The sequence below is a fragment of the Chelonia mydas genome, chromosome 11 (assembly GCF_015237465.2).
Source record: "Chelonia mydas isolate rCheMyd1 chromosome 11, rCheMyd1.pri.v2, whole genome shotgun sequence".
In the NCBI taxonomy this organism is placed as follows: domain Eukaryota; kingdom Metazoa; phylum Chordata; order Testudines; family Cheloniidae; genus Chelonia; species Chelonia mydas.
The window spans coordinates 66,202,844-67,193,988 of NC_051251.2; the positions used below are offsets into that span (position 1 = coordinate 66,202,844).

Here is a 991,145-nt window from a genome sequence, read left to right on the forward strand (position 1 = left end):
TAGGTTTACGTTTTCAAAGGAGTCTGTAGGACTTTAGCACCTAATTGTGCTAGCTCCTTTTGAGATCAGTTCATTTAAACACAGCTAGGTGAAGGAGGGTGTTTGAATTAAGCCCCATCCATTCTAAAGCCTTGTCCACACCGATAGTATTTTGGCATTGCAAGCCCCTTACATACCGCTTGCACATCTTGCATCTATGCACAAACCTCCTTGCAACAGGGAACATGTCAAGGTTCACCACTGTTGCAAGCTGTCGGGCACCACTCAGTGCCTTTACAGAGCCAAAGGGGCCAGGAAACACAAGTGTTGCAGCTGTAATGGGGCAATCAGTTCTCTCACTGAAGTTCCCGCTGTGGTCCCGCCATTGCATTGGTGACAGCTCAGAGCACTGTCACTGTCACCTCTACCAGCTGCTGGCCAGTCCGACAGCATCTGAAGCAGTCAGCTGCTCTCGGCTCTGCCCAGTCCCAATAACCTGTTCAAGGCAAGTTTGAGTTCAGGTGAGCAACTAATCGGCTGGTTTTGTTTCTTCAGTTCTCCATTCTCCCCCTCATACAAACCACAGAGCAGCAGAAACAGACACAGAGAAATAAGTTAAATCCAGCATTGTTAATAATGTTTCTAGGAGGAAAACAAACAGATTCAAGCTTCCTAAATCTTCAAGCACGAGCACCGTGGAATAATATAAGTCTGTCTGTCTGCCAATAGCTTGATGACCGCCCCCATGGCATCTGTAAGCCTCAGGCTGCAGCAGGGCATAGGCTCTGCCCCTCAGCATATATAAGTGCTTGTGCAGGACTGAACCTTTCTGAAAAATCCATTGGACCAAACCAAACAGTGTGAGCAGATCCAGATACACCCCGTGGGCCACAGACTTGGTGCACCTGCTCTAGAGAGAAGTGCTGGAATACGTGCAAGACTCTACAGGCCCCGCAATGCTTGCAGACAGCACGCTGGGCAGGTGTGGTCCGTTGTCTGCATCTGGAGCAGGGTGGGGGGTTTGGGAGCACTACACCATTGTCACCAGTTCAGTTCTGCTGGGGCAATTTGTAACTCTGCAGTTCTGAATGTAGGCAAAGCTTGAAAGGAACATGCACATTTTATGAATAGTGAAGAGAAGTAAAGCATGTACAGATAAGCAAAGAGCAACAACAGCTGATGAAGGCCTGCGTAGCAGGGTACAGCAGTATGTTTCACTCATCTCACTCAAACACCATGTGCAGCTTTTAAAGTTGACATTTCGTTTGTTGTTATAATAGTGTGAGGGAAAGAGACTCATGTAGGTTCTACTCTGAAGTGCAGCCCAAGACACAAAGGTATGTGTGAGGGCTGGGGGAAGAGAGAAGAACTGCGGAAGAACTCAGGAAGAGAGTAAAAGCTGGTTAGTTGCAGAGCATCATCTGGGGATTCAAATAAAGACACACTTCTCCAGACAAAGGGGGTTCCAAAGAGGATGGATCTAGACTGTTCTCAGTGGTAGCAGATGACAGAACGAGGAGTAATGGTCTCAAGTTGCAGTGGGGGAGGTTTAGGTTGGATATTAGAAAAAACTTTTTCACTAAGAGGGTGGTGAAGCACTGGAATGGGTTACCTAGGGAGGTGGTGGAATCTCCTTCCTTTGAGGTTTTTAAGGTCAGGCTTGACAAAGCCCTGGCTGGGATGATTTAGTTGGGGATTGGTCCTGCTTTGAGCAGGGGGTTAGACGAGATGACCTCCTGAGGATCCTTCCAACCCTGATATTCTATGATTCTATGATTCTGATTGCTACAAGGTGACAAGTAGTTAGAAAATACATGCTTAGGTTTAGCTTTTTTCTTGCTCAGAGATCCATAAAAGGGGGAAGAGCTGTCAGGGAACTGGTTAAGGCTCCCTGATTCTAGTCCTGATTCTCAAATTGCCCCTGAACTGATGTAAATTAGAGCAGCCTTGGGGCTGCTCTAATTTGTGACAACTAGCTGCTCTCCCTAGCGAACCCCATGACAGTTATGACTTGTCAGAATTGGCTGTGCTTTGCTCTGCCCCTAGCTTGCCCCCTACATTAAGGGGGCAGCGATTGGCATAGAAACTGGTTCTGCCATGTGTATGTCAGTGGATGGGTCTCTTTCCCTTCTGCTGAGGAATTTCTCGACCAGGCAGCTGTGACCAGATCCTAGTTCTTTTGTGCTGCTGGAGCCTGTGCAGAGAATCTGACCTTCCATTCCAAACAAAAAGAAAGTCTTTAAATTTGATAAGATTTTGTAGGTTTTTAAAGAACACGTCCCACAGTTATGCAGAGTTGGGAATTTTGTTATGTTCTTCTGTAATAGGTCTGTCCCGCATTCCCTTCTCATCACAGACACTAAGGTCTGGTCTATACTACACCGTTAGGTCAACGTAAGCTGCCTTATGTCAACCTAATAATGAACGTGCCTACATTACCAGGTCCCTTCTGTTGACGTAACTCAGCTGCTACGTCGACTTAATTACTCCATCTCCGCCAGAGGCGTAGTGCTTAATTCGATGTTGTTAGGTTGATGTAGATGCAGTGGAGACACTGTGTTGCTTACGTCAACTTAACTGGCCTCCAGGAGGTGTCCCACAATACTCCTTTGTGACCACTCTGGTAAACATTTTCATCTCTGCTGCACAGCAGTCAGGTACACAGGAAACAGCCCCTCCCCTGTGAAAGGGCTGGGAACTTTTGAATGTCCATTTCCTGTATTTTCGCCATGGAGAGTTTGTCTGCCCAGTTGATCCCGGTGGCTCCATGCGCCAAGCACGCTCCAGCCTGGAGTACGTGGGAGGTGGTGGATATTCTGGGTCTGTGAGGAAAAGAGGTTGTACAGGCATAGCTCCGATCCAGCCATAGAAACATAGACGTCTCTGAGCAGATCGCGCAGGGGCTGGGGGAGAAGGGCTGCACCAGGGACATGCAGCAGTGCTGCATGAAAATCAGGGACCTGTGGCAGGCGTCCCAGAAGGCAAGGGAGGCGAACAGTCACTCTGGGGCAGCACGGCACACACGCCACTTCTACAAGGAGCTACACGCGGTTCTCAGGGACGACCCCAGCAGGACCCCCAAGAGCAGCGTGGATACCTCTGAAGAGCCAGAGTCCTGGGCCAGTGCAGGCAACACTAAGGACAAGGTCTCGGACTAGGAAGAGAAGGAGGAGAATGGGAGACAGGCCAGTGGAGGATCCATTCTCCTGGAGAGCCAGGAGCTGTTTGTGACCCCGGAGCAGTCCAGCCAGTTGAAGAACAGCATCGTAGCCAAGCATGATGCCATGGAAGGAACTTCTGGTGAGTATTCAATTCCAAGCAATATTTTGGGGTCACACATTCTTATATTTTAATTTTTAATTAAAATTAACAAGGTGAGGTACAGTGGTTATCTGCTTCCAAAGGGCCACACCAGCTAGGCAGAGGTGCCCACAAAAAAGACCGTTTATGCACACAGGGATGGCCTGGGAATCCTCCAGAGAGATCTCCAGGAAACTTTTGGGGAGGTACTCTGCAATCTGGTGCAGAAGGTTTCTGGGGAGGGCTGCCTTATTTCTTCCACTATGGCAGGGCATTTTCCTATGCCACTCCTGTATTAATTCGTCCGGCATCATTGCATCAGGGCAGCATAGGATCTGGTCTATACCTGGGTGCTTGCAGAATCTGTTCCCTTGCCACCTCTGTTACCCTCAGGAGATCGAGGTCAGTGAGGGTCACCAAGGGAGACAATGATAGTTTTCATTTCAACTGCTCGAATCACAAACACCAGTGCCTGTGCTCCCCCTTACCCATTGCGATTTTCTGCCCCTTCACCCAGTTTCCAAAACATGGCTGTGGTTTGGGGGGCAGGGGGCAGCGGTGACCTTAGTAACTGCAAGCCTTGGGCGATGGCTAGCAGCAGCAGCACTGTAGTTGGGGAGGAGGGAAGCGAATTTTTGTGGTGCCCACTCTCTGCCACAAGCACCCCGGGGTGCATCCTCTGCCAAGGCTTGCAGTTTGGGAGGGTCAACACTGGTCTCCGATCTCCAGATAATGTCCATGTTACAAAGGGAAGGTGGCATGGCCCCTTGCCCAACTCTGGTCCTGCTGCGGATTGCCCATCCAGTGCTGCTGAAGGTCCAGCACCCAGGGCCCAGGGCTGTACTCACAATGGCTGGGACAGTAAACCGGTTCAATGAAAATGTTCTGCCTTAAATTCCGTAAAATAAGGGAATGATTTCTATATGGCAACTCTGCATAAGACCCTGGCTCTCCACTGACAAGCTTGCTTTGTGCTTTCCATGGCTTACAGCTGAAAGTGTGGTCTTCAGCTCTTCCTCGACACTAGCGGAGAGGTTCTCCCAGATAAGATGAAGGTGAAAGAGAATGCATGAGGACATGTTTAATGAGATTCTAAACGCCTCTGGGACAGCAGACACCGACCAGAGAGCGTGGAGTGAACATAGCATGCAGCAGAAGATGCTGGAGATTCTGAAGGGACAAACAGACGTGTTGAGGCATCTGGCTGACCTTCAACAGAAACACCTGGAGGCGAGGCTCCCTCTGCAGCCCCTGCAGAACGGCATTCCAGCATCACCATATTCCCCCTCTCCCGCTCTCAAATGTTCCAGGAAGTGAGGGGGGGAAATGCAATATCCTTTCCACTCAACCCCGGGGGAGGTTCTTAAGAATAAAAGTTGTACATACGATGATGTGTGACTGGCAAGGCCACTGTGCTTTTAAAGACAAGATGAATGTGTTTTTACCTCCCTAATTTTATTCCACCTTGTGTCCAAGGTTAAATTCTTTTTGCGATCTTTAAGTTTCAGTATGTTTGTGCAATAAAAGTCCATGTCTTGTGAATGAAATTATCTTTATCTGGGGGGGAGGGAGGAGAGGAGACCAGGAAACTGAGGCAACAGAGGGGATGTGCTGGAAAGAAAAACCCAGCAGTCAGAGCTAGGTTCACACTATGGGAAGGCCCAATACAGAGAAGCAGCGCACATTACTGTGGGTCATTACTGAAACGGGTTTTCAAAAGCCTCCCTGAGATTCAGTGCTCCACGTTGAGCTCTTCTTATAGCCCTGGTATGCGGCTGCTCAAAATTAGCAAACAACCTATCTGCCTCCATGCCCCACCGCTGTGGAAACGTCTCTCCCTTTGCCTCACAGATATTATGAGGTACACAGCAGGCAGCTATAACCATGGGGATATTGCTTTCACTGAGGTCTAAGCTAGTAAGCAAACTGCGCCAGCGACACTTTAAATGGCCAAAGGCACATTCAACCACCATTCTTCACTTGCTGAGCCTACTGTTGAACCAATCTTTGCTGCTATCCAGGTGTCCAGTCCGGCTTCATGAGCCATGGGAGTAAGGGGTAGGCTGGGTCTCCGAGGATCACTATTGGCATTTCAATGTCACCCATTGTTATTTTGCATTCGGGAAAGAAAGTCCCTGCTTCCAGCTTTCTGAACAGACCTGTGTTCTTAAAAATGTGTGCGTGATGCACATTCCCTGACCATCGCATGTTGATGTCGGTAGTATGGCCCCAGTGATTCACCAGTGCTTGCAACGTCATTGCAAAGTATCCCTTTCTGTTTATGTACTCTTTGGAAAGGTAGTCTGGTGCCAAGATTGGGATATGCATGCCATCTATTGCCCCACCCCAGTCAGGGAACCCCATCACGGAAAAATCATCCAGTATCGCAAACACGCTGCCCAGAGTCACAACCCTTCTTAGCAAAAGGTGATTAATTGCCCTGCACACTTGGATCACAACAACCTCCACACGGGATTTACCAACTCCAAATTGATTCCCCACTGACCGGTAGCAGTCTGGTGTTGCAAGCTTCCACACAGTGATCGCCTCTTGGTTCTCCACTGTCAGAGCAGGTTTTATTTTAGGGTGGCTGCGCTGCAGGGCTGGGGAGAGCGCCACACACAGTTCCTGGAAAGCGGCCTTGTGCATGACAAAAGTTCTGCAGCCACTGATCATCATCCCATCCCTGCATCACAATGTGATCCCACCCATCTGTGCTTGTTTCGCGGGACCAGAAATGGTGCTCCACCGTGTTCAGCTGCTGCGTGACTGGAAATACCGCAGGATAAGGGGCATGGTGTTTGTAATGCTCACAACAATAGTGCACAGCTGAGTGGGGTCCATACTTCTCGGGACATGGGCTACGCCAGCCTTTTAAAAAAAGTGTGAAATATTATGGGTTGCAGTTGAAATCAGGGGAGGGAGGGAGAAAATTGCATCATGGGATGTTGAAGCCATGTACCCAGTCCTCCCGTGAGAGAATGTTTTGGACCCATAAGGCAATGCAAGCCCTTCTCAAACCCCCCTGCGGCGAGTTGCACTGTGGGATAGCTACCCACGGTGCACTGCTCTCTGCATTGATGCAAGTGCTGCTAGTGAGGATGCACTCCACTAACACAAGAAGTGTGGTGTGGACACGCACTACCAACTTAATTACTGTGGCTGGATGTTGACTTACTTGAAGTCGACTTAAGTTTGTAGTGTAGACATGCCCTAAGATACAGAGAACACATGCATGTACTTTGGAAACTTGCTAACATCACTGAAGAATTAATCTGGTTTCATTTAATTTTGCTGTTTTTTTCCTCTCTCCTCACCACCTGGAATTGCACCTGGTGTTTAATTTACACACTGGTGGAACTTCAATTGTGATTTGTGCCAGCTGATTACCCTGGAAGGGGAAAGGGTAGCAGCGGCTAACAAAGCTAAATCAATTAAAAAATTGTGATGCAAGGTGGGGAGAAGAGAACAAATTTTCCACTTCCACACCCACTCCCACCCACTACCCCCCTTGTTAGAGATTTTAATGATCACCTTGGAATATTTGCAAACCTGTTTTAATTTGTGTCCGCGTCTGTGCTGCCGTGCTGATTCAGCTGAGAACATCAATTATGTTTCAGAAATCGAGCCATTGGTACTTTCTTGTCTAGACGGACTAGTGTCTGATGCAGTATGGTAAATCTTACGGTCCTGGGCACAGCTCCCTTCATTCTGAGGTGAACTGCAAAGCCAAAACTAAAGTATTTTGGTTTAGGGCTCTTAATGATGTATAAAGATGATGGCCTCCGATTTTATTTTGTTGAAGTAATGTGGCAGTACCGGTTAGAAATAAATGGATGTGAATACACTCATTATGAGACACTCTAGAAGCACAAAGTGTCTTCCAATGAGTCTTTGTTTTACACATCCCGGGCCTTTTCCATATGGGTAAGTGATTGTACACAGACTATATACCAGTGTACAAAGTTCAACCCTGGAGTAATATTGCATAAGTTATGTTATAGGTTATACTGCATTCCTGTCTTTGAGTTGCCAGGTGAGCATGGAAGGAAGCTGCTTATCATATTAGCCAAGGCTTAAATTCAGCTGAAGCTGGGTGGAGTGGAGCTCTGGTAAATATTTTTAAGCCCACTGGACTGATGCCCCAAGCCCCATCGCCTCCCAGAGGGGGCTCCAGGAAATACTCTTTGAGAATTTAAGCCCTCTGCTCAAGAGGAACCTGCTCATGTTTAAAGGCCATTTTATTAAGGAGGCTACAGAGCTCCTAATTGGCAAGCGGTTAGTTGGCTATACTGAAAAATTCAGATAGCCAAGTTTTCCATATCTGGGGGCTCTACAGTTGCATTCCTATGCCTTATCGACAAGCCTCAGCTATTGCCCAAGGTGAAATTTAACACTGTCATTACAAAGTAAAAGCAGATGTGACCGTGAATGCTTCTTTGCCTCCTTTTTAATTATTTGACTATTCACCTTCCATGAGACTAAAAGGGCCAGATCCAAAGTCCGATGGAAAGATTCCCATTGAGTGAACATAGTTCTTTTCTTTTCTTTACAGACTATAAGATTGACTGCAAGTGTATTGGTGTCTTAGACAACACCTGAATGCCACTGGTTTGTCACGACAGCTGCTGATCCACTGTGTGTGTGACAAGTTGCCAAACTCGGTGCACTCTTCCATCGAAAGCCACACATTTTTAGCAGCTGTGGGATATAGCACACGTAGCGATGCTGTGAAACTCGCAAGTCTTATAAGACTCAAATCTTTGTAACGTAGCACATGCATTGCACCGTATAAAAGAAGGAAATTTCAAAAACTACACAATGAAATTCTGCGACTTGGATGCTAATTTTTTTAAATGTGCATTACTTGCTTTTAGTAAGTTGGATACAGTGTCAGCAGTACCCCGTGTAACATTTCCTACTCTCCCTCTTTCATGCCAGTCTTTCTCTCACCTCACAAAAATTGGCTGGTTTTATATTAAAAGCAGGAGTGCGTTGCAGGGAGCAGTAATTCTCCGGGCCTCACAGTTTAATCCAGAGAGATTCTCTGCCTCTCTCTGGTCTCAGGATCATACAGCAATAGCATGTGGATGAAGACGGTCTGCTTTTCATTGTTCAAACATCTTCCCAAGTTCCTGCCTCCCACCTCCCCGCACCTCCTCCCAGCGTTTAAACACTTTCCCCCTCCAAAATGCAAATATAAAACCCTGCTGCTCTGAGGAAGTACTCTTTTCACCAGGATTCACTTGCCTGTTCCCCCTCCCTGTTCTTGAATCCAGCCACAGACAGTAAACACTTGTTAACAAATCAGACTTTACGTGAAACAATGAGTCTTGTTTACAATCCCGGTGCCCCCTCCGGCACATTCAACACTGCTGCTAACCCCTGAAGAGAAACCCCGTTATTAGAAATTCTTCTATAGCAATTTTTTCCATTAGAGGAAATACAAGGTGGGAGTAGTGCAGTTAGTGGGGAGGAAGGGGGGTGGCATGGTTTGCATGCCTTCCCCCCAGCCTGGTCTCTCCCTCTTGCTGTACAAGCTTGGAGACATATTTTCAAAGCGGCCTGCTGTACTTCGCTGCACTCCTTGGTTTTGGCATGAAAGAGCACGGCTTGCTGTGAGGGAGAAAGGAAAGAGGTATCTGAGCTAGGATTATTAAAGTATCATCCTTCCAGTCTTAGTTATTCTCCTGAAACATTGGCCATATTTGAACCAGAAGTGGAAAATAGACCTTTCTGGTGTATATCCAACCCATAGTCTGCTGTCAACGAGTTACATTCCAAACCTTGTGAACACTTACATAGTATGAGACTTTTGATAAAAATCACAAGAGTTGGCAACACTGAATTTGGCTTGTACTGCCTTGGCAGTCTAGTCCTTGGGGGAGCAGGGTATACTGCAGACCCACCAGTCTAGTTTTTTCTGTCCCTTCACTGTTATCATTGCTAGTCACACACGCTTCCTGCAAAAACACTAGGAGATGATCTTAAGACAAAAAAAACTGTACAACTGTATGTGTGAGTGTACATTCACTCGCTCCTCGCTCTTTCTCAAAAATTCCCCAGAGGCGGAAGTCAGGGACCCTGACTCATTATTATTATGAATTATTTGTATCACCATAGCACTTAGGAGCCTTTAGTCCTGAACCAGGACCCCATGACGCTAGGTGCTGTGCAAACACAGAAAAAAAAAGACAGTCCCTGCCCCAGGAGGCTTACTATCTAAGTGTAAGACTGGCGACAACAGATTGCTATAGAGTGATAGGGGAGCACAAATAAATCATGAGACAATGTTGATCAGTATGATAGGCTGAGCTCACCAGCAATCTAACAGTTGCAAGATTTTTGTAGGCATCATAGCAAAGGAGAGTTTGAGGAGGGATTTGAAGGTGGATAGTGAAGTGGCTTTGCAGATGGGTACAGCGCAGTGCTTAAGCGCTCGCCTACAGTGAAGCATTGAGTAGTCCCATTGAGGACCACAGGGTTAATCACCTGCTTGATAGTGAGGCATGTGCTTAAGTACTGTACTGAATCAGGGCCTTTAAGAGCACAAAAATCATACAGTCCCTGTCTCTGATGAAGGCTGTTGAAATATGAACCCTCTTATAGTGGTTGAATGTCTGTCAGAATTGGTGTTCAGAGTTGGATGTTGAAATCTGCTCCAGGAAATGTACAGTGGAGGCAATCATAAAATGCATCAATTCAAGCAAGGCTTGGGGACAGGAAACTACAGTGGGGAATGCAAGCATTGTGATGTGTATGATACCCTGTGGAATTTCTCAGACTCAGAGGCCTCTCTCTGCAGACATTGCCTCTCTCTGGTCTTTTCTTTTAATAGAGAGGAGGAGATTTTCCCCATTTTGTTGTCGGTGTAAGAAGAAACAACTGGTCCTCAAAGATACTTAGGTGATTAACTGCCATTGACTTCAACGGGAGTTAAGTGCCTAAATCCCTTTGAGGATCTGCACCTATGTGAGTAGAGTACAGGTGCTCTGTACAATGCTGCTCATCTGTGCTACAGTCACTCGTGACAGCCTGATTTTGATCGTTTTTAATGATTTTTCTTCCCTTCTGTTCAGAAGATGATGAATTATCATGATTACACACTTGATTTTCCAATTGTAGAGACACGATGGGATATTCCAATGGCCAAGCTTAGAGGATCTCCAGGACTGAAACTCCTTTTACCTTTTCCTCATTATGACTATGACGTAACCATTTGGGGGGACAAGACACTACCATACTTTGTTCTGTATGCAAGGAACAAAGTACCAAGGCATATTTAAATAAAAAAACAATCAACTCCAGAACCCTAGTTATGTACAATATGCATGCAAGTCTGGCTAAGGCCAGGTCTACACTACAAACTTATATTGGTATGACTACATCACTTGGGGTGTGAAAAATCTACACCCCTGAGCGATGTAGTTATACTGACCTGACCCCATGGGCAGATAGCCATATGTCAACAGGAGAGCTTTTCCCATTGACATGGGTCCCGCCTCTTGGGGAGGTGGATTAACTATGACGTCAGGAGAAGCTCTCCCATCTGCATAGTGGTGTCTTTTACTAAAGCACTACAGTGGTGCAGCTACAGTGCTGTATGTGAAGACAAGCGTTCAGTCCTTCCTGGACGCTTGACTTCCATTCAGACAAACGAAACACCGTCAGTGAGGTTCTACCCATTCATACTAGCTCAGAATTTAGTCCACTGTCTCAAGTACTATTATGAACAAGGGTTAAATCAAGGCCTACTTCCTTAAAATAAGAACGCATCCTGTTCCGGAGACTGAAACTCCTGCTCCATACAAGGCGCACAGACAGTCATTTTAATGACTATACTTTTCTGTAATGTTGCCAGCTATTTTAAAGAGCATATCATTTTAACAGAAGCCACTGCCATCTGTGCTTTCCCAATTAGGAATGCAAACAAATATGTATTTACAGTAACATCAATAAAATGTAATGCACAAGTGATGTTTTTTTTTTAAAAAAAGACACAAATTAGGGAACCAGCTATTTTTGAAACTGTGGAATTCCCTGCACAAAGATTTTTTTCGTAGCCAAAAGAACAACCTATGCAACGACACCACTGCATTTCTGTTATTTCTCAAAACCAGATATACTTAAATACATTTTATAATACACTGTCTGAAACATACCTGTTCCCTTTTTATTATCATTTTAGTGAGATTATGGCCTAAATTTTAAAAAGTAATTAGTGACGATAGATCTCTCCAGTATTGCATGCCCAGTTTGAGAGCCCTTCAGTGGGGCTAGTTTTCAGAGGGTGGATGCTCATCACTTTTGGAAAATCAGGCCTCTTTAAGAGGTCTCAGATTGTCCACCCCCAAACTGGGCCACCCAAAATCACTGGTCACTTTAGAAAATGTTGGCCTATATGCTTAGTAGCCCATTTGTTACTTGTGAGAGGGTGTTTAGTGGAGGTTTCCGCTCACAGTATTTCTAGAATGTTTTTGTAACAGGATCCTGAGCTGAAATCTGTACTTTGCTCCACACAGCCATGTCCCTGTGGTCATGGAGAACTCTGTGCAGGATCCAGATCTTAATGAAAAGTGGATAAGAAATAGATTCGATTCTTGGAAACTAGAATGAAGAAAAGTCCTGAGCCTGAAGGCTTCATGGTCAAAAACCATTATAAACCTTCCCTTTGTTGTTTATGCTGAAACCTAGCTGAGGGTTTGATCATGGCAGTTTTCAAGGTAAAATCACGGGGAAATCAGAGTTAAAATGCCAAGAGTTGTGAACATACAGTGAAACTGTCAAGGCCACAGACATCACTGAACTGCTGCCCAAAATAACCTTTACTGCTCCAGATCCAGGAAAGCAATAAGGACATTGAAATCAGTGGGATTACTCACACAGCATAGTACTACATGTAGCAAATTAAGCTGGCAGGGTTGGGTCCTAAGACACCAAGCGGTGAAATCCTGGGCTTTCTGAAGTCAATAAAGTCAGGATTTTACTCCAAGTATGTTACTATATAGGGTGTTATAAAATGCTACCCATGCACAATCCTGGTAATCTCTGAAATAAATGCAGTTTTGTTGATTATGATGTGTGGATATTATCCAGCAATGTGCACAGATGTACATGTGTATATCATAGAATCATAGAATCATAGAATATCAGGGTTGGAAGGGACCCCAGAAGGTCATCTAGTCCAACCCCCTGCTCGAAGCAGGACCAATTCCCAGTTAAATCATCCCAGCCAGGGCTTTGTCAAGCCTGACCTTAAAAACCTCTAAGGAAGGAGATTCTACCACCTCCCTAGGTAACGCGTTCCAGTGTTTCACCACCCTCTTAGTGAAAAAGTTTTTCCTAATATCCAATCTAAACCTCCCCCATTGCTACTTGAGACCATTACTCCTCGTTCTGTCATCTGCTACCATTGAGAACAGTCTAGAGCCATCCTCTTTGGAACCCCCTTTTAGGTAGTTGAAAGCATCTATCAAATCCCCCCTCATTCTTCTCTTCTGCAGACTAAACAATCCCAGCTCCCTCAGCCTCTCCTCATAAGTCATGTGCTCTAGACCCCTAATCATTTTTGTTGCCCTTCGCTGGACTCTCTCCAATTTATCCACATCCTTCTTGTAGTGTGGGGCCCAAAACTGGACACAGTACTCCAGATGAGGCCTCACCAGTGTCGAATAGAGGGGAACGATCACGTCCCTCGATCTGCTCGCTATGCCCCTACTTATACATCCCAAAATGCCATTGGCCTTCTTGGCAACAAAGGCACACTGCTGACTCATATCCAGCTTCTCGTCCACTGTCACCCCTAGGTCCTTTTCCTCAGAACTGCTGCCTAGCCATTCGGTCCCTAGTCTGTATATATAGAGAATTTCACCCCACTCCTTTGTTAGAGTTACATAAAGTAATTTTCTGAGTTCATTCAATGCAACAGTTTCATAAGATCTATAATGGACCAGGTTTCTTCATATACATCTCAAGCATGAGTCCTCTTAGAAGATCAAGGGCTGGATTTTCAAAGGTATTTAGGTGTCTGAATATGCAGTTAGGTGCCTAGTGGGTTTTTCAAAAGCATCTACATACCTTTGGCCCCCAAAGCGCTTAAGACACTTTTGAAAGTGAAACTTAGGGTAAAATTTCCAAAAAAGCCAGTCACATAGATGCCTTAGTCCAATTTTCAAACGTGTCTGAAGCACTTTGGGGGCCAGATTTTCAAAGGTATGTAGACACCCAAGACCGTAGATAGGCTCCCAGTGGAATTTTCAAAAAGTACCCCACATGCTCAGTTGCTTTTGAAAAACCCACTAGGCACCTATCTGCATAGTCAGGTACCTAAATAACCTTGAAAATCTGGGCCCCAAAGTGCTTAAGACACTTTTGAAAATGTGACTTAGGCTCCTACATTACTTTGGCACGTCTGAAAATTTTACCCTAAATCCTTGCCAAGTTGGAAGTTTTGCAGAGAAACTTTTTAATCAGAGTGCAAAAAGACAGCTGAAAAATATCCAGAACACACTGGCTTCACCATTACATATAAGGCTATAAAGACAAGTGCAAAATACTTTCACTTAGGAAGGGAAAAACCGAATGCACAACTACAAAATGAAGAATAACTGGCTAGTACTGCTGAGAAGGCTCACAAACTGAATATGAGTTAAATGTGATGCAGTTACAAAAAAGACTAATATAATTCTGGGGTACATTAAACAGGAGTTTCATATGTAAGACATGGGAGCTAACTGTCCCACTCCGCTCAGTACTGGTCAGGTCTCTGCTGGAGTACTGTGTCCAATTTTGGGCAGCACACTTCAGGAAAGAGGGGGACAAATTGGAGAGGGTCCAGAGGAGAGCTACAAAAATGATAAAAGAGCTAGAAAATCTGTTGTGTCGGGAAAGATTAAAAAAACAGGGCATGTTCAGTGTTGAGGAAAAAAAGACTGAGAAGGGACCTGACAATAGTCTTCAAATACGTGAAGGGCTGTTATAGAGAGGTTTCAGAGTAACAGCCGTGTTAGTCTGTATTCGCAAAAAGAAAAGGAGTACTTGTGGCACCTTAGAGACTAACCAATGTATTTGAGCATAAGCTTTCGTGAGTTACAGCTCACTTCATCGGATGCAGTGAGCTGTAGCTCACGAAAGCTTATGCTCAAATACATTGGTTAGTCTCTAAGGTGCCACAAGTACTCCTTTTCTTTTTGTTATAGAGAGGACAGTGACTAACTGTTCTCCATGGCCACTTAAGGTAGGTCAAGAAATAATGGGCTTAACGTGCAGCAAGGGAAATTTAGGTTAGATATTAGGGAAAACTTTCTAACTATCAGGGTAGTTAAACTCTAGAATCAGCTTCCAAGGGAGGTTGTGGAATCCCCATCATCAGAGGTTGTTAAGAACAGGTTGGACAAACACCTTCCAGGGATAGTCTAGGTCAGTGGTACTTAATCTGTGGTCCACAGACTCCCGGGGTCTGCAGACTACATCTAAGAGGTCCATGAAAGACTTAGACTGAAAACTGACTGTAAAGAATTCAACTATATATGCAGACAATAGATTTCCAAAGGGGTCTGAATCTCCATTTGAAATAATTTAGGGGTCCGCAAGTGAGAAAGGATTGAGAATTTACTTGGTCCTGACTCACCTCAGGGGCCTGGACTAGAAGACCTCTTGGGGTCCCTTCTAGCCCTGGATTTCTATGATTCTGTATGACCCTTTCCTCCCCTTCCATTCTAACATCAGAATAGGGCTACATAACTTCAGCACAGCCCACAGTTTGGAAATGCCCTTTTTTCCCCCTTTTTTCAGTGTGGATGAGGCAGCTTGCTGCTCATATTTTCTATGTCACAATTTGCACCAACCCCTTTCCTGCTCGAGGAAGCACCTGCAATCTGAAACTCTCCTTCTTCAGAAGAAGGGGACAAAGGAGGACGGAAAGCTGCATAGGCACCTCCTAAAATTAAGGAGGAAGTGGCAGGGGAATGCTGGTGTGGCCATTCTGCTTTTCGCCTTTCACTAGTAACAAATATTTCCTTCTTTCTTCCCCAATGGCCGCAAAGTATGGATGGAACCACAAGGTGCCAGTCTGTCCAGACATGCTGAAATGCTGGAGGGGAGGGATAGGCACAGAAAAATCAGACCGCTGTGAAGTCCCTCCATAATCTTCCACCTCTGGATAGATGTGATAGGGCAAGAAGGCTTCCTTGGAGAGAAGGGTGTTATGACCCCCAGGTGTCCTCTGATGACCAGGAGGCTCCGGCTGTGAATAGACAGCCTCTGCCCTGAAGAGAAAAGAGACAAAGGATGGGAGAGGAAACCGAGGTGAAGTGACTCGCCCCAGGTCAGTGGCTGAGCTGAGGACAGAATGCTGACCCCCAGCTGAGAGCCCTTTCCCCTGGACCACACAGCCTCTCTCAGAATATTTATTAGCTGAAAGCGAGGGAGATGTGGGAAACAGCAGCAAGTTGCAAAACGGACTCTCTTCTCGCCAAGCAGCTGTAGCCTTAATTTAAAGGGCCAGTCCCAGTAAGGCATGTTGGGGAAAAAAGTTCCTGTAAAAGGGCAGATGGGAAGATGAGTTGCTTCTGTGCATGTCACTGCTCTGAGGCAAGGGGGACTCTCGGAGGGAGAGGAGCCTGCACCAGACCCTCTCATTCTAGATGATTATCAGACTGATAAGTTTACATTGTGGCTGCTCTTTGCACACTGGGGAGATGTTTGAAGTCGGAGGGGAGCCGTTAAAAACCTCCATTCTGCTGCACAGCTTCAGTCTGCGGTCAGTCGCTTCTTTATTTTTTTTTTCCATGCAACTGTATCTCAAACTGTTTTCTATCACACATGCCCCCCCCCAACTACCACCACCAACAAGCAAAATAAAAACACAAAAGCACCCTGCCTGTGACTGCTAGTGAGCCAGCCCCTGCGTCTCTCGTGTTTAATGCTACCATGACTCTTCCCCTAGGAGCTCTTTGTGGTTTAGGACTTACTGAATAATAACGTAACACGGAATACACACAAAGCCACAGTTCTCTTTTAGAAATACACATCTGATCAGAAGCTGGGCTGCAATTAGAAACATAGCATAGTTTGTCGCTTTTAGGTGGTATTTCATTAGTGCAGTGAAGGCTGGAATACAGAGTAAATGTTTTCTGTGCAAAAGGAAAGGGCACAGTACAGCTTTAATTATGTATTGTGTTTGTTTATAATACTTAGCAGTTATTTTAGCATTTTACATTGAAGCCCTTTACAGATATTAACTAATAGTCTAGTATATAGCTATTAACTAATAATCTTGTGGAATATTGAAGGATTATCCCTGTTTTACAAATGGGAGGAGCAGCAGACACAGGTCTTGCCCATAGTCAAACAGTCATAGGCAGAGCAGCAATTAGAACTGAGGAGGTCCATGGGTCCAGTCCTCAAGCCACTAGCCATACTGCTTCTCAATCATATTCATGCTGCATATAAAGATTAATGCTTTATACTACTACAGGCCCTTCGGAGAACCTCAAAGCACTACTAAGCTCCGAAGAGACAAGGAAATATTAGCCCCATTTTACAACTGGGGAAAGAGGGGCAGAGAGGTTAAATGGCTTCTCCAAGGAGCCAGAACATTGTAATGGCAGAGACAAGAACAGAAGAAAGCTATGAGACCTACTCTCTGTGCTATGACTACCTCTCTGTGAGCATATTCATGTGTTTTAAAATCCCCCTCAGAATATTTAAAGGTTGCACACTACCTAATGAAATCAAGGATGGGATAATAAATGTAAACGGACCAAAATTAGGCGGGCAGTGAATATTAGTGATTGTAAATATCCTCACTGAGAATACATTGCAGTATGCCTCATAGATACTAGGTATATTTATAGAGATGCTCTTCCAGTAGGTTGAGATCATTGTCTTTTTCCCCTCATTTTAAAAAAATAGTAGGACAACAATTCACCCGACAAGCTAAACCGTTTGCCAGATCTTAACTTGGATGATCACAGTGCTCCCTTCCGGCCTTGGAATCTATGTTAACTCTGAACCAGAAAGACAACCCCTGATTTAAAAATGTACCTAGCCATATCTCCTCTTGCAGTAATTCCAAATCACATCAAATTGAATTAGGGAGGGGGGAAAAACATGAAAGAATTCTTATATAGCAGTTATCTAGAGATATGCACTTGGTTGTGAAGGCTACAGAAAGGGTTGCAAAGAAGATAATTGTTTGGTATCAGTGGCTTTCAGAAATTTACTCTTTAGGTTGAATTTTTTATGATTGATCTCTCTGGACCAGTGGTTCTTAACCTTTACTGCGGCCTGCACCCCTTTGGTTCTCAAAATATGTTCTTGCACCCCTTATCAAAAATCGTTGAAGTAGGTCGCTTCCCAGGTTAAGAACCACTGCTCTAGACAAAGGTTATTGTTGTTGAAACTTTGAACAACCCCCCTTCAGCCATTTTCTTTTTAAATTTAGCTAGAGTGGAATATCTCTCTTTTCTTCATTCAAATATGGTACATATATAGCTACACTACCTCCTTGCACAAGTAACTCAAAGATGAATTTTCAAACTTGGTAAATAGTCCTCATATAAGTGGTCAGTACTGAGGAGTAAGTCCAGAACCAAATCTGAAAACAATAATGACTTGGCTAGTAATTTAAAGCTTCAGATAACAGAAAATTGGCTATGGTGTCTGAGCACCAGAAAATTACATCAAGTCAGAGTATTTGCCCACATTTAGGGTGGGATTGTCAAATGTGCTCAGCATTAGCCTAACTGACTTCAACAGGAGCAGAGTCAGGCCAATGCTTAACACTTCTGAGTATGCGACCAATAGAGATGCCCTGCACATGCAAGTGGCCTTTCATAGTAGCACATTTATTACCTTAGGGGCCTGATCCTAGGAGGTTCAATAAGAGGTGTAGGTACTGGACACTATTCAGAATCAGAAACTAATGGGTCATATCACCATAAGCACCTTCAAAGGTATTTAGGCATTTCTCTGCTCAGCACTGGAATGCCTAACAGACGTAGGAGCCTAACTTCATTCTCAAAAGTGACATAGGCACTTCGGAACCTAAATGCCATTAACTTTCAATGAAACTTAGGTTCCTAAGCTAGTTCAGTATTTCAATGCTGAGCGGGGCAATGCCTAAATACCTTTAAATATCTGAGCCTTTGACACTGATCCTGCAAGCATTTACAAACATGCCTAACTTTACTCATAGGAATAATCTCATGGAAGCCAATGAAATGTATGCAGAACTGGGGCCTTATTGCCAACTGGGGCCTTACTATGCTTAAATGGATGTGCTGCATTAAATCTCAAACACAGTTATCAGGGATTGTTAACCTTGTCCTTAAAAAAAAAGCAGGGAAATTAATTGCAAAAAATGCTGATGCAAAGTTTAAGTTACTGTTCCAATTGAAAAAAATGTGAAATGCAAAAGTTGAAGTTCCTCCAGTGAAATTTCCTGTCCTGTTTACCTTGTTGAATGTATGCCAAAGAGTGTGCAGTACAGTCTGGTTAACATAGTAATGTACAAAGATCTCTTATTTAGTGAAGAAAGACATACTCACGAAGGATTTTTCTCTTTGTATCACCTTGGAAAAAATCAAAGAAAACATTAAAGAAAATCAGATCACTAAATCTTTACTCTTTGTGTACTTTCTCATATATTAATAGTTATTTCCTTCCTCCCAGAATACTGATATAATATCTCACTTAAACCTATAATAGGAGACACTCATATACACAATGAAAATTAATTACATAGCTGTAAAAATGTCCCTGAGCCTTGCTAATAAAGAAATAATTCAATTTGATAGCCATCTTCATTTCTATCTTAAACACAGTGTGCAAGATTAGTAATACACGTGTTTCACTTCAGTTAATTACTGTGGGCACAAACACATAGACATGGGCTCCACTTCAATTAATTACTTTGAGTTCAACTAACTTATTAGGGAACACACCATGACCCTTGGATAAACAGAGAGCAATTCTGTATAATGTTTACATTACTGCTTTCATTTTATGTTGGTGCACTTTGCACTACACCATAGGCACAAAGTCGGTGTCACAAGCCTCAGGAGTTTCACCCCAGTAGAGGGGAATAGAGTCAGAGTAACTCCTTCCAGTCCTGCTGGCATGGAGACATGGGCAAGGCTTCCTTGTTAACTTGTGACCCTTGGCCACCATAACAGCCCTTATGCCATTGGCAGCAATGGCAGGCAGCTTTAAGTTAAAGCATCTTCAATCTTTATGTTATTATGGGGAAGCTGTTCTGAAGAGCCAACCCAGCAAAGGGCTGCTCCAAGAATTGGGGGAGTGCCATGCCTACCTTTCCACACTACCCTTTCTGTGCTGCCCAAAGCGCTAGGCCTACAACTTCTCAGATTAGAAGCAGACATGGCTCAGTTACCATAGTAGCAGATATAGAAATATAGGCCAAAATTTTCAAACTTAGGTGCCTAAGGTTAGCAATGGGAGGTGCGCATGCTCAGCCCTTTGAAAAAAAGGCCACTGATACAAAGATGCCTATCTTCAGACGTGTTAGCCATATGATTGGCCATGCTGGATCAAAGAAAAGGAGTACTTGTGGCACCTTAGAGACTAACCAATTTATTTGAGCATAAGCTTTCGTGAGCTACAGCTCACTTCATTGGATGCATCCGATGAAGTGAGCTGTAGCTCACGAAAGCTTTATGCTCAAATAAATTGGTTAGTCTCTAAGGTGCCACAAGTACTCCTTTTCTTTTTGCGAATACAGACTAACACGGCTGTTACTCTGAAACATGCTGGATCAGACCACTGGTCTATCTAGTCTAGCATCTTGCCTCTGGCAGTAGCCAGTGCCTAATGCTTCACAGACAAAGAAATTCCTAACAATGCACTACACCAATTATTTAGTACGCTATATGGAGAAATGTATCCAAAACAATATTGTCTACGCTGATATATATTGCCTTATTGTTTCCTTGTACTCCCCTCATCTCTGTCTGTTGTCTCTTGTCGTGTACTTAGATTGTAAGCTCTTTGCAGCAGGGACTGTCTTTTTCTTTTGTGTTTGTACAGTGTGTAGCACAATAGGATCCTGGTCCATGACTGGAGTCTCCTAAGTGTTACTGCAATTCCAATAATAAATAATTCCTCGCCCTTACAAGCAATTATTTTATGCTCCAAACCATTATACTTAATGTTAGATTAGAAAGCACAGCTAGAAATCTAGTTAGTTGGTCATATGCCTGGGCAGTTCATTTTGAAACTTGCTCCTTCAATAAAATCCATATATCCACACACACACACACACACACACACACACACACACACACGATTATATGTATACACACATAAGTAAACATCATTTTTCATGTATATATATAGTTACGGCAATATATATTTAATTCCATGTATAATCAAGGAAATTCAATAGAAATCTGAAACATGATACATTAGCTGTTACATTATATTTAATGAGTGACACGTCACCAATGTGCATGGGTAGCTTGCTTTTTGTTTTCTTAAGTATACCTTTGTTTGACAGTATGTGGGTGTGTTAAGCATGAATGAAGCATATTTATTTTCTCACCTACACTTCACCCACAGGCCTAGGTCTGTGGGGACATCATGCGACAATATCTCAGCTTGTCAATGTTTCTACATAGCCACCCCTTTAAAAACAAAAAACAAACAAAAACCCAACATTACCTTTCCCTTCTTTCACAGGTGGCACCTGGGATCAGGCAAGAGCAGGGACTAATAATTATATTTGTTATATTCAGTCCTGGAGCTGTAGCAGTTTTAAGGTCTGATCTCCATTGAGTTTCTTGGTAAGATATGTTCTAACAGTCGAAAGCTGGGATTTCTTGTGTGTAATATTACAAACCATATTTTTCTAGTGCAGGTGATTTCTTAAAGCTAACTTTTTGTGGCTCCTTTTAAGGACAAGAAGGTAATTCAGTTTTCTTGCTCATTAAATCCCCTAAGCAGCAAGCTACACATACACTTAAGTACCTTCACGCTCATGAATAGTCAGTCCCTTTGACTCCAGTGAGACTACTCATGTACTTTACGTTAAGCACCTGCTAAAGTACTTTGCTGAATTGAGGATCATTGACTTTTCTGCGGAGACTGCCAACAATAGCCGTTAGCATCAGTTTTCATGTGAACCATGTTGTAACATTTATAAGGCAATCCATTGTCTTCCAGGACCACTGTAAAGTAGCCCCATGTATTTTGACTTCTTGTATTATCTGTATTTTATATAACTAAAACTAACTACACACACACACACACACACGTCTGGTCACCATTGCAACTGCTACTACATTTCCAAACCCATCATTTTCAAGTAATTAGATAAACTGACTTTAAGATGCACTTCTGAACATTGCTAGCTACTCTCATCGAGAGAGTAACAACATTTGCTCTTTTTTTAAAAACCTTTTTCAATTTCAAAAATCACTAACAAAAATTGAATTTCATAGACATTTTTTAAAACCTAAAAAATTTCAACCAGCTTGTCAAAAACCATGAAAAAAAAAAGCTTATCAACCTAATTCACGGGGAGGGAAGATGGTGTATGTGCTTGTGACAGAATATACACCTGTATTCACACCCTACACACTATTATAATAATATCTGAACAAAGTATGCCTTGTAAAGTATCATTTGAAAACTCATAGTTGGCCAAACATTGTTTGTCCTGATAAAATGTGCGTGGCAACACTGTAAGTGAAGTTATAAGATTTCCCTGTATGATGTTATTAACACATGTTCCAAACTCCACAGCCCTGCCCAAACAGCACTTGGCAAACAGGTCGACCCTGAATAAAGAAATGTGTGCTCTGCTTAATTTGCATTTAAGCAGTAAACAGAGTCATCAAGCAGGATGGGAAACAAAGGAAGCTCAAACAGGTGATAAAAAGCAGCAGGGAACATCTTTCCACATAGACTCTTTATCTCCTGAATCTCAGCTACAAATGTTTTTCAAGAAGGGGACAAACTATGAAAAGGAGGGACAAACACCCTAAGAGACCCCTCCCTCCCTCTCTCCCTTCCCATCACATTCACGGCACCTGAAATGACAAAGAAGAGATTTGTTGGATTTTGGGAGAAGGGGTCCTGACCTACAGGGTTTGGTCAGTAAGACTGCTAAAAGCATGCGGTGAGAAATGTTGCCTGAATCTGATATAGTTTGTTAAGCGAGGTGTTAGTAAATGTCTTATCTTTATGTTTCTTGAATTCATTTCTGACTTTTCTGCCTCATTACTGGTACTCACTTAAAACCATCAAACAAGTTTATTAACTACAAAGAGGGGGATTTTATCTAATCCAGTGTTTGAATTGAAGCATCTGGGAAACTCCATGTGCGGTAACAAGCTGTGTGCATACTATTCTTTTAAAGAAATAAGACTTAATACAACTTGTATTGTCCAGGAGAGGGCTGGGCAGTATAGGACATTCATGTCTGGGGGGAAAAATCTAAGACTGGGATGTGCTGGAGTCATCCTGCAGTATAACTGGTGAGAGCCAGAGTGTAATCCAAGAATGGTGGGCAGGCTACAGTTACGCAGAGACACTCAGGATGTGGCTTGCCTGCTGGAAGGCTGTTTGTGAGCAGCTCAGGTGGGAGTTACTTCAGCGAGGCATTGTAAGGCACCCAAAGTTGCAGGCAGGGGGTAACACAGCTGCTCATTAGTCTGGACTGTACCCTGGTAGGTCACAGTGCTGAAATACCAGTCTCTAATGAAAATTTCAATCTAAAAATTAAAGTTCAAAAAGTTTTGGCTAGTTCTATCTGACATCACTGGCAAACTATGGCCAATACCACCTTTTGGCCATTAGGAATGTGTAACTTGGGAGTTATGTTGCATTAGTTAGCAGGGAAAAAAGCCAAATAGATTTTACATTTATTTTGAATGGAGCAATTTCAATTTTCCTAATTTAACTGTTTCATTTTGAGTGCAGCACTATTCCTTTGTGGTGTTTTTATGTTAGGTCAGTCATAAAACTTCCATTTACTTCATCACTGCAGATCAGGCTCTTAATGAAAGGCGAATAAGGTTCAGGATTTTACTGGCCCCACAGTTCACTCTCTACCCCTCTTAGAATATGAGTTCAACAGTAGAAAATCTACACTAATTCTACTGTTTACATAAGATATGCGAACACACAGAGGGCCACGTGTACTTTCATAGATTCATAGAGTTTAAGATCAGAAGGGACCATTAGAACATCTAGTCTACCTTCTTGTATAACATAGGGCATTAATTTCATCCAGTTGTCCTTATATTGACCCCATTAACTTCAGTTACGCTAAAGCATTTAATTCCTTGGGAGACTAAATGGTCATGCGCCAAGGCAGAGAACAGGAGAGATCGATGTGTCACCACCAATACCTGAGGCCCCAGCAATGGCAGGGAATTGATTAGATAGGATATGCCCAGAAGAACCTAGCAGACCCACAGGATCATATTATCCTCTCAGGTTTATAATGGAGTGGAAAGACTTCTCCAGTAACTTGCTACAAAATGAGTCTGAAGACGCCTTGTGTGGGTGAAAGCAGACTAACCACCGTGCAAGACTGACACTGCAGTCAGCTGCCCAGGTAGGAGATCCCTGGGTCATGCCCAGGTTCTAACTGGGAAGGCTCAGCCCGCGCAGAGCAGTGCTCCATTCCCAAACTCCCCCAGCAGCACACACGTTACACTGGAAAAGCCAGTTTATAATATTGCCAAAGGCAGCATTAAACTTCCATGACACGGCCTCAGAATGTCATCCAAGAAGTATACAAGCCCTTCTAGTAACATCAAAACAAGTGAGCCAGCTATGGTGCCAGCTGTGGGCAGATGGCCCAAGGTCTGTGTGGTTTGGGATCTGCTTCTTCCACCACATCCTCTGCGTCCACATGTTTGACAGGCTACAAGCCCTGCCAGTTCCCTCTCAACTCCAGCCTGGCCTCACAGAGGGAAGAATGTAACACCACTTCCAGGCAAGAGAAGCCCTGCGTGTTCTGAGGCAATCCTCCCTTTCTATGTGATTTTACTCAAGGCAGGGCTGGCTGTGTCTCATAATATTTAGCATCTAGTTAAGTTGTTATGAACATATTGTGTTACACATTTTGTGATCCCTGCCCTGGAGGTGTCTGAGTTAAATCACGTTGTCTGAGTTGAATCACAGAACGATGCCATTTCTGTGCCGTACTCTTGCCAGGGGGGTGGGGCGGGAAGAAGGAACAATCTCTCTCTTCCTTAGCACATCCAAAATTGATAACCTTTGAGGTTTATCTCTTACTAAATTTAAATTTTCACAATAGCTTAGCAAGAGTAGTGGGGGGTGGGGGTTGTGGGAAAGGAACAGATACCAGTAACTTTGATTTTTGCCTGTAAAGACGTTCTTCAGCAGAAATATCACCAGGGTACGAATAGATCTCAGAATGTATTTGCGTGTCCGTAGTATCCATTTGATAGTAAATCAGGCTGTCCAGCAAATGTTTGTAATGAGATGGTCTTGAGCTTGGCCCAGAGTGAAAGAAGGTGGAGGTTTATTATAATGCTTTCCTCTGATGGTTGAATATTCCCAACCAGGAGTCCTGCCCCCAACCTAAAAACCTATAAGCAAAGAAGCGATCTCATGGTTTGTGCCCATGTCTGTTAATCTAGCTGTATCATCACTTTCATGTCAATGAGCCAATTTCCCCACGTTATAGATGCTAAGTAAGTGTGTCTGAAAACAACCAGCCTCATCTTACCCCTCTGGCAGGAGATGTACCTCCTCTGCAAAAGCAACATGACATTATTGCCAAATGACAGTGTTTCATTGCTGGAGTAACTCAGTCCAGACTTCAGCAAGAATGTGATGCAGTTGCAAAAGAGGCTAATATCTTTTGGGATGTATTAACAGAAGTGTTGTAAGAAAGAAACAAGAGGTAATTGCCTATTTGGCAGGGGTGAGGCCTCTGCTGGAGTACTGTATCCAACATTGGCCACCATACTTTAGGAAAAATGTGGACAAATTGAAGAGAGCCCAGAGGAGAGCAACAAAAATGATCAGATGTTTAGATAACCTGACCTATGAGGAAAGGTTAAAAAAAAACTTGAGAGAAGACGACTAAGGGGGGTAACCTGATAACAGTCTTCCAAAATGTTAAGGACTTTTATAAAGAGGACCATGATCAATTGTTCTCCATGACCACTGTAGGTAGGACAAGAAGTAATGGGCTTAATCTGCAGCAAGGGAGATTAAAACTTTCTAACTATAAGGGTATTTAAGCTCTGGAATTGGTTTCCAAAGGAGGTTGTGGAACCCCCCCCCCCACCCCACTGGGGGTTTTTAAGAACAGATTGGACAAACCCCTGCCAGGGATGGTCTAGGTTTATTTGGTCCTGCCTCAGTGCAGGGCTGGATTTGATCACCTCTTGAGGTCTCTTCCAACCCTACAATTATTATTATTAAGAATCAATAAGAGATAAAGTAGGTTGGGTAAAATTTGAAGTTATCTCCATCACAATTTTTACTGGCCTAATATAATGTTTGACTCAGGGCTTGAGTGGAACATAGGGTTGAGAGGTAGTATGATCCAGTGAATAGGTCACTGGCCTAAAAATCAGGAGATCTGGATTCTATTCCCAGCTCTGCTCCTGAGCCATTGCATGACGCTGGGCAACCAACTTCTCCTCTGTTTCTGCTCCCACACTTTATCCCTCTTGTCTGTTACCAGAAACTCTCTTAGTATATGTAAGGTACCATACCTAGCACAATGGGGCACTGATTTCAACTGGTGTCCCCCAGCTCTACCATAATATCACTAATAAGGTTGATAGCCACTGACTATGTACAGCCCTGAGCTACAAATGTCTGGCCAGCAAACCAAATTTATTTGTTGTCATCCTGATAAATCTTCTCTTTATCACAGAGACCTTCAATGCTCAGTGGGCACGCCAAATATTCCAAGTGCTCTGAGCTAACTCTCCACATAGGTGATCAACCAAGCGTGGGATCTCGGAAGATTTATGACTTTGTTTAGGATCCGTGTGACTTTCTACCTGGACTATAATTGGACTGGAATGTCATCCAGCTGTGGGGGAAGGTGAATGCCCTACTACTGAAATCTGGGCAGGTTGGACAAACTGCATATTTGTGAAAATGACCCGGGCAATGACTAATCCAATATTGCGAATAGAATCCTCCTAGTACAAAATTATAATAATAATAATTATTATTACAGTAGCATCTAGAGGTCCCAGCTGAGGAAAGTATTTTGGCCCCACTGTGGAAAGTACTCTACAGACTCATGGCAGGAGATAGTCCCTGTTCTGAAGAGTTTACAGTCTAAACAGGCAAGACAGATAAACTGTTGGAAGGGAAATAGAAGTAAAGTGACTTGTGCAAGGTCAGATAGCAGTTTAGTAGCAAAGGTGGGAATAGAACCCAGATATCTCCCAGATCTGCCCAGTGCCTTATCATCCAGACCATGTTGCTTCCACAATATTAATGCTGATACAGGAGGTTTAGAACAGAAATACTTCTTCCTTTATGTGCAATAGGCTCTTGGTTGTTGTTATTTCTGGCACGTTATTTACTGCATCAACAGTGCGCTTTACTGAACATCAAGGATGTAAGTCCTGCCCTCTAGGATCTTACAAACGAACCAAACGATAAAATATTACACACCGACAGCACACTGGGTGATGAGAGGGGCAAAGTATCACAGGCTGCTACTATGCAAGGCCAGCTGGATTTGTAACGGAAAGCAGTTACCATGATAACTTTACACTGTTGCCAACTCTCGTGATTTTTTTTTAACAGAAAATCTCACAATTTTTGGTCTTTTTCTTAACACTTTAGCTCATGGAGGCAAGAGGTTATGTGAGAATCTCAGCTTTCATTTGTTTAAAAATGTAAATTTCTAGTACTCATGTTTACAGAAAAACCTGACAATATGATCCATGTGTATCATAAAGGCTCAAAAATCAGAAAGGGGGTGGGGGGAGAGTACCCTTCTCTCTCTCAATCTCATGATTTTTAAGACAATCTCACAATTCTAGGGGCCTGACTCATGATTTTTGAATGTTTGGGGCTGACAGTGCTACAGTAGTTGGAATCCATGGTCTAAGTCCAGTAAAGGTGACCTGCGGAGGATTTCCTTTTAAAACTAGTCTTGTGCCTTTTTTGGTTTCAATATGATGCACAAAGGATTTGAATGGTTGTTGTGGTTTAAAAAAAAAAAAAGTTCCAGTCCCTTTTTTGAGCCTTAGAAAAACATAATACCAGGAAAAATCAAAATGTTATTAATCACTCGTGTGGGTGGCAAAGCCATTCATCCCACAGAGCAATCCGCAGCAGGCCCAAGATGTGTCTGTTTTCTTTCTCTCCCACATCCCCAGGTTAATCAAATATGTATTTAGTTTGATTTGTTTGTCTAAACTGCAGGTAGGAGCAAGCACCCAGACCAAATCAGTGTGCACATTGAACCTGGGATTTCTGCATTCACTCTGTATATCTATTTGGTTGGGTGTCTTACCACTGTTTTAACTCTGGTGCCTCTTTCAATGCTCAGGGTGTGGAAGGTTGGGGGAGAACATGGAGTATTCTAAGGAGCAGTAAAGCCTGATTCTTTCCCCTATCTAGGGTATTTTCTTGATCAGTTCCTCCTCTGAGGCCTCAAGCCTGCAACTTGTTCCTGTCCCTCTGCACTGGCTTTTATGAGGCTCTGCAGGAGTCCACTCTGCACTGTTCGCAGTTCAGGTTAGGGACCTTACAAAGCTATTAGTGTAGTCATGCCAGTGTAGTAAGTTTGAAAAGTCTGCTATCCGTGAGACCCTACATCAGTTCTGCTAGCCAGAGGAGACAGGAAGGACTTCCCACAAGGAAAAAAACACAGATTGGCTTGGAGTCACCAATACTGGACTCCCACAGTCGTGGTCTGGCTCTGCTATCATTGAAGTTTATAGTAAAGCTCCTATTGATTTCAGTCAGTCCAGATTCATTCTAGACTTCCATGGAGTGAATTTGGCTACAGGACAACAGCTTGCGTGGTCAGACTTGTAAAGGCTGAGACATGGCTACCCACAACCAGTGAAAATAGAATAGTTGTTTATTGCTCTCTTTTTTGGTCTTGGTTTTATATTTATTCTTGTATGTGTTACAGTGTTGCCCGCTCTTGTGATTTTAGTACTAGTCTTCTGATATTTGGGGCTTTTCTTCAAACCCTAGCCCTGGAGTTATGAATCTCAGCTATTATTTGAGCGTGCAGGAGGGAAAGTAAGTTTTTGCCCTCATAGTGGATGGAAAAGCTTGAAATTGTGATGGAAAAGCTTGAAATTGTGACCCTTAAGGGTTTGAACACCAGAAGAAAAATAACCCCAAAACGTATTGTTTAAAATGTTGTGATTTTGGGGGGACCTGACTTGTGAATACTTGTGTTGGGCAGTACTGCAATTCTTGGTAAGAGAGCGGATAAAAATATACATGAAGGAAACAAGCACTGATGCTCAGATGATGAACGTGGTATAAAAACCTGTGTAGACTAGAATAGCACCATGCATGAAGTTCACACTGAACAAGATCTAAGCTGCCCATTGAATAATGACTCAGGGATTTCTAAGAGTATTTTCTTTCATATATGGTAAAAGTGGACCAGATTCATTAGGCAGTATTGATGTGCAGTATTGATCTGGTTGGTAACAAGGTAGTGTTCAATACCACACACACTCTCCTGTTTTTCATATTAGAAAACAATAGATCGGGCAGCTGACACTGGAGTTCCGAGAGACGATTTTAACTGATGCTCCGATTCCACTGAAGCAAAACTTCCATTGATTCTGAAAGGGAGTCTTGTCTGAGTAAGAACTGCAGATGGGGCCCTATGTGTTGCTTACTCTGAAGCTTTGTCAACCTTACTTGCAGAGGGTGCAAGGAGAGCTGTGTAGGGTCCTCAAGTGTGTAACAATTCGCATACAAGCCAACTGTAGGATCAGTTTCTTTTGGGGGTATTCTGGGGAGGGTGGGCAGGTTTAAAGACTTTAACCATATAATTCTGTTGTTTCCAGTGTTGCTGAACCCAAGTATTCACACTGCATTAGATTAGCATAAAAATCATGGAGATTTAACACACACACACACAAATTAAAATTTGGGTTATCTTTCTTAAGGTTAGGTTTTTGAGCTTTCCTCCAAAACTTTTTTTTTTAAATGAACGCTGAGATTCTTCATAAAACCTTAGCTCCTGGAGTCATGTAATTACAGAAACCACCAAACAGCAGAAGTTGTGAGAGTTGAAAATGCTGCGTTTGTTAAAGTGCTCTGAGGCTTTTGGGTGTGTACACCTAAAAACCTTAAAATGTATTTTACATTATTAAATCCTTCCTGAGCTTCCACATTCTTGATCAAAGATAAAAGGAAGAGGTGGAGAGACAGCAGGCAGGGTTGGTTAGTACCTGCAGTAGTCGTTCCCCATTTCCCACCTACCCCCTGGGAAAGCAGTGAGTGAATTAATGCTGTCACTGTCAACGTTCATTTACCTGCTCCCCTTGAGGATGGACTGAGGGAAGAGGACACTGGGGGAGTCCAAGGGAACACAGTTCCTGTCAGTCATGTGCCACTGTGGGCTAAGTGGCAGGCTCTCTGCACAGAGTCCCTCCGTGTCTGTTCCTTCTGCCTCTGTTCACTTCAACAGAAGAGGCTTCATGAAACTGAGTAAATGCCCACAAAATCTCCCATCCCATTTGCAGGGAAAAGCTAACAGAAGGGAGTGCTTGGCCCTCATTTAAGTTCCAGTGGTCCCTTAGGCACACTCTTCAGCTCTAGGAAAAAAAGAAGCCCCAAAAGTTTGTACTTGTGGAGTTTCGTCTTCAGTCTGTGTTGTGGGGGATATAAACCCCTGAATGTCAGGGATGTTGCCACAGAGCTGGATTATCTACGGTGAGGCAATGCTCTTCCATACTGACTCCAAGCTCTCCTGCATATCTCACTCTATCCCATGTCAACCATTGCTTCCAAGCACCTTCAGTGCTGCGGAGGTTATGTAAGGTAATACTGACACGGGGTTATTGTTAACTTGGCCTGGAATTTTCCACAGGGTACAGGACAGGGACAATGCCTTGGAGAGCTGCTGGCCCCCTGCCTGTCTTGTTGCCTTTATAAGCACAGAGGGACTGCGGGAGAGTTGGGCTGGGGCAGAAAGGAGGAATATGTTTTTGAGGTGGAATTACTCGCTGGTTCCTGACCCAACTTGATTCAGTTGACCTCTGCTCATGAGAGTGGAGGGTATCATTGGATCCTGACAATCACCTTGCCCAATTAATAACTTTCCTAGCAACTCCACTATGGCATAAATCACACCCACCCCCACACATCTACTCACTTGACTAACTAGAGTACACATCCATTCATTAGAAATCTGATAAATGAATATTTTAAAATCTGAACAGGCAGCAAGGAGAGACATGAGCAGGTACTGAGTTAACGTTGAAAGTATAGCTTTAAAAAAATTTCACCCTCCCTCTTTTCACCCAACCTGTTCTGCTTGTCAGGATACTCCCCCTTCTCATTCCATGCCCAACCCATTATCTTTCTATTCATACTTCAAAGGCTCTTCTTTTTATGCCCACTCCCAACATTAAATACATCCATTCTTTGAAGCACATGGGTCTCTATCATCACTAAGTAAAAGGTTATGCTTCACATCAAGTGTGGGTGGAAATTCATTTATTTGGCAAATGTCATTAGGGAAATAGCTGACTACTCCCTGTTTTCCTGACACACCATGCCAGAATGCACAGAGGAAATCATTTCTTCCTCTTGGGTCTTGTACAGCTACTTATACCAGTGAAGAATCAATGTAGTGAGCTGGTAGTGTCATAACCTGCTTCTGCTCTTGTAAAGGACGAAAGGTGAAGGACAACAGAGAACCAGGCTGCTTATTCTTATATATGTGAGCCTTTACATTAATAATACAGAGGAAACTATTAAAAAGGCAACATTTGCTGAGATGCTACAAAGTTGTCGTTTAGTTATTCCACAATTACATCCTTTTCTAGGGGCCTGATCAAAAAAGGACTGTAAGGACTCCTATTTGCCACACTAAGAATGCATTAAGTCATGTCAAGTCCTGACATTTCTATCGGGATCACGGTTGCATACTGACTTTCACAACGTTGTCTCCTTTGCTTTGGAAAGTAGCGTGATCCTCATTGCTCCGCACAATACAATAGATACGCAGTAACTGACTAGTGTAGTTAAAAACTAGGCCAGACTTCTCTAATTTGACACTAAAGGGATTCAGATTTCAAACTGTCTCTTGAAAAATGCACTTTTATGCTGAAAAGCAGCACATATGTTTCTATATGGATAACGAGCTTTGCTGACAAGGACAATTACATCTCCAATAAGCGTCTGTGGTCACTCCTCGTTCATGTTTTAGAGGAAGGCTTGCTTTAAATTACTCTGTATTTGGCTCCTGTGGTTGCTACAGTAGTTCTGTAGAATAGTGTTTTCCATAATTCTACTCTAGCCCCGAGCTACCCAGCTTTGCTATCTCACATTCGCAATGGATGAAGGTACAAATGGCTCAGATCCTCAAAAGATATGCAGGCACCTAACTGCCGTCTGAACCTAATTCCCATTGATTTCAATGGGAGATAGGCGCCTCAATACTTTTGAAGATCTGGGCCAAATCTTCCTGGGTATTTTAGACCCTATAATATAGTATTTTTCCCTCTGTGCTGACTTCTGACCTATTTCCAATGTGAATAATGCCAGCTGGGATATAGCATTGTACAGTATGACTAATATATAGTGTAACTGTATCTTACACCTCTATACTTTCTACATGGATTGTTCCTTCATCCCGGGATCTCAAATACTTTACAAGCATTTGTTAATTTGGTACTATCACATAAGAACAGCCATACTGGGTCAGACCAATGCTCCATCTAGCTCAGTATCCTGTCTTCCAACAGTGGCCCATGCCAGGTGCTTTAAAGGGAATGAACAGAACAGGTAATCATCAAGTGATCCACACCTTGTCACCCATTCCCAGCTTCTAGCAAACAAAGGCTAGGGTCACTTCAGAGCATGGTTTTGCATCCCTGCCCATCTTGGCTAATAGCCAGTGATGGACCTATCCTCCATGAACATATCAAGTTCTTTTTTGAATCCCGTTATAGTCCTGGCCTTCACAACATCCTCTGGCAAAGAGTTCCACAGGTTGACTGTGTGTTGTGTGAAGAACTACTTCCTTTTGTTTGTTTTAAACCTGTTGCCTATTAATTTCATTAGGTGACTCCAAGTTTTTGTGTTATGAGGAATAAATGACACTTCCTTATTTACTTTCTCCACACCAGTCATGATTTTATAGACCTGTATCATATCCCCACTTTGTCATCTCTTTTCCAAGATGAAAAATCCTAGTCTTATTAATCTCCTCATATGGAAGCTGTTCCCTCCCCCTTTCATTTTTGTTGCCCTTTTCTGAACCTTTGCCAAGTCCAATACATTTTTTGAGATGGGGTGACCACATATGCATGCAGTATTCAAAATGTGGCCATATCATGGATTTATATAGAGGCAATACGATATTTTCTCTCTTATTATCTATCCCTTTCTTAATGATTCCTAACATTGTTAGCTTTTCTGACTGCCACTGCACACTGAGCAGATGTTTTCAGAGAACTATCCACAATGACTCCAAAATCTCTTTCTTGAGTGGGAACAGCTAATTTAGACCCCATCATTTTATATGTATAGTTGGGATTATGTTTTTCAATGTGCATTACTTTGCATTTATCAACATTGAATTTCATCTGCCATTTTGTTGCCCAGTCACCCAGTTTTGTGAGATCCCTTTGTAGCTCCTCACAATCTGCTTAGGAGTTAACTAGCTTGAGTAGTTTTGTGTCATCTGAAAATTTTGCCACCTCACTGTTTACCCCCTTTTCTAGATCATTTATGAATATGTTGAACAGTATTGGTTCCAGTGTTCCCTCTAATTTTTGACAGGCCGTGTGCGCAAAAAAATTTCTTCTGTGCAAATTGTTATGTTTCTGTGCAAATTTCTGTGCGTGTGGTGTTTTGCTGTGTGCGCGGGGTTTGGGATCTGTGCGCACACGCGCACAGCTTAGAGGGACCAGTGACGGGTTCCAGTACAGACCTCTGGGGGACACCGCTATTTACCTCTCTCCATTTTGAAAACTGAGCATTTATTCCTACCCCTTGTTTCCTATCTTTTAATGAGTTACTGATCTATGAGAGGGCCTTCCCTCTTATCCCATGATGGTTTGCTTTGCTTAAGAGCTTTTGGTGAGGGACCTTGTCAAAGGCTTTCTGAAAATCTAAGAACACAATATCCACTGGATCATCCTTGTCCACATGCTTGTTGACCCCGTCAAAGAATTCTAGTAGATTGGTGAGGTATGATTTCCCTCTACAAAAACCATATTGATTCTTCCCCAACAAATCGTGTTCATCTATGTGTCCGATCATTCTGTTCTTTAATATAGTTTCAACTAATTTGCAGGGTACTGAAGTTAGGCTTACTGGCCTGTAATTGCTGGGATTGACACTGGAATCTTTTTTAAAAATTGGCATCCCATTAGCTAGCCTCCAGTCGTCTGGTACAGAAGCTGATTTAAATGATGGGTTACATACCACAGTTAGTAGTTCTGCAATTTCACATTTCAGTTCCTTCAGAACTCTTGTGTGAATACCATCTAGTCCTGGTGACTTAGTACTCTTTAAGTTATTAATTTGTTCCAAAACCTCCTCTAATGACATCTCAATCTGGGACATTTCCTCAGATTTGTCACCTAAAAAGAATGGGTCTGTTTTGGAAATCTCCCTCACATCCTCAGCCATGAAGACGGATGCAAAGAATTCATTTAGTTTCCCCTAAATGGCCTTATTCTTCCTTGAATGCTCCTTTAGCATCTCAATCGTCCAGTGGCTCTGCTGGTTGTTTAGCAGGCTTCCTGCTTCGGAAGGAAGCAGGAAGTACAAGGAGCCTGATGTACTTAAAATTTTTTTTTGCTGTTACTTTGAGTCTTTGGCTAGCTGTTTTCAAATTCTTTTTTTGGCCTTCCTAATTATATTTTTACACTTCACTTGCCAGTGTTTATGCTCCTTTCTATTTTCCTCAATAAGATTTAACTTCCACTTTTTGAAGGATGCTTTCTTGCCTCTGCCTGCTTCTTTTACTTTGTTGTTTAGCCACCGTGGCACTTTTTAAATTTGGGGCATACTTTTAGTTTGAGCCTCTATTATGGTGTCTTTAAAAAGTTTCCATGCAGCTTGCAGGGATTTCTCTTTTGGCACTGTACCTTTTAATTTCTGTTTAACTTACTCCCTCATTTTTGGCAAAGAGTCCTGTCGCACCTTATAGACTAACAGACGTATTGGGGCATAAGCTTTCGTGGGTGAATACCCACTTCATCAGATGCCACATGCATCCAACGAAGTGGGTTTTTACCCACAAAAGCTTATGCTCCAACACGTCTGTTAATCTACAAGGTGCCAAGGACTCTTTGCCGCTTTTACAGATCCAGACTAACACGGCTACCCCTCTGATACTTGGTCCCTCATTTTTGAGTCGCTCCCCTTAGTGAAATTAAATGCTACTGTGGTGGGCTGCTTTGGTGTCTGCCACTCCCGCCCACCATCAGCTGTTAACTTTAATTATGTTATGGTCACTATTACCAAACAGTTCAGCTATATTCACCTCTTGAACCAGATCCTGTGCTCCACTTAGGACTAAATCAAGAATTGCCTCTTTCCTTGTGGGTTCCAGGACGGGCTATTCCAAGAAGCAGTCATTTAAGATATCAAGAAACTTTATCTGTGCATCCCATCCTGAGGTGACATGTACGGTGTCAATATGGGGATAGTTCAAATCCCCCATTATTATGGAGCTGTCTATTTGTACAGCCTCCCTAATATCCCTGAGCATTTCACAGTCACTATCACCATCCTGGTCACATGCCTGTGAGGCTGGTAAATATCTAGCCTCCCATTACCAAAGTGGAAAGTTAGCCACAGAAGGATTAGAACCAGTATCTTCAAGTGCTTGGGTGGGCCTGTCGAGCATTCCAGCTGGTGCTCAGCTTGTTAGTTGTGCCTAAGCTCCCCAAATGCTCTGTGGCAGTTTGGGCCATGTTTAAGGAGCTACTGGCTCAGTCAGCTATTTCAATAATGCTCAAGAACCAGGGGGTCACCGAGGTGCTTCTGATTTAGCCATGTCAGGGGTAGGATTACATCTGCCGGCACAAATTAAGCCCTTCAGGCCAGGCACTCTATACTTGCTCTGCAGAACACACACTGTATAACACACAATCTCTGTATGTCTAAAAAAGTCCCCAAATAGAGACAGTGTAAAGAGACAGCCAGATTCAGTGAGAGAACAGAGAACAAGTGTTGGCGGGGGGGGGAAGAGGAAAGAGGGAAGGCTAAGGAGGAGCTGCAGTGTATGCAACCGGCCAGCCAAAACAAGTCAGGAGAAGACAGAGGGGTCTGAGTTCTGGGTTTCTGCATTGGGGCTGCATCACCTGTTCTTGCTGCTGAAATAAGCAAATTTCTGGTACATCCGTGTGGCCAGGAGAATCACGGATTCAAAAGGCCAGAAGGGACAATTGTGATAATCTAGTCTGGTCTCCTCCATATACAGGGCATAAGCTTTCCACAAAAATAATTCCATTTGAACAAGAGCATATCTTTAAAAAATTCCAATCTTAAAAGTTGCCTGTGATGGAGAATCCATCATGATTCCTGCTAAATCTTTTCAATGATTAATCCCCCTCCCTGTTAAAAATTGTACTCCTTATTTCTAGTCTGAATTTGTTTAGCTTCAACTTCCAGTCATTGGATCTTGTTACACCTTTTTATCTTTCAGACCATCAGTCCTCCTTGCCTGACCATGGCTTCCTTCATACCCTCCTTTATTTCCGCTGTGATGTGGGCACAATCCTTTTAAACAACCTGAGTGCAAATTTGGCTGGTGACTCATTGAACGTGGTGTAGAATGATTTCTGGCGGGCAGGGGAATGCTGAGTAGCATTGTCTGCAAGTAGCACCCAAGTTGTTGTTCTCTGGAAGTGTCAGTAAATAAGGGAAGGATAGGATATGAAGGACACTCTCCCCTCATTAATGTTCCACATGCAAAACAGTCTAGAATTTACCATGCTGTGGGTGCCTGCGTGCCCAGGTTCAGCGTGATATATGCAGGTAATCGGTGTTTCCTGAAGCGTGTTTCCCATTTTATTGGACACGTACCCTGTTTCAGACAAAGAATGCTGCAGTGGCCCCTTATCTGGTGTACGTTCCTTTTTGGCAACACTTCTCCTGCAGCTAGCCAGAGCAAGAGCAATGTGAATGATGTGAAAGATTGCCTTGACGCATCCTAATAGCATGGATATTTCTGATGTTTGTGTCCTGGGATGATGTGGGTTCCTCTTGTTACCCAGTGATCACTATCCAGATCCTGTCTGCCTTCCTGCTCAGCTGGTGAAGCCCAGAGCAATAGCCCTCTACTTTTGCATTTAGGGCTACCACAAGTTATGCCTGCTGCCCATGGCACCAAGAGGCCATACCAGCAGCTAGGGTTTGCTGGGATGTAGCAACTCCAGCCACACTTCTACAGCCAGGGCCAGGGGGATAGTGGTGACATAAGAGCAACTCCAGCAGCCCTACTGCACCTGCAGTCTCTTCCACATTGGGGGAATCCTTGGTTGACGAGATCCATTGGGCACACAGCCTCTTTGACCAAAGAGATGGGCACAAAGGTGCCACAGTATAGTGGAGATCTGACCCAATGTATACGACCATCTAAAAACATGACCTTGTTCAGAATGTGAAAGGTGTCCTAGAATGAGGCTCAGTACTCCCAGCCAATCATATTCTTTTCTTTTTCATGAACATTCTTTCTTAGCACTGTGACCTGTTTGGATGTGAAGCACAGTTAAAGCGAGTGCACTAGTTCCGGCCCATGGAACACAGCCTACTCTTCTATTTCAGACTGATCTTCCCTCCTTCTCTGCTTTTCCCTCCTTTCTCTTTTGCTACATTTTTGGTATTTTGCCTCAAGGTGTGTGTCAAATTCTAGAAAGGAGAACAACAGGTTGAATCTAGAAACCAACCCTTATGCAAAACAATACAAAACATTGCAATATTCTACAATGATGATGCAAGAATGCAATTTTTTGTTGTTGTAAGAAATACTTTTTGGGGGGTCCAAACTAGAAAAAAATGTCAAAGCTATCCTAAGCAAAGGTGAAAGCTGAATGCAGTGCTAAAATCACCAGAAATGATAGAAGGTTCCAGGTCATGTTGGCTATTGAGATAAAGCGATTATCACCTGCTGTTAGTTACTGGAACTGAGAGCCAAGTGTTTTCAGTACACACTGGGTAGGAAGTACTTTATAAATCACAGTAACTTCTGACATGCAATAACATCCAGTTTTATTAATATAAACTGCAGGGATTTTTTTAAAGTCTGTTAGCAGTAAAACCACCCTTTTCATAAAAATCTTGGCATTCACACATGCCCTGCAGGTTTGCACAGCATCTTTAAGCACTAAAAGATGTTCATTACCCCACACACTAAAAACTATAGTGGGATTATATCACTGCCTTGAATTATCTGCTTCTTCACCAAATGTCAGTGAAATTGGAAAGTGCCTATGTAAATTGTAGGAGTACAGAATTCAGAGGAGCTACCCTGACTTACAGCAACTCAGGATCTATACCAATATTTTCCTCGTGTAGTCATTCTCCCATAACAATTGGTCAGCCTTTTTAAGATACTGTGGTGTGTGATGAGAGTTTGAGTGATATTTGTTAAAATATGGGGTGGGGGAGAGAAATGCACCTGTCTCGGTCTTTCTTCCTGTACTGTATTTATTCAACTATTGCTTTTATTTTAATATTATGATCTGAAGAGCAGGGCTTCCCTTCAGATCAAGCCCTATCTGTTGCAATGATTTTACAATCACACTAGTTGTCATCTTGTTTCCTGGTGGTAGCACATCTGTTTCCTGCTGTGGGAGACATAAGTACCCAGACTATTCAGCTTCCCGTGCCAGCCTAACTGCTCCTGTGTGTGAATGTTATTGTGAGCAGACTAAGGACTTGCTCCTTCTCTGTTGGTATTTGAAGTCCAAATTCAACCTCCCATGGAACTATCCAGGGGAAGGGAGTAGAGGTAAGAAGAAACTTCCTTCTGAAATGCCCTAAAAGAGAGGAGTCTGGGACAGGGCCATGCAGCCTTCCACTCTGATGAAATCTGGAGATCCTTGGTCCCACAGAAGATTGGGTTCTCTATGCTGTCTCTCTGCTCCTTCTATCTCCCTTCAAGAGTCATGCTCTTAGTGGGGAGAAGACAGCCACCCTATTCCTGAGCAAAACGTTTTCTCTGAGGGAGCTGCAGGTGCAACATCTGGCATTGTTAACTCAGGCATCCACTGGAGTTCCTTGACACTGGAAGTGTGAACGCTGTAGACAGGCCCTGCCCTCAAAACTCCACAGAGCCACCAAATCTGTGAATCTCCACAAAGGAGCTCCTTCAGGCTCCCGTGGTAGCCCAGATGAAAACACAAAGCTAGAACTCCGCACTTCCAGGCTCCATCATGTCTGGATCCGCTTCACCCACAAAAGCAAAGGGGATGAGTGGATCCTATATACACTGATGTTCAGACAGTAATGGACAAGTTCATGTATGCATGATAGATAGAACGAGGTCATTATCCCAATATCATTGTGACAGTGATTGAAGGGCTAGACTGTGGATGGCTCTCCATGGGTGCAAAAGTGGGAATGGGGAGAAGAGGACAGAAGCTATGCAACTCCATGCCATCTATCACACTGCCCCGTATGAATAGGAAAATCTCCCTCAGAAAATCCAGTCATTCACTACCTTATCTTCCTTCAAATTCCTCCTTAAGATTCATATCTCCCATGGTGCCCACAAACCCAGCCTGATCATGACTAGATGGGTGACAAGCTGCGACTATTCCTCTTCCCCTTCTTTCCTCTCTCTGCCCCTGATTAAACCCGCACCTCCAAACCCCAATCCCTGTAACTAACAAAGGTGGGACAATTCTTCACCAGGTTCATTTGCTTGTATGTCGTATCCTCATCCTTAGTTTGTCTATTTATGTTTTTAGAGCGTCTGACCTTCAGGACTGGAATGGTCTTTTCAGTGTCTACACCTCCCCCTACAATGAGGCTTAATTTCCAGTTAGGGGCCTGGGGTTGCTACTATAATATAAATACTTCTCCTTTCCTTGTGTAGGGGCTGGGCACAAATCTCATTGTGGAGCAGAGGCGGTGCTTCCAGCTAGCACTGAGTCAGTCTCCTGAAAAGGATTGGGGGAGGCCTGAGGTGAAGTCAGTGACATGGCTCTGCCACCCCTTCTATAGCAAACAGCAAAATAAGTCAGGTATACTGCTCCCTTACAAAGGCTGGTGGAGCTGCTGCTGCCTCAGCTTACACATAGACTGTAAGCTCTCTGGGGCAGGGACCATCTCTATTATGTTGGTACAGTGGCTGGCACAATGGTGTTGGGGCCTCTAAGCTATATTGCCATATAAATTAATAATAGTGCTGTGTCAGCTAGAATTCCTCCTGAGGCTCCCACCTTAAGAACATGAGAACGACCATACTGGGTCAGGCCAATGGTCCATCTAGCTCTGTATCTTGTCTGCAGCAGTGGCCAGCACCAGCACTTCAGGGGGAGTGTACAGAACAAGGCAAGTGTGGAAATATTCACCTCTGGCTTCTGCTACTGGCTTCTGGCAATCAGAGGTTTAGGTTTGCCCCAGGCATGAGGTTGCCTCCCTAACCATCTTGGCTAATAGCCATTGATGGACCTATCCTCCATGAATTTATAGAATTGTTTTTTGCATCCAGTTATAGTTTTGGTCTTTACAACATACCACGGCAAAGAGTTCCACAGGTTAATTGTGCACTGGGTGAAGTAGTATTTGGTCTTGTTTGCATTAAGCCTGTTGCCTATTAATTTCATCAGGTGATGCCTGGTTTTTATATTGTAGGAAAGAGTAAATAACATTTCTGCATAAACTTTTTCCAACATAATTCATGATTTTTTAGACCATTATCATATCTACCCTTAGTCATCTATTCTCTAAAACTGAAAAGCCCCAATCTTTGTAGTCTCTCCTTGTATGGAAGCTGTTCCATACCCTTGATCATCTTTGTTGCCCTCTTCTGTACCTATTTCCAGTTCCACTGTATCCTTTTTTGAGATGGGGTGACCAGAATGGGACACTGTATTCAAGGGTAGGAGCCCCATAGATTTACATAGTGGCATTGTGATATTTTCTCTCTCTTTCCTAATAGTTTCTAACATAGTGTTAGCCTTTTTGATCATTGCTGTGCATTGTGTAGAAGTTTTTAAGAGGACTATCCATGAGGACTCCAAGATCTCTTTCTTGAGTAGTAACAGCTAATTTAGACCCCATCATTACATATGGGTAGTTGGGATTATTTCCCCCCCCCTCAATATTCAATTTCATCTGCCATTTTGGTGCCCACTCACCTGGTTTTGTGAGATCTCCCTACAACTCTTCACAGTCAGCTTTGGACTTAACTATCTTGAGTAATTTTGTATCATCTGCAAACTTTGCCACCTCACTGTTTGCTCCCTTTTCCTGATCATTACTGAATATTTTGAACAGCACCACGGTTTACCTCTCTCCATTGTAAAAACTGACCATTTATCCTACCCTTTGTTTCTTCTCTTTTAACCAGTTACTCATCCATGAGAGGACAACCTTCCTTATTATCCCATGACTACTTAGTTTCATTAAGAGCTTTTGGATCTTAACTATATTGACTGCATCACCCTTATCCACATGCTTGTTGAAGCCCACAGAGAATTCTAATAGAGTAGTGAGTACCCCTTACAAAAGCCTTGTTGACTCTTGCCCAACAAATCATGTTTAATCTATGTGTATGAATGCTGTTCTTTACTACAGTTTCTACCAATTTTCCCAGTACTGAAGTTAGGCTCGCTGGCCTGTAATTGCCAGAATCGCCTCTGGAGCTTTAGCATGGCTCACTCCCATCTTCCTCCAGCATGGACCATGGGTTAAATCGACAATCGAGTCCTTACTTTGTTGTTTCTTTAAAATATAAAGTGTATTTAATATCTGGATACAATAAAGTTGCTCCCAATTTACATAGCTGTACATGAGAGGAAAACCAGGCCCATAACTTTTCTCTTCTAACTCAACCCATATCCCTAGGAAAAGTAGTCTGCCCATCACAGAAGACCATTCACAGGGTGCTATCTCAGCATGGTAACTGCCTTTCTTTGATGTGTAATTTGGCAGCAATTCCTGAGAAATACTCGTGAAAATAACTGTTACTGCCAGTTAATAAATTGCTCATAGCTTCAAAATGGCATCTCAAAAAGCAATTAACTATCAATAAAAAACAAAGAATTTGAACAATCCATTTTCACCACTTCTACCCTCCAACAATAAAATAAAACACCCCAAACCCAGAAAGCAAAGAATAAAAAGGACAGTGAGGGACAGAATCATGTATTCACCACATACAAACTCTTCTATTTGATGATCTCAAAAAAACTGAGAAACTGGCAGATTTATGGTTATTGTTATTTGGAAGAAAACTTTGAGGAATGAAATGGACAAAATAACTAGAATGATATGCTCAATATTGTGGGTGGCATTAAAATGTGGCATGTTCTTTAACCTCCACAATGCATACATACCCATTAGCTCTACCGGTACTGTTATTTGCCATTCCCTCCTTGTGTTCTCTTTGGTCTGCTGCTTCAGTTTATCCTCACCATAAGATGGTTAAGAAAATGTACACAATAAGGGATTCACAATTTCCACTTAAATGTCATTAATGATAGTGATACCACAGCAGAGTCATGAACACATTTATAATCTTCATTTGCAATCTTTTTTTTGGGTGGGGTGAGTTGCATCAGTTTCTTCCTTTTCTGTTTCAGGAAATAAAACATATTTCCTATCTGCACATCAAGTCTCTCGGCATGAGAAGCAAGATTTCTGTACTAAATTGGATGAAAGGAGCAGTTTAAAACCTAAATCAGGAAAAAAAAAAAACCCTAAAATCTAGAAGGAAATTAGTGTTTAAGTGTCCTTAGAGGTCTCCCAAGAGAAAGAAAATGTTCACCCTGTAATGAATGTGTACAATTTGAATGTACCTTTGTTATTGTAACAGATTAGCTGAGTATAACCTTCCATAAATGTGTTTGCACCTAAAATTCACTAGGGCTAAAATATCTCAGCATTAGTTAAATCCTTTAGTTTATTACTATGCCATGTTTGTTTTCAGATTGTTATAGTGCACACAATTGTTAATAACTTAAGTACAAAGGAGAAGTCATTTGAGGTTAGCACTTACTTAAGTAGTTCTTTTTCTTTGAACAGTAGATGTCACCATTGTCATTTTCCTAACAGGAAGAGGAAAACTGTTTAAAAACCTCTTGCAAAGTATGCTGTGTGAGAAATTTTAGTTTAAGAAACAAAAATCTTGGAACCTATTCAGAGATAGAGGGGACACAGAAAAGTAGTTTAAATAATCTGCTACAGCATTTTATTTCATCTACAGCACTTGAATACAAAAAAGCCATTAGAAATGTTACCTAGAGCATTTACAATCTGTAGAGATGGCCCTGTGAAATCCTTTACAGTTAATTATATGCTGTCAAAAATATCCTTAAGGTTCCTCTTTCATGACTTTTCAAAAGCCATTTGCCTTTGAAAAGAATAATAAGAAATCATTGTTTCTTCTCCTGATCTGTTTTTCAATACTAAAACTGATGTTCTCTCTTCCTATTCTTCTTTAACTATCACTGTATATAATTAATTCTCTTTCCAAAAGCTTTAACAACACAGAGTTATGGTACACACCAGCCCCACCATGCTGCAATCTTAACTCTGCCCAGTATAGCTGGCAAGAGTCACTGGGAATATATTTTAGGTCTGTATCAGGCAGGGCTGCCCTATGATAAGACAGCTATGAAGAATGATTATGTAAATGAACCATTTTATGGGGAGTGATATATTCCATAGAATTGTGTTCTGTCATTTTGTGACAGATTTATGTTACCAATCTGCCTGGGGCATCAGGTGATCAGGCTGAGGCCGCAGGATCTTTAGGGAGGAGATGACAGAGCACACCAGTAACTTAGTTTTAAAGCTTTATTGATAAAATAATAAAGTAACAGTGGAGAGTGATGGGTGCTCCCCAGGTTACTTAGAGGAAGGAAGAAGGCGATAGTGCCCCACGGCCTAACCCACTTTCATACTCATACACTCACTACCTGAGGCTGACTAGGCCTGGGTGTAACGTAAGAAAAAGAGGGGGAAGGGTGGACAGGAGTTCTGTCCTGTGCGCACAGGTCGTTTAGGGTCTGCTGTTGATCTCCAAATTGCTCCAGCTCTCAGGAGGGTTTTAAGTCCTGGGTTCCTTTGGGGGTGTTCCATTCCACCACCTTTGTTTTTGGTGTTCTTTGTAACAGTCTAAACCGGCTTTCTGTGGTCGTCTTCGCTTTTTTAAAAACACACCAGCTCCAGGGACGTGAAGCTCTGCTCCCCTCCTCATAGTCTTGCCTGTGTTTTCCATCTCTGCAGCCCTGGTTCAGTGTACTTTTTCTTTTCTCATGGCTGGCTATGGCTGGGTGAGAGATAAATGCATCTGCAGACGTTCGGTCTAGCGCCGTGACCCTGAACTGCGCCCAGCGTCTTATTGTCGGACTGAGCTTGCTAGCTGCAGTGTTGAGTTAACCCATTCTTTGCTCACTTCCTCCTTTGGCCTCTTGCAGTCTGCAAAGGAATCTTCCACTCCCCAATCACACCTTTGACCCTCCCCAAAATGCTTTGCGATGCTTGTAACAGTGTTAGCAACATGCAGTGCTGATCTGCCTTCCCAGGGAAACCCCGGGGGAGGGGGGGGTCATGGGGGTGTAAGAATTTGTCTCCACACACTCCAAATGCCCTTCACCATGTTAGGGACAGCTGTATCGGCTGGGGTAAAGATTAATTGTAGGAGGTTGCCACAGCTCATGCTGAAATAAGAGGAGAGGTGTGTCTGCACCCAAAAAAATCAGGAACCCCTCAGTTCTGTGTTGAGTTATGTCTGTTGTGCAAGTAGAAGAGCGCAATAGTCTATTGTAGCTGTGGGGGATGTATAGCTGTCTGGTAGCACTCCTGACAGTGCAGTTCAGGGCTGGGGAGAGTAAAGACATGGGATAGGATCTCCATGAAAATTTAGGTTGCAGCTAAAATTTAGGTTGACCTAGTTATGTTGCTCAGGGGTGTGAAAAATTGCATGCCCCGAGTGCTGTAGTTAGGTCAACCTGACCTATCCAGATCTAAACCGGGGTTGTCAGAAGGATTTTTCCATCGACCTAGCTACTGCCTCTTGGAGAGGTAGATTAACTACATCAGTGGAAAAACCTCTTCTGTCGATGTAGGAAGCATCTACACTATGATGCTACAGTGGCACAGGTGTACCACTATAGTCGTAGACATGCCTTAAGTGAGCTTGCGCACAGCCGGTGAAGTGGTCGAGTATAAGCCACTTGTAGCCAGCTGTGTTCTTTAAGTCCACCCGAAATATAACTTTTGCTTTAGGGAGGACCCAGCCGGAGAGTTTCCTGCTATTCCTGTGTGCTGTGTCCCCACAGCGCTCCTATCACCTTGCAGGATAGAGTGCTAATATGTCTGTCAGGGACATCAGTCAAAGAGGGCAAAGAGATGGCATCAGGGCAAAGTTTTCCGGGCAGTGAATTTCCCTTGGTTTTGGAGGAAGGGGTGGTCGTGAAAGGGACGCAGGAGGATTACAGAGGAGTGAAGTGGCCCAGTAGCACAATGGGATGCTCTCAGACGAGTCTCTCGTGGAGGTCCTATCCCATGGAATACCCCTGACACAGTATCTCAGGAGGTGTGAACTAACCCATTCTACTCAGTGGATGTTCTCCTCCCACTCTCCTAAAGTATATCACAGCCCCTGTTGCGGAGTACCAATTTTCAAGAAAATCGCATTATGCACATGGGCACTTTGATTATTAAAATCAGCTCTTATTGGGGAACTCTGCCTGAGGAACCCCTAGACCACATGACTCCAACTTGCACCACTAACTCTACTCCTAGACCTCTTGTAGCACTGCCGTATTGGTGGTGGTGGGGAAATAGAGTCACCACATATAAAGTTAAATCAGGATTTCCATTTTTACAGAGGCAAGAATGGCCAACAAAAATAGTCTTTTGCGTTAGAGTATCAGTTTTAAATGTGTATTGTAGTTTATGCATTACTTATTTTTTCCATAGCAGTTGGGGGTGGGGAAAGAGAGGGAGAACATCTGAGGTTTGCTATGAGTGTCTTTAAAAGGACCGTGTGACTAACATTTTTCTAATGTCTGACATTTCTTTCTTACTCTTTTTTCCACAGAAACTACAGCACTCTGAGGGGTGAAATTGATATGCGTGACCCTTCGGTTTGGGTAGATTGGATGAAATGTTGTAGAAAGCTGACCTTTGTTTTCTGTGTTTCTTTTTTCATGATAAACAAAAAACCCACTGTTCTGGCAGTATCCTGGTGCGAAAGGGTGCTCCTGTCATCCCTCTGTCTATGCAGACTCAGACACCTTCCATTGTTAAACTACACTAGTGTTGATTTACATTTGCTCTTCCCACTAAACTACCAATCCATACACCATATTACTCACAGTTTCAGTTTCTGCTCAGTTCCCTGGAGAGGAGAGGAAAAAAGCTCTCTATCCAGCAGTCCTTCATGGTTCTGGCTTTGCTAGCCTGCTTCTCTCTTTCCAGCACTTCCTTTCTAGGCCTTCTTCTACCTACTGTGTTACTGGGCCAATTTGCTCATTAGTCCACCCCCAGCCCATTATAATTCACTAATTAGGCCCCAGCAGGTCCATCCTGGAGGGAATTAATTGGCATTTAAGTGACCAGAGTCCTGGCCTAGCTGTTGATTCCCAGCACTGTCACACCTGGTAATACATTAGTCACTCTCCACCATATGCCAGTCCTTAGCATAAAAATCCTTTCCAAAAAAAAGAATTAGATACATTCATGGAGGATAGGTCCATCAATGGCTATTAGCTAAGATGGTCAGGGATACAGCCCCATGCTCCAGGTGTCCCTAAACCTCTGAGTGCCAGAAGCTAGCACTGGATGACAAGGGCTAGATCCCTCAGTAATTGCTCTGTTCTGTTCATTTTCTCAGAAGCATCTAGCACTGGCCACTACTGGAAGATGGACCACTGGTCTGACACACCATGGCCATTTTTATGTTCTGTGTTATGTGTGCTCTTGCTAATGCTCAGCATCCCCTTTTGAACATGCTGACACTCCTAAGAATCATGTCCACTTGCTTTTCTCTGATCATACTCAGTCCCATTGTTCAGAAAATAGGTACATACAGAGGTCCTTTTGAAAACATTAATTTGACTTTTCTAAGGATAAAATACACCCCAGAGAACAAAACAAAACAAAAACTCAACAATTCAAAAGTCATTTTATATTGAAACAGGGGGAGGGGGAAATCCCATTTTTAAAAAAGTCTTTTGCAGATCATCTTTAAGGAAATGTTGATATTGCTAGAAGATGGAAAGACATGCTAAAATGACAGTGTCACACAGCAAGGAAGACAAAAATCAAAAGGAAGAAGCACCGGAAATGTTTGACTTCCTCCTTTAATATATTGCTACAATGATGTCTGGTCCTTGTAAATGTTCTCTACTTGGGCAGAAGCAGCTAGCTTCAACAGAGAACTGATCCTAAGACCATTGAAATCAACAGGAATCTTTCCATTGATTTCAGTGTGCCTACATGCATGCCCCTGATGGAGGAATTGCTGATATGCTATTTATAAATCAACACAGCTGCAGTACAGATTCCTTATGCAAATGAGGATTTTTAAAAATAATGCCTAATTAACAAAGGACAGTTTGGACAAGATAATAAAAGTGTCTCATTTATGGCCCTTGCTACTTAAAAGATAATCATGGAATCATAGGAAACTTAAGGTTAGAAGGGACCCATATGGCTAAATCCTGCATTCTACTTATAAGCAAAACAACATTTGAGGATGAGACTGTAACTGAACAAGAACTGTGAGCCAACCTATCCTGTTTAGCTTGAGCAGGGGTGGGGGTTCAAAGCCATCATGCCTGTTCCATTCCTTAAGAGGGTGCTGGATATACTCCCTTTCATTACCTCGCATGGTGACAGGTTTCAGAGGGGTAGCTGTGTTAGTCTATATCAGCAAAAACAAAGAGACTGTGCAATGCCCCTCTGCCATGTACATTGGCCAAACCGGACAGTCTATATGCAAAAGAATAAATGGACACAAATCAGACATCAAGAACTGTAACATTCAAAAACCAGTAGGAGAACACTTCAATCTCCCTGGACACTCAATAACAGACTTAAAAGTGGCTATTCTTCAACAAAAACAAAAATCAAACAAACAGACTTCAACAAGAAACTGCAGAGCTGAAATTAATTTGCAAACTTGACACCATCAAATTAGGCCTGAATAAAAACCAGGAATGGCTGGGTCACTACAAAAAGTAATTTTCCCTCTGTTGATATTCACCCCTTCTTGTCAACTGTTGGGAATGAGCCACGTCCACCCTGATTGAATTGGCCTCATTAGCACTGACCCCCCCCACTTGGTAAGGCAATTCCCATCTTTTCAAGTGCTGTATATTTATACCTGCCTACTGTATTTTTCACTCCATGCATCTGATGAAGTGGCTTATAGCCCATGAAAGCTTATACCCAAATAAATTTGTTAGTCTCTACGGTGCCACAAGGACTCCTCGTTGTTTTCCCTTCCATTACTGGCCAGGCTCACATGCTACTATGGAGGTAAGTTTGTGCCTGACCTCAGCTTCTTCCTTTTCCCTCCCCTGACACTTTTGAGGTGGTGAGCACGCCACAAGGCTCTAGCAGGAAGTAGTTCCAATGGTCAGGAGAACACATGGACTGCAACAGCAACTACCCCATATGTGCTGAAGTGTCAAGGTAGCTGTCCCAACTATGGACCACTCCAGGAGCGTCCAGGGAGGTCTCAAGCCATCACCTGTCTTTGGGCAGGGACCTCTATCCCACTCCCTTCCAACCACGTGGTTTTAAGATTGTCCCCCCGCCGCCACTCACAGCGATATCCCCAACAAGTAAGTTTGCTTTCAGGCCAACAGCTGGTCTTTGCTTTCTCTCTGAGGACAAATACAATGTGTTCATCATCAGTTACAAGTTACCACACAGCTGTTTCTCAGCAGAGTACATTTATTCAGGATTAAAAAAAAAATACAGAGAAAACAAAAAATGATAAAAGTTCCTACACACTTACTAACCATACCAGAAATCACCCATTTTCCACATGGGGAGTGTGGTAGCCAGCATCCCTTCCAACCGTTCAGCATGGGTTGGGGTCTCCTTTGGACCAAAGGGTCCTGCCTGTTTGCTGAATGAAAAGGAAAGCCCTGAGCTTTTTAAACTCAGACTTTTATACCAAAAGCCTTTCTTTGTCCCTTGTTCTCTGGAAAACGCAGTTTGAACCAGCATATGCAAGCCACTTCAAGGGGTGCACCTCTCTGGAGTTGAGTGACTTGCTTTAATTACTGCTCACTGTTTTTAGTCCCTATAGGATCTGTGATAACACTTCCCCATGGAGTAGAACACAGTCATACATAAACTATTCAGAAACTTAATACAGCAGTCCTCAAGATGTGGTGTGGGGTTGCAATATCAGTCACAGGTGCCTTCTGTCCTTCCCACTTGTATGCACATGCAGGGATTGCCAGAAGCTGGTCCTGAGTACTGCAGAATTTCACTCTTAATATAGTGAATCATTCCATCCAATTCTGGACACTGATGAGAGAGAGATAGGGTGACGCAGCACAGGAGATGTACACTTGAATAAGTACAGGGAGTAGAAGGGATGTTATAAAAATATTTAACAAAATAGTCAAAAATGGTGTACATTTTATATGTACTAACACATTTATGACGTAGTAGGTACATGATTAACTGAGGTGGCTAAGTTGTGGTGAACAAAGCAGTAGCATAATATCTCGTGACTGTGGAGAAGAAATCACATTTCCAAGGAAAAGTGGTCACGGTTAATAACCTAAAGATGGGCCTGAGCTGCAAACCTGTGAAGTTACAAAGCTATACATTCTGGATTTACAGATGTGCACACAAAGGTTCAGACCTGGGGGGAGGTTGGTTTGGTTTATAGACTATGACTGAAAAATTTGGATCCAGCTCTAGTTTCAAGAATACATTCCAAAGTTAGGAGTGTTCAGAACTAAGTTTGGTTCTGGACCGTCCATGCTACTGTCATCCCCCAGTAGTAAGGCCAGCTTTACTGGTCAGTTCTTGATTTTTAGAGTCAGTAATAACCAAAGTTCAAAGTTAACACCACCAATTAAGCAATAACAAACAGGTAACGTATTTTTGCGAATACAGACTAACACTGCTGTTACTCTGAAACCTGTGTAGTTATGGAGCAGATGAAGTGGTTTTATAGGGCATAATACCTAGAATGCTTCACTTACTTCAAATACTTTGATTTGAAGACCTCATAGTGCTTACAAAGTTGGAGAAGCATTGCTGTCTCCATTTTACAGATGGGGAGGTGTAAATATGTGAGGTTATGGCTCAGAGAGGTTCTTCTCAAAAGTGTCCATTAATTCTGGTTGTCTCTATTTTTGGGTGCCCAACTTAAAAAAAAAAAAAAAATGTAGATGTCTTAGGCTGGGCTTCCAAAAACAGGAGCACATATGTGTTAAGATATAGATATTCAGGCCTGTCTGTAAAGGCCTATGCTCTAAGAATTCAGGTGTATTCTTATCACTTAGCTAGTTATAGAGGTATAAAAGAAAGAATCAAAATCACTGTCTGCCGGTGTAAGGGCCTTCTCTTACTGTCACAGTCTGAGGCCCTGTTCTTAGGCTAAGGCCTTTGGCTAAGCAGCAGAGGCAGCCATAAGCTGGGAAGCGACCGGTCACATCCTCACATTCCAAACGAGTCACATTAGTGAAATTAGGTGCTATTGGGCTGTTAGGAATACAATGCTGTCCTGATAGTGCCTATCACCTCCAGAGAAAGGGAAGTGCCTAGAAGATGTAAAAGGAAACTTAGGTTGATAGCATCCTGTCTGGCAAGAACTCACTTATCAATAGCTGGGATGTGAAATCCTCATGTCTGTGTTGTTCTATCATTGGAGTCCCCATTTCCCTATTGTTTGTCTGTGTAGTCTCTGTCTGGTTCTGTGATTGTTTCTGTCTGCTGTGTAATTAATTTTGCAGGGTGTAAACTAATTAAGGTGGTGGGATATAATTGGTTAAATAATCGTGTTATAATATGTTAGGATTGGTTCGCTAAATTTCAGTAAAATGATAGGTTAAGGTATAGCTAAGCAGAACTCAAGTTTTACTATATAGTCTGCAGTCAATCAGGAAGTGAGGCGGGGGGGGAAATGGGAACAGGGAATGGGAGTGGGGAAACTGGAATCATGTTTTGCTAAGGGGGGGAATGGGAACAGGGACACAGGTAAGGCTTTGTGGTGTCAGAGCTGGGAAGGGGGACACTAAGGAAGGAAACTGGAATCATGCTTGCTGGAAGTTCACCCCAACAAACATCGAATTGTTTGCACCTTTGGACTTTGGGTATTGTTGCTCTCTGTTCATGCGAGAAGGACCAGGGAAGTAAGTGGGTGAAGGAATAAGCCCCTAACAATATGGATAGACATTTTTGAAAATGTGGCTCTGAGTGACTTGCCCAAATAACCACAACAAGCTAGTGGCAGAGGTGGGCATAGAAACCAGATATCCCAACACCATATGCTGTGCTCTATTGTAGATGTCACTTCCCCTAAAGCCAAATTATTTAAAATTACCTAAGAATTGAAATAATCCTTTAGCATACAACATTTAGGGCTCACCCCATGCATTCCTTCCAGGGCATTTTGGGACAGCAAGAAATGAAGGATTGGACCTTAAGAATAGTCAGCTATTAAGATTTCTGGACAGCTTCAACATTCTAAATCAAGTTTTAATACAAATCGTGTGGTTCTGTGTAACTTAATTGCTGAAATTGGAACTAGAACTATTTATTTAATTCAACCAGGAGTACTTTTGGAACATCATACATATGTAATGGAATGGATCCCCTGAATTGTCTAGAATTGCTATAAAATAGAATTTCATGCATATGTAATACGAAAACAGACTGATTCATGCATTTACTAGGCTTTATTGACATGGGTAAAAATAACATCATTAGCAACCAGTTAGAAAGCCTGTTTGTGTCTGGATTTCTCAAGAAGTTTGTAATTTATCTACTTATATTCATTTCATACAATGCCCTGTGGCTGTTTAAGAAAAAAAATGCTGATATTTTCTGAACGCTAGTAAAATAATGTGTGCTCAGTGACCGAGAATTAATGGGAAGAGAATTCTAACATGCTGGTGATTAGTGAGAGCACCACTGGATCTAAAGTCAAAATTCCCATTAATTTCCAAGGGAGCAGGTTTGGACCCAAAAGTCTGTTTTCCTTCTTCTAACAGTGACAGAGAAGGGTGTGCCCGCATGGTACACAATAGGTTTTTAAATTGTTAATTCGGTGGTCAGCAGGTCTCCTGAGGCTCATTCGGTGTTTGGAAAAAAAAAATTGATTCAATCAACAAGTTTGTTCCTTTCTGAATTATTCATGAGAGAATCTTCCACTGGTAAAGGAGTAAAGCATGTTTGACATACATGACCTGACCAAATACCCGCTTGAGTGACTACACTTGGCCAGATCACTGAGAAACCTGCAGGTGGGGGCCAAAGCGTGAACAAAAACTCAGCAAAGTTCTCTAGTATGGTGACTGGAACTGGAGAAAGGGGGTCAGGAAGGACCAAGGTTGCAGGCTTGGCGTGACACCAGGCATTCTGCAGACACACAGGCATCTTAGCATGTACCATGTTCACCTTGCCAATCTGTCAGGCAATTGTTCCCTTTAGCGGGAAGGACTTGGACTACACGAAGTGGGCAAGGGAGAAGAAAAACATCCCATTTATCAGACGATGGAGCTGTCCTGCATTGTCACCTGCATCTCCATACAACAGTACTGGTTGGGAAACAGGGGTAGGCTGGTCCCCAAATACCCACCCCAGAGTGGCTGAACCACATGAGGTGCAGGGAAGCCAGGCCTGTCACCTAAGGGATATGCTTGAGAGGGGATGAAAGGGTCCAAAGTGTAGTTTGAAACCACACGATCACTTTGACATACAAAGTACACCTTAATAAAACACTAAAAATAACAACTCAAATGGTTGTATGCTAGTGTCATGTATGTATTGGCATCCACTCTCATACACATTCATTTGGGGGAAAACTTTAAAATATCTTCCATTACATACATTTGAGAATATTTACTGTTATATTTCTACTTTACTTCTATTCTCTTTTGGTGTTGAGTTCAATTGCAGTATTGCACCATATTTACATTGAGGATGGCAAACAGACTGTTTTTTTCTGTAATCTGCAGTGATGGAAAGCTGTGGTTTAACTTTCCAGCATTAGGGGCTGCATACATAATAAGAAGTGCAGCCAGTGATTTAGAAAAAAAAACAAGAAAAGAAAAAGAAATGACAGAATGTGTACAACATCATTAATGTAAAAAGTTTAAGGTCTCTTAATTGATATCTCTGGTTTCACAAGTAATATGCATATACATAATTAAATATCAGTTTGGTTATGCAAGTCAATATATATTTTAAAGGACAGCACATAGGTCTATATTGGTATTAAAAAGGTAGAGATTATATTACAGCAGTAATAACACTTGATGAGGTACTTCGCCAATCACTAAGAGTGTGGGTTAGTGGCCCATGAGTTGTACTTGATCAGTCAGGGAATAAAAATTAGCGGAGTTGTCCTTTTAATAATAAAAAGAAAAAAAGTTTTCTGAGAGAGAAAGAAAATGAAAATCTTTATGTTCCTCTTCTGTCTTAAAAGCCACAGAAAGGAATGAATTAATCAGAAAGCCATGCCTTGGATCTATCCTCCTCCTCTTCCTCACCCCATGGGAACTCTGGCAGTTTGTGTTTGGGGGAGGGAGGTGGGAATGAAGGACCATTACCTCCAAAGTGTGCAAAGGCTCAGAATATGCAGAAAGTACAGTCCATAACCACATGGCTCTTCAGTTCACCAGCTCTGCAGGAATGTCGCAGAGGGGACAGTAGTGGCTACAGAGCACATCTTGCATAGGTACCTTTCTGCATACTCTATCCCCAACCATCTCTTCCCCTGTAGGATTAGGGTGCTCGGCACCATGCCACAAAGGGAATGTGTGGTAATCTGATCCTGTATATTTATTCAAAGGGTATCTTTAGTATCATTTTCTCCACTGGCATCACACTCCAATTAGTCACTGAGGGGGTTTCAGGTTGTTTCCATTCAACTGTTATGGATAATTGACTTCCATCCCAGCTGGATCTATGAGAATTGGACTGAGCCTATAGGGATGATCCTGCTCCCATTGAAGTCAATGACAAAACTCCCATTAACTTCAGTAGTACTTAATTGGGCCTGAAAAGTATGTACATACTTTACAAGGTAAATTCATTGGCTAAACTCTTGGCTACAGAGAGTTTGCTTGGCATTAATTACAACACAACCAATGTCTGTACTCTTCTCATACTTTACAGTATGGGTGCAATAGTTATTATTAAAGGTATACTTTTCCCCACAAGATGCTCCATTTATTTTTCTGGTAATGATTTTTTTCCTCAACTGAGCATTTAATTAGAATCTGAAATCATTCGACAGTGGGCAGAGGATGATATTTAAATCCTTTGGTTTCCTGCAGTCATATACTATAATATATACAGCCTAGTATATTATAGTCTACTCAGACAGCAGAGTGGAGTGCAGGACGTCGTTATTGAGAGCAGGCATAGTAAAGTGCGATGGCCCGGGCATATAGTGAGGCTCAATGACAATCGATGGACTGCAGCTGTCACTGAGTGGTACCCAATGGAACTGAAACGACCACTCAGCTGACCTCCATAGAGATGGGAAGATTTTAATTGTGAAAAGACGTGGCCACACTTGGAGAAGGAAGGAGAGGATACGAAAAGAATGGAAGATGTGTTGTGATTGGCACAATCTATACAAGGGCTGAAGAACCTATCGATCAAGGTGATACTATATTTGGCATGTAGTACATTCGAGCCATATCTAACTTTTTTTCTTGTTCGTTATTTAAAGATGAAGAAATATTGCTGGTTTGTAGCCTAAACATCCTAACTTAGAAGAATATGGATGGTAATTAGGCTGCAGGTAAAGACACCAGCAAGCGCACAGATCATACTCAGAGCCTCTCCTGACAAACAGCATCTCCCCTGGATGATGGGCAGTCAATCAAAAAGGAAAAATATTTAAAGGTGCTGCATGGCCTCAAGCAAATCTCCCTGAATGACAGTTCTGAAATTGAACTCTGTCAGATAGAGGAATTGGGGTTTATTTAGCCAGAGGGTGTAATGCTTGCAATGGTAACTGGGAGGTTGGGAAGAAGGGGGGAAAGAAAGGATGGGAAGAGATCCCCTGAATCCCTCTACAACAGCAATGGAGGTATCACTTACCTGTGGCAGAAACTCCATCTATTTTCCCCCCAGCCAATCATATCTCAGTCTGAAGGACACTTACCCACCTTTCGTGTGCTGAATAGAACCCAACCTTAATAAGCAAAGACATTGTTGTCTGCAAGCAATTCTGTGCAAATAGTTTTAAAGATAATAAATTTGACTTTCTGTGCAAGTAGGGTCTATGACCATCCTTTGTCAGATGTTTTGTCTGAAGCTCCAGCTGATAAAGGCCCAAATGCTCTTTGCCATGAGAAACAAGGAGAGGGAGGGGCAAAAAAAGCAGATCTGGCCTGGGGAACTGTGAAAGGGGTTTATATTGACTGCACAGCCTTCTTCCCCTTTTTGTCCAATCTAGTATGCCCCCACCAGTGGGACCTCTAGGGTTTGGATTCCCTGGAACCAGAGAGTACACTGTAAGAATATAAATCTAGAGCCACTGTGGAGCATATGATTCTGCCCTTTGGAAACACAGAGGTTTATGCAGCCATCTATGGTCAAAACTGGCATAAGCGATCACTTCTGAATGGAAGAATCCCCTTCAAATAGGAATCAGCCTCCATAATTACACAGCTCAGGAGACTTTGAGATCCTCTGTAGATTAGAGGATGGATAGACAGCAGTCATGGCAGCAATTTCTGGTCAGTGGCAATACAGGACTTATGTCAATATACAGTCAGAAATCTTGTTCAAAATATATTAAAGAAGAATTTAACTTCATTCAGTAAACTAATTCTTTCTACAGAGCAATGATAAATTGCAGGTACTTCTAAAGTGTCAGGGGAAAACTATCTTTTGCACAGCTTGATTTTTGTTTCAAAATATATGCTGCTATCGAAACATTTGGGGCTTGATTGCACAGCCTTTTAACATGTTGAACACCCACTGAAGTAGAGTGCAGTTAAAGAGCAAGAGCAAGTTACTAAGATTTAGATAATGATTAAGAAAAGCTGAATCTCTAACATTTACTGTACCAAATTGTGCCACTGAATAGAATAGCTTCAGAGTCCAAAATGATGACCACGCTGTAAATTGCAAAGGATAGGAAACCAAAGCAGAGGAGCTTAAACTTTAACATTTTCAGATTTCCACTGTCTGTGACACTTTGATATTTAAACAGAAAATATAATGAAGCCACAAAGCAGAGGTTTGACATTTAAGCATACAATAGCAATATATTGTATTGTAGCTGTCACCGGAGATACATGAAAACAAAAACCACAGTGTTTCATCCACCCACACAAACTATAATCAATAGGGTGCATCAAAGGGTTACATGAAAAGGGCTTTTTAAAATGGTTATGCACGATACAAAATGTAGGATTTTTCAGAATCACTGCTCTAAAAGCTAAAAGAAAAGGAGTACTTGTGGCATCTTAGAGACCAACCAATTTATTTGAGCATGAGCTTTCGTGAGCTACAGCTCACTTCATCGGATGCATACTGTGGAAACTGCAGAAGACATTATATACATGGTCTCTGTGTATATAATGTCTTCTGCAGTTTCCACAGTATGCATCCGATGAAGTGAGCTGTAGCTCACGAAAGCTCATGCTCAAATAAATTGGTTGGTCTCTAAGGTGCCACAAGTACTCCTTTTCTTTTTGCGAATACAGACTAACATGGCTGTTTCTCTGAAACCTACTCTAAAAGCTACAGTTTATTAAAAACAAGAAGCAGGAAGACTGCTATATGTACTTTGCACTCTGTAGTCTGACTTCCTTTATACACAATTGGCCAGATGCTCAGCTGGGGTAAATTTTTGTAGCTCTTAGTGACATCAATTGAGTTAAGATGATTTACATAAATTGAGGATCCAGTCCCATATCACTTATATTTTAGCATAATTTATCTGACAAACTGGCACTGCACTAAGAACAGGCAAAAGAAATTCCATCCTGAACCTCAGTCAGCACAATAATCCTGAATCTCAAATAAATACTTAATAAAAAATCACTTGTGCTCCCAACTGGCCCTCCTGCCTTAATCAATAAGCCACAAAACCTCACCACTGGTTCCCTGAAGGCTCAGCGGTGTCTTTTGGATTGGTTCACTCTTTCATCTATTTTCCTGGGATCAGGGAGACACCACACATTCTAGGGTGCTTCTAGGTGTGCCTCAGAACAGATTAACTTTGAAGAAATGTCTGTTCTATCAGCTGTTGCCAGACCTGCTAAGACCCTGTGGAGGAACTAGTGGGATCTAAGAATAGGTGTGTCAGGATCAAGAGGAATTGATTTAAATCAAAGTAATATAACTCACTGATTTAAAGCAGCAAGCAGGAAAGCTTGATTGTAATTGTGCTTTGCATTTGTGTCGTTTAGTTATTTTCCTAAAGAAAGGTTGATTCTCATTGGATGGTAACCATTAAAACATTTTGATTTCCAACTAAATAATAGTCTTTACACTAAATGTGGTGCTTTTATTTATGTCTATACACATTTAAACAAATACAGAGTTTAACAGATAAAAAGTAAGAATCTGAATAAAGGTATTTATTATTCTTGGAAATGGTGAATGATACATTTTTTATTTGTGTCAAGCTCCATTTGAATGGAAATTCAAATTCAGTTAAACTGTACAAAAATAGCATTTTTTTCATTTAATAAAAACTACTTTATGTGCTGGAAATAAGAAAAAAGTTTATTAAAAATCATAACATGTTTTGCATTTAAAACCAACTGATTAATTAAACAAATTAAGTATCATCTGTAGCTAGCGAACTGAACTGATTGTTTCTGGTCACTAGGTCTTTCAGGATTTTAGAATCATAGGACTAGAAGGGACTTTGAGAGGTCATCTAGTCCAGTCCCTTGCACTCAAGGCAGGACTAAGTATTATCCAGACCATCCCTGACAGGAGTTTATCTAACCTGTTTTTAAAAGTCTCCAACGATGGAGATTCCACAACCTCTCTAGGCAATTTATTCCAGTGCTTAACCACTCTGACAGTTAGGAACCTTTTCCTAATGTCCAACCTAAACTGCCCTTGCTGCAATTTAAGCCCATTGCTTCTTGTCCTATCCTCAGGGGTTAGGAAGAACAATTTTTCTCTCTCTCCTCCTTGTAACAACCTTTTATGTACTTGAAAACTGTTATCACGTCCCCTCTCAGTCTTCTCTTTTCCAGACTAAACAAACCCAATTTTTTCTAATCTTCCCTCACAGATCACGTTTTTGAGACCTTTAATCATTTTTGTTGCTCTTCGCTGGACTTTCTCCAATTTCTCCACATCTTTCCTGAAATGTGGCACCCAGAACAGGACACAATACTCCAGTTGAGGCCTAATCAGCGTGGAGTAGAGCGGAAGAATTACTTCTCGTGTCTTGCTCACAACACTCCTGCTAATACATCCCAGAATGATGTTTGCTTTTTTTTCCCTTTTTTTTTGGCAACAGTGTTACACTGTTGATTCATATTTAGCTTGTGGTCCACTATGACCCCCAGATCCCTTTCCACAGTACTCCTTCCTTAGGCAGTCATTTCCCATTTTGTAGAAAGTCCAGAGAAGAGCAACAAATCCATGCTGACTGTTATTTATCACCTTAGAACTAGTAGCTCTCATCCTCTCACACCTAGTTTTGTAAGAGGAAAACAAGCTATCCTGCTTTTTCAATCCCCAGTTGATTTTTAACTTTGAATGAGCGAGTCATTGAACTGAACTAATTGAATAAACTGAAATGAAGAAAATATTCTCTGCACCTACAGAGAAGGCTACTGCTGTCAAAAGCTGTTTTAGCACTTCAGTTGACTCTGGTCCCAGGTATTTAGCCAGTGACTTCCATCAGTTCAGTGGTTTGACTTTTTTTAAACACTGGCAACAACTATGTTCTACTTGTATTTAAATTCAAAGAGTGTAGTAGATTATAATAAGTGTAGGCCTTAGCATCGACAACCTATTTTAAAGTTAAAAAAATAAACCTGTAAAAAAAAAATCTGTTTCAATTAAATAAACATGGATTTTTTTAAAAAAAATCCATCCTAGTCAGGTTGGAAAGTAAAGGGGGGAAAGTGTTCATTCCAGTCAAGGTGATCAGCAAGCAAAACAGGATGTGGGTTGGGAGAGGGGGGAAAAAAAAGAAAAGAAATGATATCAAGGGAAGAGAGAGGATCTAGATGGGGTATGGATTATGGAGGGAGAAGGAGTGGGTGTAGAGAGAAGATAACTTCAAATGGTTTAGCTAAGCAGCCATTTTTTTGTTGGTTTTTTTTTTGGCCTTTGCATCTATAGTTATATGCCTCTTAAAATTGCCAAGGATGGGGAACACAGGGATTGGGATGTAAATATCTAAAAAGTGGCAGAAAAACAGGAAACCAGTCCAAATTATTCTAGAATGCGGTGGTCGGTGTGTGGATGGGAGTTCCAAAGTGAAGGTACTTCATCTGGCTGGTAGATGCACGGAGGCATTAATGTGAGGTAAATAAGAACTAATCCACATTTCCATTAACTGTCTTTTCCCTCTGTGTCATCTGAAAGAATCTTAATGCTTGTGTGTTACTTAAGCAGCAATAAGGATATATATTAAAATGCAGTAGTGCCCCTTCTTTGTGTTGTTTAGCATTATGAATGTGTGGTTTTCCTTTTTGTAACCTGTGAACATCCTTATAAATAAATATTTTCTTTCACTTCTAATAAGAGTGTTGGTTTAGTTATTTTTTCTTTAGTAGGTTTCTCATGACACTATGATCTGTCTGTTAAAGAAATGTAATAGCATAAGGAGGAAAAACAAAGATGTAGGAGACTAGCCTCTAATCAGAAACAATCTCTACTGGTTACTAGCTCTGTAAAATATAATGATGTTCACAAAACTAGTTTTGTACAGGGCATGGGTCTGTGACACTTGTGTAAGCAAAAGTGACTCTAAGTCAAAACTCTTCTCTCTCCCACCCTCATTAATTCTTGCCAGCCATGTAGAGCTACCCACAGTTTGGCATGAGGAGATACGGACTACATCAGTCGGTCTAATTCCCCTTGAATTTGCAACAGCAGAAGATGTGGAGGCTGCAGCTTTTGGAGCATCAGAAATAGCAGCATCGGCATAGATAAAAAAGAGAGATATGACCATGTCAGAGTCTATCATGCATCAGAATAGCATTTGTGTGCCACCTACAACTGGAAAACAACTCATTCTTGTAGAAGGTCATAAAGTTCAACACTGTGGAGTCATACCATAACTAATCCATTCTACTGTTATGATTGAAATATTTTGAATTCTTATGCCCAGATTTAAAATGTATACACATATGGGCCAAATCTCTCTCACAGTCCAATGTGTAGACACACAGCATGGATATCCTTGAACAGAATATTGGTTATCAGGTGCACCTGTCCTTGTCACAGGAAAGATTTACATTCATATACACACATTCAGTGCTTTCTAGTCAAAAGAGCCAAGATAAAAACCTTCATTAAAATAAAATAAAAAAAATAATAATAATAATAAAAACCCACCCACACATGGGTCTGGCACTAACTGACTGAATTATGGCTGGTGTTCAAGGCGCCTTGTTAATGCATTCAGTAAAAAGCTGTCTACAGAAATAAGAATTGGCAGGTGTACTGATTCATGTGGAAACAAGTTTTTTTGGGGGAAGATTCAGTCTGGAACCCTATCTTCATTTCAAGAAGAGATTTTACATACATAACACAGTCATAAGGGCAACAGCCATAAAAAGATATGAAAATGGAATAAAGACCAAAATGTTTTATGCTCTACTGAGGGGTAAAGAAAAGACAATGTGGGTTATGTTTAATAATCTGTGCTGGAATCTTCATGTGGCAAATCACTAAGTAACCAGTTAAAGGGAACAAGTAAAGTACATTGATTGTATCTCTATCAGTATTGTTGTTGCATCAGTTCTGAAAATGATTAATGAATTGCTCATATTTCTGTATTTTAGATTATATTTTTGTCAAAATAAAATTATTGCTCAGGCTTGTGATTTGTATTAATGATCCAACGAGACAAATGATCACTCTAACTCATGTTTTCTGTATTTGCATTGGTTGAATGTTCCCTCCCTCCTTGCATAACTGGACAGAAAGTGTATTGGAAGCTGCTATTCTTATTAGGTGCAGAAATGGAAGTACTCGGGCTTCCCAAATCATGCCAAAAATGTTACTTTTCATGAACAAAAGTTGTATTGTTTGCAATATTCACATATGTAGGGAAAAAAAAAACTGATGACTTCATTAGATGTCTTGTTTAGCTGTCTTAAAATAAATGCTGTCTGAAATGCTTTGTATCCTCTGTGATGTTCCAAAATATGAAGGACCAAATTCACCCAGGGTGGAAAGATATCACACTCTGTCTGCGGATTATACTTACATGATGATGTGCTATTTGTACACCGCTCACTTTTGATTTCTCCCGGTAGAGAATTGTTTTCCCATATCATCTCTATGCATACAGTGCCATGAGCTAGACAGTAAAGCTCTTCATGCTTCAGAATCTGGATCTTTCACGTTCTCTTGATATGCTTCAGTGAATAACTGTTAGCCAAATTCAACATACTATCCTGTTGTCGTACAAGCAGGTGCCCAATGGTGATGCACAGAAAATACAATCAGTGTCAGTTGCTTGATCTAAGATGGCTGCCAACTTATCCTTACTTCCAGTCATGGTTCTACACTCCAGCTATGGCTATGTAGATGATAGCTCTTCCAGTCCCATGATGCTCTCTGTATACTGTACTATCCATGCTTTTGTGCTTGTTCAAAAAGAAAGCAGTGTGACCTTCTGAATGTGTCCCGATGTTGAGGAAACACATGTGTTTAAGTTAACGAGGCAGAGAATGCTATATTGGCTGCATGTCTGTTGCAATGGAACACACAGGATGCGCCTTCTAGGAATTTGCCTGAGGTGGAGTGACAGTCTATGAAAGTAGTATGGGCGGATGCTTTGGACTTGTTTCTGTGCCCAGGGAAATCAATGGTAAGATTCTCATTGACTTCATTGGAAATGGGATTGGGCCCTTTTCTGAGAGTGGAAGCAAAGTCCCATGCTCCTCTAGTGAGCATACTGAACGGCTGTAGTATTTAGCTTCCCCTCCCAGAGGGCAAATACTACGTCAGGCTGTTTAATTGACTGCTGAAGCTATGAAGCTTCCATTTCTCAAGAGTGGTAACAGGATAGAGTAACAACGTTTGTGATTTTACCCAGGGACAAAGTAATCATTGATAATTCAGTTATAACTGTTATGCTGTTGTGAACCAGGGTGAATCGGTCTCCCAATTTATTCTAAATTCCATTCATTAGTGTTTGGAATTCAGTATTGCAATAATCAAATGTAGTATTTGCATGGGGAGTTCTCAGGTTGGTATAGAAAAGGCATGATGGTTTGTGATGTGTGTTGATGAAAGATTATTGTGAAATCAAGTCATTCATGTAACAGGAGCTTGATGTCCTAATCAGCTCACATCATAAAACTGCCAAGCAAAGCCTCCTAGCTATTTCCAAACAAAGATTAACACCAGTTGCTAGCAACATAAGAACGGCCATACTGGCTCAAACCAAAGGTCCATCTAGCTCAGTATCCTGTCTTACGACAGTGGCCAATGCCAGGTGCCCCAGAGGGAATGAACAGGTAATCATCAAGTGATCCATTCCCTGTCTCCCATCCCCAGCTTCTGGCAAACAGAGGCTAGGGACACCATCCCTGCCCATCCTGGTTAATAGCCACTGATGGACCTATCCTCCATGAATTTATTTAGTTCCTTTTTTGAATCCTGTTATCGTCTTGGCCTTCACAACGTCCTCAGGCAAAGAGTTCCACAGGTTGACTGTGCGTTGTGTGAAGAAATACTTCCTTGTGTTTGTTTTAAGCCTGCTGCCTATTAATTTCATTTGGTGACCCCTAGTTCTTGTGTTATGAGAGAGTAAATAACACTTCCCTATTTACTTTATCCACACCAGTCATGATTTTATAGACCTCAATCATATCCCCCCTTAGTCATCTCTTTTCCAAACTGAAAAGTCCCAGACTTATTAATCTCTCCTCGTATGGAAGCTGTTCCATACCCCAGTCATTTTCGTTGCCCTTTTCTGAACCTTTTCCAATATATCTTTTTTGAGATGGGGCGACCACATCTGCATGCAGTATTCAAGATGTGGGCATACCATAGATTTAGATAGAGGCAATATGTTAAAGAATAACAAAACAGACAGACACTGAACAAACTTCAAAATAAATACTGAATTTTTTTTAAATTAACCTTTAGAATACCAGTTAATCTCCATACAGTGGGTCTTATTATGCTCTCAATTATTATTATTATTTTTTTTAAAATAGATTGGTCCCCTCAGGACTTGCACTGTGATCTAGTCTGACCTCTTGCAGAGAAGAGATCACAAGACTTTCCTGAACTACTTCCTGTTTGAACTAGAGTATATATTTTAGAAGAGCATTTTGTGACAAATATTGTAACGTCATGTACTATTTTGGGGGGCCATTACATTAAATTTTGAATGGTTTCTGTTGGACTGTGTCCTACTCCATAGTGGAGGGTCACCACAGCTTCTACAGGAACTAAAAACAGTGGGGGTGATTACTCCTGAGATTGTAAATGACTCCAGAAGTTCCACCTCCTGGGCGGGGGGGAGCTCCCTTTTATGGACCCAGCCGGCCAGTTAGCTATGAAGTCCCTCTTGGTAGCTACTTGCTTTACCTGTAAAGAGTTAAAAATCCCCCAGGTTTAAAAAAAAAAAAAAAAGTGGACACCTGACCAAAATAGCCAATGGGAGGGCTAGAACTTTTTAAAATCAGGGAAAACTTCTCTGTGTTCTCTGGGAAAGCCAGGTATGATCAAAAAAATCATCAGATCATACCTAGAATTACTTATTTGGAACTCCCAAATGTGTAAATAGATTAGGAATGTTTAGAAAGACTCAATTAGGTATATTTCTGTTTATTCCTTGGTTTGTGGACTCTTCTGTGCTAACCCCAGATGCTTTTGTTTGGTTGTAACCTTTAAGCTGAACCCCCAAGAAAGCTATTTTTGCTTAATGCTTAATTTTGGAATTCCTCCTCTAAAAAAATCTAGCAAAAGCCTAAGTTCCAGATGTATTTTCTTCCCTTTTGTTTTTAAATAAAAATTTACCTTAAGAAAAGAATTGGATTTTTGGTGTCCTAAGAGGTTTGTGCATATGTTGTTTAATTAGCTGGTGGCAACAGCTAATTTCCTTGGTTTTCTTTCTCAGCTCTTCTCTGGAGGGGGCTGAAAGGGCTTGAGGGTACCCCACAGGGAGGAATTCCCAAGTGTTCCTTCCTGGGCTCTAGGGGGGTTTTAAAGCTGTAACCTTGGGAGTGTAATACAAGCCTGGAGTAGCAAGTATTAATTTTTAAAATCCTTGCAGCCCCCCCACCCAACTGCTGTACTTGAAGTGCCAGAGTGGGGATTCAGCTTTGACAGGGTGGTTTGCATATATTGGGTTAGGCTGGGTTTTCCAGAGACTAGAAAACAAAGGGCTGTTGGTATAAAAAGATGAACTTGAACCTTCATTACGATCCATCAAACAGACGTGACCTTCTGTCCAAGGGAAGCCCCCACCTTGGGGAAGGGTTGGAAAGATTTTGGTCCATTAGGGCCCCATAAGACTGATGTGTGACTCCTGGTAAGTTTAGTGTTTAAATCTGTTTAATGTTTTTATAGGTTTTCCTCTGTAATGCTTTTAACTTAAGAATAAATGTGGTTGCTTAGAAAGCTGTACGGTAACTTGTAACTGCTAGTAACACACTATTCATCGTCCTTGGAGAGAAACCAAAACACAGGTGCTGACCTTTAGACTGACTTTCTGGGAATATCACACTGTAAAGCAGGGAGCAGTGGAGCCTCAGAACCCTAGTCAGGAGGGAGGAGGGCAAGAGACAGGTGTCAAGAGAAGACCTGACATCTAATTGGGAACTCCTGGAATAGACCACAGAGGGAAGGGGACACAGATGCAGTTACCCTGAAACCTTGACACATCCAATCTTGATTAAAAAAAAAAAAGTTGCCAGTGATGGATAATCCACCAAAACTCTTAGTGAATCGTCTTGACTGTTTAAAATAAATAAAATAATAATAAAAAAAAACCCTGCACCTTTTTTCTTGTCTGAATTTGTCCAGCTTTAACTTCCAGCCCTTGGATCTTGTTTGACCTTTGTTTGCTAGATTGAAGAGTCCTTTATTTATCAAATGTCTATTCCCAATGTAGGTACTTATGAACTCTGATCAAGTTCCTCCTTAACCTTCTCTTTGTTAAACTAAACAAAGTGGGCTATTCAAGATTTTCACTATAAGGCATGTTTTTTAATACTTTACTCACTCTTGTGGCTTTTTTCTGAACTCTCCAGTTTTTCAACTTCCTTCTTGAATTATGGGCACCAAAACTGCATCCAGTAGTGATCATATCATGACAAATACAAAGGTAAAATAAGGTCTCTACTCCCACTTATGATTCTGCTCTTTGTACCTTCAAGGATCACATTAACCCTTGACCACAGTGGGTTAACTGGGAACTCAGTTAATTATCCACCATGACTCCCAGGTCTTTTTCAGAGTCACTGCTTCCCAGGATGAAGTCCACCATCCTGTAAGCATGGTCTGCATTCTTTGTTTGTAGATTGATGACCTTACATCTGGCTGTATTAAAATGCATATTGTTTGCTCGCATCTAGCTTACCAAGTGATCCAGATCTCTCTGTATTAATGACCTGTCCTGTTCATTATATATCACTCCCCCAATTTTTGGTCCGCTTTTTCAAAACATTTGAGTACAAGTTATCTGCACCTGCTGATTTTAAAAGGTCTAACTTTTGTATCTACTGTTTAACATTCTCCGTTACTATTATCATGCAAGGTACTTAGTCAAATACATCACAATACTTTTTTCCTAAATATGGAACAAATATTTATCAAACTTTTGCCTTCTCTGTGTTATGGAGAATTCTACCATTTCCATCTAGTAACGGACCAATATCATTGCTAGCATTCCATTTGTTACTAGTATACTAAAAACCTTCTTCTGATTATCCTTAATTCTGTTGATCATAAATTTGTCCTTGTGTCATTTTGCTTCCTTTATCAATTTTCTACAATTCATAGCTTCTAATATATATTAATTGCTGTTAACTTTCCCTTTTACCCATTTTATACAGTTTTCTTATTTTATAGCTGCCTTCATTTCCCCTCTAAGTTAGGTTGTTTGTTTAACCAGTGTAGCCTTCTTTCTTGATTGTGGCTTTTGGGGCATCTAGTAACGTGTTCTTAATTATCATAAACATTTTCTATTTAAATTGTTTGTTCCAGGTGATTTGGCTTTGTGAAACTAGCTCTTAGACCACCACACATATTACTGGATGGGATTTTTCAGTTTGCACATACCAAATGTGAGGACGTCGTGATCATTTTCAGTGCTGAGAACAGAAGGCTGGATACTTCTAGCACTGTAAAATTCCTCCTGGTTCTCTTTTTTTCCTAGAAGTAACAATCTACCTATCTTCTTCTGTGTCCAGGGATGTAAAATGCCAGCTAGCTACACAAGTACAACTCCACTGGCTGCAGTGGAGTTACTCCTGATGCATACTAGTGGAAGTGAGAAGGGACTCGGGCACCATTTCTTCAATACTTTGGGGACTAGAAACTTTCCGGGGGGATGGAAATGGCCACTGTTGGGATGAGTTTTGCTGTGATGTTCAGGTGAGAGGCTGTCACAGTTAACAGGCTAACTGTACCTCTGACCCCTCCTGGTTTCTCCGAGTGCACCTGTTCAGGTCTGGGCCATCCCCTCTCCATAGGCGTGGAGTCACACAATTCTCCCACTGTCATACTAAGCACTGGACGCTTGGAGTCAACTGTGATCACCTCAGCAGGCCTGATTTATCTTCAGGGCCTGTGGTTTTGTTCCCTGGGGGAGCAATGACCGTGGTAACGAGTGATCAGACAGCCTTCTTAAAACACTTATTTAGAAGGACAGCATTTAAGGGAGAACAGATCTTTAAATAAAACACTAGTCTATATGCATGTTTGTCTCTCCCTAAGGCTACCATACTCTAGATACTGGAGAAAACACAGCTTCTTTAAACTCTCTTTCCAGAGTCCCCTGAACAGGCTCAGGCACACAGACACACCCTACCTACCTATCTCTTCCTGTCCTAAGAGGGTTCCCAGCCTGGCTGTCTCACTTTGGCTTGGAGCCGAGAAGTAGGCTATTGTCCTGTCAGTGCCCCCTCACATGGTTTGGTTGGGAGGTTTGCTTGTGTACAGCTATTGTGTTTCTTTCCTGCTGGTCTTTCCCACAACCCCCTATTAGGCTAGATCAGTGGTTCTCAAACTTATTTGATCAGGCCTCCCTTCTTTGCATCTGTAGTCATTTACATCCTCCTCCTCCGCAGCTCCTCCACCAAGTATATATACCACCATCAGGGTGGAGAGCAGTGGCTGCTGGCCGGCCGTCTCTGAAGGCAGCACCACACCAGCACAGAAGTAAGGGTGACAATATGAAAAGTGATCATCAATATCACTTTTCACAGCAGACTTAGCTCCCCATTACCACCCTTACTTCATCGCTGCTGCCGCCATTTTGGGACTGACAGCCAGAGCCCCGCCAACTCCAGGTGAGGGATTAGGAGTGGGGGAAAGAAGAGCCCGAGCAGTGGGGCTGCGGTTGTCTCCTTTATCCCTGCCTCACAGGTGCGCACGGCCCTTCTGCACGAGCCCCAGCCATTCGGGGCTGACAGCCAGAGCTCTTTTAAAAAACAAACAAAAAACAAACACATCCATGCACAGCTCGTGCCTCCCTTGACACATTCCCACATGTCAGACTTGGGAGGCCTACCCCATCGTTTGAGAGCCACTAAGCTAGATCAATATGTTCTACAGGAAAGTTTTATAATCCAATATACAGTAGTAAATTCACCTCACTGACCAGATCACGTACAGTGTTCAGAAGAGTATTAAATCTAAAAATACTAAGATGATCACAAAGCTGCTCCACCTCTGTCAGACACATTCTAGCTATTGGCTAAAGAACAGGTTAGAACTCCTGGGAGGGCCCAATCCTAACCCACTTGGCTTCCTTCTTACCATAATCTACCTCCCATACAGTTTCTTCCTCAAATGACAGCCTCTTCCAGATGGCTGCCAATTCCTGACCCATCCCCTAAAATAAGAATGAGTAGAGGGAGATTACACTGGTGACAGTGTAGGAGAGAGCCTGGAGTGGAACCTAATGCCCTGGGGGGGGAAGACAGGATCAACTGTGAAGGGGATGAAGGTAGGCAGAAAGCAAGAAGCTTTCCTCTCATATGCAGTGGAATTCTTCTGATGCTCATTGGAGAGAGTGGGTCTTATGGGAGGCGAGGGTGGTGAAAGTGGAGGAGAGAAGGAATTGGCAGGAATGAGGAGGTAGGTGGAGCTCCAGTTTGGGTGGAAGAGCGAGGGAAGGATATGGATGGGAACTGGATTTGTTCAACCTCAGTTTGTCAGTAAAAGATCACTAAGAATTAGTCAACTAGTCTTCAATATTCTAAGCACTGAAAGCACTACAGCAGCAGCAAATAAAGAGACCTTCTGGGACCCCCCCCCCAAAAAAAGCAATATTAATTTATGTGAGCAAAAGTAGCTGCATCTCTATGACCTCTACATATGTGCATACTCACTCACTGTTGCCAGCTGTCATGATTTATAGCATACAGTGTTGTCCCAGGATATTAGAGACACGGCGGGTGATGGAATATCTTTCACTGAACCACCTTTTCTTGGTGAGAGAGAGTCAAGCTGACACAGAGCTTGGTCCAATAAACGATATTACCTCACCCACCGGGTCTATGATTTATAGTGTTTTTTTTTAATGTCCCAATTGCTGAAATCAAGAATTTCTAGGAGAATTGCAGCTTTCACTAAATTAAAAAAAAAAAAAAAAAAGAGAAAAGTTGTTCACCCTCCTCGTCATGAAGAAAAGCTAGAAAGCATGCAGCAAGTACACCCTAAAAACTCAGAAACCAAAAGGCAAATAAAAAGAACCTCACATTTAAAAAATATCTTAAGCCAATCATGATTTTGGGGGTTCTGGCTCATGATTTTTGAATTCTTCCATTTGGCAACACTGTGTACCTTTTATTCCTTCAGGTGCTGCTTCACTCAAACAGCCCAGGATTGCATCCTCATCCATATTCAAGGCAGATCATTTCCTCCTCAGTGAAGAAATTAAAAAATCTTTTCCTGCTGCAACACAAGAAGAAAGCAACAACACAGTCTGAATTCACACACTTAACACCCTGCAATTTCCAACCCTTACTTATAGAGAAGTCTTCTTAGCCAAGAGGCCATGACACAGAGAATTAGTAAGGCATTACAAACACACTCTCACTACTGTTAAAGAAAATATAGCACCATAACACACACTTCCACTACACAGACCATCGTGAGTCTCACACTTCCTGTCAAATCTCTCAACCCCTGTCTCACTACAATTTGGAGACACTGGAACGGCAAATCTGATCAGTTCCCTCAAACTTCTGCCTCTACAAATGAAAAGGACAGCCAACCCACTGTGAGCATTCTGTTTGCAGCATTTTATGGCTCCCATGCAATATGTCCTCACTCTGATTAGATCCTGCATTTGCAGGACTGGATTTGATGATCTAATGCATGTTTTCCATCTCTAACTTGTGTGAGCCTCTCTTTGTATGCTTAACTGCCTGAGATACTCTCACATCTGGCCAGCACAATCAGCACATCTCCTTTGAGTCTGACTGCTGGCAGTTCTCCTTCCTGAACCCTTTCAAAGAAAAATTAAGAATTTCTTTTTCAGTTGTTGTGCACAAATGCAAATAACCTCTCTCGCTCAACCAAACCTGAGTTCCCCATTGTGAGAATATGAGAATTTAGGACTGGGCCCTATGGGCTATTCCAAAACCCACCAAGGTCAATGGAAAAAGTCTTCCACTGATTCCAAAGAACCTGAGCTAAGGCATCTCAAGAGCATTAATATATAAATATGCTATAACCTTAAGAATGTAGTACATGATATACTATGACCTCAAAATCTTTGCCCATGTTTTTAAACAAACTACAGAGAAAAAGCATACCATAGAAACATAATTTGAACAACTAATTCCTTCAAGGATATGCTATGGTGCAACATCTGCTCCAGGACATCTGTTTCTGCTTCAAAAAGATCTTACGTTCTCTAAAGGGATAATTAACACCAGTCTAAAAGGCTTACACATTGATAGTTTACTTTCCTTTCTACTCATTTTATTCTTTCACATATATTGTCATATTACCTGCATAGAAAGGTCACCAAAAATATCTCAAGTTAGTATAAAACATATTTAGAATTCAGAGTAACTCATGGGCTCTACTTTTGGGTCTGTCAGTGACTCACTGTGAGACCTTATACAAGTTACATGACTTGCCCGAAGTTACACAGAAAGTCTGTGGCAAAGTGGCTCAGTTTATTTAAAATGGGTATAATACCGTACCTATCACAAAGTAACAATTATTGCATATCTATAAAGTCCTTTAGATGAAAAGTGCTACAAAAATTCAAAATATTATTTATTGCACATAATTATACCATGAACTATTTCAGTAGTGCCAACCCCAAGGATTCAAAAACCATGAGTCAACTAGTGTGACCAGATAGCAAGTGTGAAAAATTGGGACAGAGGGTAGTGGGTAACAGGCACCTATGTAAGAAAAAGCCTCAAATGTCTGGACTCTCCCTATAAAATCGGGACATCTGGTCACCTTAGAGTCAACCCTAAAAATCTGAGGTTCACTTAAAAATCATGGGTTTCAGAGTAGCAGCCAAAAGAAAAGGAGTACTTGTGGCACCTTAGAGACTAACCAATTTATTTGAGCATAAGCTTTCGTGAGCTACAGCTCACTTCATCGGATGCATACTGTGGAAACTGCAGAAGACATTATATACACAGAGACCATGAAACAATACCTCCTCCCACCCCACTCTCTTGCTGGTAATAGCTTATCTAAAGTGATCACTCTCCTTACAATGTGTATGATAATCAAGTTGGGCCATTTCCAGCACAAATCCAGGTTTTCTCACCCTCCGCCCCCCCCCCTCCACACAAACTCACTCTCCTGCTGGTAATAGCCCATCCAAAGTGACCACTCTCTTTACAATGACAGGTTTCAGAGTAACAGCCGTGTTAGTCTGTATCCACAAAAAGAAAAGGAGGACTTGTGGCACCTTAGAGACTAACAAATTTATTTGAGCATAAGCTTTCGTGAGCTACTAAATTTGTTAGTCTCTAAGGTGCCACAAGTACTCCTTTTCTTTTTAAAAATCATGGTATTTTTTTTTTTTTAATACATTCAGGGTTCTTTTTGCCTTCTGGTTCTTGAGCCATTAGGATACACATTATCAAACTTTGCTCTGAAACCATCAGGACTAAAAACTAGTTTCTAAATGAAAGCTGAGGGTCTCATGTAATCACATCACTTCACTGAGCTGGGATTTTAAGAAAAAAAAAATCTAGATTTTAGATGAGTTAGCAACATTGTATTTCCTCTTGACTAGGAATCCCTGGAATTGGAACAAACCTTTGTTATAGACCCAAACTTTGCTTTACTTGAAAATTCTCTCATAAAAGTCCATTTTATAAATAACATTTCCCTATTTTAGCAGAGTTTTGGAAGCTCTGGCTTACACAGAAATGGCTGGAATGTGGGCACCATCCAGCAAAACCAGGATGTTACAAGAGTTTTGTGTGTGTGTGTCTGTGTAGATATTAGGGCTGTTGTCGATTAATCATGATTAATTTTTTTGAGTTAATCATGTGAGTTAACTGCTGTTAACTCAAAAAAATTAATCATGATTAATCAGTTTTAATAAAACTGTTAAACAATATAATACCAATTGAAATTTATTAAATATTTTGGAAGTTTCTACATTTTCAAATATATTTATTTCAATTACAATACAGAATACCAGTGTACAGTGCTCACTTTATATTATTTTTATTACAAATATTTTCACTGTAAAAATGATAAACAAAAGAAATAGTATCTTTCAATTCACCTCATACAGGTTCCGTAGTGCAATCTCTGTATTGTGAAAGTGCAACTTACACATGTAGGTTTTTTTGTTACATAACGTCACTCAAAAACAAAACAATGTAAAACTTTAGAGCCTACGAGTCCACTCAGTCCTACTTCTTGTTCAGCCAATTGCTCAAACAAGTTTGTTTACATGTGCAGGAGACAATGCTGCCTGCTTCTTGTTTACAATGTCATCTGAAAGTGAGAACAAGTGTTCGCATGGCACTGTTGTAGCTGGCATTGCAAGGTATTTACGTGCCAGACGCGCTAAAGATTCATTTGTAAGTTCAACTTCCATGATGAAGAAATTGCACTACGGTACGTGTATCAAGTGAATTGAAAAATACTATTTCTTTTGTTTTTACAGCGCAAATATTTAGAATAAAAAGAAATACAACGTGAGCACTGTGCATTTTGTATTCTGTGTTGAAATCGAAATCAATATGTTCGAAAATATGGTAAACATCCAAAAATATTTAAATAAATGGTATTCCATTATTCTTTAACAGCACGATTAATTATTTTAAATCGCTCGACAGCCCTAGTAGACAGACATATTGTCAAAAAGAAAAGGAGGACTTGTGGCACCTTAGAGACTAACCAATTTATTTGTTAGACATATTGTCGGTGACCGGAGAAGGTGACAGCAGATGGTGTCAACAGCGGGCACCATGGCTCCTGGGGTTTCTAGGGCAGGGCACCTGGCAGGCTGCAGGTGGCTTAGGGCTGCTCTCCCCAGCAGCTCGGCTCCCAGGGCAAGCCCGGGGGCACTGGGTCACCCTGCGGGGGTGCGGGTCCTGCCTTATGCCCCACCCCCAGAGAGGGGGACTGAGGGCCGCATCTGTGCCGCAGGCCCAGCCCCGGGTGTGTGTGTGGGGGGGGAGGGGGCTCACGGGAGGGGCTGTACCGCCGCATCGGAGCCCCCTTCTCTGCCCAGTGGGGGGGAGCCTGGGCCAGAAGGCGGGACTTTGCGCTCTGCTTTGCACCGATTGGCCAGTTAGTCCCTCGGTACCGCCCTACTGAAGCGCCATTGGACCTTTCCGTAACCGAGAAGTGACGATTGCTATGGCGACCGGGACGCGTCCGGCCCGTCCCCACTCCTTGCCTTAACAACCCCGCCCCACCCCCGCCGCGCGCGCTCTCCCGTGAAGCCGGGACAGAGCCAGGTGGAGAGAAGGGGCGAGCTGTTCTCGCGAGAGGTTCTCCGGGGGACCCTAGCAACGGCGAGAGCGGCGGGTAAACAAGCGACCCGGAGAGCCGGCGATGGAGGGGGCGGCGGCGGCCGGAGCCGAGGGGCCCTTCTGCCTGCAGCGTATCCTCTCCCCGCGCCCCCTCAGCGGCTCCTGGCGGAGCAGCGCTGGGGATGGGGGGCGCTCGGGGGGGAGGGATTTGCTGAGGGTTCACGCCGGGGGCTCCTCGTTCTGGGGGCGGGAGGTTCTGGGGGTTCACCCCGGGAGGGGGAGCCGGGGATCTTCCCTCTGGGGGGCTTCACCCAGGGGTTTCAGCTGTGGGGAGGGGTCTCACTTTGCGGGGCGGGCTGTTGGGCTCTAGCCTCTGGGGATTTTTTGGAGCCTTTGACTCAACTGAGAACAAATCCCTGCCCCCCTCCTCCCCACTGGTTTTGAATCCCGGGCAAGTTCAAGCCATGGGGAGGGGTGGGGAGTGCTGGGGTCCCCTCGTTCTCTGCATGGGTCAGTGCCACTCCCCGCCACCGCTGTCACCTGAGCTCTGCCCAGGATTGAGGAAGCACCTTCTCTCTGGCCCATTCAGCCGGGCTGCTCAGTGGCACCTGCAATAAAGGCTTCACTCGATGCCCATACAGTTATATTTGCCAGGTACAGACCTGCCCAGCGGGAGCCAGGCCAAAAATCACGTAATTATGGTGGGGAAAAGTTGAGATTACCAACTTATTTTACCAACACTCCCCTACTTGCTGCTGGCTAATAGTGAACTTCCCTGGGAACCGCGGGGGAATAAACGATAAGTTAGAAAAATTAAATTCTGCACTATTTGAACAAAGACAGCTAAGTCTCCAGGCCTCATGATTAAGAGGAATACCTTCTCAATGTGAACGGAATGTAGCTTGATGCAGTGCCATCTTGCTGCATCTACAAACAGATGACTCCAGTGCCTCTGGTATGGAAACAGAAAAGTGAAATTGTCCTGATTCTTGTTAGTTTCACCTAGGGGTTCTGAATAGTAACAGTGGGACTGTCCAGAGTCTTGTTCATTTCAGTGTGCTGTCAAGATCCACTGTTGTTGTTTAGAATCCCTGGGTGAAACTAACAAGAACCATAACAATTTCACTTTTCTGTTGCTACTTGGGAAAGCTGTGAGCAACAACTGAAGACCTGGAGCTGTTGCCTCTTACTCCTTTTTGTACTTGTCTCTCTCTAGCAAGCGTCTGGTAAGTTTTTCCAAGCCTTTTCCATAAGGCACTAAATACGTATCAGAAGGTAATCCACATTTGATTGTTCCTCCACTTGGCAATATTCGAACCACTGACCTAGAATGAAAGGCTCAAATTCTATCATCTAGTGCCTGAATTATCCAATCATTCCCTAAAAATCTATTTTTAATTGAGTAGTTTATACAAGTAAAATAGGAATTTTAGATTGCAGAGCAGCAATTTAGAAGGTTTATTTCTGAGTTATGACATTTAGAAACAACCAGTTTGACTCCTTTTCAGTTTTAAAAAGAGCAAAGGCAAACTATAAATGAGTGGTTGCAGGTTTTTTGTTTTGTTTTTCTGTAGTATATATTTATTTAGAGGCTGGCAGTCAGGAGATCTGAATTCTGCTCTCAACCTTGGTACTGACTGACTCGCTTTGTGACCCTATGTAAGCCACTTCTCTGCGATTCAGTTTCTGCTTCCTTGAAACAGAAATTCTTCAGTGCCCTGTGGCTGATAAGACACTACAGAAGAGTGTCTATATTATAAAAGACATTGAAAATAAAATTTGTAGACAATGTTTGCTCAAAAATGTAGTTGAATGAGGAATTTTGTCTTTAAAAGATTGTGCATCTGAAATATGATTTTTCAAAAATCATGTCAAGATTTTTAACATGAGGTTTTATTCCACATGCATAGCATCTGCAACAACACAGTAGTCTAGACCATAATGGCACATAAGGGCTATTGAGTCAGTAAAACACTTTAAAAAACTAACAGCAAACTCACCTTCTTGGAAGCACCTAAATCACCAAGATCATTTGCATTAGTTTGGAATGACTGGTGGATATGACATTGTGACATTTCTATCCACATTGTAAAATATTCTACAACTGTAGAATAGAACTGTCAATATGGAGAAAAAGGAATGAAGTATTGCACATATGTAAAACAGGTTGACAAAATCTGTCTCTCTCATTATACAATCAAGCTTCCAGTGAGAGAAATGTTTTTAGCCAAATTGCTGGATACACAATATTGTATTTAAATTGTACCGTATAAACATTCAAACCTCTATTTACTACTACAATATGACAGTACCAAAAGGCTACTTAATTAATTACAGTGACATTATCCTGTCTTTTATTATTAGATATTTTATAAAATGATATTTAGTACATTTTTCAGCTTCTGAGTACTTTGCAAACTTTAAATAAAGTACCATTCAATTAATGGTTTCATAATCATAATTGTTATATACCCAACGAGGTAGGTAATTTATCATCCCCGTTCAATGGATAAGGGACTTTAAGGACCAGACATTTAATCTGATTTGTGTAAGGCCCCACAACACCACAGTAGCAGGGCCAGGACTAGAACTCAAAACATTTGTAAGTCCCAGATGACTAGATCATACATACCTTGAATGTTACTTTTATTATACCCTTTGCTATAATTAAAGCAGTTGCATTGTGATTTCTATTATAAACTTTTGTTCATGCACGTGTGTAGATTTCTGAAAAGTCCTTTGTGGCTGAAACTATACTCAGCTCTGTTGTTTTTTAAAACTGGAATAAAATCCCTTCATGATCTTGAGTTACTGGAGAGAGGGGAGAAAAGTGTTCTCAGCATATTGAGACTTTTTTGACTTACCAATAGCTCAAAAGCGTTTGTGGGGCAAGCCCTCTAAACCTCACATGTAAATTACTACATACTTTGCGGTGTGTATAACTGAGGCAAATTTAAAAATTAATGCTATAAGAAATTTAAAATAACCCCTCATCTGCTTATTTTAAATCAGCAAAAGATTTTTGTAGCTTCAGCTAATGAAGCCTTGTCCTTTGGCAATAACACAGTTAACTTTTTCCTTTCCTTGCCTCTCTCTCTAAATATATAGACAAAATATAATATAGCCAAGGGCAATTTTCCAAATAAACCATGGATTTTAGGAGGCACTAGCAGGTATACAAATATCTGATTCAGGCACATAATCACAGAGTAGGTACAAATACAGAAGTAGAACACATACATTGGCCCCTCCTTTATAAAAAGTTGGGCCTTAGTATCCATGCTGTGCAAATAGGACCTCACTTTTTAAAGTCTCATTCACAAGATATCTGCCCCAGACATACAGTAGTATCATGATCACTTTAGGTACATTGAAAGAATGAAGAGTCAATTAATCACAGAGTGTTTAGCTTTAAAAAAAAATGATTCTTAGACTACTTACCAAACTCAATCAACCAAAACTCCTGACCTCCAAAATCAATTCTTCTGCCACTAGACTTCCTCTGCTTTTACTGTTCCCTACCAATCTCCAGAGCCATTAAAAAAAAACCCAGTGGTTTCCCTGTAGTGCATTTTGCTCCCAGTCCTTGTTCAATAGGTCAGAAGTAACTCTTCTCCTTCCCTGTCTCATCTTGTAAACACTAGAGCAGCTGCAGCCACTTAGCTCTTTCTGCCCCTCTAGCAAACAGTTAGTGGTCCCTGGACCACTTTGCTGCCCGCTTCTCCCCTGCCCCCCTCCAGTTAAAGGATCAGAGAATCCAGGCACCACTAGTAGTTTCTTAAGAGCATAAAAAGAACAGAAGTAGCTGATGATGTAAGGCCTCCAGTATTTGCCTTTGGGAGTGGGGAGCTGAGACTCAGGAGCCAAACAGCTGCTAAAGTCTTGGGAGGCTGGTCAGGGCTTCAGTTCTTCAGGAGGAGCTCTTCAAAGTCCTCTGCAAAGTGCAACTGTTCTCAGCTATGTTCTCCCTGCTCAACTCAATGGGCACATGGGCTGTTGCTGGAACACTTTGCCAGAAGGAGATTGTAAAGTATTCATTGAAACACATACCTCTCAATCCTCCCATTAAAATCAGTTAATCCATTTTTTCCCTCATGTAACTAAAGGAGATGTAGGACTGTTAAACCAACATAACAGAAGCTTCAGTGCTCAATTTACTGTTATTTTCCCCCAAAGCGTGGATCCACAGATGTGCATTTGCCACGTCGGATCTCTAAACCTGATAAAAAATGGTTAGTTTTCTAAAAGGATAAAATTCACCGAGAGGCATAAGGACAGTGAAAGTCCCCTGGTGCAATATAGCCACTGTAACTGTGTATCTGAGAGTAGAGTTTGCCTTATTGTTTATATGAAGCACAGCAACTGGTGTCTACCTATAGCAGAGCAAATAGGTGGTATTTTAATGCTGTGCTGTCGTGCAATGAAAAGTTTGAGTGCTAAATTCTGTTCTTGAATGCAGAGACATGCCTTTAACTGGGCATCCAAGAGCCAAAATTAGCCCTAAATATGTGAAATTTGGCCTTACATAGAACAGGGGAGAGGCTGATAAGGACTGATTTATGAATAACTGTTTTTTTTTAAATGATCATATACAATTGTTTTCTCATTGGAAAGCACCACATACGTCAGCTGTTTTAGACTTGACAAAACATACAGAAGTTACCATTACAGAAGACTCAGAAGATGATTATCAATATGAAGAGGTAATTTACTTAATAATATCGCCAATAAAATAATAATAATAATACCTTTTTCTTTTATAGGGCCTTTCAAAAGTAGATCTCAAAACTTAGGAGATAGTCTTAAGAAAGATCTGTATTGTAGTAACCATCTCTTCTTTTATTTAAATGCACCAGTCACTATATCTTAGCACCAAAGAAGTAAATCCTCTTTTATGAAGTATACTTTAAAATATGCATGATATTAAGCATATATTTTCATTTAATAAAAAGAACTAGTAACATTTGATTTATTATGTCTTATTTCCATTTAAATAATTTTTAAAAGGTAGCAGTAACTCAGTTTAGCTGATTTCAGCTTATTCATAGTGAGCTAATTTCAGCGTATTCATTATTTAAATAGGTTTATATTATCATATAATATATCTTTGCTTTCTTGGATATTGTTTCAGTATATTAATGTCTCGGTCTTTGATATAAACAAAATCCTCTAACTCAAGCCTGTGCTCGATCTCTTTCTGAATAGCAGTTGTGTGAAGGACTGTAAACCCCACACTGGTGAACAAAGTGTTAGTAGGAGCTGGAGAGCACCTGGAGAGTGTGTTAGGGTTGATTTGTTATCAGACCCAGCTGAGGAGGAGCTGTGTCTTCTCATAAAGCAAGGAAGTGAAAACTACAAGAGGGGGTGTATGGGTGAGGGTTAGAGTCAGATGGCAAAGGAATCATAGGGTAGCTGTAGGAGAGGAACTAATTTTGTGCTTAGGATAGGAGAAGTAGAGCTTCTAAGGAAGTAGTGTTGGTGTTCTATACCAGGATGCTGGGGAGAACCTCATGGGATTAAAAGATCAAGTCTGGAGGGACAGAAGCTGCTTTATTTAGGTTTGGTTTCTCTGGGATTTTCTGTGCTTTGTTGGTGAAGGCTGAGGGAGACCTGGGAATTTCTTTCTGTGAGAGAAGTTGGACTGTAAAGGAATCTAGTTTGAGCAGAAAATGCTATGGTGGTAATTAAAATGTGTGGGATACTGCTCATGTGAGACAGTGATACCTCTGAAAGGGTGAGACTTCTAAGGGACCTGCCTGGAGGACCAAGTTGTGAGGAGATGATGCTACTGTAGGACTGAAGTAGTGGTTCGCAGAAGGTGCTAATGAGGAGAGACTTTTATCCTGGGCTGTGCCAGCAGTGAGTCTATTCTTTCCCCAAAAATCTACACTGTCAGACAGCAGGCTCTCACCCTAAGCCTGGTGAAATCCATGAGAATCTTTCTACTGAGCCTTGGATCAAGTGCCAAGAGATCAGGGTTGAAAGTCTATCTTCAAAGAAGTCAATAGGAGTTTTGACACTGATTTAAATAGAGCAAGGATACCACTGAATGTGTGATACACCTTTTTTTTTTTAAATTGTATGCTTCAGTACCAAGTAGAACAATAATCAGTTGTATAATTATAACACCAAGCTCCTAATATGGCTACTAGCATAAGACTTTTTATTTTTAACTGTGTGCTGTTGGGACTTAATTATCTTCTGGAAGAAAGTATAATCCATTTAAAATATTCATTGATCTGACTTCATTTATATTTGGGTTTAGGTTCCAGCAGATGATGATTTTAGTCTCCTGGAAGGTGATGAAGATCTGGTAAAGGCTTTGCAGACAATACAGGAGCAGGCTGAAGATGCACAAATTATAGTAAGAGTTTTCAAAATACTGTTAAGAATCCATTAGTAATAAAACTGATTTCTATTGGCTTAAAGTTTAGACCTTGAACATGCTTAATTATTGAATATAAGTATAGATAGAGCATTTTACATTTCTTATGGCATAAATCTCTAGAAACATTTTATATATGATGTCACTGTGAGAACAATGCTTAAATGAATTCATTTCCATCCACCCTGATATTCCTCTATTCACTGTTTGCTTGTCTTGTTGTATATTTCATGCATTGCTCAATATTTTAAGGAAAATAGTAGACTTAATTCACTAAAATGTGGTGTAAGTATCCTTTTCTCTAAATGGAATGAGTTAAATAAAATATTGAGGCCCTGATTAAACCAAGCCCTTTACCCATATGTTTAAGTTCCATTGAAGCATGTGCTTTAATCACTATGTAACATGCGCTTAAATGCTTTGCTGAATAGGAATAGAATTACTCACATGCTTTTTATTAAAAAACAAAAGTATATACCTAGCTGCTTGGCCGAATGAGAGCTGAGGTCAAATTATCACTCATTTAACAACTAGTATTTTAGATACTTTTACCTGTTAGAATTTGATTTTTTTAAAACTGCAATAGATGATCACGTAGTGGTGTGGTGCGATTGTAAGTGTTATGTTCACAGCATACACCCACAAGTTAATTTTAAAAACATAAATACTCTTGTTGGAAGGCTGTAATGTGACACAATTTTTTTCTTAGAATTCAAAATAACACCAAGAACCCCAAAATGCTGAGACACAAAGCAGGGGGCTCACTAAAAGAGAAGCCCACCTCATCCCTCCCTACTGTAGGCTAGCTCTTAGCAAAACTTATCCTGCTGCTAGGACCAGATCGTGTGTTTCCCTACAGAGCCAGCCAGCTACCCACCTTTAGGCGAGACTAGGAAAACCCCTGAGAATTTGAATTGATCACAACTTGAACGTAGTGGGGTGTGGTTCGTGTGTGGTGTGTGTTTTTTTTTTTGTTTGTTTTGTTTTTTTTAAGTCTACCAGAGTGAGTTCAGATGCTAGTTCCAGTTGCAGAAAAATTACTTGGTTTGGCTTACTATAATCACATAGTAAGGTATCTTTCCTTTCCATTATACCATCAACTTTTTATATTTTCTTCCTTTATGCAGTGAGAGATGGTCAATCTTTGATCTGCAAAGGCAAATGAATATAACTTTTTTTTTTTTTTTTAAATGAAAGTGACTCGTTCTCAGTGACAACTGAGGGAAGATGTACTTCATCATGTGATTGTGTGTGTAAGTAAACTCATCAGTTCTGTGGTCAATATTAAACCTTGGATGGAAGAAATCTGAAAATAAGAGGTACATCTGAAAGCAGATTCAGTTTTTAAAACTTCTTTTAAGAATTGGAAATATTTGAAATTCTTCAGAAATCCGCTGTAGTTACATTTGACTATGTACCTTGACACTTAAAAATAATAGTAAAAAAACCACCCAAGAACAACTGAGAATCTTACTAGTCTAATCTTTTGACAGAGTACAACTGCCTGATCTTTCAGCTGTGTGATAAATGTTTATTGAATTGTAAGACGGCTACACAGGAACACTTGATATATGGTAACTTGAGGGTGTGTGTGTGCTGAAGCTTCCTGCAGCATTGATAGCAAAACGCACCACGTGCATAGATAGCCTCAAGTTCAATATGATTTCTTGTGTTCTAGCTAAAAGGTTTCTCTTTGCTTCTGGACTTGGTATTGAGATATTTAATACAATTTTCACTGTAAATCATAGTTTTTTGGCAACAGTATGTCAATCATTTTCATTAGATGGTAGGATCTGTAGTGCAAAACGTACTTTTAATCACACTTGTTGTTTGCCTTAATGCTTTCGTAATGTTTGCTGCATATTTTATGAGGAGTATCTGCTAGGTTGTTCAGTGCTCATTTGCTAGATAACCCAGGTGTTGAAGCAAGTGGTTTCGATTACTCGGCAAGTACTAGTCTTCTCTCTGATTGCCTACTGAATCAATATCCCCACACTGTGCTAAGAAACACATCTTTATGTGAAGCAAAACTGAAGGAATGAATATTTGTAGCCATGAGATTCCCTGGCATGTTTTGCAAGTGGTAGTTCCTCTGTCTTGGCTAAATTCCACCATAAACTAATGTCCTGGCACACCTACGCTTCCCCTGTAGCTTCAGTTCAATTGTTGTATATTTTACACCCAGTTCATAATAAAAGAATTTCATCCACTATTTAAATACAGACTTTAAGGAAATGCAGTATTTATGCAATTGTGGTGCATAGATCAAGTAGGTATCCAAAAGTATAGTAAGCATTATACAGCCCACACCCTGAATTTAGAAATCATGGTTATTTAGAGTTGGTGTCCATGGCTTTCATTTTCTCTAAGAAAATCAAACATAGGCTGTAAAACTCAAGAAGAGAAGAAATTGTCTGTTAATTTGAATAACTAGCACTTTCAGTAAACCAAGACTACTATGTGCCAAACAGCTAGGATGTGTTAGGATCCACCATCTTGGGGGAAGGAAAATACTAGGGCTGTGATTAAAGGTGTGTTCCTGCAAGAGATAATGGGGCAGATTGTCCTCTTTTTGAGATTTCTGCTTGAGTACAGTGGAAATAGGGGCCAATTAGGGAACTAGGTGTGACTCCTGGATCCTAAACTGCACAGTCCCAGTGCAAGCTAGAGCTGCATGGAGCGGCTCAACTTACACCATTGGTGTAAGCTCTCAGGACCTGTTGCCAATAGAAGATAGGGCATAGTGGAGCTCTACTTATCATGCTGCTTCACCCCTATTTTGGGAGTGGTTTGGTTTACATGCAGAGCTCCCCTGCCCAAGGGGGATTTCTTAGCTGCCATCCTTGTTTCAGTCCTAATTTGTCCTGTTTGTTACACCTCATTACGTTTGCTGTTGTCCTTGCCTTGAACAGTGTCTTGGACAGTATAAAGTAATGTGGTGGGTGATCCCAGAATGTAATGGCTGCCGAAAGTAACTGGCTTTTTCCATATGGAAAAAGGAATCTTCAGCACTTTCCTGTTTTTCTTCCTTCCTTGCTTCCAGCTGAATAAGTTTTGAAGGAATCTCTTCTAAAGCATTTTCTTGACAGTCTCTGTTCTACCACCTCCCATCTTGTTTGGAGTCTCTTTCAGCATTCCTTGGACAGAAAATTCCTGAGTACCAGCAGATCCTGACACACCCTAGGTGTGAAGAAGTCAGAATGGTTTTTATTGGGCAAGGCTTTCTGTAAATCGACTCAACTCTTCATTGCTATAGTGGATAGGATGAAGGGTCACCCGGTGTTCTCACTTTTTCACTAGGAGGGTGGTGAAACACTGGAATGCATTACCTAGGGAGGTGGTGGAATCTCCTTAGAATCATAGAATATCAGGGTTGGAAGGGATCTCAGGAGGTTATCTAGTCCAACCCCATCTGCTCAAGGCAGGACCAATCCCCAGTTTTTGCCCCAGATCCCTAAATGGCCCCCTCAAGGATTGACCTCACAACCCTGGGTTTAGCAGGCCAATGCTCAAACCACTGAGCTATCCTTCCCCCCGCCCCCCTTCCTTAGAAGTTTTTAAGGTCAGGCTTGACAAAGCCCTGGCTGGGATGATTTAGTTGGGATTGGTCCTGCTTTGAACAGGGGGTTGGACTGGATGACCTCCTGAGGTCCCTTCCAACCCTGATATTCTATGATTTCCAATTGGATCACCTCGTGCGTAAGGACCTGTTACGATCTGGTGCGGGTTCCGCCACCGCCGATTTTCAGAAGCCACTTGACAAGAGTGCAGGCATCTTCAGCGGCCTTCCTGGCGCACATCCCTACCCAGGACGTCTGTAGAGCCGCAATGTGGCCCTCTGTGCACATGTTTACCTCTCATTATGCCATCACTCAGCAGGCCGGGGACTACGCTGGGTTTGGCAGAGCTGTGTTGCAGTCCACATATCCGTGAACTCCTATCCACTTCCAGGGCTACTGGAGTCACCTAGTATGGAATGGACATGAGCAAGTAATCAAAGAAGAAAAGACAGTTACTTTTTTCTGTAACTGGTGTTTGTCGATGTGTTGCTCATGTCCATTCCATGACCTGCCCTCCTTCCCCAGGGTCAGAGGTTCTGGCAAAAAGGAACTGAGGGTGGGGGGGAGCTGGCAGTACCCCTTATACAGAGCCATGAGGGCGCCACTCCCGAGGGCGCCAGAGCTGGTCCCCTACAGATACTGCAGAGGGGAAAAACTTACGGCACGGGTGCATGTGGTGAGCACACACGCCTAATATGGAATGGATGTGAGCAACACATCTCAAAGAACTCCAGTTACAGGAAAAGGTAACTGTCTTTTCACAAAGAACCCCCACTCACTAGTCTGAGATGAATGCTAATGAAAGATTGTGGAATCTTTGAAGATGAAAACTTCAGGCGTTAGCTTGTTAATGAACTTTTGAAACTATATTTGGGTACTGATGACCCTCTAAGTATTCTGTCAGTTTGTATGGAAAAACTGCCAGTGGGCTTGATCCTGTGAGAAGGGGTCTCCACAAAAGTGGGTGAAAATGCTGCAGGAAGAACTTAGAGTAAGCTTTCTTGTAGGAGATGAGAGAAAACAAAACATGCCACTGCGCATGTGCCCAACTTGTCCCCTGTAAATTTCTTTGCCTCCCTGCAGAAAAATGACTTTCTGACAGGGAAGCCGCAAGAACGGTCATGCAGCCCTCCCCAACAGTATGTTTTGGGGCGCCAGGGCAGCTAGCGAAGAGGTAAATCACTGTGGGGTAGGAGGTGGGCCTGGGGAAGACCCAGCAGGTGCCTCCTACCCTGTACTAGGCTCAGCTGCTAGTCCCAGCTGGGCTGGGGAGGACAAGACTTGCTTTTCCCCGGCACAGCATCTGGGGCCAGGCCAGGCCCAACCCAACCCCAGTTTTCTCCCCCAGCTGAAAGAAGCTCTGCACACTCCACTTCCCCTCCACTTCCTGCACCAATTGCTCCTCCGCTGCCGGGGGAGGGATCCCTGTACAGGGAGCTGCTCCCTCACATCCTGTGCATACAGACCCCCTCATAACCAGACCCTCCTGCTGAGCCACAGTTCCCTCTTCTCCCTCCCCTCAATGAGCCCCACTCCCCCTGCACCTGGACCACCCTCACGAGCCACCCACACCTGGATCCCCATCCCACTGAGCCTCCAGCAGCTGCAGCTGGACCCCCCTGTGCTGAGCTCCATCTCCCCCCACACCCACTCCTCCACTGCTGAACCCCAACTACCTTCACTGGGCCCCTCTTGCAGAGTCCCATTACTGTTTTACCCCCCCCCCCCCCCCCAACAAGCACCTGTGAATCCAGATTTCCTCCCTCCCGTCACTCGGATCCCCTACTGAGCTGCCCACACCCAGATTGCCTCACACTGAACCTTCTCAACCCACACCTGGATCCCCCCCACACTAAGCCCCTCCACACTTGGATCTTGCTTTGCTGAGCCATCCTGCCCACAGCTGGTGCACCTGGCACAGAGGGGCATGGCCTTGGGATGTTTTTGGGGCATGCCCCATCCTTGTGCTGTCTCAGGGTTAGGTGCAGCCTCACTGCTGAGTCCATGTCCTAGGAGGAGCTGCACAGTGATCTCCCACATCTATGCAGCCAGTGTTCTGTGCTCCCCAATGCCATTCTGGAGCCTCCACATTTATCTGACAAACAAAATTTGCAGAATTTTGCAGCATTTTAAAATATTGTGCACAGAATTTTTGTCTCTTTGGTGCAGAATGCCCTCTGGAATAATAAATTATTCTTACTCTTGAATCTTGTCACTTGAATCTCTCTTCTTTGATAAATTTTTTTATCTACACATACATACCTTAGAACACAGCTCTACATTGTAAGCTGTCATGTAATTAGGCCTGCCGATGTGTGGGGGGGCAATTGCCCAGGGCCCTGGATGATTTAAAAGGGCACAGGAGCCAATTTGTCACCCATGCAGGCCACAGTGTTCCTAGGTGCACACGGGAAATGGTACCAGTGGTGGTGAAGGAGCGCTCATTGACTATTCTGCCTTGGGGCCCGGAATTGCTGTCGGCGGGCCTGGGTACTGTTTGTGAACAGCAGGCCTGGTAATTATGTGAGTGTTCAGCGGAACAGGGGTTGGACACGACAGGGAATGCATGCAAGACTTGGGGATTGGTGTGTGCTTGTTGTTAACCTATACAGAGAGTAAGGATTGGAAGGTAGTGCTACATACTTTCTGTAGTGGGGTGCCCTCAAAATTGGGGTGCCCTCCAATTTGTCTCAGCTGGACCCTAGCCCTACTTTCGAGCTTATCTACCTCTTCTCCCCCCCGTCCCCAGTTTAGTGTCGTCCCTGAACTTGCTGAGGATGCAACCCATCCCATCATCCAGATAATTAATGAAGATGTTGAACAAAACTGACTCCAGGACCAACGCCTGGGGCACTGTGCCAACTAGATATCGAGCCGTTGATCACTACCCTCTGAGTCTGACTATCTAGACAGCTTTTTATCCATTTTATAGTCCATTCATCCAATCCATACTTCTTTAACTTGCTGGCAAGAATACGGTGGGAGACAGTATCAAAAGAGTCACTTGTCTATCATAGAAGACAATCAGGTTGGTCAGACATGACTTGCCCTTGGTGAATCCGTGTTGACTGTTCCTGATCATCTTCCTCTCCTCCAAGTGCTTCAAAACGGATTCCTTGAAGACCTGCTCCATGATTTTTTCAGGGACTGAGGTGAGGCTGACCGGTCTGTAGTTCTTCCCTTTTTTAAAGATGGTCACTATATTTGCCTATTTCTAGTCGCCCAGGACCTCCCCCACTTGCCATGAGTTTTCAGAGATAAAGGCCAATGGCTCCGCAGTCACATCAGCCAACTCCCTCAGCATGCTTGGATGCATTAGATCTGGCCCCCTGGTCTTGTGCATGTCCAGCTTTTCTAAATAGTCCTTAACCTGTTCTTTCACCACCAAGGGCTGCTCACTGCCTCCCTATGCTATGCTGCCCAGTGCAGCAGTCTGGGAGCTGACCTTGTCCGTGAAGACCAAGGCAATAAAAAGTATTGAGTACTTCTGTCACTAGGTTGCCTCTCCCATTCATTAAGGGTCCCACACATTCCCTAACCACTTTCTTGTTGCTAACATACCTGTAGAAACCTTTCTTGTTATCCTTCACATCCCTTGCTAGCTGCAACTCCAATTGTGCTTTGGCCTTCCTGATTACACCCCTGCATGCTCAAGCAATATCTTTATACTCCTCCCTAGTCATCTGTTCAAGTTTCCGCTTCTTGTAAGCTTCCTTTTTGTGTTTTAAGCTCACCGAAGATTTCTCTGTTAAGCCAAGCTGGTTGCTTGCCATATTTGCTATTCTTTCTGCACATTGGGATGGCTTGCTCCTGTGCCCTCAATAAGGCTTCTTTAAAATACAGCCAGCTCTCCTGGACTCCTTTCCCCTTCATATTAGCCTCCCAGGTGATCCTGCCCATCAGTCCTCTGAGGGAGTCAGTCTGCTTTTCTGTAGTCCAGGGTCCGTATTCTGCTGCTCTCCTTTCTTCCTCTTGTCAGGATCCTGAACTCGACCATCTCATGGTCACTGCTGCCCAGGTTGCCACCCACTTTCATTTCCCCTACCAATTCTTCCCTGTTTGTGAGCAGCAGGTCAAGAGGAGCCCACCTCCTAGTTGGTTCCTCTAGCACTTGCACCAGGAAATTGTCCCCAACACTCTCCAAAAACTTCCTGGATTGTCTGTGCACTGCTGTATTGCTCTCCCAGCAGATGTCAGGGTGATTGAAGTTCCCCATCAAAACCAGAGCCTGTGAACTGGAAACTTCTGTTAGTTGTCTGAAGAAAGCCTGGTCTACCTCCTCCTGTGGTCTGGTGATCTATAGCAGACACCCACCACGACATCACCCTTGTTGCTCTTGCCTCTAAAATTAACCCAAAGAGACTCAACAGGCTTTTTTCCAGTTTCATACTGCAGCTGTGAGCAATCATACTGTTCTCTTGCATTCAGTGCAACTCCTCCACCTTTTCTCCCCGCCTGTCCTTCCTTAACAGCTTATACCCATCAGTGACAGTGCTCCAGTCATGTGAGTTACCCCTCTGTTGTTCCAATCACATCATAGTTCCTTGACTGTGCCAGGCCTTCCAATCTTTCCTGTTTGTTTCCCAGGCTTCTTGCGTTCGTGTACAGGCACCTGAGATAACTAGCCAATTGCCCTACTTTCTCAGTATGAATCAGGAGGCCTCCCCTGTTGCACCCTCCTCCTTGTGTTTTCTCCCGGTATCCCACTTACCTCCGGACTTAGGTTCGCCGGCAGCTGGTGACCTAGTTTAAAGCCCGCCTGTCATAAATATAAAGGGAAGGGTAAACACCTTTAAAATCCCTCCTGGCCAGAGGAAAACCCTTTCACCTATAAAGGGTTAAGAAGCTAGGATAACCTCGCTGGCACCTAACCAAAATGACCAATGAGGAGACAAGATACTTTCAAAGCTGAGGGTGGGGGGAGAAACAAAGGGTCTGTCTGTGTGATGCTTTTGCCAGGGACAGAACAGGAATGGAATCTTAGAACTTAGTAAGTAATCTAGCTAGATATGCGTTAGATTATGATTTCTTTAAATGGCTGAGAAAATAAGCTGTGCTGAATAGAATGCATATTCCTGTCTTTGTGTCTTTTTGTAACTTAAGGTTTTGCCTAGAGGGATTCTCTATGTTTTGAATCTAATTACCCTGTAAGGTATTTACCATCCTGATTTTACAGAGGTGATTCTTTTTACTTCTATTAAAATTCTTCTTGTAAGAAACTGAATGCTTCTTTTCATTGTTCTTAAGATCCAAGGGTTTGAGTCTGTGGTCACCTATGCAAATTAGTGAGGATTTTTATCAAACCTTCCCCAGGAAAGGGGGGTGCAAGGTTTTGGTGAGGATTTTGCGGGGGGAGAAAGACGTTTCCAAACGGCTCTTTCCCAATAATAAACCCGGTTAGACGTTTGGTGGCAGCGAAAGTCCAAGGGCAAAAGGTAAAATAGTTTGTACCTTGGGGAAGTTTAACCTAAGCTAGTAAAAGTAAGCTTAGGAGGTTTTCATGCAGGTCCCCACATCTGTACCCTAGCGTTCAGAGTGGGGAAGGAACCTCGACACCTCCTCACTAGGTTAGCAAGCCTGCCTGCGAAGATGCTCTTCTCTCTCTTTATTAGGTGGATTCCATCTCTTCCTGGAAATCCTTCTTCCTGGAACAGCCCATGGTCGAAGAATCCATAGCCCTCTCTCAGACACCATCTGTGCAACCATGCATTTACCTCCACAATTCGATGGTCCCTACCTGGGCCTTTTCCTTCAACAGGGAGGCTGGATGGAAACACGACTTGCGCCTCAAACTCCTTTTATCCTTCTTCCCAGAACCACATAGTCTGCAATGCCCCACTCAAGGTCATTCTTGGCAGTATCATTGATGCCCACATGGAGAAGTAGGAAGGGGGAGCAGTCCGAGGGCTTGATCAGTCTTCAGACACTGTCACATCCTGAATTCTAGGTCCAGGCAAGCAGCACACTTCTTGAGCTTCCCGGCAGATGGATGACTCCTTCCCCCTTAGGAGGGAGTCTCCGACCACCATCACCCATTTCCTCCTCTTGGGAGTGGTGGTCATGGAATCCCCATCCCTAGGACAATGCATCTCATGCCTTCCGATCAATGGGGTCTCCTTCTGATCCCTTCCCTCCGATAACTCTTCCAAACCATTCTCTGCTGTAGTATCTGTGCAGAGAGCCTGAAAATGGTTTCTTACCTCTGTCCGCAATGCGGATACATGGGTTCTCCTCTTCCTTCTCTGGAGGTCACATGCTGCCAATTTTCTTCCCCGTTCTGCACTCTTTGATTCTTCAGCATGCTGTGCCTGCAGAGCAGGCATGGACAAGATTTCCACATGCTAAGAGCGGGTGGTGGTAAGGTGCCTCGCCCTCCTAAGTAGCCTTTGGATGTGTCACAGTTGGGCATTTACTTGAACTGGGCCAAAAGAACAGCAGGCGCACAGAAAGGAGACCATTATATGACTACAGACTTATTCTATAAAGCCATAGCATTCTCACAATTAGAGTGTATCTGTCTGTGATACACCTCTAGTAAGTCAAAATACTACTATTCTGGAGTGTGTATTGACACTAAGCATATACTATTATAGCCTGTTGCACATAATTGAGGACCTTGGTTCTTTAATTTAAATGGGTAGTATTAATTGATTATAAAGATGCAGTTCATATCATATGAGATTTAGGAGAGGTTGTATGGGGATTTTCCTCCTATTTCTATCCAGGCTCTAGACCAGTGGTGGGCAATTTGCAGCCCGTCAGGGTAATCCGCTAGTGGGCTGTGAGACAGTTTGTTTATATTGACCATCCGCAGGCACGGCCACCTGCAGCTTCTAGTTGCTGCGGTTTGCCATTCCCAGCCAATGAGAGAGCTGCAGAAAGCAGCACGTGCTAGCTGCAGCTCCCATTGGCCAGGAATGCTGAACCACAACCACTGGGAGCTGTGGGCGGCCATGCCTGCGGATGGTCAATATAAACAAACTGTCTCACGGCCCACTAGCGGATTACCCTGACGGGCTGCAGGTTGCCCACCACTACTCTAGACTATTAATTGCAGTACTAATTGATAAAAGATTGGGAGGGACAGGTGCAGATGTGAGCATTACTTTACAGTGCCCGTGGAATAGAGCAATCTCAGTCTAAAATCCTGTCTGTTTCAAACTTTTCTCTCTGTCTCTGAAAATAGCCCAAATGGGCAGCTGTACTGCAATTTTGTTGTAAAACTCATAAAATATTCTACGGGATCCTTTGCATCACAATTATAATCTTGTGTGGTTACTTTATTTTAAAAAAAGATCATATACACCTTCTAAGGCTAAAATTTTCACTCCAAAGTGCAAATGGCAAAGCTACATCTCTAGTTACTTGCCATGTACATATTTCTTTGTTTGTATCCAGAAAAGAGGCCATTTTGACATTCTACTTCATATCTATATGAATAACCTCTTCCCCCCCCCCAAACAACAATGAGACTGCTTTTTAGTAATAGCCTTCTGTGACTGGGTTTTTGGAGTGGGCCAAACTGAGAGTGCCGCACTGCACTCTCCGTGTGCACTGCACTGCAAGAAATAGAGAAGGCAGTCACCAAAAACTGGTGGCTTATTCTATAACTATATTCATCTAGCCAGTAACAAAAGAGCTTCTGCAGTACCCCACTGATTAACTAGAAGCCAAACAGTTCCCTGTAGGCATTCCACTTAGACCTGTTTATCTGGATGGGAGCTAATGTGGTGAGGGGTTAATGAAAACCTAATTCACCATATGTGAGATTCTTACTAATCCCAGAGGATCGGGCACATGCCTTCAGGTCAATATATATTTCAGATCTTACCCAAATATCACAATCAGGCAATCCTTAGTAAGCTACTAAAGATTTATTAATAAAAGAAGAGTTATAAATTGTTAATAGATCATATACATACAAATGATTGCAAAGTCCTTATGAGGTTTGTAGAAGTGATGGAATAGATTGCTGGCTTGTAAAGTCTCTCTGGTAACTTCCAAAAGATTAGAAGGTCTTCAGTCCATGGTTCAGGATGCTCCTTTTAGTTGTAAATCCCCAGACTGGAGATTTTGAGCAGGAAAGAGGCAAAATAGAGATCTCTCGGGTCTTTTATATCCTCTGTCATGTGCCTGGAAACTTACTGGGTGACTGGGCAACAAAATGGCAGATGAAATTCAATGTTGATAAATGCAAAGTAATGCACATTGGGAAAACAATCCCAACTATACATATAAAATGATGGGGTCTAAATTTGCTGTTACCACTCAAGAAAGAGAGCTTGGAGTCATTGTGGATAGTTCTCTGAAACCATCTGCTCAATATGCAGTAGGAGTCAAAAAAGCTAACAGGATGTTGGGAATAATTAGGAAAGGGGTAGATAATAAGACAGAAAATATCATATTGCCTCTATATAAATCCCTGGTATGCCTACATCTTCAATACTGTGTGCAGATGTGGTCACCCCATCTCAAAGATATATTGGAATTTGAAAAGGTTCAGAAAAGGAAAAAATGATTAGGGGTATGGAACCGCTTCCCTATGAGGAGCAATTAATAACATGGGGAATATTCAGCTTGGAAAAGAGATGACTAAAGGGGGGATATGATAGAGGTGTATAAAATCATGACTGGTGTGGAGAAAGTAAATAAGGAAATGTTATTTGCTACTTCTCGTAACACACGAACTAGGGGTCACCAAATGAAATTAATAGGCAGCAGGTTTAAAAGAAAGTATTTCTTCACACAATGCTCAGTCAACCTGTGGAACTCTTTGCCAGAGGCTGTTGTGAAGGCCAAGACTATAACGGGTCAAAAAATAACTAGATAAATTCATGAAGGATAAGTCCATCAATGGCTATTAGCCAGGATGGGGAGGGATGGTGTCTCTAGCCTTGTTTGCCAGAAGCTGGGAATGGGTGACGGGATGGATCGCTTGATGAGTACCTGTTCTGTTCATTCCCTCTGAAGTATCTCGCATTGGCCACTGTCGGAGGACAGGATATGGGGCTAGATGGACCTTTGGTCTGACCCGGTGTGGTGGTGGTGATGTTACTATCCCAAACAAAGCTGCATGTGGAAAATTACTGGCCCAAGAGGGAGTCCAGGGTCACCTGAGCATATCACATGTTCTTATATGGTTTGCTGAATCACAGGGGTAGGTCATTAGCATCGTGCTGTCTGAGGCATCTGTAGGAAGACCTACTAGTGATGAGTTTCTTCAATGGCTCCTTGTGTCTTTGATGGGCCATCAATACGTAGCTTTCTAGCCTTGATGTAAATCCTTCTGGTGGATATCAATCAAGAATACAACACAACCAATATTCATAACTTCAAATACAAACATGATATGTGGATTTAACCAGGATAATTATACTTGATTGTAACTTTTCCATTGATGCCTTACATGATACACAATTTCCATAAATCTTATATAAAGTGTAACAGTGATATAAATGGTCACCTTTCTTATACACAGCATCACACTTTCACGCAAATGGTCTAGATGTCTTGCATTGTTTTATTCCAATGACTATTGGATGGAGGGGTGGCCCGGGGATTGGATTATAGGCTAGGACAGTGGTTCCCAAACTTGTTGCGCCACTTGTGCGGGGAAAGCCCCTGGAAGGCCAGGCCAGTTTGTTTACCTGCCGCGTCCACAGGTTCGGCCGATGGCGGCTCCAGTGGCTGCGGTTCGCTGCTCCAGGCCAATGGGAGCTGCTGGAAGCGGGGATCAGTACGTCCCTTGGCTTGCGCCGCTTCCAGCAGCTCCCATTGGCCTGGAGCAGCGAACCACGATCACTGCGAGCCGCGATCGGCCAAACCTCTGGACGCGGCAGGTAAACAAACCGGCCTGGCCCGCCAGGGGCTTTCCCCGCACGTTTGTTTACCTGCCGCGTCCACAGGTTTGGCCAATCACGGTTCGCAGTGATCGTGGTTTGCTGCTCCAGGCCAATGGGAGCTGCTGGAAGCGGCGCAAGCCAAGGGACGTACTGATCCCCGCTTCCAGCAGCTCCCATTGGCCTGGAGCAGCGAACCGCAGCCACTGGGAGCCGCCATCGGCCGAACCTGTGGACGCGGCAGGTAAACAAACTGGCCTGGCCCTCCAGGGGCTTTCCCCGCACAAGCGGCGCAACAAGTTTGGGACCCACTGGGCTAGGAAGTAATGGGTTCTTGTATCTTTTTCAGGGATTGCACAAATTTACAATAACAAATATTAAACTTTTTAATTTCAGGCTCAGCGATCTGTTCTGACTTCTAAGCATTCAGTGTCTGAAACACCTGAAGTTGTGGATGACTTTCTTTGCAATTTCCTGGTCAGAATGGGGATGGCTAGAACCCTTGACTGCTTCCAAACTGAATGGTAAAACTTTTAAAATGTCCATCTAACTGTGAGGACTCTGGAATAAATGTAGACAATCCAGCCTCTTTGTGCTTCAAAAGTCAAACTTTACTTGGAGAAACCTACTTTTCAAGAAAATAAGCTTAGGTTGAGAACGGAAACAATCATTTTAGGGCCAGATTTTTTAAAAGAGCTGAACCCCAGCAGCTCCCGTTTAGACACCTAAATGAAGTGACCACAAGTTCTCAGAACCCATAAGCTTCCATTGTTCTCACTCTTCAAAATCTGGGCACTTTTGAAAACCTAGCATATAGCAAGCATCAGAGGGGTAGCCGTGTTAGTCTGGATCTGTAAAAGCGGCATGCATGCATCCGACGAAGTGGGTATCAACCCACGAAAGCTTATGCTCCAATATGTTTGTTAATCTATAAGGTGCCACAGGACTCCTAGCATATAGCAGTTTCCTTGTCTAAATGTTTTTGGAGCATGTTCTATTGAATAGTTACTTCATTTCTTGAGGCAGAATGAGCACAAATTTTATCATTTTAACTGGTTAGAAAATTGTGATGGCTACCCTTGTATATTTTGTCTTTTTAGTTTAAGTCAGATACTGCTCAGAAGAGTGACCTTGTGATTACTTACCTCTGGTCTCTTCTCTGTATTTTTAAGTGGCTCGTAGAGATTTTTTTGTCCCACAGTTTTCAAGCAGAGGAATTGTATAGGAGTTCCATGCACTGCTTTTAAAATATATATATTCCAAGTCATATAATTTTGTTTACTGATTAACTGTCAGAATGACACAGCTTCTGTGCGGGGAGAGAGCTATGTTATGGATCTCTAGGAGTGACTCTGATAGCAAGCTTCTAATGATACAGCTTCCATTAGCCCATTTCAAACCCTCCAAGTAATTTGGGTGGGAGGTGGGGATCCTATCTACCTGAAATGTCTAAGTCTTGCTTTTAAGGCCGGGGGAATTCTTTGGGGGTTTTTGTTTGGGTTTTTTAGGCTGATTGACAAGCTATTTTGGAATAATGCAATTTGAAAAAAAAAGTTGTGTTTTTCACATAATGAAAAACCTAACGTTTTAGAAACACACATTTAAGGCTTGAAACTTCTTGCTTGTTTTATTACTCCCTGAGTCACTGTGTCTAGTTCATTGGACCAAGCCCCAGCCACTTGTAAGACATTGGTGTTACTGACACAGAGTTTCCAAAGGCAGGCATTGCCTGTGGAGCTTATGGCTTATACACTGTATACAATGTCATTATTTTAAATACGTTCATTCAGAAAGAGCACCATTCAGGAGCCTGTGTAACTCTTAGATGGTAAGCAGTTGATGATTAATATCAGATATGTAACTCTGATGGCAAAAGACAGCTAATACTAGACCGATATAAATGACAAATTTGTATAGAACTGAAACTTCGCAAGTGTCATATCCTGCTCGGATTCAATCCGTGGCAAAGCTCCCATTGACTCTCTAAACAGAAGAGGATCAGACCCTAGTTTATGGGCTTGATCGTTCAAACCTTTGCTCACATGAGTAGTTCTTCCTCACATGGACAATACCTTTAACTTCATTGATACTACTTGTATAAGTAAGGATTTGCAGGATCGAGTCCTAGGGAATTAAGACACTTCCTTTGTAATACATTTTTATGATACTAGCAAGTGGTTTTTAAACTGGTTTTAAATTGCTGATTTACACTGTTAATGAGGTGAGAGCAGATTAGTGTTATCAAGTTCTTCTTTGAACTGGTACCTTCCTCTTGCTAATGTACAGCTGATCCATGCTGTGATCAAGTCCTAATGGGATTTAAAATGAGAAAATAATGAGTTGAGAACTTCTCCCTTTTACACCAAAAGAGCTTGACTAATTTATCAAATGATCCACTTAAATGTAATAGTCTGCCTAAGATCTAATGCTGTATTAAATTAGGCAAAATTATTAGTGTTTATATTGCAACTTGAGACAATAGAGTACTTTTAAAATATCTTTCTGTCTGGATATATAAAAATGTTTCGCGTTCATATTGATGTTTGATTTTAAAATGATAAATAAGTACTATTTTTCTTCATTGTAATGAACGGTGCTGTATCATATTGTACATTATTTGTGCAAATCTCCATGTACACTGTAACATGTCTAGTCTAACGATACTCCTGGGAATTTAAAACCATGGTTGAAAATACTTATGGAATATTGCAAAATATCATAAACTTCTTGTATGTTCTGTAGTCTTCTGCCTCCCCAGATTTTTTGTATTGCCTTTTTACTTACTGATGGTATTGGATTGACAGCTCTGGAGAATGAAGCACAAGGACAGATCTTTGCATCCATTGATATGGGCTGTACAGTCCCAAAGAGCTTATTGCCAGCTACCGATCAGTTCTCATCTAGCTTTGACTACCTGTGGTCAGAAAACTCATAACTGGCAATCATTGATATTTATTTATTTTTTAAAGCACTCCTCAGTTTACAAAGAGTCGGTTGCGTTTCCGCCTTTGGGTGAAAGATGGGCTGTCTCCAAGTACTTTGCGGGACAGGTAAATAATTTGCTAATCTACCTTTACTTAGTATGGACAAAAGCATAGACTGGTTTGTGTGGCCATGCCAGACTGTGGGGGGGGGGGCGTGCAGAGCATGCCCCCTCTTTTGTATAGGCTACAGGTATTATTGGGTAGCAGTGTGAGTGGAAAGCAGACTCTGTAGGGTTGCAATATCCTCTTTTTGTGCAGTTGTACCAGCACACTGGGGGAAAATTCGCTACACTGAGTATCGACCTAGTGCAGCATCATTCCTTCTTGGAGCAGCAGAGAAACCTGGAGGCAGATTATGATTGAGTCACAATCCCCCACCCAGGCTATTCAAGGGGCAGTGCAACAATGTGTTGCCCTTTATGCTGGCCAGATATACGTTAACAATCTAGCCCTATTGAAGGACAACAAAGGACAAAGATTTGCTTGCTTCATTGGAGGGCATTCAGAGGGGAACCCATTCTGATCTGTAAGGCCATGTCTTTTATCTATATATTTGTGTTTGTAACCCTATGCATTTGTAGAGCACCTATAACTTTAATGTCAGAGTGCACTTTACATATATTAAATCAAAAGTAAACAAAATCTTTCCCTAGTAGTGAGTATATAGTCTTCAGTACATATTACATTTTCACTGTATTGTAAATATAAACTTATGCTACTGAGTGTTTAATGTAAGGCTGCTAAGGTACACTGCAGTTAATGGATGTATAAGTCTTATACAGCTGTACTGAAGCTCTGTGTCTAAGAGACAGGCACAGCATGGCACTGCAAGTCTCCATTAATTTGCCTTCATGATAGGTTGGAGTGGCTACTCTGAGGATAAAGAGGTAATTAAACTTCTATGCTCTGTTCTTTCTTGGCCTTGCTGCTGAGATTTCCAATAAGAATGGTAGTGACACAGCATGTCATCTTAAATATTCAAAGTGTTGAACATTTTATCTGATATCCAAAGATAAAATATCATGCTAATCAATCAATTCCCACGTCCATTAGCTAACAACTGCAGAATCATCACACCACCCGGTTCCTTCAAAACATTTGTGGGGACCTGAATCTGTTTATGGCTTGTATTGCAAGCATATTGAATTTCATGATTTCAGGGTAGACACCAGTGGTGTCAAGGTTCCTCCCCCACTCTGAACTCTAGGGTACAGATGTGGGGACCTGCATGAAAAACCTCCTAAGCTTATCTTTACCAGCTTAGGTCAAAACTTCCCCAAGGTACAAAATATTCCACCCTTTTGTCCTTGGATTGGCCGCTACCACCACCAAACAAATACTGGTTACTGGGGAAGAGCTGTTTGGACACGTCTTTCCCCCCCAAAACCTTGCACCCCACTTCCTGGACAAGGTTTGGTAAAAAGCCTCACCAATTTGCCTAGGTGACTACAGACCCAGACCCTTGGATCTTAAGAATGATGAACAATCCTCCCAACACTTGCACCCCCCCTTTCCAGGGAAATGTTGGATAAAAAGCCTCACCAATTTGCATAGGTGACCACAGACCCAAACCCTTGGATCTGAGAACAATGAAAAAGCATTCAGTTTTCTTACAAAAAGACTTTTAATAGAAATAGAAGTAAATAGAAATAAAAAAAAAAAATCCCCCCTGTAAAATCAGGATGGTAAATACCTTACAGGATAATTAGATTCAAAACATAGAGAACCCCTCTAGGCAAAAACCTTAAGTTACAAAAAAGATACACAGACAGAAATAGTTATTCTATTCAGCACAATTCTTTTCTCAGCCATTTAAAGAAATCATAATCTAACACGTACCTAACTAGATTACTTACTAAAAGTTCTAAGGCTTCATTCCTGGTCTATCCCCGGCAAAGACAGAATATAGACAGACACACAGACCCCTTTGTTTCTCTCCCTCCTCCCAGCTTTTGAAAGTATCTTGTCTCCTCATTGGTCATTTTGGTCAGGTGCCAGCGAGGTTACCTTTAGCTTCTTAACCCTTTACAGGTGAGAGGAGATTTCCTCTGGCCAGGAGGGACTTTAAAGGGGCCCACCCTTCCCTTTATATTTATGACAAGTGGGCTTTAAATCATAACCTCACAGTTGGTGGTCTCTCTTCTTGAGAATCTCATGTTGTAAGTACTTGGGTTATTTCGAGTTAAACTGTGGTGAAGAGCTTGAAGAATGCCCACCTGTACTATGTACTTTTGGCTCTAACCATACTTTAATTTGTTTCACAATTCCTTTCAGAATTTTAAAAGAAAAGAGCGAGAACGATCTAGCTATAAATACTCTATATGAATTTTCACCAGCCAAATTTAACATTGTAAGACCTAACCACGCTTTCTGCTCTGGCAGCATGCTTTTCCCCTTTTCACTGAAAAAGTAATGAGACATGGGTTTTTAATGGTTGTCTTGGAGAAGAGCATGTTAATTTTAATGAAATACAATTAATTCTGAAAAATCTCTTTCAGGGTTCTTAGCTCTGCTAGAAGCTAACTTCATCAATTATCCATGTCCTATGTACCTTCATATAGAAAGTTGATGGCTTTCATGCTAGGGCATTCTGTTGAGAAATTTGTCTGACAAAAGGAGTATATATAAATTGAATCTCCAACTGGTGATATTGATGGTTTTACCCCCATGACATTCATAGGTTTCTAGCTAGTGTAGCCAGCAGTTATGCAATGATCTGAGATATATAGGATTTCTTTATTTTTCTATCAAGTCTATCCCGAACACACAGCCTTGGAGAGCAGTACAGAAGAGTAAAGATTCTCCTCCTTTGTCCAGTGGCGATGGTGGTGCTCTACAGATTGCAGTTCTAGGTGCAGAGGGGGAAGGGCACCTAATACTTTCCCATCATGATCAAGAGGGCAGAAAAGGGAGAGGCCATGGCTGTACTTCTCGCACCATGTACCTGCCGGCAAATCTAACTGGGCATCAAAGGGTATCATGGTGCACCTTGACTTTGACTTGGGGGCAACTCATGTGAAGGGCTTGCCACGCTGGGCCTGGATTTAATAATGGCTGTTCATAGTGTGCCCTACTCATACACTTAACTTAGATGGGATAAATTCATTAATACTTTTCCAGCTATTAGATTAAACAAGGTCTATACTTTGGTGGTATGCAGCTTAGTTTCATTTGAGATTTTGAGTTTGTTTGAATATGAAACATGAAGTTGTGAAACACAAAGAATGGACTTGTGTCTAAGGTGCTAGACTGGGGCTCAGGAGATCTGGTATTAATTCATGGTTTTGCCAGGCACTTCCTTTGTGACTTAGACCTACAATTTCAAAAGCTACCATTAATTTTGGGTGCCTATCCTGAGACATCCAGGGCCTGAATTTTTCAGATGCACTGATCAGCCATAACTCCAGTAGCAGTACCTCTTGAAAATGAGGCCATTAGACCATAATCTCTGTATACATCACTCTTCCCTTGTTTAAAATGGACATAATGTTCCTTGAAATCCAATGAGAGTTCTGATTAAAAATGAAAGTACAGTATGGTCCTGATTGATTTTGGGTGGGAATTTTCAATAACGTGTAAATGTCTTAAGAGCACAAGTTCTATTAAATCACTTAGATACATGTGAAAATATCACTCTTGTTGGAGAATGTTGAGAATGAATATATATATTAGTGTCATAGATAATTTAGATGCAACCAAGATAATGAGACCAATTTTAATTGTTCTCTTCCTCTACCTCTACTCAAACTGAAAAAGGGAGCTCTAAGATTCATTTTTACCTCACCAGAAAGCAGGGAAAAATTAACTCTAACTAATTTGGGTTTCTTAGAATGATTGATTTCTAAATATTTCAGGTCTTTCTCAAGCCATGAGAATGAAAAGTTAATACAACTAGGTAGAAAGTGCATAGAGGAAAAAGACCAGTGAGTGGAGTAATCTGATATTACACTGCTTATTAACTGAAGGAAGAGAAAGAGGTTCATATTAAACATCTTTTCTTTGGTACTCTGACTCCCTTCCCCACTGGATTAGAAAGCTACTCTGTGTGGTTACTGCCAAGATTTCTAGTGCTAAATGAAAAAATAATGAGGAAAAGGGGAAACATTGCCTTGTGCTGCATGGCAAACTTAAAAGACCAGGACAAAATGGAGGTTTGAGAGTTAAAATAAGCTGTTTAGTGCCATCTTAAAGTTCTTCCTGAAACATGGTTTTCACAATATAAAATGCAAGTATTAACAAACTAGATTATCCAATGTTTTATTAGCATCAAATGACAAAGCCATACATGGTCTGAGATTGCTTTTGGCAAAAAGAGCCCTTGATTTTAATGAGAGCGTTATTTAAACAATGAAATGATATGGTCATAGTTCCTTTGTAGGATAACTTGGGTAGTGTGGTTAGCCTACCTGATATCAAAAGCTTATTTTGGATATGAAAACTAAAAGTGATGCTAGTGTTTAATTTAGCTTTGGTTAAATACTATTGAATATTTTCAAAGATAACACAAATCCATCACTTTTCTGATGGTAAAAAGATGCATGAGTGACCGTCTCATTCCTAGCTATGAATGGCATTGCCTACTCCTCTGAAGAACCGTGGGTAACCCAGAAGTCACAGATAAGCAATTGACCTAGGCAGAGCACATACACATGGAAACAATAATTTCTAACATTCACCTTCATCCTTTGAAACTTTCCAATGGGAGTAAACAGCCATATTTTTTTCAGTTGCTGAGATAGCTGATCTAGATGGTTTACGCCCCTTGTAGGATGGTCTACAGAACTTCTAGCTTTCTCAAATGTGTTTTATTGATCTGAAAACCATAGCAATGTTGCAATTATTCATTTGAAGCCTGCTGTTTGGGTCCAGTTGAGGAGCTAGTGTACAATATATCCTTCCTAGTTTTAATTTCTGCTGCTGTTGCCAGGCATACTAATTGCATAAAACAGATTCATAAAAAGTATATTTGCCTTTTTGGTGCGGCAAAACATGCTGATATGATTTCCACTAGCAAGTTCAGCCCCAACACATCTTTCTATGGCAATCAGGTTTGGTAGACCCAAGGATTCTAGGATAGATCCTCAACTGGTGTAAATTGATACAGCTCCATTGAGCTGATGCTGAGCTGTTGTAATTTGGCACAGCTCCTTGGAGCATAGTTTCACTGATCTCAAAAGAACTATGGCAACTTACACCAGCTGAGGATCTGCTCCGCTGTCCCTGAGAATGGAGCCAGATTACCCATTCAGAGCCAAGAAAGCAATGTACTGTACCTCTGTGCACTAGGGAGGAGTCTCTGTGGCTGTGGAACCTAGGAAACTTCTTTACAACCTCTACTGGTACAGAGGCACCTTGGGTTAACTGGGGCCCATAGGATCTTGAGTTTGTGTATGGATGTGTTTTTTTTAAAAGTCTTGGCAAATCTTGAAGTTCATACTCACTCCTAGCTCAACTAGAACTCTGACAGAAGCAAACACGTAGGAGATAACTGTTCTCGTGGATAGCATCATCTATCTTTTCATAGTGCAGGCAAGCCAAAGTGGAATTTGCCCTTCTGCTGGGTGATTCTATATTTCCAGTAACAACACACCCATGAGCTGAATTGCTCTAAAGAGTTTGAGGCTTAGATTGGGTAAAGTCATAGACACTGTTGCAAGAATGACTGAGAGGCTGCATGAGTACTATGCAAATGTACGTGGCTATCTAAGAAGCACTGTTCACTGCCCAAGGTATGGCTCAGTCTGCAATTGTGAAGCACGGAACAGGCTATAGAGTTCTACATCACAGAAGCTCGTAGGCTCAAGATTTGGCCTGCTAATAACAAAAATGTATAAATATCACATTGAGCAACGGGAAATGTGTTTGTGATTAGCTGATTCCAAAATAATGAAGGAGAAAAATGTAATACTGATATGAAAGAGTGCTATTAGTAAAATGAAGGACAAGATGTTTTATGGGGACATTTTTCCAGGTAAACTATGAGTTCCATGCTTGGGACAATTGATAGGGTCATTCATCCACATGTTCCATAGCTTTGTTTGAGTCATAGAGGCCTTCAGAAAAACAAGAGTGTGTTAAAAGAAAAGGAGTACTTGTGGCACCTTAGAGACTAACCAATTTATTTGAGCATAAGCTTTCGTGAGCTACAGCTCACTTCATCGGATGCATACTGTGGAAAGTGTAGAAGATCTTTTATACACACAAAGCATGAAAAAATACCTCCCCCCACTCCACTCTCCTGCTGGCAATAGCTTATCTAAAGTGATCACTCTCTCCTTACAATGTGTATGATAATCAAGGTGGGCCATTTCCAGCACAAATCCAGGGTTTAACAAGAACGTCTGGGGGGGGGGGGGGGGTAGGAAAAAACAAGGGGAAATATGCTTTGTGTGTATAAAAGATTTTCTACACTTTCCACAGTATGCATCTGATGAAGTGAGCTGTAGCTCACGAAAGCTTATGCTCAAATAAATTGGTTAGTCTCTAAGGTGCCACAAGTACTCCTTTTCTTTTTGCGAATACAGACTAACACGGCTGTTACTCTGAAGCATGTATTAGAGACTACATGACCTAAAAGGACTGTGTGTATCTTTGGAAACTGCTACTTTTAAAGGGGTACAATTTGAGGTGAATATTTTTTCTTTAAGTTTTCTTTTGAAAGCATAGACCAGAAGAAAGGAAGGAAAAGAACAACTGTTGAGGTTAAGGCAGTATGCCACAAATAAGATGTGTTTTAAATGTTATGAAAAAATGCTAAAATGAAGGGGACCAAAATAGGGCATAACATAGAGTGGTAATATCACTAAGTCTGAGTATAAATGAGAATTTTTGAACAAGGCTGCTTTGTGTGTTAGTGATTATAGTTAACGTGAACATGGGAAGGAAAACACTGGTGCGGAGTGGATAAAGGAACTTAAAGTAAAACGTCTACCCATTTATATTATTCTAGGTATGAACTGATGCAGAAAGGTGCAATTGAATGTAAAGATATTGGATTTGTCCCAGATATGTACACCTACAATCAGCATTTGGAGATGGAGAACAGAAGATTAAAGAAGGAATTGGAAAACTATAAACTGGCTGCCAGGTATGTTAGTTTTAAAGGCATGCTGCCGCCGCCTTTTTTAAACAGCAAATGCTCCAGAGAAAATAAAATCAAACTCTTAATGGAATTAATACATTTCTATTTTCTCTGTGCCTCTGCACATTCTCACTTATGGATGAGGCGCTGAATGAAATTGCCAGATATCTCTCAGCTCTGTCTAGAGAGCTGAGTCTGAATTTCTTTTGTGTCAGTTTGTTTGGCTTTGGTTGATAATATTTTAAAATCCAATAGTCTCAACAAAATACTCCACAGGATTATGAAAATGTAATATGTAGGGATAGATGAAAAATTACCATATAATGCTATGCATCAAAATGCTACAAATTGTCATATTGCAACAAGTTGGCATGTAAAGGAGAAGAATAATTCCTTATTAAACACCTGATCCTGTAGTCCTTTCAAATGTTACACTTCTATTGTTTTTAGGTTTTGTTTAGTAGGTATGTGTGTAAATATATATGTTTACATTTATTGACTGTATCTGTGCATATGGATCCACAGTAGCTGATTTTACAAGATACTCAGTAATTTACATTCAGACTGTATAATGGAGAGATGCAGCAGTGAGCTACACTGCAGTCTTTTTTTGCTAACTCTTTTCTGCATTTGTGTTCAATGTTGATTTGCGCTGACATCTAATGGGCTTTATTGGGAGATGAACTGTGAGTAAAACCATCCCTTTATTCTTCTGTGCAGCCTCCCTGAACCTTGGGGGGCGGGGGGAGAGAGAGAGAAGGGAGGACCAGGCAACCAGCTACTCCCATTTAAGTAGGTAGGGGAGGAATGACAAGCTGCAGTCAAAGAAAGAAAAGCAAAACCTTAGCCCTCTGAAATTTTTGTCCATTTGATGGTATCTTCTAAAGATTTTTCTCTGTAGAAGAGAGCATGCTCCTCATTTGCACAGTATAATAATGAACTTCTGACTCATCAGGGTAGATATTCAGCTGGTATAAATTGTCAGGTCCATTGACTGCAGTGGATTACTGACACTGTACACCAGCTGAGGCTCTATCCCTTACATCCCAAGTCCCAGTGCCAAGTGAAATATACTATACCATATATTTCACTTGGAAGATTTCTATGATCAGCCTTTTTTCCCATTGGTGATACAAAACTTTATTTTTTCAATGCTTCCAGCTGAACATACTGGGGGAGTGCTGATTAGACGATAATACTCATTATACTCAGTGTATGAGACAGAAAGTTTTCATGGTGAGATGCATCACTGTGAAATGTATTTGAAAATAGCTTCTAATTAAATTAGTTGCTTCTGAGCTTGCTGCTGTTGACAATCCTCTTGCTGAAAAGGGACATTAGTTGTGACACCACCAGTATGGGGGCCCAGTGTAAGAGACTGCAAACCAATTTCCTCCTGCTTTAATGTTTAACTATCATAGGAAGAGTGTTAGTGTCTAAAAACTAAATGTAATTTTGTTGTTTTAATACAGTATGAAAACGATTGTACGGCAACTGTAGACACACTTATTAGATTCCTACCTGTTACTCAGACACATTTCACCATGGATTTTCAACGTTTAAAAAGAAACTCTTGATCAGTTTCAATTCCTGTGCACAATAAATAATACATTTTTAATAGGCTGTCCAAAGTCTGAAAGCCTCTATCTGCCTACTGAAATAACTAGGGAAAACATTAAAAGAAATACAGCATGTGTGCAGAAATGCCCCTTCCACTCCAACAATACCTCCGCAAACATTTAATTACCATGCAAAAACTTTGTTAAATTGAAATTTAGGCTTATTAATAATTTTAGGGAATTTTTTTTAAAAAATGAAGTGTTCTAGTTCTAAAAATTAAACATTTGAAAGTCATGGAAATGAAACTTAAAATTGCGTTTATTTTGAAGACTGTAGAAATGTAGAGAGGAAAAAACCCAAACTATCTTCATTCTCGTTCTATCCCTTGTATTTTCCGGACACAATCCTAGGCTTGTATAAATGAGTATAGTTCCATTGAAGTCAAGTTCTGATTGGTTGGCAAGGCAGTTGCTTTGTCTTCTGCTGTAACACTTCTTTTGCTATAGCAAGGATGTTGTCTCTAGCTGTATAGTGGACGAATAAGGAAATGTTGAAAACATGAACTCTGAAGCAATGTATTTGAATACATTGATTTATTTGTTGATTTTAAATCCATCTATTTAACTAACATATACATGGAGGGTTTGATCTCAGCTAGGGTAAAGCAGCATAATTCCATTGTTCTCAGTGATGATTTACCCTTGCTGAAGATATGACCACCTTTGTATATTAGTTACTTTTCAATCAAGTTGTATATCATGGTTTCGAAGCCAGTTGGAATATTAAATCTTGGTTATCCTGGTGATGTGAGATGCCTCAAATCTCTTTAGACTTTGGCCTTTGATTTCAGAGGAACCTCCAGTCTTATAATCCTGTATTTACCTGCAGCTGTAGATATTTTAAACCATTTCCCCTACTGTTGAAACAGAGATATGCACACATACAGTCCATAGCCTCTAACGGTAATCAGATTTAATGTGCCCTTCACCACAGAGAACCCCAACCACTATGTATTGCAAAGCGTTATAAAATTTCTAGCGCCTCATGTGGTGGGAATGTATTCGGTAGCTGTGATGATTGCTGGATGTGTAGATCTTTGATCTGTATATGCATTGTAGTAATAATAATAGTAATACTTACCAGTGAATACCAGAGCTTTAAATCTGATTATGTTTACATGGTTTACAAACGTCAGTTAAACTAGCCTTACGGTGTCCATGTGAGGAAATCTTTTATTCTTATTTTACAGATCGGAATCTAATCTACTTGTGGCACAAGAGATTAGGGTCCTGACTTTCAAAACTGTGCATACAGTTATATACCCTGGTTGCAGCTGAAGTCAGACTGTCAAAGGATAAAACCGTCCTCAGAATTGATGATCATTTAAAAAAGAGAACGCTTGCTTGACTTTCTTCCTACTGCACCAAAAGCCCATACACATTTGCTTGCCTTTGCCACAGAGAAAAACACCTTTTTTGTTGTTTTATTATGTGCAGCACTCCATACAATGATACGTGCTGCATATAGTGTGTGGGGAAAGGCAAGACGTTGGTGTAAGTGAGAATGCGTGGTTTCTGAAAGGTTCCTCTTTATATTACAGATGACTCAAAGTTTGACAATCCCAGCCTAGTTCTACAAATGGCCCTGCTTTTTTTCTCTAATTCTGTTTAGCTAACTGCTTGTGAAGAGAGCAAGACTGACAGCCCTTACACTAATCTCTGACATATGTACCCACCTAAAGGGATAGAATTGGCAATGCCACAGAGAGAGTGGGATCTGAACCACCTATCTACTTTGACCTGGAAGGATCATTTTCACAAAAATGGTCTTTGACAGCTAAGTCTTCAGTCTCTCATCTGAGTAGTATTGTGATGGTGTTCTTTTTTGCGCAGACACAGTTCAGGAGAAAGTAGACTGAGGCCACCAACTTTTTCTCCTCATTTCAGTCACTACCAGTCTGGGATGGATTTGAATCCGTGATTTAGGGTTTCTCTACACTGCCCTGTGATTAGGACTCCAGGGATGTGAATAGCAGTGGGTACCGAAGTGCTGCACTGTAACCACACCTGCAGGATCCACAAGGGGAAACTAAAAGGTTTCTACTTAACGTATTCCTCTTCAAACAGGACTACAGTAATGTGAACTAGGAACCTCCTAGTTTGCCCCTGCGGCATCCACATGGAGGAGTTACAATGTAGCACACACTGCTATTCACACAACTGTAGTCTCAACTACTGGACAATGTAGACATAGACTTAGAGTTAAAAATTCTGTATTCTATTATCCATCTCTTAAATCAGTCTCCCAGGTTCCTGTCTTCAGGAGACTGAATTACAAGTTTCACATTTCAGAGTAGCAGCCGTGTTAGTCTGTATCCGCAAAAAGAACAGGAGTACTTGTGGCACCTTAGCGACTAAAAAATTTATTTGAGCATAAGCTTTCATGGGCTAAAACCCACTTCATCGGATGCATGCAGTGGAAAATACAGTAGGAAGATATATATAATGTACACAGAGAACATGCAACAATGCGTGTTATCATACACACTATAACAAGAGTGATCAGTTAAGGTGAACTATTACCAAGCCTAATTTAATGGTGTCCAGTTTGCAAATTAATTCCAATTCAGCAGTCTCTCGTTGGAGTCCGTTTTTGAAGTTTTGTTGTTGTAATATTGTGACTTTTAGGTCTGTAATAGTTTCACATTGTGGTTTCATGCAGCAAAGCTAAGGAGGCTCTGCAAAAAATACAGAAAGAACGTGATTTCCATCGAATGCACCATAAGCGAGTGGCCCAGGAAAAAAACAGGCTCATTAGTGATATTAAAAGGTAAGCAAACTGATCTTTTTTTACTGTTATTTAACAGAAAGCTAAGTGAGTTTGAGTTGTTACTTGGCAATGTTATGTCATGGCTGAATTTTAAATTGTTAGACCAAAGCAGTTCTGGTAATTGGCAGTTCTGCCCAGCCTTGAAAGCAGAGAAATGATAACCTAGGCCTCTAAAATTCAAATGTCTCCAGCGTTTCAGAAATTGGAGGAAACTTCCTGGGATGCAGAGAAAGGAGACATACATACATAGACTTATTTTTGGTACATAAAGCATGTAACGTTCCTTGACTGTCAATTCCTTTTTTTTCATGGTGATTGAACAAGCTCACTTTTGTTTCAACTTGAGTTAGATACAACTAAATCAATCTTCTTTTTTTAAATGTCATTAGTTCTTGTTCTTGACAGTTGTTGACTATGAGTTGAACTAATCTGTAGAATGTCATGATGTACTTTTTTTTGTTTCTTTTGGGCATTTTTGCTGTACTAATGTATACAAAAAACTGCATAGTTGTAACTTTTATCATCTCTGCTTTCCATGTTGCCTTCCTTCCTTTGAAAGAAAGGACTTCATTTTGACTAGCTTTTTTTTTTAAGCTACATTTGTATTTTAGAGAAGGATCAGTAGGCCCTCTTGATAGGTAGAATGAAGGAGAAGGATTGGAAATATATAAAAGCAAATAGTACTTTGCACCTAAACAGCATCTTTCATGTGAACAGCTCAAAATGTTTCCCAAAAGGCAGGTGATATTTATGGTAGTCTGGAGTGCAATCCTGATCAGTGAGGGGCTGGGTCACCACTGAAAATTTAGGTGCCTCACTGTACTTTGCTGTTGTAGCTTCCAACTTGGTCCAGCAACTCTTAGCTTGTCAGCAGCACACCAGCCACCCTTTGGCTTCCAGCAGGTTTGGCTACTACTTGCAGGATGACCCCCAACACACACTCCTGGTCCTGAATTTCCCCCCGGAACATGTGTTCTGTACTGTCCAGCTCTCTCCAGGACAATTCAAATATTTTAGATCCATTGGCCCTGTAAGGAAACAATATACAACAATTTGCTACTTTAGTTGGAGTTACCCAAATAATTCACAACACTAGATTGGTTTTGATTAAAGAATAAAACAAATTTATGTAACTACAAAGAGAGGTATTTAAGTGAGTAAAATTACAAGGCATTAAAGTCAGAATTGGTGACGAGCAATTAAGAGAAAATGCTTTCTTATTAACTAAATTTAACAAACCAGATTTGGTGCAAGGTAAAATTCTTACTACATACTCTCAGCAACAGGGCTGACCAAATTGCAGGGCAGGATCTTTTCCAAAGTCAAATGGCTGCTTCCTTCGTCATCTTAGGTGAAAAAGAAATAGAGATAGGTAGGGAGGGAAGCTTTGGGGTGTTCTTGCCCCTCACTTTTTATAGTCAATTCCCCCTGTGAAATGCATTTTCCTGCAGGTTACCCCTAGATAAAATTCCTTCCTGCTGTGAGGATGGAGACTAGGAGTCTCATGGTGAAAAAGGATCCATGCTGTTGTTTAAGTGTAGATCGATGTGTTACTGATACCTTTCTTTGCCAAAAAATGGCCACTTAGCAGGTGATTGCCCATCAACTTTGACATCCGACTAGAGGCACCAGCTTGGTGGTGGGTTTTTTTTTTTCCTTGAAGAAACAGGTTTATCCACTCCCCAGATTTGTCTGGTAACCACATTTGTCATAATTTCAGATTATGTTAATAACTTTACATATAATGTTGCTACATACATTTCATCATGATATTATTGACAAGTGAGTTATTAGTTTTCAAATGATATGTCACAAGGCATATTTTTTACAGGTATCATTGCAGTAGTGTGTAGGGAGTGAATACAGGCGAGTATTTTGGTCACAATATTATCCCCATTTTACATATGGAGAAGCTGAGGCACAGAATGGTTGAGTGAGTAATTCAAGGCCAAACAATGTGTCAGTGGCAGATTTGGAAATTTCGCACTGGTCTTGTGGCTCATAGCATTATGCTCTAACCGATAAAGCAGGAAGATGTTTTTAAAAGTAGCTTTAAGATACGAGTGGGAAACAAATACTTTGGTGGACCTTCAATATTGTCAAAGAATTTGTTGAAGAGATCTGTGAGCATCACATTACATACCTTCTTGCAGGTGCTGTATTACAGCTGACAAAGTAACTAAGTTTGTCCCATCGAGTTCTGTGTGAAGTGCCTTGGAGTGATCTATGATACCTTACCACTGTGTGGATAAAGTTCATGGGTTGAAGTCTTGGCCCTAGATTTTTTTTAAATTTATTTTATCATTATTACCATATATGAACTTTCCATAGAAGTATTTAATCCTATTCATTACCTGTATTTATTACCTTCAAAAGACCCATTAGTGTTTGGTCAATCTCTTATCATTTTCTGTGCGTTAATTCTGTTCAAAGTCTAAATGAATGGTAACTATATATTATAAAATCTACTTGATGTTGATGTAAGGCTGTCTGTCACTGTATCCATTCAAAGGATTTCTAATACTTTACTCCTCCATGCCTCTAATGCTGGGGATCCATTATTTTCCAAAAATGAGCATCTGGCTGCTAGTGGTAATTGTGTAGTTAATGTGTCCTTTTCAGAAGCAATAACCTCCTTTGGACTGTGACCTAATAGAATAGGTTCTCTGGGTGGTCTAAATTTTAGTTACCTTGAAAATTTCTATGTACCATTTTCATCGCAGTCACTATCATTTTAAGGTATGTTTGCACTTATGGTGGCCTGTAGCATACTGATGCTGCATGCGCAGCTAGCGTGGGTATAAATAGCAATGTAGATGGTGAGACACTGCTTAGGTGATAGAGTGCCCTACCCACCTGAACCCTAGGGTATATCCCCTACATGGCTCTCTACTTGCCCAAACAGTGCCTGCCATGTCTCCACTGCTATTTTTAGCAATGTCGTGTTGTCATAAATATAAAGGGAAGGGTAAACCCCTTTTAAAATCCCTCCTGGCCAGAGGAAAAATCCTCTCACCTGTAAAGGGTTAAGAAGCTAAAGGTAACCTCCCTGGCACCTGACCAAAATGGCATTTGTCTCAATGAGGAGACAAGATACTTTCAAAAGCTGGGAGGAGGGAGAGAAACAAAGGGTCTGTCTTTCTGTCAGTATGCTGCTTTGCCGGGGATAGAACGGGAATGGAGTCTTAGAACTTTTAGTAAGTAATCTAGCTGGGTATGCGTTAGATTATGATTTCTTTAAATGGCTGAGAAAAGAATTGTGCTGAATAGAATGACTCTGTCTGTGTGTCTTTTTCGTAACTTAAGGTTTTGCCTAGAGGGATTCTCTATGTTTTGAATCTAATTACCCTGTAAGGAACCTACCATCCTGATTTTACAGGGGTGATTCCTTTACTCCTATTTACTTTTATTTCTATTAAAAGTCTTCTTGTAAGAAAACTGAATGCTTTTTCATTGTTCTCAGATCCAAGGGTTTGGGTCTGTGGTCACCTATGCAAATTGGTGAGGATTTTTACCAAACCTTTCCCAGAAAGTGGGGTGCAAGGGTTGGGAGGATTTTCGGGGGAAAGACATGTCCAAACTACATTTCCCAGTAAACCCAGTTAGAGTTTGGTGGTGGCAGTGGTTATTCCAATGACAAAAGATAAAATTAATTTGTACCTTGGGGAAGTTTTAACCTAAGCTGGTAAAAGTAAGCTTAGGAGGTTTTCATGCAGGTCCCCACATCTGTACCTTAGAGTTCAGAGTGGGGGAGGAACCTTGACATGTGTCCTGCTGCTTCCCACTTGCTGAGGCCTTTCTCTGCTGTAGTGAAAGACTCCGGTCATGCCCCAGTACTGGAGCCTTTCCATGCTTCCTCCCCCTTCTGGAGCCTTTCACTGCCGCGTGCAGCTACACACTGCAGTGAGTATGGATGCTGCCTGCCTTTCGTTGCAGCATGTAGCTATGTGAACCCTACGCACCACCCCAAGTGTAAACAAAGTCATAGGTCATTCCCACCATATATTGAGAGAGGTCCCTAATTCCTCCACATCATCTTCTGCAGGATTTATGATTTCCTTTTTTGTATATTTTCCTTATTTTAAATGGAGGGAAGTACTATTGGTAAAGTATTTTGTAGTAATTTTCCTTAATGATTAAACAAATAGATGAGCTATTGGCTTTCCTCTGGATATTTTCCCATTGTTATAAAGTGATATCTGGTTTTTAGATCAATTTTTCTACCAAGGTAGTCTTATCTTCTAGATCAGTCAGTAACAAGTTGTTGTACCTTGGGAATCAGGCCCTTTGAGGTGGTCTTTTCATTAATTAGTCTTTCTATCCTTGTTAATAGTTCCCTGAAACTTGAGCTTTCTACCTGGGATTTGAACTGCTTTAGGTGCAAATAAACCCAAACTGTTATATGAATATTCCCTATGAGTTCTTTAGTATTAATTTCCGTAATTTCATCATTACATAATAGCTGCTGCTCCTGGGAATTTTGTGCTCCTCTGCCTTTGCTAGTATTGCCTGCCATTCTTTGCTGTCCAAGGTTAGGTTACTGACCAATACATCTATACCGCAAAACCAAAAAAAGCAAAAAACGTGCCAGCAAATCTCAGAGCCCAGGTCCACTGACTCGGGCTTGTTGGGCTCACGTTATGGGACTAAATATTTCAGTGTAAATATTTCCCCTTGGGTTGGAGCCCGGACTCCTGAGACTCACCCACCCTGGATGGGTTTCAGAGTCCAGGGGCCAGCCCAAGTGGAAATGTCTACACTGCTATTTTTTAGGCTTGTAGTGAGAGTCCCAGGAGCCCAAGTCAGTTAACCAGGGCTCTGAGATCCACTGCTGCAGGGATCTGTTTTTGTTTATTTTATTTTATTTTTGGGGGGGGGGGGTGTTACGTTGTAGATGATCACCAGTCAACAGTGATAATTCTTTAGAATCTCTTCCTTGAGTGGATTAATTTTAAAACAAGCTTTGGGCCAAATCCTGGGAGTTGCAGATGTTAATTAAGTACCTCTCAACACCTTTCATGATTTTGGCTTACTCACATTTATATGCATTTTAACTTTACAGTCTATCTTACTGCAAGAAAACTCCCAGTTTTGTCTTTTTGCCAGCATTCTGGCAAAACACAATATACCTGAAGTTGTTAATTGTTGTGTATTGAGCTGAACAATTTCTCCTGAAAAATAAAGCATTCTCATACTTTGATTCATGAGTTGGTATGGGTGGCTTAGCTTCTTGTTAATTTGATGAAGGGATCCAAATATAGTTTCTACTGTAATTAATGCTACAAAATTTTATATTGTAGCTGATTTCTCTAAATTAGTAGCCTACTTGGTTGTCAAATCCTATCTGCATTTTTCTTTCTCCTAATGAAATAACATCCATCTACAAGAAGGAAGCAAAGATTAATAAAGTTTAATGTATTTTGAAGATTAGGGGAGTTGCTGAAAACAGAAAACAAAACTGGATAGATAACTTCAAAAGGTTTTGGTGGCAGGATATACAGATTCTATTACTGAAAAACTGATATATACGTATTTTTTTCCTTGGCACTCCAGCGGGGTGGTTGCATGCTAAGTAACACTAGCTGTGTCCTGTGTTTTGACCTTTCTACATTTTATTCTTCTCTATAGTACATGGGGAAAAAGTTATTTAGGTGGAAATTGCTGATTTAACTCAGTCATCCTTTAAAATACATTTTGGCTTTTATTGTTCATAGGCTGAAGGCACATTATGCATCATATGAGCCAATGTTGAAGCAGTTGACTGAAAAATACCAGACTATACTGAGACAGAAAATGCTAACCAGCTTGGAGAGAGACAGAGCAGTTGGTCAGGTAAAAACATGGTCAACTACACTAGCAGAAACAAAAAGAAAAGGAGTACTTGTGGCACCTTAGAGACTAACCAATTTATTTGAGTATAAGCTTTCGTGAGCTACAGCTCACTAGGCAGCTGATTCATATTTTTTCTTTAAATAAGAGTAGGCTAGATTATTTCTGAGTTTCATGTGATTTATTTACAAATACTTTTGAAGTTTTTATAGGAATCTTGATGCTTTAGTTTAATGTACCCGGACAGAATATTAAAGTCATATCTGCCTTCAAGTGCCCTGCTGATGTTGTGTAGCTGAAGAGACAACTTTTTATTAATGGTTTAAACTGGAAGTACTTACAATCAGCTCAGTATCAGTGAGACAAAATCACTCATACAGACTGGAATTTGTCCTCTCTAATAGGCCAACCTTAAGTTGAACAGGGCCTTTACTTGGGCGAAGGACTGTGTTAAATTATCAGCAGGAATGGGCGTACTGGAATCTTCTTTTTAATCATTCTTTCAGCTTTCATATTTGTGAATGAAACATCAGGGGAACTATGACCTAGTCAGAGGACTTACACTGAAACTTTATCAAAGTACTATAATTTTGATGATCTGTTAATCCTTAGAGCCCTGCAAATCTGTGGATATCTGCTTTATATCTGCAGACATCTGTGGACCATGTTTGTGGATTGTGGATCAGATATGGATACAAGTATTATATCCACGCAGGGCTCTCGTTATCCTTTATGGATACTGCACAGGAAACCATCCTTAAAGGTTATTAGCTGCCCCAATAGTTTTAATTAAATATTGTCAGTCAATAAGGTTTAAAGAAAGGTATGTCAATTTATCTCCAATAGTTTCAGGTACTTCAAAACATGCCTGTAGAGATGCGGTATCCATAAGCTTGTAAGATCTAAGCCTTCTAAGATCATTGCGAACCTTCAAATAATTTAGCTCAGATCCTAGAGAATTACACAGTGCATTTTTCTACTTGGGAATGATCTTAAAACTCCTGCTTCTTGAAGTAGTAGGTACAAGAGACAGACACCTTTGTCCTCCAAATGGGGAGAGATAAAGATTGTGTTTTGCTCGTCCCTGGCCCTTTTAGTTTCATCTGATCTATAGATTGGTGTAGATGATATCTTGCCCCTTTAGCACAGGGATGGGTTGAGAACAAATGTCTACATGAAGGAAAATGTCCTAGAGGAAAAGAAGGGTTATGGCCAATACATTGACACCCAGAGGAAGGGATCAATCATTTAAATGCATAATAAAGATTTATCTTGCAAAATCATCCTCTGGTGTAATGAAAATGAAAGATCTTATACATAACCGGTCAGTTTACCACCTACTAGGCTACTAGAATGACAGGCATTCCTTAATTTACAGTACCATATTGTGTGATCAGTTTTATTGTGACAATGCTATGGGCCATATTGTGTCATCAGGTTAACTTTTAATTCAATGAGAAATTATGATTACAAGTTGATGTCACAATATGGCCATAACATTGTCTATATTTGATTGTTTTAATAAATATGTAAAATTCCCACCAGAAATTCTGGATAGATTATTTTATATCGTTGGATTAAATATTTTAAAAATGAGTTATATTCAAGCTATTTCTTGAAAAGGAATGGAGTGAGATGAGTAATTTAAAATATTTATATAGTTAAACAGAGATGGCAAGTTAGATAAATCAGTAATTGCACATGGTATTTACTGCTTATTTATTCATGTGTGTTCTGTCTTCTGTACTGATAATTATAGGGTACAAAAGCAAAGTCCTCATAACTGTTCTTTATTTTTACTCTTTAGGTTACAGGTTTACAAGCTACATTACAAAATTTAGAATCTGGGCGTGCCATTGAGATCCCTGTGACTGGAGGTAAAACATTCTGTTAAATGTGCACAGACTCTATGAGGAAAGCATCTAGTTTAATTCAGAACCTTATATAATACAAAGTTTGAAATACAATGGAACCTTGATTTTACAAACACCAGTCTTGTGAACAACAAGTTATACAAACCATTTGTCCAGGTAGGGGAAAAAGATAATCACATAATAAAAGGATGTCATTGAAGAACAAGTCAACATCTCTTCACATTCCAGTGCTTTCAAGGCATTGAAAATTGCCTTGCAGTGGTTTGAAGGACAAGAAGAAAGTGATACAATGCATCATACTGCAACTTACGCACGATACCAACTGTAATTTTAAGAAGCTCAGTTTAGTTTTATGAACTCCTCAGTCCCCAATTAGTTCATAAAATAGTGGTTCTACTGTCCTTGCATTTAAAATGTGTTACTAGTTGTTTTAGTGACAGCTACAAACTAAGGATTCAGTTTTGTAGTTTTATCACTGAATACTTATTCTCACATTTAGTTCTATTGAGGACAATGAAATTACACATATCAGTAAGGACTACTTTGCCTGAGTAAGCGTGGTGGGATCATGACCTAGAAACCTAATTTTGGATCTGATTCTGCTATCTGGTTCACTGTGTAGAACATAACCAGGAGAGCAGTCTCCTCTAACTCAGTGTAAGGTTGGCAGAATTTGATGTTCTGAGAGCTTTTAAAAATTCTGGTATTGTAGAGCTCAGCAACTCATTCTAGCATATTGATCTTCGGCGGAGGTCTTTAATAACACAGGGTATATAATACCTTCTGGAATAACACCTATATCTGTATCTAAAAGAAGTACTTACCCTGTAATTTTGAAAAAAGGAAGAAATTAGTGTAAATATTCAGTGATTTTTTTTTTGTAGCATCCTGTGTGAAAAATGTCCTTTTAGGTGCTTTATATCCCATGCTGTGCTTTTTAAAATTACTTCAGGGGAAACAAGGTCTGGAAAGAACTAATAGCCAAATCTTCAACTTTTTGGTTTTTTGAATTCCTGTATTTGAGTGAAGGGGACAGCAAGTATTTCCCTAAACTATTGAGATGACTTTTATTTAACTCTTAATGCAGATATTACAGCAGTCATCTTCTTCACTGCCATAAATCCCTTCCCTTTTGGTCATGGTTTGGTTTGTAACTCTTGATTTAAAGGATGCATATTTTCACATTTCAGTTTGTCGCAGTGACGCTGAACACCCCTGTATCTACACCCTACATACCATTGTAATAATCTTTGTAAAAAAATGCTGTGTGAGGTATCATTTGAAAATAATAACTTACTGGTCAATAATATTGTGGTGAAATGTATGTAGCAATATTATAAGTGAAGTTATGAATTTCCCTGTATAATACTAGCACACATTCAAAACCACGCAGCCCTTCCTAGGTAAAAGTTGTTAAACAGGTCTATTATAAACATAGGGGTGTGTATTTACCTCAATTGACATGTAAGTAGTAAACAGGATAGTAAAGGCAGTGGGGGAAGAGATAGCTGGAAGAGAACAATTTGGATTTCAGCAAACACAAAGGTGGGGCAGAAAAGCTCCTGGAGCTTCCTTCACCATTAGACTCCATGTTGCCACCTTTACTGTTTGAATGAGCTTTACTTTGAAGGGTAACCCTCAGAAGAATCCACTTCAAAGGTTCACTGGACTATTAAAGAAAGGGGCAAAGAACCCCATGTTATCTCTTTCACCTAAGAAGACAAACACACCAACATCTTTAGTCCTCTTGGAGAGATCCTGACCAAGGTCATTCACTGTCTTGCTGGAAGACTGTGGGTGAAAGAGGCCATCTTGAACAAAGCCTTGAACCAGAATTTGCTAGATTACATTTAGACTTTTTTAGATGCATGTTTTCACTTGCATTTGCTTGTAACCATTTCTAACTTTTATACTTGAATTTATTTAAAATCCTGTCTTCTTTTGTTTTGTTTTATCTTTAATCTAAACCAATCCAGTGTTGTGTTTAAATGGAACTATTTGGTTAATGCCTGTTAAAGTTGCAAACTGTTGACTTCTTACAGGGGCAACAGATCTTAATATCTGAACTGTCCCCTAGAGGCCTGGACAGTGCAGAACACATGTTTTGGGAAAATCTGGGACTGGGAGTGTGTTGGAGTCACCTTGCAAGTCATAACAAAGGTTGGTGGAAGCCAGAGTGTGACTGGTGCTTTTCTGACAGGCTGCTTGGGTCAGAGCTGCAGCTCTACACAGACACTCAGGGTGTGACTTGCGTGCTGGTCGTCTGTTTGTGAGTGGCCCAGGTTAGGACCTAAACCAGAAAAGCATTGTGAGGCATCCAGGGTTACAGGGGAGGTGGTGACAACCCGTCACTGCTCAGGATTGCACCCCAGAATGACAGTTGCTTTCATCACACGTTCATTTAGTGGTGGTGGGATGCCATTGCCAATATGAGGTGCTGCCATTTGGCCTCTCAGCAGCACCCAGAATTTCTACAAAATGCCTCTTTTTGGTAGTGGCTAATCTGAGAAGGCAGGGTATTTTTGTTTAGATGATTGGCTAATGAAGATTGCTGTGCCTGAATACCTGTTAAGCCATATAGCAGTTACAATCCATCTATTCTTGGACCTGGGTCTTCTCAACAATCAAATCAATCAAGCAAAATCAAATCAATGCTTAACTCACAGAATTGTGTTCATAGGTTCCACACTGGACTCAGTGGAAGAAAGAGCCTTTCTGCTGGAGGACAGGTTTCTGAGGTTGAGGGAGGTTATTCTCAATGCCGAGGAGTGTCTGACTTGAAGAGTAATCTTATTTCCTTGCTCTCATGGTGGCCACTACCTATGTAACTCCTTTAGCCCAATGAGACCTGTGCAGCACTGGATGTCTCAGGTTTACTGTTTGCACTTGTAGAACAATTTGCACTTGTGGGTCACCATACCTCCACACATCTTTCTTTCACTGGAGTGGTAATTAATGAGAACAAATGTCTTCAGAGGTGTCCAGTTTGATGCTCTGGCAGCATTGGTGATGTTAACTTCAGATGCGCGAAACAGTGGGTGGGGGCACATCTCAATCATCAGGTGCTTCGAGGACATTGGTCTCATCAGGAAAAGATTCTGCACATCAGTGTGTTGGAGTTGAGAGCCATTTTTTTAGCCCTCAATCCTTCTCTTCTCACGTGCATGGAAGGACAGTACTTAAGGACATGGTGAGGATGATGATCATTGTCCCAGTCTGGTCACACCAACAATGGTATACTGTGTCCTCCGACTGTCTGGCAGAGTCTCTGTGTGTCTTCCTCTGTCCACTAGATCTGTTGTCTGAACAGGAAGAGGTTTCTTCATCCCAACTGAGACCTCCCACACTGCATCTGATGGCTTGGGTGATCAACTGTATCTAATCTGAATCAGTCTACCAGACAACATTACAAATCAAAATGGACCAGATTTGTGACTTGATGACTGGGAAGGGCGTCTTTTCTGCTTCAGCATCCACACCCTATTCTCTAGAGAATATTCCATCTTTTTAAAATAAGAAGTGGTTAAGGATTCATTTGGTAACCATTTCTGCTTATCATACCTTAATTGCTGGTAGATCACTGTGTTTAATACAGTTAAGAGGTTTATGAAGGGCTTATTTAATATGTATAGTCATTTGAGAGATCCTGTCCCTCTTGGGATCTCAGTTTGGCTCTAGCCATGCTGATGAAACTACCCTTTGAATCTTTTGCTGAGTCTTCCTTGCGTTGTTTATCTATTATTATTTTATTGATATGCCATCTGCCAGAAGGTAAATGCTCTTGTGACTGACCCACCATTCATCATTTTTCATAAACATAAGTGGTTCTTTAGCCTGACCTCAGGTTTTTGCCAAAGGTGGGTTTCTGATTTTTACGTCAATCATTTCATTGATTTGGTGGGTTTTGTTTTTCAAAACCACATTCTAATAAGGGTGATTCAGCTTTACTTTGGATGAAAGAAGAATCCTTGCTTATTATTACACAGAACTAAAAGGTTTTGTAAATCATCCAGATTGTTTGTTTTTGTGTTTATACTAAAAATTGCATGGAATATATGGTTTCTTCCCAGACCATTTCTAGGTGCATTAAATAATGTATTGTTGAATGTTTTATTCTTTGGCAGAGACTTCTCTTCCAGGGACAATATGTCCACATTTCATTAGAGCTGTGGCAACCTCTCTTGCTTGACTTAAACAAGTCCCTGCTGTGGAGATTGGAAGAGCTGTTACCTGGAATTCTGTTCACGTTTTCAGTAAGCATTGTGCTTTGGACTTGGCCTCTAGGGCAGATGCTGCTTTTGGTAGAGTGGCACCTCAGTCTCTATTGAGTTAGGACTCTGTCCCCACCTCCAAGTTATTTTCAGCACTGCTTATGAGTCTTTACCCTAAGTGGGAATATGTAGAGTCACTTGAACAGGAAAAGAAGGTTACTTGTAACTCCAGTTCTTCAAGATGGCTTTGTATAGTCCTACTCCCTACTCACCGTCCTGTCTTTGTCAGAGTCTAATTGCTTTTTGTTCCCCGACATTGCAGTGGATGGAACTGAGGTGGTAGAAGGCACTCCACTCCTTATATAGCCTTGCTCTCAGGATGTTCAGAAATCCTGAAGGGGAAGGGGCTGGTGGTGAGAGAGTGCTCTAATGGATACTGCTGGGAGAAGATTTTACCATACGGCATCACAAGACAGCACAGTACCCATAAGTGTGACTATGCAGAACCATTTTGAAGAACTCTGGTTACAAATAAGTAACCTTTCTTTTCTTTTAATTGTCTGACATATTTTCTTAGGGCTAGATTCTGATACCTTTACTCACATGCAGTAGTACCGTACTCATCAGTAAGTCCACTTTAAATCTTAAAGAACGAGGAGTACTTGTGGAGCTCTTGAGTTACAAATAAATGTGTAAACCTTTGTGCCAGTGGGGGGGTCCTTGTTCATCTTTGTCACATTTCAGGCCTGGAAATGGAGTATAGGCTTCTTGTTGTATGCCAGTTTAGTGGGGGTAGGGGCTGTTGCCTGAAGGCCTGGAGCGTGGTTTCCTCTTCTGTGCTAGTGCTTTCTATTATGAGTGCTCCATCTGTCTTTCATATTATACAAAGCTTTCATTGTTAGGTGATTCAAAGAACCACTGTCCTGCTATTCACACACACTTATTTATTGTCCCAAAATCTTGAGCATTTGATAATACCAAAAAAGTGACAAGCAGGGGAGTACTTATAAATAAATAAAATCACTTTACATATCCAGTACAAATTATTAAACTCATCAGTCATCCACACGCCCACACAAGCTTTGATTTTACCTCATCCCACTACTTCACCTTGCAAATGCGATTTCATTTCACTCCCTTCTAGCGCCATTGGCTCTCATGCTTTTTATTGCTCTGTGTTGGTCTCACTCATGTCTCAATGGGCAGTGTGTTTTTATTCAGTCAGTCTGCACTGCATACTGAAAGATGGTAACATATCCTGCAGCATGTCATCAAAAGATTTTTCTGGCGATGATGTATTTGAAACCTTGAGAGGTGGACCTATGCACAGATGTAAACAGGACAAATGTTGGTGGCAGTTTTCTTCTGAATTTGATGATCGCTTATAGGGAGCCAGCATACTGAGTGGAGGGCATGTGTGATGTGCTCACAGTAGCCTGTGTAGCTGAGGATGTCCATTGCTGCACTTTGTACTAGCTGTAGTTACTCCAGGGCTGATAGCTTCATGCCCCGACAAACTGAATTGGTATAGTACAGTTTCCCATCACTGTCCTTTGTGTGTGTCCGTACAGTTAGCTCTCAAACCTCTTTTGTACATTTCCCTGGACTGCTGCTGCATCTCTTAGCAAGGACAGTAGTATCTCATGATCAACTGTGTGGTATGTTGCAGAAAGGCTCAAGAGAAAGAGAATGGTTCTCGGCCCTCTAGCCATTGATAGAAGGAAATTGTCCATCAGTGCCACTAATGCTGTTTCCATTCCATATCCTGACCTGACCAGATTGGCTTTGGCTAGATGAGCTAGAAAGTGGCTTTACTAGCTTCTCTATGACATACTGGATGGTAGGTAGCTCAGTGCAAGGGGTTCTTCATTGTTGGTCAGACTATTACATACCTCCTCTGTCTCCTTCAAATATGCAACACTCGTAGATTACAGAACTATTTTTCTGAATTTGGCAGCCAGATCTGATGCCCAATTCAGGAAAATTGTCTGAGACTTACTATTTACCTATTTATTTATTGGCGGTAACATCCACTATGTTTTTAAGTGCTTTCCAAATACTTTAAAAGGATGATTCCTGCTCTAAGGCACTAGTTCCTCGCAGACCTACCTCCTGTCATGGTTGTTACTGCTGTTTAATCTCTTGCAAGTGTGTCTGCATTCATGTGTGGTCCCAACAATCAGTGCTCTTCTAGAGTGTTCTGACTTGGCACTTATGGGGCCTAATCTAATGCCTACTGAAGCAAATAGAAGTCTTTCCACTGATTTCAATGGACACTGGATCAGGCCCAAGGTATCTGCATATTTCCCCAAGGTTGGATCTATACAGACTATCATCCTACACCCCAATTACTGATAAGTAATACTTCTTTGTTTGGGCCTTCCTTTTCTGTCCTCTTCTATTTTGCTTAAGGGTAATACAAATGGTCATTTGCTCTACAAATCTGTGTGATCTTCAGGGCATGCTACAAAGCCCATGTTTTTACCTTGGTTTCTGCAGATGCATGGTCATTATAAGGATTAGTACTTGTGCAAGGTAAAATTTAGTCACTCAAATAACTTGGGTTGAGTTGATTTAATCTTTGGTCTATTATTCTCTGACTTTGGGGTGAGAAACCTCTGCTGCTCAGTCTCTTATGTGACTGTTTTTAGTTGATGCCAAAGGTACTTAGACACATTTTTGTGAATTTTTAAATCTAAATAACTATATGGGTTTGTATTGTAATACTTTGTACAATTGTCTTTGGCTGCATGACCTAGCATCTCAACCTTGCACATTATTTTCTGGTTGTAACGGAACAACATAAAATAAATAAAGTGAAGAAAACTTAAATGTAAAATTGTGTGTGACTAACCTTAGCAACCATGTGCTTCAACTGAACTTTCTAAATGTGAGGGAAGAGGTGCTCGCCCTTTGCCTGTTCCACACTTGATGTGTAAAAGTCATTCTCTCCATTTATGGGCATGCCAGAGTTGATAGAATATAGCATGTAAGCAATTTTTTTACACATTTTGAGGGAGTGATAGTTATTTTCTACCATCTGCATCCAAACTCCTAAAATACACTTATACATTTTGAAATGGTCATTCTCTGACATATCACGTCAATTATATATTTAAACTCTGGGTTTCATGGATTTAAAATGGGTGTCATAAATTAGAGACCAGATTGTGCCAATATGGGGCAGCTCCACATTGTTGGCAGTGCTGAGCTTCGTCATCCCTGGGAAACTTTGGGTGGCGTGCCTCAGGATGGGGAGGCATAATCTCTCAGGTCTCTAGAGAGCAGGAGGAGTGCACGTCCCTTTGAAGGGTGCAGCCTGCCCCAACCTCATGTGTGCTTAGCCAATTCCAGGGTGAAAGTGGGATGGACGGCGCAAGACCCCTTCCTGCCGTATAGGGGCACACAGATAGAACACGTCCTGCACGCCTTGAGCACAGGGCTGCTCTTTTGTCTGGTGGGAGGAATAAAAGGGTGAAGTCTGCTTTCGCTCTCGTTCTCTCAACAACCACTTGAAGTCCAGATACAGTAGAAGGGAGATGTGGAGTAATGTTTACTTACTGCATCAAGTCTATTTTACCCAGTGTCCATTGCAAATCAATAGCACTCTCTCACGCATCCTACTTAACGCTGTCGGACATGTACTCCATGATCAGCAAGATGTTATAAAGGAGTTTGTCGATATACCCCTTTGCACATCATGATAAAAATGTTTTCCCCAGACTTCCGTCAAAAATCTGAGTGATCCGTGATCTCTCTGATTATTTAGTTGTCATATTAATTTTGTTGAGTTACTTGCCTTTCAATTTTTTTAAAGTGATAGTGTATGTACAGCTGCTCTTTTGGGGAGTCAAGCGCTGGGAAACAAAATGTTGCTTGTGTGAGACTCAGCAGAGGTTGGAAACAGCATTCTCAACCTCCACACATCTTTCTAATTCAGAACATACATGCAGACTTGCTATGTGCGGCTACTGGGTTTTGGGAAGTAGCCAACAAGGTGGGTCCTCCACTCCTATGCTAATTTTGCATATTGTGGATTTGTGTTATGCATGCTCCAAACATATACACATTTTCCCCTTCTCTGATGCCTTGTGGAGCACTCATCTACAGTATGGATTGGACATACAGCATTTCTCTGTATGAACTCCCTATTGTTTTGGCCACTGGTGTAGCAAGAATGCTGAGGTTCTCTTCGCTTTGGCCCGAACATGCAACATAAGAAAGTTCAGAATTTGGCCTTTCTCTTTCAGAGCTAGCTCCACAGATCATCCAACCTGATCTATACCTAAAACTTGGGTCAACCTAGTTACATCATTCAGGAGTGTGAAAAACTATAGACACTGCTAGGCCTAGCTACAGCCTCTTGAGAAGGTGGATTTGCTATCTTAACAGAAAAACACCTTTTCTTGCTATAGCAAGTGTCTGTGTTACAGTGCTATAGCAGTGTACCTAAAGCTGTGCTGCTGTAGTGTTTGTAGTGTAGAAATAGCTTCAGTGTTGTCCCCATCTGTTTGTAGCTGTAGGGGACAGAATCAGAGCTGATGGATAGCTGATGAGGGACTAGTCCCCACCTTCCAGAGAGTCCTCAGTTGTGTTCTGTGTCCTCTAGCTACTGGCAGGGCAGTGGAATCCAGCACCTACTGCAAGAGAGAATTAAAACAAAACTGCAGAACTGATTTGTGTTCTGTCTGGAATTATCACAGCACCCGCGCAGGTAACAGACTAGAAGGATGGTGGAGAAAGGTCCAAAGTGGATACCAAGACAGTGTCCCTCGGTTGCCCTGGAATTTGCAGCTGTTAAAGTTATTTAACACTCTGCCTGTAGCTCCATCAGATGTTTGCTCTTTTTTTAACTATTAGGTATAAGTATGATTCCCTCCTCTGGTTTCCTAAATAAATAAGTACAAGTTAGTAATTGGAAATACTCTTAAAGGGCCAGTTGAGCAAAGCACTTTAGCGCTCAACTAACTTCAAGCGTGTGCATGCCACCTGGAGTCCCTACTCTCATAGAATCATAGAATATCAGGGTTGGAAGGGACCCCAGAAGGTCATCTAGTCCAACCCCCTGCTCGAAGCAGGACCAAGTCTCAGTTAAATCATCCCAGCCAGGGCTGTGTCAAGCCTGACCTTAAAAACCTCTAAGGAAGGAGATTCTACCACCTCCCTAGGTAACGCATTCCAGTGTTTCACCACCCTCTTAGTGAAAAAGTTTTTCCTAATATCCAATCTAAACCTCCCCCATTGCAACTTGAGACCATTACTCCTCGTTCTGTCATCTGCTACCATTGAGAACAGTCTAGAGCCATCCTCTTTGGAACCCCCTTTCAGGTAGTTGAAAGCAGCTATCAAATCCCCCCTCATTCTTCTCTTCTGCAGACTAAACAATCCCAGCTCCCTCAGCCTCTCCTCATAAGTCATGTGCTCTAGACCCCTAATCATTTACTCAATCAATTACTCTCATGCTTCCTTTTAAGACTCCTCACATGCTAAAGAGTTTGGCTGTACTGAGACCAGGGCCCAAAAGGATACAATATTAGAGCCAGTAAAAAAAAAAAAAAAAAAAAGGTAAATTGAGAATTTTTTAATTGAGAAGAGGGACGGCTATTTTGTGAAAATATTAATGAAAAATGTGCCCATGTTGAATATGAACTTCTTTTTAACCTGCCCTGTCCAAAATTTGAACTAGGAGCCTACACAGAGAAGGGCTAATATTTGTTCACTGAATTATTATTTGCTTGTATTGCTGTAGTAATGGACTAGGATCCCATTGTGGTAGGTGTTGTACACAGAACAACAAGACAGTTCCTGGCCCCAAAGTTCTAAGTAATCATTGTTCTGGCTTACGTATATATTTGAACCCAGCACTGCTATTAGAATTGGTTCAGAAAACCATGCAATGAAATTGTTACCAGCTCAGTATATTTCTTGAATTCTCTGGAATCTGCAGCTGTTTATTACCCAATTATGAAGTCTAACTCAATGAGTTTCTTCATGGTTGAATTAACTCACTTCTAAGCCTGTTACCATGTTTCCTCCTTCCTTGATCTGATGTAACTGCTCTCAGGATGTCATGGAAAAGGAAATTTCAAAGGCATTAGTTGTAATACTTAGACCTGACTGACCTTTTCCAAGCACAAGCCAGTCAGAATGGGAAACATGAGCTGTTACCATTTTATAGAGTGTAATCACAATCCTTTAGATTTTGGTCATTCTTTCAAGCAGTTACTGACTTTTTAAGCTCTTTAACTTTCATGGTTCTGTGGTGGTTTATAAATATGTATATTTCACAAGCGCAAACAAACCCAATGTCCCATGAGCATCATAATTGCGAGTGGGTGATAGTTATTGAGTGAGGGGGAAATCTTCCACATGAATAAAACAATTCTGCATTATATAGTACTTCAGGAAATGTTATTCATAGCGTTTACTGCAGTAGTCTTCACTTTTAAAGAATTGATAATAGGGCTAGTCTGTTTTGTAAGACACAGTTCTTTCACCTTTTTGTAGCTTTTATTGGAGTTCATCATACAGAAGGTTTTGATCCTCATTTAATCCAACTGACGCATCCTGTTTTTTTGAGAGTTAGAATTTCACGACTGAACTGAACTTTACTTACAAAGAGCAGATTTTATTAGATGTGTATGTTTAATTTTGTTTGTTTCAGCCTAGTTATTTTATGTGTTTAGTGCCGTACAAATAAAATGTTTTGGTTTGGTAGCAATCCTGGGGGGGAAAAAAATAGGGTTGAACAAAACATTTCTTTAGATCCCAAATGAAACGTTTTGTATTGATTTTGAGAGCCTTTTAATCTTTTACATTTACCAAAAAATGAAGGAAATTTTGAAATGGAATTTCTGAATGTTTTGTTTTGACATTTTGTAACTTTTTTGTGGGTTTTGTTTTTCACAAACAATTTGGCAAAACATTTCAGCGTGTCATATCTGCCTTTTTTTTTTTTTGCTCTCCTCTTCCTCCTCCCCCCCCCCCCCCCCCCAAAAAAAAAAAAATAATTCAGCTGAAAAATGTTGCCCAGTTCTACATGTGATGTTTTAAGGTTGGGATTTGCAAAAGAGACTTAAGAGCCCAAATCCCATGGAAATTCAGTGTTCCATTCTTACTCCCCCAGGGAAGGAGGATCCATCCCAACGCAATACCAACATGCACAGTATCCCATATGATTGCAATGGAAACTTTCTAAATATGAAGCAGATGTAAACCAATGTAATCCTATCTGCCTTAGTCTGTGGACAACCTGAAAGACTATGAAATTTCCCATTCATCTCAGTGAAGCAGTAACTGTCAAATCTGATGACAATTTAAATGTCAACATTAACTATTTTACTGCTGATTATTTTAGCAGAAACATCAAGCAAATGTGTTTCTGTGTCAGGTTTGGGAGGCAACGGCAGACACTGGGATGGAATACAATGGGGAAGCTTTTTGTGCTGGAGTGAAAATTCAAACGCCTGCTCTGTACATTTTGTACGCCCTCTCTACATTTGTGGGAAAGGAAAGAGGAGGTGCATTCCTTCCTCCACAGCTATTTCCTGGGTTCCAAAATAATTTCCCCACCTTCTTGGATGCCAAAAATTACAATTCTCCCCTATCTAGTTACCAAAAACCTGCAGCTTTTCTTTGACTACTACAGTGTTCTTCGTATTTTCAATACCAGAATCTGCAGCATGCTGAAATTCTGAGGCATTGTAATAAAAGTTAAGTGGATTCACACTCCCCTTGTATTAAAGGGGCTGAACGGAGTGGAAGAGTCGTATGCATAATTTTAGAGTTATTGATACGTGCAACCTTGGTTACTTGGATATCACTTTATTTCAAAGACCTACTTTGCATGAATTTCAGCTTCCAGTTCTGTTTAGTTTTTCACACTGAGATTATTGCTGGTAAATGAAATTTTTTTTTAAGAACAACAAGAGAAATAAGTTCTAAGAGGATGAAATAATTTTTTATTTTATAGCAGGTCATAGGTGTGAAAGGGAGGATGGAAGACAGGGTCCTACACAGAAAGCTGTTCAAGAAAACAGGGAGCAAAAATATCTGTATGCTGGCGTTGCTCCATATGATCCTGCCAAAGATCCAACAAAGCAGAAGGGCAAGAGGTATTCAAAGGTATGAAACGCTCATTGAATCTAAACTAATCTTCTGTGTTTTACTAAGTTAGTGGAAAGATAGTGAGTCAATGTAACTGAGAGCAGAGTCTGGCTCTATATTCTCACATGTTCAGACAATGAATGTAGGGTAAACATCTAACCATTAAAGAGCTCTTGAGTTTGTATCTTTCTAGCTTGATTATCTGAACAGAATAGTTCAGATAATTGAATGGAGTTGTAAGAATATACAGGACTAGTGAGCTTGGGTCAGAAGTGAGAACACTGCGGTCCAACCATCTGCTAAACAGTGATCTCTTGGTTTGATTTGCTCAGTGTCAACTAGCTACAAATATGGCCAGTAGCTGAGTTATCAAGTTTTCTCCAAGGACAGTCAAACACTTCAGTATCCCAATGTCTTATAAAAGCTGATGTTTAATTTAAAACCCAAGGTGTCTTTGTTATAAAACCTACAATAACAGTGAAAAAGCAGCAAGGGATTTCTGTGCAGAGAATGGCTTTTCCTGGTTCCAAAAGCTTTGTTTCAAGACTTAATTAGGTCATAAAATAACAGGTGAGGAAACAATAATATCAAAATCTCTACTCTGTAATTTTCCTATATCAATTGCATCAATACCTCATAGGTTAAGCATTTGAATCTAATATTCCATAAGACATTTACTTTAATGAAAAAAACTCTTACAGCTCAGACAACCTTTTGATAATATTATTGTCTATATATATCTGGAGTAGATTTTATTTATTTTATTTTCTTATTAATTTATGTCTGATTTCAGATAGAGTGCACTTCGTAGTTGAATTTTTGTGTTTTTTTTTTTTTTTTTTTTTAATTAGCAAAGCAGTTTCAGCTTGTATTCTTGTATGTATTCTGGCAGTAATTTATTGTAAGATGTAATTTCATTTTCTAAAGTTTTTATTAGGTGCAAAACTTTATTGAAAGATGCATTGTAAAGGTCTGGGGCTGAGATATTTTCTACCACTGTGGAATAGCGGTTGAAAATGATGATGGCAAATGACACTTAAATTGGTTTAGAGAAATAAAATGCAATAATGATAGGAATAACAGCTCTTTGTAATTATTAGGTCTATGTCTCTCGATAAGATGATATATGCGTGCATGTATGTAAGAAGTCTGAGTTGTTCCTTAGAACTGAAAAGCTCTTTGGAAAAGGTACAAAAAATAGAGTGAAAAAACGAAGACCCTGATCCTGCAAACATGTATGTAAATAAATAACTCTCTAGGCCTAGATCTTTAGCTGATGTAAATTAGTACAGCTCCACTGACTTCAGTGGAGCTATGCCATTTTCGACCAGCTTAGGATCTGGCCCCTTGAGTTCAATTCACATGCCTGTAGTTACCAATATGCACGTGTATTTGCAGGAGTGGGACATCAGTCTTTAAAACTGTTTCTGTGACTCATGTAGGTATTGCTACATAGTAACCTTATAATTCTTATCTTTACTGAAATATTCAAGGCATAATAAATCGGTGGAGCAAGAAAAAACCTTTTTTATTGCAAAATGTTTTTCCAAAGGAATTTACACAGCACCTGTGGTGGTCTTTTATATAAGAATTGTATTTCAACGATATCATATTCCCCTTCGTCTCTGCTTTGAGATACCATTTAGTGGGCTTAGGAAGAATTCCTGTCTCCCTTCTTACTCCTGCTTCCCGCCAGGGGATGTTCATACCACTCACATCTCTCTCCTCAACAATGTCAAGCTATTATTGTGTTTCTGCAAATGTAGGCATCAAGAGCCTATTCTACCACCCACTGAAGTCAATAGATGTCTTTCCATTGATTTTAATGGGCTTTGAAGCTGGACTCAAGAGTCTGTTACCATCCTGGGGTTAGGAGGAGGAGGAGATCCTTTGTGAGGTAAACCCTCACTTTTGCAACTCCAGTTATAGTGATTTGGGGGAATAGGGGAGAAACTTACATTGTAGGAGGGTTCCCCTGCATTTTCCTTGGAGTGAATGCATGCAATATTCTGTTTGTAGTGGCTGATGGTGGCCTCATTCTTAGGATATACAGTGGGCCTTTTCCATGTGTGAGAAAAATTAAAAATTTATTCTTTGAGTAGTGTCCCTATGGGTGCTCCACTGTACGTGTATGTGTGCCCGAGTGCCTCTAATCGGAGATTTTTGGTAGCAGTGTCTGTTGAGCCCACACATGTGTTCTCCCTCCCTCATGGTCGGCTTTGAGGCTATCTAGCACTGTGCAAGTGGACCCCCCCTACCCCCACAGTTCCTTCTCAACCGCCTTTGGCCTTGAGAGCGAGCAGTCCTCCCTTCCTTTTCTGTGTCATTAGTATAAGTAGTTGTTGTTCTTGTTTCTTTTGTTCTCCTTAGTAGTTATTGTTTCCTTTTTACTCCATTGGGATTAAAGGAAAAAAAAAGGAAAAGAAAAAACTTTAGTTTACATTTCCTGCCCTGTGTGTGGGGGATTCCCCCTCCCCCCAGGCATTTAGAAGACTTTTTTTAACTGAAAAAACTTAAAGGAAAAGAGGAGGAGGAGGAAGAGGAAAGAAGACCTTTCTTCTGCATTCCTCACTGCTAGAGGATATTAGCCCCTGGCCCAGGGGCATGCCTGGTTCCAGGAGGTGCCTCTCCTGCAAGGAGTTGATTCCTGTAATGACCAGACACTCTCCCTGTGTCTTGTGCCTGGGAGAGTCCCACAGAAGTGTTCCCCTGCCACAGCTAAAACTGCAGTCTCATAGGAACTGGGAGCTCCTTTTGGAGAAGGCACTTCAGTCTCCAGGGGACTCTGGTTGCTGACCACGGAGCCTTTAACTTCAAAGGGGATAGAGTTGTGGAAAAACGAGCAGACTCTCCCTGTAAAGGCTCGTAAAAAGGGCTCCAAATCATTGGCCAGCTAGGGGCGTTCCCCAGTACTGCCACCTCGGCACCAACGGCACCAAAAAACATGGGCTCCAAGTCATTGGCCAGCCAGAGGGGCTCCCCAGTGTGGCCACCTTGGTACTGACAGCTCTGAAGCACAGTACCCAGAAGGGGGCCTCTGCTATGAGCTCTGCCGCACGCCTGGAGAAGCCAGGGGCTCAGGCTCTAAGGCAATGATACCACCCCCTAAGGAGAAAGACAATTACTGTACCATCTCTAAAAGAGTGGCACACACAACTTTTGGTACCTCCCGTCTAGGGAGCACTCTGCACTTCCTCAACCATCGGTACCAACGAAGTACCACGGACACTCCTCTGCGGTACCAAATGAGCCCACTGTATGAGCTCCCTGGAGACTTGATAGTTGGGGAAGAAGTGGAGCCCCAGTACCAAGCACATCCCAGCACCTAGAATCACTCTCCACTCCAGGCCATGTACCACCAATACCCCAGTCAGCACCACCGTTACCCAGTGATGAGTCTGACGGGGGCCAGGAGAAGGTCATTTCCCCTGGCTGCACATCGTGGTCCACTGTTACAAATCAAGGGTCCTGATCATGGTACGGGCCCCCTGAGGAAACCCCACAACCCATGCCACCCCCAATAGCTGTGTTGCAATCCTTGGGTGATGTACACATCCCACACATTGCGACCGTCCAGTGTCTCTCAGAGAGAGTCCACCAGGTGGTCGTCTACAGCCAGGTGGTCGTCTACATTCTCAGAGAGGGTCAGTTAGTAGCCAGATTGGTGCTAGAGACAGCATTGGACATAGCCAATACAGTGATCTGCCCTGTGTTCATGACTGTGGTAATGTGGTGGGCTTCTTGGCTACACCTTTCTGGGTTGCCCAAAGAGCTGCAGAAGACTTCCAGTTTAAAGGGCCCAAACTCTTCATGGAGAAGATAGATTCTTCTCTCCACACCCTGAAGGATTCCCAGGCCACATTACACTCCTTAGAAATCGACACCGTGGGACAGAAGAGAAGATGTAGCCCTCTGTTACAGCATAGGTCACAGCCTCCTCAATACCCACCATCTCAGTGCTGTTACGAGTCGCAGAGTAAGAGGACCAGCGCTCAAAAATGGAAGCAGTCTGCACCTTAATTCATGACCGCTGACCGCCTCTTCTAAGTACATTTGACAGGTTGGTTGAGGGCCCAAACAATTACATCTTGCAACATCAGCTGCCATCTACACACCAGTCATGTCCCTTCAGAAGTTGCCTGGCCCTCTTTCACAGCAGTTGAGAGAATATCACCTCTGACAGATGGGTCCTGGAGATTATTTAAAAGGGTCATGCCATTCAGTTCATGACCCTCCCCGATTCCAACCCTCCTTCCCCATTCCTCTTCAGGGACCCTTCTCACGAGAACCTATTTCATCAGGAAATATATCACTTGTTATGCCTCGGGGCCATAAAAGCAGTCCCGGTGCGTCTCAAGAGCAAGGGGTTTTACTCTCATTATTTCCTGATCCCCAAGGCGAAGGGAGGTTGGAGGCCCATTCTAGATCTAAGGGCATTAAACAAATACGCAAAGGCGTAGACATTCAAGATGATCACATTAGCAGCCATTATTCCAGCTCTAGCAAGGAGATTTGATTTCCGGGCCTCGACCTGCAAGGTGTCTACCTCCATATCTCTACAGAATCATCATACAGGAGATTCCTGTGGTTTGGGCAGGACCATTATCAGTACAGAATGCTCCACCCAGGGTATTCTCCAAGGTTCTCTCCATTGTAGTCGCGCACTAACCCCGTTTCAATTACTGGAGTTTGAGCGCCAGTCTCAATGCAGTACAAGCAAGAGCGTTCCTCCCCCTACACAGACTCACTGCCCTGGGACAGATGCCTCCCTAATAGGCTGGGGAGCTCATCTACATAACCACAAGGTTCATGGCAAGTGGTCTTCCACAGAAGTGACTCTCAATATCACTCTTTTGGAGCCAAGGGCTGTCAGGAACACCTGTGCACACTTTCTGCCTTTCATCAAGAAACCCACATGAAGGTTTTACATAAATTACAAAGGGGGTGTCATATCTCCCTCCCTCTGCACAGAAGCACTCAAACTTTTGAATTGGTGCATCATCACAATGTGCTCATCTCGGCTGTCTGTCTAGCAGGGATACAGAATGTGACAGCTGACCATCTCAGTCATAATTTTTCTCATGACCACGAATGGAAACTGAAGTCAGAGGTGCTTTGAGAGATATTCGCTCTTTGGGGGACCTTGACTACGGATCTCTCTGCTGCTTACCGGAACAAGAAATGTCCTAGTTATCGCTCCAGGGCCGGTCTTGGGAAACATTCACTGGGAGATGTCCTCATCCTCCCATGGGACAGGGACTTCTTGTATGCCTTTTCCCAGTTTCCTCTTCTTTCCAAGGTCCTGTTGAAAATTCAACAAGACAAAGCGAGAGTTATTCTGATTGCCCTTCCTGGCCAAGACAAGTCTAGTTCCCTTACCTAACACAGATGGCAATATGTCATCTGGTTCCTCTTCAGCCCATTTCTTACCTGCTCTCTCAAAACAACGGGCTGATCCTTCACCCCAACCGGTGGGTCCTCCACTTTCAGGCTTAGTTCCAAGGCTTAGAGGCAAAATGCTCTGACGAGCTGAAAAACATGTTGCTCCACAGCCAGAAATTGATCACTCGACGTAATTACCTACAAAATGGAAATGATTCCAAGTTTGTTGTCATTCTAAACACATAACCCAACCTCATCTTCCCTCCGTCTGATTTTATATTACATTTTAGATCTCAAGAGGTCAAAACTCTCTCTCAACTCTCTTTAGGGTACATATCGTGGAGAAAACGGCTTTCCACCGCCAGGTAGAGAGATACTCCTGTGTTTGCTCACCCGTGGATGCATAGATTTCTTGAGGGCATTGGGAATCTCTTCCCACATGTGAGACCACCTGTTTCAGCCTGGGATCTTAACCTAGTTCTCAGGGCTTTGACTAGACCTCTATTTGAGTCCATGGCAACTTTCTCTCACACCTGTCCATGACTACAGCATTTCTAATTGCCATCAGCTGAGCTAGCTGTATCGGAGAAATAGCAATCCTGATGGCACACCCACCGAGTATGGTCTTTAAAAAAAGACAAAGTAACTGAGGCTGCATCCCAAGTTTCTCCCTAAAGTTGCCTCCGCTTTCCATATGAATTAACAGATCTATCTTCCTGTTTTTCCCCCCAAAACCACATTGTGATATCAGCGAGGCAATTCTCCATAAGCTAGATGTTAGAAGAGCACTAACATTCTACTTGGACAGGACTAAGGACTTCAGGAAGTCCCCTAAACTCCTTCCTTTCACTCATGGAAAGATCCAAACACTGTGCAATATCAGCTCAAGCACTATCCAAAGGGATCTCTGGTTGCATTATCACTGTTAAGGGCACAACCTGCTGCCTCCATCCAGAGTCTATACACACTCCATGAGGTCAATTTCTACTTAGGGACATCTTTAAGGAATGTGACGGATCTTGGAAATCTGCAGAGCAGCAACTTGGGCCTCTGCCCACACTTTCGCAGAACATTATGCGATCACTGGAAATTCAGCCTCTGATGCCATCTTCAACTCCACAGTAATCTCTTTAGTAACAGAATCCACAGAAGCAGGGCCATCCCTAGCTATTCTGGGGCCCTATGCAGTCCCCCCCCCCCGGCCCACAGGGAGGGGGTATGGGGCCCCAGGCCTCTGCGGGGGGCGGGGGAGGAGCTGGCTTGGGGGACAAGGGGGAACTGCCCCACAGCACTCACTGGCGACACGGCTGGGGCCGGGTCGCTGCACTTCCTGCCGCCGGTGAGTGCAGGCCCGGTCCTGCTGTAGTCCTCAGGGGAGTGGGGGCAGGACTGGGGTGGAACAGGGGAAGGAAGAGGCGGGGCGGGGGTGAAGGGGCAGGGGCCATGGGGAAGATGCGGGGCAGGGGCTGGAGCAGCACGCAGCTGTGCAGGGCACCAGGAAATTTGGTGCCCCAAATTTCCTAGTGCCCTACACAGCTGCGTACTTTGCGTATGGGGCCCTCTACAGAAGTCCCAGCCTCCAGTGGTGGCTGCTGCTCAGGAGTCACTTACAGTGGAGCAGATGCATATGTTTCAGTTCCATGAAGATGTGGAAAATGGGTCTTCTCTTTGGCTATCTCATAGTTTCGATTCTTGTAAAGCTAAACTGCTAGGCATCAGCTCTGACATGGCGATCTCATGGCGTTCTTCCACTTCACCTGAGATCTCACCATTTCAGAGAATAACAGGCATGTAACCTTCAATAAAAAGGATACCATCACTATGCAGTGAGAAAAATAGGCATATGTTAAGCTTTCACGATGACCCCGAACCAAATCCAAGATTAAGAAGGATGCCCGTAAACAAGGAACACGAAGAATGTTAAGATGTTATTTGTGGACTTCATAGTAACTTCCTACCTGCTTCTTGGGACTCAGTGAGGATTGATAGATTTTGCAATCTGGTTTTTTTGGACATTGTCTATAATCTGGTGGAGTGTGAGGAATCATAATTGTTCTTTGCCTATCAAGATTTTGCTGATTTTAGGATGTCATTTTTTCTCATATGTACTTTCTACTATGAACCTCCCCATTACTGATATTGGGTGGGGTTTTGTGGTGCTTCTTTGGAGTGTCAGTGTTTTGGTGGCCACGACAGTTGAGAGGGTAGGTATGGCAAGATATCTGGCACCGAATTCTACAGGTAGCAATTTAGTTATGATAGAATATCTAGGAGCTAAAATATATTTTAACAAAAATATGTAAGCATAAGAGTGTTTAAACTACTTGTACTGTCCTTATTTGATAGTGGTATGTATCTGAAAGCTTTATCACCAGCCAGATGTGCAATCCCTACGTTGCCATTTTTGAAATGCAAGGACAGGTTGTGATTTTAATTCTACTGACTTGGGACTCTGTCAGACTTTTCAGCTTAGACACATTTTTAGAAAAGGTCAGGATATGTCTCTTAGTTTGTCCACCTTTTCCCCTCCTTAGTGTTTGCAGGCAGTCATAGTCTGTTTGCTGGAGATCTATACATGTGGTGATCTACAGCTCAATCTAAGTGAAGCATCCTCGGTCAAAGCATGTCTAGGAGTCTAGTCTGGGAGTAGGTTCTGTGCCAGGCAGGCTGGAGACAGCCAAGAGCTGTCAGTCAGAAGGGTCCTCTTAAAGACCCACACACTGCATCCAGGACTACGACATTCTCCCCTCCTCCCCCCGCACTTTTGGTATGTGACAGCAATGATTTGCAACTTAAATACCTCACCACACTTTTTTGTCTTTAAAAATCTTATTAGCTCATTTGGGGTTACGTTGAGCAGCTTTACTCATCTACTCTCCGCCAAAGCAAGAACATTTCTGTCGCAAAAAGATAAAAGGTGGCCACTGGTGTCCTCTCCGTCAAACCAGGGGAGGCTCCCTTGTATAGGGAAAATCAGGAATCCTTCTGCTGTGGGTGAGCCACATGGAAAGGGTAAGTCCTTTGCTTTGGCACCTATAGCACTCTGCTTCATTCAATGTACACCCTAACGATAAACAACGAATTAGGCAAAGGCCTGTGATCTGGTAGCCTATTGTCTAAGAAATAATATATGCTAAGGGAATGAGAGGCTGTATTGGAATGCACATATGAGGGTGGCAGAGCTCGAATTGCATAACTACAATTCATTTCAGCATTGCCTGGCTTTTGAGGACTTAAATGTGTTGTCTTAATGATTTGTTATTTTAATTGAAGTGGCTAATGCCTTTTAAAAAACCCCTAGGAAATCATTTGTATCATTCATATTGTTACTGGGCTCTGTGATGGAGTGTGGATCCCACACAGGCCCTGAAAGGGTTAATGAGGGCCTGAGAGGCCAATTACATTATGTGGTGGGCGGGGAGGAGGAGGAGAAGAGTGCCAACCTTAATTAGAGAGGCAGTCCCACGGGGAGGAGCTGAGTAGTGATGAAAGCTGAAGAAAGTTGAGAGTGGAAAAGGGAGCTGCAGGTAGAAAGTGAAGAACTCTGCAGTCACTGCCTGGGACTAGGTTGTGAGGAAAGAACCCATGGAGAAATTTGTCCTGAGATCCTCTCCCAAGGTTGGGGAGGGGGAGTGTGGCCAGAGTCCTGGGGAGTCTGGCAAGAGGCCAAAAGAGAGAGAGAGACAGCAGCCACTGGGTGTGTAGCAGGCTCTATTGGCAAGCCTCCATAAAAGGGCTGGATTTGAACTTGCTAGGTGAGAGCTCTGAGAGGTGCTCAGTGGAGGAATAGAGCAGCAGAAAGGGATAGGAGGTTTAACAAAAATCCTAAACTAAAGGTATATAAACTTAAAGGATTCAGAGGACAGCTTGAAGGGTATGTCTACACTGTAGCTAGGAGTGAGCCTCCTGGACTGGGTAGACACACTTGCTCTAGCATCACTCAAGTGAGCATGCTAAAAATAGCAGTGTGGACATTGTGGCTCGGTGGAGACTCAGGCTAGCCAGCTGAGTTCAGACCCATGGGGCTGGGTGGACTTGAGATCCTGAGCTGTCCACGCTGTTGTTTTTAGTGCATTAGCTCAAGCAGAACTAGTGCAGATCTGTCTATTTGGGCTGAGAGGCTTGCTCCCAGTTACAGTGTAGACCACCTGAGAATCCTGGTCCTTGGGAAGGGGGCAAAGGCACTGAGAAAAGGGTGTGAGGACCATGAGTCCCAGAGATGGGTCCGAAGACCATTTTCTAAGGACATTACTGTTTTATGTTGGACTTTGTTACCCCAGAAGGTGTGGACTAAATTGTGCCCTGGCCTGAAGGCCAAGTCATGCGAAGAGGCAGACCACTCGATCATGTGAAGGGTAGTCATTGGCTGGGGGCACCAGATGGGGAGAGCGCTGCTACATCATGTCTAACCACAAGTAGGTGCTCAAGTGGTGAGTCCAACCCCCTTCATGGGGTCCAATTGTATATGGGCGTACACTCTCTCTCTCTCGCGCGCGCCCGGTCATTCACGTACAGCCTCATAAGCAGGCTTGGCAGAATTCTATGTTTTAAAATAATGAGTTAAATATCTAAACTTTCTACCGATAATATTTACATGCTAACATGAAAAGGCAGCAAAAGAGATAGTGCCAGCACAATTTTTTTCCAGTTTGAATGTTCTTTTAACATAGTTTCCTGAGATTTTTCTAAGGTTTTTGTTCTTTTTCATATTTATAATGTTTTATTAATTTTGCCAAATACAACAAATATATCAAAATACCAGATTCATCATAATACACTAAGTAAAGAGGGTTAGGATAAAGGGAGGGGAGGGAAAGTGACATATCTATCTTTATGGTTATCTACTTTAAGCTTAGACCTCTAAAAAGACATCAAAAATTGCTTTGAATTTTTTGGGCATTCTCCTTCTGTGGAATGCCAGTCATTTGCTAGTTGCAAGGTCAACAATATCATTGAGTCAGGCATCAATATTTGGTGGAGATCGGCTTTTCTATTTTTTCAGGATCCATTTTTTTAGCAACCAAAGCTGCACATTGGAACCATGTTGCCTTGTTACTAGGTAACTTCCCTGTATCATGAATATAGCCAGAATGAAGTTTAAGGGGGAGGGCTCCAATGTAGCCAGTTTTTGTTATCTTTAAAGGAAAGCAAAAAGACTAAAAATTGCAGGAATGTACTATTTAGTGCACCACACAAGGTTTGGAGGAGAGAGCCCCTCTCCTTGGACCCTTAGGAGCCGCAAAAAAATAAATAAGTAAATAAATAAATAAAAAAATCTGACACAAAGGTTTGCCTCATTCACTTTGCGGCACAATATATGCACTGATGTTTGTATGCATGTCTTGATCTTTGATTATATATTTGAGGTCAGTGTAAGTCAATGATGAAAAATTATATGGCAGAGGAAAACTTGCTGAATCTATTCACTGCTCATTTCCAGACCTGTTAACGGTTGCATTATTTTGAAAGGTATAGAAATTTGGAAAGAAAATTAATTTTCGGAGGTGTTACATGAATTCCAATGAAACATAATTTCAACCTTAAGTTCTTTTTTTATTTAAGATTTTTGCAGAATAAATTTTAGTCTACAGTGATGAATTTTATCACAATTCAAGTGTGTCATATAAACAGTTGGATAGCACAATAGGTCCTGATCTTGACTGGTGTATCTAAGTGCCACTATAATACAAATAATGCTTGACTTTGTGATCCATACACAATTATATCAAAATGTTGAAAAGGAAAAATGTATTTGAACAGGAAGAATAATCATCCATGATATATTTTTTAAAGTAATATTCTTCCAAAATGAACATTCTTCATACCTTTGTGTCAACTGTCCGAAATGGGCCCTCTTGATTATCATTTTAAAAGTTTTTTGTTTTTTTTTCCCCTGCTGATAATAGCTCCTCTTATTTAGCCTCTTACAGTTGGTATGGGTACTTCCACCTTTTTATGTTCTCTGTATGTATAAATATCTTCTTACTATATGTTCCATTCTATGCATGCGATGAAGTGGGCTGTAGCCCACGAAAGCTTATGCTCAAATAAATTTTAGTCTCTAAGGTGCCACAAGTACTCCTGTTCTTTTTGCTGATAGACTAACACAGCTGCTACTCTGAAACCATTCTAAATACAGAATTCTGTAGTTGTTCTACGTTAGTGTTCAGGGATATGGTTAAAAAGAAAGAGTATGCATGCTACAGTACTGTATACTTACCAAAATGAAAAATTGATGTAAATTGAATGAGACCATAGTTAGCAATACTAATTGTTTTTCTATTTTTCCATTTTAATGTAGTTCAGTTTTAATTATTCATGCATAATACTGGATCCCTTTCAATTTACAGAAATGTGATTGAAATGTAAAATAAGCACTCAAAAGCCTAAAGTCTGGAGGAAGGGGCTCAGGTGCTCATTTAGTGTAGTATTTATATTTGAAATTAACAATTCTGTGTTGAATCATAGATTTTCACTCTTAAATCTTTTCCCCCAATATTTAAACAAAGCTTTTGCATATGCAAACATCTCCTTAAGAAAAATGAAATTCATTTTTCATGAAGCCTAAATGTAAATGTTGAATCTCTCTAATATACCACAAGCATCCTGGTCGTAAACATGGTATTAACTCTGCTATTCATCCTATTCTGTGTTGTTTACATTGTATACTTGACTTCTGGGAGTAAAAAATAAAGTCTTAATTGCTTTGGATAGAATATACTGGAGGTCTTAAATGAAAGAAAATGCTAAGGTTATACTCCAAATAGCTTATGAATTAATAACCAGATTATTCCCCTAACCATTGCAGCTATGATCCATTGAGATGTTGGCTATATCTTTTAAAAACAAGTAGTTTTTGCTTAAGCAGTTTTAAGTGTCTGTATAAATATATACACACACTATTGTATATGGCTGTGATGGTATATAATCCCCATTCTGATCTGGAAGCAGTTAACTTGCAGTCAGAGTCTCTGTTAGCCCTTCTCCAGGTGCATCTGTATTGACTGTTAGGGCTGGGTGTAGGACTTGAAAAAAGGAGGAAGATTAGTAGTTGGGGGGGAGGAGGAAGGGGAAAAGAACAGACCAGCTTCTCCAAGGGTGAGCTGGAAGCCCAACTAAAATAAGCTGCAGTTTGCCTGAACCCCTGAATAAGGGGAGGAGCGTGCCAACCTCTGCACCATGGGGTTGATTTAGGCACAGAAGCCCGTTTACACTTCCATTTTGAGACTTTTCAGTTAGCCAGTTTTTAATCCATTCAATGTGTGCCATGTTGATTCTGTATTGTTCTAGTTCCTTGATCAAAATGACATGTAGTACCTAGTCAGTGCCTTACAGAAGTCTCAATGTATTATATAAACACGACTATCTTTATCAGCCAAACATGACATCTTCCCCCATCCGCCCCCAAAAAATCAGTTAGGTTGACATACCCATGTTGTTTAGCATTAATTATGTTACTCTCCTTTAATTCTATATTAATTGAGCCTGTATCAGCTGTTCCATTATTTGAATGGCAGGACTATACTGACCTGGAGTGTCCTCTTGATACTTTTAAAATATTGGCACAACATTAGCCGCCTTACCATTCTCTGGAATTCCACCAGTGTTTGAAAACTTATTGAAAATCAATATTAATAATTCAGAGAGCTCCTTGGCTCAGCCAGCTTTTTAAAAATACTTGGATGCAAGTTGTCTTGATGTACTGATTTTAAAATGTCTGTTTTTATTAGCTGTTTTTTAACATCCTCCTTAGTCACTGTTGGAGTAGAAAATTATATAGTTATATGATACCAATGCATCATCTGGCTTTTTCCCAAATACAGAACCAAAATAATTGATGGTGCCTGTGAAGAGGTTTGCTCCCCCAGACTCTGCCTAGTAGTTGGGCGAGGGCATGACAGGTGGTCTTCTACCTTGGAGCCCCCTGTTGACAGCCCCTCTGGCCCTATAGCAGTCTGTGCCCTTCTGTGGCTTAGCCCTCCAGCTGGGCTACAAGTTGTGTCCACCCCTTCAGAGGTATGTAGAGGGTCCAGAGAAAGGTTAGTTCTGCTGCCCAGCAAGGGGCTTTAGGACTTTGGCCAGATGAAGCCTGGACTTGGGACTCTCTAGGATATGGGGTCTCTCTCGTCCTGAGTATTTGGTATCAGAGAGAGGCATTTTTCCTCCAGCCGCTTCACAGGGCATGCAGGGGAGCCTGGGCCCACCTTCTCTATTGGAGTCCAATCCAGGGCCCAAAAGATAGGTAGCTGAGTCTTCAACCCTGGAGTGCTATGCAGCTGCTTCTGTGGATCACTTCCTACTGGTCTCCCTATGCAAGAGAGAAAAGCAAAGGCTTGTAAACAAAAACAAAACAAAAAAATCAAAAAAGAAATCTTCAACCGTGCAGATGTCCAGAATGCTTTTCACTCAGAAGGTCACGAAGACCACCAGTAGTTAGGGGCTCCAGCAGCAGGACCTCCCCCATGCTCCTTTTTGCAGAGCTTCAGCATGTAGCCACTTTGCTCCCCTTCAAGCCCCTCCTCCAGTCTGTGCATGCATGGGAGGTATGGTGGTCCAGAGCAGCTCCTTAACCCCTTCCTTTATAGTTTGTGGTTTATAAACCCCATCACTGTCTTTAAATCACCTGCAAAATGCATCATCTGCTCCATCAGCAGATGATCTCATTTACACGGGGCCAGATGGTGATAGCTTTACTCCAGTGAAATCATTGTACGTCACAAGTAGTCCCAGTGAAGTTAAGGGGATTTTTTTAAGCAGAAAGTGCCATGGGATTTTTAATACTCACTGGTGTTTTCATATCTCATCCTGCTGCTGCTTTAGCAATTTTCCTCTTTCATTGAGTCTTATTCCTGTCTTGCATGCTCCAGCTTTCTATTCCCCCCCCCTTCCATAAAACAGTAAGGCCTTTCTACTCGTGCATTGCATTAAAAAAGAAATGACCCCTCAACCTTTAAAAGTCTCTTGGTGTAGCATTTTGTTTATAAAAAATGCTAGCTAAAAATAGAATACTGCTGCTTCAGGTAGGGGTGATGTTATTTCATGCATGACAGATTCAATTTAAAATGTTTTTTTGTGTCTAATTTGTCATTTCTTTGTTTTTGAAGTTTTCCTTTTTATCGTTTAGTACCAATGTCTGTGCAGTGCAGATAATGTACTGCATATTGTAAGTCATCTAAAGGAGATCAGTCAATCAAAATTGTGATTTATTGTGCATACAAGGATCTTGTATTTTTGCAGGAATGCCTCACTCAAACAATAGAAAGCAAACAAGCGTTACAAATCCCACAAAATATTTGTGCAGGACTCCTAAACAAATCTTACTCTTGAAGTAATAGGGCAAAAATTGAGACTGTCTGCTGTGATTTAAATCAGTTGTAAGGAATTTTCACAGGTTAACAAGCAAAAGAAGAAATAAACAAAAAAAAGTGGGGGGGTGGGGGAATCCCAGACCTACTGGATTTTTAAAAATATTGTCAGAGCACCATTCCTTACTTGTTCACATATATATACTTCATGTGTGTGACACCCTTCATAATAGGACTAAATCCATCCCACTTACATACTGGGAGACTTAAATAGTATGTACTGATACTATTAAATGTTTAACAGAACTAAGTAAATGTAACTTTATCAGTTAGCAATAAAGCATATAGCTGCAACACCTCTTTGTGTCTCAGCTATTTAAGGTGTCTCCTTGCATGCCCTTAGCATAAGAGAGAGGCTTAGCTTTTTTTTGTAGTTCTCACGCTATAACAATACACAGTAGAGTGATCTTACATAAGAGATTTGCAGGCTTGATCCTTGACATTTCTCATTTAAAAAAAAAAAAGTCATTGTATAGTATGGATACACCAGCTTGGAGACAGCACATAAACGCATTCATAAAGGACTCGGTGGAGTCTTAAAATGGTATATCTGTGTTGTGTTAAAATTCAAACAACAATGATTATGGAACAGTAGCCAAACTGTGTTGTGTTTTTTTTCTTTTCTTTTCCAATTGCAAATACAGTTAACACAGGGATGGGCAGGGATGGTTGGATGGCATGGAGCTGTGATACCCGGTCTTGGCCTGCGGGGTTTTGGGGGGGAGAGGTTGAGGGAATATATGGCTGGGGGAAGAAACTGGTTAGGGGTAGAGAGACATAAAGGAGGTGCAGGGGACTGGGTGTGGTAAATGTTAATTAGTGTTATCTTTTAATTTGCGGTAATGTTGTACCTAGTAACCCTCATCAAAGATCAGGGCCCCATTGTGCTAGACTTGGCAGACATGTCTATCGAAGGACACAGTAAGACAAACTCTCCCTCATTTTAAACTTAGTAAAAGAGAATGCACTTCAGATTCATAGCCAGTGGTACATAGGAGAATGATGTGGCCAGCTTTACATCCAGCTGTCTTTGAGTGTCCTAATGGCTCATGTACCCATTTTGCAGCTGGGTGAACTGGTGGTGGCTTTTCAGTGTGAGAGTGCGCGAGACTCAAAGTCATGATCTTAAGGGCCACAGTCAAGCTTCTTAACCATATAAGCCAGATGAACTGGCTACTTTGATAGGAGAAGGGCTCAAAGTTTTCACTGTGGATTTACCTTCTCCCTTTCCATTCCCTTCCACTGTTCACTACCCTCATCTCACACCAGGTATATCTCCCTACTTCCCACCTGTTCCTATTGACATCCATTAGCAAGTCTGAGGAGAGCCCTGCTCTTATAGGCCTCAGAAGAGAGATTGTGGACTTTATACAGAAACAGAGTTTTTAAATTGTGTTTTTAATTCAAAACCTTGAGGAATTGACATTCAAAAATATCATTAACAAGACTGAAGATTAAAAATGTTTCAGTGGAGTCCAACTATTATCCATTCCAATATTGCTTTTCAAATAATGTGCATCTTTAACACTTCTCTTTCCCCCTTGCTTCACCCCCCCCCCCCCAAAATATTAACATGTCTGGCAATGAATAGTTAAAAGATTTCCTGATGAAAATTGCTATATAGGAGCTAGTTATTATATGGCAATGAAGATGTCTCAGATAGCAATTGCTCTTATATATCAGTTTTCATCAGGAAATCTTTGTGGTACCTAGGAGCCTGGACAATAGTACAAACAATAAAAATATTTTGCCAACTCCAAGCTTTTTTTCCTTAGTCTCTGTCCTCCAAATTAACTCCTGGAGGAATTCTGTGCCAAAAAATTAAAAATTCTTAGCACAATATTTTAAAATTCTGCAAATTTTATTTGTCAAAATAGCACGATATAATCATGCCAGTTTAAATTATTTTGGTAATTTATTTTAAAATTCCTGTCAACAAGTATGTCTGTAACAATACAGACGAAAAGAAAAGATGTAGGAAATGGTTTTTTGACAAATAGATTCCTTACTAGGCATTTTAATACAGAACTTTGAGTAATTCATTTAAACTACAATACAGAAACTTGTTTCCTGCACTTCTCAGAAGCAGTGCAAAGGCTTGGGGGGAAACAGGGGTAGCAGAGAAGCTGAGGGAGAGAGAAGGAGCCTGGGAGTGAACCTGGAGGCTTGTTGGGTGTGGGGGCGAGAAGTATGGAAGGGGTTTATTGCAGGGGGAGGGAGTGTTGGGGAGTTGGTGAGCATCCCCTATGCCAGACCATGGCTGACCCCTGGCCTCTCCCATTCAGTCAGGCACATCTGCCCCCATCCCCATGTGTCCCTGAACCCCTGTCCCCATGTGGCCCTGCAGCCCCTCTTCTGTTTAGCCCCTGGCTCAATGCTGTCACCCCAGTAACTCCTGAGCCCGTGCCCCAGTCTCCCCCCCCACACACACACACTAGTCCTTCTGAACCACCGTCTGTAACCCCCCAGCAGCCCTGCATGCCCCACTCTGTCTCTCCAGTGCTACCTCACCTGGCCCCGCTGTGAGGAACACAGCCTCTCTGAATGATTGCCCTCTCTTCTGGTGCCACAGCAGCCCCTGTAGGGCAAAAGGTATAATTTCAGTGTTTCTCCAACAATCTATATGCTGCAGAGAAAAAAAAAAACTGCAGGGGAATATGAATTCTGTGTATGCGCAGTGGTTCAGAATTCCCCCAGGAGTAACTAAATGTGATTCTGTGTGGATCACTGTATTTTACTTTTTTTTTCATTAGGGAGTATTCTTGCTTGCGTCTAAGCTATGTAAAGTGCACTCAGATGTTACAAAGGATACCATATAAACCTTTGTAATGAAACTTTTGTGTCTCTCACTCAAGTTCTTCTGTCCATTCAGTCCATGCAGCTCCTTTTAGCCCTCTTTCTAGGTCTGACCATTTGATGTCCCTAATGATGTCCCTAATATAATTTCTAGGGATGTTACTCTCATTATGAAAACTGGTTTGCACCCACTTTTTACCATTTTGATAGTTCAGATTTTCCTTCTTAAAACATACCCAGATGTTTATATCCTGTTTTTCCCTGTCCTTCATAATACAAATGTTCTAACTAAACACCTTGTAGACCCATCTAGAATATTTACACTGCAGCTCCCAGCCCATGAAGACAGATTTGTGCTAACTCACAGTGAGGACATTGCAGCAATGGCATGGGGTAGCCACCTGAGTCCAAGCGCACCTGATCCCCTTGGTCCAACCTCAAGGAGCTCTAGCCTAAGCCAGTACCCGTGCGCCACCATTTTGAAGTTGTTGGATGAGAGGAAGGTGATCAGGAACAGTCAACATGGATTCACCAAGGGCAAGTCATGCCTGACCAACCTGATTGCCTCCTATGATAAGATAACTGGCTCTGTGGATATGGGGAAAGTGGTGCACGTGATATATCTTGACTTTAGCAAAGCTTCTGGTATGGTCTCCCACAGTATTCTTGCCAGCAAGTTTAAAAAAGTATGGATTGGATGAATGGACTATAAAGTGGATAGAAAGCTGGCTAGATTATCGGGTTCAATGGGTAGTAATCAATGGCTTGATGTCTAGTTGGAAGCCGGTATCAAGCGGAGTGCCCCGGGGGTCTGTCCTGGGCACGGTTTTGTTCAACATCTTCATTAATGATCTGGATGATGGGATGGATTGCACCCTCAGCAAGTTTGCAGATGACACTGAGCTGGGTGGAAGGTAGATACGCTGGAGGATAGGGATAGGGATAGGGTCCAGAGTGACCAAGACAAATTGGAGGATTGGGCTAAAAAAATGATGAGGTTCAACAAGGACAAGGGCAGAGTCTTGCACTTAGGACGGAAGAATCCCATGCACCGCTACTGGTTGTGGACAGATTGGCTAAGCAGCAGTTCTGCAGAAAAGGACCTGGGATTGCAGTGGATAAGAAGCTGGATATGAGTCTTTGTTGCCAAGAAGGCAAATGTCATCTTGGGCTGCATTAGTAGGAGTATTGCCAGCAGATCGAGGGAAGTGATTATTCCCCTCTGTTTGGCACTGGTGAGGCCCCATCTGGAGTATTGTGTCTAGTTTTGGTCCTCCCACTACAGAAAGGATATGGACAAATTGGAGAGTCCAGTGGAGAGCAATGAAAATGATTAGGGGGCTGGGGCACATGACTTATGAGGAGAGGCTGAGAGAACTGGGCTTATTTAGTCTGCAGAAGAGAAGAATGAGGGGGGATTTGATAGCAGCCTTTAACTACCTGAAGTGGGGAGTTCCAAAGAGGATGTAGCTAGGCTGTTCTCAGTGGTGGCAGATGACAGAATGAGGAGCAATGGTCTCCAGTTGCAGTGGGGGAGGTCTGGGTTGAATATTAGAAAAAACTATTCAGCTAGGAGGGTGGTGAAGCACTGGAATGGATTACCTAGGGAGGTGGTAGACTCTCCATCCTTTAGATGTTTTTAAGGCCCGACTTGACAAAGCCCTGGCTGGGATGATTTAGTTGGGGTTGGTTCTGCTTTGAGTAGGGAGTTGGACTAGATGACCTCCTGAGGTCTCTTCTAATGCCTAATTTTCTATGATCCACACTGCTACTTTTATCATGCCAGCTCAAGCAGAGATAGCACGTCTGTCTACCTGTGCTGGGAAGCTTGCTTCCAGCTTCTGTGCGAATATACTGTAAGTCAGTGATTCTCTAACTGTGTGTGTGGGGACTCCATTTCAATGGAGTCGCCAGGGCTGGCGTTAGACTTGCTGAAGCCCAAGCCCCACCACCTGGGGCCAAAGCCCGAGCCCAGCTGCCTGGGGCTCAGGCTTCAGCCCTGGGAAGAGGGGCTCAGGATACAAGGCCACCGACTTGCCCCGACGCTGAACCCTTTGGGCTTGGGCTCTGCAACCCCCTCCCACCCGCCCGCTGTTTAGTAATTTTTTTTGTCAGAAGGGGGTCATGGTGCAATGAAGTTTGACAACCCCTGCTCTAAGTTAAACAATAAAAATCAAATTCTTCAAAAAAAAAATAATCTAAATCTATTGTGAGTTTCTATGTGGAAGGAGAATTATCCTTGTTTCTCATTTTTGTTCTCCTCAGATTCTATTTCAGAGGATAAAGGGAGGGAGATCTCTTCATACAAAAAACATTAAAGTGGTGGCAAGATCACAGGCACATAGCATTATGTGAGTGCATATTACCAGTCAAGAATGTTAGATTTGAAAAAAATCCAAAATACCAATGTTAGGAACTACAGAGTTAAGATAATACATTTCAAATGAGGCACTCAAACTGTGCACTGGCAGAGCACACCATCTTCCCTTTGCATGCAGAATATTGAAATTGTGTGTTACATAACAATGTTTCATATATACATGTTTCCATTACTAAGTTTGTATGCCAAACCTTGGAAGATGGTATTGGTTATCCCCTTCCTTACTGCTTGCTACGTTGATTGCCATTAAAAAGTCAACCTCTTAGCAATGATTTAACATAGCTGTACATTTATTTTGAATAAGAAAAAAGGGTTATTTCCAATTCCACTGTGTGGTAAATACTCATTTTTTTAATGGAATCTCCCCATATTTGAGATTTCTACAGATTAATGGAAGTAACCACTGAAAATGGAAAATTGTATCCAACTTGTAAACTGGTCTGTTTAACATGAGTGCACTTACCACTCAGGAGATTCCATCGCTCATTCTTTCTCTCCACTATTTCCTTATTTATATGTACGAGTGTTCCCCAGCCAAGATACACACACTCCTTGAAGAGAGTCTCCTGGGTATTCTATGATTCTAGCATGCCACCTACACAGAATAGAATATATCACCTCAAAAATCCAACTGAGCATCCACAATAATACATACTGTATGGGTACCATTGCATTATAATGTAGCTTAATCAGCTGAAATAATGGTTCCGTAGCTATAGAAAAAGAAACAGGAGAAAAACTAAATCTGGGCTAATGATTTTCTCTTGATTGAAACTCATCAGCACTGGAGAACTCCTGTCAGGCTTTTTCAGCAGTCGGAAAAGGACAAACATGCATTTGATTGTGAATATTGTGGGGGAAAAATACACACATGGTTTAACAGTAATTCTGGAAATATTCTTCTCCCCAGTGCAGGGAAGATAGATTCCTAATGATTCTAAAAAAAATATCATGGGTACTTCAGGCTTTCCACAGCAAAATGTAAAGCACCTTTGATAGTAATAGTAAAATGAAGGATAGGCAAGCACATTCTTGGTACCCACACAATTAATTAGAATGGGAAATCCTGACACCAAAGAAGACAAAAATTCATAAATATAACCGATATGAAATATGATAATGATATGCAAATGGTCTTAATACAAAAATGCAATACAGTTTTACTTGGTTTAATGTATCACACAGTTATACAGTAATAATGAAAGGAGAAAGAAAGTGAGAGAAAATGATAGGAAGAAGAGAGAATTTCAGCTGAGATTTGATATAAAATGGAGTGTGTGAAAAACTGGAGAGTAGGATGACTTCTGTTCTGCATGGCAGGAGGTGCAAAGTATTGCATGTCATGATATGTGGTTGTAAAGCGACAGAGAAGAGGTCAGTGCTAGATGATTGAAAGGGAAAAAGAGGAGGGTAAAAACAGTGGAGGTCTGCAAGTGAGAGGAGAGAGCCCTTAGGAAGTTCTAAATAAATGGAGGGCAATTTGCAACTTGATTTAGAAATGAATGGGGAGCCAGTCTGAGAACAGGGCGCTTGTGGATTTTATTTTGTGTGAATGAAAGTGAGCAATTACAGTTCTACACCTGCTGGAGTATGGAGAGCTGGGACTTTGAGTGGCCATAGATAAGTGAACTGAAATAATCAAAGTCAGAAAAAATGAAATCATGACGCTCATTTCAGCAAATTTGTAGGTGTGGGTACAGAAGGTAACTTCCTGATGATGCAAAGGTTAACAGATAGTGGGAGGAAAAAGGAGGCATGGGTCAAGAAGAAGAGGTGAGCTGTGTTTGAGGATTGCACAAGAGCTGCTATATTTGAGATATTTAGTTGAGGGAGAAGAAACATAAAGCTTTCTAACTTAAGACAGAGGGGTCATTAAATCCGACTATCCATGTCATTTCTTAAATCGTGCACATAACTGTGATATCTGTGTGCCTTAAAAATATTGAAAGACATACACAGCTGAGTCTCCTCTGTGCTAGCTAAGATTAGAGGTAGCTTACAGACCAGAATAAAGAATAGCAGAGAATGCAAGAACTTACCAGCACTCAGTCCTGTTTGACTCCTTTGATTAGAGGTGTTGGAGTGGAGGAGAAACCACAGGCATAGATCCAACCACCAAATCCAAAAGGTTTCAGAGTAGCAGCCGTATTAGTCTGTATTCGCAGAAAGAAAAGGAGTACTAGTGGCACCTTAGAGACTAACCAATTTATTTGAGCATAAGCGTTCGTGAGCTACAGCTCACTTCATCGGATGCATTCAGTGGAAAATACAGTGAAGAGATTTATATACACACAGAACATGAAAAAATGGGTGTTATCATACACACTGTAAGGAGAGTGATCACTTAAGATGAGCTATTACCAGCAGGAGAGCGGGGGGGGGGGGGGGGGGGGGGAAGAAAACCTTTTGTAGTGATAAGAAGTACTTGTGGCACCTTAGAGACTAACCAATTTATTTGAGCATAAGCTTTCGTGAGCTACAGCTCACTTCATCGGATACATACTGTGGAAAGTACAGAAGATCTTTTTATACACACAAAGCATGAAAAAATGGGTGTTTACCACTTCAAAAGGTTTTCTCTCCCCCCACCCCACTCTCCTGCTGGTAATAGCTTATCTAAAGTGATCACTCTCCTTACAATGTGTATGATAATCAAGGTGGGCCATTTCCAGCACAAATCCAGGGTTTAACAAGAACATCTGATGGGGGGTGGGGTAGGAAAAAACAAGGGGAAATAGGTTACCTTGCATAATAACTTAGCCACTCCCAGTCTCTACTCAAGCCTAAGTTAATTGTATCCAATTTGCAATGAATTCCAATTCAACAGTCTCTCGCTGGAGTCTGGATTTGAAGTTTTTCTGTTGTAATATCGCAACTTTCATGTCTGTAATCGCGTGACCAGAGAGATTGAAGTGTTCTCCAATTGGTTTATGAATGTTATAATTCTTGACATCTGATTTGTGTCCATTTATTCTTTTACGTAGAGACTGTCCAGTTTGACCAATGTACATGGCAGAGGGGCATTGCTGGCACATGATGGCATATATCACATTGGTGGATGTGCAGGTGAACGAGCCTCTGATAGTGTGGCTGATGTGATTAGGCCCTGTGATGGTGTCCCCTGAATAGATATGTGGGCACAGTTGGCAACGGGCTTTGTTGCAAGGATAGGTTCCTGGGTTAGTGGTTCTGTTGTGTGGTATGTGGTTGCTGGTGAGTATTTGCTTCAGGTTGGGGGCTGTCTGTAGGCAAGGACTGGCCTGTCTCCCAAGATTTGTGAGAGTGTTGGGTCATCCTTCAGGATAGGTTGAAGATCCTTGCGTACATTATCCTTGTAGATAATGCGTTGGAGGGGTTTTAGTTGGGGGCTGAAGGTGACGGCTAGTGGCGTTCTGTTATTTTCTTTGTTAGGCCTGTCCTGTAGTAGGTGACTTCTGGGAACTCTTCTGGCTCTATCAATCTGTTTCTTCACTTCCGCAGGTGGGTATTGTAGTTGTAAGAATGCTTGATAGAGATCTTGTAGGTGTTTGTCTCTGTCTGAGGGGTTGGAGCAAATGCGGTTGTATCGCAGAGCTTGTCCGTAGACAATGGATCGTGTGGTGTGGTCAGGGTGAAAGCTGGAGGCATGTAGGTAGGAATAGCGATCAGTAGGTTTCTGGTATAAGGTGGTGGTTATGTGACCATCGTTTATTAGCACTGTAGTGTCCAGGAAGTGGATCTCTTGTGTGGACTGGACCAGGCTGAGGTTGATGGTGGGATGGAAATAGTTGAAATCATGGTGGAATTCCTCAAGTGCTTCTTTTCCATGGGTCCAGATGATGAAGATGTCATCAATATAGCGCAAGTAGAGTAGGGGCGTTAGGGGACGAGAGCTGAGGAAGCGTTGTTCTAAGTCAGCCATAAAAACGCTGGCATACTGTGGGGCCATGCGGGTACCCATAGCAGTGCCGCTGATTTGAAGGTGTACATTGTCCCCAAATGTAAAATAGTTATGGGTAAGGACAAAGTCACAAAGTTCAGCCAGCAGGTTAGCCGTGACATTATCGGGGATAGTGTTCTTGACGGCTTGTAGTCCATCTTTGTGTGGAATGTTGGTGTAGAGGGCTTCTACATCTATAGTGGCCAGGATGGTGTTATTAGGAAGATCACTGATGGATTGTAGTTTCCTCAGGAAGTCAGTGGTGTCTCGAAGATAGCTGGGAGTGCTGGTAGCGTAGGGCCTGAGGAGGGAGTCTACATAGCCAGACAATCCTGATGTCAGGGTGCCAATGCCTGAGATGATGGGGTGCCCAGGATTTCCAGGTTTATGGATCTTGGGTAGTAGTTGTAAGAATGCTTACAATTACAATACCCACCTGCGGAAGTGAAGAAACAGATTGATAGAGCCAGAAGAGTTCCCAGAAGTCACCTACTACAGGACAGGCCTAACAAAGAAAATAACAGAACGCCACTAGCCGTCACCTTCAGCCCCCAACTAAAACCCCTCCAACGCATTATTAAGGATCTACAACCTATCCTGAAGGATGACCCAACACTCTCACAAATCTTGAGAGACAGGCCAGTCCTTGCCTACAGACAGCCCCCCAACCTGAAGCAAATACTCACCAGCAACCACACACCACACAACAGAACCACTAACCCAGGAACCTATCCTTGCAACAAAGCCCATTGCCAACTGTGCCCACATATCTATTCAGGGGACACCATCACAGGGCCTAATCACATCAGCCACACTATCAGAGGCTCGTTCACCTGCACATCCACCAATGTGATATATGCCATCATGTGCCAGCAATGCCCCTCTGCCATGTACGTTGGTCAAACTGGACAGTCTCTACGTAAAAGAATAAATGGACACAAATCAGATGTCAAGAATTATAACATTCATAAACCAATTGGAGAACACTTCAATCTCTCTGGTCACGCGATTACAGACATAAAAGTTGCGATATTACAACAGAAAAACTTCAAATCCAGACTCCAGCGAGAGAAGGGAAGAAAGGTTAGCAGCAGGATACGGACCCTGGACTTCAGGAAAGCAGACTTCGACTCCCTCAGGGAGCGGATGGGTAGGATCCCCTGGGGGATTAACATGAAGGGGAAAGGAGTCCAGGAGAGCTGGCTGTATTTCAAGGAATCCCTGTTGAGGTTACAGGGACAAACCATCCCGATGAGTTGAAAGAATAGTAAATATGGCAGGCGACCAGCTTGGCTTAATGGTGAAATCCTAGCGGATCTTAAACATAAAAAAGAAGCTTACAAGAAGTGGAAGGTTGGACATATGACCAGGGAAGAGTATAAAAATATTGCTCGGGCATGTAGGAAGGAAATCAGGAGGGCCAAATCGCACCTGGAGCTGCAGCTAGCAAGAGATGTCAAGAGTAACAAGAAGGGTTTCTTCAGGTATGTTGGCAACAAGAAGAAAGCCAAGGAAAGTGTGGGCCCCTTACCGAATGAGGGAGGCAACCTAGTGACAGAGGATGTGGAAAAAGCTAATGTGCTCAATGCTTTTTTTGCCTCTGTCTTCACTAACAAGGACAGCTCCCAGACTGCTGCGCTGGGCATCGCAACATGGGGAGTAGATGGCCAGCCCTCTGTGGAGAAAGAGGTGGTTAGGGACTATTTAGAAAAGCTGGACGTGCACAAGTCCATGGGGCCGGACGAGTTGCATCCGAGAGTGCTAAAGGAATTGGCGAATGTGATTGCAGAGCCATTGGCCATTATCTTTGAAAACTCGTGGCGAACGGGGGAAGTCCCGGATGACTGGAAAAAGGCTAATGTAGTGCCAATCTTTAAAAAAGGGAAGAAGGAGGATCCTGGGAACTACAGGCCAGTCAGCCTCACCTCAGTCCCCGGAAAAATCATGGAGCAGGTCCTCAAGGAATCAATCCTGAAGCACTTACACGAGAGAAAAGTGATCAGGAACAGTCAGCATGGATTCACCAAGGGTAGGTCATGCCTGACTAATCTAATAGCCTTCTATGATGAGATTACTGATTCTGTGGATGAAGGGAAAGCAGTGGATGTATTGTTTCTTGACTTTAGCAAAGCTTTTGACATGGTCTCCCACAGTATTCTTGTCAGCAAGTTAAAGAAGTATGGGCTGGATGAATGCACTCTAAGGTGGGTAGAAAGTTGGCTAGATTGTCGGGCTCAACGGGTAGTGATCAATGGCTCCATGTCTAGTTGGCAGCCGGTGTCAAGTGGAGTGCCCCAGGGGTCGGTCCTGGGGCCGGTTTTGTTCAATATCTTCATAAATGATCTGGAGGATGGTGTGGATTGCACTCTCAGCAAATTTGCGGATGATACTAAACTGGGAGGAGTGGTAGATACGCTGGAGGGCAGGGATAGGATACAGAGGGACCTAGACAAATTGGAGGATTGGGCCAAAAGAAACCTGATGAGGTTCAATAAGGATAAGTGCAGGGTCCTGCACTTAGGACGGAAGAACCCAATGCACAGCTACAGACTAGGGACCGAATGGCTAGGCAGCAGTTCTGCAGAAAAGGACCTAGGGGTTACAGTGGACGAGAAGCTGGATATGAGTCAGCAGTGTGCCCTTGTTGCCAAGAAGGCCAATGGCATTTTGGGATGTATAAGTAGGGGCATAGCGAGCAGATCGAGGGACGTGATCGTTCCCCTCTATTCGACATTGGTGAGGCCTCATCTGGAGTACTGTGTCCAGTTTTGGGCCCCACACTACAAGAAGGACGTGGATAAATTGGAGAGAGTCCAGCGAAGGGCAACAAAAATGATTAGGGGTCTGGAACACATGACTTATGAGGAGAGGCTGAGGGAACTGGGATTGTTTAGTCTGCAGAAGAGAAGAATTAGGGGGGATTTGATAGCTGCTTTCAACTACCTGAGAGGTGGTTCCAGAGAGGATGGTTCTAGACTATTCTCAGTGGTAGAAGAGGACAGGACAAGGAGTAATGGTCTCAAGTTGCAGTGGGGGAGGTTTAGGTTGGATATTAGGAAAAACTTTTTCACTAGGAGGGTGGTGAAACACTGGATTGCGTTACTTAGGGAGGTGGTAGAATCTCCTTCCTTGGAAGTTTTTAAGGTCAGGCTTGACAAAGCCCTGGCTGGGATGATTTAATTGGGGATTGGTCCTGCTTTGAGCAGGGGGTTGGACTAGATGACCTCCTGAGGTCCCTTCCAACCCTGATATTCTATGATTCTATGACTGTTGAATTGGAATTTATTTGCAAATTGGATACAATTAACTTAGGCTTGAATAGAGACTGGGAGTGGATGTGTCATTGCACAAAGTAAAACTATTTCCCCATGTTTATTTCCCCCACTGCTCCTCGAACGTTCCTGTGAACTGCTGGAAATGGCCCACCTTGATTATCGCTACAGAAGGTTTTCTCTCCCCCCCACCCCGCCCCCCGCTGGTAATAGCTCTTCTTACAGTGTGTATGATAACACCTATTTTTGGATGTTCTGTGTTTATATAAATCTCCTCACTGTATTTTCCACTGAATGCATCCGATGAAGTGAGCTGTAGCTCACAAAAGCTTATGCTCAAATAAATTGGTTAGTCTCTAAGGTGCCACTAGTACTCCTTTTCTTTCTGCAAATCCAAAAGGGATTTTCCAGAGGTGCCATTTCCTCAAGCAGAAGAGTGACTCTCCATGGTCCTCCCTTCAGCTGTCTGATTCACTTGCTGGGACCAATGGGGCAGGGAAAAGCACCAGGAGCTGTAACAGGGTTGAGTAGAAGACCCACAGGAGGGAGGGGAAAGGTCCAAAACCACTCCCAACATCACTCCAGGAAGCTCCCTTTGGTGTTGGGGATGGAACAAATAATGCTAGCAGGCCCTTCGAAGGTGCCTACCAGTTGATCTCCCTGCTTGCTGTTCCCACTATGTTCAACCCTGGAATAATCATACATGGAAGCAACACCTACACAGAAACAGGGCAGTAGCAAATGACAATGGTGATCTCTTTTCCCAGTCACTGGCAGATGTGCTTTAGGTGGGTGAGAACACAAAGGGAGGAAGAGAGAGAGGGGCAGAGACTACAGGGATTATGAGTGATGAGTAAAGTGTGACAGAACCATTAGGAACTTGGAGTTGGGAGGAAGGCAGCATGTATTGTGTATGGGGAAAGTGTAAGGAGAGAGCGTTATGATTTAGAATTGGCTTTTTGAATGGTAAAAGGAGCAGACCGTCCCCTCCCCAAATCAACATTGACTTTGAATTGGGGATGCATGAGGGTATTATTGCAACCTGGAGTCCTCACCAGAGGTAGAAGAGTTAGGTAAGAGCAGAAACATGACAGAAGGAAAGTAAAAATGTCTACATCCTGTATAGCTAGATGTGTGACAAGGCAAGATACCATAGAGTGGTCCACAGCATTAAAGCCTCTACTAAAGTCAAGGAGGGGGTGCTATCAGGAGTAGAGAGTAGGTGGTCATTGCTTACAAAAAGAAAAATGTTTTCCATAATAAAGGGGTAGTGAAATCCCAATTTTTAAATTGGTCATGGATATTGCTGTGTGGGTTGTTATGGAAGATAAGAGAAAAAGAGACCTTCCCAAGTACTGCTGAAAGACACTTAGAAATAGATTTCTGGCTAGAGTGTCATAGTTAAAGGAGGATTCTGGAGAAGAGGATGAACCATGACAGATTCTGAAGAGTTGGGGAAGCTATCAGAGAAAATTTTTTGCCATGTATGGAAATGGAGGATGCAAGGGCAAGGGTACAACAATGAATGACAGCAGAAGTAAAGAAATCAAGAGAGGAGGTTATTTTCTTAAGACCTTGGATAATGTTGGCAGGATGTGAGGAGTTGCAAATGAATAGGAGAAAAAACTGATTGGGGAAGAGAGGAAGTATATAAACTATGAATAGCGATTGGTGGGAGGTGTTGCAGAGTGGGAAATGTGTGTATAAATTAAAACAGTTCTACGGTAGATAGCAATAAGGAAGCAAAACCCTTTTCAGCTGGCTGGAGAAAGGGCTGAGCTGGGAGGTAGAGAAGAACGTTAGTGGATGGGAGCAGGAACAAGGATTATCAGGTCTTTTGTGGACATGGAAAGACATACTTGTTCAGAATCTGATGAGATTTCCAGGTCTGGCTGGGAACACACAGCATTGTTTTTTCACCAGCTTATGCACTTGAGGGTCTGTAGCTGGTTTGAAATTTGAATACTAAGGAGAACCTGAGATACAGAACACATAGTAGATTGGCTAAAAGTACACATTATGTGAGCAGTTTTGTTTAGCCTGCGAGAAGTAAGAGCTACGTTATTGGTTGAAATATCCTGGAATTCTGTGATGTCACAGTTGTGGGACTTGAATATTCTAGAATTGGCCAAGCCTGGGACTTTGTTTATTTCCCTGGTTTTCTAGATAGACTTTGGAATGTGCAGAACAAAATTTAAAAGCCCAGGAAAGATCAAATATCTGACCCAGCTTCTGCCAAATCCTGACTAGAGAAAATGTGTACTTAGTTGTTTCTAAACAATATTAATAATTTTCTCATTTCCTTTTCTTATACCACTTCTATTAGTTTCTTTCTTCTTTCATAATACCAAGTTTCAAGTACAGCTTTGTGTTGCCTAGGTCGAAGGAACAAAAAGAGACTTTCCCTGGAGACCTTTCTCCAGCCTCACTTTTGCAACTGGTTGGCTAAGCTCTCTATTTTCAACAGTAGTCGCTCAGCAGCTCTCTAGCCTGCAACAAACTTCCAGGTTTTAACGGGTGATAGTTGGAGGCCCAGTTGTCACCAGAGAGGACCAGGTGGAAGCTCTTTTATCCATTCATAGCTTGCAGCAGAAAGCATAGGAGTTTCCCACATACTCCTCAGAAGCTTTTAAGTACTTCATTGGCGCTAGAACGCTTACAGTTTAAATATGCTTAGTCCACTGAATTTGCAGGGTTATTTCTGCTAGTGTTACAGTGTCCATGTGCACATGCTACTTTAAATATCAGATCTGAAAGAAAAAAATCAAAATTTCTTGCAGCAAAAGGGATTAATATTGGTCAGATTATTTGCGTTAGCAGAGTTCTCATTACTTTCTGGTGAAATTCTGTTTGGTTATGGTAATCAACCTAGGATGGATTTTCCTGCTATTAAATGACAAAGATTTTCAGCTTACTTCTGTGAAATTTCTCAAGTTTTACAGACTGAATTTGGAAAGTTACATTGTTTCCACCAGTGCATGCATGCTTCATTTCTCCTAGTGTATGTGCAAAGAATTCTGAGTGCAGAATTAAAGTAGCTATCTGCAGGGAACAGTGACTTGACAGTCTCAGCGGATGAAGAATGAACGAGGTGACTGTACTTGCATTCTTTGTGTGTGCAATTTTATTCCCCTGATGGAACTGTGCCGTTTTAGGATTGTAATCAAATAAGCACACACTTTCAAGTTTTTTTCTAATAGCTGATTTGCCCAGTGCATTCATTCTACAAATGGGGCATCTAAGTGTATCTTTGAATTCCTCTTCTCAGCAAAATTTTCATGATAAGTCATCGGAACATGATGTCCTGACTGTTAAGTACAAAATATACTGTGTTTTCATATTTATTGTGTTTTTATGGATTATTCCAGTTTCTGTTATTGGTAGCAGTATTGTGATAATACATTGCACCCCCAACCAAGATCAGGGCACATGTGCAAGTACTGTAGATATATTTTTAAGAGAGTCCCTTAAGAACTTAAACTGTAAATAGGCAAGACAGACAAAGGGTGGGAGAAAAGCAGTAATATCCCCATTTTACAGATGGGGAACTGAGACACAGGGAGGCTGAATTACTTGCCCAGGGACACAAAGAGAGTCGATTGGAAAATCTGGAATTAAATCCAACTCCCCTGAGTTCCAGAGCAATGCCTTAAGCTCAAGATCATCTTTCCTTCTTGATTTATATTTAGCCTGCCTGTCTGTATACATGTTTGCTAGAAAAAACAGGAGGCTCTGTGAAGTCAGTATATTTTTATCATTTTTAGTGCTATATCTTTAAAACAGATAGTCAAGGAGTTAGAATAGCATTTCTTTTTGTGATAAGGATATGAAAATTGATTGGCATATATACACGCTGAAGAAGACACAATCCATTTAAAGGAAGTTACCTCCAATATTAGTTATATTTGATCAGATTTTAAGGTGGTCACCTGGACTCTCTAGTGTATTTTAATTGAACATTTAAGAAGCTGTTCATAGTTGTTACCACCAGATGGTTGGTCCTCTTCTTTCCCATCAGGGCACCTAGTCCATCTGATGCTATAGAACCACTGTGGCTCAGGGGTTCCCCATGCTCTTTGGTGGTGCCAAGGGGTCAAGGAGGATCCCAGTTGAACAGTGGAAAGGTCTTCACACCAGAAAGTCTGAAGTTCAATTAGGCAAAGGAGGTTATGGTGTCAGCAGGGTCCTGGGCCTGTGAAGATGCCACTGGTAGTCCTGTTGCCTCCCATGGATCAAACTCTTCCCTAGGAAAGTGGTGGTCTTCCACCAGCCCATGTAGATCAGAGTTACACTTAGCTACAGAAGATGAATATTGGGCTTATAAATCACTGGGATCATTTTGATCTCTGAAAATTCCTGCAGTTTCTGATACCTCCTCCTTTTGTAAACTGTGAAGATTTTGTCTTTGACCCTCTTTTAAAAAAAATAAATAAATCCCTGTCTCATAAACATAAATGTGCTTTACCTATGTACTCTTTGGAGAAGGGACTCTTTTTAGATACCATCTGGCATTTTCGGGGCACTACTGCAACATACAAATAACTGTAAGACGCAAAAATCTACATTAATTCAGTGTCTTAAAATAAATTATTATTCTATTAGTCAAAATACAACTGTTCTTTTAAAAAATGGATAAAAATAACATGAATAGAATACCTTGTAACTAGACTGCCAATAAATAACCACACTCCTTTAGGGCTGAAAAGCCCAATAATGTAATAGATTTGTACTCAGCTTTTCCCTTCTTTTTTTTTCTGATGGCATATATTTTAGGGCCTGATCCAAAGTCCAATGTGAGTCTTTGAACCAACTTCAGTGGCTTTAGATCAGTCCTGTAGTGTTTTGTGCTGCTTGCATGTCTTTTGGCAAGACACACCATAGAGTTATGGAGATGACCACTCATTTTGCTGGGTGATAGCATGCAGTGTGGTCCTCAACTAAATGCTGCAGCTGCTGTCAGCCTCTTGAATGTCAGATCAGATTTCAGGCTCTACAGTGCAGATCTGATGAGGGCACTGTGTAGCCCTGAGTGCAGAGGTTTAAGAAGCAGAATTTCTAAACTATTTTAAATGTTTGCCATGCACCAGAGATTAGAACCCGGCCCCAGGAGTGCCTTTATCTCCTCTTTCCAGTATGTTCGTCTTCTGTAAGTCCAACAAGCAAGTTTCTCTCCTTCTCAAAATCAGTTTCATGTGCCTGGACAGATTCCCACGGTATATTAATGGTAAATAATCTAAAACTCAATTAACCTACTCAGAGGATGTCATTGGATCATATATAGAGATAAATGCTTTTTAATGTCTCTTGAGACATTTGTTCTAAACTTGTAATTGCTTGTTGATAAAAGCTCTGCCTCAGAATCAAGTGCTGCCATATCTGTGTGTATATGTAGTCAGATTGGTTGAAATCTTGGTCCTGTTAAAGTCAATGGGAGTTTTGGCATTGACTTCAACGGGGCCAGGATTCAACCCATTATGTCTATGAAACTTTGTATGTAGTTGTTATTGTTCCCAGTGTGCACTATACCTTGGCCCCCCTTTCATTCACTCCCATGAGCTCCTTTTACAAGCCACCAGTCTGTGCCTGCCCTTCTCTCCAGGCAGAACTTCCAGTTCAGCCCACTTTTAGACTGGTTCACCAGGTTACAGCACTTCTGTTCCCAGAAATGTATTACCTCTCCAAGCCCAACTGAATTTGGACCCTGCTGCAGAATTCTGTCTGGGAGCTTATGACGAGTATGGAATTGCAGTGACTTAGGACAGCTTTTCAAAACAAGTATGATTTATTTATTGATTGACAAGAGTTAAAATAACAAAATCTGAAATCCATACTATCTTACCTAAACTTTGATTTTTCTGGGCCAATTTTAGATAGAGGCTGCAGGAGTGCACTCTATCTCGCCCATCCCAATGCTGTGACTCTATCAGTCAGTGTCTCTCTCCCCTTAAAGTCGCAGGTTGTCTTGTGAATCATTGTAAAGTCATTTTGCTCAGACTTCTGCCTGAAGATCTCCTGGGGTTTGGAGCACAGCATCTGAACCTGAACAAACAAGTTCATGTGTTTCTCCAGAGGTATTGGAGTTATTCTTCCCACAGTAGATTGCCGGTATTGTCCCTTTGAGCTCCAGGAAATTGAATTCTGCCTACAACCAGAGTTTGTGGGTTTCTGAGGATTTAATATTGACGACCTTTTAGCCAGTCATACAATAACCACCCAAACCCAGAGAGACAAGTATAGATATAGGTTACACCCACAAAAATTAATAGAGATAATTCCCACATTCTTCAGTGTTCATGTGCTGTGGCTGCTATCAGATGACAATCATTTCAATGGAGGGCCAAAATCTACCCCTTTTTAAAATAATGAGAAAGTGTTTTTTCAGTCTCCATTTCAAAATGGCAGAATGGTTTTTGCTCAAACTTTACAAAAGAGATAAGACCTGAAAGATTAAATGTTTTATATGTAATATATACTCTGTGTGTGTATGTGTAACATTTGATCTATGCATGGCATAAATTTAAATAGCACTAGCTATTTAACTAGACAAACTTTTTAAATTAGGCTGGTTAATAGTCCCACAATGAAGAGAAGTGCCTTTAACAATGCCAGGGAAAACTTCTTTTGATTTGACTGACTATGGGGTTGTGAAAACTGTACTTTGAACATGCACAGGGAAAAAAGAGAGGAGGTATTGCCTTATATCAAACATGTATACACTTGGACTGAGGTTGAGATGGAAATAGGAGACAGACATGTTGAAAGTCTCTGGGTAAGGATAAAGGGGTTAAAAAACAAGAGTGATGTCATGGTAGGTGTGATGGTGCACCCCATAAAGCTCTATGGAAATATGCTTATGAATGTATATATGTGACATAACTGGAATATGTTTTATGCTACATATGCCATGTAACATATCTCTGTAAAGGTTATGATCTACTGAATCTATTCTTCCTATTTGTATACCTGTATCATTTTTGTAGTTGAAGTTATGAATATTGGCTGTATATTTGTTTGATTTCTAAACAGCCTTAGTAAGAAGCATTTGGTCAGCTTCTTGAGAAACAAATGTGCAAGTTAAGTGCCCAGTCAAGAAGCACTTAACAGACAATAGAACTTGAAGACACCAATCCACATCTGAGCTTTCCCAGAAATGTGGCTTCACTGGTAAGGAACTCAGTCTTGCAGGAACATGTGACTTGCCTATGTGACTCTGAAACTCCATTTTGTAGCTGGACTTTGCATAGGAGAGAGGAGGGGGTCTCCACCCACAAGAGAAAGTCTATTTAAACCCCTGGGAGACCCCTCCATTTTGTCTTCAGCTGGCTCAGGAGCTATTCTCTCCACCCCCAAGGATACCTAAAAGAAACTGGAACAAAAGACAGTAACTACAGGGGGTGTGAGTGATTGCTGGACCCGGACTAAAAGGAGATTAGTCTGTAAAAGGAATGTTACTGGAACTGGTGAGGTTTTGTCTGTATTCAGTTTTATTAGACATAGACTTGTGGGTTTTATTTTATTTTGCTTGGTAATTCATTTTGTTCTGTCTGTTACTACTTGGAACCACTCAAATCCTACTTTCTGTATTTAATAAAATCACTTTTAACTTATTAATTAACCCAGAGTATGTATTAATACTTGGGAGGTGGGGGGAACAGCTGTGCATATCGCTCTATCAGTGTTACAGAGGGTGAACAATTTATGAGTTTACCCTGTATAAACTTTATATAGGGTAAAACGGATTTATTTGGGGTTTGGGCCCCATTGGGAGTTGGGCATCTGAGTTTCAAGGACAGGAACACTTCTGTAAGCTGCTTTCAGGTAAGCCTACAGCTGTTAGGGGACATGGTTCAGACCTGGGTCTGGGTTTGCAGCAGGCTAGCGGGTCTGGCTCAAACCAGGCAGGGCACTGAAGTCCTAAGCTGACTGGGCAAGAAAGCAGGAGCAGAAGTAGTCTTGGCACATCAGGTGGCAGCTCCCAGGGGGTTTCTGTGATCCAACCCTGTAGGTGTCTACTACAGATCACCTAACCAGGAAGAAGAGGTGGATGCAGCTATTTTTTAAACAACTAACAAAATCATCCAAAGCCCGGGACTTGGTGGTGATGGGAGACTTCAACTACCCAAACATCTTTTAGGAAAGATAACACAGCAGGGCACAGATTAACCAACAATTTCTTGGGATGTATTAGTGACATTTTTTTTATTTCAGAAGGTGGAGAAAGCTACTAGGGAAGAGGTTCTAGATTTGATTTTGACAAATAGGGAGCAACTGATTGAGAATTTGAAAGTGAAAGGCAGCTTGGATAAAAGTGATCATGAAATGGTAGAGTTCATGATGCTAAGGAATTGTAGGAGGGAAAACAGCACAATAAAGATAATGGATTTCAAGAAGGCAGACTTTAGCAAACCCGGGGAGTTGGTAGGTAAGATCCCATGGGAAGCAAGTGTAAGGGGAAAAACAGTTCAAGAGAGCTTGGCAATTTTTCAAAGAGACATTATTAAGAGCACAAGAGCAAACTATCTCACTGCATAGGAAAGACAAAAAGTACGGCAAGAGACCGCCCTGGCTTAACCAGGAGATCTTCAATGATCTGAAACTCAAATGAGTCCTACAAAAAATTGGAAACTAGGTCAAATTACAAAGGATGAATATAAACAAGTATGGAGGGAAAAATTAGGCCAAGACACAAAATGAGATTAAACTAGCTAGAGACGTAAAGGGTAGCAAGAAAACATTTTGCAAATACATTAGAAGCAAGAAGAAGACCAAGGACAGTATAGGCCTGTTAATCAATGAGGGGGGAAAAGCAATAAAAGAAAATGTAGAAATGGCAGAAGTGCTAAATGACTTTTTTGTTTCAATTTTCATCAAAAAGGTTAGCAGCGACTCAATGTCTAACATAATAAATGCCAGTGAATGTGAGGGAGGATCAGAAGCTAAAATAGGGAAAGAACAAGTTAAAAATTGATTAGACAAGTTAGATGTCTTGAAGTCACCAGGACCTGATGAAATACATCCTAGTACTCAAGGAGCTGACAGAGCAGATATCCAAACCATTAGCAATTATCTTCCAAAAGTCACGGAAAACTGAAGAGAATCCAGAGGACTAGAAAAGGGAAAATATAGTGCCAATCAATAAAAATGGAAATGAGGACAATCCGGGGAATTACAGACAAGTCAGTTTAACTTCAGTACCCGAAAGATAATGGAGCAAATAATTAAGCAATCAATTTGCAAACACCTATAAGATTATAAAGTGATAAGTAACAGTCAGTGTGGATTTTTCAAGAACAAATTATGTCAAATCAACCTAATAACATTCTTTGACAGGGTAACAAGTCTTGTGGATGGGGGAAAGTGGTAGGTGTGCTATATTTTGACTTTAGTAAGGCTTTTGATACTGTCTGATATGACCTTCTTGTAAACAAACTAGGGAAATACAGTCTAAATGGGGCTACTCTAAGATGGGTGCATAACTGGTTGGAAAACTGTTCTCAGAGAGTAGTTATCAGTGGTTCACAGTGAAGCTGGAAGGGCATATCAAGTGCGGTTCTGCAGAGGTCAGTTCTGGGTCTAGTTCTGTTCAATATCTTGATCAATTATTTAGATAATGGGATAGAGAGTATACTTATAAAGTTTGTGGATGATACCAAGCTTGGAGGGGTTGCAAGTGCTTTGGAAGATGGGATTAAAATGATCCGGATAAACTGGAAAAATGGTCTGAAGTAAACAGGATGAAATTCAGTGAGGACAAATGCAAAGTACTCCTCTTACGAAGGAACAATCAATTGCACACACACAATATGGGAAATGACTGCCTAACAAGGAGTACTGCAGAAAGGGATCTGGGGGTCATAGTGGATTACAAGCCAAATATGAGTCTACAGTGTAACATTGTTGCAAAAAAACCCAAACATAATTCTGGGATGAATTAGCAGAAGTGTTGTAAGCAAGACACATTCTTCTGCTCTATTCCTCACTGAGTAGGCCTCAACCAGAGTATTGTGTCTAGTTCTGATTACCACATTTCAGGAAAGATATGATTTGAATTGGAGAGAGTCCAGATTAGCGCAAAAAAATGATTAATGGTCTAGAAAACACAACCTATGAGGGAAGATTGAAAAAAAAATTGGTTTGTTTAGTCTGGAGAAGAGAAGACTGAGAGGGGACATAACAGTTTTCAAATACATAAAGAGGTGTTGGGAGGAGGGAGAAAAATTGTTCTTGTTAACCTCTGAGGATAGGACAATGGGCTTAAATTGCAGCAAGGGCAGTTTAGGTTGGACATTAGGAAAAACTTCCTAATGATCAGGGTAATTAAGCACTGGAATAAGTTGCATAGGGAGGTTGTAGAATCTCTGACACTGGAGATTTTTAAGAGCAGGTTAGACAACCACCTGTCAGAAACTATTTAGATAATACTTCATCCTGCCTTGAGTGCAGGGGACTGGACTAGATGACCTCTCGAGGTCCCTTCTAGTCCTACAAGCCTGTGATTCCATGATTTTGGGAATGGTTTGGTTTTACATTTTTCAACCAGGGTTTAAGAAAAGGTTGTTTACATAGCTACTTTGGCTTCATACTGAACATGTGCATCTGCTGAGGTGCACAATGAAAAGGGTAGGTCTTCTCTTTGTGTTTCATTATAACTGAATAGCATATTCCAGTGATTCAGTTGCTGGTGATTTTTAATACATTCTGTCTGAATTCCCTTCAAACCTATATCTTGTATGAGGGTGAAATGTTTTGTGTTATGCAGGAGGTCAGGTTAGATGATCATCATGGTCTTTTCAAGTCTTAAAATCTAGAGTAAGATACCTTCTTTTAAACATAAAGAGCAGCCAAAAGCTGTAATGGAACAAACTCTTTAAAAGGTACCTAGCTCTGAGATGGGCAGAGGTGGGGTAGTTTAAACCTGTCTAACCCTTGTGATGTCAGGGGCTTGTTCAGCCCCAGGCGCTGATTAGGGCAGTTTTGAGGGCTGCCTTAACTTGTACTCTAGCTGCTATTACATCTAAGGAACTGGTGGGTATGTCTACACACTGCACACTAAGTCTAGGTTCTGATTCATGTTTGAGCCCAAGCTTGCTTCCGTCAACACACAAATAAGTCTAACTTGGTCAGCAAGCACTCAGGACCCAGGTCCTAGGACCCTGCTTTGCGGGGTCAGTCAGAGCACAACTCCTCTATGACTCGGGTCCAAGCCCTGTCATTTTGCAGTGTGGACGCAGGTGAAGCTGCAGATCTGAGTCAGAATGTCTGCACAGTGCAGTATGGACATGTTAGCATGTCTGTGGGACATGGGCCCAGGAGTTGTAAACCAAGGTTTATGATGCAGTGAGGACATTTAAGTGCAGGCTTGGAAACACTAAGTCCATAAGCCTGGGTCCCACAGACTTAGGCTTAATGTGCAGTATAGACATACCCTATATGGCCCAGGGAATAGCTTTGGCACAATGGGTGTTCTGGCTGCATTCCTTACACCCCTAACATAATCATGCTTGTTGCACCCAATCCTACACTGCACCAGCTAGTTCTGCTGCCAGACAGACACCCCTTTGTAACCTATGAGCAGAGCACCTAGGCATTCACCAGTGTTTAGGGTCACCATAAAACTACTATAGATTTGTAGTGAAAGTGTGATGAGGTTTGTGCCAATTTTATGTGTGTTTTATATATGGATGAACATCCATGGCAGATAAGGGTTACCTGAACCTAGTAATTTAGTTAGGATTTAAAAAATAAAAATCTGCAGAGGAAAAAGCTAGTGTGTATTAAAGTGTAGTTCTACTTTTAAAAGTGACTGTAGAAGAATAACTAGAATCTATCTTCCTCTCAGAACTGTGTTGGTTTTGAAGGGTGAAGAGTCATACAAAGCCATAAAAACTTTAACCCATTTCAGGAGGTATGATTCTGAATACACACAAACAGATCTATTGAGTTAAGTCAGTGCCATTTTTCAGAGTAAAACTTGCATTAACTCACCATGCCATCTGTTCTAACCCCCATAAATAAATTATCTTCCTGTCGAGAGATCTTAGAATGGGTTCAGAAATTGAATAATAACTTGCAGTTATGATATCTTACAAAAACACATGGTATTGCAATTGTGTTATTTAGGAGCAAGCTGGCAAAAATTAATTCCATTCTTCAGTACTGTAAACTTGAAGTTGACCGACTGCAAGTGGGACTGAAAGTTGAGAGTTTTACACCTGAGCACCTAAGGAATTGAGCCAGGAATTGATTAATAAAGGATCAAAGATGGGCAATATAATTAATGCCAATCAACATGAGTTTATTGGAAACAGATTTTACCAAACTAACTTTATACATTTTGAATGAGATTACAAGTTTGGATGATAGAGGTAATAGTGTTAATGTAATGTACTTAGACCTGTGTAAGGCATTTGACTTGGTGCCGCACAATATTTTGATTAAGAAACTAAAATGATACAAAATCAACACGGCACACATGAAGGGATGAAAAGCTGGCAAACTGATCGGGTTCAAAATGGAATTGCAAATGTGGACTCATCATTGAGTTTGTTTCAACACGGAGTGGGCCCCGCAGAGATTGATTAGCAGCTCTGCTCTATTTAAAATGTTTATCAATGACTGGGAAGACAACATAAAATCATTCCTGACAAAATTTGCAGATGACACAAAGATTGTGGAGAGGCAAATGATGAAGAGGACAGGTCACCAATACAGAGCTATCTGGATCGCATAGTAAACTGGGGGCAAGTAAACAATATGCATTTTAATACAGGCACATGTAAAGTGATACATAGAATCAAATAATAGAAATGCAGTATTGGAGGGTACCTTAATAGGACATCTAGTCCGCTCCCCTGAACTGAGGCAGGACTAAATATTATCTAAACCACCCTGACAGCTGTTTGTCGAATCTGTTGTTAAAAACCTCCATTGACAGAGATTCCACAACCTCCTTAGGTAATTTGTTCCAGTGTTAACTGCCCTTACAGTTAGGAAATTTTTCCTAATGTCTAAATGTCCCTTGCTTCTTGTCCTGTCCTCGGTGGATAGCTGAACAATTTATCACCCTTCTCTTTATAATAACCTTTTAGGTACTTGAAGTCTGTTATAATGTCCCCGCTCAATCTTCTCTTCTCCGGATGAAACAAACCTAGTTTTGCAACTTCTCTCATAGGTCATGTTTTCTAGACCTTTAATCTCCCTCCCCCCCCCGCCCTCTGGACTTTCTCCAGTTTGTCTACATCTTTCCTGAAATGTGGCAACCAGAACTGGACACAGTTGAGGCCTCATTAGTGCTCAGTAGAGTAGAAGAATTGCTTTTTGTGTTTTGCTTACAACATTCCTGCTAATACATCCCAGAATGATGTTTGCTTTTATTTTTAATTTTTTTTGCAATAGCGTTACACTGTTGACACATATTTAGCTTGTGATCCACTATGACCCTCAGATCCATTTCTTCACGACTCCTTCCTAGGCAATCATTTCCCATTTTATATTTGTGCAATTGATTATTCCTTCCTAAGTGTAGTATTCTGCCGGGAGCTCTGACCCCTCTCACTCTGCGGCTGCAGCCTCAGCTCCTCCCTCCTCCAGCTGAGGCCCTGAGCCCCAGGGCTAATGCCCCGAGGCAGTAAAGTATTTGCTTTTTGTGTGGTGTGTGTGTGTGTCTCCGCTGCTGCCTGATTACTTCCAGTTCCACATGGTGTCCGGTTGACTGATAAGTCCGTAACTCTGGTGTTTGTATCTTTGAGGTTCTACTGTGTAGTAAGTAGTGGTAGACTTTGACAATTACATACGTTTGTGGGAAAACTGCAACAAAACACAGTACACCAGAATGGGAGACAAAAGTGAACTTGTCAAACACTTGAATGCAATGTAGTTTTAGTTATTACAGTCTTTGTGGGTCAAATTTTAAAAGGTGATCTCTTATATTCACGTGCACCCTTGTTCACAGAATCATAGAAATGTAGGGCTGGAAAGGAGCTTGAGAGGTCTTCTAGCCCAGGGGCGGATTAGCCTCTGGGCCGACAGGGCCTGTGCCCAAGGGCCCCAGCCACCTGGGGGGCCCTGGAAAAACTCTGCTGCTGGGCGGCGGAAGCCCAGAGCCCCAGCCACCGGCTGGGTGGGGGAAGTCCCCTGGCAGAAGCTGCGGGATGGGGGAAGCCCCCTGTGCTCCCCCCCCAGTCCCGATCAGAAGCCGAGGGACGGGGGAAGGCTCCCCTACCCCCTCTGCACCCATCTCCAGCAGAAGCCTCAGTGCGCCCCCCCCCCCCCCCCGACCCCATCCCCGGCAGATGCTGTGGCCCAGGGCCCCAGGAAACCTTAATCCATCTCTGATCTAGCCCAGCCCACTCATACTGAGGTAGGGCCAAGTATAGCTAGACAGAGGTTTGTCTAACCTGTTCTTAAAGTTCTAGTGATGGGGATTCAACAACCTCCCTTGGAAGCCTAGTCCAGTACTTACCCTTTTTTTTTTTTTTTTTTTGAAGCTGCCGCAAAGTGGGATCAGAGAACAATCTCTGGTCCTCCCTATTCAGCCAGATTCCTCCATCACAAGCGGTTGAGTCTGTACTTCTGTCTTCTTTAGAGAAATGTAGGATCCCATCCCAGCTGCTCTCTCTGCCTCCTGCTGGGTATAAGGCTCCTCCCTCAGCTGCTTCAGTCTTCTTTTGTGAACTTTAGATTTGAAATGTTCCTTCATGCTATTCAAATCTACAAAGTATCGCACGCAGTAGTGCTGCGCACTCCCGGGCATGTCGGGGTCCGGCTCCTGGTGCAGCAGCCTGGCCGTGTTGTCCGGCTGCAGGTCCCCATGGATCTGGTCCAGGTCCCGGCACCGCTGCTTTGCTTTCCACTGGCGGGCCAGGGAGCGCGCCTTGTGCGAGCCCGTGTGATGGGAGCTCCGCGGCGCCATGGCGAGGACGGGGCGGGGAGACTATTCTTAGGTAGAAAGTTTTTCCTGATATCTAACCTAAATCTCCCTTGCTGCAGATTAAGCCCATTGTGTGGCTATGGAGAGCAATTGATCAGCCTTTTTAAAACAGCCCTTAATGTATTTGAAGATTATCAGGTCCCCCCTTAGTCGTCTTTTCTCAAGACAAAACATGTTCAGTTTTTTTAACTTTCCCTCACAGGGCTGGTTTTCTAAACCTTTTATCATTTTTGTTGCTCTCTTCTGAACTCTCTCCAGTTTATCCACATCTTTTCCAGAGTGTGGCACCCAGAATTGGACACAGTACTCCAGCGTTGAGTAGAGTGGGACAACTACCTTGTCTTACATACAACTCTCTTGTTAATATACCCCAGAATGATATTCGCCGTTTTTACAACTGCATCACGTTGGTGACTCATATTCAGTCTGTGATCCTCTCTAACCCCCAGATCCTTTTCAGCAGTACTACCACCTAGCCAGTTATTCCCCATTTTCATATTTTCCTTCCTAAGTGTTATACTTTGCCCTTGTCTTTATTTAATTTCATCCTTTTGATTTCAGACCAATTCAGTTGTTTCCCATGCTTACAAATGTGATGACAGGGTAGTTTTCTTTATCTCTCACTACTTGGATTTCAGCTGAGAGAGTCAACAAGGGTGCTAATTAGTGCCAGCTGTGGTGTCTGTATGGACTCAGACCCTCTACTTCAGGGGAAAAATTAAAGCTTGTAGCTGCAGGAGCATACAGGAGCTTCTAATGCTGCTCAAGGCACACAAATCTATTGTATGATAGGCACTCTGCTTTTTAAGGACTGACATAGCCAGTGAATCAATGGAAATAAAGTTCCTATGTCCACCTTAGGGATCTAGGACCCTCATTTTAGGTACCCAGGTTTGAAAATGTGGGCCTAAATTGCCTAGTCAGTTGACATATGTGGCTATCCCAAGGAAATGAAGAAGTAAATAGGGCTGATAAGTTGTTCAGGATACAGAGTTGTATATACAAAGAATTAGACCCTTGCAACTCAACAAGAACCTGATGGAACATGACTGCAAGTGTTGGGGTCAGGTTGGATCTGGTCTGAAAACAACCCAACCCAAAGCCCTGGTTGGGATGATTTAGTTGGGGTTGGTCCTGCTTTGAGCAGGGGGTTGGACTAGATGACCCCTTTAGGTCTCTTCCAACCCTAATCTTCTGTGATTCTTGGGCTTGGTTTGGGTAGTACCTGTTCACCTCCTCCTGCCCGTCGGGTTGGCGCAGTGGCTGCATGACCCACTCCTGCCAGCTGCGACTGCCTTGTACTGCATATGCTGCGGAGTGAGAGTCTCTGTGACTTGTCAGCATACTCAATCTGCAGCACATACAGGGCAGCAAGGTGGTGGTGGCTGTCAGGAGTGGGAAGCAGCCAGAGATGGATTGTGGGCATGGGGACCAGAAATCCCCAGCCAGTCTGAGCCCCAAGAATGAGGTGGTGGTGGTGCTGACAAAGATTTGGGCTGGGTCTGAAAATGTCTTGACTCACTCAGGATTGGGTTCTTATGGTGTAGTCAGTTCAGGTTCGGCTTTAAAATTAGGTCTAAGCAGATCTCTGCACAGTAAAGAGAGTTCATAATAATCTCTCGTAGTTAATATATGTTAAAAGTGATGAAATGTCTGGCTCATAACTGCAACATTTATAAAGTGCTCTACAAAGCTGAACTAGAAGTCTATCGTATAATCAGAATTGCCTATTTTAATATACCTAATTGAATTGTATGGGCTATGCACCATGTGTTGCAGTCATTTAAAACATCACTGAAGTCTGGTAGAACCCTAAGCAAAATTTAAATCTACAAAATTAAATTATTTTGCATAAGTTTGCATATTTTTACACCAATGTTTATTTTATAGTTAATCATAAACATAGTCGCTTTCTCCAATGTAGGCCTTTTTTGAGGATGAGACAGGTAATGTCCTCAGGAGTAACGTGCCAAAATTGTCTTGAAAATGTACAAGTCAAAGCATAAAATGTACTTGCATCTGTTTTACCAAAATGACTGATGATAGTATTTTTTTTAACACTATTTACTTCCCTTTGGAAGTGGAATTTCGCAAGTCTGATTTAATTTGCAACCACGTTCTCAGAATGTCTTTTCTGTAAAATCATTGACGTTTCCGCAACTGTGTAGCTGTAGTGTATATTTACACAGTGGGGAAAAATTGATAGGGTTTTGCATCTCAAAAGGGAGTGATTTGCTATATTCAGGGTAATTATATATTTGACGAATATGCTGGAGCATATTCTACCATAATAACTGAGTGATGTCTTGGCAACAAGAATCAGTATCAACACACTGAAGATTACTAGTTATAAAATATTAGAGAGTTTATTTTCACATCTCTGGTGGGGATTTATATACCTAACTCCTACTAATGTTAATGGGATCTAGGTGTGTAAAATCCAAAATCCAAGGGCATCAGTAGAAGAATAGACTCTGTGCACCCTATATTTATAATACGGAATGAAACAATTTTGCTATTCAAGGGATGACAATTAAATGTGCATATTTACTTATATCTGTCATGGCCAGGTTATGGGCATGGGCCAGGTTATGGGCAGCCAGACCCCGTAGTCAGAGCCAGAGTCTCCAGTCATGAGACAGGAGTCGAGTCTGCTGGGCTAGGATAGTGGGAGGACAGAAGCAGGAGATAAACTGGAGATCAGGACCATGAGTTGGGAACCAGAGTCAGGCTGGGTCAGGATACCAGAAGAGCCCACTGAAGGTCAGGAATCACGGATCAGATGCCAGGAGACAAGCCAGGTCGGAATGCCAGGAAATCAGGTCGAGGGGCAATAGGCACACAATCTGGAGCAGGGCGGGGCCCAGTTGTTCAGACAGGTTCTTGTTCCTGCTGCTGGCTTTTAAATAGGGCCAGCAGGACAACCAGCTGCTCTAGGACTCCTTCATGCTGGGCCTGGTTTTTGCTGGTCCCAGGTAAGCAGTTGTCAATAGGCTGCCAGGTGGAGGGTTGGAGCATGGCTGCTTCCATGAACCCTGTGGGCCCACATTTGAGATCCAAGAGTCACAACAATATCCTTATTGCTAATACCAAGGAGTAATAAAACAATTGGGTAATCATTATGTAGTGTGGAGACTGTAACTGAATATAGTGAACTGAATTCTTGACCGCATCCTGTCTCTGAGCTCACAGCGACTCAATTTATTGACCTCGAGGAGATTGCTAGATGTGCTGTATTGCACAATGATATGGCATGATTTTCACAAAGATGGGGAAAAAGGTATGGGCAAAAAATACCTTTGATCAGGCAAGGGGTTTCTTCTCCAAACCGATCTAATTCTTCCTAAAGAATTATTGAATGTTTGGACTGAGGTTCAGCATAGTCCTTGACTTTTACTGACTTGTTCACTCATTCACAACTTTGATACTGTAGAAATTAAAAAGCAAGTCCTGCTGGCCTAACTTAGGTGAGTAGTCCCGTTGATTTCTGTAGAACTACGTGGGCACGTGAGACGAGAGTTAGCTCCAAAAGAGCTGTGAATATGTCCACTGTGTAAGCTATTCCAGGAATAATTCAGTTTCTCTGCTGCATTACTCTCCTTCACAGCTGAACAAAGACTACACAGAACCTGAAGTCTGAGAACCAAATTTTTCCTTACTCCAGTGCATGAATGGAAGAGGATGCAGGAGTCGTCCCCCCGCCCCCACCACCTTGTACATCCCACAGAAGGGACAGGGAGAAGGACAGATAGCAGGCCCTATGCTTAGCATAGTGTGAAGGCTATTCCTTCTGGGTGAAAACCATACCACTTGTGTGAATGCAGAGCAGTTGGGGAAATGAAATCCATTTCTCAAGTAAGGGTTTGGGTTCACGGCTTCTGTGCTGGTCCCAGCCCTCACCCTTCAAGCCACCTATACCAACCAATGCGCTGCGGTAGTGGTTACAGTCCCTCCATACATGTGGAGTGTGGGGTTTTGAGCTACTGTACTTGCATGTGTAACCCACACACCTCCTGGATGTGGTGTTGTGTCCCATCTAGTGGCACGGAGACCACTTAGAGAGAGAGATTAATAAGTTTGCTCTTCTGCCTAAGCTAAGAGCCATATGGCTTTTAGCTTGTGCACTAGAGCAGGGGTTCTTATCCTTTACTGCAGCTTGCACCCCTTTGATTCTCAAAATATGTTCTCGCACCCCTTATCAAAAATCTAGTGACTAGAGGCTCATACACTAAGCTCCAAAGTTCCCAGGTTCAATCCCGCCCGCTGACCACTGGGGTCTGTCGGTGTTACAAGTGGGAGATCATCCCGGATTTCAACTGGGAAGTCTCTAGAGCTCGGGACATGGTTCCTCAGCTATGGGAAGTATGTAACCCCCACACCTCCTGGGTGTAGTGTTCTGTCCCATCTAGTGGCACTGGGACCTCTTAGAGAGAGAGATTAATGAGTTTGCTCTACAGCCTTAGCCGTATGGCTTTTAGCTCACGCAGGAGAGGCTCATGCATTTAGCTTCAGAGGTCCCAGGTTCGATCCTGATGACGGGGGTCTATCGGCGTTACACATGGATGTGTGTCTGTGGCCACTCCCATTGTGATATTCTGCAAATGCCTATGTGGCTCCAGTTTGGGCAGCACATACACAGGCGCCCTGGTGTAGCTGTTCTCCCAGTGGAAGCCCCCCTCGGTTCTTTTATAGGGCTTACATAATGGGTATTTTGGATGAATTTGTCTGTGTGCCTGCAGTGAGTCGGGGCAAATAAATGAATTCAGAGTGGCACAAATGATGAGTGATGCAGCCTGTACATTCGGTGTGGTGCCAGGGAGATGGGGGAGGCACAATCTGTCTCAGAGCTCCACCTGGTTGGGTGCCACTTTCCATTACCCTCAATGCCGAGCCCCTAGGGGACTAACAGAATCTGTCCTTGAGTCATTATAAACATGTTACCTTGATGGTGTATGATTTTGCGTTGGATCCTTTACATATATAGTTCATTTGTTTTGAACGTATATGATTAATTGAGATATGTGATTGACACAGATATTGGCCAGCATGTTTGCAGAGTTTAACAGGAGCATGAACTGTGCAAGAGTCGCCTCTGTTTCTGTAGGATTATACAGTATGAATCACATAAAATATGCTCAGAAGCATTCCTTAGTTTGATATTTACTTTTACGGTCTGTATTAAGGGCACTAAAGGATAGTCAAATAATGGTAATGATCTGAAAAAAGAGTACTAAACACCATTATGCACATTGTTGAATTGTATACTTATTTAGTATCAGAAATGTAATCTTTTTGATATATATGATGGTATCCAATTTTGTTCTTATTCCCTAATTCCACTGATATACTAAACAATGCTAAGTATAATTTTAACTACTGTAATAAAATAAATACACTACTAGTTAAAACCAGCAGCATTTCTTCTCAAACCTCATGCTCCTTTTTTTATGGTGAACAGTAAGTTCATTTCTGAGCCAGGAAAGTATCATTAAGCACCCGAGAAACAGCTGTAAACACAATACCTATTTTCTTTGCTGCATAGGCAACTGCTGTAAGAAGTTGCCTTGGCAGAACCTTAAAACTAACATTGTAAGGAGCACTTTCAGATTTAAATTTACTCTTGGCACCAGTACTTAAACTGTGTCTGAACAGTTTGATGAACACAGTAGTCCTGTAGATGAAGTAAGAGCAGTTTTACAATGGCTTTTTTAATTAATCTAACTTTTACTATCTATTGCATATTATCTTTATGTTTTTAAAAAAAAAAGAAAACGAAAAAAAATCAGGGTTATAAAGCGGAATAAGGGAGATTTATGTAGCCACAACCTTTGTGGGTGATTTTTATGAGTTTTATTAACAAGCTAAGCAAGATGTAGTGTGCAATAAAACTGAGCTCTCCTGGTATTGCTTTCAACTTTTTTCCTGATATTTCAGATGTTTATAAAATAATTGTACTTCTGATTAAAATAAAAAACGTGTAACGTGTCGTACTATGATATACTGATGAACCCAGTGACATTTTGAAAAGCAGGTTTCTTGAATATTAGGGATCATACAAGATTACTACAGATTGGGAATGTATTAATGACATTCCATTTATTTTACATATATATATTTCTGAATTGCTCAGATTGTAGTTTCTTGCACACATGGCTAACAGTGAAGAATGGAAAATTGGTCTGGGTGGAAAGGACAAATAACAAAATGGAACAGTAGTGGGTTGTCATATTTTACACTCATAATGTGGTGCTTGCAATATAATGATTAGACATACAATAATTCAATGGTTTCCTGCTTAATAGTTGGTACATTTAGAATCAAACCATCTCCTCAGCACCAAAGCTAAGTCACCTGACTTTGTGTGGGTCAAGAGGGTGGGGACAGAATTTGCAGGGTGTGGGGAAAATATGAACTGACCTGAACCTTTCTTCAAATCTTAAGCCAAAATAAATCTATCTTAGTTAGTTAGTCAGTGCGTCATTATTTATGTGCTTCAGAACCTGCACCTTCTGGTTTTTTTGAAGACAAGAAGTGGAGGTGTAGGAGTAATAAGAAAGAGGTTGGAAATCTCTTGAGAGAGCTTGTTCCTTTCATTATTATTATTTATTTATTTTGCCCACTTATGAAGTATTAGTAACTTTATAAAAAGCATTCAAATGTTGAGGTACTGAACTGACTGGAGATCACCCATCATAAACAGAGATGCAATTAAGATGATTTTTACCCTTTCTTTGATGCACACGTTTGGATTTTCAAAGAATTTCTTTATGTATATCCCCACTATTGGACTGAGTGGGTTCTTAGTGAGCTTAGAATCATCTTGAAAGTAGTTGGGGCTTGGATGCAACACTGATCTCTACAGCATGGTTCTGCTGAGACACTAAGGCCCTAATCTAGCAAAACCCTTACGGTTAAAGTTAAGCATGCTTGTGAGTAGTCCCACTGACTTCAGTGGGACAGCTCTCAGGCTTAAAAATAAGCATATGCGTAAGAGCTTTGATGGACTGGGGTCTGTATTTGTGCTACTTTTATCTTGCCCACTAATTTTTCTCTTTTAAATGTATGCATGTATTTATATAACATCTTTATTTATTTCTTAGTTACTTTGTCTTTTATCTAGCTTTATATCATTGACTTTTTTGCTTCCTTTATTTTGGGGCGAATTTGCAAAAAAGACAGGATATTTTGCATGCCTTCCATGCACATTTTAACATATCCTGTAAAATGAGGCTGGGATCAGATGCTCTGCATCCTTTTATATTCTCCTTTTCATAGGTATCATCACAGGTCATATTCCACATTCTTTTATGCATTAAGGCCCCAATGAGCTCTATGCAGGTGGGTTTATGTGTCCACACAGAGTCCCACTGAAAAGACTGGAGCTCCGCATAGATACAGGGATTGATCTATCTGGAGCTGTTTGCACAGCTGGGGGCCTAAAAATGAAATTTTAACTCAATTTTTTTATTCGTTCATGCATAACTTGAGTAGACTGCTGTGAGATCACCTACTCAATGGACATATCGAATCCATTTACAATCATGCAAATGTGACATGTAAATGGACTATCGTGGCAGATTATTGATCTTAGAACAAAATTCACACAATGTATGTTTTTTTTAAAAACCATTGTCTCTCAACATAAAGAAAATCTGTTCCTATTGGGCCATTGGAAGGCATATATATGCAAAGTAAGGGCCAACTCCAAAAGAAATTGTAAGTTTCTTCTTCCAGTTGATATGCAGCAACTATTTGTTTTTAAGTAACTATTTTTTATAATGACAAATGTGTTTTTTTTTACTCTTCTCAGTCTCAGAAACAGTTGAAAGTTATTTTTGAGAATGAGGCCATTTTGAAACATTCAAAAGAAAGAATGTTTTCAAGCAGAGATCAAATTTGTCAAATTTCAGCCTGGCAGGTGTTATAAACACCTGAAAATAGCCATCTATTTTGAATAAATATTAGGGCTGTCAATTGCAGTTATCTCACGTGATTAACTCATAAAAAAATTAATCCTGATTAATCACACTTATAACAATAGAACACCATTTGAAATTTATTAAACATTTTTGGATATTTTTCTACATTTTCAGTATTGATTTCAACTACAACACAACACTAAGTGCACAGGGCTCACTTCATATTATTATTTTTTATTACAAATATATGCATTATAAAAATGATAAGCAAAAGAAATAGTATTTTTTTAATTCATCTCATACAAGTACTGACCCACAATCTCTTTATTGTGAAAGTGTAACTTACAAATGCAGATTTTTTTTGGTTACATAACTGCACTCAAAGACAAAACAGTGTAAAACTTTAGAGCCTACAAGTCCACTCAGTCCTACTTCTTTTTCTGCCAATCGCTAAGACAAACAAGTTTGTTTACATTGACGGGAGATAGTGCTGCTTGCTTCTTATTTACAATGTCACCTGAAAGTGAGAACAGGTGTTCGCATGGCACTTTTGTAGCCAGCATTGCAAGGAATTTACATGCCAGATATGCTAACCATTTGTATGCCCCTTCATGTTGCGGCCACCATTCCAGAGGACATGCTTTCATGCTGATGATGCTCATTAAAAAAATAATGTGTCAATTAAATTTGTGACTGTACTCCTTTGGGGGAGAATTGTATGTCTTCTGCTCTGTTTTACCCACATTCTGCATATATTTCATGTTATAGCAGTCTCAGATGATGACCCAGCACGTGTTGGTTTTAAGACCACTTTCACAGCAGATTTGACAAAACTCAAAGAAGGTACCGATGTGAGATTTCTAAAAATAGCTACAGCACTTGACCCAAGGTTTAAGAATCTGAAGCACAGTCCAAAACAAAAGTAAAGTCTAGGGATGAGGTGTGGAGCATGCTTTTAGAAGTCTTAAAGGAGCAAACTCTGATGCAAAACTACAGAACCCAAACCACCAGAAAAGAAAATCAGCCTTCTGCTGGTGTCATCTGACTCAGATGATGAAAATGAACATGCATCAGTCCGCACTGCTTTGGATTGTTATCAAACAGAACCCATGATCAGTATGGAAGCATGTCCTTTGGAATGGTGATTGAAGCATGAAGAGAGATGAATCTTTAGCATATTTGGCATGTATACATCTTGCAACACCAGCTATAACAGTGACATGCAAATGCATGTTCTCACTTTCAGGTGACATTGTAAACAAGAAGCAGACAGCATTATCTCTTCCTGCAAATTGTAACCAACCTTGTTTGTCTGAGTTATTGGCTGACCAAGAAGTAGGACTGAGTGAACTTGTAGGCTCTAAAGTTTTACACTGTTTTATTTTTTAATGCAGGTTTTTTTACATAATTCTACATTTGTAAGTTCAACTTTCATGATAAAGAGATTGCACTACAGTACTTGTATGAGGTGAATTGAAAAATACAGTTTTGTTTTTTTACAGTGCAAATATTTGTAATAAAAATAAATATAAAGTGAGCACTGTACACTTCGTATTCTGTGTTGTAATTTAAATGAATAGATTTGAAAATGTAGTAAACATCCAAAAATATTTAAAATAAATGATACTCTATTATTGTTTAACAGCGTCATTAATTGTGCAATTAATCGTGATTAATTTTTTTAATAGTTTGTCAGCCCTAATAAACATACATAAGTAACTGTGTGCTTCATAATAGTAACTGGTAATAATGCTGAACATTTTTAATCAGAGCTGGTTGAAATATTTTACAGAGAACACTTTGCCATTGGAAAATGCAGTTTTGTCAAAATCTAAGCGTTTTGCAGGAAATTTTTTCAAGGGAAAGTGTCAAAATGAATAATTTCAGCTTTTAATTTAATTTTGTTAATGTTGAAACATTTTGTTTCAATAGGGTAAAAACTATTTTTTACTTATTGTCCCATTTTGACTTTTATATTGTATTATAATAGTTTGATATATATATACTATTATGTATTATGTATTATATTATAATATTTTGACATTAATGAAACAAAATATTTTGATGTTTCCAAATCAATTTTCTTTTCAGAATTTGAAAATTATTGAAATTTCAACATTTTATTCTGATTCAGAACAAAAACAAATTTCAAAATGCCAGAACTTTCCACGAGATGGAAATTCCATTTTCTGACCAGCTACTTATAAAGCGCTTGTTGTCCTCAAAGGAGTACAAATATTAATCTTTCTGAGTATTGTCAGATTTTGGGCTTCCAGTATTGTTTCTTAAGCTCTTTTATTCTTCCTCTACTCTTTTCCAACAAAATATTTGTCAGGTGTGTTTTAGTTGTGCTTTGCGTTGTTCCACTGGAAAATTTAAAGAAAGTGACTGGTGAGTTTGTGTGTTTCAATTTTGGGTGTCCAATTTGAGACTCCTTAAAGCGTCTTGATTTTCATGGGGAAGTGCTCACCACTTTCTGAAGCACTTCGTAAGGTATCATAACATGGACATCCAAAAACAGAAGTATGCTAACTCACCAGTCCCTTTTGAAAATATAAGTAATCATTTTTATGTTTGTAGTGTTATTGTAGCCATATCGGTCCCATGATATGAGAGAGGCAAGTAATCAGTGTGTCACAGCTAGGGTTAAGATTTTATTTTGGTTATTTGTAGTAAAAGTCACAGACAGGTTGCAGGCAATAAATAAGAATTCACGGAAGCCTGATCCCTGCCACTGGCAGGGGGCTAAGGTGCAGTGGGGGGTGGGGGCTGATAGCCCAAGCCCTAAAGTCCTGGAGGTCATGAAAAATCACAGAATCTGTGACCTCTGTGGCCCTAATCTAGCAATCTGGCCCTAATCAGTGACAGATTTGTAGGTTTAGTCACAGCCGAATACAAGGTGGGACAGATCGTTAAACATAAAGGGTTAATTAATGTTTCAGGAGACCACTTAAAATGAAGTGGGCAATTAACACCTCTGCAGTTGTAGGACAAAGGAGGGTTAGTAGGTTACAAATTGTGAAAAGTGGAAAATGGAATAACCTCTCAATTCTCATCCTCAAAGGAAACCTGCACAACACCTTCAAAAGCCAAGCCTGGAAACTTAAATTCATAACTCTGCTAGACACTAAAAATCATGGACTTAGAGATGCTGGTTTTATGGCTCATTACAACAATTTGTAACCTACTAGCCCTCCTTTGTCCTATGACTGCAGAATTGTTAAAATGAAGTGGGCGATTAAGGGGTCTCCTGTGACATTGTTAAACATAAGAGGTTAACACATCTGTCCCAGCTTGTATTTAGCTGTGACACTGAATACTTTTTCCACAGCTGAAGAACAGCTCTGTGAAGCTTGAAATTTCCCTTCCACCAATAGAAGTTGGTCCAATAAAATATATAACCTCATCTACCTTGTCTCTATCATTTTTATGTGGCATTTAGAAATAGAAAATGAAATATTACAATTCCAAGAATAGAAAATGAAATATTATAATTCCATGAATAGAAAATACATTTTTAACATGTTGCATCAAATTGACACTTCTAAGTATTACATATTTACTTCACTAAATTCATACTAGAGAGGGGCTGCACTGGTTTTAAAGATCTAGGAATCTTCAAACTGTCCTGTGAGTGGATCAAATACAGGGACTACCTAACCTACTTTCCAAATTGCTATGAGGCGCCTTTGCTGCAAAAGCAGTTTTTCTGGAGAAGATGTCACAATTTTACTGTAGTCAGTACTGATACTTTCAACTAGGGTTGCTTGTATATAGATAACTTTTCTTTTAAAGGCAATTGTGTTCTCCAAAATATAAATGCACTTACAAAACATATAAACACCTTCCTAAAACAGTGACGTGAAGAACCCTTTTTAAAAGAAGATGCACTTGTCTCTCTCTTTTCCTGCAAGAAGTAAAAACTGATTTTAATGGAATGAGAGTAAGGTTAAAATAGCTGATCTAAATGGTGCTTTTCCAATTGGAAAAATACATAGTCCTTCTTCATTTTGGGTGACATCCAAGAGAAGAATATTTCGTACAGTGAAAATGGGCAGCCAGACAAGTAAGCACTTTGTGAGGGTATTTGGACATATACGGTAGATAAATAATAAGAACTAAGCTTCATAATTCTCCCTTTCTTCCCCCCCACCCCCCTCCCCCATTCATTTGTTAACATGTCTCATTATTTCCTTTTAAAATGAATAAACTGATACATACAGAGGAGCAATCATTGCCTTTCACATGATATGCATCTTGGGGTTTTTTGGGGGTTTTTTTGCTTCAGTTTTGACTAAAAAGATTAATGGTGATTAGATATTTAACACAATATTAAGAACAAAGAGGAAGGAACACATTAAAGAATATTTAGATAAGTTAGATGTATTCAAGTCAGCGGGGCTTCATGAAATTCATCTTAGGGTACTTTAAAAAACTAGCTGAAGCAATCTTGGAACTGTTAGCAATTATCTTCCAGAATTCATGGAGGACAGGTGAGGTTCTAGAGGACTGGAGAAGGGCAAACATAGTACCTCTTTTTAAAAAGGGAAACAAAGAGGACCCGGGGAATTATAGCCCAACTTTGATACCTAGAAAAGTACTTGAACAAATTATTAAACAGTTTGTAATCACCTAGAGGACAATAGGGTTATAAGGAACATGAATTTGTCAAAAACAAATCATGCCAAACCAATCTAATTTCCCCCTTTGACAGGGTTACTGGCTTGTGAATAGGGAGGGAGCAGTAGATGTGATATATCTAGATTTTAGTAAGGCTTTTGACACAGTCCCATATGACATTCTCATAAACTAACCAGGGAAATCTGGTCTAGATGAAATTACTATAAGGTAGGTGCACAACTGGATGAAAGATCCTGCTCAAAGAGTAGTTATCAATGGCTTCCTATCAAACTGGGAGGGTGTATTTAATGGAGTTGCACAGGGGTCAGTCCTGGGTTCAGTAATAGTCAATATTTTTGTTGTTAACTTGAATAATGGAATGGAGAATATGCTTATAAAATATGTAGATGGCATCAAACCAGGAAGGGTTGCAAGCACTTTGGAGGACATTATTCTATTTCAAAATGACCTGGAAAAATTAGAGAATTGGTCTGAAATCAACATGATGAAATTCAATAAAGATAAGTGCAAAGTACTGTACTTAGTGAGGAGAAATCAGAAGCATGACCACAAAATGGGGAATAACTGACTAGGTGGTAGAACTGCAGAAAAGGATCTGGGGTTAGAGTGGATCACAAATTGAATATGAGTCAATAATGTGTTGCAGTTATGAAAAATATATCATTCATATATTAACAGGTACATAAGACACGGGAGGTAGTTGTCCCTCTCTGCTCATCACTGGTGAGGCCTCAGCGGGAGTATTGTGTCCAGTTCTGGATGCCACAGATTAAGAAAGAAGTGGATAAATTAGAGAGAGTTCAGAGGAGAGCAACAAAAATGACAAAAGGTTCAGAAACCCGGAAGCATGAGGAAGGTTAAAAAAAACTAGGCAAGTTTAGTCATCAGAAAAGAAGACTGAGGGGAGGACCTGATAACAGTCTTCAGCTATGTTAAGGACTGTTATGAAAAGGATGGTGATCAATTGTTCTCCATGTCCTCTAAAGGTAGGACAACAAGTAATGGGCTTAATCTGCAGCAAGAGAGATTTAGGCTAACTATTAGGAAAAGCTTTATAACTAAGGCCTGGTCTACACTGAGGGTGGGGGGATCGATCTAAGATACGCAACTTCAGCTACAAGAATAGCGTAGCTGAAGTTGACGTGCCTTAGATCGACTTAGAATCACTCACTTCACGTCCTCGCAGCGCGGGATTGACGGCTGCCGCTCCCCCGTCGACTTCGCTTCTGCCTCTCGCCCTGTTGGAGTTCTGGAGTTGACTGCAGGACGATCGGGGATCGATTTGTCGTGTCTACACTAGACACGATAAATTGATCCCCGATAGATCGATCACTACCCGCCGATCTGGCGGTTAGTGTAGACATGGCAGAATGATAGTTAAGTACTGAAATGGGTTTCCAAGGGGGGTTGTGGAATCCCCATCAGTGGAGATTTTTAAGCACAGGTTGGACAAACCCTTGTCATAGATGGTCTATTTCTTGGTCCTGCCTCAGCGCAGGGAGCTAGACTTAATGATCTCCCGAGGTCCCTTCCAGCCCTGTGTTTCTATGATTCAATGACTGATCCGTGTTTAAAAGTTTGGAAGTTGCAAGTCAGTGACTAACATCATTGCAGATGTAGAAAGATGTAATTTTCAAAGCAGAGCTCTAAACTGATGTTGCAGAGCTGTCAAATGATTTTTTGAAATGGAAATAGATTCCTGCTCCTCACCCAGGGATCTTTGGGTCACTGAGTTACTTTCTGGCTATCTCCCTCTTAATAATGCTCTCACATTTTGCAAGCAAGGTAACAAGTTTGACTCTGTTGACATTTGCCTAGTGAAGTTGACTGCCTAGACTTCCATCTAAATTAGCTGGCAAAGCAGAATCCTAGCATTTTAGCCTCATAGATATAGACAAGGCTGAGATTAGACATGAATGTACTGATTTAGATGCACAATACTTCCTAATACTTCACATATCTCTTACACCATGTCAAACCTTTCTTGAATTTTGGGACTGATTCAGGTAAATTCCGCTTACACACCATTTATCTTCTGTAAGTTTTGGCAGAGGTGTTTGCCAGCCTGTCTGCTCTCCCCTATTTCCGCTTTGTACTCTGGTGTTCCCCGCATAGTAGATCTCCAGAGTACACAGTGTATTTTGAAACCCCTGAGCTTATGTGCTTTGGAACTTCTAAGTCATATTGTGCACTCTGGGTTGTAACTGATCTTAAGTGGAAGCCCTAGAACAAGTGTCAAGGTTCCTTCCCCACTTCGAACTCTACGGTACAGATGTGGGGACCTGCATGAAAGACCCCCGAAGCTTATTTTTACCAGTTTAGGTTAAAAACTTCCCCAAGGTACAAACTTTGGCTGGTCCTTGAACTGTATGCTGCCACCACCAAGCGTGTTAAACAAAGAACAGGGAAAGAGCCCACTTGGAGACGTCTTCCCCAAAAATGTCCCCCCAAGCCCTACACCCCCTTTCCTGGGGAAGGCTTGATAAAAATCCTCACCAATTTGTACAGGTGAACACAGACCCAAACCCTTGGATCTTAAGAACAAGGAAAAAGCAATCAGGTTCTTAAAAGAAGAATTTTAATTAAAGAAAAGGTAAAAGAATCACCTCTGTAAAATCAGGATGGTAAATACCTTACAGGGTAATCAGATTCAAAACATAGAGAATCCCTCTAGGCAAAACCTTAAGTTATAAAAAGACACAAAAACCAGAATATACATTCTATTCAGCACAACTTATCAGCCATTTAAACAAAACAGACTCTAACGCATATCTAACTAGATTGCTTATTAGCCCTTTACAGGAGTTCTGACCTGCATTCCTGCTCTGGTCCTGGCAAAAGACAACACAGACAGAGAGAGAACCCTTTGTTCCCCCCCCTCCCAATTTGAAAGTATCTTGTCTCCTCATTGGTCATTTTGGTCAGGTGCCAGCGAGGTTGTCTTAGCTTCTTAACCCTTTATAGGTGAAAGGGTTCTGCCTCTGGCCAGGAGGGATTTCATAGCACTGTTTACAGACAGGTGGTTACCCTGCCCTTTATATTTATGACAACAAGTATTCATTCAAACCAGGCAGCAGCAGGACACGGTAGAAAAATGGGTGGACTTTGCATTCAGGCAGCTGCAGCTAGTCTTACTGGGATGGTACTCAAACTTCCTATCTAAAATTACTGTGGAGTCTCACTCCTGAAAATTCTGTTAGTGTAAGGGAGGGCCCCATAATTTTTTTTCTCAGAAAAATCCTGACTGAGGGCCACAAAGTTGTCCTGAAGAGTGCTGCTGTTGGAGGTGGGAATGTCTCCCCACAGTAAAGATGCAGGACAGAGAAGGAAGAACCCCTTTAGGTACCTCAGCAGATTTGTAAATTGGGTTAATAAGCAGATAAGTATCTTAATATCTTGGTAGGAAGGATGGTCCTATGGTTAAGGCACTGTACTAGGACTCAGGAGATGTGAGTCAAATTCTTAGCTCTGCTATACCTTTCCTGGGTGACCTTGGGCAAATTACTTAGCCTCTGAATGCCTCAGTTTCCCATTTGTAAAATTAGATGGGAAACTGAAAATATTTTTTCTGCAACTCTTTGTTTTGTCTATTAGACTGAAAGATCTTTGGAGCTGGGATTTTCTCTTTCCGTGTGTACGGTGCCTACCACAATAGGTTCCCAATCACAGTTGGGGTTTCTAAGTGCTTATGTAATACAAATAATAATATTGAATAGTGGGTAGAGCACTGAACTGGAAGTTGGGAGACCTGGATTATATTCCGGCACTCTCATAGACCTGCTGAGGCACCTTGGACATTTTACTTCACTTCCTCATGCCTCAATTTCCCTATCTGTCAAATGGAGATAATGATACTTACTCCCCTTTGTAAGATGTTTCGAGATCTATGGTACCACTATATAAGAGCTTAATACTAGTAATATCTGACATCATCCTGGTATTGCGATTGGCTGACACAATCCATTTCACTCTGTAATTTTAAATAACAAAGATACTGTGATTTGTAAATGACACTTTGGGCATATAGATGGCGTCATTTGTTTTCAGTATCAGCAGAGACTAAGGCCGTTGTGCTCAGAATGGCCAAGGACATGGAGATTCTCTCATGGTCACTATTTAGAAGTCAGTGTTCTTCGCCTTTAATGATAAAGTAATAGGATGTTTACAGGCAGGAAAGGCATTATTCTGTCTTGTAGATAATGTGGAGAGAGAAGCGTAAGGCCTTTAATGTGCAATGTAATACAAATGTCTAGCACACTGTGGATGCTAGAGCAAACAAAAATAATACATAATAATAAGTACACATTGCTTTGGAATCTTAACGTTTCCATTTCTTTGACTTTTGTGAATACAAATTCTTATTGTTGATGTTGAAATAGCATACATTTTTGCAGTTAATATTTGCGTTTGCAAGAAATCCTCAGTGTGCTACATCTCAGCTGTGCTGCACTGAAGATTTCCTCCTGCTCTGAGGGTTAGTGCTTGAACACAGAATGGGGATTAGACAATGAAGAGCTCCTGTCTCTGCCAAAACTTGTTGGCATGCACCTTCCAATCAGAAAGCACAGTTCAACTGTCACATTTTTGTTGAATGATACTCTCCATATAAGGATTGTGTATTTATTTCACAATGTTAAATAACTGTAATTACCTTGGGGTCCAATCCTGATCTCAGTTGACTCCTATGAATTCAAAGGGAGCAAGTTTGGGTTCTTTTGCAGAACCAGGACTCAGAAAGTCCACACTGAGCTAGCCCATCATGTGAACTGAAGAGGGGAAGAAACATGAGGAAAGATGGATCAGTGGTTAGGGCACTAGCCTAGGACTGGGGAGACCTGGGTTCAATTTCCTTCTTTGCCATGGACTTCCGATGTGACCTCGAGCAATTCTTTATAGTCTTTCTGTCCCTCAGTTCTCCATCTATAAAATGGGAATAATAATACTTCCCTACCTCACAGCGATGTTGTGAGGATAAATACGTTAAAGATTATGAAGTGCTTTGATATCTACTGATGATAGGCAGTATTTAAGAGCTAAGTATTATTCTGTGTAAGTTAATAAACAAAACAAAATGCTCAGTACTAAATGTTGCACTAGGCAGAACCCAAAACTGTTTCCATTTCTGAACTCCATGCAAAGTAGTCACCTCAGTAGTAAATCTGATTGATTATATTAGAGGGCCAGATTTTCAGCTGATGTAAATTGGGGTAGCTCCCCTGAAATCATATTTCAATTGGACCTCAGTGGAGTTACCACTATTTTCACCACCTGGGCCTTGAGGTGCGATAGGATCTTCATAGTTAAGGATGAATCTCATGTTCCAGAATAATGCAGGATTCACACTCTTAAGGACTGAAGCATTTAAAGAGTTAAATTAATCACAGTAATGTACTCTGACTGAAGAGTTCGTGCCAGTTGATGCTGGCCTAAGCAATGGGAGAATCTCAGGACGGAAACAGTGCAGTGATGCTTAATTGCAATGGCAGCTACAATATCTCTTATGAGATAAGAAAGAGGACATTGTAGGCCAATAAGGGAACAGGGCTTGCATAGAAGGGGACAAATTCTCACTCTTTAAAGAAACAGTTTAAAAGTGTATTAAAGAGAGTAAAATCCAATACTCTGTGAAAGTAGTATTTAAACTTTCTTTAAAAAGTCTGAAGATATGTCACATGAAAAACTGTGTAACAGATTTTGGACTTGTCTATGGGTGTGGACTGTGGGGCTGTGAATTGTAAAGTGCACCAAAGAGTTGCACTATAAGTGCCCCATATGGATATTGCTGGTGCAAACTGGTACTTGGTTGCTGTTAACATAGTCCCCTTTCAGACAGGACTATGCTAATGTGAGCTAGGTATCATATCCACATGGGGTAGTTAGAATGGAACTCTCTGGTGTGCTCTGCAGTTCACACCTCCATAGTCTGCACTGTGGGACCGTGTAGACATTGCCTGAATCAAAGAGGAAATCCTTAAAATAAACTATGTTGTTAAAGTTTTGTCCATGTATTTCTCTGGAAAAACAGCTTAAGAGATACTGATAAATGACTGTTCTTCTTCAAGTGTTTGTTCACGTCGATTCCAATCAGGTGTGCGTGCGCCACGTGCATGGTCGTCGGAAACCTTTTCCCTAAGCACCTCCTGTCGGGTCAGCTGGGGAGCACCCTGGAGTGGCGCCTTCATGGCGCTCAATATATGACCCTGCTGACCCAGCCCCCCTTCAGTTCCTTCTTACCGTCCGTGGCAGCCATTGGAACAGTGACTCGCTTGCTTTGCAAGTGTTCCCCTAGTGTAGTTACGTAGTCTAATTCTTCTTCTTGTTTTCTTGTTTTGTAGGTGTTAGTAGTTAGTATGGTTATAGTTGTTAGTATAGGTTTTTCTGAGCAAGATATTTCCATGTCCCCACACCTGGTGGGTTGTGCAAGTTATTTGCTGGTGGGCCGCAGCAAATAACTCGTGGCCCGCGGGCCGTGTGTTTGAGACCCCAATGTAGACAGACTGCCACAGCATCTGAGTGACCTTCAACAAGGGGCACTAGTACAGTGAGGAGCAGCTATGTCATTCTTGACCATAAGGGGATACCAAGTGGTGAGAGAACTCTGTAACAAGAAACATGAATTATAAAGTGGTTTTAAAATGTGAATTAAAATGATACCCTCCTAATATTCTGCAGTTTTGGAATTTAATTGCCCGATGCTTATTCCTTCAATTTAATCCTGACTGAGTTCAAGAACTAGTGCAAACACTAAAAAGAATGCCCGGATCCCTGCGATAGGCGCATACTCAGATAATAACGTGTGGATCCTGTTCCATTCTTAATCTTATTGGGTGATGGGAATTTTAAAGAACACTATAAATTATTCTTCTGTATGAAACTTCTTTTCATCAGTGTATTTTGGGACTGTTCAGGGCCCCAGTGGCCTAAAGGATAAGGCATTGGCTTCCTAAACCAGAGATTGTGAGTTCAAGTCCCACCTGGGGTGAAAAATTACTTTCTTTGGGGGAGGGATAGCTCAGTGGTTTGAGCATTGGCCTTCTAAACCCAGGATTGTTAGTTCAGTCTCTGAGGGGGCCATTTAGGGATCTGAGGTCCCTTCCAACCCTGATATTCTATGATTCTATGAATGTTGCAAACATGTACAGTCAGCTAAATCTTTAGAATTCCTTTAAGGATACAAGGACTTTTTTTTAAGTCCTTAATGTATATTGTGTAAGATTAGTACTCTCCTGAACTTTTTAAAGGACAATCTGTTTTTAATAAAGCCCATGTAGCCAGGTTAATTAGAGCAGGTAATAAATCTTCTAGCTGGTTGATTAGTCTTTAGAAAACGTTTAAGAGTCTACATTGATCAGAGAAGTGAGGTTGTAAAACCATATGGATATAGAGACATATCAACTGTTTAGCAGTATTGTCCTAGATAAAGAAAAAATATGCTTTTCTGAAGAGTAAATAGTAATCCTTTTTTATTTTTCTGGTAGTTGTTTAAAAAAACAAATTTATTACTAAAGAGGGGCTTAGACAAAATCCCTGGCTCAGCACATCCTAACCCTTGGAATGTTTGAAATCTGTGTCAGGTTAAAATTTTGCTACTGGTCCCATCCTTACGATGGTCAGACCTAAATCCTTAATCTCAACACCGTGGAACATTTGGGCATTTGAAATCCAGTCCTGGTTGTGCATTTGAGCCCATCTCTATACTACAATTCTGTACTGGTTGTCTAATACAATGCAGACTAGTCTAATCTAAGTTTTTATCATCCCTATGGTATCTTTGCTTTATAACAAATTGCACATACAATCTAAATGTCTGCCAAAAAGTTCAGTCTTGGATGCTGAAAGATAGGTATATATAACACTATATTTAAGCATCTGATTGAAAGCCCATTAAAGTCAATGTTGGATTCTTTCCATTGATTTCAATGGGCTTTGGATCAAGGCCTTAGGGCTAGATATTTTAAAGTTATTTAGGTGCCTAAAGAAGCAGATAGGTGCCTAGTGGGAATTATAGAAGTGCCTGAGTAGATTAGGTCATAGAATCATAGAATCATAGAATATCAGGGTTGGAAGGGACCTCAGAAGGTCATCTAATCCAACCCCCTGCTCGAAGCAGGACCAAGTCCCAGTTAAATCATCCCAGCCAGGGCTTTGTCAAGCCTGACCTTAAAAACCTCTAAGGAAGGAGATTCTACCACCTCCCTAGGTAACGCATTGCAGTGTTTCACCACCCTCTTAGTGAAAAAGTTTTTCCTAATATCCAATCTAAACCTCCCCCACTGCAACTTGAGACCATTACTCCTCGTTCTGTCATCTGCTACCATTGAGAACAGTCTAGAGCCATCCTCTTTGGAACCCCCTTTCAGGTAGTTGAAAGCAGCTATCAAATCCCCCCTCATTCTTCTCTTCTGTAGACTAAACAATCCCAGCTCCCTCAGCCTCTCCTCATAAGTCATGTGTTCTAGACCCCTAATCATTTTTGTTGCCCTTTGCTGGACTCTCTCCAATTTATCCACATCCTTCTTGTAGTGTGGGGCCCAAAACTGGACACAGTACTCCAGATGAGGCCTCACCAATGTCGAATAGAGGGGAACGATCACGTCCCTCGATCTGCTCACTATGCCCCTACTTATACATCCCAAAATGCCATTGGCCTTTTTGGCAACAAGGGCACACTGCTGACTCATATCCAGCTTGTCGTCCACTGTCACCCCTAGGTCCTTTTCCGCAGAACTGCTGCCTAGCCATTCAGTCCCTAGTCTGTAGCGGTGCATTGGGTTCTTCCGTCCTAAGTGCAGGACCCTGCACTTATCCTTATTGAACCTCATCAGATTTCTTTTGGCCCAATCCTCCAATTTGTCTAGGTCCTTCTGTATCCTATCCCTCCCCTCCAGCGTATCTACCACTCCTCCCAGTTTAGTATCATCCGCAAATTTGCTGAGAGTGCAATCCACACCATCCGCCAGATCATTTATGAAGATATTGAACAAAACCGGCCCCAGGACTGACCCCTGGGGCACTCCACTTGACACCGGCTGCCAACTAGACATGGAGCCATTGATCGCTACCCGTTGAGCCCGACAATCTAGCCAACTTTCTACCCACCTTATAGTGCATTCATCCAGCCCATACTTCCTTAACTTGCTGACAAGAATACTGTGGGAGACCGTGTCAAAAGCTTTGCTAAAGTCAAGAAACAATACATCCACTGCTTTCCCTTCATCCACAGAACCAGTAATCTCATCATAAAAGGCGATTAGATTAGTCAGGCATGACCTTCCCTTGGTGAATCCATGCTGGCTGTTCCTGATCACTTTCCTCTCATGCAAGTGCTTCAGGATTGATTCTTTGAGGACCTGCTCCATGATTTTTCCAGGGACTGAGGTGAGGCTGACTGGCCTGTAGTTCCCAGGATCCTCCTTCTTCCCTTTTTTAAAGATTGGCACTACATTAGCCTTTTTCCAGTCATCTGGGACTTCCCCCGTTCGCCACGAGTTTTCAAAGATAATGGCCAATGGCTCTGCAATCACAGCCGCCAATTCCTTCAGCACTCTCGGATGCAACTCGTCCGGCCCCATGGACTTGTGCACGTCCAGCTTTTCTAAATAGTCCCTAACCACCTCTATCTCCGCAGAGGGCTGGCCATCTCTTCCCCATTTTGTGATGCCCAGGTGTCTGCATTCCATTGATTTCAATGGATTTAGGCACCTAACCCACTTAGACTCCTAGTGGGATTTTCAAAAGAAGCTACCTGCATCTTTAGGCACCGACAGACCTTTGCAAATCTCGCCCTTGGTGCCTAAAAAATAAATGACCTAATTTTCCCCCAAAATAAATTAACAGGAGTAAGTAAAAAGTGAACAGCATAAGTAGGACTGCTTTAGCCAGCGCGCAAATTATAGTGCAAATGCAGCTCTAAATTACACTGGAGACGATATTGGTTGAAGAATGGGGAAGGTGTAAAGGTGGTTTAAAGCCACATTGGTCTGAAAATGAGTTTGCTACAGAGCAGGACTGAATTAGGGTTGCCAGGTGTCCGGTTTTTGAAAAGGGACCCTGGGGGTTCTAGTCGGCATCGCTGACCGGGCCATTAAAAGTCCGGTTGGCAGCGCAGTGGGGGCCTGGAGCTAAGGCAGGCTCCCTGCCTTCCCTGGCTCCACGCAGCTCCCGGAAGCAGCCACGAGGTCCCTGTGGATCCATGGCACATGGGCAGTCAAGGAGGTTCTGTGTGCTGCCCCCACCCTGAGTGCCGGCTCCAGAGCTCCCATTGGCTGGGAACCGCGACCAATGGGAGCTGCAGAGATGGTGCCTGCAAGAGCGAGGGCTCTGCACAGAGCCTCCCTGGCCACCCATTAGCTTAGGGGCTGCAGGGACCTGACGGCCACTTCCTGGGAGCCACAGTAAATACCACTGGGACTCCGCACCCCAACCCCCACCCCAGCCCGGAGTCCCCTCCCACGCACAAACTCCCTTCCGGAGCCTGCACCTCACAGCTCTCCAACACCCCAGCCCTGAGCCCCCGCCTGCACCCCAAGCCCCTCATCCCCAGCCCCACCCCAGAGCTCACATCCCCAGCCTGGAGCCCCCTCTTGCACCCCAAACCCCTCATCGCCGTGTCCTGCCCCCCCCCCCCCAGTCCACACCCCCAGCCCAAAGCCCTCACTCCTCTCCCACACCCCAACCCCCTGCCCCAGCCCGGTGAAAGTGAGTGAGGGTGGGGTAGAGCGAGCGACAGAGGGAGGGTGGATGGAGCGAGTGGGGGGCGGGCTCTCGGAGAAGGGGCGGGGTGGGGGGTGTGTGAGGCGGGGTGTTTGGTTTTATGCGATTAGAAAGTTGGCAACCCTAGGCTGAATCCAGGGTTTTTAAATTAGCAAATTAGCAATGTCCTTAAACTTCTTGCTCTAGTGCTGGCTAAACGATCTAAAAAGATTTCTATTGGTTAAATAATAACGTTGCATAACAAGTTGTACTCTGAAGTTTATCCTGTGCTTTATGAAACTAGTATTTGTGGCATATAGAATTTTGGTTACATTTTCTATTGTGTTGCTGGGCTGCTGGCTTAATAAATTTCACTTTTCAGCGGCATATATGCCGCCCCCAGCAGGTTCATAAATGGCAATCTGAATTAAAGTATGAGACCCATTTCTTTCTTTTATTTACATCCATACACCTGCATAAACTTCAGTACCGTTGGATGGGTATAAATGACAGCAGAACTCGGTCATCATTTTCCATTATATTTCACAGTATTTACAGTGTACATTTGCATCGTACTTTGAAAATGTACTGCTGTGTTGAGCAGCGTAGATGCAGGCTTCAGATTTAGAGAAGGGTGGGGTTTGGGCTCCTTTTAACAACTAACATTGCTTCAGAAACATACTCCGTGGAACACGCGTTTAAAGAAACAAATAATTAGGTCTTTGAGTATACGCAGGGTAATCATTTATAGACACCAATGCTGTAAACATACTTGTGCATAGCTTTAAGTACATGCATTAGTGTTTGCAGGATTGGAGGCTGACTGCAGTTTACGAGAAGCAATGGTGAAGAACCAATAGTGAGCAATGGAAAAAATAGACAAAACTGTATACATGCAAAATTAAATTGATAAATAATTTGTTACACAAACTTGTGCCGTAATCCCAAGAATGAATACTTTTCTTTTTTCCTAGGATTCAGAATTTCCCATAGATACTCAAGTGAACCCTTATCTTTCTCGTGCCAAGGAATGCACCCGACCATTGAAATCTGGAGTATACAGGCTGAGCAGCACTTTAAAAGTCCATGATCTAGCAGTCAGCTGGTAGGAACCTTAACAATTTTTTTCAGTTTATCATTGTATATCATTGAGTTTTATCTTTCAAAAGGTCATAGAGAACAATTTGCTGAAAGTGGTGAAGGAACTGTTCTTGTTAAACTTCTGAAACAATTGTCAAAAGCACTGTGCAGACCAAGTGGACTATGCAGAGTCCTTGCTAAGAGACCTAACCCTCGTCTATAAAATGTACAGAGCAGTTGCTCTGAGATTCCCATGCAATATATTTACTGCCATACTCTGATCTCTATCACTCTGGTGTAAATCTAGAATAAATTCATTGAATCCAATGAGTTCCTCTAGATAGACGCTTTTAGTAGTTGATGTAACTGAGAACAGAATCTGGCCATTAGAAAATATTAAATTCTGGTGTCTGTGTCCTAGTCCATTTTGTCATAGTGGATTTTCAAACCAGCTGAAAAGCATATGTGATGGGCCAACATTCTCAATATATCCATTAAAGATAGCTGGAAGTTTGGCATACAGAATCCGTATGGTAGTTGAGTCTGACAGTATGTACCTCTAATATTAACAGCCATTCTTTATAGACATTTAAAGAGTGTGTAAATTGGTCTTCATGAGAAATAAAACTAACAGAACTGGATTGCCAAGGAATAATAGATCAGTATGGTGGTAACGCTCATCTGAGTTTGCATCATCTTTTTTTGCTCCATTCTTCATCTACTCTTGAGGAAAGACCTGTAATTTGGACCAAATTTGTAGTGATTTTGTGAGTTTTGTGTAAATGAGCAAGGATAAATGTGCTAAAATTCATGTCCACTTGTGAGCTAAGCTATGTTTTTAATCTAAGGGCCAGGTCCTCAGCTGGTGTAAATTGACAAAGCTGGTAGCACTGTTCTGCAAAAAGCACTCTGGGTGGGGTGTTGTGGATGGACTCCTAAAGTCACATGCTTTTACCACCATAACAGGACTTTAAAGGAAGTGTTGGGGGAAGCTGAATGTTCTCCACTGTGGACAAAAATGGTTTCCTTTTGGTTGGCAGGTTTGTATTTAATAATATTTTATAATGACAATCTTTTATGTGAAGATGATTGTAAACTCAGGTTCTAGTAGGCTGAATGATAAAAAATGAATGTTTTTGCAGTTGTTTGCAGCCCATTTCCTTGGGTCAAAGTATCAAGTTTTAAATTTGCACACTTAAAGTGCTTTGGGCTGAGGAAGAGTAAACGTGAAATTCATCTTTGAAAATAGGTTACAGCTAGCAGCAAAGTTCAGAAATTTCTGACAAATTATCTAGGTGTGTTTCTTTGTAAATACATGTTTGAAACCCACCCAGATGCATTTCTTTTGCTATTTATAGATCTTTTGGAACAGTTTTGTACTGTGCACATTGCAGCCATATTACAGGTTCAAGGCTACTAAAGTTATCAGCCTAAAGGCACATTGTCTTTCCTCATTTAATTTTACAAAGTTCTTGTTAAATCCATGGAGTTTTCTCCAAAGTACATTTTTTCTTAGATCTTGTATTTTTAGTAATGTGGTTTCTCAAATGTCGGTTGAAGGCCTTCCCAAAAATCAGTGTTTGAAAAATTGGGGAAACACCCAATATATTTTTATGAGGATCTGTCATATACGCAATATACAACAAGTAGAGCTGGTTACAATGTTGCTAACAAAAGGAGGTTTGTGTTGGTCAAAATTGTTATCTGCGGTTCTTTCAACCCAAAACTCTTGGTAACTTTACGCTGTGCATGGTGGTGTCAGGAAATAAATCAAGGGAGACATGGCCGTCTGATCAATAGATGGCTGGCACAAACAGGACAACACAAAAATGCTGTCACTTAAAGCTATACTTTACTTAGTCTCAAGCACTTACACATGTCCGCAACAGGCTAGTAAAACACCCCCAACCCTCAATAATTACCAAAGTTGGGTGTGCCTCTCGAGTGGCACAGCGGCAGTCTTCCGATGGCCAATCTTCCATCTGCCAGTGGGGACCACAAGATGTGTCCACAGGGAGAGTCCCCGAAGAGTCCAACTACCCCAAACTTTCTTCCCTTATTTATTCATTAGTATTACAATAACACGTCACTCAAAGAAAACTTGTTAAGCAAGCAATTTCAAAGGTCAAGCAAGAGGTTTCCTTCTGATCATCAACGAGCCAGATGTGTTTTTTTAGAGTTTGCATGCCTTGAGGCCCTGACAGACACATCCCTGAGGGCATATGTAGACAAGCTTCCTGTTTTCCTAAAATGCCTATCTCAGCAATTTCAACAGAGATCTCATCAGGAAGGACACGAGGGTCAAGCTGCCCTTTCTGTGGCACCCAAACCCCCTCCCCTCCTGACTCGGTCTTATGGCCTGCTAGCTTGCCTACTTTTAGGAATAAGCAGTAGTGATTCAGGCACTGTACTGGTCTGCCAAGAGCTTCCTGTACGAAAATGTTCTTGTTTGTGAAACTGGAAACGGTTTTTCAAAAATCTGAATGTGTTTCATGAAAATCTTATTTGCTTTTATTAGAATGACTGCTAAACCATTTTGACAAATTTTCACAGTAGTTCTTTAAATTTCTGCCTGGCTTTTGATGGACTTGGTTTAGTCATATGAGTGATTTGCTGAATCTACCCCATAGGGTAGGTCATCAATCACTTGATGATTACCTGTTCTGTTAATTCCCTTTGAAGCACCTGGCATTGGCCACTGTCAGAAGATGGGATACTGGGTTAGATGGACCTTTGGTCTGACCCAATATGACCGTTCTTATGTTCTTATATTCTTAAGTTCTAATGTCAACATTTTGACTTATTTTCTCTGGTACAGCTGCATACTGCATGGGGTCCCTGATCCAGTGAGGGAAGATAGCTGGGCGTTACTGTGTCTCACTTCTTTCTGCAGTCTGCGTAGGGGAGTTACTAATATTCCTTGCCCAGAAGTGTACAGCCAGGATTTTAGGAGGACATTGATCCTACCTCATGCCCTTCTGTGCACACTGGAAGGGAAAGTGATCCATTCTCAAAAGTATTTAGAAGGTGTATTTCCCAATATTACGTAAAACATACATTTGTTTGTTGTAGCAGGCTCGTCTTCCCCTCAAAGGCCAGCCAGTTCTGTTCAGAAGCAGAGCCACTTCAAAAATTGGTGTTTGGACCTTGTAGAGGGGATTATCAGGTCCTGCTAGAAAGGGATGAGGTGACTGACTGATGAGCATCTGATTCCTATGGAAGCTGGAAGGGTGGGTAGTGGGATTTACAGGAAACTGGTTGACTCCTGTGGTAGGCCAGGGGGCAGGGGAGCTCTGAGAAGGGAGCCTCTGAGTCAGGGGGAAAGTAGCTGTTGGGCTTATTTTGAAGTGTTTTATTTTGGGGGTTACTAAAGGTGGTCAGTGCAACCAGTAAATGGTACCCTGAAGAAAGGGCCTGAACAGACTCTGGGCTTAGTATTAATACCTCCTGGGTTGGGGAGACACCCAAACACCCTAACTATAGTTACATACACTCTTTAAAAAACATATATTCCTGTTTACATGGAAGTGGGTGCTTCTACATCCTTTTAGCCCTACATTATACTCCGTAGTGTAAAGAACAGATTTAAACAGCTATGCCTACCACTGTTGCCATATGACTTTAGAGATAATAAAGGAAAGCAAATATAAAGGATTTAGTGAGATTATCAAGGTTTTCCTGATGGGATCAGTCAAAGATATGTTTTCCTCTAAGGATTAACTCATCATTATATTTAATTATACTAGGTTTCCCCGTTTATTATGAGTGGCTTCCAGAGAAGATATTTTTAAAATCTCCTTGAAAATTCAGACCTGTTGACTTGCTGCAGACAGTATTATAACATCCCCTCATTCTAAAATTACACCTTGAGGCTCCAATCCTGCATTGAGATCTGCAAAGGCTCAGTGGTCTGCTGTGCTTTATACTTGTCTTCAGGTCTAGTTTTGAAGAATTAAAAGGTCAATGCTATAGTTTGGTTCATCATCCAATTTACATGTGGTTTTCTTATTTTAAATGGAATCTACTTCAGACTGCTTGAGTGTTTAGGATGTGAAGACAGCGTTGCTCATTGTCAGTTATAAGCCTCTTCCTTTAAGAGCCAAACATTTTAGCTTCTAGGTAAAGGTAAATGCTGTTTACAAAACCTCTGTGGAGCAGTGATGACACCTTCTGGGTATATAGGGAAACCCAGACTTCTAACATGGATTTTTCAGGGTCTTTATCACCTAACATGCTATTCCTGTTTACAGAGTTCAAAACTGAGTAAATGGTATTTGAGCAACTACAAATTAGATAATCCAATCAGTATAATACGCAAGTTCCACACTTAAATAAGTACCTTAGAAGTACCTAAGGGTCATTCATTTGCTGTAAACTTAAAATGGTATTGAACTTAAACTTTCCCTTCAGACATTCTTTCGGGGCTTCCACTGAAGGCCCTGGGCATTGTTCTTGTGAATGAGAGAGGATAATTTAGCTAACACTTTGCAGAATTGTACATCCCATGGCACCAGACAACCATTTGATATGTGAGCCATCTACCCGACAGTCAGTCTCTTTAATATACAGAAACTCATTTTTAAAGTTCCCAAATCTTGTGCTTTTATACAGCTGTTTGAGAAATGAGTTAAGATTCTGTCAGATAATTAAGGACTGTCACCTAAGTAGAAATAGTGTGTGTACATTATATTCATAAAGTATAATCTAATCAGCAAAACCCCTCTAGGCCCCAGAAAATTTCTTTGATGCAATATGACTTGTTGAATCTTTACTGAAAAATATGTGTAAGAACTACAAAAGGGCCCCATGGTCTTCAACATGGGAACAACTGGATTAGGGGAATGGAAACTTTGTGAATGCTAATTTACTTACTTTCCTCCTAATTCTTCTTTTGGGGGAATGCAGTTTCCTTCCAGCCCCAGTGGAAGTGGCAGTGGGTCCAGGCATAGAACCTGTGAGTCACCACTCTTATCTACTCTTCCTGGTGAAGAATGTGTGGGGTCTTTCCCTTGCATGAAGCAAAGGGAAGTGCTGACTCTCAGGTCACATCTAGAGCTGACTGGGAATTTTTTGACATGGGTTGTGGGGCTTTTTGGTTGGAAAATAATGATATGTCAAAACTGAAAATGTTCATGGAAATTCATTGGTTTTGACAAAACTTTCATTGGAATGTTTCTCTGGTCCAGGATGGAATTTCTTCTCAAAACTAGAGTGATCCCAGAATAACCAAAAGCCCAGTAATTAGGGCACCCATCTGGGATGCGGGAGACCTGGTTTCTCTCTGCTCTGCCTGATTTTGGAGCAAGAGCTTGAATATGGGTCTCCCATATCCAAGCTGAGTATTGTAACTACCAGGCTGTGGAGTCAGTCTCTCACACTCTGGCTGACTGAATATTTAATTATTTATATAAAGTGGAACAGCTCCAACAGGAGAGATTAACTTTATAACCTGATGGTTCGGGCACTTGCCTGTTATGTGGGAGACCAGTTTCGAGTCCCTGCTCTGCCTGAATCAAAAGCTCCTTTTCCCATATGCCCGGCGAGGGCCTGCCCTAACCACTGGACAACTGTAGGGTGGGTCTGTGGGTCTCTGTTTTTCCACCAAAAAAAAAATAAAAAAGAAAGACAGAAAATTCTCATTTGCATTTCACGTCAGAACACAAACAAACTTCAATATCTCAATTTTTTTGAAAATCGAATACAGGTTTTCCAGCTAGCCTTAGTCCTGACCAAAGAAAGAGACTGTTTTGACCCTAATGTTCTCTCCTTACAATATGTCAGGGGCATATAATGCCTGCAGTGTGAGAATTTTAAAGCTTACTTTATTTCCTTTGCAAACAAATCTTAAGTGAAATGAAATAGAAATATTTTTGCTTTGCATAACAAGCCAGCTCCACATAACATTACACTGATGATGCAATTTTCAGTAGTCTACTTCTGAAGAGTCTTGGTAAGGTTTAATACACTTTCATGCCTGTGCCAGTTGCATTGTATTTCTTGCCTTTGGAGACTCATAAACACTTTTTTTTTGGCCTAGGATTTAACATCTTGATACAGAGATGGCTGGAGTATATACAAATATTAGCTCATGTATGCCTTCGCACTCACATGTGCACACATATGTTCAAACTTTTAGCAAGAGTGTTTTGATACTTGACTGTCTATTCAGCATTGTTCTATTTTATCTTCACTACTACCTTCAGACTCTTAAGTGCCTTTGTGGTGAGATTAGAGTGAGAAAAACCTATTTCAAAAAGTAGTACACATTTTTCCACAATGAGTAAATGTCAAAGTTGGATGCTGTAGAAAGTAATCGTCGTATCCTGGGGTCCAAGACAACAATATGAGATATATATTTTTTAACCTGCTTACAGATTAGACAGTCCTCCAGCTCACTAAGTCTTTCTGCATCTAGCAGCATGAAAGGGATTTAAAAATTTCATTGTGAGATTTAGACTCAAGCCTGATCCTTATAATTGTATGAATAGATCAATATTTTAGTTTTAGGAGACATTTCAAATGTGTGTCCCTGCCTGCAGTGATTTAGGAACATAAAATCTTATTGTACTCTCCTGTGGTAAGAGGAGACAAAGGGCTCAAGACGCAGTTCGCCTCATGGAATTTCCTTCCCACGCTCCCTTCAGAGGAGAGAAGTTTGGGGGAAATGGAAGAGTCAGAGATGGTGGCCTCCCAGCCCCCTAGATCCTTACACATCTGCAGGGGAAATAATTTGCAGCTGCACAGATGTCCACTTGGCTCTCTAGGTTCTCTCTCCCATCAGTAGCACAAGTATTTTTTAGGAGTCATGCCACCATATGCTGACGGTGCCTTTACCCTACTCCCTCTGTGAGCAGACTGCATGGAGAAAAGGTTAACACTAGCAGCACTAACTGCTGCCGAATTTTAAGGTGGAAATGCTACTCTTTAAAGTAAGTACTCCCACTCTCTACCCCTCATATCCTGGCCAGCATCTCCTAACCTCCTAAAGTCCCACCACCTTCTGCTTATTTGGGGTGTCTTCTAGGGCAGGAGAAGTTTGCTGCATTGACTCAGCTTCCCCACATTGATGGGTTCAGGGCCTCCCCAACCTTTAATCCTTTTTACAGTTTACTCTTGTAATGGCATGGCTGAAATAGAGCCCCCTTATGGACCTTCTTGGCTGGACCTTAGAGCCCCTTTGTGGACCTTGACATGGCTGCAGATCTCTATGGGAAGAGAGGGGTGCAAGAAAGTCTCTGTCCCCTATGTCCACTGGGGCTCTCCTATAGTCTTAATCTCTTCAGGGGTCAGGAGGGACTTAGCTCCAAAATGTTCTCCAGCAAAAAGTAATGTCAATTCACTATGGGGTCATCCCAACTCTCCTAAACTGTTTTAGTTGAGCATTGATCTCTTTCTGCATTTTCAGTCTTTTTTCATACAAAGTTTTGTACTTGGTATTCAGTGGTGCATGCAGAGGTTCACCCCCTATCGTTCAGAAATAACTTTTTTTTATATGATGATCACTTTAATGTCAGCTGAACAAAAATAGACAGTTTAAATTGAGGATTGATTCCCCGCTCCCCGAAATGAATCTCAAATGCCATCTTTAGAAATATGAAAGAAAAGTCTAATACAACTTGTGAGGCAAGTTTTGGAGAAAATGCTACTGTTTCCAGATTTGAAAGGCAGAGCATAATAAAATCTGTTATATAGTATCTTCTTGAGCTACAGTCCTGCATTTTGAATAGTTTCTTCTATTGCAAAAACAAAACTTGATTCAAACGGGAAAATAGAGAAGAAATATTTAAATTCTGCCTTGATCTTACCCTTTTCACAGTCACTCTATTTTAAATCATCTGTGAAACCATTTTGAAGAGTTAATGCAGGGAAAGGCTGATCAGTCTTTGTGCTTTCAGCAAGTTTTCTTTGTTTTTTCACCCTATTAATTTTGTGCTCTTATCTATCCTGTTCAGTTACTTTTTTAATGGTTAAAATAATTTAAAGTGTCAGTTTTTGCAATTTAAGAAATGCAATGACCATGCCTTTATAAATGCCGTTTATTCCCCATCTGGGCTGTCATTTTTTTTTCTGCCCTTGATGAAGAACTGTCAAATGTGATTTTCTTTAAAGAAGTGGAATTTTCATTCTCCTACCACCAACATTTTAAAAAACTCAGAAACCCCAAGCATAATAGAAGATTGATTTATCCCTTATATCTTTCTGAAGAAGGTCACTGGGCCAGAAGGAGATAGTGAGAATGACTCTCTAGCCTGGTAGTTAGGGAGCTTGTCTGGGTAGTGGGAGACCCAAGTTCATGTTTCTGCTTCAGTTACTATTTAATTATTTATACACAGTGGAACAACTTCCACAGGAGAGACTGAGAGAGACGCAGTATATCCTCTGGGGTGAGACTAGGGCACTGTCCTCCAATGTGGGAGACTCAGTCCCTTCTCTATATCAGGCTGAGGGGGGACTGAACCAGTCTTCCCCATGTGGCAGATGACTGCCCTAACAGTTAGACTGAAGCTTAAAAGGGAGACAGCAGCACCATCACCTCCTCCAACTGTTTTGTGAATGGTGCCTCACTCCTGAAAGGATTTCCTTCCCACCCTCCAAAATCCCCACATTTTTATGTGGGCTTTCTCTTTGCCAAAAAACAAAAAAAATCACCCAGCTCTACCTATGACAACTGCTTACGTGGAAAAGTAATATTAGGAAAGTGCCAAATATATTTTAGCTGTCATTTTAATAAGGAGAAAGAGCTAGCAATCCATGCATCATCCACAAGTGTTATGTAGATCACAACTTGTGAACCTCTGCTCTAGAAGGTTTCTGGTTATCATAGGCCTGTAAGACTTGGAATACCTTCTCTTCATGCCTGTGTAGACAACTTCTGACACTAGTGATTTCCCTCTAGGTGACATGATGAAGACCTCTAAGTTGACTGGTTGAATCGAGGTCAGTAGTGATTGCAAGTCACTTCTTTCATTCTATGTATCAAATGAGGGGTAGGTCTCGTTGTTGTTGTTGAACCTTCTTGTGTTCTGCCCTGTTATGTGGTATGGCACAACCAATGTCTGAACATCACTCAGCGAAGTCCCAGATTGAACAGCAATGGAATAGTTCCACTGTATCTGTTTAACGCTATCTGTTTCATTAGACATGCACAAAGTGGAATTTATATCCAAGAGGATTTGCTTTGATTTCAGTTGCCATCATTTAAGTTGTCTGCTACTTGGCAGCAAATTTCTGGATGTTGAGATTCATAAGAAAATGAGATATTTCTTCGGAAAGAGCAAAGAGAGAACAGTGATGATTAAATGTATATCTGAGTCAGCATACATACAGCTTGCCAATAATGTAGGAAGGTTGTACTTTGGGGAAGTCTAAAGTATTTTCGAATGAAATTTCATCAGAACCCAGGAATTTTCTATATATGATATAGTAAAACTAGAGAAAAGGGGAAACTAAAGAGGACACTAAATTAAAATAAATAAATCATACTTAAGATAAATAAGTGGCTTACATAATAGACAGGTTTCAGAGTAGCAGCCGTGTTAGTCTGTATCCGCAAAAAGAACAGGAGTACTTGGGGCACCTTAGAGACTAACAAATTTATTAGAGCATAAGCTTTCGTGAGCTACAGCTCACTTCATCGGATGCATAGATTGGAACATATAGTAAGATATATATACATACAGATAAGTTGGAAGTTACCGTACAAACTGTGAGCGGCTAATTAGTTAAGATGAGCTATTATCAGCCGGGGGAAAAAAAAACTTTTGTAATGATAATCAAGATGGCCCATTTAAACATTTGACAAGAAGGTGTGAGGATACTTAACATGGGGAAATAGATTCAACATGTGAAATGACCCAGGCACTCCCAGTCTCTATTCAAACCCAAGTTAATGGTATCTAGTTTGCATATTAATTCAAGCTCAGCAGTTTCTCCTTGGAGTCTGTTTTTGAAGCTTTTCTGTTGCAAAATTGCCACCCTTAGATCTTTTATTGAGTGGCCAGAGAGGTTGAAGTGTGCTTCTACTGGTTTTTGAATGTTATGATTCCTGATGTCAGATTTGTGTCCATTTATTCTTTTGCGTAGAGACTGTCCGGTTTGGCCAATGTACATGGCAGAGGGGCATTGCTGGCACATGATGGCATATATCACATTGGTAGATGTGCAGGTGAACGAGCCCCGATGGCATGGCTAATGTGATTAGGTCCTATGATGGTGTCACTTGAATAAATATGTGGACAGAGTTGGCATCGGGCTTTGTTGCAAGGATAGGTTCCTGGCTTAGTGTTTTTGTTGTGTGGTGTGTGGTTGCTGGAGAGTATTTGCTTCAGGTTGGGGGATTGTCTGTAAGTAAGGACTGGTCTGTCTCCCAAGATCTGTGAGAGTGAGGGATCATTTTTCAGGATAGGTTGTAAATCTTTGATGGTGCGCTGGAGAGGTTTTAGTTGGGGGCTGAAGGTGACAGCTAGTGGCGTTCTGTTATTTCCTTTGTTGGGCCTGTCCTATAGTAGGTGACTTCTGGGTACTCTTCTGGCTCTGTCAATCTGTTTTTTCACATCAGCAGGTGGGCATTGTAGTTTTAAGAATGCTTGATGGAGATCTTGTAGGTGTTTGTCTCTGTCTGAGGGATTGGAGCAAATGCGATTGTATCTTAGAGCTTGGCTTCAAAAACAGACTCTAAGGAGAAACTGCTGAGCTTGAATTAATATGCAAACTAGATACCATCAACTTGGGTTTGAATAGAGACTGGGAGTGGCTGGGTCATTACACATATTGAATCTATTTCCTTAAATATCCTCACACCTTCTTGTCAACTGTCTAAATGGGCCTATCTTGATTATCACTACAAAAGTTTTTTTTTCTCCTGCTGATAATAGCTCATCTTAACTAATTAGCCTCTCACAGTTTGTATGGTAACTTCCAACTTATATCTATCTATCTATCTATCTATCTATCTATCTATCTATCTATCTATCTATCTATCTATCTATCTATTACTATATGTTCCATTCTATGCATCCGATGAAGTGAGCTGTAGCTCACGAAAGCTTATGCTCTAATAAATTTGTTAGTCTCTAAGGTGCCACAAGTACTCCTGTTCTTTTTACATAATAGAATTATTTCAAGAGTAATGCAAAGTGCTCTTAATACTTTTCATATAAAGATGCTACTCAAAAATAATGCACACAATTGTCTATATTATTTTAATGATGGATTAGATTTGTCAATAATTGCTTTGTAATTTCTACTGTAAAGCACTTTCTTTGATGCTTTACTGTACAAATTGAAAATTAATTTGGTAATGCCCTCAGGCTTTTGTTTTTATTAATCTGACAGTTTACTTGAATATTATGCATATATTAAAAAGTGGTAAAAAATGGTAAAAATAAACACAGAGATCCCAAACTTTTCATTAAAGTCCAGTTATACATAAATACATTTAAGGTTTTAACTTTGTCTCTTTATAATACAGCACAACAGCAGTGGCATTTCAGTTGTCCACAACTTTATTCCCAAATATATTTTGGGTTGATGCATCTCATGTGGGTTTTGTCCATGAAATAAAAGTGTTTGAAAAATTTGAGAAAAATCTGTTCAGCCATTTGTCATTGTCTGAGCATTTTAAACTGGTTTTCTGCCATTAAGGTGAGCATAGTACTTGATCTGCAGTGACTTCCATAGGTCTTTAGAGAAAGGAAACATGCAAATATGTATACCCTGTAGAAGTCTGGTGACTGATGGGTAGAAGAAGGGGGAGGGATAGCTCAGTTGTTTGAGCATTGGCCTGCTAAACCCGGGGTTGTGAGTTCAATCCTTGAGGGGGCCATTTAGGGATCTGGGGCAAAAATTGGGGATTGGTCCTGATTTGAGCAGAGGGTTGGACTAGATGACCTCCTGAGGTCCCTTCCAACCCTGATATTCTTTGATTCTATGACATTTATCAGCACCAAAGAGTACTAAAGACAAGGGAAAGTGAGGTGCCTTAGCAAAAAGAGGGCACTCCACTGACATAAATAAAATGTAAGCAATACAAATACGGAACTGAGTAACTTACATAATGGAATAATTACAAGAGTAATGCAAAGTGCTCCTCAAATCATTCACAATAAGTTTCTACTCAGGAATAGCTGATGCAAAGATAAATTCCTTAATATCTAATATGTGAGCTACTCAGATATTATATGTGTCATAGAGCAACCTTTAAATTACTAATAAAATCAGTGTTTGCCCACACAATGAGACAGGTTGTGATGGACCTTTTCGTAGGTGCCGTGTAGAGAAGACGGCTCAGGGAATCTTCCACTACCTTATGCACCTTACATGAAGACCAGGGATAATAGCAACTCCTATGCTTTGGCGAGTGTAGGGACTGCTTCCTCTTTGAGACTGCAGGGATGCACGTTACCTCAAAGGGGGCAGGGAGTTGGGGCTGCACATCTCAACCTCTGCTTCAGACTATTGAATCGGCTGGACGTTCTAGTGGAAGGAGATTGCCCCATCAGAGCATCTGCATCAGTTGTACCTCCTTGAAGGCATCCACACACCCCCCTTCTCCCATGTCTAAGATACCATTGGTTTTCCTACTTTTAGAATGGAAATACCTGGCAACTGTCTAATATTGCTAAATGTTGACTTTTTCATCGCAATCATTGAATGACTGTTCAATTAACTAACTGCTGGATTTGTTAGATATATTGATTTCACCAAATATGGGTCTGATTTCTCCACTGCACTGGTCCAGGTTTACACTGCTCTTACTCCATTGAAATTCACAGAATTACACTTCAGTAAAGCAGTGAATGAGACCCTGTGTAGTTAATGATGGTGGGTTTGTGAGTATGTTCACAATGCATAAAAATAGAATTGTTTTAAAAAGATACAGTACCACTCCTGATTATATTTTACTTGGTTTATTTTAACTGCAAATACATTTTCTTTAGCTTAAACTCCTAAAACATCTGTTTTGGTAAATTCCATGAGCTGTCCACATGTTGATAAGATTAACAGAGAACATACGATGCTAACTAGGATAGTGAAATTGTTTAAAAATTACCGAAAAATAGACACAAGCTGTTCAAGAGGAAAGTAAATTCCTTGGAGTTTGACTTGGAATGTTGAAACTGATATAATGCTGAAATAGTCCAACAGGTGAAATTCACTGTTGGACTATTCCCAGCACAATTCTCTGCCAGTTCCTCTGTCAGTGAATTGCCTTCTTAGTCTTTCAAAAAATATATCTCTCTGGAGATCTTCTAGCATTATAGTTTTAACTGTCCAAATACACCCATCAGGAAAGTAAGTGAAACAGAACACTCTAGATTTTTCTTCAGGATGGTTTATCATTCCTTTTTAAAAATAATCATTTAATTTCTGTACACAGTCTCAATTTTTAGGCATATTTTAGGTGCAATAATCATTTATTTCCTGATGTTGATGACAGGACTTGACATAATAGTTCACATTTAGAAATTCTATAATGCATTTTTAAAACACTTGTTTTTTTTTAAAAAAAGATACTGTATAAAGAACAGTTTGTGTATTGCATATAAGACTATGGTTTTGTTCCCCCTTCTCCCCCCTCTCTCCCCAGTTTGTAAATATGCTAGCATGCCATAAAAAGCGCCCTACCATATGATAAATATACATGAACTAGTGAAAAATGCATGAATGTGATCAGTTGTGACAGTAGATTTATTTAGATAATGGGCATGATTCAGCATTACTCTAGGTCAGGGATCGACAACCTTTGGCATGCAGCCCACCATGGTAAGGCCCCTGGCGGGCTGGGCCAGTTTGTTTACTTGCTGCATCCGCAGGTTCTGCTGATCGCGGCTCCCATTGGCCGTGGTTCACCACTCCAGGCTAATGGGGGCTGCAGAAAGTGGCAGCCAGAACATGTCTCAGACCGCGCTGCTTCCCGCAGCCCCCATTGGCCTGGGACGGCAAACCACGGCTAGTGGGAGCTGCGATCGGCCGAACCTGCGGACTCGGCAAGTAAACAAAGTGGCCCGGCCCGCCAGGGGGCTTACCCTGGCGGGCCACGTGCCAAAGGTTGCCTATCCCTGCTCTAGGTTTATGCCATCCCAGCTGGTGTAAAATCCCTTGAGGACTATAACCAGCTGTCATAAATTATAGCAAATCCTGCCTGTGCCATGGTCAACACAGATTGGCCCAGAGAATGGAGTGGCAACAAATTCTTGATCCTCCACCATCTCTTGCCTCCCATGGATATTAGCACAGGAGAGAATCTGGGGAAGAACTGGAGGCATTCGTTAGTGAACTAGGCCAAATATATCTAGAGCAAGAAAGAACCATTGACAAAAAATGGCTGAAAGACTACACTTTTTGCCAATTAACTATGGAAAAGCAGATGATGGAAGTAGCACAATTATTAAAAAATTAAGCACTTTCTAGGGGAAATGAACTTACAAGAATCAGGGCCAGGTGAAATCCACCAGAGTATTAAAGGAATTATCTGAGAAATGATTAGCATCTTTATCAGTTATATTTAGTTGCTTCTTTTGGACAAAGGTCTCTGATAAATGATGTAGTGAAAATAAAAACAGTCTTCTAAAAGAAAAGCAAAGGACACCCGTTAGTTTAATGTTAAGACCAAGTGAAATTTTGGAGCATTTGAAGAAAAAAAATCATGTATCTGACACGTTGTTACATGGTATTATTCATGTACAACCATAGAAATTAGCAACAGAAAACATGTATTTAGTTCATCTTGCCCTTACCATGCTAAGGCAGTATTGTTCTTATGTGGCATATACCTTATGTTGGGCCTCGTGTTGAGGTGGAGCTTACTCATTGTAAGTAATAGTATTAAACATATTATGCAACAGGTATGTAACCCATTCTACTGAGTGGGAATTTTGTATATTGGTATTAGGTAGCAAACCCTAAAGCAGGCAAAATCGATCTCTGCTTGCTGTTTGAATGTACAGTCATCACATTTTTCTAACATGTATTTGCATAACTTTTTAGTCCCCAGATTGGTAAAGGTTTGCCAAACTGCAAGAAGTAAGAAAGTGCTTATCTTCTCATAGACAGTTCAGTGTCATCATTATTGATATTTCCATAGTCAAAATGATTTGTGTGCATTACATTCATTTTTTTTTATTGTAATTGTTTGTCTTCATGGGACCCTAGGTAAATCCTATCACTTTATCAAGCTGTCTTAACATATGATTATTAAAGGGACACAGTCGACTTTCCAATCACATTTCTTTCGGAAAATTGTATAGCTGTTAGAAGTAAACTTTCAGATCATTGGGATTGTAAGATTCTAGGAAAATGTTTTTTTTCTCTATTTAGTCTGGGACCAAGTGTAATTCTGTGGACAAGTAAATGATGGAAAGGAAAGGAAAGTGTCATCTGAGTCATAAAAATCTACAGAAACATAAATTTAAATTGTGTCATCCTCTGCAGCGTGCAATGGGGGGAACTCACTCCCTCCCCCAACCCCCGCCCCACCCAATCCAGGTCTCTTGGTGGAAATTTTGATAATACAGGGTGGCCAGAAACGGGTCAGCCTGGGTATCATTCGAACGCTCTTTTTCCCACAAACACAATGGTACCAAACACGACAGACCCAGAACAGTTATGTAGCTATATATACAATAAAAGGTTTAAAAAACAATGTATTAATTATACTTTAACACAGGCATGTCAAATATGCAGCCCTCACAAAGTTAACTTGGAGCTGTCTACTGACAGTACTGTTAATGCTCAGAACATGATACTGGATTAATTTTTTAACGTTAGATTATATAAATGGAAGCAGTGCTTCAAGCTGATATGCCATCATCTGCAAAAAAGCTGACACATGGTATTGATTATCAGATTTGTTTATTATTCTAAAAGTTGTAATGAGGCACTGGTTAAGACATCAGCAAGACATTCCCAGAATCCATCTGCAAACGGTATGGACATAGTATACATTATATAACATAATTACAATCCCAAAATAATTTATTACAAAGTCCTTTGTTTCACTTTGGTCTTGCTCATTTTTATGCATCAGTAGGGAGACAGAGTATCAACTAGTCGCTGAAACTTTGGAGAATACCACTGTGCAGAATTGGATTAAACACAGTGTGTGGTGGCGCCTTACATGCTCTAAGAAGTGCACCCATAAACTGAACTTGGCAAAGTTGGAGAGGAAATACATCAAGAACCAGAAACAAGTTGAGGATGCTGGGGCAAGTGCTAGCTTTGGGAAAGACTTGCCTTATACTAGGTCCCATGGTATGCATCTTGAGTACAGATGCTTCCTCTGTGATAAGCCCAAGGACATCCATTAAGCACAGTTTCAACATGTCAGACAGGTGAGAATCTGTATGAAGCAGTCATTCTTACCGAGAATGTTGCATGGAAAATAAACTGAGTGCATTGACCCAAAGATGCCCAGGCATATGACATTCGGTATCACATTGAGTGCTACACTAAAAATGTGTGTAATGTGTTGCGTTAAAAGGTAAAAGCAACAAATTCTGATTTTCCTCCTGCACACTGGGTGGTTCAGCTGGAGTTCATAAATTGCTTTAGAGAGGCACTAATGGAGGGGAAAGTGGTGGCAATGGCCAATGCAGAGGCTAAGTATGGAGAAATATGTGCTTTGAACAGGATTGAAGAGGAACAGACATTTAGCAGAAAGGCTCGTAATGCACTTATTGAAGATGAACTGAGGCTTATGGATGTCCTTTTTAGCAATCCTATTTGCAGGAATGAATCATCGCACATACCCTTAAAAGCAGCAGAAGACGTGGCACTATCAAAAGCAGAAGAAAGCACTGATGTCAACAGTAATATGAAGTCTCTGTTAGCAGCTGTTTTTCTTTTTAATGAAAAATAATTTTGTCCTGCAGTACAGGCGAGTTTCAGGGAACCACAGCTGATGCCAAACTGGGGGGGAAAAAACTGGCATGACCTGTACTTCTTTAAATGGTGAATTGTGGTTACAGTGTACCAGCAAGTATACCAGTAAGCAAGTAGAGCACCAGGCTGGCATAGAACCATCGGGTTAGAAAGTACAATGAAGGTCATCTGGTCTAACCCCCTGCCAAGATGCAGGATTTGTTGTGTCTATACCATCCAAGACAGATGGCTATTCAGCCTCTTTTTGAACTCCTCCAGTAAAGGAACTTCCATGACCTTCCTAGGCAGCCTGTTCCATTGTCCTACTGTTCTTACAGTTAGGAATTTTCCCCTAAAATTTAATCTTAATCTGCTATGCTGTAGTTTGAACCCATTTCTTCTTGTCCTGCCCTCTGTGTTAAGAGAGAACAACTGTTCTCCATCTTTTTTTTTTTATGGCAGCCTTTCAAGTATTAGAAGACCACTATCATGTTCTCCCTTAATCTCCTATTTCAAAACTAAACATAGCCAGTTCCTTCAGCCTTTGCTCATGTGGCTTGAATTCAATCCCTTCGATCATCTTTGTCACTTGCTGCTGGATCCTTTCAAGTTTCTCTACGTCCTTTCTGTGCATTGGTGACCAAAACTGGACACAGTACTCCAGCTGAAGCCTAACCAGCACCAAGTAGAGTGATACTATCATCTCCTGTGACTTGCATGCTATGCCTCTGTTAATGCAATCTGTAACTGCATTTGTGTTTTTGTTGTTGTTTTTGCAACAGCATCACATTGTTGACTCATATTGAGATTGTAATCCACCACAACTCCCAGATCCTTCTCAGCAGTGCTGCTGCAACACCAGTTATCATGCATTTGGATTTTCTTCCCTCAGTGTAGCACCTTACATTTCTTTAAATTTTATTTTGTTCTCTAATTTATCGAGATCCCTTTGAATCTTAGCTCTACCCTCCAAAGTGTTGGTAACACCCTTAGCTTTGTGTCATCTGCAAATGTGATCAGTCTGCTCTCTATTCCTACATCCAGGTCATTAATAAAGATGTTAAACAACACCAGACCCAGAACAGATCCCAGTGGAACCCCACTTGAGACCTCCTTCCAATCTGACATCATTCAATTAATAGATCTGACATGTTCTTTACTTATCCTGATCTGTATCCCTTCCCCTTTATTGTCCTAGTTGTCCAGTCACATGTTATTTTTTGTGAGATGACTGAAGCAAAGTAGGCATTGAACAGCTCTGCCTTTCTATCGTCGTCTTCATTCAGCAACAGACCCACACTGTTCCTGATCTTTTTTTGTCTGACATATTTAAAGAACCCCTTCCTGTCTCTCACATTCCTTGTCAGGTGTAACTCATTCTTTGTCTTGCATTTCCTGATTTTTGTCCCTACATACTCACTCTGTTCCCATGTATACTTTGGTGACGTGCCCCTGTTTCTATTTCCTGTATGTATCCCTTGAGAATTTTAGATTGTTCCTTGTGCAGCCACAGTGGCCTCCTGTGGCTCTTATCTTCCCTATGCATTGGAATAGCTTGATGTTGCGCTCCTAGTGTTACATATTTTAGGAAATGCCCATCTCCTTCAAATCTTTTTCTTCCTAATTAGTCTTTCCATAGGATCTTGCCTACTGAGTTGGTTTAAATCTGCCATTCTGAAGTCCAGTGTCCTTGTTTTGCTGTTCTCATGTCCTCCTTTCCTTAGGATCTTGAATTCGATGAGATCATGATCACTTCCTCCAACATTTCTGACCACCTTCACGTTCACAACTAATTCATCCCTGCTGGTCAATGACAGATCAAAAATGGATGACCCCTTAATTGTTTCCTCAGCTTTCTGAATCAGAAAGTTGTCCCCTACACATGCCAGGAACTTGTAGGACATATGTTTTGTGGTAATAGTCTTCCAATAGATATCAGGGAAGTTAAAATTCCCCATTAATACTAGCTCGTATATGCTAGCTAATCTTGTTACCTGCTTGTAGAATGCCTCATTCACTTCCTCTTGATTTGGTGGTCTATAATAGACGCCCACCATCACATTGCTACTATTCTTTTACATTTTTATCTTCACCCAGAGACTTTTAGTATGTCGACTGCTCACTTCCTGTTGGACCTCAGAGCAAGTGTGTATGTTCTTGACATACAGTACAACACCTCCTCCTTTCCCCCTATGTATCCTTCCAGAACAATATATCCTCTCCCTCAGTGCTGGTACTCCACTCATGGGAGTTGCCATCTTATCATGAAGCCTCATGTATGAGTGCTGAAATGAAAAGATTTACAAAGTCTGCTACTTTTACCCTCGTGTAAACATTGCGTAACAGGTTTTTGCAGCAAGGTAATGACTGCTTGCATTCAGACAGAATTCTAACAGGTCTTCAATCAGTTGCATCCCTATTTTGGAAATCCAAATTTATCTTGCACTGGTTGCCTCTTGTAGACAATCCCTGTTCACTAAAGCAAAAACAGTGCCCTTTTTCACTAGTTGGCAAATAATGCATTGTTCAGAAGATACTGTTGAGTGATGTTCAGGTTCAAGACTGCCTTCATATTTCATCTATGGAATACCTGATGAGAAATATAACTACTACTACATGAATATTGTTTTAAAACAAATAAATTATACATATTTACCAGTATGTAGCTTATTTGTGTGTTCCCTTTATGCATTGCCTTCGCTGACAACGAAAATGTGTTTGACAGCATAGCGCTCATTGCAGTGCTGAAAGCTCTTGCGGAACAGGGCATCGACACAAATTATATCAAACTATTAAAGGACGTAAACTCTGACTGCACTGTGGATATAACTCTGTTATACACTCCCCTTCTTATCCCAGTCAAAAAAAGGTGTGAAGCAAGGAGACATGGTTTCACCGAAACTCGTCACAGCCTGCCTTGAAATGGTAATGAGGCAGATGAATTGGAAGGGTGGAATCAGTGTCAATGGAGAGCAGTTAAACCACCTCAGATTCACGGATGATATCACGTTGATTGCCGAAAACACTATCAAACTACAGAAAATGCTGTGAGAATTCAACAAAAAAAGCAGCCAAGACGGACTGAAAGTGAACTGCTCTAAAATGAAATGTATGCTGTCTTATGCCTTGCCAAAAGCCCAAATAATAGTCAAGGGAGAACAAATAGAAGAAGTTGAACAAATATGTCTATTTGGGCCAAGAAATTAATGTGCGCCACGATCAGGATGGCAAAGTCTCGCAAAGAAAGAAAGAAAGCTGGCTGGCACACATTCAATTCTATCAGGGATGTTCTCCAAGGAAAAATCCACAAGGCAACACGTGCCAACTTCTTCAACTCAACAGTGCTGCCGGCAATGTTGTATGGCAGCGAAACATGGGCGTTGACGAAGATAGAGGAGCAACAACTGTCTGTCAAAGAGAGGGCGATGGAAAGAAGAATTCTGGGGATTTCAATCCGCGACCGACTCCCCAGTGAAGTGATCAGACAGCAGAGTGGAGTGCAGGACATTATTGAAAGCAGGTACAGTAAAATGCAATAGGCTGGGCATATAGCTAGACTCACTGACAATCAATGGACTACAGCTGTCACTGAGTGGTACCCATGGGAACTGAAACAACCATTCGACTGACCTCCAAAGAGATGGGAAGATTTTATTGTGAAAATGCATGGCCGCACATGGAGGAGGAAGGCCAGGATAAGAGAAGAATGGAAGACGTGTTGTGATCAGCACAACCAAATGAGGGCTGAAGGTTTGATTGATCAAGGTGATGTAGCTTATGTGACAGGTATCTAAATCAATACTCAACCCCCTTACACTGTAACCAAGAGTAAGCTTTAGGTTAAGTTAGTGGTTAGGGCTAATAGAGGAGAAATCATGGAAATGCATAGTATGATGTAGTTTATTAGAGAGACAGGTGGGTGATGTATTCTTTTATTGGACCAACTTCTGTTAGTGAAAGAAACAAACTTTCAAGCAACACAGAGCTCTTCATGAGGTCTGGGAAAGGTACTCAAGAGTGTCACTGCTAAATTCAAGGTAGAATAGATTGTTTAGCATGAGTAGTTAAGACATATTCTAAGGGACCATTCAAGGTGAAGTGGCCCATTAACATGTCTGCAGTCAGAAGACAGAAAAGGTGGGGGGAGGGGTTAGATAGTTGTAATAAGCCATAAATCCAGTGTCCTTATTAAGACCATGATTTTTAGTATCTAGCAAAATTATGATTTTAAGCTCCCTGGCTCATCTTTTGAAGGTGTTGTGCAGGTTTCCTTTGAAGATGAGGTTACATATGGAGTGATTGTTTTGTGAGAAGTGTTCGTCCACAGTCAATATGGCATTATTACTTTTTTTGCATGAGTTCATTCGAGAGCTGTAGTGACTGTCAGGTTCCACCCACCTAGTTGTTATTGGAGCACGTAGAGTTCTCAATTAGGTACACCACATGTTGTGATAGGCATGTGTAGGATCCATAGATCTTGAAATATGCATTGGGGGGTATTGATCATTGTAGCAATGGTGATGTGTCTATGGGTTTTGCATCTGTTATGGCAGGTTTTGATGCTGCTTTGAGTTGATGTGTCCTGGTCTGTGAGGAGCTTGCTTCTGATGAGGAGTTTGGTGAGGCTGGGGGATTGTTTGAAGGCCGGAAAAGGGGGGTTGGGAAAGATTTCTTTCAGGATATAGTCCCCATCAAGAATGGGTTGTAATTGTTTAATGATACCTGTTATGTTGTGTATGATACTTTGTATAATGTACAGCAGTGCATTTAATGCTTTCACATATCAAAAATACCTGAAAAGTGGTTAGTTTACTTAATCTTAAATTGTCCTTACTGCAAAACCAACAAAAATTAAAGTTTCAGAGTAGCAGCCGTGTTAGTCTGTATCCGCAAAAAAGAAAAGGAGTACTTGTGGCACCTTAGAGACTAACAAATTTATTTGAGCATAAGCTTTTGTGAGCTACAGCTCTCTTCAAAGTGAATATCATCACTTGACCAGAGGAAGCAGAGTACAATCTTCAACTAAGATCTCTCCCTGCATTTTCTGATAGCACAGTATTCCAAATTAGGAATGTATTCCATATTTAGTCCCTCTCCATTACTTTCTATTTATTTTTTTAAGTTACAAATGGTAGCCATTTTCTTTTGTTTTTACTTACCTTAAAGTTCAAAACATAGCTTGATAAGCGTCATTTTCAGATGCAGCACATTCAAATTATGACAGAAAATAATTTTAGCAACTTTTTCCCAGAAATGTTTTGTTTCTTAGTATCTACTGATCTGGGAATTTGGCCTACACTATTACGACAAAGGCTCAGGGAGCAGAAAGCAAATAAAAAAACCTCCCTAAATATATTACTTATTTTTAAGCCAATCCTGCAATGTTTGGGGCCTTGACTCATCATTTTTGAACACTTGAGTATAGCAGCACTATGACAGGCCCACCTCATAAGGCAACTTTAAAAAAAAAAAAAGATTCATATGGAATGTACCCCTTTAAAGATTGATAGAATAAATGGGTGTTGTAGGAGAGTTGCAAAATCAAGTTGGAGCTCCCTTCCAGTACTTTTCTTTTACATTGTTTCCTTAGTTGTTGTTATCTCAGATGTAAAAGGGAAGTCTATTCAATGCCATTTGACTCATATTATTATATTTATTCTCTTTATAAAATATCAGATTGCCAGGGACTAAGTTTGTCTTAAAGAGAGTGTTAGAATTTTTTGAAACTGTTCCTGCAAGCAGCCTTATTATGAAGCACATATTATGAAGCACACTCTCCTTACATGCATCCGATGAAGTGAGCTGTAGCTCATGAAAGCTTATGTTCAAATAAATTGGTTAGTCTCTAAGGTGCCACAAGTACTCCTTTTCTTTTTACTCTCCTTACAGTGTGTATGGTAACACCCATTGTTTCATGTTCTCTGTGTATATAAATCTCCCCACTGTATTTTCCACTGAATGCATCCGATGAAGTGAGTTGTAGCTCACGAAAGCTTATGCTCAAATAAATTTGTTAGTCTCTAAGGTGCCACAAGTACTCCTTTTCTTTTTGCGAATACAGACTAACACGGCCGCTACTCTGAAACCTGTCATATTGTACACAGTGGTTACAATGTGGTTGACAATTTGATAAACCTTTGAAAATGCTGTTAAATGACACATGCCACTATTTGATCCCAGATTACATCTCTGATTTATATATTCTAAAGTTATAGAGGGACCAGTTTAAGTTTTCAGAAAGCAGCATGTATTTCATAGTACAGCATGCGGTTGTGTGACTAGTTTATTTTTATTTTTCCCAATAAGTAAGCTGGGGAGGGGATAAAAAACAAAACAAAACAAAAAAGCAAAACAAAACAAAACAAAAAAAAGTGAAGGAGTAGGAAGGAAAGGAAGGAAGGAGGGCAGGGTGGGGGAAAGGAGAGTGACATCTCTTTCCATCCACTAGGAATTAATTAACGATTTCTAAAAAATCAGACCAAATCTTTTCAAATGTGTCTGTGGTTAACCTCTTGTCTGATTTGTCAGCCACTCTGTAGCTGCCAGGGCAGCCAAGTTGCTGTGCCAGGTTTCTATCCCTGGAGGCAGCCTGCCCTTGTTGCTAAGCTGTATGTCTCATTTCGCTATAATCACTGCTCCAGGGAACCTAACTATCTGAATTATAGGGTTTCCAAGATGATGCGTTATTTCCCAAAACACAGTTCTGGGAAGTAATTTTTAAGGAGGTATATGCATTATATTAATCCTCCTGCCTACTTCTAGCCACAAGGATTGTATCCCGGGACAGTCCCAACACATATGAGCCAGTGTGACTCTGGGAGACATCTCCATCAATAGTCAGTTTTGTCAAGGCCCATGCATTGTAACCTATGCTGGGACCAGTGTGCCAGAAATATAATTTTCTGCTGAATCAGCCTTAATCATAGGTCAACAGTAGAGGTCTTTTTAATGTTTTGCAAGGTGTGCCTCCTCTTGCCTTTGCTGTTTGACCTACTCCTAGCTATTGTTTAGCTATTGTTATCTGTACAAATCAATATATGCATCACATCGGGCTAGGCCAAACGGAGCACATGGTCATGCTTTTATACTGACAACACTCTTGTTCTTGTATCTATACCTGAAGATTCTGTTCCTAACTTATTAAATCTAACTAATTTGGATCTCTCAGAGGATATTTAATCAATTGCTAAAAGTCATACATTTTGGTTTGTGATTGTTTTATTAGGAGTTTTAAAACAAATTATTTTGAAATATTTTGAAAACACATTGGCAACCATGCTCTTGTTTTCTATATTTCCATTCTGTGGCCTACATTAGGGAATTAACTGGCTGAAGATGATATGAGTCTTGGGAAGAAAATGAAGTAGCCATGTGGCAGACATAATCTTATCTTATAAGAAATGTTTTCATCTGTTTGATTCCTTTTACAAAGAGCGAGATTTTTCAAAAATGCCTAAGACAGGTATCCAACTTGCATTGTTTTTCATTCATATCCAAGGTTAATATTAGGATCAGATTTTCAAAACAGCTCCCATTTAGGGAGGCAAATAATGTCCACATTTTCAAAAGAGTTCAGTTCCCATTTAGGCACTTAAATAAAATGGCCAGAGTTTAAAAAAAATGTTCAATACCCAACAAAACAATGGGAGCTACTGGACGCTGAGCACTTTTGAAAATCTTTCCATTTCACTTATGTGCCTTATTGAGAGCCCAGCTCTTCTGACAATCTGCCCCCAGTTGAGAATGCTGAGTACTCTTGATCTTTTTTATTAGCTTTACATTTGAAACTAATGACATAGTTTAGATTTTCTTAAAAATCAACAATGTAGAAGGAAGCAGTCTACCAAGATGAACAAGTAACAAACTGATCCTGTCAAACCAGATAAAAGATCATCTTCATTTGCATTTTAAGCTAATTGATACTAACCAAAGGCTACAATGGTATTTGCAAAATTATCATCTCTGTTTTTGTTTGTTTCAAAACAAATGAGATCTATAAATTAAACTTTTAATCAAATCAAAATAGAGGGCACGCTCTAGTCCTAATCTGTCCCATTTATGCGTGTGTCGGCACTTGAGTTTGCAAAAGGAAAAAGTCATTCTTACCAGAGCCTGTGCAAAGTTATGATCATGGGTGGGTTGGCTGGTTGTAAGCATTCATACTCATGAAAGTTAATAGACTGCAGTACTGAAAATTAAAGTTTTCTATGTATCTGTCACATGCTGGGGTGCAATCTAAACCAGTGAGGTGTTGTCACCACCTGCTCTGCAACCTGGGGTGTATCACAATGCTTTGCTGCTGTAGCTCCCCATGTGGGTGTCTTACAAATAGCATGCACTCACAGCTTGAGTGTCTGTGTATAGCTGCAGCCTGCTACCAATACTGACCCCACCAGCCTGGGTTACTACCTGCAGGAAGACCCCAACACACTCTCAGTCCTGAATCTTCCCCCAAAATGTGTGTTCTGCACAGTCCAGCCCTCTCCTGGACATTTCAGGTATTATGAGTCTATTGCCCTGGTAAAGGGTCAATATACAACAGTTTGCTGCTCTAAGTGGAGTTACCCAACATTTGAGTTTAAACATAACACTGAATTCGTTTGATTATAATACAAGTTCATTTAACTACAAAGAGAGATTTTAAGTGAGTATGAGTAAAGGGCATTGAAGTCAGAAATAGTTACCAGAGAAATAAAAATAAAATATTTTCTTGTACTAAAACGTAACAAACTTGACTTAGGTCAAGGTAAAAGCCTTACCACAGGTTCCCACCATCAGGGCTGACCAAATTTCAGGTAAGGATCTCTCCCAAAGTCAAAATGGCTGGTTCCCTTGTCTTAGGTGAAAGAGAGAGAGATAGGGAGAGATAAAATGAGAGAATACATGGGGTGTTTTTGCCCCTCACTTCTATAATCCAATTACCCTATGAAGTTCATTTTTCTGAGGATTACCCCTAAAGCAAAGTTTATTCAAATGACAGGTTTCAGAGTAGCAGCCATGTTAGTCTGTATTCGCAAAAAGAACAGGAGTACTTGTGGCACCTTAGAGACTAACCAATTTATTGTAGCATAAGCATCCGATGAAGTGAGCTGTAGCTCACGAAAGCTTATGCTCAAATAAATCGGTTAGTCTCTCAGGTGCCACTAGTACTCCTTTTCTTTATTCAAATGATAAAGAAGGCAACATAGTCTGGGGGTGAAGGTCCACCCATGCTCTTTCTTCTCCCCTGTGTATGCTGAAATGCAGATTTGCCTTGTCTTTCTCATTGTGTCAAGGACCCTTTTTTTTTTTTTTTTTTTTACTATTTATATGTAAATTGAAGTAAACACACATTCCTTTGTTTAAGATAGACCTGCATAACAACTCTTGCCTAATCAGGGCTCTGTGGGTTTAAACATGTGCTACTAACATCAGTCATGGGTAATTCATAATTTATGTATAATGTTGCTACATACATTTCAGCCTGATATTATTGATCAGTGAGTTATCAGTTTTCAAATGATACCTCACAAAGCATATTTTGTACTAAGATTATAGTAATGTGTAGGATGCAAATACAGAGGTGCATTTGGTCACGGCATCTCCAACCTATTTACAGTCTGAGCTGCTTCAGTGATGAAGTTTTGTGAAGTCAGAACTATATATAAGGCATCAGGCTTTATTTAGGTGTCAATAATTCTTTTGTTTGTTTTGTTTGCCCCTGTATAAAATGACATGTTTGAGCCAGGGACTAACCAAACAAATTTCCCTTATGCAAGTTTATGACTCATAGTTATCCAAACATCTGCAGCCAGCTTACTCTGTCCTACTTTCGCTATTTTGCTTTGTTGTTTTAAAACTGAATCTAAACATAGGGACAGTAAAATCCTTTCCACTTATTTGTGGTACTTAAAAGAGAAAACCTGTGATTTGGCACATTTAGGAAAACATTTTGGATCCTTTCTGATGGTTTAGCAATAATTAAGTCAGTCCTTTCAGTCTTGTATTGGAGGGACTAGATGTCAGGTTGGAGGTCCAATCTAGTCTAAATGAGTCTGGGCTTCCATAACACGAGGTAATCAAAAGGGAGGTATTGTAGATCTGGAGAAAAGCATCTGATAACAAGGTGAGCTAGACGACTGAATAACGTTGCATGGTAGGGTGTGAGGGACATCACTACCAATGTTCAAGAATAGATAGTGTACAGTACAACAATGAATGAGGGTGGATTAAATGGTCTAGTGGATCTGTTCCAGCCTTATCTTTTTATGGTTTCACATAGCACTCAGTGAAAGCAGCTATAGAAATTATTTATTTTCAAAAGGGAAAATTTACAAAGCACAGATGAGCATCAGCTTTAAGGATAGTATACATAACAAAAATGCTAATGACCCATTAAGGGTGTAGTGTAGTGAGTTATGAAGAAAACTAATTAATACTGTTTCAGGGGAACACAGATAAAAGAGTTATTTAGTCAGATGCTTTTCAGCTCATTTAAATTAGTTAATGTTTCAGCACAGTATCCCCGGTAGGGGCTCATTGCATTGACTCATTTGAATTGAATTGTAAATCTCATTTATATGGTTTTCGTTTTTCACCCTGCATTTCTTTTTAATTAAAAATTTTGCTGCCTGCAATCAATGGCTATGCTCACTGTTACATTTTTGAAATATTTTTTCATAATATCACATTCACAAATTATGGTGGGAAAGTAACAGAAAAACAAACATCATAATACAAGCTGTCTAAACATCTGTAAATTAACCAATCACTACAATTTTAAGGTTGTCAGTAAAATTTTACAAGAATTAATGAGTTCTAACCATTTAAGGTCTTTCCTAAATGCTGCCATTTGCACATCTTTTTCTTTCCGAAGACATTTGATTTTGTAATATATTCATAAGCATTTCTACAAAAGTGTCTGCAGGCAGTAAACCTGCATGGAACTCAGACCTTTGTTCTCTGAGTTAAACTAAGTACTGTGGTTTCAGATAGTACAGGTATTTCAAATCTGAACTTAGATTTGCTCAAAAATGATACTGTTATCAGAAAGGTAAGAGGAAAAGAACCAGGACAGGGTAGAATTATGGAACCTAGGTAAGAGAGGAGACTAACAAAGACAGAGTAATCAGCCTTTTGGAAACAACAACAAAAAAAACAGCTCAAGAACATTGAGCAATATGTGCTAGACAGTATCAATTTAGTGATCTGATCAACTGTTATAAGGGAAACAAAAACTCTGAACTGAAATCTTTGTATGTAAAGAACAAGAAATGATTAATCAACTTAAAATGTACATGAGATTTTAAAGCTATACATAAAGGCAAAACTGCAAACTAGTCAAAAACAAAGGAAAGATAGGAAGAATAGTAAGAGGCAATTATAGCTCCATCTGGAGAAACTCAGAAAGTAATCATACAATTATACACAAAGTGGAAACTTGGACAAATTGCTAGGGAGGAATACAAAAGAACAGCACAAGCATGTAGAGACAAAATGAGTTATACCTAGCCAGGGACATAAAAGACAATAAGAAGAGATTATTTAAATATGTTAAGAGCAAGGAAAAAACAAAGTAAAGTGTAGGTCCTTTACTTAGTGAAGAAGGAGAGCTGATAACATCAAGACAGCTGAGGTGTTTAATGCCTATTTTGCTTCAGTCTTCACTAAAAAGGTTAATGGTGACCGGTTACTGAACACAGTTAATATTAACAAGAGGGAAAGAATGCAAGCCAAAACAAGGAAAGATAAAAGGTTCAAGAATATTTCAATAAGTTAGATGTATTCAAGTCAGCAGGACCTAATGAAATTCATTCTAGGGTACTTAAGGAACTAGGTGAAGCACTGTCAGAAGAGCTAGCGATTTTCTTTGAGAACTCATGGAGGAGGGGTGAGGTTCCTGTTGAGTAGAAAAGGGCAAACATAGTACATATCTTTAAAAAGTGGAACAAAGAGAACCTGGAGAATTATAAACCAGTCAGCCTAACTTCAATACCTGGAAAGATATAGGCACAAATTTTAAACAATCAATTTGTAAGCACCTATAGGCTAATATGGTTAAAAGGAATAGCCAGCACAGAATTGTCAAGAACAAATCGTACCAAACCAACCTAATTTCCTTATTTGACAGGGTTACTGGCTTAGTCAATAAGAGGGAACCAGTAGACGCAAAATAGTTTGATTTTAGTAATGGTTTTTATACAGTCCCACTTGAAATTCTCATGAGCGAATTAGGGAAATGTGGTGTAGATGAAATTATGTTAAGGTGGGTGTACAACTGAGAGTATTGAACTCAGAGTAGTCATCAATGGTTCATTGTCAAACTGGGAGGGTGTCTCAAGTGGGGTCCTTCAGGTGTCAGGGACTGTTCAATATTTTCATTGATGTGGATAATGGAGTAGAGTATACTTATAAAATTTGCAGATGACATCATGCTGGGAGAGGTTGCAAGCACTTTGGAGGACAGGATTAGAATTCAAAACAACCCTTGATGAATCGGTCTGAAACTCACAAGATGAAATTCAATAAAGACTAGTGCAAAGGACTACACTTAGGAAGGAAGACTCAAAAGCACAAATACAAAAAGGAAAATAACTGGCTATGTGGTAGTACTGCTGAAAAGGATATTGGGGTTAGAGTAGATCACGAATAGACTATGAGTCAACAGGCGGATACAGTTGTGAAAAAAGGCTAGTATCATTCTGGGGTGTATTAGCAGGAGTGTCATATGTAAGACATGGGAAGGTAATTGTCCCACTCTATTCCGCACCCGTGAGGCCTCTGCTGGAGTACTGTGTCCAATTCTGGATGCCATACTTTATGAAAGATATGGACAAATCACTGGAAGTTTTCCAAAACAGAGTAGACAAACACCTGGCAGGGATTGTTTAGGTTAAGCTGGTCCTGCCTCAGTTCTGGGGGCTGGACTAGATGACCTCTCAAGGTCCCTTCCAGCCCTCCATTTCTATGATTCTATATAGTTTGTAACTTTGGTGATCTTAAACTTTTTAACAAATTATCTCAATTCATGTTTAAAAGCAAATACGGCACTGATTCGCAGAATCTCTGAAGTATTATTAGGAATTATGGATTACTGTCTGAAGTGCTGCAAATGTCAACATATTTCAAACTCACCATATAGTTAAATTATTGAATACAAATGTGTTGAGTTTATAGCATTGTCAAAACTGTAAATATTATACATCTGTGTTTTTATTTTAAATCTCTGGTGAAATTTACAACAAATGCAAGGGCACTTGCTTAATAACAGAATGTGATTGATATTTCTGTCTTTACTCTCTGTGTATACCTTGACAATTTGAGAAATCCACCCTATCATGTTTTGAGGGAACGGTAGTCTGACATTTTGTAATTCTAAGTGTTTAGGGCTAAATTCGATGCTTTCTTGCACTGATGCTCCCCCACCATCCATGGTGATATGCAAGGCCACTGCCAAATATGGAGCATCTGGAGCAAATGACCTGGCTTTGGGGAGCAGATGGGATTGGTTGCCCTTCAGACAGAGTGGGACTGTGCTGCTCTGTGTCTGTGAAGAACTGCACAGTCTCTCACGGTACATCCCTTGTTGCAGCAGCTGTGGCAGGTGCTGCTGTAGCTGTCCATGGAAGTTACATGGGAGCAGAGCTGCTGGACCTGCAGTGTAACAACATCATCAGTAGTCAGTGGGGCTCCTTGTGTAGTAAGATGCTGCCCGGGGGGAGTAAAGGGATCAAAATCTTGTCACTTGTTATTGAAACAAAAGTACTGCTTTGACTTTGTATCCCTCCAAGAGATACAGCAGTGAATTCATTAGGTCCCTTATCCTGTTAAACAGAGAAAAAAAATCATAACCTGTGTCCAGACAAGTTAAATAGTGGGCACTCCCACATCAGTGAGTGAAAGTAACATTGCATTATAGCCTTGTATTATAACATATAGGCCATTGAATATTCTATTTGCTATCTGAGGACCATGCGTTTTAAATATTACATTTGTCTGTTTATTGCATAATTATATTTCATGCATGTTTTTCATAGCTTTCCTCCATTTACCATTTATATATCTATATATTGATATAATTAACCATTTACATATCTATATAAAATATAATCTTTACTCTGTGTTCCCCTGGAAAAATAATTTTTACAGATAGCCTTTATAATCGTAGATCATAGAATTTAGGTATAAAGTGTTTGGGAGTTTGATGGAATTGAACAGCATCTCAAGAGGATACATTAGTAGTGAATTAGAAATGGCTTTTACAATAAAGTCCCTCAGGGTTGCAAATACACAATTCATTGTATATTTGCAAATGTGGTATCGGAATTTTTATATGGTAAGTGTACTGTTTTTGTATGAAAGAGATCAGTACTCTTTATTGTAAAGTAACACCTTTATTTGTTTCACTTTTCAAACTTCCCAATCTGAAAATAATTTGCTTACATACCCAGGGATAAATGATTGACATGGTGATGAAAAGTTGCCTTCTGTGCGAGGATTTTCCGTGTTGCTAATATCAGAGCAACTGAATTAGTGCTAGCAATGGCGGATATTTTTGTAGACCTTACCTAATGTAGACAAGGCTTATGACATAGTTGTTGAGGAAGTCCCAGCATGCTGCTTCATTTCAAATAGAGCTGGGTGGGAAATATTTTTTCCATCCACTGAGAATTTTTGAGATTTAAAAATAAAAAATTCCTATTCCAAACCAGGAAGCAAACGGGGTGCTAGTAAAATTCATGCAGCACTGATGCAAGGTGCAAGGCCACTGCCAAGCCTGGGGCATCAGAGGTGCATGTCCTGGCTTTGGGTTGGTGCTGGGATTGGTTGCCCTGCTAATAGAGGGGTTGGGCAGCTCTGTATCTGTGAAAAACAGCAGTCTCTCTCAATGTACATGCCCAACAGCAGCCCTGGAAGCTGCTTCTGCAACTGCCCAAGTCTGAAAGGTATTCTAAAGGATATACTCTAGTTAAAGCACAGCTAAGAGACTTGAAGTTGGAATTAATACAGTTAAGTCCTATGGCCTGGCAGGTAAGATTAGACAATGATAATAATTCCTTTGGCCTTACAATCTATGAATCATGCTGCCCATGTGGGTTCCATGACCTGCCTTCTTTCCTCACTACTACAGAGTCCTATGCCATCTGGATTCTGTATTGGCAAAGGAAATGAGCGACAGTTGGACCTGTTCTGTCCTAAATGGGGTGGGGGAGGGGGCATACGGGGCATCCAGGATGCAGACTTGACCCCAGTGTACATTGCTGGCCAAAAGAATCTGAACGCATACACGCTAGAAGTGGAATCCACGTGGACAACACCTCTTGATGAACCACGCTTAATGTAGGGTAAATAGCCATTGTTTGTTATACATTTTGCAGTTTATTTTAGAAGTACAAGCCGAAAGGCTCAGAAGACACTGCTCTGATGATAAATTACCATACATTTTTTGTGTTAGTACCTTAGCAATATTTGTATAATCTTTCTTATAAGTCCTATAGGAATTCTTGAAAGTTGAATTGGTTTTTGTTAATGAGGTGAGTGTACTTACAAAATGGTATGAGCAGTGTTTTAGTTTTTGTAAATTACTTGGATCTATTAATTAACGTAGCCCTTTGAGAGCTCTTTGTGTGAATATTACTTGTGTTCCTCCAAGATAAACAGCCAAAAATGTTTCAAGTTTTCAATGCTTTTGAGACTAATGTTCTTCTAATTTATCCCAAATTTTACTAAACTAAACATTATCAGTTGATGGAGGAAAGACAAAAACTCACAGGAGATGTAGTAAAGATAATGCACATCCACCCATATTAATTCCTCTGTTCCCCATCTAGATAAAATATATTTTAAATTAAAGAATGTTTTGGTAACACAAAGATTTAGGAACAACAAAATGAAAGAGGTACAATTCAAAGTAAAACTTTAAGGGGAAAATTCACCCAAACACAAAGGGAGAACATCTGCACACCATGTGTGGTGGTGGTGGGAAGCCACATTGACATCAGATTGGCTGACAGAATGGGTGGCTTTGGAGGCCAGCCTAAGAAGGGGCTTCTAGATGCCCAAGTATATTCATAAACCCTTTCTTCCTGCCTTCATCATCAGCAGTTTGTGAGGTCTTCATTGGCCTGGCCTCTTCGGAACCCAGAATGGGACCAAAATCTTTGCAAGGAAACTCTGGTTCTCATCCATTCAGTAAGCTAGTTTTGCTGTTTTCTGCCACAAGTTCAGAAGTCTTAGGCTATGTCTACACTTAAAACACCACAGCACTTCATTGTAGACCAGGGGTCTCAAACTCAATTTACCTTAGGGCCAGTGCCAGTCCTCAAATCCTCCCAGTGGGCCAATAATGTCACTGAAAATGGTGGTCAGAAAAGAAAATGTTTATATTGTATTGTTTATTTCGAATTTCTTAGAAATAATAAAACAGGCATAGAATATTATACAATTCTTCGCCTGCCAGAGAGTTTTTAGTGTTTGCCAGACACCTGGCAATGCTTCGGTTCTGTCAGTTTGTTGATGTTTGGCCTCAGTGACTGAGCAGTTGAAACCTTCAGGATTGCAGCAAGGTGGGCATCAGATCGTTGTGTTCGGTATTTTGACTTATTTGTAGTCATTGTGGAAAAAAGTGACGCTGCTTCCATGACCGACTAATGATGCTGCCTCCATAGCTGACTCTGCCCGGCGACTAGTGATGGTATCTCTGTCCCCCTCCCCCAGCCAATGGGAGCTGCTGGGGGAGGATCGGGGAGGCAGTGCCTGCTGCAGACAGAGCCGGTGGCGTGGCTATATGCGTCTCTCCTCCGCGGCCGCAGTGAGGAGGTTCTCGGGCCACAGCTGGCCCACAGGCCGGGACTTTGTGACCCCTGGTATAGACACTCACTATATCGACTGGAGGAGTTCTCCCATCGCTGTACTTAATTCACCTCCCCAAGAGGCAGTAGTTAAGTCGACAGAATAATTCTTCCTTTGACCAAGAGCTGTCTATTGTGGGGGTTAGGTTGGCATAGTTACATCTCAGGAGCGTGGATTTTCCATGCCTCTGAGAGACGTAGCTATGCCGATACAAATTTTCAGTGTAAACCGGACCTCTGGATATGTCTACACTTCAAATGGTATAGTGGCACAGCTGCAGCTGCACTGCTGTCGTGCTTCAGTGTAAACATTGCAATGGCAGGGGCTCTCTCAGCGCTATAGGTATCCACCTCCCCGAGAGGCAGTAGCTAGGTTGATGGAAGAATTATTGTGTCAACCTAGCGCTATCTAAACTGGGGGTTAGGTCAGCATAGCAATGTCTCTGAGAGGCGTGGTTTTTTCACACCCCTCAGAGGTATGCTCACGTACGTTTTCAATGTAGAAATCTTCTTAATTTACTGCTGAATCCACTACTGAGCTACAGTTATAACCTTTGGTAAACTACTCCTCAGTAGGGTGTGGTGACAAAGGTGCTGTAACTTCATTCTCAGCATTCCCATAATCAAATATTAGCAGCTCCGTCTCCATGTGTATTGTGCAAATTAACCAAGGAACATTGTTTCCTCTGTGGTTATTTTTCGCTGTTATCACTTTTAGGATGAAATACTGGCAAGCTCTGTCACTGTGATTGTTGTGGAAAACTCCTCTTTCTCTGATTCTTTTTGCTGCTCTCTTTCACTGTACATCACCTATACAGTGTCATTTTTTCTGACATGTTAAGTATTCAGCTTCTCAGGCTGGGCACATTTACAAGGACTGTTGGTGTGTCTTATAACATCTTCCACATATCATTTTCACTACTTTGTTATTTATCCCCATAATCTTCTTTCTCAGTTTCCCACAGCCTCTGCTTTGTGCCTCATTGTGAGCTTTTTGGCAGAATCTCATTGCATTGAAATTTGCATCCTCATTTGCATGCCTTTGTTATTCAGTGGGGATAGCTCAAGTTTCCCAATGAAGTGTATGTCACAGTTTCATACATACTCTTCTGATCTTGAGTTAAGTCCGATGTCAACAGTAGATCATCTGCATCATCTCTCAATCGTGCAGAGAAAACATTAATTTGTTCAGTACCCTCATGAACAAGTCCTGATGTAGAATATCACTATTCCAATGGCCTATTCATTATGACAGCGCTGATTTAACAGCAAAATCGAAGATCTCTGGAGAGACTATAGGACACATTAGCTCCATTACTCCCGAAAAAGAAGTTACGTTCCATTACAAACTCTTTGTAAGATTTTTCCTAAAGATCATGTGCCTTTAAGAGAGCTCTTACTGCTCCTTTCAAGAAGGCCTCCTCCCTAACTGCTGCTGTGGGAATGGGCCCTTTTGCTGCAGGTGATCTGTTTGTGGCCTGCAGCCAGTTTGTAGATCCTCCTCTTAATAGACTTCACTTTCTCTGTTCCATCCGATTTTTCTGTTTGCCTTTCTGCTGTCTCTCCTCTTTCTCTTTCAGTGGCCTGTTGTGGGGGATGATCCAGTGCTTGGGGAAAAGCAAAAAAAGTTCATTGCAGAGAAGTTTCACTTACTTGCCCTTCCTTCATCCCTATTCCTTTTCCTCACTGTTGGTGGGTTCAGGCTAGTTCTGACATCGTATCATGCTATGCTGAAGACAGGAGCAAGCAACATAGACGTGCGTGGTAGCAAGAGGCAAAGTGCTCTATTAGTGACTGAGATAGCTACCTGATTTGTGGTTTTGTTAATGCTGCAGTACTCACTTTTTAGGGGGAGATTTTCAAAGACTCAAAGGGCATTTTAGAAGTCCCACTTCCGTTGAAAGTCACCACTGGGTGCCTAAATGCTGGCGGGGAATTTTTTGGTTAAATGTTTTGTTGGAAAAGGCTGGTTTGCATTAGTTTTGGCTAACTTTCCTTGGGTCCAGGATGGAATTCTGGGGAGAGAACCCTCACCCCAGAATATCCAGTAGCCAGGAGGTAAGTTGGGAAGGGGGAGAGACCTTAATTCAGGTCCCTGCTCTGCTTGATTCAAAGAAAGGACTTGACCCTGGCTTTCCCACATCCCACTCGAGTACCTTATCCACTGGGCTATTGGCTATTCTGACTGGATTGGTTCCCCCTCTCGTGTGTGTTTTCATTAAAAATTTCAGAAGGTCTCATTTTTGTCCCACACCAGCATGAAAACACATTTCTAAACCTCAGATTTTTTTTTTCTAAACCAAACTCTTGTTTTCTGGCCAGCCCTACTAACTGTCCATTGTGCTAAAATATCTCTGTTCTGTGGCTTGCAACGCATCTTGATGGATGATCAACAGTTTGAAAGGCATCCCTTCTAGATGAATGAAGGACCTTTACTAAGCTGGGCATGCTATGCTGAGTTGGAACAATGTTGAACTTGAGTTTGAGTGCTGTCACAAAGGGGCTCTAAAGACACAAAGGGCATTTTAGAAGCCCCGCTTCCATTGAAAGTCACCATTGGGTACCTAAATGCTGGCAGGGAATTTTTTGATTAAATGTTTTGTTGAAAAGGATGGTTTGCATTAGTTTTGGCTAACTTTCCTTGGGTCCAGGATGGAATTCTGGGGAGAGAACCCTCACCCATTTCACTTCACCTTAATCTTTATCATTGAATCTAGAATTGATTGATTGTCTGCTAAACCACACATATTACTTGAGCTTTGAGCTAGATAAACATATAGTGCCAACAGGAAAACTCCGGATAGATTACTCTCCTCTTTGTCTTGAAGCAGCAACATCCTGCTGACTCGAGCTGGTGTAATTTTGGATTTCTATTCTGCGGGAAGTTCTGATATTTTGAAATTGGGACAAAAACAAACAAAAATGATTTCCTGCAAAAGAAAGTTTTTGAAAACAATTAATTTCAGTGCAATCAAAATGTTCTGATTTTGCCTTTTTATTTGATATAATAATTTACAATTTAAAATAAATTTCAAAATGAAAAATTGAAACATTCTGTCCCAATCTAAATGTTTTGTTTCAATTTTTTTCTCACCAAAATTTCACTGACATGTTCCCATGGGAAAGTTTGATTTTTGACTAGCTCTCCTGCTGGCTCCATCTCTCTTAACTCAGGGTTAGGGTTACGTCGGAGAAATGGAGATATATTAGCTCGTTATTTGCCCAAATCAGTTTGTATATTCCTGATCATGGAATCAGTTTCTGATGCCTTTACTCAAATTTTATTTCCTCCTTACAGTACTTCAGGCAAACTCTCATTGACTTCAATGTGAATTTCCCTACATAAAAATAGAGTCACATAATCTCTTTATCTGAATGCAGGTGAATCTGTGCCCCCATTAGGGAAAGAAATCCATGCTTGTGCCGCACCCCATCCTCGGACCTAATGGAAGCCCCACTTTGGTGTTCCAGCTGTGTGGAATTGTTGGAAGTTGATGCAGGAGTTGTCTGGGGTTCCTATGGATTCTTTCCTTTTCAGGCCCAGGAGAGAGAGATGCTGGATCATATTTTAAGTTGAGCTTTTGTCCCCTCTCTGTTTTATTGGGGCATCTGAGGATAGCCATGAAGGAATGTCTTCTTCTATGATCAACAAGAGCCAGTGGGAACAGCAGGCACAGCCAGAGGTCAGGAACATCTGCACAGAATTCTCTTGTCTACTTTGGTTTTTAAAGAACCAGAAAGACCATGGGTTAAGGGGGTGCAATCTGAACTCCATGCAGGTTGGAAACCACGCTTCCCAGGCCCCAGAGTAACATGAGCAAGAAATTCTGTGAATTTAAAACATTCCACTGCACTTATTATACCTGAATAAGAGAAAAAGAAGCTTTGATGAAGGACCTCAGGATTTGGCCAGGGACAGTAACAATAATAAAATAAAATACTTAGTGTTTACATAGTGACTTGCATTTTGAAACAGACCATACAAACAGGAACTAATCCTCAAAACACTCTTCTCAGATAGGTTTCAGAGTAACAGCGGTGTTAGTCTGTATTCGTAAAAAGAAAAGGAGTACTTGTGGCACCTTAGAGACTAACCAGTTTATTTGAGCATGAGCTTTCGTGAGCTACAGCTCACTTCATCGGATGCATAGTGCATCCGATGAAGTGAGCTGTAGCTCACGAAAGCTCATGCTCAAATAAACTGGTTAGTCTCTAAGGTGCCACAAGTACTCCTTTTCTTCTCAGATAGGTACTGGTATCTACTGGTCAGGAAGATCTGGCCTTGCTAAGAGAATGTAGATTGGTTCTGTTCCTGTAACTGAAGAGGAAAGCCAATCTAATGTAGCTTGGAGTGATGCATAAGATTAAATGAGACTAAATGTGTGTGTAGGGTGCTTGTTGTTTTAGAATCCTTTTCTCTAATGCTTTTTTTCAGCTACCAAATAAAAAATACTTTGTTTTAAGAGGGCTGTCGGTCAATCTCACTAGTCACAGGCTCCCAAAGGGAAGAAACACAGGCTTCTGAAACCAAGTCACACCTATAAAATGAAAAGCAGTTGGTTCAAAAGAGATCCTGGGCTAAGATTGAAAGAATCATGAGATTATACTCTGAGACAGGTAAGGGGAAGAGGCCAAACACCTGAGTTGGATGCACTCGGAGAAACCAGAAGGGGAACAAAGGTGCAGCTAATCCCATAACTATGGCAGGAATGAGATTCTCTTCCCCACCTATTTCTGAATATTTCCTCTGTATAACTAAGATTTACTCTGTTTACTAGGATTTTGAGTGGGTGGGGTTAGGGCAGAAAAGGGAATCACTGAAAAATACTTGTTGTTGTGTTTTAAAACAAGATGAGTTTAGATTGTTTGGGGGCAAGAGAGATTTTTCATGATTATATTACAATTTATGCAAAAAACAAAAGCAAGAATGATGGAGAACTGCTGGTGTATTAGATTGCAGTGGATTAAAAAAAAGTCACTATAGAACATGTGTCTCCCTAGTAAGAGAGGAAATTTTTGTGATGGTCATAAAAGAGCTTTCATATGCATTTTTTCCAAAAAACATGGTCTGTTACAAAGATTGGTGTCAGCATGAAATATATTTTGCCTTATTTTCACTTTAAACATGCCTTTGTAGCACTTCAATAGTTTCTTCAAAGATGCATAATAATGGATTCACACTTCCTGGGTCCTTGCTCCTAGTGTGTTATTTTCAGGAATTCCCAGAGCTAAACTTCTGAAGTTGACAGTGTAGTCCCCTTAGTGACTCTTACAGTCAGTTCCATCTTTGTTGTCCTCCACCAGTTTATATGCATTACTCACATTCCTTCCTGTGAGCAGACTGAGACTAAATATTTAAGGGTTTTGATTATGCCACTCTGGAACATCCGGTTGAAAAGGGACCCTGGCAGCTCCAGTCGGCACTGCTGACTGAGCCACTAAAAGTCCACTTGGCAATGCAGCAGGGCTAAGGCAGGCTCCCTGCCTGCCCTGGCTCTGTGTGGCTCCCGGAAACGGCCGGCATGTCTGGCTCCTAGGCACAGGGGCAGCCACCCTGCCCCCACCCTGAGTGCTGGCTCTGCTGCTCCCATTGGCCAGGAACGGTGGCCAATGGGAGCTGGGAGCCTGTGGGCACGGGCAGCATGCAGCCAGGCTGGAGCCCGCACCCCAACTCCCTGCCCCAGGTCGGAACCCCCGCCTGCACCCTAACTCCTTCCCAGAGCCCGCACCCTGTCCCAGCCCTGAGCCCCTCCCGAACCCACACCCCCTCCTGCACCCCAACCCCCTGCTCCAACCCTGAGCCCCCTACTGCACTCCAAACCCCTCATCCCTGGCCTTACCCCAGAGCCCTCAGCCCCTCCCCTGTGCCCCAAACCCCTGCCCCATCCCTTAGGCCCTCCCGCACTCCGAACCCCTTGGTCCCAGCCTGGAGCCCCGTCCTGCATCCCAAACCCCTCATCCCTGGCCCCACCCCCAAGTCCACACCCCCTCCCGCACCCTAACCCCCAGCCCCAGCCTTACAGATTTTTGTCACTAAAAGATGTGCTGGTTCTTAGCTGTCCATCAGCAGGGGCCCAGGCAGCAATGTGCCCCACCCGCCCTCCTGTGCCGACCTGACTTTTCCATACTCGTACAGGAAGGGGCATGATGTTTGATGCTCCTAGAATGATAGCTGGGGAGAGTGCCCCTCCCTTCAGCTAAACATACTGGTCACAGAGAGCCTGGAATCCACTTGGACCTGAGCGACTGAAAGCTGGAAATGCAGAACCGAGTCACTGGGCCACCACCCCAGCATGACTTCCACCCCTTCTGATCTGCGCTGGGAGCAGGGAAAGATCTACACATCCACCTTAGCCCCATGAATGGTCCTGTCTGCCAGGAAAGGGTTGCGGGGATGCAGAGTGGGATGCTCTATGTTTCCAGCCTAACTAAGGGATCATTTTCTTCTTCTGTTTCTGTCTTCCCCCGAGTCATTTATTATTGATCAGCCCCCCATGCCGCTGCTTTGAATAGTACATTTTCACTGCATGCCGACGAGGCCATTCCATGTGGCACACAGGATGCAGGAGCTTAATTTCATGGTGAGCCCTAACTTCTTGCTCCCAGGGATGGTTCTCTAAGCGGAGCTAGCAGAGCCTGGGTCAGTCCCAGAGGAGCCCATCTGCTACGACCCTGTGGGAAGTGCGAAGAAGAGCCTCAAAGCAGGTTGAGGAGTTCACTTGGGCATGCAGGGAGAATAAGAGGCTGAGTTGTTTGGGGCTGTTCAGAGAGGAGCTGGACCAGGCTCCTAGTTTGCCACACTGCAGATCACATCTTAACAGCCAGGTTTACAGGTCCCTTTCCGTGTGCCACTGTGTAGAATGCTTTCCTCCTCTCCACAGTGGAACTGGCTTTCCCTTTACCCATTTGCCATAAGAAGGGCAGCCTCTGCTCCCCTTCACCATTGCATGAGCCCTCCACCCCTGCCCAGGTAGCTGGATTCTGTGTACTGGAGCGTTCATCTCAGGAAACCCCTCCTTTGTTTTTTGAAATGCTGTCTAAATGTGGCTGTGTAGAAGTGCTATTTTGGATGTGCCCGCTGAGGTTCTGTATGTAGTGCCCCTCACACAAACCTACAAAGGAAGGGGGGAGGGATAGCTCAGTGGTTTGAGCATTGGCCTGCTAAACCCAGGGTTGTGAGTTCAATCCTTGAGGGGGCCATTTAGGGATCTGGGCCAAAAATTGAGGATTGGTCCTGCTTTGAGCAGGGGGTTGGACTATATGACCTCCTGCGGTCCCTTCCAACCCTGAGATTCTATGGTATGGTTCTATGGAGTGAGGGAGGGGAGATGGAGTGAGTGGGTGGGGCAGGTTCTTGGAGAAGGGGCCGGGCCTCAGGGATGGGGTTGGGCAAGGGTGTTCAGTTTTGTATGGTTAGAAAGTTTTCAAACCTCTGTTTATGGCCCAATATGTCTAAACAGCCTCCAGAACCATGAAGTGCTAGCTCAGCCAGACAGCGGTGGGACTCTCCTGAACAGGCTACTTTCGCCTCAGTTTTGCTGTGGTGGTGAGTCCTGAAGAACCAGCATAGCAGGAAAGGATAGCAGTGTTTGGTCCCTTTCAGGTCATCAGGACAAGGGATACCTTTACTTGTAGCTACAGTTGCAGAGGGATACAGCAGTGGAGACCACTGGGAAAGCTGCCGAGTCATGCCCTGCAATGACTGCTATAGAGTGAAAGTCCATTGGGGGACATTCCCATTCCAAGGTGAAATTCCGTGGCCGTTACTCCTAAAAAGGAACTTAACTTAAAATAAGTGAAGTGGCATTGGGACTAGTCTAAAAAATATTGAGTGTTGATGAAGATGTGAATTGGTTCTTGTGTTAGAACAATGCCCAAGCTGCTTTGCAGATCTCTGTATGTTCATGGGCCATAGTAGCAGCTCTATTATCCAAAAAAGCAAATGGATATTCAACAACTGAAACCTCAAAAGATTTCTTAGATTAAACGTATAACTACATATTTATTCAGTGCCTACTGCGGCGATACCTAACACAAAATGCCTGATTATTGTGATGTTTTGGGGTTCAACTCAGCCCAGTGAGGGATTGTGTCACCCCCCGGCCCTGCAACTCTGGGTGCCTTAAATGCTATGCAGCTGTTATTTACAGCTCTGACACCAGGAAGCAGCCTTACAAGTATGCAAGTCACAGCCCGGCCTCCACCGCCAAGTTACTTTTTGCAGAGTCCCAGTCCTGAATTTCCCTTGAGCCATTTGTCAGTGCAGTTCTCAGAATTGTGAGTTATTGTGTTGACCTGTCTCAGCCTCAGCAAGTGAGAGATTTGCGACTGCTAAGCTGTGTGACAATTCCCTGACACACCAGCTTGTCTGTGTTGCTAGCAAACTCTTGAGAACTCTGCTAGCCTAAACAGCTAACCCCAACTCCTAAGCTCCCCAGAGACTGCACCAGGCAATGTCCAGCTTTCTCCTGGAACACTCACAGAAGTTAAGTTCGCTGCTCCTTTAAAGAGATAGTAACAGCAGCTTAACTGGGGTTTTGACAAACACTCATATTTCAATTGCAGCATTAAATTAATGTATAGTAAAAGTAAAACAAGTTTATTTAACAAAAGGCCATAAGATTAAGTGATACCAAATATAAGGAATACAGATAGAAAGGGTTACAAGCAAACAAAAGTAAAAATGTGCTTCTAAGACTAATATTTAATTTCAACAAATTACAATCTTTGCCTAATCAGGTTTCTTACCTAAACTCAGTTTGCAAAAGACATCAGCTGCCTTGGCTGAAGGATCTGGTGTTCTGTGATTTCAGGAGCTCTGGGCCCTTTAGTCCCCCAAGTGATGGATACCAAAATGTTTATATCTCCCAAAGTTCATTGACTTGGTTACAAGAGGCAGGAAGGTTTCCTGCTGTTTTTCCCTCCCTGTTGAGGTCCCATCACCCTGATGATTTGTTTGTAAATGGGGATTCCATTGTTTTGATTCCACAATGCTTAATTTACAGGGGAGATGGGTAGATAGCTGCCTTCCCTCCAGTCTGGAAGAAAACCTGTTTCTCCCTGTGTTTGGTCACAGACTTTAAATCACATTATCAGTGAGTAGCCATAATTCCTCACATAGTATTAATAATTCCTCACATAGTATTAATTCATACCTTTCACAATGATATTGATCACCAGAGTATCACAGGCTTTCATAAAAGACTTTTTTGATACACTTCTATAATACAATAATAGTGTATACAATCAGTTGATTCAATTGCTTATCACTTGAAGTTCAGACGGCCTGTCTTTACAGATCAGTAAAACTTGGAAATGTATTCTCTGATAATTTTTCTCTCTCCTGGGATGTAGACACCATGCTTCCTCCCACCCCTGCTTGTTAGCGTGATAGCTTTGTATACCATATTTGGAAATGTACCTTCATTGTCTCTGACAACCAGGCTGGTCAGACAATCAAATTTCTTTGTCTAAGGCAGACTGAGCTTACTCATTGCTTGCCAAACACGTTTCAAGAACATAATTCTATCACATGCTTATAACTCTTTGGACACACCTGGTACATATACCATGCAAGAATATTAATGATGAGTGAATTATTAGTTTTCCAGTGATATATTAAATGCCACTCTTTGGTTATAGTATCATGACAACAGTATGCTAGGTGTACTGAGTATGTCAGGTCTGATAAGTTGCTGACAGAGCGGTGAGCCACTAATAGCCTTTTGTGTAACAATGATATTTAGTTGGAAATTTTAATCACTGTTGCAAACCTAGATCTAAGAATATGATATAAAGCAAACAGACAAATTAAAGGGGTTTTTATGAGTTATCAGATGGTAATCTATTTGGAGATAATTTAAGATGGTATTCTACTTATGAAATATTTGGCATTTTTCTGATTATCAGTATAACAGCATGAGTAGATTGGCATTGTGCCTTTTGAAAGATGACGGTTATACTTCACCAGCTGATGGAAGACAGATTTGTAGTAGAAGAGTTGGTGGTATGGTACATACTTACACTGTTTGCCATAATTGCACAGTTGATCTATTACATAGTTTGCTTCTTCAGCTCTCTGCAATTTATAATTATGTCACAATTGTAGCTTTTCAAATGGTTTAGAGTAATAGGATATCAGAGCTCAAAAATTTGAGGGCTAATTACCTTCATGGCTCCTCTGTGTACCTGTTAATGTTTTTATGGGGCTTTGAGGGAGAGTTTAGAAATTGGGGAAATAAAGAGCTAAATACTACAAACAGGGGAAAGCTGGATTCAGCTTGGAATTCAAAAACTGGATGATTGGTATAATGATTTACAATGAAGGATAATTACGCCCTATCAATCTGGTGACTGATGGGTAGAAGAAGGGGGAGGGATAGCTCAGTTGTTTGAGCATTGGCCTGCTAAACCTGGGGTTGTGAGTTCAATCCTTGAGGGGGCCATTTAGGGGTCTGGGGCAAAAATTGGGGATTGCTCCTGCTTCAAGCATGGGGTTGGACTAGATGACCTCCTGAGGTCCCTTCCAATTCTATGATAAGTCAAGTGTGGGAAAACCTGCATAGCCATCAAGCTCTCTCATCGCTCTTTCTTATTTTTGAAACTAAATAAACAAAAGGGCAGATCAAATTTGTTGGTTTGGGGAAAGTTTACTTCAAACTAACAGATTTGTAGACATAAGAAAAAATAATTAAGCAAAACGCTTATTTAATTTCAAATAGGGTGAAGGGTTAGAATTGCACCCATAGAAGCAGAAATAACATTCCCCCACCCCCCTGCCAACATATGATCACCACAATCCTGCAAGCCCAGTCCACAAGAGCAGACTCCTGCACTCACTTGGAGGCCGTTTTAATGGAGCTGCTAGCAGATGCAGGGATTCACCTGAGCAGAGCAGCAGGATCAGGGCCTATGGCTGGCAAATTACAGTGACATTCTTGATTCATAACTGGCTGATGATCATCTCTGCAGTGGGGAAAGCCATTTTAGCTGGGATGCTGCAGGGAGTTAGTGCTGTGACAGCTCCACTTCTTTATCCCCTATAGAGCCCCGAAGGGGCTGTCACCAGTTCCCCTGGCAAGCTTTATGGGGAAAGGAGGACTTTGAAGCTCAAGAAACAAAGGAGAGCACAACCTGTTTTGCACCAAATCACAGATGAGTCATACATTTCACACCGTCTTCCTTCCTGATCTAAAAATAAACCAATAAACAAACATATTACTTAGTCAAATAACATCAAATGAGTCTATCAGTAAAATATCTTAATCCAGTTGAGATCAAAACCAATGTTTTGTATTTGAGTCTGATTGTGTTGAACGGTGATGTGTGTACTGTGTATAGTTCTGTGTTAGAATGGATAGTGAATTTGTCATGTTGCTGAGGATCATGTCTGAGGAGTCTCTGAGTTGGAGCTGATTTGGCTGTTAGATTACAGGATCTTCGGGTCAGGGACTGTCTTTTGTTCTGTGTTTGTACAGAGCAGAGGTGGGCAAACTACAACCCATGGGCCACATCCGGCCTGTGGGACCATCCGGCCCAGCCCCTGAGCTCCTGGTCCAGAAGGCTAGCTGCCGACTCCTCCCCTGCTGTTCCCCCTCCCCAGCAGCCTCAGCTCTCTGCTCTGCCGGCTCTGTGCTGCACGGTGGCGTGGCTGGCTCCAGCCGGGTGTGCGGATGCCTGTCCGGGTGCTCTGGGCGGCACGGCTGTAGTGCTGCCAGCCACCAGTGCTCCAGGCAGCACGGGAAGGGGGCAGGGAGCAGGGGGGTTGGATAGAGGGCAGGGGAGTTTGGGGTGGTGGTGGTCAGGAGGTGGGAGTGTGGATAGGGGTCGGGCCAGTCAGAGGGTGGGGAACAGGGAGGTTGAATGGGGGCAGGGGTCCCTGGGGGGCAATCAGGACTGAGAAGAAGGGTTGGATGGGGCAGTGGGGGGCAGTCAGGGGCAGGGGTTCCAGGGGCAGTCATGGAGAAGGGTTGGTTGGATGGGGCAGGAGTCCCAGGGGGGCAGTCAGGACTGAGAGGAGGGGTTGGATGGGGCGGTCAGGGGACAGGGAGGGGTAGATGGGGCAGGAGTCCTAGGGGTGCTGTCAGGGGATGGGGCGGGGATCGGATGGGGGCAGGGGCAGCGCCACGCTTGGCTGTTTGCGGAAGCACAGCCTCCCCAAACTGGCCCTCCATACAATTTTGGAAACCCGATGTGGCCCTCAGGCCAAAAAGTTTGCCCGCCCCGGTACAGAGCCATGCACCATGGGTAGGGCTCCTTGGCACTACATTAGTACAAATAAATAATACTTTTGATGTTGGCTTAGCTGGGAAAATCCTTGTTTTAGTGATTGTGTAGTTACGAAAAGCTGTTGAGCAGCCTTACCTCTAAAAGTTAGATTTAAATTTTGTTTTCCTACACGCTTCTCAACCTTCTCGAGGCACCTGTAACTCTTCTCAACATTCTCTGGTCCTGAGCTATGGATTCTCTTACTGACTAGACTGACCAACACTTTCAGCCTGCTAGATAGACACACTTATCTACCAGCAATCAGTGAGTGCTTTTCCTGGGTCGAGAGGTATCAGCTGTAATACTGTTCTTATTCCACTCTATTATGAACCCCATCAAATATTTTACTCATTTTTATTGCATTTGCAAGTAATAGAGTAGTGTTATTGGAGGCTGATTGGCTGAGAAATGAAAGCTCTTTTGTTATTTAGAGCTGTTTAGAAATTCAAGACATTTGAGATCTTTTTTGAATTAAATGGCACAAAAGGTGTTAAGAGTGGAGAAACCATCAGTTTCCAATCCTGAAAAAAGAAAAAGAAGAGAGAACTTGTGTGATAAATTTAACAAGTTAGATGAGTTAAACACATTTCTTACTTTTACCCTTCACTATTTGTATGTAAATACTCTCTAAGGGGAAGGCTTCAGAATAGGGGTCTGTTCTCCTGCTTGTTATTAGAGATTGAATTGCTATGGGGAACAATTTCAGCTAGCAAGGGATGTGAAGGGCAGCAAGAAGAGTTTCTACAGGTATGTTAGCAACAAGAAGGTGATCAGGGAAAGTATGGGACCCTTACTGAATGGGGGAGGCAACCTAGTGACAGATGATGGGGAAAATCTGAAGTACTCAGTGCTTTTTTTGCCTCGGTCTTCACAGACATGGTCAGCTTCCAGACTGCTGCACTGGGCAGCACAGTATGGGGAGGAGGTGAGCAGCCCTCAGTGCTGAAAGAACAGGTTAAGGACTATTTAGAAAAGCTGGACATGCACAAGTCCATGGAGCCGGATGTAATGTATCCAAGGGTGCTGAGGGAGTTGGCTGAGGTGATTGCAAAACCATTGGCCGTTATCTTTGAAAACTCATGGTGATCGGGGGAGGTCCTGGATGATTGGAAAAAGGCAAATATAGTGCCCATCTTTAAAAAAGGGAAGAAGGAGAATCCAGGGAACTACTTCACTTTAGTCCCTGGAAAAATCATGGAGCAGGTCCTCAAGGAATCTATTTTGAAGCACTTGGAGGAGAGGAAGGTGATCAGGGACAGTCAACATGGATTCACCAAGGGCAAATAATTCCTAACCAACCTGATTGCCTTCTATGATGAGATAAGTGACTCTGTGCATAGGGGGAAAGTCGTGGACATGATATCTCCTGACTTTAGCAAAGCTTTTGATATGATCTCCCACAGTATTCTTGCCAGCGAGTTTAAAAAAGTATGGATTGGATTAATGGACTATAAGGTGGATAGAAAGCTGGCTAGATCGTCGGGCTCAACGGGAAGAGATGAATGGCTCCATGTCTAGTTGGCAGCCCGTATCAAGCGGAGTGCCCCAGGGGTCAGTTCTGGGGCCAGTTTTGTTCAACGTCTTCATTAATGATCTGGATGATGGGATGGATTGCACCCTCAGCAAGTTCATGGATGACACTAAGCTGGGGGGAGAGGTAGATAAGATGGAGGGTAGGGATAGGGTCCAGAGTAACCTAGACAAATTGGAGGATTGGGCCAAAAGAAATCTGATGAGGTTGAACAAGGACAAGTGCAGAGTCTTGCACTTGGGACGGAAGAACCCCATGTACTGCTACAGGCTGGGGACTGACTGGCTAAGTGGCATTTCTTGCAGAAAAGGACCTGGGGATTACAGTGGATGAGAAGCTGGATATGAGTTAACAGTGTGTCCTTATTGCCAAGAAGATTAATGGCATACTGGGCTGCATTGTTAGGAGCATTGCCAGCAGATCGAGGGAAGTGATTATTCCCCTTTATTTGGCACTGGTGAGGCCACATCTGGAATAATGCATCCAGTTTTGGCCCCTCCCTGCCACTACAGAAAGGATGTGGACAAATTGGACAGCGGAGGGCAATGAAATTGATTAGGGGGCTGGGGCACATGACTTATAAGAAGAGGCTAAGGGATCTGGGCTTATTTAGTCCCCAGAAGAAAAGAGTGAGAAGGGATTTGATAGCATACTTCAACTACCTGAAGGGGGGTTCCAAAGATGATGGAGCTAGGCTGTTCTCAGTGGTGGCAGATGACAGAACAAGGAGCAATGGTCTCAAGTTGCAGTGGGGGAGGTCTAGGTTGGATATTAGGAAAAACTATTTCACGAGGAGGGTGGTGAACCACTGGAATGGATTACCTAGGGAGGTGGTGGACTCTCCATCCTTAGATGTTTTTAAGGCCCAGCTTGACAAAGCCCTGGCTGGGATGATTTAGTTGGGGTTGGTCCTGCTTTGAGTAGGGGGTTGGACTAGATGACCTCCCGAGTTCTCTTCTAACCCTAATCTTCTATGATTCTATGATTGAAGTACCCGTAACAGAAAACTCTATGTAGCATTTGATTTGGTCCAAAAATGGAGGCCCTTTCGGGCCTCTCGCTAAGGATTTCTCTAGATTGCAGTCAGTGTGTGTGAATGCAGTATATATTGGCAGGACTGAACCATCTTTAATTTAGTTAGCGCAGGTACCAAAACCCATAGCAGCATGGGTTTCATCAATGGCAGTACAAACCCACTTGGGGACCTTGGGTACTTGAGTGGCAGTTCACTCAGCTTCACTACCTGAGGTAGTTAGGTCAGACTACCTCACGGATGGATACACATGCTGCAGTCACACCTCTGATTGCCGTGTAGACACACTCTCAATCTCTAGGGCCCTCCTCATTATTTTGGGTGACTGGAAAGCTCTACAAGAGCAGGATGCTTTTTAGGGACTTTAAGGAGCCCCTTTGAGGCAGTATAGCCGGTTTGCTTTGGTACCAAAAATACAGCTAGGACATACAGCACCAGCAATATCAGATTAAGTATGTTCCTTTATTTAAAAAAAACTTAAACTTCCTCACCACTAGAGGGAAATACTGCTGAGTAACTGTGGCTATCAATTAGAGCTGAGTGAATAGCTGAATTTTTGTTTGGGGTTAGTGTTTTTGTTGTGTGGTGTGTTGTTGCTGGAGAGTATTTGCTTCAGGTTGGGGGCCTGTCTGTAAGCAAGGACCGGTCAGTCTCCCAAGATCTGTGAGAGACTAACCCAGGAACCTATCCTTGCAACAAAGCTCGATGCCAACTCTGTCCACATATTTATTCAAGTGACACCATCATAGGAACTAATCACATTAGCCACACCATCAGGGGCTCGTTCACCTGCACATTTACCAATGTGATATATCCCATCGTGTGCCAACAATGCCCCTCTGCCATGTACATTGGCCAAACCGGACAGTCTCTATGCAAAGGAATAAAGGGACACAAATCTGACATCAGGAATCATAACATTCAAAAACCGGTAGGAGAACACTTCAACCTCTCTGGCCACTCAGTAAAAGACTTAAGGGTGGCAATTTTGCAACAGAAAAGCTTCAAAAACAGACTCCAACGAGAAACTGCTGAGCTTGAATTAATGTGCAGACTAGATACCATTAACTTGGGTTTGAATAGAGACTGGGAGTGGCTGGGTCATTACACATATTGAATCTATTTCCCCATGTTAAGTATCCTCACACCTTCTTGTCAGCTGTCTAAATGGGCCGTCTTGATTATCACTACAAAAGTTTTTTTCTCCTGCTGATAATAGCTCATCTTAATTAATTAGCCTCTTACAGTTTGTGTGGCAACTTCCACCTTCTCTATATGTATATATATATATATATATATCTACATATAGATATATAGATATAGATATATATAGATTGAGAGAGAGAGAGAGAGAGATCTCTTTTTACTATATGTTTCATTCTATGCATCCGATGAAGTGGGCTCTAGCCCACGAAAGCTTATGCTCTAATAAATTTGTTAGTCCCTAAGGTGCCACAGGTACTCCTGTTCTTTACACATCTGGGGTTTCAATGGGTAGCTCTAGGTATGATCTGATGGTTTCCATACCTGGCTCAAAGCTCTTACAGCATAGTCCCAGCCCTGTCGCTGCTGTGTCTCCTTTCCCCGGAAAACAATAACAGACAGACTAAGGGAAAGTTTTTTTTCACAATTTTAAAAAGTTCTAGCCCTCCCATTGGCTCTTTTGATCAGATGCCAACTCCCTTCCTTTTACCTATGGGCTTTTAAAACCCTTTACAGGTAAAGCAAGTAGAGAACAGCTACTAACAGGGATTTTATAACTACTGGCTGGCTGGGTGTCCATAAAAGGGAGTTATTCCCCCCCACACACACTTCATTTATCACATGGCTGAACCAAAAAAGCCCCCCAAAATTGTTTTGGGTTTACCCCAAATGGAATTTTGTGGCTTTCATTGCTGAAATGAGAAACCAATTTTCTTTTGCTTCTGATTCAGGGGGTATTTTTACCCCCATTTTAAAAATAAATCTAGCTAGATTTTGGAACAAAACATTTTGAAGGGAAATGTCAAAATGTTTTATTTAGAAAATGTCAACTCAAGATGTTCTGACTTTTTCATATATTTTTTTGGTTGGCTAAAACAATTTGCCACATTCCACCTGCATTCACAAATAGTTTGTCAACCTAAATTGCTTTTTTCAGTGAATAAACTATTTATCTGAAAGTTTTGGGCCAGCTGTCTTAAAAATGTTATCTTCCGAGTGTTGCCAGCACTTGGGATTTTATGGGATTCTCATGATATTTGATGTCTTTCTTAAAGCCCCAGATCTTTGACTCATATGAATAAAAACTCTAAGTTTCTAGCCCTTGGGGTTGCAGAGAAAGGCTCTATGACGAGAAGGCAAATAAAAAGGGCTCAATGTATTGGTTTTAAAAAAAAAATCATGATTTTTGAACACTTGAAGTTGCCCATATTGTTGACCAACTGTTCCTTTCTTCTGACTGATGGCTCTCCACTGGATTCAGAATTCAACTTGACTAAATTTAGTAATCTCTCACATTTCAGTGACATTTCTCAGCTTTTATTTTTCTGTACTATTGATTCCTTCACAAGTTTTGCCTTTCATCTTTTCCCATGAGTAAATCTGCCCTTTGGTGCTTCTTGGAAACTTTCTGTATAACTACATTTTTATATATATATATTTATTTCAATTTTTGTTATCCATTTTAGTTGCATTTTGTTTTGGAGATTGCAGGATTTGGTCCATATATTGATGTGTCCCTTAAAGGCCACTGTATTGAAACCTGAGGGCCATAGCACTACTAGAGATTAGTCTAGTTGTAGTTTAGAGTAGACTGCTGGAACTGTACTTTTCTGTGTGCCTTGATTTATTGCCAAAAGACAATCCAGTGATTACAAGACACAAATGTCAGCCTAGGTTTTCCCTGGCTTAAACGGGAGTTTTACCTGAGAAAGGACTGCATATCATGCTAAGTAGGCAAGTGTAGCCAAATGGATTTATTGGATACCTGAAAGCTTCTAATTTTTAACTTTTATGTTTCCCATTTATTTTCTTACTGAAATGCTTGCCAAAACAATTGACAAGTAAATAGTAAAATGATATAACCTATTTTTAGATGCCTATGAAAAGCCATTTAATTTTTCATCTATCCCATAAATGCTTCACTAACCTCATGCATCCAATGTAAAAAAAAAATTATAATGAGCATATCAAACAGTTGTTGCTGGATATGGCACATTAGAATATAGAAAGTTGGCTGGATGCCTATCATAGTTAAGTACATTAAAAGGGAATTGGAATAAAATATTAATGTAAAAGTCATCAAATCCTTGTTGAAAATAAATGAAGATAAGCTTTCAGAAGTGTCATACTTCTGACTAACCATTTAATGCCGTTCTATTCACCCAAAAGGCAAACATTCTAAGAAGAATTATGGAATTGTCATTCTCTTCTTATTTTTCCCCTCCCATTATCTGCCTTTTATTTTTACACTCTGACACTTCTTGCATGTCATGTTTACCTTAGACAGCAGCAAATACACACAGTATTATTACAGCTTTCCCATTAGCACAGTATAGTTCAATACACTATGAACTGTATGAAATAAGAATCATTAATGGAATTGCAAGCCTAAGCCCCAGAGCAATTGTGACTCAGGGATATTTTTTTTAAAAACGGGGCATGAAATTAATGTTGCAGTTCTCTTAATTGGTGATGTACTTGTTATTTTGATGTACAAGGCTACCAATACTATATTTCTGTTGTTCCTAGCAATGGGCTCTATATGGAACTTGAGTAGGAGATCTCACGGCACTTGGCAATGTGACATTACCTTGGATTAGTTCTTTATAATTGTAATACTGTAGGCTAGTTGGTATTGTAATACAAAAAACTGCATTGAGGGTAAAATCCTGGTGTTATGCTTTGCGGCAGAGGAGTGAAGTGATACTGGCCACACACTGAGCCATCTTATCAAAGCAGTACAGAAGAGCATGGGAAAAAAGCACATTAAGATGCAACTTACTGCTGCTCCTGAAAGGGGCACAAAGGGCCCTATGCTGGGGGTTCTGCCTCCTACAGTACAGACATGCTCAAAATGGGGGCTGACTATGTTCTCAAAATGACAGACCACATATTTGTGGGGCTCTGGAGAATGTATGTCTACGCTAGCTTGGGCTCTTCTCTCCCACCCCAAGTGCTTAAGAGTACATGATGGTATCGCATCTTATTGCTGTATGGGTGCAGTTGATGACAGCATCCTTCTCTGTTCTGCATCACACCCATACAACATGAGGCATTTAGCCCTACATTATTTTATTTAATCTTCAACTGAGAAAATCAAAGAGCTTTGTGGTTCAGAATCCAGGCTGGATTTCTTTCCTTAACTCACAGCAGCATTAAAAAGCAAAATGAAAGCTTATGTATTAAGGATGGTGTGTTTCCGTGGAGAATTTATAGTTATCCATACTCCTAATTCATAGAATTCATTTTACTGTACCACATGTATTCCAGAATTCATATACTTTGTTTTTCACCAAAATTTTTAAAGTAAAACAAAGATTTTTTTTGTCAGATTCAGAAAATATAGGACACTTGAGCTAAAAAGCACCAATAACAATTCCTTACCTGTGCCTACATTGACTCCATACTCTTTTTTTTACCAGAAAAGTATGTCACTATGGCTGTTGTGCCATTAGATTTGTGATGAGACCCATAAGAAGCCAGGTCGACTAGTATTCAGAAATTTCTTGAACATTTGCCTGATTGTGTTTTGCTTCCTGTGTTATATATGTACTAAAACTCTGTTCTACTGTCAAAAACTGATTATTGGTAATGCCTTCACAAACCTTGGAAACAATTTACCAGTTTAAGGGTTCACTCCAGTACCTCATATGGGGAAACTAGAATTACCAAAAGGCACTGAAGCTGGATTCTATAATACAATGATCTACTGCATATTTGGGATGTATTTACTGAGCCCTAGCATGACTGACACAATAACTTGGACACATTGCACCCAAGTAGGGAGGCACTGATGTTAACATGTTCAGTAATGCAATATTCTACACATGTCCAAAAGGATTGAACTTCAAGTTGCTGCAGGAATCATAACTTTGAATTTAAAATCTCAACAATTATGTGCATAAGGATAAGGGTTTTTTTGTGTGCGTGACTATCTGACTTCCTTACTACATGTATCACATAATAATCCCCAAAACTAGCAGGAGCAATCTACAGAGTACAGATATTCATAACGAAAAATTTGGCATTGTTTTGTCTACATTATGTAAATCTGGTATGAAACATAACAAGATACACTATGTATCACAACATTTCACTTAGTAATGCTGCATGTAATTCTCTCCGAATATTTTCTGTTCTAGTATTTGCTCAGTGCAATATTCTTTTTTTCACCTGAGTTAGGTAGCTCAAATTCTTTCTTGACGATAGTTTTAATAAACGTAGCACACCATAGCTAACTCATTCTTCAAGCTGCCAGCCTTTGACGGTCTTCTGGTAGCAATGAGCCAGGGAAGAGAGATTTGTTCACTTTAAATGAGGCAAAGTGAAGAGCTGTGCTTAGTGAACACGTACTAAAAGTTTGCCTATCATATCATGCAGCCTTCCTCCTTATCACAACTACTAATGATTTTAGCAATGGCTTGATGAATGTTAAACTGAAGAGAAAAGGTGCATTGTGAACACAGTAGGCCCATTCCTTCCATGAAGCGTCTGTTATATGTTCATTGGTAGAGATGGGAATACATAAAAGCCATAAAAATTGGCCTTTTGTGGGTCAAAAATATCTGACCAAAACTTTGGCTAACGCAAAAGGTGAATGATGAAAGTGATCCAATCTGTCCTATACATTCAAAAGCTTCAGGGAGTAATAACCAAACTCCATCTCCTAAGGTCACATAGAGGATGAAATTTGGTTTTTGAACATCTTACGTTATAAAAAATGCACTGACTGTAATTATATACAGTAAATGATAAAGCCATATACAGTAATTTGAAAGTCCTAGGGAGTAAATGTTCTGACTAAAAAGGTTGTAATTAAGGAATAAAGAAGAGCACATGCTTCTAGAATGAAACATGCTTCTGAAATAGGCATATTAATCACTAATAACTCTGTAAAGGTCGTTACTGTGAGAGAAGGAACTATGTCACTAGTAAAGTGTCTCAAGATCGCTGAGCAAGAGCAAGGTCAACTGCACACTATGATTGCTACTAGGAATAATATTGTTATGAACAGAATGTTAACAAAATCGTTTCTGGTTTGTTATGATTAAGATTGGTTTTGCTGATGTGACGTTAGGTTAGAGTTTGATATTGGGGGCAATAAAAAAGCACCCAATTTTTGTCTCATGCTCTAGGTCTGGAAGGAATCTCAAGTGTTTGTCCAACCTGTTCTTAAAAACTTCCCAGGAGAGACATTCCACAATCTCCCTTGATAACCTGTTCCAGTGCTTAACTATCCTTATAGTTAGAAAGTTTTCTCTAATGCCCAACTTAAATCTTCCTTGCTACAAACTAAGCCAATTACTTCTTGTCCTACCCTCAGTGGACATGGAGAGCAATTGATCACCATCTTCTTTATAATAACCTTTTACATGTTCAAAGACTGTTATCGTGTCCCCCCAAGCCTCCTCTTCTCTCAACTAAACATGCCCAATTCTTCTAACCTTTCCTCATAGGTCATGTTTTTTCTAAACCCCTCATCATTTTTGTTTCTCTCCACTGGACTACCTCCAAGGTGTTCATATCTTTCTTAAAGTGTGGTTCTTCAAATTGGGCATACTACTTCAGCTGAGCCAACACACATGCTGAGTAGATTAGAACAATTACCTCCTGTGATTTACATGCAATACTCCTTTTAATACATCCCAAATTGCATTGCCTTTTTTTGCAACCGCATCCCACTGTTGATTTATATTCAATATGTGATCCACTATAATCCCTGATCTTTCTCTGCAATACTGCTGCCTAGCCAGTTATTTCCCATTTCATATTTGTGCATTTGATTTTTCCTTCCTAAGTTTAGTACTTTGAACTTGTCTTTTTTGAATTTCATCATATTGATTTCAGACCAACCCTCCAATTTATCCAGATAATTCTGAATTCTAATCCTGTCCTTCAAAGTGCTTTGCAGCCCCTTTGGGTGCCATCTGCAAATTTTATAAGCTTTCTTTCCATTCCCTCATCCAAGTCATTAATGAAAATATTCAGTAGTACTGGGCCCAGGACAGACCCCTGTGGGATTCCAGTTTGACAGCAAACCATTGGTGGTTTGTTCTTTCAATCAGCTCTGTATTCACCGAATAGTAATTTCATCTAGACCTCATTTCTCTAGTTAGCTTCTGAGAATGTCATGTGGGACTGTGTCAAAAGCCTTACTAAAATCAAGGTATATCATATCTACTGCTTCCCCCCACCCCCATTTTACGAGGCCAATAATCCTGTCAAAGAAGGAAATTAGATTGTTTTTTACATGAAGCGTTCCTGTTTTAATCACCACACATGATTCTGTATTTATTCTGTATTGTACTGTACCTGATGGTGAATAGAGACTGTAAGTTTCTTTTCTAGGCAGGAACCCATTATTTATTTGTAATATTCATAAATATTTATTTGCAAATCAGTTTTTGTGCAGTGTGATGTAAGCTTACACTTTTTTATAAATGGTAATATCTGAATATTACTGTATAAATTTTATTTAATATTCATTTGGTGTTATAATGCTTGTATAATAAATTATCTGCTAATGTGGCACACCCTAGTTTATGTCCACCACACCTGTGAATTAAAACTTTCACTGGAAAAACATACTGTATATCATCATAACATTTTTGTGCAGTTGTAAAGAGTGAAATGACTTTTGGTTAAAATGTTCAGAAGCCATTTACCCCTCAGCTTCCTAAGCAGTGTGGGAAGGGTTTTATCATAGAAGCAATCATAGAATATGAGGATTGGAAGGGACCTCAGGAGGTCATCTAGTCCAACCCCCTGCTCAAAGCAGGAGCAATCCCCAATTTTTGCCCCAGATCCCTAAATGGCTCCCTCAAGGATTGCAACTCACAACCCTGGGTTTAGCAGGCCAATGCTCAAACCACTGAGTTATCCCTCCCTTTATCTGTATGATCCCATAGACTTTAGTGGAAGTTGCCTGCCTATTCCCCAATGCACCATTTAAAAATGAAGACACTGTTGTTGTTGTAGGGAGTTCTGTTTTCTTTGTGTGTCTTGTTGAAAGTCAAATCAGTTTTGGCACGTATTATTTCTGCAGCTTTTATTGCTTTCAAATGGCAGATGCGGGTGCTTAGTATCTCTCAGGATTTGGTCCTTAGTTTGTGTCACTGAATACAGGAACCTACTGAAAACACTGAGTTACATGGTTGCTGCGCTGACATTTATCTGGGAGCTGAATTAGAAGTGTTATTCCTCTATATCCCACGAACTGTTACAATTAGCTTCTGATTTAGAAGCTTCTGGATGTTTTGAAGTTTACCTTTCATGTTTAGCATTTTTAATGAAACAAGAGAATAATTTTCATGGATCTAAACAGTGGATTTTTTTTCCAAAACATTTTTTATCAAACTCTGAACTTCTGTGTTTTTTCTCATTTTGTGAAGATAACAGAAGAAGCATAAAAGTGCAAGGAAAAACACCTTCATTTAGAATGAAAGTTGTTTAAGTTGGGCTTTATACATCGATGGAGCAGACATTTATTCATTGACCCCATACAGGGGTCCCACACCGACATTAATGCACCATTTTAGCATTACACTAAGGTCCCAGTGACATCAGTGAGACTGCTCATTGCTTAATGTACTCTGCTAGATCAGGGCCTAAAATCCCGATTCAGTGTTTGTCACTGTGCCTCCGTGGGTCACAACTGAGAATACCAAATTCAGGACAAGCTGCTTAGAAAAAGGGAAGACACACCCCAAAACTGGTGGGTTTTCTTTCACGAGATGTACCAAACCAGCAACAAAAGTAAACTTCCTCAAAGGTATCTCATCCTCCATTTACATTTTTTTATGCAGATAAAGTCTACCTTTATTCTCATCCAAGTTTTCTTATGATAGTGGTCTTCTGTTTTCATGTGAACCAAGCAATATTCTTACTGACTTTCTTCCCAAAGCCTCACAGTAATAAGGGAGAGGAGTCACTGCACACTCCAGATGTTAAGAGTGCTAGCATTTTATCTGGAATGGACTAAACCTTTCAGGTCTTCATCGCAATTGTTTGTTGCATTTGTGGACAGAATGAAGGGCACCTCGTTTTCCATGCAAAGGATTTTGTCATGAATATCTGATTGTATTTGCCTTTGTTACTAGTTGGCTAACATGAAGCTGCTGAATAAAGTATTGGGTCATTTGACTATATCCCAAGTGGCCTTTGCATCGTTTCTGGCTCATGTGCCCATGTTAGACATTTGCAAAGTGGAAACCTGGTCATCATGTCACAAATTTGCCTCCTACTAAGCAATTTCTCAGCAATCTAGGGAAAATGCTAAATTTGGACGAGAGGTTCCTCCAGTCCCTGTTCATACAGACTTCAAACATACCTGCAGATGGGATGGCTTATGAGTTAGCTGCAGTGAAACGGACATGTGCAATCATTGGAAGAAGAAAAAATAGTTAACCTTTCCATAACTGTTGTTCTTCAAGACGAGTTGCACATGTCCATTCCACAACTGACCCTCCTTTCCCTCTCTATCGGAATCATCATTCTAGCAAGGAAGTGAGGTGGGTCTGATGCAGCTTGACCCTTTATATCTGTGCGGTGTGCACATAACAGCAAAGTACACACAGGTCACCCCAATGGGTACTGCTAAGGGTAAAAAGTCTCCGACAACTGTGCACTGGACTGCACACAGCCCTACAGTGGAATGGACATGTGCAACCCATCTTGAAGCACAACAGTTACAGAAAGGTTAGCATTTTATTCAGAATTTCACTGTTATTTGTACTAGATGCTGAGGAAGTTTTGAATGGGGAGAAGATGGGCTGCTGAGGTGGAATGGAAAGCTAGGTATAGAAAATACTAGCAACAATTCAGGGCAGAATTACCTAAGGAGTGACACATCCCAATTTCAGATTGTTAGTTTGCCCATAGAGGACAGCTTTACAAAGTAATACTAAAATTATGCTTCCTGCATGGCTAGATTAAAAGGACAGGAGCTCATCCATTTAGGTTTTGGTGGCTGTATCTAACCTCTTGTCTAGGCTACAGCCGGACTGATGCTTCATCAATCGATGCCCCGGGGATTGATTTAGCGGTCGAGTGAAGACCAGCTAAATCAGTGGTCGACCCCGGGACTCCACCAGGAATGAAAAGGGTAAGGTAAGTCAATGCGAGAGTGTCTCCTGTAGGCCCAGCGCAGTGTAGACACTGCAGTAAGTCAGCCTAAGCTACGTCAACTCTAGCGCCGTTATTCATGTAGCTGGAGTTGCGTATCTTAGGTCGACTTACTGCGGTAGTGTAGACATAGCTTTAGTAACGGAAAATGCTTAAACCTTTATTCTTTTTGTGACTGAAATTTTAAAATATTATAGCAGTATATTGTGGAATGTGATTTAAAACAGAAACTGTTATTTAAGACACAAAAAACGTTTGTTTCAATCTTTTATAACTCAATCTGTTTGAAGAGATTTTCTTCAGGTTTTCCAAACAATTCATATCTGAAATGAGCCAGATCGTAGAATGTTTGAGACAGAAGGAAAACTTTTTGTAAAGTGGTAAACACAGGACAATTAGGATTATAATGTAATTCTGAATGTAAATTTAAGGTTACCATAGTTTGCACTTTTATAGTGCACAAAGAAGATGCAAAAGATCTGAACTATCCCTATGAGCATTCTCTGATATTAGCAGTTTCAGATAGAAACATTTTTTCTTCAAGATATTTATTGAACAATCCAGGGGATAATAAATTGTTTACTTTGCAGAGCCAGATGCTCTTCCGAATGTCCCTCAAATGTATTAAGCCTTGGGTTAAAATGCAGCCACTATTTATTCATACTTGAAAGACTTCTGTAGAGCAGTATTACCTTGCGTTGGTATTGAATTTGCTTTTTTTCTGTGATATTTGTGTTCTTATACTTCTGCTATCAATATGTGCATCTCTGTCTTTCTGACATTCATAGTCTGACCCTTTTCCATTGCTTTCAGTGTTATGGTGACTAATTTATTCAAAACATACACTAAATATAATAGCTATTAACCTGAAATATACATTGAAAACTGTAAAAACAAACAAAAACCCCACCTATTGGCTATTTTCCCTCATGGTAAATTATTTTACCTTATTCAAATTAGAAAGAATTATTGGCAGTTTAATGTTTTCACCAAGAGGTGGCACTAGCATTTTCTCCAATTTTTTAGATAGGTAACTGAGCTTTTAGACTCTAAACAAGCATTGAGTTGTTCTGATGATATCTTATGGTTATCAAGTTTAATGTATTTCCTTATCCTGGTTTCTTGCTTTGTATTTTTATGATGGCTTACACAAGGAAAACTGACAACATTTTTGAAGAAAGAGTTTTATTGTGAGGTCAATGTAGGATTTTATAAAATGTATGAATCAAAATTAAATATTGCCTCAGGAAAGGATACAATTACTTTGGGTTACTTAGCTTTAACAAAATATGTGGTACTCTTTAGTCACAGAAATTAAGTTTTGTAAAATGTAAACTCTGAAAAGGTGTGACATCTCTGGTCCTCAGGCAACTTTGCTTTTTAATCATACAAACTATTAACTCAACACCAGAAGAATAGAAATATTGTATTACCATCTTCCCTTGCCCCCAAACAATGGCTCCAATCTTTTATGTTCAATCTTTCTAAAGCAATATAACAGCTTTGGGACTGCAGGGATCATTTCTGAATTATAATCTACAAGTTTTCCAAGTGAAATTCTCCAAGCACAGATTCATCTCATCTCCACTTGTAAGGTCAGCAAGTGAATGAACTTCTAATACTGTAATGGTAACATAATTTAATGCAGATTCTCTCGGCCAGAAACACAATTACTGTTGAGTACATCAGCATGCTTAGTGGAAATGTGTTCTATTATTGTTTCCATGGTAGAGAAAACGGTAAGAGAAACATGAAGAACGGAAGGCAAGAGGTCAGCAGAATGTATTGCAACCCTCTAGAAAAATATATTATCCAGTTAGGAACTATTAATCTGTATCTATATCTGTCTAATGAAAACCCTAAGGATGAATTGAGAGGTCTGGTCCTGACAGGTGACTTATGTACCAATTACATCAAATATCAAAAATTTACATTATTCCCAGGCTGGGTTTTAGGTTATCTTCTTCCTTATAAATGCTACATCAGAAAATACTTAGAAAATCATTTAAATTAAGTATTTCATTAATGTCAGGTTTTTATTTATAATTTTCATAGTTAACTTTTGGGTGCTTGAATTTTGTGTTCTGGTGTAGGCAGGAGCAAGGAGGCCGATGCGGTTATGGTACAGGAAAGTGCTTTATTAGTAATAACCCAGAAATGCCACAATAGTCACTACTGCTACTTGTATAACGTTACAGGATAGTCTTTAAGACCATCCCAGCACAAATCTCATCTCAGTACATAAATTCCAAATGAAATCAGGGAAACTATGTGAATACAATACACAATGAATTCTATTCCTAAGTGAGTGTGAACCATTTTGAAAGCCTTAGTTTGTTTAATTTTTCTGTCTATGATTACTATGCAAGAGGAGAAACTTCATGGATAATACAAAGGTTGTTTTTAAAGCCTGTTAAGAGAGCCTTTTATTTTCACACACAGTCTCAATTATCGTTAGTATTATTATTAGTTATTTTGCAAGTAACAGAAAATGTTTAGATTTCCTGCATTCTTGCTTTTAGATCATACTCTTTAAGGAACTCGGATATAAATAAAACATCCCACAATTATTATATGCAGACTTAAAAATTGCAAATATATCTAAAGTTTAAAAATAGATTTGAAAATCAGAGTCACTTCTATGGCCCAATCACACAGTCCATATTCAAGCAAAACTATTGAAGTTAATAGGAGTTTTGCCTAAGACTGTGTTGTAGTGCTCTTGTTTACTTGCCAGTACAGTTCAGAATAGTGGCTACTGCAGGGGACTGGGAGAAAGGACTTTACTAGTGATTAAATGTTTGACCTTCTGCGAGTCAAGTAAACTCTCTGTGCCTCAGTTTATCATTACCTAAAATGGGTATGAGGAATGGCTTGTAAAATGCCCTAATGTCATCAGATGAAAGCTATTATATAAGTGCAAAGTTTTGGGACAGTTACACAGACGTCTTTGGAAATTTGGTTCTAAAGTGTTACTTATCAGTTTCACTGAATAGTGTGAATAAAGAGTAATTTCACTGGTTGACTGTGCTCTCTGATGTCACTGAACTAGATACGATGCAATGATATTTGTTTGCAAAATGTGTGTGCAAATTGATAAGGAACATATTTAAATGACTGCCATTAATATTGTCGTGAGGAGATTAAAGGCAGGGTTGGGCTGGAGTCAGCCATAGGATAATTAGCATAGCTTGTGGAAATGCTGAATGTTCTGAGCCTCGTTGGCCCACTGCAGTCCATTTGCATCCTAGATACCCTGCCTTGTGCTGTCTGCAGTGTATGCTGGTAATAAAGTGGGAGGCACAGAATACAGTATAGCAATGTAGCTTCACCAGTGATGCATGAGCCACCTTTTCACGGTAACCGTGAGGTACAGAATCTGCCAGGGATGAATTGTGCATAACGCAGAGCAACTGCCCTGTCCTTCATGACATTGCTGCTGCTGCACAATGCCAAGGTCCGTCTATGTGAATGTGTGACTTTGTTTATAAAGTTGTGGCTGTTAATGGTTAGAGAGGAGAGATGCGTGCTTTACTTCCTGCATGCCTGGAATGAAAGTGCACATGAGCTAGGTTTGTGATTGTTGTACGGAAGTGCTGGCACACTCTATTTGTTCACATGTGTTTTTTATGCATAGGTATGCCACTTTTACATTCTGTCTAGTGTGTGTATTTTGCCTTACAAAGCCTCATTTACTACATTTCACCACACAATAATAAGTGTGCTACATCCAGTAGCATTCCTTGTGCACACTTGGGTGCCACTTGGATGTTTCTGAAAATCCCAAGGCCTGTGTTCTCCTCTGGACAGAGGGAAAATAATTTGTAGCGAAGGGGCAGTGTTAGGGCTGAATTTCAGAGCTGTCTTCCAAAAATTAGTATTGTATTGTATTTACCATGGCCCAAAGAGACCACCTTTCTCTGCACTAAGAAAAGGAGGACTTGTGGCACCTTAGAGACTAACAAATTTATTTGAGCATAAGCTTTCGTGAGCATAACGCATCCGATGAAGTGAGCTGTAGCTCACGAAAGGTTATGCTCAAATAAATTGGTTAGTCTCTAAGGTGCCACAAGTCCTCCTTTTCTTTTTGCAGATACAGACTAACACGGCTGCGACTCTGAAACCTTTCTCTGCACTGCGTGCCAATCTCATCACCTTTAAAATCCCTTCCAAGGAACTGATTGACTTCAGTGGGGTTTGGATCAGTCCCCAAGTGTCTTTTTCTGAAGTCAGACTAGATTGTAAGGTTAGAATCCATTTGTCCTGACTCCCAGTTAAGTGTCTGTTAGCCTACAGTTGCTCCCAACTGGGAAAGTGTTGTAATGCCTATTTTTCACAAAATCCAATAATTCACAATGCTTTACCCAATAATTGTTGAAAGCTGGCAAGGCTCCATTGGAATTTTGTTTCAAAACAAAACAAGCCCAGCAGCTTCTAGGCAGAAGTCTTCCTCCTCGAGTATCTTTGTATAATATTCTGATCTGTGTTTTTTTTCTTAGTTTTGCTATACTTTATCCTTATTTGCTGGTATAGTACTACACCAATAACAGTTTCAATCATTGTAAATAACTCCCATGCTGTTCTTTTCTATACACCAAGATACCACCTTGTGGGTCAAATTCTGATCTCAGCTGCGTATGTGTAAATCAGGATTTTCAGAATCCGATTCTGCTTTGGCATGAGCAGGTATCATCATAATCAGTATTGCCAAAACCAGGCAGGGGCACCAACATTATTTCTATTTAGTTTTATAAAATAGATAGCTGGAGATCTTGAGTGAAATGAATTGCTCTTATTTCTACTTTTATTAAGTTGATTGCAGTTCATGCTACCAATTTTAAGCAGGAGCAGGCATGTCTGATTAGAGGAGAGGGCTTGTTGAGTGAATAGAAATTGTACAAAAAGTATTCAACCATGTGCTAAGCAGGCCATGCACTAAATTAAATTTCATAGCTTTTTTATTATAATTATGAGCAAATTGCCATTCTTAGTAATTTTTGACAAAAGGATAATGACCTCAACTCAGTACAGAACATCTGGTCTAGCCTCTGTTGACTGAAAATCAATTAGAATCTTTAATTATTTTTGTGCAACATCTGAATAATGATCTGTGGAACAAAATTAAATGGTCTTTCATCCGGTAGAGTACAATGATACCTTCATGGCAATGACAAACATGTTATTAGAGTTGGATGGATTTGTGTGTATGAATGTTGGAAAAGCTTGCCTCATGTTTGAAAAATATCCTAGGGGGTGCAATGCAACTGTAAAACCACTACATTCATATCCTTAAAGAACTCCTATCTAGGGGAATCCTTAGGTGACACGGAGTGGCTGTAGCAACTCTTGTATACCTGTCCTACTGGCTTCTAGTGTAGGGGATGTGGCTAGGGGATGGGTACCTGTCACAGGGTCTGCTCAGGTTTCCACTCTGTTGTGCCTGTGCCCTGTGTTGGCTGGTTAAATAAAGAGACCCTACGCCTTCTTCGGTGCTTCACCCTTGTATCTTTATTTACAGTGCAACAGTATTATCCCCCTTTTCCCCCTCAACAGCTATCCCCAGCCAGACCCTTCCCAGGGTCTGCTGGCCCGTGAGGCTCCTTTCCTTGGGTGAGGAGACAGAGATGTAACCCTCCTATCCCCTCCCAGGCTAGCCTCTCAACTGAGCTTTCCCCAGGGCTTTTATAGCACTCTCCTCTTCAGCCCAGCTGTCGCTACTTAACTCAACTCACAGCAATAAGCCAGCCCTCATTAGGGCTTGCAGCTGGGCTCTCTGCTGACCGCCTGGCCCCTCACATCTGGCCTCCCTACCAGAAATTAGGGCTTAGCCAGCATTTTAGCAGGGCATTCAAGGGGTTTACCCCTGCCCTGCCACAGTACCCCACAATGATCTCTGGCATGACCCTCTGGGTTCTAACTTTTACCAGGGACTGGTCCTAGTCTCTGGCTGATAGGGAGATAGATAGTCATTGGGAATATAGCAATCAGAGTCTGTTACAACTCTATGTACACCCTATTATTCTGTCTTGTTAATATTACACTAGCCTATAAAAATCACATTTTATATATCTTTCAAAATGAAATGAACTTTTACTGGTTCCCTATACTTGAGAGATTCCCTATACTTAAAGTAGGTAATAGCACTGGAATCAGTACTATCATTAAAAGCAAGTAAAAATTTGTTAAAAATTATTCAGGAAAATCCATCCTGAAATACTTTTCTGAAGTATTTATTTGGGCACTGTCCTTTATGTTCAAATATAAGTGTTCCACAAATTGTCATCAAATTGCCACTCAATCTTCAAACCTACCAACATGTGACACGAGTAATCACAGGGTATGTCTGCACTGCAAATAAAACACCCACGGCTGGTCCATGTCAGCTGACTTGGTCTTGGTCTATAGGGCTGTTTAACTGTGGGATAGACATTAAGGGCTGGGCTGGAGCCTGGGCTTTAGGGCCCTGAGCCCAAACATATCCACCTCAATTGAACATCCCTGTAGTTCGAGCCAGCAACCACGAGTCAGCTGACATGGGGCAGCTGCAGGTATTTAATTGCAGTGTAGACATACCCAAAATGGCTGACAAATAAGTGTAGAAAGCCTATATTTGATTACGTTTCACTAGGGTTCCCAGATAGCAAGTATGAAAAATCGGGACAGAGTGTGGGGACATAATTGATAGATTACAATTTAAAAAAAAAACTATTTAAAGGATGTCATCTCATTGTCTGAATGAAATAAACTAGATTTTAAAAACAAAACTGGAAAAACAAATTTGGTTTCATCCATACATGGACATCCTTCTTACATTGATGGCAGGACTTGAACCTCGGACCTTCAACACACAACCCAATCACTTCAGCTACAAGAAGTATTGTTAGTACACTAGAGGGGGATTTGACACACAGTTTACCCGTGGGTTACACAACTGATTGAAAGTCTGTAGTGGAATATTGGAAATTTGGAATTCTGGGTCATATCCTTGGCTCCTTGTGGTGGGAGTATAGTGTGGTACTTATTTATAGAATAACCAAAGTGCATCGATCTGGCTTATTTATTCTTCTGCGTGGGGTTGCAGACATATATTCCACTCAAGTGTGTTAGCACCCAGTGCACCAGCATCAGAGATTTTGCCCTTAGCAGTACCCATTGGAGCAGTGCACATGCTTTATGCCTCCTTATGACCCTCACAACAGCACTATAAGGGTGGCACTTCCCTGACCCCCCTCAGTTCCCTTTAACTGCCGGAGAATTTAGTTGACGCTTGCTATGTGCGAGACTTTTCCTTACAGTTTTTTCCTCTCTGAGTCATGCTGGTTTTGCTAAGTTTTTCTCTTTGTAAATAATTTTAATAGTTGCTAGTAGTAGTGTCCATAGTTAAGTTTAGTTTTTAGTGTAGTTTTAATAATTAGTCTTGTATTGTTGTGCCCGGCGCTGGGGGTTATGGAGTGTTCTCCAGGCTTCAAACATTGCCTGCCGTGTGGGGTTTCCATCCAAAGCAGTGACTTACAGACTCGCTGCTTTCTCTGCTTAGGAAAGGGTCGCATTAAAGAAAGGTGTAGCATCTGCTGTTCTTTTAAAAAGAGAAAACAGATCACAAGAGAACTGTGTCTAAAGCAGCACTTTCTGGAGCAGGCTATGAGGTCCATGTCTGCACTGGGACCCTCCACAGCCTGCAGACAGATCCGCTGATGGGGGACGGGGGCAAATGGGGCAATTGCCCAGGGGCCCGGATGATTGAAAAGGACCCAGAGGCCCCCGGCCCTTTTAAATCACCCAGGAGGGCTGCATGGCTCCTAGGCGCGTGCGGGGTGGTACCGGTTGTGGTAAAGGCAGCCGGGCAGGCATGTGGAAGCCCTGGCCATGCCGGAAGAGCATGCCCGGCAGCGCAGCTGGCAGCTCACTGGGCACCAGCAGCGCAGTCGGCAGCAGCTCACTGGGCACCAACCAGCTCATGCACAGCACCACCCAAATGTCAGATGGACCACGTCTGCGGTTTACGCGTGCATGCATCAGCTGCCAGCTCTGCGCACATGTGGCAACGCCATGCTAGTCCAGCAGCAGCATGGGGCCCAGCTCCAGCCCGCCCTGCACGGGCTTTCTAGAGGGCCCATTGACTGTTCTGCCCTAGGGCCCAGAATTGCTGTTGGCGGGCCTGCCTTTGGGTCTGATCACACTGTCCTCTTCCACCTCTGAAGTGGCGGTAGAGGCAAAGGGATTGCTCTACGTCTCAGGAACTGCCTCGAAAGAAGACCCACAAGATGGACTGGTACCAAGGTTAGAGTCAGGCAGTCAATCCATGTCTCCCCAGTATTGGGGAGGGAGATGTCTGGTACCACACTGTTGACTCCGGATCTGTCTGAGGACGACTGTCAAATCTGGTATCTACGGACATAGTTGCATCACCAATGCTTTCGGTACCTTCGACCCCACCGGCCTGTGTGGTAGCAACAGAGTAGCTCTGTTTATCCATGCCAACCTTGTCACTACCTCAGGAGTCAGTGAGACTATCAATAATGCCTGCTATTCCAGGCCCTTCAACTTCTTCAGAAACAGGGCTGAGGTTAATGCCATCAACATCCTTGGTACCGGTGACAAAATGGGCACCATCTTTAAAGCAGCTGATTGTGGATTCGGCACCAGTGCACTCCTCCCCTGTGGCACTGTCTACATTTTTCACCTTGGTGCTGAGGATCTCGGTACCCAGACTCCTCTCTGAGCCTGCACTGATTCCTTATCCTTCCAGGAAGCAAAAAAATACAATTTCCTGGACCTCTTGGCAAAATGGCTAGTACCGACAATGCTTCTGTTTTTGGGACTAACTTTTCCCTTTTCTTCCTGGGCTATGGACAAGGCCAGGTGCCCTTAGCCCCACCTAGGTTGGCTCCACCATAACCACAGAGGGTTCATCAGATTTTGACATGGAATCTAGCGCTTCTCCATCATGGTGGAAGACATGTCACAGATCCTCTAAGTGCCCTGCGGAGGAAACAACATCAGTGTCAAGAGTGTTCACACTGTTATAGTAAGGACAGTCTATCTTGGCCTCCGATATAGTGGCCTCCTGTGTCATTCCTTTTTTCGCAGTGGCCCTCCTGGGATTTCCCATTCATGTAGAGCTAGGACTCCACCCCAGCCAGGAAGCATATTTCCCTGCTGTCAGAGAGCCCCCGCTCAAAAATGTCCATCCTCCAGAGCCCCAGCCCAAGCAGCAACCTCTCACTAGGGAGATAACCTTGGCTATGCTATCTCTCTTCCTGCCACCTCTGGAAGATCCAGGAGTCCCAGATTCCTCATCTCCCCTCCCAGAGGATTTTAAATTTTACCAGAACCGTTTTTGAAGGATTGCTTCAGCTCTGTATACAGTCTGAACAAGTCCAGGAAAATACCCACAACTTATTGGACATTCTACCCTTACTTATTGGACCCTTACTCTGAGAAGGGTTGTCCTCCCAATAAATTTTGTATTATAACCTGCAAAGGCTTTATGGTTAATCCCTATTTCACTTACCCTGACAGCTAAATGTATTGATAAGCATTATGTACCTGTTCAGGGGTTTGAACATTTTTATTCACATCCACTGACTAACTCTTTAGTATTCAGAGCTGTCAATGAGAAGTCTCAGCAGCGGAGGTCCAAGCAACTCAGAAAGAAAGGGCTGAAAAGGCTGGATTTGTTAGGAAAGAAAATGTATTTGACTGCCTTGCTCCAGATGAGGACAGCGAACCAGCAAGCACTGTTAACAAAATATGATCTCTATAGTTGGGAGACAATGGTTAAGTTCTCTGCCAAGCTCTTGGAGGATGCAAGGGGCAAGTTCACATTTGTCACATTCGCTGAAAACTTCACTCCAGTCGGCACTTGATGTTGCAGATGCCTCTTGTAGGGCTGAGACCTTTGCAATTATAATGAGACTGGCACTGTGGTTATGCAATTCTGGAATAGCTCTGGACATTCAACCATTGCTGCTTACCCTAGGGACTTTTAAGGAGGTTCCCACACAGTTTTGGGGTTGTTTTTTTATTCCTGCTTTATGATCCCCAAAACCAAAGGGGACCTGAGACTCATTCTCGACCTCTATGCTCTCAAAATGTTTATCTAACAAGTGAGATTCTGTGTGGTTACTGAACAGGCTGATCTACACTTGTAGAAAGGCCAACAATTTGTAGACGTTATGCCATGTTTATTGTGTTCCGAGATTATCAAAATTTTCAATTCAAGTACTATTTAATTTCTAAAGGCAGCATATGGAGGAGCATATAGTCTACAAAGGATACTGATCTCAAACTTTTACGGCATGTTCTTCATAGTTCACAACACTGATGCAAAAAATAAAATAAATTATTTTGGCTACTTACTACTGTATTTACGTCATACTCTTGGTGTCTATTGGCCTAGTTCAGCGGTTCTCAAACTGTGGGTCAGGACTGCAAAGTGGGTCGTGACCCCATTTTAATGGGGTTGCCAGGGCTGGTGTTAGACATGCTGGGGCTGGGGCAGGACTCAGGCTTCAGCTTCAGCCTTGGGCAGTGGGGCTCAGGTTACAACTCCTCCTTCCCCTGCCCAGACCTGGGCTGAAGCCTCAAGCTTCAGCTTTGGCCTCCCTCCTGGCTTTGTCCACCTCACCCCCCCGGCAGTGGGGCTCAGGTTTCAATCCCTCTTCCCAGGGTCACATAGTAATTTTTGTTGTCAGAAAGGAGTTGCGGTGCAATGAAGTTTGAGAAACCTTGGCCGAGTTAATGACAAGTTTTAGTCAATCAATTATTATGGTGAAAGGGGCCTTCAAAATACCGATATAGATGCAGTAAATGGTTAATTACTAGAGTTCTCATTATGGTGTAATTTCTTTAGCTATAAAAAGCTTTCAGTCACTTCTGTAAATTTTAAAGTTATTCCTAAATTATTCCTCCTTTATTCTTTAATTACTTCCTATTTGATCAATATTAATCATAATAAAAATAGAAGTCATTCAGTCTAACTCAGATAAAGTATCCTCCACATTTGCCATTAGTAAAACAAGCCTCCAAAGTGGTTATTTTTTCTGAAAACAGCTTAGGTAGTCATTAAGTGACAAGTTGCTTTTCAGAACATTATTAGATGTATAAAATACTTATAAATTAATGGGAAATGTTCTCTATAATCAATTCCTAAGTCTACTTAATGCCTCCGACATTCATTGTTTTACAGGATGCGTCACTGTCTTTCATTCCTATTTTACTTAATGACAGGTTTCAGAGTAACAGCCGTGTTAATCTGTATTCGCAAAAAGAAAAGGAGTACTTGTGGCACCTTAGAGACTAACCAATTTATTTGAGCATAAGCTTTCGTGAGCTACAGCTCACTTCGTCGGATGCATCCGATGAAGTGAGCTGTAACTCACGAAAGCTTATGCTCAAATAAATTGGTTAGTCTCTAAGGTGCCACAAGTACTCCTTTTCTTTTTCCTATTTTACTTGTAACAGCTAAATCTGAATTAAAACTATTAGAAAAATGCAGACAGGGTAATGATTTGATCCTTGATCACATAATGGTCACAAGAGGCTGAATTTGAAAATTCTTATTAAATCATTTAATTATTTCTCAGATTTTTGAGGAGGATGGCTCCTGGCTTCTACCTAGAATAAGGAAATGGCTTGAGGTGATGGTTGAACAAAATTCATATGTCTTCAGGTAGAAGAGAAATGCCCAACTTCCAGCATTTTCCACTGAGAACTTGGATAAGTCAGGCAAACCGGATTTGGCTTAGTGTTGAATCAAATTCTCCCCTCAGTCACATCCATGAAACTCCACTTACAGCAGTGGAGATGTAACTGGGGTCAAAAATTTGCATTTGTCTCCATATGTTTTGTCTCACTTCATAGTGTAATATTGTAATGTTAGAAGGGAAGTGATGATCACTTGTTCTATTATAAATGATTAAAAAGAACATGTCCAATCACTTTTGTCTTTGCATGTGGATCTCCTGCTTGAATTGTATTTCTGAATACTAGTATGTCAGTTGAAGGAGGGTAACAGTCGGGTCCCCATGTGCTCAGTAGTAAGCTAAACCTGCAGTTAAGGCCTCTAATTATGAAAATAAGTAATACAGTCAGTACAGTAGCCCCTGTGTTGTTTATTTTGCTCTTAAATTCAATTGCACTGTTCCTAAATTTACAGTTTTCAGTTCATTATAATTCTTATACTGACTACATACAGTTGGGTTTTCTGAGATCTAGTTACACTGGCACAACACAGATGAGTAGCTCAAATGCAGATCAGGCAGGATACGAAAGAGTTCTCCTTTAGGAAGACTTCACCTTGCCTAGGTGTGCTCCCTCTCTGTGCTCTCTCACTGGGAAGAGGCAGCATAGTGCAGCTTGTCTCCTTTTAGGACTGTGCAACTTGCTTTTTCCTTCCAAGAAGCTTCATATGTAAGGTTTTTCCATGGCTCTTATAATTTTACTTCACCTGGCTCTGAACCCCCTCTATTTCTATTATGCAGTGTTTGAGATGAAATAATCAGCAATGAGCACACTATTCTTTATGTTGGTGTACCACTGAAATATAAAATGACATTATAATATTTTCATTATTACTTCCCATCCTATTTCTTATGGTTCCAAATATTTTGTTTGCTTTTTTTCTCAAAGCCATTGCATATTGAGAAGAAAACACTAAAAAATGGAAACTTTGATTCTGAAGTACAGTTTCGCAATAAAGATTATATTCCACAGCAAATTCTACAGCTGAAGAATTGCAGAATACACAGGGCCCTGCATGTAGTGAAGCTAGCTAAATCAATACAGAGAATTGTTTGGTCTTCTGTTGTAGATGCCAATATAGTGGTAGGTGTATGTGTGTGTGTATTTTTACACCCACACCCACACTTGAACCGATAGATAGATATTGAAAGTAAATCCAAAGCCCTGATGTAGGAGGGCTGTAACACTAGGGAAAAATCAATTGATCAAAGAAGACAGACTCAGTTTTTGCATGCTTCGGAGGATCTTTGGAAGTTGCTTTTATTTCCAGAACTGGATCTCATTGTCATGCTGTCTCCATTATCCAGCGTTACTCTGTTCAGTATCTATTTTCCCAGTTTTAAAAGAAGTAATTGTGATGTTGCAGGTAGAAATTGAATGCAGTTACAGCAACACTAGACCTTGGTAACTTGTTTGAATATTTATTGTTTTTCCTTTCCCTCAGCACCACGGAACAGCAGTCTTTGTTGCTTGCTCTTGTATAAGTTTCATAAGCAGAGAATAAAAAAGTTCCTGTGAAGTCAGAGGAATACCGATGTTGCTGAATAACAAGTGTTTAGAATGAGTGTGGCTTACAGGTTTATTTCATGCTATATAGATTAGCATGAAAAATGTCTTCTTTATCAGTACTGAGAAATAGTATAATAACCTTTTCTATGGTTTTTTTTAATCATTGAATGTCTGTCATGGTTTTATTAATCATATAATTAATCTCTGGTGTGTTTGGTTCACTACATATCAATATATGATCATATTCTCTTGAGATAATTTCAAAGGTATAATGAAAGCTTCTGGCAGGCTTTATGTACAGGGCTTGTCATATTATTCACACCTAGCATGGTCTTCCCAATGAAATAGAACACCTCATTCTTTCCTTTCAACTAAAGTAATATCTTCAGAGTTTTAGATTTAAAAATAGTCTCTTGGAACATCTGAAGCATGCACTTTGCTTTTATGTACGTATGGTAATTAATTACCATATACAATTAATTAATGTATCTTTACTTTATTCCTGGGGCATCTTATTATGATACGGCAACAAGGGGCTTGTAATGAAATGACAGTGAATGTTCATGAATGATATTTTAATGTTATGAGAGTGAGCATGGCTTAAATAGTTAAAACACAGAACTGGGAATTAGGAATTCTGTTTCTAATGTTGGCGCTGATTTGCCGTGTGACCTTGGGCACATCACTTAACCTGTCTGTGACTCAGCTTAACTCATACCTCAGAGGAATCAATGCTTTTTTTTTTTTTACTCTATTAACTTAAATATTCCGTTTCAAACAGACTTTTCACAAAAGGAAAGACAGTTTGCAGCATAGTTTGCAGGGTTCCAAAAAACTGAAACAGAACCCTGTAGCCAAGCTAAACAAATGTGGGAGTAAAATACAGAAAATGCTAACTTTATGCATATACAATGGAACTGTGCCATCCTTCAAAAATACTAGAAACTGTACAACCACCAGTGAACTGCTGGAATAGAATAAAAAATCTCCTTTGCTCAGAAGATATTTCTTTTGAGTATCCCCCTCTTGAAGACATTTGTTTCTGCTTACAAACAGAAATCTCTGCACACTTGTTTTTTTTTTTTCTTGTGTGACACAACAAAGGAAATCAGAAAAAGCCCTGACGGTACATGAATGGATTTCAGAAGTTTCACAGTGTGCCACCTATGAAGAACTGGTTTCTACAGTAGACTAAAAAACACCACAGCAGCTCTTTTTAAAAATGGAAACATTGGCTAGATGCAATGAGATAAGTAGACTATTCCTTTCATTAAATTATTTCCCCCCCATCAGGATCCATTACTATAATCCCTGCATCTGTGTGGAGTCCCTCTGAAATAATTTCTATAGTAACAGGATTTCTCTGGACTCTTTTAATGAGGAGCCATCTGCAGATTTATCGTTACAGATGCTATAGCTTTGTTGGGCTAGTAGACTATGCAATATATTCATTCAACTTGGAACAGGAAAGCTACAGTTCTAAGAGAGTTAAAAATATGTTCTCTGGCCATTAAATAAATTAATTTGTAAGCATACTTATTTGCATAAGTTTGATTTCCACAAATCATCTCCTGAAGTTCCAGAGCTGTCAGAGCAGAGTTGAGTTATTGGTGTCGTCCATGACAATGAAACAGTGTCTAGCAAGATTAAAGGGGACAGCTTTTGGCAAATGTATGCCTGCATGTTTGTGCAAGTATAAGCAGTTTAGCTAATCACCTCCACAGCATATTATGGTATTTTATGAATGATTAATTTACTGAAATCTACAGTTCAGTTATGTTATATCATTTTAGAGATCACTTAGGGAATAGGTGCATTTTACTCATGTATCCCACTGCTGTGAGTCCATAGGCTCACTTAGCCAAATTACTTCAGAGATTCTTTTTAAAGAAAAGGGTAATTAATACTTAAATTTAAACCCACCCTGTGAGTTACATTCCAAATGATTCAACAGCTAAGCTAGTCAATCACTGGCTTACTTGAATTTCCAGCGCTGTTCATCTTCTCTTGAGTCTTCTAACTCAAACCTATGCAGTAATATAATAGATTACACAGTGGTCACCCTAAAAACCTTCTCACCTTTGTTTTGGCAACTAGTAATGCTGTTGTGGTATTTCCTGTATGCCCTAGCATTTGTATAAAGAATACTGCATGGATTTAGTTAGTTACAAAGGCAACTGAACACTTTTTATGGGTGACCTCTGTAACAGACAACTTGCATGAAAAATACTCCTAGTAGTAGAGCCAACCTAGGGATCTTCAAACTTGCAGCTGGAGAATTCTGATAGTGGGGACAGAGGTAAGTGAAAGAGTCAGGAATGAAAAGGGGAAAGAGTACAGTAAATGATTACTATGATTTATGTATTGCAGGAGTGCCTATCAGTCCCAGGCATGGATCAGAACCCTGTTGTACTAGGCACCGTGCAAACACAGAACAAAGCATCTGTCCCTGCCCCAAAGAGCTTATGGTGCCAGTCCTGTAACCTTAGAGGCCTTCAAAGGCACAAGAGGTCAACCACATGAATCTGATTGCATCATGAAGACCTAAACTTACATCACTGTAATTACTTCCACTGAGATATTTTTTTTTTTGAATTGTGAAGATAAGGAATAGTTAGTGTTTAAGTACCAACTGAAATTCTGTGTATTCCGTGGCGGATACAAAAGAGGGAACTTCTGAGTGACTTGGGATAAATGTTATGTTTTAAGCTCCATCACTAACTTACAATGCAGTCTTCAGCTGTAATTTTATCTCGCTGTGTTTCAGTCACACATCTGTAAAAAGGGAATAATAACAGTTACCTACCTTAATAGATGTTGTGAGCCTTCATTATTTCTCTGTAAAGTGCTTTGAGATCAGATGAGAGCGCTTCACCAATCCAAATTGGTGGTTGTATTATTATATTAATTATTATTATTATTACATTTGTTTATTACTAAGTTCTGTTGGGCCTCATCCATGTTTAGGGTGACCAGGTGTACAGTTTTTGACCGGAACACCCGGTCGAAAAGGGACCCTGGCCACTCTGGTCAGCACTGCTGACTGGGCCGTCAAAAGTCAATGGTGCTGCAGAGCTAAGGGAAGCTAGTCCCTACTTGTCCTTGGACGCTGCGCTGAGCCCCGGAAATGGTCAGCAGGTCCAGTTCCTAGATGGGGGGCCCACGGGGCTCTGCATGCCTTGGAGCCTTCTGCCTCTCCCCTGCCTAGGAGCCGGATCTGCTGGCCTCTTCTGGGGTGCAGCACAGTGCCCTAGGACAGGCAGGCGGCCTGCCTTAGCTCCACAGCACCGCTGACTGGGAGCCGCCTGGGGTAAGCCCGCACTCCAACCCCGAGCCCCAACTCCCAGCCCTGAGCCTTTCCAAATCCAGAGCCCCCTCCTGCACCCCAATCCCCTAATCCCTGGCCCCACCTCAGAGCCCACACCCCCAGCCCACAGCCTGTACCCCCTCCTGCACCCCAACCCCCAGTGCTGAGCCCCCCCCCAAACCCACAGTCCCCTACTGCACCCCAAAGCCCTCACCCCCACTGCACCCTGAACCCCTCATCCCTGGCCCCACACCAGAGCCCTCACCCCTCCCACACCCCAAACCCATGCTTCAACCCACAGCCCCCTCCCACATTCCGAATCTCTCGGTCCAAGCCTGGCACCCCCTCATACACTCCCAGCCCCAGCTCAGAGCCCTCACTCCTCCCACACCCCAGCCCCCTCCCACATTCCCCAAATCCCTTGCCCCACCTCCCAGCCTGGAGCCCCGTCCTGCACCCCAAACCTCTCATCCCCAGCCCCACCCCAAAGCCCGCACCCCCAACCAGAGCCCTCCCTCCCTCCCACACCCCAACTTCCTGTTCCAGCCTGGAGCCCCCTCCTGCACCCTGAACCCCTCATTTCTGGCCCCACCTTTGAGCCCGCACCCCCATCTAAAGCCCTCACCCCCTTGCGCACTCCAACTCTTTGCCCCAGTGAAAATGAGTGAAGGTGGGGGAGACAAGCCACTGAGGGAGGGGGAATGTAATGAGTGGGGGGCGTGTCCTCGGGGAAGGGGTGGGGCTAGAGTGTTCAGTTTTGTGCAGTTGGAAAGTTGGCAACCCTATCCGTCTTATATTTTTAACCCCTTCACTCTCCTACCCCTTGTGCTTAAAAAAGTTGAGCAATATGTATGTAGGATTTGTGAGTATGAATATTAGAGATTATTCTAGCAAAGTCAGTTATTTAACCTAAAGGATACATAAAGGTGACAAGTTTTAGCTACCACTTTCCTTTTATGATGTTTCAAGTTTGCTGCATTTAATCACAAAAAAGGTCATAAAGATAAAGAAACAAAATAGTTTCCTTGAACATTTGTTTTAAATAACAAACTGTGTGCACTTTATGAAATAAAGTGTTTTGAAGTAAGTACTGCATTGAAATCATGAAAATGGCACACAAGTGATTTAAAAGACCTTCATTTATTTCATTTCCCTTTTTATACTTTAATAGAGCTTTGATGTATCTTCCATTACTTATTATCAAAAAGATGACCTCCTCATAGAAATATAATGCTTTTTTTTAACAGGAAATTGAATATAGCCCATCAAAATGAAGACCTATGCTAACATTCATTAACTGTGCTATTTGGACAGTTGGAAAGCTTTTAATGTTATTTTTGCAGCACTGTGCTGCCCTCATCCAACATTCATGAAAATGCTGTACAATAAAATTCACAATTGTGAAAAGATAGCATTGTGATAATGCTTAACATCCATTTCCTCTGTATTTCATTTGAATGGCTAAGAATACAGATTCACTGGTCACCAAATCTCTGTCAAAAATATTTTTATTATGGAAGAAAAAGTGAGTATAAAATGTAAGTTATATGACTGAATAGTAGATGTATAAGAGAACACCACTCATTCACACTTGACTGAGAAAACCCAGTAAATTCAAATGACTGAATTTGGGGAATTGATAAGGACGTGAATGAGCACAATAATAAAGCAAAATGCATGTTCTTCATTTAGAGCCAGATTATGACCCAGCTAATGCAGGAGCACAAGAATGTAACGGGGCACAAGGGGCCCCTGTATGCCTCTGGGCTGGCTACTTGCGTAACAGGTAGAAAGGCAGGCCTTCCCCAGTGAAAGCAACCTCTGAAAAACTGAGAATTCCTCCTCCACGTCATGCAAGTGGGCGGAAGAATGTGTACTAATAGGATGGGGAAAAGGCAGAGCCTTGGCTTCACATCCTCAATGCACTGGGCAACATAGTCATGGCAGAGCATCAGACAAATGACTGCACTGGATGTAGATCCAGCCCAGTTTATTCCCTCTCTGGAGCAGGGGCACCTGAACAGAATGGGCCATGGCCCCATCACTTTTTACCTGCCTCAAGGACAAGTGATGGGGGAGGGGCAGAGAGGAGCGAGCGGGGGGGGGGGGCACGACCCTTGGGGGAAGAGGTAGAGTAGGGAGTGGGGTCATGGTTTGCGCATTGGTCCCCCCACCACACTCATTCCACTCCTTTTCCTGATGCTCCTCTTGTCAGTCAGAGACATAAGGTGCTGCATCTAGAGGAGCATCAGGAAAAGGAGTGGAATGAGTGAGTCCTGATTAATGGCTCAATTGTGGCCAGCTTTTGTTTGGCTTGGCGTCGGGGCTGAGAGGAGGAGAACCAGGGGGCTTCTCACATTTTGCTTTTCCTGTTTAAAGGCTAGCTAGAATGGCCTCCTCTGCACTAGGGGACTGCAAGTTTTGCTACCGAGACTCAGACCATCAGAAGCACACAGCCTAGCTGGAAGAGAGAAGGGACAGAGGAGGGTTGGAAGGAGGCCCACTATACGCCTTATATATGTATTTTGTTAGACTGCACCTGGAATATTAAGTTCACTTTTGGGCAATTCATTACAGAAAAGTATTGACAAATTGGGAATGTTCAGAGAAGTGCAACAAAAACGATCAGGGAGCTTAGTTAATGATGTCTGTTGTAGATTTAGGAATCATAATCCATGTATTGGTCACATCTAGACTGAACAATCCAAAGCTGACACTTTTGTTAGGACTGTCAGGCTTTGTCATTTAAAAATTTCATCTCTTGAGTGGGGATAGCTGCTGCAGGAACATTACACAAGGTCTCTGCACTCTCCACTATCCTATCCTATTTCCAGCTCCCTGTACTAATCTTCTTCAAGGGCCTTGGTGGTTTGGCACCAGACTGTCTCTCTATCCACATTCTAGCAAAACAATTTTGGTTCATTGGGGATAGAGCAACTTTCACTTTCAAAGGTTAAACATTAAGCACCAGGAGGTAGGCTCTTGATACTTTATTGTGGAACTCTCTTGTCAGAAAAGATAATAGCCAAACCTGATCCAATAATTGTCACAGCCTAGTGCAAATCCCAGTTTGTCACAGAAGCCACTGTTATGGTTCAGGTTCAGCTTTACTTTTGACCTCTCTTGGTGGGCACCTCTTTCATTTGCCTACATTTGCATTTCTCTTGTAGTGTAATCCCACAATTCACTCCACTTTTAGAGTGGATCACCACCCCTGTTTACCAAAAATATTACCCTTTGGTCCGTGCTATTAATTTCTCCCTAGAAGCTATGATCAGTTGAAAATGTGGTGATAGAGAGCAGCTTGTCACAACAAAGTATTATTTATTCATCCATAGAATATGATAAGCAGAGAGAAAAGGGTTAACACAACAAAAGCATATTGTGTTATCTAAACTCAGCATTTACTTCATGCAAGTAGGTAGGCCTGAATTAACCTTCGTACCTTCCTGTTCTGTAGTGTTCCTGACGTAGAATGTGCTTTTCTGAAGATCTTCTGTATCTCCTGCATGTTCAGAGGGTCAGCTTTTTAGCTGCTTTGAAGATCTTTATTTCAGAGCTCCTGCCTAAAAGCCCTTCAAGCTGGAATCTCTCCTCCTCCCTTCCTGTGGGACCAGGCAGATCCTAATTCCACATAAGTTTCAAAGGAATTATCATCTTCATTGTTTTAGTACCAGCCACTGGGGCTGTCCATGGCCATTGATTTTTGGTTCCTGCAATGTTAACTAAGACTGATTTAACTTTTAGTTATCCCATAGCTAGCAATACAATAACCACCAAGCCCACAGAGTTATATAATAACTTGAATAAAAGTAACACAGATAACTCTCACATTCTTCACACCTACCCACAATAACAGGGGGTAGGAAGAATGAAGGTGAAGAAGAGAAAAGAAAGGGAGGAGTAGTGGGGAATCCAAGTTAAATAAACAGGTGAACCATAGGATGACAAGAGCAGAGTCAATTTTGAGAATTCTATTTCAAGCGCCTGGAAATGGAAAGGACACAGATAAAATCAAAAGTCTAATAAAGGGCTACACAAATAAGTGTTCTGTAGGAGAGACTGAAGCAACTGGATAAGTGCTAGTTAAAAGAGACATAAAAAGACATATAGAGGGACATAAAGCAATTGAGTTAGACTGTAAGCCCCTGGGGGATTCTGTGATATTTGTTCAGGATTATGAACATTGAGAGTACTCAATCAATAGTAATAATGATGCAAAAATCTTGAAGTAATGACAAAAAGGAGAAGTATTTGGTGGGGTCTAAGGCAACAAGATAAGGAGCGAAATCCTGAATAGAGAGAAAGGAAAATTCAAGTGAAGTTTTAGGAACTAGAAAGCCTACAAATGAAGTTAATTGGGCAATGAAATAATGTGCTAAGAAAAGTCATTGAAGTATCATTGTTTTATTTTAATTAAGAGAAAATTAGATTTAATGTTAGTAGGATGGAGTAACTCATGTGCTTGTTCGCAAGGATAGGCTAGATGACCCAGAAAATAATTTCCAGTCCCCCTCTAAAGCAGAACAGTGACTATATGAATGTGCTGTTGTGCTCAGCAAACCTGTAATACATGCATGCATCGTTGTTTGTTAGCCCCATTCAGATTGTTTGTGTTTAAAATTAGGTTTGTTAATTAAACACCACATTACGAAAGACAGGATGTGGCCATTCATTGCAACAAGGTATGTCTAAATGATCCACATATGTAAATGTGTATGCTAGCTTATATGTTATTCAGAAGAGTGGAAAATATATGGGTAATTTACAGATAACTCTTCAGAAACATAATTTAGTTAAAGTTTCAAGGCAGGAAAATGATGGATAAGATACCCTACTGAAAGTGAGCGGTAAAACAATCCATCAGTGCTGTCTCTCATAACCCTTCTTCCCATCTGCAGCCTTCTTAGGCACAACAGCCCTGCAATTAATTGAAGCTCACTAGGAGACTGTAATGAAAAGTCTAACATCATGTAGCTGCTTTCATTAATAATATCATTGTCTTTTGTCAAGTTTAATAGCAATTGGGTTTATCCAGCTGGAAAAAGTTAGACAAAGACAGATAGACAGGCAAGTCTGTTTACTGTCAATTAACTTAAGAAGAAATGCAGCCTTGCTTTTTAGATACATCAAACTTGACACTTTCTGCACTTTTTAGGTTTACTTAAGAAACTTTGGGGTGGGGGGGGACTGTCAGCACTTTGATTAACAGCAGGCAAAAAAGTAGTTGTAGAGGACAATCATTGGATGAGCTAATGGGAGCCACTGCTTATTTCCTGTTATAAAGATAAATATCTTCATAGCAACCCAATAAAGTTATAAATAGCTGAAAACCAGACATCTGTATTAATCTTCAGTGAGAGATTTAGAAAAAAATAGAAAGTTTTCTTCTTCTTGGGCTATCAATTTGGTGCAAAATACAGCCATGACAAAGCTTGGAAATAAATACCGCTAACTCTAGAAGATTTTTAATTTCACCCCTTTGTAATATTATATAATCTAGAAATTCACCCTCAATATCCTAATCATGTATCCTTTGCTGATGCAAAATTCTCAAAGAGGCTTCTGTGTGAGTTATTGGTGGACTAGGAATGCAAAATAAAGCCCTAAATCGCTAAACAGAAAATCATTCATTATTATGCAGCAAGCAGGCATTTTGTTATTGAAAGGTTCTGGCTATCCTTATTTCCCTATGCTGAAATTGCACTTCAAGTTTTCCTAGCATTAATTATTCAGTAATATGATACTGAAATGTGCTCTGTAATCACCCTTGTGTATTTCATCAATGTGCTTTCGTGCTTCATTAATTAGTAATTGGCTGGAAGTAAATGATCATCAGGTGTCAATCTTCACAAGATACATTGGTTTGCCATTCCCTGCCAGATTACAAAATGACTGTAAACTATTCCCATCATTTCTTTATTCTTCCATTCTGATTATAGCAAACTGATTAAGTCACATGATACCAGTGTGAAAAATGTGTATTGTAATCTCATAAGTTGCAATCACTTTATTGATAGCTACAGTGTGCTGGCTAATATAGTTGTATTCACGGAAAGCAGGAGGAATCATTGCTCTTTTACTTCTGCTTAAAGTTGCAGATCTATCCTGCATAAATTAATCTGATTTATATTTAGATTTCTATAGTGTTTCTCTGTACATCTTGTGGCCCATGTAAACAATCTAAAAATGAACCAATACCTATTAGCCTATTTTAAAGGCAAAGGAAGAAAGGGCATTCTCCAGATAAGTCATTCCCACTCTTTCACACCATATTATTTTTCAGCTTTGAAGAAAACAAAAAGGTGGCCCTTACAGGATGCCCTGAAGGACCTCAAACTAAATTCCTCAACAAGAGAGGGAGCGAATCCAAGGTTGGGATGGGGGCTCCCTATCGAGCACTGTTAGAAGCCCAGACAGTGCTACTGCATGAACCAGAGGGAAAATATTTTGTTGGGAAGGGACACCCATACACAGGAAAGGAGCTGAGGAAGAAGACATGATAGCTAAGCATATATTTCTTCATATTAATGACTGTGGGTCAAATTCTGCTCTCTGCTAAAGAGATGTAAACCTAGAGTGACTCCACTGAAGTCAATGGATTGCTTTGGATTTACATTATTTTAAGTGAAAGCAGAATTTGGTTCCTTCTCTCCAAAAGTGGTCCAAATTCTTCATTTACGTTCAAGTCCTGGCCTCCATTTTGTCCCATTGATGTTGATTTAGTGTCACAAAAGAGTAGCAAAGACTGCCCTAATCAGCCAGCAGGAGTCCCCATCTGGCATACAAGTGGTGTAGCTGGCTCTAATCAACTCCTTCTCCCAACCCTAGTAGGGATATGTTGGGTGCATGTTAAGGCGAGATGCGGGATAGATATAGTATGCTGCACTCTGGAAGTCCTTGGGGACTATTACAAACTGGCATAAATGAGAGCAGTCCCGAGGCTACTCTCATTTACACAACAAACTGGCTAGCACTTGGGATCAGGGGTGTGCAAAGGTAGCTTAAAAAGATACCTTTACCTTCCCTTTCTACCTCTCTACTGAGCAGACCTCTGGTACGCCTGAGGAACAGGGATTCTCTATCTAAGTTTAATATTGCCAGTATGCCTGGATAGAATTAATATCTTATTTAGGTACAGTAGGCAAGAAATATGCATGAAATCAGTGTAACTAATCCACATATAAAGTTTTATACAGATAGTGAATGTCAATTGCACTCATTCCAAATTTTATTTTTATTTTTATTAGCATTTCTCTTGTCTAATAATTTATCTGCTTTCAAAAGCAGTGTCTGGACTAAGCAAAAAAAGTAGAATAACTAAAAAACACAGATCCTTGTCTCAGTGCAACTTTGACAAGTGTCACTATATTATCTCTGAACAGAAGGATATTCTTAATTCAGAATTATGCAAATTATCTTAATCAAATATCATTTTGCAAAAGGGCAGAGTAGCAAACACAATGACAATATTTTATTCTTACACACTGAATAGTTTTCAAATATGTTGAAGTAACAGAATTAATCTTCATTAATAAACATGTCAAGTTGGATGGGACTGGGTAGGATGCAAAAAAAGAGACTGCCAGATGCCAGCTTCACTGGAGTATAAAATGCCGACTGCTCTGTATTGATACTTACTAGGAAGAATGCCAAACAAATGAGAATTTGAACCCTGTAGAGGTGTACACCTAAGATCAGGTTTCAAACAACTGACCAGTGTTATGAACTGCCCTTCCTCCAGAGCAATTCAGTCAAGTTTGAGAGAGACCAGGTGGTTTTAACAATTTATTGAAAACTACAGTAGGACCTGTCAAGGTTCCTTCCCCACTCTGAACTCTAGAGTACAGATGTGGGTACCTGCATGAAAACCTCCTAAGCTTACTTTTACCAGCTTAGGTTAAAACTTCCCCAAGGTACAAACTATTTTACCTTTTGCCCTTGGACTTCCACTGCCACCACCAAACGTCTGACCGGGTTTTATTTTTGAGAAAGCGTTGTTTGGAAACGTCTTTCCCCCCAAAATCCTCCCAACCCTTGCACCCCACTTCCTGGGGAAGGTTTGGTAAAAATCCTCACCAATTTGCATAGGTGACCACAGACCCAAACCCTTGGATCTTAAGAACAATGAAAAAGCATTCAGTTTCTGAAAAGAAGGATTTTAATAGAAGAAACAGTAAAAAAGAATCACCTCTGTAAAATCAGGATGGTAAATACCTTACAGGGTAATTAGATTCAAAACAGAGAATCCCTCTAGGCAAAGCCTTAGGTTACAAAAAGACACAAAGACAGGAATATCCATTCTATTCAGCACAGCTTATTTTCTCAGCCATTTAAAGAAAAGAGAATCTAACGCATATCTAGCTAGATTACTTACTAAATTCTAAGACTCCATTCCTGTTCTGTCCCCAGCAAAAGCATCACACAGACAGACTCTTTGTTTCTCCCTCCCTCCAGCTTTTGAAAGTATCTTGTCTCCTCATTGGTCATTTTGGTCAGGTGCCAGTGAGGTTATCCTAGCTTCTTAACCCTTTACAGACGAAAGGGTTTTTCCTCTGGCCAGGAGGGATTTAAAGGTGTTTACCCTTCCCTTTATATTTATGACAGGACCTAAATATATAATCCTATGCTATAATTACAGCAAGTAAAATCTCACTCCCTGCTGGGTGGTCTGGCGAGGCATACTTGCTGCAGCAGGATGAATCTGTTTCTCTAGCTGGAGTCTATCACCACTGCACCACCATCACACAGCACCATAAAAGCCAGGGACCTTTAAACTGTTTTTCAATTCTATATTTAGACACGTGACATCATTCTACTTGTTTACTTTCTTCTGCTGTCAATTCCATTTTTAGACTTGCGATTGTTATTTACTTCACAGTGTTATGATCGGCTGAATCGTTGTTTACCACCTTTTCCCACCAATTCTATATTTTGCACTATGTGACCTGCAGCTTCCATCTAATGGTGGAGTGGCTTTTGCTTATTCAAAATGGATGTCAGGGATACAAGATGGAGTCACTCAGGATCTCTCAAATCACCAGACTATAGTCATACTTGACAAAGATGTTTCTTATAAATTTCCTTTACTTATGTTTATCTATGCAATTACAGTGACTGCAGAATTTTTCAGTTCCAACAGAACAATGTAGGAAGCTTTTGCTTTTGTTTGGGCATGAATTAATTTTTTAATATATAGAATGTTGCACTCAGTACATACAAGTTGAAGCACAGTTTGAATTTAGAATTTCAACATTAACCAATTTTTGTAAAATAATAAGGCCATATTCTGGTTTCTTATTAGATATGGAATATATCCCTAAATTATTGAATACTTAACACTGTACCTTTTGATTGTTATTTTTTTATTTTAAAAGCTAAATCTTTAAACTGAATGTCATCTGAATAGTGCTAATTTGGAGTAGTGAAGATGAACATTTTGCAATGCCAGTTTGCTGTTTCATTTCTTCAATTTCTTTGGGATGATTTAAGAAAAAAAATGTCAGCAAACATACCAAGTATATTGTTGCTGTTGTGCATAACCCACTCGGACTACAGCTTTGCTGTTGGATACTGTAACATCATGCTGTGCATTTAGAAAGCCTTGTGACTGCAGAGGAATCAATATTACTAGTGGGGTTTCATCATCTATGCATACCCTGTGTATTTTAGTCTACTTTTTAGGTATCATATGTTTGGGCCAAATTATACCTGAGTCTTGTGCAGTGGGGGAAGACACTACTAAAGCTAGGACCATGAGATCTCAGGGAAGGATTTTGCATCTTGGGACTGTGCCTAAAAGGAATAATTTAGTCTTTAAATATTTGTGTCCTTTTGTACCCTATTGGCTTTCCTTCTTTATGACCCTTGCTGTTGGGAAAGTCTTTGGAAATTTTTTTCTTCTTCTTCTTTAGGCTAGATCTACTATACCCCACCATACACAAACACACGGAATTTTTGTGCTGCTTTCTCAAATTCAAGACCATATTCTCGGAAAGAAACACACTTATCAAATTGTAAGCCAAGTCAAGAAAAAATCTGTTTCTTTGCTACAGAAGTGATTCTTTCCTGCTACCAACACTATTCAATCAGTTCTATTTCAAACCAGAAAATGAGCCCAGTAGCAGTGTGAAGTAATTGTTTTCATGAGTAATGGTGTACTGTGGACAGCAAAAATTGGGTACCACAAAACCAAATCTTGAGAGTTGGTAACATTGCTAATCTCTGCTGCATCAGTGGTTTTAATTATGACTTGGAGGGAACTCTCTTTTGGGAAAAGTACTTTGATTTCACTGCCAGTTCAATTCTCTGTCTTTCCCTCATACTCTATAACAGTGCTGTCATACCATGTCCCTTTTGTGATATTTAACTTCTGTTTTCTATGAAAAAGACCTAATAGAAAATTCACATAACATAAGGTCTTGATTAAGACTAAAAGTCCCAGATGAAGCACGGTTGTTTAATAGTTACACCAGCGAGACTTTATGTCAGCTTGCTAAAGGAGTATTCTACCTACAGGGTTTGTTCATGGGTTTGTGGAGACCCCAGCTGTGCATTGTTTGCACAGTGGGCCTTCAACTGTCTCAGGAACTTTTTTGGGTGGGGTTGAGGGATTTTGAAGGGTGTTTGTCCACATCTTCTCTCCTTTCCCACAATTAGAGGGCATTAAGAAAGTGATAAGCAGGAGCATTTGGCCCTTTGTTTTCTTGAAGTGCTAATCTCTTCATCTTCCAGATGTATTTTCAAAGTACTAAAGATCTGTAACAGCCCCACTGATGTATTGGAAATTTCTGTCTATTATTGCAATTACCTTGATTCAGCCTATGGGATGTTGCCATTCACTATTCATTTTTGACCAAGCAAAATAGCTGATATTTTGTTTCACAGTTCATTTCCTTTACTCTTTCTCTTCTGATCTTCTTTCCACTACGAGCATCCCCTTCTATTTGCTCCATACTTCTGCATTTTGGATGAAACACACCCACATTGCCTGCACTGTGGAAGCCTAGTGGCTGCCTAGCAGAGGTGTTGAAGTCATGCAGTGGTATCTTTGCAACGCCTGCATACTGGCAAGCCGTGCTTTCTGCCAGCACCAAATGGACAGGTGAAGCATCAAGGGTGGCCACTGACTGATAATCCCCACAAATGATAGCTGTGGGTTGGAGGCTGGGGCATGGGTTGGTGCTCTGCAGTCATGCAGCCTGCCCTCAGGTCTAGCAGTGAGTTTCCTTTTCCCTCCAAGTCCTCTACAGGAAGCTCTGATAAATCCCAATTACTCAGCTTTTATGTAAAAAGAAAAGGAGGACTTGTGGCACCTTAGAGACTAACAAATTTATTTGAGCAATAGCTTTCGTGAGCTACAGCTCACTTCATCGGATGCATTCAGTGGAAAATACAGTGGGGAGATTTATATACACAGAGAACATGAAACAATGGGTGTTACCATACACATTGTAAGGAGAATGATCAGGTAAGGTGAGCTATTACCAGCAGGAGAGGGGGGACGGACGGACGACCTTTTGTAGTGATAATCAAGGTGGGCCATTTCCAGCAGTTGACAAGAATGACTGAGGAACAGCGGGGGAGGGGGTGATAAACATGGGGAAACAGTTTCTTTCTGTAATGACCCATCCACTCCCAGTCTTTGTTCAAGCCTAAGTTAATTGTATCCAGTTTGCAAATTAATTCCAATTCAGCAGTCTCTCGTTGGAGTCTGTTTTATGTGGGCCTCTTGAATGTCATCTTTAAAGAACGGTTTGGTTTCTGAGTGAATACAGCCACCGGCTCTGCCACTCCTACTGCTTCCACTCTGCTCTTCTGTTCCCAAGCAGTGCTGAATCAACACTGTTGGAGACTAGGCTCCCTGTCAGGGATTGGCATGAGATGCTGCTGCCTTCAGTGTTAGTTCCCTGCTGTGGAGTCATCAAATTAATAGTAACTGTGGCAATAAGAGGAAAAGGCAGTAGGTCTTTCAAATTGGCACTGTAAGCAATTATGGTAGAAAACAATAGACCAATGCTTAAATCAGTAGGGTTGGATATTATGGCTTTAGGAGAGACAGCTTTAGGAGAGACAGGACAGATCAAGCCTTCACTTTCTTGTTGTTAAACTCATATACAAAATTACAGGTTGCTTCTTCACATCTGGTCTTTAGGCCAAATGCAACAAACACAAGCAAGACTGGAAAATCTGGAAATTTAGCACTACCCGTTAAATTCTGACCCCACCAATGTGCCATGTCTTGAATTAGTAATTTGTGTGTTGTAGGTCTTATTGACCCACTGCCATTCCATTGAACGTTTACACTCCATCTCTTTAAATTTAAATATTACAATAAATAGAGTGTGCGATTTTAAACTTTAATTATAAGTGGGGCTGGTAGCACCACATATTATTAAGGTTGCCAGACACTTCCCATGGTAAAACCCAGTTTTCAGTTGCTTATAACTGTGCCCAGCTTTAATCATTTGGGCTGAAATTTTCCAGACTGGGTGTTTGCCACGGGCTGATTTTTTTTGTGGGAGAGGGAATGTCAGCCATAACAGTTTAGTGCATTGTTTTGCCTATGTTAAAAAAAAAATCTTGAGATCTTCACTTTGAAATGTTCTAGTGCCTGCATGCTTTGTTGGTGGGACTTGAAATTTGGCAGAGATTTTACAGAAGAGAAAAGAGTATCTTATGGGTAAGGCAGTTGAATGTTGTCCTGGAGAACTGGATTCCATCCCTGCCTCTGCAACAGAGTCGCTATGTGACACTGGGGCAAGTCACTTAAACCACATTTTTCACAGGTGGTCACTAATTGTGTGTTCCTCATTTTCTGGGCACCTGAACTGAGGCTCTGGGGTCCAATTTGTAGAAGACCAGAGCTCTCACAGCTGCAGCTGATGTCAGACTTGTGGTTAAATATATAAAATCATAGAATATTAGGGTTGGAAGAGACCTCAGGAGGTCTCATCTAGTCCAATCCCCTGCTCAAAGCAGGACCAACACCCACTAAATCATCCCAGCAAGGGCTTTGTCAAGGCGGGCCTTAAAAACCTTTAGGGATGGAGATTCCACCACCTCCCTAGGTAACCCATTCCAGTGCTTCACCACCCTCCTAGTGAAATAGTGTTTCCTAATATACAACCTAGACCTCCCCCACTGCAACTTGAAACCATTGCTTCTTGTTTGATCATCTGCCACCACTGAGAAAGCTGAGCTCCATCCCCTTTGTAACCTCCTTCAGGTAGTTGAAGGCTGCTATCAAATCTCCCCTCACTCTTCTCTTCTGTAGACTAAATAACCTCAGTTCCCTCAGCCTCTCCTCATAAGTCATGTGCCCCAGCCCCCTAATCATTATGTTGCCCTCTGCTGGACTCGCCCCAATTTGTCCACATCCCTTCTGTAGTGGGGGGACCAAAACTAGACTCAATACTCCAGGTGTGGCCTCACCAGTGCCGAGTAGAGGGGAATAATCATTTCCCTCAATCTGCTATATAATGTAGGTACTCTGAGAACTCGGGTCCTAGACATCTCAGATTAGGCACCCAAAATAAATGGATCCTTCTAACCGTAAACTCACTGTGCTTCTGCTCCCCACTGTAAGATGGGGGTAGTACTTCCCCCACTCTTCTCATTGGGGGTGGAGCGGTGTTCCTAAAGATAGATTAATTTAATGTCTGTGAAGCGCTCAGATACTATAGTGATGAATGCCATAGAAAAACCCATGAGGAGGTTAATAATCCTCTCTTCAGAGCAGTGTAGTGTGCAATGAATAAGGCCTGGAGCCACACTGAACCATAAGGATAAAACAAAACATTGAAAAGCTGCTCACTTTGTGAGCACAGTCCATCTTGGGCCCTGAATGAGGCGGGGTCCTCCAGGATAAATAGTGATCATGTAATTACTTTATCATAATGCAGGCACACAAGGGGGCCAAGCTGATATTGCACAGGCAACATCATTTCTGTCATTTACTAATTTTGGTTCCTGGACTTTGCAACCTTAATATTGTTTTTTGAAGGTAGTTTTTCTGTGTGTAATAGATAATAAAGTTGCCTTTTTATTTTAGAAAGAAGCTTTAGCCTTGTAGATTATTAATCTCATTCTGACTTCAAATTTCACAGCACAGTGACTGTGGTATTAGATCAAAGCAAAAAGTGGCATTGAGCTAGTTTATTTTTTGACAAATGTTATCTTAATCTTTTTATTTGAAATGTAAATATATGTAGGTAACATGATTCTCTACTATGGATTGTTCTTTTAATTTTTATTTGACCTTCATGTACTTTCTCCTGTGTTTCTTGACAATGCATTTTAACATCAAGTACATATGCAGCTGCTATTGACAAGCTGTTACAGTTGTTGGGGATGTTCAGATTCCTTGTAAACTAACCAGTTGACATTTCCATTTTCTGCAATGTGTATAATATGAAAAATATATAAGTGTCATCACTCAGATCGCTATAGCTAAGCCTTGTTGGGGTTTTTATTACCTCATTTCAGAAATGTATAGCTTGCACGGTTAAATTCATTGTGCTGAAATGTGGCATGAAGGATCTGAGTCTGGGAGCAAATATTTTTGTAACATTTGAATTAACATTTGGCCTTTTTTTTTTTTTAAGTTTGAGTAAAAAAGAAAGACTTTTGAGTGCACTCTTTTGCTTGGATAACTTAAAATACATTTTACAGACACTTTGTGGTACAGAATTTGGGGGAAAATATAACTGTTTATTATCTTCAAAAAGTGAGATATCTGAGCAGGGACCAAGATGTAGTGGTAACCTATAGGCAGCATGTTTGCTGCTGGTGGGGACTAAGTATATTTTGTCACTTTTTAAATAACTGTTTAGTAAGGGAATGAAAACAGTACTAATGGATTTTGGTGGTGGGAGAAACATCCAGAGTCTTCCATTAGAAAAGAAGGCTGTAGAAGCAGGAGAGGAAATTGACAGATCCTGGGACTCATTGGAATCCTTCAATTGAAGGAAAATTATATTAATTCATTCACAACACATTTTGGGAATGAAGGGGTCTCAACAAAAGTGGGCACAAGCCTGTCTGTACATTACGAGTACAGGGTTATTTATAAGAACTGGGCTCAGATTGAGCTAGGTATATTATTTACCTCAGTCTAGATGAGGATTTTAATTACAGTCTGAAAAAGTGCTTTCCCCGAATGCTGACTGTTAGGATGTCTAACAAAGGGTTTGGAAGAAAGCTAATATGTGTTTTCTCTGCTACATTTTAATAATTGGAAATACCCTATTTCTTTTCTCTTATAATAAAATGGACTTTTATTCCATATGGCTCTCTCTGCCCCATCCTATGGGAGAGGCAGACAGGAATAGTTGGTTCATTTACTATACTGCAACAGAGTATAGCTCTGCCTACCAAGACACAAGGAAGCAAAGGAGTTGAGTGTCAGAATTCCCTTGGTAGGCTTCAGTCTGCCCCCTCCATTTGTTGGACTTTGTGTCCTCCATCTTGGGAGCATGGGGATTTTTCCTCTTTCTTCCTCATCCACTCTTGTTTTGTTTCTAGGGAAAAACAGAAATATAAAGATCCCCCATCTGACTGGTGGGCTGCAAAACAGAAGGGAGAACATGGAAGGTGTAGTACTTCCTTTGTTGACAGCAAGGTGATCTCACTAAAGGAAATAAACTTTGGGAGCCATTTCCTAGCCTTCCTCTCAGTGAAGATACTGAAGAGTCTATCTTTCCTCCTTCCCTGAGGCCTACTTCTATAACAAAACATGGCATATTATGTCCATCTATGGGATGACACACTGCTTTTGAATCAGGCAGAACAGGGACTTGAATATGGCTCTTCTACATCTGAGGACAGTACCCTAACCACTTATCTACAGAGTGCCTCTCTTTGTGACCAAAAAGCCCTGGACCCCCCCCAAAAGCCTTCCTGATTCAAAATACTCAGGTTTCAGTGTAAAAACTGACATTTCGGCAAAACTTTTTTGCAAAAACATTCAAACGGTTTTGTTTTCATTCCAGTGTGAAAGAAAAAACAAATTTTGAAACCTCGAAACTTGCCAAAAAACAGAATTCTTGTATTCTGGACATGTCTACTCACAACCTCCCTGGATTAATTTTTAGCCTGGACTTGCTTTTTGCCCTCCATTATGAACTGATTCTTGTTTTGCAGGTCACAAGACTATATATTGCTCCCAAATACAAATAGCAAGCCATAATGATAAATAGCCTCTTTAAAATACAGTATATTAAATACAGTATACCACCAGAAGGAAATGTGATTTGTGTATGTATCACAAATAGTATTTGATCATGTACTTAGGATAATGATAGATAATGCATAAGCATTAAGGAATAAATACAAGTTGCATGGGTCTGTCATTTCCCAACTTGGCAATGCTTGACTTAGCAACCTTAATCATCTTCTTTTAACATCGGTGGTGTTAATGTAATTTTGTATTTCTTTTTAAAGAAAAAAAGGGAAAAAACCCCAAATTTAAAAGTTTTATTATACATAACTATAACAATCCTCCCCCATGGGACATCAGCAGGGTTTGAACCATGGACTTTCAGAACAGGCCTCTACCACTTGAGATAATGGAGTAACTATTCTTTGGGTCAGGGCTTTTTGTTCTGTGTTTGTTCAGCACCATGCACAATGTGGTCCTAGTCCATGACTAGGTCTCCCAGGTGCTAATTTATTGCAAATAAGAATGATAGTACAATAGGCTGTTGTCTTCTATGGACCAGCTACTAGAGGATGATGCGTACATGCATAACACACTGAAACGGAGTTATATATGCAGGAGTTGCCCCCTTTTACAGCCAATACAGTCAAGCGCACAGATTTAGCTTTCGTTGGCCTTTTCCTTCTAGTGGTGACCCCTCCCTGTGCAAAAGAGGATGAAGGGTTAGACGGAGCATTACTTCTAAACTAGTCACCAGAGCTGACTAGGTGCAGAGGGCAGCACAAGAAGCGCCTGCAAAAAGGTGGCAGAGCTGTTGTACTGCACATGCCCTGAAACACCCAAACAATTCCAGTGTGGTCAGCCACAGTTCTTTCAAGGATGTTTACTATCATATGGCTCTCTCCACCTTATGCGGAGCTGGGATTGATAGGCGCAATCTAGCCCTATATATGACAAATTAATTTAATTTGCTATACTGCAACAGAGTATAGCATAAGCTCTTCAGATTTGTTAACATTAGTGAGACTTCTATAAAAAACAGTACAAAAATTAAGATTGCATTGTTTAGAAAGACTCTTTCGCTGCCAAAAACTATGGCAAGAATAGCTGTTTGGGATCTAAAGCTTGGCCCTAAAGTAAATATAAGCAGAAGTAAACATTTGCAACAGTGGAAACTGTGTCTGTTGTTTTTTTAAAATAACTAACTCTCTATATGCAGTATTTAATCTAATTCAACAACATGATTCTTTATTGTAGACCGAGATCTTACTCTGCCTGCAGGAAAAGTTGTGAATGGTTTCATCTGCAGCTTCAGATACACATAGTGGCAAACTTTGCCTCCTGTTACTTACTCTCAGACTGGTGTCTGGAGGTGGGAGAATCTCTAAACAATAATTTTCTCCAAGACCAGTCACATAATCTATAGCTCAGGATGGCCAAGCGTGATGAATTTGGGATTGTACCAGCACAGCTTCACCCCTGCCCACACTGTTATGGCAAATCAGTATTTAAAGCATCTGGGTATGTCCATAAAAATCCTTGATACAAATATACAGCTTAAGGGCAATGCTCTCACTGTGCTGTAGAATTATGTTGTGCACTATGTTGTATATTTCTTCCACTCTGTGACAGGGTTAGGACTCACCACCGCTGGCACCTCCTGCTGGTTGCTCCAGGAATTAGCTCTGTCCAGTCAAAGCATCTGTTTTGTGTGGTGCCTTGCCCCTCATCTGCTCTGCTGCTTTGGGGACCCTCATTGCTCCCCACTCAGCAGTGTCCTCTTCAGGACACTACCCTCCAGCAGTGCCCACTGCTCCGGTCTCACCCCCTTCTGGGGGTTTGGTGTTATCGCAGTCCACAATCTGCACCTGTTGTAGTGGCCAGCTGCAGCCTCTAAGTCTAGCCCCTTATCACAGGGCCCAGCCACAGCCTGGATCAGGCCATGCTCCTCTTCAGCCCGGTGTAGCTGAAGGGGAAGGGGGGGGACCCAGGCCCACCCACTACTCTGGGTCCCAACCCAGGGACCCTATAGTGGCAGCCTCTCTGCCCTCATTCTCTCCCCTTGCCCTGCTATTGTCCCTGGACCACTTCCCCTTCAGCCCTATGCACCTGCCTGGCCTAGGCCGGCAGCCTGGGGTTTTCCTTAGCCAGAGCTCCCCAGCACGGCCCTGTCCAAGGTGCTACCTTCCCACAGAGGAGCCAGTCCTCCTCTCTTGACCACCAGGGAGAGACTGCCCACACCCTTCCTGGTCAGCCTTTATATATGGCTGAGTCTGGCTCTGATTGGCTGTCTCTAACACAGCCTCTGATTAGCTGTCTCTAACACAGCCTCTGATTGGTCACCACCTGTACCGCCTCCCTGGCCTGCTGAAGCCCCATCTAGGATAGGAGTGGGGCAGCCGCCCCACTACACACTCACAGAGCTTCTATTGATGTCAATTTGATTTGGCATACTTTGGATGTTTGATTCTAGTGGTAATTGAAATTCCAAGGGTAAGTAGGATAATCAAGGGGAAAGGTTCAGTAGTGGTGTGGCTAGTAGCTTTCCCTTGTATGCTAAAAGCACCATATTTGCAAAGTGGAATATCCAGATGGCACTGCTGCTGCAGGACAAGTGGTGTATGTGTCTGTCTGTCTGTATATTTACAGTAACGTTTTTGAGAAAAAGCTTTTAAGCAAAATTGTCTATTCCTGGTTTGCGTGACCAAACTGAATTAGTTCAGAGTTCCTACATAACTAGTTTTTGAAGTTATTAAAGAATATGATGAGTGGTTCAGATGTGTGCTGAACTATTTGAGCAATTGCTATAATTGTAGCTGGTGTTCCAGGGTAATAACAGATACATGGATACTATTGATTATATATACTTTGCTGAACTTCTCTTCACCTCAGTAAATCTGGATGATACATTCACCATCTGAATTCATTTCTGCATACTAAAAATTGTAATTTTCTGTGACTTTGACAGAAACCCTTGATTAAATCTTTTTTTTTGGCAAGGGAAAAAGGAGAAAGCTTATATTGTTTTTGTTTCTCTGAAGACAGGGCACTTTATCAGTTTTTTTTTCATTCCTGCATTTTCTAACTGTATTTTATTGTACCCCAAGCAGCTATTAAATGAAAATATGTTACCACTAGGTTATATGTTAATAACATTACCAAATGCTTTAAATAAAAAAAGTTACTGCACAGTTTTCAGTACTGTGTACTCCCAACTCAGAGTTTTATAAATGTTTTTTATGGGAATATTAGCTATCCTACTCTTCAGGTGTGGGAATTCTGGTGAAAGCAATCAGTAAATTGATATATATATAAAATTTACATTTAAAGGGATCCTAATAATAATATATATTCCCCACTCTTGTTTCCACTACCATAGTTTACCTCTTGGTTTCTCTCTCTAATCTTTCCCCAACTTCCTTGTCTCAGTCTCTAGGAAGGTGAAGATTCCTAAATCTTTTTTCCTGAAAAATGCCCTTTGAATGGATGAACACCTCTGTGTGAGTGTACATAGAACTATCTGTGTGTGTGAAATATAGAGAACTGTCTAAAAGAAGACAATGCTGAGAACATGGTGACAGATACTATCGTGAGACATTAAAGCACATGGAATTTTCAGTTAAGTAACATATAAACACCTTTAATCCTACACTTCCCAAGTTCTCAAGGGAAAAAAATCCCAAACTCTTCTCAGACCCCATTTGGAACACACACACACAAAATAATTTATTCCAACTGAAAGTGAGTGGATGGTAGAAAATATGACTTAAAAAGCAAGTCTAGACTCATGTGTACCAATGGAGTTACAGCGGATACTTCCTATATAAGCAATTCTTGTGGGGGCTCATCTTATACATCTTTCTCATTTGTTTGTGTCCACGCATGGAAATCTGACTTGGTTTTCATTGGAAGATAAAATCTGTTAGTGTTTCTGTGGTTTAAGTGACTTTTTGCATGATTTAATGTTTGGTACCAATTTCAAATAGCTAAAAATGTTTTCAGCACTGCAATTATAAAGAATTTGGTTTACCTCATTTAAACACCCTGACCTACATAATATTTTTCTTATTAACATAACTACTGTTGGGTTTTTTTATTATTCCTAACAGGCAGTCTTTTTCTGGTTAATCTTTAGTTATCTAAAGCCTCCACTTCTTCAACAACTCTACATCTGTCAGTGACATTCCTTGTTTTAAGCCTTTTTTTCTACCCTTTTTTTCCTTGAGTTCCACAATCTGCCACCATTATTTCACTAGCTCTTACTTTGTTCCTGTCACTGAAGGATATTCTTGCATGTCTTCATATAAGTAAACATTGTTTGGCTCTCCTCTTTTTAGAGTCTTTTACTGTATACGACTGATTCTGAAAGTAGAATGAGAGTTTCAATACAAATCCTCACCCCTGGGGTCACTGGGCCCTTCAAGGCCCTGATGTAATCTCACCCAGCTTTTTCTCTTTTTTAATGTTCATTTTTTTTAGATTTTTTTATGGATCTCATAAAAAATTGAAGCTTGTGGACTTGGAATAAAAGTTCAGGTTAGTCCCTAACAGTTTCCAGAATCATGTCTCTTTAGAGGTGATTGTGAAACTTCGCAACTGACTTTGTCTCTTACCAGCCTTGCATTGACGGAATGGAACATTAATCAAGGTTTGCGCATAATGAATTAGGTTTCCTCTTGCTTCATCTTGCAGGTACATCTTGATTCTGATGTTGTTTCTACTGACTGTGTTTTCCATATTGTCAATTGCTGCAGCTATGTCATGCCCTCTGTGGTCTCTCCTACTCTAGCTTCCCGCACAATGTCTCTGTCCTCTAAAATCAGCAACTTCTGTCATCACAAGCAGAATCTTGGGACATAGGTCAGTTCTTTGAATCTGACACTAATGGACTGAAACCAGGTTTTGTAGACAATTAACTTTCATCTTTGGCCTTGTCAGCTTTGTTTGTTTTGGGTACCATGTCATCACTGGCAGACAGAGGTCCTCTCATGCTGCAATCCTGATACACTCCTCTTGATAAAATACGTTTTAATTTCGTAATTTTCTTGGGGTATACAATGGGGTCGTAGTTCATGACTAGAGCATCTAGGTACTATAGTAGTACAAATAAATAATAATTATAATATTAGCAACCTGTGCTCTGTTTTTTGTGTATTGTGGTGTCAAGGTTCCTTCCCCACTCTGATTTTAATTTTGTAATTTTCTTGGGGTATACAATGGGGTTGTAGTTCATGACTAGAGCTTCTAGGTACTATAGTAGTACAAATAAATAATAATTATAATATTAGCAACCTGTGCTCTGTTTTTTGTGTATTGTGGTGTCAAGGTTCCTTCCCCACTCTGAACTCTAGAGTACAGATGTGGGGACCTGCATGAAAACCTCCTAAGCTTACTTTTACCAGCTTAGGTTAAAACTTCCCCAAGGTACAAACTGTTTTACCCTTGGACTTCCACTGCCACCACCAAACTTTATCTGGGTTCCTGAGAAAACGTTGTTTGGAAACGTCTTTCCCCCCAAAATCCTCCCAACCCTTGCACCCCACTTCCTGGGGAAGGTTTGGTAAAAATCCTCACCAATTTGCATAGGTGACCACAGACCCAAACCCTTGGATCTTAGAACAATGAAAAAGCATTCAGTTTCCTTACAAGAAGACTTTTAATAGAAGAAAAAAAAGAATCACCTCTTTAAAATCAGGATGGTAAATACCTTACAGGGTAATTGGATTCAAAACATAGAGAATCCCTCTAGGCAAAACCTTAGGTTACAAAAAGACACACAGACAGGAATATTCAGTCTATTCAGCACAACTTATTTTCTCAGACATTTAAAGAAATCATAATCTAATGCATATCTAGCTAGATTACTTACTAAGTTCTAAGACTCCATTCCTGTTCTGTTCCGGGCAAAAGCATCACACAGACAGACACAGACCCTTTGTTTTTCTCCCTCCTCCCAGCTTTTGAAAGTATCTTGTCTCCTCATTGGTCATTTTGGTCAGGTGCCAGTGAGGTTACCTTTAGCTTCTTAACCCTTTACAGATGAAAGGATTTTTCCTCTGGCCAGGAGGGATTTTAAAGGTGATTACCCTTTGCTTTATATTTATGACATGGGGTGGTAAGTGATTTTTAAGGAGTCAGTGGAGATGGATTCTTATACTATTTCATGACAGCTCAGGTCTCAGACAGCTATTTTACATCTAACTTCCCTCTGGTCCTGCACTGCTGATTTTTCTGCGCAGAATGAAGGAAAGGTCCAGTAGCCCACTGTTTATGACATGGGTACAGTACTGCTCTTGATCTCTGACCATTATTAAGCACTACAATTAATCTCCAGAAGTTCCTCCATGATTGTGATCTGGCCACATTGAGGAAACTTGCTCACGTTAATGAGTGAAGATATTTAATTGCTCTGTGGGCAGCTTCTGACTTCTCATAATTCTGTTAATCAATTCATGTCCATTGTTGATCTTTGGAATTCACATATGATTCAGAGAATCAGCTTCGTTTCCTGTGATATCCATCTCACATTTGTTTTTTCATTATTCCTAGATTTGATTCACTCCGCCAGTGCAAAATGGCCTCCTGGATGATACACATTTCCTGGTCACATTCTGTTCAGGCATATGTAAATCAGCAGTAGTACTGGAAAAGCTTTATGGAGTATGACTAACTGATAGTTGTTCCTGTATTGCATTCATCTCTGGAAAAGGAGGCAGAATTTTATCTCTCTGAAGCTAGTCGATACCAAAAGTTTACTCAGCAAGAAAATCTGGTCAGTTATCTTCCACAATCTTCATAGCTGCCCTTATCACTGTAGTATCTGAGCACCTTCCAACAGTGTGTTAAACAGTGTGATTAACATCTGCCATCTGTTTGTTCTTTCTCTCATCCTCTCCATAAGAGAAGTGTGTGTGCAGTGGAATGTTTTGGTTTGATTTTGAGGATTTTTTTAAAACATACAGGGTTCTCTGTGTTTATACTGGAGAAAGCAAGGTCGAAGAGGTGTGCATTTCTCTTTGACCAGAAGGTGATGAGGTCTGTGGTGGTCTTTAGTTATTAGAGCAAGAAAGCTCTGTCTCCTGCTCACGTGAGCATTATTTTTATGGCAGAAAATTCCATTTTGCCAGAGGAGTGGAATTGTAGACATATGTTTGTGTGGTTGTTGGGTGATCTTTTGCCTTTTCTTCCACTGTTGTAAACCAATTTTTAAACTCAGACAGTAACTCCTCTTCTCTAGGATGTACATTAGCAGAGGGCTGCACACCAGCCACGGAAGCGCCATAATTTCCTCAGTGCGTATGTATGTGTAACTGGTTAAGAGAGTACTATCTTATGTATAACACTTTTTCCTGTATCTCAGCCTGCTTTGGTGCTGAAGCACAGGCCAAAGCTCAATCTTGTCAGAAGGGTAAAGAAAAATTTTACACAGAGCTAAGTTGCTGAAAGTACCATACAGTTATATATGCAATGAGCATTTGGAATACTCATTATACCTTTTCTTAAACAGCTAGTATGCAATAACTCCATTGGTGTTTTCCCACACAGATTTCCCAACTTTATTGCTGTTACATATGCTTATCAGTGCAAAGGTGTACCTTAGCAGGCACACACTCACACATGTCCCTCTGATCGTCTGATTCTAAAGAAAATCAATAGCTGCAGTGCAAGCATGTCGATTACATACATGTGGGCTTTGCACAATAAGTTTTGACCTTGGCTCTTTTCAGCATTTGGTAGGACTCTGCATGATAAATGAGTATATTTTGACAAAGTCCTTTATTTTCAAAGGGTAGGAAAGTTGCATGCATCTACATTGCTGTGCTGATATATTGGGTTTCTTCCTTTGTCATTCCTGGGAAGTTAAAAAGGCTTTAGTATTTGTGATATATTATATCTGCCTGACCTTCCTAGGCAGGCAAAATAATGTCTTTCCACTCTAGAAAGACACAATTTTCATCTTTGCAAAAGACACTTTCTTTTTTGGACTTCAGCACACACCCTTTTAGAGGAAAATAAAGTGCTAAAGAAAAAACATGGCTAGAATATCTTTTGAACATGTGAGGAAAATAACTCAAGTAAAATAAAGACTGTGGTCTCTTCATTAAAGCAAGAGACTGATAATCAGGGATATGCACCCTGATTCTTGATTTTGAGGGTCTGTCTGCACCCTTGTAAGTAAAAAAAAAAAAAAAAAAAAAAGTGGGTAAATGTGTGTGATGGGGTGCGCACCCCGCGTCAGTCCTGAAGGGGTTAAGATGGTTCAGAGGGGGCTGTAATGGGTTGGGTCACAGAAACTCTCTCAAGACTGTCACTGGATGTGCTGGGATACCACTGAGAACAAACCCCCCTGCCAGAGAAGGCTTCCCTCCACTCGGGTCTTGCTGAGCTAGACACTCCAGTCAGCTACAGCACAGACCAAGAGGTTGGGCCACACTCCCCTGCAGTTCACAGAAACTAAGACCCACTCAGCTCAGGGGCTTCTCAGTTAACAGGGACTTTCCCAGCACCCAGTATTCAGTCTGTCTGGGAGCCTAAACCCCAAATACATCCATTTTACTCTGTATAAAGGTACAAGGTACAAGGTAAATTCATAAATTGTCCACCCTCTATAACACTGGTAGAGAGATATGCACAGCTGTTTGCTTCCCCAGGTATTACTTACTTAGTCTGGGTTAATTAATAAGCCAAAGAGATTTTATGAAATATAAAAAGTAGGATTTAAGTGGTTCCAAGAATAACAGACAGACCAAAGTAAGTTACCAAGCAAAATAAAACAAAACATGAAAGTCTAAGCCTAATACATTACAAAACTGATTACAGATAAAATCTTACCCTCAGAGATGTTCCAATAAGCTTCTTTCACAGATTGGACTCTTTCCTAGTCTGGGCCCAGTCCTTTCCCTTGGTACAGTTCTTGTTAGCTCCAGCCCACGTGGTAAGTAGGGGATTTCTCATGACTGGAATCTCTTTTGTTCTGTTCCACCCCCTTATATACCTTTGGCACAAGGCGGGAATCTTTTGTCTCTCTGGGTCCCCACCCCTCCTTCTAAATGGAAAAGCACCAGGTTTAAGATGGATTCCAGTACCAGGTGACATGGTCACCTGTTTCAAATAGTGAAATAGGTGACATGTCCTGTGAGACCCCAAGCCTTCATCCTTCCTGGCCTGACTCACAGGAAGGTTTGCAAGTAAACAGAGCCATTTACAACCAATTGTCCTAGTTGATGGGAGCCATCAAGATTCCAAACCACTATTAATGGCCCACACTTTGCATAATTACAATAGGACCTCAGAGTTATATTTCATGTTTCTAGTTTCAGATACAAGGATAAATACATTTATACAAATAGGATGATCACACTCAGTAGAGTATAAGTTTTGTAATGATACCTTACAAGAGACCTTTTGCATGAAGCATATTCCAGTTACATTATATTCACACTCATTAGCATATTTTCATTAAATCGTATGGAATGCAACGTCACAGGGGCCAATTAATCTTATAGGTTGCTCTTGAAGAAGAGTCAGGCTTGGTTCATAAGCACTATCTGAAGATGAAGCCCAGCTGGGCAGCAGCAGGCTGGGCTTGTATAAAGCCAGTAGTTGAGAAGACCAATGGGGATGCAGGGAGAAAGTCTGCAGTTGCTCTCAGGGCAAGGAGAGGGAGGTAGAAGGAAACCTGGGGGGCAGCAAAAGCCCTGGGCTCCTGTCGCTGACAGAAGGGGTGTACCCAGAGGAGTTGCGGGGAAGAAAGCCTGTGGAAGGCAGAGTAGGAAGAAGTTCAGAGAAAGAACAGCAAGGGTTGAGACTGTGTAGACCTTGGCTGTTGCTGATAGGGTCACTGGGCTGGAACCTGAAGTAATGGGTGGGCCTGGATTCCCCTACCAGCCCCTGGGGAAGTGACACCAGACTGGGAACTGTTACAGAGGACTGTCAAGGGCAGTATATGGACAACTGGTCTAGAGGGACTTTTATACCTCGGAAAGGGAAGATTATGTAGTGACCCAGCTGGAGGTCTGAGTCATGAAGTGAGAGCACCCTGAGTCTGGGAGAGCAACAGATATTGCAGGGCAAGTGATGGAGGAAGGTGGGCTAGACTGGATGAGAACTGGTCCCCAGACCTAGCCACGAGGGGTGCTCCCAGTGGTGAGAGAACCTTATTACAAGGAGTCATTTGGATCTCTGAATCTGCCACATTCTTTCCCCCAGTGCAGTCTGAAGTGTAGCTGGACAGGGGGTATTGTCCAAGTAATGAGTCTGGAAGCCATACACTGGATTCTCCCGTCCTCTGAAAAGTGAAAGTGGCCTTAAATTATCCTGAGGTAGCTGCTGGGGAATTTCTCCTGCACAGGTGAACTCTCTAATGGAGAAAAACTAGTGGAGGAGACTGTGCCAACCTCCCCACTCCCTACCTACAAGTAAGGAAGGAACATATCTGGGGTATTCTGGGCATATGGGTGGAAAGAGGAGATGGAATGGCAGAGAAGAGCTCTGCTATGCCCAGTTCTCCAGAGCGATAAATTAGGGCTTCACAGGAGGCAGCTCTATCTTGTGTCAGGGCTGGGCAGATGTGAATCAGGGAGTAACCAGCAGTGGTCCCCCTCTCCCTACCTCCACCTTTCGCTATGCTGTGCCTGTTTTCAGCAATGAGACAGGATGAACCGTCACAAACACTGACAGGTCAACCCATATAGGGGAAATCCACATGTCTAATGTATCTCTATACAAATTATTTTTATTGTACTTCTCCTCCAAAGATGCATGTCCTCCTACTACCTCTGTTTGTTTTGTACCCGTTTACGTCAGGTTATCAAAGCCTCCTGGTTTGTTGATAGAAGCATTTTCTCTGATCTCAGTGCAATATCCGAAAAGACTCCAACCTCTTATGAAAATTATTAGAGTAGCTTCACCTTCCATTCCCTGTGATTTTTGCTTTCACCTTTTTCTCAAAGTCAATGAATTCAAAGAAGTAATCAAAGAAAAAAATATTAACGGTCAGCTAAGACAAATTATAACATGGAAGAGTGACCTCAAACTTGTTGAGAAACACTTAACTTAGTCCTAGGGGCTCATTAGTAGGTTACTAACATAAAAAACAATAGAGCTCTCTCTTGCTTATTGCTACGGTTACCTACCCCTTCCTCTCCATCATTTTATCCTTCAACTTACATAGCGATGGGGTATATGATTTCTTTTGAACCATCAGGTCCCTGTTCCCTTGCCCACATATCTGACATCATTCACAATTTTTGGTGACATGGTTAGCGGCGTCCCAAGTTTTGCTGTTCTCTTATTTCCCCCTTTGTGTGTGTTCATTTTGTTTTGCCGCCTTAAAATAAAAAATGGACTTTCGCAATGCCAGCAACAGCTCTAGCCCATCTCTACTAACTTCTTCTCTCTCCCCCTTCAAAACCAGTTAACACCTAAAAGATTGTCAAATGGGTTTTTTTCCCTTCATAAAACTCTCTCCAGCTATTACTTATTTGATACTTTACAATTCAAATGCCTTAACTATTTTCTTTTCTGTATCTTTAATAACATCTTTAAAAAAAATTAAAAAATGATGGTGTATTTGCCAAGGTACTAAGAAATCTAACCCCAAACCTTGTTTAAAACTATTTTATGTTAAACAACTGGATTATGTTAATACCTTTAGACCATATATCCCACCAAAATTAATACAACCAGGACAAAATGTATTTAGCTTTGTGTTTGCCATTAGGGATTATGGTATATCTGGTGCATTTGTTACTTTGTGACGTGTAAATAAGAACGAAGAACAAAGTTTCATGCTCTTCTTTTTGAAGAAAATCATATACATTAAGTTGTTAAATGGAGTATTACCAAACTAGCAATGCCTTAAAACAAATAGTGAAATGAAATTGTGAGTCTTTGAAAGAATGTAGAGGTTTAAAAAGACTGATGTCCTGTGATATAGTTTAGCTGCACATAAAAGACAATGTTTGTTTTTTCACTACTCTTTCTTGTTCCTTCCAACTGAAGAGAACCGTGGATTAAAGATAGATCCTGGTTAAAAAGCATGCTTGTCATTTTGTGCACCTCAATTACCCCATTAACTGTCACATTATTTAAGCAAGGAAGGCTTCATAAATCAAGAGTAAATTTCCCTGTGGAAATAACTTTTTTTCACAGGGGAACCTTTGTCTTTTGTCATTTAAGCACATCATACTATTACATTGTTTAATAAAAGTAGCAACATATGCAAGTACCGTAAATGAAGAGGTGCAGTCTTGTTCTTTAGCAAGTTAAAGTGGTAACATTTATTTTCTGGTTACAGGGTGGTTATTTCTTCATAAGAAGGCACACAGGTGTGAGAACACAATCTAGTAATATAAAATGTGTAAATTTTTGTGCACAACTAGCAACTTCATAAAATTTTCAGCCAGGCGTGCCCAGAGTGACAATGTTTCCACAGTCAAAAGTCAAAACCAGTTTTTTATCATAGTTGGGAAAAAGCCCTCACTCCTCACTGAGGACTCTGTGTGTATGCTGAAATTCAGGGTTTAGCTGTTTTTTGTAGTTTCATTTTTTAAAAAGAGTGGATGTATTTATAGTGGGGAAGTCTCTTCTTCTTTTTTTTTCATTCTCCAGTAAACCAAATAGCTTTTTCTCAGCCCTGTAAAAAATAAACTGAGAGCACAGATCAAGGATGCAGATGCTCAACCCAAAAATGTATTTTTTGGGAAAATTATGATCAGCTGAAATAAAAAGGAATAATTGTAATGGTTTCTGCAAATTTAAACTATAGTGGTCGCTACATTAAGTAACTGTTACCCAGGGATTTTCATACAGGAGCAAACCTGAAAAAGAACATTTACACACAAAAAAGTACTTAGTATATTTATCTTTCCCCCTTTTGCTATTTATTGAAGTTAATGTTCCCTTATTAAAGTCTTTCTCCCTCCCAGTTCGTCTTTTCCTTTTGGTTGTTCCTGCAGTGAAGTCATTATCGTATATACTTAGCTCCCTTTGTAAATCGCTTTGAGATCTACTGGTATAAAGCACTGTATAAGGACTAGATATTATTATTATAGTTAGGCACCATTGTCTGTGTCCGTGGAAATTTTTATAATGTCACTAATTTATCATTTATAATTTAAAGCCTCAAACCTGCAGTGAGAACTGCAGTAAATTAACAAGCTTACAAAGTAAAGTAGTTAAATTAGCCCTGGCCTATACTACAGAGTTAGGTTGCTGTAAGAACATAAGGCAGCTTACATCAACCTAACTCTGTAAGTGTCTACACTAAAATGTAGCTCCCACCAATGTAACTTGCCCACTACACTGATTTAATAACTCCACCTCCGTGAGAGGCGTAGTGCTTAGGTCGATTTAGTTAGGTTGACGTAGTGTCAGTGTAGACGCTGTGTGGCTTACATTGACTGTTGCTGTTTTTCAGAAGCCTTCCCACAAGGCCCCACACTGACAGGTAAATCCATGCAAGCACTCCTGGTGAGGATGCGCACCGCTGACACAAGGAGCAAAGTTTAGATATGCAAAATTACTGCAGTGGCTTTACATTGACTAAACTAGGTTGACTTAATTTTGTAGTGTAGACAAACCCTTAGTGCTTGTGAAAGTTTCTGAGGTAGCTGCCCTGGGACCTGAAGTTCTCTTACCACAGACAAAGGGAGGATAGGCACTGGCAGTGCAAGCTTCCCCAGAGTGCCCCTCCAATGGCTTCAGTACTGTTCTGGAAAGACCACCTTTTAAGATACAAATGTTCAGTCCTGATGTCCGCTAGTTTTTAGCCTGGTTGTTGAAATTGGTGGTCTCAGCCTAGCTGTTGACAATTCATGTTACATACAGTGGACTATAAACGAGACCACCGTTGGTAAGGATGTTCAGTTTCTTTCAATCCTAGTTGGGTCTGAAACCTTGATCTAGAGGTGAAAGGCTCCATATCCCATTACCAATCATGTGTGTTTTACTGTTAACATCTTTGATCCTGTCAGTGAAATATTAACTAACGCAAAAGGCAGTGACTAACGCAATGTGACAACTATTATATTTGAGCTGCGCTAGTATTTAAATGACAAACTGAATACTATTCCTATCACTTTGAGGCATATTTTGTCTCATTCAAAATACCTGAGACCAAACTGAACTTTCCCTATCCTAACTGTGGTATTTAAATTACTTCACAACGAAATGCTGTTACTTGCAGCATTTATGAGTATAAGATGCTTGACATTTATGAATTTCTAAATTTATTTAGTAATTCAGTCATAGTTTTGCTGAATACAATTTACTAAATAGATGGTCTTTATATAGGAGTTACTACTTTAGTAACTGGAAACTATTTACAATAATTTAAAACTTAAATTGCATAAGAGACTTGCAGTGTTATAATTGGAACATTCTAAAATGGGGAATTCTCCGCATTCACATTTTCAGCATGGTAATATTGAGCTGTACAACAGCCATTTGCTAGGTTCAAGTTTTCTGAAATCCACTCCTAGTTTCTGTTGAACCTATAAACCCATTGACAAATGGACAGCATTTGAATACCTTTGAACACTATTCTGCGTTTTATAATACTGAAGACATTTTGAAATGTTTGTCACCATGTTGCAATAAATGACATAAACAATTAAAAAAATCAGTGATTAGCATTAGTTATTAGATTGCCTAATATAGGGATTTTATTCTCTCTTTTTTTAATTTAAAGTTTCATGTGCCAGAAATTATCAACTCAGACATCACAAGCTGCAGCTTTAAAGCAAAGAAATAGCAGCACAGCTCTGAGATATATATATATAAAGAGATATAGGTCCCTATATATATATAAAGAGATATAGGTCTACACAGTACAGATTTGTGTTATTTTGTTCTTTGATGCGGTATGTGAATGTCAAATCTGACCATAGGATAACCAAGCACATGGGCTGTTGCACTACAGTTACAAGATGCTTGTTTTTTCCACAGAAGAACTTTCTGTGAATTGAAGAACCACACAGCACTTTCTTAGACCTTTTTGCAACCAAATGCTTTACTTTTCTTTAAGCATAGAAAGAAAATTCCAAGACATTTAAAGCAGGGCTGCAGCCCCTGAAAAGATATTGGAGCAGACCAGGAGTGAGAACATGTTTCCCCTGTTGATGTATACATCAGAACATCAACAGGATTATTGTCATTCCCCTCATCCAACTTTGTCTCATAGATTTTAAGGCCAGAGGGAACTGTTAAGGTTAGCCGGTCTAACCTCCTGCGTGATACAGACCATAATCTGTGGATGATCTCAAGCGTGTTTTATAGAAAGACGTGCTCTTGATTTAAAGACTTCAGGTGGCAGAGGAGTCACTTTTTTATACTATGTTTCCCCCACTCCATTGTTGTGCCTAAGCAGAGAGATTTAAATAGCTTGTCTCATCAGCTTCCATAAACTGCTTTAACGGCTCCCTGATCATCTCTCAGGTTTCAGAGTAACAGCCGTGTTAGTCTGTATTCGCAAAAAGAAAAGGAGTACTTGTGGCACCTTAGAGACTAACCAATTGCTGATCATCTCTGTAGTTTTGTATCCAGACAGGTGCACGTTAGAACATACGTCGTATATTAACTCCCTGCCCATATAAACAAGTTATACTGAGAAAAGAAAGAAAGAGACACATTTCTTTTTGTTTTTACAGTTAAGCCTCTTAGGCAGTGTGCTGTTTATTTCAGTAACTCTCTACTGGGAATTGTCACTAACAGAGTCCATATTCTCTCTAGAACTTGAAGACAGTGTAACATGAGGATTAGGTTGCAAAGCCTCTAGGCAAGGTGAAATTATTTCTTCATGACTTGTAGCTACAAGAATGTTTTCAAGGTCTCAATAATTGTCACGCACTTAAAATGGTTCTACTAGTCAGAATGTTTTTACTGGTTTGAGAAATATTTCCTCTGTGTTTAATAGAGAATGCTAGTATAATCAGTAAAAACTTTCTAACCAATAAAAACGTTGTGTTTACACTGTACTGATTTGTTTCTTAATCACTTATGCTGTAAGACTTCGTTCCATTTTTATTACATTCTTTATATACATCCGTTCTTTTTTTCCTCTCCCTTGTATAAGACTGAATGCTCAATCTGAATTTACTCTTTTTCTTTCATATTTTATTATTTTTCTACCTGCATTTTACTTCCTTTTTCCTTTGCCACTTATATTCTATGGGAAGAAAATCTGGTTCCAGGGCAGTGTTCAAAAATAATTAGCAGAAATTTTCTGTAGTGTTCCTTGAGGAATGACACTTTAATATAAAATATTTGCTACAAAATGGCTTACTGATATACCTACATGTTTATCTCTTTTTTTTTTTTTTTAACGTTTCAAAAAAAGCTCTCTTCTAACCTGTTTGTTTCAGGGTAATGAATAACAGTGCTAGTATGCTTTGTAATATTTAAGAATGTCTTAAATTCCTGAATTCTCAGTTGAGAGCTATTGTTTAATAAGTTGTATTTTGGAATCTGTTTTCAGCAAACCATTTTCCTCAGCTTCAGTGGTTTTGCTAAAAGTGGTACAATTTCAAGCTACCTCTAGACACCTTGCATAGGCATCAGCAGTTAGGAGAGAGGTTAGCCTGTCTTTTTCTGCAAGTCAAAATTAATCTGTTGCCAGTCTTTGATCCCATTGACTTGGATGGGACGATACAGTGACAGGAACATTAACATGGACCTTTGATCCATATTGTACCATGCATGCAACAACATTGTGTCATGAGCCAAACTAGGCTACCAACAATAGATTTTGCTAGGAGATAATCTGTTCCAGGGTGGTTTGCATGCATTGTGGTAACATTGTATGGAAACCTCACAGTATACAATTATTATTATACTTTTCAGGTTGCATATGAGTGGTGAGAGGAATTGTAGGGAGCATGGAAGGGAGGAGTTAAAAACCCATCAGCCTGAATCAGCAAAGTATAATACAGAAGACCCTAGCCCAGGCAGTATAAATTAGGTGGCACAAAACAGAAAGATAAGAAATATGAAACACTTAGACATAAATAAACCCCATTTCCAAAATTTATGGAAAGCTAACTGTCCTGGGGTTTTATGTAGAAAAAATTAAGATTTGTGTAATTTTCAAATTTCAAATAGGCCCAGTCCTTTTTAACATATTCATAAATGATCTTGAAAAAGGGTAAACAGTAAGGTGGCAAAATTTTCAGATGATACAAAACTACTCAAGATAGTTAACTCCTAAGCAGACTGCAAAGAGCTACAAAAGGATCTCTCAGAAGTGGGTGATTGGGCAACAAAATGGCAGATGAAATTCAGTGTTGATAAATGCAAAGTAATGCACATTGGAAAACATAATCCCAATTATACATAAAATGATGGGGTCTAAATTAGCTGTTGCCGCTCAAGAAAGAGATTTTGGAGTCATCGTGGATAGTTCTCTGAAAACATCCACTCAATGTGCAGTGGCAGTCAAAAAGTGAACAGAATTTTGGGAGTCATTAAGAAAGGGATAGACAACAAAACAGAAAATATCACATTGCCTCTATATAAATTTTGAATACTGTGTGTGGATGTGGTCACCCCATCTCAAAAAAGATATATTGGACTTGGAAAAGGCTCAGAAAAGGGCAACAAAAATGATTAGGGGTATGGAACGGCTGTCGTATGAAGAGAGATTAATAAGACTGGGACTTTTCAGCTTGGAAAAGAGACGGCTAAGGGGAGATGTGATTGAGGTTTATAGAATCATGACTGGTGTGGAGAAAGCAAATAAGGAAGTGTTATATATTCCTTCTCATAACACAAGAACTAGGGGCCACCAGATGAAATTAATAGGCAACAGGTTTAAAACAATCAAAAGGAAGTATTTTTTCACACAGTGCACAGTCAGCCTGTGGAACTCCTTGCCAAAAGATGTTGTGAAGGCCAAGACTATAACAGGGTTTAAAAAAGAACTGGATAAATTCATGGAGGATAGGTCCATCAATGGCTATTAGCCAGGATGGGCAGGGATTGTGTCCCTAACCTCTGTTTGCCAGAAGCTGGCAATGAGCGACAGGGATGATGATGACCTGTTCTGTTCATTCCCTCTGGGGCACCTGGCATTGGCTACTGTCAGAAGACAGGATACTGGGCTAGATGGACCTTTGGTCTGACCCAGCATGGCCATTCTTATGTTCTTATGTTTCAGAAATCAGGAGGAGCTTCCAGATAAGGCAGTTTTCTAGTAACTGGATACAATTGATTTCCTACGGGTACATGACTGCCCTGTTGCTCAAGTGAAAAGTCAGTTTGTCCACAAAATGCTCCTATTGTTAGGTTCTGTCAAATGCAACATTAAGAGAACCAAAAGATTTCCAACTGCATCAACATTGCTTACGCAGTCACTAATCTTGATCTCAGTCTTAGATCATTTGAAATGCTTTACAACTTGCCATCTGAAAATGGTCTTCCTCTTTGATCAAAACTATATTATCACTCATGTAACAAAAGACTTCTATGAGAGGATTTCACTCATTAAAGATGATTCCTAAGTTCAGTAGCTCTCAACCTTTTCAGACGACTGTCCCCCTTTCAGGTGTCTGATTTGTCTTGTGTACCCCCCGAGTTTCACTTTGATTAAAAACTACCTGCTGACAAAATCAGACATAAAATACAGAAGTGTCACAGCACACTATGACTGAAAAACTGCTGACTTTCTCATGGTTATCATATGATTATAAAATAAATCAATTGGAATATAAATATTGTATTTACATGTGAGTGTATAACATATGGACCAGTATAAACAAGTCATTATATGGAATTTTAGTTTGTACTAACTTCGCTAGTGCTTTTCATGTAGCCTGTTGTAAAATTAGGTAAATATCTAGATGAGTTGATGTACCCCCGGAAGACCTCTGGGTATCCCCCAGGTGTACACATACCCCTGTTTGCGAACCACTGCCTAAGTTGGTTCTTTGACCTCTAAGAATGGTCTCTAACCCATTTAGTTAGGGGAGGGGCAGGAGAATTCTGTATTCACTGAACAGCCACTTTATTAGATGACATTCCAGCCGGAACCCCTCCCCCCCAAGAGTAACCCTAATAAATGAGCATACCCCAAAGTAACAGGCAAAGCTGGTAACACTGTAATAACATCAATGACACCATATGAACATGGGCTATGTCAGAGAAGAGACTAGAAGGCCCCTGTACTGCACAAATCTGATGCATAAGAGAGCTGTCTACAGACTTATAAGAGACATACCAATAAGTCCTATAGTCAGGTTTCTGAATTCACTTCTAAGACACTTCTCTTCTCCCCCCAGCCATGCTTCCCATGATCCAGGTTTACAATCTTTCTGTAACAGTCATGCTCAAAGGGGATGTGGTTACCTTACTGCTTCCTCACTTTGCCGCTGTGGCAGCAAGTTAAGAGCAGCAACCAATGAACTGACATGAATGAATGAACAGACAGGACATGTGACCAGGCTAAACGTTATTTTCAATGTATTAGACAGAGAAGATGGGTGTGGTAATATCTTTTATTGGACCAACTTCTGCTGGTGAGAGGCAAGTTTTTAAGCTTACACAGAGCTCTTCTTCTTGTGACCTGAAGATGAAATTTGTGTAAGCTTGTCTCTTTCACTAACAGAAGTTGGTCCAATGAGAGATATTATCTCACCCATCTTCTCTCGCTAATATCCTGGGATTAACACTGCTACAACACTGCAGTTTTCAATATAAACATTAATAGGTACTGTGGCAAAATGTACAAACCACGCACCAGGCAAAAAGAGGTTAGAGAACAGCTTTGGGCTCAGGCAGCCAGTCCTGAAGGCAAGACGAGCCCTAAAAGGGGGAAGCCCTGTTCCGTAGGGCCCAGCCTCTGCCCATTAACTCCCAGAAAGAAACACTGCAGACAATGGGTATAAACAAAAGGAGATCTAGCTTTTTGTGGATGGTTCTCTCTTCTCTTTCTCCTCTTCTGGTACCAAGACAGCAACCAGTGCCTTCCAGCTCGTGGTAGCAACTCATATTTAAGGTTCCGCTAAATCTCATTTCTAGTCATGTATAGAATAATGATGTGGTATTTATCATCAGTTACTCCATTACAACAAATCTTCCTTTCCCCTTCATTGCTGACTTCTGTAGCAACTTGTGCATGGGAATAAATGCACAGCACAAAAGTTTCTAAGCTTCATTAGTATGATTTACGCTTTTATTCAAAAATGGTATATTCACTCTTTATCTCAATTTTTTTATCGAAGTCATAAAAATTCATTTCTCTAAATATTTTCTTCAGTAAATTCTTTTTACTTCAGCCTTCACAGGAATTAACACAAACTAATAATAAGTACCACATATAATGTTCAGAAGTTACTGGCTGGTTTAGTTTCTCTAGTTAATGTTTAACTCCCTAGCTTAAGTAAGGAATAATTTACTATTTACTCACCAGGAAACAAAAATCAAGTTAACATAGTTTAGATCTCTTTGAGTTCAATGTTTTTTTATTTCTTCCATCCCTGTCAGCTCAGGAGTAGTAGTAAGCATTAGCATTACAATGGATCTGACTGACAGGATGATATTTTTCTTTTTCACTAAGTAGAAAGTTAATCTATTCTAACTCTGTCCGACTGATAATGTTAGAGCTCAAACGGTGGCTCCTGGAGTTGTTCTGAAAGACTAGCTGCATCCTGGTTAATATTCCCTGCTCTATGATTGATCTGTAAATTTGATAAGACAGCTAGCTGCATCTAGTTTTGCAGTGATAAGCACATACAGGAAAAACAGTAAATTGGCTATCAGACCGATAGTCTTGAAACTATTACAAAAGAGTCTATTTAAAAGCTAAGAGAATTCCATTTTATGGGCAGGGTAATTTCTTTCATCTTTTGAAAATCCTTTGCTTGCATATTAGGTGTAGTTGCCCATCTTGGTCTTGATAGAGAGTATTCCCAAGCCACGTCTTCTGGAGTCCATGTGGAGGATATCAGGGAATTTTGGATTCGCATGGGATTGAAGAGCAAGCAGTGCAACAAAATCTTTTGTCTGCCTTAATTTTCCACAATAGTCTGCCTGGTGTCGATGGACCTTTCCTGTTGGGCAGGATGTAATACCTTTGATTGCAGATTGGCATGTCACACTCGTTTAATGTATCTCTCTTGCCTGATGATTTATATGATTACAGAGCCTTACTGTAACATTTGAGAATTGATATTGTATCTGTATCCCATACTGTAACGTAAATGAGATTAATGCACACAGTAGCTCACAAGTATTTAATAAAATTAAAAATTCGAATACCTATTATAACAATACTAACACACAAATGAGCCAGACTGATTCCAGCTATGTATTTGTCAGTGTTCAGGTGAGACATGGGGATGCTGACATGAGCTGGCATCTAGTCTACCAGCATTACAGATGTATCTTATAAAGCTAATGATTTAGGAACTTCCTTTTACTCATGGAATTAAAATTAACATCTGATTACCTCCGCCCGGCATTGGAAGTTTGTTTGTATGTGACGTATGGTGCTATACGCCAGTGTTTCCCAAACTTGGGACACCGCTTGTGCAGGGAAAACCCCTGGCGGGCCGGGCCGGTTTGTTTACCTGCCGCGTCCCCATGTTCGGCCGATTGCGGCTCCCACTGGCTGCGGTTCGCTGTGCCCGGCCAATGGGGGCTGGAGGAAGCGGCGGCCAGTATGTCCCTTGGCCTGCGCCGCTTCCCGCAGCTCCCATTGGCCAGGCACAGCGAACCGCAGCCAGTGGGAGCCGCGATCGGCCGAACCTGCGGACGCGGCAGGTAAACAAACCGGCCCAGCACGCCAGGGGCTTTCCCTGAACAAGCAGCAGAACAAGTTTGGGAAACAGTGCTATACACGGATGTGAAGAGGTTTTAAATATGATAAGAGAGGTGGAAGAAGTTTGTTAGACCCACTGATGAGGGTTTTAATTAAGGGTTTTGTTTAAAATTTGAAGTGTTTTCATACAGATTCTTTTTTAAATCACAAGAATTTTAGCTGATTTTACTGGAATGCTCATTTTATTGCCCAAAGCCTAGGAGACCATAAACACAGAAAAGATGATGGTGACAAGTTTACATGAACATATCGAAATGCGCCTTCTAATTGAATGAATTACATAATATTAATTTTCCCCATTAAATATGGAATATTCATCTTTAAGCCTAATTTGAGCTATTCATCATCCTTATAAAAGTAAAAGAACAATATACCCTCTTGCAAAGATCCATCAATCTTGTGTGCTATGCATGGGTCACACACAAAGTGCCCATTAGAAAACATTTTCTGCATGTTTGCCACAGGTTGTCTAGCACCCACAGCCGACAGTCAAAACAAACAGTCATGTTAAAAGATTTCAGAGTAACAGCCGTGTTAGTCTGTATTCGCAAAAAGAAAAGGAGTACTTGTGGCACCTTAGAGACTAACCAATTTATTTGAGCATGAGCTTTCGTGAGCTACAGCTCACTTCAGCGGATGCATACTGTGGAAATTGCAGAATATCATTATTATATACACAGACACCATGAAACAATACCTCCTCCCACCCCACTCTCCTGCTGGTAATAGCTTATCTAAAGTGATCATCAAGATGGGCCATTTCCAGCACAAATCCAGGTTTTCTCACCCTCCGCCCCCCCACAGACAAACTCACTCTCTTGCTGGTAATAGCCCATCCAAAGTGACCACTCTCTTCACAATGTGTATGATAATCAAGGTGGGCCATTTCCTGCAGAAATCCAGGTTCTCTCACCCCCTCACCCCCCTCCAAAAACCACACACACAAACTCACTCTCCTGCTGGTAATAGCCTATCCAAAGTGACCACTCTCCTTACAACGTGCATGAAAATCAAGGTGGGCCATTTCCAGCACAAATACAGGTTTTCTCACCCCCCCACCCCCATACACACACAAACTCACTCTCCTGCTGGTAATAGCCTATCCAAAGTGACCACTCTCCTTACAACGTGCTTGAAAATCAAGGTGGGCCATTTCCAGCACAAATCCAGGTTTTCTCACCCCCCCTCCCACAAACTCACTCTCCTGCTGGCAATAGCTCATCCAAACTGACCACTCTCCCCACAATGTGCATGACAATCAAGGTGGGCCACTTCCAGCATAAATCCAAGTTTAACCAGAAGGCCGGGGGGCGTGGGCGGGTAGGAAAAAACAAGGGGAAATAGGCTACCTTGCATAATGACTTAGCCACTCCCAGTCTCTATTTAAGCCTAAATTAATAGTATCCAATTTGCAAATGAATTCCAATTCAGCAGTTTCTCGCTGGACTCTGGATTTGAAGTTTTTTTGTTGTAAGATTGCGCAATCAGAGACATGAAGGTCGCTATCAGAGACATGAAGGTCGCTATCTTACAACAAAAAAACTTCAAATCCAGAGTCCAGCGAGAAACTGCTGAATTGGAATTCATTTGCAAATTGGATACTATTAATTTAGGCTTAAATAGAGACTGGGAGTGGCTAAGTCATTATGCAAGGTAGCCTATTTCCCCTTGTTTTTTCCTACCCGCCCACCCCCCCCGGCCTTCTGGTTAAACTTGGATTTATGCTGGAAGTGGCCCACCTTGATTGTCATGCACATTGTGGGGAGAGTGGTCAGTTTGGATGAGCTATTGCCAGCAGGAGAGTGAGTTTGTGGGAGGGGGGGTGAGAAAACCTGGATTTGTGCTGGAAATGGCCCATCTTGATGATCACTTTAGATAAGCTATTACCAGCAGGAGAGTGGGGTGGGAGGAGGTATTGTTTCATGGTGTCTGTGTATATAATAATGATATTCTGCAATTTCCACAGTATGCATCCGATGAAGTGAGCTGTAGCTCACGAAAGCTCATGCTCAAATAAATTGGTTAGTCTCTAAGGTGCCACAAGTACTCCTTTTCTTTTCATGTTAAAAGAGTAATCTAGTAAAGAAGTGGGAGCCAAGTACTGCAATGAACTAGTTGACTTCTAGAGAGCTCTTTCCTGAGCCTGTATTCACACAAAAGGCAATGAATTTGGTGTTTTCTTATATCCCATTGCTATATGATATAAACATGCCATAAACAATCATTTCAGAGGTAGCTCAGAGGATCAGTGTGTTCTCATCTTCAGTGTATTGCCTGACGGCAGACGTTAAGAGCTGGGGGGGGGGCGGTTACAGAGTTAATCTCTACCAAACTGCAGCTGTTCTAGCTGTGTTTTGGTTACTGAGTTCAGTGCTGTGAATTTAAAACACTTAACACTTGATTTAAAACACTTGATTTAAAGGGGTAACTTTTTCTGGCCATATACTCATACTGTAATCCTTGGTAATAATGGACATCCAGTGAAGAACAGAGCTTCCCCCAGCAACGGTCATTCTAGAAAGCTAATTCAAAATCCAGTGTGGTCCTTTGTAGGAAAAGGTTGTGTGTCAATGTGTTAAATTCACATTAATATAGAAAAGGTGGAAAATACGTTTAGGAGTATATTCCCCTCTTGTGTGGGGCATCAGCTTGCTCAGCACCCACCACTAGTTACTGGAGTTGCATGACTATGGTGAGAATATACCCATTCAGTGGCTTCTATTTTATTTATCTAGGCTCTTATGCTCTGCCTTTTTCTCTTTCCTACCCATTAAAGTCAGATTCTAAGTCACAGCAGAATTTATTGCCATACTGATTAACCCCAAATTATTTTCTGAGATTGACACTAATTTGCTGAATGGTTTTATCTAAAATATTTTGGGGCTTTGATGTGGTGTGCAGCATTACTAAAGAGAGGCTTCCCTTATAACACAGTGTTTAGAGCACTCACCGGCAATATGGGAGACCCAGATTCAACTCCCTGCTCTGCTTGATATGGAGAAGGAATTTCGCACGTTGCAGGAAAGTGCCCTTGCCATTAGGGTATGGAGTACTTTAGTACCAGTCTCTCCTTTTTGTAACTAATTAAATAGTCATTGGAGCTGGGATTTGGGTTTCCCACAGCCTAGGTAAGTGCCCTAGCTACTAAGTTCGAGGGTCATTCTGAAATCTCTTTCCCTAGCTCAATTACTATTCGTTGTCATTATGAGTGACTATGAATTGCCACTAGGAATGTGGGAGACCCAAATTCAAATCCCTTCCATTCATCGGGCAGAGAGGGGAATTGAACCAGAGTTTCCCACATCCCCTGTCATTGCTCTAACCACTGGGTTCACACTTACAAGGGAAGCCTCCACCACTGTCACCCAAATCTATCCCTTTACAAATGCCCCAAATTGATTCTCTTTTATTTGCTGAAATTTTTTGCAGTTTTCAGATTAGGTTGGACCCAATTTTTTTAAAAAAAATTCAGAACTGCCATCAAACCAAACAGTCAGTTATTTGCCCAGGTCTACAATAAGCTGTTCAGACATAAAAAAACAGATAGAGACAAAGAAAATATTCTTTTGTTCACAGCCTGTCTTCATCCAGTTTCTTGTCACATTCAAACATCAGTATATACAATACCATAAGGACGTAACTTTGAAAACATAAAAGAATCAAGTTGCTAGAAGAGACTCTCAGAAGCTCTTTTACCATACTGAGCAATATCTGTGAGCAGTAGAAGAACGGCTCCTCTACAAGACAAGGTCAATTGCACAAACTGACTGAAATGAAAATGCACAAGGACATTTCTAATTCGTAAAGGTCTAGAAGATCATGACTTAAACTTTCAAAAGTAACTAATGATTCTGGTGCCTAATTTATGACTTCTAAAAGGCTTGGGGCAGTAAAACAAGGTTGGAAGAGCTGCCGGTGTGGGCCCCACATTCTGCTCCTTTTGCCACTGCAGTTCCTGGGAGAGCCCTGTGGTTCCATGGATATCGGTTTCTATCCATGGATATCTGCATCCGTGGGTGTAAATTTGTATCCACTCAGGGCTCTAGTCATGGAACATTTTTTGTGAGGGGGCGGGATTGGGGGGTCGATACCTTACCGGTAAGAGTTAAAATCTACTTGCATCACTGTTTTAAAGTCATAGATTTTAAAGCCAGAAGGGACCCACAGCTCATCTAGTCTTACCTACTGTATGACACAGGCCACGAACACCACCCAGCACCCCGACACAATACCCAGCTACTGAAATTAGACCAAAGTATTACAGCCCGCAGGAGAATAGACTGTTATGTGCCACAGGCAGAAATTAGGAGGAACCAAGATGCACCAGTGCCCAAGGACCCCACAATGGCAGGGAAATGATTAAGTGAGACATACCCAGATAATCCTGGGAAGTGACCCGCACCTACGTTCTGCACAGGAAGGCAAAAAAACTCCAAGGTCACTGGCAATCAAACCTGGAGGAAAACTCCTTTCCAACCCCACATATGGCAATCAGTTGGACTGTGAGCATGTGAGCAAGAACTAGCCAGCCAAGCTAGTTCTGAGAGAGAGAATGTTCGGTGCCATTTCAGAGTCATGGCCCTCTTGGTCCAATATCCTATCTCCAGACATATAGTCATCCTGGTAGTAGCTCACCTTAACTGATCACTCTCGTTATAGTGTGTATGGTAACACCCATTGTTTCATATTCTCTGTGTATATAAAATCTTCCTACTGTATTTTCCACAACATGCATCCAATGAAGTGGGTTTTAGCCCACAAAAGCTTATGCTCAAATAAATTTGTTAGTCTCTAAGGTGTCACAAGTACTCCTGTTCTTTTTAATGGCTAGTGTATACGCAGTTGTTCTTGTGCCAACATTGCTCTTTAGCTTAAATAGCTCTTTACTCTCCCTGGTATTTCCCCCTAATGTATTTATAGAGAACAATCATATGTCAGCCTTCTTTTTGCGAGACTAAACAAGCCAAGCTCTACCAGTTTCCTCTCATAAGATAGACCCTCTATTTTCCTGATCATTTTAGTAGCTCTCCTCTGCGCCTGTTCCAGTTTAAATTAATCTTTCTTGAATGTGGGTGACCAGAACTGTACACAGGATTCCATATTAAGTCGTAACAGTGCACTGTACAATTGCATTAATATTTATCTATCTCTACTGGAAATGCCTTATAGAAGATTAGGGTTGGAAGAGACCTCAGGAAGTCATCTAGTCCAACCCCTTGCTCAAAGCAGGACCAACCCCAACTAAATCATCCCAGCCAGGGCTTTGTCAAGCCACGCCTTAAAAACCTCCAAGGATGGAGATTCCTGATACATCTTATGATCGCATTTGCCTTTTTCACAGCTGCATCGCACTGGTGGCTCATAATCATCCTGTGATCAACCAGCATACCCAATTCTCTCTTCTCCCTGTCACTTCCAACTAAGGAGCCTTGTAGCAGAAATTCTTTCTATTTGATCCTAAGTACGTGACTTTACACTTTGTATTATTGAATTTCATCCTATTTCTGTCATTCCATTCTTCAAGATCCTTCTATAAAATGTCCTGATTCTCCTCTGTATTGACAATGCCTCCCAACTCTGTATCTTCAGCAAATTTCATTAACACATACCTACTTTTTGTGCCAAGGTTGTTAATAGAAATATTGAATAAGATTTGTCCCAAGACTGATCCTTGAGGAGCTCCACTGGTAACATCCCTCCAGTTTGTTAATTGACCTTTCAGCACAAATCATTGCGTTCTCCCACTTAGCCAGTTCCTTATCCATCTTACAATTTGTGTACTGATCTCCATCTTCCCGAGTGTAACTAATAATTTCCCATGTGCTACCATGTTAAATGCTTTACTGAAGTTCAAGTATATTAGATCTACTGCACTTCTCTTACTCAGTTATTTTCTCAAAGAAGGAAAACAGGTTAGTCTGGCATGATCTACCTTTGGTAAACCCATATTGCATTACATCCCCTTTATCATTTACCTTCTTTTTTTTCCCCTTTCTTAAATATAGGTATGACGTTAGCTGTTCTCCAGTCATATGGTACTACCCTCAAATAGATATGTTAAAATCCTTGCTACCAGACTAGTAATCTTATGGCCCATTTCTTTCAGTGTTCTGGAATGGAAGTTATCTGATTCCCCCAATTTAAGTGAATTAAGCTCTTTAAGTTTTTCTTCCATCTCAGGGGTAGTAGTTTCTATTTCTAGACATTCATTTCCATCAACCTTAATGACTTCATGCACATTTTTCATATTATCATCATCACTGAAAGCCAAGGGAAAGTCTTAATTTAGTTTTTCTGCTATAGCTAGATAATCTTTAATCTCCTTCCCATCCACACTGCATACCGGCCCAAACTCATCCTTTCTTAGTCTCTTTTTATTTGTATAACTAAAAAAACCTCTCGTTGTTTGTTTTAATATCCTTGGCAAGAACTAATGCAACTTGACTTGTAGCAATTCTCACTGTATTCCTACACTTTCTGACCTCCACAATGTCACTTTTCTCTTCCTGATGGGCTTTCTGCTTGCTCTTAATAATCTTTTTGAGATGCTTATTCATCCAGCTGAGCCTGAAGCCTCTCCCTGCAAGTTTTTTCCCTCTTGCTTGGGATGCAAATTTCAGATAGTAGTTGTATAGTTGATTTTTGTTATGATGAGGCAGCAAGCAGCCACATCTTCTTCCTGAAAATCATATGCGGATGGGAAATTATCAGGAATGGAATTAATTTGTGATTCTGTAATGGTTCCAGAATCCAGTTTAGCATGTAAAAAGGCAGATGAGGCAGTTTAGCACAGGGTTGGGAATTAGAGGATTGGTTCTAATTCCAGCTCTGCCATTCTCTCAACTGTGCTGCTGTAGCCTCCGTATGTAGACATGCCCTGAGTCATGTTTGGAACTTTACTACTATCCATAATCTCCCTATGGAAATCACAGCCCAGCCCACAGTTTCAATAAATCATTTTTAATATGTCATAACTAATGAGTCACTTTTTGATACAAGTAGGTTTTGCCTCCTATGCAAAGCTGTTGTCAGGTGCTGATTCAACACCTAAAATCAACCATTTGAAATTCTGGTATCATCAGAGCTCTTCCACAGCTTGCTGTTTCTGGTAATTATTGTACAGCAGACTGTACAGAAGGGGCAAGGAGGACTCCTGTAACATTTATTCCTTCCTTGTGCGATGTGGGACTTTCCTCCCCCAAGTTTCAAACACTTTACCTGAGTTTACAAAGAGCTTACAAGGAGACGAAGTCTTTTAATTACGAGGGGTCTGGTAAATAGATGTTGTACAAGTGCCTTTAAAGTATTAGTGAGAGGCGATATTGACTGAGGGGTGAAGAAACAGTGTATAACAGAAGATCTTCACTGAGGACTGCAAGGGAAATAACGTGGGGTGGGAAGCACAAAGTAGCCACATTTACCAGGCCCCTGAATCAGAGCCTGGGCACTTGTAGGAATAGCTGGAAACAAGAAGGAGGAGTCAGTATCATGCAATCCACCATCTCCAGACTCCAGGCACACCAACAATTGCTTTGCAATCAGCCCGTGGACACCACTCCTGTATACCGTTAATCTGAAACCAAAACCAGGTATGGATTTGGTTTTTCCTTTGAAAAATATAACAAGGATTTTTGAAAACCCAAATTACCCCCAGCTGTCCCATTTCTAAGAGAAAGATCCAAATGTTTCATAATGGATTATGTCAGAATATTCATGTATTTTGCAAGACACCGTGGCCTTCATGAACAGAGGGTGTGGCTTTACTTGGATCCAAAAAGAAGCAAAGCTTAATGAACCTGTGTTTTCTGCACATAATACAAAGTATTATTCAAAAGGATTGGAGTGGTTTGTGGTTTTAGTGTTGCATAAATATCAGGAGAAAATATATTTCAGAAATTTTATTAGAGGCGTTCATAACATGCTGACACTATGTAGTTTTTGAAAGCAGCTAGCACTGTAGGGTGGTAAATCCTTTTGTAAACCAAGCCTTGGCATTTCAGCAATGGAGATTACTTTTTCATAAATTCAGAGTAATTTTATTTTCTAATTCATAGCAATGACTCACATTTTCCCCACCTGAAGGAACAGTTAATAACCCTCTCATTGTTCCCAGGTACCCAGCAATGGAAATGTTCACTTGTGTGTTTGTGCTTTATGTTTTTAGGAAACATTATATAGAGGAGACCTTATCAAATGGTCATGACTGCACGAACAATTGCACTCCAAAACAAGGCTCAGAAAATAGACCTTAATGAATCTGTCAGATTTTATGCTATTATCAATAATTCTTTTCAAACTGAATTTATATGTATTACTTAGTTTTCTTTAAGGATCATTGTTTTATTAGACTGTTGACATTAACAGTTAATACTAAATGTGGCCACAATGACATTTTGATGGTTTTTTCCGAGGAAAACAGGTTGAGATATATACATTGGCAGAGTTTTCTGGCTGATAATATGTAATCTTCTTCAAGGTGGCTCTTACATGGCTCATGTATATTCCCACGTGTGAGATGTGCACCTTGGAACAGATGAGCATCAAGAGTCTTCTAGAAAAGCAGAGCTTATAGTAACTGCGTGAGAACCTCTTGTGGCACCAAACATTCTGAAATGACTGAGGTGATGATAAAAGGTCATGCACTGCCCAGCTGCTTCAGTGCCTTCTTTTCCATGGCAAGCTGCAGATGAAGGGAGGAGAGGTAGATACGCTGGAGGGTAGGGATAGGATACAGAGGGACCTAGACAAATTAGAGGATTGGGCCAAAAGGAAATCTGATGAGGTTCAACAAGGACAAGTGCAGAGTCCTGCACTAAGGACGGAAGAATCCCATGCACCGCTACAGACTAGGGACCGAATGGCTTGTCAGCAGTTCTGCAGAAAAGGACCTAGGGGTTACAGTGGATGAGAAGCTGGATATGAGTCAACAGTGTGCCCTTGTTGCCAAGAAGGCCAATGGCATTTAGGAATGTATATGCCGGGGCATTTCCAACAGATCAAGGGATGTGATCGTTCCCCTCTATTCGACATTGGTGAGGCCTCATCTGGAGTACTGTGTCCAGTTTTGGGCCCCACGCTACAAGAAGGATGTGGAAAAGAGTCCAGCAGAGGGCAACAAAAATGATTAGGGGACTGGAACACATGAGTTATGAGGAGAGGCTGAGGGAACTGGGATGGTTTAGTCTGCGGAAGAGAAGAATGAGGGGGGATTTGATAGCTGCTTTCAACTACCTGAAAGGGGGTTCCAAAGAGGATGGATCTAGACTGTTCTCAGTGGTAGCAGATGACAGAACAAGGAGTAATGGTCTCAAGTTGCAGTGGGAGAGATTTAGGTTGGATATTAGGAAAAACTTTTTCACTAGGAGGGTGGTGAAACACTGGAATGCGTTATCTAGGGAGGTGGTGGAATCTCCTTCCTTAGATATTTTTAAGGTCAGGCTTGACAAAGCCCTGGCTGGGATGATTTAGTTGGGGATTAGTCCTGCTTTGAGCAGGGGGTTGGACTAGATGACCTCCTGAGGTCCCTTCCAACCCTGATATTCTATGATTCACTCTATGCCCAGAGAGCTTTCTCTTGGCTTGGACCAAACATTGATTTGTAGATTAGATATCTTTAAATTATCTAGGTGATGTGATAGAGTGTTAGAGTTCAAGATTCTAAGGAATGGAAGGAAGGAGGGGAAACAGCACAATAAAGATAATGGATTTCAAGAAGGCAGATTTTAGCGAACTCAGGGAGGTGGTAAGTAAGATTCTGTGGGAAGCAAGTCTAAGGGGAAAATCAGTTGAAGACAGTTGGCAGTTTTTCAATGAGACATTATTAAGGGCAAAAGAGCAAACTGTCCCACTGTGTAGGAAAGATAGGAGGCATGGCGAGAGACCACCCTGGCTTAACCAGGAGGTCTTCAATGATCTGAAACTCAAAAAAGAGTCCTAAAAAAAGTGGAAAATAGGAGGAATATAAAAAAATAACACAAGTATGTAGGGACAAAATTAAAAAGGCCCTGGCAGAAAACGAGATTAAATTAGCTAGAGCCATAAAGTGTACTCAAGGAGCTGACTGAGGAGATACCTGCGCCATTAATGATTACCTTTTAAAAGACATGGAAGATGGAAGAGATTCCAGAGGACTGGAAAAGGGCAAATATAGTGCCAAACTTTGAAAAAGGGAATAAAGACAATCCGGGGAATTACAAATCAGTCAGTTTAACTTCAGTACCTGGAAATATAATGGGGTAAATAATTAAGCAATCAATTTGCAAACATCTAGAAGATAATAAGGTGAGAAGTAACAGTGAGCATAGATTTGTCATGAACAAATCATGTCAAACCAACCTGATAGCATTTCTTGACAGGGTTACAAGTCTTGTGGATAGGGAGGAAGCAGTAGGTCTGGTATATTTTGACTTTAATATGGCTTTTGGTACTTTCTTGCATGACCGTCTCATAAACAAACTAGGGAAATACAACCTAGATGGAGCTTCTATAAGTGGGTGCATAACTAGTTGGAAAACCATTCTCAGAGAGTCGTTATCAGTGGAAGAGCATATCAAGTGGGGTCCCGCAGGGATCAGTTCTGGGTTCAGTTCTGTTTCTTGTCTTCCTCAGTGATTTAGATAATGGTGTAGAGAGTACACCTATAAAGTTTGTGGATGATACTAAGGTGGGAGGGATTGCAAGTGCTTTGGAAGATAGGATTAAAATTCAAAATGATCCGGACAAACTGGAGAAATAATCTCAAGTAAATAGGATGAAATTCAATAAGGAGAAATGGAAAGTACTCTCTTAGAAACAAACAATCAGTTGTACCCATGCAAAATGGGAAATCACTGCCTAGGAAGGAGTACTGAAGAAAGGGATCTGAGGGTCATAGCGGATCACAAGCTAAACATGAGTCAACAGTGTAACACTGTTGCAAAAAAAAAAAAAAAGCAAACATAATTCTGGGATGAATTAGCAAGAGTGTTGTAAGCAAGACACAAGAAGTAATTATTCCACTCTACTCCATGCTGATTAGGCCTCAACAGGAGTATTGTGTCTAGTTCTAGGCACCACATTTTGGGAAAAATATGGATGAATTGGAGAGAGTCCAGAGAACAGCAACAAAAATGATTAAAGGTCTAGAAAACATGATCTGTGAGGGAAGATTGAAAAAAATGGGTTTGTTTAGTCTGGAGAAGAGAAGATCGAGAGAGGACATGATAACAGTTTTCAAGTACAGAAAAGATTGTTACAAGGAGGAGGGAGAAAATGTGTTCTCATTAACGTCTGCTGATAGGACAAGAGGCAGTCGGCTTAAATTGCAGCAAAGGCTGTTTACGTTTGACATTAGGAAAAACTTCCTAATGGTCAGGGCAGTTAAGCACAGGAATAAATTGCTTAGGGAGGTTGTGGAATCTCCATCATTGGAGATTTTTAAGAGCAGGTTAGACAAACACCTGTCGGGGGTAGTTTATATGTACAGCTGGTCAAAAAATTTTCAAGAGAACAATTTTCTAAGATGCCCTGCATCATTAAGAATATAGGTAAAATGGGAGAAGGTCTTCACTTCAGAGGAGCTGGTGCCATCAGAGAAGCGTTAGAAGAAACATCAGGGTGGCAGGCTATATTTGGACAGATGGGAGTTTTGGTTGTGGCTCACTTCAGTCATTTATGGTGGTTGCACTTAGTTCATTCTCATTTTCAGAATGCTGCCAGTTCCCATAATATTCCCCATTTTAAGTAGCAGAGTCTTTAAAAACCATTAATTCTTCATTCCTTAGTCAAACTCAGGGTCAGTGCATATTCAGCATGAATTTTGCTTTACAAAGGACTGCTGTATATGGCACTAAATTGTGGAAGGGCTAATTCATGCTGAGAACTTCAGAATACTGAAGATTTGAAACTGATTAGTGGCTCTTCACCTGACATGGGTGCTCCATTCATGACAAAAACCCATTTTTAAACAAAAGAAAATACACAGTAATCTCTATGTATGTTACCTTAAAGATCTTTTTAACAGAACATGGTGCGAAGATACAGCCTTCCAATGTGCTAATTTAATAATTTCAGTGCAGAAAGTGGCAGGTTTCAGAGTAACAGTCGTGTTAGCCTGTATTCGCAAAAAGAAAAGGAGTACTTGTGGCACCTTAGAGACTAACCAATTTATTTGATTTCCACAGTATGCATCCGATGAAGTGAGCTGTAGCTCACGAAAGCTTATGCTCAAATAAATTGGTTAGTCTCTAAGGTGCCACAAGTACTCCTTTTCTTAGTGCAGAAAATATATATTTACCATGTTTTGATTGGCCATCAAGTATGCAGAAACATCATTTTATATGTTTAGATATTTCAACATCCATTTCTATGACTTCATGAGAGAAACTAGCATTATTATCATGGATCTCTATTAATCCCTAACATGTCTTTGAAATATAGTGAACTTTTCTATTTTGAAGGCCGGATTTAGCTTTTCTTTCAGACATCTAACTTATTCTTTTAGATGAATGATTTTTTTAAAAAGGGAAAAAAGATGTCATTTTAGTGCAGGTTAGATAAAGGTAAGTTGTTGCTATTTAGATGAGGAGGATATCTGATTTGTGAATGTATGGCTTTCTGTTTAAATCACACACATTGCACCCTAAGAAACTGACCTGACGGGCAACTAACATGGAACTATCTGTAACTGTTCCACTTTTCTATACAATACCTCTCCTTCAAAGTAGGAATTCCAGCTCCTCAACTGCATTTCTTTTAAACAAAAGGAGGTAGTTTTAGAAATATGGAATTAAGTAACAATTAGAGGAGTGAAGTTCTGGAACCACCTGCCAAGGGGAGCATAAGCAAAAAACCTAACTGGCTTCAAGACTGAGCTTGATAAGTTTATGGAGGGGATAAAATGATGAGATAGTCTACAATGGCATGTGGCCCATCTGTGACTGCTGGAGCTGGGACACTAGATGGGGAGGGCTCTGCATTACTACAGTTAATTCTTTCCCAGGTGTCTGGCTGGTGGATTTTGCTGACATGCTCAGGGTCTAACAGATTGCCATACTTGGGGTTGGGAAGGAATTTCCTGCCAGGTTAGATTGGCAGAGACCCTGGGGTTTTTCACCTTTCTCTGCAGCATGGGGCCTGGGTCACTTGCTGGTTTAAACTAGAGTAAATGCTGGATTCTCTGTAACTTTCTTTAAGTAATGATTTGAGGACTTCAGTAAATCAGCCAGAGGTTATGGGTCTGTTACACGAGTAGGTGCATAGCTTTCTGTTTGCGTCTGTGGCCTGCAATATGCTGGAAGTCAGACTAGAGGATCACAATGATCCTTTCTAGCCTTAAAGTCTATTAGTCTGAGTCTATAAGTATATTAAGAATCACGTTCCTTACTTTTAATGCTTTTGTGGTATTCAGACACAGGAGTGCCTGTGTGCTGTAATAATAATGATTACCACCTCGGAAAAGCCTTGTTAATTTAAAATTCATTTAATAAAGCAGCATCATTTTGGTAGTTAGAGGCATCACTGGCAAGAATTAGTCTATAATCAATCAATCAATCTTTTCAACTAGTAAATTGAAGTTCTTTTAAATTCAAAAGTTTTATGCTAATCAAAGCATTGAGGGAGGTGCAGAGTTCCAAGAATAGTTCTGGTTTCAAAGAACTCTTTTTGCATTTTTCTAAACTGTTAGATTGGTTTTAGAATCAGACAGGCTGAATAATTTTATATTATCCAGTACAAAAAAATCTCACTTGTAAGTACCTGATTATCTTGGATCAAGATTAAGGGTATGTCTACATAGCAAAAGCTCTGCACAGGTTAACCTAGCCTACCTGAGCTAGCTTGAATCCAGCTAGCACGGATCACAGTAACAGTGAAGACAGAACACCTCAGGCTTCAGCATGGAAAATACAAGCCCAGCATGGGCCCTGGGTATGCACTCTGCTCGCTAGCCTGCTCTGTCTTCATTGCTGTTATGCCTGCATCTGTTTGCTACGCTGTTGTAGGATGCTTTCACTACCGACCTGCCAGCCAAGGGCATGGGTTACTGAGTGCCAGGTCATGTTCCACACACTGGTAGGCCTGTTCATTACACATCTGAGCTCCTCTACTGCTCTGAGATCCCTGGCAGAATTTGACTAGATGTGCAAGGAACTTGTTTCTGGTTGGTACCACTCAGGAGTCTTGCCCGTGGAGATGCTGTGTACCAGGAGGGAGGACTTAATAGTGGATACATGGAATGATTTCACATCGACAGCCGTAGACTGCCCCCTCACCCCTACCAGTCATCTTGTGAATGCATGCCATTGGAGCACAGGCGAATGGGTGAGAGAGTGTGTGAATGGTGTGATGCAAGCCATCACCACTAAAAACAATTCATGTGTATACTGAATGATGGAGGAAAGTCTTGCAGTGCGGGGCAAGTGGCGAAGCGACAGGCATGGTGACCCTGATGGTCGTTGCAGCGCTGCATGTAGGTGACTCACAACACCAATTAGCATAGCTTAGTGGAATGTTGGGACTTTATGTGACAACCCTGCCAGCAGCTGACCTGAGAGAGGCACAGCACTTGTTGCAAGAGAACTGGTCAGGTATAGGATTGACATTGCTGCACTCGGTGAAACCAGGGCTGTGCTGATGAAGGGCAACTTGCAGAGGTCGGGTGCAGGGTACATGTTGTTTTGGTGAGGTTACCCATCCACAGAGCCATGAAAATTAGGTGTTGGCTTTGCCTTTAGTGAATCCATTAGCTTCCTAGCTCAAAAGTCTACCTACAGGCATAAGTGATTGTCTTACGGTTCTTTGGTTGCCACTGAAACATCAGTGGTAGGTTACCATCATCGGTGCTTATGCTCCTACCATGACAAATACCAACAGTAGTAAAGAAAAGTTCTGTAATGACTTAGACAAACTCATGGTGTCTTCATCAGCATCGGATAAACTGCTTATCTTGGGAGACTTTAATGCAAGGGTTGGAAGTAATGCAGTAATCTGGCTGCATGCCATTGCACAATATGAGACCAGGAAAAAGCGTGGAACTCTGCTACTTAGAGACTGTGTCCAGGGGCAATTCGCGATCACAGATATCTTTTTCCATCTACCAAACAAAAAGAAAATGTCATGGATGCACCCAAGGTCCAAACAGTGACATTTTATCCACTACATCATTGTCTGGCGGAGAGATAGACAGGATGTACAGATCACTTCAGCCATGTGCGGGGCAGACTGCTGGACAGACCACTGCATGATCCATTCCAAGCTAATTTTATTAATTTGACCAGTACATCACAACTCAAAATCTAAACCCAGTCAGACGGCTCAACAAAAAGCGATTACAAGATAAAGCTACACAAGCCCAGCTCTGTAATAACATTGCAGCAGCTTTGTCTCGCCCTGCTGGCTTGACTACTAGTGCTAACATAAAGAGTGAGTAAGTGACTTTTCACAACATTGTGTACTGAGCAGCTCATGCCACCATGGGTACAGCAAATGATGTTATCAGGATGGGTTTTATGAGAATGATCCAGAAATTCAACAGGTACTCACTAAAAATCATGACATGCATCACCTAATTCTTGTATCTTGTGTCACTGTACGCAGTTATAACATACTGGAATCTGTCATGACATGCAATCTAAGCTTAGAGATACGTGGGATCAGTGGTGGGATGTAAAGGTAGATGAAATCCAGTGCTAGGCCAACTGTCAGGAGACCAAAGACCTATACATCTTTCAAAGCAGTATACAGTCCTTCACATACCACTACAGTGCCTTTGAAGAGTGTGGATGACCTAGCACTGATTATTGACAAAGGAGAAATCCTTCAGAGGTGATGACAGATTTCTGTGATCTTTTGAATACACTGTCCAACATTACGGACAAGGCACTAATAAGAGTAGTGGATCAGTCAACATGTAATGGCAACCTGGACACAGCCCCCTCACTTGACAAAGTCAGCATGGCAATCAGTACCATGAAGAACTACAAGGTTCCTGGATCTCATGGCGTTCCTGGAGAAATATTCAAGTATGGAGGCGAGATCCTGGTGAGATGACTTCATGGACTATTTCTCAATATATGGAGTACTGAAGACATGTCACAAGACTTCAGAGACACCACCATTGTCACCATGTACAAGAGGAAAGGTGAAAAGTCTGCAGTATCTCATTACTCTCCATTGTTGGAATGGTACTGGCCAAGAGTACTTTTTGATCGTCTGCTACTCAACATCGCTACTCATTGCCAAAGGGGTTGCAATGTGGTTTTAGGCCAACGTGAGAAATGGGAGACATGATATTTGTAGCCTGTCAGATGAAAGAGAAATGCAGAGAACAGCAACAGAACCACTACATGGTCTTTATTTACCTGGATGAATCATTTGATACCATAAGTAGATCTGGGCTTTGGCAATTATCATGTAAGTTTGGTTGTCCAGTAAATTCACCAACATTCAGAGGCTATTGCATGACAGAATGCTCAGAAGAGTCCGTGTAGATGGTGTTCTGTCTGACACATTTCCTATCACTAATGGTATGAAGCAGGGCTGTGTAATTGGTTCATTCTTGTTTAATCTCTTCTATGCAGCAATGCTCAATGCTGCTACAAGAGATACAATTCCGATTCTCTGGAAAATTATTTAACCTGAACAGGCTATGATCTTCCACAAAGGTCTTCAAAGCAATTGTTCATTAGCGGCTGTGTGCCAATGACTGTGCTCTAGGGGCACCTACTCTCAAAGAGATAGAATTGATTATGGACAGATTTGCAGAGACTGCAGAAAGGCACAGGCTGACAATCAATCTGAAAAAGACAGAGGTCATGTCTCAACCTGCACCAGGAAAACCATACACAGAGTCACCATCAGCAACACATAGCTGAATGCTATTACAAACTTCTGCTATCTTGGGTAATATATTGTAAACTGATGTTTCATCAGGTTTGTTTCATCAATCAGTTGACTTGGTTTGATAAGTCACAATCGGGGCCAAATAAGAAGTACACACTATAGGGTCATATCTATAGGCCCCTCTTGTGATTTCCTCAAAGGACTGATTCCTACTTTGCTAGCTGTTTATGGGCCACCACCTTCTTGGAAGTACAGCTTAGCTCTTATCAGGTCAATGGAGACCCTCCTGAAGGTGTGTCATAGAGATCTAAATATAAAAGATAACCTCCCTTATTCCTATAGTGTTGCATAAAGATAAGGTGGCTTTGTGCCCGCAGCCACCATTTTATACTAAAGCAATTACTCATTTTCAGGTGAACTACTCCATCAACTTGCCTTTATTTTTCTCTAAATGGCATACTTTATGTTGGGAGTACAGGCTATATAGTTTAGATAAATAAAAAGGGCCTTTGGCTATGATTTAAATAAAAGTAACGCCATTTGCAAATTCTGTAGATTATTTGTAGCATATGGAGGTAAATCCAAGGGAGCAGATAATTTCTGCTCTGATTGTCTAAGATGAGCAAGCTTTGCAAGTTGTTATGACTTTGCATTTGTTACAGTTCCAGGGTCTGAGAACACATTCCACAAAGCCTAAAGCAGCCCTCCCCACTGTGTCGGTGGGGCCTTATTATCACTGTTGATAAGTAAAACTGCTACCTGAGTACTAGTCAAAACTTTAAGCACTTTAAATTTAGCAGCTAGATAGGATGCCCAATTTGGAAAGCAGTCCTCAATTTTCATTTAGCTCATGCATCTCACATCTACATCCTTTGACAGTTAGTGCTGCCATTTAATCACTCAGAAGTGAGGCTCATGCTCAGAGGAGAAAGAAAGATTATTTATCAGAAATACTGCTGTTCTTCAAGTAGATTGTATGCATCCATGCTCCTACCCTCCATCCCTAATTCATTGGAGCCTTTATTAGGGATTTTGATGAAAGGGGAGGAAGTTTGGGGCCCCAGCTTCTTATAAAGGGTCAATTTTATTAGCTCTTGCAGTGGGGTGGGTGGGGGTAAGGCAGAAGGGGGAAGGGATAGCTCAGAGGTTTGAGCATTAGCCTGCTAAACCCAGGGTTGTGAACTCAATCCTTGAGGGGGCCATTTAGGGATCTGGGGCAAAAATTGGGGATTGGTCCTGCTTTGGGGGTTGGACTAGATGACCTCCTGAAGTCCCTTCCAACCCTAATATTATATGATTCTATTCTATGAGAAGAAACCCACCTCCCTGTATAGCCTTTACAAGGGCCAATCACCCTATCCATCCCTGTGTGAGCACAATCTAGCTCATAACCTTTCCCAGAATATTTGGTTTCATGAGAGAGCATCTGTGCATCCCCCCAAATCACTGCTTTTTAGAGGGTCTCAACCTGGACTCTGAGAGTACATGCACAAACTGGAGATGTGTATCTATTCACAAAGGGCCCAGTTGTGCAATCCTTATGTTACCAATCACTTATGTGAGTAGTCCCATTGACTTCAGCAGGCCTGTTCATGTAAGTGCTCAACTAGGAGTAATGGTTGCAGTTGGACCCGCAATCTACATAAAGAAACTCAGTTATTGGTAAGTAGCTGTTCTCTCATTCTTCTAGCTTTTAGGAGTTTTATAATTCAGTTGCTGTTTAGAATATCACTCAAAAATCTACTGAATCTCATCATTTCTTCATTGGGTTTTTTGGTAATTTTTGTGCATATATTAGGGAACGATTAATTTCATGGTCTGGACCAGGTGTATTGTTTGAGCTTCCTGATTACACAGTGTATTACAGAGAGGGCAGAAAAGATTCCTAATGAAACTCTGCCAATACACCTTAATCCTGACAAGCAGCTTCCCTATTACCCTCGCCAAGGGCCACTGCTATATACAGATTTCTAGTCACAAAGTATTGTCATGTTTTCTGTGCGGAGAATAAATGTCTGCGTAATGGATTAGGAAGAGATCACTGAACTCACTTTTATTTCTAACCCTCCTGGAAGCGATGTAAAAGGCTAATGCACCAATAGTGTCTCATTGCCCCTATCTTCAGTTTAAGGAGGGATATATAAAAAGGACATATTTTGACAATTATATACATCATATATTTAATTTCCAATGGGCAGCCAAAACTGGAGCTAGCACTAGAGTGTTTATAGGAGTAATCTCGGTCTGCAATGAAAGAAGTCTAAACAACATTTGCAAAGCGGAATAAAGAGCTTTCATAAATGGTCATTATCTACGTCAGTGTTGCTACTGAAATTGCTCACTCTATTTTTAAGATAGCTGTGGTTTTGTCCATTTTTTCAACATGAACTTGTTTTCTTCATCATTGCTGTCATTTTGTTTGTTTGTTTCCTAATGCTGCAGCAATGTGACATGCAAGTAGCATGGTGATAATTATTTATTCTCAATGTCAGATACACCAGGCAGAGAAATATCTATAGAAACTGCAAATTTGTGCTTTCTTTATTTCAAAAAAAAAAAAAAAAGTTCCTCTTCTCCAATCTTGGAGGCTAAAAATTGTACTCTCTCCCCGGTCACCTACTTTTTTGTGGGGGGAGGGGTATAGTTGCATATATAAGACAAAGCCTCTAATATCGGGAAAGTTACAATAATATCGGGACACCTGGTCACCCTATACAGATATCAAATACATGACCTTAACTAACATCCATTAGATGAAGCCACATTGTCTGGACACGTCTATTATAGTTGTTATAATGAGTTGTTTGTTCCTGAAAGAATATGAGGTTGGAGATAAGGTCTTGTGTGTTTGAGTGTAGTGAAAAATAAGAGTTCTGGCAAAAACCCAACCAACCAACTAAACATAAAACCAGCTATTTATATTTTAAATAATTTATTTAAAAATTTATCTTATGTTAAGCTTTTCTGTAATATGAAGCCCTGTGGTTAAATTTCAAGCATGTGAGGTTTTAGATTGTCATTGAAAAAAGGTCATAATCCCTATGGACATTTTAAAAAGTATGTCTTAAAATTTTTTAGAACTCTACAAAGAAGGCCTTAAGGTAGAGTGTCTCAAACTTTTGAAAATTGAGTACTTCCGTGCCTGTCAGTAAAATGAAACCAATTGCTCCACCCTTTAACTCCATCATGTGTTGTTAAAAGTCAAGCCAAAATGAGTGGTCACTCAGAATAGATGGATTGAGTAGATCTTCAAAGTATGATGCTTTCTTTCCTTTCTTACATGCGTTGATAAGCAGTGAAATAGTTAACAGTAGCATTATTGGCAGCTGAATTAGTACCTGTATAATTATTGGGGCCAGTTTATACCTCCCAGCTATTGTTTCATGCTGTCTACAAACTCAGACAGACATTGCTTCACCAGTGTCACTTGGGTCACAGGTTTTTTTTGGCAATGACATACACAGAGAACATGAAACAATGGGTGTTACCATACACACTGTAACGAGAGTGATCAGGTAAGGTGAGCTATTACCAGCAGGAGAGCCGGGGCGGGGGGGGGGGGGGAAATCCTTTTGTAGTGATAATCAAGGTGGGCCATTTCCAGCAGTTGACAAGAACGTCTGAGGAACAGCGGGGCGGAGAGGGAGGGAATAAACATGGGGAAATAGTTTTACTTTGTGTAATGACCCATCCACTCCCAGTCTTTATTCAAGCTTAAGTTAATTGTATCCAGTTTGAAAATTAATTCCAATTCAGCAGTCTCTCCTTGCAGTCTGTTTCTGAAGTTTTTTTGTCGAAGAATTGCCACTTTTGGGTCTGTAATCAAGTGACCAGAGAGATTGAAGTGTTCTCCAACTGGTTTTTGAATGTTATAATTCTTGACGTCTGATTTGTGTCCATTTATTCTTTTACATAGAGACTGTCCAGTTTGGCCAATATACATGGCAGAGAGGCATTGCTGGCACATGATGGCATATATCACATTGGTAGATGTGCAGGTGAATGAGCCTCTGATAGTGTGGCTGATGTGATTAGGCCCTGTGATGGTGTCCCCTGAATAGATATGTGGACACAGTTGGCAACGGGCTTTGTTGCAAGAATAGGTTTCTGGGTTAATGGTTCTGTTGTGTGGTATGTGGTTGCTGGTGAGTATTTGCTTCAGGTTGGGGGGCTGTCTGTAAGCAAGGACTGGCCTGTCTCCCAAGATCTGTGAGACTGATGTCCTTCAGGATAGGTTGTAGATCCTTGATGATGCGCTGGAGAGGTTTTAGTTGGGGGCTGAAGGTGATGGCTAGTGGCGTTCTGTTATTTTCTTTGTTGGGCCTGTCCTGTAGTAGGTAACTTCTGTAGTAGGCTCTGTCTTCTGGCTCTGTCAATCTGCTTCTTCACTTCAGCAGGTGGGTATTGTAGTTGTAAGAACGCTTGACAGAGATCTTGTAGGTGTTTGTCTCTGTCTGAGGGGTTGGAGCAAATGCAGTTGTATCGCAGAGCTTGGCTGTAGACGATGGATCGTGTGGTGTGGTCAGGGTGAAAGCTGGAGGCATATAGGTAGGAATAGCGTTCAGTAGCTTTCCGGTATAGGGTGGTGTTTATGTGACCATCGCTTATTAGCACCGTAGTGTCCAGGAAGTGGATCTCTTGTGTGGACTGGTCCAGGCTGAGGTTGATGGTGGGATGGAAATTGTTGAAATCATGGTGGAATTCCTCAAGGGCTTTCTTTTCCATGGGTCCAGACAATGAAGATGTCATCAATGTAGCGCAAGTAGAGTAGAGGCATTAGGGGATGAGAGCTGAGGAAGCGTTGTTCTAAGTCAGCCATAAAAATGTTGCATTTTCAGTACTATAGCTACTTCTGTAGCTGTGTCATATGTTGAGATTCCTCAGAGAATGGTTTGTGGGGACTATTTTGAGCAAGAAAATTGGAGACAACTGTTTGATATTTTATAGTATTTCTAGTACACCAGACATCTACCTGTGTCAGCCAGATATGCAGTACAATTATTTGTGCAAATCTTAAATGAAGTATGCTAAAGCTGATATATGTAAAGGCCAAATTTTTTCAAACGTGGGTGTCTTAAGTTAGGCATCTAAATAAAACTACCCTTATTTTCAGAGGTCTGATCAGTCATAAGACCCACTGATTTTAATATGACTTGTGAGTGCTGAGTACCTCTGAAAATTAGGCCATTAGGTTATGATTTGTTTTTCAGTATCTGGTCACCATTGTGCTAAGAGCTGACACAAACAGGAAGAAAGAGTCCCTCCTCTAAAGAGCTTGCCATTTTTATAGGCAAACAGTACAAAAGAAATGTTATCTCCATTTTACACATGAGGAATTGAGGCATCGAAAGATTAAGTGACTTGCCTGTTATCACAAAGGTAGTCTGTGGCACGGCTAGAAATAGAGCCAAGATCTCCTGAGTCCTACTTCAGTGCTTTAACCATACTAACGTTATCTGAGTGAAACCAATGAAGCAATGTCTACATGAGTTTGCAGAACACCTGAAACAGTAGCTGTGAGGTATGAACTGCCCCAGTAATGTAAATGGGTGCTGACTCAACTGCTAGTTTTGATACTTTAAATACTATTTCACTGCTCATCAAAGCATGTAAGTGCCTAATTATGGATTTAGGTGCTTAGTATTAAACACTCAATTTAGACTGTTTTGGCCTGTATCTCCACCTATATACCATTTTTACATAAGATTTTCTAGTGGAAGAATCCTTCATTGTGTCCAGTGATGCCTCTAAGGCTGGGCCCTGGAGCATATTCTGTACTAATAAAATTTCTGTCCTTTATTATCTTTAAGCCCCACATTGTTTTCTACAACATGTCGAAATATACAAAGCACATTTGGAAATATACAAAGAAAACATGATGAAACAAATACAGCAGTGTTTTTATTACTGGAATATGTTAAAGTCATGCATGATCTTGATAGTAGAAGGGAAGTTATTGAACTGAATACAAATTCACAGTATCTGCTTCAGCTTTCTGTGTATAATAATCTAACACTTTTGTTGGGGATGACAATTGAATGTGACTGGTTTGTTGGTTGAGGGGCTTGACTGTAATTGTTTTGAAGCATGCTTCTGTCATATTAGAAAAGTTCCCATAGAGCTGACTCAGCTTCAACATAGGATTTGATATAACAAAATAAAAACATTAATTTAATTGTGACAACTAGCAGTATCATTTTCATTAAAGATTAATTTATCCTGTCCTTTCACCTATTTATTTACTGTATTTAATGATCCTTCAGAGAGAATATTTTTGGAGGGAGAAAAGCCCACACCTGTGTAGACTCTGATTTTGCTAAATTAGAGTGGATTAACTGAAACTCGGTAGTCCTAATTTTGACATATATTTTTACAGTAATTCTGTCTTCAACCTCATGAGTGGTGCTTGCATTTTCAAATGAACTTATATACTATACCATTGCCCTCTGTTGTTCCGACTGGAAAGTTCCAATTCTTACGAATGCCAAAATCATCTGTAATCTTTCATACTTTGGTCAGTCTCGGCCTCACTGTAGATGAAACTCTATTATACTAATTCTGTAAGCAGGCTTTGTGAAAGATCCTATCAAACTGCACTTTCAAAGAAAATAAATATTATTTAAATTCTGATATATTTAAATTTTGTTTTCAGAATTGGACAATATAGGGCATCACTTGGCAATCTTAAGAAAGATGCCCCCAGTAGACTGGTTATGGCCACTCAGTATGTTGTAACGCCATGTTGCCATGGATAGTTCTATCATTAATCTAAAATGCATGGACAATAAAACTCAAGAACTGAACAGAACTAATGCACAGGAAAATTTCATTGTGGCATTTCCAAACATTTTAGTTCTTGACTAAATAACTTTATTTTAATGTAGGTTCTTTTTAGCATAATTGACATAATGTAATTACGGGTGTGTGCTTGCACCTATTTACAAAGCACTTGTTTCTCTGTACGTACCTCATGCGCTTGACAGTCTTTTTGCTTTCCACTGCCTGGTAGATGGTACTTAAATATTTGTGTGGAATCTTGTTTTGTAGAACGGGAGAAGGGGTAGGAGCCTACCAAACACAGTTGTCTTTAAACATTTTTCTCATACCCTCTCTTCAGCCCAGCTTCACCGGAGAGCAAGTACATGCGCTAGTGTGACTCCATGCAGTAGAAGGCAGTGGCCTACGTAAAATCAGTACATCTCAGTGTTAGGAAGCATGCACTAATAGTGTTTATGCTGTATATACCATGCATTAATTAAGGACTTCAGTTTCCAGTATTATCAGTTGTATTTTTGAACACTTCTTAGTGCTAAATTCTTTATGAAAATAGGAACAAGATGAGCCACGGCTTGCTCCACTGCAGTGGCGGATTTAGAGTTAGTGGGGCCCTGTGCACAGCTTCATTTTCGGGGGCCCCCCTCAGGACCCAGCCACGAAAAAGAATGTTCTCTCTTATCTCCCCTCCCACCCCTGTTTTTCATTCTTTTTTTCTTCATCCTCCTCCTATATTATAAGTAATGGGAGGTAAATGAAAATAAAGTGAGGTAGTGAGGAACCTTGATTGGGGCAGGGGGTTGGAGTGCAGGATGGGGTGCAGGGGGCAGGCTTTGGGAGGGAGTTTGGGTGCTGGGTGTGGGCTCTGGGCTGGGGCAGGGGTGTGGAAGGGGATGAGGGGTGTGGGCTCTGGGAGGAAGTTTGGGTGCGGGGTGCAGGCTCTGGGTTGGGGCGGGGGGGGGGGGGCAGGGGTGTGGCTCTTACCTCGGGTGGCACAGCTCCCAAAGCGACCAGCACACATACCCCTCCAGCAGGGGCTCCTAGCCAGTGGGGCAGGGGGGTCTCTGCATGCCGCTGTCCGTAGGTACCACCTGCACAGCTCCCATGGGCTGCAGTTCCTGGCCAATGGGAGCTGCGGAGTCGGTGCTCAGGGCGGGGGCAGCACATGGAGAGAAACACCCCCTACCCCAGGATTACTGGGATATGCTGGCAACTTCTGGGAGTGAAGCAGAGTGGCAGGAGGGAGGCAGAGCAGGCAGGGAGCGGCCTTAGCCCTGCTGCTGACATGCCTCTGTGCGCCCTTTGTGGGGAGGGGTGCTGCGGGTCTCTGTGCGCTGCCTGGGGGGCAGCGTGTGGAGTCGCCCCTTCCAGGGGCGCGCAGAGATGTGCCAGCAGCTGGACACTTCCGGGAGCGGCGTGGGGCCACCGGCCATGGCATTCAGGCAGCTTGCCTGCCTGAGCCCGGCTGCACTGCCAGCTGGGACTCAGGGGCAGGCTGTCAGATATTTGTCCTGCATTTTGGCCCCCCCCCCCCGTCGTTGGGGGCCCCTTGCCACAGCAGAGTTTGTTTCATGGTAAATCCGCTCCTGGCAAACATTTGTAACAACATAAGCTATCATGAGTGGATAGTGCTCTGTTTGCTTTTACAATTTTTTCATTAACTACCATAGAATATACTTCAACAGTAGCACGAATTGACAAGCAACTGTCCTCAAGAATGCCTTTAGAACTCTCTTTTTGGAAAACGTTACATGGGTGAATGATATTCTGACACGTCTGGAACCAATGGAGACTTGAGGCTATCTTCACACAGGCAGCATTTTCAGAGTAGAATTTAGGCACTGCTATAACCAATCAAATGGAAAAGGCTACAGCATGCCTATGGCAGCAGTATTCTTGACAAGATTGGAGAAAGGGACTCTAACTTTTGTTTTGCTAATGTTCTCTGTTTAGATTTCATGCAGAAGAGGTTCATGTCTCCACCTTTTTTCCACTGACAGAAGACATTGCTTTTATTCATATGCTATTGCCTTTGGGGACACCAGTGCAAATCCTAAATTCTATTAAAAGTAATTCAAGGGTTCACCCATACGCTCAGTAATTATGATTGTGAGCATCCAAGGAAAACTAGTGTATAATGTCTTAATTAAAGCAGAGTAATATAATTTTAGTTACAGATTGGGTTATATTAAGTCTTTAGAATAGTGCGTTTTCCTTTTACTTTCAGGTAATTAATATTAGTATAGCTGTTTTGATAGTACATTGCATTATTAATGAATATTTTACCAGGAAGAGTAAGAAAATACACAAAATAATTTCTTGGAAAGTCTAATCAATTATGGCACTTTAAGATTGAAAAATTCCTGTTGTTTACTTCTGTAGACTATACATACTTACTTGCAAGTTACTTTCTTAATTACTTGTTCAAGAAAATGTGCTTGCATCAGTAAAACTGGAGGAAATTGTTTCTATATGTAACCCTTCTGCCAGGCCGAGTTGACAGCAGCAAGGGCCGGGTTCAGAACATAGGGGTTCCCTTTCAACAATACAATGCAAAACCAGCTCGAGCCCCCACCCAGTGACTTGGGAAAATTACACACACACCCCTGGGCGCCTCAAAGAGGCAATACTTCCCCTCTTGCAAACACAGAGTCTCGGTATAGCAAAAATCTTTAATAACATCTTTAACTACCATTAATTTGGGAAAACACCACAACTAGGGTTCATAAACACAAACCATGAACCAGAAGACCCACCCCCAAGCAGATGGGGCTGTGTCCTTTCCCTTTGGTTCTTGAGTCCAGCAACCCAAAAGTCACCCCTCCCACAGTTTCTGTCCCGGGTCAGTGTGGGCCCTCCAGAGTTCAGAAGTTCATCTGCAGAGTTTACCTCTCAGCCTGGGTGGAAGGGGGGGAAGGTATGGGGCACCTTACATGCTCCACTGCTCGTGTCAACAACCAATTGCCATGCCTTTCCATAGGGTTCAGCTGCAGTCTTCACCACAAGCCACTCCTCTCCGCCAGCCATCCACTCACCAATATGTCTTCAGCCCTCCCACTTAACACAGCTCTCAGTGATTTCAGGTCTTAGTAACTTTAGCTCTTTAGTGAGTTCAGCTGTTAGTAGGGGAGCCTCAGTTCTGGTGCACCACTAGCCCAGAGTAGGTCTAATGCTTAGACCTAGGCATCAGTGATTTCAGCTCTGCAGCATGTAACAAGACCCCAAATGGAGTCAAAATTAGCTCTGTTATTACACCAGGGAGGGGAGGGAGCATACTACCAGGTACAAATACCTACCCACATCCTCTCTCAAGTCACTGGGTTTTGGATCCCATGTCCCTTGCCTAGCGAGTGCTACTTAGTTGAGAGTGAGTCCCTCTGTCACAAAATGCCAAGTACAGTTCTACTGTCCTTGATTCATATCACCAGGATAAAAACACTTTATTACTCCTGCCCCAATAACAAAGAGACTGGGGATCCCACAGCAGCCAAAGTGACCATTTGGGCAAGCAGTCCTATCACGCTAGGCAGAGTGGGTGTGCCCATGCAAACGAGATCAGCCCCTGAAGTCCTCTTCTCCAGCTCACCACCAGATGTCAGAGAAGAGCCCATTCTGACGCTGCTTACATACAATATACTGTGTAACCCAGGTTTCATCTTTCCCTTAACTTCTGAAGCTGGTACACTAAAGTTTTACTGTCTTGTTTGTCTGAATCTTTATTTTTTTTTGTCTACAGCAAGTTGCAGTTTACACACATAGTAGTGTGATGTCAGGTTCAGCTGTAGGACTGAGTCATTAAGCTTCACTTCATGGTACCACCAATGAGTTGCTTACAAAGGATGAAATCCTGGTTCTATGGAAGTAAATGGGAATTTTGCCATTGACTTCAATGGGGGGTGGATTTCACCCAAAGTATCTTCTAATTCAGTGGGATGCAACCTTACAAATAGACAATTTATAACAACAACATCTTAACTCATTATACAGCTATTTACTAATAGCAGACTAGTGACTGATATTTGTATAAGAGACAAGGTGGATGAGGTAATACCTTGCATTGGACCAACTTCTGTTGGTGAGAGAAACAAGCTTTCGAGCCACACAGAGCTCTTATGTGGCTCAAAAGCTTCTCTCTTTCACCAACATAAGTTGGTCCAATAAATACTATTATCTCACCCGCATTGTCTCTCTAATATCCTCTGACTAACCCAGCTACAAAAACACTACACATACAATTTGTATAGGCTTTCCCCTTTCCTTGTATGAAATAAAGATGACAAGATTTCCCAGCTCATAATATTAAGAATGTGAGCACTATCAAGCTCACCTAATCAACATAGCAAAAACATTCATTTCTAATCCATTGGATGAATCCCTAAAATGCTGCTGCTATTCTCCTGAATGTCAAGATTTAGGGTCAATTGTGACTTTAAGGCACAACCCTGAGTAAAAGCTAATGAACATTTTTACCATCCTACAGGGCCTCCAGACGAGATTTCTTTTAATCTAGCTATTTGTCTGCTTAGATGTTTATAGGGTTCCGGTCACAGTAATATCTGAGTTATTTTGATTTTTAATTTTGGTCCCAACAATATTGTTCCCACTCGTTTTTAAAAATTAAATAAATATGAAGATCTTACAGATAAATACACAGAACTTCAGGGGTAATGACAACAAAGCTTGGGAAAAAATGCTGTTGTATTGTATCTGAAGGACACAGTTATGTACTTTTTGCTTTGTGGCTCAAGTAGTCTGTTCACAAATATCTACAAATAACAGGAAGGAATTGACATTGCATCTTTTTGTTGGTGATGCTATAACTTAAAAAGCAGAAACTGATTTATCACAGAAGTGCTGGGAATAATAGATACCAGTAAGTGAATGACTGTGCAACATTTCTTGAAGTATCTTGGTACATTGTTAATTTGATTTGAAGCTCCATTTGTAGAGAGCACCTTAGGTTTACTGTTTTCTTACACTAGGTTGACCCAGTTTTATACTTTCTATTTGGCACATTCCTTTGTCATTCCATGACATTCCTTTGTTTCATCTGACTATTTAATATTTCTTAAGCACCAAAAATGTTCATGATGCTGTACAAGAAACAGGATTAAGGCCCCAATTTGGCAGTCCTATTCAGCAAAGTACTTAAGCATGTGTTCAATGTTAGGCACATGCTTAAGTCTAATTGAAATCAAGTTAAACATGTGCTTAAGCATTTTGCTGAATCGGAATAGACATAACCACATGCTCAAATTCTTGGCTGACTAGGGGTCCATGACTGTACTGCCCTCATTAATCTATATTGGGTTTGATTGGCATTCCACCTGAGTAAGGGACAGCCTGTGGCTGCACTGCCCCAGAAGCTGGGCAGAGTCCAAATGCTGCCAGAGAGAATCACAATTTTGGCCCTGATTCCCTTTGCTCCATGTGGAAGCAAATTGTGCCAGCCCTTTTCATGTCCTGTGCTCGTGTACCAGGATCAGAGATTGTGACAGAGCAGTTCCCTTTTAATAGCTAACTGACGCGCCACATACTGATTGGATAGCTGTTATATCAAAACATGGAAGGTCTTGCATAAAAAATGGCTGTTGGATTTTGGTTCTTTTATTTTAATTTCTTTAATTTCTAAGAAGGGTGGATTATTTCTAAGAAATAGTTTCCTCCCAAGGCAAAAGTCATATTAAATGCTCTCTTTATCAGAACTGGCTAACAAGCTAGGAATTGAAAACCCTCTCCAGAGCCACAGCTATGTGACCTAAGGTAGACATTACAGTGTCCCAGCTTTCTATGCTCAGCTTATTCTCTTCCTCTAAGGAGCAAGGATATGGCTAGACAGCTCTCTCATGGCTTAGCCATTAGAGACACTTGTATCCCTCTTTCTCGATTAACTTGCTTTCTGTCCAGTTTCTTACATGAAAAATGATACCTCTTGCATAGTTCTTTCTCCTTTAGTTGAATGAATTGTGAATTGCATTTCTCTGTATTTAGAACATCTTTTTGTGGTTTTACTTATTACTTCTTATTTGTTTTATGGGTTTTCATTATTTCCTGGCTCTTCAGATTCATCTGTTTTTTCGTTTGAAAAAATCTTTATTAGAACCCAAGATTGCTGGGTTCTAACAAAGGCCATGCCCCTCACATAACAATGTATGTGTTCTCTTTGATTCCTCTGACCTAATTCTTTTCAGGATTAAAGGTTAGCCAGTCAAGGGATTTTGCCCTGTCAGAACTCTGCATTTCAGAGATGCTTTGATAGTTAGGAGAGGCATTTCCCTGCAACAGAGATTTTGCAGTGGAAGCCACTGAGGGAAGTCATCACATTATGCCCTGCTGCATATGAATGCTTCAAACTCTGATGGCCAGCAGTTGGAACACAGTGACTGGGATTGAGCTGTGTGCCTAGAGAATGGCACCACCGTTTCTTCAGGCTGACCTCTCTGCCTCATGGCATGTGGCCTGCTTGTGAGTTCTCTGTTCACAAGGAATTAAGTGGAATAGTATGCACTTGAGTGGCAGCTTGAATCAGACCCAGACACTCTGAGGCATTCTTTCTGTTCAGAGCATTAGAGTCTCAGGTGCCTGGAGAGATCAGTGTGTGGTGTTTTGACTGAGCAAACAACCCCACCATAGTAAAAAAACAAATCAAAACAAAACAAAAGACCACTAACCTGTCAGAAGACTACATTCACTTCTGCAAGCTCAGAGAGGTGCAAACTGTCCCTCCCAGAACTAGCTGGGAAATCTACCTTCCAGGGAAAGCAGCTTGTATTTCCAATGACATCCTCCCTCAGTGAGGTGTATCTTTCGATTCCTCCAGTGTCTGCCTAGGTGCTCTGCTGGTGAAGGGTGAAGTGGTGATGTACGGAACCAGTGCAGTCCTCTGCAATCTTCACTTTGCCTCTTTCCCTGCCAGCCCAGTACCCCCACTTCAGGTCTATGCAGGCTGCCTACAGTTACTCTGGTGGAGGGGAGGTTGGAGCCATTGTCTTTTCCTGCACCTTCTGCTCAGCAGTCTCTCTACCATCAGATACTTGTCACCAGAAAAGGGCTGGAAAGCCAGTGTAATGAGCCAGCTGGGAAAGCTAGTGTAATGAGCCAGCTGGGAAAGGCTCTGTGCCACTCCTTCCTCACCCTACCGTGGAGGGGGCATGGCAAAAGAATGGCCAGTGTGTTGTACTTGGGCAAACCCCAGCTATATAACAGACTCCGGTTGCTGCCATCAATGGCATAGCTTAGGGCAGGTAGAGAAGATCATATGGCTTCACGTTTTGATCCCTCTCCTCCCCTTCTCGGTCATTAATGTACAAGCTAGAGATTTATTTATTTATTCATTCATTTTAATGAAAACTCAAATTTTGCAGAAAATGGGGAATCAACAGCAGGATGCAAGAAGAAGCAGAAGCAGCCGCAACCTGGCAGGCTAGAGGGTTCTGCACTATAGAGTGAAATCCTGACTCCATAAAATTAATTGCAAAATCCACATTGGTTTCAATGGGGTCAGGATTTTCAGTCCATAGATTTAGTTCTAAAAAAGATAATGCTTTTTATCTCTTTTCAGTTTGTATATATATGAGAGAGAGGGGCTGGGGAGTAGATACAAATGCTTTCCGACCATCAAAGGATTATGTGACATCAAAATTCCTAACCTTCCATATCTTCCAAGAAAAATAAAATATTAATCAAAAGAATGGTATGTACCAATAGCTTGTTAAGCATATAGGCTAATACAATGCTTTAAATCAGTTAAACTTTTTTAAAGATCATTAGTGCCATTTGTCATGATGGATTATGCATACTGTACCTGTTTTGTAGAGTCCTTTCTCTTGGTTTTGATTTTGTAAATTTGGAAGACCACTAGTTTTCTTTTTTCATTGGAAATACTGGTGTCAGAATATTTTAAGTCTTAGGTGGATGTGTTTCTTGTCTTCCCTTTTACAAACTCCTTATTTCCTTAGCAAGTGAATTCATGCCAAAGGGGAAAAATACATCTCACAGATTATGGTATTTCCTACACAGAATATTAACTACAAGAAATTCATTGCTCTGCAAGAGCAGGGTTCAACCATATGCAGAACTCACTTATTTTTAGTAGGCTCCAAGATTCAGGAACTTGTGTATGGTAGGCTACCTTTTTTCCCTGCTGGTACATAGAGGAGCAAGTGTGTGTAGGTGGGTGAAAATTCCCGCCTGACTCAGCAGAGGTAGTTGTACCTTAAACTGAATCCAACTGAGGATTGGGCTGATAGTGTTTGCATGAGCATGTCTTCTGACTAATCCACCACTTTCTGGTCTCCAGGCCCCACAATGGAGTGAATAGGGCTTTTAAGGTGCCTTGCACTGATGTAACCTTGCCCGAAGGGAGATTTTCCGATATCCATGGAATACAATGGTGGAAGCCATAGTAAACAGGGAGTAAATGTGCCTGAATGTAGATACATTTTCTTTGTAAACTCTAATAAAATGCTTTTTAACTGAAATTAACATTTAGACCCTGACTCAGTGTTTTAGCACGTGCTTATATGGTTTGCTGAATCAGGGTCTTAATCATGGGAAAGAGTATAGGATTCTAGCTGACAATCACAATTAGGGTGATCAGATAGCAAGTGTGAAAAATCGGGACAGAGGGTGGGGGGTAATAGGCACTATGTAAGAAAGCCCCACATATCTGGACTGTCCCTATAAAATCGGGACATCTGGTCACCCTAATCACAATATCTGTTTGTATGATATTTGTGCTACCGTCATGCAGAAACATATGCCTTATCCCCACAAGTGATTAATCCATTTCCTCACTTCATTTAACACATTCATGCAATGGTTACAAGAGCTCTAGGTATACAGAAGCTATTAATCAGAAAAATCAATAAGTTTCTGTATTAGATCTTGCTGAATTAAGGTCATCTTTAATTGATCATAGATGATGCACTACAGGTTATGGTGCTGCAACTAAAATTCAGCTCTATAGTCTAGATGTATTTTACAATACTTCATTGTTTCAGTGATTTATGAACTTGCCATTTTAGTGTGTACGAGGAATTGGTTAAGGTGACCTTGAAAGGCAGAGGGGCATTTTCATTTTTTGTTGTTGGCTTTAATGCATGAGCAAAACAACCAAAAGTATTTATTCCAAATCTGATTATAGTATAGAAATCATAATGAAAAACTATATAGCTGTGTTATTAAATATCAGCATTGTATACAAGATTTAGACAGATATATTCTGCTTAGAGAGATTTCGTTTTTTGAAATCCATTGAATGCTAATATCAAAAGCTTTTTGAGTCTGTTCCCAAATTTACATAACTAGTAAGCTGTAGTTTAGACACCCGCATACACACACAAATTATGTGTGTGTGCACGTGTGTGTTCTCTAGCTGTGGTGCTTAAGCAGACCCTATTAGGTGTGGAAATATTTTTTTAAAATCCTGCATATAGTTACATATAGGGTTAGAAGGATTAGATTGTGATCAGTAAATGGTGGTAAATGTTGATTTCACCATACACACACATGAAAACATATTTCCATCTATAATCAAAATTTACAGATAGGCAAAGCAAGAGAACTGATACTTGAGAAACTATTATAGTTTAAGGATATTTAAATTATGTATTTTGATGTGATGTTGACAATTTTTATTTTAACAGTTGCAAAGTTTTCGCTTTTTGAATCTCAACATCTACTGTCATTAAGTAATTAGTGTCTTATCCCCCCCCCAAATTTCCAGCAATTGTGAAAATGTAAATTGATTAAAAAATTAATAAATGCTTAAAATTCATAATTTTTCACATGTGAACATTTAAATTGCTGAATTTTTTTAAATTTTTAAAATAAGCATCAATATTATCCATCATAATGATCAATACATAAAAATTGAATTATTTCAAGCCTAGTTACATAAAATGCATTCAGATCTACACTGCATATCTAACCTATGGTCTTGTAGCAAGGTGACGAGTCACCGGTGCAGCGCCTCCTGCTGGTTGTCTCAGGAATTAGCTCTTTCCAGCCTTCAGAGCATCCTCTGCAGGCCAGTGTCTCGCCTGCCGCTGGCATCCATATCCGTCCCGGACCCCTGTGCCCTTTACCCTAGGGTTCTGCCCAGCAGTACCACCACACTCTGGGTCTCCTCTCCCTGTGGAACCCCCAACCCTCTAAACCCACCTTGCCTCAGTGGCTACTGCCCCCGCTCACTGGGGCAGACTGCAATGTAATGACCACTCATCATCAGCAAGGGGGGTTGGACCAGCTGCCTCTGCCTATTCCCAGGCTGCCCCTCTGCAGCCCCAGTACCTTTCTGGGCCTTTACCAAGGCCTGCAGCCTGGGGGTTTACCAGGTTGGAGCTCCCCAGCTGCCTTGCCTTGCCTTGCCTTGCCTTGCCTTGCCTTGCCTTGCCTTGCCTTGCCTTGCCTTGCCCCCAGGCAGCTAGCCCTTCCCACTCCAGGGCTAGAGTGAGACTCCTCTAGCTTCTGGCCCACAGCCCTCTTATAAGGGCCAACTGGGGCCTGATTGAGGTGGCCACAGCTGTGGCTGCTACTCCAATCAGCCTAGCTTGGCTGTTTTAACTCCTTTTCCCCAGCTGCAGCCCTCTCCAGGGCTGCTTTAACCCCTTCAGGGCCGGAGCAGGGTGACCACCCTGCTACACACATATATCTAGAAAAGGTGGACAGGTGCATGAAGAGGGGTCATTTCTGGGATCACCATCTATTTATGCCACATCTCACAACACAGTACTGGCTCCACATGTGGCAACTGTAGAAATTTCAATTGCCACTGTTCCCATGAATGCTTTACAACCACTTTCTGCATAAATGTGCATGACTGCTGTCATATATGTGCAGTAAGCCTGCTATTTATTAATCTTCACCTGTTCATATTGCCACTTTGTTGCAGACTGTAGTCTTAAGACTGAAAATGCTCTTTAAAATACCATTTCTAAAAAAACAAAACAAAACAAAACAAAAAAACCACCTAACAACAGATATCCATATACACATTTAACTTTATTTTATTCTGTTTTCAGTAGATTACTTCCTATTTCTCTTGAAACCCTTCTGAAAATAAGATGTCGCGGTTTCACAGGGGAAATAATGTATTGAAAAAATGATTGCACATTGATTTAGTTTACTGTATGCAAACTCCATGCAAACAATGTTTTCTGGTTTTTTTGTCTTCATTCCTTTATACTTATGTCTTATTTTTTGTATTATATCTTCTTGGATTAATGTTTTCACTACTTTTTCTCTAAATACATTTTTAAATGCACTTTTTAATCCACAGTAGCCAATAAATAGTTTTTATTATCCTACATTCCTGCTGGCTCGTCACTCCATGAACTGCATTTTATGAGTAAAATCCTTGGCCAGGGCTAAGTACCCTTTGAACCATTCCTAAAGGGGCAGCTGGGGGTTCCTTTGATGTAGATGACTCTCTGGTGGTGTAAAGCCAGCTTTAAATCACGCATTTCCCCTGCAACCAACCCATGTAGGGGGCATTCTGGCATGGGCTGTGGGGGCAGTGGGAAGGGAGCATAGCTGCACTCAGGCAATCCTGGCACACTGGAATGGTCCTTGGCAGACTGTCCTAGCTTGGATAAATTAGAGCTTGCCCTGTGACTGGGCTAACTTTGAGCATTGGGGGAAGTACAAAAGTAGCTTAGCCACCTTTGTGTCTCTTGCCCCTTGGCTGTACCAAGCATGGGCTCGGTGCCGCTGGGTATGGGGCTGTGAGAAGCACCGGCAATGTTAACTTTCAGCTAATGGTAGCTTTTAGCTAAAGTGAATGTAGTTTAGGAAAAGAATATTAGTTTCAATCAGATTTCCCTTTACAATCTGGGCAAATAACCAGGTGCACTCTCATTTTACTTGTTCCCATTTATATATTACTGATAGCTATCTATTCTAAAAATGTCAGGGGAATGGTACCTTCAGACCCAGGTAGAGGAAATGGGAATGTCTAACTAAAACCTGTCTCTGCAGAAGTTTGAGTTTGTAATCTAATGACTAACGGAATTCCCTAGGTGTCAGACTGCTAATCTTTGACTGGCAGCTGAAAATAGAGTTCTGTCAGTGTTGCCTGTCAAAGTGTCAACTACCAAACCACAAGACACAGACTTTGAGAAGCTTTATTTGCCCTATCGATAAATACATTTTAGCAGCTGTTAATTAAATCTGATTCTGCCGTGCTCATTAATCTGCCTCCTAGAGCGATCAATATATTCCTCTAGTTACTGTATCTAAGCATTTGTCCATGCCTAGAAATGAAATGTGTATATTATTATTATTTATGCTGTGTCCAAAATGTGTTGTGTGCTTTACAAATCAAGTAAAAGGCATACACCCTGCCCAAAGGAGTTTACAATGTCATTTTAGTCATGATACAGTGAATCGGAGTAGCAAACAGTGGGAGCGGGGACAGGAAAAGGGAGGATGAGGGATACAATAACAGGATTACATGATTACTTAGTCGTTATGTACATGACTTGTTAGTTCTGCTAGAATATATTTTTAACCACGATTATTTGGGGAAAGGGGATCCCGAGTCTCTACTGGAGCCGATGTATAGCAGAGAAATTCCAGCTTTAGAACTCTCCTGACTTCCTGCAAAAATCCAGAGTTGTTCTTTTCCTTTTGGAACCACAAGATCGACGTGTCTTACCAGTTAAATGAGGAAAAGCAGCACACATCCTGAGGTGGCTGACTCCTTCAAGTCCCAGACTCCTAGACCCCAGCACCATCTTGTTGTATAGAAAATGCAGGGAGAGGGGAAGGGAACTCCTTAAAATGAAAGATTTTGAATGTAAGGTTAAACTTAATGTTTTATATCCAGTCTCTGTATTCTGTGGAAGTAAAGGTCTCAGAAATGTTCACTGGTTTGGACTCAAGTTACTGGGGCTCAACAGTGAGCCATATGGAGGCTGAGATTAAGGCTTTAAAAGACTTTGTGGAAGAAACGCCTAAATATGTGAATCTACCCCCTTCAAAAATAGGAAAAAAGACTAAACTTGAGAAAACTAAATGAGGGTTAAAATGTTTGAATTCTAGATTTTCTGGGTAATTTTGATGCTGTATATTATAGAAAAGTTTCTCTCTGATCTACTAAACTTAATATACTAGAGGAGATGCTTTGAGGTTCCAATGCATGAACCTTGAGAAAGGCTCAATATAAGAAGCATCAGTATAGTCTGTCTATCTGATGTTCATGACAAGTAGAGAATCCTGAAGGCAGCTTTAGCTGTGGGTGACATCATTTACAAAGGCAAAAACATTGTATTGTTTTGTGACCGAAAACAGCCTTGGCACAAAGAGTTTACATTCCTCAAAATGGCATTTGAAAAAAAAAACAGGAGGGAAACCATTATATTATTTTCTGCTAAACTCTGTTATTCATGGAGGGAAAGGTTGAATCTTTCAAGCCACTAATTCTGTTAACCCCCTATCGGAAAAAAATTCTTAAAGCTTATAGGACAGATTGAAGTCAGTGAAACTACATTGATTGATAGCAACTGAGAATAAGTCTGATTTCTCCTTTGAGTGATTATCCTTATGCATATTCCACTTGTGCATGTGCCCAAGTTGAAAGTCTTTTGGCCAGAAAGTGTTCTTTGTAGTCGCACAGGGCATAAATGGGCAAAGGAGGCCAACCGTCACTCACTTCCTCTCCCCATTTCATGCTCGCTGTGTGTTCAACAAATTGCTGGCTCTTTTTCAACTTTGTTTAAATGGTATAGTTAGTTGTTGCCTGTTGGTATTTTGTTTTCTCTTTCTGGTAAAAAAGAAAAAAAAATAAACGTATTCCTAAGAAAAACGATATCTTTCTAGTACTATAATGGCTTCTTCTAAGTTGGCTGCATTTAAGTATTGCTCCTCATGGGAGGGTGCTATGTCCACTAATGATGGCATGTAAAATATTTACTTGGTTTGGGAGAATCACACATACCCAACAATTGTGCTGTTTGCAAGTTCTACTTTCACATTACCCACAAATCTAGAGAAGTTCAGCTCCGAGTTCAATAATTCCATCTCTGAATCCTGGGGTCTGGTTCACATCTTTCAATCTCCAAGATGCATATTGCACAGGAAGTACCTAAGTTTCATGGTAGGCCACAAACATTTTCAGTATCAAGTTCTACCTTTGGCTTATTGATTGAGGGATTTTATCAAGGTGCTAGTGGTCATTGCCCTTACCTTGATGATTGGCTAGTTTGGGGGAGGACTCCTCAGATGTCCCCTCATGTCAGCTGCCATTTGTTACATTCTTTAACTGTTCCAAGACTTCATTCTCAAAGCAGCATACAAAAATCTAAACTGACTCCCTTTCAGAGTCTCAAGTTTATAGGGGCTGCCCTGGGCTCCACCAAGCCCATGGTTAACCTCTGACAGGTTTGAGAACGCATCTGTCTTCAGAACCAAACTAGAGTCAAACCCAAGTACCACAGTGAGGATGTGTCTTGCTCTGCTTGTGCATGTGGCTTCATGCAACTTCATAATACTGCATGCTAGACTAGACCTTTGATGCAAGCAGGGCTGGTTAAGGTTGGTGTATTTCCCTACCAGACATCAATAGGACAGGCTTCTCTGTGTATGTCAACTAGTACTCTCCTTCCTAACATGGTAGAAAGAAAATGGTCTGCAAAGGAGAGTCCCCTTTGTACGTCCTCTCCTGTCCTAAACTATAGTGATGACTCTTGATGGTTTGCAGACTCTGGGCCTGTGGACTACATGAGAAGCATGGTTGCACATCTGTCTGCTAGAACGTAAGGCCGTGCTCAGAGTTTGCAAGTCCCATCTCACATCCAAGGTCAACCTGTCTGTTAATGATCCACACTCACCCTGAGCACATCCCTTGTATTAGTGCATTACATCACTGGTATTCTCAGCTCTAGCACTTCCTGCAGCCCGTCTGCCTCTCTCCAGGTCTTCTGTGGCTCGGCCCTCTGGCCAAGTCACATAAAGTTCAGCCCCCTTCTGGGACACTCCGAATGAAAGCTGACATAGACAGAAGGTCCTTCACCCTTCCTGGGCTCAACTTCTCACTCTTTCTCACACTTATCAGAGTGCTGACTCCTCCAGGCTTTTCCCCACTAGAAGTCCAAATACAATATAAAATCATGCTCCACCCCTGCTGGCTTTTCTTCTGTTCCCTGTTTCTTGTAGTCCCTATATCAGGGCTCCCCCACAGGAGCCACTGTGGGTTTCTTCCATTCCATTTCCCTTTTGAAACACTGGCCCCAGGACTGCCTCCCTGGACACCTTGCCCCTAGCTCTACTCCTGTCGCTCAGCTGTCCAGCAGCAGCCTGTCCCAAACTGCTGGGACTCTCCAAAGGCACCCACCAGCTCTCTTCCCTGAGCTAACAATCAGATGTCCCCTACTGTCTCCCTTCCCCAGGGATCTGACTGTCTTCTCTGGGAGCTCTCCCAGTTGCCTTTAAGCCCTAGCTCAGGGCTCCTCCCCTGCAGGAGCCTGCACTGCTTCCTGTGGAATCCCCCGAGCGTGTAGTCCCAGGCCTTCCCCAGGGACTGAAATCTCTTCCTTCCTCTCACCTGGGATCTCTCTTCCTATCTGAGCAGCCTCCTACTTACACTGCTCCCAGGTGTAGTTTATGGGGTCATCAGAGGCCATTTAGTCCCTGATTCTCCCTGAAGGGCCACTGGCCCCATGAGACATCCTTGCATCCTAGGGGGCCTACAGGAGAACAGGGCTCCCTGTGATCCAGGCTTGACAGACCGGTCATCCACATCAGGGGGCCAAATCCTAGTTCCCCTGAAATCAACTACAAAACTATTGGCTTCAGAGGAAGCAAGATTTTGCCCCAAGCCTAGGCCTTTCTGATGTAAACAAACAATTTAATAAGGAAATGTTACCTCAGTCCTGTGGTCAGCATAACAGGCAGCCTGCAAGGGATTGGAAATGAGTATAAGTTTCAAGTGTTGACAAGTTGTAGGGGGTAGCATAAGAGACAGGAATTGCAACACTGTGACTCTGTATTGCCAATAGAACAGACCTTGGGAAAATGCTATCTGCATGAACCCTTTATTCTTTGAGTTCTGAGATGACATGAAACAGGGATAAGGAAAGAATACCAATTTCAGTTCTACTTGAGATTTAATGAGTGAAACAAATATTAAAGGGATCTGTTCGCTACTGGAATGCTTCTGTTTCTAATAATATGAACATGTTTAATAGGGGAACTGGCATCCCTTTGTATTACATTTTTGTTAACTGCATTCCCAAATAATAAACAGACAGTCCCAGGCTTTCTTCTGTTAAGCAGGTTTAATGCTAAAGTGTTACTTTCCTTTTTTGAATAGTGAAGCATGTTCAATCTGCAAAATGAAATAAAAATGAAAAGTAGGAACACCATTCAATCTGCTTATCACACTGTGCCCATTTTCTCCCGAATAACTACAAGATGCCCATACTTGGATCCAAATGCATTCTGTAAAAGAGAGCTGTCACTCTATCTCCTTAAATGCTATTTTACCTTGAAAAGCTGTCCTTTGGTTCTCATATAGATGAGTAAATCATACAAAGGATGGAAACAATTGCTTTTTTTAAAGTAAAATATTTAAGAAGATAAATGGTCTTGTTTCCATTATGTGTTTTTGAATAAAGAAGACAGAAGTGAAAGCATTTTCAATTCTTGATAACTTCATTAGGAAATACTCAGTAACGCATTTTTAAAACTTACAGTATTAGCTTTTAAGTTATTTATTTTCTTTGAAATGACACGTTTGTTTTCCCCCTAAGTCACATACTTCACTCTTTGTAATTCATAGACTCATAGGACTGAAAGGGACCTCGAGAGGTCTTCTAGTCCAGTCCCCTGCGCTCAAGGCAGGACTAAGTATTATCTAGACCATCCCTGACAGGTGTTTGTCTAACCTGCTCTTACAAATCTCCAATGACAGAGATTTCACAACCTCCCTAGGCAATTTATTCCAGTGCTTAACTACTCTGAGAGTTAGGAAGTTTTTCCTAATGTCCAACCTAAACCTCCATTGCTGCAATTTAAGCCCATTGCTTCTTGTCCTACCCTCAGAGATTAAATATAACAATTTTTCCTCCTTCTTGTAACAACCTTTTATGAACTGTTATTTTGTCCCCTATCAGTCTTCTCCAGACTAAACAAACCCATTTTTTTCAATCTTCCCTCATAGGTCATGTTTTCTAGACCTTTAATCATTTTCGTTGTTCTTCTCTGGACTTTCTCCAATTTGTCCACATCTCTCCTGAAATGTGGTGCCTAGAACTGGACACAATACTCCAGTTGATGCCTAATCAGCATGGAGTAGAGTGGAGGAATTACTTCTTGTGTCTTGCTTACAACACTCCTGCTAATTCATCCCAGAGTGTTGTTTGCTTTTATTGCAACAGAGTTACACTATTGACTCATATTTAGCTTTGTGATCTACTATGACGCCCCAGATCCCTTTCTGCAATACTCCTTCCTAAGCAGTCATTTCCCATTTTGTATGTATGCAACTGATTGTTCTTTCCTAAGTGGAGTACTTTCCATTTTTCCTTATTGAATTTCATCCTATTTACTTGAGATTATTTCTCCAGTTTGTCCAGATCATTTTGAATTTTAATCCTATCTTCCAAAGCACTTGCAACTCCTACCAGCTATGTATTGTCTACAAATTTATAAGTGTACTCTCTATATGTCATTATCTTAATCATTGATGAAGACGTTGAACAGAACCGGACCCAGCGGGACCCTGATTGATATTCCCTTCCAGCTTTACTGTGAACCACTGATAACTACTCTCTGGGAATAGGTTTCTAACCAGTTATGCACCTACATTACGGCAGCTCCATTGAGGTCATATTCCCTTAGTTGGTTTAGGAGAAGGTCATGTGAGACAGTATCAAAAGCTTTGCTAAAGTCAACATATACCACATCGACTGCTTCCTCCCTATCCACAAGGCTTGTTACCCTGTCAAAGAAAGCTAATAGGTTGGTTTGACATGATTTGTTCTTGACAAATCCATGTTGGCTGTTACTTATCACCTTATTATCTTATAGGCGTTTGCAAATTGATTGCTTAATTATTTGCTCCATTATCTTTCTGGGTACTGAAGTTAAGGGGACTGGTTTGTAATTCCCTGGGTTGTCCTTATTCACCTTTTTATAGATTGGCACTATATTTGCCCTTTTCCAGTCTTTTGGAATCTCTTTCGTCTTCCATGACTTTTCAAAGATAATCGCTAATGGCTCAGATATCTCCTCTTCATGGAGGAATGTGTTATTTTTCAAGAGACTGTAAGTAAGAAAAAAGAGTTTCTGTAAAACTTCTTTCAGGAATATCACCCCAAGGATCTTCCAATAGCTATCAGATTTTGGGCATCAGGACGTTAATACATTTAATTTATAATCATCCATTGCTTACCCCTCGATTTTGGGTGTTGTCACTTGCCATTTATCCTTCAAAATTCCTTCCTTTTCTTTTCATCTGCTGTATTACTCCTTACCTCACTACCAAAACCACCCTCTCTCTATTCACCACATTCTTCCTACCTCATCAAGGGCAAATTATCAATAGATGCCACAGGGATGGGTTTTATATAACCATAAAATTGATCATGGTGATTCTAATAATGACAGTGAAAAATAGAGGTGCACAAATGAACAGCATAGCTGGTTATTCCATGGTTGAAGTTCCCAGTTGTCTGGCCATACATTCCTATATGCCATATTATTATATACCATCTGGACTTCATCTTCCATTGGTTCATTTTCTGCATCACTAGCTGCTAAGGAGTAAAACCACACAAGATTTGAGTGAAAGCCTCAAACAGAACAGAACAAATCACTGAGACCCAGATTTTCATAAGCACTCAGCTCCTAACTTTATTAATGGGAGTTGCTGGCGGCTGAGCTCTTTGGAAATCTGGCACATAATGTTCTCCTGGAGAACGAGTGGTGGCTCGTGACCTTTTTGACAGGTGAGGCGCATATCACAAAGTGTCACAAATTCCAATATACCTCATCCTCTTTCCAGTCCTGGTTGGGAGTCTCTGCTGTGCCTCTCCAGTGCCACAGCCTCCCTGCTTCACCCCGCTCCTGCCGAGATCCAGTGTCACTGGCCCTGCGGCTGTTCAGGGAGCCCTCTGCAGCTCTCCTGCCACGGCCCTGCTGCCTCACTCACCACCCATGAGTGTCAGAGCAGTGCCCAGGCATTTAAGAAGTGGGATGGCCTCCCTCGCAGCTGGAGGCTTGTCCTCCTCCTTGTAGTCTTGGCCAGTGGTCTCTGCTCCACCAGGCCAGAATGACTGAAAACTCACCTCCATCTTGCGCTCTGGTGTCTTGGCCCTTTGCAGGGGGCCCCCTGCAGCCCCACTCTCAGAACCACCCTTAACTGCTGCAGTCCTGCTTTGGCCTCACCAAGCCCTGGGTGCCCCAGCAACACCCTCTTAAAATGACTCCTGGGGTGATAAGTTGCCATGGTAACAAGGTAGCTTCCTGAGGCACTCTTACCTATACCAGGATTTGAGCCTCACCCACATCACTACATTTTCTGGCATGGCCTGTCACTACAGAGACAGAGTGAGTAATGTGACAGACTTTAACCAAACCACAAGCACTTCTGGTGGCCTTCCGTTACTTATTTAAAATGTACATGCTTAACAGTTCTTAAAAATCTGTATATATACAAAAAATGTAGCTTTTAGAAATTAGCTTCTCAATTCTTTGGTTGGGCTGTGCCTCATTTGCCTAGGCTGATGAGACACCACAGTGGAGAACTCAAAAAAAAAAAAAAAAAAGAGAGAGAAATACGGGACTAAATGGTCGCTGTCTGAGACTAAGTAAAAGCAAATCACTGCTTTTACAAGCAAAGTAAAGTAAAAGCAAATACACTATCTGTATAGGAGCATAAGCACATGATAAGAATATCCACTCTACACACCTAGCGTTGCCTCATCAACATAAGCTTATTATTTCCATCTAATCACTTTCCCTATTTGGTTCCTTAGCAAGGTGTGGATTTTCCAGGGGGCATGTCAGATGCTTTTCTTTGGTGTTACTGAGAGTCCTCATACGGAGAGGTGAATCTCTTGACATTTCAGTGTGCTGATGTGAGGAGCATAAATACATATTTTCCTGTGGTTTAACATAAACCAGCTGGGATGTGGACTGTAACTCTGACAAGTTGCCAACCTGAATCTATGGGGTGATGGGAGATATATCCTCCAGGGAGCGTCCATTTGAAGTTCTTCATTGCTAATGCCTGCTTTGTGACCTTTCTATGAGCAGATGTGTGTGGCTATAAATATGCATCTGTCCCTCCATCTCCCACATGGCTCCACCTCTGCAGTAAATGTGTCACAATTGTTATTCATTTTCAGAGGTGGAATGCACTATGACTAGATATGGGGTGGAAGAATTCAGAACTAAGGGTGGGTTGAGAGCAAAATTCTTCCATTTGGCAAAGCCACAACCTGGCTTTTTTCAGAAGCCTGTGCCTCATGTGAGTGAGTTGCACGGTATGCAGCAATTACTATTAAAGCATAGAACAGTGGTTTTCAACCTTTTCCATTCTGAGACCTCCTCCCATTTAGTAATATAAGAGAGGGAGGTTTGTTTGGAACCCTCTGGCATCTTGTTGCAACCCCCAATGATCTAGAACAATACAATGATCCTCAGAAGAGATATAAAGCAATTTCTGCCATGGATTAGCCAGGATGATTTTGCTTTTACAAAGCAAGGACGTAGGATTAGCTACACCAAATCAGACCAGTGGTCCAGCAAGCTCAGTGCCTGCCTCCAGCATTAGCTTCATTTATTTTCATAAGCACACGAAAGCTCAATCTCCATAATGCACTTCATCATGTAGAATTCTCTGCATTACAAGGGAGTTAGCCCCAAAGGAGGTCAGGTGATGTCCCAAAGTGTGAGATTACATTGGCTGTAGCTCACATGATATAACTAACAAATATTAATGGTCATAAAATTATCCAACACTTTTAGAAAGCAGACACAAATACATTATTGCAGCTAACAACATCATTAGATAGTGACAGGAGGACTCCATCATGGGAAGCACTATTTTCTGTAATTGATTTTATCTTTATCAACTATCACTTTCATTGTCTCTCCTTGTTCTCATATTTTTGGGGAGAGGTAGAAAAGAGAGGGCTGTCCATTTATCCCAGGTGTTTTTAAGGGTATCAGTAAACTTGGTATCTAACATAGCGTGTGTGTCATCAGAACCGCACTGAAGAGAGATCTAGCAGTACAAGTGTAACACTTGTGTTTCCTACCCGTACTCAGGAGGAGGTAATCTTTTAGTACTAGGTCTGCCTATGTGCTGTGTCCTGATCTGAAACCCCCTCAGATCAGGACGTAGCACATCAGAGAGTAACTGAAACCATGAGAAATCTATGTTTTTTTTAATGATTGATACGTTATTCAGATGATAGGTAGTTTACCAGTTGCATACCTGTGCATCGGTAATTTAATTTCTTTTGATTTGGCTGTTCTGTTCAGATTGGTTTCTTTTCAAGGGAGATGTAGTCTGGTCGAGGAGATGAGCCAGGGAGCCATGGACAGGAGAATAAGGCATCTGAAATATAATTCCTAGGCAGCGCCAGGATGGCGTTTCCCAATCAACATTTTTGGTTTCAGATAAAATTTTCAGCCTAAAAGTGCTTGTTTCTTGGCTGAAAGTATTATTTTTCCACCAAAAAAATTACTGTCGATTTTAGACCACAGATTTAAGCTGAGGACTGCAAGCCAGAAACTGCTGAGTTTTGATCCCAGCTCTGCTACTCAATGTGTGGCCTTTGACAAGTTTTCCTATTTAGATTAGAAACTCCGTGGGGCAGAGACCATGTTTTGCTTTGTGTCATTCTCGGGGTCAAATAAACGATGAGAATTTAACAAATAATTAAAACAACAATAATAATCTCTGTTTTAGTTCCTTATCTCTAAGATGAAAATAACACTTCCTTTCCTTCACAGAGACATTGAAAAGATTAATGTTCATACAGCGCTTTGAAGATGTAAAGCACTAAGTGAGTGCCAAATATTATTGCTACTTAGATTCTCATAGAAAAAAAGAGGACATATTCATCAACCCCTCTTGCTACATGCTGATGAGACACCAGGCTCAGTATGCTCGATATCTTGCACATTGTCATTTATATCCTTGAAGTAACTATGATGGCTCAGAGCAGGTGTTCTTTAGCTGAATGATTAACTTGAGATTCTCCCCCTCCCCCGCCAAACTTCAAGGCCATGCTCAATTCAGCCTCCTGTTTGACAGGCATATTCATGCTTGATCTGAGCTGTAAATGTCAGCTAGATAGGAGACCCTGTTTCCTGGGGTAATATTTTAATTGATAAAAATAAGCATAAGCACCTTCCAGTAAAGACAGAATTCTTCACTGTAAGCCTGCATAGTTTCTCTGCATAGCACACTAGTTCTGGGATCTGCATTTGTACACTTCGCCGATTTTCATCAGAGTATGCTAGGAGCATACAACTCTTACGTGTGCATATGGGGTTAAAGGAAAGGGTCCATTTGTGATGAGAATAGGTCCCTATTTCCTGTTGCTTGTTTAATAACTTTGTCCTTAGTTATGCAAGTCTGAACTACACTTACTTTAGAGTTTATTGGGCAGCTTTATTGTTCTCCATAATTCTTTGGATGGCAGGCTGTTCTTTCTTCTTTCATGGAAGATGCATTTTTCTTTTCAAGAAGTCCTTCTAGTAATTCCCCTTGGCAGGATGGCAAGGGAGCTTCAAATGTTCTACCTGATCCTTTTCTTCCTTGTTTCAAGGATATTTTCCATGCATGGAATAGTACAGAAAATGTCACTATGATTAGCGGTGTCTTGAAATCGACATAGTTACTGAAAGAAACTTCAACTCTGAATTTTGACAGGTGGATTTATAGGAAAGCTTCTTTACAAGCAATGCTTTTTTAAGGGACATGTCTTTGTATGAGTATTTTGTTTCATTGTCAATAGCTGCACATTAACGTACACGTGCATTTAGCCTACCACAGCTGTCTTACTACATTTTCCCCAGCCTTGTGGGTAGGATCCATACAGCAACTTCTTTGTAATTTTATGCTGACTTCCAATGGTTTGGGAGGTTAGCTTTAAAAATGGTTGGGTAGGGCACTGCTTCAGTCTCTTCTCCTTTATTAGGAAGACTCCCCAACTCAACTCCTGGGGCTTTCCTGCTTGCTGTTTCCAGGAGTGCGAAACTGTCGTGGCAAAAAAACCTGGGACACTTCTCTTAATTGGAGTTCTCTAATCATATTGCCTCCACATATCCACACGCTTCTTCCCACCTTCTACACTTGTCTGTGGATCACTTTGTGGCAGATTAATTAGTAAGTTTGGGAACCCACTAGTGGCTTGTTTTGACGTACTGGACCCCTAAAGTCTATGCTTTTAAGGTCCGTATGAGACAACACAAGCTCCAGGAGTGGGGGCAATATATTCCGAGAACAGCATTACACAGCAATAACCTAATTTACTCATTTCTGATGGTACAGAATGCATATAGTAAAGTGATTCTATATTGGATTGAGACATCCTTGATTTCTTGTGGTGTTTCTTCCCCGCCCCCCTCTCCTGGAGGTGATTGAATTTATTATTCTGAGTGCTCTTATTTTTCCAGATACAAAAGAGGAAGTTTGTAAGAAGCAGTTTTAGTATGTCCAATAAAATAACATTAGCTTGTGTAAAATAACAAATACAAAGTTTAAGAAGAAGTATACAGTGTTTACTGTATGATGAAACTTTCAAAAACAAGAAAGCTGTGTTAGTTCCAGGATATTAGAAAGACAAAGTGGGTGAGGTAATAGCTTTTATTGGACCTCAAAAGCTTGTCTCTCCTAGCAAGAAAAGGTAGTCTCAATAATATGTATTACCTCACCTACCTCACCCATATACAATTAAAAAAATGAAATAATATTGTTACAGTTAATGTCACCCAATGCACATTTAAATTTGGACACAGCTTTACTGAATTACTGAGCAGAGTGGATCCCTCGTACAGAGCTCTGATATAATAAAAATCAGTTCATAGTGAATCAAGTGGAAATCTTGTTTCAGTGTAGTGTGGTACGCAAACTTAATTCTTGGTTAGTGTGAACTTCCCATTTAGGTCAAATCTTGCCACTTCCTCTGCAGGTGCAGCAAGCACCACATGTTGTGGAACCAGTGTGGTTCTTCTGCAGAGGGGCAGGATTTGGGAAGGATGTGCAAGGTCTGTGCACATGTATGTGATGCAGAGCCCAGCTCTGTTGGAGCTCCTCAAATGCTGCCAGTCCAGGGAAAAAGCATGGAATGGAAATTCCACCTCCTGGAGTTCTACTCCTCCAGGGAGTAGAAGTCCTTCCCTTCCCCCACACTCTCCCTGTAGAGATCACCAGTCACTATTGCTGAAATTTCTTAACAAAGTTTGTCCCCTCAAAAAGGTATCCTTTGAAGCACATTACTTCAACTAGAGTATACTTCCATTCTAGTAAAATACAGGGCTTTCCCCATGACAATAACAGCATATCAAAATATTTTACTTTGTAAAAAAAAAAAAAAAATTCTCAGTTTCCTCTTGTATAGTATCTTGCTGCCATAGACCGAAGGCAGAATGAGATAATCAAGTGTGTGAGGCTTAGGCATGAGTTTGAGGAAGTTAAGGGAACAACCCTTGAAATAATAATCTGGTAAACCAAATAAGTTAAATAAACTCGAAAATTAAGTGAGGGGAAAATGTCACAGAGCAAATGTTTAGAAAGATTTAAGTAAAGACATTAAAATATTAACAAAAGTCAATAGAGATGATTACTGCAAATATCATAACTGTTTGTAATTTATGGTCCAGAACCCTTGGTTTGGCTTTGCTGCACTTGGAATAGCCTCTGAGGTGCATCTTTCTACTCCTCTGATCTTGGGGCCAACTGGGGGCCAGGGTTCAGATCCTGCTGTATTTAGAATACAGGGAGGGCTCTATGTTATGTTGGCTATAACAGTCTGTCAGGCAGGTCCCACTTGGGAGGATAGAAGAAGAAGGTGGTGTAGAGCTGATTTTCCATCACCAGGAAATCTCCCTATGCTAGGGATGTAGCTGACTCATTAGGGCTTCTTTCCAGCAACCTGAGCAGCACAAAGCACATGGACTCGTGGGGAGGAAAGGTGCAAGGAACTGGCCCAACATTTACACAGATAAGCATAAATCAGGATAATCAATTTATTAAATGTGATTTGTAGACGTATTGCATTTTTAAGACACAGTATTTAAAATCTGTCATTCTTTATTTTTTTTGCAGGCTTGTATTTTAATTTTACCTTGGTACCCAGTACATCCATGTTGTGTAAATTAAATTAAATATGTATAAAATACAGAGACCTTTCATCAGTTGTTACTCATTTCTTAGGCAAAACTCCTGTTAAAGTCAATGTGAATAAACTTGGGTGAAGTGTGAGAAAAACTAAGGATTTAGCCTGTCAGTATTTTTATTGTTTGTTAACCAGAAAAACAAGACAGGGCGTAAATCACCTTATATTTATCTTTGCCTGTTGTGTTATTTGACATAAAGCCACAAAACAAAGTGCTGTCAAGACAACTAGGTGCAAATTAATGTGGCAGTTCTCACACCGGAGTCCTACTGTGTTAATAAAAGGTTTTAATCTCGTTAGCATAAATTCCGAACTGTGAGCGTAACATTCAGAGCTCCACATTCTGAGCAGTCAATTGTGGTGATTACAGTCAAGTTTGGGATTATTGGCCAATCAGCTCACTCTATTTCACTTGCGCATTTAATAATAAAGTATCAGCACAGATAGACACGTTACTTAATATAATAAAGGCCTTGTCTACACTGGCAAGTTACTGCGCAGTAAAGCAGCTTTCTGCCGTGTACACGCTGCCAAGCCACTTAGTGCGCGGAAACTCCTCAATCGCAGAGTTGCAAAAAAACCACCTCGACAAGAGTCGTAACCCTTAAAGCGCAGAGACTCCAACGCTATGTTGGCAGTGTAAACACATTACAGCGCAGAAAGCAATCAATTGGCCTCCACAAGTGTCCCATAATCCCTCAAGTGGCCACTCTGCTCATTGTTTTGAACTCGGCTGCCCTGGAGGCATGCACCCCGCCCCTTTCAAAGCTCTGTTTCTGACAGCCCTTGCGTGCTGTGCTCACCTGCCTCGGGACACAGAGCAAACCATTCATGTGGAATGCTTGTGCTGTTGAACACAGAGGCGTGTGTGTGTGTGTGTGAGAGAGAGAGAGAGAGAGAGCCCAGGGACGGAGGCGGGGGTTGATGTTGCGGTTTCCCTCTCTCCCGCCTCAGGACTGGCTGCTTCCTGCCACTGTCTGAACTTACAAGACAGCAAGCTGACACACTCCCTGTCCCCCAAAAGAACACTGTCTCTACCCCCCACCATACACACACACTCCCTGTCACACACTCTTTGCCCCTCCCCCCCCCCAACTTCAGTTGAAAAGCAGCGGGCGATGTAATAGGATGTCCATGGAATGGAACAATGGGATTGGGAAACCTGCATCATGTGACACTGTGCCTGCCCCATGAGGCATTGCAAACCCTTCCCAAAGCACCCTGCTGCCACTTGCACAGTGGGATAGTTACCACAATGCATTGCTTTCTTTGCCGTTGCAAGAGCTGCTAAATGTGGATGCGCTCCACCGTCACAAGGAGCACAGTGTGGATGCACAACGACGGTTTAATTCCAGCGCTTTAATAAAAGTGGTATCACTTGTTGTGCAGAAACTTGCCAGTGTAGACATACCCTTCGACAAACCTCTGTCAGGGATGATCTAAGTATATTTAATTCTGCCTCAGCAGGAAGGGGTGGACTAGATGATCTCTTGACATTCCTTCCAGCCCTATATTTTTATGCTTTCTATCATTAGTTAGGTCCAGATTCTAGTCTGCATTGCACTACTCCATTGGCTCAAACCACAGTTACAGCTGGTCTTAGTGGCCAGCTGAGGACTTCTGAAGAAAAAGAGGTATGCCCAAGTAGAACAGAGCCAGCATAGGGGATATATCAAGGTGAAGGGTCATGACTGGAGAACTGCCATTGCAGCTGGGTATAAATTTATCTTCTCTGGTGGAGCAAACTGGCCCCCAACTGGCCACAGAATTATGGGGGCTCAAAGTGGTATGTAGCCATTTTCTATCACAAATCTCCCAAGATTCTTGGAGGGAACTATGGAGGGTCCCCTAATGTAAGTTGTGATAATGTGAATTCAGTTCCGTGATCAGATGGTATGTTTTTGTCACTATTTCTTTTCATTTTCTTTCCTGTGAATCAGCAATACATAAAGTTACTGTCTATTAGTATTTAATCGCTGTATGCCAATTGCTGATTGATTTTTTTTCTCTGAACTGACAACGTGTGCGAGTGCAAATTTTTGAGAGGCTAAACCACACTGTGACAGTCCCATAATGCTCTTCATTAATGTAATCATTATTATTCTTTCTTTGTATTGTGCTAGCAACTGACGACTTATCAGGACTAGAGCTGGATGAAATTTTTTGGCTGAAACTTTTTTTTTTATTTTTTGGCCAAAAAAATGCAGATTTGGGTCCGCTGAAACATTTTGCAGATTCATGTCAATTTCAGTGAATTGTTTCTATCCACTGTAAGGTGGATAGAAAGCTGGCTAGATTGTTTGGCTCAACGGGTAGTGATCAATGGCTCCATGTCCACTTGGCAGCCGGTATCAAGTGGAGTGCCCCAAGGGTCGGTCATCGGACCAGTTTTGTTCAATATCTTCATAAATGATCTGGAGGATGGTGTGGATTGTACCCTCAGCAAGTTTGCAGATGACACTAAACTGGGAGGAGAGGTAGATACGCTGGAGGGTAGGGATAGGTTACAGAGGGCCCTAGACAAATTAGAGGATTGAGCCAAAAGAAATTTGATGACGTTCAATAAGTACAGAGTCCTGCACTTAGGACGGAAGAATCCCATGCACCGCTACGGACTAGGGACCGAATGGCTAGGCAGCAGTTCTGCAGAAAAGGACCTGGGGATTACAGTGGACAAGAAGCTGGATATGAGTCAACAGTGTGCCCTTGTTGCCAAGAAGGCCGATGGCATTTTGGGATGTATATGCTGGGGCATTTCCAGCAGATGGAGGGACGTGATCGTTCCCCTCTATTCGACATTGGTGCGGCCTCATCTGGAGTACTGTGTCCAGTTTTGGGCCCCACACTACAAGAAGGATGTGGAAAAATTGAAAAATATCCAGCGGAGGGCAACAAAAATGATTAGGGGACTGGAACACATGAGTTATGAGGAGAGGCTGAGGGAACTGGGATGGTTTAGTCTGCGGAAGAGAAGAATGAGGGGGGATTTGATAGCTGCTTTCAACTACCTGAAAGGGGGTTCCAAAAAGGATGGATCTAGACTGTTCTCAGTGTAGCAGATGACAGAACGAGGACTAATGGTCTCAAGTTGCAGTGGGGGAGGTTTAGGTTTGATATTAGGAAAAACTTTTTCACTAGGAGGGTGGTTAAACACTAGAATGCGTTACCTAGGGAGGTGATGGAATCTCCTTCCTTAGAAGTTTTTAAGGTCAGGTTTGACAAAGCCCTGGCTGGGATGATTTAGTTGGGGATTGATCCTGCTTTGAGCAGGGGGTTGGACTAGATGACCTCCTGAGGTCTCTTCCAACCCTGATATTCTGTGATTCTATGAAAAGGAAAAAACAATATTTTTTTTTTGAAAAGTCAAAATTAACCATCATGGCATTTATCAAAATGAAGCACTTTGATTATTCAGGCTAGATTCACAAAGGAATTTATGAACCATTCATGAAAGAGAAGGAGGTGGTGGTGCTAATTCCGCCTTATGCCCAGTGATTAGGGAATTACATGAGATATGGGAAAGCCAGGTTTGAACCCTGCTCTGTAGCAGGGACTTGAAAGCAAGTCTCCTTGCCTCCCAGGTGAGTGCCTGGCTACTGGCTATTTTGGCATTTCTCTCTCAATTTCTGCCATTGAAGCTGTTCTACTTTATATAAATTCTTACTTGATTTCTCTGGCCCACTGAGGATTCAACTATTTTAGGCATTCACCCCTGCTTCCTATTCTGACTACTGCTGTTGTAGCTGGTGGGCCTCATAGTAGGGTCCACTGGGACTTACTGTCCTTAGGCCAAACCCCATCCTGGAATCTGTAGTTAATGTCTGTGCTTATAAAATACATGTGAAGGTGAATGGCTAGATAAACCTCTAGATAACTTAGTGAAATTGAGTGCCATCACTTAAAAATTGTCATAGATGGTCTGGAAAAACTGTAGGAGTTTTTGGTATCTCGTGGGATTCTTTCATGAGACGAAAGAAGATCCTTGCTGGCTTGGTTTGCATTTTAAAACATAATGGAATGTAGGCAGTGTTCCAATATATTTAAACATAAGTGTGAGCAGGAAAAAAAAATTCTTAGTTTAAAACAGCCGGTGAGATTGGCTCCCTCTCACACACAAAGCCATAAATGGGACTAAATTTCAGTGCGGTTGCCTTCATGGAGTCTGCTTCCAATTCCACTATGCTTTTAATGTAATGTCATTTTATTTATTAAAGAAGTTGCAGATTCATTGTAGTATGGTGGTTGTTTTTAATAAAGTGACCATGGTGTAGTGGTTTAAAGTACAGGACTGGGATTGAGGAGAACTGCATTATATTTCTGACTCTACTGTTGACTTACTGCATCATATTTGGCAAATCGTCTAATTTCTCTGTGCCCTGGGTTCAACATCAGTAAAGTTAAGATAATGGTTATGTACCTTACAGAGGTGTTGAAAGAGTCCCTGAACTATGTTTTAAAGCACTTTGCGATCCTCAGTTTTTTGAGGTGCAAAGTATAAACTAGGTTATCAGAGACCATGTCATTAATTTTTGCAGATTGATCCGTTGCATCTTACCAGTGCTGCTCATATCTCATAACTAATGATAGAAGTTGTGCAAGACACTACATTACTTCAAATTAATTTTGTCTCCTGTACATGTTTTTATAATGTACCACTGTGTAAACGTATATAACAAAAATTTGTTCATGGTTTGAAAAGTTCCAGAAAACAATATCAACATTTTGTACAAATTGCATACATCAGGTGGAGTAAATTTCACAATCAAGTTTTGCACAATAAGATTGTGGATCAATTGTCTACCGGGCAAACATACTTGACAAAATTCTGCATTGACTTACTCTTTATGCAACCTAATTGACTTCAGTGGGGCTGCACAAGGTATAAATCCCACCAGAATTTGGTTAATTATTTCCAAAATATTTAAAATATGTGTGCAAAGACAGTATAGCCTAGGAGATTAGTAATGGATTTCAGAGATTTTCACTTATCATTGGTTGTAAGGTGACCCTACTCAGTATTGACCTGAAGTCATTACCTTCTAATAACCTTTCAGTGGCCTGTGCGAGGATAAAAAATGTATCTTATTTAGAGCCTAGTAGACAAGTCTTGAAATCACAAATAACATCAAATTCCTTTGGACCAAAATAGCCCAAATCTGCTGACTAGCAAGGCAAATCTTTTTTGGAGATCTGCTAAAAAGGTGGCTCTATAGGAGTTTTACATAAAGAGAGTGTGGAATTTAGTTTATTTTTTTGTGCTGCCTTATTATATATTATGGGGTTGATGTTTTTATAGGCTATATTTTTAATTATTTGTCAAAGGCACTCAGAGTGTTCACAAAGGTGCCTCTTGTTTAATAAATCAACTACAGTTGGCACGCCTCTTGATCGTCTCTACAGTGTCAACTTTGCAATTGGTTTATAGTGTCCCAAAATTTAGTAACTTACTTTTATGAAATGAGAACACGGGAGATGGTAGAAGAGGGACAATTCTTACAAATGAACTCCCTCGTCATTGGCACTGAATTATTTTCTCTTGAAGCATTAGACCCTTTCAGTGTATGTTCACATTGTCCCAGTTCCTTTTCCTCAAACAATTCTACCAGCTGTTTTTTTTCTGGTAATGTCGAATGCCTATTCTGTGCACACAATACCTTCAAGTGACATGGTGAAGGTACTACTGAAATATATTGTAGAACACATTATTGGGTTCAGTTATGCCTAGGCTTGGCTGAACTCAATTTTATTTTTTTATAATTTTGATGGATACTATTGATGTTTATTTTAAAGCATTTTCCCATTATTATCAATTTATGTTTTCACAGTTGTGCAAAATTATGAGTTTAAGCATTTTTATTTTTTATCAATTTACATTTTCACAGTTTGGGGAAATGATGGGGCAAATCAGACATTATTTAATGAGTAAACATTGAGATATAAAAGTTGCAATGCTTTATAAATGTTAAAGCACACATTGTCAACATCACATGCCAAAATATACAAAAGAAATATGCTTAAATTAAACTCCAATAAGTTCTCAAACAGCATTTTACTTACTTTGCCTTTCTGTAAATATAGATTATTACCAATGGAAATATTTTTCCATTGGTGTGTATACATGACAGTGAAATCAACATTTACCGATACAAATCTAGTCCTTCCTAGTAATACTGGTTTTGTGCAGTGTTGGGAGAGGGGCAGAATTATACCACTCCAGTGGGAGTTTCAGGAGACAGCGTGCAATATATACTCCTTTCCTGGCCAAACCCTGTGCCTTTCCAGTCAGTGGTGACTACAAAATGTACAGATATTATATTTTTTATTAAGAGCTTGTTAGTCAAATTATTTTCATTCGTGCCTCAAGTACAAGACATAAATCTTCTGCAGTGGTATAAATCTTATTTTTTATAAATCTCATTATCAATAGTTACAGCCAATTATTTTGCAATGTGACATATACTGCAGATTGTGTCTCATGATATATACCTCAGTCAAGATCTTTTTGATGTGTGTGTGTAAGTTACGAAGAATATTTTGTGACTTATCAATCATTATATTGCTTCTGTAGTAACTGTTCTGGCAGAAGCATCTTGTTGTGTGGAATAGAGCTACTGGGGTTTAATGGGCTTCAGAATAGCTGTCAGTGTAGTGTTTGAGTATGCTGCAGCAAGTATTTTTTGAGGAGGAAAACACAGTGTAGGGAGCAAACTGAGTACAAGATAGGACAGTTTTTATTACATGAGGAACCTGTAGAACTCTTTGTCAGAGGATGTTCTGAAAGCCAAGACTATAACAAAGTTCAAAAAAGAACTAGGTAAGTTCATGAAGGATAGGTCCATCAGTGGCTATTAGCCAGGATGGGCAGGGATGCAAAACTATGCTCTGAAGTGTCCTAGCCTGTGTTTGCCAGAAGCTGGCGAGACTGCATGAATCACTTGATGATTACCTGTTCTGGTCATTCCCTCTGAAACACCTGGTATTGGCCACTGTTGGAAGACAGGATACTGCGCTAGATGGACCATTGGTCTGACTCAGTATGACCATTCTTATGTTCTTATGATCCTCATATGTGGGGTGAGAAAGGAATTCTCCACAAGACCTTGGGTTTTTTTTCACCTTTCTCTGCAGTATGGTGTTTGGGTCACTTGCTGGGATTATCTGGGTAGCTCACTTAATCAATTCCCTGCCCTTGTAGAAGCCTCGGGCATTGGTGCAACTAGATCCTTCCTGTTCTCTGCCATTGGCACAGAATAGTTTACTCTCCCGTGAGTTGTAATACTTCAGTCTAATTTTGATTGTTGGGTTTGGTATGTGGGTGTTGGGTGGTATGTTATAGATGCGGTCAGTTTAGAAGATCTGATGGTCCATTCTGGCTTTAAATTAAACTCTCTATGACTGTGATTCAAGGATGGGACAGTTTTCATTCCAATTTGGAATGAAAATGAAAAGTTTCAAAAATCTTCACAAAAGGGCATGGAGCCCCAGCTCCGGGGCATTCCACCGGGCTCCTCTGCAGTCTGCCTGCTGCTGCCTACTGCAGAACAATGGACCCTGGATGCTTTGGGGTCTCAGACTCCAAGGTAGCCTGGCAAGCAGGCTGCTGAGGATCCGGAAAGGAAAGCTCTAGAAAACCAAGCAAATTGCTGACCAAGACCTGCCTGGCATTGAAATTTCCACAGAACGTTTCACCTAACATCCCCACAGAACATTGTGATTTCAACAAATCAGTTAATTCTGCCCTTGCCCCGAAAAGCTCCATCAGAACTTCTCCAACCAGCTCTAATATTTTTATTCTTTTTAAACAATTCATTTTTTTCTTCTTCTTTTTAAACTGTGTAACACTTCATGGACACGAGTGCATTCCAAGCAAACAACAGCCATTCAGATAGCAAGCTGAGCCCACTGCTTATTATGCATAGCATGGCCATTTTACTCTTATCTCTTCCTTTTGTCTGTTATTCTATCTGTTATGTCCTGTCACAATTCTAGGCTGTAAGCTCTCTGGTGCAGGGTTTTCTTATTTACACGTTAACATAATGCCTAGCACAATGTAATGCCTAGAAAACTGACTGGGGTCTCAAAGGAGCTACCACAGTACAAGTAATAAATAATAAAGCAAATGTAGCAACTTGAATATTTTGCCCTCCGGTATGAGCAGAAACAAATGAAAGTTGCATTATTTGTCTGAGTAGCAGAATTTGGCTTTTACTTTTTACTCTTTGTTCTCTGTCTGTTAAGGAAATTATAGGCAACAGGAAACTTAGTATTGAGTGTTATGTTGTCATTTCAAAATGTCATCTCACATCAAATCACACAAGACTCTAATGACAGGTTTCAGAGTAGCAGCCATGTTAGTCTGTATTCGCAAAAAGAAAAGGAGTACTTGTGGCACCTTCGAGACTAACCAATTTATTTGAGCATAAGCTTTCGTGAGCTAGAGCTCACTCTACAATTTGAGTAATCTAAAATTTATTTATTTGCACTATAACATTGAGCTTATTGACAGATAGACAGGTCCGATAACTCCACAAATAATGGTTTATAATGTGATTTTGTTTGTCAATACCTGCACCAGCACAAAAAATACACTAGTTTTAGCTTATGGAACCAATGGTGCTGGAAACTTCTGATACTTTAAATATTATTTACAGGTTAAAAACTCAAGTCAATATTTTAATATGTTGTTTATTGCTCTTTTGCGATTTTCTGATTATGCCAAGACCAGAGGCGGCTGAAAGCCTGCATGAATCATTTAGAAGTGATTTTTGGCTTGGAAATATGAAAGGACACTACTGACATTGTTTCCTACTCTTTAGTCTTTTTATGGCACTGAGCATTTTCTCCAAATGCCTTGCTGTTGCTAGGAATATGGAGGAATTGTAGAGGAGTTAATGCAGCCCCAGGGTACGCTAATTTTCCATTGGGATTTCTGATGGGCGTGGGGGGAGGAATATTGTGCATGACCTAGCTCCACCCCTGTCCTCCCCCCTTCTGCATAAAGCTGCCTCCCGAGTAACAGATCCTTGCTACACAAAGAGGACTCAATGGGAGCAGGACAATACTGTAGGTGTGGCTGTTCCCCTTCTCTTCCTGCGCAGAATGAACCCTCTACACTCCTTTAGTGACCAATTGATCTGGTCCCTGGTCTTTAGTGCAAATCACAAGATTCTCCAGAAGATGTAAATGCTTCTCCAACCTTGTGTTTATTAAGTAAATGTTCCAAATACGGAACATATCCAAAATCACGACAATTTGTTATGATGAGTAGCATTAACAAGAGCAAGACAAATGATATTGTGACAGTGTTTTGTTTCTTTCCAGCAGAGGCAGAATGGATTGCTTTGCTTAAGCAAACTGCAAGTAATGAGAGGGTGATATTCAGCATATAAAATAGGATTGATACATGTAATCATATATTAAAATGTTCTATTGATTACATGGAAAAAAAGTGAAATATAATTGAAATCACTTATACTCATTTATATGACAACGTGAAAAACACCTTTGTGGGAAATTTTTTCTATCGTTGTTTCAACCTTTCATTTTTATTCAATACATTATATTTTGCATCTATATGCTCTTTAGTATTACTACACAATGAGTTTGAACATGCAAAGCAATGTGCCATCTGTATATTGCTGGCATTTGGGCCCGTGGTGGCTCTCAGCTTCCTCTAATGGCTTCATGCAGAAGTTAAAGATAGGCAAGAGAACCAAACTTTCTGAAATTCCCTCACTCTGGGTCTTTGTTGCAGACTGTGTCCCACAATGAGGCCTTAGTAGGTTGATTGGCGGTGGGTACACACTGCTCCTTTTTGAAATGGCAATAAGGTGAAGATCACATCATGTTTCCTCTGCCTCTCTCTGCCATGCATCATCTTGACATGAACTCTGTGCAAAGCCAGAACCATCAATTCCTTCTGCAATGCGGTTCCTAGACGTAAGGGCAGGATTTTCATGATACAGTAAATAAACGAGTAATGTCAATTAAACTATCAAAGTGTATAGTGCCAAAAGCTTTATATTGGAAATTCTGGGGAATAGTCATGCAAATAAATTTTAAAAAAGCTTTTATGCATGACCTTAAATATCAGAAAAAATGTCTTACTCTTTAATCTGTGATGGAATGACAGATCTCTGCCCTAGAAAGAGCAGGAAGGAGTTAATAGTCTGTCCTAGAGGCAGGGACTGAGGCTATCCTCACTATATGACTCCCACCAGCAATAACAAGCTTAGAGAGAGGAAACAGGCTTCAGAGCTGGCTTGCTCAGGAAAAGTGATTTTGGTTATGTAGCAGAGATGACATAGAGGGTGGGTTGAGTAGCCAAGCCTGGAGGAAAGGCTTTGATCATTCTTTATGGTCTTGTTCATTTGTTAATAAAGTCAAAATAAAGGCATGAATTTTGAGCTTACACAGGATGTGTTTTAATATAGCTGGGAAAGTCACATGTTCACAGTCTGTATACAGTAGGGATGGGCAAACGTTTTGGCCTGAGGGCCACATCTGGGTATGGAAATTGTACGGCGGGCCATGAATGCTCACTAAATTAACAATTCAGAGATATTCAAATAAAGTCTATTTAATAAAGATATGTATTAGTGGAAATAAACATAAAATCTGACTTATTATTATAAATATACCATCATAACAACACATTACAATAATTAAACCAAACTTACCCGTTTTCCACGCCCTCTTTGATTAATGTGAACGATGCAGCTGGTCACTCTTCTTTACAATGGCATCAAAGTCCGGTGTCATTCTCATTGTGGAAATCCGTGATCATTCAAAGTTTGTATATAGTAAGGGATGTTACCAAGGTGGGACGGAGGACTCATGGGTGTGGCACGTGTGGGTGGGAGGCTCTACAGGGGTGGTACCAGGAACTCCTAGGGGCCCTGCTGGCAGTGACACCAATGCGGCCATACCCAGGCACCCCCACAGGCGGAGGCACCCTAGCTGAGATGGGTGTGGCCCCTGGACAGTTTTGAGAGTCTCGAGGGGGGGCCATAGGAGACTGGAAGGGTCTGGGCCATGGTGATTGGCTGATAAGGAATGAATCGAATCTCTTGGAGGAGCAGTGCCTCAGCGATTCGTCAGTGAAGGAGCTCGCGGTTCCTAATTGGACTCGATTAGGGGCGGTATCCTGCGATGCTGCTGGCCTTGATCATTGGTTAGTTTGGGCAGAGGCTGGCACGAGGAGGCTGGCGCTTCGGGGATTGGTCGTGTGCTGCTATGTAGGGGCGGGGCTCCGATCCCGGAAATAGCGCGGTGAAGTCTGGATAAGTGGTGCCATTGGCCCCTACGCAGTGTGGCTCTGCATGCGGGAAGATGATGCTCAACAAGGAATTGTTAATCAGGGGCTGGGGAGCACCAGGTGGGTGGAGTGGGGCAAGCCCCCAATGCCGCTCCCCAGCAGGAGCTCAAGGGACGGATTAAAAGGTCTGACGGGCCAGATGCGGCCTGCAGGCCATAGTTCGCCCACCCCTGGTATACAGTATATTCCAAAGCAATAGCTTCCAAAGTACACATTCCATATCACTCATGAATGACAAAGTTTTCTGCAGCTTTGTGGTGGAAAAAAAAAATCTCACCTTTATTTAGCAAACTTTCCTGCAGATTTGTGTTGGTCCTGCAGTCATTTAGCAAACTTGAAGCAAAAATGAATATAGTTTACTAGAAAATCAATTGCACTGTATGCGAAGCACTAACATAGGGTTCTGCAGAAATAGGAAAAATTCCCATTGTCTTTCAACAATTTTTACATTGTCTCTGGTTTGGGGGTTGGAGGGTGGGGCAGGAAGGTATTTTTGCACTGTCTCAAAGAATTCACATAATATTTCATGCAAAACAATATACATATTTTTAATAATGAAATTCATATCAAAAAGGCTCCCCATCACCCTGTTTTTGTGGTGGAAAGTAGCTAAATATGTAAGAGAAATGAAATGGTGCCCTGTACAAGACTAGCATTTTGTCTGTTTCATCTATGTTCATGATTCAATCAACTGAAACTGTATAGATTTATGCTAGCAAGATGTTTCATCTGTACACCTTCTCATATCTGACGATGAGGTTTAAATATTTGCTGTCAAAACACCCTGCTGATCTCTCTGCAGGTTCAGTTAATGGGGAAAAATATACAGATATATTGTACAAAAGCATTTTAGCTAGTGCAGTTCCATTTAGTCTTTAATTTGATGCATCTATGCATCACGAAAACAGCCGTTACAAAAAATACATAAATAGAAAGTCCAGAATTCATCTTCAGCTCCACTGAGCCTCACAATGGACTTTGTCTCCGGGGAGCATTGAGGGTGGATTGCGTATCACTTGCTGAGCTCTGCCTCTTTCCCCCCAACACCCGAAGAGCCACACAGTTCGGTCTACCTCAACAGCAGCTCAAGAAGGGTCTGTACCTCCTCTGCAGAGCAGTTGTTTTCTCAACTTCTCTCTTCAAACATACTTCTAATACTGGAAATTTAAGCTACCTGTTTTCACTGGGTCACAAATACAATCATTTGTCTGGCTGTAACTGATCCCCTATGAACTTCTGGGTTCTTCTATTCTGTGTCCAACTCTGCTTCCTCTTAGTGAGCCCAGCAATGCACGCACCGCCACAGAGGGAAGAGATCTAATACAAGTTGAGGAGCCCTCCTCAACTCAAGAGGCTATCCAGCCCTCCTCTCTAAAGAAAATTTGAAACAAATCTAACAATCTACCCTTAGGCTAACTCAGGGTAACTCCTTATCCAGGTTATCCATTTCCCTCACTCACTCAGACCAGGTTTCCTACAAAGTCAAGAACAAAAGAAAATCTCTGTCAGATCTGTCTGTTCCAAAAAGAAATTGCACGTCTTGCCCCAGTTTTCAGGCTTCTCTCTCAAAAGTAAGTGTTCCTCCTCTGAGATGCCTCATCCTAATCCATTTTGCTTCCACCTCAGAGGATGATATGTAGGGAGCCGATTTGCAGTAATTTGTCCCTACACTCCCTTGAATTTCAGCCGTGGGAGATAGGATTTCTCCCAGGTGAAGCTCATGAGCTCCAAAGAAAATAGTCCCTGAGCTCGGTGTGTGGGACAGAGTTAGGAGCGGTGCTAGACAGCTAGAGGGAGTGAGTTGAGCTGGCCCCCTACAGAGCTACTTCCTCTCCGTCACATTTGTTACCCTAGGTTTTCAGAATCAAGGCAGTGGTAACCTGTTTCTCTCCAGGCGCTGTCAGGAATAAATCAATGGGGACACAGCTCCTCCGTCTGATAAATGATTGGTACAAATAAGAGTGTTTTTACGTAAAACTACTTTTTGTTAGATCTTAAGCACACACACACTGTCTCAGTAGGTTCAGAGTGTAACGCCGACAGACCCGAGTCGTCAGTGGGCGGGATTGAACCTGGGGCCTCTGCAGCTTAGTGCATGAGCCTCTATTGCATGAGCTAAAAGCCCTATGGCTGTTAGCTAGGGTTGTAGAGCAGACTCATTAATCTCTCTTTCTAAGTGGTCTTGGTGCCACTAGAAAGCACACAGCATTAATCATTAATCTCTCTGTTTGTGGTCTCGGTGCCACTAGATGGGACAGAGCACCTCACACAGGAGGTGTGTGGGTTACAAGAGCATCCCAAACATTTATATTTATCCAAAGTCTGAGATGGTTTAGAGGAATCAGCAACCAGCCAACCTCAAGTCATGAAGAAGAAACATAGGAGGAATTTACACTGAGTGAAGAAATCTGCAGCATTTAGGTGTAAGGCTACAGCCCAGCACCCAACTTCAATACCTGGGGGTGCTGGGCAGATGTGTGGTGGGGAAAGGAATCCTCTCTTCCAAGCCATGAAGTGGCTACAGAGCCACTCTGCAGAGTTTATTCCTGCTAAGTGACTATGGTAGCTTCCACGGGGCTTTGCATGGCGGAGAGGTTTGCTAGATAGACTGGTTTGCTGTGGTAGATTCTGCAGGGCTTTGCATGGCTTTGCATAGGGAGAGGTTAGCTGGATCCCTGTAGAACTGTATCCTCAAGCCCGGCTCCTCCTTTGTCCTGCCCATGCACCACCCCCACTATGCTGCTATGCAGGAATATATTGCAGAGATATGCACCCTCTAATACCACCCTTCACCTTGTGCAGCAGAGCCACTCTAGTTCTGCTTGGTTTGTAGGGGATCCTCCATGGTCACAAAGGCAGATGCAGGATTTCTCCCTCACTGTAGATTGCATTAAAATTTTCTAACCCAAGCACAACATTTACTCACCCACACTTACTGTGTGGGAACAGGGAAACAACTTGCTTGCTGAGATGAGGGCGTGAATGTAAATTATATAATACCTTGGGAAAAAAATAAACACACAACCATTAAGCCTTGCAAAATTCCAATGAGCTGATTTTATTTTGACAGTTTAATGTTACTTCTGTAGATCTACAGTGACATGCCTCCATTTTGACTTCATGCTGTCAGCGCTGTAGATTTATCCTGACACTGTTGTATTTCATCTTGATACCATAAGCTTGATTTGACATTGCAATGCCACCTCCATAAATTAATATTGTCATTCTTAGCCCATTGTCTTGATATTTATTAAAGTGAAAGACAGGAGCTACAGTGTCGGCGATTGGGGTCAATGCAAAGGAAAATTTTTGTGGGGTATCTAAGAAGTGTGCACAAGCAGGTGCTGGCACAACTGATGAGGGCAAGGGGTTGTGCTAGGTGACTGATAATCACTGGTAGGTGTTTTAGGGACAGAATGACAACAGATGACACCCTAGTAAGAGGTGGTCCTTAAGAAGCATGTGCACTTAAGAGGTGGTCCTTAAGAAGTCAGTCTGTTTTCAATTTCACTTTCACTTTCTCAGCCTCTAGCCAGAGCCTCCATTGAGGGTAGGTGGTGGTGGTGATGGTGGGTGTTCCAAAAGGTGAAATTAAATAGCTCGGGCACCAGGACGTGTTCTGAAAACAGACATTCCCAACACTAAGGAACAAATGGTAGCATACTGTATCCTTGGGGTTGTGGAACTCAGATGTGATCTGTTTTATTTCCCTTTGATATCATCATTGTCTTCATGGGCTCATATCAACAACTGAATTTCATTTTGACCTTGTACTACCTTTACAAAGAGACAAAGACACTGTTTCCCCTTGTTTTGATATCTGATCAGAGTTGCATTAACATTGTTCAGATAAGACCTTGAGCAACAAAGTCCTGTCTGCTCTGCATGCACATAAATATCTCATGGCACTATTTGTAGGAGTTTTTACTATAGCACCCTGGGTCAAAAAGTTCCTTTCCCCCCCTCTGTTGCCCAGAGTGCTGGTTGCTGCCCTCCACTCCAGAGATAGCTGCTATTGAAAACTTCTCCGTGCAGCACAGCTGTTCTTCTGGTGAATTTGTATGTCCAATGCACTGCTAGTCCCAGAAAAAATTATATGGTGCTTGTTCATTTTCCCCATGGCTGTGGGAACTGTGCTGTGTTTCATAGACATAGGGCTGTCAAGCGATTAAAAAAATTAATCGCATGATTAAAAAAAGTAATTGCAATTAATCGTGCTGTTAAACAATAATAGAATACAATTTATTTAAATATTTTAGACGTTTTCTACATTTTCAAATATATTTATTTCAATTACAACACAGAATATAAAGTGTACAATGCTCACTTTATTTTTTATTACAAATATTTGCACTAAAACAAAAGAATAGTATTTTTCAATTCACCTAATACAAGTACTGTAGTGCAATCTCTTTATCATGAAAGTTGAACTTACAAATGTACAATTATGTACAAAAAAACCCCTGCATTCAAAAATAAAACAATGTAAAACTTTAGAGCCTACAAGTCCAATCAGTCCTACTTCTTGTTCAGCCAATCGCTCAGACAAACAAGTTTGTTTACATTTGCAGAAGATAATGCTGCCAGCTTCTTGTTTACAATGTCACCTGAAAGTGAGAAGAGGTGTTTGTATTACACTGTTGTAGCCGACGTCGCAAAATATTTACATGCCAGATGCACTAAAGATTCATACGTCACTTCATGCTTCAACCACCATTCCAGGGGACATGCGTTCATGCTGGTGATGGGTTCTGCTTGATAACCATCCAAAGCAGTGTAGGCTGACACATGTTAATTTTCGTCATCATGAGTCAGATGCCACCAGCAGAAGGTTGATTTTCTTTTTTGGTGGTTTGGGTTCTGTAGTTTCTGCATCAGAGTGTTGCTCTTTTAAGACTTCTGAAAGCATGCTCCACACCTCATCCCTCTCAGATTTTGGAAAGCACTTCAGATTCTTAAACGTTGGGTTGCGTGCTGTAGCTATCTTTAGAAATTTCACATTGGTATCTTCTTTGCATTTTGTAAGATTTGCAGTGAAAGTGTTCGTAAAACGAACATGTGCTGGATCATCCTCTGAGACTGCTATAACGTGAAATATACGGCAGAATGCGGGTAAAACAGAGCAGGAGACATACAATTCTCTCCCAAGGAGTTCGATCACAAATTTAATTAACACATTATTTTTGTAACAAGTGTGATCAGCATGGAAGCATGTCCTCTGGAATGATGGCCGAAGCATGAAGAGGCATATGAAAATCTTTAGCACATCTGGCACATAAATATTTTGTGACGCCAGTGTGACAGTGCACCCCGTAAGGCTTAATGGAAATATGCTTATGAATGTATATATATAACATAACCTTTACATAAGCCTTATGGGGTGCAACAGTGCCATGCAAATGCCTGTTCTCACTTTCAGGTGACATTGTAAATAAGAAGTGAGCAGCATTATCTCCCATAAATGTAAGCAAACTTATTTCTCTTAGCGATTGCTGAACAAGAAGTAGGAGTGAGTGGACTTGTAGGCTCTAAAACAAAACTTTTACATTGTTTTGTTTTTGAGTGCAGTTATGTAAAAAAAACCCCTACATTTGTAAATTGCACTTTCATGATAAAGAGAGTGCACTGCAGTACTTGTATGAGGTGAATTGAAAAATACTATTTCTTTTGTTTATCATTTTTACAGTGCAAATATGTGTAATAAAAATAATATAAAGTGAGCACTGTACACTTTGTATTCTGTGTTGTAATTGAAATCGATATATTTGAAAATGTGAGAAACATCCAAAATATTTAATAAATTTCAGTTGGTATTTTATTGTTTAACAGTGCGATTAATCGTGATTAATTTTTTTGAGTTAATAGCGTGAGTTAACTGTGATTAATGGACAGCCCTACATAGAACTATTACTTGCTGCCAAAACTTTTTCGTATATAGAGTGGTCAGCATTAAATGGTCAGCAGTCTCAACAATTTACCATAACTGTACTTGGCCTTTACACTTAAAGCTGATTTCTGTAATAACTGGTTGTTAATGGTTAGAAAACGTTAACGACTTCTACTGTATCACACAGATAACACTGGAGATAAACAAAAAATTGTGGGAGGAAAAGGGGTGGTGGCTCTACTAATTTGAGGACCCATCCCAGAGTACATCCTCAAGAATTTGAGTCCTACTTAGGGATTCATCACCGCCCTACATTTTAGTAAGGCAGCTCGCCATGTGAAGAATTAGGCAATTTAGTAGTCAATAGGATTCTGATAGCTCAGTGAATGATTTACAATGGAGAAGGAAGAGATAAGATTAGAAATGCATGCTGTAATTAAGATGTACCTGCTGTAAATAATGGAAATTTACCATAAAATTCATGCACATGAGAAATGTTAGAACTCTCTGTCATAAAGGATCAGTAGTCCCTGACCCTCCATTTGGATCCATGCAGGCAGATCCCCCTTCCCTTTTAAGTCATTGGGGCTCCAGAGAGGCACAGATCTATTTGCAATTATCCCTGTCTCAGGACCACATCATGCCATCAATTTTTAAGCAGAAGTCTCCATTAAAATCAATAATGGAGTCTGCTTAAAAATCACTGGCAGAATATGAGCTGTGGTTCCTAAATGTTTTAGTAACTTATTGTTAAACGGAGCATTGATTTTTTAACAAAACTATTCCCAAATCATTGAAATTAATAGAACTGAAAAGGACTTTTTATAAAAGAGGTGATCATTTTAAACTAGTATAATTTTAGTGAAGTATTATTAGATTTTATTACTTTTGTTGTCTCCAAACAAATTTTGTGATTCCATCAGATGTGTTTGCTATGCCATAATGTTTGTGGGAAGAGGCTGGATCTGTTGCTTATAAAATCAAATTCCATAATCTTTCCCTAAAGGAGGAAAAGAAATTGATTCAATATAGCTTTTTAATTGCTACAGAGAATTAAAACACAACAGAAATGAAGTGACAGAATTATCCCTTCTCATAGTTACTTTACAGATTCTCCACCAATGTCTAATACAAAACAGATGCCAAAGGGCAATGTGATAGAATGATAAAACCAGCTGATTTTCCCCACTGTGGAATGAATTGAGCTACAGCATTTAATATTGTTATCTGGCTGTTGTAAAGAAGTCACAGTCACTTTTGAAAGAGGTAGTAATTGTCCTAAAGGAAAATAAAATAGAATTTCATGCTTGGCCGTAGGGAGATCTCTGTCAGTCTGTACCCGTGTTTGTGGTAATGTTAATAGATATTTGCTTTTCACCTTGCACATCGTGATCAAAGGTGGGGAATCCTGCCATCCCTTGTGTGAAGAGCATGCTGGCCCAAACTGCATTGGAGATAACACAGTTCTATCACACAGGTTGCAGGTCACAAAGCGGCTGTGCAGAGACACTGTGCACCCCCTTCTATGCTGTGGAGAAATTGTGATGTTAAAATTCATCTGTGGCACTAAAAAGGAGGGATTTGTGAGTGGGACGGGGACAGGGAGAGTGTCTTGCAAAAGTAATTGACCAAAAACCCAGCTGGGGATGAGGAGACCATAGAGACTGGGGTTGCCAGGTGTCCGGTTTTCGACCGGAATGCCCGGTTGAAAAGGGACCCTGGTGGCTCCGGTCAGAACTGCTGACCGGGCCATTAAAAGTCCGGTCAGTGGCGCAGCAGAGCTAAGACAGGCTCCCTGCCTGCTTGGCTCCATGTGGCTCCTGGAAGCAACGGCATGTCCCCTCTCTGGCTCCTAGGCTTAGGGGCAGCCAGGGGACTCTGCGCTGCCCCTACCCCAAGTGCCATCTCCGCAGCTTCCATTGGCCGGGAACTGTGGCCAATGGGAGCTGCGGGGGTGGCACCCGTGGACAGGGCAGCACACAGAGCTACGTGGCCGCACCTCCACATAGGAGCCAGAGGAGGGACATGCTGCTGCTTCCAGGAGCTGCCTGAGGTAAGTGCCGCTTGGAGCCTGCACCCCTGCCCCCCTCCTGTTCCCCAACCCCCACCCCAGCCCTGATCCCCCTCCCACCCTCCAAAACCCTCAATCCCAGCCCCGAAGCACTCTCCTGCACCCAAACCCCCTCATCCCTAGCCCCACTTCAAAGCCTGCACCCCCGCCAGAGCCCTGATCCCCTCCTCGTGCCCCAGCCTCCTGCCCCAGCCCTGATCCCCCTCCCGCCTTTGAACCCCTTGGTCCCAGCCTGGAGCCCCCTCCTGTACCCCAAACCCCTCATCCCCAGCCCCACACCAGAGCCTGCACCCCCACATGGAGTCCTCACCCCCTCCGCACCCGAACCCCCTGAGCCAGCCCAGTGAAAATAAGCGAGTGAGTGAGGGTGGGGAGAGTGAGCGACAGAGGGAGAGGGGATGGAGTGAGTGGGGGGCAGGGCTTCGGAGAAGGGATGGTACCTCGTAGGAGGGGCAGGGCAAGGGTGTTCAGTTTTGTGCAAGTAGAAAGTTGGCAACCCTAATAGAGACTACAGACTGGCGACTGAGGGGTTTGAGTTGGTGGGTTCCCCCTTCATCCTGTCTCCAGTGAATTCATCTTTGCACAGCTTGTTTACACAGGATTTGTGCAACTGATGAGGGTTTTACCCATACACTTTGATCCCACAAAGGGCTCTGTCCTTGCTTCCACACACAGTTCCACTTGAGATCTGTGACTCTGCCTGTAGGGGTTGGTGCTGACAGAACCATTGTGGGATTTGGTCATCAGTAAGGAACTAGAAATTTAACAGTTCTTAAAGTACCATTAGTAAGCAACATCTGTATATATTGGCAAAACGCCTTTCATATAGAACACCGTCTCCTCAAATTAACTTCACTTTTCTGGCCTAAATACAAACATCACAAAGCCTCCTTTGGGAGCATGGGAAAGTGAAGGGGGTAGGGCAAGGATGGAGGGAACAAAGGACTATTAGTGACCAGAAATGGAAAACTTGTTAAATATGCCTGCCGTGTTGATTCTTTGAGGTCAGGAACTGATTTTTTTTGCATACACACACCCAAAGCCAGGATTTATTAACCTTCTAGATGATCAAGTGAGCTGTAGCTCACGAAAGCTTATGCTCAAATAAATTGGTTAGTCTCTAAGGTGCCACAAGTACTCCTTTTCTTTTTGTGAATACAGACTAACACAGCTGTTACTCTGAAACCTGACACAAAGACCATAGTTTTTCTTGGGCATTTTGGGAGGAGGTGGACTGTGAGAAGATGGAACTGTGGGACATTTTACAACATGATTATTGATTGGTGAGTGTTTGTGAAAGCTGTGTGGGCAGTGAATTATTATATTGCAGTTGCTACTTGCGTTTTGTTTTGTTTTGTTTTAAGAATTAGGAGTTAACTTTTGTGAAAGCTCTCAGGTGGGCAGGTATAGTGACTCCAAATTGAAATGAAGAAATAGTAAATGATTAAATGACTTCATCATAGAATCGTAGGGCTGGAAGGGACTGGGAGAGGTTTTCTAGTACAGTCCCCTGCACTCAAGGCAGGACTAAGTATTAACTAGACCATCCCTGAGGGGTTTTTTTCTAAACTGCTCTTAAAAAAGTCTCCAATGACAGCCCCCCTAAGCAATTTATTTCAGTGCTTAACCACCCTGACAGTATGTTTTTCCTAATGTCTAAACTAAAGTGCCGTTAAGCCCATTGCTTAGTCCCAACCTCAGAGGTTAATGAGAACAATTTTTCTCCCTCCTCATTGTAACAACCTTCTATGTACTTGAAAACTGCTATCATGCCTCCCATCACTCTTCTCTCCAGACTAAACAAACTCTTTTTTTTTCAATCTTCCCTAATAGGTCATTTAATCATTTTTGTTGCTCTTCTCTAGACTTTCTCCAATTTGTCCACATCTTTCCTAAAATGTGGCACCCATAACAGGACATAATACTTCCGCTGAGGCCTAGTCAGCATGGAATAGAGCAGAAGAATTACTTCTTGTGTCTTGCTTACAACATTCCTGCTAATACATCCTTGAATGATGTTTGCTTTCTTTGCAACAGTGTTACACTATTAACTCATATTTATGACCCCCCGGATCCCTTTCTGCAGTACTTCTTCTTAGGCGGTCATTTCCTATTTTGTATGTGTGCATCTCAGTTGTATTTCCCTAGTTTGTTTATGAGATGGTCATGCAAGACAGAATCAAAAGCCTTATTAAAGTCAAAATATACCACATCTACTGCTTCCCCCCATCCACAAGACTTGTTACCCAGTCAAAGAAAGCTATTAGTTTTTTTTGACATGATTTGTTCCTGATAAATCCATGCTGACTGTTACCTATCACCTTATTTTGTCTAGGTGTTTGCAAATTGATTGCTTAATTATTTGCTCCATTATCTTCCTGGGTACTGAAGTTAAATTGGCTGGTCTGTAATTCTCTGGATTATCCTTATTCCCCTTTTTATAGATTGTCACTGTATTTACCCTTTTCCAGTCCTCTGTAATCTCTCTTGTCTTCCATGAGTTTTCGAAGATAATCGCTAATGGCTCAGATATCTCCTCTGTCAGCTCTTTGAGTATTCTAGGATATATTTCATCAGGCCCTGTTGAATTGAAGACATCTAACTTGTCTATGTAATTTTTAACTTGTTCTTTCCCTGTTGTAGCCTCTGATCCTACCTCATTTTCACTGGTGTTCGTTATGTTAGATGTCCAATTGCTGCTAAACTTTTTGGAGTAAACTGAAACAAAAAGTCATTTAGCACTTCTGCCATTTCCATATTTTCTGTTATTATTTTTACCCCTCATTGAGACAGGTCTACCCTGTCTTTGGTCTTCCTCTTGCTTCTAATGTATTTGTAGAATGTTTTCTATTGTCTTATTATCCTTAACGTTTCTAGCTAATTTCATTTTGTTTTGAACCTTGACCTTTCCAAATTTGTCCCTACATACTTGTTATTTTTTTATATTCATCTTTTGTAATTTGACCTAGTTTCCACTTTTATTAGGTCTCTTTTTTTGAGTTTCAGATGATTGAAGATCTCCTGGTTAAGCCAGGGTGGTCTCTTGCCATGCCTCCTATCTTTCCTATACAGTGGGATAGTTTGCTCTTGTGCCCTTAATAATGTCTCTTTGAAAAACTGCCAATTGTTTTCAATTGTTTTTCCCCTTAGACTTGCTTCCCATGGGATCTTACCTACTAACTCCCTGAGTTTGCTCAATTCTGCCTTCTTGAAATCCATTATCTTTATTGTGCTGTTTTCCCTCCCACGATTCCTTAGAATCATAAACTCTATCATTTCATGATCACTTTCACTCAAGCTGCCTTCCACTTTCAAATTCTCGACCAGTTCCTCCCTATTTGACAAAAACAAATCTAGAACAATCTCTCCCCTAGTAGCTTTCTCCACCTTCTGAAATAAAAAATTGTCTCCAATACATTCCAAGAATTTATTGGATACTATGTGTCCTGCTGTGTTATTTTCCCAACAGATGTCTGGGTAGTTGAATTCCCATCACCACCAAGTCCTGTGCTTTGGATTATATTGTTAGTTGTTTTAAAAAAGCCCCATCCACCTCTTCGTCCTGGTTAGGTCTGTAGTAGTTCCCTAGCATGATATCACCCTTGTTTTTTATCCCTTTTATCCTTATCCAGAGATTTTCAACAAGTCTGTCTCCTATTTCCATCTCAACCTCAGTCCAAGTGTATACTTTTTGATAAATAAGGCAACACCTCCTTGCCTGTGAGTAGTCCCATTTAGAGATGAGCACATAACAGATTTTGGTTTACTGGCCATTCCGAAAAATAAAAGTAAAATATTGTTTCAAGATGAACTGAAAACAAAGTTTTTCAACATCTCTGGTGAATCGAAAAGTTGAAAAAAATTGTTTTGACAAAATTGAAATGTTAAGTTTTTATTTTGATGATTTTAAAATATTTTTGATTTTTTAAAAGTAAAATTAAAAGATATTTTGACCCAAAAATCACTTCAGACCAAAAAAACAAACAAACAAACAATTTTGTTTTCAGAATTATGGGGGAGGGATTTTTTTTAAACAAAATAATTCGACAAAGCCAATTCAAATTTTCAAAATATTTTTGATTCACTGAATCTGCATTTTTTTCCCCCCCAAAAATTTAGTCTGAAATATTTTAGCTAGAGGTAGTCCAGTTGAAGTCAATGGGACTAATCAAACTGTGTAAAGTTTAAGAGAGTCATGGACCTTGATCCCGCAAAGACTTAAGTGAGTTCGAAGTATTCAGTATTCAGAAACATGTTCTAGTTTTCTGAAGTCTTATGCAAAATGGGGTTAAAGTCTGTTTTTTAAAAGTATCTCTGTACTTGCCTGAGCCAGCCCTAAAAAAGATAGTGTAGGAAGATCTCATAGTTATTGAGTGACTAGTTGTTTGTCACCGCTAATTTTTTTTCTTTCATGTTAAGAAAGTTGACTATTTTAAAAAATGATGATGAAACTAATTATGAACTATACAGCAGTGAGTTTAATAATAACTGTGAGGCAAATCTTAGCAGTGTATTAAAGATGTACGGTAGGACACCTGCAAAAGCAATTTGATTAAAGCGAGACAGCTGGGACACATGCAGGGCAGGTTGTGCTTAGCTAACTTGCTGGAATTCTTTGAAGACATTACTTCCATAATAGATGAAGGAAAAGGAGTTGATGTAGTACAGTTTTTTTCAACAGCTTTTTGATGGAGATAGAGTCCTGTGAAAAGTGATAGTGGATAGAAAACTGGGTTATGAATCTGAAGTGAATGATAGCTGTGAAAGGACACTTTTCAAGAAAAAGGAATACAAGGGAGGTGTACCACATGTTGGCCTTAGTATACTTATTAGAACAGATCCTTGCTAACTGTCCCACTTTATAACTATAACACAGTAAAAGTGGTTCTCTCTTATTCTTGCTCAACAAAAAATTAATAGCAGGGTGCTGTACTGCGGTCTCAGAGTCCTGTTGATTTCATCATTATCTTCCTATACTATACTACATTTACTAGAGGATTATCCAGCATCAGCACTTTTGTAAAGCAAATGACAATTGTTAAATGAACAAGGCGGGCCAGATCCACCACTGTGCTCCAGTTGCTTTGTGCTGCTCCAGTGGGAGTTGAGTTTTATAGCTGCTTTGTGTCATGGGAGTAGAGCAAAGCAGCCAGGGCATATGGGTGGCCCAGTAGATTTTGTGATGACTTATCCTTGCTGTATTAGATGTGTATTTCATTCATTCATTCATTCAAAAAACTCAATTATTCTCCTACTCTTTTCTGCCAATTAGCAAGATTCTACTGCATAACAAAATGATTTGGACAAAGCTATAGAAAACAAAAGGTCAGATTCAGCTATAGCAGTGTAAATGCAGAGTAGCTCCATAGAAGCCAGAGTTACTCTAAACTTACAACAGTAGAACAGAGATCAGAATCTGGCCCTAGACCTCCAAGGGCCAGACAGTCCAGACATGCATGAGTGTGCAAGAGAGGATGAGGGTGCAGATAACCCCTAACCACAGGCTAGCTCTGCGGTTGCTGATTGAAAGCCACTGCTCTATATTAGTGACTGTGGTGGCACTAGCCTGCCTAATGAGGGCATGGAAAGGTGGAGGGGAAGGGCCAGCAGAACAGAGCAGAGCTGGATGGGTGCAATGGGGAGCACGCGCTTTACAATTATAAAGGAGGAGTGAGCTGTCTGTGGATTGTAATGTTAAAGGATAACAATGGCTATCTAAATCCACCCCACCAACAGCCAAACTGTTATACTTGTCATTCATAGATATGATCTGTCAAAGAGTGAAAGCTTTAGCCCTTGTATCCCTAAGTAGTAAGATGCTGAGGGGACATGTGCTTTGCCTGATTTCTCACAATCTCTGCCTCTGCAATAGCCCCATTCCCCTCCTCACTCTCCCTTCCTCTCTTATATCCTTCCCAGCTTCTGAAAGAGCTTTACCTCTCTGCAACCTCTCCTTCCCCTCCCTCCCGCTATTCCAGAAGCACTAAAAATGCTCCCCAGAAGTGAGTGAAGCACCCCATGTTGTTTATTTCTGTCTCACTTATGTCCTGGCTCCTTCAGAATGAAACTGTGCTGTGCTCCACTCCAGGCTGGTTTTGCCCTGGTCCAGGTTGCTGATGATGCTCTCAGCTGACCACCCCTGCCTGCTTTCTACAGGGCAAGACCCAACACCAGAGGGACAATGTGGAGTTCCCACACAGGAGAAAGTGGAATGGGGCTGGAGCAGTCCTTACTCAACTGCTTCTATCCCCAGACACGGGCCTTTCCTTTTCCCTGCCACATTGTCCTGCCCCTACTTCCCCCTACTGGCCTACCTGGTCATTTACAATAGCTCGGGACTCGCTGGGGTCCATAGTGTTACTAGTACTGAGAGTTGTGGACCTAAGTTAGAATGAATGTATGTGGAACATCATTGTCCCCATTTAGTCACAGGGAAACATAGACTAATCCAATACACAGCTCAGCAGCCCCAAGCACCTCAGGTATAAAACTCTGCCAAATGAAATCAGTGCCATGCTCTTGAATTGCTGAGGCTTAGTTACTGAAAGAAAGGGATACAAATTAAACTACAGTCAGTCAGACACCAACTTATCCAGAAAAGTGCCTTTAAAAAAACCCAGCAGTATTTCTGAGCAAGCTCTGAACTACTATGTTTACTAAAAACTAACAGAATACAGTAAGCATCAATATGATCAAGTTAATATTGTCGGTAAGCAGACAATGTAATCTGATTGACTCAAGTGCATAAGTGATTTATAAGTATTGTTATAGAAGCTTGCTCGTGGAGTATTATACTGTATCAGCTGACATGCAAGCTATCAGTTTCATGTCTTATTCAAAAGACAATGACAGGAGTCAAAATGCCACCAAGCAAGCAGGGATAGTGGCAGAGTTTTATCTCTTCAAGTATTAGTATGAATCTTTTTCCTTTTGATAAGCAGAAATACAACTTTTTCATTGAACTGCCCCTGAGTGGACACAGTGATCTGTATTTTTTTGTATTGTATAGTCATGAGTGATCAGTCATCTGAAAAATCAACTTTTCTTTCTTTCTTTCTTTCTTTCTTTCTTTCTTTCTTTCTTTCTTTCTTTCTTTCTTTCTTTCTATTAATACATTAATGCAAGGACTGTGCTGCCTAGTAATGGGCCAGATTATGATAACCCCTAGTCACATTGAGTAATACCTTATTCCACAAGTAGACCTGTAAATTAGAATAGGACTACTCATGGAGTAAAGGCCCTGCTCAACTTGAATCGGGGTGGCACAGTCTGGCCTAATGTGATGAAAGGGTTTTTGAATAAGATTTGTACAAAAGTTATTCAAGTGAATGTGTTGAAGGACTGTAAGATTGGGGCTTTTATGTTTGCAGTATTACATTCCTTTTAAAAAGTTCATTAGATGAGCTACCGTAATAAATCTTGTTTAAACAACAAGAAAATAGATTGACTACAGGGTGTGGAAAGCCACTGTGTATGGAACAAAGGAACTTTGTCTCTTGAAGAATACTTTTGTAACTAACAGTGGGCCTGATAGCAGGGAAGGAAGGATGGTTTTCTGCTCTGGATGTGGGAAGATGGTTAGAGCACAGGAAAGGAAGTCAAGAGATACAGAAACCGATTCCTGCCTAGTGTAAATTGGTATCACTCCATTGATAAAAGGGTGGGAGCTGGGTGAAAGTGTGCCGTGTTTAAGGAAACAAAGTGGTGGTTAGATAAAGAGAACTCTGTTTTCTTAAACACGGCACACTTTCACCCAGCTCCCACCCTTTTATCTAGCTTCTCCATAACATCTCCATAACATGGGGGAGGTTTAGATTGGATATTAGGAAAAACTTTTTCACTAAGAGGGTGGTGAAACACTGGAATGCGTTACCTAGGGAGGTGGTAGAATCTCCTTCCTTACAGGTTTTTAAGGTCAGGCTTGACAAAGCCCTGGCTGGGATGATTTAACTGGGACTTGGTCCTGCTTTGAGCAGGGGGTTGGACTAGATGACCTTCTGGGGTCCCTTCCAACCCTGATATTCTATGATTCTATGATTCTATGATCTAACCCACCAACCTCCTTCTGTGCAGTTTCCTCCTACCATCCCTTTCCACACTTACCACCATTGATTCTGTAGTTAACAACATCAACTCCATCATTGATGTATATCTCTAATGCACCATCCATTCCACTAAACCCCATCCATGTAACTCATACTGTGCACCCACCTCCTGAACTCTTGTTCTCATGCCACTGCACATCTCTGGTGAAAATGAAAGAACTGCATAGCTTTCCTTCACTGCTAATTTATTCTTTCCTTCCACACCGCTGCCCTCTTCCTTGCAAACCAGCTCTACCTGTCAAGTCAAATACCTACAAGTCCTCTCCCCTCTTTTTTCTCTCCTGCCCACCGCTTAGGACCTCACTGACTTCTTCAAAGAGATTTCCTCCTGGCCCTTCCCAACACCATGTCCTTCTTTTCTCTTGTAATTAACTGAGGTATCTTATCTACACTCCACCTACATGCCCTCCATATGTCCCTTTCACTGCCTCCCTTCCCGGATACTGACTGCTGTTGGTCCCCACCCTAACCCGCTCCACCTCTCCAGACTCCTTCCCTTCTAAGTACAATAACCCACTTCCTGAAAAACACTGACCCTCAAACTCAGCTGTCTCTCCAGTTACTCTCTCATCTCCAAAGTAATTGAATTTGCAGTTTAAAACCATTGCTTTGGCTTCCTCTCCTCTAATTCACTCCTGGGTGCACTCTAGTCTGGCTTCTGCCCTCTCCTAGCTACTTAAACTGCTCCCACTATCCTACAGTGACCTTTTCTTTGTCAAAGGTGAGGGCCTTCACTTCTCGTTCATTTTCCTGGACCTCTCTGCTGCTTTTAATACCACTGCTCACTCAATTCTCCTTGATGTCCTTTAATCCTTGGCACAGGCCCCTTATTCTTCTACTGCCACCTCTCCAGCCATTCTTTCAGCATCTCTTTTGAAGGTTATCATAGAATCATAGAATATCAGGGTTGGAAGGGACCTCAGGAGGTCATCTAGTCCAAGCCTCTGCTCAAAGCAGGACCAATCCCCAATTTTTGGCCTAGATCCCTAAATGGTCCCCTCAAGGATTGAACTCATAACCCCAGGTTTAGGAGGCCAATGCTCAAACCACTGAGCTATCCCTCCTGCCCTTATCTCTGGCTGTCTGTGGCAGCCCCTGAGGTCTCCTTGGCCTTATCTTTTCCTCCCTCTACATCTCATCGCTGGGTGACCTCATCTTCTCATACACATTCAAGTGTTATCTCTGTGCTGATGTTTAAAAACCTATCAAATCATGACCTGTTTACCTCTGTCCAGAAATGCATTTCAGCCTGTCTCTGCAACATTTCTGCCTCGATGGCTTGCTGACAACTTAACACAGCAAAAGCAGAGGTCCTTATCTGTCCCCTTAAACCCTCTACACTTCCCCCCATCAATATTCTCTGCAGTCAGTTAATATTCGTGCTGTCTAAAAGTATACAACCATAAATCCCCTTTTCTCTGGCTTTGTTGACACCACCACCACCCTTCCGGTCACCTACATTTGCAACCCTGGTTTCATCTTTGACTCTTTCATTTTTATCTCCACTTAGGCGCTCTAAAATTTTTACTGTTTTCTACAATATTTCTAAAATATATCTGTATTGCCACAATGCTAGCTCATGCTCTCATAATTTACCTTTTTCATTATTTCAGTCTTCTCCTCTCCAAATTTCCTTGCTTGTTCTCATTCCCTTTGCACTAATCCATCCTAAATGCTGCTGCCAAGATCATATTTATTTTGCACACACAGTTCATGTCACCTTCCTTCATGAATCTCTGCATTTGTTTCCCACCTGCTTCAGTGAAGGATATAAGAATATCTTCATTTGCAAAGCTGTCCAGGCAGTGTTCTCTGCCTCCATTTCCTCCTAAGTGTCATCCAAAGGTCTCCTGACTGTTTCCTTTGTCTGCTTTTCTTACTCCATGCTCCCTTCAAGTTGTCCTGGGCCCTGGCACACTCCGTTGATGTGTATCAATCACTCTCCGTCTCCTCCTTCAAATTTCACTTCTTAATTCTAACCTATTCCATGAGGCATACTTGCAGTTGCTTCCATGCATAGCCCTTTGTTTTGTTACCTGTGCTGTACTTGTCTGTGGTTTTTTTGTGTGCTCATTGTCCAGCAGCTTAATTTTCACTTGCTATTTTTTACCTGTCGTGAAGCTCTGTAGACCATTAATGCATTACTGATATATCAGTAATAATCCTCTCATTAGTAGCATTCTAAGGCAAAATGGTTGTTTTCTCCCCCAGGTATGCTTTGCTGGGTTTTCGGCGTAGTTATGAGGATACAAAAACTATTGCTTCAAACTGTCTAGAATTAAACAACCAATTTAAAATAGCTGTGATCTGTGTATAGAAAGCAATATGTTATTTAGCAACAGGAAATATCTCCCATTGAAGAGAATCCAGGTGTCATTTCTTTTGTAAACTCTTTTAAGACTGCCAGCCAAGAGGAAGTTAGCCTCCAGGTGACTCCAGCAAATATAATATAAAACATACAAGAACACGTTTTTCTATATTCACACATTCAGGGATTATGAGCAATGGCATTTTAGGTTTATTCCAAAATCTTAGAATAAACTGGGTTATCATCAATAATTGGTTTCATTTTAAAATCTTAACATTGTATTCCTTGGACACTCTTTATAGCATGGCGAGGATATTTACTTTTGCACACAGAAGCCACGACAGTGAATACGTAGAAGATAGATTTTACTTTCAACTATCAGACCAGAATGGCAGCATCATCTTTCACAATAACAATCATCCTCTATAATTTGTAAAGCAGCAACAATCAGCTAGCTATTTTTGTTATCAATCCATTATAGGCTGTGTGGCTTTTTAACATTTCTGTTAAATCACAGGACCAAATTAAGGAAATTAATTTTGATCCTCGTGAACCCTTTCTGTCAGATAGAATATTCATATCATGGTAAATGATCTCAGTCCCTTTGTAACAATGAATTTGTGCTCAAGATTCACCATTTTTGTGGAATTATTTTCAGAATCCGCTGTCTATAGGATGTGTATTTGATGTATTACAATAGGCCATTTTTGGTCTTCTAGCAAGGTGTTTCTTTCAGATGATGCATTTCATATTTGTAAGGAGAAAGAAAGAGTTCAGAATTTGGCAAAGCATCACACTTACAATTACATTTGAAAGACAAAGCAGATGTGAATGACAGTACTAGTAGCTATAGTCACTTTTAACAGAACAAGTAAAAGTAAATTTGTATTAACTGTAACAGACTTGAGTTAGCAGTGCTACTACTTTAAATTCAGAGGAACAAATGAAAACAGAAATTCAAATTCTAGTTCTGGGGCCAGATCCTCAGGAGGGAATAAATTGTCATAGGTCATCGAAGTCAATGGAGCTACACCAATTTATAGTTGCTGATGTTCTGGCCCCTGTACTTTTTCCACATTTGAGTAGTGATTTTAGTCCCAGATTCTCATACATTTATTCATGTTGGGCAGCACATATTCCATAAGATTTCAGTGGTCTAGCTCTTTATTGGTTATTGTATATTGAGCCAAGTGCGCTTTGCCTAGTTCATGTGAGCAGTCCCATTGATTTCCCTGGGAATAAAGGGGCCACAGATCTCTATTAACTTCAACGGAGCTATGACAATATATAGCAACTGAGGATGTCCCCCAAACAAGCAAAATTTTAACCCTTTAAGTCATGCTTTAGAGACTCTTTCATCACTCCAAAGATGGGCCTGGGAAAATAAATTACTAATCCATCATAGATTCCACCTTAAAGTTTTAACAAGCCCCATTATTTTGATCCTGTTAGAGGAAATAAGAGTCTGCCAAGCCTTTTAAAGGAATATTAGGACACTTAAAAAATTAGAATTGTATAAAGCTTTACATTGCAAAGTTAATTGGACTCCACCAATTCCAAGGAAAATGTTGCCATTTAAATGCAAATTGGCCAGGGTTAGTGGGATTAGTTTCCCTATTGGACAGAAAGTTTGGTTATCCTGAAAGTGGGGAAATTAGTCTATGATTCCCATTTAAACTTTTACATACTTCAGACTTTAGAGCAAGTTTTTGGCTGCATTCAGCAGTAGGAAGGCTTTCTCCTGATCCGTTCTTTCCATATCAGCAGATACCAGTGAGGAAATTAATATGCAGTATTAGAGCTGTGAGTGCTTGCAAAAATCTACTTGGCAGACAAGGTCTCTTTTTCTTGAAGGAACAAAGAAACTCTAAGCTCTCTATGATTGGAAGTTTCCCTTGCTCATCTCCTACATTAAATTTTCTGCTAGTGTTAGCAGATACAATATTCATCTTCTGGAGGATGTACCAATACTAGAATTGGTGACTTTATTTCATATATTCCTTTTAGGGCCAGATGCTCATGTTAGTAGTCAAGGGAAATATTTGTGTGAATAGGGTTTTGCGGAACTTGGCCCTCAATTAGCTTCCCTAATGGCCACAGTGTTAATCTGTAGGACATAACAGTGATGAGAAAACCTCAAAAGATTCAGAGGTTTGGTTCAAATATGCAGCTTAACCAAAGTGTCCAAACTTATCATGACCACTCTTGGTAGGTCAAGATTTCCACTAATTCCTGTTTCAGTTATGCTTCAAATAATACAAGAAAAAAGTATTTGCATAGTATTTCAGTAGCCTCACATACAGGTAAAACTAAGAAGTTACAGAAAGAAGTGTAAATAATGTTTTACGTTTGGGGGGAGTGAAGCTCAGAAAATGCTCAGAGTGGATTTGGTTTGATTCCTACTGTACCCAAACCTGCTTGCCTATCCCATGTATTTACAAGGAATTTTTATCAGCCTTAACTCTTGATTTCTCTCTGCTCCAAGGCTGCCATATATCTGAGTTTTTAAAAATGGGATATTCCCTCATTCTCTGCTTCAGCAATATATGCTGTGGGGTCCAATTATCCATTCCAGTGGACCACTGTAGGCTGCTCTAGTTGTGTAAAGGGGCTGACAGAACTGACCTCTGAAATACCCCTGGCATAAAAGGGTTCTGCACTTGGTGCTGAGGTAGTGGAATGCCTCTCTCCTTTCAGACCCCGAAGTGGAGGTGTGCTAGGGAAGGGAGGACACATGCCTGGGATTCACTTGGATTGCTGGAGTGTAGCATGATCTGCCCGTGTTCCGTCCATTCCCTCCCCAACCATAGGATGCCCAGACCAGGGAGGATAGCAGTATATTCTACAGTGTCAGAGAATATGCAGAATGGAGATGTTTTGGGAGGAAAGATCAAGATTAGGTGACACCATTAGAAAAACCTTGTGTCAAGCCTACTCCTGCACTTTCACTTTTGCTAGAAGCAGTGCAGTGCTACCTATTGGGGTAAGAAATTTACTAATGAAATCAGCCTAAGAATTGCTGCAGGTAAAGAATTAGACAAAAATGTGAACAACACATCACAGTATGTAAGAAAAATGTATTATTTGTATAAAGTAGTAACATCTCTTCTTGAAAATAATCCCAAGGTGAGATTTAAAAAGGTAGAAGAAGAAAGATACCAAAAACTCGTTTGCAACAACAATAACTACCTCTTCTTTCACCTTCTACTGAGGGCTAATAACACTGTCAAATTGATGTAAAGCTCTTCCTACTTGCTAAATTATAGCACCTACTTCTACATTAGCATAATATGTGCTGAAAATGAAATAGTATCCTATTTCAGAGCCTGTGGATTTCTTTTATTACTTACAGGTGCTTTTCTTGTATAACTTAGTTATAATTTTCATTCTTTACTTTTTAAAGAAAAACTATATCCAGTTACGTTATATATCCAGTAAAGTTGAATGAGGTTTTAGAGAAAGAAATGGAGGACAATTTTGTTTTTCCTTTTTCCTGATGTCTTTTGAAGCCTAAGGAAATCACTTCCAGATGAAAGGATGTCACTGTGAAGTTTGAGGTATAATCTGGTTTTGAAGGAAGGATGGAAAGTACAAGAGCCCTGCAAAATGGAAACAATACCCTCTTTAAAAGGCCTGTTCCTGCAAACCATTACTGATGCAAGTAGTTCCATTGACTTCCTGTGAAAAAGGGTTTGAGACCCTTAATAAATAATGTAACCATTTTTTCCAGTTGAGTAAAGAGATACAGAATCTCTTTTTTTCTTTATCTGACCTTAAAAAGAGAAGGTATTTTGTAGATAACCTTAAGAAGCACTTTGTTATTTTTTATACCTGAAATACTCTGGCAGATTAGGGGCATAAGCTAAATAACCCAGAGAGTATGTCATCTGTGTTTGAACTCAATATTCTTTAAATAAAACTTCTCATGTAACTATTACTGTAACATTTATCTCATTTCACTTTTGGAGGATCAAGATTTGATGGGCATGGTTTTCTTTTAATTAATTCAGGTGAAAATTGTAGCATAGTTGGGAGCTTTGACTAGCTCTTGCATTGGTAACATTAATTAGATTTAAAACTTAAAAGTAAGGATGTATATTAAAAATCCTTACTGTACTCAGCACTGAAATGCCACTTTGCATAATTCAAAGTAAATGACTGCTGAGTCTGACCATATACATTTTAATCTGAATTAATCATTTCAATACTCATGTTCTGATGATGAAACAGATCATTTTTTAAAGAAGAGACACAATGTGATGAACTTTGGCTGACTAAATACTGTGTTTAAAACAAACATAAGGAAGTACTTCTCTACACAATGCATAGTAAACCTGTGGAACTTCTTGCTAGGGGTCTTTGAAAAGGCCAAAAGTGTAACTGGGTTGAAAAAAAAAGAATTAGACAAATTCATAGAGGATAGATCCATCAATGGTTATTAGCTAAGATTGTCATGGACGCAATCCCATGTTCTGCATGTTAGTAACCTCCGACTGCCAGAAACTGGGACTGGACAACTGGGGATGGATCACTCAATAATTGCCCTGTTCTGTTCATTCCTTCAGAAGCATCATGCCTTGGCCACTATTGAAAAACAGGATACTGGGCTAGCTACACCATTAGTCTGACCCAGTATGGCCATTCTTATGAATCCATAAATAATGCTATACAGTATTGCCAATGGCACTCAATCTGGAAGGAGGCTGCGTCCCTTTGGGATTGACCTTGATGATGATGAGTAGTGCCAGTGCTAAGCATTCAAAAATTATGTCAGTACTCCAAAAAAACCTCGAGTTCATTTTATTTGTCTTCTGTTTTTTGAGCCTTTAGAGTCATGTTTTCAAGCTTTTCTCTATACCACGATGAGGGCTACGAATTTGTGTTTTAAAAAAGAGGCTATAAGCTGGTGCTGTAACAAAACCACCAATCATCATTAGACTCCTGATAAAATCGTGAGAGTCGGCAACAGTGGCTATGGGCCACAATCACCAGTCCATTCGGGGTTCTGGTTGCATCACACAGCTGTGGCAAAGCGGCATAAGCACAGCTCCACCAGCTGACTAGGTTGGGTTTACAGATGTATTGTATCATCAGAGCAGCACAAAGCACTTAGAGTATAGAAGTGAATCTGCCCCCAAAATATGGTGCTTGTGTATATCTGTAGGCGTATAGCAAGGACTTTCATTTTTATGTACAAAATGCCTTTTTTTTTTGGTAACTTCATTCCTGCTCTCATTTTCCCCCAGTGTTTCTTCTCACTTAGGCTTGATCAGATTACTGTTGCTAAAACCGTACTATTTGTTTGGTTTGCCGGGAATGAAAATAGATTTTCTTTTTTTTATTTGAAGCCATTTCCCATAAATTGCATAAATGAACAGTGTGCTTGAACATGTGGCCGGTGGCTCTATTCCCTGAAGAATTAATTTCTCACCAGTGTAACAAGCTCATTCTTATAGGATTGTGTTGTGGAAATTTAGATTTGATAGTGTGGAAAAATCTGCACCAAATAACAGTTTGCTAGGTTAAATTTTATACAGGTTTTTGAAAGAATCCTATTTTGTTAGTGAAGTGATTGAAATACTTTGGCTATTTTCATACATAGGAAATAACAAATTAGAAAGAAATTACTATGAAAGGTTGATATTCTAAAACCAGGAGAACGGTGCTTAAGGGTCTCTGTCATAGCGGTAAACCCTAAAATTGCATGTACTTTATTATCACAGAATCATAGAAATGTAGGGCTGTCAGGGACTTCAAGAGGTCATCAAGTCCAGCTCCATGCACTGAGGAAGGACCATCCCTGGCAGGTATTTGTCCAACCTGTTCTTAAAAACCTCCCGTGATGAGGATTCCACAACTCAACTATCCTTATAGTTAGAAAGATTTTCCTTATATCTAACCTAAATCATCCTTGCTGCAGATTAAGCCCATTACTTCTTGTCCTACCTTCATGGGCCTGGAAAACAATTGATCACTGTCCTCTTTATAACAGCCCTTAACATATTTGAACACTGTTGTCAGGTCCCCCCTCAGTCGTCTTTTCTCAACACTAAACATGCCCAGTGTTTTTAACCGTTCCTCATAGGTCAGGTTTTCTAAACCTTTTATCATTTTTGTTGCTCTTCTCTGGACTCTTGCCAATTTCTCTGCATCTTTCCTAAAGTGTGGTGCCCAGAACTGGACACAGTACTGTAGCTGAGGCCTCACCAGTGCCAAGTACAGCGGGCCATTACCTCCTGTGATTGACATACTACATTCCTATTAATACACCCCACAATGATATTAGCCATTTTCACAACTGCATCACATTGTTGACTCATAATTCTATTTGTGATCCACTATAACCCCCAGATCCTTTCCAGGCCTAACACCCCCTAGCCCATTATTCCCAATTTTGTAGTTGTGCATTTGATTTTTCCTTCCTAAGAGAAGCACTTTGCAACTAACTTTATTGAATTTCATCTTATTTATTTCAGGCCAAGATACATAGAGGACCTGATTCTCATTTACACTAAGGCCCCTGGTAATATACAAGAGATCTTAAAATCAGTGTAAATGTAACATGTCAACTCTAAAAGCCACTTTACGCTGCCAGAGGTGTAAAGCGTTCTTGGTGTAAATGAGAATCATCCCCAGAGATCCAGAGAAAGGCCTGCTGTACTTTTCAGGGAGCCCAATAAATGAACTCTGCAGTCAACGTTTTTCTGCTGCAACTGTGGTCACAACATCCTCTATATGTTTTCATCCAGTATCCCTTCAGCCCAGAGAATTACATAATAGAAGGTCAGAATGAGCCAAATTCCATACTTATTACACCATACTGGACACAGAGATGATGGGGTTTTTTTTGAAACCCATACTGATGTTATCATATTGACACCTCCAGATGAAACCGGAGTACCTCAGCCATGGTCCTGCACACCACCAGCACCCACAGCCATTGAATATGGATGCCTGATTGCTTAAAAGGAAGTTAAGACAAAGGGAAAACTGTCAGAAACTTTAGTCAACAATTTTATTTTTTTCAAACAGCCATCCATGTGTAAATCATAATCCAGAGCACTGAACTAATTCAGGCACTAGTTTATATGGGCCCAGACATCTTCCTAATCCCTTAAAATATCAGAGATTCTTGAATGTATGAAAGGTGGTCTTAGGGAAGACCCCCAGGAAAGCCCAAAATTTGGGAGGCACAAAGGTGTCTTAAAGTCAGCTTTGCATCCTGAATCCACCATTCCAGGCTGCACCTCCTGAGAGGCGCAGTTCAGAATCAAGGCCACTGATCCAACCCATCTTTATCCAAGCATCTATATTCCTGTAAATGGCTGGAGTATTTTGTTTCAAACTTATTACTCATATCCCTAAGGCAAAATTTTAATTATTTTAATATTCCATTGCTGAATGTTGAAACGGTTTTGCTTGGAAGTTAACTTGAACTAATACACATCTTAGCACCTGCTGTGGGAAGTATAAATTCTGGAGAAGCAGCTGATTGGTAGCTCCCTTCAACATTTTGCTCTAGCTGTGAGTAAAGAGAACCTTATCAATTTGTAAAGAATCCAGAATCCTAAAGAAAAAAAAGCAGGCAGCTAAGAAATCCATTTTTTCTGTCTTCTTTTCTTTGTGTTACTGATTGACTACTCTGCAATGAGAGTAGCTGGAGGGGTGATCAGTCTTTGAAAACTAGTGCCCATGCATGAGGAACAAAAACGATACTACCATGACAACATAAGTTAATTTTGAAGTTACTGCAAGATCTCCTATTGATCTTTTGTTCAGATCTCATGACATGTTGCTGTGCCTAACTGCTTTGTTTAGGAAAATATGACTCACTAATAAAGCATCAGAGCATTTTCTCCTGAATTCAGTCTTAATGGTTTTCACCCAGATACTGTGATGGAAATTCAGCTAACTGGCCGCATTTATTTCTCTTTTATACTAACAACATGTACTGATAATGGGATAGAACCTCTGCAGGAAGTTGTAAAGTATGTATGAAATTACAAAATCTCTGCCCTGTCCGCTGAATACGAGTGTTTGCGGTCTCTTATGTACTGTGCAGTTTATTGCACTATTGATTTGGGACATCATCACCACAAAGACCAAAAATCAGAGAATAAAATAAATCTCAACTTTTTCTTTCTGTCCCTCTTTCCCCTCCCCCCCCGCCCCGGCTTGGCTTTTTCCTGCACATATATCTAGCTATCTATTTAGTGCATTCAAGAGTCTTCCCACCAGTCTTCCCACCAGTTAAACTACTTAAAAATAAACCCTGTTTTATCATATTATATTTTAAATTCTCTAAGCAGTTTTCAAAATTATACATTTCCTCCATGCGGTGCTATAAGTACTGTGTTAGCTGTCTCCAAAGTCTAAAACAAACTGAAAAAAGAAAAGGAGTACTTGTGGCACCTTAGAGACTAACCAATTTATTTGAGCATAAGCTTCCGTGAGCTACAGCTCACTTCATCACATCCGATGAAGTGAGCTGTAGCTCACGAAAGCTTATGCTCAAATAAATTGGTTAGTCTCTAAGGTGCCACAAGTACTCCTTTTCTTTTTGGGAATACAGACTAACACGGCTGTTACTCTAAAACAAACTGAAGTGGCTTTTGACAATGCCAGAGAAAGAACATATTGCAGAGAAAGTTATAAAGGCAAAGTATGAGACCCTTACACAAGCTTCCCCAATATTACTCTGGTTCAGGCAGGTGGAACAAGCTACCTAACTGATTGATGGTTACCACCAGGTAAATTGTGTCCAATTACTAAATACCACCTCTGTCTCTATGTAGTTACCTAGTGCAACGTTCAGACACTTAAATTTGCACATGGGCTAATTCCTTTTCTGTCTTGCTGCATTTTCATTGTCTTTTCAGAAGTACAGACTTATTCAACCGTGAATTTACTTCTGCACAATCAAAGCTCTCAGAAATAATCGGGGGGTGGGGGGCGTGGGGGGGCGTTGGGAAGCTACCTCCCAGAATAACCTAGTGTGCATGAAAAAACCCTCTTGTGTTTTTAAGTATTCATGACTTAGGTTTGTGAGAATTTGCAGAACAGAAGAGAAAGAAAGAAAACACTTCCTTCATGAATACATGTAATAAAAGAAACTTTGCAAATCAGCAAAAATATACTCATATCAATGTACTTTGCCACCATCTGCCTGGGAATTTAAGTTGGAAAATACCAATAGTCTAACTTGTGTCATTTGAATATTTCAATAGGTGCCTGAGAAGAAGTCTGCTTTTTTATTAGTTCTGAATGGATCCTCTTATACTGCACTTGCTGGTCATTAAAGCTCTGATTCTCTTGACCCAAGGGAGTACAGCTGTTTGAGCTCTTGCTCAAATTCTTCAGATGCGAGTAGTGTGTTACCACTCCTGGATTGCTGCTCCCAGCCTGTAACTCTGATAGCACCACCATAGATCAAATTCCTGAGCTTCCGTGTGATCTCACTTATAGTATAATGGTCATCCTCACCAACCCAACAGCCATGAGTTCCCGTTCTGTGCTGCCATTTGAGGGGCTGTAGTTACAGCTGTTTGCTATTCTTGTCTCTATATTTATGAACCTGGTATTTGGCTGATCAGCTAAGTTTTTGCTTTTATCTGTGTTGCCTTTCCTTTGGCAACATTCAAGGTTTATTCTTTCAAAAACATTGAGTAACCTTTTAAAATGTTTTTTTTTTCAGGAGCAGGGGAGGAACATGAAAGAAATTCTCAGTTTCTTGTACCTGTTTAGTGTCAAGGTTTATTTTTTCACAGATATCAGAAAGGATCCCACTGGTTTTCAGTAATGTCTGAAGTATGTCCAAGAGATGGCATTCATCTTTTGTGCACAATCACATTCAGTGTTTGTGCTGTCTTGAAGTGAACCAAGTTGCATGTGACTGCAGTAGCCACTCAGGGATGCCTTATTTGAACCTTCAGCTCCTGGGGAAAGCATAACAGGCTTTGACTTGATTCTCTCAGAGCAGAATAGAAACTTTGAAGAAGACTTTTTCAAAAGTAGCGTTTGGGCACCATGCCCACTGGGAGTCCAATTCAGCTCTTGTTTGTCTTAATAGATCCATTATCACAGTCTTGTGAAATTGTCAAGAAAATGTACCTGCAGAGGGAAAAATCTACTGGGTCACTCTCAGTATAAACGCAAGCCATAAACTTCTCCATCCAGACAATGTGCGTGCATTTGTTCACACATGCATTTGGACTCTGACTCAACACACACAATCTCTTGGAGTCATTCTCAAAGAGGTGAGGATCGTGCAACGCTACCTTCCTGGCATTTCAACAGCATCAAATCAATTTCCTAGCTCCCATGTGATGTGTTAGAGTGTAGGGGCTGTGCTATAATGAGATATCTTCCCACAAGGCTTCTTTAGGGCTCAGCTCCGAAGGTCAAATTGAAGCCTCCCTGAAGCACATGTCAATTGCCATGTAATGAGTTAAGCATACCATGCCTCATTATACTTTCTCATCTGTCTTGTACTTTGATTCCCTCACTCATTCCAACCTCCTCAGTCCCAGTTGTTTTAGGAGAAACCCTAGTCTGCTAGGCAATAGCTGACTTCTGTACAGCCTGATAAATGACTTCCCCCTTAGGCCCACAGCCACATCTCTGCTTTATGCACCAAATGCCAGCCACCACTGCCCACTTCTTTGTGCTTTCTCCCATGTTGCCCTACACACTTGGGAGGTGCTCCCTGTGCACATGCGCAAAGCTACCTTCAAATCCCTTCTCAAAACTCTCCCTTGCCATGATGCCTACACAAAAGTTGATATTGGTAAGGCTGATAGGGTGCAGAAACGATAGCGTGTCATGCTGACCAGTATTATCTTATTGTTTACTTGTACTTCTCCATCTGTCTATATCCATCTGTTATTTATTGTCTTATACTTACATTGTAAGTTGTTTGGGGCAGGGAGGACCATCTTTTTGTTCTGTGTTTGTTCACTGGGGTCTTGGTCCCATGACTCAAACTCTTCGGTAATACAAATAATAATAATACTCTCCCTGTCCTTTCTACTTTCTCTTTGTGCCCATCTGCACCTTACTTATTCTTGATGAATTATGTTAGATGTTTAGCCATCCCATTCTGTATTTTAAAAAGAGCACCTAGAATTGTAATAAATATATTCTTCGATACAAGACAGCAATGCCTGTGAGTTATAACAGACTGTCAACCTGTTTCTCAATCAACCCTAGGTCATAAGGCTGAAAATGTAACAATACCTATCACATGCACATGGTGAAATCATCTCCTTAGTAAATTAAATAACAGGGACCCTCCCATAAAAGACATTTTCAACAGAACGAGTTGTTTACAATAGAAAGGGACCACAAGAAAACACTTCTATCCTTATATTTTTCCATCTCTATCTTCTTTTCCTGCTTTTCCCCTATTTTCTTTTTCCCCTCTGATGTTCTCTTCTGTCTGTCTCTCCTATTTGTGCTAATGTTCTCTTTTCCAGCTCTATAGACGCAAATCTTTAAATATAGCTTTTTGATTTGTAAAACCATACTATGGTTGGTAGTATTAGTACTACAAGAGAGAAAACAAATCCCCAAAGGTAGAATAAAAGAAGTGCATTTTTGTACTAAAATGGAAGATTCTATCTAAGGTGGGATTTGAAGCTGATAATAATCTGATGCCTAATGATTTGCCAGTTGCATCACATACTTGACACTATATAAAATTCTAGAGGCAAGGATAGGCTGATGCAACTAACAACAAGATTAAAGAAGTTAGCAGACCCGCAGTAGTTCAGAAAATGGTAACCTAAAATAACAGCCTGCAAAAGAGAGAAATTTGAATGGTAATTTAGAGGAGCAAATTTCAAAGAAATCCTGTGATGTGAAAGAGATGAGAAGGGCCATTTAACACTTAATCAAAAAGGTTGTTGACCCAGAAAAGAAACCATGGCTGCTGCTCCAATTTGAGATTTTAAAAGAATATCAGTGGAGGTCAGCACATAAAAGGTTTTCTTTAGACTCTCTAAAGAGCTTTTTCACTGAGGTTTTTTTTTTTTTTTTTTGTCTCACTGAGAGTGTGTGATGGTCTACATTAATGTTCTAATCCTAAAGAAAGAACTAGAGCAGTAACAGTCCATTTCCTGAAACTGACTGAAAAAGCCAAAATGCCATACATAACTACTAGGCAATGTTGTTGTAGCCATGTTGGTCCCAGGATATTAGAGAGATGAGGTGGGGGTAATATCTTTTATTAGACAAATTTCTGTTGGTGAGAGAGACAAGCTTTCAAACTTACAGAGAGCTCTTCTTCAGGTCCTGTAAACTTGAAAGCTTGTCTCGCTCACCAACAGACATTGGTCCAATAAAAAATATTACCTCACCCACGTTGTCTCGACAAGTAAGGAAATTTACATTGAAAGGTTTTCCATCCCAAAAGTGTCTTGGCACTAAAGAAGCTGGCAGAAACTGAGCACCATTATGGAAAGCCTGAAATGATTAGGGCTCTGAGTATTAATATTGTGCCATGCAGCACACCAGGAGACTGACTAGCTCTTCAGTGCTAAAAGAGGTCAAATGGATACTTTCCCTGGCTCATTCTGATTAGTGCCGTTCTGATCTATCAGTTGGGGAAATTCCTAACTAGGTAACGTGGAGATGTCTTTATGTTGAGAGAAATTCAATGATATTCTGGCACAAAAAATTGAGGGAGGGGGGAATGGAGTAAAACATAAATTCTCTCCTTTTAATAACTGTTTGCAAGAAAGATACACAGAAATGTTGAAAAAAGTGAGGAAGCGTATAAGTGTCTGTAACATGCAAGGTTCATAGGCATATATTGTGTACATGCGCACAGTTGTTAGGATAAACTTCACATAGATCTTTATTGGTTTGAGAAACTAAATGTCAGAAATAATGGCTTGTAAAGGCTCCCATAAGAGCTACATTCTCCATCCTCTTCTAAAAAGTTTTATTTCTTTCATTAAAAGGATTTGAGCAAGTTCATTTTGCTGAAATGTGGGGCTGTTTCTGTGCCCTGCAGTATTGGAGAAGACATTAAACAAAAGGAAAGCAGTGAAAACACCTTTTAAGGGCATAAAATAGTATTGGGTTTTTATAATCCAGCCAAAAGAGACTCAATTTTTGCATGTGCCTTCAATGTGAAAACCAAGGACTAATCTCAGAGCAGAGTATTGCTCCAAGTGGAGTAATTTTATTCCCTATGTACTGTGATAGTGTAAGATTCAGGTGAGCACTGACAACTGCAGCATGTAGGCATATTATTTCTTGGCTTAATGTTGATGAATGTTGCCAGAGTCCGGTAGTGCTTGTTGACTTCCCTGGTTCCGTATCAGAAGGGCAGGAAATGGAGATTTCTACTCTTCTGTCTCAAAACTGCTTTCCTAATTTTGGGAGCCAGCTCCAAATCTTCTTTCTTTCAAGGAGAAATTGGTGGTAGCATGTAGAACAGCACATTTCATAACAAATAATCATTTGTTAATGGCGGTGGTTGCCCTCTAAAGCTCAGTATGTACTCCTCCACTGGTGAATAGCACTGTAGCACTTAGTTTTGAAAAATTGTAGATAACAGGGAGCAGGATTGCAGATAAGAGACAAATTGGAAATCGGGAATGTTTAATTTAGCTTTTGATCAATGCAAAGTCAATGAGAGTGGAGTCGAGTGTAGGGTCTGCTGTTTGATGATTATCATGTCATTACCAGAATGGATTGCCTAGGCTTTCTGCTTTTTATATGAGAAGGGCAGGTTAGGGCAAAGAGGCAAAGTTAGGTTTCACATTAATTTCCATATACATTGCAGTACAGACAGAACCAGAGTCTTGACCTTCAATACTAAGTTATTGCTATAAGTATTATTTAACATTTATCTTGTGGTGGTATGTAGAGGCCTCAGTCAGGTCAGGGCTGTGTTGTTAGTTACTGTACAACTATAAAGTCAATTAATAATCTCTGCCCCAAAACGTTTATTAAAATGGTAACGGAATTTGGCTAATTTCTCAACCACAAACTTTTCAAAATCTGAACTGTCCTCCTTTTAAAAAAAAATGTACATTGACATGCATGTGGAAAGCTGATACTTCCCTAGGAGATTTAAAACACAACAACAGCAAAACAAGCGTGTTTTGGAATCCAAACATTTTGATTCTACCTGGAAAATGGTGAGAGTTCAGCAGAATGTTAATTATGAAGCTCTCTGAACAATCTCACCATTTTTTGCGAGAATGCATGCTCTGATTCTTTGGGGATGGGTTATATTCTCTACGGCAGAGCAGAATAACTTGCTTTTGCAATCTTGCTTTTCCTCATTTGCTTAGCTTACATTGTTCTTCATTTCCATTTTCTTGTTTATGTGCTTCGTCTAATCAAGTACTGCTAAAATATTGGTTGAAAACAAGACTAAGGTAAATAGGTAACATTGTTGCAGATTAGGATTAAAAGCATTATTCTAATTTCCACAGAGAAATATATGTATTTCTTTACATGTGATGGCCTTTAAAAGACAAATGATCTTCCCTCATCCCAGATCTTTACCTTAAACCAGATGACTTTGTCTTCTTATTCAGTTCTTTATGCTTGCTGTATATTCACCCCACGCTGTCCCATTGTTCATTTTACCTACCAGCCCCTACCCCTGAAAGCATAGACACAGACAGCAGTTGATACAGACAAAAAAGCCTTGTTCCACTGCAGGGTGGAGCCAACAATGATGGGCTGATCGGAGGTGTAGATAGGCCGATGTACTTCACAAGTCATCTCTTAAAGGTACAGCAGTGCCCAAAATTGTATGCATGCATTGACTGCAATAGGACAGCTCTAAAATAAATGTAGGCATTATTTTAGTAGGTCAAAAGATAATGGGCAGGAAGGGTGGGCCCCAATTCTAAACACTCCTGGTCAGAAGGCATGAGGGAAACCTCTAGAAAGGGGTGTGTGTATGTGTAAGTAACACCTCTGGAAAGGTGTGTGTTTGTGAATGTTAACCCTGATTGGCTAATGGGCACAATGCCAGTGCCCCATTCAAACTATTCTGATAAGGACTTTGTATGTGGAAGACCTGAATATTCCAATACTTTGTCAACAATATTTTATATATATATACACATACACACAATATATATATATATAGTTATAGTTAGTTGTTATAGTGAACATTCATTCTCTTTTTTCCATGTAATTGTATTTGTTTTTGTAATGTACAGTAATAACTGTACAATCTGTACATAGACACTAGGGAAAAAGAAAAATCTCTAGTAGTTAAATATGGGTTGTGTTTTCCTGCATTCCTGCTGCGTATTTTTCTAATCTTTATCATTTCAAAAATGTTCTTTCTAGGCCTGAGAATGACTTAGATAAATAAATATGAGGAATTAAAAATAGGAACATCTATGACAATGTTAATAAGGTCAATAATATCATTGATTATGGCATGACCTAGGGAGTAACTTTGTATTATGCTTCAATACCCTGAAATCTCATTGGACAGTGGGGAGATTGGATCTGATTTTTTAGGTAGTTGACAAAATAGGCTTCTCTGTGTGGTTCAGTTTATTTTAAAGATAGAAAATTTTCACCATCTTGTATTGTTTAGTAAGCACTCTGGAGTCAGCAGAGAAGTTATTAACTGTACAAGCACTCAGTTTATTTGGACTACTGTGGCTTCTGGAAATATCCTAGTCACACTGGGCAGGTTCAGAGGTTTACCACAGATACCATAGAATATCAGGGTTAGAGGGGACTTCAGGAGGTCATCTAGTCCAACCCCCTGATACTTGACACTACCTTTATATTCATACTTAGAGCTTCCTTGAAGGGTGCATGGATATTAAGGAGCATACGGCAGAGCTGTTCGTTGTCCTTTCTGCTGTTTGTTCTGTACGATTAACAATTAAACAAAAATTGACAGCTCTTCAGGACAACCTCATGATTTATTGATTTAGGCCCAAATTTTTAATAGCGATGAGCAATTTTGGTGGCTGAATAGAAGACACCTTCCAGGGGCCTGATTTTCAGAAGATGGGTGGTCCTCACCCTCTGAAAATCAGGCCCCTTCAAGATGGCTGCCTAAAAATGAAGGCAACCAAAATACTAATAAGCTTTGAAAATATATGCCTAGGGAAGTACGTGTTGCTCAAAGTGCCCGACAGATAATAACTCTTATATAAAAAGGCAGTAATCCTGGTTTATAATAGGCTGAAGATAGTCTTCAGATGAGTACAGATTATTTTCAATATTGTTCTTCTCTGAAGAGAGATTAGGAGCAATATTAAGCAATGATTTGTATATGTAAATGAGTGCTACCTGCTTGCCTGCTTCTGAGTTCAGTGAAAACTGTTACTTGTTACCAGCCAATTAAACAGCTTATTAACCTCTTGGCATCCCAAATAATTTAGCAGAAGTAAATAAGGGTTTTTTTCCCCTGGCCTTCTATATAAATATCTGCTTATTGTTGTTGATATGTTTATTAGTGTTTGTATTAAAATACTGGCTTATTCTATTTAATTAAACCAAGACAGTTCAGGTGTAAAATTTAAAATTAATTCCTCAGAGTCTGCCAATACGCAGATTACATTTGTCTGTTGTTTTGTAATATTCAACATATCCTAATTCTATTACTGAACATTTATAACATAGCTGATCCTGACACATAAATTAGCTTTAAGTAAAACTGAAATGCTGCCTGTATTGTGGGGTAAAGAGATTACATTAAAAAAAAAATCCTTTTTGAATGGGCAGACAGCACTATAAATACTTGAGTCTCCAGGCTCTATTGTTCCTGGTGTACCTCCATTGTTACACTAGGATGAATTGGGCCCTTGATTTCTCCATCTGTTCATTTTTTTGTGTGCTTATAGCTACTCCCATCTCCAGAAAGATCTTCCTCAAATGTCTTCCATTTCTATTCTCCTCTCATTAGCAGTCAGAATATGTAAAATCTAAATAAATCTCCTTCCAAGGTTTCACTTTGAGATTCTCTCTTTCACCCTGTGGACATACGAGGAAGGGTTGTCGGATATATGGTTTATTTGCAAAATTAATTTAGAACAACAAGATTTCAACAATTAGTTTTATCTAGCTAGTATGGCTAGATTTCAAAAATATTTCTGGACAGCAAGGTTGAGAAATACAATCATCTTAACTTCCTCACTCTCCAAAGAGGAAGAAATGGTCATCTCGTCCTGAACAGTTCATGCTAGGGAAATGTGTATAATACTGTTAATAACAATATTTTGAACTTACATAGCACCTTTCACCCCAAGAATCTGAAAGTTTTACAATGGTGGTAGAGTGGTGTTCTCCCCATTTTAGAGATGGAGAAACTGGAACACACAGGACATGATTCACAGTCCAATTGTAGCAGCCACATTGGCCTCCTAGAGAATTCACCAGGTGCAAGAAGCACTGTGCGGGAGCAGGGATGAGTTTGGTCCCCAGACTTTAAGTGAGTTGCCCAAGGTTGTACAGAGTCTGAAGTGACAGAAATAGCAATAGCAACCATGGGCCAAATTCTGCGCTGAATGTAATATCAGAATAACTTCATTGGCTTAGTCCAGATTAATTGACATCAGAATTTGGCCACATACATCTTGATGCCCCACCCCCTGCTGTAACCACTACAACTGAAGCAAAATCAGAAGCATTTTGTCTATCTCCATTGCTGGAAGCTTGGAACCCTGGTATCCCACTCTGTACGATTGTCAGGGTTCCTTCCCCACTCTGAACTCTAGGGTACAGGTGTGGGAACCCGCATGAAAGACCCTAAGCTTATTCTTTCCAGCTTAGGTTAAAAACTTCCAAGGTACAAACTTCGCCTTGTCCTTGAACAGTATGCTGCCACCACCAAGTGTTTTAAACAAAGAACAGGGAAAGAGCCCACTTGGAGACGTCTTCCCCCCAAAAATCCCCCCTTCCCAAGCCCTACACACCCCCTTTCCTGGGAAGGCTTGAGAATAATATCCTAACCAATTGGTTACAAAATCATCAAAAGACCCAAACGCCTGGATCTTGGAACAATGGAAAAAATCAGTCAGGTTCTTAAAAGAAGGATTTTATTAAAAAAAAATAAAGGTAAAAATCATCTCTGTAAAATCAGGATGGAAAATACTTTACAGGATATTCAGATTCAAAACACAGAGGATCTCCTTCTGGGCAAAACCTTAATGTTACAGAAAACAGGAATAAACCTCCCTCTTAACACAGTGAAAATTCACATAAAACTAATCCGCCTTGCCTGGCTTACCTATACTGGTTTCAATATTGGAGACTTGGATTTCTAATCACCTCCAATACTCTTTCATTGGCTACTCTATCCATGGTATTTTCAGAATTCTTCTAAAGCTCCATAATTTGAAGGGTTGTAATTTCTTTATTATCGATTGTTTGAATATCCATGTTTCATAGCCATAATTTAACACTGACCAAATGTGTTACACAGTAATGCATGCTCTTTTCCCAGCCAAACTCACAGACATAACATCAAAAAGTTCCGTTTTGTCTTTTCATGTTTAACACATGATGTTCCTGATTTAACATTTCCTGAACAGGTATTCCTGCTACACGGAAAGCTGATTCAAAATGACAGATGTCTAAGTGCTTCTATGCTAATTCAGCACCAAAACTACTGACAAAAGTCTTTGTTAGCAGTCAGAGTAGAAAATATTACTTCAAAACTAAGTAGTGTTTTACCCAAGAGGTCATCTTTCCAGGTTATTGATGAAGAATTATGGAAAGTTTGTCCTGCCACTTCCTCTCTCATATTTCTTCTGTGGATATAATACAAGACAGTAATTTATTCCCGAGTCATTGAGGCACTTTCAATGAACATACCATTTTAGTGGAATCTCTCTCTGCCTCAGTTTCCTGCCTGTGAATTGGAACACAGCATGCATACTTACCTCCATTTTAATTCTTTGAATATTCAATATAATAAATGTACTTTAATCAGACAATTGTTTTGAATGCAGTGCTTGTGCAAGGTGCTTGAAGCCCTCTAATCACAGAACAGTTGCAGTGGAGGCAGTGAAAGTGAAAGCTTCCTCCTGCCATTCTACCAATTTGCCTTCAACCCTGTTCTGGAGGGATTATCTCAGAGATGACAAAGCAGTTCACTGCGCTGAAACTGCCAGTACCATTGCCCATTACTATGATAGCTTTTATGATGACACTAGGAGCTACAGTCCAGCCATCAACTTATTTCATATAAGTCAGTAGTCATTATATGATAGTGGTTTCAGTTAAGGAATGCACACGTAATTCATTGACCACAGAAAGGGCGGAATTTAGCCTTTGACGTGGGGTCTGAACTGATGATCCAGAGTGGAATGCTGTATTCAGCAGCCTTACCTCTGCTTTGAGATAGTTCAGTGTAGTGGTCTGGAACAGGTCGAGCACTCACCGCCACGGCACCTCCTACTGGTCATCCAGGAACGAGCTCAATTCCAGCACTTGGAGCACCTCCTGCTCGCTGGTGTCTTTCCTGCCTCACGCCCCCATGTCTCTCCCAGACCCTGGTGCCTCTTTCCTTGGGGTGCTGCTCCAGAGCAGTGCCCCCCTCACTCTGGGTCTCCCCTCCCAGGGGAACCCCCTCCCCCTAGCCCCACCTTGCCTCAGTGACTACTGCCAGTTGTCATCTAGCCCCATTCTCTGGGGCAGACTGCAGTCTGTAATGGCCACTCATCACTGGCAAGGGGGTAGGATCATCTACCTCTGCCTATCCCCAGGCTATACCTCTTCAGCCCCGGTACCTCTTTAGGCCTTAAACAAGGCCTCAGCCTGGGGAGTTGCCAGGCTGGAGCTCCCCAGCTCCTCTTGCCTTTCCACTGCACTGCTTCGGGTACCCTGTGCTTCTCCTGCAACTAAGTCCTTCCCACTCCAAGGCTGGAGAGAGACTCTGACCCAGCTCCTCCCTTAGCCCTTCTTATCAGGGCCTGCTGTGGCCTGATTACGTGTGGCCCCAGCAGTGGCCGCTTCCCCAATCAGCCTACCTTTTCTCCCAGGAGAGGTGTAATTGCCCCGCTACATGCTCCTTGAGATAAAATTATTTCACTTGTTATTCTATTTGAGTAGTTTTTAAAGATCACATTTTCTCATCTATTTAAACCACTGTTATTAACCAGCTGATAATTATATCTAACAAGATGTTTAAAAGTCAAAGGGGGGGGAGAAGATCTAATTTTAACTTGACTGACTCTAACAATGTTAAAATTCACTAAAAATTCTTTATCTCTTTGTTGCCTGTAAAATATGTTGGACTGAGAATTATATATTCCAATAGAATAAATAGATCACCAGTTTAGTAGCATTTAGCTGTCTTTGACAACATCACCCTTTTCAATTAGCAGATGTGTGTGTTGAGCTGCAGTATAGGTCCCAATATTTGTCTTGTTAATCAGATATTCAGGAATCATTTGGAACCTTTCCCTTTTTTGTAATCATTCAGATTCCTGAATCTTATGGGGTTGTCTGCAGTAACAGGAAACCAGACTCGAAGACCCAAGAGGTCCCTGCCAGTCCATTGTCATATGTTCCTATGTTCTTAAGACCCACAGATTGTTGAAAAGAGGATGGTCAATAGCTTTAAAAAGCTTTATTTCTCATCTGGGTTTCTTGGTATAAGCTGTCTTCTTTCCATCTTCCTTTTGAGGCTCCAAGTTCCTTGCATCAAGAGCCGTTTTTATTTTGTGTCTTGTGCAGCACAGAGCACATAGTCAGCACTTAATAAATAATGCAGTAGAAATAAACAATATTAGACAAAACAGAAATTAGAGGTAGAAGTTAGTCCATGGCTCCTGCTAATGTTGGATTTCTCTCTAGGGAACATTTTCTAGTTCATTGTCTAATTTAGTTTTCAGGGACCCAAATGATGGGCCTTTCTCTACTGGAAGATTATTCCACAGTCATTAAGACATTTTTCCTGATGTTCAACCTAAATTTGTCTTTGCTTATATCTTACTTTACACCTCACTTGCATAATTCCTCTCCCACCTTGATGGCTCTCTTTCTTGGTATCTTGTACATGATTATCACCTTTCGTCTTAGATGTTCTTTGCCAAAGCTGCCAATGCACCTTCACAGGTGCAGATATCTCCAACACTCTAATTTACCCCAGCACAACCACTTTCTTTCCAGCTTCCCTATTTATCATCCATATCTACCCTACTTCTAGTATAATCAAAATGCTTCTAACAAAATTATCCTCCTCTTCTTTGAGTAGTGTCCCCGTGGGTGGTACACTTCAGATGCCCATGCGCCTCTTGATCCCTTGATCAGAGATTTTTTTGTTAGCAGCATCCATTCAACCCGGGCACGTGACCTATGCATACCTATGTCACACAACAAGTCTGTGTAGGGCTGTGTGGGTGAACTGCCCTCAGTTCCTTTTCAAATGTCTCAACCGGAGATAGAGTCTTAGTGTGTCCACCTTGAGCCTGCCTCAGCTAATCTCTTATAGAGGTAACTAGAGTGTTTTGTTTAGAACTAGTTTGTTTTGTTAGTTGTTAGTAGATTGTTTATAGTTAGACAGATATAGGTAGTGAGGGGATTAACTTGTTTCCTCTCCCTTCCCTACCTCAGTACATGCCTGGCTCGCAAGGGTTTCAATTCTGCCTCTTTTGTCAGAAGTCTACACCTGTTAGTGACAGCTCCTCCAAGTTTTTCTGTTGCTTGTGGGAGTCCCATGTCTGCCAGAAGAGCAACTTATGCCTGGTCCTCAAATCCAGGGAAAGGAAGAACAGGGAGATTAAACTGAGGGTGCTGATGATGGTGCATTCCCTTCAATCCTGTCTGAATCAGGTCAGAAGACATCCCCCTGTACCTTTGTTTCCAGACAGATCCAGTTTCCCTTCAACCTCAGTGCAGGTTCCCCTAAGACAGAGAAGGCTGTGGAAAGCCTTGTAGAAGAGGAGCTCAGACTCTCATCATAAGGAGCCACCTCCTAAAAGGCCCTGGTCCCCTTGCTAGCTCCATGGTCTCAGAAGCCTAGAAGTCTCGGCTTGGTACTGTACAGGCAAAAACTCCTCTGGTACTGGCAGAGCCAGAAGGTCCTCGCTCTCTAAAGAGAAACATGGCTCCAACAGCTGCAGTTCTGTCTATGAGAGACAAAGAGGGCAAGGATAAGCTATCCAAACTGCTATTACCTGGCACAGCTGCACCATCGCTACCTACCAACTCAGCACTCTCAGTACGGGGCAAACCACAGCATCAAACACTATCGGCACCTGCGTCAGTACAGTCCAAAGGCACTGTCTTCTTCAGTTACCACGTCAGTACCAGTCCCCTACTCAATGGCAGATCCTACAAAGAAGTACTATCTTCCACCCATACGGCTCCTGCTCTTTTCCAAGAATTGGGTCTCTAGCTGAACATAATAACATCCACATTAACTCCTGTACAGAAAATGCAGTTCATAGGGGCATACTTGGATTTGCTGATAGCCAGTGCCTATCTTCACACAGACAGATTAATAACTTTGTCAGGTCTGGTCAGGGAAATTCAGGGGTGTTCTCAAACTACAATAAGGAATTGTCTGTATCTCCTGGGAGAGATGACAGCTTGCAACTTTGTGACCAATCATGCAAGGTTACACTACCTCTGCTTCCAGGTAAACAACCTAATCCCTGGGCAGAGATACTTTGGACAAGCAGGTCATGCTTCCCCTCCAGGTAAGGAGCTCTCTAGACTGGTAGAAGAATCATCTCAACATCTGTGCAGGCATTCCTTTCATTGTCCCACTCCAACAGTAACCATGACAACAGCTACATCACTGTTGGCATGGGAGCTCACCTAAATGCCCTCTCAACTCAGGGTTGATGGAAACCTCAGGAAACCAGTCTCTACACCAACCTGTTAGAACTCAGGGCAGTCAGGAATGCCTGCCTCCATTTCCTACACCTCATCAGGGACAAATCACTCAGGATCATGACAGACAATGTGACCTTCATGCTCGAAATCAACAAACAAGGAGGAGCAAGATCCCTCTCAATGTGTGCACCAAAGCTATGACCTTTTAAATAGCTATCACATCGGCGCATAGCAGTGGTTTTCAAACTGGGGTATGTGAGCTCTCATCATGGGGTAAATGAGAAAAAATCCTGTAATAGCAGACAATACGTTTTATTTAGTAAGATTTGGCAATCTAATCATAAGTATATTATGACAGGGGTATGTGTTTGACTACATTATTTGGAAAGGGATATACAGCCTAAAAATTTTGAAAACCACTGGCCAATAGGGTTGGGGAAATTGGGGCCTTGATGGCAGATCTCCCCTTTATGGTGTTTTAAAAGGACAGAGACTTTTTATGCCCAAACCTCAAATTCTTACCTAAGGTACTATCAGAATTTCTTCTTAATCAGTCCATTCATCTACCAGTATTATTTCCAAAACCACATGGCTCACTGCAGGAGACCTGTTTTCATACCTTAGATGTTAGAAAGATATTGCCCTTCTACCTAGCTAAAGTCACCTAGACTGTTCGTTTCTATCACAGATAGATCTAAAGAGTCCACAGTGTCTGCTCGGAGACTGTGTCAAGGTAGATATTTGGGTGTATTGTCGCTTGCTGTGATACAGTTGGAGTCCATTCCCCCCCAACCCCGGGTGGTAGCACATTCTACCAGATTGCAAACAACATCCACAATATGACTCAAAAATGTTCCAGTATCTGAGATATGTAGGGCTACAGTATATACACTTTCTAAGCGCTATGCCTTGATCCATGCCAACAGATCTTGTGCGGCACTTGGTAATGTGATGTTATTATCAGTTGTGGATTCAGTTACAAAGTTCCCTCCTCTTTCTGGGAATACTGCTTGAGAGTCACCTGAAGATCAGCACCCACAGGGACACTACTCGAAGAAGAAGAAGATGGAAGATGAAGAAGGAGATGAAGAGGTTCACCTTGTGCAGTAACTGTGGTTCTTCGAGATGTGTGTCCCTATGAGTGCTTCATTACTTACCCTCCATTCCTTTTGCTTCGTGTTGTTTTCTGTGGGACATTCAGATGGAGAAGTAGGGCAGTTTATAGCCATGGCGTATGGCATGAGGATGCATAGACGCATGCCTTGGCCATATGGACACTACAAACAAAAAAATCTCCAATCAATGACTTGAGAAGCGCATGCGCACCTGAAGTGGAGGACTCATAGGGACACGCATCTTAAAGAACTGCAGTTACTGAAAAAGCTGAGTAACGTGTTCTTCTGCCACTTCTGTGGCCATATCGCCCTCCCTGAATTTCTTCACAGGCTTCTATTCACCTTCTGTTTAAGCATCTTGGGCTCACCTTGAAAACTCTTTCCACTCTACTGTTTCTTTCTTCCTAGATGCTCATTGTTTCCTTTTCCCTACCCTATGCTCTGTCTTTTCATGTCTTTAATCTATATTTGTAACAGCCTTTCACTTCCTCTCTGTTACTAATATGAAAGTAGTATAATGTTAGTGTATTCAGTGAATTACTCCTTGGGAGGAGTCATGTGAATAGAGTTATTTATATGGATAAATATGTGCAGAATCAGATTCTTAAATAATTAGGTTTTATCTCAAAAGTTAAAAACAAAAAACAAAAACAAAAAAACAGAAATCCCTGATCTCCAAAGGAAGGAGAATCCAGGTGGAATCCTGACTCCAGTGAAGTCAAAGGGAGTTTTGACATTGACTTCCATGGGAGCAATATTTACCCTCTGTTTTTATTACTAATGATTTGGTAAGGCTGTTACAGATTTCTGACCAAAGATTATTTTCAAAGTTGGGCATGGGGATTCTATAACACTATAAAAACTGATTGGTGAAAGTCGTGGGATATTACCTGTTGTTAAACCAAAGCTCCAGTTTACATAGTTTAGTAGACTCCAGTTAGTACACAACAGTCCTAATATATTATAAATATCACTGCCACATTTCCATACTGTTTTCTATGTATCTTCTGGTAGAATTTGTATTTTGTAATTTAATTTCTATTTTTTCTTTTATCTCTATAATGAATATGACAGGGCCTTCTAACATTTTTCTGAGCTGCAATTTTGACATATCCAGAAAAAACTCATAGCATTCAAATGTGTGTTAGAGAAAATAAAACACAGTTTAGCATTCATGATCAGTAATTTTATTTCAAAAAGACACAATAGCAATTTTACACACATTTTATTAGACATAAGACTTCAGAATATGCATTTTCCTTTTCAAAGATACAAAAGCTACATAGAATACAAAGCAGTTTCCCACGTTATGGTCACAGAATCGGGTACCTTACTATTTTAAAACTGAAAAAAAATATAACATCACTTTATACAATAGTATAAAAGGCAGAAACCTAACACAAAGAAAGTGAATGTAACTGTAAGTAGGTCAGTTGTTTTATTCTTATTGAATTAACACAATTTGTTTAAAATGTGGATGCTGACTGGTCTCTCAATAGTTTAGTTGGGGTTTGCATCCAATGAAGTGAGCTGTAGCTCACGAAAGCTCATGCTCAAATAAATTGGTTAGTCTCTAATGTGCCACAAGTACTCCTTTTCTTTTTGCGAATACAGACTAACACAGCTGTTACTCTGAAACCTAGTTGGGGTTTGTATCTGATACTCATTCCCTTTATCTTAAAATGCTTGGATCAACTATGGATTAACCATATTTCACACACACACTAAAGAAACGAGAATTCAAGTAATTTTGTTTTTAAGGTAGCAAGATAATTTCCTGTTAAAAGCAATAAAGCCATTGGCTTTTGCTTTGGAATTTGAACTGGTCAGTTAGTAACTGTTTTGTACAAAATTGTCTCTGATCCTTACAGTAGATCTTGACTCTGTTATTCTGCCGTTGGGATATGTTTGCCAGTCAGAAAAACATAATGTTGGAACTCAGATCTCCCATGCAGATCTAAATTTTGCCCTTTGATGTTATTACTGTACAGTACAATGGATTGATCCTATTATCATGTACTCACATGAGTAATTTTACTCACATGATGGTCCATTGACTCACCACTGTGCCTTAAAAGCAAGACTCCAGCAGACTTCCAAGAGAGAATTCTACAAGTGAGGACCTTGGGACCAATAAAGCTCAATCCTAGTCAAATGACAGGAGGTGCTGGGACATAACTGATTCCCTTGCTCCTGTCCAAAGAGGCAAACAACCAGTTCTGTTCTGTAAATCCAATTAGGAGTGTATTACAGTAGTCTCGCTGCTGGGAGTAAGGCAGGACTACGCAAGATGAATTTAGAGAAACAGGCTCGTTTTTCAGATGAGATGGAGATACCACTTTGATGCACGATGGACGGGCATACTGACAGAGCACACAGGAGTCAAGTCCATATTTCACACCTGTGTCATTAGTGAAGCTCTGAATAATACGAATATACACAAGCCTCCAGTTGAGAGTGAAATGTTGTAATTTAAGTATCCTGCTCTCAGTGCTGCTGTGAGTCAGAAGTTTTAGCCACTGAGACTACACTTACTCTGACGTGACTCATTCAGGAAAACACAATTTTGCTTGCAGAAAACCTCTCTGATCAACATAACTGCATGCCCTTTGAGGAAATCAATAAAAGTTTGTGTTTCCGATATGTAATGGTCTTATGAAATCCTGAGGCTTGATTCCAATCTCGCAGGCACTCATTTTATACCAAACTAACTCTGTTTAGTTCAACGGAGTTATTTTTGGCCTACAGGGAGATAAGAATCAGGTCCTTGGTACTGGTTCATTTCAAGACTGGTGGGATGCTTATAACTAAGAGGTTCTATATTACAGCTGTACATCAGTGCTATTTTTCACGAGAACAACAATGTTCCCCTTTTTCATTTATCTTGCCTGAATGACAATAGGCATATTTTTAGTTTGAAACTGCAACTTCCTTTACTGCTGCTTTGCAAGAGTGCTAAATGCATAGAGGGTGAGAGCCTCACCTCCACTCTGGCTCCTTTACACCACATAAAAGTGCTGAAGTGGAATAACAAGCTCCTGAAAGTCCCAGTTCCATTGGAGGGAAGATCTCCCTCCTTCAGATATTGTGCTACACAGCTGTACGGCTGCCTCCCGAGGACCTCCTCAGAAGTCCTGGAATAGGGGAAGTGCTGGGGATCGGAGTGGCATGTTAGTCAGTGTGCTGTGAAGAGTTTGGGCAGTGCCAGGGCTTCTTAGAGGCACAGTAAAGAATCTCACGGTGAATCTACGAAACACTTTGGAATCAATCAGAATGAAAGGCACAATATCTATGTAAAATATTGGGCAGGGTTGTAGCTTGGTGTAACCATCCTGCCACTTAGGGATCTCTGGGAGGAATTCTGCCTACCAGATCTCCAGAGAGCAGAGGGGACAAGCATACACAGTGGCTGCATTTTAAAACTTCCTTATGTTTTTCCAAGAGTCTACTGGTTTGTGGGAGATTCCCTGCACATGCAATGGGAAATACTGCTGGAACCAGTAATTAAAAAAAACAAAACAAATCAAAAAACCTTCTGTAAGTGTGAGTATTATACTTTGGGCCAGCAAAACTGTGTCTGCAATTTTCCATACAGAGAAAGAACTGGAAGCACAATTTGAAGAAATTCCTCTAAGTTAGTCACTTGTATTCAAAAAATAAAGTAAAAAGATTTGTAAAAGAACAACAACAACAAAATACAGTATAGTCTTAGAATACCTGTGTTCCACTATTTTATTTTAACCAACTAGCAGGAACTATTCCTATAGAAGGGGAAGATGTCAAAATAGAAAAAAAAAGTTAAATATAAACATTACAGGTACAAAAATACATAACCATATCATATCACAATAGGCAAGTCATTTAAAATATGATTCATTCATCCATTAATGCATATCTTGGGCAGCTGAAAATATAAAACTATACCTGGAATGTGTTAATGCACCACTAAATCATATCCTATCGTGGTTAATTATGGCATTAAAATAAATTTGGGCTCTCTCATTCGCTGTCAGTGATAGTCTGACCCATGTCTTGTTAGTTACCGTTTCTCTCCTCGCTGTGCCATTGACGACTCCCTCAAAGTCCTATTTCTATCCTCTTCCTGATCCTGTCTCTGGGTCTTCTATTATAGTTCCCATTCTGGGTGGACTTTCCAATCCCAGTGTACCAAGCCCTGTACCCATTTCTTCCACAACACTAACTTACATCAGCCAAATGTTTTCACTACCCCAACATTTCTTTAGAAGGATGAAAAGTGAGGAAGAAACACATTAAAAGCTAGCCCCTTCTTTTGGGCCTTTCCACACATCTCTGATCGGTGTCTTTCAAATTGGGAGCTGCTCTGGTCAGGAACTGTCTTCATTTGTGACTTGTACAGGACCAAGCCCAGCTCAACACTTAATTTATTAATAACTAGCAATGTCTAAGGCATAGTAAGTGATCAGTTTCAATTGAGTTCCGTATTTTTATATGTTTCTTTTATGAGTGCCAAAGAGAGTACAGGCAATTTAGCAAGCTTATTGCATTGCTCAGATGGGTAAATTCATTTGGTTTGTCCTTGTGCCTTACTTCTACCCAATAATTACTATCCTAGCACAGGGACATGCTATCTGTCATGTCTTATTGCTTAAATACTTTTCAGATATCTTTTTGTTTACAGGTAATACTAAGAGACAAATTATAGGGAATTTCCATTAACATACTCTGAAATGTAACTTGTTTGTTACTGACCTAGAGGAAGAAATTAATGAAAATTTAACATATTAAGCTCTGAAATATGCTTTCATTAAATAGAGTGTTTCAGTTATTTATTTATTTATGCAATGTATGGGGCGCCTATCCACGACTCCAGGCAGCGTAGAACAGTTACAGAATACAAATTGCTGTAAGTTAAACATCCTATGGCCTATTTGTATCTCTGAAAAATTCTAGTTTTCAAATTAACAGGTAACAGATAGTGCTGTCTAGCTGGTCTCCCTCTCTAGAGATATCTGTATTCAGTCCGACAACAGAATTCCCTGAACACTGGCCAGAAGACACCTGTTCTAATTTGTGTGAAATATGAGGACGCTCTGTATTCAGACCTCTCTAGGATACCAGATTTAGTGTGACATACCAGTTTTCTTGCCCTCTAGGACTCCTCTGCCACTGTTCTGCATGGCTACGGTGTCTTTCGCATTTCACAAGAGTCAGGCAGCCATCTTCCTCATCTTCAGCCTTCATCCCTGCAAGTCCTATACAGGCATATCGATTCCATCTAACCAGCATAGGAAGCTTGTGCATCAGGATCTCCTTGCAGCACCTCCTGTCAAGCATTGCTATAACAAGAGAGAGCCCAAATGCTCCTTTTTATGGGCCAGATGAATCTTGCAGAAATATCACTCCTTGAGTGGAAAATCACCACTTGCATCTCTGATAATGGGCTGAAGAGGTGGGGCCTATGAGTTGGGGAAGAGATATGAAGATACCACAATGACTGGCTGATCATAAGTGTAGAAGATATAAAATGGACTGGTGAGGGGAAATGGGTTAAGAGAGAGGGGAGGAGGAAAGATCTGGATGGTTGGGAAGAAAAATAAACTCTGTGTGTGTGTGAGAGAGAAAGAGATGATAGTAGTGGTAAATTTTTCCAAAGCATTCTTTCAACCCCTTTCTTCCAGCCAGGAAAGGATATATCTCTTTCTAGATCTTGTCCATCCTATTTGGATTGGCCAGAGAGCAACACAAAATGCACTCCTCCCTTTTAATTTTTATATCACTAAGGTGTTGGTCTTGTTTGGCTCTAGCTATTCCTCAAAAAGAAAAGTCTCTATGCAGAGTGACTTCCAGACTTGCATACAAGAGAGAGAGTATAAAGGTGTGGGTAAAGTTATCAAATGGTGAAACATGAATTAACATCCCACATAAATATCCACATAGTCCTAAATTCTGTTTTTTCTGTTTTTTGCTGGATTTTGAACAATTATGCCAATACACACACATTTCAAAATTAGTAGTATCTCTTGGTTCAAAATTGTGGGGCTCTGATGACAGACAGAGTCACCTACAAAGTTAATCTTTCCACCCTTAGGCATCTATAAACAGGGGTGGGGCTAATAGAAGAGGTGGATTTGAGCTTTTGGGTTGCCTTATCTGCTGGTGGCATATTGAGTTGTACTGTGGCACTTTAGTTAAGGTTGGATTTTGATTTTCTTGTATATTTAAATTGCATCAAGAGTGCTTAGAGGTTCGGTATTTTTAATATGCATATAAATTTAAATACATAAATAACAATGCTTTATTGGCTTGACCAGCTGTACAAGTGTTGCCCAAGTGTAAAAGAGATTGAACTCTGAGGTATCTGTCACAGGCCAATACAATTTGGGATGGGGTGTGCACTGTGTGAAGTTTTTATTCTTTTGTCCTACTGTGTGTGTCTATTTCTGCTCAGGTTACTCTGCAGTGTGAAGCCCAGGCTTAGGAACTGGTTTTTTCCTAATTTCTTTCTGATGAAATATCTTTGGCCATTTCTGACTACTTAAAAAAATGTCCTTGCTGTGCTCCTGTGTATTTCAGATTTTGGACTAGAAAGTGTTTCTCTCTTCGTCTCTTCTCTGTCAGGTTAGTTGTACATATACTTCTCTCTGGTTTTGAAATGTGCTTTGTTTCTCTATCTGTAGTGTAGAGTTACTTCTTCTGTAGCTTGTGTGAGTGGCGGGGGAGAGGAAACGAGTGTTCGATACAGTAAAACCTCAGAGTTACGAACACCTCGGGGATGGAGGTTGTTTGTTACTCGGAAATGTTCATAACTCAGAACAAAACATTACGGTTGTTCTTTCAAAAGTTTACAACTGAACATTGACTTAACACAGCCTTGAAACTTTACTATGCAGAAGAAAAATGCTGCTTTTAACCATCTTAATTTAAATGAAACAAGCACAGAAACAGTTTCCTTACCTTGTCACATCTTTTTTTAAACTTTCCCTTTTTTTTTTTAGCAGTTTATGTTTAACACGGTACTGTATTATATTTGCTTTTTTTGTTTGTTTTGGTTTCTACTGCTGCCTGCTTGCATACTTCCGGTTCCAAATGAGGTATGTGGTTGACAGGTCAGTTGATAACTCTGGTATTCATAACTCTGAGATTCTACTGTACTTTCCATTTGTCATCCTTTCTTGCATGGTAGCCACTCTCATGTATTTGTATACTTGGAGGTTGAAAGGTTGTCTGCATGTGTTTTCAGTATTTATTCCGTGCTCAATGAGTAAGGATGGGAAAACTTGGAAAAGATGGACAGCCTGTAAAATACGACAGGTGAAAATGACAGCATCTGTTTATTCTGATAAATAGATTTCTTTGTGCTGAACCTCTTCACTCAAAAAGGGATATAAAAAGCTAAGATTATCCCTCGGTAATCTGAAAACAGACAACATCAGAGGCTTGAGTGGCAAAAATGGATTAGTGGTCCTTTTGTTATCTCTTGGAACCAAGCCATAGAAGTAGGAACCCAAGATATTTTACTTCTGATTTCTTCCTTTGCATGTCTGAGAGGCAAGCAAAATGAGTTTGGAACTCAGTGGGAATTATAGCTTTCTCTCTCTCCTTGGAGACAGATTCAGGAATCGTGCAGGGGGGAAAAACGTGAAAGTCAGTGGAGAAGAGTTACTGAACTATAGACATTAAGGACTATATTTTAACAGGAATGCATGGAATTGCATGTATGTAAAATTGAATATCAATGCTGTATCTTTAATTAGTTCCTTTTTAACCTTTCTTCTTCTCCTGGCCAAGATATAGTGTTACAGAGGCAGCAGCTATGAACTGTGGTTGGTAAGCAAACGTGCAGTCATCTGGCTCCCTTGCTGATTTTTGATAGGTATTTGGGATTTTTTGCAGTTCTTCTTTTTAAGGACCAAATTTTGCTGTCCAGTGATCTAAACTGGTATAAATGTGGAGAAACTTCATTGATGGAATTTGGCCCTGTGTATGCATTGGAGTGATGCTTTCACAAGATCTCTTCAGGTCCCAACATGCTTTTCCCTGATAATATCTTCCTTACACCTTGCATTGTGGAAAGTGATTTGATCTTGACTGGAGATCACTGACACAGCAGATCCCACTTAATCCTTTCCCAGTCGGATCAACACCTGCTAATAGAGTGAGATTTTTCAGACAAGCATTGCCTCTAATTAAAAACCACTTCCTTGCTCTACACCCAACATGTATTTGGAGTGTCTGTACACTGCAGCACATGGATATTGGTGAATTTGCAGCTCAAAATGAGTAGTGCTTTGGCTCCAAAGGGCAAGGATCCTATTTACCTACCACACCGAGAGGTTTGTTTAACTGCTGCTTCTGCTTCTCCTGCCTGTGTTCTTTACATCCCTTATGGACCTTTATCCTCCCTTTGTGGCTATCTGTGTGCAGTGCAGATTGTAAGAATCAGTGATGTTGATGGAACCCTGGTACAGATCAGGCTGGTTTATCTGCTGCTTCTGAAGATTTACTTTCCCTTGGGGAGGATTTAAGGGGGAAAAGCTAAGCAAATTCCAAACACCACCCTTCCAATCTGCTGTGCAAACAAATGTTTGCAGGTGCACGCCTTTGATCTGATAGCAGTCTATGGGAGAAACTCCAACTTAGCCTAAGCATCAAACAAAATGGCCAAAATGTTCACTGTTTTCTCATGCTAGCTGCACCAGACCTGATATTTACAGTCCCATTACAAAGCATACCCCGTTACATACAAACCACTGAAAAGCAGCCATGTCTGAGGAGCCGGGCAGCAGATAATTTAGGAAAGGGAAGTTTTAGGTAAGGACTCCTGGACAGCTCTCTGTGCTTACAAATAGTGCCACAGAATCTACTACCTGTGTGAGGGAGAGAATTCCTTGGATTTTTCAGATCTCTTCTCCAACACTCCTCCCCAGGGGCAGCCCGTCCATATAGGAGAACTAGGCGGTTGCCTAGGGTGCCAAGTTAAATGGGGCACCAAATTCGAGGAAAAAAATCAAATTAAAAAAAAAAGATGAAAAAAAATACAAATAAAATAACAAAGATGTCATTATTTCAATTCCCGTGTGCGTACGGAGGGAATGTGAATTATAATTCATTTCTCTACATTTCTGAGAATGTATTAATATGTCAAATCTTATATTTACTGCAAAAATAAATAATATTTTAGCAAAAAAATTTTCAATTTGTGACATAGGGTCAAGGTGACCCACTCCGCAATTTTGATATGCAATAACTCAGATACAATGAAACACATCCACCAGTGGCAAGAGCTGCAATGCTAGTGACACCTAACTTGAATATACATCAAGGTTGCATAGCCGGAAATTTATGTAGAGCAGAGATACCGCAAATTGATACATGTCAAACGGTCATTTTAACACACGTCACAGGTAGAATTGAGTGAATACTGTGAAAAATTGTGTTTCTTGTTGCCAAAGAATAACGTCTTTCAGCATTATAAATCCAAAATGTGAGTATCTTTAAGCGTTATTAAACCTTAGCATTATTCTCAGGCTGTATAATTATAACGTTTTCTTTGTTATAACTGTTTTCCATGTAATAAATAAGATCCATAAAAGAAAAGTAATAGTGTTAACACTTAATACACTATGAAAGTGATGATGTCACACTCCAAGCGGGTAACTGTGAGGAAGGGGATTACTTTCCAAACAATCGGTGTCGGGTTATAACTTTGAAAAAGGTCGTTAAAGCAGGATAGTGTAATAGATGATTTGGGATTTGTAATAATCAAAATTATAATGAATATTTTAATGCAATTTTATTTAAAATCGGACTGAAATATCATCTAGCTGTCACGTACAAATCTATTTTGAAAATTTTGTGTCTCTATTTTATCTGATCTCAGAAACATTGGTTGGACAGATGGACGAACGGACAAACCGAATAATTAAGCCTCTATTTAAAAAAAAACGCTTGAAAAACATTAAAAGGAAAAAAGGGGCAAAATGTTTCCCAGTTTACCAAAAACCTCAGCCTAGATCTGCCCTTGAGGTTTGGGGGTGGGGACGCCGATTGCATGGTTCGCCTAGGGCACCAGTTACTGGCAGCTAGTCTAGGGCCGTCCCTGCTCCTCCCTAATATTAAACTTGATGTAGTCTACTTATCAATTTTGGAAGGACAATTGGCTGAATCATCCTTGCTGGGATTTCATCTGGTTCCAGGGGCCTCGTTATTCTAGATCAGGAGGTCTCAACCACGCGGTTCTTTTGTGCGGCCCGCCAAGCTCCCCATCCGCCCCCCCCCCACCAGCCCCTCTGCCTACCTCCAGGCCAGGGGTGGGCAAACTACAGCTCGCGAACCCTGTGCCGCTCCCTGAAGCGGCCAGAACCATGTCCCTGGGGCTCCTGGGGCGGGGGGTTGAAGGTAGATGGCTCCGTGTGTTGCTCTCACTTCCAGGCACCGTCCCCCAATCCCCCACAGCTCCCATTGGCCGGGAACAGGGAACCACAGCCAATGGGAGCTTCAGGGGTGGTACCTGGAGGAGCGGCAAGAGCAGCACACAGAGCCCTGTGCCCCACCTCCCACAGGGATGTGGTTCCGGCTGCTACCTGGAGCGGAGCAGAGCGGAGCGGGGCCAGGGCAGGCAGGCAGGGAGCCTGCCCTGGCCCTGGTGCACGCCGCTGCCACCCTGGAGCCGCTCTAGGTAAGTGGCACCGGGCCAGAGCCCACACCCTAAACCCCTTCTGCACCCCAACTCCCTGCCCTGAGCCCCCACCACACCCTGCACCCTGACCCCCTGCTGCACCTCACCCCTCCTGCACCCCACAGCCCAACTCCCTGCCCTGAGCCCCCCTGCCATACCCTGCACATCTCCTGCACCTCAACTCCCTGCCCTTAGCCCCCGCCACACCCCGCACCCTTCCTGCTCCCCCTGGGGGCAGGGAGGGGGGCGGAGTTGGTGTGGGGACTTCGGGGAAGGGGTTGGAATGGGATCAGGGAAGGGGTGCGAAGAGGCGGGGTCTCATGGAAGGGGTGGAGTGGGGGTGGGGTCGGGGGCAGCGACGGGGTGTGTGTCAATGATGCGGCCCTTGGGCCAATGCACTAGTCCTCATGTGGCCCTCGTGGTCATTTGAGTTTGAGACCCCTGTTCTAGGTGTAATAATTCTATCACTATCTTCCATTCTAAACTAAAGTCCTAGATCTCTGCTGAGCAAAGATGCCCCTTCACATCTGATTGTATACTTCTGAGGCCTTTCTCATTCCAGCCATTCTGCAGGTACACTGACTTCAATGAGAGTTGTGCATAAAAAACTATCCGGATGATTGGACCATTTTATTTTTGAAATAAACACAAACTATGGTCAGAATGAGCCCAACAATCCCATCTTTGTCATTAGCCAAATTAGTGATTAAACACATTTGCATTAGCTCAGAATAGCCCATCCCAACATCCTCTGCTGTTTTTTGTTTGTTTGAATGATTGTTTTTGAAGGAAAATGATTCTTCCTTTACCTAGTATCTGGAAAACTGCTGATTTTTCAATTAGCAATGACTAATAAGGTGCGAGTTTTGCATGCTGCTGATTCAAAAGAGAGGGAGAGAACTGTCCTGTCTATCTATAGAGGCAAATGTAGCTGTAAACTTTTGCAAATTCTAAAAACTATAACAAGCCACTAAACAGAAGGGACTAAAGTAAGATTTTTTTTAGTCAAAATTTCTTTTTAAAAGAAAAAAGAAGATATGTTAAAAATGTGGAGTAAAACATTTTCCTTGCCCAGCAGTTGTTTTAAGAATACGGTATGTGACATGCAACCCACAATGTCACATATCAATGAAATTTCAATGGATGATTATACTCTAATCCTATAGGGGAAATTGCATTTTTTCTTATGCGCTAGCTTTTCAAAACATCTCTGTTGAAATTCTTTTTTTGATTTGCTGCTAACAGCTGCAGAAGGAAAGAACAGGCTCTTCCTTGCAAACAAAAGTAAGAAAATGAAATTTAAAATTGTACTGTCCCGAAGGGGAAAGGTATCTGTGCAGTGGGATATGTCTTAGCGTGGTATGCAGTTTTACAATAATATAATAACTCTCTTCATGTTCTCAGGAGCTTCCAAACTAGATCACTACTTCGATGGGGAAAAAAGTCTAGTCTTCAGCTGTCTCTGATTATAGACTTGGGGAAAATATAGATAATAGTATGTGTATGTATAAGAGAGAGATTCGTTCTCAGGGAGGCTATTGCGACAAAAGTGGCACGAGTTATCCTGAAGGATGCCTATCAAAACTGTACTTATGGCCAACAACATGAGAATCAATTATATGAATAAAATGAAATTTGGGACTTAAGAGACTTGAATATGGGGCTCAATGGAGGTGATATTCTTGGAAATATTTAGTGATACTCTTGTTTTATAAGGGAAATAAAGAAAAAGCTGCTATTGGATAGCAGCAAATATATGCACCAGAACTACAGGCCCTGATTCAGTAAACAATTCAACAATTAAATCCCACTGTCTTCAAAGAGACTTGATTTCAATGAGGCTTAGGCAGGTGCTTAAAGTGAAGCCCATGCTGATGTGCGTTGCTGAATTCTGGCTATGATACAGGAGAGAGGTTTGGATTCATGGAGGATTAGAATGCCATCAGTGATGAATGGAGACTCAAATCCACTCTCCGTTTAAGCAGATGGACTACTGTTTTACTAGATTCAAACAAGCAGGGCTTGTCAGGTAGACTTAGGTAGAAAACAAGTAGAACACCGCTCTTGCTTAATTAATTTTAAAAAAATCTGACCATTCCAATTTGAGTAACAAGTTAAAAACAGAAAACAAAAACAGAGATCTAGACTGCAACCAAACATAAATTAATTGAATGTAAAGGGTTTATTAATACACTTCACTCTCTACACATGAATAAATGGAGTATTAGAAATAAGCATCTGTGATGGGTTATACCTGGCATCTGTTGCCTCCGGCTGGAGGCCCTGCCACCTTGCATACCCCACCCAAAGAAAATGTCCTTTGGTGGAAAAACACAAGCACATTTAAACTTCCAAGAGCTCCCTAACGAGGCCACCCAGGATCAGCTGTGGGTGGAACCAATGAGAATTGGCCCTCTATTGGTTCGAAAGGCTGGGAGCAGACAGAAACCAATCAGGAGCCAACAGGCAAGGTAAAAAGGGCTGGCGGCGTCTTCCAAAGGTCAGTTCTGGATGAAGCTGAGTTGTGGGTAGGAAGGATCTCTCCTGTCTTAACCTGAAAGCCGGCCTGGTCAGGGGTCTAAGTCTGGCTGCACTTTTTTGACTGAGTCAGTGGAACACTGTTTTTGTTTGTTTTCTGGAATGCAAAGCCCAGGTGGCCACCTTAAGTCAAATATCAGTTTGACTGCTGTACAACTTTAGGGAATTTGCTTTGTGGGACTTCTCACTGGTTCAGGTGAACCCATGTCAGCGCCTTGAGGCTGTCTATGCCCTAGAGCATTGAACTGGTGGTATGGTATTGTAGCCTGGATGCTAGCCATTTTCTTTCCATTGCAGTTTTGCCTGCATCACCATACTAAACAACTGCAATTCTGCTGCCCTCTGGGTACCTACCATTCCCTGCACAACTCCCTGAAGCAGGAGCTTCTGGGAAATTTCTAAAAGCCTTATAGGAACCAAGGAGAAGTGTGGGGAAAAGGAGATCAAACTGCTATAGCCAGCTAGGAAACTCCTATAATTCCCCAGGTATTTCCCCACAGCTACTTCCTGGTCCCTGGTTCCCCCTAAGTAACGGCCAGGATGAATGTTCCTCTCTCTTGCTTGACAAGGAATATTTTAAAAAGCAGTCATGAGGCAGTGTGGGGCCAGGCTTCCCCTGCATCCTGAACCTGCCAAATGCGTGGATGAATTAGTATCTGTCCTTTGGTGGAAAAACACAAGCGTGTGATTTGGGGAAACTGAAAGCAAGATGGAGACAGCTGATCCCCTACAATGACATTTCAGTGACAAATGGGGTAATTATAACAGCTACAAGCTACATTTTGTATATGATACCTGAATGCAGAGGTGAGGTCTTTAATGAACTGTGTAGCAAGGAGGCAGCAGAACGTGCAGCACCATATGCACAGCTGGATAGAGAAGCTGTTGAACCTAAGGTTGCTGCTTTATATTAGCACAGCCTGAAGTTGGCGTACTGCCCAAGCTGGTAATGCTCTGGGTACACTTTTTGAGGCTGATGGTGGGGAGTTGGGATGAATCACCAAAATGGATATTTCCTTTATTTTTTTTTTTTAAGATATATTGCTGATGGGATGTATGTGCTTCTGATCGCTTTCTATGTTTCTTTTTCTTGTGGTTAATTAATTCATGATTTGTATTAGTTATGGCCAGGGAGTTTATGGAGGAGTGAATTAATATTTCATTTATATTAAAGAACAACATGATTGATGTTCTAATTACACGGATATTTGTATTCAATATTCTCCTTTATTATGCAAAAATATAAAGACCAGCAGCAACAGCAAACCAAGGTAATATATTTACAAGGGCAAAGTAGACATTGCTTTTCAGGTCCATTGGTTTCCATTTTTCTGTGCGTGAATGGATGCGAGGGAGCTGGGCAATGGGGGACAGTTTAAGAAGTACTGTCGTCCTGATTTAAACTGCTCCGTTGCGCAGATGATGCGGGCACATGTACAGTTCTTGGATCAGCTGTACAATAATATTTATTCTTAAGTATTCATGGACTAAGTGTTCACTGTGTAAGGCACAGAGCACTCAAGCCGCAATCCATCAAAGCACATAAGCACATGCGTGGTCCCAGTGACATCAAAATAGGTTATCTTGGTTTGCTAGTGACCTGCTCTTCAGAGGACTACTCATTTTTAATATGAAGCACATGCTCAAGTGCTTTGCCTTGTAGGATCAAACCCTAACTGAACATTTCATATGGACACTGTCAGTCCTCCATTCTCATTTCTCATTTCTTCATCCCTGTCATTCAAAAGTTGCTCTCATATTGATGCTCTTTGAAATGGTACATTCAGTCCAAGTTCTCTGTGTATATCCAGTAGTAGGTATTCAGTGTATATTCGTGTCTCTATATAACTTACATACAAATGAGAACTAAAGAATCTTTTAGACCTCACTGTACTTTTACTGTGGTTAATTTGTAACACATTTTTTACAAGATTTTTTTTTTAGAAATGTTTAAAACGTTTTAAAATGTTATTTCTCTGCTTTTTGTATCTCCCTTCCTGTAAAGCTAGGCTGCCATAGAAACATGTGTCCGACTGTCAGGCTTACAAGGGTGAAAACACCGACAAATCCATTTTAGAAAGCTTTAAAAATTACTTAAAATAGATTTTCTATAAATCATAATGTTGCAACTATAAGTGCAGATATTTCACAGGCTCGTGCAACCTTTGCGGTTTCCCATTGCAATATTGCCTATCATGCACCTCTGAGCAGCGTCATTTGTAGGGAGAAAAAATAAATACTGTGTATGTGCATATAGAGCCAAATCCTGAAGTACTGATTCAGGCCACATTCCCATGAACTTTAATGGCAATTTTTTTCCTAAATAAGAGTCTCCACAAAGCCCACTGAAATACATGAAAATACTCTTATTGACTTCACTAGGCTATGGATCAGGCTGTAAGGACTTAAGGGCAAACACATGGAAGAGGATATATATACACTAGATGCACTGTAAAATAACATTTTAGTACGTAGATGTAAGCAGAGTCAAAATGAGCTCTATCCTGATATCTGGTGGTGAGCTGTGGAAAAGGACTTCAGGGGCGGATCTCGTTTGCATGGGCACACCCACTCTGCCTAGGATGATGGACTGCTTGCCCAAATAGTCACTTTGGCTGCTGTGGGATCCCCAGTCTCTTTGTTATTGGGGCAGGAGTAATGAACTGTTGTTATCCTGGTGATGTGAATCAAGGACAGTCAAACTGTACTTGACATTTTATGATGGAAGGACTCGCCCACAACTTAGTAGCACTCGCTAGGCAAGGGACATGGGTTCCAAAGCCCAGTGAATTGAGGGGGTGGGGATAGGTATGTGGACTTGGATGCTGCTTTCTGAGGGCTCTAAACACCACTTTGATCCTGCCTCTCTCCACTGTGTAAAAACAGAGCTAATTTTGACTCAGGAGTCTTGGTAGGTGCTGCAGAGCTGAAATCACTGATTCCTAGGTCTAAGCATTAGACCTACTTTGGGCTAGTGGTTCTGAGTGTGCCCTGCTAACAGCTGAAATTGCTGAGAGATGTATTAAGGGGTGGGGGCTGAAGACAAGTTGGTGAGTGGCTAACAGGATGGCTAGTGGAGAGGTTTGGATAGCGGAGAAGAGCGGATAGCAGGACGGCTGGTGGAGAGGTGCAGCTGGCGGTGAAGACTGCGGCATAACCCCATGGAGAGGTGTGGCAATTGGTCGTCAACCTGACCAGTGGAGCATGTAAAGATGCCCCCACCCATACCTCTCCCAACTTCCACCCAGGCTGGGAGGTAAACTCTGCAGATGAACTTCTGAACTCTGGGGGCTGCACTGACCAAGGACAGAAACTGTGGGAGGGGTGACTTTTGGGTTGCTGGACTTACGACCCTGAGGGGAAAAGGACACTGCCAAACTTACTTGGCGGGTGGGTCTTTCGCTCATGGTTTGTGTTATGAATCCTGTTTGTGGTGTTTCCCCAACCTAATGCCGCATTGTTTCCCTACTTTATTAAAAGGCTTTTGCTACACTCAGACTCTGTGCTTGTGAGAGGGGAAGTATTGCCTCTTGGAGGCGCCCGGAGGGTAGTATGTAATTGTCCCAGGTCACTGGGTGGGGGCTCGAGCCGGTTTTGCATTGTGTTATTGGAATGGAACCCCTAGATACTGAACCTGGCCCTTGTTGCTGCCAACTCTGATGAGCAGAAGGGTCACATAAAGAATTTGTCAATTTGAATGACTTAGGAGCCATGCACAAAAAGTTGATGCTGTGATTCCTACTTATATTAATGAGATCCCTGCATCTAAAGCCCCATGCACCAGTTTGAAATTGTACCCCTCACTGTCCACTTATGTACTGCGATGAGACTGAGTATAAATGAATTTATTGGAACCATTCCAGAAAAAAACGGGAATGGCTGCTGTATATTAAGGAGACTGAGGGTGGCAGATGTCTCATTTCTATATAGGCGTAGTTTGGTGCTCTGTGGTATTGAATGTTAACACACTGACTTATTTTCTCAAGTCAAACAATAATGTTGCAAAACTCCACTCCACTGTCAGTAATTCTTTACTGCAATATTTTTGTTTCTGCCTTGCTGGCTACATGGTTTTGGAGGAGCCTGCAAACACATTGTTTGCACATTAATTGTTACATCCCAATATATTTAATAAACTAACGCCATGTACATAATACTGAATTAAATGGCTATAGGAAAGAAAAGTACTGTGTGTCACCTTCACACAATAGGCTGAGCCTTGACATCTGTGCAGCTCATTCACTAACTGTAACTCCACTTTACAGCTCTGAGCAGCTACTGTAGGTGATTTCATATGCACGGTTGCTATTTAAAGAAAGAGAGGGAGTTAATTCTCGTCTCAGATTTTCATATCCCTATTGCTTCCTGCAATGTAGAGGAAGCTGTTCTTGGACAGTTGCCCTTTATAAGACTGGGAACAGAGCTACATAGTCTATTTGTCATAGAAAAAATATATCATTAGCATGGTAATTGTAGAAGTGTGCAATGCAGAGTTTAAAGATTAATGTTGGCAAAATTTTTACTCCACATGGTGGGAAGACTAATGGGGCACATCTTATATTAGTTTAGTTCTACAAATAGTGGCACTAGTAGTAAAATTCATTTTAGACCCTTATTCTACTTAATTGCTAGTCCATTTATTTGGCTGGTGGATGTTCCTGTTCCTTTTTTTTTTCTTGGAAGAGATCTCTTCCTTAATTACATGAAAGAAACAATAATTGCATTTAAATTTAAGTAAAAGGAGCCTGCAAATTCTTCCAACTGAAAGAGATTAATGGTAATATTAATATTTTACATGACGTTAACTAACCTTTGTACATTCCTGGATATCTAATAACAAATTAAATTCTTATAGTCCTGTGTTTATGACATAATGGTGTGTATATTTTGAGGCATTCATAAATTAATATCATTTCTGTTGTTCACTTATGGGAACCAGCATTTTTTCTCTTAGTCCATTGGGTACCCGTTCAATGAAGATGATATTACACAGATATTAATTGTATAAAAAAGTATTGGTCAGAAAATGCATACATCCTGTCATTACAATCCAGGCTCATATTTTAGCATGCTTAGGCGAGAACTGTTTTTACATAAATGTACAGGGGTCATTAGTAGTGCTAGAAAATATTTCTGTATGTTGGATTTAGAGTAGCCTGGGATCATCCTGCATACTGTATGATTGCTCCATCTGGAAAATATCAAACTCTGGCACTACAGTACATTCTGCTGCAGAGTCCACAGGCTAGTCGCCGGTTATATTCTAATGCCTTGCCATTACATCACCCAAGCATTCTCTAGAATATACGAGCATCTTATTGCAACAGTTATCATCCTGTCTGACCTCCTGTATAAAACAGGCCATAGAACTCCCCAAAAATAATTCCTAAAGCAGATCTTTTAGGAAAAAATCCAATCTTGATTTAAAAATTATCAGTTTTAGAGAATCCACCAAGATCTTTGGTGAATTGTTCCAATGGTTCATTAGTCTCACTGTTTCCAGTCTGAATTTGCCTAGCTTCAACTTCTAGCCATTGGATCATGTTATACTGAAGAGACCAATATTAAATATTTGTTCCACATGTAGGTTCTTACAGACTATAATTAAGTCACCTCTTAACCTTCTCTTTGTTTAGCTAAATAGATTGAGCTCCTTAAGTGTATCACCATACGGCATGTTTTCTAATGCTTTAGTCATTCTCATGGCTCTTCTCTGAACCTTCTCCAATTTATCAACATCCTTCATGAATTGTGGGCAACAGAACTGAACACAATATTCCAGCAGTTGTCACATCAGTGCCAAATACAAAGAGAAAATAACCTCTTATTATTGCTTCTTGAGATTTCTGTGTTTAAGGCATCCAAGGATCACATTTGCCCTTTTAGCCACAGAGTTGCACTGGGAGCTCATGTTCAGACCCCCAAATCTTTTCCAGAGTCACTGATTCCCATGATAGAGTCCCCCACCTTTTTACATTCTTTGTCCCTAGATGTATACATAGAATCATAGAAGATTAGGGTTGGAAGAGACCTCAGGAGGTCATCTAGTCCAACCTCCTGCTCAAAGCAGGACCAACCCCAACTAAATCGTCCCAGCCAGGGCTTTGTCAAGCCGGACCTTAAAAATCTCTAAGGATGGAGATTCCACCACCTCCCTAGGTAGCCCATTCCAGTGCTTCACAACCCTCCCAGTGAAATAGTTTTTTTCCCTAATATCCAACCTAGACCTCCCCCACTGCAAATTGAGAACATTGCTTCTTGTTCTATCATCTGCCACCACTGAGAACAGCCTAGCTCCATCCTCTTTGGAACCCCCCCTTCAGGTAGTTGAAGGCTGCTATCAAGTTCCCCCCTTACTCTTCTCTTCTGCAGACTAAATAAGCCCAGTTCCCTCAGCCTCTCCTCGTAAGTCATGTGCCCCAGCCCCGTAATCATTTCCGTTGCCCTCTGTTGGACTCTCTCCAATTTTTCCACAAACTTTTTGTATTGCGGGGGGCAAAACTGGATGCAGTACTCCAGATGTGGCCTTACCAGTGCCGAATAGAGGGGAATAATCACTTCCCTCAATCTGCTGGAAATGGTCCTACTAATGCAGCTCAATATGCCATTAGCCTTCTTGGCAACAAGGGCACACTGTTGATTCATATCCAGCTTCTCTTCCACTGTAATCCCCAGGTCCTTTTCTGCAGAACAACCGCTTAGCCAGTCGGTCCCCAGCCTGTAGCAGTGCATGGGGTTCTTCTGTCCTAAGTGCAGGACTCTGCACTTGTCCTTGTTGAACCTCATCAGGTTCTTTTAACCCAATCCTTCAATTTGTCTAGGTCACTCTGGACCCTATCCCTACCTTCCAGCATATCTACCTCTCCCCCCAGTAGTGTCATCTGCAAACTTGCTGAGGGTGTCAGAGTAACAGCCGTGTTAGTCTGTATTCGCAAAAAGAAAAGGAGTACTTGTGGCACCTTAGAGATTAACCAATTTATTTGAGCATGAGGTTTCGAAGTGAGCTGTAGCTCACGAAAGCTCATGCTCAAATAAATTGGTTAATCTCTAAGGTGCCACAAGTACTCCTTTTATTTTTGCTGAGGGTGCAATCCATCCCCTCAACGAGATCATTAAAGAAGATGTTGAACAAAACTGGCCCCAGGACAGACTCATAGGGCACTCTGCTTGATACTGGCTGCCAACTAGACATTGAACCATTGATCCCTACCCGTTGAGCCTGATGATCTAGCCAGCTTTCTGTCCACCTTTCTATCCACCTTACAGTCCATTCATCCCATCCATACTTTTTTAACTTGCTGGCAAGAATACTGTGGAATCTACCTTTAGCTGTATTAAAATGCATATTGTTTGCCTGTCTCCAGCTTACTAAGTAATCCAGATCACCTGTATCAGTGACCTGTCCTCTTCATTATTTACCATTATCCCAATTTTTGTATCATCTGCAAACTTTATCAGTGATAATTTTATGTTTTCTTCCAGGTCATTAATAAAAATGTTAAACAGTGTAGAGCCAAGAACCAGTCCCTGCAGGACACCACTAGAAACGCACCCATTCAATGATGGTTCCCCTTTTCCGGTTACATTTTGAGACCTATCAGTTAGCCAGTTTTTAATCCATTTAATGTGTGCCAGGTTAATTTTATATTTTTCTAGGTTTTTAATGAAAATGTCATTCAGTACCAAGTCAAATGCCTTACAGAAGTCTAAGTATATTACATCAACACTATTACCTTTATTAATCAAATTTATTATCCTATCAAAAATATCAAGTTAGTTTGACAGGATCTATTTTCCATAAACAGACATTGATTGGAATTAATTATATTACTCTCCTTTAATTCTTTATTTTCTTGCCTACCATTGATGTCAAACTGACAGATCTATAGTTGTCTGGGTCATCCCATTTACCCTTTTTAAATGTTGGCACAACATTAGCATTCTTCCAGTCTTCTGGAACTTCCCAGGTATTCTAAGACTTATTGAAAATCAACATTAATGGTCTAGCAAGCTCCTCTGCCAGCTCTTTTAACACCCTAGGATGCAAATTTCTCTGGACCTGCTGATTTAAAAAAGTCTAACTTTAGTAGCTGCTGTTTAACATCCTCTTGAGGTGGAAAAGAAAGTGTGTTATCTTACGATATGACTACATCATCTGTTTTCCCAAAGGCAGAACAGAAATATTTACTGAACAGCTTCTGCCTTTTCTGCATTATTATTGGTAATTCTACTATTTCCATCTAGTGATGGATAAATATTGTTGTTAGGATTCTTTTTGTTTCTACTATACTTTAAACTCCTTTTTGTCCTTAATTCTGCTCATCCTAGATTTCTCCTTGTGTCCCGTTGCTTTCCTTATCAATTTTCTATAATTACTAGCTTTGGATTTATATTAATTACTATCAACTTCCTCTTTCTTCCATTTGTTTATGTAGGTGCCCTCACATCCCATCAAGCCAGTTTTTTTTTTTAACCAATACAGCTTTTTTCCTAGTTTGTGGGACATCTAAGAAAGTGTTCTTAATCAATTCCTAATTATTGTTCACATTTTTCTGATTACATATTTTCTCCCACCTAATCTGGCTCATAATTGTTTTCAGCTTTGTGAAATTAGTTCTTTTAAAGTACCAAGTGTGTATCTATGCATGTGTGTATGTCTATTTAATCTATCTAGATCTATATATCTATCGATATATATATCCACTGGTCTGGACTTTATTTTGTTTGCACATTATAAATGTAATCAAGTCATGATCTCTTGTACCTAGGTTACCATTAATTTTTATTTCTTTGATCAGTTCCTCTTTATCTGTCAACACAAGGTCTAGTATAGGATTCCCCCCACGTTGCATGCAACACTTTTTGAGTTAGGAAATGGTCATCTACAATATTTATAAATTCCAAGCACATTTTAGTACCGGCAGCATGAGATCTCCAAAATATGTTGCTCAAATTGAAATACCCCACAGTCACGCAGCTTTTTTTGGTACACATTATAGTGTGGTAAGGCACCTTCTTTGTCTCACCAGCCTCAGCTGTTTTTAGCCTTGGCGAGATGGGCTTGGGTAAAACAGTCCCTCTTGGCTGCACGGAGCAGTCCGTTCCTTCTCTCCGCCAGTCTTTTGGGCTTGTTTTTTCTCCCTTATGGGAGGGAATGCAGCCTCCCCTCCTGGTGCGGCTCACTGTCTTGCTGCTCCTAACCTACTGGCAGTATGACTCCTTCTCTCCCTCTCTCTCTGAACAGGGGAGGGTTTAAAAAGGTCTCAGGCTGCCCTTAGTTGGAATCCCCTGATCCTAATAGACCTCAGGCAATTCCCTTCCAGCTGATCCTAATTGATCTCTGGTAACCCTCTTCTCAGGTGAACCTGACTGACCTGTAGTCACCCCTCCTCAGTTGGTAGGGAGGAGGGCCATTTAACCTTCTGGAACTGTTTTCTACCCACTCCTTGCAGCTGTCTGTCCTGAGTTTATCACAGTAAATAGATGCATAAGGAGCTGGTCATCCTGTTCCCTAGAGTGATTTGGTGGTCAAGGTTCCTCCCCCACTCTGAACTCTAGGATACAGATGTGGGGACCTGCATGAAAACCTCCTAAGCTTACTTTCACCAGCTTAGGTTAAAACTTCCCCAAGGTACAAATTAATTTTATCTTTTGTCCCTGGATCTCCACTGCCACCACCAAACTCTAACTGGGTTTACTGGGAAACGTAGTTTGGACACGTCTTTCCCGCCAAAATCCTCCCAACCCTTGCGCCCCACTTCCTGGGGAAGGTTTGGTAAAAATCCTCACCAATTTGCAAAGGTGACCACAGACCCAAACCCTTGGATCTGAGAATAATGAAAAAGCATTCAGTTTTCTTACAAGAAGACTTTTAATAGAAATAGAAGTAAAGGAATCATCTCTGTAAAATCAGGATGGTAGATACCTTACAGGGTAATTAGATTCAAAACAGAGAATCCCTCTAGGCAAAACCTTAAGTTACAAAAAGGACACACAGACAGGAATAGTCATTCTATTCAGCACAGTTCTTTTCTCAGCCATTTAAAGAAATAATAATCTAACACATACCTAGCTAGATTACTTACTAAAAGTTCTAAGACTCCATTCCTGTTCTATCCCCGGCAAAAGCAGCATACCGACAGACACAGACCCTTTGTTTCTCTCCCTCCTCCCAGCTTTTGAAAGTATCTTGTCTCCTCATTGGTCATTTTGGTCAGGTGCCAGCGAGGTTACCTTTAGCTTCTCAACCCTTTACAGGTGAGAGGATTTTTCCTCTGGCCAGGAGGGATTTTAAAGGGGTTTACCCTTCCCTTTATATTTATGACAAGAGCAGACAACAACTAATAGCCCATTTAGTGCTTTATGTGTTAGGACATTGATTCATAAGCATTCAAGACCATTTTCTTTTCATTTATCAGTGACTCAAACTGGTAATGCCATTTTTGACATAGACCGCCACTCCCCCTTCCCTTTTGCTTACTCAGTCTTTCCTAAATAGGTTATAAGCATTGATTTTAACATCCCACTAGGTTTCAGTAATACCAACTGGATCAAATGTGTGCTCATAAATGAGCAATTCCAATTCCTCCTCTCTGTTAACCAGGCTCCTAGCATTGATGTATAGACAGTTAAAGATTTTCTTCTTTTTGTGTCCTTTGTTTCCTTGATTAATTTTCTTCTCAAATCTCAATTTTGTGCTGAGTACTCATATCTTCTCTCCATTTACTCTCCCCTCTTTTTATTAGTTTAGTGCCTACCTGACTACTCTAGCCAGGCTGTCCCCACGAAGATTGGTCCCCCTTATACTGATGTAGAGGCCATCTAAACTATACAGCTCCCTCTTCCCAAAGAAGGTGGACCAATGTTCCACAAAATCAAAACCCTGAACCACTTACCTAGCCACCAGTTCACTTCCAGAATCTTCTGCCTTCTGTCGTCCTTTGCTCATGGGACAGGAAGGATCTCAGAGAACATCACTTGGATATTCTTCTTCAGCACTCTTCCAAGTTCCCTGAAGTCATCTGCTATCTGTGAGATACCCCCAACACAGTGTCATTAGCACCTATATGAACCATCACCAATGGATCCTTTCATGTTGACTTCAAATGCCAATCTAATCTTAGTGACATCTCATATCTTGGCTCTGGAAAAGCAGTACACCATCCTTTTGTCTGCCTGTCCCTTGCAGAATGTTCTTTTGATCCTTCTGAGTATTGAATCCCCAACAAGGACCATCTGTCTTCCTTGGACAGCTGGAGAACTCTTTGTAGCCAAACTTGATTTTCTTATGGTTGGGCCAAGCTACCATCCACAGGCACAATCCATACATCTCTCCATACCCTTGGACCAGCTTGATCTTGAGAGGATCTTGATCTTGATCCTCAGTTTCCACCTGAGGACCAGATATAAAATTCTGCCCATCCTCATCTATTTCCAGCCTTGTAGGAGGCTGCCAGGACCCTCTCTCTGATGGTTATGAGCAGCCAGCCCTCCTCTCTGATGTCCTCTCCCTGAGTAATTGGTGGCCAGTTACTTTCTTTCTTGAACGCGGGTACTGATCTTAGGATCATGCGGACAACCTCTCCCCTCGTTCATAATCCTATAGCATCTCTGTGACTTCAACAGCAGTTGCTTGTATAGGAAAAGTAACATACATTAGGGAAGTATTTAGTGTATTCTTAGCTGTCTTTTAATGCAGTTTAACACCTTGGAACAAGATGAGAGCCAGTGTGATGGGCCTCATCCAGTGCCCATTGAACTAAACAGGAGTCTTTTGGCTTACTTCAGTTGCCATTGGATCATGCCACTTTTGGCCCTCTAGCTCTCCACAGACCACGAGTGGTCTACAGAGCAAAATTTAGGAAGCTGTTTTTGAATCTGTCCTTACTAGTTTAGTTATGGCATTTGTGTGGGATTTGAGATAGACAGTGGTGAAGCTGAGGTGAAATTTGAGACTTTTCTATTACTTTCTTTTAAGAATTGAATATAGAATAACAAACACATATATCAAACCATAGGCCTTCCTCAGACAAGGTATAGACTGATTTTGAGATCATTTTAATCACCATGGTGACCTAGAGTCTTATAACAGTATGAAAGACAACTTATTTTTCCTTCTTTTCTGCTCAAGAAAGAGGCTTCTCAGTTGCTAAACTATATTGTAAAAGTACATATTCCTAACATGTTCATTAATGGGCACTGAGGAAAGCAGCGGTGGCCTTTCAGGCGGATGCTTATCCTTCATTACAGCTCAGTTTGAAGTGGAATAGAAAGCAGTTTGAAAGCAAGATAGACGTCAGCCCTTCAGGTAAATATTGTATAAAATTGCAGTTGTTGAAAATAAGTAATCTCTTTAGTCATATGTAGGATTTTACCCTTCCAGCACTGTATACAGAAACACTGTCTGGCAGGAATGTTACTTTCAGATGTTTACCGCAGCATCAAGTAGAATGGTACCCGAAGGCTTAGGAAGTCTTGTTGAAATTATGTGATATTTTGAAACCAAGTTAGTTAATAGGCTGAGGTACAGGAGAAAACTTGTGATTCAGTGATTAGTACTGTTGTGAGATTTTTAATCACAGTAAACATCAGGAAGCCTTTGATCTAAGAAGAGACATCTTTGATGGAGCTATACCAGTGTGACCAGTAAAATGTCAGGGTTTTTAATTTTCCCCTCAAATTTTAAGTGAAAAAGTGACATGTTCTTTTATCTCAAAAAAGAGCATGTTAATTACAAAAAATAGCTTACCATCAAGTTTTTAGGATATGGGATTTGAACTCAAAGAAAATGTGTATATAATTAAGCGCTTTAAATTACATCAGGCGCCAGGATTATACACTGTACTTAGGGTTGCCAACTTTCTAATCGCATGAAACCGAACACCCCTGCCCCTTCCCCAAGGCCATGCCCTTGCCCCTCTTCTCTGAAGTTCTGCCCCCACTGATGCTTTCCCCCCTCCCTCCATTGTTCGTTCTCCTGAACCCTCATTCACTTTCACAAGGCTGGGGTAAGAGGTTGGGGTGCGGGAGGGGGTGAGGGCTCCAGCTAGGGTTATGGGCTGCAAGTTGGGGCCAGAAATGAGGCGTTCAGGGTGAAGGAGGGGGCTCCAGGCTGGGGTAGGGGGTTAGGATGCAAGAGGAAGTGTGGGTGTGGGCTCTGGGAGTGGGGCTCAGAGCAGGGGCAGGGGGTTGGGGTTTGGGAGGGGGTGTGAGGTGCAGGCTCCAGGATGGAGTTTGGGTGCAGGAAGGGATTTTGATGTAGGACAGGGAGTTGGGGTTTGGGACGGGGTGTGGGGTTTGGGCTCCGGCCAGGCAGCGCTTATCTCAGGTGGCTCCCGGTTGGTGGCGCAGCGGGGCTAAGGGAGGCTCCCTGCCTGCCCCAGCTCTGTGCGGATCCCAGGATCGGCCGACATGTCTGGCTCTTAGGCACAGGGACCAGGTTGTTCGGTGCACTGCCAGTGCTTGCAGGCACCGCCTACGCAGCTCCCATTAGCCCCCGGTTCCCAGCCAATGGGAGCTGTGGAGCTGGCACTAGGGGTGGGGCCAATTCGCGGAGCCTCCCTGGCCGGCTGCCCTTGTGCCCAGGAACTGGATGTGCCAGCCATTTCTAGGAGCCATGTGGAGCCAGGGCAGGCAGGGAGCCCATCTTAGACCCGCTGTGCTGCCAGCCAGACTTTTAACAGCCCAGTCAGCGGTGCTGACAGGAGCAGCCAGGGTCCCTTTTTGACCAGGTGGTCCGGTCAAAAACGAGATGCCTGGCAACTCTAACTGTACTGAGTTTGAGCTACAGTTGAAATCCAACTTCCATTCTAATTCCCTGTCCTTTTCAGTTGCTCAGAACTTACTCAGACAAACTCCTTTTAGGCTGATGTTTTCCATATTCGGTCATAGCCTGATGGTGAATATTTGACCAAAAGCAGTTCAGCTGTTTTAAAATTATTGGAGTGTAAAAATAAGTCACTACTTTCCTCATATGTTTTGATTAGAAATTTTGTAATAGCTGAACTAGAAACTTCAGACTCAGTTTGTTGGAATCTGTAGATTTTAATGACCCTTAAAAAAGAAGTGTTAAGAAAATTGTTTCAGTAGTTTTAAAATTAGAGGCTAAAATTCTGGCCCCCGTGAAGTCCATAGTAAAACTCCCATGCATTATAAGGATTTGTAGACTCCATAGACAAAAGGAATTTCTCTAAGGATGTTAATAAAGTCAGTTAAGGCTAATGTTAGAGATGCTGGATCCAGGAGCATGTAGAGATTATGAGCCCAGCAAGAGATATAACCATTGATCTGGGAAGCCTTTAGCGTAGGGCTAGGATGAAGGAACTAACAAGCTCTCTTGGCAATGTCAGAAGGGTTGATAGTAAACTCTACAGAGTGCTGGAGGTTTGGGGATTTTTGCATTTAACTTCCCTGTAAAAAAACAAAACCAAAACAAATAAAGAAAACACCCTCAAACCAATCCCCAAATAAAAATGCAAAGAACCAAACCAATAAACAAAATTACCTATTGAAACGTTAAAGTTGAAATGTCAAGCACATGAAAGTCAGGAAATTCAGACATTAAAGTTTATCCATATAGTGTCCATATTGCTTGTGTGGAGTATTTTCAGTTCCTGATGTCCCTGTCGAACGTAAATGTTAAGATATAATTGTTTGCTGTTAACACATACCTCAAAAAATAGGATATGAAAGTTGACTGAGTTAAAGTAGTGAAAACAGCTTTAACTTCTGTAATTTCCAAACTTTTGACTGTTTGATATTTAATCCTTAAGATTGCATTTATGCTATTTTAATTTTTATATATTTAAAAATATATATTCATCTTCAAGGAGTGTCCCTGTGGGTGCTCCACTTTAGGTGAATCTGTGTCCCTGCACCTGTGATCAGAGAATTTAAGTAGCAGTGCCTGGTTGGGTTGCACATGCACTGTCCCTATCTCATGCCCCCTTTGGCATTTACATAGCCCTATGTGACCAACGGCTTCCCCACCCCCAGTTTCTTTACCACCCTTGGCTTGAGACAAAGCAATCGGCAGCACTTCTGAGTTTTATCTTTAGTCTATCTTTAGAGTACTGGTTTTAGAACCCAGTTATTTAGTTAGTTAATATTTAACTACCCTATCTCTTCCCCATTTTTAAAAATAAAATAACATTTTTTGTCCCTTCCATTAGAAATTTAACAATCAGTTATAAGTATACCCTTTAGTGTAGTATAGTTACCATCCCTCATGGGAGAAACCCTATTCTAAGAGGCATGCCTGGCTCCCTGGGTTTTCAATGTTGCCTTACTAGTTATCAATCCCAGTTTCTGACAGACATTCGCAATGTGTCCAATGCCTCGGCGAGACACACATCCCATTAAAAAGCTCCCACTGCCATAATCTGAAGGCTCGCTCCAGGAAAGCGAGGAACCTACAGCTAAAACTCCTCATGATGAAGTCTCTGCATCTGGCATCTGATCTGGGGTGACGGACCCCTCCTGAGCACTGGTCTCCAAGGGTGGCATCTGACAGAGGTTCCCCTCCACCCTCTCAGAGGAAGGAGCACTCTTCCACAAAGGCAGCAAAAAACAGGCTCCAATCTCCTCTCCTCAGGAACTGTCAAGAAGAAGCGTTCCCCGACCCATCAGATCCCATCAGTACAGATGCCACAAAGACCATCTACCTCTGAGGCAGTGGTATCATCCGGTACTGTGGGTATCATGCAAGCCAAAAACCCTAAGCAGGCAGGCTCAGACAAAGGCATAAAATGGAAACCCTGCCTTGGTACCACCAAAACTGCTTAAACATGCGGCACCGAGCAACTTGGCAGCATTACAGTCTGTGGCACCACCTCCTGCCTCCACAGTGCAAAGCGCACAACCCTTGGTAGCGACAACTGTGGTAAAGCCATCAGTACCGCTGACAACACCCACCTCTGTACCAATGCTCCCAGTAGCACAGCAATTTCACCAGTATAAAGACCTTCTAGTCTCATCAGCACCTTGGTACCATTACTCCTGCATGCTCGGTACCACGTCAACTTGCAACACCACCCAGATCAGCTCCTCCTTTATCCAGCACAGAGGATAATGATGATGAAGGGGAAATCTATTCCTCCTGTCATTCCTCGCCTATCCAGACAGCCACTATACCAGGTCCACTACACCAACATGAGTACCGCCCCAGACCTGAAACTCATGGATGGTACAGAAACTATTGATGCCACCACCAATGCCATTCCCACCACAGTGGCCCTACTGGGACCCATTGACAGTGTACTATCAACACTACCCTAAGCCTCCCAGTCCACATAGAGAGAGGTTGAGACATTCTCCATCACCTTCAGTACCTGGACCCTCTGAGCCCCAAAAAGAGGCAATTGAGGAACTGGAAGACACTTCAGACCAGGAAGTCACCCAAGCTGCCAATTTTTCATCCTGCTGTCCAGATGAACCCATCATTTCACCACCAGCCATGACGGGATGACTTTAAACGATTCCAAAAATCATGTAAAAGGATTGCAGACTCATTGAAGATGCCGCTGGATGAAGTTGTGGTATGCCAAAATAAGTTTTTGGATATCCTTCAGACTTCGATCCCTTCCAAGATTTCCCTCCCAGTAACTGAGGCTGTCATGGCCTCAGCCAAGACCATCTGGAAGACCCCAGCAACAATTCCATCCTACTGCAGAAGAGCAGATAAAAAATACTACGTGCCTTCCAAGGGAACAGAATTTTATTTTCACATCCTATGCCAAACTCTGGTGGCAGAGGCCATGAAGAGCGGGGCATATAACAGCACTGCAGATCTACCCTATTAATGATCTGGAGGATGGCGTGGATTGCACCCTCAGCAAGTTTGCAGATGACACTAAACTGGAAGGAGTGGTAGATACGCTGGAGGGTAGGGATAGGATACAGAGGGACCTAGACAAATTAGAGGATTGGGCCAAAAGAAATCTGATGAGGTTCAACAAGAACAAATGCAGAGTCCTGCACTTAGGATGGAAGAATTCCGTGCACTGCTACAGACTAGGGACTGAGTGGCTAGGCAGCAGTTCTGCAGAAAAGGACCTAGGGGTTACAGTGGATGAGAAGCTGGATATGAGTCAACAGTGTGCCCTTGTTGTCAAGAAGGCCAAGGCATTTTGGGATGTATAAGTAGGGGCATTGCCAGCAGATCGAGGGACGTGATTGTTCCCCTCTATTCGACACTGGTGAGGCCTCATCTGGAGTACTGTGTCCAGTTTTGGGCCCCACACTACAAGAAGGATGTGGAAAAATTGGAAAAAGTCCAGCGGAGGGCAACAAAAATGATTACGGGGCTGGAACACATGACTTATGAGGAGAGGATATATTCTGAACAGAGTGGCATGAGTCTGGCATGTGTAGCTTAGGTAACATTGGTCTATTCCATTCTGACTGTGTGGAAATGGGGGATATTTGAAGAAGGATATATACAGATGGTTTCTAACATTTTTGTGTTGAATTATCTCTTTTTTTCAAATTGTATTCCAGGAGTGCTTTATAGTAAGTATATAGACATAATAGTACATAGCACAGTTCTTAACTTGGCAAAACCCTTATGTGGGACAAAACGTCCAATACAATGGAAGAGGAATCTTGAATTAAAGTGTAATTAACTCTGATAAACAAAATTTCCTACGTCCTTAGAATATCAGATTTGGAAGGGATATCAGGAGGTCATCTAGTCCAACCCCCTGCTCAAAGCAGGACCAATCCCCAATTTTTTTTTTTGGCCCCAGATCCTTAAATGGCCCCCTTAAGGATTGAACTCACAACCCTGGGTTTAGTAGGCCAATGCTGAAACCACTGAGCTATCCCTCCCCCAATGACTTAGCATTTTTCATGCAACCAACAATGAATAGAAGGGAGATAAATTGATGTTGAAAAGAAAGGTGCAATCCTTTGTAAGGCAATATAGTTGTGAGGTATGCTCCTTGGATTAATTCTGAATTAGAGATACGCTTACTAACAATTCAGCTATCAGAGCAGAATGATTCATCTTTACTCTGTGTTTTTATAGTCTGATATTTCAATTATTCATGGGGACCCTCTCATACAACTAGAACTAGATATACTTTACATTAAAGGATTTAGGAATAGTCAGTGAATTTGGTGACCCTGAATGTCCCATAGTGTTTTACCATGCTTGATAAATGGCAGGGCTTTTGTGGATAGATGAGTTTTTGTTTATTTGTTTTGGGGAGGACGATTATCCTTTATTATCAATATTCACAAAATGCATCTCTCATACTTATGGAAATACCAGTGGTATTTAATATTTCATTATTCCCAGCTTCAGTTATGGCCCCAAATAGACAAATCTCTTATTTATTCATATTCCTTTGTCCTCTCTTGCTGTGTATGTTACAGAATAAAAGGAATCCTGAGGGCCATTTCTGATTTCCCTAAACAACTGTGAATCTGGGTTTTTGAATATTCTGGGTGTTTTCGAGTACTTTGAAGGCTTTTTGTTTCTTTTCTCTTTCTCCCTTTGTGATGCCTACAACCAGCAAAAATAAATATCTAATGTTAAAAACTCACTTTCCAAATACTGTAAAACAAATGCAATAAAATCACAAGGCCTGAAGGAGTTTCCCCAAATCGTGGCCAGTCAGGTAGTCCTTCGTGTGATTGTCCAAATTAATTCCACTCTTGGTGTGCATGCACTCCATATATGAGAGATTGGTTTCCTTTGGCCAGCAGTGTCTGTTGGGGCTGCACCTGTGTCCTCGACGTCCTCCTGCCCCCTACCCAAGGGCATAAAGGATGGAGGGAGCCCAATCGTCCCTCAGTTTTTTCCTACTGCATGTGGCAGTCAGATGGTACTCCTGCAGTATCTGCCTTCTTCTCTGTGACCCTATTGCAGTTAGTGCTAATGATTAGTTATCATAGTTGTTAACTTTTTATTTTGCCCATTGGCTTTAAAAAGAGAGAAAATTTAGTCATAGAAAGTGGAGCTCCACACCACCCCATGGTACCAGGGTTTGAGTTGTCTGCATGAAAGTTAAATCTCCAGGTTTTAAGATATGCCCCTTCTGTGATATTTCTAAGCCACTCAATATTAGCACCTTTTATTTAGGCGAAGGGCGAGCCATGATTCTACCCCAAGCTCTGGGATTGAGACATCTAAGACTCTAGTTGTCAAATTTGATCCAGTATTGACTTTTTCAAGAAGGGTTAGGAAGGAGCATAACTCCACAGGTGACACAAGACATAGATCTCCCTCTCTGAGAACCTCTGAACCAAGACTTGAATCAATATGTGTTAGACTCATCTCAAGCCCCTCAGCTGAAAGGCAACCAATGGCCTAAGGTGGGTCCCTTTGGTGCCTCAGTTTGGGCTACGAAGAGTATTTGCAGTAAGTCTGCAGACCACAGATTCCTCTAACACAGACACTTTAGCACTGTTATTGGTACCCAGCACCTCAGTACCATCCATTTCAGTGCTTGTGGCATATTCAGCACTGAGTGACCTGTCTTTGGGCTTGGTGTTCTAGTTGCTGGTTCATACAATATCAGCAGTGCTAACAAGGCTTTCAGTCACCAGAATCAGAGTACTTCACAAAGCTGTTGAGACATTGGTACTTTCTACTTCCCCAACCCAGGGAGAAGGGGGTAGGAGCATTGTAGCTCACCAGAAAGAGTAGCCTGAGCACTCGAGGTATATTCCTCTCTATTTTCTCCATTGGAAAATAGTAGAGAAGGAGAAGGCCTGGGTCTCACAGGAACAGGGCCCCTGGATCCTGCTTTGTGGCCACCAGTCCAATATCCGTATGCTTATCAGTCATGGCCCTATTGGGCACCCTGGAGTATACAGCTGTATGCCAACAAGACAACTTTCTGTCCCCTTTTTGGGGTTAGAACCCCTTCCCCGAAGAGTAAGGTAGATCAACAGTTATTAGGTTTGATGCAGAAGAAAGATGATCCCTGCCTCAAAGAGCTTTCAGTGTAAGTGATGATCTTACAATAAGTAGGTTGCACCAGTAAATCCTTAGAGAGTCATAGGGACATCCATGCAATCCGCACATGGTCAGATTGTACCAAGGAGAAGAATATTCACTGTTCCTGTGCTAAATGAAGTGTAGGGACTACTACTTCTAAGGGCCCCCCATGGTGTACACTGCCCCAAAATGGTGGAGAGGAGACGGGTCCATTGCTCCACTCTCCCCTGCATATTGGTGCATGGGGCACTGAGGAAAACAGGCTGTACCTTTGCAAGGTCTGGGGATTGATGCAGCCTGCTCACCTGCTTACACCACTTCTGCACCAGAGAATTCTGATCCTGTGAGGCAATCTCTACCCGAGTTTCCCCAGGGAAGGTGCAGCTCCACTTTGCCCTCTGCTCAGGGCTGTGTGTAATGGGCACAATCTAATCCTCACCTGGGAGCCCTCCAAAGGGTGCAAAGCGGCTTCTTTACTTTCTGTGAAGGGCCCATGTCTCCTGCAATGTCAGTTTAGTCCAGGGTGGTGGAGATACAAAGGAAATTTGGCTGTCATTACTCAGATAACTATCAGTAGAACTAAGGGGCTACAGGAAAATTATGTGCCAGATGTTAGACTACGTTCAGAGCTTATTTACAAGGGGAATATAAATTACATGTTGGTAAATCCATGTGAGCAGGTATAGCCTTCACACCAAAGGCAAAGGGCAAGGTGTCTCAGAAAACGGAAGTAACAAGAGGGTATAAGTTGCTACCTCCGGCTTTAACTTGTACCTTCCTGTTTGTTCCTCCTTCCCTGCTCTCCTTTGGACGTACAAATCAGCCCTGCTTACAGCACACCGACCTGCTGATATGTAATTTACATCATCATTTATGTCACCTGTGAATTTGGCTCATAGCCTTATGAAGAGGAACAGTTTTCAATGGTGACTCCGCCTACTCTCTGTTCTCTACTAGGGCTATCAGGAATATATATAGGATCCTTGGGTTATAACAAGATACTTGTCTTGCACTTACTCTCACACAGACTTTTCTGGGCTTGTTCGAATAACTGCTAGCCTAAATTTGGATTAAATTTGGTATAGTTTAAAAATATATATCTGTTTAAATAATGGCAGTCACAGCTTTGTCACAGTCTAAACTATGAAGCTTAAATAAAAACTTAAGCGTCCACAGGTGCTGCAAGCACAAAGGAAGTATAACGGTCTTCTCTAAAGTAAACTGGTATTCTGTCAACTTCCTGACATCTCAACTGAAGGCAGGTCTAAGAAAGAAAAAAAACCCTCTGCTGAGCACACTTACACAGCTACATTGGAACATGCATAATATCTGAATTAAAAGCAAAGAAAAATTTGGCAATCAGTAATAAGCAAAAGCTATATAAGCAAAAGCGAAGAATGTTTCAGTGAAGACTTTCTAAAAAGTGTAAAATAATGCTGTAAAATAATGACACATTTATTATTTATAAGTATTTGGACAAAAGAGTTATGTTGCTGAGGTTCACAATAGATTGGACTGCAACAATGGAAATAATTTGCATATTACCTGTGGGCTCTGTGGGGAGACTTCCTGCTCCCACCAAATCAAGCAAGAATCCAGTCCTGCAAAGACTTATGCAGTCACTTAACTGTCTGCCCTGTCGAGTCAATGGAACTACTCTCAGTGCATAAAGTTAACCATGAGCATAAATCTTTGCAGAATCGGGGCCTACAGCATATTTAACATCAGCATCATACCTTTGAATAGGACATTTACTCAGGTTTGATTATATATTGGACCAGCTTTTGCTATTAAGGAGAAAAATATTTAAAGAAATCTAGATTTCTGTTCATAATCAAATCAAATACAGTAAAACCTAGCTACTTCACATAAGTACTTGGGGGGTCCATTGCAACTTACTGAATTTTGCTAATTTTCAGGTAAGTGAACAAACAAAAAACCTATAAAAGTTTTGTTCATATAATTTTAGCTTATTTTCAGTTAATGATAATATTTCATAATGTACTCTAATGTATAGAATATTTTGTAAAACCATGTAGTGTTGATAACAAAACTGCATTGCAATGTAGCACTCTGCTATTACATTTTGTTGAGTGTGGTGCCATATTTGGGTGAGTTATAATGTAGATGGATTAACAAAGTACAGATTAGTGAGGTGCAGCTTCATGAGTGTGCATACGAATTGTGAATCCATGAGTAGTATGCAGCTGAGACTAAAGATTTTGCATGCAGGATATAGGTGAGGTATGGGTTGGATAGCTCCATAGGCTAATTGCTCAGCCTTTCATCTCTGGAGAAGTGGATTGAAAGCCTTTGGAAGATTAGGACAGTTGATGAATTGTGGTCTACAAAGGATTGCTGGATGGTCTGTAGAGAGGGCTGTAGGTATGTTGGTGCCCTGCAGAGAACCATCTTTTTGCACCTTTTCTTCTTCCCCATTTCTAACTCACAAGGATAAAAAAAAGGGCCAACCATATCAATAGAATATATATATTTTTAAAAGCCCATAATTGAGATCCACCCTGAAACATAGGCCAGCATATAGGAATATGAAATAATCTGATTTGTTTATCTGAACATTGTGGGCTTTGCCTATGCCCTATTCTATTGTTTATTTTCTGGTTGATGGGTTTTGCTTTACTTTTTGTTTTACTTTTATTTTGCTTTCACTCCATATTTTCTTTCCCATCCTTCCCCCCCTCCCCCCACTTTCTAACAAGAAGGCAGACTTTGAGTTCCTGAGTAGGAATGCAGGGATTTTGGGGCTAAATAATCCTAGGCTTAGGTTCTAAACCCCTGCATTAGAAGTCAGGGTAATAATTACTGCTGAGGTAAGCTGGCAGGTGGGACCAATTAGCTCCAACCAAGACATAAAGGAGGTGGAATGAGCTGCCTCTAGTAGAGGGAAGTAGTTTAAGAGAGGAACACCAGGAGTACCTGCAAAGTCTAAGGGGTTGTTAATGGGGAGGTTTTTCTGATGGTTTGTTTCTGAATTATCAATAAGGCTAAATCTCAGAGGGGGGGAATGTGGACAATAACTTCTCCTCTGTAACAGATGGGGGTAAGGACTTTCTCTTTTGCTTCTCTTCCATCCCAATTGCTGAAGAAGGAAGCAGGGGGGTTTTCATTGTCACATGGGCTCCTGTTTCACCTTTACCTCACCCAGCCTTGTGCTCCCAGGGAGGAAGTAAATGGAGCTCATGGCCCAGCCTTTGCATTTTCAGCAGCCTCAGACTGTTATGTGTCATGGTTCTTCTCAATAGCTTTTCCAATGAGAGCACATCAGTCTGCTCCCTCTGCTTGTCTCCGCTTCTGACTGTCCCTGTTTGTACTTTGAGTAGTAAATGCACATACAGGAGTTCCTGGGGGTGATCTTATATATATGGGCATCTGCCTAGTTGGACTATGTCTAATTTTGCCACTGGGATGCAAAAAGCTACTTCCATCAGAGGAGGGAGACATGCAGTCCAAACAAAGCTATTCTATCTACTAGAATCTATAGTAATTGGTTAGATTTGTTAGAGCTCACTGCTTGTTATTAATGACCTGAGAGACTTGGGAATAGACCAAAACTTCCTCTATGCAACACTAAAATCACGGTTTTTAAGATGCAGCTCAGCAAAGCTCTTACACACACGCACAAGTGAATAGTTCCACTGACTTTAACAGGACTGCCAGTGTTCCTAGTACTTAAGAATGCACTGTACTTAATCTTTTTGCTGGTTTTGGCCCTTACTGACTTTGTCTTCTGGCCATCCCTAGAAATTCCTAGCAAGCATAAGATGTAGCCGTAAAGGCCCCCAACAAATTCCATGGGTTTAATTGGATAATTTCAAAGAGGGCTTAGTTACCATCTCGCGAATAAACAGGGTGATTTGTTTTGCTGAGTGAGCTGTTTAGAAGGGCTTATAATTAAAGGACTTACTATAGTTTGACCAATATGTGGCAAATATTTTTCAGGCAGATATGCTAACTATATTTCTTCATTTGGTAGCACAAACTTTCCAGAATCCAGTTGCCAATTTGAAGTACTATTTTCCTACTATAATCTTATTATCATAGGTGGAGCTGTTAGGTGAAGCTAATGTAGCCTAACAATTTCCGTTATAAGACCCTGATTTCAGCTGTTCATGACTTCACCAGGATGTAACTGTTCAGGCTGAAATTAACATTCCTGTGGTGTGAAGAACACCTCAACAGCCCAACACTGTTTAATTTCAGAAAGGGGAGCTATGCAAAAATGAGGAGGTTAGTTAAACTGAAATTAAAAGGTACAGTGACTAGAGTGAAATCCCTGCAAACTGCATGGACACTTTTCAAAGACACCATAATAGAGGCCCAACTTAAATGTATACCCCAAATTAAAAAACACAGTAAAAAAACTAAAAAAGAGCCACTGTGGCTTAACAACCATGTAAAAGAAGCAGTGAGAGATAAAAAGGCATCTTTTAAAAAGTTGAAGTCAAATCCTAGTGAGGTAAATAGAAAGGAGCACAAACACTGCCAAATTAAGTGTAAAAATGTAATGAGAAAAGCCAGAAAGGAGTTTGAAGAACAGCTAGCCAAAAACTCAAAAGGTAATAACAAAAGGTTTTTAAGTACATCAGAAGCAGGAAGCCTGCTAAACAACCAGTGGGGGCCCTGGACGATGGAGTTACAAAAGGAGCACTTAAAGACAATAAAGTCATCACAGAGAAACTAAATGAATTCTTTGCTTCGGTCTTCATGGCTGAGGATGTTAGGGAGATTCGCAGATCTGAGCCATCTTTTGTAGGTGACAAATCTGAGGAATTGTCACAGATTGAAGTGTCACTAGAGGAGGTTTGGGGATTAATTGAGAAACTTAACAGTAACAAGTCACTGGGATCAGATGGCATTCGCCCAAAAGTTCTGAAAGAACTCAAATGTGAAATTGCGGAACTATTAACTATGGTTTGTAACCTCTCCTTTAAATCACCTTCTGTACTCAGAGATCAGAAGATAGCTAATGTAACGCCAATATTTAAAAAGGGCTCTAGAGGTGATCCCGGCAATTACAGACTAACATCAGTACCGGGAAATTAGTTGAAACAATAGTAAAGAATAAAATTGTCAGACACATAGAAGACTATAAATTGTTGAGGAAAAGTCAACATGGTTTCTGTAAAGGGAGATCGTGTCTTACTAATCTATTACAGTTCTTTGAAGGGGTCAACAAACATGTGGACAAGGGGGACCCAGTGGACATAGTGTACTTAGATTTAGCAGAAAGCCTTTGACAAGGTCCCTCACCAAAGGCTCTTACGTAAATTAAGTTGTCTGGGATAAGAGGGAAGGTCCTTTCATGGATTGAGGGCTGATTAAAAGACAGGGAACAAAGGGTAGGAATAAATGGTAAATTTTCAGAATGGAGAAGGGTGTCCCCAAGGTCAGTCCTAGGACCAATCCTGTTCAACTTATTCATAAATGATCTGAAGAAAGGGATAAACAGTGAGGTGGCAATTTTGCAGATGATACTAAACTGTTCAAGATAGTTCAGACCAAAGCAGACTGTGAAAAACTTCAAAAAGATCTCACAAAACTAAGTGATTGGGCAAAAAAATGGCAAATGAAATTTCATGTGGATAAATGTAAAGTAATGCATATTGGAAAAAATAACCCCAACTATACATACAACATGATGGGGGCTAATTTAGCTACAAATAATCAGGAAAGAGATCTTTTTCCCATAATATAAGAACTAGGGGCCACCAAATGAAATTAATGGATAGCAGGTTTAAAACAAATAAAAGGAAGTTGTTCTTCACACAATGAACAGTCAACCTATGGAACTCCTTGCCTGAGGAGGTTGTGAAGGCTAGGACTATAACAGGGTTTAAAAGAGAACTGGATAAATTCATGGAGGTTAAGTCCATTAATGGCTATTAGCCAGGATGGGTAAGGAATGGTGTCCCTAGCCTCTGTTTGTCAGAGGGTGGAGATGGATGGCAGGAAAGAGATCACTAGATCATTACCTGTTAGGTTCACTCCCTCTGGGCAGCTGGCATTGGCCACTGTCGGTAGACAGGACACTGGGCTGAAGAGACGTTCTAATGTTCTTATGTCCAGTTGTCTAACTCAGGCTGATTTTTTTTTTAAGTTTCTGAGAATGAGATTATGGGAAAATATACTCTTTTTACTCATGTTAAATTCTTACAGTTGTTTCATTGAGAAACTCTAGTGTCTCCATGCTTTGGACCAGGGACTTAAAATTTGTCAGAAGGGTTGCCCTGGTGTCAAGGATCCCGTCCTTGTGAAAATCCATTCAAATTCAGGTAAATCATGAACCTCTGAAAATTACAGTTTGCACATGCTCAGTAGAGGGTTATTAGAACTCGGCAGCTAAATTCCATTTGCACCAATCATACTCCCTCCTCCTACAGCTCCTGTTTATCAATTGGTCTGCACATGTGCTATCCCCACAGAATGACTGAGCATGCACCATCCTGGGGGCATCAGAGGCTGAGCAGCACTTTCCCTGCAATTTCTCCTCCCAGATGCCAGGGTCCACTGAGATACAAGGCATCAGAGCTGAGTAGAGAAACTTTCTCCCATACTGGCACGTAGGTGGAGCTAGAGCAGATGCCTGTCTCAGATGCAGAGGGGTGGAGGAGAAGAGAGGGGTAACAGGAGGAAGAACTGTGGTGGGGGTGTTGAGAGGAACATAGAAGCTGGGGATGATGGGGATAGGGATAGAAGAGTTTATAACCACTAGAGAATTATCCCTTCCAGAACCTGGGTCTGGATCCAGGATTCCTGAATCTCAATATTTCTTTGTGGTCAGCAAATAGCTGTGACACCCCACTGGCAAAAGATGTATTCCCTATCCGTCTAGTGACTGTTCCACAGAGAATGACTACTCACTACTTCTCTCAGTGACTCCATTACTCAAGTGATAGAGGATTGGGCTGTGGATCGAAAAGTCCCTGTCCTACTGATGTCCCATATGGGAACACAATGTGGCCCTATATGATGGACTTTCTGACTTCAGTTTTTGTAAAAACATAGGAAATAGCACCCCAAGAAACCTATATTAAAAATGTTGATGTAGCCAAGCACTCAAATGTTAGGAAATGCCTGTATTAAGCTTGCCCGTTCAACCTTAATTCAGCCCCTTTGTTTGTATGCACTGTGATACTGTCTTCAATTACATGATCACATACTATTTTCTCACAGAAGCCCTGCCTCGTTCAGTACATAGGCTGTACTGGATCTGGGGATGAATCAGTTTTGTGTCGTAAATGAGGCTGTTCTCTGTAGGGATTCCTGCCTCATTTGTTGCAGAAATTGGCAGTGCGTAGTGAGTGAGGCAGGTGATTTCAGGAAGACAGAAGTTGGTCTCGTGGCTAATGCAGTTGAATTCATCCTGGAGAACTGGATTTTATCCCTAACTCTGCAACAGGGTTCTCATGTGGTGCTGGGCAAGTTACTTAAACCAAACTTTTCATAATTGGCCACTAATTTTGTATTGCTTGTTTTCTGAGTGCCCTACTTGAGGCACTGGGGCGCAGATTTGAAGACGTGCCGAACACTCTCTGCTCCTGTTGAAGTCAGCGGGAGCTGTGCTTAGAACATATAAAGTGCTATAAAAATGTAAGTCCACTGAAAAATCAGGCCGTAGGTGTCTCAGAAAGCCACCAAAAATTAATAAGCAACTTTTTTCTTTAATCCTTCTGTGCCTCAGTTTCCTCTGTTTGTGCAATGGGGACAAAATATACTTCAGAGAGGTATAGTGAAGATAAATTCATTAATATTTTTGTGACATTAACTATCTCTTCACTGACCTCCGTCCATCCTGTGCACTGAATGAGGCCAGGGTTCTGTGGATATAATAGTTTGTGATCAGAATATGCACAAAGGGGGCCAAATTAAGGTTGCACAGGCAACCTTAATTCTGGCATTTCCTAACTGTTGAGTGCTTGACATCACAACCTTAAAAATGTTATTTTAATGTAGCTTTTTATGTAGTATGTATTTTAGATTGAAATACCTTTTGTCTGCACCTTAAGATGCTGTATGTTTGTTTGCTGTTCAGTCAAGGTACATTAATACAATACATGAATGTTTTTAAAGCAAATTACTGCAAGCACTACATATCTGCCACTGCAAGTGATGAAGACATTTCAATGATTTCTGCTGTTGAAATGGGTATATAAATATACCTGTTTCCACAACTTGACAGCAGCAAATGTCTGAGAGTTCTCCTTTTGCTGTCTATGTCCCTTTCTCCCACCACATGCACACATACACAAAAAAGAGGAGGAGAAAACGAACGTTCATATAACACACGTCCTGTTATTGATTTTCACCCCAATCCACCCAGAGTCTTCTGTGATGGAAATAATTAGACGGTGTGTACAAAGATGAAACAAGAATCAATTCAATGCCAGGTTGCCAAAAATGAAGACAAGGGCACTCAATGGTGTATAGCACTCTTTTTTTGGATGAATGTGCTTCCCATTTTGAGAAGCACTCAGTGGTGGTGATGTCACCCAGCCTCCTGTTCATTAAATGGTGTTAGCTTTATGCCTGTACAATTCCATTGCGGGGGCGGGGGGGAATACACACTTGGGTCGCAGCATCATTTTACAGGAGCTCTACAATTAAAAAGAAAAGTCTATAAAATGTACAGTGTGAGTTCCATTCCAATTGCAAGAGTTTATTTCCTCTGATATATAATACACCTTATTTTTTACAGAGCTTTCTTAACAAAGAGCATCACAAAACACTTTAGAAATGCTAAGAGGAAAAGAAGATCCAAAGGCTGGCTTTGAAGAGAGGGAAGTGTTGTGGTGCTTTGGAGGGCAGGGAAGAAAATGTTCCAAACAGATGGGGCCGGATAAGCAAATGAGCAACTTCCAGCTGTGGACAATTGTAGGGAAGCCATGAAGCAGCAGCCAGGTTGGAAGAGTGGAATGAGGAGGTGGATATGAATCTAGAGTAAACCGTCAGCAATCTTGAATTGAATTTAGGAAGTGAAGGTGATGTGAATGAGATTGTTTAGCAGGTCTCAGAATGTAGGAAGACTTTTATAAAAGGGATGATTGATAGCTGAGGTCAGAACCTGTTGATCACTGTATACACCCAAAAAGAAAAGGAGTACTAATGGCAGCTTAGTTAACTACTTATGGAAGTACTGTGAAAGGCAGAACAGACAAACTTAGAGATGGGAGAGGCAGTCAGAAGATAAAGTATTGGGTTTAAGTTGACATCAAGATTTCAAGAGGTATTCAATGATATTTTTGTAATTTTTAAACAGCAGTGAAATCCAGTTGTTCTCAACAATGAGATTAACCAAGCGGAAAGCCTCAGGCTTTCAGTTTTCCCATTGTAGGCAGGCACTAGTGCTGCCTAAAAAAATGCTTTGTGCAATATAGCTGTAGAGCAGCTTCACTGCAGGAACTTCCTGTCTCTGAGCAGACCTCATTTCTACAGGCCTTGCTGGGAATCTACTTCTGTTCTTCCTCTCTCCTACCATTCTCCGTCTACATCTACTACACCAGAGGAATCTCAGCAGCAGCCTGGTGAAAACTGTGTTCCGAGGTCTGCTCCATCATCACATGTGCACTGGCTCTGCTCCTGCCTGCCATGCTGCCAATGGCTTTGCCCACATGCGCTTGCCAGCTGGGAAGCTCCAACTTAACCCAGCCTGCCATGTCGTCTTCCGAGGGTGAGAAGGCCCTCGTGGGCCCCTCTATCTTTGATCTCCATGGACTCCCCTTTATGACTGGTGTTATTCTGAACCCTCCTTTGTAGCCCTGGGCCTCCTTCCTGGTTGCCTCTCCCCCATTTTGGCAATACTACTACTTTCCTTGCAAGGCCTCAGACACAGTCATGGTATCACAGATTTTCCTGTGTTCTGGGAGAGTCCTATATCAATGAGAATTCTGGGTTGAGGCAGGTTGACCCATACCAATTACGCCTCTCCTTTGCCTTGTAATAGGCTGGAGATCTTTCTTTTCTTGTGACATTTCCTTCTACTCCCTCCTCAGCTGCAGACCAAATTCTGACCAGTCTAACTTATGTAATTATTCTATATTCATCACTGTAGAATGTGAATAGTACCATTTCCTTTTTCTCCTCCCCCAGTAAATGGGAGGGCAAAATCCTCCTCTTTGTCCAAGAGCGCCAAGATCTCCTCCTCCTTTGATTCAGAATCCTTGTCCAAATGAGTGTCTAATTGTTAAATCCCTGGAAACTGAAGATACTTCTGTACTATGAGTTGGTGCTTTGAGATAGGAGAGCATATGTGGATATTTCTTGATGGAAAGCTAACTGGAAAAAGTGAGTTTTTATGATAGATTTGAAGAAGTGTTACATTCTTAGCCTACTAGAGGAGAGAATGCTGGTCTGTGAAACTGTGGAATAATTATTAATAGATTATTTATGTGTAGAAGAAAGAGGCTATAGGAACGAGATTTTTCTGGTGTAACATTTATGTACTTCTTATGAGTCAAACTCTCTTCTACCTGGCTGCTAGGTATCCATTCTCTCCATTCTGATCCCACCTTAAAACACTTCTTCTGTGCAACCTACCATTAGATCAACTCTAATGTTGAGATATTTATGTTATCTCTCTCATCCGTCTAAAAAAAATAGTTTCTCATCCCTCATTCCATTTTGATTTTGAACTGTATTGTTGGTCTATTTAAGCCATTTGCTCCATGAGTCTATGTCCTTCTTGGACATAGGACCAAGCACAGTGTTGATCACTATACTGATTTAAGTCAAACAGTTAAGCCAAAATAAAAAGAATTTGGTAATGCTCATTGTCACAGGTTCACATTTTCTTTTGTAGGTGCACAATATGCAAACCAAAAATAGACTGTGTTGGAAGGAATTTTCGGTTAAGAGTTATAATAGATGCATAATGTCTTAGCCATTGTGTTCTCATTACTTCATTACACAAAAGGAAAACCTGTAGAACAATCAGAGAGTAGAACTGAAATGAATTTACTTAACTTAGCCTAGTAGTGGCTGAAGTATTAACAATAAACCAGAGCTACTGTAGTGTAATTCAGATTTCAGTAATGTCTGTGTGCTGAGGAGATCTTAAGCTCATGGACACAGAACACTAGCACAGAGTCTGATCTCCTGTAACCCATCTGTCTTGAGAAGGCCCACAGGCTAATGTTTCAGGAGGATATTATTTCTGGAACAGTGTTAGTGATTCACATTGCTTTTGTTGGTTCATAATTTATATTTTTAAATTATGTATTGCACTCATTTAGGGGATCAACTCAGGAAAGCACTTAAGCACGTGTTTAGGTGCCTTATTGAATAGGGACCTTAAGAGTTTGAACCTGATATTGATTCCACTGAATGGGAGGTTTGCCATTTACTTCAATAGAAGCAGGATCAGGCCTGTAGCAGATAAAGGATTTGTGTATCTTATGACTTTTGGGAGCATAAATATTACACATACCATCCAAAATCATAGTAATGTAGACCTTGTTATTGCTAAAATCAAATCATGTTGCTTTAGATTTCATATAATAAGATTAAATTGAATCAAATTCTTGTATGTCTTTCTTTTCTTCTGTAGTTTGGCTTTGCATCCTCGGAAAGACATTGTGGTAACTGCAAGTGATGACCGCCTCTGGAAGATGTGGGCCTTTCCTAATGGGAACATCATTATGACAGGTGAAGGGCACACTGATTGGCTTTCTGGCTGCTGCTTCCATCCAAGGTTAGTACAAACAGTACCCTCAACCAGCGCTAATCCCTTCTGGGGAAGTGGTTGTTTGATGACTTTCTATTCTCAGTGTAACCCTGTGCTCTCTGCTGAATTTCCAAACATGTAGATAAACGTTCCTTTGGCTTTCACTGTGTTGACTTAAGATTGATTGCTCTGGATATTTTGTACGCCCCAAACTTGGTGCACATGCCGGTGCATCGAACAAATAGTACTGAGCTTTTTAAGTCTAGCTGTGTTCATTCTCTGTGTGTCCCTGCACCGTGACAAACATTGCATTTTCTTTAGTTGTATAGGACAGTTGACTTCCTTGTATTAATCATTTTTGTGGATCTTATTTAAAATATTTAAATTTCCCTAAGGAATAGGTGTGTGGGCTTCCCCCCAACCCTTTTATAGAAAGTCAAATGATTTTGCAGACAAAGTAATGTTCAGAACAGGAAACAGTCATAAGCTACTGAAATAGTCCAAAAATATTTAGAGTTAATGGTTATTTTGTAGAAAAATGTAATTTAATTGTACTCTGGAAAACTTAGCTTTTCACCTCCTGAGGTTGGAGATGTACACAGTAAAATGATTTTGCATCAGATGTATGTTGTAAACCATGGCTTGCAGTTGTAGCTAGAGCTCTTTGTATTTTAACATAGTGAATATCTGCTTGACTCCGCAGCCCAAATTTTAACTTAAAGCCTTATTAAGCCTCCAAATCTGCATTTTTTTTCATTGCGAGGCACTGTCTATGCTGTTCTTCAGAAGTAATTTTAAAAAAAATCTTTTTAATTTCAAAGCTTCTGTTGGCTTCTCATATGTTAATTGAATCTTAAAAAAGAAAAAGAAGTAGTAGTACTCTTTTAAGCCTCAGTGCAGGAATGCATCCCAATTTGTGAGAGAACTTAAAGTGTGTGCTTAATTTTCAGCTTGTACCATTTTTTTCAGTGGGACTTGCATACGTGCTTGTGTGCTTTCCTAAAATGGGTTATTATTGAGTAAGATGGAAAGTTGCAGACTTGATCCTGCATTTCCTTATGTACCCAAAATTCCCCTTGCCTTAACTGGGAGTTTCAGGTGCACAAGTAATGTAGGTTCGGCCCCTAAATATGGTGCCTTTGTTTCAGAATACCCTCCTAATATTTAGAGGCAGTGCGATGTATCAAAGGGGCATCGCTCTGATATTTGAATGAATTAAAAAATGTAGGTGGGGGAGGCAAGGGAAGGGAGGAAGAATGGGAAGTTGGGTCTTCCATTTCCCTAAATACTACAGAAGACTTTTTTTTTTTCTTCAATGAATGGCAGCTCAGGTTGCATTGAACATAGGAGCCTGCAGTACATTCCATATCAAACTTATAGATAAACAGAACACTGCCATCCTCTCACCTCTTATGAACATCAAACTCCTCCCTGAGAACAGAAAATACAATTAGAAAAGCATGCTATCACTTATAAGGCTGCTGGGCATACTAATCAGATTTCGATAATGCGTTGTTACCATGACACTGATGACTCAGATTCAAAAAAAGAAAAAAAAATCTCATTAGTCTTTGACCAGCAGACAGTCCTTTCAATAGGCCTCCCAGTCTCTCATTCAATTATTGAAATTTAGAATGAGCAAGGTACATCATTATTCACTTGCAATATGAATTTACTCTGGCTGAATGCGATATAAAGAGTAAACGAAATGCTGCTACAGTATGCACCTGCTGTTAATGGATGAAATAAATATAATGGGACAAAATACATTTAATCGGTCTTTTTTTCAGTTTAGGGCTTCTACACATCAGATGTTCGAGATGTGAAATTAACAAGATGTAAGTGGAAAGTTCTTGTACAGGGTGTCACGATTAAAATGTAGACATTCATTAGTTTAATTTTTATTTGCATGAATAAATGGTTTATTCACAGAGGAGGTTGAGAGGAAGGGTATTCCCGTAGGAAGGCTACTCAGTGGGGATTCAAAGACCAGGGTTCAATTCCCTATTCATCCACTAACTTCCTGTGTGACTTGAGGCATGTAATTTAATTGCTCTTTGCTTTGGTTCCCCACCTGTAACATGGGGATAATACCTACTTTCTCCCACCCTTGTCTGTCTTGTCTATTAAGATTTTAAGGTCTTCAGTGAAGGCACTGTCTCTTATAATAATATTAGACAATGCCTAGCACAATGGGGCCTAACCTGGCTGGTTCCATAATACAAATGAATAATAATCTATCTTTATAAGATATTAAAAACAAAGCTCTCTTACATTTTTAAAGGCTCAATTCTGTTAGAACTTGGGTTTCCTTTTCGTAAGACAAGAGTTTTGCTACAAACAAAAGGAATAAACATTCTACGTCAAGTAGTGTCTCTGTGGGTGTCCACTTCAGGTGCATATGTGCCTCTCGAACCCTTGATCTGAGATTTTCCATGAGCAGTGTTTCATTGACCGCACATGCTCCCTATGCCTCCTTGTGCTACACAACAATAGACCTTATAAGGATGAGAAGGCAAACTGCCCTCAGTTCCTTCTCATCTGCATCAGCCTAAGGCAGACTCTTAGTGTGTTTGCTTTGAGCGTGCCTCGACTATCTTGTGTTCAGATTTTCCTGTAGTAGTTTGTTTAGGATTAGTTAATATAGGTAGTTGTTAGTGATAGTTAGAGTCAGTTAAAGATAAGTAGTGAGAGGATTGTTTTGTTCCTCTCCCTCCCCTTGGGAAGCCTTACTCTCCTGGCAGGGTGTGCCTGGCTCACCATATTTTAAACACTGCCTCTTGTTGAGAGACTTACACCTATGAACAACAGCCCCTCTCAGGACTTGTCTATACTTTTGGCTCAATTGGCACTGCTGTGATTCAAGAAGTGGTGTCGATTTAGCAGGTCTGGTGAAGGCAAGCTAAGGCAATGGCAGAGCGCTGTCCCGTCAACGTCTGTACTCCACCTTCCTGAGAGGCAGAAGGTAAGTTAGAGGGAGAGTGTCTCCTGTTCACTTAGCACAGTATAGACATCTCTGTAAGTTGATCTAAGTTACGTCGACTTCAGTTACATAACTGAAGTAGCGTAACTTAGGTCGACTTACAGCTTTAGTGTAGACCAGCCCTAAGTGTGTCCATTGCTGCAGGGAGTCCCACATCTCCCAGAAGTGCAACTTCTGCTTGGCCCTCAAATCCCAAGCAAGGAAGAATAGGGAGATTAAACTCAGATTCTTGATGATGGAATGCTCCCTTCACCAACTTCTGAGTCAGGTCAGGAGACCCCCTCCTGTACCTCTGTCTCCAGATAGATCCAGTTCCCCTTCAGCCTCGGTGGAGGCTTTCCCTAAGAAAGTAAAGACTTTGGAGGCTTCATGGAAAACTTCCAAAAAGAGGGGTGCAAACTTTCTTCTTAAGGAGCCAGTTCTGAACAAGCCCAAGTCGCCTGCCAGATCAATGGTCTTTGAAGCCTTGACCTCTGGGCTTGGTACCATTGAATCATGGGACTCCACATCCAGTACCAGCCGGGCCAGAAAGTCCCAGAACTCAAAGGAGAGACATGGCTCCAACAGGGCCTCAGCACCCTCTACCAAGGACAAGGAGGGCAAGCATAAGCACGATGGATTGGAACTGTTGGGCTCAGCCCTGCCATTGGTGCCTACCCATTTGGCACCCTCAGTACCAAACAAGCAATGGCACCAGATACCATCAGTGCATAGCCGCCCCTCCCCAATCAATGGTACCGTCAGCTTCACCTACTGCATCCTTGGCTATGCCTCAGTACCAATCCTGTATTTGGTACCACAAGAGTTCAGATACACTAAGGATCTGTCTGTAATAGACAAACCTGGAGTCTCTGCTCCTCATGGGTATTGACCACCTCTTGGTACCGAGACCCTGATCTCCAGACAGCCACTGTCCTCTGGTACTTCAGGACTCTGCACCCTTTTCTGCAGGTGCTCTTCTGATGGACAATATTGAGGATAAAGGAAACATCTGGTCAGTCTCTTCTATTTCTGTTCAGGGTTTTCCAACCTCACCTTTCAGGAACCCATTCTTTGAAAGTCATAGGGAAGATGGCGCTCATCAGCAAGGGTGGGGGAACCAATGCTGCATGCCATCCCAACATGGGCCCCCCGAATGGGATTGTGGGGCTGCCTATCGGCAGCAATTTGCCAGACCACTGCTAGTGTGTCATAAGGAGGCTAGAGTCTTACAGTATTCTCCTCCCTAACCAGGTCCCATGATAGGAGGAGACATTTGAAGAGCAGGAGGCCAAGGTGGATTAAGAAGCCACCCCTAAAACACCTGTTTCATCCTCTGCTCCAGACAAGGCTGTTATGCCTCTGCCGTCTTTCATGGCCAACAATTTTTGGAAATTTCAAGATCTCATAAAGGGGGTGGCTGATGCTCTTGAAATTGCACTCAACTAAGTCAAGTATTCACAGCACAAACTGTTGAATATCCTGCAGTCAGGAACACCATCCATGGTGGTGTCACTCATTAATGAGGTGTTCCTGGATCCAGCTAACACTGTATGGCAAGCACCTGTTACTATTCTATTATGATATAAACAGCCAGATAAGAAGTATTATGTTCCCTCTAAGGACTCTGACTTTTTGTTCTCCCATCCTCTACCTAACTCCCTGGTGGTGAATGTGGTAAATGAGCAGGGTAAGCAACACTTCACCAAGTTTACCCATGTCAAGCTGTCTGGAGCTCACGAACATGAATGCCAAACTCAGGGCAGATTGTTACAAACCAGGGCACCAACCCCAAACTGGTTATGTGGCATATAATTAGATTTCACCAACCAACCAACCAAGTATCAAGTGTGAACTCCTCAAGTACTGCAACTGCTTTAACATGGAGTCACAGTCAGTCCCCTTGGGTACTCTGGTCTATCCTGCCACCCAGGCAAGACTGTCTTTGTGATAGATGGTTCCTTTGCCCAAAAAAATCAGGTTATTCCCAGTCCCAAAGGACCAGTCACTTACCCCAGGTCAATTGTATCTTAGATCTCTCACCAAAGACAACACTTGTAGCCAATCCTATGTTAAACTAACTAAAGGTTTATTGACTAGAAAAAAGAAATTAGAGTTATTTACAAGGTTAAAACAGATAAATTTACACACACATGAGTTACAGTTTTAGGTTCCAAGAGGTGAGAGTAACTGCTATGTATACAAGCTCTACATGTCCTTTAGGGCTAACCCAAACTAAGCAGTTTGGGGATTCCTTGCTTATGCTTAGAAATATTGCCCTCTCTGAATTCCAAGCAGCATAGTAATGATAATTTCTCTTTATCAGGGATTTTTATTGCATTCCCTCAGCATTCAAGCAGTGGTGGATGAGGGCTTGTACATGTACCCTGTTCATGGCTGTGGGGGAAACAATCAACAAAGTCTTTTGTCCACTGATGTTCCACAGTGCTTTGTCTAGTATCTATAGGCCTTCTTTTGTTGGGAGGAGATGACACTGCTTGTGGTAAACTAGGATTTCACACTTTGTAATACTTCTCTCCTGACTGTGGAGGTTTACAGTTTTAGCAAACATTTTTATAGCTGCAGAGAAAACACTTAAATATTACCTTATAGCATGGGACATAGATGTTATAAGTAAGATTAATACATGCAGCATCCTATAAGTATTTCATAAAGACAAACCACATTCTTATAACTCTAAAATTGATCCACCAAATTCCCAGGAAAGACATACATTCCAGAGAAACAGGGCTGTTCACCTAGTCATCTTCAAAGCAGCAGTTTTGATGGGTCATGGGTTTGAATCCTCCCGCAGAGCTGGTTTTACAGCGGCATCCAGTTGCCCACATCCTCTACCTTTGGAAACTACCTTTCCCATTTCCAACATGCTTGGAGGCAGATTGTTACAGACAAGTGGCTCATAAAGGCTGTAGCATCGGGCTATAACATCCATTTTATGTCCCTCCCTCCCATCCGCCCCTTTTCCCTGTCTTTCTTCAGAGACCCCTCTCATGAGCTTTTATTGAGACTAAAAGTGAATTCTCTCCTTTGACTAGGAGCAATAAAGTCAGACCCATCTCTTCACAAGGGCAAAGGGTTTTACTCACAGTATTTGCTTGTCCTGGGGAATGGTGGAGGATGAAGACTGATTTTGGAGCTAAGACTTATAAACAAGTATGTAAAGTCTCGAAAGTTCTGGATGGTGACTCTGTCAGCTATAATTCCTTCACTGGAGAAAGGACATTGATTTTTGTGCCTTTACCTACCAGATGCCTATATTTCATATAACGGTACACCCAATGCATAGGCAATACCTACGATTCATTATAGGCCAGGATCATTTCCAACAGGGAGTTCTTCCCTTCAGCCTTTTTTTGCCCCACAACGGTGTTCTTAAAATTCCTGGTGGTGGTGGCTGCTTACCTGCAATGAGAAGTGGTCCTAATCTTCCCGTACATCGATGACTGGCTACTCAAGAGCCATTCCTATGAAGCAGTGATATCTTCCATCCAGATGGCTCTGGCTCTGTTCCAGGAGTTGGGTCTGTAGCTGAATGCAGAAAAATCCACATTAACTCCAGTACAGCAAATACAGTTTTTGGGTCATCTTTGCAGTCATTGACAGCCAGGGCCTACCTTCCCTTAGACAGATTCATAACGTTGTACTTCTTCTTTGGGCAATTCAGGGGAGACCTTGAACCACAATAAGGAACTGTCTTCAGCTTCTGGGACACATGGCAGCTTGCACCTTCATGACTGGTCATGCCTTCTCTTCTTCCAGGGTTGCCTCAGGATGACCTATTCTCACACCTTGGACAGACAGATGACTTTTCCTTTACAAGTGACAAACTCCATAGATAGGTAGAAAGATCAATTCAACATCTGTGAAGATGTACCTTTCTGTTGCCCAGCTCCACCATTAACTCTATCAACAGATGCATCACTTTTGGGATGGGAATCTCACCTCAATGCCCTCACAACTCAGGAAGACGGACAACTCAAGAAACCAGTCTCCACATCAATCTGTTGAACTCAGGGCTGTCAGGAATTCCTGCCTCCATTTCCTACCCCTCACTGGGGCAAATCAATCAGGATCATGCCATACAAACTATTCTGCATGTTCTATATCAACAAGCAGTGGGGAGCAAGATCCCCCACGCTGTGCACCGAAGCCATGAAACTGGAACTGATGCATAGCTCATCAGATTGAAATTTCATCACTCTATCTCCCAGGTATTCAGAACATCACAACCAATTTTCTCAGCAGGAGCATTTCCCAGGACTAGGAACGAAAGCTAAACTCACAAATTCTCCACAGTATATTTTAAAGGTGGGGACTCCCAGAGGTGGATCTCTTTGCCACCACCAGGATCAAATAGTGTCCTCTGTTCTACTCAGGAGGAGATCTAGGCCACCACTCTTTGGGAGATGCCTTTCTCCTACCTTGGATGAAGGGTCCACTCTATGCTTTCCTCCAACACTGCTAATACTAAGGGTGATGAACAAGATTGGACCGGACAAAGCCAGGGTTATCCCTAATAATACCAATCTGGTGGAGACACTTGCATGCTCCACCTTTGTGTCCAACAGCCATTCAAGCTTCTGACTTTTCCTCACCCCCGCCCTCAGGTCAGGTACTTCACCCCAATCTAGGGGTTCTCCTTGGGGCCTGGATCCTCAGTGTTCTCAGAGTTAAAATCTTCCTGCTCTATGGAAGTGCAGCTGGTGTTACTGAACAGTAAGAAATGAGTCAACACAAATTACTTACCTGCAGAAATAGAAGAGATTCTTCCTTTGGTGACATTGCCACTGTCTGGTGCCTGCATCTGTGTCACTCTGTCATCCCGCATTATCTGTTAGATCAAAATAAATTTATAAATAAATAAAAAAATTAGTTCGATTAAGACCCTCTTGTCTACAGTATCAACCTTTCATCCTCCAGCAGAAGGGTTCTCCATATTTCCTCACCCTGTGTCATCAAGGTCATTAATGATTTGCGGTATCTCTGCCCCCAGATTAGGGACCCCACTCCCACTTGGGACCTCAATTTGGTACTTAAATACCTCATGAGACCTCCATTCATACCAATGGCAACCTGCTCTCGGCTCCACTTATCTGCGAAGACTGCCTTTTTAGTAGTTATCACATTGGCCCAGGGGGTTTGGGAAATTGGGGGCCTCGATGGCAGATCTCCCCTTTATTGTGTTCTTCAAGAATAAGGTTTCCTTATGCTGACACCTCAAATTCTTACCTAAGATACTATCAGAATTTCATGTTAACCAATCCATTCACCTACTATTCTTCCCAAAACTGCATAGCTCTCTGCAGGAGATCTGGTTCCATGCCTTAGACATTAAAAGGGCATTGGTCAAGCAGGTAGAACCAAACAGAATTTCAGAAGTCACCAAGACTGTTTATTTTCATCACAGGTAGATCCAAGGGGTCCACAGTCTCTTGTCAGAGACTATTGAGGTGGATATCTGGGTGTATTATCACTTGTTATTATGCAGAAGCATTCTTCCCTCCTCTCCCCGAAAGGGTGATAGCATGTTCTACCAGATCATAACCACATCCACAACATTACTTAAGAACTCACCAGTGTCTGAGGTATGTAGGGCCATCACATAGGCTTCAGTATATACATTTTCTAAACATTATGTTTTGATCCATGCTACCAGATCTGATTAGGCACTTGATTCTGCAGTACTATCTTCAGTTCTAGACTCAGCTCTGAAGCTCCCTCCTCCCTCTGGGGATCCTGCTTGGAAGTCACCTGAAGAGCAGAACCAATGGGGATGCTACCTGACGAAAAAGAGGTTACTCCCCTTGTATAGTAACTGCGGTTCTTAGAGATGTGTCCCACTACAGATGCTCCACTACCCACTCTCCTTCCCCTCTGCTTTAGACTGTTTTCTATGGGATGTTCAGGTGGAGAAGAAACTAAGGGTGGTTTGTCCATGCATCCCTATATAACCTTGGTTTCCAGCACAAGGAGGCACAGGGAGCCATGTGCAGGCCAAAAGGACACTGCTAATCGAAAATCTCCAATCAAGGCACATGCATACCTGAAGGGGAACACTCATAGGAATCAGAGTAACAGCCGTGTTACTCTGTATTCGCAAAAAGAAAAGGAGTACTTGTGGCACCTTAGAGACTAACCAATAAGTGAGCTGTAGCTCACGAAAGCTTATGCTCAAATAAATTGGTTAGTCTCTAAGGTGCCACAAGTACTCCTTTTCTTTTTACTCATAGGAATATGCATCTTAAAGAACCACAGTTATTGCACAAGGTGAGTAACCTTTTCCTCTAGATCTTTACACAGTTTGTTCTAGGAAAACTACAAACATTTTTTTAAAAGCCTTTGATCTATTGCTATTGTATTATTTCTGTATGTCAACGTGTCATTGGCTTGCTTAATTCTTTTCTGAAGTTTGTATTTTTTCTATGAAATTTTATTTTAGGGCTGAGCATAAGGATTTTTCTACTAACCACAATTTATTGTTGGCCATTAGTTGCCTGGTACAGTACAGGCAAGATTGTCTTTCACAAAAGGCCTTCAAAACAAAGCCGAAAAATCCAGTATGAAATTTAGGAGTCGTAGAGAATTTGCCCCAAGGGCCAGATTCAATAAAAGCTTCATCTGGTGTCTCAGCAATGCCATGCAAGCTCTGAACTGTAATTGAAATTAATAGAACACTTTCCTTTGTACTCACCTAAAATCCCATTCAGTGCCAGAATACTACGGGAAAAAATTATGGGGCTTAAAAATATTTACTAACCATATTGCTGAGTTCCTATGGCAATTTTATATTTTATGGCAGACACAGAGAATGCTTGCTTTGTATTATTCCCTACAGAAATCTTGGAAATTGCTGCCTTTCAACTTACAGCTAATGTAACCTTGAGAAGAATCTGTTCTGACCTTTAAATTGTCTTTCATAAAGCCAAGTTGCACAGTCCTCTGACACAGCTTTTCACCAGTCTTAAATATCTGGAAAGGGAAAGAAATGGAACAGTCTCTACATAAGTGAAAAAACAGAACATAGCTTATTGGTAGAGCAGTGTGGAAAAAAAATCATTCCGAGTTGACCAGAAACAACAAAAAAAACATTTTTTTTCACTGACCCTACCAAAAAAAAAGAAGAAGAAGAAGAAAAATTGTTTTGGATTGAATGAAATGTTTCAATTTTTTCATCTTTTTTTTCAACTGGCAAAATTCGGCAAATTTGGAAAATATTTTCGTTGACCTGAATCTGCAAGTTTTGGTGAAAAAAATTTTATGACCAAAAATTTTCACCCAGCTCTGCTTATTGACCAAAATTTGGATGCAAAATAGAATTGAATTTTCTTTCCAGTACTAATCTAAATCAAACTACTATTTGACTTTGAAGCCATCTTGGCTGAAGCTGTATTCTTATTAACTGGGTAAGAATTTCACTGATAACAATTTCAGAGTAGCAGCCGTGTTAGTCTGTATTCGCAAAAAGAACAGGAGTACTTGTGGCACCTTAGAGACTAACCAATTTATTTGAGCATGAGCTTTCGTGAGCCACAGCTCACTTCAAGTTGTAGCTCACGAAAGCTCATGCTCAAATAAATTGGTTAGTCTCTAAGGTGCCACAAGTACTCCTTTTCTTTTTACTGATAACAATCTCATATTTAAAATAATTCCCTTGGAAAACGAGGTATAATGACAAACCTATTTTGATCACTACATCATTTCATGTGCACCATAGATATCCATATATGATAACAGCTATACTGACTGACAAACCAGGGGCTTCCAGAACTAAAACCATGAATCACTACAGCTTGAGCTAAATAGCCAGACTTCATAGGTGGGGGGCTGTAGCAGATTCAGATCCTCTGTGGATCACGACAAGGGTGATGTGTGTATTTACAAGATAAACATTTGCACAGACCCAGCCTTTCCCTCCCCATCCTGGGAAGTGCTATTGAACAGAGTTGCTAAGTGGGAGGGCACTGTGATTGGATCTCATACTACTACAGACCTAGTGCTCAGTTCTGCTCCTGGATCTGCTCCGAGGATCTTGACCCTGACTGTGATCTCACCATCTACACGGAACTCTCAGGACAATACATATAGGGAGAACAGAGTGTCTGTGTTGTGATCCCCTGTGCACATCTGAGAGGAGTTTGGCCTTGCGCTTTTTAAAAAAAAATGAAAGGAAAACTTCAGACAGGTCCAATCATCTGCAGAGCACTGCAGCTGGAGGGAAGGAAGAAAGAGATGCGTTGTTTTTGAAGTTCAGGTGACAAGTGGTCAAATTGCAAAGGGAATCACTCTGGCTTCTTCTGCTTGAACAGTGCTTTGAAGGTGAAAGAGCTTCTTTCAGGATTCGTTTTTTATTTAAATCACTTAAGGCTAAATGCTGGCTCATCCTGTGTGAGTATGCGAGGGGTGATGAGAGAAGGGGCACTTCCTTCCACAGCCATCCACAGAGGTCTCATGCAGAACGCCGACATTAGAAATCACATCTGATGTCTCTGGATGTCCCCATAGTTTGGGGTTGTAGGCAAGGTTCCATGTCCCTGCACCCCTGATAGCAGCCTCCAGAATGAGCAGAGGGAACTCATCCTGCACCTTTAACCAGCACATGCAAGGAAGGCCATGTAGTTCCCTAGCACTCTCTGAAGCACTCTGCCTAAATCCTCCTCAGAACATCTCTCTTCAGCTCCACACTCCTCACTGGAGCAGTAAGGAATGGGTACAACTGGGTTATAAGCTTGTGTGCATTCAGCTCTAGATTTAGCTGTTTAGAAACTGACCCAGATTCACCACAGGATCGAGTCTGGCAGAGACCCCTGATGATGGGGGAAAAAATCTGCAGCTTCTTCTCTACCTGTGGGATCCTAGGGAGTCAGCACAGCTTCCACAGGGTGACCACCAATCATGGTGACCAGAGAATGTGTGGATTCAGTCTATCACTTTAGCTTCAACAAGGGAGGCTCCTTAAAACTTAGAGCTGCTCTCCTTTTATCCCTGGTGGACACCAAAAGGGAGCATGAGTCATTGCATCAGCATCTGCTCTCCCTATGGGTGAAATTCTTCCTGTGGCACAGAAATCCAGACTGGTGCAGGGACACGTAATTTCCATCTACCTACAGCCCCTTTGGAGTGTCTCATATATGTCTACACTGCAGTTAGGAGTGTGATTGCCACTCATGTGGACACACCCAAGCTAGCTTTAATTGAGCTAGCTTGGGTAACAGATCAGTGAAGCTGCTGCAGCATGGGCTTCAGCGTGGCTCTGCAAGACTGCCTGGAACCCTGGGTAATTATTTCGGTGGCTAGCCCACGATGAAGCCTGTGCTGCCTAGCTTTGCTGCTCCAATACCTAAGCTAGCTAGATTAAAGCTAGCTCAGAGATGTCTAAAGAACCTGCAGTTACACCCCGTGATTGCAGTGCAGACATCACATCAGCCACTGTACTTAAAACTGAAAGTGGTTTGACAGTCGGCAGTATTAATGAGCAGCGTGGGGTTCCTGGTGGGGAAAAGGAGTTGTTTTAAAATTCTCCCCAGTGCCCTTCTACACTTTTAACAGTACTTTACAGTTCTAAAGCCAATTTGCTTTCTCACATTCTGTTGCAAGATATAAATGCTGTGTAGTAAAGCTTTATGAGGAGTCGGACTTTGCTTAACTTAAAGCACTGAACATCTCTCAACTGAGCTTCAGCAGTATGAAGTGAAAGGGGAAAGAGACTGATGGGCCACAAACTGCTCAGGAAAGGCTCCAGTGTTCCCAAAACATGTAGACGAGGAGGAGGAGGAGGAAGAAGACCTTAAGGTTAGGCAAAAATCATTTACAAATAATTGTTTTCAAAAATAGTGGAGGAATATTGTTGTACTAGTTTAACTTATCCTTTTGCTTTAAAAACTGTTTTAAAAAAGGTTTTTTGTAAAATAATAAAACAACCTAAAGAACCATACTTCAGGGCATGTATTATATTTTATTGGTCTATTAATACTAGCCTTGGGTGGTTAAAACTGTAAACCACAACATGTACCCGAGGTGTATGTTAATGGACCAATAAAACTCACCGTGGAGTGTCTTAATGCTATATTATTTGCTCTCCACATATGCTAGCATAATGTTCAATAACATTAATATATTATTGAATATTAATAGAGTACCTTCTTTTCGGAACATATTTTTTAGACTTTCTCATGTAAAACAGGGATTGAGCCCATGAAACAACATGAACTTTTTACTTCAGATCCTGTGAATCTGAGTAGTAATTTTGATTCATTCTCAAACCCTTGTGCTGCAAATCATAGGCTCATGAACTGATAGTATTCTGTTGAACTGGGACAGAAGAATTGCCAATATCTTCTTATTATTTCTACTCTCTCAGCATCTCATTTATGAATTCTAAACAAATAATATCAATATTATTAATATTATATGATGAGCACTAACAGTGTACTCGGCAGTGTAGACAATAGCATTTGAAGAGAGACATTTTATATATGAAAATGCCCTATTTTCTCACTGAACTTGAGTAATCCACATATGTATTTGTCAAGCCATTTGGTGTTCATAAAAATGTACATCACTAACAATTATTTAGAAAAGCGAAAAATCAAAATGTCTATATCTGCACATTTATTATGGCAAGAACACACCACAAGTACTTCATAGCCAAGTTCCCGGGTCTCCTTCCAGTATGCCTTCCAGAGTGCTACCAGGTGAAAGGCTTCATAAGCTTTTTGAATCAGGAACCGTCATTTTCTGTTTGTTTGTACAGCACCTAGAACAGTACGGCCTAACCCGGTAGACTCTAAGTTTTTCCGCATTATAATGTTTAACAATAATTTTAGCCTTGAATATTTTTCTTTTGAGCACCTCAGAACATCCAAGATCCTCACTAACTATGGGCCAAATAGGTAGCCTGCTAGGTAAAGCGACTGTGTTTGAGTATAAAAACTGAGCTTCCTACTGAGCCTGAAGTCTGAAGAAAATGGTAATTCATGGATCACTAACAGATTAAAATAAAACAAAAAATCTCTATCTACTCGTGTGCAAAATCTTATTTGCTGAGAAGACAAACAATTTTATTTCAGTGTGAGCTCATTTGGCAAGATTTATCACTAACTTTTTTCTGAGGCCACCTCTGAGTGCTTCAGTTTGAACGTTCTCAAGAGAATTCTCCTTTTATTTTTTAATTTTTTTTGTAAGTGTTGGTAAAAAAAATCACGGCTATCTTCTTGCTAAAGGAAGGGGCGATCATCTGCCTCCTGGGTAGTTCATGGAATTTATAGCTATAATGTCATCTGTGAGGAGCTGTATAGCCTTTCTCTTTAAAAGATGAGTAAGCTAGTCTGATGGCCCAAAGTCCTATGTTCATGTGTAATCTGGTCTAAATGGTTCCCCCAAGATGAATTGGAGGCATTGATACATATCTTCAGAGAAGTGGTAGAAAAGCAGAAAGTTGGAAGAGGACATTTGGGAGAAATGCTCAACAGAAGAAGGCTAACAGGTTGTATGAAGGAGACAAAGAACTTTGCTGAGGCTGTGTAACCATGGTCAATCATGAGAATTAGCCAAGAGCAAAAAGGTTTAAAATAGAGCCTACTCTGATGTGTGGAGTCACCCTCATTAATCTTAGAACCTGTGTTTTAAATATGTGATTTCCTCATGGTCTAAATCTACTAAATCTTAGCTAACTCTATTGATAACTACCCTGGGAATTTACAAGGAAAGCTGAAAGAGAGGAAGGGTTGTTAAGAAGAAATGAGTGGCCACAAATGTTAGGGAAGGTAAAAGTCACAAAAGAGTTGTTGGCCATTGTTGTGATGTCAGGATGGATGGAAAGAAGTGATTAAACAATGTAGTCAAAGTCGGTTTTCTTCTTAAAGCACAGGATGATATTAGAAGGGAAGAAGAATGAAAGAAAATGAAAAGAAAAGAGGAAGCATAAAATCAGTAGCAAAGAGTGACGGACATGTGAAAGTAGACGCTAATGTATTGCAATTTTATATTTAAAATAGTGTGATCATTTCCCATAGTCAGCCACAGAAAAATTGAAAAGGAAATCTGAGTTGGTGGAAGAAGGGCCAAGGATTATCAATACTATCTGGAAATATTATTATTTATTATTTGTGTCAACATAGTGCCTCGCAGTCCTAATCATGGACCAGGAGCACATTGTGCTAGGTGCTGTACAAATAGAGAACAAAAAAGACAGTCCTGCACCAAAGAGCTTACGATCTAAATATAAGGCAAGGGCAAACAGATGGATACAGACAGACGGATGGGGATTACAAGGAAACAATGAAACAATATTGGTCAGCATGATAGGGTGTGGCTTAACCATTGTCAAATTTTTGAGGACAAGGATGCAGCTGATTTGATTATCAAGGCGCATTAAAAACAGAGATCAATGCTCAGCCCTCCATTCCCCGTGTCTCAAACTGTAGACTCCCTATAGATTGTACCGGCTAGCAGGGATCTAATACTGGTATATGCAACCACATCAAACCATTATCAAGCGATAATGCCCTCATACATCAGTGTTTGGTGAGAAACAGCGACTGGGCGCACAGAGAGTCAAACACTCTATCAATCTGATTCCAAAAATATTTAGGCTGTTTTCTATTTGGTTGCATAAAGCAACTATTTTTTCCATAATAATAAGCATAACTAGTAAGTAGTGAAACAAAAACAAAGGAAAGTGATTTGATGAAAAATTGACAGTGACTAGGGTTCTTTAGTCATGGTGTCAATATTACTGAAAAAGCTACGCTGACAGCAAATATGTTCCTCCCTAACACTTCAATAATTTCTAATATCAGTCTTATATGGCATGTTTCATTGGCGAATACAGCAAGCAACTGATGAATTATCCTGCTATTGTATCTTTTCTCTTGTTTAATAGGTGGACTTAAGCTTAGAATATTCAATTTTGTTGAGGCTGTAGTCCCAAGATACTGGAGAGACAAGGTGGGGGAGGTAATATCTTTTGTTGGACCAATAAAATATTACCTCACTCACCTCATCTCTTTAAGCATAGAGTATCATTTGCACTGAGAGTATTCTCTGAAGCTGGAAAGGTTTGCAGGTCAAGCAGACGCTGTCAAAATCATGACTCCAGGATCTGCTAAATGCCTTTATAAAGTAATGTTTCTTAGCTCGGGTTAAACAAAACAGCATTCATCTGTATTTGATGGTCTTGTTAATTTCAGCGGAGACCTTGGCATGCTGTTCTAGAGGTCTTGGAAAATTCTGTTGATATGGAGACAAGCAGAGGCGTTTATAAATCGTGTCTTAGAGAATATTATTGGGTTCTGTCTAGACAATAGAACATGATGCTTTGAAAGGCTCCACTTAGCATCGACCAGGTCAAAAATCATACCTAAAGTAGTGCCATATATTTTTTTTTTTAATGTCAACCTACTCAGGTCAAAAGGTGACTCGTCAAAATGTTTATCCCGGTGGAGGCTGGAAGAGGCTGAGAATTTAAGTAGCCCCGTGACCTAGTCTCAGTATCATCCACACTCTCAGGTTTCATTATGGAACAGCCTCTCTCTGCCAACCACTGCTGAAAGTGCAAAGTACTGCTAGGGACACCAGGGTCAGAGAGCAAGGGGCTGAAAGAAAAGGGAGAATTATGATAACAAGTAAGGGCCATATTGCGTGTGGCCAATGCACATCTAGCTAGGGGTCAGCAAGAACCCTCCCCATTCCTCATTTCCTACTGCCACGGGGGAGAAGGGGTTCATAATAGAAAATCCTGTGCCCTAGGGAGCACTGAGACTCATTTCTTCCCCCTCTTAAGGAACAGAACAGGGCAGGGAGGGGTAGTGTTGGCTCTGCTCCCTCCTCTCAGGCAAACAGGGCCGGCCTTAGGGGTGGGCCATCCAAGGGACCGCCCAGGGGCGCCATAGTCAAGATGCTGCAGCGCAGAGGTGCATGCTGCCACTGTAGAGTCAGAAACTGCTCCCAGCTAGCAGGGGAGCACTGCATGGGAGGAGGAGAGGCACACAGAATTCTCTCTGCTTCCTCCCAGCAGATAGGGTTGCCAACTTTATACTCACACAAAACCAAACACCCTTCCTCCGCCCCTCCTCCAAGGCCCTCCGACCTCCACCCTGGGCTGGCTCAGGGGGTTCGAGTGTGGAAGGGAGTGTGGGCTCCGGAGAGGGGCCGGGGATGAGGGGTTTGAGGTGTGGGAGGGGGCTGCGGGCTGGGGCAGGAGGGTGGGGTGCGGGTGAGGGCTCTGGCTGGGGCTGCAGGCTCTGGGGTGGGGCTGGGGATGAGGGGTTTGGGGTGTAGGAGGGTGCTTTGGGCTGAGACCAAGGGGTTTGGAGGGCGGGAGGGGGATCAGGGCTGGAGCAGGAGGTTAGGACATGGGGGAGGGAGGGTTGCAGGCTCCAGGTGGCACTTTCCTCAGGCACTTTTCCCCTGGCTCCTACGTGTAGGTGCAGCCACGCAGCTCTGCATGCTGCCCCATCTGCAGGCATCTCCCCCACAGCTCCCATTGGCCAGGAACTGCAGAGCTGGCGCTTGGGGTGGAAGCAGTGTGTGGAGCCCCCTGGCTGCCCCTACACATAGGAGCCAGATGGGGAACATGTCACTGCTTCCATGAGCCACGCGGAGCCAAGGCAGGCAGGGAGGCTGCCTTAGCCCTGCTGCACCGCCAATCAGACTTCTAATGGCCCAGTCAGTGGTGCTGACCGGAGCCACCAGGCTCCCTTTTTGAACAGGCATTCCGGTCGAAGACTGGACACCTGGCAACCCTACCAGGAACATTGGTGGTGGTGCGGGGGAGATACACAGATAGGGAGGGGGTGCAGGGGTTAGGGGCAAAGGCAGGGAGCCTAGGGAGCCCACGTGGGCCAGGAGCAAATGGGGGGCATCCATGAGTGCCAGTGCCCACAACAGCCAGGGGCACCAAAATACAAGTTCACCCAGGGCACCATTTTCCTAAGGTCAGCCCTGCTGACAATGGGAGGAGTGGCCAATCTCTGCAGTCGGAGTGCAGGGATCTCGGGGACTGCTGCTGTAAATGGTCCCTACATAACCTCTCACAGTGTGGGGAGAGTTTCTGGCTGGAGCGTCCATGCTAAGTAGTGCAGCTCCATACCCCTGTCCACACAGGGAAAAAACGACAACCTCATTCTGAAGTATTAATGTAAGAGAGATGTATGGCTCATATTCACAGCAGGGTCTGTTAAATAGCAGTGGGATTGAATCATTCTGTTTTGTGACTTTAAGTAAGATGGAGGCGTTAAAACCTGATGCAGATTTCACTGCAGAAACACATACCTTATTTATCCCGGGTAAAAATATTATTGATATGGAAACACAATAGGTCTCATATATTCATTAGGACTCTTAAGTTAGTATTTTTACTGTAAAGCCAAATTGATTTGATTCATTTATGGAGGGCTTTGATAGACGCAGAACTCAACAAAGCCTTCTTTTATCAGAGTAGATATTAAATATAACAGTAACTTGACCCTTTTTTGGGAGATGGCATGATTACTTTTGAGCCACATAACAGGCTTTGCAAAAACACATTGGACTTGACAAACTAGATACATGTCAAGAGGCTTTTGAAAATGGTCATAGCACAGAACGTATCCCCCCAAAAAGCTGTTTTTTCCCCAAGAAAAAATTGTTTTCAAAAGCCTTTCAGACTGAATGTCTTTTTAGCTGCAGAGAGGTGTAACCTACGCACCCATTGACACTGCATTCTGGGTATAACAAAACCTGTATTTGGCATGTAGCATTGTTTATTTTGTCCATTTTAAAACTTCAAGAATAAATAATTGGTAAATACACAGTGGGCAGAAAATCTAACCAGTGCTTATTGTACAACAACATATGGAAAGAAACAAACTGCATGTAACAGAATCCTTCTTCAGACCAAGAAACCCCACTCCTTTTACTTCACAAACCTGTCTTGAGTGGGTGGATGTTAAATTCCCTTTGGGATTCTCAATCTCATTAATTTTATCAATAAAACGGCCTTTTCCTGGACAAAGGAATAAATCACATATAAATGAAATATGAGAGATTACACCAGAAGCTGAGCGTTTGCTTAGACTAATCCAATATCTTTGGCCAAATGTCTCAATGTCAAAAGCTTTATAAGTATTCTGCAGGATCAGCCTGGCAAAGAGAAATCAATAACCAGGTAATGGATTTGATTAAAATGTTTATTTTTTTCCTCTTTCCAGCCGCCCCCACAAGCCAAATGTTGCTACCCATACTAATCGGCTGCTGATATATGGAGCTGTTGGTTAGCCACTCTGCTTTTCCTGTGTTTGCGTGTGCTCTTATACATAGGTATATTTCACGTGTGTGTGTTCTATGACACATCTCAGATATCAATTAAAGTATCTGGGTCCATTTTCAAAAATGGCATATGTACAGCTAAATATAATTTTTCTTTAGATTGATTCACCCTAAAATGCACCATTGCAGACTACAGTATATCAGTGGTTGTTTTTACTATAACAGGATATACGTAGTGAATGCCTCAGAGTCAAAAAATCATGGAAATGTATGGCTGGAAGGGAACTTGACCTCCAGTTAGTGCTGGCCTCTTAAAAAGTAGGTTAATATCTATATAATAAGTTTCCAGGATTGTCACTAGAATGTCTGTTGAGTGAGTGTGAGGTGATTGAAACAGCTACAAGCACGGGGGGCAGTTCTATTGTTTAGAATATTGCAGGTTGAATCATCACTGGATTTTGCAATCTGTTATTCAGTTTTCAGCCATTTTGACTTTACAAATTACTCCTGTTTGTGGCGTACAGCTACAATAAAAGCACATCTACACTACAGGCGTAGGCATAAAACTTCCTATGTCAATGAAAGGGGGTTTTCCATCTATGTAGGTAATGGTGAGCAGCAGTAGCTAAGCTGAAGAAAGTTTTCTTCCATCGATCCAGCGGCATCTACATCAGGAGTTAGGTTCGCGTAACTACGTTTCTCCGGGGTGTGAATTTTTCACATCCCTGGGCAATGTAGATAGGTCACTTTAAATTTTAAGCATAGACCAGGGCTAAGGCATGTGTGCATGACAAGTGTCCAAGGCCATTTTAATATCAGGGACAACTCAATCAATCATCAACCTTACTCTAAACCTAATTTGCATGCAACAGTTTCATTGGTTGTGTGAGGGAGACTGTACAGATGGTTGAGAGCTGGCCCAACAATTCTTCACAACTATCCACAAAACAACACAACCACCATGCACAATAAACCTAAATATCATTCTGAAACCTAGGATGTCTCTTGAGTCAGTGTGAAGCAATGGAGCATTATTGAGAGCTCTTTTTGTTTAGAATATCCTCAGGTTCAATCATCATTGGGATGTGCAGTCTGTTACCATTAAATGTTTAAGTTCTCAGCCATTTTTGGCTTGCTTTTTTTTAAAACAAAGTCTTTAGGAATTACACCCATGTGACAGCATGGACTTTCAGCTACTTATAATCATGCTAATGTTCTTTGTGGATGTTGCACCTTTCCTCAGAGGAGCTTAACGTGTGTTACACACATTCATTAAGGAAAACACCTCTCTTGTACAAGGCGTCTTCTTGTGCCCATTTTAAAAATAGGTAACTGGAGGCACAGGGATAATTAGTTGCCCAAGGACACTGAGGCTTTGTTTAGACTAGCATATAAAGATGAATTGTTAGAAACTGTTCGCTAACATGCTAATTAAGGGTATGTCTTCATTGACTTCGGAAGTGTGATTTGCAGCTCATATAGACGCACTGAATTAGCTTTAATTTAGTGAGCATACATAGCAAGAACAGCACAGACTTTGGCGTGGGCCAGCCGCATGAGTAGGTACCAGGGATGCAGGCAGGACTGAATAGCCTCCACTGAAGCCTGTGTTTCTGCAGCTTCACTGCTGTTTGGTATTGCACTAGTTCAGCAGTTCTCAAACTGTGGGTCGGGACCCCAAAGTGGGTCACGGGACCCTTTGAATGGGGTCACCAGGGCTGGCTTAGACTTGCTGGGGTCCAGGGCTGAAGCCCGAGCCCCACTGTACAGGGCTGAAGCCAAAGCCCGAGGGCTTCAGCCCTGGGCGACGGGGCTCAGGTTGCAGGTCCCCTGCCTGGGGCTGAAGCCCTTGAGCTTCAGCTTTGCCCCCCTGCCCAGAGAGGTGAGGCTCAAGCTTTGCCCCCCCTGCACATCCCTCACCTGGGGCTCAGACGGGCTCAGGCTTCGGTCCCCCTGCTGGGGTTGTGAAGTAATTTTTGTTGTCAAAACAGGGTCTCGGTGCAATGAAGTTTGAGAACCCCTGCACTAGCTAGATCAAAGCTAGCTTGGGTATGTCTACACATGCTGCAGTCAAATCTCCTACTGCGGTGTTCAAAAAGTCTGGTGTAAACAAGACAGCTCATACTTTAAGACATGCCCCATTTGTTGAGTTAAAGCCTAGGGAGCAGCTTATTATCAATGGTCTGCTTTATCAAAAACAGATTCCTCTTAATCAATACTCTCTGCCTTTGTTGGTGAACATGCCCTAAATCAGCGGTTCTGAAACTGTGGGCCGTGACCCCAAATGGGGTTGCACCATCAGCATATGGGGTCATGGCGATCCCTAGTGTGTGTTCGAAGGATGTTATTTTGCTCTGCATGGCCTGACCTCACATGTACGGTTCCTGCAAGGTCACAATGCATGAAGGACACCATTCTGCTTTGCAAAATGCCATCCTGCACAGCATGACCTCATATGTGCAAGATCATGCTGTGAGGAGGACACCATTTTGCTCTTCAAAATGGTGTCCTCCAGGCTGTCCAGGCATCTGGGAGGAAATATTTCATTAAAATGGGGTTGTGCCAACCAAAAATTTGGGACATCCTGTCCTAAGTATACACCCTAGCCCAGACCCATGAGTAACATGAGAAAGACAGACCTGGCGCTGAAAACAAAAAGCACCATACAACTTTATTTTTATCTTTTAAACAAATCCCTTAGTTATAGAATTGTCCTTGGAAAACCACTTAAAATAGAAATACTTTTCAGGACAAAATACAAAATGCAATAGATTTTTCTTAGATTAGGAAACTTAAAAGTCTATCATTATATTGATTTTCAAAGCAAACAATCAGCAGTTCCATACTATGGTTACTGAATAGGCTTCACTTTTCATCAGGAATGACGATTCTTTAATGCAAAAATGATCTTTGGTTTCTATGCCCCAGTTGGTGAAATTATTGACCACCCTAAATTAGAGTGATTCACTGATATGATCTCCACTTCAATAATTCAGCAAACAGCAAGAGAGATGAATGCTGATGACTGTTCAGGAAAGTCAAAGGCAGAAAACTAGCTGACCGGGAATAAGCAATCACTCTTCTGAACAATTCAAATGTACATGTCAAATAATTCCAAGAAGGAATTGTATTAAAATAAAATGCTGCCCTTTGAGACTGCTGTGAAGTTAGCTACTTGGGTGACTTTGCATATTTATTTTCAGAAAGTCATAATTGAAACCTATTGAAATTTGTGTAAGAACACTAATAAATTCTGGTACTTGGTAAGTGCCCTTTGCATATTAAAAATATTGTACTGCAGTTTGTCTTTATCTGAAATATGTCAGAAACATTTTGTGGATTGGCTTGTTAAGTGTGTTGTGTTGGGCAACGTACTCGTGATTGAGATAAGAGGAAATTTTGGTTCATTTGGAGCCGGAAAAAAGAGTTATTTGGTATCTGGATATATTGATTTAAATAAGAAAAAATGGCTTCCAATAATGTTTAAGTTGAGGTAGAAACTGAAAAAAATCAATAAATTTGGGTTGGAGGAGGAGAAGAATGTTATAAATTTGGGATGAGGTGTTCATCTTAATTTGAATTTCCTACATTTTTGCTGCTTTTTTCTGTATTCTACTAAGCAACTGGAATTCTAATAACTGAAATGTATGGTAGGTTTCTTTAGACATTGGTATATTTGCAGTTTGCTGAATGTGTTAGTTCCCTTTTGTGTGGCGTTAACTGGAGATCCCATTAATTCCTGCAGAAAAGACATACACCCTCTGAAATTTAATTCACACATGCCAGAGAATGGTACACTAAGCACATGCCAATTGGCAATGAAACTCCCAAGATACGTTTTTTGACATTTACCTCACGGAGTGGAAGAGCTTTTCTTGCAGTCTGGATGTGATGGAAGTAAAGTCTAATGTAGAGGAGACTGTTTTATTTAATCTAAAAGTTATAATGTACAAAAAGAGGAGAGGATAGCGTCCAAGGGGACTACTGTTAGGTTCACAGCATCCACACAGAGAAGTTAGATAAAAACAGCAGATGCACTTACTGGAAGTTTGCAATGTAACACTACTTTCATCCTTAGAATCCAAGATGATAACACAGTAACCAAAGCAGAAAAAAAAAAAAAGCTGGCTGCTCCCTGAGGCAACATCCACCCCACGTTGTTCTAGGTTCTTTCCAGACTGACTCTATTGGACTCTTTTCCTTAAAACCCCTTAGCATGCAAACAGCACCAGGAAACCCCTTACAGTTTAAAGTGACAGTTTACAGTTCCAACAGAGTTTTTAGATATACCACAACCACTTTCAAAATATCCTTCAGTCCTATGAGCTATCTAGAGTTATGACTTAGCCCCTGGAAATGTATACATTTAAAAGGAGGGTAGTATGGTAGAATGAAACTCCAGTGTATTTTACTCACTAGTGGAAAATAGCTATCAAATTTTGCAGCTAGCTGAGGATTACGGTTCACTTGCAAAGCACTGAACATTTACATTATCGTCACTATGTATTTACCAATTTTTTAAAAAGTCTATTTCCGATTTGTCAGCATATCAACTTAATTCTATTCCATTTAGGAAATACACATTGGTTAAAATGCCTTCTTTTTACCCAGCAGATTTTAAGTGACTGTTTGATCGCTCGAGCAACACCTGTATAAGTCTTATCAAATAAATTGCTTGGCATTTTTTTTTTTCAAATTTTAATATTTCTGGCATTTTCCTCACTTGAGGGAAAGTGAATAGATCGCATGATGAAATAAATTGTTCCTTGGGAAAGTCCTAGAAGATGCTGAAAAACTGTATATAACATTAGTAGACGTGTTATATATGCTATGATGTGCGAGCAGTGCCCCTCTGCCATGTATATTGGCCAAACCAGACAGTCCCTACGTAAAAGAATAAATGGACACAAATCGGACATCAGGAATGGTAACATACAAAGGCCAGTAGGAGAACACTTCAATCTTCCTGGACATTCTATAACAGATTTGAAAGTAGCTATACTTGAACAAAAAACTTCAGAACCAGACTTCAAAGAGAAACTGCAGAACTAAAATTCATTTGCAAATTTAACACCATTAATTTGTGCTTGAATGGGGGCTGGGAGTGGCTGGCTCATTACAAAAGCAGCTTTGCCTCTCCTGGAATTGACACCTCCTCATCTATTATGGGGAGTGGACTACATGCACCCTGATCGAATTGGCCCTGTCAACACTGGTTCTCCACTTGTGAGGTAACTCCCTTCTCTTCATGTGTCAGTATATTTATGTCTGCATCTGTAATTTTCACTCCATGCATCTGAACAAGTGGGGTTTTTACCCACGAAAGCTTATGCTCAAATAAATCTGTTAGTCCTGAAGGTGCCACTGGACTCCTTGTTGTTCCTCTGAAGGCATTTGTGGTCCATCTGAGAATGGGAGATTGCTAGCCCTACCCAGTGCAGGACTGTGGTCTTAAATACTATTTTAAGCCTTTCTTTAAATGTAAATATATTTCAGTTCCATTTGTTACTTTTCAAAATGAGAAATATTCTTAAAAGCTCGTAACTTGTGTACCAAGTTCTGTCTGTGTGTGGATATGTGACCTGAAAATAGACTTTAGTCATATTGGGACTGCCCAGTCAAGTTTAACCATAGCGGTGTGCAGGCTCTATGATTACCTTCATATGCTGTAAGGAGTAGGTGTCAGGTTTAATATTGCCTATTAAAGTTTTTTAGGTTACTCAAATTCACTTGAGAAATATGATCTGAACTTTTAAACTCCTGGGAATTAAGTATAGCGTATTTGATCAGATTTGTGAGTAATCAGATCCTGTGTAGAACCTGAACAGAATTTACTTAAGAAAATATCTAAAGGGGTAACAATCTATGTACAATAACAGTATGGTAGAAAAAAGCAGATGATACATTTCTGTATAATATGGAAATCTTCAGAATGCTGAAGTTCATTCATCCAGCTAACAGACAAAAGAGCTATATTTTCATACCTTCAAATAGGTTCATATTATTATTTATTTTCATACGCACTCTCAGGGCTTGTGTACACATGCAGCTGTGCCACACTGTAGTGCTTAGTGAAGATGCTGCCTACGCTGTCCTGTCGACGTAGTTAACCCACCTCCTCAAGAGGCGGTAGCTATGTCAGCAGGAGCTGCAGTGGTGTCTACACCAGCAGTTTGGTTGGTATAACTGTGTTGCTCAAAGGTGTGGATTTTCCACATCCCTGAATGTCATAGTTATACCAACATAAGTCTATCATGTAGACGAAGCCTCAGTGTGCTGGATGCTTCTTCACCATGGCAGCGGTCTTCTCAAACTGTGGGTCGGGACCCCAAAGTGGGTCGCAGCCCTGTTTTAATGGGGTTGCCAGGGCTGGTGTTAGACTTAGTGGGGCCCAGGGCTGAAGCCAAAGTCTGAGCCCCACTGCCCAGGGCTGAAGCCGAAGCCCAAGGGCTTCAGCCCTGGGTGGCAGGGGTTTACCGCCCCCCTGCCCATTGCTTAAGCCCTCAAGCTTCATCTTTGCCCCTCCCAGGGTGGCTGGGCTTCGGTTTTGACCCTCCTGCCCAGGGCGGTGGGGCTTGGCCTTTGATCCCCCTTCCTGGGTCATGTAGTAATTTTTGTTGTCAGAAGGGGGTTGCGGTGCAATGAAGTTTGAGAAATGCTGCCATAGAAGACAGCCCAGTCCCAAGTGAGTATGTCCTTTTACTAGAGATTAGCCAGAAACAGAACTTGAATCTGAATCCATTCAAATATCATAGGGAGTACAGATTAGAATTGCAGATCTGCATCCATCCCTGCAATCCTCCCCTTCTGGTTCCAATCTGTTTTACCTTAGGGTTCTGTTATTGGTGTGCATCACCATAGAATCTGGGTGCCTTCACATAATATTAATAGCAGAAGAAGTGTTCATGCTATGTGTCATTCTTGTAAATTTCATGTGAATGATAGTGTTGTATAATCTGGGCATCCCCAGAAGTTTTACACATGGTACATCCCAGGGCTCCCCGCTGCCCCTCTTCACTGCAGTTCCCTGTACTTGTAGCAGGTCTTGAGGCTGTCATTGAGCAAGTCCTGAGGACAGAGCAGAGGGGACATGGGCTGCTGGAAGCACGGTGAGGCTGGGCAGGCCCCTGGGGGGAGCCTTGGGGCAGGAGCTGGCTCCATGGTAGCGTCAAGAAGATGCAGTTATGGCCTCCCCACTGCCCACTCAGCTTTAGCTCTCGTGGCCCTTCCATTATGACAGCAGTACCAAAACTATGAGTGGCATTATGACCTGATGCATGGGGGTCTCAGCGCTGCTCAGGTTTGACCCCACTGCCATGATCAAGGGCCGCGGGGCCAAATCTGCATGGGCAGTAGGGCACCCGGCAGTGATCCTCCTCACTGCTGCCATAAGGCTAGTTCCTGCAGTGGGGCTCCCTTAGGGTGGGAGGGCCCAATGATGATGACTTGGTGCCCATGCCAGTGGTATGCACTGTGTGTAACGTGAGTACAGCAGTGGGTGCCACTCTGTAAAATTATGACTGAAGATGATGGAAGTCTTGCGAAATCACCTGATCTTGGGAGGCTTACATTTTCATCTTGCAAGGGAATCAAACTTAAACTCTAATCATGATTTGGCTTCCTACCCAAGCACTGAACAGACAATTTGATATCCTGTAACATCCCACACCCTAGAAGACAATCTGCCTTGGGAACCATCTGGGGTTACACTAACAGGGTCTGACATAGCTCTTGGCTGAATCCAAAAGGGAGAAGGGCCTCTAAGAGAGACGCTGTCTTAAATCCTTGCCTCCGTTGGTGCTTCTGTGATGGCTACTAGCATGCAGAGAATTGTCTTGTTGGAATTTGTATGAGTGCTCTCTGTAAGAGTTACATATTTGTTCCAGGAGGGGATTGTAGAAGTCTTCACCCTGCTCTTGGAGTCCTTGGGTGTTCTGTGTTCTAAGTAACTTAATGTCATCAAATTCCTCAGTTTCCAGTGTTTGTATGACAGCTGCTGCGTGGTGCTCAATAAAATAAGTCAGATTTGCATATGTCACATCTGTTTTGGAGATGAAATAAGGATGTTTCTCTTATTCAAAATAAAGGCTGCTGTTATTTTTGTCTGGGTTGATTATTATTTCATTCTACACTGGGTGGAAAATATGGAGAATGTTGAAGGGTTGCTGCTTCCTCATTTGGGTTGCTAGCAGTGTATTTGCTCTGTTCCCATGTTATCATTTAATATGTTGTTCAGTTCTGATCAGTTTTTGTTCTCGAGATTTGAGCAGCTCTTTTAATTTAATCTTTTTGTGTGGTATTTCTGTGTGTGCAATTATCTTGAGGCATTACATTTTCTCTGTCCATTACTGTTTTCTTTTATGAATCAAAGGCAATTATTTTGTTCCTGAGGACAGCTTTCAGGGTTTCCCATGGGGTCGCTGGTGATGTATGCATGTTATGTGAAATGGTTGAAATATGCATATCCTAAAAGGGGGCTGTTAAGATGATATTATTTAGTATTACTGCTGACCAGAGGACAGCAACTTTTCAGGTTTTGAAATGGAACAAAACCAAAACCTTTCCAACATTTTCTGGAAAATGGAATTGCCAAAATGTCAAGTTTCAGGTGAAACTTTAGCTTTGCAGTTCAGCTAGGAGTACGTGTGGCCTGAGGCGAGGCCACTGCCCTGGGATGTGGGAGATTCAGGTTCAAGTACCTGCTCTGCCTGATCCAGAGTGATCTAGGATGAAAATCTGCTCTGAGTCAGGCAGAGTAGGGTCTTGAACTGGGGTCTTCCACATTCAAGGCTACTTCCCTAATCATCAGGCTGTGGAGCGTGCATGCCTCTTATTTCATTACGCCAGAAGTGTTCCGACAAGTTCTATCTAGTATATGCTATAATGATTAGTGACATATGGTCAATGTTTGATGATGCTCTATAGTTAGCTGAAAGCATAAACTTTGGAGAAGAATTGTGTGAACAATAAGGACTTTTTAGCAAAACCCTTTGACACTACATCATTTAATGAAGCATCTCTAAAGCCCTATAAGGAGCTTCTGGATTAGAGAAAAATCACTTCCGGGAACAGGGTTCGTACATATGATTAGAATAACACTTTTACAGAGCACTTTCTTAATCTGCATCATTAACCAGGTGGGCTTCATATTAGGATAAAAGTGGATTCAAAGAAGCAATTCCAGACTGTACCGGAAGGATGAATTGCATACTCTACACGGGCAAAATATGGATACAAAACAGATACAAGAAAGTGAGAAATTTTCAAAGAACCTAGAACCAATTTTATATAAAAAGTAGAAACTCGTTTTTAATGAAAGTTTATTCCAATTAGAAGTATTAAAACTGCCTTTAGAAAGAGTTGGGTATCTCTGAACGTGGACACACTGTAGTGCAAACCAGACTGACAATTTCCTGCAATATGCTGAATGAATTTTATTCAATTAAGTTAAGCCTTATGGAATTAGTCTGAATATCGTTGGGGTCTACTGTATTAAAAATGCAATTGTATATGTGTTGTTGTGCACTTGTATGTATGTATGTATGTATATATGTACCTTCTCTAGGAGACTGGCTAATCCAATGTCTGGAAGGTATTAGGAACATCAAAGGGCTTTTTGGAACAATACGTGTGAAGTGGATTTCCTAGGAAGTACCTGGGGATACAGGGAATGAAAGTGACCCACTTCAAATCTACTCTTTTGAAGCTACACCCTGGGGAGGAAAACCCTTCTTTAAGATGCATTCCTCTCAGAAATGAATTAACCTTCTTCATAACAGGCCCTGGCTTGTATATTATCCTGGATTTATTATTCATCTAATTACCTGCTACTGGAAACTCCAGAAGACCTCTGAACTGTATAAAGGGCGAACTAAACATGTTATAAGTGTGCTTGTTCTGAACTGAAGTTGTGATCAACTTGCGACCACGTGGGTGGGGTTCTGAAAGACTGCCTCCTGCTAGAGCCCATATTAAAGTTGAGATGATGTCTGGTAAACTTATTAGCATGCATGTCGTTTCTTATTGTTTTGAATAGGTTTTCTTTTTAGTGCTTTTACTTTAAGAATAAAATAGGCTTGCATAGAAAGAGCTGTGTGGTCATTTATAATCACTCTGTTATCTCTCTGAAAGCAAAGCAAACAGATCTGCTTGGCGCCCTGTCTCTGCTGGGAATATCACAGTGAAGTTAGGGTTCTGTGCAGTCTGAGAATACCCCAGGCAGAAGGGTCTGAGACCCGAGTTTCCACCCAAGAAAGGAAATGGCTGGAGAGCTGGAAGCTTGAGAGCGGGCCCTCTAGCTGGTCCACTGAGAGGCAATGCAGGTGTAGTTGCTCCGAACTGTGACAGATATTAAAATTGTATCCTTTATTAATGTATGTAATAGATTTATCCATCTGTCCACATATTTTATATTTGCATATCACACATTAACCTGTTTTATACTTAACAAAATGCAACCAAAATCAGTAACATGAACTGCATCCTGGTAAGAAAAATGCTGAGACAGTAGAACTACTACTGTTTTCAAGAAACTGGAACATTTGATACTTTGCGTATCACAAAGAATGAACCAAAGTATTTTTGTGGTAAACTTAATGTGTGAGATCTCACAATCAAGAATCGAATTGTAAATATAATAGTGTAATGAAATTAATAACACTGTGTAAAATGGGTTTCTTTCCTTTTTTGATTATATACTTCTAGAACTGTTCCATTTTGGATTTAGAAATCATAGCACTGCCATCTGTAAAGAGCCAAAGCCCCCAAAATACATTTTGCCCCGTTTTTTACTATGTTACAGACCCGCTCCATGCTCCAAAGGCAGAAAGGGGCTGTAACCCCACAAAAAACAGCCCACCACTGAAGGGGAATCTCTGGACAGCATAGAGCTGGGAGAACAGATCTCAGGGCTTGTTTCTGCAAGGAGACAGTGGTGGATTAGCAAATGGGGCCCGGCCAATTGGGAGCGCCCTGGAAAAACTTGCTCCGGCCCAGAGGCCCCACAAAACCCTAATTCGCCCCTGCAAGGAGCTGAGCACTCTGATCCTAGCAAATCACTTAATCATGTACTTAATGTTAAGTACCTGAGTTTTCCTATTGACTTCAGTGGGACTATACACATGCTTAAAGTTAATCATGTGCTGTTGTATTATGTTACAGGAAATAAATGGGCCAAAGGTGTTAACATAACCCGGTCACTGCCCAACACAGTGTTAAACAAGTTCTGGGGTTTGGTAAACAGAGACCGTGGCCTGTTTAGCACCATAGCACACACCATTTAAAAATCCTTTTAGTCCTTTATAAAAATACAGAAAAGAAGGAAACCAGTTAAAGCATTTGAAATGTAAAGTATTAAATAAGGCTTTCATTTTAACAACCTCCCTTCTTCCCTTTCCCTTTGACTGGTGAGAGTCTTAAGAGGACAAAAACCCTTTTTTGACAGTCTGTTAGCTAGTATTGGATGTGGCAATAATTGTTCTTTTGGGTAAAAGCAAAGATGTTAGTTGAGATGACCAGGAGCTGGTTTTGTTGCTGCTGTTGTCAAAGTTGGATCCTGTTTCGTTTCAGCTGGTGGTTGGGATTCAGGTGGAGCTGGTAGGGGTGCCGATGTCATCTGGGTCCCTCTCTGTTTAGCTCGGTCTGGTCAGGACATCTCTCAGGATCAGGATGATGAAGGCCTGGGGTCACATGAAATGGTGGGGGGGGGGGCAGTCATAGTGGTGAAGCTTGCTCTTTGCTTCTCCCCACAATGTCTGTCTTTAAGTACCCACAAAGGGAATTTCGAGTGGAATAGCCCATCCCTTCATTATTTTGTCCACCAGTTAGGTCTAATATCCAACACACCAGTTTTGGCTCATTAACTTCCAGTACATCATCTTCTGTTTTTAACAAGCATGATTTCAAAATAGTCCTTGAATTATATCAACATGGCCTTTTTTGTTTGGACTAATTTAATCTCTCTGTTTCTTTTGCTCCTGTTTGTAACATTCTTTATTGAAAGCAACTCAGCTTACTTTCTATTACCATGTGTTAATATAGGCTCTTGTAATATTTTATAAATGTTTATATACTTTTTACAGTTGAGGTCACAGGATAAATTTCTCAGCCCAATTGTCACAACAGTGCTTAATTTCTTTGCTGGATTGGGACCAAAGTACTCAGCACCTTGAAAAATTTAACCCATAGAGTGGGAAATTCTTAGAAGTGTACAGTGTTGATCCAATTCTGCTTCACTAAGAGGGGATTTAGGCCAATTCTGAGTAGTTTTAGAAAATCCCAAATGGAAGGTGTGTGGGCTACACAAAATTTCAAACACTTGTTTACTATGTCACTAGAGATGCCACCTCGAGCATATGCACAACTAATGTGTAAACACCTCATGTTCTTTTACCATTAAAAAAAATGGTGATGAACCTCTAAAGGTCAGGATGTAGTTTTTTTGTTTTATTCTTACTGAATAGTTTGCTCATTTCTTGGTTATTTTTGTTTAGCATTCAATGAATATTAAATGGCTGACTTCAGGTAGAACCATCATTCAAAGGACATTTTAGGCCTAAAAAGAAATGAATGAAGTCTTGGTGCTTCTCCATATGTCTTTTAAGGGGATTGGAACAATATAAAGGTAAGGAATTAAAAAAGGAACAACCAACAGATTAATTTTAAAGCCTGCTGCCAGTAGAAGCAAGTGAACAAGCTTAATTTGCCATCTGCAGCTGTTTAGCCGTGAAAAGCAACATCTCTTTTCGCCAGATTAAGATATGGGATTGTTTAGTTCATCTGTGCAGGATTAGAAGATTTTTAGATGAAGTGATAACGTGGAACGTAGTTTTCATTTAAAATTTTCTAAACATAAATGAGAACAAAAGGGAAGCTCTCTGTTGTGCCACTTTTTAATCATATGGGGATGGCTCCCATAATATTTTTTTCTTCTAATATATTTTAGACTGAACCTATAGAATGGATCCTTTCGTCTTCAAACATATTTCTCCAGTCCTATATTTTGTTCCAATTCATCCTATAACTCCAGCATACGCTGGATTAGGAAGCCTTCCAGATATGTGGACTGAAAAACACTATTGTGTACAGAACAGATCCCTGATTCCACTTCTTTGTCGCATACATGTTTTCTAGATAAGCCATGTGGAAAATATATGCTAAGGCCCTGATCCTGCAGCTTGTTCCTCATGGACTCAGGGATCCACCCATGTGAATAGAGTTGCAGGATTCGGGCGTAAGTGATCACAGTAAATGCCTGCTATAATAAAGGTTTCTATTCTGACCCCTTGCTTTCAAGTGCTTATACATTTCAGAAATGTTCTCTTTTTAGGCTAAAATATTCCAAACTTAGCCTCTGCCTGAAAAGAAGATGCCTTTTATGAAAAGTTTGACCAAAACCAGTGCAGTTATTTTTCAGCATGATGGGGATGGGTGGGAAAGTACACTCTAGAACACTTCTGGGATGAAAAGAGGTCTCACTGAGTAGAAGTCCCATTGAGAGTTCTGGTAAAAAGTAGTTTTGGCCTGACTTATTGAAAATTGTCCTCTGTACATATACAGTACAGTTAATTTCTTATATAGGCTCCCAAACCATAACTTTATACATCTGAGTAGTCTCATTGGTCCAGATCCTTAACCCTGACACTGCAAAGTGCCACAAACGTCCTTAACTGCATGGCTGAGAGCAGTGTCAGAGAGCAGGGATAGTCCCATAAATTACTTTCATAAACTAGTTTGTGTAACATATATAGAATAGTATACACAGTACTAGAAAATTCTTCCTGTGTCTAGTTTATAGGTGAATGTGTATGACATTGTCATGCATTAAGTAATAGTATATAATAATGTAATTAAATACTGTATCCTAATGCCTATGCTAAGGGGAAAGAGTTAAAGTTATGTGCATTGGATCTTAATACTGCAGGACTGTGGATATCATGCTGATGATGCACGGCACAAGAGAAATGTTAGAAAGGGCAGAAAAATATGCCAATAACTCTCTCATATTATTATATTATAAAGAAATTGGGGCGGGGGGAGGGGGAGTGAATGCCCACACCTTGTCAGGAGAATTAGCCCAGATAACAATAGGATCAGGGCTGTGTTCTGTACACGATGCAGTTTGTCAGTTCACATATCTGGACATCTTTCTTAACACTTTTTTTCTTCTAACCCTCAACAAAGTTTGAGATCATGGAGTCATTTGGAGGGCGGAAAAGAATACACACTAGAGGGGATTTATGTTGACATTAAAATTATTCAGCTGTTACGTAACACTTTTCATCAGTAGATCTTAAAGTTCTTTACAAAGGAGGTCAGTATTACTATCCCTATTTAATGAATGGGGAATCTAAGCACAGCGAGGTGAAGTGATTTGCCCAAGGCCACCCAGCAGGCCAGCGACAGAACTGAGAAGAGAACCTAGGTCTTTGCAGTCCTAGTCCAGTGCTTTGTTCCCTAGTCCCTTTAATGGCTTTGTGTATTAACCCCACCATAATGCACTGTTTAAAACAAACTGCATTATGAACCTTGATTGTTAGCGTGCATGGCTTTATGTGATTAAATGTATTAATTTACGTAGAAATACAATAGGGCATAGGAAGGAAGCAGTTTTTGACTGAAATTCTTTGGAAAAACAGTATTGACAGGGAATACAGTTTATTACTTCTGAATACAAGCGAACCAGTTCTGCCACTCTTACTCACAATGACTAGCTTAACAAAGAGATGGTTAAGGGATGACTTGATCACAGTATATAAGTACCTGCATGGGGAACAGAAATTAGATAATAGAGGGCTCTTCTATGTAGCAGACAAAGGTATAATAAGTTACAATGGCTGGAAGTTGAAGTTAGACAAAATTCAGACTGGAAATAAAGCAAACATCTTTAACAGTAAGGGTAATTATCCATTGGAACAATTTACCAAGGGTTGTGGTAGGTTCTCTATCCCTGACAATTTTTAAATCAAGATTGGATGTTTTTCTAAAAGATCTGCTCTAATTCAAACAGGAATTAATTCAGGGAAGTTTTATGGCCTGTGTTATGCAGGAGATTAGACTAGATGATCACAGTGATCCCTTCTGTCTTTATAATCTATGAATTTATCTGATTATTCCCAATGAAGTCAATGGGGGAGAACGTGCTTGAGTGTTACTCAACATAAGAATGGAAGAATTGGGCTTGTGAGCACATACATAGTTGCTAAAGTGTTCTGTTTGAACAAAATAGCATTCATTACGTCTAACTGCATTTCCACATCATCACAATGTGTCCGATTAGAGAATTTCCAAATGTAATCCTCAATTTACTGCCCTTTGTGTTAAGAAACTTTAAATCAAAACTGGTGTTTTGCATCATTTGTTGATTTGCCCCAAATGTTTGTAATAGGCACAGATAAACTAAACCATCCCAAAATGTAATCTGACATGAAGAGATATTTCTATTCCCAGCTACTCAGCTGCAGATGGCAAATGAAGATAGTTTACTTGCAACCACTATGGCAGGTTTTCAATTTTTTAATTTTTTTTGGCTTTTCCATTTTTATTCCCTACCCCAGATGCTTCCAAAACCTCTTAAAAGGCAAATTAGAGTGTATTAAGTACATATCCCTCTACTGGGTACCTAAATTATTTAAAATTCTCATTTAATTATTCTTTAATTGCGTGAATTTGGAAGGAAGCTACTTATATTTCTAAGAGCACTAGGCTGGAAAGAACTATATCACTCAGGATATTTGTACTGGGACTCAGAGCTGCTCATTGCCAATGGACTTGTTTGAATCTAGCCCAGGCCACAGCCTACAGTCTGTCTGTCTCCCTTCTATTGTGGTCTCGGTACATATTGTTAAATTTGGTCTCTTCCATGGTTAGTTGTAATGGGAGCTTAACAGGGGGTCACAATTTGAACATATCTGACACAACTCCCTGTACTTGGGGTTTCAGAACAAACAAGCCAAGAACATAAGAGATGTTCAGAACTGTTTGTCCTGGATCCCTTTGGTGAAGAAACCATTGGGTTCAGGGAAATGCTTATGAGAGAGATCAGAAAAGAGCAGTGTGAATGCTGGCGAGACCTGCTTGAACCAACAAACCTGTGCCATGTTTGTAATAGGGCCACCATTTGCAATCTGAACTCTGATGGACAACAGTGAAAAGTGGATCCCTGCAATCTCTCCCAACCAAGTTGCACACCAGCTCATCCTGAATGGTAAACCAGTCCACAAAGCAAAACATAGAATTAAACATGTTAAACAGTAACTTTGCTCACTTCTCATAAACACCAAAGCCCACAATGAGCATTGAGGAGCTCACAATAGCCATGAAAACCCTGAATTGTGGAGAGGCAGCTGGTCTCAGATGTATATCTAGTGATCTATTATTACACTTCGGAACAAGAGCACAGAAGTGGCTGCTTCTTTAATTCTTGCACAGAGACAATGCAGATACCCAAGAAGGTGGAAACAGGCTAAAATGGTTGCAGTACTCAAACCCCCTAAACATCTTAACTCTGCAAAGAGTTACTGACCAATATCATTACTCTACTCAACCTGTAATCTATGTGAGTGGATAATAAGTAGAATAACCCCAATAATGGAAGGGCAGCTGACTGATGACCAAACCAAATTCTGCCCAGGACAGTCATGCTGTGGTGAAGTTGCAAACCTAACTCAATACATAGAAGATAACTTTGAAACCTGCAAAATTACAGGGGCTATATTTGTTGATCTGTCAGCTGCTTACACCTCTGTGAACCATTGTGTACTTCTGGTGAAACTGGCAAGAATTTTTAGAAATAGCAAGATGGTCCAGGTCAACTCCTCCTCACTCAAGAATCAATATTTATTTGTCAAGATGAGTGGTCAGAAGAGTTGATGGCATACTCAATGGACTAGCAAAAAGAAAAGGAGTAGTTGTGGCACCTTAGAGACTAACCAATTTATTTGAGCATAAGCTTTTCGTGATGCATGTGATGAAGTGAGCTGTAGCTCACGAAAGCTTATGCTCAAATAAATTGGTTAGTCTCTAAGGTGCCACAAGTACTCCTTTTCTTTTTGCGAATACAGACTAACACGGCTGTTACTCTGAAACCTGTCAATGGACTAGATGGCTCCAAAGTTCCGTGCTATCATCTTTGCTGTTTAATGTCTGCACAAATGACCAACCAGAATTCCCTGGCATGTGAAGATTAATTTATATAGATCTTTGCATTGCTACCCAGTTGGAGAGATTTGAGGACATTGAGCATTTTCTAATTGACTCCCTGAGTGTACATGGAGAATACTACTGCACATAGTTCCTGAATGCCAACCCTAGACAACACAAGTGTGTGTCTTCCATCTGAAACACCACCAGGCCAAGCAAAAACTCCAGATATCATGGAATGGTCCAGTCGTTGAGCATTATGAACATCCAGTGTACCCAGATGTCAGATTGGACCAAACATTCAAAAAGCACATCAAGAAGCTGAAAAACGAAAGTGAACTCCAGGAACTGTGTACTCCAGAAACAGGCCAACATAAAAGGGGTAGGATCAACAGAGACCTTGAAACAAACTCCCACAGTGTTGCTATACTTCCTCACTGGGATTCCACCACCATTACTGAGGCAGCAGGATGCCTTCACTAAAAAGGGGAGACAAAAACAGGTGCATGATCTGAGACACCCGGTGTATATGGATACATACTACTAACCAAGAGTCTAAAGTCCAGAAAGGGCTTTGCTTCTAAAAATCCATTATCCCAAAATACTACTGTGAAAGGCTACAGAGTAACAAAATGGCAGGAAAGGCCAATGATCTTGGAGAGCTTGGTTCCTTCAAGACAACTCCCTCCGCACAGCAACCTTGAATGAAACACTGTGTACTCTAAATTGAGCAAGACCTGGGATAGCAAAGACTGGTGATAATATGACCAAGTAGAGGCTGAGGAATACCCCAGTTGTGAATGTGGAGAGCCTAGCCAAACACTTGAACACTGACTACTGCAGTGCCCTCTGTCAACATCTTGTAGGCACTATTTGAGATAAGTGGTAACACAAGATCTTGGCTGCTATTTTGGGAGCAATAAGTTGATGTTATGATGACCTGCAGTATGTAAAATGCACTGGCACTTGCAGTCTATTTCCTTATAGACATTAAAAAACACGTGCAGAGACCAAAGACTGAATTTGCATGCAGACTGAACTGTCCTTACTCCTAAAGATCCTGGGTGTGCCTTTGCATCATGACTGAATCAAACTGGTAGTGGCATTGCTGGGAAAGCTTGCTCTGTGAAGCTGAGGATTTCTTTCTTTAGTTTGATGAGCCAGCATCTTCCACCAGTATTCTGATCACTTGAAAATGAAAACAAAAATATTTAAACATGTGGAGAACCAAATAAACATAGCACAGGTGAGATTTGGTCAATAAACTTACTTACAGCCCTTCCATCCTCCCAAAAGCTCATATGTGCTATATTTTCAAACCTTACTGGCAGTGGGAGCATGTTCTTTTTACATTATAGTGGCCGTGTAACTATACCCAACTAGTCTTCATTTCTGAAACACCTTGTATCATGAGGGGGTCTGACTGAATGAGCAGACGCTACGTTGTCTTCAAGTACAACTGCCCTTTAATGTAGCCAAAGTCCTTTCACAGAGTGCTTGTCTCCCATAGAACTGGTGAGAGGTCGCTCTCAAAGAGAACATTCCCCTTCCATTGCCACAGCTTTCCTACGACACCACACCCACTTGTCAACCAGCTAGTGGAGGAGAGGAAACCAATTACAATGTCATTGAACAACAGACAAACACAAACATATTATGAAAGAATCTAACTACTATGAAGAGTGGGATGAAAAAATACCTATAATTTGGACTAGGCTTATTATGCATTACTAGTTTTGGAGAGAATTTCTAAAGGCTTCCAGATGACAGTTTTTGTGTCACCTCCTTGTTAAAAGTAGCAGTAATTGCTGACTTGGTTGAGCCAGAAATACGATGAGAACAGTTTTTTAGTGGTATTTTGGTGCAAAGGCTATATTAACAAAAATAGATAACTGAACTCTTCCATCCTTCCTCCTTCCCTCAATAAACAAACAAAAAAGCGGGTTTGTGTTTCATCTGAATGTGTTCAACATTCTTTCGGGCTTTTCAGTACAACATGGGCAACTAAGTGTTTGGAAGTAACTGAGAAGCGACATCAACACGTTAGTGGAAGCAATATATCACTGTCTGTCATGATCTTTTTAGCCCAATGCAGGGAACTCTGAAACTTCAGCTTTCTGAAAGACAGAGATTCATATTTTTTTTTCTTTTCTTTTTTCTTTTTTGTAACTGATTTTTAAGGGTATTTAGCAAAGTCAGAGTGCATTCAGTAGGGGCCAAACCCTGCCAATCCCAGCATAGCATTGGAGAGCAGGAAAACAGACAGTGTGCTCTGAGCACAGGGTTCCAGCTGGCTAGGACTGGATTCCTCAGGGAGGGCCAGAGCCCTGGACTTTGGAGTGATCTGTTGCTCCTGTGAGGAGAAGGAGTGTGCCTGCAATCGACCAGCAAGTGCTTGCTGCTGTGTTTGCTCGACCTGAAATTTCTTAATTGGTTTATAAAATGCCAGTTTAGGATTGAGTTTGAACCCTTTTAATTTAATTCATTCTTGTCCTAGTTTTGATGATAAATGAGGAAAAGAAAGACCTTTTCATATGTTTGTGATTTCTGACTCCTTCTGTGGTATCAGCTACCTGGATAAATGACACACCGTGTAGGTTAATAAAACGGATTCTTTCCTAGGCTCTTGTTTTGTTTTTAAAGGAGTGTCATTCTACAGTTATAGCATGAGAGATGTGTGTTGTAGACTCATAGAATAAGTGGGGGAGAGGGAAGGCAGAAAGAAATTGGGAGTGCATTGTATGCATCAAAATAGGGGATTTTAATTTTAAAAATCTATTATAAATAATCTGATTTACAGAGCAGCAATATTCAGTAAATACACCACCACATTTCAGCCTCAGTCTTAAGTATAAAAGAATTTCTGCTAGAAACTAAGCCATACATGATATCTAAGTGGTATCGATATCTAACACTGGTAGCCGATCTGGGACTGATAGCAGGAAATATCTCCAATGGCTGGTAATGGGACATTAGATGGGGAGGGCTCTGAGTTACTACAGAAAATTCTTTCCCAGATGTCTGGCTGGTGGGTCTTACCCATGTGCTCAGCGGCTAACTGATAGCCAGATTTGGGGTCAGGAAGGAATTTTCCCCCAAGTCAGATTGGAAGAGACCGTGGTGGGGTTTTGCCTTCCTCTGCAGCATGGGGCACGTGGAGGTTTAAGCTAGTGTAAATGGTGGATTCTCTGTAACTTGAACTCTTTAAATGATTATTTTGTTTCAGTAACTCAGCCAGAGGTTACAGTTCTATTACAAGAGGGGTGGGTGGTGTTCTGTGGCCTGCAATGTTCAGGAGGTCAGACTAGATCTTTCTGAATTTAAAGTCTCTGAGTCTAATCTAGACTGAGTTCTTAGGAGCTGCAGAAAAGTTACATAGGCCATTGACTCCGCCCCTTTTGTATTTCAACCAATCAGCCTCCTCTACCATTCTATGCTGTGGAATGTTTTTCCTTTAACTTAAAACATTATTCCACCTTTCCCCCTCTAAATAGGAGTAATAAGGGCCCATCAACAACAACATATGTAAAGAAGCACAACAAATCTAAATGAGAACCAAGAAACAGCTAAACTAAGGATTGGCCATCCTCAGTGGGAAGCTGCAGTGCCCACATTCTCGGCACCAGGTGGTGCAGTATGAGGGGATAAACAGCAGCACCCACAAGCCGCATCACGTGAGCTAAAACAGAGTCCATCAGCAAATACCCACTCTCCTGAGTTGTGTCCTGGTCTCTGTCTTTTGTAATGAGGTCTGAAAGAAGGAAGAAACCAGCTGTGCAGTATGCACCCCGCTATTGTTTGGTTTTCTTCCCTACCTTTCCCCTGGGGCTTTCCATACAGTTTCAGTGAAGGATTTTAATGCACCTAAAATAGGTTTTTTGGTATTAACCTAAGGGGTAAAGCTATTAAATGTTTTTCTCCTACTCAGTGGTAGCCTGCTCTGTCACATGGAGTAGTACAGCAATTCTGTAAATCCAGATTTAGAATAGTTGCATGCTTATAAAGTAATAAAAATTAACAGAAATGTTATTTTTGCACTTTAGGATTGATTTTATTGCATGATTATTTGTGCTATTATTTCTCAAGTATGATAAAAATAGATAGTTTAAAATGTCTTAGACTGTATTTCAGAATGGTTTACGTTGGTGGTTGTCTTTATTTTACAAAATGAACTTAACTGAAATTTACCTCACTCTCTTCCTGGAAACTCCATGCCTCCAGCTGACATTCTACTGTTAAACTCTAGTCAGGTGCCGCCCCCTCCCCCCATTGCCATTGTCCCTCTTAGAGTTATGAAACAAAACTTTAAGGAAGAGTCGCCCAAGCTCTTCCTTTGGCCCTGTCTGTCCTTGTTTGGAGACCCCATAATTATCACCCTGACCTATGAATCTCTGCTCATCTACTATATAGTAGACTGTAAGGTCCTCAGGATAGGAACCTTGTCTTGTTTTATGTCTGCAGAACACTATGCATGCCCATGGCACATGCAAGTAGCATAGATGTCATTAAGTTTATGTATGTCATAAAATCTGAACCTGTATATTTTAGAGTGGGCACACCCCTTCATTAATATGGGGACAATCTGTGCTCTAGGATTTAGCTACTTCCTAAATTTTACTAGCATCTCCTCAGGAGTGAGAGCATCAACCAAGTTGCTTTTATTCACCTTCCAACATCTCAGGAACACTATTATCATGATATGATGAAAATGAGACTGAGCTAATGGCCATGCAAGCAAAATAGTCCTCTTCTCCCACAAAGGTGCCTTCAGTGTTATGTGGAATAAGGAGTGGTGACAGGAATAAACCTTGCAGAACCCTACACAAGAACGTTTGGGACAGAAACTCAATTGCCCAATGTCACTGTGAGGGATCCCTCCTCTCAGCCCTTGCGTCATGACCAAGACCTCCTGGCCAATAGTATGAAAGGCTGTTCAGACCCTTTTGCATCCAGCAAGGAAACTGCTATGTATGGAAGCTGAAAGGAATCAGGGATGACATAATTCACTTCTCCCAAACTTTTTCAAAACCTTTACCTAAAAAGGAAATTTTAGAGACAGGCCAACAACTGGCAGGATCACCAGCATCAAGAGGTGGATTCATAAGCAGAGGCCTAAAGGCAGCTGTTTTGAGAGAAACTGTGTGTATTCCCCACTTGTGAAGATGTCCGCCCTGCATAAGTAGGGACAGGGCATTGGTTGCAGACCACCTGGCTGACTGTGGGCCAGTCAGCTGGCACAGAGGTGGTGCTGGGACAAGCTAAAAAGGTAAATTTAAATTGAGTTAATGTTAACAATGTAAAAACAAAGACATGCAACAAATGGAAAGCTTTTGAAAAAATATATAGTCGAAAACATTTTAAACTATCAATTTTTACTATCACACTGGGGAAATAATTGTGTAAAAACCATTCTGTTCATTATTATTATTATTATGTATAAATATAAAAGGAGTACTTCTGGCACCTTAGAGACTAACAAATTTATTTGAGCATAAGTCTGAATGCATCCGATGAAGTGAGCTGTAGCTCACGAAAGCTTATGCTCAAATAAATTGGTTAGTCTCTAAGGTGCCACAAGTCCTCCTTTTCTTTTTGCGAATACAGACTAACACAGCTGCTACTCTGAAACCTATGTATAAATATGCAATTATTCTAAATCAGGCTGAAATTCATCCTAACCTTAGAGCTAGGAGATCAGCCTAGGGAGTAGGTTACGGGCATAGCCACAGGCAGGCTAAAAGAGTGGCCCAGGTCCCATGGAAGAAACCTTAACCAGCATATTGACACCTGGCTACTCAACAGAGAACCTCACCACTCCATGCTCACACTGTGCCCAAGAATCAACATCATTGCAAGGAGCAGGAGGTGCCATCTTTGAGGGCTGAGGGGCTGTTGGACTCTTGGTTGCGTAAAATATTATTACTATGTGTTTTGCAGCATGGGGATCTGCTACTGCTGCAGGTTTAGGCATTACTTCCTCTCGAGGCCTTTGAATGGTCCTTTTTAATAACTACGATGTTTCCCCATGAGTATGGCATTCATTTCTGGGGTTAATTTCTGCTTCCTCAAAGGCTGTGGAAGGAAGCCACGAATTTTAAGCCCAGTGGGTGGCAAGTGTGGTTCTCCACCCACAGACATGAGTGTTAGAATTTGGGGACATCTTAATGAATCAAAATGTCCCCAGTCCAGCAGTCACCCTACTCTACAATAAGGAGATGTTAACGACAGTGCTGTCAACTATTACAATTTTATTGCAGGTCTTCAGGGGTTTTCTTAAGGCCTCAGCTCCTGGGAACAAATGATTGCATTGAATCTCAGGTCTCCTTTTTTTTTTTTTTAAAGTAAGCTTCTAGCCTCGTAGTTACAGACAGAAGCTTGAAAATGTGACCCAAGTGCACCCTAATGATGCAGAAACCAGAATACAAAGGAAAATAACTGTGTTATTTATTTTAAAGCCTCATGATTTTGGGAGAGGGGGTAGACTGGGGTTGATTCATGATTTGTGATTGCTTGGGGTTGGCAATACTATAACAGTCTCAACCAACAGTGAACCCAGTATGCTCCTGCTTGATTTGACCAGATATGAGGAGAGTGCACCTCAACGTGCATTTTGTAGGCAAGAGCCCTCCCCGCAACTCCAGAACTTTGTTAAAGCTCCACTGTCTGAAACTCAACCAGAGGAGATTTGCGGTTGCTTTTCCCTGAAGAATAAATCCCCTCACAATGAGCATGGTGTAGTGCCTCCTTCTGGACACTGCATGAACCTATCAGGAAGTGCAGAGGCAGGAGGAAGTATGTTAAAGAGACATGAGGACATGCTCTGAGATCAGGAATTCTCTTAGTAAGATGTTGAATTCCTTTTCATTCATTTTTTCAATGATGCAATAGCTAAATAAAATAATTTCACTGAAACCTGAGGCTGCTTCTTCACGAATATGTCATTTTGGCAATGAGAGACTGTTTGGTGTACATAGTTGAGAAAGGTGGCATCTCCAATTTGCCACCACCCATACCTTTCAGTTTGAATGCATTTTATCTGTAAGCAGAATATAAAATGTCTATAAACTCCTTCTATGAGACTGCTGCATTTGATTCCACCTCTTAGTAAAGATAGCTACTGTTTTCAACTACATATAGCACCCAGAACAAGTTCTGCTTACAAGAGCTTTCATACACTACAGCTGATGAAAATAAAGCTCTCATTTAAGGTTCCAGATTGAGAGTGAGGTTACAAAAAGAAGGAAAGAAATGTGCTTATTTGAGTTTTATACAAGTGTGAAACAAACAAATAAAGCATGTATTACCAACTCATTTCTTTTGCACTGGTACAGCCCCAAATGAATAATAGAAACCCACAAAAATGCATAGTGTACAATTCTAACGCATAATTGCTTCTTTCCGATATACCTCCCCTCCAGATCATTGCTGAGAGAATGAGATTGTGACACGCAAAATGGCCATCCCTTCTCCTTCCACAGCTGCCTAATGAATGCTCATTAGTGGGTGATGGATCATGATAGTATCTCCAGTGATGATATGACAAATTAGATAAATTATCCAGTTGTCACTCTTCCCATGTTTCTTGTTTTCTTCTCCTCTCTGATTGGATGGTTACATTAGAGGTAAAGAAGTAAAGCATTCCTATCTCTTGCCCTTCTGCTGTTTTCTTTCATCCTTTCCTCATCCTCTATCAATACTATAGTCCTCCTGGTTTAAAATGCCACAGAATAATGTACATGTTCTGCTTTGATTTAAAATGGAGATGTTACGTCCATCTTCGGAAAAATTTGGTGTCACGTTGCTCCCAATGAAAAGGGTTTCTGCTCTTCCAAAAGGAAACATGAAGACTTCCATTTCATTTGAGAAACACCGATACTGAAATTTTCCGCACTGCAGCTGCACTATCCACCAAAAGGAACATCACTAACCCCCCCACCCCCGTCAAAAAGGGAATAAATGAGAAAAAATAAATATTTATATATAAATAGAGAATTGACTAGATTGTATAATTCTTATATCTATTTAAAACAGCTAAAGGTGGTGGTGAGAGAAACGCATAGGAAAGGCAGGCAGTTCATGTTAAATAATATTTTGTAGCTTCAGCGTCCTAATCTGTCTTGGTGTGGGACCTTGCCGCTGTAGCACTAATGGAAAAGTATAATGTTTAGATGGTTCCTCAGTGGGTTGAAGTCAATGGAGCTGCCCCAATTTACACCATCTAGGGATCTGGTCTGTTATGTTACATTAGAAATATGAAACGGATTAAAGCCTATACTTTTTATTATTTAGATTTTACCTACATTTATTTAATGTTAAATTTTTTGAGGTAATATATTAGAACTTGCTTTCTTGATATAAGAATGGTAAGGATGGTAATTTACTAATTTCTGGATTTACATATAATTTGGTTTGGTTAAAGGAAGAATATTTCTTATCTGTAATAAATCATGCCTCTCTCATCTACTAGAGTTTTTGTTTGAAATTTGGAGATAAGAGCATTATTCATATTAATCTAGATTAGAGAATACTGTGAGAAACTTCACAAAGAGCTCACAAAGCTAGATGAATTGCCACTATACTAGCCGATGAAATTCATGGTTGACAAAATTATCAGTGAATGTGTACTTCTGGGCAAACTGCAGTTAAAGCTGAAGTTTTAGATTTTATAACATCACTCTTACAGCTGATTAAAAATTCTGAAGCATCTCTATTTAGAATTAGAAATGGATATTTTTTACTAAACTGAATATGAAAACCAGTTATACAATCAATACAGTGGCCCATATGATTTTTTTAAAACTTTGATTTTAAATTTCATTCATTTAATGTTATCCCATATTGAGTTTTCACTGTGCCTCGGATTTTTATATGGACAGTGTTTAACTGCATCATACAGGTTGGCAGCTGAAGGTTTTGACAGCTGGACAGGGACTTTTAATAGTTGGGGGAGTCATGACACACAGTTTGAGATCTTGGGATAATCCTATTAAATTGTTGTTTCTGCTCGGAAATGATCAGCAGTGAAATATTGGCATTTATGTTGCCTTGTTTACAGTTGAGAGTTAATACCTCCTGAGATGAATAGGCAGGGGTTTTTTGTTGTTTGTTTTTCTGAACCATTGTTGCAGGTTGACTGCAGACTCAGGAAACGAACTCTCTCTTTCTCTCTCTCTCTCTCTCCTGGCTGCAGAATCACAAAATGCCTATCGCCCTAACTGTAGGTGTGTAAGAATCAGTCAGTGAGTATTAGTAGTGCTGTTTTCTAGGAAATATGATGGAGCTGAAGGGATAATGGATTTGTAATGTAGGGAGTCTGTTTTGTCTGTGGTGTGCATCTACAGAACTTTTTGGAATGCAGGAATGGGAGAAGTAGATGTTAGGGGTGAACCAGACTTGGGAACAGGTGGGAAGAATAGAATGGTGGGGAAAAGGAATCAAGTGTGGAGACCAGTAGTCAAAGGTAAGTACATGCAGCTGGTAATGGCAAGGCAATCAATTCATAGGGTCTTGGGGACACTATTCCATGAGGCAATAGTTGGATCCATGCTATGTGGAGTGGAAATTCTGGTCTTTGATCACAAATCTGAAAGCATTTGTATCTTGTATCTTTTAATTTAGAGCAGAATGTGGGGGAAAGGTTTATGAAGATTTAGCAAGAGTTAATGCTCTATTTCTATCTGCAGAGGCTGAAATTGATAGTTCAAAAGCTCTCTGTGCTCTAATAATTTTTTTTTAAAATGTAGTTTTAGGAAGGAAATGTAGCCTTTGAAACAATGCAAAGAATTACAGCTTTAATGGAATCTGTACTGGAGATAAAATGTAAAGCACTACTCTTAATAAAGTGTGTTTTATTCCTAATAAACCTTTGGTCCTTCTAAAAATCCTGAACAAGAAAAAGAAAACCCTCTTAGATCAGTGTCGGACTGTTATAGCTGAGAGTCTTTCTGTTTCAGAGATTGAGAAAAAAATAAGGCTTAATTTGTAATAGTTGGCATGAAGAATTGTGCACGCACATTTCCATGTGTTTGGGCTAACCGCAAAATATGGGATTGTGTCCTGTAGCTATACTGTGATCCCTTATGTCTATGCATGGATGATAATTTATTAATACAGTTTACAGTAAATGAATAAAAACACCTGGAAACATAGAATTAGACAATAAGACCACCAACATCTGTCTGCCTATTTTGAAGTTGTGGGAAATTAGCCAGGTGGAACACACCTCCCTTCGCCTGAGTCAGTGCTTCCGGTGGAGATGAAAAACTCCAAGGTCTCTGACCAAATGCCCAGGTGAAGATTCCTTCTCATTCTCAAATCTGAGGATCAGTAAATTCCCGTGCTTATAGGGTCTTACACAAAGTGCACTGGCTGCAATGGAAGACTTTCCATTGACTTCAGAGTGCTTTGGGTCAGGCCCATAAGCACAAATCCTATATTAAGCATCTAACTTCATGTATAACCTAAATTACTTTTTTATGTCCAAGTATATTTCTTCTTCAGGCTTAATAAGGTTCTGCTAGTAATCCATGAAATGTAAATATTGTTTACCCCATGAAAGGGGTAGAGGGAGAGAAAGCCCTCAATCTAATTAACCAAAGCCTTTTTTCTCCTGTGAATAAATCTTACACTTGTAGAGTCCCTAATGGGAATTACTGCTGATAATTGGGGCAGTGTTAGCTTAGCATTAATGTGGCATTTATAATATATTTTTTGCATTGAATAGTTACTATATATTCCAGTAAAAATATAAATAATACATCATAGATCTATGTGTTTGTGTGTATATTATAGACAGATAAACATTTGCAATAGGTATAATATAATGTCAACTTATTAAGATATTAAAATCAGGCAAGTATAAAGATAAATATTATATCAAACAGATGTAGAGTGGTCACACTTTTAAAAAGTTGTCATTAGCTCTAGAGAACAAAATGTTATCGCAGTATCTGTAAATGTAATGAATGCTTCACTTTGGTAAGACAAATTTGGAAAAACGTTAAGCCTGACAACCGCATGGTTAATATGTTTGTAATCAGGACTTTTTGATTTAGGAGCCTAACTTTAGGTTTTTAAAATTTGGTGCGTGTATTTTCATGATCACTTATTTAAGTGCTGTCCAAGTTTGCCAGTGTCATGACTTCAGAATGTATTTTCAGTAATGAAATGCTGTTGGGTGCGACAACAGACATTCCCAACAACACTGCACAGCATGTGTGTCAACTGTGGGCTTTAAGTATGCTGCCAGGTGTTTTGGTGATGGCATGGATAGGGGGCAAATCCTCAGTTGGTGTAACCCCATTGACTTTCATGAAGCTACACTTGATTTACACCAGGTGAGGATCTGACCCTTAATGTTGCAGGAGGTGTGGTATTGGGTACCTTTATTTTACACTTTCCTTGCACTTACTCACCACTACCAGAAGCTATCCTTCATGGGACTCTTCCTTTCACATGCAGTATTTTTGACTGATGCACTCTACCCTCCCACTTGTTATGGAAGAAAAACTAGACTCTATTTGACCTACCCCAGAATGCCAATGGGGATCCATTTAGACTACTTTCCTATGTATACCAGTTTTCTGGGCAGCTTACATCAGATGTCTAACTTACATCCCCAAGAGAGACAGAATTTGGGCCAAAGAACTTGTGTTTCATGTTGCTTTTTCAGGACTGTGTATTTAAAAGTTTGGAAGTAAATAAAGCCTCATTATGAATCACAATGGCCATAAATGTGGCAATCATTCTGAATCAATCATATTTTCCATAACATTCATTTTATGGCTGTTCCCAAATTTGTTTTAAAATTATTTTTGAATAAAAAAAGTCAACGTTCTTAGCCCCAGAACGTATTTTTTAGTACATTTCCCTCCCATCACCTGAAATGTGATCTTTATAAATGAATAAAAGGAATAATAGCTCATCACTGTGTTGCTTTTATGTGTCCCTTGAACTCAGAGTTAGCTTGAATTATTAAAATGGCAAATGATTCATTAATAATAACACATTTGCTTGTAGCAATTTGGCAAAATTAGGGTCTCATCCTGCAACCCTTACTCATACTAGATGCTTTTATTCTTGGAAATATTTGAGAACGGGTAGCAGAATTGGGCCCTATGGTTTTAAAACTGCAGGGAGATGTAACTTTGAAAAGTTTCTCCTTGACATGAGGTGTAATTGGTTTTACAGTGATTTTTGATAGAAATAGCAGGTTGAACCATGTGTGTTAAAAATGGCCGAAAACTATACTTAGGGTACATCTGCACAGCAAAAAGAGACCTGCGGTAATGAGTTTGAGAGCCTGAGTCAATTGATTTGGGCTTGCAGAGCTCACACTATGGAGATAAAAATAACAGTATAAACATTAGGGCTCAGGCTGGAGCCCAGGCTCTGAAATGTAGTGAGGGGTCAAGTCTCAGAACCCTATCACCAGCCTGAGCCCGAACCTCTACACTGCTATTTTTAGCCCCGTAGCATGACCCTGAGTCAATTGACCTGGGCTCTGAGGCTCCCTTCTGTGTTTTGTTTTGTTTTTTGTTTGGTTGTTTGTTTTGCAGTGTAGCCATACCCTCTGGCAATATTTCATAATGCCAAGCGAGCCTTAAGATCTATCCAGTAAATGAGACAAATGTTTCAAGCTGTCTCAGTACATACATTTACGCAACAATCTGTCAGACATCTATTGGAAAAGAAAGGGCGGGAGGAAGTAATAGATGTAAGAAAGGCCATTCTGTTACAAGGCACAGAAGACTGAATATCTCAGTTTGTCATCAATCTGAGTGATGTCCTGCTGTGATCCTTGAGGTCAGTACTGCAGCTGGTCACAGTCCTCACATTTTCATGTCAGAGGGGCTGATGGAAGGATGTTCTCAACAGAGAGTCCTCCACTCTGGACAACACGTCCTCCACAAGTCTAACAAACCCAGGGTTTGCTGGATCTTTAAGGCAAGATCCACCCACACAGTATTTTAGTTTCCTGAGAGCTCTAAGACTTTGGTCTCATTCCAGTTGTTGGGGTTAGTGTGGGGGGGTGACTGGAGGGTGCTAAGTGATACACAGGTGGTCAGCTTAGATGGTCTGATGGTCCCTTCTGGCCTTAAACTCTGACTCTGTGTTTCCACAGCTGTTTTCTCAGTGGGTGAGATGTCAGGAGTAGTAGTTCAGACATTTGAATTAAAGTCATTTGTGGTACTAGATTTTGTATGTGATCTCACGGCATTCTTTTCTTTGAAGCATTTATAAATAAAATAGAAGGCCAGATCGTTGGCTGATGTAAATTGGGGAAGCTCTGTTACCTTCAGTAGACCTATGCCTATTTACATCAGCTCAAGATCTGACAAAAAATCTGAGTGGAGTTCTATTTTCACACATTTATATAATATATAATGAAGCTACTGTATGTTAGCTACTGTAACGCGACCTTACTGAGAGAGAGGAGACAGAATTATAATGTTTAAATAACAATTTATTGGTTAAAAACTAGTATGGATTTTGAAAAACCTCTTTTACCCTTTTATGAAAGCAATTGTTTGCGCTTAAGTTACTTTATTTCTGATCACCTTAAAAATAAATTAGAAAAAGTGAGTGGTATTTTTGAAATTGATGTTTACTTTCCACTGAAATAAAGTTATTTTAAGTATTGTTTTCTTTTCTCTCAATATGACTTCATTAATACACAGTAAAATGCCAGTTTCCTCTGCATCTGTATTGGAAAGCAGTGTAAAGACAGGACTGAGATTTTTTAGCACATTTTTTCTACACTTTATTCAAAATGTAACTCTAGGTGCCCATCCTGTACTCCTATAGAGAAAAAAGATGGTTTGCAGAAGGCCTCCAAGTAATCTTCCCCTCCATCTTTGCTAATGACCCCTCTCTCTTCCTTTTTCTTGGTAACAGTGGCACCAAACTGGTCACTTCAAGTGGAGACACAACAGTACGGATATGGAACTTCACAAAGGGTGAATGTATTCTGACTTTCGAAGGACACAGCCGTGCAGTCTGGGACTGCTCGTGGCATTCCTGTGGAGATTTTGTGGCTTCTGCTTCCATGGACAACACCAGCAAAATATGGGACATTAACAGGTGTGTACTTATTGAAAATCATTGTGTAACTGATTGATAACTATAATTAACAGCAAAATTTGGTATGTGTTAGGTCACCTGTAGAGATATATATTTAGGCCCCATTCCAGTAAAGCACATGGTTGGCTTTCAGCATGAGTAGTCCCACTGATATCAACATTAGATTAAGCATGTATGTGCTTTGCTAGATCAGGGCTTTAGTGAGCTGAGAGCTGGGAAGCAGGTAATTTAGAGTATTTCAGAACAGGATTGTTTTACTTTGCATCTGAATTTCCTTGGTGTTTTTTCAAGATCAATGCTTTGTGAGCCAGAAACTTAAATGTGTGTTTTCTAGGCTTTGTTTCTGGTGCATGACTACACAACACTTTTTAAACTAAGAGTAGACCAGTTAAACAATATTTCACTTATTTTAGTTGTATTGTAAGTGTGATTTCTGACTGATTAAAGGATACATGCCCTATATCGAAACATGCGAAACCCACGAAAAAAAAAAAACGGAGAAATTGGGCTTGGTTTTGGCTTAATTGGCTTGTGAGTTGCTTTTTGGCTAGTTTTTGGCTTGTAGCTTGTTCTTGTTTGGCTTATAGCTTGTTGTAGCTTGTTGCTTCTTTTTTTTGATGGACTCCCAGCAAGCAGGGGTAAGGGGGTGAGGGAGAGAGTCGGGGTGCACAGCAGGCCCAACACAGTCCCAGACTGCACGCCATGGGGATCTAGTCACATAGTGTTGGGGTTCTTTGGGATTGGCTTGTTTTGGCCTTGTTTCAAAATGGGATTAGCTTGATTTTTGGCTTATTGTGAAACTTGGGGTGCTTATTTACTGTGTGAAAGTTGGGAACTGTGCCTATATCCTTAAATTCCTTCTTTGGTCAAATTAGAGTCCACTTTATAGGAGACACTTCTAGAAATACTTGTGCGTTTCTGCCTACAGCTCAGCTAATAATTCTTCCACTTTAATGAGATGGCATTATATATTTCTTAATTTGCATGTATGACTCCTTGTCCCAGTCTAATCTCCCTCACCCCCCAGATGCGGCTTCTGTCCCTTCCGCATTTGAACCAGGCCGTTTTCTCTTCCATGCTTCCTGGCCCCAGCCGGGGGTCATTGAGAGCACAAGAGAGACAGTCTTCTGCTTTCATTTTCAGTTCCTAAACTAGGTCTGGCCTGCTGCAGTCCAGAGCTGCAACTGCAGGAAAAGTCCTACTTAGTCTTGGGTTGGAGCATGCTCCGTGCTGATGAAGTCTTCAGAGTTTTGTACCTTACCTGCAAAAGGTCTATCAAGTCTCTACAGAGCATCTCTGAACTGCAGTTTTTCAAAGCCTTAACTTTTGTCCAAATTTGGGCAGGTTTTCACAGGACAGCAAAGAGCACATCCCTGGCACAACGGCACCTCTCCTGCAAAATTCAGGTCTCTGCGCCAAAGCATAGGGGCACTAGATCACTTCAAAGAAAGTTTGCCAGAATTTATCATGAACAAAACACTGTATTTTTCACTAGCCTTGTCCTTGGCTTGGCTATTATGACTGAAATAAATAAATAAATTTTGCAGCACACACCCAGCTTGTGAAATTTAAGCCCAAACAATTAAAGTTTAGCAAAGTTATAAGCAACCGAAAACAGGTTTTTTACAATGGGAAGTGTTGGGCAACCTTAATAAGAGGCAGTTCTACCAGCCTAACTGGTAGCAGCAGTCTTTCTGACAAGAATGAATGGTTGACATTAGGTTGAAACTTCTCATGTCTTCATGTATCGATCGCTTGCCTCTCTTCCTAATTTCTTGTAACTTGATTATCTTTCAGCATAATGTAAAACATGTTTGTGACCTCTAATGAATAGTGCTAAGAATAGCTTTAATTGTATGTCTGAATGGTTTTAAATTTGCTTAGGTGTGGTTATGCTTTAGACATCTTAAAATATCTCCACCAAGGAAGCTTTTGTTGTCACAGAAATTAACACAAAGCTTCACCACCAACCCTAGCCTCCCACTCACACTAATTTGCAGCTAGCATTTCTACCTTCTCTGTACAGTCTGATGTACATTTGGCATTTGGCAATGAGTGAGGCTCAGCTACTCATACAATCACAAGTAAGCAGCACAGTGACAATGTGAAAGACTATCATGACATAATGGTTAAAATCTTAAGTAATGAGAAAGTGTAAATGCTTAGCTAGAATAGGAGGTGGTACGAGAATGTGGCACAATATACTCGGTCAGACTTAGGAGACTCAATGGTTATTAAATTAGGAAGCTTACGTGGAAACGTCACTGGTTGATTTTTCTGTGTTATAACAGTAGCCGGCGTTCTCGCTTATTTATTTTAATTTGATCATATCGAGTCCAAAAGGCACTAATAGAATCTGCCCAGCTACTCTACTGAAGTTAGATCTCTTTGCATGATGTCCTGTGGAAAAGATTTTCAGTATATACAGTATGTACAAACTGGGTATAGAAGACATTTGGAAACACTGCTCCCCACAAATAGACAAGTATTTACGATTCCCTACCGAAGACATAAAAAGAGGATATTTTGCTTGTCTCATAAAATGCCTCAAGCTGGGTATAAAAAACCTGGAAGGCACTGAAAATTAGATTGTGTTTGAAAACGTTGACCTTAAAATTTTGCACACTGGTCCATGCCACATGAGTCAGGATTCTCTGTGCATAATTTATCTGTTCTGTCACAAAAGACAACAGGACTTGAATTCAGTGTACATTGTATCATATTAATAATAACGTTATTATGAAAGTATTTGTATTGCAGAAGCACTTATAGGCCCCAGTCAGCACTTGGACCCCTACTATGCTGGGCAGAGCACACAGACCTAATGAAAACACCCTCCCTTCCGAAAAGAACTTACAGATCACATGAAGTGCTTTTTAAAACGTGCATTGCTTCAGCTGTGGCTGTAGGTGCAAACAAGCTACTCCCTATGTAAACTTAATGGGCCCTTTGTACCATAGGGAGAAAACTGTCTTACTGGCAGCTGGAGATTCACCTTGTATAGAGGCTGCTGTTGGGGATCAGCCAAACCCCTAGCTACAGTCAGGGGACGGTAAAGGTGCCAAGCTTCACCTATTGCCCCTACAACTCTGGCTGAGGTCAGTGTACTCCCTATTCAAGTACCACATGAAAAAGAGGGTCACAGTCCTATTTCAAGTGCTGAGGGAGATGAGCTAGGGGAGAGACTCCAGATGGTATGAATGGGAGGAGTGCATTCTCTGCCCCCTCTCTGACAGTGACGCTCATCACATACCATCAGGAACAGCATAGGGAGCCCATAACACTGGCTTGCATGGCATTCCTATCTGTTCTATGGAACTCCACAGTGTGGATCTTGACAGACAATGCATCTGCAATGCATTACATAAACAAGCATCCCTCTGCCAGGAAGCCATCAAGCTACTGACCTAGTGCCATCACCACAGGATAATCCCACTGAACAGTTCTGGTTGAGATTTCCCCCCCCAAAATAGAGCCTGAGGCAGACACCTGCCATGAAAAATTTCATCCCAACCGCATAAAGATACCAGCCCTGCCTATAGCAACAGAGACACAGCTGTTTGGCTGCTTGGGTTCTTTCCTCTTACATTTTCATACATTTCAATGCTTCGTGTTTGAAATAAAACCTATTTATCTGAACACAGGTTCCAAATGAGTACTGCCGTAGAGTAAACATGGATCCAGTAGCCCCTTTCCTGGCTCCACTCTATGCTGGTATAGGCAGAGCTGAACCCAACAAATGGAAGGAGTCCCATGGTGCTGATAGCTTAGTGTGGACCCTCTGACACCTTTCAGATTTTACTCTGTCAGTGGGTTTGGCTGTATTAGACAAACTTCAGTTGTGTGCCATCAAATGGCTCAAAATAAAACCTTTTCTGATGTGCACTCCCTAGTGAAAATTGCCCAAGCACTGAGCCAGGTGATGCTGAGTTCAGTAAACATCAAAGAGAAGTCTGCTCTCTGTTCCTGAGTGCTGCTTCCCATCACCAGAGCCTCCCACTCACTAATCTGACAGTGTGGCCACTTTCCATTTTCCCTTTATTTTAAAAAAAATCTATATTGCATGCTGTTTACAGCTCCCAATTCAACCTTCCTAAAAGAAAGTACAGCTCGTGTTACTCCCATCAGCCAGCCACTTTCACTTCCCCACAACTGAGCTGCTGCTTCTTCCGCTGCTCCTCGTCAGCAGATGGATGTAAAGATTTTGTTTTACTATTGGACAGGTGGAATCCAGAGCACAGTACGCTCCACATGTACACTTTTACAGAATGTGAAAAGTAGGCCAGTCCCTCCCTGAGGAAAAGGGATCTGATGACAGCAAGCCATGATGAGATCTAATACAGGAGATCCAACCTACGGCTCCAATCCTGTAAAACAATCAGATGGAGTTGACCCTAATTCCACACTGACTGCTCACAGGCGAAGGGTCATTCTCTACATAATGGTACTATATAAATCCATGATACTCCCATTCCTTGAATACTGCACGCAGTTCTGGTCATCCCATTTCAAAACAGACATATTAGAATTTGAAAGAGTATAGAGAAAGGCAACAAAAATTATTAGGGGTACGGAACAGCTTCTATATGAAGAGAGATTAAAAAGACAGCACTGTTCACCTTGGAGGAGATGCAAGTGAGGGGGGTCTATGATAAACCTCTATAAAATCATGAATGCTGTGAAGAAAGGGAAATAAGGAAGTGTTATTTTTACCCCTTCACATAACATAAGAATCAGAAGTCACCCAATGAAATGAATAGGCAGCAGGTGTAAAATAAAGGAAGTACTTCTTTACAAAACACACAGTCAACCTCTTGAACTCATTGCTAGGGGATGTTATGAAGGTCAAAAGCATAACTGGGTTCAAAAATAATTAGATACGTTCATGGAGGATAGATCCTTCGAGGGCTATTAGCCAAGGTGGTCAGGGATGCAGCCCCCTAAGGCTCTATCTGCCAAAACCTGGGACGGGATAAAGGGATGGATCATTCGATAATCGCCTTGTGTTCATTGCCTCCAAAGCATCTGGCACTGGCTACTGTCGGAAGACAGGGTACTAGGGTAGATGGACCATTGGTCTGACCTAGTATAGCCATTTTTATGTTCTTACAGATGGTGTTGTAAGCTAGGGGCCTAAAGGAAGGGAAAAAGAAAAGTTAGATATTAAACCATATTCACTTTTTTAAAAGTACAGTGGTCACTGTAATTAAAAGCATCTGCTGTTGCTAAATTGATATGTATTTTCCTCTTTTCTTCATTATGAACCATTTTCCATAGCAAACGTTATGTCTAAAAAGAGAATAAATATATTACAGTGCCTTTTTTGTAGAAATATAACAGCTATACTGTACTGCATGTATATGTAATAGTCAGTCTATTCTCTCAGAGGGAATTCAGCTGTCTTAGCCACAAGGCCATCCTTTCTCTACCTGCAGTCCCTTGCTTCATTCAACACCTTTCAACTTCTGCAATAAACAAGTCAGAAGTCCTTCAGATAAAAGCGTCATTCACTGCACAACCCCGATTTATTCTCAAGGCACTGTCTACTCTGTGCACTGAATGGGGTAGGGGACTTATGTGGGAAAATGTGAGCATATATTTAAAACTATAATTCAAAAGGACAAGGATGGGGGGTTTTTTTGTTTGTTTTTGGAGTGCTTGACTTTACAACCTTGGCATTATTTTGACTTAGGCTTTTGAAACGTAATTTCCTATGTTTATTTTTTTAATTTAGGCAAACGCTACTCTCCCAACTCTACTTCTCAATTTAAAGGGGGACCGGTTTTAAGCATTTGCAAAACAATGCATTTTCCCCCAGCCTTATTCTCAGAATCAGCTGAACTATTTTTACTGAAACATGCCAGGAAAATTCAACCTGATGCTAACGCCCAGCATGGGAAATTTCAGCCTGAATTGTTAAAGTTTCGCAAAATTATTTTTTTTAAAATGGATAATCCATAATGGACAGTTAGGCAACCCTAACTACAGATGTTGTAAAGAGCTCTGCCTATAGGATTAGTATTGTGGTTATGCCTAAAGGCACCAATCAGGGGTCAGGAGCCCATTACGAATGGAATGAAAATCCAAAAGAATTTACAGTCTAGGAGTATGATGAGAAAACAGTGTATGCAACAGAAAGATCAGATGGGGGAGGGATTATCATGATTACTGTAGTAATCAATGGTAAATCATTCAATTTAATCCACTGGTAAGTTATTGCTAGTATTAATAAACTCATATTTTTATCAATGAGGTTTTCTCACTGCTAACATACTGAGATGGGTGTCCTAGATAAATTATAACACTCTGGGAAAACATCACATTGAAAAATACTACAGGCATAAGACAGAAATCAAGGCTGTTAACCAGAGGCGACGCGGGGACGGGTGGGGAGGGAGTATGCGGGGTCACATTCTTGTGGTGAGGTCCCGTAGCAAGGAGGCTGCGCTCCTCCTGGCAGCAGCGTTCTCCATATCCCTGCAGCGTGGGGAGGGAGGAAGCAGAAGGGTGGCTGGCTGTCAGCTTAGCTCCTCTCCCCACTACATGGGGCCGCTTCGCCTTCCTGGTTGCTGGAGTCCATCCACCAAGGTGAGTTAGGGAATGAAGGCAGAGGCAACTTGTAGGACACCAGCAGCAGGGAAGGAGAAGCAGCTCCATGTGGTGGGGGAGGAGCTCAGCCAGCAGCCATCCGCCCTGTTGCTTCCCCCCTCCCCGCGCTGCATGGACACACTGAGAGTGCCTCTGCCAGGGGGGTGCTTCCTCCTCACTGCTGGGCATCCATGAGAAATTGAGGAGGGGGGGCACTTGACCCCTCAGAATCTTTCATTTGTGCCTCCCCCAGCCACAGCTACGTGTCACCTCAGCTGCAAACTGTCACCTTTCCAAAGAAGATACATTATAAATAAGCAACATGCAGAAAATCTCTCCTTGATGATGATTCTGCTTAGTACCTATATAGCATTTTCATCAGTAGATCTCAAAGCGCTTTACAAAGGATGTAAGCAGCATTATCCCCATTTTTACTGATAGGAAAACTGAGGCACAGTGAGGAGAAATAGCTTGGCCAAGGTCACCTGGCAGGCTAGTAGCACAGCAAGGCAGAGAATTCAGAGCTCCTGAGTCCCAGTCCAGTGCTTGATCTACTAGGCCACATTTCGTAGTAATGAAAGATAATCTTTGTTCCGCTCTAGAAATAAACTCAGATTTCATAAAGCAATTCCCGGAACTCCTTCACAATAAATATATAATTTCTGCAAATGCCTAAGGCAATTTCTTTCCTGGGTAGTAAATTTGGTATCAGCAGTCTTTTTTGCATCTTTTCTGTCAGTTAAGTCACAAACGTTACTTCCGTAAGCATTTGAAATGAGATCAGTATTGGGCTCTCCATCCCTGGTTAGAATTAACTCAGAATTTGCAACAAAGCAGTTCCAAAAATGTAATGCATGTACGATAAGACATTAAAACACACACAACTTAGGTAGAGTATTACGTAAAGAATTTTGCAAGCAGAGAAGATATAATAATTGTCAGTGACAGGAAAGCTGGGAAACTGCTACATGCTTGTTTTGCTATTATTACTGTTAGGATGGGAAACTGGTTCTGAAACGTCTGGTCTTTGAAATGGAAATTATTCACAAGCACTTTTCTTTTCTGTAGCTTGTAAATGTCTGCCATATATCAAGCCATAAATGACATTCCTACAATCAGGATACTGCAAGGTAGTTTTGTCGTCAACAATGTTCTTCTCTTGGAGTGCCTGTTTGCCCTTGATTTAAAGATCTGTTTTGAGTAAAAAATGCAGCATCTTTTCCCCCCCAAGAGACATGCAAGTGCCATAAAAGAACTGCTATCGAGAGTACCCACCGTTGCCTCCCAGTATTAACTGTTCTGTAGAAATAGTGGTGGTGGTTTTGAAGAGCTTTGAGGTCTAGCTGTGTGCTGAAGGAAACGACCATAAGCTATGTAATGCTGTAGCATCTATAGGTAAATAGAGATACCTAACCTTCCCGCTCGGATGGAAGTACTGATGTATTTAGATATATCCAACCTTCCCAGGCCATATCCCTCTCTGTAGTAACCATAGAAAGTAGTTTGTAGGGAGGAGGGGTAGAGGAGATGCTAATCATTATTTTGTATAACCCTCTTATTATTCACCAGTGTAACTAAGATTGAAAATATATAGCTGCCCATGTTAATAGCTCAGCAAACAATTCAGGATTGGTTTCCCTGACCATAAATCCAGGGCTGTCAAAGTCATTATGGCAAGATTAATTGTGGTTATCTGACTATAAATCTCTTCGGAGATTCAGGGCTTTATCTCTGAAATGCAAATCAAGTTTAGCTTAAAGTACCTACTGTAAACACAGACAGTTATTTCGCGGAGCATGCATATGCTGTATACAGTATATAAAATGGAAAAACTATGTTATACCTTTAATTTGAGAAATTATTTGTGCTGACTAAGAACATTTAAAATAAAGGGGCCAAATTCTCCTCTAATTTACACTGAAATTTAACTGAGCCAATTCTCCATTCTTGCTCATGCACTTTTACACTATTCCAGTGCTATAAGGATAGTGGAACCAGCCTTCAGAGAAGAACGGCTCTATAGTACCCCCTTGAAGTCTTCCATGGGAATAAAAGTATCAGAATCAGGACCACAGTTACTTGCTATTGACTATTCCCCAGCCCTTATTTGTCATTTTGTAATTCAATATCCCCCTGCTTTTACATACTAGCTATTTTTCCAATCCTTTGGACCTTCTGCAGTGTAATTAGATTTATTAAAAATCAACATTATTGGTTCAAAGTGCTCTTTGGCAATTCTTTTATTACTCTTGGGTGCAGGTTTTCCAGGCCTGCTAATTTAAAAACATTTAACTTTAATAATTGCTGTTTAGTCACTGATAGAAGATAAAGAATAGTCCTCTCTAGTCACTGATAGAATATAAAGTATCTCATTATCACTGTAATATAGGAATACAATGCATCTTTCTAAATACAGAGCAGAATATTTATTGAATGCCTTTTCTACATTATGACTGGCAATTTTACCATCCTTATTTAATATCGGATCCATACCATTGCTAAGAATTTATTTGTTAGTAATATATTTTCAGAATTCCTTCTTATTGACCTTAACTCTACTGGCAATAGATTTTTTCACTGATACCCTTAGCTTCTGTTATGTACTGTCTGCATTTCCTAGCTGCTGAACTGCAGTTGTAATTCTATTCAAAGGAAGTGTTATGAATTCAGGGGATTCGGATGTAAGAATAAATGTAAAAGAAATAAAAATATGTTAAGGTATGGAATTACACAGTTACTGCTCCCTTAATCACCGTAACATGCCCCTGTAATGACACCGGATGATAGCTGTACAATTATGATTTACTCATCATAACAGTGTTTGCAGAGCCACGGGAGAGTAAACTGTGATTTTAAAAGATACAGTACATTGTTTTTATAATTTTTCTATAGTGTCTCCATGGGACAGAGTTAAGGTTGTTTTGATTACCTAATTCGCTAGTTAAACTGGGATTGCAGACGCTTTGCATCACCAGAGCACCACAAAGCAACCAGTGTGCAATCTGCCTCCTTTACCTTCATGTTCTGCTCTACTCTCTTCCTTCTGTATTGCACTGGTTCTACTCACTTGCCCTCCTTGGTGAATAGAATGGATGCAGTGGGTAATTTTTGAATGAAATATTTAGGATTAATGTTATTTTTCTTAATTGAAATTTTTTCCGTCATCAGAGGCTAATGGATAAAATCTTCTCCTTCAGAGAAACTCGTGAAGAATTGCCAACTTTCAAAGTGGCTGCCGTCTCTAGGTGTTCTGAACTTATATACTTATTTATATCTAATTGGAGGAGCAGGACAAAATATTTTTAAAAACAGAACTTAGTTACTAAGAAATATCTTAATAAAATAAAAATAGCATAATATTTCACATCTCTTTCAAAGCAACATACAAACGGCACTTCATGAATCCTCACAAGAACTCTGTGAGGTAAATGGATACTGTTTATTATTTATTACTGTGGTACCCAGGGGCTCCAGTCACTTATGGGGAAACAGGGACATAGAAAGGTTAAGTGATTTGCCCAAGGTCACACAGTGAGTTAGCGTTAAAGCCATGGTTAGAAACACTATTTTTTCACCCTTGGATAACATAAAAAATGTCCAAATGGATTCTCTTTAAATTTCTGAAAGAAAGAAAGAAAGAAAGAAAGAAAGAAAGAAAGAAAGAAAGAAGGGAAAACTGTTTGGGAAGGAATGAGGTTAGAATTACTGCTGCAATAATAACAGTGATTTTAAAAAATCACTGGACACTGGATATTATTCTAACTGACATTAAGATAGTACAATGTAAAGAAATAGTTTTCAGCTAAACTTTTCTGTTCTTTGGTCTAGCAATGATCAGACAGCAGTTACTTATAGGAATAAGAAGCATCAGAAGTTATATTAGCTACAATTAGAATTACAAGGGCTATCAATCCTTATGCTTCAGGGCATAAACTAATCACCAGCTGGGATCAAGAAGAAATGCCCCTCCATGGCACAGTATTACATTATAAAGCACATAATGGGAGTTTTACAACTTCCATTAAAACATCCATATTGGCCTCTGTCAAAGGCAAGTCTAGATGGTTCATTGTTCTCTCCTGTTATGGAATGTATTCTCACTGGAGCTACCTGTGTGGGTGTAGCTTGTATTAGAGTGGCATATACTGCTTTTTAGAGAAGAAAGAGGTGTGATTTGTTCATTTGCAGGGGTATTTTTGGGGTGTGTTCTTTTCAAACTGCTAAAAACTATTAGAAAAATAAAGGTATATCACCCCGTTGGACTCTGGTAATAGGCTTGAAATATACAGCAATTTTATTTTTTGGATTAATTAAGGAATAATTATGATTTTGATCAAGTTACTGGATAATTTAAAAATAAGATACTGCTAAATAGGAATAGTTTTCCTCAAGTCCATAGTTTCCTTCTCCATAAATTTGGTTTTTATTCTGTTATCTGAACTGTACACTCAGCTAGGTACATATGATTTCCACTAAAATTAGAAACCAGCTGTCAGTGGTAATTTAACTTATCCTGGTATGTATATTTTTTTGTTCACATTCTTTTGTTTCCTTTTAAACTTTTACTATTAACATCTGATACCTTTGAAGATGGCTTTGTTAAAGCATTTAGTAAGTCTGATTCATCAGTATGTTCCAGCAGCTCTGCATCAACCCCAAGGTGACTGCAAAAATACCCTAAACTAGGCTTAACTGGCTGCCAGGAGGATTTCAGCCTTGGATCACTGGCAGCCAACACTAAATAGAGCAATGTTCAGACTTAAAGCCACTTTTGACTGCCCCTCCTCCAACTTGTACCAAACACACTCTGCTTGGTCTGGAGAACCGAGCCCACTTTTTAGAATAGTTTTAAAACATCCGTGTTTAGTATCTAAACAACACTGTTGCGAATAGAATATTTTGTCTCTTTTGCAATGTTTAGAAATTTTAACTCTGGGTCTTGCAAAATATTGTACATAGTTCCACAGAAAGCTTCCATAGCCCTATATATAATATTCATAATGCCATAAACAGCACTTTGGACAGGCAGTCCATTTTAGCTGAAAGCACAGTCTTTCACCAAATGACTGGATTCCTTATCCAATCACATTCTTTGCATATCCAACTCCTTACTTGCAACCTTTTCTTTCCCCGCCCCCATTTCGTGGAAACGTTGTCCCGCAGCATCCCAAACAAAACAAGAATTAATTTTATTGTCGGAGACTCACACAGTAGTGAGAGCTGTCAGATAATTTTCTGCTAATCACTAAAGACAACGAACGGTTCATTAAGATGAAGTGTTTCAATCATCACCTCTATATTCTTTCAGTTCCAGTTAGTGCAAATTGTATATGCACCATATGTGGTACATCTTAAAGAGGTGTGTTACCCAAAAGCACATACGTTAGATCAAAATTGCAAATAGCTTACAACCCTAGTCAGAGGACAAGAACTGGCACGTTCTTTATTATTCATAAGCAGTAGTACATGGAAAGGCACAACTGCCTGAATCCTAAACTGCTGTTAACTGTTAATGTATTCGAGTTTGAAATTAAATGAGCTGGTCATTTGATAGGAAAAGGAAAGATTGTTGCAATGAATGCCTTTATACATATCAATTGCTCTCATTTGGATTCTAGTTCTTTTGGCTTCAGGCAGTCTTCAGTGATGTATCTTTTTTTTTTTTAAGAGTTCAGAAAGAGTAGGCTTTGCATAAAATCTTGTGTTGTCAAATGATTTTTCCACCCCGAATGGCAGAAGTCTTGTCTTTTACCATATGACTATCCTATTAAAGCAGCCCACGTTCATCTTTGATTAGCGTCACTGCAGTATGAACACGAGTCACATAGAAACCCTTAAACAATGACTTCTTCTGTATAAAAAAGTCTCCAGGGTGCTTTATTGAAGTTGGCAGACACTGAATTGTCTTTGTACCGTCTTAAAATGTGAATAAATATAATTCAGTACAACAACTCTTTCTCTCCTCAAACACAGTTTTGTAATACCTTTGGGCTGAATTCTGTACCAAAGTTTAAATGACCCCGAATGAGTGTGCTCAAGGGCTGCTATTTCTGTGTCATTCCATTCTGACCGGCAGCAGCCCTTCTTCACAGATCTTTCCTTCTAGAGCTGTGAATGATCCACACAGAAGAGTGGACGAAGAGACCACTGTCAGGTCAAAGGATGTATATGCTGAAGTATATACACCCATTGCCCCTTCCAGGGCCAACCCTTAGACCCGTCACGAGAACATCTTTCTCCATGAGGTTTTGGGGGTAGCTAGAATTGGGCAGATAGCTTCTTCTCTGTGCTTCCCCCTGCGGTGAGCGGGTTTTGTCATGGGTACTTAGGCACAATATCATAAAAGAATTTGGCCCCAGGGCAACCAAATTTTTCTACCTGCTTGAAAGCATTTACCAATCTGAGACCCATTTCAGATACATCCATTTATGAAACACCACAGCAGCAAAGCATTCGGACTGGTAGAAACCTTTAAGTGTCACCATTGTATATGTGTTGGAATGTCCAGGTAATTCTGAAACATTGTACTTCCTTTGCCTTTCAATGTTTTTTTCATTCATGTCTGTAACATCTAGACAGAGACTCTATTCTAGCTGTTAGCTTCTAGCGTAATGTCACTGACGGTCAGCTATTCAATGTGTGGTAAATAGTCATGGCCCATTCTTGGCTGCAGAGGAGAGTAACTCCAGCCAGGGTGGGGAGAGCAGAGGCTACTTGCTCAGTACTTCCCACTGTCAACAAGTGACGGGGAACCCTACACAGCAGCCAGAGTAGCTGGCCTAATGCGGGGAAGGAATTGATATGCAGTGGGGGTGTCTGTGAGGCCCAAGTCCTCTTGGGGCTTCTCCCAGGGCACTGCTACTTATGGCTTAGCTTAAAGGAACAATCTAACCCTGTATATTCCGTGGCATGCAAAAATGAAGGCAACACACTTGACACTTCTTTATTATTTTTGCTTTAGTGCTGAGTGTTGTATTAGAGTCTAGTTATCTGTGTCACAGACTGGAAATGGATGTGCTGAAAAATGAAGTGCAGAAGTGTCATCTAGAATAGCAGGTCTCTGTGCAGAAGAAATCAGATTGGGACCAGCGTGAGTGAAAGAGATTTGCAGCTGCACCATCTGAAAGTGAAGAATGAGCTTTGTTTCCAAGAGGCACAAAACCCCTTTATCCATCTTCTCTGTGCATTTTATTTAACATTGTATTTATTAACAGTGAAACACATTGTTACATTTTCAGTGTGAGGTGTGTCAAATATGTTACTGGTAGAATTCTGTGGAAAATACTCAGTTGGTACAGTTTTAGTAGCAAGCTGATTCAAATGCTGCAGAGTCTGCATATCGTAAGTAGGCATGCAGTAAGAGTCAATGGAGAACTGACAAAGTAGTTAGAAGTGAAAACTTGAGACTAACGGCGGTGCATGCTCTTACTTTATGCTCTATTCCTCAAAAGCATCATATCCAATTCCCTTAGTAACATTGATGGAGGCTGCAAGATATTGGGGCAAATTATTAATTGCCTTGACTTTGCCTACAATTTCATAATGATAATGCTTATGGAGGAATACAACCAAGAAGCCATAATTAACCTGTACACAACAGCCAGAGAATGAGGATTAAAACCGAGTGAACAAAAGACCAAATTAATGGTAACATCAAATATCAAGAAACAGGCTAAACTAGTCATTAGCAGTGTAGACATCGAACAAGTAGACAGTTTCTACTACTACAGTTTCCATCACAACACATGACAACTTCTCTGAAGATGACATTGAGAACTGAATGGCTACTGCCAGCACAATGTTTGTGTGTCTGAATAAAAATGTTTTGGAACCTTAAATCAGTGTCCATGACAGCTAAAACCAGATTATATACAACATTCATTGTTCACTTTACAGTTGTGAAACACGGGTACTGACAAAGCTTCTGGAGTAAAAGCTGCAACCATTTGAAATGAGGTGTGACAAAGCTTGATTACACTAAGAAATGATGGCATCTGTGGAAGACTGAAAAGGCAATGTGTGATTATAATCATCAAAAGGCGCCAACTACCGTGGTTTGGCCATGTTGCTAGAATGACCCTATGTTGACTGCGTAATTTGCTTTCTGTGGAAGAGTACATGGTGAGAGAGGCCATGGATGTCCAAGGAGACAGTGGTCTAACATGGTATACGTGATATATCCAGGCAACCCACTCAAAACGCTCAAATGGTGGCTCACAACAGAAGTGGATGGAATCAGCTCATAATATCAGTTCTTCCCAGCCTTGGTGTTGGAAAAGGGAGATGATGATGAATTCGAACTTGGAATATCATGTATGTCTGTGTATGGAAGTTATCAAGGTTCTGTGAGCAGCCATGGTATTTGCATTCACACATTGGACCTATGCATTACCACTGATAGAGACTTTTTTGATTAATTTTTTGGGGTTGAAAAATGACTATTTGTCAAAACTGAAACTATTTATAGGATAGGGTTGGTTTTTTTTACAAATTTCCCAGGACAGGAATACCATTTTCTTCCCAGCTTTATCACACATCTTTGAAAACCTAATTCAATATAATCAAAGAAGCCCAATTGCCATTCTGCCAACAGAGTTCAGGATGAGTGTGCTCAGTGTATGTCATCCTCCCCTTCATGCCAGGATAACTGAAAATGGTGAAATGGAATTAAAATTAACTATTCCAAGTCAAACCCAAACCCACCTTCCATTTTCAACTCACAGGGCAACACCTTTGGAAAGATCTAAGCACCTGAAAATAAGGCCTATAAGAAAAGTACCTTCTCAGCCATAGCTATAGCGTAAGTAGTGGAACATAAAAGGGCCAGATTGTGAATCCCTTACGCACAGTCATGAGCAGTCACATGAGTCTGAGTGGCTGCTCACCCGCTAGGAGTAAGCGCTTCACAATCTGGCCCATACTAATTAGAACTAAACATTTAGGGTCAAATTCTGATGCCCTTTCTCATGGTAGGTATCACCTTATCCCATGAGTGGTCCCACTGGCTTCAGTAGGATTACTCACAGAGTAAGGTGCTACTTGGAGGGAGTGAGAGTATCAGAATGTGGCCCTGTTGCCTGATTTTAGGAGGTTAATATTATTAATTTGGATAGTATGGGTTATAGGCTTGCCAATTAATCTGATCAGAAGATAATTAGGTTCTTGTCCCAGAATCAGGCTACACAGAGTTTGCAAGGACCCTCAGGGATATGATAAGGATGCTCACATGGAGACAAATAGATAAATAGATAGTACTCAAATAGTAATCACATGGTAAAAATAATCAGTTAAAATGCAATAATATTGTTCTAGAGATGCATGTGATATTATATACTATAAAGCTTTTGATTAATATACTCACACCCTTCCTTGATAACCTGGCGGTAAGAGACAAAGGACCAGCCTTGCCTCTGGCATCCCAAGAGAGTTCAGGTCCAGGTTCCTCAGTTCTTGAGTGGGAGGTGCAGAGCTTTGGAGAAGCTAAAGGGCTAAGAGCTATCCAAGCTAGCGTAGAGTTTTACTTAACTAACTGACTTAAAACTTACAATTAAGAACTAATAGACTAACAAACAAAGAAGCCTTGAAGCTTAGAAACCCTGAAGCTTAGAAGCTTTGGAACTCAGAAACCGCCTTGGCATGGTGGGTCACCCCTCTTATAGAGTTTGAGTACTTGAGCCCTCCTTCTATGTCCAAACTTAGTTTCCTCACCCACAAAATGTTAGGCTACACTTACTCCATGGGCTGGTATGTTTATACGTATTGATGACATATACATACATATATTAATGACATTAGATCATTCTCACATTTGTTATTTTTGCCCTACCCGGTTATTTTGGTTCTTTCCTTGTGGTGTATCTGTTAAGTTTACAAAGGGTATGAAATTAGGAAGCCCTCTACTCCAACCTGCTTCTACATATCCTTTATCTACCTATGTTAAAGATATGGACCTTCTGCTTTAGCTCATCACCACTATCTAGGTGAAAGGTCCCCAACATACATGTGCTAACTCTGCCTTAGGTCAACATACAGGATGTGGCCTGTAGATCCCTTGTATTACAGCCAACATATACTCTAATATAAACCTATAAACCAATTATAACCTATTATAATAAAACAAATAATCAAAACCATCAGAAACTAAGAAACCTATAAGAAAAGATATATAGGCAAGCAAGCAGGCTAGCCCTGTAGGCTACAGCCTTTAGTTTTACTTTCACATTTGGGGCTAGATTGTCAAGCTAAACCTTGACTATGGGGCACAGCACAAACCAGATTGGACATTAATGCAAGGGGAAAGCAATCTGTGAAAGCCCTATGCCTGGTTCCTTTCACTCCCTGTCCTTGCCCACACCTTTACTCAAGAGGGAGAGTAACAGCTTTTTAAAGAATTCCCTATGCCCTGCAATAGTGGTAGAGCATGCGGGGGGCAAGAACATGGCTTACATTCCCTTAGTCATTGGTGCATGTGTGTGTAATGGCTCACAATCAAGCCCCTATTGTCAGTCAGATCGGATAGAGGGATCTGGGGCTACTAAACCGCAAAGTATGACTATATTTGAAGTTGTACTGTACCTGACCTGTGAAGTTATACCTATCATCTGCATAATAAAGTACTATATTTGATGTTTGCAGTTAAACTAATATGTTAGGTTTTTCTGCTTAGAGGATGGTTTTTAGAGATATAATTGTTTCTTTCATTTTTATGGTAATAGCATAGATATGAAGTAACAGCATTTTGAAAGTTTAGATGAAAATAATAGCTTGAGGATGTGGTGTGTTATACAGTGTATAAAATTAACAGCTAGTGCTCTGGGGTGACAAAAATCTAATCTTGACTGTGTGAACTTTTTGCATAATTCTTATTAGGTTATCAATCACTGTTTGACATTACTTTGATTACATATTCAACACCTACAACAGTGATACAAACTAAGATTACATTCTGCAATTTAGGATTTGCACAATCTGTTGATGGAAATAGCTTACACTTATATTATACAAGAAGATGACCCTGGCAGGGATGATTTAGTTGGGGATTGGTCCTGCTTTGAGCAGGGGGTTGGACTAGATGACCTCCTGAGGTCCCTTCCAACCCTGATAGTCCATGATTCTATGACATTTTTACTGAGAGTATTATACAGTGACACATCCAAATGTACAGTGCCAGCCCTTAAAATCTTAGCAGCCACTGACCTGTTAACCTTATTATAATCTTAGATTTCATGTACTCCAAGCTGGCTTTTGGGGCCAATAGTGGAGGCTCTGATTGTAGAAACATTCATGCACATGCTTATAAATTTACACCTGAGAGTTTTCCCCATTAGAGCTGAGCAAGGGAATAATTGAGTTTTCAGTTTCTTGGAAGTAAAAAAAAAAAAAAAAAAATCAACCGAAATGGAAACCAAAAAACCTCAACAAAAATATTGTTTCTGGTCAAAAAACATGTTTGGTTTGGTTTTCAGCCATCTTTACAAATAAAGGCCAAACATAAATAAAAAAAAGTGAAAGTCCAGAGTCACAAAATGGCTAGAGGAGGAGGAGAAGAAAGAGGTAGTACTGGTAACGGCACCTGCCGTGTAACTTTGGCCCCGCAGGGAGGGCACATTCTCTCGCACTGTGGGAGACCTACGTTCAAATCCCTTCTCCACATCAAGTAGAGGGGGCCACTGAACGCTGTCTCTCTCATCGCACAACTGTCACCTCATTCTCTGCCGCCGCCTCCTCTAGTTGTTTTCTGAATGGCAGCTAATTTGCAAAGAAACACAAAATGGCTGAAGCAACTTGGTGAATTCGTCAATAGTTTCAGGTTAACCAACAGTGTATTTTTCAGTGAATAAACTATTTGTCTGAAAAATTTAACCGAACTCTAGTCCCAGTTAAGCCCCTGGAACCATTAATATGTGTACAGTTAAGCACTTGTGTGCGCAGGATCGGGTCTAACGTGGGCGTACAACGATCAGTGCTCAGTAATCAGAGAGGCCAATTATATGAGGTTTGCTCTCCACTCTGGTTGAAGCCAATAGATGTTGAAAGTGCCCAGCTCTCTCAGGATCTGGTCATATGTCTATAAAGGTATTGATATTTACTGTACGGTAATGGCCAGCTGACTTTCAAACAGATTCAGATATGCTATTCTTAATCTGTTTTGATCGTCTGCCTATTCTGAAAATCTTTGGGCCTTGCTTATGTCATTAATATTCAAAGCCTAGGTAATTTTCTCATAGTCTAATGAAATGTATTCTCTTTGTTTTAGTGTACAGCCTCAGACACAATTGAAAGTGCAGTTCCACTCTTAACAGTAACTGTAAAAAGAGCACTGTGGGGTTGTATATTTGTCTCAATTAATTCTGTATTAAATTTGCTCAGTTTACAGGTAAAAATGATTTTTCTAGCTGCCTGAACTGCAAATTCAACCTGGGATCTACAAGTCAAGCTCTGTTCTTTCATCTCATTGATTAACACTCGTAACTTAGATTTTGCAGACCACATGCTGCCCTGAATAATATTTGTGCCACCCATTTTGTCTTCAAATTACTGCTTCAGTAACACCTGTATAATCCCACTGAAAATGTTGTGGTTTGCCCAGGTGTAAAAAAAAGGCATAATTTAGCCTGAAGAATTTTGCTGATTTGTAGTCATGTGTGAAAAGGAAATATTCCATGTTGACTTCAGATCTGTGGTTGAGTTTATATGGCTGCTTGTTAGAAAAGAACCTTATTTTGTAAACAGAGCAAATTTTAAATGGGATTATTGAGACTCAATGAACATGGAACCTCACAATGCCATTTTTCAGAGAAGTACAGAGGTAAAATCCAGAATCCAGTTTAAATTTCATTTAAATGTCATTCAAATTTCATTGAATGACACTGAAAACAAGGGTAACTCTGGACGTTTGCTTGTAAAAAGTAAACCTTAGGACACTTAGAGACAATATATGGAAGAGGGCAGCTCTTAAAGACAAAAAGAAAGCATTGGTCATTGTCTGTGTTCATTATTAACCTTTGTTATTGTCAGCTATATTTAAGATTCCCATAGTCAAGATTGCTCTGTTTTTCATGGTTTATAATTCTGCAAATATAAACCATTCAGGTCAATTGAAACCATTTCTTCAAGAGGAAGTTTTTTGGGAAAATTTCATCTAAAACAGTTCACAATTTCTGAGAATGTGGTTAGGGGAAATTACACTCTTTTAACTTTGTAAATAAAAATCTTGTAGCTGTTTCACATATGCTCAGGAGAGACTTGTTAGAGTTTGGAGCTAAATTATCTGAAAATTGTGTCTGCACTGGGCATACTCCATCCCCTCACAGCTCCCATGTCTGACCTGACTGCGAATGCACCATTCCCACCACGTACATGCTTCATCCAAGGGCTGCAGGGACAAAGCAGGACTTTCTCTACAATAGCTCTTCTTGAAGCCACCATGGTGCCAGGCACAAGAACTGAGAGCAAGGAGACTTTCTCTTCTGTCAGGTTTCAGAGTAGCAGCCGTGTTAGTCTGTATTTGCAAAAAGAAAAGGAGTACTTGTGGCACCTTAGAGACTAACAAATTTATTTGAGCATAAGCTTTCGTGAGCTACAGCTCACTTCATCGGATGCATTCAGTGGAAGATACAGTGGGGAGATTTATATACATAGAGAACATGAAACAATGGGTGTTACCACACACACTGTAACCAGAGTGATCACTTAAGGTGAGCTATTACCAGCACGAGAGCGGGGGGAGGGGGGGGGGGCGGGGAGACCTTTTGTAGTGATAATCAAGGTGGGCCATTTCCAGCAGTTGACAAGAACATCTGAGGAACAGTGGGGGGTAGGAGGGGGAAGATAAACATGGGGAAATAATTTTACTTTGTGTAATGATCCATCCACTCCCAGGCTCTATTCAAGCCTAAGTTAATTTTATCCAGTTTGCAAATTAATTCCAATTCAGCAGTTTCTCGTTGTAGTCTGCTTTTGAAGTTTTTTTGTTGAAGTATTGCCACTTTTAGTTCTGTAACTGAATGACCAGAGAGATTGAAGTGTTCTCCGACTGGTTTTTGAATGTTATAATTCTTGATGTCTGATTTGTGTCCATTTATTCTTTTACATAGAGACTGTCCAGTTTGACCAATGTACATGGCAGAGGGGCATTGCTGGCACATGATGACATATATCACATTGGTAGATGTGCAGGTGAACGAGCCTGATAGTGTGGCTGATGTGATTAGGCCCTATGATGGTGTCCCCTGAATAGATATGTGGACACAGAACGGGCTTTGTTGCAAGGATAGGTTCCTGGGTTAGTGGTTCTGTTGTGTGGTGTGTGGTTGCTGGTGAGTATTTGCTTTGGGTTGGGGGGCTGTCTGTAAGCAAGGACTGGCCTGTCTCCCAAGATCTGTGAGAGTGATGGGTTGTCCTTCAGGATAGGTTGTAGATCCTTGATGATGCGTTGGAGAGGTTTTAGTTGGGGACTGAAGGTGATGGCTAGTGGCTTTCTGTTATTTTCTTTGTTGGGCCTGTCCTGTAGTAGGTGACTTCTGGGTACTCTTCTGGCTCTGTCAATCTCTTTCTTCACTTCAGCAGGTGGGCATTGTAGTTGTAAGAATGCTTGATAGAGATCTTGTAGGTGTTTGTCTCTGTCTGAGGGGTTGGAGCAAATGCGGTTGTATCGTAGAGCTTGGCTGTAGACAATGGATCGTGTGGTGTGGTCTGGATGAAAGCTGGAGGCATGTAGGTAGGAATAGCGTTCAGTAGGTTTCTGGTATAGGGTGGTGTTTATGAGACCATCGCTTATTAGGACCCTAGTGTCCAGGAAGTGGATCTCTTGTGTGGACTGGTCCAGGCTGAGGTTGATGGTGGGATGGAAATAGTTGAAATCATGGTGGAATTCCTCAAGGGCTTCTTTTCCATGGGTCCAGATGATGAAGATGTCATCAATGTAGCGCAAGTAGAGTAGGGGCATTAGGGGACAAGAGCTGAGGAAGCGTTGTTCTAAGTCAGCCATAAAAATGTTGGCATACTGTGGGGCCATGCGGGTACCCATAGCAGTGCCACTGATTTGAAGGTGTTCTCAGTGCTCCCCCTGACTGTAAACAGGTAGCATGGAGAAGGAGGAGCTGATTGACCGGAATGTAGAAGGATGAGGAATTGGGAATATGGGGGAGGAAGAAACACAGGGCAGGGGCATAGGGAAAAGAGCTTAGGAATTAGGAGCAGGAGGTGGGGACAGAGGCATGAGCAGAGGGGGCAGATGATGGCCTAGGGTGACAGGAACAAGAGGGGCAGGAGCAGAGGGAAGGGGAGAGGACATGAGCCATGGATGTGGGAAGGATTGCAGCAGGGGTTCTGTGGGAGAAAAGTATGTGAGCACATAAAGACTGTACCATAAACATATGCACAAGGGAGGGAGGGAATTAAAATTGCACAGGCAACCTTAATTTAAGCATCTCCTAACTTTCGAGTACTTGACTTTGGAACCTTACCTCACTTTGTCTCTCTAATATCCAGGGACCGAGACGGTTGCAGCAAAACTGCATATAGCTTAATTCCTGTCTCCTGGCAATGCTGTTCCATTGTAATACCTTCCCACCTGACTAAATATTGGTTAGAGAGACAAGGTGGGTGAGGTAATATCTTTTATTGGACCAAATTCTGTTCTTGAAAAAGGCATAAGAGCTCTGTGTAGCTTGAAAGCTTGTCTCTTTCACCAACAGAAGTTAGTCCAATAAAATATATTACCTCACCCATCTTGTGTCTCTAGGATCCTGGGACCACACAGCTACAGCAACACTTCAACTGTAAATGCAGAGGAGAGCTTGTGCCCAAGTTAAGACAGCAGGAGATGCACCAGTATTGTTCCCCCAAACCTTTCTAGAAGTTTGTCACTCCATGGTTATGTAACTGAGTGCATAATAGCTAGGGCAACAATTACACAATCCCTTCCAACTGGAAATTGCCTCCTTAAAATCAGGAGTATCCTTTGTTTAGTCACACCCTGGCACATCTGCCTTTTGAAAGGTTGGTCCCTTCAAGAGCTAAATCGCAGATCAGAATAAGGGACGACCTCTAGAATTCAGCCTCTTATTTCCTGTGTTTTCAGTGGTTTCTCCCTATAAAACCAGACAGAGGCAATGCAGTAATTTGTTTCAATGGTTATGAAAAATAAACTGACTGAAAATGATATCACCTGTAGGTTAGACCAGGAGGCAAGGCTTTTTATTCCTCACTCTAGCAGCTGCTTATTAGAGAACCAGAATGATATTGTATTTGTTGTGGTGCTGTGTGTAAGTGTGCAGCAAATCCATTATTCATATCTTCCCAAGCTCATAAAGCCATTGAAACAGTGCAGCATGCCTCCTTAAGACCGCCACCCACTCAAAATCCATTTCATTTGGACAAATAATGAAACTCCCGCTCCGAAGAAAACCAATTTGAAAACACACTGAAATTCATTTTACTCACTTTAATATTTATGTGCTTATATTTATTGTGTTTCAGCCATTTTGTGCTGTTTTCAAAAGTATTTGCTAATTTCATAGTTTGAAAGCAGTGTCAGTCAAATTTAAAATGAGAAAGAAAATCAAGTCAAAAGAGGACCAGGGTACCAATGATGAGTATAACGGCTCTATACCAAGTAGATCAAACTGAACCATTAATAAGCTGCATAGCTATTGTTAGGGGAACCCCAACAATATACATATCTTCATGTTAACTTACAATAGCACAGCATTGGTTCCAAACTCTGTATGTTAGTACTGCATAATATTGGCACAGATTGGAACTCGGCATTTTAGCCTATAACCTTCCCCTATAAAGATGAATAGACCCTGCCTTGGAGGTGCTATGGTAATATGAATGAAAAGGGCATCTCTTCCAAAGAAAGAAGAAGTGCCACTAACACTCAGCGGCAGCTGCATAGTTTGGATTTGACATGCTGCAGTATTTTTATCTGACTGTGCTTTTGATTCAGTCATTTTCTTGTATGTATCAATAGGAATAATTGGATGATCTCCAGTGGAATTATGTTAACACCTTGTGCGTGGTTTTCAGTGGGTTGCGCATTTGGATGAGGAGTTCAGTGAATGCAAATTACTGTACAGTTTCTTACGTGCATATTGAGAAATCTGAATTACTCAGATTGCACACTAATCTTCTTGTCTGGGGGTGGGTGGGGTGATATGAAAATTTCCACGCCATCCTGTTGTCTCAAGAATCTAGGAATCGGGGGGAATGAAATAGCAGATTAGGTCTGTCTTTCCCCCACCCATAACCAATACCTTCCCTTCCTCACTATTGTGCAGGGCCAGCCTATGGATTGTTGGGAAGATTAGTGAGCTGATTTTTCAGGAATACGTCCTTTTGTGTAAAAAAACCCTGTGTATGTGTGTGTGTGGGGGGGTGTCTTTGTTCCTTTCCCTGGCGTTGGGCTATATAACTGAAGTCCAGCTGCTTGCTCCTGTCCATAGGGATAAAACAGTTTACATTTCACAAGGGAGAAGGATAGAATCTTGCATTTAATAAAAGTGAGTTGAAGCTGTCCTTCATGGAGCCCAAGGTCAATGTTAACAGAGGCCTCAGGAGAGCCCCCTCCAACTCATCAGTGGGGAGAGCCTTTTCCTCTTCAACTATAAATTCTGCTAAATCATGCCAAATTCCTGTATGAAAGATGTTGCAAATATAGTTTTCAACTGGGCCAGACACCCACAATTTAATATAGACTAAGGGTTGGGTTTTCAAAAGTTCCTAAGGGAGTTCTTGAAAGCCAATGGGAGTTAGGCACCTATGAACGATTGAAAATCCTGCTAGGTGTTTATCTGCATGTTTAGTCTCCTAAATACTTTTTACAATCTGGCCCCTAACTAGAGCTCGTTGGGAGTTTTTCAACAAAACTTTTTAATTTTTAGACTGAAAACTTGCAATTTGTCAAAACTGAAAATATTTGCAAAACACTGTTGGGTTCAAGGCCCAACTTGAAAAACTTTTGGTGAAGAAGTTCTGAAATTGCTAAAATGCCCTGTTTTGAGAGAAAAGGCAAATTCATGGAGAAACTGACCAACATGGACTTTGTCAGCCATTTAGCCAGAGGGGTGAAATTATAGGAAACTTGCTAAAATTTATTCTGGTTTAGGAATCTGTTTGGGCTGACAGATGTATGCTGTTTTACAGTTTTCTTCTTGGATCCAATGACTGATGGAAACATTTTGTAAATCTAAAAATAAATACCAGCACATAGAAGAGAACAGGAGCTATAACAGAAGCATCCATTCAACCAGCTTTATAGCGATTCAGTCTGCTGGAAATAAAGTATAGGAAAGACTGAACATTAAATCTAGAAAGTGAACTTTCCTGGATATTTTATTTGAAAAACTGAAACACAAAACTATGCCTGCAGCAGTGTGTCTGGACAAGGCAGGCCTAAAGTAAGCTTAAGGATACTTTAAAAAGAAAAAAAAAGAGAGAGTCACTTGGGAAGCCATCTGATCCCTCAAAGCACAAGTCAAGGAAGCTTTCCCCTTTACGCTGTTGCCTTGTAGCAACCAGCAGCAACATCAACTTGGATGGATTAAGGGGAAAAACCTGGGTTTAGTCATCCGAGACAAATCAGAAAAAAGCAGAAGTTTTACCTATATGAAGGGCGTGCTAGAGACCAGAACAAAAAGCAGCTTCAGTACAAGCCTCCTAAGAAATGCTTACCGAAATGTGACATCAATTCAGTGCTGATTTCAGCTGATACATTATTTGAGGATAAGCCCACTGTCCTCAGGGAAAAAAGAACAGAAGGACTTGTGGCACCTTAGAGACTAACAAATTTGAGCATAAGCTTTCGTGAGCTACAGCTCACTTCATCGGATGCTCACGAAAGCTTATGCTCAAATAAATTTGTTAGACTCTAAGGTGCCACAAGTCCTCCTTTTCTTTTTGCGGACACAGACTAACACGGCTGCTACTCTGAAACCTGTCCTCAGGGAGTGAGGCATATAATTTATTCTTTTGCTACAGAGCTGGTGGGCAGAAACATGGTCGTACTAGTACTGCAGTGTTTCACGATGGTTTAATTACATGTTTTACATCCATTTGTGGTTATTTTTAACTACTTAAGTGGCACCCCCAGTTTCCTTGATGGGGATAGGAGAGGGTTGCTTCATAAAATAAAGCCAAGATTTTCAAAAGTGGCTAGTTATTTCAGGTACCTCCGTTTTTAAGTGCCCAATTTGAAACCCATTGAAGAGGTGTGATTTTCAGAGAGTGCTCAACCCCGACCCTCTGAAAATCAGATCCCTTTCAGGTATGGGCCCCCAAAATGACTAGTCATTGTGAAAATCTTTTGCCTATTATTAATAATACGTTTCCATAATACACAATGACGCACAAATAAGGTATCCATTTTAGCAAACATTTTTGGCCTGGTTGTGAGAAGTGCTGAGTCCTGGCAGGTGCTGATGACTTCAGCTGGAGGTGGGAATGCTCAGCTCCTCTGACAGTCAAGCTCTTTCTCTATGGATATTTTAAAGCAAGCTGAGCAAATACAGAGGCCAGCTTAGTCGATATTTTTAAAGAAAGTGAAATATCCATCTAAATCTGGTATGAAAAATGTGTAGTATGTTCTAAGCCTTTTTATCTCATGGGGTATTGTCATTGAACAAGCTAAGGCATTTTTGAAGTATTTCTGCCCTCCTCCCCCGCAAAAAATAAATGGCAATCCTGGAAACGGAAGTCCTATCATCTGTTCTACATCAGAATAGATACAGCTTGCTGTACAACAGCCCAGGCTTTCCCAGTCTGCCTTGCCAATGTGCCTCAGGAGTATGCGTGAAAAACTAGTTGTCTCCCTTCATTATGATCATTCACTCTGTTGGCTTTCTGTTGACATTACCAATACAGGTGCTAATTACTGTGGTTGTTTTCGGTCTGGCTCCTCTGAGGGGCTGTGTACTCTGGCCAGGATCCAACAAAGCACTTAAGCACATACTTAACTTTAAGTCCTTGATTAGTCCCCCAATCCGCACCTCCATAAGGTCTTGTCTATAAGCAGATTTTGCACTGGTTCAGCTATATAGATTTAGAAATCAGCATAGCTCACCAACGTGGATGCAATTACACCAATACAAAGCTGCTTTTACTGCATTCAAACGAGGGATTCTGCCAATTTAGTTATATCAGAATAAAATCACACTCTGAATCGAAAAAGTTCAATCAGTATCGAAACTATGTATAGACTAGCCCTAAGTCTCTGCAAGATTGGAGCTTTAATTTTATTTTATTTTAATTAGACCTTTTATCTTTTCTCCTTTTAAAACCAGAAAAGCCTTTATCTGAAACCAAAAATAATCTAAATAATAATACTTACCACTTTATGTAGCGCTCTACATGTTCAAAGCAGTGTAAAATCGTTATCTGACTAATCCTTCATTAGGATAATTAGCAAAAGCCTAATTATTAATGTTTCAAGTCATTACAGAACAGGTGACAAAGATTATAGTCATACACTGTTAGGATTCTTTACACTCTCCTGTTAAAGCCTAATTAGAGTAATGCCAGGATATATACTTTAGTCACATAAAACAAGTCAAATAATAGTATCTATCAGAAATTATTTTCAGTATTTACCAAATAAGTCCTGATTCTGAGGACTATTTAAAACACACCATGCGGAAAATAAAGAATTTCACATTTTTTTCAATCTTCTTTTTCTAGGTGTCTCCAATAGGTACTTGTAAAAGTCTTCTGTGCTAGAAAACACAACAGCCACTACCATAGTGTAGTCTAGATAGAAACAAGCTCAGCAATCAGAAGAGTGGAAGGTAGGGGTCCTCATTGCATCTTAGGATAGCCAGAACCATCAGGGAGCCAAATGCATGTGCAACACCGTAGCAACCAGTGTTTCTTCACTGATGCCTCTTGGTAGACTGAGCAGTCTTCTTACTGGGTGTCCACTCAATGCTGGAAACTTCCACGAACCAAATCAGTTATACAGTTTCCACTAATATACATATAATTGCACCCCTCCAAAAGTCTGTTACTATATTTTTCTCCCCACAAAATTACTTGTGTACACTAAGAAATATTGTGTTGCCTTCTGCTTTTATTTCTTGCAATAATATAATTCCTGTCTTAAATTTGTAATCAGCTGAGAAACAAGCTTTTCAGTCGTGGAGGTAAGGCATAAGCTTTTGGTGCTTCTTTCCTCAAGCACTTATAGAATCCTTGTTTCCAGAGCTGGGAGTATTTTTATGTTCTCCAGTCCCATTTCAGAATATTGTTCTGACTAGCGAGTTGCTTTCTCCCAATTAATTGTAAGTTTGAAATCAGCTGAAGACAGGGGGCATTTGGTGAACATATCTGCAGATATTCGTTTTCAATCTGAATCCTTCCTGAACCATCAGATATCACTAAGGACACAAACAAGGCACTACCATCCCTATCTATCTTGGGCCGCTCTTTGTGTGTTCTCTATGCCATTTAGTCCCGTAAGTTTTCCCTCTCTGAGTAGTGTTCAATGGAGGCATTTTTTCAAATTACAGAAATGCAACAAGATAATTTTTAGACCAGGAAAAACGTACCAGGAGCAAAGATCCCGGAAGGTCCAGTAAATTTCCAAGACTAACCTCCAGCATCACAATTAGATTATTTTCCTGTTCTTTTTGAATGTTTCTGTTGAGCAGTGCGTTAAACTCAAATGACAGGTTTCAGAGTAGCAGCCGTGTTAGTCTGTATCCGCAAAAAGAACAGGAGTACTTGTGGCACCTTAGAGACTAACACATTTATTTGAGCCTAAGCTTTCTTGAGCTACATCCGATGAAGTGAGCTGTAGCTCACGAAAGCTTATGCTCAAATAAATTTGTTAGTCTCTAAGGTGCCACAAGTACTCCTGTTCTTTAAACTCAAAAGTTGCTCATGCCCTGAGCTGCTCCCTAAAGGTAGATATGGGCCCCCATATGGAGAATGAGATACTATGTGGGCAGAAGGATTTGCCTGCATAGTGTTCATTGCAAGGGCAGAGCCAAAATAGCATTTTGCATTCCTTCTTCTAGTACTGTGGTAGCTGTTAGCCAACAGCAAACATATTGCCAGAACTGCTATGACTCCATTGGTTATGTTGGCACCAGATTACATTGTTGCGTAAACAAATGGCCTGATCTTGCTTTCATTGAAATCAATGGGAGTTTTGCCATTGACTTCACTGTGAACCGGGGCAGGGCCAATTATGTTTTTTGTCATGGCAAGACTCTTTATAACTTGGTGTCAGTGAATAGCTGTCAAGTTAAATTCAGCTCCATTCAAAATACAGGAAAAGTATGTTTGCCAAGTTTCTGAGAAGAAAACCGCCTAACAGCATAAATTAAAATGCTGCAGCAAGACCAAAATGTAAGCGGTTAAAATTGACTTATCTTTTTAATGAAACGAGAAGCAGTTTGAACTTTGAGAATGGAGCTGTCACAGTTAAATTATGAGACTCATCAATTTTCATTTTTCTCAAGGAGGTATAACAGAAGAATATAAATGATAGTTTATTGCTGACTTGTGAAGATGCTGAGTCAGAGGAAATGTGTTTATTTATATACCTAGAAAATATTAATAAAACATCATACCATCTCGTAGGTTTTTTCCCCTTTGTTGTTTCTAGCAGTTAAGCCTTGGCTTTGATATTAGCAGACTAAAGAGGAAGGGATGTGGGGAAGAGTGGAGAATTTTTAACGTATCAGTCAAGTCTGTATTGCTTCAGGGGTCAGTTTCTTTTTACATGCGCCAGTTTGTTGTGTACTGGACCGAGGGTTTGGACTGCCAACCTCCCATGGTGATAAACTAAGGCCCAGTCCAGCTCCCCCTGAAAGCAATGTCAAAACTTGCATTACCTTCAGTGGGAGCAGGATTGGGTTGCTGCTCTGATGTAGCCAATCTCCAGCCACTGCTTGGCTTACTCCCACGAGTAGTCACACTGAGCTCAATGGGATTGCTGATGTGAATAATGGGAGATATGGCACGTAATCTTAATTTTATCCACCAGTATGGTTTAAAAGTGTACAGTGAGAAAATTTAGCTTTGAATAAGGCAACATAATTGCAGTTGTGAGGCTTAATGACTTTGGGCTAGACTCTGCAAATTGATCCGTGCAGGTAGACCCCCCTGAACCAGCACTGAAGTCAGGGGACTGCCCACACAGATCCATTTGCACAATGCCACTGATGTTTGTCCAGGATTTTGTAGATGAAAATACTTTAAATTCTGAGTATTATTAATATCGATTATTTATACAACCAATTATCTGATCTTCATTCTATTTCTAAGTGCATGTAAATTTACATTAGGGAAGAGAATTTCTGTATGTTTACAAAAATAATAATAAGCACCTATGTACTCCATCACTTTTCTTATTCAAAGCACTGTACAAACATTAATTACACAGAGACTGTAAACTGAGTTTTCAGAATTAGAGGATAACTTCATTTTATTGAAGGGAGGTAATGAAAGAATATCTTGCATTGAGCTGAATGGCTCATATTGGCAATATCATACACATCTCTACCTTGTCTAAGACAAATATGCTTTATAGAGGATATGTCCCCACTCATCAATGTCTTATGAAACCCTGGTTATGTTTAGTGAAATAATGGGTCAAGAAAAAAATCATTGTTATAAGTGATGGTAGGCACTTTTTACTGAAATACTAGTAGTTTTATATTCTTGACATGAATAATTGGATGTGTCATATGTGAAGCTACCTAGAAATAAAATAGAGGTAATAAAATAGAAAGACGTGATAGGATGTATTTATAACATCATAAAACAAACTGGCATTTTAATGTCTCAAGCCAGCCCATTTGCTATACTTCTTTTTTGATCTTGGCCCAAAAGGTTCTGTCCCTGAGTTAAACACGTTTTGGAGATAAAGTCACACAGTGGGTAACTGATAGGGTGTGTTTCTGTTGACAGTATTCTCCTTTTAACTGGTCCCATTCTATCAGCTTAACAGGGTTGAGATTGGTGTGTGATTTTACAAAACTTTCACAGAACTACTGTGTGCAGATTATTTGTTAATCACTTTATGGTGCAAATTTCCCACACGTTTTTAGTTGATAGCAAAGGCAATTCAGATGGCAGGATGTTATATGATAGATATGAAGAAGGAGTTTAGTGTTATTTTCCGTTTTATGATTTGAGAAAACAATTAATAAGAAAGATGCTGCTGTTTGAGGCTTACTGTTTTAGCACGTTACTTAAGTGCCTTTTTTGAATCAAGGCCTAATATGGCATTGGACTAAGATAAGTTGCACTTTGTATGATTACATGATTAAAGTTGAGTTGGTGCTTCATTATCATTTTTTTCAATTGTAACTTACTATACAAGGCCCCATTTTAAGATTAATTATTCCATTTTTTTATCATTTCTTTAATTTAAAAATCTGGTGCAGTTGATTCTGTTTTTAAGAGGGACACACCTTCAGTTGCCAGCCTGTGTGGATTAATTAGCATGAACATAATCAGCTGATCCCTTTACACCTAATACCCTACAGCTAGGGTTTTGCTATTTTCAAAAAGAGACCATGGGAACTTGCTGCTCTGAGCAGCAAATCCAGAAAGGTGGCTGCACGTAGGTGTGGTGGAATTATCTGGGACGCACAGTCTGTGGCTCGCTAGACTTTTAAACTGACAACCCTGAGTCTGTAAGGTGATAGCCGACAAAGTAGCAAGGTGTTGGAGATGGTTTGTCCTCTTTAGTTTAAGTGGGCAAAGAGCTAATAAAGTGCCTCCAGCTGCCTGCTTAGAAATTTTTACTAAGTGGTATTTGAACACTACCACAATTGCCAAGCCCAAATATTCAATCATCATGAGTCAGGACCTGCCCCCAAATCAACGTTTTTTAAAAAATTAACAAATTTTGGGTTATTTCCATTTGCCTTATGTTCTTTAAGGTACACTGGGGTCACATTTGTATTCTGTTCTCTGCTAACATGAGGGCTAAAAACGTACCTTAAAAAAATGAAAGTTGAGATACTCATGTATTCCTATGACTCCAGTGGCTCAGGCTTTAAGGAAATTGTCAGGTTGGTACAAATACCTAACCTACTAGGAATAGGTGGTTTCCTCTATTTTCTGAGCTACCCAAAAATTTCTGAAGCACCTAAGCCCATCTATAATGAGTGTTTGTTTTACAAAGAAAGGATTCTGTTCTTTGTTTCATCAGGCTCTCTTTGAAGCAACGCGTTTTAAAACACTGGTGTTTCTCTGGATTTACTCCCATGTCAAAAGTGTAGAATCTGGCCCACTGTGTACAAAATGTGCTAGAGTCATTGGTGGTATATTGCTGGTATATTGCTTCTAACCAAGTTTTCCTTTTCCACAGTAGAACATCTAGATAAAAGTTTTCCCTTCCAACTAGAAGGGAGCTTGTATGCAAGAAATGCAGTCTCATTTAAATTATATCTCAGCTGGAAAGGAAGATGAATTTGTTCTATATAGCAGTCAGAGGTTCTCAGAAATATCAGTCAGTCAGTTACCAGAGTGGTAAATTAAATCTGGAGCGTGAGAGAGCTCTCTCATCACTACACATTGGTATGGAGGTTGCAGAGAGAGAGAGAGAGAGCTGTATCAAGCCTAAGTGTTTATGTGCTTGATGGAAATGTACAACTCATTTCCTTCCCTTCCATTGCTGTTATTGTCCATCACTTTAGTCCATTTTCACCTTGCTCAGAGATTCTGAATGGACCTTCCTGCTATGGCACCTAATTAATCTCTCACAAGTCTGTTCTTGCAGCCAGTCTGCCTGGGATGCCCCTATTTTAGGTCGTATGAACTCATGAACAATACTCTTCCTTCTCCTCTCCACCTCTCTGTTGTGCTGTCCCTTTCCACAAACAGATAAGATGTATTTTTCAGCTATCTTTTTGGGAAGAGTGTGATATAAATCCTCTTATTATTCTACTGTACAGAAGTATATCCCCCAAAGTGCTCTTGTGCGCGCTCACGCTCTCTCTCTCTCTTTTCTTTCTTCTTCTAATGGAACATAATGTTACATTAAGATATAAACTGGCCTAAATTTTCAAAAGTTCCAGATGGGCATTCAGCATCACCAGTCAACACCTTACATGGCTCTAAGAGAAAGTGCTGGGTACCCACCATCTGAAAATCAGTTCCCCTTCAGGCATATCAGATTGGGCACCTGAAAATCACTAGTCACTTTTGAAAACGGAGACGTACATATGCCCACATGCATGTATGTATATCTGTCCTGATGGTTAAAGCAGTGTGACCATGGGGAATATAAAACATAATAATATATATCAAACAATCATGAACATCAGACAAACTGTGCAGTAATCTCTAAAAGCCGGGAAGCTACATGTATGATATAAATAACAGATTCTTTAACTTGGATCCTTGTTACAAAATAACACATACTATACTATAAATACTATAAAATATATAGTGTGATGTAATATCTATAATAGAATAATATGTACAATATACAGTGTATTTGAAATGTATTTCCTGGGTAAAATTTCCATTTTGGAAGCAGCTACACACACACACACACACCTACACGCCTTCTTCAAAGACAGTATTGATCTTCAGATGTGAAGTAACATATATGTTTTAGCCTGGAAAATGGAAAGGAGTCTTAAGTAAGTCTGGGAACTCGCTTTTCTCTGGCGGATCAGTGCGAGACACTGGCAAGCCTCTTTAAGCTCTCGTGGTCTGCATCTGATCTCCAATGTTTTTAGTACAAAAAAACCCTGCAACAGCTCTATGAGTCTTCCCGCATCATGCAGGAATGGAAAAAAAACCACAACATCTTTAATTCCCTCTGCTAACAGCCTCCTAAAGAGAATACTGTAAGAAATTTGGTCTTTTCCAGTTGAGCCCCCGCAGTAATCTAATTTGCCAGCCCAATGTATTCAGTGGCCAGCTCAGAACTGGTGTGTTTTTAGCTATCAAACCAAATGTGCAATGAATAAAATACTGAACTAACACTGCAAATTACAGTGGGCAGTGGTGGGTTGCTGCTTTCTGTTTGTTTGCTAATTTATCTGCCCCTCTTTATTTGAGGCACTAGGAGGACATACAGGACAGAATTGATCTCATTACTAATTGTAAAATTCTGTGGGGGGTTTTGGCGGTGTAAGTTAATCCTTTTGAAATCTTACATAGTAACAAAAAGTTGGAAACTGGCTTGACAAGCAAGTAAGGATGCAACAACTCAATGTGGGCAAAAAGGAATTGTGCTTTGGGGTTTTCATAAACTCGTTATCCTCCCCATCCAAACTGTTCCAGAAGCAAGGGTGCTGGAAAAATTCCAGAGCAGAGAAGAGTAGGTTAAATGTTTTTGGTTTGGCCTCATCTATGCTTACAATTCTAATATCCCCTTCCCAGGCCATTCTCCTGACCATCACCAATCCAAATGTCAATCATTGATAAAGCAAAGTAAATAAAAAAATAAAATAAAGTCAGTATTTTGAACAGGCCTTGCACTTCTGAACTGAAACACTTATTTCACAGAATCATAGAAATTTAGGGCTGGAAGGGACCTCAAGAGATCATTGAGTCCTGTCCCCTGTGCTGAGAGAGGACCAAGTAAACCTAGACTACCCCTGACAGGTGTTTGTCCAACCTGTTCTTAAAAACTTCCAGTGATGGGGATTCCACAACCTCCCTTGGAAGTCTGTTCCAGAGCTTAACTATCCTGATAGCCAGAAAGTTTTTCCTAATATCTAACCTAAAATCTTTCTTGCTGCATATTAAGTTCATTATCAGTTGTCCTTCCTTTAGTGGACATGGAGAACAATTGATCATAGTCCTTGTGGAAAAATGCTGGCACTACTTTGATGGGTCTTGTGCTTTCTCTTCTTGGGGAGGGTTCAGGGCACCATTTCTCATCCCTGAACTGGAGTATTAACTGCCCCACTAGTGTCCTAAAGGAGGGGAGTGAAGAGAGAGGGACCTGGGCCTGCCCTCTACTCCAGGTCCCAGCCCAGGGGCCCTAGGGATAGCGGTAAACTGGGCTACTTCCCTCTCCTGCCCTTCAGCTTGTGGGGCTTCCTGCCCTCCCTCTGCACAAACCAGGTGTCCCTTTACCTTGGGTCTTGGTCGTCTTAGCCCACCGCAGCACTTTTCCAAACTCTCCACTGCTTCCCTCCAAACTGCTCTCGGCTCCAACACCAATCCACTCTGCTTCAACTCCTCCAAACGGCTCTCTGCTCCAACACCAATCCACTCTGCTTCAACTCCTTCCCTTCTCTGATTGAAGCGGGGGAGGGGGTAATCAGGTGACTGGCTTCAGGTGGTCTAATTGGCTTCAGGTGCTTTAATTAATCTATAGCAAACTTTCTTCCCTCTATAGGGAAGAAGGCTCCCTTTTAGCACTCTCCTGCTACCCTCTGGCCTGGGTTTTCCTCGCTTTTTGCCCCTGCTTTCAGCTTCCCCCCGACTGGGCCAGACGCTCTCCCCCTTTCTCCCCCCTTTTTTGTTTTGTCTTTCTGCTGTTGCTTGAGTGCTGGTTGGCTGCCGGCTGGCTGTCGGCCTCCCCCCCGCCCGCCCTTGGACGATGCTGCCGCTCCAGCTGAGGCCCCCCCCCCCGAGAGAGGGGGGGCCTGCTGACCCACTCCCCGGAGTGGGGGAGTGGAGGGACCCAGCCCCCAGACCCAGCCGTTTGCTGTTTGTTTGTGGACCTGTATCTGGCCGAGAAAGTCTCTTATCATCTGCTCTGGCATCCCTGGAATGCTACAGCTGCAAAGAAAGCCCAGAAAAGAAAGGGAAAAAGTCATCCACCGGAGGAACACCGCCCGGGGAATCTACAAAAATCGCCATGGAGGGGGCCTTAAGACTGAGTAACTTTCAAACTGTGCTCTCGTGTGGGGGGAGGCCTTGACTGTGTCTTGACTGTGTTTGTAGGGACACAGGGGGTGTGGCATGGAGCTGCCCCCCGATCCATCTGTGTCACCCACCCACACTACCATCTTCACCACTGTCCCCCTCCACCATCTTTGCTGGCTGTTTAACATCTGCCTCTGGACTCAGATGCTCGCCCTGATTCCACCATGTGGGCCAGAAGCACCAGCCAACCAAACAGGACTCTCTGTACGAGCGTACATTGGTTCATGTGCCCCCCTCCCCCCAAACTGTCCATCCCACAGCTTGTCCCTTTTTATCTGACCCCAACTCCTGTTAACCACCTGCCACCGCCCCTGCTGGGGCATCGGCAGTGGAGGGCACCGGGGTGACATCCGCCGCTCCCATGCCCATCGCCTCCCCAGACTCTAGGGGAGCCCCCCCAGCCGGCGGGAAAGGCCAGGGCAAGAAGAAGGGGAAGGGCCCCGCTAAAACCACCAGGCCCTCCATGGCAGGGGCCACCCCCACTGCTGCAGCCCCGCCACCGACCACGGCGTCCTTCCCCGCTGCCCCCTCCACCAGCTCTGCGGGTGTCCCTCCCTCAGCCCCCAGGATGTATGCCCGGGCGGCAGCAGCCCCCCCGCCTGCCGCCTCATCATCTCTCCTACCCACCACCTCCGCCACCACCAATAGCTGCCGGGGCCCCTTTCCCACCATGACAAGGAAGCACGGTGTCCGATGCCTCCTGGTGCCCGCCTCGCCCCACGTGGAGACCTACGTATGGGCGTTGGCAAGGGTGGTGGGGCCCTCGGCCATTGTGGTGGCCTCCAAAATGTACGGGAAGGTCGTCGTCTTCTTAGCATCGGAGGCTGCCGCCCAGGAAGCAGTGGAGAGGGGCCTGGCGGTGGGGTGGGTGTTTGTCCCCCTAGAGCCGCTAGAGGACCTGGGCGTCCGCCTGGTTCTGACGTCTGTCCCTCCTTTTCTCCCCAGTGCTGCCCTGTTACCCGCCCTTTCCACCCTGGAGAAACCTGTTTCTGTTATCAGCCCTCTCCCGTTGGGCTGCAAGGACCCCACCCTCCGTCACATCTTTTCCTTCCGCCGGCAAGTGCAGCTTCTACTGCCGTCGGCGGCGTGTGATGGAGAGGCGCTCGAGGGGTCCTTCCTAGTCCCCCACCAGGGGGCCCGTTACCGGGTGTACTTCTCCACGGGGGAAGCCTGGTGCAACATCTGCCGGGCGTCGGGGCATGTCCAGAGGGACTGCCCCTTAGCCCGGCAAGGAGGGGCACCTGGGATCCTCGAGACCCGGCAGGACATCGGCCCCGTCATTGCCAACGCCCCTGGTCGCCCAGTACCCGAACCTGCCCCCCTCCTCTTCGGACCATCACTACTCCCGCTCAGGCCCAAGGGGCACCTCCCCTACAATGCCCAGACGAGTGGGAGAGCCCCGCCCTTGCTGCTGACAATCTGGCGGGGCCTATGGAGGAGGGTGTGGCAGAGATACCACTAGGCATGGGAGAGAGCCTGCCCCAGGGAGAATCCTCCCTCCCTTATGCTGCCCCACCTTCCCCCCCCCCCCAAGTCCCTGAGCCATTGCCTTTACCCCCTGACACGACCCCTGCTAACCAGCCCCCAGATGATGCCATGGAGGGCTGGGCCCTAGTCCAGGGGAAGCAAGGAAAGCGGAAGTCCCAAGCTCCGCCTCATCTACCCGAAGTGGAGGCCCCCCGGAAGACCAGGAAGGGGGGCACCGATGCCAAGCCTTCGACTTTGCCCACGAGTGCGTCCCATCCACCGGTGTCAGCCGGGAAAGACGTGGCAGCACCGGAAGGTAGTGTCTCCCCTCCACGGGAGACCCTCTCCTCCGAAACCCTCAAGGAAGCCCCTTCTGTCCTGACACTACCCGAAGCCCCCGTGAACCCCGAGGCAACCGTCGTGGCGGGTGCCAGCGGGGAGAACCCCGGGGCAGCGGAAAGTGTCCTCTCCTCCATGTTCCAGGAGATTGAGGCCCTACATCTGACCCCGGTCGCCCAGGGGGAGGACGACCTTTTGCCAACAAACCTCGATCTGGGCAACCTCACTCCACCCCTCTTTTCCCCATGGTCCCTCCCCCTAACTGCTGCTTCTGCTCCCACCTCCGAGGAGCCCCTGGACTCCTCCATCTACCCAGCCGCTGATGGCACCCCGCTGACGACCACCGAGCCCGCTCACGTGACAGCCAGCGCCACGCAGCCAGGACACAAGTTGTCAGGGGCATCCCCCATTGGTGTGGAGCAATCGACTTCCCTCCCGGGCGGGGGCCCTACAGAAGATAATCCACCTCCTGACACTGTGGCCGCTAAATCCACCATAGAGCCTGCGCCCGGTGTTACTGAGAGCTCCCTCCCCACCCCCTTAACCCTCGAGCCTGATCGGGAGGCGCCACCATCCAGCTGCTTGTCTCCCGAAACCCAGAACCTCACCTCTGCCCCTGCCCCTGCCCCTACCCCTATCCAGTTTACCTCCTGCGATGTTATCGCCACCCCCAGGGCTGTCTCCTTCCCTTTTCCAACTGATGACCCCAGGGAGCGGCCTTTGCGTTCTCCTGCCCCGACCCATTGGGGCTGCTATTTTCCCTCCACTGCCCCCTATCACCCCAGGGCTTGAGGAGGGCCTAGAAGCTCCAGCCCATCAGGCACCCCGTCGGGGGTCCGCACCCTGCTTGCCCGTTTTAGTGGGCCATGGGGCTGCACCAAGGGCCCCGCCGGGGAACAACCGGGAAACCGTAACCCCATCCCCTATGAGCTGCGAGGAGAGCTGCAGAAGATTTTAGAGGATGTCCGTGGCTCCTGCAACAAGGTACAGCTTGCTCTCCAGCGATGGGGGGACTTTTCTCGAATCCTCTGGGCCACAAGGGCCCTCATGAGGGAAGGTAAAGGGACGGGGAAGCGGGATGCTGCGGCCTACTGGCGGGTCTGTGTCTTCCGTGAACAATTACTCACCTACAGGATGGGTCAAGGACTGTTGCTTGGCCCGCTGGGGGATGCAAGCATCCCTGCCAGTGAGGATCCCCCCCGGCCCTCCCCATGACACCTCTCACCATCGCAACGTTGAACACCCGGGGTAGTAGGATGGCTCTCCACAGGTCCCAGGTGCTCTCCTTCCTTCAGGAGGGAGTGTGCTCTGTGGTTTTCCTGCAGGAGACCCATACGGATCCAACTGCCGAAGACAGTTGGCGGCTGGAGTGGGGGGACAGGGTCTACTTTAGCCATTCCACGGTTCTACAGGCTGGAATGGCGACCCTGTTCTCCCCCGACCTACGGCCCGAGGTGCTAGGGGTCGCCGAGGCCGTGCCAGGTCAGCTGCTGCATCTCTGGGTCCATATAGAGGGGCTCGTGGTTAACCTCGTTAATGTCTATGCCCTGACATCGGGCCCAGAGCGGCTGCAGTTCTATCAGCAGGCGTCCGCCTTCCTTTGCACCTTAGATTCTCATGAGTGCCTGGTCCTGGGATGGGATTTTAATACCACCCTCGAGGAGCGGGACCGCTCAGGGACCGAGCAGAGCCCGGACACCGCGGACACCCTCCGGGAGGTAGTCGAACATCACTCCCTAGTGGACATCTGGCGTGATCACCACCCGGATGACACTTCCATGTTCACCTTTGTCCGGGTGGAGGCCCATCGGTCAAGCCACTCCCGGTTGGACCACATTTATTTATCATGCTTCCATCTCTCACAAGCCCACTCCTCCAGCATTCGGCCGGCCCCATTTTCTGACCATCACCTAGCCACTATGACAGCCTCCCTCTGTGCGGAGAGGCCAGGGCTGGCCTATTGGCATTTTAACAATAGCCTGTTGGAGGATGAGGGCTTCATGACGTCCTTCCGGGAACTCTGGCTGGCCTGGCAAGGGCAGCGGCGTGCCTTTCCCTCGGCGCAGCGATGGTGGGACCTGGGGAAGGTGCGCGCCCGGCTTTTCTGCTGCGACTACACCTGGGGCACCAGCCGACGGAGAAATGCGGCGATAGAGCAGTTGGAACGGGAGGTCTTAGAGCTGGAGAGGCGTCTGGCCGCCAGCCCCGAGGACCTGCTCCTCTGCGGAGTGTGCCAGGAGAAGCGGGAGGAGCTCCGGACCCTCGAGGACCTTCGGGCCCGGGGCGCCTTTGTTTGATCCCGCATCCGCCTCCTTTGGGAGATGGATCGCGGCTCCCGCTTCTTCTATGCCTTGGAGAAAATGAGGGGGGCCAAGAAACACATCACCTGCCTCCTGGCAAAAGACGGCGCCCCCCTCACGGAACCGGCGGAGATGTGCGGGAGGGCCCGAGCCTTCTTCGCAAGTCTTTTCTCCCCGGATCCGACCGACCCTAGCACTTGCAGAGTGCTCTGGGAGGAGCTCCCTACGGTCAGCGCGAGCGACCGAGACAAGCTAGAGTTCCTCTCACTCTGGCTGAGTTCTCGGAAGCTCTCCGTCGTATGCCCACTAATAAGTCTCCAGGCATGGACGGGCTGACCGTGGAGTTCTACCACGTGTTTTGGGACATCCTCGGCCCAGACCTAGTCACCGTCTGGGCCGAGTCTCTGCAGAGCGGGGTCCTCCCTCTTTCGTGCAAGCGAGCTGTGCTTGCCTTATTGCCGAAGAAGGGGGACCTCCGCAATTTACGAAATTGGCGTCCCATCTCGCTCCTCAGTACGGACTACAAAATCGTAGCGAAAGCAATCTCGATGCGGCTAGGGTCCATGCTGGTGGACGTGATCCACCCAGACCAGACCTACACCGTCCTGGACCGCAGCATCTTTGATAACCTATTTCTGGTTCGGGACCTCTTGGAACTCGGGTGTAGAGACGATCTGTCGTTCGCCCTCCTGTCCCTAGATCAGGAGAAGGCATTCGACAGGGTGGACTACGGGTACCTCCTGGGCACCCTGCAGGCGTTTGGCTTCGGAACCCAGTTTCTGGGTTTTCTCCGGGTGCTGTACGCTTCCGCAGAGTGTCTGGTTAAGCTCAACTGGACCCTGACCGAACCGGTCAGCTTCGGGCGAGGAGTACGGCAGGGGTGCCCCCTCTCGGGCCACCTGTATGCTCTGGCGATCGAGCCCTTCCTCTGTCTCCTCCGCAGGAGGTTGACAGGGTTGGTGCTGCGGGAGCCGGAGCTGCGGCTGGTCCTGTCGGCGTACGCTGATGAAGTGCTCCTTGTGGTCCAGGACCTGGGCGACTTGGCGCGGGCGGAGGCTTGCCAGGCCATCTATTCGGCAGCCTCCTCCGCCTGGGTCAACCGGGTCAAGAGCTCTGGCTTGGCAGTAGGAGACTGGTGGCAGGCGAGCTCCCTCCTACCCGTGCTTCAGACCATCCGGTGGAGCGCGAGTCCGCTGCTCTACCTCGGCATTTACCTTTCTGCCGCGCATCCCTCTCTGCCGGAGAACTGGGAAAATTTAGAGGGCGGGGTGTTAGAGCAGCTCCGGAAATGGACGGGACTACTCCAATGTCTCTCCCTCCGAGGGAGAGCACTGGTGCTTAATCAGCTAGTCCTGTCCATGCTCTGGTACCGGCTCAACACCCTGGTCCCGGCCCTGGGTTTCCTGACCAACCTCCGGACATCGATTCTGGGGTTCTTTTGGTCAGGAATGCACTGGGCCCCTGCAGGGGTTCTTCATCTACCCCTGAAGGAAGGAGGACAGGGCCTGAAGTGTCTGCACACTCAGGTCCGCGTCTTCCGCCTCCAGACCCTACAGAGGCTCCTCTATGGTGCAGGCAGTTCGGCGTGGAGCATACTCGTGCACGCCATCCTGCGCCACATCCGAGGGCTCCGATATCACCGGCAGCTCTTTTATCTCCGTCCGGGAGGTCTTCCGCGAGACCTCTCCTGGCTGCCGGTCTTCTACCAGGACCTTCTCCGGACTTGGAAACTGTTTTTAACGACCAGGTCCGTGGTGGCCACCAAGGGGGCAGATCTCCTCGCGGAGCCCGTGCTACACAACCCCCAGCTCCGTGTGCAGGTGGCGGAGTCCCGCTTGGTGCGCCAGAGCTTGATCCTGGCGGAAGTCACGAGAGTCAGAGACCTCCTGGACTACGACCAGGGAGACTGGCTGGATCCCCTGACGCTCGCTCGGAGAATGGGGCTCTCCAGACCTCGCACCCCCCCGGCGCGTACTTCAGGAGGTGAAGGCCGCTTTGCCGCCCGCTGCTCGAGCTTACCTCGACCGGGTCCTGCTCGAAGGCATGCCCTGCCCACCCTCTACTCCAGGCCCGCCGAACCTTTTAATTGGACCCCTGCCCCGTAGACCCAATCAACCACCTCACCCCTTTACTGCGAGCTGGCTGCATGAACTGCAGCCGGTATGCTTCCAAACCGCTCCAAGGAAACATCTATACACCCTCATGCTCCATACCCTTCACGCCCTCACCCTAGTGTCCCGCTCTGACACAAAGTGGCGAGACCTTCTGCCACCTTTGGAGGGTGAGCAGCCCCAGTGGGCCAGCCTATATTCCACCTTGGTTCCGAGGCCCATCGGGGACATCAGTTGGCGGCTCCTTCACGGAGCTGTAAGCATGGGCATGTACTTGGCGCATTTCAACCCCATCCCAGATACTTGTCCCTTTTGCGGTGTGAGGGAAACCCTGGTGCACGTATATTTGGAGTGCGCCAGGCTGCAGCCCCTGTTCCGGCTCCTCACAAATCTCCTATTACATTTTTGGTTGCACTTTTCCGCTCACCTTTTTATTTATGCACTCCCCATCCGTGGTCTCACAAAGTCGCAGGATCTCCTAGTTAACCTCCTCCTGGCCCTGGCTAAAACAGACATCTATGAAACCAGAGAGAGGAGGTTGGCCGATGGAGTTTCCTGTGACTGTGGGGCCGTTTTCCAATCCTCGGTCCGTTCACATATCCGGGCGGAGTTCCTCTGGGCGGCGTCCACCGACTCCCTTGATGCTTTTGAGGAGCGGTGGGCGCTGTCCGAGATTCTCTGCTCGGTGTCCCTGTCCGGGTCCCTTTGTTTGACCTTTTGATTGGGGGAGAGAGTAAGGGACCCCAGCCCCAGCCATTGCTGCTGCGGACACCACCACCTTAGAGGGGTCCTTTCACACGTGGGTGCACGTGCCCCCCCCCCAGATTGTCCACAGCCTGCCCCTCTTGTTGGATACTTTCAGAGGAGGGAATTGTTGGTGACACTGGGCGTGGCGCCATGTAACTCGAGGGGGTGGCAGACCTTGAGAGTCAATGAAGCCCCCTCACTCTGGGCCACCAGGTAACTCGGAAGGGTGGAAGACCACGAGAGTCGAGGAAGCCCCCCGCTCTGGGCCCAGGCAAGCTTGAACACTTCCCTCCCCTGAAGCTAATGAGAAAACAATTGTGATTGGTTGCTGTGTTACACATTGCATATGCTGTTGTTTTTGTTTTGTAAGTGTGTTATGCAAATAAAAACGCCTTTTTTTGCTTCGAAAAAATAAAACCACTCTCCTGCTGCCCTCTGACCATGCTGTATCACAGTCCTTTTTACAACAGCCATTAACATATATGACGATGGTTATCAGTTTCTCCTCAGTCTTCTTTTCTCAAGACTCAACATGCCTAGTGTTTTAACCTTTTGTCATTGTCTAGCCATAGTTTGTATAAATGATCTCTGGAATATTAGTAAGGTGGTAACTTATTGCTTTTGATCTTTATTCTTTTTCTCTCCAATGCAGTGGGTACTGCTCAACCTTTCAAAAGTTCAAATAACTCTACAGAAAGCATAGGGAACCTTTTGATGATGGTTGTTTTAGCCTATGCAATAAACTTTCCCCTGTGTACTAACTTCTCTGAAAATAGTAACTGAGACAATTAACTTCATTTGAAATCGGATTCTCTTTTACTGCCATTGTCTTCTAGACTGCTGATTCTCTTTAATGGCAAGAGTTATATTTCTGTCATTGTTTTCTTTTATAGTGAGAGATGCAGATACACCTTGCGTGGACATAAGGATTCGGTCAATAGTATAGAGTTTCTTCCATTCTCCAACACCATTCTCACCAGCTCTGCAGACAAGACCCTATCTCTCTGGGATGCCAGAACAGTGAGTAATATGTGGTTTTGGACTCTTTCTGAATATACGGAAGTTAGTGGCACTGTGCAAATACAATGGTTGATTAATGAAAAGAGGAGTGAAAGCTGGTGCAGAAAATCAACAAATGTGTTGTCAGGGGACTTGGTAGTAGAACACAGAGCCTTTCATCTTCAGGTATTATATACTGACCAAAAAGTTATCACCACGTAACAGCTCTTTGGGGGACCTCTGAAATGCGTTGTTCATCTAAGTACATTTGCTAATACGCAGATATCAATATCACTGTTAGCGTTAATTGTTGTCCTTATTGGCATTCTTAGCAGAAAGGCTGAGGGATGAATCCCAGCCTTATAACTGCCCCCTGCAGAATGGAGTTGAAAACAATGGTAAGGCTGTGTGTGGAAGACTGCCCTGCTACAGCGACAGTGTATTTATTCTGCAAATAGAACAGTTGTCAGTGAGCTCTGTATGGTACCTTTCATAAGCATTAAAATTGACTTTAAATTATTTATAAAGAAAATTTACCAGTGAAAAATGGTTGGGGGGTGAGGAGGAATAGAGGACACAATAGTGTGTAGGTCTAATATGTTTTCTTTTTGAGGGAATGACCTTCATAACTCACTGCTGACCTCTCATGAGTTATGGGTCATTCTCTTAAGAAAGGGAATATATCACTGTGGGTACTGGCTGAAAATATACATCTCTCCATCTCATTGTTCCCTAGCCTCACTTTTTCCTATGTGAATAAACACCTGGAATGATAGGCATTCACACAGTGTATACAGTACAGAATGATGCATGATGCTTGGTACATTACAACCTCTTGATCTCTGTTGCTTTCAATCAACACCACAATTTAAATGTCTAATCCTAATTGATAAAGAATGTAATAATAAAAGTTCACTTAGGAATAAAATAAGAGGGACAGATTTCCATCTCCCATGGTAATACTGAAAGGACTGGGCCAAAAAGCAGAGAGAACATCCATCACCATGGTATTCCTCCTACACTGTGGGAATTCTCGACTAGCCTGTTGAACTGGTATTATGGCCCCTTTGCACCACTCTAGCAGCATAAAGCAACCAAAATATCGAATATACACAGAATGTGGAAGATCATGTTGGTATGAAAAGTAATTATAAAAGTAAAGTGGGGGAGAACTATGCGAAGAAGGGAGAAAAAGTCATTGCTGTAATAGTTATGCAAATATTAGATGTGAGAGAGAAGTTCTCGTGAAGGGGACAGTGGAATACTCTGAAGTTAATTAGCCACTTTCTATTTATGGATCATAGAAACAGACAGGATAGAAGGTCATTTAATAAGAATCATGAACATTAAGCACAACAAGTTAAAATGAAGTCAGACAAGACTCATTGTTCTTAGATATGGAAGATAGTTTCTGAGGAAGTTTGATAGAAGAATGAACAACTCAAAAAGAGAGTGAATATTGAAATACAAAAATAAAGTTAAAACTTAATTGGAAAAAAGAACTTTATTTATATTAAAATACCTTTTTTTACCATAACTTAATGCCGAACACATTATCACCGAAATCTCACCAATATTGCTTTTTTCACTAACAAAATGAGAATCAGGACACTTATTTGTTCTTGAACAAAATGGGAATAAGGACAACCTAGACCAGTCAGCTTAACTTCAGTGCCCAGAAAGTTAATGGAGCAAATAATTAAGCAATCAATTTACAGACACCTAGAAGATAAGAAGGTGATAAGTAACAGCCAGCATGGATTTGTCAAGAACAAATCGTGTCAAACCAACCTAATAGCTTTCTTTGACAGGGTAACAAGCCTTGTGGATGGGGGGAAGCAGTAGATGTGGTATATCTTGACTTTAATAAGGCTTTTGATACTTTCCCACATGACTGTCTCATAAACAAACTAGGGAAATACTATCTAGATGTAGCTACTATAAGATGGGTGCATAACTGATTGGAAAACCATTCCCAGAGAGTAGTTATCAGTAGTTCACAGTCAAGCTGGAAGGGCATATCAAGTGGGGTCCCACAGGGACCAATTCTGGGTCCAGTTCTGTTCAATATCTTCAAGATTTAGCTAATGGCATAGAAAGTATGCATGTAAAGATTGCTGACAATATGTAGCTGGGAGGGGTTGCAAGTGCTTGGGAGGATAGGACTGTAATTTAAAATGATCTGGACAAACCGGAGAAATGGTCTAAAGTAAATAGGATGAAATTCAATAAGGACAAATGCAAAGTACTCCATTTAGGAAGAAACAATCAGTTGCACACATACAAAATGGGAAATGACTGCCTAGGATGGAGTACTGCAGAAGGGGATCTGGGGGTCAAAGTGAATCACAAGCTAAATATGAGGCAAAAGTGTAACACTGTTGCAAAAAAAGCAAACATTCTTGGCTGCATTAGTAGGAGTGTTGTAAGCAAGACACAAGAAGTAATTCTTCCATTCTACTCCGCACTGATTAGGCCTCAACTGGAGTATTGTGTTCTGGGCACCACATTTCAGGAAAGATGGGGACAAACTGGAGAATGTCCAGAAAAGAGCAGCAAAAATTATTAAAGGTCTAGAAAACATGACCTATGACAGAAAATTGAAAAAAAACCTGGGTTTGTTTAGTCGGGAGAAGAGAAGACTGAGGGGGGACATGATAACTATAAGGTGGATAGAAAGCTGGCTAGATTGTCAGGCTCAACGGGTAGTGATCAATGGCTCCATGTCTAGTTGGCAGCCAGTATCAAGTGGAGTGCCCCAAGGGTCGGTCCTGTGGCCGGTTTTGTTCAATATCTTCATAAATGATCTGGAGGATGGTGTGGATTGCACCCTCAGCAAGTTTGCAGATGACACTAAACTGGGAGGAGAGGTAGATACGCTGCAGAGTAGGGATAGGATACAGAGGGACCTAGACAAATTGGAGGATTGGGCTTAGGACGGAAGAATCCCATGCACCGCTACAGACTAGGAACCGAATGGCTCGGCAGCAGTTCTGCAGAAAAGGACCTAGGGGTTACAGTGGATGAGAAGCTGGATATGAGTCAACAGTGTGCTCTTGTTGCCAAGAAGGCCAATGGCATTTTGGGCTGTATAAGTAGGGGCATTGCCAACAGATCGAGGGACGTGATCGTTCCCCTCTATTCGACACTGGTGAGGCCTCATCTGGAGTACTGTGTCCAGTTTTGGGCCCCACACTACAAAAAGGATGTGGAAAAATTGGAAAGAGTCCAGCAGAGGGCAACAAAAATGATTAGGGGACTGGAACACATGACTTATGAGGAGAGGCTGAGGGAACTGGGGATGTTTAGTCTACGGAAGAGAAGAATGAGGGGGGATTTGATAGCTGCTTTCAACTACCTGAAAGGGGGTTCCAAAGAGAATGGCTCTAGACTGTTCTCAGTGGTAGCAGATGACAAAACAAGGAGTAATGGTCTCAAGTTGCAGTGGGGGAGATTTAGGTTGGATATTAGGAAAAACTTTTTCACTAGGAGGGTGGTGAAACACTGGAATGCGTTACCTAGGGAAGTGGTGGAATCTCCTTCCTTAGAATTTTTAAGGTCAGGCTTGACAAAGCCCTGGCTGGGATGATTTAATTGGGGATCGGTCCTGCTTTGAGCAGGGGGTTGGACTAGATGACCTCCTGAGGTCCCTTCCAACATTGATAGTCTATGATAACAGTTTTCAAGTACATATAAGGTTGTTACAAGGAGGAGAGAGAGAAAAATTGTTCTTCCTAACCTCTGAGGATAGGACAAGAAGCAATGGGCTTAAATTGCAGCAAGGGCAGTTTAGTTTGGACATTAAGAAAAACTTCCTAACTGTCAGGGTGCTTAAGCACTGGAATAAATTGCCCAGGGAGGTTGTGGAATCTCTGGAGATTGGAGATTTTTAAGAGCAGGTTGGACAAACACTTGTCAGGAATGGTCTAGATAATACTTAGTCCTGCCTTCAGTGCAGGGGACTGGACTAGAAGACCTCTTGAGGTCTGTTCCAGTTCTATGAGTCTATAAAAATTAGTCAGTTTCTGATACAGTGCTTACCATGGTTTGCCCTTTACTAAACTTGGAATTAAACCCTTTTCAGTATTCATTCACCTGCACTGGTTTTCAAGAATGGATAGCTTTCTACTGTAGAAAAGATCTTTGTCCAAAACACAGTATCTGTTTAAAATTGTTTTCGTGTTTATTCTACTTGTGTCCCTTGGGATATCTTGCAAATCTCAAATAAATTGCTCATATTTGGATAGCACTTAAGTGACTCATTCATCATGAACACCTTGTTTCTTTCTCAAATACTGAATGATCAGGTTATACTAATGGTCTCTTCCAGAAACACGAAAAGCAGTTTAGTCACATTAGTCAGACTGGAACAATGCATTTCCCCACCTCTCTGGGATCAATTAGTATTAAGGCATACATCTAAAAATGTTCTTTAATGAAACATGAAAATTATACACTGGTTTATTTTCCTATTAGTTGGGTTTAAAGCTTCTATTCGCATTATTAATCATATCCTGCTCTTAAATCATTAGCCTAAGTCAACTCTCTATTATAAAACATAATGGAGGCAAAGAACAGCACGTCAATTCTGTCTAAGTCAAATGGACACATCAGCTTTGAATTTTGGAGGAGAATGGAAAATAAATCTTTATAATCACAAAGCTGAACCTATAAAACATCTTGCAGAGTTTGGAAATGAATTAAATTTGCATTTTTTTTTCTGATAGCATGCATGGTTTGTTTCAACAGGTTGAAGAAATATCCATGATGCTTTCATTAAATAAGTAGTATGTTGTTTTCAGGGAAATAAGATTATGAAAGGGTAAATAAGATTTAGATGATCATGGAACTTTCCAAATGTTTTGGAAGGAAACACAACCTGTTGTTAAGTTTGAATTGGAAGCATCCTAACACTGGGCCAAATTCCCACTGGATTACAAGTGTGGGCACAATTCAGTGGTGGAATCTATTGGCAGTAAAGCTGAAGATTTTCATGCCAAGCAAAGGTGCTGAATTTTTTTCTTTCTTTTTGCCAGTTTCATAGAAATACAAGCATTCTGGTTTTTCAGCAGAATATTTTTATGCTGTCACATCAGAGTAAACATCTTCTCTTTGTGGGAATTGCAATGTGTATCGAATGTTAAATGTACGGAACATGAGAGACTCACAATCCCCTAAAGCACAGTTCACCTGCATGGTTAGTTCTGTCCAAGATAAGATGGCTGCCATTCATCTGTATTTCTCACATTCTGATGAGTAATTTCCAGTGCTAGTCAAATTTGTTTGAAGAAAATAAACACAAATCCAAATATTCAGTCATCTCAGCCTGCATGTACACTGAATTTTCAAAAAATTGGATAAAAATAAAACAAACAAAAAATCAGAACATGGATTTGTCTATATGTGTGAAGTCATATTTGATTTAGTACTGTCTGAGGCAAAACAATTGTCATATTCTGTAACTAGCGATTTCACATTCTGTAACAGGTATGTAATAGTAGTTGTCATTAAAAAGTTAACATTTACTAATAGTAACACACCGTGGTATGATCTTGCAAAAACTTACACATATGCTTAGCATTACCCATCTGAATAATTCCATTCTCTTCAGTGGGACACTCGTGTAAAATTAAATACATACGTAACTCTTTACAGAATTAGGGCCATACTGTGCTTATTTTTTATTCTAACTACAGGGAAATACTAGGTAACTCAGATATCATTCTGTAGTTATTGTTGGCAAATGTTGACTTTTCAGTGGCAACCACTGTAATTCAGTTGTGTGTAGTACAATTTATGTCATTATCCATGATTGCTTTCAGACTTTGTCACTTATTTTGCAGTGTAGTCTACCAATTTCAAACATGCTTTTTATTCTTCCATACTGTTCTGCAGCAGAATGCTAGAATAATAACACAGGTGATGCCATTTCTATCCTGCTGTGAAGCTAACGTCCCTGGAATTCAAATAGGAAGACAGCAAGCGTGTCCGATTTTTATTGTTTGGGTTAAAAATTACTTAAATATTGGTAAAATAGCTCAGCATAACAGTGGCCAAGCTTGTGTTCAAAATCTATACATCAAACCTTACCAATGACTTAATTTGTGGACTGAAGAGCACAGTTAAAAGCTGAAAGCTCTGAAGTAGTGTGGTGTCTTTGATGAATAATGCAGGCATCAATAACAGGAGAAGAGGAAGAAAACTGGATGAGCTTGTCCAAAACACTTACTCTTCTGCTTTGATAGCATCAAATAACTTCCATTAATGCTAACTCACTTTCTTAGAACCTATAGCTGGAAGGCCTAATGACCAGCTGGCCTGGCGCTCAGGTTGTGGCCTTACAGTTTCTGCTGACCTAGTCATCCCAGAGGGGACCCTGGCTGTGGCTTCATCACCCTCGCATGCTCCAGTTGCTCCCCAAGAGGTTCTGCCATTACAGAAAAGCAGGGTGGCAAGGTAGAGGGACCCAGGCCCTCCCACTCCACTGGGTCCTGACCCACGACCCTAGGGGTTTATCAAAGTGCCCAGCCCAGTCATTGAGCTATCCCAAATTTTGTTTTCCCTCTGTCACTTTGTTCCAGTCTGGAGCGCCTCAGGTTTGGGCACCATCACAGGCTTAGCAGACTCTCCTTGGTCTCTTCGTGTACTGTTCAGCCAATCTCTCTTAGGGCTTTCAACTCCCAAGAAGAGGTGGTGGGAAATCCAAGTCCCTGATCCTAGAGTAGCCCTCACAAACTGTTGCCACTCCTGGCACAGCTCTCAGCATCATCCTCCTTGCAGCTCCTTCCCCTTTTTCCTGGGTACCAGCATCCTTTTAAATTGTGTCCTGCACCTGTTGAGGGATGGTCCCTAGACCAGTACTGCCCTATTCCCTGACTTGGTTCAGTGTGGGCCCTGCATAGCCCATCAGAAACTGTCCCCTTCCATTTCAGAGTCACTGGTCTGCTTATGTTGACAGCCCCCCACCACACCACCACCCCCATCTCAGGAAAAGAAATCTGCATTTTTATGATCTTTACCATTTGTACTTGAAAGCAGTATGGTTGAGGGACATATACCACCACATGACTTGGTGGTTGTGGTCCTTCATGGATTGTAGCCATCGTAGGGACATGTGATCCATCACTAGCTGGGGTGGTTGGTCCCACAGGTAGCAATTCAAGGCATCATCAGCCCGTGTTAGCATTAGAGCCTCCCTCTCTATCACTGAATAGGCGGCTTCTCAGGGAAATAGCTACCTTCAAAGATATAGGACGGGATGCTCCTCTCCCTCTACTTCTTGTGATAGTACACATCCAAGACCAACGTCCGTCACATCCTTTTGTAAAATAAAAGGTTTTGAAGAGTCTGGATGAAATAAAAAGGGTTCCTAGACCAGCTGTTTTTTTAGCATGTGGAAGGCTTTGTCGCTGGCCTTGGTCTGCCAGATCTTCCTGAGTGAGGTACCCTTTAGTACAGAGGTGGGCAAACTTTTTGGCCTGAAGGCCACATCTGGGTGGGGAAATTGCTTGCAGGGCTGGGGCAGGGGGTTGGGGTGGGGGGTGTGGGAGGGGGTGCGGTGTGCAGGAAGGGGCTCAGGGCAAGGGGTTGGGGCAGAGGAGGGGTGCGGGACGTATGAGGGGACTCACGGAAGGGGGTTAGGGTGCAGGAGGGGTGCGGGATGCGGCAGGGGGCTCAGGGCAGGGAGCTGAGGTGCGGAGTGCAGGAGGGGTTCAGGCTCTGGCCCGGCGCTGCTTAGCTGGAGCGGCTCTGGGGTGGCAGTGGCGTGCATTGGGGCCAGGGCAGGCTCCCTGCCTGCCTGCCCCAGCCCCGGCCCTGCACTGTGCCACTCTGGGAAGCGGCCGGCACCACATCCCTGCGCGGCCCCTGGGGGTGGGGCGGGGTGCAGAGGGCTCCGCGTGTTTCCCTTGCCTGTGGGTACCTCCCCCGAAGCTCCCATTGGCCACGGTAACCCGTTCCTGGCCAATGGGAGCTTTGGGGGAGGTACCCACAGGCAAGAGCAGCGTGCGGAGCTCTCTGCCGCTCCACCCCCACCTCCACCCCTAGGGGCTGCAAGGACATGGTGTGGCCGCTTCCCGGAGCAGCACGGAGCCCCCGGTGGTGGCAATCCCGTGGGCCAGATCCAAAGCCACGAGGGGCTGGATCCGGCCCATGGGCCATAGTTTGCCCACCCCTGTTTTAGTAGCTCTGTTAAGGGTGCAGCTATTGTGGCAAAGTTGGTATGAACTGCCTATAATACCCACTAGCCACAGGAATAAGCATATTTGTTTCTTCATAGAGGGGATAGGGCATTCTGCCAAGGCTTTTATCTTCCCTACTAATGGGCATAAGCCTCCCCTGCCCACAGTGTATCCCAGGTAGCTCACTTCCTGGTTGGCTAATCAACATTTAGCCAGGTTAGCTGTCAGCTTGGCCTCTTGGAGTGCCTGTAGGAGCTCTGTGAGTTGTTTTATGGGATAGTTACAGGCCCAGCTGTAGATGACAATATTGTCAATATAAGTGGCCACGTATGTTGGCGCAATACGAGATCCATTAACCTCTGGAACATAGCCATGGCCCCAGGCAGCCGAAAGGGCATGATTCTAAACTGACGAGGACCATAAAGAAAGCTGTCTTTGTCCTGAATTTGGGGACAAGGAAGAATCTGCCAGTACCCTTTGGTTAGGTCAAGGGTGGATATGTACCTGGCAGCCTCCAGCCTCTCTAGCAATTCATTAACCTACAGCATGGGATAGGTGTCGAACTAGAATATTGCATTCATTTTTTGAAAGTCTGTGCAGGGTTCTGTTTGGGCGAGAGCTCTTGGACTTCGCCACTCATTGTGTGACTCCTCAACAACTCTCATGGCCAACATGTTCTGTAGCTCTTGTCACACAGTCGGCCACAGTTTTCTGGGTAATGGTCATAGACTTTCTGGCCAGACTCAGTCTCTATACAGTGGAACACTTGGTGCATCTGTCCTGCTGTTGCCAAAAGCATAGAGGGGGATGTGTTGATGAGTTTGTGTGTCTGTTGTTCCTGGTCAGGTTATAAGCCTTCCCCGATTGATACGGTCCCTGACTGGGGAACCATCATGGCACAGGGGCTGAGTTTGGTCTCAGAGGATAATGGAGTGATGAAGACCCCCTCTCATTCTTTCCACACTTTCCCTAAGTTGACATGATATATTTGGGTGGCTCTCCTCTTCCCAGCTGGCAAACTTTGTAGTCTACAGTCCTGACTATTCTTGCTATTTCAAAGCGCCCTTGCCAAGGGCCAACAGATTGAATTCAGAGGTAGGTAGCAGAAGTAACAGTCAGTTCCCTGGTTGGAACTCTAGGATACAGGCCCCCTTGTTATTCTTCTTCTCCTGGTCTTGTTGCACCTTCAGCAATTTCTCCAGATCCTCCCACCTGGAGTATGGGAGTGGGTGGTACAATATTGACAGGAGACACTGTGACTGTAGAAAGCAGTGATGTTGACTGAGAGCTATATACTGACCTCCAAAATAGGACCCACCAGCTGACTCATGACCAGGAGAAGCATGAGAGGAATCTGGCTGTTCACCCCAAAGAGAGGCACACCACCCCAAGAAGGAACTCCATATGAAATTGTAGGGCTAAATCACTCCCTCAGGATCCTGGCTCACAGAACGAGGAAAGTGTGCAGGGACAACATGCTTCCCTCTCTTCCATGGGCATATCTCTTTCTCTACACTGGTTAGAATGATTCATGCCGCTGAAGGCACCATGCTATACATAATAGGGCAGGACAGCCCACAAGCATGTGCTGAAGGGCCATGTTTCATTCACTTTCAGAGACAAAGAAAAAGGAAGAAATCAGAAAGTGATGAGAACTAAAGGGGGGGAGGGAAAAAGGGTGAACAGGGGTTATCTAAAACCCTTCTTCTAGTGTTTAAAAATTAGTAATAGGGTGGCCATGGGGTCAGATCTTCTTACTCCTGTATTCTCGGTCTGCTCTGGAAATAGAGGGAAGAAGATAAATAATCCATGAGAATTTAGGGGAAAGAAGAAACCCAGCCCCTCTTTTATAAGAATAGTGTTTTCTCAGAGTAGGGTGGATTGTCTCTGATAAATTTATGCTGTGTTTTTCCCATTCTTCCTCTAGTTAGGCAGCTGAAAAAAAGCAGAAACCTGTTCTGCCTGCTTTTGCCCAATTACCACTTGTTTTATAGAAAAAAGACAGAGACAAAGCCAATTGAAAATACAGAACTTAGCTGATTATTGAATATTTGTTAATATCCAGCATACATAAAACAACTCTGATCTTTGTAATTGAAAATTAAAACTATCTCCCAGCCAAGTTCTGTGCTTGAACCAGCGTCTGGGAAAATCAGTATTTTGTCCTGCTGATAGAAGAGCTCCAAATTTATAATAAAGAAATACATTTTGAGCCTGTGGACCCAGGATCATAGTCCCTCAGTTTCCAGACTAGATGGGTTAGCAAGGATGGATGTTATTTAACCATGTTACTGAAAACTTGCCTTCATGTAGTTTCCTGTTACCTAACCCAGACAACAGCACTACTGTAAATTTCAAAGGGAGGCTGCTTCCTCGCTGTGAGGGGGCACTGAGAAGAGGACATCAACTTGGGGGTACATTGACATATCTCTGCAGAATGGCTGGAATATCTTGAGACTGGACTTGGTACCAATAACGCTCCACGGTCTGTTGCATGTGCCAATTTATGCCCTTCCTTTCATCAGGAGAAAATATGATTCAGGCTAAAGGCCTGCAGCGAGACTGAGATCCGGTGGGTCCCACCGGACCTATTGCCATAATAGTAGGAATGGGATAAAATGTACTTAGTTGTGGGTGGGATTGGATGGGCAAAAAAACCAGAGTGCAGTAATTTTCAGGAAAACTCTAACATCTCCATCAGTTTGTCATAAATAGAATTTCAGCAATGTAAAACAAGCTAGAAAGAGATTTGATTTAGCAGGATTTTTACATGGTTTAAGCAAGATTTGTTTTATTCTTTTAGTGGTAAAAATTGTCTGAATTCTGTTTATAATATATTAACCAGTCTTTTTTTGTTTTGTTTTTTAATAGCATGGAGGAATCTGTCTCATTTGTGGGATCTAAGGTTTTTGAGGTAGGGAGCAGGGTAAAAAATGCAAGAAACAATGCGAAAGCCAGCGGGAATGGGTATTGTGGGACGGGACGGGAGCGGGATTAAAAAATGGAGCTCTAATTCAGGCATATAGAGGTTTTCAGGCATATAGAGGTTTTCATTTGCTTAGCAAATTAAACAGCCTGCTTGGAAAACAAAGTCTGCAAAATGTGTATAGCAGTAAACTTGCAACATGCAACATACAAGTTTTACAGAGAGTCGAATCTAGATCAGAGTTGCTGGTGCATGAAAATCAAATGTGCCAGATTGTTGGTTTTATTAGTGAGACTTCATAGTTTTTCCAGGTTACCACATTCAGTGAACAGGAACGACACACTGTTCAGGAGAAAATAAAACCATGTGCAGCAGAAAATACAGATACAAAAGGGCATGGGTCGTACAAGGAAAGACCGTGTAGAACAGCAAAACAATTATAAATACATAGAATGCTGGATAGTGTTATAGGTCTTTCTTTTTGGTAAAATGTTAGTGCTTGGGAAAGGTGCTGGATTCATAGCCCTGGAGAGTGAAGTCATTAATTTGTATACAGAACATGTGCAGCATGGTTTGCAACAAAACAAGATCCCCCTGTACTGCCTCACTAATGTGCCGCAAACATTACGGGATGTGTGTCTGTGTGTATGAGCTTTTGAGCTGTCTGCTGAGATTGCTAATTAGTGCCAATTATGACGGTGTAACGTTTTTATGGTATGGACATCTGTCCCGTCACACTGGAACTGGACTGATTCATCCTTGCATTTCGCACAGCCACATAACAAGTGCTAGATGGTAATGTATTCAAGTCACTGGGGACCTGCATTGCGTCCTAATCCTTCAACCCCCGCACAGCTCACTGACCTCAGTGTTTCTTCATATGGGCGAAGGTGTCCAGCGATGTGGTTCTCAGTGCAAGATTGAGTCATCGGATTGCAGCAGGTACCGATCGTGAAAGCCTTGACAACACAACTCTGAAAATTATGGGAGATTTCTGCAACCCTGGGATAAACAGGGTTCTGGCTGAACAGAAGAGCCATATATTTTTGAAAAAGCTACAATCCATATGTACTTTGGAACATAGTGAAGAAGGGTTGGAGGCTGGTCATTCGGCTATAAAAATCGTGAGAGGCACAAAAGAGTCTGAATTAACTGAGACTTTTAGTTGACTGAATCTTGGTTAAATTGGGTTGAAGCATGTATCCTAATTACTAATCCTACTCTTGGGGGAATTCTTCACCAAAAAATTAAAAATTCTGCGCCAAAAAATAAAAATTCTGTGCACAATATTGCATATTTTATTTGTCAAAATAACACAGTATAATCATGCCAGTTTCAGTTATTTTGATAATTTATTTCAAAATACCTGTCAGCAAGTATGTCTGTAACAATACAGGCCACAAAAAAGATTCAGGAAATATTTTTAGATCAATAGATTCCTTACTATGCATATTAATACAGAACTTTGAGTAATGATTAATTTAAAACTACAATACAGAAATGTATTCCCCACACCCCTCAGAATCAGTACAAAGGCTTGGGGGAGTTGGGTAATGAAGGAGCTGAGGGAGAGGGAAATAACTGCTGGGAAGGAGCCTGAGTATGAACTTGGCGGGTTGTTTGGTGTGGGTGTGAGAAGTATGGAACTGGAGGTTGTTTGGGGAGGGAAAGGATTGTTAGGGAACCTCCCCCATGCAGATCCTGTCAGACCCCTAGCCTCTCTTATTCATTCAGGAAAATCTGGCCCTGTCCCTAAGTGTCCTTCCACCTGCACTCAGCCACACCTCTTCCCCCATCCATCCCTGTACCCTCTTTCCTGCCCCCATGTGGCCTTGCACACCCTCCCCTTTCCCATGTGGCCCTGCACCCCTACTCAGCCACTCCCTCCCACATGTGGCTCTGCACCCCTCTCCCCATCTGCAGGTGTCCCTGCACCCCCACTCCCATTCATCCCCTGTGTGTCCACTACTAGTCCTTCTGAACTCCAGTCTGTGACCCCTCCAGCAGCCTCATGTGCCCCACACTGTCTGTTCCCCCCATATCCTGTGCCTCCTGACCTTGCCCCACAGGCAGGGTGCTGTGAGGAACCCAGATTCTTCTCTTTCCTATCCGCAGCTGATTGCTCCCACTCAGGAGCAGCTGCCCTCTGTTCTGGAGCCACAGCAGCCCCTGATAGGTGAAAGGCAAAATTGCAGCACCTCTCTGGCAGAATGTATTTTCTGCAGAGAAAAAAAAAAATCTGTGTGGGAGATGAATTTTACGCGTGCATGGTGGCACAGAATTCCCCCAGGAGTATAATCCCTAAACCATCCACCCCCTTTCTCTTGTTTTCAATGGAACACAAAGATTATCTTTTAGACTCCTCATTTTGAAATACTGATTTTGATAAAACATTTTAAATAGTTGTAATACTAACTGAGAATCTCCTACTGGCCATGTTACCTTTGGGTATTGGGAGCTTCAGGATACTATTTCCTGTGTGCTGGGATGCTGTCCTCTCTGCAAATTTATTACTACCCTCTACATTCATTTGACTTGTTGGAGTTGATGTTCATAGGCCAAGTTCAGTAAAGCTGGCACATAGACCTTAAAGTACAGCTGCCTGAGCCAGCTAAACCTAGAGCAACCAAAAGGTGACTAACCATTAGAGAAGGCAAATCAAGTGGCACTGGTGGATCTGCATCTGTGTGAATTACATCATGAGATATGCCTGAGCCAGAAAATTAAGATGCAGATTAGGATCTAGATAATAATTCCTCAAAATATTGAGGCTATTTGGAGTTGTCAGTTTGATTTGGGCCCATCTGAACTCATGAGGATTGTACTCAAGATCTGAGTGATGTACATTTTCTAAGAAAACAGGTTATTTTTAAAATCTGTGACAGTTTATGTACATTATTCAAGTCTGACCTCTCTAAAACCTGGTCAAAGATTGAAGTTTTCAGTTTTGAAGACCAAGACTTCCATAAAAGGTTTATCCTCTTACTATCATTGAAGCTTTCTGCTAGAAATAGGGTCCAATTCATAGTATGAAGAATTAACTAGTAACAAATATATTTTATTTTTTATTTTGTTCTTCGCTTGTAAATAATAGGTCTTGTGTTTTTAATCCCTGGCTTGGATGTGCAAGGGAACTTCTGAGTCACAATGAAATACGGAATAAATAACAAGCTGCTGTGAATTATTGGGTTATAATTCCATGAAGAAGTTCTGGTAGTGTCATAAACCACAAAAGCGAAGCTTTATGTTTGTATAGTCATAAGAATGACTGGCCTGAGTCAGCTGACCCGGGCCAGCTGTGGGTTCTTTATCCTTGTGCTGATGTACCCAAGGAGGTGAGTGGGTCTGGGGGCAGGGGCAGAAGGCATGGTGGAAGAATGGATTTGGGGAGAGCTGAGGAGTCAGAAGAATTAGTTGTGGATTGTCTCTCACTAGTTTTCAAGTCTGTCAATAAGGTATTTTCCAGGTTGCCTGCACCTGCTCCTGTGGTCCTGTATGTTACTTTATATTTGTGGATTTTAGTCTTGCATCGTTGCCCTGCTCAGGATCTGACCTGTGCCTTCCAACAGCTTCTCTCCTCTCTCCTTCAACTTTCCTAGCCTGCGACTTCCCATTTACCCCTGTGCTTGCCCACATATTTCCTTGGGAGCATGACTACCTGTCTACCTATTTCCCATCTAGCAAGCCATTCACTGCTGACCCTCCCCTGCTTCAAGTGCCTATGGCTTTGCTGTTGCCTTCTCCATCTCAAGGTTCCTAGTGCAGCCTCCTTCTCACCTGTTCACCAGACAAAAGCTGTGTCTCCCTCCCTGCTTTCCCTGCTACCTGTAAACTGGTGTGGCTGTCCTTCCACATCAGCCTCTAAGGAGGCCAGCCTCCTTGCAGTATGGTCTGCTAGAGTAGTCTCCAAGCGAAGAAAAATGGTGGGGGAATTAGTGGTTCTCAGTTGGACCTGGCCTTCAAGTGGGGCGTGGCCATAAACAGTCTGGGCTCTGGCCTGCAACCAGACAAAGCAGAAGAAGTTTATTTGCCCAGCATTTAAACAGGGCAGGGTAGGAAACAGTCAAGGCTCTGGACTACAGTCAGGCAGAGCGATAGCACCAGCCCAGTTGAGGGGCTCCGGCAGGGCCAGAGCACCCAGCAGAGTCTATGGAGCTCCGGCAGGAGTGTCCGAGGAGCACAGGCCTCCTGGTCTAAGGAGGGGGAATACTGCTACCTCAGTGGTGGGGTTGCAGTGGGGACTCGGGCCCACCCAACTCCACCTCATCCAGCCCAGGGCCCTAACAGTGGTGGAGTGGTCCACCACTGGGTCAGTGGGGATCTGCCCGCAACACGTTGATTTTGTATCAGGCCAGCTCTCAACCAGACTGTTATCTGGTTTCCCTGGGCTGCTTCCTATTCTCCCCCTCAGGCATACTTGCATCCAGGGGTCATCTTCAGTCTCCCCAGGGTACACCGCCAAGAGTAGCAGTAGCAGCTCCTTAGCACTGGGAATGGCAGAACTCTCAGGAAGCTCACGCAAGCCCTCAGGGCAGCTGCGGTTCTCCTTGGCGTCCTGCTCCAGCAGCAGGGAAGATGTGTCTGTCTTCTTTGGCAGCTCCTCCTTAACTGAATTGCTAGGCAGGCCTTTTATACTTCCTCTTCCTGTCCCTCTCCTCTGCTTCCAGCGTGCAGGGTGTGGTCCTCCTAGCTTCGCCCATCAGGTGGCTTGTGGCTTTCCCTCTGCGTCCACCTCTGAGGGAGGCCTTTCCTCCTCGCTACATACCACATTGACTGTTCCCTACCATTCTAGTGGCTCCTACTTCACTTCCTCTTTTTCATATATTACTAATAACAGAACAATTTCCCCTACGTGTCTGGTAGCTACTTTTGGGCCAGCCATTTCAGCCATTGAGAGTGGCTGAATCTTGTAAATCATGGCTGTGACAACTCACCTATAATTATGGATGACGGATGGTCATAGTTCAGGCATGAAGCAGCGTAAATCACAGTTTGTATCTGTGTGTGAAGCCTCCCTTTGTTGTAGCACAGATGCTGATGTAGGGTTGCATGGGGAATAGAAGTCATAGAGGGAAATGTGGGAGAAAACTGATATGTTACCAAAAGAATCAGATCTTATCAATTAAAAAGCCATTGTATTAGTTTTACATTTACTGCAGGTCATCAGAAAATACTAAAGGTAATTACAGAGCTTTTAAGAAAGGTATAATTTAAAGCGTGTTAAGCTACAGCCAGGAGACACATCTAGTTGCAGACGTCAGTACGTTTTTATGCTCTTGTGGCTTCTGACATGCAGTATCTCTAGTAGGTATTACTGGAATGTGTAATGTCAAGTTGTGCTGATATGTCACTGATTCTTTGTAAATAGAATGAGAAAAGCAAGCAGTATTCCTGTCTGGGCAGCAAATGGATTGACCTGAAGTTGAACTTTTTACCTACTGGCAGTGTATATCTGTAGTGTGTGTACATGATATATAGCAATCCCCATGAGATTAATTTTTATGTCACCAATGTCACTTTCAAGCAAAATGGGAGCAAAGTTCTTTCAAAGGCCTTGGAAAAGATCTGACTGAAAAATAACATTTTCATTGTCTTCTTGGCCCTGAAATTCTAATTAAATTATTGATTATGAAGTAGGCTGCTTTCTTAATAGTTTTTAATTTAGCAATTAAAGCAAAGTAAGTGATTAAAGATGGAAGGAATTGCAAATGCAATCTCTGAAAGGTTGCTTTTAATTTAATCACTTTATTGGAAGAAGCAAGGAAAAAAATAAATTAGTCATCAATTAGTAATTTTGTGTGTGTGTGTGTGTAAGTTTAAATATACCCATCACATTGTCGCTAGGTGCAGGTATATCAGTTAATGAAAAAAGTACAACATTTGTTATTTGTACTGTGGTAGTATCTAGAAGCCCTAATCAGGGATCAGGGTCCCATTGTGTTACACACCATACACACACAGAACAAAAAGGCAGTCCTTGCTTTTGAACAGCTTGCCGTCTAATTATGAGACAAAAGGCAACAGGTAGACACAATGAACAGGCAGGGGAAGCCCAAGGTAATAATGAAATGATTATATACAGCTTAGTAAGCAGACCTCATGGCACACCCACTGCCTAACTATTGGAGAGTTTATTTGTGGACAGTATTGCAAGGCGAGTTTTTAGGAGAGATTTGAAGGAGGACGATGAAGTGGCATTTCAGATGTTTATATGGAGCTCCTCCCACATGAGGAGCCACATGGGAGAATGCATGAATGTGCTTGCTGGAAAATTTTCTAAATGGACAATCCAGGTTGGTATTACTTGCAGAGCAGAGGTGGGAGCTGACATATCACCGTTGTTTAAGAGATAGTAGGTAGAGCGGGGATAAACAGGCAAGACAAAAACTTCCCTGCATTCAGCAATAAAACATACATCCCTCCAAAAAGTAACAAATGTCTGATTAGAGGAGGCCTGTTTGTCATTTACATGAAGTCCCTTTGCACTGCTTTGGTAGTATAAAGGGGCCTTAGTGTAAATGAGAATCATGGGTGCAGACTGTACGCCCTCCCCTGAAGTTCTTCACAGTCAGGTTCTGTCAGGCCAAGAAGGGAAATGAATCTGAGTCCAGGACACACTGTATCACAGGACTTTTAAATCTAATGACTTCTAGTTTATGTACCTCAGCTCTTCTCAACTTTTGTTGTGGTTCATGCCCCGCCTTTGGTAGTTGGTACTCAAACCATTTAGGCCATGTCTATGCTGCATCCGAGACCAAGCGTCCCAGCCTGGGTCCACAGACTTGTGCTAACATGACTCATGCTAGCGCTCTAAAGATAGTTGTGTAGATGTTACTCTGATGTTGCGGCTTAGGCTAGACTCTCAAGTCCAGCCCCTCACGCACACTCTACACACCCCACAGGTTTCAGAGCCGAAGTTCCAGCCTGAGCTGCTATGTCTACACAGCTACTGTGGAGTGCTAGTGTGAGCCCCACTAGTACAAGTCGGTGGACCCGGGCTGGGAGACTTGCTCCCAGATGCAGTGTACACATGCCCTTATAGCTCAATAGCGACATCTTAATGGCACATGGAAACAAATAGGAAGCCAGTGAAATTTTTGGCGCACTTGTGTAATTTTCCTCAATCTGGGACAGTTTGGCAAGCAGGCTCCCATATGCTGTATCAGATGTACCTTGGGAGATCCTGAAGTGTATTCCAGTAGTCCAGTCTAGAGGTGACAAAAGCATAGATGACAATGCACATCAGGGAGAAATGGTTGCACTTGCTGGTTTTAGTTTATGTAAAAAGAGTCATCTGGTATTCCAGGAGTAATTGAGGATCCAGACATAGCCCATCAGTATGATCTTTATGGACATATGGTGGTCAAACCTCTTCAGAATGGGTAGATACTATCCCCACTGTATTCAGCTGATGCTTTCCCTAGATAACGAGCATCACCCATGTCTTATCTGGATAACTTCAACTAGTTTGCTCGTATCCAAATCTCACTCTTGACAAGGCATTGAGAAAAGAGACACCTCACTGTTAAGGTATGAGGAAAGATATGTAGATCTACATATCTTCTGTGTGTTGATGGTTCTGCAACTCAGACCACCTCGCTACCTTCCCCAGTGGCTTCATAGATCCATTGAACAAAACAGATTACAGAAGGGAGCCATGCACGAAAGATTTTTGTGGTGGATTACCCTAGAGATGGTTCACCCGCGTGCACCTTGTCTCCGTTGCCAAATAATGTGAAGAGAGAGGACTAAGGAATAGCCCTACCTCCTCCCCTTCCTTTTTGGAGTGATATGCTCCAAGGGAGCAATGCCTGTGCTCCACTGAGCACACATACTGCAATTGTGACTGGCAATTACATGCTCCCCCAGGTTAGACCAATGACAGTCTCACCCACAGTGAATACAGCTATTAAGTTTTGTCTTTAGCACATCCAAAGTTTGCACTGTACCTCTAACTCAAAACCTGGACCATTATCTGACTAATCATATATTTTTCCCCATCCCAGCCAAACCTTTACCAAGCTCTTCAATTTTCAGTTTTTTAGTCATTAATTAGACCCCTGAACTTCATCAGGAAGTCTGAGGGAGGTGATGGCTGTAGCATGACTGAATTCTCAAAGAGAACCATAAAAAAGGAACATTATAAATCATTTTCCTTTCTAATAACAATAATGTTGAAAAGTAAATAATCTATTCTCAGGGAACAGGTAAATACTGAATCAAAATGTTGGTGTTTACTGAACCTGGAAACCATTTATTGCATCGTGTATAATATTACTCACTTCTAACCATTCTTGCTTAAGTAACAAAGATATTTCCACTCCAGTCTCTCATACCTTTAGTATGTGGCTTTTTAGACTTTTTGTTCGCAGATCATTGACAGAATAGGAGTAGAAACACTGTGTTGTTGGAAGCAACTTGAACTGCAAAAGAGGCAAACGTTTTCTATCTCAAGCCGTAAAAGCTTCATAGTAGGGGTCACGCTATCTGGAGAGGCTCACAGCTGTGAGTGTCTACCTCAGAGCCAACACCCCAGACTGATAGTATGGTCTATCATTAGATTTCACCAACCCAGTAACAAATATGAAATCCCACAGTACTTATAACGGAGTCACAGGCATTCCCCTGGTCACTCCAGTCTATCTTGCCCCCCAGGCAAGTGGGACTTAGTGATAAGTGGTCACTTACACCAAAAAAAATCGCAAAATATTCAGATTGCTCCCAGTCCCAAGAGACCAGTCACTTACCCCAGATCAACTTGTACCTTTGATCTCACACCAAAGACAAAGCCTGTAGTCAAATCTGTAATAAACTAAAGGCTTATTCACTAGGAAAAAGAAATGAGAGTTATTTACAGGTTAAAGCAAGCAAGCATATATACATAAATGTGTTTGCCTTTGATGCAAAAGGTGACCGAGTTATAGTAGTCTGTCAATGCAAAGAGTCTTTTGAGACTAACCCATGTCAAGCAGCTTGGGGATCTCTATGCTTATATTTAGGAATCTTTGCATTTCAGAATCCAGACAGAATCGGAGAAAGTCAGTTTCTCCTTGTCAGACATTTATATCCCCTCCACTCCAGAGATCACACTGACGGGATGGCTTCAAGTGTCAGTTTCTCCTTCCTGGAGGGAGTTAAGAAAACTCTCAGTATTACTTTATGCCACGTGCTATGGAGTTATAAGTGAGATCAATATATGCAGCATCCTACAAGCATTTTATAGAGTCTAAACACATTCTTATCAATGTAACGTCTAATATCTGTTTTGATAATGCTAACCCACAGATAAACAAGACCGGTTTCCAGATATGCATATGTCTATGTTTATGTCACGGAGGTCCTGGAAGTCACAGAATCTGTGACTTCCAGAGACCTCCATGACATTCTCTGCTTCCGACCCAGGAGTGCGTCTGGAGCTGGCAGCCAGCAGGGCCCTCGCAGGGTTTCAGCGACAGGCGACAGGTGGCCCCCTGCAAGGTTCCAGCGACAGGTGACAGACTACTGAGGGGGCCCTCCTCAGGGTTCCAGCAATGGGCAACAGCCTCGCATGGGGGGCGGGGAAGAGGGAGGGGGACACTTCAGGTGAGTAGCTGGTGGTGTCCTGTTTTCTCTCTGGGAAATATGGTCCCCGCTGCAGCTTCCAGCTGCCACGCGCGCAGAAGGGGAAGGACACAGCTCCCAGCCACCACAGTGGCAGGGGAAACCATGGAGCCGCAGCTGCAAAAGTCAGAGACAGGTCACGGCTTCTGTGAATTTTTGTTTATTGTCCGTGACCTGTCCATGACTTTTACTAAAAATAACCATGACAAAATCTTAGCCTTAGCTGTGCAGTTGTAAGTATCCAGGGAGGCTTGGGGATTTGGCATGAGCTGGCTGGCACCTGATCTACCAGCATCACACTATGGCTGGCTGAGCATTTTCATTTTTTTTTTTGATAGTTGAAACTTTCCATGGAAGACACCCGTTTTCTGAGCAGCTCTGTCCCATTGCACTAATTATTAAGAACTTCTGAAAACATGAGTTTGAAAGGGGATTAGGTCCCTATTAGTTATTTCTTATTTGTACTACAGCAGTTGTTCACACTAGGTATTATCCACACATATAGGAAAACACAGTCTCTTCCCCAGAGAGCTTACAATTTAAGGCTCCATTCCTGCAATTTATTCCTTCCGTGCAGAGGAACCCTCTTGCCATCCCTGGGGCTCCACACAGGTGCATTGAGTCAATTGCAGAATCAGAGATTAAGAAGACAAGAAACATCTGAAGGGTGGGGCAGAGGATTAAATCTACAAGCAAAAATTACCCCTATTTCCCCTTGAACTAGTCAGTTTGTTGGCTGGTTTTGTGTAGGTCTCATGAGACAAGCTAGACTTGAGGAGGGATTTGAAGGAGAGGGCTATGGCCTCTTGGATCTTCTTCAGAGACAGTGTGCCATGCATGGTTTTGGTGAATAGTGAGCAATTGCAGTGGCAATCCAAATTTATTGAGTTCTGGCCCTTGATCCAAACCAGCATTTTGCAAATGCAAGTGTGGTACAGGCAGAATTGTCATTGTTGCAGAGACTTGGAGCCAGCACTGTGCTCTGACACCCTCAAACTCAGGGCATAGAGAAGAGTTCATCAAACTTTGTGGTTTAAACACAGATTTCTCCCACCTGTGGTTATTAGATAACCACAGATCTCATTTTAATCAGTATGATGCAACATTGTTAAATATGAACACTGTTTTCAGAAGCAGCATGGCCTAGTATATAGGTCACTGGATTGGGATTTGAGAGGCCTGGCTTCCATTCCTGGCTCTGCCACTGGCTTGTGTCTGGACTAGGGTTGCCAACTTTCTGATTGTAGAAAACCGAACACCCTTGCCCCGCCTCTGCCTCGTCCCTTCCCTGACGCCCCGCCCCTTCTCCAAGGCTACACCCCCCCACTCACTCCATCCCCCCTCCCTCCGTCGCTCGCTCTCCCCCACCCTTGCTCACTCGCTCATTTTCATTGGGCTGGAGTAGGGGGTTGGGGTGCAGGAGGGGGTGAGGGCGCCAGCTGGGGATGAGGGCTCTGGGGTGGGGCCTGGGATAAGGGGTTTGGGGTGTAGGAGAGGGCCCGGGCTGGGGGTGGGGCTGAGGGGTCTGGAGTGTGGGAGGGAACTCCAGGCTGGGGCAGGTGGTTGGGGTGTGAGAGGGGTTGCGGGCTCTGGGCGGCGCTTACCTCAGATGGCTCCCGGAGGTGGCGACATCTTCCTCTGGCTCCTAGGTGCAGGGGCGGGGGCTAGGGACAAGAGGCAGAGCAGGGGCTGGAGCAACACGCAGCTGCATAGGGCACCAGGAAATTTGGTGCCCCAAATTTCCTGGTGCCCTACGCAGTTGCGTACTTTGCGTATGGGTAAGGATGGCCCTGATGGCCTAATTAATACATGTAAAGTTCTCTTTTAGAAGTCATACTTCTTCCCCACTCACTCTTTCTTCCATTCCTCCAGGATGAGGCCTGGAGTGTGTGAAATTGGTGCAAATGCCAAACCAGACTGGCTGGTAAGCATGGAAGGGGCAGGACAAAGCATACAAGGTAGCATGACTCCTGCTTCATGCAGTGGCATGCTACCGGTTTCAGGAGAGGCGTGGGGAGTAACAGAGAGCAGCTGTTCTATACAACATTATACTCTTTGAGGCCTGCAGATGTTCCATTAGAAAACCCACTGGGAGTCCATAGTGCTCAGATCAAATCTGACACCTGCTCCACAGCTTCCCGAGTAGAGGAGGTAGTGTGTAGTTGGGCCACCCACGGTAACTTGGTTTCTGAGCAAGTTACAAGGGGGAGAGCTGTCTGTGCAGATGCCTTGAGATCCCTGGATGTCCCAAGATCCTGGGGGCAACTAATAGTGGCCACCCCAATTATATACTGTAAGTACACGATGTGATTAAGAGAGAGCAACAGTATCTTTCCAAGTTTGACTTTCCAGCCACCAATAGGATTGTACTGTAAACGGTGATATTAACATGTTAACATATACTGCATACATGTTCTGGTGCCCTCTAGTTAACTGCCTAGATAACTAACATCATCACTTGCCCCAGGACTCCTTCATTTGGCTGTAACATTTCCTGAGGTGGGGGTGCAGAATTTTCTGTGTCTATTTTATCCTGTTGTGGGAGGCAATGGTAGGCTTCTTAGTTTTCATGGCACAATCAGACATCTCTCTCTCACACACACACATACACACACACACACTCACCCTCCACCCCCAAGTCAATCTCTGTATCCTTCCTGAACATACCTTACTCCCAGACATGCATACACACACAATCCAATGTAGCATCCAATTGTGAGTGCTCTAATCCCTTCATCATTGCTACCTGAAGCTGCATTGTCATCTCTCACTTCTGCATCAGTTTGAAACCTGGCGGTTTCAATTCAGCACAGCAATCTCAGAGCTCCACTTCATGAGTGCCTAGTAGGTGATTGCAGATTTAGGATGGAAGAATACGTTTGAACAGGAGAATTGCAGTATGTGGCTTGATCTCTCAAGTTCAGAACTCTGACAGTAGCTTTCTGCAGCACTACTTAAAATTAATTGTTTCAGAACTTGAAGTGTAGTGGCACAAAACACAGAAGGAATGAGACATTGCCAGAAAGGTGCCACTGCTTAATCCACTGAGACCTGACGGTTCCTGAATTGTTTAGAGCAGCTTTCAGATACAGAAAGGATCTACTGGTAAACACTGGTTTCAGATCGATGGTTTATTCAGCATTTAATTTTCTCCAAAAATATATGGATATGTATCTCATTTTTGTTTCCCTCTCTTGTGGCCCAAGCCCAGGATTTCTGCCTGCAAGGGCATTTTAGGCTAGTGTTTTGCTAATGATAGTGCTTTACATGCCAGTCTCTCACTCAGCTGATTGTTCTGTTTTGTTGTTTTGTTTTGCCCTGAAAATGTTTTGTAGAGAAGAAATAATCTTTCAAAGAGAACAGACATTTATCACACACAGATTAGAAACATTGGGACAAAACTGATATGCAAGGAGCACAATTTAACAATCTGACAAAGCCTGTGCACATGATCTTCCACTCTTGGTGACTAGAATAAATATCTGGGCCCCGATTCTCTGTTCTGGCCAAGCTACGTTCAGAACAGGAATGGGTGTTCAGGGTATGTATGCAGAGGTGATTTATAACACCTTTGGCCCTCCCTGTATTCTTAGCCCGGCTCAGGGCGTACTTTAATTTAGGCTTAGCGGCAATGATTCCAAGGTGCTGTTTTGGTAGCCATGAATATTTAGAGCGGGAAACAGTATTCCTCACTGGAATAAGGGAATGTGTGTAGGCCTAGGCACACCCCTCTGCCCCCCACACCTGCATGATCCCACTCCCAGTGCCATGGGCCTATCCATACACACTTGGAGTGGCAGAGGAACCCCACATCTCTCCTAACAGGCAAGGACAGTACAATGGGGACTCCTCCCCCCCGCCCCCGCACAAAAAATAGCAGCATTTCCTTCTGATAGGGTTGCCAGGTATACACCCAGTCAAAAAGGGACCCTGGCAGCTCCGGTCAGCACCGCCGACTGGGTCATTAAAACTGTGGTTGGCGATGCTGCAGGGCTTAGGTAGGCTGGTCCCTACCTGTCCTGGCCCCGCACTGCACCCCAGAAGCGGCCAGCAGGTCTGGATCCTAGGCATGGGGGCCATGGAGCTCTGCGTGCTGTCCCCCCCCCGAGCACCAGCTCCACACTCCCATTGGCTAGGAACCTTGGCCCCATCCCCCAGCCTGGAGCCCCCTCCTCCAGCCCAAACCCCTCATCCCCAGAGCCTGCACCCCCAGCTGGAGCCCTTACCCCCTCCTACATCCCAACTCTCTGTCCCAGCCCAGAGCCCCCACACACACCCTGAACCCCTCATTTCTGGCCCCACCCTGGAGCCCACCACCCCAGTTATAGCCCTAACCCCTTCCCGCCCCAGCCCAGTGAAAGTGAGTGGGGATGGGGGAGAGTGAGCCACCGAGGGAGGGGGAATGTAGTGAGCAGGGGCGGGGCCATGGGGTAGGAGTGGGATAGGGGGCAGGGCCTCAGGGAAAAGGCAGTACAAGGGTGTTCAGTTTTGTGCGACTAGAAAGTTGGCAACCCTACCTTCTCACTGGGGAGGCAGGGGTGGCAGCAGAGGAATCCCTACCACTTACCTCAGCGGCTGACATGTATCAGAGTGCATGCGTGGGTGGCAAGGCAGGGCCTACTACTTTCTTCTTTTCCTGCCGTGCACAGAATCCTTTGCTGGGCTGGTGCTGATGGTCCTCCTAGAGCAGTGGCTTTGGGCATTAACTCCTCATGGAACTGCATGAGGCATTCACCCCCTCAGAGACAATATTCCAGGGTGACTGCAGATGCAGGCAGGTGTCCCAAGTGCAACCACTGCAGAGACATGTTTTTAACCTTTGCTTCAGCTTCATCATCCTGATGGCTACAGGCTTGTTTTTTAAATGAAAGCTGAGAATCTGACATAATCACATGACTCCAGAAGTCAGGGTACTAGGCCCTGGCCTTTAGTGTCTGTGTCTTAATCAGGCCCTGGCAGCATCAGAGAATCGAAGGCCAGAAGGACCGCCAGGTCATCTAGTTTAACCTCCTGCACATCACAGACCACTAAACCCCACTGAGCCTTGGTCTACACTAGGAGTTGAGGTCGAATTTAGCAACATTAAATAGATTTAACCCTGCACCCATCCACACGACGAAGCCCTTTTTTTTTATTTAAAGGGCTCTTAAAATCGATTTCCTTACTCCACCCCCGACAAGGGGATTAGCACTGAAATCGGCCTTGCCAGGTCGAATTTGGGGTACTGTGGACACAATTAGACGGTATTGGCCTCAGGGAGCTATCCCAGAGTGCTCCATTGTGACTGCTCCGGACAGCACTCTCAACTCAGATGCACTGGCCAGGTGGACAGGAAAAGAACTTTTGAATTTCAATTTTCTGTTTGGCCAGCATGGCAAGCTGCAGGTGACCATGCAGAGGTCATCAGCAGAGGTGACCATGATAGAGTCCCAGAATTGCAAAAGAGCTCCAGCATGGACCGAACGGGAGGTATGGGATCTGATCGCTGTATGGGGAGAGGAATCCATGCTATCAGAACTACGTTCCAGTTTTCGAAATGCCAAAACATTTGTCAAAATCTCCCAGGGCATGAAGTACAGAGGCCATAACAGGGATCCGAAGCAGTGCCATGTGAAACTTAAGGAGCTGAGGCAAGCCTACCAGAAAACCAGAGAGGCAAACGGCTGCTCCGAGTCAGAGCGCAAAACATGCCGCTTCTATGATGAGCTGCCTGCCATTTTAGGGGGTTCAGCCACCACTACCCCAGCTGTGTTGTTTGACTCCTTCAATGGAGATGGAGGCAACACAGAAGCAGGTTTTGGGGACGAGGAAGATGATGATGATGAGGTTGTAGATAGCTCACAGCAAGCAAGCAGAGAAACTATTTTTCCCGACAGCCAGGAACTGTTTCTCACCCTGGACCTGGAGCCAGTACCCCCCGAACCCACCCAAGGCTGCCTCCTGGACCCGCCAGGTGGAGAAGGGACCTCTGGTGAGTGTGCCTTTAAAAATACTATACATGGTTTAAAAGCAAGCATGTTTAATGATTAATTTGTCCTGGCATTCGCGGCTCTCCTGGATGTACTCCCAAAGCCTTTGCAAAAGGTTTTTGGGGAGGGCAGCCTTATTCCATCCACCATGGTAGGACATTTTACCACACCAGGCCAGTAGCATGTACTCGGGAATCATTGTAGAACAAAGCATTGCAGTGTATGTTTGCTGGCATTCAAACAACATCCGTTCTTTATCTCTCTGTTATCCTCAGGAGAGTGAGACATCATTCATGGTCACCTGGTTGAAATAGGGTGTTTTTCTTAAGGGGACATTCAGAGGTGCCCATTCCTGCTGGGCTGTTTGCCTGTAGCTGAACAGAAATGTTCCCTGCTGTTAGCCACGGGGAGGGGGGAGGGATGAGGGGCTAGCCACGCGTTGGGGGGAGGCAAAATGCGACCTTGGAACAAAAGCACATGTGCTATGTATGTAATGTTAACAGCAAGGTTTACCGTGAAAGAGTGTACCTATTGTTCTATAAAATGTGTCTTTTTAAATACCACTGTCCCTTTTTTTCTCTCCACCAGCTGCATGCGTTTCAAGGATCACAGGATCTTCTCCTTCCCAGAGGCTAGCGAAGATTAGAAGGCGAAAAAAACGTAGTCGCGATGAAATGTTCTCTGAGCTCATGCTGTCCTCCCACACTGACAGAGCACAGACGAATGCATGGAGGCAGACAATGTCAGAGTGCAGGAAAGCACAAAATGACCGGGAGGAGAGGTAGCGGGCTGAAGAGCGTAAGTGGCGGGCTGAAGAGAAGGCTGAAGCTGAAAGATGGCGGCAATGTGATGAGAGTAGGCAGGATTCAATGCTGAGGCTGCTGGAGGATCAAACTAATATGGTCCAGCATATGGTTGAGCTGCAGGAAAGGCAGCAGGAGCACAGACCGCCGCTACAGCCCCTGTGTAACCAACCGTCCTCCTCCCCAAGTTCAATAGCCTCCTCACCCAGACGCCCAAGAACGCGGTGGGGGGGCCTCCAGCCACCCAGCCACTCCACCCCAGAGGACTGCCCAAGGAACAGAAGGCTGGCATTCAATAAGTTTTAAAGTTTTAAACTTTTAAAGTGCTGTGTGGCTTTGTCCTTCCCTCCTCCACCACCCCTCCTGGTGCTTCTGTCCTCCACCACTCCTCCTGGGCTACCTTGTTATCCCCCTATTTGTGTGATGAATTAATAAAGAATGCATGAATGTGAAGCAACAATGACTTTATTGCCTCTGCAAGCGGTGATCGAAGGGGAGAGGGGAGGGTGGTTAGCTTACAGGGAAGTAGAGTGAACTGGGGGTAGGGGAGGCGTTTCATCAAGGAGAAGCAAACAGAACTTTCACACCGTAGCCTGGCCAGTCATGAAACTGGTTTTCAAAGCTTCTCTGATGCGCACCGCAACCTCCTGTGCTCTTCTAACCGCCCTGGTGTCTGGCTGTGCGTAACCAGCAGCCGGCAATTTGCCTCAACCTTCCACCCCGCCATAAACGTCTCCCCCTTACTCTCACAGAGATTGTGGAGCGCACAGCAAGCAGTAATAACAGTGGGAATATTGGTTTCGCCGAGGTCTAACCGAGTCAGTAAACTGCACCAGCTCGCTTTTAAACGTCCAAATGCACATTCTACCACCATTCTGCACTTGCTCAGCCTGTAGTTGAACAGCTCCTGACTACTGTCCAGGCTGCCTGTGTATGGCTTCATGAGCCATGGCGTTAAGGGGTAGGCTGGGTCCCCAGGGATAACTATTGGCATTTCAACATCCCCAACGGTTATTTTCTGGTCTGGGAATAAAGTCGCTTCCTGGAGCTTTTGAAACAGACCAGAGTTCCTGAAGACATGAGCCTTTCCCGGCCATCCCACATTGATGTTGGTGAAACGTCCCCTGTGATCCACCAGTGCTTGCAGCACTATTGAAAAGTACCCCTTGTCGTTTATGTCCTCGCCGGCTTGGTGCTCCGGTGCCAAGATAGGGATATGGGTTCTGTCTATGGCCCCACCACAGCTAGGGAATCCCATTGCAGCAAAGCCATCCACTGTGACCTGCACATTTCCCAGGGTCACTACCCTTGATATCAGCAGATCTTTGATTGCGTTGGCTACTTGCATCACAGCAGCTCCCACAGTAGATTTGCCCACTCCAAATTGATTCTCGACTGACCGGTAGCTGTCTGACATTGCAAGCTTCCACAGGGCTATTGCCACTCGCTTCTCAACTGTGAGGGCTGCTCTCATCTTGGTATTCTTGCACCTCAGGGCAGGGGAAAATAAGTCACAAAGTTCCATGAAAGTGCCCTTACGCATGCGAAAGTTTGGCAGCCACTGGGAATCGTCCCAGACCTGCAACACTGTGTGGTCCCACCAGTCTGTGCTTGTTTCCCGAGCCCAGAATTGGCGTTCCACTGCATGAACCTGCCCCATTAGCACCATGATGCCCACATTGCCATGGCCCGTGCTTTGAGAGAAGTCTGTGTCCATGTCCTCATCACTCTTGTCACCGCGCTGACGTCGCCTACTCGCCTGGTTTTGCTTTGCCAGGTTCTGGTGCTGCATATACTGCTGGATAATGCGTGTGATGTTTAATGTGCTCCTAAATGCCAAAGTGATCTGAGCGGGCTCCATGCTTGCCGTGGTATGGCGTCTGCACAGAAAAAAGGCGCGGAATGATTGTCTGCCATTGCTCTGACGGAGCGAGGGGCGACTGACGACATGGCTTACAGGGTTGGCTTACAGGGAATTAAAATCAACAAAGAGGGTGGCTTTGTGAAAAACAGAATGGCCCCCTCAAGGACAGAACTCAAAACCTCAAGGATAGAACTCAAAACTGGGTTTAGCAGGCCGTTGATTTCATGCAGGGAGGGAGGAGAAAATGAATACAAAACAAATCTGGTCTATTTCTTGTTTTGATCCACTCCATCTATCTTTATACATCTTGATGGCAGCAGACTGTGCAGTACGACCGCTAGCCATCGTCGTCTCCTGGGTGCTCGGCAGAAGACGGAGCAGTATGACTGCTGGCCATCGTCTTCTGCTGGCTGCAGATTAAAAGACAGTGCACTGCCGGTAGGACTGAATCGCCATGAGACGAAACTTAAAAGGGAAATGACCTGGCTGAATCACACTCATGTTTGCCCAGGCGCCCCTGACCTCATCGAGGTGGTTAAAAGAGCACCCAGGACTATGTCGACGATGGCTACCAGTCATACTGCACTGTCTGCTGCCAAAAGGCAATAAACTGTTGTGTCGACGATGGCTACCAGTCATACTGCACTGTCTGCTGCCAAAAGGCAATAAACTGTTGTGTCGACGATGGCTACCAGTCATACTGCACTGTCTGCTGCCAAAAGGCAATAAACTGTTGTGTCGACGATGGCTACCAGTCATACTGCACTGTCTGCTGCCAAAAGGCAATAAACTGTTGCTGTGTAGCAATGCAGTACCATGTCTGCCAGCACCCAGGAGACATACAGTGACGGTTAGCTGAGCGGGCTCCATGCTTGCCGTGGTATGGCATCTGCACAGGTAACTCGGAAAAAAAGGCGCGAAACGATTGTCTGTCCTTGCTTTCATGGAGGGAGGGAGGGAAGGGGGGCCTGACGCTATGTACCCAGAACCACCCACAACAATGTTTTAGCCCCATCAGGCACTGGGATTTCTACCCAGAATTCAAATGGGCGGCAGAGACTGCGGGAACTGTGGGATAGCTACCCACAGTGCAATGCTCCGGAAGTCGATGGTTGTCTCGGTATTGTGGACACACTCCGCCGAGTACATGCACTTAGAGCATTTGTGTGGGGGGACACACAATCGACTGTATAAAAGCGCTTTCTACAAAACCGACTTCTATAAATTTGACCTAATTTTGTTGTGTAGACATAGCCTTAGTTGCTCTTGTATTGAGCCCAAAGAACTGGATTAGAATAAAGTATTACAGCTCTCAGGAGACTTAACAAGCAGAGAACAGGAGGCACCAAGGGCTCCAACCATACCTCTCCCTAAGTGGTCATCACCCCAGTGTGACCCGCCCTTGAAGGGTGAGAGCAAGAGTAGCATAGAGCTGCCATAGTTGGCTCTGCTGCAACATTGGGGGAAGCTCTAATTAGGCTTGTTCCCCAGTAAGCAGAACCACCGCCTCTACAGCTTCGTTACGCTGAATAGTGTAAGAGGCTATGGAGCAAGATAGAATTGGGCTGCTAGACTTAAGTAAATGACTAGATTTAGGGCCTGATGATCCAGTTGTTGCCGTTGACACACTCATTGATTTCAGTCATGTAAATTGTAATCAATGTTATTTGAAGTCAGGGTGAGTTTTGACTATGTAGGGATGGCAAGGATCAGACATTGTGAGAGAAACACACCAGGCTGTTTTACACTGAAAAGGTATTAAAGAATAATTTTGGGTTTTTTCCAAACTTGATCCCTTCCTAGAATCCTTGTTCCTCTGCAGATTTGCTTTCCATTGGATTTTGCAGTGTATTCCCTGCTCAGTTCCCTTTTAATCCTGCTATTGACAATTAACATTTTGTCAGTTCCTCCCTGAAGAAAGCAGAGACTCCAAACACGGGTTCCCCAACACCCGCCTACAGCCATAAATATAACCCACACTGACGGAGTTCACAGATGGAGTAAATTGACCATACTCAGGGAGAACGCTGCCTTTCAGAGGCTGACTGAGGACCCCCTACAGTTGATCAGTCTTAATGGCACACATACATGCCTCTATCATGCAGGTGTTTTAAGACCTGATGTCTTACATACAAATAGCTTTAGATCTTGAGGATTATATCACGCAAGAACAATAGTCCTGCTTTATACAGTACAACATGAATATGCCTCGGAGACTGACTGTATTTCTATTCTTCGGGCTTTTCTTTTGAATCTGGAAATCATGGGGTCTGTTAGTCTAAAGGATAAAAAAAGCATATTCTTGTATACGTTTTTTTTCTTCGGAATTTAGAATTTCCAGCAATGCAAGACTGGTTTTTGGTAGAAATGAGTAAGAATGGATAATGAAAATATTCTTATCAACTAAGGTATGCTTGTGCACACAGTTTTTCTGGGTATATTTTATTCTGCCTCTGGAACAGAATTCATTTGCAATAATATATTATTTTATCGTTAGTCCTATAGTGATAGAGACATTATCATTGGACACTGGATAATGACAAAAACTGAAAATAGTAAGTAGCACTGATCCAGAATGGGTTGCTTTTGTGATTATAGATCACCATTGTCAGCTATTTGATTTAGATGTACAGATTTTAAAAAGATCAACCGTACAAAACAATCTAACCAAATGAACTGGTTTACATTACTCATTAGCCCCATTTATCAGTAGTAAATGGACAAATATTCCTAATTAGCTTGGTGTCCTCATCACACACAAGGAAATGGATAATAACAGTTTTGTTTTTTTTAAATTGCCTATTTTCACATTTTTATTCCATTTTTAACCTGCCAAAAAGAAACAAATGTCTTGGTGGGGCTGTGGGGAGGATAACAAAAGTATTTACTTTTCTCTTTCTTTAGCTTCCTCTTAATTAACTTTTAATCTATGTTGTTACGCAGGGAGCAGCCCTTAATACTAAATGTGTCTAAAATGGAGAAGATAGTGAGTTAAATGATTTAGATAAACATCTGCCTAGCATAAAGGCATAACATTTACAAAATTAGGAAAAGAATGGCTGGCTGCCAGCATTTACTGACAGCAAAATCAAGATTTTGCTTTCTTTTTCTAGGAATCTTTACCCTTGTGTATATGAGATCATTCGGAATGAGCTAGGCCTCATATCCAGTAGTTTGGGTCACACGTTGGTTTTCGTAAAGGAAGTTCTCCGTATGTCACAAAGCATTTAGAGGTATTCTCAGGAATAAAGTTCAATATTTTGATCAGTTTTTGAGTAGAGATCTTTTTCTTAATCTGAGAAAAGAATTAGAAGATAGACAGTATTCTTTGAGCTTCTGCATACTGTACTGTATAATGCTAATCCATATTGGTTGTTAAAGAATTCTGTTTCGATAAATTGATCTGTTTTTAGCAATTTAGAATAATCTTATAAAGTAATGTGCTGTAAAAATGGTATTCAAACAATTGCCAGTCATTTATTTTAGCAATTTTCAGCTGTCAAAAATGGCACAATGACAAAAAGTTAAACTAAAACAAAACTTTTCTCTTAGATTTCTAATAGCCAGCTCAATCGATGCAATTGTGTTTGCATACATTTCCCCCTGTAAAATAAAGAATAGGAAAGTGGCACAAGGCTGATACCCCTAAATTCAACTATCAATTAATACTACCACATATTGTAAACTAATGCATATAGAGCAGGGATATGCAAGCATAGCTCTTGTATTGAGCATATGAATTAGGTGCATATAGGATTGTCTTCCACTACTTTGACCTCAGGATGCTGTTGTATAAGCAAGGATGCCAACATGGAAGGGTTATTTAGAGGTGAAAAATCCCCCCAACCCCATCTTATTGAGTTTGGTTGAGGTTTTGGGAGGGAGGGGATAGAGTTACAGAAAGTTCATTGCCTTAGCCAAATCTCAGCTTCACCATGTGTCGCCCAGGCTCTGCGTCGATTATACGGGGTTCACAGATCACAATACAAAACTGTTTTCCCACCGAATATCTGCAGTATGCTGCTGCATGACTCCCCTTGCTGTCACTGTGCTGGGATGAAGGCACGACTAAACTGCTCTGCTAACTGAGCTTAAATATAAGCACAGCAAGGGAGCTGAACTCAACCACCTGGTCCCTCATGCCACAAATAGTGTAGCTAATCAAAGGAACCATTGGAGGTAGCAGTTTACTGAATGATCCATATTGAATTAAGCACGGTGAGGACGCTGAGGCTGGCGGTGGCCTGTGTGAGTTTGCTACAGTGACTTTGTATCTCAGAATAGGAGCAAAGTAACATTGTTCATCTGCAGGTGGAAGATGCTGATTTTTGAGAGGGCATTTGAGCCCCTCGCACAGCCACTGCTATCCAGAGTGGAGATGTGTGAACTGTTTGGTCTGTTCTTGACCAGAAGTGGAATTCCTGAAATAGCACAAAAAGAGACGACTCTCGTGCTATTTGTGACTTGGCCAAAATCAGGAAGAACTGTGACTCTCACGAGAAAGCCTGCTGGATTCTAGTGAGATTTCCAAACTTTGGTTAAGCACCTGTATTCAGGGGTTTCTGAATAGAATAGAACATCTGAATGGTCTGAGATATCCTTGGCCTGGATACAGCAGGAACAGCCATGCTACAAATCCAATAGATAGACTGGATTTGATAAAAGCAGATCACTAATACGATGTGTCTCCTCCCCCACAAAAGGGAGTGCTTGAAGGCTGCCTGCTAATGTATGGTGTTGTAGGAATGGAGGACCGTAAAGCAACGGATAAAAAAACCTGAATCGGGCCTACTCAAAATAGCACTGGTTTCTTTCACCTTGTTGAGATCGTGTGAAGGATACTGCCATAAAACAGAAGGGCGTAGTAGTATTAGTGCAGGATTTTTCATAAAACAAAACTAAGAAGTCTCATTCTGCTAACGGAGTGTATTAGGGCCAGATTTTGAAAGGCATTCAGACACCCAAAGATGCAGATAGGCGCCTAATGGAATTTTCAAACGGTGTTTAAATCCCACTAGGTTCCTTTCCGCATCTTTAAGGAGCAGATATTTAAACGCCTAATCTATTAATTCTATATGGGTAGGCCTTCATTGACTCATAGGCCAATGGAGCCTGTGCTCTCACAGTAAATCAGGAGTAACTCCACTGAAATCATTGAAATTTGTCTAGGTTAGAGTTTGTGGTCTTATTTGATTGCCAGTTAACTCAAACTAACTAACAAGATTTTAATCGCTACTGAGGACACTAGCGATGTTTGTTCCAGGACACAAAGGCTGACATCTGTAGTATGCAAGGTCTTGGAAAAAATTTTGAAGGAGAAGGTAGTTAAGGATATTGAAGTCAATGGTAAATGGGACAAAATACAACATGGTTTTACAAAAGGTAGATCGTGCCAAACCAACCTGATCTCCTTCTTAGAGAAAGTAACAGATTTTTTAGACAAAGGAAACGCAGTGGATCTAATTTACCTAGATTTCAGTAAGGCGTTTGATACCGTGCCACATGGGGAATTATTAGTTAAATTGGATAAGATGGGGATCAATAGGAAAATTGAAAGGTGGATAAGGAATTGGTTAAAGGGGAGACTACAACGGGTCCTACTGAAAGGTGAACTGTCAGGCTGGAGGGAGGTTACCAGTGGAGTTCCTCAAGGATCAGTTTTGGGACCAATCTTATTTAATCTTTTTATTACTGACCTCGGCACAAAAAGTGGGAGTGTGCTAATAAAGTTTGCGGATGATACAAAGCTGGGAGGTATTGCCAATTTAGAGAAGGACAGAGATATCCTACAGGAGGATCTGGATGACCTTGTAAACTGGAGTAATAGTAATAGGATGAAATTTAATAGTGAGAAGTGTAAGGTCATGCATTTAGGGATTAATAACAAGAATTTCAGTTATAAGCTAGGGACGCATCAATTAGAAGTAACGGAGGAGGAAAAGGACCTCGGAGTACTGGTTGATCATAGGATGACTATGAGCCGCCAATGTGATATGGCCGTGAAAAAAGCTAATGCGGTCTTGGGATGCATCAGGAGAGGTATTTCCAGTAGGGATAAGGAGGTTTTAGTACCGTTATACAAGGCACTGGTGAGACCTCACCTGGAATACTGTGTGCAGTTCTGGTCTCCCATGTTTAAGAAGGATGAATTCAAACTGGAACAGGTACAGAGAAGGGCTACTAGGATGATCCGAGAAATGGAAAACTTGTCTTATGAAAGGAGACTCAAGGAGCTTGGCTTGTTTAGCCTAACAAAAAGAAGGTTGAGGGGAGACATGATTGCTCTCTATAAATATATCAGAGGGATAAATACCAGAGAGGGAGAGGAATTATTTAAGCTCAGTACCAATGTGGACACAAGAACAAATGGATATAAACTGGCCACCGGGAAATTTAGACTAGAAATTAGACGAAGGTTTCTAACCATCAGAGGAGTGAAGTTTTGGAATAGCCTTCCAAGGGAAGCAGTGGGGGCAAAAGATCTATCTGGCTTTAAGATTAAACTCGATAAGTTTATGGAGGAGATGGTATGATGGGATAACATGGTTTTGGTAATTAAATATTCATGGTTAATAGGCCCAATGGCCTGTGATGGGATATCAGAGGGGGTGAGATCTGAGTTACCCAGGAAAGAATTTTCTATAGTATCTGGCTGATGAATCTTGCCCATATGCTCAGGGTTTAGCTGATGGCCATATTTGGGTCGGGAAGAAATTTTCCTCCAGGGCAGATTGGAAGAGGCCCTGGAGGTTTTTCGCCTTCCTCTGTAGCATGGGGCACGGGTCACTTGCTGGAGGATTCTCTGCTCCTTGAAGTCTTTAAACTACGATTTGAGGACTTCAGTAGCACAGATATAGGTGTGAGGGTTTTTTTGTAGGAGTGGTGGGTGAAATTCTGTGGCCTGCGTTGTGCAGGAGGTCAGACTAGATGATCATAATGGTCCCTTCTGACCTAAATATCTATGAAGCTATGAATACAGGTGTCTGTCTTTCTCATGGACCTGCAAAAGAGGACACAGGAAGGAAAGGAAGTGGCCACTTTTAAAAGACCTGGGCCCTTGGTGCTATATGCCCAGGCAGGTGAAGAGAGAGGAAATAGTACTAAGGCTGAGTATAAGCTGTGAAAAGGCCAGCAGCAGTATAGTCCTCAGTGGCAGAGAGCGCCTGTGGAAATGCAATGTAAGGGCGAGCCCTAGGCTAAACTCCACTGGAATGTTTTGGACTGTCTAGGCCGGCATTTACAGTTGTGTTAGTTATTTCAAGTTCATTGGCAATTCCATCGTTATCCTCTCTCATGATTTGTATTGCAGTCTTGCACAATTTGGTGTTGTACTAAAAAGCTAAAAAAACTTGCTAGCCCTCATGGTTGTGGCAAAAGCTTGGCAATGTGACCAGAGTGCACCCAAAAGGCTTAAAAACTAGAAGGTAAATAAAAATGACCCCCAAATTATGTTTTAAAATATATCTGTTTTGGGGAGAGGGGGCACCATGGTTTTGGAACATGTGAAGTTGACAATAGTCTAGACAAATCCCCAGTGTAAAACTGGTGTAAGTGAAATAGGAATTGGGCCTAGTCTAGACAAATCCCCAGTGTAAAACTGGTGTAAGTGAAATAGGAATTGGGCCTAGACTTTCAGCACTGCTGTGTCATGGAAGCTCTGAAGTGAAACCCCACCAGTTCTTGCTGTACAGAGAATAGCATTGTAGGAAGAGGAAGTGAGGACACTGAAAGGAGACAGCTAGATGGTCAAGAAGCTTCAAATGGGCCTTATATACTATTCTATGTAGGTTTTTATACACACTCAGAAGCATAGTATCTGAGCACTGTTGTGCAGAGCATTAAGCAGCGTAACTGACATGTTCCTCTCCCCTAGTGTTATACTCCCAATTTTTAGAGGTCTGAGTGGGAGAGAGGGAAGGAAGAAGAAAAGAGATTGTGGAATGGAAAGACCTGATAGTTGTCTGAAATGTTTCACATTAATCTCAGGTGAATATGGATGGTGAGGAGAACAGTGAATTAGCAGAGGGAAGAGGTAAAAAAAACCTTGGTAAAGGGATAACATCAAGTATAAAAGGGAAATACAAATTCAAGAATGAAAGTAAAAATGGCAAAGTTAAGCAAAATAGCAGGTGAGTGAGGAAAAGGGGAAGTGAAAGAGGTGAAGGGAAAAAGAAGACAAAAATTGGAACATGATTTTTATTTTCTGTTTGCTACTAAGAAACCGAATAAAAGGCTCTGTAATAATGATTGATTCGTAATCTCTAGGGTCATCACCCTGACCCCCAATGCCACTGGAGGCCATCTTCAGACAAACCGTTGAAAAGTCTGAGTGAAGCAAAGAAGTTTTGCCTGGCAGAAAGAGGAACTGGTAATCAATTTCCTTCCTGCCAGGCAAGACTGCTTTGCTCTATTCGCATTCACTCCTCAATATCCTATCCACAGAAAGCTTCCAGACAGTACCCAGGGAGGGAGCACACTGATACCTGGGACTACAAATCAGTCACTTTGATTGTCGCCAGAGCCTGAAGCTGAACCCTGATGACACACAGTGCAATTCTTTTGTTCAATAGTTTAGTTGTTTCTGAGGGAGTATGAAGAGCCCTACAATTATTCTTTCACGACGCATTGTTATCCTGTAGCCGTTGCTGTAATGCATAGTGGGAGAGAATTCACACCAAGGGTGCTGAAAATAATAATTGTGCTCATGGCCCTCTTCTGCTGCACAGGGTTTTGTGTTTGTTCAGGAGCAGAGGGTCAGTGAGATTCACTGCAGAAGGGCAGAGGGTCTCATTTGGGAGGCTGCGCTCTCCCATGCACAGTAGGACACAGACGTCACGTGTGTATCCAAGGAGCGCAAGTCCTGTGCAGACAGAATGCTGAGAACAAAGGTGTGTGCCCTGGGCATGGAGCTACAAACAGAAAGCAGGGGGCGGAAAGCCTTTGAAAAAAGTCCCGGACCCTTGCTGTTGTGAGTCAAATAGAAGAGGGGGGCAATACTAGGTGTGATGTATAAGCTGTGCAAAGGCCTAGCAGCAGCATAGTCCTCGGGGATAGAGGGAGTCTGTGAAAAAGCAGCATAAAGAGAAAGATGAAAAAAAATCTTAGAATACTGGGAAGAAAGTATGGGACAGAATTTGGTGTCTCCTCCCCCAGCTTGCTGGCACCTGTGAAAAAGGAAAAAGACCATCAAAGGTGAGTTTTCCCCTCTGGGTGGAAGCAGAGGACAGACAACAACTTGCTGCAGCTGGTGGAATATTTGGGGTGTTCATCAGTACAACTATTCAAATCTGCTCAGTTTCACTGGTAGCGTTTTAGGGGCATGAGGACTTGGGCAAATGACTGGTTGGATCCAGGGTCCTGTGTGAACTTAACCTAGCTATGGAGTCGATCACACCTTTTAACACATGTTAATCAGAAACCGTGGCCCTGCAGCAGAGTAGGCTGGAATGGGGAAAAGGAGGCCAGTGCTGTTAGCATATATATTTTTAACAGTCCTCAGCACAGGGCAAGGACTGTCTCAGAGCTTTTACGGGATACAAAAGAGCTAAATAAAAATGGAAAAGAGAAATTATTAAAACTGTCCCTTGATAACTAAATGGTTGATCATAAATTGGAGTGTCTATGCAAATGAAGTAAATAATTAAAAACTCCAAGAACAGCATTGACTAGGTGGTTGATGGCTGGCAATTATAAAAGCTGAATTTTTAATATGCGTACATCTAAGGAGGCAGTAAAAATTAGCTGCCAGACTAATGGACTTGCCTTTCTTTCAAGGCAGAATTTTAATGAGAGCATTATTTATAGCAGAGCCCAAGAACGAGTGTACTCTTGCTTAGTCTCTCTTTTTTGTGTGTGTTCCCTGACACCTTATTCATTAAACTATGATCTTCTTTAGAGAAGAAAAATACTTTACACAGTGAGGAGCAAAGGTCACCTTGACCTCTGTAATTAGTCATGGTTCATATATTGTAAAGAGAGTTCCTTCTTTGAACAAATAATGTTTATAAAAGCCAGTTTGCAATATGTACTCATTTCATGCTGCTTCCCAGGTCACTGGCATGCAAAGTTAGCTGAAGTGAAAATGAAGATAATGGGGTTCTTTATAGTACAATACTCCTTGTGCCACTGTGTCCTGTATGGTAGGTGGCTTTACATCCTTGGGGACTATACTGGCCATTTGATGCATCAGGGGTGGTCTGAGCATGGCATTAGGAGACACAAACTCCTGAATTCTAATTCCAGCTTAGATATTGGGCCTGATCCGACGTTGTCCTTATTCTGCTTTACACCAGGTAGCCCCACACAAAGATGCCACAGGGAAGGATTACCTGGGGACCCCTATGCCCAGATGCAAAGCCACGTCATCAGTTCTGCACCACCTTCATAGCAGCCTGTAGTGCAGGTGGCAGACACCAAGTGATTCTATCTCCAGCAAAACCGCGTGGTTCATTAAAGCAGGGGCACAAGCCTAACAGAGCTGGTCAAATGCATTTTCCCCATTCGAAGTTTTGCCTCATTCCCTGATTGAATGGTAAGAGAGGACCATTCTCATTTTTATTGGATGGTTTCAAATTTTTCGCAGAAGTTTAGTTCACTGCCTGATTGATCCAGTCCAGCATCTCCAAGAAAAGGACCCAAGCTGGACTAATCAGCACAAACGAGAAAAAATGGTCTGTCTCCTTCAGCACATCACTTCCCAAGAACTGAAAATTCCCAGAAGATTGAGGTCCTGGACCGGTCACCTGGGAATGCTCCTGATCACATCAAGTACCTAGCTTGGATAGGCACATTTAACTGTCCCTTTGTATTTTCTAGCAATTCGGGTTGCCCACTAGTGCACTAGGAAAAGACTAGTCATGTCCATTCTTCAATCCACCTGTGTTTGCGGTGTCAATTCCTACTGATGGCTGAGCAAAGACCTGATGATAAGTAACACCCAGACTTTCTTTTGAGTGATGACCCAAATCAGTCAAGCTGACTACTTCTTGAAACGGGGTACCTAATTAGTCGGGAAATATATATGTTTGTGTGTGCGCTGTAAAAATTGTCACACAGTTACAGTGTGTGTCCTTGTCCTGTAACAAGTTGCAATCAAAATTTTTGTAAAGTAGCTTTGACACTGAACAAGTCACCAAGGCTAACTAAGATTGTGAAACACTGTACATATGTCTACCCTAGTTAATAGTTTCATACTGACCTTCAAATTGTAGGTGTGTACAGACATAAAACGAGACCAAGTGTGCGAGCCTCTTGAGCTGCACTTAGTCTGTATAGTTGTTATAAATGTAGGAGTTACATTAGGTAGTTAGAGCGTTAATCAGATCCCAGGCTAATATAGTTGGCTGGGAAGTGGGTGTAAAGGGTTGGCTAGTGTAGATCCATTGGGAAGGAGACCATGGTGAATTGGCATGTAAGCAGTTGACCAAATTGTCTTATGCTTTAGTTGTATTTTTTCCTCTGTTGTGCTACCAACACCAGACTTGATAACCAACTGGCAAAAGTAAGGCCCTATTCTGAGGGTCTCTTAGTCAAAAATCTAAATGAAGTCACCTTTTCAGGATAATGATTAAGTATAAGTGTTATTTTCTACTGTGGTTGTATTATTTATTCTGAAAACTTGGATGGCTACCGTATTTATCAACTTTCCAGTTTATGTTGGAAAAATCATAGTCCAGTACTATGTTTGCCCTCTTGTATCCTCTACTCTCTGTTGCTGTTGTTAAGAATAATTCATAAAACTCTATAAAATTTAATTAAACTCTTGAGTCCTTTTTCTTTAGTTAAGCAATCAAAATTCAAAGAACCCTAAGAAAGGTGGTACAGGTAATCAGCTAAGTAGTTTTCTTGACTAAGGTTTGTCTTATGCCATATCCTTCTTATAATGACAGGTTTCAGAGTGGTAGGCACGTTAGTCTGTATCAGCAAAAACAACGAGGAGTCCTTGTGGCACCTTACAGACTAACAAATTTATTTGGGCACAAGCTTTCGTGGGCTAGAACCCACTTGGATGGGTCATTACAAAAACTGATTTTACCATACTAATTTCCCCCTACTGTTACTCACACCTTCTTGTCAACTGTTTGAAATGGGCCACCCTCATTACCACTACAAAAGTGATTTTTCCTCCCTTGGTATTCTACTGTTAATTGAATTGGCTCGTTAGATTGATCCCCCCCACCCCCACTTGGTAAGGCAACGCCCATCTTTTCATATACTATGTATATATATACCTCCTACTGTATTTTCCACTCCCTGCATCTGATGAAGTGGGTTCTAGCCCATGAAAGCTTATGCCCAAATAAATGTGTTAGTCTCTAAGGTGCCACAAGGACTCCTCCTTACAATGTTATCATGTTCATGGTTTTGATTCATGGGCTCATTCTTCCTATTTGCACAACTGCACTCTGAGGAGAAGAAAGGACTTTGGAGGCAGTTATTAACAGTATGTAACGTTCCTGAACAAAACCAAACACCCTTGCCAAGCCCCTTCTCCAAGGCCCCACCCCGCTCACTCCGCCCCCACCCCGTCTCTCACTCTCCTCCACCCACCCTCACTCGCTCATTTGCACCGGCCTGGGGAGGGTTCCTTTTCGACCGGGTGTTCTGGCTGAAAACCAGACACATGGCAACCCTACAGGAGATACAGGCTGGGTTTGAGATATTGAGTCCAAGAGCTGAAGAGGATTCAAAAAAGACCTGGTCAATAGTAAGGGGTTATAAAAAAAAATGGTGTGGAAGAGATATGAATTCTTGTGCTTCCAAGCATAAGTCAACCTGAAAGAATGGGGTCTAGGAAGAAACGTACTAAGGGCAGGTTATTCCAATCTGCTTGTTCTATAACTTGTAATTTCCTGTCTCTGATGCTTCAGCGGGTACTATACTATCTGGGTGTGATCTGATATAGCAATTCCTGTGTTCTGGGAGATTTCCACTGGTCTCACAGGCGAATGGTCTCAGAGTCCATGTTAAAACATATCGTTTGGGGATATAATAGTTCAGAAGCCTGGTACTAGAATGTGGTGTCTTTCATGTCTACATCAATGGTTCAAATCCGGGCAAGGTCATCAGTGACCAAAAGCTGTTACTATCTGATGTTTTGTGGCCTACATGAAATGAATTGCTGGTCTCATCCTCTTTTAGGAAAAATGTCCATATTACAAATACAGTCTCCATAACTGGCATTTCCACAGAATGGCTAAAAAGTGAATAATTAAAAAAAATACTCCCTTTTCCCCAGAGGTGGTCCCTACAAGTCAGGGTTGGACAGCATCTAGTAGCTGTAGCTGTGCTATGCCTCTCCAATGGATAGAAAGAAAACGTCTTCACTTAGAAAGTAGGTAGAGTTTACCTTCCAGCTTCTCCTTTTGGCTGTGAGGAGCTTGGGTTTGCATTGATTATGTGAAAATGCACTTTTTGTTTGACAGGGAATTCTACTGACACTCAGGGTATGTCTACACTGCAGTTTGGGACAGCATGTGTAGGCATGCCTGAGCTAGATTTTATGGAGCTAGCTCTCTAGCTTATTCCTTCACTCTCCCCCTTCCCTGGTCCTTCTCGCATGAACAGAGAGCAACAATACCCGAAGTCCGAAGGTGCAAACAATTCGATGTTTATTGGGGTGAAAGCTTATTCCTTCACTCTCCCACTTCCCTGGTCGTTCTCGCATGAACAGAGAGCAACAATACCCAAAGTCCAAAGGTGCAAACAATTCGATGTTTATTGGGGTGAACTTCCAGCAAGCTTAAATCCAAGTTCCTTTTTCCTTATTTTTGAATCCCAACTTACTTCCTCTTTGCCCCTAATTTATATGGTAATATTCTTAGCTATACCTTAACCAATCATTCTACTGAAAATTACCTAACCAATCCTAATATATTGTAACATGATTAGCTAACCAATTATATCCCACCACCTTAATTAGTTTACACCCAGCAAAATTAATTATACAGCAGACAGAAACAATCACAGAACCAGACAGAGACCATGCAAATAAACAATAGCAAAGTGGGAACTATAATGACAAAACAATACAGAAGTAAGGATTTCACAAGTACCTTTATAAAGACATAAGGGTTTCCCAGCTGTGTCTATTGATAAGTGAGTTCTTACCAGACAGAAAACTATCAACCTAAATTTCCTTTTACATCTTCTAGGCTCTTCCCTTTCCCTGGAGGTGATAGATCAGATCACCTTGCTAACAGCCCCAGATCGACTCGTTTGGGATGTGAGGATGTGACCATTCGCTTCCCAGCTTATTGCTGCCTCTGCTGCTTAGCCAAAGGCATTGGCCTAAGAACAAGGCCTCAGACTGTCACAGTGAGAGAAGGTCCTTACACAGATTCTTTCTTTTATACCTCTGTAACTGGCTAAATGATAATATATACCTAAATTCTTAAAGTATAGGCCTTTACAGGCAGGCCTGAATGTCTATATCCTAACAGCTCACTAAAAACAGTAGGGTAGCTATGGCAGCACAGGCTAACTTCCATAGTACATACCTAGAGTCCTGGCTGGGCATTGTAGTTCAGAGGCTAGCCCATAGGACACTGCTATTTTTAGCAAGCTGGCTCAGGTAGGCTTACACATGCTTCACGGTTGCCTCCCAGTTGTTGTGTAAAAATAACCTTAGTGGGATTTGGGCTTCCTAGGTCTCTAGGCACCTTTGAAAATCCCAGCCATATATTCTCATGTAATAAAGGCCAGAAAGTGCCAAAGTCTCTAATTACAAACAATAACTTACAATAGAAAATGAGACTGTAATAGGAGCACCCATCCGGCACAAGGTTGTTCCAAATGCTTGCAACCTTTCAGGAGGCAGGAATTCCCTCAGGGATTGCTCCAACACAGAGAAATGTCCCGGTGCTCTCTTAGCACGTCCAGAATCCTGGTGTCATTGCGAAGAACAGCCAGTTGAAGACTGGCACAAATCCAAGATGCCTAAAAAAAATTCTCCCTCCATCAGTCACAAAGAGGCTCCACAACCCCTCCAGCCATGGCTCATTAGTCCCGGATTAAGGCACTTTCTTCCCTTTGGGCAGGAACTGATCCTTAGATGTGATGCAGGCTCATGGGTACCATGCACTCATGCTGCTCCTTGGGCCTGTCCCCTAAAGCCAGATCTTAGATTCCGTTTAGGCTTGATATGCCCCTTTGTGCCCTCTCCAGCAGCCTTTAAAGTCCCTTCTCAAATTCCATCCTCATTATCCAATTGGAAACAGCTGGCAGCTGGATTTCCTTCTAGCTGTCTAGCCAGTCTGTCTACCAGCTCTGTGGTAGGCAGAAAGGCCAGCTTCTTTTGTCTGCTCATTGTCTAGCCCCTCATGACTCTGGGGGCAGCACCAGTCTTCTCAGCACTGCTTCTGATCTGTGGAATGGGGACTGTACATGCTATTTGTGAAATCTTGTTTTTTTTCTGCTCTGATCTCTTTATCTCAAAAAGCAGGAACCTACAGTGGTTGCCTGTGTTTTTTCTATGTGATTTTATTTTCCCAGAACATTTAAAAGTGTCTAGTATGGTATCACAGAAGAATCAAAGGTGGAAAACCTCCGCTTTTGCCCTCTGAGCTATCCAAGGCCACCCATTTACAATACAAGAAAAGAAAATAGAGACATCGATTTTAGAATGGGGCAGGTGGCAAACAGAAGCATTTCACATTTTCCCCACTGCATAAAACCCCTATGCCCTCAATAACAAGTCAATACTGAACAATGGCGAGTGATTCTCTGGATTGTGAAGTCTTAAGAGTTCACTCTGGAGGCAGGAGAATAGTGGAGTGGGGAGGGGAAAAAAGGAAGATGATTTTTACAAGAACTCAGCTCTGGCTCTTCCTACCTTTTTCTCGGAACAAATTCAGGTGGGATTTTAGGCTTTAATTTTCATTCTTAAGGTATCAAAATACAGACATTTGTTTCCCCCCTTGCTGCTTTTTATTCCCCACTAGCCTCTTCTCCCTTCATGTGGATGTAGGCTGTTGGGTTCTTCATGGTCTTGTTTGCTTCATGTTTAATTTCCTAGGGCTTTGCCATAATGCCTTGGCTTTTCAACGTAGGAGGCTTCCATTTCCGGTGGGTGGAGGGGGCTGACCATGCCCTGATATCAACTTCTAATTGACAATGCGCTGTGTTAGAAACCAGTCCGTTCAATCACTGCGCTGAAGAAGGGCAGGTTTTCACCAAAAGAAGCTCCCAGAGGGATCACATACTTTGAAGGAAATGCATTAATTAAAGCACTCAGAAAAATAGTGGGTGAAGAAGTGCTTAACATTTCAGCTAGATTTTATGCTACATTGAGCATTTTTTTCACCTCGATCTCCAAATGGTTGACAGAAATGCAGTTTTGAAAGCCTTAGTACACACTGGTGGCAGAACTTGATCGTTTCCTCTGCCGTTCCCTTTTGAAAGAACAACAGAAACAGGATGCAGTTATCTTACCCACAGCTGAAGCTGTTCAGAGCCCAGGCAGACTAACATTAATAAATGAGGATAATTAGCCTTGATTTGCATATTAAAATGGTCTTAATTAAACACAAATTCTGTAAACATTTTAAAGGCTGTAATCGATCTTTTGCAGGCTTTCTTGGTTATTTATATGATCTAATAAAGACTAGAGGCTTTGTTAATGAGACCTCTATTTCCTAACTTGTATGTGTCAATGAGATTATTGCGCTAACAATTTTGGAGCTGGCTGCCTTTAATAACTCTCAAAACCCTAAGGCTGAAATTCTTTTGTCCGCAGACTACATAAAATGATAGATCTACTATAATGTGAGTTTGCTGTGTGTATTTTCTGTTTTCCATTACATACTGTAAGGAACTGTCCAGCAATCCTCACTCAGGCAGAACTCCCACTCAGTCCCTGGGAGCTTTGCCTGAATAAGGACTGCAGGATCAGGCCAATATTGTCATTTTGCAATATTAAAATAATGCAACTAATATTTTATACAGTGTACGACAGAAGCAGAATAGATTTGGTCAGAGACTCCCACCCAAATGTCCAAAAAACTCAGATTTCAAAAATAAACTTTTCTTTCCATATATATACAGTGACATATGGTTGTTTCAAATTGCAGTACATCCATGCACAGTAGGAAATGTTTAGTGTGCGGCAACAGGGTCCACGCGGATACTTAGTGTGCAGCATGCTGGAACGCTGTAGATATTCACCCCAGCTTGCAGCTTGGCAAGTGCTGATGCAGACATGCCCTCCAATTAACTTGAAGTCATGCTGCAATTTCACTACTGAACTGTGAAAATGCTTCAAGGAGTGTTACTCTTCTCAGTGTTTGTTTGCTATACTAGCATCTTGGGAACACTGCTGTCGAATAGGTGGCGTTCGTGGGCCCATCAGTGCTTGTTCTCTTCAGGTGCTAAATGGGTTTTGGAGAACTCATTTTTGTCTTGACAACTTTGTCTGTAACAGGCAAGAAATCTTTCAGGAGAAAGTGCTTCTGGTCAGCTTTTATTTTTTGACATCTCATTTTATTAATGGCCTCTTATCCCGTTATTTGTTTAACGTTAATCAAAAGCAACTGGCATTGATATTTTCTTTGCCATGGGATGTGCCCATGTGATGGGGTAGACTAGGCCCAGTGACCCCTGCTGGAGGCCTCACGGTCCTGCCACACCCCCTCGCAGAGAGGAGCAGAAGAGAAGTCCTCCAGGTAACCTAGAGTGGTTGTGGGGAAGCAGCCAATGAGAGAGGTTGCAGGGAGTAGCCGGTCAGGGCCCAGCGGGGCTATATAAAAGGAGCTGCAGAATAGAGCAGCAGTTAGTTTCTGTCTGGAGCTGGAAGGGAGAGGGCTGGATTGCCGGCTGAAAGAGCAGCAGACCACAGAATCCTCAGTGTGAGCAGGGACCAGGGGAGCAAAGAGAGCTCCTGGCTGGCTGCTGGGACTGGAGTTGCTGACAGGGAGTGGGTAGGGCTGACAGGCGTCCGGTTTTCAGCTCCTAGGCGGGGGGCCACGGGGTCTGCACGCTGCCCCCACCCCAAGCACCAGCTCCGTACTCCCATTGGCCAATGGTGGGGGGAGGTCTGTGGGCGAGAGCAGTGTGTGCCATGGAATCTCTTGCCCTCCCCGCCCGCCTAGGAGCCAGAATTGATGGCTGCTTCTGGATCGCAGGGCAGTGCCCCAGGACAGGCAGGCCGCCGGCCTTGGCTCCGCAGTACCACCGACCGGGAGCCAGGTGAGGTAAGCCCGCATCTCAACCCCCTGCCCAGCCCTGAGCCCCCTTGTGCACCCAAAATCCCTCATCCCCACCCCAGAGCCTCCATCCCCAGTTGGAGTCCTCACCCCTGCTCCAGCCCAGTGAAAGTGAGTGAGGATGGGGGGGAATGAGCCACTGAGGGAGGGGGAATGTAATGATCGGGGGAGGAGCCTCAGGGAAGGGGGTGGGGCTAGGGTGTTCAGTTTTTTGAAATAGAAAGTTGGCAACACTTGTGCTGTCCCATTACAGCCTGTGTAAGATTTTCTGGTTTTGAAGACTGCAGGGGTCATTACATAGTTTATACTCCTGTGAATTCAGTCATCAAACACAATGCCTGGGTACAAAAAATGAAACAGAAATTCCCTTTCCATTTACGTCAGAACTATTCTTTACAGGGAAATATGAACAAAGCTGAACTCAATTACATATATTTTTAAGTAACCACAAAATATAAAAATTAGAAATTGTTTTCCTGCAGTGTGATCAGAGAGCTATATGGGTTATATAATGTGGAAGGGACTCTCAAAATCACACAGTACTGGCCTAATTCTGTTCCCACTGACGTGAACTGTGGGCAATCTAATGAGAGCAGAGTTAGGCCAGCAGTGAGCCATTTTGAAAATCCAAAAGCTGCCATTTAGCATGATACGTAAGCATGTGCTTTTACCTTTAAGCATGACATTAGTCCAATTGATTTCATGTGCTTAAAGTTTAAAGCGTGTGTTTAAGTACCTTCCTGGATCTGAGCCTACATGATTTGGGATAGCTACTGCAATATGTAATACAACACTGAAATCCATGTGAGTTTTGTAGAAACAAGCATTGCAGGATGAGGTCCTATGATTAAAACTGATAGGAATTTTGCCATTAACTTCAATGGGCCCAGGATCTGACCCATTCCGTAATTCAGTATCTAAACGAAAAACATTTACTACACATATATTGCAATGTATGATAATCATGATCATGAGGATGCTGCCTTTTTAAGTGATAACTGTATCCTGGGATGAACAAATTCAGAGGCCGTAGGCCTAGGAATTTATTAACTCAGGATGTGGTTCTGACTAAATTTAATGGGAAGCACCATCCTGTCACTGTTATACTGACATTTAATTGAAATATTCAAATTTTAAATAAAAGCTAAGAAAAAATCCCCCCCCCCAAAGAGTCTGTCAAACCTGATCAAATGATTAGAGTGGGTTAAAATTGACTGAGTTTCAAAACACTGACAATATTTGAAATTCAGCATTTTGAAATTTGACAGACTTTAGGAATTTTTGATGAACCTTTCACAACTCCTGAGACAGAAAGCCCTGGTTGAGCAAGTGGTTTACTTTCCATTCCCATTCAGTGCTGGGTTTCTCTGCCGAGACTGCTAATTTGGGTGCCAGTTGGGGTTATGGCTCTCTGCCCAGTAGGATAATGGACTGAGATCACACATTATTTGCTCGTAAACCAAGAAACAGCAATTAGATGGTGAAGGAGCTGAACATATACATTTGAAAATCTATAGCACAATCAACCCACCTTGTAGATTAATGAAGACAATAAAGGATACAGAACAAACAAGGTGGGTAAGATCATATATTTTATTGGACCAAAATTGCACAGAACAAACACTCAGACACAAGAGTATAAAATGCCAATCACAAATTATTACTGAAAGGTTTAATAAAAATTGCAGAATTGTTTATAGCTTCTTTTTTTAATCTTCCTTTTTTTGGTTTATTTCTCCATTGATCTGCAATGTTAAACTTGGATGGGGTATGTTCCACATATAACAGGTTTGACAATAGAATGCACAGTGTAAATGCAGTATTGTTACTAATGAGTTTTTAAAAATAAAAATGGGATTTTAAAAAAGAAAATAGCTGTCAGATGGGTAATAGCTTTGCTACCACTGACCTGATTTGGATTCTCACTGGCACTTTGAAAATGGAAGAGGCTCATTAACCATTCCCTATCCTTGAGCCATCCTTCGTTATCTGTTTATTTTTTTAATAAACACTCTTCCATAGGTTGCCTGCAATGTTTTCTAAGTTGTTTGTTCTAGTTAAACAACTTAGTTTTGTTTATTCAAGATAGGCAAATAAGTACTGTTCTGGTGTGAATTAAATAACGGGTTGGCGTTTGGGTCTGAGTTTGAACCAAGGCTATGGTTCTTGTTTGAATGTGCCTAACTGTTGTGAGCGCTTTTCAAGAAATTTTAACTGAAATAGAATGGAAAACTCAAGAGATTTTGCAATATTCGTGCCAGCCTGAGTTGTAGATTTTATGTATTTTATTTATTGAGAGTCCTAGGTAGAGAAGACATAGAGTGTACAGCTTTAAAAATACAATCACTGGACACATGCAAGGAGTTTACAACCACAGAAGATGTGGAGAAATGGTGGCCATCTTATGAGATCAGCTCTTTTTCTTAGCTTTCCACAAACTTGGGCTGCATTTGAACCACATCCAAAAAAATAAGACTCTTTCTGTATTAGGTTTCACAGAGAATTAAGATTTTAAAGGCAGGGAACCTGAATATCAATCTCCTGCTCTTGAAATCTGGGGAGGAAAGAGAATTGGCAGATTTTCCAGTTTGGACTCATCTCTATTTCTTATATTTAATTCAAGTCCACTTAAGTATTACTTGTATTGACATCCATCTTCATGTCATCTCATTTACAAGGCCAACATAAATTCTTTTGAATGTTCCTTTCTGCTTTCACTGTGATCACTACTTCCCTTATTAGGCACCATTAGCAAATTCAGTTAATCTGATCTTTTTTGTAGTGCTCCTTCCTAGGTTACGATAACTGAGGCTCAGAAGACTGAACGTGAGAGAGACCTATTATATCCATATCACTTGAACATAACTCATGGAAACTCTTGTATGCTTTTCAGAGTTTTGGAATCACGAGTTCATTTAATGTGACCTTTAGTTACAATAAAAATAAACTACCCTGTTCTGTGAGAGAGAGAAGGGTCTCATCCCACTCATGCAGTGAGCAGAGCTGAGGGACAAACTCACCCTGATTAGCAGGGTGGCACTGGCCATCTTGATTGACCATTGTTCTCCAGAACCTCTGTAGGGTGGACTACTAAAATTACAGGGGGAGGAATGCAATCATCTAAATTGGGTGCTTAATGCAATGGCAATCTGATATGTTCATGTAGATCAGAATCCATTTGAAGAAGGAATGGGTTCTGTTTCTAGTGTTGTCTGTGGACATCAACCAGGGAATAAACACTTTGTATAATCCTTAGGTCCTTCCAGCTACAGCTCCTCATATATCCTTCCCTTCAAGGACACTGATATTCCATAAATACCTTGGATGTCTTTTAAGAGGTGGTCCATCCAACCTTACACTCTCCCTCTCCCAAGCCACATGGCCGTCTCTAGTCCCCGCTCCCCCCCAGGGGGGAGGGGAAACTGTGTGCTCACTTTCTTCGTCTTGCAGCTTGCTAGGTACAGACTACCCTTCACTGGTATTCAGTAGGAGGAGGAGCAGGCAATGGCTGACTCCTCCCCCCGTAGGGTTCTGTAGTTGCTGGAGACATTTCAATTGCCAGTACTGCTAAAATGAGAGCACAGATGAAGGCATCCCATAATCCTGAGTGTGGTAGACAGAAAATTGTTCTGGTTCCTTAGCAACTGTGTACTATTTGGGACAACTAGTGGTTTCCAGCTTCTGCACTATGATTTAGAGAGTGCCTATGACCCTTCACTAACTTTAACAGCATTGGCTGCCAGCATGTGTCCCAGACCCTTCTTCCTTCTGGAGGTTTTCCTCTCCCCAGAGTCACTCATGTATTGTTTAAAGACACTAGCGCCACTGAAACTGCATGATAGTGGATGTGGTCACCTGGTGCACCCTGGATTAGGGGAACAACCTGGACTGAAAAGCAAATTGGAGGCAGAGGAGATCGGTCCACCAGCCCTTTTGAGGACAACAAAAGAGTAATGTTGGCAGAGGGCTTGCAGTCAGAGGTGCCCTAAAGAGCAATAGAAAAGAGTGCTAGCCTCAGAGGCAGGATTATGTGGAATTTAGACCTGCATGGTTTGATTTATCAGCATCCCCATCCTGAAAAGCTAATTAACACACCTCAATGTTTCATGGGATCTTTGTGATCACGAGTGCTCAGAGCCTCAGTTTCACATCTTACCTTGAAGATGGCACCTCTGTTATTACACGGTCCCCTACCATTCAATGGGACTGATTCAGTGTAAACAAAAAAACACAAATTAAACTATAGCCCTTTTAGCTGCAAGGGTAAACTAACAAACATGAACCAAGTAAACACTAATACAAGTAATGCCTGAGGCTGAGTCTCCAGATAATCTTGAACAATAACTGTGAGAGAGATGCAAACTGTTCCTATTAATTAGAAAGGTGGTTGACTCTGAAGAATAATGTTGATTTCAAAGTCAATATTATCCACTATTTCCCTGCTGGTAAAGCCAAATAAGTAAGGGAAGGCTGATCTTAATATGAAGAGCTATTGTGAGAGGAGTCTCATGATGATCTCACCTTTCGGTGTCTCATGTAGGTGGCATATGGGAGAGTACTACTGCTATTTTTTTCCAGTGGGACCCTGATGGACTGGTTGAAAAGGTGTGTCTAGAAAAAATGAGCCATAGGTTTAAAAAATGAATCCCACCCTACCACCTCAAGATCTTTGGAAATAGTTTATCCTCTGGCGTGGTCTTGATCAATTGAGTTCAACACTCATTGTAGCAAAGTTGACTGAACTATAAATATTGGATAAACAAGCTAAAAACTTCTATTCAACAAGTACTGAATTCCGTTGACTTGTCCTACGCTGCCTGAGGGAAGGTTGTACAGTTCTTGACAGCCTTTGTCAAAAAGTGGTAGACTTCCTACGGTGGAGAAGACCTCAGGGTCAAATTGTCAGCAGTCTGTTTTTCAATTACATCTATTTTTAAAACCTTCTCTGGGGAAGATAGTTGTTTAAACAATGCACCGAAACTCTGTAAATGTTTAGTAAATAGGTCACAAAACCATATTTTTTCCATTCCTCTGGTTTGTTGAAACTTTTTTCTGTTGAGTTGCAAGCTGATGAATCCTTCAGGAGTTCATAGAAGAGGGTATCCTACATGGTCACGTCTATTCAAATACTGCCTCTGGTTAAGGGTTTTAGCAGACTGCCGTATTAGAAATCCAAGTGTGGGGAGAAGACAAAAAGATGATTTGCTTTCATCTCAAGAACAAAGTCAAACAGAGAGGCTTTTTCAACTTTCTTAATTCATGAAACATTTATCGTGGAGTCAGATTATATTACAGAGGCATGAATGGGGTCTGTCAGCATTTCTATTACAAACCCTTGTTTTCAGGGTTTGCCAGGAGAGCCTCCAAGGTTCACTTTGAACTGACTTAGCGTTCAAGGTCTTGGCCTGAAAGCACATTTTTCTTCCCAATTAAGAAAAATAAGTTTGAACATTTATATCTTGGAAGAATATTTTAATCCAAAAGCTATGTTAATGCTACGTTAAGGGGAAGTTCAAATGCACAAAAGTGAGGAAAGTCAGAAATAAGTACTCCCAAAGCAAGGTTACCTTAGTTCCTTCCATATTTGTACTGATCTATTGACAGTGGTGCTGTATATGTCGATTCAAAGATGTGCCCAGAGGTGCTGGATCTGCGGGTGCTGAGGATGCAGCAGCACCCCCGGCTTAAAGTGGTTTCCATCATATACAAGGTTTACATTTTGGTTCAATGGCTTTCAGCACCGTCATTATAAAAATTGCTCCAATGCCACTGGGTTTGCCATAATATTTATGTGCAATGTGACAGAATTAATATGATGGGAATCTTAATTTTGTTGTGATTACGTTCCCAACCTTGGCGGTTCACTCGCAGATTTTTTTTTTTTCCTGTTGAAGGGAAGGCTGGTCTTGTGTTTGAAACATGGGCGTGAAAGCTGAGAGATGTAGGTTGTGTTGGGGGGAGGGTGTAAAATGGGGGAACTGAGTCACAAGTCCACCCAATTTAGACTTAATCAATTCTCACCTTTATTTATACAATTTCAGACAGAATTAGTGTTACTTATAGTGTCTGAACATATATTTATGCCAGAAAATAATATCAGACAAAACAGAATAGGTGTAGGGCCCAGATTTCCTAATTCTGGGGCACTGGGAAAGTTAGCTTGTATTTCATGCTGGTTATTGCCTCCTCTGATCTCTTTGTCTGGTCCTTCAGTCCTGTTCCTTCAGTTCCCGGTCCATTGTTTCTCTGATTTGGGCCCTGTTCACTTCTTTTATACATTTTCACATTCCATATTTCTTTTCTCCAATCAGCTTCTATCACAGCCACCCTTTAATTCTTTATGTAACCTGGACATTTTAATTTACCCAACTCCTGCATTCTTTCTGCTGTTTTTCTGCAGTTTTTATATCCTGGGTTTTCTCAGTAAAACATCTCTTCTTGTTACAGGTTTGTATGTTTCTTCCTCAAAACTTCCAGAACAACATTATCTTTGTTCCATCAGCAACAACATCATTTTAAGCAGATTGGCAATTCTGTGTAAAAGAAGAACTGGCAAAACTACACTTATGCCTGCAAGAACTGAGCCTAAGTGTTACCTCATTTAAACTCACCCACTATCCATTATTACAAATTATTAATATCAGTCTATCAAAACTTTTACCCTTACCATTTAACAATTATTCATTTTGACATTTCAATATCATATCCAATATGTATATACCATTATACCTCTTCTGACTCTTTGTGGGGGAGGAGTTACAGAAAACACAATGATTCTTTAGTGTCAACATTTCTTATCTTTTTTAAACATGGGTTTTCAAAGGACTTTTTCATTCAAAGTCCAGTACTGTTTGAGAAACATTACAAAAACCCCCCTTCATTTGAAATTTTCCAATGAATGCATTTTGAGGGGTGTCTCAGTTTCAGGGCCTTGATTTATAGTTGCTTGTGATGGTATCCCAATAGTTGTTTCCTGACACTGCCACAGACTTCCCATGTGACCTGAGACAGGTCACTTAATCACTCTGTACCTTAGTTACTCCACCTGTACAATGGAGATAATACTACTATTTACCTACCTCACAGGGCATCATTTGTAAAGTCCATCCTCTGATGAACAGCATTATGTAAGCACAAGACATTATTTATTTTAATTAATACATATGTTTTCTACTTTAGTGTAGAAAAGTTAGGACTTCCTATTTGGACGTGTAAGGCATATGGTTATTTGAAGAAAGGATGTGTTCATTGGCCCATGAGTATTTCTTTAAGGTGCACTCAGGGATCATAGCATTCTTTCCAAGTCACAAAAGACCAGTGAAAATACCGATGAGTGTTTTGCTGTGTAAACACTTTTCTGAGCGCACTCACCAGTCCCTGTAGGTGCACTTCTTGAAGGCTCTAGAACTCCCAGGAAGGCCAAGAAGTCCTGCATATTTGAATCTCTGTCCATGTAAACAGGTGTAGATATGCTCAGATGTGTATATCTAAAAGATCATAAAGGATTAAATCAGTAAAGAAAATGATGTACTGCACTTACATACCACATTATATTGAATCAATTATAACATTTCTCAACCAGACTTTTCAGCCCTGTAAAGGATGTGCTCTTTGTGGAAGTCTATCGCCCGTGGTATGACATTCTCAGTCCCAAAAGAGTTCAAATTATCAAGGCCTTCAAAATGGTTGAGCAGCACCTTAAAACATGCAGCACAATATTGTTTTCACACTCACATAGATCAAAAATGGCTCAATGGATTTTGTTAAACCAGCAATTAAATACATATCAGGAAACCCAACTGCTGTGGTAAGCAGTTAATGGTCTAACTTAATTCCATAGATGAAAAGAAATGAAGAGCTGGGCTGAAATCTCTATCCGTAACCTGTCCTGTTTTGCCTAGATATGCATCACTCAATAGCAAGGAGAAATTAGAACAGAATTTCACCCATGGCGCTGAATTCCCTGGCTTTTTGCGTGGTGTAAATTAGACCTAAGAAATTATTTGAACTCAGGTTCCTTGTTTCAGTGTTCCATGAGGATTGCTTCAAGGTTACCTATTTTAGCTTCTCCGCTCCAAGAAAATGGCAAAATGCTTTCTGAAGCTACCTTTTCTTTTCTGCTACCCAGGTTTAAAAATAGAAGCATCATCAGGGTCTTTTAAGATCATTCAGATGACTCTAATCCCAGACAGGCAATTAACAGCTATGTTTAGTGAAAGCTAACAGTTTGATAAGCACCAAGGGATGTTTTTCTGTGTTATTTATAAACACTAATTCAAATATAAGTTTAAAGCTTTGAAATGAAAAAGAATATTTATATCCATTTTTATCAACAAATGCTTCACTTTTAATATTTGTTTCCTTTCAGTGAATGCTGCTTCTGTGGTGTTTTTCTTTGATTGTTAGTTTCATGGCAAAGCTACAAAAGAAGAATGTAGTGCACATAAAAGGAAGTGGCTAGCAGCTAGTAATTCAAAGAGAGTGGAGGAAAACCCAGTTTTACTAATTTAAATTTCAAAGATATCAAAAGACTGGTGACTCAGTTTAACAATGAATATGGTATTCTTCATAATTTAGTGCCCCGTGAGGCTCCTGGGCTTTGTACCCAAGGATATTAATACATTCCTTAGGGGGGAACTGGATAAATTTGTTGCTCTTTTAAAACTATGGAATTCTATAATAAACAGTTTGCTCTTTTATTTTTCTCTTGCTGGAGAGACATAGTTTGATGGTCATTGGACTTGTGACAATAATGTCTCAGGAACTTCGGACCCAAATCAGAGAATCTTCCAAAATATTGATGTGGGGATAAGATCTTGTCTTTCTAACAGATCTTGTCTCTCATTATATGGGGCAAAGTACTGTGTTCCAGAGTTTGCCTCTAACACTCTTGTAAATAGAGAGGTTTGGTCAAATATCAGGCATCCTCATTGCTTTCTTGGTGGCAAGAAGTACTGTCAGTAAGCCAGGCACTTTGGTGTAAAGTGCTGGAGTACCAACGATGTTTGCATCTGCTCTATGTAGGGTGGGATCCATGATAGTACTTAGGCACCTAAACCTCTAATGTAGGCACCTCAGTCTCAGATTGAGGTGCCTAAATCCCAGTTTTGGTTCCATTGCAACTCACAAAGCTCTTGTCGAACCCTATAGGCACCTAAACTCACTTGATGTCTAAGTTTTCAGAGTAAAAGTTCCCTCAGTGCTTAAGTTTCTGCCTCCGGGCACTGCTGCCTCACTGTAAGCACCCAGACACTTATCTCCCACCTAGGCCCCAAAGCAATTCACAAACCAGGGAAAGACTAGATATGTTCAGCAACCTAAGTTGTGCGCGGGGCCTGATCTGATAGGCAGACTTTGAGCATGCCTACTGTATCCAGTCCCATTTAAAGTATGACCAGAGGAAGCGGTGGTGGTGTTAGCCTTTTAGCCTCATGGTTAGAGCACTCATCTGGGATGTAGATGATGCAAGTTCAATTCCGATTTCTGCCAGATGGGGAGAATGGATTTGAACAGGGGTCTCCCAGCTATCAGGAGAGTGCTGTAACCATGAGCTATGGGATATTCTTGGGCCTTTTACAATTACTTCTCATACTGTATGGACCAGATTATGCTAATTGCAAAGGCACTCTGCCCTGAAGACACTGCAGAACCACACTGCCTTAGTGGGAGCTCCACAAAAGCCTGTTCTGCAGGACCCCTGCCTAATTCATTCCACTGGGCTCCTCCTCTTAACTCAGTGGGAAATTCACCCCTGGACATAGGGCATTCAAATACTTCTTAACTGGGACTTACACTTCTTGTGCAGGCAGTCTGCATGGGGTGAATTTCACACTGAATGAGACCAGGGTCCTGAGGATATACTAATATACAATCAAATAATTAAAGACCAAAGCAGAATGTGTATGCAAGGGGGAGGCAGTGTTAAGGTTGTGTGTGCCTCATTAATTCACTTTTGAGTGCTCAATTTTGCAAACTTAAGATTTTCTTACCATGGGCTCTGATCCTGAAAATACTTATTACCTCGTGACCTCAATGGGGCTGCTCACTGTAGTAAGCACTATGTTCATCAGTAAGGGTTTGCAGGTGCAGTCATATAGTTTTTATGTATGCAGTTAGAGTACAAATCTTACCACGACTGGGGGTGCTAAAGGGAACAATAAAATGTAAACTCTGAAATATTAGATTAAATATATTAGATTTATTTGCAATTATTATTAGCAATTAAATTTGATCTGCTGATACACTACATATTATGATGAATCTAGTGGCGTTGTTGTAATTACTCTTCAGGGACACTATTTAGAAACACCTTACAAGACCATTGTCTGTTTCATTCATTGGTGATAAAGATTGAGATCTTTCTAGAAGGAAAGTCAAGAAGTGCTCATTCGGGGGGATTGTGTCCACATGTTTCTTGTCTTTTCCTTCTGAATTCCCATGCTTGGGGAAAGATGGATTTTTAAAAATATTAGCATATATATATATATATCAGAGTGCAAGTCACTGCCCTTCATCCTACCAAACAACACATTAATTTAAAGGGGCCAAAGTATATTTTCCATGACTACACTGATGCAAAAAATGCTTTGACATGTAGCTTGACAGTGCCACTAGGACACAAACTAGATTTTGTATTCTCGGAATTCTTCTTCACCAGACTTTTCATGAATATTCGGTTACACTCTTCCCATCTCCTATTATGTTATTATCCAAATTTAATTTATCTCTCACTATCTACCCTGGGGACTGTGTGTAATAATGTTTCTCTGCTAAGAGAGAATTCATAATTGGGTAATGAATATTTAAATTTTCTTTTTTATCAGGGTTTATGGGTGGTGGTTTGATTATTTATAACCCTTTTAAATATATAGGGCCAAATTTTTTGTTGCTGTGTGTCCATTGAAGACAATGGAGTTACACAAGTAGAGCATTAGGCCCATTTTGTGAATCTTTTTCTTCCTATAACTGAAGTTTAGATAATGGAATTTTGTAATGGTTTGTTTTTCTTTTTATTATTGCTATATTTGTATTGCAAAATTTCCATGAGAATAGTACCTTGTTCCAGCAGAGTGCTTTTCAACAGTAGATATCCAAACAGGCAAATATCATTATCCCCATTTTATAGATAGGGAAACTGAGGCACAGAGCAGTGAAGTGATTTGCCCATGGTCACGCAGCAGGTTAGCAGCAGAGCCTAGAATAGTACCTAGGTCTCTTGAGTCCCAAATGAAGTTCCATGTAGATTCATAGATTCATAGATATTTAGGTCAGAAGGGACCATTATGATCATCTAGTCTGACCTCCTGCACAACGCAGGCCACAGAATTTCACCCACCACTCCTACAAAAAAAACCCTCACACCTATATCTGTGCTATTGAAGTCCTCAAATCGTAGTTTAAAGACTTCAAAGAGCAGAGAATCCTCCAGCAAGTGACCTGTGCCCCATGCTACAGAGGAGGGCGAGAAACCTCCAGGGCCTCTTCCAATCTGCCCTGGAGGAAAATTCCTTCCCGACCCCAAATATGGCGATCAGCTAAACCCTGAGCATATGGGCAAGATTCACCAGCCAGATACTACAGAAAATTCTTTCCTGGGTAACTCGGATCTCACCCCATCTAATAGCCCATCACAGGCCATTGGGCCTATTTACCATGAATATTTAATTACCAAAACCAAGTTATCCCATCATACCATCTCCTCCATAAACTTATCGAGTTTAATCTTAAAGCCAGATAGATCTTTTGCCCCCACTGCTTCCCTTGGAAGGCTATTCCAAAACTTCACTCCTCTGATGGTTAGAAACCTTCGTCTAATTTCTAGTCTAAATTTCCCAGTGGCCAGTTTATATCCATTCGTTCTTGTGTCCACATTGGTACTGAGCTTAAATAATTCCTCTCCCTCTCTGGTATTTATCCCTCTGATATATTTATAGAGAGCAATCATATCTCCCCTCAACCTTCTTTTAGTTAGGCTAAACAAGCCAAGCTCCCTGAGTCTCCTTTCATAAGACAAGTTTTCCATTTCTCGGATCATCCTAGTAGCCCTTCTCTGTACCTGTTCCAGTTTGAATTCATTCTTCTTAAACATGGGAGACCAGAACTGCACACAGTATTCCAGGTGAGGTCTCACCAGTGCCTTGTATAACGGTACTAAAACCTCCTTATCCCTACTGGAAATACCTCTCCTGATGCATCCCGAGACCGCATTAGCTTTTTTCACGGCCATATCACATTGGCGGCTCATAGTCATCCTATGATCAACCAATACTCCAAGGTCCTTTTCCTCCTCCGTTACTTCTAATTGATGCGTCCCTACTGGGCAACTGCTGTATTATACTTTTTTTGTGTGCTGTCCTTGTCACAGAGTGGCTGGGCCCAATAAGGGGAGATGGGCCTCAGCCTCACCTGCAACATGCTTAGCTCACCTTCCCAGGTGGGGAGGATGAGTAATAATGAGGTCATGTGACTAACTCAGGCCGGGCCTAGGGGCAAAAGGGAGAGGCGGAGGTTGAGTGGGAGCTTGTAACACTCCAGTTAGGTAGAGCTAGGAGTGTCAGGCAGGACGGAAGTCTGTGAAGCTGCAGCTGGCCTGAGGAAGCAGTAGTTGGTGAGTGCCACGTGGGGAAAAACCAGGCCCTGCAGGAAGTAAAGGGGCTGTTGGGATTATAACCCAGCTCCAGGAAGGAGGACTGAGGACTGGTTGAGTCATGGAACCAGTGACCAGCAGGGTTAAGACGGCCTGAAGTACTGTGTTGTGTATATGTCTGCAGCAAGGGAGTAAGATAACTATAAACTTAATAGAAATTCCATACTATGCATAAAAGTACTTTTTTTCTTTGCAAATTAGCCTAGAGACTAGGACTAACCTCGCTGTGAAAGTTTGTCTTATGAATTTCAACAATTTTTGAGTTATCCATGCCCCAAAGAGTACATTAAAATCTTTCCTCGGTGGAAAACCTGTAATTTTTCACTCTCTCATACTCATGAATGGTTAAACAGAGTTTAAAATTTTCCCCAAATAACAGCATTGGGTTGAGCATAATGATTGTAAATTCAGCTAAAATAAGAATTTCAGATAAAGTGAGCATAAAAATAGAGGGGGTATTATACGGTGTAACCTCAGTAGCAGTTCTTGCTGTTGGTCACATTTACATAAACAAATACTGATTGGTTCCAATGCCAGTAGCAGTAAAATATTGCCCAAAGTGCAGAGTGGTTTCTTAACATGTGATACGTTGCCCAAAACCTTTGGCTATTTTTAATGGAAGGCATTTTAATGCTATTTCCCCTTGGGTCAGTTTGTACTTATTTTTATTAAGATGGGGGATTCTTTTCTCCCCATGGCCCAGCTTACCAACAGGGAAAGCCCTTGAGAAGAACATCCCTCCAAGGTAGGGGAGAGCTCTGGTAAACGCTCCCAGTATAGAAGAGCCAGGTTTCAGAGGAAGGGAGTAGTTTGTTGAGGGTGTGTGGAACTGGAGGGAGGTTAGATCTCTCTGGGAGGGATCAGGCTGGCATAGTGGAGGCAGACTTGGAGACTTTTATGCCAGTCCTCCATCCCCTGAAGACCCAGGTCATCTGTTCCCAGGACGAGGCATTGTAGGTTGCTAACTGCTGACTTCTTTGCCAGTAGGCTGCTTCCCATGTCTGGACAGCACAGGTTGACTAGCTCCTTTCTCCCATCTTGGCCATCTCTTTCCCAGGCAGGAGATATTGTAGTCTGGATGCCTGCTGTCCACAGAGAGCACATGTCAGAAATCTGAGATGACATCTGACCTATACTGTGGGCCTCCCTAGGTCAACTACAGCCTACTGGGGAGGGCAATAGAAGATAATGAATTTTGATTTCACTGCTTTTGGGTTCTTAAGACAGACATTAAAGGTGTATATGTAATTGCCACCGTGTCTGAGTGGATCACAGCTGAGAATACTAGATTCAGGACAAAATGCTGAGAAATCAGACCAATTTACCCCAAACTGGTGGTTATTCTATTATTAAATTATACCAAGCCAGTAACAAAGGTAAACTTCTGTCTCAACACACTGGTTAACAGGAATTCAAAGATGCAGTATCCTTGGGTATTCCAGCCCTTGTCTCACCACCCAGACACTGGACTCTATGAGGAGTGGTTACTGAAAACCGCTTTCATCACATATAGAGTTCTTTAATCCCAAGAGATCAGCCATGGAGCCAGGTCAATATATAACTCAGATGTTACCCAATAATCATGCTGCTGCCAATCCTTTAGTAACTAAAATCTAAAGGTTTATTAATAAAAGAAAAGAAGAGAGTTAATAATGATTAATAGATCGTATACATACAAATAACTGCAAAGTCCTTATATCTGGTTTGTAGCAGTGATGGAATAGACTACTAGTTTGTAAAGTCTCACTGGTAACTTCCAAAGATTGGAAGGTCCTCAATCCATAGTTTGAAATACTCCTTTTTGTTGTAAATCCAGAGTCCAGAGAATCAGAGTGGGAAAAAGGCAAAATGGAAATATCTCAGAGGTCTTTTTTACCCTTTGCCATGTGCCTGGAATTTTACTGTCTCAAACAAAGCTCACAGCCCAGTTTGTGGAAAGTTACTGGCACAAGATGGAGTCCAGGATCACATGAGCATATTGGATGTCCTTACACGGCTTGATGACTCACAGGGGGTGGCCATTGGCCCCTTGGAGGCTGAGGCATCTGCAGGAAGAGCTATCTGGGTGGAATGAGTTTCTTCTGTGGCTCATTGTGAGAGCTAAGTGTTTTTGATGGACCATCAACACAAAGCTGTCTAGCCTTGATGTAAATCTTACCTGGTGGTTGTTACCCAGGAATACTACACGTATAAGATATAAGTCCATAGCCAATATTCATAACTTTAGGTACAGAGATGAAACATGGATTTAACCAGGATAATCATATTTGATATCTTGTAACTTTTCCATTGATCCCTTAGATGATGTACTTCGTACAAGATTTGTTGCAATTGTATAACAATGGCAATATCCATGATATAAATGGACATATTTCAATCATACAGCATCACAGTAATATATATATAAAATCACTACACTTTATTAAATCATTATTGAAGCATTCACTGAAAGCTGGCACTCTGCTTTCCAAAGGACTATAATTGTATGTGTCTAGTTCATTAAAAGTGTTTTGTAAGAGAGCCATTAGCTGACAATATTTTAATGCATCTTTTCTACTAAGCACAATTCTGGAAGCAGATGTGCATCATCACATGTCTTTAAAAAATCTGCTCCTTGTCATGAATGCAGAAGTGCAGTGGCTAATTTTTAGCACGTTGAGTGACGTGCATCTTTGTACATGACAGTAAAATCAAGCTCGGTATTTATAAGGAAATACTGTAATTTACATAACTGTAAATCATTTAATTGTTTTCTCTTTTTTGGTTGATTTCCTAGGGCCTCTGTGCTCAGACTTTCTATGGTCACCTGCATTCCTGTAATCATGCTACATTCAACATGAAGGTAAGTTCTGTGCACGAAGGATAGGTTTCTCATTGTCACCGTGTTATAAAGCTAGAAGTTACCATTATGATCATCTAATTTGCCCTCCTTTATAACACAGGCCATACACCTTCCCTGAAATAATTCCTGTTTGAATTAGAGTGTATCTTTTAGAAAAACATCCCATCTTGATCTTAAAATCTCCATATACCTCTTTTGTAAACAGTCTTCATGAACAGATATTTCCCCCTCATGAAATTGCGTATCTTGTAGGAATGTCTCACGATCCTGTGACAGTTTGTGAAGGCACACATACTGATTATAGTATGTAAAGTTCCCGCTATACGTACAATAATGCTCCATCCCTATGACAAAGCTTAGTTTATTTCTTGCTGTCTCTGAGCCATTCCCCCTCACTGTGACTCAAGTTTGTTACCGTCATTTCACTTCATATCCCACCACTTCTCTAGCAAGTTCCACGTTTCCTCTGAGATTCTTCCTTTCACTGTTTTTGGTCTTTCTTTCTTGGCTAATTTCATGCATTGCCTCAATTTATCAGTGAAGTTTTTATCTAAAGACTCCAGTCTTCCTTGGAAACGTTCACTTTCAAGATTGCCTCATCGAATATTTTTGGCCACTGTCTCTGATTTGCCATCTGTAGCGCTTTCTTCTCCACCTTTTTGTAGAAGTTGAGCCGTGCTCTGAGCAAGCAATGGTCACTACTGGTGTTAAATGATGGCACTACTGAGCTGTCTTGTACAATGCGCCACTTATTGATCAGAATATAGTCAATCTTGTTCTTGTTCTTCACATTGGGTGTGATCATGTCCACCTCCTCTTAGCCTTCTTCTTAAACCAGGTGTTACCAATGAACATTTCTTTCATTTCCACCAAAGTTGCCAGTCATTCTCCTCGTGGATTCCATTCACCAATGCCATACCTTCCAATGAAACTTTCACTTTCTTTCCCTCTTCCAACTTTGGTGTTGAAATCTCCCATTGCGATCGTATATGTGGATTTTTGAGTGAGGGTTTCCTCGAGCTCCTGATAGATTTCTTCCACATTGTCATCTTTGCATGCGCTTGTGGGAAAATAGATCTGAATAATTCTGAGGGTGCTCTTCTTGTTCAGTTGGAGGTGTAGCACCCCAATGCAGGATGACTTAAACTTTCAGGAGATGATTTTTGAAGAATATTCCATGTTGATGATGAAGCCAATTCCTCCAATGGTTCTTGGGCTTTTTCTTTTTCCCAACATGAAGGTACTTTCATCTCTCCATTTCACTTCCATCTCCTTTCTTCATCGTGTTTCACAGAGACCAAGGATGTTGCAGTCTGTCGTTGCCTTCTCCTCCATTACATGGTTTATCGAATCGTTTCTCATCAGTGTCCTTCAGTTATAGGTGCACGCTGAGAAGGCAGTCCTTTTTCTGTCCCCTGAAATTCTTAACAGCCTCTTGTCAACTGAACTCCCTACCACTGTCGTAGAACAGATCGAGGAGCACACAAGGAGTTGGGGCCTGTTTATTTGTGTTGTTTTAGCCATTTCTTCATCCACCCACTTGCTATGCTGTCAGTGGTGCATTTACCTCCTCAACTTAGCTAGCACCCAACCTCAAGAAGGAGGACAACCCTGGGTTGGTAGTCTGACACCCTATAGCATAGTTGAACCTACTGAAGAATACACTCCACTATCCTCATTGTCAGAGAAGCCAGCGTCACTGCTGTGCCACTCTGAGGCATTGAGATAGGATTTTGCAGCAGGCAACATGTGCCAGCTTCTTCAACTCAACAGTACTGCCAGCAATGTTGTACAGTAGCGAAACATGGGCGCTGATGAAGACAGAGGAGCAGCAGCTGTCTGTCATGGAGAGGGCGACGGAAAGAAGAATCCTGGGAATTTCAATCCACAACTGAGTCCCCAGTGAAGTGATCAGACAGCAGAGTGGAGTGCAGGACGTCATTGTTGAGAGCAGGCATAGTAAAATGCAACGGGCCGGGCATATAGTGAGGCTTACTGACAATTGATGGACTGCAGCTGTCGCTGAGTGGTACCCATGGGAACTGAAATGACCACTTGGCCGACCTCCAAAGAGATGGGAAGATTTTATTGTGAAAAGACATGGCCACACATGGAGAAGGAAGGCCAGGTTACGAGAAGAATTGAAGACGTGTTGTGATTGGCGCAATCTATACGAGAACTGAAGGACCAATCAATCAAGGTGAATATTTTATTTGCTTACTTTTCCATAACTACATCACAGCTAATTTATCACCTAAAATGTTCAAGATGGCTTTTTCTCATGCAGGGCTAGGCCCTTTCATTACTTACAAAAATACATACATAAGTGAGGATATAGTTTTGCACATTTCTCTAGAGATTACAGTGCAGACTCAGACTCTCTTCAAAGGCTCTGAGTGAATGGCCCCAAGACACACAAGACTCACCAGAATAACAGATTCCACATAGCTCAGTTAACTAGGGGTGCTGATGTGCCCAATCAGAGGGAGACCCAAGGGAAATTGCACTTGGAGGTAAAATCCCTTCTCTAGGTATTATCGAGGACAGACACTTTGCATAGTGCAGCCTATGCACCCTTCCATGATTGGCTATATCCACTGGCGCAGAATATGGAGGCAGGGTCATGGATGCAGCTCTTCCTTGTCAGTGCACATAAAAGGCAAAATGGGACAGTTTTAAAGGACAATCACTTTACTGTCTGTTCTGCAAAATAGTATTTTTGTTCTGAGTTTTGAAAAATCAGACCCGATATGTATATTTGTGTTCAGCAATTATAGGAAAACAGTACAGTTGCATAATGTAAATTTCACTCAGGCAACTTGAGCTGGCATTGAACTTGAGTATCTTCTCTGTTTTTGTAATACACCTGTATTAAACTGTAAGAATTTGATAAACCGCAACATTTAAAACAAGTTCTCATACAGCACTTTCCAACTTGACAGGCATTTACGTTCTTTGTACCATTATCATACAGTAACTCTGTTTACCTCTGTGGAATTACTTCAGATTCACTGTAACGTAGAGCAAAGTTTGAACCTTGGTGTGTGGGTATAGAAATGCTTGCGTATAAATGGAGGAATGAGTCACCATTCATTGGTGCTTGTTTATAACTGATATTCTCCGCACCTTGCCTGCACTAGATTAAGGGAAAAAATCACAGTAACTAAATTTCCTTCAAACAAATAGTAGTTCTGAAATTATTAATGCCCAAAAGGCTTCATAAAACATACTTCAATAGCAGCACCCATCTTTCGCTCCCCACGCAGAAATGCAACCAGCATTTCTGGTCAGTCTTCCATTGATTTACTGAAGGACAAATAATGTCAGACAGTTCTTATACAAAAACGAAATTTCAATTTTGTTTACCTCTTCAGCAGTCCAGCTTGATGTCAGCTACCATTTAGCTAGGCCAATAATATTGATATTTGATGTCAGTTCTTATTCATTACTGCACCCAAATGATACAAAAGCCAAATCTTTTAGATGTTTCCATAGATGGCCAAATAAAGCCAGGGCTGTCAGACTACAGCTGACAGACGGAAACCAGAAAAGAACGGAATACAAAATCAAACATGGATCTGCTGCTGCTGCTGTTGTTTATGTATTCAGGATGTTCAGTTCTTTGCATAAGCTCAAAGCCAGTCACTTATAAAGGTTACCTAGTAATATCAAATGTGTAATTAGACATGCAGAAGGGCTAATAGGCTCTTTTCCAAGTTTATTGCTGTCTTTATGCATAAGAAATATAATTACACAACTGGGTTACATTCTAAATGCAGATATTAGTATTAGTAGTTGAAAGTTATTAGAAGTAAAAAAAAAATCAAAAACTGAGAAGTGTCCTTATCAAGGCAAAGGGAGAAAGAAATTGCTATTCACTCACAGTGGGGCAGAGAGGAAAGTATGCACCAAAACAGAATTTTCCTCATACAGTTTTTCATTCATTTTGCTGTAGGTAGAGAGATTCAATCAGATGCAGATGTAACTGTAGGAAGACCCTCTGTCACAAGCAGGATTGATTCCAACTCCAGTGGCTAGGGAGCTTCATCTGTGTCCCCATTCCTTTTAGGGGTTCTCTGGGATTCTGTCTCTCTGCCACACAGACTACTCACCACCCCTTTCCCCATCTCACGCCATCAATACTTTGTATAGAATCCCACAGGTAGTGGTTGCCTATCTGAATCATCAAGGTTTGTCGGGCTCAACGGGTAGTGATCAATGGCTCCATGTCTAGTTGGCAGCCGGTATCAAGTGGAGTGCCCCAAGGGTCGGTCCTGGGGCCGGTTTTGTTCAATATCTTCATAAATGATCTGGAGGATGGTGTGGATTGCACCCTCAGCAAGATTGCAGATGACACTAAACTGGGAGGGGAGGTAGATATGCTGGAGGGTAGGGATAGGATACAGAGTGACCTAGACAAATTGGAGGATTGGGCCAAAAGAAATCTGATGAGGTTCCACAAGGACAAGTGCAGAGTCCTGCACTTAGGACGGAAGAATCCCATGCACCACTACAGACTAGGGACCGAATGGCTAGGCAGCAGTTCTGCAGAAAAGGACCTAGGGGTTACAGTGGACGAGAAGCTGGATATGAGTCAACAGTGTGCTCTTGTTGCCAAGAAGGCCAATGGCATTTTGGGATGTATAAGTAGGGGCATTGCCAACAAATCGAGGGACATGATCGTTCCCCTCTATTCGACACTGGTGAGGCCTCATCTGGAGTACTGTGTCCAGTTTTGGGCTCCACACTACAAGAAGGATGTGGAAAAATTGGAAAGAGTCCAGCGGAGCGCAACAAAAATGATTTGGGGACTGGAACACATGACTTATGAGGAGAGGCTGAGGGAACTAGGGATGTTTAGTCTACGGAAGAGAAGAATGAGGGGGGATTTGATAGCTGCTTTCAACTACCTGAAAGGGGGTTCCAAAGAGGATGGCTCTAGACTGTTCTGAGTGGTAGCAGATGACAGAACAAGGAGTAATGGTCTCAAGTTGCAGTGGGGGAGATTTAGGTTGGATATTAGGAAAAACTTTTTCACAAGGAGGGTGGTGAAACACTGGAATGCGTTACCTAGGGAGGTGGTGGAATCTCCTTCCTTAGAAGTTTTTAAGGTCAGGCCTGACAAAGCCCTGGCGGGGATGATTTAATTGGGGATCGGTCCTGCTTTGAGCAGGGGGTTGGACTAGATGACCTCCTGAGGTCCCTTCCAACCCTGATATTCTATGATTCTATGATTCTAAGGTGCAGTCAGAAAAGATGTTCTGAAGCCATCCTAGGAGGATCCATGTCTGAAGCATATATCCAGATCAAATTAAATATTCATGTCATGTAACTCAGAAATCAGATTCTCAAATTATGAGATTAGACTAGAAAAATTCTCTTTGCTAACTCTTCCAAATATCAGAAGCTCCTCAACTTATTCACCTCAGTAACCATCACAGACATCTGCTCTCTTATTCCAGATACTGTAACACAATGTCTTGGAGAGGGATTCTGCATTCTTTCTGTGGAGAAGTCCCTAGATGTATGCCTTTTGTCTTGTTCTGATGATACTCTGAATGTCAGGAAGCCCAAGTTCATCCCTGCAAATTCTTATTGTACTGTATTAGCCTTGCAAACCATAATTCTCTTGCCTTCTAGAGGGGCAAGATGGTCTTAAAATAAAAGCACTTGAATGGGACTCAGGAGATGTGGGTCCCATCCTTAGCTATGCCACAGCTTCCTATGTGACGTTGAGTTCTCCACTCTCTGTTCTATTTCCTTGTCTCAGAGAGGTGTTGTGAAGATAAACATAGCAATGCTTGTAATACAGTTATGGTTCAGCTCAATAGTAGGGTGTCTTAACACCCCCTGGCTGACCTCAGCCTCTGGCTACCCAGTAAATTGTTAATACCAACCTATGAGCAACCCCCAAATATATGAGCTGGGATTTTCATCAGGGCCTAAGGAAATCTGGCACTCAGATCCATTGAGCTGACCACTATGGTGAGGTAGGCCATTGAAATACTTACATTGAAAGATCATCCCTCACTTCTTTATGACAGATTATGTTAATCCAGACACCTTCTTTGCTGAGCACTGATTTAGTACACAACCCCCCTTCAGCTCCGCCTTTTCCCGTAAAACAGAAAACTGTAGTTCTTCCAGTTGATAGTTGCGCTTATATTTTCATCGAAGAAATGTGATCCTGGAAGTTGAGTCTATTTTGGATGAAAATATGAGCATAACTATCAACTAGAAGAACTACATTTTTATTTCTTAATGTGGAAAGGCAGAGCTGAAGGCTTTGAATCTTTTCTCTTTATCCTTTGCACAAAGTTTTGGCATTTTTTCTCAACAAGATTCAATCTACAGAAGTCAGTTCTTTCAAGTTACTTTAGGAATCTTGGATTTAACAAGACTTCCACTCTCCCACAAATTACTAGTTTGTTGAAGGCTTTCACCAGACTTAGTCCTATCAAGACTGATATCTCTAAATGGAATCTTACAAAAATACTTATAGATCAAGGCAACCTCCTTCAATCTCACCCTCCTTTATTGTTTTAGCCATTAAATTCTCTCTCTTTTGCTATTACTTCAGCCAGTAGAGTAGGTGAACTGGAAGTTCCTTGAACTTAATCTCCCATTCTTCCAAGATAAGATCACATCCTCTATACTTTTCCTTCATCCATCACCAAGCTAAAATAACTTTCCATTTGAACCAAGAAATTTCTCTTTGTTCTTCTTTTGTTGTCACATTACAGCAACTCTCTGGTGTTCACAAGAACATCCAGTACCCTTGATAAACAATACTGTTTCTTTGCAAAATGTGTCTCTCTTTCTTCCTAATGGTAAACCCAGTAAAGATCTCCAAACTTGCTAGAAAGTCTTCATCCCACTAAGAAACGGCAAAGAAGCTGACTGTACCATCCATCAGCTCTAAAAACCCTCCTCCTTCAGCTATCTCTACTCTCCGAGCTCGCTCTCTCTCTCACATGGAAGCCTCCGGGAAAGAAAGGAACATAGCTTCTCATAATGAGATTTGTAGAGCCACCTCTTGGGCTTCAATCTTCCCCTTCGCTAAACATTACAAGATTGATGCCTGCTTTTCTGCAGATATTGCCTTCTGGTATCAGGTACTAAAAGCTGCTATGTTTTTCTAACCTGTTTAATACCTTAATTCTCTTCCTTGAATAATGCACTGTTTGATGTATCCCAGTAGTGTTCCATATCCTTGGATCAGTGAGTACACAACAAATGGGAATGGAATAATCCCTTGTCTGTATATTGGTTATCTTGGAATAAATGCACATACCATTGTGGAGGCTGTCTCCATCCTTGCTGTGAATTTTAACTTGTCTCTTTTCTCTGTGGTGTCCAGTGTGATACATAGTTTCTTTGGACCCCCAGGGATCATATACCAGATGCATGCCTCCTAAACAGGTTAAATGGTGCCAACATAAAAATTCCTTAAAAGATGCCTTTTTGTCAAGGATTTATAGATGCTAGTCAGTAGTTTTCCATGTGCTTCTGGAATGGTGAATGCACTTGCTCTGAGAAGAGTAATATAAATTTATTTACCGCTTGCACAGGAATGTCCCATGTTCATTATTTCAATTTTCAATATATTTAATAAAATATTGGCATCTTTTTAAATGAAAAACAGAATTGATCAGTTAAACTATACTTTTTATGTAAATAAGCTTTGTTTAATAGAATTCTTGTTTTTGATGGAAAACAGGGTTTCTGCAAAATCAATTTTTTTCACAGGGAAATTAGAGAGACAAGGTGGGTGAGGTAATATAGTTTATTGGACCAACTTCTGTTAGTAATAAAGACAAGCTTTCAAGCTACAAAAAACTCTTCTTCAGGTTTGGGAAAAGTACTCAGGATGTCACACCTAAATACAAAGTGGAACAGATTGTTTAGCAAAAACAATGAGGAGTCCTTGTGGCACCTTAGAGACTAACAAATGTATTTGGGCATAAGCTTTCGTGGGCTAAAACCCACTTCATCAGATGCATGGAGTGGAAAATACAATAGGGAGGTATATATACACAGCATATGAAAGGTTGGGAGTTGCCTTACCAAGTGAGGGGTTAACACACATGCTAAGAGACCATTCAAGGAGAAGTGGTCTGTTAACACTTCTGCAGTCATAGGACAAAAAAAGGGGAGTTAGTGGGTTACAGATTGTTGTAATAAGCCATAAATCCAATGTCTTTATTAAGACAATGGTACTCTTATTGAAGGAATGTTAGGACTCACAGAAACCTTCCTCAAACCACTCACCACACAAAGAGCTAGCTTCTTCCAGGACCTCCTCCAAAATAGGACAATAGCCATGGGTACTAGGATGGCTCCCCAGTATGCCAGTCTCTTCATGGGTGACCTTTAGGAAGAATTTCTGGACAACTGCACCGTGAACTAATGATAAACCTGAGCTACACCAATGCTATTCCCATGCTCTGTACAGATTACCCCTAAACTCATTCAGGATGGTTCTATGAGTCTCCTTCACTGACGAAAATTGGTCCAACAAAAGATATTACCTCACCCACCTTGTCTTTCTCTTGTCCTGGGATTCACAGAGCTATAACAACACAGGAAAATGTTGACTTTGCAGGATTTTTTTTAAAAAAATATTTTCCATCTAGAAAATGCAAAAATTTAGGGGTCAACATTATTCTTTGTCCATGTGACATACCAGAGTACAAGTCCAGACCAGTGAGTAGCTGTGTCACCCCTGCCCTCTCACCTGGGGTGCCCTTTCCAATGCCTTGCTGCTGTAGTGTCCAACCTTGACTGCTCACAAACAGCCTCCAGCATGTAGATCACTTCTAACTTTGTCTGTGTGTGTGCTGCAGCCAGCCACACCTTGTCTCTTACCAAGCCTTAAAGATTATCACCGGGTTACCCCCAACACACACCCAGACCCAGATTTTCCCCCAGAAACATATGTTCTGTACTGCCCAGCCCTCTCCTGGATAATACAAATATATGGAGTCTGTTATTCCTTTAAAGGAATAATATGCACACAACTTGTTACCCCAAAAGGAGTTACCCAAACTCTTCAACTAGAGCACACTGGATTAAATAAAACACGTTTATTAACTACAAAGAGAGATTTTAAGTTACTAGAAATAATGAGGCATCAAAATCAGAATCTGTATCAGATTCAGAGCAAAATTCACCGCATGCTTTCAGCAGTCTTACTGACCAAAATCTTTAGGTCAGGACCCCTCATCCAGAGTCCAACAGCTGCTTCCTTTGTCTTTTCAGCTGCAGTGACTGTGATGGGCAGGGGAAGAGAGGGGGGTGTCTTCCCCTTCTTTTTATAGTTCTGTCCCCCCGCCCCTTTGAGAAGCATTTCCGTCTGGGAGCAAGGTAACAGGCAGTTTATATGGAAGGTAACCCCATCCTGTTCCTTTGCTAAAATGTAGATTTTTTTTGCCCACACCTCCTTTCCTGCCAAAGAATGGCCACTTAGCAGGTAATAGTCCATCAGCCTTATTTACTCCTGGCTGAGGTGTAAGTTTACCCTTTGTCTCTGAGGAACTGGTTTGGCCACTCCCCAGATTTATCTGCAAAACCAGTCATGATTTCAGCTTATGTTTATAACTTCACATAGAACTTCACTTTCATTTTGTCATGATATCATTGATCAGCAAATTATGAGTTTTTAAATGGTACATCACAAGGCATAGCTTGTACAAGCATTATTACAGTAGTGTGTAGGGTGTGAACCCAGGAGTATATTCCACCACAGTGCACATAAGCTACCATTGTGTCTCATGGAAGCAGTTCTTTGGGTGCCTCATACCTCCATTCTACCCTAGGGGCCCGACTCCCCTGGGTGAGCTGCATTGGTATGTTGCGAGAGATGCAGTTTGCCAGTGAGCACCAGGGAAACTGGGGCATGAGGTACCAAAATACAACTCCCATGCAACACCACAGTGGCTCAGGCAGATGCAGATTAATGCCAAACCAATGCAAAACAGAACATTTCAACATTTCAAAACTGAAAAAACTCAGAACCTTTTATTCATGAAAAAAAAATGATATTTTTGACTTTTTGTTTTGTTTTTTTCCTGAAAAAAAGTCAAAATAGTAGAATTGCCTGCTGGATGGAGTTTCTGTTTTTGAATCAGTTCCAATGTTTAATAGGACTGACTGTACATTTGATGCCTAATCTAGTGTAACTGCCCTTGACTTAATACAATTCTGTATGGCTAAGGAATTGCATATATCTTAGGCCAGTTTGAGCCTTTAAGAGATCCTGGGGAGAAACAGATAATAAACACATCATAAATCATACTTCTCATATATTTGAACTTCATATTTGCAAAAAATAAACTGTCATACCAATTTATGCCTAAATATAATTACAAGGAAAAGAGATTATCTCATTTAATGTGCTTTTGTTTGCTCAATTGTGTGTTCTTCAGTGAATGTGGCCCTCTGTATGTATAATCCAAGAAGCAAGTGCTGTTTAACATGCAAAATTCAAGCAGTGCAGAAGACTTTGCCCTTCCTTCTGAGAGGAGAATTTATTTGTATATCCCAAGCAGAAACTGTAGGAATAAGGATTTTTAAAAAACTACACCTCCTGGCGAAACATGCTAGGATTTGCTGTGGCAGATTTACATAATGGGCCCTGGCCCAACCGAATTCATTTTTCATTTCAATAGCTGTTTTTTAAACTCACTGTGTCACTAAACAAACAAAACTTAATATAACGAGGAGCCCGGAGGCACCTTAAAGACTAACAGGTTTATTTGGGCGTAAGCTTCTATGGGTAAAAAAACGCACTTCTTCAGATGCATGGAGTGAAAATTACAGATACAAGCATAAACATATATTGGCACATGAAGAGAAGGGAGTTACCGTACAAGTGGAGAACCAATGCTGAAGGCCAATTCGGTCAGGGTGGATGTGGTGTAATCCCAATAATTAAAGGATAAATGGACACAAATCAGACATCAGGAATGGTAACATACAAAAGCCAGCAGGAGAACACTTCAATCTCCCTGGACACTCAATAACAGATTTCAAAGTAGCAATTCTTCAACAAAAAAAACTTCAAAAACAGACTTCAAAGAGAAACTGCAGATCTACAATTCATTTGCAAACTTAACACCATCAATGAGGGCTTGAATAGGGACTGGGAGTGGCTGGCTCACTACAAAAGCAATTTTCCCTCTCTTGGTATTGACACCTACTCATCAGTTATTGGGAGTGGACCACATCCACCCTGACTGAATTGGCCTTGTCAACATTGATTCTCTACTTGTAAGGTAACTCCCTTCCTTTCATGTGCCAATATATATTTATGTGTCTGTCATTTTTACTCCATGCATCTGAAGAAGTGGGTTTTTTACCCACAGAAGCTTATGCCCAAATAAATCTGTTAGTCTTTAAGGTGCCACCAGACTCCTTGTTGTTGTTTTTTTATACAGACTAACACGGCTACCCCTCTGATACTTAAAACTTAATATATATACTAAGAGCTGTATATTTCATTGATACACTCATGAGACAGGTTCCTTACCACTGACTTACGCAAATTTATATGCACTCATGCACCTGCATGGATGCTATATTTTTGTTCACTTAAATTTTCTAAGGCTATGTCTACACTACAGTTTATGTTGGCATAACTTATGTTGCTCCGGAGTATGAATAAACCACCCCCCTGAGTGACATAAGTTACACTGACATAAGCAGTCATGTGCCCAGCGCTGTGTCGGTGGGAGAGATTCTCCCACCAACATAGCTTCAGCCATTCATGGAGGTGGTTTTATGTCTCAGAGTAGTATGAGCTCAGGCTTCGTCTTCAGCCCCGGGTGACATGGCTCAGGGCCCCAAGCTTCAGTCCTATGCAGAGGGGCTTTGGCTTTCTGCCCTGGGCCCCAGGGAGTCTAACCCTGGCCTTGCTTGGCGGACCCCCTGAAACCTGCTCGTGGCCCCCCAGGGGGCCCCTGACCCATGGTTGAGAACCACTGCCCCAGGGTACAGTCTCGACTGCTGGACACTATGTTCCTTTAACTCTCCAGCTCAGGGTGCCTTTTACACAGCTTTACTATTGAAATGCAGCATCTCCATGCTCTGCTCAGACACCTCCATTAGCATGTAAAGTCACTCCCAACTAAGTTACATGAATTTTCTCCCAGACACTCATGAACTACATATAGGGTGACGCCTGCAAATTCTTGGTCCCAGCCTTGCACCCCAGAAATGTGCATCTTGTGCTGTCCAGTGCAATACTGAACAATGCAAGCTCATTACTAGTCCTTCATTTCATCAAAGGAAATGATCATGCACCAGCATTTCTTAACCTGAGCAGAGATTCCCCAAACACTTCAACTGAAACACACTGGTTTAGATAAAACAAAAAACAAGTTTATTAACTAGAGAAAGATAGATTGTAAGTAATTATAACTGATAAGACATCTAATCAGAGTTGGTTAGAAAAGAAATAAAAAGATAAACACAGAAGCTAATTCCTAAACTTTACCAAGCTAAATAAGATTTGAAAGCAAAAATGTTTCTTTTCCCCAAAAACTTTCAGCAGTCCATACTAACTGGGAAATCTTCCAGCTAGGACCATTCCCCCCAGTTCAATGATGCTCCTATTGTCTTTCAAGCAATCTTGCTGCTGTGAGTACAGATGGGGGAGGAGAGGTGATCAGGAGTTCACTGTCTCTCCTATTTCTACTCTGACCCTTTGTACTGGAAAAATATTTGCTGGGTCATGGGATCAGGCAGTTCCATGGCATATGTGAACTGCCAACTGTCCTTCAGGTGAATTGTAAATTTCTTGTTTATAACTCCCCTGCTGATGAATCTCCCATTAACCAGGTAATGGCCTTTTAGCACCTGGCTGATGTGCCAGTGTATCTCTGTTTTTGAGATAAATGATCTGAGGATGTTACCCAGAACTATAGCATATTTCAGTAACAAACATATAGCAATATCCCATAATTTCACATGCAGTATTGATACACATGTTTGAACAGGATAATAATATAAGGCAGATTATTAGTTTTCAAATGTTACCTCACAAGGCACACTTTGTGCACAATATATCGTAATCAGGTTGCGGAGATGAACATGGTGTACAGGGTGTCATATGGGGTACAGGGTATCACAGTCATTTTGATTGTCTAAATACCAGATTTTGCAGGTAAACATCTAAGTAATATCACCTGGAAATAATTGTGGGTGCAATGAAGTACCTAAATTTAATAGCAGGCACAAAAACAGAGGTACATTCAGGATCAGAATGAAGATTATGTCCTTAAAGGATTAGATTATCAATTATACCTTGTGAAGAAGTCCTTGAATTAATGGGATGAATTTTCTTTAGTTTGATCATCCCCTGTATTACAAAATATTTTGAAATTGGGAGGATAAATGTTGTATTATTATTATTACTACTGCTACAGGAAAAGCTGTGTTTTCCGGCACTTTATGAACCAGAAAACTCTAGAAACCGGTGTTTCGGGGTGCCGGATCAGGGCGGTGCTCACCTCAGTGGCTCCCCACAAGTGGTGACTTGCCCCTGCTTCTCCTAGGCAGAGGCGCAGCCAGGTGGCTTTGCGCACTGCCTCTGCCTCCAGATGCTGGCCATGCCTCCACCAAGGAGCATCAGGGACACGTCGCTGCTTGCAGGGAGCCGCCCAAGGTGAGCATCGCCCGGATCTGGAACCCCAAAACCCCTCCCGCGTCCCAACCCCCTGCCCCAAGCCCTCTCCCTCACTCAAACTCCCTCCCAGAGCCCATGCTCCGCACCCCTCCCCCCCTCCACACCCCAGCCCTGAGCCTGGAATTTTTGCTTAACTGGCAACCCCCATTCCCACAACATGCTGGATAACACGGCTTTTACTGAACCTAGAACTGATAGAGCAATTATTTTTCCTGGTGAAGAATTCTGATGAAAATGAACATATTTTTAATTTTGTTGAAAATTTTCTTCGATTTTCTTTTTGTCAAACTGACCACCTGTAAATCAAAAATATTTCTGTTTTTAGCAACTGAAAAAGTTTTGTTTGATTTTTAAATGAAAATGCAAAAAAAAATATATCAAGGACAATGGAATATTTTCAAGCAAAATTCTGTGTGTCAAAAAAAAATGGTAGACAAATTTCAGCCAGCTTTATTTTATATTGTGTGAAAGTATTATGTATAGGTAAGTGCTGCTTGTTTGTTTTTAATGGAAAATGTTTTCTGATTTATTAAAGCTAAGCATTAGTATAGATAACTGTTTATTTAAAATGAACGTTTGATATGTTACCACTATCACTGAATTTGTGGAATCATATATTACAGACACATCAGTAACCAAAATAAAGTTTTGGTGATAATGTTATTACAGTGAATACAAAACTGATTCGCAATGACTGCCCACTTATTTTGAAGTGTGTAATCCTTTACTTTAATGGTATGTAGAAGCTGAATTACAATAGAACTCTTGAGGAGAAACACATGACATCTATTGTAATACGCTATGAGTTCATTATGATCAGCAGTGATCACAGAGGGAATACCTAATGTGGTAACATTGTCACCTAACTTTAGTTTAGGCATGATATCTTTCAAAATATTCTGAAAAGCAAGTAATAGGAATTAGCATTCACCTCCTCCTGCTGCACAACTCCTGGCATTCAAAGGCACTGCTTTGATGGATAAAAAGAAAAACAGAATTGATCATCTTAAGCCCCTCTACAAAAAAGAAGAAGAAGAAGAAGCTTTCTCTGCTGTACTGTTTCAATTGTAGTGTCAACTATGGCTAGCAGTAACTCTGCAGGGAGTGCGCGGATCTTCAGTTTTTTATGTAAATTTATGCAAAGGACTTCTGCAAGTCTAGCGTGTGCTGTTCTCAAACACCTCAAGGAACTTCTTAATATTTGATGTGGCAAAGGGAAGAGAGATTCCCTCTGTTTCACACAGCAAGAGGGGAGCCTGTGGAGTGCATGTAAACAAAGGAAGAGAACAATGATCCGTCATTATTTGAAAGTTAGTAGCACTAGAAAATCTGCTGAAACAAAAGCTCTTCCTTTTTCTTTGATTATTATTTACAGTGATCCCTATAACCCACGGTTACAAAAAGTGTTCTTTATTAGCTTCCACCCGCTCCCACATTGTAAAATTAGTAAGGCAGAAATAATACCGTCATGGCATTTTCATCATTCGTATATCACATCATTTTACTGAGTCCTACAACACTAAGGAAATAAAGCTGGTAGCAGGAAATACTGACCCAAATATGACTCAGCTTTTCAGTTCGTCCCTTTCCTTTGTATGGTATAAACACACCCACCACTTTTCCTACCAACATGATGCCATCTCAACCCCATCAATATTTCATTCTGGTAGGCACATTGATTGCTAATACCAGAACACTCTTCTCACAATTGATCACTAGGTATAAACATTTCAATAGGATACTTTTTACCTTGCTGTAAGCAGATTGTGTGTCTACCCCTGCTCTAATCCCCTTTCTGGGTCTGTCTTTATTGCCTATCTGAAGAATAGTAATGAAATTTAAACCTCAGTCTAGGCTGCTCCCCAAGCTTTTCTGTTTCTTGGGTTTTCCTGCAGAATCTCTTCTGTCCAATTACTCAGTTCCTTCTGCCCCACAGACACTCCAACCCTCCTTATACTAAATTGAAGCTAAGAAGATCCACCTCCCAACATGAGCCAGCAATGATTACTTTGCATCTTGATAGCGAGTTCCAGCATCTAAATTTTGATGGAGGCACCCTGCATTTTTATGAATGGCCCTTCAAACCAGCACACCATTCAGTGTGGCTGTTTTCACACCCCCGTTGTGGGAGAATGTGAGAAAAGAAGAGCACATTGCTATATAATCCTCCTAATGGGTTTGTAATAAAGTGCAGTTAATTTATCCATGGTCTTTATGGACCTCAGCTGCCAGGAGCTTGAAGGGAAATCAGCCAGCAAAATAACAGAGGTAGGAACAAGAATGATCTCCACTACCTACTAGCACAAAACATCAGCCAGCTCACTGGCAGGAGATCATCTCTGAGCGGGGGATAAAGATGCTGATAACAACAGTAAGTGGGATCTTGGGATAGATTCCTGACTGGATTTTGACATAGTTCTGTGTCTTGGATTCCATTGTGATTGTGAATAGTAATGACAAAGTGATGGGCACTCTATAAAGTATTTGTCAAACAGTGACAATGAGCATAATGCTGTAGAGAAAATAGAAAGAAAGCCATCCCTGTCGTAAAGAGCATCCACAGTGAGTGGGATTACTGCTGTGAACCATATTCTCAATGAAGAGAGTAGAATAATTAACCACATTAGATATAACACAAATAACCAGGTAAGTGTCTTACACTGGGCCCTGTCACTTGCCAAACTTTAGCTTGAATAGATAGCCAAGCAGGCCAAAAGTAGGGGTTGTGCACTGACAGACCTCTGCTGGCAATCCTAGAGAGTTCTTCTCCCGGAACTAACACAGTAATAGTCTCACAGATGATTTTGTCTGCCATGATGGGAAGAAAATCCCCTGGATGATATATTACCTCTATGGGAAGAAGTATCCTCTCAGTAATTGCCTTAGTACATTCAGGTCTTTAAAGAGTGTCGCGGACATACCAAGAGACAGTGGTGGCATCCTTTTGCTGGAATCCTAGGTTTTTGTAACAGATAGTTGCCTGATAAGACAAATGGTATTACCCTACTGTGATCATCATTAAGAAGTTGAACTGTAAGAGGAAAAAGCTAGTGAAAAGGTGGATAGAGGAAAAATTTGCAGTAAGTGGCTGTAAATAACCTTTAATCCACACTCCTGACTAAAATAATGTATTCAAAATAGAGCCACTTCTTTTCTGAAGTGGTAATCAATATAGCTCAGAATCCTTGCTCCAGTAAATAATTCTGAGTCATTCCTAGAAAAATTATTTTCATTGGAAGAAAGATGATTTAATCTTGATACCTGAAAAGTGGTCTGAGATCGATTAGCCGTAATTCTAATAATGGATTACGGATGCATTTTCTCTTCTCGCATATGATACTTTACAAGTTTAATGAGAAATTAAAAGCTCTCTCCCCTGCTTCTGCTGCAGCAGATCTTCTGGCCTCACACCGCCCCTGCTCACTGCTATGCAGGAAGCCAGATTTCACACCACACAGAGAAAGTACCACTATTATCTCCCTGCTCCATCTGTTATTTATTTGTTGTATTACAATAGTGTCTGCAGTTACTAACAATTATCAGGGCTTGACTGTGGTAGGTGTACAAACACATAGTAGGAGACACTCCCTGCTTCAAAGAGTGTGCAATATAGACAGTACAGACAAAGCATTTAAGAAAGGAAGCATTATCTCCATTTTATAGATAGAAAACTGAGAGCCAGTGACTTGCAAAAAGTCACAACAAAAGTCTGTTAGAATTTAGCAGGAATGTGTTAGTGGACAACCCCTACTTTTGGATCTTCTGCATCCCAATCAGGTGTCTTTATCTTTCCTCCCCTGTTATGCAGCAGAACCTTACTGCTTCAAGTGCCAGAGTACATCTGTGGCGATGTATGAGGGGATTGGATCTGCTCCCTCATGCAGATGTGACCATTAAATTCTCTGGACATTGTAGTGACCAGACTCTCAGTTGTTTATTCTATAAACACTTTGTCATTCCAGGCATCAGTCAGATGCTCAGTAGTAGAAGATGGGATGGGGGAGACCTCAAAAAAACTTCATCCTCATGAGCGAGTCTTAGGGTTTGACCATGTTTCCATTGAAGTCAGTGGAAGTCTTAATGATATTCTCAAAATCATTCATTAATAATAAAATATTCTTTTCATGTACATAATTTTAATTTTTAAAACAAAAGACCAAATTCAGACCTGGTGTAAGATAGTGCAACACCAATGACTGGAAATGTGTTGTACTTGTTTTCCCCAGATCTGAATTCAACAAATGTCTAATTTTCTTACAAGATAAAAAACATAATGAAAAATACATTAGATGTTCTTTAATATTGTACCCTTTAAAAAGATCTGCAGAATGTCACAAAGCAATTAATAAGTCTCCTTCAGAGTTAAGACTTTCAAGGGAAAGCTCCCCAAAGGAGTTTATTACAATCAGAATTAGATAAAGCCATTTGATTATGTTTTAGGCACTACTGATTTACTGTGCATATATTTAGAGGTCTGTTACTAATGGAAAGCCACAAGTGTTCATATTTTTATCATTAATAAGATCTAATAACATACAAGACTTTACACAAAGTAGTCGGTAACATTACTACCACTGTTACTAAGATTTTTCACAAATGTACTGTAGCAATAATTCTAAAAGGAAAAGCATAATTAGCTCAAACTTAAAGTAACCTAGATCAATCAATTAATATTTGCAAATGGCTGGTGACAGTGGTAGACTCACTCTTGTTATTAAATTATTAACTATTTGTATTCTGTAAGAGCCACCTGAGACTGGCAACCCATTGTGCTTTAGGACTGTATGTTCTATGCGTAGTAAGAGGTGTTCCCTACTCCAACGACCTCAGTCTAAACAGGCAAGAAAGACAAAGAGTTGGGGAACAGAAGTGTTTTATTCCCATTTTACAAATGGGGAACTCAAGTTCTAGGAGATTAAATGACTTGCAAAAGTCACTCAGAGAATCTGTGGCAGCACCAAGAATTCAACCCTGATCTCCTGAGTTCTCGTTTAGTGCCTCAGAGTTGATCCTTAATCACAAGACCATCCTCCTTGTTTAATTACCACAGAACAAAAACCTAATCGAGATGTACAATAGTTTATGAAATATGAGAAGCAAGTTTCCAACATCTGTCTTATCAGCTTTGTGAATCATCCAGACATAATGGATCTGTATGACCAGATGAAATAACAGAGTTGATGCCTCCTCAGTTGAAGTACAAAATAAAGCATGACAAAGAGAATGGAGCACAATTTTTGCCTTGATGTCCCGGAGTTCCAACTTTTCTCCTTAGATGGCATTTCATTCTTCCCCCGCATGCAAGAAAACCATGTTCCACTGCTTTGACACTCTGGCATGTTGTTGAGTTAAATATATCATAAAAAGACTTTTTTAATGTGGCAAGAAAAAGAAAACCGACCAAGGCAGAGGCTTCATCCATGAATAACTAAAATAATAACAATAATAGGGATGAAGATGCCGAAAGCTCACATGAGAATTAAACCAGATTCCTTTTTAAAACTTTTGAAAAAGACTCATTGCCAGAGGCAGAATGCTTTAGTTTAACATGCCCTGCCAGTCACTTACTTCTTTCTTCAAAAGCCATCCTTAAAACACAACTCTATTCCTTTGCTAATATTTTATTCACTCTCATTGAAAAGTCCAACTCATTTGATTTAGGAAAGGGGTAAATAGAGATTACACTATGCTAATGAGTAGGTGGAAAGGAATCGGTTTCAGAGTAGCAGCCATGTTAACCTGTATTCGCAAAAAGAAAAGGAGTACTTGTGGCACCTTAGAGACTAACAAATTTATTTGAGCATAAGCTTTCGTGAGCTACAGCAAGATACAAACTATTTTACCTTTTGCCCCTGGACTTTATTGCTGCCACCACCAAGCATCTAACAAATATATAACAGGGAAAGAGCCCGCTTGGAAACGTCTTTCCCCCCCAAATCCTCCCAAACCCTACACCCCCTTTCCTGGGGAAGGCTTGATAAAAATCCTCACCAATCTGCGTAGGTGAATACAGACCCAAACCCTTGGATCTTTAGAACAATGAAAAAGCAATCCGGTTCTTAAAAGAAGAATTTTAATTGAAGAAAAAGTAAAAGAATCACCTCTGTAAAATCAGGATGGTAAATTATCTTACAGGGTAATCAGATTCAAAACATAGAGAATCCCTCTAGGCAAAACCTTAAGTTACAAAAGACACAAAAACAGGAATATACATTCCATTTAGCACAACTTATTTTATCAGCCATTTAAACAAAACAGAATCTAACGCATATCTAACTAGATTGCTTATTAGCCCTTTACAGGAGTTCTGACCTGCATTCCTGCTCTGGTCCCAGCAAAAGCAACACACAGACAGAGAGAACCCTTTGTTCCCCCCGCCCCCCACTCCAGCTTTGAAAGTATCTTGTCTCCTCATTGGTCATTTTGGTCAGGTGCCAGCGAGGTTATCTTTAGCTTCTTAACCCTTTACAGGTGAAAAGGTTTTTTCCTCTGGTCAGGAGGGATTTAAAGGTGGTTAGCCTTCCCTTTATATTTATGACACGCCCCCCAAATCACAGATAGGGTGAAACACTGGCTGTGATTTCTTCCTGAAGCTCTAGGAGAAAACAGAGTTAATAAGACACATGCACCTCTAAATATACTACCAAGTATATAAAGACTAACAATATTTTCCACATCTCAAGGACGATTGTAACCAGTTGATTCTGGGAAACTTTCATGGGAGAGTGCATCAGCCATTTTGTTAGAAGCTCCTGAGATGTGTTGTGTGTCAAAATCAAAATCTTGGAGAGCTAAACTCCACAGATGAAGTGAGCTGTAGCTCACAAAAGCTTATGCTCAAATAAATTGGTTAATCTCTAAGGTGCCACAAGTACTCCTGTTCTTTTTTAGAAAGGAATAGTAAGCTCATTACAGCTTTGTAGGTATCCATGAAAAGTCTGCCAAGAACATTTGATGCAATAGAAATTATTTGATCCTGATTCTTAGATTGTAGGGTCCTGGTACAGTGTCTAGCACTGTGGGATTCTGGTTCATGACTAAGGTTCCTATCTGCTACCGCAATACGAACAGTAAATAATAACAATAGTAATTATCCTTATGGATAACACTTGAAGCTATCCATTTTGATATGGCCACAAATTACTTCATGGGTGAGAACTTAAGACAGGAGTGATGCAGGTCATCTTCTAGGTGTACTTGTATTAAGTGCAAGTTAAGGGCTTGCTTATGAGTTACTCCACTCCGCCATTGTGCTGGCCAGTGAAGCTAAACTGGCTTATGGGAGGAGTAAACTGCAGCAGGTATAGGACACATTATTTTCCCCAGAACAGTACAGCTGTACACTGTCCCTGCTCACAATTTACCACTAAGACTGTAAACACTTTGGGGCAGGGACTGTATATGTGTGTACAGTGCCTAGCACAATGAGACACTAGCCTGGTTGAGCCCTCTCGATGCTATTGTAATTCAGATGTTAAATTATAATAATAAAGAAAGGAGAAGTCTCATAGTACAGACCCATTGATGCACGTACTGATGATATCGAAAGGAAGGACTGGAGCTACAGAATGCCTTCCAAGATTATTTGGGTTTGGGTTAGATGGGTTCCTCTTAACCAGAAGGGGTGCTGATTGCCTTTGTTCAAATCTAACAATACTTGTTAGGCAAGTTTTAAATTAGGTAGCAATTAACAAGCATTCATGTAATTCAAGTGATTTGGAGTAGACTTCAAATATACAAAACAAGGCTGAAGATGGAGCTGTTCTGAAAGAAAAGATTAAGACCAATGTGTGTATTAACCCACTAAAGCATCTGTACAAGAATGCCAGAAGCACAAGCAACATGCAAAAAGGTCTAGAAATCATATTAAATTATAGAGATTATGATATACTGGATATAATAGAAACTAATAATTCTCGTAAGTGGAATGACCATATTGATGGGTATAACCTACAAAAGGGAAGAGGAAGTGGAGGTGTGGTGGTCTATTCCTAATGCCAATGTTTGAAGCAGCCTACATCCCAGGGGATCTATGCAGTACCGCTTCCCCTTGTAAGTGGGGTAGAGGAGGATCGATTTAAAGGAGAAGTCCCTCATAGCCATCCATGTCCCATCCCTTCTCACATTTTGGATGCTACCATGTGATAGTCTCATTTGGAGCTCTTACAACTCCAAAGTCAATAAAGTTGTGGATGTTCAGCACCTCTGAAAATCAGGTCTTGGATGTCTCAAGTTGGACACCCAAAGTGAGTGTCCAGTTTTGCAAACTTGGGCCAATGCCTTTATGAAAGTCTGTGGTGGCTGCCATCAGAGCTAATTCCAGTTTCAATATTGTTTTTCCATTGAAAATTAGCTTCATTGAGACTTAATTCAGAATAAATCTGCAATTTGAGAATAGTCATTACTGCACCTGAGAAAAGTATTAGTAATATTTTTCATGACTGACTCACCTTTGCAATTTATATAACCTGAACTTTGTGAAAGGAACCATATGTAACTACAGAGAATTAGATGAGTACATATTGGACCAGATTTTTAACAGTACTCAGTACTCAGCATGGAGAGATTGTTTGTAAATCTGGCTAATAAGCTCTTATGAAAGCCTGCCCTCAACTATTGGTACTGAGTAGAGCTGTACAGAGGACAACAGTTACATTTTGTGACAACTTTTGAGGTTTCAAAATTTGTTTTCATTTTGCATTGGAAAGAAGGTTCCAAGTCCAAGTCCCTGCTCTACTAGATTCTGAGCACAATTTTTCATCCCAGATCATGCCAAATCAGCTTGCACCTGGGTCTCCCACATCCCAGGCCAGTATCCCAACCATCCAGGTATCGACAGTCTACCGGAGACCCAAAAATATTCCCAGTTGAAGTTTCATGGAAACTGCTAAGTCTTTGCAAAATGTTGGCCCTTTGACAAAACAGCATCTTTTGCTAAATGTTCCAACCTGCTGTAGCGCTGAGTAGTTTGGAAAATCTAATCTATGGTGATTGGAGTAATTTTTCAAAACCTCATAATCAGAAAATTGACGTGTTGTCCCTCATTGCTTTCTGAGAAATGTAGATGATGACTGACCATTGTTCGTTTTTCGTTATTTTGTTTCCAACATTTCTTTGTAATATGCCAGAAATAAGTTTTGAAATATTACATCCCCTGCAAATGAACCTAAACATTTCATTGTAGTTGTACCTTAATACTGGTTTGCAGGTCATTACCTTCTCCTTTGAAAGGAAATGGATGTCTTCAAGTCTAAATGTCTCTATTTGCTTGATGACCCCATGCTTTTTCTTGCATGCATTACCGCCAGGAAAGAAATGAAAATTAGGGTTATAAGCCTTAGACACAGAATCTGACCCATTTTAAAGTTGTAATAATCTGGAGCCTGATCCTGGATTCCTGGAGTCCCACTGAAGTCAACAAGCTGCATTCTGTTCTGCCAGACTAATATACATCAGAAGTAGCTACACTGATTTAGGTTGTATTACTTCAGCTATTCATCTGAACTGATTTCAGAATTTGGACTCCCTATATTCTAAAATTCCACAGAATCACAAAATCAAAGATATGTAGGGCTGGAAGGGACTTTAAGAGGTCATGTAGTCCAGCCTCCTGAACTGAGGTAGGACCAAATACACCTAGAAGACCATCCCTGACAGGTGTGTGCCTAACCTGTTCTTAAAAACCTCCAGTGAGGGGGATTCCACAACCTCCCTTGGAAGCCGATTCCAGAGCTTAACTATCCTTACAGCTAGAAATGTTTTCCTAATATCTAACCTAAATCTTCCTTGCTGCAGATTAAGCCCATTATTTCTTTTCTACATTCAATGGACAGGGAGAATAGTTGATCAGCATCCTCTGAGTAATAGCCTTTAATATATTTGAAGACTGTTATCAGGTGCCCCCTCAGTGTTCTTTTCTCAAGACTAAACATGCCCCGATTTTTTAATCCTTTCCTTATAGGTCAGGTTTTCTAAAACTTTTATCATTTTTGTAGCTCTTCTCTTTCCTAAAGTGTGGACATAGTACTCCAGCTGAGGCTTCACCAGTACCAAGTAGAGCAGCATAATTACCTTCCATATCTTACATATAATATTCCTCTTATTATACCCCAGAATGATATTAGCAGTTTCTTGCAACTGCATCACATAGTTGATTCATACTCAAATTATGATCCACTATAGCTCCCAGATCCTTTTTAGGAGCAGTACTACCTCCTGGCCAGTTATTCCCCATATTGTAGTTGAGCATTTTATTTTTCCTTCTTAAGTGAAGCACTTTGCACTTGTCTTTATTGAATTTCATCTTGTTGATTTCAGATCCATTCTCTAGCTTGTCAAAGTTGTTTGGATCCAATCCTGTCTTCCAAAGTGCTAGCAATCCCTCCCAGTTTGGTGTTATCCATAAATTTTAATAGCGTACTCTCTACTCCATTATCCAAGTCATTAATGAAAATATCACCCCATTAGATAAGTGTCCCCAGTTTGACAGTGAACCATTGATAACTACTCTTCGGGAAAGGTCTTTCAACCAGTTTTGCACTGAATTTGTAGTAATTTAATCTAGAGCACATTTCCAAACTTTGTTTATGAGAATCTCATATGGGTTTGTGTCCAAAGCCCTACCAAAATGCAGATACATTACATTTCCCTCCCACTCCATCCACTACACAAGTTATCCTGTCACACAAGGTAATTAGGTTGGTCTGGCATGATTTTTTTTTTGACAAATCCATGTTGGTTACTGCTTTATAACCCTATTATCTTCTAGGTGTTTACAAACTAATTGTTTAATAATTTGTTCCAGGATCTCTCCAGGTATCAAAGTTAGGCTGACTGGTCTATAATTCCCCAGCTCCTCTTTGTTCCCCTTTTTAAAGATAGGTGCTATGTTTGTCCTTCTCCAGTGCTCTGGGACCTCACTTGTCCTCCATAACAAACATAATTGTTAATTATTCTGACATAAATTCAAGTAGTTCCTTAAGGTACCCTAGGATGAATTTCATCAAGCCCTGCCAACTTGAATATGTCTAACTTATCTAAATATTCTTCAACCTGTTCTTTTCCTACTGTGTCTTCCATTCCTTCCCCCTTGTTGTTAATATTGATTGTGTTAAGAATCTAATCACTATTTATTTAGTGAAGACTGAAGCAAAATAGGAATTAAACCACTCAGCCTTCTTCATATTGTCTGTTACTAGTCCTGCTTCCCCAATAAGTAGAGACCCTACACTATCCTTCATCTTTCTCTTGCTCCTAATATATTTATAGAATCTTATATTGCCTTTTTTGTCCCTTGCAAGGCATAACTCATTTTGTGCATTAGCCTTTCTGATTTTGTCCCTACATGCTCTCGTCCTTAGCAATTTGTCTATGTTTCTGCTTTTTATTTTCATGTAATTAAAAAGCTCCTGACAGAGCTATATTAGCCTATTGCTATTCTTCCGATCTTTCCTTTGCTTCAGGTTGGTTTGCTGTTGCTCCTTTAATATTGTCTCTTTGAGAAACTGCCAACTCTTCTGAATGCAGTGCACAACACTTTCAAAAGAAAAGCCTGGGAGCTTAAATTCATAACTCTGCTAGACTCTAAAAATCACACTAAAAAAACAGAGACCTTGGATTTATGGCTTACAGCAATCGGTAACCCACTAACCCTCCTTTTTGTTCTTTGACTATAGGGATGTTAACAGGCCACTTCACCTTGAATTGTCCCCTAGAATATGTGGTAACTACTTATGCTAAAATATCTGTTCCACTTTGCATTTAGCTGTGACACTTGGTGTACCTTTTCCAGAACCGAAGAGTTCTGTGCAGCTCGAAAGCTTGTCTCTGTCACCAAAAGAAATTGGTCCAATAAAAGATCTTACCTCACCCATCTTAGTTCTTAGATTTCCCATGGGATCTTGCCTTCCAGTTCTCTGAGTTTGTAAAAAGTCTGCTTTTTCGAAGTCCATTGTCTATATTCTTCTGCTCTCACTCTTTCCTTTCCTTTATCGAAAAATAAATCATTTTATGATCACTTTCACCCCCCTTCAGATTCCCAACCAACTGTGTCCCATTAGTCAGAATCAAGTCTAAAATGGCTGTTCCCCTAGATGATACTTCTGCTTTCTGAAACAATACATTCCAAGAACTTACTGGACATTTTGTGTTTTGCAGTATTACTTTTCCAACAGATGTCTGAGTAGTTAGTCTCCGATTCCTACCAGGTCTTGTGTTTTGGATTTTTCTGTTATTTGTCTAGAAATGCCTCATCTACCTCATCGTCCTGATTTGGTGGCCTATAGTAGACTCCTATCATGACATCGCCCCTGTTTTTCCCCCCATTTATCTTCACCCAGAGACTTCCAACTGGTCTGCCTCCCACCTCCTTCTGGACTTGAGAACAAGTGTGTGTCTTCTTGATGGATGCTGCAGCATCTCCTTGCTTTTTCCCCACCTGTCCTTCTGGAACAAACTGTACTCCTCTGTACCAGTATTCCAGTCATGATATTTATCCCACCAAGTCACTGTGATGCTAATTAAGTCATAATTTAACTTATGTAATAATACTCCCAGTACTACTTCATGCAGCCATGTATTCCAGATAAGTGTGTGTGCCCGGCCTGCTGAAGCCAGAGAACTTTGCCTAGCAGGACCTGTAGGGGTTGCGCTTGCACCCTATGCCCCAAGCCCCTCCCCGGCTATCTAAGGGCAACACCGCCCAACCTCCTCCCCTTTAGTGCCTTCTCACTGCCTACGGCTACATTCAGAGCTTTGTGTGTTGTTTTCACCTCTCATTTTCAATCTCAGTTTGTGGAGAGTTTTTCCTCTAGATAATAGTTAGTAATACCTCAGGTTTAGTTTAGGGTTAGTATAGTGTTAGAGTAGTTGTCCGCCATGTGTGATGACCTCACCAGGGTTCAAGCACTGTCCATCATGTAGCAGGGGGAATCCCCAATAGTAATCCCTGCATAAGATGTTTGTTATGTCCCAGTGAGGGTCACATTATGGAATGGTGCTTTTTCTGTTCAAAAAGAGGACTCAGATGGAAAGAGATTTACAGCTGAAGCAGCACCTTCTGGAGCAGGTCATGAGGCCCACTTTGGGATTAAGGTCCTCGTCTTATAGGCAGTCATCTTCAGAACCAGCTTGTGATGCCACTCTATGTTTGAACTCTGGGGTTTTTCCGCAAGAGGAAGAGGACTCATACTCCGTCCTCTGATGTTGTGAGAAAGAGGTCCCACTCCAGGGTTCAGGGAGACTCTTCCTTATCATGTAAGAGAGGTGCTGACCATCACCTTATTCCTGCCAGCACATGGGATGGAGCAGGTCCATCAGCTCCCTGATACCAAACAGAGATCAGCGGGGGCCCAAAGCGCTGACTCCAGTTCTGGCCATGGCTTGCTCTGTTAAATTCAGTACAGATGACGTTGGCACCAGCACCGACTGTCTCCACACTGCTGGGGTATCATATAATACATCAGACCTGCTTTGCCTCTTAGTCCCTGACTCTCCACTAGTTCAGGAGTTTTCTGGTGCTGTAGCTGCTACTGCTTCATCCTCAGTTGTGCCTTTGGCACCTTTTGGCTGTATCAGAGAGCTGCTGGGTTTGCTGGCACTTCAGATTCCATACAGCAGCCAGAGTCCTCCCTGTAGAGAAGCCTTTTCATAGAATCACAGAATCATAGAATATCAGGGTTGGAAGGGACCTCAGGAGGTCATCTAGTCCAACCCCCTGCTCAAAGCAGGACCGATCCCCAATTAAATCATCCCCGCCAGGGCTTTGTCAAGCCTAACCTTAAAAACTTCTAAGGAAGGAGATTCCACCACCTCCCTAGGTAACGCATTCCAGTGTTTCACCACCCTCCTAGTGAAAAAGTTTTTCCTAATATCCAACCTAAATCTCCTCCACTGCAACTTGAGACCATTACTCCTTGTTCTGTCATCTGCTACCACTCAGAACAGTCTAGAGCCATCCTCTTTGGAACCCCCTTTCAGGTAGTTGAAAGCAGCTATCAAATCCCCCCTCATTCTTCTCTTCCACAGACTAAACATCCCTAGTTCCCTCAGCCTCTCCTCATAAGTCATGTGTTCCAGTCCCCTAATAATTTTTGTTGCCCTCCGCTGGACTCTTTCCAATTTTTCCACATCCTTCTTGTAGTGTGGGGCCCAAAACTTTACACAGTACTCCAGATGAGGCCTCACCAATGTCGAATAGAGGGGAACGATCACGTCCCTCGATCTGCTTTTCTCCTTCCTCCTCTGGTGTTGCTGTAGTCATCTGTAGTTGGCTAGCATTATGTATTCACCTCCTCTTTGACTGTATTGATAAGACATTTAAAGGACAAAACAGACATTTCTTTCGACTATACAGAAACATTTTTAATGCTTTACTTTCTGGTGCTGTGGCAGCAGCTAGTTAACAGATTATACTAGGTTAGCCTGATCAATGGCATTCACTGATTTGGGAGTGGTTTCCTTTGCGTCCTTCCAGTTCTTTTGCCATTGTTTTTTGTGTGGACTTATTATTAATATTGAAGAGGATGAGAGGCCTGATCTTGCTACCCTCACTCACATGAATAGTCCATACATAGGCATATAACCAACCACTGAAGGTGAGATTGTCCTGAGCCGTAGAACTGCTGCATAGCAGTGGAGAAGAAGGTTGCCCATGCTTAACTTTAAGCGGATTACTCATCCTACAGAAGTTAAGTGTTTGGAAGATCAGGGCCAAGGAGTTTTCCTTTGCACCCCCTTAAGGCATAATCACAACCACAGTTCCTGGTGTGCAAGTTTTCCCATATGGGGTGAGGAATAAGCAGGATCTTTTTCCTCCCTGTCCCTCTGTGCTGGCTATGAATCTAGCCCACTGAGGAGAGAAGTCCAAGGATGATACAGCATTCACATTCTTCCTGAGGCACAGTACCTCACAGAACTCCCACTGGGGCAATACAGCTCCATCTTGTTTCCTACCCTAAGCTGCTAAATGCCACAACATAAACCAGAGGGTTAATGGGACTAGTTGCATGGGTAAAGACTGGTTAAGAAGAGTCCAAGAGCCAGGGTTCCAGGATCAGGCCCAACATTGTAAAATGAAATTATTGTTTGCTGAGGAGCTAACATGAGAAAAAGTTACACCAGACTATATAATCTATTATAAGCAGATCTGTGAAAACTCCTTGGCTTGTTTTTAACAATTTATACATTTAACACCCAGACTTCAGAAGATATGCCTTTCAAATTTTCCTAATATACCGAAAAAAACTATGACTCTTTCTGCATCACCTCAGTGAGTAGGGGGGAAAAAAGCCTTCCTGAGTTTGGCAGCACTTCTCAGTCTCTTTCGATTGCTATATTGTAATCTTGAGCCATTCATCGCACTGTTTCAGTTATTTTACCCTGTTCTTTCAACTTCCTGCCTGAGATTCACAGGGTCTTTGTTGGGGCAATATTTTCCCCCAGGAGTTTTGACACTGATTAAAGACATTCTCCTTCTACATACCTCAAGTAACCTCCCCTCCACCCTATCCCTGGCCATGTTTCCAGAATTCTTCTGATATTCCTCTGAAAAACCCTATTCTGTATAGATGTGATAAAATGTGCAGACGCTCCCTTGCAAGAGGTACATAGCCGTACCGTATAACCCTTTAGCCCCCAAGCATTACCTCATGAGCTGAATCAGTAAAACACATTGGGCCTCAGTGTACTGAAGAAAAAGGTGCATGCATTATTTTTATAGCTGATGAAAAACCAGAGAATTCTGTAGACATGCGTTGCCCTCTTGATACAGCTTTTATGTTGTTTGAAATTTATCTTAGTTGTACATTGTACTGGGTAAAATACCTGAAACTATGTGATGGTCAACTCATGATTTCCCTCAGGAAGAGCTATGGCCAGAGACTTTGGTGATGTGTGTTTTGTTGGTTGACTCACAACCTTATCAAACTGGAAACCCTAATAGGGGGATTTTTATTTTCATGTATTTATTTATTTTGGTTAGGCCTTCTGTGACCAAAAAACCCATTAATGCCAGCTAGCAAGAGGGTTATAAAATATCCTGATTCAGGTATGTACATTCTGGTTCACTAAAGAATGTTATGTGATTCCTTAAATGAAAGCCAGGTCACACTGCTCTGTGATATCATTGTGAAATGTATGTACAGATATTATGAAGCACTTACGCTCTGAAATATGTTCTTAGACTCAGTACCACAGTACAGATGGAGAAACAAGCTTTTGTCAGACAAAAGATGTTTATTCACCTTTCTGTCACATGTAAATTAAGCATGTAAGCTAACACAGTGGATGACCATTTACATAAGAAGTTATCAAAGAGATGTAGTCAGCAGAAAAGAACACACACAAAAACAAGTGAATGGTGCAGTGGGCTATACTGTGAGTACAGATAATTAACTTTGGGGATATAAGTAGAAGTCAAAGAAGACATTCCTTCATGCTGAACCTAGGAAGTAAATGGGCAGTGCATTTACATTCATGAAAACAGGATTTCTGCCTGCCTTAACAGAAGAAGCTGCAAAAGGCGTTGGGTGAGATAAATTTCATTAGACAGGAGGCTAATCTAAGAGTTAAATTTAGTCTCTAGAAAGCACGTTATGATCTTGTTTTACATGTAACCTTTTATTTCCAATGTCCTTCCTCACTATCCCTTGAATCTTCAATCGTTGGTTGTAAACTTATGTTTGCCTTCACTATAAACATATCTAAGTGCTGTGATATTAAGCAAAAGACTGATCCTGAGATGAATCATACAATCTGGTGTGTACACTGTTTTCTTGGGGACAGTGGATGTGGTAATTCTGTGTGTAGCTAGTGTCAGGGTCTGGGTATCACCGGGAAATGCTTCAAAGGGAGTCATGGGCCGGGGTACACCTATTAACCTGCAAGGCAAAGTACATAAGAACATAAGAATGGCCATACTAGGTCAGACCAAAGGTCCATCCAGCCCAGTATCCTGTCTGCCAACAGTGGCCAATGCCAGATGCCCCAGAGGGAGTGAATATAACAGGTAATGATCAAGCGATCTTGCTCCTGCCATCCATCTCCACCCTCTGACAAGCAGAGGCTAGGGACACCATTTCTTACCCATCCTGGCTAATAGCCATTAATGGACTTAACCTCCATGAATTTATCTATTTCTCTTTTAAACCCTCTTATAGTCCTAGCCTTCACAACCTCCTCAGGCAAGCAGTTCCACGGGTTGACTGTGCGCTGAGTGAAGAAGAACTTCCTTTTATTTGTTTTAAACCTGCTGTCTATTAATTTCATTTGGTGGCCCCTAGTTCTTATGGGAACAAGAAAATAACTTTTCCTTATTCACTTTCTCCACACCACTCATGATTTTATAGACCTCTATCATATCCCCCTTAGTCTCCTCTTTTCCAAGCTGAAAAGTTCTAGCCTCTTTAATCTCCCCTCATATGGGACCCGTTCCAGACCCCTAATCATTTTAATTGCCCTTCTCTGAACCTTTTCTAATGCCAGTATATCTTTTTTTGAGATGAGGGGACCACATCTGTATGCAGTATTCAAGATGTGGGGGTACCATGGATTTATATAAGGGCAAAAAGATATTCTCCATCTTATTCTCTATCCCTTTTTAAATGATTCTTAACATCCTGTTTGCTTTTTTGACTGCCGCTGCACACTGCATGGATGTCTTCAGAGAACTATCCATGATGACTGCAAGATCTCTTTCCTGATTAGTTGTAGCTATATTAGCCCCCATCATATTGTATGTATAGTTGGGGTTATTTTTTCCAATGTGCATTACTTTACATTTATTCACATTAAATTTCATTTGCCATTTTGTCGCCCAATCACTTAGTGTTGTGAGATCTTTTTGAAGTTCTTCACAGTCTGCTTTGGTCTTAACTATCTTGAGCAGTTTAGTATCATCTGCAAACTTTGCCACCTCACTGTTTAACCCTTTCTCCAGATCATTTATGAATAAGTTGAATAGGATTGGTCCTAGGACTGACCCTTGGGGAACACCACTAGTTACCCCTCTCTATTCTGAAAATTTACCATTTCTTCCTACCCTTTGTTCCCTGTCTTTTAACCAGTCCTCAATCCATGAAAGGATCTTCCCTCTTATCCCATGACAACTTAATTTACATAAGAGCCTTTGGTGAGGGACCTTGACAAAGGCTTTCTGGAAATATAAGTACACTATGTCCAATGGATCCCCCTTGTCCACATGTTTGTTGACCCCTTCAAAGAACCTAATAGATTAGTTAGACATGATTTCCCTTTACAGAAACCATGCTGACTTTTGTCCAACAATTTATGTTCTTCTATGTGTCTGACAATTTTATTCTCTACTATTGTTTCAACTAATTTGCCTGGTACTGATTTTAGACTTACCGGTCTGTAATTGTCAGGATCACCTCTAGAGCCTTTTTAAAATATTGGCGTTACATTACCTATCTTCCGATCATTGAGTACAGAAGGTGATTTAAAAGACAGGTTACAAACCATAGTTAATAGTTCCGCAATTTCACATTTGAGTTCTTTCAGAACTCTTGGGTGAATGCCATCTGGTCCCGGTGACTTGTTACTGTTAAGATTCTCAATTAATTCCAAAACCTCCTCTAATGACACTTCAATCTGTGACAATTCCTCAGATTTGTCACCTACAAAGGATGGCTCAGGTTTGGGAATCTCCCTGACATCCTCAGCTGTGAAGACTGAAGCAAAGAATTCATTTAATTTCTCCGCAATTACTTTATCGCCTTTAAGTGCTCCTTTTGTATCTCGATCGTCCAGGGCCCCCACTGGTTGTTTAGCAGGCTTCCTGCTTCTGATGTACTTAAAAAACATTTTGTTATTACCTTTTGAGTTTTTGGCTAGCTGTTCTTCAAATTCCTTTCTGGCTTTTCTTATTACATTTTTATACTTAATTTGGCAATGTTTATGCTCTTTTCTATTTACCTCACTTGGATTTGACTTCCACTTTTTAAAATATGCCTTTTTATCTCTCACTGCTTCTTTTACATGGTTGTTAAGCCACGGTGGCTCTTTTTTAATTCTTTTACTGTGTTTTTTTAATTTGGGGTATACATTTAAGTTGGGCCTCTGTTATGGTGTCTTTGAGAAGTGTCCATGCAGCTTGCAGGGATTTCACTCTAGTCACTGTACCTTTTAATTTCTGTTTAACTAACCTCCTCATTTTTGCATAGTTCCCCTTTCTGAAATTAAATGCCACCATGTTGGGCTGTTGAGGTGTTCTTCCCACCACAGGAATGTTAAATGTTGTTATATTCTGGTCACTATTTCCAAGCAGTCCTGTTATAGTTAGCTCTTGGACCAGATCCTGCGCTCCACTCAGGACTAGATCGAGAGTTGCCTCTCCCCTTGTGGGTTCCTGTACCAGCTGCTCCAAGAAGCAGTCATTTAAAGTATCGAGAAATTTTGTCTCTGCATTTCGTCCTGAGGTGACATGTACCCAGTCAATATGGGGATAATTGAAATCCCCCACTATTATTGAGTTCTTTATTTTGATAGCCTCTCTAATCTCCCTTAGCATTTCATAGTCACTATCACTGTCCTGGTCAAGTGGTCGATAATAGATCCCTACTGTTATATTCTTATTAGAGCATAGAATTACTATCCATAGAGATTCTATGGAACATGTGGATTCATTTAAGATTTTTACTGTGATGCCAATTATATCAATATCCTCCTTTAACACAAGGCACTTTAGTTCACCCATCTTATTATTTAGACTTCTAGCATTTGTGTACAAGCACTTTATAAACTTGTCACTGTTCATGTGTCTGCCCTTTTCTGATATGTCAGATTCTTTTTTATGTGACTGTTTCTCATCTGATCTGGCCCATATGTTATCTTCATGCATCCTCTCCTCCTGACTAAAACCTAGAGAATCTCTATCAATAGACTCTCCTCTAAGAGAAGTCTCTGTCCGATCCACGTGCTCCTCTGCAGCAATCGGCTTTCCCCCGTCTTTGTTTAAAAACTGCTCTGCAACCTTCTTAATGTTAAGTGGGGGCTGGAATAGCCCAGAGGAGAGTGCTTGGGTGGCTAACAGGCTGGTGTTTCCAGGGAGATGACACCCAGTTAAGTACAAGCATGTCTCCCTGATGCTGGCAGCAGGGAGAACAAGGTGACTCAGTCCCCAAGAAGTGTCACACCTCCTATGAACTTTTTCTTCTGGTGTTTAAACCCTTTCACAATAGGATTTTATTAAACCTGTACAGTTATTTAGAAATGGCTAATATAGGGATACAGTTCTGCTCACATGTGGCCCACACTGAAGAAAATGAGTTTTATTTGGTTAAGGTCTACAGAGTGAGAGCTCTTAATAATATACCTTACAGAAAGGTTTCATGTTTTGTCCTAATGCCATCAAAAGGCTCTATATGGACGCTATCATACATGTGCCTTTTGAAACATCCTCTTTGCTCTTTGCTGTTTCCGTCAGATATTATAAGTGTGGCTATTCTGTGAACTATTTCTCACAGCAAAACCACTGATTTTTTCCGAGCTCAGTAACCTCACTGACAAACGTAGCTCCTCTTTAAATTCCTCCAAAAGCACCATCTGCGACGGAGGTCTAGTGCAGGTTATGATTATGATATATTGCAATGAAAGATTAAGTATTATATTGATTGAGTTTTAATGAGAGTACTGTACTAATTATATTTATATTGTATGTGTATATATTTTTATATTTTTAATGACTAGTTTTATTAGCAGTCAGTAACCACATAAGCTTTCTTTGCATTGTAAAATTAACATAACCCTTAATAAAAATAACTAAAAATATCAAAGTGTAAGTGCTGCTTAACTTCAAATGTAGCTAACATTTAAATATTGTTTTGCATATAAAATTGATCTGCAATTAATGTGAAGTCAGCCTGACAATTTTTATGAACTTTTCCCCCCTTGTGGTATGTTTTTTAGAGATTTTTTTTAAAATATCATTCACTTTCTCTGTTTTCCCAAAGACAAAACAACATGCAAAATGAAAGCATTTAAAGATACAATTTCAGTTACAAATTCACAGTTACCAGGCTAACTGCATCTTTCCTGGACTCTATAAGCTGCCCCCCATTTAGGTCTCAAGCCTCTAGCCGTCGCCTGTCTCTTAGGATGGAATCAGGCAGGTCACCCACTCTCAGACCAGGCCCTGAGTTGAAGTCACCTGTGTACTGAGCATGGTTACCTCAGCAGATCAGATTTTTGTCCAGGCCCTGAAATTCTGTTCCCTCCAGGGCAATGGCAGTGGTCATCGGTGATCAAAGAGCCAGCTTTAAGGCAAGTATTATTTATTTAGAACAAAATCCTTTAAGAGAAAACAGATCTTAAAAACATGGAAACAGCATCTGGACATGTCTAGTTTATTAGGTGTTCAACCATCTTCCACATGGGGACCTCTGGACTAACTGCCGTTATGCTTCTCCACAGAGGCTTTCTCTCTGTCAGCTTGTTAAAGCCTCCCTGTCAGGGCTCACTGACAGCTCCATGGACAGCATCTGGCAAATCACCCCACTTCCCCCAAATCATATCACCTTTTCACCATTTATAGCCCTTTGATCTGGTAACTCCCAGCTTTGGCAAGACAAGGTTTGCAATTGGTTGGAGACAGGATCCTTGAAACTAACAGTTTGCCCCACTGTCTTTCAAGTATGTGCTTGGGTGTTCTTATCTGAGAAGCCATTCTCTCATCTTCATGCACAGACCCCATTGAATCTGGGCATTATAGGTGCATAATAAACATGTAACTATCTCAGTATTCTTAACGTTATTACACATGAGCTCCATGTCTGCCACAGTGCTCTCTTCCTCTCTGAAGCACAAATAATAATTTATTCATTTTTTAATACTTGGCAGGGTGACACCATTGTTTCCTGTGACTCCTACGGTGTGATGAAGTTCTGGGATGTTCGGAGGGTAACACCAATGGTATCTATAGATGCAGGCCCCCATCCTGGCAATCAGGTGGTCTTTGACCCATCCGGTAGGATCCTTTCTTAAACTGACTATCAAAAGAAGTGTTTTGCTCTGAAAGCATTTTGTAATTGAGTTTAAAATTCTGAGGCCAGATCCCCAACCGGTGTAAACTGGCTTTTGTGAATCGATGCCTGTTTATACCAACTAATGATGTGACACATACTTATTTCAATTTGTCAAATTGTATTAATGCTCAGTTGTTACATAAAACCAAACATTTACAATGATGCAAAAAAAGAATTACATAAAGGTAAGAAATGCTCACTGTCTGAGGAAAACAGAGGGGTTTATTTCTCTTCCTTTTCTACTGCTTCTTCATATGTTTATACAACAGTTGTGTTTCATAACCACCGATGATAAATCCTATTATTCTCCCTGCAGCGCCCTATCATATTGAAATAAGTGGTCTATTATGTACAAAGAATTGAAATGCATGTATAGTGCAACGCTTTTTGCATCATCAGCCATATATTACAATATGTCACTAGCATTGTGACTGACTGCTCCTTTGTATTTTTAAGAGTGCCATTGTACAAAATGAACAAAAATAGCTTTGTTTTACCTAGGACATTAATCGTCACTTTCAAGGGGCAGATAATCAGTTGTATCGCAGTACAAACTTAGGTCCCAATTCTGGAAAACACTCCTGTTCAGAGCAACACTTAAACGTGTGCTCAACTTTAAGCATGCACTTAAGTGCTGATGAGGCCAGACACAAGCATTTAAATCAAATATGAGAGATGTGAGAGAGTAGCACTTTACTAATAATAGTACTACAGTCATAATGGTAAAAAAAACTACAGAATATAGAATATTATTTCACTGAGTTGCTGTTACTAGAAAAAGTTCCATGGGACACTGTAGCATTTTATAAGGAATTTTTCAGAGCTCTATATTCAATCCCTAAAGAATGTATTGTCATTTTCAGAAACTATGTTGCCATTATACAGTTTCTACTACTTCCACAAGTCTGAATTCAGCTCTGCTCTATGTAAGAATATAGAGTTTAGAAAAATAGCTCACATTCTGCATGATGTGGATTTGAAGGAGTTTTGCTTTTTCATATCTGGAATGTAATGTAGGGGCATTTGTAAAGGAGTCACATCCCTGAAAAATGCAATAGCAGTATTTTGAGCCAGATGGGAAGTTTCCAGTAGAAAGCTTATCGGCTTCAGATAGTCTGAATGGGCAAAATTTCCCATCATTTGGATAAAATCCAAAATTTTATCTGCAGGAGTAACCACAACAGAGATGCCAAGTTGGGAAGAATGACCACAAGGAAGCATAATTTAAAAGAAAGCAGTCATAAGCAATAATATCTGACTACAATAGAATATTACAGTATTTGTATCTCTGTTGTTTGTATGCTGGTAGTGCTTAAATGCCCTAATTAGGATTACAGCCCCTTTTTATTAGGCGTTGTACAGAATGAAAAGACAGTCCCTGCCTCAAATTGCTTAAAATCTAATTATGTGTCTTGTTCCCATCACCGAGATAGCTGCATATAAAAATTTACATAAATAAAGTAATCCGTTCCTTGTAAAACAACGTGATTATACTTAATGGAAGATTTTTGTTTGATTTTCTTTTGCTACCAGTTTAAGATAGTTATTGTGGGAAATCTAATGTAAAGAGAAAGGTCTTATATTTTGGTCTGAAGATGGGAACATCCTTTGTCAATGTGACAGCTGCTGAAAGTTCTCCAGTGCAGGGCTGCTGCAAGAAAGCCTGGTTTCTTTGTAACATTGTTGGGAGAAACCAGATGGTGCTGCTGAAGATGCTCTTTGCTAGTTCTATTTATCTGAATGTTACTGTTGGCAGAAGTGCTTACTGGCGCTGTGATGCAGTTCTTTTCAGAAGCTGAGAATATGACCAGTAAAGTGATATTCATTTTCTCTCTGAGCCTCATTCAAAGCCCAATTAAGTTAATGGAAAGACCCTAGTTACCTAAAGTGGGCTTTGGATAGACCCCACATCTGCCTAAATCTTTCTCTGATTAAATATCAACAGTAAAGTCTATTCTCTCTCTGCCTGAGCTTTTCTCTCACTGGATCACTTTCTTAGGTGTAGATCTTGTCTTCAGTTTAAACCTATGCAAACAAAATGTTACACCCCTCTGCTTGGAAGTCTCATTCTAAATATAGTTCCAGGGGTTTTTGTGTTTGTGTGTGGGGAGGAGGGAAGTTAGAGAAACTACAACGCCAGCTTATGGTATGGAAAGTGAGACAGTCCTTGAGATAGCTAGGGCACAGCCCATCGTGAGACTTGATCATCAGGCTCAAGCTTAATGTCAGACCTACAAAGACATGCACATCTACTTCACGTTGTGCACCGTGGGTACCCCATTGGCCCATAGTTAAGCATGTGGGCGACTCTCTGCAGTATCATGGCCTAACATTTCTGTGACTTATCCTCTATTATTAAAAACAGATCTGTCCTTTAGTAAGTAAGTTTACCACCATCTCCAGGCGTTTATATCTGTTCTCCAGCACATATTGACCACTAGACCTAACATTCACAAACCATGCACACGTCAAATCCCCTCCTTTCCTCATAAGCAACCCACCAACCTTGCCACATATGATACTCTCGGGTGTTTTTCACAGTTTCCATCCAGCAAATCCACCTGAAAAGATGATGAACAGCACAGTTAATAGCAACAGTTAGTGTGAGGAGTGAGAACTATAGATGCTGCAGGACATTCTCTTTGAACCCTAAAGTGCACACACTACTCTCCTGTTGTGTAAGGAAAGACATTTAGGATATGGCTGTGATGCAGAAACCAGCGAGTAGTACCAGGAAAATGTAGCAGTTTACTATACCTGGTAGATACAGTGGGAGGGACAGTGTTTGTCCGTTTACACCCAGTTTGAGGAAAAGGAGCAAAATTCTGCTCTATGTAAAAGGAGTATGGTGGCTATATGATTTCTGCTGCAAGGTTTGCTGAGTTTTCTAAACATATGAGAAGACTCACTGTCTGTCTGTATTACATCCAAAAACACTGTTAAAAGAACATTAAGGTTGCCAAGGCAAGCACTCAATAGTTAGGAATGTTGGGAATCATTAGGAAAGGGATAGATAATAAGACAAAAAATATCATATTGCCTCTATATAAATCCATGGTATGCCCACACCTTGAATACTCCGTGCAGATGTGGTCGCCCCATCTCAAAAAAGAGATATTGGAACTGGAAAAGGTTCAGAAAAGGGCAACAAAAGTGAGTAGGGGTATAGAACGGCTTCCGTATGAGGAGAGATTAATACGATTGGGACTTTTCAGCTTGGAAAAGAGGCGACTAAGGGGGGATATGATAGAGGTCTATAGAATCATGAGTGGTATAGAGAAAGTAAATAAGGAAGTGTTATTTACTCCTTCTCATAATACAAGAACAAGGGGCCACCAAATGAAATTAAGTAGGTAGCAGATTTAAAACAAACACAAGAAAGTATTTTTTCATGCAACACACTGTCAACCTCTGGAACTCCTTGTCAGAGGGTGTTGTGCAGGCCAATACTATAATGGGGTTCAAAAGGGAGCTAGATAGATTCATGGAAGATAGGTCCATCAATGGCTATTAGCCAGGATGGGCAGGAATGGTGTCCCTAGCCTCTGTTTGCCAGAAGCTGGGATTGGGTTACAGGGCATGGATCACTTGATGATAACCTGTCTGTTCATTCCCTTTGGGGCACCTGCCATTGGCCACTGTCAGAGGACAGGATACTGGGCTTGATGGACCTTTGGTCTGACCCTGTGTGGCTGTTCTTATGTAGGAAATGCCTGTATTAAGGTTGCCTGTCCAACATTAATTTGGGCCCCTTGTGCATAAGGTGCAGTCTTTAATTACATGGTCACATGCTATTTTTTTCACAGGACTCCTGCCCCATTTAGTGCCCAGGATGAACTCCTTGAGTGGGTTGCTATTCAATATTTCTTTTTATTCTCAGGATTCACTTTGTGGACCCAGGCATTATTTACCGCACACCACCCAAACCTTTAATTGAATACAGAGTCATCTCTTATGGGCTTTTTTGTGCTGCTGTCATCATAGTATGTTAGATCTTTACAGGCATTCATGAAATTATCTTCACTCCACTTCTGTGAGGTGTGGTTGTATTATTATCCCCATTTTACACATGGGGGATAGAGGCACAGGAATTAAAGCCAATATTGTCAAAGCTGTCAACTGAGTTTAGGTGCCCACATTGAGATGCCTAGGAGATGATTTTTCGGAGTACCTCGCATTTCATAGCTGTGTGTGTGTTGGACTGCAGCTCCTATTGACCTCAGTTGCAGTTGTGAAAGCTCAGCATGGCTGCAAATGAGGTGAGAATCCAGAGGCAGTGAAAGGTTGGTCCTGTGAGTGAGGCAATTGAATGCTGTCTTAGAGAGCAGGGTTCTGTGCCTGCCTCTGCCAAAGTTCCTAGGTGAATGTGATACTGAGCAAGTTACATAAGCCAACATTTTCGTAGTTAACCACTGTATGTTCCTCATTTTCTGGGTATCCAACTTGAGACACGTGGGGTCTGATTGCAGAACACTCACAGTGTCAACTTCTTCCATCTGGTCCTGTCCTCTAGTTCCCAGCTCCTGTTCCTATTCTGCCCCCCTCCCTTTGCCTTTCCTTGCTCCTGCTCCCCTTATCCAGCATCTCCACCCCGTACCAACCTCCTGTTACTCAGCCCTCTACATTTCAGCTAGGAAGCTTCCTCCTCCATATTGTCAGGGTGCCATAGCAGCGCACAACCGCTAGGAGGAGTAATTATAAGGAAAGTCCTGCTCATCCCTGGGATGAGGATGCTTAGTCACTCTGTGGAGATTGCAATTCAGGCAGCACATAGAACTGTGAGGTGATGAAGCATGCTCTGTGCAGATGGACTCTTCAGAGAATTTAGCTGCCAAACTCTAAAAAGTCTGTACTGAGCATGTACAGCTTGAGATTGTCCAGAGGTTATAACTTGGCCAAATTAAGACAAATTTTCATTAGGATAGCAAAAGACACATCTCTGGCATCAGGGTGACTCACCTGCCGAATCTCAAGTCCCTGCTCCAAAGCGTAGAGGCCCTAGAGCTTCACGACAAATGATTGAGAGAATTTTTTTTTCAAAATGGGCTAAACAACATCGTTTTCCCCAGTCTAATCCTGAAAAACAGCTGAACCATTTCAGCTGACACTTTCCCTCCCAGAATCAGCCTTAGGCAGACTCTCAAAAGGCAAAATTTCAGTCTGAACCATGTCAAGTTGGAAAAGTTATAAGCAACTGAAACCAGGGTCTTATAATGGGAAGTGTTAGACAACTTTAACTGTACAGGTCACTGCCTCTGCTACATAGAATATTGTACTAGCAGGTTTAAAGTAAATATTGTTATAATTCCAACCTTCTGGTCCTCATATACTGCATGAGCTCAAGTCAAACAACAAAAAGGATTTGTCTGGAGTCATTTTTAATTAAGTAAAAAGGTGCCCAAGCAAAATTGAATACATAGTCATTTTCTGTAATCTGTAAGGTTGATTTCATAAATGGGATAATCCTTTAATAGAAGTTTCAGTTAATTTGGTCTGCATTTTATTTGCCGGGGCAAACAGCACATTATTAGCGAAAGACCATAGGCTGCTCAGTTGGCACTAGAAATAATTACTAGCCTTGTTTTATCTAAAACTGAATGTCAAACATTTCAATGCAATTTATACACTTTGAGCTCAGAGGTTCCATCTCCCTTTTATTTTAGGTGGAAGATAAAAGCCTGTGTAGCTTGTTTTTATTTCACTGAACAACATGCAAATTTAAGAAAAGGAGCAAGTATTTTATTCTGGGAAAATCAGACTTGTAGAGTATGGCTTTCTAGCACGTGCAGTGTGATGAAATAGCTATAATCTTCAGCTCTACCGTGTGCATTTTGGAGTCACTCTGATATTCTTTTCTTCACTCTTTTCCTACTGACCTTTTAGAGGGGGGGTACTAAGAGCTACTTTGGGATTTAGGCTGTACACCAGCACAAGGGAATAAGAACCCTCTTTACATTTTCTATAGACAGGCTAACCTGGCTTTGGGCTATTCACCTGCTCACTCCCTCTAATAGATGGGAGGGTCGGGTGAACCTTGGTTCTACACCAGACCCGTCACTGGCCAGAGTAGATGAGCCATCGCCTGGTGGAGGAGTTAGTAATTAACTGCTCGTCTAGATCAGTGGTAAATTACAACCAGGAGCAAGGAGAAAGCAGGGGAGGAACTGTGATTAGAGCTGGGGGGACATTTTAGCCCAAAGAAAATGTAGAGTAAAAAATAGCCGCCTTCTGAAAACAGACTTTTTGTAAAACATTTTTGACATCTGTTTTTTGTTTTTCATGAATGTTTCCACAACATTGTTGTTCATATTTTTCTTTTGAAATCATGTTTGAAATTGTGATGGAACACGATTTTGATCATTGCTGTTAAAACTTTGGAAAATGCACAGAAATGTTCACGACAAATGAAAAATGTGTCCACTTTGAAATTTGTGAAAAGGAAACAGTTCCACACTTTCATAAATTCCATACAAATTTTTTTTCTTTATTTCAGCCACTGTAACTGTGACTCGGGGGCAGGAGGGGATCTGTGAGGCACACTGCTTCTGGGGGCTGTTCCTGGACTGGCACCATCTCTGCACTATCCATTACCTGAAGGCATAACCTAGTCCACAGAAATCTGATAACTGCAGAAGGGTGTAACAGAAATAATCCTTTTGCTAAAAAGAGGAGAAATAGCTTAGTAGAATAAATTCAGATCTGGCTAAATTACTATGTGCTGTGCTTTAAAAAAAAAGAAACCAAGCAAATAATTACTTCTACTTAATATTTTGTAGTGAAATGTATTTTAAGGTCTGATCCTGCAATGGGAAGCACACCAAAATTATTTCATTTCCTCGATTTCAGCTGGAGTTTTGGGTCCAGATCTTTGCGAGAGATTGGTGCCAATGGCAGTGATGACGTGATATTCTTCTTCTTCTTGGTCACTTTGTACCTATCAGAAAGCACAAAATGGAATCTAGTCCTAACTGGCCAGCTGAAGACTCTGCCAGCCAGGGAGAGCTCTCACTTGGTCTAATGCAGCTCTCCTGCATTAACTGCCTGGTCATGGGGGTGGGGCAGAATGCACCTCCACTCCACCAATGCTCAGCCTTTGAGGACCACCGCCAGCTGGCATAAACTGGAGTAGTCTAGAATTCAGGTGCAGGAGAGAATCTGGGCCCCATTTTTCCTGGTGTTTTTACATTGCACTTTATTTAGTATCCTCTTACTTATGGTTAAAGTAGAACTTGACAAAAAAGAGATACTTTCATGCAGCGTTTACGAAGTTAGCCTTTGTCGCAGCAGTGATATTCTGAATCTGTGTTTTTTTCCCTATGCCTTTAAATTCTGTATTGAAAGGCAGGTGATTTTTATACATATTTGAATTTATTTATTACAAGCATCCTATTGGCCTGCATCTTTTTATCCAAAAGGCAGATTATATAACAACACTAATAAATCTACAGGGTACCTTTTCCCTCATTATTTAATGCCTGAGCTTCAAATTCATTTCGGGTAAAATAAGGAGAATATGGAAACATAGCTTTTTCTATCTGACTCATCCTTTGGAATTGCACTGGCATTTTTCTGAGTTTGGTGTAAAAATTCAGACAAACCAAAAATCCCTACTTCTAGTTGTTATTCACTCTCAGTTTTCTGTCTTACAGACAGTGTTATAGCTCCACCTACCAGGAATAAAGGAGGTGAACCAACCATGTATATAACAGCTCATCTGTCCACTTCCCTCCAGTTCTTTTGCCTTCTTCAGCCTGGAATAATTGGAGTTTGTGTCACTAGTCCCTGTTTCAGCTCCTTTTCTCCATAATTCTGCTTCTGTCTTTCCTTCCAGGCCTGTTTAGCAAAGGAATAAGGAAAGAAGCCAAAACAAAAGATGGAATCTCAATCTGAGGAGGGATCCAAGATGAATCCAGCAGAGATAGGATCTCTGCCTCAGAGCCCTTGGATGCTCTCTCTCCAGTGGGGAGCAATCCAGACAGTCAGCTAGTTCAGTAGGTCTTTCAAAGGGTCTGAGTCATTTTGCAGCCTATGTGGATGTGATTCCTGGCCCATCTTTGGCCTCTTAAGTCCTTAACATTAGCCTAGTGGCAATCTATCCACTACCTCCAGGAATCTTTCTTCTCAAGCCAGTTTAGTCCTCCTTTTGCCTAGTGATTCCCCGAACTCCACTTTCAGTTGGCCTCTCTTTCCTATCCCAAATCTTCTCATTACCAGCTGTACAGGTGCCAGCTTTTTGAGTTGAGGTCAAGGAGAACAGTCTTTCTTTGGCCAACAGAGACTGAGCATAAACCTCTTATAACCGCAGGCTATCTTCTTAGCCCTACAAACTTGAGATTCCCCAATGTTCCACAAGCATGTATGACAGTAGAGCAGCCAATAGTCAACAGTCACAGACGTAAACAGAGTAGAGGAGACAAGGAGTGCTCATTTCCTTTTGGGAATATGTCTTCTGCGTGCCTGGTTGGTATCCTAACGTATCTCTTCAGGAGATCACTTTATAGCTCAACCATTTATTGACTCAGCCATCACTAATGAAGACAATGGAGGCTTAATATTTTTCAGACAGCATGTCTCCAGCTGGCAACACCAATAATGGCCTGGTTCACCTCAACTCTATCATCCAAACTCCCTTGTGTTTGTACCTAATCTGTCAGGGTCAGATCCCTGCTCACAGGTGTTTTTGCAAAGCATTGGGACAAACAGCTACTGCTTTAACAAGCCAGTGTTCTCAGGAAAATAACAAAGAATAATTCAGAGGTATTGTTGTTTGTCTCCTGGTGCTCAGACAGCTTTGTTTTTTGGAACTGTGGACGGTCTTGTGTCCTCTGCACCTGTTGGCCTAAGGCCCTAACCTCTTTCCTTGTCCCGACTGGGCTGTATGGCTGTATCTCAGGATGCCTCTCTTGGTCTTAAAGTCTTACAAGCAACACATTAATATAACCACTCCTCCTCCTCCAGGCATTGCTGACTATATCTACTGGCTGTCCTTGACTGACTCAGTGGTTAGGATAGGAATACAGGAATGTAAAACAAGGCAAAATTGCTCAATGATCATTTCTTTTGTTGTAGTCCTCTTTTCTTCCATCAGGCATCCTTTTCCTCTACTTCTGCATTGCATCTGATTTCTCTCTCTCAGAATCTTCCTTTGCCTCTGAAATTCTCTAACTGGAAAGAAGTGGGTGGACCAGGGCCTTCATATATAGGATCTGATTGACAGGTATTTTGCCTCCTTGTGTCCTTGTAGGTGAAGCCATATAACACAGTCTATTCGTGACTGTCTCTGCCTTCCAAAGGGAAGGAATTGCTAGTGAGTAATTTTCCTTTGTTTACCAAGGGGAGTTATGCTGTACAATACTTATGCCATGACATGAACATTTTTCAATGTGACCAGAGTCCATGCTATTTAAATGTGTAGAAAGGAAGGAGAAGAGGTTTTTAATATGTATAACTACATTTTCACTATATACACATGATTTAAAATGTATGAAATATTTGTATCTTGGAAAGGAGAGGGGGAATGGTTTGGAAATTCAGAGCTTTATATTTTTGCCTGAAATGTGGGATTGTATTTTGTATGTTTGTGTCTGTTTTCTTTGCTGAGCTAATGGGGTGGGGACTGTGTACTACTGCAGGCAATTGCTTTGAGCTCTGAGCACTTTGAAGAGATTAGCCCCATTGATATTCTCTTCATCTTTGCTAGGGAGGAGTGCTTCCTTCCCCTGAGTGCAGGAAGATGGACAGCTGTTTAATAGAGCCAGCTTTTGTCAAGCAGATACACTGTAGATTAAATATTCTCTTCTCACATGCCTGCATATCTCCAACACTAAAACTAAGTTCTGGATGCAAGTGTGTTACCTCATTAGAGCAATATACTGATTTGTTAGTTTTGTTGAGTACCCCAGGTTGAATGCGGCGGTAGCTGACTGGTTAAACATTATTCTTTAAGGAAGAGCAGGACTCTCGGCTGTACTGGCATTAAGCCCATAACTTGGTGATGGGTGAATCGTTTGTTCTGAGAGTGTGTGCCAGAAATGTCCACATGATTTTTGAAATCCGTGTGTTAAACTAACACAAGCTGAAAGTAATTGGAGGTTTGCACTTCCCAAGTGGAACATAACTGATCAAAATGTTGATTCTCTAGCAGCTAACGACAAACCAGATTATTTAATTTTTCAGTAGTTTTTTTTTAAATCTCCCTTAAACTAGGCACAAGTATTTTTAAATATAAATCTATTCAACATCTTAAATGTTTTCTTATAACATTGGCTACTCTTGTGACTTTATTAAGTCCATGTGTTCTTGAATTTATATTAATTCTAGTTCACAAAGGTACAATTATTATATTTCCAGTTTGAATGTGTTTACAAGTATTTAATGAAAACTCCTTTCTTTTATTCTGGAAGCCTCACTGCACTGTTCCATCTAAAGTCTGGCTTAGATACAAGACTTCATCTCCTGATTAGCTTATTCCTACAGACAATCAGACACTAAAGATCCCTTGAAGGTCATCCTATCCTTTCTTCCATGAAAGCTTCACTTTAAAGATCAACAGCTTAGTCAGTTCTTGTGCTTTGAGTAAGGCTTACTCTATTATATAATGTAATAAAAATCAGGGATTTATAAAATAAAGTATCAAATGAATTGGTTTATATATATATATATATATGTGTGTGTACGTGTGCGCATGTGTATAATTTTTTTTAAATGTAGTGCAAAGAATAGGACAGGTATAACAGGCATTCAGTGGCAAGAGGATGCCTCAGGAGATTAGTAATGGGGTACAGAGATTGTCACCTCTTGGTCAGTAGTTAGAATCTGGCTCAGTTCAATAGTGATGAAAAGTCTGACAGCTTTTTGATGACCAATCCAAAAAGAGATGGTAGGCTTCATGAAAAGTTGTCCGTACCTCATTTAGTAACCTAATAACTGGCACTAATTGACACCTCCATTGGTGATCTCAGTGAAGAGGGAGGGGTGGCATCTCTAGTTTGGGAATGAAGCATATTCAAAGGGTAGAGGGAAGAGAGAGCACAGCACAGCTGCCTATGCTAGTTCTGCTAGTTGTCACTCTCCTGCTCTTTGAGTCTGGCACCTTTTCATAAGCATGTAATCTTCTTTAAAATGAAATACAATAAAAAGTGCAGCCATAAACTTATATTGACAAATTATCAAGGGGGTTAAAAGGCCTAATCAGGGACAAAAAGTGGTCCATGAGGTTATGCAAAATAAATGGATTAATAATACAATCTCCATACGTATGCTTAATGAGGGCTTGTTATATCTCACAGACCTATCTCTGTGTCTTCCATGCTCTTGAGGGGTTATCTAGGTTTCCCCAGAAGGAAGAGAGTGAATGGGCCTTCTGAATAGGAACCAATGCAGGGTTTAGGAGTGACTGACATCTCCCGCCTCCCAGCCTAGGGATAGGACATGGGGTGGCCATACAGCCATTCCATCTCCACTAGTACTTATCACCGACTGTCATATTCTCCTCTGGATGGAAGCATCCTTGTGTGGTATGAAGGAACAAGGGCCAGAAGGACTGAAACGTTCTTCAATAAGAGAAGAAAACATAGTGCATGTTTTCAGGCTTCCATGCCTGCAAAGCAGTCTACTCCAGCAGCCCAAGACCTCTATATTGGAGTTCCCCTCAAGCCTAAACAGGAAGGTAGTGGCACAGATGCCCAAAATCTCTGATTCCTACAGGCGGCACTCAGCATCATTGAACCCCCATGGTCTGTGAAATGATCTTATTTCAGGATCCTCTCAAACTCCCAGGCCGAAAGCACTTGAGGCACTTGGCCTGGAACCTGAAAGGACTTGCTTTCTAGAGAATGACTATTGAGGAGAGCTCTTGCTCAGATCTATTAATTGTCCACAAATCTCGGCAATTCAAGGGCTTCTGAATCTTGGTGTTTTTCAAAGGACAAGAATCCCATTTTTTTCTCAACCAGGAATATATTGCAGTTTCTTCTAGATGGACTCTGGCTGGGTTTGAGTCATTTCAGTTTCTTCTAGATGGACTCTGGCTGGGTTTGAGTCCTAGCTTCCTAAAGATCAAAGTCTCAGTGTTAAGAGCCTTGTAGCATGTTCCTTCCATTCCTGGCCTGTTTTTGAAGCAACGTCACACATCCAAACATTTTAAAGTTGTGTCTCTGCAGAGATGCCATTGGGAGACTAGTGCAATGATTTGAAGTTTCAGGTAATCTCTAAATCTTCTTTTTTTTTAATATATGGAGGTGTGTTCTGGATATTTCCCATTATTATTTTTCCTGTTAGCAATTACATTGGACTGGAGAGCTAGCAAGTTTGGGGGTTATAGCCATCTGAAATCCTTATATGCATTTTTTCCCCAGATGAGGTGATTCTCGGGCCTGAACCAGAATTTTCTGTCTCTCAAAATTATTGTTTTCACTATTTGCTTTCCTTGAATGTTAAGACCTTCCACTACTAAGTGAATAAATTGGACACTTTACATAGGGTTGGGACATTCAAATTTGTTTTATGTATAACTAGTGCTTGAAGAAAATTGGATTCAATTTTAGGATAAGATCATTGACCTAAGAAGGGGATGTGAAATGTTCATATCCACTATTTCCAGACTGATAAATTTAGAAGAACCGCACAGTGCTTCATTCAAGCAATTTTTTGCTATTTGGCTACCTGGCCTTCAGTGTATGCTTTTATCTATTACATTAAAACAGATGTGTTGTCTGAGTTTTGGACAAAGGTTTCTGCAATCTTTTCCTTGATTTTCCTTTATTAAAATGCTTCATATAGTGAGGGAAGAAAAAATCAAAACTAAATAAAAAACCAACAAAAAGAACAGAAGCAACCCCCTCAAAATCCCTAAACCGTCAAATAAGAGCTGGTTTTCCCTGTCTTAATTCAGTTTTCTTGATGTTATATATTTCCCTCGCATTTGTAGAAAATTGTTTTACTGCTGGCTACTTCCCAGTTGTAACAGATCTTGGAGTACCAACAGCCCTCTGGGAGAAAGATAAAGTGTACTTACCTACGTGTATTCTTTCCTTAGAATCATAGTATATCAGGGTTGGAAGGGACCTCAGGAGGTCATCTAGTCTAACCCCCTGCTCAAAGCAGGACCAATCCCCAATATTTGCCCCAGCTCCCTAAATGGCCCCCTCAAGGATTGAACTCACAACCCTGGGTTTAGCAGGCCAATGCTCAAACCACTGAGCTATCCCTCCCCCTTCTCTGAAATGAGCACCTGGTTCTCCTTGAGACCCCACCCAAGGCATCATCTAACTTGCATTAAATTCCAGTTGAAGAGAAATATCTCAGTCAATCCTTTTTTCCCCTTATGGACTATTCCTGCAGAGAGATGGGAAAATGTTGGGATGCCCTCACATTGATATCTTACTTAGCCGTAAGTCTCTTCATTTCCATTTAATGTATAATAGATGAATAAGTAGGTTAAAGATAAATTATCCTTCCTGAAGATGACTAATCTTTCATAATGTTTATTAATTGGAATTTATAGTTTTTCTTCTCAGCTTGGGCAGTTGGCTGAGTTCCATAGCCAATCAGTTCTGTGAACAGCTCCACCTGCTGACATTGTGGTGTGACTAGAGAGGAATTTAAAAAAAAATAGAAGAGAGCCTCTGTGTTGGAAAATGAGGAGGTTATTGTGATTAAAATGGTAAATTTTCAGAATGGAGAGGGGTTATTAGTGGTGTTCCCCAAGGGTCAGTCCTAGGATCAATCCTATTCAACCTATTCATTAATGAGCTGGAGAAAGGGGTAAACAGTGAGGTAGCAAAGGTTGCAGATGATACTAAACTGCTCAAGATAGTTAAGACCAAAGCAGACTGTGAAGAACTTCAAAAAGATCTCACAAAACTAAGCGATTGGACGACAAAATGGCAAATGAAATTTCATGTGGATAAATGTAAAGTAATGCATATTGGAAAAAATAACCCCAACTATACATACAATATGATGGGGGCTAATTTAGCTACAACTAATCAGGAGAAAGATCTTGGAGTCATCGTGGATAGTTCTCTGAAGACGTCCACGCAGTGTGCAGCGGCAGTCAAAAAAGCAAACGGGATGTTAGGAATCATTAAAAAGGGATAGAGAATAAGACAGAGAATATCTTCTTGCCCTTATATAGATCCATGGTACCCCCACATCTTGAATACTGCATACAGATGTGGTCCCCTTATCTCAAAAAAAGATATACTGGCATTAGAAAAGGTTCAGAGAAGGGCAACTAAAATGATTAGGGGTTTGGAATGGGTCCCATATAAGGAGAGATTAAAGAGTCTAGAACTTTTCAGCTTGGAAAAGAGGAGACTAAGGGGGGATATGATAGAGGTCTATAAAATCATGAGTGGTGTAGAGAAAGTGAATAAGGAAAAGTTATTTACTTGTTCCCATAATATAAGAACTAGGGGCCACCAGATGAAATTAATGGGCAGCAGGTTTAAAACAAATAAAAGGAAGTTCTTCTTCACTCAGCGCACAGTCAACCTGTGGAACCGCTTGCCTGAGGAGGTTGTGAAGGCTAGGACTATAACAGGGTTTAAAAGAGAACTGGATAAATTCATGGAGGTTAAGTCCATTAATGGCTATTAGCCAGAATGGGTAAGGAATGGTGTCCCTAGCCTCTGTTTGTCAGAGGGTGGAGATGGATGGCAGGAGAGAGATCACTAGATCATTACCTGTTAGGTTCACTCCCGCTGGGGCACTTGGCATTGGCCACTGTCAGTAGACAGGATACTGGGCTGGATGGACCTTTGGTCTGACCCAGTATGGCCATTCTTATGTTCTTATTCAGATGCCCACTTCAGAGTAGGAGAACTATGGGTGTCACAAGGGGACTGGCCCCATTAAGAGAGAGCAAATCCAGTCCACCTGTGCCTCGTTAGTTGCCTTCTAGCAGTGGGAGAGAACACACCCGACCTACATAAAGGGTCACGTGGCAATGGGGAGGGAGGATGGGGCAGCTGGGAATGAACAGTAGTGGAGAGCTAGAATAAGCTCAGGGCCAGAAGAGCAGCAGATTTGAGTTTGCTTGCTGATCTCTGTGAGCCAAGGGAGAAGAGGAGGTCCAGGGAAACAGTCCCTGTGAAGTGTATTTCAGACAAGGGACAGGGAGCTGGGACCAGCCCAGGAAGAACTAAGAGTTGGGAAAGCTCAGGGTCAGGAGACCAGTGGAGGGAAGTTTTCTCTCTGACCTCTTTGAGCTTGTGGAGAAGGAAGGTCCAAGGGAATAATTCAGCTCTGGGGACAACTAAGGAAGGACTCAGACCTGAAGCCCAGGCTGGGCAGACCTAGGTTACTTTGCATTTTTGTTGTGATCAGACCAGGCAGAAACTGTTTATTTTGTACTTTTTCATTTGGGCTTTGAGTTCAGTTTGGGGACACCAGGGAGATGCATGGGAACCTGACACTCTGAAGAAGGAAGTGGAGGAAGAGCCTGGCTTTCATGTTATAGTGGTGGACTATGTGACTCTGGGGGTTTATTTTGAAGAATTTATGTTAATAAATTTGCTGCTGCCAGGGCACTATTGAATCTAAGATCCAAAATGGAGTTTATGAGGAACCTTATCATAAGGAAACTGAGGTCAGGGCATCTGTGGGGCCACCTCTAGCCATGAGGGGCTGCTCCAGGAGGACCTGCCTTGATACAATGTGTAGGTAAGTAAGTTTACTTTTGGTTTGCTGAGTGCAGTATTATTTTTTACTAATGTACATACATGAGCTCAGAGGCAAGGAGATGGGAGCACTTTTAAATTCTAGAAATTAATGATTTAACTGGCCAAAGACTGGAAGTCCCCAAGTTCATAGACACAAGAACCAAAGTCCAGGTGGAAAGCCCTGACTGATTTGACTACGCCTTTGAGGGAGGCCATTCTGCTCTAACATAAATGCTGGCCCCTGCGTGATCTGAGGGTGAGCTGGCGCCTCAGACCCTAAGCAGTGACAGCTGAGTAGTTTAAGTGGACTAAGCACAGGACTCAGAATGAGACTCCTGCATTCGAAACATCACTGTAGCACTGTAGCCCAGGCGGAGTTGCTCTTACCTTTTGTTTGCCTTAGAGTCCCCCACAGTACAATGGAGATAGAGCTCAGAAAATAATTCGCTCTAAATATCTTTTTTTAATTTTGTCTGTTTTTCTACTTATTACTTGGCTCACCTTGAGGATCTTTTCTCTCCTTGGAAGGATCTTCCTTCTGGTGTCTAGAACAAAAATCTAGTGCCAAACAACCATCCTCCCCTAGGCAATGTGGTTCTCACACGTAGCAAGAAGGTCATCCACACCAATGGTGTCAGTTATGAGGGCCTGCGTGAGCCATCCCCCTCCCCCTCAATTTTTGTACTTGCTCCAAGGTCCGTAGGCTGTGGAGCCGGGTGGGACTATGGCCTGACAACTTTTAAAGAGTGGTTTCATGTTCAATCAGTGTAGCTGCTGCTGAGCCATCCAGAGCATTACTCCAACTGCATAGTCACAGTGCCACTGAAATTTGACCTGGCTGTCTCTCCATACGGACAAAGGGTGACCAGGCTAAATTTCAGTAAGTGGCATTATGGTCACATGACCAACACAATATGGCCCCTCTTACCCTCCGTCTAGATAGAGGGGTGGCCAGGCCAAATGGTGCTGCAGCCTGGCACATGAAGAGTCTGTTCCTATATGGGAAGTCCGCTGAGGTAAGAGATAAGGGAGACTCCCTGACCGAAGGAGACCCGGTATACCTGTTGGGATGGGGGGGGCACTAACTGGGACTGGAATGGAGTCCCTGCTGGGTGGGGGAGGGATTGGAATTTCCCTCCCCCTCCAAAATCTGAATTGGCACCACTGCACCACATCCACCTGCTCAGACCCCTCCCAGCATGATGCTTTTGCACTTCCCGAGGTGATGGCGCTGCTTGGGAAGTTGAGTAGTCCTCCATGCCTTGTGCTGTGGTGGCTCCCCAGGATGCAGTATGAAGAATGTGTCCAGAGGCCAATCTGTCATGTGGTTCTATAGGACATCTATCTTTGGGTGTTGACTCCCCTACCTGCCTGGCCACACTCCAGACGCATAACCAGACTTCCAGGTGCCCAATGTACTGTCATTACCTGATGCTTCTCCTTCCAGAAGAGATACTTTCTGATGCCAGGGACCAACCAGCATAATCCAGAACTAATTCTGGCCCATTGTATTTGACCAGTCCTTTACTCTTTCTTTTGTATGTGTCTGGCTAGAAATCATTCGTTCACGGATTTTAAACCCTTCTAAAATAGAGAAAATTTCAAACTTTTGGAAGAAGGGGCACTTAAACCTCACATGACTTCATCTTAAAGGCCCAGCTGATAACTGACTAATTGGAAAATGTGTCACTATTTCCCTCAACAGGTTTATCTGTTCTTGTACTGTAAGGTGATCTGATTTATTATTATTATTAGATGTGAGTCTGAGATGCAAAGTTTAGCTGTGAGTTAAGCTGCTCCCTATCCCTAAAATACAGCATTATTTGAATTCAGGGTTTGGTGTGGTCTATTGTACAGAGTCATCCTGCTGTGAAACTTAAATTCCAGTCTGGATTTTGACTTCTCTTTCTTTCCCCCATCACCTTGGCAAAGTGAGCAGTAGTTCATACCCTAGGGTTTTGTTTCTGGCTCCTCTGTAGCTTTTGTTTCCTCAGGGTATTTGTCATAAATATAAAGGGAAGGGTAAACCCCTTTAAAATCCCTCCTGGCCAGAGGAAATCTCCTCTCACCTGTAAAGGGTTAAGAAGCTAAAGGTAACCTCACTGGCACCTGACCAAAATGACCAATGAGGAGACAAGATACTTTCAAAAGCTGGGAGGAGGGAGAGAAACAAAGGGTATATGTGGTCTGTCTATATTTTGTCTTTGCCGGGGATAGACCAGGAATGAAGCCTTAGAACTTTTAGTAAGTAATCTAGCTAGGTACGTGTTAGATTATGATTTCTTTAAATGGCTGAGAAAAGAATTGTGCTGAATAGAATAACTATTTCTGTCTGTGTATCTTTTTTGTAACTTAAGGTTTTGCCCAGAGGGGTTCTCTATGTTTTCAATCTAATTACCCTGTAAGGTATCTACCATCCTGATTTTACAGGGGGGATTTCTTATTTCTAATTACTTCTATTTCTATTAAAAGTCTTCTTGTAAGAAAACTGAATGCTTTTTCATTGTTCTCAGATCCAAGGGTTTGGGTCTGTGGTCACCTATGCAAATTGGTGAGGCTTTTTATCCAACATTTCCCTGGAAAGGGGGGGGGTGCAAGTGTTGGGAGGATTGTTCATTGTTTTTAAGATCCAAGGGTCTGGGTCTGTAGTCACCTAGGCAAACTGGCGAGGCTTTTTTACCAAACCTTGTCCAGGAAGTGGGGTGCAAGGTTTTGGGAAGTATTTTTGGGGGAAAGACGTGTCCAAACAGCTCTTCCCCAGTAACCAGTATTTGTTTGGTGGTGGTAGCGGCCAATCCAAGGACAAAGGGTGGAATATTTTGTACCTTGGGGAAGTTTTGACCTAAGCTGGTAAAGATAAGCTTAGGAGGTTTTTCATGCAGGTCCCCACATCTGTACCCTAGAGTTCAGAGTGGGGGAGGAACCTTGACAGTATTCCATGCTGGAGTTGTCAATTTCAAACACTCTGCCAGTAAATTAGTATCTCAAAGATAGGTCTTAGTAAACAAAGGCACACAAAGGAAAACAACCCTGTGCATTACCCTTTTAGAAAGAAAGGAAACAAAAAGTTTGTAACTGGAATTTTTGTCTCTGACTCCTACTGTCTATATCCCCTTTCCTTCACCTTAATAAATCTGCCAGCCTCAGCCTATATCCTCCTTGAAATGTCCCAGGTAACACAGTAGGCACTGTATAATGGTGATTTATTTATTTTTATTATTATTTTAGCTGTAGCTACAAGCCTGCCCTTTAAGTAGCTAGAGAAAAGCATTGAAGCCTTTACCGAAAACTTTCATGGTGCAGAATAGTAATGCTTTTTCACGCATAGCTGTTTCACAAGGGGTGCATTTACAGATCACTAAAATAACATATGAGAAGGGTTTGTTAGGTCATAGTCCTTGATCCCACTTCCTTTTTAATGTTGTCACATCTCCTTGTCACAATTAGAGCTGTGGAGATAGGGAAATGTAAGTATCTCTATACACTGCAGTACCTACTGGCCCGTGGTAGTCGGAAATCTGTTGATTTATTCTCCAAAGCCTAGCTTGTACCTGGTCCTTGCTAGGGTACAGGGGACTGGAAGCATCAAAGGATCCTTCCCTCGGCCTTGACTTCCCCTGCATAAAATCCAAGCTAAATCTTCGGTGACCAGGCTTGAAGGGACTCAGCGACTGCACCTCAAAAAGGCAAGCTAACCAAGGGGAGGGGAAAGTGGTGTTCTGACACGAGTCAGTGTGCATATTATGGCATCTGGCCACAAGAACTCTGAATATTGATTACTGTCCAAAACTAGTCCCAGAAAATTACTTTTAAAGGGGTTTCAGTTAACTGCAGGTGTCTTTTTTTCTTTTCAGTAGTTGAAGAATGCATTTTAAGAAAAGCTTTTCCCCCCTGGGTTTTACCTGTGCAAAAATGGAGGAAACCTTTCATTTTTGCTGTTTCTGTTTTTAATTGTATATTGCACACACGATACCTGTACATCTGAACAGGTATACCCAAAGGATGCAAAAGGTATACATGCTGTGTGGAAGAAAAATGGTTCTTATTAAGGTTTTGTCAAGGATAGCATCTAATTCCTTCAATGAGTGCACAAGTTTTAGCTCAGCTTCCCCATGCTCTGTTCGTTTATTACTGCAAATATGTATTCTTAGGGCTTGATCCAAAGACTGCTGAAATCACTGGGAAGACTCCTATTGACCTCAACAGGCTTTGGATCAGGCCCCAATGAGTTTTACTGTGATTTCCACTATGAAACCTCCATTACTATGAATAACTTTCTGAGCCGTACTGAAAATCTCAGTGGCAGTACAAAATATGACCATTTGATCAGTCTGTGTCTCCCTGAATTGTCTTTTTAAGTGTGTATTTTAATGTCACAACATATATTTCTAACTCCTTCTGATAATGATACATATCGTTTTGAGAATCACTGTCCAATTTTTTTAATTGGGACCATAACTAAACAGAACTGAGCATCGCTAAGTCACCCTCACCAGGTATTAAAATGTCTAAATTTGCCTAGAGATTAATATAAAAGCTCTTTATATTAATTTTTTTCTTTAAAAAATTACTACCCTTTTGTACGTAAAGGGGGAGAACTCCTAATTCTTCCCTCTACAAGGGGTCAGTGGTCCACTTTAGGCTTAATGGGCCCTGGGTTCTTTGTTCTTGGTGCCTACACCCAGATGCATAAACTAACAGAAAACCCATATGACTGCTAGGACATTACAGTTCATAATTACAGGAAATCAAGGACCAGCAGATTATCAGGCCGAACAAACATTTTATTCCTGGAAAGGATAAGGGTAAATTAAAAGAAGGGGAAAGGGAACAGGCAAAGGAAACAAGGATATCAAAAAAGCAACCAACCAATCCTGCAGAAATAAGCTCTTCTTCCCTCAAAAACTCACAATAAAGTAAAAATAAAGACGATGCCCCCTAAAGTCTCCCGACAGGCCTTAGCTGGTTGGCAGAGTTGGAGTTTGGAGAAAGGGAAGCGTTAGGCATCGGCTGATTTCTGGGGTAAGAGAGGCATACCAGATACACAGGCAGCCTGTTTCAGTTTAAATCACCCCAGCCTGTGCGCTGCTCTCTGAGCGCTCCTGGAGCTGCTTTTCTCCAGCCCTACCCCAGACTAGAAAAGGTGGCTACATTTGCTATACGTTTTATAATAGTTCATTTTTATTGTTAAGTTATACTTTAAAATACATTTCATTTCTTTTCCTATTAGAAAAATCCTTTTGTTCTAATAATTTTTGAAGGTCCCATTTCTGTTTTGTCTTCTCCTTTAAGACTTACAGGTTACAGTGACAGAGAGGTGAATCTCGCAGTAATGCTATGGAGGGCGGGGGGGGGGGGTCGTTAAAAGCAGGGGCATTTAATAAGTGAAGACACAGTAGTTGCATTTCTATAAAATAAAGAATAGATACTAATGCGCGTATGGTTGCACAGATAATAATATTGCCCTGGTACAGTGCACTTTTGCGATACGAGGGATTTTACTATGAAAACATGGTGTGGTGGGGGTTTGTTTGGGTTTTTTTTTTTTGATGCCCTGCCTAGGACTGGATAACAAGCTCTTATCACAATAAACTACCCAATTATGTGAGCAGAGCTGCTTGCTGAATACAGACACCGCAGAACGATCATTAGGACTTCGCTTGTGCCATCATAAAAAGCAAGAACAGTGGGTCCTATCCTGCTCCCGCTCCCACTGAAGTTAATAGCATGACTGTTGGCTTCCCTGGGGGCCCAGTGGGGCCCATTACTTCTGCTGTCTGCAGAGACAGGGTTTTCTATGCTAGCCTCTAATGGCTCTATATCTGACTGATTCCTCATAATCATGGAGAAGACATATGAACCTCACCTCTGCACCATCCCAACCATTCATCATGGAGAGAAAACAATGTCATTCTCCGGCTAACAGTAGGAATTCCCCCCAGGATTGCCCTTATAATGTATGCACCTTGTAACGTAATGAAATGCAGTTTAAAGTTTTATGTTTTGACTGTTTGGGTCTAATACAATCTTGCTTTCACAGATGTTACACAATTTTACAAAACAAACCACCCAGCACAGTCAATATTGGTTTTTGTAGGCAAAACAAATACTTTCCAAGGAACTGTTGTGAACAGATGGACTCACATTCATTAAACAGAGAGTTCCCTAAGAAAGTGGTTTGTTTTGCATAAACTGTATTGTTTTCGTTGAGGGTTACGCGGCCATTTGGTCTCATTATTTTTCATATTTGGCCATCACATTGTGAATGTATGAAATGGGCAAAATGTCAGGAATGATTAAGCAGTGTGGTGCTGAAAGCTCTGGTGGATGTGAACTGTCATATATTAAAGAAACCAGTTACTTGTGGAACTGCTGTTTCTACTTGCACAAGCCCATCTGCTTACAACTATTTCTGTTCCCCACGGAGCAATTTACACCTTATGTGAAGAATTCCCACGAGAGGTCATAGACCTCTTACCACGCAAAAATGCTGTTCTTCTGCTTATTTTTCCCTCTTTCTTTTCTAAGAAACTATACAATTATTATTATCCATATACTGTTTCTTAGAGGACTAAGCCACTTTAGCACATAAAGTTAAATGAGTTTTATATTTTGTCTTGAATAATAGCCCCTGCAAAACATTGACATCTCTCTTTGACCACAGTAGCTTTTTTCTCTTTTGTTCTCAGCATGAATCCTTTAGGCAACCATTTCTCAAACCTAGGATATTAATTATTTCATATCTAATTTAAACCATGTGGGAAGGCTGCTTGCACAGTATCTGATCAGCAACTGCATAAAAGCTTTACTTTGTTAAGGTTTATTTTAGAAAAAGGAATAAATGGGGTCAAAAACTTGTGGTAATCTTCAAGCCCCTGTCTTAGCATTTCTATGCATTTAGGGCTAGCATTTTGCCACTTGTGAAGAACAGGCATGTATATACTCTGATTTAGAGTACTCTGAGTACATCATCAGAAGTATCTCACAAGCAAAATTACCAGGAATAACATCAGACATACACTTATGGGCTTTTAGACCTCTTCATTGAATTTTGAGGGTCAAAGTGGATGTATATGCCCTCCAAGATAAGACTGGGAGGTCAGCTTTTAAGAATCACTTGATTTTTTTTTCTTTTAAGTTGGTGGCATAATTTCTTTCTAACTCTGTTGAACCTCTGTAGATTGTATTAAAATTCTTAGAATATGGAATTCTGTAAGAGTTCCAACTTCTAGTTTAATTATCTCAGTGTTAAGCTCTTAATGTAAACTTTAGAGACAGAGTTAGTGCAGAATAAGATAAGAGCGACTCAAAAAAGGAACAATTTCAATTAGTCCTTTCAAAGAAATGCTAACTTGATTTGGAGAATTGAATTGCAGATTTAGAATGGTTTTTTTTTTTTTCCCCTGCCAAATTCACTGGAACTCCAAACCCCTTAATTTCTGATCTGTTGTAAAAGTAAATTTCTGACCACCTAGAGAGGCAAGGTGGGTGAGGTAATATCTTTTTTTGGACCAACTTCTGTTTGGTGAGAGAGACACTTTCAAAATGACACAAAACTCTTTTTCAGGTCTGAACGTTCTTCGAGCCCAGACCTGCAGAAGAGCTCTGTGTAGCTTGAAAGCTTGTCTCTTTCACCAACAGAAGTAGGTCCAGTAAAAGATATTACCTCACCCACCTTGTCTTTAGTATCATGGGACCAACATCAGCTACAACAACACTGACAACTTGTAGTAATTAAAGATCTCGCAACACTTTGATAAAGTAAATTTGATAACCCTGGCGTCCTGGTCACCTTCTAATTTGTGTAATTACATCATGCCTGCCTAAAATCCCCCTTGTAGGATACAGTATTCTTCACAATGGCTTAGGACAGGAAGTGCAGTGTTATGTTCTGTCCATATTTCACTCATCGGTGTTTCTATTTTAGTGACAAGTGACGTTACAGGTCCCAATCCTGCATTGCTGGCCAACCCTTATGCTTGCCAGAGCCCCATTAATTTCAGTGGGGCTCCACATGGGTGCAGGAGTCCACCCACACAGACACAGTTGTAGAATTGAGCCATATATAGCAGAATATTGAACTACCTGGTTAATTAATGCTTGTGCAGAATTTGAAACGTATAGGAACAACTCTATCAAAGTCCAATGGGAGTGTTTCCTGTGACTGCAATGGGAACGTAATCAAGCCCATAAAACAAACTATAATAAACGCTTCGCTCTGAAGTGCTACATATTGCTATTATTTGTCTTAGTAGTCTTTATTTACCATTCTGTGACATAGTATTTACTGACTTTGTTTTGAAATTTGGTCCTCCCCCCACCCCCATGTTGCCTCCCTGCTGAGTGGCTGTTGCATCTCATCTGGCAGACGCAGGCAAGACGCCTGCCTTTTCCCTGCTGACACAAGGGAAAGTTTGGGATCTTTTATTAATTCCAGTGGGGCCACCTTTGAAAGCTGCTGCCCCTAATGTCAGAGATTTTCAGTATCCCGTTTGCCCTCCTGTTGACCAGGAAGACATATATAGGGCTTCTGTATGACTTCTGAAGAAAGACCCTTTATTTAATAGCTTGTCTTTATTGTCAACAGTGGCTAGCTGGGATCTGTGACTAGCTGCTCTCATTTCTTCATTTATTAGCCATATTATATGTTTTCTTTTGGTTGGACATATGATGGGAAGGGCTGAAGGAAAGGGGAGGGACCTGAGTGAGTAAATAGATCATTCTAGGATTCCCCTGGTTAGGACTGGACTCAGCCTTTCGACAGAGGGGGTGAGCAGGAATGGTATCCCCCGTGACCATGGACATGTACTGCCTAAGGAGTCAGGTGCCAGAGGATGGGCTCAGGGTGAGGTCTGTTTTAAGCTGAGCTGTGTTTTATGGTTAAGAAAAGGTGAGGGCCTTCTGCAGGCATTCCTGTGGGTTTGGTTTGGGGAACAGTTGCAGAATTCCCTCTGAAACCTGTCCTGTAATACATTATTTATGTTTCCAGTTGTAATGGCTGCAGTCCAACAAGGTCCATGGGGTTAACATGAAGTCTTGAAGTCTTAGAGGATGGAACCTGGCTGCTGGTGGCTAGGGCTCAGTGGACCAACATGATGACTGATTCCAGGATTGAGAATTCTGGCTTTTTATACACCATTTTCATAGCACCATGGGGGATCAGGCAGGAAGGGATCAGATGTTTAGGTGTAGGTTAAGGTTGTAGATGCTTGTCTCATCCCTCTTGACATGCCTGGGATATCCTCTCTGAAGCAGAGACGGCAATGGACAGTGAGTCCAAACTTCAGCTCATACTGATTAATGCAACGTTAGCTGCTACTAAAACCATCACCTGATGGTTTTATTATGGATGAGGTGCCTGAATTTTCGTGCACAATGCAGCTGTCCCTTTGCTGTCACAGATTTCTTCATCTGTGTTCTTGATTCAACTTAAGGCTAGACAGCTAGAACAGGGAATAGTGGTGCTTTGACATCTCAGATGTAAGTGGTGCACAATATTCACTTGAATGTCTTCAAAAGTTATCTGAGACCTGGGATAAAATGAATTTAGAAATCCTGGTGGGGTACAGGCTACTTTATTGTTCTCTCAGTTTTTACCTAAACAGCATTGCTATCCATATTGGTGCTAGAGTTACCAAGATGCACTATTATGTGAAGATGCTTAAGCTGCCTCTTGACTCATTCTGTCTGGTTCTGCTTCCTGTGTTGCATTTTGGGTATGTAGTGACACTTCTGGGAAGTAATTTCCCCCTATTTTTGTTTGCTCATGCCAATTATTTGTGTCTTAGGTACACTTTGTGCAGAGATATTTTTTCTTCCTAGAGATCTGGGTATAATGTTCTTTACATGCTTAGGCATAGCAAAAGAAAGACTTTGCCCACCCCATCCAGTGAATCTAGCAGTCCAAGGCAAGGACTAATGAAGAGTTTTTAATTAGGAATAGATCACAGCAGAGGAAATTACCTGTATGTAATGGGATTCTCTGTAGAGAGAGTGCCTTGGGCACTTTTCAAGACTTTGTGAGAGTCTATGAGGCGGCTATGAGAGAAATATCATCTACAATTTCCAGTCAGCAGATAAAGGTTTCAGGCCTTCGAGCAATCCCAATCCCATGTTTAATCAATTTGAATGGAGAGGGGAAAAAACAAACACCTGTACAACTTTAGAATCACTAGCAACTGAGGCCTTAGTACAGATGGATCAGATGTTGGATTTGATTTATTCCTCTGTATCTGATCTAGAGACACAAGTAAAAGATCTTCAAAAGGTCACATCATGCCTATTTCAAAAAGAAATCCAAGCAGCAAGTAAATTCACCTCTTTCTAGGCCCCAACCAATTGTTTGATTTGCAATAATATTTCTTTGCAGAAGAATGGAGAGCGTAGAAATATGTCAGTCTGCATTTTGTAAACTTTTCTTCTGTGTTGCCTGGGGAAGTTAATAATGAAAGTGTTTCATATTAGGCTGTTTTACACTATATTTACTACTGATATTATGCAGAAATGAGGACAGTTTTCTACCTATTGCTAAAGCATTTTTTATTCCTCTGCAAGAATGCTAGCAAGAATTCACTTCTCAGAAATACCAGGATGTCATAAATATAAAGGGAAGGGTAACCACCTTTCTGTATACACTGCTATAAAATCCCTCCTGGCCAGAGGCAAAACCCTTTCACCTGTAAAGGGTTAAGAAGCTAAGATAACCTCGCTGGCACCTGACCAAAATGACCAATGAGGAGACAAGATACTTTCAAATCGGGAGTGGGGGAAAACAAAGGGTTCGTGTGTCTGTGTGATGCTTTTGCCGGGAACAGATCAGGAATGCAGCCTTACAACTGTTAGTTAGTAAGTAATCTAGCTAGAAATGCGTTAGATTTCCTTTTGTTTAATGGCTGGTAAAATAAGCTGTGCTGGGTGGAATGTATATTCCTGTTTTTGTGTCTTTTTGTAACTTAAGGTTTTGCCTAGAGGGATTCTCTATTTTTTGAATCTGATTACCCTGTAAGGTATTTACCATCCTGATTTTACAGAGATGATTCTTTTACCTTTTCTTTAATTAAAATTCTACTTTTAAGAACCTGATTGATGTTTCATTGTTCTTAAGATCCAGGGGTTTGGGTCTGTGTTCACCTGTAGAAATTGATGAGGATTCTTATCAAGCCTTCCCCAGGAAAGGGGGTGTAGGACTTCGGGAGATATTTTGGGGGAAGACGTCTCCAAGTGGGCTCTTTCCCTGGTCTTTGTGTAAGATGCTTGGTGGTGGCAGCATACGGTTCAAGGACAAAGTAAAGTTTGTACCTTGGGGAAATTTTTAACCTAAGCTGGTAAGAATAAGCTTAGGGGGTCTTTCATGCAGGTCCCCACATTTGTACCCTAGAGTTCAGAGTGGGGAAGAAACCTTGACACAGGAGATGGAAGGTCTTTACTGATTCTACTTCTGCTATAGATAATATTTTATTGAGATACTTTTATTTTCTTGATATTGTGAATGTAGTATACTTTGTGTAGCCAGAGAGAAAAAACTGATGTGTGTGGTTGGGAGGGAGGGCAGATGGGGTGGCTTTGGGTGTGAAGTTTTAATCCTTCTACATGTTACCTGTGCAGGTATTTATTATTAGTAGAAAATGTCTTTTTGCTTCTCAACAGCAGGTTGAAATAAGGCATGATGAGATTGAATTCTTATATTCTAGATACTGGCAAAATTAGAAACGTGCACGTGTCTGCACACGGATATCTATATCTGCATCAGAGCTGTTTGGAACGTTGTTTGTTTATCCTGCAAAAAATGATGAAAATATAAATGTTTTCATTTTGTCATTTTTTTTCTTCCACATTTTCAGGGCTTTTGTCAACCATAAACCAAAAAAATTGGATTTAAAAATGAAACATTTTTATTTTCGGCAATTGGAGACTTGTGGGTCCTTTTGGATTGCAGAACAGGGAATCTTAGAAAGAGTTGTACTGGATTAAATCCATATGTCGTCCTGTCCAGTATCTTGTTTAGAAAATTGATCATACCAGCTATTTCAAAGGCAGGTGTAAGAAACCCCATTATGATCAATTAAGCAACAACCTGCCCGTTAGGCAAGTTTCTTCCTAACCACATCAGCTCATGGTTGGCTGAGGCACTGAAGCATGACAGTATTATATATATATATATATATATATATATATATATATATATATATAAATTGGGTTTTTTTGGTATATATCTTCTTGTGTTTTTTTAACCTACCTGTTTTTAGGAAGAAATAAAGTACTGAATGTCATAATGTGAATAACTGCTAATTAAATGAATCTGAAGGTCTCTTCTGTATTTGAGTAAAAGATATTATGGCACTTGAACCATATACAGCATCTTCATATAAATGCATGCTCTATTCAGATATAATTAACATTTCACCAGTCTCCAGCAATCAGACAGCTTTAATTCACAAGCTTTCCTTACCCATATATTTACACATTTATGGTCCTGAATACTAATTGTAATAGTCTTTCACCTTTACTTCTTTCAGCTCTCATTATTCAAAGATGAAAGTCTATTAAACAATGTAACTAAAACCCAAATTCTTAGGCAAAATACTAGCAATTATTAGCAAATTCAGAACAAGGGAAGTGTATTTATTATGGAAGTAACTATTATCAGGAAGCTACAGGAGAAACCCACTCAGCTTTAAATCAATATTTCTCATCCCTTTGAGCGAGAGTACATCAGATTATACCAGTGTGACTGGTGTTGGGAGAATTAACAATCTTCCGTGCTTTCTAGTCTGCATCAGTAAAGAATTTAAGCATATGCTTAAATTTAAGCACATGAGTAACCCCTTTGACTTCACTAAAACTACATACTTGCTTAAAGTTAAGCATGTGCTTTGTGGCTGAAGGCTAAAGCGCTCTGCAACTTCTCAGATCAAGCCCTCTGGCAAAATTTTGGACTGGGAAAAAACCAAATATCTTTATGGTGAAGTGCTTTATCTTAATAAATAAGACCATTTTCTTTATTATTAATATAAATGTTCTCATACAGAACTGAGAGCTTCCTCCAGGTAATTACTGCATCTAGCTTAGCGTTACGCAGTACTTTACAAAATCATTCTCCTGATTCATTCAAGCTTTTGTCTGTAGAATGACAGGCTCATGGCTTCTGTGCTTGTTAGATTAACATCAGAAGGCAGAATCTGCATCTTGACCCTAGGCCTTTAGTCATCAAGTCAGCAAATGGAGCTAATGTGAAATAATAATGGGATATCTTGCTCCCAAGTACTGAGGACTAAAATACATTTTACATAGTATGCAGCTCACGTAAGAAAAATCACAAAAGCCATTAAAAACTGAATATATCTTATTCGTCATGTCAGTGGAGGTTATCATTATCTGTTCCATGGCATTTATGATTTTCAGGCTGTAAACGTTCCTGTTGTCCATCGAACTAAGAATGTTTTGATACTGCTTTTAAATGCCAGTCATGGAAATAATGTTCCCATTTTTTTTCCTTTTCAGAAGGCCACGCTTCAAAATATTTTTAGTGTTCCATAGAGGTCCTTCTATTGTGAGAAAGTCTAAATGTAGAAAGATGCAGGATATGAAGAGCACAGCAAAGGTAGCTTAAAGAAAGCTGCTGTGATTTATTTATTTATTTATTTTTGCTTTGATATGATTTTTTTATCTATTAGGCTTGCATACACTGTAGTCCATTCTTTCATTGGCTGGGTGATGTCTTTGCTTGATAGAACAGTGAGTAAAAGTTGCAAACACTGTGAGAGTGAATTTAAAATGTTTTCACTTGTAGGTCTTCATGATGAATTGTGAATCTTCAAACAAAACATTTTAAGATCTGGAATCAGTAACTGTATCTAGGTAACAGGTTTCAGAGTGGTAGCCGTGTTAGTCCGTATCAGCAAAAACAACAAGGAGTCCTTGTGGCACCTTAGAGACTAACTCAGTTATTTGGGTATAAGCATTCATGGGCTAAATAAATGTGTTAGTCTCTAAGGTGCCTCAAGGACTCCTTGTTGTTTTTGTATCTAGATAAATTTCAAGTTACAACTAAATACATTTTTATTTGAAAATTAGTTTCTCCTGCCCTTGCCACTCAGGACATGAGTCCAGGATTCCATGCTGTCCCGCAACAACCCATGAAAACACAACTACTTAAAAACCAGAGGATCCCACCAGTTGATGTACGAATACTTCACTGGGCAACCTTAACTTTCCCATCTCCACTGATAGGAGTCTTTTTTAATGGACTGCTAAGTAATTTTGGAGCTGCTACACTGTGGAAAACTCAGAATCCTGTTTACCTTTAAGCTTTAGTCTGATTGCAATCGACTGATAAACGCTGAACAGAATATTGGGTAACAACAATAGTGTAGCGTATGGAGACAAGACACCATTACCATCATGAAAGATGATAATTTTGAGGAAATATATTAGGAAAATGAGCAGGCAATCTTCTTGCTGCATGTTAGATTAAATAATGCCTCCAAAATGTATACACACTGGATAAGAAGGTGATTAAAAATCTAAGGCAGAGCAAGAGTGTTTGATATTGGCTTTTAACCTAGCCTGTGGATCTAAAAGCCAAAATGAATAACAGTTATACACTGCTATGGCTGTGGGATACATTGGTAACAGAAGAATGGTGTAACTGTCAATAGTGAGTTTTGGAGCATTATTCAAAGAGACGCAGAAGCAATTAACCTGACTTCACTCAACAGGGTTTCTGGGAACAAATAAATGGTATTTAAAAATTCATACTCAGAGTTTCAGACTTGTTTTTGCTACTGTAAATTAATATTCATTGTTTGCTCATATTTATTGCTGTAAAAACATATATGTAGGCAAATAAACATTATAATTGGAAGAAATTGAAAGTACAATCAGTCCACAAAGTTCATTTTGAACTTATTCTCATAATTTTAGAGTTAAAATTATTCCATTGGCCTGTAGGGTTGCCAACCCTCCAGGATTGGCCTGGTGTCTCCCGGAAGTGGCATCCATCTCTCGGTGACCATTGAAAGTAATTCAGGAGATTTTAATAGGATATTTTAAGAAAATGACAGTATGTCATGTTGGGGGGAAAATATCTCCTGGAATAGCTTCAGTCAGAGTTGGCAACCCTATCGGCATGTTCAGGAGTTAAATTGTTACAGACTTGCTCTTTCAGTTCTTATGGCCAGCTTGAATTTGACTCTTTTGATAAAGTGCAAAACTTCTCATCATTCAAGGAGATCTTTGCTTACCGTCAGGGATGCCAACCATAGAGTATTAACTCTAAGCAGAAGAAATCATTGGGATGTTGGTTTAAGCAGCCTTAGCATTTGGAGTGAACCTTAGAAACAATTTTTTGTCATGTCTAATCAAACTGACTGCTGTTCGTCATGATCCCGTCTGTACTGTGAAGGGATGGCATGAACATTATGGGGTTAGTGAGGTGACCCTTTTGAAAGCATCCAGACTTAGCTAGCTCATTTTATTTAACAGTTGTTTGTGTGTCCATGCATGTGGTAGGGTTTATGGGTGGAGTGAATCTTCAGGTACAACCTGGCCTCTACTGTAAGACAAGTGGATCCCCACTGTTTGTGCATAGTTGTCAGCATTTAGAGTATTGCAAGGGGGAAATATCCAACTAAGCTGACGGTGTGGGGCATGCTAGGCCCTCAGCTACTAGAGGGGTTTATGTGCAGTCTGAGGATTCATAGCACATGTATAACACTTCACAAACATTAACCAAGTAATCATGAAAATGGCCTCTGAGGAAGGCAAGTATTAGTCTCATTTTACAGATGGTGAAACTGAGGCAGAGTGGTTAATAACTTTACCAAGGCCATAGAGGGAGTCCATCAGGTGGCAAAGTAGGAGTCTGGAGTTTATCCCAATAGACCTCTTATGCCACGGAGCTGCACTTCATTGTGACCATACCAAACCACAGAGTCTATGAAGGGGATATGTCTGCCCTAGCTTTTTCTCCTCCTGCCCCAGTGACAGGCCCCTAGCTCTGGCTGGGAATTCCAGCTGGTGTTCCCCCTACAGACTCCCCTTCATGCTGCTCATCAGGGGATGCTGCTTCCTTAATAAGGGGGGAAACAGGGCACATCATCCCAAGCTCTTCTGTCCTTCTTGCAGGAGAGGAGGGGAGTCAATGGGGCAGAATGGCTGGAGCTGCTGCTCTTTTCACAGGATGGGTCTGGGAGCAAGGAGTAGAGGAGGTGGGAAGCTGAGATCCTAGGAGAAGTGTGAAACCAGCAAAATCTATATAGAAGCCTTGCAAAGAGGGGGGAGGGGAGTGTAGAATGAATTGATTTTTGTGAAGGCAGAATGATTTTGAAGCATCAAATTGATTGTTCTGAGACAGGAGAAATAATTGATTGTGGGAGATGAATTAATTGATTTTGGAGGAAAGATTTTGCATGCGTACCTGTAGCACAAGAAAATAAAGCACTCGTCCACACACAGGTAGATGTTTATCCATTCTGTGTATGCAAATACATGCTTTCTGTATGCAATTCATCCGTGAGTTAAATTTTGCAAAAAAAAGAATTCAGGCATCTACATCTGAAAAATTGACCCTATAGATACAAATCTGTATAAGCACAAATTCACTGAATCTTGTGCTCCAATCATAATTCTAATTCAGAACTATTATGACGGAGAATTATATATATTCCCAAACAGAAATTGTGTTAAAATGGAAACAAGGTTGAGAGTATGTATCAGTAACTTTTGGGGAAAAAAACATTACTGGGATCTTGTAATTATGTAAAAAATAAACATTCCAAACACATGAAATTCAAAGCTATGTTTACATATAAAAGAACTGTAAAAATACTAATTTATGGAAATGCAAACAACCTTAACTCTGCCCTGTAGTTACATCATGCCATAGGTGTACAATTATGATTAATGAATTTCTGTGTTTATGGCCCCAGATCAGTTTAATAATTTTTTTAAAAAATATAATTTTCCTCAAATGATTCCACTCCAATGAAGCAAAACCACCCTAAACCTGGGTGATTAAACCAGGTTTACAGCTATTTTACTTCACTGGAGAGGCCCGAAACAGCTGGAGCATGCCAGTGAAGCTGGGTTCTGACTTTTTTTGTATATATTATTTTGCTACCTCTAATCTGGGGACAGATCCTTCTTACCTTACTCAAGCCAGTTGGTCCAATTTAAGTGAATATGACTGTTTACATAAGTAAAGTGATCAGGAATTGTAGGGAAGCTTAAATATAAAAGATTATTTATCATGCTTTAAATCTCGGAATAAGCAAAAGAAAATAAATGGGTATAAAGACTTAGGCCAATATTTTTTTTAAAAAATGGGAGCCTAAAGTTTGTTATGGGATTTTCAAATGCACCTGACTGTCTTAGGAGCACAACTCGCTTTCAGCTTCAATGGAACGTTGCTGCTTAGTAGAGCTGGGCAGGCTTTTTTCAGCGATTAGTAAATTACATTACAGAAAAATACATTTTGGGGCACCAAAATCATTTCCAAAAATGTGGTGATTGCTTTTTGGGCAGGGGGAGAAAGGAAAAATGTCTTTTGGGAAATGTTGAAAGTTTTCGCTTTGATATTTTCTAAAAGAATCATTTTGACCATTTATTTCAAAACATCATTTTTGAAACAAATTGTCAGTTCTGAACCAAAAAAATCAATTATTCACTCAGCTCTACTCCTCGTTCACTCAATGTACATCCACACTGCAAAGAAAAACACAGCACCGAGTCTCCAAGCCCGGGTCAATTGATTTGGGCTAGTGAGGCTCGGGTTGCGGGGCTAAAAATAGCTGTGTAGACATTCCCCCACGTGTTGGAACCTGGGCCCCAAGACCCACCCCTTTGCTGGGTTTCAGAGCCCGGGCTCCAGTCTGAGTGGGAACATCTACATAGCTATTTTTAGCCCTGCAACCCCAAGTCAGTAGACCTGGGTTCTGAAATTCGACACTGCAGGTTTTTCTTTGCAGTGCTGACATACCCTTAGTGTCCTAAATCCATACTTAGACACCAAGTAAGTGACCTCATAGGCTGCCGGTTGTTCATCATTTTAGGCAAAGTTAGAAACCTAACTGTAGGTACCTAGCTTTGAAAATCTTGGCCTTAAATTCTTGGCCTCGGAATTTAATAAGTGTTCAATGTAGTAGAGAGAGAGAGCCTGGAGCACTGGGCCTAGTGCAAGGTCTGAGGCCTGAACCAGAGGCTGTGAACCAAAGTCAGGCCATTAAAGCCAGATATTAAAGCAGATGCTTACAAGTTCACTGTTCAGTATGTGAACTTGGCAGAATTATTGATAGTGTGCTAGGCACTAGATATTTATGTAAATTTATTCCAACTAGTACAGATACATTCCAATGTAATACAAGATAAGATGGTCTGACAAACTAATGAATAGGGATATTTTGTCCAAGATATCAGGACCAAGGGGAGGTAACAAACAGATGTCATTAAACACATACGGAGGTACGTAAATTGTTTAATCCAGTTGTTTGTTTCAGTCTGTAAGTCTTGCCTTAACTCTTTGTGTGGCCTTGTGAACAGCAACAACTTCCGCTGCTGACTGAGTAACTTCTTGCCACTGGGCACGCATGTTATTGTACCTGTAACTATGGAGTCAGGGCACTAGGACTGTGCCTTGAGGGCAATAAACCTGACCAAGTGACTTTGTCACTGAACTGTGCCAGTGGTCTTTTATGAGTAACATAAGCGTCTGCTGAATAAGCAGTCTGCATTATCTGCTGTTAGTACTAACACTGAAACTCCAAGCACTGAGCAGCCTAAACAGAGTTACTGAGGCAACGACATTCCAGCCTTCAACACTTAATAACACTCATCATTGGCCTAACTTGATTTCAAAGTGGGTGAGCATCTTTTGAAAATCCCATCTATGAGCAGCCTAGCTGTACCTAGTGTTCTGCTGACAACCAAGAAAGGGTGAATCAGAATTGTGGCCCTGGATCTGTATGGAATGGAAGATGATGAACTTCTAATCTCCAGAATTCAGTAATAAACTTTAAGAGTGGGATTTTCAAAGAAATTAGGCACCAAACTCCTGCTTAAATTTAAAAAAATCCTGACGCCTAACTCCAGTAGGCTCTTTTGAAAATCCTAGGCTAAATAATTTAATTTATTTTATAATGACTACAAGAAGGCTAATGAAGTATTATGAACTTCGCTTGAGACTAAAATCTATTGGATGGAATTTTGGCCCATTGAAGTAAGTGGGAGTTTGCCCATTGACTTTGTTGGGACCAGGATTCCACCCTTTGTCTTTGTTAAAGAACACTGAAGAATGCCCCAGAATGGGAGACTGCCACATATTTTAATATGAAACTCAACAAACTTTCCTGGCTGAAAACTGAATGAGAATGGCACTTTTTGAAAGAAGACTAACACTTCTGAAATCACAAGTGTAAGACATCAGTTGATTTAATGGGCAATAAGAGGTAAAGCTTGTGATTGTGGAACTTTAGAAATCCAATTATTTCTATTAATATGCTCACATTAAACAGTCATATTTCAGTTCTGTCCCATGCCTCACTTGTCTTGCTGTCTTTTATCAAACTCAAGCCTTTAAAATCTCCTGTTTGCATTTTAATTGGCCCTGGGAATAAGCAGGAAAAGAATAATGGAAATAAGTGGCAAAATTAATGTAATGCATTTGAGAAACTGGAGGCATATAACAGACTCTTCTAGCTACTCTGTGTCCCTGTTTCAGATACCTATGTGTCTGCGATGTCAGATTCCTCTCTACCCAATCATTTTTTTAAAAGCCACTTTAAGTCTAAATAAATTTTGTGCGTGTTTCTGGTGTTAATGTCGCAGCCGGGGTTTACAGTTATAACTATTAAGCCTTTCTGTATTCCAAGCCATCTTGTTAAAGTGGGGAATTTAATTCTTGTAAACACCGAGGAACGGGACTTCAGAAGAGAGGAATCTGCAGGCTGAGTTCAGTACAAGCCGTGCTAAGCAGATTTCATTGGCTTGCAGGACACCATTCCTTTGCGCCTGAGATTTAAATCCTTCAGGGTCATTCCATTCTGGCGTCCTTTGAAAAAAAACAACAGTCCTAGTGCTACATTCTAATAGATGCAGAGAGGGTTGGTTGTTTTTTAAAAAATCATTTCAACCTCAATTCAGAGGGAATTTAGCTGGTAATATATGGAGCATCTTTCTGGGGTGCTCTCAGGCAGTGAAATGTTTTCTTTCTTTCTTTTCCCTCTTTACTTTTCTCTTTCACCAGCTGTTTCTTTTTACCTACAGCTGGACAAAGACCCAATGCCTGACCGGAGCTAGAGCTCCATTACCAAACAAAACAAAAAAGTTCGAAAGACCAAGTTGAGCCTGGGGTAAGCAGGGGCAAATCCATTGAAGCAAGTGGTTGGCAAATACTTAAGATGCTAAATTTGGCTCAGCTTTTTTAAATGCTTGTCTTCTCTCTTAGCATTAGCCATTGTGATGACTCACGGCTAGCATGAGTCTGATTCTTATGTCAAAGTCCTTAGACCAGTGGTTCCCAAACTTGTTCCGCCGCTTGGGCAGGGAAAGCCCCTGCCGGGCCAGGCCGGTTTGTTTACCTGCCGCATCCGCAGGTTCGGCCGATCACGGCTCCCAGTGGCTGTGGTTCGCTGCTCCAGGCCAACGGGAGCTGCTGGAAGCGGCGCGGGGCAAGGGACATGCTGGCCGCCGCTTCCAGCAGCTCCCATTGGCCTGGAGCAGCAAACCACGGCCAGTGGGAGCTGCGATCGGCTGAACCTGCGGACACGGCAGGTAAACAAACCAGCCCGGCCCGGCAGCGGCTTTCCCTGCACAAGCCAGGCAGAACAAGTTTGGGAACCACAGCCGTAGACCTTCATCTAAGATCATAGATTAGAGGCTGAGCTGCTATCTCTATAAGCTGTTTTGATTAAACACAGTATAACCAAGTAGCCAGAGTGGATAGTAATCTTAGGAGTTTCAGTTAACTATAAAAGCATTGGTAGATTGTTATTCAGGGATCCTGTAAATGAGGCTTTCTGTGCTTTTCTTTCCTGTAGACATAAAATCCAGTGCAAATCAACAGATCAAATAAAAAGGAAACACCTAAGCTTAGCTAATACTGGTAGATAAAGCTGCAGCCTGTTTTGATAAATTCCAGTTGTTACAATTAATTGAGATTACTTAGTTATTTTCCTGGCACTGCATCTCAGAAGCCCAACTACCTTCTGGCAACTTAAGTGCGGGTAGTGCTGGTTTCTGTTTTATTCAGAAGATAACCCTAGTGTGGCCTACAGTATTACTAGACTAAATTATTAATTTCTGGAGATTCTAATGGAAAGAGTGGGAAGGTATAGGAGTCAAAGAACTCATTTGAAAACCAGAATGTCGTCAGTCTTCAATTTGGAATGATCAAAGAATAAAATATCAGGTGTTTGTTTTTTTTTCCTGTCACCCTCAGTTCTTAAAGCAGTGATAGGGCTTTTTCCAGTTAGAGGTACAGGAATAGGTTATTTTGTAATGCAGAAGGATGAGGGGTGTGTGTGTGTGTGTACATACATGTGTGTGAATATGAACCCTTTATACCAGTTCACATTGACAGTGCACTGAAAAGTGGGCATCCGTTCCATATGACTAGGGCCCTACCAAATTCACAGTCCATTTTGCTCAATTTCACAGTCATAGGATTTTAAAAATAATAAATATAATGATTTCAGCGATTGAAATCTGAAATTTCATGGTGTTGTAATTGTAGGGGTCCTGACGCAAAAAGGAGTTGTGGGGGGTGGGGGTCGGAAGGTTTTGTAGTGGGGGTTGCGGTACTGCTATTCTTACTTCTGCACTGTTGCTGCTGGCGGCCATGCTGCCTTCAGAGCTGGGCAGCTGGCGAGTTGTGGCTGCTGGCCAGGAGCCCAGCTCTGAAGGCAGAGCCGCCGCCAGCAGCAGTGCAGAAGTAAGGATGGCATGGTACGGGATTGCCACCCTTACTTCTGCACTGCTGGCTGCAGAGCTGGGCCCTCAGTCAGCAGCTGCCACTCTCTGGCCACCCAGCTCTGAAGGCAGCATAGAAGTAAGGGTGGCAATACCGCAACCCCCCTAAATTAACCTTGTGACATCCTGCCCCCCAACTCCCTTTTGGGTCAAGACCCCCAATTTGAGAAATGCTGGTCTCCCCCCATGAAATCTGTATAGTATAGGATAAAAGCACACAAAAGACCAGATTTCATGGGGGGAGACCAGATTTCACAGTTTGTGATGTGTTTTTCATTGCCATGAATTTGGTAGGGCCTTACATATGATGTTCTCAAGATGCCTCAGTTTTGAAAGCACCAGGAACAGAGCACAAACCTTGATTAAGCTCAGAAATAGCCAAGCCTGGTTTTATTCTAAGACTGTTTTATCAGGCAAGGGTAAGTCATATCAATTCACTGAACAGAGTGTGTAGGGAGTTATTAACTTATCCAACTCCTGTGGTGGTTGTTTCCGTTACAAGAGCCACTCATGGGACAGTTTTCAGTCTGGTTACTTTGAGACATCAAGAAAAGTGAATGTAAGCCTAGCAATGGTTGACAAGTGAGTACAGGATTCTCATAAGGAGAAACATTTGTATTATGGTAATGCAATGTCTTGTGGAAGTAAATCCAGGCACACACTGGCACAGAATTAATGCTCGTTCATTACCAGAGCTCCAGCAACCTGCTGCATGCTCCATTAGAAACCTCCAGCACTGCTGGGCTACTCAGATTAGAATACTAGAGTACCCTTGGAGGGACTAAGCAGTTACATTTGCAAGAGTTTAGGTACTTTTGAAATCACTTCTCTTGTAGCCCATAAAGGTTTTGATGTACAATGGGCCAAAGTCTACCTTCACACTCACTAGTGTTAGAGATGCAAGTGAGAGCAGAATGCACTCAAGTGTCTTTATCTAGATACCAAAAGACACCATGTTTTATATGGCATTCCTTGAAACAGCAGTCCTGTAAACCAGGAGGTCTACTTGCAACCATTCTTAATTGCTTAGTGTTGTGAGGTCACTCTTGGAAACAACCATGATGATATGCTGTGGAGAGTAGCATTTTAGTGGTCATCAGTAAAAAGTCAATGTTTAAGAAACTTTGCTAGCATAACTCTGTTGAACTGAGTGGAGTGAGGCCAGTACAGAATTTGGCGTAATATTTGCAAACAGCTACCACACCTTGAAAAAATACCACAGTATTTCCATATTTTTAGGATACAAAACACTCTAATGTGTCATGGATCCATTGATTTTTTTTTTTTAAGGCCAGAAGGAATCATTGTGATCAGCTAGTCTGACCTCCTGTGTAACACAGGCCATAGGTCTTTGCTTAATTCCTTCTTCAAATCGAATAACCATGGTGGAGCTAGAGAACATCTTTTAGAAAAACATTGAATCATCAGTCACATTGTGTAATCTACTACTGGAAGGTGCTCAGTTACTACGGTGATGACTGATGTAAGAACCTGAATAGCACATAGAATGTCAGAGACTGTGGTGTCGTAGCTATTGGGGAATGTGGACTCTTTAATGGGGATAATTCTATATAATGAAAGGCTGATGTTTGCCTGGATTTTTCCACAACACCTGAATTTATTCCTTATATCTGTAATCTTGAAAATTCACTGTGGATATAGAGAATATGTCTATAACCTCAGTTTAGCTGGCAATCTGCAAAATTCCAGATTTCTAAAGGTTAAACCAGAATGTTCTTCCTTTCAACATGCCATGAATTTGAGAGCCCACTTTGAGACTCTTTGCATGGCCTAACTATTGTGAATATAAAAGCTGTTCCTTGAGACAGATGGTTATTTACAGTGTTTTCTCTATTATACTGGATAAATTATTAAACGGAAAATAATTGAATATTGAATATGCCCTGGCAAGGAAATAATCTTTCACCAACTCTGTCAAATAAGATGCTTCAAGTGTGCATTCTAATTAGCAGAGTGGGTCTGCTAGATTAATGTAACAAGCAGTTTAGATTCATGATCTATACTTCACTTCTTTTCCAATCATTATGTGTTTGTGGCACATGTTTGGCTTTGGTTAGTAAACTTTCTCTGTCTTTTTTTTTTTAACTTTTTTTGACAGACTGCATGAGTTTATGTCATATAAGTCAGTCTGAGTAGCAGAGTGAGAGAGTTTACTTGTTGGTATTAGAATGTATTCAGATTGGAGTTGGGCAAACCAAGCAACAATGTTTGCAGTTTTCCAAATAATTTACCATGTTTAGCATATTAATCTATGGTGCAATAAACTACCTGTCTTAAATGGACATCAAAATCACTCATCTATTTCAAGGGGAAAATGTGATTTTATATAAATTATGAAAAGTAATCACATCAGAATATTAACAGATCATCAAATGGCTTAATATATATTGATGTACATTCATTCCATGATATATGGAATGTTATGAACACTGGAAATGTATCTTTTATTTACTAGTTGTAAAGTATTTGTATTATACCAGTCCCTTCAGCTGAGTCAAATATATAAGTGCAATGAATTTCATTTGAAAATAAATTATATTATTCCTATCAAATGAAATTACATTCTTTATTACTAAGGATTAACTTCAAGACATTTGACCTTTTTCTTTTAGGTCATCACTGTATTTCTGTTTCGATCCTTTCCCCCTCGTATTTAGTTCTGTTCAGTTACAGTGTGAATGGACAGCAAGACAGGTAGCGAAACAGAGAAAGACACCAGAAAAAAGGCATCAAAGACATAAATTAAAAAAAGGCAAGACACTCAGACTTATCAGTAGCTGAACAGTGACTGTAAAGAGAGTTCTTTCCAACTCTTTCTGTTATGTTGGCCCTAGTCTTTAATATATGTTGGTGCCCAGCAGAGTTTAAATATTCTTTAAACTAGTCTAGCATCAGAGTCAGAACTCTGAGAACTCTTTAAAGCCTCAAAGTTATTTCTGTAGTCTATTAATAGGACAAGCCTATTCTGAACTGGTTAAATTGTTGTACTTTTTTACCCACGAAGATAAGATATAAGTTAGTTGGCTGAAAGTGGGAGGAAGTAGAGTGTTAAAGATCTTAAACTGGCTCTGTCTATCATGGCAGAGCCTGGTCCAGACATTTGGAACACCCGTGCGTAAACTGTGATAAGTGACGTGCAATTCACTTGGCCGACTTGTTCCTCCCAATTCCCTGAAAGCAAAATAAAAAGAATATCCAACCTTTTCTGAAAACACAGCCCATTCCCTGTCGGAGTTTTGAGCCACCAGCAATCGTCACGACTCATTATTAGAGTGATTTGTCCTCATACTGGGCTATTTGCTTATTTTCCAACAGTTATGAGAGGCTTGCAGATAAAAGGAAAGAAATAAGCATGCTGAAGCAAATGAAGAAGAAAGTGAAGAAAATATTGGCATTTTCTAAGATTTAGAGCATACTAACAGTAAATCTGAAGTTTTAATATAAACCTGGCTTTAAGTTAAGAAAAGCAACAGAAATCAATGTCTAAAAAATAATGTGTGACTTCCAATTTATGACTAAAGTACTAAATAGTCGTAAAACACAGACACATCAGCAGATTTCCATCTCTTGGTCGTAAATACAGATGTGTTCCTTAAAATTTTCTGGTAACCCTTTTGCATTATTTAAGCCAAAGTGTATTTTAAAGCCCCAAACTATTCTTTGTAAACAATAATTGTATGAGCTTTCCTGCTTTTTACCTTAATAGAAAGGAAATCGTGTTAGATGCTGAAAAGTTGTTTCCATTCCATTCTCCTCTGTGATGGCGTCAATTGATAATTTTCCATTCATGTGTTGTCATGGGGATCCATTTATTAACACAGATAGATACTTTCTTTTTTCTTCAAAATGACCTTTGCACATTCGATCTTCTGGGATTCACCCCCTGGCACAACTGAGCTTCAGGAACCTGACAGAAAAGCCATACCCTTCACAGCAATGAATATTCAGCTGCGAGGTTATGTAAAGCTATGGAGCCCCCGGCTGCCTAAGTCCTTTCTTTCCATGGCTAGCTCCTGGTGTTAAAGACCTTTTCTCTGAGTCCACAGAGCCTTTTCTTGGCTTTACACTGAATTGTTTGTGGCTTGTTAGAGTTGTCACAGTTTAGAGTTTTTTAAATACATTTTTAGGCAATTTAAGGTAGTTTTCGTGCCTTTGCACAGTGCAGGTTCCACATCCATCTCCAGCTCCATTCTGAGACATCAGATCTGATCCAGATCCTAAATACCCTGAGGAAAAGGCTGGGTTTAAGCACAGTATTTTCATGCGCCCTCTGTCTTCCCAGACTTCCGATGCACACACCAACGGCCTGATGTGCCTTTGAAAAGGCTATTCCCCACATTGCTGATCAGTGTGTTTGATTCTTTATGCCTTGGTCCCAGAAAGACAAGCACACTCAGTTCCAGGTCTTCTTTGTGCTAGAAGCCTTTGGGCCAAAACCTCAGATCTCCCCATGGGTCGAGACCCTGTTCTCATGCAGGGACAGAGTTAGCCTTTGTTGGTTTTGAATTTCCCTGAAATGAGGAAAAAAGGTTTCAGTGCTGGGACTTTCTGCAATAAGTCCACTTTTACGTATCCAATGAAGTGAGCTGTAGCTCACGAAAGCTTATGCTCAAACAAATTGGTTAGTCTCTAAGGTGCCACAAGTACTCCTGTTCTTTTTGTGAATACAGACTAACACGGCTGCTACTCTGAAACCTGCAATAAGAGGAACATTCTGAATCCAGTTCCAAGGCTGCTCTGGCAATGAGAGGACTGGCTCCATGATTTGATTCTGGAGCTACCAGGGATCATCTCTGATGCCAGGGACTCTAGCAGCATCTGTTTCTAGGAAGAAACGAGCTGTTGTAGGTTCCTCCATGCTGGAGTGGGTCTCAGTTCTGGAAAGTCTCTCTCAAAGTGGAGTGCTGTCAGTGTCAATTTTTCCTGGGATCAGATGTCTCATTTGGGCCCAACATTTGTGAAAACCTAAGTTCTGCTCTTTTCTACCCTAAGGCATAAGTTTAAGAGGAATCAGAGCACAGAGTGTCTCCTCCTATTGGGGTAAGTGATGCAGTTGCAGAGGAAGAAGAAACATCTCTGTGGACTGAAGATCTCTTTTCCTGCTTCCTTGGTTCTGAAGGAACCAGAGATACTTAAACTAAGACTCAGTCTCGCTTTCTATTGTTTGAGGACGGGTCAGGTTCATCAGTACGGGTACATCATCTTATGCATGGTACTGGTTTCTCTCTGGGAGAATCCAGGAGAGATCCTCCTTCAAATTGGGAGAGGTACCAGGAACTCCTGATTTAGAGTCTGTGCTCTGGAAGCTGTCGGGTTTGGATTTGGCCTCACCCAGGAAGGGCTTGGAGGCTCACTGGGACAGTTTCTTGAGACAAGGGAGCTGAGCCTTCAGTGGGTTCATGTTTCCCCTTGGGCTCTACTAGAAAGGACCTCTCAGGCTCCCTGGGACACTTTGATGCAGACTTCTCTTCCTTGTCTTCCTTCTGTTAACCCCATGGCTGATATTTCTATATTGGCAGCGAGCTCTCTCAACTTTTGGTGGTCAGGGGACCACCAAAGCTGAGAAGCCCAATCCTTTAATTCACTCTTCTGCCTCCTCTAAAAGAGCTGAAATAAAGTAGTCACCTCTCTCATTGCCACATCCAGTCATGGAATCTATTGACATCTATATCTGATATTCACTTTGAGAGAGCAGTCCTGTAAACTGTTTAATCAGCCTGCCCCAGTTGTTGGGTGCTGCTGCGACCTAGACTTCCGCAAAGGAGGATATGCAGAAGCCACCTTGAAGAAGAAAGAGAGAGGTTTCTTACCAGTCACAGTAGTTCTTGCAGTGTTACCCCTGCGTGTTCATGCTACTTGTCCACCTTCCCCTTTTCCTCAGAGTTCTGTTCTGTACAATGGGGTTTAACAGAAGAAAAGGGGGTCGGTGGCAAGCCACATGGCTTACAGGATCAACCCTGAATGTTGGTTGCTATGCGGGGCTCTGCTTTTCTAGAGGGTCCCTGAAGTGCTGCAGTATAGAGGTGAGGGATACGAGGAGTGGTGTGGTCCTCCTAAAGAACCACTAGTAAGTGGCCTTTCTTTCATCCACTCAGCTGTATTTCAAGTATACTATTGAAAAGAAGCTTCTGCTCATGGTAGTTCAGTTCCTTTTATGCTCTACAGGGTTGTACTAATGTTTTCCTTGACATTCTGCGTAATAATGAGCTGAGGGAAAACCCCTCACTAGCAATATGTAACTATGGGTTACATATTCCCCTCAACAAAAAGCTAGAGCATAATGTGGTTGCTTTACCATCTGACAGAAGATATTCTGTTAGGCATTGAACATTTTTGCTGTGAGAATGTTCTGTTCACCATGAAGGGTTGGAATCTTTTTCATAAAGAATTTCAGAATCAAAAGCTGAGTATAACTTGAACTAAAGAATATGATCACTGATATTATTAAAACATCTTCTACAATAGGGCAGATGAAGATTAGGTATTTCAGTGATCATATTCTTTAGTTCAAATTATATTCAACTTTTGACTCTCAAATATTTTGTCAAATTCACGTATCAAAGCATCAACAGGCTTTCATAATGACAGGAGAAGTTAGGAAGAGCAATGCCTCCAGCAGCTAACTGGTAGAGGGACAGATATTTGCTATGATTTCCTGCTTCCAAAATCTACTGCCCTTTTTAAAAAATGTTCCAATTTGTATTTTCAGGCTACAAAACAATGTTTAAAGCTTCCATTTTAACCTGACATTCCTGATGGAAGTAGCTACACAATGAAAATGTTGGTTAAGGTACTTTTGATTTTATTACAAGTAATATGAAAATTAAATGCAGCCCACAACATTCAAATGGTCGATGGTAGCGAAATGATGATTTTTATGCCTATACAGTACATACTGTGCCAAGTATTATGTTGCAATTTAGGGCCCGATCCTGCTCTTACTGGATATAATGATGGCTTTATCCTTGACTTTAATGGGGGCTAGAAAGATAATAATTTTTGTTCAAGCTATATTCCAGGCTTACTCTAAAATGTAGATTTATGCTTTTATTTTATTTTTATTTCACTTTATTTTGCATTTTTGTTCCAGAACTTCAGGGCACCATTTATCAATTAACTCTTTTTTATGTATCTATTGTTGGGGTGGCGCAGGGGAGCCAATCTTTAAAACTATGCATTTGTTTACATTCTAAGAAGCAGTTTCCAAAGAGGATAAATGAAGATGTATTGGCCCCCATCCTGGGACTGCAGCCAAAGAGAGCACTGCACAGCTCAGGAAGGGTAGGGTGCAAAGATGGTTTTAAGTTTTCTGTTCCTTCAAGGCCACTATGCACCAGCAAGGCCCCTGATACAAGTTAGAGCAGCCTTAAGACTGCTCTAACTTCTGCAAGCTCCCAAGGGGCCATTGTGGCAACCAGGGATTGCTGTGGTATAAGAAAGCCCAAGCCAGGCACACTACACTGGTTGAAGGAAGGGAGTTGTTGTGGGAGGTTTCAAATTTCACATATATTCAAGATTTCCATTATATATGTTCTTTTGTTTGTTTTTAATTATAAATTACGTTAGCAGATAAGAAACAAGATATAATTACTACAGATACATATATGAATGTTTATCACATGGATTCCCACAATATTTTCTATTCTGTTTTAATATGTCCTTAACTTTTGTAAATTTACTTATCAGGATGTTGCTACTTCTCGATCCATGCTTCTATCTTGTGGGAATTGTTGTAGGATAGCTACACTAATGGTAAAACAGGTACTTATATCTGAATTTGTATTATGATTGGTATTCCAGTAGTGCATAGATATAAAATCCAAGCCCTGTATATACACATGCTATGAGATTTTTTCCTCCCCTGAAGAACTTACAATCAAAATAAGCAAGGCAGATAAAGGGCGGGATGGGAAACATAGGCACAGAGAGATAAGTGATTTGTCGAAAGTCCTACGACACGTCAAGGCATAGTCAGGACTAGAACCCAGATTCCTAAATGGGAGGCTAATGGCTGATCCCCTGGACCATACCGTCTAACAGTAACCTTAGAAAGTGGCAGCGTTTCTGGTTTCTTGTGGAAATTATCTGTTCAGACAAACTTAAAATAGAAAAAGGGAACACTTAGGGCTGGATTTCCGTCAGTAACTCTCTATTTTTCCACTTTTTTGTTCTCCATGGTGCCCTATTTTTAGAAATAGCACACAGTGGCTGCACACGTTATAGCAGCTGGTCTTTTAGAATTCACACAGAATAACTTTTTATAGGTTGCTGAAACTCAGCAAGCGACAGCAGGGAGAGTGAAATGTTCTCCTGCATTATGTTTCCTGCAGCACCTTTTTACAACAATAAGACCGATCGTTGTCATGTAAATTCCTCCAATCTGCATCATAACCTGCTGCAATACAGGAAAATGTTTCCAATGATCCTCACATTAGATAGTGCATTTACTTTATCAAATGAAGATTCTTCCTCAAACTGTATAACAAGTAAGATGTCCAAGCCTGAAAGACTCTACTGAGACTGTGCAACTATCCAGGAGACTGGGAACTGCAACAGTAGTGTAAGCCAGATTGTGAGCGGTCCCTGTGCAAGGGAGGTGGACTCAAGATCAAGCCACCTCATGGGGCAGGCCACAAATGCAATACCTTTGCTCTCCTGAGTGCAGGGACTATTCTCTGCTAAAACTCGTGAGGCACAACTCACCCCAAGCAGGAGTGATGTTTGGGAGACCTGCAGGGCAATGTGGGTAACTGAGGGGTTGAGGCTCCCAGGTCTCTTGTTATGGTGCCCCCTACTCAGGCTGCGGCTGTAAACCACAGTAGAGCTGAACTGTAGCTAGTGTTGCATTATGGGAGGCAGAAGGTTCTGTGCTTGCACACCTTCCGCTGAGGAAAAGAAAGAAGAGCTAATATTTTTATGGTCAGCGCTAAGAATCAGTATGTGCCTGGCTTTTGTGCGTATGGAAATGGGAAGAAAGAGGGCAAGGAAACTCCCCTCTCCCTTTGTAAAGAGGTCGTGGAGCACAGTTGCATTAGTGAATGGTACTAGCTGCTTAACAGGGATGTGGTCCCATTGCCTCCACATTGGTCAGTATTTTCTGGCTGAGTGCATCCTACAGCCCATGAAGGGGTGAAGCAGAGAGCACACGCCCCTGATTACAACGCCTTCTAGAGCTCCTGCTTGATCGGTACAGCTAATAAGCACAGCCCTCCTGCCTTAATTTAGCAATAGGGAGGATTGCAGGAGCCCTACAGCTGTCTGCAATGAGTGTGCTTTAGAAAGTGAGGCACAGAAATGAAAGGAGTAACTTCCAAAATGCAGCAAGAAACTAGTTGAGTTGATCTCAATAAGCAGATGAAATGGTTTTTTGTCCCACCCTTCTGTGCTAGGCAGTCTATTGAATGATTTCAGAAATACCACTGAAAGGATCATCTGAGTTTCTCACAATAACGAGCAAATATGTTCATCAGGGTAACCCTACTGGGGCCCAATCCTGATCACACTGAAATCAATGTTAAGATGCCCACTGAGTTATATGACGTTCAACACTGGGTCCACTATATTGACGATTTCTTCCCCCCACCCTCTAATGGCAATAAAGAGTATCAACTTTGTTTCTTGATTGAAGGTTCTGTGACTGAAGAGAAATCATGACACACTTTTACTGTTCTACATTTTCTAATTCAAAGACTTATTGCACATGAATAATTTTGGCATTTTACCCCATAAGACCACAACATGGTTTGGTATTTCATTATCCTGGGTCAGTGGCTCTCAACCTTTCCAGACTACTGTACTCCTTTCGGGAGTCTGATTTGTCTTGTGTACCTCATGTTTCACCACACTTGAAAACTACTTGCTTAGTACAGTACTCAAAATGAGACATAAAAATAGCTCACGAAAGCTTATGCTCAAATAAATTTGTTAGTCTCTAAGGTGCCACAAGTTCTCCTGTTCTTTTTGTCCTAGATATACTTTTCAATCTTTTCCTTTAATAGCTTTCGTCCTCGTTAGCCAGCGGGCTGTGGAATAACACAGTGATTGTCTCAAAGTGCATTCCGTAATGGAGCTCTTGAGTCCTTTCCAGCCAAACTAAAATCTGGAGAGTGGGCTAGTAGTTGGCCTGCCGGGTTTGTTATTCACAGACATAACTACTGTGCATGGCACAGAACATGTGGTACCATAAGAAGCTGTTACTTTAACATTGTTAAATACCTGCTGAGTAAAGGCATTGCTCAGCCCTTTAAAGATTTACCTTCTCTGAATACTGCTTTGCTCTTTAAGGCTTCTGTTTTATTAAAGTAGGATTTAGAGTGTCTTAGTGTAATTTGGGGGATATCCTTTCATAAGCCAGAAAATCAACTAGGTCAGCACAATTTGTAATAATGCTTGTTCCCAAACAATCACTGGGTAAGTGATTACAAATCTGCTGTTTCCCCTAACTTGTGATCAAAGAATTTCTATGTGCAAGCTAAGAAAAAAAAATATCACACCAGACATGCTTCATTATAATTGCTATTATTGGGTGTCTTTGTACTTTGCTTGTAGGCACCTTAGAAATACCAGTTGCTGGGGTTATGTCTACACTGCAGTCACAGGGTGTGGTTGCAGCTCACGTAAACACATCCGAGCTATCTTTAATCTGGCTGCCCTGAGGACTGGAGCAGTGAAACTGTGGCAAGATGGGCTTCAGTGCAGGGTTCACAAGCCCACCCAGAATCCTGTGTTATTACTTGGGTGGCTAGCCCTCGCTGAAGCCTGGGCTGTCACAGCCTCACTGTGCCTTAGGGGGAGATTTGTAACTTTTTTCTGGTGACACAGTGCAATCTGGTCAGCGGATTGGAATGTGTAGTAGTGCCACTCCTACGGGCGGGTATTGAAGAGAAGGACCAAGATCACAGTCAGTCACTTCTGGAAATGTACACTTCGGGGTTTGGTTGATTAGAGTCCCTTCTTCAGATAACATTGGGTCCCTGGGAGAGCTACCTCAAAACAAAACAAAAACCAAAAAAAAACTCCCAGCAAAGATATTCAGAATTAAGTACGGAATTTGAGGGTAGATTCAGGTATTGCAGGAATCTCCAAAGAGAGGGTGATCCACTCTGTCATAAGTGACGCAATAGCAAAGCAAAGTTAAATATGAGCTGGCTTAGATTTTTAACGTTGACTGTCCTGGCTTTTAATTAGCCTTATTGGTCTGTAGCTTCAGATCCAGGCCTGATGAAGCCAGTGGAGTTGCACTTGCTTTACTTCTGGGCTGACTTTGGCCAATGATGCAGAACAATTAGTAGCATGGCATAAGGATGGGTCACTGGTTTTATTTTTCTACATAACGTCAAATGTACAAAAATAAAAGCTGCCATTTCTAAGGTCAATGTTTGCATTTTTAAATTAAAGAAAGGTTTGTTATTGATCCTACAGAGTTAGAGTTCAACCTGTTATTGCAGGTGTTATGCTACTGTAGACCTTGTCTAAATTAGGATTGGGAAGGGGTTAGCTAACACATATTAACAGTCTAGTGTAGACAAGTCAGAGTGTCTTTGATCTGTGTCAGGCTGGTCAGGTTAAAGCGTACCTAGGTTCAACTCAATTGACTTAACACATGTTAAAACACATTGACTTTTCTATGCTAGTAGTTTACACATTAACTAACATGAGTTAGCTAATATCTTCCAAATCTTAGTCAAGACTAGTCCTTAAGGGTCACAGGCAACTCCTGAAAAGGAAAACCTGGGAAGGAATTAGGATACCCAGTTTCCGCATTAAGCTACTTTGTAATCATCTCACTGGGAGAGGAACAGAGATTTCCGCTGTCCAGAATTGGCAGGAAGTTCCATCCCCCAAGTTCACAGGTGTCCCCAAATCCATACAGCTCTTGAGACATTTACAAAGGATAAGGGCCTCTGGGTAGAAGAGCCTTCCACCAACTCACTAACTTCTTGACAGCACAGATCCATGAGCTGTTGGAGTTCCACCTAGTACCTGATGGAGGCTGCACCTAAAGGCTTTCTTAGGGGACGGAGAGTTTGCAACCATGGAACAGCATTTTCTGCTTATTTCTCCAGATATAACTTCCGGGCAGGTTTCCAATTGGATGTTTGCTTGGGCCTGCTGGGAACCATGGAGATCAGTTAGTTCCTAGGATCATCTTCTCCTCGTCCTCTAGAGCTGTAGAGTCCATGTGCATAAAGATAGATGACCCTGGGACAGAATGTTGTTGAACCGCTGTTGTACTCACTCTGTTGCTTTGAAACTCAATTTGCCGTATACTTTATTACTTTGCCTACAAGGCCTACATTTTGCACTAGCATGTTGCATCAGCGTAGTCTAATTCTTTTAAAGAGATAACATGGGATTTGTTTAAAAATTCAACTTACATGATTCTGCAGCAATGGGCAGAGAGGACCAAATTAAATGTCAAAATTGTATTTATCTTTTTCATCAGTTTAAAATACAGTGATGGTCAAGGGACCTATGTTTTGCTGCTACTGTTTTTGCAATTCACTAAGAATGGTATTTACAATAAAATGTTATTTTATTTATAGTTCCCTTGTCAGGAAAGTACTTAAAACTCTGCTTTTATTTTCTCTCTACAAGGAGAGCAGAGTGCAGTGTTATTGACCGACTGTAGCAGGTGGTTCCATATTCATGATTTTTTTAAAAAATCATTTTAAATTCCAGAGATCTTCCCAGCATCCTTGTTTGTTTCTGACAGCATAAACTGCAGCATTGTTCTGCCTCATGCTACCATGCTATATATCACGTATCACTTTTTCTTTTTAAAAAACTGTCAAAAGTAAACAAATGTTGCACTTCTACTGTAGGAACCCAAGTCATTTCACATTTTCTTTATCATGTTTTATCATATTGTTTTAAATGTATGTGCCAGTGACCTTGAAAGAAAACCACTTCTTTGCGTACGGAAGTGTTGATAAAGCTAGTATATTTCTTGTTATTTACATTTTCTCTTTAAAAGATAATGCCTAATCTGACCTTGAATAATTTAAAATATTACTACAGTGGCTGATATCGTGGTGCAGATTTATCTTTTATTTCTATAGTTTATACCTCAAGAAAACCTTGTAACAAAAGATTAGCATCCCCATCTTAAAAATATATTTTTCTTTCATCCGCTCATTTATTTTCTCTGTCTAATTTTTCATCTACGTCCAAATCTTGCTTACGTTCAGCAGCAATTTTGAATCAATAAGGCAAGCGGGATTTAGCCCAAATAGTACATTGAAATAAGTTGTACTGTATAAAAATGTCCTTACCGTTGTTGGATGGGTTAGAGAAGGCAAAGAACAGTATTAGCTATCCAGAGTGAGTGCTCACCTGAACACAGGGGGCAGGCAAGCGCAGTCCGGGAGCGCTGCATTTACGCACAGCCGAGGCAGATGCAGACCCAAGAAAAGGTGGGCAGGGGCATGAGAAAAGTATTCTTGGTCCCAGGTGTCAGTCCATCCTCCTTCACCTAATTGTGCACCTGAGTCCCAATCGAAAGCCCATTGGAGTCTGCCATTGACTTCAACAGGTATGGGATTAGACAAAACCAAGAGAGGTGCATGGTCTTCCAGGGGAAGCCTCAAATCCAGCATGATGGGTTTAGTGGGTTACGTGGACCCAGTTCCTCCCTTTTGACCCCAGCAGGTACCACATGTCTCTTGTATGTTGGTGAGATGGTTCTCGCTACAGGTGTTTACGGTTGAACTACTCAAATGTTACTTCCAGTGCTAGCTTATTCTTTCGCTTTTCAAACTGCACCGTGTCTCTGTTCTTTGGCAGAAGCGTTTCAATGCCTTTACAATAAGGGCCCCACAGAGCAGTTGCTGACAATCACAGCACTGTTCATGTCCATGCTCTGCTGCTCCTATAAAATCCTCTTTAAAAACGTGGCTTTGTAATAGGATTGTGCACTTAGGCTCATATGATACTGTCAGACCCATATTGTGAAGCTGCAGAATTTGGCAGTCTTTATAGATCAGACAGCGGCCTCCACACCTACACGAAACCAGCTGTGTTGCTTCCATCTTCCTAAAATGATAGCTGTTTATAGCCACATATTTGGCCCTGCTTGTCTGAAGAGACTCTGAAAGGGCCATGGTTTGTTTTTCCTGCATAAAAGCACTTCCAGTGTCAGCATGCACATTTACTGCATGGGCTTAGGAGAATCCCCCCACCCCCACCCCTTAAAGAACCAAGGATGAAGATACCAAATGCTCACCCGCACCAACAACCTCCCAAAAGCCCCTCTTCAGTAATACTGAACATTTCCCCACCCTCCCAATTGCTGGTTTCCCCTGGCCTCTCGTAGACTCCCAGGCACTGAGTTGTTGCATGGTCTCAGACAAGTCACATAACCTATGTGTCCCTCAATATCCCCCTCTGTGATGCTAATACACAGCTTTGTAAATCACATTGAGATGCACAGAGGAAAAGTGCTAGATTATATTATTTGTTGTTTTAAACCTTTCATTTCACCTTTAAGACTGGTGTCCCCTGGAATCAACCAGTGACTCCAGAAAGACAGTACAACAGCCATTATAAGGTCTTTATTAATAATGTAACAGTTAAAAAATCATAGGTAAATAGTTCAGATATAGATTCACAGTCCTATAATCTCACATTTACACTCTTGTAATAGTCTTGTGGTTCTGTATGGTCTATCTGCTCATCCATTACCCATTTACAATCCATTCAGAACACAACAGCACATTTCATTTATTTCTTTGCCGTATAACTCCTACATCAGGCCCTTATTCAAACACCTATTGTGGCTACCCATTATCCTGCAAAAAAAAAACAACCCATCTTTATTATTTGTATTTAAGGTTCCTCATTCCTTGGCTCCATCGAATCTGTGTAAGATGATTAATGTTTATGTCCCTGTGCAAAGCCGTATTTTCCAGGTCAGATAATTCCCTTGTTGTACCATGTATGCCCTCTGCAATCTCCTGGTATAGCATTTTCTCTCGTTTAACTCCAAGCGTGTGAAGTCAGATTATACTCTCAAAATGCTTCAGGTCAAATGTTAAAAATTCCTTCCGTCTCGTTACTTTAGATGAGACGTTCCGAGTATTTCTGTGCTCTGATGTATATAATCTTGTACATCACCCTGTGAAGGCTACTTTTGATAAATTAGTAAATAATAACCGTCTGTTGGCACAGTACACAGCAAATTGCAGAGTCAAGCAGTAGAGGTTCACTTATGGTTCACTTGTGATCTGCAGGGGCTGAGAGGGACAACTCATAGGTGATACTCTCACTTTCCTGGGCAAAAGGTTGCCATGCACCAGCCCATCTTCTCACTCCTATCATTCCAGCCAGCTGTATTAAAAGGAGAACGTCATCCCTGTCAGATGTACTTACTCTGCATCTGTGAAATGAATAATTTGGAAAACTGGCAGTTTAGAAGGAGAGCCATGAAAGCCTCATGTCCTTGTCTAGAATGGCAAAAGAGTAAATACCACTGCCCATGAAGAAGTGAAAGCAACATGCAGTCTTTAAGTGTTAAAACGCCACCTGCTCTGGAGGAGTTTTCCTGCTAGGTGAACTCCATTGAAAAACATGGAGTTCCTGTAAAAAAAATATTCACTTTGTGTTGGGCAGGCAGCATTTTAAAGGGACACAGTCAACTTAAACATTACACTTCTGAACATTTCTCCCCTCCTATTCTTAGAGGTAATTGCCAAGATAATTTAGAGAGAGTAAAGAAAGGCCTTATGTTTCCCTGTTTTCAGTGTGTTTACTTTGTGCATCGAACAATGCTGTGTGCATAGCCAGCTTCACTGTTTCCCCTGTGTAGCCCATCAGGTATTAATTTGGAGGGGGTGGTCATTTCAAAACAGTAAAATTGTAAAGCCACAAATTTGGGCAGGTGAGTACCTTCAACTACTTTGAATTCATGTTTGCTTATGTTGACTAGATTTAAAGTTAATAGTGTCCATTGAAGGCTCCATGACTGAATCATGAGCGATACCCAGTGTTAGAGGGATAAAAAAATATTCTAATGCCTTGAGCCTCACTGGTGCACTTTGAAAAACCCTGAAACTCGTCCTATACTAGCAGAGTCTCCATAGCATGACAACAGGCCTGCATTTCTCTGATTTTAAAAACCTTCGGATTACTAGAAGAAATTATCACTAACCCTGCCTTGCCATCAGATTGCTAGACATGATACACAATCATTCTGGGTGAAATTCTCCACACCCTCAGGGAATTTAGATGGATCTTAAGTGGTGCGTAGATCCTGTGTGTTCATAGGGGTGAATTCCAGGCAGGCTGTGATACTACTCACCGTGAGTAAGGGTAGCAGAATCAGGACTTAACTTGGCATTCAGGCAAAACATATTGGTCCTTATTCTTCATTGTCCTGTAGTATGTATAGTCATTTACCCCGCTGCAAACTGAGTATAGCATACTCCCATTCTGCTTTGGGAGCCTAGTACAACCACTTTACACTGATATAAATGACCCTCTGTTGCCCTTCATCAAGCATAATTAGGGTCCATTGAATTTTAATGAAAAACAAGCACAAGTATATAGTCGTAGAATTTTCTGACTATCATAAGCATGTATAGGTCATGTCCCTGGCCACTCAAAGAACTAGAATGTTCAATAGACCATGGAAAAACTGACTTCCCTGTCTCAAATATTGCAGAGAATGTATGGTGATAAATGTGTTTTAATTACAGTAAATGTAGTAACAGGACCAGATAAAGCATTATTTTAAACTGACACCACAAAAAACTAATGACTTACGATTGCCGTATTTCTCATGCCTTCCTAACAGGCTGACTCAGTGAAATATACAAAAAGAATCTGGCCATCAAACAGCCACTTCAGACATATTCTGTTTAAGAAAAGCTAGCAATTTAAGGTTCATGATCAGTTTCATGCATCAAACACCACAGTAACTTACACTGACTTCTAGATTACCACTAGCAACAAGTAGTTAATGTGACAAAAGAGGGTATTTAAGATATTCTGGATACAGATGTGTCTAAAATTCCAGACTCTCTCAGTATTTGGGGAAAAAAATCACTCTAAAATAGGGTATAGCCCTATTTAAACTGTGATCCTGCATGGTGGTGCAGTGAGTGGACCCCTTGCCTGCAAGAAGCCCACTGATTTCATTCTGACTCTGTGTGGAGAAGGGGTCCCATCATGATATAGATCTTAGGAGCTTCAATGGGCACAGTGGTCCACCATGGTAAGGAACTAAAACTACTAGCTGTCACAGCGCATAAGCTTGCAGGCAACAGCTAAAACAAACCAGCAACTTACATCTATGGTAGGTTCAGTCTGTATATTTCACTGCCATATAAAGTCATGTACACCACCCAAAATCTTTCAATAGAAAAGCACAAATGCCAAGCAAGCCAAAATTAAGGACAACATTATCCTCTCTGAATCTCTATTGCATATGGTACACTTGTTTCACATGTAAAATGTGCAATAGGTGTCATTAGGAATCCCAGGCATAGAATGAGTGCCAGGCTTTAAAACAGAGAGCCACACTATTGAATGTAGAGGGGGGGTTTGTCCTAAATTAACATTTCTTAACTGCAGTTTGCAGCACAGATTGCTTAGAATTAGTAGTACAGCCACATTAGTGAAAACTTGGGACTGCTTTCACAGCTAACCTAAATTACTCTCCAAACCAAAATGCTGAATAACGTAACATGATTTTATCTGAAATCTCTCATTCCTCCCATTGATTCCAGTTGAAATATGATTGAGCCCCTAGCTGGGATCTGTCATCAGTTATGTCAGAAATGAAATAACGAGCAGTTTTCAATCTTCAGTCACATTTTATGGCCACTGGGCTAGTTTCTGCTCTCATTGGCCATCCAACTCTATTGAAGTCAATGGCCTTACCTATAATGGCTCTGTGGGGTAAACTTGTAGTATTGACTTCAAATCCAATGAGGTTGCATAATAGAATGAACTCAAATTGAGTTATTTTGGATTTACACGGGTGTAACTGAGAGCAGTGTTGAGCACTCTGACACTTAACAAATAGCTGCATTGATTTTGCCCCGTCTTGACAAATTTCCATGACTGAGTAAACAAACCAGGTAGCACTTCATTCAGCACTGTGTGTGTACATACAACCTAAGGGCTGCTCTAATGTACACCAATAGTATAAGGTCACTAAAAGACCTTTCGCCACTGGAGATCCAATGTAACAAAGCAGAGCTCCATTGCTTCCACGGAAATGTTTTCCTTACTTCAGGGATGTACAGGATAGTTGGCTCAGGGGCCAGCTCAATCAGCTTTGTGCCAGTAGAGAGTTTCCCCTCACTAGGGGGGATTCTCCATTGGCCTCTCCTGGCCAGAATTGAGTCACTTTATGGTGTCTGAATCATACAAAGTTGCCAGAATAGAACCAAGAATCTGGTCTATAAAATATTCACTGGCCTCAATAATATATATAAGCAACTGGTTTCCTGAGAAATCTGACTAACTGTAAGTGGCAAATAAAATAAAAAGCTTTTGAAACAAAAATGTTGATCAATTAATTGTCATTTAAACACCTTATATAATTCTATCCCTCTCCTTTTTATTTCACTGACTTTTCTTCACCATTTTTTTTGTATCACATTGCATATGTCATCCCAACTTGCTGTTGCCATATATTATAATGATTTTATTATTTGAATCTATGACCTCTCAAATATACCCCACTGGCTTCTAGGTTCTTCCTCGTCCTAGATTAATCACATTTCAGTGTATTACCTTGTACCTTGAAATCCCATTCCTATCGAAAAATTGTACTATGCCAAAACATGAGCTCAAAGTGGTTTACGATGGGGGGAAATAGGAGCTTTAGTAGCTATTTTTAAATTCTTTATGGGTATAGTTTTAATGACTGTGCAGTCTATCCAAAACCAACTAACACATAAAAATCATTTACTGGAATGGGGAAAAAGAACACCTTCAAAATACTTGAAAAAAGAACATAAACAACCTTCTTCAATGTCACCAAGAAATGAGGCATAAAGAAAATTTTAGTAGCTTGTTTTCAGATGAAAATAAGTTGACAGAAAATTGTTCCCTCAATGCCCACCATCAGACACATTCAGTGTACTTAACAGCATGGATCAGAAATCCATATGAAAATCAGAACTTTAATCTACTATTAATTAACTTCCAAACACAACTAAGTAGTTTTAATTGGCACTGTGGCTTCAAGTTTACTTGCTAGAGTGTAACTAATGAATAGAATTGTCATGATCACCGGCACTGGGTGATTTCTGAAATGCTTAATTGTACACAAAAAGTGTGGTGAAAGACGGCCATGCATCTAATTTCTAGTTTACGCTCTCTGTTTATTGGCAAATATCATTAAGACATTAAAATCCACACTATGGAAAGCTTTTGTCCCAATGGAGGAAAGAGTAAATGAAGAAGTAATTTATCACAACTGTTGTAGTCCTGACTTGGAAAAGTAACTTCTGAGAAAATTTGCAATTCGTTTTTTAGGGGGAAAAAAATTTATTTGAAAGGTAAAGAAGTTTGTTCCATCATATGGTAAATAGTTTGTATGTTTAGTCTATAAAATATCACCAGGCAGCTGCTTAGGCCAGTATTCAGATTTTCACAGGCAATGTCTGATTTCTGGGAAACACCTACTCTTGCCATTAAAAGGACCTGGTCCTGTATTACATATTGAACTTGAATGAACCCTGCAATGCCTGGTCCATAAGGGTGAAAGGGTTGTTTAGCCGGCTTGGCAATAGGCCAACCCCTGCAGTTTGCTTGTAAGTAGAAGTCCTACAGAACCCAAACCACTAAGAACCCGTGTCCCTGGAATCCTCCTAACCATTGCTGTCTGTTTGTGTGGAATGGGGTTGCCTGATCTGTTTGGCCCATTGTGACAGTTCTCGGGGTACCCAGGACTGTGTGTCTCCTCGTTACCCACTCAGCAAGAGGAAGACTCACTTAACTGGGTGTCAGTTCCCTGATACCATTAGCCCGTTAGCCACACAAGCACTCTCCTCGGGCTAGGCCAGCCCTTACTTTGCCTTTCAGGTTACCAGTAGGTGCACACCAATCCCTGAACCTCTTTGAATTGTTCCCCTGTAGAGTCCAGCCCGTTATCCACTGAATACTCACAGAAATATTAGGCTTGCTGTCCCCAAGGGAACAGTGTACACAGCAGCCTCTATGATTCAACTCAGGGTCAGCTCCTTGCATCACCCCACGGCACTAATTTATAGTGAAAACATGGTTTATTATCAAAGATTCGAGATTCAAGAGAAAGTGAGTAAAGATAATAGAAACAAAAGGGTTACAGATAAAACAAAATCATAACATGATGTCTAGAGACTAAACTTAACTTAGCAGGCTAACCTCCTATCTAAAGAAGTTTATCTCATCCCAAGTATCCTTTGCAGTGTTTTAACCAAGCCTGGTGGAGATCCCATTTTCATGAATATAACATGCTGTCCATTTGCTGCCTAGCTGCAGGATAAGGGGGTGTATTTTTGCATTCTACTTGTATCCCCAACGTTTATTTTCTGCCCTCAGGGACAGTAAAACCCTCCCTTTGCTTGTTCTTTCTGAGTCCTGCTTCTTCCCAGTTGATTTCAACATTCCCCTGTTGACTTTGTAGGTAAATGAGGCTTGCATTGTGTCGGCTTACAATGCTTAATTTATATGCTGAGCAAGAGAGAGGTAAATACACATGTTTTGTCTGGCACAAAACCTGTTTGTTGACTCTACCTTGATACAGACTTTAAGAACATTTTTTGGCATACATATGTATCTCTTTGCATAATATCTGTGCAAACATTTCACAATGATATTACTGACCAATGTGACCCTGGCTTTCATTGAAGACCTGACATGATACTCTTTGCTGAACCAGAATGTATAAACCAGGATCAGGATATTTGTATAACCCCCTTGCCAGCTGGCACCGAGGGGTTCATGGGTCACAACCATACCCAGGTCTTACTCACTGACTCCTCTTTCTCTTTTTTGGGGGGGAGGGGTCAGGTAAGACAAGTGCCACATGCTCTTTGGGGGGGTGGGAGCAACTTTCCCTCATCTTTTATAGATCATTAAAAGGGAAACATTGCTGCTGACCACTCCTTACCCTGATTAGCAAAGGGCGGTAGCACCCCCGAATATCTACTCTGTACTGTGTGAGCTGTGTCTTTCTGCTCTGTGGAGGTAGCAGATAGTAGAGAATGGGGAGTTTCCTCCTACTCCACTGCTGCCTGTTGGGTTGAGGAGGAGTCATGCCAGCTCGTGATCTCTCTGAAAATGTGGTGGATTGGAGAAGGCAGTGGTGCTAGCTGGTGATCCCAGGGGAAAACTGTGAAAACAGCCACCCCGTGGCTCTGAATGACTCAGGGAGGTCCAGTGCTTAAAGGCTCGTTCCAAAGCACAAAGAGGTCAATGGAAAGACTCCCAGCAGCTTCAGGTCAGGTTTTTTTGAGGGGCCAAGGGGACAGACAGCAACAGAGACTAGGGAGGGCCGGCCATGGGGCCTGAACATGGTGGCAAGGGAGAGGTGCTGTGGGAGACTAGCCCAAATCTGCCACAAATTCACAGACCCAGGGTTAATGTTTGTCAGTTTGGCTACAATCCAAACCCACTCTGATGTGGGGTGGGGTTTGGGTTTAGATTAAATGTTTGTACAGTCTTTCATGTCTGTCCATTATTCACAAATTCATAACCATCCCACAGAGCTAACCCCAGGAGCTTAATCCTTCTGTAAAGCATACATGTGACTGGAGACATGCTGTATGTAATCCATAGTGAAATCAATGTGACCCAATGTTATGCTACATATGAGAAGTGAAACACGGATTAGAGGTATCATATGGTAAATTAGGACATTTCTTATGAGAATATGGGACCGGCATGCATTTCTTTGAAATTAATATCACCTTTATCATATACGAACAGGAAATGGAAAGAAACAGACTTGTTATATACACACTGGTTTAAATAACAGATTAATACAGAAAGCTAATCCAAAATAAACTACTTTTTGGATTTCAGTTCAGGTACTCATGCCTGTATAATTTTATACAAGCTTGCTGCTTCATCTCCTGTGACATTATCATTGCATATAGTATCATTCCATTTCATTACGATAATGTGAAAGGTATGGTATTCAATTTATTTATTTAAAATGATATTTGGACTACTTGTTCTTCCGTTATAATTGAGTGAGGTTAGGTCCTTGGGTTGGATAAGAGGAAACTGTAATAAGTTAGGATTCATAGATCTGTGAAATTGACAATGCTGGAGTTGTGCAATTTTTGATACATAAGTCATCTTCAATATCTAATTTCCCAGGTTTAGGACTGTTTTGAAGGACAATAATTTCAAATAGATATGAGCGATTCAAAATTGCTAAACAAAAATGCTGTCAATACTGTTCTGGACTTCAGTTAGAGAAACAATGCTCTGAGCTAAATTCCATCAGATTGTACAGGTTTACTCACCAGAAAAAGCCCCATGAGCTACAGTGGAACAAATTGCAAAAGATGCTCATCCCAATTCGGTGTCTTCAAGAGAGACATGAAAAGACTGCCACATGCCAGGCATCCACGACTAAGATGTTGGGGAGCATCAGGCCTTAGCCATAGATAACTGAACATAATTTGTTTGTATATACATACATACATGAGTGAACACCCAGGCAAAGCAATGGTCCCTATGCATTGACCCCCATGCAAATTATTCCAACTCTTGGTAGGAACAGAATATGAAAGGGATCTGTACATAGGACTGACCTCTGCTAGAATGCACACACATCGAGGACCCTTTGGAGCATATATACAGTGGGTGCTCTGAAACTCTTGGCATTTACTGCTTGCAATAGATAAAATCGCTTTGGCATTTGCAATGTTCCCCATTCTAAGCATAAGGAATATTTGTAAATGCCATAGGTAAGGGAAATACTGTATTGTGGTGAATGTCAAGATTTTAATGGCACCTGCAGATGTACCCTTTGAGAGGGGAACCACTTACATCAGTTCTACTGCATTAAAATCTATATATGGGAGAATCTCCAAATGTGGAGTTACTTCACTCATGTGGGTAACATGGCTATAAACCCGCCTAGCCACTTAGGAAATGAAAAAAAATTCAGGCTGCAGAAAAATGCCCTACATCCTTCAGCTGGTTTCAAAGGATTTTTTTTAGAAGGGAGGGGACACAAAACTATTCCTGTGAAGATTAGGATAGTGAAAACATGATTTCTTTTCACCAAAACAAATATCTTTTTGAGCTGTGCTTTCCTTAAATGGCCTGTCACACTTCATTATGTTGGTAGGCCATATTGTGCTCCCCTGAAAAGACAGAAGTTAGGTTTTAAACTTTGCCATCTCAAAGGAAAGTTGCCTTACTCTGAATGTATTTTTTTTCATTTACTCATGGTTAGTTCTGGTATTTTGACTATAAGAGACAGCTGCCGATATATTTGCATCATTTGGCCAGATCCAAAATCTTTTGAAGTCAGTGGAAAGACTCCCATTGACTTCAATGGGCTTTGGACGCCGACCAATTGCAAAGTAACTTACTCCATAAGTAGTCATGGAATGGAACTATTTGTAGATGAAGATACTACAGAGGGGAAGGATTGCCCAGTGGTTTGGACATTAGCCTAAGACTTGGGAGACCGTGGTTCAAATCCCTGCTCTGCTGCGGACTGTGAAACTGGGTAAATAGACCTGGTCTACACTGGGGGCGGAATCTACGCAACTTCAGCTACATGAATAACGTAGCTGAAGTCAGCGTACTTAGATCTACTCACCGTGGTGTCTTCACTGTGGTGAGTCGACTGCTGCCGCTCCCCCGTCGACGCCGTCTGTGTCCCTCACGGCAGTGGAGTACAAGAGAGCGCGTGGGGGTCGATTTATTGCGTCTAGACTAAACACGATAAATTGACCCCCGCTGGATCTATCGCTGCCCGCCGATCCGGCGGGTGGAATAGACATACCCTCAGTTAGCCCCTCTGTGTATCTTTGTAAAATAGGGATACTAGAACTTCCCTACCTTGTAAGGGCACATACATTAAAGACTGTGAGGCACTCAGATACCCCAGTGATAGGGCGATATAAATACCAGTATAGATAGGAGCCAGTGGAACTATTCATAAATTAAGGGTACCAGAATCTGGCCTATTGTGTTCAGTGGGACTATGCTTGCCATAAGGTGCTATTCATTACAGGTATTAGAATCTGTCCCCACATATATAAAACATATTTCAAAAGCCACATATCAGGAGCATTTCTATTTTATTTATTTATTTTGTGCATGGCATTACTGCCCTTGACCACGAAGTGTGAATTTAAACATATGTGAAACAAAATGAATGGCCATTAAGCTAGGAATCATAATGTGACCTGTTTGAAATATTATACCAAACATTGCGTTTACTTTGTGAGTTAAGTAGAACTTTTGGACAGGCTGTGGCTGATGAAAGACCCCAATAGATCTATGGGGAAAGAGCACAATACAAAATGAATCTCGGCAATGACAAGACAAAACTAAACCAAACCAAACCGTAAGAACAGATTCAATTTTAACAGGAGAAAATTCAGATTGGTTGCGGGGATTTTCCTATGTCCTGTTTTTCCAGAATGCAAAGAAAGCTTTGTTTATGCTAATTTGTGAGCTTTAAAGGCATGGGGGAGAGACTATTGGAACAGTATTTGTCTAAATATGCCAAATATCGATGCACCTATTGTTATTTATATTAGAGAAGCACTTAGGGGCTCCAACCAGCATTGGGAGCCATTATGATAGGCACTTTACACACACAAAAAGAGACTGTCCCTGTCCCCAGAAACTTACCACCTGAATAGAAAAGATAGACAAATAGTGTGTATGTGGGGGCAGGGGGAAGGGAAACCAAACCCACCTCAATTTTTGGTGCCTTCAGGATTCTCGATGAGACATTCTTAACACAGCCTCTCAGTAGATGTGAATGTATGCATTAATCACAACCAAATATGTAACAGTCCCATGGAGCTGCATACACTATAGTGTCCTTTGTCCATGGGATTTCCAGTATGTCATATTTAATCTCAATATTCAGCCCACAGTTATTTAGAGAGGCACCCCTAGATTCCCACATGAATAACCGGAATATACTCCCTACGCAGGTTACATCTTGACTAGGAAAATAGCTTGTGTTTAAAAACATGTTAGTTAAAATGTTTGAAACTCTGGTGCAGACACTGCTAAAAGGATATTGGCTGGTGACCAGCTAATGTTTTAAAAGTTGCTTTACCTTGTCTATACTACTGTTTAAAAACATGTTAGTTAAAAAGTGCTAACTAGCATATCTTTCAATACAAGCTATTTTCCGAGTCTAGACATGGCTATATATGTGTGTGTGTATACATATACATAAAACTTCACTTCTCAACTCCTTTTCCCATTTACATGAGGTCAGAGCTGCCGATGATTCTTCGCCACTCCTTCCAGTCTATGACCCGGGTTCATAGGTCTTGGAGTTCCAGCCCTTTTCTCTTCAAACTTCTCTTGACAGATTATTTCCATCATAACCTTGGTCTTCCATGTCCTCTCTTGCTGTCTTCTTCCTCCCATGCTTTTTTCCCCTGGTCATTCTTCTTCCATTTTTATCACATGTCCAGCCCACCTCAAATGTGCATTCTCTACTGTGTGTGTCACTGAGAGTCCCAAGTGCATCTTCCTCCTAATTCCCTTTTCCCTGTGTGGGAGCAGTCAGGCCAGGAAATGGGTACACTGCATAACGGTCCCGCACCTGAAGTACTTAGACGTGTTCCTGCCAGCAGTGCTACTAGCTTCTTTCCTGATCTCTTCCACAATCCCATCTCAGTCCATTTAAGTCATTGGGAGTTTTGCTGGTTAAACAAGGACCTTAAGGTTTGGTACAATAACTGCTGTGCATACAATCCTTGTTATGATTGGTTTATGAAGCAAAATTTTAATAACACTGTTCATTTACAGGATATAGCACTTTTCCGAGCATATTACAATTATTAAATAAGCCTCAAAATACATCTGTAAGTAAGTATTGTCCTATCTGTTGTGCAGACAGGGAAGCAGCAGCACAGAGAGGTTAAGTGACTTGCTAAAGGTCACATAATGGGTTGGTGGCAAAGCTGAACCTGACTTTCTGTCCCTTACTATAAGCAGTAGACAAGTTTATACTCCCTTTATAATCATTGAGACTCCCGATTTTCATTATTCCCCTCGTTTCTCCACCACCACTTTTAAAATTCAGTTTAGCCTTTTTTCTTCTTTCAAAAATCTATTAAATAAGAGGAGTTTCTGCAGGTGGTAACCAGATTACAAAGGGCATTTGTTTCACAACACATTTCTTAATTTAAGATTCCGGTTCCGAATGCTCCCAACTTTAAAGGTTTGGGTACATTGATCATCTGTCAAACCATGGCAGAATTCTGAAAGATGAGGCTAAAGTATGTGTAAGCAGGAGACAGGGATCATTTATATGGGAAAACAAACAGAATAATATTGGGGGGGCAGAAGTAATTGGTGCAAGATCCTCAGCTGTAAATCAGCATAGCTCCAATGCTTTTAATGGAGCTACGTCAGTTTACACCAGCTCAAGGTCTGGCTATTTGGAGTGTTTTGTTTCCTCCTAGGCTTCAAAATCCTCTACTGTCTGCCTCTCACACTTCCATCTCTCTGGCTTCATTTCTTTCTACATTTCCTCCAGAACTATTTTCTCTACCTTCTCTCTCCACAGTCTGCAATAGATCCTTCTCCCAAGCATCCCCTACCATCTGGATCAGCTGTTCAGCTTCTTTATTTCCTAATTGACTCCCTATCTCTTTACAATACAACTCTCTCCTCTGGCCTGTAACTCCAAACCCTTCCCAGTAACTCAACCACTTCCGACTCTCTTATTTCCGTCCCTGCTAGACCTCTCTCTTTTGTTATGCTTTCCTCCCTTTCCTTCTAGCCATCCATTCTTTTCAATCTCAACTTGATCCCTGTCCCCAGTTGAATTCTGTTTTCCTTCAAGTCTCTACTCTGCTTTTCCTCTAGGAATTCTCCATTTTTTCCTCTCCCTCAGCTTTCTGGGTCTCCTAAGCTGTTCTCTTTCCTTCTCCTTCAATCTCTCACCTTGATGTCTTCATCCTCTCTCAGCAAATTCTCATTCTCCCACCGAGCCTTTCAAATTTAAGAATTTTATTAAGATGATGTTAAAATTAAAAAAACGGTACAGCGTTTACGCGTAGAAGTTTCTGGTTGTCAGGGAATAAGGTTACTAATTTTGATCTTACCTCTTTTATCCCACACTCCCTAGCGTATTCTCTTACTGCTGTTGATTGTGCTGTCTTCCTGGACCGACACCACTTCCTGAGGAGAAGGCGCTCTCCTGTAATGATTGCTTTTAGAGTAGCAGCCATGTTAGTCCGTATCCGCAAAAAGAACAGGAGTGTTTGTGGCACCTTAGAGACTAACAAATTTATTAGAGTGTAAGCTTTCGTGGGCTACAGCCCACTTCATCAGATGCATAGAATGGAACATCTAGTAAGAAGATATATATAGATATATAGATATACACAGATAAGTTGGAAGTTGCCATACAAACTGTGAGAGGCTAATTAGTTAAGATGAGCTATTATCAGCAGGAGAAAAAAACTTTTGTAGTGATCATCAAGATGGCCCATTTAGACAGTTGACAAGAAGGTATGAGGATACTTAACTTAGGGAAATAGATTCAATGATTGGTAGCAGTGATGTGTCTTAGCCATCTTGTTAGAGCACAAACACTGTCATGGTTTTAGAGGAGCTACATCAATTGAGCATGGATTTGTTCAAAGGGCTCATTGAATGGATTTTTCCTATGGCTAGCTAGTAGCACAGCTTGCTTCAGCTACAGACTGATTCAGAACCATAGTTAGCACGTTTCCAACGGCTGCCTCAGTTGAATGCCATGTCTCATTCGATCTGAAATTTGAAAGACCTGCATGAATCAACTAACAACGACTGAAGTGAACGTGAATAGTGTTGCATTATGACAAGTTAAACATGGGGACAGTGTAAAGGATGTAAACAAAACCTCTAGAGCAGGAGCTGTTTTACACAGCGTTCATCCTGCAGCGTTTAATCAAATGGCAACCAAACAGAAGTGTATCTGCAAAACTTAACAGGAGATGTTGGGCCCGACTCGTCCCTGCGCTGACAAAGGTACTGGTGTTAGGGCAGGAAAGAGGGGCTGCAGTGGCCACTAAGACTGCTGACTCAGGCGAAGGATGCCTTAATTTGTGCCCTTTCTTCGCTGATCCCTAGGGGATGTTTCAGGGGCAGAAGCTTACCTCTTCCTACCTCTCAATCCACCTCTTTCCTCTTCCAGACTGACCCTGCCCCGCCCCAGCATGCTCCCTGAGATGCTCTGCAGGTGGAACAGAGCCGGCTCTGTGCTTAGGCCTAGGGCCCCCCTGTGCTTTGCATGCCATTAAAGGGCCATACTCCTGTTCTACAACCATTTGCCACCCCATAGCTGACCCAAAGGGGCCCTAGAGAAACAACATATCAGGCTCTTCTGAGTATACTGGCAAAGATCTACTTGAGTACATGCAGATGTTTGCTAAACCATAGGCAGAGTGGGAATTTGGATACCTGCCCCTCCAGGAAGCACCTCATTCAATCATCATCTCCAAAAGTTGAAGTAGTGCTTCTGCTAATGGTAATTCAGTTATAGCCAGCCAGCCCTTTCTTAAAGTACTAGTGATTTCTTAAGCTAACAGCCATAATATTTCAGTATAATGAGAAACCAGGACATGTGAGAAAACTCTTGAGGAGATGCTGAGAGGAGGTCTTTGGAGGCAAACCTTTTGCAAAGTGTCTTTGTCTTGCTGTTGGAAGGGCTATTGGAGGAGTTAACTGATTGTTAGCATGTTGTTCTAACTTAATAAATACAGTCTCTTACTGTGGGCCTGCACCTCAGAGTTGCTGATCATACACACAATCCCCACTAAAGTCAGTGGGAACTCTCGGGGCTCAGTACCTCTCAAAATGAAGCACCAAGATTGTTACTGCTCCATTGTGATCTGCATCCTCCTGGTTTGATTGTTGACTCATGCTTGCTGATTTAGTGGTTTTGTGAGGGCACAGGTGTGGTTACCCTGTACATGCAAGGATTATATATTTGCATTTCATCTCTCTAAATTAGCATAATTCCCCTAACTATCCTCTTCAGCAAATTTGTAATTGCTGACTATTTATGTCTTTACCTGCTTATTGCAGCTTGCAATGTTTGCAATAAATTTGGCTTATGGGGGTGGGGGTAGTTACATAATTTTTGTTCTGAGCACTTTAAAGAAGCATATGTCTTAAAATCAGCAGTGCGTTTACTGACTTCTTTTGCATAGATGGTGAAGTCTGGTTTATTTTACTGCACTACATTACTAAGTAACCTTGGTTGTTATTCTTCAAGGTCTCAGTGTGTTGAGCTATTAACAGCTATGAATGTATCTAAACTTCATTAAGGCTGCATAACTACAAACTAAGGGGTAATCGAAGATCCTTCAGGCTTAACACAAGCATATGGACAACTCACTACTACTAGTTTAGAAATCGTTTAATGTTAAATTTTTAGGCCAAGTTCCCCTAGGATATTATCCCTAGATGGTCTTCAGTTTATACAAAGCTAATAGAAAAATCTGTGAGAATAAGTAACTAAAAGTTATAGTACTTTGCAAGGAAGAAGGATCACATGAATATTTAATCTAATTGTGTATATATAAAATGAGTGCAGTAGATAAAAAATATGAGTGATGCATATATTTAATTCATAGCTCTATGCATTTTTTAAGAAAATGTAGGTAGATGAAATCTTGAGCTTAGTTAAAACAAGAAGAAAAACATTCAGAATAGTTTATTCTCTGTTTAATATTGAAACACATATGACAACGCCTGAAAATTGCAATTCCCTAATGGGAAGGACTTAAGAATCTGTGAAATCCAACAATGAAATCATAACAGTTCTGAGTTACAGTGCACATAGCAAGCATTTCATGGAACCTGCAGAATTTCAGGGCATACAGTATATTGAATTTTTTAGTCGTGGCCACTATACATGCAATGAATTATTTGAGTAACCTTTTTATACTTTACTTGCAAGGTTGTGAAGACAAATAAAATTGAGAGTCACGGTAGTGACTCAAAGGCAAAAGAACATTTATGCCTTTTGTCTCTCTCTCAGCATGTGCATGAACACACACATATTTATATCAAATAATGATTGAACTTAATGGGGATTCTGGGGTATTACCTTGATAATATAATACTAGGCATTCATTTTGGTTTTGTACAGATGTAAGCATTCTAACCTGAAGTATATAAAGATCATTTTAAGAAGTACTGTATGTATTGTAGTGTGTCATCCAACCCTAGGAAAATTATTTGTCTTCTCTGACCCACTGTGGAACAATTTTGGGAGAGAGCTACAAGTTATAACAAATATCAGGACCCAGATTCTCAGCTCTACTCAGTGGAAGGGAAAAGCAATAACAGCCAGTTGCAGTTACTCTAGAGTACACCAGCTAGTGGTAGCCCTCAAGGGATTTTCAGGCAGCTGGGAATGGCTGGAGTGCAACAACACTCTAACTATGCCCATTCCTACTCCTGGCATGGCCTCTCTTGTAAGTCAGCTATGTTGGCTATACATCAGTTGGAGAAGTCCCTATACCTGAGAAATCGTCAGCTAGGGAGAGCTGACAAGCTTCCGTCCCTTTGATGTTGCTGGAGCAGTGCAAAGAGGTCAAACGATCTATCTTTTATTGTTTATATTTATGTTACAGTAGCACCCCAATGCTCCAGTAAAAATGGGGGTTCCGTTGTGCTAAATCATGCTCCTCCTCCCCCCCCCCCCACCCCAAGAGCTTACAGCTATGCTTAAGTGATTACTCTATTTCAGGTTTCAGAGTAACAGCCGTGTTAGTCTGTATTCGTAAAAAGAAAAGGAGTACTTGTGGCACCTTAGAGACTAACCAGTTTATTTGAGCATGAGCTTTCGTGAGCTACAGCTCACTTCATCGGATGCATAGCATATCGTGGAAACTGCAGAAGACATTATATACACACAGAGACCATGAAACAAAACTTCCTCCCACCCCACTCTCCTGCTGGTAACAGCTTATCTAAAGTGATCATCAAGTAGGGCCATTTCCAGCACAAATCCAGGTTTTCTCACCCTTCCCCCCCCCCACACACACACATACAAACTCACTCTCCTGCTGGTAATAGCCCATCCCTCTTTGAAACCTCTCTTTATAATGCGCATGATAATCAAGGTGGGTCAGTTCCATTAAACTTGGATTTATGCTGGAAATGGCCCACCTTGATTGCTGTGCACATTGTAAGATGAGCTATTGCGAGCAGGAGAGTGAGTTTGTGTGTGTGGTTTTTGGAGGGGGGTTGCGGGGGGGGTGAGAAAACCTGGATTAGTGCTGGAAATGACCCACCTTGATTATCATGCGCATTATAAAGAGAGGTTTCAAAGAGGGATGGGCTATTACCAGCAGGAGAGTGAGTTTGTATGTGTGGGGGGGGGGAGGGGGGAAGGGTGAGAAAACCTGGATTTGTGCTGGAAATGGCCCTACTTGATGATCACTTTAGATAAGCTGTTACCAGCAGGAGAGTGGGGTGGGAGGAAGTTTTGTTTCATGGTCTCTGTGTGTATATAATGTCTTCTGCAGTTTCCACGATATGCTATGCATCCGATGACGTGAGCTGTAGCTCACGAAAGCTCATGCTCAAATAAACTGGTTAGTCTCTAAGGTGCCACAAGTACTCCTTTTCTTTTTACTCTATTTCAATTCTTGCTGCTTGCAATTAGAAGCTTGCCTCTTGTTGTCATTAAACAGAGAAGAAGCCGGATCTATGGTCTATATGTAACGTACCGCATTTTATTCTCTGCATCTGTTCAATTGGTATTCTCTGTTTATCTCCAAACGTGTATATTAGTACCCATTGTATAAGTGATTTTTGTGATGTGGCGGCTTGTTCACTTGGAATTGGATTGAGATCACCAACCCATTTCACATATTTCACCAGTGTGCTTCACTGCTGACCTGAGCAAGATTTAAGCCACTGACTAACAGTTTGGTCCAAAAGCCACTGAAGTCAACAGGAGTCTATGCACTGACTACAATGGACTTTGGACTAGGTCCCTAGAGAAGAAAGACTCTGTAATCAAGTACCAAGCCCCTTAACCATCCAGACCTCCCTTCACCCATCACATAAGTTGAACTGGTTATCTGTATGGGTTCATCGGTTGTTATAAAAATGCACATAACGTGATGATTGTATGTGAATTACATGCAGGGCTTCCTATTGCAATTACATAAATGTTCTCCTTGAAATAATCCCTGTCAGTTAGTGCCTATAACTTGGTAGTTTAAGAATGTTTTGAGGGTTGTTTTTCAAGTCTACCTATGTTGTGTTTTGTACATGCTATATATGGTTATGGTTGTTCCTAAACATGTATTTTATAGGTATTAAGAAGTGATTTTAAACACTCCCCTTATAAAGGGATTTTATATTTTATATGCTAATGACTTCTATGGTATGGAGCATGTGACCAATAGCTGAGAGGATGTAGGAATAAAATAAGATGTTTTATGCTTCCCTGAGGAACTAGGGATACAGGAAATGTCAGGTTGCTAGTGAACGTGTCTGTGCTTTGCCTGAGGGTTTTCATCAACCTTTTCACATCAGTTGCTTTCACTCTTTTAGCCTCGCAAATGCTCACATCTGAAACGCATGCTTTTTGGCTAATGAGATTTGCCGACTACCCTGAGCATACACAGCTCTATATAGGGAGTTTTACCTGCAGCCAATTTGTATAACTCTAGAAAACAGGAGTTTACGTGTGAAATATAGACAAACCTTTGTTGTTACAGTTTGGCTAGGAGTTGCAGTTGTAGCTGACCAGTCGTACTTCAGCTAAGTCACTTAGCCGTATCACTCCACATTTCACGCATTGTATTTCAGCTCTTCCTTTTCTGCCTGATTTGATTGTTCAGACTGACACACATTCGGAAAAAATTATGGTAGTGACAGGGTTAACCTTACATCTCACATATAGCTGTACAGTTCATAATGTGCTAGACTGGAACCTTACTGTCTGTCCTTCATAAGGTAGTTTTACTGGCCCAGGAATGGATTGGAGGATGAATTGTGACTCAGAGTCTTCATGGCTTCCCTTTTTCATGAGGGACAAGGTGGGTGAGGTAATGTCTTTTATTCAACCAAATTCTCTTGGTGAAACATTCAAGGTTTCAAGCTGCACAGAGTTCTTCTTCATGGAGCAGCTCATTTCTCCTACACACTGGGCTAGCTACTCTGGCTGGCAAGTAGGAGGGAATGAAGCTAGAGCTAGAATCACCATATGTGGTGCCCTTGCTCCCCTGAATGGCTCAGTAAGGGATGTGACAATCTAGCCCAATGTTTGTACAGATGAGTGAACAATTTGCAATGAATACTTTATTTGACACATGTAGTTTCCTTTGCCACTCACAGGATGTCCATGAGCCGATCACAGTTTCCTCCAATTAATTATTCTGATTTTCAAATCTTTTACTGCATGGATTCATGATGAATACTCTACAGTCAACATATCTTGCTTACCTCTGCTCAGTCAGATGAGTCACATGCTATTGTTTCCGGTGCCTTAGTTGGCTGAGCACACACAAGCGCTTCTGGCGTGAATATTTGTTCCTGTGAACTTGAAACTTTGAAAGTCGCTTTTCTGCAATACTTTGACTCATAAATCTGTGGTAGCTTGAACATTCATAGAAAGCAAACGCAAACTTTCATATTAATTCACCTTGGTGAATTAGTTTAAAATTCATAGAGCATTCTCAGAAAACAGTTTGCATTATTCACTCAGCTGTAACAAAATCCTAGACCTTCACGTTTGCTAGGTATTACTCATATCACATGTGAGCTTGAGAATGTTTTTTCCCTTGTTGCACCAAAGGAGACATTTACATAACAACTTTAAGAACATCAAATATGGTTCCAGAGAATGTAAAGAACACATACCAAATGTTAAAATAGATCAAAGATCTCAAGACACCTGTTGGGTTTCTCGCTTTCATCTTGATAGATTATGTAATACATCAAGGGGCTGCATAACTGCTATTCTTAATCAAGAGAGCAAGCTTTACGTTGGACAGAAAGGTTAGCCAAAGGAAGACAAAAATGATCATAGCAGCTGGTAGATGAAAAATTGATAGAATATGTTGAATTGAGCCTATTGCAGACTCAGTATAGCATAGATATTAGCACTCAGTACTGTTATATTTTCGTGTATGGAGAAGCAGACGTGAACCATTCACAACAGAGTAATATCTTACAATGAATGGTAATGCGGCATTATTAATGATTCCATTACTCACCATTCTTCTGACTACAGATTGATCTGATTTTGAGGTTTCTTGAATTCATGTTATGCTTGTTTTTCTTCACATACTTTGTCTTATTAACTTACAGGATTATTATAATTATATTTTGCAATATTTCTCCTGCAAGCATGGCAGGTTTGTTTTGGGGGCTTTTTTAATGTTTTTTTTAATTAGTCAAATAAACCCTAGCCAATTGAGCTCAAATTGAAAAAAGCTTTATTCCAAACTAGTGATGCATTAGAACATTATTGGCAGCTTTTTATACTGCTCTAATATTTGCATTTAATGAGGAAAATGCTTTAAGAGCACACCTACCAATGTGGCGCTGAGGATGAAAATATTTGAGTAAACTCTGTTCACATTTGCGATCATTCCAATACTGGCCTTTTTGTATAAGCAGCCATTTAAATTACCATAAAAATAAAAATGTGATACCTAAAGGAGTTAGCAGAGTAGACACACACACACAAAGAACCAGTGGGAAAAAAAGAAATTCAGTAAAATAAAATTAATTGAAAGTGTGGCAGGAACTTACTTCCCAAGATGCAAAGTCATTAAAAACACTGGTTAATCTGAATGATTCCTGTTGATTTAAGAGCTTTGGAGCCCTCCAGTGAGCTAGGCAGTTCATATGGTATTTTAAAATGAAGTGTCACACGTTTTCATGCCTAATGTTAACGATTAAAGACATGTAGCTAAAGACAATTGCTGTGGGAGACATAGAAATATCAGTTTCATGCAGACTTGACTCTTCTTGGGGTGAAATGACTTATAAACAAATAGGGCCAGATTCTCAGTTGGTGTAAACTGGTAAATTGATCTCAGCTGAGCCATACTGATCTTCACCAGCTGAGTATCTGGCCCTGTTTGTTTAAATATCATCTTGTCCCTGGAAAGTCAAATGTATTTGACTTCAATGGAGCCACGCTGATTTATATCAGCTGAGGATCTAGTCTGTAATGTTTTGAGCATAAGGAGGAAAAAAGGCTTTCATAAATGTGGGCATACAGCAGTCAGCAATGCAAACATCAGTATAAAGCCCTATATCAGTGACTAGGTTTGACGTAAGAAACAAATATATGATCTATATACACACAGGGGGTAAATCAGCTAGTGTAAATCAGAGTAACTCTATTCCAGTCAATAGAGCAATGGTGATTTACACCAGCTGAGGTTCATGCCCGTACATTCTGGTCTTATTTATGAAAAATCAAAGCTGACAAGGAATGCTCAGACATACTAAATATGCAGATCCTAGTAGAGCAACAGGAGCAGTGTCTGATGGGGTCAAGTCCTTGAGCTGGTGCTCCTCTTGCACTTGGTTTCCCAATGGGAGTGGGAGATTTCAGTTATCCCTTTATGACTGGGTACATGTCACCTCAGGACAAAATGCAGAGAAAAAATTTCTCGATACTTTAAATGACTGCTTCTTGGAGCAGCTGGTACAGGAACCCACAAGGAGAAAGGCAACTCTTGATCTAGTCCTGAGTGAAGCGCAGGATCTGGTCCAAGAGGTAACTATAACAGGACCGCTCGAAAATAGTGACCTGTAGCGAGGTTCATCGGCACAGCGCCGCCTGCTGGTTGTCCAGGGAATTAGCTCTCCAGCTGGCCCCGTGTCCCTCCCAGACCCCGGTGCCCTTTTCCTCAGGGTTCTGCCCCAGCCGTACCCACACTCTTGGTCTCCCCTTCCAGGGGAATCCCCAACCCTCTAAACCCACCTTTCCTCAGTGGCTACTGCTAGTCATCAGCTAGCCCCCACTCACTGGGGCAGACTGCAGTGTAATGACCACTCATCATTGGCAAGGGGTTAGGACCTGCTGCCTTTGCCTATCACCAGGCTGCCCCTCTGCAGCCCCAGTACCTTTCTGGGCCTTTACCAAGGCGTGCAGCCTGGGGGTTTTCCAGGCTGGAGTTCCCCAGCTCCCTTTGCCCTTCCCCAGCACTGCTCTGCTTAAGGTACCTCACTCGCAGGCAGCTAGCCCTTCCCACTCCAGGGCTAGAGTGAGATTCCTTCAGCTCCTGGCCCCCAGCCCTCTTATAAGGGCCAGCTGGGCCCTGATTGAGCTGGCCACACCTGTGGTCAGCTACTCACTCAGCTTTTCCCAGTCGCAGCCCTCTTAGGGGCTGCTTTTAACCCCTTCAGGGCCGGAGCAGGGTGACCACCCTGCTAATGACTATAATATAATAACATTTAACATTCCTTTAGTTGGAAGAACACCTCAGCAGCCCAACACTGTGGCATTTAATTTCAGAAAGGGGAACTATGCAAAAATGAGGAGGTTAATTAAACAGAAATTAAAAGGTACAGTGACTAGAGTGAAATCCCTGCAACCTGCATGGGCACTTTTCAAAGACACCATAATAAAGGCCCAATTTAAAAGTACACCCCAAATTAAAAAATGCAGTAAAAACTAAAAAGGAGCCACCATGGCTTAACAACCACGTAAAAGAAGCAGGTTTCAGAGTAGCAGCCGTTTTAGCCTGTATCTGCAAAAAGAAAAGGAGTGCTTGTGGCACCTTAGAGACGAACAAATTTATTTGAGCAAAAGCTTTCGAAAGCTTATGCTCAAATAAATTTGTTGGTCTCTAAGGTGCCACAAGCACTCCTTTTCTTTTTGTAAAAGAAGCAGTGGGAGATAAAAAGGCATCTTTTAAAAAGTGGAAGTCAAATCCTAGTGAGGTAAATAGAAAGGAGCATAAACACTGCCAAATTAAGTGTAAAAATGTAATAAGAAAAGCCAAAAAGGAGTCTGAAGAACAGCTAGCCAAAAACTCAAAAGGTAATAACAAAAGGTTTTTTAAGTACATCAGAAGCAGGAAGCCTGCTAAACAACCAGTGGGGGCCCTGGACGATCGAGATACAAAAGGAGCACTTAAAGGCGATAAAGTAATTGCGGAGAAACTAAGTGAATTCTTTGCTTCAGTCTTCACAGCTGAGGATGTCAGGGAGATTCCCAAACCTGAGCCATCCTTTGTAGGTGACAAACCTGAGGAATTGTCACAGATTGAAGTGTCCTTAGAGGAGGTTTTGGAATTAATTGATAAACTTAACAGTAACAAGTCACTGGGACCAGATGGCATTCACCCAAGAGTTCTGAAAGAACTCAAATGTGGAATTGTAGAACTGTTAACTGTGGTTTGTAACCTGTCCTTTAAATCAGCTTCTGTACCCAATGATTGGAAGATAGCTAATGTAACGCTAATATTTAAAAAGGGCTTTAGAGGTGATCCCGACAATTACAGACTGATAAGTCTAATATCAGTACCAGGCACATTAGTTGAAACAATAATAAAGAATAAAATTGTCAGACACATAGAAGAACATAAATTGTTGGGCAAAAGTCCGCATGGTTTCTGTAAAGGGAAATCATGTCTTACTAATCTATTAGAGTTCTTTGAAGGGGTCAACAAACATGTGGACAAGAGGGACCCAGTGGACATAGTGTACATAGATTTCCAGAAAGCCTTTGACAAGGTCCCTCACCAAACGCTCTTACGTAAATTAAGTTGTCATGGGATAAGAGGGAAGATCCTTTCATGGATTGAGGACTGGATAAAAGACAGGGAACAAAGGGTAGGAATAAATGGTAAATTTTCAGAATGGAGAGGGGTAACTAGTGGTGTTCCCCAAGGGTCAGTCCTAGGACCAATCCTATTCAATTTATTCATAAATGATCTGGAGAAAGGGGTAAACAGTAAGTGGCAAAGTTTGCAGATGATACTAAACTGCTCAAGATAGTTGAGACGAAAACAAACTGTGAAGAACTTTTAAAAGATCTCACAAAACTAAGTGATTGGGCAACAAAATGGCAAATGAAATTTAATGTGGATAAATGTAAAGTGAAAGGGAGTACTTGTGGCACCTTAGAGACTAACAAATTTATTTGAGCATAAGCTTTCGTGAGCTATAACTCACTTCATCGGATGTAAAGTAATGCACGTTGGAAAAAATAACCCCAACTGTACATACAATGTGATGGGAGCTAATTTTGCTACAACTAATCAGGAAAGAGATCTTGGAATCATCGTGGATAGTTCTCTGAAGACATCCACGCAGTGTGCAGCGGCAGTCAAAAAGGCAAACAGGATATTAGGAATCATCAAAAAAGGGATAGAGAATAAGACAGAGAATATCTTATTTCCCTTATATAAATCTATGGTACGCCCACATCTTGAATACTACATACAGATTTGGTCTCCTCATCTCAAAAAAGATACACTGGCATTAGAAAAGGTTCAGGAAAGGGCAACTAAAATGATTAGGGGTTTGGAATGGGTCCCATATGAGGAGAGATTAAAGAGGCTAGGAATCATAGAATCATAGAATCATAGAATATCAGGGTTGGAAGGGACCTCAGGAGGTCATCTAGTCCAACCCCCTGCTCAAAGCAGGACCAATCCCCAATCAAATCATCCCAGCCAAGGCTTTGTCAAGCCTGACCTTAAAAACTTCCAAGGAAGGAGATTCTACCACCTCCCTAGGTAACGCATTCCAGTGTTTCACCACCCTCTTAGTGAAAAAGTTTTTCCTAATATCCAACCTAAACCTCCCCCACTGCAACTTGAGACCGTTACTCCTTGTCCTGTCCTCTTCTACCACTGAGAATAGTCTAGAACCATCCTCTCTGGAACCACCTCTCAGGTAGTTGAAAGCAGCTATCAAATCCCCCCTCATTCTTCTCTTCCGCAGACTAAACAATCCCAGTTCCCTCAGCCTCTCCTCATAAGTCATGTGTTCCAGACCCCTAATCATTTTTGTTGCCCTTCGCTGGACTCTCTCCAATTTATCCACGTCCTTCTTGTAGTGTGGGGCCCAAAACTGGACACAGTACTCCAGATGAGGCCTCACCAATGTCGAATAGAGGGGAACGATCACGTCCCTCGATCTGCTCGCTATGCCCCTACTTATACATCCCAAAATACCATTGGCCTTCTTGGCAACAAGGGCACACTGCTGACTCATATCCAGCTTCTCGTCCACTGTAACCCCTAGGTCCTTTTCCGCAGAACTGCTGCCTAGCCATTCGGTCCCTAGTCTGTAGCTGTGCATTGGGTTCTTCCGTCCTAAGTGCAGGACCCTGCACTTATCCTTGTTGAACCGCATCAAGTTTCTTTTGGCCCAATCCTCCAATTTGTCTAGGTCCCTCTGTATCCTATCCCTGCCCTCCAGCGTATCTACCACTCCTCCCAGTTTAGTATCATCCGCAAATTTTCTGAGAGTGCAATCCACACCATCCTCCAGATCATTTATGAAGATATTGAACAAAACCGGCCCCAGGACCGACCCCTGGGGCACTCCACTTGACACCGGCTGCCAACTAGACATGGAGCCATTGATCACTACCCGTTGAGCCCGACAATCTAGCCAACTTTCTACCCACCTTATAGTGCATTCATCCAGCCCATACTTCTTTAACTTGCTGACAAGAATACTGTGAGAGACCGTGTCAAAAGCTTTGCTAAAGTCAAGAAACAATACATCCACTGCTTTCCCTTCATCCACAGAATCAGTAATCTCATCATAGAAGGCTATTAGATTAGTCAGGCATGACCTACCCTTGGTGAATCCATGCTGACTGTTCCTGATCACTTTCATCTTGTGTAAGTGCTTCAGGATTGATTCCTTGAGGACCTGCTCCATGATTTTTCCGGGGACTGAGGTGAGGCTGACTGGCCTGTAGTTCCCAGGATCCTCCTTCTTCCCTTTTTTTCAACGGGGGGAGTCCCAGATGACTGGAAAAAGGCTAATGTAGTGCCAATCTTTAAAAAAGGGAAGAAGGAGGATCCTGGGAATTAAAGGACTTTTCAGCTTGGAAAAAGGAGACTAAGGGGGGATATGATAGAGGTCTGTAAAATCATGAGTGGTGTGGAGAAAGTGAATAAGGAAAAGTTCTTCACTCAGCGCACAGTCAACCTGTGGAACTCCTTGCCTGAGGAGGTTGTGAAGGCTAGGACTATAACAGGGTTTGAAAGAGAACTAGATAAATTCATGGAGGTTAAGTCCATTAATGGCTATTAGCCAGGATGGGTAAAGATTGGTGTCCCTAGCCTCTGTTTGTCAGAAGGTGGAGATGGATGGCAGGAGAGAGATCACTTGATCATTACCTGTTAGGTTCACTCCCTCTGGGCCACCTGGCATTGGCCACTGTCAGTAGACAGGATACTGGGCTGGTTGGACCTTTGGTCTGGCCCAATGTGGCCATTCTTATGTTCTTATGACACCTGACGTGCTTTCCCAGAGCCAGGGATTGAAGGCAAGAGTAAAAGCTATGAGTAGCAAAATAATAATCCTGGGCCATGATTTTCAACTGCTGCAAATCAGAATCGCACTAATGAGGTTGAGGAAATGATGCCAATTCATACCAGTTGAAAATCTGACCCTTTTTTTTATTATTTGTTGTCAGAAAAGGGGTTGTTTTTAATAAGGAGTATCCTATGTTCATGACTCCAATGATCAATTCCTGGCCAAAGCCATTTTTCACTGATCTTCTTCAGCTTTCTAAATATGCAATATTTTTAATGATTAATATCTCTGGATTGTCTTCCTTTTGTAAAAGTGATTTTGGCTGGATTGATTAACAATCAGGAGGCAACAGTTTTTGAAGGCACTTCTGTTCTTAATCACAAACTAATTTTTATGGATACAATATCTTCCTTTTCCAGGCAGCCCTTCAAGAACATAGACTTGAAATTTTCCCCTTCCTCTCTTGATTGTTATTCACTATCAGCACCTCTCTTCTGCAACTCATTCTTGCTAGCTGCAGAAAGCTAATTTCTGCCTGCATATGGACAAGAAGCTTCCGTGGTAGTGTATGGGCTTCATGTGTGAATCCAAGGGCAGGATTTAGACCATGATATCGTTGAACTTTGTGTTTCTGAGCTTCTTCATTACAAGTATCCCTTGGTCTTGACATCACAATAAAATAGACTCAGACCTCAAATGTGTCGAGTGGGTTGTAAAATTTCAAACCCAGAAAGTCCAATGGTCATTGAATTTCTTTAGATCTTTTCCCCCTTCATCCCTATTTATCTAGTTATTCTCTCCTTGAGAATATGTGTTATTTTAAGTCCAGATAGCTACAATAAGTATACCTATTTCTCTCTCTCTCTCTTTCTGTGACTGATGATGGCTTCTCTGTCTCTGAGTCAAAAATCTGCAACCATTTCTTTCACTCTGTGTATCCTTTCTGATTTCAATGAGGGGAAAATAGAAAATGGAACTGCAGGTAGAGAAGGGAGGCGGCTAGCAATTGCAGCCTCCACATTCAGAGACAAAGCATTTGAGCATTTCAAGGTGGAAATGATTTTCACAATAATCAGGCTGAACAGTCAAGTAAAAAGGAAAAACTCAACCTTTCTACGTTGGTCTTGTAAAATAAGGTATGATTCATATCAGGAGCTCTGGAAGGGAAATGAGCGTGATTAATGAAGCAAATCATACATTTTAATGTGTATGATAAAACTGTTATTTCAAGCTGAAAATGATATCTTTAGCAATTCAAAATATTGTTAGTTGCACCTTTTAAATCTACTTTTTCTTTTCATTGCCCACAGACTCTGCCTTCCTGGCATCTGTTGCTAAGACATTAAAAAATCACCTCTTTTCCCCACTTTCCTCCATCCCCACGCATTTGTCTTTTAATCTTTTATGCATGTACCAGCCTAGAATTTCTATTCCCTGACACCCCAGCAAAACCTGCAGAGTTTTATTTATTGATGCATTTATTTTTGTGTATCTTGAAGTTGGTTTCTATACAAAAATAACCACACAATGAGCCAAATTCTGCTGTCAGCTACATCATTGCAACTTCACTGAAGTCATGAGGGTTTGTACTGGCGTAACTGAGGGTAAAATTTGGTCCAAGACATTAAAGCCAGCAATCAAAAAAAGTTTGGTGGCAAATGAATCTCGGTAAGTTTTTAGCAGCCTTCAGTGACTGAAAACAAGTTAAACAAATGAATATAGTGCTCTAAAATGGCAAACCTAGGCAAATTTAAAGGATATGTGTATAGGACATGTTCCAATGCCCACTGAAGTCAATGGAAGGAATCCCACTGACTTACTTTAACTTTGGAAGAGGCTTATAAAGCTCATAGTGTATTCTGGTAAGGCAATAACTAATAGTCTTTCTATTCAACCTTCTATGTCCTCCAGTGGTCTATAAGCTCTACCAAATGCCTATACCACATTAAACTGCCTTAATGCAGCTGGATATGAGAAATTTCTTCCTGACTCCTGTTGAGGGTCAGTTTATGCTCCATAATATTGGGATTCATAACTTTTGTAGTGTTTTATCTAGTATAATGCAATTGCATATGATTTTCCTCTGACATCTATATCCAATCCTTTTAAAAAGAAATCTCACTAAGCTGTTTGTTTCAATGATGTCCGGTGTCAGTGAGTATCACAGTTTAATTTATATGTTGGGTGGAAAAAGTATGTCCTCTGTGTTTTAAATGTATTGCCTTTTATTAAGAGTCTCCTCATTCCTACATTATGGGAGAGGGTAAATCAGAAGGTTCAACTGCCTGTCCCTATACCATGCCCACCAATTACGAAAATCTGGGGGAGCATCATTTTTGTTGTCATTCTCTGTTTTCCGGACCCCTCCCTCTCTGGAGAATTGTAATGGTTGTGCATAACCAATAGAAAAATGTTATTGTTCAGAGTTTCCTGAAATATTATGCAGCATATATATATATATATATAATAGGTTTCTGTTAATTAAACAGCGTTAAAATGATATTGAACATTACAAAGGAGGGTACAGTATTTTGCTGTAGTCTTATTTTTTTAATCAGGATAAACATATTGAATCGGGGAGAGCTATAAATCTGTGGCAAACTCACTCCTTCCCTGACCCTTCTTCCCTTGTCACTCTCCTTCTAGGCAGCTCCCTTCATTTTTCTCCCTGTCATGGTGTCTTAAAGCACAGTGATCTGAACCTACGACTAGCAGTGTTTTTAGGGTGGAGTTTTCAGAAGCACTCAGCATTGGCCTAACTCTGCTCCCACTAATGTTAATAAGAATAGAGTTACACCAACACAAAGCACTTTGAAAATTTCTCCTCCAGGGCCTAGCACACTAGTAAATCTTCTGGAATGACTATCTGGTCAACAAAGCAGGATTGAAAATACAGAAGCAATCACTTACCCAGAGATGAATCGCTTGCATTCATTACTTTTTATACTTCCATCATATACACATATTCCAAATTATTGTTAATCATCTGGCATTTTAAATCTCTTTTGGGATAGGAGTTCCAGTACCCCATGCCTAAAATCATTTTCATTGATCTTCTCTGGAGTGTTTGTGTTCCACTGCGATCTTTTCCACGTGAGTGACCAAACCCGAATGTAGCATTCAAGATATGCACATATATGTTCATTGCTAGTATATTTGTATTTCTCTGTATCATGCAGCCTGTCTGATTTGCAGTTTTGACTTCTGTGTGTTGAACCAAGGAATTTAGTGTGTTGTCTACAATGGCTCCTAGATCTTTCCCTGAGAGGTTGCAACTAATTTAAAACCCATCAGTTTGTGTGTGAGTAGTTTAATTTAAATAAATCCTTATTAAGTCTTGGTATTCAACAGCGCTGATGGGACTTTATGTTGACAGCCAGAGCACATAAGCTTTTCATTTTTTTTGACTTATTTTACTGATACTATGAGAGCCATATTCCACCTTGCAGCTGCACGAGGAGCTCTTTTTGACACCAACCTCTGTTGTGAATGGTACTCAAAGCTAGGATGGCCAATGCTCACTATTGCATAGCTGCATGTATTAGGGATGTATTCTTTAGCAGAGAAACATTTCTGATATGTTCATATCATGTTGTAAGTAACTTTCAGCCAAACTCTGATACCTTTATTCCATTAATAGTCTTATTGACTTCAGGAAGGTTATTTTGTGGAGGAAAGTACTATTCAACATGAGTAAGGTAATTGGAGCCTGAACCTTTGATATTAAATATATTTCTGCTTTGGATAATTTTAACTGGAATTGTTTTAAATTTAAATCCAATGTACATTTAGTTTCAATTATGTTTTATAAATGGAAGTTCCAATTCTCTTGATCAGAAATGTAGGAGGAGCCAAAAATTCTTGCTTTCCCTGAGTTAATTCAGATTTATTTGGAATCATAATTTATTTTCCTCTGATTTGTATGCTGATTTGAATTACATAGGATGTCTTCTGTTACTCTCTAACATTGCTACTGGGAATGATAGAGCTTCCCATTACTTGGAACAGATATCTATCTGTTATCAGATAGATAAACCTGTGCAACTTACTCAAATTCAAAATATTGCCTAAGACCCTTACCTACGTTTATCCATAAATGAATATTTCTGGATAATGTTGTTCTGATTCTTTGATTAAAGCTGCACTTCTTTTCATATATCATTGGGATGTCATCTTTACATTTATTTCCATAAAATTGTGCTATACCAGATTTGGCTGTTACATTCATTCTGACCATTTTATGCACTGGTTTGGAGATCAGTCATTCAAAACTGAGTCTGTTACTGGTTATGAAATAAGTCTTTTCTGTGAGTCTATATAGAGAGAAAGCACAGTACTGAAGCAGTATCATCATGTTTAGAGATGACTCCAATTTTACATCTGTGACTGCATTTTTTAACTTCTGAACTACAGTGCTTCCTCAAAAATTACAAGATTAATGCCACTATATCAAAGTAAGAATAAAAGTTTCCCCTCTGACTATAATTTTTATTTTCAAAGACTCTTTTTAAAAATTCAGTAATTAGTGCATACCAGCTACTTATATTCCAGCTGGGAAATCAACCAGTGCATTCCACGGTATCAGCATAGTTTGTGCAACCAGGACTGTCTATAAAGCTCTGGATACTGAATGTACATAATATTGCAGCAATTTTCATAGATCTTTAGAAGACTTAATGAATCACTTGAAATGTATGGCAAATGTAAGGACTTCAGACTCCTGGTGTTCTTCCTATTCTATCTCCTATGTGTTTGGAAGACAGAAATGAAGATCTGTCATGGCACTCATATTGTATGCCTGAGTCCTGACCTTTTCTCCTCTTATCCATCATTCTCTCGGTGGAAGAATGAGAGGAGACTGCAGGGATCAGGAGATACAGCTGGCCACTTCCCACACAACCTTTAAGTTTGATCCCCTCACCTTCTTGTGGTCACGTGCAGGGTTCTTTGAAAGCTCCCATCCCTTCCAAGGCACTACACCCTGAAGCATCATTGAAAGCACCAATTCACCACTTCCTCCTCCTCCCCAGTAGAAGGTTTCCACAGACTTCCCTCTTCCTCTTACTACAGCCACTAACCTGGTGTCATGGACAGGATGTAGAGAGATGGTGATTGGGAGAGGAGAGACACCATTTGGGGATGAGATCAGGTGAAGGGTGGCAGTGTGGACCAGTTGGGGCTACAAAGAGGGGATAAGGCAGGTAAAAGACTAGTTGAAGAGAAATAGGATGGGGGGACAAAGAGCAGTTGGGAGCTGTGCAGGGCAGGGAAGAGCAAGTGAAGAGGTGAGTGACCAGTGTGAAAGGAATGGAGCAAGAGAGGATATGGGAGAATTAAACAACACACTCTGATCACTGCATCATTTTGTTATCTCAAACATATCTAGACTATTTGCAATGCTTTACTTATGGTAGGTTTCTTTTGTTACTCCCCTTTTAACATTTGTAATTTATCTGGGTGTAGTCAACCCATGTCATGCTGACTCCACAAGAACAGCGATATATTCTTATGTAGAATCTCATGTTAGGATTGGAAAAGACCTCTTGAGTCATCCAGTCCAACCCTGTTCATACAGTAGCAACTTCCTCTACAGCAATCCCAATAGGATTTTAGCAGATGAAGGCTTCTAATGGGGCTAAGTCAACTTCTTCTCTAGGCAGTTAAGTTCTAGACTCCCAAGCACTGCTTTAAAATGTTTTTTTACTGTAGAATCCTGTCACTAGGGCTAACTTGAGCAAACCTAGTTTTGATCATCATCTCCCAAACATTTTATCCAGTTCCGTAAACAGTGAACCTCCTACATTAGACAACACCCCCTCCCACCATCACTGTCTCTAGACAAAGCAGGCTTTGCCAGCACTTCAGTGCTTTAGCAGGTCAGTCAGGTTTTATAGCAGTTTCTAATTTGCACTCCCACAAACTGTGGTAATCTTTTCCTGAATCCAGCCAGCATTCAGAAAGGTATGCAATGTTTTCCTTCGCTTAAAAACATCAATGCAACTATTCTAGACTGAGTCTTAAAATCAATGTCTGTGTCCTTTAGTCTAGCCAAAGATCTGGGCCCAAATTCCTGCTGATATTAGTAGGTGAGGGGCAAATATATCAGACCCAATAAAAAATGGCTTTAGAGTAGTATGATTTGATCTCTTTAGGTGAATGACCACTGTAAATATTATTAAATTTGAATTATACTTTATTTTCAAATTTCATTTTAAAGGGGGGGTTTGCCTCCTTTTTTGACCATTTCCCCTCATTTTAATGGTCTCGGAACACAGCAAAAATCAATGTGGTGTGTGTAAATGTACGTATTGTATAATAAATCATTATCTGATTTGTTCAACAGCTTATTGGTAGAATGGCTGCAACTCTAAGCACAGGTTAGCTTTAAGTGATGGTGGTGATGCATTTAGAATTCTTTGTGCTTTAAAGTTAGGCCCATGCTCTAGGGCATTGCAGAATCTGGCCCTTACATCCCTGTCCCTCCTTGTGGCTGAGGAATACTTCTCACAATTGGAGCAGGGAGTGCAAAGGTATCTTTAAAGCTTATGTGAAAAGACACAACCTAGAATCATCACTGCAGGGCAGTAGATTCGTGTGTTGAAAGTAGGGCTGTTGATTAATGGCAGTTAACTCACGCGATTAACTCAAAAAAGTTAATTGCAATTAAAAAATTAATTGCGATTAATTGCAGTTTTAATCACACTGTTAAAAAATAGAATCCCAATTGCAATTTATTAAATATTTTGGATGCTTTTCTACATTTTCAAATATATTGCTTCAATTACAACACAGAATACAAAGTGTACAGTGCTCACTTTATATTATTATTTTTATTACAAATATTTGCACTGTAAAAATGATAAACAAAAGAAATAGTATTTTTCAATTCACCTCATATAAGTACTGCAGTGTAATTTCTTTTATCGTGAAAGTGCAACTTACAAATGCAGATTTTTTTTGTTTCATAACTGCACTCAAATCAAAACAGTGTAAAACTTTAGAACCTACAAGTCCACTCACTCCTACTTCTTGTTCAGCCAACCGCTGAAAAGTTTGTTTACATTTATGTGAGATAATGCTGCCCGCTTCATATTTACAATGTCTCCTGAAAGTGAGAACAGGCATTCATATGGCACTTTTGTAACCGGCATTGCAAGGTATTTACATGCCAGATGTGCTAAATATTCGTATTCCCCTTCATGCTTCAGCCACCATTCCAGTGGACATGCTTCCATACTGATGACGCTCATTCTGCCATATATTTCATGTTATAGCAGTCTCAGATGGTGACCCAGCACATGTTATTCATTTTAAGAACACTTTCACTGCAATTTGACAAAACACAAAGGAGGTACCAGTGTTAGATTTCTAAGGATAGATACAGCACTTAACCCAAGGTTTAAGAATCTGAAGTGCCTTCCAAAATCTGAGAGGGACGAGATGTGGAGCATGCTTTCAGATGACTTAAAAGAGCAACACTCCATTGCGGAAACTACAGAACCCAAACCACCAAAAAAGAAAATCAATCTTCTGCTGGTGGCATCTGACTCAGATGATGGAAATGAACATGCATTGGTCTGCACTGTTTTGAATCATTATCAAGCAGAACCCATCATCAGCGTGGATGCATGTCCTCTGGAATGGTAGTTGAAGCATGAAGGGACATATGAATCTTTAGCGCATCTGACACGTAAATATCTTGCGACGCCAGCTACAACAGTGCCATGCAGACGTCTGTTCTCAATTTCAGGTGACATTGGAAACAAGAAGCAGGCAGCATTATCTCCTGCAAGTGTAAACAAACTTGTTTGTCTTTGCAGTTGGCTGAACAAGAAGTAGGACTGACTGGACTTGTAAGTTCTAAAGTTTTACATTGTTTTATTTTTGAATGCAGTTATTTTTTGTACATAATTCTATATTTGTAAGTTCAACTTTCATGATAAAGAGATTGCATTACAGTACTTATATGAGGTGAATTGAAAAATACAATTTCTTTTGTTTTTTTACAGTGCAAATATTTGTAATAAAAAATAAATGTAAAGAGAGCACTGTATATTTTGTATTCTGTGTTGTAATTGAAATCAATATATTTTAAAATGTTGAAAACATCTCAAAATAATTAAATAAATGGTATATTCTATTATTGTTTAACAGCACAATTAGTCGCATGATTAATCTCGATAAATTTTTTAATCGCACGATTAATCACGATTAGTTTTTTAAATCACTTCACAGCCCTAGTTAAAAGCAGTTGTTTTTGTTAAATTGACTTAATTCAAAATAATAAATGTTCTCAGATAAAATAAAGGACCTTTGAAAAATACCTTCCTTTTGCATTTGTGAATAACTAGAAGAAGAATACAGGTTTCAGGTAAGACAAACATGGCCTCATCCAACAAGCCCATTGAAGTCAGTGGTAAGATTTCCATTGACTACAATGGCATTTGGATCAGACAGGACCAGGAACTGGGAAAGATAAAATCCAGAGCAATTAGAACTTCAAAAACACCTGTTACATCTTCCAGCATCTACTCCAGCATCCTCTTTCAAAGGCAAGATTTTTGCCTCTAGTATATTTAAGGCATGACAGGGAGGAAAGGGAGCGAGAGAGGAAGCGGGCACAGTGGAAAACTTTCTACGAAATGCAGTATGTACCCAGAAGATATTAGAAGACTTTTGAATAAAATGACAGGTTTCAGAGTAACACCCATGTTAGTCTGTATTCGCAAAAAGAAAAGGAGTACTTGTGGCACCTTAGAAACTAATCAATTTATTTGAGCATAAGCTTTCATGAGCTACAGCTCACTTCATCGGATGCATACTGTGGAAAATACAGAAGATGTTTGTTTTTATACACACAAATCATGAAAAAATGGGTGTTTACCACTACAAAAGGTTTTCTCTCCCCCCACCCCACTCTCCTGCTGGTAATAACTTATGTAAAGTGATCACTCTCCTTACAATGTGTATGATAATCAAGGTGGGCCATTTCCAGCACAAATCCAGGTTTTCTCCCCCCCCACACACAAACCCACTCTCCTGCTGGTAATAGCTTATCTAAAGTGATCACTCTCCTTACAATGTGTATGATAATCAAGGTGGGCCATTTCCAGCACAAATCCAGGGTTTAACAAGAATGTCTGAGGAAAGGGGGGGGGGGGTGTTAGGAAAACAAGGGGAAATAGGTTTACTTGCGTAATGACTTAGCCATTCCCAGTCTCTATTCAAGCCTAAGTTAATTGTATCCAATTTGCAAATGAATTCCAATTCAGCAGTCTCTCGCTGGAGGCTGGATTTGAAGTTTTTCTGTTGTAATACCGCAACTTTCATGTCTGTAATCGCGTGACTAGAGAGATTGAAGTGTTCTCCGACTGGTTTATGAATGTTATAATTCTTGACATCTGATTTGTGTCCATTTATTCTTTTACGTAGAGACTGTCCAGTTTGACCAATGTACATGGCAGAGGGGCATTGCTGGCACATGATGGCATATATCACATTGGTAGATGTGCAGGTGAACGAGCCTCTGATAGTGTGGCTGATGTTATTGGGCTGTAGCTCACGAAAGCTCATGCTCAAATAAATTGGTTAGTCTCTAAGGTGCCTCTAAGTACTCCTTTTCTTTTTTTGAATAAAATGTTTGAGTTAACACAAGAGCCCTATAACTACAAGTAAGTTATATTCTTCTTATTCACACGTAAATTATTTCAGTGCTCATATATTTCCATAGGATAGTCTTTATTTATAGATTGCATGTATTGTGTGTACTTTATTTTTTAATATCATACATACTTGCATTTTGGGACCACAGTATGTAATATAACACACCGTAGCATACAAAAGGCTCCTATGGCCTTTGTATGGCTAATATAAATAACATATAATATATATACATCTATATGCTGAATATATATTAAGGCAAATTCATGACACTGTATCTTTTAGCATCCAATTCCGGGATTTAGCTGTGTGCTATATTGTTTTTTATTAAAGCAGACAGTTTGGTGATATATCTAGTAGTGTTTGGAATACAAGCAGTCCCCAGTAGTTTTCGTTCTCTGCCCACAGTCTGTTTTTTAGGATATTTATTGAAATGGTTGGTGAGGTGCAGGAAGCCAGACGTAATATTCCCCTTGCCTTTTCTGAGTCTACACCATAATGAAGAATTAATAAGGGATTCCTGAAGAATATTAATCATACTTTCCCCAAGCCAGGAGGGAACAATTTAAGAGTGGGAAAGTGAATATAAAGGTTCAATTCCTAGACCACGGACAAAGGCTGGAGAAAAGGGCCTTTCTTAACAGAATCCCTTTCTCATGCTGTGGAGCCCTAGTGCAACCCATGAGTGGTGGTACAGGCCATTGAACTCCCTCCACACTCAGTGGATCTTGTTGTGGTGGAACCGCTGGCCCTGTCCTCAAACCTCCTCCATGGGGATGTCTGCACAGCAGCCGCTGGGAGGTGTGATTTCCAGTTCAGATAGACACACACATACTAGCTCCTAGGGGTCTGTCTGAAGTCCTCAGCACAACTTGGGTGGCCAGCCTGAGCTGCTGCCCATGAGGCCATTGCCACACTGCTATTTTTAGCATGCTAGCTTGGGCAGAGCTAGTGTGTGTATCCCTGCCTGAGGTGGGAATTTCCCTTCCCAACTGCAGTCTAGGACATATCCAGGGAGCACTGCTCTGCTGTACCCAGGAGGTGCAGAATGGGCTGGGTGGGAAGCAATTTCCCAATCCTGTGAAAATGTCTGCAATTTTGAAAATGGTTCTTATCCAAAATCAGGACAAAAGTTCAAAATCTGGAAAATTGTCATGAACCAAGAAACTGAAAATGTTCTCGTCTGGGTCAATCGAAAGGCATGTGGTAAGAGTTGTCCCTAAAAAGGATGGTAAATGGAAAATTATAATGATCTGTCCGTCAACTATAGAAAAATTAATTTGTTCAAAGTCTTTTGAATTATTATGCAGCAGATAAATGCATTCATAGGATTCTTGTAATTGGACAGAATGTTAAAATGAAATAGAACATTATAAAGAAGAGTACAGGATTTTGCTGGCATCTTTTAATCAGGATAAACATATTGCATCAGGGAGAGCTATAAATTTGTGGCAAACTCACTTATGAAGATCAATAGTAAATAAAGACTAAATCCTATCCTTACAGCCAAAAGCAGAAATGGCTGAATAATGGGGAAAAAAGTTATTAATAAATAATTATTCAATGGAAAATTCCCCAAGTTTTACTCAATTTTGGGCCTTATGATCTCACTTACACATTTGTTAAGGTTCAGGAATAACTCCACTGAAGTAATGATGTACAACTGGTATAAAGTGAGATCTGAATCAGCCCCCTTATTTGTAGTGAATTTTTCAATCATCTCTACCCAAAGGATGTGCAGTGTGGGTAGCAACACATAGCCAGCTACACATCTAGTATCACAGTGGACTGCCATTGCCTGGCAAGATGTTTTATGTTGAGTTGGAAAACCATGCTTGGGGCACTTACTAATTCTCGCAGGGAAGCAGTGTGCTTAATCAGCTGCTGATAGGGCGTGCTTGCTACTGAGGCAGTTTATGTGTCAGTGGGATTTTGAGTCAGCCATTTCTCCTTTCCAGCTATTCATGCCCCATTATGCCTCCTCTTAGTGCCTCATCAAAGTAGGTACAGTAGATATCAGCCCAGTCTGTTGCACTTGGAAGCATGCCGTCTGCACACCCACATTTTTGAGACTTTGCTTGCCTGCTGGATTGCAGCTTAGTCCCTGAGTAGGGGCCCATGAAGAACTTCACTGACCCAGCAGGAGAGGTGGCTCGTCAGGAGACATGACTACTCCGAAAACTCCCACACACAGAGCAATGAGTACGCATGCTGCTCCATCCCTTCTGGTGGTGTGGTCTGCTCCTCTAACACACCAAGCAAGTCCCATGGGCCAAGGGAGAAAGGAAGGGTCTGGCCCTGCCCTCTCCCTTCCTGCCCTGATTTTCATCCCCAGCTATGCATGGAGGAGAAGAATGCCTACATTCCTCCAGATTTGGGCCTTACAATTGTTTCTGCCGTCTCTGTGGGGTGTACTTTGGTGTTGGGAAAGGCTCCTTGCACCTGCCTATATCCTTGCTCTAGGGCGGGGCAGGGTGGCCCTAAGTGTTCAAATACTGCTTCTGAACCTTGAGTGCTGGATATGGATTCTCTTATTTCAGATCTTGCCAGCCAATGGAAGAATGACTGGGCAGGCTGATAGCACTCATAAAAATCTGCAATATCTAAATGCAAACTGTGATATAAATAGTGTAGAAAACAAAGGAATTCCTTGATTAAAACAGTGGTCTTTTGAACCCACTTGCGGGCTGCTCCTTATTGTATTAAATCAAGAATTTTTTCCTCCCACAGGAAAGTTAAGTAGCAGGTGTAGAAGTTAATGAACAGCAGCAGCTTGGGTCTACTGGTGTGGTAAATAGATTGCGATATTCATTTCCAATTAAAGTTCTTTTGCAAAGATCAATGAAGCACATTCTCATAAATTGAATCACAGTAAACTAATAAACAAATTTCTCTCAGCCTGTTGATTGCAAATTATTATTTCCTTAACATGTTAGATCACATCATGGTATTAATTATATGATGCATGGGCAACAAAGGAGCAATCACTTATTTACCAGTATTTTTGTTTTTATTTTTTTACCTTGAAGTTAATTTTACAGAAAGGGAAGGGAACATTAAGCATTGGTAAAAGTATTTTATGTAAACATTACTAATATTGAACTTTTGCCCGTGATCCATAAACTTTTTGACAAAGTTGTTAAAGAATATCCAGCAGTAGTTGTCTTACTGATTAGAAGGTGGTGCAGTTTGTAGGACTAAGAGAAGGAGTGCAGTAACCTTTAAACTCAATTGGCATATAAGACACATTTGCATCACTAGCAGCAGTGTTTATGGCTAATAGTGGGGAAGACATATTTATGCATCCTTAAACATACTGCTGTAGTTACTTTCGAAAATTATGTTAATTTAGCAATCTTAAATATCACCAGTATAGTCTCACTGTATGGTAATAGTGCGATGTTTTTATTGAAATCCCACTGTCATTACATATGTGTGCATTTCCCAGCAGAATGGGGCCTTGATCACTGATCTGGGGCCTCCAAGAGATAACACATTACAGATTATACTATTAAAAGTCATAAAAACAACGCTTGTTGTCCAGTAAGAGCATCATAGCATTTTGCTGGCATCCCATTATCATCCCATTATCATTATCTGTGTGTACGATGTAGGCATAATGGGACCCTGATCCCTGACTGGGACTTCTAGCTGCAATCATCATAAAAATTATAATAGTAATAATAAAACTCCCACCATATCTTTTTGAGATTTTTTTCAGGGTCTTTTTATTTTATTTTATTCATTGAGGATCCAGTTAGGCAAAGCATTTAAGCATGTGTTTTAGTTCATCTCTAATCAACAAAACATTTAAGCCCACGCTTAAGTATTTTGCTGAATGCGGCTGGTCTGCTGAATCAAGGTCTTAATAGTAAATGCATGAATTTTGTGTAGGTGATGGACTCCTAGCACTGATGTTTCACTGTTCTGAAACAGCATTTTTTCCTGTAAGGAGTTGAAAGAACACACTTAAAAATAGGTTGATGTTTTATTCAAGTTTGATATATTTATCCACTTTATTCTGAACTCGGACTGTGTCTCTGGACCTAACTGTGTCTCTAGATCAGTTCATTGCTAGCACTGAAGCTCCTGTCAGGCAGGGACTGAAACGCTTCCCCAAACCTAAATCCTATCTGTTGTTCCAAAAGTTAACAAGTTGAAAGACACATGTTTCCGAAAGGACAGTCACATACACTAGCCCATTGTGGGATCCATCTCCAGTGGATATTGTCATTTTATTTTTCACCCAAAATATAACTTGTACATTTTCTAATCAGACAAAGCTTTTTCAGACTTGAAATACAGACACTGTAAACTTTTAGGCTATCTAAAATCCCAGCACCCAGGGAAAAGATTCAGCTCATATATAAATTAAAATGAAAGACTCACCTTTTGGAATTACTTTGGAAGTGACTGGGGACTTTATGCAGCTTAACTCATGTGTCTTTTCTGTACAGCTCTTATCCTTACATTCTCTGGGTTTGTGTAAATGGTGATCCAAAATACACAGTGAAATACAATCAGTCGTTTTCTTGCTGTTTGGCTCGCTGGCAGAAAAAGCTTTGCATTCTCTGGTGATCACATGTTTTTCAGTTTCCCACAGTGAACTTTGTATGAAAGTTACGTGAAACTTAATTGTCTGTCTCTACTATGGAATGAGGACTAAGGCCATGTCTACAGTTACAAGCTTATAGCAGCACCGACACAGCTGTGCCACTGTAAGGGCACTCATGGAGCCATGTTATGCCAATGGGAGAGAGCTCTCCCGTCGACATAAGAAAACCAGCTCAACGAGCAGCGGTAGCTCTGTGGGCGAGAGAGTGTCTCCCGCTGACATAGCACTATGCACACGAGCGCTTATGCTGGCAAAACTTATGTCACTCGGGAGTGTGGTTTTTTTCACATCCCCGAGTGACAAAAGTTTTGCCAACATAAGTGCTAGTGTAGACATGGCCTAACACAGTGGGGAAAAGAATATAAATTATTTTACAACTAAATCTGAATTGGATTTGCAGACATCCATAGGAAGTGCTAGACAGGATCAGACCCGTAGTCCATCTAGTCCAGTACCCATAGTGGCCAGCACCAGTTGTTTCAAAGGATGGCACCAGAAAATCTTTGCAGAGAGTAAAACTTCTTCCTACCCCACATTAGTCAGAGGTTGGCTTATGCCCTGAATTAAGTGGCTGTATATCCCTTCCAGAACTCTTGGTTGTTTTTAATCTTTAAACTCTGGATATTTTTGTCATCTATGTAAACACCCAGTCCTTTCAGTGATATCTTGTGGCAGTGTGTTCCACATATATGTATGCTGGAAGTCTGTTTATATGGGTAGCAGCCATGTGATGTAGTTTGGAGGAGTCCGGTAGATCTTAAGAATTAACTTACATTGGTGCATACAGCATTTCTATAGATACCATTCACAGTGCTCTGTGTTCCTTCCAATGTCTTTCTACGGAGGTCACCTTCCTACGCTGTTCTTAGTTTGTTGTCCTTATATAGCTCCCATTACCACAGTATCTGAGCATCTCACAATCTTTAATGTATTGCTGCTCACAACACCCATATGAGTTAGAGAAATAGTTGTTATGCCCATTTTAAAGATGGGGAACTGAAGCATAGAGAAGCTAAGTGACTTGCCCAAAGTCACACAAGAAGCTTGTGGTGAAGCAGAGACTGGGCTGGCACCCTAATCACTGGGCCATCCTTTCTTGAATATGTCCAGATTTCATGCCTTAGATCTGAAAGCGTTTTAAATTTTAGAGGCAGAATGCAAGAAAACTGCTGAAGCGACATAATCATCTCTAAAGGGAAAATAATTAAACTGAAACCCAACAGGTTTAAAAAATAAGTGATGGTCTGACTTAGTGTTCACAGAAGTGATGGCCTAGCCTGACTGTCTGGAACAGCACACAGCACAGGCATGACAGCCCTGTCAGCGCAGCTGAGTGGTGACCTGAAATGCACTAAATATCGCAGTCCGGGGTGGAGAACTCCAATTGTCCCAGTTTGCGTGGTGGTTTTGTGAGGTGAGCACATCTCATTTCAAACAGGAGGGAATTTGCGGGAACATAATTATGTGGCCACAAGTGAGCTTTTATATTGCATGTGACTGACTGGATTCTATATTCTTCTGTTAATTAAAGTCAGAGAGTAGGCCCACAGAGAGTGGGGCCAGACAATGGCATTTTGGGATGTATACGTAGGGGCATTGCCAGCAGATCGAGGGACGTGATCGTTCCCCTCTATTCGACATTAGTGAGGCCTCACCTGGAGTACTGTGTCCAGTTTTGGGCCCCACACTACAAGAAGGATGTGGAAAAATTGGAAAACGTCCAGTGGAGGGCAACAAAAATGATTAGGGGTCTGGAACACATGACTTATGAGGAGAGGCTGAGGGAACTGGGATTGTTTAGTCTGCAGAAGAGAAGAGTGAGGGGGGATTTGATAGCTGCTTTCAACTACCTGAAAGGGGGTTCCAAAGAGGATGGATCTAGACTGTTCTCAGTGGTAGGTGATGACAGAACAAGGAGTAATGGTCTCAAGTTGCAGTGGGGGAGGTTTAGGTTGGATATTAGGAAAAACTATTTCACTAGGAGGTGGTGAGGCACTGGAATGGGTTACCTAGGGAGGTGGTGGAATCTCCATCTTTTAAGGTCAGGCTTGACAAAGCCATGGCTGGGATGATTTAGTTGGTGTTGGTCCTGCTTTGAGCAGGGGGTTGGACTAGATGACCTCCTGAGGTCCCTTCCAACCCTGATATTCTATGATTCTATGTGTGCGCAATATACATTTTCCTTGCGGTTGTAATTACTCCAACTGCACAAGCAAATAGGCGTTTACTTGTGCAAATCAGAGGGCTGATCCAGTGCTGATAAATCTCCCCTTGACATCAGTTGTACTTGATCAGCCTCCAAAGATAAAATCCTGTCCCCACTGAAATCCATGACAAAATGCCCAAGGATTTTAATAAGGCTCGGATTTCACCCCAAATATTAGGAAAACAGCTACTTTTTTCCCTGCATATCCAAATTCCTATTTAACAATGTTAATATAGTAATTCTGCCCACACGCAAGTAAGATTTTGTAGCATCTTACACTTGATTTTTTTTTAGTAACTGATTTTTTTAGTGCTGAAAATAAAAACCACAAATGCTTATTACTGATATTGTTGATTATTAAGTAATAGTGATATTAATGCTATTTTATTTGTATTTGTTACATTTGTTATTTGTAACTATTGTGAGCCTTAAAGTGCGGCATTATTAATCCTGTATAAGCCACCAGTCACCATAGTAATGTAGAGAACAGATAGGTAGGTAAGAGATGCATGGGATTCAGCTGAGAGTGGCACCATATTTTTCAGGTGTCTTATTAAGATCTTTATCCATGGAGCAGCAATTTCCCTCATTTACTCCCTAGATCTCCCAAACCTCTTGCCTTACAGGTGTCTATTCTTAATCACATTCTCACCTTCTTAATTTTTGCACCTTCTATCAGGGCCCAGAAATCAGAGTGGTGGCTGATCCACAGATGGCTAAAATGGTGAGAGAAAGAGGAGGAAGAGGAGGGGCCTTGCCCTATAATAGTAATAGTCTCCAACTTCCGATTTGCCTTCCAACGGGAGCAGTTGAGGCAAAAAACCTAACTTGTTTCAAGACTGGGCTGGAGAAGTTTATAGCGGGGATGCTTTGATGAGACTGCCTACAAAGGCATAGGGCCCATCTGCGATTACTAGTAGCAAAAATCCCCAGCGGACGGTGATGGGACACTAGATGGGGGACTGTCATATTTGCGATCAGGAAGGAATTCCCCCCCAGGTCAGATTGGCAGAGACTCTGGCGGGGTTTCAAATTCCTCTGCAGCCTGTGGCATGGGTCAATTGCTGATTTAAACTAGAGTAAATGATGGATTCTCTATAACTTTAAGTCTTTAAATCATGATTTCAGGACTTCAGTCACTCAGCCAGAGGTAATGGGTCTATTACAGAAGGGGGTTGTTGAGGTTCTGTGGCCTGCAATTTGCAGGAGGTCAAACTAGATGATGATTGTGATGGGTTCCCCGCGGGATGCCACCTGGAACTGGGGTACCACTGAGCCTGCCTGTCCCACCAGCCTGGGCTCCCTTTATACTGTACTGCTGTGACAAGCTCTTAAGCCCTTTCCAGCACACACACAGATAGTGACACACCCAGCTGCAATTACATACAGACGCTGTGATCGGCTCTGCATGGGAAGGCTCCAGCTAAGGAACTGGAGTGTAAACCCAAAATTATACCATCTTGTGCTGCACAGGGAACTGTACAGCATAAGCTCATGAAATTCGCCCCCTCCCTCAATATGGTGAGGAAATATACAACAGCTTTCTGCCCCAAGTTATGACTCCCACACACACTGGTTTTAGACAAAGCAAAAATAAGTTTAATTACAATTAACTACAAAACATAGATTTTAAGTGATTATAAGGGATAACAAACAAATCACCTAGCAAATAAACAAAAACACAATCTAAGCTTAATATACTAAAGAGATTGGATATGAATAGCAGATCCTCACCCTAAATGATGATGCAAGCAGGCTGCAGATTCTTAAGGGGAAAGCTGCACTGGCTTACAGCTTAGGAGCCCCAGGTGTTCCATTCACAGACTAAAAATCCCTTTAGCCTGGGTCCAGCACTTCCCCCAGTTCAGTCTTTGTTCTTCAGGTGTTTCCAGGAGTCTCTTCGGGTGGGGAATCAGTGAAGAGCCACAATGATGTCACTCCCCTGCCTTCCATAGCTTTTGCATGTGACGGGAACCCTTTGTCTCCAAGCTTAGTTCCCACGCCAGCCAGTGGAAAATTACTGCTATCCCAAGATGGAGACCAGCACCAAGTGACCTGGTCACATGTCCCTGTAGTGTTACAGCAGACATAACTTGGAGGCTGTCTGTAGCATCCGCAGGAGGTAAGCCTCTTCTTAGGCCTATTGTTTTCTCCTAATGGCTCATTAACCTGAATGGGCCCTTCCCAGCCAGCCATCTCCACTGAGAGCCTTTTGTCTAGTGGGCGTTCCCCAAGTGTAAACACATTTGTCATACAGATACATAGTCAATATTCCTAACTTCAGATACAAAAATTATACATGCATACAAATAGGATAATCATATTCAGTAAATCATAACCTTTTCAATGATATCTCACATGACCTATCTTGCATAAAACACATCATAGTTATGCCATAATCATATCATGAGAATATCTCTATGAAGAATATGGGGTGCAGTATCACCGTCACAATGGTCCCTCTGGCATTAAAGTCTCTGAGTCTATGAGAATCTGCCAACTCCACCTCCCTTTCAGATCCCTGCTTGAAATCCATTTCTTCCAGGAATCTTTCCTTCCTTCCATCCCTCTCTCCCTGAAGTGCAGTCTTTTCGAGGGTTAGCTTGTCTCGTGTGTTTTCAGACAGGAGTGTGTCGTTTTCTATTATTCCAAAGCCTAATGTAAAATTATGGCACAACAAAAATGTTTTTACTGTTAATAATTTAAACTAAGATTTCTTAGGCTGCTTATATTAAACTGTGGCATATTGAAATTAGAATTGCTTCCTCTGAGGTTTATCCAAATATTTAATCCTAGCTCCTCTCTTGGTGAACTTGAGTGATTCCAGTTTACAGTGAATTTGAAGACTTCTATCACCAGATAATAATGTGGTAAAGAGGAGATCGAATTTCATGCCGGAAGCAATTACCTTCATTGATACAAATTTGAGAAAATTAGTTCAAGACATAATGACACTGACAAGAAAGTCATAACTGAGTCAGGATCCTCCTTGAACAGCTTAGTTTATGAGTTTAGAAGAAATAATCCAAAGACAATAACACCTCCCTCCCCAAAACAGAATCCGTTTTAGCAAAGCTAAAACAAGGAATAAATATATTAGAATTGTGGTTTTGACAGAGAGTCTAGGATGAGAAGATCAGCAAAGATTCTTTACAAAGTCATTTATTGCACCTGTGTTGTTCCTGTTCCTTTCTTGTGCCATTAAAAAAAACTAAATAAAAGTGACTTTCAAAAGCCTTATGGCCTCAAAAATCATTCTGAACCTTTATCTTATAACTCTGTTAGGTGTTTCTCTGTCAAGAAAACTGGAGGTCATAAAACAAGGATATTACTCCTGGGTATACGCTCATATCCTGGTATACACAATGGAATGCTTAGGGCCATCAGCAAAGCCAAAGGCATTTTTTTATTCATTAGTCCAGGATTGTGTCTTATTCTGGCTATGTACTTGCATTACTAAAGGAAAGGCAAGAATGTCTGACATTAAAAGGAGATGGAAGTACATGACAAGGGGTCTGATTTATTATTGCTCCATACACAGCTGAGAGTCAGTTGGGGAACACATGCTTTGCCATCTTCAGCTAATATGATTATTTTTGGTGCAACAGGTGAAATGCAGATTGGCAGGAAAGCTATTACCTAACACTTCTGATTTGTAATCTAGTGTATGAATGTTTCTATGACTCTCCATGCCAAAGTGGAACTTTCTTTTTGTATTTTTTCACATTGGCCTGTCTGTACCATCCTCGTCTGTATTGGTTTTCTCTCTATGTCCAATAGCTGCTGGCACAGAACAGCTTAGGATTCTCTTCCACCCCCCATGGTTCTTTTTCAGTTTTTTGTTCCTTAAGCCTCGATAATGCCAACATATGGTGACCTCACAAAAGCACATACCTGCACTCTGCAATGTATACTGTTGTAAAAGCCTGTTTATAAAGGAGGCAGGTTTGTTTTTTGGCAATGTGAGATTGAGCTCTGAAACATTATTGTCATAACCAAAAAGCATGTCACAGTTAAAACTCTTATAATTATAAAAGAATTACAGTGGCACTACATAAGCAAAATGTCTTCAGAAATACCTAGGTTTGCCATTGTCTTTTGTCCCCCACGTGCTTTTGAACCTCAGATGCTTTATCTGTTTCTAGCACTGAACATGGTGAATCATCGCCTGTGCCAGCCTTTCTGAAACTTCCTGGTACAGATGTAAGTTTCTTGTGCTGCAGGAGAAGTCCTGAAGGATGGTGGACTCTGATCACACATTTATTAGGACCTTGCTGTGCTCAGCTGACGAGGTGGCTGCTCTCTCAGCATGTTTCATGTTCGTGTGTACTGGGTGAAAAGAGTGCAGTATTGTGAAGTGGTCAGCATAGCTTGCTACTGTGAGTGAAAATTGTGGGACAGGGACCTTTATAGAATTGGGTAATGGTCAGAGCATTGTGGGCATAGGGCTGGGAGACTGTTGGACACAGGACATGCCCCTTACCCCCATCCACACTACAAACTGGCATAGATAAATGACTGTGCTACAGCCCAAGGTGTGTTCATACCAACAAACCTCAGGTGAGCTAGCATTCTTGCCCCATACATGCCTTGAAACTCCTGTTTCTGAGGTTTAAATGTGAAGGATAAGGGGGTACTGGCACAACCACGTGCTTGGACCTGTGTTCAGTCACCAGTGTAAACATAGTCTACATTAAGTGGCATGCCTTGAAATGAGGTATAGCTGAGACAGGTATTACTGTCAACAAGGTTTACTGCTCTCCGTATCTGAACAGATGTAGAAACTTTCTATGCTTCCTACCATGTACTAAAACTTCTTATTTGTCTTTGTGATGGCCACGTGGTTGTCCTCTTCTTTGGGTAATGGCTGGAGGGGCCTTTGTTCTCTCTTCACTTCTGTTTTGTGAGTGAATGCGTTTCCCCCCGCCCCATAACTATTATCAGATTGGTTTTAAAACCAATAAACTGTTTGCCTTCAGCTTCTTCTGCAATACCTAGTATTCTTAGGTTTGAACATCATAACTTGTTTTCCAAGTCTTTGGTTTTATTATCAAAACACATAGTCTTTTCTGAATAACTGGAAAATCCTTACACTCCTCTGCAAAGGAGATTCTCCGCTTAGTCTCTGCAATGATCACAGTAATTTTTCTAATTTCGAATCTAAAGACATCTGGCCTGGACAGTAGATATCCAGCATGGATTCCTACAAGCAGCAGCTCAGTTCCTGGCAAGTTCTCTGTTGTCCTCAGACCTGCAGCAGTCCTTCCTTTGGTGAGTTAGCTGAAGTAACGGTCCTGGTTGCTTTGTAAGATCTGAGTAGAAAAGAGGAGGTTGGAACTGGAGCTCTCTTAATGTGTGTCTTTCAAACCATGGGAGCCTTCTCGTTTTGTTCTTTTTGGAGTGGCACAGTTTAAGGCATATTCAAACATCTAAAATACTAGCATTCTTACAATATAGACTGTTTAGGCTCTAGGACTTGGCTCTCGAAGCATTCATGTTTCCATGATAAGGGCCATTAGCAGAACTAATTAAGAGAGTCTTGTTAGGATCCCAAACTAATATTTTCTGCTTTCTGAAGAATGTGCAGTTAACCAAATTACCCATTCCTTTGCTTTGCCCTGAAGGGTAAATCTTGGGTCTCAGCTTTGGGTGAACCTCCTTTTGAGCAATTTTTCATTCTGTATCTGTACTTTATTTGTCGTGTGATGTCCCTTTGAGTGCTCCACCTGGGGTTTTTCCCCTCCCCCTCACCCGCTCCTCTAGTCGCAGAATTTCGACAGCAGTACCCAGTGGGCCACACATGCACTCTCCCCATCTTGCTCGTATAGAGGCAGTTAACTAGCGCTGTGCGGCCACCCCTCTAGTTCCTTCTCAACCACTCTTGGTCCAAGTTGGAGCTCCAGCAGTGCTTCCACATGACTTACCTCAGAAATAGAGTTAAGATTAGCTGTAGAATAGTAGTTAGAATAGTTAGTTAAGACTTGTTTCCTTTCTTTCTATGCCTGTTTCTTTCTCCCTGTTTCAAAACAAATGATTTTATATTATTTTATCCCTCTCTGGGATAATTCCACTCAAGAATGCCTGGATCTCCAGGCTTTAAATGTTGCCTTTCCTGCCAAGAGGAAATTCCAATTTCGAGTGGACATTCCCTATGTGTCTGTTGCTTGGGGGAAACACAGGTGTGATGGGTTGGACCCCCCTTTCGGGGTGCCACCAGATGTGCTGGGGTCGCACTGAGCCCGCCTATCCCACCAGCCTGGGTTTCCCTTACTCTGTGCTGCTGTGACAGGCTCTCAAGCCCCTTTCCAGCACACACACCAGTAGGGACACAAACCGTACTGTAGAATCACACAGAGTTTGCAATCAGCTCTCTGTGGGAGGACTCAGCAAGGGGAATGGCCAGTACTCCTGTATACACACCCTGTGGAGAGTAAACCCAGAATTATATTGTCTTGCGCTGTATAGAGATCTACATAGTATAAGCTCATAAAAATTGCCCCCTCCTTCAGTGTGGAGGAAGATATTCACAGCTCTCCCCCCTCCCCCCCACCACACTCCCAGTTATGAATTGCACAACCTGGGTTTTGGAATAAACAAAAAAATAAGGTTATTAACTACAAAAGGTAAATTTGAAGTGATTTTAAGAGATAGCAAACAGAACAAAACAGATTACTGAGCAAATAAAACAAAACATGCATACTAAGCTTAATACACTAAGAAACAGCTTACAAATAGTAATTTCTCACCCTAAATGTTGTCTTTGGCAGGCTGCAGAGTTTCTTCAGCTCAGAGTTCCAGTTATTTCTCTTCACAGGTTTGATCCCTGTCTCAGCCTGGACTCAGCCCTTGCCTTTCCCCAGTTTAGTTCCTTTGTTTCTTCAGGTATTTTCAGCAGTCTTCCTTCTTGAGAGGGGAGGCAGTGGAGAAGAGCCTTGATTAATTCCCTTCCCAGCCTTAAACAGGATTTAATAAGGCGAGAATCCTTTGTTTCCAGTGGAAAAATACCAGCAGTGTCTAAGGTGGTACTCTGTACCAGGTGACATTATCACATGACCTTGCAGTGTTGAAGCAATCATGAGACAAGCTTTATATGTAACGTCCACAGGAAGGAACTCCAGGAAGATGAGAGATCAGCATCTTCAAAGACCCGTTGTCTTTCCTAATGGCCCATCCAGGCTGATTGTGTACTGTCTGGTGGGTGTTCCCCAAGTATACATACAATTGTAATTGTTACTTAGTCAATGTTCATAACTTCAGATACAGAGATGATACAAAAAGAAAAGGACTACTTGTGGCACCTTAGAGACTAACCAATTTATTTGAGCATAAGCTTTCGTGAGCTACAGCTCACTTCATCGGATGCATACTGTGGAAAGTGTAGAAGTGTAGAAGAAGCATGCTTTGTGTGTATATAAAAAGATCTTCTACACTTTCCACAGTATGCATCCGATGAAGTGAGCTGTAGCTCACGAAAGCTTATGCTCAAATAAATTGGTTAGTCTCTAAGGTGCCACAAGTCCTCCTTTTCTTTTTGCGAATACAGACTAACACGGCTGTTACTCTGAGAGATGATACAGGAATACAAATTTTTATAATTGTATTCAGTAAATCATAACCTTTCCAATGATACTGCACATGACCCATCTTGCATGAAATATATCTTAGTTATGCCATATTCATATTACAAGCATATTTCTATAAAGAATGTGGGACATAACGTCACAACAGGTACCCCAAAAGTGCACACATTGCCACAATCTTAAGGCCCGCACCAGGAAAGCCAGGGCACTTAAGCTGAAACTCATACTTATGGAAAAATCTCTACACCCAGCCTCAGACCCGGGACCACAAACTTCTCCTGGCCACCGATCGCCTAATTTGACTTCTGACAGCCGTCCCTTGTCAACGCCACATGGGAGGCACATGTCTCCTAAAAGGCAAGCAAAGAGGAGAGCTACCATTTCTCTTACAAAGACTTCATCAAAAAAGAAGCGTTCCCCAACTTGCTGCACATCAGCGGTACCGACCGTGACCCAGCTAAGTACCTGTGAGTCAGCAGGGACTTCCGGTACCACTACCCTATGCGGGCAGGCTCTCTAAAGGAAGGCAGAGAAAAGACTGCCCTTTCCACACTGGTGCTGTCGGTACTGAGTGTTTCGCAGCTGCAGAGTACCTCTGCGGCTTCTCAGATCAGGGCGCCATTTTCTGGCTCTCTGCTGCATATACCTCTATAGCCTGCTATGCCTCACTTGAGGCAGACAACATCGGCAACGATTCTCCCAGCACCACACCACCTCCCTGCACCACAACAATTCCCGGTACCGCCATAAATACAGGTACCACCCTCGGTACCGAGACCACAACACTTCCTTGTGCATAAGGACTTGAGAATGGCTGCCGCACTGGAGTCACACCTCCTGGCACCAGTACCTCCTCACACTCTACCAACCAGATCTGCTCCTCCCTTTTCCAGAGAGGAGGAAGGCAATGAGGAAGAGGAAGTTTTTCGTCCCAACTCTGATCACCCATACAAGGAAGTAGTAGGTCAGAATTACATTCCAGACCTCATACTCAAGGGTGGTATGGACACCTGTGGATGCCACCACCAATGCCTTTTCCACCATAATGGCTGCATTGGGACCCCTGGGCAATATATACACATTACCCCCAAGCCTCCAGTACTTGCAGGGAAATGCATAGGTGTTCCCCATCAATGTCAGTAGTGGGACCTCACAAATCTCACAAGCAGACTTTTGAGGAAACAGAGGCAGCTCTAGACCTTGGGATCTTATCCAAAAGACTCAGAATTTGGGAATTCTTGGTTAGTTCCTGGAATTCCAGGTGATGCTGGTGGCTAAGAGTGCTTTTGCCAACTGGATCTGGCTAGTTTGCAACAAGGATGGAGTACCCAGATTCTCATATATACAATATTGATTTTATGGTCGCTATACAAAGCTGCACAGATTTTAACTGTGTAGTCAGATAACTTGGAGGTGGAGTGGTGGGATCCGTTCTTGCAAATATCAAATATTTGATCATATAGGGCTCGATCTTCTGACTTTATTGGGACTGTTCATGTGCTTGAAGTGAAGCACTTCTTTAAGTGCTTTGCTGGATTGGGGCCAGATTGCACTTGACCTTGTAGAATTGAGCCCGTACTCTGTTGGCTGTTGTGGGAATTGCTGCTGGTTATTTATTCTGTTTTTTGCCACTTATGTCAAGGATGTCTGGAGCTTAAGATAGGCATCTTTTTAAACCCAAATAATGTGCAGAAACCACAATTGATACTGAAAAATATCCACTTTTCCTGGAGAAATTGGCCACGTTCGATCCCAATAGTTGCTCATATAGTGCCAGATACGGCTCTCAAAAGGGACCTTCTCGCATGTGCGTTGGTCCTGCTCAGATCTGGATGTGTACTGCATGGGTCACTGAAATAGTATTTATGAGTGAGGGTCATGGTTCCCGATGTTTTCATCATAGAGGGAGTTGGAGAAATAATTTCAGATGAGCAATTTCATTTATCTCAATTGATTGCAAAATGATGAATCACCTTGCACTGGAAATCTGCCAGCTCCTAAACATGTCAGCCCTAGATCAATACTGTGTTGAACATGAACTCTCTGGGAAAAGCCTTCTTCCATCTTGTGTGTTGGAGGAAAGTCATTGAATTTGTGTGGTCTCTGTTCTTGTATCTCTGGAAAGGAGGAAGGCTAATTAAATGAATGATAGACATGAAGTAATCAAACATCCTGGATTTTATTACCCAGCCACCTAACTTCACCTGATAGAGTCACAGGTGATGCAAGTTACATATCAGTCAGTGAGTATATCCGTAAAGGGTGAGGCGGTAGGAGGGAAAGTAACTGACAAGAGGGCATAAGAGAAAGCAGTTCACATCCCTCAGGTCCTGATCCAGCAAAACACATAAACACGTGCTTAACTTTCAGCATGTGGGTAGTTTCACTGGAGTCAACAAGACTACTTATGCTCAAAGTTAAACACGGGCTTAAATGCTTTGCTGGATTGGGGCCACAGCCCTCTGCTTTATCTTACACCTTCTTACTGGAGCTGTGTGATTATAGTTGAAGGGTGATTGTTTTGTTTTGTTGGTGGAAGAAGTTATTTAGGCATTCTAGATGCAGAACTATGTTCCTGTGTATCACATCGCCCTCTGTGCAGCAGTGCATTTTAACCGTCACTATGTACGAGTCCACCTGTAAGCAAGAGGTGAGATAGGAATTTTATTTGTTACTTATTAAAAAAAGAGGAGAGTCTGCAATGTTGTAATGTGCACTTCAATGCTGAAAATGTGCTTGTCTATTTAAAATAGACATTAGGCTAATTAGCATAATCCCTCCCTCTTCCTGAAAGAAGCAAAAATATAGCTCTTTGGTACTGTGGCAAACCTAGCCCACACTTATCAATATTACATTAGAAATTATGTTGTCCAGAGTGCTCTAATCCTTAGAGCTAAAATAAAGTAGAAGAAATTAATCAGTTTGGCATAAGAGTTGCTTGTTCTTCTGCAAAACACAGGCACAAAGGGGAAAGAGAAATACCCTTCTTTGTATTCTCATATACTAAAGAAGTATCAGTCATCTTCTGCACAGGTGTCCAGTGCTGGGAAATTCAAGCTGAGCCAAATTCCAGTAAGAAATCATTTCAGAAGTGGGCAGAGTTAGAGACTTTTAATATCCCAGGGGTTCCCTGTAAATATCACTCTCCATATTAAGTTTGGCCTCAAATCTGATTGGCTGTTTTTTATGGAAGAATAGGGTATAACAAACCTGTGTTGCCTTCACTGGTTTAACATTTAAAAATCAGAATGTTACAAGCTTTGAGGAATTTCAAACAAAACTTCTCTTATAATGACAGCTTCAACTTGACTTTGCTTTACAAGGATTTACAATCAAAAGAGTTTTCAGGTTTTCTGAAATAATTCAGTCCCCTTTACAGGTTTAAACCCAAGAGAGAAATCTTCATTGTTCTTGAAAGGACCTCTTTTGACACTGTCAATCTAGCTGATTTAATATTCATCCAGGGTTGGGGGGTTTTGCAGGAGGGGCATTCCATTTTCTGGCTAGCTCTAATGTAGCTTCTAAAAGGGGATCCAAATAATTAATCTTGTGTATCCGGTAAGATGGATATGTAAGGAATATTTATTTCATTCCACTTTTATGCAGGCTACTGTTTTTTGTAGCTGTACTGGGATTCTGCTTAAACTCATTTCTAAAGATACTTTTTATGTCTGAATCAGGCAGTGATGCTGTGTATAAAACTGAATGAGCTGAATAATAGTTTGGACCGGTACATACCCTCTGCTTTTTCCTTATTTATGCATGTAATATTCATCCTTTTGTAAGGTGAATCAGGAAGCCAAACTGAAACCTGAATTTAGCCTAGAAATATGTAGAAAACACAGGAATTGTCATAACAGATCAGACCAATGGTCCATCTAGTCCAGCATCCTGCCTCAGACAGTAGCCAGGACCAGATGCTTTAGAGAGAGGTGCAAACCCCCTATAATAGACAATTTAGCAATAACATGCCCACTGGGGAAGTTTCTGGCTAACCTCAAGCATGTAGTGACTGGCTTATGTCCTGAAAAGTAAGGGCTGAGATCCCTTACAAATTTCCATCCCAGCTATCATAACAACTGGTAGAATTCTTTGAAATGCTACAGTTCTTCACACCAGTGAACACGTATATTTCTTGGTATCTTCCATTTCCACCTCTTTTCCCATTGTTTCTGACTTCCTTATCCTCCACGTGCCTGTCCATCACTTGTTTCTTACTATCTCTCCATGTAGTGATTCTGTCACCATCCAAAAAGCGGATTTCTGTCTTGGAGCTTCCTCCAGATACTTTTGAAGGATTGACAAACCTCTCTAGTCCCAAACCAGAAAGGCATTCTCATCCATCCCTGGTGCTGTATATCCTGTCAGCAATAGCAGTATCTGCTGCCAAGAGACTAGAGAACATAAATCTGTTGGTAATGACAGCCCTTTCACAGCCTCCACAGTCTGTGATTATCAGAAGCCCAGCTTTGGAAAGGAGCCTCTCCTTCATTAGAGACAAACAGGTTGCATTTCCCAGCATTAAGCAGCCTAAAATAAATTTTAAAATAAGTGAGGGCACTGGAAATTACAAACTTTGTCTTTGAAAGAGAGTTGAGACCATGATTCTGTGTCCCCCCTAGATCTGAAGTGTACAGTGCCCATTAGCACAAGATGATTCTATTCATAACTATGGGTGAAAGTGCATTGATAAGACCACGCCAAATTCATGAAGGGTCTTGTCATTATTTCACACCCACAAGTTAATGGGAGCTTTGCATGTAAAAGGTCTGTGAGATTGGAATACTAAGCAAACCTGCTTTTAAGTGTTGCTTTTTCTTCTTCTTCTTCTTCTTCTTCTTTTTTTTTTTAAGTATTATATGGAAGACTTGTAAGCCAGGGAAAGGTTACTTGATATAAATGCATGAAAAAAGTGTGCTGATTTGCTTTGCTTACTTTCTGCCCTTCTCCTTTATTTCTGGTGCTTCTTAAGAGTGCTTACAGGAAAAGGGTTTCATTTGCGTCACAGTTCACGATCTTCCTCTACCGACACCAAATCTTCAGCTCTTTTTTGCATGGCTTTGAGGGGCCAGATGTCATCTTTCAGCACCCAGAGGCGAAGGTGACATTGGGCCTGATTCTTCACTCCATTAGATGGGGTTTACATCATTGTGACTCTATTGCGATCAATGCAGTTGCACTGATCTACAATCAGAGTAACGGTGGCGAATCAGCCCCATGAATTCTACTCCTGGACGTAAGCACAGGATTGGCTAGCATCATGTACCTACCACTGAGGTAGTTTCTCCCTTAAGAATGTCATGCTGGGTTTGGTAGTTCCAGGGGGGGTCCATGCCAGGGAGGTGTGGCGGCCCAAAACGTGGCCCCTGATTAATTACAGCACGTGAGCACTTCAGCCGACACCATAACTTCCTTGACTATTTGTTCTTCATGTCTTATTTTTCCCATTTTTTTTTTATTTCCAGCTTTGCACATTACCTGACACAGGCTCCAATCTTAGGATGCTTTTCTTTCTTCTGGTTAACTTTGCTGCTTAACCGTGATGGTTCTACCCTTCTCTCTTATTACTTTTTCTCCTTCTACTCAGAGGTAAAGAAACCAGGAGCATGTCTAATATTGTGTTCTTAAAAATCCTGCAGGCTGATTCTGTGGGGGATTTTTCCATTCTTTTGTTACTTTGCTCTTTAGCCTGTGTTTAACCATTCTCCTCATATTAATATATCTCCTTTGAAAGCACATCGTTTCTGTGTTACCCTAGGAGAGTCACCCTCCATTATGGCATCAAATCTAAATATGACCTTTTAGTTCCTCTAAAATGGTATTTTAACTTAAAACATTCTAGGCCAGTGGGAGTTTTACATAAATAAAGGCAGCAATATTTGGCCCTTTTTAAAAATTCAGTATAAGATCCTGGTATTGTAGGGTTGGATTTGCTCATGACAAAATGAAACATCATTAATTGCTGGTGGAATTTCAACTGCCATTTGGATTGTGCTGCAGGCTTTTGTTCTTTTATGATCTGGATCCACGTTAAATCGTCTGGCATACAACTTTGCATTGCACCATGTCCTTTAAGGAAAGCATTAACAGGAATCCGGTTACACTCAATGTACTCTTCAAGTCCAGCAGCCCCCCATAAGCTCCCCCGCCCGGCTCCCAGCACCTCCCGCCCATTGGCAGCCCCACCGATCAGCACCTCCCCCTCCTTCCCCGCACCTCCCGATCAGCTGTTCCGTGGCGTGCAGGAGGCTTCAGGGGGGAGGGGGAGGAACGAGGGCAGGGCAGGCTATGGGGAGGGGGCGGGAAGGGGTGAAGTGGGAGCAGGGCCTGGGGCAGAGCTGTGGTTGAGCAGTGAGGACCCCCCGGCACCTTGGAAAGTTGGCACCTGTAGCTCCAGCCCTGGAGCCGGTGCCTATGCAAGGAGCCGTGTGTGGCTCCGGAGCCACAGGTTGGCCACCCCCGCTACAGGCTTTTGTTCAAGCAGTGGCAGCTCATGATTTTAAATCCAGAGATCACAGGCACAGCCCCCGCAGATGACCAGAGCAGGGGCCTTGTTCTATTAATATTGCCTTAAAATAGATTAAATACAAATATTGAGTTATTGTGTTTCATCCTCATATTGATCCAAGATCACTGAAGCATAGACGATAGTTAGTATATTATGTTCTAGTAAGTCAGTATTAAAATGATGGGAAAGCAGCCACCATCTTAAATCTTTTTTTATCAGTGGGTATATGTTCTTAATGCATTTTCTGTTCTGGTTCTTACCTCACCATTATTTCCTTTTATTTCTCAGTAATTATTCATGATTAAAATACTATGACATGCAAATTTACTAGTAGAGTTACATACAGAATTTGATTACGGTACCTGTCACAGCTATGATTATAGGATTACCTCTCTCAGCCTCCGCATTGATTTTCTTTCCCCTTCCAGGGTCAAGTGCATCCCAATATAGACATTATTTTCAGCATCTTTTTTTTTTTAATTAATTGTAATTTCCCTAACTTGTCTTCAAATATAAACTAGCATAATGTGGTGCAACAAAGGGTACATTTCCACTGCAGTCTACAATGGTTAACTGTATGACTCCTTGCAATATTAATAATTTACTCATATGGTAAATTAAAAATTTACCCTATAGTGATTACATGTCATTTTAGCATGCTTGTGGGTTTGTATTCAGAGTATGGACTTGAGAAAGGAGTTCTTGGCCAATTTCATCCCATCTTTAAAAGCTCTAACTCTTCCATAAAGGTAGGAGATTTGACATTCACCTCATTTTATTCCAAAAGAAGTATTTCCAAAGCACAGTTTAAGAATTACCCGAAGCAGATACAAATCCACTTATCATAAAACTTAATCATTCTGCGATGTGATGCTTGCAGAATTCTACAAGAGTCCAATTTTTAAGAATGAATAGAACCTCTTTAGCATAGCATAGTTTTCACAATGTAAGAGTTATCATTTTTTCCATACCATTTTGTAATTTTCAACAGCTCTCTATTGATCGATGAATTAAAACCATTCAGCTCTGAGATTTGCTTGCTTGTTATAAAAGATTACCACTGTTCGTATTGTTGGGAGACAGTAAATTACAGTATTGCAAAATTTGCCGATTCAAAGCTAAACTAAAAGGAAAGGGGAAATTTTCCTTACATTGTATGTACTGGAGCTATAGCTAACCTGTTAGTTCAGTCACCTTAGCTGACCTGTCAGTAAAAGCCAGTCTTTTGCATCCTTTTCTCTTCCATCTTCATTCTGCATGCAGAAATGCACAGCAGGGTTGCCAAACACTGTTTCAGCTTGGTTGATTTGTTTCACAAAAGACAAGAAATTTAATGCTCAGTATTTTTAGTGATCATTTTCCTTCCAAATAATTTTTCAAGTTGGTTCCTTTTAAAAGATGTGGATGTGGAAATAAGCAACACAGGGACTGACCCCTGCCCTGATCAAACAACTTCTTCCTCCTGACAGAAAGAAGTACTTCCTGCATAAAAAAAGGAAACCACCACCATAATTTGCCTCAGATAACCCTTAGCCCTGCAAGATTCCTATCTTAGTTATAGAAAATTCTTCCCAACCAACAGGCCAAGGAGTAGAGAATAAGTGAGGTATTACACCTGCTCTCTCATTACTACTGTAGACACCCTAGCACCAACATACCCCCTCCTGCTCACACAGACCTCTATCTATGGTTTTCAATGGACCTGTGACAGAAAAAGCGAGAAGGAAGAAAACGTAAATGGTATTGATGAAGAGTGTGGTCTGATACAGTCAGACACAAGAATTCCTTGAAACCTATGCCACCACTGTGAAGGATGCCAAGAGATCCTACTTCTCTGCTACACCGGCAGCAAGAGATTTACCGACAGTACATTTCTTCATAAACTAAGACTATATCCAGTCAACACCAGAAGCAGTGCCTCTCAGTGCAAGAAATTATCTTATTTTACACAGCATGTGACCCACATCAAGAACAGCCTCAAAAGAGCACCAAGAACTAGCGGTTCCTTCCCCTGGGCTACTTCCCTCTCCTGCCCTTCAGCTTGTGAGGCTTCCTGCCCTCCCTCTGCACAAACCAGGTGTCCCTTTACCTATGGTCTTGGTCTTCTTAGCCCACCACAGCACTTCTCCAAACTCTCCTCTGCTTCCCTCCAAACTGCTCTCTGCTCCAACACCAATCCACTCTGCTTCAACTCCTCCTCTTGTCTGATTGAAGCAGGGGGGTTTTATCATGTGATTGGCTTCAGGTGCTTTAATTAATTTATAGCAAACTTTCTTCCCCCTACAGGGAAGAAGGCTCCCTTCTAGCACTCTCCTGCTGCCCTCTGGCCATGCTGTATCACAATATATACACACATGCACACACGTGCGCGCACACACACACACAAACCTAGCCAGAAGAGATATCAATAGTAATGTTTATCACTGCTGGTGCCCAACTTATTGATCTGAATCTGAACCTACTGTAATTGCTCCATTTCCTTTTTTTCTTGTTGTTTGTTCTTTTCCCAAGTTTACTTTAACTTTTCCTTCTCTTAATTCACATTTCTTTGATCTTCCTTTCCCCCCATTCTTTCATGTATATCCCTTTCTTTCCACTTGCTCTTCTATCTTTGTGTCTTTTTCCGTACTCTTATAGTTTTGAACTTATTTATATCTCTTTGCTTTTCTCGCTTTTTGACTTTACAGTGATGGCAACCATTCTTTTCACAAAGATCAAACAATGAATATAATCACACCTCTGTCTGACCCTAAAGAGATGGCCCTCTCACGGTGTGGGACTGTCTTTCTTGTTAAGTGGTATGGACAACTTTCATTTGGTGACAAAAAACAGCTAAACAGTAATGAAGTACAAACATTTCCTGGCATCTTGCTAAAAGCCTACATCCAATACAGAAGCTGCCATTTTGATTGATTTGCTGTTAGCATCCAAATGGGAGGTAGGTAGCTGTCCAAGTGTTAAGAATCTTTACCAGAAGCACAGATGACAGAATTAAGACAAGCCCTGAGGAATATCTTTTTGAAATTTAATAACATAAGAGAGAAATATTCCACACTTCAGTAGCAAATGTAATGCCACACACAGGCTGGTATTTTGAAACCATGTTTTGTTTTGTTTTTAAAAGGAACTAGTTTACCAAAATCTATTAAGAATGTGATTTGCGCACACTTTCATTTTAGAAAATCACTCTGATGTCTAATACATGTTTTCCTGCTCTTCATATCTTTTGAAGTGTATTAATTTTCCCTGCTGGGGAAAATGTCGTTCAAAAAGATGGAGGGGGGAAAAAAGCTGACATCCTTATTATGCTGTCATATAAAGACTACTACTTCAGACTCTTCAAGACCTGTGTCTCTGAAAGAATGACAGGCTAATATGTTCTATTCTTAAATTCTAAGTATCCTTCGATAGCAAACCAAGCAATTTATCTTTAAAAATAAAAAAGCGAAAGAAGGTCTGCTGGTGTGTAGATGTTGAAAGTCATTGGAAGATAGCTGAGTCCAATGGAAATTTCTCACATCTTTTGGCAATATAAATGCAAAATTTTGGCACACTAGCCTGTAAATGCATACATCTCCACAGTGTAAGAGTAGGTATAATTACCTGCATGCTATGAATTTAATTTCCATCACAAGAGTTTGATACAGGAATATCAGATGTGATTGCAGTGTTTCCAGTAGAAATAATGACTTCTGGCACCATGACCCATTGTGGCGTGAAATACGTTCATATTAGTAGATGTTTCCCATTCCCCCTGGATACAAGATTGAATCATGAAAAAAATAAATCAAGTACTGAACATATATTTATTCGCCATGAGGCCTCGGCCATCCAGGAATTTTGAACTTCACTGTTTTACAATAGTAGAAGCAGACAGCAATCACATTCCGGATTCGGCAATGCTGGCATTTTGCCTGTGATGTTATCATTTTAAAACCCAGCCATAGATTTCTAGATGTAAATATGAAATAAAAGATACAGGGCATCCATCTGCAAAACAGTATAAGGAGCAAAAGCTTTGTATAGTGTTGAGGAATTTGCCTAAGCCATTCAGATGTCAGCAACCCACTTACCTATTACTACAAAATTAATAACTCCTAATTGACAACATTCAGATTGGGCCCAGGCTGAGCAAACAGTTTGGTTTAGTTTTCTATCATCTATGCACTTGATGATCCTCAGATCTGAGCAGTATTAAGGAAAACTGGTCTTTCACATTAAAGAAACATAAGCGCAATCTGTTCAGCTTAATGCATTCATGCCTTTTTTTTAATTGTAGTTTTGATTTTTCCTGAATAAAAAGGCTAAGAAGAGAAGGAAGAGAATTTGCCTGTAGGATGGAGAAGGTAGTAAGATCCCACAGGCAGACTGAGCTATAGCTCATCCCAGGATACCAGCCCACTTGACTAGAAAGACATATTTCCAATCTTCATGTATTCTGTTCATATTTTCACCCCTTCTCCTTCTACCAGTGACTGACATCAACCAGACAAATGCAACTTTCCTTCAATTCCAGAGATCCTATTAAAGTCAATGGGAGTTAATTGAATCTTCTGGAGAAAAATAGGCCCCCAAGAATAGCAGTGATTGAATCTTATCTTGGAGCTTTCTTCCTTCAGTGTAATTTATTCCAGCATCATATAGGACTTCTACCAGTTCCTTCATGTTTTCTGCATCAATTTACCTGTCATCTCCAAACTTTTATATTAGACTGGCAATTGACTGTGGATGCTGGCAGAACTTACTGTCCACATAACACTGCAAGCTGCCTAACATTATCTCCTCTGATTTTTCCCCTCAGATTGCTTCTTCCCTACCTCCAGCTTTAACCACCCTTATTAGATGCCAAAAGCCCATTATCCACATTTCCCTGAGCAGTTACTCCATGCCTCAAACCTATCTGAAATCACTCCCCCTCAGTTGTAATCCAGATGTAATTTTACTTACAACCACATCCCTTACTGTTACGTTGTCTGTCACCGTTCAATCCAGTGTGCTAAATGGCACACTTGCTATGTAACTCATTATAACCTGCTGCTCCCCCTCTGTGCGCTCTCCTTCGAAATACACCACCCAACCATCTATCATTAATGAGCTGTTCATATTTATCTTTCTCAGGAGACATTATTGACTCTACTCTTCAGCTGCATAGTCATTCTCCCTGAGCCCTAATTTCCAAACAATGCTCCACACTCACTCTCTGATATCAACAGTCTAATAGCCAGAAATATAACACAGCACTCAGTCATCAGCAATACATTCACTTCTCTTCTCTCCACGTACATTATTTGTCCTGTCCGGTCCCTTGTTTCCCTGCTGTCACTCAACACCTAGCCCATTTTAGCCCTAACTCGCTTCCCTTTAATTTCTTCTTTACTCTATTACTGCCTCTATTCTGTCCTCTCACAGCTCATGGTGACATATTGCTAACTTGATTTATTTGTATTATCTCCTATGCCTTTGTCTGAGGACAATCACTCAGCTCTTGCCCCAAAACCAGTTTAAACCAGTCGGCACCTCTTAATTTATCCTTTATACCTGTTAATTATCAATCAGTTCAGAAAAAACCCGAGCTGATAAATTCAAAACAGTTTCAAGTTCCTGTACCCACCCTTCTTATTCAGAAGTCGCTACAATCTAGAGTTTAAAAAGCAACTCATTGATATTTACTCACCAAATTTCCACTCAGACCCAACTTCTTTTATGTATTGGTTCATTTAAAACTCAGGCCAAGATTTTCAACAGTGAACAGTGATTTGGGTGATTTCTGAGGGCCCAGCTGAAACACTTTTTAAGGGGCTCCATTTTCAGAGGGCATGTGCACAGCACTCTTTAAAAATCAGGGCCTGTTAAAGTGTCTCTGGTTGGAGTCCATAACTTGAGGTACCCGAAATCACTAGTCACATTTGAAACTCTTTACCTGACCAGTTCTGTTCTTACATCCCACACTTGTAGCACCACAAGCAGAATATCACTTACAGTTGGGGTTCCTAGAAGCTGCCTCCACCAAAAACTATAGTAGAACCAGGCAACTTCTATCCCCCTTTAGGCAAGATAAGACAATCATATATGTCTGGTGTAGAAAACTAAAGTTTGAGAGAACTTATATAGTAAAACATGTATAGGAAAGAGAGTCATCAAGCCATTCAGGCCCATGACCTGCTTCTGGTCCTAAGTAACTAGCATACCTGTGCTTGAAGATCCCAAAATGGTGACATGTTTGGAAAAGAAAGGGAAGACTATAGCCCTGTGTGTCAGTATTACTGTTAATTTTCTGTTGTGAAGTTAGTGGATCAGGAGCACATTGCATCACCATAATACAGTCCATGTACTTGTTACTAGAGTAAATGTGATTTTATACATCTTCAGCTAATTTAGATCTAAATGCTAATTTCAGTGCTGAGGAACAGGTGGATTTGTAACACTGTCTGAAGGACTTTGGGTCCATAAAGCAATGAGTGGATTAGGCTCATCCACATGTAGGCTTTTAATCTCTGTCAGATATAATGTGGGTATTAGTTATCATTTCATAACTAATCCCAGCACAATTCAATACACGTTAATAACACAATCCATTAGAAATACTCTTCATGTTGTTTAACTATTTCTGGACTTCACATATGGGAGACAAAAGTGAATGGAAACTGCTGATGCAGAACATAGGAGGTGACTTGAGCATTTTGTGAGGGGTGTATGTCTCTCAGAGCAGTGAAAGGCATGTCACACCCTGAGCTTTCTTCCGAGGCATTCTGCTGCCAAGGTGGAATGTCGCAGCTGAAAACTTGGCTTGTGATGTTGCATTCATATCACTAAACGTCGTACTGGGAGAATTCCAAAAGGACATTTACTGTCACAAGAGAGAGGTGTGGTTGAGCGTTTTGAGCACCAGACTGGGAATCAAGGTCCTCATGCTGAATCTGCCTTCAACTCCCTCTGTGGTCTTGCGCAAAACACTCAATTTCACTGCCCCACTGAATTTCTACATTTTTAAACTTTGGGGCTCCAAATCTTCCAGGGAGTAAGAGAAGATGCAGTTTTCTACAGAATGTAATCTTTAGCAGCTAGACCCACAGCAACCCATCTACTTGGTCACTCAGGTGGGTGGGGAGGGATAACTCAGTGGTTTGAGCATTGGCCTGCTAAACCCAGGGTTGTGAGTTCAATCCTTGAGGGGGCCATTTAGGGATCTGGGGCAAATATTGGGGATTGGTCCTGCTTTGAGAAGGGGGTTGGACTAGATGACCTTCTGAGGTCCCTCCAACGCTGATATTCTATGATTCTAATTTAGAGAATTCTGTAACTTCAGACTTAAAGCTAACTCCTCTTAGAACTCATGAAAAGTGTCAGTGACTCTCCAAGTGAGCTCCATAGACCATTGTGGGTCCACAGAGTATGTGGTGGCATTCTTCAAGAAGCTGGCTGGTCACATGGGGCTGGCTTCTCCTTTCTACTCGCCAGCTGCTAAATGGCATTTAAAGACAGCTAAAAAGACATCACTTTCCTAATATTCCTATACTTGCCATATTTCTTAATCTGCTACTCCATATAACCAATTCCTATAGTGATATTTCATAATTGCAGATGGGAAGGGGGTTGTAGTTTGCATAACAGCACATGCAGGGGTGGTGTCCACAAGACAGTTTGTTTGAACACAGCCCTCTATTAATCCTAACTTCTCCCTTGTGAGTTTCATCATGACTGTATTTTGAAGTTCAATTAAATTGCATTAAATAATTAAATGGAGTAACTGATTTTCCCCCCACTGTTCTCTGCCCCTTGCATGTGGAGGCATTCTCATAAATGCTGGATGTATTATGTCTCTGTGATAAGCAACTGATTCTTATATAATGCTGTTTTGTCATAATTGCTTTTTAAGAGTGGATGGGAGACTCATTTTTAGATTAAACTGTATTTATACCAGGAGCAGAAATCTGGTTCATTATATCCAAATCAGTAGATTGTGATGGTGAAATCATTTTCTTACACTGATGATTATTATTTAAGCATCAAAGATTTAATCAGCAGTTCACCAAAAGTTTAATGTGCTGTGGGAAGTGAACAGCAGAGAACAAAACCTTTCACCACTCAAGGAACCAGACAACAGCACACTGATTCTCACTCACTCAAATTGTACCCTTTTGCATTTCATGGTCACAACCAGTGAGAATGCTGCTAAAATTCAGAAGCAGCAGCTTTGTTTCTGAACTCATGCAACTGATCCTTTAGTAAAGTCCTATTCTTCCATTGAGTGATTGCTCAGACAAAATTCGCAGGGTTCGATTCTCCTCTATCTAAAAGGTGGCGTGATGGTTTAGATGTGAGAAAAATGTGTTCACTTGGGAGTGGAGGGGTTGTGAGTAAGACAGCACTCCCCCGTCTCTTCAGTTTCCCCCTGCATTATTACTGCATTCTAGGCTCTCTATTCAGAATACCGCCAGCTCAAGCATTCAGACTTGCAGCAGGTTACACTGCAAGCTTTGGTCTCTTAACAGCCATAAGGGAATCATTATGTAGTATTAAAAATAAATCGCATCTGTATGATGTGCTGGAGCAGAATGAACTCTGCTGAACAAAATCTTCCTTACAGTGGACGATTCGGAGCATTAGTTAAAATTGATTACATTGAAATCTCTTTGAGTTTTTGAAGAAGATGTCAACAAGTTGTCTATTAAGGCTTGGAACTTCTCATAGTAGAACTCCAGAGAGCTAACAAAAACCATTCTTTTTCTTTCTGTCTTTCATCAGATATGTGGTGAAATATCTCAGCTCTCCCAAACTGTGCTGCCTTCTTTACTGCACGCTCTCCTCTCTCTGAGTTTTCATAGTGTTGCGTTCTTCTGGGTCTCCTCTTATCCGTCTAACCATCCCCCATTGTCTCTCATAGTCTTCCCATTTCTGCTCTTCTTCAACACTCCTTCCTAGTGGTCTTTTCATGGGGCTGGCTTCTCCTTTCTACTCGCCAGCTGCTAAATGGCATTTAAAGACAGCTAAAAAGACATCACTTTCCTAATATTCCTATACTTGCCATATTTCTTAATCTGCTACTCCATATAACCAATTCCTATAGTGATATTTCATAATTGCAGATGGGAAGGGGGTTGTAGTTTGCATAACAGCGCATGCAGGGGTGGTGTCCACAAGACAGTTTGTTTGAACACAGCCCTCTATTAATTCTAACTTCTCCCTTGTGAGTTTCATCATGACTGTATTTTGAAGTTCAATTAAATTGCATTAAATAATTAAATGGAGTAACTCCCCTAGGTGATCTCTTCCATTCTCCCAGTGGAAGACTGAGTGGAGGAAGTTGTATGTGATTCAGACAAATGGGGTACTGAGAAACAGAAGGGGAAGAGGGTGACGTGGAAAGAGATGGGTGGATTAGTAATACAGAGCTATGCAGGGCTCTGGACAATGAGACGTTTGAATTGGATTTGGTGGGGGTGGGCAGTGGAGGAGAGTGACATGATAAGATCAGGCAAAGAAAAGTATCTTAGTAGCTGCATTTTGTACTGGGAAAAGGAGGATGGGAGGACTGTAGGTGTCTGGGAGGAAGAGGAGGTCTCAGTAATGAGAACAGGAAGTGATGAGCTAAAGATGTCACAAAGGGAGCCGCAGTAAGATTTAGACACAGCCTGGATGCATGCGGGGAAGGAGTGGAGAGAACTGAAGGTGGTGCTCAGGGTCTGAGCTAGAGGGAAGATAGTGATGTGTTCATCAGTTATAAGAATGGGAAGTGGAGAGGGCTTGGGAGCAAAGGTAAACAGTACAGTTCAAGTGTAAGTTGATAAGATGTCAAGGGGATATCACAAAATATTAAATTGAATGGAGTTTGCATGGTGAGTTTTCATAACAAATATTTCATCTGACCTCTGCTTTAAATATTCTCTCCTTGAGTTTGCAAGCAGCAGTAAGAACAAAGAAACAAAAGCTTCAGAGCAGGCCTTTTAGATGCACTCTCACGCATTTGATACTGCATTCAGATCTGAGGATAGGCTCTCGACCTTAGTCTGTAAGCAGCAGAATTTTTGACCATTCTGGATACAATTTCAGGTCCATGTGAAAGGCATTTTTTCAATTGCAGAGCAACAATTTGGAAGAAAGATTCTGTTGTTGAAATTCCATTTCACGTGTCCCTGTGTGGTTGCTTTAGCTTTGTTTAAAGTTGTTGTGACATCAAAACTAACTCCATAGACCTAACATTAACACTGTCTAAGGAAAATCAGACCTGGAACCATACCAAAGTTCTGGCTCCAAATACCTGTGAACTTTGGGAAAGTTTGAATCGGAACATTGAGCCTGGCTTCTTCTGATGTAATGGGCAAAACCAGAACTCCAGATCTGAACACTCCAGAAGTTTGGGTGAGTCCAGGTCTGGATTTGGACCCAAACTTTGTAGCTCAGGAAGCTCTCTTAAAAGAAAGAGTTGAAGTTAATGAAACTATGTGGATTTGCCCTTACTGCAGACTTGGCCCTATGACAGTGGGACCCAAGGCTCATTTACAATGGGAAGAAAAGGAGACACAGCAAAAGTGTTGTTTGATGGAAATTTCATATTGTTTAATGTCTAATCTATTTCAAGATAATTCAGTGATGAATTAAACATTGAACATTAGTTGCTTTTAGGAACATCTTGTTACCTGAGAAATGTTTTTCATATCATCTTATGAATAGAATTCACAAGGAAAAAATTATATATATCAGAGCACAAGTCTCATCTGCTTTAAACCAGCAGCTTTTTCAATATGATGATCACTGTGTGCACCACCTACTTGAATTGTTGTCTTCCTCTACATGAAACATATGCTTCCCATCAATTCTGTAGTAACATCATTGCCTCTTGTTTGCCAGAGAAGAATTTATGAAGGCCTTTTCTGCAAAGAAGGGGAAAGCACACAGGATGTTTGTTTCTTTTGCTGGGCACGTGTAATAACCATGCTCTTCGCACACAGCCTTGGCTTTTCTTAGAATGACAGTGTGTATATTACCCATATCTGTGTGTGTTCTTCCTGTAACACAGCAGTGAGATAAAGAAGTGACTCGGGCTTTCATTTTAATGTCATGAAAACTGGAGAATGTAGTTGCTCCAGTTCCAGAAAGCAGTGGCTCTGGCAGTGCTCACAATTAACACACTATTTGTGGACTGATCTGTTGTTAGTTCAAAATAGTAGACAGGGCAGGGTTGTTTGTGGTGGTGGTGGTGTATGTTTATATTTGGGTTGCTTTATTTTCTTTAAAAAGTTTAAAATTTGCATTGGACAGGGGGTTTATAAAATAGTCAGGACTAACTGCAAGCTTTTCTGTTAGAAACGATTCCCACGTACCTAATTAGGATATGCTGAGCCGAATGTTCATAGGAATGTACAGCAATCCATTTATTTTGTTGACTGTTGACCCCTGACCTGATATTTTTTGGGTAAAATGTAATCTATCTGCTAAGCATGTGTATAGAAATCAAAATGGAAGCGACTGAAACTATAACAGCAAACAAAAGAACCAAAATACGTGTTTTAAAAATAGGCCTGCTAAATGTCTTCAGCATTAAGTGTTAAGGGTTTAAAGTGAGGCCCAGTAGAAGTTGGCAGATGGTATAAGCTAGCAAGAGTATTATGTGTTTGATCTAATGTTATAAAACTTTGCAATGTGTCTCTTGTGATAGGTTAGCAATGCATTGTGTGATAAAGAGGTAACCCAGAAATGAACATCCAATAGCCTCGTAGGTAGGGTGACCAGATAGCAACTGTGAAAAAAGGGACATAGGCGCCTATATAAGAAAAAGTCCCAAAAAACGGGACTGTCCCTTTGAAAACGGGACATCTCGTCACCCTACTTGTAGGGAACTTTTTCAATAAAGTAACTATGGAGCTAACTGCATTGACATATCAAAATTATTGGGACGTTAATTGACACAAATGAGGGTGATAATGGTCGGAAGTTTAACTATGGGTAGCCAGAATATCACACATGGGCAGGGTCCGAAACCTCATCAGATATGGTCCCAGACGTGCGTGGGTGGAATAGGAAAAGTGTATAAAAGATGTGGTTATCCAGCCTGTTAGGACATGGGGATGACATGGGACAGCCAGGTACGAAGCCTAGGTCAGCACTTTCTTCTTGGGGTGATCTCCACTTATATTTTCTTCCATCTTTGTTTCTAAAGGTCTCCAGAAGGTTGTAAGTATGCACAATGTAAGATTATAAGTATGAACAGTGCAGGAAGCCACTTTACTGTACTTACCTTATTTTTATACTTATGTATCCTGATTTTTCGAAGATTTCAGTTACATTTGTCTGTGTTATTGTAGCAAGGAGCACGCTGGGCCCCTCTGGTTTCTGCCCCTGTTGCCCTCTCCAATCAGTCAGGAATGCCTCAGCTTGATGCAACACCAGAGTTCTTTATTTACCGTTGTTTTCCTGCCACCAGTTTCCACCTATGTACAGGTTTTGCAGCCAACTTTCCAAGTTCAGGCCTGGCCAGCAACAGACCAGAAGGCTCCCACCTCCGTCTGTGCCTGACCTTTCTCTTCCCCACTTCTTCCGGCTTCCTGCCAGCCTTTATAGCCCTGGCTAAGGAGGCTGGCAGGTGCTGCCCATTACCAGGTAGACACAGGGCTGTCCAACCAGCCCCAATCCATTCCCCTTTGATTGGGGCTGGAGTGGCAGGGGCTGACTAAGTGCTTCTCACTCAGCACCCTGTCACAGTTATCAAAAGCTTATAAAGTTTCTCTGTGTGATTTATCAATTTCATCTTCTTAATTAATTCAAAGCAACCACCTGAAAAAGAACTTGTGTGTTACAAGTGCATGTTGCACCCCAATAACTAATTTGAGAATTGTTATAATTGTTCTGGCTATACCTTGATATTACTGCACTTCAATAAGGAAAAATGCTTCAGTATTTGTAATAATACTCATTCAGGTCTGAAAGCTAAATATGCAGTATTTTGTAGAGCACACAAAAATACACAGTGCCTGCTTCAAAGCACTTACAATTCAACTCAGATACAATATATGGGGTAACAGTTCAGGTGTGGAAGGTTTCATGAAACATAAGAACATAAAAATGACCACAGTGGGTCAGATCATAGTGGCCCAGTATCCTGTCTTTCAACAGCAGCCAGATGCCTCAGAGAGAATGAACAGAACAGCGCAATTATCGAGTGATTCATCACCTGTTGTCCAGTCCTAGCATCTGGTAGTCACAGGCTTAGGGACACCCAGAGAATGGGGTTGCATCTTGGCTAATAGCCACTGATGGACCTATCCTCCATGGAAGAAGTGGGTCCTATTTACTCCCCCCCCGGAACAGCTGGGTTAGGAATGGGCAGTTCTTTGGCTCCTCATTGACCAGAAGAGCTGAGCCTGCACAGGGGGTGTGGCTTTGTGCTGCTGATAAGCGTGGCACAAGGAGGAACCAGGGAAGGAGATGTGGCTTAGAGAGGTTTCTCTGAGTCCAGTGCCTTCCAGGGCTACTCTTGAGTTGGTGCACTACCTGTTGCTCATGACTGTGCCTAATCTACCTTGGTTTAAGATAGAGAAGACTGTTACCCAACTGAGTTTCACCCGTGGGTATCATAAATTCAATAAAGAGTTACAAAAAACAACAGGGAAAGTAACGGATCACAGAAGAAAATTTTAGAAAAAATAATATACAGTTCATAAAATACAAAGGATTCATTTTATAAATATAGTTCCCTGGGCAAGTGAGCTAGCTGACCCATAAGATAGATTTATGCTAGTATCATTTTACAGCATGGAACTCCAAGGGTATAAAAGTCAGAATTTCATAGTATAAGGCTAATGATTAAAGTATGTGTGATGGCAGTCACAGTAACAGTACTGAACAAGTAAGCACCTGTCTTTCTCTTAGGTGTTCTGACAGGCTGATATTAAAGAGCTGCAAGTGTCAGAAGATATAGGAAATCAACTGGCCTCTTTGACAGATTTTACAGAGTAGTGTTTGCACTGTCAAGACAGTGAATATGACAAACCTGAAAAATGACAGTAGTAGGAATGTTTAGGTAAAAGAACAAGCCGCATCTCCTTCCCTGGTTCTTCCTTGTGCCATTGTTGACAATAACATGCTTATGTTAAGGGCAGAACCTCTGTTTTAAGTTTTTCCCTGGAAACCATTTTATTAAACCCAGTTTCTAAATCTGTGTTCTTTCACTATCACAGTAAAACACATTTTAGTTGTTTACAGGGCAAAACATTTAGGTGCCAATCATTTCGTAATAATCTACATGAAAGAAACCTCTTAAACCAATTATTATGATTTATTTATACTACAGTAGCACCGCAGGGTTTCAGCGCAGTTTGGGGCTCCATTGTGCTAGATACTGAACCAGCAGAATAAGATACTGTTCCTGCCCTGAATAACTTTCAATCGAAAGGGACAAAACATCTGAGAAAGGGAGCATTATTATCCCCATTTTACAGATGAGGAATAAGTTATTGGCCCAAGGACACACAAGAAGTCTGTAGCAGAACCAGGCATTGAACCAAGGTCTTCTGTATTTCAATCCCATTCCTTAAACACAAGATCAACCTGATGAATAACGATCTCCGTCTTTATTCATTTACTTCTGGTCTTGCAAACTAACTTAATAGCCAAAATGGAATTGTTTCATCAGCTAATTTGATGCAAATGGAAGATGAATACTAGAAGCATTAGAGCTCAAAACATGTGTTTATCAGCAGCTTCCTCTATAATCCAGCCCGAGGAAAACACAAGTGCTTTATTCTATGTGCTAACTCCAGGGTAAAAATGTTTGGGAGCGAAGGTTGCAACTTGTGAGGTGAAGCAAAATGTTTATTTTTTCCAAACTCCTTTTCACCTGAGGTCATTTATATGCATCTGATTACAATGAGTTTAAATTCTTATAAGACTAAAATTGAGCTTGACATCCACGCCTGCAGAACAACTGACAACAACTCTCGACCACCTGATTCCACTTTAATCTCACGCATCCTTCATCATAAATGAGGGCCACATCTGAAATGTCATTAGGCTCAGTGCACTCTATAAGTCTTTTCTAGGAGCCAAGGGAATTGTATTAGAGAGGGAGGTGTTAAGTACAACCAGTTAGAAGTACAGCAGAGACAAGAAGTGCATTACCTCAGTGTTAGAGACTGCACCCTGCCATGAAGATCCAGGTTCAGTAGTGGACACTGGCTAATGGGGGCCAGATTTTTAAAGGTGTTTAGGCATCCAGTGGTATTTTCAAAAGTGCCCACATCTCTAATTCCCATGATTTCAATGGAAATATGATAGTTAGATGCCTAAGTCTTTTTGAAAATCCACTAGGCACCCGTCTGCATCTTAAAGTACCTAAATCCCATTAAAAATCTGGCCCTTCATTCTTTAAGCTAATGATAAGGTTGAATAGATGACACATACAGGGATCCATGGGGAAAACAAGTCATTACTTACATCCTGGTCTGATCTCGTACTCCTCTTGCATATCCATATTATCACTTGAGAAAGAAAGGAGGATCAAAGAGGCTTGTATTGAATGACTGCAGGCATCCAAAAAGAGAGAGAGGAGTAGAATATTAATAAAAAGAGGGTTATTTTATATTCTACTAGTGCTTCTGAAAATTGTGTTTCTATTAGACAGAGACAGGTTTTTGAATATCTTGCTGTCTTTCTGTTGTTTATAAAACGCAACAGAAATATTGCATTGTGAAATGACAGAAAATCTATGTCTATATATTGAGATATTTAACCCCTTTCTTAGGCCAGTAAAAAAAGATAGAATTCTTGCAACTGGAATAATATGAATGCCCTGATCTTTTAGCTGGACATCATACTGACCTCTAATAGTGTAGGCCATTTTGCATCCCAATTCTAAAGAAGTCCAGTGTAAATTCCAATTTGTAACATGCACTTTGCTATCGCTTATATTATTCTAGGTTTCCCAGAACACTTAGAAAGGTAAGGTAAGATGTTTTAGTTAACATATTCACATCAGGATTTGTTTCTCCCAGACTGTTGTAGGAAAGTTGCTTGAACTATCAAAGAAGTAACTAATACATTTTGGAGAAGGTATTGCGCAATGTCCAGTATTTATTCATTTAAATTGAAATTTCATTTGTGCAATTTTAATAGAAGAATAAAAATTGTTATTAAAAGTGATGGTTTAACTTGAACCCTAACTGTAATTCGGATACTTTCCACTTGATCAGAAATTATTGTGGAAAATGTCCCTGCGAATGGAGTTTCATCTTAGGACCTCATTTAGATAATTTTATGATAATTAATTCATTTGTGAAGATCAGCAGATTATACTGATCATTACTCATTTCTGCAGTCACCTTTCACTCTTGCAGAATTTTAACATTTGACATTTTCTTGTCATCTCCTTGCCCTGCCAGCTATAACAGCAATGTTATTAACGTCACATTCTCTGAAGTTCCTCAGACCACAATTATTGATCGAGTCCTTACTCTGACATGTCTTCGTACTGCTTCCCATTGACTCAGCATCGTAATATCATTAATATTCCGACAAATGTGCGATCATTACCAATGTCTATTGGGCCAGTCCGATGTTTAGATTCATAGATTATAAAGCCAGAGGGGACCACTGTGATCATCTAGTCTGACCCATATAACATAGGCCAGAGAACTTCCCTGAATTGATTCCTGTTAGAACTAGAACATATTTTTTTAGAAAAACATCCAATCTTGATTTAAATATTTCCAGTGATGGAGAATTTACCAGTACCCTTGGTAAGTTGTTCCAATGGTTCATTAACTTCACTGTTAAATTGGAGCCATTGGATCGTGTTATACCTTTGTCTGCCAGACTGGCCCTTTATTATCAAATTTCTCTTCCACTATGTAGGTACTTCCAGACAGTTCACGTCATCCCTTAGCCTTCTCTTTGTTAAGCTAAATAGATTGAGCTCCTTCAGTCTATCACTTTAAGACATGTTTCCCAATCCTTAGTCATTCTCGTGGCTCTTCAGTGATCCCTCTCCAATTTATCAACATCATTCTTGAATTGTGGACACCAGAACTGGTCACAGTGGCAATTGCCAAATACAGAGGTAACACTACAGTGGCTTTAACAGCCAATTTCAAATGTCTGGCTATCAGTCCCCCAGGTCTGCGCATGATAAAACTGCTGACCTTTCTGTCCAAGAAAAATATTTCACTCCAAGTGTGCAGAAATTGTGTCAGTCATGCCTGTCAATATGCAAAGAAACTAGGATCTTCCTGAGTTGTCCAAAGCAAGAGCAGGCACTCTCCCACACTTCTTCTCTGTTGAGACCCCCATCACAAAAATAAAAAGCCTCCTTACTTCTCAATGCACCCGAACCCAGCAACTTTATGTGTATACATACATCACCATAACATTTTGAGAAATCAGATGAACAGACTGAATTAGTTTATACCAGTGGACATTGTGCAGGTGAAATACCACTTAGTTGACATACAGGTCTAACTAATCACTACCAAAAAACTAAAAACTATTCATTTCTCTGATGATCCATTTCTTGCTCTATTTCAATGGCTTCTGTAGTTTACCTCTCCAAATTCACCTTGTTAAAGTGCTTTGATAGGTTAGACACCTACCTGCTATTGAAAATTGATGGAAATTGGGTGCCCAACTCCCTTAGGTCCCTTTGAATATCCCAGCCCTTGATCTGTTATTCTTTTCAGCTTAAGGATAATTCCTGTGTGTGGTTACTACCAGAACAGCTGGGCCTAAGAGACAACATCAGAGACCAAGGCAGTGTGAAGTCATTATTGGATCCTATTCCATCCTATTTTCTTAATAGTGCACTTTTTATCTTCTCCATGAGAATACCCTCTTTGTACTACAGCAGTTGAAGAGTACCAGATATTCCACCCCAAACACTTACACAAACTAAACATAAATGGCTATAAATCCTCACCTATGTTTGCTCTCTTCAATTACCTGCTGTTAGGAAATTCTAAGCAGAGTTAATGATCTTTTCACTGTTTACCAGAATGCCATCTGCCATGTACTTAATCTTGTATTCTGTTGCACAGGTGAACATACATGCACATATATAAATATATAAAATTGATATTTAGACAAAGCTATTCCTACTAGATGCAAATACAATTTGTTTTTCTTCCAGGTGGATATAAAAGATAATGAAATACTGCCATTCATAGATAAGAGATAGAACTGGTTGTTTGTAGAAAGTGAGCCATGAGCTCATCCTTCTAGATCTAGTGCTGAATGGTGAATGTGTCTTCACAACTTCACTTGAAAAGTGACATCTAAAAACTGTCCTCCAACATATTCCACTTTTCTTTTCTTAAGAAGCAACCAGTTTGAAAACAATAAATACCACCAAAAGGCCAAATAAAATCTAATTTAAACAAATTCATGTTCAGCTGAAAAATAACTGTACACTAATTGTCCAGGATCTTGTAAAGTCTTTTTTAAGTCTCTTTGGATAAAGGATTTTCTCCTATCAGATACCTGCTTTCTCTGCTTTGAGTAACTTTCCAGTGATATATATATATATATATTTTTTACCAAAAAGCAATTTGTCAAGTTCTGAGAACTGTTCAAGCTTTGGAAAGAATGCCTCTCCATCTAGGTCAAGTTTTCTTTATAGAAGCATAATCAGAGCTAAACAGTGTGCTCCATTTAAATTTGCCAAATGCTGACCAGATCCCTTACTCTCCAAAAACTAAATGCTTATGGATATATCCTATAGTATGCCCATCTCTTGCTAGGGACAACCCTCCATGCAAAGGGACTGAAGTATAACCAGCTGATGTGGAACCGATGTCCCCATTCTGATGCAGCACCATCACTCTGTCCTGATGACCCATCACCGCCACAAGGTGGATCATTCAATGTTTCACTAAAAGCCCCCTACACATTCCTAAATTTCTATTGAGGAATTTGCCTAAAAGTATTTTTTTCTCTGGCATTAATTCCTGTTACAGTTCTCTTCCCTGAATAGTTGAGTCTAGTAAATCTGGGTCCTGCCTTTATATACCCTCAGTCAACCATAAAAAGCTAAATTTCCCCTAACAAGGCTCCAACAGTTTCAGTCCTGTTAAAAAACCAAATGAAAGTGGATCTGTCCATAGTAAGAATTCCCTACCTACCACAACTCATGTGCTTAAAGTTAGGCCTTAAGTACCTTCCTGAGCCTGGGACTCTGTGTATTTCTATTTTCTTTCTGTTGATTGTCTCCTTCTCCCTTTATGTGTTTTGCAGTTGGTTTATCTGAAAACAATAAAAAATACAGAATCACAATAAAATTTCTCTATTTGCAAAGTAAGGCCCTGATCCTGCAAACGCTTACGCATGAGAGTAATCGCATTGAATTCAATGGGACATTTTGCATCAATAAGATGACTCAGCAGTTTAAGTGCTTGTAGATAATTGTAATTTTTCCTAATGCACATTGCCAGATCTCTAGCGTCTTTGATTTAGCTATTTCTGAGAGAAAAATCAGTGATTTCTTAACAGGAACTAAGTTAGTTCAGTAACAACTCATTAAAAACCATTCCCTGTGTCAGCAAATTCTTGAAGTCCTTTCTTTCTTTCCCAATTATCTTGGACTGAGTTACTATAATATTTTGTAAATTATTCCATATGAATTAGCACCTTCTTGAGAACATTCTTCTTCATTCTCTCTTGTGAAAAACTTAACTAAAAGCTCTGTGTGGGTGAGGGGAAGGGGTATGTGTTGTTACTAGCAAGAGAAGATTGTTTCAAAGGATTTATTCATGTGCTGCTAGAGTTTAGGAATTATAGCAATGTCAAAGAAGTGCATTCCTAAGCAAAACATAGTTTACGTTTGGAAGACAAGAAATAATTACTGTATTTGTTGAAAGCTGTTTATAGAACAAAAACATATATAAAACATCTTTCGTATGGTGCAAATCAGTTGCTTGGTAAATAACATTCTGCGTGGTATGACAGTAATGAACAATTTTATCTACAGCCACTACAATCACACTTTGCAACAGCTGTTAAACATTTTATCTACTCTGACTGAGGCTAGCCCTTCATTTGCCTGTAAAGTCACAGGTGTGTTCGGATGCCTTCCCTTCCATTAATTCCTACTCCCCAAAAGTTCCCAAAAATAAGTGCTGGTGCGATTTCACACTAAATTTAAACTTTGTGGGCCAGATCCTCAGCTGATGTAAATTGGCTTCAATCAGCTCCTCAGATTCAAAGCAGGTAAGGGTCTGTAAATTTAGAGCCAAGTCCTTTCCTCCTACCATGATGCCTACAAGGCATTTGGCAATGGGTAGGCCGTCTGACCACAGATTATTATATTTACAGTTGTCCCATTTTACCTTGTACTGCCCGATCCATTGGCCACCTGTTGTTTCTAGTCTTTGAGTTGGGTTGCAAACTGCGTAAGGGACCATCTTTTTGTACAGTGCCTAGCACAATGGGGACCCAATCCGTGATTGCGTCCTCTAGGCACTATGGTAATATAGGATATAGTAATGATGATGTAAATTGTGGTAGCTCCATTGGCTCCAGTGAAATTTCAGCTGCTTACACCAGCAAGGAATTTAGCCTCTCCCTTTTCTCCCCTTTTTTTACCAAATGCTTTTGACAAAAGGAATGCTTTACAAAGGGGACAGGCTGTGAAAACATATTTGGTACAATGTGTACTTTAAAAGATGAGTTGCAAGTAAGGTTTCAAAGCAACTTCTCTTACAATACATTGTATTGACTAACAATCATGTGCTAAAAATAAGCTAAATTATATTTCACCTCTCTTTGAATGGGGTTGCAAAGTCCTGAGTAATGACACTGCTTGAACCATTAATGTAAATCCTTAAAATATAAGTAGTTTCTTGATACTTTTCACTTTGAGGCATCTTTCTGGAAAAACAACAGATGCCTCTCCACATACAGAGAAGAAATCAATGGAGGTAATCAATAATTCCCTCCACAGGTAATAAATGCTGAGAAGCATTTCTGTCTATCTATATTGATCCCGGAGAATTGCTTTGAATTGGTTCTGATGTGTATAAAAATCATTTTCATATTGATCAAAGCTTTGCTTTCTTTCTGTGACATGTTATTTCATCTATGCTACACACAATAGTTTCCTCCTTGTTGTAATAGTTTCAGGCTTCTTCCCTGTGCAGCAACGATAAACAGAATAGCTAAAATTCATGCAAGACACCTGTAATTGAATGAAATATGAAATGACTGGGTTTCTTTCTTTGAAGAATTCTTTGCTTACAGTTTTAAGCAGAGCTGGTGGTGTTAAATTGGGAAACCTGTTGCTCTTGGTTTGTTTTCAGTGAGAAATATAATTATTTTATTACTTCCTTCTTTCATTAGAAACAATGATCCAAGTCTTGTATTCTTCATTTTCATGAATAGTCAATATAAGTATTGACTACTTATATGAATAAAGGCTGAGGGAGAGTTTTACATGATTTTTGTATGCATTTCTTGTTCTGTTCCACAAATAAGCCAAAGAATTAATACTGGGTCTACACAAATAATTGAATTAAAGACAGAAATAATGCTATTTATATTCTGGTTTATCAGCACTAATGTCTCAGTCTAATAGGAAACATTAAGTAGTTGGTTGGTTGATTGATTTGTGTGTGGCATTTAGCATTCATGCTACCAAAATTCTGTAGAGGCACTAGGCAGCTTGGTGCTGCTAAAACAGAAATATTCAGAGTATTCAATAATTAAATTAGATGTATAATTTCTACATTCATTTGCCTGAAGAAAAATCCAGTGCTTCAACATAAGTATTATCTTATGATTCCAATCAACCAGCCCCTCATTTGTCTTTGGTTTGACGTGGACGTTTTGCCATAATAGTCTAAGCCTATAGCACGATTTAGTAGGGAAGTAGAAAGCAAATTAGGTTAGATCTGTTGGAGTGTTTTCTATGGCGGGCTCAGTTTCTGTTTGATACATTAACTGCAAAACAGCCTTTGGGATTGTGACTTGTTCCTTTAATAACAAAAAATCTAAGGCTTCGGTCAACATGATTTATCAAATGTCAAAGCCAAATATCAGTAAAACAGTCTGCTTTTTAGGCTATTCCATTGCAAAAATGGCATTGTTTATGGATACTTGGATACGTCGCATCGTAAAGCGTGGCCTAATGTTGTCTTGGCAGAGCTTCGCTCCGAATTCATTTTACAAAGACAGCTGGTAATCATTGCTTTGATTTCTATTAGGATCTCCTGGAATATGAATTGTCAATTTTTTTGTCCTTTGACAAGTACAGGTCTTGTTCCCTCTACCCTCGGTAATTTGGCTTTATCAGCCCAGCAAATTAATCTTGTCTAGTTTTGTGTTCTGAAGAAATCTGTCATGCAGTAACAAATTAAATTAAACTGCTTCAACACTATTTTACATGTAGCCAACAATTCATATTATGAGATGGATTTCATACTGTATTTATATAAAGTGGTTTCATTATTGTTATTGTTATTTACTTAGCATCATTGGTGTTTATGGCTCTTTATAGTCAAGGAAATAAAAATACAGATCCCTGCTTCCGTAGAACTTAAAATCAAATTTAGTTAAACATATAATGGCCGTGACTTTGGACTCATATTGGCTTTATCCCAGTGCATAAACTTCACTGGAGTTACTCTTCATTTGTATCAGTGTACGAAAGATCAGAAGTTGGTCTCTTATTATCATATGTGTATAAAATGTCTCTAGCTCCAAAATCTTACATATATTCCTTAAGTTATAAGGCCAGATCCTCAGGTGGTATAAATCAGCATAACTCGATCAATGGCCATACACCAAATGAGGTCTGGCCCATAAAACAAAAAGTTATAACATCTTTTGAGGTGCTAACTGATTGATATTGCACCTCTATTCTCAAGAGAGAACACCCAGGGGTATGTTTTGTATGTGCAGTCTTTCTAAAAGGGCAATGTTGATAAGAGGGCAAGGGGAGAATTGCAATGATCTTCAAGATTTTATCATTTTTCAGGTATAGATCTGGCCAAAACTTCAGGATTATGCTTGTAATTAATCAGTGTCTAAAATAAAGATCTTGGCTAATCTGTAAATGGCAGCATGACAAGCTACCATGCAGGAGCTTACAACTGGAGTCCAAGAACAGCTCTTCGCTTGTTGTACACTGGAATTTGGGAACAGTGTGGAGATAGCTAATTCAGCTGCTGAGGCCATATGCTCTGTTCCCTTTCTCTGCATTTGGACGGAAAGGATCAGAAGGCCCTAATCACTCAGAAAAAGTCAAGGAAGAACAGAGAAGAAATGTGACCATACAGTCATAGACTCCCACACATTATATATCTGCTGCAAGCCCTTATATGGTCTGTACAAGGGAAATTAAGCTCTATGCTGCTGGCCAGTAGAGAGGGAAGGAACAGACATAACAGATACCAAACACATATGCAACAGGGAATGTTATGAATATATCCCACCATTATGATCTCTAGTGGCTTCTGGCATTTTTTTCCACTGTAAAGCAAGGAGCAAGTATAACTAACATGGTCATAAGAACAGGCCCATGTCCTGTGGCCTTCTGTCTGCACAGTGATTCACATTGGTGCTAACACCAGTCAGCTGAACAAGAACAATTACCCCTATTCTAGTCACAGGCAGGAACAGTGTAGCTGCATTAGCAGTATCCCTGGAGTGAATGCTAGAGTAGACGGAGTTCAGACCCCAGAGGTCTCAAAGTATTTTGCAGTGCCCCTTTTGGAGCCATATTACTCCTAGCACATCCCCAGTGCCAGTACTCTACTGCCATTGACTGTCTAGCTGCCCGTCCTGTACCCTCCATCTGTTCATGAGTATTACTGCTGATGAAGGCAAAAATAAGTGTGCACAGTCCTGCTTTGAGCAATGACAGCAAAAATGGCAGCCTGAGTTTCCATGCTTATTGTCTCTGTGACTCCTGATCTAATGTGCTCAGTTGCTTTCCCACCCTCTTTGCTAGCCCTGCTTCCTGACATTGGGATCTCAAAATCAAGCAGGTCCTTTCCTTCTAATGCATCATCACCTGTAATAAGGATCCAGAGGAACAAATTATGACACTCCTGTGACCAATTATTGGCAACAGGGTTGCACAGGTGTAACAGCCTGGAACTTATTAACAATTCTGTTGATGATGTATAAGCAGGAATAGAATCCAGCTCATTCTCTTAACTGTGTTGGCTCAGCAAGGCTAACAGGAGTAAAACAGTACAGTCTTATTTTTGTCATTAATGTCAGCAGAAATGGTTCTGAGTATGCAGAGGTTATCAGATCTGCTGAGTGGGAAGATGCCATGTTTACACAGGCACTTCCAGAGTACTTTGTGAGGCAAATTACGTTGTAGCTTACACTGCTCTGAGAGAGTAACATGCCACCTCAGGTGAGTTGGCGTGTGTATATTAAAAAACATTAGTTCCTGTATTCCAACAATGGCCAACAGCAACTTAGCTGCATCAGTGCTAAACTGACAGTGTAGATAGGGCCCCGTGAAGACCTGCTGAGTCATTCCTCTTGCCTCACAGAATGAGAAGGAGGCAGGGGTTCAGGGCTGGTCATGGGACAGCCAGAGGCAATGGTCTACCTTTGCTAACTGTGTGCCCAGTGCTGTGCAGGAACCACTATCAGTGTGGCTCCAGCAAAGGCCTTGCAAATGGTTCGAACTCTTTAGGGTCTTCCGTGGCATTACGTGTTGTTCTCAATCTTGATGCTTTAACACAGTGGGCCAGATACTCAGCTGATGTGAATCAGTATAGTTCTATGGACTTCAGTCCAGCTATGGGGATTTACACTAGCTGAGGATTTGGCCCATAGACTCTATAGAACTACATGGTATGCCATATTTTTTTCTTCCCAGGAGTGCTGCATCAAGGTGTCTTTGTTGCCGTACAGATAAATGTGCTTCGTAAAAACGCCAATTGTAAATAGATTTTTACATGATAATCATGTAATAGTTTTTGTGTGGTTTGCTGGTTGGAAAACATTTTGATCAGCAATAAAATGTAATTTGTTTTCTCTTTGAAACAAGAAAAATTTCGTTTGGGCAGGAAGGAGGGAGTACATTTACTTTATAATCAGCAAATCATCATGAACAGGTAGATCAGTGTTGACATAAAGGGTAACGGAAATGAGACATTCCCATTATGTGCCCTCTGCCCCTCATTTGCTGTTTCACTCACTCACACATTCACTCATACACCCTTCTGCTCCAGAGCAAATAAGTTGCTTTGTTCATAGTCCACAATAGCAATGCGCCATAAATTGGCTAGCATTGAAGGTGGGTGAAAGGAACCATTCTCCACTAACACTTACATACCCCCAAACATTTTTCCCAGAGAGTACTAGCTATCAGACACATACTTCTTTGATCACTACTGCGCCATCTAGCTAATTGTTACTGTATTTCACTAACATTTTCAGATGTTCACATACCCCAACCAAATAACATAAATATCTGTATCTTTCAGGCATATGATTTAGCTGGCAAAGGTTATAAAGATGCACTGTTAGGGCCTGTCCTATTCCCCTTGTACAGTAGTCAGCGAGAATTTTAACTAGACAAATAAGTTTATTGTTTCAAATATCAGTTTGGATGGATTTTACTTTCCGAACGTTAACTGGGACTGTCCAAATCCTCTCTCTTTTGAATATATGCATTTGTTACTTTTTTAAAAAGATGAAATGTGACAGTAACTCCCTACCCAGCTGTTTCAACGTTAAGACTCCGAGCTAAAAGTCATTTGTCTGCCTCTTAGGGAAAACCTCCCAGCAATTGCCTATAGAGTCTGGTTGCAAGTGAAATCCATATGTAATGCTTCTGTCAGCAAAGACTTGCAAAGACTTGCTAAAAGAGAGTTTATAATAAATATTCGCATCTGGTGCTTTGGACACCCTAATCCATCCTACAGATCTTTGCTGTGTCAGGCTTTGTTTTAGATGAAGAAGCCCGGTAGTTATAAAGGTTTGCAAATAAGGCATATTTATCATGGTTAGCTCTACTTCCATACTTCCACCTCTTGTACAAATAGCCATGACCACTCCAGGCATAACCTGTGATTAAATGTTCTCAATGCATTTTTGAGATTATTTTGCCGGAATGTTTCACTTGATAAATGAAGAAAATGGCATTTGTTTACCTCATACGCTGTCAGATGAAGCCATCCTATTGTGGTGAGCATAACAAGAGACATCATTGTCGTGAATTATTCTGAAAGGACGGACAATATATTTCCAGGATAAAATTTACATCAGATTCTGATACACAAATCCTTGTGGCTTCATCATCATTAAAATTACATTTTCTTTTGAGCCAGATTCTTCCCACACACTTGTGTTTGCTCCTAAGTCCTGATCAGCTATTCATGGAGTAAGTGTGGCAACACTTGGACCTGTTTTCCCTACTCTTCCTCAAAAACTTTTGCTTCAATACCGCATTGACTTTGTCAATGTCACCATTAAGTCAGCTTCTATGGGTGATATGTCTTTGCTTTCAGGGAAAAAAAAAAGTACCAATACATAAAAAAGGGCCATAATCATTCAGAGGGTATATTGAACCTGCCTCTAATAGCTAAAGGTGTTTGACCCAAATCATGACTTGAAATACAATGATGGCTTTGTTGAGCAGACCATATCTGCCTTGAAATGAATGTATTGATTTTGTTGTTGTTGGGTACTGTTATTGTTTTGTGTGTACGGACATATGTGAAGATCCTGATTATTGCAGTTAATTTCGAAGCAGAGAGAGTTTCTCTCATCTGATGGCCGAGAAAACAAGGGGTGATTCAAATGTATCACTTACCAGCTGTTGGCCATGCTTTTTATTTCAACTGCAAAATAATAAACTTATAAAAACATACTGGGCTTGTTTGGACTGATAAAATATAGAGACTGCTTGTTTTAAAAATAAGTGCAAGGAAGCTTTGGATTCTTTAAGCCCCCCTTCTCCCCCCTGCCCCCCATTTAACTGCTGTATCCACTTCTATATTGACTGTTTAATTAGGCTGGGAGTTTTCACTGGAACCTAAGGGACTTATGTGCTCAACTCCTACTAAAGTCCAATGGAATTTAGATGCCTAAACTCACCTAGGCACCTTTATTTATTATGCTGGGAATATCAACATTAATGTCTGCTGGATTCTGGTTCATTTGGGCGATATGACACCTTAATCCAGGAGTGCTGACTGGTTTGAGTGAAACTACCTGTGGACTAAAGTGCTTCTCAGCCAGAGTATCAGAATCTGGCCCTAAATCATTGAACCAAAATTAAAATAGAATAGCTGCCTTCCCAATGAGCAGCGAGTCCAGGTCCTCAGCTTCACTGAATCACTCTGAAATCTCCTCTGTTATTATTGAAGGATGTCCCTTTCCTCTCAAGGAGTGAGATGAGCCGGACAGGGTGGCCTGCTAGATGTGGGTGCATTTCAAGCAAGAGTCCACAGCATCAGACTTCACAGCTGGAGCCTTTGCTCCCCCAGGTCGCCTTCTAGAACTCTGATGACTTTGCTCTGAATTCCAGGTCACGTCGTGGCCCTGGCGAGCAACGACGGCACGGTGAAGACTCTGGAGCTCAAGTCGGGGCAGCTTTCCAGCTTGGTGGGCCACGAGGAGGAGGTGCAGAGCGTTGTCTTTGATCACAAGGCGGAGCACCTGCTTTCGGGGGGCTCGGATGGAACTGTTCGACTCTGGAGCTGAGTGAGCCCCCCTGGATGTCATCTCAGGTTGGGGGGGATGCTTGGACACCATGCCAGCAGCGATCCACCAGCTAAATGCCTTCGCCCTCATTGTTGGCTGAGCTGTAATTGCGTGAAATGCATCTAACTCTGCCTCTGATCCAAATAAAATCCCGAATGTCTCTCTGTGCTGAAGTGTGTCTTTCTGAACACCGGGAGCAACCTCTGGGTGCTGCTGGAGAAGTAGCTTTACAATGACGCCTAATGCCAGCCCAGACGAATTGCAAGGAGGCCGGTTTTGACTGTAACACAGCGCGAGCCACAAGAACTCGGCTACACCCCCCCCCCGCCCCGCACCCCTCCCCGCCTACCTCCCCCAACCCCCCTTCTAGCCTGCCAGCCGCTCCGAAGTTTGAATAATGCAGCAACGTGGGGCTTTCCCCCCCTTTCCTGCAGCGACCGGGTTGATCGCCGGCAGGGCGAGGGGAGCTGGCGAGAGGCGCCTGGTCGCTCCTCTCTGCCTCCCCCTCCAGTAGCTGCAGGGAGCTGAAATCTGAGCCCTGCGGGCTGACCGGCGGAGCGCCCCCCGGCTCCGGATTGAGCAGATCGGGACCGGGGAGGGGTGGGGAGCGGGGGCTGCCCCCTGTGTGTAGTCTCGGCTCTGGCCCCCGCGGAAATGGGCCGTCCCAGGAAGGGCTCTTAGTTTCCGCGCCCGGCTCGCCATGCGGAGCGCTGGCCGCGGTGCTGAAGGGACCCCGGCGGCGGGCACCGTGCGCCCGGCCACGCGGCTGCGGGGCTGAAGCCCGCCCCGGGGAAAGTTGCTCCCGTTGCCCGCGGGGGGCAGCGCCCGGAGAGCCGGTGGAGGCGGCGTCGGGGGATGGTGCCGGCTGCCTCCCAGCCGGGGCTGGCTCTGCGCTCCCCCAGCCGGCGCCGGCTGCCGCGCCCGGGCTCCTCCGCCTAAGCCAGCCCCGCTGCGGAACAGCGCCGCCGGGGAGCCGCGGGGCCACGGGGCAAGTCGGGCGCGATGCCGGAGACTGGCCGGCTGCGAGGCAGCCTCGCCTCTGGAGCTGCCGCTTGCTTTGACCGCTGAACGCCGGGCGAAAGCTCCGCGCCCCTGCCGCGGGGGCTGCCGGCGGTGGAGGGAAAGGGATTGCCCGGGGCTCGGCGCTGAAAATGTGATCCAGAGGAGCTGCTTTGGCTAGGAGACTGCTGACCTTCTCGTCCAGGTTGGCCTGTGACCCCCCCACCCCCCGCACCTGGCAGCTTGACACCCCGAGCCTGCTAGGTGAGTAGCCACGAGTCTCTGGGGGAGATCTGCCTTTGCTCACCGGCTTAGCCGGTCACGAGAAAGGATGGAAAAGTTGAACTGCTAAAGTGAGTCGTAGCTGAGCCGGGTTTGTTTACTTGGTGAAAGCCCTTCCCTAGAAGGGAGCTGCAGTGGGGTCCGTTTCCCTCCCATGCCTTAGCCTGGGTCTTCGAAATTCCTAACGAGGAGCACAGGCTGCAGCATTGATTTATATGTAATCCTTTCATTTTTAGTGCCTGACCAGCAAACGGGGATAGGGTTATTGGGTTGGTTGGATCCTTTCACATTACCTCAAATATCAATTGCTTTCCTGATGGCTGTTTCCCACCCCACCCCCCCTTAAATCTCCACTTACCTGAGCTTAGAAAATTGATGCCTACCTGTGGCTTCTAGGTGGGCAAAACTCTTTACTCTCCAGTTCTATGATGCAGACTTATCTGTGTGCATCACACTTCCCCCCCCCCCCCCCCCCCCCACCTTCCCCGCAAACAGCATGTTATAACAGTTCTTGCTGAAGGTACTACAGTACCTTACCCTTGTGATAAAATCATATCTAGAACTTGAATTAAGAGGATATCTTTTGATTTTGACAAAGCTTGTGTAATATCCGGTGTTTCCCCCTATAGTAGCTTTAGAAAAACTGCCTTTTTTAGCAGGATCCCTTAGCTTCTCTCGTGAGGTTCTAGCTTTCTCCAGATTCATTCTTTTTGACGGATTTTTTTAATATAACCATTTAACATCAATACTCACCAAAAATCGGAGTATACAGGAAATGTTTCTTTTGAGGGAAGAGGAAATAGATATCCATATAAATATGTGTGCATTTCTACAGATGTGTGTGTGTGTGTAAATACACATACCTATATTCATGTATTTGTGTGTATGCTATTAGCAGATACTGCAAGCCTCACTATTAATAAACATAAAGCTAATCTTTTTTCAGTTCATAAAAAGTTTCCTACAAATACTTTTGACTATAGGACAGCCATTCCCTGCCCAGTTATCTGAAAACAGGTGAGAGACTGTTTTCCTGCTGCCGTTACACTGGCATCTGAATGGCATTTAGAAAAGAATTGAGACTGCGTGCATTGGTGACAGTGATGTGACACACAACACAGACAATAATGTAACAGGAAAGTATGTGCTGAGTCTTTCTTTTGTGCCTAATTCTTCCTGGGCCAGGGCCAGGCTCTCCTCCCTTTTCAGATCAGTCAATCATTATCTTGGCCATTTAAGTCTTACTCTCCATTGCCAAATGGTATGAGTGTTGTACGTAGCTGTGATGGCATATTAAGTTTTAGAATGGAGACTGTCACTAACCTAATGAGACAAATATATTACAATAATTCTGTGCGCTTGCCAGACATTTTAAAATACTGTTATATAAACTCCTAGCTGGAAATTAATACAAATCTGAATACTGCTTCCCAGAAAAAAGTCAGCATCTAGAAATAGTAAATAAGGACATTGGACTGTAGCAAAAAACCAACAAAAAAAACTCCAGACTTGACAGATGTTCTCAGTCGAACCTCTTTACCTTCCTCTGAAAAAATGCCACATTTAAAACACTGTTGCATTCCATCTCTCTAAGTCTAAATAAAATACAGGAGTGTCTTTCATAATTGAAGCTCAAATCTGACCAGAATTCATACTATTATTGTTTTACCTTTTTTCTTTTTTTCTGCTAAGCCTTCTCCTGATTGTTTATTCTCTTGATTTTAAGAAACTGAGCTGTGTATTGTAGCAGGGAAGAGGTAGTGGTTACAGCAAAAGGAAAGGAACAGTTCTGATCCTGCGTTCAGTCCCAGTGAATTACCCACTCACTGTGCGATTGCAGGCAATCATTCCACTTCTTTGTGTGTCAGATGACCCAATTGTACAACTAGGTAAAAGCAAACATTAGTCACCAGTGTAAGTCAGCATTTGAGTGGAGATGTCATATGGGCCCGTGTGTGCATGCACATGTACGTGTGTATATCTCTCTCTATATATATATGCAACTGATAGCTTTAATGTACGTATTTAGTATGCTTTGTTCTCTTTCGGAATAATTGAGGATAAGAGACTTGTTTCAAATGAAACAATGTTTAACATCTGTATGTTTTGAAAGCACTGTATCTCCAGATACAGGTTGAAAGCATGGTCTTCATACATCTGCTTTTGTTAATATTTCAAGTTATTCTCATTTTAAATATTTGTTTTCAGACCACCCCTCTGGTGTCCCTATGGAAGCAGCTGTTTCTATCTGAGACTGGGACCGTATGCAGAAGTTGAGGAGGGGGATGGCTTGTCCTATTCATGAAGCCTGCATACTTCTGTTGCTAACACTTGGGTTGGTCACCCCAGCTGCCATCAATCATGAAGACTACCCTGCTGATGAAGGCGACCAGACCTCAAGTAATGACAATCTGATCTTTGATGACTATCGAGGGAAAGGCTGTGTGGATGACAGTGGCTTTGTATACAAACTGGGAGAACGTTTTTTCCCGGGGCATTCCAACTGTCCTTGTGTCTGTACTGAGGATGGACCTATTTGTGATCAACCAGAATGCCCTAAAATCCACCCAAAGTGTACTAAAGTGGAACACAATGGATGCTGCCCAGAGTGCAAAGAAGTGAAAAACTTTTGTGAATATCATGGGAAAAATTACAAAATCTTGGAGGAATTTAAGGTATGAGCCATCTTAGTATTTATTCAATACTAGCATGTTATATGAACTTTAGTGGTCGGACTTTCAAAGGCACTCGGTATTGGCCTATCTCTGCTCCCACTGAAGTTAATGGTAAAACTCCCATTGATTCCAATGGGAGCAGAGTTAAGCCAATGCTGAGCTCTTTTCAAAAATCCCACCCCAAATTTGTACAACAAAAAATGCCGGTTTAGTGCTCAGAGAATTAATATTTACAAGAAGATCAAAGTATGTAACTGTCGTTAGCATTTGGACTTGCTATGTCTGGTTAAATAGTGATAATCAAGTTCACTAGTAGTTAAATTTCCATGCAGGTGACTTTAAAATAATGGGAAGTATATGGCTCAATAATTGATCATAACTGTCAAGTTCCTATTGGGAGAATTGGGTTGAAAGTATTCAGTGGTACTTTTGAAAGAACCCTTAAATGTAAGACCAAAACATACTTTCAAAAAATCTTTACCATTAACGCAACATATATTTGTGATTTTAGTAAGTTAGATTACAGGTTTTCCATTAAGCTAAGGAAAATGCCATGCTTTTGTTGCAAGTAGCATCTATACCCAACACATGAATTTATAGTCCTAGAACATGTGGCCTCCAGATTCATAGCTCAATAATGAAGACTTGCTTTGAAGTGCAACCTTTGACTCTTCATGGGTATAAGCCCTATCCCTCTATATACTTGCCAGTTTCTTTTCTTCTCTGGCAGTGAAAATACTTTCACCTCAGTCTTCGTATTTTCCAGCATTTCAATAGCACAAGATAGAACTTCTTTATTTCCAGATAGTATCTTCTCTTGCTGTTGTTACCAGTAGTAAACAGTATATTGTTTAGTTTTTCTTTCATGGGGGATTTCCCATCTACCCATAAATAGCATTAGTCAGAATAGGGCTTGTCTTCACAATCGGGTAAGTCAACCTAAGTTACGCTACTCCAGCTATGTTCTCCGGTCAACTTCTTTTACTCTTCTTGGAGAGCTGGGCAACCAGGGAGTGCTCTGCCGTCAGTTTAATGGGTCTTCACTAGACCTGTTAAATTGATCCCTGCTGCATTGATTGTGAAGTACTGAAGTCCAGCCCCTAGAAGCAGCCTAATAGCTTCATAAGGTGCCATAGTGCATTAGACACTGTGACAAAGTTCCTCCTCTACCTTGGTGGGTCTTGCACTTATTGGCGGATTTGCTCACCTCGGAGATTCATGGCAGCCCTCAGTTTGGCCATTTTCGTGAACCCACAGTCCAGGTCGACTCCTCCTGTGTCTGATCAGGAGTTGGGAGGTTTGGGGGAACCCGGGTCCACCCTCTACCCCGAGTTCCAGCCCAGGGCCCGTGAAATGCAGCTGTCTAGAGTGCCTCTGGGAACAGCTGTGCAACAGCTACAACTCCCTGGGCTACTTCCCCATGGCCTCCTCCCAACACCTTCTGTATCCCCACCATAGGACTTCCTCCTGGTGTCTGATAATGCTTGTACTCCTCAGTCCTCCAGCAGTATGCATTCTCACTCTCAGCTCCTAGGGCCTCTTGCTCCCAGCTCCTCACACGCGCACCACAAACTGAAGTGAGCTCCTTTTTAAACCCAGGTGCCCTGATTAGCCTGCCTTAATTGATTCTGGCAGCTTCTTGATTGGCGGCAGGTGTTCTAATCAGCCTGTCTGCCTTAATTATTTCCAGAAAGTTCCTGATTGTTCCGGAACCTTCCCTGTTACCTTACCCAGGGAAAAGGGACCTACTTAACCTGGGGCTAATATATCTGCCTTCTATCATTCTCCTGTAGCCATCTGGCCTGACCCTGTCACAACACATATCCTTGAAAGACTCATGAACAGTGTGTCCTTTGCTTTGCAGAAGAATACGACATGAGGCTGCTGATGGTGTGACCTGTAAAAACATATTGGAATGTTGGTAGCCTAAGAAAAATTAGTCCAACTTACTATCACAGGCATCATTCTCTGACCCCTGAAGATGGAACATTACCATCTTTGGGTGACGCCTTCAAAAATAAATGGCCTAGTGTAATTCCTGGGTCAGGGTCAAGTACACATGCTAAAATAATGTAAAACCTTTTCAGGAGAGATCCTAGAGCATAAGGGATGCCAAGTGGATCTTTATGTCACAAACCCTGTGCAAGAAAAAATAAGTTGCCACAGAACTAATGGTCACATTTTACCTTTATACTCAGAGAAACAATGAATGAGTACTTTACCACTGATAACACTAGGTGTATGTTTTCAGTGTTATGCACTGAGATTGAGCCGCAAAACTTCAGTTAAAATTAATAAGATATATTTGATTCTCTGTTTATTGTGCTGAAACGTAACCCCCACCTGAACTTCATGCTAAATTTTTAGCTGGAGACTGATCAGTAGACAAAGGAGTTCCAAGATCATCATAACCACCCAACAACTAAGGAAAAGCCTATCTGATTGTGGAATGCCCCGCATCAAACAATCCTCAATGCAGGACTTCAGTGGAGACACTCCTGATTCAATTTAGATCACAATCAAGCCTCCTCTTGCTCATAGCTGGCTTCCTGTGTAGAGCGGAGTGATTTTTTTCCTGCAAATAGCAAATTCACAAAAAGGTGCACTTTTAGGGGCACTGAAACTTCACAAAGTCAGCCACCGAACTGAAAAGTCAATTATTCACTCATCTCTGCTCCTGAGAAAGTGAGAGGGGATATACTGTGGAGATAGAGTGGCCCTTACAAGAAGCTTGCTTATGGTGAAACTCCAACTATACTGAAATAGCAAAGTCCTGTTATTCCTCAAGGTATTTCTATGGAGTTAAACTCTGTTTACAGTGCAGTACAATTCCATAGATATGGGAAATCCAATTTTTTCTCAATCTGTTGCTCTAGGTGAGTACAGAGGCATTTGACTAGTTTTGGGGGTAAAAGAAAGGTACCTGGTGCGAATTGCTTTGTTACTAAGACTCACATTTTCCAAAATCTGACTTCCATGTTGTGGACACAATTAGTGCCTATAATTTTTGTGCACCCATAATAAACTATGCACAAATAGGAGCATGTGGACAGCCAGCCACCTCATTTGTAACAGCTACTCACTGGCTGTCCAAATGTTGATATTTGCATGCCTAAAAGAAAGGCTAAGCTGAAATTCAGATGCAAATCTAGCTTCAAAAGTAGTTTGTGTACTTTATAAAGCTCCTTATGTGTTTGTTACACACTGCTGGGGAGAAAAAAAGCTGTGGGCCACTGTGTTAACTCTCAGCCTCAGCAAGAGAGAGTTTTGCTGATGATTAGACTTGGTGTCAGCTCCCTGCCACATCAGTCTGTCTTTCTCACCAGCAAACTCCTCAAGGCTCTCCCAGCCCAAACCTCACCTAGCAGGAAACAACCAATGAACTCCAGCCCTGGAGTTCCTCCGAGATGTTTCTCTGCAATGCACAGCCTCTGCCACTGTGCATTCACAGAAGATATTAAGTTCACTGCTCTTTTAAAGAGTCAGTGCATCATAGTTTATTAATTTAACTGGGGTAAATACACCCTTCCCTTCCCAAGTAAAAGTGAAACAAGTCTATTGACAAAGGAGCAAGGATTAAAGGATACCAAGTAAGAGAGATAAAGGTAGAGATGGTTACAAGCAATTAAAAGCAAAAACACTCATCTAAAAGTCTCAAACTCAGTCTAGCAAGATACAGTCTTCATTCAAGATGGTGCCTCTCATCCACAGTCTCCTTTCCAGACTTTTCCTGGCTGACCTGTCCAGGATCCATCGCAAAGATCAAAACACTTGGTTTCTTTGTCGCTTAAAGTGAAGAATAAAGATAGAGTCTCTCTGTGTTCCTTATATTTCCCAAAGGGATGTCTTTGTTTCACAAGTCAGGAAGGCATTCTGGAAAACTCAGTCTCCTGTGTCCAGTGCAGTAACCATGTTAATTCTCTGTCTCTCAAGTTCAGGAACAGGAGAACCCCTGCTGGTTTAACTCTATAGCTGTGTTTATTACTAACATGTAAATTCAGGTAAGCCCATATTGCTTTGTCTAGGACAGACCTGTTTGTCATCTTTATCTAGGCTAGGCTATCTTGTCTTAAACATCATATAGAGAAAATTCATCACTTCACATATAAAGTTAACACATGCATTTTACAGTGATATTAATAATCAGCATGTTATTATCTTTCATATGGTACCTCACAAGGCATATTTTGCACTGACACCATTGCAGTAGTGTGTAGAGTGTGAATACAGGGTGCCTAGGGTCGCAATGTTATAGAAAGGCCAAATAACCTTTAAGAAAACCATGAAGACCTCGTGGCCCTGATGTGAACCTTACAAGATCTTCATGGAACTTCAGCCCAGGGTTGGGGATCCCATCTGGAGGGAGTGGGTAGGGAGGCTCTGAAGATGGTGGCAGTACCCAGGATCGCCTTGCTTGGCATTTAGGCACAGAGTTGTAAAAGTATTTAGGTGTTGCGCCACTCAGCATCGTAATACCTGACAGGTTGAGGAGCCTGAATCTGCTTTTCAAAAGTGATTTAGGCACATAGATGTCTATTTCGACTGTCAATGGGATTTCAGTTCCTAAATCAGTGAGGCATTACAACACTGAATACAGCAATGCCAAAATACCTTGAAAATCTGGGCCTTAATAGCCACAAAACTGACCAGTTTCCAGGGGTTTGAGATGGCTTTTGGGGAGCAATGTGCAGGGGAAAAGGGAGGCAGGACTAGGTCAGGGCTTTTGGGAGGAGCCAGTCTTAACTCAGCTTACCTCACTACTGCAGGAACAAACCCTCCTCTCCCAGTCTGAGTTCCCAACATGGCCTTCCTTGGACTTCTGCATTAGTCCCAAAAGGCAGAATTCCCACCACCTCCAGTGGGGTTCAGAGAAGAGGGCAGAGCTCTATCCCTTCTACCTTTCTCCTTCCCTCATTTTTCATTCTCTTCCCATCTCGTTAGCCACTTCCTGACAGCTGCTGCCTCTAGAGCCTTCTTCCACTCTTTCCCCTGCTCCCAAGGTCAAACGTCAGAATGACCAGCGGAGGCTGGTCTTTCCTTTCTCTCCCTCCATCCACGCAGTCAGAAGGTGGCAGTAGCAAAGGGTGGAGACGTTCTTCATGTGATGAGATAATATAGGGTTCACCCTATTGTGAGGTCATGTGGTGGCCTTCTGTTCCCCCTCACCCATGTGGTCAGATAACCTTCTTTCTTCCCCACACATCAGCCGTGGCTTCAGTTTCAATTACAAATATCCAAGACCTGTGCCATTCGGTGCCAACCTAGAAAACTCTTCTAACAGATCAGGAGTTCTCCCATTTCTCACTGGATGGAGTGCAGGGGGGAACCCAACGACAACAAGGAAACAGCCTCAGGTTGTCATAAATGCACTTAGTGTTTTAAATTAGCATTTCCACGTACGCACTTTTGTAGATTTAATGAGACAATGTGTCAGATGACTCTTAGTGTTAATTAGGCAAATAGGAAGGAGTCATGAGAAAATCAGACTGCAGCTTTTCTGTGTGCTTGGTGATTTTTTATTCTAATACATAATTTACGGAATAAAAGGAGTCATAACTCCCCCCCTATTTAAAATACTTTTTTATAGCATGACTATGATACATTTATAACCATAGGTAGGAGCATCCTTGAAATTATTAAGTTTTTACTTTGACGAATCCATTGTGTGTCCATAACAGCTTCTGTGCGTCCCATGATTCTTTCACCACTCAGGATAGGAAGACAGACTGATCATCAGAGCGCTCCTCTCTATGTGTATATATCAACGCGTAAAAATACTGTTTAGGAGCATTCATTGCTGGGGGATAAATGATCCATCCACTCTATACTGTCAGCCAATATGGTGCAATAATCAGTTAGTACTAAGGCAAGGCAACCATGAGGAAGAGAAGTGAGTAGGTCTTGCTTCCTTCCTTCCACTTCCATATCAATGGAGGATCTGCTCCAGGGACACTGGGGCCCAGAGACCTCCTGTCCTGCTATGTGATCCCCCTCCTTCCCACACAGATATTACTCACACAGCTCCAATGGCAGGGCCTTCCCACCTTGTATTCATGTCTCCTACGGCACCAGCTCACCACCAATGCTCTGAACCTAGGAGCTGCTCAAGCCTGCCTACCCAACACAGTGGCTCGCTTCTCCAGACTCATATGGACCAGAACTCCAGGAGTTTGGGGCAGCTCTCCCCACTCCTCAGTACAGACACTCCTTGTGTGCTGCAGGGTGAGCTACCCCAGGCTCACGTTCCAACTCAGCCAATCTCCACCAACCACAGGAACTCAGGCTCTATCAGCTACTGACTGACTCTTACATCTACCTGCTTTGTTTAACATGTTCTTACTGATACCCTTTCCCTGCCTTGCCATACCACCTCCGCTCATCCTCCTGATCCTTATCTATCCTCCTTCTTCTGATACCTGTCCCCAGCCCAGCATTTCTTATCTCCTTGTTCCTCTCCTGTGTTCTCTGCCACTCCCATGTAACTTCACCCACTCTCATATCCCTCACCACTTCCTTTCGTCTCATTGTCTCAAACCCATCCCCCAACAGAATCCCTAAGTAGCCAGTAAACATTCATAATTTGTACTGGGCCTAGAATCATAGGATTGTAGCACTGGAAGGGACCTCGAGAGGTCATCTAGTCCAGTCCCTTGCACTCAAAGCAGGACTAAGTATTATCTAGACTAAGCATGACCAAGGGGTGAAAAAAAGAGAGTGAAAATAATCCATTACCACTGTGGGATCTTCCATACCATCAGGATATGGATGTGAAATCCTGGGATCACTGAAATTAATGGCCAAATTCCCACTAATGTTAATGGAACCAGGATTTCACACATGCTGTTTTACTGTTAGCCTCATCCTCCCATCTCAACTTCCCCCATCTCTTCTTAAATTCACTTGTGTCATGTCTGAAATTTGGCCCTGATCCTCTAGTTGACTATGCATGGATATACCGCTGTGCTCTGTTGGCTTGGGTTTAACACAGCAGGCCAGAGTTCATGTCTGCTGGTGCAGTCCCTTGTCCAGTGGAGTCACAATCCTGATTGGGACCTTTTGGGTGGTAATCCAAATACTAAGTAGTAATAACTGTATTAAGTATGGCTTTGTAAAACATTAATTATTAATTTATTTGGGGAACATTTATTTGGAAATAGTAACGTCTGTTCCATTGTTAATTCTTTTTAAAAATGTTTTGTTAATGCAAATGTACTCATAATATTTTGAAAGCTAGGTAATACCTTTTATCAAAGTGTGTCAGTGCACAGCATACGTTATTCAGGTATTCTCATGACACCCCTGGGGACTTGACAAGTATTAATGTCTTTTTGTTCTGTGTTTGTACAGTGCCTAACACCATAGGGTCCTGGTCTATAATTATGTTCTATGCACTGTGATGATGATGGTAATACTAATAATAATTAATAATGTTCATTCTATCTTGGGGTAAGATGAGGCACAGAGAGTTAAGTGATTTTTTTCCTACAGTGACTGCCAGAAACAGAATTCAGATGTAGTGACACCAAGATCCCTTCTCTAACCATTAGCAAATACAATAAGTACAGCCTTATTAAATGTTAATTAAATGCACATTTTGGAACCTTAGCAGACTGTTACCAATTGTATGATATTGTTATACCAAGATGAATTCCAAAACTGATATACAAACTGCCTGTCACTCGAACTATAGTTTGTTTAATCAATGTCTGCATTATATTTAAAATTCTTAGGTCAGACTTCTCAGATCTATTAACTGCCGTGGGGATTTCTATTGCACATTCCAAGCTCCTTCACTGCACAAAATTCCCATTGATTTCAAAGGGATTTCTGCACTCATTTCACGTGCAGGCTATGTGATAGAGATGTGCAGTGTGGATGAGAGAGGAAAATATTCGCGGCATGTTTAATTTGAAAAGCGATGATCATTCCTCCTCAAACTCAGCCTTTCCCAAGTAAATCTAATAGTCCAGTTGCCGCTTTGACGAGCATTCTATATTTTAAAGTGGCACAAGAGAACAGAAATATGACATCTTAAATCCGAGAAGCTTCATTAGTCTGGTAACGAATTTTCCATACAGAGTTTGCCTCCTCCTTTCATAGCATGAACATTCAGTGTCAGTTTCATGTTGAACCTTGGAAAGCACTCAGATCAAAGGAGGCTAATAATAGCAAGAGCAAAGGTTATTAAAACCTTTTGGCAGTGTGCTGACCAGTGATTCAAGTCACTAGTAATTTTCAGATACCTGTTTGTAAATTACAAGAAACTGATTACTAACAAGGTCAGCACAGGGCCTCAATCTTAATAATTTTTTTCCTTCTTAGATGCATTCAGCAGTGATTTTGCATTACAGCTTGAACAAATGAGACCTTTTTCTTATATGTTCAGCAATTTCACGTGCTGCTAGAAAATCATAGTACAAAAGACATTTCAATAACGTGCCTATCCTTTAATAAAAGGAGCCATGAACAATGCTAGCTTGCAAGATAGCACACAGCCACTGAAATCAGATAGAGGAAACAGAATGTCAGACAAATGGAAAGGTATGATTTATTGTCTCCCTCCTGGCAAAATTACAGTGACAGTGTCTATGCAAAGGTATCTGAAATTACTGACTTACTGTATTTCTGTCATAGTTTATACAAAAAATACATAATAAAGTAAAATGGCATGACATATTCTGAACTATAATAATACCTACTTTAAAAGTGTGCTGTGTTTTTAGGTACTGACGGTGTATATATATAATGTCTATTACATTATACGCGAGTACAGTATTGTAATATAATTTGATGTTTCTGTTACCAAGTCTAATAGTAAATGGGGTGTATGCTGCTCTCAGTTAGATGGGTGTAAATCTGGAATAATTCCAGTCACTTCATGTTGTTGTTATTTATTTGTATTACAGTAGCATCTAGAGGCCCCTGCTGAGTTCAGGACCCCGTTGTGCCAGGCACTGTATATACACATAGTAAAAGACAGCTCCTGCCCCAAAGAGCTCATCATATAAATAGATATGACTGAAAAAGGAAACATTATCATCCCTATTGACAGATGGGGAGCTGAGGTGCAGATACCCATGGGGGAAGTTTTTAAAGGTGTAGATGGGAGTTAGGTGGCCAAGTCCCATGGGTTTTAAATGGGAGTTGGGCCTACCTGGTCTATGTAAATCTTCCCAGCTGACTTGCCAAGGTCACAGAGACAGTCTGTGGCAGCACTAGGAATCAAACCCATATCCCGAGTCCCAGTCCAGTGCCTTAACCAAAAGCCCATCCTTCCTCCTTGTGGCAGAACAGAGGAGGATTTGGTCTGTAACCTTATGCCCATGTGTCTGGGTTTTTCCCCACTAAATAAGACCCAGGAATGAACATGTGGCCATCACTAGTATCACTAAAAGCTGCATTTTCAGAAGTGTTCATTCATTTTGTATGCCTCGACTTGTGGGTACCCAACTCGAGACATCTGCTCCATTAAATAAGCGACTGGGTCTCCTTCCAAACCTGCTGGAAGACGAGGTATCTGCTCAGAGAAGACTTATGCCACTATGTATCCCGCACACCTTCTGGGTGTGGTGTTCTGTCCCACCTAGTGGCACCGAGACCACTTAGGGCAGGGGTGGGCAAACTTTTTGGCCCGAGGGCCACATCGGTGTTGCGCAACTGTATGGAGGGCTGGGTAGGAAAGGCTATGCCTCCCCAAACAGCCTGGCCCCCGTCCCCTATCCGCCCCCTCCCACTTCCCGCCCCCCTCAGAACCCCCGACCCATCCAACCCCCCTGCTCCTTGACCCCGACAGCCCCCTCCCAAGGCCCCCCACCCCTAACCACCCCCCGGGATCCCACCCCCTATCCAACTCCCTCCCACGCTCCTTATCCCCTGACTGACATGACGCCTATCCACACCCCCACCCCTAACTGCCCCCAGGGACCCTACCCCATCCAACTCCCCCTGCTCCCCGTCCCCTGACAGCCCCCCCCAAACCTCTGCCCCATCCAACCGCCCTGTGCTCCCTGTCCCCTGACTGCCCCGGGGACCCCCTGCCCCTTATCCAACCCCCCCACTCCCTGCCCCCTTACCATGCCAGAGCCAGCCATGCTACCATGCTGCCCGACAGGAGCAGTGGGCCAGAGCGCTGCGGGGAGGGGGGACAGCGGGGGAGGGGCCGGGAGCTAGCCTCGCCGGCCGGGAGCTCAGGGGCCGAGCAGGATGGTCCCGTGGGCCATAGTTTGCCCACCTCTGACTTAGAGAGATAAAATGAGTCCGCTCTACAGCCTTAACTAACAGCCAGTTGGCTTTTAGCTCATGCGGTAGAGGCTCAAGCACTAACCTCTAGAAGTCCCCGGTTCGATCCCGCCCGCTGATGACCAGGGTCTGTCAGCGTTACACCTGCCCTGGCTCTGGCCCTAGCAACACCCTCATCTCCACAGGAACCATGCTGCTAGGGATAGATCCAGGGAAGAACACCTAGCATGCAGCTGTTCCCAGGCACTCCAGAGGGAAGGCTACATGGAAAAGCTAACCTAGCCATAGGCTGTATTATCATTCCTGATTAAGGGCAGGATCATATGGGGTATCGTCCATGTGTCCCCTCAGCCCCACCCCAGAGCCCACACCCCCCACCGGAGCCCTCACTCCCAACCCCAACCCTCTCCCCCACTAAGTGCCTTCCATGAAGGCCTAGAGGTGGGGGAGTCCATGGCACAAAGAGCTGATCCTCTCTCCAGGAGCGGGGGTTCCCCTTCTGTGCCTAGATCTGGCTCCTTATTTTTAATCATTTTTTTCCATGAGTCTTATCAAAACGTTTCAGTTCCTTAGACCGTACGGCTGAAATCTCATGATTCATGAGGAGAGTTGTAAATATAGAGCTTTACGTACTGTATGTCATCGGGACCGATCCTGCCATCAGCCTGTGAGCACAGCTCCTACGGAAGGAGATGAAAAAGTAGCGCAAGAATTCATGGAAGGTTTTCGGTACTGTAATAGAGTGCTCTGAAAAGCGTAGGCGTGTGGGTTGATGGAGTGTTGATAGCTGCAAGTGCTTTACACAGAATTACATTAATTAAAAAGTAATGCCCGAGTAGATAATTAGCCTAGTGATTGTTTTTAAACCAAAAATTGAATAAATCATTCAATGACAGCTTTCAGTATGGTTGGTTAAAATAGAGACCATGTCAAGCTGTGATTCTGATTTCATAAATCAGGGATAACTCTGGAGCCTAGGGAGTTACGCCAGTGTAAAACCCATGCGAGTGGGAGGAGAATTGGGCCCCAAAACAGCTGCATAGGATTATAATGAAGGCAAGAACCACACAGCCAGGATCTCTGTCCTCTATTTTAGCAGGGGAACCTTGCTAACCGTAATTTAATCCAGGGCTATCTCTGGATGTTCGGTAAATACCAGTCCATTTCTTAAACACAGGCAAAGAATTCCAAAATCCTTTCAGAGAAAAAGACCTTTTCTTACCTTCCAGTCGTGGTCAGAGGTAATATCCCCTGGGGGCAGAAAAGACTTTCTCTGACATCCTTATGTGACTCCCTAAGGGATTTCAAACAATAGCAGTTGGAATTAGATGCCTCCCTCCCCTCCCAACCTGTTATTAATTACTGTTATCGCTGAGCCAGATTGCCCCCAAGAACGTCATGTGGCTCTCCTGCCTTCATGGCACTGTGCCCCCTTCACCTCGGCTGTCTGCAGGGAGGCTGGGGAGACTCCAGCCCGCCCTCTGCATCCTCACAGTCAGAATGATCGGAGAGAAACTATGCTAGAGGATCCTCATGGAGCTTTCCTCCCTGACAGCCCTTCGCAGAGCAGAGAGATGGTGCCTTACTAGGGTGATGTTTAGATTGTAAAATCTTTGGACATGGGCTGACTTTTAGTCTGGGTTGGTACAGTACCTACTGCAATGGGGCCCCGATCCTAAATTTACCATGACCCAAAAAGTGAGGATCACTAACAGAGGGGGAAACCTCACTAATTATGTGGGAGCAGGGAGGCATATGCCCTCCTCCTCCATGGCTGCATTGCTTTTTCCCCGCCCCTTCCCCTCGCTGCTCAATAGGTGAGTTGGCTGGACTGAGTTTTCAGGAGGGATTTGAATGAGCACAGGGAGTAGTTACCAGTGTTCCCTCTAATTTTTCCCACCCATGTGCGGAATGAATTTTGTTATGTGCACCAATAGGGAGGTGAAGTGTCACACGTCACCTCCTTATTGGTGCATATAACAAAATGCATGTGGTGGGGGTGAGGCCGAGGGGTTTGGCGTGTGGGAGGGGACTCAGGGCTGGGGTGGAGGGATGGGGTGCAAGGATATGAGGGCTCCAGCTGGGAGTGCGGGTTCTGGGTGGGGCCAGGGATGAGAGGCTCAGGGTTGGGGCAGAGGGTTGGGGTTGGGGGTGAGGGCTCCGGCGGGCGGATGAGGGGTTTGAGGTGCAGGCTGCCCAGGGGCTACGGTGGGGAGAGAGGATTCCCGCCCCCCAGCTCTCTCTCTCCCCGCAGTAGCACCTGGGCTGGGTTGGGGGGAGAAGTGCCTCTCTCTGCAGCGACAAGACCAGGGCTGGGTTGGGGCTGGGGGAAGGGCACCCCGGCCATGGTAGGTCCCAGCCATGGTAGGTCCAGGCTGGGTTGGGGCCATGGAATAGGCATCCCTCCCCCTCGCCTTCCCCCAGGTCTGGGCAGGGGAGGAGTTCCCTGAATGCCTGCACAGCACTTAATAGGCTGCTGTGTGGCCGTGCATCTTCCAGGGAACATAGGTAGTTACCTATTCCTGAACTAATCTATGTTAAAATCAAGGAGACTTTCCCCATGAGAATTTTATTCCAGTATAAATTTGAGCCTCGCCACCCTCCTCTCTACCTTTTCCGAAATGTATTCGTTGGCATTTTATATAAAGTGTACAAACACTAACGAACTGATCCTCTCTACCTTCCGCCCTGTCTTGTCGGCAGCATTAACCAACATTTTAACAAAGGAGACATTAAGAGATAGAGGTTAAGTGACTTGCACAAGGCCACAGAGTCAGTCAGTGTCGGGGCTCCTTGGTCCTAGTCCTGAGCACAAACCGCTAACCCATTGCTTCCCTAACTTGAGTGTTCCTGCCTATTACAACACAGGGATGGATCCTGCAGCGCCTTTGAAATCAGTAACAGCTGAGGGCACTGAACACCTTGCAGGATTGGACCCATACTATTTTGGCCTAAAAGATGCCCTGTACAGAGGGACCATTGTCTTCTGTGGTTTGGAATTAAAGCCCCTACTTATTCATCCTAAAACTCTGTTTGGTTTTGGTTTTGTTCTTTTTTTTTTGACAGCGACTAACACTGAGTGTCAAATTCTGATCTCAGTTACACTGCTGTAAATCAGGATGTCAATGGAGTTATTCTGGATTTACACTGGTGTAATAATCTGGTCCTGTGCCCTGAATTTCTGGTTATTACTCTTGCCCTGGGTCCTTTTCCTCCTGTGTTTCCTTGATTAAGGAAACATTCAGAATTTATATTCGCCATCTCAGTGGTTCTTTCTGGGTGCCCGATTTTACACAGTCTGACACCGAGTTCCGTCACGCCAGTCTTTTACCCATTGCCCTGGGCTGTTTAAATACCCTTGTGCATCACTGCCATCCTTTTTAGTGTCGTCAGCCTCTCCTGCCTTCATGCCATCTGCATCTCCGGCTACTTAGTCCTTCATCCAAACTGCTCACTAGCAAGTTAAATAGGAGAAATCTCAACCTGGAGCCTTGGTGGGGTCCTTCTCACTACGTCATTCCAAGAACACTTGCTTCCCTTTAAAAGACCCTAGGCCTGTTTTCTTCTCTTACTCTCACCAGTGTAAATAGGAATGAATTCCACTGTAGCCTGGGAGCCAGATTCTCTGCTGGTGTAACCTGGCGCATCTGCATTGATTTCAGTTAGCCCAATGACGTTATGCTGGTTAAAATCTGTTGTTAAGTCCGAGCTGCCCCTATGGAGACCACGTGATGCTGAGCTGGGACAGGGATTGCCTGAGGGAGTTCTCATGCACCCCACTCCCTCTGCTTCAAAATTCACCTACCAATCTGACAGGAAACCAACACTAAGTCAAAGGAAGAACCTTTGGGAGTGAAACAGATAGAAGGAAGAGGAAAAACAACCTTCCCAGGAACAGCAGCAGGAAAGGACACCTCAACCCACCGCACTGGTGAACCAAACAACAGCATCTACCCCACTGATGGAGCATCAGCAGACGGGAGAACCCAGTTCACCCTCCCTCACCCCCTCGACCGGTAACATAGCAGCAGCAAGACTGAGTGGGTTTTCCCGAGAGATGGAGGATCCAACCTGCCTCCTCCCCTTTCGCCAGGCTGGCAAGCACAGTTGTGGCATCAGGGCAGTTCAGCCATACCATGTGCCCTGGGCTGAGGGAGCAGGACATTGAGAGGGGGTAAGTAGGTCAGTCTTCCCAGCCCACTCTCTGCCATCAGCAGCAGGGGCTAGTTTTAATCCCTTTCTCGGTCTCTCTTGCTCTTTCCAGCAACACTCTTTCTGTTCACTTTGGTGGGCTTGGGATCAGGCCCTGAAAGGTGTGTGTGTGTGTAGAGCTGTAAACACGGATTCATCCCCCCTACCAAGCTGGTGCACTGTCAGCAGCACCAAGGAACAGGCAAGCCAGCAGCTCCCAGCCTCTCCTCAGCCCTGGCTCAGCCAACATCCCTTTACTTTGGAGATAAAGGGGAGGAAACAGCCAAGCTAAGCCAGCACCACTGACCAGGATCAGAATGAACTATTGCCACCAATGTATCCCATGATTCTTAATCACAGGGGAATCCTGAGTCGAATGTAAGTGAACAAGAGGACGGTATTCAGGAAAAATGAGTCCCATCAACAACAAACTTATTTAAAGCCAATACACAAGGCAGTGAGGGCCACAGAGAAAGAATGGACAAAACTCTGTCTGCCCTAGGCTGAGCTGCTCTAAATTCGTCCGACTGGTAACAGTCCGCAAGGGGCCATTATACCACGTGGGGGATCACTGGAGTACACCAGCTGTCTGGGTTCACCTTTCCCACCCATATAAGCCAAAAGGGACCAGTGTGATGGTCTGGAGCTGGCTACATTCCAGCCAGGGATGCCCCCACAACACTGGAATCTTCAGCTGCCCAGATCCGGGAGCTTCATGGTCCCTTCGTGCAGCCAGAATGGCACAAAAGAGTCTCAGGTCCAAATTCCTAGAATTCCTGGCCCTAGAGTTTCAGAGGAGAGGGACAAACCAGTCACAGATAAGACTGGACCAAACTTCTGGCAGGTGCCAAGAAAAAAACGAAACCAAGAGGTGGAGTTTTGTTTTGCCACTGTGAACCAGAAGACCCAGAGAGCCATTCACACCACAGGAATGTGTAAAAAGAAAAGGAGGACTTGTGGCACCTTAGAGACTAACAAATTTATTTGAGCATAAGCTTTCATGAGCTACAGCTCACTTCATCGGATGCATACAGTGGAAAATACAGTGGGGAGATTGTATATACACAGAGAACATTAAACAATGGGTGTTACCATACAGACCATAACAAGAGTAATCAGGAAAGGTGAGCTATTACCAGCAGGAGAATGGGGGAAGGGGGGGGAAGGAATGTGTGTGTGGTTGGCCTTCCTCAAGAGGCAGCAGGGTTAAGCCTAGAAGAAGAGCGAAAGATCCGGTGGAGATGCTGTTCTCCGCACAATCTCAAAGCGCTGCACCCACACCACAGTGAGCCCACAGAATTTCCACTGCCATCTCCGCCCCCACTGAGTTATTTTCAAAGTGCTGAAAATACGGGGACAGGAGGCCTTGCAACACGCTTGACTCCAAACACTTACTTCAACTCAGCTGAAGAGCTGCGTTCTGGACAGTTCCCATGCAAGGGCACACGGGAGGGAGCTTGAAGGAACAAGGATTATCTCCCTTTTGTGGCCCTGCATAGGGATCAGCCATAAATTCAGATCCTCAGCTGGTGTAAATCAGCGGCTCTGATTGCAATGCAGTTACATTGATTTACACTCGCTGAGGATCTGACCCCAGTGTAGTAAGTCTGGGGAAGTGCAGACCCTGAGGTCTCCTGGGCTTCTGACAACAGATAGCTACCTTATAAGCGGGGGCTGAGGGTGGAATTGTGACCCTCCCCACCAACCAGCATATTGGTGTTATGCTACTGTCAAATCCCTGATATAGTCTCTTTAGCCTAGCAACATCGAGGGCCTGCTCTTGCCGCTCTTACCCATAGTCAGTAGTGTTTTACTGCACGATTAGTCCCTAATCAGCAGCAGAATCAGACCCAGTGAAAACACAAGAAACAGGAATCAAAATTCCAAACAGGCTTTGGATTCACCCAGACTTCCAAAGAAGCCTCCCCTCTAAGGATGCTTCACCAGGAGGACCACATGCAACAATAGAGGGTGTTGCAGAATGCAATGTGGATCGGGAAGCAGATACATGGGATAAATTACGCATTCTCTTGGTGTCCTAAACTGACGGTACTTCACACGGTCCAGCCATATCCTGATCCCTGTGTTAGTCCCAGCGGTAACCTTTAGAAAGGAGACTTACTCCACGTGCGGTGGGCGGGTCCAAAATGAAAAAAGCTATCAGAATAGAAGCATACTAATTCCAAACCCAAGTAATACAAACCGCTAGTCCCTCCAGCCATAGGGCTCTGTAAGTACAGCTGTTGTCAGGAATAAAATGATGTAGACACGTGTGTCTACATAAAGTTTTGCTCTTAGAAGAGAAGTGCGGAGTCATTTTGAATAGCTTCCATCAATGAAATAACGGACTCTGGATATGCAGGCTTTTGGGAGAGGCCAAGGTTGGATCCTCTCACGAAATTTGGTTCCCTTTTATCCGCTAATTGAAGGATGACAACCCAGACCAAAAACCAGTTCCAGGAGTCTTAGGCGATGGCTACACTACAGAGCTTACAGCGGTGCAGCTGTTAACGCCGGAGCGCTGCTCCTGCAGATGTTCTAAGCTGGTGGGAGAGAGTTCTCCCGTCGACTTAATTACTCCAGCTCCCGGGAGCGGCGGCAGCTGCGGTGGCAGGAGACGCTCCCCCACTGACAGCAGTGTCCACACCGGCGCTTAGGTGGGTGTCACTTACGTCACGGGGGGTGGCTTATTCACACCCTGGAGCAACATGACTTACACCGACGTAAGCTGTAGTGTGTACATAGCCTTAGAAATAGGTCAGCTGGCCCGACACATGGAAAATACAGCAAACCTAGGAAAACCAATCATTATATGACCCTCCTGTTACACCAAATATGGGACCTGGTTAGGTCTTATGGTACAACCCCTGTGTGCTGCTCCCCCAGCCATTAAGCAAGCTTTACCGGCTAGCCTGAAATTCTTGCAGCATATGGAGAATCCCCAGTGGTGGGGATGCAGTCCACTGTTTATAGGAGGGGCATAGTTAGGGGAAGGGAAGGCGTGTCCCCCATAGGGGCAATCCTTGCGTGGCTGGGAGCTGCCATAGAAGCTCTATGTCTCTCCTTAACAATAGCACTCAGTGCCATGGGGGGGTGGCCAAAATGCTTCTGTGTTATGGCTTTTCCTAGCTGCTAAAACAGCCCCTAGTGACTGCGGGCAGCTGGACATAAGTTAGAGCAGCCATTAGGCTGCTCTAACTTTTGTTTAGAGCTTCTGCATGTGGAAGCGACAAAGGTGGAATCAGGTCATCTTTGCTTCCTAGTCAGGTGCTGAACTGAGTACAGCTCAGCTGGATTTGAGAGTCAGGGCTATCATTTCTAGAGAGTGTTTTACTTATTTTAAAGAACTTGTATGTTTATTCCCCTGTTCTTTTGGTTGAATAAATAATTCCTCACTGGTTGCTACATTTCAGTGGTTACCATGATAACCCTGGTATATATTGCCCGGTTTTCAGAGATGCTAAGCATCCTGTTGACTTGGACTTATGGGTGCTCAGTGTTTCTGAAATCTGTCTACTGTTTGCATCAGTCTCTAAAGTGGATTGAGTGCTTCTAAATATTGTGACGCATGACACTACAGAGGGTCAGTCAATATTTATTTAATTATTCATTGCAAACAAATTATCTAACCATTTTAGCACTATTATCTATTGACGACTCATTTGGGAACCAGTCCTCTTTTCTATGATTGTATTTACTGTGTGTAAATATTCACCAGCTAGTTTATTTGAACACAGTTCAGCCTATGGAGGAGGGTGTGAACCTTTGTGATTCCTGTTGTGTGAATGGCCATGTAAGTCACACAATATTGTAGCTGCTCTGATTGGATGTTTGAAACTTTTAAAATGAAAATAAACCAACAAGTAATGAATAGTGACTAATGAATACTCACATGCAAATAGCCGTGTTTGTATGAAGAACAGCCATTCCCCAAACATTAAGGTGAACAAAAAAACCCTCGGTTATGAATAACCAATAAAAAAGGGCACAAGCATGGCCAAACTGAAGTTAGTCAGAATTCAAATGGATGTTTGCAATGAATGGGATAATTCTAATACCCTTATTCACACTGAATATCTTCTACCTATTGAAGTCAATGGGGCTAATTATATATTGTAATAAGTTGCTGCTCAGAATCTTGCAATATTAAGCCACCTCTAATTATAAATAAATAACCTACTATTCCATCCTTTCTGATTGATCCTGCTGTCTTGTCTAGGGTGGATGTCAAGCTAATCTGTCTGTCCTCAATAGTTTAACACCTGCTAAGTTTCTTAGGAGAAGGCACTCCTTCAGCTTTCTTGCAATCCCCTGCTATTCTGCCTGAGATCAGAGGCAATTTAAATAGCAATGAAAATTATTCCAATTTCAACTCCTGCAGTCATCTCTGATGAATGCCATCCTGTGTCGATGGTCTCTTTTTATATTCATCTCTTCCCATTTATAACCTACTATCTTAGTTGTAATGTGGAAGCCGTTGTGGCTAGATCTTATTCATCTTCCTCCCTATAAATTCAGCACCTGAAACTGTAGCTACAAAAATTATCTCCATCAGAACTGCCATTGTCCTTAGCATCATTAACATTTACATCTACGCTCCAGGTATCAGTGCACAATTTGACAGACGTCGCCTTACCTTTTTCTGCACTTCCTTCTGCTACCTCTGCATAAAGCATGATTCCATCAGTAGATTCTGCACAGAGGAGGTTTGACGGCAATTATCTATACGAGAGCTGGTACCAGTGCCTCACAGACAATGAGAGAGCAGGGAAACGGAATTATTGGCAGCCATGAAAGCTTTGGTGACATGCCACATCTTGCCTCTGCTTCGTGGGAACCTCCAGGGTGGCAGCAGCATCCCTGATGGAGAGCAGGTCTTTTGAAACCAAGTCAAAATGAGTCCAAACCTAAGAACCACGTGCCCCCAAACCTTGGTAACGTTGGGAACTGGGTCCAGAATTTACAGCTTGCATCCATTTTGAGATCTGACTCTCTCCCAAGCAGTCCATGGCATTTGAAACTGAAAAGGCTCCAGTAGAAACTGATACAATGACACAAACTATATGTTAGAGGAATTTCATAGAGTTATAAAGTCATAGATTTTCTGCCAGAGGGGACCACCAGATCATCTAGTTTGACTTCCTGTAAGGGGCCTCGCTGGGGCTCGTCCCTCTGCGGGGTGGTGGGGCACCACACCGCCTCGCTACACCCTCTCTGCTGGGTTGGGGAATACCCAGTCTATGGCCCAGACCTTCAGGCAGGGCTCCTCAAGCAATACAATATAAGCCCGGGCCCTGGGTCAGCGTGGGTCCAGCAAACAAACAGTCAGAAGCTCAGGCCCTCTGGCAGGGACTGAGCAAATCGTTCAATAGCAAACCTCAGGCTCCTGGCTTTGAGCGACCAGGGAGAGGGGAAGACGGCCACCCACGAGTTGGGTGACAGGGGGGACGCAGGCCCACCCACTCCATTGCGTCCCAGCCCGGGACCCTAGCAGCTGCAGAAGACCCACTGCTGTGTCAGTGGGGATCCTGGCCACAACACACTGACATGGGCTCTGGCAGTGCTGCAGCCAGACGAGGGTCGGCTGCCCCCAGGCTACTTCTGGACTCCCCCTCGTAGGGTACCTGGGTCGGGGTGGTGTCCTCGGAGGGTTCCAGCACTATGGGTTCCTCTGGGTAGCTGGCGACGGGTAGGCTTGGCAGCTCCTCCATGCACCAGTCGGCATTAGCCGGCCCGGCCAGTCCTTGGGTCAGCTGCGGATTGCCAGGGTTTTCCAAGCCGGAGCCAGGCCACAGGCATCTGGCCTCTCTGGCGGCTGCAGCCCGAGTGAGCTCTGGGTTTGGGCTTTTATACTTCCTGTCCTGCACCTTGACCTCTGGGGGGCGGGCGCAGGTTCCACTGGCTCCTCCCACTTTGGTGTCTTGGGAGGTTCTTCCCTCTGCGGGGTGGTGGGGCACCACACCCCCTCGCTACACCTTCTGTATATCACAGACCACCAACACCACCCAGCACCCGCACACTAAACCCAACAATGGAAATGAGACCCAAGCATGACATCCCACAGGAGACTAAATTCTTGTGTGCCAAAGGCAGAGAATAGGAGGCACTGAGGTGCACCAGTGCCTGGGGCCACTGCAATGGCAGAGAATTGATTGAGTGAGATGTACCCTGGCTTAGGCGCCGACTTCCTCTCTACCGGGGGGATGCTTGACCCCCACTCCACCCCTTCCTCCAAACCCCCACCCCCGCCCTGCCTCACCCCACCCCGCACTCCGCCTCCACCCCCTTCTCCAAGCATGCCCTATTCCCCATTCCGCCCCCTCCCTCCCAGTGCCTCCTGCATGCTGCGGAACAGCTGTTTCACAGCATGCAGGAGGCACTGGGAGGGAAGGGAAGGAGTTGATCAGCAGGGACGCTGGGGGGAGGAAGGGGAGCTGACTGCCGGTGGGTGCCCATGGAGTCGGCACCTAGGAATCCCGGTAAGAGTACTGCACCCAGTGCTGCAGAGGAAGGCAAAAAGAACCAAGGTCACTGCCAATCTGACATGGGGGAAAATTTCCCGATCCCACATATGGTGAACAGTTAGACCCTGAGTAAGTGAGCAAGAACCAGCCAGCCAAGCACATAGGTGCTGGAACTAGGGGTACTGCCGCAGCGCCTGGATTGAAGTGGCTTCCATTGTATACAGGTTTCAGAGTAGCAGCCGCGTTAGTCTGTATCCGCAAACAGAAAAGGAGGACTTGTGGCACCTTAGAGATGAACAAATTTATTTAAGCATTGTGTACAGGGTTTACAGTTTAGTTCAATGGCTCTCAGCAGCCCCACTGTAAAAATTGTTCCAGCACCTGTGGCCAAGCACATGACAAAAGGAATGCTCCGTGCCACCTCAGAGCCCTGACCCACCCCATCCAGTGCCCCATCTCCAGCCAGGGCCATCTTTGATTTTCAGAAGAAGACAACCAACCTTTACCCCCCCCCCCCAAAAAAAACCCTTACAAAATACATTTTCCATTTTTCAATTAAGTTTTTAAAGGAAAAAATATAGCAACTCAATATCTGTCAATATTCAGATACATTATTGAGAATATGTTTATTTTTTCCAATCTAGACTTAAAACATACATATATTTCTGCATTCTCTTTATGGATAAAGAAGGGCAGGGTAGGTAATTTGTCCTGACTAAAGTTGTTATCCTAAAAACAGTGGAATTTACTCTGCAGTTGTGAAAGGTGTGGATGTATCTTGGCTTCAGTGGGAATTGTGTGTCTTCAAAATAGGCCCCGCTGTGTTCATTTCTCTATTTGTTCCAAACCATGTGGAATTTTCATCAACCAATCAGATTCCTCCTTTTATCCAGCCCTTTCCGTGAACTTGCATGCATGTATTTCACTGTCAGATGCATCGTGGGCCTGACCTTAGATCCATTGGTGTCAGTGGAAAGACTCTCATTGCCTTCAACAGAGCTGGAACAAACCGTAGATGGTTTAACTACAAGACAGCTATAACTTGAATTAGATGATAAAAATAACCTGGTATGCAACCTTCCTACCAGCCCCCTTGAAAATATTTGTGAACTATCTTTTGTAAAGTTTGCACTGCTCTACAATCGTTTACTACTAAGTATTTGTGGTGGACAAGGAACTGCTATGAAACAATCTGAGAATACTGAGATGTAATGCTTTTCTGAACACTGTATGTGACCTGGTCAGTGAGGGGAAGTTATTGTATATTGGGTTGTAAGACTTTCCCTCTATGAATGTTTTGATCTAATTTAATAGGGAGCTGTGGGAGAAACAATCAAGGAAGCAAAACAATGAATCCAGATCAGCAATCTGTAAACAAACCCTTAGGGGACCATTACAGGACAATGGGAGAAGCCCTTAGCTTTGAGGATCTTGTATCTTGTCTCCAATGAAGATGCAAGCCTTGTTTTGCCAGGGTGGCAGCCCAGAGATCAAAATAATGACAAACAGTTAAAAAGCCTTTATCAGGAAAGGAGTGGAGGAGAGGGGTGGAGGTGAATAGTTAGGTATTATCTGGGGACATGTTGACAAAGAGGAAGGCTCTGGAGAGGAGTCTGATTCTAAAAGAGCTGGTGTTTCTCCACGTCCAGGGGAATGTAAGCCTTAGGGAGACGCAGGCCTGCATATAGACTGTTTTATTCTTTTTAAGATCTGTTGTCTCCGAAATGCTTTTGTGCTAAATCAATTATATGTGGCTTTAAGAGGGCTGTTGGGTTACCAGTTACCACTGTCATTGCCCTGCGGGGAAATGAACTGCAGGTACTGAACCCAGCTCAAGCCTGCTGCGGTAACCACAATTGATCCCAGGGGACTGCGGCCCACAGCCTGGTCTGAGACGGGGAGAATCAAATGATTCCACCATGACAGACGGGTCATGGCTAGAGGCCCAAGACTTGAGAGGGGCTGCTCTCAGAGAGACCAGGCAGGGCCAGAGCTGCAGTTAGCCTCCTAGTTAATTGTGACAGTATTAACTGGGGGGGAGGGTGGGGGCGGAGAATAGAGAAAATCTCTCGGAAGGACGGAACAAACAGGTAAAGAAAAAATATCATTCGTCACCTTGAAAATTCTTCAGTGGTCTTAGATAACTGCCTATCTACCACTCTAACCATGTTTGCTTAGAAGTACCTAAAATTGATTGAGAAATAGACACAGAGCTACTCATCTAAGGCAACTGAAGAACTTGTAAGGGAGGCCACTATATAATATTTATTTTACAGATATTTGCTCCATGCTTTAGTAAGAATTTTTAATACCCAGTGATCGATAATTGAAGAGCAAACCTACATGGTAAAGACAAGTATTCAACATAGTTTTGGGGAATAGGCAGATAGCTTAGGCAGCTAGTCAGTGACCAAAGAGGTGATGGTGATATCTAGATTAGATTCACTCTAGAATTCAGGGTCTAGGCCAGTCTAGGGTTCAGACTGAGCAATGCCAAGCTCTTGCAAATGCTTCTGGCGAGGTTTAGACAAAAATGTCCAAAGTCTTTTGAGATCAGTTATTGTCATAGGTTTGCCACCATCTTTGGCTGCATCCAGACTAGATCAGGGAAACCATGCCCAACCGACACCCAGATGTAGAGTGTTGAACTGGGATATTGGGATTTGAATCCCAACAGGTTTTCACATTCTCCCGCAAAATAAATAAATATCATCATCAGCATCATCATCTTGGGGAAGGATCCTTATTTTTTCCTGTTGAATCCTTATCTCTCCTTTCTCTTTGTTGTCTTCTTGGTATGGTTTATAACATCTGTCAGATTTATCCTTATCTCCTCCCTTGCACATAAAATGCTTATTTCGCTGTGTGTATTCTCTATCCCAATTTTTAATTTTCTTTTCTAAAAAGTAGCTGTAGATGTCCACCACTTGCCAAGACAAGAGACTGACATCTTCTAGCCCAACCACTGTGCTGGAGGGATCCACTTCTAGGAAGAAGATGATAGTTGAACTATGATTTTTCGGTGAATGGCCTCTTTGCTGAGACTGCCCACAGGGGAGCTAAAACATTGTCAGTACTGATGGTGAGAAAGGCACCGGACTTGGATCCACCAACTCAGTTCTTAAAGGCCTCTGAACAATAGTCAGATGATGGCCACATTTGCGCCATACCGCCTTGGCTAGAGCTGGAATCAGTGCCCTAGAAAATGAAAGCACTACATTATTTCACCAGCTCCCCTGAGCTTTGATGGAAATGACAACATGAAAATCTATACCAACATCGCTCACCGGGGTTCTAATTTAGTATACCTGGATGTTAATTGGAGATCCTGCAAAAGGGGTAGTGAATTTGACCCTGATCCATCATATTGTTCAGAATTTCTGTTGAAAAATATTATCAAAGTGATATTGCCATAAGCGTGTGCATATGTATTATATACATATGGACATGAATCATGGTCCTTCTTTTGGTTGGATTGTTAATGAGACGAGTCCTAACACACACGCACACGGGTTGGTTCTTGAAAAGTCTTGTTAAAAAAATGCTTTCCTAAAGACCTCTTATAAGACATTGTTCTTGTTCAGAAGGATAGTGTCAAAAATCTTGCCTAAAATCTTGTACCATACATAACCCTTTACTCATCTGAATTCATTGATCTCCTCAGAGTTTTTAGTAAAGTATCAGCTCTGAAAGATTCTGGTTAGTCTATTTGCTCTGTCTAAAAGTAAGTGTCATGACTGAATGCTCTTTTTGTATGTCAGGCATTAGCAAACATTCCCATCACTGGTTTTCAAAAAGGACAGGAGAACATCCCCTTTGAATTTCACCGGTTGCAAATTTACAAACTGTTTACCACGGTGCCATGCTCCATGAGTGACACACCTTTAAATCCCAACCCTGGTGCTGCTGAAAACTGTCCGAGTTACGCACGGCACACTATAGAGAGCGCTCACCATGTATGATATTTGCATAGGAATAAAAAGCAAACAAAGCAGCAGGATCTGGAAGAGAACTTCAATAGGGTCAGTAGAAGAGTAGCTGATGCCTGGAGGAAAATAAAAACAGATGGGCTGGATAGAGAAGTCAGAAAAAGACCTGGAGGTGCCTCATATTAATCCCAATTCCTGCACTAATTCCCAGCTTCAGTTTCAGTGCCTTTCCTCCCAACACTTGACTCATCTCTCTGTACAGAAGAGCAGTTCATTCATGAGATAAATAACAGACTCCTCAGTCAGTTAGTTTCCTGTAGGCATCCCAGAAGAAGTGTGTCTCTAGGAGGAATTTAAGGCTCTGAGCCAAAGCCCATTCATGTCAGAAAAAAGAATCCTCTTGATTTCACTGTGCTTTGGATCAGATCCTACACAAGACGGGAGCGGCTTTGCAGATCAACTCCGGAAGGGTGTTCCCTGTATAAGGTGAGATGCTGAAGAAAGCATTGAGGCATTTGTAGTCAGCAAGCTTGGCGTCATTGGTGGAGGCGAGGGGATGTGTAGGTGCTGCAATAAGAGACTAGTGAGTATAAAGGGGCAAGGTTAAGCCTGGGTGTGAAGGCAAGAACAAGTAGGTTGAACTTGATGTGGTGGGAAATAGGAAGCTGGTAGAGAAATTCAAAGAGGGGGTGACATATATCAAATATTCTTTTTTCTTCTGCAGAATGTTCATCCTCTGAAAAGCTGAAGAGTTCTTTCCATCTTATAACTGGGTAAAGGTCTCCCATCCCAACAGCTGCTTCCAGTGTCAGATAACATCACATTTTATTACAGTGTCATTTTCAGGTAACGCTAACAACACGGAAGCAAAAGATATACATGTCATGTCTCATTTGCTCAGTGCAGAGTCATTTAGGGGCATCTCCTACATCTGCTGATGCACTTCAATCTCAGTCATATGCAGCAGAATAGCTTGCAGTGCTACCAGCTCAGCATCACAGAAACCAGTGTAACTTTGTGGCCGGGAGACATTCTCCAGGATGTGTTAATGAAGGTCTCAATACAGCAGAAGATCGAGCTGGACTATTCCATATAACTATTGGTTAAATTGGGGAAAAACAAGACAGCAATTTTCTTATTGATCCCTGGGCTAGTAGTTTGGGTTTCTTCTGTGTTGTTTTTATTGTTATTAAATAGACTTGAATAAGAAAAGCAGGTAAAAGGAATTGAGCTTCCTGGTACTGCAGATAGAAATCAAAGCAGAGTGGAATGAGGGCAGATAATTAGACAGAGGATTTCCACCTCCACAGACTGCTTCCCTAACTCAGGATGTGCTGATTTTATCTAATTTGCCAGAGCCACTAGTAATGAGAGTTGATGGGGATTACAGGTTGCAGACGTTCAGACAAAGCGAGGGATGCTTTAATTAGTCCATTTTAGGGTGGAAATGAATTCCCTGGGCACAAATGATTTGATTCAAGACATATGGAGCCCCTTAGAGGTGAACAGAAAAACTTTTTACCTGCCAAGACCAGAACTCAGTGTGTTCTGTATGTCTTGTACGAATTGGTGAGAGACGTCACCATGATCTGAAACATTTCATCGGCATTCTGCTCTCATTTAATTTGGAGGAATTCCGTTGGATTCAATGGCATTATTGCAGCTTTCGCCTTATGTGATGGAAGGAAGAGTTTGCACCAGTACCCTCCATCCATTAGTTTAGCTGCTAGTGAGGGGATCAGCTGTTTCAGAAGAGGCCCGAATTCAGTGTCTGACAGGTAATCGAATAAAATGATTTTCTAGTGATTTGGTTTTCACATGCGCTTAATTTAGTCATTGTTATTTCTCTTCCCCACCCCTAGTCCCACTCCCTCTCTCCAGTCTATCTAAGGGCATAGCTGGATGGAGCATTAGTGCGTGGCATGCTGGGGTGTAACATCAGCACTCTAGCGTGCGGCACACGAGCTGGTTGTGTGGCCCCTGCTCCCGCTCACTGGAAGTTCCCTAGTGTGCCATGCTGTTTCAAACTAGAGTAGATCAAAGTTCACGATGGATTTTCGAGTGTGCAGCAGCATGGCCCACACGAACACTTGGTGCACGGCATGCTCGATTGCTAGAGATTTCACACACCAGCCTGCCAGGCACTAATTCTCCAATTGCCCTCCTTTTCTGTATGTGTGTGTGTGTCTGTCTCACCTGCATGCACACACTTGTTGTTTTAGAGACTTGAAACAGTGACTTTTCTATTTTTTAAAATATTTCTTCAACTCCCCATTAAAAGGGAAGGCAAGTGAGATGAAGACAACTCTCTCTACTGCGTTCAAGGCACACCCTTTAGACTGGCAGTCCTAAAATGTAACCAGTTCAGTTGGTTCCCAAGTAACTCATTGACTTCAGTGGTATTACTCAGAGCTTCATCTTGGGCATATGCTTAAATACCTTTTTGAGGGTGGGGCTAAAAATTAAATTATTATTATTATTTATTATTTATATTGTGGTGGTGCTTTGGGGGGCCCAATTGGGGCTCTCTTGTGCTAGGCACTGTGCAAACACAGAACAAAAATACAATCCCTGCCCTATAAGAAAAGCAACAGAAATTCTTCTTGATTCCGAAAAAAGTATCCACTCTTCTAACCCGAGGCTGCAACACAGTGAAGTTTCCAGCTTTTGAGCCAGCTGATCTGGCAGTAACACACTCAGGGCATTAGGTTGGTTTGCGACTGTGAGTTTACACATGACATGAATGTGCATTTGAACATCATGCAGTCCTTCTGCCCCCTTCCCAAGAACAGCCACGGAGCTGAGGTTTACTAGAATTCTGCTCTTATAACTCTTAACACCAGACTTACTCACAAGAAGACAACGGATGAGCAACGGAACACGATCTGTGCCATGCATTCATGTGCCTTCAAACAAAAGCCAAACGTGACTCGCTTTAGACCCGCTGACCTGTTCTGGGTCCTTTTATAATAGAGAGGTAAGTGTGACAATGGACAAGTACAAGCATGGTCCTTAAAAAATATATAATTCTGAGCATTCTCTTTAGCACTTTTAAAAATATTTCAGAGTTTACTATTTTGTCCTACAGGCTAATTTGTGTTGCACATGATGAATGAATGCAGTGAAGTCATATTAAACGCAGATGTTTTGTCTTATGGCAACATATAAATGTTACAAATGTTTGAGCTGCAGGAGGAAATGGGCTAATTTTAGATTTGTTCCTAGCCCTCTCCATGTGAATGGTGTCGTTGTGAGCCCAGCAATGAAGTTCACTGTCTTGTAGCAGACTGCGCAGTTCCTGAATGTGTCAACCCAGTCTATGAACCAGAACAGTGTTGTCCTGTCTGCAAAAATGGTAAGAATGCACTGTATTAGCTTTAAAGAAGAGATAACAGCAAAATTCTATAAAGATTTTTTGATTACCTACACGCAGCCCAGAAACTACTTTGCCTGGCAAAGGTCGATGTTTGTTCCTTCTCATTGTGTGTGTGCTTTCGTTATCAACTTCCATCAATGCAACTCAAGGACACTCTTACTCACATGAGTCATCTCAATGGGATTGTTCACCCGAGCAAGGATGTGTCCTAAAACTAGTGAGGATCAATCAAGGTGAGAATTTCAGCTCTCCAAGGGCCAATTCCTGCTTACCTTGCTCCCACACTTAGTCCCACTTGAAGTCAGTTGGACTATTTACATGAGTAAGGGGAGCGGCATTTGGCTCTAGATTGAGATGACAGGGGTCAACATTTGTCTAAGGTCAATAGGCTGCTCTTGCTCTCATTGAAGTCAGTAGCAAAGCTCCCATTGGTTTTGGTGAAAGCGGGGTTGGGCCCTCGATGATTTAAGTTATTATTTGCCACTGGTCAGCGTTTTTGGTGCAAGCATTTATTTTCCATTGACAGATACCCAGTGCACTACTTGTGCCATAATATCACCATAACAACAGCACACAAAGCGGGGAGCCTGTGTCAGGATACAAAGCATCTTTAACCACTGCGGTAACATGACTGTCATTATGACTTCATTCAGTGAGTTATGCCTATGGGCATTTTTAGGGTGTCATTACACCGTCTAGTCAGAATCAGCCACTCAGATCCTTGTTTTGTAAAGCCCACTTTGTAGCTGTATGCGTTCACTGGAGAATGGAAGGGAACGGAGCCTTAACCTTAGGCTAACTGTAATTCAGGTCCTTTCTATGGTATTATTTGTCTCCATTCGTTTCTGCTGGTACTTACCTAAATGGCATCTACAGTGGCACTCAATCTATCCTTGCCACATCTCACCCCTTGAGACATTCTCTTTAGTCATGCATTGGGATAAATTCAGAGGTGAGTCTAAGCAGGTGTAACTTACACTTTCTTCCAGCCCACTTCACATGTGAGTTACACCAGCTTATACTCAGTAAGATCATAGGCTCAGTAATACTCTCAAACTCCCTGCTGTTCATGTCCATGTCTTCTTATCAATGTGTAACTTCCACTCCCTACACATCTCTAGCGTTGTCTGAAATGTTTTCATTGTGGCTTTTGGTCAAAAATGAAAATGTTTGCACAAAAACGTCAATGTCAATAAAATGTTCTAGTCTTTTGACACCTCCCCCTCTAACCAACCCCCCTCCCCGCCGAAACTAAAAACAAAATATTTTCAGTAAAATGTTTGGTAGATTTTTGGTAGATTTTTTTTCACCAAAAACTGAAAAATGTTACCAGAAATGGAATTTGGAAATGCAAAACTTTTTACCAAAACCCATTTTTTGACCTTGGGCAAATCACTTCATCTCCCTATGCTTCAGCTTCCCACTGTGTGGAATGGGGATAATGATCCTGACCTCCTTTGCAAAGTACGTTGAGATCTACTGATGAAAAGTGCTTTGTTAGAGCTAGGTATGATTATTATACTCACCCCCAAGCCATTTAAAATCAAGAGCCCAGGTCTGTTAAAGACGGTGGGTTTCTGAGGCAAGGGAGGATGGTGGGGAAGAAATATGGGAGATTAAGGCTCACCAGTTATCTGTCTGTCCATGTCACCTCTTTGTTATTATAGGAAACATGATGAGCATTCCTGTTTGGCATTATTGTTTCTACTGGCATCTTGATAGATGACCTCTCATCTTGGGGGACTGTATCCTGGGACCCAGGGACTGAAAATGTTTGGGGATTGGGATGGATAATCAGCTGAACACGAGCTCCCTGTGCAATGTTGTGGCCAAAAGGGCTAATGTAATCCTTGGATGCATAAACAGGGGAATCTCAAGTATGAGCAGAGAACTTATTTTACCTCTGTATTTGGCACTGGAGTGATGGCTGCTGGAATCCTGTGTCCAGTTCTGGTGCCCACCATTCAAGACAGATGTTGATAAATTGGGGAGGGTTCTGAGAAAGGCCATGAGAATAATTAAAGGATTAGAAAACATGCCTTACAGTGACTGACTCTAGGAGCTCAATCTATTTAGCTTAACAAAACGGTTCAAGGGTGACATGATTTCAGTCCATAACTACCTACATGCGGAATAAATATTTAATAGTGGGCTCTTCAGTCTAGCAGAGAAAGGTGTAACATGTAATTAACCATGGAAACAGTTTACCAAGGGTCAAGGTGGATTCTCCATCGCTAACTGTTTTTAAATCAAGACTGGATGTTTTTCTAAGAGATCTGCTCTAGGAATAATTTTGGGGAAGTTCTATGATCTGTAATCTACAGGAGGTCAGGTTAGTGGTCCCTTCTGACCTTGGAATCTATGACTCTGTGAAATCCTTGGTACCTTGATTGCAAAAGCATAGAAAGATATCGAATGGGTCACCTCACCCTCCGAAGCCCTCTGACATATGCTAGAAGGAGGTTTTGCATCACTTTCCAGAAGAAGCCAGCTACCCATGTTCAGACCAAGCTTTTATTTGTGAAAACTCCACTGCACACAGTCAATTAAAGATAAGTTTCACAAATACGCTCATGGATCATTCTGTTTGACAATCTCACTTAACAGAGTGATACAATTTTTTCCCCCACCCTACAGCTTTTGTTTTCCATTAAAGAAAACTATTTCAGTGGAAAGATATGTTGTGATCAAAAGATTTCGGCTCAGTCTTAATGCTTGTCTGGTTATTGTTCTATCGAGGCAAATGAAGGAGATTTGGGGATATGATTAAATCTGCAGAGCAGTGTGCAATGCACATTCTCATTTGGAAAGGTATTCCTTATGAATTTAGCTCGAAAGGCCATTATTGTTGGTTAAGATAGAGCCCCATGTCCTTTGCTGTGCTTTCTTTTGTAAGCAGTGTAGCTTGCTTGTATGGGTAACTGTTGCTGTCATTAACTGGAGAATAATTTCCTTTTGATACATTGAGAATGATTTTCATGCCTGTCTTAATTATGTGTTGCCAAGGGCAGAAGCGCTGTGCAGAAGGAAGGTTAATGCAGAAATGTGTTGACTCTACCCTACCTGACCTGAAGATTCATATGCAGCCAATATCAATTCCTTTCCCCTGCATCCTGAACAAGCGGGTCTGGAGATTTACTCCTAATTGTCAAAAGAAATAGAACTGTTATCCTGTGCTTTGAAAAATTCAGTGGAGTGACTGCAAAGCTTGTTATATCAGGCAGCTTAATTGAGTTGCACATACAGTAGGCAGAGTTCATTGCAAGGCTAAAATTTGGGAGGAAACATTTCTTCTTTCATGTCCCATTGTCCAAATTGTCACAGTACCTTTTAAGGGTGATGGCTCCAGGTACAGGGTTTTTGACTAATGATGGAAGGTTACTGGATTTCAAGTTCTCCAGGAGTGACAGAATACAAAATTATTGCCCCAAGTTGTTCTTTATGGTCATTTTGACTTTTCCAGATAAAAGTCTGTCAACTATTGTGAACTTTTGTCTCCACATGATCTTAAACTTGCCTGTTATTATTTAAATCAAGCTCGCGACCGCCCTGGTCTGTGATGTCCCTCCTGCCCCGTGGGCTTTACTTTATCTCAACAAGAAAACTATCCGCTCATGTCACACTGAAGCAAGAGCAGCAGCCTATATAAGCAAATTCCCACTAAGATGTCCCCTGAGCTTTTTCGCCTAGGTCTTTCTGCACATGAGAGTGTGTTGTTATTTCTCATCTTGTATCTTGTCACGTGCTCTTGGACCCTTCAATCTCCAACATCCAGCATGAGATGCTACCCACCTTTTTCACCACTACTTGTTGCTAATTATGGGTCAGAATTGCAGCTAGTGTCATTCAGGAGACACACCCTTGGATACGACTGAGCATCCGGCCAATTGTCTCCCAATCAGCCCGTCGTACTGTGAAATTGGTCTGTCCCCTTGTTTGCTTCTTGTCACCTAACACAACTTCCATTGTTACTCTCACCAAAGGCCTGTCTTGAAGTTGGCGAGTGGTGCTTGGATTTGTGAGTGAGGGACCCAGTCTCAGAGCCAGAGCTCATTATCAGTGGATGGACATACTTTAAAGCTGTTTCCTAAAGGTAATTGGGAGGTTGCTCTTTATGATGCCTTGAATCCTCTTGAATACACTCTGGCACAGAGTGCATTCGTTTTTTTCTTTTTTTAAGTTTATGATCTTCCAATTCTTTTAATCTGATTTAAGCTGCTGTCCAAGTTAAATGGGTTCTTATCGCCTTTGGATCGTGGGGAAAAATGTACAAGATGAGAGAAACTTCCCCATGCACCGGATTGTTTGCCTAGGACCAAGTCCTTAGGACTTGAGGATTTGGCTCTTACGTTTTAAAGTTAAACAAGGAGAACAGCTCGGCTATAGACCATAGTCCTCTGGGCAGACAAGATAGGTTGTTTTTTTCCTGTGCTGTTCTGAGTTAGCTACAGTGTGATCTTTACCTACTGCTCTAAATTGGCTCTGCTTGATATAGTTCCATGTCAGGTTTGCATCCCACTTCCCATTCACTGCTCTGCTAAAGAAAAATCCAGATGCATTTTAAAATTAAAAGAATCTAGACTGGTTTGGGAAGTGTAGTTGTGAGTGAAAACAAGGAAAGGGCAAAATAAGATTATGCAGTAAATTCCCAGAGGTCTCTATTCTCATGAATTATGGGCACTATTTAAAAATTCTTTCCCAAAATAATGTTGACATTAGCAAGAATTCATCACTGGGGCTTTTGTGGCATGCCTATGTCACAGAAATTAATTTAAAAATCCAATAAACGCAGCCCTAGACTAGTTAACATTTTTCTTCACTAAAGTGTGAAATTCTTTTCAGAGCAAAAGCTTTCTCACCCACTTACATGCACATTAATGCAGTTGCTAAAATATTAGACTATGCCCTGGCATTTTCATTTTCAGGAGGGATGAGCAAAATAAGCCTTATACGTTTCTGATTTGGGCTCTGGCTTTCACTTTAATTTAATTTTTGTTGCCACTAACCCTCAAGAAGATAATTAGTTGCACACAACAAAACAGATGAAACCTAACACATCTACAATGAAATACTTTCTAGCAACTGTACTTATTCACTAGCTGCATAGACTACGGGTGAGATTCATGGTGAAATACTGGATAGGAGAAAGATGTTTCATAGGCAGTCTGTCACCTGCGTCTGTAATTAAAGTTTTAAATTATCACAGTTGATACAGATTTTAAAATAAAAAGTCTGATCCTTTCCTCTGTACGAGGAAGAGTCCCATTGATTTCAGCTGGAGTTTTACCTGGGCAAAGAGGCCAGGATCCGGCACAGTTATTATGTACATTTATTTTAATAGGCTATAAATATTAAAAATTTCCTCATCTTTGAGGGCATGGGCACAAATGAATGTAAATAACAATTTATTTCTTGCATAGAAATCCACATTTCACCTAAGCTTCTTTCTTAATTTACTTAGAATATAATCTCATTACTCATTATTTTGGAGTTTGAGTTAATTTATCATAGAACCATAGAAGATTAGGGTTGGAAGAGACCTCAGGAGGTCATCTAATCCAACACCCTGCTCAAAGCAGGACCAACCCCAACTAAATCATCCCAGCCAGGGGCTTTGTCAAGCCTGACCTTAAAAACCTCTAAGGAAGGAGATTCCACCACCTCCCTAGGTAACCCATCCCAGTGCTTCACCACCCTCCTAGTGAAATAGTTTTTCCTAATATCATCTGCCGCCACTGAAAACAGCCTAGGTCCATCCTCTTTGGAACCCCCCTTCAGGTAGTTGAAGGCTGCTATCAAAAGCCCCCTCACTCTTCTCTTCTGCAGACTAAATAAGCCCAGTTCCCTCAGCCTCTCCTCATAAATCATGTGCCCCAGCCCCCTAATCATTTTTGTTGCCCTGTGCTGGACTGTCTCCAATTTGTCCACATCCTTTCTGTAGTGGGGGGGGCCAAAACTGGACAAAATACTCAGATGTGGCCTCACCAGTGCTGAATAGAGGGAAATAATCACTTCCCTCAATCTGCTGGCAATACTCCTACTAATGCAACCCAATATGCAGTTAGACTTCTTGGCAACAAGGGCACACAGCTGACTCATATCCAGCTTCTCATCCACTGTAATCCCCAGGTCCTTTTCTGCAGAACTGCTGCTTAACCAGTCGGCCCCCAGCCTGTAGCAGTGCATGGGATTCTTCCGTCCTTAAGTGCAGGACTCTGCACTTGTCCTTGTAGAACCTCATCAGATTTCTTTTGGCCCAATCCTCTATTTTGTCTAGGTCACTCTGGACCCTATCCCTACCCTCCATCGTATCTAACTCTCCCCCCAGCTTAGTGTCATCTTCAAACTTGCTGAGAGTGCAATCCATCCTATCATCCAGACCATTAATGAAGATGTTGAACTAAACCAGGCCCAGGACCAGTGGTCACTCTAATTTTTGACATCTATGTGCGGAATGTATTTTGTTATGTGCACCAATATGGAGGTGATGTGTGACACATAACATTCATATTGGTGCACATAACAAAATGCATGTAGTGGGGTGGAGCCAAGGGGTTCGGAGTGTGGGAGAGGGCTCAGAGCTGGGGCAGAGGGTTGGGGTGTGAGGCTGAAGGGTTTTGGGTGCAGGCTGCCCGGACTGCAGTGGGGAGAGAGGACTCCGCCCAGCCCTCTCTCACTGCAGCAGCTTGGGGCTGGGGGAGAGGCGCCTCTCCCTGGCAGCAGCAAGTCTGGGTCCTGTGCCTGTAACCACTAGTCTGTTGCTGCAGGGCTTGGAAGGTTGGGAAGATGTTATTTCCCATGGTAGAAGCCTGCACATGATTTATTTTAATTTGGGGAAGATGGTGTGCCTACAGCGACCACACGATCATGACAAGTTGGAGGTCTGTGGCCCAGTGGCAGGGAAAGTCCGAGACAACTGGAGATCTCTGCTTGCTGCAGTCTTCACCCACTTTCACAGCTGTTGAGATCCGAGGACCTCTTTTGCCTGATCTACCATTGAGGACTTGGGGGATTGGACGGAGCTTTGCCTGGGACCTCCCCTCAGACCTGTTCGCCTTGGGAGACCCTACCAGGAACATGAAGCTCCTGACAACTTAGCTCTGAGGATCATTGGAACACACATGCCCCTTCATCACAACAAGGTGACAGCCCCCAAAGAGGTGAACTGAATTAATGTACATTAGGAATAGATACCTTTGGAAATTAGGTTGCTTTAGAGTTCAGCATACAATTTCTGGGGTAAAGGAAGCAAAATAGCATTCGGAGGTCTGGTGGAAGATCACACCTCTTACAGAACTATTATTAGCCCTTTTTCTTCTTCTTAACCCCTTTCTTCTAGCATAAACATCTTGAAGACGCTAAATATTTGGTCAGGTTATGGGCACACAGAAAGAGATGCCATTTAAAAGGCTAGGTAGTAGGTGGCAAATTAATTTTTCACTGGGGCTGTGGCAAGACTAAAGGGAACAGATAGAGAATGTCCTTTACTTATTGGTATCCCCTGACTCCTCTATGGTGTTTGAGTCCAAGGTGCTACCTGGGATGGTATAATCTTCAGTCACTCTGGAAGCACATTTGCATACACTTAAAGCCATAGAAGAAAACAACCATTTATGTATATGGCAGCCATAACTATTGTTAGCAATGAATGGGTAAAACCCAGAAGAAAGACTGGGCCAGATCTTCATCTGGTGTGAATTGCAGTCAATGGAGCCGCTTTAATTTACAACAGCTAAGGATTTGACCTATTGATCCGCTTTAACCAAAAGTGTGTGGATTAGTGTGGTAGGCAAAGAACTGATCCAGAAAAGAGAGACTGAGTATCTGGGAAATCTGCAGTATATGCTAGGATTCCTTGCTGTGATAAGAAACACAGGTTGAGAAAAGCCCATGGGACAACTTTGTTGAAACTTTGTGTAAAAACTTGGGAATCACTGTTAATCCTTTACGCTGAGAAGAGTCTTCAGATTCCACCATCTCCCTATCTCCAGGGCAGTACTTCTGGACCACGTACATCAAGATCAGGTTGGGAGCATAGGTACACTGACAGAACCGGAGCAGTTCAGAAGGTACCACAATGAAAGCAGGCATGTCGTTATTATTCCCGGGGCAATCAAATCATCACAGTAATTTAGAAGAGTATGAATGAATTTTGTATCCAATTATGCTACTGCAAACCATTTGGCTGCCTTAGAGACCTAGGACAGATCCTCAACTGGTGTAAATCAGTGCAGCCCCATTGAAGCTAATGGACCTACACTGATTTACACTAGCTAAGGATCTGGCCATTGAATCTAATGTCTATGACTGAGAAGCAAACTATGAAAGATGTTCTACTGGTCAAGCTTTCTGAAAGAATTACAGAAGGGTTCACTTTGCTCCTCCACAGGGTTTGGATTATTAGTCATAGCTGTATGAAAAGAGCTGCCGAGGCTGGTTTCATGTATTTCTAATTTAATGAATGTTTAATGCCTCTCATTGGTGCCTACTTATATGTAGAACAGAGAACGTGTAAAAGGGATTGACATGTCAAATAATTGATGTCTGAGGTGCTCCCTTTACATGAAATAGGGAGTTTCTAGCACAAAGAGAATAGAATAAAAATATGAATTAAAGATTAGAGCTAAGTGAGTTTGGGAGAAATTAGAATGAAAAACGCACTCAGAAGTTTTCTCTCCATGTTTCCCCTGCCCCCAACCTTCCATCCACTCTGACTCCCTGGTGCAGTCACTAATTTCAGACCTGGGGCCTTTGTCCTGTTCTCGCTCGTCCACCCACACACCATTTAGAATTAGATCATTCCAGTAATCTTGTTCTGGACATTATCATATGTTTAAGCAGCATCCTTGGTTCTTAAGCTTGCAGAACTCCCACTGGCTTGGTTAGTGGGATTTGAAACATGTTTTTAAGGTGCGTCTTTCATCCCAAACCCTGACATGCTCACAGAGAAAGAGCATAGTCTCCCAGGCAGAGCAGAAAGCTTGTGAGCTTTGTGGAACTGGTTTGCCAGAGGGACCTGCAATTTCTAACAGCACTTGTTCCTGCCCTGGGAAAAGATTGGCAAGTAAGTTGTGGAGGTGATGCTCCTTTGCTGCAGCTGAATGAATGTGGTTAACTTTGTGCTATGTATATGTGCAAGTGACAATTTTCCTCTTAATTTTTTTCTTTCCATCGGCTCTTAATATGCCAAGCGATTTGCACTTTTTGCTGCAGGAATTTAATTAAGTGAAAGAGAGGCCTCCTCAGCATTCCGTTCCAAAAATGACACCTTGACACCGATCAGTTATTGCAGCCCTGAGAGGCTGAAAACATGAAAATAAAGCACACAACGAAATTGGGGTGGGAAAGAGAGACAGTTCCAGCATGGCAACACGGGGAATTCCACACCATTGTTGCTCGAAGGCATGCCAGTTGCAATTCCTCATCGTCATCGACTTCGTGCTAGAGCGTTGGCCCAACCCCTCGCCCTTTTGGTTAGTTCCCATCATCCTCCACTCCCTGTGGGTGTTTTCATCCGCTCTGTTCTCCAATAAGTGGTCGGTGTCAAGGTGTCGTTTTTGGAACAGAATGCTGAGGTGCCTCTCTTTCACATAATTGAGTTCCTGCAGCAAAAAGTGCAATCAGATTGGCACACCGAGGGCTGATTTAAAAAAAAAAAAAAATCAGAGGAAAACCTTTTACAAGGTTGTAGTGAATTCCTCCACACTTGTGCTAAGCAAAGCTGGGCAAGATTCAGATCTTGCCTGGGCTTGGTCATCCTAATGTGCGTATAAAAACATCAGAAGAGGGGAATGTTTTTTTCATTTGGGCTTCCCATGGAGGAGTGTACAGTTCCCCAGGAGCCTGCAGACTTTTCCTGCAGGCCTCACCAAGTCCTTGCTTGGGAAAAGCTCTCACTGAAGTCATAGGGAATGGTAACTTTTATTATGATATGACCATGGTAGGCTGGTGTATTGAGGACTGTGTTGGAATTGCAAGCTATCACTTTAAGAGCGTGAGTTGTGTGTGGCGGGGCGAGGGGGATTGCTGGTCCAGTTTGCAGGCTAGGGGGCTCTGTAGGGAAGCCAGCAGTTCGAGGTCTCAGCAGTCAGTCAGCAGCTAGCCAACGGAGAGTAAGGCAAGGTGAGTTTTAACTCTTTGTTTTAGGATGCAGCCTGCTTTGGTTCTCTCTGATTATAGCTACGCTGCAGCTAGGAGTGTGCTTTCTATCTAACTAGCCCAATGCTGCGAGATGTCAGGCCTCCTCCTCTTCCATTACACCTGGTGGGAGCTGAGGGTGCTTGCAGGATTGGGCATCTTGCAGGTTTGGAGCCTCAGAATCTATCTGGGGAAAGAGTTTTTATTATGCGCCACGGCAACTGTGCCTTTAATTACATCTTGCCCAATTAAAACACATGAAAAATGACAGGAGATGTAAGTTTCAGAATTCCTGTTTAATATTGCCTCTGTATTTCTGAATCTCATTAGCCAAAGTCACGGCATTTACCAGGTTTCTAGTTTCTCACTTGTGATGCAGAATAAAGCAATGACCCTCGTTCCCCCTCTCATCTCTTAGCATAAAAAAAAAAAGACTCAGAAACTGGGAGCAAGCAATCCCCCTGATTGATTCCTCATTCTGTAGCCGAGCAGAGTGGAGCAAATCTATTGCAGTCAATTTGCAGTGTTTCAGTTCAGGAGGAACACAATGGATCTTTTAAATCAATGGGTTTGATTATACAGATTCTTACCCTGCAAGCCCTGGCTGCTAGTTCTCAGAGGGCCCAATCCTGCAAAATCAGACTCTCACGGGTAGCCGTTCAGCATTGGAGCAGCCTCTTTGAAGTCGATGGGACCCTCCCAGGAGTAAGGATTGCTGGCAGGAGTAAGGTCTGCAGGATCTGATGCCTCATTGTTAATCCCCAGTAAGTGAGAAATAGAATGCATGCTGATAGTGGGGCAAATTACCAAGTTCAGTACAGCATAGTAATTGCAGATATACTCGCTGGGTTACAGATCAGGTCATCAGATGCCAAAAATTAATGAAAGAATTTAGTTTGCCTTTATTTGACACGCTGCCGTTGATTTGCACAGGGCTCTTGTGCCCTGATAACACTGCAAGCGAAGGTTCGACAGAGAATTTTTGGTTACTTTTCAAGCGGTGTCACACAAACAAGAAATGCATTACAGGAAATGATGAGCAGTAATTATAAAGGAGGAGGAAAAACTGTGATTAAAACCAGAAACCTATCGGTTATACTGGCAATTACTTTTATTCACTACACGCAGCACAGAAGCCACCTTTTTCAACTGTGTTTTTTCTGAGCTGGTGTATACTAGCATAGCTCCATTCCCTCCAGTGCAAATACACCCGTTTACACCACCTGAGGACCCAGCCCTGTGTCCGATTTTATAATAGCTTTGAAATTAAATAGTAAAAGCTGAATTTCCAGGGCCAGGTCCTCAGCTGGTGGAAATCGGCATAGTCAGCCAATTGATATCAGCTGCAGAGTGGGTCCCTAGTGGTTAGCTCCCCTACCATTCAGGATAGCTGGGACCAAGAGGCTGCCTCTCCAGACCAGAGGAACGCTGTGTTGATTAATACACTGAAAGGCTGCAAGACAGAATTTCAGCATGACGCCCAAAGGCTTTTCCCTTTATGCTGTGCAGAAGCCAGATCCACTGCAGGGGAAAAAATAAGCTGTTCTTTTTTTCCTGCTGGAGCTGTATGACATGTCCAGTCCTAATACCACCAGCGAATAGCAGGGGGAGGTGAAGCAGTAGCCCTGCGTGGTGGAGATAAGAAAGGATAAGACAGGTGGGAAAATGGGAATACCCTACCATTTCATGACCTACATAATGCAGCGCCCGATGGCGTCAATAGAAATTGCATTTTGATGTCAAAAGCTCTTGGTTTTGCAACGCATTCTGGAGAGGGAATTCACAGGAGTCTGGAAATGCAACCTTATAACAGCAAACCTCAATTCACTGATTTTGGTTTAAAGTGCGATGGCTATTTAGCAGGGACCTATGTATTCTCTGCTTTACCAGTATCTCCACTATACCTTGGTTTGCCTTGAGGTGCACTGGACTTCTAGAAATAAGCGACTACATCAGTTCTCACCCCTGGCTTTTTCTTTATATTTGTTAAGGCAGCCTATACCTACTTAACAGAGTAACAAACCAGCTCTTTGGGGCCGGGACTGTCTCTTTTTTTGTATGTGCATGTACAGTGCCTAGCACAGGGGCCTGATCCCTGACTGGAACCTCTAGATGCTACTGCAATACAAATAATGGGCATCTAACTCACCCTAGATGCCACTCAGAACTTCACAGTGGCAGCAGGGATGCAACTCAGAGCATCCTGTTTTGAAAGCCCAGGACCTTACTATCTGAGTGACAGGGGATGCTGCTTAGGCCTGGTCTACACTAGACGCGATAAATTGACCCCCCTGCTGGATCGATCGCTGCCCGCCGATCCGGTGGGTAGTATAGACGTACCCTTAGACTAATAAGACCTGTTGCAAACAGAGAAGCAGCTCTAATGCCATCCAATAGAGGGCAGTGGTACAGCCACATAGGTACTTGCTGTAGGGCCTGGTTTCTCAACCTGCGGGTCCCAAACAGCTCCAGAGGGGTTGCAATCTAACCTCCCGTTCTTTAAGGCTAGATGAGGGGGGGCTGCCTGAAATGATGGGCAAGGAGTCCAGCAACATTTCTCTGCTGTGACCTGGTGTCACGGTGTGGAAAAGGTTGAGTCCCACCGCTCTAGTGCAAGAGCGTCTTCACAACAGAGCAACGACCTTTTAAAACCAGGCGGTGCCTCTTTAGGGATCTGCATGCTGAATATTAACCAGATCCCTGAAGTTCCCAATGACAGATGGTGCTGCCCCAGCCCAGCGGTTCTCTGTTGCGCACAGTAGCAGGTTTCTGAATGCATGTAGGCCCTGTTATTTGCACTTAGTGTGATCTCAGAAATGTTGCCGGCTCCTTTCCCTTCTACCCCAGCGCCAGGCTCACATTTGATCAAACAAAAGCTCCGCTTCTAAATTCAGGTTAAATAAATCATCAGTGTGTTGTGAAGCCAAAAATGAGATTGCAGGAGACGGCCGGTAATTGGAAGCACTAACAGTAACCAGGCTTGGCAGGTCCAAGTGTGATGCTATTCGACTTCCAGATATGCAACAGCAGACTGGATCAGACATTGCATTCAGCAAACAGGCAGTCGTCTCTCAGCCTCCAAATTGCCTTTTTTAAAGCAGTAGCGCTTGAAGGCATTGCACCTTTTGCATGGAGGATGCTGAAGTTTAGAGTAATAGTGATGCACTGCAGCCTAATTCTCATTTACATTAATGGTCACTTGGTACTGCTCCGGCAGCATAAAGGGGACTGAGCACAAATGAGAATCAGGCCCACTGTATATTTTCAAGGACAGCTCCTTAGGTTTGAGCCCTGGCTAAATGTGTTCCTATATAACCATGGGCCAGATCCTCAGGTGGTGTAAATCAGTGTGTCTCTGCTGGCACACTGGCTTCCACTGTTTAAGGCTGTGTGGATTGTCGTGGGACATAGTTGCTGAGCGGCACAGTTACACAGGAGAGTTTACAGCAAACCGGCAGTAGGTGAATGTGCTGATTTGACTGCAGCTTTGTATTTTTTAGCCAACGATTGTTTTAATTGGGGAAGGTGACACTGGGGAATACATGGCAAAGTTAGACTAGCACCGTATTGATCTACTGCAGTGTTTCTCAGCTGCTGGGTTTCAACCCGCAAAGGGGTCACGAAAGGCTATTGGGGAGGGATCGCGATATTCTAATATTCAAATTCCAAAGCAAAGAAAAGAAAGTATCCAGCACCTCTTTGGGGGTGGCCAAAGCCTTCAAAGTTTGTGAGGTCAACTATGTTAGTAACTGCACTAGTAGCTCCGGCCCTTTCATGTGCATGGAGGCAATTGTCTCTGACTAGCTCGCTCCATGACCCCCTGCACGCCCTTACCCATCAAGGTCAAGTATTCTGTGTCAACCTCTTGAAACACTTAGTGTACATCTACATTGCAATAAAAGACCTGTGGCAGGGCTATGGTTGTCTCAGGTCAGCTGACTCAGGCTCGCCTGGCTCGGGCTAGAGCCCCGGCGCTGAGATCCTGCGAAGGGGGGCGGTCTCAGACTCCAGGCTCAAGCCTGAACCCAAAAGTCTACACTGCAATGTTTAGCCCTGCAGCCAAAGCCCTGCAAGCCCAAGTCAGCTGAGCTGGGCTCTGAGGCTCGGTGCCAAGGGATTTCTATCGCAGTGGTGGCATACCCACAGAGAGAGAAATTATACAGGCTTGTCATTGTCATAATGAATGTCGGGGGTGGGGGAGCCGTGAAATGTTCAACTTTGAATAAGGGGTCACCAACCAGCAAATGTTGGGAAACATTGATCTGTTGGCGCTTGATGACACCTTAGGGCTAAAAAGATCTCCATGCCATTCCCTTCCAATACAATGGTGGCGAACAGCTGACTAAACCCAAGAAGGTCTGTCTGCATTGAGTTCCATCTGGGGCCCCATTCACTCAGGGGCTCCACCTTGTCCGTCATTTACACTGGCCATGGAGATTGTGCAGAGTGGGTGGAGAATGTTACCAAATCAGAAAGGTACCATTTTGCACATATATAAATGGATCCATAAGGGGTAAGGCTACAATATATCTGGCCCCTTATCCTTTGTAGGCAGCTTCTTGCAACATGAGCTTGATGAGTTGGACTTGATGAATGACCCTAGGCTTCATGTTCCCAAGCCATATCAATCACTTGTCCAGCATGTCATATTTTGCAGTTGTGCATTTCACCCAGAAGTCCCTGGTTTTCATACTTTCCCCAGATTAAAACTGCAAGAGCAATTGAGGATTTATGTCGCACATTCTGCTGGAGAGTTTTTTGGGGCAGAAAAAACAAAACAAAACAAAACAAAAAATATCTACATCATCAATAGGAGTGACCTTGCCATTGATACTTTAGCTTTGAAATGTAGTCAAGTGTGTCTTGTATTGTGGACCATGTTTTAATTCTTATTAGAGCTTTTGATAGAATCTCACTGGCATACAGCCCTCTGACAATGGCTCTGTGCAACTCAGAAGATGCCATTGGACTCGTTGTTTGAGTGTATTTCTGGCTAAAAGATTAGCATTTAACTGCAGAGAAAGGATTTTATAAAGCATAAGGTGTTTGCTCATCAGCATAGGCAACGGTTTCATGTCACAAGGAGGAAGATGGCAAAATGAGATTCTAGATTAGAAAGCTTGACATTGAAGCTAGTCCAGTATAGCTCCCATGATCATTAGAATGAATTGCACAGCCCGGCAGGGATAGACAACACTCCACAGAAGTATTTAGTCTCGCTGCCTGATTGCTCACTTGTGATACAGTGGTTAACAATCCCGTTCTGTAACATATGTAGCTGACACTTTGAGAACCTGCCATTTATTAAGAAGTTCAATCAGGCTGCCCAGCAGCAAAAGTCCGCTTCCAACCGGCTAGGCAAGAGTGACCAATAGCAAATAAAAGCCCATGGCACAGTTTTATCACCCAGCTCTAGTCAGATCCTTTTAATTAAGGCAGAACAAAATAGCGTTCAAAAGGGCTTGTTACCAGCAAAAGAGTGACATGACCACAGAGAAGAATCACCCTTGATATAAATAAGAACTGAAAATGAAATACAGTATATAGAGGAGGCTCTATGGCTGTGGTGTCCTAGTATGAAGAGACTTTGTTTAATTGTTATTCCCCCACCCGACGACGACCATCACCATCACCACCACCACGCTGCTTCAATCAGCACGTTGGGTTCCAAAAATAAGTCTGCTTGCCAGCATGGCCAACTGCAAGATCTCGAGGAAGGCTTTCCTTAAAGTGATAGCATGACATGTCTTTCAAAAGAAATGTTTCACTGGTTCAGGATGGTTTTGGTTACAACTCTTTGGATTCTGATCTTTGGTGCAATCACTGGCGAGGAATAAAGAGAAGAAGCAAAAAGAAAAGAAACCAAATAACCAGCGCAACTTCTGGGGCTGGCACGTTTTCATCTTCCAAGGTCAATGCTGATTTCATTTGGAAAGTGTTCTGCTCTTTTTTGCAGTTTTGGCGAGAGCAGCCGCCGTAACCATATGTACAATGGCCATCTGGAAATCTGCTCCTCACTTTAGTGAGCATTACATCAATTTGCCTTGAGACTGTGTTTACTCACTGGCACTGCTGTTTCTTTTCAGCGGCTGCATGCACTGCTTCCTACTCGAGTTTACTCCAGATTCTACTAATATCCAAAACAAACAGTGGTAACATCTATAATTCTCCACGGGGGAGGCAGGCACGTACTGAGGATGGAATGCTTCCCCCAGTGTTTCTCGATAATGTGTACTCTTCTTTCTTTTTACAGCCATGTAGTTGTTGAGTTCTGCTTTTGTTACATGCATTCAAGACTACAAGACCCTGTTTCTTTCTCCAGCTTAGGAAATGCTCAGAGGTATAATCAGGTCCTTCCACAGTATTTAATTAGCCATAATTAAAGGCATCTACACAAAGCACAGGCTTTTCAACGCCTATTCTTGTGTTCCACTGCTAATGAATTAAGTAATTAATTGGCATTGAAAAAATATAATAGGAAACATCAATCTTTTAAATTGACACATTTTTTTAACCATTTTGTTAAAGCACTAACTTAGTATCTAAGAAACACAAGATAATTTGTTATAAGGGTAGTGAAACTCCTCACAGCTTGAGTGGATATTGTTGTTTGCAATGGAATGGTCATTTCAAAATAGCGATGGAGTCACTAGGGGCTTTACCACAAGCCCTGTGCAGGGGGTATCTTGATGTTGCAGGAGCAGCCCAAGATGCAGATTGTTCCCACCTCACACCCCGGGCCAGTACCTAGTGCAGTGTACATACTGGTGCATCCATACTGAATTGCACATTGGGGCAGCGGGGGGGGGCGGGGAAGCCAAGGCCATTTTTGGAGTCCCGTCCCCCCCACCTATGCAGAGTGGGCAATGTAGTGGGCCCATGGAAGGCCCACTACACACTGGCACCAGAACGATGGGGGCCACGGGGCCATGCCCCCCACACACACACTTTTTTAACAAAAGAAACACAAGAGCAGAATTCATGTCCCTCACAGATTTTTTTTCCCTGCAAAATAATAGCTTCTTCTGCAGAGGTGCTGCAATTACACCTTTCGCCCACCAGGGGCTTTTGCACCACTGCCCGTGGTTTGGGTAGGAAGTCCAAAGAAACAAGGGGACGTGTTTACCCCCTTACTTCCCTGCACAGCCACAATCTGGCTTCGTGACACTTCATTCCTCACCACTGACAAAGCATCAAAAGCTTGGCTAAATATCAAGCTGGTCCAGTGACTGGGGCGCTGTCCTTAGATGCAGAAGAATTGGTTTCAATTCCCTGCTCTGCAAAAGATTTCCTTAGGCAAGTCACATAGGCCCAGCTCCTCAAAGGTATTTAGACACCTAAATGCCATTGAGTTCAATGTACATTAGGTGCCTAAATAACTTTGAGGATCTGGGCCTTGGTCTCTCTGTGCCTCAGTTCCCCATCTGTACAATGGGGATAATAGCACTGCCCTGCCTCACAGGAGTGCAGTGAGGATAAAGGTGCTCTAATACTGAAGTAATGGAGGCCGTATGAATGCCACAAAAAGATTTGAATTGGTTAATGTGGTTGAGCCAAGAATAATTTCTCAAGCGAGAAAAAAATCTTGAAGGCTTCTAATAATAATCTGAAATCTATAAAAGATACATCATAGGGGGAGCCTGATTCTCCACTGCATTGCAACTTGAGTAATCATTCATTACAATGCAAACGGGGTAAAAAACACCACCAGCTCAGAATGGGATCCCTTGCCTTCACATGGACGAATCAGCCCTTTTGCACTTTCGTGGTGCCCGAAAGGACTGGCACACAGCAGTATGCCCAGTTCCCAGTTGGTGATTTAATTCAATGCAGCGACTTCCCCCAGAAAGTGGCATATGCTCAGTTTATTTGATCAGCAACCTGACTCGCTGCGCGGCATTGCAATCCAGCAATCTACGAAGGTTATAAATCTCATTAATTGCATTTAAATGACAAGGCCTTGTGGTGGAAAAAATGAGTTGCATTCTTACTGAAATCTGTTCGCTACATTCACCAGCCTGAGGCAAAATAGACCCTGAACCTATTCACTTGGGGTCCCTGACCATTTGCGTCCCATTGACGTCAATAGGCGTCTTTCCACTGATCTCAAAGGGCTTTGGCTCAGGACCTTGGAGCAAAACCCACCACCAGCCTGACTCCTCAGGCCCTACGCTACCAGCACTCCCAGCTACCTTCGAGACACCACTGACTTCCTGAGGAAACTACAATCCATCGGTGATCTTCCTGATAACACCATCCTGGCCACTATGGATGTAGAAGCCCTCTACACCAACATTCCACACAAAGATGGACTACAAGCCGTCAAGAACACTATCCCCGATAATGTCACGGCTAACCTGGTGGCTGAACTTTGTGACTTTGTCCTTACCCATAACTATTTTATATTTGGGGACAATGTATACCTTCAGATCAGCGGCACTGCTATGGGTACCCGCATGGCCCCACAGTATGCCAACATTTTTATGGCTGATTTAGAACAACGCTTCCTCAGCTCTCGTCCCCTAACGCCCCTACTCTACTTGCGCTATATTGATGACATCTTCATCATCTGGACCCATGGAAAAGAAGCCCTTGAGGAATTCCACCCTGATTTCAACAATTTCCATCCCACCATCAACCTCAGCCTGGTCCAGTCCACACAAGAGATCCACTTCCTGGACACTACGGTGCTAATAAACAATGGTCACATAAACACCACCCTATACCGGAAACCTACTGACCGCTATTCCTACCTACATGCCTCCAGCTTTCACCCTGACCACACCACACGATCCATCGTCTACAGCCAAGCTCTGCGATACAACCGCATTTGCTCTAACCCCTCAGACAGAGACAAACACCTACAAGATCTCTATCAAGCATTCTTACAACTACAATACCCACCTGCGGAAGTGAAGAAACAGATTGATAGAGCCAGAAGAGTTCCCAGAAGTCACCTACTACAGGACAGGCCTAACAAAGAAAATAACAGAACGCCACTAGCCGTCACCTTCAGCCCCCAACTAAAACCCCTCCAACGCATTATTAAGGATCTACAACCTATCCTGAAGGATGACCCAACACTCTCACAAATCTTGGGAGACAGGCCAGTCCTTGCCTACAGACAGCCCCCCAACCTGAAGCAAATAGTCACCAACAACCACATACCACACAACAGAACCACTAACCCAGGAACCTATCCTTGCAACAAAGCCCGTTGCCAACTGTGCCCACATATCTATTCAGGGGACACCATCACAGGGCCTAATAACATCAGCCACACTATCAGAGGCTCGTTCACCTGCACATCCACCAATGTGATATATGCCATCATATGCCAGCAATGCCCCTCTGCCATGTACATTGGTCAAACTGGACAGTCTCTACGTAAAAGAGTAAATGGACACAAATCAGATGTCAAGAATTATAACATTCATAAACCAGTCGGAGAACACTTCAATCTCTCTGGTCACGCAATTACAGACATGAAGGTCGCTATCTTACAACAAAAAAACTTCAAATCCAGACTCCAGCGAGAAACTGCTGAATTGGAATTCATTTGCAAATTGGATACTATTAATTTAGGCTTAAATAGAGACTGGGAGTGGCTAAGTCATTATGCAAGGTAGCCTATTTCCCCTTGTTTTTTCCTTCCCCCCCCCCCCTCAGAACCAAGTTCTGGTTAAACTTGGATTTATGCTGGAAATGGCCCACCTTGATTGTCATGCACATTGTAAGGAGAGTGGTCAGTTTGGATGACCTATTACCAGCAGGAGAGTAAGTTGGTGGCGGGGGGGGGGAGAAAACCTGGATTTGTGCTGGAAATGGCCCACCTTGATTATCATACACATTGTAAGGAGAGTGGTCAGTTTGGATGAGCTATTACCAGCAGGAGAGTAAGTTTGTGGCGGGAGGGGGTGAGAAAACCTGGATTTGTGCTGGAAATGGCCCACCTTGATTATCATGCACATTGTAGGGAGAGTGGACACTTTGGATCAGCTATTACCAGCAAGAGAGTGAGTTTGTGTGTATGCGTTTTGGGGGGGGGGGTGAGAAAACCTGGATTTGTGCTGGAAATGGCCCACCTTGATTTTCATACACATTGTAAGGAGAGTGGTCACTTTGGATAAGCTATTACCAGCAGGAGAGTGAGTTTGTGTGTGTGGTTTTTGGAAAAAAGGGCGGGGGGCGGTGAGAAAACCTGGATTTGTGCTGGAAATGGCCCAACTTGATTATCATACACATTGTAAAGAGAGTGGTCACTTTGGATGGGCTATTACCAGCAGGAGAGTGAGTTTGTGGGGGTGGGGGGCAGAGGGTGAGAGAACCTGGATTTGTGCTGGAAATGGCCCAACTTGATTATCATACACATTGTAAGGAGAGTGATCACTTTAGATAAGCTATTACCAGCAGGAGAGTGGGGTGGGAGGAGGTATTGTTTCATGGTCTCTGTGTATATAATGTCTTCTGCAGTTTCCACAGTATGCATCCGATGAAGTGAGCTGTAGCTCACGAAAGCTTATGCTCAAATAAATTGGTTAGTCTCTAAGGTGCCACAAGTACTCCTTTTCTTTTTGCGAATACAGACTAACACGGCTGTTACTCTGAAGCCTGACTAAAAGGACTTGGCACAGGGAGCGGGGGGGGGGGGGTAGTCCTGTTGTGGTTGTGACGCGTGGGTTCTTCCACCTTCAGACCACATCCAGGCCACTGTTGCAACCCGACTGTGTTAGTATCATCAGCCCATGTGCACCCTTCCATGACATGTTTGGCCTCTTGGATAGGGTAGCCAGGGCGTCATCATTCCTGGACTGACCCTTCTGTCTCTCCAAATTGCACAAGAGGTGCAGACTTCTGCATTGGCTCACAGCATCCTGCCTCCCTTTCATTCCACAGTGGAAATGAGTCAATTCTAGAGTGGTCAGAGCTCAGGGAGCCAGCTGAATGACAGGTGATAGGCAGGCAGAGTAAAGAGTGGCACTCATTCATTTCAAGCTAGTGTGTGTTTCTCTGAAGTGGCCTGCACTCCAGAAGACATGTGTTAATCAGCACACATTGTGCTCTTTTGCATTCCCATGCAGTACATGTTATTGTGTGATCCCCAAGCTCCCGCTATCCGTACTGACGAGAGAAGCGCCCAGCTGCGAAATGTTGCCGATAGATTCAGATGTGGAGCAGAACTTTTCCAGAGTTCGGTAGACGTTTGGATCTGGAGTGCCTCATCTCTAAGAATTGCCCTAAAACTCTGAACTGTCTAACATTTTAACTAACATAGTGATGCGTATTCTGAAGAATGTAAATATTGAGGAAATCCATGTACTTCTCATAGTAGAAGGGTTATTATGTATTCATTTCCTTGAATTTGTTTTCCCTCCTAGGGCATCGCTGTCAGAAATTTAGAGTCCCAACCTAAATTAAGAAAGTACATTTCTTTCGTTCTGTCTATTCACTTCCTTGCTACTTCTCCACAGTCAGTCATTTATAACGGGTCTCCTCAAACACACTTAGGCACCTAACTCCCATTTATTTTACTAAAATCAATGTGCGTTAGGCACCTAAACATCTCTGAGGATCTGAGCCCCAGTCATTAGTGCAACTCAGTGAGAGTCTACTGTCCTGGGAGACCTGCAGAGGTAGGAGGGAATTTGCTTTATTTAGACCCCATTCAAAGCCCATCAGTGGGCGTCTTTCCACTAACTTCAGTGGGCTTTGACTCAGACACTAAGGCCCCAATTCTGCGAAGTGATGTGTGTGAGCAGACCTCTGCGCATGAGTTGCATTGACACCAACAGGGCTCTCTGGGGGAGCAGGGCTGCAAGTGCATGCATTGAAAGACCGTGGAGAAAGGAGTTAAATTGCAGTTGGCAGTTAAATTTACATATCACTCAGACCTTGCCCCGTCTAGATTTGTGGACCGGCTTTCCTAGACTGTGGGTTTTGCGCACAGCAACACTTATCATTAGAGCTATGTGGGAATTGCCACATTTCCGAAAAATGTGTTTTCATTCCAAACTGAAAAATGAAACCAGAGAATTTCTAAAATTTCCCATGAAGCAAAAGTTTTGAAAAAATTGAATTTGGGGTCAACTGAAACATTTTGTTTCAGTTCCAACTTTTTAATGCTATATTATGGTGTAATTTATAATGTAAGCTAAAGCACATTTTCAAAAGAAAAGTCATTTTGAAAGGAAAAATTGAAATGCTCCCATAGGGCTTAAATGGTGTGCTCCATTCAACTTATCCAAACGGTTAGTTTCTTTTCTTTTCTTTAACAATATTTTATCACAACTGACACGTTTTGATTTCAACGAATTGGCATGTTCCAATGGCAAAATGTTCTGTGCAGAAAATTTTCACCCAGCTCTACTTATCACTGTTGTGTTTAGGGTTCCAAATGGAAAGGGGGCTCTTTCATTCCTTCGCATAGATCTGCACGCTTTAAGGGCAATTACTTAATGTTCACATTATACCGATAATCAATCACTGCGCTGACTTTTATACCAGTGCTGCTTCATACAGCAATAGTATGTTAACTAGCTGTAGTTCCATTAACCAGTAAGGTTTGCATGGGTTCCTTTGGTATACACACTGGAATGCAGCGTTCGCTCACATAAATATGTTTGAATTCTGCTGGTGGCGCTGTTTTTTCAAATTAATTTTATTTATTTTTGGTGTTTTAGAAGAACTGTGTTGTTCCAAAATTGGCATAATCACAGTTTCCGCCTCATTTATAACCAATATAAAAAAATTGCAAAAGCCATCATACACAGCTGTAGCGGTGGAGTTAGATTCAATTTTGGCTTTCTGCTGACTTGACTTGCAGCCAATACTCTTACATACATCATCTATGATTGCATTTAAAGGAGGAAACACAGCTTTAATTCTTCTACTGAATTTATAATTATTTTGTTAAAAGATATAAAAGTGTTAAAACAGACATTAAAATCATTAAATTTTCAACTAATGCATTACTGTGATGCTCAGGAGTTGGCTAAAACTGGAAAGAACCAGAAAATTCAGAGTTAGTGCTTTAACTCTGTTATTAACCTGCTCCTTTATGGGTAATATTGCTCTTGCAAGTAAAATCCCACCCCCTCTTGAAACCAGTGGGAATTTGCCATTGACTTCAGTGGGTGAGGTTTTCACCTTGTATTTTTACAGACATGGAACAGCTATTGACTTCAGTCAGAGCTACATTTGTATAAGAATGGCAGGCCCTGCCTTGTAATAGCAGTGAATGGTTTCCAAGAGCCTTAGTGCTCCAATATTAGGGTGAATTGATACCACAATAATGAGCATGGTATAAAAACCCCAGCAGACAACTCGGTGAGTCAGCTATTATACATGTGAACTATTGTCTTTTTGGACTTCATTTAAAACAGCAATATTAGAAACCCAGGGACAGATCCTCAGCTGGTGGTGTTTTGATTTTGGTGTAATAAATGAGCCCAGAGTTCTCTGTTTAAGACATCACTTTTTTAGCTTTCTCCTTAGCTGACAATTTATACAAGCTGGGGATCTGACCACAGCTGGGGGTCTGGTATATAACCACCAAAGGGACATCAACACTGATATGAGGCATTATAAAACAGGGCCAGATTCTGTTCCCTTTATTCATTCTGAGTAGTGCCTTGCTGTCAGGGCCGGCTCCAGGCACCAGCATTCCTAGCAGGTGCTCGGGGCGGCAGTTAGAAAGGGGCGGCAGTTCCTCCGGCCGCGGTGGCAATTCGGCAGCAACTCCTCTGTCCCGCCGGCCGCGGAGGCAAATAGGTGGCAGCTTCTCCCTTTTGCCATCTGCAGCGGCCGGTTTTTTCACTGCTTGGAGTGGCAAAAACTGTAGAGCCGGCCCTGCTTGCTGTGCGAGGAATGCCACTGAAAGCTAAATATGAGTCAACAGTGTAACACTGTTGCAAAAAAAGCAAACATCATTCTGGGATGGATTAGTAGGACTGTTGTAAGCATGACACGAATAGTAATTCTTCTACTCTACTCTGCACTGATAAGGCATCAGCTGGAATATTGTGTCCAGTTCTGGGCACCACATCTCAGGAAAGATGTGGACAAATTGGAGAAAGTCCCCAGGAGAGCAAGAAAAATGATTAAAGGTCTGGAAAACATGACCTATGAGGAAAAATTGAAAAAAAAAAAAAAGGGTTTGTTTAGTCTGGAGAAGAGACAACTGAGAGGGGACATGATAACAGTTTTCAAGTACATGAAAGGTTGTTACGAAGAGGAGGAGGAAAAATTATTCTTGTCAACCTCTGAGGCTAGGACAAGAAGCAATAGGCTTAAATTGCAGCAAGGGTGGTTTAGGTTGGACTTCAGGAAAAACTACATATCGGGGTAGTTAAACACTCAAACAAATTGCCGATGAAGTGAGCTGTAGCTCATGAAAGCTTATGCTCAAATAAATTTGTTAGTCTCTAAGGTGCCACAAGTCCTCCTTTTCTTTTTAGGGAGATTGTGTAGCTTTTCACAAGCAGGTTAGATAAACACCTGTCAGGGATGGTCTAGATAATACTTAGTCTTGTCTTGAGTGCAGGGGACTAAACTAGAAGACCTCTCAAGGTTCCTTCCAGCCCTTCAGTCTATGAGTCTATCCAGAATGACAAAGGGTAGCAGAATCTGGCCCATAATGAATAATAATAAATTGACACAGTGTTGTATATTAAAGATATATGGCCTTATCTGGCATAATATTACTCAGACAAGTAATCCTTACTCACATGCAATTCCATTGACACTAATGTGAATACTAGCATAAATCAGGATTCCACACATGTATATGTGTTTGAAGGAGTAGAACCAAGAGTTTAATCTTTTTATTTATATTTCCTTTCTTTGGCTGTAAATGTTACTCTTAAATGTTGTTCATTTTGCCTCACTTTGTATTGTTACTGTTAACTTTATTAGTTTATTTCTAATTATTTTACTTTACATGAAGCCAAAAGAAAAGAAAATCTCTGCCGTATTTGATCAGCACCGTCCGTGCTATTAGAATTCATTTGAGGCTAGAGCTATTTAGACAAGTTTTTTAAAGCGTATTATTTATCTTCAAGGTTATAATGGCCCAGAAGTAGCTGTTATTGCCTGCAGCTAAAATCTATCAATAATTCTTAAAATGAATATTCTTCACCTAAAATGTCATGCCATCTGCAAAGGGATCTTATTACATCCTCTTACTTATGTATCCAGGCACATTTTGAAATACACGTGGTTTAACCAATAGACTGCTGTATGGTATGTGAGAGTGATGGTTTGCCTTGTAAATAAATCTTTTAAGTGGGCATAGTAACAATCTGATTTTAAAAGCAATGCTGCTGACCTACATGCAAATTAGCTGCTTTTCAAATGGAAGTATCTTGGCTACTTGTATATTTCTTAATAAAGATTAACATTTTAAAGCTGTCTACGGTATTTGAGCACCCTGTTCCCATTAAAATGAATAGGAAGTTGGTATGCAAATCCCCTAGGGGACTTTGGAGATGTCAGTCTGCATTTTATATAAAAACAACAGATTGATTCATCTCCCATTTGGGGCCTGATCCTGAGAAGCGCTGGGCACTTGGGCCCAGATCTTCAAAGGTATTTAGGTGCCTTACTCCCATCGTCCAGATTGTCAAAGGTAATGAATTGTCTACATTCCATTTTAACTGGTGGGAGTTCAGTGCCTCTGTACCTTTGCACATCTGGGCCTTGATCTCCCACAGCTTTGATGTGAGTTGTTAGAGCTCAGCACTGTAATGCCATGATTAAGTGAAGTACCTTGCTCAGCCACTAGAAGTATGCAACTTAAGTAAGGGAATATTAATATGTTATTATTTATTTGTATTGAAGTAATGCTTAGGAGCCGCAGACATGGACCAGGAGCCCACTCTGCTTGGCGCTGTACAAACAGAACAAAAAGACAGCCCCTGCCCTGAAGATTTTACGGCCTGTGTAGTGTTGCTATTCTATTAATACTGCTCTTTACTTATCTAGCACCTTTCACCTGAGGATCTGAGTGTGAAAACCCTGATTAACCCTCACGACTCTAGTGAGAGGTGAGAAAGCGTGAGAGGATGGTCTGGGGCTTTGGGGGATTATGTACACCAGGGGAGGGTTCTTCCTCCTTTTCAGAGATGTCTCTATAGTTCACAAGGGCCAGATCCCCGAAAGGAACTCAGGGCTGCAATGGAATGCCCCACGTAGGTACCCTGCTGCCCCGTGGAATCCTCGGCCCCAAGGTAGGCCCCAGGCTCCCTTTACACAGCCTGGAGAGAGCACAGTGACTTTGCAATAGCCAGCATGCTGAGCAGGAAATAGAACATGCTGAGGAGAGGGGTGGGAATTAGACCCCACCCCCCAAAGGGGGTTAAACATCTAACTCTGGGCTGGAGGAAGGTGCCTGTCTACACTCAGAATTCACAGCTGGGAACTGACCCGTTGTTGAAAAAAACCAAGCAGGAGGAGAAGGCAGAGTGGTGATGCCTCCCCGATAGCTCAATGATTAGAGCACTCACCTGGGCAGGGGGAGATTCCCAAGTTCAAGCCCTGGTGCAAATCTCCTGCATCCCAGGTAAGTGTTCTAAGGCCTGAGCTGTAGGGGGGCTCCTCCTCAGGTATGTTTTGTGGGCCCCAATCCAACAGGAGTGCTCTAAAGCAGACTGTGAGACCCTACCAGATTAGATCCTACAGATGAGGTAGGTGTGTGAGGATCCTGTGAGGGTGTAGGCACTGAGCAGCTTCCCTATGTCAGGATTTTGGCAGCTTTGCACGTGGCCAGCGGCAGAAAGTTAGGCAGGTAGGGGACTTTACCGTGGGAAACTTGGGTACCTAGGGAATTTTGGCACCTACAGGGTTAGGCAGAAGCTGATCAGGAGTTTTGAGGATCTAATTTTTGGACTTAGGCACCTGAGGTGGCAGATAGGCACCTAAATCCCATTGTGGATCTAGACCCCAAATTCTTATGTTGCATGAGTACAGATGAGTGAATATGAAAGATTGTCCTATCTCCCCCTGCCCCTTGGTTTTGTGTCTATTTTTTCTTAACCATTTTTCTGCTCTAGCTCCTGTCCTGCTTTCTTTTGGGAGTCAACTGAGCCCAGAGAGTGCTGGCACCTGGGAATCAGTTGGATTGCGGAACAATTAGCCCAGAAAACACAGGGACTAATAGCCCAGGTTTAATCCTGAAAGGCCAAGAGAGGCTTATTAAGGAAGGCAGAGTCTGGGGCCAATCCAGACAGGAGAAGAACCAGATAAAAACAGCTCTCCTGAGTTTAAATGCTGGAAGCTGCAGGTAGTCTGAACCTGAATGCTGGGCTGGTCATTGGAGGACTGCAGGCTGAAACCCCTGGCTGGTAAACCCGAATTTTGATTTTGGGGGCTAGATCCACGAAGGGGGCTTACTCAGTGGTGCAGTGCCTAGGATTTAGGCACGCTGCTGTTTAGTGGAATCCACAGCCCAGAGTTAGGTGCTCAAGCTCCGATCCAATGAAAAGTTTAGGCGCCTAAAAATGGGATTCACAGAAGCCAGCATCCTGAGCTCGAGTTGCCTAAACTAGCCATAGGAAAAGCTGAGGAGAGGGATGTGGCTTAAGCATCTCCCTGCCCCTCAAAAGGACTTAGGTACCTAACCCTGAGATGCGGGGAGATGCTTCCCTCTGCTTGGGACTCCCAGCTGTGAATGTTCTCCTGGAGTTAAATGCTTAAACCAGATCAGCTCTTTCTTGCCAAACGAACCCATGATGGTGATTTTGTGGTCTTCCCCCTGTGACTATAGCTCGGTGGCTCAAGCCTTCAGCCAGGGTGTGGGAAACCTGGGTTCAAATCCCCACTCTCCTCCTCAGCTGGGTTTTGTGTGAGGCAGCCAGTCTCTGGAGTCTACCAGATTGGGTCCTGCAGGCAAGTTAGGTGGAGGGGTGCCTTGTTTGTGGATCCCACCAGGCCTGAGGCACCAAGCAGCTTAGGGGGCTTTGCATATGCTCACTTTGCATATGTACTTAGGTGTCTAGGGAATTTAGGCAGCAGCAGAGAAGGGGTTTTGAGGATCTAAACTTTGGATTGGGTACCTAAAGTGGCAGCTAGGCACCTAAATCCCATTGGGGATCTAGCCCCAGGTGTTTGTGTTTGGAATGTTTTGTGCACAGCCTTTGCAAGCTTGGGGAAGGAGGAAGAAAGAAGGAGGAGCACCTGTGGTTATTGCTTTCGTAAAGCCAGACCCGCCCCTCATGTCGTTCCTGTGACAGACACTCTGCACCTTGGTTGTACACAGTGGGCAGATGTCGGGCAGCCATCACCTCTGCTTTACAAACTCATTGCAATCAGTTTGCAAATACTTTGCCTCATCCAAAACCCACTTAAGCGAGTGTGAATCTTTTCATGGCTTTCAATGGACTTTGGATCAGGCCCTAGAAGAAAAAGAAGCTAACTTCACTGAAAAATTCATTCAGTGCAAATATTCACTTCAGCTCTACGTGCTCCCAAATTCCGGCAACATTGTTATTTTAGGCATGTGCTCTTAACCAGAGCATGTGAAATGCACCAGTCGGGGTAGCTATGTCTTCTTTGATATGGCCAGATCAGTGTAATTGTACTGCATAATCTGCAGTGGTCTTTGACCGTTAAAAAGATTCATTCCCTGTGTTCTGGTTTTTTGATAGTTTATTATCATTTCTCCTCTTCCTCCCCATAATGAGACGGCTGGAGTCTCCGGAGTGGAGTTATAACAAAGCAACAGCAACTCAGCAGAATCAGGCGGGTCCTGTGGGGTCCAGCATCACAGCCCTTCTGAACATTCTGCTTCTGCAGTTTCTTCCAGCTCTAGCTGGAGAAGCAGGAGCAAATGTGAAAATCAGAACAATTGCACTCGCTTCTTAGAGAGGCTTTACTGCACTGCAGTGTTTCCTGGTCTGAGGAGAGGGAACTCCAGAGATGCCATGGTAAATTTTATTCCCATGGCACAGTAAATGTTGGGGTTTTTTTCCCCAGTGATGATTTTGGTGGTGCGTTTTGCCACCCATCCTACCAGGAAGTCATGATGCAGTATTGCTGACAGCACAATCATTACCATGACAGCATGGTGTAATATTATCAATACAATCGTATTGATAACACCAAGGTGACTTCACTGTGGACTCAAATTTGATTAGGAACTGAATTGTGGAGAGGAAACCTCTTCCCCCCCCCCCCACCCCCCCAGATAAAGTTTCCAATGAATAACCATGAGCCTGATTGGCTCCCACAGAAGCGGCTGAGAGTCTCTCCGTTGGGAGCTGGGTAGGGTGACCAGACAGCAAGTATGAAAAATCGGGACAGGGGGTGGGGGGCACCTATATAACCCAAAGCCCCAAATATCGGGACTGTCCCGATAAAATCAGGACATCTGGTCATCCTAGAGCTGGGTCAGGCCCAAAGGCAATGCAGAAAACTGTCGTCACAGAGTATTGCATTTGGGATAAATATATTTGTAGCATCAGGGATATATGAAGGAATGAGGCGGGACCGCGCTGTCTAAAAATCCAACCAACTTTAGCCCTAACACAGCCGCGCCTGCCTCTTCCAGAGCTGGTGGCAGGCTGCACTACCCAGCCCAAGAACACTGTGGGTATCCGTGCGCTGCCGTGCTTCCCAGCCTGACTAGAAGATGCGCTAGGTCTGCTTGGCCCAGCATGCTAAAAGTAGCAAGGTAACACGGATGGTGGCTTGGGCTAGTAGCCTGGGGTCCAGGCGGGTTTGTTCTCAACTGGCTTGCCCATGCTGCTGTGGCTGTAACGCTAATTTTAGTGCACTTGCTCAAGCAGTGCCAACGCATGGCTGGCTACCAGTACTGGGACGCACGCTCTCAGCTGCAGTGTAGACATAGCCTTTGGGTCCATTTTTATTCTCCCAGCCTTCTCAAACCATGCACCTCTGCCATCTAGCTAACGAGGATGGGAGTCCCATTACTGTATTTTTCTCAGGTTTGCCTCGTCGTGAAAGGCTCTCTTTAAATTAACACCATGAACCACTTGCTTGTTGAGATCTACGGGACCCGTTTGATTAAGAGGCCAACCTTGCCCATACAATTCCCCTGGACACTGGTTGGAGTCGCATGAGCTTGAGCCTGACATGCCAAGCCATATCTAATACTAAGGGCCAAAACTGGTGTTGGATCCCCATTGGTGGCCCATGGGACGTCTGTGGTCAAGATGTGGTCTTGCTCCAATTAAACAAAAATCAGATCTTTTTTCTTGGTTTAAAGCTGAAAATTGTCTACCCTATTGTGGGACTTGTCGGAGCCAAGCAGGGTGGATGAGTCACACCGGGATAAAGCAGGGATGTGTGCGTTTACATCAATTAAATCTCAATAACCAGTCAAGAGGATAATATGAATGTGAGGCCTGATCCAACAAGGAGCTGAGTATCTCCAAGAAGCTGAGTTGAGAGTACTCGGCTTCTTGGAGGATTGTCTCTTAGGACCCAGACATGAATTCCTGCTTCGTGCTCAGAACAAAACAAAGGAAATCACACAACTCCAGGCTGGGCCTTAAACTCATCTGTGAGATCCAGCAAATCTAGTTCAGAGGGTCGTGCTGCAACCATTAGCTCTCTGATTCAAGCCCCATTACAGCTCATAACAGAGAAGGAATGCTGGTCGTGAAGGTGGGCAAAATATTTGCAGTGAAATTCAAAATGTGAGAATGAAACAGAACACAACTAAAGTCAGAATTGCTTGCGCTTCCTTTAAAGATCAGCATCAGCTCTGAATGGGGTTGTTTCCACGGCCAAATGTTGCAGTTTTGCGTGTTCTTGCGACTGAATTACCATTTTTGTGAAATTTTAGGAAAACGCACACATTCTGGGGCACGAATGTGGGCAAAATGAATTTGCAGGAGATTTCTCTGGCCTTTTTGTTGAGCTGTTTCTGCAAATTTGCACAGCCTTAGCCCCCTAGTCAGGAAAGTATTCCTGTTCAAGATTGAACATAAGGACATGCTTTAAATTAAGCACATGCTTAAATATTGTCTTGGACAGGGATGGATTTAAGCACATGATTTAGTGCTCTCCTGAATTGTGGCCCTAATTCATAGCATGCATGTATAGGCAACTTTCTTCCTGCCTTTCTCTACAGCAGTGGTGGAGAACGCCATAACCCTTGCGAGCAAACGGTGGCAAATATGTCCCTCTTTGAGTTATATGTGGTGCTGCAGAGCCATGGAGCAGCTTGTGTTGGTGCCATTACTTGGTAGGGAGAAGGGTCTGCTGGAGTGGAAGGCCACCCTGCAATGAAGAGGAAGGTTTCCAGAGTTCACACAACTCTAGTTTGCATAAGACTTCACCAATTTTTTTTTTTTTTTTCAAAAATGGAAACCGCAGTGCATGGTTACCAAGAATAGTGCATTTACTACCAATCAGGAACATAATAAGGTCACTAATTAGAACTGAGCAATCTGGAGGGACAGCTATGCTGGAGATGATCATACAGTCATACACCTGTGGGAAACATCCGAATACACGAGCAGCTTCGTTTGGGCTTGGAGGGATGGCATGCCTTTGCCATGTTACCTCAGACATGATGCTCAGGAATTGCCTGGGGAAAGGAACTTGGAGATGCAATTTTCCGCTGATCTGTTTTAAATGCTAAAAGCAGCAGCCTGTATTTAACTTCCTTTTGGAGTAGTAATCTGTATTCTGTGTGCACATCTCAAATCAAAATTTCCATTGGTAGAAGCCATCCTTCCTAAGCAGAGTGCTTTCAAATTGCATCTATAGATCTTCTTTGTACCAAAACATTTCTGGTTCGGTATCTAGTGCTGCCTGCATTTATGTCTCCTCATCAAATTAAGTAACTGTGCCATCAATAAAAAGGAGTAATGCAGTGTATTCCCTTAGGATGCCTTCCGTCCCTGATTTGTTTGGGGACTACTGCGCTTGATTAAGAATGATAACAAGCTATTGGTAATCTAAGTTTGATGCAAAGCAGCTAAGATTAAATCAATCTGTGTCAGTGGAAGGCAGATCATCATTTAGGAAATGCAAGCTTATCCCCTATATTTATTAGCCTGAAATGCAGTGGACTCTTGAGGCTGCCTGGCAAATCACCATTGACGTGCCTTGGTCTAGCATCTGTTTCAGAAACTTTTCTTCATCAGAATATCTCTGTGAAAGCCACGTAGCAGAGGAATAACCAATGAAAACTGATGCCATTCAGGGCTAGGCTTCATACATGTATGTGTTAATAATTACAAAGATAGGGAAGATGAGATTTGAGATAATAACAGTGTTCTAGCAAAATGAAAGCAATACCCTTGCAGTTTGGTTAATAGACATCTGCTTCTGACTTTGGCTCATCACCCTGCATAGAATCTACAGCCTCGGAACCTTCTAATTAATTTGCTGTTCTTATACTAGCCACACAGGCACCAGATCATTGGCTCCATTGTGGGTTGCTTTGGTGTAACTGAGAGCAGAATTTGGCTTATTGAGCCTGATTCTCATAAATATAGCCATACTGGGTCAGACCAATGGTCCATCCAGCCCAGTATCCTGTCTTCTGACTGGCCAGTGCCGGATGCTTCAGAAGGAATGAACAGAGCAGGGCATTTATCAAATGATCCATCCTGTCATCCAGTCCCACCTTCTGGCAGCCATAGGTTTAGGGACACCTGAAGCCATGGGGTTGTGTCCTTGACAGTCTTGGCTAATGGCCATTGACTTATATCCTCCATAAACTTACCCAATTCTTTTTTTGAACCCAGTTATACTTTTGGCCTTCACAACATCCCCTGGCAATGAGTTCCACAGGTTGACTGTGTGTTATGTGAAGAAGTACTTCCTTTTGTTTGTTTTAAACCTGTGGCCTATTAATTTCATCGGGTGACCTCTGGTTCTTATGTTATGTGAAGGGGTAAATCACACTTCCTGATTCACTTTCTCCTCACCATTCATGATTTTATAGACTTCTGTCATATCCTCCCGCACCCTTAGTCCTCTCTTTTCTGAGACCGTGTCTACACTCCCACTTATGTTGCTCAGGAGTGTGAATATTCAGTGGTGCCACTGTAAGCTCTTTAGTGTAGACATAGGCCAAGATGAATAATCCTCGTATTTTTAACCTCCCCTCATGTGGAAACTGTTCCATGTCCCTAATCATTTTGTTGCCTTTCTCTGTACTTTCTCCAATTCTAATATACCTTTTTGAGATGGGACAGCCAGCGCTGCACCCAGTATTCAAGGTGTGGGAGTACCATGGATTTATATCGTGGCATTATGATATTTACTGGCTTATCTACCCTTTACTAATGATTCCTAACATTCTGTTCGCTTTTTTTTTCTTTTTTTTTTTTTTTTGATGGCTGCCATACATTGAGCAGATGTTTTCAGAGAACTATCCACGATGACTCCAAGATCTTTAAATGGTAACAGCTCATCTAAACCCAATCATTTTGTATATACAGTTGGGATTGCTTTTCAAAGGGCATTACTCTACCCATTTATCAACACTGCATTTCATCTGCCATTTTGTTCCCAGTGACCCAATTTTTGTGAGATCCCTTTGTGACTCTTCACAGTCAGCTTTGGACTTAATACAAATGTACAAACTTTGCCATCTCACTGTTTACTCCCTTTTCCGGATCATTTATTGAACAGCCCTTTTCCCAGTATAGATCCTTGGGGGACTCTGCTATTTACCCCTCCCCACTATGAAAACTGACCATTTATTCCTACCCTTTGTTTCCTATCTTTTAACCAACTACTGATCCATGACAGAACCTTCCCTCTTATCCCATGATTTTAAAGCTCCTTTACACAGCCTGAGTAGTACAGAGAGGCCTTAGAGTACATGAGAATCAGGACTATTGCGTTTGTTAACTGTCCTCAAATACAAGGTTGCGATGTTGCTTTGTTGGCCCCGATCCAGTTCCCGATTAAGTCAATGGAAAGATTCCCTTAGATTTGAATGGGAATTGGATTGAGCTTCCTCTTAATAATTTACTCCTTAATTTGAGTAAACAACTTGGATTTCAAATAGAGAAGGAAACTGCAAATAATTCTTTTACTTAGAGATAGTAACTCTTATGTAGCAGCTTCTTCAGTTGCCCTGCAAAATAAATGAAAGCTAGAAAACCTCGCTGGAGAAGATGGAAAACAATTTAAGATTAGTTTGTGGAGATTTATTTAGTTCCACTTACGCCAATATCCTCAATTAGTTTCTTACCTGGAATACTTGGCCCGCTGAAGTCAAGGGAAAGTTCAAAGCCCTTTGAAGTCAAGGGAAAGATCTCTACTGATTTCAGTGAGCTTTAGATTAGGCCTATTTTGTTGTGTCCAGAAAGGAACATAACAAAGATAAAACTAAAGGCCTGACTGCCCACACTTCTGCACCTGCTGGTCATGTACATGGGCACAAAATGGATATAAAACAGTCAGACATTTGACCCCCAACTTGCACTGATCACACAAAGTGTGGGGCAACGGTGTAGCAGGCCTTAAATCTTCATGATGGATTGGATGGGGTGGGAGATTGGTAATGGGATGCTAAGTCTTTCACCCCCAGTCAGTAGGATGAATGTGACCCAAACTAGGAGTAGCTAAAATCCATTACTATGTGATGGACTATTCAACACATGTTGGAAATCTCAGCTGTTAGGGAAGAGGGGGTCACATAACAAAAACCATCATCGTGTTTGTCTTCAGTTAGCATCTTTTATTAGCACTTTCAGCAGAGAGGCCAAGGATCGAATGGGCATAGAAACTGAGCTTCTATGGGGCTTCCGGCGAGTCAGGAAATGTTGACTTGGCTTCCAAAACTTGTCTGGGCTCTTCCTGTTCCATGAATAAAGAGAGAATTGGGACTTGAGGTGGTTGGGAAATTATTCCTTCCCTTTCCTTCCTTCCTTCAACAAAAAAAATATAGTCCTCAAAATTGTTTAGGTTCTTGTCAAAACAGCAACAATTTCAGTTGCTTGAAACAGTCTTGGAGTTTGGGGATTTTTTTTTTTTTGACAAATCTTGACATTTCCACAGAAATGGAAAATTTTTTGCAAACATTTTAATTTTATCATTATTTTGTTATTATTTGCAGAAAAAATCTTTCAGTGAGAAACTTTCAACCAACTCTGTGCAAGCCTGTAGGGCTGTCAATCTCTCATCATTCAAGTTCTCTGAAAATTCCCAAAATTTAAAAAAAATCATTTTGGGCTCACCCAAAAACAAATTTATTCAAAATTTTGGCGTATCGTAAAAAAAAAAAAGTACATTTTAGGTTGAATTAAGCATTTTGTTTGAACCAAAATGATTTTTTTTATATTTCAAGCTTTCTTTTCCATTTAAAAATAAAATTAAAGTAACTTTGAAACAAAAAAATCATTTTGAATTAAAAAGTTGAAACGTTTCAAAAATCACAAAATGAAATGTTTAAACGTTCAGGTTTTTTTGTTTGGTTGGTTTTTTTAGATTTTTTGGATTGAAACAATTTATTGAAATTGATGTGAATTGGTGAAATAGTTCAGTTCACCCACGTCTGCCTTTTTTTGGCTGGAAAAGAACTTTTGGACTAAAAATCTCACCCAGCTCTGTTCAAGAACATTGTTTGTCTTTTAAAAACCACTAATCACGGAACAAAGACTTAGTTTGGCTGGATGAGGAACAACTGCATCTCCTGATTGGTGGCTTTTCCACAACAGTGGAAGGTTTTCATCCAGGAGGACGTGTTCTTGCCTCAATATTCTAATGCAAAAACTCTGGAGGAAAAAACTTGGAAGGATTTGTAATGATTTAATCCATGCTGTCAGAGAGATAGAAGCATCCTCTTTCTCACGGGGATGCTTGCCAAAACAGCTCAGCTTTGCTTCACTTCCTAGTTTTCTCACCCATACCACTCTCAACACAAAAGGCTCTCACTTTCTTGGATCCCAGATGGCACGTCTGCATTCCTACCAGGGACTTGTATTGGTGGAAGCTAGACGTGAAGAGCAAGGCTGCAATCAATCAGGTCTGCGTCTCGGGGTCTATAACAGAGGATTTATTGTTTACGCTAGCAAGCAGGATTCACCAGCCTACGCTGAAAATATTTACATACAACGCACACAGCTTACAAGCTGTGGTGTTTTGAGGACTAGCATTTGTGCGGGCAGATGGGTTGGCAAAGATTTTGCCGACCGCGTCAGAGATTTACACCAACCACAACACCCTGCTCCCTGCCATAGGGGGGGTTTAATTGGAAGCATTAAGACTGATGCAGTTTAGTGGATTTTAAACCTAAAATTTAGTCGCTTTTTAAACCTCTGCCCCACCCTAAATAACTGCCGAATACAGACCGTTGATAAGAACGCAGCATATTTTGAATAGATGCCGCACATTTCGCCTCTGAGGAGCTGCCACAGTTCAGAGAGGGTTCTGCTGGCCTGGGGAAGTTATTCTGTGGTTGGCAGGGAGAGGAAGGGACTGGGCACCTGAGTAGAGAGAGAGACTAGTAGATAGGCCACTGGTCTGGAAGGCAGGAGGCCTGTGTTCTCTTCCTACCTCGGTCACTGTTCTTGGGTAAGTCCCTGTTTTCCTTTCTATGTGTAGAGAAGGGACTGTCTCTTGTTCTGTGTACATACAGAATGGGGCCCTGATCTCAGTTAGTATCTCCTGGTATTACCTTTGTACGCATAATCATATTGGGATAGTTGAAATCTCCCATTATTATTGGGGGTTTTTTCCTCTTGTTTCTCTCTCATCTCCCTGAACATTTTACTATCACAGTGACCATCCTATTGCTATACGCTTATTGTTCAAGCATGGAATTCTATCCATAGAGATTCTATTGTACAGCTTGATTCATTTAAGAGTTTTACTTTATTTGACTTTCGGCTTGCTTTCACACAGAGTGCCACTCCCCCGCCAGCACAAGCTACTGTGTCATTCCTATGTGTTTTGTACCCTGGTATTACTGTGTCCCATTGATTAGCATCAGAGAAACTTGGTGGAGTGATGCCTATTATAGCCATATCCTCAGTTAATACCAGGCACTCTAGTTCACCCACCTTAGTATTTAGATATCTAGCATTTGTATACAAGCACTTAAAAGATCCGTCAGCATTTAGTTGTCTGCCTTCATGTGATGTAATTGAAGGGGACTCTTTCCCATTTCACAGTTTCTCTTCTGTTCCTACCTGTTCTTCATCAAGTTCTATTCTCTCCTCTTTACTAGGATCTAGAGTATCCCCTTTAATAAATCCTCCCCTACGGGATGCCTCTGTCTGAACTGTGTGTTCCTCCGAACCTGTCAGCTTTCCCCCAGCCCTTAGTTTACAACCTTTTTAGTTTTATATGCCAGCAATCTGGGTGTTTTGGTTTAGATGGAGCCCATCCTGCCTGTATATTCACCTCCTTTCCCAAAAGGCTCCCCAGTTCCTAATAAATCTAAATCCCTCCTCCAAACACCGTCATCACATCCACGCGTTGAGACCCTGCAGTTCTGCCTGTCCAGCTGGCCCAGTGTGCGGCATTTGAAGCATTTCAGAGAATGCCACCACGGAGGTCCTGGACTTTAATCTCTAACCCAGCAGCCTAAATTTGCCCTCCAGAACCTCTCGCCTACCTTTGCCTGTGTCATTGGTACCTACCTATACCACGACCACCAGCTTCTCCCCAGCACTGCACATAAGCCAGTCTAGATGTCTCAAGAGATCCATAAACTTCACACCCTGCAGGCAATTCACCATGCAATTCTCCCAATCATTGCAAACCCAGTTGTCTATATTTCTAATTGAATTCCCCATTACTATTACCTGTCTCCTCCCAATAACTGGGCTCCTGTCTCTCAGAGGTGTCCTCAGTGTGAGAGGATAACATGACATTTGGAAGGAGGTTCCCAACTATGAGATCATTTCCCTCCACTCCGCTTTGATGTTCTCCTTCCCTGAGACGTTGATCCTCCTCAATATCACAGAGGTTGTCGGACTCGGGGGTGGGACTGCCCTACTGTGTCTCCAAAAGTTTCGTTTATGTACCTTTCTGTCTCCCTTCGCTCCTCCAGTTCAGCCACTCTGGTCTCCAGAGCCCGTACTTGGTCTCTGTGGGCCATGAGCTCCTTGCACTGAATACACACACTTGCCATCCACCCACAAGGCAGGGTGCATTCAGTGCAATACACTGCATATCCCCCACTCTGCTGCTGGACTTCTGCAAGATTCAAAACAATGCAGGCAGGGTGTTTTTGTTTTGTAGTTGTGGGGTTATGGGTGTTTGGTTTTTTTTTTTGCGGGGGAGGAGGGAGTAGGGGAAGTAGAGGTGGTTATTGGCTTAAATTTTGAGTATGTTTCTTAGGTGTACCTGGCTCTCTCTCTCCCTCACAAAACTCATCAGTTCGCTAGCTCCTCCGGTCGCTTAGGAGCTGGCTTTTTAAACCCCCGTTCTCCCTCAGTTAGCCCCGCCCCCTTCCACAGGATCCTAGAGGGATGAGGGATCAAAGGACGGCAGGCTAAGGCCTCGTTAGGAAGTTCTCAGCCTCGCCTAGCAGGCCGCTAGGCTCAGCTCACAGCCCCCCCTCAAAACAGACCACACTGTAACCTTCCATCAAGCAGGCACAGGGCAGGCAAGCAAGCACTCAGGCTCACAGACGACAAACTCACCCCAAAGGTCACCTGGAGAAGTCCCTCCCCAAACTCCCCTATTTGCTGCTCCTGTTGGCTAGCTAATGATAAAGGGCCTCCCATTTCCAACAGCGGTCCGCCTTTATAAATCCCTTGGCGCTACATTAGCACTCATGTTTTGGAGTGCCCTTTGTTGAGAATTTCTGGTATGAGATGGGTCAGTGGGCCAGTTTGATACTGGATGCTCAGTTAGACCATCCCCCTTAGGCTCCCTTCTTGGAGATATTCCAGATACCGGCAGTTACCTGGTAACAAAGCAGCGTAGGTCCAACATGCAGCTTTGGTCACTAAAAGATTAATCCTGACAAAATGGAAAAGTCCATCCTTGCTAAATATTGATGCCTGGCTTGCAGTTAACAAACACCTGGCATTCTGCAGTAGGGGAATTTCTGAACAATTCAAATCAATTAGGGCTGACTTTTTAGAGGTCGAAGATTAATGTAGACCCTGAAGATAGATATGTTGCTTCCCCTCCTCTCCCTTTAAGTTACCCCTCTTTACTTTGTGCATGATGATGAATCTGATATTTTGGTATATTTGTTGTATTTGGGAAAAATAATAAACATGATAAATATAACACAGTATTGTTACTGGCCTAATAAAAGCAATACTCTAGTATTGTTACTATCCAATATATTACAGGAGTTGCTGCTGTGGTTTTTTGGGGGGTTTTGGACCAGCACTGTAGAATCCTGGAGCATTATTTTAAAATCTACCCCTGTAGACAGGCAAACCTCATCTTAATCAGCTGACTTTTGAATTCCTCATTTTGGCCCCGAAGAAGAGTTTAAGTTTTGGTATCTTGGGGGGAAGCCAAACCTCCCTCACTGTTTTGACAAGTTAATCAAGGACACAAGCTGAGATCTTTTCTTACAGTCTGAACTGGCTATAAATAGTTGTTTGGAGTGCTGTATAAATAGCGTTGAGAGAAAGGAATTAACATCTGAAAAGCTTGTGCAAGATCAGCGTATCTAAACGGCATTATCATACAGAAGTGGGGTCCATTAGGAACCAGATTCAAAAAAGATCTAGATAAATTCATGGAGGATAGGTCCATCAATGGCTATTAGCTATGATGGGCAGAGATGGTGTCCCTAGCCTCTGTTTGCCAGAAGCTGGGAATGGGTGACGGGGGATGGATCACTTGATAATTCCCTGTTCTGTTCATTCCCTCTGGGGCACCTGGCATTGGCCACTGTCGGTAGACAGGATACTGGGCTAGATGGACCTTTGGTCTGACCCAGTGTGGCCGTTCTTATGTTCTGATTCTGATATCCAATCACACTGAGTAATAACTCACTCTGTGAGTAGTGCCCTTGGCATCCAGGGACCTGCTTGTGCGATAACATCCTATTCAATGTGAGTCAAGGCATCAGAACCTGGCTCATGATACATCCAGGTGGGCAGAGCAAGGAATTTGAAATGTCTCCAGCCTGTAAGGTATGTGAAATAGCTGATCCATGTGATTAGACAATTCCTCCTGAAACAACAAAAAACCTCAAACAGGCTGAACACATAGTTCTTGACTTGTCTGACAATGGATGGCGGGGGGAAAGCTTTGGGGAAAATAGCTGTGGGTGAGGGTGTCCGCCAAAAACAAAGATAGCAATAGAAAAGAACAAAAAATGGAAATTCAGTGAGAATATGCACCAACCCAATTGCTTTGCTCTTTATTTTATAGCATGCTTTGGCTGGATTCTTGTGCATTTAAGAGCATTGATTGATTCAATAGCCAAGCTTTGTGATGCATGAGTATTGAGGCTGGACAGCAACAGAGTGAGCTGGGATATGTTGATTGGCACTTGTTATAGCGCTTGCAATAACTTGTCACCTCGAGTTCAAGAATAGGCAGGGAAGCTCTGTTATAGCCTCCTTTCATTGAGAGACCTCAAAGGAGCTCCCACACCATGCGACTTGTCCAGCTGTGCGACATGGCTGGACAATTTTACCGGATCAGAATAGTGCAGTGATTTAGCACAGGTGTAAATATAAATGGGCTAAGCCAAGTGCAAGGCTTTGGGTATCAGGCACAAGGTATTTAAAAATATCACAGCGTTGTGAGGCCTTGTTATAATCACTCCACAAGTGGATAAACTGAGGCACTCAGGATTTGGAACTTGTCCATTGTCTTGCAAGGCCCACTGGTTTTCTCAAGCATTTGGTTTAGGGGGATGGTTGAGTTGTGCATTGTGAAATGTTGACACAAGTGCCTGGAGTGGTAAATAAATAACCTCTTTTATACATTGCGAAAACAAAATAATACATACAAGACTATAGTGGCAGAATCCGGAATAGATCCGGGCTTAGTCCTACTTCCAGTTCTTCCCTCTACCCCCTGGATACGCTCCTACATGGGCCACAATCATTACTTCAGGCACCCTCGTGAGAAATTAAGCAGACTTGCTGTGAATGCATAAATATTAATAGAGCTGGGGGAATAATTTGTAATGAATAATTTATTTTACAACTGTCACCTCTTTCTTGTTTTGTGGATTGGCTGCAAGCAGATTGATTTCCCTCCCCCGTTTATTTTCGTGTGTAATTCTTGCTCTGTAGCTCGTGTGTGGTCAGTTCTTTGTGAATAATCAGTGTTGGGAATATGAGTTGTTTGGATTGGACATGCCGGCCAGATGCTATTGTTTTAGTTCCCCGATTGGATGGTCATAACTCAGAACAAGGTTTTTGGTGTGAATATTCGTGGCTAGGAAATCGGCATTCGCTTTCTGAGAAGGTTCTGCCATACTTGCCAGAAACTCTTTCCATTTCAGCAAACGTTTCTGCTAGAATATTCATGGACCGCAAACTCTGACAGCAAATTCATTAAGACGTTTGAATGAATATTCATGGGAATGTTTGCAATATCTACCCAGCTCTGAATATTATGGAGCCAAGGGGAGGATTATTACCTCAAGCAAAAAAACAAGCCAACACCCTCTTGTGGTTACACAATGTAACTTCCGCTCCTTGGGAATGTGCCACATTGTTTGGGAGACAGAGGAAATATGTCTAAATGTACTTACTGTATGTCAGGTAATTGGCAAGAATTAACCAACTTGAGATAGATAAGAAAGTATCTGTTCACCTCTTCCTAAAACAATATATATCCCTTGGATTAACCAATTATCTGAATTATTTTGGAGATGTTAGCCATACTGGGGGGGAAGGGGGACCCATACAGCTGGGTGAAATTTAAGGCCGTATTGTGATATCTTTACTTTCCAGAAAAGTACTTTATTTACTGGAACCTTATTCCATGAGTAGTTGCACTGAAGCCAAGGGGACTTCTCGTAGTGCAGGGTACTATTCAGTGTGTCACCATCTGCCCTACGTAATTCCTGCTCACTCATAGTGTTTAATCTTTTATTGCGGCATTCGTTCACACGTACGTGGCTCAGCTCTGCACGGATGTAGGCCCCCCGGCAAAGCCATTGATTTCAATTGGCTTGCCTGAGATGTAACGGAGAGCAGAATGTAGCCCCCAGCGCTTAGGAATCGCTGTGGCATTTGGCACTGAACTGCTAACATGTACAAAACGTCGGCATGATGCCATATGCTCAGCGTCGGAAAGAAAATTAAACCACATGCTCCCTGCTACTTGTTTGCTTTAAGTCAGTCCTTGCAGGATGCTATTGAATTCTAATGTTTTATTCCACATCTCAATAATGCCGTAGCAGGGAGTAGGACAAAGTCATAATTTACTCTAAAAGTGGCTCAACAGCAGTTGGGTTGGATGCTTCTCTGGCATTTGTTGTCAACACAGGTGCTCATCCAGGATCATAAAGAGAAAGCATAAGGCTTGGATTATGGCACATTCAAAATGTTAGTTTAGCAATCAAACAAAAAATCATGTCTGTTTTTTAACTCATTTCAGTCAGTGTTAAACCAGGAGCATAAAACTCTGTCTGTCTGAGTGCCCCATGTCATTAGCATTTATTAATCTAAGTTATTGTTATGGGGAATCTAAGTTATTGTTATGGGGAAGATCCACGGCTGGTATAAACCTGGCAATTGACACCAGCTGAGGGTCTGACCCAATAAGTTTTGGGCCTTTGATTGCTCCCGCTTCCCCCCACCCCTTCTCTGTGGGTTTAAATGCCTCGCTAAGAGCTGGTTACAATGGGCCCTTATGCATGAGCACAGGGGGAGGAACCATCTGCCCGTCGCATACAACATAAGCACATAGGAATCGCCCAGCTGGGTCAGACCCAAGGTCCATCCAGTCCAGACTCCTGTCTCTGGCAGTGACCAGCGCTGGCTGCTTCCGAGCAAAGTTCAAGAAACAGGCAGTAATGGAATAACTTGCCGCCCCCGCCCCGCCCCCCCACCATGAGGGTCTCATCCTAATTCCTAAAATTGGAGCAGTCGCTTGACTCCTCTGAGTGTGGAGTCTATCAGTGCACCCCCCCAGAAGGGGAACATATCACTCCAGAGAGAGCAGAGCAGGCGGAGAAGAGCCCAGCACCTTTGGTGCAAGCAGCCCACATTCCTGAAGCTCGGCACAGCATTTGCAGCCCCATTGCCACCTGTAGGATCCGGGAAGGTCCGTCCCTCTGAGTTCCCACTGCCTTGCCCATAGCGATGTGGGGCCCGATCCTTGCTGCTGCGGGGAGTGCTTCGTATTACGCCTGAATGGTAGCAAGGGGTTGCTGGCACCAGCCCGTAGGCTGTGACTCTTTGCACCCTCGTCCAGCGCTGCCTTGTGACGGAAGATCTTTAAGAAGGATTGCTGGGAAAGGCTGCATCGTTGTTGCTTGTGCTTTTTATTGCTAGGTTTGCTATAGTTTGGTGTTTTTCTTAGCGCCTCAGCTTAACAGTGGTGGCCAGATCTGGTCCTCAGCGGTATACGTTCATGTGCCGTGGTAGCACTTATCGGAGCAGTGGGGTGAGGATAAAGGGCTCACAACGTGAAGAGTATTGGAGCTAGATTAGATCTGCCACAGATCAAAATACTTTGTTTTTGCCATGTAATCCGCTCATTGAGTTGCAGGTTGACATTCCTCCAGGGACTATCACAAATCCACCTACTGCTCCCTCGTGTGAGATTCTGCCTTTGTATGGCTGGATTAGCTGTCAGATGTGTAAACGCACAGGTAGCTAGAAAGCTCCCCAGTGACTACCCGGCTTCCAATTCTGGAGAAAGCCACTTATTCCAAGCAGGCTGTCGTTGGAACAGTGCGCTTTGCTGCTGATTGGACCCTCGTTTGGACACATTACACCACATAGGAGGAGATCTGCCCTTTTTGAAGCATGGCAGTGTTCCTGTTAGATGTAGAGGCAGTTGTCAGGTCCTTAATGGATCAATAAATCGCAGAGCTTGATAGGGTTATTACTATTTAATTCACATTTCTATTGCGGTAGTGTCTTAAGGTCTTACCCAGGTGGGGCTGCTATTGTGCAAGGCGGGTCCAAGCACATCACATGCCCGACATATGGTGCACCTGCCTTGTCTCTCCTTTCCAGTGGGTGCATTGTGCTCCCAGTTCCTTTCCCCCACCTGTCCCCTCTCCTCTCTCTCATTCAGAGCCTGCCCACCTCGCACTGTCCTCCGATCTGTTTCCCTCCATGAGCTGCTACTCCCCTGCCATTCCCCCTGGCTGCTGCAATCTCTGTGCAGAGGGACGGAGGGGTGGAATGGTCCAGCAGTTTGCTTGATGGCCTGGAAGCCAGCCAGCCCTCATAGCCCAAGGGAGAGAAGCACAACCCAGCTGTAGCCAACCCTGACTCACAGGCAGAATGAGACTAACCATTAGTCAATGTCACTGCAAAGTCCTGCTCTGTGGAGAGCACAGTGGGAGGGGAGCAGATGGGCAGGGAGAAGAGGGAACAAGGGGTGGGAGGAGAGGGAAGAGGCAGCAGAAGAAGGTGGGAGAGGAGCATGGAAGCACCACAAGGTATGTGGGGGGTGGGGGAGTGGGGAAATAGACCAGACTAAAGGGAGAGGGGTAAGAGACAACTGATCCAGGGGGCTCCCCTAGCTTGCGAGCAGCCTAGATGGTCTACACACACCCAGTCTGCTCCTCTCGGGTCGATCCCTGCATCAGCTCTCCCTGCTTTGCTCCTGGAAATATGGGACCCAGGCGGGAAGCCGAGCCAAGTGCTGCTGTGTGGAACACAGAGAGCCCTGCTCCGACTCTGGCCCTGCATACCATCACCAGGGCCGGAGCTGGGCGGCTCTCTTCCACCAGCAGCAGGGTGGTGGGATGGGGAATGGGGCAGACAGGCAGGCCGGTATGGAAGGAGGAAGCAAAGCAGGAGACCTAATCCAGCCCTCCCCCTGGCCTTGCAGCTCTGACTGCATCTCTCCTTCCAGCCTGGTTCTGCAGCTTGGCAGCTCTTTGACGGTGTCATCCCTGCTGCGTGTTAGTGCCACGGACGCAGCCAAAATCCATTGCAGGAAGGCACAGAATTCCCAGCCTGGGCTCTGCTAGAGACAGACAAGCAGGGTCAGCGGCTGCAGTCTGTGCTAGCGGCTGACAGGTAGAGGATTCCCTCAGCCTGTCAAACCCCTTGGCGCTAAAAGATCCCAGCTCCCTCCCCTTCCCCGACACAGCTTGGCTGCATTCCTCCTCACGCATTCAGAAGAGTTAATTGGAGCCTGGTGCTATAAATCTTACATCCTTAAGTGCCAGGCAATCCCTCCGTCTCTCATGTGTGTGGGAGTTGTGGCAGTATTGAATTTTCAAATAAAATGATTAACAGGCAGCCTTAGGGCAGCAATCGAGAAAACATTCTTCCCCCTTCTTTGCCACCCTCAGCTCCAGAGGAAGCTTTTTGTTTAAATTTTAATGAAAAGGGCTTTTCTCTATTCTCCAGGGGGCAGATAGCCCTTGCCCCGATCTGGTAACTGTTTTGGAATCTGTTTGTTGTTAGGAGTCTGGCAGGCAAACAGACCGTTGTTCTGAAGAGGTACAGGTGCTTAGTTCAGCTTTAAATGCAGCTCGCTGCAGTTATTGGCATTTCAAGTGTGTTTGACCTGGGACTTTAAACAGAAGCAAATGAGTCTACTTGATGGAAAAGTCTGTTCTAGGTGTCATAACACAACAACATATCTCGGATTTCATGAAGCAGAGAATTAAAAGCTGTTGTGAACACCACAGACAGCAGTCTGGTTCAGCCGTACGCAGAAGTCTGTAAGCCTACTGTGTGAAGAAACAATTACTTCAACAGGCTGGTGAAGAAATATAGACATTGGGTTTATAATCTGCCCTGTTTGTGCTGCGGCAAAACTCATTTACTAGAGCTTTCAAAAAGGCCTGGTCCAAAAATGGTTCTCAGAATCTATCATAGAATAGAATCATAGAATCATAGAATATCAGGATTGGAAGGGACCCCAGAAGGTCATCTAGTCCAACCCCCTGCTCGAAGCAGGACCAAGTCCCAGTTAAATCATCCCAGCCAGGGCTTTGTCAAGCCTGACCTTAAAAACCTCTAAGGAAGGAGATTCTACCACCTCCCTAGGTAACGCATTCCAGTGTTTCACCACCCTCTTAGTGAAAAAGTTTTTCCTAATATCCAATCTAAACCTCCCCCATTGCAACTTGAGACCATTACTCCTCGTTCTGTCATCTGCTACCACTGAGAACAGTCTAGAGCCATCCTCTTTGGAACCCCCTTTCAGGTAGCTGAAAGCAGCTATCAAATCCCCCCTCATTCTTCTCTTCTGCAGACTAAACAATCCCAGCTCCCTCAGCCTCTCCTCATAAGTCATGTGCTCTAGACCCCTAATCATTTTTGTTGCCCTTTGCTGGACTCTCTCCAATTTATCCACATCCTTCTTATAGTGTGGGGCCCAAAACTGGACACAATACTCCAGATGAGGCCTCACCAGTGTCGAATAGAGGGGAACGATCACGTCCCTCGATCTGCTCGCTATGCCCCTACTTATACATCGCTATGCCCCTACTTATACATGCCTCTACTTATCCTGCAGAGGTCCCCTGTGAATGAAAAAGTGATCTTTTCATGAATACCAAACGTACTCATTTAGGATCAGATTTATTAGCATGTAAATCACTGGAGCTGAAATTGATAAAATACATTTCAAGCGGTGTTCTAAATTATGCTTTCAACATTCAGCGTTGGATGAGTGACATTCATGTACTAGGGAGGAGACGTTTTGGGAAGTCGTTTTTGCCACAATCTTGCCTTTGTACTTTTGTCTACCATGCTGTTATTCATGATATGTGTTATTGTTACCGTGAGTGGCTAGCCAGAATTTGAGATCTTGTCGGTATTTCCAGTTGGGTGGAGAAAGTGCACCACACTCTGTCCTTAATCTTGTTTGTGTACAAAGTCTTGTTTCCCTGAACACAGGAGGAACCAAAAAGAAGAGATTGTTTCTTTGCTTACAGCCCCAACTTTCTTTTAGCCAGCTTCTCCACGCTGCGCATCTTCTGACCCTTCTCAGGCTGTCTCCCTGCTTCCCTCATGTACACAGTTCAGATTTCTGGGTGGGCTCCTGCGCCCTCTTTCTCTCGGGTGGCAGCTGTCTCTTACAGCTGTTTTCAATGAGGGGTGGAGGACACACTCCACAGTTTAATTGAGGTTTAACCCAACCTACAGCAGTATGTTACATGCACTATGTCTGCCGATACGGAGTGATTGATTGATTAATTAAGCAAAATTGCAGACCAAGGTCTGTCCTCCCAGACCAGGCCTGATTCTCTGCTCACAATGGTGTAAATCAGAGGTGACACTGCTGGAGTCCATAATCTGTGTGAGTGAGAAGAGAGCCAAATCCTAGGTGTACAGCATTCTTGAAATTAAGACGCAAGGGGTGTGGGTGAGAGAGAGAGAGAGAGAGAGAGAGAGAGAGAGAGCGCAATTTGGTCCTGCTTCTGGAGAGCAAAGCCTTTATTTTATAAAGAATGAAAATGAAAGTCATGAAAACAGCAGAATGCAAATCGCATTTAGCATTGTCTAGACAGCACAGAGTCATTGTGGTCGTTAAAAGGGAATCCAGATGTTGTCATTTTCTTTTGTTGAAGTCTTTTCTGCTTTAGCAGGAAGGAGGGGAAGAGAGAGAGACCTACCTACATCAATTATAACACTGCTCCAGGTCGGGTATGAAGATTAAACCCAGAACCTCTGGATCTTAAAAGCATGAGTGTCTGGAACTAAAGTTTGTTAGATGCGTGGCAGCAGCAGACTCATAAATGTTTTACGTGTTCCAGCCATTAGATGGGGACAAAAAACTATATGGCCCGAACACATACACAGCCATAGAAATACTGTGTGCTTCAAAGCGGAGTAGTGGAAATGCTCAATTAAGGCATCCAAACAACATTAACTCTTTCCTGTAGTGACACCATGAGTGGGGGACTCTAAACTTGGATTACAAACATTAAAATGCATTATTCATAATCCCCTGGGTATTGCATGGCATCCCTAGGGGGCAGAGTTTAGCTTATTTGGGTGTCCTAACTGCATGTTACCGTCACATGTCTGGATTTCTTTTAAGTTTAACCTTGGCTCTGAATTTTCTGGGGTGGTCACACTTGGTTTGGGAATATTTTCAACATCTATGTACCGTATTTCACCGTAAATTGCTGATATGCACTCTCAGCTGTCACTCCAACTTATTAGGGCCTGATCCAAAGTCCTCTGAACTCAATGGAAAGGTGCCCAATAATTCCAATGGTCTCTGATCATTAATATATCCCACAAGCACCAGTGCCGTCCAAACCTGTGCTCGTATCTGCTGGGGTCCCACTGCAGCTGCCTCAGTTTCAGCTTGCTCCCTTTTCTAGGCGTTCATCTTGGCCGGAATCACACTGTGCATGGAGTTGGCCCTGCCCACACCTTCTTGCAGCGGGCCAGGCCTGCTCTTTTCAAACAGGCCTGAGATCACATGAAGCCCCTTCCTTGCTCTCGTGGGTCTTTCTGGAGGACTGGCTGTACCCTTTTGTCAACCAGGGCCCACGCAGCCGATGCTTGACTCCGCCTCACGGAGTTACTCCGAGGCAATACGCTTCTTGCGCTTCTCTGCCTTGTTTCTTAAAGCTGCACAGAGTATCAGGACAGGCACAGCACTCCTTTAAAAGGACTAGTGAGGAGATCCTGGGTGGTCATTTAAAGGTCAAAGTTGTTTGCTACAATGTTAGCACCCCATGGTAACGACATGGTTATTTTTATTATCCATTATTTGTGTGATTGCCCAGAGGGTCCAGCTAAGATTGGGAATGCAGTGAGCAGGGCGCTGAACAAACACATAGTCAGAGACACATTTGCTCTGAGAAACAGATAGTCCAAATACACAGGAGAGGAAAGATTATTCCCATTTTGCAGACGGGGACCTGAGGGAAATGGCCTGCCCAAAGTCAGTGACGGAGCCAAGAACTGAATGCAGCTCTCCTGAATCCTAGCCCTGTGCCTTAGTCACAAGAGCTTCCTTTCTCTCCCAACATGGAGCATGGTACGTCTATGCACCTTGGCTATACCTTAGCCCACCACAGTCTGCCAGGCAATTGGAGAACAGAGACAAATGCACTAACCTACATAGGCACCGACTCCATGGGTGCTCCGGGGCTGGAGCACCTATGGGGAAAAATTAGTGGGTGCTCCTCACCCACTGGCAGCCAAGCTCCCCCCGCCCCACCTCGCCTCCTGCTCCCCCCTCCCCAGCGCACTGTGTCCCCACTCCTCACCCTCCCTTCCAGCGCTTCCTGCTGCCCCACTGCCTAACAGCTGTTTGGCGGCACTTACGACTTTCTGGGAGGGGGGGAGGAGCGGGGAGGAGATGGAGAAGAGGTGGGGCGGGGCCAGGGACGGCGGGGGGGTCGAGCACCCACCGGGAAGACGGGAAGTCGGCGCCTATGCTAACCCATAGATAACAAGGAAGTGGTTCCTATTAGTATGAAAGTGGATGGTAGTAAAGTAGCAGATACAGGGCGTATATAATAGCTCCAAATGCTAGCGTGAAAGTCATCAGAGGTGTCTCACTCATACGCTTTTATTGTGACTCTATTAGCGTGGACAGTAGAAGCCGAGACAAAGCTGATCAAAATTTATAGCAGCACTTATTAAAGGGAGGGATGATTTAAATGTGAATAATAGCCAAGAAACACCAATTATTCTGCTTGACAACTATCTAAATTACTTCTGGGTAGTTAAGACCAGTGATGTCAAACTTGTGGCCTGTGGGCTCTGAGAAGTGTACTGTAAGGTCATGGTACTAATAAAGTTAATGAGAGGGGAAAAAAAAGTTTTCTGATGCTGTAAAATGCAAACATCTTTGGTGTGGCGCCAGACCACCCCATTCCCAGTCATGCCTGTGACAGGCACGGACCAGTAAGTCCTACCAAGCTATATACTGCATTTCACCTCCTTCCCATTAAATGGCTTGACCCTCTGATTTAGACTCATCTATAATTTAGAGTGCCAAGATGTCTTGCTTTGCCCATAATAGCTCCAGTTTTCAGGCGAGACTCCTGGGCAAATGTTAAGCTAAAAGTGTGAAGTTCACCACCCTCCCTTTGTTTAATGGGAGGCCACAAATGTTATCCCTGCAAATGGATTTGTGGGGGGCTGGGGAGAGAAGAAAGTTTTGAATTGTATTTCTGCCTATGTAGTGAGGTTAAAGCACAGGGCCTAACTGGGAGTCACTTGAAAGGTTATTTTATTGAATTCATATGTATGGAGATATTGCTGTTGTCCATTGTCCATGGAATGGAGGTAACCTTTCAAGTAGATGACTACTGCAGTATATGCAGTGTTTATATGCTTAGGTTTCTTCCGTTTTGGGACAGATTACCAGTTCCAGCAATAGTCCCCATTTTTAAGTCTCAGGAATGTCATGCAAACGGCTAATCTTTCAAAACGCAAGAAACTTGAAGAGCATTTCCAGTGTGTGCTTGGGTCTGTCTGTGTACATGTACGCTTGAAAACTTCCTTTGGTTTCCAAAGGTTTGGCCGAGAAAGGCAAATGGATGGTCCAGCGGATGGGATACTGTTCGCAGAGGCAGGAAGCCTGGGTGTTGGACCTGGCTCTGCCACCGATTTACTGTGTGACCTTGGGCAAGTCATTTGCCCTCCCAGCCATCATCTGGCTTGCACCCTTGTTTGGACAGGGCCTGTTTCTTACTAATGTGTGACTAGCACACAGCACAGCGGAGCCCCAATAAAGCAGCTAGGTGCTACTATACTACAAATAATGTCAGTTTGGGAGTCATATTGAATGGGAAACAGCTACTGATGATGACAACTTGAGAACAATGACTATATTAACATTTCCACGTGCACTGAGCCAATGGCATGAAATAAACTTTCAATGGACTCTTAACATTGGTACGGTAGGTAGAATTGAGTGCAGTTTTGAAATTCTGTCCCGTGAGAAATTCTGACACTTAAACATTTGATTTTTGTCCTGATACAAGAGATGTAGCTCTCGTGGGAGCTTGAACCGCAGAGAATCAGTGCCAGAACTGTAACTCCTGTAAAGCAATGGACCGCAATAAGAAAATGCAGTTTAATATTTTGTTGAATTGATTCAAAAGGAAACATTTTGGGTCATTTCTGATAATGAAATATTCTAATTTGGGTTGAAACAACCCAAAATAAAATATTCCACTTTGGTTTTCCCTGATGGGAAATCAATTTTTGGGGCAAAATCAGTATTTCAGATTAAAAATAATTATTATTTTGCCAAAACTACATTTTCCAATTAGAAAATCACTCCAATGGCCAATGCCTAACCAGCTCCAGCTGTTAGTTAATGTGAAAAGAGCCTGGAATGCAATTGAGCCTCCCCGTTTCACAGTCACTTATATACACATGTTTACAGATATGCTTTTTTTTTTCTTGAAAGGTAGATTTAAAATGCACTACGAGATAGATAGATCAATAAATACACATTGGAAAGAGCTGCTTTCCCTTCAAACAGTGCTAAGCCTAGTTTAGAGCTCTGCTCTACAACTAGCCTGTGGTTCACGTGCTTTGATGTTCAAATATTATTGCAAATTCGCTCCCGGTAGTAGGAAAGCAGATGCAAAAAAATGGAACTAGAGCACAGCTGATGATGTTACACTTGGCCATAGTTTTGGGCAATACCAAGTACACGAGACAATCAGATTTCCCAGATCAGTTTGGTTTAGCTAATTTAACCTCTACAATCAGCTCGCCTGGTGATTGGGATAATGCAGCCAACAGTCCTCAAAGAGGCTAAACCTCACATCTCTGGCATTTCAGAATTGATTTTATTGAGATCTGAAGCTCAGTATTACACTCACACATGCACAATGCTAGTGGGTATGTGGAAGAGAAGCATTGCGTGTACATAACCAGCTGGGCCATGTTTTCTTTGTTGGGCCTTTACGGGCATGAGAAAACAAAAATCCTGCTGACTTCAGAAGCAACTTGGGTTTGAAATTGTCTAATAAAGATTTTTTTTTTAAAGTCAAGATCAGCAGATTAAAGGAATCCCCTTTATAAAATAAAATCTTTAAGCAAGCTTGTTTGGGAGACAAATCAATTATTGATGCTGTGAATTATTCATTGTTATCAGGGAACCAGCTCAGGATCCCAGGGACTGAATTTAAGGAGCTGGAGGGAGTTATAGCAGCCACGTGTGCCGCGGGTATAAATTGGCAGGGCTCCAGTCACTTCACTGGAGCGCTGCCAATTTACACCAGCTGAAGATTTAGTCCCAATGTTTTCCTGCGGCCTTGCAGCCGGGAAGGGGACACTGCATTACCAATCAGCTGCTCAGGGGAAGCCTTTGACCATGACAAAGTATCCAATAACAGGGGAGGGGCGTGAAGGAAGCTAAACGTTTGAAGCTTTGTTTTATGCTTGGAAACCAATTCAGCACTCTCCTGCCTTCTACGAAAATGTTATTGAACTGCCCAATGGGCAAAATCCTCGCCCCATTGACGTGAATGAGGGTTTTGCCACGGATTTCAAGGGGGCCAGGATTTCCTGCCTGGTGCTAATGGACTATGGTGATGTTGAACTGCCTGGTGATTTGAAGGGGTGGGGCGGGGTTGTACTTTGGGGTGACTTCATCAGACTCCCTGCTCGTAAACGATTCTCATGTGGTCTCACTCTCAAATCCACCATGCGTCCTGCCCCCCCACCCTCCTCCCATACACACCCAGCCCCAATTTTAATTTATTTATTTATTTTGTATGTGTGTTTCCAGGTCCAAACTGCTTTGCAGGAACCACCATAATTCCGGCTGGCATTGAAGTGAAAGTGGATGAGTGTAACATCTGTCACTGTCACAACGGGGACTGGTGGAAGCCTGCTCAGTGTTCAAAACGCGAATGCCACGGCAAGCAGACTCTGTAGAGGCAAAATCCAGACCAATGACAAGTCTATTAAAAAACAAACGTAACGGCTTCTACACTGCACATGTTAAACCTCCTGCCAGCTGCAATAGGGTCACCAGCAAAACCTTTTAGGGTTAACAAAAGTGAATATTTTGCTAACAGGAAAGTTCTCACACACCGTATACAGAATATATATCCAGTAGCTAGATATCTAATCTGCTTTTGCTTGATGGGGACTCAATAGCTGAGGTTTTGGAAGGGAAAATACCTGCACAGGTTCCTCCACTCATAATGCCTCCACCCTGCCAATTAACTTGCAGCTTTTCTATCACTTCCTACAATGTGAATTGCATTTTCGCTGTTGTGATTTTTTTTTTTTTAAGCATCTTCCTAAACTTTTTCACAGCCAGGGTCTTCTGGGTAATAAGATTATGGGTAAAACAAGAATGAACACTTTTTAAATGTCTCATGATGCTAAAAATAGAGATGGGAGGTGGATGGCTGGATAGATGGAATAAATCAAACTGGACTGTAAACTACAGAAAGGTCAGGCTAGATACCTAGATAAAGAGGGATCGGCCATGTGCTAGGAACACTCTGTCTGTGTTACGCTTTCTCCACCGAGTGGGGACAATCAAGTTGAAGAAATCTACACAATAATCACGACCGATACGTTAAAGCTGTCAATCAAATCACTAAATGATGCCGGATAACAGCAGTAGGTGGACACAACTCCCTTGATACCGATGAAGATGATGGGAAAACACAAATCAAAATAATTTGGAAAATGACAAACACTAGATTTGCAGCCGAGGTTAAAACTGTGCCCCATTTGTCACCAGCATGGATCAAGCTCTTTGTTTTGGGCTGTTCGTAATCACTTTGGATACACATACATTCCTGGTGTACCTGTGCTGCCTTACACCGGCGATTAGTTCGGCCCTTTGTGGCTTCTGCTAGCATAAACTGTTGGCCCCATGTGCACAGACCCACTGTGAATATGATCAGCATTGACCCTAGCCCTCTGATTTGGTTTCAACATGCAGCTACGTCTGCATGTACCTTGTCACTGTGCCATCACCACTCTGCATCAAACCCTAGTCTCACTGAAGTCAGTGGCGAATTTCACTTGACCTCAGTGAGACCAAGATTTGGCCACTGTTTCTGTTTCAAGTGCAGATCTGAACACATCTCTGACCAGCCCCCCAGTGAGATTTCTGCAGCTGTTTGCTGGAGATTTTTTGTTATGAATTAAAATATTGGATGTGATAAAAAAAATGTTAAAATCACAAAACTGCCCTGGAGCACCCGCAGAAAGAGTGACACTGGACAACTGGTTGTTCACAGAGCAAGCTAAACCTATGCCCTCACTAACATACATGGTATGAGCTGTTGCCTAGTGTGTTCTCCTGTCCTATGGACAGTGGACAAGATATTGTTTCCTGAGAACACTCTTTATGAGCCCCTCATTTTCTCACCATTCCCCAAGGCCTGTGCCCACATGGCCAAGGAACCCATCTGTAACATCCCCACTCCCAGGAGGTGAGCATGCCCCTTGCACCTCTGACACTCCTAGACCCTAGCAGCCCAAGAGCAAATGATCAAGTTTAAATGAGCTCATCCTGGGACTCTTCCCACTGACTCCAGTGGAAACTGGCCAAGGCTCAGACTGGTGTGATGTGCTACCAGTGAACTAGGCCCGCAAAGGCATATTTCCCTGGATTTACAGCAGCACTTGTCATACAAGGCCAGATTATTAACCTCCTCTCCATGCTGAGTCATACCTTCCTCCTGGTGTAGCTCGATTGAAGCCAGTGGGCCCAATCACAAAGAAAGGTGCTACTCAGCATGAGACAGAGGATCTGAATGTCTCCCACAGACATTACACGTCTTCCCTCCTAAAAGCAGCTAGTTCCAGCAAGAGCCATTCCTAAAATGAACGTGGTGAGGCGTTGGCCCTCCAACGCCTTGAGTAAACTGGTTTCCTTTCAGTACAAATAGCTTTGCCATCCTGCAGACCACCAAGAGCCCTTTCTGCAGAGCACCGATCTGCACCAAGGTTGGAACTTTACTGTGGCAGCCATTCATAGATAATATGCGATCTTGAATCATTCATGAGCATCCCTGTGTGATTTAGTCATGCCCACACAAAGTAGAGGCATTCCAGGCTTTCTGTGCATGGAGAGACATGGTTTCCTTTGCACTAAGGTAGCCTAGTGCCAGCTTTGAAATTCACATTCGTGGGAATAAAAAATAAATGATGTGGCTGGGGTGGAAACACAGAGAAAACCTTTAGTAGAGCCATGACGTATCCATTATTAAGGAGCTACCGTGTCCTTCTTAGGGGAATGGAATGAGAACATGCAACTGGGACACCAAGATGTAATAATTCTGCAGCAAAGGCTAAGCACACCAAGAGCTATATCAAGGACTTACTAGGGCAAAGGGTGCATCCACTGAGAAGCCATCTTCAAAAAGCAGCTGCCAACACTGCTGGAGGAGGGCAGCTCCGTGGTCTTGGTTAGCAGCCAGAGAGAGTCTTTTCCTCCCTGCAAGCGAGTTACTTTCCGGCTTTGTAGCCCTGACACCTGTTTGTTTATCTTCCTGAAGATGTAACCCAATACTGTGACAGACCTGCTCAAAGCAGTAATGCCACTTTACAGTTCTGTTGTAACCAGGTCACGGCTTTTGAACCATGGTTTGCTTTTTTATTTATGAATTTTTTGTTAAGACTTTGGGCCCCGAAACTGCTCTTGTTAGAGTCAATGGCAAAACTCTTAGGGACGGCTCCTCGGCGGCTTTAAATTGGCACAGTTCCTCCGAAATCAATGGAGCCATGTTGATGTAAACCAGCTGAGGCTCTGGCCCACTTCAGCATCAATGGTAGGAGGCTCAGATCCTTTGTTTGCAACCAGCCTGTTGCCACTGTATTCTTATTTCCTCCCCATTTGGGTTTTAGTGGGGCCAGATTCGCAGCTGCCAGAATTCAGCATAGCGCTGTTGACGTCAGCTACGATTTACACCCGCTGAGAATGTGGCCCACGTACACTGCTACTGTTAAATAAGGGACCATCATATTTACTTGTAAGCGGCTAGCGGGCAATGACTAGCCAGTTTCAAAACGCTCTAAACAACAGTGTGCCTGGAAAAAAGAATGGGACAAAAACCCCAAACTTGACTGTAAAAATGTGGGGTTCGAGCAACAATATTTGATGTGTAAAAAATATATTATTAAAAATTATTTTGTTAAATATAAAGTGTGTTAACCTGCAAAAAAAAATGTTTTTTGGTGTATTTTACTCTGCCACTCGTCCCCCAAACTACAAGTCAGCTCATCACTCTCCTCCAGTTCCAAATGAAACAGGACAGCACGGGCGCTGGGATCTCCGGCGGGGGGGTTTTGCTTGAGTAAAGACTGTGCAGACAAGACTGCAGGAGCTCACCTGGTGGCTGTAAATAGCTGAGGAGTGCCTGGATTCTGGCGGAGTAGGTTAAACCACCAGATCCTCAGCTGGTGTAAACTGGCTTAGCTCCACTGATGTGAATGGAGTGACGCTGATTTATACCAGCTGCGGCACTTTGCTGCAGCCTTTTCTTGAACATTCGTTTATTGGTTGCAAGATGGCTCCTGAACTTGTAATTGCGTTCGTGCCTTTTCAACTCTAGCCTACACACTTAGGTCCCCAGGTGCGACAAAGTTAGTTTCTGGCTCAGTGAATTGAAAGCCCAATAATTCAAACTATAGGATGGCGAGATACACAAGACACTAGATTTACTCCACAGGTCTTGTACTGTGATAGGAAGTGCTTGACTAGTCCAAAAATGGTAATCGTCCTTGGCACTTCTTTAGCGATTACCAGCCAAGGATCTTGGAGCCCCTTAACAGACATTAATAAAATACTCAGCTCTTAAAATGCTTTACAAAGGAGGTCAATAGCAAGATCTTTCTTTTATTGATGGGGAAACTGAGGCACAGAGGGGGTCACATGACTGCCCAACGTCACACTGAAAGGTTATGGTAGTGCTGTGAACACCACCATCCTGACGCCTGGGCCTTTCCTTTAACCCCACTGCTATCACTCCCCTCGTGGTACCACTTTAAACCTGATGCCATCTAATCAGAGTAATAATTTGCTTTCAGTTCACAAAATCAATTTGGTACCTACAGAAGGAGAGGCACATTATTTACCCTAATTAGTAGTTACACTAATTAATTGCAGATGAATGAAGGTAGTTAATGTTTGTACAGTGCTTGGAACATGTACAGCACTACACGTGCAAAATATTATTAATTAAACTAGACATATCTATATCCCAGCCCATGCTGGTTAATTGTTTCCTAAAGGCCAGACTCTCACACTAGTACTTGCATGGAGTCATCCCTTCTTCCGTGAGTAGTGCTGTTGATTTCAGCGGGACACCTCGCAGAGTAAAGGGCTGCTGGGTGTGAAAAAGGGCTGACGGGACTGACCCTGTCTCTCTTCCCCAGCCAGTTGAGAAGTGGATTGATAAACAATGCGGGGGACTGTTAACTTGGATTTTGGAAAATCATTTGGCAGAGAGATATTAGGAAAAAATGGTGTCGCGCTTTTAAAGGAGGAAATTAACAAGCTGCTTAACTTAGTAGTCAAGCCGTGCTCCTAGGTTATGAAAAAATGGATTTTGCTGCAGGGAGATACAGTGAAGCCCGGCCATGCTTCTGATCACTTCCAAGAGGCAGTCACCCTCAGGGCCTGCCAGTGAGCTTCTCTCCTATATTAGGCTCCTGGCTGAGCTTCTCATAGGTATGTACAAGGTTAAATACCTTTGAGGATGTGGGCCCCTGCGAAAAGCAGGCTTGCAGGCAACATATTGCTGCTAACACATTGCCCACTCCAGGGGCTGCAGTTGTATCTTCTAGTGCCCACTCAATAGCCACCCAAACCAAAAGCTGCCCAGCTGCAGCAAGGAAAGGCCACCAATGAACCAGCAAGGAGCTGAGAAAGGCACCGAGAAAGTGCCTAACGGGAAGCTGTGGGTTTGGGAGGCGGAATAAAGTAATACAAGGCTGGTGAGGCTGACAGGGAAATAGCGGGGGAGGTAACCCAGGGACAGACAGGGCATGTTAAGCAGCAGAGATAATTTGCGCCATGAGTGGGAGGGAGTGCTCAGTGGCTGAAGTCATTTCAAAAGAAATAAAATCGTGAGGTAAGCTAATTGAGAGCATGCAGCTCGTAGGCAAGGCAGCTTTATTGTACTGTGGTTTACCCAGCAACTGACTTGGAAGCAGCGGACAAAGCCAACGTCCACAGCGCTGTTCCGGTTTGGTAGCAAGGAAACAAAGAGCTAGCTTAAAGCCCGGTGCAGCTGATATTGTTATCACAGGTGGCACCTGTTGTTGGTGTTGTTACAGCGAGTCTGCTGAGTTAGCGTTCTTGGTGTGAGAGGTTTCAGAGCGGTAGCCGTGGTAGTAGCAGCAAAACCAAGGAGGAGTCCTTGCGGCACCTTAGAGACTAACACATTTATTTGGGCATCAGCTTAGTGTGAGAGCAAGTTTTGCCTCTTGGGAAGGTGTCATGTCTTGCTAGTTTGGGGTTATGCAGGATTTGGGGTACACGGGTAAGAGGAAGGTATGGGAGGAGCAGGAGAGTTTGTGTTATACCTTGGTTCTGATTAGAGTCAATATTTGTGACAGGGTTGCTCCATGGGATCCAGGCATTGTTGTTGGACTGAGATGCCTGGAAGGCGGGACTGCCTGCATGCTATTTGACCACCCCATTCCAGGACTGGTGGAGAGTGTAAAGAAAGCAAGTTACACCTAGCACGTACCCTGACCCCACATCTCTGAGTTCTCCTCCTGAGGGAAGCTGACCTGCAAGGCCCTGGACATCTGTCACTGCTCAGCAGAGAGGTAACACTGGTTTCTGATGAGGATACTGCGATCAGAAAAACAGATGACAGTATCCTGGGTGAAATTAGGGCTTTTGTTCCACAGAACGGAATTTAAAGGATAACATAATGGACTGGCCAGGGAGAGCCTTTTACATAGGCTGGACTTGAACTGCATTTACGCTGTGGCCCCTTTCATGGTGTAAAGGAGCACAAGCGTAAATAAGAACCAGCCCTTCACTTATACATTTCTGAAGTGATTATATCCATGCTAGCTGGGCACTGACATAACAAAATAAGGGTCCTAATTCTGTCAGAAGGATGGTATTTGCCAGCCATCCCTCATTTTATGTTACTTGTGGGTAATTTTTCCCCTTGTTGGATTATTCCTATTGTTCTGCAGTGCCAGCGTGTTCTTTTGCCATTGTTATTGTGGGAAGGGCTGTGCCAAGAGCTTGTTCCTACATCTAAAGACTTTGGGCTTGTGCCCATCTGTAGTGGCAGCGAGATCCCTGGTCCATGGTCTTTACATACATAAAAATACATGATGCTTTGAGTTGTGGGTTATTTCTTCAGTTTAAAAACAAACAAAAGGCAAATGGTGCAGTCTAAGAAGTAGGTCCTTGGGCCCTCCCATCTCATTTGGGTCTAGCGTGTGTCTTGCACTACAGTCCTTCATAAGCTAGTACGACCTCCCTTTACACACTGGCACGGGAGTAAGCCGATGACGTCGGGTCATTTACCCCAACCTGAGATGGAGTAATGAGCAAGGAGTGGGTGGGCAGAACCTTGCCTCTGTCCTTCCAATGCACGGCCCAACACAGCAGAGTCATCCTTGGGCTGTTGTAATTACTACCGGTATGAGTCCAGGCGCAGGGGAGGAGTTGTCCTGTAGCAGGGTATCTTTGAGTCCTATTGCAGCCTAAGGCAACACCTTTTGCTCAGGGCTGTGTCTAAAGGCACCATCTAGCCCTTTGTGTGCAGAGTTGTGAGTTATTCCTGTTATTCAGTGGACATGGGCATTTGCTGTAGCGATATAAATTCTTTGTGTCACACAATATGGCGTATGTAAAAACCACATAGACTAAAAAACCTTCTAATGTGTCTTGTGGTTCTGGCTCATCTCACTTAAAGGGCATGACTAATAACACAGCTGAATGACTATTTAGCTGACACATCCTTAGGCAGTCATCTGTTACGTTCAGCCCTGCTCTCTGGCATTAACTGGCACCATGGACTGCCACCACTTCACCTTGGCATTGCTTACGAGTTTCTATGAAAAGGGACTGTCAGACAATTGGTTTCTTGCTTGGATCCTCCAAAGCCCAACTATCGCCAACGCTGAGTAAGAAAGATATTGACTTGCTGCTAGGGCTCAACAGCTTTTACCTACCTCCCCTTTCAAAACGTCCCATGTCGGCAGATATGGGAGGCCAAAGGCAGGGTCATGCTCAGTAAACGGGAGCCCTATCTATTATGAACTACACGTGAACAGAATGACTGCTTGCGTTCTCACACTGCAGGTCACAGCCGGTAGCTACGAGGCAGGTTTGCACCAATGTAGAACTCTGTCACATGTGAAGACCCTCACCACCACAATGAGACATTGGCCCAGATCCTCAAAAGGTATTTAGGTGCCTAACTCCCACTGAAATCATGATTTCAGTGGGAGTTAGGCACCTAAATACCTTTATGGATCTGTGCCATTGGTCCTCAGACTTCCTTGTCAGCAAGGGTGATGCAGTCACTGGTGGCCCTTAAGGCTTGGATTCAAAGAGGACCTAAGGGAGTTACATGCTTAATTCCCACGGCAAGCCAGTGGGAACTGTGTGCTTAATTCCCTTACACTCATTCGAAAATCCCAGGCTAAGTGTCTGCGCCCATATGTAGCTGCATAGTGAGGTGGCCATGGGCCTGCCTCTTGCCCACCCCCTTTTGAGTGAACAGGGAGCAGTGCTTGAGCCAGCTTCTGCGTAGGGGATACACACTGGGGAGGATCTGGTCACAAGCTGTCCCTAGCTGACTAGCCCCAGAATTCTTCATCCCTAGTCGGTCGGTATTTTGCATAGTATTGTACAGTAATCTATCTGCTGCTCTTTTCTCTGAGCAGTTTCAATACGATAGAAGCACGTCACAGAAGGACACACCTGCAGTCATCTCAGCAAAGTAGAGCGGGACCAGCTCCTGTTAACATCCCTGGCCAGCTAAACATTTGAATAGCCGTGGAAAAGGAATGCATTCCAGTATCTTCAGAGTAGGCGGTGCAGCCTAATGGATAGGCAAGTCATAATGCCTGGGCTCTGGGCCCAACGCTGCTAATGAACTACTGAGACAAGGTGAGTGGACCAACTTCTGTTGGAGAGCAAGAGACAAGCTTTATTACCACACCCACCTTGTCACTCTGCTATCCTGGGTCCGACCTGGCTACAACAACATTGCATAATGACCTCCTGAGTCACCTTGGGCAAGTCACTGTGGCATGCCTCCGTGTTCCCACCCGTCCATTGTCTGGCTCAGCTGCCTAGGCCCCAGTTCAGGAACACACTTCAGCACATGATTAAAATTAAGCACATGTTTAAAGTACAGTCTTGAGTAGGGATGCTGTCCTGAATGGGGGCCTAGACTGCAAGCTCTTTAGGGCAGGGACTGTATCTCAGTATGTGTTTGTACAGCACCTTGATCTGGGTCCTGATCTGGGTTAGATGCTAGCGTAATACAAATGGGGGAGATTTTCAGAAGCACCTAAGGGTTTTAGGAGCACAAGCCCCATTGACTCCTCCCCCATAATAAATGCTAATAATAATGTAGTGCACAGTGAGTTTTATTAACAATTTTCCAGGACAGGAAGCGTTAAACTGAGACTTTTACCTTCTAGTGAGCTGTCTAGTCTCTCCATTTGTATATTTCCAAAGATAAGCACACACATCTCAACGTATTTATTTATTTTAATATTTTGTGGTTCTCTTCCCCTTTTAATTAATCACAGCACTGGGCCAGGCAGACCCATTACCTACTCTTCAGCCTTTCAGAGATACAGTTGCAGACGCAATTTAATTTCTTGACCCATGATCGATAGCAATTAATAGCATCTCTTTAATCTTGTTGAAAGATTCGTGTGGGGCTTCCAGGATCTGCCATCTCAAGAGCAAGGTGTCTGATACATACGTTATTAGATCCAGGAGCACAGCCTGTACTATCAGCCTGTCCTTTCTCCTCCTCTAAAGCTGACACTCATGGCTCCATTTCGTAATGCCTGGTTTTCAGTGAGGGCTCTGCACCTGCAATTGTGCTCAGAGGATGCGAAGGTAAATCCTTGCTATGAGCTGTGTATGTCCATAAACCCAAGGCGGAGAGGTATCTCTAATGTGAACGCAGGGACGTTCCGGTGGAGAGGTCTAGGGAGCTGGACAGGCATGCATTTAGGAGCTGGCACAGTCAGCAGATGCTGCTCAGATCAATCTAGCAGCTATGGAGTGGCTGGGTTGTATCCCTGTGATCCAGCACACCCAAGGGGCAATGCAGGAACTCGAGTGTCACTCTCAGAATCACCGTCTGGTCTCTGCTTCCCCCTTGCTCCAGAGGGGCCGCACTTGCCCATCCTCTTATTGGCACAGATTACTGCCCTTTCTGAACGGGCTCCAGTTTGCAGGCTAATGGAGCCAGAGCTCTGCCTACCCCTCACCCACTTGTGCCAAGCCCTCCTCTCGGCCCTGTGGTTCCAGGGCTGTGACCAGCCCCAAGCAGTGGGGCCAGGGGGTTCAGACATCTCCCTCCCCTGCACGGCAGAGCACCCAGGCTCATGGATAAAAGATGGCAGACAGCCAGGTTCAGAACAGGCAGCCGGGGATCAGCTCCTCTTTGTGCCAGTTATAGCGTCGGTCTCATAACTGCCCTGGGAGCAGTGCAGGGGTTAAGGGGATAGAGGGGAAACACCAGGGGAACTGAGGGGATGGAGAGAGCGCTGAGAGGATGGAGGGGAAGCTTGGGGGCGTTGAGGGGACACAGGGGGAGTGCAGAGGGGAGAGAGGTAGGAAGGAGCTGAGTGGATAGAGAAGGGAGCACAGGGTGAGCTGAGGGGATAGAGGGAAGTGGGAGGGAGTTGGTGGAGAGCATAGGACGTTGCTTGGGAAAATGAAAAGAGAGACGAAGGTGGTAAAAATGGAGCTGAGGACAGAGATAGGAGAGATTAGCAAATGGAGTTGGGGTGAGTGAGACAGAGAGAGAGAGAGACTGAGGCAGAGTGTGGGAGGGTGTGTGGGAGACAAGTAGGATTTTTACAGAAAAAAATGATTTTTTCATAAGGTTGGTAAGTAGAGAAAATGAGTCTGAGGGAAAACATGACCACCGAGAAATTGCAGCAAAGTCACACAGGGACCTAGGTGACAGAAAGAGAGAAGAGGAAACTCCACAGGGAGTTGGTAAGTTATTGCTTTTTAAATTTAAATACAGTTTGCTTTATTCAAACTTTTCAAGCTGTAACGGGCTCCGGTTTCCTGTCCCCCGTACTGGTGTTAGCATACATCTTCTCTCGCTTCTTTAATGAGAGTACCTCACATCTCCTTCAGTCCCAGGAGCTTTGCCTCACAGTATTGTCTGTTTTCAGAGCCTTATTAATATGTGGTTATCTAGAATTTGAGATTATTTTCCCCACACTCCTGTGGAAATCGATCTCTGCTTTGTATCACCTGCAAAGCATGATGAGGCATATTTCATCCTTGTGTAACAGCATTAGAGAGGCACTTATTGAAACAGACTAAGACTGGAACAAATTGGAGTTGCAACTCCCTTCATCCGTCCCTCAGCCACCACCAACCGCGGTCAGCACCCAGACTGCTGATTATCAATGCCCCTGAGTCAGCAGCGTGTAATTGCTTCAATGGCACATAATGACTTGAGTTCCATTTTACTTGACCTTCTTGAGGATCGAGCTGTCAGCCCAATCAGCAGGGAGGCCAGAGCCACTGCAGTGAAAGCTATTCAGCCGTGCGTCTGAAAAACATAATAAAGCAACATACATGGGCACAAAGAGCAAAGTCTCACTATGACTGTACCATCCAAAATTGTTGATAGCATGAAAGACTCTCGTTCCGTTTACTGCTTGTTAAAGGGAAAAGACAAAAATACATACAATCAAGGAGAGACCAGGTGGGGGGAGGTAATATCTTTGATTGGACCAACTTCTGTTGGTGAGAGAGAGACAAGCTTTTGAGCTCACCAGTAGAAGGTGGTCCAATCAAAAATATTACTTCACCCACCTTGTCTGTCTAATATCCTGAGACCGACGTGGCTACAACAATCCTACATGCTACAGTCATATTCAGTTAAACCAGTCCTGCCCTTGCAATGCACTGAAGGCTAGCAAACACCCCTCCCCAATAAAAAACAACCAAGGAGATACCGTATATGACCATTCTGATGGCATGACGCTAAGTGCCGATAATTTCTTGTTTAAAAGCTACAGCATATTCATCCATTTATCAGATTAGATAGATAGGTAGGTAGGTAGATAGATAAAAACCCTAAAAGAGTCTAGGCTGGGCCAAGGAAAACCCTGAGGGTAGGTGTTCAGTGCGTGCCAAAAATCAGGCTCCATTAAAGGCATCCAAAAATTGCGGCACCAAAAAAAAAATGCAGTTCGTGCCCTGTCTGCCACCACTGCTTATCAGTGTCCTGTAGATAGCGGTGAGTGGCACAGTAGTTGCTGGAGTCAGCGTATACTCACTCTTGCCATCTCTGCTTGCTCCCCAGCGGATTCCTGAGGTGTTAATAACACGTGGTGGCCCGCAGTTCACGAGAGGCTCCTTTTGGCGCTGCTCTTTCATAGGTCAGTTCATCCACAGCCTGCCGATCCCTGCCTATGCACCGTCAGATGGGTTAGCAGACAAGACAGAACCAATATCAAACATGTCAATCAAGGGGAAAGCGTGGAGGGTCCCAATTTGTGGAGCGCATGCCACTGGTCGGACATGAGCTTGTTGGAAGTGGACACTAAAAACTCTTTATAAAAAAAACCCCACACTCCCTCCAGTTGTCACACACACACACACTGCAGGACACTAGAAAAGGCCCACAAACCACAAGGCATTCTCCCGATTGCTTTCAGCCCTAACAGCTGCTGACCATGCTGGCAGAGCGGTTTTACTTCATGGTGTGTTCTGCACAGTGGCTGTACAGACAGATGCTGTATGCTCCTTGGGCACGCAGCTGGGTGGCTTTCTGCTAGCCCCTGCCTAAAACACCCCCAGCTCTCCTCTCATCCAGAACAGGGCTGGTTCAGAGTACTTGTAAAACCTGCAGCCACATGGAGCCCTGAGTTCAGAGAGTCATAGAATCATAGAATATCAGGGTTGGAAGGGACCCCAGAAGGTCATCTAGTCCAACCCCCTGCTCAGAGCAGGACCAATCCCCAATTAAATCATCCCAGCCAGGGCTTTGTCAAGCCTGACCTTAAAAACTTCTAAGGAAGGAGATTCCACCACCTCCCTAGGAAACGCATTCCAGTGTTTCACCACCCTCCTCATGAAAAAGTTTTTCCTAATATCCAACCTAAACCTCCCGCACTGCAACTTGAGACCATTACTCCTTGTTCTGTCATCTGCTACCACTGAGAACAGTCTAGATCCATCCTCTTTGGAACCCCCTTTCAGGTAGTGGAAAGCAGCTATCAAATCCCCCCTCATTCTTTTCTTCCGCAGACTAAACAATCCCAGTTCCCTCAGCCTCTCCTCATAAGTCATGTGTTACAGTCCCCTAATCATTTTTGTTGCCCTCCGCTGGACGTTTTCCAATTTTCCCACATCCTTCTTGTAGTGTGGGGCCCAAAACTGGACACAGTACTCCAGATGAGGCCTCACCAATGTCGAATAGAGGGGAACAATCACGTCCCTCGATCTGCTGGCAATGCCCCTACATATACATCCCAAAATGCCATTGGCCTTCTTGGCAACAACGGCACACTCATATCCAGCTTCTGAGTCCCCACACAGGAAGCTGCTGCGGGGGATGCATGGGGAAGAATTCCCTCCCGTCGCTGCAAGAAAGTTGAGGGGTGGTGATGGTCGCTCACGTGCATAAAAAGCTTGGGCTAAGGAGAGTGACATGATTTTTCAGCTGGTGGATGCAATTTGAGCCTCCCCCGAGCAGAGGGAGTGGTTCACCCAGCACTGCAGACAGGCCTGCTTGGGAGGGAGCCCGAGCTTCTGAGGCGTAACATGCTGCCTGACACCCAGCCAAGTCTTTCCCACCTCCACCCTTCTCTAAGCCCCCTGCCCTGAAATACATGCACATCCCCTACCAGAGACCCCTGCCTTTTACATACACACACCCACTCCACCAGAACCTCCCCCGGCCCTCTCACACACGTGTTCCCTTCTCATTAACTCCACATTTTGTTTTCCCCAAGAGCTACTCAAAACGCTTCATATTTTCCTTGACTGAAATTTGATAAAAGGGAAGCCAAGTGAACTGTGGCTCATCAGCGTTCAACAAAGAGCCAGCTCAGAATGAGCAGGAGCTGCGCACTTTCGTTAGACACGTTTAAAAGCGGCGGAATGTAGTTCATCGACACGCACCCAAACGTGTCAATGTCATTGTGTGACATATTGAATTGTTCCTGGTAATTTGTGTATCACGAAAGCCAAGTAATAATAATGGCTGCTTCACTGTGTTTCTTTTTGATGAACTGTCTAAATACCTGAGCGGTTTTATGTTATAATGGAACACTTTAGCCTTCCTGAGGCATTTATTTACTATTAGTAGCTGAAAGCCCATGCTATCGCATGTGTCCGGCAGTTGGGCCAAGTGACCACCATCTGGGCACTCTCCCTCATACAACCAATGAAATTGTTGTATGCAGATTCCCTGTAGACTATGGGTGCTGATTGGTTGAGTTCTCACTGCTATCGCAAAGGTCTGGCATCGATATATGCCTTGCTGTAGCTTTACGTGGCACAGGTATAGTTCGTAAAGTCAAATGGCTGAGAACTTAAAAATTGGAAGATAACAGATTGTGAATCCCAGTTATGATTGAACCCAGTCATAAACAAAAAGAGCTCTGAACCATATATGTAGCTGTTTCCATCGCTTCACGACGACTCAACGGATAGTTATGTTATCCTATGGAGGCCTAAAAATAAATGTGCATAAAAGAAGAAATTTGCATATGTTATTTCTAACATCAATTCTTTAAAGAAAGTGGTATGCGAACCAATACAATTTGGGACCTTCTATGCAGTGATTAGAATATTGCCACGCATCTCATGGTGCTTTATTAGGCTCACCAGTCTACAGATTTATGGGTGGATAGAAAACAAAAATTAGTGTCATGCTCTAACAAGCATCTGGACCCAAAGTCCTGAAAAAATTACAAAAGACTCTACAGAGTAGGAAAGTAGAACAGGAAAAATATTGTGAGTGCCAAACTTATACCTTCAATGCACATATGAGAGACTTCGATTTCAAGCAAAAAGGGGTAGCAACATACATGGTTGTGATGATAGCAGCTATGCTGGCTGCACGAAGGTCATATGTAGGTTTGGAAAGATTAGATTTTTATTGGCAAATGTCAGTAAACATCTCTTTCCCCGTACACACACAAACCGATGAAAAAATATTTCCATCACTAATGATCAAAATTCACAGCTAAGCAAAGTAAGAAAACTGCTTGAGAACTTATGAGAGTTTGATTTATGGCTATTTTCTTTGTATATTTTGGCATGTGATGTTGACAATTTCTGTTTTGACGGTTATAAAACTTTAACTTTTGGAATCGCAGTGTCTCCTGTCATTAAATAATTCTTGCCTGATACCCCACAGCTGTGAACATTTAAATCACTACAAATTGACATCGTGGCCATAATATTGCACAAACATGAACATTTAAATTGGTAAAAATAAAAAAGGCCTAAAAAAAAAAAGCTATTCTCCATCAAAATTATAAAAAAATTGAATTCTGCCCAACGTAGTCATATGACATTATCACTCCTGAGGAACAGCAAACATCTAAACAAAACCAAAGAGGGCATTGGCTGCCTGTTTCCTGAGGACACAAACAGTGCTGCTGACAATGCTTGTGGGCTGACTGAAGTAACGCGTGCCCAGCCAGTGACCGACAATGATAAACACCACGGAGCTGTAAATACAGGGTCCAGATGATGGAACAACTTCAGACCAGGCTACTGCGGATGGGACTGGTTTACAAAAGCTGATCTGCCTGTGACCATGACGCTGTCCAGGGTCAGCGATAGTTAGTGACAAATGGTCAACAAAACAAGGAAAAATCCCTATAAAGAACATGTACGATATAACACTTAAATAGTTTGAATAAAAAAGTTGCAAAGCTTCACCTAAGAGATACTAGGCGATAACATTAAAGCAGTATGATAGAACTGGGTTATATTAATACTCACCAGTGTGATGTTCACGTTAATAACATAGGAAATTCCAGGCTGCATGTCCTACTGTAGTCATCACTCGCTGATTCAGAAGGTGCAAGACAAGGTAGGTATATGATCAGTTGAACACTAGGAAGTTTCTTCCTAAACCTTATTGATTAGAGGTTTATAGCCTTTCCAAAGCAAAATACTAATTGTGTTTTTAAGAGTGGGCCATTAATTAATTAATAATTAATGACTTGGTCTTAATAACGTGTTATTATTACCATGGAGATGGCTTGATGGAGTCAAACATCATCTGCTCGCTTCATAAGCACAATCCTGCTGGAGTCCCTGGATGTCAACTCTGTTCCTGTATTTCCACTGCATTATTTTTTACCACTGAAGCTTTTTGAGACAAAGAACTTCCCAGGAGAATTTCTCATCGGTCGCACACAAAAAAAAAAGAGCTGAAATGGAGTCGGCACAGAGTCGTAGCAGGCTAATAGAATAGTTTCTGTCTCGTCTGCCCCCATAGATGGATACATGTATTTTGAAGGAGGGACTAATATAAATATGTGAGCAACAAATAATTCTCTCACATATGTGGTGAGATGCTCGTTTTTCAGTCCATTAAGTTCAATTTAACGTATATAGCACATGTTCAGAATCAATGGGATTGTGATGGTTTCATATTTAATTTTACTTAGATGAAATTCAACATGCTCCTTGCTAGTGCTGGTATTTATGTAGCAAAGACAACAGGCCCCACAGGAAGCATGAGGCCAAGGTTAAAGCACTTCTAAGTCAAGATGCTATAATACCCAAAGATCCAATTTTCCATTGTATTGCATCTTCTGGTATTTTATTGGCATGAGAGGAATTTGAGAGCAAAAAGGGTGCACTGGGACCTATTTCAGTTGCAGGTGTATAATTCTTGTCTTTAAATTTCCCGTAATTTCCACTGGATTCAAGGTTACTGTGCTGGACTATTAAAGTCCTGTAGATGTTTGCTAATTTTATAGCTAGCCAGATAACGCAGTGCATGATTGATTTCCTTCCCTCCCCTTTTCCTTTACAAACACTGAAAAAGAAACACGTTTACCATCAGGGTGTGAAAACCCACAGAGTATCTCAGACCCCACAGCATCACTAATCCATCCTGAAACAAGCTGCTTGTACCGGTAATGATGACAACAATATATTGAAGGAGGGCTGGATGCCTTGATAAGAAGGTAACAACATTTACAAATGGGTTTTATATCCAGTGTTCGGCCAGCGTCGTTCACAAGGAAAATGGTAGTCTCTGATTCCGACAAAAATGGCATTAGTGTCGCGCCATCTTAGCTATAAACCAAGGTTTTGCAAAGTGGAAAGGGAAGGAGCTCAGCATCACCTTAATGGTACTGTAGGTGGAATGGCCACTCGTGGATGATGGGGGAGTTCATAGAGACCATTACAGAGGGCATAATGTGGGTCAACCAGGGACAAGTCAAGGTAACCAGGTTGATATGGAACCCAAACTTTCCACCACACACAAGTCAGGCAGACAGCTGTGACCAGTGCTTCAACCTACAGGCTAGAGTAGAGGCTGTAGGCGGAGGGGTGGCAAAAAAGGGTGTATGCTCAGAACTTTCTGAACATCAGGCCTCTTTATGGCATCATACGTTGGACACCCCAAAATGGAGGCACCCAAAGTCCCTAGTTGCTTTTGAAAAATCTTGGCTTTAACTATTGGCTTGAGTTTTGACAGCTCTTCTTGCTAGAGCAACAGGAAGTCTCTCATACTAGGTTTCCCCCACAGACATAGGAAAGGGCTCAAACAAGTTGAGACAAGTGAACATTAAGGTGGCTTACTGGGAAATAGATACTGTCTGAGGTTAGTAGATGTAGTCTCCTAACATGAGCCACACTGAGCAAGCCAAATTGGGCCATTGTAAAATGGCTGAGCTGCAGAGCTGGCGAAGCATTGGGACAGGCACACGACCAGTCGCCTGTGTCCCGTTGGGTTGCTCCTGAGGTGAGGCAGTACTTCGGGGCGACATGTTACACTTGAGTGAGTGTGGTGGCAAAGGCACCTGCTGAGTGCTCCCTGGCTGGGCCTGCCAGAGTTGAGCAGCTCTGGGAACCAGGCCCAGAGTGTCACAAACTGAGCTCCCAACCACTGAGCCATCCCACGGCAGTAGCCACTATTGAAAATGTGACCCTTTATGTCCCGGTGATGATCAAACGCATGTGTCCATTGCTGAGAGTCACCCAGATTATGTGCCCAGTGCTGATTATGTGCAGATTAGGTGCATCAGATTATGTGCCCAATGCTGAGAGTCACCCAGCCTGTTCTAGGTTGTTTTGTAAATGTGCACTATGCCTGCATCCCATGGTGGGGCAGGATTTCCTTGCACAGCTATGGCAGGGCCAGAGACTGAAAGCCAATGGGACTTAGGATCCTAAGTGCCTATCACTTTTGAAAATGTCACTTCCCCATCTAAGTCACTAGAACTCTAGGGATCAAAGGGAACTAGGTGTCTAAATACCTTTGAAAAGCTAGGCCATACTGACTTCAGCACCGATCCTGCAAGCTCTGGGGCTGGAATCCTGTGAGGTGCTGGGCATTCTGGCCCAATCCAGCAAAGCACCAAAGCACCCACTTAACTTTAAATGCATGAGTAATCCCATTTAAGCTAATGGGGCTACTTGCACGCTTAAAGCTGGTCACAAACTTCAGTGCTTCACTGGAACAGGCCCGAACATTCAGCATTCAGGATTGAGCTCGTGCTTAATTTTATACATTGCAATGGGATGACTGACACTATAAAAGTTAAACAGGTGCTTATTGTCAGTCTATTTAGTACACATTGGTTCCTTGCCCGCTAGAACAAACAAATATGATTTGTTTAAATCTCCTTATACAAGAGAAAATTATTGAATGCATTGCTGGAGGTGTAGAGAACACATTCCTTTGTGAACTCAATTCTTTCACCTGGAATTAAATGTGTAAGACTTTCACTGCATGCATAGTCTTGGCACCAATTATTACACAACAGGCATTTATCAGGGTCAGATTAGCCGTTTTCGTTATTTGATACATTTTCTGTTGTGTAACAGGATTTATCGGAATTGAGGTGTGCAGCAGCTTCGTTCGTTACAGGTTTTATTACTCACCTGTTCATTTAAGCAGGTTTCACCGTGTAACTGGGGCTCTTTAGTACTCTGTGTCACATTTTTCGAGCTGGAATAAAAAAGGGCATTGGACTATAATACATCGGCACAGCTTTTCCATCTCTATGAGGCCCAAGGACATCAAAAGGAGGAAATTACTTTCACTCTCGAGCCAATGCATACAGTGGGATCAATGGTCAGCAATTCTGGGGCTCTGCTGTAGCAGACGCTGGAGCTGTCACAGCCTTTCTCTTATCATTAAAAGCTGTTAAAGGCTCTGTTATGAAGAATCTAACACTTGGGAGCTTGGTTCAGGGAGAGAAAAGAAATTGAGCATTTTAGAAAACAAGAAAGTATTAAAATGTTTTTTCATATGGCTACAGGGCCTGGGGAACAGACATAACGGCATGAAAGTTAATGAGGCACACAGTTACCTCAGATGAAATCATATTTTTAGTGCCAGCTCTGGCATTGATTTCAATGGGGGCAAGCTTGGACTGTTAAACTCAATACAAGCAATGCTAAGAACCTTCACATGAAGAACCTGTGTCTACAGGTCATATGTTAATATCCCATTGTCTACAATTGAATTACTTACAAGCAGAAATGTTACAGTATCCCAATGCTTAATTTCTTACATACATTGGTGATAAATAACATAGGTCAAGCTGAGACACAAACCTCAAAAAAACATGTGTCCTGATCAAAGTGCTAGGGTGCGGATGTAAACCTAGGGATTTTCTGTAGACTATTGTTATTCTGGTGCATCATGTATATCAAAATGATTAGGGCTGAAAATTCAATATTGGTATGATAGAGCACGTCAAAATATGGACTGAGGTTATTATTAAATTAGTCTGTGGCCTCTGAAAATTCCCAAAGAGCAGCAGCTGGTATAAAAAATCACATTACTATTGATGCACCATATTATGGTTTGGATTATTATTATTTTTATTAACAGATTTTTCATCCTTCCTCTGCTATGGAAAGCCCATGAGATAAGGTGGATACATAATAGCAAAACAAGAGCTTTATTATCTGGGCTAATGCAGATCATTTAGAAGAACACAAGGCATTAATAAAGTTCAAGGATTAGCCATTTGCAGGGAATTGTGTTTCATATAACTGATAGGAAAAGCTCACTTTGGGGAGGAAAATGCAGTGTTACACAAAAGTGATTTGCAAGCAAAATGGTCCGGCCATATATTATAAAACTAATAAAAGTAACAAATATGCAACCATGTAATACAGGGTGTTTTTTTTTTTTTTTTTTTACAATCTTGGTCACAAATCACTTGTGCTTCATTTCTCATGGTTCATATATTATAAACCATCTCACAACAACATTATATCTTTATATTAGTTGTTTTTTTTTTGGTGGCAGGTAGTTTATTCAGATTGTTTACTTTCTACAAATAAGAAGTTATATATTTTCCCTTCTCTGCAGTCTTTTTGATTAACAAATCACAGACACTTCATTTTTTAACCACTAAAAAGTCATTTTTTTTAAATCCCCGGATCTCAAAGCATTTTACAAATGTGGACAACCGTTTTTATTCCATTTTATAGATGGGGATACTGAGGAACAAAATGCCAGATTTTCAAGTGCTGAGCATGCACAATTTGGGGCCAGCGTTTCCAAAGAGCACAGTGTCCAACAGGGAGACATGACCAGATTTTCAAAAGCGCTGAACACCTTTTCTGAAAATCTGACGACTGATTTGGGCACCAAAATAGGAGTTGAGCTCTTTTGAAAATCTGGCTGAGCGAGGCTAACTAATTTGCCAAAGATCACAACGGCACATTTGTAGCAGAGCTGGAGTATATCACATCTTCTGACTCATCATCTGGTGGAATAGGATACGGTTGCTTCTTTCGTTCAAAGAGTATGAGCAACAAGGCGAACCACTCTGAGAGCAGTGCCTTTTAGGAGCAATTCTCTTTGGTACATCCTAGTCATCCTTGCTCTTCCTCCCCCCGCCCCGAGGAAAGACTGTGATTCAGTATAAGATCAGAGCAGCAGGAAACAGGACTCCTGGGTTCCATTCCAAGTTTCGATACTAACTGATATCGTGTGATCATGGGCAAGGTACAGTAACCTCCCTGCTGCTGTCAACAAGCCACCTTACCAACCTTACAGAGCTTAGTTAATGTTTGTAAGATCCTTGGCTGAGAAGAGGTCAGAGAAGTGCATAGTATTATGATGCCTATTGCATGTACTCAGGTGAGCTATGGAATGTACTGTGAAGGTTGGATTCAAACAGTTAAGAGACTCATTGTTTTGGGGTATTTGGGGGGGAAGGGGAGAACAGGGTGTTGACATCTCAGATTCCCCCATTTGCCTTGTTTACTTAACTTCATGGGCCGTCAAAGGCCCCATTTCCCAGCACCCTTCAGTCGAGCCATCGGTCCATCTCAGTCTGAACGAGGGATTCATGACTGCTGCTGCCTTCAGAGCACTTCTAGTTCCTGCTGACTTTTAGGGAACAAAGGACTTAGCAAATGTCCCGCTCCCTACCCCCCATTGCTACTACTAGACTCCTGAGCCAGAAGTAGGAGCCTGGCTTTGATTCACATCATGTCCGGGATTTCAATACTGTCTCTGTTCACAACCACCAGCAAATTGTACAAGGAAAGTTACCCTGATCTTATTTCCAGTCACTTTGTGGGCAGCTCTAGAGCAGCCAAGGCTGGGGGCACAGAAAGGAAAAGATCAGGCTGGAAAATACTGTCCTCACCTGCAAACACTGGGGAGGAAAAGTTTCAGAAGACAAGAGGCCTCCCTTCCTCGCCTTCTCCTCATCACGAGATGGGGAGAGGAGTGAGCTGGAATAGCTCAGCCCTCTTCAGGGTGGGAGGGAAGGGTTGGGCTGCGAGAAACCTCTAATTCTTCTCTCTGATACAAGAATCTAACCCTGGTTGTCAGGGGTGAAGCCATCTTCCTTAGGAGAAGGCAACTTACATGAGATCTGTTTTGGGCTGGGGGGTATCATGGATGGGGAAAGCCCCCACGAAATGTCCCTGCTGTCTCCCACAGAGAGAGGAGTAGATGGTAGGCAGACGACATCTGCACACCATGCAAAAGCATACACACTGTGTAAATACTCTTTTCCTCCTCCTTGGGTGCAAGTACATATACTAGGGTGAATATTCCAAGGGAAATATTACTACTTCATATTTATATAGCACTTTTCTGGCCCATCCTTGTACCCTGGTACCCACTGAAACCAACAGAAGCTTTGAGTGCTCAGCACATCAGAAAATCAAGTGTAGCTAGACATCTAAAAAGGGAGACTCCCAAAACCAAAGGACCCTTTGATAAAAACCTAAGTGGCTTAGCCAAAGTCACACAGGAACTCTGTGAAGTAGCCAAGACCCACCCAGAGGCCCTCATGTCTAGTTCTGGTCTCTAACAACTAGACTGTGCCACCCTCCAGTATGCATGCATGAGAACAACAGAGAAAACATAGGAACGCAAAGGAGATCTGCTTATTCAGGCCAGAAAGGGCTATAGACACCTGCTCACAAAACATCCCCTCGAGCAAAGCCCAGCAGCCACATCCCGCCCCAGGTGGGTCATTTTTTAAATGAAATGTCACTACAATAACAGACATTAAATGTCCCCTTAAGGCATTCTGCTCAACATTTATAATCACTTAATAAACACAAGAAAAATTGCACGGTACAGCCCTACATAATCTATGTGCAATGATCCTCGGTGACAACGTGTAAGTGACCAAATCCCTTTTCAGATATAATGATATTTTGCTCTAGTAGGCTAGTGATATATTTCACATGGCAAAAAAAGAAAAAAAGCACTCATGCATAAAATTAATACAGTAAGCGCCGAAGACATAAAGCTTTCACACAGTGATTTATTTGGAAGGGAGAATGACTAACTTGTAATTCAAGTTTCAGAGTAACAGCCGTGTTAGTCTGTATTCGCAAAAAGAAAAGGAGGACTTGTGGCACCTTAGAGACTAACCAATTTATTTGAGCATGAGCTTTCCGATGAAGTGAGCTGTAGCTCACGAAAGCTCATGCTCAAATAAATTGGTTAGTCTCTAAGGTGCCACAAGTACTCCTTTTCTTTTTGTAATTCAAGTTCTCCCAGTGCCTTAGCCTCTGTAGATTCTTGGGGCACCTATGTTTTGTGTGCCAGACTTGGGAGGTTTCTGAAGTGTATGAAATATCAAGCAACTAGTTATGGAGCCCACCTGGGTCACGTGCATCGAAGACAGAGAAGATGTCAACAGTGGGGTCGTTGTAAAGGGTCACTTTCTTCCATGGTTTCAAGAGCTGCCTGAAAAAACTGCAACAAATAAGCTATTCAGGGAATGTTGCCTTTATTTTTCCATTTGAAAACAGGTCACCAAATTATCAAATGTATTCAGTCTTTGAAATTATTTGGGAATTTTTTCCTTGTGAAATTCAAGGACCATGCCCCACTTAAATACCACTTGCCCACTTAGGGGATTCATCTGCCAAAACTTCATTGAGAATGTCTGCAATGTGCCCAGAACTTTGTGCTGTGTTGCCTAGTTTTAATGTTTGTTGTCTGATTGGATGATTCATGTAACTAACCAACACGGCGCAAAAGACAAACTGTGATTGGAGGAACTGAAAAGCTGTTTGGGGCATGGACTGTCTTGTGCTCTATGTTTGAAAGGGGCCGAGAGCAGTGGGGTCCGGGCCCATTATTAAATGGTGCTATGTTACTACAATTCATATACAATTCCTCGGTGCTATGTTACTACAATTCATATAATTGATCGTCTTGCCTCTCTTCTCATTAAAGCTTTCATAGCTGAATCATAGAATCATAGAATCATAGAATATCAGGGTTGGAAGGGACCCCAGAAGGTCATCTAGTCCAACCCCCTGCTCAAAGCAGGACCAAGTCCCAGTTAAATCATCCCAGCCAGGGCTTTGTCAAGCCTGACCTTAAAAACCTGTAAGGAAGGAGATTCTACCACCTCCCTAGGTAACGCATTCCAGTGTTTCACCACCCTCTTAGTGAAAAAGTTTTTCCTAATATCCAATCTAAACCTCCCCCATTGCAACTTGAGACCATTACTCCTCGTTCTGTCATCTGCTACCATTGAGAACAGTCTAGAGCCATCCTCTTTGGAACCCCCTTTCAGGTAGTTGAAAGCAGCTATCAAATCCCCCCTCATTCTTCTCTTCTGCAGACTAAACAATCCCAGCTCCCTCAGCCTCTCCTCATAAGTCATGTGCTCTAGACCCCTAATCATTTTTGTTGCCCTTCGCTGGACTCTCTCCAATTTATCCACATCCTTCTTGTAGTGTGGGGCCCAAAACTGGACACAGTACTCCAGATGAGGCCTCACCAGTGTCGAATAGAGGGGAACGATCACGTCCCTCGATCTGCTCGCTATGCCCCTACTTATACATCCCAAAATGCCATTGGCCTTCTTGGCAACAAGGGCACACTGCTGACTCATATCCAGCTTCTCGTCCACTGTCACCCCTAGGTCCTTTTCCGCAGAACTGCTGCCTAGCCATTCGGTCCCTAGTCTGTAGCGGTGCATTGGGTTCTTCCGTCCTAAGTGCAGGACCCTGCACTTATCCTTATTGAACCTCATCAGATTTCTTTTGGCCCAATCCTCCAATTTGTCTAGGTCCTTCTGTATCCTATCCCTCCCCTCCAGCGTATCTACCACTCCTCCCAGTTTAGTATCATCCGCAAATTTGCTGAGAGTGCAATCCACACCATCCTCCAGATCATTTATGAAGATATTGAACAAATCCTGTTGTGAAACTTCCTAGGACTAGGACTAAATAAAATATTGTTTTTCTTTTTTCTGGTACCCTGTGGTATTAACATGAATCATTAACACTAAGCTGCAACAGTCAAAATGAAGGAACAGAATACATTGTGAGGTAGTCAGACCACATAAAAAGAGACAATCCCTGCCCTAAGAAGAAAAGAAGTACTTGTGGCATCTTAGAGACTAACAAATTTATTTGAGCATAAGCTTTCGTGAGCTACAGCTCACTTCATCAGATGCATGTAGTGGAAAATAAAGTGGGGAGATTTTATATACACAGAGAACATGAAACAATGGGTGTTACCATACAGACTGTAACAAGAGTAATCAGGAAAGGTGAGCTATTACCAGCAGGAGAGCGGGGGCGGGGGAAGAAGGGGAACCATTTGTAGTGATAATCAAGGTGGGCCATTTCCAGCAGTGGACAAGAACAGTAGGGGGGGAAATAAACAAGGGGAAATAGTTTTACTTTGTGTAATGACAGATCCACTCCCAGTCTTTATTCAAGCCTAAGTTAATTGTACCCAGTTTGCAAATTAATTCCAATTCAGCAGTTTCTCATTGGAGTCTGTTTTTGAAGTTTTTTTATTGAAGAATTGCCACTTTCAGGTCTGTAATCGAGTGACCAGAGATATTGAAGTGTTCTCCGGCTGGTTTTTGAATGTTATAATTCTTGACGTCTGATTTGTGTCCATTTATTGTTTTACGTAGAGACTGTCCAGTTTGACCAATGTACATGGCAGAGGGGCATTGCTGGCACATGATGACACATATCACATTGGTGGATGTGCAGGTGAACGAGCCTCTGATAGTGTGGCTGATGTGATTAGGCCCGATGATGGTGTCCCCTGAATAGATATGTGGACACGGTTGGCAACGGGCTTTGTTGCAAGGGTAAGTTCCTGGGTTAGTGTTTTTGTTGTGTGGTTGCTGGTGAGTATTTGCTTCAGGACACAAATCAGATGTCAAGAATTATAACATTCAAAAACCAGTCAGAGAACACTTCAATCTCTTTGGTCACTTGATTACAGACCTAAAAGTGGCAATTCTTCAACAAAAAAACGTCAAAAACAGACTCCAACGAGAGACTGCTGAATTGGAATTAATTTGCAAACTGGATACAATTAACTTAGGCTTGAATAAAGACTGGGAGTGGATCTGTCATTACACAAAGTAAAACTATTTCCCCTTGTTTATTTCCCCCCCTACTGTTCTTGTCCACTGCTGGAAATGGCCCACCTTGATTATCACTACAAAAGGTTCCCCCTCTTCCCCCGCCCCCGCTCTCCTGCTGGTAATAGCTCACCTTTCCTGATCACTCTTGTTACAGTCTGTATGGTAACACCCATTGTTTCATGTTCTCTGTGTATATAGAATCTCCCCACTGTATTTTCCACTGTATGCATCTGATGAAGTGAGCTGTAGCTCACGAAAGCTTATGCTCAAATACCTTTGTAAGTCTCTAAGGTGCCACAAGTCCTCCTTTTCTTTTTGCGGATACAGACTAACACGGCTGCTACTCTGAATCCCTGCCCTGTAGAGTTTACTAACAGACAAAGTCTAGCAGGACAAACAGAGGCAAAGGGACATGCCCATGGTCACGACAAGAGGGCAATGACAGAGTTGGGAATAGAACTCAAGCCATGTGACATGTCCTGCCCACTATATCCTAGCTAGTCACATTGGGCAGAATTTACCCCCCACTACAGAGGACCAGTGCTAGGGCTTTGCATCACGTAAGTCCCACTCAAGACGTATTTCGAAGCCTTAAATGGGATTTAAGCAGTGCATACAATTTGTGCTGGCCTCTGCACTGTGAGAATTTTACCCATAGTCTGCTCCTGGTCCCGCTGAAGTCACCAGTAAAATTTCCATTGACCTAATAGTGCAAGACCAGGGTGTAATTCACAAAAATCAGTCATTTGCAGGGTGCCTCCTAGTCATTAGTGAGGTTCACCCAGAGGCTCCATGACGGGGAGAGGACAAAAGAGAAATGCCTTTTGTTTCTTTCATGGAACACATTGCTAATATAATGCATGTGTCACACTACACTGTGAGCACTATAATGAGAATGGGTACCTCTGGTTCCATGTCTCCAGTTTCATAACAACATTCGTCATGAAGTTTGACTTCATTTTATGCCATTTTCCATTCTTATTTATGATTTTTTTTTGGTCATAGGAATTGTGTGTTAGAATGCTAATGTCTCCTACTGTTACTGCACATTGGGTGTATTATGGAGGTATGGGGCCTTGAGCTTTTCAATATTCTGTGGGCAGCTCTTATTAATTCAGGGATCAGAAATCAAAACCAAACACAACCTTCTTCTAAAGGAAAATGCAAGGTTACTCCTCTCTGCCCCATCCCTAATACTGGGAGAGGCACTTTGAGGGTCAATCTGTAAAATTATCAAGCTGAAGGAAATATGAACAGGATGGGAGACAACCTGGAGGAGTAGATGAGAAGGATAAAAGACAAGGGAAGGAGAAATATGACATACAAAAGAAGGAGCGTTGGACAGGATAGGCAGAGAGTATCGAGTTCTCTTTCAATGTCTTGTAGCATATACGAATGACACTGGGGTTGTTTATCAAATGTCTTATCTTATCCACCACATCTACCCTATGTTATATTAAATAATATACCCACAAAATGTGCAGGAACTAAATAAATGCCATATAAATTCACACAATCATTTCATGAGCAAACCATTCCGGATAGGTGGTGTTGCTCGAATCTGGGAATTACCATCTGATGACGTACAACTGGGAGAACTTTCTTCCTCCATCGCCAGCACATAGAAGAGGTCACTAGATGAAACAGATACTACATACCCCACTGTGCAGTGGTACAAAGTGCTACTATGCTTCTTCTCTGAAAGCTGCTGCTGTGGGGATGAAATACAAGAACATGCTGTGGGATTCACCAGGTCATGAGCCACGCGTCTTTCAAGCAGAAAAATAATCATCATTATAGTATAATAATGTCCGGAAGCTGAAAAATCAGACTTTAGCTCTCCAGTCAGGAATACTGTCAGGTTATTGACTTTTGGATACCTGACATAAGGGAGGATGCCACAAGTACTCTAAAGTGCCACAAGGTCTCCTCGTTCTTTCTGCTGATACAGACTAACACCCTGAATGTTATCAAAGGCTTTTTGTTGGTAAACTGCTCCAAAGATCATTGTAAGATTACGCGCAATTGAAAAATATAGATTGAGGAATCGTTAAGGTAGAATTAAAGTGCCAAGGAATTTTTGACTTGAACACGCAATCCCTAATAGGGCAAGGCGCTTAAGCATGTGCTTAGTGTTAAGCAACATTGGCAGCAGGGACATTGTATTCAACACCTTCCAGAATCAAGCCTTAACCTAATTAAGCTATATAGTGCTATTCTAGCTTAATTAGCCTGGAGATGCTAATATTCCTGACCTTTCATAGTTCTGTGGGTTTGAAGCCTGGGAGTTGGATTACGGCACATCTAAGATTTGGTGAATCATAAATACAAAGCCCCAGACAGTGAGCCACTGATGAGAGAAAACAACTTCTCATGAAATTTACTAAAACACCACATCAAATTAGGCACAGTTCTGGTGCATTGTCTTGGAGGCTTGGTGGTTGTGGCCATTCGCTTAACAGGGTTTAAGTCCATTGTATCAGTGGTTCTCAGCCAGGGATATGCATACCCCTGTGGGTACGCAGAGATCTTCTAAGGGAATACATCAGCTCATCTAGATATTTGCCTAGTTTTACAACAGGCTACATAAATAGCACTAGTGAAGTCAGTACAGACTAAAATTTCATGCAATTACTTGTTTACACTGCTCTATATACTGAAATGTACAATATTAATATTCCAACTTATTTATTTTACAATTATATGGTAAAAATAAGAAAGTAAGCAATTTTTCAGTAATAATGTGCTGTGACACTTTTATATTTGTATATCTGATTTTGTAAGCAAGTAGTTTTTAAATTAGGTGAAACTTGGGGGCACGCAAGACCAATCAGACTCCTGAAAGGGGTATAGTAGTCTGCAAGCCACAGTATTATATCATTTTGCCTGACCTTCCGTACAACATAGGCCATAGAATGGGGTAGGACAAGCTGTGTTATTTCTTTTTGGGTTGTCTTCTGTTCAACATACTGGGAATGTAACTGGGGTACACTTAAATGTGTGAAATCACTGTTTCTCATGTAATCCAGGACCTATGTGAGCGAGAAAGCCATTCCCAGTGGGATCTGTGCCAGGGAGACAAAATCTCAAAGATCTACGCAGTAGAATTTTTTATTGTTGAGACTAGTGGCTCAGAAAGCAGAGACCACATTACTTACGGTACAGTGAATGAATCAAGCTTCATCGACAATATTTAATCAGAGCAACATTAATAGCACAAACGCGTCTCAGATACAGGATTTCAAGTGCTTCATGCCCTTTTAAGTCCTTGTGAATTTACAGAAATTGGTTGTCTGGTACTAACAAATAAAAAAAACTAATGGATGTACATTAACCTTTTGGTAGTAGATTTCCTGATACTAGCTACTAATGCAAAAATCCATTAGTCGGCATTGTCTGGAAATCAGGACATGCAGGATCATAATGTCGAGAATTAGCCTGCAAAAGTCTGACGCAGAAGTGGTGCCCCAAGGCAAGGCGTTTTGAGGAGAAAGTTGAATAAAGAAAATCTACACAGGTTTAGTTTAGCACAGTGTTACTGTATGGAAGACCTTTAAAAGGCCCTCAGAACTGAGGATTTTGAAAAAGATCCTCTCTTATTTAGTACCCCACAAATAATATGACTGTCCAGCCCACATAAGTGGCCATATAGTTTACCTCTCTTGCATTTTCCTAAGTTTTTGAGTGCTTGACTTTACAACTTTAATGTTCATTTAACTTAGGGTTTTTTAATATAATACTTTAACTTTGCAAAGGAGTCGTCCATACAGTGAACTAGTTAGACATGTGTATTTTCTCCCCCACTATTAGGAATTGTATAGGATTCCCTTCAGTGAAGAACAATCACTTCATGAAGGATCCTGCGTCCACTCTCTCTCATCACTTTCACATCAATCTATTTATAATTCAGTTTTTTAACATGCTAAGTTTAATATCAGCTAAGGCGTGTGCATGTGTGAGGGAAGCAGAGAGCCCATTCGACTTTTAAGTTTGTGAATATGGATCACATCCTATGGGCTCATTATATACCCTGCTCTCCATGCTCAGATGCATTTCACTTAAGAGATCAAATATTTTAAAAAATGTAAAAAGATTTATCTCCCTGCAGGACTGAAAGGAAATTGTGATTTAGCCTCATAAGTAATGATAGTTTTAGGAAGATTGTTGGCAAACGAGGACAAAATATAGCTTAATTGGCCATCTGGAATCCATTTGGAACATCGCAGGATGAACTCTGTGAATCTAATTCTTCATAATACCACACACCAAGGGCGACAGTCTGAGCACAGGACTGGGGAAGAGGGGCCAAGGAGAAAAGATGGTGCAGTTAGGCTCTTGGCTTGGACTCAGGAGATCCAGGTTCAATTCCCAGCTCTGCCACAGCCTGCTGGTGTGACCTTGAGCATTTCACTGACTCTCTCTGTGCCTAAGAGACTTGGCTGTAACATCAGAACAGTGCTGCCTATGTCTTGTCGAGTCACATGGTGAAATCTTCAGGTCTCTGGCCGTGTGCACGTACAACCCTTTGCGCAGTTAGAGCTGGGCAGGAATTCCCCGCAAGAATGTTTGAGATTTTGAAAATGTTTCCTGTTCTGACCCGGGATGCAATCTCTGCATCTTTGTGAACCAAAACTACCCCTCCCCTCCCCGGCCCCAATTTTTTGGCTCATAATAATTTCAAACAGTTTCCATTTTTGACCTTTTTATTTTTTAAATATGGTTGTTCTAAATTAATTTCATTGTGGAAGGAAAAAGTCGGTTGGAACTGAAAAACGGGAAAGTGTCCAAAGACCCCCATTTCAACACTCTTCACTTCCGTTTTTCTCCCCCCATAGAGGAACTTTGTCAAAACCAACCCTTTCCCGCAAACAGCTTTGGATTCCACAAATCTGCATTTTCCAATGGCAAAAAAAAAAAAAAGAAAGAGAGAGAGGTTTAGTCAAAAAATTCTCCATCAGTTTTAAATACAACAGACGCTTGCACTTCCTGGCTGCTGGGGCTGCGGCCGGACCACTAATAAGGATTTAAGCCACCTTTGCAGCTTCTTTATCTAGGGGCCTTTTGTGCAGTACCAGTCACCAGGGTACTGAGATGTTAGTAAACATGATAATAATCATTTGAAATGGACTCTTTGTCTACCTCCTGAGGGTCATCCACTTAAACATGGAGGCGCTCTCTTTCCTTCTCTCCTCCTCCTGCTCTCTCTTGCACCTCGCTCTTCTATTCACTCACCGCCTGAGAAGCTCATTGCTCCCCCAAGGCTACTGCTCCACTCCAAGTGGCTGATCTTGAAGCCTATACTTAGTGTGAGTGCCATGGGTATGTTACCCGAGTAAGCACAGGGAAGACCTGCAAATCTTAGGGAATATGCCTTGTGAATGACATGTGGCATGACCTTCAATACCTGATAAGCTGGGAGTTGTGTGAAGCTGACAATTTATTATACGCAGAGATTCTGGGCTGTGTTTTCAGAACAGTTAACCCAGGCACAACCTGCTCCTGGAGCTGGACGACAACACAACTCAGCAGCGGCTTTAGTCGCCCTGCCGCAGGTGCGCCTCGACAAATGGCTCCGGGAAGGGATGCAGGCTGATACCGTTATGCGGAGAGCTTGCCATAACCATCTCTTTCAGAAAGGTGCTTTGAGAACCAAGTTGCTTCATGGCTCTAACATCAGCGGCACTAATGAGGCTCCGTGCTGACACAATTGGTGCCCTGAGCCAAACTGATGAGGAAATAAAAGCAAGAATAATGGGATTTTCATGGGCTCGCAAACACGTAATTTGGTGGATTACAACAATAATGGATACAATTTGCAAAATGCAAATAGCTTTCAGTCAAATACGGCTCCCTCTCCTCTCGCCACCTCCCACGAAGGCTGCTGAGGATGGGTTAGAGCTCTCAGCGTGAATCAAGTTCCATGTTTAACGCTTATGGGTCTTCTAGCTGAGGCCATAAAGTCGAGGCCCCTTCTGCTTGTGTGGGGGCATTAAAGCTTGGATCAGATGATATTCCAGAAGAGCAGGGGTTTGCGCTAGTTTAATTGGCCAGGATTTCTCTAGCCCCTCCTTCACTGTGCACTGGATGGCTGCCACCCCAGATGCAGGTCAGTGGCATTATACAATCACTGAGGCCACTTCACACCCCTCTGACAGTGAAAAGGGCCAGTTCAGACCCACTTTAAAAGCCCCTTTATTGCCACAGGAGTGTAAAGCAGCCTTAGCATAAATGAGAGCTCAAGCTAGACCTGCATATGTTCTATACAGTGCATCTGACCTATCATCATGTTTGCTGATACACTCCGACTGCATAGCAAGGCAGCCATAAATCTATCTTAACTGGTTGGTCAGGCCAGCTACACGTCGGGTTTGCCTTGCCAGCGTGGTGCAAAGCAGTCAGAATGTGACCCATATGCCAGGAGGTCTGCTCAGATCCCCATTGACTTCACTGGTGCCCCACGAAAGCACAAGAGTGAAGCACAATGCAAGGCCAGGGCCACTGTTTGCAGCATGCTTTGGGATCCTTCGGGATGAAAGAAGGTGTGCAAATGTAAGCATATTATGGGACAAGGACTCAAGCATGTAGTGCCTCTTTCAATCCCCTCCCCATGGTAAGTGTGACACAGTTGCACCATGGAAGCAGTTGTGTCTCAGACACACGCTCTTGTGGTGCTCCCGCCTCTGGCTGGACGCTCCCCAGTCTGTGGGGTTTGGAGCCCACCTCACTGGGCCCCATGTGCTCTTTAAGTCTCCTGGGTCAGAACGCAGTCCAGGCACTGCCCCCGGCTAGGGTCTCTAGACACACTCTTGGGGTGTTGCTCCTCTGTCTAGCAGCCCTGCCTGAGAAGTGAAACCACAAGTCCAAATGTCTAGTCCCTAATGCGAACCCCTCAGGCTCCCTCATAACTGAAGTGCACCCTCTCTCAAAACTCCGGCCGTGTGCGTGCTCCAGGTTGTAGCATCACTCCTTAGGGCATGTGACAGGGAAAGTAACAGACATTTTGCATGGATCAGCTCCTTCATTTTTAATACAAACTTAAAACCACTGGCTCCACCTGCAAGACTTTCCCTTTCTTCTATTAAAGTTGTCTGCGACCAATTATTTACACTCTAAAGTAAATCCTTTCCGAATAAATCATATACAATAATAGAAATAAAGAAACGGTAACTTACTATAACGGTGGGTCTTCAAGATGTGATGCAGATGGGTAATCCACGTAGGTGTGCATGCATCCAGTCCACCAGAGCTGGAGAATTTTGCCTAGTAGTATCCGTAGAGGGGCCGCACTGATGCCTTATGGCCATAGCCCCTCCCCGGGCTACATGAGGCAGCTCCCCCGCACCGCCCTTCAGTTCCTTTGCACTGAATGCCCAGAGACTAGACTCCGATGCAGAGGGGACAGAGGATGGGTCGCACAACACGTCTGCATCAAGTAACCGTTTCTTCTTCTTCTAGTGGATGCAGCCATGTATAGCACTTAGGTGACTCACAGGCAGCGCCCACAGGAGGCAGGGCTCAGAGTCTGTCTAAACAAGGATTGCAGGACTGCCCACCCAACGCTTGCATCCACTCTGGTTGATGTGGTAATAGCGTAATGGTTCATGAATGTATGCATCAATGACCACGTGGCAGCCCTCAGATGTCCCCTATTGAGATGTCACTGAGGAACTACTGACATTGCTTGAGCTTGCACGCACTGAGGAGGTGCCATCAAAGCTATTTTGTATGCAGTCTTGATACAAGATGATATCCACATAGAGATCATAGGTGAAGAGACCACTTGCCCCTTCATACAATCTGCATTTGAGACAAACAGATGAGGAGAAGCACCAAATGGTTTAGTCCTGTCCAGGTAGAAGGCTAGACATCACTTGACATCTACAGTGTGGAGACGCTGCTCCTCCGGAGATGAACGCAGCTTAGGAAAGAACACAGGCAAACATACCACCTAGCTCAAATGAAACCAAGAGACCACCTTAGACAAAAAGTTTGGGTGCAGCTATAAAGTTACTTTATCTTTAGAGAATTGTGTGTAGGGAGGCCGTGCCATCAAAGCCGGCAGCTCACAGACCCGCCTTGCAGATATTATTCCCGCCAGGCATGCACGTTTCTCACACAAAAGCGGGAAGGGACAAGATGCCTGAGGCTCGAACGGTGGTTCCATTAAGGCCGCCAGGACCACGTTAAGGTCTCACACTGGAACGGCTCTTGGCTTGGTGGATGGAGGCGAAGAAGTCCTTTGAGAAATCTTGCATTGGAAAAGACTGATCTTCCATGAGTGAGGGGTGAAATGCTGAAATTGGCACTAGATGCACTCTCAGTGAGCTGAGTGCAAGGCCCGCAGGCTGAGGATTTAGAGGTTTCAGAGTAACAGCCATGTTAGTCTGTATTCGCAAAAAGAAAAGGAGTACTTGTGGCACCTTAGAGACTAACCAATTTATTTGAGCATGAGCTTTCGTGAGCTACAGCTCACTTCATCGGATGCATACTGTGGAAATTGCAGAAGACATTATATACACAGACACCATGAAACAATACCTCCTCCCACCCCACTCTCCTGCTGGTAATAGCTTATCTAAAGTGATCATCAAGTTGGGCCATTTCCAGCACAAATCCAGGTTTTCTCACCCTCCGCCCCCCCACAGACAAACTCACTCTCTTGCTGAGGATGTAGCCAGTACTCCAAGATGTACTGGGTAGATGCCAGCATCAATTGAACTCTGTGGGCGAATGACCACACTGAAAACCACTTCCACTGAGCTGTATAGGCCATTCTGGGAGAGGGCTTTCTATTATTAAGGAGAACCTGTTGGATAGCTGTCAAGCAATGCCCTCCCTCCTCACTCAACCACAAAGCACCCACACTGGGAGATGCAAGGACCTGAGACCGGGGTGCAAGGTATGACCGTGATTCTGTGAGAGTAGGTTAGGATGGAGAAGAAAGGGTATGAGAGGCTGAACTGACAGCATGAGAAGGTCAGAGAACCAACTCTTCACCATCCCTGGGGAATGAGGATGAGCTTGGCCCCATCCGTTTTCAGCTTGAGGCTGACCTATGGAATGATCAGGCTTGGGGGGGAAGCGTGCAGGAGCTCCACGTGCCAGCGCAGATGGAAGGCATCAGAGAGGGAGCCTGAACTAAGGCCCTCGCAAGAGCAGAACAGATGGCATTTCCTGTTGTCCGTTGTAGCAAATGGGTCAGAATGCCCCAAGCTGTAAAGACAGCCCACAGGACACTTCCCTACATGGTATCAGGGAATGGTTACAGGGAGCTGCTCCAACCTGTACGCCAGCATTAACACCACACCAATCCATACACTGTCCGGAGGGGGCAGAAGAGTCATGGAGTGGTCACAATTGGTCTTATACAACCATTTCCTCGATGGGGAATGGCTCCACTGTCTCTTTGGTGAGGTGCCAGGTCCAGAGCGCAAAACAGCAGCTCTCTCAGAACCTGAGGGCGACCTCCGGTCTGATGTAGGCCTCGGTGCCGAAGCAGGACGCGTGGTCTGTTGGAGCAGGTGCTGCTTTAGGAGAAGGTCTCTAAGCCACCCGAGTCTGTTCCATGAATGATGTGCACATTGAACATTGCTCTTTGACATGAGCCTTGCCCAAGCAGAGCGAGCACCGCATGTGGGGAATGCTGGGAATCACTTCCCCCCCAGACACAAAGGACAGTGCTTACACCCTGGTGAGGGCATCCCCAGGGAAATACGCAACTAACCCTAAATCTAACACACACTAGGGCACTAACTATATACAACTAGAAAAAAATCACTGAGATGGAGGATTGTGATATTAAACCACACAGAGCTCCGACTCCAGCCACAGGCTGAGTGGGATCAGGGCAGCACTGCCTCAGACAGCCAGGGCAGGGACGATAGCCATGAAGCATGAACACCGCCCCTCTACGACTACTGCTATGCAAGATTCTCCTGCTCCCGTGTGCTGGGCACACACATACCTAAGTGGAATACATGGCTGCATCTACTAGAAGAAGAATCAGGGATTGCAATGCCATATTTTCATGTAAAACACAAAGTTTGACTTGGAAAACACCTTCAACACCTGAGTAATGTATTGGGGGTTGGTGGAACTGAAACATTTATCAGTTAAACATCAGCATACCAGGTCTGTTCTCACGTGGTGCTCCCATCTATTTCAATGGGAGATGAGAATGCTAAGGACCTTGAAATATCACTCCTAATATTTATGACCAGAAGACTCAAAATTCCAAAAGAACACCTCCAAAGGGGCAATCCAACACTCATTGCTGTCAATCTGAGCCTGTTTGCTTCACTGAGCCCTGGATTTCTCCCGAAGGGCTGATTTTTCAAGTGCTCAGTACCCATAACGCCGGGGCAACTTTTCCAAAGAGTTTAAGGTCCCAATGAGGCACAAAAAAAAAAGTGGCCAGATCTTCCATGGAGCCCAGAACATTGGGTGCTTAGCTCTTCGGAAAATCTGGCCATAAATGGTGCAACAGGTGCTGCTGAGCACTTCTGAAAATCTGGCCCTTAATTAGGGATTTAAATTGGTGCCAAGCTCTTTGGAAAATCGGGTCTATGTCCAAGAGCCTGAACGGGGTTTATTTGGTCAGGAAGTTTCCTGTGTTTCTCACTGCGCCAGTTAAGATATCTTTCACCAAGCAATTTCTCTAAAAATGCCATGTCTAGAAATGGTCTTCCATGGCGGGCCATCATTTGAAAACAACGGCTCAGTGTGATTTCATGCCTGAAAGGTTTTACTGCTTTGTGTTTGACAAGCGTGTTAAAAGCAAAGAATTGGGAATCTGATGGCTTGGAGGTGGGGGTGATCCTCCTAGCCTTTAATTGTAGTCTCCTCGCTACAGTTAAATTAAATTAACACTTGTGTTAATGACAGTTTCTCTATTAAACCGTCTGCCAATGGCCATAAAAGAATTGCTCAGGGTTGGTGGAGTTTAAAACACAATCTGGAAACTGTTCAATGGGGGCTCTCGATGGCTTAAACACAATATATCTTTGTTGCCCAGTCAATGGTACTTGACTTGATTACCTTCCTCACTAACAGCAGCCAATAGTCACAGCTTCTGGAGCCAGACCCTGATCCAAAAGAATTCAGTGGAAATACTCCCATTGATGTCAAGGGGCTTTGCATTCAGGCCACAGGATGTGCCTCTAAAGGGGTGTGTCCGGTGCTGACAGGAGTCACAGCTGGAACTTCTGCTTTCGGTGCCTCACTCAGTGCGTGACCTTGGGCCTGTCTGTCTGGTTTACTGATCTGCAGCCCAGCACGATACTGCTCTTAGCTGCCAAATCGTCCCTCCAACGGTGCCTGACTCCCGGCTGCCAATCCCTCCACCTCCTCTGGCACCTCTACAATGCAGTTCGTGTTACCAGCAGTGTGAAAAATTCACATTGCTGCCACAGCACAAAATAAATGGGGGAAAAATAACTCCAAACCAGAGGCCTTGGTATTGAATTGAATATTAATGTAGATAACACAATCTCCTATTATGCTGTCCATATTAATATTTCATTCAGGAAAAGACCTTTGGATTTTATTTCACGCTGTGGCAGAAATTTAAATTTTGCTACAGAATTTAATCCAGAGTGGCCCAGCTTCAGTGTGGCACACTGATTTCTGGAAGAACTAAATGGAGTCAAAAACACTCTCTGAAAGCAAACACAACAGAATGGAAAGTGTTTAATTATGAGAACTGTACAGTGGTCAGAGCACTGGGCTGGGAACCAGGAGAGCTAGGTTCTGTTCCTGGCTCTGCTACATGACCTTTATGCTTCTCTTCCCATCTCTTTGTCTGTCTTGTCTATTTAGCTGTGTAGGCCAGCTTTTGCTGATTAAGCACTTGTAAAGACCTCATTACCATTACAGGAGTACCCAGTAGACATTAATGATTTTATCCTCAACAGCCCAGCGAGGCAGAAGTATTCTCTCCATTTCACAGATGGGGAACTTTGTCTCAGACTGAGTGACCTCCCCAAGGTCACACAGCAAGTCTGTGGCAGAGACAGGTGTTGAACCTGTTTACAATGATTAGTAAGAGTTGTGGATTGCAATCAAGATTCGGAACCAGGAAGCTCAAACTTTTAAAATTGGCCCCAAATGCTTCAAAAGGGGTTCTAGGCGTGCCCTTGTTTGGCCTTTTACAGAAGTAAAGCTACAGAATCCTAACTTTTGTGAAATCTGAACAGCGTTTCTGTTTTCTGCATCTTTGACTCTTTGTCTACATCAAATAAATAATTCCCTTTGCAGCAGTAACCTCACCAGGTCATCCTATGGAATCAAATACCCAAAGCACTTGGAAATCAAATTAAATTAATGTGAGGGTACAGCTTTTTTTAAATAAGCAGCAAGTCAAAAAATTTAACAGTAAATGTAAACTATACTAAGTACTAGAGTTGAAACACTCAAAGTGAATACTGCTATACTGGTTCTCTTAGCGGATTTTAAAAAATTCTTGTGTAGTCTCAAATATATATATTTTTTACAGAATTATTCCATCTTCTAGCCCTAAAACTGGCCCTGATCCTGCAATTATTCCTATAGGCAGATTCTGGTACCTACACAGAGCCCCCTTGAAATCAACAAGGGTCTGACTGCAGAGAAAATCTTGCAAGATCTGGGCCCAAGTTTATGACTTTTGTATGTTCTGCTGAGAAGACTAGATAACACTCAGTCTGATGTTATATGGTTCTTGCAGCATTTCATAGAAACCCGGCTTGGAAATGTGATCTAGTTCAGAAAAACACAAAAGTCCACTTGTGAGCAAACCAGATAAACTTAGGAGGATGTGGTTTTTTTTCCGTCCCCTGACATTGAGTTGTGGCAACTTTATAGTTTCTAATCTCACTTCTATTCAGTCCTTAATTCCCATGTGTGTGATTTAGAATTTGCAGCTCCCCTAAACCTCCCCAAATGGTGGATTCTCCACTTAAAATTCTGAGGAGAGTGATTAGATTAGTAAATCCTTAAAGGGTTAAACTCCCTGTTGGTGTAAAGCTGTGCTCCATGACAACAGCAATGAATGTGTCTTATTTTTATGAAGTATACCATAGTCTATTACTTACATTTGATATTTCGCTGTTAACTGAACTACCGGTGTCAAAATAAATTAATGGATACATGTTCGCCTCTGTAGTGTTTACTCACATCATTTGCTTATTCACAGAAATCAGCAATTTGCAACAGTTACTCCGTTAATCAGTGAAATTTGTGCGCATGCTTGCACACACAAAGCCAAGTGCACGAGACCTGCTTTTAGTATACGGTGACAGTCCGCAGGCTACCCAGGATAAATGAGAGATCTACATCCTGGGGACTTCAGCTCCTAAAGTCACTTTGCCGCTTCTGAAAATTTTACCCATTGTACTGTCTGTGAAGAAAGCAACACTCCACAAAGAGTTCAATGGAGAAAAATGGAAATGGCCTACAATCCCCAGTGACAATGGCTATAGAAAAGAAATCATTTGTCCTTCCCCCAGAAGAGTCTCCCACAGACGGAATCTTTGTTGCGCTCAGCTGCTGTGTCGGGAATTTATGCAAATAATTCTGAAATTCTCGTTAAGTTATGTAAAAGCTTCACATCTATTCTGCAGCTAAACTTATGTAATAAATTATTTTAGTCATTGGCACCATAAGTTTTATTACAAGCAATACAAAATGCGAACACAAAGGCTTAATCCCATCACACAGCCATCATCATCATCACATAGCAATCACTACAATCACACGGCTCCAAGTCATGATTATACCATATGCAACCTGCAGGATGAAAAGCTTCACAAGCCATTCGAATACATTGAAAAAAAGCGAGATTATGGACATTAACATAAACTGTGGTCAATTAAGAAAGCAATAAAGGATTCAATAAAAATCAGTGATTAGAACGAAATATGTAAAATGTCAAATTTCACTCAAATGCAATCAGGATAAATTTTTAATAAAAACTCTATTTTCTAAAAGGCATGATTTTATGCTTGTGGGTGCCGTAGTTTTCCCATTAAAGGGGCTATGATAGCAGTGATATGTGTAATACAATTACCATTTGTACGCATGGATAAAACAACTCTTACGATAGCTGTAATCTGACTAACTTTTTTTTAAAAAAATCACACCTTAAATGAGATGCTATTTTGCTAGGATTTTTTTAAATTATATATTTACAGGTATGAAAGTGGAATGAGTTTTGATAATGACTCATATGCTGTTGTGAAACATTAAGAGAAGGTTAGGTCAAGATTTTTAAATAGAGGGGTGGGATTTTTCAAAAGTGCCTAAGTGACTTAAGACCACAAATCCTATTGAATGTCTAATGGGACTTGTCCTAAGTAACTTAGGTGGTTTTGCAAATACCACTTAGGAGTCTGAAGTTAGACTCCTAAATCTGTATTCATTTTCAAAAGTGCTGAGCACACAGCTACCTCAGATCTCAGTGAAATTAGGCAGATGCTGAAGTATGGTTTTAGGCATTTAACTTTAGGGTTCTATTTTTTAATTCTTGGCTTTAAAGGGAAATCTGACTATGTGATACTTACGGTAGAACGCTGTTAATTTATACATCACACATAAGAAATGGTGATTTCATCCACTTTGAAGGGAAGGTTTGAACAACAAAGGGTGTTATAAAGGTTTCATGTTACAAAGACTTCATTATAAATTACAAAATACTATATGGAACATATATTAGTATGCTGAAATATAACAATTGAAAATTAGCTGTGTCAAATTAACTTAAAGTACATTTTTGATGCATTATCCTTATTTTTCATTGCTTGCTCATTTATTCACAAAATTCAGCAATTCACAGTGAGTCTCCCAGTCATTAATGGGTTCTACTGTGGTTTTAAGAGTGAATAATGAAGAGCGGTTTTAGCTTTTGATTCTAGACTGCCTAGCAGTGTGTTCCAACTGCTCAAGAGGCTCGGAGGTCATTTGTGAAACTTGTTCATGCTGCCGGGATATTCACTTTGTAACAGGTAACAGCTGAAATGACATCACACAATCTATAAGCCAGCTGGAAGGGGCCATCCAGACTTTGCCTTGGCGAATTTTATCTGGGTTGTATTTAGAAGACACATCATAGATAACGTATTGTGTGCAGAAACTCTGGTCAGAACCAGGTTCGGCATGGTATGCCACTGTGTTGATGGTCTGTGTCACGTCGCTATCTGGCTTTGGCTGCCTAATGAGGATTTGTCCTCCTGCTGCTTTAACCAGCTCTATGAGATCATTCTTCTGGTGGTGGTTGAAAGTTCCCCAAAAATAGAAGTAGCAACCATCAAACAGCTTAGGCAGCTAAGAAAAAAAAACACAATAGAATAAGTACAGGGATCCACAGCTCAGCATATGATGGGGAAGTCAAAGGAACAAGCATTAGCTCAATAGGTGCATCAGAAAATATAGGGTAAGTTGTGCAACAAGTTACCATTCCAGTTTCTAGAAACCTCAATATACGTTTCCAACCAATTAAAGCTAGTCTCTGAAAGGCATTTACTTAGACTGTAAGCTCCCTGGGGCAAGGAGCACCTTTGTCCTCTGTTAGTACAGTGCCTACCACGATAGGGCCCTGGTCTTGGTTAGGGCTGCTAGGTGCTACAACAATACAAGTGATAAAATTACATCACACCACCGGTCCATTTAAATCAGGAGATGTTAGTTAAAAAGATAGGATGGACCTAGACTGAATGAAAAATAATTACAATATTTTTCCTTCCTTTTAGATGGGAGTGATTCCAAGTAGCAACTGAAACTGGCCTGGAGAATCCTAGAGGAAACTTCAGCCTTTGTGTTTCATGCAACTTCTTGCATAATGACACGGAGACTTCCCTCTGAAGCTTTGGCAAGGTTTATGGGACTATAAGTCAGATATCCGTTAACAGCTTGTGACAATCATTAACAATAAATTCAATCACCACTCACAAAAACACCTGAATAAGTGCACACTGAAGTATTAAATCTCTTATCCACGCATGTGGCAGAGGGCAGTGGTATAAAAGATCACTTAAAAAAAATAGCTACCAGCTGGTCTTGGTTGAGTCTGCCTCTTCGTGGGCCACCACAGATTTCATACTTCTCCTCTCGTTCACGAATTCTGCTTTGCAAACATGCCTTCACCCCTGCAATTAGGACACATGTCAAGGCAACAGAGCAAAGCATTGTTATTGCCAACTCACAGGAGTACTTCATATATTCAGGTCGCATTTCAACAAAGAATTACATGTGTGCTTAATTTTACATACTGTGAATAGTTACATTGAAGTCAAAGGGATTATTCCTACCAGATCAAGTTAAACATATGTGGGAATCCTTGCAACATCAAAGACTAAGAGATTCCACTTTAGCCAATTTCTAAGAATTTCTTTAAAGTGAATTTATAGAAGTGCTTCTGAAAGATGATAGCTTGATGCCCCTGGAAAATGAAATCCTACTCCTAGATGGAATAGGTACTGCAGTAGCACATTGTAGGTGAGTGGCGTCAAACTTTCCATCCACAGCATACACTGGGCCTGCTTGATATATTTAAGTGACTCTGCTGGACACTCATGCTGCAGAATCTAAGCTTTCATTTCAATTAGGGGGAAAAAAACCCAACCACCATGCATAGTTCTCACGATTGCACAGATAACCTTCCAAATACAAATCAGACGGACAAAATTGCATCAGGTCTTCAAGCTGCCTGAAACAATGACAGACAAGTATGAACTCCATCTCCCATTGGGCATGAACTCTGAAGTGTCATTAATAGACATTTTAAAATGTCAGAATTAACTACTGCTTTGCTGATCATTTGGCCCCTTAAATAACCTTATTTTGGAGGCCAACCAACAGCCATCAGATGATAGCAAGTGCCTGACCTGGGCTGGATATAAGCTAATAAAAAGCTGACTCTGTATTGCATTACTAATATAAGGAATCGCATTTCATTCCTGTTTTAATGAAAACGATCAGGAACAGGTCATTTGTAGTTGATGTTTGAAATCAGAACAGAAACATCCAAATACCTTAACTTTGGCTTTTCCCTTTCAGATTCACCAATTTATTTGCATTTGAGTAGAGTTTTAGAGGTGCACAAGTGTGAATGCTACATGAATACACATTTGTGAAGCTGCTTTTGAAAGAAGATCAATAAAACCTGTTAACAGCCATCAAAAGGTGCACAGGCTCAGTAGTACTCACAATATTGACACTCCATTATACACAGGCCCCCCCACCCATCCTAAAATCTGAAACCAATAAAACCAGTACTCAACCAGGACAAAAAAAAACCCCAATCCTACTTACAGTTTTTAGCCCCCAAAGGAAGAAGAGCCCAAGATTCCATGAAGTCTATGAAGGACATTGCTATGGTGATGGGTGGCACTACTGAACCTTAAGAGAGAGATCTTCCAGCTTGTGCCAACCCCAAGGAGCCTGAAAGCCCAACTGTGCTCCAACAGGCCACTGATCAGTTTGATTTTAATTTTCATTCTGATTTTTGAATTTTAAGACAAGTTATAAATAAAAAACTCACCAAGCTATTTGTTTACATGAAACCAAATGATAATTTGATGAGGCAAGTTGTGCTTATATATTTGATTGCAAATAGGGCCTCCCGTATATGGGGAGGTCAAAAATTCTACAGGCCTAGTCTAGATGCCACAACACTATGCTTTCCACATTTTTTCCTCTCATCTATGCATGCCAGCCTGAATCTGTGCGTGTTCTATTCAATTCCTTTGTGGGAAATTAACATGAACTTGCACAAAATTTAAAAAGGGTACCAAAAAGATACTTATTTTCTGAAAAAGGAAGAAATCACGTATTTACTGGAGACCCAGAGCAGCAAATACTGACAAAATATTTCAAAGGTTTTCATAACTCAAGCACTAACCATAGTTTTAAAACGACTTCCACAACCCTTACGTTGATACCACTGCACATGGACAGAAGGAAATCCCAATAGGACTTCACCTTAAGGTTGGGTTTTTTCCCCTCCTCTCAAGAGTGCACGGATGTTAATGAGTATTACTTATAATTAAAAGGAGAAATGTACTACCTGATCTAGCTTTGAAAACAGGACTGGTCCTTGCATTATCTACAGATCACCACAAATAAACTCTTTTTACTTTTATAGAAAAGTACATTAAAAGTTCCCATATTTAAAATGCATATTAAAATATGTGCCTCAATTTTCAGAAATACTCCACCCCCACAACTCCAATAAAGTAAATGAAAGTTGCATGTGCACAGCACATCTGAAAAAGTATCAGACTATTAACGTTGAAGTATCAGTTTATATTTTTCAAAGAGCGGCTTTGGTCAGGAAAACAGAATGACAACTGCACATTTTCTGTTTGGGTTACCAACAAATCTGGGTTATTTGCTAGCAGTGCAGAGCCAGTATACCTGTTGGAGAACAGGCTTTATGCTATTCTGCTTCATGCATCAGTCAACCTGCCAGCAAAGTTCAAATTCCAGGATCCTTGCTTAGGAAGGTAAGGCTTTACAAGGCTAGATTAATCACAACTTGATTTTCAAATGACAACTTGAGCTTGTAGTGCTGGCAGTGGTAAACAAAGCAAAATTTGATGAGAGTAACAGAGGAAGCAGAATGAATATGGAACACTACGTTATCTTTTTACAGAGTTACTTCCCTGAGGATAACTGAACTTTAAATTGTGAAAGTGACGAACTCTGGTAAAAGGCATCTATTTTAGCAGAAAATGCAAAGTACATTAAATCTTCTCTGCATACATGTCTCCCCATTTCATGCAGGCAACTCCACTGATAAATCCTTTCAGTAAAATTTAATTGCAGTCATTGTAATGGTTTAATTTTTAACTGCCATGAGAACATTTAACCAAGATAGTGACGATGATACTGATGTGAACCACCTCATTTTCACTAAGCTCCAACATTGAGAGTTAGAAATGTTACAGGAATTAGTGCTAAGTATTTTTTTTAAAACGTATACACACGCACACACCCTACTAATAAAGGTTTGTCTGAAGACTTTTCATCTCATTCATTTTAACCTCCACTTTATCCGAATCACACAATGTACACGGTACACTTACAGATACAGAAAGAAGTCTTGGGCATAAGTTATTGGTGCACAGATGAAAATCTTTCAAATGCAGACATTTTAAGTGAGTTGACTTCATTAGGGTTATATACCACTCCTTGGAGTGATCTTTGTGATAATACGACTGTAGGCTTCCACTACCTGAGAAAGTCTATCCTATAACGATGCTGAAGCAGAACTTGTTTTAAGTCATCGGTCTTGTAATATTCGACAACTCACGGCTAGACAGTTTTACAGAACCACGTGTGCGGAGATGCTTTTTGAACAGCTGTCATTAAGTCTCTTCTCTAATCTCCCGTACCTTGTTCCTGTCTGTGTATGGGAAGCAATGTGAAAATTACTAGAATCCTCAGCAATACGGGAATGTCAGTTGCTGCTTCAAACTTCTAAATCCTAGATGTCATTTTACTGTCAAATAGCATGACTAATAGATGGTCAGGAAACAGCACCGCTTGGAAGAGAACAGACAATATACACAGGATAACAGCAGAGAGACAAGAATGCATAAGGAAGTGAAGGAAATATTAAAATTGCCATACTAGATCAGAGAAGTGGTTTATTTGTTTTAGTATCTTGTCTGGCAGTTGTAAAGACCAGATGCTACAGAGGAAGGTGCAAGAAATCCTAATACAAATAATTATGGAATAATTTTCCCATAGGGGAAGTTTCTTCCAAACCCTGTGAGAATAAAAAAATTGTAAACTCTTTTGCTTTAGCATATAAGCCAAACACTAACTGTGGACATTCTCCTCCGTAAGTATTTCTAAAGCTACTTACTTCTTGGCCTTACTGATATATTGTGACCATGAATTCCACAGGTTAGTCATATACTTTGTATTCTTCTTTTCTGTTTTGAGTGAATTAGTTCAATTGAATATCCTCAGATTCTAATATGAGAAAAGTTAACAGAAAGACCCAAAATACTTTTCCATAGTGTTAATTATGTTTACTTGTATCATACCTCCTCTTATTGGAGTAGTCAGTAAGTCTCAATCTTTTTCTTCTCAGACAGAAGTCTTCCCATGTCTCTAGACCACTGTTTCGGCTATATCCTTTTTTAACTAGGATGATTAGAACTGAACACATTACTCTAGGGAAGGCTGCACCTCTGAGAGCATTAGAACAACTGTTTTGTGATAGCACCTAGAAGCACCAATTATAGAACAGAGCCCCACTGTGGTAGACACAGTTCAAATTACATAGAAAGCTGATTCCTACTCTTAAAGAACCTACCATTTCAGTACAGGAGACAGGGTACTTGGATTCTAAACTCTTTGGGGCAGGACTGTCTGTTTTATGTACAGTGCCTAGCACAGTGGCATCCTATATACCAGTAAAAAGAACAGACGTACTTGTGGCACCTTAGAGACTAACACATTTATTTGAGCATAAGCTTTCATGGGCTACAGCCCACTTCAAGCTTATTCTCAAATAAATGTGTTAGTTTCTAAGGTGCCACAAGTACTCCTGTTCTTTTTGCGGATACACACTAACACGGCTGCTACTCCGAAACCTATATACCAGTGGTTCTCAACCCAGGGTACACGTATCCCTGGGGGTATGCAGAGGTCTTCCAAGGGGTACGTCAACTCATCTAGGTATTTGCCTAGTTCTACAACAGGCTACATAAAAAGCATTAGCAAAGTCAGTACAAACTAAAATTTCATATGATTTGTTTATATTGCTCTATATACTAAATTATATGGTAACGTAACATGCGTATATACACTGTGTTAGACAGGCATTTAATGTCTTTACTGAGGTGTGCAAGCACGTTAATGAGGTTGAAGTTGTCATGGGGCGTACGTGGTTGCGAAGTCAAAATGGACAGAGTTTTAAAAAGAGGAGCTGAAAGCGGCGACAGTGAAAATTGTAATTCACTGCCTCCCAGCATGACAAAGCACACAAGTGAAACACAGGCTCAAATATCACACTGAAAAGTAAGTGCAATATTTATATTCCAATTAATTTGTTTTATAATTATATGGCAAAAATGAGAAAGTCAGCAATTTTTTAGTAACAGTGTGTTGTGACACTTATATTTGTGTGTCTGATTTTTGTAAACAAGTAGTTTAAGCAAAGTGATACTTGGGGTATACAAGATAAATCAGACTCCTGAAAGGGGTACAGTAGTCTGGAAAGGTTGATAACCACTGTTATATACTACAGTAATACAAATAGACTGGAAAGCCAAGACGACAACGAGACAATACCATTATACAGCTGAACTTGCGGTCTGCTGTATGATAACCACTTTATTCAGCAATATGTAAGAGCGCCTGAATAACATGGTAGTTTCCTTTTTAACAACCCCTCTACCAGATTCAGCCAGTCATCCTGATTAAGAGGAGACCAAATGAAATAAAATACTATACTGAATGAATAAATAATTGAGTTATATTTATATACGTAGAGAAGGATTTTCAAAAGTTCTTAGCAGTGGCCCAACTCTGCTCCTACTGAAGTCGCATGTAAAACTCCCTTTGAGTCCAGTGGGAGCTAAGCTGGGCCAGTGCAGAGTGCTTCTGAAAATGCCACATGATCTGTGATTTCACAATTTCCGTACTGAAAGACCAGAGCTGAGAATTTGATCCTGAGACACTGGCTGAATGAGCCATCACAAAGCAGAATTAAGCTATAGTCCCATTTAAAAAGCAGTTATCATCACACTCCATCATTAATGTGCTACTTCACTTCCCTAGAACAGATCCTAATAAGATGGCCATCCCTGAATTGATAAGCCTGGGAAAACAAAGACAAATCCATAACGGATGACTGAATTTTAAAAGATGATCTATCTTTCAAACTTTCATAAGGTGGTGGTGGTAGGCAAGCATTAGGGAGGATAGACTAAGTTCCCCCCTGGTGAAAACTATAGATTCTGCATGAGGCACACAACAGTGCCCTCTTTCGTTTTGTTTTTTCTTCCCCAAACTGGCTCTACTATATATAGGTTTGTAAATAAACCATTTTCATAATGTTTACATACCCCCCTATTAACTTCTAATATATACCCTCTGAACAGATTTAAAATAAGCCAATGCTTACAATGGACTGACCTGCTAGAGAGTAGAATTTGTTCACTCAACATCGGCAATCAGGATTCCTTTATAAAAAATCTTGATCTGTTCTGCATTTCTACAACCAATGAAAGTTATAGACTTGCCAATTCTGGGGTGGGCATGTATATTCATTTAACAGGTTCTTTTCAATCTGTGCTGGGGAACATCCTTGTCATTAAACTGATGACCGTAACTGCTGTGGCTAAAGTTTGTTGGATCAGCTACCCAAAAGAGTAAGAATACCTCCCACTTCAAAGGGATTGGAATCATACTCTAGGGGTACAGTAACCTACACCAGGGTGTCCATTTCTTAGTAAACCATGTTGAGAATCTGTCTGATGAAGGATCAAGTTGAAGCGCAATTGCTCTCATAAAAAAAAGTTAATTGTTCATCTTGGAGATAACCAGTGTTTAAAGATATAAATCCATACCATTCAAAGAGTAGTCCTTTTAAACCCCCCTTATTTCAACTGTAAGCTCTCTGTGGCACAGACTCGTTTGTCTGTGTGCACACAGCATCTATCAAATGGGGCTCTGAGCAGGTGTCCAGGCACTATTGCATTATAAACATTAAATATTAGAAGTTGTAAGCTTGTGTGTTAATGTCCCCACATTTGGGAAAGGGGAGACTGACTTCTTTCATACAGGTGCTGCTGCTCACACTGTTCCTCTTGTTTACCCTGAATCATTTCTGTCTCTAGTCTTCCCACAACCCATCACAACACATTTGGGGCAAACACCACAAATTCCCAATGCACCATCTGCCTGAATGCTCGCACTAATTTACCTTTATTACTACCCTTTCATGTTCATGTAGCTCCCAGGCCATGGAAATTAAGAAACTGCAATTTGTAAACTTTACAAGGTGAAGACACAATCCTCCAACCCTTACTCACATGAACAATGCTACTGATTTTAGTGAAGCTATTTGCATTAGCCAGGGCTACTTACATGAGTATGGTTTTATTCACCCACTGTTACAGTGGCATAAGTCCTAACTTACTGCACTGACCTTAATGGTGTTATGCAGGATTTACACTAGGTACAACTAAGCACAGATTTTGTTCCTAAATCTTTTAGAATACTACCATCCTAAAAAACTTCCTAAAAGGTTAAGTGACGTTTTATCTTTACTGCTGCTATTGCACAGCCAAATTAGTATCAAAGGGCCCAGGGTCTAGTTGTGGCAGCAACAGCAAATGTTCACTTACCTGTAGATTGGGACCCTGGAAATGGAAATATAGGGGTCTCTATGCAGATAGAGCAGAAACTGATTAGGTGAATTGATTGGGAAAAGAAAGTAGGAATTCTGGACTGAAAGCAGCCTTTGCAGTTAACAGAATCTGACAAAGCGGTTGGCCTACGCCTTAAGCATAGTAGTCTTACTAGTACCCAGAGTACCTTGGAAGAAACACATGAGATCAGATTTCAAACTGAAAAACATAAAAAGGTTTCTGAAACCATTTTTCATAATTAGTTTTACAAACTCCTTAAAATTACATTTTTGTGTGAAGCAAGGTAGAGATTGGAGAGGTGTAGTTAAAGCTACATATTCCTGATGTGTGCATTGACATGAAAATGTTTCTTGAATGCATTTATTCTGACATTCATAGTAGCTATTATAACAAGAACATGCATCAGGATTGCCATCTATTTAAATGGGGAATGAAAAATAGTCAAGCTTTTTTTTTTTTTTTTTTTTTTAAGGAAAAAGGGAGAAAAGAGTGAATCCAGAGATATTAAAGAATTCTGCTGTTTTTAATCAAATTGTATTCTGATTTAGGAAAAAAACAGATGAAATTCAGTAATACTTGAAACTTAATCTCAACATACTTACTGGAGGATGAGGATATGCTACTTTCTGTCTCTATTAAGGTCCCAGAAATAATGAAGGCAATAAAATAATGACAGCAATGAAAGATATGGCCAATGGCAAGGAGCAGGGTGACAATGGTGTCTCAACTGATTTTTATGCTGCTCTGAAAACGGAGATATTGCCAATAGTGTGTCAAGTACATATAAAATGTATAGACAATAAGCAACTGGCAATAGGTACTATGAAATCTTTCCTCTCTGAAGATACTGTGCAAGAAGTATTACCCCTCTTACATCATCAGCCTCCAGTGAGAGCCAAAAGGGAATTCAAATAGTTGTTGAGGTTTCTGGGCCATCTATAGTAGTAGCAGACCTTGTCCCTAGCCCAAATAAGAGTAGTGCACTTCACTAGAATGTTCCAAATTCAGCTTGTTAGTAAGCAAGTATATAGGGAGATTACACATAATTCTAAAATAAATATACAATCTCCAATACTGCATGATGCTATAGAATGATTCAGGCAGCTGAGAAAGGAGATTGCTTTTATTACACAAAGATATGAAAAGCTGCTGTAAGGGAGGTGTTCATACAGAAAAATACATATTTTTATTAAAATATTTTTTGCAAAGTATAAAGCAGGTGTCTTTTTTGTGACATGAACAAACTCTTCAGGCCATAATGTAAATTTCCTTTAAAGAATATACTTGGAAAACAATTTTAACATGTGCCGCAATGGGAATATTTTCACAAGTGAAATACTGGATCTTTCTATTAACTCAGTGAGTTTTGAAGTGGATCCCAAGTTTGAATTTCTGGCTTACAAATTTAAGCAAAACAAACATTTCTTATGTCTAATTTATTTGTAATGGCTCTGATATAGATACAGGGTCAAGAGAAATACACCAGAGTAAGGGCACGCTTTTAAAAAGTTTATTTTTGTGTCTCATCTAAGTGGATGTAACCAATTACTAAACAGAAGCCCTGAAAGCAATGATAAATAAGGAGAGAGTATGAAAAGCAGAGCAAAGTAAAACCCTTTTTCCTAACAAATGTTTCATCAGCAGGCATCCAATTATTTGTTATAACAATCTTTGACTTGTAAATGACTCTGAAGAAGACCAACAACAAACTGGTGGGAGCAGATGGAATGGTGTTGTTAATTATAGGCACTTAACTGCATCAGACCCCGTGAGTTATTACTAACATTTCCCGGTAGGGAGGAGAAGCACTTGCTTTTAAAAAGTATGTTGCTTACTAAGCTATAAGCATTAGCACCCAGGAGTATAATCATCAGTACTTTACCACCACATTAAATAAAACTCAACAGAAAACAAAGAAGTGTATTAAAATGTCCATGGAAAAAAGATTTCTGTACAGACTGCATTCATTTTTTTCTGTTACGTTTCTAAAGTTAAAAAACAACCAAGTTCTCTCACAAATGTTCAATCTCACCTCTGCAAGAAAAATCCATCTTCTCCCTAGTGCTTAATTGAAGGAAGAGATAATCCTGTACTGGTGACATCATTATGTATTAGTTTCTATATTGTTTGACCAGTAAAATGCTGAGATGGAGAAGAGGAGGATACTTAACCTGGAAAATTAACAAACCTCCTGAACAGCCTGTATGTAGCTTTGATAAAGTCAAGATCTGCCACAGAAACTTTAGATTTAAATATTCTCAGTGAAACAGAATTCTAATTACTGAAGAAACTCCATATGCACTCTGTGCAAACCCAGGCCTGGCTCCTAACCCCTCAGAAATTTGTTACCTCCAGCCACATAGAGGTTTTATCTTCCTGCCCATGTGTAACCTCTAAGCAGCCAGACATCTACAATACCATAATTGTCCCACAATTCCCCACTACTTTTCAGCAGCCAAACTATCTGAAGCCAGTCCTGGATACCCAAATCAACCTGTTGGTTTGGGCATACCAACATTTATCACGTCAGAGGGAGTCAATGAGAAACTATTCATACTTGTAACAGATTGCAGTACCAAGACTCCTTGAAGATTTTTCTTTTTGAATTACCTATAGATAAAGGGGATGAATATAATCTGTTTTAAATAAGTGATATCGAAAGTATCCAAGGGAACATTTAACCAATGTGCCATTTGAAAAGAACAGAGAAGAAATCAAGTGGATGTTAGGAAGTTACATGGACATTAGAAGCAGATGGCCAAAGTTTTCCAAAGTGACTAGTGATTTTAGCTGCCCAGCTTGGGATACCTTAAAGGGGCCTCATGCTCAGCATTTTAGGAAAAAATCAGCCCCCTTTAAGCTGGGCACCCAAACTCAGTAGTCCATTTGAAAAATTTAGGCTGCTAAGTTATTTGAAGAGTCCCTATTGAGTAAAGATGAGTTTTCATATCCAGTGTTTAATCATCCAAGACACTCCTGAAACCACTTGAAGAAAGCTCTCTATGAATTCTCCATTGATAGACAAACTGCACACGAATTAATTATAAAGGTCGGGGGGGGAGGGGGGGGGGGGGAAGAGGGGTTCCGTCCCCAGAGAAGTCAAGGGAAAAAAGAAGGGTTTTCACAATATAAATTAGAAGGGGAATTAATAAAGTCAGATGTATACTATATAGATATTTGTTCATCTGCCCTTTCATTTAAGTTACTATTTTGTTAGATGGAATATATAAGTCCTTGAATGCAGAGGTGTTTTGGATAGTATAACTACTGCTTTATATATTGCTAACAAGCACTGATCCCGTACCCCTAAAGCACCAAAATTTTCCATTGACTTCCGTGGGAGCTATGCAAAGCATAAGGAATACAAGGATGGGGCCATAAGCTTGACTGGTTTTTGCTGGTAACTAGTCATCCTGTCATTTCTCCTGATCAGGCAGTCTTATACTACTATAGCAAATCAGCCCTTCGACAGCCATTTAAAATGCTTAAACACATACATTGGAACATTTACCATGAGCATTCCAGCACTACTGCTAATATGCTGAGCGGTAAACAAATTCATTCCCTCCTTACATTTGGGGGATGACTATTTCACTGGTATCTGATTAACAATGATGCATTACACATTTTCCACAGATGGAGTAATTACATGTAATCACAATTAATTACATTAATTCTTGTCACTCAAACTTTAAAAAGCCCCATAGTTTATGTTAAGCCAATATCCATATTTGAAACAAGTTTCTGAAACAGGAATGGAAAGTTCTCAGACAATATTAATCCTCAGGTCAAACTATACATTTGTTTGAAAAATAAACGTTCCACCTATTCAAATACTTACACTCAAATTTCAGGACCCAACATCCAGCCAGAATGGCCAGCATACCTTTGATAGTACTTCGCATTGGATCATCAGCGATAATGACGTGAGTCACTAGAATAAAAGTTATACATGTAAAAAAGCCCACAAACCTAAAATAACAAGATCTATAAGACTTGTTGCAAATCCAGTCACCCCCAATTTACGAACTCTTTCCTCCCCATTTATGAGCAGCCATTCTTCCCCAAACTCAAAATCTGTTTTCATTCACTGCAATTAAACTCTTCTCTTTATAAACTTGTGCAAGTGGGGGTTATAACTGAAAACCCACAATATTTCTATCTGCTGTGAAAAGACACCTTTTAGTTGTTGTAAGTGTAGCTTATAAGAGAAGGAAGCATTACTGATCTATAAACCTACTTCTCCTCCAAAGGTATAATTGCAATAGGATTCTCACTACTGGATGTTAGTGCCTTAATGCAAGACTGGTGGAATTGTCTCAGCTCGAGATTTTCAGGTTCAACATGCAACAGTAGTTAGGTGGAGCATGAGCCTGGCCCCTTCTAAGCATTTCCATTACACATGATCAGCTTAACCACAGCCTGAGACTCTTTCAGTCAGTTCTATACTGCATGGGAAGTAAAGGTCTCAAGAGGAATAAGACAATCGATAAAAGCAATTAAGAGAATGCTTCAAAAAAAAAAATCCAACAAATGTAACTATTCATCATCAACTTAGTAAAGATGAACTTGAAACTCTGAGGACAGATGGCAGGTAAAAGAACTCGTCACAATACTATCTTCAGAGAAAAGTTACAGATCAGTAAGTTGCTTTTCTCTAAAGATACTACCTGTGTAGGATTCTCACTCCAAAAGTGTAATAAAGCTCAAGAGACGTCTCAAGTAACGAAGTAAAAGTGCAACAGATAGCAACTCTAGGGCCAGAAACAAAACTGTTATGAATTTTTTCCGTCCTTTTAAATGAGGAAGGAGAGTAACATCAGCTGCCTGGAGTTAGAGACTTTAACAACAGCATGCTGAAATGCTGCTGGCTTCTTCTTTAGCCTTTCTCACCTTCTGGAGAGGCCCTGCCTAAGACGAGCTAAAGCACTGCACCAGTGGCTCCAAGCAGAGGAGCCCCACTTGTGGCCTCAGCTTTGAAGGGGGTGGTTTCAAGCACTTTGACGAGGCCATCCCACTAATGATGAACTTAGGAGAGGGGAGCTGGGTTTGTACCAAGGCAGGTAGCACCAACGCAAACAAGACAAAAACAGAGTCCTAAGCCAGCAGGTTTACCAGGCTGGCTTCATGCAGATTGATAGGCGTCTCCGGGGTGTTGAGGCAGACCTGAAGTATTTTCCCATGTTTTCTTAGTACTCAGGGTGACATCTGGCAAAATGTGACATTGTGGTAAAGTCCAAGGAAGATAACCATTTTTTCTGCCTACTATAGATATGGCCCTGCAATACTAACAAGGGTGAAGCAGCTTTGCTGTATCCCTTCCTTCCTCCATGTTAGAGGTCATGTAACAGAAATGACGCAAAAACAAAAAAGAAAAAAACAGAAGATGAAAAGATGCAGCAAAGTGCCAGAAATGCAAGGAGCTGAGGAATCAGAGCAAGAGCAGAGATCCCCAGCGTCCAGCATGGGAGCACCAAGACAGGTGCTGAAGCATGGCAAACGTTACAGCTGTAGTGTTGAGGCATCAGAACTAGAGGAGCAATAACAGGGTGCTAAGCATCCATAACACCAGCACAAATGTAGAGGCTGGCACTGATACGTTACCCAAAAATTGCTGCCAAAGTGCAAAGTAAGCGGCAAAACACCAGCCACACTGGTGCTGAAATGCAACAGAAAAACAAAAAACCCAGAGACAAAAAACTAGGCAACAAGCACCCAAGGCAAACAGCTTCACAAACAGAAATGTTGCTCATGGTTCTACCTAGAAGGGAAGGACTGTTATGGGAGAAGGATATCAGATGTATGAAGATATGGATGAAAACAGCCAAACTGGTGACTAGCAGATACACAGAGCTCCTGCAGGCAGTGCCTTCACCACCTGTGGTCCAGAAGAACTGAGTGGAAGGTTCCAAGAGCAGTAGGTAAGCTAAGGAGGGCTATGCTACCACCTCAGTGGCATGGTACCCTGCTAGCAATGTAATGGGGGCAAAATATAAGCGTTTAGTGAATTCTGCCTGTCTTGCACTAGGAAGCTGGGAACTCAGACTTAGTATCCTGGTGGTTGGTTCCTTTTAAAGGATAAGTTTCTAGTCAACTCATTTTTGTTGCCAGCAAGCTCACATCTTCTCTTGTGCCAGAGGCTTCTCTCTCTTCAGAAAGAGCACCCATAGGCTGTGAGCTAACAGATGTGAAACTTTATATTGCTTCAGTCCTATTAGAGGCATAAATACTATATCATTCTTGGAACCTGAAGTTTTAATTCAATCTACAAAACATTACGCAGTTAACATCTTGATAGCTAAAATGTATAACCCTGGTACAAAGTAAGCATTAAAATATACCTAAGAGACATTCCAACGTGGGCTTACTTACCTGTGCTGTTAAACTCCACACATTTTCTAGCCTTCAGAACTGCTGCGAGTTTGCTCAGTGATTTTTGTTGCTCTGAATTGAGGCTGCTTCCCAGTAAAACAACAGGCCCTTCTCTAGGATGGCCTAGGCTTGCTTGCTGTGTGACAAGAGGAAAAAATGCTAAAGTCCTTCCTAAACTGAACTTAAAGAAAACAACCAATCTATTTGACAGTCTATTAAATAAAGAATAAGACTTTGAAATGAATAATTCATGGCATCTTACAGGACACATAAATAAATCTATCTAGAGGGAATGCTATGGCATTGTAGATACTTTCTTTAATTTATGTAACATACCAAAGCAATTTTCAATTAACTAAAAGTTCGGTCTTGGGGACCTTTTGAATCAGTAGCAGCTTTCAGCAAACGGGCTAATGAAGATGCAGCGTGTTCTGTTTGGGAACTGTAGTACATGCCTAACTTCCATAGGTCACAGTAATGTGACAAGAAACTCACCACACAGTCCCGACTAATAGCAATTACTGAGTATTAAGCAACTGGAGAACATAACGTACTCAGGAACATTTTAAATCAACGTGCTCTGAATGGTTTAAACTGGGGCATGAAAGGGTAAAGATTTTAAAATCACCCTTAATGTACAGTGCCTAGCACAACATAGCTTTCCCCCCCCCCCCCCCCCATTGGGTCCTCTGGGTGCTACCATAATATTTTTGTATATATACACACACAAGACATACAAACACAGACACATAAAACACATGAATAAATGTTTGCACATCAGCTTACAAATGGTACACAACTTTTACTGTAATGAGGCACTAAGAGTTGAAACTGTTCTACAAAGACACAATATCAAAGACAGCCACAAAGTCAGTTTGTCCAAAGAGGCACCACCCTTCCCCCCAGCCCCAAAGGTCTTGCAGGGCATTCTAAACAATGAAGAGTAAATATTTTTATTACATTTTATGGGTACATAGAGAAATACGTATGTAAGGTCTAATTTTCATTTACACTAAAGCCTCTATACATTCCTCTAGCAGGGAAAAAGGGCGTGTGTGTAAATAAGACCACCACCCACACACAGCCCTACAATTGTGACTGTTAAGGCGCACAGTGAGGCCAATTTGTTATCTCCAGCTGCGAGAAACTGAGAGGCCTCTGGCAGAAGACTGTAAAGACGTGTAATAACCCAGCAGTTGAAAACATCTTAATTATTGGGTGACGGGAGATACTGGAATAGCCTATTATACTTTTAAAGTGTGTAAAAGCATTTAGAGCAAAGAACAGGTGTGTGTTTTTACTGGATGTGTGTATACAACAACAAACAACAGAGGAAGACAACACACGATGTGGAATAAAGTTTGTCAGTATTTGGGAACCATTCTGAGTTATGGAGATGACTCCACAGTCTTGCATATAAAATCTTCTATATATCATTTTTGTTACAGAAATCTTCTTGGGAATGTTGGAGAGTTTTACAAATTTGACTGGGACTATTCTTCCCAGCCCATTTCTAACCTGTCTGTAAAGCCAGATGCCCTAGTTACTCTAGGTCCAAAGTGTTCAGGGCTCACAAGATGAATTTGATTTTTAGAAACACTTACTTCCCCGCATTGACTAAATGAATATGATTCATTCTTCATTGGTAGCATTAGCACAGACTTCATCTTTTCAGTTTCTGCGTAGTCCACAGGGCGCAGACCGAATATATTACTGGTAAAACAAGCACAGAGGGTTTAAGTAAATAAAATGTGTGACGTGATTCTTAACTAACTGGGTGCATTATCTGGATAGTTTTTCCACCTTCCTACTAATATGCAATTTCTGCTAAAACACACAGAAAAGATTCAAGAATTGCATCAAAGGCAGATGGATTCAGAATCACAAGCTCTTACATTCAACATGAGAAGTAAGAGAGTTTACAACCGAATGATAGGTTAAATAAACCACAGCCCTTGTTAAATGTTTTGCTGCTCACCCATTGATATCTATCACAACAGCCAGCATTTGGCTTTGTAACGCTTAATTGCAATCACGCCACCAGGGAAGAAAAAGCATGTTGATTCCAAATGGAAAGTTCCAACAGATTATTACAAGTTAAATACAAACAAATATACAGGTAAAACAGGCACACAAAGTCTTCACTTGAATCCACCAACATCGTGTCACACTGCTGATACAGAAAAAAATATGCTAGCAAGTATAAAAATACACAGTTTAGGTACAAAAATCCATATTAGCTACTACAGACTATAAAAGACATACTGAAAGTCTCTATATAGTAGGTTATAGATACTAATCAAGCCAAGACCAAGGGTTTATTGTAAATGTTATTTTCTCCTCATTCAATATTCCATTAGCAAATAATCCAGCTACCAGAATTCAAACACAATTCAAACAGAACAGTGTCATATTTTGATCTATATGATGTACTACAAGATGCCTGTTAACGAGACCACAACTGTGACAGAAAACACCCATGCGCATAAGGCTCCCACAGCTAGCCAAGATTGCTTTCTATTATAGGCATCAACTCAAATTTTGGTCTCTCTCTTATTCAGTTTGCTATTGTATGTCACAGGTGACAAATCTGCCAACAGAGAGAAATCAGGGTGATTACTCATGCTACGGGGCATGCAGGAAACCTCCTACTCCCCACATAATTCACCAGCTATAATTTGGATAGTTGTACCTGTAGTGAACCATGGGCATATCTGAGTGTGGCCGTGACATCTGTCTCCTCCCCACACCACCTTATAGCTGCAGGACAGTAGTTAGAGGGGAAAAAGCCTACAGCTACAGAACAGGTACAATAACTGGTGTTGGCAAGCCTGGTCTCACTAGCACTCCCCGGGGCATTGTGCCTGCCTTGTCCTTTGTAGGAATAACGTCTACTACAGCTGTTCCTCTTCCTTCCACCTTACATGGCCCTAGAGCTTAAAAGGAAATGTAAGAGCTCACGATGGGAATGAAGTGACTCGGTTATGCCATGTTACAGAGTAAAGAGTAATAGAAAAAGCAGAGCTAAAGAGGTCCAAAAACTGCTGTGTCACTATAGCACTATCTTTTCAGGATAGCCATAGGCTGCCATATAAAGCCTGTATCTAGGAAATCTGATTTTAGTCCATATGTGGAAGTACCTCAGCATAGTTACATGATTTGGCATAAACAGAAAGATCCTTGTATTAATCTTAACCAAGAAAAAACAATGAAATCAAAGCTGTATGATCATTCTAACCTAAATGCACTACTACTTTTTTCATTGCTCTTTAGTACACGCAACTTGTTAACAGAGAGAATCTCTGGTCAAAGATTCTGGACGGGTTTTTGCTAAAACACCCTAATTTCACAATAGTGCCAGCCCCTAGCTCTCCTGTATTTCTGAATGCTGGGAGCTGGCGTATTACAAATGTTGCAGATTAAAAGATAACTGGTCACACCTCAGTCCAGTCCTGGGAATTGCAGCCCATTAAATACTACCATGCTGTTCCTGCTTTGTCATGCATCATCAGGGTAAGCTGTGGCCTCTCTTTAAATTAGGGCAATATTTAAATCAAGCTGCTGTAAGATGGTTCCTTCAAACAGGTCCAAAAGAGAAATAAATATTAGCATATGCATTAAAATCATCATCTTTACACCAGATGGCTGAACCTAGCTTTTAAAAATGTTAAATTTCATATCACTTTGTATGCTTTTTTTATTTCATAGAGTGATAATGATGTCATTAATTGTTGCAAAAGAATCCCGAGGGCTTCAACTCTTGACAATTAAGTGAAAGAACAACTATATGCCTTATTACACAGTGTGTTCATTTGCACTGTTTCAGTCTTCATATTGTATTTAATTGGGGTTTTATGACAATTAGGAATTTGTTGTCTCAAAGAGCATTTTAAGTTTGCCTTTTACCAGTGCATACGCTGCCTAAGCTTCATATTGCAAGGTGACAAAAAATAAGGGATGTTCACATAATGTTAGAGTCAAACAATTAAAGTACAATAATGTTAGAAAATGCAAGACCTCAGGTTTTCACAACTGGGCCATGTTACACATGCTGAATATTTTGAGATATATATTTTTATTTTAATTGTGCAACTGTAACATTGAATAAACATAGGCTGTAGATTTTGCTAAGTGGGCCAAAGCCTGTGGCCCCTGTAATGGCAGGAAATAATTAGGTGAGATATGCCCAGATGATCCGAGCAGGCAAACCACACCTTATCTACAGAAGGTGGTATGCCCCACCCCCAGCAAGGACCCTGCCAATCATGTGAGCAAGACATACCGGCTGGGCATCTAGAAAGGATTCTCTGTATTACCTCAGAGGTGGTCCACCCCGCCCAGTGTCCCATCTCTAGTTTAGATCAATGTGATGCTTCAGAGGCAAGCATTGTGGGTTTTCTTTCCATAAGATCTTTATGCCCCAGCATTGCAATGAGAGAGCACATTAAGTTGATTATCTATGATGAGCCCTAAATCCCCCTAAGTCACTGCTTTCCAAGACAATCTCTCATCCTGTAGATCAGTGGTTCTCAACCTTTCCACACTACTGTACCCCTTTCAGGAGTCTGATTTGTCTTGTGTACCCTCAAGTTTCACCTCGCTTAAAAACTACTTGCTTACAATATTAGACATAAAAATACAAAACTGTCACAGAACACTATTACTGAAAAACTGCTTACGTTTTCACTTTTACCATGTAATTATAAAATAAATCAACTGAAATATAAATATTCTACTTACATGTCAGTGTACAGTATATAAAGTAGTATAAACAAGTCATCGTATGAAATTTTACTTTGTACTGACTGCTAGTTCTTTCTATGTAGCTTGTTGTAAAACTAGGCAAATATCTAGATGAGTTGATGTACCCTCTGGAACAACCACTGCTGTAGATAACCTGTGTTCTTAATTCCCAGATCTATTACCTTGATTAGACTGATTAGAACACATTGTTGGGATTGTGATTATTTAGCCAAGTGATTCAGATTGTTCTACAACAGTAACCTGTCCCACCAATCTGTATCTCATCTACAAACTTCACCAGCAAATATTTTATATCATTGTCTAGATCACTAATAAAAATATTTAACAGACTTGGACCAAGGATTGGTTCGGACCAAGAGCCGATTCTTGGGGGACCCTGCTGGAAACAGCCCTGCTCAGTGGCATCTCTCTAACTACATTTTGAGATCTGTCTGTGATCCAGATTTTAATCCATCTTATGTGTGTTCTGTACATTCTATATAATACACTTTTAAAAAAAATCAAATGTCATGTGGTTGTAAGTCAAAGCCCAGTAGAAATCCAAGTATACTATATCACAGTTGCCTTTATCAACCTGTTGTCTTTTTTTTTTTTTTTAAACAGGATTACAAGAGCTACCTTCCATGAAACCATTAATTTTATTCATTGACAAAAAACAATTAATTAATAGAGTTAATGTTGCCCAATGGCATCTTGTGCCAGTCCACTTTTCTCTTCACTAGGCCCAACATGGTTGTGTGAAATCATAAATACCCACCTCTATACACTTTGCTATAATAGAGTAGGATAATGGTCATGCTTTGAAACGTTTTGTATGTATAGTTGCTAACAGGGACAGCGAGAGAAATCAAGAACTTGACAGTTTCATTACATGGCAGATACAGTAACTAAGCACGTAAGCAAAGACTCATGTCTCTCTCTCCTTTTCCACTCCCCCTCTCCCACAACATACAGGCTGCCCTACCACCATTCCCAGCTCACCCTTCCATTCCTGGCCCATTAATCCATAGCACTTTAGAAGCTGTTAGAACATAACAAGTCTGGCACACCCTGCTGCTGCATACACATCAGGCAGATTAATGGAGGCTCACCTGCCTCCTTGATTTTTGTAGCCCAAGTTGTACATAGAGTCCTGCACACCTCTTACTCTTCCCCCACCCAATAGACTCCCTATGCTCCTGCTTTGGCCGAGGCTCTCTGCCACACTCTTGGCCCGCTCAGTCTACCTTCCCTCCAGGCCACTCCCATCCCCCCACTCCACACAGGGATGGTGTGTACCTTAACTTTGTATTTCCTGGTACTCTCAGGTTTAAATCTGTGTTACCTTCAGGGCCTCCCAAGATCTTGGCCCACACATATGGGGAGCAAGAAGAGGATCTCAAATCCACCGCGCAGGGGCAGAGACCCCAGATCCTAGCACAGACACAGGAAGGAATGGGAGCTTGACAGGGCCCCACACCCCTAATACCGTCTACTCAACATGCCACCAACTCCCAGTGTCCCATCCCTTGACCTGTGCCCCACAACTCCTCTCCTATGCACTCCACTCTTCTCCCCTTCCCCGAGCAAGTATTTGCATGTGTAATTTATTTTCTTTTTGAATATACTTTGAGCAATTTCTGAATTTTCTGCTGTATTCAGATTACATTTCCCTGCCCACTTCCCCCCAAAACAAAAACCAACCCTTTGACAAAGGCAGATTGGAGCAACATGCATACATTTCATTTTCAGATTTCTGCCAAGGGTGGGTTCTGAACGTATAATACCCGGGTGTTGCTACGGTTCAATGGCCACAGCACGGCCCCTTGAGCCACCCAGGTCATATGAAAATGGGCTGGGTAGCAACCTCTTGCATACTTTGCCTACATGTGTGCAGTGTAATCCGTTTGGTGCCTAAACCTTAGGCTCAAACCTAACACTTTGTTGAACAACATCTTCAGTGTTGCCTTCCCAAGAGGGCAGTGGTTGTCACTAACTGGGGCAAGTGTTGAGTGATTGAGACACCTTAGGCAAAATCAGAGCCATGGTTTGACCCCCAGGTATGCACAGAAAAAAGTAAAAAGAAAAGGAGGACTTGTGGCACCTTAGAGACTAACAAATTTCTCTAAGGTGCCACAAGTCCTCCTTTTCTTTTTGCGGATACAGACTAACACGGCTGCTACTCTGAAACAGAAAAAACTAACTAAAATCAACCCTGAGAAAAGCTTTTTTTTTTTCCCCCCGGGGGAGGGGCGGGAAGAGACTTTATCTTGGGGACCTTTTGCTCAAATAACTCCAAATTTAGATCACCCTCACTAAGGCACACCACATTTCGAGGTGATCCATGTAAGCATGCCAAGTTTAGAGTACACAGAAGAGTCTCCTTTTAAACAAAGGCCTCCTCAACCTTAACTTTAGCCTCTTATTCTTTGTTGATAGAATCCTGAAGTTAGAGGCTCCATCTTTTTTAGGTCAGATAGATGTATTACTCTTGCTAATCCAGAGTCCAGAAGTGCTCCAATAAATACCTCTTCTTGAATGAGGGTGAAATTAGACTTTTCAAGGTTAATTTAGGTCTACAAGAGTCAGATGTATCCTTTGAGGCAAAAAGTCTATCAGCTACTTATCTAAGTACTGACTGATGGTGAAAACACTTCAGGCTAAAGAGAGCCTAAATCTAATATTGGAAGGATCACTGTGCTGGAGAACAGAGACCTTCAAAGGCACCTCAAGCCTGATGCTTAAACCAATACGAAGAGTGATGCTGCATATGATACTGCAGCTGACTCCTCAGGACCTTCCATGCTGGATTTTGCGGGACCACAAAGTCAAAGAGCTCCTCAACAGCAGCTGATGACCCTTAGCACTGGAGTTTGTTTGATGGGGCGACACTACTGAACTCCAGGGCGTTGGGAGTCCATTGGCTACTGCCAGTCTAACGGGATCTTAATGTAAAACTCCAAAGATGTTTGTTACTGAGGGATGAGGGTGACATGGCTGACCACAATAGGTGGAGCTTGACATTGGCCTCAAGCTAAACAAGAGCTCTTGGTGCAGGGAGCAGTGTTCAGCCTCAGGGTAGGGCACAATGGGGATTGAGAATATTTCTCCGTCAAGGAGTTAGAGGCTTTAGAAGGATTCAATTTTTTTTTAAAAAAATCAGTACATGTTGATTTCACTGTACACAACAAACCAACAAAAAAATTTTCCATTGATAATTGAAATTTACAGACAGGCAAATGAAGAAAAATGCTGCTTGAGAACTCCTTTGAGTTTGATTTAAGCATATTTACTTCATATACTCTGACATGTGGTGCTGACAATGTGTGTTTTAAGAGTAATAAAGCTTTAACTTTCTGAATCTCAACATCTATTGTCATTAAATAATTATTTTTTCTGATCCCTATCATTTCCCACAACTGTGAAAACTTTAAACCAATAAAATCAGAAAAAAGTGCTTTAAAACAAACATTGATAATATCCACTGAAATTAAAAAAAAAAATCCAAAACACATTTTACCAAGCCTACAGATATAGTTCCAGCATATGGGGTAACAGTAACAATACAGCAAAGTGTAGTGAGGGGAAAGGACAACCTGCTAGTCAGGAAATAAGGAATCAGAGAGAAGGAAAGAATGTATGATAAGGCAGATATGTATGCAGAATTAAGGAGAGCTTCAAAAGCATTGAGAAGGCTGATTTTTTGTTTGTCATCTCCAATTTAGGCAGTCAAATGCTAAATTTTTGTATCCACATGTATATCCAACATAAATAATATATGGTCTAAATGCCTCATTTTAACACCTCTAGCCATTGTATTTTTACTCAGCAGGCCAATGTAAATAATTTTTCCCCTGGTTTCCAGACCTTCTTGGAAAAAGAAAGATCAGCTCCCAGTGCTATATTTTTACTATTTACCCCTATGTGGAAAATTCCTAATCATAGAATATCAGGGTTGGAAGGGACCTCAGGAGGTCATCTAGTCCAACCCCTGCTCAGAGCAAGACCAATCCCCAACTAAATCATCCCAACCAGGGCTTTGTTAAGCCTGACCTTAAAAACCTCAAAGGAAGGAGATTCCACCATCTCCCTAGGTAACACATTCCAGTACTTCACCACCCTCCTAGTGAAAAGGTTTTTCCTAATATCCAACCTAAACCTCCCCCACTCCAACTTGAGACCATTACTCCTCGTTCTCTCATCTGCTACCACTGAGAACAGTCTAGATTCATCCTCTTTGGAACCCGCTTTCAGGTAGTTGAAAGCAGCTATCAAATCCCCCCTCATTCTTCCCTTCCGCAGACTAAACAATCCCAGTTCCCTCAGCCTCTCCTCATAACTCATGTGTTCCAGTCCCCTAATCATTTTGGTTGCCCTCCGCTAGACATTTTCCAATTTTTCCACATCCTTCTTGTAGTGTGGGGCCCAAAGCTGGACACAGTACTCCAGATGAGGCCTCACCAATGTCGAATAGAGGGGAATGATCACGTCCCTCGATCTGCTGGCAATGCCCCTACTTATACAGCCCAAAATGACATTGTCCTTCTTGGCAACAAGGGCACACTGTTGACTCATATCCAGCTTCTCGTCCACTGTAACCCCTAGGTCCTTTTCTGCAGAACTGCTGCCTAACCATTCGGTCCCTAGTCTGTAGCAGTGCATGGGATTCTTCCGTCCTAAGTGCAGGACTCTGCACTTGTCCTTGTTGAACCTGATCAGATTTCTTTTGGCCCAATCCTCTAATTTGTCTAGGTCCCTCTGTATCCTATCCCTGCCCTCCAGCGCATCTACCGCTCCTCCCAGTTTAGTGTCATCTGCAAACTTGCTGAGTGTGCAATCCACACCATCCTCCAGATCATTTATGAAGATATTGAACAAAACTGGCCCCAGGACCGACCCTTGGGGCACTCCACTTGATACCGGCTGCCAACTAAACATGGAGCCATTGATCACTACATGTTGAGCCTGATAACCTAGCCAGCTTTCTATCCACCTTATCGTCCATTCATCCAGCCCATACTACTTTAACTTGCTGGCAAGAATACTGTGGGACTGTGTCAAAAGCTTTGCTAAAGTCAAGGAACAACACGTCCACTGCTTTTCCTTCATCCACAGAGCCAGTCATCTCGTCATAGAAGGCAATTAGATTAGTCAGGCATGACTTGCCCTTGGTGAATCCATGCTGACTGTTCCTGATCACTTTCCTCTCCTTTAAGTGCTTCAGAATTGATTCCTTGAGGACCTGCTCCATGATGATCTTTCCAGGGACTGAGGTGAGGCTGACTGGCCTGTAGTTCCCAGGATTCTCCTCCTTCCCTTTTTTAAAGATGGGCACTACATTAGCCTTTTTCCAGTCGTCCGGGACTTCCCCCGATCGCCATGAGTTTTCAAAGATAATGGCCAATGGCTCTGCAATCACAGCCGCCAACTCCTTTAGCACTCTCAGATGCAGCGCATCCGGCCCCATGGACTTGTGCTCGTCCAGCTTTTCTAAATAGTCCCGAACCACTTCTTTCTCCACAGAGGGCTGGTCACCTCCTCCCCATGCTGTGCTTCCCAGTGCAATAGTCTGGGAGCTGACCTTGTTCATGAAGACAGAGGCAAAAAAAGCATTGAGTACATTAGCTTTTTCCGCATCCTCTGTCACTAGGTTGCCTCCCTCCTTCAGTAAGGGGCCCACACTTTCCTTGACTTTCTTCTTGTTGCTAACATACCTGAAGAAACCCTTCTTGTTACTCTTAACATCTCTTGCTAGCTGCAACTCCAGGTGTGATTTGGCCTTCCTGATTTCACTCCTGCATGCCCGAGCAATATTTTCATACTCTTCCCTGGTCATTTGTCCAATCTTCCACTTCTTGTAAGCTTCTTTTTTGTGTTTAAGATCAGCAAGGATTTCACTGTTAAGCCAAGCTGGTCGCCTGCCATATTTACTATTCTTTCCACACATCGGGATGGTTTGTCCCTGTAACCTCAATAAGGATTCTTTAAAATACAGCCAGCTCTCCTGAACTCCTTTCCCCCTCATGTTATTCTCCCAGAGGATCCTGCCCATCAGTTCCCTGAGGGAGTCAAAGTCTGTTTTTCTGAAGTCCAGGGTCCATATTCTGCTGCTCTCCTTTCTTCCTTGTGTCAGGATCCTGAATTCAACCATCTCATGGTCACTGCCTCCCAGGTTCCCATCCACTTTTGCTTCCCCTACTAATTCTTCCCGGTTTGTGAGCAGCAGGTCAAGAACAGCTCTGCCCCTAGTTGGTTCCTCCAGCACTTGCACCAGGAAATTGTCCCCTACACTTTCCAAAAACTCCCTGGATTGTCTGTGCACTGTTGTATTGCTCTCTCAGCAGATATCAGGGTGATTGAAGTCTCCCAGGAGAACCAAGGCCTGCGATCTAATAACTTCCGTTAGTTGCCGGAAGAAAGCCTCGTGCACCTCATCCCCCTGGTCCGGTGGTCTATAGCAGACTCCCACCACAACACAACCCTTGTTGCTCACACTTCTAAACTTAATCCAAGACTCTCAGGTTTTTCTGCAGTTTCATACCGGAGCCCTGAGCAATCATACTGCTCTCTTACATACAGTGCAACTCCCCCACCTTTTCTGTCCTGCCTGTTGTTCCCGAACAGTTTATATCCATCCATGACAGTACTCCAGTCATGTGAGTTTTCCCACCAAGTCTCTGTTATTCCAATCACGTCATAATTCCTTGACTGTGCCAGGACTTCCAGTTCTCCCTGCTTGTTTCCCAGGCTTCTTGCATTTGTGTATAGGCACTTGAGATAACTTGCTGTTTGTCCTGTTTTCTTAGTATGAGGCAGGAGCCCTCCCCTCTTGCACTCTCCTGCTCGTGCTTCCTCCCAGTATCCCAGGTCCCCACTTACCTCAGGGCTTTGGTCTCCTTCCCCCGGTGAACCTACTTTAAAGCCCTCCTCACTAGGTTAGCCAGCCTGCTTGCGAAGATGCTCTTCTCTCTCTTCGTTAGGTGGAGCCCGTCTCTGCCTAGCACTCCTCCTTCTTGGAGCACCATCCCATGGTCAAAGAATCCAAAGCCTTCTCTTCAACACCACCTGCATAGCCATTCGTTGACTTCCATGATTCGACCGTCTCTAACCAGGCCTTTTCCTTCCACGGGGAGGATAGACGAGAACACCACTTGTGCCTCAAACTCCTTTATCCTTCTTCCCAGAGCTATGTAGTCTGCAGTGATCCACTCAAGGTCATTCTTGACAGTATCATTGGTGCCCACGTGGAGAAGCAGGAAAGGGGTAGCGATCCAAGGGCTTGATGAGTCTCGGCAGTCTCTCCGTCACATCATGAATCCTAGCTCCTGGCAAGCAGCAGACTTCTCGGTTTTCCCGGTCAGGGCGGCAGATAGATGACCCAGTCCCCCTGAGGAGAGAGACCCCGACCACCACCACCCACCTTCACTTGTGAGTAACTGATTCATTGTTCATACTTACGCTATATGGTGAACAGTAAGAACCCTCTTCTTATACCATGGCATTGGCTGTGTAGACTTTGGATCTGGGAGTACACAAACAAACAGGTCTGTTTATTCCCCCTGGGAGTAGGTGGATGGGGAATGGGTAGAGCCTTGGCTCTGCTCCCCAGTGCATCAGCCAGCACTAATTAAGCTGGGTTGGGAGTGGGAAGGGTTATGATTTGCTGCTGGTATAGGGCAACAAGCAAATTAATACATACCTCCAGCAGCACTCAAGGAAGGGGGAAGCAAGGAAGGAATTGTGTCTGAGGAGTATCTGAGGCACAATATGATCTGGGATACCCATGGGGTGAAGCAGTATATGCCCATGCCTTGCTCACATCTGCACCTAGAGGCACGTCTACCTCTAAATAAAATATTCCCATTTACCTGGGATTGTTCACACTCAAACTTGCACCAACTGGATGAAGGCTAAAACACACCTAAAAGAAATAAGGCAATGAGACAATTTTTACCAATGTTAAACTTATTGTGCATGAGGAACTGGCAAGATAGCCCATTTGAGTGAAAGCATTTATGAACAACTGTGAAATTGCAAATGCAATAGATCTAATTTTTCAAGTCACTTGGCTTGCTGTGAAGCAAGGAAAAAAAAAGACAGAACTCAAGAGAACAAGCACATGAAAACATAAATGTGTAGGAGATTAACTTAAAAAAATTAACTAGACCAGCCGGGCAATTAATAGGTCCACTGGTCCATATAATATTTTCCATTTGCAGTTCGTATCTTTCTTAGTCAGAAAAAAATTGAACAGCAAAGAAAATGCTCTAACTGCTTAATCTTGCAGATTTTCAAAAAAGTATTGCCAGGGAAAATTGAAATCCTATGATTTGTCTTCTGGAAAATAAAAACAATTCTGAACTGTGTTCTCATCCTACAAAATATGTACATGCACTCCCTTTTATAGTAAAGCTATTTCCTATACTTAAATCATAGAGATAAAAATCTGACAGTATTTTTGAGGTGAGATGTACTAGATGTAAAGTTTACTTCTATGGTATATCAGATGTCTGTTTAAAGGTTTTGAAAAGTAAAATTTTAAAAATTCACAAAGACTCTCTATATATGAGTAGTATATGGACAGCTAAAATATTAATTCTTGGCATGGCCACAGACTTCCTGTGTGACTTTGGGCAAGTCTTTGCCTCAGTTCTCTATCTGTTAAATGGGGATAAAAGGACGTCCTTCCTCTTTTACAATCTAAACAGACAGGGCAGACAAAGCACAAGATTTCAGGTCTTACCATGTATATCTACAGAATTTAACCCAATGGATCTCATCTCAGTTGGGACCTCTAGGCACTACAGTAAATTAGATACTAAATACCTAAAAAGCAGTATTAAACTAGGTTACTATATTTTATAGTACACTTTTTACGAAGTGTCATATAGAACTATTTCAAACTAGCACTCTAAGATTATGTCTACACCTCGAGCAGGGGAAGATATACCTGCACTAGCTCTGTTCAAGCTAGTGAGCTGAACAGCGTTGTCATAGTATCGCAAGCAGTGACAGGAGCTAGCCACCCCAAGTATGTGCCTGCCCAAGATGCCAGGTACAAATCACTTGTGCCCCAATGGCTACACTCTATTCTTACTGTGCTAGCTCGACCAAAGCTAGTGCAAGTATGTCTTCTCAAGCTCCAGCTCTCAAATGTAGAAATACCCTAAATTCAACTCAGGCATCACTTTTATTCCAACACCCCAAATTACTAATGCACACTGTTAAAAATAAAATATTGGTTTACATAATTCTCCACTCAAAATAAAAGTGTTTGACTGCAAAAGCCACATTTTGCTTAATGATGAATATATTTATACAGGGGGCCTAAATACGGTTTGAACACATTTAACATGTTGACAAAATTTAGTGGGCTAAGAGAGATACAGGAAAACTGATTATTCAGGCTTTTATATGGCTCTAAAAGGTTAATCAGCTAATTAAGAACCACTTATATCCCATGTCAAAGAGGGCTCTCTTTAATAGGAAGTTTTAAGCTCCTCAAGAGCCTGGGGAGATGGGAATGAACAAAAACTAGTAGAAAATTAGAATATTAGTCAGATGAACTGAGATGAAGAAAACAGCAACGCAGTTTGAGCAGTACAGGCTAAGACCACAAACTTATTCCATTTAAAGTTGTGCATCCGTCTAGTAGACTCTTAAGCAGCTAGCAAAACTTCAGATCTTGCTCAAAACTAAGTACTAAATCTCTACCCTTTCAAAAACCTGGCTGACAGTGACAGAGATCCCATGGCAGATGTGTACATAAATAGCCTGAAAGACAATGGGATTATCAACTCAGTGTTAAGAAACCATCCTGCCTTGATCAATAAGGAGCTTTGAACCTCTATATTACCAGCTTGGTCACAACTATTGCTACAAAGGCAATTAGAAAAGTCAGAATTTATGTGATGTCATGTTATATCATGCTTTCACTGAAAATAAATTGAAGCAAGGGATGCCAAAAAGAAGAAAACTGAAGAGCTGTGAGGCGGAGGGAACTGCAGGAGTCTCATTGTAGGGTGCTGTCGCACTGGGAGTAAGAGCAAGCGTTATAAGAGAAGTATTTCTAAGACTTAGAAGTTTTGTTTGAACTTTAATTTTCTCTGTGCCTCAGTTTCCACATCTGTAAAACAGCAATTATAATAATTGCCTCTTTGTAAAGCGTTTTGGGATTTACGGATGGAAAATACCTAGCTTACACTGTGCTATTACATTGAAGACTTACTCCTGACATCATAGAAGGGGTGGCATTCTTCTATACATTACAACATGGGAGTAACTTCATCTACTGGAGTAAGAGGACAAATTGCTTTTACCAAATGGGAAGAAAAGATCTTTGATGTAATTCTGCAACTACTACAGTAGTGTGTTACACAACAGCATCTCAGCAACAGATACAGAAGGACTATATAAGATCAGGAAAATTAAATCTTTTTTGTGGCTCTTACCAAGTGGCATAACACTAAACACTTGCCATGGCACTTGCAGGTCCATTTGCAGGAGATGAAACATAAAGAATGCTAAATTCGTACCCAGAAGATTTTAATAAAGTTTGAATAAATCACAGTATAAATTACTCCATGAGAATTATCTAGCATTATCATTATTCTCAGACATCACTCACTTTACAGAAGCCTTTGGCAAGGTACATTTAAAAATTCTTGCTAGGTGTAAAACCACTTAAGAAACTATAAATGAATTTTGTATACCCTGGAAATTCTGAAGTCATAGTGCCTCCCCGTTATTAACATTGCCCATTTAAAAATTCAAACAGAGCCCTTTTCTGTACCACTAAAGGCAGTATGCTGATACAACCTGTAGCCAGTCTCATAAAACATTTTATTTTAGAGGGGATGTAGTCTTGGATACCCCATATCACACTGTTTCAGATATCATTGTTGCTACAATAAATATTAGAACGTTGCTTATATTCACACTAGACTATGTCTTGTCAGTTCACATTTTGAATGGAACTGGACTTCAATCTATTTTCTTGTTTTGAAATGAGTAGGAGACTTTTTGACCAAAGGTGGTCATATATTTGCCAGTACGGCTAACGGAAAACAGTGGGCTAATAAAAAGACTGACCTGAAAATTCTAGTATTGCCAATTTAAAGTTCTACTGTACAATTTCTCCAGTCTTTTGGCTGCTATCAAAAAAGATTTACACCCAAATTGGTTGGTTGTGTAATATTTTCAGAAACCCAGGAGAGTTGTAAAAATCATGCAGGCAGCTACCAATACCCAACTGGTGAACATTTTATCTTGGAAAGCTGACACCTGAGGAAGCAGATGTACTATCCTATTTTTTTTTTTTTTTTTTAAATATGCTGCCAGGGCCAAGGGAACGATTCCTTTTGTACTTTTCTGATTTATTTTTATATCCTGATACATTTCATGTAAACTAGAAGTATTTTCTGATCGAATACCTCCATTCTGTAACAGAACTTCAATAAGTTTACAACATTTGAAGCTAGCTAATTAACTAAAGCTTCCTTATCCCCACTTCACACTATGGCCAAGGAGGTACATACGTCAGCAAACAAGTCAGACATGAACAAGGCTACATTCTACAAGCATGTAATGTGCACATGCCATTTACGACAACATGCATGGTACCAGAATACAGATTGCATACAGTAGCTGCTGATACAAATAGCAATGCTACTGCCATTGTAGCATGACATGAACAACCCAGCATCTCAATTCAACTGATGTGATGACAACGAGAAAGATAAATCCATGAATAATTATTGTGTGTTTGAGTCAGTATCAATCACTTTACAACTCCAGATGTTTGCTACATGCATATCAATAGAGCAAACTCACCAGAAACATACATAGCTAAAATGGAAGTACTTTTTTAAAATATCAGTAATAATCTCCATTATGCACTCAGATTTTTTTTTTTAATGCTAATTTATTTTTTTAAAGCCCAAACTTCGGGATTTGTTCCAAACTTCATAAAGAAAAGCTTAGGACAATCCTGAAGCCTAAGCAAAAAAGATAACATCCAAGTTAGAAAGGGGCATTGTGTAATTGAACACAAAAAGAAACTCCCATTGAATTAACCATATATTTTGTATTAAGAGCTTTGGTTCAAATTTACTCAATGTTACATCCTGGACTTTCACCAGCAACATCAATTTTGAAATAAAGATGTCAATTACAAAACAACATTACACAGCTACTCACACTGCATCCTGGGAGGCTCCATGTGAGAGCAACAGCTCAACAATGCTCATATGCCCATTCTTGGCAGCATCATGAAGCGGTGAGTCATTCTGATACCCAGTAGTGTTCACCAATGCCCGGTGCTGTAGCAATAGCTCCACCACCTTCTTGTGCCCGTGATTACAAGCCTCATGCTAGCCGGTGATGTTGACAAGAAGCACACGGGAAAAAAAGACATAAAATTCTAATGAAAGTACAGAATGTTTTTTTAATAATGGATGTTTGTCACCATGAGTTAATGCATTCACTTTCATAGCACCTCTCAGACTGGCAGCATGATGTGGAGATACTATTCAATTTTGACAATGCAATGGCCATCATGAGTAATTATCTTTTCAAACATGGCATTGATAAAGAGCACAGAGGAACTGAACACAGACCACGTGGTATGCAAAGACGACTATAAAGGAATGCCTTCCAAGTTATCGACTAGGGTCAAACATGCTCTTTGGGAGAAAAAGGCAGCGGATGAAAAGGGATTAGCACTCACTACCTCTAATTTTTTAATGAAATTCAAGCATGCAAGAATACAAAAATATATCTAAGATATACCTGTTGGTAACCAAAGTTCAAATTCCACTATTTAATGTGCACCCAAAATGGTGGGAACTACAGATCTAATGGCATTAACAGTTTACAAGACGTACAAAAAACTGTACTTGCACTCTAACCTGGAAAGAGATCATTTTGCACACTTAAGAAATCATAGGTGAATATGATGGTAAAAGTGAGAGAGAACACTGACACTTGATGAGAGGTGGGATGATTCTAAAGGAAGAGCACTCTCACATTGCCATAAGGAAGACTATTTCTCATAATCATCTTCTTTATGACAGGTTTCAGAGTGGTAGTCGTGTTAGTCTGTATCAGCAGAAAGAACGAGGAGTACTTGTGGCACCTTAGAGACCAACAAATTTATTTGAGCATAAGCTTTCATAGGCTAAAGTCCACTTCATCAGATGCATGCAGTGGAAAATACAGTAGGAAGATACACACACACAGAGAACATGAAAAAATGGGGGTTGCCATACCAACTCTTAATGAGACCAATTGATTAAGGTGGGCTATTATCAGCAGGAGAGAAAAAAACTTTTGTAGTGATAATCAGGATGGCCCATTTCAAACAGTTGACAAGAAGGTGTGAGTAACAGTAGGGAGAAGATTAGCATGGGGAAATAGTTTTTTAGTGTAATGACCCATCCACTCCCAGTCTTTATTCAAGCATAATTTGATGGTGTCCAGTTTGCAAATTAATTCCAGTTCTGCTGTTTCTTGTTGGAGTCGGTTTCTGAAGTTTTTTTGTTGAATAATTGTGACTTTTAAGTCTGTAATGCTCAAATAAATGTGTTAGTCTCTAAGGTGCCACAAGTACTCATTCTTTCAGTCTTCTTTATGTTTTGGATACAATAAAGATAGGGGCAAGAAAGAACAAACTGTAAAAAATGGAAGTGTGGAGGAAAGGACAACAGACAAAAATGAAAATATCAGAAGAATGTTGATACCCACCAATGGCGTCCATCCAGCATGGTCTTTAACATTGGGGTCTGCTCCATTTTTCAGTAAGTGTTCAACGGCTGATACATCACCCTAGAAGGGGGAAAAATCATTGCTAAACATCTTAGGAAGGATAGAACGAACAAAGAGAAAAATAAATGGGAGAGAACAATAAGCAGCTGCATCATTTTGATTGCAATTAAATCAAGACTTTCATTTAGACAATGTCAACCTGACAAATTTTACTCTGTTTTTAAAAAGAGCACTGTTTATTAGTATAGTGTAGTCAGAAACACCTAAAAGCTTTATTTAAGTCAGGAGCAGACTGAATAAGGCACATCTCACACACTATAAATAATTCAGAATACATAACTGGACAAGTGTGTGTAGACTGCAATCTATTGGCTAAAACTGACTGCAAGGATTAAGACCAGGTAGATGTCCTTCAAACCAAAAATTTTGTCAAACTAATCTAAATGACTAGCTAGAAATATGCACAAGTGAACCCAATTTATGTGCCTGTCTTAGAAACATCCAACTTGAATGACTAAAATACTGAAAGAAAAGGCAAAGAGAAAGTATTTCTATTTAATCTTTCAATTATTATGCATGTTAAAACTGCCAGCACCCTTATATCATTGGCAGTTATGCTACCACCATAATTTCATTTCCATTCTGGCAGAACATAACAAGATATTCAAGTTTTGCTAAGGCACAGAGGTGGAAGCAATACAGGAAGGAAAGGGGAATGCCTGAGACAGAAATTATGGGGAGTAGAAGGAGGAGCCTAGAAAAATATAAGCTACAATTGACCAGAATACACCTAAAATTGGTTAAAGTTGGGTCACTTAACAGCTCCCAAACTCCCTGCTTATTAGAATTCTGAACCTGTGCAGTCAGACATTGCTTAGAGTATGAACAAGGCTCCTTCACCCCAGTTTATAATGCTGTTCGCTGGAATGGCTACTTTGTTGTGCTTCTATCGCTTAATATTTTTATGAGAATACGTTATTGCCTTATCACTCAACCCCAACCTCGAGGACCAGTTGACTGTGGTTCTTCTGGTCCCTATCTTTTCACTTGTCCAGCTTGATGGCCCTACCAGGAGTTAAAACTCCCACCAGCATAGCTCTCGATCACTGGAACACATAAGGCTTCCCACTGTGTCAAGGTACAGTCCCCAGGGAAGTCTTATTAGAACTGTCCTTGGCAAAATTTGTACTGCCAGCTACAAACCCTAAGATGGGAAGAGGGAAAAACGAGGCAAGAGGAGAAAGAAAGAATGGGGGACCTATAGAAGGAGAGACAAGGTAGGAAAAACCACAAGAGAGAAGTAAGAACTCCATGTACCAAGAAACCTAAGGCTACACGGATGGCAAAGAAAGGAGAGAAAAATAATTGGAAGTGGAAGACAGAACTGCAAACTTAGAGAGAGACAATATGGAATAAAACAAAATCTCCTGCCCCCATGGCGAAAGCTGAAACAAGGAAGGGCTTCAAGTGCAGATCTATTGAAAACAGAGTAAGGGAACCCAAAAAGGTTAAAAACCAGCAGCTCTCTCTCTCTCAACAAAAAGCTGTGGAAGAAGTTAATACCTGAATCACAATGCAATAGCTGTAATTCTCATGCCATCAGGTATATTAACTGAAAGAGATCCTGATCATTATCCCACTACATAACTTAGAATTCACCTCTTTTTTTAGGAACAACAAATATGAGGCCCAAAATTGAGCACAGTAATAAACCAAATGAAGGAAAGCATCAAATCTGTTCTATGATATCAAGGAACATTTCTGAGACAATGTAGAATAGCATTAATCCTCATTCTTTACAACCAGAGAAAACTCTTCCAAGACAACGAACTCTGTTCAGCAGAAAAATAACCAGCAACTGATAAAAGAAATATTAACTCAACATTCACATAAAATGCTGAAAAGCTCTGGTTTTATATCAGTCAACTGAATTTATATAACAGAGATATGTTCCATGCATTATAATCACAACCCCAGGAAAATGTTACATTTTAAGCAATTAAAGAAAAAACTATTTTAGTTAGAATATTTTTTGGTCTCAAGGAAAGAGACAAGTGGAAACCATGTACAAAGAGAAAATCTTCACAGGCATTGGACACAGTGATCAGTGCAACAGAGCTTTTCCCATGGATAAAAAGAATTACCTATGGTAAGTGATATTTGAGCTTCTCTTTTAAAATTATTAAGTTTGCAAACATGTATAACAGTGGTTGATATTTTTGCAGTGTTCCCTTAGCCGTTACAAATAATTTGAATCTGGTGTGGGCATTAGGTACATTAACTGCTCAGAATGTTAACATTCATATTACAAATCCATAAAATGCTAGTTTAATTTTTATTACAGAAAAATTTTTCTGTAGAAGTACTAGAAGTACTGTCAACATATACAGAATGAAAAAGGGTAAGAGTAAAACTAGAAAACTATATTTCTCAGTTTATAATGGAGTTAAGTGGGATTGTTTTTCCCCCTGGAAATGAGAAAAAAAATCCATTTTTGTTACCGGAGGTTGAACTTCTCTTTTTAACCACTTACAATTCACAATAAAAGTGGAGGGAATGGGAGAGGAGCTTTCATTTTGATTACACACATGCACAATGACTGAACAGCTACCGTCAATCAGGATTAGAAGTGATGCATTAAGAAAGCTGTTTGTGGCCTAGAGACTGACAGAGGAAATACAGCCAGAAATTAAAGTTTAAATTTACAGCTGCAGGGCATGTTAGTAGACCCATGGAAGTTATGTCTTCTGCACCCTGAACTTTTAAGAGGTTCTGAAAATGCACTCAACTACTTCACAGTGAACACTCGTTGAAAAAAGAAACATGCAAGGAAAAAATAGGGGGGACAGATCTTCAACTGGCATATACTAGGGATTCAATCTTGCTAGGTTCTAAGCTCCCGACAGTGCTCCAACAATACATTTAACAACATAATTAACTTTAAGCATTGACCTCAATGGATAATTCACATGTTTAAAAGGTAAACAAGTGCCTTAAGCATTTTGCTGGGTCAGGGCCAGAGTGCTCAGCACCTGGCAGAATTGAGCCCCAATTGAGGATCTGATTCTATATATGGTCCATCTCCATTTGGAAGGAATCAGGAAGATGAGTGATAATTTAATGTTCTTTTGACAGTTTTCACCGGCTGCAAAGAAAACACAACAGGAGTCTCCATCTATACATATTTTTTGTTTCAAGAGTACCATCTAGTACTTATTTAACTAAGAAGCACAGAAAACTTGCTTTGGCTTTTATTTTAAAGTAAGTTAAATTTCTCAAGATCAGATACAAAATTATTTGCTTGATTCTACATGTTTCTGTGACACTACGATAAGTCATCAATCCCTCTATCACACAATATTTGCACTGAGGTATGATACTACTAAAATATTTTGTGCCTGTTTGAGCTTACGCTAGCAAGGGCTTGTTATGTTAAGGTTAATGGAAAAAATGGGCGCAAAGAGTCAAAAGTGTTAACATGACCCTGTCATTACATAATACTAAACACTGAAATATGATTTGGGGCTTCAAGTATAGCCACCACCTCAGCCTGCTTTGTCCCATAGCACTATCCTTAATAACCTTTTATTAAAGCTACAGAAAAAAGGAAAAATAGTTAAAGCATCTGAATTGTAAAGTACTAAGTAAGAATTTCATTTTAACAATATTTCTTATTCCTTTTAGTTGTATACAGTTTTATTTTTTTCAGAAGGAAAACCTCTTTTAGTATGACACTCTTTTAGATAGTATTAATTATGGTAACAACTGGAGATAGTTATCTGGGGAAGAGAAAAAAGTTAGTTGAGATGGGCTGGAGCTGATGTTGAAATCCGATCCTGCTTCCTTTCGACAAAAAAAAGGACAAATAGCCACAAAAGGGTATAGAAAAGAATCACAAAGATAGAAAATGGAGTTTCTGTGGTGTTCACGCTTACCTGCTACCCTGGCTGTGGAGAAACACATGCAGCACACAGTCTTACCAGCCATTCTGAGACCTGGCAAACTTGTATCAGCATCAGGCTGTTTAAGACATTACTTAGAGCTGCCTCTCTGGTTGCAGGCTCACAGCAGTGTTGTAAATCTCTTTCTTGGGTGGCTTAGCCAGACTTATTAAACAAAAGGCAAAAGAGATAAGAAAAGAAAAAAAGATGGATAAGGAAGAAACATGGCGTGCGGGGGCTGACAGCAGAAACCCAAATCTCATGTTCCGGGTGATGCTCAGGATTTAGCCAAAGCTTGTGAAGGTGGCAATGTCATCTGGGTCCGTCTCTCTGGCCCTGCCTGGTCAGTTTAGGACATTTCTCAGGAGCAGGACAGTAGATGTCCACTGGTGTCATGATGGATTCTTGGGTCCCAACAGATGATGGCGTAACAGCAATGATGGTAAAGCTCACTCGTTACAGTCCACCCATTTCTCAGCATTAGATCCCTCAGAAGTCTTTCAAAAGGACCTGGGGGTTAATGGACAGGATAGCCCATCCACTCTTTTGTCCACCAATTAGACCTTGTTTCCAACCCACCAATTTTGGGTTCTTAATTTCCGATTCCATTCTCCTTTGTTTACTAGTTATGATCTTAACCTTTGGGTGACATGAGTAGACCTTTTAGTCTGGACTAATTCAGTCTCTCTCACTTTTGCTGACTTTGAGTAATTTTATGTAACTCACTGAGCTGGACTTCTCTGACCTTGGTCAATTTAGAATATAGGCCTCTGCCCAACAAATTTATTGGAAAGACTTGGGATTCTCCTACTTGGGAGGATACCGCCTGATGTTCATATGTTTGACACAGGAAAAGAGGTTAGCTAGCTAAAGCTGATATTGTAAATTAATGGGGGGGGGGGGGCAGTTATTGTTAAAGAGTGAATAACACCCCAAAGAAATAACTAGTTTGTGTACAGGAAGAAAACCATCACAGGGTGTGCGGGCACCATTATCTGCTGGAGACAGACCAAGGGAAGGCCATTTTAAGCTATTATCAAGATTGTGAATAGCAGCAATGAAAAATTACACAGCTCCGGTTAGCCTTCACTATGCTGCAGGTTGGGAAAGCTCCAAGCAGCACAGCAGCATGAAAGGCACTGGAGCCACCTATCTGCAAATCGAGAAGACAGCATTGCATTGGTTTACGAGGAGAAGGATATTTTCAAAACCATTACCCCCAGCCCCAGCTCCCCTCCTCCCCTTTTTTAATGAAACCTTAGATTCTGCAGATGCTGATGGCACTTCCCCAGAAAAGCTTCCCATTTGGCATGGGCAAGTGGATTTTTTCAAGTCCTAATATCAATTGTATCAAATGCTAGTGCTGACAGATGGTTAAGAAAAGCAGCCAGCATCCCTTTAACTATTTTATAAAATTCCCCCCCCCCCTTTCTACTTCTATTAAAGATATTTTGCAGCATCCTTATAATAACCAGTGAGTTACAGTTAATGGTGATATTAAGTGCCAGGGTGGAAAAAATAAAGTACAATGAAAATTAGAGTATCACGTGAAGAAGACTGAAGCTGAGACCAGGGAATAAGTCCACAGAATTCTACTCCCTCTCTACTTTCTAAAGCTCCACGTGATTTTACTATATTGCAAGTCAAACAAAAGAACCCAATACCTTGATCTAATGACTGAACTACTTGATTGTTAAACAACCCAATTTCCCCTCCTCCCCCCTACCAGCTCTTATTGCTTTCCCACATCTTATTTATAACTTGTATTAAGCGGAGAAAGAGAATGACAAGGAATTAGAGAACTTATAGTAATTGTGAATGCTCTGACTGAAACTTTAAAGAAAATAATCACCTCTGATTTCTTTAAAATTAATTTCCTCACCAGCAGATCATTTAGTGAGTAATGAGCATGGTGGTTCAGCACATATATTTGTAATATAAAACATCCAAGAAGAGTTAAGCTCCCATCTCATAACTAAAACAAGTCACAGAGACTGAGCACTGTAAAAAGCAATATTTGTAGAACACTGGAAACAATTTTACATTCAGCACTAATATTTGGGAAAGATTGCTGTGATCATGGTCAATTCTTTTATTTCTAAATTCAATATTTTAAGTAGTTATGAGGCTTTTATATTTGTCTGAAATACATTTAAGCCATCAGGTGTAAATTTCATTTGAAAAAACCTGGAAATTATTGTTTACAATAGTCTGCTTAGTATTACTACAGCACTTAGATTTAAAAGGACACAATCAACTTTAAATCTCTTCTGCCATGTATGGCACATGGAGTGGGGTGGTTGCAGCCTTACCCTGCCTCATGCGGAATCGACATCAAGAGATTAAATCAATTTCAAACAAATTAAAGGCAGTAGCAGGTATTACACCTGCTTCTGAGTTACCCTGCCAATTCCTGGGGTTTTTCAATCAGTTTCCAGTTCTTAAAAAACTGGATCTTTCTTCACCGTTGCTGTGTGAAAAAGCTTTATGTGGCTTAGGTATTTAAACTGATTGCCTTTTTTACATAAAACTTAACCACTCTAGTTGTCCTCAGTAAAAATACTGAGGTTTTGGGGACAGATGACTGGTAAATTGAACTTGTTGAAACAGAATCCAGAAGTCACTTTATAGAGGAGTTTGGAGTGTGGACATAGTAACTTTAGGCTCAGGAACACCGTGAAAGGAGGTTTATACCTTACGCGTCTGAATCTCTCTAGAAATGCAGCCCTATAGGATACATGATAAAGCTCAGGTGCTCAGAGGGGGTTACCCAACAGTCCTGACTGCACTAAGTGCAAGTGCCATGAAAGTAAAGGGTCCAGTACTGCAGACTAAACTCAGACAGATACACAAAAATTGAGGATCCCTGGAATAGAGAGGATAGATGCCAAGTAATCTTTTTACTAGCACCCAAAGCAAGTCCTGATTGTCCCACACTGTTCCTTCAATTAAAATAAAGTCACCTAAATACATGTAAATTGCTTCCTACTCCCAGAGTCGGAGAGCGGGCATAAAGCTCAAACTCTCTTCCGAACTAAATGTGCTATGCATCTGTGTTGTCCTCATCCCATCCCATGGTTTATCATTCTTTCCTCTTGCTGGACTTTATACTAGTGCTGCTTTTGCTTAGGAAGCCTTCCGTACAGTCTCTCCTACCCAGTGGCCCTTCAGCTTGCAGGAAAAATACAGGCAAAATCTTATCTGAAGGGAAGTTTATGCAAGAAGTTTACAGGATTCTCTAATTCCAGGCCAAATTTAAAACCCTGTGTAATTATAAGCCAAGGGGTGCAAGTTCCCGTGTTTTAATCACCACATATGAAGGGCAGTAGTTCTCTGATCTAATGTTTGGTAATAAAAGAATTTAGATAATTAAGATGTGGGAGGACTGTGATGGAGTGGGGCTTTCCCCAACCGTTTAGATAATTTTAAAAGTATAAAAGACCGCATTTTGCACTTTAACTACTTGGAAATTTTACCTTTAATGAGTATGGAGAGTAATAAAAAACATGGATTTCAGTTCACTAGGCAAATAGCTACGTTCATTCTAATTTATGAATGCAGTTCAGCATGAAGCTCATCCACTCTATAACCTTTTTTCAGAACCATTTTGCTTTTAGTATGTTTATTATTAGTGTAGAAGTAGTAAAATGGGAAACAGCCACACACTCTTCCAGCTTCGATTGATTTGGAATAGCACAATATACTTAATTTTAATGCCTGATAATGTTGTTAATTATCTCTTTTAAAAAGACAAAAAAAGTAAAACTCAATTAACTTTCATTAAGTGCAATGTATTAGGGCCTACACGCTAATGAAAATAATATAGATTTTATAATTAATGAAGTCCCAGAGAATTTAGTTTTAATTCTGATTTTTTTTTTTTTTTTTTTAAGAAGACTGTTTCCATTACAGTGACAATTTGACAAACATGGGTGAGTGAAGAAATCAGAAAAACAATGTTAGAAAGACTGAGAAAAACTCATTCTGCTTGTGGAACTAAAATCGCTGACTGGGCTACCTTACATGTATTATAGTCTAAAATTCTCTAACTTACCCTAATTTACATGAGAAGTCAAGTACAGAGATTATTCAATTCCCCTTTTTGTTTGTTATGTTCAGTTCACTGTATACACACACACACAAAATCACTTGCTCAAAGGTTGCAAGATAACACTATTTTACTTCTTTGAATCCAGAACCATAAAACACAAGAATCCACACACACACACACACACACAGGAAGCAGGCTGTGCCCTAAGACAGAGAAGCATAATTCAGCCCACCTGGCTCTTTACAGACCGACTGCTGAAGACCCAGATCGCATGCTTCCCTATGTGCACTCTTGCCTTCAACCAAGACTCAAAAACCCCTTAAAACTTAAAGCATAGCTTGTAATTTTAAACAGTTTCAAATACACCACAGCTTGCATTACAGGGGTTCCTAGAGCACTGCATTAGCAGCAGTATGCACACTTAATACAGGATATTCCTGCCCTCAAGATTTTACAGTCTAAATACATAAGACAAGTGTGGAAGAAAAAGTATTATCTTAATTTTACAGAAGGGGAAGTGAAGCACAGAGAGATAAAAGGTATGTTTACATTACAATTAAAAACCAGGCTGGCCTGTGCCAGCTGAATTGGACTCGCAGAGCTTGGGCTATCTAACTACAGTGTAGATCTCTGAGCACAGAAGGAAGCGTGGGCTTTAGGACTCCACGAGGTGGGGGAGTCCCAGTGCTCGAGGTCCAACCTGAATGTCTACACTGCAATTAATCAGTCCCTTAGCCAAAGCTCCCCAAGCCCAATTCTGCTGGCATGGGACAGCCCTGGGTTTCTAATTGCAGTGCAGACATACTCTAAACTAGTCATTTTGGGTCACACAAGAAATCTTTGGTAGACCTGGGAATTGAACCCAGGTCTTCTCAGTTGAGTTGCACGTCTTAAACACAAGATCATTCTCCCTTTTATCAGCTGTTGAACTTAAAGGCAGTCACATTCTATTTTAGGGCAACGGAGAAGCCCCATCTAATTAAACCAATAATTAGTAATACTGGGTGGTTTTTTAATGCAAATAAAGAAAATTGAGAAAAATTGTACCAGTACTAATGAGGAACAGCACCAGATTTCCATTTTTAGCTCACTGACTATAAACATCAAGAAAACTGTACCTTGATAATTGCACCTTATTGACTTCTCTTAGTTTACTATGAATCTCACGATAAAGCTGCTCTTTTCCCATCTCAAAAATACATTGAACATACTGCAATCTTGAAGGAAAAGTGTGGGAAAGTTGTCAAGATAGGCCCAATTTTAGGACAATCAATCCTGACAGCATCCTTTTAAAAAATCCTCCTGGAAATATACAGGGATAGTTTGTAAGCAGCATTTTAATAATAAAAGATGAGTATGCTGAATCTGTGAACTGGGCTAATAGCAGGACCATCCTTAGAGCTCTCAAGTCACTAACTACAGTATATAATTTTCTCTACCAAGACTAATTAAGTATAAATTATTTCAAACAGAGGATTTGTACTCATAACCCATAGGTTCTACTTCCATTTAATCAAATGGAAGAATTGTTTCATAAGCAGCAGGTGAGAATTGCTATAATGCCTCCATGAAAGGAAGAAAACAGTTATTTATCAAGGAAATTCTTTGACTCTACAAATAGAAATGTTGTGTGTCAATGTCAGGATGTTTACAGGTATATCAATTCTAGAGGTACAGGCATTTTATTGATGAGACTATTTCTTTTATGTATGATTTAATATAAAATATATTTAAAGTGCTTATGCACAAAGCACAAGTTCTTTGAAATGACCCCAGATAACATTACCAAAATTTTCCATATGTGATACTTCTCTGTCTGATCCCCCTGAAAGAGAACTTGAGGAGCTGTACAACAGAAAACAAAAAACACCCTCTCAAGAGGACACAAACTTAAAAAGGTCATTTATGTCAAACTGTTTTAGCTGCTATTAGAACACCTATGTTTACTATAGCCAAAAAGAGAATGAAAAAATATCCCTCCCCTTCTTGTTTATTTAGTGAATTTGACAACAATGACTACACAGGGGGAAACAGTTAACTAAGTACAGACAGTTTTTCCTGTTTGTGTGGGTCTTTCACACAGCAACAAGGGAGAGGAAAAATCCATTTAAAGAAATAGGAGCATGCCACTGTAACACCACAGAAGCTGACAGAGGGACTCTGACTGTAAAACGTCAAGGAAACTGGCAGGTTTGATCACAGATGAATGAGCACTGTGTAAATGCAAAGCATAGTTAAAAAAATGAAATTGCATCCAGGAATCCTAACTCTCAGTCTCCTGCTATAACCATCAGATCATCCCCTCTCCTCCCAGAGACAGGAACACAGTACAAAAATCCTGATATGCAGCAATCTACCTCTGTCTACCAGTTATGACTTATGAATTTTTGCTTTCAATTATGTTTAAGAAAACCATAAAAAGTCCATCTAAAAAGTGATATTAGAAGATTATTATTAGTGCTGTAAAATCAAGATCTCAAAACCTAGGCAATACCAGTATTCAGGTAGTCTCATGCAACATTAATTATACTTAAATAATCTAGCTCCAGTGTTGATGTGCTCTTTGAACAGCCAACCAATTAACTGATAAGGCCACCTAGCAGGGTAGACTTGAAATATCCAAAATAAACCCAACGACAATGTCAATCACACATTCAACTTTTTGGCATATACAATATCTTTAGAACAAAGCCTAGACTGATATCACTTTCTGGAAGTCATTGCAAGACAATCCTAGCCGATGTTGGAGTATACATTGAAATCTCCAAGGGTAATAGCTACAGGAACCACACCTTTGACATCAACTTGGAGAACCCACGGTATTTCTACACTGGAAAAAAAAAAGCGGGGGGGGGGGGGGGGGCGGGGCAGAGGGGAGGACATACCCCAGGGAGTGTCAGAGCCAGGGCAAACTGAAGCAGGCTTGCAGGACTTACGCCGTGGGCCTGAAAACAGCAGTGCAGATGTCCCTGCTTGGGCTGGAGCCCGGGCCCTGAAACCTGGCAAAGGGGGTGGGTCTCAGGGTATGCCTGCACTGCAATTAAACACCTGCAGCTGGCCCATGCCAGCTGACTCAAGCTACAGGGCTGTTTAACTGTGCTGTAGACATTCAGGCTCGGGCTGGAGCCCGGGCTCTGGGACCCTGCAAGAAGGGACGGTTCCAGACCTTGGGCTCCAGCCTGAGCCTGAATGTCTACACTGCAATTAAACAGGCTCTTGCCCAAGCTGGAGCGAGCTGACAAGGGCCAGCAATGGGTGTTTAATTGCAGCGTAGACATACTCTTAGAGCCCGGGCTCCAACTTGAGTGGGAACATCTACACTGTTCTTTGTAGGCCCATACCACAAGGCTGAGTCAGTTGACCTCCAGCTCTGAGACTCACTGCCATAAGGCTTTTTTTTGTTTTGTTTTTGCAGTGTTGACACACTCTCATTACACTTGGTGATCTATACAACAGCAAAACCATAAAAATTGGCCCTGCCCCAGAAAAACATGAGATATGGAACTAATGTTGCAATTTGAAAGTGACAGTCTGAAAAACATCTGCACTTGTCTTAAAGTGACCATTGAACCATTGTCTCAAACCAGAAGAATAAGAAAGTCCTACCTTGATTGAAGCAACATGGAGCAAGGTCTCTCCTCTGTGATTCCTTTTGGTAGTTGTGTTATTACTAGGAGACTTCTTCAAGAGGGAAGGACTGTGTGTGGTTTCCACTTGATTACGAGTATTTGAAGTGAATGGGGTAGAGGGAGTTTTTGAAAGTGAAGGGCTATTTATTTCTTGAAAAATTGCAGAGCTTCTTGTCTTTGATACAGTGCCACCAGTAAGTTTAAATGCAGGAGAGGAGATATGAACTGGAGTTCCATGTTTAGTAGTTGGAGAGATTTTAATAGTACTCATGGCAGTTACCGCAGGATTGCAAACACCTTGGTTGACTGATTGCGTATCAGCACTCTGGTCACTTCTTCTCAGTCTTTTAGAATGACAAACAGTGGGGGATATGGACTGCTGCCTTCTGCGCTTTAAAGGAGTAATTTCATTTTCTGATGGCAGAGGTTTCTCTGTATTCATTGTGTTAACTTGTGCAGAGCTATCTTTATCCTCTGTGGGTTTTACTTGTGTGGCCATTTCCAAGTGGGACACACTTCCATCCTTACGGTCGGTTTCCGTTACAGACTCCTGTCCTATTGTCTCTTCCATATTATTTGGTTCGGGACTGCATAAAACTAATGGCTGGCTGCAAAAGGTCACAGTCTTTTCTTTAAATTCATCTTGGGACTCCCCTTCAGTTCCACTGCCCTCTTTCTGCTTTTCCTTCTCTATACCCCATACTTGGTTGATGTGCGCTAGACTCTTTTTCTTCAGCTTTTTCTTCGATCTGCGTGGTGGTGGTTCCTTGGTCATCTTGGAAGGCTTCTCTTGAGGAGGAGAGGGAAGGAAGTCAAAAGCAGAAGATGGGCCCTGGTGAATGCTACCACCATTAGTCACCAGCTGATTCTGCTTCTGAAGGGAACTGCTGTTTAGCACACACCTGATCTTCCTACTGCGTGGGCTGAACCACATTTTTATCTGCCTCTTCTTACTTCTTGTTTCATGATCAGGACCTACTGATGTGAACAAGTCTTCTGCAGAATCTGGTAGGAGACAGGGATTTTTAAAAATGAGCTTTAAGGCTAAGATCAGCTGTTTACCATTCTGGAAATAGAACTAAATCAAAATTCTGAATATTAAAAATGGAAGCCTGTCATGAGATTGTAATAAATGTATTACTTCTATTTCAGTGCATTCAATTTCCAGCCATAATGTTGTCTTCTCCATATCTTCTATTTTTAGAATTAGTAGCTGTACTCACGCTAACTCAAGCAGTAGTAAGTTTATGGATACCAGACAGGCATGCTACTTTCCCACTCTCCAACAGAAAGGAATTTGAGATAATTTCACTTTTAACAAAATTCACATGAAAAATTGCAAAGACAGATCTGACTAAAAACTCTGCAGTATAGCAGTCAAACACCAAAATAAATATTTCCAATAATCTTCAAAAATGATATTTCAAGATAGAAGGCTTTCCTATCCTTAGCTAAATTACCCTACGTATCCCTCCAATTAAGTGTAGTTAAATATCTGGAGATTCAGTTTAAAAAAAGAGAGAAACATACGGCATTAGGCTGAGATTTACTTCAAAAAACAATACAACCTCAGGCTAGCTGATCAATCATTTAAATATCCAGTAATAGCTACGGTATATAGGCATGATGGTTGTCAACTACAGCATTATAGACTCTCCACTTACTTTAAGGAATGGGTTTGATGGAAAGTTAAAATTGAGACAAATCCTGTAACTAGTTAATCTTTATAAAGATCTCAGATCCAATTTTGTTTTAATAACTGTATCTAAAAAAGGAATGGCTTGATTGCAAACAGATGCACAATATAAAATGCAGATATTTACTTTCATCTTGTCTTCACTGTTTACACAACTAGCAGAATCTACTCTAAAATATTTACCTTGATATAACTATCATTCATCTCTATGGACTAGAGCAGTGCTACTCAAAGTGGTGGTCTACGGACCGATGCCGGTCCGTGAGCCATCAGCTGCTGGTCTGCGTGCACATTGGGGAAAAAAATTGCCGGTACCCCACATCAGATAGCTTGAGAAGCACTGGACTAGAGAACAAGAGTTAAATACATTTGCAAGTTTCAGAGTAGCAGCCGTGTTAGTCTGTATTCGCAAAAAGAAAAGGAGTACTTGTGGCACCTTAGAGACTAACCCATTTATCTGAGCATAAGCTTTCATGAGCTACAGCTCACTTCATCGGATGCACCCGATGAAGTGGGCTGTAGCTCACGAAAGCTTATGCTCAGATAAATGGGTTAGTCTCTAAGGTGCCACAAGTACTCCTTTTCTTTTTATAAATTTGCAAGAGTCACGTGTAGAGATTTTGTACCAGCCCAGATTATTTTAACACATATAGCACAATAAGAGACAAGTCCTAGAGATATCGTGATGACAGGCACTATCTTTCAGTAGTACAAATTCTAAAGCAATACTAATACAATTAAATATTTGCATAGCAAGTTATGCTTCAGATGTACCACTTGTGACATCAGTAGTGCTTGGAAAATGGATTACAGAGATTCTCAAACTGATCTGTGGACTACTGACAGTAAACAGAGGGCTGGCTGGTCATATGGAAGTCAGACTCCTCAATTTTAGATTAGTTGCATTAAAAGAATGCTGAAAATACACTGAATACTTTCCTAGTATTCTTCCTATAAGCAATTGCTTCAGTTGCTATATGGATGTTGCATGATTATTAATAGGAGGAGATACATTCAAAAGACTATTAAATGTGGTCTATACTCTGAGAAAATTTGAGTATTCCCAGATTTCCAGACACTTACTAGCCACAGGCCAATATAAAAGATGAGCCATAGAAATTTAGCCACCTACCTAGCTTCTAGGAAGGGGACTACTAGACTCTTACAAGGTATTGTCCCTGGATCCTCTCCAGAGGCTTCATCTTTCAGAAGAACCACTGCTTAGTAGTATCAGCTACAGGTGAATCTTTCCACCTGGCTACTGGTAAAAAGCAACAACACTCACTCTCCTACCTATTTAGGGACTCTCACAAGGGGGAGAAAAGACAATTAGGACAAGTGCCAACACTACTCCTTTTTAGGGGGCAAGGGATAGCTCAGTGGTTGGAGCATTGGCCTGCTAAACCCAGGGTTGTGAGTTCAATCCTTGAGGGGGTCATTTAGGGATCTGGGGCAAAAATTGGGGATTGGTCCTGCTTTGAGCAGGGGGTTGGACTAGATGACCTCCTGAGGTCCCTTCCAACCCTGATATTCTATGATGCAGATGCAGAGGCTTTCAGAGTTTTGTGAGAAAGAGGAAACACACTTGACACACTGAACCCTCAACTCCTCCTTTCTGTAACCCCATCCCAGATTAACATGTGTTCAGTAGGGGTGGAAGACAATGGATTTCCTTCTATTCTATCTGCAGAAGGACATTCACATGGATCTATGTTACAATTTAAGAATTGTATATTAGCTACAAAAAGGAAGTTCTCACAGTCATTTATACAGAGGCCATTACAATAATTAAGAACACTCAATTAAGCCTCCGTCAGAAAAAGTTGCAAGTAGATTTTGATCCAAAGGAATCATATGCTGCTTCCAAGATAGAAACAAAAAGTTTATACAATTTGCACTTTAATGTAAAAGAAGTTAGTTGTATGTGTTTAAAAGTTAATTCTTAATTGCACTTATATCTCACCCCAAAATTTAAAAATTATCTATTTAATAGGACAGACAGATCAACACAGCAGAATTTGCTAATTCTGGATTACCTAAAGCATTTACAATAATGTAAAAAACAACCCACTGTACCCATATTAAAACCAGCCTATAATAACTCCAGCAAATTTGGTCTTGATTACCTATATGCTAAACACAATATTCATATACATGATAAATAAACAGAATCATCTCTATTCACAAAGTCTGGTTTATTTTCACATAAAAAAACCAAGTTTCTTAACGCTGACATTTAATAGAAATCAATTCTGTGGACTGTAAAATGCTTCAGACCAGACAAAAATATTATGAGGTACAGAGAAACTTATCGCTAAAGAGCTCCATATTCAAGTTTTTGCTGTAATGCAATAATAAACTGTAGAGGAAAAAGAAGCAATTAGAAAATGTGTCTTAGCTATCATTAATCTGCATCAAAGGAATATAATGATGCACATTGTGTGTCTTTCAAATTATTCTCTATTATGGGTTTCAGAACAGAAGTTGAGAAATCTCTTTGACAAACTAGTCCCTTATTAAAAATCAAAGGGAAGTGCTTTGGTACCATCTGTGCAACATTAGTGCCTTCACTGAAGAATGATTATTTTGCAAGTTAAGTATTCAGCACGGGTGGGGTGCGGGGTGGAGGGGGGAAAGAAATTCCAGCTATTCAAACACTCATCTTTAGCTATTATGAAAAATGTCACAACACACACAAAATGCAATGTAATCTGTTACAGAAGGCATCCGATATGTTTCCCTCCACATCAAAATATGGAAACTAAATTGTGATCTATAAAGGCTAATCAAAGGTAATCTATTTTGCTGCCCACCAGCATCAACGTGTGCTTAACAGGATCTGACCAACAGCTGTAAAGTCTGGTTTAATATAAAAAAGGGAAAGAATTTAAAAAAACTTCAATTTAACTATTAGTTTAAGTTATATTGTGTTATGAAGAATAAGATAAAATTATCTATAAATGGTTGTCAGGAAAATTTATGACAGAATCTCTTCTCTTTAAAGTACATTGAACTGAGAAAATCTACTGAAGTATTTAGAAGCTAATTTTGAAAAGTATTACTGTAAATCAGGCTTCTTTATCTCTAGTATGCCATACATTATGTCCATGATTCAACAAGTTCTTCCTAATTACCCACCTTAATTACAGTAATTATATACTTTCTAGTAAATGCAGGTAATAAGGTTCACTTGGAAGGGGAATTGTCAAAAATGGTGAAACAAAAAAGTCTTGCAACTATGGGGGATGACAGAGCTGTTAATGATAATAATTCAGAGGAGCAGTTTATCTCCTCCTTCCCAGTGGAGAAGAGGACATTTGTATTTTGGGAAAGGGAGAAGAGTATTGAAAGTCAAATAAAAGTCATTATTAGCAACTGCAGCGACATACACAATACTTCAGGTGAAGGGGTTAGTAGTGAAACGTTTTTGTAGTTCTAGGAGACGTCTTCAAAAAATTCAATTCTTCATAATATACAGAGAGTACATGTACAAATCTAGAGAACATCAAGACAAGAACACAGTTAAGGCGCAATTCTACTAGACATATGGCATGCTTTAATGCACAGATAGAAGAGATGGAAATTGGTATGCAGGCACAGTAGTTGATTTTCTATTATATGCTCCATTTTGTGCCCTATATGGGTATAATCAAGCTCTTATTATGTCGCAATTACTTGTATTCAAGATTTCATAAAATACTTTAATTGTTTAAGGAGCAGCATCATAGATTCAATGCTGGCTAAACAAGATAAATTCTTAAGGTATTCTAATTTTGAATTAAATTACATGTGAATTAAAAATTTAACTGTCCCATTAACACATTTAATAACTGTATTGCCACCTGCAGGCTATTTCTTATAACACAATTCCAATATTAACTAATTTTTCTTTTAAGATGTGCAGATTCAAGTCTACACAATGCAGATCTTACTTTACAATTGCAGATTTCTTCTCCATATTTGTGGTATAAAAAAGGTAGTTAAAGAGATGGCACTTTGAGAGAAAGAGAGAGCCGAGCTCAAATCCAACAAATGAAAGTCCTCCATTTAGGTGTACGTACTACCAGTCACTTATGCTCAAGGGCAACAAAAGTCTGCAGAGATCTGACTACTTTGTTTTCTTGTATGTTGCTTAAGACTGGCTCCAAATGCAGGATCCCAAGTGTAAATATTAAAAGATGGTCTCTCTCCAACAAAAGTTGGTCCAAAAAAAATTATATATATATATATATATTACCTCACCCAGTTTGTCTCTCTAATATCCTGGGATTGACACAGCTACAACTACACTGCATACAAAGGCTGGTCTTATCATTTAAGACACTGGACTGGAAATCAGTCATGGGTCCTACCCCTAGTTCTGCCTCGGACCTCAGGCCACTCAATAACTAAAATGAGGGTTAAAAAAAAAAACCCTTCCTTTCTCCCAACCCCCCATCTGGTCTATTTAGACTGGAGAATCTTCAGCGCAAGGGTTATCAGACTAGGTGCCTTTATAGCAACAAGGACAATGGGGCCCAGATCACCATTGAGGAATATGCGCACTACCTAACAAAAGAGACCCCCATATTCTGGAGCAAGTTTTTCACTTGAGACTCCAACAGCACGAGTCCAGGACAGACACTTTTTTCTGTGTGTCTTGCAGGCTCTCTCAAAAACAGCTGGTCCCCCAACACACTTAAGTACTTTCCTGGATTGGCATCCATGTGCAATAGTTGAGTCTGATACGCCTTCCAGCATAACCACCTTCCTGCCCTCCACTCACAAAGACTGCCCCAAAACTCATCTTTGTCCGCCATGCTGGTGTTACCAAATCTCTGCCTGCAAAGACAGTTTGCTCCTGATTTCCACCCATCCTCAATTACATGGAGAAGGCCCCTTCCAAAATTACTCCATATACGCATGTGGAAGCAGAATGCTGACTTGCTCAATTTGCCTTGCTACATGCACAAAAAATGCAAAAGGCAAAACCACAAAAATAGAAATTTGTCCATTTCTTATTGCCACAGGACAAAAATGTGGCTGAAAGTAAGCCTTGGCATGAAGGGTTACTTTTTTGTGGCTTTACTATAATTGTTATTTGTATTGTCTTTAGTAACCCATCTGGAACCCTGCAAAAATACTTTGATCTGCATTGTGCAAATTACCATCATAACCAGAAAGGTCTGATCCTGCACAGACATATTTAACTTAACACTTGTGAGGTACTTCCACTAGACACACATCTACAGGAAGTGCCTAATTTCCAAGCGCGAGCAGGAGTGGCAAAACAACCTACATTACCACACTTTGTAAATCTTCAATTCCTGCAGCCTTCTATCATTCGTCATTAGATGTAGCATAACGTCTTTATTTTCATTTGATCAAGCCTAGTCACCTAGTTATGTCATCCATAGCATCTATGACAATACACTATCAACATCCCTCAAGAACTGTTTTTTCCTTAAGTCAGGAATGAGAGACTAATAAAAGGTCACTAATACTTAATAAGGGAGGAATCCTCCAAAAATGGAAAAATCAATCACCACATCACTTTAAATTTTAGCACTCTCCTGCTGCAGTAGTACTGAAAAATTGCTTGTAAAAATACTGTAATGGTTTTAAAAAAAACAGATTAGACACAATAAAGCTCAAGTTTCTCAAAGCTGAATACATTTACCTTTAAAATAATTTCAGGAAAATATTTCATCTGTTACTCTGGTTTCCACTGCACTGCATAAACCTTATTTTAAAATACATTTCATTCCATTCTTCTTGTAATTAAAGCCACCATATAGGGAAACTTCACTTCAGACCAAAAGAACCTTATGCATGATTTTCTCCATTCACTTTGACATTTGGAGTACCACTAAAGTTCACTCGATAACCATAAAAGGTTGCTTCTCAGCTTTGACTATTATTCTTCAACACTATATAAAAGTGCCTCAAGCCAATCACTTCAAAAGCCCTCCCTTCCCATTATACTCTTAAAGTGTGTACTCTTATACCACACTTAAATATTTTCCCTAACCCTATTAAACTGTCATCCACATTTTCTATCTTACTCATAGCTTTTGATTACCCAGAGATTTCAGCTGCATAAGAAAAACTCTTTATTACTGTTAGATATCCTTTAGCCTTGCTGCTTCAGTGATATCACAATCCAGTGTTTGGATGTCAAAAAAGGACTACCATAGAAGTGATTGTGATGTGAACCTTTTGAGGGAATCTGGTTGATAAAGGAGAATCTTCTATTTAGATTAATATTGGAAATGAGCAATGAGGGGAAAAAAGTACCTCATCTGTATTTGACAGCTAAATGAGTGTTTTCTAAAATGTGATAACTACTCAAGAGACAATCATTTTGCCTCAATCTTCCCTTCTTTGTCATTCAGCCAAAAGTCTGGCAAGGAAATAATGGAAGGGAAATCCCAGATCAGCAACTCTGCAGTTTTGTAGCACAGTCACTACCACAGTGGTCAGAAATGACAGATTTTCACAACAGAGAATAGGTACAGTTGTGTCACTCTGGTTCTGACAATCAAAGAGAATTGAGACTTGCCTCTCTCCCCATCATGAAGCAGAAAGCATAAGATTTCACATGTACAACAACCTAATCCGAAAACTACTGGACACATTATATATAGGACGGCAACAACACGAGGATGGTGAGTGAAAAGAACCCTGAACCTGCAATGAGATCACCTTGTATAGGGCTCACTGAAGAATTAAGCCTTAGAACATTACATGCTCTCACAAATGTAGAGTATAGGATATGACAGTGCTTGCCATTTTCCTACTTGTAATTCACTGTGTCATGTGACTTCGGAATGTTACAGATCTTTAACTCTAAATTTAGCAGACAGATTCTAATGAATTGTGGACTAATGCAATTCTAGACTTTTTCCCTTTCTTTAATAAGGATCTATGTAGATTTGATGAAGGAGATAAACCCAGCAACTGTTCCGTTCAAATGCAGATTTTCCAAATATGATTTGATATAACCCTTCAGAATCTTTAAAAAAAGACAATTTTCTTGTCCTTTAAAAGCATATGAAATTGACCCAAGTTTGAATAGGGAGCACAATGTGGGGAGACCAGATCTTGTCTCACCTGTGAAGTCCTTGCCCAGTAGGTGACGCAGTTTGCTGCACAGCTGGATCATGTTGTCTAGCTGCCTATTTATTTGCACATCTTGTACCCAGGCTGGAGTGTGACACACTGGGCATTCTGTGCCAATACAGTCCCCCACACAAGCTCTGAAAGTCAAGCATGTATAAACACAAGTCATTCAACACGAGTAAACTGGCATATTCTCTTCAGCATCCAGCTATGTTAGTAGTTGATAGGCAAGACTTTTTTATTTTAATACCAAAAAGCTGACCATGCAAAGACTACAAGAATTACTTACAATTCACTTATCACTGCAGAAAAGGAAATCAAATATTTGGCCTGGCAAATTACAAGCCAGAATTAAGCAAAAGTCTTATCAGGAAGCTGTGTCATCAAAACTGTTTAATAAACTTTTGAATCTCACACTCACCCACGTTAATCAAAATTGAAAATATTCCAAAGCCTCACTTCTACACATTGGCGTTACATTTCTGAATAGCTTAACTCTAGATTCTTCTGTCCCCTCAACTAAACAGTGCTGTTTTTCAACAGCATTCCTTTTTACAAGTGTGATAGAAAATCCAATCTATAGTAAGCTATCACTTTCACCTGTCTGTTATTAAAACTGTCTTGGTACTTTTAAGTTACACACCTCTCAACATTTCTAAGTAAGAAGTCCCCTAGGAATCCATAGGTGTCAGAATTATTTTATCACTTTATTTTTTTCAGAGCATTTATTTTTGAACAGCTCAAGGAGAAACAAGTTTGCTTAGTAAAGGTCACTTAAACCCAAACTTGTAGCTTCCAAGTACTACTTTTCCATCCTCCTCCACGGAATTATATTCATTCATTTGATTACTATAGCGAAAAGACTTTTGGGTCCATCATACAAGTTATCAGGTGGGATTCTCAAAAGCACCGCTCTCATGTTTATGGGATTAGTGTTCTCTAGATTCGTACCCTGACTTGCCATGCACTAAGTCTCCATAGACCTGATCTATGGGAGCAGTTAGGCCAACACTGTGGGGTTTTTAAAGTCTCTCCAAAACCACCACACTAAAGTATACTTCTCTCTGTTAATTTCAAGGTGGGAGATTTTTTCAAAGGCACAAATGACAGTTAGGTGCCTGACATCTGTATCTTTGAAACTCTTCCCCCATGAACTTTACGTTGTTGAGAGAACAAGTGGTCTTGCAGTTAAAGCACTGGATTGAGACTAAGGAGATTTCAGTTCAACTTCTGGCTCAGACAGACTCCTTGTGTAACATTGGGCAAGTCACTTATGGGCATGTTTTCAGAAGAGCTCAGCACCCAGCTGATTTTGTTCTTAGTGGAAGCTGCCAGGTGCTGAGTATTTTGGAAGTTAAACTGTTATCTCTCTTAGCCTCAGAAACTATTATCCCATGTTACAGATGGGGATCTTTCTTCCACTCTGTATCTGACTTATGTATTTATTTAGGTTCCAAACTATTCAGGGCAGGGGCTGTCAATCTGTTAACTGTACATTCCCGTATATATTCCATTATCTTGATGCAGGACATCCATTCACTGTTGTTAACCTACTGAAATTACTTTGGATCAGATCATACTACAGGGATGGATTTCAAATAATAAATATCACAGCCCATAGAAAATTCTCCAACATGTGACCCAATTACTGCAGGTCACTTGTATAAAGATAAATGTGTGAAAGCAACATTGTCACCTGTTTCCCTCCCACCCTTTTAATATATTCATAGTTTTCTCTAATGGGCTATGGACCAGAATAACCTCATGTCAGACTTTGACCTGACCTCTTGCTGGCTTGTTTGGAAACAAACTACAGTTGAATAGCCTAAACCACCATATAAAAGTTCAATAAAACAAACAGCCACTATGCAGGAATAAGCCACCACAGGAAATGGATTGGAAATAATGATCAGAAGGTATAGATGAATAATAAACTAGTTCATCACTGAATAAATAAAGGACCATGATACAGTTGTTTGGATTATATTAGTAATAAAGACTATTTGCTTTCTAGCAGCAAGACCTGGAGGGGAAAAAAGCAGCCTTTATCAAAAGCTAAGGTGTCCATTGGTTACTCCTCCTGACCCTCAACTCAGATTAGAGCATCTTTTGATGTTCTGAAAGCTTTTCTAAAAAAAAAAAAAAAAAAAAAAAAAAAAAAAAAAAACTTACTTCAATAATAATATCCAAAAATCTTTGAAGATTTGTTCTCCAAATTAGAGTGGGGTTATCCAGAACTAAATTACTATGTTTTAGATGTTTGACAACCAGCCAATTAACTCAATTAAAGATTCCTTGTATTACTATTTCCCAATGATCCATATTACCACCTCTCAAAACTGCTTTTATTAAAACAATGATATAGCCTACACATAATAAAGTCTCTTGACCAAGACTAAATTTGAAGATTATTTTGCAGAGCATCAAATACTGTGTGGTAAGATGGTTTAAATGGAACATGGTAAAGGGATTCCAACAGAGCCTGAGAGACAGTGATTTAAGAGGGATGTGAGGTTCCACAGAAGTTGTAGACAACGTCTGGAAGAGAAACAGTGGCTGTGGTGGAAGTAGGTCATTTTGGGATCTTTTCAACAGATTTAAATGGGGAAAGATATTGCCAGAAGCTCCATGGAAAGTGTGTAATTGCTGCCCTTTAACTTACTAGCCCTGAAGAATCAGAAAATGCCTGTTGCTACCATTTTCCCATCAAGGCCCTTAAGGCTTATGGCTACACTGCGATAAAAGACCAGCAGCACAGACACGGCTGGCCCAGGTCAGCTGACTCGGGCTCGCAGGGCTATAAAATTACAAAGTAGATGTTCAGGCCTGATTTGATCTGCCGTAGAAAGCTGCATACACGTCTGCTGGTAAGCAATTCAACTGTGCTCAAAATGGCTTGACGTTGGCGTCTGAGGATCTGAGTGCTCTGAAACTTTATTCATTTCTTTAATGGCGTGATCAGTGAGGAGGTACTCTTGCAGTTCCAGCATTTGTCAGGGAAATGTTAGCTAACACTCAAAAGGTGTTTGAGTCTGAAGACACTAACAACATATTATTAAAGAGACTCATACTGCTGTAACTCAGCATATGCTACAACTACTGTAGCAGTGCTGTATGACCAGAACAAGAAAGAAAAGGAGACCCACAGATACCTGAATTGCTTGCACCTCAAACTAGCCATCAAAAAGGACAAGTCATTGGCCAAACTGCTGTCACGTGATAAAGTTTTGATGAGCATGTCAAAGGGGCATCTTATCAAACAAAGATTTGGATGTCTATGCAACATAGGTACACCAGATATTGGATCACCATTGCAAGATGGATGGAAAAATGTGGATAATGAACTATTTCCCGTATTCTTCAAGGGCCCAGTGACATCTAAGCTTCTTTAACACCTTATTTGTGTCTCTACCAGCATGCGTCACTGCACGATCAACTGTGTGTGTAGTCAGAACAATCTTCCCTGCACAAAACTGTGTATGTGCCAAGGCAACAAAGACTGTGGCAACTCCCATGCTCTTGACCGAGACCATAATGATGAACAAAATGACAATGAAGTTGACCAGAAATGTCATCAGCACTATTACATTTCAATGACACCTGTTCACATTTATTATTAGATTTTGTTTTATCCTTTGGACCATTGTTGTGATGCTTTGAGGTTACAAAATCCAATACTGAGTCTTTAAACCAATGGAAGTGAATGTAAATATTTGAACCGGTTGATGGTGCCATTGTTTATACCAATTTCTATGGTAACAACACTGTGTGTCAGCCTCACATCATACCTCATCTTAAAATAGACATAATAAGCTTTCAAATGATGTATGATGTGCCTGTGTGCAGAGAGGATACATTAAGTAGACCAAATTGGTGGTGTCTGCCACTCTCCTACCTACAGTGAAACAGGGAGAGCCCCACATGAGGGAGAATATATTGATCATGTAACCTTTATGGGCACAGTGTCTACCGTATTAACAAGAGGTTACGGTGATATGCAAATTAACTGGCATCAAGTAAACTGTTAAGCTAAGGACTTGCATATCTTCCCATCTGTAACCTGATCCTGCATGCTCTATGGGAATTTCTGGACAGTGAAAACAGAAAGCGTTCTCCCTTTCCTGCTAGTCTGGATACATTAAATCCTCTGTTTGCGCTTTGGTATGCCAATAAAACCTATGAATACTTCAGCCTGTCCAATGTGTACATTGTTCTCTCAGATGACGGTACCACAGCGTGGACAAACTACTGAATCTTTCCAGACTAATTCCTGTAACTGAAAGGATCCCCTTGGTATTCTCAGCACTACAATTCAAATATAAAGAAGATAATTTTAGCCTTACAGTTCAGAGAATTTGCCTCTTACAAATACAACTCAATAAGCTATGAACTAAAACCCTAAATATGTAGCCACTGATCCTGCTAAAACCTCCATGCAGACAGACCTCTGTACCCACCTGGACCCCTACTAAAGCCACAAGGCGCTCTGCTTGGGCAGACCTCTGTGGGACTAAGGCCTTAATTCCAAGATTTGTGATTCCTTGTGAAGACCCAATCAGGCAGAGCCTGATTTTTATTTTTTTAAAAAACATTTACACATCTAATTTTCCCTGTTGTATTCCCCAAGCTCTTCCTTTCCCACAGAACGACTATACGAATAAGGACAGCATGAATTTCAAATATTACTCTTTTAAAACTGTTTAGCTTTTTCTTTTGACCTCACTGTCTCCAAACCAGGAAAACTTAAGCACACGTAGAACAGTCCCACTGATGTCAACTGAACTACTCAGATATGTAAAGTTAAGGGTATTATACATAACTGTTTGCAGGACTAGGGTCCTTTTCTTTATAGCTGTTTCGTTTTAAGTAAATATGGTACTTACAGACAGAAGACATGCTCACATTTTCCCAAGCACACAGGTTCCTTAAGGATGTTCATGCTATTCAGAGAGGAAGAAAAGCATTAACGATTAAAAAAAGTCTTAGCTCCTAGAACATCAAAGAACCAATTAGTTTAGTCTGAAGGCATCTGTATTTGTGCCTGCAGTTAAAACATTATTGCTAGCAGGACTCTAGCATGATTTTTCTGATCAGTTTGAGATATTCTGTTTGAGGACAGTGTTATACCTCACGCTACTGAATCAGTGGAAAGTAGCATACAGTGCAGTTAGCATGGTTCTCTGATAAAATGTCTCCTTCCATAATAATCAGGGAAATCATGATAGAACCCTGCTAGCAACACATTTTTAAGCCCACGGACAGCTAGCATGGTTCTGATTCCAGTGTAGATGGATTTACTGCACAACCAGCTTCCTTAGGCTCTGTCCATACAGCAGCTCATCAAGCTGCCAACAGCAGTTTTCTGGAACAAGTAAACACAGTTCTGCTTCACTACATTAGCACTGCTCACTGTTAATCTCTCTAGGGATGTATAAGCCCTTTACCACAGAAGCCAAGTATTGGGAAAATCAAGGGCATTTTTACAGCAGTTTTACAATACAATCATTATAGGGTATCAACTCCCACTGAGGTGGATGTCCTTTTGGGAGCGATCACACCACCTAACCATGGCAATGCAATTACATCAAAATTACATAGAACCCTCCACTAGAACAGGATGTCAGTTTCCGATGGTTTAATGTGTCTGGTCCGGAGGTCAAATGTGCTCTTTAAACAGGAAGCACTAAGGGTGTCTGAGGAAGGGGGGTTATTCACTATATTTATTGTAAGTGTTCAAGTACAGAACAGTGTATAATTCCTGTCTCCCAAAGTCCCTACACATTAACAACACTTAGGCCTCAGGCCTATCATCAGATGGGCTAGCCGGACTCTGGGGGGGGAGGCCCAGGGAGGCGGGTCAGTCTCTCCGCAGTGGGGGGGGAGTGTTTCGGGGGGAGCCCCGGGGCGCAGGTCACACTCTCTCCTTGGGGGGGGAGGAGGGGAAGGGGCAGAGTGTTTCAGGGGGAGCCCCAGAGGGGCGGGTCAGGCACTCTCCGTGGGGGGGGGGGGAAGGGAGTGTTTCAGGGGGGCCCCTAGGGGCCAGGTCAGTCTCTCCACAGGTGTTTCGGGGGGAGCCCCAGGGGGGCGGGTCAGTCTCTCCGCGGGGGGAAGGGGGAGTGTTTCGGGGGGAGCCCCAGGGGGGGCAGGTCAGGCACTCTCCGTGGGGGGGTGGGTGTTTTGGTGGGGCCCCTAGGGGCCAGGTCAGTCTCTCCGTGGGGGGGGTGGAGTGTTTCGGGGGGAGCCCCAGGTGGAGGGAGTGTTTCGGGGGGGGCCCTAGGGGCAGGGTCAGTCTCTCCGCGGGGGGGCAGAGTGTTTCGGGGGGGGCCCCGGGGGGGCAGGAGTGTTTTGGGGGGGCCCCAGGGGGGCCGGGTCAGGCTGTCTCCGAGGGGGGGGCAGCAGGGGCCGGGTCAGTCTGTCCGCGGGTGGAAGGGCGGGATCCTGTCGGGGGGGGGGGGGGGGGGGGGGGTGAATCTGTCCCCGGGGGAAGGGCGGCTCAGTCTCTCCGCGGGGGGGCGGAGTGTTTTCGGGGGGAGCCCCAGGGGGGAGGCAGTGTTTCGGGGGGGGCCCTGGGGCAGGGGCAGGCTGTCTCCGGGGGGGGGGGGGGGGGGGGGGGGGGGGGGGGAGTGTTTCCGGGGGAGTCCCGGGGGGAGGGAGTGTTTCGGTGGGGAGCCCCAGGGGGGGAGGCAGTGTTTCGGGGGGGGGCCCTAGGGGCAGGGGCAGGCTGTCTCCGAGGGCGGGGGGCGGAGTGTTTCGGTGGGGAGCCCCAGGGGGGAGGCAGTGTTTCGGGGGGGGCCCTGGGGCAGGGGCAGGCTGTCTCCGAGGGGGGGGGCGGAGTGTTTCGGGGGGAGTCCCGGGGGGAGGGAGTGTTTCGGTGGGGAGCCCCAGGGGGGAGGCAGTGTTTCGGTGGGGAGCCCCAGGGGCAGGGTCAGGCTGTCTCCGAGGGCGGGGGGGCGGAGTGTTTCAGTGGGGAGCCCCAGGGGGGAGGCAGTGTTTCGGGGGGGGCCCTGGGGCAGGGGCAGGCTGTCTCCGAGGGCGGGGGGGCGGAGTGTTTCAGTGGGGAGCCCCAGGGGGGAGGCAGTGTTTCGGGGGGGGCCCTGGGGCAGGGGCAGGCTGTCTCCGGGGGGGGGGGGGGGGGCGGAGTGTTTCAGTGGGAGTCCCGGGGGGAGGGAGTGTTTCGGTGGGGAGCCCCAGGGGGGAGGCAGTGTTTCGGGGGGGGGGCCCTAGGGGCAGGGGCAGGCTGTCTCCGAGGGCGGGGGGGCGGAGTGTTTCGGTGGGGAGCCCCAGGGGGGAGGCAGTGTTTCGGGGGGGACCCTGGGGCAGGGGCAGGCTGTCTCCGGGGGGGGGGGCGGAGTGTTTCGGGGGGAGTCCCGGGGGGAGGCAGTGTTTCGGGGGGGGGGGGGCCCTAGGGGCAGGGGCAGGCTGTCTCCGAGGGGGGGGGCGGAGTGTTTCGGGGGGAGTCCCGGGGGGAGGGAGTGTTTCGGTGGGGAGCCCCAGGGGGGAGGGAGTGTTTCGGTGGGGAGCCCCAGGGGGGAGGGAGTGTTTCGGTGGGGGGCCCTGGGGCAGGGGCAGGCTGTCTCCGAGGGCGGGGGGGCGGAGTGTTTCGGGGGGAGTCCCGGGGGGAGGGAGTGTTTCGGTGGGGAGCCCCAGGGGGGAGGCAGTGTTTCGGGGGGGGGGCCCTAGGGGCAGGGGCAGGCTGTCTCCGAGGGCGGGGGGGCGGAGTGTTTCGGTGGGGAGCCCCAGGGGGGAGGCAGTGTTTCGGGGGGGGCCCTGGGGCAGGGGCAGGCTGTCTCCGAGGGGGGGGGCGGAGTGTTTCGGGGGGAGTCCCGGGGGGGCGGAGTGTTTCGGGGGGGGGGCCCGAGGGGCCGGGTCAGTCTGTCCGCGGGGGGAAGGGCGGGATCCTGTCGGGGGGTGAATCTGCCCCGGGGGAAGGGCGGCTCAGTCTCCCCCAGGGTCGCGGGGACTCCCCCAGCCCGCGGGCCCCGGGGCAGGCGCGGTTACCAGCGGGAGCAGCGCAGCCGCCTCTCCAGCTGCCGCAGGGCGGCCCGGGTGCCGTCCCAGCAGCCGGCGGGCCGCTCCATGCCGCTGGGCGCGGCCCTCCCTGCCGGAGCCGGCTGGTTGCCGGAGCGAGCCCGCAGCGCAGCCCGCATCTTCCCGCTACTGCGGGACCGGCCGCCGCTCAAACCAACCGCCGGCTCCCGCCCGAAGCACGGCGCATGCGCGGGTCGGCCGGGGAGGGCGGGGGGCCGGGCGCGCGCGCACGGACTGCGAGGAGCGCGAAGCCCCGCCCCAGAGCCGCTGCCGCAGGGTCTGGGGACGGCGGGGCGGATCAGGCAGGAGAGCGACTGCCCGGTTGGAGCCCTCTCCCCGGGGGCGGGGCCTAGACGCAAGCCCCGCCCACTCTCATCCCGGGGACGGGGCCGAGACTCCCCTCCATCCCCATCGCCCTGGGGGGGGGGTCAGAGCCAGGACCCTCCCCTCCCCTCCCTCTGGGGGTCAAAGCCTAGACACCCCACTCCACTCCCATCGCCCTTGGGGGGGGGGGGGTCAGAGCCGGGACCCTCCCCTCCCCTCCCTCTGGGGGTCAAAGCCTAGACACCCCACTCCACTCTCATCGCCCTTGGGGGGGGTCAGAGCCGGGACCCTCCCCTCCCCTCCCTCTGGGGGGCAGAGCCTAGACACCCCCCTCCACTCCCATCGCCCTTGGGGGGGGTCAGAGCCGAGACCCTCCCCTCCCCTCCCTCTGGGGGGCAGAGCTGAGACACCCCCCTCCACTCCCATCACCCTGGGGGGTCAGAGCCTAGACACCCCCCTCCACTCCCATCGCCCTAGGGGGTGGGTCACAGCTGAGACACCCCCTCCATCCCCATCGCCCTGGGGGGGCGGGGTCAGGGCCCAGACTCCCCTCCCCTCCCATCGCCCTGGGGGGCAGAGCCTAGACACCCCCCTCCACTTCCATCGCCCTAGGGGGCAGAGCCTAGACACTCCTCTCCACTCCCATCGCCCTGGGGGATGTCAGAGCTGAGACATCCCCCTCCACTCCCATCGCCCTTGGGGGGGGTCAGAGCTGAGACACCCCCCTCCACTTCCATCGCCCTAGGGGGCAGAGCCTAGACACTCCCCTCCACTCCCATCGCCCTGGGGGGTGTCAGAGCTGAGACATCCCCCTCCACTCCCATCGCCCTTGGGGGGGGTCAGAGCTGAGACACTCCCCTCCACTCTCATCCCTCTGGAGGGCAGAGCATAGATACCCCCCTCCACTCCCATCACCCTGGGGGGGGGGGGTCAGGGCCGAGACACCCCCCTCCACTCCCATCGCCCTGCGGGGGGTCAGAGCTGAGACACTCCCCTCCACTCCCATCCCTCTGGGGGGCAGAGCCTAGACACCCCACTCCACTCCCATCGCCCTGGGGGTGTCGGAGCCAAGACACCTCCCTCCACTCCCATCGCCCTAGGGGGTGGGTCACAGCTGAGACACCCCCTCCATCCCCATCGCCCTGGGGGGGCGGGGTCAGGGCCCAGACTCCCCTCCCCTCCCATCGCCCTGGGGGCCAGGGCTGAGACACCCCCATTCTCCCCACTGCCCTGGGGGATGAGAGATTTTATCTCTCCTGTTGTAGCCATCCGCATTGCAGGGCCACACACAACAAAAGCCCTGGGGCTCAGTTGGCAGCCAGGAGCAGCTGGGCCAAGGCTCTCCACACAGCTCCATAGCCCTGGCGGCAGAGCTGACCACAGCTGCAGTGGGTCCATCATTATGGGTCATCCCTGCCCTGTGGGAACTTAGTGGGAAAAGTGACACGATCTCCTTTGTGATCTCTGCTGGGAAGGGGGCAACGTACAGCCCACAACTCCCTGGCCCCGCCTCTGGCTGCCCTGCTCCTCATCCAGGCCCCATCACTTGTGAAGATCTCCAGCCCCATCGACTCCACTAGGTTCAAAGAAAGGAGGATGGTGCCAGCCTTTTCTGCATATGGGAGGTCTCTAACTGCAAATCTGAGAGCATGATCTCCCAGCAACATTAGTCCAACCAGTCCATTTGGCAAGCACTGCACATTTTAGTAAATGTTTGCAGGATTGGGCCATTTAAACCAACTGCAAGTGTCGCAGCAGCTGAAAAAAAGTCTACAGCTTCAAATCTACACAATTTACTCAGTTAAAGAATTGCAGCACAGAGCACAGAAATATACATGAGGCAGGGCTGGCATTTTCTATGCAAGAAAAGCAATATTAATAGCAAAAAGAAAAGGAGTACTTGTGGCACCTTAGAGACTAACCAATTTATTTGAGCATAAGCTTTCGTGAGCTACAGCTCACTGTTGCTCACGAAAGCTTATGCTCAAATAAATTGGTTAGTCTCTAAGGTGCCACAAGTACTCCTTTTCTTTTTGCGAATACAAACTAACACGGCTGTTACTCTGAAACCTGTCAATATTAACAGTGTACTCAAATGTACAGTGCAATGGTCTATGCATTCTCAGCTCAGTACTGCAAAGAGATACTACCTAGTTCCATTGATTTCCGTGCAGTTGAAATCAGTGGGACTGGTTTCTCACGGCAGTGTTTGCAGGATCAGACACTTTGTTTGTTTTCGCAGAGTTGCTGGAAAGTGATTCACCAGAGGAACACGTCTGTATGTTTCCTGAAGAAACCAGAACTAAGCTTTTTATGGATTTCCTTAGGCTATTTGTTCAATTTTTTATACATTAAAATGTTAAGGCCTTTCCACGTCTCTGTATTTCTCATTCCCTTTCATCTCTTTCGTTGTGTTCATTTAAAAAGTAAAATGGTAAGTTTTCCACTCCTTGTAAAGGGAACTGTTCTGATTCTGTTCCTCAAGTTCAGTTCTGGATAGATAGGCTTGGAAGGATTCGATATTGATTGGGAAATGTGGATTTCGCCATACACACATAACCTGATGAAAAAAGTGTTTCCACTGAAATTTATACATCAGCACAGTAAGAAAAAGGCTGCTTGAGAACTTACTAGAGTTTAAGGGTATTTGAATATTTTGATGTGAGCTTAACAATCTGTTTTAACAGTTAAAAAGCTTTAACTTTTTGAACCTCAGAACAACTTTTCTGAACCCCCTATTGCCTGACGCTCACCTTAATTTCCTGCAACTGTGAACATTTAAATAGATAAAAACCACAAAACATGTTGAAACCCATAAATTTGCAAAACTGTGGAAATTTAAATGCATGAAAAAATATTTAAAATGCATAAAAAATACATAGCAATAGTATCTGTTAGAATTATAAAATAATAATAATTGAATTCCACCCAGCTTATGTAAAGAGTATAATCAAGCCAGGTGACCTTAATGGAACTACTTACAGTAGCAACCACAATGCTTGGTAGAAAGTTATTTTTTTATTATTATTGTTGTTGTAGTAATTAAATATTTTATAGAGTCACATGGTCTTTTCTAGCATATTAGAAAACAAAATGTTTGTCAAACGTGTAGCTTTTGGGAGTGTTCTTATAAAGCCATTCAAATTGTGAGCCTAAACCATTTGGCAATGTCTTTTTAAGACGGAAAAACATTCATAATGAGATTTATCTACCTGTCAGTCAGATGGATCAAGGGCAATAGAACATGAGAAGCCACACTCAGCTGTCAAAAGAGAGAGCGAAAAGGAGTACACAGTTAATTTTCTGCCGTTCTGTCTCGATTGTGATTAACCTTGGTTGTGTATTTCATTTGGCCCATTGGTCACTTGCAGCCAAGTCCTCAGCTGGTTTATATTGGCACCGCTCGTTGCAAGAAGTGGAGCTACCTTTGATATCAGTTATGGATCTGGCCCGATGCATTCCTCCTCCTATTTGAAGTGTTGCAAATTTGTCCAATTCCACGCCCGTGCCTCGTCAATCTGCAGGCCGTGTAGCAGTTTTTAACTTCTTTTTCTCAGTTGGAATAGGCGGGAGGCAGGAGGAATTTTTAGTCTCGGCTAAGGGAAATAGAAAAGATTAATCCTTTGCTGAGTAATGCCATTTTGTAATTCACTTGCCTCTTGCTTTGATAAGGATACATACAACTATCTGTGCAAAGCTAGTTCAAACCTCAATAATTCTCGCACTTAGAATACCCAGTGCTCTCTGTAGGCAAATGTTTAATCTGATGAATGGATCTACATTGCCACATACTCTGTTCCGTAGGACACTTTAATTAGATTTTACATGCATATTAGGGGATATTTCATTATACATGTCAATGCACAGATTCTTATGAAAAATTAAAACTGAGCCCTCTTTATTTTCTTGACCCTGTCCTTCTAATTGAAGGCATCACGGCAACCCTTTCTTATTGGACTACTGAATATGGTTTCAATGATCTGAAGGCGTATTGAGTATCAATAGGCAGCTGAATTTAGCTTCAACATTTCTCTCCTTTTGAACTGCATACTACAGCTACTATGATGTCAGGGAATAGCAATGACAGCAAGTCCTATCATGGTATTGCCCCATTACTTCTGCATAGAGAATCAGCAAGCGCAGAACAAGAATTAGAAGAGGAAGCTCCGCGAGGGTCCATTCCTCATGTTTTCTCCTTATGTAACAATCCTCAAAACTGGTTTTAAACTTGGACTTTCCATTACCAAAACACAGACTCTGCCATTTAAGCTAATGGGTGATCTCATTGGCTGAGAGCAGTAGTAGGCTAGTACCCTGTGTGTAGACTAGCCACTGCAGGGGAATGCAACGCACATATGATACACATGTTATACAGACACTGAAAAGGAAACCAAAACAAGTTGGCAGATCAGAGAGATGAGTTTTAAATCTTCCACAGTCGGATGACACCAAGATTTTTGTGACCGTAGTGTTTGTGGGGACCTAACAGCACAGTCATGAAACTCCACCCTGTGGAACTGCACTTGCTTTGCCCACGCCAAAGGTTTGTTACTTAGCTATCTGAGGAAAGTTATAAAATGTTTAAAATGTGAAGTTCATAATGGAAATGCCAACACATTAAATACTGTAATGATGGCATGATTGGGCTCTGCTGTAATCGTTAAATTCTCCAGCCTGGAAGACTCTCTGCAGACGCAGTCAAAGCATGAAAGGTTGTGGAGAGGGATGGGGTGAAGGTAGCAAGCCGAGGCCAGTGGTCTTTGAGTTGCTGTGTGTGTAAACAAGCAAAAATGTGCATCATCACGACACGGCAATATTAAAATGTTCACACAGTGGCCTTAAAGGTTTCTGTGTCTCTTCTATTTCCTGATCATTTATCAAATTCAATCCGACACAGATATTTCACTGGTCATTGTTTTTTGTTCACTAACACTTGAGAGTTCAACCCATTCCACTGCTTTTACTGCTTGCTATTTTTAAAGGATATCTCTGTAGAAGCCCCTCCCTCCCCCTTTTCTGCACAGTGTAATTACTGAAGCACATAAAGCAGTTATAGCAGGAATTTATCACTTTCAGGTAGAACTACTCCCAGCCAAATCAAAGATAGAGTAGGAATGCCAGAAGCAATTTATAACAGGCTCACTGACATTTCATGTCGAGAAACTCTCCTAGTGAATACTCATCAAGTCATAAATCTCTGAGCAAATGTGATTAAAGCAAGCAAGTTATTCTTTGGGGTGGGGGTGGGGGACTTCATAATAAAAGAATTCTGTGATGCAGAGCGGCAAAATTTGTTTGACAAAAATCATGGCAAACAGCTGTCAGTAAAATGTACAAACAGCTTGTTTTAAATTTCAGTGGTGTTTCAGCAGCTGCTTGGGCACGAGTAAAATGTTCATTTGGCACACGGACCCTGGCACCCATTCCGTTTTCCTTTGTACTTTAAAATTTTGCAATCAGCTCCATCAGAACTCAGGCAGTAATTTCAATTCGTATCAAGGGAGCAGTTGACGGCCCACGGCTGTGAAGACAACGTTTGTGACTGTAGTGTTTCAGCACCCACAATCTTTATGATCACATACACTACTTTATCATATGGTACTCCCCATAATGGCCACTACTCAAGGAAAGTATTTAAGCATGTGCCTAACTTTAAGCACATGAGTAGTCCCAGCATATGCCTAAGTACCTTCCAGAATAGGGGCCATAAAATAACTATAAATTGGCATTTATTGCCATAAACCCTTTATTTTACTGACAATCTCTCCAGTGGTTGAGATATATTACAACACTTAATTGTTAGGGAACAAGTTTTTGCTCTTGTTTCTGGGACTTTTAACTGCTGCTTGATGGAGAATTTCTGTTGACTATTAAGTCTGGTTTTAAAATGTATCTTAATGAGTTTGCTTGGGGTTTTTCCCCACACCCTCAAAAGTAGCTTCTTCAATTTTCAGGTTTAATATGGAGAAATTACGCTTTTGGTAGAAGGGGTGGCTAGCTTGCGTGACAACACAGGGAAAAGCACAAGTATGATCCCTAAGAAGAGGGATATGGTCCTCTCTTCAATCGAATTCTCCCCTTTTACTCTCCACATAACATGAAAAGCTAGTTTTCAGGACGATTTTAGAGGTATCCAAAATCTGTATATACTTGGGCTTAGGGCTAAGTAAGGGTGAAATGCAAGGTATGCAATGTTGTAGCAATGTTACCAACCATAGTTAGAGATTGGATAACTGCAATGTGTCCCCTCAATCCAGCAAAACACTTAAGCACCTGCTTAAAGTTAAGCTTTTCTTGAGTGCTTTTCTAACCAAGGCCTGCATGTTGTGTCTTAGGGATAATGGTGTGGCAAAAAAATTTCCTATTCAATTCAGATTCCTATACCTAGCCTATCATTTTGGTATCAGAGCACTTTCTCTTCTTGAGTGTGTTTGGACAATGTTAGCAGCATCCACTGTTGCCCTTGGGGCAGATCTTTCTGTGATATTTAACAAAGATTTGTAGCAGAACCCTTTTTATTCACTCTCTCCCTTACTCAAGCAAAGATGAGTTTTGTTTCAGCAGCTAATTTAAGAAGGTGCAAAACTGAACACAGGAGCCAGCTGTGTATTCCTGCTAAATGACACAGAAATAAAAATAAATAATGTGGCACCTGTAGATGTCGCTAAGGAGTTAAGGGCAAAGAATCAAACAGTAGCTCCTCAGTTTTGGGGGATATTTTGTGCTTTTGGGAGGGCCCTCCACAACCATTTGCATAAGGTTAAATAATCGTCTTCAAATCAACTAATTAGAGCACCATTTTCAGTGTACTGCTCCACTTAGGGTAGGATTCTCAGCCTCACACAGGATCTGGAGTCTAGAAATCTCTTAGCGTCATCAAAGTCTCAGAAAATGTCCTTATTGACATCCAAAATAATTTGAAATTTGGTAGGGTAAAATATCACCCTCCATGAATTTCAACCTTAGCAAATTCAGGCTTCAATAAATAAGATTTATTCCTCCTAATCTAGGTTGCCCTAGATAAATCAGGGAACATGACAATGCATCTTTCTGAAAAGGTAATCATTGTCTTTGTATTAGAGATAACACTTGTTCCTTATCCCCCCAGGGAGTAAAGAAAGAATGAAGATGCATTGAGAATCTGATATAAAAAACAATGACCCATCTTTTGCAAGTGTAATTGGCATCAGCAAAATCTGCATTGGCTATTAAAATGCAAAAAGAAAAGGAGTACTTGTGGCACCTTAGAGACTAACCAATTTATTTGAGCATAAGTTTCCGTGAGCTACAGCACACAGAGCTAAAGATGCAGGCGCTCTGATTTGCACCTGCACTTCATTCTGCATGTGCAAAAATACAGGCCCCCCCCCTTTGTTGCCATTGGCAGTATGGTAGTCACATCTGTGAGCTAGGTTCCAGCTGTGAAAAGTGTGGTTAGATCTCTGTAACAGCCTGTTTCTGGGGCTTGGGAAACACGCCCCGCTGTGTTAATAATACTGAGCAGTATCCCTTTAGTAACGGCCTGTAATCACAAGTGGTGCGATTTAAGTGGTGTGTTAACTTTGTGCTGGCCATCGCCTCATGGCTGAATTTCACCCGCAGTGAATAAATGATCTAGTCATACCAAGAGTGGAAGCGAAAACAAAAGTGTGCACCTTGAAAGAAGAGATGTTTAGATCCCTTGCAGAGTCAAGGCAACAGGCTGGCAACCAGCATCGTTTTGTCCCGCAAGGCATTTCTGGCAGTGAGTGACCTCCCTGAACAGCTATACCACAGCATCAATCTTATTTGCATGATTTGACTGGGAAAAGTTGGAAGCCAGGGATTAGGGAGCAGCTTCTTGAATACAGAGTATGTGATGAATGCTCTTGTTCTAGCGCAGATTACTATTATTATCTAGCTCTTCTGAAGCACTCGCCCAAGATCACCCAGTGGCAGAGCCAGAAATAGACCGCCCCCGCCCCCCAAGCTCTCCTGAGTCCCGGTCCAGTGCTCTACCCACTAGGCCATACGGATGCAGAAGAGGACAGCATGTCTGGAAGGCAGGAGGTTTTCTTCGGGGATGACTCATGGCTGAGTTTCCTCTTCTGAGAGAGAAGATGAGGAGGATGAGGCCAGTGATGCAACAGGGCCAGTTGCTGCAGAGGAGCAGGAAGGTCACGTCATGGAATGGCCGCAATCGGGAGGCACTAGCGGGCAGGGAGGAGGAGCTCACCGCTATATGCGGCGGCTGCCATCTTACTGCAGGAAGAGTGTCCCAAAAGAAAAAGCACATACAGGTGATGGAGAGGAGGTCCTGCTAGTGCAATGAAAGAGGCCCCAGGGGCTAGTAAGGAAGAATGCTGGCGATTCCTGTGATGCTGTCTGTACTGCTCCAAGCAGTGGCAAGATCAGCAGAAATTACAACACCCAGTATGCAGCAGAAAAGGACAAAAATCATGGATGGGTGAAGCCCAGATTTCTCCCCTGCCTGGGGATATCTCATCAAGCAGCGACACAGTAACGAACAGACTCAGGGGAAAAAACAAAACACAAGTGAGGCCTCAGCATGGGCAGGGCAGGAGAAATACAGCCATCAGTGAGACAGAACAGCAGCAACGCCCACGGGGGCCCCATTCTAGCCAGTGCAAGTCTGAGCAGCCCTCTGGGCTTGCCCTCAGGATCAAGGCAGTGGAAGAGTGGCAGTAAGTCCCCTATTTCCCCCGCCCAGGTGAATCTAGCAGAATGCAGGCACACTGGAGGAGCTAGCCATAACTCTAAGTGATATATAACCACAGGGCAAGGATCACTGGAGAGCAGCATGCTCTGGCTATACCTCTCAGCCTGTCCTTCTGTCAAACTAGCACACACGCCCTCAGATGGCCAAGATGCCAGCGGGGTCCGCACTGGAAGTTGAAGAACAGGCAATGATGTCTCTGTGCCATGTGGGGGTCCCCTATGCAAGGGCAATGCCTTGTTAGCGCAGCTCCCCATCCCGCTTCTCAAAGGGGATGGAGCCAGGGTAAGGATCTGCCTCCTCAAAACTCGAAAACTCACGTAAGAATCCGGAATTAAAGTAATGTTCTATTTGCTGACTCAGTCACTAAATATGAGCAGTCACCAAGCTGATCCCTTGCTTCATGCTCCTTTTTCTTATGATTTATGCACCACGTGCTAAATACACAAAAACTGGAGTCCAGCTGATTGGGTTATAAGGATTAGAACATTGCTAAAGGTCTTCCTGAGAGAATGAGCCTTTAACAAGTAATCCCAATTTGAAACATTCAGCGCAGGCTACAAACAACATATGATCCATAGAGCTCTTTCGTGAACTTGGCATTTACATTAGAAAAATATGTGATGCCAATATATACTGTATAGGACAATAAAACAGCTAAGTACCTCATCTTCCCTTCCACTAGTTGAAATATGCTCAGAGTCCTTCCCAATAAATCAGTATATATGTACGTAGCCCCCATTGTGCAGAAACATTATTTGCAGATTTACAAATATTTACAACTAAGATAGACGTAAGGCAAACCACTGCCCCAGGCAGCTAAGAGCTAACAAATATTTTTATTCAGGAAATTTATAAAAGTCGTGAGTGATTCATTATCCCCAATTTTGTAAGGTTAAGGCGTTGCAGACACTGAAAATATAAGAACCACCTGTCTCTACAGTGAATTATTGCAGATCGTTGGCGAGTCAGAAGCAAAATGCTGCAGACAACAGGGGAGTGAAAAATAAACAGATCACTAAATTTGGTTTATGCAGTATTTAAAGTACAGGCAAAGGAATTCTGGCCTATATGAGACCCACGTATTTTAAAATCAATTTGTTATGTGACAGAAAGCCAGTAAAATAGTTTCCGTAGTGGTGTGATATAGTGAGATAGTCAAGTTCCATACATGCATGAATCAAGTATTCCATATCCTGCCGAGACAACAATGCTCTTAGCCTTGCTAAATTGATAATGTGATTTCTTAACAATGTGGTTCTTCAAAGAAAAGCTCAGGGTGAAGTATGGTGCCAAGGTTCCCAACTGACAGGGAAGGGAAAATCATATTCTACCTTGTGCTAAAACAGAGCGCTGCCCATGTGGTAATGCCCATTTTATGTAAATACACCAGTACTTGATATTTTATTCATTAAGCAAAGTTCCCCAGCTGATTTTCAGTATAGCTACAATTATTATTTTATTCATCATGTAACAGCACCGGGCACAGTAAAAATGACAAGTCAGGTTGCTTTCCCCACACTGAAAGACTATGAACCAGTGAGAGTTTTTCCCTTTTAAATCAGGTACCAAGCAGCTCTTTAAATAACTCCTCTTCCCTCTCAAAAACACCGTGTCAAAGGTGGAACTGGGTCCTGCAGCAGTTCTAAAGATGCACCCAGAAATGCTCAGAATGGTTCATAGAATATCAGAGTTGGAAGGGACCTCAGGAGGTCATCTAGTCCAACCCCCTGCTCAAAGCAGGACCAATCCCCAATTTTTGCCCCAGATCCCTAAATGGCCCCCTCAAGGATTGAACTCACAACCCTGGGTTCAGCAGGTCAATGCTCAAACCACTGTGCTATCCCTCCTCCCAATTGATTGATGGTTGATATGGTGCCCAATTCCACCTCTGAAAAATCATGTAACAATTCCCACTCGGCCCTATGTGATTGTATTAGACAAGCTACACGGATCATAGCTCCAGGGGAGTGTGCAAGGGCTGTGGGGTGAGGGAGTCAGTGGATGAAAGAGGGCAGGGAGCAGGTAAAGTCATGGCCCCATCTGCCCATGCACCAGACAAGGGAAGCTGCGCCCAAAGGCTGTTGTAATTACTCCTCACAAAGTGGAGCCCTAGGAGGATTGTGGATCAGAGACACAATGTTTCCTGGTGACCTGCCTACTGACCAGTAAAGACCTTGGGACTATAAAGATAAAAGCTACCTATCAGGGTTTGTGTGAAAGCTCGCGAGACCGCCAATGGCAGGAAAGAGAAATCTGCTCCAGCTAAGTGACAGTGCTTCAGTTCTCCTTAAACAGTGTGGTAAAATTCTACTATAAAAACAATGCAATGGCTATGGCCTATCTGCCATTCATTAATGCTGATCAGTAATTGTGGGAGAGAACCCACAGAAGAGCTGAGTGTTGTGAAAGCTTTAAAACTTCCCTAAGAAATTAGTATTTAGATTTTCCTTGAAACTACATCTTGTAGTGTGTCTGTGTGTATGTCGGGGGCAGTTCGTGTTATATTTTCTTTTGTTGTAGCTTTACATAGGAAATCTCTCCTCTTGTCCCTCCTATTTCCACAGAAAGAAGAAAAAACCAGCACTGAACCAAAAGATGAATCTCATAAAGATCTTAAATTAGTTTGGGATTCTCCGATCTGTACAGAGTGGTTTCAATGAGTGATTGAACCCGTGGTTGCAAATGCAAATAATCTGTCATTTTAGTCACTTTTTAACTTGCTATTTTTCTATTTCGGTTTCAGAGAGTGCACGCGGACAAAATCCTTTGTAGACATGCCCTTTGGATTCATACAGTGAAAGCAGAACTGATGAACCACAAGCTTCTTCGCTGCTGACTTTAATTAAAAATGCCATGTCTAACTCCAGCAGATGTTCCTGCTGTTGAGAGTAGACTAATAATTTGATGCTGACTCTGCTGCTTAGACGAAGAGTGTAAGAGACTTTTTTTAATTTCCTTTTGGGATCAAATCCCTCAATATTCAAAATTTTCTGTTCTAGTGGGCCTGAACCAATTATGAGTCAAATCATCTTGAGATTCTACACTAGCCTGAAAGGCTGACATTACTAAAATGCTTGTGAAAATACTAGAGTAATGTCTGGGAGCTCTTAGGGCTTCCACTGTGGGTTGAAATTAGTCCACGCATAGGAGGCCTGGTGTACAAACTAAACCCATTAGAGTGCTATAATTCTGTTGTTTGAGGGGGAAGGGGAGTTCCATTCTGTTGTCTTACACTCATAGACCTTAAGGCCAGAAGGGAACATTATGGTCATCTAGTCTGATCTCCTGCACATTGCAGGCCACAGACTCCGCCCCTCCTCCTGTAATAGACTTCTATCTTCTGGCTGAGTTACTGAAGTCCTCAAATCATGATTTAAAGACTCCAAGTTGCAGAGAATCCACCATTTACGCTAGTTTAAACCTGTAAGTGACCCCATGCCTCATGCTGCAGAGGAAGGCGAAAAAACTCCCAAGGTCTCTGGCAATTTGGGAAAATATGGCAGTCAGTGGGACCCTTAGCATTTCAGCTGGACACCTGGGAAAGAATTCTCTGTAGTAACTCAGAGCCCTCCCTATCTACTGTCCCATTACCAGCCATTAGGGATATTTGCTACTAGCAGTCGCAGATCAGCTACACGCCATTGTAGACAATCTCATCATATCATCCCCTTCATAAACTTATCAAGCTCACTCCTGAAGCTCATTAGGTGTTTTTGCCCCCACTGCTCCCCTTGGAAGGCTGTTCCAGAACTTCACTCCTCTGTTGGTTAGAAACCTTGTCTAATTTCAAGCCTAAACTTGCTGATGGCCAGTTTATATTCATTTGTTCTTGTGTCAACAGTGGCCCTTAACTTAAATAACTCCTCTCGCTCCCTTGTATTTATCCCTCTCACTGTATTTATAGAGAGCAATCATATCTGCCCTCAGCCTTTGTTTGGTTAGGCTAAACAAGCCAAGCTCTTTGAGTCACCTCTCGTAAGGTAGTTTTCCATTCCTCAGATCAACCTAGTAGCCCTTCTCCGTGTCTGTTCTGGTTTGAATTCATCTTTCTTAAACATAGGAGACCAGAATTGCACGCAGTATTCCAGATCAGGTCTCATCAGTGCCTTGTACAGCAATATTAATACTTCCCTGTCTCTACTGGAAATACCTCCCCTGATGCATGCTAGGATCACATTAGCCCTTTTCCATGACATTGGCGGCTCATAGTTGTTCTGTGATCGACCAATCAACCCAGTTCTTTTTCCTCCTCTGTCACTTCCAACTGATAAGTCCCTAGCTTACAGCAAAAAATTCTTGTTGTTAGTCCTTAAATGCATGACCTTTCACTGTGCACTGTTAAATTTCATCCCATGTCTATTACTCCAGTTTTCAAGGTTGTCCAGATCTTCTTGTATGATAGTCTGGTCCTTCTCCATATTGGCAATACTTCCCAACTTTGTGTCAGCTGCAAATTGTATTAGCACACTCCCAATTTTTGTGCCAAGGTCATTAATAAAAATGTTAAATAAGATTGGTCCCAAGATTGATCCCTAAGGAACTCCACTAGTAACCAGCTGAGATCTCTCCACACCCAAAGGTTCTACAAGAAGGTTTTCAACTCGTTCTAGGCGTCAACAATAGAGCTGGTAGGAAACCTTCTGTCAGAATGTTTTTTTTAAAGAAAAATGGCTTTTAAATGGACTGGAAATCTTCACCAGTAATTTTCTTTTTTCATGGACAATTTTTGGGGGGAGGGGTTGGAAAAATAAACAAAAAGTGTTTTTAGAATTTAGTTTTTCAATAAAAACCCCCAAAACATTTCAAGGGGAAAAAATTGTGAGGAAAAAAATAATTTGCTAACCAATTGTAGTCCACAACAACACCACAAGTAATCTCAACAGAGTCTAGCCAAGGAGGGGCACATGGACCTATGAATCAGCCCCTAGAAAGGCAGTGTGATACGGCACTGGAGTAGGATCTAGGAGGTATGTGCTCTGTTCCTGACTCTGCCACTGACCTATTGTGTGACGTTGGCCAAGTCACTTCCCTTCTGTTTCCTCTCCCATCATTTGTCCTGTCCATTTAGATCATACTCTCCTTGGAGCAGGGATAGTCTCTTACTATATGTTTATACAGCACCCAGCACAATGGGAGCCTGCTCTTAGCACTATCATAATTCAAGTAATAAATAACTATAATAGTGTTTTGTCCTGTGTTTGTACAATGACTAGCACAATTGGGTCCCGCTCCATGACTGGGCTGCTCGAAGCTACGATAATTCAAATAAATAATAATCATGCTCTGCGCATTGTAAGCTTTTTAAAAACTCTAAATACATTAAACTTCCTCTTAGACAGATAGGATGCCTTGGTGAAGGTTTAATTGCCTTTTTTCCAGTAAGCCTCCTTTTGAACATGTACTGCAGTATTCCCCTTTCAAGTTCCAGCCTTTTTGATTGCCATATGTCCTGTAAGCAGGTCAATGATCCTTATACTGTCAATCAGAGATCAGTACCTTCAGATTCATCAAGGTAAAACAAGGGTGAGCACAGCTGCAGGGTTGATTCCACAGATAAAAGTGGTGTTACATGTTAATAAGAAACCTTCACTCCTTTTTGTTGCTATAATTTGAACAACTTGGGCTACATTAACTGGAGCAGGGAAAATCTGCCCAGATAGAATTAAAGAAATTAGGAATACAGGGGGGTGCAAATTCCGATCGCCAGCATGTGTTGGTCTTCCAATAAGAAAAGCAAAAATCCCTTCGCGGTTCGATGAGGCCAGAAGTTCACCGAAAGGCTTCAATCCTAGGGCAGAATTTTACTCTGTGGACCAAATCTTCAGTCAGCCCAGCTCTTTTGGATATTTTGGTCAGAATCTTTCTGAGCCGGGTCAAAAGGAAGAAACATAAAGCAAGAGGGATGAAAGTGTGCATTCCTGAAGCATATAAAGCATGTGGGAATTAATGAGCCTTTCGTTCATATTAGAATGCCTTTTTCAACAGATGAAAGAGGAAGCATTGCTGTTGGAAGTCTGTGCTTCAGTAACTTGGAGCAGCATTAACTCATCCACAAAGCACTGTCTTTTGGCAGTGCCATCTCACACAGATGCAGCCTTCAGGATAAGGTCACAAGCAATAGTATTGTAACCATCCTGTTTTTATTGCTTCCCAAAGGTCCTGATTAGTACAAAGGAATGTACTAGAAAGGAACATTTATTCTTGCTCGTAATTTCCCCATGCACTGAATTATCCTCCCGCAAAAGCAGCATGGCCCTCCTTTCTGCACAGATGCTTCTAAAATTCCTGTTTGCTGCTTGAATTATGATAGGGAATGTATGGGACTTGAGAACCAACCCACAGACTTCAATGGGGACCAGCAGGCTCTGGCAACCCCTTAATTAAAGGAGTCTCTCACCGCTACTTAACCACCAAAAACATGACTAATCCACAAATGTGATATGTGTTAAGTGAATGAAATCCCTATTATAATGGGCGATAAACATTTAGAATGTGTCAGCCCCTGCCTTTGTTCCCAGGCCTGAGGCAATGACTATGACGGCTGAGGCAGCAAATTTAAAACTGATCCGAGAAAATGATTTTTCACACAACACACAGTTAGGCTGTGAGGACTCATTGCCATGTGTGAGCTTAGCAGGATTTACAAGAAGGAGCAACATATTGGTATGGAAAATGAGAGCACCCAGAGTCTGGATTGAAAAGAAATCTTAGAAGAGATTTAAATCCTTCATGCTTCTGGACATAAGCCAGTCTCTAATGCATGTGTGTTAGAAAGAAGTGTCCCTGAGCGCAGGTTAACCCATAAGAACCTATTGCAGGGTTTCTTGCACCTTTGGCTGAAGCAGCTGGGGTTGGCCAGTCAGAGACAGGATACTGGACTGGATGGCCACTAGTCTGTTCCAGTTTGGCAATTCGTATGTTCTGATTGCAGACATTACAGAGCAGCACTGAGAGGGAGATAAATGGAGTCCTACTTATTAAAGTGGGTCTCTTCTTAGAGGTGAATCAGACGGGTGAAAGTAACTTAAAGGACATACCAGTACACCAGAGTCCTGAGTAGGGGGCATGGCCTCAACCGGAAGAGGCGGGGCCTCAACCAGAAGAGGCGGGGCCTTTAAATACCCAGCCCTTTAAATCACCCGTGGAGCTACAAGCTGCAGAAGCAGCTGGGAGTCCTGGGGCTCCCCGCAGTGGCTGGAGCCCCATGCCCTTTAAATCACCGCCAGAGCCCTGCTGCATCAGGGCTCGGGAGGCAATTTAAAGGGCCCGGGGCTCCAGCCGCTGCACGGAGCCCTGGGCCCTTTAAATCGCCAGCCTGGGGAAGCCGGTCTGGTCTGGCACGGTGTACTGGCCCTTGCCAGTACGCCGGACCGGACCGGCTTACTTTTCACCTCCAGAATCAGCCCTTATGACACCTTCTCATCCACTGAGCCAATTTGGTGGGGAGCGATCCAGGGACTCATTGCTGCTGCTTGGGGTTGGCGTGCCCCAGAGAAAGCGGAGGGAGTATTATAAGGCCTCTGGCAACCATTAGCTATTTCTAGGCTTGCTTCATGAGCTGCACTGGGGAGAAGAAAAGCTAGGTAGCGGATGGGCTCAACATTTCAGAATTTGCTCTCAGAGTATGAACATAATATTTAGGGTTTACTATACCCACACTTTGAAACCACATCTGTGTATCCATATGGCCCCCTCCCCCGGTATCTGAGCACCTCAAACTTTAATAACGTAGACTCCTAGCACCCGTTTGCAATAGGGATATATACTCCTGTACAACTGACATTTACTAACGGACTTACCTAAACTCACACAAAACACCAGCCAGGCATTAAATCTAGCTCTTCCAGATTAAGCCTTAACCCCAAGACCATCATTCCCTATGTCTGTGACTAGGTCTGGAAAATTGTAATACCAACACTTTTATGTTGCTAAAACTTTTTTCCTGACTCAGTTGCTAGCAAGAGAACACTAAGAAAAAAAAAATCCCTACGTATTTACAGGTAAGAATGGTTTTCTTTCCTACAGATTTACATACTAAATCCAAATTAATACCAAAGCAACCGCTCATGATTTATGTTGGTTCAGTAAATAACAGCAAACACAGACTGCTTTGCTTATGATTAATGATCCTTATTTACAGTATATTCAGTTCAGTTCTGCAGTTCTACCATTACAAATTTCAAAGGAAAGTCAAGCTTTCCTTTTTCCTGTATTTTTAGGCAACACTATAAATCCTTGGTGAGAAAGTCTCCGATGACTGAATTCTAATTTATACACTGAATTAGCTCTAATATAGCTAACAGAGGAATACAAATGTACCCAGCGATTTGGTTTTCATTTTGTTTGTTCCCTTTTGTCGGAGAATTCTAACTTTCTAATTGCAAGACTCTGTTATGCCATTAAGGCCCAGGCTTGATAGTAACTTCTATGCTCATCACCCACCACGAGCTATGTAATGGAGGACAATGCCAATTATAGCGCTATGCCTCACAGAGGCATCGTCCCTTCCAGTGCGCCCCTTTGGTTGCTCTGAATTACTTCACGAGCTGGCCTCTGATTGGTCCAGCATCAAGGGGGTGGGGGTGTGAAAAGTTTGCTTATAGCTACCTTTCCCCACAGCTCTCTTCTGCTACATTGAGTCCACCTTGGTGCAGCTGTCAGTCTTGTCCCAGAAGGCAAACAAGCTCCAGATGAGAGGAAAGATGTCAGGGTATTACTAGCTGGAGCTGGGTGGAGAAAGATGGAGGCTACGTGGAGCATTTCGGTTCCATTCTGATTAGGAACAAAAGTCTCCAATTTTGAAATTCTCTGTGAAAGGGAATAGAGCCCTGGCTCTGGGGTCGTCCACTAGGCAAGCTGCCCTGAGATCACAGACCCTGGAAGTCCTGGGGTTCCCAGCAGCAGGGCAGTCTTCAAGGTTGGGCTTCTCTGAAGTCCTGGACTCTGGAAATACTGGGGTTTGTGGCACTGGGACAGTTCATATGGCAGTCTGCCCCAGAGCTATGGACCCTGGAAGCCTGGGCTCCCCAGCAACCTGCCTGGGTTCCATTAGAATTTCAGTGCAATCAAAACGTCTTCACAAAACATGTCAATTTTGCTGAATCAGCAAATGCAGATGAAACAATGTTTTGTCTGAATTTTTCTGACCGGTTCTAATGCTAACCTAGGGCAATAGGAGATCTTGCCTAAATTTCCTGCTCTGACATAGGTTGCCTGTATGACCCTGGGCAAGTCACCATGTGCTTGTCTACATGAACATGGAGGTCACGGCAAGGTGTGGTCTGAATCTACCCTTCACTAGCCTGCTGTGGACTAACTGTGTGGTCCCTGCCAATGCACAGTAATAGTTTGTTAATGCACTTTGATCTAGCCCCATCTCAAAGAGGACTAGATCAAAGCACATTAACCTACTGTTAATAAGTGTCAGCAGGGCCCTCACAGACAGTTAGCGTACAGCAGGCTGAGGGGCGGAGGGAGATTCATACCCCAGCTTGCTGCAAACTAATTGTTCATGTAGACAAGCCCTTACTCTTTGTGCCTTAGTTCCCCACATGTAAAATGGGGGTATAGTATTTCCCTACCTTACATGACTGAGAATAAATACATTAAAGTTTCTGAGGCTCAGATACTGTGGTAATGGGGGCCACGTAAGTATCTAAGATAGGTACTAGGCCTACATGAAAACCAAAATTTACCCATCATGACCTCCTTCCTTCCTCAGGTGCTACTCCAACATACCTGAGGCACTGGCCCAAACTATTGACTGGGTTAAAGGTGAAGGCAGGCACCCACCATCCTGCCACACCAGTGATTGAAATGTGCTGCCATTTTGTTCTTTTACCGCGTGAGTCAGTATCTTGACTGCCAGAATAGAGTAAGTAGTGATAGCCAGTGCTACTGAAACATCATACAGGCTATACTTGAGGAGGAAAACAAACCCGCCCAAGTGTTGGAGTTGGACTCCATGCATCTGAAGAAGTGGGTTTTTTACCCACAAAAGCTTATGCCCAAATGTATCTGTTAGTCTTTAAGGTGCCACCGGACTCCTCGTTGTTTTCCTTATCAGAAAGACATTTTTCATAACTCCAAAAAACCAAAGAGGAGTATGGTACAGCTGGCTAGGAGATAAATAAGACTGCCTGGAAAGGAAGAACGACAAATACATAACCTATATTGCTGTCATAGGTGCCGACTTCTTCCTGCGCCGGTGGGTGCTTGACCCCTCCTTTTCCCCCGACTCCATATCTCGCCCCCTCCCACCCACATTCCAACCCCTTCCCAAAGTCCCCGCCCCAACTCCACCCCCTCCCTGCCCCATTCCGAGTCCTTCCCCAAATCCCCGCCCCAGCACCGCCTCTTCCCCATCTCCTCCCCTGAGCATGCCACGTTCCTGCTCCTCCCTCCCTATCACTACTTACTGTATTCTGACAGTCAAGATACAGTCCCTCCCGGAGCTTGCTACAGTTGTTTGGCGGTGGCAAGCGCTGGGAGGTAGGTGGAGGAGCGGGGACGTGGCGCGCTCAGGAGAGGAGGTGAGGTGGGGAGGGGAGAGCTTGGCTGCCAGTAATGATGTTGGTTTGGCATTTGGGATTTCTGTAATTGTTTCAATATGGAAGCTGTTTCTTGCCGATGCTTCTAGCAAATGACTTATGACACAAACAGATGTGTGTCCTAACCCTTTTTCCCCTTACACACCACCTGTCACTTGGTTTTCTGTGGATTGCCTGCATACCCAGCTGGGGTATAAATTGGCTGATAATTTGCTACGTGTTAAAATGTGTGGAAGCTGGGATTTTTATCAGTACATGTCGGTAAACGTTGATTTCACAGTAAATACACATACTGACAAAAAATATTCCCATCGATAATAATTGAAATTTACAGAGAGGCAAAGAAAGAAAAAATCTTGCTTGAGAACTTATTACAGATAGATTTAAGGGTATTTACTTTTGTATATTTTGACAATCTGCATTTTACTGGTTATAAAGCTTTAACTTGTTGAATCTCAGTGTCTACTGTCATTAATAATTGTAGTCTGATTTCTCTCTGGTATCTGATCCCGCCCTAATGTCCCACAACTGCGAAAATGTAAATAGATAAAAATAGAATAAAATGCTTAAAAATAAACTTTGATACGTTCTGTTGAAATTATAAAAGCACTATAATTGAATTCTGCCAAGCCTAAATATATGGAGTAAAGTTTTCAAAAGTGCTCAAGTGACTT

The 991,145-nt window shown here is 41.9% G+C and overlaps 4 protein-coding genes and 3 long non-coding RNA genes across 13 annotated transcripts; 4 read left to right on the forward strand and 3 right to left on the reverse strand.

Moving 5' to 3' along the window:
• The first annotated feature begins 34,699 nt into the window (after nt 1–34,699).
• Nucleotides 34,700–39,895, forward strand: LOC122462392. The gene is made up of 3 exons (XR_006284905.1): nt 34,700–34,824; nt 37,824–37,825; nt 39,885–39,895. It is a non-coding gene; the product is annotated as an uncharacterized LOC122462392 (long non-coding RNA).
• Nucleotides 39,896–73,079: 33,184 nt separating this feature from the next.
• SPAG16 (sperm associated antigen 16) lies at nt 73,080–783,837 on the forward strand. 5 transcript variants are annotated; one of them, XM_043524952.1, is made up of 17 exons: nt 73,080–73,288; nt 77,814–77,860; nt 79,423–79,521; nt 93,338–93,465; nt 95,911–95,991; nt 102,875–103,012; nt 107,288–107,395; nt 113,110–113,227; nt 115,032–115,101; nt 127,282–127,433; nt 193,685–193,815; nt 454,418–454,561; nt 504,798–504,983; nt 548,283–548,409; nt 611,353–611,418; nt 646,958–647,084; nt 783,489–783,837. In XM_043524952.1, exons 1-17 carry the CDS (start codon nt 73,240–73,242, stop codon nt 783,662–783,664), a joined length of 1,947 nt encoding a protein of 648 aa, XP_043380887.1. In that variant the 5' UTR covers nt 73,080–73,239; the 3' UTR covers nt 783,665–783,837. The 5 variants fall into 5 exon arrangements, with proteins under 5 accessions (XP_043380887.1, XP_043380889.1, XP_037768581.1 ...); XM_043524954.1 differs by lacking the exon at nt 77,814–77,860 and having other exon boundaries at nt 73,081–73,212; nt 783,489–783,836; XM_037912653.2 differs by lacking the exon at nt 95,911–95,991 and having other exon boundaries at nt 73,086–73,288; nt 783,489–783,835.
• On the reverse strand, nt 169,052–169,500 carry LOC102938654 (zinc finger protein 593). Its single transcript, XM_007068305.3, has one exon. It carries the CDS (start codon nt 169,438–169,440, stop codon nt 169,060–169,062), a length of 381 nt encoding a protein of 126 aa, XP_007068367.2. The 5' UTR covers nt 169,441–169,500; the 3' UTR covers nt 169,052–169,059.
• Nucleotides 283,597–287,607, reverse strand: LOC122462286. Its single transcript, XR_006284757.1, has 2 exons — nt 287,002–287,607; nt 283,597–284,718 (listed from the first exon to the last, which is right to left on the reverse strand). It is a non-coding gene; the product is annotated as an uncharacterized LOC122462286 (long non-coding RNA).
• A 545-nt stretch (nt 783,838–784,382) lies between the features above and the next one.
• On the forward strand, nt 784,383–910,380 carry VWC2L (von Willebrand factor C domain containing 2 like). 2 transcript variants are annotated; one of them, XM_027830473.3, is made up of 4 exons: nt 784,383–784,927; nt 787,154–787,620; nt 815,669–815,798; nt 909,913–910,380. In XM_027830473.3, exons 2-4 carry the CDS (start codon nt 787,210–787,212, stop codon nt 909,930–909,932), a joined length of 561 nt encoding a protein of 186 aa, XP_027686274.1. In that variant the 5' UTR covers nt 784,383–784,927; nt 787,154–787,209; the 3' UTR covers nt 909,933–910,380. The 2 variants fall into 2 exon arrangements, with proteins under 2 accessions (XP_027686274.1, XP_007068368.1); XM_007068306.3 differs by lacking the exon at nt 909,913–910,380 and adding an exon at nt 868,695–870,415.
• LOC122462287 lies at nt 830,130–840,049 on the forward strand. Its single transcript, XR_006284758.1, has 3 exons — nt 830,130–830,141; nt 830,993–830,998; nt 839,836–840,049. It is a non-coding gene; the product is annotated as an uncharacterized LOC122462287 (long non-coding RNA).
• Nucleotides 907,759–971,171, reverse strand: BARD1 (BRCA1 associated RING domain 1). Of its 2 annotated transcripts, XM_037912451.2 has the most exons (11): nt 970,849–971,171; nt 967,734–967,790; nt 962,842–962,987; nt 954,031–955,058; nt 942,412–942,492; nt 940,867–941,039; nt 925,530–925,638; nt 923,926–924,061; nt 921,395–921,487; nt 910,211–910,308; nt 907,759–909,487 (listed from the first exon to the last, which is right to left on the reverse strand). In XM_037912451.2, the coding sequence occupies exons 1-11, from the start codon at nt 970,995–970,997 to the stop codon at nt 909,155–909,157; spliced, it is 2,403 nt and encodes an 800-aa protein (XP_037768379.1). In that variant the 5' UTR covers nt 970,998–971,171; the 3' UTR covers nt 907,759–909,154. The 2 variants fall into 2 exon arrangements, with proteins under 2 accessions (XP_037768379.1, XP_037768381.1); XM_037912453.2 differs by lacking the exon at nt 962,842–962,987 and having other exon boundaries at nt 970,849–970,987.
• Between the last annotated feature and the right edge of the window lie 19,974 nt (nt 971,172–991,145).

Coding starts and splice junctions, on each gene's coding strand:
- SPAG16 (XM_043524951.1), top strand. CDS start 77,717: ATGAATAACTGTTTTTTTTTAAATGATCATATACAATTGTTTTCTCAT. Junction 93,466..95,910: donor GACTGCTTCCAAACTGAATG/GTAAAACTTTTA, acceptor TATTTTTTAAAG/CACTCCTCAGTTTACAAAGA. Junction 454,562..504,797: donor GGCTGCTGCTTCCATCCAAG/GTTAGTACAAAC, acceptor TCTTGGTAACAG/TGGCACCAAACTGGTCACTT.
- LOC102938654 (XM_007068305.3), bottom strand. CDS start 169,440: ATGGCGCCGCGGAGCTCCCATCACACGGGCTCGCACAAGGCGCGCTCC.
- VWC2L (XM_007068306.3), top strand. CDS start 787,210: ATGCAGAAGTTGAGGAGGGGGATGGCTTGTCCTATTCATGAAGCCTGC. Junction 787,621..815,668: donor AAATCTTGGAGGAATTTAAG/GTATGAGCCATC, acceptor ATTTGTTCCTAG/CCCTCTCCATGTGAATGGTG. Junction 815,799..868,694: donor TTGTCCTGTCTGCAAAAATG/GTAAGAATGCAC, acceptor GTGTGTTTCCAG/GTCCAAACTGCTTTGCAGGA.
- BARD1 (XM_037912451.2), bottom strand. CDS start 970,997: ATGCGGGCTGCGCTGCGGGCTCGCTCCGGCAACCAGCCGGCTCCGGCA. Junction 967,791..970,848: donor CGGCTGCGCTGCTCCCGCTG/GTAACCGCGCCT, acceptor CTCTCTGAATAG/CATGAACATCCTTAAGGAAC. Junction 924,062..925,529: donor CATTTAGTCAATGCGGGGAA/GTAAGTGTTTCT, acceptor CTTGTCACACAG/CAAGCAAGCCTAGGCCATCC.